At 37.3% G+C, this 1,153,433-nt stretch overlaps 3 protein-coding genes across 23 annotated transcripts in view; 1 reads left to right on the top strand and 2 right to left on the bottom strand.

Annotated features, from left to right (window-relative positions):
* The window catches only part of PDHA2 (pyruvate dehydrogenase E1 subunit alpha 2), a 1,372-nt gene extending 700 nt beyond the window's left edge, over positions 1–672 (bottom strand). Inside the window, exons 1-2 of one of the 2 annotated variants that reach the window (XM_045391948.2) lie at positions 101–623; positions 1–7 (exon numbers count right to left, since the gene is read on the bottom strand). The exon at positions 1–7 is cut by the window's left edge and continues 553 nt beyond it. In XM_045391948.2, coding sequence (XP_045247883.1) covers positions 1–7; positions 101–623 — 530 coding nt within the window. The other variant, XM_005555482.4, reaches the window with a different exon arrangement.
* Positions 673–279,263: 278,591 nt separating this feature from the next.
* Positions 279,264–664,560, top strand: UNC5C (unc-5 netrin receptor C). 3 transcript variants are annotated; one of them, XM_005555480.4, is made up of 17 exons: positions 279,264–279,502; positions 497,073–497,294; positions 529,618–529,761; positions 553,012–553,115; positions 579,824–580,004; positions 585,360–585,527; positions 587,900–588,064; positions 610,086–610,142; positions 612,167–612,358; positions 613,034–613,378; positions 616,165–616,252; positions 626,289–626,457; positions 629,385–629,618; positions 646,436–646,585; positions 648,567–648,731; positions 656,760–656,938; positions 657,694–664,560. In XM_005555480.4, exons 1-17 carry the CDS (start codon positions 279,379–279,381, stop codon positions 657,857–657,859), a joined length of 2,853 nt encoding a protein of 950 aa, XP_005555537.1. In that variant the 5' UTR covers positions 279,264–279,378; the 3' UTR covers positions 657,860–664,560. The 3 variants fall into 3 exon arrangements, with proteins under 3 accessions (XP_005555537.1, XP_005555538.1, XP_073896274.1); XM_005555481.3 differs by lacking the exon at positions 610,086–610,142; XM_074040173.1 differs by lacking the exons at positions 646,436–646,585; positions 648,567–648,731; positions 656,760–656,938; positions 657,694–664,560 and adding an exon at positions 636,410–639,205.
* A 3,792-nt stretch (positions 664,561–668,352) lies between these two features.
* BMPR1B (bone morphogenetic protein receptor type 1B) lies at positions 668,353–1,071,794 on the bottom strand. Of its 18 annotated transcripts, XM_065545250.2 has the most exons (16): positions 1,071,676–1,071,794; positions 960,730–960,799; positions 932,423–932,485; positions 828,680–828,774; positions 748,966–749,029; positions 723,834–723,879; positions 721,617–721,776; positions 711,594–711,696; positions 710,636–710,738; positions 701,750–701,846; positions 700,529–700,667; positions 695,546–695,738; positions 694,106–694,403; positions 676,755–676,930; positions 674,051–674,181; positions 670,595–672,267 (listed from the first exon to the last, which is right to left on the bottom strand). In XM_065545250.2, the coding sequence occupies exons 7-16, from the start codon at positions 721,757–721,759 to the stop codon at positions 672,142–672,144; spliced, it is 1,509 nt and encodes a 502-aa protein (XP_065401322.1). In that variant the 5' UTR covers positions 721,760–721,776; positions 723,834–723,879; positions 748,966–749,029; positions 828,680–828,774; positions 932,423–932,485; positions 960,730–960,799; positions 1,071,676–1,071,794; the 3' UTR covers positions 670,595–672,141. The 18 variants fall into 18 exon arrangements, with proteins under 18 accessions (XP_045248602.1, XP_005555525.1, XP_065401324.1 ...); XM_074040175.1 differs by lacking the exon at positions 723,834–723,879; XM_065545249.2 differs by lacking the exon at positions 748,966–749,029.
* Between the last annotated feature and the right edge of the window lie 81,639 nt (positions 1,071,795–1,153,433).

The following is a 1,153,433-nucleotide window of genomic DNA, read 5'->3' as shown; positions in this document are numbered from 1 at the left end:
GCTTCGGCTATCTGCCCCTGATTCGCAGCGCCATCCCCATATAAAGTCAAACAGATCTCATTGTTTCCCTTATATTTACAGGCCAGAGCAATGCCAGCGCCCAGGGGGCCCTGCGCGCCGACGATGCCATTGCCCCCGTAGAAGTTCTTGGTATACATATGCATCGATCCTCCTTTTCCTTTAGCACAACCTCCTCTTCTTCCCGTCAGCTCTGTGAGAATGGATCGGACAGAAAGTCCCCGAGTATAGCACATACCATGAGCCCTATAGGATGTGATGAGGTGATCCGAGGGGTTTATTCCAGCCTCAAGGCCCACGCAGCAAGCTTCCTGACCATCGCACAGGTGACAGAAACCACGAATGAATTTCTGTTTGTACAGCTGATCTGCCTTCAATTCCATGCGGCGAACAGTCAGCATCATCCTGTAGTATTTAAGCCCCTCCGCCCTAGTGAGCACTGTAGTGACGGGGGGACCCTCCTCCAACAGGTGAAGATCACATTTCTCAATTTCAAATGTAGCGTCATTTGAGGAGTTACGGGATGCCACCAGCACTCTGCGAGCTGACTTCTGGGCAACTCGCCTCAACACGCGGGAGATGAAGACGGCCAGCATTTTCTTCATGGAGTGCTGTGGATGGCGGCGGTGTCCCGTAACGACCGCAGGAAGGCCTGGCCTCGGCTCCGCGTCTCCTTCCGGTGCTCGCGTCATCGGGGCAGTGCACACGGGGGACAGAGGCACGTCCTGCACAGCACTGGGACATGGGCCACGCAGCCTGAGCTGACTGATTTGTACAATACCTGCCAGCTGTAAAATGAAGACTAAAAGTGGTTTCCTTTTCTGGAGGACTTGGGCGAACTACAGGGCATCCTAATTAACCGCCATCATTGCTGAACCTCAATAATCTGAGTCCCTTTTCCCTGTTAAATCCTGGAGCAGTGCATCTCAAGCTTTCCCCCGAAGCGTATCAAATAGAAGAAAGGAACAAACTCGGTCCCTAAGGCACACAAGAGTTCTGAGAGTTATTCCAAAGTTATTTCTTCCTACCAATATTTCTTTAACGTCTTGTTTTCGATCTTTAAAATAGGTGTGAATATTTATCCTGCTCCATAATGTGTCATATGTATTTTAAGGTAACAACAAAGCTGTAAATTATTTGTAGCTTAATTACCTTTAAAAGCAAAACAAGCATACGCACTAACAAAAACCCCTTTTAAAGAAAAGTCAGTACTGTCAAATAATATGCCACATTTATCCTAATGGCGTCTAGCACCTGTGACACTTGAAGTGGGCAGGGAGGATGTATACAAACCTAAGCCTGAGAATAACAATTTAAGCCCAGTAATAAACTTCCGTGTGGGAAAATTGGAAGCAGGGAGAGAGGGTTGAGGTGCAGATTGTGGTAAACAGTTTGTAGTGTGTGATATTCCACTTTTCCTTACTCTTTTTAATAATTCTGAATCCCTGTTTTACCTAGTTTTATCCCTGTTTTCTGACTACTTCACTTTTGTTCTTTTGTTTATTTCCTTTTTTTTTTTTCTTTTTGATTTTCTACAAAGATGTCTTTAGCAGGTTTCCATAGACTTTCAGGTGGTATTTATTTATTTTGCTTTCATTTCAATCAAACTGGACCAGCCTTAGTCTAGAAATGTGTTCATATAGTGCCTTTTTATGTGGTAACCATTAGAAAGTGTAACTTCTTATAAAGTGACCCACCAAACAATACACGATTTGGACTACAAGAGAGCAACAGAGTTTGCTTATGCCACTTGAAACTGTTCAATCACAAGAGAAGAGAAGCCTTAGACCAAGGGCTACAAAGATCACATATCACTTCTCTCTTTTTGTGATTTTACCAGGAAGGCGATTTTGTGCCCCAATAAGCCAACTCTAACTAGGGATCCTGTTCTATTTAGAATATTAAGCCATTCACCTTAATGCATGCTCAGTTTTATATCCATTGCCTATTTGCAAATGATAAATTCTTACTCAAATTTCCCTATTACATGTTCAAAGCAGCTGCCTTCTCTATATCTAGTTGCAGGTGTTATTTTGGGCACTTCTTTTAATATTCAGGAAGAAAAGAGAAAATCGCTTGTTAAAAAGTTAAGATAACTCTTAAAACTTGATCCTCTCCCCACCTTCTGAACCCAGCCATCATAATAGGCCTCATCCTTTCACTCAGTTAAAATTCAACTGTTGAAATTCATGGTCTTGCTGTGTTGTTTGCTTCCTCTTTGATAGTCTGTCTGTCTGTGCTGTTCTCTTTCATTCCTCCAGGTATTGGAGATCTCCAGGGAGCATTATCTCCATAAGAATGAGAAAAATGACACTGCAGGAAGGAACGGTAGTGTTAATGGGTCAGTGAGTGACAGCTGAGCCTTCTCTCAGAGGTATCAGCCAGGCCAGTGCTGCCAGAAACACAAGAGCTGTACAGCAAAGTGTGCCAATTTAATCTTGTCACATGTAGCCTGGACTGCAAAGATAGAGCTCCCCTTAAAAGCCCAGTGTGTCAAGCCTAAACCCGACTCATGGCGGAAGAGAACATGCAAAGATGCTAATTGGAAAATATCAGTACTATGGGTTCCCACAGAAGATGTCCTTTAAAAAAAAATTCTCAACAGGCTCTAGTTAGTAAATAATAAAATGTGAAACTCCCATGGACCTCTTGGTCATCAGTTACCCTATATATCCTAAATTCAACTTAAAAATAGACTTCTGAAATCAAACAGTGTCAAAGCATTTCAATTAAACTGATTAATCTTGATAATGACTTTTTGACTCTTATTGCTATCCTTCCAAATCCATCTACAATTTCAAAGAAATAATGAAATTTCCAGACATCAGGGTACACGTTTATCCTGAGCTGTTGAGTTTCTCCTCTTACATGCCCCCCAGCTAGATAGGATTCATAGAGCCAATGATGCTGTTCTTTTCTTCAAATGATTTATTTTTTGTCCTGTGCTTGTTCAATACCATGTTGATTACCAAACAGAACTAAGAAGTCATCTAAGTACTCATCACTGAAATGTTGTTTGCAATTAGAATCCCCGTAAATTCTAAGATTTTAATTAACACCAAATCTCACGTTTAATCTACTTGAAATTAAAGGAAAACAGGTGAGCACTTTTATAAGGCCAATGGCAGACTTTACATTTAATTAAAAAAACCCCTATAAAAGAAGAGCAAGTGATTATAGTAGCAGTCATTCATGCCAGTGTGACAGAATTTCACATTTCATGTCTAATGGTTGATCTTACAGGGGCATTTCTGAATTTATCTTAAAAGTGTCACTCCCATTGCATCAATAACACATAGTTTTTAAATAAGAGACAAGGAAATGTGAAAAAAAAGAACAATGAGCATGTTTGAAGGATATTTACATTTCTTTAGTAATTATTGCACTTTTTCACCAAATGTTAAGTGAAGAAAACTGTTAAAGAGTGAATATTTTCTAGATAAGCAATATCAGATCTCATTATATGATTAGTGGCAGTGTATTTTTTTTTTCATAGCTCTAAGATTTGCCAATTAAGAGTGATGAGTAAGAACTTGGTGCAAAAATTATGATTTATGTATATAACTCTGAGAAGAATTTTTCCCATTTAGTATATTACTTTATCTCCCTTGGAGAAAAGACACAATGTCAGTACCATATATTTTGAAAAATAATGACAAGCGAAGTTTCTCTTTAATATTACAATAAGCAAAGCTCTTCCAGAACACTTCAGAGGCTTGGGCAAACAATATTTTTTCTTGTATAATCGTACCATATTTAAAATGTGATTAAAATAAAAATCCAGGATACATTAATTCAAAGACAAGACTTCATTGGAAATGAGAGGTAAAGTAGAAGTGCTTCTCATCCTACCCAGATAATGATGATGTGAGAAAAAGGAAGACATTGTGGGTTAATTTTTAGTAGTAACAGATGGAGTACCATCTTTATCCTGATAGATGACCAGAGTCATCTGAGTCATCATACTCCTAGTACGAAATCCACTATTTCAAGAGTTTGTGAGGGTCTAACACATATGGTAAAAGAGATCATGATGCAAAACTGTAAAATAAAACTTTCCGAACATGTTAATAAAATTTTATGTATAAACTCTGTTGTCAAGATTTACTACAGTCTAGTGTCTCAACCAGTAGAGGACTACAACATGAGTCAAGAGTTTTGAACTGATTTCTGCTCAGTATTTTGAGTTGTTTTGTAAAACCACAATCCCCATTCAAAAGAAAAACCATTAATTCAATAAACGTTCCTGACAAATCACAGCAATTTTAAGAAAGTCCAAGTCAAAGTTAAATCTATTTGCATGTTCTCCAAAAATCTTTACATTTCTTGGGCAAATCTTTTCTTTAGCAGATTTTAATTCTCACATACTTAAAACCCCATGTCTCAAATTTTTATTCTGTAAATAAACACATTTACCCCAGTAACCTGGATTTTATTATACTAGTAATAAAGTATACACAAAATATGCTAGCCAAAATGAATGCTGTATATTCAATATTGCAATGAGGGCTTCTCTCCTCTGTGCGGTGGTTTTAATACATTAGTTTTCTCTTAACTGTACCATGTTATGTTTTCTTTATATATGCCCTCCCACAACCCTTCTAATGACTTTTGGTGGAATATTAACTGTTTCTAATATCAGTATGCCCATGTAATAAAATTAGTAAGAATATTTCCTTTGACCTTGCCTCTTTGAAGAAGACCTAAGTCACTGAAGGAGATTTAAAGAGAGAGGAGGGAATATTGGCAAAAATTCAGGGCACTGCTGCCTCCTAGAAGGAAGTTTGAGCAGCACATTTGACCAACACTGACAAATCTTAAGAGAAACAGACTTTGAGGAAGATTGCTAATCATGCACCCCACTTTAAGAACCTACTGTTGACCACATCTTCAGTTTTCTTTGCCCTATCTTATGTCTAAGCTTCAGCTCAGTGTTATCTATTACATCCTAAACTTAGACCTGTATAGATTCTGTCCACATAGATTCATAGGAGATACATGTGAATATGGTCAGACATATAAGCACTTTTTTCTTGGCAAATAATATTTTTTAAATAATGAGAATGAATTTTTTGGTTATTACAAGCATTAATTTGAGACTTAAAACAACATCATAAATATTTCCCAGGTATGTGATAGAATAGACTTGCATCTCTTTCTTAGAGATAAAAAGTTAACAAAGTTTGTATCTCCAGGAAATACAGTCTGCTCATTTGACCCTCATATAGTTTAGTATCTCATTCCCAATTTCTAGAAGAAGAAACTGAGGCCAAGGAATTAGGTAAATACAAAGCTAATTTTAAAAAGTAAAATATTTATTCTTCATTTATTCATCATGTATGCACGAAGTGCCTTTCTTTTATGTATCCCATTTCTGTATTAAGTAGTAGAAGTACAATGATAACATACAATTAAATTTTCCTCTGTTTAATCCAGTTTACATGTAGGTGTTGTGTTGTGAGCTCTTCCAGATTTCCTGGCACTGCCTAGAGAAAAGGACAAATCATCACTGAAAGACAGAGGGAGGGACACATAAGCAGCTGTTATAGATACAATAAAACGAATGTATTGCATTCCAGGCAATGGTTACAATGACAGTTTGTCTTTATTAGGATCAATGATGAACAAATTAAAAATAAAGTACTGTCAAACAGCAACATACAAAACAGAACACTCTAATTTTGTAAAGTTGTGTAGTCTCCTTTAATTTGGTTATACAGCAGAGCTGAAAAGGCACACTGGGAAATATGAAAATCAGGATCTCATAATTATACAATACGTTATGAATATGAATGCAGTTTCTCCAAGCAACCTAAGACAATGCTGTAGTAATTTTATGGAGCTTCTCATGCATGAGAATCTTTCTGTTCCCACGGACCCACTGTGCATTTAGATTCTAGGATATTTCCATAGTACCCAACACTAAATCTAAAAGGCCATTATGGGGGAGTCTTAGAGACAATTTCAATTTAGAGGCCCAATGGTAAATGAAGATAGCGTCCAAGAAGAGCTTTTAAGCTTAAACATATTAAGCACTCATCAAAGCATCATAATCAGGCAGCAAGATTATTGGGGTTCATTAGGAATTTAACAAGATCCTGTCAGGGCTACCAGCTGGTCATGCTGCTTCCATTCTTCTGAACCCTGAATATCCTACTGAAATTTATGGTGTATTTCTCCAAAAGCTTTTAACTTTTCTGTACTTTCATCTAGCCTTCTTCCCACTTCATTTCATGATAAAAATCACCATCTATTTATAAGAATGCATTACAACTTTTCCAAGGGATTTTCCAAGTTTCATGTAACATGGAATTTCATATAATATGGAACTTTTCTATATTATAAGAAAAGTCATACGGACTGCAATGGATCCTGACACTGATCAGAGCAGAAATGAACTCAGCAAAGGTAGTAAGCCCAGTAAACACTGGGCATGTCCTCAGCTCATGCATCTGATTCACAGAGAGTCAGACTCTTCTGTTCTGATCCATTGCTTCTTCCATGCATGCCCTACACGGCTCCCCTGCCCCAGCTGCCTGTCTCCTGAAGAATTTTTACATCTATCAGAACTTCCTTCCTGCTAATCTCAGCAGAAGAGGAATCATATTCTTATCTGGAAATCTAACTCCTCAGCCTTTGCTACAGAACTTGCTATTCCTTCATAATGAGATACTGTTCTCCTGTTCACCCCACTCCCACACCCCCACCAGAGAATCATCAATTTTGTCGTCTTCTTTGACTTTCTTTCATGCTCAGATTTCCTCAGCTCTGAAAGAAGATATCAGAGTCCTCATTGCCTCTTTTAGATCTCATCCTATATTATTCCTTTTATCTAGTCAAGCTCCACAAATATGCAGCCTGCACCCACAGTCTCCATTTACTTTCTTCTAATTGCTTCCATATGCTTCTGCAATCTGTGTCGTCAACAATGAACTGAAATTTCTCACATCAAGGACTTGGTTAAATTTAATGACAATTTCAGTGCTATCACTCTTTGAAACTCTTCACTACATTAGTGTTTCTCCATGGATATTGCCTTATCCCAACTTAAAAATTAAAATCTTTTTTATGCTGCTTATACCCCAGACTTCATTTCAACCTCCACCCAAAAAGTATGTCAACCTCCACCCAAAAAGTAAGTGGGGGTATAAAGTTTAATGATATATGCTTTATTCTTGCCAGCTTAAATGATTACCCAAAGGGACTCATGTGATTTATTGGTTTAATTCTCACCAGTAAGGAGATGCCAACTATATTTTCAACATTAACTTCCTTCATTCTCTCTAGTCTACCAAAAAAAGTATGTTAAAGCCCTGTAGCTATTTAAACTTGAAAATTTCCAAAAAGAAATATTTTCTCTCTTCTCCCCATTTAAATAAAAAATATCTGTTCATCTTAAGTTTCTCATCATTAGAGACCTATTTCTGGTTTATAAACTTAATAAATATATATTTTTTGATTATAGTGTCTTTAAAAATTCTACATTATAAATACAGAAAAGCATAAAGACAGAAAAATTAAATCACCAAAAGTTATCTGCTATTAACTTTTGATTTATGTTTATCTTTTTATTTCTAATACAATCAAGGTTATATGTTTTATATATCTTGAATTTTTTCTTAGCATCATATTATAATTATTTTCAAAACTATCAAAAGCCATTTCAAAGATCATTTTAATGGTTACAAAAAATCTATATTACATGAGTTTACCATAACACTCTAAAATGTCCCCCTATGACTGAACACTTGTATTATTACTGAATTTCTACCATGTGCCAGGCACTGTTAGTGAAAGTACTGATTTTTAAGATTCACTTTGTAATATTTTAACACAAAACATTGAATTTGTTCAATATATCACTCTTCTCCTTTATGGTTTTATTTGCGCACAATCATGAACTTATAAATATTGTTTTCTTTTGAAAGATTTTAGTCTTTGAGACATCTGGAGTTATTGGATAATACAGAGATTACAGTTTTATTTTGTCTGCTCAATTCTTCTCACTTTCATGTACTGAGCAGTCCATATCTAATTGTTTTGGAATGCTCACTTTGTATCTATATCTAGGTCTACATCTTCATAAGCTAAAACTTTTGTTTCTGAGTTCGTTAGTTTTATTATCTGTTAGTTGATTCTTATGGGAGCACTTCTAAGTTCTGATTATTATAGCACCGTGTAATTATATATTTGATAGTCCAAACCCTTTCTCATTATATTTTTTTTTAAAATCTTCTAAGATTTTAGAGCCTGTATAATATTTCCTATGAAGACCAGAGTAATTTTATTACATTAAAAAATAATTTGGAATTTGGATTAGAATTAAACACGTAAAATAAAGTGAAGAGAATTCTGTCTTTACAATGTTTAGTTTTGTCATCCAAGAATATGCATCTTTTAGCTTACTCAGAATTATATACACTGACATCGTGTGGTTTCCTTAAGAATATACTATATACTGTTAAGTTGTTTCTCAGCTTGGGTGATGGTGATTTTAATAGACAATTATTTATTTGCTTCCCATGTTCCAGTCACTTTGCTAAGTGTATTGCAAGCAATATTTTACTTAAACTGTCACAACAGTCCAATGACAGATAAGATTGACTTTCTTATTGTTACTGATAAGAAAGCAAATGCTTTAATAGTCAGTATTTTTAGGAACTAAAAGCCAGCAAGTGATAGAAACTGGACTCAAGTGATGGAAACTGGACTTCAGATCTGTCTAACTCCAAAGTTCCTAATGTTTCATCAATAATTAGTTCTAAGACTGAAACACTTTGTCAATGAAATATTCTACATTTGACTTTTTACTACATTTTAAGCAAATGTGTTAAAACTTATCAAATATATTTTCAAGAATCATGAAAATAGTCATATCACATCTTTTTATTTGACTTAATATGTTGGCATTCAAGGCCACCCCTAGGTGTGTGGGGCACTGGAAAAAAATATTTTTGTGGAGCTTCAAGCTGTATTAGAAAATTCATGAGTCCATATAGGGTATAGTGATTTATTGAAGATTATTTAGAATAATGAATAGAAAAGAGGTAACACATTCATTTGTGGTCTAATTAGAGCTTGTGAAGATTCTTGATAGTATCAACAGGAACAGTCTATTTTTATTCATGCCTAAGAACCATCTCTTCCTGTTTTTTATTGCCAATGCACCATTTCTATCTCATTTCATGTCTGCTTCCTCAAGAAAGAGGTAGTACCTGTTATTAACCACAAGCAGTGGTGATGACATTGTGGAGCAATGTCCTGTTTACACTGAAGCCATTTAGATTGTCTTGACTCTGTAGCCCCCTAATTTATTCTGGTTACATCATTACACATGATGCTGTCATATACATTCTGTCACTCATGAACACTAGCTTCTCAAAGGTTGTTACTGTGCTTTATTGATGATGACCACAGATGCAAGTTTCTTCCATAGTATGCAGGGAAAAATAACTGATAATTCAATTTCTGGCCACATTCAACTTACCTTTAGGGTATCTGTGGCATAAGTTTAGAACAATACATTTTCCAACTATGTCTTCTTTTGAGATGTTTAGGCTATAATCATAGCATTCTTTTGATGTGATTTCTTTCCTTGTTGATTGTGCTCCTGCCTTCTGCCTATCACTACTAGCTAGAAGGGCCTTGGAAAGAATGAGAAGAACACTTCTATTCATGTAAGGAATGATTTTCCCTCCTGTGGCACAGCTTAAGACCAACCAAGGAGACCACAATGTCACAGCATCAATTAGAGACAAAAGAGGAAATCTATAATAAAGGCCTGATAGCACTGTGGAGCAATAGTCTCATGTGTCATAATAATAATCACTACCTTTTATTGATTGCTTAGCATATACTACTGTGCTAAACTTTATCATTGGTTATCTAATTTAATTCTCAGAAGCACACTTTTATGTTAAAATGTAGTTTATTGAAACATTTAACTTAGCCCACATGACAGACCTGTAAATACTGTAGCCAGACTGTGAATCAATTTAGTTTGGGTCCAGAGTTCTCACTTTTTTTTTTTTTTTTTTTGAGACGGAATCTCGCTCTGTCCCCCAGGCTGGGGTGCAGTGGCCGGTGCGATCTCGGCTCACTGCAAACTCCGCCTCCCGGGTTCACACCATTCTCCTGCCTCAGCCTCCAGAGTAGCTGGGACTACAGGCGCCCACAACCGCGCCTGGCTAATTTTTATGTATTTTTAGTAGAGACGGGGTTTCACTGTGTTAGCCAGGATGGTCTCGATCTCCTGACCTCGTGATCCGCCCGTCTCGACCTTCCAAAGTGCTGGGATTACAGGCGTGAACCAACGCGCCCAGTCCAGAGTTCTCACTCTTAATGGTTGTAGTCTGGTTCTCTGCCCTCAGGAGCATTGAATTCTTTTGCAGATCTATGAGAGGCCCAGTCAGATTCCACTTTTTGCCTAGGCTCTAAAAAAGACTGACATATAAGATAAAGGATTCACAAGTGAAAGACAAAATATCATCTGATTTCTGTAATTTCCATTCAAGAACAGCTTAGTGTGAAAGCAGAATCCGTTTGCTAACCCAAGATTAAGTGGACTCACCTACTTGGTTACAGGCAATGCTTGACCAGCAGGGTAGAATCAGTGAGTGGGGAGAGCAGAGAGGAAGTACTGCCATGCATGGGAAGCTGATTCTCAAGAGGAAGAGAGAGGACCTGAGCCGAGCATTCCATTTTTACTTCCTAAATTTGCCATCTAGATAAGGCACTAGCCTCTTTTAGGTGGAACAGCTGAAAGGATGGACAAAACCCAGAAGTAGTCTGTCCAATCCCCAGTACTGATGAACTCCTCCTTTCTCTCTCACTTACATGTCCAACATCTCCCATCCCCCAACGAACCACTCTTTTCAGGCCAGCCTATTGTTGATCTATTCACTGCAACTGGGAAACTTTATGTATCTTGCTCCTTCTGTCTAATTATTTCTAGTTTTTCTTTGGTTGCCCAGGGGTGACTCAGTTCTCACAGTGTGGGTGGTGAATTCTGTGAATTGTTGGTTTGGGAGTAGAAGAAACACATTAATACTTGGAAATCATATCCTCCTAAAAAGCTAACCTTGGAAAACACATGAGTGTTAAACAATTTTTGCAAAAACAAAATAAATGTTAATCATGGAATAAGCACACAGAACATAATAGATTTACATATAAAAATATTCAGGTAAGAATACAAAGGGAGAAATGATTCATTTTATAATATTAACAAAAATAACGAGAGCTTAGAAAATATTTAGTGAGAAATGTTCCTATATAAAGAAACATAAAATTTCAACTAAGGAACATACAAGATATGAAAAATTAAAAAACACATCTGTTTTACAGGTATAAAAACATTATTTTAGCTGTGTTCTTCTAAAATTAATGTTATCTAAAAATAATATGATGAAGGAATGAGGGGGGGAATAATTAGAAAAATAGCAGTAAAGTTGTTATAAAAAATAACCAAGGGAGAATTTCTTTTTTTTACTTTTTTTTTTTTTTTAATTATACTTTAAGTTCTAGGGTACATGTGCACAGCGTGCAGGTTTGTTACATATGTATACATGTGCCATGCCGTGTTGGTTTGCTGCACCTATTAACTTGTCTTTTACATTAGGTGTTTCTCCTAATGCTATCCCTCCCCCCTCCCCCCACCCCACAACAGGCCCCTGTGTGTGATGTTGCCTGCCCTGTGTCCAGGTGTTCTCATTGTACAATTCCCACCTATGAGTGAGAACATGCCGTGTTTGGTTTTCTGTCCTTGCAATAATTTGCTCAGAATGATGGTTTCCAGCTTCATCCACGTCCCTACAAAGGACATGAACTCATCCTTTTTTATGATTGCATTATATTCCATGGTGTATATGTGCCACATTTTCTTAATCCAGTCAATCATTGATGGACATTTGGGTTGGTTCCATGTCTTTGCTCTTCTAAATAGTGCCACAATAAACATATGTGTGCATGTATCTCTATAGTAGCATGATTTATAATCCTTTGGGTATATACCCAGTAATGGGATAGCTGGGTCAAATTGTATTTCTAGTTCTAGATCCTTCAGGAATTGCCACACTGTCTTCCACAGTGGTTTAACTAGTTTACACTCCCACCAACAGTGTAAAGGTGTTCCAATTTCTCCACATCCTCTCCAGCACCTGTTGTTTCCTGACTTTTTAATGATTGCCATTCTAACTGGTGTGAGATGGTATCTCATTGTGGTCTTGTTTTGCATTTCTCCGATGACCAGTGGTGATGAGCATTTTTTCATGTGTCTGTTGGCTGCATAAATGTCTTCTTTTGAAAAGTGTCTGTTCATATCCTTTGCCCACTTTTTGATGGGGTGGTTTGGTTTTTTCTTGTAAATTTGTTTAAATTCTTTGTAGATTCTGGGTATTAGCCCTTTGTCAGATGGGTAGATTGCAAAAATTTTCTCCCATTCTGTAGGTTGCCTGTTCACTCTGATGGTAGTTTCTTTTGCTGTGCAGAAGCTCTTTAGTTTAATTAGATCCCATTTGTCAATTTTGGCTTTTGTTGCCATTGCCTTTGGTGTTTTAGACATGAAGTCCTTGCCCATGCCTATGTCCTGAATAGTATTGCTTATGTTTTCTTCTAGGGTTTTTATGGTTTTAGGTCTAACATTTATGTCTTTAATCCATCTTGAATTAATTTTTGTATAAGGTGTAAGGAAAGGGATCCAGTTTCAGCTTTCTACTTATGGCTAGCCAATTTTCCCAGCACCATTTATTAAATAGGGAATCCTTTCCCCATTTCTTGTTTTTGTCAAAGATCCAATGGTTATAGATGTGTGATGTTATTTCTGAGGCCTGTGTTCTGTTCCATTGGTCTATATATCTGTTTTGGTACCAGTACCATGCTGTTTTGGTTACTGCAGCCTTGTAGTATGGTTTGAAGTCAGGTAGCGTGATGCCTCCAGTTTTGTTCTTTTGGCTTAGGATTGTCTTGGCAATGTGGGCTCTTTTTTGGTTCCATATGAACTTTGAAGTAGTTTTTTTTTTAATTCTGTGAAGAAAATCATTGGTAGTTTAATGGGGATGGCATTGAATCTATAAACTACCTTGGATAGCATGGCCGTTTTCATGATATTGATTCTTCCTATCCATGAGCTTAGAATGTTCTTCCATTTGTTTGTGTCCTCTTTTATTTTGTTGAGCAGTGGTTTGCAGTTCTTCTTGAAGAGGTCCTTCACATCCCTTTAAGTTGGATTCCTAGGTATTTTATTCTCTTGGTAGCGATTGTGAATGGGAGTTCACTCATGATTTGGCTCTCTGTTTGTCTGTTATTGGTGTATAAAAACTAAGGGGGAATTTCTAGAGATGTTTCAAAAAAGATTATTGAGGGATTTCTTCCTAATCTATATTTAAAATATTTCAAAAGTAACCATAAATTAAAGAGTTTAGTTCTTTGTGGAGTGAGAAACCAAAGACTCAGAGTCAAAAAATAGACAGATATGGGAATTTAGTATATGAAAAATATATAATACCAAGTTAGTGAGGAAATGTGGATGTTGGCACATGATGTTGGAACAAATGGCTAGCAACTTAGCAAAAATTATTAGTTTCTTTCTTCTTCATTGTTTTCGGAATTTATATCAATTTTCTTATCCACTGCCCAGTATTTCTTCTAGAATTTTTATGTTGTTATTTAAAATTAATATTTGTATGACTGTATAGTTGGTTTTGGTATAAATAGCAAGTTAAGTAGCCAAATTCTAGAAAATGTACAAAGTAAGAAAAGTACTTGCAATACATGAGATTCAAAGAGTAAATTACCTTAGAATGCAAAGAACAAATAAAGAAAAAGAAATATAATAAAAGGAAATGTAGCAAAGGAATTATAAGTAGTTCATAGAAAAAGAAAGTGCCAAGAAACAATTTAAAAAGTTCAATATCATTTATTATTAAAAACATAACAAAGACAGGGAGGTATCATTTTAACTTCAGACTTTCCAAAAATTAAATTAAATAATGAATAATATCTAAAGTGTAAGAAGCAGAACCCTTGTGACTGCAGATGGAAAAAGAAGCTGTTGTCAATGATTTTGGCACTTGCCATCTGACTGATTGCATTTTTTTCTTGCGTTATTTATCATTTTTCTCTCTCACTAGACTACAAAGTCCAGTTTGCAAATACAAGACCCAGTCTGTTTTGTTCACACTAATACTGCATGAGTTAAAACATTGTGTTTTAACTATTCTATAAAATTCTGTAAATTCTATAAACATTTATTAGAAAAAAATGATTGGGTATACTTTTCTGAGAATCACTGTCCTCAAGCATAAAGGAAAAATTGGGTCATAAAAAATGTTGGCAGGGAAGCATTAAAAAAGACATATGATCTATTGAGAATAATTGATCTGTTACAAAAATAAATGAACATATGTTTAAAAAAAAAGTTCTCAAGGGATCAAAATAATGGAATCCAGGTACTTAACAGCTCAAAAAATAAATATGTTAAGGAAAAGACTCTTTTCTTATTTACCCTATGAAATTGCACTGCTTGGTAAAATAATAAAAAATAAACCTAAACCAAAGATAATAAATATTAGGAAAACCAATATGTGAAATAATAATCATTTATTTTTTTCAAAGGAAGACAACCAACTTATCAGTAGTATTTTGCATTATATTAAATGCCCTATAAGCTCAACACTTATACAGAGAGTTTACTGCATATATTTGCGTTACTAAAAGAGCGTGAATTGACATGCAGTTATGAATGAAGAGGAAGCATATGGGACAAATGTTGAAGGGGAACTGTATATACATTTGGTTTAGTAATTCAACATCATTAATTTGTGGTTGAAATGCAATACATACTTAAATCTTAAAAATAAAAGATTTGGGGCCAAAAATATACAAATTACATGGCTTCATAGAATTGACAATAAATAAAACAATGAGAGACAATACACTAAAACGAGAATGGTGCTAAACCAAGAGTAATTTGTGATAGAAAGGAAGACTATCAACTACTGAACACCAGGTGCACCTCGAATGCTGATTCAGAGACTTCAGGAAGTGATTTGCTAATTTTGGATTATAAATAGTACATTTTAGTAACCAGGAATATTTTAATGAGGAGGTTAGTGATAAGTATCCTGTTAGACACATGTAAAAAAATGGGTCTCTGGAACTTTGTTCCTTCTCAAGTAGAATAAAATAAAATTTGCATCTTTGGATCGGTTCCCAGTCGATCAAGAAAATCCTTTGTGGCTTTCCAGTGAGCAGTTAAATCATAATCTAAGCATCCTAGCTGAGGGGTAGGGGCCTCAAAAAAGAGAAAGAAACATGCGGACTGTTTCACTACTGTAGACCTACCCAAGTATTAGGCCTGGAAAGCCACATTTTTCACTATGAAGGTCATTTTTTTAATTCTCTCAAGCTAGCTTGGGAAATGGTTCATGGGGAAAAAAGCAAGGGAAAGAAAAGAAAAAAGAAGCCTATATTAGGAGACACTGCAAATGCTGTAAAACCTCCATGCTGGGCCAAATACCCTATCATCTGCCTCCCAGTACTGACTGGCTGCTAAACAAATGAATGTTTAATGAAGTAGAGCAATATAAAGGGAGAATGGAAGCAGTTATCTTTGTTACTAAGAGCAGGGAGAGGGGTAAAACTCAGTGGTTCTCAACTCAGGGTGATTTTGTTCCCCAAGGGACATTGGTAATGTCTGCAGACATTTTTATTTATTCCAACTTGGGGCGTGCTATTGGCATCTAGTGGGTGGAGATTAGATACACTGCTAAGCATCCTACAATATACAAGACAACCTAGCTATCAAAAAATATATATCATCCAATCCAAACCATCAACAGTGCCAAAGTTGAGAAACCCCAACACACACCTTTGTATCCATCTCATTGAACGAACTGAACTTAATAAGGTGCATATATGTAACTTTATTCATTTTCTCCATTGGGCGCAATCTGTGGACTGGTTATTTTCCTGCTCACAGATAATTTGTCAAATTAGTCTAATCATTTTTTGAATCTCTTGTATTTAAAAGACAGCCTCATTTCAAAATGTAAAATGTCCAATCATTGTAATAGCAAAATGTATCCAATTCAAGGCTTCTCTCCTTTGGGGTTATCTGTGATGGGCCTCTTCTGTTTGCCTCTCCAGTTCCACAATACCCTTTTCTCCATCCTGCCCTGGCCCCCATCCACTGACATGCATGGACTATATCAGAAGGCTCCAGTGCCTTCCGACTACTGTTTGGGTTTGGCCAATAAGGAGCTCTGGTAGGTGGACACAGGGAGCTTACATCCCAGGTTCCTCCCTACAGGGTGTCCAAAGGCTGGCAGCTCCTCTTGAGCATACAATTCTCTCCACACAGCATTGTCTATGGCAGGTTCCTGTAACCACTCCCTCCCTTGCATCTGCAAAATAGGGGTGGTTACTGACATCAGGACACTGCACCCAGCCTAGTGTCTTTATTAGTCTCTCAAAATTTTTCTTACCCCATTTAGTCTGTATCTGTGTCCTACCAGGTTTCTGAAACACTCCACTTGGGATTGTTTGGGGCCTGGGTGCTTACAGAGTGGGAGAGGAACAGGGCTGGGTTCTCTAATATTTATTCTCCCAACTCTCTAAAATTTTACTTCTGGCCTCAATTCTCAAAACTTTTGAGTTTGTATCAAATATTCGCTTCTGAGGCAGACCCAAATAACAACAGCCTTTTTCCCTCCCTAAGTTCTCAACTAATTGAGAAATGTGGAAAAGGAATAAAAAGTGAAGACAAAGCAAATATCACCAAAATTATTGACAAAGGCTAAGTTACAGGATATACAAGTTAAAGAAGTCTGCTAACTGAACCCCCAAATTAGGCAGCTCTCCGATGCAGTCATGGAAAAGGTTTCTTCTTGGAGGAGCAGGAGACTCTGGTTTTCTGCAGGCAGCACTCTCCGAAGAGAAAGAAAAGAGAAGTGGGGAGCTGAGCTAAGCAAGCCATTTTTTACCTTGCTTCCCTGGATGGAACAAGGAGAAGGGCAGAGAGGCTAGGAATGACTAATGAATGCCCACCAAGGGGCAAGACAAGGCTACCGTAGGGAGGAATCATTGTCTCATGGGTTTTCTTTTGTTGTTATTTACTTTTGCTTTGTTTTTCTTTTTTCTTGAATGCATAACTCATCAGGCTTTACCATCAAATCTATGATCAACAGATCAACAGTGACTTTTTCCTTTAAGAAAAAAAAGATAATAAACTTCATTAAAGTAGCTTTATCTTACCTTTATTAGACCATTCCCCAGCCACTCTTCAGAGTTTTACTCAGCTTTTGTCCTTAAAAGGCTCTGAGGTGTCTTAGAAGTTATCAGTTAGGGTTAGGTTTGTTGCAAGCTTCAGAAATGTCACTTAAGTGCTTGCTTGTATATTAAAACTTCCATTCTCTCAAAACGAACACATCATCAGGAATCCAGGCTCCTTTCATGTCTCTGCTCCTCTATCCTTCGCACATAGCCCTTGTTTTCAAACCTAAAGGTGATCGCAAGATCTCCAGCCATCACGTCTGCTTCTCAGGGAGCAAGATGGAAGGAGAACAAAAAAGGACAAAAAAAAAAAAAAAATGCAGATGAAAGTCATATTCAGAGTTTTCCTTGAAATCACCCAATGCTCTTTCTACTTACATTTCATTGTCAATTAGTGAAAAGGCCACACTTCATGAAAGGTATGAAAGCTGGGAAGTGTAGTCTTTCCAATAGGCACATAAATAAAATAGGGAATCAGTTACTGTAGAATAACAAGAGAATGAATTTTAGTATAGCTAATTACCAGTTTGTCACAGAACAAATTAAATTAACACTAAAGCTGCTCTGTTACCAGGGCTAATTTCACTCATCCCAAATTATGTCCAGTCATCTTTCTCATGCAGCACATGAGAGGTTTTTGTGATTGAAAGAAGACAGAAACTCTGATAATAAAATATGAAACAAATGAGGATAAGGTGAAAAACCTTTCCCTCAATTTTGGCCAAACAATGCAGAAGAACCTCGTGTCTCTTTGAAAAGGAGAGTAAATGGGGAAAAGTACTGGGGCATAGCCTCATCGGAATACTAGTAAGTTTTCCAGAATACATAACCTATAAATTTAACTTGACAGACACTTCTAGCTATTTAATTTTCATACTATACATTTGACATATTGGGGCTGGAAGTAGGGCAGGTGGGATTTTCCTATGTCTACCATATTCTCTCTCAGAGAGTAGATCTCAAAAAGTTTAAAAGTGGTGATAGAAGCTGAACACGGTGGCTCACACCTGTAATGCCAACATTTTGGGAGGCTGAGGCACGACAGTCACTTGAGGCTGGAAGATCAACAGCAGCCTGGGCAACATAGAAAGACCTTGTTTCTACCAAAACAATACAAAAGCAAATTACCCAGCTATGGTGGTGTCATCTATAGTCCCAGCTACTCTGGAGGCTGAGGTGGGCGGATAGTTTGAGCACAGGAGTTTGAAACTGTAGTGATTCAACATCATGCCATGCATGCCAGCCTGGGCTACAGAGCAAGACCCTGTCTCAAAAAAAAAAAAAAAAAAAAAGATGATAGACACAGTCAAGTGGTCTTACATGTATGTTTTTCTTTTCAAATCAGCATATTTCAAAATCTTTTAATTTCTATTTGCTCTCAGTATTCGGTCCAGAATTTGTGGTGAGGGTTGTCTATACATAGCCGCCACCATTTCTTGTGAATCAGCACCATAGACCTGTGTTCAGTTGTTTCTGCCACTGACTCTCTTTAAAGAATTCCTGAGGACTAAGAAAGCTGTGGCCAAAGAATTGTTTTCTATTCTGTACTTATATTTGTTATAGCATATACACCACCTTCTGAGCTGAACTGAAGGTTTCTGTGTTGAAGCTGCTGTTGATGCTTCAATTGCACAGGCCCATGCTTCTGCAGACTGCCGTTTCTCCATTTCTGATTTTCATCAAGTTCTTGGGAATGTTCCAACAGAGCAGAAGCAGCACTTGCAGGCCCAGTTCTAGTAACCGAATCACTTTGAACCACACCCAGCTATTATTTGAGTAGTTTCCATTCCTGATCCAAATGATGAGCTACATTAGATTAAAAAATGTCAATCCAGATTTTCTTTATTGGCCCTGAATTCAGAATGGAATTTTGGAGAACCAACCTAGTGCAACTTACCTAGGCCTCCCTCACACATGAAGCTTTGCTTCACCTGTGCCTATTTAGGAAAAGCTCTGCCTGCAACATCGTGAACCTTGAAGGTATCCACATGGTTAAAAACCAGCAGTTTTGCTGAGGCCCGTAGTCTGCCTGATTCTCTTACCTTTGTTGAGGACTGTGCCTTTGCTGAGGTCACTGTGTTCTCATTTCTGCTTGCCAGGCTACCTGTGCCTGCCCGTTGGCCAGTGTTGGGATGTTTATATTTTGCTCCCTGAAATTTTTCTCTCTGTGATTTATTTTTTAACAAGTGGCCTAGCCTAAAAAAAAAGTTGAGATTTCCTAGGGGGACTAACAAATTGAGAGTTTAAAAAGGAATGTTAGATGATAGTCAAATATCACATTTATTATTGGTGGAAGATGGAGTTGAGGGAGAAAGTCAAATTCACTTGCCGATCTTACCCCACAAATAGGCAGATTTACCCACCAAGACACAAGTAATACTGTGAAGTTTCCCACAAGGCAGAGTGGAATGGCAGGCAGCCCATTAAAAAGACATTAAGTATGCTAAAGGGGATTCCTGGGTTATATTTTCCAAATTTACAAATCAAATAAGTTCTTCCCCTCAGGATGAATAAAGGGACAGGGTAGGTGAAGAACGTTACAAATTTGAATTCTCTTTATATGGAAGGAAACATCAGGAATAAAGATCTCTGCCAAAATAAAATAAATAATTTTATTAGTCCTAATATTAAATAACTAATAAAAGTATTTATTTAAGATTGCAATAAAAGTAGAGATCAGGGAGCTACTAGAACTTTTAATAAAGGACTTGGTCTATTCTCTTGATCATTATTTCTCAAGGGGGAATCATTATTTGCATTTTGAGAGAGAAAATATTTTTTGTGCAAAATCAACCTTGCTTTGTGGACAGTTTAGCATCCCTGGTTGCTGAGCATTCAATGACAATATCACTTTCCTGGAGTCATTCTTACAATAAAAAATATTTCTGCATGTTCTTAGGCATTTTCTAAGTGGTGGCAACTTCATCAATCGCTAACCACTATTCTAGGTGATCCAAAAGAATTCTCATACTTCACTTGGAATTCTGAAATAGGAGCAAAAATTGGATTAGCGAAGAGGGAAAAAATTGTATCTCAAGCAGAGGAAACATGTTAGATGGTGGGAAGGAGCATAGCCCATTAAAGTGCTGAGAAAACATCTTTGAGCCTAGAGCCCAGACAGTGGGATAAGTATTGGCAGAGGAGGCTGGTAAGTCAGATGTTGTTAGTGTAAGCCACTGAAGTGGTTTTTTGTTGTTGTTTTTTGGTGTTTCTTGTTGTTGTTGGTTTGTTTGTTTTGAGTCAGAGTCTCGCTCTGTCGCCCAGGCTGGAGTGTGATGGTGCGATCTCGGCTCACTGCAACCTCCGCCTCCTGGGTTCAAACGATTCTCTTGCCTTAGCCTCCCGAATAGCTGAGATTACAGGCTCCTGCCACCATGCCCAGCTAATTTTTGTATTTTTAGTAGAGATGGGGTTTTCACCATATTGGCCAGGCTAGTCTTTTGGCCAGGCTGGTCTCGAACTCCTGATCTCGTGATCCACCTGCCTCGGCCTCCCAAAGTGCTGGAATTACAGGTGTGAGCAACTATGCCAGGCTGAAGTGCTTTAATAAGGGAATGGCATGTTGACATTTTTTGTTTTAAAGTGAATCATTTCATTGCATGATTCTTATTTGCAATAAGCTTATTTTGAATTGATATTCATTGTTTGCACTAACATGAGCACCTTTCTAATTCACATGATTTGTGTGTGTATGTGTGTCTGCTTTTTTCTCGTTTGTTAGATTGGCGGGATTTTTTTAACAGAATGTTTCATATAAAATGAAAATGAAACATTTTTTAATTACCCATGCTTTCACTCCTCATTGATTTCCATATCATGTTATTACATATAAGATGAAAACAAATTCACTTGTTCCATACAGAACATACTGCACATCAGCCTCGTTTTCACATTGCCTAGTCTTTAAAACTTTGGGAAAGAAAGTTTCATAGATCTGGTGATGAAGATGTTCAGTTAACTAGTAAATACTAAAGTAAGAAAGACTTGTTTTAATTGCTCATTTGCACACTACCACCCTGAGAACAGGTCTTTCTCATAAAAGAACATAGGCACTGACAAAAAGGGGAAAAATAAACCATAAAGGATATAATGACCCCAAAAGAAATGTGAAGAAATAGACTGGATATTGCACATTTATTCGTTTAAACATTTAATCGAGATGGAAAATTTATTTTATTTTTAAGACAAGAGTCAGTGATTAACCAGGTAACAATGTATACCTTTATACAATATGTATACCAAAGTCCTAGTTAATGCAGCTTATAGAATAAAGTCATTATGCTTAATCAAGAGACTATAATTTCAATATATCTAGTATACTATAGCAAGCCTAAGATTAATTTTTTTGCCTCCATTTAACTAAATTTATCTTAATTGCCTGTAATATTCCTTTTGGAGTTTCAGAATTTGTGCTTTTACTAAGTGATTAGCTAAAATAAAGAATTTCCCAAAGTGTACAATGCTATTTTCAAATAAATACCTGACATAGCCTTCAGTATTCATTATATCAGTTTCTAGAAAACCAAACATATAATTATGCCATAAATTTAGAGTCTAAACTTAAGTTAAAGTATTTTAATTCCCAACATATGCTTTCTCCATAGTAATTACATAGTGCATAGGAAATTTACAAAACATGTATTTTGGAATTCTTGCTTTGAGATGATTTTTATATTGCAAAGGAAATACCTAAGACAGCATGATGCTAAATAGATGCCTGAAACCAGCAGCAAATGAGATCCTTGGAGAACATGAACAATTATCATTTTATCCGAGGAATGCCTCAGTACAACTCCATACATAGCCTTCCTGAGAATTCCAAAAACATATTCAAAAGTTTATTCATTCCATAACATGTATTGAGAGGATACTATGTGGAAGGAGATACAATCAGAGAGGGAACAGGCTAGCACTAAACACTGCAAAGACTTTGGATTTTAGTTTTAATAAGTTGGAGTTACTAAAAAGTTTTAGGAGCAAATCTACAAACTAAAAATTAAAAAAGTATATGTGAACTATTGCTTATAATAAACTTTAAATATAAAACATAAATTAATGTCAATTTGAAAAGAATGTATTCATCGGGCACAGTGGCTCATGCCTGTAATCCCAGCACTTTGTGAGCCCGAGGTGGTCAGATCATGAGGTAAAGACATCAAGACTATCCTGGCCAACATGGTAAAACCCTGTCTCTACTAAAAATACAAAAATTAGCTGGGCATTGTGGAGTGCGCCTGTAGTCCCTGCTACTCAGGAGGCTGAAGTAGGAGAATCAAATCACTTGAACCCGGGGGGCGGAGGTTGCAGTGAACTGAGATCAGGCCACTGCACTCAAGCCTGGTAATAGACCAAGACTCTGTCCAAAAAAAAAAAAATCACTATAAAGAGCTACTACTTTGTTACTCTTGGAACTAAAAATAAATCATTTCTTTCTTTAATAAAAATTAACAAACATCATCGCCTAGACCTCTGCCATCTATTTTAAATAGAACTGTTTTAAAAAAATTTTTTTATAACAAGTTCTTCTAACAATACTTAATAGTTAGAAGTACCAATGTGAAGTCTTTCTACGTATCAAGAACTGTTCTAACAACTTTGCAGTTTAGAGGGAGGTATAGTAAAATAATAAAAGCAGTTTATTAACATTCACTGTGAAAATGGCTTTAGAGGAAGTATGCACCTGATGGTGTGAGTGCTTAATAGACTCTCCAGACTTGGGTGGCTTTGTCATTGGATAATCTTCATCAAGACTTTGAGCTAATTTTGAAGAAATTGAAGAAATAATTATATTTATCCATGTATTTATTCAATGGTATGTATATATGTGTGTATTGAAAACAGGTGGAAAGAGAAAGTTAATGAAGGTGAAAAAGGAAATGGGAACTAGATGACTGAGCAATGTGTGCAAAGACATGGAGGCCAGGATATATGGGATTGTGACATTGTATTTATGGAAGTAGAGCTGAAGATGCTGGGTGGCCAGAAATTAAGGTAGAGTTGTAAACTGGATATGAAGAGGTTTCTATTACAGACTAATGACTTTTGGACTTACCCTTAAAGATTTGATGACCCATACAATATGAAAAACAAAGAAGTGGCATGATAATATTTACATTTTAGGAAGATCATTCTGGCATTATTATGTCTTGGAGTGGACAGCCTAGAAGGCTGAAAATATTCAATCAGCCAAGCAAAACATTATAAAGACTTTAATTAAGGCTGTCTGGTAAAGGGGATGGAAAGTAATGGACACAAATGAGAACCATCAAAGATGCAAAACTGATGAGAGATGGTGCCTGAATGGTGAGGGCAGGTGATGTCAAAGCTGCACGATTCCAGCTTATTCAGCTAGGTGCATAGTGGTTTCATTAATTGAGATAGGAAATAAAAAGGGAAGGAAAAGTGTCCAGCTATAAGGTCAGTAAAATTAAGGATTTGATTTTACATATATTACATTTGAAGTGTTGTGAAGCAGTTAGCTTGTCCGGTAGGCATCAAGTCTCAAGAGAAAGATTTGAGCTGAAAATACAGACATGAGTTTAACAGCCTAGGCATGAAAACTGCATGAAAGTGCTTGCCAAAAAAAAAGAGGAGAAAACTGGGGCCAGAAACTTGGGACAACTAATATCAAAAGGTCATGAAAAGAAGCCAAAATCCTGAAGAAAAGGAAAAAAAACAAAAAAAAAAGGCCATGCATGACAAAGGTAATATCCTATAGCAGAAGGATATATTGCTTTATAAATCAAAGAAGATATCAATAGGGAAGAAGAGGATCAAACACAGTCACATGCTATAGGCAGATTACAAGCAGTTGTTCTTAAATCAGAATCTTGTATTTCCAACTGAAGCCTAAAATTCTGCTGGTGGCCAGGGATCTTGTTTTTATAGCTTCCTTTTATCCTACAGAATGCCTAGTGTATTATGTATGTATTTAAGTGCTTAACATGATGATAAGTGTAAGATAGTCTGCATCTTTTTAAGTAAATATTTTTAAATGCTTTAATTAATGACATCACTTTTGTGTGTATAAGTATATATGGCATAAATACATTAACATTTTTAAGATACTTTAAATCTATAAATATATGTGAGTTATATGGCAGAGCAGGCTCATTGCATTTATCTCAATAATAAGTTGTTCCTATTAGTCATGATTCTTATTGATACATTGAGTATGGTTTTTCATATTTACTCCTTATATTCAAATATACATGGTCCTTCATTTTGTGGTACAAGTATGGTAATTTTAGAAACAGAATATATTTCTACTTACTGAATATTAACTACAAATTGGCAATGATTTGGGCAGACTTCCCTGCAGATAATCAGGAAGTTATAATTCATCAAGTTCACTTGTAATAACAACTTAATATCAAATAGAATGCTAGCTAATAAGTCTAGCAAAAACTTCACTAGCATTTTTAAATTAATATTTAAATTTGCATGGCTTATTCCTACAGATAATTATTGTTAACAGGATTAAAAGTGACTATTTAATATTACTTTCAGACTTACTTTGTTCTCAATATTGCTGCTCTTGATTTGGGTAATGGAAATACACAAGACACTTTAAGATGGGATTGCAATCATAATTTGTAATCTCAAATGCTCAAATGAATCTTCTGAGAACAAAGCAGGTTGGGTTTAACACAACAGGCTGTGGATCCAATGTGCCAAGGAAGTCATGTCTAGCTGACGAAGGAGCTACTGTTCAGCTGCAGGCAATGTTTTTGTCCCCATGCTATGTTTTTAAAATGCTGTATATAAAATACATTCACTAATGGTTACCATGGAGAATAGGAGTATTTCTTAGGGGTATAATTCATATTTATATATAACGTCAAGTATTAGACATGAGATTTTGTCTTTTATCTTCTGTACTTATGGTATACTTGGTTTTTCCTCATGGCATTTGGTATTTTAATTAAATAATGCCTTTCTCCTTTCTGTGCTAACATGAGATAAGTCTGACTATGTAATTACAGGGTTCTGTTTTATTTTCCTTGTTTAGATTACCACTTTATTTTAATTGTATATCTTGCAGAAAGAATTATAAGCATATGTTTGAGATGGTTATAATTATAGTGGCACTTAGGTTAAATAGTGGAGAACATATTTTCCAAGTTTAAAAGCACACTTAGTTCTCCTAGTTTGGCGATTCAGAGCATTAGACCGAAATGGGTGCTGTACTGATTGAGTTGTTATATTTTTGCTCAAAGTTTTTAAAGGACCAACCAAATAAGCTGTGTTTCTGGAAGAAAAGTTTTTGAGCACATAAATTTAAAATGTTTTTTAATATGTAAAGCCAAAATGTTGGAATATCAGCAACTTCTAAGTCACTCGTGTGTGACTTTAAATGCCTAGTACTCCTCAAGAGCTTGTCTGGTACTTATCTGTACAGGAGCTCTCAGCTCCTTGGTGAAGGACAAAGGGGAAAGTGCATTTCTATTTTAGCGAGTCTGTTGCTGAATCTAATTGGTAATTGATGGGAGAAAGTTCTGCTTTGTAGTTCACAAGATGGGGTGGGGAATTGTCTACTGGGAATTGTAGGTAAGGCTAGAAGGAGTCTTATTCACCCATTTTGCCCCTTTCTTAGATTGAAGTTAAAAATAAAAAGGCTGTGCTTTATTAGAAAATAGTGTCTTTAGAGATTTTCCCCCCAGAGCATTTCAAAGTTCAATGTTTAAGAATTTGGTTTTTGCATTGGTGTGAACTTGGGTTATTTTCAGCGTGTTCCAGTACAAAACGTAGGAAACATGTCCTTGGATACTACCCACATTATTTTTCAGCCCAATCCTTGATGTACCCTGTATCTTCCTGGTTTTCCTAGACTTGCTCAACTCCAGGTAGTTATAAAAAAAAATGCACGTGCTCAAACTCTTCAAACTTCGGCCTTTGTCCTTCAGAATTGTCAGAGATAATCATATTCACACTTGGGACATTGGATGGATTTTGGAATTAATCTCACAAGCCCAGGCTACTCCAAACCCAGAAAGCTACAGGCATTTGTGACCCACCCTTCTTTCTCCCATCCTTCCAGTAATGAGGACCTGCAAGATAAGTGGGTTTCTTCCCAATCACTGATTAGTATTTCAATTCCCCTGCTAGGACAAGAAAATTCCTATGAAGCTGGGGCTTTTTGCTGTGGCTTTCACAACCTAGATTCTATCTCAGTTTTTCTGTGAGGAGCATTTATTATGCCCATAGTCAATGCCACTGGGTTTGCTTCGAACAAGAGTGAATTCCTGGAAGATAAAAAAGTACTTGTTGCCTGACTCTTCCGTATTAGATAAGTGTGTTGCCAGGAGATTCCTGTCACAAAGGCCCAGCCCCCAGATCAGATACTATGATTAATAATATAAGCCTGGAAGATTCTAAGTTCATGCTGCCTTGTCAGCCCTCACTTGAATTGGTAGCACCCCTGCTCCCACCAATGCCATTCCTATAAGTGAGGTAGACCCCTCATCACTGACCCATGCCCATTCCTGTTTCATCTGCATATCATCTGCTGAAAATATACCCAGGCTATTGGCTGAGGCTTCACTGACTATGACACTGTCAGCCACCTGAGATTTTAATAAAAAATAAACAACCAGCTAAAAGAGCAAACTAACAGGACACATAGATGTGAACACTCCGTCAATAGGCAGAAGTCAAAATTATAGAAATATACATAATTTAAGACTCCAGAGCTCTTCAATGTAACAGTAAAGTCATTATCTTCCCTTCCAAATCTATCTCCATCTTCCCTCATTTCAGCTGCCAGGGGATTCCTCAGCTTCGCCTTCCATCCCAAATCTGAAGTGATTTTACTTTTTCACATGCTTAGTACACATAGTGTTTCTCTCCTATCACAAATTTCTACTCTAAAAGCAACGGACATAATAAAACCTAGAATCTTCTTTGGTTCCCATTTTCAAACCTTCCCTTCCACTGAGGCATCCTATTTTGAATAGAGAAGTTTGCCTTTTGCAAATAGGTATGGGTCCAGAGAAACTGATTGCCCTCTTTAGCTGATTGCAACCCATGCTCCTAATTAAATTCTGCTCGTCTGTGTTCATTTTTCACACGGCAACATCACAAACTCAATGGTGAACTGAATTGAAGAGAACCCTGCTTTATTTGGTAGAGAAAACAGAAATAAAGCAAATTTTAATAAGTGCCTTAAAAATATCTGTGTATCTGTATTTATCTAAATCTTCACATTCTATATCTATTTAATCTATATGTCTATATCAGAATCCTCTAGAAGAATATGTAGTTATTGTCCATTATTAGAAATAATAGTGTTCACAGTCCATAATCACAGCCAAATTCAGAATCCAGAGGATGGTGCAAAGTAATTAGTTACTGATCCCAGTGGATTGCCTTAGAGTCTGGACAGAATCCAACTTGAATGAGTGCCTAGGAGCAATTTCCCCCTTGGTCTCCATTCCTCTTTCTTTGGCTAGTCCTCTACTCTGACCTCTGTGTCATTATTCCATGTTTCTGTAATTCCTTGAAATCAAGGCTGGAATGATAAATTTGTATTTTTATCCTGACATAATAGTAGTAGGTTCCTACATTCTTCAGATTGGAACAAATACTAGAAAACTGTGTCAATACAATAACAACAAAACACAAAGCACCACCAAAAACAAACAAACAAATAGGTTCTCTTTTGGTTATACTGATCACCTTCCTCCTATAATGTTGCACTATCTTGGTAACTTATTGTTCTAAAAGGCCACCTTGGTGGGGGAAGGGGAGAATGTGTGGAAAGAGAGTGAGAGAGTGAATAGGACAGAGGGCTCTGTCTTGCTCAGTCTCTTTCTCACTCTTTCTTTTCTCTCTCCTTTTTCTCATCACTGTATCTCTGCATCTTTCTCTGTGTTTACATGTAAACAATACATCGACCAAGCACGCAGTACAGATTATAATCAAGTTACATTTTGCTTTTGTCCTCCTCTGTCCTTTTAAAATATAGTCAATGTTAGTAATCTTCCTCTTCCTCCCAGTGACCACTCCAGCATGTCAAATGACTTTTTTTGCCCACTTACAGATGACACTATGGTCAGGAACAGAGTCTCAGTTTGAAAATTATAATGTCCATTTTATGATATGAATAAAATATTTGACTTTAATTTCCTGTTAATCTTCTCTCCAGAGTCTCCGTAAGCCTATATGGTGTCTCTGTGCAAATTAGAAAAAAGTGCCCTTTCCTCTGAGCAGACCCAGAATCCCCAGCCGGGTGAGAGGACTTAGCCAATGTAACACTGGCTGAATTTCAGCCCCATTTCAAAAGTTCAGGGGATTCAGAGAACACTGTAGTCAATGTTGAGGGCACACCCTGCACAGCCATGCGAACACACCCCTTGTCCCTGCTCCTTTCCCACAGTGGCAAAGTGGGGGCACAGCCCCTTTGCCATTCACTCTCTTCCTGATCACCTCCTCCCCTAAGAAACTAGCAGTTGTTTAACCTGACAAGGTCAAAAGAGTACAGGGAGGAAAAAAGTAAGAGGTAATACAGTACTTCATTACCTGGGCAACTCTGCACCCTGACCATGATGGTAATTCAAAACAGACCGCTCAACTCGTGAGCTGCTTTTGAGGGATCTTCCTAGGTTCTCTGCTGAGCACCTTTCTCCTGAAGCTGCTTCCATCTTGACAGATGCACCTCTCTTCTGTGTGGTCATTTGAATGCCAGGGCATCCCAGGACTATAGCCCCTTCTGCTGAGACCTCCTTGACCTTCCATGAGGCCGTATCTAGTGGGGCATACAACGTACTCCCAACACTTCTTTCATCCTACCGGCTCTCTCTAGTGTTCTGTTGACAAAAAGCATCAACCTGAAAAATATTTGAAGAGATTTATTCTGAGTCAAATATGAGTAACCATGGCCTGTGACACAGCCCTCAGGAGATCCTGAGAACATGTGCCCAAGGTGATCGGGTGCAGCTGGTTTCACACATTTTAGGGAGACAAGAGACATCAATCAAATACATTTAAGATAAACATTGGTTTGGTCCAGGAAGGCAGGACAACTCAAAGCAGGGTGGAGGAGGTACTTCCAGGTTATAGGTAAATTTAAAATTTTTCTGATTGGCAATTGGTTGAAAGAGTTTGTATTTTTGTTTTGTTTTGAGAAAGAGTTTCACTCTTGTTGCCCAGGCTGGAGTGCAATGGCGTGATCTTGGCTCACTGCAACCTCCACAGGTTCAAGTGATTCTCCTGCCTCAACCTCGCGAGTAGCTGGAACTACAGGCATGTGCCACCACACCTGGCTAATGTTGTATTTTTGGTAGAGACGGGTTTTCTCCATGTTGGCCAGGCTGGTCTTGAACTCCCAACCTTAGGTGATCTGCCTGCCTCGGCCTCCCAAAGTGCTGGGATAACAGGCGAGAGCCACCGCACCTGGCTGAAAGAGTTATTATCAATAGAAAGGAACATAAATGTTTCTTATCAGATGTAAGGTCTGTGTGGATGTTAATGCTGGAGGGTATGATGAGGCACGTTTGGCCCCCACTTCCTGTTATGGCCTGAGCCACTCTTTCAGATTAAATTTTAGAGTGCTGTGCTCAGAAGGAAGTCCATTCAGATGATTGGGGGGCCTTAGAATTTTATTTTTGGTTTATAGTTCCAAATATACAAATGCATCTCTTGTCCAGACAAATTGCAGGACTTAAGACCAGCAGATCCCAATGAAGTAGTGCTCTCCTCACTCAGCCACCAATTAGTATTTTTCTTGCTCTCTATATTTCCCAGACAAAAGTCAGATCCCAATCCACAATCCATTCCATCTTTCACAGGTAGGATTCAGGCCTCAATCCTTTGTGTCTCTCAACTTCTGCGAATACATTTCAAGGCATTCCAAGTATCCCTTCTTGAAGCTCTCTAGCTAGCCTTAGTGTCAGAATGTAGCAACACATCCATACCCCGCCCCCCGGAAAATGTATGGAATGGGGCGGCAAAACACAGCAAGGCAACTGCTATCTCCAAATAAATCTCTTCATTGATCACGTCGCAAAATTATGCTTCCTTAAAAATGATCTTTTAGCCAGGCACCTATAGTCCCAGTTACTAGGGAAGTTAATCTGGGAGGATCATCTGAGCCCAGGAGTTCAAAACCAGCCTGGGCAACATAGCGAGACCATATCAAAAAAACCAAATATATAAATAAATAATAAAATAGTCTTTTAGATTCTCCAAGTAGATTTAAGATTTAAAATATGAAGTAAGCTTTGGCTGATTTCTTTAACATTCTGCACGAATCGCTTTGTCTCTTTCAATTGGTCTCTCATATTGGTAATATACTCATAAATGAGACAGTCATAAATGAGACTCTTTCTTAAATACTGTTTATAAAACTTGCCATGTGTGTCAGTCAGCAGAGATAAAAATAACCCAAACGTCTCAATGGTTTAAAGAAAAAAAGGTTTATACTTTGCCCCTGGTTTGTGATCCTAGGCTGAGGGCTCTACTCTGCATTGTCATCACCTTTACTCCATGACCCAGGCTAACAGTTCCATTATATGAAACCCTCACAGCTTCAGTGGTGGAGGAAACGAGGAACATACTGCAGGATATGCTAGATCTTATTTATCTGGCTAAAGAAAGTTACATGAACTCACTTGAGTTCAACTGATAGAAAAGCATCATTCTCTTGCAGGGAGGACACTGATTGGTAAATTCTGTTACACCACCCTAGGCATCCCAGTCTTGAGGAGAAACAGGAGAGAAGGCATTCAGTGGTTTAGTCACTGATTATATAAAAGAATGACAAATGATCAGATATGAGCCAGGAAAGAAAATTTCACCAATTCTGTCTTGGGGCTTTCCCACCAGGTAGAGTGACTATTTTAGGTTTCTTTTATAAAATATTCCTTTCTTTCATATGTTGTAAATATACTTTTTTCAGTGGTTTATCATATGGGTACTTAATGAGGTTAGGATATAACATATAGGCCAGAGAAAAAATAACAATTATTAAACACCTTTTATGTGTTTACCTAAAAGTGTAGGCATGTTACATAACTTTATGTGGTAAACATAGTTAATTCTTTATGAAGGAGTAACTATCATCCCTGTTTAAATATAAGGAAACTGACATTTTAGAGATTATGTGATTGCTAAAGTTTAGCAAATTGGTTAAGGTAGAGACAGAATTCAAACTCAGTTCTTAATCCAAAGCCTTTGGCCCTTCCATTAGAGCACCAATGGTTGATTTCTTGGGACTTTCACTCCTTTTTAGTAATCTAATATTGTTCCTAGTGGACTCTTTAGGCTGAACTTCCTAATCAGAATTCAGTAAGTCAACTTAAGTAACAGCAAGGGAATTTTTGTTTTGGTCTGAGTGGCTGTTTTGTTTTAAACACTAGTTTATGAGCCAGCTGATGGAAATTTTATTATTCAAAAAGCTACTTATTGTGTACTGGAATATGCAGAACCATCACATACTCTGCTTTCCAAGAAAGAGTCATTGAACTGAATATAAATTAGTAAGAGGCTGAGAAATAGAGGATTCCAGCAGACTCTACCCCCCACTCTTTGAATATGCTACCTTTGAGTGCCATAGGCCTAACCAAAAAAGAAAATCATGAAATTGTGGAGTTAGAAGGGAATTGGAGCTCATATGGTAAAAATCTGCATATTCAACAATTGAGGATACTGAAAGGTTGAAAGTCCAAAGAAAGTTAGTGATTATGGTAGTCAACCTCCAAAATAACCATCAGTGATCTTTATCTCCTGGTATTATGCCCTTGAGCAATCCCTTCTCATACTGAATCAAGCTGGATTGTGTGGTCAATAGACTATGGTAGATATGACCATGTATGAAGTTCAACTCTGGCTCATAAAGGTACTGGAGCTTTTGGCCTACTGTCTGATCACTTGCTCCAGGTAAATTCAGCCACCATCTTGTGAAGACACTCAAAAGCCCTATGGAGAGGCTCACATGGAGAGTATGCACCTTGTTAGCACCAACTTACCAGACATGTAGTGGGATCCCTGGGAATGGATCCTGCAGCCCCAGTCAAGCCTTCAGATGACTGCCAGCCCAGCTGACCTCTGACTGCACCTCAAGAAAAACTGAGCCAGACCTCAACTCAGCTCCTCACAAATTTTTGGCCTACATATCCTAACCTTATGGGATAGTAAATGACCATTGTAATTTTAGGTCATTAAGTGTTAGGATACTTAAATAGATAACTAATATGAAGACTTACTCTGGGACAGAAAGATCATTGAAAGAGATATACAAATAGATTTCTGTTCACATTCTGAACGCCAAACACACTGTGTTTTTTCCATGGCCAATGCCACCATTCTCACATAGTTACATCTGCTCTATTTAAGCTTCATATTGTCCTCCTCTCCAGCATATTTCTTATAGCATAAAATTATCCTATCACTTTTCCTACTTAAATTAACAAAATAAAACTATTTTTCCTGTATCCCAACATTTTCCAGCTAGCAACTCATTTCTGGGATCTTCTTCACAGAAACACCATTCCTTAGAGTTATCTATAATAGCTGTTTCTCTTTCCTTAGTTCTAATTCTTTTTAAACCCACCTTACTCATTCTGTTATCCACACTTTTCTGAAAGCATTTATAAGCTTACCAGTGACCTCATGTTGCCAAACCCAATGGACAGTTCTCAAGACATATTTTACTCAACTTTTCCATAGTACTAGAGCTGATAATAGATTTCTCCTTGAAATTATTTCTTCACGAGGGCTGCTGGACACCCCGTATTCCCGAATGATCTCATTCAAGTTGCTTAATCTTCCTCCTAGTGCTCACCTCTAAATGTCAGAGTGCCCAGGACTCAGTTTGGATTTTTCTCCTTCATCAAATTCACTCTCAATGATTTCAGCAAGGTCCTTGGCTAACAACTCTGGAATACAGATATATATTCCCAAACTCTCCACCAAGCTCTAGATCAATGTATCCAATAACCTGATTGATAGCTGCACTCAGATGTCTAATTGGCCTCACACATTTAATACGAACAAATCTAAACTCTTGATTTCCCACCCTAAGCCTGCTGTCCTCAGCCTTTTACACTTCAGCAAGTAGAGTAAGCAAATCTGGTCCTCTCCAGTCTTTTTCACCTCCTAGAGTGAGAAACAACACTGGAGTCATAATTATGTTCTATGGTTCTTATGTAATCCCACCCCCGAACCATCAACGACGTATGCAGTATCTACCTCTTAAATACCTTCTCAATAAGAGTGCTTACTACTTCGATAGTCACTTCCCCAGCTAAGCCACCTTCCTATCTTCCTTGGAGCAGGGTGCTGGTTCCAACTGGTCCCCTTGCATGCCTTCTTACAACCTCACAGTCTATTTTCTGCACAGCAGTTAAAGGAATCCTTAAAACTCTCCAGAGGCTTTCCACCATGGGAGGAATAAAAGTCAAACTGCAGCCTAAAAGGCCCCAAATGAGCTGGTTTGTCTAACGCTAATCTCATTTTCCTGCCTTATCCCTCTCTGGGATCACTGGCCTTTCTGTATGGGAAACACACAAAACAAAACCCCACCTCAAATCTGCGCACATCACATTCCCACTGCTGGAAATGATCTTCTTCCGTATATTCACATGCTTCACTTTCCAATTTCCATCAAACTCTCCTAAAAAAAAAATCCTCTTTCAAATGGCATTCATTAACCACTTTATGTGAAAATACCATCCATTTCTTTCACTCTCTATACCTTATCCTAATTTAATATTCTTCATGACATTCATAACCTTCTGTCATATTATATTGCTCATTTATTTTATTGTCTGTATTCCTTACCATAATATGAACCCCATGAGTACAGAAACTTCCCCCCCCTTTACCACTGTCTAAACTAGTGCCTGATATATAATATGTTTTTGATAAATTACAGTTTTGAATGAATAAATGAAGGAAGGATTGCTTGAGTTCTCAAGAGTCCTATATTTTGAACTGTTCATCACTGTTTCTCTAGCACTGAGTCCTGTGGTACATATGGGTGTTCCATAAATATTTATCAAATAGCTAAATGGGCATATGATTGTCATAGAAACAGGTACACATCCAGAGTGAATGGGGAGCCCGTGCCTTGCCTGATGCCACAATGCTGTTGCTCCCTCTGAGGACTGCCTAATTAATTGTTCACTGGTGAAACATTTCTGAGGAGTACATGTTGAGGAAATGAATGAGTGTCCTAATGAACAATTGAAGGGAGATTTGGTCCCAGGAACTATTTTAAGAAGACATAGCTTCCAATTCTGCATATAGCAAAATAGTTAAAGGAGATAAGAAGTGAGAAGAGGAGTTGGTCACTAGGAAGTGATGAATAATTTCTAAAAGAAAAAAATGTAATAGAAAGGTCAAGGAAAAAGCAAGCTCACATTAAGATTAAATGAGTTAAACGTCGTGGTATTAAAATCAGAAAAAATTTAGATGAGGTTAGCAGAAAAGGAAGAAAAAAAGGAGAGTTACTTAAGTAAACAGAAGATTCATTTAACATTATCTTATGTTCAGGACCGATGATTCCTAAGCTTGTTTCTATGTGGGGATTGCAATAACTAATAATCTCTATATTTTGAAATGAACGTATTTTTTCCTAAATGTTTACATGGTCTTGGGTAACAGATTCACAATATTTAACAACAGCAAAAGTCTTTTCTAGAGAAAAGTTGTGATCTAAATTCATCAGAGATTTTTGTCCTAACTTGTCTCAAGCTTTGTTCTGTTTAAATTACAAATCAATAATTGGTGAAAATTAATAATTACAATTTAAAAAGGGAATTTTCAGTCTACTTTAGAACTACTGATACTAAGCCAGGTAAATATAATAAATGAGAAGTAATACTTTGTAGTTACTATGTAGCTTTTATTTTATGACCATCAGTATTTCAGAAATATTACCTTACTAATTCTTCCAGTACCACCTCAATATTAAGCACAGGTCCCGTAAGATAACTTAGTGTAGGATATTTTCTTATTAATTGAGTAATATGAATTTTTAAAATTAAATGACGCAAAAAGTTGTCAAATATTAAATCTGTTATCATGCCCACAAAATAACATTTGTCATGCAGTAGAAAGTAATTTTTATGATGGTTTTTAATTTTTCACTGGTGAAGCATTTCTGATGTCCTTATTCTATTTTTTTCTTAGAAATAAATGATCAATTAAGCAATAGAAACACAAGCTTTTTGTTCTTAAAGATTTATTGAACATATAAACCTTATTGAAACAATATGCGATACATATATACTGTAAATGTTATTACTCACTTGCAGAATGCTGCATCTAGAACTAGAGTCTAAGTATTAGGGGCAAGTCAGTGTGTTTATAAGCGCCTTAATTTATCTGTAACCCATATTTTGTATTTTTGTAATGTTATGAAACTTTAGTTTTTGATATTGTAAGGAAATGTGTATTATCTGCATATTTTAATATATACATATTCTAAATGTGCACATTTGTTGAACAGATACTATGAAGTTTCTATTAAATGTGGCTTCAGATTTGCTATGTTTTATTATGCATAATGAAATTACTGCACTTGTAGTAATTTCCCAAGTGAGGTCTGGGACAAAACACATCTTTTGCCTTTATTCTACTGCCATTTTAAATCTACAGGCTTTCTTTTTTTTTTTTTTTTTTTTTTTTTTTTTTTTGAGACTGAGTCTCGCTGTGTCACCCAGGCTGGAGTGCAGTGACACGATCTCTGCCCACCCCAACCTCCGCCTCCCAGTTTCAAGCAATTCTCCTGCCCCAGCCTCCTGAGTAGCTGGGATAACAGGCGTCTGCCACCACGCCAAGCTAATTTTTGTATTTTTAGTAGAGATGGGGTTTAACCATGTTGGTAGGCTGGTCGCAAACTCCTGAGCTTGTGATTCGTCCGCCTCGGCCTCACAAAGTGCTGGGATTACAGGTGTGAGCCACCGCGCCCAGCCTAAATCTACAAGTTTTTACATTAGCAAATAATGATTAAGTCAGAGCGGTTAGCTGAGTACAAGGTAAAGCTAAATGAGCAAAGAACCTCATATTAATGCTGAAGTTCTGAGAAACTGAGGGTCTACCTAACGAAAGATTCTAATACAGTAGAAGATACGTTACTTTAATTTTTTTTTCTTCTTCTTTTTGAGACGGAGTCTCGCTCTGTCGCCCAGGCTGGAGTGCAGTGGAGCGATCTCCGCTCACTGCAACCTCTGCCTCCCGGGTTCACGCCATTCTCCCGCCTCAGCCTCCTGAGTAGCTGGGACTACAGGTGCCCACCACCACGCCCGGCTAATTTTTGTAATTTTAGTAAAGACAGGGTTTCGCCATGTTAGCCAGGATGGTCTCGATCTCCTGACCTCGTGATCCGCCGGCCTCAGCCTCCCAAAGTACTGGGATTACAGGCATGAGCCACCGCGCCTGACCACGTTACTGTGATTTTATAAAAAAGACTCTGAAATATATTTACCTGAAATCTTCAGATAAAATGCAAAAGAAATGTTTGTTATTTTTTCTTATTAAATGTATGGGTAAATATCTCAGATGTTCACATACTTGCTAGCTGACATTTGATCATTTTGTGGGGACAGATTGGCTGATCCCAAGTACTGTACTATCTCATTTATTCATTATTCAGTCAGGTAGAAACTGCTACCCACCTCCTTTTACAAATAGAGCAACTAAGTTGCCCAAAGATACATATTTGATAAGAAGCTGAAGCAAGACTCAAACATGTTCTTCTGACTCTGGGTCTAAACTATTCAATTTTGCCCGGCTTCTCAGTTGCTTCATGATGATCCCAAAACCCTAATGGTAAGGCTGTGCACAGCTAGGAGTAAAATGCAAAACAGTAATGACTTTAACAAGATGGAGTATCTTTATCTCTCTGTTGAAAGGTGCTCTGCTTGAGAGAGTCCCTGGCTGGAACAGCTAATTCTTTCAGTTCTAGAAGCAGCAGCCCTTTCTCCTTTATTACTCTGCCCGTGCATGGAAACATGATATCTTGATTTGCATGATCATGTGCCACGCTAAAAAATTAAAGAAAGGGCACTGGGGTAGGAAATCTGCAGTCTCTGATACACACATACCAAAAAAAGTAGATAGATAGAAGCATAGAAAGATAACCTGGAAGTTATCTAATTCCAAGATTTAAAATTTGACATCATTTCACAGTTAGGGTTGTAATGAAATAATAAGCTTGGCTACTTTCCTTTACCAAGACTCAAAATAATTTTTCTTTGAAACAAGTAAAAGTCTCCTTGTTTTACTTTCATTTTTATGTTGTTTTTCATTTTATTTGCTTGTTGTCTGGGAAGAATAAAGGAATGGCAATGCTCTGACCCACTGTGTATAGAAAAGCAGCCAGTGTGGAGAAAGCTCACAGAGAGCACCACCTCCCCATTCAGTCCTTGCTTCCTTTGAGCTGTGACCAGAAAACCCGCAGGAAGCTAGTAGCCGCCTCCAGGCTGAAGGGGCTAGTAGCGGGAAGACTGAGAGAGTGTAAATTGCCATTTTACTCCCGACCCCAACTTGGATGCAAGATGGCCCCAACTTTTTTAAAATGTCGTTTCTGTTTCGGAACTGTTTATTACAATTTGTTTCTTAGTTCTAAGGAAACAGAAAAGTTAACTCCAAATAGCAAGGTATGTTTTAGGCCCTGTAGGAACATGTAGAGAAGAGAAATCAACAATTGTCATACCTAAAACACTTCTAAATTCATAATGCTTTTTCTTTCCTGCACCAGCTGATTTGTCTTCATTTAGGCTACAGAACTCCGATGGTATTCCGGGTATTGATAGAGCAACTTTTGTGAGACAGAGACTGTGTTGCCTTTTTGCAACACTCTTTTTTCCTATTAAATACCAACCCTTAAAACATTCCTTACTGGAATGGGAAGTGGATTAAAATAATCCAAAATAAATTAAGTAGCAAGAGCAAGTTAACAGTAGGTCACAAGCTCTGCCAGACATTCTAATAAAGGTTTTATTCTATGCAGTCATGAAAATAATGTGGTCAAGAAAATTTTGTGCTAACTTCTACTTGCCACAGGGAGGCTTTAATTAACCTGTCTTACGAGTCACTGAGCCTTTATGAATTCCATTTATATGGCATTGTGGGAATATGACATTTACTTCTTCACGCTTTTTTTTTTTTTACTTTGCTTTTTTCAATTATTGCCATGAAGAAAGTTTATTGAGCAAATGTCACTGCAAAAGAAGCCATGGCCTAGTAGTGGCCATACCTATTTGACTGCTAAAAAAAGCACCTTCATACCTAAGTGATGGATTGTTGGGTGCAGGAAACCACCATGGCACACGTTTACCTATGTAACAAACATGCACATCCTGCACATGTACTCCGGAACTTAAAAAATAAATGAAATAAAATAATTTTTTTTAAAAGAGAAAGGCTTGTAGTTTCCTAATGGGGCCTTTAATACCCAGAAATGGTATCCTGATCTTGTTAAGTGACTTGGAAAACAAATGCATCAAATTCAAAGGAAAAAGCCAGGTCGGTCATTTGCAGAAATCTGAGAATTAGAGGCTGGGAAGGGTAAGGGAGAAGAGGACAGGGAGAAGTTGGTTAATTGATACAAAAATCACAGCTAGATAGGAATAATGTTTTCTTGTTCTATAGCACTGTAGGGTGAATGTAGTTAATAATTCATTGTATATGTTCAGAAAGCTAGAAGAGAGGATTTTGAATGACCTCAACACACAGAAATGAAAAATGTTTGAGGTGATAGCTATTGTAATTCCCCTGATTTGATCATTAGACATTGTATACATGTATAAAATGATCACTGTGTGCCCCATAATATGTACAATTATTACATGTCAACTGAAAACAAAAGGACAAAAAGTCTTTGAATGCTTGAAAGTAGCACAGAGTTATTTTCATCTGTTAAAGACAAAATCCACACTTCCTTGATTTTGATATTCATAACACGATCTATGTCAAGCTTATGCTTGATCTCTCTTAGGTACAATAATATATGTCAGTGACCAGTAAAGTCACTGCGTCAAAGCCATCTGCACAGCTCCAATTCCCTCAGCACCTGGTACAGAGAAGGTTATTCTGTGTATATCCAGAGCCTGACAATCTTTCAGTAATTAGGACAACTTTTCACTGGTTTGTGGCTACTGAGAAAAGAAAAATATTATGGGTGCTTCATGAAATGCACCATGACCTTGCACTAAGATAATTTTATTTTCTTATAAGATAGAAAAGGCAAATACAATTTAAAGAGGTAAAATAAGGGCAAATCTCAACGCAATACATAAAGTAAATACCAGGTGAAATACAAAGGCTGGAAGAATTGATTATGCCACTTGGTTGCTCTTCTGAGGAAGATAAAAGAGGCAGGGACATGCTCTGTTACTCCTTGTGTGTAGAAGTCGGGCTTGGAAACAACACACTGACATCTCTGCCATGCAGATCACTCCAATAAGCTAGTGTGCTGAATCAACTATTATCATTTAGGAACTTCCTGGGCCCACTGATTGACAGCTACACAGTGTATCTTAATGGTCTTTTTGCAAGCCAATTTTAACGAAAAATAAAATTACATGGAAGAGAATGGGATCAAAAGTAAAAAAGAAAAAGTATCAAAAATGTTTCACCAGTCATTTAACGTGAAAATAGCAAGTGGATTACTCTAGTCCTAGTTAGATGATGAAAAAAAATCCTGTGACCACTCTCATGTGTTTAGACACTTTACCAGAAACGCTGGCAGAGTACGTGTAATATTAAACGTTTAGCACAGTGGTTTGTTTGTGACTGCTTTCATTAATAGATTCTTAAATTAAACTCTTTCTTAATGATCACAACTACCATCATCGGCCCAGATATGAACATCATAGACCAGGACAACATCAGCTCGTTGACATTTGACTGATTATCAGTTCTCAGCACACACATCAGAAGTCAAGTGGTTAACAATTTTATTTGTATTTTACATACATTCTTGCTACTATTCCAAACTCAAAAGCTCTTCAGCTCACAAAGAAAGACAGTTACTCTTTCTAGCATATACTATTTTAGAATTCAAGGGCATCCAGTGCCTCATCTCAGCCCATAACATGAGCCAATATTAAAAAAAAAAAAAAAAAAAAAAAAAAAAAACAAGAAACTTCTGCTAAAGGTTCACAATATTTATGCCTTTTAAGGAAAGTTGCAGATGCATCAGAAAAGGTAAACAGTTATCAAACTTTCTGTAGATTTTTAACAATACTTCTATTTTAGTAATTTCAAATATTAAGAGCTTTTATGGGTCTTGATGAAAGAAAGGTTAACAGATTTACTTTAACAATATTTTCTGTAAAGGAAAAAGGTAATACTGATAATTTATAATTTATGTCTCACATACTTCTATTAATAATTTAATATGACTTCAAGAAATAGAGTCAGAGGTATATGTAAGAACAAAATAGGCCGGGTGCGGTGGCTCACACCTGTAATCCCAGCACTTTGGGAGGCCAAGGCGGGCGGATCACAAGGTCAGGAGATTGAGACCAACCTAGCTAACATGGTGAAACCCAGTCTCTACTAAAAATACAAAAAATTAGCCGGGCGTGGTGGCGGGTGCCTGTAGTCCAGCCACTCAGGAGGCTGAGGCAGGAGAATGGCCTGAACCCAGGAGGTGGAGCTTGCAGTGAGCCAAGATCGTGCCACTGCACTCCAGCCTGGGCGACAGAGCAAGACTATGTCTTGAGATGAGATGAGATGAGATGAGATGAGATGAGATGAGATGAGATGAGATGAGATGAGATGAGATGGAACAAAATATACTGTTTGAAGACAATAGAAGCCAACTGAGATATGGGTACTTGAAAGGTCAATATTTTGACAATGTCTTGACAGTGGTGTTCTTTAAATATGTATTAAACATTCATTAAGAAAAAATGCTGAGTACTTTGTGGGGTAAAAGGTTTGATTGCAATGCTTACCTCCCTTTTCTCTCTATTGTTATCCTTAATTCTTCCATTCAAGCCCAAATTCACATGCTGTCTGTTTAGCAAAGCAAGATAGAAGTTAACTGGTCCCACACATCTTAAGAGTTTACCATCTATTGTCACTTAAGAATCCTCCTTGAGTATCTCACTCCTTTCAAACCCCAACACCTTATTTATTATAAACCCATACACTACTCATCTGGTTTACCATAAGTCAAATTATTACTACCTCATTTTTGCAGCAAAATGATGTTTTGACACCATTTGTAGTATCTCCTGGGCAATTAGCCTTTGCCAAGTTCTTTAATACAGCTCTGGGTTCCAAACTACAGGAATGGCCACCATGAGGTTCAGGACATTTGACCCCAAAATATGGCAGCTTGGCATTTGAGAAGACAACAGAAGCAAGAAAATCTCTCTGACCTCTTACTGCCATTTTCCCCTGAAGCAGGTCATGAAAACATTCTCTGATCTTCCTCTAAAATGGGTCATAAACAGTATTGCATATGCAAAATAAAAAACTATAAATGCATAAAATAGGTCATGTTATGCCCAGTCCGTTTATTCCCCGAAGAAGACCACCAGAGTCCAGAGTCGAAGCTAAGCAGCAAGGATCTTTATTACAGGTTCGAACCCAGAACTCTCACTCACTCTCGAAATGAGAGGGTCAAGAAAGAGAGAGTTCCCCCCACAGAGCATTAAACAGTGTTATATAGTCTAAGAAGAGTGGTCATAGAATCATTATACAGATCAGATGTATGATTGGCTGGTGTTTGAACAAGGTGATTTGGCTAACTATGATTGGTTCCCGCCATTTCTGGTATCTCAGTTCAACCCTTGAGACAGAAGAGCAGTTTTCTGCACAAAGGCAGTTAATTATATTGCGTCAGGTTGCACAACTGGTTTATGGCAGCATGAGTTCATCTTAAACATGTCTTGTGACCTAGCCCCAGGAAGAAAAACAGGTACTTACAGAACTTTCGAAACCTCTGGTACGTGCAGAGATAAGAAAGCAGAACAAAGGGTGTAGCAATAGGGAGCAAGGGGGGGTGGGTATGTCTTTGTGTTTTTGTGTCCTTTCAGTCACAAGACCTTATTCCAGAGGGGCCCATTCCTATAGTCAGAGGAAAGGAATAAAGACACAGGAACACAGAGAAGAATCTGAACAAACAGACCTTGCTAAGTCCTCCCTCTCCAGTTTATTACAGTTAGATCATACCCTATTTTGTCCAATCACTTCTACACAGCTGTCTGCTCCTCATGAAACCTAAGCATAAAAATACACAATTTTCCCTTTTTTGGGTGGTCTTCATTACTGAAGGCTCCTGTGTCATATAACTTATATTAAATAAATTTGTATGCTTTCCTCTTATTACTCCACTTTTTATTATTGATGCCTCAGCCACGAGCCTTGCAATGGGTGTGGAAAGACACTACCTTTTCTCTCTTACAACACCCGTAAATGTTAATGAACTTGTTGACCAGAAAAATAAAGAAGCTATTAAAACAAGATATACATTTAAAAAGAAATCAGGTACATAAATTAAAGAAAGAAATTGAAATTAACCAAATAATAGAATGACCCATGTCGTACTTTGCTTTCTTCCAACAGCAGACCCTGAGTCAAGGATTCAGGGCAAGTGGTTCATTTGAGGGGTGAAGGGAACACTCATGAGAAAAAAGTGATAAAGGGATGTGAAAGAAGGAAGGGAAAACAATTAATAAAGGATGACATTATCTAGCCAGCCATCACTGCAGGTGACTAAGCTTAATCTTCAAAGGGACACTTGAGAGCCAATGCAAAATACATAATATCATAGTAAAACTCTCCAGGGAGCCAGAAGGGTGGGATAATAGTATATCAGCTCTTATTAGTCATTGGTTGAGGGCTGCTGACAGAGGTATTAATTCCTCTGCACTTTCAGCATGCCAAACAAGAGAGGATGTGGGCCGTAGATGCACAAGAAAGCCTACAGGCCGAGGAATGCTGCCCAATAGAGAAGAAAGGGCACCAAATACTGATAAGACATTTAATCATTAAATGCTTCTCTACAGAGGCCTTATGGGGCCTAATGAAAACATAGACTAGAGATACAAATAGATTAAATGATTGAATTTGAATCTATAAAAGTAAAAGACTAATCAGCCATACCACGGCTAGGTTATGTCTCTAAGCCACTGAAAACACATTCTTTATTTTTCCAAACTGTCTTTAATATTTACTGAAATGAAAATATATGCCTCGTCAGAAAACATGGTGCATTAGATGTCATGCCCTACCTTAAAGGAAATTAGGTTTTTAATAGTTCAGGGAGACGAGAGACTCAATTCAAATTCCCCCATCACAGCTGGATAAAGAAAATGCATACAGAAAGTAGCCACTGACTCCTCAGCCTTTAGGCATACAGCTGTATGAATTGGGGGTCTAACTTCAATTCCTGGGGGATCAGAAATCTTTAAATGCTAAAATAAATGTCTATTCTTGGAAGCCCCAGTGGAAAGCCAACAGTGGGGGAATCCCCTGAGGAAGAACAGTTCCACAGGATGTTCAGAGCCAGCCCCGTGTGGGGAGAACAATTCACACCCCAGCACTGCATCTGCTCTCGGCCTAAAAACAGAACCACACCTACCACTTCTGTCCATCTGCCACCCACAACAACGCTTAGTTCATTTCAAAATAAAGTGTACATGCTCACATTATAGAAACAATTTAAAAATAATCAGAGAAAAACACATTTCCTTAATATGATTTTACTTTTCTGAGACAGAATTTTGGAAGCTAATACATTCAAGTATATCAAACTAAAATATCGGATAATGTGGCCAGTGAAATGATTGAACTTAAAAACTTGTGTTAAAAATATGGTATCTGACATTCTCGCCAAATCACTCACTATAAATTTCTTAATAATAATAGCTTCAGACTTATTTTTGGTTCAGTAACTTTTGCATCTACTATAAATAATTTAAGGACAACTATTAGTTTGGATTTTAAAAATGTATTCAAGAAGCTAAAACTTAAAAAACAAAGCAACAAACACGATGATTGTTTGGGTACTGCCAGAAGAATTATCATTGCCATTCTAAAACCGGAAGATAAATCAAGGTGTCCTCTAAATTTATTGGTAGCCATGGTTGGTAGCCATAAGTGCCTGATTACCACATGTATTAGTAAGCTATTACTACATATCAAATTAGCCAAAATATTAGGTGGCTTAAAACATTAATAATTACTTATTTTCACTCATAATTTCTTTGGGTCAGGTGAGAGGTTGGGGAGGAAATTATGCCTCTCCATCAGCTAAAAGACTTAAAGTCTTGGCATTGGATCGAATTTTTTTAATTCACTGCATGTCTGATAGTTGATACTGACTCTAGGTTCCAGGCCTACCTGGTGCTATTAGCCAGAATACCCACATGTGGCCTCTCCATCTGGCCTGAACTTCTTTGCAACATAGTGGCATGTGTCTGAGAGAGAGAAAGCCAGGTGGGAGTTGTGTTGCCTTTTAAGAACTGGCCCTGAAAGTCATGCAGCATCATTTCTACTGCATACTATTGACTGAAGAAGTGACAAAAGTCTTCCCCACTGTGTTTCTAGTGGGGAAACATAGATTTTCCCTCTCAACAGAGGAGCATTTCGGTCACATTGGAAGAAGAAAATGTGGAATGGAATATATATTGATGTATTCATTTTTGGAAAATGTAATTTGCCACCCTACAAAATAAGGTCTCTTGACCCCACACCTGAAGGATCTTTCCCCCATAGTCAAACTGTACTCAGCATCTATGTTTTATAAAGACAGCTTGTTATTTTTGATGAGTTGGGAAGTTTTCAAAGAATTTTTATTGGAATTGATTACTTCCAAACACTTGAGGGCAAAAGAAAACAAGGAAACTGAGGACTAAGCACTGATTTTTTTTTTTTTTTTTTTAATCTTGCCCAAATTCCTGTCTTAGGGATCTGGGGCGCCATGCCCTGCAAACCATGAATTCTCATCAGATGGGTTTTATTTAACCCTATATATCGTGACTTACTTTCCAACCTAACTCTGGCATAACATTACATGACAAAAAGAAAATCAAAACATTTTACTCCACATGTTTCTTTGCCATATTTTGAAATGCCCTGCAAAGCTGTCTTTTGTGAGGAAGAATTTGCATCTGTAAAGAATCTTTACTAACATAGTGAGATCCTTTTCTTCCAGGCCCTCTCCTGAAGAGATTAACTGAGAGTCTAGCACATTTTAAAGCTCTGAATAGGAAACAATGTGTCATCTATTGTCTCTAAGGACAACCACTATGAGAATTCCAAAGAACCTTGCCCTCCACAATCTTTTACCTTAACCTGAACTTTTCCTTTCTGCTAATCCTAGGTCTTCAGATGAACTCAACCAATTGAACCAATTGTAAACCAGAAAATGTTTAAATTTACCTGTAGCCTGGAAACACCTCCCCATCTCACCTCCCCCACCCCACTTCAAACTGTCCCACCTTTCTGGACAAAACCAATGTATTTCTCAAATGTATTCGATTGATGTGTCATGCCTCCCTAAAACATATAAAACCAACTTTCACCCCAAATACCTTGGGCACATGGGTACCTCCTAAGAGCTGTGTCACGGGCCATGGTCACTCATATTTGGCTCAGAATAAATCTCTTCAAATATTTTACAGAGTTTGTCCCTATAATTTAAATTAAATAACTTATGCATTTGATGCTTTTCCCCTCTCCAGATTATTATAGTATTTCAAACAACATCATCCCTTTAAAATTATTATAGAGTCCAAATAATTGAATTACTGTGTTTCATATAATATTTAATTTGAGAAGAAAACAGCATAAGCAATCTAGCAAAAACCTCAGAGAAATAATATTTCATTGTCTGAATTCCTAATAAGGAGGAAAACCCTTCATCTAAGGGAATGCCCAATTTACTCATACCCCTCCAGTATGATCGATAGTTCATTATAACAAGTCAATCATTTTTCCCTCTTTACTGGATTTACTTCCCACCATTTAAAAAAATTCTATGGCTTAGATGCCAACCATGTTTTTGATTCTTGAATGAATTTAATGGTGTTAGATCAGATGTGCTGTAAGTCTAGAAAGCACATTAACTAGAAAACACATTAATTCAGTTGATCCTTGTTGGTTATATTTGATACCAAATACAGTTGTCCTACTTTTAAAATTTCCTGTTCAATATTTCAAAATGATAATAAATCTCCCCAAAATATAATCAATTTAAATGAAGAGTGTTGTTTTCTGAAGTCAATAAAATGCCGAATGCTGAAGAGTTAGCTTCTTTAAAAAATGTTAAAGCATTAAAAATAAGGCAACTTAATATTCATATAAAAAGGAAATCATTAACCAAATCATTAATAGGTGAGAAAATAAAGAACAATTAACACATTCATTAAAATTTATTTCATCTAAATAGTATACAAATAAAAAGTATTTGAAACAGACCCAGAAACAATGTAACAGGCTCTGAGAAAATGGGCTGTATAGGATATTTTCTCAGATTTTTCCTACCTAATTCATTTCATTCCTGCGTTCTGGACTATTCTCATTGTTTTTTATTTTCTAGGCAGATTTCTCTTAGTCTCATTACATGTTATACATTACCCTCATTCCTTGAATGAAAATTATTTTGGACGTTTCATATTGCTTTTTAAATCCTCACTCACCCAGAGTAAAGTTGTCAATACTGCTGTAAAGGCCATTATTCTTGGTAATCATGAATGTTCCCCAACCTGGGTTCCTTTTCTCCCTCCCTTTCTTCTCATTACATACAATTATCAAACTATTTCAACGATCCCCTTAAAGGTGACTACTACATGTTTTCTGTTTCATATTGCTTCTTACTTTCTAATTGAGTCTTTGAGCGTGGTCTGCTTTGTTAGGATAAATGTTACATTGCTGTAAGCAAACCAGAAATGCTGTGTTCATAACTCTGGATGGGGAGTCCAAAACTCACGTGGCAACCTGATGGAGCCAAGAACCTAGCTTATCTCCTGACTTACCCCCCTGCCATCCTGAACACTCAGCTTTGATCTCAATGTCCAAGTGGGCTTTGATGGCTCCCTCCATTATAACTGTATTCCAGCTAGTGGCAAAGGCGAAAGCAATAAGGGAAAGCACTTTCTTCCTCAATATGGTCTTGGCCCAGAAGTTGTACCACCATGTCCATCAAGTGGTGGAACCTAGTCACATGGCCTCTTCTTGGAGCAAAGCAGTTCATACAGTTGCTTATATGAAACTTTCATTATTATAGAGAAGGGAAGGTCAGATATTGGGGAGCAATCAATTGTCTCTCATATAACTTTAGATTCAAGTAGATTTAGCTTTAATTCTAGTTCGGCGATGGATTAACGATTAGGCCTAATATTAGGCCGCACAAAAGTCTAAAAGTTTCATCTGATCTTCATCTTTGATCTGACCTACTTCAAAGAGATATTGAACATATTGCATGGAATAATGAATATTAAATGTTTAGCCCTTTGTTTAGGATAAAATATCTGCTCAATAAATGAGAGGGACGAAAGACCGTAAAAGAGTAGTAACAAAGAAATGTGCTGTTGAGGACTCTGAGTTGGTTAGGATTTATACTCATTGAATGCCTACAGGCAGGAATTGTGATTGAGAGGCTAGGTCGGAAAAATAAAGGCATGTAGAAAAGATCTTGGTTATTGGCTGGGCATTGTGGCTCAGACCTGTAATCCCAGCACTTTGGGAGGCCAAGGCAGGCAGATCAAAAGGTCAGGAGATCGAGACCATCCTGGCTAACACAGTGAAACCCCATCTCTACTAAAAATACAAAAAGTTAGCTGGGCATGTTGGTGGGCACCTGTAGTCTCCACTACTCAGGAGGCTGAGGCAGGAGAATGGCCTGAACCTGAGGGGCGGAGCTTGCAGTAAGCCGAGATCTCACCACTGCACTCCACCCTGCGTCACAGAGTGGCGAGACTCCATCTCAGAAAGAAAAGAAAAGAAAAGAAAAGATCTTGGCTATTTAGGTCATAAGTAAATATGCCAAGAACATAAAGATTGAGAGTAAAGCAGATAAGTAAAATATTGGGAGCTAAACTCAGGGTTAGCTAATTTCTTTATTGATTTAGCTAATTTCTTTATTGATTTTTGTTTTCTTCGAGTCATTTGTAACCAGTCATTGGAGGTCAACGTTTTTCCCACTTATGTATATTAAATGAAACATTCTGCATTAATCATGATTTCCTTATATTGATTGAATGGAAAAATGGCAGCAAGTTCAGGAAGAGTCAAAACTTGGACCAGTTATTCTCCTCCTCTCATAGCTACTAAATTGTGTTGAACACTGACTGACATAAATCTTCACCATTAAATAAATTAAGGCAGGATATAGAAACATATCATATATGGTATCCAGGGTTAGTAGTCAATAGAGGTCTTCCCTAGAGTTCTTAACAGATGGCACAGGAGAAATTCTAGAAAAAAGAAAAAGGGCAAGTAGGCAAGATTTTTCCCACCCTTTCAAGCAAAACCATTCTGCTTTAGCATGTACAGGTCCTTCTTGGTTTTGTGAGGAAAAGCCTTTATTTTCCTTTAGGAAATAACATGAAATATTTTTTGGCACAAGATTCAGGTTCTAAGTGCTAAATAGGCTCATATAAATTATTATTTTTTTTACTTCTAATCATTGATCCACATCAGCTACAAAGGGTAGTTTCCTCTACAGAAACATTTTTTATCTCCTACCGATAAATTAATTTCTCCCTAAATTGTTCACATGTTCCTCTGTTATACCTACTCTGCTTAACACAGTGTCTGGCATATAAGAACCTCAACACATTTTATTAAACAATTGAATCTAAGAATAAATGAATATTATACTACTGAAAAAACAACTCTCAGAGGTATCTCAGTAAGAATCCTGCCACCACTAAAATGATTTAGAATTATAGCAAGACCTTGAATAATGTCATTCAACATCATTTTTTTGTAACATTGATGAGAAAAAGGGAAAGATTCCTGGCTGGGACTACTGTCTGTGTGGACTTTACATAGTGTCCCCATGTCTGCATGGGTTTTCTTCATGTACTCTGGTTTCCTCCCAGAGAAGGAAATATCTCAAAGATATGGACATCAGGTGACTTGGCATGTCTAATGGTCCTAGTGTGAGTGACTGTGGGTGTGTTTGAGTACACGCTGAGATGGAAGGGTGTCCTGGCCAGGGCTGGTTTCCACCTTATACAAGGAGCTGCTGAGATAGGATCTGGCCACCCGTAACCCTGAACTAGAATAGGTGGGTAAATCATGACCTTACTTGTTTTTGTTAATTATTCTTTCACGTATGTATGGCGCACATGTATCTCAATGTTTCATATTAGAAATGTTTTGGGTCATTATTTAGGAGTCTAGTGACGTTTTTGTGACCAGGAATATGTTGTAGGAACTTAACTCTTGTTTTTATATCAATTAGCCAATGGTAAAATTGGTTTTCTTATACTTCATTTCACTTAAAGTCACAATTTCCAAGAAGCTAACAAGTAAGTGAGGACTTACTGTATAAATTAAAAACAACCTGGGGTCAAATTTAAAAAAAAAAAAAAAAAAACTCGATTAAATTTCTCACTTCTAAAACTCATGAGTTTTGCCACTACAGAAAAAATCCTGGCAAAGCTTGAAGTAACACTAAGGCTCACTGTCTTTTTTTTTTTTTTTTTTTTTTTTTTTTTTTTTTTTAATAAAATACAAAAGATACCTCCTATAAAAATCCAAATAAGATAATAAATACAAGAACATTTTGTTAATTACAAGGTGCAAAGCAAAATTAAGATGTTGTTATTAAATCCAAACTGGAATCCCTTTCTATTGGGGTTGCATAGCTCTTATACTGCTGTAGTACAGTAAGATAAAAGTTTTCCTTTACTAAAAGCCTGTGTCTGTGCTCAGTGCCAGGATGAGCATGTGATAATATTTCTGCTGTACATACATTTTTTAAATGTCCGTGCAGATTCTTATTTGTGAAGAATTGGTGCTCATACAATTAGACATATAAACATGAATCCAATAAAATCAACTGAAGAAGGGGAGGAATTATCTTATACTTGAATCATTGTTTCATATTCCTGAAGCTTCCAGTGGGCTCCAAATATGAGATTTTTGTCCCTCTGTGGCTTCCCCATAGTTCTTTTCCATAAAGAAAGCCTTTTGATGTCAGCATGGAGTATGTGAAATTCTTTGGAACTGAAAAGTTGGTCTTTCTTTCGTAGCAACTTCAGTTCTAAGCAAAATCTTTTATTGATACAATAAAATTAATAGGGGCACACAAAAAAAGTTTCATTGCTAAGATTTCAATCATGGTTTGTTTATACAATGCGGAAAAATACTTCAGTTCAGCTGGGCGCAGTGGCTCACGCCTGTAATTCCAGCACTTTGGGAGGCCAACGTGGGCGGATCATGAGATCAGGAGATTGAGACCATCCTGGCTAACACGGTGAAACGCCGTCTCTACTGTAAAATACAAAAAATTAGCCGGGCGTGGTGGTGGGCGCCTGTAGCCCCAGCCCCTCAGGAAGCTGAGGCAGGAGAATGGCGTGAACCCGGGAGACGGAGGTTGCAGTGAGCCGAGATCGCGCCACTGCACTCCAGCCTGGGGGACAGAGTGAGACTCCGTCTCAAAAAAAAGAAAAAAAAAAAAAAAAACTTCAGTTCTTTTCCAACATACGTGTATGCTATTTCTCTTAGTACTTATAAATGGGAGTCCCTGTGTGTGGCTTTAGTGTCAGACACCTAGACTCAAGCCTTGACTCTATCAAATGCTAGTTTTGTGATCTTGAGCAAATTGCTTATATTTTAGATCTTATTTTCTCATCTGTGAAATGATTAGAATCCTACCTAGGCCACGATATCTTAACTAAAATTAAGCAAAAAATTTTAGTACGTAGAAAGTGATAAATATAAAATAGTATTTACAATTATGTTCTGTAAGAGTGGAAACAAGAGCCAAAGGAAAAGCCATGGCAACAAAACCATGGGATTACAGTGAAAAACACTAAGTCTCTAAAATGTGGCCCTATTAGAACAACTTTATGAGGATGAGTATAACACTAGTTAAAAATTACCTCCCTAGAAGTCGATCAGGCAGAATATTTGTGTTTCTAATATAAATACCATTCTCCAGGATTTAGTATCACTCTATGCCCAGAGAAACTTTCCATTATGCATATGATAGGTATCATACCATATTATACTACTTTTTCATGCCTTAATCTAGCTTAATTTGGATACAGCCCTTGTATTAAATCCCTCACTAAATTTCTCATCTTTTATGTGAAGATGATATTTATCCATGAAACTCATCAGACATAAACACAATAATTACAAATATTGCTAAGCACAATTACAGATGGGTAAGTATAATTGAAGTGTCTTAGATTAGCTTCTACTTTTGTAAACTCAGAAGACTCATACAGTCACTACATATGTCATCTTCTCTACCAACAATAATTTTGTATTCATTATGCATTCTTCTCTTTTAGACCCTACAAGGATCCTTAACATTTCTCAAATTTTACAAGTTTATTGCTACTACTTTCATTTCTACTTCCTTGGTTTGCTTATTATTAGTTAAAGTTATTTTTTAAATTACTTGATCACATCTTGGAATGGCTTGTCCAAAATGCTGGAAGAAGCTATTTTTTTGTATGAAACATTTGGACCTTGTAATAGCTAAACCTTTCTTTTCTCCTAAGATTCAAAACAATTTCTTCAACCACAAATCCCATCTTTCTATAAGTTATATTTTTGCAGGGCAAAATTCCCGTGTAGCATGTTGATATGTGTTACCTTTGTACACAGGATATTTTGTGATGATGAGGAATTTGTTTATAATTACCAGTCCCAAATTTGGGCTAGACACATTTCTACATGTGTCTTAGATAATACCGTAGTCTCTGCTTCAGTCTCTGAATTTAGTTTATTTACATTATGTACGTCTGTTACAAATGTGTGAGTGAATTTGGATGGATGAATCGTAACTTTGCATGCAAAATACAACTCAAAGATCTGAGTATTTACAAAAAATATGCATAACAAATGTTTTTACTTGATATCAGGTTCTCTCTATTGTGGAGCAAGCAGGGTGAAATATAATGCATACACTAAGATTTATTTTCCTTTATAGAAGAAAACAGACTCCCTTTGAAGTATTTCCTATCATCAGCAAGTTTGGAGGCAACTCCTCAAATATTTAACATTATATCAATGTTCAAAGATAGTAGAAGCAGAAAATGTCCAGCCTTTAAATGCAAAAGTAAATAACAGCCTCTACATTGGAAAAGAAATTTTATCATCTGAAGATTTCATTTAGTAAGGAGTAAAGGATTGAATTTATGGGTGGATGAATTTTCTTTTCCTATAGTGTTTGACATAGCCTCTTTTTGTTTTTACAATGTTAAATTACTTCTTTAGTATAGGCCAAATGAACGACAGGTCTTCATAAAACTCATTAGTTGAATGACTGCTTGCAGGAGCAAAAAAGTAGACATTTTTAGCTAAGAATGGACCATGGAAGTACGTTGAAAAATTGCTGAACTTGTCTGTAGGAAAGTCACTTAGAACTGTGCTCCACAATAGCCTTAACTACTATGTGTTCATTGATTTATTTACTTGTAAAAAGAAAACAGCTATATCATGATTGCAATTGGTTGTAAATGGCTATTTCTTTTATTTTTATCCATTTTATGATAGATCAGTTATCAAAGAAACATCACCAAAGTTTTGATTTTTCATATAGTAGCTACCTTAAAAAAGAAATAAACAAAACAGAAGTTGACATTGTCTAAATAAGTCCTTTTGATTTCAAAGATGGTTCTTGAGGAATTATGTAATTTTCCCTCCATCACTACTAGGTGGTTCTGAACAAAGAAAGAAATGCTTGTAAATTGTTTTGAAGCTTATTGCCAGCAAAATAGGACAGCTTATTATAGTACCATGTTTCACAAAGAGTGCTTTGCAGTCTTAGAACACAATACATATATTTTTGTTAGCTGAGTAGATATCAAGCCAAATTGCACAACCACTTTACCCAATGAGAAGCGTAAAGCCAACGAATGTGTCTTTCCCTCCCACCTCTCTTTATGACCACAAAGCAATAAGGCCTTCTTTGCCTGGTTCTCTTGATCTTTCCTTTGTTTCCCTCTTCCCTACTGACTTCTGCAGTCTAGGGAAGTGCCCAGACATATAATTGGGCCAATTTTCTTAGAAATCAAATGACAGCAACCCCCTTTGCAAGGCCTTGGAAGTGTCCTGTTCTTCTTGAACTCACTGGAGATCCTGGAGACCTGGCACAGAGGAGTGAGAAGAAAGACAGAAGTTGGTGACATTTCTTTTTTTGGTTTGATGATTGCAATTTGACTCATCTATTCACAGCGAGCTATGGCCATTTTTGTCTTTATAGGATATGAAACACAAATTATATTCACAAGATTTTCAAAATAACACATAAATTGTCTGTTTCCCTCAATATTATAAGCTTACATGGAGAACACAATACACGTATGGACTCTTATGACAAAAATTAAGTTAAAGTGCTGATTTCATTTCACTCATAAAATAAGCTCTCCTTTATGTACCATATACTTTATTAATCACACACTTAATGTTCTTACCGAAAATGGTTTATATTTTCTAAAAGGAAATAAACATTTTATGAATTATTTCCTCATTTTAGATGCTAAATGATAAATTAATGACAAACCATCCCCAAATGTCTTTTAAAACTATAGATAATGTTAAATAAACAAAACAAGGCAAATGGATACTGAGATAACATACAGGAATACATATTGATCAGAACTAAGAATTCTAATAATGGAAAAATATCAGTCTTGCAGGTGGCTTCTGGTCTCATTTTTCAACCTGTGGACTAATATATAAATATTAAAAGTCATAAATATTTTATCATGCCTTTTAAGAAGAAATAAACCACATGCTACAGTAAAATGCATATATAAGATCATTATGCTCACAGTTTAAGGTCATTTAGAAAGTTGTTAGTGTAACTTAGACTCCTCAGATTCTCAACAAATGCTTCTACATTCTAATTATCCTACCAAGACTAAAAGCCATTGTGCTGAGAGCCTGAACCACATGCTTATTCTAATTCCCCACTCTGCTCTGCATTCTGCTGACTAAATGACATCAACATATATTAATCAAGCACTTTCTATTGCTTTTGTTAGATCATATAAGGAATCAAGTAAAGTCGTATTTTGTCCATAAGAAGTTTATGATATCTCAAGGATGTTGTTTCCTTACTTTTTTTTTTCTGGAGATGATCAGTTTACAAAAGACCAGGGACACCTGTCCAAAGAGAGATAAATAGAAGCAAGCTCAAGTTTTATGTTGCTATTATGTTGCCTGGCTTAGGACATCCAACCTCTACTTCCTGCAACTCATCAATCAGAGAATTCTCTTTTGTTTCACCAAAGTACAAAAACATACAATATACATTCCATCATAACTGTGACAGCTTCCAGCCAGTGTAGCAACTCTGTTCCTGATTTCTAGACCTACCCTACTTTGTTGATGCCATTCAAATGGAGCAGTGGTATCCTTTTTTTTTTTGTTAGTAATAAAAATGACTCTTCTTGATTTGTAAAATATTACATAACTTGAATTTGGCGGCCTTCCCTTTCCCAGGTCCTCCCCTTATTTCTAAGATTTTATATGTAACAATTATAGTACCTTAAACTGGCATCTTCTTCTTTTTAGATTCTGATGAAAAAAAAAATCCTTCCAATACCTTCTAAGAATTCATCTTTCTCTGTGACTATCTATAGAGTGTTGGGTTACAGAGATACATAGTTAAATAAAATAGGATCTCTACCCTGTTTAGAATAGATGTGGCTGGGGACAAGTAACAAGCGATTTAAAAGTGAAAAATGAATCCTAGAATCTAGGCCACATAACAAAAATAGCAAAAGCAGGAGTGAAGCCTGGATTTGAGCTCAGGAAGCCTGGCTGTAAAGCCTATACTCACAGGAGCGCTGGGAGCACCAAAGTAAAAGAGTTAGAGAAAAGTTTATTGTATATGAAATATTAGAGATCTAAAAATTTCAAAGCTGAAATATTTCAAAATAAGACACGGTTCATGTTCTGGTCACAGAGATTGTTTTGATGAAGTAGGTTATTTTGAACCAATAATTGTTATAATAATGATCATTGACAGATTTCCTAGTATTTGTAGTGGTAGTACAACCATTTATTCTGTGTTTTTAATTTTCCCATAAAATGGAATGTTCACCAGGATGGGTTTGGGGATTATTTTACAGAATAAGAACCTGAGGATCAGAGAGCTTAATTAACTTGCTCATAATTCCAAAACAAATACGAGGTAGAGCCAAAATTTAAATCTAGATCTTTTTGATTTTAGAAATATTTTATTGAAGTATACAATACATATATTAAAGTGCACATACGATAGGTTTTTTGCTTGATTACTTTTCAACAAATTAACACACTCATATAACAAGCATCCAGGTTAAGAAATATAATATTGCAGTGCCCCCAAATACCTGCTGGCACCCCATTCACTTTTCTGACTTCTAATCTCAAAGATTAGTTTAGTGTGTTTTGGTTTAAATGGAGCAATAAGAGTATATACTTTTTGTGTCTGAATCCCTTCCATTAATATAAAACCTAGATCTGTTGATCTTGACCATCAGTCTTTCTTCAAAACACTACCAGAAGTGATAATTTTAGAGATGAAAAGCTTAAGGAGCAGAGGCTACTGTACTAATTGAATCAATAAGAATATTGAAATAACTCAAGATCAGGATGTGAATAATGATGGAGAAGTTGTCTCATCTGGGCCAAATCTAAGTTTATAGGAAAAATATCAGGAAATTGGAAGAAGACAATAGTACTGAAAAAACTAAACTACGTAATCTGATAGCAGAGCATTAAATGACACCTATTATGCATAGGTAGAGGAGTATTCATTTAGAAAATCAATGGAGAGCAAAATTGTTGCCATTTCTTCCTGCCTCTATGGTAGGTGGAAAGTGAGAGAAGCAGTGTTTCCAGAGAAGACTCAGGCTTTAGTTATGACCAGGAAAGGATCATTCAAAAGGAGCTAATCTTCATTAACTCACAAAATAAAATATATACATATATCTAGGAAGATTAATATGGTACAAGAAGATTCAGTTACTTGGAACATTGAATTAACTTACAAACCCCTCATTGTTCAAATTCACCCCATTCCCACAGGCCCTGAAATAGACAGGTTATATATGGCTCTGATCCAGAAGTCCCTGGTCTAATACTCTCTCTGCTCCCTTATGCCAGACATTTTTTTTTCCATAGCTAAATGGTATTCTGTTGTGATATACACCCCATTTTCTTTATTCAGTCATCCAATGTTAAACACTTAAGTTGATTCTATATCTTTGCTATTGTGAATATTGCTGCAACAAATACACAAGTACTGCTATCTTTTTGGTATATTAATTTCTCTTCCTTTGGGTAGATATCCAGTATGGGATTATTGGATCAAATGGTAATTATATTCTTAGTTCTTTGAGAAATCTCCATACCATTTTCCACAGAGGGTGTACTAATTTACATTCCTACCAAGAGTGTATGAGTTCCCTTTTTCTCCACCTCCTTGCCAACATCTGTTATTTTTTGTCTTTTTAGTAATAGCCATTCTGACAGGGATAAGATGATACCTAATTGTGGTTTTGATTTATATTTCTCTGATGATTCATGATGTTGAGCATTTTTTCATGTATCTGTTGGCTGGTTGTATGTCTTCTTTTGAGAAAAGGTCTATTCATGCCCTTTTTCTACTTTGTAAGGGGATTATTTGTGAGTTTTTGTTGTTGTTGTTGATGTTGAGTTCTTTGAACATTCTAGATATTAGTGCCTGTCAGATGAATAATTTGAAAGTATTTTCTCCCATTCTGCAGACTGTCTGTTTATTTTGTTGATGAATTCCTTCATGGGTGGAAGCTTTTTAGTTTAATTAAGTCTAATTTATGTATTTTTGTTTTACCTGTGATTTGGAGGTTTTGGTCATAAATTCTATGTCTAGATCAATGTTCACAAGAGTTTTCTTTAGGTTTTCTTCTAGTATTTTTGCAATTTTGGGTGTTACATTAAAACCCTTAATCCATCTTGAGTTGATTTTTGTATATGGTGAGAGATACAGGTCAAGTTTCATTCTTCTGTATATGGCAATCTAATTTTCCAACACCATTTATTGAAAAGGGTATCCTTTTCCCAATGGATGTTCTTGTTGACTTTCTCAAAGATCAGTTGCCTATAAATATGTGGCTTCATTTCTGTGTTCTCTATTCTGTTCTGTCAAACTGTACATCTATTTTTATACTAGTACCATGCTGTTATGGTTACTAGAGCTGTATAGTATAGTTTGAAGTCAGGGAATGTGATCCCTCCCACTCTTTTCTTTTTGCTCAGGTTTGCTTTGGCTATTTGGACTCTTTTTTGGTTCCATCTGAATTTTAGGATTTTTCTTGAATTTTGTGAAAATTCATGGTGGTATTTTGATATGGATTGCATTAAATGTGTAGATTGCTTGAGGCAGTATGGTCATTTTAAGAATATTAATTCTTCAGATCTACGATCATGGATGCTTTTCCATTCATTTGTATCGTTTGCAATTTCTTTCATCAGTGTTTTGTAGTTTCCCTTGTGGAGAATTTTTTTTTTTTTTTTTTTTTTTTTTTTTTTTTTTTTTTTTTTTTTGAGACGGAGTCTCGCTCTGCCGCCCAGGCTGGAGTGCAGTGGCCAGATCTCGGCTCACTGCAAGCTCTGCCTCCCGGGTTCACGCCATTCTCCTGCCTCAGCCTCCTGAGTAGCTGGGACTACAGGCGCCCGCCACCTTGCCCGGCTAGTTTTTTGTATTTTTTAGTAGAGACGGGGTTTCACCGTGTCAGCCAGGATGGTCTCGATTTCCTGACCTCGTGATCTGCCCGTCTCGGCCTCCCAAAGTGCTGGGATTACAGGCTTGAGCCACCGCGCCCGGCCAAGAATTTTCATAACTCTTTGGTTAAACTTAGTCCTAGGTATTTGTTTGTTATTGTTGTTACTATTGTAAACGAAATTGTCTTCTTGATTTTATTATCAGTTAGCTTATTATTTTTTAACATTTTTAGTTTTATTTTAAGTTCTGGGGTACATGTGCAGGATTTGGAAGTTTGTTACATAGGTAAACGTGTGCCATGGTGGTTTGCTGCACCTATCAACCCATCTCCTAGGTACTAAGCCCAGCATGCATTAGCCATTTTTCCTAATGTTCTTCCTCCCCTCACCTCACTCCTCAACAAGCCCCAGTGTGTGTTGTTCCCCTTCCTGTTTCCATGTGTTCTCATTGTTCAGCTCCCACTGCTAAGTGAGAACATGAGGTGTTTGGTTTTCTATTCCTGTGTTAGTTTGCCGAGAATTATGGCTTCCACCTCCATCCATGTCCTTGCAAAGAACATGATCTTATTCTTTTTTATGGCTGCATAGTATTCCATGGTGTGTATGTACCACATTTTCTTTATCCAGTCTATCCTTTGTGGGCATTTGGGTTGATTCCCTGTCTTTGATATTGTGAATAGTCTCAGCTAGATTATTACTGGTATATGAAAATGCTACTAATTTTTATATGTTGATTTTTATCCTGAAACTTTACTAAGTCCATTTATCAAATCTAAGAGATTTTTCATGGAGTCTTTAGGTTTTTCTAGATGTAAGATTATATCATCAACAAATAGTGATAATTTGACTTCCTCCTTTCCAATTTGGATGCATTTTATTTCTTTATCTTGCTTGATTCCTCTGGCTGGTATTACCAGTACTATGTTGAATAAGAGTGGTAAAAGTGGGCCTGGCACGGTGGCTCATGCCTGTAATCCCAGAACTTTGGGAAGCCAAGGTGGGCGGATCATGAGGTCAGGGGATCAAGACCATCTGGGCTAACAAAGTGAAACCCTATCTGTACTAAAAATAATAAAAAATTAGCCAGGTGTGGTGGCAGGCACCTGTAGTCCCAGCTACTTGGGAGGCTGAGGTAGGAGAATGGCATGAACCTGGGAGGTGGAGCCTGCAGTGAGCCAAGATCACACCACTGCACTCCAGCCTGGGTGACAGAGTGAGACTCCGTCTCAAAAAAAAAAAAAAAAAAAAAAAAAAAAAAGAGTAGTAAAAGTGGGCATCCTTGTCTTATTCCAGTTAGTTCAACTATTCCCCATTCAGTATAATGTTGGCTCTGCTTTTTGAACAGTTCATGTTAATGTATTCATTGTTTGAGGTTACAATGAGGCTTAGAAATAATACCTTATGTAAACAAACTAAAAAACAAGCAAAGAGAAAACTAATAAAAACTCTACACTTTAACTTTATCCCGTGTATGTCTTGAAAATTTTGTATAATAGTATCTTTGATAGGTTCATGTTTTAATCATACACAACATATGAGTACTTTACACATCACAATTACAGTATTACAATATTCTTTGTTTATCTGTGTACTTAATATGGCTAGTGAGTTTTGTACCTTCAGATGATTTTTTTCTGATTATTCTTATTTATTTATTTTGTTACATTTTAATTTCTAGGGTACATGTACACAATGTGCAGATTTGTTACATATGTATACATGTGCCATATTGGTTTGCTGCACCCATTAAGTCGTCATTTACATTAGATATTTCTCCTAATGCTGTCCCTCCCCCAGACCCCTACTCCACAACAGGCCCCGGTGTGTGATATTCCCCACCCTGTGCCCGAGTGTTCTCATTATTCAATTCCCTCCTATGAGTGAGAACATGCAGTGTTTGGTTTTCTGTCTTTGCAATGGTTTGCTCAGAATGATGGTTTCCAGTTTCATCCATGTCACTATGAAGGACATGAACTCATCCTTTTTTATGGCTGCATAGTATTCCATGGTGTATATGTGCCACATTTTCTTAATGCAGTCTATCATTGATGGACATTTGGGTTGGTCCATGTCTTTGCTCTTGTGAATAGTGCCGCAATAAACATACGTGTGCATGTGTCTTTGTAGTAGCATGATTTATAATCCTTTGGGTATACACCGAGTAATGGTATCGCTGGGTCAAATGGTATTTTTAGTTCTAGATCCTTGAGGAATCGCCACACTGTCTTCCACAATGGTTGAACTAGTTTACAGTCCCACCAACAGTGTAAAAAGTGTTCCTATTTCTCCACATCCTCTCTAGCACCTGTTGTTTCTTGACTTTTTAATGATCACCATTCTAACTGGTGTGAGATGGTACCTCATTGTGGTTTTGATTTTCATTTCACTGATTACCAGTGATGATGAGCATTTTTTCATGTGTCTGTTGGCTGCATAAATGTCTTCTTTTGAAAAGTGTCTGTTCATATCCTTTGCCCACTTTTTGATGGGGTTGCTTGATTTCTTTCTTTAAATTTGTATAAGTTCTTTGTGATACTGGATATCAGCCCTTTGTCACATGAGTAGATTGCAAAAATTTTCTCCCATTCTGTAGGTCGCCTGTTCACTCTGATGGCAGTTTCTTTTGCTGTGTGAAAGCTCTTTAGTTTAGTTATATCCCATTTGTCTCTTTTGGCTTTTATTGCCATTGCTTTTGGTGTTTTAGACATGAAGTCCTTGCCCATGCATATGTCCTGAATGGTATTGGTCTAGGTTTTCTTCTAGGGTTTTTGTGGTTTTAGGTCTCACATTTAAGTCTTTAATCCATCTTGAATTAACGTTTGTATAAGGTATAAGGAAAGGATCCAGTTTCAGCTTTCTACATATGGTTGGCCAGTTTTCGCAGCACCATTTATTAAATAGGGAATCCTTTCCCCATTTCTTGTTTTTGTCAGATTTGTCAAAGATCAGATGGTTATAGATTTGTGGTGTTATTTCTGAGGCCTCTGTTCTGTTCCATTGGTGTATATCTCTGTTTTGGTACCAGTACTATGCTGTTTTGGTTACTGTAGCCTTGTAGCATAGTTAGAAGTCAGGTAGCGTGATGCCTCCAGCTTTGCTCTTTTGGCTTAGGATTGTCTTGGCAATGTGGGCTCTTTTTTGGTTCCATATGAACTTTAAAGCAGTTTTTTCCAATTCTGTGAATAAAGTCATTGGTAACTTAATGAGGATGGCATTGAATCTATAAATCACCTTGGGCAGTGTGGCCACTTTCATGATATTGATTCTTCCTATCCAGAGCATGTAATGTTCTTCCATTTGTTTGTGTCCTCTTTTATTTTGTTGATCAGTAGTTTGTAGTTCTTCTTGAAGAGGTCCTTCACATCCCTTGTAAGTTGGATTCCTAGGTATTTTATTCTCTTTGAAGCTATTGTGAATGGGAATTCACTCATGATTTGGCTCTCTGTTTGTCTGTTACTGGTGTATAAGAATGCTTGTGATTTTTGCACGTTGATTTTGTATCCTGAAACTTTGCTGAAGGTGCTTATCAGCTTAAGGAGATTTTGGGCTGAGATGATGGGGTTTTCTAAATATGCAATGATGTCATCTGCAAACAGGGATAATTTGACTTCCTCTTTTCTTGATTGAATACCCTTTCTTTCTTTCTCCTGCCGGATTGCCCTGGCCAGAACTTCCAACACTGTGTTGAATAGGAGTGGTTAGAGGGGGCATCCCTGTCTTGTGCCAGTTTTCAAAGGGAATGCTTCCATTATTTGCCCATTCAGTATGATATTGGCTGTGGATCTGCCATAAATAGCTCTTATTATTTTGAGATACGTTCCATCAACACCTAATTTATTGAGAGTTTTTAGCATGAAGGACTGTTGAATTTTGTCAAAGGCCTTTTCTGCATCTATTGAGATAATCATGTGGTTTTTGTCTTTGGTTCCGTTTATGTAATGGATTACGTTTATTGATTTGCATATGTTGATCCATCCTTGCATCCCAGGTATTAAACCAACTTGATCATGGTGGATAAGCTTTTTGATGTGCTGCTGGATTCAATTTGCCAGTAATCTATTGAGGATTTTTGCATCAATGTTCATCAAGGATATTGGTCTAAACGTCTCCTTTTTTTGTTGCATCTCTGCCAAGCTTTGGTATCAGGATGATGTTGGCCTCTTAAAATGAATAAGGGAGGATTCCCTCTTTTTCTGTTGATTGAAATAGTTTCAGAAGGAATGGTATCAACTCCTCTTTGGACCTCTGGTAGAATTCGGCTGTGAATCCGTCTGATCCTGGACTTTTTTTGACTGGTAGGCTATTAATTATTGCCTCAATTTCAGAGCCTGTTATTGGTGTATTCAGGAATTCAACTTTTTCCTGGTTTAGTCTTGGGAGGGTGTATGTGTCCAGGAATTCATCCACTTCTTCTAGAATTTCTAGTCTGTTTGCATAGAGGCATTTGTAGTATTCTCTGATGGCAGTTTGTATTTCTGTGGGATTGGTGGCAATATCCCCTTTATCATTTTTTATTGTGTCTATTTGATTATTATCTCTTTTCTTTTTTATTAGTCTTGCTAGCAGTCTATCTATTTTGTTGATCTTTTCAAAACATCAGCTCCTGGATTCATTGATTTTTTGAAGAGGTTTTTGTTCTCTATCTCCTTCAGTTCTGCTCTGATCTTAGTTATTTCTTACCTTCTGCTAGCTTTTGAATGTGTTTGCTCCTGCTTCTCTATTTATTTTAATTGTGATGTTAGGGTATCAATTTTAGATCTTTCCTGCTTTCTCTTCTGAGTATTTAGTGCTATAAATTTCCCTCTACACACTACTTTAAATGTGTCCCAGATATACTGATATGTTATGTCTTCATGCTTATGTCTAATATTGACAGTGGGGTGTTAAAGTCTCCCATTATTATTGTGTGGGAGTCTAAGTCTCTTTGCAGGTCTCTAAAGACTTGCTTTATGAATCTGGGTGCTCCTGTATTGAGTGCATATATTTAGGATAGTTAGCTCTTCTTGTTGAATTGATCCCTTTACCATTATGTAATGGCTTTCTTCGTCTCTTTTGATCTTTGTTGATTTAAAGTCTGTTTTGTCAGAGACTGGGATTGCAACCCCCGCTTTTCTTTTTGCTTTCCATTTTCTTGGTAGATCTTCCTTCATCCCTTTATTTTTAGCCTGTGTGTATCTCTGCATGTGAGATGGGTCTTCTGAATACAGCCCACTGATGGGTCTTGACTCTTTATCCAATTTGCCAGTCTGTGTCTTTTAATTGGGATATTTAACCCATTTTCATTTAAGGTAATATTGTTATGTGTGAGTTTGATCCTGTCATTATGATGTTAGCTGGTTATTTTGCCTATTAGTTGATGCAGTTTCTTCCTAGCATCGATAGACTTTACAATTTGGCATGTTTTTGCAGTGGCTGGTACTGGTTGTTCCTTTCCATGGTTAGTGCTTCCTTCAAGAGCTCTTTTAAGGCAGGCCTGGTAGTGACACAATCTCTTAGCATTTACTTGTCTGTAAAGGATTTTATTTCTCCTTCACTTACGAAGCTTAGCTTGGCTGGATATGAAATTCTGGATTGAAAATTATTTTCTTTAAGAATGTTGAATATTGGCCCCCATTCTCTTCTGGCTTGTAGAGTTTCTGCCAAGAGATCTGCTGTTAGTCTGATGGGCTTCCCTTTGTGGGTAACCCGACCTTTCTCTCTGGCTCCCCTTAACATTTTTTCCTTCATTTCAACCTTAGTGATTCTGACAATTCTATGTCTTGGGGTTGCTCTTCTTGAGGAGTATCTTTGTGCTGTTCTCTGTATTTCCTGAATTTGAATGTTGGCCTGCCTTGCGAGGTTGAGGAATTTCTCCTGGATAATATCCTGAAGAGCATTTTCCAACTTGGTTCCATTCTCCCTGTCACTTTCAGATACACCAATCAACCATAGCTTTGGTCTTTTCACATAATCCTGTATTTCTTGGAGGCTGTGTTCATTTCTTTTTACTATTTTTTCTCTAAACTTCTCTTGTTGCTTCATTTCATTAATTTGATCTTCAATCACTGATACCCTTTCTTCCACTTGATCAAATTGGCTACTGAATCTTGTGCATGCATCACGTAGTTCTTGTGTCATGGTTTTTCAGCTACATCAGGACATTTACTGTCTTCTCTACACTGCTTAGCCATTCATCTAATCTTTTTTCAAGGTTTTTAGCTTCCTTGTGATGGTTTTGAAAATCCTCCTTTAGCTCAGAGAAGTTTGTTATTATCAACCCTCTGAAGTCTACTTGTGTCAACTCGTCAAAGTCATTCTCTGTCCAGCTTTGTTCTGTTGCTGGCAAGGAGCTGCAATCCTTTGGAAGAGAAGAGGTGCTCCGTTTTTTAGAATTTTCAGCAATTTGCTCTGGTTTCTCCCCATCTTTGTGGTTTTATCTACTTTTGGTCTTTGATGATGGTGACCTACAGATGGGGTTTTGATGTGGATATCTTTTCTGTTGATGTTGATGCTATTCCTTTCTGTTTGTTAGTTTTCCTAACAGTCAGGTCCCTCCGCTGCAGGTCTGTTGGAGTTTGCTAGAGGTCCACTCCAGATGCTGTTTACCTAGGTATCACCAGTGGAGGCTGCAGAACAGCAAATATTGCAGAACAGCAAATATTGCTGCCTGATCCTTCCTTTGGAAGCTTTGGGAGGTGTCTCCCAGTTAGGCTACATAAGTGTCAGGGACCCACTTGAGGAGGCAGTCTGTCCGTTCTCAGAGCTCAAACACTGTGCTGGGAGAACCACTGCTCTCTTCAGAGCTGTCAGACAGGGACATTTAAGTCTGCCTAAGTTTCTACTGCCTTTTATTCAGCTATGCCCTGCCTCCAGAGGTGGAGTCTACAGAGGCAGGCAGGCCTCCTTGAGTTGTGGTGGGCTCCACCCAATTCAAGCTTCCTGGTCGCTTTGTTTACTTACTCAAGCCTCAGCAATGGCGGACGCCCCTTTCCCAGCCAGGCTGCTGCCTTGCAGTTTGATCTGGGACTGCTGCGCTAGTGGTGAGCAAGCCTCAGTGTGCATGGGACCCAATGAGCCAGGCGCAGGATATAATCTCCTGGTGTGCTGTTTGCTAAGACTGTTGGAAAAGTGCAGTATTAACGTAGGAGTGTCCCGATTTTCCTGGTACAGTCTGTCACAGCTTCCCTTGGCTAGAAGAGGAAAATACCCTGACCTTTTGGGCTTCCCGGGTGAGGCAACGCCACACCCTGCTTCGACTTGCCCTCCCGTGGGCTGCACCCACTGTCCAGTCAGTCCCAATGAGATGAACCAGGTACCTCAGTTGGACACGCAGAAATCACCCGTCTTCTGCATCGATCACACTGGGAGCTGCAGACCAGAGTTGTTTCTATTCAGCCATCTTGTCAGATGATTTCTTATTGCTCAGTAATGTCCTTTTCTTTTAGATTGAAGAACTCCCTTTATCATTTCTTGTTGGACAGGTATGATGTTGATGAAATCCCTCAGCTTTTGTTTGTCTGAGCAAGTTTTTATTTCTCCATCATGAAGGATGTTTTCACCAAATGTACTATTCTGGAATAAAAGTGTGTGGGTTTTTTTTTTTTTTCTTCAGCACTTTAAATATGTCAGGCCACTCTCTTCTGGTCTGTAAGGTTTCCGCTGAAAAGTTTTCCGCCAAATGTGTTGGAGGTTCTTTGTATGTTATTTTTTTCTTTTCTCTTGTTGCTTTTAGTATCCTTGCTTTAACTCTGACCTTTAGAAATTTGATTTTTAAATGTCTTAAGATAGTCGTATTTGGGTTAAATCTTCTTGGTTTTCTATAACATTCTTGTACTTGAATATTGATCTCTCTCTCTAGGTTTGGGAAGTTCTCTGTTATTATCCATCCGTTTTATAAACTTTCTACTACAATCTTTCTTTCTCTCCCTACCTCCCTTTCAGTAACTCTTAGATTTGAAGCTATGCTCTAGACCTTGTAGGCACACTTCATTCCTTTTTGTTCTTTATACTTTTGGGTTCTTGGGCTGTGTATTTTCAAGTAGCTTGCATTCAAGTTCACTGATTCTTTCTTCTATTTGATCAATTCTGTTATTAAAAGATTTTGATGCTGTTTTCAGTATACCTATTGCATTTTCAGCTCCAGAATTTGCCCAATTCTTCTTAATTATTTCAATCTCCTTGTTAAATTTATCAATAGGACTCTGAATTCCTTCTCTATCATTGAGGTTTCTCAAAACAGCTATTTTGAATTATCCTTCAGAAAGGTCACATATCTCTCTCTCCAGGATTTGTCATTGGTGCCTTACTTAGTTCATTTGGTGAGATAATTTTCCTGGATGGTCTGAACGCTTGTGGATGTTCATTGGTGTCCTAGCATTAAGGAGTTAGGTATTTATTATAGTCCTTTCAGTCTGGGCTTCTTTGTACCTGTCCTTCTTGGGAAGGCTTTCCAGGTATTCAAAGGGACTTGAGTGTTGTGATTTAAGTTTTGACCACTGCAGCTATATCTGCATTAGGGTGCACCCTAAGTCCAGTAATGCTGTGGCTCTTGCAGACTGATAGAGGTACAACGTTGGTGATCATGAGTAAGATCTAGAAGAATTCCCTAGATTACCAGCCAGAGACTCTTCTTATTTTCCCTTACTTTTTCCCAAACAAATGGAGTATCTCTCTCTGCTGAGTTGCCTAGAGGTGGAAGAAGAGATGACAAGTACCCTTGTGGCCATCACCACTAGGACTTCACTGGGTCAGATATAAAACCAGCACAGCACTGGTTCTTGTCCAAAGCCCACAATGACCACTGCATTGCTACCACTGATTTCACTCAAGGTCCAAGGGCTCCTCAGTCAGTTTGTGGTGAATGCTGCCATTCCTGAGCCTCTCTCTTCAGGACAATGGGCTCCTGTTTGAACTAGGGCATGTCCAGAAATGCCATCCAGGAAATAAATCCTGGAATTGGGTAAGCCGACTTAGGGCTCTACCCAACTGTGGCTGAGCTAGTACCCGAGCTGTAAAACAAACTCCCCTTTACTCTTCCCTCTTCTTTCTTCCTCTAGCTGCCACAGCTGGGAATGTGCTGGCTCACACCTGAAGCCAGTACAGCTCTGAGTCTCACCTAAGGCCTGCAGTAAGTACTGCCTGTCTACCACTGCTGATTATTCAGGGCTCCAGGACTCTTTAGATAGCAGGCAATGAATTCTGTCAAGAATGGGTTCTTCACTTCAAGGCATTGGGTTCCCTCCTGGCCTAGGATGTGTTTAGAAATGTCATCTGGTAGTGAGTGCCTGGAATGGGGACTTCAGGACTCTCCCTGATGCCATATTCTACTGTGGCTGAGTTGGTATCCAAGTTGCAAGACAGAGTCCTCTTTTTCTCCTTTCCTGTCTCCTAAACCAGAAGGAAGGAGTCTCTCCAGCAGCTGTGAGCTGTGCCTTGGTTTGGGTGAAGGGTGATGCAGGCACTCCCTTGGACACTCCAGCTGGTATCTCACTAGTTCATGTATACCCCAAGTCCACTGACTATAAGCCTAGCACAGCACCAGTCTTTGCTCAGGAATTACAGTCACTGTGGTCTTCACTGCCTTTCTTTTCTTTCTTTTTTTTTTTTTTAATGAGATTTATTTATTTATGTTTATTTTTTTAATTTTTTTATTATACTTTAAGTTCTAGGGTACACGTGCACAACGTGCAGGTTTGTTACATATGTATACTTGTGCCATGTTGGTGTGCTGCACCCATTAACTCGTCATTTACATTAGGTATTTCTCCTAATGCTATCCCTCTCCCCCCTCCCCACCCTACGACAAGTTCCGCTGTGTGATGTTCCCCTTCCTGTGTCCAAGTGTTCTCATTGTTCAAGTCCCACCTATGAGTGAGAACATGCGGTGTTTGTTTTTCTGTCCTTGTGATAGTTTGCTCAGAATGATGGTTTCCAGCTGCATCCATGTCCCTACAAAGGACATGAACTCATCATTTTTTATGGCTGCATAGTATTCCATGGTGTATATGTGCTACATTTTCTTAATGCAGTCTATCACTGATGGACATTTGGGTTGGTTCCAAGCCTTTGCTCTTGTGAATAGTGCTGCAGTAAACATACGTGTGCATATGTCTTTATAGCAGCATGATTTATAATCCTTTCGGTATATACCCAGTAATGGGATGGCTGGGTCAAATTGTATTTCTAGTTCTAGATCCTTGAGGAATCGCCACACTGTCTTCCACAATGGTGAAACTAGTTTACAGTCCCACCACTTTTTAAGTTTATTAAGAACCCCAGGGCATCTTAGCCCATGGTTGCAGGGTTTGCCAGAACTCAGATTCCTACCTCTAGAATGGATGACTGGCCTCTGGCTAGGGCTGGTCCAGCTGCTCCCTCCATGGATGCTGGCTGAGTTCTTCCCCATTTTGCTTTCCACCATGACAGGGAAGCCCCAAGTTCCAGTGCAGTCACGCTATCAGTGCACTCTCCCTCCCTTGAGTGTACTGATTCTCTCTCTGCAAAATGTGGCCACTGCTGCAGAGTGGAAGAGCATGGTGGAGGCCATTTAGGACCGTCTTTTATAACCTCTTCAGTGCCTTCTTTCTTACCATGATGTTAAAACCAGGTACTGTGATCACTCACCTGAATTTTGGTTCTTATGAGGGGGCTTTTTTTGTGTGGATACTTGTTCAATGTTATATTCATGCAGGGTTGGGGTAGGATCATTGGAGGTTTCTCTTCAGCATCTTGCTCCACCTTCATCTCCCTAATCTTTGTTTCTGGTAAGAAGTCATTGGCTAATTGTGATTCCCTTATATATAATAGGTCATTTTTCTCTTGATATTACCAAGATTTTGTCTTTGGCATTTACTGGTTGACTATGATAGGTCTAAATTTAGTTCTCTTTTTGTTTATCCTGTGTAGAGTTTATGGAGCTTTTTGAATGTGTAGATTAATTTTTATCAGTTTTGGGATATTTCAGCCAATATTTCTTCAAATATTTTTGTGTCCTTTTGTTTTTCTCTTCTCATTCTTAAACTCTCATTACATGTACATTGGTACACTTAATGGTTTTTCAAGGTCTCTGAGGTTCTGTTAACTTGTTTGCATTCTTTTTATTTTTGTTATTCAGATTTAATAATCTCTATTGGTATCTTTGGATTTCCAATTCTTTCTTTTGCTTTCTCCAGTTTGCTGTTGAGTCTTTCTAATGATTTTTAAAATTAAAGCTATTAGACTTTCAACACCAGAATTTCCATTCTCAAGTTGAGTAATTGTTATAACAATTTTTTAAATTATTTCAATGTGATTTCCTTTAGTTCACTGAACATTTTTTATAACAGTTGTTTGAACTTTTGTCTTCTGTCACCAAAATCTAGATGTCTAAAGAAACTATTGCTTTTGATTGCCTTTTTTCCTGTATGTGGGTCACACTTTCCTGTGTCTTTGTCTGTTAATAATTTTTGTTAAATGGCCTGGCATGGTTGCTCATGCCTATAATTTCAGCACTTGGGAGGCCAAGGTGGGTGCATCACTTGAGGTCAGGAGTTCAATACCAGTCTGGCCAACATGACAAAACCATATTTCTACTAAAAATACAAAAAATTAGCCAGGCATGGTGGTGTGAACCTGTGATCCCAGCGACTTGGGAGGCTGAGGCAGAAGAGTTGCTCGAACCTGGCAGGCAGAGGTTGCAGTGACCTGAGATCTCACCACTGCACTCCAGCCTGGGCAACAGGGCAAAACTCTGTCTCTAATAATAATAATAATAATAATACATTTTTCTTAAGAATTGGTCATTTTAGGCTATATGTACAATCAACTCTGGATTCTGAATCCCCCTCAGGGATTGTTACTGTTCTTTTATTTTTCTTTTGTTTGTTTGTTTAATAACCATTTTGGACTAATTCTGTAGAGTCAATTCTGTAGTGTATTGCTACCGATACCTCTAGTCAGTGTTTTTGTTATAGTTGTCATCGTCATTTTTATTTTTAAACCTGGATTTCCTGGTGTCACACCTGGGTCCATACAGCTAATTATTCAGTCAGTGATTGGTCAGAAGTTATGCTTGAATGCCTTGAGCTACTATACCTTCTAACCTTTGCTGATGAATGTTTGGAGAATGCATACAATGTTTAGATATACAGTGTTTAGGTGATTTTAAAGGGTTCCCAAGCTTTGCCTTTCTGTGAGTATAAGTTCTGTCTAGGTAGTCATCCTCTCTGGTCTCTCCCCAGCATGTATGCAGCCTTTCTGACTACCAGGTATACATGGCACATATCAAGTTCTTATACAGCTAACTTATTCCCCGACTCTTCCTGTAATAGATGATCTACTGATCTAGTGTATGCCCCATGCCTATCACATTCTCAGAGTAGCTGCAATGTTAGCCTTCCCTGATTTTTGCCACCAAGGTCAAATTGTTTTTGATAGCTCTTTCAACAGTGAGTTTTTTCATGCTCCAAATCAAGTCATCTCTCCAGCACAGGACCACTGTCTTCACAGTCTACCTTATCCCGGTAGAACTAGAATACCACAAACATGGGGATGATTTTAATTGCCCCAGGCTACAATGCCGCATAATCTATTACAGTGCTTACAGTGAGTCATTTTTCTTGAATAAATACTTCTCTGCCTGTTTTCATGCATTTGGCAAATTTCCAAACTTTTGGGGAAGATTTAGTCTTTTTTTTTTTTTTGAAGATTTAATCACTGTATTTGGGGAAAATAATTTTCAGAGTTCCTCATTCAGATATTCTGGAAGTTCCAGCTCTAAATATTAAGTTTCATAAACTCTTTGAACATAGAGGCTGATCTTTTCTCAATGTCTCCGCAGTGAGGAAAATTTTTCATTCAGTTTTCTCATTGACCTTTATAGTCATCACTTCTAGATATATGTAAAGATCCCTCTGGATTGTTTATTCTTTCTTTATGTTTTATCTCGGATCTCTGGCATTGGATCCTCTGGGATTTCAAGTGTAAAGATTTTGTTTCACTGAGGCTTGTGGAGAAGTAGTTTTCCCAACAGATGGGGAAATAGCTGCCTGAAAATAAAGACAACACTAGAAATATTATAAACTAATTATAGTTTCTAGTTAGATAGATGCAGAGCAACGAAGACATAGCACACTGTTTGAGACTAAATCCAGTCACATGCGAAGCCAGACCTAACCCTGGACATTTTAGGTAAATTGGCTGATAAGTTCCTGTATTAGTCTGTTTTCACACTGCTGATAAAGACATGCCCATGACTGGGGCAATTTACAAAAAAAAAACAGGTTTCATGGACTTAGAGTTCCACGTGGCTGGGGAAGCCTCACAATCACGGCAGAAGGTGAAAAACACATCTCACATGGTGGCAGATAAGAGAAGCGAGCTTATGCAGGGAAACTCCTGTTTTTAAAACCATCAGATCTCATAAGACTTATTCACTATCATGAGAACAGCATGGGAAAGACCCACCTTCATGATTCAGTTACCTCCCACCAGGTCCCTCTCACAACATGTGGGTATTCACAACGACATTCGGGTGGGGACACACACAAACCATATCAGTTCCTTTATGTTGCAAGCTAGCATGATTGGTAAAGGCTAGATTTCTGTCACTTGTAATATAAAAAAATCCTGATCTATTTTATATTTATTATATATACGCACACGTATATATGATAATACATACTACTTTCTTTAATTTCACTTATCACAGTTTTAATATTATGTTTATATCTGTGATAGTATTTTCTTCTCTCAAATGATAAGCTCCAAGGAGAAAAATATCTGTTTTATCCAACGTGCCTATTTCTATAAGATATTTATCATTTTTTCTGTCCAGCTTCCAATAACCCCTGCCTAGTTTACTGAATGATGCACTGTGCCGTCTTGCACAGAGTCCTGTGGAAACTGAAAGAGGTTGGGGCAAATTGTCCCTCTTCCTGCCCTCCAAAAACCAGGGTGAAACATGTGACCTGGGTTTGGCCAATTAGACATTTGTATTCTCATCTTTGAGTTTTGCTTCAGTGACACAGAAACAGAGTTAGAATCTAATTCACAGCATCAACAATGATGTTTTTCAGGCATTCTAACATCATCCTCACCAAAATCTTTTTGTTTACATGTTAGCTCTCAACCAGTCTCGGTTAATCTGATTATCTTTCAGTCTCACTTCTGCAACTTCAAGTCTGTTTGTTCTGTGTGCCCCTGCTGCATTTCTGGAAAATTTCATTTTTGTCTTAGACAAAGTTTATTAGCGTTGCCTGCCTCCAGAAAACCTGACTGATAAAGAAAATTCTGTGATTAGCACAGAATATGAAGTCAAAAAATAATTATTAGAGCTTTGATAAAGATAATGATTTGGGGGAGAAAATATTATGTTTTAATTTGGCTGGGCTTTTTTCTTTGCACTGAATTCAATTCCATAAATATGTATGAAAAGGCACTGTAATAACCTCTATGAAATATACCGACATGAGTAAAACACAGTAATTTATTTCAAAATGTTTATGTTATAATTAAGGACTTCTAAGAGTGAAATTAAATGGATAAAAGATAAGGCAACTACTGGTTAGTTTTTTATAGAATTCTATTTTTGCCATAATTATTAATAACCAAAGGTGTAATACCTGCAAAGGCTCATCTGAAAATATTTACTGAGAATCTCCTAGTTGCTAGGCATGGGCTAGAGGCTAAAGATACAGCATAGTACAGGATAGGCAAACTCATGCTTTGTATAACTTTTATTCTGATGTTTTATTTATTTTTCAAAGATGCAAGTTAAATATATAAAATATTATGAAAATAACTTTAAATGGCAAACCACAAACTTAAGAAAACATTTGTAACTCTATGGGAGTAATAAAGAGTAACACTTTTAATATATAAAGAAAATTCAGAGATTCAAAAAAATGCTAATTCTCAAATTGAAGAAGGAGCATTACTCAGATATAATTGACAGAACTATAAATTCCTAATACATACTTTATATCTCATTAGTAATCACATAATAAGATATAATTTTTATTTACCTAATTTACAATAACATTTAGGTAGTATACTAAATTTTTTTTGTCTTGGAAATTAGGTTTTATTTATTTATTTTTATTATGCTTTATGTTCTAGGTTACATGTGCACAACGTGTAGGTTTGTTAAATATGTATACATGTGCCACGTTGGTGTGCTGCACCCATTAACTCATTATTTACATTAGGTATATCTCCTAATGCTATCCTTCCCCCCTCCCCCCACCCCACAACAGGCCCCCATGTGTGATGTTCCCATTCCTGTGTCCAAGCATTCTCATTGTTCAGTTCCCACCTATGAGTGAGAACATGTGGTATTTGGTTTTCTGTTCTTGTGATAGTTTGCTGAGAATGATGGTTTCCAGCTCCATCCATGTCCCTACAAAGGACATGAACTCATCCTTTTTTATGGCTGCATAGTATTCCATGCTGTATATGTGCCACATTTTCTTTTTTTTTATTTATTTATTATTATCATACTTTAGGTTCTAGGGTACATGTGCATAACATGCAGGTTTGTTACATACGTATACTTGTGCCATGTTGGCGTGTTGCACCCATCAACTCGTCAGCACCCATCAACTCGTCATTTACATCAGTTATAACTCCCAATGCAATCCCTCCCCCCTCCCCCCTCCCCCCTCCCCATGATAGGCCCCAGTGAATGATGTTCCCCTTCCCGAGTCCAAGTGATCTCATTGTTCAGTTCCCACCTATGAGTGAGAACATGCGGTGTTTGGTTTTCTGTTCTTGCAATAGTTTGCTGAGAATGATGGTTTCCAGCTGCATCCATGTCCCTACAAAGGACACAAACTCATCCTTTTTTATGGCTGCATAGTATTCCATGGTGTATATGTGCCATATTTTCTTAATCCAGTCTATCACTGATGGACATTTGGGTTGATTCCAAGTCTTTGCTATTGTGGATAGTGCCGCAATAAACATACGTGTACACGTGTCTTTATAGCAGCATGATTTATAATCCTTTGGGTATATACCCAATAATGGGATGGCTGGGTCATATGGTACTTCTAGTTCTAGATCCTTGAGGAATCGCCACACTGTTTTCCATAATGGTTGAACTAGTTTACAATCCCACCAACAGTGTAAAAGTGTTCCTATTTCTCCACATCCTCTCCAGCACCTGTTGTTTCCTGACTTTTTAATGATTGCCATTCTAACTGGTGTGAGATGGTATCTCATTGTGGTCTTGATTTGCATTTCTCTGATGGCCAGTGATGATGAGCATTTTTTCATGTGTCTGTTGGCTGTACGAATGTCTTCTTTTGAGAACTGTCTGTTCATATCCTTTGCCCACTTTTGGATGGGGTTGTTTGTTTTTTTCTTATAAATTTGTTTGAGTTCTTTGTAGGTTCTGGATATTAGTCCTTTGTCAGATGAGTAGATTGCAAAAATTTTCTCCCATTCTATATATTGCTTGTTCACTCTGATGGTAATTTCTTTTGCTGTGCAGAAGCTCTTTAGTTTAATTAGATCACATTTGTCAATTTTGGCTTTTGTTGCCATTGCTTTTGGTGTTTTAGACATGAAGTCCTTGCCCATGCCTATGTCCTGAATGGTATTCCCTAGGTTTTCTTCTAGGGTTTTTATGGTATTAGGTCTAACATTTAAGTCTCTAATCCATCTTGAATTAATTTTCGTATAAGGAGTAAGGAAAGGATCCAGTTTCAGCTTTCTACTTATGGCTAGCCAGTTTTCCCAGCACCATTTATTAAATAGGGAAACCTTTCCCCATTTCTTGTTTTTCTGAGGTTTGTCAAAGATCAGATGGCTGTAGATGTGTGGTATTATTTCTGAGGACTCTGTTCGGTTCCATTGGTCTATATCTCTGTTTTGGTACCAATACCATGCTGTTTTGGTTACTGTAGCCTTGTAGTATAGTTTGAAGTCAGGTAGCGTGATGCCTCCAGCTTTGTTCTTTTGAGTTAGGATTGTCTTGGCAATGCGGGCTCTTTTTTGGTTCCATATGAACTTTAAAGCAGTTTTTTCCAATTCTGTGAAGAAACTCATTGGTAGCTTGATGGGGATTGCATTGAATCTATAAATTACCTTGGGCAGTATGGCCATTTTCACGATATTGATTCTTCCTATCCATGAGCATGGTATGTTCTTCCATTTGTTTGTGTCCTCTTTTATTTCACTGAGCAGTGGTTTGTAGTTCTCCTTGAAGAGGTCCTTTACATCCCTTGTAAGTTGGATTCCTAGGTATTTCATTCTCTTTGAAGCAATTGTGAATGGAAGTTCATTCATGATTTGGCTCTCTGTTTGTCTGTTACTGGTGTATAAGAATACTTGTGATTTTTGCACATTAATATTGTATCCTGAGACTTTGCTGAAGTTGCTTATCAGCTTAAGGAGATTTAGGGCTGAGACAATGGGGTTTTCTAAATATACAATCATGTCATCTGCAAACAGGGACAATTTGACTTCTTCTTTTCCTAACTGTATACCCTTGATTTCTTTCTCTTGCCGGATTGCCCTAGCCAGAACTTCCAACACTATGTTGAATAGGAGTGGTGAGAGAGGGCATCCCTGTCTTGTGCCAGTTTTCCAAGGGATTTTTTCCAGTTTGTGCCCAATCAGTATGATATTGGCTGTGGGTTTGTCATAAATAGCTCTTATTATTTTGAGATACGTTCCATCAATACTGAATTTATTGCAAGTTTTTTGCACGAAGGGCTGTTGAATTTTGTCAAAGGCCTTTTCTGCATCTATTGAGATAATCATGTGGTTTTTGGTTTTGGTTCTGTTTATATGCTGGATTATGTTTATTGATTTGTGTATGTTGAACCAGCCTTGCATTCCAGGGATGAAGCCCACTTGATCATGGTGGATAAGCTTTTTGATGTGCTGCTGGATTCAATTTGCCAATATTTTATTGAGGATTTTTGCATCAATGTTCATCAGGGATATTGGTCTAAAATTCTCTTTTTTTGTTGTGTCTCTGCCAGGCTTTGGTATCAGGATGATATTGGCCTCATAAAATGAGTTACGGAGGATTCTCTCTTTTTCTATTGATTGGAATAGTTTCAAAAGGAATGGTACCAACTCCTCCTTGTAACTCTGGTAGAATTCGGCTGTGAATTCATCTGGTCCTGGACTCTTTTGGGTTGGTAGGCTATTAATTATTTCCTCAATTTCAGAGCCTGTTATTGGTATATTCAGGTATTCAACTTCTTCCTGGTTTAGTCTTGGGAGGGTGTATGTGTCCAGGAATTTATCCATTTCTTCTAGGTTTTCTAGTTTATTTGCATAGAGGTGTTTATAGTATTCTCTGATGGTAGTTTGTATTTCTGTGGGGTCGGTGGCAATATCCCCTTTAACATTTTTTATTGCATCTATTTGATTCTTCTCTCTTTTCTTCGTTATTAGTCTTGCTAGCAGTCTATCAAATTTGTTGATCTTTTCAAAAAGCAGCTCCTGGATTCATTGATTTTTTTTGGAGGGATTTTTGTGTCTCTATCTCCTTCAGTTCTGCTCTGATCTTAGTTATTTCTTACCTTCTGCTAGCTTTTGAATGTGTTTGCTCTTGCTTCTCTAGTGCTTTTAATTGTGATGTTAGGGTGTCGATTTTAGATCTTTCCTGCTTTCTCTTCTGAGCATTTAGTGCTATAAATTTCCCTCTACACACTGTTTTAAATGTGTCCCAGAGATTCTGGTATGTTGTGTCTGTGTTCTCATTTGTTTCAAAGAACATCTTTATTTCTGCCTTCATTTCATTAGGTACCCAGTAGTCATTCAGGAGCAGGTTGTTCAGTTTCCATGTAATTGAGTGGTTTTGATTGAGTTTCTTAATTCTGAGTTCTAGTTTGATTGCACTGTGGTCTGAGAGACAGTTTGTTATAATTTCTGTTCTTGTACATTTGCTGAGGAGTACTTTACTTCCAATTATGTGGTCAGTTTTGGAATAAGTATGATGTGGTGCTGAGAAGAATGTATATTCTGTTGATTATGGGTGGAGAGTTCTAGGTCTGCTTGGTGCAGAGCTGAGTTCAATTCCTGGATATCCTTATTAACTGTCTGTCTTATTGATCTGTCTAATGTTGACAGTGGGGTGTTGAAGTCTCCTATTATTATTGTGGGGGAGTCTAAGTCTCTTTGTAGTCTCTAAGGACTTGCTTTATGAATCTGGGTGCTCCTGTATTGGGTGCATATATATTTAGGATAGTTAACTCTTCTTGTTGGATTGATCCCTTTACCATTATGTAATGGCCTTCTTTGTCTCTTTTGGTCTTTGTTGGTTTAAAGTCTGTTTTATCAGAGACTAGGCTTGCAACCCCTGTTTTTTTTTTTTTTTTTTTTTTTTTTTTTTTTTTTTTTTTTCCCCCTTTGCTTGGTAGATCTTCCTTCATCCCTTTATTTTGAGTCTATGTGTGGTCTCTGCTCATGAGATTGGTCTCCTGAATACAGCAGACTGATGGTTCTTGACTCTATCCAATTTGCCAGTCTGTGTCTTTTAATTGGAGCATTTAGCCCATTTACATTTAAGGTTAATATTGTTATGTGTGAACTTGATCCTGTCATTATGATGCTAGCTGGTTGTTTTGCCCATTAGTTGATTCAGTTTCTTCCTAGCATTGATCGTCTTTACATTTTGGCATGTTTTTGCAGTGGCTGGTACCAGTTATTCATTTCTATGTTTAGTGCTTCCTTACGGAGCTCTTGTAAGATAGGCCTGATGGTGACAGAATCTCTTAGCATTTGCTTGTCTGTAAAGGATTTTATTTTTCCTTTATGAAACTTAGTTTGGCTGGATATGAAATTCTGGGTTGAAAATTGTTTTTTTTTAAGAATGTTGAATATTGGCCCCCAGTCTCTTCTGGCTTGTAGAGTTTCTGCTGAGACATCTGTTGCTAGTCTGATGGGCTTCCCTTTGTGGGTAACCCAACCTTTCTCTCTGGCTGCCCTTATCATTTTTTCCTTCATTTCAACTTTGGTAAGAATGACAATTATGTGTCTTGGAGTTGCTCTTCTTGAGGAGTATCTTTGTGGCATTCTCTGTATTTTCTGAATTTGAATGTTGGCCTGCCTTGCTAGGCTGGGTAAGTTCTCCTGGATAATATCCTACAGAATGTTTTCCAGCTTGGTTCCATTCTCCCCATCACTTTCGGGTATACCAGTCAGACCTAGATTTGGTCTTTTCACAAGTCCCATATTTCTTTGAGGCTTTGTTCATTTTTTTTTACTCTTTTTTCTCTAAACTTCTCTTCTCACTTCATTTCATTAATTTGATCTTCAATCACTGATACCCTTTCTTCCAGTTGATTGAATCAGTTACTGAAGGTTGTGCATTTGTCCCATAGTTCTTGTGCCTTGGTTTTCAGCTCTATCAGGTCATTTAAGCACTTCTCTACATTGGTTAATCTAGTTTGCCATTCATCAAATCTTTTTCAAGGTTTTTAGCTTCTTTGCGATGGGTTAGAACTTCCTCCTTTAGCTTGGAGAAGTTTGATCGTCTGAAGCCTTCTTCTCTCAACTTGTCAAAGTCATTCTCCATTCAGCTTTGTTCTGTTGCTGGCGAGGAGCTGTGTTCCTTTGGAGAGGGAGAGGTACTCTGATTTTTTAGAATTTTCATCTTTTCTGTTCTGTTTTTCCCCCACCTTTGTGGTTTTATCTATGTTTGGTCTTTGATGATGGTGACATACAGATGGGGTTTTGGTGTGGATGTCCTTTCTGTTTGTTAGTTTTCCTTCTAAGAGTCAGGACGCTCAGCTGCAGTTCTGTTGGAGTTTGCTAGAGGTCCACTCCAGACCTTGTTTGCCTGAGTATCAGCAGTGGAGGCTGCAGAAGAGTGAATATTGCCAAACAGCAAATGTTGCTGCCTGATCATTCCTCTGGAAGCTTCATCTCAGAGGGGTATCCAGCCGTGTGAGGTGTCAGTCTGCCCCTACTGAAGGGTGCCTCCCAGTTAAGCTCCTCGGGGGTCAGGGACCCACTTGAGCAGGTAGTCTGTGTGTTCTCAGATCTCAAACTCCATGCTGGGAGAACCGCTACTGTCTTCAAAGCTGTCAGACAGGGACATTTAAATCTGCAGAGGTTTCTGCTGCCTTTTGTTTGGCTATGCCCTGTCCCCAGAGGTGGAGTCTACAGAGGCAGGCAAGTCTCCTTGAGCTGTGGTGGGCTCCACACAGTTCGAGCTTCTCAGTGGCTTTGTTTACCTACACAAGCCTCAGCAATGGAGGGCGCCCCTCCCCCAGCCTCACTGCTGCCTTGCAGTTAGATCTCAGACTGCTGTGCTGGCAATGAGGGAGGCTCCAGAGGGTGTGGGCTCGAGCCAGGTGCAGGATATAATCTCCTGGTGTGCTGTTTGCTAAGATCCTTGGTAAAGCACAGTATTAGGGTGGGAGTGACCTGATTTTCCAGGTGTTGTGTGTCACAGTTTCCCTTGGCTAGGAAAGGGAATTCTCTTACCCTTGTGCTTCTCAGGTAAGGCGATGCCTCACCCTGCTTTGGCTTTCGCTCGGTGGGCTGCATCCCCTGTCCTGTACCCACTGTCCGACACACCTCAGTGAGATGAATCCAGTACCTCAGTTGGAAATGCAGAAATCACCCGTCTTCTGTGTCATTCACACTGGGAGCTGGAGGCTGGAGCTGTTGCTGATCGGCCATTCTAGTATGCTAAGTATTAATGATTTTGTGGTCAGACCAGCATTGTCAGACATTATGTTGATAAGAAATTTGGCAACATTTCTCTGTGCAGCATATAGCAATCCTAAACTTTCCTTTAATGCAATAATTCTAGTTCTGAATATATGTTCTAATAAAATTAAAATTGGAGCAAAGTTTGCATACAAACATATAATAAGAGCAAAATGGAAAAGCTGGAAAACACAATGAAAACAAACTAACAAAACATTCTTCTCTGAATCTCCAATCTTATAACTTTTCCTGGAGTTATCCCAAAATGTTTTTCTTTCTTCTCAGAGTGCTATAGGTCCAGTTCCTTGCTTTATTCTCACTTTGTCCAAAATTATGGGTTCATATTTCAGTGTGAGTCAGCAAGTTTTCCTACATTGAAAATGACTTGCATTCTAATTTATATTTATGCTAATTATCAAATCAGTGTATTCCTCTTTCTTCTAATACATTAAAACTCATTCCAAACACTGAAAACCTCTTTTGAGTGGGTTCTCTAGTCTGTTGTTATTTGATTCTGAATTAAAGTGCGGTACACAGATTGTTCAAAAAGTACTGTAAAAAGAACAAAGTACTGTTACTTAAGACAGCACCAGTTCAATGTCACAAAATATTACCTTTCACTTATCATTAGTTTGTAAAAACTAGTCACCAATTCAATTATGTTAACATTTTTAATAGGGAACTGATATTACTGTGTATCAGATAAGGTTTAAGGCCCTTTTCCTTAAAATAGCAGTTTTGAGAAAGTACAGTAATGATTCTAATAACTATAAAAATTTGTAGGGCTTAAAAATCCTTAGCTCTTCCTCTTCTGCTTTGTAAATGGCATTATGTTCTTTTTTTGGTGAAAATAAAAATGTTAAGAAATAATGTGCACAATATAAAATGTAGAAGCAGTTTTTATTCATTATGTGTGAAGCAAGAGACAGGAAATGGAGTCAAAGAATAAAAAAGTAACAGAGGAAATATAAGGTCAGCTGCATCAAGGGCTATTTCTTAAAGCATAGTACCTTTATTAAGAATTCTAAATTCATTCAACCATGGTACAATGGAGATGTTTCTTGAAGTAAATATTAATAACATTCTTATTCACTTTATAATTCAAAAATCATGAAATTACTAAGGAGTTCTAGCTGTGCCATGAAATTACTTTTATTCCTTTTATCTTTTTCATAATGTAATGGTTTCCACACTCACTAAGAGTCTGGATGTCCCACATTAGAAATTAAGAGTTCTGCATTGTGTGTATGAAGTGAAGGCTCAGAAGTTACAACCTGTTCTCCCACCAGTGTTCCACTATTTTCACATCTCCTTCCTTTATCCTTTTTGCTACCATTCTTTATTTAGGAATGTGCCAGGCATTTTACAAATATTATCTTATTTGATCAACCCATTTTATAGGTATGCAATCTGAGGCTCAGAAAGCTCACAGACTGGATTCAAATTTATACAGGTAATAAATTATATAATATAGGTTTTTCAGACTCAAAGTTCCACTCTTTTAGTGTGACCAGAAGGAAATCATTTTTCTGATTAAGTTTTCAATGGCTTATTGTTGCAATGGGTTCCACTGAACTGGTGTTAGAGCGGACATTTAATTGCAAATAAGCCAGTCTGGTGCATTTTTCTTTAGAATAGAGTCTGTGGAAGCTGAAAACACAAATACATGTTAGGATTCACAGAAATATTTCAAAGACTGCAAATATTGGATCACGAACAAAGCAAATCTGTTGTCAAGTGTATACCTAGGAAAATTAATTAAATCAAGTTAGCTATCAATGAGGTTAAGCTTGATATGTGTTTAATACAATGTTTATTGAAAGAAAAGCAACCTCAAACGTAGAAAGATTCTGACAAATGTAAAACAGAAATCAGGCTTGGTTAAATTACTGTGCATCTCCAACAGACACTTTTGCCTAGCTATTTATATGCAAATTGAGGAAACTTTCTGTACCAAAAAGCCTTTGTAATTAAAACAATAGTTATTTAAAATGCTGACTATACATTTTAGTTTACAAAACATACTCTAAAAATATTTTATTTTAAATGTTAACAAAGCATAATACCTGAACACCATATTTTCCCCCTTTTTGCCCAGTAAGTTTTAAATTCAAGACTTCTTGCAAGTGTGTAACCAATGTGAATAAAATCTGCTAGCACATTAGTATCAAAGTGCTCTCTTAATTTACAAAGCAAAACCAGGTTCTCAAACTGTAGGGCTTATAAGAATTACCAATAAACCTCAAAGTCACAGATTCCTGCACTCCCTGTAAGGAGATTCTGATCCAGTAGAACCTTGAGACCAAGGGATTTGCAGTTTAACACATGTCACAGGTGATTCTAATGAAAGTGGTCCTGGAACATATTTTCTAGAACTCTACTTTATAAGACACTGACTGCTTTATGAAATATTAACTTAAGTGGCTCTTTCTTTCACATTCTTAGCACCCTTAACAGTTCTTCAATATCATCCTAATCTTTGCAGTGAAGATTTCATGCAGTGGCCAAATTTTCAATTAAACACAATTCTACTCAAATTTAAATCTCACACACCATTTATCACAGCTGCTAAACCTGTTGGTTAAATAACTTTTACTTTCCACTCCAGAGGCACCTCATTTTTGTGATGAATTAAGAAGTACCTCTAAAGTAGCCTTATCTACCTGTTTCTGTCTCTCATGAGTGTTTCAAGAGTATATGATCCTCAGATGCTGAGGTTGAAAAGAGAAAACAGGAACAGCAGCATGAGGGGCAAATTAACTGGCTACTTTAGCAGAACAATCAAAGTTGCATTCTATCACAACATAGTTGACTGATAATCTAATTCCCAGATTTGTAAGTTAAGGGATTCAGTTTTGTCAGAATGGCTCAAATTCCGGAGGAAGGTGACAAGTTATTCCATAGCAATAACAAAAACAGCAGCAACAAAACACCAACTGTAATAAAAAATATCAACAATAATATATCTGAAGAATTAATGGGTACTATGTAAGGCATTCTAATAAGCACAACATATGCATTTTATCACTAATTTTAAGTTCAAGACTTCTGTATGAGGTACATAATAACATTATATATATTTGGTGAATAAAAAACTAGATTAACTAGATGTCCAAGAAACTAGTGGGTGAACTTTAAATGCAAATTTACAAATGTGCCATGAGAACTATAACTAGCAAAGTTACCCAAGAATACTGTCTTTCACTAAAACAGTCTACACAGGAAATAAAATTAATCAGAGCAAGGAGAGTGGTTAGTTGAATGAACCTGATTGTTAATGACATCAAACTATGATGGCCTGAGGCATTCATGGAGAGTGCTGGGGAAATGTTGACAAATTTTTCTTCTCAGACTCCCATTTCTTTACACTCAGGCTAACTATCTTCAGGAATATTAATATCATTGATCCACCTATATTTACTTCATATCAATTCCATTCTTGTTATGTGCTCCTGACTGTACCCACCCCCAATCACCTTGATTAGATAGACCTTTCTTAAATCTCCTCCAGGATAAACTGAGAGACCATTTCACAGGGTGAGGTGCTTCATCGAATGACTAATATACTACACTACTTATTGATTCTTACTAGTATGGTTCTCAGGGATTAATATGTCCATATTTTAAAACCCTCTCACTTATGCCCATCTACTTATTACATCAGAAACCAGACAATGCAATAAGTACCCGAAGCCATTGTGGAAAATAATTTGTAATACTGTTCAATCAATTGATAAATATTTACTGAGGGTTTACTTTATATCAGGCAATGTACTAAGTGCTATTTCACTTATTCCATGCTATAAACATTCGTCTCCAGTACTAGAATGTGCTGAACAATGGAAATCTGCAAAGAATATACTCAGCAATACATTTAAAAACCAACCAACCAAATAAAATCTATCCCATATGAAAAACTGGTTGCAACTATAAAGACCTCTGGAATTCATCATGATTTTTTACTGATTTTTTCATAACATTTTTAATTTAGAGTAGTTTTGTCTTTACAAGAAAGCTGCATTGATGGTACAGAGAGCCTTCATCTACCCCTTACTTAGTTACCTCTACTGTTAACATCTTATACTACTATGGTACATTTGCTTCAACTAAGGAGTCAACATTGGCGTATAAGTATTACCTAACCTCCACAAATTATTTGAAATTTACTAGTTTTCCCCTCATGTCTTTTTCTTATTCCTTGACCCCATTCAGGATACCAGATTATGTTTAGTCATTATGTCTCCTGGTGTGTGATAGTTTGTTATATTTCATTTACTTTTGATGACATTGACAGTTTTGAATACTACTGGTCAGACATTTTGTAGAATATTCTCAATTTGGGTTTGTCTGACGTTTTTCTCATTTTTAGACTAGGATTATGGATTTTTGAGAAGAAGACCACAGAGGTAAAGAACCATTCTTGTCACATCGTATCAAGGACACATTACTTATCACTCATGATGCTAACCTTGATTATCTGGTCAAGGTAGTATTTGCCAGCTTACTCCACTGTAAAATCATTCTTTGTTTTCCACCTGATTTTATATGCAGTTTTTGGAAGTGACTTATTAAGCATAGCCCACATTTTAGTGGGGAGAAGAGGCAGGAGGTGTCAATTTCCATCTCTTGGAGAGAAATAGATAACCAATCCACGTAAATTACCTGGACCTCTTCCATATAAGAGATTTTTCCCTTCTTCCCCGTTTAATTTGTATCAGGCTCGATTTTTTTAATGGATATTAATTTCTTACTTTGGGTTTTAATCCGATAATCTGCTTTTTATTTTAGTGCTTGAATTGTTCCAGCTTAGCCCATTAAGAGCTCTTCCACATTGTCTCCTGTGTCCCTTCCACATCTACCAGCCCTTTGTTTTTTTGAGTACTTTCTTTCTAGAATCCTCCTGATTTTGTTTCTGAGTTGTTCCCTAATCTTGAGCAAGTCACTTTACCCCTATATGCATTGGCATTAATTGGTTAAATTAAGTTCTTATTTATCCATTAATGGAAATCACATTGTAGTGAATCTCAAAATAAAAAGATAAATCCATTTCAAAAATTGCTCAGGGAATAAAGAAAATGAACATAGAAGTACAGCTTTTTTCTTAAAAAACAGTAACAGGGTTATATAAAATGGAAAGAGGGAAAGGTAGAATTTAGAACACATAGAAATGAAGCAAAGTGTGGCTAATGGCTTATTGGTGGGTCCGCTAATCAAACAGGCTTGCTGATTGTGGGGTACTCAGCTTTAAACTGACTGCTTTTGCAGCTTCTTACATGGATATCATTCATGTCCTTTAGGACATAATTTACCATCCCTGATACAAATGTGGATCAGGGTCTTCTGGAAACATTGAAGATTTTAATATGAGTCCACGGTTTTGGCCCCCTTTGGTCAGGTATCAGAAGAAGCTACAAGATAAGTCTCCAAACTACACAACTGTCATGTTGCTCCTTAGGAAACGAGACAGCAGTTTGGTGAACAGCATGATTTTATCCCATTTCTACCCATGCCCATCTATTGTATGTGCCATATGTTAAGGTAGCAGCTATGGGATAGCTTTTAAGATGCTGTACACTTAGTTATTACAGTAGTACAAACAAGCGTAACAGTTAACAAGAGGGGCCTGGAAATATTTTCGAACCACAATGCTAGATTTCCCACATTAAACCAGAAATAGAGGTTTCATTCTTGATCAGATACTTTAGAGACAGATAATGGGGTACCAACAAGATTCACAAGTTTAAAAAATCTTATTGGCTCTTTTTCTGCTTTCAGAGGTGACATTAGTTCTAATATCGTCATATTCTATTTTACTATCATTCCTATTTTTCCCGGTGATTTATGGCTAAGAGACATCTAAAGAAATAGGAACGATAGCCAGCTGCAGTGGCACACACCTGTAATCCCAGCACTTTGGGAGGCCAAGGCAGGTGGATCACGAGGTCAGGAATTCGAGACCAGCCTGTCCAAGGTGCTGAAACCCTGTCTCTACTAAAAATACAAAAATTAGTCAGGTGTGGTGGCAGGTGCCTGTAATTCCAGCTATTTGGGAGGTTGAGACAGAGAATTGCTTGAACCTGGGAGGCAGAGGTTGCAGAGATCAAGCCACTGCACTCTAGCCTTGGTGACAGAGTGAGAGTACGTCTCAAAAAAAAAAAAAAAAAAAAAAAAAAAAAAAAAAAAAAGAAATAGGTACAATATACTTCTCCCCAAAAAAGGACATATTTCTTTTGTGAGGCAAGTATACCAGTAAAGTGGCTCCAAATACTACCTGTTCAATCTCAGTGAATTAGTGCTGTTAATTTGGGGACAATTTGTTAAATCTTATGGATCACCTACATAGCATGATGTGTGGCAAGTTGCGGGCAAAAGGAGAACTGACAGTGAATTAGGGATTACTGCATATATATCAAGTACGTCATACATAATAGAGTAAAATTATTTTTACCTACCTCAAAATTAAATAAACAAATGAATGTTTGTTTATTATGCATGGTAGAATATGGACAGATCTGGGTACAAATTTCTATGCCGCTGCTTATAAGTTGTTTTACTTTACCTAGGTAATCTCTTCCAGTCTCTGTTTTCTTATCTGTAAAACTCTTTCAGAGTTAATATGAGGATTAAGCAAAATAAATGTGTCATTCATGTCTTTTAGGACATCATTTAATCTACCACCATCTTAGAAATGTGGGTTAAAGTCTTCTGGAAAAAATGAACTTCTGGTCATCAAAATATGTGGAAATTTCTCCCCATCAATAACAACTTCTCCAGGGAGCACCAGAAGGGTATCCTATATTTCAATTCAATTCTGATACTACCTACCTGGAGGTAGCATCAGATCCCACATGTTAAGGGCTCAGTCCTATAAGACTGACCTCACTCCACAAGACTGATCCCACTTCAAATGCCAGTCACAAGCCCTGGGTTGTAGCCTCTGCTTCTGAACAACCAGCTATAAATCATGGTTTCCCTACCTCCCTCCAGGGTCCACTAATTTGCTAGAGCAGCTCACAGGACTTGGGGAAATATTTTGTTTACTATTTCCCACTTATTACTAAGGATATGACAGAGGATACAGATAAACAGCCACATAGAAGAGATACATAGGGTCTGTAGGGGCAAGGGACTGGGAGCTTCATGCCCTCTCCAGACATACCACACTTCATGTACCTCATGTGCTCAGCATCCTGGAAGCATTCCAAAACCTGCAGTCCAGGATTTTTACGGAAGTTTCATCATTGGAGGCTGGATTGATTATTAACTCAATCTCCAGCACCTGCCTCTTCCTGTAGGATGGGGGTTAGGTTTAAAAGTTTCAAGCTTCTAATCATGTCTAGGTCTCTCCGATGACTAGCCCCCAATCAGGAGCCCACCAAGAGTCACCTCATTGGGACAAAAGATGCTCCTATTACCCAATAAATTCCAAAGAATTAGGAGCTCTTTGTCAAGAATGGAGGTCAAAAGCCAGATATCAGAACAAAAGATGCACCTAGCATCTCCTATTGCTCAGAAATAAGGGTTTTTAGGAGCTTTCTTTTAAGAACAAGGAACAGAAACCATATGTATATGTATTTTATTATAACGCAATATGACAACTACCTTACAAATACCTGCCTCAGTATTAGGCCTGGGTAAGACAAAGATATACAAATATATACTCTCTGGGTCCTGAGAGTTTCTCAGTCAGTCTTGCAGGAAACAGCTTTCCACTCAGACGGTTTAACTGAAAACATGTCAATGAAGCAATATTTGAAGGGATACAGTTAAGAAAAATCAATAGAAATGGACAGTTCCTCAAAAATAAATTTCTTTCTTGGTCTATGTATCCTATTGGTTCTCTTTCTCTGGAGATTACTGGCTGATACAACCTTTAAACTGTCTTAGAGTTTATTTTTTAACCTCTGGCACGCATGGGTCTTTCTAAGGCATCTAGGGTACCTACTAATTTCTGATCCCCAGGTCCAGTTAGCATAAATAATGCCCAAGAAACTTTTTTTTAGGCTTTAATTTCAAAGGCTTTTTAAATGTATTATCTCAGATGAAAATTCGACCACTTCATACTTGCTCAATATATTTATTTTTATAAAAATAATGAATTATTTTCCCATGTCTCTTAAGGAAACAAGTTAAAGTTTCGAAAATAAAAGAAAGAAAAGCAAGAGGTTAAAGGGATTTATTTGTTAGAATCTTAGATAATTTTTAAAATATTGTTAAGTTTCTTAAAAATAAACTCTCTCTGAGGTAAGAAATTTCATCAAATATGTTTGGAAAAATAAGTTTAAGGAAAATACTATCTTTCTATAATGCAAACTTACATTATTTGTTCCTGGAATAAATTCAAAAGTCCTTTATAGTCCTTTGTTCCATCGAAAGCCAGATATACAGATACTCTTATAGTCTTCTGTGACTAAGACGCTGTTGTTTAACACACAGTCTTCTTGGTCATCTTATGACACCTGCAAACACATAATTGACCCTACTCACATCATTATCATTTACATCTTTAAAATTAATTCTTGATCTCCTTTTTTAAATATTTGGCTCATAGAAGGCACATAATATATATTTAGGAATTGAGGGGAAAAAGGAAGGAAGTACACGACATATAATATTTAGCAACATTTATGAGAAAACTAAGTGGTCTACATGCTTGAAGGGACTGAGCTGATACACTCTCCCTCTTCGTTTTTCCTCCCTCACAGGGATCTGGTTTTGGGAAGACGTATTTCCAAACACCTACACATACTTAAGTGCATACTTCTTTCCCTCATGATTTGTAGTCAGTGATTTGAACTGTTTTGGTCCATCGCTGTTGGAAACATTCATTGATCAGTCATTGATAGTCTTCATAGAGAAACGATGGCATTCTTTAAAAGGCAGAATTAGACAGTAGCTTAACGAGATGTTCATGTAAGATGTTTTTGTTCAAAGACATGAAAATTTGACAGCTATTATTGAGCAAATTGGTGAAGCAGGGAGGCATTGCTTAAATGTACCTAGCCATTCTCAGAGGCCTTCGTGACCTTGTTTAATAGTTCCCTAATCAGACTACTGATAAAATTGCAGTCTGGTTTTTCAAGTGTGCCAAAGCTCCTAATAGCCCCCTCAGCTCTCAAATACAGGAGTCTTTAGTTTGTCTTCTTGATTCCCTTTATTATGGCTTTTGTCTCTTCAAAAAACTCTGCCTAACTAACCTTGAGAAAAGTAATTATGCCCTCACTGTCGATTAGGAAGGATCCATATTTAATTATGTGTAACATGTTCCACTATCAAACTTTCACCTTAGCTCATGAGTGCCTAGCAAGTCCTATTGCTATGTGCTACGTCACCCATTTGGTGAATGATCTTTCTTACAAGCTGTTGAGTTTTCCCCAGTCCTTGTATTTTATGAAAAATCCTGTCATTTCTTAAGGTCATGGTTGAACCCTTTCATAATGCCTTCCTTAAAGAATGTTTCTTTAATGCAAAGAAAATCCTTGTTGAGCATAATGTGCATGTTTTGTAGTAGCCCTATCACTGGATTCATATGTACCATTAGGTAAAATCCTGAGATTAGAGTGCTTAAAGTTCAAAAACTAGCTGTGTCAGAATCAATTGCAAAGTAACTGATTCTGTTAAATCATGAACATGGTCAGTTTATTCAGAAGAAAACTGTTTTCTGCACAGTCCCTTTTGTATGAAAAGAATGTGTGCCATTTCTTTTTACAATTAAACAAAAATTTGTTTTCTTTACCTCTAGAATTTTACTTCTAAATATTATTAGTCTCTTTAAATGAATCAGTTTATCCTAAACTGCTAAGAATTATACCAAGTTGTTTAGCTACAATTAATTCACTAAAATGTTCAAATAATACAAAATGTCATACTTTCACAGTTTGTATGATATTAATAGCATCATATAATCTATTCTTGCCAAATAATAATGTTCCACTGATGCTTATTAAATTATGTTTTCCAATGCAATAGATATTGAAGATGTCTAAAACATTGGGCAGGGTGGGATAATATACACTGTACTATAATGTTTTTAGGCAAATGATCTCATCTATGATATTTAAACCTGAAAGCAAATTTCAAATAAATACAGACCATTAAAATTGTTATTTAGGGTGATCATAAACACCAGGAATAGTTATTATGAATATACAATACTTGAAGGAAAGTTCTGTGCTTTAGCAGTGTAATGGTTAAAGACAGAATATTGTTCCACAGAAGAGTTCAACATTTAAGCATTCAATCCTGTGATGGTGTCAATTGAAACTAATTATATGGAGAGATACCTTGAAAATTACTTGATACTTAAATTATTGTTACTGGGTCTAGTTGTAGCATGGATTATATTTGAATGCATTTAACTTTTTCTGAGAACTCTTTGTGAACCATTGGACTATAGGTTAACAGAAAAACTTAATTAACCTTGAAGAGGTGAGCCCTTTACTTCTATGAGGTAGCAAATCAAGTTGTATCTCCATATAAGACAAAGTGGAAATATCACAGTGTTCTAAATAATATGATCAGTATAGAAAATTAGATTTTTATGGTAGACAGAGCCATCTTATCGAATGGTCTACACTCACAACTAATCTGTCAGACATTTTTCAACCACGGGTCTACCACCACACACAAATATAATGAAAGTCAATTCTCATATTTAGGATGTTCAATTATTGAAATCACTAGGGTATTGATTAATATCATCCTTTCCTATCACCAAGTTTCACAAAAATTATCCTTTAAGCTTTAGACATCATAGATTACCTTCCCTAATTCTCCCCCAATGTGTGATTTTAGTGGCTTCTGAGAGTTGCAAAATCCAGTTTATTACAAAGTGTATTACAAAGTGTGTTATAGAAAGCTCAAAAGGCCTGTTAAAGTCCCAGGACTGAGAATGCTGTGCTCAATATACCAGTAAACTGTGCCCAGTACCTTATAGTGTTGCTGCAATATACAGATGCACAGATGCAGTCAAGGGTCACCCTAGCCTTGGACTCTTTATACTTCTTGTATTAGTTCATTTTCATGCTGCTAATAAAGACATACATAAGACTGAGCAATTTAAAAGAGAAAGAGGTTTAATGGACTTACAGTTCCACGTGGCTGGGTAGGACTCACAATTATGGTAGAAGGCAAGGAGGAGCAAGTCACAACTCACATGGATTGTGGCTGGCAAAAACAGAGTTGTACAGGGAAACTCCCCTTTTTAAAGCCATCAGATCTCATGAGACTTATTCACTATCATGAGAACACCACAGGAAAGACCTGCCCCCAATGATTCAATTACCTCCCACTGGGTCCCTCCCACAATACATGGGAATTGAAGATGAGACGTGGGTGGTGACACAGCCAAACCATAGCATTCTACCCCGGGCCCCTCCCAAATCTCATGTCTGCACATTTCAAAACCAGTCATGCCTTCCCAAGGGTCCCCCAAAGTCTTAACTCATTTCAGCATTAATTCATAAATCCACAGTCCAAATATCTCATCTGAGACCAGGCAAGTCCCTTCCACCTATGGTAAAATCAAAAGCACTTTCTAGATACAATGGGGGTACAAACCTTGGGTAAATATAGCTGTTCTGAATGGGAGAAATTGGTCAAAACAAAGGGGCTATAGTCCCCATGCAAGTCCAAAATCCAGCAGGGCAGTCAAATCTTAAAGCTCCAAAATGATCTCCTTTGACTCCGTGTCTCACATCTAGTTCACACTGATGCAAGAGGTGGGTTCCCATGGTCTCAGGCAGTCCCGCTCCTATGGTTTTGCAGGGTACACCTTCCCTCCCAGCTGATTTCATGGGCTGGCATTGAGTTCCTGTGACTTTTCCAGGCACATGGTGCAAGCTGTTGGTGAATCTACCATTCTGGAGTCTGGAGGACAGTGGCCCTCTTCTCACAGCTCCACTAGGTGGTGCCCTAGTAGGGACTCTGTGTGGGACCTCCAACCCCACATTTCCCTTCCACACTACCCTAACAGATATTCTCCAAGCAGGACCTGCCCTTGCAGCAAACTTCTGCCTGAGCATCTAGGCTTTTCCATACATCTGAAACCTAGGCAGAGGTTCCCAAACCTCAATTCTTGACTTCTGTGCACCTGCAGGCTCAACAACACATGGAAGTCGCCAAGGCTTTGGGCTTGCATCCTTTGAAGCCATCACCCAAGCTCTACATTGACCCTTTTCAGCCATGCTGGAGCAGCTGGGATGCAGGACACCAAGTCCCTAGGCTGCACACAGCAGTGGGACCCTATGACTAGCCCATGAAATCATTTTTTTTTCTAGGCTTCTGGGCCTGTGATGGGAGGGGCTGCCATGAAGACCTCTGCCATGCCCTGGAGACAAGTTCCCCATTGTCTTGGGGATTAACACTTGGTTCCTTATTACTTATGCAAATTTATGCATCTGGCTTGAATTTCTCCTTAGAAAATGGGATTTTCTTTCCTATCGCAATGTCAGGCTGCAAATTTTCCAAATTTTTATGCTCTGCTTCCCTTATAAAACTGAATGCCTTTAACAGCACCTAAGTCACCTCTTGAATGCTTTGCTGCTTAGAAATTTATTCCACCAGATACCTTAAATTATCTCGAGTCTCAAGTTCAAAGTTACACAAATCTCTAGGGCAGGGGCAAAATGCTGCCAGTCTCTTTGCTAAAACATAACAAGAGTCACCTTTGCTTCAGTTCCCTACAATTTCCTCATCTCCGTTTGAGACCATCTCAGCCTGGATTTTGTTGTCCTTATCATTATCAGCATTTTGGTAAAAGCCATTCAACAAGCCTCTAGCAAGTTCCAAACTTTCCCACATTTTCCTGTATTCTTCTGAGCCCTCCAAACTGTTCCAACCTCTGCCTGTCACTTCCACATTTTTGGGTGTCTTTTCAGGAGCACCCCACTCTACTGGTACCAATTTACTGAATAAATCCATTTTCATGCTGCTGATAAAGACATACCTGAGACTGAGCAATTTATAAAAGAAAGAGGTTTAATGAACTTACAGTTCCACGTGGCTGGGGGATCCTCACAATAATGGTGGAGGGCAAAGAGAAGCAAGTCACATCTTACATGGATGGCAGCAGGTAAAGAGAGAGAGCCTGTGCAGGAAAACTCCCCTTTTTAAAACAATCAGATCTCATCAGACTTATTTGCTGTCATGAGAAGAGCACAGGAAAGACCTGCCCCCATGATTCAATTCCCTCTCGTGGGAAAGATGGAAAAAAAAAAAAAACTAGTGGGGAGGGGGTAACTGAATGAGATGGGAGGGAATGGGAACATATGCGAATTCAAGATGAGATGTGGATGGGGACACAGCCAAACCATATCAGTTCTATCACCATAAAGACTCTTTGTCCCTTGAGAATCAAAATTTCTGGTAGAAGCATCCAGTTGGCTGAATCTAAGTCATATATTCTTGCCTTGGTTGCTGAGGAGCAGGAAGATATATTATTTGTTCTATTTCAGCCACAATAATTGGGGTTGGGAACCTGCCCAAACACTTTGGTACTTCTCACATCTATTCAGTTCTGCAATGACAAGTACAACAAACATCCAGTATGGATTCCTGTCTCTGATTAAAACTCTCCAACGCCCCTCAATCCTTATTTTAGATTAATCCAGCAGCTTACATATGGTCTTCAAGGGTACAAATAACCTGGGATATGATGTATTTTCCACTCTTATTGCTTACCTTACAGTTTTTCCTAATTTTCTATCTCATGGTTTAGTATGATTATTTTCAGCTTTCCCAAATCTCCAAGATTTTTAATGTCAGTCTCTATACACAGAATGTCTGTTGAACTCACCTCTTCCCATTTTGTTTTCACCTTCACCTCCTGTTCCTCTATACAAATTCCACTTTCAAGAATCCTTCAAACACAAATCTGCTGATACCCCATTCTTTTGGGTAGATTAACCATTTTATCCTTTGCATAGTCATTTCTATAATAGATGTGCTGACATTTTTTACATTTTCTAGTTTTTCATCTTATATTATACTATAATAATAGTAAAATGTAGTAAAATGACTTTTTATTTTACAGAGCAGAATTATCCTTTTCTCTTTCCTCATCACCCTTATTCACAATGCCATTGTTAAAGGTTTCAATATTTTACATACAAAAGATTCATTCAGTTAACACATATTCTTTGTCTGCCTTTTATGTACTAGGCTATTCCAGGCACAGAGGATTAAAAAAAGCATGTGAGATAAAGTACTTACTCCTATGGAGTTTATATTTCTGTATCAAAGAGAGACAATATATGAGCAAGTAAATATCTACATGATACAATGTTAAGTATAGATAATGCTATGAATAAAATAAAGCATGGTAAGAGAATATAGAGTAATATGGAGGAGAGATAATTGTATAAGTAAGGTGGGCATAAAAGAACATTTAAAGGAAGTTTTATTTGAGCAGAGATCAGAATAAAATGAGGCAGAAAAACATGCTAATATCTGGGAAAAGAGCATTCCAGCCAGAGATAACCATAAATACCAATCTCTGAAGGAAATCAGACTTGGTGTGTTTAACAGCAAGACCACTGTAGTTGAAACAGTATAAGCAAAGTCTAAGTATAGGGAAATGCTAAGAGAGATGTGGGCCTTGGTAAGGACTGTGGGTTTTATTTTAAGGATGATAGACTTTGAAAGATTTTGAGCAGGATAGTGGTATTTTCTGATTTATGTCCTTAAAGATCACTCAGAGTAACTATGGAAACTTTGCCATATGAGGCAAGTATAGAGGCAGGGAAATCAGTTAGGAGACTACTGCCATTTTCTAGGTGAGAGGGAATGCTGGTAGCTTGAATTAGAATGGTAGCCATGGAGTTGGTGAGAAGTTGTCAGGTTTGGGATATAGGAAAGGAAAGTGCCAGTGCACTTACTGATGGATTAGCCATGAAATATGAAAAAAAAAAAAAAAAAAAAAAAAGACTTAAAGGAAATAAGGATGATTACTTTGCATTGACCTGATGAAGTGTGAGTGCCATTATCCAACATGGGTGGGACTAGGGGAGGAACAGGTTTGGGTTAGGGGATTCTCTTTTAAACATAAAACATTTGAGATTCCCAACAATTTATTTGTATTTATGTATGTATTTATTTATTTATTGAGACAGGTTCTCACTCTGTCACCCAGGCTGCAGTGCAATGGCATGATCTCTGCTCACTACAACCTCTGCCTCGTGGGCTCAAGGGATTCTCGTGCCTCAGCCTCCCAAGTAACTAGGATTACAGGCAAATGCCACCATGCCCGGCTAATTTTTTAAAAAAATATTTTTAGTAGAGACAAGGTCTTGCCATGTTGGTCTGGCTGATCTCGAACTCCTTGCTTCAAGTGATCACCTACCTCAGTCTCCCAAAGTGCTGGGATTACAGGCATGAGCCACTGTGCCTGACCCCAGTAGACTTTAAAGTGGAGATTTCGGGTAGATTTTTGAACGTACAAGAGAAAGCTCTCTTTTGAAAGCAAAAGAGAAAGAGAGGGCTTAGAGATAGATATGTGGAGGTCTGATCATATGATCATTTAAAGCTACTGTTTCAAAAATTAAGTATAGGAGGAAAAGAGCTCAAGGCTATGAAGGATTCAGTAAAGTAAAAGAAGTAGAGGCTGAAAAAAATGATTACTAAGTCTTTTTTTGAGAGCCAAGAAAATTCAGTGTTTTAGAGTAGGGCAATGTTTTCAAGTCCTGCTGAGATTCAGGTTGAGAATGAATGATTTGGCAGCCTAAAGATCCTTCGTAAGCTAGGTAGGCGAGAGTTTAGGAACAAAAGCCAGAATGAAGTAGGTTGAAAAGAGAAAGTAAGGATCCATGCATCTGTCTTTGAAATGGGTCTCTTTTGTCACCTGCAATTTTCTCTTAACTATCCATAGGCCACTAGCATAGTCTTTGTAAACGTAAAACAAATTGTGAAATTCTGTTGCTTGAATGCATATGCTTCTATTACAAATAGCAAGAATTCTCAAATCTTAATGTTTATAAAAGCAGCCGAGGTATCTCTATTATAAATGCTTCCTACTATCATTGATTGCAATTCACTTGGCATGGGACAAGGCATAGTAACCACACTTTTAACAAACACTTGGGGTAATTTTAGTGTAGGTGATTCAAGACCCTTAGGCAATAGTTAGACCCTTGATTATTTCTCCACTCACTTTACCTGCTCTTACCTCTTGCTAGGATTCTGATTCACCTTCATATTTCTGGAAAACTTTTATTTATCCTTTAAAACTCTGATGTCACTCCCTTAAGCCACTCTCATATTGTCAATTGTGGAGCTCAGTAAATATCTGGTAAATAAATAGAATATATACAACCAGCTTTCCTTTGCTTTCATGTTCAAGCTAACCAAGTCCCAGGTGGTTTAGAAGTTTTTGCCTGTCCCAAGTATTCAGAAAATTCAGTTAACTAAATTCCATTTATATGCATCATGTTAGTAAATTTCCCCAAATGGGCATAATTAACATTCTTCACACAGCCAGGACAGACCTACAATTTTCAAATGAGGCTGTTTCTTCTAAATAATTCCAAACATCTCTCTGTATTTCTGAAGGAAATGTCAAATGAGTTTGCCCTGGAGTGCATTAGTGATCAGAGCATCTGATCACATTGGTGTCATGACTGAATCAAGGGACACTTCCTTTGATATCGGCATATTTTAAAAATGGGGTTTTCCTCTATTCTCATTTAAGCTCCTAGAAGTAGTCCTGTTGCATAACTATACCTCCATCCTGGAGTTGGCTTCTTTGGGTATTTAAAAAAGAGAAAATTACCTAATTTAGATTTAGTTTTGCTCTTGCTGAAGCAAGTTTTTTTTTCCCCCTCTGCGCCTCTTTTTGTTGTTATTCCCTTAGATCAAACTTCAAAGAAAAAGTCTGATGAATCAACTATTCATTTACTGAAGCTGAATTTTTGCCTTGCCACTAGTTTTTCTACTGTGATGCTCCTTTGATTTCTGTTCTATCTGCATCTTTTATGCCTTTCATGCATGTGGAGAAAATTATAGTGTAGTCTTTACTAAAAAAAAAAAAAGAAATTCATCATATCCCCAAATATTGGAAAATCTGAAATACTTTTCCAAGTTTGAAAATGATTTTAGACAGAAGTCTTAGACACAGAAATTAATAAATAAGTCTATTGTATTCTAAATAATTGAAATTTTCAGTAGCTAAGGCTTCAGAATAGACAGGAATCAATTTCACAAGGGATATCCTAGACTGAACATCAAGTGTAATGTATAGTTCCTAAGCCAGTTATCACCTGGCTTAGAAAAATATTGATTAAAATATAATAAAGTTAAGACAAGTTGGGCAGAAGCAGTACTGTGCAGTGGCCAAAGGTTTAGAATCTTGTAATAGCCCTTATGCTGTTTTTGCCACTACTAGCTCTCCACTTTTAATGAAGGTAATCATAGTCACCTTTCACGTTTGTAAAATGGTAATAATAATATGACCTATTTTGTATACTTGTACTGAGGTTATATCAGATGATTTATATGGCTTGGCACAGTTCTTAATTCATAATAATTTAATAAACAGAAACTACTAGTGTTATAATTATTAGTAAGCTTTTGCCAAAGTGTATGTGCCCCTGATAAACTGGTAGAGCCACCAGGACCTCCACAAAGCCCACAGTTGCTGCCATAGCCCTCAAGAATGTCCACCAGCCATTTGTCCCCAAGATATGAGTCACAGAAATTTCAGAAGAAGCTGTATCAGCTTTCTCATGTCTTCACAGAGGAAGCAGATGACAAAGTACCAGACACTGTTCTCCAAATTCTGATTGAAAGGGCAGTGTTCTATAATATGTTATATATTTTCATGGTGCATACATGTTATTGGATCCTTGCACTACTGCTGTGAATTTTACTTAACAAACTTTGATTAGGTCTTTTTGAGCAGGAAACAAGCCCAGCAAGAAGCTGTCAGGATGTGATTATCCTCATATTTCCCTTATGGCATCTTTTTTTAATATCTTATCTTCAGAACTAATAAAATTGAATTTATACAAACTCAAGAATATGTGTTAGCCCTCAAATTTATTCTTTCATGCCCAAGAGTTACTATTAATATTATATATAATACATAATAATATCATTTTAAAACCAGGAGAATTTTAGTCTTCTTATAGAGTGTGTGGTTCTAACAATATGAATTATCCTAAATTAGATATGAGTCTTAGCAGCTGTTAACAAAAACCTTTAAACTCATAATACATACAGCTCCGTATTATTACAGCTCCATATTATTTATACACTGCATATTTTATCAATAATATCAAATAAAAATGCAGTGAGAAGAGGCCACTGAAATACGGGATTAAGAATGTAAATAACAGCATGACCTGTGAAGTGGATATATAAGATGAAAGAAATACAACATATGACTAGATAATAGTTCAGAAAAGACAAGGAAAATATAAAATAAAGAAAGAACTTACATTTTATGATCTTCTTTATCCTTACTTTAAATAGTAGATTTTCCAAGATTACCAGTTATTGAGCTATAGCTATGTACCAGATACTGCTGGCACTTTGCTTTACTCCCTAATTCTCACATCTCTAGTCATCATTATAAAAACATTACATATTTAGTATATGAAGTCTCAGGAACTTCAGGGTCTTGCCTAAGATCTGATAGCCTGACGGGCAAAGCCTGAAAGTGAACACATATCTATGGGGATCTAAAAGACACTTTGAGAGTCTGCATATAATCTTAAAATTTAATTTACTTATGATAGGGGATTTGCCACATTAGTTTGTCTTATAATAATTTGACAAAAATCAAACTTTTGTTCTGTTTATGATATGTTTTTGGAGAGTCATTAAATCCCTCAAGACTCCAGTTTGTTTATTTGTTCAATAAAAAGGTTAGATTCAACTGAAATTTATTTTAGGATGAAATTGATGTCGTCATTGACAAGTTGCCTCGGCAAATGGCATGACTGGTATAAGAAAAGTACTAGGAAATGTCCATCAGTTTATCTCACATAACGTATTTAGGTGTGTCATAATGTTCTACTCATTTTTGTTAATCTGTTGTTAATTATGCTAATGAATGTTCATGATGAATGAAAATGTTTGCAGAAAGAATTATGTTTTTATTTTATTTTGAATTATAAAGTATTTCACATCTTTATGAGTTTTAAGTTTTAAAGAAAATGATATTTTTGAGAGTGTTTCCTTCAGCCTTGTTGCCCGCATAAATTTTGTTCTTAGAAACACTTAGTGTAAATTTAGCCTACATCTTTCTATTGCATTATAAATCATGTTTGCTGATACTTTTAGTTTACCAACCTGGAATATGTAAAGGGGAGATGTGTGTTACGTTTCCTTTCAAAAACACTGACTTTGATATCTAGGTTTAATTTTAAATTGTCATTGAATTTGGATATTTATTTGACTATCTGCATTATAACGACTGGATATTAATTTTTAAAAGACATTATCATTAATTAACTTCTATGATTAAAGCAACATCAGTAAATAGTTCTGTTCTCCCATAACAAAAACATGCATAAAAGACAATAATTCTGGTCCATGAGTAGTGTACCATTGACCTTTGAAAAGTATGGGTTTAAACTGCATGGGTCCACTGCATTAAATGTATACTATAATACATACTATACTACTGTAATAATTTCATAACCACCTCCTGTTGCTATTATGGTGAGCTCAAGTTTTGCAAGTGTCTGCCTAAAACACCCTGTGATGCTAGTTATCTCTGCATGAGTAGCTTGTCTCCTCAGTAAATTATGTATTACAGTAAAAATCCTGTAGGATTCTTGTGTGTTTTTTATTTTGTTTAGTGCAATATTGTAAACTTTGACAAACATTCTGGGACCTATATGTAGTGCCACTAGTGATGCTGAAAGTGCTCCCAAGAAGCAGAGAAAAGTCACGACATTATAAGAAAAAGTTGAATTGCTTGGCATGTATCATAGACTGCAGTCTGCAACTGCAGTTGCCCACCATTTCAAGGTAAATGAAACCAGCCCACAGTGACATACTATCTCATGCCAGTTAGAATGGCAATCATTAAAAAGTCAGGAAACAACAGATGTTGGAGAGGACGTGGAGAAACAGGAATGCTTTTACACTGTTGGTGGAAGTGTAAGTTAGTTCAACTGTTGTGGAAGACATTGTGGTGATTTCTCAAGGATCCAGAGCCAGAAATACCATTTGACCCAGCAATTCCATTACTAGGTGTATACCCAAAGGATTATAAATCATTCTACTATAAAAACACATGCACATGTATGTTTATTGCAGCACTATTCACAATAGCAAAGACATGGAACCAACCCAAATGTCCATCATTGATAGGCTGGATAAAGAAAATGTGGCATATATGTACCATGGAATACTATGCAGCCATAAAAAAGGATGAGTTCATGTCCTATGCAGGGACATGGATGAAGCTGGAAACCATCATTCTCAGCAAACTAACACAGGAACAGAAAACCAACACAGGAACAGAAAACCAAACACAGCATGTTCTCAGTCATAAGTGGGAGTTGACCAATGAGAACACATGGACACAGGGAGGGGAACATCATATACCAGGGCCTGTCAGGGGGCAAGGAGCTAGGGGAGGGATAACATTAGGGGAAATACCTAATGTAAATGACAGGTTGATGAGTGCAGCAAACTACCATTGCACATGTATACCTATGTAACAAACCAGCAGGTTCTGCACATGTATCCCAGAATTTAAAGTATAATAAAACAAAAATAAAAATAAATCTTAACCATAAAAAAATGTGAGGGGTGAATGGTTTCAACATATGAATCTTGGAGAAATTCAAGAGCTAATAGACACCATACCAGAGGAATTCATGGAAGAAGATCTGTTGGAGATGAGTGCTTCCAAAGTAGTGCCAAAAGATAAAAAAGAAGACATGGAAGAAGCAGTGCTAGAAAACAAGTTGCTGTTAGTCAATCTAGCAGAAGGGTTCCCATTTTTCAAAACTGTTTTTGACTTCTTTTACAACGTGGATCCTTATATGATATGAAACTAAAGCAAATGGTGGAAGGAAGATTAGTACTGTATAAAAATATTTTCAGAGAAATTAAAAAGTAAAAAGTCATATATTATGATGAATTTCCATAATGTTACCCCAACTGTGCCTGCCTCTCCTGCCTCCACTTCTACCTCCTTGACCTCATCTAACTCTGTCACTCCTGAGACAGGGAGACAAACCCTCCTCTTCCTCTTCCTCTTCCTCTTCCTCTTCCTCAGCCTACTTAACATTGAAGATGACAAAAATGAAGACTTTTATGGTGATCCACTTTCACTTGATGGATAGTAAATATATTTTCTCTTCTTTATGATTTTGTAATAACATTTTCTTTTCTCTAGTTTACAGTATATAATGCATATATTGTAAGAATACAATATATAATAGATACACAAAATACGTGTTAATCGACTATTTATGTTATTGGTCAAGTTTCTTGTGGTTAAGTTTTAGGGGTATCAAAATTATACATGGATTTTTGACTGTGTGTAATCGTTCACAAAAGTACAGGAAAAAAATCATGTATTCATCCATTTATATTAAAGATTCAGCTACAAAAATAAAGCTTTGTAATGCTAAAAACAAAAGGCATACTTCTAGCCATAAGCTTAAAATTAATATTCATCGGTGATATGTGATACCCGGCTACAAAATTAGTTTCAAAATCTCCTATTCATTTAATAGTCAAAAATAACCAGAATTGACCTGTTAGCTTTTGTCGTCATGAAAAAGATTTAATTACAGAATAGAAGAAATTGAGGAAATTTTGAGGAAATTTTCTATAAAAAACAATCACATTTTTGCAGATGGTAAAAACATATGAGTATTTATATAAGAAAAGCCAAAATATTTGGTATAATGATCGGCCTGGCTACTCATTAGTTATTTCACCCCACTTTATTTTATATTGTATAGAGATACACTCATGCCTCAGAATCATTATAAAATACACAACTGTAATTAATAGAAAATTTTTGTTTATGATATACGCATTTGTTTTTTCTTCCACGTGATTGCAAATAAATAGTATAATTTAACTTATCCATATAATTCGCATCTGTTGACAATGTTCCCATATACAAATACTGAGCAAAGAAATACTAAAAAAAATGAAATGTGCTAATGGTATTATAAGTAAAATATATATATATGAGATATTTTCAGACCACATTGTTTTCTGTACAATTATTTAAATGGTGAAAACAATGTTTCTATCATCTAGATGATGGTTAGAAAAAAGCATTTTTCATTTAAGTATACACTGGGCTGCCAAATTTCAAATTATACAAAGAATCTCAAGTGTCAGGCTCAATGCAATGAAGAATAGTTTTCTCCTATAAAACAGCTTAATGGCACAGAGCTTGCATGAGTCATACATATCCAGACCTTGAACTCACTGATGCATTCAGAAGAAGCCAAAGATTAATGTTTAATAAAGAGCAGGTCAGCTCTGGCCGTTTTAATTGCAGGAAGATGGTTTGCAATCATTTGGTGCCTTAGGCCATTGTGGTATTCTCTTGACTATTCCACAAAAGAAATCAATCTTGCTTTTCTAAACTGTTCTGATAATTAGCAGTAGAAGACCAGATTTTTAACCAAATTAGAAGTTATTGTTCAATATTATATTATGTCATACATTTGCAACTGTTTCTTTTCAAAACACACACTGGGCTACAAATCCAAGAAGCAATTTTTGTAGCATGTTTTCTCATTTCAAGGTAATTAATAACACTACTGAAGCCACATGGCTAATAATAGCTAGATTTTATTGAGCATATACTATGTGTCAGCAGCTTTTCTAAGAAGTTAAACTTAAGATAAATCAATAATTTATTTAATCTTCACAATACCCTTTTGAGGTAGATACAAAGTCCCTATCCTATAAATGAGAAAATTGAGCACAGGTTGTTTAAGTAACTTGCCTGTGTAATAAAAGCTGGAGTCAGGATTCAAATCCAGGTTGTCTGGCTTTAACAGTCACCCTCCACATGTAAACTATGCATGAGATACCTGATTACAAGCAAGTTATCTATTCCTGCTGAGCTCATCTTTCCTATCTATAAAATGTGAATAATTTTGAGAGCTTTTTTTAAAATTTAAATACATTTGTATTTGTCAGGGACTTTTTTGTTGTTGTTGCAATGGATGGAAGTATACTTACGGTACCTGTAGCCACCCAGGTACAACCATAAACCATTCTATGCATTTAAACCAGGTGGGAATTACGTAGAGACTTCATTGCACAGGTAACAGAAAAGAGCTAGGAAGCCAAAAGGGGCAATGAAGCAAACCAAAGATTAATAACAGCACAAAGCAGCTACCAGTGCTAGGCTGGAAGGACATGGGAGGTTGGCAGTGCTACCTGAGTCAGATAGTGGCAAAGGCAGGGAGCCACAAAGGAGACAGCTGCTCTGAAGTCACCACCCAATGCAGAGAGAAAGAGGAAGTTATACCCTGTTTCTCCCTTCTTCCGGGCTCCTCCAGTCTTTCTCCGGAAGTCAGCTGACACAGGAGACGGGAAAATCATGACCATCAGAGGCCAGCCCTCCCACTGGAGATCAGACCAAAGCAGCTGAAGAGTGAGGAATGGGTCAGGGATCAAGAAGTCCATGGGAAAATCATAACGAAATTGTACATCCTAACAGATATCAAGTTTTACATCTCACTCTTCTGTATTTCATTTCAATTTTGCTGGAGGACACTTCTTCCACTCTTACATCTCTCAGTCTATTAATTGCCACATTGCACTGTTAAGATTTGTGTGAATGCCACCTTGGCAGATTAGGGAAGTTATGATGTATAGTGATCATATTTTGAGGATTATCATGATTTATATATAATATGATAACCTTGACTTTACTTCCAATCTCAATATTTAGTATTAAGGCTTTTGATGTGTTCTAGTTTGCTTTTATTTGTACTAATGATTTCCCATAGAAGGCTAAAACTTTGCCCCATGGTCTAAGTTAGAAGTGAGAATCTAATCAGAAGATAAAAGGAAATCACCTCTAATACTAGATGAAGACTTTGCAACCAAAGTTTTATTTATAGGTGACAGAAAGAATGTAATGAACTAGAGCTTCAGTAACATCTTTGTAGTAAATGGGAATGGCTGTTTGTTAATCAACCATTAGCAAAAATCAAGGGCATGCCCTTCAATTTTACTAAAATTATACAAGGGACCACATTGTGAATTTCTGATGTTTTGGTTTGACATACTTAGAGATGCATTTCAGTATCCCTTTTAAGAGGTCTGTAAGTGATGGGGATGGGATGCAGAGAAATTCTAGCCATAAAAGGTCAGGTTCCCAGTGAAAACCTCACCCTCAAGCCAAAAAGCCTGAAACTGCGGCCCAACGTGAGAACTTACATCCCTGTTTACCCACTCAAATGTTGCCTTTTTCTAAACCCATGTCCCTGCCCCTCCCTATCCTGTGCCTGTAAAAATCCCAGACACAGGTGGTAGAATGGACTGTGGCTAGATATCAGAGAGAAGTGGCTTGACTTTTCTAAACCCAAGTCCCTGCCCCTCCCTATCCTGTGCCTATAAAAATCCTAGACACAGGTGGTGGAATGGACTGTGGCTAGATATCAGAGAGAAGTGGCTTGACTTCAGAGGGACAGCTTGCTGGCATACCTTGAGGGAAGAGTCCCCCAGGAGATAGCCAGACTCCAGGGGAAGATTACCTATCTGCCCCTCCTCTTTTCAGTGCCCCTTCCCGCTGAGAGCCACTTTCATCAGCAATAAATTCCCCTGCATTTACTATCTTTCAATTCGCTCGTGCAACTTCACTTTTCCTGGATGCCAGACAAGAGCTCAGGAGCCACGAGTGTAGATACAAAAGGCTGTCAAACTGGCCCTTTGCCCTCGCTGGTGGAAGACAGCCACCTCAGGCGAAAAGGCAAAGGGCCCACTGAGCTGCAACGTCAGAGGTCAAAGAGATGGTAACCTGCCCCCTGGGGTTTTGGGGGTCGCAGGTACTCCCACACGGATGTTGCTGCGGAGCCCGCGTGAAGTTTGCTCCTGCTAGCCTCCAAAAGTAGTTGGCTGGTTCCCACATTTGCTCACTCCAGTTACTGTACTCATTCATCTGCAGGCTCCCTCCTGCGAGGAATTGCGAGCAGCTGGCCGAGTAAACAAGGCACCTCTGTCGTGAGTCCTGTGAAGGGGCCAGGGAAATATCCTGTATCATAACTATATGAAATGTCTCTATATTCTATGTTAATATTTCATCATTTATATGTTAGCTATTTTACATTTACACAGAAAGAGTCAAAAGTGAAGCAGTTGCTAGTTGGGTTTCCCGGGAATAGACCTTAAGCCCTAGATTTGAATGCAGGATGTTTACTGAGGAGTGCTCTCAGGATCAGCAGTCATAGGCCACTGAAATGAGCTGGACTGGGTGAAAAGAAGCCTTAGACTGCTATGCAGTCACCACAAAGATCTCAGCTTACTTTGCCAGAAGCCCTGGAGCTAGCATGAACTCTCAGAGCTGTCCAACACTGGGGCAAAGGAGCTGGGCTTTTAAAACTCAATATTAATCAGTCATTACAGGTGGGCTATTGCCCAGGAAGGGAGTGACCTTTGGCAATGCAGCAGAAGCCAATTTCCAAGTGGAAAATCACGGTTGAGAGGTGTTATCTACTAATACTCCCAGCAGCTAGAGGAAGGAGGGCTTCAGGCCTCAACATGGGGCAGGAGTAATAATTTTGGCATTCACGGCAATAGCACCACTCAGTATCCAGAAAGTACTACATATTAATGAGAAGACGACTGACGGAACTTATTAATTGCTATACATGTTAATTTACGTTTTATCCCAGTTTTTTAGATACCATTTCCTCAATCCTAGGTACAACTAAAGATGGTAGATAGCCATCTAGGCACCCCAAAAGCCCTGCCTGCTAGTATTCAGGCCTTTGTGCAATCATCTCTTTTGCATCTGGCCTGGACCTAGGGACTTGCTTCTAACAAATAGCGTACGGCAAAATGATGAAATGACATTTCCACAATTAGGTTATAAAAACCTGTGATGGCTGGGGGCAGTAGCTCACACCTGTGATCCCAGCACTTTGGGAGGTCGAAGCAGGCGGATCACGAGGTCAGGAGATCAAGACCATCCTGGCTAACATGGTGAAACCCCGTCTCTACTAAAAATACAAAAAAATTAGCCGGTGTGGTGGCATGTGCCTGTAGTCCCAGCTATTTGGAAGGCTGAGGCAGGAGAATCACTTGAAACCGGGAGGTGGAATTTGCAGTGAGCCGAGATGGCGCCACTGCACGCCAGCCTGGCGACAGAGTGAAAGTCCATCTCAAACAAAACAAAACAAAAAACAAATAAACAAAAAACCTGTGACACCTTTATGGTCCTCTCTGTCCTTGTCTGACTCACTTTGATGAAACCAGCTGCCATATTGTGAGCTGCCTTTTTGAAGAGGCTCCCATAGCAATCACTGAAAGTGTGGTCTCTGGCCAAGGACCTTAGGAAGACTGAGACTTCCAGTCCGATAGCTGACAAGGAACTAAATCCTACCAAGAAAAACTTAGTGAGATTGGAAGTATATCCTGCCCTAGTTGAACTTGAAGATAACTACAAACTTGGCCAACATCTTATTGTGGCCCTGTGAGAAACCCTAAGTGCGATAAACCAGTTACACCATGCCAAGATTTCTAAACCATAGAAGTTTCACAGTTGTGAAATAGTAGATGCTTTGAGTCACTATGTGTGGGATGATTTTTTATGTAACAATAGATAATTAAGCAGGCATTATCCATTAAACGTGGTTTGTTTTTTTTTTCTGTTCAAGGTCTGACATGGTACCATATCAAAGTCTTGTTAAATATAACGTTTAGTTCAACTAAATATCTAAGCTCAACATAGTTCTGCACTTCAGAATTGAGAAAAGAAAAAAAGAATGGAGCAAATCCATATGATGTTATACTAGCTCCTCCTTTTTCTGTTTCCCAGGAGGTTCTTTTATAAATTTTGGTATTTCCAGAGTTTTATCCTTAGTTCACATTTTTAGTTGTACTGTTCAAGAATATATTACAAATCTTCCAATGAGCATTGATGTAGGGGAAAAATGCTGGAATAGTGAACATAAACAGAAATTATTGAGGTAATATCTAATACAGCAAGCAAGGAAATTATACCTGCTATGGGAGACAATCTAAATGGAATATCAGAGAAGAGACTTTTTTTTAAGGACTGGATAGGTTTAATCCTTAAAATTCAGATTACAAATGCTATATTTGCAATAGAACTTTAATATATGACAACAATGTTTTAATTCAATAACTCACTCCGTACCTACTTTATACACTTGATACAGAAAGACAAAGGTCTATGACTTAACTTCTACCTCCTATGAACCCACAATCACTTAAATGTAATTTAAGTGATTCACTTAAATATGAATTTCTGAATGTCAAGACCTGGAAGATTTTTAAAATAAGTCTTGCTTTTAAAGAGCTATGAGAATAAAATATTTGACTAATAATTGTAGAATAGTGAATAGTTTACCAAAATCAAAAAGCATGACTAAGAGGCTAAAAGGATGTTTTAAAATGAAACAATGCAAAGAACTTGGTAGGTATAACAAGCAAAATAATGATCATGTAGATTACTCTTATAATTAATTACAGCCTCTCTTGAGAGATGCAAAAGTAATGATCATGGTAAAAATGATTTAAGATAGTAGAAATAAGGCCTAACTAGAAGCAGCCACATTAAATTGAGTAAAAGAAAATTTAGTTTAAATATCTTAAAGCACCTGTGTAAACCCCATCATGTCAGCCTGTGGAACACTTTTCCAAGGGATATCTTCAAATCCCCTGTGGCTGAGTAATTTGAATATGAAATGAGGAAAGGATTGAAAAACACATTATAGAGAACAACTTCTCTTTAGCAAAGGAATGTACTGGATGACTTAATGATCTATGGTGCTGCTGCCAGTATAATTCGTGTGGCACCATAATGAGACAGGAAGTTGTGATGAATTCAGAGATGTATGAGAGTGTGTGCGTGTCTATATGAATAACATGTATATACATATAGATAACATGTGTTAACATGTATATATGTATGTGTGTATATATTACAATTTTCTATTTCTTAACTCATTTTAAGTTAAGAAATAGAAAATTTAAAAATCAATGACCCAAGGAAGAATTTTTTTTTTCTTGAGATTAGTGTTTCCAGGGAAACATTTGGTAAATGTGGGGCTCCTTCTTCCTGCTGAATTTAAATAAAGCAGATATTTAATCTCTTTTCTTGTCTACTTTCCTGAATATCACTAAGGTCTGTTCAGCACAGCTAATTTAAGTCACTTCCTTAGTGTCTTCCATTTGTTTCTCTTGAACAATTCTCTTTGAACAATTACAAAAAGAAACAAATGGTACTTTTTGTAATTTGTCTTTAAAAAGTCTTTAAAAATCATAGTAGCAGTTCATCCTGAGGTGAAGTAAAGGATGCCTGGAGGCAAGGCGTCAATGAAACTCCACTTTAAACTAGTCTAGTGAGCAGCCCATGCAGAAGCTAATGGGGCCATTTCTCTGCTCAGTGCTCAGCACAACCTACGGAGCTTTTCTTTAGGGCTTAGGTTGAATTGTTCCTTTCCTCTCTCCTTCACATACTTCAAGCTGAAAGATACGTTTCCTTTGGTGGGAACACAGTGCAAGAGGTGAAATCATTAACAGAGATGCAATGTCACTGGCTCCCCAGATCTGTGTCAGCTTAAAGTGCCAACTGTGGTATCCTTTCATCTTGGACCTAACAATGACTCCCAATTCTTATAAATTAAAAACTATACACCAAAAGGTTGTGCTTACTTAATCTTTTATTTTATTTTATTTTTAACAAAGATGAACAATTGGAGAACAATTATAGTATATGGATAGTGTTGTTCACTAGTTCTGAAAAGAAAAAAGAAAGAAAGATTGTGGGGGAGAACCTATATCATTTTGTGTCATTGGATCTGCTGCACCAATTTGCTGTCAAATTGAAACAAAGAATTGAATTCAATAATAAGAATAATCTTATCATTGGTATAAAAATTTGTATGTAAGCCCAGAGTTAGAAAAATAACATAATGTTCCTGTGTCAAAATTTAACATGTGGTATCACTAATGTGGTATCATTTCAACATTTCTTGAAAATATTATCTTATTTTTCCAAAGGTAGAATCTACTCAAAACAAAAATGAGTGAATATCAGAATGCTGCTTTCACTGGTTTTCTTCAATGTGAATTTTACAGAAAATTTACAGTCAAATGGATTTTATATTCTGAGAATCTAAATTATTTGTCAGGTAACTAAAGTTTAAACTTTCATAGCTTTGGAATTATATGGACAAATGCTTGTAAGTAGTTGGAGCTGTCATTAAGTTTTTGACATCATTTTTAAATACTAGCAATATAGCATTCTCCATTTGCATGATTCCCCACTGATCTTTTTAAAACAATAAGGACGAGGTTCATTTTAAGAACATCTAGTTCTTAATTTGTTGACACTCTCAACAATTCTCATTATTCTTTGAGATTCATGTTCCCCTTTACTTAAGTATAATGAGTCATCTAGGATTACATAATAATCACAGACTTTTTCTTTTCATTTGCTAAATGCTTATCCATTAAAGTGTTTTTGCCACCTCACATGTTCATGAGTAACAATCCAGGAGATAAGATTATTATCTCGACATTGAGATACTCTCTTTCTCATTTAAATTTTTGGTGTGGTTTTGTGTTTGTTTGTTTTTTGTGGGGTTGGGAGGGGGACAGAGTCTTGCTCTGTTGCCCAGGCTCGAGTGCAATGGCGAGATCTTGGCTCACTGCAACCTCCGCCTCCCGGGTTCAAACGATTCCCCTGCCTCAGCCTCCCGAGTAGCTGGGATTACAGGTGTACACCACCATGCCTGGCTAATTTTTTGATTTTTGTAGAGATGGGGTTTCACCATGTTGGCCAGGCTGGCCTTGGACTCCTGACCTCAGGAGATAAGCCTACCTCGGCCTCCCAAAGTGCTGGGATTAAAGGCATAAGCCACCACGCCCAGCCTTTGGTGTGGTATTTAAACATCTACAGGAGAAAAAGAATCAGGCATTTGCATCAGAGAGTTCATTCCCCACACCAAAATGGCTAGAGACAACAAAAACCAAAACAAAACAAAACAAAATGGCTGCAGGGGCACTGAATTGGGAACAAAGCCTCATGTTGACATTTTCATCTTAAATCACAAGTAAAAGAATGGTGATAGGGAAAAAGGCCAGCGCAGTTGAGTGTAGGACAGGACAATTTAGCAGAAGAATCTGTTGAAGAGACGGTCCTGCTTCTATAGCTCCAATCCCCTACTTCTGGATGGCTGAGGTCCTGTATGTTCTGTATTCCATTGCATGCAGGTGAACAATTGGGGTTTGTCTATCATGGCTTCAAAAATTGTAATTCATTTCCTTATTGATCAGTATAATCTACTAACTTAGGAAATCGTGCAGATGGCATAGATGCTCAATAATCACTTGATAAAAGAATGAATGATCTCATCGATGAAACATGTTCCACTTAAAGATAGTTATTTTAGCTTCATGGACTGCTAGAGTGTACACTCTCTGAAAACACAGTTTCTGTCTTCTTTACTGAATTATCAATACCTAATATAATATCCTGGCATATGGTAGTGAAATGAAAAAAAAAAAAAAAAAAAAAAGGTCAGATGAAAGAATTAACACTCATATGATACAGAAAGAAAAATATTTGCATGAGGTAGCATTTCTTTTTCCTCAAATGAAAATGCGAGCAGTTTTAAGGTAGAATAATGTTAAAATAAATGTGCCATATAAGGGGCAGATGTATTTTTATTTTATACCATGTATATCACACTTGGGGGGCACTTGAAAATTGCATGTCATTTTGTTTTTCCAACTCAAACTTTTCATAAAAAATATATCAAAATTAGAACGTAGTCTCACTGTTTACTATAATCATTATAATATCGGATAAATAGACATGGGTTTATCATTTATCCTATGGATGCATTCTCATGTTTTTAAGAAACTAAATAAAGAAATTACCACAGAAAAAAATAATAATTATGATAATGTAATATCACTTAGATATAAATAACTTAATTTGAAACTGTTATGTCTCTCATAAAATGGTAAAAGGAAATCAACTTTGTGGAAGGCATTGGGAGAATAATATAGATCACCTTGAAGACAGAGCAGGCAACCCAAGGAGGATCTTCAGTCAATGAGCAGTTTCAAAAACTGGGCCTTAGTAACTCCAGTCAATTGGCAGCCCTTGCTAAGATGCAAGTTTGATCTAACAGGAGGGAGTAGGGCTGACGGTTGGAACCAGTGGTAAAATAAGTAAGTGAAGGGCATGGACTCAATCTGGTTTCCAGGAAGTTTTCAAAAAAATGAAGCTGGAGAGCAGGCACCAATTGGCTTTCACAGGGCCTAGGAGAAAAACCCAGTAGGCCCCTGCAAAATCTCAGCCTTCTTTTTCCAAATCTAAGCAGAGGGCCCAATCTCTTAAGAGAACAATTAAATTTTCAAACATTTCAGTGGAAACTAATAACCATTTTCTGGACACTGTTTTCTCTAACTAGGTGAGTAGAAACTTTTACTAAAAAATGTTTTGTAATATTAACAATAATGGTAATAATTTGTAACATGATTCAAAAGCAGCCATATGTCAAGTTTGTCATAACTACTATACACAGATTATCTCATTTATTCCTTACAGCAACTTTATGAGAATGCATTGTCATTCCCATTTTATAGATCAAGAAATTGAGGTTTAGAGAGTTTAAAGACATTGCATATTTCTGAGGTCATACAGATAATTAGTACACAGTTGGCATTCCAATCTAGGTGCACTGAGGATGTGGGCCACACTGATAATCATTAGGCCTTATTTCAGACTGGGCTTCAGTGCGACCTGCGAAAAGGTGGGCTGTTGTGTTGGCAGAATACTCATCATATACATTAGTCAAGGATAGGTAGGAACTAGAGAAAAGCAGTTCACAAGGTACCTGGTGAACTTTGATGCTTGTCTTGGTTTGATTAGTATTATTTTTCTTTTTAAAAAAATTAGTATTACTGGTATTTAGCCCTCATTTATTCCTAATTATTATTTTGTATTGTTTTGCTGCTAGAAATATAATTTGTACCCTTTTAGTGTTCTATAACTTTCATATTACAAGGCTATGAATATATATACACTGAGAATACAGATAATCTAAAAAAAGATGAGCCTGAAAATACACTCTCAGAAGCCTGTAAAACAAAACCAAAGAGGAACTTATTTATAGGACTGATTCAACATGTCGGATTTATCCACCTCCATACATTTTCATTTGGGCCATCTGTAATTCTATTTCTAGAATACTTAATTGCATTTTTTCAATTATAAAACTTGGGGGTATATTATTCAATTATGAAACATGGGATTGTAATAATCCCTTCAGTATATGCCTAATTTATTTACTTTTTACCTTTATAGTGATGTGTGGCCATATATTGCAGATACCTTTAATCCTAAAAGCATTAACTAGTAACTATTTTCTGTACTTGTATAATGTCAAACAGCTGGATAAAATGAGAATTTCAGTCACTCTTTTGGAGTTCTTTTTAATTGAGGTCACAAATACTGATATCTGGCCATGTCCAGGTTTGGTTGAAGTAATCAGCTGTACACCAGGATCCTTTCCCTCTTTTCTTGGGCGCAAAGCTTAAGCATGTTATCCAGCCTGCTTTGCAGTTGAGTAGGGGCAAATGACTGAATTTCAGCTAATGGAAAGTGAGTGGAACAAACGTGTGCCATTTTAAGAGCTTAACCATAAAAGTCTCCCACATTCAGCACTCCATATTTTCCCCTTTCAGCCAACCAGGGTGGTGACCACAACCCCTACCCCAGAACAAGCATAGAAGCCACTTGTTAAAGATGATGGAAGTATTGTTACCTGCATCTCTCATTGTTTGTGTGGAGCAGTGGAGAGCGACTTCCTCATTCCCACCTCCAACTTTCCCGCCGTTAAACTGCCCCACGAGTAACAAAATGTCTTATTTTGCTCATTCTTTCCGTGTTAGAATTGATTTATTTTCACAGCCCAGGTAACGTACACTCTAGGTGAGTGAATTTTTTCAATTCTTGGATAATATTTTCATTTGGTTCATTTTCTTTCAAGGATTGAATTCCATATCAGTTTTTCACTCCCTTGAGGAGCATCTCTGGGGACTGTGAGAATGTGCCTTGCAGACCTCCCCCTTCAGGGAGAGGACTTAACCAAGGGCCCCAAACTGCTTTTGGAAATCCATCACCTCATTTGAGCTGAGGACGTGCCTGCCATAGCTGCTCACAACCAGTGAATAAGCATGGCAGGGATACTAAGGCCAATCTGTTCCTGGAGGACCCGAGCTATCTCCGACAGCCGACTTTGGCTTAAAGACACCACAAAGGCTTTGGCAAACTGAACCTTCCTTAGACCACAGGGCAGTTTAGGATATGTCCCCTCTATTGCCATCTCTATCTTACCTTCATCCAGTATTAAACTTGCACGGTGATCTGATGGCTCTCCCAGACTTACTAGCTGCTAACTGGTTCCTTCTCTCTGCTTTCATGCAGGTATTCCTCCTAATATAGATATTAGGATATTTATTTATTTGTATGTAAACCTTGACGTAGTCCCTTATTGGCAACTGTTTCTCAGTGGGGCTAAAAGTATTGCAGACCCCATCTATTAACAAACAGCATGTGCCATTTGCTACCTGGATATATTTATTAGTTTCCTAGGGCTGCTGTAACAAAATACAACACACTTGGTGGCTTAAATAATCAGAATGTGTTGTCTCACAGTTTTAGAAGCTGAAAGTCCAAGATGAAGGTATTGGCAGGGTTGGATCATTCTGAGGGCTGTGAGAGAGAATCTGTTCCAAGTCTCCCAGCTTCTGGTGGTTGGGGGGCAATCTTTGGTGTTCTTTGGCTTACAGATGCATCACCCCAATCTCTGTCTTCTTCTTTATGTGACGTTCTCACTGTGTGTGTCTGTGTCCAAATTCTTCTTTATATAAGGACACCAGTTATGTTGGATTAAGGCTCATCCTAGTAATCTCACCTTGATTTGATTGTAAGGACCCGGTTTCACATGAGGTCACATTCAGAGGTGCTATGTGTTAGGACTACAGCATATAGTTTTTTGAGCGGGCGCAACTCAACCTATAACCAAACTATTAACCAGTCAATCACAAGATTATGTTTCCCATATGCTTAGAAATAGAAAATGACACACTCATGGAACCACCTCTTTTTGTAGCAGATGTCTTAACATGATAAAATCCATAGGTTATATTAGCAATGGATATAAAACATTATTCTTAAAAGTACTTTAAATCCTACGGGAACATGGTTAAACATAGTTCGCCAATCCACTGAAATTATTATCCATGATACAATTTTCAATAGAAAATTGTAGAATACAAATAAAATATCAACCCAAGAGGGAAAACCATGCAAATAAATTGCTGACGAAACACTGTGATGGTTAATTTTGTGTGTCAATTTGAGCCACGAGGTGTCTACATATCTCATCAAACTGGGTGTTTCTGTGAGAGTGTTAACAGAAGAGAGTAGCATTTGAATAAAACAGATGGCCCTCCCCAATGTGGGTGGGTATCAACCAATCCACTTAGGGCCCGAATAGAACAAAAAAGCAGAAGGTTAGACTCATTCTCCCTCTGCCTAACTGCTGGAGCTGAGCTATCAATCTTTTGCTTTGTATGCTTTATTCTCAGGCCTTCAGACATTGACTGGATTCCACAGGATCAGCTTTCTGGTACTGAGGCCTTTAAACTACACAGCCCTGGCTTCCCTGGGTATCCAGCTTACAGAAGGCAGATCATGGGACTTCTCAGCTTCCATAATTACGTGAGTCATCACCTTATAATCAATTCCTTTTGATCTATCTATCCCTCTATCTATCATCTATTCTATTGGTTTTGTTTCTCTGGAAAACCCTGACTAATACAGATGTTGGTAACAGGATTGGTTCTAGAGGAATAGAATTTTAAGGATGAGTTTTCTGAATTGGTTTTGGGATTCTGGAATTGTCTCTATAATCTTATTAGATTTAAATCTGCTAATGACCTTATTTATAGTAGTAAAGAGAGCACTTGTAGTCCATGGTTGGAACTGGATGGAAAATATCTCTATTGGATACTCCTAGTCAATGACTTATGAAGCAAATTTCTGGGTGATTGTGCATGTGGTACTTTTAAACATTTTTGGAAAGCTAATTATTATAATGACATTGATTGATTGCTTGCTCCTAATGTTGCTGGACGAAGTGATAAAAGAAAAAGATGAGCTCAGGAATTCAAATTCCTAGCAAAAGTGCTGTATGTGTAATAGTAATGTGCTGTATGTACAATAATAATGATTTGTAACATGATTGAACAGCAACCATATGTCAAGTTTGTGATTACTACTATGCACAGATTATCTCATTTATCCCTTTATGAGAAGGCATCGCCATTCTCATCTGATAGATAACAAAAATGTGTGTGCTTCTGTTTGTGCCTTTAAGGAGACCCATCTCTCTTGTAAACACAGGGCTGAGATTGCTGAAAATTAAAGGTACAGTCTCATCTTTTGACTAGCTAAATTACAGTGCAAGTTGAACTCCCAGCCCTAAAGCTGTCTACTGTTAAAATGAAAATATTGACTGGGAAAGAATGGAATCCTATATATTGAAATGGAGACATGTAGGAAGATGCGATGAAGCTGGGGACATTGAGCCCCTAAAATTTGATGAGTCTTTTCTGCCAGTGGAAGAAGTCTCCACAGCTTGTGGAGTGGAAACAGTCTTCTCATTACTAGTAGCGGCCTTTCTACCCTCATCTAAGAAGATTATTTCTGCATTGCCTGGGGAAACTTAATGGCCTCACCAGAAGTAGTTTCTATGCAAGACAAGTCTGATTCTCTTCAGAACCCACACCTAACACCTCTTTTTGCTTCTAGACCTGTAACTAAACTCAAACCCAGCAGACCCCAAAGGTGAGGTAAAAAATGTGGCCCATTAGGAGGTGCACTACAATCCACAAGAACTACTTGAATTTTCTAATTTATATAGACATAAACCTGGAGAATATGTATGAGATGGATGCTAAGGGTATAGAACAATGGTAGAAGGAGCATAAAGTTGGACCAGTTCAATGTTGATACAGGCTCACTAAGGAAAGATTCTGCATTTAACGTTGCAGCTCAGGGAGTTAGAAAGAGCCCTAATTTTCTTGGTTGGTTGGCTGAAACACGGACCAAAAGATGGCCCACCATAAGCAAATTAGAAATGCCTGACCTGTCTTGATTTAATATGGAGATGCAAAGGCTTAGAAGGATTGTTATGTTAGAGTGGATTTGTCATCTAAAACATACTCACCCACACAGGGAGGGTCCGGAAAACATTTTTCCCCGATACTGTGAGAAATAAATTTGTGGAAGGGGTCCCAGAATCCTTAAAGAGCTTTTTGTTTTCCATAGGCCAGACCTTATACAGCTGTCCCTTGGGATACATAAGGGATTTGTTCCAGGACTTCCTGCATATACTAATGTCTTGCATTCAACCCTGTGGAGCTCCTAAGATATAAAAAGTTGGCCATCTAAATAGATGGGTTTTACTTTCCATGAATACCGTATTTTCAATTGCATTTGGTTGCTAATGTGAAATCTGTAGATAGTGGAGTGCAAAGTATATATTGAAAAAAATCTGCATATAAGTGAACCCATACAGTTCAAACCCATGTTGTTCAAGGGTCAACTGAAGTAGGAAATGGAGCCATTCAGTTTGGAAGCCTACATGCAATAGGAGCAATTATATTCTGGGAGTAATAAAAGTAATTGGATGTAAGTGGAGGCAGGCACTCAATGAACAAAGACAAGGTGGGCATGGTTACTGTAATGGACAGCAAAGGCAAAGTAGCAATTGGATAGTCTGATTTGTGCAGACCTATGGCATTGATTTATTGATTATGGTATTCCTACAATAATCAATTAGTCAAATAAGAAGCCTACTAAAGACTTACTTGATCTGTATATGCAAAAAATTCTAAGTCAAATGAACAAAATTCTAACCCGAATCATGAAAACAGGCTTCATACCTGAAAGGCCACAGACTTCAGAAAAGAAAAAAATGTCATGACGCCTTAATGAGGTCTTGGGCCTGTTTACAGACTCAGAACCCCTTGAATGAAGGGGAGGCTAGGACCTATTAGGAAGGATTCTGATACAGTATCAAAAATTTATACTGTCAATCATTATCCTACCCTTCTCCATAGGCACATATGGTATTTTACAAAGGTAACTGTGTACTGAAGAAGGGGAAATAATCAAACCTTTCAGGACATACCAGACATTGGCTTTTAACTGACACCAATTCCAGGAGACCCAAAACATTACTGTGGCCTATCAATCAGAATAGGAGTTTAGGAAGGTCAGGTGGTCAGTGAAGTTTTAGCTCAGGTTCATTGCACAGTGGGCCCAGAGGGTCTGTCAATCCATTCTGCGTTTATTTCTTCAGTTCCAGAAGGCAAAATTGGAATAGATATATTCAGCAGCTGGAGTATCCCCACATTGGTTTCCTGACCTGTGGAGTGAGGGCTATTATGGTGGGAAAGGCTAAGTGGAAATCAATAAAAAAAAATCCCTCTACCTACAAAAATAGTAAACGAAAAAGCAATACCACATTCCTGGATGGATTACAGAAATTAGTGCCACCAAAATTTACTTGAAAGATGCAGGGGTGATGATCCTCACCACATCTCCATTCAACTCTACTATTTGGTCTGTGCAAAAGTCAGATGGGTCTTGGAGAATGAAAATATAGGCTTAACCAGGCAGTGAATATAATTGCAGCTGTTCTATCAGATATGGTTTCTTTGCTTAAACAAATTAACACATATCTGTTATGCAGCTATGGACCTGGCAAATGTTTTTTTCTTGACACCTGTTTGTAAAGATCACCAGAAGCAGTTTGATTTCAGTCAGCAAGGCCAGCAATACACTTCTGCTGTCCTACCTCTGAGGTATATTGACTTTCCAGCCCTATATCATAATTCAGTTTGCAGGGATCTTGATCTCCTTTTCCTTCAAAAATATATCATACTAGTTCATTATATTGATGGCATTATGCTGATTGGACTTACTGAGCAACACATAACAACTATTCTAGTCTTACTGGTAAAGGATTTGCTTATCAGAGAATGGGAAATATAGTAACAAAAATTCGGAGGCCTTCTACTTCAGGGAAATTTCTACAGGTCCAGTGGTGTGGGAAATGTCAAGATATTTATTCTATGGTCAAGAATAGGTTGTTGCATTTGGCCCCTCCTGCAACCAAAACAGAGGCACAGTGGCTAGTGGGCCTATTTGGATTTTGGATGCAACATATTTCTCATCTGGGTGTGTTACTCTGGCCCATTTACTGAGTAACCTGACAAGTTTCTAGTTTTGAGTAAAGGCCCAGAAAAGGAAAAGACTCTGTAACAAGTCCAGTCTACTGTACAAGCTGCTCTGTCACTTGAGTCATATGATCCAGCAGGTCCAATGATGCTTAAAGTATCAGTGAAAGACAGGAATGCTATTTGAAGACTTTGGAAGGCTCTGATAGGATTTGGAGCAAAGCCCTGACACCCTCCCCAGATAGCTACTCTTCTTTTGAGAAACAGTCCTTGACCTCCTACTGGTCCTTCACAGAGAATAAGTGCTTAACCATGGGCCACCAGGTTATGCAACCTGAGCTGCTCTTTATAAACTGGGTATTATCTGACTCACGAAGCCATAAAGTTGAACATGCACAGTCACATTCCATCCTCAAACAAAAGTGATATATATGTGATCAGGTCTAAGCAGGCCCTGAAGGCAAAAGTTACATATAGAAATGACTGTCTTAGTCCATTTGTGTTGCTGTAAAGAAATACCTAAAGCTGGGTAAATTATGAAGAAAAGAGGTTTATATAGCTCACCATTCTGCAAATTATTCAAGAAGCATGGCACCAGGGTCTGCATCTAGTGAGGGCTCAGGCTGCTTCCACTCATGGTGGAAAGAGTAGGAGAACCAAGCATGTGCAGAGGTAACATGAAAAGAGAGGAAGCAGGAGAGAAAAACTAAGGAAGCCAGTCTTTTTAACAACCTGATCTCTCAGGAACTAAGAGTGAAAACTTACTCATGAACATGAGAACAGCACCAAGCCGTTCATGAGGGATAAGCTCCTATGACCCAAATACCTCCCATTAGGCCCCACCTCCAAAATTAGGGATCAAATTTCACCATGAGATTTTGGGAGACAGTCATCCAGCTTACAGCAATGGCCTAAATGTCCATGGTCTCCACTCTGGTTCCAATGTTTTCTATTTCTCAGCCTGCACCTATGGCCTCATGAGGAGTACTCTACCATCAGGTGAGTAAAGAATAGAAGACTTTGGCCTAGTTTACAGATGGTTCTGCATGATATGCAGTTACCACTCAAAAGTAGACAACTATAGCCCTGCAGCCCCTGTGTGGGACATCCCTGATGGACTGGAGTGAAGGGAAATCCTTCCAATGGGCAAAAATTCAAATGGTGTACCTGGTTGTTTACTTTGCTTGAAAAGAGAAAAAGCCGGATTTTCTATCATATACTGATCAATAAACTGCAGCCAATGGTTTGGCTGGATGACCAGGGAATTGAAAGAAATATGATTGGAAAATTGGCAATGGGGACATTTGAGGAAGAGTTACATGGACAAAAAATATGAATGTATTTCTGTGCCATGTAAGTGCTCACCAAGGTGTGATCTCAACAGAGAAAGAGTTTAATAATCAAGTGATTAAAATGACCCTTTCTGAGGAAACCAGTCAACCTCTTTAGCCCCATTGCCATTGCTCAATGGGTTCATGAAAAAAGTGGTCATGGTGGAAGGGATGGAGGATATACATGTGCTCAGCAACATGGACTTTCACTTAACAAGGCTGACAGTGATGAGTGTCCAATCTAGCAACAGAGAACAACACTGAGACCCTTATATGGCACGAGTCTTGTGGGTGATCAACTAGCTACCTTCTGACAAATTAATTACATTGGATTTCTTCTGTCATAGAAGGGCAATATTTTGTTCTTACTGAAATAGACACTTATTCTGATTAGAGATTTTCCTTCCCTGCACAAAATCCTTATGCCCAAATTCCCAACTGTGTGCCACAATCAGGCCACTGAACTCTAGCCTGGGAGACAAAGAGAGATTCTAACAAAGAAGAGAGAAGAGAAGAGAAAAGAGAAAAGAGAAGAAAGAAGAGATGAGACGAGATTAGACGAGAAGAACTATGAAGATTGAATACATGTGGGGTTAAGGAAGAAAATACTCTTCTCAGCACCACATCACACTTATTCTAAAAGTGACCACATATTGGAAGTAAAACACTCCTCAGCAAATGCAAAAGAATGGAAATCATAACAAACAGTGTCTCAGACCACAGTGCAATCAAATTAGAACTCAGGATTAAGAAACTCACTCAAAACCACACAACTACAAGGAAATGGAACAACTTGCTCCTGAATGACTACTGGGTAAATAACAAAATTAAGGCGGAAATAAATAAGTTCTTTGAAACCAAAGAAATTCTTTGTACATTGTGTACAAAGACACAATGTACAAGAATGTCTGGGACACAGCTAAGGTAGTGTCTAGAGGGAAATTTATAGCACTAAATACCCACAGGAGAAGTGGGAAAGTTCTAAAATCAACACCCTAACATCACAATTAAAAGAACTAGAGAAGCAAGAGCAAACACATTCAAAAGCTAGCAGAAGGGAAGAAATAACTAAGATCAGAGCAGAATCGAAGGAGATGGAGACATGAAAACCCTTCAAAAAATCAATCCAGGAGGTGGTTTTTTGAAAAGATTAACAAAATAGATAGACCACTAGCCAGACTAATAAAGAAGAAAAGAGAGAAGAATCAAATAGACACAATAAAAAATGACAAAGGAGATATCACCACTGATACCACAGAAACACAAGTTACCATCAGAGAATACTGTAAACACCTCTATGTAAATAAACTAGAAAATCTAGAAGAAATGGATAAATTCCTGGACACATACACTCTCCCAAGACTAAACCAGGAAGAAGTTGAATCCCTGAATAGACCATAACAAGTTCTCGAATTGAGGAAATAATTAATAGCCTACCACCCAAAAAAGGTCCAGGACCAGACAGATTCACAGCCAAATTCTACCACAGGTATAAAAAGGAGCTGGTACAATTCCTTCTAAAACTATTCCAAACAATAGAAAAAGAGGGAATCCTCCCTAACTCATTTTATGAGACCAGCATCATCCTGATACAAAACCTGGCAGAGACACAACAAAAAAAGAGTATTTCAGGCCAATATCCCTGATGAACATTAATGCAAAAATCCTCAATAAAATACTGGCAAACCAAATCCAGCAGCACATCAAAAAGCTTATCCACCACAGTCAAGTTGGCTTCATCCCTGGTATGCAAGCCTTGTTCAAGATATGCAAATCAATAAATGTAATCCATCCCATAAACAGAACCAATGACAAAAAGCACATTATTATCTCAATAGATGCAGAAAAGGCCATCGATAAAATTCAACAGCCATTCATGCTAAAAACTCTAAATAAACTAGGTATTGATGGAACGTATCTCAAAATAATAAGAGCTATTTGTCACAAATCCGCAGGCAATATCATACAGAATGGGCAAAAACTGGAAGCATTCCCTTTGAAAACTGGCACAAGAAAAGGATGTCCTCTCTCACCACTCTTACTCAACATAGTATTGGAAGCTCTGGCCAGGACAATCAGGCAATAGAAAGAAATAAAGCATATTCAAATAGGAAGAGAGGAAGTCAAATTGTCTGTGTTTGCAGATGCCATGATTGTATATTTAGAAAACCCCATCATCTCAGCCCCAAATCTCCTTACACTGATAAGCAACTTCAGCAAAGTCTCAGAATACAAAATCAATGTGCAGAAATCACAAGCATTCCTATACACCAATAATAGACAAACAGCCAAATCATGAGTGAACTCCCATTCACATTAACTACAAAGAGATTAAAATACCTAGGAATACAGTTTACAAGGGATGTGAAGGGCCTCTTCAAGGAGAACTACAAACCACTGTTCAAGGAAATAAGAGAGAACACAAACAAATGGAAAAACATTCCATGCTCATGAATAGGAAGAATCAATATGATGAAAATGGCCATAGTGCCCAAAGTAATTTATAGATTCAATACCTTCTCCATCAACCTACCTCTGACTTTCAGGTTTAGAAAAAACTACTTTAAATTTTATATGGAACCAAAAAAGAGCCTGTATAGCCTAGACAGTCCTAACCAAAAAGAACAATGCTGGAGGCATCACACTACCTGACTTCAAACTATACTACAAGGCTACCCTAACAAAAACAGCATGGTACTGGTACCAAAACAGATATATAGACCAATGGAACAGAACAGAGGCCCCAGAAATAACACCACACATATACAACCATCTGATCTTTGGTAAACCTGACAAAAACAAGCAATCAGGAAAGGATTCCCTATTTAATAAATGGTGTTGAGAAAACTGCCTAGCAACATGCAGAAAACTGAAACTGGACCCCTTCCTTACACTTTATACAAAAATTAACTCAAGATGAATTAAAGACTTAAATGTAAGACCTAAAACCATAAAAATCCTGGAAGAAAACCTAGGCAATACCATTCAGGACATAGGCATAGGAAAGGACTTCATGACTAAAACACCAAAAGCAATGGCAACAAAAGCCAAAATAGACAAATGGGATCTAATTAAACTAAAGAGCTTCTGCACAGCAAAAGAAACTACCATCAGAGTGAACAGGCAACATACAGAATGGGAGAAAAGTTTTGCAATCTGTCCATCTGACAAAAGGCTAATATCCAGAATCTACAAGGAACTTCAACAAATTTACAAGAAAGAAAAAAAACAACACATCGAAAAGTAGGTGAAGGATACAAACAGACACTTCTCAAAAGAAGACATTGATGTGACCAACAAACATGAAAAAAAGCTCATCATCACTGGTGATTAGAGAAATGCAAATCAAAACCACAATGAGATATCATCTCACACCAATTAGAATGGTGATCATTAAAAAGTCAGGAAACAACAGGTGCTGGAGAGGATGTGGAGAAATACGAACGCTTTTAAACTGTTGATGGGAGTGTAAATTATTTCAACCATTGTGGAAGACAGTGTGGCAATTCCTCAAGAGTCTAGAACCAGAAATATAATTTGACCCAGCAATCCCATTACTGGGTATATACCCAAAGGATTATAAATCGTTCTGCTATAAAGACACATGCACCGTATGTTTATTGCGGCACTATTCACAATAGCAAAGACTTGGAAGCAACCCAAATGTCCATCAATGATAGACTGGATTAAGAAAATATGGCACATATACACTGTGGCATACTATGCAGCCATAAAAAAGGATGAGTTTATGTCTTTTGCAGGGACATGGATGAAGCTGGAAACCATCATTCTCAACAAACTAACACAAGAACAGAAAACCAAACACCGCATGTTCTCACTCATAAGTGGGAGTTGAACAATGAGAACACATGAACACAGGGAAGGGAACATCACACACTGGGGCCTGTCGGTGGGGTGAGGGGCTAAAGGAGGGATAGCATTAGGAGAAATACCTAATGTATATGACAGATTGATGGGTCCAGCAAACTACCATGACATGTGTATACCTATGTCATAAATCTGCATGTTCTGCACACGTATCCCAGAACTTAAAGTATAATAAAAATAAAAATAAAAAACGAAGTTAACTTTGGAGTTCTAATTTGGGCAAATGGGCACATTGTAAAGCATGTAGTATAACAGGAAAGAAAAACAGTTCTTACTCATCTACAACATCAGGTTTATTAAAAATAAAAATGTATTTCCTATTTGTTATTAAATTTATCACAAAAGTTGTTTTATTATTGTCACTAGAATAGGGAAGGATTTGATAGGTTCTTACTGTTGTGTGTGTTTGTGCCTAGGGAGAAAAGGCTTTTGTATAAAGAATAGCAAAATCACTAAAAGACCTTAGAGGTCTTTGTATTGTTTAAACAAATCCTCAACGCTAATTTGACATAGATGATTTCATAAGCATGCTCTCTTCAGAATATGTCCCAATGTACATCAGAGTACTTACTATGCATAGCCAGAAGTAAATTTTCAATCATTTGCTAATTTCTCACTTGCTGTATTTTCTTTTAGAAAAGGTAAACACTTTTTCTGATAAACAAAATGTTTTGAAGTGAATAGCTAATTTTTAAAATCCAGAATCTCCACTAGCATATTCAGACTAGCTCAAGATTGATTTTTAAATAGCAAGTACTTTTAAGTCTATGAGAGAAGGAAAGGGGAGGTGAGTGGAGGGTAGGGAGAGACAGAAAGAAAAGAAGGAAGGAACGAAGGAAAGAAGGAAGAAAGGGACGGAGGGAGGAAGGGAAGGAGAAAGAAACAGGTAGAGGGCATATATCAGAATAAATATAACCTTTTACTCTGAGGAACACTTTAAAATACACACAATATGCCATACGGTGAGGGCCTATTCTTCCATAATATTTAAGCAGAAGGACTTAAGACATGTAATGTATTCCTTTCTGCCTATAATACAAAAATTTCAGCCAAAAACTGATAATTACATGGGGAAATAAAATATTCTTGGTGGGGGGAAGACAAACTTCAAATTCCACTCTACAGAGAAAGAGATTGAGTACACTGCGAACATTAAATTAATCTGGAATGAAAGCATCATAGATCTCTTAAAAACACTGAGTACTTAGCACAGGCAAAATAGTAAATTTTCCTCCAGAGGGTACTTCTGTAGCAGTCCAAGTGGTGCTTATGGTAACTTAGAGCTAAAATGACATTTCCTCAGCTATTATGAATTGCATCTCTATGACAAAAATGTGTTCCTTGAAAAACTGAGCTGGCAGAGTTTCCAATGTGTATAACATAAGTTTTCTATACTGGAGAGAAAAAGTGCCTCAGCTTATATGAAAATCCTCCCTTCATTGAATCCTAAACTTGAAAAAGATAAACCAATAAGCTTTAAAAATAAATAAAAATGCCATAAAATAACAGCTCATAAATAAAGGCTGCCCTATTGCTCCTAGCACCTGAGAACAATTCTAAGTTGCTATGTTTCCTGTTCTATGCAAAGTAAGAAGAATGGATACTCTAATCCTTCTAAGCACACTGTCTTGGTGGGGAAGGATGTGTTTAAATAAATGTTTGTTCTGATTGAGTTAATGCAAATAAGGTGTGTTGCTGTAGCGGGGGTTGGCTACACACATACAGGGGTAATTTACAAAGATAATAGAGTATAGGGCATAACACATGCTCAAGAGTCACACTACTCCCATCCAAATCTAGGCTCTACCATTTACTAAAAATTGTTAACTCATGCCCCAGTTTCCTCATCTTGAAGAAGGAAGTGATAAAAGTTACCTATCTCAAAGTATTTCTGGAAGTATTAAAACGTGCATTTCTCATCAGGATTTCTCAACTCCAGTGCTATTGGCATTGGGGGCTAGAAAATTCTTTTCTGCAGGAGGTTGTCGTGTGCATCATAAAATATTTAGCAACATTCCTGAACCCTTACTAGATGCCAGCAGCATCCCCACAGAAGTGTGACAACCCGCAAAAGATTCAGATTTTGCCTAATGTCCCCTGGGGGTCAAAGTCTCCCCAGTTGAGAACTATTCATACACAGAAAGTGCTTATGGATATGGACATAATAAGGATGTGATAAATACTAACTAATAATGACAGGATTCCTACTTGATACTTTCAGAAAGCACTCTGTCTTATGAGAAGAAATAAAAGTCAAAGGTATCTTCCAGAGAAAACTATAATTCAATACCCCCCACACCCATTCCCCCTCTTGCTGCACAAAAAGAAACACTATAAAGAATATTTTATCAGCATTCAATAAACTTTTCTACTCTAAAATACACACACACACGCACACACACACACACACATCCTTGTTTTTATAAAGGCTATTTCTTAACTTTCTTGTTCTCACTTCTCCTAAATAAGTTCTCGAATTCATCTTTGTTTATCTATCATTGAAAGACTGGTGTTGACTTAGTGCCTCCTCTTACCCCTTCTGAAGCTCCATTCCCTTTCTCTGGAAATTCTCATCAATGTTGACTCCTTCCCAATGAGTTGGTGGCTTAAACTTCTGTCAGACCACTCACCTCCATTCCAGACTAATATTTCTAATTGAGTAGATCAGAAGAACAACCAACTGAAAATGCACTCGTATTACGGTTGTACCCTAGTCCTCTAGGCTTCTGAAGTTTATGTCTGGTATTTAATACTCAAGGAAAGTTATTTGAACCCACATGCCACACAATGGTAGATAGCCAAATTCCCTCCTAGGTATGTTTAAAATTTCTTCTAAGTGAGAAATGTACATATACTCTCTAGGTAGTCATTTCTTGTTTAGAATTCCACTTCCCAATCCAGTTCTCTTTTCATCTTGCTTCTGCCTACTCTTCTAAATCTCTTTTGTTTAAAGAATGAACAAAATGTTGCTTTTGTGAAGTAACAATAAGCATAATCCTATTGTTTTTAAGACTCTTTTACCAAAGACTTGAGGATAACAAAATGAAAATAAAGCAAAAACACAAAATCATTAAAAGCTGCATAATAGCTGCTCTTTCCAAGGTTTATAAGCCACCCCTTCCATTGAAAAAGTCCGGTGCTTACTGTCTCTCTTCATATTGTTACCAGGTTTCTGTTCTTCCCTCTCAGACTGTTTTCTTTCCAATTATCTCATCCCTCACTCACCCTGGCTAGAACATAGAAGTCAACTTTGGTTTTCTACCTCTCATTTTCTATCACAAAATTCTGTAAAATCTACCTTTCCAAAATTAAATTTTTTCCTCTGCTTTTCCCTTTGTATTCCCAGTGAATTAATTTGAATCCACTTACTCAAATTATTATAATTTCCTATTTCTGTCCATTTATATGAGATATCCAATAGGCAGATATATATGGAAAAAGTTATATTGGGGTGGGAGGAAAGAGAGATGGGGTGGGAGGAAAGGGAGATAGGGTGAAGATGGCTAACGGGTACAAGATATGTTTTTGAAGTGATGAAAACATGCAAAAATTAGATTGTGGTGATGGTTGCATAACTCTGAATACACTAAAATCTTTTAATTTTACCCTCTATAATGGTGAATTATATCTCAATAAAGCTAATTAAATAAAACCCAAGGGATAAAAAAAAAAAAAAAGGTAGTCTGAGGTTTCACACTACTTGCGAGCAAACCAGTTAGCCTGCCACAGACTCAAGGATGATGGCAAAACATACAGCATTCCTGGGTCAGAGACAAAGGACCTTATTACTCATAGCATGGCAAAGACCATGAACATCATCACATGTGCCTCAGTTTCCCTTGCTCCTAAGTTTCATGGGGTGACACAAACAGACCTGGATGGATGTATGCAAATGTTAGGTTACAGTACATGAATGGAATCCCAAGCTTCAGAAATCTGAACCTTTTATAATGGGCACTAACCCTGCCTCCTTTGTTCCTTGCTCCGGTGAAAGACATAATCTCTATCTCCCAAGACTGTAAGCAAACCTGCCCTTGGCTCTGGAGGAAGATTCTATAGTTTCCAAGGCTATTTTGCTGTAAAAACATACTTGAAAATATGGTCCAAAATGACGGGCAATCAGTGCCTCATTCATTTAGACATGAAGAAACATGAGAGATCCATGAAAAATTGTTCCCAAATAGATGGTAACTCAAGAATTTTCCATAGCAAGAGAGAATGTTAAAAATCAAAGCTGGAGTGAGACCCAAAACAAAACCCCAAGACAGTCTTATATTTTCATTATACTGATACATAAGGCAGATGGAAAGTGGAGTATAAAATATGGGGAAGGATGAAGTGAAGAACTATGAAAGTCAAGACAGGAGAACAGATAGACTATTGGGCAGATAACATGGAGTGGTTCTGGATATTTAGTTGATTGTTATTCTTTATAAGATCTGCTGTATTCTCTATGAAGTTTTAGGAAAGCTGTCAGGATACGGCCTCAAAACGTACTGTACAGTGGTCTAACTAGCTACTCAGGCTGCAGTCACACGTCTCCTAGTTTTTGTTTTTGTTTTTGAGGCTGGAGTGCAGTGGCCTGATCATAGCTGACTGCAAACTCAAACTCCTGGGCTCAAAGAGTCTTCATGCCTCAGCCTGTTAAGTAGCTAGGACTATAGGCGTGCACCATCAAGCCCAGCTAATTTTTTATTTTTTGTAGAGATGAGGTCTCACTATGTTGCACAGGCTGACCCTGAACTCCTGGCCTCATGCAATCCTCCCACCTCAGCCTTCCACAGTAATGGGATTACAGTCATAAGCCACAGTGCTCAGCCTCTCATAGTTTTAAAATATGGTTCTACTACTATCACTCCCTTTAACATAAAGTTCACACTTCTTATAACCCTTGTATTCTTTCTTTAATAAGGGAGCATCTTCCTAAAATAAAGGCAGTCCTTCATATCAAAAATCCACCACTCACTGATGCACGGAGGAAATTTATATTTAGCATCAAGTTTGTTGTCCATATATTGCAATATTTTCTGATCTTTTACATTGATACCCTGTCTAGGGAACCTAGCCAACATTCAACTAATGAATAAAGATTACAAAAACAGAACTGAATTAATTAAAATTCCATTGTTCCACTTTCTTTGAGCATACAAATGTGGCCCCTTCTTGGTCAGTCTGTCAAGACAAAAGAATATTAAGGACGAAAGCAGTAAAGTAGTAGAGGAAGTAAAATATATTTAGTTTCATTTTGTGCCTTTATTCAAAAATTACAGTTTCCTTGTCATTTCAATGGGTAGAATATTTTAAGGCTAATTTACCCTATCTGCAGCAATCATTCCTGGTTATCTCTTCCATCTGTAATCCAGGCCTAAATCACTTTATCATATCACAATTCCTTTTAATGTAATTGCTTCATTCCCTTTATATTATAGCCTAAACACTCTCTTTTACAAAGCTACCTAATGATTGAATTAAGTCCCTGTTTAACCAGATGTATCCATTTTTGAATGGCTTAATTCTATCTTCATGAAAGAGAAAGTAATATTTTTCATAGAATAAAATTGAAAGTCTGAAAATTTGGCCACAACCAATGAAAGCAGAAATAAAATTAGCCAAGAAGAATGTGTTCTCTAATTTAATTAAATTTTAATCCTTTGAATTCCCTGATAGTGATTTGGATCTCTTTCACAACGTTGACTGTAGAGAAAACATTCTTCACTCCATGAACCAAAGGACTGAGAAGTTTGTTTATTCATTAGATTTTGTGTTTTTTCCCCTTTTTCTTTCCTTTTTTTTTTTGAAACAGTTTCTCTCTTGTTGCTGAGGCTGGAAAGCAGTGACACGATCTCAGCATACTGCAACTTCCGCCTCCCGAGTTCAAGCAATTCTCCTGCCTCAGCCTCTCGAGTAGCAGGATTACAGGCATCCACCACCATGCCCAGCTAATATTTTGTATTTTTAGTAGAGATAGTGTTTCACCATGTTGGTCAGGCTGGTCTTGAACTCTTGACCTCAGGTGATCCACCTGCCTTGGCCTCCCAAAGTGGTGGTATTACAGGCATGAGCCACCGCACTGGCCATTTTTTTTTTTTTTTTTTTTTTTTTTAGTTTCTAAGGGTAATTTCTAAAATGTTTTATATTCTATTTCACCATTCTCCACGTATTGGACATCCCAGTCCCCCTGAATATATGTTTAAAATGAGAGTACAATAAATACCACCTACGTGTGACATTATTTTCATGTAATGGGTAATCACCATGCATCACCAAATATCTTCTAATATGCAGAGGTAATGGAATTCAAAATTACATATCCCTGTCTTTAAGAATCTGAATGTGAATACAATTTTGGTCCTCCCTATTAGATTCATATGATAAATATATGAGTCTTTAATTTGCGTTAACAAGAAGATAGAGACAGAATATGATGTGCCTGCTTTGCTAGCATAGATTGTGGTTAGAAATTTGAGGTTCCTGAGTCAATGGTTGCTCCTTAATTCAATGAGGAGCTTCCAATTTCACCAGGTTTTTGCTGATTGAATGAAAGAGTTAAGGCAACAAGGCCCTGAGATGACAGATCCATTACATACTTCTGCTTCTAAATGTACTGAACATGGTAGAAGCAGTGACAACGTTGGTGGCTTAATTCTGTGATATGATTTTGAAAGTTAATCGTGGAATTATCACAGCTGCACTTCTTTGTTCTTTCCTGATATTATGTAAAGTCACAGGCACCCATGAAGCTGACTGAGGTAAATAAAAGCATTTTAAAAAATCAGTTATCATTAAAGAAATTTCATTATATGTAGAAATTTAAGAATCATAAAATAAATAAGTAGAAGTGCATCAATTCAAAAAGCAGCCTATGGAATGGGAGAAAATATTTGAAACCATATACCCAGTAAGAGGTTAGTATCCAACGTGTGTAAGAAATTCATACAACTGAATAGCAAAAACCCAGTCCAATTAAAAATGAGCAAAAGACCTGAACAGATAATTTTATAAAGAAGACGTACAAAAGACCAAGAGTTGTATGAAAATATGCTCAATGTCACTAATAATCAAGGAAATGCAAATTAAAACCACAATGAGATACCACCTGACACCTGCTGGGATAGGTATTATCAAGAAGTAAAAAGATAAAAAGTGTTACTAAAGATGTGGAGAAAAGGGAACCATTATACATTGTTGGTGGGATTGTAAATTAGTACCGCCATTATGAAAAACTGTATAGAGATTCCTCAAAAACTTAAAAATACAACTGCCAAATGATCCAGAAATCCCACTACAGGATATATATCCAAAGGAAATGAAATCACAGTCTTGAAGAGACATCTGCACTCACATGTTCATTGTGGCATCATTCATCCTAGCTAAGATATGGAAACAACGTTAAGTATCCATCAGTAGGTGAATGGACACAGATGTGATACATAAAGGCAATGCAATATCAGCCTTAAAAAAGAAATAAATCCTGCCATTTGTGACAACATGAATAAACCTGAGGACGTTATGCTAGGTGAAATAAGTCAGTCATAGAGTGACAAATACCGTGTGATCTCACTTATGGATAGAATTCATAAAGTTGAACTCAGAGAAACCAAGAGTAGAAAGGTGGTTAACAGATGTTGAGGGGTGGGGGGAATGGGGGTGATGTTCGTCAAAGGGGACTAACATAGAGCGTGGTGACTATACTTAATAATATTATATACTTGAAATTTACTAAGCAAGTAGATTATAAATATTCTCATCAAAGGTAACTTTATGAGGTGATGAATATGTTAATTAGCTTGATTGTGATAATCATTTCAAAATATATAATAATATATAGCAAAACACCACAGTGTATACCTTAAATATAAAAATAAGTAAAGTGCACAAATGTAGTGAGAAATAAACTATAAGGCAAAACACATTTGAAAAGGGACATTTTTATTATATTAAATCCAAATCCTTCTCGAATTAATTTTAATAATTGAACAAAACCCTCTTTAGATAAAAGTCTGCATGTTTACTATATTTCAAAAAATATCTCTTTCTTATCCCAGAATAAACTCTTCCAGCTTCAAAATATATACAATAAAAAAATTATCACAAATAGTGCCATCAAGTAAAAATACTATTTTTGAAATTTTGGAATGTTTCCTTCTATGTGTTCTTTATTCAAAAATACCTGTTTTATGTAGTTTTGATTTTATTATAGAAACTATTTCATAAACTACCTTTTCATAAAACCATAAGAATTTCTCCTATCATTTAAACTCTTCAAAAAATTACACTTAATTTCTGCATAGTATTTCATAAAAGGGAACACTTCTTTCCACTTAGACTATTTTATACAATAAGTGGAGCAATTTTCCAAAACACTCATGTCATTTTGAAACACCCCTTTCTCTTCCCCACGGAGATGGAACCAATTACCAGGCTTGCTCCCTCATTCATTCATGTCTTCCTTCTTCCAGTCAACAAGTATACTTTAAGGACCTGTAACAAGTCAAGAACTGTTTCAAAGCTGAGGAGAAAGTAATGAAAACAGAAAAACATCTTAACCTCACATTGCTGGCATTTGAGGTGCGTTTAGGGTAGCAAGATGAAATATACAAAATAGGTAAGTAAAATATGGTAGGACGGATGATGTCAAGTTCTAAGGAGACAAATAAAGCAGGCTAGGGGGATGGGAATCCCAGGAATTGCTATTTCAGATAGGGCTTTTAGATCAGTTTCCTAGGGCTGCCATAACAAAGTGCCACAAATTGCATGTTTTAAAACATTTATTGTCCGACAGTTCTGGAGGCCAGGATCTGAAATCAAGATGTCAGCAGGACCATGTTCCCTCTAAAACCTCTAAGAAAATTCTTCCTTACCTCATCCTAGCTTCTGGTGGTTTGCTAGCAATCTTTGATATTCCTTGGCTTGCAGCAGCATAATTTCACCTTCATTGTCCCATGCATAGTGCCGTCTCTGTGTGTCTGTATTCATATGGTCAATTTCTTACAAGGGCCAATCATATTGACATAGGGACCCACCCTAATCCAGTACAACCTCATTGTAACTAATTATACCTGCAGTTATACTTTCCCAAATAAGATTACATTCTGAGCTGTTGAGGATTAGGACTTCAATGTATCTTTTTTTGGGCAGACAAGAGTTCAACCCATAGCAGCTGCCAGGAGAGCTCTCATGAGAAAAAAAAAAAAAAAAAAAAAAAAAAAAACCTTTTAAGTAATGGCCCCAACAAACGTGAGAGGATGAGTCATGGGGATATGTTGAGAAAGAAGTTTCCAGGCAGAGAAAATAGGAAATGGGAAAGTCCTCAAGCAAAACTATTTCTGGTAATGTGCAAAAAAACAATGTAGGCTAGAATGACTAAAGCAGAATAAGAAAGAAGGAGAGTGGTAGGTCACTGGGTCAAGAACTAGGGCCCAGATGGCCTGTCTTGTAGGCTATGCTAATAACTTCAGTTTTTACCATCATTTGGATAAAAAGTCATATTCACAGATGAACAACACAATCTGACTTAGTTTCTAACAGAATCATCGTGTTGGTATTAGATTGAATAGTCCAAGGAGGAATGAAAGAAACCCAGTTGGGAAGTAATAGTAAAATGCCCAGATGAGAGATGATTGTGTGGGAACCGGGATATTAGCAGAGCAGTTGGTGAGGGGTGATTAGATTCTGAATGTGTGCAGGTAGTAAAATCTATTAGAAAGGGGTGCATTAATGATGCTAAGAGACACATCCTAGAGTAGAGGAGAAGATGGCATTCAGTACACAAGTTCAAGGATTGGTCTTTGCTAAGAGCATGGCTGTTGGATGACTACCCTTGCCCACATTCTCAAGTGGATAAAGGTGATCAATCAAGATTCAGAGGGCATATTTTGGTCCTCTTCTTCTTCCCTCATGTCTTAGTCTGCTCAGGCCGCCACAACAAATACCACAGAGTAGATGAAGTAAACACAAAACATCTATTTCTTATAGTTCTGGGGACTGGAAATCCAATAGCAAGGTGTTACTGAGGTTGATTTCATTCTGAGACCTTTTCTCTTGGCTTTTAGGCAGCTGCCATCTCACCATGTGTTCATGCGACTTCTTATTTGTGTGCAAGCAACAAAAGAACACTCTGGAGTCACTTCTTAGAAGAACACTAATCCTATCAGGTCAGGGCCCCACCCTTATGGCATCATTTAACATTAATTGTTTCCTTAGAGGCTCAATGTCCAAATGTAGCTATACTGAAGATTAGGGATTTAATATATGAATTGCAAGGGATATAAACATTCAGTCCATAACACATCTCAATCCAGATTGTTATCCGGCCACTGCGCTCCAGCCCCGGGGACAGAGCGAGACTCCGTCTCAAAAAAAAAAAAAGAAATAGTGATCTGAATTAGTACGTCTGCCCTTCAGATTCAGTCTTCCACGTAAGAGAAAGAAGTTTCTAGTCTAGCCTTTTTGGCTGTCATATAAAGCCAAACTAAGTTTTATCAGTTATACGGGTGATATTTAGTTTTATATAGGCTGACATTTTAGCTTTGATGTATTCCATTGAGAGGATATACCATATTAACTATCTCTCTGTTATTGAAAATTTTGTTTTTTCTAATCTTTATTCATTAATCAAAAGGGTTTTATAACTTTCCTTACACATATCTTACACATTTCCTGTTAAATTTAGTTCACAGTGGTGGCTTATGCCTGTAATACCAGCATTTTGGGAGGCTGAGGTGGGAGGATCACATAAGGCCAGGAGTTCGAGACCAGCCTGGGAAACATACATCTCCAAAAGAAAATTAAAAATTAGCCAGATGTGGTAGCATACATTGTAGTCCCAGCTACTTAGTAAGCTGATGTGGGAGGATACCTTGAGCCAGAAGGTCAAGGCTGCAGTGAGCCATCACCATGCCACTGTAATCCAGCCTGGACAACAAAGACCCTATCTCAAAAAAATACTTACTAAATTTTCCTTTTGTGTGTATTTCCTTTAATTAGAATACTTTTATAAGTATATATTAATATAGTCTATAAATAATGATATTTTTGTCATTCCCAAAATTATAGTTTCCATTCCTACCTAATTTAACTGCGTATTACAAAACTTATCCAAAAAATATGTTAACAAATAATGGTGTTATCATCATCATTATATGTTTCTAATTTTATTGGGAATGTCTTTAAAGTTGTACTGTCAAACATAACATTAGCTGTTTGCTTAAAGCAAATACTATTTATGATATTAGCATAGAATCCTATTTCTGGGTTTATTTTTAATAGAATACTTGGGATTTTTAAATAGAAATGGTTGAAATGTTATTGAATGCCTTTTCCTCATCTCTTGAAAAGAATGGTTTTAATATATTTGATCTATTGATGGAATCTGTAATGTCTTAGCCCATTTAGGCTGTTCTCACAAGCAACATAAGCCACTGGCTTTTAAACAAACAACAGAAATTGATTTCTCACAGTTCTGGGGGCTGCAAAGTCCAAGATCAAGGCACTGGCAGATTCAGTGTCTGGTGAGTGCCCACTTCCTGGTTTATAGAAGGCATATTTTGTTATGTCCTCACACGGCAGAAAAAAGCAATAGCTTTCTGGGGTCTGTATTACAAGGGAACTAATCACAATCATGATGGTTCTGCCCTTATGATCTAATCATGTCCTAAAGTCCCCACCTCCTATCTTAATACCACCACCTTGGCAGATAGAATTTTAACATACGAACTTTGGGGGACACAAACATTCAGATCAAAACATGTCGTATTAATCTATATCTTGACATTAGACCATCCTTGCATTTCTGGGATACTCTCAGATCACATATGATAATGAGCTAGGTTAACAAAGCATAAAGGTCATGTAATCAAACTCATATTAACAGCCACTTCCACATTTAGGCACTTCACTATTTTGAAAAACAGTATATTGAAGTATTTTTGATTCTATGTTCATGAGTATTAACTATTTCTATGCTGGGAATGTAAGCACAAGAAGTTAAAAATGTACCCTGCAGTTACGCTGGAAAGACCTGTCATTAAAAAACAAGAAAAGGATGATATGCTCTCATACCATATTTCATATCATTTTCCTGCATACTTTTTGACAAACATCTAAATGTAGCTATTTGCAACAATTAAGGAAATCAAATTATTGGATAGAGTGAGTCAAATAAATAATATGAACAAAATTACTGAAAGACTGAATTCTTCATTTTCTAAGGCTGTTTAAAAGCTTATATAACAAAAATGCATGCGAATGTCTTTTTAAGAATGAACATTTTATTTCAGCATTGTCTAAAATGTGCCAAGATAAAATTGGTCTAAATTACAGAGTTGCATTGACTAATCCCTTTGAAATTTCTTCATCTATAATAAGAAGGCTAAATATAGTTCCTAGAAGTGATATTGAGCAAAAAGCAATTGACATCTTTGAGTCTTTTATTTCATGAGAAACTTGGGGTATGAGTTCTCAGAAAATAATTGTCACTCTGTTTATCAAATTTATCTGTGTATAAGTGTTCGTAAACCAGAGTTTAATAACTCTAGTTATGAGGGGATGTAAAAGTGTGTATCTATTCAGCAAACCTGAAATATATTTATCTGACTTTAAAACACCATGTATATAATGCTGATTTTCTCTAATTTTTTTGTTTTGAAAATATTAAATCTACAGAAAAATTGAAAGGTAAGTACACATATACTCTTTATCAAACTAAACATTTTGCCACACTTACCTCTTCCTCTATTTTTTTGTGATTATATGACAGGAAGTTGCAGACGTTGTATTTCTGCCCTACTGCAGCATACATATCCTAAGAACAAGACAATCACCTAGGTTATTATACTAACAAAGTCCATGTTAATGCAATACTCTCCAAAATACACTATACATTTCAATTGTCTTCAAAAGAAGTAACTTTCTTTTTTCCTATCCAGGAATTAATCCCTACTTTTGATGTTCTGTCTCTACTTTTTTTTGAAATTAGGATGCTGCTTTCCTCCATCTATATTTTGAGGGGTTTTTTGTTTGTTTGTTTTTAATGGCATTGCGTTTTGTTCAGGCCAGTTGTCTTGTAGAATTTGTCTACATTCTGGATTTGTCTGCTTATTTCCTCATGATTAAATTCAGTTTAAATACTTTGGCACAAACATATTACATAAAGGATGTTACATACTTTTTACTGCACCATACCAAGAAGTATTATCAGTGATGATGCTTAATTTGATAATTTATTGAAAGCTCTTGACTTAAAGTTGTAATTTTTTTCTTTGTATTTATCAGGTAATCTGTTGGATGATACTCTGGCATGTTATCAATATCCTATTCCCTAATAATTTTTTACCCCATGATTTTAACACCTATTGCTCATCTTTTCCTGCATTAGTTATTATAGACACTGCCTATTTTAATACAATAAAAACACTTTCCATATCTGAGAACAACCTATGTGCTGTATTCATAGCTATCTTCTTTTTAGATCCCCTTTGTGCACTGTAACAGTTAATTGCATAGCAAATCCATCAATGTATTGCATCGATATCATTAACAACAGAAGTTTTGACATATTTTGTTTTATATTTCAAAATATTCGAAATGTCTTTATGAATTTCTTTGAATAAAGTGAGCTTTGTATAAATGGTTATAACATGCTACCAACGATTTCTCTCAAACCATGGCAAAGAAAATACACATAATGGAGTACCCTTTTGTCTTTCAAAGTGTATCTCCTACCTTGGAGAAACCATTTCCTCCTTCCTAGTTCAGTGTTTTCATCCAGGACATCATTGTTTACATGACAATTTAATTAAACCCATTATCACAAAGGAATCCCAATTTCATCATTACAGTCCTTTCTCTTACTTAGAAGTGCTCAGAATTTACACCCATTTGACAATTAAAGCTCCAAAACAGTTACTAAAGCCTTTTATATCTGGTTTTCATTAGTTCGTATTAAACGATTCATTGGCTTGATTTTCACTTCAGTGAGCCCTCTCATAAAATCTGGTGAGACATCGTGGTGATATAGCACGTGAAAAGAAATGAATTAATACATCAGCAAAAACACTGCCAAGCTGACTATCTTAACACATTTTATTATCTTGTGGATATACTTGTCACTCATATGAGAGATATATCAAAATGAGCAGACTGAGGACTCTAAGCAGTTTTAAGGCTGAAGGGATGAAATGAGGCACGGGCTCTGCTTTCATTTACGGAGCCAGGTGTGTAGTCAGCAAGTCTCTCTGGAGAGGCATTATTCAGTGGGCAGTTTCCCAGTATCAGAGAGATTCCCATTAATGCCCCTGCAATTAAGGTTTTTATGGCATTTTACTATTTGAGGCCATAATTTCAGATTGGTACACAGGTTGTGTGTGTGAGAGAGAGAGATTTATTTTATAGTAAATGCTGAGTGCAAACTCAGCTTTATTGTGGAATAAGACTGTATGCATGGCACATGTGTATATGTGTGATTGTATGTTTCTGTGTTACAGAAATGTGCATCTTTTTATATCTGAAAGCTTAAATGTCAATATTTTTAAATCCAGTAATTTTAAAGGATATACTTTCTTAAGTTTATGCATGGGAACTTAAGAAAATGCAACAAAACCTGTATTTGCTTAAAAAAAATACTTAAAGAAGACAGTAGTTTGGATAATCTCCTAAATCTAAGTAAATCATTTCTTGTAAATGAAGTCAATTATGAAGATTATTTAAATGCTATTGATCATTGGCTGTGTCTAACAACATCTAGTAAGATAGAAAACAGTATGAACATAGAAACACAGGTACAAGAAAAAGCACTCTGAAAGGCAGCAGCCACCTTCATTCTCCTCTAATAATATTAATAAAAAAAAATCTGCCTTAGGATAACTAGGTCTTCAACTTTTCAAAAATACACCTAGACAAAATTTACATATCCTAAGAGATAGATAGGGTGCTTTGTAAACTCTAAAAAGTTATAAACATTTATAAGAATATAGAGACCAGGGGCTGTATATTAACTCACCAAAGGTAAATTGCTTTCACATTTTCCAATCAAGAACACAACAGTGGTTTTTATGTCTGGAAATTGAATTTGGCCTAACAGCAAAAATAAGAGATGCAACTTCATTTTATAGTGATGTGAGGGCATATCTCACTTCCTGAGACCAAATGTAAATGTGAGGTCAGAAGCACATTCAAACCAGCTCTTTCACTTGTTCATGTGTGAATGTTAAAATTCTTTAAGCCTGTTTGGCATCTCCAGAATATAAGATTTTTTTGGAAGACATTTTTTTAGTTTTTGAAAAATTTTTTAGAGATGAAGCCTCGCACTGTTGCCCAGGCTAGAGTGGAGTGGCATGATCATAGTTCACTGCAGTCTCAACCTCCTGGGCTCAAGCAGTCCTCCTGCCTCAGCCTCCTGAGCAGTTAGGAACGCAGGTGTACACCACCATGGCTGGCTAATTTTTATTTTTATGTTTGTAGAGATGGGGGTCTTACTGTGTTGCCCAAGTTGGTCTTGAATTCCTGGGCTCAAGCAATTCTACTGTCTTGGTCTGGGATTACATGCATAAGCCACTACGCCTGGCCTTGTCTATTATTTTTTAAACTCTTCATCCCTAGGCTGGTAAATAGTAGGTGTTCAATAAATGTTTGTTGAATGAGCATTTGTTGTTCTTTTCTCTAGTTGCAGATCCTCCTCTTGTTGCTTCAGCATTGAGCTAAAGTATTCATTATACTTTTCGGAATGCTCTTCTCTCCCTAAATTCTCTTCATTAATACATCAACTCAGGGCTTCCTCCAACTTCTCTTTAGATATTGGTCCAAAAGATGCATCTCCAACACTAACTACTCTCACAAGGTCTAATTTCTCCATTAGTTAGCTGATGCTTCACCTCTGTGTCTTTCATGGATTTAAAATTTGATATAATCATAAAGAGCCCTGTGTTTGGAATCAGAAGATAGGATATCACATCCTAGCTTGGTTAGCTACAAACTCTGCACTGAAGTTAAATGACATTATCTGAGTCTCTGAACTTCTGTTTCTTCATCTATAGACATAAAAATAATTAACTCTCTAAATTTATGACAATACAATTAAATCTTTGTGAAAAGCTTTTTGTAAAGCCCACAGCATTGTATACATGTAATGGAGTTACCATTGTCATCATTATTCCTCATGCCAAGCTTGTGTCAATTTCCCCATTGGTTTATGAGATCAATCTTTTTACTTGACTTCCTACTTGATTAGAAGAGTTAGGAGACCCTAGTAGCAGATTACTTTTCCTAAAGCACAACTCAGATTATGTCATTCCTTTATGCAAAATTCTTCCATGCTTCCCCCTTTGTCTATTCCAATGTCCAAACTCTTCTGTCTTGACTTTAAGATCACATGTTACTTTTGCTTCTGTGATTCATTTGATCCTTCCTCCTATTCATTATGCTCCCGTGAAATATTATTTCACATATTAGTCATCAAGCTTTTCCTCTTTTAATTCCCTTTTCAAATGGCTTCTGTCTCCTTGAATTCCATTTCTCTTCTGGTGTTCAAATCTTGTCCTTCAAGGCTCAATACACCTAGTGTGTTAGTTCTGCTCCCCCAAGAAACAAATGTCAAGACAGGATTAGACATGTAAGAGATAATTTTTTTCAGAAAATGCCTGTAAAAATCTAAAGAGGAGGGAGAAGAAGGCAAGGACATACAAGTCTGAAACGTGAGGAAAAGGTAAAAGGAAGGACAATTGTGGAGCAAGTATATTATCTTTCAGCAGAGTTTTGTGAAAGTTTCAGCCAGACCAGTGTGAAATCTTCAATTCCAAGTCTCCTATTAGAGAAGCTACAGATGTCAAAGGAATGAGCCAGAATTAGAATCACCACGCCTGTGACTGAATATTTGTGTCCCCTCCACCAAATTCGTATATTGACATCCTAATCTTCAAGGTGGAGGTAGGAACGTTGGGAGGTGATTAGGTAGTCCACACTCATGATTGGGATTAATGAACTTATAAAAGAGGCTGGAGAAAAATTCCTCATCCTTCCTGACATGTGAAGGCAAAGCTAAAATGCATAGTCTATGAATCAGAAAGTAGGCCCTCACCAGACACCAAATATGCTGGCACCCTCATTGTGAAACTACCAGCCTCTAGAACTATGAGACATAAATGTCTGTTGTTAGTAAAGTACCAAGTCCACAGTATTTTGTTATAGCAACTTGCATGGACTAAGACACATGCTCAGTCATTAGCTGATTTGATCCTGTAGAAAGGGTGGCCTAAGCTCAAAGACAGCAGTAGTTCCAGAGGGCCACATGTTGGAACTTGCAGTCGACTAGTTTCCCGTGAGTAGGGAATCTGAGTGGTATATTTTCATGGCCTCCATGCATGGCAACCTATAAGATGTTTCACCCATCCTTCTACTCAACCATCATAGAATGTTACCTCTGAAACTCTCAAGAAACTTATCATTTTCAACCTAAAAGTCAGTTACATATGTAATAGCTTTCCTACTAGATTATAAGCTCTTTTAGGAGATAAACCATTTCTGTTTCATTTTTGTTTTTTCTAATGCATGCATTGGATTTGAAATACAGCTGTGGACTGGGTAGCCATGAGGGAGATGCTCTGAGGAACTAAAATCTAGCTGTGGGGAGAAAAACAGGAAAAATCATGTTTTGATTATCTATTTGTACAAACTACTTTGAAGTTTAGTAGGTAAAATGCCAGAAACTGATTACTAATCCATGATTCTGTGGTTTGGTTGGGTTGATCATGAAACTCTCTTTTTTCATGAGATATTATATAGGCCCCCAGGTAGAATTAAAGGCCCAAATGGCCTCATTCATGTGGATGACTGCTGGGGCTGTCAGGCAGGGACTTCAGTTCTCCTCCATGTAGATTATTCCATATAGCTATTTGGCCTGCCTCATACTATAGTATGTCTGGGATCCAAGGAAGATGCTTCAAGAGGACAGTTTAATGCCTGATTTTAATGTTGCATTGGCCAAAACTAGCCACATGGCCAAGCCTAGAGTTGACATGGAGGGAACTCAGATGGGCATGACTATCAAGGGGCGTGTGTCGGGGGAGCCAATAAAGTCCCACACACCATTTAGATGATACATGAAAAACTGGTTCATCAGAATTAGATGGTTAAAGTAATTGCAAGGAATGAAAAATGGGTAGAGGAAATAGGAATAAAGAGATAAGATTTTGAAAAAAGATTTGACAGAAAAGGATAGACTATATTATCTAGAAGACTACTACTTTTGAAATTATATATAATTTTTAAATTATGTCACCAATTTTACATGACAGTAACATAAATCTCAGACTTAAGCAAACAATACTAATTTGGGAGATGTCCAGAGTAGACAGAGTTTTTCCAAATATCCATAAAACACACACACAACACACACACACACAAAGTTTTGTTTGAGATTCTCACAACATCATGCACACAAACCTCATGTATACTAGATTTTATTAAATATTGTGAGAATAGAAATCATATTTAAAAATCCAGAATACAATGAAAAATAGGAAGAGAAAATACAATCAAAAATAGGAAAAGAAATTAGCAATTTTAGAGTTGCAGTGCCTTTGACCCATTTCATTTCTAAAAGCTTTCAGCCAACTACAATGACTATATAATTAACCAAATAGAGAATATATCAAGATAAACTTTAACAAATTATCTTAGAGTTTAAAATCAGCAGATTTTCAAACTGTAGGACAGTTTCTCCAAAGGGATTCACTGTACCCTTAGGTGTCTGGAGCTAGTAATGAAGGGTCCTTGGGCTGTTTTCTAAATTTAGAAACATGAGATCTATCAGCTGAAGTAAAGCAAATCACCAAGATATTTTGCTTTTGCCTGAAGTTATATCAAGCCAGTATAATAGCCTTAGTTTTTATCTAATAATCATAAGCTCTGTTAGGAATTTGCTTATGTCTTTTTACTGTGAAATGGGAAAATATTTTTAGCTCTAAGAGGAGAACTATGTCCTCAGGACCTTGAATAGTCTTTGATTTACAGTAGACAACCAATGGTATTTGTTTAATAAATAAATGAAAGCAAATTATTTTGATGATTTAGTAGAGAAAATACCTCCAAACACAGGAGGTATTTTCATGAAAGCAAAACTATAAATGAAGTCTTTGTTGAGAAGATAGGGAGTCTTATGTCTTCTAGGTACTAAAATATCCCACTCAATATCACTAGAGACATTACTAAATATGAGTAACTACATACTCCCAAACCAATGAACTAATGTCCATGGTGATTGGCTCCAAATGTTAATTGGGTTATCACTGGACAATGAGCAGCTACAATTTTTATCTTAAACATGATTTTAAGAATCATTTTGATGTACTGATATAGTGGAAATTGAAGCAGAAGGCTTTCTGTACTGCAACTTCTGTAATAATTATGGCTTCAGTTTTATATATGTCCCACTCATTGTTGCTAGGGCTATGGAATTATAACCCTCCTGCCCCTACACATGGCAACCTGATCATTGAAGAGTATTTTAGATGTGAGAATATATATTTCCTTTTTCTTTAGGACACCAAGTTACTTAAAATAATTGCTTATATTTAAAATACCCATTTCTAAGGCATTCATAATGCTTTTGAGGCCACTTCTCTTCTCTCTACAAGAGGAGCCACGTACTCAGGTTCTTCTTACACAACTCTAAGGGGTAACTTGATGACTTGTCTGTAAAGTCACTCATGGAACTGAGGAAAGAACATAGATTGCCAACCACAATTCTACACCACCTTTTCCTAGTACACATTTCATCAACTGTACTATATTTAAAGTGCTGAAAAGCATCACACCCGCAATTTTTTTTCTAATTTTACCTAATATATTAATTCAAAATGTATGTATTAGAAGTATTACATCATATACTCATTAAAAAATAAAAATCAATAGCCAATAAATATTACTATATAACAAGGTGCTTTGCTGAACTCATAAATTCAAATTCTGAGGTGACCTAGAATAAACATAATAAATTCTCAGGTAAATTGTGTATGCAAGCAAAATTTAATGAAAATATTTCTTCTAATATCTAATATGATTATAAAAGGTTTGGTGACTTAAATACATTTTGATATTTATCCTGTATTTACATGAGAGCCTAGAATGGCTCTATTAGCAGCATCATAATATAAGCCTATAAATTTAAAACTATAGTTATATATATTACCAGGAGATGAATGCTCATGTATAAAATATATTTCCAAAGTAGGCATAATAACATATTTGTCTAGGTCTTAAATATATGAGAACATATTACTCCTTTCATGACTTTATGTGCAATTTTTCAAGATATACAAATATCATTGCAATATTTAATTGCTTTGTGAACATATCATTGAAAGGCCTTAAACATTTTTTTCCAAATATTATTGTGAAAACATTTGTAGGATCAGAAATAAACTCTTCTGATAAACAAATCAGCTCAGTCACTGTGTAATACTAACTCTAGTAGAACATGGCTAAATATAATTAGATTCTCTTAAAAGAATAAGCCCTAAATAATCCTTCTTGTCATTTCTTTCAAATTGTTTAAGCATTTGAAAGATTAAATATTCTAATGGATTATTTTCAAGTTTTGAATCTTATTTTTAGCAGTAAGACTTTACTATTGGCAAGGAAAATTAACTAAGTGAAAATCACTCCTTATCTGGGAATGACAGTTACCAAATTGATAAAACAGAGTTTTACTGTGAAGGATAATTGTTTTTATGTCAACTAGAATTCTTTAACTTGTTTAGCTGTTGGAGTGCTGCACATTTTAAAAATATAAACATGTATTAAATGGAAATACAGCATTTGTGAATATTAATATATTAGTTAATTATTGTTTCAAAATGAGTTATTAGAGCCACTAGTTACATCAATAAAGGTAAATTTTGTTTAAGCAATAGGAGTTTCAGTTTTGAACATAATGAAATAGACTCCTTTTACCCGAGTCCTTCTGCTAAGTACAAGTAAAAATCCCCCCACATAATAAAGTGAAATAAGAAGAGTTTGAAATGTGGAAAGAAGAAGGCAGATCTTGGGATTTGAGGAATGACAGAGTAGTGAATTCCTAGGTTGTCTTTCTGTTTCTCACATATCCCTGACTACTGGAGAAGCTGGCAATTCAGAAATGCCAATAGGCATAGACAGAAATTGGTCCAAGAAAAGACTGCTTCTCTCTAGCCAAAGAACCAGGAAAAGAGTGGCTTAGAAGAATAAGTCAGGGATAATCTCAGCCCCTAGTCAGGGATATGTGAGAAACAGAAAGACAAATATATATCTTAGAAGAATAGAAAACCTCAACCAACACCACAGGAAAAACAATATGTTCTTCCCACCTTATCACCATCACCTCTTCTTTCTCTCCAGTGGTGTCATCAGAGTCCAAGTGGAGAGCCTGGGCCTCCATCATGATCAGACGGCAGTAAGCAGCACTCTGCTTCTCCTGTGCAGTGGGCAACTTGGGCTTGCAAACTCACTCAGCTTTAAGAGGTGGTGTTATATTACCTCAATCCTGCTAGTGCCAGACGAGGGCCGTTGGAGAAATTGGACCATCTCCCTGCACTGGCAGAAGGAACTCCTTCCCCTCCCAAATAGAGTGCTGGGCAGAATTTCAGAGAGCAGAGTACGGAGCTAGTAAAAAGCATTCTTCAAACTTATATAGATAGTCCTTAGCAAATTATTAAGATGCCCACATGAGAAACCTTCCAGATTTAATATGGCAAAAGATTTGAGAGCTTAACTACTGTGTGGAAAACCACACAAGTTTTCAGATTAGCCTTTGAGTATCACACAAAGAAGAGCAGAACAGCACTGCAAAGACTCTGAAAACTAAATTATCATTGTAACCGCAAAAGTAGGCCAGAGCATATATGCTAATCCTAAACAAGGTAATCCCAATAAAATAGAAGTTTTAAATAGGATCTAGAGTCAAATAACATAAGACCAGAAATTTCTAGGATACATTTGAAAATTATTTGTGATATCAACAACCAGAACAATCACAGTTGGATAGTTTGATAATTCAATGCAACTATCCAAAAACACTTCAGTGAACAATTACAAACGCTCTTGAAATAGAAAGTTTCAATGAAGGAAGGTTTTTTTTTTTTTTAAAGAACCAAATGAAAATTACAAAATGGAAAAACACAAAAGCCAACATAAACATTTCACTGGATGTATTCAATAGCAGAATAGAAATAACAGAGGAAAGAATCAATAAATCTGAAGACTAATCAATAAAATATTACCCAATTCGACAAAAGAGAGAAAATAGACTGAAAACAAAACATGAACAGAGCTTTGGGAACATGTAGACAATCCAGAAGATCTAAAACTTATGTCATGGAGGTCCCAGAAGGAGAGGATAAAAAGGGGCCGAAAAACTATTTGACAAAGTGATGTCTAAAACTTTACTAAACTTGGCAAGGAGAAAATCCCTGTATATTCAATAAGATTAATAAGTCCCAGAAAGAATAAACTTATAGAAATCCATATTAAGACACATTATACTCAAACTTCTGAAAACAAAAGAAAAAATCTTGAAAACTGCTAGAGTAATATGACCTATGAGGCAACAATGAATCAAATGACAGCAGATTTCCTCTGAAACCGTGGAAGCCAGAAGGAAATGGCAAAACTTGCTTTAAGAGCTGAAAGGAAAGAACTTCAATCCAGAGCAAATTTCTATGTACCTCAAGAAAGAAGGAAAAATAAAGACATTTTCAGATGACAAAATTAAGGTAATTTGTTGCCAGATGACCTAACATAAGTAAATGGTTAGTAGGTCTCCAGTTAGAAAGGAAATGATAACAGAAGGAACTTGAAACATTGGAGGAGAAAAAATAACATTAGAATGGGAAAAATAGGAATAAATATGAGAGAGTATTCTTATCTTGAATTTATAAGTCTTTAAAGTTAAAGATTTTAAGGACTTAAAGCTGCACTTCCCAATACACAAACCATTTATGATTTGTGGCAACATAACATTTGAAAGCAGCTACTCTGAGTAGAGATGTACTTTAAGTCTAAAATATACACTCAATTTCAAAGACTTAATATGAAAAAAAGGTAATGTATTTCATTAACAGTTTTGTTGATTATGTATTGAGACAATAATATGTTTGATAGATTAAATGAAATGTTACTGAAATTGAAATTAACTTTACCTGTTTCTCATTTTTCTAGCAAGGCTACTAATAAAATTATATATGTGGCTCTCATTTGTGACTTGCATTATGTGTTTATTGTGTCACATGTAGTTGCTGCATTAGGTGGACAGGTTTCGGAATGAGCTTGAGAAGTCGGAGGATGAGTAACTCCCAGACAAGTTAATCTGCCGCTGAGAGAAGAATAGGCACTTCTGCATTGGGATGGGTCTGTCTCAGGATTGTTCAGACAAAGGATATGCCCTTTCCAGGAGACCAGATGTAGGCCCAGTGTGAGAGACAGCCTGGTGAGCTTGCATTGAATCTTGCCCAGGAATACCACTCAGAAGGGCAATGGGACCCCAACAGTGAGAGACAGTTTATGTGGCAGTGAAACACTGAGAACCAGGGAGAAGAAGATAGGAGGAGAGTAAGGGTATTACCTAGTCAAGGGAATTGTAGGAGAAGATTCTTGCTGAGCTGTTGGGGTCAGGCAGATCAGTCTCCAAAGAATCCACAAGCGTATCCCATGAGGGAAAAATTAGCTTTAAATACCTACCTGCTCAAAGAGTGCATTTCAACTCTGAACAGTATTAATCAAATGTCTAACTCCTTTCCTTTTGTCCTCTCCTTTCCCATGCCGCTTAGGGGTCAGACACTGTAACTGACAAGATGAAGAAGGGGTACAGAGGCCCGTTGGAGAAGCAGCAGACAACACCCCTCTTTCCTGCTTGCCTTGGCTAGCCTATCACAAGCACAAGCTGAGAAAGGGGATATATTTGTCTGTTTTCATACTGCTATAAAGAACTACCTGAGACTGGGTAATTTATGAAGAAAAGACATTTAATTGACTCACAGTTCCTCAGGCTGTACAGAAGCATGGCTGGGAGGCCTCAGGAAACTTACAATCATGTCAGAATGTAACGGGGAAGTAAGAACATCTTACCATGGTGGAGCAGGGGATTGAGAGAGAGAGAGAGAAACAGACAGACAGACAGAGAGACAGAGACTGAGATTGCTACGCACTGTTAAACCATCAAATCTTGTCAGATCTGGTGAGAACTCTATCACAAGACAGCTCTGGGGGGATGGTGCTAAACCACTGGAACCCTCCACCATGATCCAATCACTTCCCACCAGGCCCCACCTTAAATAAGTGGGGATTACACTTTGACATGAGATTTGGGTGGAGACACAGTCAAACCATATCGGGGGCATAGTTAGTATTTTAAATGAGCTTAAAATGTTGAATATTACCATGGACTGAAAATGTTAATTACTGTTTGGAGAAGATGTCATCATCTGAAGTGACTAGGTAAGCCTGAAGATTTGTCCTAAATTTCATCCAAGAAAAGAAATATGACTAGGGTAAAAATTAATAATCAGAACAAATAAAAAGAGGAGAAAACAAGAACAAACATACTTTGTGCTTATATCCCATGAGACATGCTTGATCCACATGGCAGCTATATTGGGAAGAAAGAGGAAAGACTAGAGCGGAAGCTGTTCACCCATACAGTGGCAGTATTTGAGGAGGTAGTAATGAGATTACTAGTGATTTTTATTTTGCTATTCTCTCATTTTTATAAAATTAATAGGATTTTTTTATGATAACCTAACAGGATTCACACTTTAAGATTTCTTGGGCCTCCAGATCATAACAAAATGCCTCTCTTCAGTCAATATACAACTTTCTCTCGGAAAGATGGAATGGTATCTTACTAAGAGCTGTTGCATGTCTAAAAAAAATTTTGATGCATTCAAACTACAGTTTATTCCCTAACATCCTCAACACAATATATTAAACATCATTTTTAATATGATATATTTAAAAAATTTTAAGTTGCATTTAGCAAAAAAAATAAATGATTTGCATTGTGTTTAAAAGGGTTCGTTTTTAGTCTGAAGCTAATGTGGTAGAGTTAGAGATCTTAGGGTTGGGTACTGGAGATAACAGGATATTGGTACATGCACAGAAATAATGCTTCGTAGGTCCTCATTCATGTTTCTTAACTTCAATTAAAAAGCTTATATACACACACATACACACAATATTTTATATATTCCACACCTTTTTTTGCTCATAAAATTATGTATTTTTGGGAAATTTACTACAGAAATACATAGTTTATAATAACATTTATCTTTCAGTGACTTTTTCAATAAGTTTTTCTATGAGAAATCTTTAATTTTTTATTACATATATTTAAGGGCATGCATTCCTGGACAATCAGAATGATTTAATTCAAAACTTTAGTTATAAATTTTTTTTTTTCTTTTTTTTTTTTTGAGATGGAGTCTCACTCTATCACCCAGGCTGGAGTGCAGTGACACGATCTTGGCTCACTGCAAGCTTCGCCTCCTGGGTTCATGCCATTCTCCTGCCTCAGCCTCCTGAGTAGCTGGGACTACAGGTGCCCACCACCATGCTCAACTAATTTTTTTTTTTTTTTTTTTGTATTTTTAGTAGAGACAGGGTTTCACTGTGTTAGTCAGGACGGTTCGGTCTCCTGACCTTGTGATCTGCCCACCTTGGCCTCCCAAAGTGCTGGGATTACAGGCGTGAGCCACCACACCCAGCAATAATTTTTTTTAATTTATAAAACTACCCAACCTTCTTCAGAAGAGAGTTGGAATTTAATCACTTGACTCATGAGAATATAAAGTGTTAGATCAGTGTGAAGATTTTTTTGTTACAGTTTTTTCTTTCACCAGAATACAGAGCTGTGAATTAATTTCTACTTCACCATCATAAAGAAAAATCTTTTTAATGTAAATAAGTACTACAAGAGGTTATTTGAAGTGCTAGTGTCAATAATTTTGCAGTTTGGGTGATGGTGGGTATGCAATTGAATGTCATGAGAGACAAGATGCGTAGAGAAACTTCATCTTCTTCATGTGTTTTCATGTATCAGATGGGATCTGGTAGTTAAAACAGAGAAATATGACTGAACTAGTTGAAAAACAATTAAATATTATAAGAAGCTGATATGTCTACATTGAAAAAAGTAAAACAAATATATATGTGCATGGATGTGTATGTAGGTATATATACACACATATGTGTGTGTGTATATATAAGTGTGTGTATATATATATGTGTGCATATATATATGTGGGGAGAGAGAGAGACAAAGACACACATAGAGAGGGAATATCAGGAGTGTTGTAGACAGAATTCCAAGATGGCCTCCAAGTTTCTTGTTCTCTGCTATATTTGCCATGTATATGTTTTTCTCTTGAGTGTGGCCAGGGCTTATGAATATGAGGGGATACTCCATTTCCTTAATTAGATTACATAAGACATTATCATGGCAAGCTTGAGAGATTAATTCTCTTGATGACTTTTTAAAAACTGAATTGTGATGCTATGGGAAGGCCAAGGCCTAGGCTAGCCAAGGCTAGGACCAGAGGGCAGCCTCAAGGAACTGAGAATGATCCCAGAGCTGAGCTCCTTTCTGCAACCTCTACAGAAAGCATATTTTCTAGCTATTTCCAGCTTCTAGAGGACACCTGCATTCTTTGGCTAGTGACCCCTTCCCCCATCTTCACATCCAGCAAATATGGTTCAAGTACTTCTCATATCAAAGCACTCACTTCTTCTAACTTCCTCCACATTTAAAAATTCTTGTCATAATATTGGACCCAATGGAATAATCCAAGAAAATCTACCTCTCTTAAAGTCAGCAGATGAGCAACTTTAAATCCATCTGCTACTTTAACTTCTACAGCTTTGCCATGTAAGGTAACATATTCTTAAATTCCAAAACCATGGACATCCTTGGGGAGCCATTATTCTGGCTGTCAAATACCTCAACCAAAAATGGGTATTAGGGTCATGATATAAAGACAACACAAACATTTCAATTTTAGGAGTTTATTCTAAAAATCTTAATTATATTGCTCTAATTCACATTTAGAACATTTGCAGTTATTAAAACACAACAATGCTAAACTTTCTTTATATCTTTCTATGTCATTTCTCCTACACTGTAAAGGTTTTTTTCCCAAAATAAGTTAAACCAATATTATAAATAGAAATGTTAATACACACCTTAATAAAGATATAAAATATATTCAAAAGTAGTATATTAAACTAATATTTATTTGACATTATTATCTTCCAATTAATTGTGTACTTTAGTAATAGAGCCAAAAGCCTCTCCTTATTACTCAGGATAGTCAGGTATGTTGGCAGATTCATGTTATATTAAAAGCTTCCTTTTTATTTTACGGAAAATTAATGTTATTATGAAATAGCAAGATGAGCTCTCTGAATGAGAATCCAAGTATAATATTAATATAAATATGTTAAGGTAAGATATTTATAGAAAAAGAGTAGGGACAAACTGTATGATCTCACTTCATTATTCCTTAAACCCATTTCAATTAAAAAAAACTACAAGTCAATTCTGCTTATAAATACTACTAATGATATTCATTATATTACCAAACTATAAATCCACTTTTTCCAGAGCCTGGTGAAAATTCTTGTTCAGTTAGTATTATTAAATACAGATTCATGATCTCATAGCAAACTTATTTTGTCTCTCTGTCTCTGTTCACCAATTTAACTGTGCTCACCATATATCATGGGCAACGCTTCTCTAGTTCAGAGAATGATTCATAATAAATATGTTTATGAAATAAGCAAATACATTCCTTGGTGAAAACTGTACTATGAGGCCTTTTGCTCTAAACAAAGAAAAGTGCTACCTGAAGGAAAGAAATACATAAAATCAGCTCAACAAATCCTTGTGTTCTCAGCCACGGGCAAACAAAAAAATATGTATCAACCTTTGGGAGTTATGTAAATAATATACAATACTTGAAATATTATCAGACAAATGAAATTTACTTTAAATTGTATACTCTAGGTGGGGGGATGGGAAAGAAGAGATGGTATGAAATTCATTATAATTTAAAATATACACATATGAGCTTAGAAGAGGACTCATACATACACTAAGACTGACGGGATCACTATAATCAATGCTGTAGTTTACACTCTGATAAATGTGGCAATTTTTTGTTTGCATATCTGTTAGTTCCTTTTTTGTTTATTTTAAATATTGCATTATGCCTTTTTGTTGTATTAATGCAAATTTGGGATTTGAAAATACTTTAAGAGACAGTGTCAAAGGCCCTTTAAACCTACAGTCTGGCCAAATTAAACAGTGGTGTGGTGTTATAGTTCTCAGAGAAATTACACTACAGGCTCCTCTTATATTCAACAACTATTGTGCTTGAACAGTGTATTGAAGATGACAAGGCCAGCAAGCAAGAATCCCTACTGATGCTCCCACTTTAGAATCAGTGGATTTATCAGTGAAGTTAAGGGCAAATATTCTTTCAAGATTCTCCTGCTAAAAAATCAACACAGAAAAATCAGTAGCATTTCTGAAAAAGAAATCAAGAAAGCAATCCCACTTGCAATAGCATCAAAAATAAAATATATAGAAATAAATTTAAATAAAAATATATAGGAATAAACTTAAATACAGAGATGAAAGATATTTACATAAAAATTATGAAACATTGATGAAATAAATTGAAGACAAATAAATATATCCTGTGTTCATGGATTTCAATAATTAAAATTTTTAATATGTCCATACCACCCAAAATGATATACGAACTTAATGCAATTTCTATCAAAATTCCAATGACATTTTTCACAGAAATAGAAAAAGTGATACTAAAATTCATGTGGAAACACAAAAGATGTCAAATAACTAAAGCAAAAAGCAGAAAATTTGAGGCATTATATTGCCTGGATCTCAAAATCTACTGGAAAGCTATAGTAATCAAAACAGTATGATACTGGCATTAAAACAGAACATAGATTAATGGACCAGAATAGAGATCCCAGAAATAAACTCAGGGATATACAATCAACTAATTTTTGATAACAGCACCAAGGAGACACCATGGGAAAAGGATAGTTTTTTTCAATAAATGGTGTAGGGAAAATGGGATATTCACATGCAAAAGAATGAAATTCGATACCTGTCTTACAACATATGCAAAAATCAACTCAAATTGGATTAAAAACTAAATGGAAAACCAGAAACCATAAAACTCTAGAAGAAAACAGGGGAAAAGTTCCTTGACACTGGTATTGACAACGCTTTTTTGGATAGGACGCAAAAAGCACAGGCAATCAAACAAAAATAAACAAGTGAGACTACATCAAACTATAAAGCTTCTGTGCAGCAAAGGAAATAAACAACAAAACGAAAAAGCAATCTGGATTGGGAGAAAATATTTGCAACCATTTATCTAGCAAGAGTTTAATATACACAATATAGAAGGAACTCAAACAACTCAATGGCAAATAAAACAACCCAGTTTAAAAATGAGTAATGAACCTGAATAGACCTTTCTCCAAAGACAGTTGGCAAGGGTGCAGAGAAAAGGGAACATTTGTGTAATGTTGGGAATGTAGATTAGTGTAGTTTTTGTGGACAACAATATGAAAGTTCCTAAAGAAATTAAAAATGGAACTATCATATGACTAAGCAATCTTTCTTTTGGGTACATTCCCAAATAAAGTGAAATCACTGCCTCGTAAACAGATCTTCACTCCTATGTTCATTGCAGCATTTTTCACAATAGCTGAGATATGAAAAAATCTTCAATGTCCATCTACAGATGAATGGATAAAGAAATTGTGGTATATGCATACAGTGAAATTTTATTCAGTCTTAAAAGAGGAGATTCTGCTGTTTGCAGCAACTTGGATAAACCTAGACAGCTTTATGCTAAGTTAAATAAGCCAGACACAGAAAAAAAATCACACATGGAATCTTTAAAAAAAATTGAATACATGGAAACAGAATCAAGCTGAGGCTACCAGGATCAGGGGAAATAGCAAAATGCAGGACAAAAGGTACCAAGTTGCAGTTTTGTAGAAGAAATATCTAGAGATCTAACAAATACCATGAGAAGTGTAATTAATAATACTGTGATTGTAATGAAAATTGACCAAGAGAGCAGATTTTTAGGTACTCTTACCACACAAAAAAAGGAAAGAAAAACAAAAGTACTTATGTGAGATCATGGGTATGTTAACTGCTTGACAGCAGCAATCACTTCACCATACATATGCATATCAAGGAAAGAATATCAAAACATCATGTTGTATACATTAATCACATACAGTAAGAATTATTTAACTAGTTAATTAAAATATAATACAGAATTTCCTGCATATACCTAGGTATACAGTTCTGTAAAATTAAGATAGTTGGAAAATTCTGAGTCAAGTAGCTCTTCGAAGTGCTCCCAAGAAATTTAGTTATCCAGAAATCTAGAGTTTTACTGTAGACCTCTGTAAATCTCAAACATATGTAATGGCATCCCAATTACAGGCAAGTTCCTATGGTTTAGAGCTCGCAAGAAACCCCTGGGACAAAAATAAAATAAAAATAAAATAAAGTCATATGCTACTTTACCTCTTCTGATTGTGTTCCCAGAAGTGGAAGAGAGTTCCTAAACGCAATTTTCAATCCCACTTCAGTTATTATGAATTACCAAAAGCCACAAGTTGACAATGTGCACTAAATGAGAAGTGTGTACAAAAGAATCCCTGGCTTGTGGTTGTTGTACAAAATGCATGTTCAGTAAATGCTTTGAATTTAAACCAAAATGTACTATATTCTGATCACGTATATAAAAATATTGCTCGAATATACCTCATAATGACATATAATTGGCTTAAAAATGCTTAGCCTAAATTCTCTGTGATAAAATATCAACAGTATTACATAAAATATGCTTCATGTTTGCTATGGACTGAATTGTGTCTCTCCCTGCTAAATTTATATGTCGAGGTCCAATGTGAGCATATTTGTAGATAGGGCCTTTAAGGCATAATTAAGGCTAAATAAGGTCACAAAGGTGGTACTCTGTCCATAGAATTAGTATTCTTATAAGACGATACACTCATTCACTCTTCACGCACACTCAGAGGAACAGCCTTACAAAGACACAGCAAGCAGGAGGCCATCCGAAAGCCAGGAAGAGAGCCCTCACCAAAACTGAACCCTGCTGAAACTTGATCTGGACTTCTAGCCTCCAGAACTGTGCGAAATAAATTTCTGTTGTTTTGCTTGTTACGGCAGCCCAAGCAGACTAGTAGAGTATTGCAACTCATACATGCTATTTTTCCTTCCCAGAAAGAAATTAATCTATTTCATCTCATTACTTGGCTATTTGAGAACACACACACACACACACACACACACACACACACACACGCCTGTTTCCAATTTTTCTTTATCAGTTAAATCACTGTTTAATTCCACTTTGGATATTATTTTTATAACATTCTTGAATGGGTTTTTTTTATAACCTATGTCTTTGGATTTCCAATTTTATGTTCTTAAAACTGGATGAGTGGGCCAGGCGCGGTGGCTCAAGCCTGTAATCCCAGCACTTTGGGAGGCCGAGACGGGCAGATCACGAGTTCAGGAGATCGAGACCATCCTGGCTAACACGGTGAAACCCCATCTCTACTAAAATACAAAAAAAATTAGCCGGGCGAGGTGGCGGGCGCCTGTACTCCCAGCTACTCGGGAGGCTGAGGCAGGAGAATGGCGTGAACCCGGGAGGCGGGGCTTGCAGTGAGCTGAGATCTGGCCACTGCACTCCAGCCTGGGCAACAGAGCCAGACTCCGTCTCAAAAAAAAAAAACAAACAAACAAAAAAAAAACAAAAAAAAAAAAAAAAAACTGTATGAGTGACTCTACCTTATCTAATTTTCCCAAAGCAGATCTACATCTTTTGCCAACAGTGCCAAGTATCTCCAGAGAAAACTCTTACAAAATCCCTTTGACTCAGCCACAATGCCCTTTAGGCTTCTCAGAGACGTTCTGAAATCCATAGATTATTTGCTTGTGTTATACCCTGTGATTTCCCGAGTGCCTAGTAGGTATAGTAGTACTTTCCAAGATAGTTGCTAAATCAATGAATAAGAAAGGTGTATACTTCTTCACCCCTGTTTTGCTGCTTAGGCACTTGAGATGATGGGCTGAGCCTACCTGACTCTGATCATACACTTGCCTCGTTTATGATGCTCATGCCCTTGAGACCTCAAAAGTTGACCGTGAGACTTTGCATAGTGGCTTGAGACAGTGGCACTAATTGGCTATCCAAGAACCAAGAGGATTTTTTTTTGGCCAGAGTTTAGGACAGAAATCCCTACAGTAGGGCTCCAGAGACTGCATACCCAGATCTAAAAAACTGTTAGTAGAAAACTTGCATATTAGATGTCCATTCACCAGGCTGTCTGCGAACACTTTCTGCAAATGTGGCAGATGTGACAAAGATTTCAAAAGTTTGTACAGCTATGGAGAAGATTATAGACACATTAGGAACACTCTTCTCCTATATTACCGGTCATAGAGTATTCAATTGACCAGTCTTAGGAGAGAGATTAACAAACATCTAAATCAACACCTTTAACAGTACAGATCAAATGCCAAGTATATCAAATTAAGACCCAAGATCGTTTTATAAGTGATTGTGTCTATCGGGGGGTGTGTGTGTGTATGTATGTGTGTACATGTATGTGTGTGTGCACATACTTGGCTTTGTTTTTCTATACAGCTATCATTCATTGACAAATGAGAAACTCAGTAAAACACAGAAGTACTCTAAGTGTTAAAATAAGAATGTGAAGGGCAAACTCCCTACTTCTCACTCTATTAATAAAGTGGTTTCATTTGTTTCAGTAGTTTCAAGTCTATGGTTTACCAGTAATATTATCAACAAAAACTTTCAAGCAGCTGTCACAAAAAATATGACCTTCCACCACAGCTTCTGATGCTGGTGCTTAAAAGTTATGAACCCATGAATGGAACACTGTGTGTGTTCAACTTCTGGGTCGGTTGGATTTAGATAATGAGAATTCAGAAATCTTTCATTGTTATAGAAGACATTCATTTGGATATAACCATATGATAGAATACGTCACTTTAATGACATGATGGCCTCTTTCTAGCACATACATCAGCAGGGGAAATCAGAAACTAATATGACATATCCTATGATATTAAAGAAGGAGAGATGAAGTTAAAGAAAGTGCACAATTGAGGCAAAATACAGTGTCATGCATGAGAATACAGGTTTCTTCTATGGATGAAAAAGCAGAAGATAAGAACAGGGAAAAGTTAATCAGGTCACCGCATAGGCACACAGCCATTTCCAGTTATGCAAGGTTCTGCCATGAGTTTGTGCAAAACATGAGGCAACTCCACTTAAGCGTGTATATCTGCAACAAAATGAGTATGGAGAGAGAAGCACCACTCACTTATTGAACCAACAAATATTTATTATGTACTTTTTAGATGCCAGTTTCTGTTGTGTTGTTCAATATGGTAGCCATAAGTCAAGTATGGTTATTAAAATTAAATTAAAAATCCAGTTTCTCAGTATTACTAACTGCATGTCAAGTGCTCAGTTGGCACATGTAGCTAATGCTGCCTTATTGGAAAGCACATACATAGAACATTACGATCCTTGCAGACTTCTATTGGGCAGTCCTAGTCACCAAATAGGGATACAGCAGTGACCATATCATAGTTCCTTTCTCCTCAGAGCTTACACTATCAACTGAGGAAACAAACAAAAAGGTTAATATTTGATGGTGGTAAATCCTGTGGTCAAGGAGTATATGATATGCCATGGAGGATGGCTGAGGGTCAGGGAGAGATGTGTTACTTTACAAAGAAAAATTAGGGAAGGCCTCTCTGATAAAGTGATACTTGAGCCAAAACCTTCAAGAAGTGGGGTCAACCCATAGAATATCTTGGGGAGGAATAGGCAGGAGCAATAACTACAAGGGTCATGATAAAATAATGCAGTAGTGGAAGCACCAGTTTTAGCCTTCCCAAATGCTTGAAACTCTTTAATCTTTATACAGTGATAACTGTTAAGAGCCACAGGACTTTTTCAAAGGTAGGAAAGATCTGCTTGCATATATCTCAAAATATTTAGCAAGGTGGAAAATAAATAGGGATGATATGAAAGGTTTTGCTTGCATGTAACTGCAATAATTATAACTTAGTCAACTTTTATTACTCTCAAATAAGTAGATTTTACAAGGAAGGTATGGTAACAACCACACTGCACAGTGAATTGCCTACTGGGGTACACCTCACATGTCTCTAAAACAATTGCTCCATCCTTGTTTTAGGGTCATGTATTCAGAGCATGTCCCTGAGTTTATTTGTGCATTGCATATATTTCTATATGACAAGCCTATAAAATAGAGCATCCCAGCCAGATCAAAAGAAATGTAGTTGAGTAAATTAATGGTAGCTCAAAATGTGATGGAATCTCAGGAACTAAGGTAATTAAAATATGTGGGGAATAAGTCTTGAGCTCTCAGCATTATCAAGATCTTGGGAACTCAGATCAGAAGATACAATTAGCTGCCTTTGCAAACACGTTGTTAGAAGGCAAAGAATAATAGACTTAAATCAGTTTTGTATTCTGAATTAGAATCTTTTCTTACATTAATGGACCAATAACCATGTCGGAGTCATAGATGATTCTGAGATTAAACACTATGAGGTTTAAAAAAATCTTCATGCTTTCAGTAATGCCATGGATCAGTTGCTAATGATACAAGGTCACATTAAGAAAGGGCAATTGGAAGGCACCTGTTTGCTAATAAAGACCTATTAAAGTCATATGCAATCAAGGCAGACTTTGATTCTGAACATAAACAGCAAACAACACATTTCATAGTGGAGGTAAAAAATTGAGTCTAGCTTCCAAAAGCAGCAAAAGTCGAGATTATTGCTGGAGCATCCTGTGTTGGTGATGCAATCCCTGAGTGGGCAAGAATGACATCATTATGTGGTATATTTTGGGCATTGTTCAGAGCCTCATTCCCCCATCCACCCAAAGATTTTGTGAGCTACTTAGAATTCTTTAGTAAATTACATTTCCACTTGAGTTAGCTAGAGTTGGTTTCCGTTGTTTTCAATAAAGATCCTTGACTGACATTTTGCTCTCATATAGTCAGAGGATTCATCACTTCCAACAGATACTGAACAGATCAGTGATGGAAGGAAAGGGTTCAAGCTAAAATTTAAAGGAAAACAACTCTCTTGAGAAAATCATGGTTACTATTTTCCTCCAATTATGTTGCGTTTTAAAATTGTGAATGGGAAACACTTTTAAAAGGGGTCTGTAGAGACATAATGGCTAGTTATAGTGAAAAGATTAATAGTAGTATATCCTTTTTGTTTTACCTAGTGCCTTTATTCTTTTAGTCATGTAACATATTAAAATGTGAAGAATTTTATTATATATTCACATTTTTATTCATCCTGAAACTTCTGCCAATGTTGTATAATAAATGCTTTGTTTTAGGTTTGAACATGAGTAGAGTTCAGAGTCTTATGTATAGTGGGAACACAAGATGCCAATATACTTAAAACTTTATAATATAATTTAAGGGAAGTCTAGTAAATTCTTGAGCTTTACATCATTAGTCATTTACAAGGGACTTGGATCAGATGACAGTACCTTTCTCTAAGGAGCTACAAGAACTTGGCAGGTATTAACTTATTCATGTTCTCACTGATTTTAGTGTGATATTACCATACTCATTTTAACATCAGTGTAACTAAAGGACAGGAAAATGAAACATTAGTGTAAAGTCACACTTACACATACTGCCAGAAATCATGTCTACTCTTAAATTCAAACTCATAAGGAGAAGAACAACTAAAAAAATTAATCTCTTCTTTAATGTCCTCCTTAGTATGAGTGTGCATAATAGTAAGAATGAAAATTATATGCTTTGAAAGCTTGAATTTTATGCTACTAAATTTTTATCTTGATGGTTGAATTGCAAGTGTAATGCCTAGTTTTATATGTCAACTTGACTGGGCTAAGCAATACTCAGATAGCTGGTAAAACATTATTTCTGGGTGTGTCTGCAAGGATGTTTCTGGAAGACATTAGCCTTTGAATAAGTAAACTGAGTAAAGAAGATCCTCCCTCAGTGGGCGTAATCCAACCAGTGAGAGACCCCATAAAGCAAAAAGGCAGTGGAAGGGAAACTTCTCTCCCTGTTTTTGAGCTGGGCCATCCATCTTCTCCTGCACTTGAGTTCCCGGTTTGCGGGCATTTAGGCTTGAACTTAAATGCACTGTAAGTTTTCCTGTTTCTCCAGCTTGCAGAATATCTTGGGACCTCTTGACCCCCATAATCACATGAGCCAATTTCCATAACAAATATCCTCTTATATGTATCTCTTTATCTCCTGTCGGTTCTGTTTCTCTGGAGAACTCTGATAATACAATGAGACTCTTCAGAACATGTCAATCTCACAGTTAATTTTAAGCTTTTGAGGTTTTAAGTAGGCCCCTTGAGATTTCAGCACCCAAGCATTTTTAGTCACTGAAATCATGAAAATTCTGACTAGGCCCTTGCTTGCCTGCACAAAAGCCAACATCCCTTGTTCCCACAAACTAAAAAATTACAAACTGCTGATGCACTATTTCTTTGTCAAGCAGGAGATAGCTTCAGGGTCACAAGAACATTTTGCAGAAGGAATGAATGTCTTTATGCCTTTAAGGATATTGTGATCAAACTGCTGACGCCCAGAAGTCTGGTTGTTCAAGATGTTATCTGAGACTGAAGAAACACAGATTTTTCCCTTGGTTCCTGGCAACTCCCCCTCTCTTATTCTCTAGCTGTATAAAAAATTCCCTGCTGATTTTTTTGTTGTTGTTAAGATGGATTTGAGAGTTCTTGCCCTCCTGCCTTCTCACTTTGGCCAAATCGAATGAACCTTTCACATCTCCAACCACCTGTGTGTCGGTATTTGGTGTCAACCACACATCAACTACATAAGCCTCAACTTGGGCTTCTATAACGAAGTCACAAACTATTACTGCATTTATTCATCATCTTGTCCCATAATCTCCCTTTCCATCATCCATGAAGACTAGAACTCAATAGATAGTCCAATAAGGTCCAGAGATTCTGATCTGGTTCCCTGTCTTCTTGCTTATCCTAATAGATGATATAGCTAGTGCACAAAGCTAAATGTCTTCTTTAAGCTCACATAAAGTGCATGGCTCGGTGATTGGCATGCTATTGTTTTTTAACCCCCCTTACGTCTACAACCAATTCTAAGCAGTTAACTCTTCATTTTATTTTAACTTGACCTACCCCAGATAAAAAGCTGAAGACACCCCAATCAGGACCATATAAGAATTACAGTAAAAAGGAAAATACTTTTTTGTTCATTTTTTTTTAACGCCCTGATGCTTTGATGAAAAGCAGCAGCAAACAAAAAATTCAGCATGAAATATTAGGTGGGTGATGTGTGTGATTGAAGGGATTGGGCTGCAGGAAGAAAAGTGAAGAGAATACAGAAGGAAAGTGGATGATAGTAGTAGCAGTTTAGGGCTAAGGTCTCTTCTGACAATTTTCCTCACTGTCAGAAGTCAACGGAGAGTCCTGAATAAGTAATACAAGGTCATTCCAACAATTTTAGTTTCAAAGTCAAGGCAAAGCAAAGAGAGCTGCCTTGTGTCTAGAGTTTGGCTGGAGGGTCCTCAGAGTCTACTAAACGTGACAGCCACCCAGATCCCCTGTATCGGAGGAAGGCAGAAGCAATAGACCAGAAACAGAACCCTATGGTCCAGGGTTTGAGAATCATTCGCAGTAGTTTTGTGCCGGGGAGTGTGGAGAAGGGAAGGACAAAACAGTAGTTCGCACATTCAACAAAACATTCAACAAATTTTACAGGCAGACATAAAAATTAGTCATTATCCTATAAATGGGACATCTTTGCATTAAGTGAAGCTCATGGTTTGTTAGGATTTTTTTCCTCTCTCCGTATTTTTTTTTTCAATTTTGGTACTTAATAAAATTCTGTTACATTTACACTACAACAAAACACAGGAGTGAATTAACCTTTCAGTTTCACAGAGCTTATATTTGGAATATTAGTAATTTTCTCTTCTTCAGAGACGGCCAATATGTAATCTGAAAGAATGGATGGTGGAAAGTTGAAAGAACTCAGTTGTGATATGCAGATGACCTTAGGAGTTTAAGGCATTTCAGTGCATGTGTTACTGCTAAGGAGATAAAGAAAGGTCATGTCAATTAAAGTATTTTTAAGACCCTTCTTACCATGCAGCTATTGATCTTCTGATGCAGTTACATTTCCTAATTGTCTCAAATAGCCTCTGGGTTTCACTGAATATCAACAGAAGGATCTCATTTATCACTCCCTAATCCAAACCATAATTCATGTTTTCAGTTTTTCACCCTCTTCCTAGACTCATCTTCTTGGACAAAGGACTTCTCCCCTTGAGGCTATTCCATCTAGTGATCACTCCCTACATCACTTACAATCTTTCATAATCAATCATATCAACAATGGGGAAGTCACTCACCACTAAGTTCTTTATGTTTCCATCATGATTGCCCATGGGAACTTAATGCCTGTTCTAAGGCTATGCAGGTCAACATCAATGACTTGTTGTCTGGAAGGCCATATAGCCATTTTGACATGGAATAATTTGGCAACTCTTGCCCAAGGAATCACATCTTAGTAATTAGAAAGAGGTATAGACATACCAAATATTTAAACCTGCAGAGATACCTCTGGATGCAAGGTCAGTTCTCTGTTTCTTAAATTTTTTTACTCATCCCTCTCCCCTACTTTTTTTTAAACCACATAGATGTCTAGTTTTCTCTACAGAGACACAGTAAGTCCAGTCAGTTCACCTCAAATATTTCTCAATTTACTCCCATTAAATATGGAAGTATGTGGGCTTTCCCTGTGGGATAATAAATGTACTTGAAAGTACTTCATGTCTAATCCTGAATTGAGACTGCAGGGAAATGTGGAAAAAGCAAGTCCTTTAGATCTTGTTTGAATCTTTGCTCTGTTAGTTACTACCTATGCAGCTAAGGACAAGATCTTTACTTTTCCAAGCCTCAGTTTCTTTAATATAAAGATGATAATACTCAATTTTTAGAGTAGTGAGAATTCTGAGGTAATGTATACAGAGCACTTATCCCATATTTTTTAAGTTTAGAATTTTATTTTTATTTTTGTAAAAATGATACATTTTCAGAGTTCTTTGTTTCTTTATGTGGTATTCTAAAATATTAAGGTTCCAAGAGCCCAGCATCTAATTAAACGGATAGCAGTCATGTAATAATACAAATTATTTTACAAATGTACAGAGTTTGGTTCAATTGATCAACTCAGGCCTATGAAACTTGAAAATTAAATAATTTTAATAGTGCAAACTGACGTTCACTATAATCACTGATTTTTTAAGTAACAGCAAAATCATACATTTTAAAAAATGGATTAGCACCATCCCATTTCTTTATTCAAGAAATTTCATAAGGAAATATGTATCACTGACAGCGTTTTCAGAAAATATACAGAGCCCCTGACTTACAATGGTTTAAGTTTTTTTTTCTTTTTGCTGGGCTTTTCAGGGTAATAAATACATTATCAGTTTATAATTTTTATGACTTATGATAGGATTATCAGATGGGATTATAATAAGATTATGACCCCATCATAGTCAAGAAGCATCTGTATAAAGAAACATCTTTCTCCTTGTAGTTTTAAAGTGTCTTATGTTGTCACCAGGCTAGATGGCAGTGGCTTCAGAATAATTTTTTAATCTTCCCAAACCCTCCCATTAAAAACAAAGCAACTAAGATAACAAGACACAGAATAAACAAACAAAAACCAAAAAATCCCACTAGCAAAGGAAATAAAAATTAAAGTGGAAATTAATGAAATAGGAAAATAATAGAGAAAACCATAAAACCAAAGTTTGCTTATCAAAAAGATCAATAAAATTGACAGACCTTAAGTAGAATAAGGAAAATATAGAAAATTCATATTAAAATTAGGAATGAAGAGTATACATTACAATTGAGCTTACAGAACTAAAAGTAATTACAAGGAATACTATAAACAATTATATGCCAACAATTAGACAACATCCACAAAATGGATGCATCACTAGAAAAATACAAACTACCAAAGTGACTCAAACAGAAAATATGAATAGACCTATATAAGTTCAGAGAAAGAATTAACAATAAAATATTTTTTACTGCAAAGAAAATCCCAGGCCCAATAGATAGCTTAACTGGCTAATTTTATCAATCATTTAAAGAAAAATTGTGACCAATACTTTACAAACTCTTCCAAAAATTGATGAGAGTAGAACACTTATTCTATGAGGTCAGTATTTTCATGATACAAAAATCAGATATTACAAGAAAACAAAAATTACAGATCAGCATCCCTTATGAATAAAGACAGAAAAATACTCAATAAAATAATAGGAAACCAAATCCAGAAACATTAAAACGTATTATACACCATGACAAACTGGGATTTGTCCTAGAAATGCAAGGTTGTTTTAACATTAAAAAATCAATCAATATGATGTATTAATAGAAAAAAGGGCAAAAACACATAATCATCTCTATAAACAAAGGATACATATTTGACAAAATCTCACACTCTTTCATGATAAAGCACTCAACAAACTACAGGTAAAAGGAAATTTTCTCGATGTGGTAAAGTGATCTATGAAAACCACAAAGGAACATCATACTTAATGGTGAATGATTAAATACTTTCCCTGTAAGATCAGGTAAAGGATGTCTACTCTCACTACTTCTATTCAGTTGTTGTACTGAAAGTTCTAGCTAGAGAAATTAGGCAGGTAAAAGTTAAAAGATATCAGATTAGAAAGGAAGAAGTTAAACTATATTTGTAGATGATATGGTCTTGTACCTAGAAAATCCTAAGGAATCTACTTTTTAAAAAGACACTTTTAGAACAAATAAGTAACTTCAGCAATGTTGCAAGAGGATGCAATATCAACGTACCAAAAGCAATGCAAATATAGAAAAATGAAATGAAGAAACAATTCCATTCACAAAAACATCAAATTGAATAAATACTTAAGAATAAGTTTTACAAAATAAATGCAAGACTTGTGGGTTTAGAACTACAAACATGGTTGAAATTTAAAAAAAGAATAAATAGGAAAGAAATTGCATGTTGATAGATTAGAGGATTTAATATTGTTAAATGGTGATACTTCCCAAACAGATACATAAATATATCAAATTATCAGCTTGCCTTTTTACAAAAGTTGATAAGCTGACCCTAAAACTGATGAAAATGCATAAAAGCCAAAACAATCTTGAAAAAATATAACGAAGTTGAAGGACTCACACATTCCAACTTCAAATCTTTCTTCGAAGCCACAGCAATCAAGAGAGATAGACATATAGATCATGCAGATAGACATACGTCAATATAGCAAAATGGAGAGTCCAGAAATAAGCCCTTACACTGACTTTAAATTGATTTTTGATAAGGGTGTGAAGACAATTTAGTGGAGAAATTTTTTTTAACAAATAATGCTGGAAACATTGAGTATCACAAAATTAAGTTGGAAGTCTTCCTTACAGGTATACAAACACATTTTTAACTAAAAAATGTATCATGCACCTAAATGTAAGTGCTAAAAGTTAGGAGAAAATACAAGAGTAAGTCTGGGTTACTTTGGATTAAACAAAACTGTAGGTATGACACTGAAAGCATAGGTGATAGAATAAATAAATAAATAAATTGGACTTCATCAAAATAAAAAACTTTTGTGCTTTAAAGGACACCATCAGGAGAGCAAAAAGACCACCCACAGAATAGCAGGGGATATTTGAAAATCATTTATCTGATAAGAGATCTGTATCCAGAACATATAATTTAAAATTTTACATCTCAGAAATGAAAAGGCAATTTATTTGAAAAAATGGTAAAGGAATTGAATGGATTTTTCTCTATATAAGACATATAAATGATTGGTAACACATAAATAAAAGTTCAACATCATTAGCCATTAGGAAAGTTCAAATAAAAATCACATGAAATATTGTTTCATACATCATTATGTATCCTCAGAAAAGACAAATAATAACAAGTATTGGCAAAGATGTGGAGAAACTGAAACCCTGACCCACTGCTGGAATTGTACATGAAATTGTGTGGTTTCTTTAGATTGTGTTTCTCTTAAAATGTTAAACATGGGCCAAGTGTAGTGGCTCAAGTCTGTAATCCCAGCACTTTAGAAGGCCAAGACTGGGGGATTGTTTAAGGCCAGGAGTCTGAGACCAGCCTGGGCAACACATAGCAAGACCCTCTCTCTACAAAAAAAAAAAAAAATTTGAAAAAAGCAAATTAGCCGGGAATGGTGATCCACACCGGTAGTCCTAGCTAGTAGGGAGGCTGGGGTGTGAGTCACTTGAGTACAGGACTTTAAGGCTACAGTGAGCTATGATTGCATCATTGCACTCCAGCTTGGGTTACATTCCAGCTTGAGTGACAGAGTGAAACCCTGTCTCAAAAAAAAAAAAAAAAAAGTTACCATATAACCTGGCACTTCCACTTCTAAATAACAGAATATCTCTCAAATGCAAAAATACAAGGACAGGCCAAACGCAACTCCTGAAAGACACGTGAGGTAGCAGCAACCATGTGGGAAGACATAAAGAGAAGCAAAGAGACTTCCAATGGCCCAGAGAGTTAGAGACTCCATGAAATGAATCATCAACAAGTACTCATTCCCAAATAGGAAAGTCTCCCATCTGCATGCAGAGTTCAGTGGGCCAATTGGGAACAGCAAGAGAGACTGGAAGAGGCCAATGCAGTTGTCAGTTCACAGGTAAACGAAGGAGACATTGGTAAGCGTGGGCAGTACATGGCAGTCTGGGTCCTGTAAACTCTAGAAGTCAACCTACCATAGCTGGTTTCCAGGACTCAGTTCATGCTGAAAAGAAATCAATGAAAAGCAACTAAATTGAGGAGAAAGGGAGCACTGGGGCAAAGAAAAAATAAATTCCTTTTCTTTTGAAAGTAGGGAGAGGAGCAGACAACACAAATCTCAGAGTGCACAAGGCATATTATTAAATATCTAGTGTTTATAAAAGAGGGTGAATTCCTACAGGTAAGAAGCTAGCAAACATATCCTAAGCCATACCTCCTCTATTAAGAGAATAGAAAAACCAGTGGTTGTGCCAGCCAAGTACATATTAACAATCAGTTTCAAATTCATCCTTCTACACTCTGCTCTGTGATCTGGAGCTGGTACTCTGCAAACTATTTGCTAATTGGCATCCTGTTAGATTCTGTCAATAGTAGGAGGTATTCAAGCAGAACTTAAAGGCATAGAAAGGGAGAATGATTTCTTCCCTTTCTGTTTTCATACTGTTCCTGACCATAATGCCCATAGCCGCAGTGGTTTGTTCCAGTCTCTAGCTACCTTGAGCACTCCAGAAGTGCTCTATTCTCCCCTTCACTGTAATTCTTGGCAGTTGAAAAGGCCTCCTGATAAGATATTCTGAGTTACATCTACATGAGGTCTTCATCTAAGCTTTGGATGTTTTAATAAACCCAACTACTTCCCTGCACTTCTCCAAGCCTAAATGTAATAGCCGTGTCCACAGTTATAATCACCATATTACCCTAGTGTTCTCTGTTTATTCAATCAGACACTCAACACTTGTGCAATCAATTTATGTATTAAGTTCCCTGTGTTACAATATCTAGTTTGGTTGTTGTGTTCCTGTAGAGACCCTGAGAAGGTTCTTTGTTGTTGGTGATATTTTTGAATGCAGGCTAGATTTATGGCAGTTGTGAAATAGAATCCGAGTAATTCACAACATCCAGTGGCATCATATCAATTACATTGGAAGCTGTTGTTGTTTGTGACAATGTGGCTATTGGAGCAAATATTTTGGCAGATCAAATGGTGGTTGCCCTTTACAATTGTAAAGGGGTGGGAATGATAATTATAAGACCTATGGGGAAGAATGGCTGCTGCTTCTTGCCTTAGAGAGTTTTGCAAAAGAAGGTGGCAAGTTTGAGACTGTAAACTCTTCATTTAAGTAATAGTAAAAGAACCAAAGAGTTTCTATTCTATGACAAATCTAAAGGAATCACTTATTCCTTACAGCCACAGAGCCAACCCTGCTGAAGATAAGACTACTATTTAATTATACAGGTTAAAGAAGTACAATGTAAGTTGAATTTACAGATTTACCAACTGAAAGAGGTTTCCTTGAGAAGGCTGAGACCCTGTGATTTGAAATGGAAACACATGGGTGAACTTAATGCTGAGCATCCAGAGCCTCCTAGATTTTCTAAGTTGTCTTTACCAGGAAAGACTTCCCCTCCTTTCTCCAAGGAAACTAGCTCTCCTTTGTTTGAAGACCATATAATAAATGTACCCGAGGCAGTAGTATGGTAGGAAAATACTACGCTCAAGACCTACCCAAACTGCCCTTTACTGGCTCCAGACTTATATTTCATGTCAGATCTCAGCAGGTTTGTAGGAAAAAAATGTGAGGTCTAACCAAGAAAAAGTTTATATTTCAAAATAATTGTAATGTTTTGTTCATCTATATCATCAGAAACCTTGGGAAATATATGTGAGAATGAATTCTAAGAGTGTTAAACCATCGAGAACGAAATGTAATTTTTGATTATGCAAAATGATTGATATGGATGCACTCAACAAAGACTAAATTTAATATGATGGCTCCATCAGCTAGTAGCAGCTCTAGTAGTTTTTATTTTTAACTAAAATGTGGACTTGAAAGTGGCCTATATTCAATACAGTTAATATGCTAGTATTTTAGCAAAATGTAGAAGAAGGGATCTGAAGGTGTAGGAAGACATAGATGTGGAAGTATATTTATTATGTGGTATTTGCAGAGGACAACCCTTTCAACAAAATATTGAGAAAAACACTAAACATGGAGGCTCCCTGAGAGTGAGTGGTACAGAAGACCAACGCTGAATTCTCAATGTCTTTTATGACCTATCCTTACAAATTGCACATCATCACTTCCTCGGCATGTTATTGGTTGTACAGCTTAACCCGATTCAAGGCAAGAGGGGATTGTACAAGGACATGAACAGCAGGAGACAAAGATCTTTGAGGGCATAAAAAATAAAATAAAAACTAAAAATACTTGGAAGCTGGCTCCTACAACTTATTTGTGAATTTCACTTTAAAATAATCAAAATACCCTAAATGATTATGATAAAATTAGACATTTCTGTCATAGCAGTGTCTTAAACTATGAAGGAAAAGTTATAATACTTACATATTCTAGTTGGCTATTGATTTGCTAGCATAATCAGTGTGAGGAAACAAAATAACTAAATAAAAATTTGGCCATACATCCCTTGTTTGATAGACACTAAACACAAAAATAGCTGAAAAAATAATCTCAAATTTTTTGTGTGTGGACATGGTGGTGGTGGTAGTTCCAGTAGTGTTTTGTTTTGTTTTGTTTTGCTTTTTGAAACTGTTATATGTGTATTACATTTAGAATAAAGCAAGTGAGCAATTATACCGGTGTCATCAAGGGCCTGGATTTTCAGGTTAAGAGGAGATATAGGTATAATATCAATGAAGTCATATACAATTCCCATTCAATTAGTTCTACATTTGAATTCAAAGATTCTTCATCAACTCATTAAGTACTATATATGCATCTGCTAGCTCTTCCTTTGAAAAGGCCTAGAAACAACAAATTAGCCTAGTTGCATTACACCACTAGAGCTCAGATTAGAGTCTGTATATATCATTTTCTATACAAGGGAACCAGCAGCTCCTTGAGTGACTAATTCCAGTGCTGGGGGGAAAAATGTGTGAGATGAGTCTGGAACATTTTGTCAACCTGAAAGCAAAAGAATCTAGCAAAGACTACTGGGGTTTTATCAAAAGGACTCAGAAGCCACCTTGAAGCATCCTCTACTGGATAATGAATTAAAATACATCAAACATCATTAAATCCATGGGCCCTTAAGATTCTTTTTAAACACAATAGAAAAGAAAACTCTTTGTTCACCTTTGGAAGATGCTATTCATTATTTTGAAAAGTGGTTAACACAGAAAAGAATTAAGCATTTATTCACTTTTTTCTATATCAACTGTATCTCAGGGTAACCAAGTATGTCATGAGCAGTTTCACTTGATAATTACGTTTAGCTAACAAGTGTAAGAGATGTAGTATCAGCTGACAGAAGGACATAGGGTTATAGAAACAAAACCAAAAGACCTTACTTAAAATTCTATACAGTTACACCCTCTGGGGATAGAGCTAAAGGGAAAGAGGAAAAAAATATATATTAAGGGAAAAGGAAGAGAAAGGAAAAAAATCCTATCTGCACCAAAAAAAAAATAAAAATAAAAAAAAATAAAAAATCACAAAAATTAGAAGTGCCAAAATCTGCAGATAAGAAAGAACCAATCAGTGCAAGAATTTTGGCACCATGAAAAATCTGAATGTAGTGACACCACCAAAGGATCACATTAGCTCTCTGGCAAAGGTCTCTAACAAAAATGGAAACTCAGAAATGACTGAAAAATAATTAAAAACAAAAATTGAAAGGAAGCTGAACAAGATCTAAGACAAGTTTGAAAATTCACACAAAGAAAAAATTTTTAAAGCAATCTGGGAAGTGAAGGAAGGGATGAACATTCTAAAAAGAAACCAATCAGAGCTTCTCCATTGAAAATCTCACTTAATAAATTTAAAACTACAATTGAATCTTTATCAATAAACTGGATTAAACAAAGAAAGAATTTCAGAGTTTGAATACCAGTCTTTCAAACCAACCCAGTCAGACAAAAATAAAAAGTAAATTGTTTTTTAAACGGACAAAGTCTTCAAGAAATATGGGATTACATAAGGTAACCAAACCTATGAATTATTTATATTCCTGAGAGAGACAAAGAAAAGAACCTAGAAAATATATTTGAGGGAATAATTCAAGAAAATTTTCATAATCTTGTTAGATAACTAGATGGCCAGATGTAAGAAATCCAGAGAACACCTGTATGATGCTATAAAAAAATGAACATCACCAAGGCATATAGTCACCAAACTGTCCAAGTTTAATGCTAAAGAAAAAGGACTCAAAGGCAGCCAGAGAAAATGGTCAGATCATGTACAAAGGGAGCCCCATCAGGCTAACAGCAGACTTCTCAGCAGATACCTTACAAACCAGCAGAGATTTGGGGTCTATTCTCAGCATTCTTAAAGAAAATAAATTGCAGCCAAGAATTCTGTATCATGCCAAACTAAACTTCATAAGTGAAAACAAGAAATCTTTTACAGACAAGCAAGTGATAAAGAAAATTGTTACCACTAGACCAAGCTTACAAGAAATCCTTAAGAGATTCTAAACATGGAAACAAAAGAACTATAACTCCTACCACAAAAACACACTTATGAACACAGTCCACAGACCCTGTGAAGCAACCAGACAATAGAAAATACAAAGCAATAGCTAACAACTTTATGAGAGAATCAAAATCTCATATATAAATATTAACCTTGAAAGTAAATGGCCTAAATGCCCCACTTAAAAGGCACAGAGTGGCAAGTTGGATGAAAAAACAAGATCCATCCATCTGCTGTCTTCAAGGGACCCATCTCACAGGTAATGGCACCCATCGGCTTAAAGTAAAGGGTTAAAGAAAACCTATCATGCAAATGCATCACACAACAAAAGGAGGGGCCACTATTCTTATATCAGATAAAACAGACTTTAAACCAACAACAGTAAAAAAGGACAAAGAAGGGCATTACACAATAATAAAGAGTTTGATCAAACAAAAAGACTTAACTCTCCTAAATACATAAACACCTGAAATTAGAGCACCCAGATTGACAAAAAAAATACGTCTAGACCTGCAAAAAGACTTAGTCACACAATAATAACAGGGGACTTCACCCCACTTACAGTATTAGATCATCAAGGTAGGAAACTAACAAAGAATTTCTGGACTTAAATTCAACACCTGACCAATTGGACCTAATAGATACCTGCAGAATAACCCACCCATCAACCACAGAATATATGTTCCTCTCATTTGCATGTGGAACATACTCCAAGATTGACCACATGCTTGGCCATAAAGCAAGTCTGAATAAATTCAAAAAAATCAAAAGTATAGCAACTATAATCTCAGACTACAGTGGAATAAAAATAGAAATCAGTATAAAGAAGATCTCTCAAAACCATACAATTACTTGGAAATTAAACAACTTGCTTCTGAATGACTTTGAGTAAACAACAAAATTAACGCAGAAATAAAAAATCATTAGAAATAAATGAATACAGGGACACAACATACCAAAATCTCTGGGATGCAGCAAAATCAATGTTAAGAGGAAAGTTTATAGCACCTAAATGACCACCTCAAAAAATTAGAAAGATCTCAAATTAACAATGTAACATCACACCTAAAGGAACTATAAAAATAAAATCAAACTAATCCCAAAGCTAGCAGAAGAAAAGAAATAACTAAAAGCAGAACAAAAATAAACAAAATTGAGACTCAAAAATGCATCTTTAAAAACCCAGTGAAACCGAAAGTTGGCTATTGAAATAATACACAAGATTGATAGACACAAACTGCTAATATAGTCACCAAACTGTCCAAGTTCAATGCTAAAGAAAAAGGACTCAAAGGCAGCCAGAGAAAATGGTCAGATCATGTTAAAAGGGAGCCCCATCAGGCTAACAGCAGACTTCTCAGCAGATACCTTACAAACCAGGAGAGATTTGGGGTCTATTCTTGTTTTCACTTATGAAGTTTAGTTTGGCTTGATAAAATAATACACAAACTGCTATCAAGGTTAACAAAGAGCAAGTATCCAAATAAGTACAATCAGAAAGAACAACGGTGACATTACAACCAATCATACAGAAATACAAAGGATCCTCAGAGACTATTATGAACAGCTCTATACACACAAACTAGAAAATCTATAAGGATATAGATAAATTCCTCGAAACACATAATATCCCAAGATTGAATCAGAAAGAAATTGAGCAGCTGGGCGTGGTAGCTCATGCCTGTAATCCCAGCACTTTGCAAGGCCAAGGCAGATGGATCACTTGAGGTCAAGAGTTCAAGACCAGCCTGGTCAACATGGTGAAACCCCGTCTCTACCAAAAATTAAAAAAATAAAAATAAAAAAAAATTAGCCAGGCATGGTGGCAGGTACCTGTAATCCCAGCTACTTAGGAGGCTGAGGCAAGAGAATCGCTTGATTCCAGGAGGTGGAGGTTGCAGTAAACCGAGATCGCACCATGGCACTTCAGCCTAGGCAACAGAATGAGACAAAAAAAAAAAAAAAAAAAGAAAGAAATTGAAACCCTGGACAGACCAATATGAGTTCTGAAATTGAATCAGTAATAAAAAACCTACTCACCCACAAAAAGCTCCAGACCAGAAGGATACACAGCTGAATTCTACCAGATGTACATAGAAGAGCTGGTACAAGTCCTACTAAAAGTATTCCATAAAATTGAGGTGGAGGGACTCTTCCCTAGTTGATTCTGTGAAGCCAACATCACCCTGATAGAAAAACCTGGCAAAGACAAAATGAAAAAAAAAAAAAATAAAAACCACACACACACACAAAACAAAAACTATGTGCCAATATCTTTGATAAGCACAGATGTAAAAATCCTCATTAAAAAAGTTAACTCTACATGATCAAGTAGGCTTCATTCCTCGAATGCAAGGATGGTTCATATGTGCACATCAGTAAATGTGATTCACTACATAAACAGAATTGAAAACAAATATCATATGATCATCTCAAAAGATGCAGAAAAAACTGTTAATAAAATCCAAATTCTTTCATAAGAACCCTCAAGAAACTAGGTATCCAAGGAACATACCTTAAAATAATAAGAACCATCTGTGACAAACCCATAGCCAACATCATACCAAACAAGCAAAACCTGGAAGCATTCCCCTTGAGAACTGGGAAAAGACAAGAAGGTGTAGTCTCACCACTCCTATTCAACATAAAAAGGCTTTGCCTGAGCCATCAGGCAAGAGAAATAAATAAAAGACATCCAAAGAGGAAAATAAGTCAAACTATCTCTCTGTACCGATGATATGATTGTATACCAAGAACAATCCTAAAACCTCTGCTAAAAGGCTCCTGAAGCTGATAAATGACTTCAGTAAAGTTTCAGGATACAAAATCAACATACAAAAATCAGTAACATTTCTACACACCAATATGATTGAAACTGAGAGTCTTATCAAGAACACATTCCCATTTTCAATAGCTTCAATTAAAAATAAAATACCTGGGAATACACCTAACCAATGAAGTGAAAGATCTCTACAAGGAGATTGAAAAAACACTGCAGAAGGAAATCAGAGATGACACATAGAAAAACACTCCGTGCTCATGGATAGGAAGAATGAATATTATTCAAAAGACCATACTGCCCAAAGCAATGTACAGATTCAATTCTATTTCTATCAAGCTACCACCATCATTTTTCACAGAACTAGAAAAAAACTATTATAAAATTAATATGGAACCACAAAATAGCCCGAACAGACAAAGCACTCCTAAGCAAAAAGAATGACCCAGAGGCATTACATTACCCAATTTCAAACTGTATTAGAATACTACAGTAACCAAAACAGTATGGTACTTGTACAAAAACAGATATATACACCAATGGAACAGGATAGAGAACCCAGAAATAAAACTGCACACCCACAACCCTCTGACTAATGACAAAGTTGACAAAAATAAGCAATGGGGAAAGGCATCCCTATTCAATAAATGGCTAGCCATGTGCAAATGAATAAAACTAGACCCCTACCTTTCACCATATACAAACATTAACTCAAGATGGATTAAATATTTAAATATAAGACCTCAAATTATAAGAATTCTAGAAGAAAACCCAGGAAACACCATTTGGGACATCAGCCTTGGGAAGGAATTTATGACTAATTCCTCAAAAGCAATGGCAACAAAAACAAAACTTGGTAAGTGGGACCTAATTAAACTAAAGAACTTCTGCACAGGAAAAGAAACTATCAACAGATAATTTAAAGAATAGGAGAAAATATTTGCAAACTATACATCTGAGAAAGGTCTAATATCCAAATGTATAGGAAATTAAATAATTCAACAAGCAAAAAACATATAATCCCATTTAAAAATGAGCAAAAGACACAACAGGCATTTCTGATAATAAGATAAAAAAGCAGACATCAAACATGCAAAACAAATTCCATATTACTAATCATCAGATAAATGCAAATCAAAACTGGAATGAGATACCATCTCACATCAGTCAGAATAGTTATTATTAACACATCAAAAAACAAATGCAGGCAAAGCTGCAGAGAAAAGGGAAAGTTTATACACTATTGGTGGGAATGAAATTAGTTCAGCCACTGTTAGAAGTAGTTTAGAGATTTCTCAAAGAACTTAGAACTACCATTCAACCCAGCAATCCCATTACTGGGTATCTATCTAAAAGAAAATAAATAGTCCTACCCAAAAGACATAGTTACTTGCATGTTCATTGCAGCACTATTCACAATAACAAAGGTATGGAGTCAATCTAGGTGCCCATCAATGGTTGATTGGATAAAGAAAATTTGATATACATATATGGTGGATACTTTACAGTCATATGAAAGAACAAAATCATGTCCTTTGCAATAACAAACAACATAGATTCAACATGAGGCCATTCTCCCAAGTGAATTAACACAGAAACAGTAAACCAAATACCACATGTACTCACTTATAAGTGGGAGCTAAACAGTGGGTACTCATGTACATGAAGATGGCAGCAGTAGACACTGGGGACTACTAGAACAGGAATGAAGAAAATGGGGCAAGGGTTAAGAAACTACTGGGCATTGTACTCAATACCTGGGTGACAGGATCAATCATACCCCAAAAGTCAACCTCACACAATATACCCAGGTAACAAATCTGCACGTGTACCCCGAGTCTAAAATAAAAGTTGAAATTGTTTTCAAAATAATAATAAATATCACCATATTGCATTCCTTAATGAATTAATGAATTTAGATAAATGATAGATTGGAAAAAGAGGCATCCATGCTTCCTTGTGGAAATACACAAAACATCCTCTGAAGTATTTATGCTGAAGAATCTAACCTGAAGATGATCAAGCCCATAGATCTAACTTCCCAGTTTCAGGAAATAAAAGAATCAGGGGAACATACTACATAATTCCAAAGCAAAGTTCAGACTATCATGAACTATAAGACAAATGACTCAGTTTCTTCAAAATATAAATTGCAAGATAAAAGAGAGAAAAGTATTAGTATTTTAAAATTAAAAGGCTTATGTATATAAACCAATTACAATTCAAAAACTTGTTTGAACATTTTTGTGAAACAACAGGCAATATTTGAACATGGACTATGAGATTTTCTATGAAGTTTTTTTTTAGTGTAGTAAGGATATCAAAAAATTTTTAAAAGCTTGTAGTATTTTGATATATGCATTAAATATAGATTAAAAATATGACTGATATTTGCTTCAAATTAAAATCAAGGAGGGTAAGTGTGGCTATAGATGAAACAAAATTGGCACTGAGTTGATAATTGTTGAGTTTGAGTTAATAGGTATATGCCATTGAATTATATTATTTTCTATACTTTTACATGTATGTGGAAATTTATATATGTGTGTGTATATATATATATAATATGTGTGTGTGTGTGTGTGTGTGTATATATATATATATATATATTTTTTTTTTTTTTTTTTGAGACGGAGTCTCGCTCTGTTTCCCAGGCTGGAGTGCAGTGGCGCCATCTCGGCTCCCTGCAAGCTCTGCCTCTTGGGTTCATGCCATTCTCCTACCTCAGCCTCCCAAGTAGCTGGGACTACAGGTGCCCACCACCACACTCAGCTACTTTTCTGTATTTTTAGTAGAAATGGGGTTTCACCATGTTAGCCAAGATGGTCTCAATCTCCTGACCTCGTGATCCAGCTGCCTCAGCCTCCCAAAGTGCTGGGATTACAGACATGAGCCACCGCACCCGGCTTATAATATATATTTTTAATTAAAAATAAAGGATATATGTTTTAGATTTTTTCTATAAGGCCATGAAAAGTACTTTTAATTTTGATGGTCGTATCACCACATCTTGTATAGTCCTACAGTGGTATACATTTTATACATGACAATTCCTATGATTAAAGTAGCTTCTCCTTGATCTGTTTTGTTCCTGGCATATTAGACACCAGCAACCTTATGGATTAGGACATGGCTTTATGCCCAGGCTCTAAGACATGGGACAAGAGCTAATAATAAAAGTAATCACTAAGTACTGTCTGTTATTTATCTTTAGTTAGAAGCTCAAAGCTTTGCTTTGAATTCAACAATAAACCAGTCTAGTTTTGGCTGAAGATAGTCACTTAATTTTAGAGCTTATTGACTTTGACAGTATAAAAGACCATGAATTGCAGGGAAGAGATTTGACATACATGGGAATAAAGTGACTGGGCTAGTGTCTTATTATCCTTGCACCTCCACATTTTCCCATTGTGCCTGGCATACAGCAAGTAATAAATAAATTTTGATTTATCATTTTCAAAAGGAAGAAAGAGGTTGAGGGAAAGAGAGCTAGAGGAAGGGAGGGAGGGAGAATGGAAGGAAGCTGTACCATTTATCTATTGTTGCAATAATGCTGTGTAAAAAGAACCATGAAACCTCAGTGGCATACAAAAATCAGCTTTCAGTGCCTGAATGTCTGGGGTACTTTCTAGGTAGATCTGCTGAACTTTATTGCACTTGCAGGTCTCAGATGAGACAGCAGGAATAAATTGGCTGTACTACATGTCTCTTATAGTCTAGCAGGCTAGATCAGGTATGTCCTCATGGTAATAGAAACAGTACGAGAGAGAGCAAACTCAATCCTTCAAGTGCTTTTCCAACTTCCACTTGGTCACGTTTTGCTGCATCCTGCTGACCCAAGCAAGCCACACAGCCAATCTGAGAACATTACTAAGTTAGATGACAAAGGATGTCAATACCTGGAGCTGGGAAGACGTAAGGCCTTTTTTTGTTTGTTTTGGCCACCTTCCACAACAGAAATAAAAATAGGAAATACATGGCCAGGCAAATGGGAGCTCTGAATATTGCTTTTCTCTCCTCTTTCTTTTTGAACTCCTAAAGAAGACAATTGGAATTATAGTGCCGATTAACTGAATTAACTTTTGGCTTTGATTGTTAGTTCCGTTGGAGCTTTTATATCATATTTTCATTAATCCAACAAATATTTATTGAGTTCAACCTCTTTGCAAGTATCTGTATAAAGCATTGTCATTTGCACATGGTAACTACTTGATAAATATTGACTTAAACAGCAATTTTAGTCATAGATTCTTTGTCTATGTAGCCCCATTTCTTATTTGTCCTCATTATCTCATATCCAAGAGTTGTTCTAGGTGAAACAAGTGTTAGCCTGCTTTTCCACTGCTGATGTTTCCTTGGATATGGAGGGAGCCCCATTGTCTAGGATCCTTGGCCTCTGTATCCATATTCTGACTCCATGTCAGGTGGATAACTTTTTAATTAGTGAGCATGGAAGGAGAAACTGAGCACTTGCAGTTCTGTCTTTCTGTTTCTCTTTATAGAACAGTTTTAAACCAAAGTTATTTTTCTACTTTGATCCTCTAGGAAGTCCTTGTTACTGTGGGAAGAATTCCACCCAATTTGGGGCTGAACATTAAGAAGCTCACTTTGCCTTCCAACAGAAGCCTCCAATATTCACTGTATCCACAAAAGAGGCATTTTGGTTTCTGTCTCCTTGATTCTGGTTTAGAATTGGTATGTGGAAAATATATTCTAGTTATGCCTCCCCACCTTCAAGATACATCCAGTAACTCATATTTTATTATTCTCCAGTAACATATTGTACTTATTATCAGAGTGTTGGTAATCACGTGCATTAGAACTAATCCAAAGTAGCATATGTGAATACATTGCCCAGACTACATAATCAGTGGCTTCCTGAAACGTTTTTTCCAGGATGGCAGTGTGCATACAATGCTAAACACTTGACCAGAAGTCATAAATATAATCAATTTTCTGATCTATAAAATGATTAATATCCAGAACTTTGAAAATATCAAAGTGACACCCTTTCTTTTATGCCTTTCAATGTCAACTTTTGTCTGCGGCGTTTAATTTAAAGTCACTTTTACACTGAAAATTTCAATAACTTCCATTTTCAATAACATGTTTCTTTTTATTTCCCAAATGATCTACTAACTTTAGTTTCATGTAGTGTATTTTTACAAGTATTTTCCCAAACCAGTTGTATAATGTATTTAAAAAATCAAAGATGGCTAGCTAATCTTGCAAATAAAGATGCTGGATATAAAAATTTAAGTGACATCAACCCTAGCCTATGTTGGAAGATAAAGAGTAGTTAATTTCTGTGATTTACTATTATTTACACTTATTTGCTAACAACTTAAATTTAAGCTTATTTTTAACCATCAAAAGAGTATTTGCAGGTATGTAATATAAGTGTTCTGTTTATGGGTAATGAAATTATTATAATTATACTCACAGATTACTTATTCAGTTCCAAACTGAATGGTGAGTAATAATAAAGTGAATTAAACATTATTTATGAGTTAAGCTGTACCTTTTCATGACCTACTACACTTTCAGCAGTAAGCAAGGGCATAGGAAAGATAAGATCTATCATATGTTATGCTTCACAAACTATCTCCATAGAAATACAGTTCATTCCTTCTTGTTCAAAAAGTGTTTGGATAGGGTTCACTACTGATTTTAAATTTAAATAAAATTTTGCTCCGGAATGAGAGGATTTTGTTAGTCATGCATGTATTGCTTTTTTTCTAATATGACCTCTGTTTTCAAATGAATGACTTGTTCCTCTTCAAAAGCTGATGGATTCTATGAGGGGGAAAAAGCTACTACAGCTTTGAAAGACAACTATTTGCTTTTAATGTTTATTTCAATATTTTTTGATGCAGAAGCTAAAATGCATCAAAACCAATTTTCCTGGCTTTATTTATATCAGGCTTATCATTTTAGAAATGTACTAGGTATATGAATTTAATGGAAGGACTGTGACTTTTTTTGCAATCCTAAACATGGCTCTTAGTTTAAACATACTGAAAAACGTGAAAAGTGTGGGATAAAAATAACATTGCTTTACTTATGCTATATAATGACTCTCTATGGTTGCATTATATGGCTGAGTTGCAAGACAATTATGTAGAGTACATATATTGTATTCTTTTCATATTACTTCTTTTATAGTAGAAAATTGACTGATGTAGTTGATTAAGCCCATTTCACCAGAAAATAAGGCATAGTTTATTTTACTCTATCTAAAAATAATTTTAAAGGCCAACCCTAATCTCATATGTAAATAGCTATTAGCTAGGTACTAGAGATGCCTTTCGTTGTCATCAAAATTAAAACCTTTATGTAGCACAAGAAAATAGATTCATTTTGTAAAATAATACTCTTTCATTCTGCCTGGGAAGCCTTGAGGTTAGCAGTAATAACTGTAGAATTAATATTAACACTTATTTTTGTTCATAGAAAATTATATTTACAGAGATTTAACCTTTTAATTTAAAGATTTAACATTTTAAATTTAACATTTTAATCAGTGGAGTTTTCAGACTGTTGTTTCTGTTTTAATTCATAATCGCTGTTGTCTTTAGATGTTTATTATAACTCAGATAATTCAAAAGATGAGCATAAATTTTAAAAGCTTAGCCAAGGTTTGCCATAAAAGCAAAAAAGAATTATACAGCTGTCTGTGTACAATGGGTAAAGCTATAAAACAAATGTCACTTCTTAAAAAGTATTTTATTGTTCTTTTGTTAAACCATTGGACATACATTAAGTAGCAACTTATGCTAGCTACAGCACTAAGTCTATAAGAAACAACAAAAACAAAAATCTGCTAGCATATTTAAGTTTTCTAATTTTTTTAGGACACAGGGTTGGGTGCTATTATACTCTTTATTTTCTAGATGAACACACTGAAGCTAGCAATGTTAAATAAATTTCCCAGGCTATACAACTGGGAAATGGTAGAGATTGAATCTGGATTTATGCTTTTTGGCATTATATCATAGATGACTCTTTTTTACTTGATGGTTTATTTGCTTATTTCCTCCACTACACCCTAATCTCCTTGAATTCTGAGATTGTATTTATACATTTTCCTCCTCTTGAAAATACCTTTGCGAATCACATTATCTGGAACTCACTAAATGTGGCACTCACAATAAATGCTTAAACAGTCTCCATTTAAAAGTCATTTTATTAGTGGGTCTTTCCTATCATATTTAAAATTATAAGTCTATCCTATCCCCTCACACAAATTTTCCCTAATTTTTAACTCTGCCTATTTTCCTTCTTATGACCATTTGACATATATACATATATTTTACTGGTTTATTATTATTTTTCAATCTTTGCTGGAAACTAAGCTCTATGAAATAAAATGTTTCTGCTTTGTTCACAGCTGAGACAAAATACTGCTGGAACATAGTAAGACGTTTAATAAATATTTGTCGAATGAATTAATTAATAAACATCCGGTTATTGGGATATAAAATAGACATCACAGAAAACCCAGCTTGATAGCCACTGCAAAAATCCAGATGCTGACTAGCATTACTAAAATGGTGGTAGTGAAAAGAGGAGAGAAAATGAGGAGTCTAAGAAATATTTAAGGGATAAGCAAGGTTGGTGTTGCTTACCAAATAGATAAACATTGGGCAGTGTCTTTTACATGTGCAAAGACTTACATGACATCAAATGAATTCCTGGCATCTTAGAGCTGGAAAAACTCAGACCTCAAGGTCATCACACTTTATCCCCTCAATATGAGGAGGAAACTGAGATTCAGGCTGGTTATGTAACATACCCAAGAGTTCCCCCACTATGACATGGTTATTTGGTAAGCAGCAGCATCTAAGTTTACAATGTATCATTGTAATTTTTGTACAGGTAAAATTTAATATGAAGTTTTGGTTAATTTTGGTATTTACCAAAATCAGTTGTGAACTGAACTAATGCGTCTCTCTGATGAGTTCTTATGTTTTACTAGCCATTCAACCACTCATCTCTAACCCAAATATCAATATTTGCATGTGGAACTAAATAATAGCAAAGTCTAACCTTAAACAAAATTATTATTGGGTCATTAGAAAGAAAATTATACACTATAAAGTACGGGGAAATTCCATAACAAGAGTTTGATAAGATTATGCTTTTGTACTTGCCATACATCTATTAAATGTTAAAATTGATCTTTAGAGCTAGCTGAATATAAAGGTTTTTGTGATACTTAAGAATGTTACAGGAGCAAAAAGTTCATTTTAGCAAGGTTGTAAATGAAATAAAAAAGGTTATTTCAGAGTACAAATTTGAACCATAACATAGAAAAACTAGCATTTTAAAAATATCCTTTTATTCATAAAATTAAACTTGAAAGAGTGGTTTTAACACCACGCTATTCCAATTCTCAGAGTCATTACACTCTAAATAAAAAGGCACAATGATGACAAATAAGTCTCCACAAATATTTGGAGATACAATTTAGCACACATTTAATTTTTATGTATATGTCTTTACAAGATTACCAATGAATCATTGGTGAAATGGTGATGTTAACTAGGCGGCATTTGATATGTTTTGTTATAACTTTGCAAAACCCTGGGCAAATTCATAATATGGGCCCCAGAAAGATGACTAACCTGGGTCCAGACAGATTAACTATAAAACCAATAAACTGGGAGCAGTGGCTCACGCCTGTAATCCCAGCACTTTGGGAGGCCGAGGCGGGCGGATCACGAGATCAGGAGATGGAGACCATCTTGGCTAATATGGTGAAACCCCGTCTCTACTAAAAAAATACAAAAAAATTAGCTGGGCATGGTGGCGGGCACCTGTTGTCCCAGATACTCAGGAGGCTGACACAGAAGAATGGCGTGAACCTGGGAGGCAGAGCCTGCGGTGTGCCGAGATCGTGCCACTGCACTCCAGCCTGGGAGACAGAGCAAGACTCTGTCTCAAAAAAAAAAGAAAAAAAGAAAAAAAAAATTAAACTTCATAGGAGTGCTAAGATGTTATTATTTCTCCTCAAATTTTTTTTTAGTTTACAAGATTTGTTGCTGCACTAAAATAGCATTAAAAAAGTAAGATTTGAAATTTTTTCTTTTTTTCTTTTTTTTTTGAGACAGAGTCTAGCTCTGTCATCCAGGCTGGAGTGCAATGGCGAGATCTCTGCTCATTGCAACCTCCACCTCCTAGGTTCAAGTGATTCTCCTGCCTCAGCCTTCCGAGTAGCTTACAGGCACGTGCCACTGTGCCCAAATAATTTTTGCATTTTTAGTAGAGACAGGGTTTCACCATGTTGGCCAGGCTGGTCTCGAACTCCTGACCTCAGGTGATCCACCCGCTTTGGCCTCCCAAAGTGCTGGGATTACAAGCATGAGCCATCACATCCGGCCAGCTTTGAATTTTAATCAATTACCCATGATTTAAATAGTTTCTCCCCACACTTCCCATATCCCTTTTGATGACTTCCTTGCCTTGGTGGAGTCAGAAAATGAATAACTATCCCAGAGGCCAGGGTGTCACTCTATTCTGAGGTGTTCCAAGATTGGCATAGTGCTATTTTCTGCTCCTAAAAGAAAAACACAGGTAGTCATATAAGTGTTAGTGTTTTCAAGCCCACACATAGTTCATCTTGTAACTTCACCTGAACCTGAAGCTTCATGATAATCAGGCGCCACATTTAGCACCTTCGGGCTTCCGCTCTGTCTACACTGCTTCCAGGGCTATAGCTCCATAAGCAGCTGCAACTGGCCTGACTCCTGATCTGCTGGTTGTTGCCTAGCTCACCTGTATTCCACATCTTTAGAGCCTGTAATATTTTCTCTTTCATGGCTGATGACTCTGGTTCCCGTTTCACTGAGAAAATACAAGCACTAAGAGAAGTTTCTAACCATTCTTATCACCATATTTCTTAGTCTAGTTTTACTTCTGCTTTTTTTATGAATATACTCTCCATGTGCCTATGAAAGGCCAATCCCTCTTATCTTCTGGATACCATGCATTCAAACACACCATTCCAGCCATTGTTCCCTTCCTCTTCTGCTGTTTAAAATATTTTCTTCACTACTCATCCCTATCAACATACAAATATACTAAAATACCTCTCTTTAGAATGTTTCCCTTGAGGCTCTATGCTTTTGAGTTACCATCCAATTTCTCTTATGTCTGTTTAATCATCCATCATATTCCTTCAGTGCTTCTTTCTCACTCCCCAGTCATTTTGACAGCTGTTCCTGACTGGGGGCTGTCCTGCACCTTAAGACAACAAGGTGGTGGCAGAACATAAGATTAAAAAGTCACCGATGTCCAGCAACTCTAGGCTTCAACTCGTTATTAAAAGTGGAAAGTATGTGCTTGGGTACAAGAAAACTCTGAATATGATGGTGCAAGACAAAGCGAAATTGCTCTTCCTTGCCAACATTCCTCCTGCCCAGCTTTGAGGAATTCCCAAATAGAGTACTAGAGCATGTTGGCCAAAATTGGCATTCATCACTAAGAATGTCGAATTTGGTCAGTGTGCAGAAAATACTACAGAGTATGTACACTGGCTATCACTGATCTAGGTGACTGATACCTTAGAAGCATGCCGGAACAGACGGGTGAAAAGTAAACCATGCAAAATTTTTCATTAATAAAATTTGCCAAAGTTGGTTTAAAAAAAGAATAAATTTACCTAAGAGAGTCCCATACTGTCTTCTTTCATAGTCTGTTGAGCCCATTCCCCCCCCAACCTGTCACCAAAGTTTCTGATAGCTACTATATTGCTAAATATAATATCCATTTTACTCCACATCAGCAGCTTTTGACAGAATTACTCATACGCTCCTCGACATATTCTCTTCACTTGGTTTCTGACTCCCACATCTCCCTCAGCTCTCCCTTCACTTTACTGACTGGTTGTTCTCAGTCTTTGCTTATTCCACTACATCCTCTCCACCTGCAACCCAGAGCTTAGTTCTCAAGCATCTTCTCATCCCTAAGCACATGAACTCCCTGAGGGACCTCATTCTATTTCATGCTTTTAAATACAATCTATAAAATGGCAACCCTCAAATATATATTTGCAGCCCAGACTTCCCTTTGACATGTATATATTCATCAGTGTCTTCCACATCTCCACCTGGTTGTCTCAATATTACCAGATCCAAAACCAAACTTCCAATTTACCCCCACCAACCCTGTATCTCTCATATTTTTCTCCAGCTCAGCAAATGTCAACTTCATGGTTCCATTTTTTTCTAGACAAAATCTTTTGAGCCATCTTCGACTCTCTCTTTTTCTCATACATTGTGTCCAATCCACCAACAAAACCTATAGGCTATAGGTTTTTAAATAGCCATCTTACTACCTTTACTGTTCTTAAAGTAACCATGCTCTTAAAATAACCATCTTACTACCTTTACTGCTACCACCTCAGTCCTGACTATCACTGTTACAGGAAAAATTTGGGATGCTAATGTCCACTCCAAATTGGGAAGGAGCTGAGAGACCAAAGAATGACTCAGACGAGTCCAGTTTGACAAGAAGATGAATGTATTAAGACTTACTTACATACAGCACCCTCCTGGCTGGTGGCAGGACAGCTCTAGGGATCCACGCAACCTCCCATCACTAAGCTGCTTTTAACTCATTTTCTTGCTCCTTGCCTATTGTGGGTGAGCTTTGATAAGATTCTTTTTCTTGGTGGGTTCTCATATACTCTCTGGGATGTTTGGGTTCTCAGGGACACCTGCTCCTTGGCTAGGCACCACGGTCTTGGCTCACTGCACAGCCTTCAGGGTTCAGGCAGGGGAACATACACCCTTCTCTAGTCTGGTGGGGGACCTATCATGCTATAATAATCATTTCTGAGATTCTTGAAATAGCTTTCTCACTAAAACCCTGGTTTTTACCCTTGCTTTCTCAAATCTATTCTCCACAGAGATAAGTCACAACAATCCTTTTAAAGTCTAAGTCAGATCACTGCCATTCTATGCTGAGAGCCCTCAATTGCTTCCTGTCTCATTCAGAATAAAAGGCAAAATCCTCAGTGTCCTCTAGGTCTGGTTTCCTGAGTCTTCTTTGACCTCACCTTCTCCACTCTCCCCTTTGTTCTCTGCAGACTTGCAATGATTTTCTTGCTATTCTATGAAAAGACCACCTTAGTACCTTGGATGTTGCAGTTTCTTCTGCATAAAATGTTCTTGTCCAAATATTGTCACACACTTCCTTCCTATCTCTGATCTACTTTGTTTCATCAGACAGGTTTTTCTTAAACTCATATAACAGGGTAACACTCTATCTTTGACTCTTCTTATCTCCTTGTTATATTTACCTCCATAGCACTTACTACTACCTGACATATGCCAGTCTCCCACACTAGAAGGATGGGTCAATGTAGAAACATTATTTGGTGCATTGGTCTAACTCCAATACTAAAACAGCGCCCAGTAAACAATAGCTGTTCAATAAATGTTTGTTGAATGCTGTTGTCACCAATTACAGCTAAAAGGACAATTCTGTGCTTGCTAAATGCAGCCAACTCTTTCTTCAGACATTTTAATCAAAACAACAAAAATTTGGTGGAATTCCATGTAGCTCATTATTTCCAATATGTACGTCTTGGCAAATGTGCTCCCTTGGTTTTATAATCCCTTTGCTTCCCACCTTGGTCCACCCTTCTTATGTTTGTCAGCATGGATTTAGAAACAGCACTGTCCATTTCATTAATGACCTCCTAGAAACTTTAGAGTAAATTGCTGCAAATAATTGCCACCAGCACCTAAGATGCAGAGAACTAAGGTAACAAACACTATAGCCTTAAATCCAAAGGAGGCCTTCAACTTTGCTCAGATTAGAAGATTTTTAGGTAGTAGATTCTGCTTACTATTTGAAGTATCAAGTGAAACTTTGTTCCCAGATTCAAGTCACCTTGAAAAGCTTAAATCCCTGGTACAGAAGCCGTACAGTAGAGCTTATTTCTCCTATAATTAGATGAATAGCCTTCATTGGAGGTTAGCTAGACATATCAGTACAACTGGCTGCTAACAAGTGCAACTGTGGGTGCTGGCACCATGGGGGCTGGCTGGATACATTTTGGAGCAGGTATCAGCAATCTTTTCCTGCAAAGGGCCGGCCAGATAGTAAATATTTTAGGCTTATTGGCCACATACTGTCTCTGTCACATACTCTTTTTCTTTTAACAATTCTTTAAAAAAAAGTAAAAACCATTCTTAGCTCCAGGGATGTACAAAAACAGGCCACGTACTGGATTTGGCCCATTGGCTACAATTTGCTAACCTCTGATTTAGAGCTTAGCATCTTTTTGTAACAAGTAAAATGGGTTAAATGTAAGATTCCCAGGACCCAGGAGAAGAAAGACCTATAGAGATGGAGTGTTTAATAAGGGAAAAAAACTTCAGGAGGCCAAAGCAGGCAGATCACTTGAGGCCAGGAATTTGATACCAGCCCGCCCAACATGGCAAAATCCCATCTCCACCAAAAATACAAAAATTACCCGGGCACTGTGGTGCATGTCTGTAATTCCAGCTACTCGGGAGGCTGAGGCAGGAGAATCACTGGAACCAGGGAGGCAGAGGTTACAGTGAGCCGAGATCATGCCACTGCACTCCAGCCTGCGTGTCAGAATAAGACTCCGACTCAAAAAAAAAAAAAAAAAAAAAAAAATTTAAGCCACTGAAAAATGTCCTAGCCAAAGAGTAATCAGGATCAGACAGAACAAGTGGAAATTCTACGTGTCGGCCACAGTAAGCTACATGGAATGTTATTTCAAGTGGCCTTACCAGAGGCAGTAGATGAATGTCAAGGCAAGTGAAATATAAATCTGGTGTAAAATAGATCCTATGTTAGAAAAAGGCAGAAGGCCTGAGGACTGGTCTTAAAGGCCTGAATTTTATTTCTATCCTTGTGAAAAGCATGGCATACGTAGAGTTTCTTGCTGGGAAGAACCCAGATGAAGCAGTTGAGCACATATGTAGCTACCATTTATTTGGTGTTCGTATTTTATGGAAGACCTAGCATGTGCCAGCTTCTCTTCTAGGTATTGTAGGTATAGTAGGAGACAGATGAGACAAGGTCCCTGGAATCATGTAGCACGCATTCAAGTTGGGAAATGGAGACAGTGAAAAAAGCAAAAGTAAACAAGATCATTTCCAATATGGTAAGTTCTTAGCAATCAGTATAGAGGTGGTAAATTAGGATAATGAACCAAACTGAAAGTAACAACCAAAGCTTTAATCACTTGCTGCCAGCAATGAAAACAAGAGGCAAAATAAACACTGGCTCACCAATGTTCCATTTTCCCCCATAGAACAGCACAGAATGAGGGGTCAGATGGATGAAGTGCAGGTGGGAGAATCATCCATCTCACTGCCTAGAAGCCTCAAACAAAGGGCTGCTGCCTCTTTATGTATCTATGGGCTGAGGGAGGAGGGGGGAAGGGCTAGGAGTGGAAAGGTACTGAGTCAAAATACATGTGCTGAGCCAAGGTCCCTGATAGACAAAGAGGCCATCAAACACAGGGGCCTAGGCTAGGAATGCAGATATGCCTATAAGAATATAAACACTGTTGTTGGCTGGCGGATGGAGTGCTATGCTAAGTCCTTGACTACAAACTCCCTCCAGAAAAAAATCAGAAACTGCAATGCAAGGGCTATGGCATTCATCTTCCTGCTCCCACCATGAAGCCTGCCCAGTAAAGCCTTGTGATTGCCCATCATTGGGCCTGAAAATCACATGTAGAATTTGGGCCTGGAAAAGGACTCCCACTTGGAAGAAAGCTGTGTGTGTGTGTGCCCATGTGTGTGTAGGTGTGTGTGCCCACGTGTGTGTATGTGTGTATAAAAACAACACATCGCTGAGGAGACACACTGTCGCACCATTAAGCTGGCACTCAAACAACAAAAAGGAGGTCAGTTAGGACACAAAAAGTTGTGAGAAATAGCACTCCAGCCACAAGAAGAGCAATTCCAAAGTGATACAGCAGAAGCTAGGGAGATTCAAGGAACAGAGAAAAAGGCCACTGTGTCTGGAGCATTGTAAACAAGGAGAGTCTGTTATGAGATTAGACATCTCATCGCCTGAGCTCCTGCTGTGTTCCAGGCACTTGGCTGAAAGCTGAAGATATTGCCGCAAATAAAACACAGTCTCTGCCACCACTGCATACCCATTCAGACTCAGGTATAGTCATTGCAATTAAAAAGAGAAAGCAATAAAGATCAAATATGTATTGAGCCTCCACTGTATCAGGGACTGTGGCAGGAGCATTTTAATATTGAGTCCTCAAAGCAACCTTGTAAACTGAGTTTTATAATGTGTTTTTACCTAGAAAGCAAATACGTCTCATTGAGGTTAAAAACATTATCGAGTACAACCACTTGATAACTGCAACTACAGCCTATCTTTTTGCCTCTATACCACAAGTGACTGGCAGTTCAGAGACTGTCATTAAGAACTAGGGTTCAAGGGCCAGTGAAGTCCATGAACTAAGGTAACTTGCTGTTAAACTCGTACCTACTTTAAGATTCTTTATCTACCTTTGTCCAAGGTTTAGATAAAGGTAGGTAAAGATTTATTTCAGAGTCTTACATGATGCTGAACACATACCTACTGTCTATGTGGCTAAGATTGCAAGTGCTACAAGCTGCTGAGAAGGTCAGCATGCAGACCATTATTCCAGCAAACCTCTCAATACCCCACAAGCAGCCTGGGCCCTTTATCCCTGGGCACCCCAGGGTCATATTCCTCACAATGTGCCATGACTCAATTTTACTTCCACATGGTTTCAGAAATACCATTCTAGCTTATACCTTGAATGGAAACACAGTCCTTTAGAAAAAATGATGGCTGATTAAAAGAAAAAAACAGCAGACTTGGCAGAATAAGCAAAAACCTGAGACTGAAGTGCTCAAAGTTCTTAGACTGGCTCAGCAATAAACCACGATGTCTGCCTGGGAGATTTCTTTCATCTTCTCTTCCATTTTGGTTTTATTTTCCTGAGAATATGAATGTGTTACCTACTGTTCTTATCTTTGAAATGGGGATAACATATCCCTACGTTCCAGGGTCTGAGAGGGACAAAGACAGTGTGTCCTGCTCAGCACACAGGAGGCTGGTGATGCAGTAATTACAGTATTTTTATGGTCTGAATATTTTCTCCCATTGTGTAAAACATTTCTCAAGGCTCAAATGGAATGTCCCCATTATTACCTTCATTTGTTATTGTGTTTCTTCTCTTACATACCATCTTCCAGGATTACAGAGAGGATGATTAATATTTTAAAGCAGCAGCACCAGCGTGTTGTTATAGACTGTCATTCTAACCAGGGCATTTTAATGCAATTGTGCAATGTGACTGGAGTGGAGACCTCAGGTTAATGTCTACTGTCTTTCACTTTCAATTTAAACAGTAGATTAAGGATGATTTGCTCTTTTTGAACATGACAGAGACCTTTTGAGATGAAATGTCTTTAAGCCAATTTGGTTGCTGAAGTTGTTGGGATCAAATCCCTGAGGGTAAACATTATAGTGACTGCTGAGAAATACCTCTCAAGTTCTTAGAAATGACTGCTTTTCAACTGCAGCAATGACAGGGATGAATACCAAAATAAAATGCAGCATCATTTCTGTCCCTCACCATCGAATCTATTCATATCAAGACAACGTTTTCCTTAACAAAAAATATTGCAGCTTATCTCTATTCATTATTATGTTTTTTTCCTTTTATTGATTGGTGCATCATTGATTCCTTTCTCTTTCCTGAAAATATGCTATACATCCTTATCCACCATAGTTTTAAAAGCTGCATCATCTAACTCTTAGTTTTTCTTTGATTCAATTCAATGCTGCCATGGGCTGTCAAGCATTTCTGATGCAAGCTTAGGCAATTAACCCCTCTTTTGTATTGTGTTCTCAATTTTTTTTCAGTGGAGAAAACCAATATAAGCTTAAAAAAAAAAAAAAAGAGAGAGAGATTCTATGAAATGAACAAACATTGTCCTAGAAAACCATAGGAAAAATTCATTATTCTAGTCATTCATATGCAGATGTATTTTTCCCCCACTGTTGCAGAACTTTGTACTTGGTAAGTGCTCAAAAAATGGTTGTTTTCTTTTTAATTTTGTTTGTTTTTAAGGAGCAGGAATGAATGATGCATTTTTGTCAAACTTACTCTCCAGATGAATTTTAATAAATCTGTGATTACACATTTGCCAGAAAGATCTGTGAGGGCTTAGCTGTTATCAGCAAAATATAGTCAGTGACTAAGTCACTTACATTTTATAATCTAAAATCCTTTAGGAGCGTCAGGTTTCAGGACATTCCCATTACAGAAGAGTCTTCAAACAAAAATATTGATAGTGTTTAAAACAGCAGAAAAGAGAAAACAACATTAGAAAAAGTACTCTGAAGAAATTACAATGAAAGGGGGAAAAGCTCAATTTACATAAGACTTACATCTAAGACTAGGATGATCTCTTTTAATTTTTTCCAACTTGCTCAGTAAGAAGTGGGAAAGTTCAGTGAAACTATATTTCAAAAGATTTGATAAGAAAAAAAAGGTAAAATTGTGCCATGTTTGTGCATTGTATCTTCATCTCCTTCCTGTAGTATGTTTCATATATTTATAATTGAATCAAAAACATTCCAGAATGAAGTAATTTTGTAATTGCTTTTATATTTTTAAAAATTTTAATTTTGAAGTATAACTTGTTTTTAAAAACCAAATGTAGATCAAGAGCTTCCACCAGATAAAACCTAGCCTAAGAAATATGTATTAGGTAATGATTCATATAGCTTCCTATTTGTCTTAAAGCAGCAGATGATATTATTTCTCTTAATTCAATCACACAGTCAATCAGCTGTGCATTCTTTGCTCTTCTTGCTTCTAGTTCCAGAAGCATTAACTTTGCATCAAAAGCAAACTAAGATGTTTTATGTTTCAGTTCTCAGCTGGAGAGAACACATAGGGTTACTTCTTGGCTACCTCTCCCGGGAATGCTCCTCCTACTGGCTTTTGACTGTATCACAGTGAAGTAAATGGGGCTGTGATCTTTTTCATCCCAGTTTCCTTGTGTTCTGAAAAGTAGCTATGTCAGAGCAACAATCCCTCAAGCTCAAAATTCCACACTTCAACTTAAATTCAAAGAGATTTTTATTTGAAAAGAAGCTGAGAATACCACTATGTTAGTACAATATACCATATTGTAGATTGCAATCCTCAAAGGCAGGGGAAAAAGTCTCTGAATCTATGCTATGAATTTTTCCTCTACATTTACTCTCTCCCCTCCTCCCTCTCTCCTCCTCCCCTCTTGATGACTGAATTCCTGAAGGATGCAGAAGACACACACAGCTGGGCCTAAAAAAGTTGTATGCATATACGGGTTGCGTGTATTAAACTATTTACACTGGTGTGTGGGAGAAAGCGAGAGATTCTGTTGCCCGATAAAGAGCTGGGATAACAGAGGAATGGGAATTGAGAATAATAAACGTTAAGAGCCTCAACAGCTGACATTTTAAATGTTTACAAACCACAAAATTTCCATTAACATAAGCTGTGTTATTATAAAGCAGTAAAACACAACATAAAGGGATGCACGTACACAAATAATCTCTATACATTTCCTGCATCAGAACAAATGGCACTAGATGACCTCTAAGAATCTTAAGGAATGACTACCTTAGTCTTAGTTCATGTAGATATATATAAATAATAGATATTTGTAGAGTTCAGAAAATGCGTAAAGCATGAGGACATTTTCCTTTTAAATTGCAACTAATTTCTTCCACAGAACATTATGTTCTAGTGTTCCCTAATGGCATAGTCAACTTCTATAAAGTATCTATTTATATTAAAATATTAAGGACTAATAATGTGCTTAAATTTTTTTCTTAGTTCTCAACAAAATACATTAGTTCAATGCAGACTCCCTGATTTTTCTAATCATGTTTGCTAATCTGCAAAATTTAGTAATTTGCAATGGATCTCCCAGTCATTAGTGTCAATTAGGGAGGCTCTCCCTCATACCAGATGGTACTGAGGGAACAGAACAAGAGAGTGGGAATAAAATGTGTTTTCTAAAACCCTCCTACATACCACTTTAAACAAAAACTGTGTGACTTTTAAAGAAAAAATATATAGTAAGAGTTGAGAACGTAACACCTCATACTTGTGGAGCATCTTAAACCCAAGGAATTCAAGAAGTAAAGAACTGACTAATGACACCCTTGTAAGCTAGGTACACAAAGACCATACGGCAATGATTTCCCTTTGCATATAAAACAAAAATGGTAGTCCACACGGGCAAGGCCCTGTTTTCACACTGCCCCATGCTTAATTTTAAAACCTCCATCATTTACAAACGAAGAACTAGCAAATTCTCCTTATTCCATCCTATCTACTTATGATTTGTTTCCTGAGACAGTAAGAAAAAGCTGGGAAATAATCTCAGCCTTTACAAGGTTCCATATATTTCATTAACAGTGAGTGTCCCATGAATGGGAGCCAATTTTTTTTTTTTTTTTTCTGTGAGACAGGGTCTCACTCATTCTGTCACCTAGGCTGAGTACCGTCAGTGGCGTGATCTCAGCTGACTACAACTTCCACCTCCCAGGTTCAAGCAATTCTCATGCCTCGGCCTTCCCAGTAGCTGGGATCATAGGCATGTACCACAATGTCTGGCGAATTTTTGTACTTTTACGAGAGAGGAGGTTTCATCACGTTGGCCAGGCTGGTCTTAAACTTCTGGCCTCACATGATCCACCCACCTTGGCCTCCCAAAGTGCTGGGATTACAGGCGTTAGCCACCACACCCGGCCTAGGAGCCAATTCTTATCCATCATTATGAGGTGTCTGCCTTAGTCATGGGCACATTGCAGGTTGTAAATAAGTAAATGGTGAATGAGGGAATAAAGGAATGAATAACTGAATGAATGAATGTGCTCTGTCTTCATCCATAAATTTCTCTTTCTGACCATCCTAACCATAAGGCTTCTGCATCCTTTTATGCCTCCTTGTCTTAGGTCAGTTTCCCTGTAGGAGAAAAGCTGAAGATAATGATTTCAGCGTTATAGCTTATTTGAGAAGTAATCCCAAGAAACACAAGTACTGGAGTGGGGAAGTGACAGAAAAGGAAGTTTATACAAAATATGTAATGAGTAGATCAATGTGGCATAGTGAACCGCTAGGGCTCAGTCCTGCTGGGGGCTTCTGGAAGACTCCATAAAGTAGGCTGTATAGTGGTCCCACCCAAGGGGCAATGAGGTTGGCTATTTATATGTCAAATGCTGTCCATCAGTGGTTGAGGTCTGCTCCTGGAAATGTTAATAACCAGGCATTCCCAGCTTTTTGCCCAAAGTGTTAAGAAAGAGAGAGTCACAGAAGCTTACAGGCAGAAGCCATGGGTGTGTACAGTGAGTGCTGAGGAGAAATGAGCAGGATGGTAACTGGTACTATCCCATGTAACAATAGACCTTGCAGGTTTTTGCCACTACTCTCTATGACAAAATAACAAAAATGACATAGACTTAAGTGATGGCAGTCTAAACCAATTACATTTTTCCTGTCATTTAGAGACAATTTACCTATACAGGTACAAATATGCATGCAGGTAGAGATAGCATCCTGTATAACTCAATAAGCAAAAACTTAATTCATAACTTTCTTATTTTTTTCCATTAAAACCAACTCAGTCCAGACCCATATGTAAATATCAAGCTATCAAAACAGGTCAGTTATTTTAAAAAGAAGGATCATTTGCTTTGGTATCAGTTCTTTTAAAATCTGTGGAGTCTGTATGGAAAAATGGGCCATCTCATCATAACTCTTGCAGGAAGATCACAGTCCAGACTGGTCCAATACCAGTAATGGTTTTCTTGATCTTTATAACCCTACCACATTAGATACCTCCAACCAATTTTTAGGACCCATCATCTCAATGAAATATATTTTGTTAGTATTCAAAAGTGAGAAATTAGCTCCACCTTGGCACATAACTGACTTTAGAACTTCCTGTCCTCATCAAACTAGCTTATTATTATAGCATCTGCAATAACTTGATTTTTTGTCCAGAATTATCCCAAATGTCTTCATACTTCACCTTCCTATTAAGAAAGTTTAGAGCTCTCAGTATGAAGTGACTTAAGTGCTATGATTTGAAGGAGGAACATGCACAAAGTAGGAGTTTTTGGATGGAAGAAATAATCTAAGAAGGTTTCTAAGTATGCTACAATACTTGAAGTCCACAGGCCCATATGGCCCCAACAATCTGTGTCTCTGCCCACATAGGAACTCCTGATGTGCTTCTGAATGTAGTCAGACGTTCCCTGAAAAGCACACATATTTAGGGCATTTGTTAAAGTCCAAATAGTAGGAACAACCACAGGAGGGCTTATTAGTGTAGTTACTGATGGATATAAGAGGTTTTCCAAGTTACAAAGGCTGCTGCTGAATCTTAAATCTGACCAAAATCCATGTCACTACTTTAAAATTCATTCCGTTTGCTAACTGTCATCAAATTTATTGCTATGAACACTTTTTAAAAGATTTTCTAGTCTCCACTTTCTAGTTAAGGTAAATTTGAGATTCTCTTTTCTCTCTTTTCTTTCTTTCTTGCTCTCTTCTCAATTGAAAATTTTATTTTACAGGTTAGGAAAAACTAATGCTTAAAAAGATTAGTCAAGTTTTCCCAGGACACACACTTACTTAGCAGCAAAGCCAGGATGTTCATACACAACTGACTCCAGAGCTTAAGCCATTGTCCCCTGTGTCGTGTTTGCAGTGACAACATGACAGAGCCCAATACAGACAGAGGGTGAGGGTTGTGGTGGAAGTATTAAGAAATTAAGGAAGAATCCATCAACAACTGGAAAGAAAGGAAGGGCTCACAAGAGAAAATAATAGAGAAATAAGACAAGAGTCAATGAGTTACATAACTGTATTTTGCATTTATATAGCAGTATCTTTTTCCTCAATCTTATTAATGTAGTTTGTACATGTAAAGTATCCAATATACATTCAATAATTGTCAGTACCTACTATAATCCAGGTACTCTTCTAGAAACTGCAGATACCAAAACAAAGCCCTAGACATCCTAGAATTTTCCATTGCAATGGGGCAGAGAAATAACAGGCAAAGAAAGAAATGGACAGATAGCTAATAGAACATCAAGTAGTGAAAGATGAATCATATTAAGCAAAGAATGAACTATTAAATTAACGCATCTAGTTCATTCTTCTAGTTCTAGGTTATGCATGTAGTTCGAGCATCACGTTTAAGTATCTAGTTCATTGTTGAATTAATGAAACAGGTGCTATTTCAGATAGGCAGGCCTCACTGAAGAAATAACACTGATTATCACTTCGCTGTGATTGTTGCTCCAAACACTGCTTCAGGGAGGCAGGAAGGAAACAGAGCATTCTCATTTTCCTAAGAGGACTTAAAGTCCCAGCTCAGTGAAGGGACTTGCCTACTTGTGTCATTATAAAATCTGGGATGAAATAGAAAACTTCAGATATTCAATTCACTGTTAATAATAATTGTGTTTGTGAATTTGTTTTCTATCTCTATAATCTCCTCTGCCATTTGTCCCTGTTGGCTAGACAGGGCTTACCGCCTCTTACTCCATTTTTTTTTTTTTAACTGGTGAGCAAACTCAGGGAAAAAATCATAAGAAACTTACCCCAAAGTCAGAGAAGGAAGGGTATGGGTCTTAAGTACAGTTCAGTCTTCAACCCTCCGTTCCTGTGTTCTTACTGCACACTCCAGTATCTTCTACTGGATCAACAGGCTTCTAGTAAATATTGATCCACTTTCTGTAGTAGTAATTTAAGGGAGTGGACATATTTCAACAAATGTCACCCACCATCCACTCAGTCTTCTTAAAAAGAGCAGTGCTATATTTCAAAGGAATGTATGAACAAATTTCTTAGTAGTTTGTCATGTTCATCAGTCATGAACATTTGTTGATTTTTCTAGTCTTAGGTTTTTAGAAATCATGGATCCTTGTAAGAATATGATGAAGATTATGAACAGCCTGCCTATAAGAATAAATAAAATTTCAGGAGGTACTATGAGACATGTTCTTGAACTCACTGGGGTCAATGGACCCCCAAATTAAGAATTTTTGCTAAGGACTATTGCAATTGTGGGCCCACACATCCCATAAAAGCAAACGAATTAGCCAGCTTTCCTTAGTTATATATCTTCTGCATTTTCAAATGAATGCAGTGTCCATCAGGAGATTAAGGGAATGGAGGTGGGGGGCGGTCAGAAAATGTACATAATTAAGAGAGGGGGCAACCTATGACCTGAGTCACACAGAGATAGTTTATTTATGTGAGCTTTATATTCTTGGACATGGTGCTTAATGTCTTTGAACCTAGTTTGCTTATCAATAAAATGTGGAAATGGTCACCAATCATTATAAACGAGATAATGTGTGCCAAGCACCAAGGACATTGTTGACACTTCTGTAAATACTCCAGCGTTGGTCCTTATTTGGCTTATTGTTATTGTTGCCTTGGTGGTGCAATGACTAACAGTGGGTTACCAATCCATCAGTAAATTACTACACTCCACGTGACAGAATTTTGACAAAAGCTCTTATTTGACATGAGAAGTTATTAATAAATGGAAAGTTCCAAGTTTGGCCAGAAGCAAAAATAGGGAAATTATCAGAAAATAAACCTCTATATATTGCACATAATATTTTCTAACAGAATATTATTTAATTGAAATAAAGTATAAACACACAAAAATAGTAACAGATTTTTTTAATATTTAAAAATTTTGTTTGTGAGCAAAACACATTTATATGCATGAGATTTTAATTGGACACATTTTCCATTAGCAGAATTATGTCTCTATGTTTTGAAACATTATACAATGAAAAAAAGGATTAGCAGAAAGTCAAGAACACCCCCAAAATATTTTTCACTGCATCTGGGGATATGCTAAACAACATCTGAACAAAGATAGTTGACTTTTCACTGCCCCACTGATGCATTTGGATTTATCTACGAGAAAGATGAGACAGTCGGTGTTTATATATTTGAATATATTTGCTTTAAATATTTACACTATGCAAACTGCTAGAGCATTTTGAGGATATTTTGTGAATTCCTCATAAAGTTTTAGTTCAAATGAAATTTGTTGAAAATGTCAGCATGAATGAAACCATTTGTTGACCAGAATGAGCCTTATGTTATCAGGATGATGGGAAGTGAGGAAGGGTGTAGGTACAGATATTGATTCTACCTGACCTCAATTTTTCTTACCTATAAAATATGATATAGTTGAGCTCCTCCAATAAGAACTGAGTTCTCAGTACTTCTAAAAGGACTCTTATTTGTTCCACTCCCTCTGTTTTCTATAATCATCATATGGCAGATACTGTGAATTGTCCAAATGCACACTCATTCTCTTCTGCTTTGTTAGTAACAGAAACCCCATTGTAGCTAGGAAACAATACTCCCAGCCCCTTTGAAACCAAATATGATCACTTAATATCTGACTGACAAAGCATAAAGAGAAGTGATTTGTGGGACTTCTGGGAAATCTCCTTAAAGGGTGTGCCCTTTGCCTCCCATTCCATGTCTCCGTTGCCTGGGGTATGGAACTGCTGGGAGAATTTGCAACGACGTCATGGTGGGTTCATATGGGGCATTCTAGGGACAGCAGGTCAGAAAAATACATGCAACCTAGGAATCTGATGAGTGTGGAGCTACTACACTAGTCTAGGACCACCTACCTCAGGATGTTAAAATGATAAATTTCTATCTTTTGCTTTTCTATAATTTACAATGGTAACTAATTCCAATTTTTATTAATTTTTATCAGCAAATCTTTTAAAACCGATTTTCAAGCCTCCAACTTGAGAGTTGGTTTTCATTGACCACCATTCTTTCATATACTTAATTCAACAAATATTCAGAAAGAACCTACTGCATGTCAGTTGCTAGGCTAGCAGCTAATGGTTGATCAAGAAACATATTAGATACAATTATGGAGCTTATAGTCTAGCACGGGGCAAAGCATTAAACAAAGAAGCAAATAAATAAATACATAATTATAAACTGTGGTGTAAAAATGGAAATAATATGAGGAAGGTTAAAACAAAATATTGATTTAGATTGAAGTCCCAAGCAGGATTCTCTAGAAATGATATTAACTGAAACCAAAGGATGCACAAAGTCACTAGGAAGAGATTTTAGAAGAGAGTAGTCTGTCAAAATAATGAAAACAAGGTAAGAGTTTAATTCACTTAGAAAACTGGAGGAAAGTCAGCAGAGTCAGCACGGCTGGAGGTTAGAAGGTAATGAAAGGGGAGGCAAGAGATGCTCCTAGAAGGGTGTGAGGGTGTACAGAGGATATGGGAACCAGAGACTGTTGGTAATGCTGATTTGAAATTTTGTTCTAAGGGGAATAAGGAGCTATGGAAGTGATTCCAACAGAGCATAAATTTATTTTTGTTTTTTGTTTTAGAAATATTATTCTTGCTGTAGTGGGAAAAAAATGGATTGGAGGGGGGCAAAAGTGTAAGATGAGAAGAGATCAGAGTTAAATACAGGGATCCAGGTGAGAGAAGCTGGTAACTTAGACCAAAAGTGATGGCAGGGGAGATGGAAAGATGTGCATATTTAAAATCCATCTTTCTACTTGAATTGACAAAATATTTAAAGAGATTAAATATAGAGAGGTAGTTGGAACAAAGGCATGATGGCATGAGCACCTGGGAGTAAGGAGGTACCATTCCTGGAATATAGAAGCCTGGAAGAGAAAAATATTTGGAAGGAAATAAAAAGTTTACTTTTAAACTGATAATAGTTTTACCTCCTCATGAGACATCCAACTGGGAATGTCAAGAAGGACACGGGATAAACAAGCAGGGAGCTTTGAAATGTGACTTTAAAAAATGCAAGCCCTATGTATCTCTTTCCTGCTCAAAACCCTTCAATGCTTCTACTTGTCTACAGGTATGAAAACATTCAAACTCGTAAGCATGGCGTTCTACTCCATTTATGATTAAGCATTAATCCACTCTTTCAGTTACATATCCTACTATGCCTTCCAAATGCCCTGAATCCTGGTCACACTGGTCCTTGAATACACCAGGAATTTTCACAACTGTGTGCCTTCTTTTTTCATATTGTCTGCAGCTGGTATATGGTTTCTACCCCTGCCTCTTTCCGATATTTTTAGCCTAAAAATGGTGCCCATATTGCAAAGCGCAATTCAAATTCCAAATCCTCTGTTTTCCTTAATTCCTCTCTATTATTCCTTCCTTAGTTTGATGTCCTTAGTCTACTTACCTAAGCATGCAGGAAACATTTTCCAGACTTACCTTGCTTTTTATTTGAAGCCAACAAAAACAATGTAATTTAGTCAGCTACAATGTTTCTAGGAGGTTTCTCCAACATAAATTTAACTCAAGCACCAAAATGCTTTCAGTCAATTTAAGATTGTTTCAGTCATTTCAGGATCCCACACTGCTTCCTCTTTTGTCTAAAGAGATGCATTATATTTCCTTGGGTACTTAGTAACAGGTACTGGGGAGTGGGATACTTGTTATCTAATAACATCCTCCACATTGACTGATACCTCTTTATGTTTTCCAACATCTGGACATCACCCTCATCTTTCCTGGTCCCCCGATTCATACGTTTTTCCACTCGGCATTCTCTTTCTCTCTACTTCAGGTCTACTCCAGGATGGAAGTCTCTCTCACCTGACTTCCACATACTCTATGACAGGAAAAACGTGGTGTTCTCTCATGTTGACACAGGCTCATAAAATCTATTGGGATTGTCTTAGGCTTTCTGATTCTTCCCTAGAGGCACATAAACCCTAGACATCCATTTCATTAACATTCCCATTCCATGGGGATCTTCTGAGACACTGCCGACCCCTGGTCTTCCAGCCAAAAAAAAAAAAAAAAAATCTGTCCACATCTGCACTACTGTCCAGATCTCTAGAAGGATTAACTGAGGCTTTTATCACTTGCCCTCTCCCTCCAGGTTTTTAGACTCCCTCTCTGAGGCTCTAATTCACTTGCCTCCTCATGGACTCTTCTTCCCAGTCCAGGCTACTCCAATTTCTGAGTGAGAGGTAGACCTGTCCTCCCTGTCTGCCCTTTTAAATACATTAAGAACATGAACTTCATTTCAATACTCCTACCAGCCTAACCATTTGAAATGCAGAAGTCCTGGCTCCAACACATCACAAATCTTGGCTCAAAAGACTAATTACCTCCCTCATGAGTTTAAAAAGTCAATTCAGATATTCAAAAGCAAAAACTTGGCTCATGGTTCTCTGTAGTCGGTGTCATCATTCTTCTTAAGTAATGCTTGGCTCCTAGGGGGTAGGGGTGTCTCCTGGGGGGTAAGGAAATAGAAAGGGAGGAAATGATGAGGTTTACAAAATTGTAAAACTTCACTCCACCACAAATCTTCCAAAGAAAATGCACTCTGCTTATATTATAGTTCACTCTTTTTGAATCTATCCATGCTTTAAGAGAGGTAGTCTTTGAGATAGTTTAAAGGTCCATAGCTTTTGTGTCTCATTGTCTCAGTTGAAATCTCAGCTGCACAGCTTACCAGTTGAGAGGCTTTGGGCATTGTCATTAGCCTTACTAAGCTTCAGTGTATTCATGATAGGAATTGTACCAAAACTCAAAAGATTGTTATGAGAACTGAATTACATAATCCATATTAAGCACTTACAACAGTGCTTTGAAATGTAACTAAGAAGAGCTCAGAAAGACCTAGTTTTAATTATTATGGCCAAAAATATATTCCTTGAGTTTCAGAGCAAATGAGACCATATGGATAATCTAATCTAACACTGTCAATGTGCAGATGAGGAAAACAATTTTCTAAAAGACACGAAGCCTGGACTCACTGAATCTCCTGACTCGAGCACTTTGTTTTCTTGCTTTATGTATTACACCATGCCAGCCACCCAGCCACTTCACTCAGCTGAGTGATCATAAAGTCTGAGTCTATTTAAGGGATTATGTTATATTTATTAGTAATAATCTCCAACTAAAGATGTACAAAAGAATAATATTGATGCTGAACATTGATCATGAAAATATGCAAAAACTTTAGGCTATGTTTGAAGATCCAAATCCATGAGCAATCCTTTCTCTATATTCATGAATAAAATGCATTCAAAAGACATTTAAGGCAATAAATGTAGTTTTATTGCTGACTTTAGCTTTAAAGTTAATTCCTCATCCTAAAAAAAAAAAAAAAAAAAAAAAAACTGTCTCTCAAACTTTAGTATTTATCTTCAGTAATCCAGGAATTCTCCAAATTAAAAAAATATTTTCCTTTTGATGATAATCTAAGAATTAATAAAAGTATATTCTGGGTCAATCTTTTACCTACCTTTTAACAGAACAGGGCCTATTTTTGTATGAAATGCATAGGGAAAAGTTGGTGCCAAGAGATTATATTAAGTGATATTGTTAATGTATATTGGTTATATGTTTAATTTTAATATACCTTACTGAAATAAATGTTAAATGATTGAAAAATGACAGCAATCATTCCTCATTCATTGTGTATGTTGTTTGTTACAGATGGAAAACATTACGTTTGCATGCTAATAGGAATAATAGGTTAATAGAAAAAATCTGATAATGCAGAAAAGAGGTGATATATTTGCAGAGCAAAACTCCTTGAATAAAATGAGTGGAAGCAAATACATAAGTATAGCATCTTTTATAAGAGCAGTAGTATTGGATGCATGTAGCAGGAGGGAAGATAGATTATATAGAGACACATGTATGTATTTGGTAAATGTGGTGCCAGCAAGGTAAGTAAGTTTTCTTCTCACTGCTTTAATATTTTTAGTAAAATAAAAGCAGAGCCACCAGATCAGTCCATTTTGAGATTCTGCGAGTGAATTCACTGGGAAATATAGTGGATATTGTCTGCAAGTGCTGAAAACACACTTAAAGTTTAACCTAGCCAACAAACATATCCCTATAATAAATAGAAGAAATCATGGACAAAAAAGAGAGAATATGAATAAAAATGCAACCAAGCTGTGGCACTAAAATAAAAAATTTTGATAAAAGTGATTTTTTGTGTTTTTGAAAAATATAATAAAGGGGTAAAGGATGGATGCAGAAGAACAAAAACACTTAGATTGACACTAGTCTTATGAAGGTACTCTATTGCAAGTTGATGATGTGCTTGAAAAAAATGGAACCAGAAAGTAATCCACTAAATGCTCAGACAACTGACAGGTATAGAAAGTGGCAGAAAAATGAAGCCAGAAAATGTAAATAAATGCTTCTGGACATATACTAGAGGCATAAAGACAAAATCACTGTTTGAAAATGGTTGGCAGCAAGTGAAGATCCTGATGTAATTGATATCCATGAGATATTTACTCAATTTCAGGAAAGAGAATGCCAGAAAATCCTAAGCATTTGTTAGGAGAAAAATGAAAAGAGTGGCTCCAACCATCTAATGATTTTTACAAATAATAAAGTATTGCAAAGTAAGAGTAAGCATTTAGGCTCACCTAGGAACTACTTACCATGTGGATATAATTTGGGAAAAGATTTCTTTAAGTAACCTAAAGCTGGTATCACTTGGACCATTTTATCTCTGTGGTACCAAATCCATGCTCTAGAATAAAAAAGAAATAGCAAAGATTCTGTAAACATTATTTTGGTGCTTATTGACAACATATTATGAAACTGATTCCAAATAATCTTAGCAGACAAATGAGAAGTAAAAGCAAACAGATGGCGACATTGGTTGCTTTACATTAGTTGATGAACTGGATAAAAGTAAAACATGAAAACTGAATCTCCAGTCAAAATTTTGAGAAAACCAAGAGTATAAATTATATAAATCATGACTAGTGTATGTGGCCATAATAGTACAAATAGCAACTTTCAGGGAACCAGAGGCTTGCCAAGATGTGCCCCAACTTGCACAAAGTTTCCAGAAAAAGCAATAGAGCACATGCAATTAAATTAGCCTTACTTCCATGGCAGGAAAGTTCTAGGCATAATCCTATTTTCAGAAATGTAATCTATTGAGATCAAGGCAACATTAGTTCTCACTAATCTACTAGAATTATTTGGGAAGGACACATAAATGGATGGACAAGGAGGAACTGGTGCATAATTGTTTTTGACAGGAGAAATTTTCAAGATGTTATTAAGCCTCTGTAATAGAATCAAATTCTGTTGGCAAGGCAAGAAATGATGTTTTTTTAAAGTCTTTGTAAAATAGCCAGTTGAACCTTGTCTTCTAACCCACCTCACTTCCCACCCTTTCCAGATTCCAAAGGAAATTATCAATATAACATAAAAGTAAGAATCTGTACATAAAAATATCAGTAGGTGCTATCCACATTCCGAAAAAATATCGTGAGAAATAAATAGCATATTGTAGTGCAATTGGGTCCAAAAGATGTCTTTTGTCTCCTTTGCTTAAGAAGGCAAGCAAGGGAGCAAGTAGAGGAGATCTTGATCCCTCTAACTTGAAATTATGAGAGCTGGAGTTGAAAGAAGGCCATAGTCCAAACTGGATACACTCCTCATGGTTTACTTTCCCCATTAGAATTCCACAGCTGCCCAGACGTGTTCCACACAGTCTCAGCAAGTGGAAGGATGGCAGGGCTTCCACCTGATAGGACAGTGTGAAAGTGAGGGCAACAACAGTAAGAAAGCCAGATAGTATTATAAACATACATTTGTAAAAAAATAAAAATAAAAAATAAAAAAAGGCCGAGCAGAAAATAAATAGTAGATATACTTGATTTTTCAGACAAAAAATTCAGTAATCATGAAGTCTCCTGGAATTTCATAGTCAGTCTATAACCTCTTCCAAATGTAATTTTACTTCAGGATCTCTGCACTTGTCACATAAGCTGACACAAGCCAGTCCTTCAGACAAAAACAAAACAAGAAAAATCTTTAATAAACAAACACACCAAATACACACACACATGTAGACACTGTATAGATCACATTCTGTGACCCATATTCAAGTGAGAGAATATAGAAGGAGAAGCTGGTTTAGGAGCAACATTGATAGAGTTAATTTTGGACATGTTGATGTTCAGGTGCCTGTGACAGCCTGGGAGGAAATGTTTGGTTGGCACCTGTGGTTGGCTGCCTCTGAGGGGGTCCCCAGTGTTCCAGGTCCTGGCATTCAGGCTCTTGTATAATCCCTTCATCTTGAGGAAGAGTGGACCAAATGACTCACTTCTGATGAACAGAATACAGCAAACAGGATGGGTTAACACTTCCAAGATTAGGTTATAATAAGTTTGTGATGTCCTTCTTGCTTGCCATTCTCTCATACTCTCATTCCTAGGAAAGCCCTCTGCCTGACTATCTGCCCAGTGGAGAGGGCTATACAGGAAAGAAATTAAGAGAGGCCTCAGGCCAACCCCGGGCAAGAGCTCAATCCTTCCAACAATCATGAGAGTGATCTTGGAAGCAGATTCTCCTCCAGCTGAGCCTTTAAATACGCTACAATCAAAGCAACACCTGGATTGCAACCTTGTGAGAGACCCTGTGCTAGAGGACCAGCTAAGCAAGGCCCTGATTCCTGATCCACAGAAATTATTATGAGAGACTGTCTGTTGTTTTAAGCTATTAGGTTTTGGGATAATTTGTTACACAATGATAGATAACTAATATAATACAGTAATTGAATAGAGCAGTTTGGAACTCAAGGTAGGGCCTGATTTGGAGTCTGAGGTGGAATTTTAGGGAAATCAGTGTGTAGGTGATAGCTGAAGCCATGGTTAAGAATGAGATAACTCCGAGAAACTCTTTAACGATCGGAAAGAGGACCAGTGAGTGAAGTCTCCATGTTAAGCAGGCTAGCTTACCTGCTCACAACCTCAAAAAATAATCTCTTTGTCTTTCTGTAGGATTTTTTTTTGTTTTGAAACAAATTCATTTCATACACAGTGATAAATAAATATTCAGAAGCATGTCAACATCACATAATTAGTGACTCTAAGCTCAAGATTATACTTTTTTATACAGTGTAATGAACACAAATATCACTCTGGCTACTGCTTCTCAGGACCAACTATAAAATAGAAAATTGCTAACTTACTGAGATATTTTTATTCTAGGTCAGAGTGTTCACCAAAAATGCCTTTGAGTTATTTTTAACTGAGGCTGCTTTCTGAGAAAAGGCAAAATGTCAGCAACAACCAGTTAAATTGGGTTTTTCTCTTGGTTTGTTTCATTTTGTATTTTTGGATCATGCATTATGCTATTTGGGGGAAACAATAAAGAATAATTGGAAAAATAAATTACAGCTAAAATTAAGTAATTTAACTTTTTTCCTAAATGATGGTAGGAACAGTAAACCTCATACTATGGTGAGATTTTAATCATCAACATTTTCATGCCAGTGCCAGCAGCCCCTGCCGGCTTATATTCTGTCATACCTATGGACATTTAAATTCCAAAAATATGATAGAAACCATCTCTATGTGAAAGATACAAGCTATTCATATAATTTATTTACATTTCTATACCAGCAAAACTGGTTATATTGCAACAATAATTTGAGAAAACTCTTTGGCCATGCTGAGGTCTAAATGTTTGTTACAAAGCTTAAATGTCCTGGGCTTCTTTTTTTCCATATTATAAAACAGATTGCTATAATGGAAAAATTGAGAGAATGTTTGAGATAACAAAAGGCAGCTAAGTATAACAGTCATACATTGCAGACAATAAATTTAAAAGAAGTAACCTTTATGGTAAAAAAAAAAAAAAAATAGGTTGTACTATTCCTTTGAATGAAATGGAGGCATAGATTTTATAATTTTACAAAACCTGGAGCTTAGTAAAAAGTCTCACCTAAGATAAAATCCAGCAATTACTATTTCTTCTTTTTTCTGTAATTTTGGGTATGGTTTTGACTAACCAGGAAGTAAAGATGAAGGACAACGCACAAAAGATGGCTCAGAGTCAAATAATCCCAGAAGAAATATCCTATAATTTCCACAGATCTTTCCTATTGAATCTTCCTTTACTTCCTCATCAATTCCACATTGGTGTGCTGATTCCCTCAGTTTGCCTCTTCACATCAACCCTCCACGATTCATTCTGCTCTGTGTTGGGGGAGAATGATATTGATGGGCTGCATAAACAGACCCTCTTGTCTTCTAACCCTGTTTGGGTTTGGCCTATGGCAGGCATTGGTAGGAAATCGGAGGGCTAGAATAAATAGAAGTCAAGGTATCTATTTCTCTGGGTCCTTTCCTATCACACCGCAGGTTTTGGCTGGTTGCCACAGGTGGTTCCTGGTATTCTCTACCAAAGGCATCTTTCCTAGAGCTTCAACTTACTTCAGGTGTCGCTTCCTTCCCTCAGCCCTCTTCTCCTTTTCAGCATAGGATAATGCCACTCACCCACAATTTTTAGAAGTGGTAATCCCTTCATTAAATTCCTCTCGGCCGGGCGCGGTGGCTCAAGCCTGTAATCCCAGCACTTTGGGAAGCCGAGATGGGCGGATCACGAGGTCAGGAGATCGAGACCATCCTGGCTAATATGGTGAAACCCCGTCTCTACTAAAAATACAAAAAACTAGCCGGGCGAAGTGGTGGGCGCCTGTAGTCCCAGCTACTCGGGAGACTGAGGCAGGAGAATGGCGTAAACCCGGGAGGCGGAGCTTGCAGTGAGCTGAGATCCGGCCACTGCACTCCAGCCTGGACCACAAAGCGAGACTCCGTCTCAAAAAAAAAAAAAAAAAATTAATTCCTCTCAATTATTTCATTTGGGTGTATCATCTATTTCCTGCTGGGACCCTGAGTAGTGACATAGCCAACACATATACTATATAAATGTATATATTTATATAAAATCACCAAAAAAGGCAATGATTTTTTTTTTTTTCTAGGGACAGGGTCTCACTCTGTCACCCAGGCTAGAGTGTACTGGCATGATCATAGCTCGCTGCAGCCTCAAACTTCTGGGATCCTCCCGCCTCGGCTTCCCCAATAGCTAGGATTATGGACACATGCTACCACACTCAGTTAATTTAAAAAAAAATTGTTTGTCACATGAGGACTCACTATGTTGCCCATGCTGCTTGCAAACACCAATGGTTTTTAACTAAAAGAATATATATGCACACACACACACATACATATCTGTATATTTCCATATGTGTATAACTATATATTCGGTGAATATGAATATATTAGCAGGTCTTTTTTTTTCTTCTTATGTATACTTTCTTGCTCTGTAAGTTCAAAAAATAAAATGTTAGGAAAGAGAAAGTGTCTTCGGGCTCAAAAATTCCACTTTTCTTCCAGACCTTAATTGCTAATTGTCAACTTACTTAAGAGCAATATGGGCTGCAGTAGCACTCCCTTCCCTGCTTAAAACAATGTACTCTAGAAATAGCAACATCCCAGTCTTATCTTTCAATTGATAAGTGACCCACTTTTAAAATGTTTACATCTGCAATTGGATACTTCCATTCTTCACAATTTACTGAGATACATAGACATTGCTGTTTCCCGGGGTACCTATTTGATTCTTGCCCACTGTCTACTACTCTTCCAAGTGGTCATGTAAATAGAATATAAAGGAAGTAAAGTACGGAACCATCTTCTTCTCTCTGATTCTAATGTCCCACCCCTTCTGCTGTGAGCCAATAAATAAATGAGCCAGAGCCTTATGTTCTTTTCATCAAGTAATGTCTTCACTCTTCACAGCAATCCCTAAAATTTCTGCACATTTTTCAACGTCGAATCTGAAGCTTGGTCTTTTCTCCAGGAAAGGTCTCTTTTCTACTTCTCAAGTTGGCATTTAAAAACCACAAACTATGATATGAACTGTAACGTAAAAGCCCTTTCCTACAAAATGTAAAATGCCAAAGTGATATTTACAGAACTGTAAATATCTTCCTCATTTAATTTGGAACTGTCATATGTAAGGGCAAGAAGTCACTCCTTAGTAGTGCTGAGGGAAATTAGAACAAAGTCAAATAAGTAACTTTTCAGTCACGGTTCACCCTCACACTTTCAAATGTCTCTGTTGTGGAAAGTCAAATAGGAAACAAGTGTGTCATGGCAAGACCTAAGAAATCATTCCTCCTTTAATACATGGAAAACAGGCCTTGAGACTAAAATTTACCAGAATTTTGTCAAAGCTCTATTCCAAACATGAAGAGTTATTAGACTTGTCTGGGCCTTCTTATCTGTAAAATGAAAATAGTGCTATTAACTACAGCTCTTGAGAAGATATTGTGCCTTCTCCATAGGAGTCTTCATTAAACGTTAGACCTTTTCTTCATCACAGCCTAGTAAAGGAGATAAGGCATATCCACACAAAACAAATTAGGCAGATGATACACCATTTCATTTAAAAAGTATAAATTCCTGTTAGAAGGGAGATAGTCATGTCAAATATTAAATTTTGGCAGTAATGCGTGATGGGAAAAAGTAGGGAGTGAAAGAAAAGAATTGTAACACTATGTGATACGTTTTAAAGAAAACAAGATGTGTTTAATGAAAGGAAGTAATAGCGTGCCAGCAGACTAAGTTACTTTTCAGAAGAGCTTCTAGGAGACAAGTCTGGAAAAGTGAGTCTGTACCAAGTCATAGATGATCTTTGAAGCGCCCTCTAAAGCTTTGAAGAGCCCTCTAAAAATAGTGACCTACAGTCGATAGGTAATAGGAAGCTTTAGTTTCAATGAGTTCCTATTTTTTGTTTTGTTTTATTTTTATCCACATGACTAGAGACAGGTTTTAGGAAAAACCCATTTGCAGGTTGTGTACAGATTGAATTAGAAGAGCAGCTATGGAAGGGGGGAGATCAGCCAGGAACTGCTGAGGACAGCTGTAGCGATGATGGTGTGAACCATGGTGGATGCAGAAGAACAGGAAAGGGGCAGAAAAATGCGAGAGACGAGTCAGTGACGACTGTAAAGGGAGGTCGAATTTTTTGAATTTGTTCATTTGTTTCATTTTCAATCATATTCCAGTGAATATTTAATAATCATTCCTCTGTCAGTCTGACATTATGCTGGTTTCTTTCAGAGATGTCAAAGAAGTTTTTTTTATCGCTTTTTTTCCTTCCAACTTTTATTTTAGGTTCAGGGGGTACATATACAGATTTGTTACATGGGTAAGTTTTGTGTTGCTGGGGTTTGATGTACAAATGATTTCATCACCCAGGTGAGCATAGTACCTGATAGGTAGTCTTTCTATCCTCACCCTCCTCCCACCCTCTATCTTCAAGTAAGCCCTGTGTATATTATTTCCCTCTTTGTGTCCAGGTATACTGAGACCATATGGTATTTGGTTCTCTGTTTCTGCTTTAATTCACCTACAATTATGGCCTCCAGCTATATGCATGTTGCTACAAAAGACATGATCTCATTCTTTTTTATGGCTGCAAAGTATTCCTTGGTGAATATGTACCATATTTTCTTTATCCAGTCCACCACAGATGGGCATCTAGATTGATTCCATATCTTTGCTACAGTGAATTGTGATACAATGAACATATGTGGGCATGTGTCTTTATGGTAAAATGACTTATATGCCTTTGGATATATACCCAGTAATGAAATTGCTGGGTCAAATAGTAGTTCTATTATAAGTTCTTTAAGAACTTTCTAAACTGCTTTCCACAGTGGCTGAACTAATTTACATTCCCACCAGTAGTATATAAGCACTCCTTTTTCTCCACAATCTTGCTAACCTCTGTTATTTTTTCTTTTTTGACTTTTTAATAACAGTCATTCTGACTGGTGTTAGATTGTATCTCATTTTGTTTTTGATTTGCATTTTTCTAATGATTAGTAATGTTGAGCATTTTTTCATGTGTTTCTTGGCCACATCACGTGTATGTCTTCTTTTGAGAAGTTACTGTTCATTTATTCATCGTTCCTGTCCTTTGTCCTTTTTTTTTTTTTTTTTTTTTTTTTTTTTTTTTGAGACAGAATCTTGCAATGTCACCCAGGCTGGAGTGCAGTGGCATGATCTTGGCTCACTGCAACCTCTGCCTCCCAGGTTCAAGCAAGTCTCCTGCCTCAGCCTCCTGAGTAGCTGGGATTACAGGCACCTGCCACCACACTTGGCTAATTTTTGTATTTTTCATAGAGATGGGGTTTCGCCATGTTGGTCAGGCTGGTCTCAAATTCCTGACCTCATGATTCTCCCACCTCGGCTTCCCAAAGTGCTGGGATTACAGCCATGAGCCACCACACCTAGCCCATTTGTCCACTTTTTAATGAGGTAGTGTGATGTCTCTGGCTTTATTCTTTTTGCTTAGGATCGCTTTGGCTACTTGGGCTCTATTTTTAGTTCTATATATATTTTGTAATAGTTTTTTCTAATTCTGTGAGGAAGATGTTGGTAGTTTGATAGGAATGGCATGGCTGTATGGCCATTTTAACAATATTGATTCTTCCTATACATGAGCATGGAATGTTTTTCCATTTGTTTGTGTCGTCTCCGATTTTGTTCAGTATTGTTTTGTAATTATTGTCGTAGATATCTAAACGTTAAACCCAAAAGAGAACAAGTAGGTGAGTGTGGTGGCATGTGCCTATAGTCGCAGCTACTTAGGTGGCTGAGGTGGGAGGATCACTTGACCCTAGGAGTTTGAGGCTGTAGTGAGCTATGGTCATGCCACTGCATTTCAGCCTGGGTGACAGAGTGAGACCCCATCTCTAAAATAACAACAACAACAACAACAACAAGTAGATGTTTCTGTGAGGAAAAATGATGAGTTTAGGTTCTCCTATAGTGCCTTTGAACTCTGAGGACGTCAAGATGGTCATATTCAGCAGAGAGTTGAAAAAAAAATTCTGAAACACAGAGGGTCCTCAGTTCTGGAGATATAAATTTAAGAACCAAGGCCGGGCGCGGTAGCTCAAGCCTGTAATCCCAGCACTTTGGGAGGCCGAGATGGGCAGATCACAAGGTCAGGAGATCGAGACCATCCTGGCTAACACAGTGAAACCCCGTCTCTAGTAAAAAAAAATACAAAATCTAGCCAGGCGAGGTGGCGGGCTCCTGTAGTCCCAGCTACTCGGGAGGCTGAGGCAGGAGAATGGTGTAAACCTGGGAGGCAGAACTTGCAGTGAGCTGAGATCCGGTCACTGCACTCCAGCCTGGGTGACAGAGCGAGACTCTGTCTCAAAAAAAAAAAAATAAAATAAAATAAATAAATAAATAAATAAATAAATTTAAGAACCAATAAAGTTGAATACTGAAGACACAACTGCAGGTGACATGGAAAGATAAAAATAAAGAGTACTAAAGGCATTGATGTTTTAAAATGCCTATACTGATAAAGTGGAAGAAAGGCTATTTGAAGAGATATAATTAAAGAGCTCACTGGAGTAGGAAGAAAATCAGGGTATCATAGAGTGTTGTGAGATAGTATCGCATAGCATTTAAGAAATTAGATACGCTACAGTAAATCTAATAGCATGAGACAAATATTTAGTAGCATGTTTGGTACAGTTACTACTCAATAAATTTTGTTAATAAAATAATAAGAATAACTTTTTTCTCAAAAAATAAAATGTGACACTGATGAGGTGTTAGTATTGTTGCCATTTTACAGACCTGAAAAAGAGGCCAGAGATGTTAAGTACCTTGCTCAAAGAGCCATAAGAGTGCTCCAGGCTCTGTCTGACTTAGAATATGTTCTTACCTGGTGAAATTGATCTTTGGTGAGGCAATTTGGACTGAAATTCCTTGTAAAATGATTTGTAGTTAACATCTATTCAAGAGTGTATATTACTGCTTGGTTTCTGAAATTAGTTTTTTTTTTTTTTTTTTTTTTTTTTTTTTTGCTACAAAAATTTGGTTTTGCTCAGAAATCTGGAAGCAGTGGCTTAAAATAGCATTAGTTATCAAATAAGTGTGGGTATCATCAATTAATTAATTATTAATGCCCACACTTGGCCTCTAGTCCCCAGACATTTTGCCTCTAAAATGTTGCCTAGGCAGCTTAAATTTGTTTTAGTAAAGGGTTCCTGGGTTTACAAGAAAAGTACTAGAAATTGTGTTGCTTTCAGTTTGTGAAACATTTGTATTCTGGGCTTCCGTTTTGAGATTAAATTCAGAAATGAATTAACTAAACAAATACAATTAGCTCTCCCTTGATTAGTCGCCTGCTTTGCTGATTATAAAAATATTATCAACAAAAGCAAGTGCATCAACCACTCAAAAGAACCCTTTTTTTTATTTTGTTAACTATTAACTTCTTAAGCCAAAATAAGGCAGTACAGCAAACTGAAGATACATATATGTAAACCTACACATCACATGTATATACCTATAAGTTGATTAAATTTCTACTCTTAAATTCTCTAAGAAGAATATATTTTTCAATATTTGATAAATACTATCCAATATGCCTTTTGCAAGACACACTTAAATCATTAGTGAATGTATTTAAAAGAAAGATATCAGCAAACACTAGTTAGAAAAAATAGTTTCTATAGCTCTGTTAATATCAAATTGAAAAGGCTTCAAAGCAAAAGGAACTTCAATAGACACTGATCACTATGTGAAAATAAACATTACCAATTACCAGGAAGCTAGCCATTTTAAACATGTATGTTCTTAGCAACATAGCTTCAAAATTGAAAAATCAACTGTTATGGGTGGAGATCTTTAATACATCTCTCCCAGTAGCTGATAAATTAAAAAGACAAAACCAACAACAACAACGAAAGTAAATTAAAGTTACTTGCCTCAAGATGGATGAATTTCAGAAGCACCACAGTGAGTAACCAGCAAAACACACAGAATGTAGACTAATGATGGTATAGGGTTGAGGGCTGCAAAGAGGAATAGGGAGTAACTGCTAATGGACACAGAGTTTCGTCAAGGATAGTTAAAATGTTCTAAAATTAGATTCTGTTGATGGTTGTATGATCTGTGAATATACTAAAAAGCACTGAATTGTATACTTCAAATGGGTAAATTTTATGGTATGTGAATATCTCAATAAAGCAGTTTTTTTTAATGTCACAGAAAAGTGTCCAGAGTGTAGACACTACTCACTGCAATTAAGAAGGCATAAGAAAAATTTTATAATACATGTTTTAAAATATGGCATTCATGGCAATAAACATATGTACAAGATAATGATAAGTGCAAAGTCAAAACCGTGCTATTTCTTATCCCTGGCTGCTACCACAGTAATGGTCTATTTTTCTGATTAGATGCCTCCATAATTTTATTGTTATACTTTAAAATTTTACACGTTACATTATGTTCTTTCATCTGTATACATTATTTCATAATTTAAAAACACTGATAACTGGTTTCATATCAGTTCTAATCATTTGTCTACTCAACAAAAGTCTAAATATTGCAGGTATTACTACTTTTCAACACAACTTCCCACATAGTATCTTACTTTACCCTCACAAATAGTTGAATTGGGAAACCCAATATCATCATTCCGGCCAGGCATGGTGGCTCCCACTTAAAATCCCAGCACTGTGGGAGACCAAGGTGAGAGGACCACTTGAATCCAGGAGTTTGAGGTTGCAGTGAGTTACGATCATGCACACCAGCCTGGGCAAGGAAGCAGAACCTTGTCTCATTAAAAAAAAAAAAAATCATCATTCCATTTTTTAAATGAGAAAAAGAAAAAAGTCCAGTTGAGTTGATTAGTGCATAGTCATAGTAAATTCTTGCTGGTGGCAGAACTAGTACCCACATCTTTCAACTGAGCCACACTTTGTTGTTGTCTATTTCTTTTTTTTTTTTTTTTTTTTTTTTTTTTTTTTGAGATGGAGTCTCGCTCTGTCGCCCAGGCTGGAGCGCAGCGCGATCTCCGCTCACTGCAAGCTCCGCCTCCCGGGTTCCCGCCATTCTCCTGCCTCAGCCTCCCGAGAAGCTGGGACTACAGGCGCCCGCCACCACGCCCGGCTAATTTTTTTTGTATTTTTAGTAGCGACGGGGTTTCAACGTGTTCGCCAAGATGGTCTCCATCTCCTGACCTCGTGATCCGCCCGCCTCGGCATCCCAAAGTGCTGGGATTACAGGCGTGAGCCACCGCGCCCGGCCTGTTGTCTGTTTCTTTAATTTTCTTCTCTAGAAAAAACTCTGTGTAAATAATAAAAACAATCCACCAAAGTAACCTGCTACGCATTAAATCCACTGTCAGCAAGAATCTCTACTCTCATTATTTCATTTAATCCTTAAACAACTATCTCTGTGTTGTAGGTACTGATATTCTGATTTTACAAGTGAGAAAATGAAAACATAGAGAAATGTTTACTTACCTGAGATTATAAAGTTAATAATTGATAAAAATGTCATTCCAAAGCCCAGGCTTGTGTGGTATCAGACCAACATTTTCAACCAGCATATTATCTGGCTAGAATTTAATGCCAAAACACTGACTGTAGTTAAGAGGGCATAAGAAAAGTTTTATAATTTCTATGAAAATACATTAAATGCATGTAACTGACAACACACAACAATAATACAAAAATTGGTACTTTAGGATCTTGTCTCCTATTTTCCTGACATTAGCAAATGATTTAAACACTAAAAATAACACTCTCCACATTCATTTCCTGAAACTGATGAGTTTAGTTCCTAAATTTATAATTTTATATGTCTTTCTTAACAGATGAAATTTCTAAATTTCACTTATATCAGTATAATCTCCAATGCCTGGAATAAATAAATGCCTCAGCATGGGAATCAAATTTATTTATTTTAAGTTGGAGCTTCATTGTTGTTTTCAAAGAAATGTCATGAGCTGGAATATAGGGTAGAGAACTTGGCAAAAAGATAGGTGATAGGCTTCCAATATAAGATGAATCCATTGCGTTCAGACCACCAGTGTCATTCAAGCCACTGCTTAAGTCACAGAATTTGTAAAACACCTATATTTATTTTAATTTGTTTGATTGTGAGCCAGGCAAACATACTTTTTGATATATAGGTGAGTCAGATAGAATATTTGGGTACTCCTTAGGGTTAGTACTAAAATGAAAGAAAGCAATACCTATTCCTTCTAACAGAGGGTCAGTGCTAGCCCTTATTGCATTGCTGAATATCAAGCTCTAACCTGGCAAATCAAATTTGCATGTTTAGAATTTAAATAGCACTGTCAATCATTACTTTTTTAAAAAAATCGTGGAACACAGCAACAGAAGTGCAACAACATCCGCAATTTTCTGCTGTATTTGGGGGTGTTGCTGAAGGAGGGAACTTATGTTTGCAAATGACACATGGTCTATCTCCACTTAAGTTCTTTCATGCCTCTATGAGGAACCTGACTATTCCCATCCATCTTGAGAATAAAGGGTTATATTATAGTCTGTTCGATGTATGAATAGTGTTTATCAACAAAAGATTGAAACTTACACTTTACAATTATTCCGTGAATATTTTATGTTGGCTTCATAATTATCAAGCTTATTTAATCATTCTGACATAATCAAATGGTAAAGAAAATATATGACTATATGAAAGTTCTAATATTGTGTTTTTAAATTTAAAAATGCTCTAAAAGGAATATTGGTATATTCTGTATCAGTGGCCTATTATATTAATAAAGATGTTTAAATTTCCTTTGGATTATATTTCATTAAAATAGATATTACACAGAAAAAATAATTACTTTGGTAAAATGCTTGGAAAGAATTTATGTATGTTTGCTCTAGCGCAGTGTGTATGCCCAGTTTCATGTTATTGTTTCCTAATGTATTTAATCTCTTATAGTCTTTTTATTAATTAATACATTTTAATTCTATTTGACTAACCTAGCATATAAAATGTCGATATATTAAAGGATTAATAATGAATAGGTTATTAATCTTTAAGTTCAGTATATAATTAAAAAGGGAATAAAATATAAAGTTTGAAAATAAAAATTATTTTAAATCCTTTAAAATGGATCCAGGTATATTTATATAAAATAAATGTATACATGTAAAATAATTCTGGGACTAGAAGAGTATAGGGACCATAGAGTTCTGACATGAGGTGAGACTTCAAGATAAATGTTTGGGATTGTTGAAGGCAGAAGGAAAGTGCACCATAACATGACAAGCTTTTGGTGATCAGGCCACACTCCCTGCCAGGACTTCTTGTCTGTGGGATGAAGAGATTCAGCTTTACAGAAAAGCTCAAAGACTCTATTTTGTCCACTTTCTAAAACTGGATATTTGAGAATCAAGGAATCCTATTTAACTTCCTGCTGCCTCCATGATGTGGAAATAAAGAGAATAGAAGACCTCCGTATTGATGAGGTCATGTTGCCCACAAGCTTAATTTGAGCAGGGCAGATCCACTGGGTTTCCAGGATGTCCATATGTGATTGAGGTGACAAAAATGAACTCAACTTTTCATAATTTTAGGAGTAGATTTTTAACTCTTTTTCCATAGTAAGAAGGACCTTGGGGTTCCTAGTGAACCTTTAAAATTATCTGCTCTGCTGAAGGCCAGGGCCAATGGGGATATAACTGTATCAGAGGTTTTCAGAGGCTTTGATTCCTGGAGCATACTGATCAATTGCAATGGAAGCCCTTGAGGAAGATATAAGTCCCAGGAAATACATACTGAGTGGATTACAAGGCGAAAACTTTGTGAAAACTGCAAACGTGTGATGCTGCTTTGAAAAATGGGTCAATGAAAGACAGCTGGAAGACCGGTTTTCTAGCCTTGTTTGCATCATGGAAATGTAAAGAAATAAAACCCTCTGGGAGAGAGAGTAAAACACAATAAAAGAGTTTGGGAAAGAGAGATCAATGCTTAGGAAGCAAACCAAACAAAGTCCAGGAAAATAAATACATAAGTTATAGAGTCTTAAAACCTAGGAAACACTGCAGTACCCCAATATGCTAAGGGTAACATGTATCCTCAGGCCACAGGCAAGAGGGGTTCCTGCTCTAGTTCTTATGCTTTATAGGGCCCCACATTATCATACACACATGCGTGCATGTGTGTGTTTGCACAAATGGATTCAAACACACCTGGGCAACTCCTCACTTTGATCTTATGCTCAGCACTAACAGAGTATGACCATGAAGACACCACAGAAAATGCTTCTCCACATTTCTGGTCCTATGACTTCAAATAGGTCACTGAGTAGGAAAGCCATGAACGCTTGCAAGTTGTGCTGCTGCAAATGTAAAAGCATGGTTCCTAGTGAGAGGGATTTGAGTGTGTGAAATTGCTCCAGTAAGTAAAATGACAAATTAATTTTCTCGTCAAACCTTTTCTCCCAGGTAGCATGAAGAAATGAATTCCAGTGTAACAAAGCATCATCTCATTAGTGCCAAGCATTCATTTTTATTGTTTTGCTTTGTGTTCCCAACAATGCCCCTAGAGGTACTCTTGAGTTTGAGTGGTATTTACAATAGTTGCACATGATGGCTGAAAAACATTTTGTAACATTAGACAATTCAAATTCCTCTTAACTATGCATATGCTTAGGTCTACACATAACCAGATGGGCTTGAGTGTTAGAATTCAAACATTGAAACATCATAATTTTTTAAAATCAGATTTTATTTGATTTTTTAAATATAAAATTATCACATTTACTTATATAATTTTCAGTTTAAATATTTGTATTTACTAATTTTAATTTGTATTTTCTTTTGATTTTAATATATGATTTGAATATTTTCAAAGAATATGTTTTTATTTGTATTTAACTTAATAGTACAGTACTTAGGGTCCAGTCAGGAAATCAGAATCCACACCAGTTATCTTTACAGAAAAAATTTAATATAAGAAATTTGTTAAATAGATTTTAGAGGACTGAAAGGGGAAAAATATAACACTGAGTAATATAAAGTTAGCAACTGCTGAAAGAAGCTGCCACTCTTTGAGTGGGGTAAACAAAATGAAAAGATTTGGTTTGTAGAACCTGGAAGTTTATGTGTAGCCCTACAGAGCAGAGACCCAAACCTTTTAAAGAATAGTATTAACCAGACAGTGCTGGTACCTCAGGGGCCTAGAAAAACATCCTCACACAGCTGGAACTAATAGCTGAGGAAGCTATGCCAACTTTCTGGTACTGGTATCTCTTAGGGGACATAATGAGGCTGGTGCTAAAATATGAAACCAAACAAACAAAAACAGGAAACTGAAAGCAAACAACAATTGTCAGGATAAAGAAATATTGCCAAAGGGACTCTAACAAGAATAGGAAGTAAAGTCATAGGGAAACAAGCCCTTCTTTGTACTGTCTTTCCTCCTTAAAAATTAAAGAAATTTGTCTGAATCTTCAGTAACCTAAAGACTAAACTGCAAAATGAAACAACAACGATCCTAGAATAAAGCAATAAAGTAGCATGCATATGTAACAAGCAAGGGAAAAGATGTCCAGAATTTAAATCCCTCAGGCCTATAATCCAATTGGCCAGGAGTCCCTAATTACTTTTCTTACATTATCCATTTTTTCTTACCTTTGCCCTCAACCAGAATCTTGGCTGGTTGGCGTTATCTTATGGGATGAACCAAAACTTCATTCCTAAAGAGTCTGAAACCCTAATGTTTCTACTTGTTTGTTTACCTTGCTGTAGCTGTTTATTAACTTTTACTATTAGATATGGAAATATGAAAAGGGACCCCAGGGAAATCACTAGGTTCTAGCCGTAGTCCACCATAGCCTCATTATAAAGGAGGATCTCAATTTCTTCTTGATAATTGCCATAGCCATTAGAGAGAGCCCTGCCTTTCTTGCCTATTGGTTCAATAGCATAAAAATTCCAATATACATGTAGCAGTCCAATTCAGTGGAATTCTTGTCATGACACATTACTCCTTTGAACATCAATGCTCTAAAGCAATGTAACTCTTAAGTTGCAGGGACTGGAAGCAAAAAATAAATAAATAAATAAATAAATAAATCCTGTGAGTGGATTATTAAATGTACTAGTGAGAAGAGCCATTCCCATGTCTACCCCTAAAGCCCAGATCAATTATTAAGTAAATTACACAATGAGTTGGTCACTGATTCAACCACAAATTAAGTCCTACATATAGAACTTCACTGTTTCAGGGTACTGTCTCCCAACTAGTGTAACTGAGTATTATTGGGAAAACATATTAATTTACCAACACATAGATGAAATATAATTTTAATTTTTTGACATTTAGTATACATTTTTGATGAAAATACATTCCATTTTGAACTCTTTAACTGCAATTACACTTTATTTTGTAAAACCTTAGATTACGTTGATTGCAAGTCTAGATCATTCTAGAATATATACTACTAAAATATATTTAAATGGAGCTCAACAAAAGATCCTAAAAAGAAAGAAAATCTGCAAAGAGTTATCTTCCTGTGCTTTAAACATGCTTACAAGTAATGCCAGCTACTCGAGAGGCCAAAGTGGGATGCCCACCTGAGCCCAGGAGTTGGTATCCAGCCTGGGCAACATAGTGATACTCACCTAAAAAAAAAAAAAAAAGAGTAGAAAGCTAATAATAAAAGTGAATAGACTTCTGTCAAAGATGACATACAAAATCCACAAGTGAGATATTAAAAATATTTAATGATGCTTTAGTTATGAATAAAAACATTATAAAACAGTATAAATATCATTTAATTATCAACTTAAATTGGTGAGATGAATAAGACATATTATTTAATGTGTGTTATAATTAGTAATCAAAGCATCAGAAATATAAAAGAGAACTACCCATATCAAATCCATGATTCACAACCAACAAATGTAACTCTGGAGGACTGCCTGTTAGAGAATGAAGAGAATTATATTCATGATGTTGGTAAATTGAACAAGGGAAAAAACAAAGGTTCCTGATCATTAACTATGTTTATTGGATGTTATTTCTGGAAACTGGTGATCATCATTTTGAGAGCATGAGAATATCTCTAACAAAACCAAGTGCTAGGAAGATTTTTTTAATACAATTTTACTTTCTATGATCCTGGCAGAATATTTATACTTATATTTATTCTATGCCAAAAATCATTTCAAATATAGAAAGAGACTTTAAAAATGGGCTATTTTTAAATTGTGGTAAAATATGCATAACATAAAATTTACCTTTATTTATTTATTTATTTGTTTGTTTGTTTTAGATAGTTTCTCACTCTGTCACCCAGGCTGGAGTACAGTGGCGTGATCCCGGCTCACTGCAAGCTCTGCCTCCCAGGTTCATGCCATTCTTCTGCCTCAGCCTCTCAAGTAGCTGGGACTACAGTTGCCTGCCACCATGCCCGGCTAATTTTTTGTATTTTCAGTAGAGATGGTGTTTCACCGTGTTAGCCAGGATGGTCTCGATCTCCTGACCTCGTGATCCATCTGCCTCAGCCTCCCAAAGTGCTGGGATTACAGGTGTGAGCCACCACCCAGCCCATTTTATCAGTTTTAAGTGTACAGCCTAGTAGCATTATAAACATTCACATTGTTGTACAACTCGAATATTTCCAGTCACAAATTGGTATGATTTGGCTCTGTGTCTCCACCCAAAATCTCATCCGGAATTGTAATCCCCACATGATGAGGGAGGGATCTGGTGAGAAGTGACTGAATTATGGGAGTAGTTTCTCCCATGCTGTTCCCATGACAGTGAGTGAGTTATTTCCACTCTAGAACTTTTTAAACTTTTTCACCATTTCAAAACGAAACTCTTTACTCATTAAACAGTAATTCCCCATTCTCCCCTCCCCCTAGAGAAATGGTTCTTTATATTCCAAATTCAAAAGCATTTAGTTTCTACTATTGGATTTTTCACAACCAGTCTTCAAGATCGACTTTGGACTTCATTTGTGTATTAGTCTGTTTTCACACTGCTGTAAAGAATAACTAGGGACTGAGTAATTTTTAAAGGAAAGAGGTTTAATTGACTCACAGTTCCACATGGCTGGGGAGGCCTCAGGAAACTAACTTAAAATCATGGCAGAAGGTAAAAGGGAAGCAAGGCACATCTTCCCATGGCAGCAGGAGACAGAGAGATTGCAGAGGAAGTACCACACTTTTAAACCATCAAATCTCATAAGAACTCACTCACTATCATGAGAACAGCATGGGAGAAACTACCCCATAATTCAGTCACCTCTCACGAAGTCCCTCCCTCAACATATGGGGATTACAATTCGGAATGAGATTTTGGGTGGAGACACAAAGCCAAATCATACCAATTTGTGACTGGAAATATTTGAATTAGCAAATGAAAGACCAAACCAGGAAACATCACTTGCACAGAAACACACGCATACAAGCAATTACTAGAACCAGGGGGGAAAAGAGTGAGAAAAACAATAGGAAAACAGTAATATTCAACACAGATGAGTAAAGGCCAATATAGAACATTTGTCTCATGCAACTAGAAGCTCCTTTCAGGGGCAAAAAGATACCTACCGGGGCTTCTGGTCTTTATGCTTGTACTCTAGGCACCTACATCAGTGTCAAGCTAGAATTTTGTTTCTGAACCATGTTGTGTAAAAGTTCGTGTATTTAATATCTTTCTTCGGGATAATATGAATTCTCATTTAGAGTCTCTATAGTTTACATGAAAAAGGTATTAAGAGACCATTCAGTACTCGGAAACTGCAGAGGTAAAAAAATAAAAGAAGTTTCCATTTGGAAACAGAGTTCCATTGTTCACATTATGAAAGCCACTCTCCTCTGAGCCTGTGGTTCCTAACCACCACGTAGCCTGGCTGGCCGTCGGAGTGCTCACCCGCGTTTGTGTGAACATGTGCATTCTCCATTTCCTCCTTTCCCATGGGCCCAGGATGTACACTCAGCAATTAAATATTATATATGCCATAGCGATCACACAACTAAAGAATTCATGGTGTTCAAATCTACAGAGAAATATCTGGTCTTTTGAATAACAAAACCAAAGTTTGCTAGCTCACAATGCTTAGTTATTTTGTTTCTATTTTAGGTATAATTCCTCGCATTTTAAAATAGCATTTTTTTAAACTTATGCATATGTTCCCTTTTGTGAAGAGTGACAGAAGGTATTTCTATTAACATAGCAGTTAAAAAAAGATGTGGCCGGGCACAGTGGCTCACGCTTATAATCCCAGCACTTTGGGAGGCCGAGGAAGGCGGATCACGAGGTCAGGAGATGGAGACCATCTTGGCGAACACGGTGAAACCCCGTCTCTACTTAAAATACAAAAAAATTAGCCGGGCGCAGTGGCGGGCGCCTGTAGTCCCAGCTACTCGGGAGGCTGAGGCAGGAGAATGGCGTGAACCCGGGAGGCGGAGCTTGCAGTGAGCTGAGATCTGGCCACTGCACTCCAGCCTGGGCAACAGAGGGAGACTCTGTCTCAAAAAAAAAAAAAAAAAAAAAAAAGTTACCTGTATTACTTCAGTGTTTTGTTTGTTTGTTTGTTTGCTTTTTTCCTTTTCGTGGAAGAAGGCTGTTAGCATAAAAACCGGGCTGTAGTGGGTAGTGACCCAGTGAGGTGGGATGTCAGCCACAGATAAAAAGGCAAATATATTTAAAAGGCCATTTGCTTTCAATGAGTTATTAGGTGAGACATTTAAGCCCTTGAGTTTCCTCCACCGCACCCCGAGGGCACTGGCTTTTACTCTGAAAGAAAAGAGAATGAAAACATTATTTTTTCTTTTTTTTAGAGAATGCCAAACATAAAATAATTTTAAAATTTATTATATTCTTAAAGTTTGCAAAAATGGATGGCATAAAGAACTGAGAAACCTATCACTCCTTAGTTCAGCGTTTCTTGTCTAATGATCCCACCCAAGGTAAACTTTTCTGAGGTGTGAATGTGATTCAACTCTGTGGTAACATGTAACTAAGACTCAATACAAAATCCAAGGGAGTAAGAGGCTTTTAATTTCCATGAAAAATAAAATTTTGGATGCTTGTACTAAAACATTTAATGTTTGTCCTCATGCTATTCACTCTGAACATCCATCAAAAATGAAGGAAGGGAGGAAGGGAGGAAGGAAAGGAGGAAGGAAAAGTGAGAGGAAAAAAATTATAAGAACCCTGGGTCCTCGTAAGGGGATTATGATTTTGTAATGCAAATGTACAGTGTAATTAAGACTTTCGCAATTTGATTTTTGTAGAACTAGGTGACATTTAAAGGCTTATATGGAAATTGTTTCATGTGAATTTTCTGGATGAGAGTTTTTATGTTCTAATCCTGGACACATTTTTCCCCAGAAATTCTTAATATGATTTCAGTTTTGCCCTCTAAGTGACTCTAAGCGATTTAGATGAGGTGCAAATTTAATTGGGAGAAACGTCAATAGCTCGGATACCCTTGTCACTCACCTGGCAAAATTAGCTTAATTTTGTATGAAACAAAGTTTTGGGAACTGCTTTCACTATTAACATTTTATGTTTAGACATAGGTAGGAAACTTTTATTTGCATCACTATAGCCAAACAGACCTTTATATTATTCAGGAAAAAAGTAACAGGCACAACCAAAGAAAAAAATTGAAAGGATGTGACCAAGAAAAAGAAGGGGAGGCAATAGTCTCACGGTGATGCTAAAAGACACACGATTTTCAAAATGGAGAAATAAGCACCTCTCAAGCTATCTATAATGAAGAAGAGGGAGAAAGGACAGCCTAACTCCATGCAGTTCAAAAAGTAGGGCTCTGTTGTCATTTTGGAGCCTTGATTCTTTATGGTTGGAGACGAGGTTAGGAATTTCTTTCTCTCTTCAGGTAGCTGGAACTGGACTGCAGTAAGGCCGACAGAGGCTACAAAGACCTGCACTTTTCTAGGCCACTTTCCAGATGGAGGAAAGAACAAAAAAAAGCAGAAAATCATTTTCACCACATTCAAATGTGTAAGTAGAGCCTCTATTCCCATAAAGGCTCTCCTCATACATTTTATTTATAAATCATATTAATCCTTGGAAGCCAATAAGAGGCCAACTAATGCACAAGAAATGTTCCTTTATGGTATAAATGGATGACACCTAAAACTCTGGACAGTGCTGTAATTTAAACACATGGACTGGGAATCAGCTTCTAGCATTAAAATGTTAAATTTAGTAGGATAATTTATATATACATACACACACGTGTGTGTGTGTGTGTGTGTATGTCTAATGCTTTAATCAGTCAATCATACTGGAGCAATACTAAAAAAGAAAATACAAGCCATGGGCGGTGGCTCACACCCATAATCCCAGCACTTTGGGAGGCCAAGGCGGGTGGATCATCTGAGGTCAGGAGTTTGAGAGCAGCCTGGCCAACATAATGAAACCCCATCTTTACTAAAAATACAAAAATTAGCCTGGCATCGTGGTGCATTCCTATAATCCCAGCTACTCAGGAGGCTGAGGTAGGAGAATCACTTGAACCCGGGAGGTGGAGGTTGCAGTGAACTGAGATTGCACCAATGCACTCCAGCCTGGGTGACAGAGCTAGACTCCATCTCAAAAAAAAAAAAAAAAAAAAGAACAGAGTTATGCACAGGTCATTTGTAAATGTCGACACAAGTTCATCACCTTAAGGAATTTTCCTTTTTTTTTTTCCTGTCTACCATTGCAGCCAAACAGTTTTCTATAATCTAATCTAATCACCAATAAATTATATCTAAAGAGGCCAGCCATGCCCAGATTTCATTTCCCCTGCACTCTAATTTTACTCTCCTGTACTATCCTTTCTTAAATTAAACCAGGTATTTTAGAAAGGTATTGGAAACTGGATTTGGAGTTAGTAAAAGAGCAAGAAAAGGGGCAAGACATTCTTGTTGCTCTCAGGGATATGAAACATGAACCAGTATAAAACCAAGAATCCAGACTTCCATGAAACTCCTCTAGAAAGGCGGTGATATATTGAGCATTAAAAAAAAACCACAGTAACTACATTTATGTAGTAAATAGCAATGGTTCTATGATCCTTGCAGTCATTTAGAACACGTTGAATGTACCAAAAGAGCCATGTGCATTTGTGTATGGATTTTCTGGTATGTACATAATTTCCAGTGTTTTTATTCAAAAGTTTGCATTTGAATCAAAAATAACTATTTAACAAATTGTATTGCTTTCCTGTGAATTGCCAGGCACATAACGGTTCTACTGGTGATGCAGCCGTGTACAAGCAGGCTTAAAATCGCTGCCCCTATTAAACTAAAATTCTGTTGCAGTTTTTATTCTCCAGTCTGGGTCAATGTTCATCTTCTAGATTATGAATGGTAAATAGAAGTAGAAGAGAAAATATAATTAAGAAGCACTTTTAAAAATCATATAGTTGTATTATAGTCCACTCATTTTAAGTTGGGGAGTATAACTGCATAAACATTGAGACATATGAGGATCATCTAATATCAAAACAACTAAACATAAGTCTATGATAAAATTCAGCATGGCTCAGAGCTATAATAATTTGTAGATCATTGGTGATATCCAAGTTTAAGAGTTCTGGGGAGAACAGCCTCCTGCAATCTTATGAGAAAGCTGAATACTTTTAAGAGTTGATTTTGGCTCTGTGTACAAGTTGACCTCTAATACCCTCAGGTGGCTGACTACTAACCTAACCACAGCTGTCACACTTCAAGATCTGGCCACTTAAGATTATATCCATAAAAAATAGCCATCGAACAAGGAAATCCAATTCTCCAACCAAGATACAAACTGGATCTTCCTTTAGATAAATAAATAAAACTCAATGAAAATGAGTTATGGGTTGTTGGCCAGAGAGATGGGACCCAAGAGCCCTACTTTCTACCAAATATCTATAGGTCAACCTGTAGCTGCCTGCCTGTCTGCCTTGGTTACTACTGAGAGCAAAGATGGGGCTTTAGGATAACCATTTGGGGGTTGCCTGATATAAAAGGAGAAAGTAATAAAACATGGACTTTATGACAACCTTTTGATTCTCAAATAGGGATCAGGTGCCAATCACAAGTAAGTCTGAAGATGTCATTTCATGTAGCTTTCTCCATTGATTTTGCAAGCTTCAGAGTCTTACTACCACTTGTTGCCTGCTTCAATGAAAGGCCACTCCACGTGGAGTGGAGATAAGACAGCCTGGGGCTTCGCAAAGGTCAAAGCCTTCTGGAACTTATTTGCATGCATTTTGGAAGCCTCTGGGCTCTCCAAACTCAAACTTTGTGACGCAGATGCTTTATGCTGTGGATATGAGCTGGTGACAACAGTGAACTCAATGAAATCGAGCCACAAAACTTAGAATATGACAGGCCACACTGATTTAAATTTATTCAAATATTCCAGCCAGATATAAATTCCATTTTCAGTGATATACATATAGAAAGGCCACTTTTCATAAAAGCCAGATCTAGTATTTAATATCTCTTTTCCCTCTAATTTTTATTTTTTTGGAGATGATACAATTACACACACACACACACACACACACACACACGCACGCAACTTGTATATAAACATTGTATCACTCTTGAGCCTTTTTTCCCCACATAAAATAAGCTCAATGTCTTTTTCTCATACTCTTTCAAGAACGTTCATTATATTTTGCTAATAAGTAACTTATTAGTTGTATTTGGAAATATTTAACTCTTACATTAAAATTGTTCAGAGGGAAATGTATTTCATAGATGAGATAAAATTTCCCCCATCTCAACGTTATGAAAACTGAATTTCCTGTTTCACATTAATTTCTATACCTTCCTAATTTTGTTTAATATTGATAGCACTTCCACTACACCTGCTACTCAGGCTGAAAACTTCAGGGACTGCAGAATGGGGTCTTGTTTCTCTATTCTCCCTTCTTTCCTTTCTGTTTCCCCCAAATTTTCATCCATATATCATTACTAAATATTAGGTAAAATATTCTCCTTCCTCTCTAAATTCCTTCCCAAACTTCATCCTAACCCCAGTTATTTGGACTTCTATACTGTGACTTACATTTAGTGCACATCCCCTTGTCACTGCCTTATTCTATGTGAGTGCTTGTTACAAAGGTGGAACTTAGTCCTTTAATCCAACCTCCTTACCCCTTCTCGGAAGCAAAATTTTAGTCAATCTCTGCATGGTTTATAACTCAAAGATAAGTTTTAGGTCCTCTGATTCTTAGGAATTGAACGGGAAACATTTGGGCTTGACCCTCAGTTGACATAAGAAGTGGCACCAGTCTCTGCTCTTTAATGGTAAGCCATGCTCCCTAGTGCATTCCTGCAGGGGTTATTTCCCTCCCCATTTCCCCCTCCCAACATGTGCTAAGTGCATCTCTACAAGCCCCTTAGGTTCTGGATTTGGCATCCTGAATTTGGAATCCTAGATATGCTGCTCACTAGATTTGTGAACCTAGGCAAAGTGATCTGCATCTCTGAGCCCCAGTTTCCTACCTGTCAAAAAGGAAAAACGGATAGCACTTCTTTCATACAGTTGCGAGAACTGAGTTAGCAGAAAGTTCTTAGAACCGTGCCGAGCATCTGAAAAGCACCAAAGAATATTTTCCATTATTTTATTTGAAGGATAAATAAATTGGGAATTTCTCAAGATTCTTTTTTAGTTGGGTACTCCAGTTCCTCTTTAGTGGTTCCATTCATATGTAGCTTCCTGCCTGTCCTCTAACTCTCACCCCTTAAACTCAAGCAGTATTCATCACTTTAACGTATTGAAATGTACCTACCTGCTCCAGGAAATATTTCTATGCATACCCAATATCTTTCTTATTACTTTGTTATTCTTAGTCCTAATTTAGGCAGGTGCACATGTGTGTGTGTATGTGTATGTGTGCACATTACATATATGTACACATACATATATAATTCATTGTCATAATTTTAAACAAGTATTACAACTGTCCTAAATTACCCACGTATTGGTTGCTCATCTCCTCAATTAGAGTTTAAACTCTCTATCCACTCATTTTTCCTATGTAGTCCAGGACTGTAGCAACAGCATACTAATTCGTTTTTAAAACTCCTCTTTATTATGTGCCAGGTACAATTACATGGGACATTACACTTAATCCTCACAATGACCCATGAGGTGAATATTATTACCCCCACAATGATGAGCAAACTGAAACCTTGAGACTACATAATTTGCTCAGACAGGACTTAAATCTGAGCTTTCCAGGCTTTTAATAATTTTCTCTCCTACAGCGAGTTTACCTGCAGTACTTAGAAAGCACTTATAGAGAAAAGAAGTGACTAATCTGAATGCTGTCATAAAGTAACATGATCTTCTCTTAGACAAGTCCAGAGAATTAAATTTTAAAAGTTTCTGTACTTATAGGTGTAGGAGTATAAGTTTTAAAGTCTGACTGACTTGAGATCAGTCAGCCAACAATTCCTGATGCATGAGTTTAGGCAAGTAATTTAATCCCTCTAAGACTTGGTTTCCTCATTGATAAAACAGGATTCTATCAACCTCAAAACATTTTTTAGGAATCAAATGGACAAAACCATATAACTCTTAACTCTTTAAAACAGCTAAATACAAGTGTGGAAAAAAATTCCGTGGGACACTTAAAGGTGGATTGATGTTTGAGATGAAAATGAAACAAACATCAGAAATATCTGGAGGAGCGGAAGTGGGATGACATGGAGGGTAGGGGATGTGGGCGAATTTGACGTAATTAAGTCTTTATCACATAAACCTAGTTCTGCCTTTATATTTAAAAATTAACATGATTTATTGTTTGTTGCAATTTTATCAAGTATTTAAAGTGTAAGGAAATCAAAGGATTCATTATACAGTTTTGGTTCTGTAGAGTTGCCATGGCAATACTCTATTTTGTTTATCTTACTTATTTATATATTCTTCCTCTCCATATACACAGATAGCTTGTCTCCAAAAGGCAACCAGTTTCACAATTCAAACCAAAAGATTTCCTCCCACCTCCTGGAAGTACATATGATCGAGTTGGGTTTCAGTATGACGGCTCATACTGAAGAAAGGAAACCAAAACAACAAATTAAAAATCATGAGAAAGCAAAGCAATTCTGAGTTCCTCTTATATTTATAAATCTACTTCTGAATATCCTCAAACGACTTTTTTGAAAACTGAATTCATTCTAACGCTAGGAGTCATTAATGTGGTAAAATAGTAGAAAACAAATTTCCAAGTCACATAATCTCGTAATCTTTTCCTGTCAGACTCACATTTCATCTCCTAGTTGTTACTGTATACACTGGAGAAGGGATGGCATGAGTAGGTGACCAAAAGGATGCACCTTCTAGTGCCTTCCTAGGCAATCGGGCAAGTGGACTTCTGCATGTATGCCATGAAGAGTACTTTACATACAAATGATGACCCCAGTAAACTGACTGATAGAGATAATTTTGACATGTTTTATTTCAATCAATAGCAAGGTTATGACTTAGCTGTCTTTCATAATAGAGAGCTTTGGCCTCACAGACTTGTGTCATCAGTTCCTTGTATCTTCACTTTCTCAAGAGTCCTGAGCATTCCCAAATAAAAAACGAAATTACCTTTGGCAAGAGTAATATGCTGCTCAAAAAAGCATAATGCTTGATACAAGTTCTTGGTCATCTAAAGTTTCATATTAAATCTTGCCCTTATCAAAATATTAATACTGCTTCACGGAATAAACATGGTCTTATTACCCACAAAGGGAAATTTCTTTTTCTTTTTTTTAACTCACTGTAGCAATACTGCTATTCTTAAAGTTTTTGCTCAAATTTGTAATATAATATTCTTATCTCCTTTCATCATACTGCAATATGTTTTTTCATGTGGATAAGACTTACAGGAATACAGTGGCTCTCTTAGTTGCAATATTCAGAAAAATATTTTGATAGCTTTCAATATTCTAAAAGTTTAGTGCAGGTGTCAAATTTAATTAAAATAAGTGTGTACAAGTAAAAGTTGTACAAAATCAGGCTGAATACAATATACTGATACTGGATTTTATATTTAAAAGGTCATTTTTAACTTAAAATTGAGATGCTGAAAAACCCAATTTTCTGATATCTACTAATTTTCCTGCAATTTTCTTCTTAAAAATTCAATGAAGATAATAGTCTTATCAACTGAGTGTATTTTTTATTGAATATATTATTGCATATTCTTGCATATGTATGTATGTATGTGCATATTTAACAAATGTCACACGTTTACTTCTAGTAGAGTGTCTGACATATATGAGTGGCTAAATAATATTAAATAATTTTAAATATTTGAATTTAGATCTTTAGGATTAGGGAGGAGCATCTAAAAATGTTTTTCTTAAATAAAAATATCTAATTATACAGTTAAAGTGGGCCATAAAATGTCTTAAAAATTCTATCTAGTTTACAGGACATATTTTTCAATATTATTTAAAAAAGAAAATATTGGAAAAAAGTTCTGTGCAGCTCAAATATTTAGATAATTCTATAGAGTGAACTTTAATAATTAAATATAGCCTAATGGATAGTTAATATGAAGCATGCTGCAATGCACACTTTTATATCTTAATATTTTTTCCTTTAATGTTTGCATTGCTCTTCTAACATAGTCCATGCCTGTACTAAGCTTTATATACCAGAAAATTATCTGTTTTGAAAAGAGAGGCTTTAAAAAGCCTAAACTCTAGATGAGAGAATGTTTTATTATTTATCTATGCATTTGGCATTATTTAAACATGAATTTAATGACCAATGCGTGCAAAATATGCACTTATCTAGTATATGGGTTCTTACACAGCATTCGCTTTAGGTACTCACCTACTTCAATTCCTTATAAAACAATATTACTAGTAGTCAGATTTCACAGCTCACACTGCCCTTAGAACATCAAACTGCTTTTATTACTGCCACTTCATCACCTTATTCTAAATCATACCACCATCCTGCGACCTGTTTCACAAAAGGCAGAAATTGTCAGGAATGAACTATAATATTTTAAATCAATATATTCCCTAAAGCAATCTTCTATAAGTCCTTACCTCCTTTTTGTTGTTGCTGTTAAATCAACTAGGACCTCTCTTTTAATTGATGCTTTTGTACTTTTAGTGACTCTTCTAAAAATGCTTCTGTCATTGGGCATGTGTTTTGAATAGGCTCCTTTTCATGGAGTCATTGGAATAACTAGGAACAAAAATAATAAATTTGATGTATTGCTTCACTGGAGATTTAATTTTCTGTGGATCCCTACTTTTGCATTTAGTTAAGGTTTAAGAGCTCAAAGTATTATTCCTGACAACACGTTAAATGTTTGAGGTATGGATGTATAATGGAATAATGCAATAAATGTCTTGTGCCCATATTGATTTTTTAGATGAATCTGCTTTGAAAATTCTGGCACCCAGCAGCCCAACAGCATTTAACCATGGTAACCTTTGAGTTTTTTTAAAGAGTATGGCACTTCTGTAGTCAGGTATAATCCCCAGCAGACTCTCAGCGACAGAAGAATTGATCCTTATCCTCTTGTGACCTAAAGTCATTTCAAGGAATCAGGCTCTCAAGGGCCACACTGCCAGGAGAGCTAGGCAGCACCAACAAGTCAAGCCACAATGTGATATTTTCTACATGGGCTGGTATCACTTTCAAGAAGAAAGTGTTCCTGGAGAATGAAGGAATGACTGGCGTACGTAGCTCTGCAACATGTGACAAATAGGAAGCACTATTTCATGCCTTCACATGAGACTTGTTAATACAAGTTTTTTAATGACTTTATGAGATCCCTTAGAAAGCTGGATGAACTAATAAAACAATGAAGGGATTCTCTCTTCAGTGAATATAATTGAAGGACCAATAACATGTGGAAAATCAAGGGAAGTATTTATCGTGCATGGTAGATGCCTAAGGACTTATGCAAATGTGTGAGAGCAAAGACAGGCTGTGGAGGGAAAGAACAATTGAAGGAAAATAAGGGCATGTTATCCCTCAGGGTCTCCTTCATTTTCAAATCCCTGTACTTTCCTGGTCCACATCCCTGGCATCCGTTAAAGTGAGTAGCTTCCGAAAAGGTCCCTTAGACCTGTCAAAATCTCAAAACTGCTGTGGGAATCTTTTAATTTTAATTTTAATTTTATTATTATTTTTTGAAACAGAGTCTCGCTCTGTCGCCCAGGCTGGAGTGCAATGGCACGATCTCGGCTCACTGAAACCTCTGCCTCCCCGGTTCACACCATTCTCCTGCCTCAATCTCCCAAGTAGCTGGGACTACAGGTGCCCACCACCGCGCCCGGCTAATTTTTTGTATTTTTAGTAGAGACGGGGTTTCACTGTTTTGGCCAGGCTGGTCTCAAACTCCTGACCTCGTGATCCACCCGCCTTGGCCTCCCAAAGTGTTGGGATTACAGGCGTGAGCCACCACGCCCAGCCGGGAATCTTTTTACATAGCTTTCATTTTCCTACGGTTCAGCAGGAAGGGAGGGAAGGAAGGAAGGAGAAAAGAAAGAAGGAAAAAATGAATGAAGAAATAAAAGGATAAACAAAGTGGTCTTTAGTGAGAAACTTTGATGGAAGAAATAGAGCCACCAACTATATTACAATACAGTTTTTTTTTTCTTTTTCTTTTTTAGCTTTTAGGATCAAGGGGTACATGTTCAGGATTGTTACAGAAGGATATGGTGTAATGCTGAGGTCTGCGGTATAACAGAAACTGCCACCCAGATGGCAAGCACAGTACCCACTTGTTAGTTTTTCTGCCTGTGCCCCCTTCTTTCCTCCCCCATTTTGTATTTCCCAGTGTCTATTGACCCATCTTTATGCCCATGTGTACCCCACGTTTAGCTCCCACTTATAAGTAAAATCATGCGGTATTTGGTTTTCTGTTACTGTGTCAGTTCACTTAGAATAGCGACCTCCAGCTGCATCCATGTGGTTATTATGGCTGTGTATACCTGGTGTATACGTACCACATTTTCCTTATCCAATCCACTGTGTATACATCCCACGTTTTCCTTATCCAGTCCACCATTGATGAGCACCTGTGTTTATTCCACGTTTTTGCTATTGTGAATAGTGCTGCAATAGACATATAGGTACATGTGTCCTTTTGGGAGAAGGATTTATTTTCCTTTGGATATATACCCAGTCATGGGATTGTTGGGTCGAATGGTAGTTCAACTCTTAGTTCTTTGAGAAATCTCTAAACTGCTCTTCACAGCAGCTGGGCTAACTTACATTGCCATTGATAGTGTATAAGTGTCCCCTTTTCTCCGCAGCCTCATCAACATCTGTTACTTTTTGACTTTTTAAGAAAAGCCATTCTGACTGGTATGAGATGCTATCTCATTGTGCTTTTGATTTGCATTTCTCTGGTGATTAGTGATGAAGAGCATTCTTTAATGTTTGTTGGATGCTTGCCTTCTTTTGAGAAATGTCTGTTCATATTCTTTGCCCACTTTTTAATGAGATTATTTGTGCAATTTTGCTGCTTTTTATTTCTGTTTTCTCTTGGTCACTTTTCCCATCAAGGAGCAATTTTCAAAAAATAACAAAAAGCAGTGCTATGTTCCTTTTTATGTTAAGTATTTCTGTTTATCTATTCTGATGATTTAGGACACAGGTGATTTTAAGTTCATCTTTAGACCATGTTTTAATTTTTATTACTTTTTTCCTTTAAAGAGCTGAAAGTAGAAAATTATTGGGGAAAATTATCTTCTAGTCATGTTTCATTGTTAAATGTATTCATGTCAGTTTGGCAAAATCGCTTTCATCATCCTGAATTGATTTCACTAATATTTCCTCCAGATTGTTTCCATATTACAAGTTATATTTTGACATTCGGCATTCACTATCTTTTAGGGCCCTCATCCATACATTCAACAAAAATTTCTTGAGTGTCTCAGAGTCTGTTATGTGCCCACACTTGTCTAGCCCGTGGGGTTACAGCAATGACCCAGGAACCCTTGCTTTCAGGTACTTAAGGGGCTGATTCAAAAGCACAGTGATCCAAATCATAAATATCCACTTTGAACAAAACCTTTTCAATAACATCTAAATCATTAGGGACTGAATCATACATTACTGATCTTTCTTCAGAGCACCATAAGTAAGCAATTGAGAAAAATAATTCTAAGTCATTTTCCCGAAATAGGAAAAAAATGATTTTTATAAACTTCTAAACTTTGTTTCTAATACAAGTACATTTTAGTTTGTTTGCTTCTAATTTTTCAACTTGGTAAAACATCTGTAACGTTAATTGGACCATTTGTCAATTGTCAGCATGTTAGTTTTTTCAAATTTAAATTCTCTTCTCAGCATTCATTTGTCATATCATTTAATATTACAGAGTGCACCCTTTTAAACTGTGTGCCCTACATACAAAACCATCTAGCATAAATAATATCTGAAACCCAGAGTAACGTTAAATTCTTCAACTAATAGAATTGAGCCCTATGAAAACAATATGTAGGCCAGTGAAAAATAAGTTTGTTTTGGACAATCCTGACCCCAGTAAAAACTTTTTAGAGTAGAAACATTATCCAAATCTATAGCAGTGGAAACCAATAGTAACTTTTAAAATTCATATTTACCTTTGGCTTAAATTTTACTGGATTAAGTGGTATTTAAGAAGAAAAATACATTCTATGTTCCTTTCACACTATTTCACTACTGCTAACAGATTTTGAACTATCAAGTGACCCCCCTTAAAAAAAGCATTACAACTATGAAGGACTCTAAAGCAATTTTGTAAAATGTTCTTTGAAGTCTCTGAGGCTGCTAAAGGCCAAACACATGGAAGTTTATTTTCCATTTTTACTGACTGTAGTTTTATCCAGACCAATGGGCCTTTTATTTCATAGTATTTTCTCAATCCATTGCTCTAAGTTCTTTGCTCTCACCACAATCAGGATGATGGAAGAACGCAGAGCTACAGTTACCACTGGGAGATCCTATCTGACACACTACTTTCCAAACTGCTATAACGCCTTAGACTGTCTTTGACCTTTTCCTCATCTCAGTGAGCTATGAAGAAGAAACTCTCCCTGAGCTGTTATTTTTCTCCTCAAATCCATAACTTGTAAAGCCTTCAAACTGAGATATCCTGATCTGAAGAGCATACAATCACAATCTATTACCCCAGAAGCTTCCTGAAAATTCTAGGTTACTGCTTTTGCTGCTTTTTTTTTTTTTTTTTAAGTAGTACAAAACACTGGTTAGCAGTTGTTTCAAATCAGAAATCATCTAGTGAATTTTATCTGACATAGCATAAATTCATGACTGTGCTGTTTTTGTCTTGCTGAATAAGGACATATTGAAAATAATTGGAGTGAGGAAAAGTTTTGTTGTTTTCTTCTTTTATGTTCATGTGTTCTTTGCTGTAATTTATGAATATACTGCCTTGTATTTTTTCATTATATTGTCTCGCTATTGGAGTAAGGAAAAGTTCCTTGTTTTTTTCTTTTATGCTCATTTTTCTCTTATGTTCATTTTTCTTTTATGAACATAAAAGAAATACTGCCTTGTATTGTTTCATTTATATTGTCTCTCTAGGTGGACTATAGATTCCTCAGATCAGTGAAGAGATTTCATAATTTGTAAAAGCCTCTTTTCAGATTCAACACTGAATAAAATGTAATAAGTAAAGCCTTTCTGAAATAACTAATTGGTTAATTAAAAGACCACTTGCTTTGAAAGAAATAAATCCTATAATAATTATTTATAAAATCAAGCATTTTATTTCCAAAGCATCAAAATTAATTTTGAATAAATTCATTAATATTTGTAAGGTAAAAAATTGTTTGCATTTTTCTGTGGTAGATTATATGTTATACTCAGTTATCATACATAACACATATATACACTATACATATGAAATATAGATATACAAATATATTACAATAATATCAACTGAGTTGTGAAATCATGTGGCATGAAATGAACGAAGTTCTCTTTAAATTGTAAATACAGAATAGTGTGTGTTTTTATCAAAGGAAAATATTTATAGTCTATTTAATCTCACATTCCTAAGAGTTATTCAAAATCTTAGTATTAAAAGTCTCTAAGAATGCAGTTGTATATCCAATGAAATCGATTGTTTTATCTAATCATCTAGATAATGACTTAACTTTCTGGGTAAAATATAAACCAGCTGGAATCTTTGTTTATTCCCCCTGGACGGCAAGTCTCTGACTGTTTTGTTTGTTTGTGTAATCCAAACACCCAAAACAGTGCATGGTGCTTAATAGGAACTCAATAAATATTTGCTGAGTAAATGGCTTCTTATTGTGTACAAAAGAAAATATGTGAGTTTATATTTGATGGAGTTATCTAAGTGAAGGAGACAGGATAAAGGGTTTTGCAGGGAGAAAGAACACCATGTGTGCAAAAGCCCTGTGTGGAAGATAATGAGTAATGTTTGAGTACTGAAAATCCCAAGTGGCTGGAGTACAGAAACTGGGGGAAAGTGCTTTAAGATAGCCTCAGAGACATAAATGGGCCATATTATGAAAATCTTTTCAGGTCATGTTAAGAATGCAGTCTTTATCTTTAAAGCAATGAGAAGTGATGTGGAATGTTAGGCAGGGTAGTGGCATAAGCTGATTTGTATTTGAGGAAAATTACACTTGTAAAGCTGATAATGGTTGGAGGGGACAGCATGAGTGGAGGCGAGGAGCCCAGTTTAGGAGGCTGTGTGATACTACAAGTGGCAGATGATGTGGGTTGCAAAGACAATAACGGTGACTATAGAAATAAGTTTACAGCTTTGATGTAAAGTCACAAAGTCATCTCCATGCCATTTATCAAACTTTGCAATTGCCCATTTGTTTCTATGACTGTAGAGCAATGTCTACCACTACTGATCTCTGCCCTCCCTCAAGCTGACACTGGGTCTAATTTGGCTGTCCATTCTACCCCAGTGCTGAATACCTGGCACACAGTAACTGCTCCATAAAGATTTGTTGATTACCTGAATGGAATTATATTCAAAATTAAAATTGTATTCTCACAATACATAAAAGTGAAGAGAGTTTTGCTAAACAATCCATGTCCAAAATGCTTAATTTTAGAATTTTAAAAGAAATTTTAAAGTATATTAAAAAACCATAAAATATATAGGAATCCTAGAGTTTAATATGTCTCACAGAGTTTCTAAAAGCTGGATGGTTTAAGTAGCTCCACCATGAGTAGCCCACTATCTTATGATGTAATTTATTGCATTGGCAAATAACTGGGTTTTAACAGTAATTCTTACAATATGACAAAATCTATATTCTTTTCACTTTCACTGTTATTTCTAGTTCTGAAGTCTGGACCAACATACAAAATTTCTAATGCTTTTATTATTTCAAAGTTATTTAAATATTTAAAGATGGCTTTGCAGAGTCTAGTCTTTCCAGTCCAAATAATTTCAGCTGCTTTTTTTTGACATGCTTTCTAGACTTACCATCCTAGACTTCTGAAAATTGTGATGATTTCCTCCAAATGCCTTTCTTTAAATGCATTTAGGTTTGCCAATGCTTCTAAAATGTATAGCTACATTTGAAAAGCACCATATTGTATAAATATACAGATATGTATTTTTAAAGTTTATGAGACAAAGGGTCAACACCATGCTGCAACTGTGGTTTGATCAGCATTGTGTGCAATGAGTTTGTTGCTTCCCATGATCTTAGCATCATTCATACACCATTTAAAACACTAAAACTAACTGAGGAGAAGTCACATGCCTAAGTTGGGATGTGCTGATTCATAGTCTATGTTTTCTACCTGCATAATTAGATGTAGTTCTAAATGCTTACAATAAAAAGATGATGATCAAAAGAATAAGTGATCTTTGACATAATATACTTCCATTGCTAAAAATATTGCACATCTAATTTCCAGACAAGATCTCAAAGCACTTAAGTGCAAATACTTTTTAATAAATTAGGCTGGTTTTCATATAGGCACATAGATAATGTTGTTGTTATAACTCAAGTTCTCTTTATATGAAATATAGCTCACCCAGGGAATGCACATCTGTTTTCTGAAAAAAAAATTCAAATTGAGAACCTTGTCAGTATTAATTAGGATAACAATACAAACCACACTAGTGTAGTTATTTTCACTCATCTAATAAGCTCTTCAGTAAAGATCTAAAAATGTATTTAAAACCCATAAAACAAAATCATGTCTAATTATGAAGGGCAGTTGCTATTTTAATCTGCTTGCAGTGTTCAAACCAGAAATAATTTGTTTTAGATGTTGTATCTGATATACTGAAACCCAATTACTATAGGATAATTAAGTTGGTTGTTAATTGTGGGATGTAACTGAAACAGAATCCATTATAAACTATAATATCTGTTATTAAATGACAATTATTCCTATAAATGTTATCATTGGCTTAATATATCAATATGGGTAATTTGAGAAAATATTAAGAAATGTTAATTTTAAAATGTATTAAATTATACTTTGTCTTATTGGATCTTCTAATAACAGACAAAATAGTATTTGTATGAATTTTTAAAACACACTGGTATGGACAAACACAGAAAGACTGAATCTGCATGGCAAAAATACATGTCATAATATATCATATATACAGCTAACATTTATTTCACAATCAACTTTTTTTTACTGAGTACCTAATATGTAAGGTAGTATTATACAATCTCTAAGAAACTTAGGTTAGAACCTGTTTTAATTGTGTTATATAATTTTAAATAATAATGTTTAATAATATACATATACTACTTTTAAAATAATATATAAGAATATATAAACACTAGAATATATGCATATTTTCATATGTGTATATATTTTTAAACTGGAATACACTTAGATAATTATAGATATTCATTTTTCTATATGCAGAACAGTCATTAGTTTTTTAATATATTAAATATTGAATGTAATTAAATTCAGATTCATATTCACATCAGGCTCTTTCCACACGGCAAGTCTATGTGCTAGAACAACAATTATTAGTGAGTACAATAAATAAGTCTCAGCTCATAAAATTCAAGAAAAAAATACCATCTGGGCCGGGCGCGGTGGCTCAAGCCTGTAATCCCAGCACTTTGGGAGGCCGAGACGGGCGGATCACGAGGTCAGGAGATCGAGACCATCCTGGCTAACACGGTGAAACCCCGTCTCTACTAAAAAATACAAAAAACTAGCCGGGCGAGGTGGCGGGCGCCTGTAGTCCCAGCTACTCGGGAGGCTGAGGCAGGAGAATGGCGTGAACCCGGGAGGCGGAGCTTGCAGTGAGCTGAGATCTGGCCACTGCACTCCAGCCTGGGCGACAGAGCGACACTCTTGTCTCAAAAAAAAAAAAAAAAAAAAAAAAGAAAAAAATACCATCTGGACAGTAACCTAAAAACTAGACCAGGTAATCACCTGAGGTTCCATTTATTTGCATTAATCTTAATTTCTACATTGTAATTTTCATTTGTTGAGTAAATTTCCTGTTATTGCAGATAAGAAACATTCTACAAATATACCAGAACTAGTCCAGCATTTTTCAAACTTCTATTTTGATGCCACCTAAACAAATTTTGAAAGCCCTTCACGAAATATTTAGTTGTTTAATTTTTCATAAAATTCTAGTCATTGTAAATTATATAATTTTTTAACATGTTGCAATTATTGACTTTTAAAATAAAAATGTTATGTCATTTAAAATGTAGCCGATGGTATCTACATATCATGGCAATTTTATACTTATCATTATTCATATAAAAAATACATTAAATCTTTTCAACTGTCAGAAATGTAATATCATGACTCTTCTACTTGAACTTATATATCCATTTCACTTATGCTGACAATTTTATTAAAATTTAATGAATTACTATGTTTTAATCTTTTCTTGTTCCCCCATCGTACTTCTCTGCTTTATAATATGTATGTAAATTGAAATTTAATTTTTGAAAAAGTTTACCTGACTATAAAGTGCTGAAGTGCTAAAAATTTCTTTTGATATATACATAATTGCAATAATTAGTTGTAAAAATGAGTAAAACAACATAAATATATTATGTTTTGTAATAAATTTTATACATAAAGAGCAAAATTTTCTTGGAAACTCATTTCTTAATGAGATGGAAGCAGTTCTATTCCCCTGATTAATTTATATATCCAGGGATGAAGATTATTTATTGCCAGACAAAATAGTGGTTCACTATCAATTCTATTCTATTTGATCTACTACCAAACACCGAAGCAATTAGATACTCCTCCAATTTTGATGAAAGCGAAAAATTAGAAATCATAACATGCAAATGGATTTGGTATTGTTATTAGACTCATTTACTTCCTCAAAGCAAACACTCACATTTGTAATTGTCATTTTATTTAATACTAAGAGTAGGGTTTCTACACTAAGACAATTCAACAATGGTTGCAACACAAGATAGAACAAAAGGGTGCCCCTTTTTTGTGGAGTAAGAGAAGGGCAATTGTAGAAGGAAGTGGGAAAGGAAATCAGCTTAACTTCTCAGTTGTGCTTTTATAGGCTGACACATATTATTTTTAGTACTTACGAAAATTAGAAGACCTCTGATCTATTTCAGCATTCCACTAGCAAAGCAATCCATTCTGAAACAACCTTGAGAGGTATGAACAAATATTGCTAGCCCTCCATGTCGACATTAAGCTCAATCCAACTTTCAATGTCTGAGATATTCTCATTTTGGAAAAGAAGCAGGGCTGTGGAGGAGGGATTCTTTTGTCCCTCACTAATATCCAAAAGTTCCATCCACCTCTTCTGAACTTCCCATTTATCTTAATTGTTCTGGACAGTAGTGAGACTGAGAATAATGATAATATGTACCACACCATTTTGAGACCTCTCTTCCTCTGATGATTTTAAGCAGAATCATCATTCTGGAGAACAATATACTTTTAAGGCATGGTGTCATCCCTCCCATCCCCAAACACAGGCACTCACCATTCAGAGTCACAAGGATCCATTTCTGCAACTACTGAGAATTCAACTTCATTGGTTGAATTAACTTTGTTTTACTAGTAACACTGATCATAGCTGTTTCACTTCATTATATAGGTCACATTTTAACATCTTGTCCATACTTACATCAGGAAAAAACTAACCCTCTATATATGGCATTCCCTTGAGTTAATATAGGCAAACAATTGTCCAGACAGAAAATGGTGTTACATGGATATAAGGCTTTCTTAAAGACTCATGCTCGTACTACTGAAGCTTAACTTATGTTAGAGCTCACAAATCATCTGACCTAGAGTTTTTCCATGAATTGATACAAGGTTACCAAAATGAAATATGTAGGATTTGCCCATTTCTCTTTTTTTGAAAAGTACTCAAACATTTGCCAGTTTTCCAGCCTTAAGTCATCTCTACTATTTACATTGATTTACCAAATATCAAAATCTTTATATATCTATATGCATATATGCATTATTCTCTGCCCTAGGATTTAATTTGCATTTACATGGACACTGCTAATATAAGACATCTAAATTGATTTTAGTTTCTCTTAAAATGAGTAACTGTTTTACTCTCTGCATTTTGAGAATATTTTCTTGACAGAAAAATAAGGAAGCACCAAGGTGGGAGGATCACTTGAGGCCAGGAGTCTGAGACCAGCTTGAAGCAACATAGCGAGACCCCCATCTCTACTAAAAAAAAAAGTAGCTGGTTGTGGTGGCACATATGTGTAGTCCCAGTTACTTGGGAGGCTGAGGTGGAAGGATTGCTTGAGCCCAGGAATTCGAGGCTACAGTCACACCACTGGACTCCAGGCTAAGAGACAGTGCAAGATCCTGGAAAGAAGAAAGGAAAGAGAAGAGAAGAGAAAAGAGAAGAGAAGAGAAGAGAAGAGAAAAGAAAAGAAGAAAAAAGAAAAAGAAAAGATCCAGAGAGGAGAGGAGAGGGAAGGAAGGAAAGAAGAAAGAGAGAGAAAAGAAAGAGGAGAAGGGAGAGGAGAGGAGGAAAAAGAGAAAGAAACATGAGGAAGCAAAATATTAATTTTATTAAATGAATCATAATGTGCTGTTTCCATACTAATTACAAAGTTAGAATGCTTTCTGTTTTCATCAATTAGAACAACAATGTATTTATATTTTTGAATATGGCACTTTAAATATTGGATATCATCTACTTAAGCAGACATGCAAGCATGGATGCTTAATCTGTGAACTACTCCATTTCCATAAGCATTTAAATCACTGGTATATATTCGGCTAAATGTATTCCACTGAAGTGGTTATTGTCTGAGGACTTAATTTCCCTTAGGGTAGTTTTTACACTCTAATATTGTCCTTAGCATAAAAATATTAGGATTTTTTTCATGTGGTAATATTGATATCTGTTCTCAAGACTCAAGCTACAACCTTAAAATTTTTCTCTGAATGAGATCTTTTATATAGTCTTCACAAAATAAATATTGCTCATCTCTAATAATTTTGTATCATTAGAAATATCAAATTGTCAATATTCTGATATTTAATAATTCCAAATATTTAATAATTCAAGAGAGACTATTGAAGAGTGAACTGGAAAATTTCCCAGTCTTAAAAAGTGACAACACATTAACTTAGTCATAACTAGTCATAATTTAGTCATAACTAGGTGCATAAGAGATGAAATACCAAAGTTAACACCAGGTCCAGGTAAACTTAAAAAGCAGAAATACACAAACAGGCAGGGTAAATTAGAGCACATGTGCCTTCTATTTGTATATGAATCCCAAATGGATGGATATCGGGATTGGAATATTTCTAAGTTATTATTCAAATCAAGTCCTATAGCATTTTTTGAGGACTCTACTCTTACAGGAGCCATAATAGCACCTAGAGATACAAACCTCTTAACCATAGAATCTATTCTCCACATCAACACACTAAAGAAATAAGCATAGATATGCCAATAAATAATGTGCCCAGGGCGTGGTGGATCATGCCTGTAATCCCAGCACTTTGGGAGGCCGAGGGGGCAAATCACGAGGTCAAGAAATCGAGACCATCCTGGCCAACATGATGAAACCCTGTCTCTACTAAAAATACAAAAATTAGCAGGGCGTGGTGGCACACACCTATAGTCCCAGCTACCCGGAGGCCGAGGCAGGAGAATTGCTTGAACCTGGGAGGTGGAGGTTGCAGTGTGCCGAGATTGTGCCACTGCACTCTAGCCTGGTGACAGAGCGAAACCCCATCTCAAAAAAAAAAAAAAAAAAAAATTGCCCAGGGAAGGGAGTAATTATTCTTCCTCTCTGGGAGAGGTCAGTGACTATTTCATAGATAACAACTAGGCTGCTTTGGCAGATGAATACTCATCTAACAGGAAGACACATAGCTAGTGAATATTAAGTTCTCTTCTGCTCATATGAGATAAAAAATTGTCTCAAGAAGTGATCAGGGCCCACTCCTGCCACCACTGACACATATGAATGCTGCTTGGGGACCTCAGGACCAGGCCACCCAGTGTTCTAGTCTTCAGCAAAGGCTCATCACAGCCTCCACAAACAACCACAGCCTAAGCCACTGAGGAACTCAAGGACAGTACTGATGTTGATCACAGCCAAAGAAATCATATGGAGACTATACTGTGGTGGTCACCCCAAACCAAACCAAAGTACACTACCCAGCCAACATTATAGATCCATCTAGAGGAAAAATGTATTTTTCTATGAAAATAATTTAATAGGAAAGCTATGTCATAAACTTGGAAGAAATTACTGTTAAGCTACATGCACAAATATTAACTTAAAAACACAGGAAACATAAAAAAGTAAGGAACCTGACACTTTCAAATGAAAATAATAATTCTCTAGTAACATACCCCAAATAAAAGGAAATCTATGAAATGTCTGAATTGAAAAGGAATTCAAAAGAATGATCTTAAACTCAATGAGACACAAGGGAATACAGAACATATAACCAGGAAAACAATTCATGATCTGAATAAGAAATTCAACAAAGGGATATTGTAAGAAAGAACCAAAAAAAAAATAGTGGAACTAAAGAATTCTATAAAATAAAAATACCATCAAAACATTAACAAGAGACTAGCTCAAGCACATGAAATAATTTCAGAACTTGAAGAGAGGTCGTTTGAAATAGCACAATCAGACAAAACAAAAAAAGAATGAAGAAAGTCTACATGACATATGGGACACCATCAAGTGAACAAATAATACAATTTTTGGATTTCAGAAAAATAAGGGATGAGAAAAGTCATTAAAAATCTATTTTATGATAAATCTCCAAACTGCTTTCCACAGTTGAACTAATTTGAATTCCCACCAACAGGGTATAAGTGTTCCCTTTTTTCTGCAACCTTACCAATATCTGTTATTTTTTATCTTTAGTAATGGCCATTCTGACTACTGTGAAATGGTACCTCATTGGGGTTTTGATTTCCACTTCTCTAATGATTACTGATATTTAGCATTTTTTCACATATTTGTTGGCCACAACTATGTCTTCTTATGAGAAGGTGTCTTCATATCCTTTGCTCTTTTTAATGGGGTTGTTTTTCACTTGTTGATTTGTTTAAGTTCCTTATATATACTGAATATTAAATCTTTGGCAGAGTAGAGTTTGCAAATATTTTCTCCTATTCTCTAGGTGGTCTGTTTACTCTATTGATAATTTATTTAGGTCCACCTTGTCAATTTTTGTTTCTGTTGCAATTGCTTTTGGCGACTCAGTCATAAATTCCTTCCCAAGGCTGATACCCTGATATTTCCTAGGTTTTCACTAGGATTCTTTTAGTTTTAGGTCTTACATTTAAGTTTTAATCCATCTTCAGTTAATTTTCATATAGGGTGAAAGGTAGGGGTTCAGTTTCATTATTCTGCATATGGTGAGCATGTTATCCTGAAATTTAGGTATTCAAGTCAGTAATCCCATTACTGGGTATATATTGAAAGGAAAGTAAAACATTCTGCCAAAAAGACACATGCACTCATATGTTTATTGCAGCAGTATGCACAATAGCAAACATATTATGTCAACCCAGATGCTCATAAATATGAACTTGACAGAGAAAGTATTTGTACATGTATGCCATGGAATACTGTGCAGTCATAAGAAATGATGAAATCATGTTGTTTTCAGCAACATGGATGCAACTGGAGACCATTACCCTAAGTGAATTAACACAGGAACAGAAAACCAAATACCAAATGTTTTCACTTATAAATGGCAGCTAAACATTGAGTACACATGGGCAAAAAGATGAGAACAATAGACACTAGGACTACTAGAGGGTAGAGGATAGGAATGGAGGCAAGGGTTGAAAAACTATCAGGTACTATGTGCACTACCTGGATGATGGAATCACTTGTACACCAAACCTTAGCAACATGCAATTTCCCCATGTAACAAACCTGCACATGTACTCCTGAACCTGAATGTTTTTTGAAAAACTAATGAAATAACGAAATAGGGGGAAATTTCTTAATTCTTAGAAGAAATATAGACATCAATATTCAAGAAGCTAAAAGTTCCCAAACAGACTCAACCCAAAAAGATCCTTTCTAAGGGACATTATGGTCAAACTGTCAAGTCAAAGGAAAAGAGAGAGAATTATATTTTCAAAAAAGCAGAAAAACATAAAATCACATATAAGGGAATTTCCAACATATTAACAACAGATTTCTCACCAGAAGCCTTATAGACCAGGAGAAAATGGGATGATATTGTCATATCAAAAGACAAAAATGCTACTTAAAAATACCCAGCAAAGTTATCTTTCAGAAACAAAGACAAAATAAAGTATTTCCAAGACAAGCAAAAACCAAGGGAATTCATCACAATTATATTGACCCTATAAGAAATGTTTAGCGGAGACCTACGTCTGGAACTAAAGGATAACATCTACCAGCATGAGAATACATGAAAGTATAAAACTCTTTGGTAGAGCAGATATGCGAGTGAGAAAGAGTAAGAAAAAAATATTACCAAAGATAATCAACAGATTGCAAAGATAAACAATAAGAGATGAAGAAAGGAACAGAGGATATACAAAACAATCAGAAAACAATGATCAAAAATGACAAGAGTAAGTCCTCATCTATCAGTTAAAAACTTTGAATGTAAATGGTTTAAATTTCCCAATTAAAAGATAAACACTGGTTGAGCAGATTAAAAATAAAAAAGAACCAATTATACACTTGTTACAAAAACCTTACATCCCTGTTAAGTCACACATAGATTGAAAGTAAAAGGATGGAAAAAAAGATATTCCATGCCAATAGAAATAAAAAATATGCAGGAATAGCTGTCCTTATATCAGAGAAAACAGACTTTAAGCCAAAACACAAGAAAAAAAGATTAAGTTCATTATACAATGATAAAGGGATCAATTCAGCAAGAAGACAAAATACCTTTCAAAGTATTTGCACCTACCAACAAGGAACACAGATATATAAAGCAAATATTATTAGAGTTAAAGAGAGAGATAGACTCTAGTACAATAATAGTTGGGAACTTAAATACCTCACTTCCAGCATAGGACAGATCATTTAGACATAAATTCAACAAAGAAACAAAAGACTTAAATTGCACTATTGACCAAATAAACCTCACAGAAGTTTATACAATATTTCACCCAACAGCTGCAGAATATATATTCTTCTAATTAGCACATGGAACATTCTCCAGGATAGAACACATGTTAGGCCACAACATGAATTTCAACAAATATTTTCAAATGGAAACTATATAAAATATCTTCTTAAACAACAATGGAATAAAACTAAAAATCAATAACAGGAGAAATTCTGGAAACTCTACAAATATTAACACATGGAAATTAAATAGGTGGGTGCTTCCAAGATGGCCGAATAGGAACAGCTCCAGTCTGCAGCTCCCAGCAAGATCAACGCAGAAGACAGGTGATTTTTGCATTTCCAACTGAAGTACCTGGTTCATATCATTGGAACTGGTTGCACAGTGGGTGCAGCCCACGGAGGGCAAGCTGAAGCAGGGCGGGGCGTCACCTTACCCAGGAAGTGCAATGGGTCGGGGGATTTCCCTTTCCTAGCCAAGGGAAGCTGTGACAGACTGTACCTGGAGAAACGGTACACTCCTGACCAAATACGGAGCTTTTCCCACAGTCATAGCAACCAGCAGACCAGGTATACCCTCCCATGCCTGGCTCGGTGGGTCCCACACCGAGGGAGCCTCGCTCACTGCTAGCGCAGCAGTCTGAAATCGACCTGTGATGCTGCTGCTTGATGGGGGGAGGGCTGAGCACCATTGATGGGGCTTGAGTAGCTCATAGTGAAAACAAAGAGGCCAGGAAGCACGAACTGGGCAGAGCCCACTGCAGCTCAGCAAGACCTCCTGCCTCTAATGACTCCACCCCTGGGGGCATGGCATAGTAGACCAAAAGGCAGAAGACAGCTTCTGCAGACTTAAATGTCCCTGTCTGACAGCTCTGAAGAGAGCAGTGGTTCTCTCAGCATGGCATTCAAGCTCCACGAATGGACTCCTAAAGCGAGTCCCTGACCCCTGTGTAGCCTGACTGGGAAACACCTCCCAGTAGGGACCGACAGACACCTCAAACAGGTGAGTGCCCTTCTGGGATGAAGTTTCCAGAGGAAGTATCAGGTAGCAATATTTGCTGTTCTGCAGCCTCCGGAGTGATACCCAGGAAAACAGGGCCTGGAGTGGACCTCTAGCAAACTCCAACAGACCTGTAGCTGAGAGGTCTCTTAGAAGGAAAACTAACAAACAGAAAGGAATAGCATCAACATCAACAAAAAAGGACTGCCACAACAAAACCCCATCTGTAGGTCACCAACATCAAAGCCAAAGGTAGATAAAACCACAAAGATGGGGAGAAACCTGAGCAGAAAAGCTGAAAATTCCAAAAGACAGATCACCTCTGCTCCTCCAAAGGATCTCAGCAACTTGCCAGCAATGGAATAAAACTGGATGGATGATGAGTTTGATAAGTTGACAGAAGTAGGTTTCAGAAGGTGGGTAATAACAAACTTCTCCGAGCTAAAGGAATATGTTCTAACCCATTGCAAGGAAGCTAAAAACCTTTCAAAAAGGTTAGATGAATGGCTAACTAGAGTAAGCAGTGTAGAAAAGCCCTTAAATGACCTGATGGAGGTGAAAACCACGGCGCGAAAACTTTGTGATGCATGCACAAGCTTCAATAGCCACTTCGATCAAGTGGAAGAAAGGATACAGTGATTGAAGATCAAATTAATGAAATAAAGTGAGAAGATAAGATTAGATAAAAAAGAGTGAAAAGAAATGAACAAAGCCTCCAAGAAACATGGGACTATGTGAAAAGACCAAATCTACATTTGACTGGTGTACCTGAAAGTGATGGGGAAAATGGAACCAAGTTAGAAAACACTCTTCAGGATATTATCCAGGAGAACTTCCCTAACCTAGCAAGGCAGGCCAACATTCAAATTCAAAAGAACACCACAAAGATTCTCCTTAAGAAGAGCAACCCCAAGACACATAATTGTCAGATTCACCAAGGTTGAAATGAAGTAAAAAAATATTAAGGGCAGCCAGAGAGAAAGCTCGGGTTACCCACAAAGGGAAGCCCATGAGCCTAATAGCAGATCTCTCGGCAGAAACTCTACAAACCAGAAGAGAGTGGGGGCCAATATTCAACATACTTAAAGAAAAGTATTTTCAACCCAGAATTTCATACCCAGCCAAACTAAGCTTCATAAGTGAAGGAGAAATAAAATCCTTTACAGACAAGCAAATGCTGAGAGATTTTGTCATCAGCAGGCCTGCCTTACAAGAGCTCCTGAAGGAAGCAATAAACATGGAAAGGAACAACAAGTACCAGCCACTGCGAAAACATGCCAAATGGTAAAGACCATCGATGCTATGAAGAAAATGCATCAATTAATGGGCAAAATAACCAGTGAACATCATAATGACAGGATTAAATTCAAACATAATAATATTACCCTTAAATGTAAATGGGCTAAATGCTCCAATTAAAAGACACAGACGGGCAAATTGGATAAAGAGTCAAGACCCATCAGTGTGCTGTATTCAGAAGATTCATCTCAAGTGCAAAGACACACATAAGCTCAAAATAAAGGAATGGAGGAAGATCTAACAAGCAAATGGGAAGCAAAAAAAAGGAGGTGTTGCAATCCTAGTCTCTGATAAAACAGACTTTAAACCAACAAAGATCAAAAGAGACAAAGAAGGCCACTATATAATGGTAAAGGGATCAATTCACCAAGAAGAGGTAACTATCCTAAATATGTATGCACCAATACAGGAGTGCCCAAATTCATAAAGCAAGTCCTTAGAGGCTACAAGGAGACTTACATTCCCACACAGTAACAATGGGAGACTTTAACACCCCACTGTCAATATTAGACAGATGAACGAAACAGAAAGTTAATGATGATATCCAGGACTTGAACTCAGCTCTGCACCAAGTGGACCTAATAGACATCTACAGAACTCTACAATCCAAATCAACAGAATATACATTCTTTTCAGCACCACATTGCACTTATTCTAAAATTGACCACGACTGGTAGTAAAACACACCTCAGCAAAGGTAAAAGAACAGACATCACAACAAACTGTCTCTCAGACCACAGTGCAATCAAATTAGAACTCAGGATTAAGAAACTCACTCAAAACCACACTACTACATGAAAACTGAACAATCTGCTCCTGAATGACTACTGGGAACATAACGAAATGAAGACAGAAATAAAGATGTTCTTTGAAACCAGTGAGAACAAAGACACAATATACCAGAACCTCTGGGACACATTTAAAGCAGTGTGTGGAAGGAAATTTATAGCACTAAATGCCCACAAGAGAAAGCAGGAAAGATCTAAAATCGACACCCCAACATCACAATTAAAAGAACTAGAGAAGCAAGAGCAAACACATTCAAAAGCTAGCAGAAGGCAGGAAATAACTAAGATCAGAGCAGAACTGAAGAAGATGAGACACAAAAAAACCCTTCAAAAAAAATCAGTGAATCTAGGAGTTGGTTTTTTGAAAAGATCAACAAAATAGATAGACTGCTAGCAAGACTAATAAAGAAGAAAAGAGAGAAGAATCAAATAGACACAATAAAAAATGATAAAGTGGATATCACCACTGATCCCACAGAAATACAAACTACCATCAGAGAATACCATAAACACCTCTATGCACATAAACTAGAAATTGTAGAAGCAATAGATAAATTCCTGGACACATACACCCTCCCAAGACTAAACCAGGAAGAAGTTAAATCTCTGAATAGACCAATAACAGGTTCTGAAATTGAGGCAATAATTAATTGCCTACCAACCAAAAAATGTCCAGGACCAGATGGATTCACAGCCAAATTCCACCAGAGGTACAAGGAGGAGCTGGTACCATTCCTTCTGAAATTATTCCAATCAATAGAAAAAGAGGGAATCCTCCCTAGCCTAATTTTATGAGGCTAGTATTATCCTGATATCAAAGCCTGGTAGAGACACAACAACAAAAAAAGAGAATTTTAGGTCAATATCCCTGATGAACATCGACGTGAAAATCCTCAATAAAACCCTGGCAAACCAAATCCAGCAGCACATCAAAAACCTTATCTACCACGGTCAAGTCAGCTTCATCCCTGAGACGCAGGGCTGGTTCAATGTACACAAATCAGCAAATGTGATCCATCACATAAACAGAACCAATGACACAAACCACATGATTATCTCAGTAAATGCAGAAAAGGCCTTCGATAAAATTCAACATCCCTTTGTGCTAAAACTTTCAATAAACTAGGTATTGATGGAATATATGTCAAAATAATAAGAGCAATTTATGAACAACCTGCAGTCAATATCATTCTGAATGGGCAAAAACTGGAAGCGTTCCCTTTGAAAACTGGCACAAGACAAGGATGCCCTCTCTCACCACTCCTATTCAACATAGTGTTGGATGTTCTGGCCAGGGCAATCAGGTGAGAGAAAGAAATAAAGGGTATTCAATTAGGAAAAGAGGAAGTCAAATTGTCCCTATTTGCAGATGACATGATTGTATATTTAGAAAACCCGACTGTCTCAGCCCAAACTCTCCTTAAGCTGATAAGCACCTTCAGCAAAGTCTCAGGATACAAAATCAATGTGCAAAAATCACAAGCATTACTATGCACTAATAATAGAAAAACAGAGAGCCAAATCATGAGTGAACTCCCATTCACAATTACTAAAAAGAGAATAAAATACCTAGGAATCCAACTTACAAGGGATGTGAAGGACCTCTTCAAGGAGAACTACAAACCACTGCTCACGAAATAAAAGAGGATACAAACAAATGGAAGAACATTCCATGCTCATGGATAGGAAGAACCAATATCGTGACAATGGCCATACTGCCCAAGGTAATTTATAGACTCAGTGCTATCCCTATCAAGCTACCACTGACTGTCTTCACATAATTGGATAAAACTACTTTAAAATTCATACGGAACCAGAAAAGAGCCCACATAGCCAAGACAATGCTAAGCAAAAAGAACAAAGCTGGAGGCATCATGCTACCTGACTTCAAACTACACTACAAGGCTACAGTAACCAAAATAGCATAGTACCAAAACAGATATATAGACCATTGGAACAGAGCAGAGGCCTCAGAAATAACACCACACATCTACAACCATCTGGTCTTTGACAAACGTGACAAAAAGAAGCAATGGAGAAAGGATTGCCTATTTAATAAATGGTGCTGGGAAAACTTGCTAGCCATAAGTAGAAAGCCGAAACTGGATCACTTCCTTACACTGTGTACAAAAATTAACTCAAGATGGATTAAAGACTTCAATGTCAGACCTAACACCATAAAAACCCTAGAAGAAAACCTAGGCAATACCATTCAGGACATAGGCATGGGCAAGGCTTCATGACTAAAACACCAAAAGCAATGGCAACAAAACCCAAAATAGACAAATGGGATCTAATTAAACTAAAGAGCTTCTGCACAGCAAAAGAAACTATCATCAGAGTGAACAGGCAACCTACAGAATGGAAGAAAATCTTTGCAATCTACACATCTGACAAACGGCTAATATCCAGAATCTATGAAGAACTTAAACAAATTTACAAGAAAACTACACCACCATCAGAAAGTGGGTGAAGGATATGAACAGATACTTCTCAAAAGAAGACATTTATGCAGTCAACAGACATAGGAAAAAATGCTCATCACCATTGGTCATCAGAGAAATGCAAATCAAAACCACAATGTGATACCATCTCATGCCAGTTAGAATGGTGGTCATTAAAAAGTCAGGAAACAACAGGTGCTGGAGAGGATGTGGAGAAATAGGAACACTTTTACACTGTTGGTGGGATCATAAAGTAGTTCAACCCCTGTGGAAGACAGTGTGGCAATTCCTCAAGGATCAACAACTAGAAATACCATTTGACCCAGCCATCCGATTTCTGGGCATATACCCAAATGATTATAAATCATGCTGCCATAAAGACACATGCACACTTATGTTTATTGCAGCACTATTCACAACAGCAAAGACTTGGAACCAACCCAAATGTCCATCAATGTAGACTGGATTAAGAAAATGTGGCACATATACATCGTGGAATACTATGCAGCCATAAAAAAAGGATGAGTTCATGTCCTTTGCAGGGACATGGATGAAGCTGGAAACGATCATTTGGACAGAAAACCAAACACTGTATGTTCTCACTCATAGGTGGGAGTTGACCAATGAGAACACTTGGACACAGGGTGGGGATCATCACACACCAGGGCCTGTCGGGGGTGGGGGCTGGGGGCTGGGGGAAGGATAGCATTAGGAGAAATACCTAATGTAAATGAAGAGTTGATGGGTGCAGCAACCCAACATAGGCTCATGTATACCTATGTAACAAATCTGCACATTGTGCACATGCACCCTAGAGCCTGAAGTAGAATAAAAAATGAAATTAAATAACATTCACCTGAATGACCATTGAATCAATGATCAAATTAAGACAAAATTAATCAAAAAAATTTTTGAAACAAATGAAAATTGAAACACAAAATAACAAAATTTATTGGATATAGCAAAATCTAAATGGAAAATTTGTAGCAATAAATGCCTACCTTTAAAAGGCAGAAAGATTTCAAGTAAACAATCTGACAATGTACCTGAAGGAACTAGAAAAGCAAGAACTGACAAAACCACAAATTTGTAGAAAGAAAGAAATAATAAAGATTGGAGCAAAACTAAACCAAAAGAGACCAAAACAATACAAAAGGTTATTAAGAAAAAGCGAATTTTGTTTTCTGAAATGATACAAAAATCTGCAAATTATAAGCCAGATTAAGAACAAAAGAGAGAATACACAAATAAAATCATAAACAAAAAGGGAGACAGTGCAATTGATAGCACAGGCATGCAAAGGATCATTAGAGACTATTTTGAACAGCTATATGCCAGCAAATTAGAAATCATAAAGGAAATGGATGAATTTCTGAATCTGTATAAACCACCAAGATTGAACAAGCAAGAAATAGAAAACATGAACAGACCAATAGAAGTAACAAGATTGAATTAGTAATAAAAAGTCCCCCCAAAAAGAAATGTCCAACACAAGATAACTTTGTTCCTGAATTCTACCAGACTTTCAAAGAAGAACTAATAGAAATTCTTCTCAAAGCCTTACAAAAAATTAAAGAGGAAGAAATTCTTCCTAACTCATTCTATAAGACCAGCATTACCCTGATATCAAAACCAGAGAAGGACACAACACAAATTAAAACTGTAGGCAATATTCTTACAAATATGATGCAAAAATCCACAACAAAATACTATCAAACAAAATTCAGCAACATATCAAAAAGAAAACACATCATGATCATGTGGCACCTATCCCAGGAATGCAAGGATAGTTCAACATATGCAAAAAAAATTTGGTACATCACATCAACAGTATGAAGGACAAAAGCCATATGATCATCACAATTGATGCAGAAAAAGTATTTGATAAAATTCAGCATTCTTCTTGATAAAAACTCTCAACAAATTAGGTGTAACAGGAATATACCTCAACACAGTAAAGGTTATATATGACAAACCTGTAGCTAATATCATACTGAATGGGGCAAAGCTGCAAACTTTTCCTCTAAGAATTGGAACAGAGAAAAAAAGGTCACTTTCACCACTCTTATTCAACATAGTCTTGGAAACTCCCTAGTCAAAGGCAAGAGAAAGAATAAAGAGCTTCCAAATTGGAATAAGGAAGTCAAATAGTGCCTCTTCACAAATAACATGATCTTGCATATAGAAAAACCTGATACTCCACCAAAAAACTCTTAGAACTGTTAAGTGAATTGAGTAAAGTTTCAGGATCCAAAATCACCATATAAAACTCAGTAGCATTTCTATGCATCAATAATGAATTTGCTGAATAAGAAATCAAGAAAACAGGGTGGAGTGATATGGCAGAACAGAAGACCCTGTGATTTGTACCCCTTGCAAAAACACCAAATATTAACAACTATCTGCACACAGAAAAGCACCATCACAAGAACCAAAAATCAGGTAAGCAATCCCAGTACCTAGTTTTAAATTCATGTCATTGAAAGAGGCATTGAAGAGGGTCAGAGAGACAGTCTTGAATCAGAGGCACCATCCCTTCACATCCAGCAATGGCCATGCGGCACAGAGAACCTGTACACTTGGGAAAAGGAAAGTGCAGTGACTGGAGGACTTAACATTGAACTTAGTGCTTCCCTGTTATAACTGACAGCAAAGACATGCTGGGCTCAGCCAGTGCCCGCTTATGGAGGAAGCATTTGGACCAGACCTAGCCAGAGGGGAATTGGCATCCAATTGGCCAGAACATGAGTTTCTCGGCAAGCCGCACCACCATGGGCCAAAACCTAGGTAAACTTGAAAGATAGCCAAGGACACAAGAACTGCAATTCCTTGGCAACTACTGGGCTGGCTCAGAGCCAGGGATCTAGAATGGCATTTGACCTAGGGAAACATGAGCTAGGGTTGGTAAGGAAGCGCTTGCACCACTCTTCCTCCAACCCCGGTCAGTGTAGCTCACAGCAATGACATTGTCTCCTTCCTTCTGCTGAAGGGGAGGAGAGTGAAGAATAAAGAGGACTTTCTTTTGCATCTTGGATACCAGCTAAGCCACAGTAGGAAAGGGCACCAGGCAGAGTCCTCAGGCCCCCGATCCAGTCCCTAGCACCCTGCAACCAAAAGAAAACCTGCTTTCTTGAAAAGAAGGACCCAGTCCTTACAGGATTCATTACCTGCTGACTAAAGAGCCCTGGGGCCCTGAATAACCAGCAGTGATATTCAGGTTGTACACCGTGGGTCTTGGGTTCTGAGTTAGGCTGACTACAGGTGTCACTCAGAACATTTCCAGCTGTGGTGGCTGTGGTGGAAGACTTCGTCTGTTTCATAAAAGCAGAGAGAAACGTAAAGAGGACATTGTCTTCTACCCTAGATACCAGCTCAGCCACAGTGGGGTAGAGCAACAATCAGGCTCTTGGGGTCTCCAATTCCAGGACTTAGCTCTTGAACAGCATTTCTGGACCAGCCTTGGGCCAGGGGAGAGCCCACTGCCCTGAAGGGTGAGTTCCAAGCCTGGCAGAATTTACTATAGAGCCTGACTGAAGAGCCCTTGGGCTTTAAGTGAACACTGGTGGCCTGGTGGAACCCCCAGGTGGGCCAGTGGAGGTGGTGCCCATAGGAAGAGGCTCCCCTGCCTTGAAAAAGAGGAGGAAAAAGCAGGAAGGATTTTATATTGTGGTCTGAGTGCCAGCTTAGCCACAGTAGAATAGAAAATCAGGCAAAAATCTAAGGCTTTTGACTGCAAATGCTGACTCACAGACAGCATTACTGGACCTGCCTAGGGCCAGGTGTAGCTTGGCGCCCTGAAGAGAAGGACACAACGTGACTGGCTTTGCCACCTGCTGATTTTAGAGCCCTAGGGCCTTGAGAGAATATAGGTGGTAGCAAGGTAGTGGTTACAGTGGACCTTGGGCGAGACTCAGTGCTATACTGGCTTCAGGTGTCACCCAACACAGTCCCAGTGTTGGTCACCACAGGGGTTGTTACATCACCACACCCCCTGTTCCAGGTGGCTCAATACAAAGAGACCCTTTTTGTTTGATAGAAAGTAAGGGAAAAGGGAAAAAAGTAAAGGAAAATTTCTCTGTTTGGTAATCCAGAGAACTTTTCTGGATCTTATTCAAAACCACCAAGTCAGTACCTCTACAAGTCTGCAAAAACCACAGCACTATTGGGCTTGGGACCCAAGTCCCTTTGAATACCTGGAAAGCCTTCTCAAGAAGGACGGGAAAACACAAGCTCAGACTATGAAGACTACAATTAAAACATAATTATTCAATTCCCAAACACCGACAGATGTCTACAATCATCACAATCATCCAGGAAAACATAACCTCACCAAACGAGCTAAATAAGGTACCAGTGACCAATCCTAGAAAAACAGAGACATATGCCCTTTCAGACAGATGATTCAAAATACCTGTTTTAAGGAAACTCAAAGAAATTCAAGCTAAGACAGAGAAAGTATTCAGTATTTTAGCAAATAAACTTAACAAAGAGATTGAAATAATTGAAAAGAATGAAGCAGAAATTCAAGAGTTGAAAAATGCAACTGACATACTGAAGAATGCATCAGAGAAACTTAATAGCAGAATTGATTCAGCAGAGGAAAGAATTAGAGAGCTTGAAGACAGGCTATATGAAAACACATGTTCAGAAGATAAGAAAAAAGCATCAAAACAATAAAGCACACCTATCAGATATAGAAAATAGCCTCAAAAGGGCAAATCTAAGAGCTATTGGCCTTAAACAGGAGACAGAAAGAGATAGGGGAGAAAGTTTATTGAAAGGTATAATATCAGAGAACTTCCCAAACCTAGAGAAAGATACCAAGACACAAGTACAAGAAGGTTATAGAACACCAAGCAGATTGAACTCAAAGAAGACTATCACAAGGCATTTAATAATCAAATTTCCAAAGTCAACGATAAAGAAAGGATTCTAAAAGCATCAAGAGCCGAAAACAGATAACATACAAAGGAGCTACAACACATCTGGCAGCAGACTTCTCAGTGCAAACCTTACAGGCTGGGAGAAAGTGGCCTAAAACATTTAAATGTTGAAGGAAAAACTTTTATCCTAGAATAGTATATGAAGTGAAAATATCCTTTAAGTATGGAGGAGAAATAAAGACCTTCCAAGAAAAACAAAAGCTGCGGGATTTCATCAACACCAGACCTGTCCTACAAGAAATGCTAAAGGGAGTTCTTCAATCTGAAAGAAAGTATATTAAAGAGCAAGAAGAAATCACGTAAAGGAACAAAACTCACTGTTAATAGTGAGCACACAGAAAAGCAGAATACAGAAAAACACCTATAAAAACACAGAATATTGTAACACTGTAATTGTGGTATATAAACTACTCTTATATTAATCAGAAAGACTAAATGATGAGCCAATCAAAAATTATAACTAGGCTGTGTGCAGTGACTCACACCTGTAATCCTAGCACTTTGGGAGGCTGAGGTGGGTGGATTGCTTGAGTCCAGGAGTTAAAGAACAGCCTGGGCAAGACAGCAAAACCCTGTCTCTCCTAAAAACACAGTAAGTTAGCTGGGTATGGTGGCTTTTGCCTGTAGTCCCAGCTACTCGGTAGGCTGAGATGGGAGAATCCCCTGAGCCCAGGAGTTAAAGAAAAGTCTGGGCAATATGGCAAAACCCTGTTTCTACTAAAAATATATTTAGCTGGGTGTGGTGGTGTGTGTCTGTAGTCCCAGTTACTTGAGAGGCTGAAGTGGGAGAATCACTTGAGCCCAAGAAGTCGAGACTGCAGTGAGTTGTGATTGTGCCAATGAGCTTCAGTTTGAGTGATGAGAGAGAGACTTTGTCTCAATAGTGATGATGATGATTATTATTATTATAACTACAACAGCTTTTCAAGACATAGTACAATAAGACATAAAGAGAAACAACAAAAAGTTAAAAAGTGGGGGATGAAATTAAAGTATAGAGTTGCTACTAGTTTTCTGTTTGGATGTTTGTTTATGCAATAAGTTAATAGTCATTATCGATTTAAAATAATGGGTTATAAGATAGTATTAGCAAGCCTCACAGTAACATCAAATTGAAAAACATACAATGGATACACCAGCAAATAAAAAGCAAGAAATTAAATCATACAACCAGATAAAATCACCTTCACTAAAAGGAAGATGGGAAAGAAAGAAGGAAGAAGAGAAGACCACAGAACAACCACAAAACAAATGACAAAATAGGAGTAAGTCCCTGTTTATCAATAATAGCATTGATTATAAATGGACTAAACTCTCCAATCAAAAGATAGAGAGTGACTGAATGGATGGAAAAACAAGACCCATTGATCTGGTCCCAGCAAGAAACACACTTCACTTATAAAGATTGAAAATAAAGGGATGGAAAAAGATATTCCATGTCAATGGAAACCAAAAATGGGTGGGGGTAGTTATACTTACAACAGACAAAATAGATTTAAAGACAAAAGCTGTAAGACAAAGAAAGTCATTATCTAATGAAAAAGGAGTCAATTCAGCAGCAGGATATATTGATTTTAAATGTATATGCACCCAACACTCGAGCACATAGATACATAAAGCAAATATTATTAGACCTAAAAACAGGATAGACTTCCATACAATAATAGCTGGAGGCTTCAAAAGCCCACTTTCAGCATTGGACAGATGTCCCAGACAGAATCTCAGCAAACATTGGACTTAATCTACACTAATAAGAAATGGACCTAATAAATATTCACACAATATTTCATTCAAAGGCTGAAAAATACACATTCTTCTCAGCACATGGATCAATGTCAAGGACAGACAATATCTTCGGTCACAAAACAAATCTTAAAACATTCAAAAAAAAAAAAACTGAGATAAAATCAAGCATCTTCTCTGACCACAATGGAATAAAACTAGAAATTAAACAAGAGGAATTTTGGAAATGATATAAACAAATGGAAATTAAACAATATGCTCCCAAATGACCAGTAGGTCAATGAAGAAATTAAGAAGGAAATTTTAAAATTTATCAAAACAAATGATAATGAAAACACAACATAACAAAACTTACGGGATACAGCAAAAGCAGTAATAAAAGGGAAGTTTATAGTTATAAGTGTACACATTGATAAAGAAGAAAAATTTCAAATACATAACCTAACAATGTATCTTAAACAACTAGAAAAGCAAGAGCAAACTAACCCAACATTAGTAGTAGAAAAGAAATAATAAAGATCATAGTAGAAATAATGAATTTGAAATGAAGAAAACAATACAAAAGATCAATAAAACAAAAGAATTTTTTTTGGACAGATAAAACTGACAAACTTTTGGCTGGATTAACAAAGACAAAAAGGGAGAAGACCCAAATAAATATATCCAGAGATGAAAAAGAGACATTACAAGTGATATCACAGAAATTCAAATGATCATTAGTGGCTACTGTAAGCAACCAAATGCCAGTGAATTGGAAAATCTAGATGAAGTATGTAAATTCCTAGGCATGCACACTTACCAAGATTGAACCATGAAGAAATCCAAACCCTAAGCAGACCAAAAACAAGTAATGAGTAAAAAGTCTCCCAGTAAAAACAAAAAGCCTGAAAGCCAATATATTTAAAGAACTAATACCAATTCTACTCTTCTACTCAAACTATTCTGAAAAACAGATGAGGAGGGAATACTTCCAAACTCATTCTACAAGGCCAGTACTATTCTGATACCAAAACCAGACAAAAGCACATCAAAAAAGGAAACCTATAGGCCAACACCTCTGATGAATATTGATGCAAAATCCTCAACCAAATACTACCAAACCAAATTCAAAAGGATAACTGATCATGGGCAAGTGAGATTTACTCCAGGTATGTAAGGATGGTTCAGCATTCACAAATCAATTTGATACATCATATCAACAGAATGAAACACAGAAATAATATGATTATTTCAACTGATGCTGAAAAAGCATTTAATAAAATTCAACATCCCTTCATAATAAAAACAATTTAAAAAACTGGGAATAAAAGGAACATACCACAATGTAATAAAAGCCACATGTGACAGATTCACTGAATGGGGAAAAACTAAAAGCCTTTCCTCTAAGATCTGGAACATGACAAGATGCCACCTTTCACCAGGCCTATTCAACATAGTACTGGAAGTCCTAGCTAAAGCAATCAGAGAGGAGAAAAAAAATTGCATCCACCTTGGAAAGGAAGAAGTCAGATTTTCCTTGTGTACATATGATATAATCTTATATTTGAAAAAAAACTAAAGACTCCACAAAAAACTACTAGAACTGATAAACTAATTCAGTAAAGTTGCAGTATACAAGATCAACATAAAAAATCAGTAGCATTTTTATATGCCAGCAGTGAACAATCTAAAAAAGAAATCAAAAAAGGAATCCCGCTTACAATAGCCATAAATAAAACAAATACCTAGGAATTAATTTCACCAAAGAAGTGAAAGATCTCTACAATAAAAATTATAAAACACTCATGCAAGAAATTGAACAGAACACACACAAAAAAGGAAATGTATTCCAAGTTTGTTGATTGGAAGAATCAATATTATCGAATGTCCATACTACTCAAAGCAATCTACAGATTCAATGCAATCCCTATCAAAATAGCATAACATTCTTCAAGAAACAGAAAAAAAAATCTAAAATGTATATGAAATAAAAAAAGACCCAGATGAGCCAAAGGTATATTGAGCAAAAAGAACAATACTGGAGGAATCACATTATCTGACTTCAAGTTACACTACAGAGCTCTAGAAAACAAAACAGCATGATACTATCATAAAAACAGACACATAGACCAATGAAACAGAATAGAGAATCGGGAAGCAAATCTGCATACCACCAGCAAACTCATTGTCAATAAAGGTGCCCAAAACTTGTATTATCGACAAGTAGGAACTTACTCCTACCATTTTGTTATTTGTTTTCTGGTCTTCTCTTTCTTTTCTTGCTTCTTCCTCTTAGTGAAAGTGATTTTCTCTGATGCTATGATGCTATGATTTAATTTCTTGCTTTTTATTTTTTGCGTATCTCTTGTATGTTTTGCAATTGAGGTTACTATGAGGCTTGCAAATACTATCTTGTTGCCCATTATTTTAAATTGATGATGACTTTATGCTTATCGCATAAACAAACAAACATGTGAAAGAAAACTAATAAGAACTTATGCTTTAACTTCATGACATTGATTTAAAAAATGATTTTTATATGACCCCAAAACACAGGCAACAAAGCAAACATGGAGAAATAGGAACATGTAAAACTAAAAAGCTCCTGCACAGCAAAAGAAACAATCAAGAGTGAAGAGAGAACATGTAAAAAGAAATAAAATATTGCAAATTCATTATCAAACAAGCAACTAATATCCAGAATATACAAGGAACGCAAACCACTCAGCAGCAAAAATTATAATCCAATTAATAAATATGCAAAGATTCTAAACAGACATTTTTCAAAAGAAGATATATAAATGATCAAGTATATGAAAAAATGCTTAACATCATTAATCATAAGAGAAATACAAATCAAAACCACAATGATATATCATCTCATCTCAGCATATCTATCATCAAAAACACAAAATATAACAAATGCTGGTAAGGATGCCATGGAAAGGGAACTCTAATACACTGTTGATGGGAATATAAGTTAGTATAGCCATTTTGAAAAACAGTATGCAGCTTTCTCAAAAAAACTAAAAATAGAACTATTGTACAATTCAGCAATCCCAATACTGAGTATTTATCTAAGGGATGAAAAATAGGAATACCAAAGAGATACCAGGTCTTCCATGTTTATTGTAGCTTTATTGAATAAAGTTCCATTTTTAGTTCTACTTTCAGTACTTAGTTATCGTTTAGCCAAGACACAGCCTCAACCTAAATGTCCATTGCAGATGAATGGACAAAAAATGAATATATGCACAACGGAATACTATTCAGCTATAAAAAATGAAATCCTATCATTTGGGGAAACTGATTACTTGGAGGACATTATGTTAAGTGAAATAAGCCAGGCAGAAAAAAGGCAAATTATTCTCCCTTACGTGTAGGAGTGTATTAGGGCATTCTTGCATTGCTGTAAAGAAATACCTGAGACTGGGTAACTTATAAGGAAAAGAGGTTTAACTGGTTTATGATTCTGCAGGCTGCACAAGTGTGGCACCAACATTTGGTTGGCTTCTGATAGGGGGCTCAGGAAGCCTACAATCAGGGTGGAAGGTGAAGAGGGAGCAGGCATATCATGTGACAAAAGCAAGAAGACTGGGTGGTTGTGGGGAGGTATAACAATTTGTAACAACCAGATCTGGTGAGAACTCATTCATTATCACAAGGACAGCACCAAGCCATGACCCAAACACCTCCCACCAGGCCTCACCTCCAACATTGGGAATTACAATTCAACATGAGATTTGGTCAGGGACAAACATCCAAACTATATCAGGGAGTTTTTAAAAATTTTTCTTATAGAGGTCAAGAGTGGAATTGTGGTTATTAGAGACTGGGAAGGGTTGCAAGGAGGAAAGTTTAGGGAGATGTTAGGTAATAAAGTTACAGCTAGATTGGAAGAATACCAGTGTTCTGTAGCACTGAAGGGTGAATATGGTTAACAATAATTTAGTGTGTATTTTCAAAAAGCTAGAAGAGAGAATTGTAAAACTGTACAACACAAGGAAATGGTAAATGTTTGAGATGATGGATATGCTAATTATCCTGATTTGATCATTACCTATTGTATACATGTATTAAAGTATCACTGTATCCCATAAATATGTATAATTATTGTAAGTTAACTAAAAATAGAACGAAAAATAATGAATGTAGATAAATGTTTAAAAAAGAAGGAAATTATCTAGGCCTGGGATAAACAGATAATCCAAAGAAGGTAAATGAGATCATACGTGGCTTCCATCCCAACTGTCTGACCATTGACTACGGAAGACATAGTTTTGCAACTGGAGGTTTGTAGAGATTTATAGAGTAAGAAGTTGGGTGCGCCTTTCTGCATCTGACCTTGAAGGGAAAAAGATGCCCTGTGTGCCCCCGCGCATGCCAGGAGAAAATATGACATCAAAGGAAACCATCAGAGACCCAGGAGGGTACGAAGCCAGATGAGGTGTCTACAAAGTCAGACCAGCAAATCTACCCCAGAAGGGGTGAAATTTTATAATTTTGAAACATGACTATTTATATACCCTTTGTATCCTATTTTGTGCCTCTTTATACTGTAATACGGCTACTTTTGAAAATGTCGTATTATCTCAACTGTTCTGAGGGAAACAGGCTGTTTTCCACACTTCGGTAAGAATGGGAGAGGGTATGGATAGACTTACAAAGAAAAACCTCCAAAAGGAAGTGAACCCTAACTGTACATGGGGGCTGCAGTGGGGAATGGAAAGTTTAGGATGGAGTAGGTGTTCAGAAACGTCCTCAAAACATCTCCCTGCCCTATGCCTTTCAACGAGAGTGCCCCTGTAGAGGACTGATTAAACCTTGGTATGTTGACCCTTCTGTGAGGTAAACAGAATCAGAAAGCAGCTGGTTCTATGATGCTCACTAGGAGAGCCTACTGTTTCAAAGGCCTACACAGACAGGCCTAGGAAGTGGATCACGAGACGTACAACACTGATTCCAACACCGAAATGCTTGCTCTCTGCTCTGTTCAAAAAGGGAAGCAAGGACTTACATGTTTATGCAATCATTTATTCCTTTAAGTGTTTTATAAATATTCATTGGCTACCTCCTAAACTTTGCATTTTGTGCCAATGGCCAGAGAAAGGCAGAGCTGCTCTGATGTGGTACAGGGAAAACTCAAGTCTTGCAGGGAGTTCAGAGACTCCCACTGCTTGCAAGAGAGGGAGCCGCTGCAGCTCTGGGTTACTTCAGTGTATTCAGACATGCAGAATTCTGCAAGGCCTGTAGGTGTATGACCCTCCATATGCTAAACTTCAGACAAACCAGGGCAGACAGGAAGCTGCTCTATCATTCAAAATGTTATTAACAGGTTTGGAAAAGATTTCTTCAGTCACTGAAGCCTGAGTATGAACATGAATGGTAAATATATATATATATATATAGTAAAATAAGAAAAAACAGAAGTAATTTTCCATAAGAGAAAAGAGTAAACTAAAGGGAAGATTACAAGGTGAGGTGACATAAAAGAAAAAAACTGGACTTGGTAGGAAAATCCTGTTTTGCACTTACTATATTCCATGAATGGTATTAGGTCATTTTATATCCATTCGTAGGGCGATGCTTCAAAACAACTCTATTTATTCCCATTTTATCTCTCCCTATTTAACGATAGGTAAACCAAAGTTTATTTAGTTGGTTTAAGTAACTTGCAGAAAATCATGCAGCTAGTAAAGAATCAGAAGTGGAATTGATATCACATATATCTTCTATTGCAGAGTTTTTCCAGCATGAGCAGAAATAAAAAGAGATCATCCTCTGGTGTTGAATCTGTCTCTATCTTTCTTTGGACCAGTAAGTTTGGCTTTTGGGGCCTCAGTTTCTTTATGTTTAAAATTGTGTTCCCTTGGGTCTCATTTTAATTATGATTGAAAAATTGATCATGCTTTGGTTCTTTACAGAACATAGGTGGAGAGAAAAAGGGCAAATTAGAAAAGGCAGAAGTAGTAGGAAGAATGGGCAGTAGAAGGATACAGAGTAAGAAGTTAAAATGTTAGAAGAGGATTGAGAATTATAAGTTGCAAGGAGGGTAAAATTTTAAGTGTAGGCAGGTGTGTGTGTGCGTGAGTAGGGGTGTGTGTGTCACCTACGTTAGTATCACCTGAAAATGCTGGAAAACTAATGACAGACAAGTACTGGTCTGAACCCTGAACCCTGGAAGAAAGAACTGGTACACACACACGTACACACACACACACACACACACACACACACACACACACACCACACATCTCCCACATACCAATTACTAATCTTGAAAATCTGGGCAGGTTGCCTCACAAGGAAAACATAAAATGCAGAAGCTACTGTTAGCCAAGTGGCATCTCATCTGGTGGCCAGGCATGCATTCAGGGATAAGCTAGCTTTTCCACCCCCAGGACTGACATGGATTCCAGCAAGATTCTCATTTGCTTTAGTGCTTTTCTCTCTTCTGTAAAGTCGGCCTTCTGTATCCACACATTCTGCATCCACAGATTCAACCAACCACAGATGGAAAATATTTGGAAAAAAAAAAAACAGTATAATAAAAAATACAAATTAAAAACAGTACAGTATAACAACTATTTACAGAGCATTCACATTGTATTAGGTATAAGTAGAGATGATTTAAGGTGTACAGAAGGATGTGCAGAGGTTTATGCAAATACTATGCCATTTTATATCAGGGACTTGAGCATCTGTGGATTCTGGTATTCTCAGGGGTCCTAGAACTAATTCCTATGAATACCCAGAGATGACTCTATAAATTCCCTTCCAGGAAACTCACAGCTGGGCTAGAAAGTCTTCTGCATCTATTTATCAAAGCAGAACTTAAAACACAATCTTTTCTGTAGTGTATGGAAAATTAATCCAATTCTGACAACTTCTTCTCTTTGGATAGTCCAAATTCATCTATTTGCAACACTATCAAAACAAATGAAATGACATTATACTCCCAACCTTTTAAGAATAGGAATCTTCAGTACCTCCAGAGGAACACAAGAAATACCCTTTGGGTGTGACAAAGGTTGTTTATGCTCTGGGAAACCCAGTTAAATGTCTGGAACTTCTCTCTGGCATCCCTTACTTCTGTGGCATTAAAAAGCTACCTGAAATTATCAGCATTTTAGCTCCTGCTTATAAGTGAGAACATGTGATATTTGGTTTTCTGTTCCTGCATTAATTTGCTAAGGATAATGGCCTCCAGCTCCATCCATGTACCTGCAAAGGGCATAATCTAGTTCTTTTTTATGGCTGCATAGTATTCCATGGTGTATATGTATCACATTTTTGTTTATTCAATATATTATTGATGGGCTTCTTAATACCTGAGTGATGAAATAATCCACACAACAACCAACCATGATACAAGCTTACCTGTATAAGAAACCTGCACATATACCCTCGAACTTAAAATATAAGTTAAATCAAAATAAAACTACCTGAAATTTACAATTGCTTGAATTCTCAGACACTTGCATATAGACTTTCCCCCTCTTTCTTTAGTTTAACAAGTGGATGGGAAAGTTTATAAACACATAGAACATATATTATTTTTCATGGTTGGTTTAAAGCAGTTTAAACATAATTTTGACTATAATTATTTTAAATCTCAAACCTAAATTCAATGGTTTTACTAATAATATTTGTGGGTTGCTTTAATTATGTCACATATATATGATTCATTTATTTTGTGGCCTATATACATGAAAACACAACCAAAATAAAAATTATCTTTGAATGACATTGTGGGACCTGCAATTTACTGCCACCCATACAAATGGAAATAATGTAGGATTTGAACTAATCCAATGTTTTTAAATGGGCCAATTTAAAGTTGTTGTTAAGATGCTCAGGTTTTGAAAATTATGACATCAAATGCAAAGAAGAGCAATCATACAAGTTGCTACCAGGAAAAGCATTCACTTTTTACTTTGCAGCTCAAATCAACATCTACATGACATTCATGTATTTATAAGCTCTAAATCAGTGCTGCACAGTGGGGGCGAGGTGGGAGACTATCAGAATCACCCAGGAAGCCTTTTCAAACTACACCAGTCCTGCTCTCCCTGCGGTCCCTCCTCCCCCTGAGATTCTGCCTGGATGTGTCTCTGAACTTGAGCAACACCATCTGTTCACTTACAAAGAGGCATTTTTATCTCCAAAAGGGCAGGTTTCTGCACATGAGTCTCTAACATGTATAGAAGGCAGGGAGGGGAAGTCCTGAAACATACATCAATAACATAATCTCCCAACTGAATGCTGACATGTTAGAAAATGGATATGTCTATAATATTTTCTGAGTGACATATTCAACTGGTTAGCCTTTGTGCTAATGAGATGAAAATTGCTATTTTAAATACACATATAGGTTAGTAAGCTTCATTCTGCAAGTTTTCTACAAATTCAGGCTTCATTCTTGGAAATTTTCATAAATGCAAGCATTTGTAGAATTAAGTAAAAGAGTGTGGCAATGTCAGCTCAAATCAACTAGTGCTATTAGAAAAGCATGGTGGGTGAGTACATCAACTTTCTATCATGAGGAATAAGAAAAGCCATTCTTATTATACACACATTTCCCATCGGGTGAATTCCTATGAAAACCATGTCACATTCCCTTGAGTGTTTTCCCCCTTTAAGAAATATTGTGAACATTTGTAGATATTGTTCTATTCTGCACAGAACTGACCTTGTAGGTTTCCTTTGCTGCAAGTGTTATCTTGAGTTTGTGAACATAAGGCATAAACATAAACACACACGCTGCTCACATTTTTATGTTATAATCACATAATTGAAGCATTTTCTTCTATCATGCTTTTGCCAATTTATTTGGAATATGGAATATGTTGAGGTTTTGAAACTAAATATTCATAAAGTATATCATTTTGAAGAGTAAAAATATTTGAATGGATGTAGCATTAGATCATTTATGAAGTAAAAATACTTAAAATGTTACAAATATACAGTCATGTGTCACTTAACATCAGGGATACGTTCTGAGAAATGCATCCCTCGGTGATTTTGCCATTGTGCAAACATCATAGGGTGTCCTTAGACAAACCCAAATGAAATAGCCTACTATACACCTAGGCTATATAGCATAAGCCTATTGTTCCCAGGCTACTAGCCTGGACAGCATGTTACTGCACTGAATACTATAGGCAAATGTAACACAATGGTATTTGTGTATCTAAACACATCTAAACACAGAAAAGGTACAGTAAAAAAAAATACAATGGTATAATCTTATGGGACCACTGTTGTATATGCTGACTCTTGTTGACTGAAACATTGTTATTCAGGACATGACTATTTAATAGAACAAGCCATTTATGTCTGTGACATGACTAAAATATTTCTGAACCATCTTTTACAAACAGGTACTTATTTAGTGAATTATAATAATAATTTTTTAAAGCTCATATTTATTCATGTTCACTCTATCCAAGCATGGTTATTAGTGAAGTAAGCAAATGAATTTGTTTGACCTATACAACAATATTACAAGGTAAGTCCTACTATAAAGTGGCTATGAATATCCCAATTTATAGACAGGGACAGATAGCTTATAAGCAGCTCATGAAATTTTCTGTAGTGACAAAGTTAGTAAGGGACACAGCAGGAATTAGAAGTTAGGAGGCCTTTTTGCTTCAGAGTTCATGCTCTGAAACACTTGACCACTGTAGGGGTGTGCTGGTGCCCCGTGGCTCATCCCTGTGTTGAGTCTTGCTAGCCATGCAGCACACGATTACTACCCATACCCGTAGCTTCTACCAGCGTGGAGATCAAGAAAGTTACTATGGCTTTTTAACCGGTATTACCTCCCGTGTCCTTTTTCACTAAGGGCATTCAGGATGTCTCTGATGCAAAATTGCCTTCGATGCTCAGAATGCTGAATAGGTTCCTTTTAAAAAATTTTTTTCCAGGGCACATCATGTTGATATAAGGTGATCTCCTCCTCTTAATACACAGAGTTTCCCTTGACTTAACTGGAAGTTTCTAGAATTCCCTCCCTATTAAATACACCCCATGGACAACAATAGAAACAAAGACTTCTTTGCTCTTTGGAGCAAAGTACTGTGCTACTTTGCATTGGAGTAGGTGATAATGATTTAAATATTACTACAACACAATAAAATCGTTCTTGAGAAGCTAGCTAAAAGTCTAGAATAGTAACATATATAAACAAGCAGGCAAATCATTGCAAGGCATTTATTCTTAAAAATATCTAACTTGTAATATTTTCATAAATTATACTGTTGGATCGCCCACTTAATCCTGCTCCATAATACCTGGCTGTTTTTGGCTAGTGGGGTAGTGGCCCTTGTGGATGATTATCTGAACTATTGCTTCCTCACTATTTAACTTCATCTCATTCTTTGGGGACTTGTATTTCACACAGTTCTGTTTAAAATACCTCTAGAAAATTCTCCCTTGAATTGTTTTACTCTTTCTTTCCTTCTCTGTATTTTATATTTGTTTTCCTCCATGTGATGAGAAAAATTTATTTCTGTTTTTACCTTCTTTGTTCTTTTAATTTAATTTCTTAACATACAGCAAATAAGCAAAAAACAGCTACAATCAACATAAGGCTAGTTAGTGGAAAAAAATCCTTCTATTTCCAATTGAAATTAGACATGAAACAAGAGGAATGGCTTCACAGTTTGGAATTGTTGGAAACGACATAAAATGAACTTAGAAATCTCCTTAAAATCTTTACCCTTTTTTCCTCATTCTTCTTTATTTTTTCTACAAGTACAAAGATCAAATGTCTTGCTTTTGCTTTCATTTAACTATAAGTTATATTTGGATTGGATTATATATGCTGTAATAGCATTGTTTTCCACATAATGACACATGATTAATAAGATTGTGTGGGCTGAATTCCAAACCATAATTTATGGCATGTTTCTGCAGGATAAGGCACAACACATTTCTAACAATGAAGTTATAAGTAAATTTAGAAAAAAAAAACAAGTAAAAGATTTCTAATTGTAATAACTGATTTAGGTTACATATTATAAAATATTATTATTATTTATTTATTGTTTTACTTTAAGATTTTTATTTTTAAAAGATTTATTGATTACCTTCTCTGTGCCAGGTAGAGTTTTAGGGACTTTGAAAAGCAAGTAGTATGGCTATGTATCCAAAATGTTGGTGAGTCATTACAGTATTTCTTGAATAAACGATTTCAAGGCCCCATAAACACCAGTAATCCTAAGAAATGAATGTGTCCCACTGGCCCTTTAAATCTTATTTTTAATTCTTTAATGCCTTTAATTAAGTTGAGGGTGGCTTACTGTTTCAAGTAGTTTTTCAGGGTTACATAATTTATTCTTAATTATATCATGAATATTTAAAACACAAATTTATCATCCTGTGTTCTGGCAGTAGTAACCACCATCCCAATTGGGTATCTTGCATATATCCCCTTTACTCATTTTCTGCTTACTATTACCTACATCCAAGCTCTCGCTGCTTCTCATCTTAATTGTTGGAATATACTCCTAAATGGATACTCCATGATTTTTCTTCCCACTTTAGTCCAGCTTGCACATTGCCGCGAGAAACGGTCATGGTATTACCTCATTGCCCAAAGACCTTTGGTCACTTCCTATTCTATGCATAATGTGGGACAGACTTCCTAGCAAACCACAAAACGCCTTTGAAAAAATAGCTTTATCTTCCTTTCCAAATTTTCCTCCCAGTATTTGCCTGCATCCAGATAAATTCAACTTCAGATCCCAAGCTGACACTAATTTAGCATAGGCAAGTTAACCCAAACAAACCTCAATTTCCTCAAGCTTAAAATGAGGATAATAATGATACCACTTCATATATTGTATTGTTGTGTGTATTAAATGAATATTTATCTCTCTTTATACAAAACAAGGTGTTTGATTAATGAGTATTCAAAAATGTTAACAACTATAATTTTTATAAGGATGATGATAAAAGCATTAAGCATGATGCTTTCTGGCCTCCAACCTAAGTCACTCAGTATTTGCTATTCCTGTGCTCCTTTTGCCTGCTGTGGCTCCAGTTCTTTCTTCTTCCCAACTCAGCAAAAGCAAATTCTATTTATCCTTCAAGACCTGGGTCTAATGTGCTTTCATTTAAGATTTCACTGGTTCTTCAATGTGAAGTAAGTGTCCTTTCCTCTCATCTCCCATAGTGATGTTTCCGTAACTCTCTCACTGCACTTTTCAGAGTCAGCCTATTTAATTCTGTAGTCTGTCTTATTTTCTATTAGCTTAGTGGTACTCTCAGGGAGATTGTCATTTTATTTATCTTGAGCTTAATCTGAGGACATGATTTCTCACACTAGGCACATTAGACACCTCTTGCTGCAACATTGCTGTATAGAAAATTAACCCTGAGCTCGGTAGCTGAACACAAGTACCTTATTTTTCTTGCTCATAGGTCATTGGCTCTGATGCAACACAGGCTCTGGGCTCCAGACAGCAAGCACAAGGCTCCAGGCTGCGCATCTCTCTATGTGTCTCTTATCCACCTTAGTTTGGTGGTTAGACATTAGAACCTGGAAAATGTTCTAATGTCTTAGGACTAATGGTGACAACACATGAAAATGAGTAGAGGTATGCAATGGGAGCAACTGGCACACTGTAGCACCTGCCCAAGATCACTGGTCAAAGCAAGTCCCATGGCTCAGCAACCATCAGTGAGAGAGGAAGCCAATATGACCCACTGTGCAGTGGGTGGTCCTGCAAGGCAAAGTGCAAAGGAAATAACTGGGTAATTATGTTACCTGGAAAGGAGGAAAGACTAAAGAATAGTGCAACCTATCATCCTCTGTTCGTTCTAGAACTGCTTTTTTAAAGGACAGGAGTTCCCTGTAGTGGTCTTTGGAAAAGCAGGTCTGAGGCAGTGAGGAATCATTGACTAAGATTTTAGGACAGTAAAATGACAGGTTTTACATATTAGAAGGTCTTTCTGGGAGGTGTGGAGAGCATGGACTAGAATGTAAAGGCAAACTAGCTACTAAGGAAATAATTACAAGACCTCTCAGTAACAAGCAAATATATTGTGAGGCTGTAGGGCTGGTGATAATGGGATAGATCGTATAGCTCTTTAAGTAGTGAAATTGGATGGACTTATAAAATATTAATTGAATAGGTGATGTGAGCAAAGGAGGGAGATACTGACAGTAGCTCCAAAGATTATACTAGGGTGGTATCATTCATATATAGAAAGCCACATCACTAATACTATATTTTTCAGATGATTATGTAAGTTAAGTACAATAGACAATATAGAGCATATCTTACCCTAATAACATCTTCAGTGTAGACATATTACAAAGCACTTTCACACACCTTTTATAGTCACAGGAACTTTGTGCATTCGTATTGTTACCATTTCTTGTAACAAATAAATTAAAGTGCAAAGAACTTACAGGGATTTCTGAGCAAATAACTTTAGATAAATGGAGACTAAATTCATGTTTCCTGATCCAGATTCTTCCCACCATTCCATTATGTATTTTATTTCTTCCATCTGTAAAATGAGAAAAATGACTGTGGTCTAACTTGGCAGATAAATTTAAAATAAAATGAGATATTAGAAAAGCTCTGGTGAGCAATAATTATAATCTCTATCTCCAGTAATACTCTTCTAAATTAGATATTCTATTATTTTCCTTATAGTTTTTATTGACCTTTTCATTGTTTCCTCCCTCTTGTAGCAGTTACAATATGCTACACCAATGCAGAAATCACATTGGATTTTATTTATCTCTTCCTTCATTTCTTTTTTTTGCCTTTCTTCTTTCCCTTTCTTCCTTTGTCCCCTGCATCCTTTCTTCTTTCCCCCCTTTCTTTTTTCTCCATCTTTCCTGTTATCTTTCCTTTATTTTTGCTTTGTTTCTTTTTTATAAATATCATTTCTACCATCCAACTATAAACTCCATGAAACTCTACCTCAATGCTACACATTTTTTTCCAAAAATTCAGTAAATACACTTCAGTGAACTGAATAATGGAGTCCTTTCCATCTTTCTATTTCCCAGTGTGATAGAAAACACACTCACCCCTCCCCTATTTTGGAGACTCCAGAGACCGAGGCAGGAGGATCACTTGAGGCCAGGAGTTCATGGCTGTCATGCCCTATACTTGCACCTGTGAATAGCCAGTGAACTCCAGCCTGGGCAACATAGCAAGACTCTATCTCTAAAAAAAGAAAAAAAGAACACACTTTCCTCCCTTTTCTCCCTTTTTTCTCAACCAACAAACTATTTTTCATTTACCTATAATTATTCAAATCCATCCTCAAATATCCTGTCTTAATGTCTTTCTTTCTGTGCCTTCCCCTTGTTCCTTCTCTCCAAAACAGTTGTGTCCAACTCAGATGATCTGGCCAACATGTACAACACCCTTCTCCTTATCCACCACTTGTGATTGATCTTAGGGGGTTATTTGACAGACCATCAAGGAAATGGAAACTACTTGGGCTGAGGGCTTCCAGAAAAGTTATGTGGAAGGCATCTAGGCTAGTTGCAGCCCCTCAGGCCTGTTCCGCCTTCTTCTGCCTGAAAAGTGAAACATGACTCCTGGAGGTGGAAAAGCTATCAAGCAACTGTGAGAATGAAAGCTGTACATTCTGGAGCATGGAGCCAAGCCATGAAAAGAGCATAACTGAGCTTCCACGGTGGCCATCTACTGCCTACTCCCAGGTTCCTTATTGTTAGAGATAAATACAGCCATTGTGTGAAGCATAGTATTGCTGACACACAAGTGTGTGTCTTACTTTTACATAAATCTTCTTCCCAGGCTCCCGTATCCTTATATTCCCACAATATTTTTGTCTCTATTTAAAATCCTTCTGTTTATTCATTTATGTTGCCTGTTAGATTCTGAGCCATTGCCACACAAGGACTACACCTCATGTATATTTTTCCCTAGGGATCCTAGAGTGGAACCACAATATAATAGGGGAGAAGTGAAAGTTTTCTGAATTGAATTGAATTGGACTTAATTCTTTCAGTCAGTTAATGGGAAAAGCAATCTACAGGGGGTTGGCTCTCTTCAGCCCTTCTTAACTAGTGCTCTTCTTTTGCTACAGTGGTAACTCATCCGGCTGCATATACCACAGAATAGGGATTTGTTATTTTTCTGCCCTACATCCATTCTCTTTGGCATCTTTTTCTTTTTTCTTTTTTTTTTTTTTGTATTAATCATTTTCCAGCGTATCCCTTTGGACAATCCTTTATCCCCACTTTCAATCCAAGTTTCCAGTTGGCAAATATTGGCACATGACCCAGGCCCTGCCTCTCAGTATATGCCAAATATCTGGCCGTAGTAATTACCTCAGTTGTGAGTATGTGGCCCAAGATAGGCCAGGGCCATAATTCTGTATTTATGTTTTGCCATTTGGAAATGAGTGTGCTTTGTGTTGAGATTGACAATGATAAAGACAATGTAAACCTGGAGGTGCTGGGAATCCCAGGATGGAGATCATAAGTCTGTGAATGAAACCAAAACAGAGGAGAGCATAACCAACATATTGAGGGTGGGGGAAGTACTAAGTCCCATGAGTGATATTTAAATGCATGGGTCTAGGACATGATCCCTCAAATCAGACTGTCGCTAGTAAATACTGTGTGTGACCTTGGGCAAAATTACATAACCACTCTGTTTCCTCATGTATGAAATGGAGATAATAATGGCACTTTCATTCAGTTATGATGATTAAATGAGATAGCACATGTAAAGAGCTTAGAAAGTGCCTGACACGCAGTGACAGTAAATGGTATCTATTATTAAATAGATATTTCTTATCCATGGTTTTTGAGTTATGTACAGTGATAAATTATCTTTTTGCTTAAGCTGGTTCGGGTTGGGTTTCTTTCACTTGCAACCAAATGGGTCTTATCTAATACAATTAATAAAAAGCTTAAAGCCCTAGAGAGTTTTGGTTTATGACAAGTTAAATCTCTTTCTCTGGACTAAGGTAGGGAAGGAGGATTGAATCAACTGAATCTAGACCATCTGGCTCTCCTTAGTTGATGTCTATCAGTAACATTATGTGAGGACTCTGAACTCCCAACTCGTCGGAAAGGAGTTTTCCTCATCACCATCCTATTTATTCACTAAAATCCTCTTTCTCCTATGTTGCCAGTTAATCCAGCTAATAATATCCCTGCTATGGAGATTTATTTTTAAAAGTACACAAAACATATAAAAAGTGAGGAATCAAACCTATAAGGAGAGAGATAAAACGAAAGAAAATATTTCCATAATTAAAATATATGATCAGTTGTTTTTGATGTAAGCTTTAAACTGGAAACTTTTTCAGTACTAGTTCCGAGTAAATGATATTATTACTAAGCAGCCTACATGCTAAATAGCATACTTTTCTTGGTGTAGATTTCTGGAGGGATATGCAGGGGATTTGCATGCTTAATTCCCATTAGCACCTGTCACTGAGATTTATTATCCCAGAGTTAATTCTCCATTCACTGCAGCCAAGAAAAAGAAAGCCCTTGTATATGGATTTAAATGAAGCTTTTCGTTTTTCAAGATGAGATGAATTTCATGTCTGTCCCTTAAACACCTGCAGTATTCCAACCCTAAAAACTCAAATTCCAATAAATTTTTGTTGAAAATTTGTCAAAACTTGATTTTACTCAACAACTAGGAAAGCCTACTCATAATTTGATAACTTGGGAGGCTGAAGAGGAGAGCAAGAAGGTTTAATGAAGGACTTAGCTCAGTTTTAAATCCATTGGCTCTGATTCGGTCCATTCAATATTCAGTAAGTATTTATTGATCACCTGTTATGTACAAGGTATTGTTCCAGGTTCTGGGTATAGAGCACTGAATGTATTAGAAAAAAAAAATTCCTCCCCTGAGAATTTTATTGGAGCGTGTGTATATACATGTACATATACATATATACACACACACACATATATGTACATATATAAAATAAGTGTTATATGGAAAATCAAAGTCGGCAAATAATACTTTGGATGATAGATTGTTGCTATTTTAGGTAACTTGGTCAGTGAATGCCTCCCTAAGCAGTGTCATTTCAGCCCAGATCTCGGTGACATTAGTAAGCCTATTCTCAGGAGCCTACAAAACACTATTATTTCTCTCATGAGGAAAAAATGTGATGATCAACAAAAGTAGGCAGGATGTTAATCCACAAGACAAGTTTCATCTGTATTTGTAGATAGCAGGAAACTTGCCTGCTGTGTAAAGCTGATCTATTGCTGGTGTTTTTCCTGTCCTTGGTGTGGTGTTGTCACTCTCCTCTTCCTTTTCTACCTCATCACTCCATACACTTCTCAAACCATTCTCCTGCCATCTTTAGGCTGAATTTCAGTATTTAACTACATTTCCTCTTTTAATCTCTTATTTATTTTAAGGAACTAATTGCATGTGGTATCTGTCACTGAGTACCTCAATGCCCCAAACAGGAGTAGGTGACTATTTCAACCTTCTTTAGCTGTCCTAGACTTTGAGGAGTCTTCCCCATTGAGCTTTTTGGGCAGGAAATCAATCAATATTGATTGAGTACCAACTATATATCAGGCTCAGTTTAGGAGCTGTGGTTGAAATAATGAACAAAGGCAAAATCTCTGTCTTAAAACAGTTAAATTCTAATGTAAGAAGACAGGCAATAAAATTGTAAATAAATAAACAAATAACTTTTGGATGTTGTTGATGTGATGGTGAGTATGTGTGGAGATTTCTTAGTATTTAAGCTGTTGTCCTTCTTAGTAAAATTGTACATACAGATAAGTATAATAATAATCCCTTGTGAAGTCATTCTCAAAATACTTGACAAGTTATTAGTGGCCTCAATACACCATAAAATATGGTAGCCGCCGGCCACATGTGACTATTTAAATTAAAATTAATTAAATAAAAATTTCCAATTCACACTAGCCACATTGCAAGTAGCCACATGTATCTCATAACTACCAGCTCAGAAAGCACAGATATGAACATGTTCTTCATTCCAGAAATTTCTGCTGAACAGCACTGGTCGAGATAGCATAAGGCTAATGGGAATTTTTCATGAACGGTAAGAACAGCAGTTTACAATTTTGGTGTCAGGCATTTTACATATGTTTAACTTATATAATCCTCAAACAACCCTGTGAGATAGTTCCTGTTACTAGACCCATCTTACAAGTTAGGGAAGAGAGGCACCTAGCTTTAATGCTCAATATCAATCAAGTAATAAGAAATGCTAAGAACTGAAGGCAGACAGTCTCGTGCCAGCACCTACCCTATTGTCAAATATCATGATATCTTGGTATGGAGAAGATGAAGAGAGTGAAGAAGAGTTTTGTGTGGTGGACAAAGTCTCCACAGAAATAAGAAGTGGCCGGTTTTGTCAATGTCTTTGGCAAATACTACCTTTCTGGATCTCCCTGATTCATCCAAGATAGGTCTTATTGCCTAGATGGGGCTGTGCAGGCAGAATCATAGAATGCTAGAACTTAAGAGAACTTTGAAACTATCAAAATATTTCACAAATGAAGACACTGAGACATTCACAGGTTACCTGACTTACCCAGGGTAACCGTAGTTATGACCACAGCCAAAATTAGACCTCAAGTTTCCTGCGTGTGTGTGTGCATGTGTGTTTACACATGGCCCCGTTGGTACCAAGAACATAAAATTCCCTGATGTATAATTAGTTTAAAGATATGCTAATCTTGGGAAATGGTTTTCTTTTTCCCAAAATGCTGTGTCTGCGTGTTGATCTTTTAATAAATTCACTTTCCTTTTGTCTAGTCTTTCCTTATTTTACCCACCCAGTCTTGCATCCTTCCTTCATCATGACAACAGGGATTCACAACCCGGCTACGTAGACAATTATTTCCCATAGAAAGGTAAACAAATTCATGGCAGCTCGAGTTCTTACACACACTATTAGAAATTTGAAAAACATGTTATAGGCTCCATCATCACTTTGAATATCTACAAATTTTGCTTTGCATTTTTTTTCTAAGAGAGTTTCTTCCTTCCAGTATCGCCTCACCACCCTTGTCAGCCACCAAGATGCACGCAAAGAAAGCACTGTTGCAGAATGAGTTTTCATGGAGCTTTTAGTTTCTGTTCCACTGCAAAGGGGTCACACGCGCTCAGAACATAAAGCAGTCTGACAGGCGCTGACAACCCCAGGGCAGCAACGGGCTGGAGCACTGCAGAAGCTTCATGCCTTCTTCCCCAACCAAGAAGGACTTCAGTTCGAGCCCGCACCGGCTTGGTCAAACGCAACACCCGAAGTCGTATAGCGAGTCCAGTCCCAGGGAGTACGGCTCAAGCTTTGCCGGCGCGGCGAAGAAGGTGGCAGGCGGCAGGCTGAGCTCCACTGGACACAGCCAAGTGGCCCAGGGCGCGCCCGCTGCACTCCTGGCGTCCGGGTCTGGCGCACCGCGGGAGGCAGGCGCGCGGCCACTCTCCACAGCCGCTTCTTGCTTCTTCCTCTGGTCTCTCTCGCCTCGGCTTCAGCGGGCAAACCCACAGCTGATCTCCACCTTCCGCCCTGGGCGCTGATCTCTCTCCAATCCTTGCTTACATAAGGCGGGCGGGCGTGCTCCCGCCCCCGGTTACCCCCCAGCGGAGTTGTGCTGCGCCCTCTACGCCTCCTTGCCGAGCGCCTTCGCGCACCCGTGCGCCCTACTCTAGGATGTGACCCTCCTTGGCCACCCAGCAGCGACAACCGGGACATCTCTCCGCCGGCGTGAGAACACTGAGATTGGAGACCAGAGAGCCTGACGGTGCCCAAGCTTCCTCCCTCCCTCCTCCTCCCACTCCCCACTTCAACCTCCACCCCCACCCCCGGTGTCTGTGTGTGTTCCTCACAGGCGAGGGGACCCGTAGAGCAGTCCAGACTCGGCGTGCGGCGGAGCTGCGGCTGCTCCTGCTGCTGGGGGGAGCGGCGGAGGTGGCTGCCTTGCGCCTCCCTGGACTTCCCAAGTGGGGGCAGAGCAGTCGCTCGCGGGAGACGTCAGTTAGAAGGCATTGGAAAAGAGGGACCTTCAAACTCCTCCTCGGCGTCTCCTCTCCTCCCCCTTTTGGCCCCTGCCCTTGGAGAAAGTGGAGTGTGGCGCTCGGTTGTCGTTATTTCTTCGGACTGCTTCGCGGTGCACGGATTCAGCTTCTGCCCAGTGGGGCTTTCCTCTGTTTGCGCGTCTCTCTGTTCCCCCCCCCTCCCCCGGCACACCTCTGTCTACGATGAGGAAAGGTCTACGGGCGACAGCGGCCCGCTGCGGACTGGGACTGGGATACTTGCTGCAAATGCTCGTACTACCTGCCCTGGCCCTGCTCAGCGCCAGCGGCACTGGCTCCGCTGCCCAAGGTAAGGGGGTCCGCCAGGCTCCGCGGCCACCTCCCTTCGCTTCTTCCTTCCCTGCTTCCTCTCCTCCTCCCCAGTTCTCCTGACTTCCTCAATTTGCCTCGTTGCTCTCAACTGGAAACCACTCTAAATTCCACTTTCCCAACTAGTCAAGAATCTTTATTTATTATTATTATCATTATTATTATTATTATTATTAATGTTTAATCTATCTTCCGAGATGGGCACGAATGGACCGGGGACGAACGGGGTGTGGACACGCATCCGATCCGTCTCCATACGTGTGGGAGCCTGGGGTGTCTTGTGCACTTTCAGCACCGCACATGCACGTTGTTGCATATTGTACACACAGAGGTTTGGAGAGACTCTCGGTGCGGGTCGCTCTGTGATATACCGTAGATGCACCCGAAGCGCATGATGCACAGAGGCTCCTCGCGCTGTGCCAAGGCTGGGGTAGCAGGATCTTCACTGAGTCTCTGAGCACACTAGACCCCGAAGGGCGCTCAGCTAAGGAAATGTGTCCATTACTGTCAAGGACTCAAAAGCATCCGTCCCCCTCGCCTGCTGCTTCAGGTGCTGTGGAAATACACAGCCCACCCGAATCCGCGTACCCGGCTGGAGGCAGGCCCGGGGTGTGCATGCCTCTGCACTCATACATACCCCAATTCATGTCTGCCTCCCACCAGGGGACGTAGAAATGAAAATCCCAGAGCTCTGGGGGAACCGGCTGGTTGTCAAACCGGATCCGAAACTCCCCGGGGTGGCCGACCAGTTTATAACTCTGACATTTTAATTTAACGCCTGTGAGCTTTAACATAAGTGACCGGAGCCCTGGGCGAAGCTGGGTTGGGAAGTGTGTGGCCGGGAGTTGGCGATGGGTAAGGGAGGAGGGGAGGCTCAGGAGCTGATCGCCCGGCTCCCTTCTTGTTCCCCTAGTTTGAAGTGTTAGCAGCAGCTCCCAGCCTTCCAAGCCAGGGAAGCTGACTGGAATGGAGCGGAGAAGAAAGAGCCAAGGCTGACCCCTCTGCGGTCTCTTTCGGGTCACCTGGGCCCCAAAACTTCTGGCCAAGCCCAACTCCTACCTGGGTCTCTCAGCCCAGTTCAGTGGTGATAGCCGGCTCAGGCGAGGCGGCTCAGGCGAGGCAGCTCAGCTTTTCCTGGAAAAGGAGAGGATGAAGGAAGCTTATGCAGCATTCAGAGGCAATTCAGGGATTCTCCCCTCACTCTCGGTTACTATTATTTCCAAATTTGGAGAGTAAAGGGAGGCTCTACGGTAGCCCCAACTCCCCAGGTGATGTTCAGACACCCTAGGGGTTCCGGAGAGCATTCCCTCTGATCTTAGAGAGGCGCTGGGGATGGGGGTGGGGTTGTTGGAAGTGGAGGAGAGCGCCTAGCATAGGAGTGTGGTCTGGGTGGGGAGGTAAGTGATTAGCAAGGCTTTGTGAATTAGCGATAGCTTCTTCGGGAGTAAATTTTCCTGCTGCCCTGCTAAGTGGCCCTGCTCATAAATCCTTCCTTCCCTTCTCGCCAGATGCCTCCCATCCCCGAGGTTCTGCTCTTGTTTTCTTATGCACACTTCCAGAGTTCATCTGTCTGTCCATTTAAAAAGGAATCTCCACCAAGAATCATAGCTTGTAGATTTCCTAACATTGATAACAAGTTCTCAGGGCGCTAGCCAGGGATACTTAGAGGGGGGTGTTTGGAAGCTTAAGTGAACAACCTGATGAATAGTCGTGGAATCAACCGCATGACTCCCTGTGGAATTCGCCTGCTGTTATTGGGCGCACAAAGGACTGAGCCATGGGGGTGGGTGGTGGGAGAGGGGGACGGGACACGGTGAGAGAACTGTTTGGGAAAAGGACAAGTTAAAGTCCCCAAAGATGTCAAACAAGAGATAGGATTCCTGCTGAGAGCTTACAATAACCAAATTAAAAAGACTGGGTAGAAAAAGGATCAATAAAGATAATCAAACAGGAGATTGTAAATGGATTAATATTGAAAGAAGAAGGGAGAAGAGATTAAAAAGAAAAAATGCTTAGGATAGACTGTTTTCCTCTTGCACTTTTTATAGAGTAGGCAAGTTAAAGATTAGAGACCGAGTCTCGTCTTAAGTGGAAAAGGAAACGTACTCTGTTGGGTGTGTGCATTTCACTGCAGTTCTTGTCCATTTCGTTTATTTAGTTCCTTCAGTGCTTGATTAGCAAAATTTTTGTTTGAATCTTATGGTCTGTAAAATGCACTATTCTACCACTTTTATCTTTGTTATCCTGCATGTTCCAGGGATACCAGTTCTTCCTGTGTTGTCTGTTAGTTATCAAAGGAAGGATAAAGCACCAAACTCCACTATCAGCTACTATCATCATCACTGCAGTACATTACCCCAGCCTGTTTATCTTGAGCCACTATTAACACTTTCCTCTCAGAATCACACATTTTATAAATGGTCTGATGGTCAGACCTCATTTCCCTTCTTCTTCCTCTTCTTTCTCCTTTCCTTGGACTAGAACACTAGCCCATACCCTCAAGGTATGATTTCCTTGTGGTGATGACTTAAAGATCCAAATGAACTATTTCTTATGAATGAAAGTCCAAGTGCGATTAACATGGGAAAGTTAATTTAAGCACTTTACAATGTGGACAAGGTTTTCATTCTGTTGTTGAAGTACTGCAGAAATTAGAAGTATGTATATATCTTCAGATATGATCAAGGAAACAACAGATATTTAAGATAAAACATAGAATAGGCATTATTTGTGAATGTACTGAGTTTTGTAACTGCGGTTTAGACAGCAGTCATTTTAAATAGGTCCTTGGGAAATTCTCTAGGCTGTAGGCAACAACTTTCTCCTTTCTGGCTATGCCCTAATTTTTTCATTCAGGATTGCTGGGAACTCCTAGCTCCAGGGAATTTGCAGTGTTTCTGACTTCCAAGAATGAAAGATTTTACTAGTAAAAGGCAGCGTGTGTGTGTGTGTGTGTGTGTGTGTGTGTGTGTGTGATCAGTGTGCTTCTGAATTAGGACCCTCCTAGTTTATAAATGCATTTTATCTGGGCTACACAGCATTGGTATGCTGCTTATCTAGCACCAACTAGTGTTTGAGTGTTAACACCACCAAACTCAGGACAAAAAATTACTGAAGTCTCTAATCAGATTGGGATAATTCCCTATTATCTTAACTGATAGTTTAAAAAAATATATATGTCTTCCTACAAAAGAGTAAAAATTCCTTTATGCATGTTTGCATATTGGTGTGGTATAAACAGACAGTCAACAATGAAGACAACTAAAGTTCATTACAATTCTGTCGTATACGTTTCCGTTGTAGGAGTACAGAAAATTTATGAATTCACATTAGGAATATACAATAAGGAAAAGTAGGCTAGTTTACTTCTGTTTAGAAAAATACTTTTGTGTATTCTAGCTTAGAGAATGCTTAAAACTTCAAAGAATAAACTTTCCAAACACTTGCAAAGAATTAGGAATCATTAGATTATAACTGACATTTATTGACTCCCTGTATTCTGGATACTGAGGGTAGAGTTAATTAAGACAGGGTCCTCAAATGCCTCCTATTGTAGTTTGGGAGCTGGTTGTCCTAGTCAGAATTCGTACGGGTCTATTTTAAGCAACCCCCCTAAGGACATGAACAGGGCATGAGCTCTACTAAGCAAACCCTCTTAGCTTATTTAGAATTATTGTTGAGACTTAAATATAACTGTTCTCTAATGTATGCTAGGTTCTCCAATTAGTGCAAACAGCAAGTGTGCTCTATTAGGCCTTAACTGCGTTTAGCACTTTTCTGATTTAGGTCATGGCTTTGCAGGAGCAGCAGAGGGAGTCACTCTCAGAAGAAACATTAAAATTACCGGCTGCAACCACTTCAGGAAGATAATGGGGAAAATTGTGGGGTTTGAGATTGAGCCAGTGCTATTGCCTTGCAGTTTTAGCCTACATATTTTTTTTAGTTTGACTTTTGTATTTGTGGCAGTTAAAAACAAACCTGTTCACATTTCCTCACAAATTAGAAACAATGTTTTCTTTGGATAAAGCATAGTATTAGAAGTAAAGTTCTTAAACAATTATTGTGCACTCATATTGCATCCCAGACTGAATGCTGTTTGTTGGAAACGGAATGTAGCGAGGCAGTTTCAGCCCTACAGGAAGACAGAAGTAGAATCATGGAATTATAATTCACTTTCTTAAGTATAAAAGCGGACACAGGTATAGTACTTTCTGGATTCAAACATCTGAAGACAGTAAACATAGGTCAAGCTAGGATTCTAATGTGAGTGGTGGTGGGGGGTTCTAAAATTTCTACACAGAAGAACTTGGGAGCAGTGATTTGGCTGGAAGTTGTATGTTCTTGAAGCTCAGTTTGCGTTGCAACAGCATTTTACTTAGATTTAATGCAAGTTTCATCTGGCTCTGGGGAAGCACGAGCTAAGAGCTGTTAGTGGTATATGCCCATTCTGTCAGTTAACACAGTGCTTACCAATGCTTCATAATACTGCTTCCAGCACCTCCAGCTGTGTAACTATGAGCAAGATATTTAACGTTTCCGTGCCTTAGTTTCCTCACATGTAAAAATGAGGATAATATATACTACAGGTTACAATTAGAGCAGCGTTTAGCTCATAGAATATAAGTATTATTCCTCGACTTCCAATTCTACAAACCATTGGCAAAGAAATCTAGACGTAAAAGAAACTAAAGGTCAATAATTTTGAACTCAGAGTCATGATAGCTGCTGATACTGCTTCCCCAAAAGCAAGAAATGGAGCTGTCTGAGGAGATGCTCCAAAGCAGATCATTGTAAACTCCTGAACAGAGCACAGTTCTCTGAACAGCCTGTGGGAATCTCATTCCCTTCCACAGCCTCTTTTCTTCCCTTTTGTTCTCTCTGGGAAAATTAACCTCCTATTAGTTCTAAAAATGCCATGTTAAGTCACTGCCAGTTAAGTCCTTGCAAGAAGCTCGTCCTTGACTTTCCGTTTTCCCAAGGAATACTGCAAGATAACTTTTCATAAATCCATGAGCACTATTACAGAAAAAAGGTACACCCCAGGGTTTCTGATAAGGGTTTGGGGAAAATCAGACCTTTATGTGAATGTGGACAGTTTTTCTTTAAAAGAAAATGGACACAAGTGTATACTCTAAATAACATAATTGGTTTTGTGTTAAAACAAAATAAACAAAAAATAGGTCAACATGAAGGCAAAGCAAATTCACCAGAACCTTCATTTATTCAAACTATATTTGCAACAGGAAGTTTGGTTATCCTAATTTAAAACAGCATAGATAATCTCGATGACATATATTTTGGTGAAATATTTGCATTTAATTCTTACTGTTTAATGGTTATTGCTATTCTTTGCATGTTTGGAGCAAATGTTTTCTGTCAAACTTTTGAGATAAAATAAGAGATTTGTAGGGCATTTTATATTACTTACAGTTTAGATTTTTCGCCTACAAAATTGTCATTCTGCTTCTATTATTAGTTCTGGTTCTGCACTCTTTCTTTTTTAACCTGACTTCTTAAACATATGTATGGATGCTTCTTTGGTTTCATTTCTTACTTGGATTTGTTATTGCTTATGTATTTGTGGAGGAGGGCTACATGAATATGAGACCTTTGGTATTATTTCAGTATCTCTTAGCTCAAGGATGTTTTACTCACAGAAATTTGGTGCTGTTTTAGATGCTACTTTGAAGCAGAGTAAGTTTGCTTTGAGCGATATTCAAACATTAGTGTTTCCGTTTTTTCTAGTTTTTAAAAAAGAAAATCAGTAATGGGATAATTTATAGTTTCTCTTATTTTAAATATTTGTTATTTTCAAACTTATGGAGATTTTAATAAAAACATTTTATAGTAATACTTTTATGAGCTAACATGATCAGAAATAGAAAACTTTTTTTTTTTTTTAATCCTATCTACCTCTATGGAACCACCAGAAGAATTTCTGCCTTTTCATGAAAACCCAAAACATATATCATGCTGCAGATATTTGGACTCTTTATGAGCAATATGTTTGAAAATATTGAGCTGAAATTTCAGAATTAAAAAGTTTTGTGTTGAAGTTGTACTGTGGTTTTTCGTTTTGAGCATTGCTGCTCCCCCAAAAGTTGCTCACTTAGGAATATATAATGAGGTTTTAAAATACACAGAAGAATGTTTCCAGATTTTATAAGTACTTAAAACATACCTCCCCTTCTAGATGGAGTATATAGTGTTAAAGTTGCCATGACATTAATTAAGTTGAAGTTATAATTTAGAAAGTGAGCTATAGCTTTGAAAGTGCCAAATATGCAGGTATTTGTCCTTAGGTCAGTATAGTTTTTATAGCAATGAGCAGTGATTCAAAAGTGCTTTGTGTGGCAAAAGTGAAGTGTAACATCTGAAAACTCTCATGTTTGGGGAATACCCTCTTTTAGTTAAATAACTAAACACATCTCATTGCCAACGTGGCAGTGGAATGTGAGAGTGAGGGGAGCCAGGTGAAACTTCATTATACAGATATGCCTGTTAGAGTTCTTATTTTAAATACCAGTGCTCACAATAATCATATTAACAGATGATATTGATTACTCAGATTTAACACCAGAGTTACGAGTCTTACTTATTTTAAAATGTTTTGAGGATAAGGGGTTTTACCTTCATTAATCATGTTGTCATGTGGATCCTGTGGCTAGTTTCATTTCTCAGCAATTATGAGAGCTATAAAAATGCCTCATGTAGATGACCATGGATTATACCCCCTCCTAACTGAGGATGTGAAGCAACAGAAACTCCCTGAGCACACTTAACAAGTTCATTGATGCATGCTAACATTTCTCAGTTTTAGTCAATCTCTTAATTGATTATTTAATCACGGACTCCCTGAACTCTATTCTTATTTATTGTTTTCTCTCTCTTTTTTTCTGTTCGGAAGAACCACCTTATATTTGGATATTTCTTTGCAATAAAAAGAGAGTAGTGCTTGTTTATTAAAATGCATCTACAGTACAGTCAGAAGGGATATATCCATAAATAGAAATATCTCCATAAATAGAAATGCAGGTTTTCTCAAAATTTAAAAAACTTAGAGTATATAATAATATAAAAATGTAGTATAGAAGCACAGCATTTGTGGATAAAAGTGATCATTTTAAATTAATTCATAATATACATTCTCTTAGATAATAGAAGTTTAGTGCAATGTAATAGGGTACGTGATATAAAAGTATCTACTTATAATAACAAGCAAAAGAAATTCATGTACAGCAGTCCTCCCTTAAATGCAGGAGATATTTTCCAAGAGACTCAATGGATGCCTGAAAGTACAGATAGTACGGAACTCCCATCTACACTGCTTTTTTTCATTTGATAACCAAGATAACTACTAAGTGACTACCAGACAGGGAGCCTATACAGCATGGGTACATTGGATGAAGGAGTGATTCATGTCTGAGAGATTTTTGTCACGCTACTCAGAGCTCCATGCACTTTAAAACTTATGAATTGTTTATTTCTGAAATTTTCCATGTAACATTTTTGGACCACAGTTGACCTCAGGTAATTGAAACTGCAGAAAGTGAACTGCAGAGAAGCAGGGGGACTACTTTATAGAACTAAAGGTAAAAGGAGCAATTTGGGACTCTTCTATTCTCTATGAATTTGCGTATTTGTTACTTGTATTCAAATTCAATATTTTAAATAATTCTAATATCTTTTTGGAACTTCATATGGCCTTAAAAACCCTTTGAAGAACTAGATCAAAGATTATATTTTAGCCAATGGTATTCCGTAACTTTTATAGAAACTAAAAATGATAGTCAGTGACAAGAGCACTGTTATTATACATGATTTTCGGAGATCTGTGTTATTACTAATCAAAATCAAACAAGTAACCAAATTAGTACCACAACAAAATCTTTATGATTGGAAATACAAAGTAAATAATGGTAATTTCACTTTCAGCTGTATGTCTATGTGAAATACCTTGACATTAGAATTTCGCTTTTGATTAAGGGAAAATGATACATTTTATCTCACTGAATAAAGTGTTTGGCAAATATACACATTGTAGCCACCCAGTGGAAGTGCTCAAGTTTAGCAAGCAGCAATCTTGAAGTCATTCTAAATGAAACATTGATTATGGTGCCTGTCATTTTATTTAGCAACTTTCCTTTTTCCTTCTGGATCTCCTCTATAAGATGATGAAAGAATAAAGTTTAAAAATGTGTTAGGGATCAAATTCAAGGATTGGAGGCTCAGACATTTCCCGCTCTGCCTCCCACAGCCATCACCCACAGAGCATGCAGGGTGGTGGAAAACAGAAGCCCATTTCAGTAACTGCTCTCAGAAGCTGAGGAAAAACAGACATGTTCAAATGATTTATTTGTGCTATCTGGAATAGAGACCCTAGATCAGTATTTCATCATAATATTATTCAACAGGCCCTCTGACTTGAAATTTTTATCTAGAGTCTTGATTTGCACATATTTCAATTAACATAGCAAAAGAATTTGGGAAGTGTTTAAAAGGTATAAACTTGTAAGAAGTTTGAATTGTATTGGAACTATTTGGGCAGGATGTGCTTGTCTGAGAAATCTAGCCTTAAATCAATGGTATACCAGTATCCTCCAGGGGTTTTATAAAATGCTACTTCCTAAGCTACTCTGTTAAGTATTGTTGTCATTTTTATTTGTGTTTATATTTATACACACATATATAAATCTGTATAGAATTAAAATGACCACAGTGAAAAATGTTATAGTTTACTTACTATAATATGGTTTAAAAAAAAAAAAAAAGTAGAAGGATGGCTAGGAAAAGTTTTGGCAGTAAGTATGTTTTCCCAGTAGCAAGGGAGAGCAGATAATCTTATTGGATTTATTAGAAATGATGATCACATGAAAGATACACGTCATTTTTTATTGAATTAAATAACTATGGAAATATTTCCTAGGAGGGTGTTTCCAGGCCGACTCTTAATGAAATGAAGAATGACAAGGAGAAGGCAAACATAGTTCCCTAATTCCCTGTGAGCATATATGTGCTTACACAAATTGTGAGTGTGTGTGTGTCTGTAGCTTTTTATGTTTTAGGAGCAGGAGTTGATTTTCAAACAGACTTGGCAATATTCTCAAAAAACCAATGGAGCCTATCAAACAAATGAAAAAACTTTTTAACTTGTAAAACAAATTCATAAAGGTAGTCAAGGACTAAGAACTCAGATTTAATCACTGATTTCTAAATGAAGAATTATATCTTACTTTTCTTAGAACAGTTGCCTTGCTCTTGGCAAATTGCACAGTCATTTCCCCAGTTTCCAAAGAGATGTTTCTGCCTCATTAGTGCAGTGGCTTATCTGATGGAAACAAGTTCTCTCCTGTCATCCAAGTGACAGAGACTAGGGGATCTCCACTTTCACTGACTTGTTTCAAAGCCGTGGAGGAGAACTGCTGTTGTTTTCCTACACGGTGGACTATAATTTGTTGACCAAAGGAGACTGTCGACTTTTATGCCTGCAGTGCATGCAGGGGTAAAATCCTCTCTTCACATTTATGAACCCCTCTCTGGGTGCTCTCTGGAAGAGACAGCATGTCCCTGGTAAGCACCCTACGTGAGGTGACCTCTCGTGTGGGCTGATTGAAGAAGAGGTCAGTTGTGCTGTTCTTCTCTGACCAGAATTCAGTGATGGTTTGTTTCAACCTCTTAATCAAATGAAGTTATGTTTGATTTTCTTGGATACCCTCAGATGCCGTATTGGTGGCTTTATTTCCAGGTTTATCCATTACATCTATTTAAAGCTTTATTTAAATGGATGAAGATAAAGTTAATTGGGAGGAGGGAAGGTTGTTGCTACTAAAGAAAGAATAAACATAATTTTATTCAGTATATAGTGATAATATGCTTCCCTACTTATATTCACTACTGTATTAAATGCAGGCTAATTATATGAATATTTATATAATACATCAACATATAAACATATATTGATTATTATTGTCATGCATTCCCACATCACTTGTCATTTTTGAACTAGGATTTTTAAAGTGTGTAAATAAATTCTAGGATTAAGCAAACTGTTTTGAATGTTTTCTTTCATACATATACCATTCATCGGTGACGTGGGGTTTTCATAGTGAAATATGTAGTATACTGCTAAGAATGGCAAAACAAATAATAATGCATCACACAGTTTTCAGATTACAAGTCTAAATACTAATGAGGGAGGTTGCCTGTTTAATGCTGAATGAAAGGTTAAAAAGAGGGTCTTAAAAATAACAGCGGACTCCAGAGTTCTTGAGTTTGTTTTGCATTCAGTGACAGTCACTAAATTAGGGAAAGGAATGTTCAAACAACACACTTGAGGAAAAGTGATTTTTATAGAAAGGAGCCATTTCTGCTAATAGCCAGTAACTGCACATAACCCCGCTGACATTAAAAGTCCATTAGCTAAGCCCAGTTTAAATAGCAGCTGATGCAGTGTCAGCTAAATGTACATTGGAATTTTTCATATAATGCAGTAATAGCAGTTCTATAATTTTTTCCCCTAAAACTACGTACATTAAGTAAAACAAATGTCATCTGATAGTGGTGGCAGGGCTGCTAATAAACAGGCAGAGATTTGTGATGAAGCAAAAGTAACAGTCTATATAACAAGAAGATAATAAATAGTAGTGATTGTTTTTAAAGGGAGCCTTTGAGAAAAATCATATGGAGAAGCTTAAGCTGACATTCAGAAAGAGTTGTTTCCATAGAAGCACATATTAACATGAGCTACTTTGAGAAATTCACTTAAAGTGATTTTTTTTTTTTTTTTTTTTTTTTTTTTTTTTTTTTTTACTCTTAGCTGAGTGTCTAGTTTTTCAGTGCAGTTTGAAACTATACGACACTCCCCCCACCCCAAACTGTTATGTGTCTAAATGGGAGAGAAGGTAAGGAAATTAGAAGAGAGAGCAAGTAAAAACAGAGGAATGTGTCCTGATATTTTTAAGGTGATTACTATGATAATCCTTTTGAAAGTAGTATGATGCATTATTGCTGTCTGAAATGAAATTGAAGGTTGAAATGCCCACATTATTTTCCCCAAGAGAGTTTCTTATATGTACATTTTTCCGTCTTTTGAATATTTTCCAATCTTCATTTTAAACATCTGAAAGACAAGAAGTTTCACCGCAAATTTACACTAGTATCCAAAGATCATTAGTAAGTCACCTTAACATATTCTCTAGGACAGTGTTCTGCAACTATGAAGCCATTGTGGAGACAAACGGGATTGCTCAGTAATCTAATGTGTGTTGAGAACAGGGCAGTAATTAATCAGTGGCTGTCATGCTTAGACCACTATAAAGTATTACGAGAACCTCCATGCCGACCTTCCCCTCCCCTATTATCAGACCATTAGTGAAGCTCTGTACAAGTAACAACGGTGGAGCCCTGCTTAAGCATATGACCCCTATAGCTTGTGCATAAGCTTTGTGAGCATTTTCACAATGGTCACTTGAATTCTCATTATACTTTCTAGTAGTCAGAATTATTTATTCAATATTCTAACCAGAGGCATCACATCTTTTATTTATTTAGATTTTAAAATTAAGTCCATATTTCCTTATATATATATTTTTTAAAAACTCTCACAGAACCCATCATTTGTTGGAAAAAGAGAAAGCAAAGAAAGGAAAAGGAAAAGCTTACTCTTTACTGTAGCGGGATGGCAGAGATCTCCCCCTATATTAATAGATTTTCATACATGCATTTCTTAATAAAATCAAGAGGTACTCTTTGGTGTTGTTAACTGTTTTAATTCAGTTCCGGCCACTGTAAAAGCTTATTTTGAGTGAATTGGGAGCTTACATGGTCAGGGTTTGAGCAATTAAATTACTAACCAAAATCCCATTTACTAACATATTGCATGAGGGACTTGATGAATAATCTCATCTTTAGTATATAACTCAAACATTAATAACAGATGGAATATGCCTCAGTTCAAGCCATGGGCTTTGATTTTTAATTCTAAACCCATTTTATTTTTTTCAGACTCAAATATCTATTAAAAGTGACTATTTTCCATATGTTTTTCCTTTTGTATTGCATAAAACTTAATTCTATTGCAAGATGAATAAAGAATGTCATTGTATTTGGCCACATAATAAATTTACACACATCTATGAACTAGTATTATGAAACTGAATTATGTTGAAAATAACAAGATGATGCCAGACTGATTGAAATAGGACAATTATTACATTAGACTTTGGAATAGTTTTTAGAAAAAAATTATCCTGTTAATGTACTGTTACTTTCATGGATAACTTTAGAAGTGTGTTCTTTTCTTTCTGTATGAATGACATTTAAAAAAATATATGGAGTGGCCGGGCGCAGTGGCTCATGCCTGTAATCCCAGCACTTTGGGAGGCCAAGACCAGTGGATCACCTGAGGTCAGGAGTTCAAGAGCAGCCTAGCCAACATGGTGAAACCCCGTCTCTACTAAAAATACAAAAATTAGCTGGTCATGGTGGCATGCGCCTGTAGTCCCAGCTACTTGGGAAGCTGAGGCACGAGAATCGCTTGAATGGGAGACAAAGGTTGCAGTGAACCAAAATCGTGCTATTGCACTCCAGCCTGGGTGACAAGAGCGAGACTCAGATCTCAAAAAAAAAATATATATATATATATATATATATTTATAAATATATATATATACACTGCCAACACATTATAGTATGGATTGATCTTCACTTGATTATTTATTATTTATGCTTATAAAACTTTTATTAAAAGCATCTTTAATAATTTTCATTTTTTAAAGTGTATCATGGCTGTGTTTCCTTGAGTGAATGCTGTAAATCTCTCCTTTTTTTCAGCTTAATCCTTTCTTTCTTTAACTGCTAGAGAATTAAAAATGTATTGGATGTGTGCATGTATTTGTATGTGTGTGCGCACCCGTGTGCGCACCCATGTGTGCGTGTTTGGATCTGATAATTTCCTGATATAGGAAATGAATCAAATTACTCTGAAAAAAAATTAAGATGTACAACCAAATGTATTCCTCAGACACCTGTGCTGGCCAAATACTAATGGCAGCCTTTATGTAAGTCTCTTGGTACAGGTGAATAAATTGTGCTAAAATATATGCTTTGCAAATTGAATACAAGTTAAAATCTCTTACTTTCACTCCATATTTTCAAGGAGAAGATTCCAATAATAATAATAGTTACATCATAGAATTGTAATTAACAGGGTCATCAAAAGTGAAGAACTGAGAATACCTCCTGGCACGAAACAACACTTAATGCACATTAGCAATTGTTGCCGTGCTGTTTTATTCTCATCATATAAGTCTATGCCATACAATGATTTTCACTTGGCATTATTATGAAAATAATTAGATAAAAGAATGACAAAATTGCATTCTGTCAGGGGTACCATCAGGTGAAAGAATGTCATATGGACCAATAAAAGCGTGTTGTCAAAGGTAAAATTCTTAAAATAAATTGGTATGTTTTAAAATCACATTTTTTTTGTAACCGGTTAGGTTATGAGATTCTGATTTTATGATAAAACTCTTTGGAAAGTCAACACACTTTTGTTTCAGTTTCATGAATAAGCAAGTTTAGGTAATTTCTTTTTTTCTGTGCCAGGTTCTGAATCTAGAATATATTTCTATAAAACTACTACTTGATAAACTGTAATGAAAAAACTAAGTTTGTGCTTTTCTCCCCTATACATTTGCTGTATTCATAAAGACAAATATAATTAGAAATCAGGAAGAATAGGAAACTTGTTACCCATTGCTAACATTTAAACTCTTTATAAAGGAAGAGAAACAATTAACCTTCCTCACTATATCAGAAATTTTAACACAACAAAGTCTTTACTGGTACTAATATAAAAGCAAAAATTAATTAAACTGAAATTTCCAAGCAAGGTCAAAGTTCTACATTTGCAAGGGGACACATTATTGTAAAAGCAAAAAAGAAATTAATTAGGTACCCTATTGTTAAATATATATGTTGTGACTGACACATATTGCATTTAATAAAATATTCCTAAAATGTACTAATGAACAGACTCTAGCTAAACTCTATAGTTTCTAAAAGGCATATATATGTTAATCATGATATAATTAAGGAGAAGGGAATGGAAAAAATATCCAAAGATCACAGTTCTACTTGAAAATGTTTTCCAGTGTGTATTTGTAAAATGAAAGTGTACAGTTGCTTAAGTAACAACTTTATTTTGAAAAATAATATGAATAAAGAAAAAGCCTTTCAGCTACAAAGAATACTCATTAGTATTTGTCTTTGTTCACTGTGACATTTATATGCTTTAAAATGTGTCATTGTAAAATTTAAACAAGACAAAACATAAAAAAATCTTGTCCTCAAAATGTGTCAACTTGATAGGAAGAACATAACCCAAAATATTTATAACCCAAATTAATGCAATGGTGGACCTTTAGCAAACATAATGTAATAGATGCATTAACTAACTAAATAAACAAGGACAACTCAGTCACCACTTCAGGATGATACCCCCACAGGAAACATTTTAAGCAGGTCTATAAAACACCGATTCACTTGTAATTTTCTCTGTCCGAAAATCAGGTTAGCACTCTTTTATTTTTTTAGCCCAACCCTCCTCCCCAACTTCCTCAAGTGCTGTGCTGCAGGGAATGTTCCACGTTTAAAACTCTGCAATCAACAGTGTGGTTTAGTCCCTACATAATTATAAAAATGTTTTATCTTTATAGGATATTATTCCATCTAAAGAATTCAACAGAAGCAACCTAGAATGCTTTTAATGATTGCTTAAACTGCTTATTTGGGGTTTTATGCTACCTAGAACATTGAATTTGTAGGAATTTTTATTTGAAGATTTCCAGGGAGGGAAAAACGAAACAACAAAAAATATGAGACTATTTAGAATCCCTTCTTTCAGGCTGTACCTGTGTTGTTTTCTGATATAAAAACATGCTTCTCAAAAACTAATTTTCTGAATATTAAACTGTCTTAGGAAGTTCTATTGAATGATTACTGCCTTTTCTGTTTTTGTTTTTGAACTAACAAGAACGATATTTATTTTGTGCCATAATATATTATTTATTTGCTATTATTTCGTTGAAGTGTAGGAGACCAATTCAGAGAGCCAAGTTATTCAAACAAATAAAGAATTAAATTATTTCCTGGAGTCCCACATATTTACATGTTCACAAAATATGTACACATATTCAAACATTTGATGGTGTTGTGTTTAATGACGTATTATTTAATGATATCACATTAAATGATAAAAATTGTTTTATCATTTAAAATATTATTAAATAATAAAATATTATTCATATCATTTTTCTTTTTTTTTCTTTTTTTGACATAGAGGTTTACTCTTATTGCCCAGGCTAGAGTGCAGTGGTGCAATCTCGGCTCACTGCAACCTCCGCTTTCTGGTTTCAAGCAATTCTCCTGCCTCAGTCTCCCAAGTTGCTGGCATTCCAGGCGTCTGCCACCATGCCAAGCTAATTTTTTTTGTATTTTTAGGAGAGGCGGGGTTTCACCATGTTGGTCAGGCTAGTCTCGAACTGTTGACCTTGTGATCCACCCACTTTGGCCTCCCAAATTGCTGGGATTACAGGCGTGAGCCGTCATATTATTTTTCAAAATAAAGTTATTTGATGATTACATGATGTTACCTAACTATTTTTAAAATATGTCCATTTCTCCCAACTGGTTCACTGAAGAAGGTTCTTCCTGCTTCCTGTCCTTCCTCACTCTCCTCAAACCTCCACATTCAAGTCAGGAAAATTCTAAGAGACACCATCAGTAGAACTTTTTTCCTTAAAACCTTTTTTTTACCTTTACTAAACAGTTACTTTTAGAATATGATCTGAACATCTTACAATGAGTGACAGGAGTATTTGTGCTAACCCTCTACTCTATTCCCTGTCATTACAATCTTCCAGACCATGAACCCTCCCAAATTTGGCACAGGCTGTTCCAGTGCAGCCCCAGTAGATGACATCCTTTAGGGTTTTCTCACAAGCCATCGTGCCCACTTACTATCAGTTTCGCTTAAGCTCTTTCATTTGCTATGAACAAGTGTTAATTCCTCAGGCTCCCTAGTTTAGATCTTCACCCCTTCTTACAGCAACCTTTCCCATCTCACAGGAGCACTCTTCTTTTCCCTGTGTCCTCAGTTGGTAGGCCAACATGATAAGTACAGGAATTGATGAGTTGATTCTGGTGTCTCTAGCACGTGATACAGCTTTTGGCACACAGCCAGAAGGTAACCAGGATATTTTTTTTTTTTTTTTGAATAATGTCGGGTGAATGCATATTTTGTTGATGCATAAATAAAGCATCTTGGAAGGACTTTGTGTGAGGACTCAGGGTGGTAAAGTTCATTGAAACTTTCCAGGTTCATCACTCACTTTTAGAGTTACTGGACAGAGTGAAGTGAATGTGAAGTCATAGGTGGAAATCAAGACTATCTCAGGAGTGAGTGCTTCCCATCTCTTAGATTCTAGCTAAAAGGCCACTCTCCTCACCCTCAGAGATCCATCTCTAACTTCAGACTTTCTATCCTGTAATTTGGGACTATTAACTAATGAAGAACTTGGATTCTGTTGCAGTTGAGGAAATAAACCCCAGACAATTTGACAGGTAAGCATTAAGAGCACAGTTGGGCTCTAACTGGTTTGGTCAATTTACCTAAAGACAGAATTGGGAATTAAAGAGGTGTGCAAGTCAAACAGCACTGCAGTCCTGCCAGAGAATCTTTCCAATTATTCAACTGTAGAATTCTATCATATGGAATACTGACAAAATACATCGACTTTCAGGTTGAGTGATGAAATTTTGTTCTATATTGGGATTATTGTTGTGCCAAAAATCACCCCATGGCATATTTTTCATTTTTCTCCACTGTAAAGTCAACAAGTCTTGTGCAGGGCATGATGGTGTAAGTGTGAGGTGGTGGGGAAGGGTGGCTATAGGAACAGGGGTAGAATGGTAAAATAAAGAAAACTAAATATGTTTTGGAGTACCTATTAAACCAAATGTTTCCCTGTAATTGACTATTATCTGAAAATTCTTTTGGTAGGACCACAGCCTATTATTTTTGGGCAGGATATTTTGATTTTTTGACAAGGAAATAGTTTAGTGAAATGTATCATTATAAGGTGTTATTGAATAAAATATTCTCATAAGCACTTTTAAGGTAACCAAAATATGTTATGGATTATGTTACACTGCTAGCAAAGAGGAAATTATAACAAGTAACTGCTTCTTGTTTCCTAAGACTTCAGTAAACACAGACCCAACTTGCCCTGAATAATTACCGCAGAGAGCTGTGCACTGGTCTTTAACTGGTAGTTGTTTGTAATCAAGCAGCCTGAATCTTGCTTTGACATAAAGCAGAGGAAGTGGTTAGGAGACAGACCTGTAATTATCAGCAGCAGGTGCCCATAATGGAATGCCAGAGAGATGTTTAAACATTACTTTAGGAGAGATTTCAAGACTGTCAATTTAGACCAAAAAACATTTAAGGAAAAACTGGCTTGCAAAGAGTATTAAAAGAATACTTCTCTGGAAACAAAGAAAAGTTTAAGAATCCCATTAATGTAAGTTAATCTAGTTTTTTTCCATACACCCAAATACTATAAAGTTATGAAATCTTAAAACAAGGCTGGATTCCACTTTCAGAAAAGGGATGATTTAACAACATTAGACATTCTGGTTATTAAAAGGTTTATGATGTAAACAAAAACTTTTGTCTTTAGTAAGAATCACATGAATATATTGAATGAATGACTCACTTCCTTTTTTAAACGAATTTTCATGGTTTCAAAGGTCCTCAAATCTTGATTTCATATTCATATATGACCAAATATATTTACTTGTCAATTGCTGAACAAAAATGCACCTTTCAGCAGCAGTTTTCAATTTTCACTTTTTTTCTGAAAAAAGTCCTCTCTAAATACAACTTATAAAGAATAATCAGCCATATGATAAGGTGCTGTATATTCAATAGAAACTTGTAATCATGTTATAAAGGAAATGTTAAATGTCAATTGATGATGCCAGCACCACTTTTAAAAATGCACTTAGTGTTGTTATTTTGATAGTGCAAGGTACTTCAATATTTCTCTCAAGCTATGCACTACTGTGGTTAGTATTAACTTACAGGAAATTCTATTGTATGAGGCATCGACTAAAGAAATCCAACAAGGGCCGGGTGCGGTGGCTCACGCCTGTAATCCCAGCACTTTGGGAGGCCAAGACGGGCGGATCATGAGGTTAGGAGATCCAGACCATCCTGGCTAACACGGTGAAACCCCGTCTCTACTAAATATACAAAAAATTAGCCTGGTGTGTTGGTAGGCGCCTGCAGTCGGGAAGCTGAGACAGGAGAATGGCCTCAACCCGGGAGGCGGAGCTTGCAGTGAGCCAAGATGGCGCCATTGCACTCCAGACTGGAGGACAGAGCAAGACTCCATCTCATAAAAAAAGAAAGAAAGCCAACAAAACATAAATGCTTTGGTAGTGTTTTGAATTTCCAAGTAAGAGTACACTTTTGTGGTTTTCTGTTGTGGGAGTGAATGAACTTTGTGGAACTGAATATCTCCTAATGCAGAGGGGAATCATGATATATCTGTACGACCCCATTCATTACCAGATGGCCTTAGCATACATTTTTGGAAATATTTATTTTCGTGCTTAATGCTAACCATATATTTATCATTATGAAAACAAGTGGAAAAGTCAATCATTCACTGCACTTGCCAGAAATGCCTTTAGCTCACACAATAGTTATATGTCAGCATCTTGCCCCACTTAAAAGCAAGACATAAAATTTATTCTGGAAATTTACCAGGAGAGACCAACCCTCAAAAATATAAAGGAAAAGATCTCTGTAGCTAAATAAAAATAAACTTAAGTCACACTTGATGCATTACACTTAAGATAGCCCCATCTAAAACTATATATGCAAGTTGCAGAGGGTTTCAGTTGTTCAAAGTGGACACCAAATACGGAAGACAGATTCAAGAATTACCTAAACTTCGGTGGATGAAAAAAGGAGTGTAAAATTTTTATGATTTGTAGTTTGTCTGCATATTTTGACTTATTTGGAATTCTTTTTTCTTAGATTAAGGAAATTAAATTAAGCCTGACATTAGGCCCACAGTTTATGTAGTTGTAACAAAGCATCAAAGTAATTGAATTCTCGCTAGGGAATTTTTTAATTAATTAATTAATTTTTTTTTTTTTTTTTTTTGAGACAGGGTCTCACTCTGTTGCTCAGGCCGAAATGCAGTGGTGCAGTCACAGCTCACTGCAGCTTCGACCATCTGGGCTCAAGCAACTCTCCTGCCTGAGCCTCCTGAGTAGCTGGGACCTACAGGGATGCACCACCCTGCCCAGCTAATTTTTTAGTATTTTGTAGAGATGGGGTTTGCCATGTTTCCCAGATTGGTCTTGAGCTCCTGGTCTCAAGCAGTGTACCCGCCTGGGCCTCCCAAAGTGCTGAGATTACAAGCATGAGCCACTGCACCTGGCTAGTATTTTAAAATTTATGTGAGTATAAATGTGACTAGAAGTATAGATGTGGAACTTCGAATATATATATATATATATGTATGTATGTATGTATATATAGTGTATTCTCTCAAATCACAATTCAGTTTAGCTTTTTTAATGGAGGAAAAAAGTCAGTACTGCTGAGATGAATCCAATTCTGGAAGCATTAATCGGCATATCCCATGGAGATAAATGAGACAGAATAGCATAACATATGGTACCTGCCTTTAAGAAACTTAAAATCTTGTTAGGAAGATAAAATATATAAAATCATAAGCTAGTCAACTGATATAAAAAATGAATGAAAATATTTTGGAAGAGATTAAAGGAGAGATAAATGTGCTTTGGTAACTTTCTGCTGGAATTAACTATTACTTAATTTTCAGGAAAAAAAAATCAAGCAACAACTTTCTTTGCCTTTAATAAGGATTGTTCTTTACTTAATTCAGAGAGGCTACTGGAACTGTTTTGTTATAGCCATGCACAGTCATATCCTCTCTTTGCCTCTTTCCGTTTTCTTCCCCTTTCAACTTGAGAGCAGATCTTCCCTGGGGCCTCTCCTTTTAACAGCTATTGTCTTTACCTTGAAGTGGGGAGCTGCAGAGAGTCCCTGTCTCTAATTTCTTGAGTCGCTGTCTACTTGGCTCTTCCAGGGTTAGACTACATTTCTGCAGTGCAAAATGAGTCTCCAATCCAAATTTAGCTGTTTTATTACATACTCTGTAGCTAAGCCACTTTAGGCCAGACATTACCACATCTCTCAGCAACAGAGTTTCAGTTTGTCAAGTTGTGCACGTTTGTTGTCTCCTTTAAAATACAGTTTTACATCGTTTAAAACTTGTTTGGATTTTGAGTAATGGTCTCCTTGGTCCCCTGTTGTTTACAAAATGATGTCAGTGCTTGAAGGTAAATGGTGGCAACGTTAGCTATTTCTCCTTTTCCTTGAAGGCTATATGAAGGGAAGGAGACTCTGTGCATGAATCTCCATGGGTGCGAAAATTGATAGAGTTAAGCATAAGCAGAACTACTTCAAAGTCAGTTATAGAAATTTCTATAATTAACTGGAATTCTTCAGGTAAGTTCATATCGAAGGGGCCAGAGGGCTTTGTATGAAAGATTCTGAAAATCAGATTTTAAATTCAAAACATAAGAATGTTTTTACCTAACAGCTTTCACAAATAAGTTTCAAAACATAAACGGATAGTTAAGAGATATATATTAATTTTAAATTTGATCATGTAATAATTTTTAGAACTGGAATTTCCTTACTCTGTAATCCTCCCACTAGTAAAAGCTTTTTGAACTTTTTCTTATGCCTTTTGTCATTTGGAAAAACTAAGAGTGTTGTTAGAGTAAACAGTGTATAGGATGCCAATGAATATTTCTGAAGCTCTGGTGTTTTCTAGTTTTAGGAATAGAAATGTTAAAAACAAAAATGTGGAAGGAATATAGGGGAATAGTGTAAAGTGATTTTGCAATACAGTGTCACAGCCATGCCTGTGGTAGGCTCTTATTAAAAATTTCTCCATCGATTGCATTAAAAATACATGTAAAGAAACTTCATATTACAGATTAATAAGAAAATCACAACACATTCCCTCAAATAAAGTTTGCATAATTCTTATCAAATTCCATCCTTTTCATTTGGCATAGAAATTATATGCCCATAAAAAAACTTCATTTTTCTTAAAATAGGTAAAAATAGTAATTACAAAAGCAGTTATAAATATTTACTATGTTAAATATATATACACACAAATAGATATTGAATTGACAGTTGTATGATAGCAACGTAAAGACCATGAGGAAAGATAGAGGCTGAGAAATACTCCAATATTTAAAAAACCTCAAGTTTGCACAGCTTACCCATGAAGTATCAGGAGTCTTTCTTTAATTTATCAAATCAGTTTGGTCACACTAATCAGAAGTCTTGATTTGCAGTTGTATATCTTTGTGATTTAACGTGAGTTAATTTATTATTTCCCAATAAATGCAATTTATTAAGCATGAAGTATAAAACAATGTCAAAGGCAGGAAAAAATGTTTCAAAATCCTAAGCGAAGTAAAATTAGGAAAATATTATTAATGGGTGTGATGCGTTTTTGTCGTTACTAATACATTTGGAATTGAAATTGACAACATTTCTTGAGTTCAGTTAATTTTTGTCATTGGATTGTAAAAGTAACTTGTTTGGGGATCTTCATTTTTAGGAAGTTTGTAAATAGGGTAAATGCATGGGTATATTAAAAAATTTAAATACAGACTTTTGAATTTGATCTTCAAAATATTGTCACTTAACTTGAAACTTTATCCTAAAAGCTATCATACTATGCCTGTATTAAAGACATGTTTTTGCTTTGTATTATTGGGTTTTTTTAGTGCTACATATTATTTTAATAAAATTAAAATTCAACTTTCAGCTAATTTTATTTATTAAGGACTTAGTAGAAATAATTATTCTTTTGTGTTTTTATTGTTACTTTGTACTGTTGGTAATATAACCATGTTAAAATCATTTTTTTTTCAATCCGCCTGAGTAGTTTCATAGCAATACAGAACAAAATTCACATTGTGAAACATATCTTAAATTTGGGCAATAAGAAGACCATTTATGCCCCATATTCCACTTTTATTTTAACTTTAATTCATTATACAATGTTTAGAAAATAGTTTTTTTTGTGGTGATTATTTAAATACTCTGGATTTTAATTTATCTTTGAAGACACGAATTAAAAACTTGATAGATAATGGAAATAAGACATTTGTATTACTTACTAGTTTTGTAAGTTTAACCTATTTCTGACCATTTTTTGTTATTGCTTAGTAGAGTTAAATTGAAAGTATAGCTTGACTAAAATTAGTGTAGAAGAATATTTATTTACACTTTGTATTGTAAATCTTCCTTTTAGTGCATTTTCTTCAACAGGTTCAGTCTTACTAAACCTACATCTGTCTATCTACAGTGTTGCATGAAAGACTAGGTGCATTATAGTGACCCAGAGGTAGGGAGACCACATAATTTATTGCCTAAATTGGGTCATTTTTGTGCAGGAGATAGAAAGTTATTAATAATTGTTTCTTTACAAGTATAAACTGGGATTGTCTTGGGTAAACAAGATGGATAATCACCCAACTGGCACACTGCAAGATCATGTAGTACCTTCTTAATCACTAGGGGAAAAGTTAGATCATGCTCACAGCGAATTTGGAATTAAATGTACTATATTCTGTGTCTTTGAAAAATTGTTGCCCTTTCATGAGTTTGAATAAAATAATTGATTAGTCAGAACAGTTACCTTCTTGCCCATGTCAATTAACAGAGTATGCTTTACCTGTGCACCTTTAGTCTTTCATTAAGCCTATTTGAATTTTTAAAATTAAATGTGTTTTAGAAAGTAAAACAGTTGACTTCTTATGACAGATGATTTTTCAAAAAGCATAGAAATTACAATTTGTTACACCATGAACAACACAAATCTATAATCTATTTTGCCAGAGTTGATATAGCCCCTTACCTCCCATTCTTGTTAGCTTTTATTCCACCACTGGGAATTGTCATTAATTGACTGTCACATTTGAGTAGAGTAGCTATTCTATACAACAACAGAACACAAAACAGAAAACCTTGACAGTAACTTTCTGTAAAGTTTATTTGCTTGACACTTCCAAATCCAGTATCTTGGACTTCAGCAAGTTATATTAGCTGCATATGTCTTTTTTTTTTTTTTTTTTTTTTAAGAAGTAGACTTAGCACACTGCTATGAAAATTGAATATGGGTTTTTTAATATACTATCTTAGGTGAGAACTTGAGTATCACATTTTGAGTTACATGTTTTTCACATCTTTTTCTTGTGGGATTTACAAAAATCGTTTGATTAAAAATTTCTAGAATGAAAAACACCAGAATAAATCTTAACTGAATAGAAAGAGTGAATAATGATACGTACCCAGAGTCATGAGTTTCAAAACGTAGTTCTGCAAACTTATAAGAGTATATGATTGGAATTTTGCTTAAAGAGAATTATAAAGCAGATATAATTTATTTTAGTACTTGAGCATTCCTAGGTATTTTAGGCAGAAGAATAAACTTGAGGGAAACAATTAGTTCTATTTACTCAGTTAGAACTAATGCATTAGGCCAGCAACACAGGGGAGTGCATTCTCAAAATTGCTGCTCTTATGTATGTTAAACTTCCTTTTGGCATTTGAGCTTCCAAATGTATCCCATCAACTCTGTGTGCAGTGTTTCTTTTTTTGACAGGAGCATTTGGAGGGAGGGCTTTCTCTAATTCAACCAGGCTTCGGTGACCCACTAATTTGGCATCATTTTTAAAAAAGAACAAATGAGAAACTGAAACCCAGATGGGGAACTGACTTGCCTGTGTTCAGAAACTTGACCTACCCAGAACATATATTTTACAGATGAGGAAACAGTCCCCCATAGAGCCCAGAGTTCACACAGGTGTTAATGTAGAACTGGGGCTATAACTCATGCCCCTTGACTCCCGGTTCCAGCTGCTTTCTACCACGAAGCACTGCATCTTCAGCTGCCCCATGCAGATTTATATTGCATGCCTCTGGGTCTTACGCTTCCTTGGCAAACCAGGCAGTCACAAGCTCCAGTGCCTACTGGGACCAATGAGTTACATGAGTAAATGGGCTGAGTGTAGGACAACAGATTCTGCTGGGAAGTGTGGTGAACTGGAGAGCACACGTCCTGTCTAACACAAAAGACTCCAGGATCTCACTGCAGGAATATGGGCCCAATATGGTGGCATTCCAGTTTTCCAAGAAAAGCCAGATCTCAATTTTTATTTTAAACTTTTTACGCAGGACAGGCCAAAGAACATGCATGCAGGTGGACATTTGCCAGCTGCCTGATAGATTGCAGCCTCCACTTAAGTGCATGTTTCTTATCTCCCTAACAGCAGCAATCATAATTGTCCCTGTTGCATAAAACATGCAAGGCATCATTTATGTCTTATCTTTTTTAATCCTCACAAAAACCCAGAGAAATGTTGAAGATGAGGCACTGAGGCTGTACCAGTTTGAAATAATATGCCAAAGTCAAACTTAGCTAAATGCAGGGTTAGGATTGAAATGTAGACCTGTCTGATCCCTCAGCTTTCAATCCTACCCTAACACCCTTAGCCTTCCTGATGCTTCATCCATTGCTGATTGAATTAAAGCTGCCAACAAATCTATAGAGTTTTCCAAAGTCCATTTCAATTCAACTTTTCCAACACATTTTAAAAAATGTATTGAATAATCACTATGCAAAAAGTATTGTGTGCTCTGAAGAGGACCAAGATAATTTCTAGAATTTAAATCACTTCTCTCATGTATTAAACTTCTAACTGCTCATTTTGTTGGCTTCTACTTGGGTTGACATCTATTTCTTCTTATTTTTCTTCCAGGAAAAAAAAATCAATAAATTATTTGTGAACTTTTTATAGAAATGGAGTTAAAGCTTTTAAAATTTTTATTAGGGGACTGATACTTTTGACATTTATTCCTAAAAGTAACATTGTTTGAATTATTTTTATTATGCATTTGGTAATTGGAATGCTAAGTGACTATATTTACATGTGATTTTTTTGTAGTGTATGGTTTTAACGGCAATTGTAAAAATTATTTTGTTATTAATTATTTTGTTCTTTCAACTTCCAACATAGCAGCAGCCTTGTCACTTTGGTGAAACTAGCAGAATAATTTTTTGAAAATTAATTTCTAATATTTTTATTATCTCTCTCTCTCCCTCTCTAGTACAGCCATGCATTCTTTCGCAAACTATACCCCTAATCAGTTGCATAGACACATTTCATTCCAACTGCAGTCGAACTTTTCTTCTATCCTAGTGCCTGTTTCTGCTACATGCAGAGATGATCAGTTATGTCAACAGAAAGGTGATGGGAAATCTCTAAGGAATGGGCAAACAGTGGATGCTGTTACTTTCCTGTCCTGATCTCCTTTACTGGCCCAGTGCACACATCCCCCAGCTGCTGTCCTGTTGGCGGCTAAAGGCTTACAGCTGCCCCCTTCTCCCTTCTCCAAGGAATCTCCTTTGACTGAAGCAAGAGCTGCCTTGCCTGGTAGGTTTCCTCAAGGTGAGAACAATTCTGTTGGGCAGTTCATGCTCCAGAGGCTCCAAAGGCTTGGTGAGGCTGAAGCTTGCCTCTGATGAAGACTACATTCTTGCTCAGCCCCTCCTCTGCCCTATCCTGACCATCTCACTCTCCCCCTCTCCTTGAGGGTGTCCGTTGGCGAGTCACCTGCACAGATTCCCTCTGTGGAGCTCTTCTTTTAGGGAATCCAGGCAAAGATAGGACAAAATACCCATCAGTATTGATGAAACACACTAATTTTCTAGAAAATGTGCCTACAACTGTGGGGCCCTTTCTTTTCTTGTGCTTTGCGCTGGTCACCGGCATTGCAGAAGACCAGAAACCACAGGTCTTGGAGTGTTTGAATAGAACAATTATGAGAACATGTGACATGGAATACAAGATAGTCTCCCCAGCAGTTCCTAACACAGATAAAAAACTCACGATTAGGAGAAAATGAAAGAAGAGGTTAAGATTAAAATGCTGTAATGATTTCAAAAATTATTCTAAGGATTATAAAGCCCTTTGTATTGAAGGTTAATGGTGATAATAGAATCTACAGAATCTACTGTGATTTTAGAGGTTGACTCTCAACTCTGAACTTTTAAAGACTGATTAAAAAGTCAGGACACTTTTTTTTCACCATAGATTTTTTTAAGCTGTGTGTGTGTGTGTGTGTGTGTGTGTAGGTTGTTTTTTCATGTTAACTTCTTCATAAAGATGAAATTGTTAAAATTTTAATACAACCTCTCATTCTGTAATTTCTCTCCTTCTCTCTTCCTCCCAAACCTCTTCTCTCTCTCCCTCATGGCTCTCTCATGCACACCTGTGTTTGTTTTTACTTTTATACCTTCTTTCAGAATAGCTTTCATCCAGCCTAATCTATTTTTACTGAAAGAAATATTAGCATTGCACTTTAAAATCAGTTAAAGCTCCTACCCATTTGTAGGGTACCAAAGTATGAACAACTGAGGATGTTTTATTTTAAATTATTTTATTGGAAGGCTATTTTCCAAACTTTTAAAATATAGAGTATTAGAGTATTACTTAATATTTAGAAATGAATAATATAAACTATACCTTTATACAACGTTTAAATAATGTCTTTTTTCACATGCAGCTGTTCAGCCAGGGACTTATTTGTAGATGATCTTGGAAAATTGAATACGATTTACTATATATGATTATATTAAACTAGAAATAAATTAGTGGAAGAAATGTGGTCATATTTTTTTCAGAAAAAAGAACTGCACGTTTCTGACATTTATTTTCAGTTTGATATTCATTAAGTTGAATTACACAATTTGTAACTGCCAGTTTTCTCATTCACCAAGCCAAGACCAAATTGAATGATAAAATTAAATAGAAAATTATGTTTACTTTTTCATAATTGCACTCATTTAGTATTATCTCTTGCATTCTGTGATATATAAAAATGGATAGGAACTTTAAAAAATATACAATAATTTCCTTTTCAGAGACCACATTTTTGGCAAGTATTTTGGAAAGTTTATGAGTATCTACATAGCTTTCTCACATTTTTCCAATGGATGTTTGCTATGGACTGAATGTTTGTGTCCCTCCACAACGTATGTGTTGAAACCCTAAGTCCCCAATGTATTGGTATTTGGATGTGGGATCTTTGAGAGATAGTTAGGATTAGGTGAGATCATAAGGATGGACCCCTGATGATGGGAATCAAAGGCCTTATAAAAAGAAGAAGAGGCTGGGCGTGGTGGCTCACGCCTGTAATCCCAGCACTTTGGGAGGCTGAGGCAGGTGGATCACCTGAGGTCAGGAGTTCGAGACCAGCCTGGCCAACATGGTGAAACCCCATCTCTACTAAAAATACAAAATTAGCCAGGCATGGTAGCACATGCCTGTAATCCCAGCTACTTGGGAGAATGAGTCAGGAGAATCGCTTGAACCCAGGAGGCAGAGGTTGTGGTGAGCTGAGATCATGCCATTACACTCCAGCCTGGGCAACAAGAGCAAAACTCCGTCACACACACACACACACAAAACAAAGAAGAAGAAAAAGAGGAGGAGGAGGAGGAGGAGGGGGAGGAGGTGGAGGAGGAGGAAGAGGAAGAAGAAGAAGAGGAAGAAGAAAGAAGAAGAAGGAGGAGGAGGAGGAGGGAAGGAAGGAGAAAGAAAGAGGAAAGAAAGAGAAAGAAAGAAAGAAAGAAAAAGAAAGAGAGAAAGAAAGAAAGAAAGAAAGAAAGAAAGAAAGAAAGAAAGAAAGAAAGAAAGAAAGAAAGAAAGAAAGAAAGAGAAAGAAAAAGAAAGAGAGAGAGAGAGAAGAGGGAGAAAGAAAGTATAAAAGAAGAAGAGACACTAGACCTCTCTGTCTCTTTTTCTGTATGTACTAAGGAAAAGCAATATGAGGATATAACCAGAAAGAGCTCTCACCAGGAATCTAATCATTCAGGCACCCTGGTCTAGGTCTTGAGAACCATAAAAAATAAATGTTGTTTTAAGCCGCCTTGATTATGCTCATTTGTTATAGCAGCCTGAACCTATTTAAGACAATGTTTCTTGGAGGGGTACTAAGAGAGGGGCATCATTATTTTCACAGGCTACATAGGAACAGGAGGTACTCAGGTTACAATAAAGAGCATATACTTGATAGTTTTTCTGAAAAATAGTTTTTAAATGTGGCTTTCTTGATGGCTTAAGAAATTGCAGTTTCTCTTTGTTCCATTTTAGTCACTTATCCAAAGAGATAATGAATATCTCCTTAAAAAGTATTTATATCAGAGTTCAGATATAAACTTCCATCATATTTTTCACCGTTATGCACTTTGGGGCTTGTCACACCAACTAATATAACCTGACAAGTACAATGAGTCAATCAGTGTTAAATTAAAAATGAAAAATATAAGTGTTGAATTTTACTCTTGACTTATATTTGAATCTTACATTAGATAATCCTTGTCTTTTAAAATTAATTGGATTATCTTGAAAGAATGACACAACAAAATATCAGTATACCTACAAATATATTTTATATTCTATTTTTAGAGGTGATGTGATCTGTAGAAAGATCTAGAGATCTCTTCCTAGGTTGAGTATTTAGAGACTTGATAAGCTCTGTGACCTTGGGAAAGTCATTTTACCTTTGTGGAGGTTCAATTTCTTCATTGATCTCAAAGTGTTTGGAGTGTTGCTAGAGGTTCCTACATACTTCGTCTTATCTGAAAGCATAAGAATCCATCTTGCATTGCTCATTGGATGGTTTTGTATAATTCCCAGTGGTTCAGGCACTGAATGTCTGGGTTAATGACTCTTTTGGGAGTACAGCTTCTTCATTATGAAGTCAGCATGTTCCAAAATGTCTTTATAAATCATCTCTATTAAAGATGCAGGCATTTGCAGTTATGCAAGACAAAAATACCTTCAGCTATGTTAGCAGTTTAGGTTTGAAGGAAAGTAGGGCAGACAATGGGAGAAATGGGAAATCCATAAAAAGTCTTCCCTTTCTGTTCCCTTATGCACACTGGGCAATTAAAACACATTTAATGAATACTCTTCCAATTAATTCTATCACTTGTATTGACAAAGGAAAGTGTTTGCTGTGAGGCAATTAAGCAGGTAGGTTGAATTTACTTTAGTCCAATGAGTTGCAGTCAAAATGTTGCCCAATCAGCAGTTGAAGTAGGAAAAGTTTTTGTTTTTGTTTTTGTTTTTAAAAAGAATGTGTTAATGTGTGTTTATGTTTGCTTTCTTGTTGAAGTGTTCTGAGTTAACAATGCAGTGTTTTGGGCCATAGGGCATAAATAATGGCGTTGGCATAAACAACTTGGAATAGACCCAAGTTGGGATTTCAACTTGGGTCTATTCTATGGGTTTATTAAGGGGGAACATCATTTAATCATTCTGGAATGATCAGAGTGGTGTGATGGCCTCTAAAGAGGTCTCTGGTTTCCCCTCCAGATGGATTCTTATTCCTCTGGGGGCTTCAAGGCCATGCTGACCTTATTGTAATAGCTAGATACCGGGTCCTACTGCTCAAGGGGCCTCAGGTGTCAATTACTACTCCCCTAGAGTTTTTTTTCTTAACCCATGCTTGCAGTTTAGCAGACTACTCAATCATCATAATAAAATTTTCTTTAACTCTCTATACTCTATGTCTTGAAGCAACGTTTCCCAGATGTTGATTTAACCATGAAGCAAGTTTCTCAAAGTGTGGTCCATGGAACACTAGTCATGAAAGGTGTAATACCTAATAATCCATAGAAATAGAGATTTTCTCTAGTCAAGTCCCTGCCCAACCCCAACTCTGAGCTTCAAAATGACATTCAAATAAGACACTTTGGGAAGTAATACTTTCACTTTATTCCGATCTCTCTAGTTCTCCAGTACCAAGGCACCCAAGTCAACATATTTCTCACTAGATCCTCCTTTAAAAAATACTGTATAAGCTTACTTATAAGGACTTAAATATTTGGGGAGCAACCTCTTCATCAAAGAGATGTTAATGTTTTATTTAATTATACTTTGAAATCAAGTAAACCTCACACAAAATAGATCTTGTTTGATTGCTTCTTTACAAATGAAATGAAAATATGTATCTTAAAGACAAATGCCTGAAAAGCACTTTTAAAGTGAAATGATTGTTATTCTGCATATTGAAAATGATGTATAAATCTCTTCCAAGGTGAGCTACTGGAGTTGCACTTAATTTCCTAGACCTTCCTCCATATTTATCTATGTAACATTGGGACTTCAGATAGTTTTCTGTATAAATATGCATAAAGTCAATTAAAAAATACTTTGACTATATTTTGCAGCATAATTATGAAATCAGGTTTTTCCTTTTATGTTATAGTTTTACAGAGTTTACATCTTCTCATTGTATATGGAGTCTTGTCTTTAGTGACCTCTTCTTTAGGTTACCCAATTAACAGATAAATGGGGTGTTGCTAGAAGAAAGGGAACAAGGATCATCTTTTTGTTCAATGTAAATATTGGGTGCTAGATAGTCCATGATTTATTTGGAGTGAGAAAAATGGGCCTTGTTTGTTCAGACACCATCCCCAGTGACACGTAGGCCAAACATAAAGGAGATGGCCTACCCTTAGTTCTGGAATTCTGATGGAGCAAGGCCTTCTCTCTGGTGCTTTATTAGTTCTTGGACAAGGACTGCAGGGTTATGTTGAATAACACATTCACTATCTCAGTCTTTTTTCCTCATTAAGGAAAAAAAATTCTGCCATAATGTGATCCATGATTAGAGTTAATGCAGTCTCTAACGTCTCCCAGATGTTTTAACGTCACTCACGTCACTTGCAGAGTTTGTAAATGTGATTTGTCTACTGGTTTATTCCTTTTTGTAGCAAACATTATCTTTCCGCTTGAGAAAAAAAAATCTAAATCAGAGACTCAGTGAGTTACTTAACATAATTTACAGTGTGTTTAGAAACAGTGCTAAAATGCAGAGTATGTAATCAATGGCACATTCTCATAAAGAATGTATTTGCACTTCGTAACAGAAATGTGATCATGCCAAATTGACCAGATGTCTCTTCTTAATGGTATCCCTTTTTTTGGTACTGTGCCTCCATTCCAGCTTTTCATGTCCATAAAATATTTTCCGTTTTTTCAGTACAGGGTTGGAAATGCTGTAATCCCAACCTGGAAGAGTATATCTTCGCAGTATTGGGTTACAAGTTTAATTTTCAAAATTGTTCTCTTTATCCTGATTTTTTGGGAGCGCTTCAGTAAGGCTCTCCTCTTTTGGTTTAAGTTTCTGCATATATTGGTTCGGTTTTTAGTTTTGTGTATATGTGTTTATGATACAGACGGGACCCCCTGTTTTTCCTTTCATTGTGTGTGCTAGGCACCATGCCTCAGGTAGTCAGATATTTATGCATAGTCAGCCTGACTCCAGTATAAGGTCAGTGGGAATTAGAAATCCCCTAATTTACAGATTAAAACATAATTGAACAACAAATGAAGAAGATGCAAATTTCAAGAAGTAAGAATTGTATTTGGAGGAAGCAGAGATTTTCTGAGTGGGATTTGAGGAATAAGATAACAGTATCTTACATTTAAATAACAGTTTAATATTTTTATCATTATTATCATTAATCATTGTTTGTATCTAGCTTTGCAATTTTTAAAGCACGGTTCATATGCTATGACTTTGGCCTTCACAGTTAGTTTTTGAGAAAAAGAAACAAAATTGATATTATCCCCCAGTTTACAGAGAGGAAACTGATCAGTGAGTGAGCCATGAACACATCCTTCCCAGTCTGTGCTGTTGCATGACATCATGCTCCCTGTAAGCCTCTATCCTGGGGACATCAGATCCCTTTTCATAGTGCTCTCCATGTGTATGTACAACAGGAAACACAGTAACTTGGCACGCACTGTAGGTCCTTTAGGGCACACAGGAAGTGTCATTCCAAGAAGAGATTTTAAAATGCCTGGTCGAAATGAGGCCTTCTGTTGCTTGGCTCTCCAAGATGATAAACACCAGATGCAGACATTGATGTAACAATGATTATCCAGGCTGATGAGCATGTTACTTTGATTACAAGAGCCATGGACTTAGAAGCAGGGCTTGGGAAAGCTTCGGAAGCAGCAGGAGATTTTGCAAATCCATTACTCCCTGCACTCTAAAGGCTCCTGTGTCCACTATGAAGAGGGCGGCCGACTGCCACTGGCATTTACACACATCCGCCCCAAGCTTTCACCATACACCAACCAAACATCTCTGAAAACAGGGAATTTGGCCTTCATAATCTGAAAAGCCAGCCCAGCTTTGAGCAGTTTCAGTAAAATTGGGGATCATGGGTGCTTTCACTCTTCATTGGATGCTCAGTGCTCAGTATATTTTGGTTGAAGGAATGGAGGATATTCCAAACCAAATAATATTCTGTCCCAGTCAATACTGTTATCATTTGCTTAATATTTAGAACCTCCAGTCCACAAGGTTCACGTTCAAGAATGGTCTGTGAGGAGCCATATGCTGGGGCAAATGAAGATATCACAGTTTAGTTAAATATGTGCTAATTTAAATCACGCTTTATTTTTATTCAAGTAATATAATTAACTATAACTGAATTATTTGTAAGGATTCAATCTGAAAACATAGGTAAACATTACTACCATATTATTGAGAAAAAAACAATAAATATTTGTTTTCTACATGGGTGATCCAGTCCAAAAGCATGTACAGTTACAGTTAATTTTTTAATTGATTTGTCTTATTTCAGTTCACTTTAACATTTTTATATGAAATTTAATATATTCATATATACATGCACATAGAGCATTAATATATGCATACATACACAATACTACATCATTAGGGATTGTTTGGTTAATGTTTACACAAATTTCATGACATCTATATACACTCTTTAGACTGCCAAGTTTCTCTTTGGATGAAGCCAGCATACAGCCCTAAAATAGGAAAATATGATGTCAAAAAGTAAGAATTGTCAAAATTGTTTGTGTGCCAAAATTGACCTTTGTTTTAGGACTTTGCAAATAAAGTCCTGTGTTAGGTTAGATGTGGTAGATGTTTTTTTCTCCTTAGATCTGTTGGATCTATGTTGAACATCTGTTGACTATTGGCTATGCATAGTAGATGATTATAGCTATTTAGCTGCATTATTCATACTTAACATTCACTACTCTCTCTAACATAAGGGAAAATTTTAGATGCTTTCAAGTATCCATTTTACTCAGCTAACAAAAACTGAGATTCACTAAGGAAAACCTAACACGTTAAGCGGAAATACCTTAAGGGTCAAGCTATTAAAATACTCATTAAGAATTCTGTCATTGGGATTTCATTCAGACTATAGGGCTGTGCAGATTCAGTTCTTTCAGTATTACCTACCAAGTGTTTAAATTTGAGCAAACAGCAAACCCTTAACATTCTGAGCCTCAGTTTGTCCATCTGTGAAACAGAGGCAATAACACCTTACCCAAAGACTCTAGCAATTATTTATTGAGAAGATACATGTGAAAGCAGCATGTACTATAATAAATAAATTACAATTATTAAATTAATTACATATATACTACTAGAAGCATATATTGTATAAGAAGTAAGATATTCTTGATGCTATTTCTAAATCATTGTTAGTTTTCCATGTTACATATATAAAGTATATGTAAAGCAGTTGATTTCCTGTCATTTAAGTAATATAAATAATCTAGGCCTTCTTTGCAAATTAAATATATTTAAGATCTTTCATTATGAAGATGGGGAAATAGCAAGGAATAGATCACCATTTAAATATTTCCTCATTTAGGGCCAGGCATGGTGGCTCATGCCTGTAATCCCAGCACTTTGGAAGGCTGAGGCGGGTGGATCACGAGGTCAGGAGTTCAAGACCAGCCTGGCCAACATGGCGAAACCCCGTCTCTACTAAAAATACAAAATTAGACAGGCGTGGTGGCACTCACCTATAATCCTAGCTACTTGGGAGGCTAAGGCAGGAGAATCACTTGAACCCAGGAGGCAGAGGTTGCAGTGAGCCGAGATCTCGCCATTGCACACCAGCCCAGATGACAGAGCAAGACTCCATCTCGAGGAGAAAAAAAAAATATATATATATATGTATATATATGTGTGTGTGTGTGTGTGTGTGTGTGTGTGTATGTATAATATAAATGCATTTATAAATATATTTATATTGCTACTCTTATAGAACACACAGGCTAGTGTAAGAGATAAATACTAAAGAGATATATAGAAAGGAACTTAATTGTACTTGTGATAATTGCATTTAAGGAAAGATACAGTAAATTATAGAAGTATGTGATAACTTGTGGAGATTGCCAAAGAAGGCTTCTCAGAGGAGATTATTTGACGTCTAAAAGATTTCAAAGAATTAAGGCCAATAGAACTATAAAATTTTGTAAATTGGTCAAAGCATACCAAGGTCACACACATTTCTAAAATATCTCAACTTACTTTATACCTAATTAACTAGCCTGGATTATTTCTGGTCTTCCCTTAATTTATATGTACAAACTGAATATAGGCATTTAAATATAAATGCAAATTTTGTTAGTATTCCTTAACTAGTCAAGCTTATCTATAACAGATTTGATACTGGGTTGTTATTTACTATTGACAATTTTTGGACAATTATCTTGTATGAACACGTGCTGTGGAATGAGACGATGGAAAAATGAGGAAAATGTTCCTGTGTGAATGACAGCACTGGTTATTCTCAGAAAGCTGCTTTGAGAAACAGGGAATTTATTTATGGCTAATTTAGCAAATTTGATATTGATTCTGAAGTATGCCATCTGCCCAGAGCATGGGGTAGCACAAATTTTATATAACCCAAAATTGTTCAAGTGATAGGCTTTAAAGTTTAAAAGAAAGTTAGGTAAAGCAATTTATGAGCTCTAAAATTAACATCTATGTATTCGCAAAACAAATGAATTTCCCAGATAAGTTAGACATACATTTAAGAGACTTGTCACGATGGTTGACAATACATGAGCGTCCAAGAAAGATATACCGAAGTTTGAATATTTCAAACTCCCAAAATACTCGAAAGGCTTTTTGCCAGGCTGCTCTAAAGCTGTTGCGTTAATGCCTGCCCCTCCTTCACCTGTTACTCTCTTAAATTTCATGTGACCTATCTATGTATGTGTATATATTGAGCAATACAAATAAAATAATTGAAACATACATTTTAATGTGTTGTCTTCATGTGTCTTGATAATATATATTAAGCTTGAATTTTGTGAGGAAATTAATATGATTTACTAAGAAAATTTCAGCAAAATTTGTCTATTAATGAGGGAAAAGGAAAAGTAGAGGTCATACTTAATAATGCTGGCAGATCTTTACATTTCTAAAAGATTTAAGTCTACATCAGTGGAAGCGATGTATATTAGAAAGTATTTGTTTATCCAGCCATTACCTTCTTATCACATTAGGAATGAAGGCACCACTTAGCACACTGGGCTGGTGTGCGCCTGGCATTCTGAACCTTAATCTGACTAATGCCCCCATTGCAAGATGTAAATAGATTACAAAGAAAAATTCAATATTTTCTCCCTTCTCCCACCAGAGCAGCCCACATTAGTTGTTTCCTGCCATATAATTGCATTACATGCCGGGACGTGATCCATGGTTAATGGCAGTCACAGTCAACTGTCACTTTGCTTTTAGCCTCGGTTATTCAGTATGATTTACATATTTAGCAACCATGATGAGAACTAGATTTGTCAAACCACTTGTGGAGGTTGTGATTCTAACTGCTACCAAGAAAATTTTTGTTGTTGTTGTTGAGGGACACCTTTGCAGGTGGTAATGCACCTAGATGCAGAGCATCTGTAATGTAAATTAATTATCAAGTATTTTTATGTCCTTAAAAATATTGACTACATTACTGGATTAACACTTCTGATTAATAATTTTCATTACCTGGAAATTAATTTTTATTTTAGTTTCTTACCAATTAAACAAACTTTTAAAAATAAAAATAATTACTTTTGCTTAATAGTAACAAATATATAAGATTGTTTCCATAAACCTGGCATAAACATGTTGAAAATCTAATTTATCATAGCTATTAACAAAACATATAATTGCACATAATGAATCTTTGAACCGTGTTGAAATGTCAGAGATGGTAAATTTTAGGACATTTTGTTATGTATAAATAGATATCAATTTAAATGCACTTAAGTCATTTAGTTATTCATATGAAACTCTCCTCCCTGGGGTAACTTGAATGTCCAAAGATTGGCAGAATGAAAGGTGAAGGCCTCTCATTGCTTTATTTTATACATGAACTCTCTTTTCAGAACCATGCCCAGTTTCCCATAACACATTGTTCTGGCAGAAGAGGGTTAAACAATTATTAGCTGTGAATGAGGAATTCTCCTTATTGTTTGGTTGAAAATAGGCCATCCAATTTCTTTGTAAAAGTCTCGATCTGTAAGCCTAAGAATAATTGCCTTACTCCAAGCCACTTCTCATACCTTCATCGAGTGGTGTGCCTGTGTGTATGAATATGTGTGTAAAATACCAAAATAATGATTTTTTACTTTATTTTTGCACAGTTTTCCTGTGTTCCCTCATCAAGTTCCAGTTTGAACCTGTAAATGTTTCCTATCACCAACTTAAAGGAAATCATAGTTCCCTGTAGGAGTGGGGCATGACAGGTCCTCCACCTTCTCGCTCCTGCCTCCTACCTCCTTCTCCAGCTCCCTTTTCATTTCCATATTCCACTTACAGTGCTATGTTCTCCCACCACTTGGTGTCCAGTGCGTCACGTGCTACTTCCTTTGCATCTAACAAGCAGTGACATACCCTTCAAGTTTCTGCCAAAACAAGATTATCTGAACAAAACAACCTTCTTCCCTTGAATCTTCTTCCAGACAATACTCAGAGTGTAGCCCCTTCCCCAACTTCCTCAGAAGAAAACTTCCACCTCTTTATTTCCACAGTAATTGGTACATATTTAAATTTTTATTGATTTTTTTTCCATCGCATGGGTCTGAATGTCAACATCTTTCTCCCACATGTAAGAGAAAACCCTTCAAGGGAAGGGAGTGTTGATCAGCTTTATCTTCTATGCATCTAGCAGGGGACCCTAACTAAAAGGAAAGCTATGTGAGAGCAGATCTGGTTACTGTTGTATCCATGGAACCTAAATAGAGGTTATGCATGTATCTGCTGAATGAATGAATCAGTGTACCTACTAAGTGAAGAGATGTGGATTGTGCTCTGGTGGTTCAACATTTCTCTATCAATTTCTATATCTTGGTGTTCATTGTTTTCCTCCATGTAATTTAGTTATGTTGGACATTTAACACTTTTAATACTAATAGCATGTGGAGGAGAGGAGGCTTCCATTTTTCCTCATAATTCAGCACAGCATTTCTAGTACGTCTAGCCTGCCATGAAAGTGTTGACGTCAGAAAACACTTTGATCCTGATATTAACACTTTTATCCTGATATTAATCCTGATATTAACAAAAGCAATCTTTTGTCAAAGAACCCCCCGACAAATACAATTAAAAATATGCAAAGGTTACTAAACTCTCCTTTGTGGTGCTTAGGTTTGCCTTCTGCCCTGATATTATTAGCTTCTGCTAATTTGACAAGGTCAGCAGTGACACTATCTTTCTTGCCATTATCAAAGGTTGTAAGGCGTTTCTCTTGGATGAATCACAAAATCATTAACTTCTCTATCACTGAAAGAGCTTCCCAGCTATTCTTTCTGTCTTTCTGAATCAATATCCCCATGGTATCAGTGTCCTTTTATATTCAACAGAAATTATGAAATCACTCCACCCGTTTCTCAGGGCACTAGCTAATGGGGACCTGAAGAAGACTTTAATTGTCTCTGACAACAACTCAACCAGTTTTTTCTTCATATGTGGATCCTGGTCTGCCCCGTAAAAGAAGGGACAAACCAAGTTAGGAAAACACTGAGGCAAATTTCGAACAGTGTTGAAGAATATTCCACAGGCTTTTATTAAAATCCCATTCTATGGAGATTATATAACATTCATTAATAGACTTTACACAAAAAGCTGTTCTTTGATTTTCAGTGTCAGAGATGTCCAAGTTACTATACGACAACTTGCCTGGGAAAGTCTGGTTATTTGATTTTTCTACAGCACACTACCCTTAAGATAAAAATTTAAAGATAATATATCCTGAAGGAATAAATAACGTTAAAGGGATGTATTAAAACCATTTTCAAATCTATATGCCTGTGTGTATATGGAGAGAGAACTAGGGATACACACACACACACACACACACGCACACACATATGTATATATATGACTTGCTTTAATTCTGTATTCACAGAGGCTGGTACACAGTGGGCACTGAAAAATTAGTTTTGAATAAAAAATTAAGGCAAGAAAGAATGATTATTAGATATAGCTAGTGTTTTTAAGGTAGCTATATTCATTCACTTATTTATATCTGAGATCAGAGTGTGGCTTGCCCTCTAGTGGTCTGTTTTAACGAACTTTAATCCTGGCCTTTGAAAGATAAATATTTACTTGATAATAGTAAAGTATTTATAGTAAAATATTTACAAATGGATGGTAACATAATTTTCATTTTTAATAAACATATGTCTAATAAAGCTTTCTTTTGTCCACTTTAAAAGTTTGTAGTGAAACATCAAAGAGAATTTGGAAAACTAGAAATAAAAGGACTTTACCTTTTAGAAAAATGAAAATATTTAATATATGACATTGATATTTTAAGCCTGATATTATTGTTTTTTAGTTATACTTCCAATTTCTGTGCCTTAAGTAAAATATGGAGAGGACTTTAAATCGTTTTCCCTGTCTTCTATTACATGTCAAGTGTTTCACAGATGGAAAACAGAATCTATTTAACAATATTGCAATCATTGGCGTGAAATGCAAACATACTTTTCTTTTGGAATATTCCAATTATGGCTACTTAGGAAACTACTGACGATTTATATACTAGTGTGGCTGATTAATACTTACTTTTTCATATTATTTATATTGTTTATATTTGACTACTATTATGCAAATAATTATTTGAATTAAAATGGCCTGCTACTCTAATATCAAATATACTAATATACTGAGAATACAATTAAATAAACATACATAAACACATTTCAAGAAGTGTATTTTTCTCTCAAGAGTTCACTGATTATTTAGTAATTATGTTCAGTCTAGGTGGCTGCAGTTATTTTTAAATGAATTAATAACAGGGTACACACATTTTAAATAATATTTTACAACAGGCATTTAATCAGTTGTGTAAAAGAATCAATGTCAAGCTTCAGATTTTTTATTAAATTCCTTCATTTTATTTGTTGATTTCAGCATCTCTTCTTTCTTTGTTTTACTTTATGACTTATATACTAGAAATAAAGGTGGGATTTTTCTAGCTACAATTTGGGGCCTAGAAATTAGGAGTTGAAGGCTGAAATGTGTGCAAAGGAGCATAGAATTATAGACTAAGATTCTGTAAGGAATCAAAACTTTAGTCTGTATTGCACTATACTCTTTGATTTACTATCATCAGATACAATATTAATAGTTATGTTGAAAAGTATAGGTACAGACTGCAAAAAATTTTATGATTACTAGAAAAAAGTGTAAAAAGTTTTTCTCTGGGCTTTAAAGTTTTTAATTAATAGTGATATTAATCAAGAATAAACTTAATCAGATGTTATTAAATATTTTTTATTTTTGGTATTCCACTTACATAATGTGTCAAAATTCCTACTTGTTAGAAAATTAAGCTTTTCACTCTCTCAATTATCCCAGATTTACTTAAACTCGTTTTTGAAATTTAGCATTATGGAGGAATGCTACATATCATTTCCATAGGAAATTGTGACTGTAACAGCAGTTTCAAAATTAAAATGATTTTCAGTTCTCTTCCTGAATCTAGAATATTCATGTCTAGATTTCTAATAGTTTCTGGAAGAAAAAAGATGTTTACTCCTCCAATAAATTTGGGATACTATATTAAAAATATTCTTTACTGTAGGACATCTTAAGGTCCATTAAAATTAATGTGTAATATTAATCTCCAAGATAGGTTAAAACATACAGCTCGTTCTCAGTTGATTTGAGGATTCCTTTTTCTAGAAACTTTGACCAATACCAAATGGTGATCTGGTTTTTCCTCTTTGGGAACAAACTAGACTTGAGTAAGTCAGTGAAAAATGAGTAACACAGTAAAAATGGAGAGAAACAACAACACATCAAAGAAAGAGAGGGACATACTGAGTCACAGCATGAATGAAAACATAATTTCAAAGGGTGTTCTTTTTAATTCACCCCGTCTGGAGCAGAGAATTCATATTGACAAATACTATTTATTGAATTTGAGCCAATAACAAGATCAGATTGTACAGAGTCTAATTGCCAGGTTAAGGGATTTAGGCTTTATTTTATAGTGTACAGGAAGCCATTAGAAGTTTTTCATAAAATAGATGATAATGGTAATAATAATAGTGTCCATCATTTATTAAGCAGTTGTCTTAGAAGCTTTTCTAATTGCTTTCCCTGTATTAACTCATTTATTTCTCTCAACAGTCCTTCGGTATAGGTAGAGAATAAGGGAACAAAATGTCAAATAACTTTTCCAGCGTCTATAGTGGATGTTGGAGCTGGCATGTGCAGATCCTTAAGTAGTGTGATTCTAGAATTGTTGCCCTTAAACCCTATTCTATGGTATAAAGAGTATCCTGTAAAGGAAGATTAATCTGGAACCATATGAAAGATGGATCCAAGAAGAAGAAGACTGGAAGAAAAATTGGTTGGTCAGGAGGCTCTTGTAATAAACCAAGTGTGAGATCCTAAAGTGTTTAATGGGGTGCCAATAGGAATGGAAAGAAAAGGGTGAGATTTAGACATTCTAAGAAGGCAACATTGATGGTAAACATTTAACTTAATTTATGGCTTCACATTGATCCAGGGAAGTGGAGTTCCCTGTATGAGTTTTAGCTGATGGTAGCATTAACAACAAGATGATGGAAAAATTATGATACCACTGACAAAACTAGGGAACTCATACAGAAGAAACAGTCATAGAGGAAGATGATGAGTCTGAGTTTTAAAGATCTTTAGTTGGAAATGATGTCAGCACACTAGAATTATGTGACTGTACATCGAGAGGAATAAATGGCTCTGCATAGAGACTTGGAGTCATCAGCACCAACATGATGGTTGTGATCAGGGCAGGCTATGAATTTTTTAAGGGAAAGGATGAGGCAGGAAGAGCTGAGGCTCGAGAATGGGCCTTGAGATCTGCTAAGTGCTATGAGTGTGCAGAGGAAGAAAAATCAGAGAAGGAAACTAATATTTTAAAACGGAAATTGTAATGTTGCAGAGCCGTGTAGATAAATATCCTTAAAATGATGACGCGCAACACTGTAAAAAAGGACAAAAAAGAGAACCAGGAAGAGGGGTGGCAGTTAAACCATCTCATTGGTTTGGACTGTTTGGATGTTGTTACAAAGAATTCAGTGAGTCATTCCAGAGTTAGCAGCTGTCATTTGTCTCTCCTAACTATCTAATGGCGCATCATTAGCTCATTTTTTCTGGTCAGTTTAAATAGAGAAACACTTTCCTTTGTATCTGCTGATTAATTTACGTGGTGTGATACTATATTAGAGAAGAATCAAAAATGATTATTCTCCCCATTTAAAAAAAGTGTATTTGATAGTCTCAAATTCTTGAGAGTAAAAACTTGGAAAACTGAAGGACGCAACACATTTATCAAATTCCTGGATATTTGTTGAGTTCCTACTCTGCTTCTAAAATTGTAATGGTTTTCAGGTGATTTAAGTGCAAATTCTAGTCATTTAGTATATATGTGTGTTTTTGTGTATATGCATATACTATTTATTGTTATTCATATTATACATTGCATGTATATTTATTAATATCTTACTTACATTTATTAATATAAATAACCCTCAAAATCAAATATACCCTCAACATCGCAAAGTGAAGGCATTAGAAGAGAGTAATAGTGAAGGAAAATCAGATGTATCCTGGATATTATCATTGCCATATAATATATATATTATTATGACCATATTATATGTATATTAAAGTATTTTATTAGTTTTCTTAATGCAGTATAGCTATTTAACAACCCCAGATTGTTAACATTGTTACTGATTAATTTTTCCCAGATCTGCCATCTGTCTGGGCTGACTACATAGCCATTTTGCTAGGGTTTTTTTTTTTTTTTTTTTCCCCTCTGTAGCAATTAGCCTTACTCAACATGCTGGCTTCTTTAAAAATGTAAAGTAACACGTCATATATTATTACATCAAAGACCATTCAAAATAGCAACTTTTAAATGTGTGAGTGACAGAATAAATTACTACTGAGTATTATGCTTAACATCACTATCACCTAGAGCCAAAAACCATCATGCAGTGTTGGTGGTTTGGTGACATATTTTGACTGGAATGTGCTGTACTATTGGGCATCAGTCAAATGTGGTAATTTATGATAATTACTCATCTGAGGCAGATAAAAAAACAACATCCTAAATACAAATACTGTCATAGCACTATTGCCCTGAACTGGTTGCCCCAGATTTGAATATTCTGCAACTACTTTGTGATTTTGCTTCCAATTTACTTCTGATTATTTTTATATAATATATAGAATCGTGTCTACTTTTGTCTACATTTCCTGAGAAAGTAATAAAAATAAATGGCCCCACCTGTTAAGATTAAGATGAAAATTGAGATTTCATAATGAAAATAAAAATTAGATGGATGATGTAAATTTTAAAAAACATGTTTTCTCATCCTTTCCTTTTTTCCAGATACTAAGAGAAAAGGCACATGTCAGCATATATTCTAGTCTTCTGGTAGCACTTTCAAGAAAAAAGCCCTTTAGAGTTACTCTTTACCCTTGAAATGAGTTCAGTCTTGTATTCTTTGTATCTGCTCTTGGTCTTCCTCAAAGACAAGATAAAATCAGAGTTGTGACTTTACTGCTACTCTTTCTAAAAGACAGATTCTCATTTCTTTCGGAAACGATGTTATTTGTCTTTTCAACATCTCCTGTATTTCAAAATTGAGAGTCAGTAGTTTTACTGTTAGATATAAATTGACACATATTTTCCCCCAGTAGCGAAGCAAGTGATCAATTCATATGGAGAGCATGAATGTTTCTAGAACAAAAATGCAATGTGCTTCATAATCTAAATCTGACAAGTGTTGAGGAAGAACTTTTCAAAATAGTGATCAGACCAATTTGCTTTAGTTGCTTAAAATATTATGTCACCCAATGACAGAACAAAAAAAGTGTTTATAAGGCATACTGCATAATTAGGAAGTAAATTCCTAAGATATATGGCTAATACAGCAGGGTTTGAATAGCTCCATTTCTAAAGCTGAATCATGGCCTTTGATGAGAGTGGGTTATAACAATGCAGGCTTTGAGAGCCTTGCAAAATCTCAATTAAGTTGCTGAAATGTTTCCACAGTTTATTTTTCTAGGATCTTTTCCATGACTGCTTGCTCATAAAGACCTGGCTGTGGAAGGAAATTGAACAGGAACTTTTGAATTGGCCTCTTGTTTGCCTAGTTCTATTGACCTGTACCAGGGTAGTTACACTTTAGAGGCCGTAAGTTGTTCATATGCTACTGTTCTTAATCAATAAATTGTTCCTTGCTAATGAATAATTAGAATCAAATTCTGATAACAGACCAATTAAAGCAGGAAGCAAAATTCTGAAATTAAGAAGTGAATATTTGTTGATTTTTCTTTTTGAGCCCCTGTCATATATAGCATTGTCATTTTTATTTAGTAAGAGATTATTGGAATACTTTGGTAAATAAGCTAAGCCTCTTAGTTTTAGATGGGTTGCATGTGAATACCTAAAAAATGTAGAAGTTCTTTAATGAAAGTAATTGTATAAAAAATAAAAATTAGTATCATAAGATCATAAAAACTATAAAACAGACCACCCCCCAATTTAAACTGCAATGAATGACATCATAGGGCAAAGACATTATTTGATGATTCATATTAATGAGGGTATGCACACATATATGCATATGTAATATCTTTGCAAAAAACTTTTTAAAGAGCTGTTAATTTGATTTTGGCACAAAGGTTAATTTTTCATGCCTTGTTATAATGTGTCAGCAGTTTTTTGAAACCACAGCTTAATTTTGTTACTATATTTATAGACCTGAAGTGATGTGTGTTTTTCTCCAATTTAAAAAAATGTTCTCCTTGCCTTTAAATAATAGACAAAATCCATAATGAAATACCCCCTGAATTATTCAGTACCTTTATCATGATTATAATTCTTGCTAGCTTTTTCAAGAGTGCTATTAAGAAGTTTAGTTTACAAAGATGTGATTCATATAACAAATATATATGTTCTTTACATGTATCTGCCACAGACTTGGGTCAAAAGGAAATGATAGTTGCCCCAAATGGACAACTAAGGATTTGAAGACAGAAGGTTAAAGAAATGCTAAAAGCGTTGTTTGTTTTTTGCTATATTTAGAACTGAGTGGTGGGTAAGCTTGTTCAGAGGGGAGTGCTGTTTGCAGTAAGAGGCAGAAGCCCTAAGTGTTCAAAGACAAAGAAAAATGAAACACATTTGCCAAAGATTGGAGGACCAGGAAGTGCCATCTTATATTACCATCCACTGAAAGTTCATTATTTCATAGAAAATGTCAGTGGGACTTCAAGAATAGGAGTCGTGTTTTACTACATAATGTATGTGGAGTTAAGATAAAATCATGCATTACAAAACTGTAGGAAATAAGTGTTTAGGATTCTTAGTGATATTACATAGTGGTGATTGATTAATGACATAAATTTGAAATTCCTCTTGGACTGATATGAACTGATAATTAGGGACTGTGGTGAAAGAGAAGAAAATGCTGTAGATTTCTGAAACTAGAATTTGTTTTGTTATATCAAGGATACAAGTGAAAAATTTCCATTGAATATAAGTGAAATGGTGTGGCAGCAGATGGAAGCAGTCTTAACTGACAGCCAACAATGAGGAATTTGGAGGAGTGATGAGGGGCCATGCTACTTTATGCTTTTCTAAAGAGTTGGTTAAATGGTTTTGAATATTCTTCAAGTAAAAGGACAGAAATATAATAAAAAGTACATAAAGCATGTTGATTATTCTTCTATTATTTTAGCATCTTTTAATAAAGTTGCTAAAGTGTTTATTTGGCATCTATTCTTTAAGAAGGTTTGTGTCCTGATGGCAGCCAGATGACATGAGACAAAAGGAACTGAATTTGTTGCATTAGAAGAATTATGTCAAATGACTCTCTAATAGACAATAAATTACAATTACAAATCAAAATAAAAGCCAACTTATTAGTGTTACAAAAGAAGAGATGTATTGTCCAATAATTACAAACTTGAAGAAAATGGGTGACATATTGTTTTAGTTCATTTTGTGTTGCTATAACAGAATACCACAGACTGGCCAATTTAAAAAGAAAAAAAAGTTCACAGTTCTGAAGGGTGGGAAGTTCAATATCAAGGTACCGGCATCTTTCTAGGGCCTTCTTGCTGTGTTATTCCATGGTGAAAGGGGAGAGGGTGAGAAAGGGCATGAGAGAGAAACCAAGAAGGGGCCTCTCTTTTGTAACAAACCCACTCTAAAAGTAACAACAATGATTCATTGATGAGGCCTGAGCCTACATGATCTAATCACCTCTTAAAAGACCACCTCTCAATACTGTTACATACGGGATCAAGTTTCCAACACCTGAAATTTGGGAGACACATTCAAACCATAGCACATATGAACCAAACTTTTTCACTGAATAGGAAGTTAAGATATGGAATACATTTAGTGAATATAAATAAAAGGTAAAAGAGTGCATTTTGTAATGAACAAAGGGCAAAGGGAAGGTTAGTCAGAGTCCACGATAACATCATTTGAATAATCTTGGATATGATATCTGTGGGATTCTTTGAGGAGAGGAATTTTAAAGATTCTGGTAATAGTTAATACCACATAATATTCAATATAACCTGAACTTAAATCTGTGCTTTTCCCTAAGAGGAAGTTATAGGGAACAATTTTATTAAGATTTTCATACAATAAAACTGTCTATTTTCATTTTTAGTAATAATAAAAATGGTAACTGACACATACTGAGTGCTTTCCACGTGTGTGTCAAGCCTGTGCTGAGCATTATGCACTGTTGTGTAACTGCTCAGATTAAATGTAAGTCTAGCACAAAATGTTTGTCTGTATAAGTCAAAAAATGTTGGCCAGGCATGGTGGCACACCCCTATAATCTCAGCACTTTGGGAGGCTGAGGCTGGAGGCTGGCTTGAAGCCAGGAGTTTAAAGACCACTCTGGGCAACAAAGCAAGACACCATCTCTACAAAAAGAATTTTAAAAATAAGCTGCGCAAGGTAGTGTGCAACTGTGGTCCCAGCTACTTGGGAAGCTGAGATGGGAGGATCGACTGAACCCAGGAGTTCAAGGCTGCAGAGAGCTACGATTGCACTACTGTATGCAGCCTGGGCAACAGAGCAAGACCCTGCCCCTTTAAAAAAAAGTTTATATGATAATTATTTTCTGTTACATTTCTAATAAAGTTTCTAATCCAGTTTTTACAAGGTGATTGGGGACCAGTCATAATCCATTGTTGTAACCAATCACACTAGAAGTAACATGTTCTTCATCAAAAGACCAGCTGTAAATGCTCCTTTACTTTTGTCAAAACTAGTAATGAAGTAAAACACAGCACCATGGTAAGAAATTGAAATGTTCCTCAACTAATGGGCCATAGTTTTTGAAGAAATAAAACAGTGGTCACTTCTTCAGTGGCTGATTTGTCAACATAATACAAGGGAAAAGAAATCTCCTCTCTTCTTCTACTGTGGCTGCATCACCACAGGCTTCCAATCAAAAAATAAATATTTCCAACATAAGAGGAAGGAAGCTTTGGTAAATACACGTATATATTTTTCAAAAACTGTTTTACATGAAAGAGGTCATTCATCACTGTAATAATATTTTCAAAGGTAACATCAGATGTGAAATTCAAAACTCCCTCAAAGCTGAATCCTGAAAAAGGAACTATAACAGACAAAAGAATCCTTGGGTTTATATGTGTTCTTGGGATTCTCTGATTTGCCTTTATAATATTTGCACAAGCTATAGTTTATTATTTTTAAAACCACTTTACTTCAAAATTATTGTATTTCAGCATCTAGTCCATACACATGTAATAAGAGGAGCCAAATAATTTATTAATTTAACAACAGCGATGGAGATTTCTGCACTCATTAGCATGTAACAATATTCATATTTGTTAGGTTGAAAATGACCTTTACCCTATGAAAAGTTTTGCTAAGCTAATTAGTAACAAAAAAATACATTGCAAATGGACATTGTTAGCCTCCTTAAAAGCAAACGTCTTTTAACTTATCTTAATTAAATATCAAGATTATGTGTAAATACTGTATTTGTGGAATGATTGATACTTGTTGCTGACCAAAAAAGCCCTAAATTGTAGTCTAGTTCTCAGAGTTCTGAGCCAATTAAAAAAATGCCTCTAGCTAGTTCTTTTAAAGAACACAAGCCCACATTGAACAGAGGACTAGCTGCCTATATATCATTATAAAGCAAAACCTAATTGTACTATCATGTATTTCAATATTGCATCTATAAAGCACTTTCCAAGAACTAAAATAAGAACATTAATTTATACTTGTATTTTAATGCAGAAGTAGAATTCCATCTCTTTCAGTGCTTATGAGTTTGGTGTTTTAACTCCATCCCAAATTACCTAAATTCTGCAAATACTTATTAACACACAGGGTGTAGTATTATTCTAAGAGTTTTTCGACTAATGATCATGCAGTACTATCTAAAATAGCTATTGATGTTAGAAAGTTGTAACATTTCTTTTCCGTGTAATAGCACATGATATGCCCAAGGGAAAAAATATACAGTATTTGTACATAAACCCAATCAAGGTGATATCAGTGGGACTGAATTTTTCCTCCTTAAATAACCAGCAAATGAAAATTGCTTTCTAGCATCTCAAAGGAGAAAGTGCTAAAAAATATTAGCTAGCAGAGCTTTCTGCCTGGCTGCATTAATTTTCTATTCATTTTAGTAAAAGGAAAGTTTTGATAGGCCTTATAAATTACAGCATGTTCCTGGTAGACTAATAGCTTGAGGAAGAACATATAATAGCTCTCCTTAATCAAAATAAGAGCAAGTTGTTGTTTATGCAGCTGAGGAACCTTGGATCAAGGGTGCTGATTTTATTATTTCGATGCCAAATCAAAAGTAATCCATATAAACATGACCAATGTTTAGAAAGGTTAGGAAAAAACTTATTAATGTGGCTCTAACAGGCAGAGTTTTTTAGGAACTCATCCATTTTTTATAACTAGCTTGTTTTTTTTTAAGAACTTAATATGGGCCAGACATTGTTGTATAAGCACAGGGGCCATCATATTGAGCAAAACATTTCTATAGTCCCTGTTCTCATGGAATTCATTGTCTGGCAAGAAACTAAATGGGTAGCATAAGGTTTGTAGGACACTAAACTCCTTCAAAACTAGAGACCATCTAACTATTCATTGTGGCATGATAAGGTGCTAAGAATGAAACCAAAATGGAAATAAGATTTATGTTCTATTAATATTAAAAAGAAAATACTGCAGCACTTCTGTGAACTAGGTGTTATAGGACCGGCTGATCCCAAAACAAAACTCCTAAGTGTTTATCATTTGTATTAAGTTTCCATGTCAATTGGTTTTACTGGCCAAACTACCTTTAGTTCACCTACTATTGAGTCAGATGCTAAAGGTGTGTTAAGTCTTCCAAGGATGGAGGGATTTATCCTCATGTGCCTACTGTTTCCTGAAATTTAGGTCTGCACTGAATGGCCTAGTTCAACTGGCTAACTAACTTCAACCAGTTAACCTCGCTGAAACACAGCCTATCCTGTTTTGTTAATTTCCACAGTGAATGACAGTTCTTTAATTTCTATCTTTTCCCCCCAGTGCTCCCATCTTACTTATGTGCACATACATTCCTCCAACTTCTAACTGGACGTCAATGTAAACTTACCTTAATAGCTTTGGCAGATATCTGTGATCAAGGGGAGGGAGCTTACTGGAGTGTGTTTTGTCTCCTTGGAAGATTGAAGGGGTTTAGGTTTCCTGTGATTGACTGCTGTGCTCCTCCCTTTGTCTCCCCACAACTTCACCTCTCTGGCCAGATCAGTGTCAGTAGGTAAGTGAATCCATTATTTGAAAGCTATCTGTTGACCTTTTCTTCATGATTGATTGCATGAAAAGTGCATGGGAGTGAGATTTCCAGAGAAGAGAACGGTCATGCTACCTGCCCTTGCCACTTCTCCCAGAATATCACTGGGGTTTCCCACAGAGGCAGAGGCTGCTTGGGTAGAAGCAATACCTGAGAATGCTCTCAAGTAACCATGGTGAAGCTGAAAGCCACAGCCAGCATTGCTCCACAGCTGTTGAGAATTATTTATAAAGACAAGGCAGGGGTTGAGTGGTTTATTGCCCTTCAAAACATTCCTGAAGGGACAGTGACCAGGTCTGCAGTTGCCTAAGGGTGTCAAGCCAACTTTTCAACCTCCACCTATTGTATCCAGAGGATTCCTTCTAACTTGGACTCAGAAGAATAACCAGATTCCAACTTTTTCTCAAGTTGGAAGTTACATAATGAATGATAGCTGTCCTAGAATAAGAAGTATATTTTAAAACTTTATGCCTTAAAATATTTTTCTTACTTGAGTCTGCATTTCATCAGGTCTCCTGTAGAGCTTTTGTTTTCTTCCATGTCCATGAGGAAAAAGAGGTTTCAATATCAAGACTCTTCCAATAATGAATATTAAAAACTTGCATTGGAAAAAATTAAGCACAAGTACATTTGGAGAAGTACATTTTTATTTGAATAAGGTAGTAGATTTACTGCAGCAAAAGATAGCAATGTATCAGTAGTTGAAATAGTGATTATATGTGTCTTACCCAAACTTAGAATCATTATGAAGTTTTACATGTCATTTCATACAAATCAACTCCAAAATAAATTTTAAAGGGAAAATTTGAATTCTGTTATAGCGATATATGATCCCAAGGAAAAAAATCACTGTATGTTCCAATCTGAAAATATTTTTGGAAGGAATAAAATGATAAAACAGAAAGGGTTTTTCACTGTTTTTAAAATTTTATAAATATGTAGAGATTGGCTTAAAGTTTGGGATACGACAAATCAGTGAAGAAAAAATCGTACCATTATATGTTAGCATTAGCTAACATTTGTATACACTTTTCACTTTTTAGAGTATTTTGGTAAGGAGTATCTCATTTGGCATTTTTAGAAAAGATGGAATGTTTTCCTGTTTTATATAACACTTTTCAACTAGTCAAAGGAAATATTTAATTTTAAGTACAACTAGTCTTGCTTTCCTTTGCTTATGGCTTACTGAATGATCTTTCCTTTTGCCAAAATGTAAATGACGAGTTATTGGGTGCCGCACACCAACGTGGCACATGTATACATATGTAACAAACCTGCATGTTGTGCACATGTACCCTAGAACTTAAAGTATAATTTTAAAAAAGAATTAATACTATATAATTCTGATTTGAGGCTAGAAAATAAGAAACTCAAAGATCATTATAAGTGGTAAGCAAAGTTGTGCATGGGGCTGAATAAAACAACTCAAAAAGAATGATTATTCAAAATATTGTTACCTAATTCTGCAACATTAAGGGAATTATAAGCAATAGTTGCTATTTCCTAGTTCTCTACTGACTTTCGGGATCTATGATAGATGTTTGGTAAATAATAGTCTCTGATGCTTGAAAAGCCTCAAAGCTACTTATTTTTATCCCCAATTTACAGATAAGAAAACAGAATGTGAAGTGGTAGAGCAATTACCTAACTCTAAACCCAAGTCTCTGAGATTTGGAAGCTATGCAGCCTGTGCATTATGCCATGACTATGATATATCTGCTCACTAAGTTGAATATCATGTAGCTGTTTAAAAGCATATTAAAGTATTATGTAGGATTATATGAAAATACTTGGGAGGAAAAAATTAAAATTTTCGTCTCAATAAAATGCATGTTTGTTAAAGACTGGAAAAAACACATAAGATAAAACTGTGGTTTTTTTCTTATTATGCTTTTTACCTTTGCTACAATTTCTTAAATTTCTCTAATACCATTATAATTATATTGTTCAAAAACATCTATTTTTAAATAATAAATGGATCAAATGGTCAAGTAGTAAATGAGTATGTGGAAAATACTAGCTATTAATTAATTTATCTGTGTGCATTTAGTACTGTAAGTATTAAATTTATTACATTAGGTCTTATAATTTGTTTACACCACTGGGAGACCATTAGTGATTTCCACACGAGTATAGCTGATGTCTTATCTACACAACTTGAAGACCAGCACAGTGATTGCCCTATAGTGTCTGCTAAATAAATCCCAGGTGAATGATCATTGAATAAACAGGGATCTTTCTTAAAACTTATTAATAATGAAGAGTTTGTGAAGTAAGTGTAGAATAGAATTAGTGAATTTAACTGCTCTTAAATGGCTTATATAGCATATATCAATATGGATTTATATTTTAAAGTAAGTGCAAACTGTGGTTAAAAGCGTACATTTTTGCACTGCTGGTGGGAATGTAAATTAGTACAACTACTGTGGAAAGCATGAAGGAGATTCCTTAAAGAACTTAAAGTTGAACTACTATTTAATCCAGCAATCCCACTATTGAGTATCTGCCCAAAGGAAAATAAATCATTATATGGACACATGCACACACATGTTTATAGCAGCACAATTCACAATTGCAAAGATATGGAACCAACCTAAGTGCTCATCAACCAACAAGTGGATAAAGAAAACGTGGTATGTATATACCATGGAATACTACTCAGCCATAAAAAGGAATGAAATAATGTCTTTTGCTACAACTTGGATGGAGCTGGAGGTTGTTATTCTAAATGAAGTAACTTGGGAATGGAAAGCCAAATGTTGTATTTCCTCACTTCTAAGTGAGAGCTAAGTTATGAGGATGCAAAGGCATGGACTTCAGGGATTCGGCAGTGAGGGGGAAGATTGGGAGACGGTGAGGGATAAAAACTACATATTGGGTATGGTGTACACTTCTTGGGTGATGGGTGCACCAAAATCTCAGAAATCACCATTAAAGAACTTATCCATGTTACCAAAAACCACCTGTACCTCAAAAACTATTGAAATAATAAAAATTTTAAAAGTACAAATATCTATTTCTTGTTATATTTGTCCTCAATGCTACTGTCATTTAGTGCCCAATATTTATGTTACTTTATCAAATTAGGGTTCTCTTGGATACAAAGAATGTCTGTTTTAAAACCTAGGATGAACTAAAAGTGATGCTTTTGTTAGTGGCACATGTTAAAATATTTTAAAATTAAAGCTTAAAAATGACTGAGGATGGGCTGTTCATAATTTCCTAGTTAAAATAGCAATCTATAATTGTTTTCCCTTCTATATATTTAAAATACATTATACAACACAGATTTAGATATAGTCCAATTTGAAATACATACTCAATACTCTTAATTTTCCATCAGATACTAATATACTCTTCTTGACCAATGTGAGTCATTCACCTGTTTAAAAGATAAAAGTTATTAGACATTTTTGGTTAAATCCTAATTTCTGAGGCTCAGTAAATGTTTATTTTGAAAGTCAGGAAAGAGCTAAAATATATAAGTAGTATATACACTGTCAGAAGAGAATGCCACTTTTCTTGTTGCTTAGTTAATGAGTAAGGATTTATGCAATAATACTGTTTTTCTTCAGAGCAGTGTAATCTTCTAGTCCTCAGATTTTCAGTTAGTTGTTAATGTGTTTTGTTAATTTTGACATTAACAAAACATATTAACTAGCATTTATAGAATTGTTTCTATATGCAATATAAATAGGATAATGTATGTAAAACACCTTAAAAATTGCAAAGTGCTATACATATGAAAAGTGTTAATATTAATATATATCTCTGAATAATTTCTAATTTCTCCATATGAATTGAATATTGTTTAAAATCTGGGTACTTTGTTATTCATTTGAACTTTAGTAAATCTTTGAATTTTCTTCTCCTTTTTGGCCCTTCAGATTGTTGTTGCTTCTGTAGTCGACAGATTTTTCCACTAATTTCATAATTTTAAAATGAGGGTGATAGAGTTGGCCTCTAAAAGAAGATGAGCTCTGGAGTCAGAACATGGGACTTTAAATCCTAGATCTGCCATTTAATAGCCATTTGAACTTAGACAGTTATTTAACTTGCTGAAGCCTTGGCTCCTTATCTGTAAAATACGGATTTTTAACCCATATCCTTATTTACTCGCTGAGATTGTTGTGAAGGTTCAGAGAAATCATCTATGTGGAGTTAATGTGATCTTTATGATGTTAAGTACATATCAATTATTATCTTTTTATTATAATATGTACAACTCAATTTCAAATAACATCTGCTATCCTCAGGGGTTTCATCAGTGCCACGAAAAGATACTGTACTTAATTTGGTTTTGAAATTCACAATCTATTTCCCTCTGTTGTTAGAGGCAATGGTTTTATCAATTTCAGGGGCAGCTTTTATAGACCAATAGATCCTGACGTCTATACTGGGAACAATTTGTCTTAAAACTGACAAAGTTACAAGTGATAAAAGGAATATAGTGCTGTTGAGAACATTCCCAAGAGAAGGGAGTGGGGAGTGTGTTAGAATCTTCTTTTCAGTTAGTTTTAGAAAACAAGTGATTATGTAGAAAGAAAAAATAGAGAACAATAATTTACCCTTTGAAATAAGAAAAATTAATATAGATATGCAACAGTAGGGGAACATATAAAAATTCCTTCCAACTTAAATACTAGCTGACTTCATTAAAATAATTAGAAATGCCTATATTGATTCACATGAATAACTGTATATAACTGTATCACTTTGGTTACATTTGGAGAAATATCCTATATAAATCCTACTTCCAAATATTCTCTATGGTGGCCATATATATTCATATAAAATATTAAATGTTATTAAAATTTGTCATGAAATCAGTTTTTCTCCAATTAATGTTTTCAATTAAAGAAAGGCAATAGTGAGTTACTTCTGGCTACTTACAGTAATGAAAATTTCATAATAAGTAGTGACTAAAAATTTGTATCAGTTCTGCACTTTAAAGGCATGTAAATATGTCACATGAACATCATTTAAATTGGACATTTAAATGTTTTAATTTTAGCTGAGACTTAGTTTAATAAGTTTTAAGTTTAGCATTGCCTCTTAGAAATGGAAGACATCTGTCCTCCATTCACCAGATTTGCTTTTTCTTATGTGAACTTTACTTCTCCAATTTTGAGAATTGCGTTTAATACAGGAAGGCCTTCTAAACAAAGATATGTCCTTGAGAGGCAATTGTGCTCTTTCTTTCTGTAAAAGCATTGAATTCTGTTGGCTGTAGTTAAGGGGTGGCGAGGACAACAAGATCTGAAAAACATCTCCAATGAGAATTATGGGGCCTTTTGGTCCAATTTTCCAACAGCTAAAAATTTTCATCAGCACTAACTTTTTTAAAGGTCCTGAAATCTTTTGAATGAATAACAAGTTGCCATTACTAAAAAGCCAGTTGAATATCTGGACATATCAAACCCGCTGGCCATTGTTAATTGTATTTTAAATGGCTTACTTTCCTATAAAATGTAAACTGATTTAAATATCATTTGATTCACACTTTAAATTTGCCAAATAGCACCACTCTTCAAGCCTTTCCACTGAGTTAAGCAATATCAGCTGATCATCTCCTTTTTTACTCATTGATCATTTGAATGATTTTTCTTTCTTGTCGTTTTTAGTCTGGGGAACATTTTTAAGAACCCTGGAGTGAGCCGAAATAACTGATTCCTGTAGTTTTAATATCTCCTTATTGAATTTTGATATCATAGTTTAAATTTAATCATGAAATGTATCATATATTTGGCATCTTAGGCAGATACAATTTTTAAAAACTAAAAAAATGGCATTGTAATTGATAGAGAATATTAACTGTACATAGTAGTGGAGATTTCCTATCTATCATTTGCTTTCAGATTGTTTATTAATATAACAGAATTGGCCTTTAGGTTGGAATATTGTTGATCAGCCAGCTGTTTTTTGACTTAATGATTTGCAAAGCCTGCTGAAACAAGCAGGAATATACAGCCAGCTTTTGTCAGTATTTCTTGAATTCCTAACCCAGTTACTGGATGCCATTAAAAACCTAGACGACTTTTGCCCCCACAGTACCTAGTTAGAAATGAGTACTTAAACACACTTAAATTTGAAGGAAAGAAAATTTGAAAGAAAGATTTTTTTAAAACTTAGTGTGTGTTTTTTACCTTTTGTAGTTCTATTTTTCCCAGATTAAAAAAATTGTTAAAGTTTAATAAAGCTCACCATCTAGTGTTTCCATCCATTGACTGAAAAGCATATTGTTGGATACAAATATTTGGAAAACTCTCTTTAAAAATAGAGCGTACACAATAAAACTTCAGTTCGCAATTCAGTGTTTAAAAGTCTGTTCCTGACTGTATTTCCTGCCACCTTTCCAACCGTGGATTCCACATTGTAATTGGATTGTTGTGCTTCCAGTTTTCCAAAGAGGTCTCTTGAATTCCTAATTCAAAGCTATATCCTTATTTCTGGCCTGGAATTCCTTGTAACTCCTTTCCATTCCATTATAACTTCAGATTCTAGCTCCTGGAACATCTCATCCCTAATAGCTGCAGCCTATGGTCATTTCACATTTACTTGAATTTATTATTATATTCATTATCTTTATTTTAATTTGGAATTAAGCTTACATTACTTTATAATAATGTTGGTTGCCATTAAAGCTGCCTCTAAATGTGTCATATGTTGAGTGCTGTACAACATACATCCCAACATACAATAGGTGTTTAATAAGTATTTTTTAGCTTTTCTGCAGTTTAAAAGGGTAGTCTGAATCAGTCAAAATCAGAGTTGTATATAAATTTTAAAGAAATGTTATTATTTACTACTAAATATATGCCTAGCTATCCAAATATTAACAAATAGGAATCTTTGGATAACTCCTCTGATTAATACATAGATGAGAATGATGTCAAATAAACCAAAAAATCTTACCACAATTATTTCAAAAGTTTGTTCTGTTTAGTTAAACACTGCATTTGAAGAAATTGGCTCTTCTGATCTCATTAGATAATGGATTTCTCTCAGAGTAATAGTAAACTTCATCACAGCAGGCCTCTCCATTAGTAACTTAATCTCCATTAAAGGTGAAGTCAAGATTTGTGTGTGTGTGATAACGTGAATTTTTGTGTGGAATTATTACATTTTCCTTTTGTACCTTGAATAAAATATACTTTTAAATCTTAAACACAGCTAAAAGCAGTAATGCATAAGATTAATGCATATAATTAATGCATAAAAGCATTAATGCATAACATAAAGATAAACCTTTAAACTATCTAGTATATATTTTATGAGTGGTTATCATAAAAACAAAGGACAGATAATAATTCAGGCTTCTAAGGCTGGAAGAGAGCAGCTTAGTAACTGGATACTTTCTGCTAAGATTATTCCATGTTAGGAGAATTAACAGTAAGCAGAAACAACATTCAAAAATCGATATAACATAATGCTATGCACATTCTAATTTTTAAAGAAATTTACAATAAATGGCAGAAGCAGCATGATAGAAGTGAACACACATGAAGAGTTATGAGCTATCATAATCTTGGCTACTCAGGGCAAGGAAACAGTAAATTAATTAAGATAGTGTAACTATTCATAAAATAAACATATAATTCCTTCCCCAAACTATACATTGCTTTTTAAATAGCGTAGGAAACATAACCCATTTTGCATTAGAGATTTATTTTTATCATCCATCTCCCTATTTCTTTTCCTCACAACTACACACACCCCCTCATACACACAAAGCAAGCTTTCTTGTAACATTTTGCACAATAAATAGTAATTACATAACTAACACACCACACTTCAAGAATTTCAGTATATTTCCCATGTTTTACACATACATTTTGATATAAGCCAAAATCGTCTGGTTGTCCTTGATGCTACCAAACAATGTCAATGATAGTGAAATTATAGAGTTTGGACACGTATTGATATTTAAATGGAAATTTCTGTTTGAGAATAGAACAAATCAGTAAATGTCTCAAGAACGCCTTAGTAAAAAAAAAAAAAAAAAAAAAACTCACAATGCAGAAATAAAATCATCATTTCTTTGGAACACAACACATTTTACTATTGCTTTATATTTTATAGAGTATTTTCAAATATATTGTCTCATCTGATTTCTGGAACTATCTGATGTGGTAATTACCATCATTTGTAACCTGGGTTCACTAGTGAGTGAAGGAATTAGGATTTGGGTATCTGTTCCATGTGACTGTCCAGTGGATTCCTCGCCATGTAACAACTGCACAGTAAGCAGAATGAATTATCCAAGAAAACTGAATGGCTATTTTACTGACTTGTCTATATATAGATGGGCAGTTTTTCCATATGTAAGTCTTTAAAATGTTCATTAAAATAACTTTTGTTTAGTCTCTTTGCCTAACACCAAATGTTTCTTATCCTAAATTCCACATTTCGTTCTATCAATAAGTGAATATGATCACTTTTCCAAAATATTGTTTCTTTTCTATCTTTAAAATAGCAACAGCACTATATTGAGGCAATTTTCCATTTGTGCCTGTAATTATTTTGTCAGCCTCTAGTTAAACAATTTACTATGTTCACATTTTCTTACTTGTGTCATGCAAAGTTATAATATATACCCACTTTTTTGGCCAGTCATTGAAAAAGTTTTGTTGGCAAAAATTTTATTTTAGAAGGGGGCAGTTTTGTGTATCCCCCATCTTACTTTTCTGCTACCATCTTCCCATTGATTTGTTCATTCAACAGACATGTATTAAACTCCTACTGTATTCCATGTGCAAGGCATTACACTAGGTAAAACCATTCCCTACCAGAAGTTCTATCTAGCAGAAACAGGAACTATATAGAATTAAAGAAATCAATCATATTCTAAACTTGACCTAGTAAAATGAAATGAGATCTGCTTGGATATATAATAATTTGATAAATTATTTGATAAATTGTTCAATTTAAATCACTTTTTATTTACAGCATATTTTACCTTTTAAAGTATTTTACTGTTTGTCCTTTAGTACAAGTGAAAAACTTCAGTTAATGGACTATTTTTAGTTGTTCTCTTAATCAATATGACTAAATGATTAAGTGTATTCAGAAAATTTTATTCTTAGCAGGAGGATTATTGAGAGAGAACTATTGAATGATAATTTTTTTCCATTTGTATTTGTGGTTATGGTGATCTTTTAGTAATGTTTTACTGAAGCAATAAGGTCACTCACTAAAATGCAGATGAATCTATTATGTGTGTTCATTATGCCTTATTTCATAGATATATACATGCAGAATCTGAGACATAGTCAAGATGTTAATTATTTTATAATGATTAGAATAAATTAACAGAGTTTTTTAATATATTAATTAAAAGTTCACGATGGGAGCAACTAAGCAATAAAATGTGATTGAATGCTTATTTTACTATGAACTTTAGGTTTACTGGTATCTTGAAAAGTTCAAACTTTTTAAAGTTATCACTTTTTAATGCCTTTTTTCCTGAAATTTCAGTGATTTCTCTAAGGACTTGTGATAACTTGCTATATTTTATTTTGGCCAATGTAACCCCTTCCATCTTATCAAGATGCATCTCTCGATTGCCATGCATTTTTGTTCTGCTTCCCTTCTGCCTCTCTTCCTCTCAGATCTGTCCGTCTCATTCTCCTTTCCTGGCTTTTCCTCTTCTCCACAACTGTTAGGTGTCCAGGCCTCAGGACTCCACCTGGGGTCCCCTTCTCTTCTCTGTGTAAACATGTATTTTCCCCAGTTGTGTGCCATGGTTCTGATTATCCTTCTTAGATAATCTCATTAAGTTCCATGGACTGAAATTTGACTTATATGCTAATGACTCCTAAATTCACAATTCCAGCCCTAACTTTCCACTTGAAATCCAGAATCATACATTCATCTGCATAGTTGATGTCTCCACTTGGAACAGACTGCTCACATACAACCTGTCCGTAAAACAAAAGTTGTTTCTCCCCTTTCTTCCCTCACCCCAAAATTCCTCCTCTGCATCCCATTCCATTCCTCAACTTCTCACTGTGTACTCCAATTATCAACATGTCCTGAGACTGATTTCACAGCATATGTAGAATCCATTTACTAACAGTCTACCACACATATGTCTCTCCATCTCTTTGCTCCCTTCCAGGGCAGGACTCTCACATCTAGAATATGGCAGTAATCTAACTGTTTCTTGCTTCAACTCTTGCCCATCCAAAACACATTCTGCCCCAGACAGTGAGGATGGGCTTTTAATATCTTTACTAGTTCAGTGACTTTCTACCATGTGATCTTCTAATACCTCATCTCTATCCTCAGAATAAAAATTTAAAAATTACTCTTCACTGTGGCCTGCAATGCCTTGTATCATCCCACTTCTCTCTGCTTCCCAGGTCACATCTTCTGTCACAATCACTATCACTGAGTTCCACTGGTCTTAATTCTGTTCCTTAAAAATCCCCGTGTACTTTCCACCTTAGGGCCTTTGGTTCCTGTTTGTAATGTCCCAACCTCAGAAATTGAACAGCATGTCCTTTCTTACAGGCATTTGTATTGTATCACCCTATCATCATGTCTGAAATCTTATAACATATTCTTACCCTTCCTTCCTTCCTTCCTTCCTTCTTTCCTTCCTTCCTCTCTCCCCCTTCCTCCTCCCTCCCTCACCCTCCCCCTCCCCTTTCCCTTTCCCCTCTTCCCCCTCCTCTTCCACACCTCCCTCTCTCCCTGCCTCCCCTCTTCCCTTTCTTTTTTCCTTTCTTTCAGAATATACTCATTTTTATTAAGTCATGATACCCTCATCCCCTTGATGCATAACACAATTTAACATAGCAGTGAATAAGTATATGCCAAATTGCATGGTTTAGTCAAATTCTCAGTTTTTGAACTGGTCTTATGTTTTCTGAGGATGCATCCCAAAGCTAGAGAGCATGCATCGTTGTGTGAGAGTGAACTGCTACTTTATCTAACATTACCTTTATCTAAAGTTATCTAAATATTTGAAATATTCTATGCTAACAATTTTTGCCTCCTCCTGAGGCTGTGAATAGAATTATTCTCAGATGGTCCCAAAGTTTCAGCACATTACTGCAGTTAACAAAAAGCTTTTGAAAATGTTATATTAACCACTAAGGGGCATGTGCTACCATTAATTTGTGTTATGAGTTCCTGTTGTTAATGGTAGAATTTGCCTGAGTGTGCATTTTTCTCCTTAAATCATATATAATAGAGTATTTGTTCTTAAGAAATCACAGATACCAAAGAACTGATATTAAAATTCTTAAAACATGTTAAGTGTGCCTGTTAAAAGAACCAATTCTTAGAAGCTATGGAAGTATTGCCTTGTTTTATCTTAAGGAAATTTTAGTTGAAAATTTGCTTAAAAATGTACAGAGAGCTGGATTATTGTTGTCAAGAAGTATGTAAAGTGTAATTTGTTTTTCTTTTTCTTTTGCATTTATATCAAGTAAATTCATGCAAATTCTCCTTAGAAAATATTTCTGTTTAATTGTTGTTATGAATAATATTGTTAGTATATTGTATATATAGCACTTTCAGATTTTATGTATCTATCTATATTCAAAGAATTTACATAAAATAAATAACCTTCATATCAGAATTCCTGCTATTGACTCAATGGTTATTTTCAGAACATTTCCAGGATAGAGACTGTTTAAAATGCCATTTGGGCTTACCGTAGTTTGACTGAATGGAGCTAAGTTTCTTTGTGGATTGGACCAGTATTAACCAAAGAAAGATGAAAGGTTATCACTATTGTTAGTCCTATACAAAGCATCTGTAAAGTTTTGAAGACAATGGGATGGGATTTACTAAAATTCTTTTCAACCTTCTTGTAAACAGTTTACTTAAATGAAAAAGACAAGCCTTAAATTATAATACTATAGCCCATGAGGAAGGAGTTAATCAATAAGGAATTCAAGGTCATAAAGTACACTTTCTGTTTCCTTATAAGAAACTAAGGCTATAGTTTGACTTGCTGCTTGCCAACTTATATATATGGTTACCAGGGTAACTTCCTGTTCTAAATTATGCTGTATGAAACTTACATGTATTTTCTTAATTTAGACCCCAAATTTAGATTCCATTTATAATAACTAGGATGTGGTAGGAGAGAGTTCTCTAATAACTTAATGTTTGTAGTTTCTTGCTTAAAATCAAAAACTTTTTAGTGGCACCTAGGTATTTATAGTAGTGTAAATCAATACATAGCACATTTAACCAGATCATAAATCAAAACAGTCTAAATAAAATAAATTAGGGAAAAGCAATGTTTTATTTTGAGTGATGATTTTATAGTATGAATATTAAAAAGGATACCATAGAGTAAGTGTTTATTTCCCTTCTGTATCTCTTGTGGCAAAATATGTGCTAGAAATTTATGAGCATATTTTCAAATGGGTGCAAATATTTATAGAGTTTTAGAGAATATGCTACCTCCGTCCTTTAATAAAATCTCACATTCAGGTATTAGAGATAACTATTCATTCACTCCTTTGTTTATTCAACAAACATGTACTGTTCATTATGAGGTACAAAGCAATGTGCTAAACACCAAGGATCCCAAATCAAATGTTCTACTATCCTCAAGGAGACTAGAGGGAAAGATGGTGTCTTAGTCTGTGCTGTTATAACAGAATACCACAGAATGGGTAATTTATAGTGAACATGAATTTATTGCCTCATGGTTCTGGAGGCTGGGAAGTCCAAGATCCAGGGGCCAGCATCTGAACCTTCTTGCTGCATCATTCCATGGGAAAAGCCAAAGAGTGTGCAAGAAAGAGCAAGGTATGAATGTGTGACCTCAAACCTTTTTATAATTGGCCTTGATCCATTCATGAGAATGGAACCCTCATGACCTAAATACCTCCCATTAGGCTTCACCTCCCAACCTTTGCATTGGAGATTAAGTTTTCAGCAAATGATTTTTTGGTGGGACACATTCAAACCATAGCATGTAGCAGTATATCAAGTTTCATAGTGCATTGTGATAAGTTATATAAAAGAGAAATGCTCTGGGTGCCAGGGTCATGGTGGAGAAGCATCAAAATCAAATGATGGGGACCAGGATGTTTTTCTGGAAGAAGAAATACATTTAAAACATTTTCATCGGAGGGTAACTCAAGTCATCAGATTTGCATTTTGGATTAATAACTCTAGTAGCAGTTTGGAGGCTGTTGGGAATAAGGCCAGACTGGAGATATGGACACCCATTCTTGGGAGATCATTGTGTTAAGTGTAGGATATGGATAGTGTAAATATGGACACCATATACTTGGGAAACCAGTGTGTCAAGTGTAGGATAATGAGAACCCAAACTATGTCAGTGACAGTAGGAATGTCAAGAAGAGATGCCAGAGTATCAACACAGCAATGATTTGGAGTCAAGGAATTTTAGAGAGTAAAGGGATTGTGGATGATGAATGCCTATATTTATACATTAGGAAACAATAGCCCAGAAAGTGATGCATACATATAAGTCTTAGACAAAGGGGATATTATGACTTCAATATTCTCAGTGATGAGCATGCAGTAACTTCAGAAATGTTTTGTGCCTTAAGATTAATATAATAATAATTTCTGTAATGGTCATAAATTCTAAAAATATATTTTATTTTATGTATATTTGATATTTTGACCTTGAACTAATCAGAAACTAAAGAGATAAGCCAGAGTTTTTAAATCAAAGCTGATTAAATCACAAAAACATTTGAGCCAAAGGTTGCCTCTTAAGTAACCTGATATTTTTCAGAAAAATATTTTTATGTTTCATTTCTAACATAAATTTATAAAATCATTTTATGTCATGCAACTTTTTTGGTGATGACAGGGTTCTTAATTCTTAATGTAAAAGATACTGGAAAGTTGTATAATTAAATGCATGGTTGGACCTGTGGATACTGTGTTACTATTAATACTCATAAAAGTGACCATCTGAGTAGAGCATAAATGTAGCTTATAGAACTCTACCTGATAGCCTTGAACATTTTAAAACTATAGCTGACCTAATGATAAAATAAATTATAGGAAAAAATGATAAGCTTTGATCAAAACAACTTATCTTTCTTTTTTCCCCTTTAAGAATGATAACTAATATCAAGATATAATTTATATCTGACCATATAAATTTAGGGACATATGATCATCATCCAGTTTTCAAGTGCTTATGTTGTTAAATGCACAGAGCAAATATAAAGTGTTTGACTAATTTGTGGTGTTAATGTTAATTTCCTCTGGTGCCACATGAAGGTTCTTATATATCATGTTCTTAAAAGCACTGTAAAGTGGTTTACGTAAAGATTTGACCTTAGAAAGATGAATAATTTCTTCCTTTGATGATGATTCAAGTGCCTACAATAAGTTCTTACAGATCATGTTCTGTTTACTACATGTTTCCTAAATAAATAGCTTATGCTATTTCAATTTAGGCACATCTTTAACGTTTGGGACAACTTTAAACACAACTCATTTAATGTCATTAAAATAGTAAAGACTGTCATATTCTGTCTTAGCATAAGATATCTAGTAATTCCCAAGGCAGTTTAGTTCAGTGAGTTTAAAAAATTACATGTCTTCTTATTAGAAATTGTTGCCAGAACGTATAATTAACAAGATACCAATTTCCACTATATGGAAATTTATAATTTTTCAAAAGATATTATCATACTAAAGAAAGAAAGTCAGAATATAAATGTCAGATATTCACCACTGCTTTTGTTTTTGAGACCACTTATCGTAATTATGTGACATAAGCCCAAAGAGATTATATACGCTTGGATAGATTATATTTGTCATTTTAAGCATTTTTTTAACCAAGGGTACAAATATATGAAGTGTTTTCAGCTTCAAAAATAATTTCCTATAAAGATAATATGAACAGGTCAAATGGTTTGACTTTACCTTCAAAACTTATCCAGAACCTCACCTTCACTACTTTAACCTTGGTCCAAGCCCCTGTCATCTCAGAACTGAGTTATTGTAGTAGACTCCCATTTAGTTGATTTCTTCAGAACAGGCTAGGCTTTAGCAGCAGTAACTCTGAACTCTCCAAACCTCAGTGGCTTAACACAAAAATATTATGTATCTTCTTCAAAATATCTACTTTATGTTTGCATGGGTAAGGATACTAGAGGAGCTTCTTACTGTCACTCAGGCATCCAGGTTGACAGAGGCTGCACCATGTACAAGGTCACCAGTTGAAGCAGTAGGAGAAGAGACTGGAGAATCCTGTAGCCTCAGTATAGAACTGACACATGTCACTAACGCCCACAGGTTGTCACCCAACACCAGTCATGTTGCCTCAACTCCAACTGCACAATGGTTGGAAAACATACCTGCTCGTGAGTCCAGGCAGAAATGGGAACAGGGTACTACTGAGCATTCATAATATCTCTCACACTGGTTTGGAAAATCCAGATTCCTTCCTTGCTACAAGAAAATCTCAACGGGGCAGCCAAAAATGGTCATTTTAATGTGTGGGGTCATATCCCTCCTCTGCTCAAAATCATTGAATGGATGCATTTTTCACTCAGAGGAGAAACCTGTGTCCTTACTATGAAGCACAAAGTCAAATATACACCCACCCATGTGGCTTATTCCCTGACTTCCTGTAGGTCTGCTTAATACAGAAGCCCTTCCTCATTACCCATTTTATTTTTCTCCATAGCACTCACCACTCTGATATTCTAACCAACATGGATTTTTTTAATACTTTTGTTGATTGTTTGCCTCTTCCTACTAGAACGTGACCTCAAAAGTGGAAGGACTGTTTAATTCACCATTTAAACCTAATGCCTAGAATGGTGCCTGGCATATTAGAATATGAACGAATGTACGAAATGCCCTAAAAGCTGTATTGTGAATCCCATTTCCTCTGTGTAGTTAACGTGTTTGTCATATCGTATTCCTTAGGAACTGGAGGAACTTACTTTCTTTTTTCCCTTGTTTCCTGAGGCTATCACAAAAATTAGAGGGACTTGTCTCTTGCTTAATGGGATCCAGGTTGAAAACAGTAAAAGTAAGAGATTACAGCCAAACATGGGGAACAGCTACTCTATTAAGAGATTGTATCAAGGAGAGGGAACCCTTCAGGTCAGTAGAGGCCTAATTTGGGGTGATTGTGAGGATGGCTTCTGAGTCAAATTGAATTAATGAGAATACAACATAGAACCATAAAAGGGTCTGTTTCTCAGCCTTACTAAATTCGTTCTTAGGATGGGATTGTATTTGATTTTTGAAGTGAGAAAAGCTTATCAGGCTGCCATTTTATATACAAAAATTATAGTATATTTAATATTTCTAGTGGCAGATGCATTATTAACATGATAAGCAGATGAAAATATATACACACATTATTATATACATACACATTTCTATTGGTAAAGGGGTGAATATTTACAAAATAAAGAGAAAGAGTTAAAGATAATATAAAAAGTCCTGATTTGACTTTAATAGTCACAAAAGGAAAAACATTAATACCCTTTTAAGCTCACTTGATAGGAGATGAACTGTCAAAGAAGGAAAGACAGAAGGGAGTCTGGGTAAATTATTTGCTGGTGTGAGACTGAGGATTTATTATGCCTGACTGGAATTTGAGTTCCTTGCCAGTGGGCACTGTAATATACCAGAGCTAAAACCCAGGCATATATGATTAGCAGGAGGTCTTGAAAACAAGTTAGTGATGGGCTGGTACTTATCAAGCGCTAACTTGTGAGAGCTGCTAGAACTCCCTGCTGCTGTTCCAACGAATTCCATTGTGACCATCTTAACATGCTCCTTTTTTTAATCTGAGGTATAATAAGTACGCTGTGTACAATGGTAGAAAATGACATAGGGTGGTGTTTGAGAAAATTCTCAACAAGATTCTATTATGTCATTTCTGAGGACATGACAACTAATATTTTTAGACAACTCTTTCCTAAACTATTAAGTATTGCAGAAGTCATAAACTAAAGCCCTATTGTATTAGTCATCTTTCTCCAGAGAACCAGAGCCAATAGGCTATCTATATATGCACACACAAACACATATATGTATATGATTATAAATATAAATTATATACATTATAAATGTGTATATACATATATACTTGTGTATACATATATATGTGCATACATATATACTTGTGTATACATATATATGTGCATACATATACACATTTATTTATTTATTTATTTATTATAAGGAATTGGCTCACACAATTATAGAGACTGAAAAGTCCCAAAATTTCCAGTAAGCAAATTGAAGACCTGGAAGTGCTGATGGCATAGTTCCAGTCTAGGCTCCAAGACACAGGCCCAAGGTGTAATTTCCAGTCCGAGTCCACGTCAGAGTCTAGTGGCAGGACTAATGTCCCAGCTCAAAGACATTCCAGGAAAGAGACAGAATTTTCTGTTACTCACCCTTTTTGTTCTATTCAGTCCTTCAACAGATAAGATGAGGCCCATTCATTATGGAGAAGAAAATATACTTTACTCAGTCCATTGATTCAAATGTCAGCCTCATCCAGAACATGCTTACAGATATGTCAATAATAATATTTAATGAAATATCTGGGCACTCCATGGTCCAGTCAAGTTGACACATAAAATTAACTATTGTATTCATGAAAAATAAATTTCGTTGTTTATGAGGGGTTGGTTTTCTGGGTAAAAAAAATACATTCACTATCTTGGGTATCTTATAAACTAAGCTATTCTTTATGAATATGAGGATTTTCTTTCTGCTAAAGATGGTTCATTCGCCATTTTTGGATCTTCCAATGTGTACTATAGCTGTTAGTTTCAGAACCTTCGTATATTTCAGACATTCATTTAGTTAACTGAGAGGAAAATACTGTCTACTCAAATAATAACCCAATTTCTACCCACTGTTGTGGTTTATACTATAAGATCTCAATCCTGGCTGCATAGTAGTATCATCTAAGGAAACATATCTCCTGCTTCTGGCATGATTTTTGATCACATGCCCAGGGATCTATCCAATGGTCTAAAATTCTGTATCACCTAAGCCCACATAGAAACAGAGATCACAGTTTTTAACCAAAAATAGAGACCCACAGTGAGGAAGAATGTGCATATGAAGATAATGGAATATACTATTTGAAATCAAGAAAAATCTGGACAATGAAAATTCACATAACTCTTTATACAAATCAGCCTAAGAATAGAGCAGGTAAGCATGCAATTTCTAAAGGTAGATGCTTGTGTTAGTCTGTTTTGTGTTGCCATAAAGGAGTACCTGAGGCTGGGTAATTTATAAGAAAAGAGATTTATTTGGCTCATGGTTCTGAAGATCGTACACCTTCTCAGCTTCTGGTGAGGCTTCAGGAAGCTTTTACTGGCAGTGGAAGGCAAGGGGAGTCAGTGGTCATATGGTGAGAGAGGGAACAAGTGAGAAAGCAGGAAGGTGCCAGGTTCCTTTAAACAATCAGTTCTCACGTGAACTAATGGAGTGAGAACTTGCTCATTACCATGATAAAGGCACCAAGCCATTGATGAGAGATCCACTCCCATGACCCATATACCCACCACTAGGGCCCACCTCCAACATTGGGGATCAAATTTCCACATGAGATTTGAAAGGGATAGATATTCAAACTGTATCAGTGTTCAAATAAATGATAACCTGGATTTTGGACATTAGAGTCAATTGTGTCTACTATTGACAGAGTTAAAAAACAAAATAATAAAATGCAGAAGAATTAAAGAAGAGTCACTCTAGGCTAACTGAATTGCTTTTGGGGATACGTACATATCAGTGTCGTTTACAACAAGGGTGTGGAATAGAAATAACCACCCAGATATTGAAAGGGGCATCAACATCATACTACTGTCCCTAAAGATAACAAGAGGGATATATGGTGAATTTGAAGCAGTCCTGAACCATTGAAATAGGTGGAAGAGGGTTTAGAATCTCATTAGCTGATGTGCAAAGCAAATGTCAGGTAGAGATTGAGAGATTGTTGAGTGATCTTGAACAAAGTGGTAGCTGAAAAGAAAAATTATAAACCCCAATCCTTATCCTTATTCTTGTCCTGTCAATCATGGAGCTTAGGGACAGAGGCACATAGAAGGTTCAGCTTTTACTGGCAAGGATTACTAGAGAAAAAAACTGATGCTATCCGGAATGAATAAGGTGGTGGTAGGAACTTGAGGAGCAAAAATAAAAATGGAGAGGAGATTGTCAATTAAGAGTGGGTATAAGGACTGAATAAAGTGTTCAGATTGAGTATTGGGTTTTGGGAGTGGTAGGAGTGAGCTAAAAACCTAGTAATAATATTGATAATACACAGTACTCATAACATTTTATTGAGTACTTATAAGCACCATGCACTGTTCTAAGCACTTTACAAATATGAACTTATTTAATTTGCATGTCAACCTGTAAAGTAGGTACTATTAATTGGTCCCAGAGACAGGCTACCTTATTTGGTGAGGGTGACACTAGAGGTGAAATTCCAACCCAGGTGAGTCAACTCCAAAGCCTGTCCTCTTAAGTGTAGGTATATGCTTATTATACTTAAGTTTGTGCTCTGAAGTATGACAACAACTAAAGGCATCTGTGTCTAGATGACTCTTCATGAAAATCCTGCTTTTTACACACACAACATTATTGTGGATGTAGGAAAGTTTAAATGTAACAAGAATTTGCTGAACAAAGGCTAATATGTTGTCCACCAGGCAACCGTTTTATAAGGCTGCTGGGTGAACGTGGACAAGGATGAGCACATCAGAGTAATTTAGGTTCCAGAGCTGCTGAGCTCTAACAGCTTTGTCTCTCCATCTCATGTAGGAAAAATTCTGTCTGGGAGGCAATGGTGCCCCTTTCCTTTAGACAGTGCTTATGATGGCTCCACCAACCTCAGTTTCACAGACCTGGCCCTTTCTCCAGTCCACATTAATTCCCCATTAGACTGACATTTTGTTCTTAGATATGTTATTATTACTTGAGCCTTTGGCCTGGAAATCAGAAATCTCTTTAATGTTGCAATTTCTTTCCTCTGATCCATTTTGTGATAATTTCATATAGTTTAACCCTCAACATGCAATCTTATTTCCAAAAATGTGGCCTGCCTATATATATATATATATATGATAAAAAAGGAATAATAAAATCACTTGGCTAAACGGGACCTCAAGAGGGAACCTAATATATGTCATAGCCAGTTGGCAAAATCTTCTCCCCAATATATATAAGCAGTCTAATTTAATCATCCTAAAGGTTATCTTTAGACATTTTTATTTATGTTAAAATAACGTTCCATTTCTCTTGCTGTCTCTCTCACATATTTGTGTCTTTTGTGTGTAAACATGCACACATGCACATGGTCACAAACTATCATAATTCAGATTCCAGATATGTCCAAATGAATGAATTTGGTGTGAGATTTTTTTTTTTTTTTTTTTTTTTTTTTTTTTTTTTTGAGACGGTGTCTCGCTCTGCCGCCCAGGCTGGAGGTTCGGTGGCGCGATCTCGGCTCACTGCAAGCTCCGCCTCCCGGGTTCACGCCATTCTCCCCCCTCAGCCTCCCGAGTAGCTGGGACTACAGGCACCCGCCACCATGCCTGGCTAATTTTTTGTGTTTTTTTAGTAGAGATGGGGTTTCAGCGTGGTCTCTATCTCCTGACCTTGTGATCCACCCGCCTCGGCCTCCCAAAGTGCTGGGATTACAAGCGTGAGCCACCGTGCCCGGCCTGGTATGAGATTCTTTTTCCCCATACAAGGTTGTGGAAAAGGGCACAGACCCTGGAGGCATTCAGACCTGAGCTAAAAATCATGAGTGACTGAAGAATTACTTAATCGCTGCTAGCCTTGGTTTTCTTATCTGTAAACTGGGAACAAGAATAGTATATACCTAATAGAGTTAAGAAGTTTAACAACAACAAAAAAAAAGGACAAATTCTTACTGCAGTAATATGTATTATTTAATACTAAACAACTATAAATTTTATTAGTTGAAGTAGTTGCATGCCTTTCTTCAAAGCAGCATTGTTTTTTCAGAAAGATTCGAAATTCTGTGTCAGAACAGAATGAACAATATTTTGGAAACTATCGCAAAACATGAATTCGTGTTTTTAAATTTAGCAAAGGTAATAGGGACAAAGGAAGTGTTCTTTGAAAAAAACTAAAGGACACCCCACTTCCAAAAGGTTATATTTTATTTGGTTATGTAATTTGTGCGATATTTCACCTATAATCTACTGTCACCTTCCGGGGAGAAGAAAATAGCTCAGTCTGCCATTCCCAAATTGTGACGTTCCTTTTATGACTGCAAAGTACCTTATGGAGATGGTAGATGCCAGGCTTTTTAAGACTTTACAAAGACTGAAGGCCAACTGCTTTCAAACAGAAATATTTACTGAGAAGCTAATGCATGTATCAGAGATCTGAAGAGAAAGAGCATGACTAACAGCTGAAAATAGGGCTCATAACAGAGCAATCTGCAATGAGCCCAGAGGGAAGTTCTCTCATTCTAGAAAAGATGTGTTTAAAAGTAAAGACCAAGAAATGGAGTTAGATCAAATGATATGTTTGAAGTAAGGAGTTGGACAAACTGACTTGAGTAAATATTAAAAATGAACAAAATGGGCCTCATTAAGTTTTTACAATTCATCGTATGGTCTTCATTCCAAAGTATTTACTTATCTAACTGGAAATATTGACCAGTACTTGATATTTTATAATAATGCAGGTGAGCATACAGTATGCCTGACATAATTACATGAGCTTTTGAAAACACTTTATTGCCATAAGATGTAGCGAGGACCTCCTGATTATCATTAGACATCTTGTTGTGTATTTAGGTAATGAATGATTTGGTAATAGTTTTTATTCAGGCTTATGCCAGAAACAGATTTGTTTTAAAATTATTTTGCTAAAACATAGGAAAAGCTGACATGTGATATTTAATAGTAAGTTCAAAGTTTTCCCAGGTGGGTAGTTGTTTGTTTTAGTATGAGATAACTTATTTTTAAGACCCTTTTTTGTGAGTTTAAAGGGGCAATGGACTTAATTGTTCTGGTCATGCAAAATATGTTTTATTCTGGATGTCTTCTGACTTTATATTTTGAATATATATCTATTACAAATATCTGTCTGTCTGTCTGTCTGTCTATCTTTCCTGAGTGTCACAGGACAGAAGCAAAGAGAGAGGATCCGTCAACTAAACAGTCATTAGCACTGGTTGTTTTTAATATATGCCATCAGTGAATTCTCTCAGCAACCCTTTAAAAATTGGGTGTTATTATTACCTTCCTTTATAAATTGGGAATTTGATGCAACTCCAATTTCCCAATTTCCCAAGTGAGACCCAAAATGGGTCTTGGATTCAGATTCCATGTTCTCACATGTTTCCTTCAATAATATGGATCTTTCATGGGGTCCCAGTGGTTTTCATCGTCTTAGTCAAGAGGAGAAGGTATAAAGACACCCCGTAATTTAAGACTAGATTATCCCTTCATCATTGGGAAAGCTGAGGTATTTGACCTAAGCTAAAAGTGAATGAAGCAGGAGGTAGAACCCTAGGACCACTTATAGATGGAGCTGCTTGTTAGAGTACATAGCAGGCTCTAGCAAGTGGGCTGTCTGGGATGAAGTGGTGCAAGCAAGGGGGGAAGATCGATATAAATGTGCTTGATGGTATAGGGGAATTGATATTTATTTCATGCCAAGGCACTGTAAAGTGAACCTCAAAAGTCTTAAAACTGTGAAAAGAGTCAAATGTGGTGTTCAAAGTCAGAAGAGTGGTTATGCATAGGGTGGTGGGTAGTGACTAGAAGACAGCACAACACAGGCTTCAGGAATTCTGGTAAAATCTCTTTCTTGATCTATGTGCTGGATGAATAATGGGTACAATTTGTAAAATTCAAAGAGCTCTACATTATAATGCATGCATGTCTTTCTAAGTTTTTATTATTCTCCATTATGTTTATTTTACACTTTGTTTGCGCATATAATTGTATTTCTGTTTCCACATTATATGGTCCCAAAGGTATTAGTTTTTAACAAGTTGATCAGTGTCTTTTAAAATTATATGTACCACAGGCCAGGTGCGGTGGCTTACACCTGTAATCTCAGCACTTTGGGAGGCCAAGGCGGGTGGATCACCTGAGATCAGGAGTTCGAGACCACCCTGGGCCACATGGTGAAACCCCATCGCTACTAAAAATACAAAATTAGCCAAGTGTGGTGGCAGGTGTCTGTAATCCTAGCTACTTGGGAGGTTGAGGCAGGAGAATCACTTGAACCCAGGAGGTGGAGGTTGCAGTGAACAGAGATTGCACCACTGGACTCCAGCCTGGGTGACAGAGCGAGACTTCATCTCAAAGAAAGAGAAATTACATGTATGACAATGTATAAGAAAATTCACACGTGTGTGTGTGTGTGTGTGTGTGTCTCAAGCCTAGTTTGATTCCATCTCAACTTTGTGGCAGTGGGACAGTCACAGAAGGCGAATCGGCTCTGAGAAATGCAATCACATTTTTGTGCAATATAGACAAAATGGGGAAAAATAATACTAACGGTTTCTGAATGAAAGGAAAATATCAACTACAGAATCATTGAAGGAAGAATTTATCATTGAAAGTGTAGGTGTTATAAGCAAGGAATTTGATTATATGAAATATCACTGTCTCCAACACAGAGAAAATTGAAGGCTGAGGAAAAATGTGTTTTGTGATTATAGCTTACCAATGTTAAAAGGCCCTGTGATCTATCTCAGGGATTTGGACCTTGAAATCAGGTGGAAACTATTATCCTAACAAACACTCCCCTTCCAAAATTCCATCCTTCTGAAACTATACTGGTCTCACTATCTCATAATTAAGTCATTTATAGCTACTGTCTCCCCTCTGTAGAAGTTTTTAGTGCAAGTGGAGTTAGACTTGGAATATGGCACAGAGGAGTGAAGATCTTAATGTTTCTTGAGTAAATTCCACATAGGTCACTGACTTGGAAAATCTGCCTGTGTGTGACCATCTCTAATAAAATATCATCTTATGATAGCCTTTTTGCAAATAAGGTACTTGAGAACAACATACTTCAATTTACCATGGATTATACCTGTATCAAGACAACATGAAAGAAAATTTAACCATTGTAAAGGACAGATCAAATTTAAGTGGAATTTGCTCTTATCCCAAAGTCTAAAGATAAATGCAGGGAAATTTCTCAGCAAAAGGAGAAAAGGATACAACAATTGTTCATAAATACAAAGAAGCAGCAAGCTCTCAAGAGACAAAAAGAGAACAGATTGCTTAACTACAAAGTGGAAACTTAAGCTTTCCATTCACAGATATAAAAATAAAACACGACCCCAGGTTACCATGGATGAAGATATGGCAGAAATCTTAAGCTACTGTGTCTTTGGTTTTGTAATCAAAATCTAAGCAATTGATTAAAATCAGGTTGCAGATATTTTCAGTATAACTGTCCCTGATCACATATTCCAAGAGGAACTTTTAATGAAACTTTTGAGTAGAAAGTCGAAACGCAAAAGAAGAGTTGGCATGAATTACCTTTGGGTGAGTGTATCATGAGGTTAGATGCTGAGGAACACATTAGGAGTTAAATTTCAAATGTCCTATACTGTTGGCAGCAAGATATAAGATATCTGAGTAACAATTTCATTATTAACTAATTTGTGATCTTTTTATTTCAGTGGAGCATAAAGGATATGATAAAAATTTGCTACAAATAAATGACAGCTTTGTTGAACAGGAACACTTTTTTTTTTTTTAGATTTTACAACAATAGAATGGGCCAAATATCCTTGTAAATTACATTAATGAGATAGATTGCTACTTTTAATGGAGGCTCTGTGCTCTACATTATGCCTTATGCAGATTTGCCAGTTAATAAGCCTGAACAGTGTTTCTGTTTGAGGAAAATGAATCTGAAACGATTGTCAGATTATCTGTTTGGCATGCCTGGCTGGTGTCTGGAATGGCACTTTGCTAATGTGCTATTACTCAGTGTCATTAACCCACACAAATGATTGAAAGGTGAATTTATATGTGTACCATGGGACTCAGCACAGGGAACAGGCTTCAGTGAAATGAGACTGCAAAGGATAAAATGAACCATTCATTTTTTACCTCAATTTTCATGTGCTCACTTTAAAGACAGATGATATTTAAATATACGAAAAAGAATGAGACAAAACTATTACTTAAAAAATACAACTTTGCATTGCATTAATGGATTAAAAGTTATGTAGTTGAAAAGTGAGCATTCATCTCCCCATCATGATCCTCATGCCTGGGAGATCTTGGCAAAAAGGGCATAGCAATTAAATACCTTTGAATCTATCTCATATAAGACTATTTTGTACACTTTAAAACTCATGATGGAAATGTAAAATGAAAGGCTTCTCCTTCATGAGAAGAATTTAATTTACACGTATTCAGATTCATTAAAATACTTTAAAATGGAAAACTTATTTTTTAAAAAAAATACAGATTAATACAGTAAAGCCATCAAATGGAAGTTATGAAATATTTTCTAGTTTGTCTTTTTAATGTCTTGTTTGACCTTTATTCACTGGGTATTTTAATGCACATCTATCCTTTTGAATTTCAAGGGCATTGGAAATTTTGAATAAGCCTGTAAATAAAAGTTCCTGCCCTTATTCTTACAAAATAAACAGAAAACATCCTTTTAATGTGATTCTTACTTTCTGCATAGCTATACTTATTTTCAGACTTAACAGAGACACTTGAGGCCTAAAATACCTCTAACCTAGCTGGTCTTACTCTATGTTTTAAGGCTATTTGGAATTTAAAAAGAAAAAAGAAATCAGAGTTTAAAAAAAAAAAAGACAAAATGCATACAGGCGTAAAGTTTTTTGACAGTGCATTTATGGAACTCATCATTACATCATGTGCTGTTAAGATTCATAAACTAACAGGGGCATCCCTTGAAAACTGTTAAAGTTATATATGTGCCTATATGCCTATGCATGAAAGGAAATTCGACGTAAAAACATAGAAACGCAAACTGTGTTGAGAAAAAAATTACTCTTCCAATAAGATGTCATGATATCAATGAATTTGAGGGCCATGTTGACAGGCAGTGAGTCTTGAGTCAGGGTGTGGTAAACTGCATGTCGGGGGGTCCAAGTACTCATGTAAACTGCGGGTTCCCAGGAATGCTTTCTTGTTTATCTCTGAAACGCTGTGTTGAGTGGCTAATGTTCTCACTGTGATATTCTCTTATCCAGGAAATCCCTTTATTTAAACACTGCGTAATTTCTAATGACCTTTTTGAGTGGTGTCATCTTTCTATTCCTAGTACATTCAAAGGTCTTGTAAATTACATGTTGGTATACTTACATGAAGTATATCATCCATGAAAACTTATCCACACATTATTATATTTATAGCATAATATATTTAGGTTATTTTTATTCATCCGATTTCAAACAAAAATCACCATTTCCAAGGAAAATCATTTTTTCTACTTTTAATTCCAGCCTTCTCAGTAACGGCTTACCACCCCCACCCCGCCCTCATAGAAATAAGGAATTTTAAGTTCCAGCCAATCTTCCTATATTTAAATTTAAGAAGTTGCATAAAGGATATTTCCAAATTTCCTAATTTAGGCTCATTTTACTTGGATAATGGTTTCCATCCTTGGATTGTTTTTTCTTTCATAAGGAAAAAAGTTTTAAAAGTATATCCTGACACTCATGAAGGCTAGAACTTTTTCAGTACCATTAATCTTGTTGAAAAATTAAATATTTCATACTTCTTTTTTGTTTTTGTCAAGGAAACCCTTACAATTTAAAATGAATAATTAGTAATTTCTCCTTAGCTAAGCAAATAGACCACGAGAGTAATTCAGGCTCGTGAGAAATGGCTTTTCTTTATCGTTTAAAAATATTTATCCAATCAGAATGTTGCTTCTTTTCCTCCTCTAGTTATAAATGTTTGTTAAGTATAAACTTTGGTACACATCTGACTTATTTCAAAAGCATTTTGCAATAGCCTTACTTTTGAGTGCTCACTTTGTTCGCGCTTAAGTTTATTGCCATCACATACTGCTATTTTTTTTTTCTAACTCTTCTCTCTGCCCTTTATTCTCCACCACCTGCCCCTCTTCCCCAACACTAGAGCTACTCAAGGTGGGCTACCGCTCCCAAGGTTATATCTCATTCACAGGCACAGTCCCTATCTCCTTCCCAGATGTTGTTGTATACTCACAGTGTGGTCCATTCTCTGTCGACCAGGTAACCCAAGGTAAACTGATCAACAGAACCATGTTAATTTGTTCATTTATTCTTCTCTTTGAAATACATTTGACCCTTGAACAACATGAGTTTGAACTAAGTGGGTTAACTCATACATGGATTTTTTTAAAATAAATATATGGAAAAACATTTTTGGAGATTGTAGCATTCTCCAAATGCTACAATTGGAAAACATTGCAGGTGAACTCAAGTAGCCTAGAAATGTAGAAAAAATTAAGATAAAGTTAAGTATGTAATGAATGTATAAAATATACATATACACTAGTCTATTTTTATCATTTACTATCATAAAACATACACAAACCCATTCAAAACCGTAAAATGTATCAAAACTTATGTGCACAAATACAGTCTGTGCATAGCACTATTTGCAGTCCAAAGAAATGTTAAAAAACATAAAGATGCAGTATTAAATAATAACTGCATAAAATTCACCTTAGTACATACTATAATAATGCTGTAGCCACCTCCTGTTGCTGTTGCAGTGAGCTCCAGTATTAAAAGATACACTAAAAACACTCTTTGATGCTATTTATCTCTGCATGAGCAATTTGTCTCCAGTAAATTGTGTACCACAGTAAAAGTGATGTCTCTGGGTTCCCACATGTTTATTATCTTGTTTAGTGCAAACAGTAAACTTTGATTAACACCATGGGACCTACATGAAGTGCCACTAGTGATGCTGGAAGTGCTCCCAAGAAGCAGAAAAAAGTCATGACATTACAAGCAAAAGTTCACTTGCATGATATATACCATAGCTTGAGGCCTGCAGCTGCAATTTCCCACTGTTTCAAGATAAATGAATACAGTTTAAGGACCATTGTAAAAAAAGAAAAGGAAACATGTGAAGCCCTCACTGCAGTTATACTAGCAGGCATGAAAACCTTGTACTTTTTGCAAAATACCTTTTTATCTTGTATTGAAAATGCAACCTTCTGTGGGTGCAGGGTTATAATAAGAAAGGCATACTTTTGACTCTCATATGATTTGAGAAAAAAATGAAGTCATTGTATGACAACCTAAACCAAAAGGAAGGTGAAAGATCTAAAGCTGAAGAATTTAATACCAGCAAAGGATGGTTCGATAATTTTAGAAAGATTTTAAAAGTCAAGATAACAGGAGAAGCAGCTTCATTTGACCAGGTGGCAACAGTGTCCTCCAGATGCCATTAAGAAAATCTTTGAGAAGGAACAATATCTGCCTGAACAAGTTTTTAATGCAGATAAAAGTGACCTACTCTGGGAACCAAAAAATGCCACAAAGTATATTTACTGGTAAGAAAGAGAAGTGAGCTCCAGCAATTAAGGGAGGGAGGGATAGGCTAACTCCACTGTTTCGGGCAAATGTAATCAAGGTTATGATTGGAACTGCCCTTATCTATAAAGCAGCCAACCACTGAGCCTTGAAGGAGAAAGAAAAGTATCAACTGACAGTCTTTTGTTTGTAAACAATAATGCCTGAGCAAGGAAAACCCCTTTTGTGAATTGGTTTCATTGATGCTTTGTCCCTGAAGTCAGGAAGTACCTTGCCAAAAAGGGACTGCCTTTTAAAGTTCTTTTTTTATTGGACAATGTTGCAGGCCACCCAGAACCCCAGGAGTACAACACTGAAAGTGTCAAAGTGGTCAACTTGCCCCTAAACATGACATCTATAATTCAGCCTCTAGATCAGTTGTCATTAAGACCTTTAAGCCTCATTAAACATGGTCCTCTATGGTAAAGATTGTCAATGATACGGAAGAGAACCCCAGTAGAGAGAACTTTATAAAGGTTTGGAAGAATTACACCATTGAATATGCCATCGTTGTTACAGAAAAACTCCTGAGAGTCACCAAGCCTCAAACAATAAATTCCTGCTGGGGAAAACTGTGCCCAGATGTTGTACATGACTTCACGGAATTTATGACAGAGCTAATCAAGGAAATGATGAAAGGTATTATGGATATAGCAAAAAAGATGGAGGGTAAAGCATTTCAAGATGTAGATCTTGGAGAAATTCAATGACTAATAACCACCATATCAGAGAAACTAACAGAAGAGGACTTGATGGAGATGAGCGTTTCCAAACCAGTGCCAGATAATAAAAAAAAAAAAAGAGAGAAGAAGCAGTACCAGAAAACAAGTTGATATTAGACAATCTAGCAGAAGGGTTCTGATTATTCAAGACTGTTTTGTTTTACAACATGGATCTTTATATGATATGAAACTAAAGCAAATGGTGGAAGGAAGATTGGTACTTTATAGAAAATTTTTAAATAAATGAAAAAGCAAAAAAAGGAAAAAAACAGATATTACGATGTATTTCAGTAAAGTCCACCAAGTATGCCTTCCTCTCCTGCCTCCCTTTCACTTCCTCCACCTCTGCCACCCTTGAGACTACAAGACCAACCCCTCCTCATCCTCCTGCTCCTCAGCCATATGAAGAAAATGAGAATGAAGACCTCTATGATGATCCACTACCTATTAATGAGTAGTAAATATATTTTCTCTTCCTTATGATGCTCTTAATAATATTTTCTTTTCTTTAGCTTTCTTTATTGTAAAAATGCAGTAAAAAGTGTATATAACATGCAATATATGTGTTAATTGACTGTTTATGTTATTGGTAAGACTTCTAGTCACCAGTAGGCTATTAGTAGCTAACTTTTTGGAGAATGAAAATTTATTCTCAGATTTTTGGCTGTGTGAAGGATTGGTGTCCCCTAAGCCCAGCATTGTTCAAGAGCTAACTGTATGGACTCTTCCTAAGAGACTTTCCTGGAATCAATACTTTTATGCAGTGACTATGCAGACACAGGGCATCGTTTACCTTTCAAATAAGTTCATGCTCTTCTTTCTTATCTTTGGAATCCATGTAGTAATTTTCATTAACTACAGAAAATGTTGCCACATAATGATGATTGTAAATTCCAGTGATAATGTGAAAAGAAAATATATGCCTGCTGCAAGGGTTGTGCCTGCTTCTCCAAGTCCCATTCTCTCTCTCTCTCTCTGTTTTTATCTATGGGTTGATCTTTATATGTTTTTCTCTCTCCCTCTCCACACACACAGTGATTGCATTTCCTGTTGTTTATTCCTTCTCTATCTTCCAAAAAAAGTGATTGCATTCATTATCTATTGCTGAGTAACAAATTACCCCAACATTTAGCAGCTTAAAACAAAAACATTGGTCATTTTAACACCGGTTCTGAGGGTGGGGAATCTAGGAGTAGCTTGGATGGTTGGCTCTAGCTCAGAGTCTCTCATTAGACAGCAGTTAACCTGTCAGCAGGGGCCAGAACCATCTGAAAGCTTGACATTGAAAGCTTGGGCTGGAGGATCTGCTCCCAAGTTGTGTCACTCCTGTGGCTGTTGGCAGGAGGCCTCAGTTTCTCATCATGGCTTGAGTGTCCTCACTACATGACAGCTGGCTTCCACAGAGCAAATGATCTAACACAGAGCAAGGTGCAAGCAGGAAGCCACAGTAACTTTTATTACCCACTCTCTAAAGTTGTATACCATTAGAAGTGAGTCACTAGATCCAGGCCACACCCAATGGGAATGAAGTTAGACTCCACCTCTTGAGTGGCTAAATGGCGTGGTATTAAAGAACTGTGGACACACCTTAAAACCACCATCCTTCTTGAGAAAGAAAATATCTCTGGTCACTTCAATAACACTATAATGTGATTTATGAATGGCTTTTAAAAATAAAACAATGAGTATCTCCTTTGAGGCCTGGGGCATTTTTTTTTCTCATATGCACCCTATGTCCATAGCTCAACTCAAGCATAGAACCTGGCAGATAGTAGCTGGTACTGAACAACTATAGCATTAATTAATTAATGTCTCCAAATGCTGGGGTATGTTTTCTAAACACTTGAAGTTTTACTACCAACATTTGCTCCTCTTGCTCTGCTTCTAATAATGTTAAACAGGGGAAAATAGAATTAAGGGTATTTATTCCTTTTATCTAAAGATTGATTTAAAAAGTTACAAGCATCATAATTTATCTCTTAATTACTGTCCAATGTATGTGAAGTTTATATGTAGTTTCCTATATGTCGATTATCTGCTTTTATAAGTCTTTTTATTGTCTGTTACCTTCACTAGATTTTACGCTCCGCAAAGGCCAGGATTTTTGCCTATTTTGGGTAAGGCAGTATCCCCAAACTAGGACCCTGTGACTCTATGAGTAGGTACTCTATGAATGTTTATTAAATGAATTAATTAAAATTTTCACTAAGCTAAGGATGTCAGAACCTTGTCATTTGCAGGGATTTTGCTTAGATAATTATACACTCTTATACTTATCTGGAGATCTTCAAAATTCCTCTCCTTTTTCTCTGGGTTGAAGTCCTCAGCATTAAAAACATATGATTGAAACACATACTTATTGCTGTTGCCAATATACAGGCTTGTCAGAATGACCAGGTTTACTTGACTAGCTTGTCACTCTATACCTTGGAAAGGACAAGGTAAGATAAGGGGCAGAAAAGCTGTACAGTCAAAGTATGGCAAAGAAAAGCTATGAATATTGGTGAAGATAGAAAACATGTTCCAAGGCCTGGGCAGGAGTGCAGAAAGGAGAAAGGTTAATGGGGAAATTGCTTGTTTGTAATTCCAGTCCTGAAATTAGAAATGAAATAGCATGTGCAAATCCAAACTTTTTTTTTAACCTGGCTGCTTTGGATCCATCTGTATATTTTGTCCTCATTGGCTTTTCTAAGTTCTAGGATACAAATTGCTGTAGATCTTAAAATAAGCTACTGAATATTCTCTATTCATTTTTACGCATCCCATATGTTACCCAAAATGATGGGCAAATCTACCTTAAAGAATCACCAAATCTGTTCGGAAAGGATGGCACTGGGAGAAAGACTATTTGGCTTTCTTCCTGCGTGGAAGGAAAGAAACACCTCCAGAGGAGCTAGGACTTTCTGTGAAGCCTACACTATACTGTAGCATAATACAATGATTCAAATACTTGTCAAGTTCAAAGTGACTTTAGAGACCACATATTCTAATCTCCCCTTATAACATTATATAATTTGGATAATTTTCCACTTCAAGTATGTCAACACGATGGTTTTGATGACTGCACTTCTTTTGTTCCTACTTTGGAGATGGGAGGGACAGGCTGCAATATACCTTGAGAGGCTATGCCCTGGCAGGGATTAGTCATGTAGGGAGTCTCTTCAAAATAACTCATCTGCTTCCCTTCCTGAGTGTTCCTCTGTCTTTGTGGCTGTTTGTTTTAAATTTTTTATTGTTTACTTAACATAGCCTGCAAGTGACCCATACGGTATTCATTTGGAACGATGCGCCTTAGTGAGGCTTTTTATGACACCCTGCAGATGTTAGGCAGCAGTCCCACGGTTCTCACCATCACTGGGGACACACGTTCAGCTTGGATCATCTCTCTGTGAAAAGCTCCACAAGAATATCTTTTTCATTATTTAACACCCACTTATTGTATTTTATTTGAACGTTTGATCTTCAGGTTTACTTATTTAGCCCAAAATGAAAACGTGACACCTAATCCCAATCTAAAAACTAGTAAATGTTCTAAGTTCTGAAAATGGGAAAGAATTATGATTTTTCATAAAGGTTCAAAACTTACATGAGGTATAGGTGGGAAGACACACTCAGGTTGAAACAAAAGCCTATTAGAAACTTTTTTCATGCTCACGATAAGAAAATAAGACAGTGATTTGTTTACAAAAACCATAAAAATAATTCTCAAAAACCATTTCGGTTACAAATAGTTATGAATTTATTTATAATTCAGCAATCTATGATGTTTGGAAGTTATCCCCGGTAAAATGTTATCCCCTATTTAATTATGCATTCTTGTTGATAATGCATAAATCTCTGTGATTATGTTCTTAAGGAATTTAAAATAGCTCTATTTTAGATGCTCCTACTTTTCTGGCTTAAAAAAAGCCTTTCATATACCAACCAGGATACCATCCAATAACAATTCCTAAGGCTTGGAAACTTCTCTAATCAGATTCTTCTTAATGACACGGTGCTCAATACTTGTCATTTTTAATTGTAGATGACAATAGCAAACTGTAACAATTTCATTTCCGTAGGAACCAATTCATTATCATGCAGCCTACCAATGATGCTCTTGTTCCAACTCCTCCCAGCATGCCTACTTAGCCTTCATCAAATATTTTTCCTTTAAAAGTAAACCAATACAGAGCTTTTTAGTGAGTCTTGCGATGTGGTTCAGTATCAATAGTTTCCAAATAGATTTTACTGGATCAAGATAATGAGATGTTTCCTTCAATCCACATATCCAGCACCTTTCTGTTATGTAGGAGAAACCGTACCTTCTGAATAATAATACTGTTCCTTATGTCATACTTTCAGCTTATGTGAAAGTATTTATATCATTGTATTTCATTTTGCACTTCCTGAGAAGACTGGTTTACAGTAAAGATTAACAGTTATTTTATTAAAATGCTTCATTATTTAAGGTGAATCCTGGTGACTTAATAATAGTTGGAGAGTTTAAAAATACTCAGGACAGATACCTCTGTGTGTTCACATATCTTTTGCCCTCTCTAGACTATTACTAGGGGGCAAGACCTGTTTGTTATTCATCTTTGTATATGGAGTACCCAATACAGTAGGTTGAAAATAAGGAGTCAACAGTTCTGTTGAATAAATCAATTGATGGTTAAATAGATGTAAATATTGCTACAAGTCATATGCTGAGATTTGCAGTGTTCTGAGATTTACATTTACAATAATCTGAAAATTAAAATATCCTGCTATTTTGATCCTTCCCTTTTCTTCTTTTTTCTCTTTTGTCTCAGAAGTCATGTAACTAAAGCAGGTTACTCATAGATTTTTATTAGGAAGATGTTTCTGACCTGAAACCCCCACGTTTCCTCCTCTGGCATCTGCTCTATGCTCTGCTTTCCATTAGGATGGGTTCATTTTCTGCCTCATGGTTTGGACTCTGAGCCTCAGTCTCTGCTTGTGCTTCATTCAGTGTTCACCATTCATGGCATGGTTGGGCTTCTTGCCCTTTAAATCAGGAGAGCCTGGCATCATCCTAAGCTGAGACTGCTCTTACCACCACTTCTTCCCGAGAGCCCTTCCTCTTAGCAGCAGAGCCTTCTTGTTCTCCCTGTTAGGAATGTGTCCACATATTCAGCAGCTCTGCAGTCCCTGCAGCCACACGTCTCCAGCAGTAGGTCACACACTGCAGCCTGGCTGCCACTCCAATCACTGGCCGTATTCATCAGCCCTTTCTTTAGTGCTCTCTGTGGCTGGAAGCCTGGTTTTTCTCCAACATGAAAGCCCTGTGTTTAGTTAGTGGGGAGAGCACAGCATGTTTGAGGGTGGCAGCTGGAAGACTACCTTCCCCACCAGAAACAGATCAAATGGTCATTTCAGATATTTCCAGGTTTCCTTGTTTAAAAGGCAGACAGATCAAAGACACTGTCACCCTCAAAGATTTGAAGACTAGCAGAGCAGCCTCAAGGCCGTCACCCCATCATGACCCCTAACTGTTCACTGTTTGTGGTGACTTTGCACTATGTGATTTGCCTGTCTACCTTAATCAAAGGATCTGGAGAATCAAATACTAGTACACTTAAATATTCTGTCTTGAATATCAACAAGAATAGGGCCATTTGTTATTTGAATACATTGGAAGAAAGTAATCTGCATATATTGTTTTTAAATTTGCTACATAAACCCAGGATACATGCTAGTGTTGGCTGTAGTTTTTAGTTTTTATTTTTAGGAAAGATCTAAAGTATTACAGCAGTTAAGTCTTATTTCATTCAGAAAGCTTTATTTGACTTTCCCTTAAAACCAAATTACCTCCTGTATGTTGCCATATTACAAGAAGTTACGCTAGAACTAGGCATTTCTCCTGAAATTTTCATTTTTATAGTCAGGGTTAACTTGACTATATTCTCCACTATGTTGATTTTAGGCTGATAAGGTCCTTTATGAGCAGAGGATGGATCTTATTTATAATTTTTACCCCTAATATCTAATAGAGCACCTGAAACAAGTTTATCACTCAGTATTTCTTGAATTTGTTAGTATAAATTCCTAACATACATTGTGCTCTTGTCCTGTGACTAGTTTGAATGTCCCATTTTTTTGTTGTCTACATTTATAACTATTTACATTATATCTAGTTAGGTATAATATGTGTACACATACATGTGTCAATTTAGAAAGAGAAAGGGAGGGAAAGTGCGCATTGAGGAAATGTTTTGTGCATGCAGTAATGGTTAAAAAACAGCAATGGATTTTCTTGAATGTGGTTTTATTTTATGGTATTTCAGTATATAGCTTTCTCTCTATTCACTCACCTAAAAAAACAAAAAAACCCAAGGCTCTATCAACTTGATTGAGGAAAGGATTGTGGGAGTCACTAAAAAGATAAAAAGTCAATAAATAGTTCCAGCTGCCAATCATATAACCACAAGATAAAAAAAGAAAATCAGAAAAGGCAAATAAATGTTTCCTTTTATTTGGGTAAATTTCCACATATGAAAGGATATCTTGGGTTAGCAGGGAAAGCAATCTGACTTTACCAGCAGCTTTGCAAACATGGTCACTATCATCACCATGCATCACCTCTGATTGACTTCCTCCTTGCTACCAGGTTCCATTAGGCACCGGATTAGAAAACACAGAGTTTGAGCAGTGCAACAGCATGCTGCAGGTGGGCTTGCCAAATTAAAGCCCCAGGCCCAGGGTTGTCATTGTTGTTGTTATTTTCATAGAAAAAGACTAAGGATAATGTAAAAGAAAACAATTCAAATAGCCAGAAAATATAGCAAAATGTGTCATTGCTAACAGTTAATTGTATTAATCAGCTTGAGATATTTGTAAGGTAAAACTGAAATTGTATTTATTTTATTTTTTAAATTTATTTATTATTATTATACTTTAAGTTGTAGTGTACATGTGCATAACGTGCAGGTTTGTTACATATGTATACTTGTGCCATGTTGGTGTGCTGCACCCATAAACTCATCATTTACATCAGGTATAACTCCCAATGCAATCCCTCCCCCCTCCCCCCTCCCCATGATAGGCCCCTGTGTGTGATGTTCCCCTTCCTGAGTCCAAGTGATCTCATTGTTCAGTTCCCACCTATGAGTGAGAACATGCGGTGTTTGGTTTTCTGTTCTTGTGATAGTTTGCTAAGAATAATGGTTTCCAGCTGCATCCATGTCCCTACAAAGGACGCAAACTCATCCTTTTTGAACGCTGCATAGTATTCCATGGTGTATATGTGCCACATTTTCTTAATCCAATCTGTCACTGATGGACATTTGGGTTGATTCCAAGTCTTTGCTATTGTGAATAGTGCTGCAATAAACATACGTGTGCATGTGTCTTTATAGCAGCATAATTTATAATCCTTTGGGTATATACCCAGTAATGGGATGGCTGGGTCATATGGTACATCTAGTTGTAGATCCTTGAGGAATCACCATACTGTTTTCCATAATGGTTGAACTAGTTTACAATCCCACCAACAGTGTAAAAGTGTTCCTATTTCTCCACATCCTCTCCAGCACCTGTTGTTTCCTGACTTTTTAATGATCACCATTCTAACTGGTGTGAGATGGTATCTCATTGTGGTTTTGATTTGCATTTCTCTGATGGCCAGTGATGATGAGCATTTTTTCATGTGTCTGTTGGCTGTATGAATGTCTTCTTTTGAGAAATGTCTGTTCATATCCTTTGCCCACTTTTTGATGGGGTTGTTTGTTTTTTTCTTGTAAATTTGTTTGAGTTCTTTGTAGGTTCTGGATATTAGCCCTTTGTCAGATGAGTAGATTGCAAAAATTTTCTCCCATTCTGTAGGTTGCCTGTTCACTCTGATGGTAGTTTCTTTTGCTGTGCAGAAGCTCTTTAATTTAATGAGATCCCATTTGTCAATTTTGGCTTTTGCTGCCATTGCTTTTGGTGTTTTAGACATGAAGTCTTTGCCCATGCCTATGTCCTGAATGGTACTACCTAGGTTTTCCTCTAGGATTTTTATGGTATTAGGTCTAACATTTAAGTCTCTAATCCATCTTGAATTAATTTTCGTATAAGGAGTAAGGAAAGGATCCAGTTTCAGCTTTCTACTTATGGCTAGCCAATTTTCCCAGCACCATTTATTAAATAGGGAATCCTTTCCCCATTTCTTGTTTCTCTCAGGTTTGTCAAAGATCAGATGGCTGTAGATGTGTGGTATTATTTCTGAGGACTCTGTTCTGTTCCATTGGTCTATATCTCTGTTTTGGTACCAGTACCATGCTGTTTTGGTTACTGTAGCCTTGTAGTATAGTTTGAAGTCAGGTAGCGTGATACCTCCAGCTTTGTTCTTTTGACTTAGGATTGTCTTGGAGATGCGGGCTCTTTTTTGGTTCCATATGAACTTTAAAGCAGTTTTTTCCAATTCTGTGAAGAAACTCATTGGTAGCTTGATGGGGATGGCATTGAATCTATAAATTACCTTGGGCAGTATGGCCATTTTCACGATATTGATTCTTCCTATCCATGAGCATGGTATGCCCAAAATCTCCTTAAGCTGATAAGCAACTTCAGCAAAGTCTCAGGATACAAAATTAATGTGCAAAAATCACAAGCATTCTTATACACCAGTAACAGACAAACAGAGAGCCAAATCAGGAATGAACTTCCATTCACAATTGCTTCAAAGAGAATGAAATACCTAGGAATCCAACTTACAAGGGATGTAAAGGACCTCTTCAAGGAGAACTACAAACCACTGCTCGGTGAAATAAAAGAGGACACAAACAAATGGAAGAACATACCATGAAATTGTATTTAGATTAGTGTAAATACTTGATTCTCTTGTTTGAATTGTAATTGTATTTTAGATAAGCCAGCAATAATTTATAATTTTACTTTGGGAATATTTTTCGACTTATATTTGATTATAATATGTTCACAACACAGTATTTTACTCACAAAGCATGACATCTTCTTTTGTTGATTTCTTTCCTTTGACATCTATTCAACTTGCTCATGCCTTGTGCTTCATGTTGGAAAAGGACTGTATCACATCTTAACTTCATGGGAAGAATCAATCACGCATTAAGTGAATTATTATATATTGCATGCCTTGCACTATCCTTGGAGGAAAAAAGATACTTTGCATTAGGAAACCTTCCCTTCAAGTCTTTCTGAAAAAGTAAATGGGGGATCTGTTTATATCTTCAGAGTACTTAACTAAGCAGAATAACTATCATTGTCAATAATTTAAAACTATAATTTATGAACATGTTCTATAATAATAAAATGTTTGTAGAATTTAATATGCCAAAATATCAGAAAATATTTTAAACCATCCATTGTGCCTACATAGAAAATATGCTATTTATAACTTTTGTGAATAATAAGCATCTTTTAAATACCTATGTGGCAGTTAGAACTCTAGGATGGACCACATGATCACTTCCTCCTGATATACACACTCTGTGTAATCCTATCCCAGTAATAGTGGGTGGACCCAGGAATGTGATGAAATATCACTCCTATGGTTATGTAACATTGTTTGTCAAAAGAGAATTTGTGGACATAATTAAGGTTCATAAACAGTTGACACTGTGTGTATTAGTTTGTTTTCACGTTGCTGATAAAGACATACCCAAGACTGAGTAATTTATAAAGAAAAAGACGTTTAATGGACTCACAGTTCCACATGGCTGGGGAGGCCTCACAATCATGGCAGAAGACAAACGGCATGACTTACATGGTGGCAGGCAAGAGAGAATGAGAGCCAAGTGAAAGGGGTTTCCCCTGATAAAACCATTAGATCTCGTGGGACTTATTCTCTACCATGAGAACACTGTGGGGGAAACCGCACCCACTATTCAGTTATCTCCCACAAAGTCCCTCCCACAACGTGTGGGAATTAGGGGAGCTAAAATTCAAGATGACATTTCGTTGTGGACACAGTCAAACCACATCACTGTGTTAGATGAAACAAAGATAAGCATGTTGCTAACTATTTAAGTTATTGCATAGAGAAAAGTTATTATTAGAATGACTATTTAAAATTTAGTATTATGAATTCATACATATACATGAATAGACTTCTTGAAAATGCAAGTTATAAAGAAATATGAAACACACACACACACACACAAAAAAAAAACCACATGGGCAGTTCCATCCACCAACAAGTGCGTAAAATGCCGTTACCCACAGACAATCCTAATTGGGGTACTCGCTGGTAACTTGTTACTCCTACTCCTTTTTAAAAGTGCAGTTTTCTTCAATTTGATTCAAAGAAAATGTATTTCCACAAGAAATAACTGGAACTTGAATTAAGTACCTGTCAGTATATTTTGATTCTCACTATTATCAATAATAATCTGTTACCATTTAAAATAGTGCATAAGTGCTTAATGTTATAAGAATTATATTTCATACATATTCTTAATCCATGAATGAATGACAAATATGTTACATATTTATAAAATTATGAAAAATACTTGTTCAAACTTAATGGTAATGATATTATCATAATAAATGACTGCTGTTCTATAATGAGAGACTTTTAGGGAAATTCTTTCAGGTCATTCTGGGATCATGTGGTGAACCACCTTTGGAATAACAATCAAGTCTCCCCATTTTGAAGAAGTTAGAACCTATACTAACTGCTCTGCCTCTAACTATGTTGTCCTTGATAAAACAGTCTTTTGCCCCGTTGTTCAAATATTCGTAACTTACAAATAAGTTTATCAAATCCACTGCATTGAATTGGCTTGTAATTATAGTCTGTTGTATACATTTATTGCATTTTTTTCATTTACAGTGTGACTTATGAGTCTGATATAGTCTCAGTCAATTACATGTGTATAATCATTATTGAACCAAAATAGACAATGGTGGGTCCGGAGCCAGTCTAGCCTGATACCTTAATGGGCCTTTAGAGACTTTTAATACACTGACTACTGGAATAATAGAGAGTCAATCTACTGAATGACTTTGTACATTTTGATTTTTTTAAACTCTTCAGGTACAAAACAAAGTTCTTAGAGGAAGTAACATTAAAAGTAACAATCACAATGCCATATGAAAAGACTTGAATTCCAGATGTACTTGACTATGCTCCACATAGGAAGGGATGAGGAAGTTGAAGAGAAATTTAAGAGCTGGTTTTATTTGGAACCACTGTAATACTTTTACCTCTAATCGAAGAAAATATAAAGTGGGATTGAGAGTTCCTTTTAACTTTATGTTCTTTCTAAAAATAGATGTAGTGGAAAAATAACCTAGGAAAATTTCTGGAACAGTATCGGGGTATAAATAAAAACATACTAGTAATATCCATATACCTAGTTCAGAATTTCAATATAAAAGAAACCAGAAGTCTTTTTAGAGCAATCACCAATAAATTATAATTCTATAATTCATTTACTTAAATGTTAAGGGATAAGTTAAAGTGATAGATATAAACTCCCATCATACCATTTAAAATATGGGATTACTGTGAACTTCAATATTCTATTAAATAATAGTAATAGAACTTACTCATTGGATCATTATGGGGATTAAAAGAGGAGGCATACGCAAAGCTATAGGAAGTACTCAATTACGATATAATTATTATTCAATTATTCCTTTACACCAAAATTTCATAAGTACCTATTAGCTGTGTGACAGAGAAAATATATTTTAATAATCACACTACCCTGAAAATGAGTTTTAATCTCGAAAGACCTTAGAAGAGGTCTCACTGAAGTCTTTTCCATTCTTCAATTAGCTCTGGTAAGGGGGGCTATAGATTTTTGTGGTTCAAAGGAAAGAAATTAAAAACAAATTTTAAAATTTTAGAAAGAAAAAAGAGGTGGAAAAGACAAACTGAAACTACATATTTGTCAGGTCCATGAAAAAAGAAACAGATATCTAATGGAAAAAGCAGAAAATTCTACTATATGTATTTTTCAACCATTTTTTTTACTTGACAGAAAAATCATATTCAGCAAAATTCTATTAATAGATGTGATACAGACATCTTCCAAACCACGTTTTTATCTCAGTTACCCCCATTTTCTAGCCAAAACAGAAGTAAAAATATCATACTACAATGGGACAGACTCACTCTTTTCATTGCTAAGTTCCATTTTGGTTCATTTGAAACTTCTAAACCCCTAAAAATATTCTGGCCCTATATTAATAATGAGCCACTTGGAGCCTCATTTCCTTGCAAACTTGCGTTGAAGTTAAGTAATAAAATAAGTGATGGAGAAAATGTACATACACACACACATACACACTACACAAACTGATCTTAGATTAGAAATTGTGGACTCTTTTCTAAGGATAGATTCTCCTAGGTTAGCACCACACAAAAAGCTGTTCACATTTCTCAGAGTTCTATAGAACAGAACTCGGAGAATGGGTAGCAGAGTTCTCTGCCCAATCTTCTCAAGCTAAAATTAAGTTGTTAGCTGGGGCTGCCATCTCACCCGAGGTTCAGATCCTTGTCCACATGCTTTGGTTGTGGTTGTAGACAGAGTTCAGTTTCTTGTGCTGTAAAGCAGAATTCCCTGTTTTCCTGCTGTCAGTCCTTAAAAAGACCATCAGTCTTTCTATTTCTTTTTCTATCTCTGTGTCTACCTTTATCTCAATCTCTGTCATTTCTCCTTCTCTCTTTCTTTCTCTTTCTCTCTCTCCAAGGTCTGTGACTGAGGATTCAGAATTAAATAGTTAAAAACTTCAGTTTGACTCTGGTACTCCAGCTGCTGAAATATTAACAGCATTAAATGCAGGCAAATGGGAAATGTGAGTGTAGACCAGAAGCCGTTCAGCTGTGTGCTCTTGTTTTGTTGGTTCCTGAGAGTAGAATCTCTTCTGCTTTTCCCAGACAGATGAAAGGTGACAAGGGTGGTAGGAATATTTGATATTGTTACCACAATTCTTTGAAAGCAAAATTTGGCAGATGGATAGAGAAGAGAGGGGAGGGGTTAATGTTCAAATTTGTTTTTTTTTTTTTTTTCAAGAAACATGTTTTTAGTATGGTATAAAACACCCTAGACAAATCTGTACCCTATATGAAAAATGGTTCCCTTCTTCATTTTTTAAAGTATATTTGTTTGCAATCAGTACACATAACAGGTATGAACAAAGGAAAATAACAGGAAATAGGGGTATTCCTAATGTTTCTCAATTCAAGTTGAAATGAATTTAGAAAACAACATTGAATAATATATTATATTTACATAAAATATTCTTTAAAGGTGTGTGTAAACATGTAGGTAAAGGTATTATTGGAAATTTCTGATTAGCTTTTAACTTGGTCATTGAAACATTATGTCAGTTGATTTACTTAAAAGTATCTAATAAGTTCTGCAAATGCGCAGAATTTTCTGGGAACATTGAAGTTAGAGATGAACATAGTATTAATATCTTATTGCTCATGTTACTTAAAATATTAAAAATCAGTCATTTCTTTGGTGAAAATAATTGTAGTCATAGAAAATGTTCTCATTTGCTTTTAATTTTCTAAATAAGTAAATCTTAACCTCATATTTGCATATGGAACTGAATCTTTTAATAGTATTTGTATAAGTTTCATCAATGAATGTGTTCTACGCATGAAGCATGATGGAATATCTAATTATATTTTTAAAAAGAAAAACATTCATTTCTACACATTGGTACATAACTTCACCTTCTTCAACTTCCCAGATATTTCCAATGTCCACATTTTGGTTACATCCTTGAATTTTTGTTATTTCCTTAATATGTCTGGCTTCAGGAGTTTTCTTCTTTTAAATTAAGCAATCTCTGTTATCTGAAAATCAAGCATAAAGACAGCCATTCACTTCATTTTCAGGATATATATTGAACACTAGAACCAAATTAATCTCTTGCACCTCAAAATTAAGAAGGTTCTAATGACACAGTCAGTGAAAATGCACAGAATTATTACAGTTGAGTTTACCAAAGCAAGTTATTCTATTTCCATCACCACTATGATTAAGTTCCTTTAACTCAATGGATTCCCCATTCCTACAACTGACTTTCCTGCAGTCTTAATAGCCAACTTGTATGCTTTCCTTATACCTAGAGGATTTAAATATGAAATCAACTTATACTGTAATTTTGTTTTACTTGAACACATTTTCTCGTTTCATTTGTTTTTTATTTTATGCTCTTAGTCAGTGGTGTGTTCCTCCATATTAAGGCCTTCATTGCCTTATAATTATTACCATTATACACACGAAAGATACAACTGAGGGGAGTACCTTTACATGCAGCCACTCAGCAATATAATAAGCTATGTGTTTTTCACATGGAACAAAGTCCCTAGATGTTACTCACAGGCCTCACTGTGTAGCAGTCATTTCTTTAGCACATCAACTGCCATCTATCTAGCTGGCCTTCAAAATTGTGATTTCAGACACTGGTGAATTTAATCTCATTTCATAGATACACTAATGTATCAAACCAAAATTGGAATTTAAAATGAAAAACATAATTGTTACCTGAATGGAATACTCCTATGGACATGGTGGACATGGTCTAAATACATGATACTGCTACTTTGGATACTGATATGATCAAATTATGTAGAATGTCAAGTTATTAATAACTTGAACTAATGTCTCAAGGACAAGAATATCAAGGTCTGTATGATGAGAGCATTTTCTCTCTGTATGTAGATGCACATGGAAAAATAAGTAATAAAGATTGCTCAGAATCAGAATAAGGAGAGTTAGATAAGCCGATTTATTTATTTATTTATTTATTTATTTATTTATTTATTTATGACAGAGTCTTGCCCTGTCTCCCAGGCTGGAGTTCAGTGGTGCAATTATAACTCACTGTAGCCACCTCAAACTGCTGGACTCAAGCAATCCTCCAGCCTAACCTCTCAAGTGGTTTAATTTTTTGTGGAGATGGAGTCTTGCTACGTTGCCCAGGCTGGTCTCAAACTCATGCAAGCGATCCTCCTGCCTCAGCCTCCTAAAGTGTTGGGATTGTAGATGTGTGCCACCACACTTGGCCTAAATTGCATGCTTAATAGTTTTGGGCCATTACAGATGGACACCAAATGCAATCAAGGTTTTGTTAATGGGGGGGGGGAACAACATAACCCCTTGCGTCTATCTCCAGCTTAGACATGACTTTGCCAATGGGAAAGAATTCTAGAAGTTCATTGCCCGAGCCCGATACTTTTCTACAATGTTTGAAAGATACTTTGAATATTGACATCTGTGATGCCTCTTCAATATGATCTCATGGGTGATTAATAGTCTTCTGTCTTCCCAGGGATTGGGACACTATTTTTAATACATATACTCTATACATTTTTCACATTTCTCTCTTGTTCCATTCTGTTTCAGTCTTATAATTTAACATTAAGAGAGCAATATAATTTCTTATTATTTTCAAGTTTTTGAGAAATAACTCATTCTGGGCTATAAATATTGACAAGTATATATTTCTTAATGTCTTTTCCATGCACTTAATTTTATAATCTAACTTAATTTTTAAATTTAAATTTAAATTAGAAATGTTCAGCAGATCTTTGGATACTGATATGATCAAATCATTAGAAAATGAGTTTTGTAGGTGTCGCCAGTTTATGCTATTAATCAAAATGGCAAACAGAAAATCATTGAGTCATGAAGTCTCATTCTACCTCTAGAACACTTAGTGAAGAACCTGGTAGGTTGAAGAGCGAATCAAGTATACCTGTAGCTAATTTTATAGTACTCCTAATTCACCTCTTCCTCAGTGTGTCATTTCCCCTCCTCCACAAATCCCACTTGCTTGTTTTCTTGCAAAGCTGCCAAGAAACTGTGAACAAATTTACTGTCTGAATGACTGATTGCTCTCTCAGTGACCTTGAAAAATTACTTGCATCATTAAAAATTCATAGAAAGTAACATTTTGGAGAATACTCGTATGTAATCATAGTACCTCCTGCTATGCTACTGTACTATTGCAATCTTCTGAACTTTAAAAACTATCTCAAAGACATTAACCTTGCTCTAGGTATCTAGTTAAATCAAAAGTTTCTTGCAGATTTTTCTTTCTCAAATATTCTGCATATTCTCCACGCGGAAAATTCTTCCACCTTTTTCTGCATATGGAGAATAAAAAACAGAAAATCAGAGGGAAGAGTCTGATTGACTCTAAATTTTTGCAACATGTCAGAATGCCTATTTCAAAGTGCCACAAAGTATCAAATGAATTGTCAGTTTTTTTTTTAATTGAAATGAAGTTCACATAACTCATAATAATCATTTTAAAGGGTAAAATTGAGTGGTTTTTTGTGCATTCACAACATTGTGCAACTACCACCCTATCTAGTTTTGAAATTTTTTAACGCCACAGAACATCCTCTACCCATTAAGTAATCACTCCATACTTCTCCCTCTTCCCTTCTTCTGGCAACCACTAATGTGCTTTCTGTGTCTATGGATTTGCCTATTCTGGATTTCAATTGTTTTATTTGTAAATATGTACAAATTACAAATTCTGCTTATGCATTGATTGTATGCCTCATTTTTCTTGAGGAATGAGATATGGAGGACTAGGATTTGAAATCCTAGTAATAATTCCTGGAAACTCTGCCAAGATGGTAAAGTCTCACCATAAGCAGCCTTCTGATCTCTCTCCCAGAGCAAGTATCACCCTCTACTGTAATAATCTGCTTATTTGTCTGTATTCTCTTCAAGACAGTAATCACTGGTGGGCTTTTTTCTAACTATAATGCTTAGCACAATGCCTTTATATGTTTCAGTCCTTGGTGTTTGCTGAAGGAAATGAAGGGGAACAGGAAGAGAAGAGGTGGAGCTCATTGGTGATATTTTGACCCTAGATGAATAAATGAAGAAATTATTTTAATGGATACTTTTCCTTTTTTGTTCTTGCTTTCTTGCTTTCTTGCTTTTCTTGCTTTCTTGCTTTCTTTCTTGCTTTCTTGCTTTTATCTTTTTTTCTTTTTCTTCTTATTTTTTTCCCCTGATGTCTGACTTTCCTGAAATTAGTTTGTAGACTATGGAATTGGTTCCAGAATATACTTATTGTATTAAAATTGACCTTACCTTATCTTATCCAACATTTGGCTTTATTAGCGTATGAGGAATGATTATGTGTCATGTATTATTATCTAATTGGTAAAGAGCTATGTTTAATTATCTGGGTAATGCAATCTGATTTTGATCTGCCTGTTTTCTTTCACTAGGCTTTCTTTCCTCTTGCACAACACGTGTCTCTCAACCCACCCCCAGCACCTTGCCCGAAGCATTGGTGCTTAGTCTGGTAGGTTCAGTCAATGAACACTCACCCAGTGCTAGAGTGAGACAACTAGTTAGATGACTGCCCATGGAAAAGGGAGAAAAACTAGTTTCAAATCCCATCCTTCCTCGGGTATATTTTCTGTAAAATCTGATTATTTGGCATGGGATAGTAGGAAATATGATCACAGGAAGAAAACCCATTGTCAACCACATTCGATTTCCTATAAGACAGCTTCCTTCTAATGGGCACATTGCCCACCACAAATAGTAGTGAGTATCATTTCAACAGTGGATAAGATAAGCACTTTCTTTTACCTTACCCTCTTTATTTCACTTCATGTTTCAAGATAACGAATGCTGGTAGATCTGTGTTGTATGTCTGAAAAAAGCAAATGGTAAAAACCTTCCCCATAATTATTTAAACTTCAATGCTTATGTGCCTTCATTCTCTGTTGGCTTGGACAAACAATTCCTTCATAGACAAGGCATTAGGAATGTATTTTAATCTTGTTTCCAAGGTTCTGTGAAGATAGTGCTACCTATTTGATTTGTGGAGAAGAATGGGTCCTTGCTGATTTTACAGAATTTCTAAGGAAATTGTTTTCTGCTCCTTTCATCTTTCTTCTGGGTAACACGTCACATTATCTTGTATGGCAGTGTCTGCTGTTTGCTTCTCAGTGCCATTAACATACATCTGGGCCACCCTTTGTGTGGAACTGTCCCCTGGTGAAACCCTCAGTGGTCTGGGATGGAGAAAGACTGCAATTTACAGAGTCCATTATCACCTCTGGACGTGTAGAATGATAATGGAAGTGACAGAGGTGCAGCTGAAAATTGGCTCTTAATATTTTATGTGTTCAAGCAAAGGATTGGAAATCTCATGCTGCTCTTTAGGGAAAATGAAGTATGTGGGATTTTTTTTTTATTAGAAAGTTATATGCAAAGAGTTGACTGCAGGGTTTCAAAGAAATTGTTACACCATATTCATTTCGTGTTAACCAGTACTTTTCACTAGGGAAAAATACTTTTGTGTGAAAATTTAATATATGGAAGCAAAGTATATCCAGCATTGAAGCAAATTTAAAATGATGTACCATATACATTACCACTTTGTTTTAACCAATATGCTATGTCTATAGAGTCATACATATTTGCTTTAAAAGGTTATCTTTAAATTGTTTGGTTGCTTTTTGTTACTTTCCACCTAACATATTCTTTTCTGATTTACAGACTTAGGACAATGTTTCAAGAGCCATCATGGTAATGCTGATTTTGGAAAGGGAAATTTTGTGTCAGATATTTTAGTGTTTAAGACATATAGTATAAGATAGAAAACAAATACAGTTTCTGAAATAGTTATATTGATAATTTAACATTTATCTCATTTGTTATAATGCTTATTATTTCACTAAAGAGATGTTTATCAAAATAATTTTTCTTGAAAAATATAGTTGCTTTCTGTTTTGACTAAGATGTGAAACAATACAGTGTTGGTAGAAGAATTTTATTACTTTTCATCATCTGATCTCAGATAAAACAAAGTAGCAAGATAATATTTTTTTCTTACTAATAAAAGATTAAATGATTTGAAATTTAGCAAATGTTAAGATATGTTTTTATTTCCTTAATTTTATTTATGATGAGAATTTCCAATTTCTCTACTTTACCAAATAGTAACTATTAGTGGCATTACTATATTACTATTGAGTTATGGTTAAAATATCTAGATTTTACATTTTGAAGCATTTGGAGATGAAGGGATAAACCTGGTGAGGTTTTTCAGTAGCATTTCAGAAATGACAGCCTGCTTTTTCTGATATGTTTCTGTCGAAGTTTCCTTTCTGGGAATGAGTATCACTTTTCTAAGCTGTAAGCAGGAAAAGTTTCAAGCTGCTGTGGTGGGCTTCACCCCTAATTTAAATCAGCAGTGCCTGCCATTTGGAATAAGGTCCCAGTAGATCAGTTTATTTAGATGTGTAATGTGATTCCGATGCCACTGACAAGATCAGATTAACAAGACTTCCAGGTTGAGATTTAAAGTGACTTCTAAATGCTACAAACACTCTGCTAGTGATGCTCAACTAATTGCTACGTAAGTTATAGGTTTTTCATATTTTTATGAAATAAATATAGGTTTTACATTGTATGGAATCAATATGAATACCTTTAATCACTAACATTTACTGAAGGTATACGTGCTAACAAAATTATAGGCACTTTTACATATGTTCTCCATGCTACGTTAGTCCTTTGGGGCATGCTTAGGAGGGAAAAGGTGATTGTCTTGTTCTTCGTTAGCCCCAGACCTAGTTTAATTCCTGGAAATTGATAGGACCTCAATAAATATTTGTTGAATGATTTAAGACATTACTTAAGGTGTGATGACAAGGATATCTATGTAAACATTTTAATTTGCTCTTTCAAATAAGCAACTTGGAAAATATGTATTAAATGGATGACTTTTTTAGTTTATTCCATGCCATACACTGCAGTTTATGGAAACACATTACTGTTATTTAAGCAGCATTACTTATAATAGACAATGAAGAAATAAATTTCTCACTTAAGGAAATAAGACAGAGAAAGGAAGCTGAAAGAACAATACTACTCAAATAGTTTTTCACAGTGCAATTCAACAACATTAGATCTTTGACGTAAGAAGCACCACCAAGGCCAGGTGCAGTGGCTCATGCCTGTAATGCTGACACTTTGGGAAGCCACACCAGGAGGATTTGAGTTTCATAGTGACACACACCCTCTACAAAAAAAAAAAAAAATTAATTAGCTTGGTGTGCTGGCATGCACCTTTAGTCCCAGCTACTCAGGAGGCTGATATGTGAGGATCACTTGAGCCGAGGAGTTTGAGGCCTCATTGAGCCATGAACCTATGATTGTGCCACTACACTCTAGCCTAGGTGACAGAGCAAGATCCCATCTCCAAAAGGGTGGGGAAAAGAAGCACCACCTTACAATTTACATCATGCTAATTACCTACAATGCCTAGATGCAGTGATGACATGGTGGAAAGGGCAGATCTATTATCTGTTTTCTCAAAGGGAAATGATGTATAGATAGAAACAGAGAGATTCTTATAAAATAGAATTCTTCTTGGTGAGTTGCTGACTAAAATTAAATTGAAAGAAGCAAATAAATCTTGAATAGTTAAGGGATTGTTCCTCCCTGCTGACAGTAACAAGAAACTTGGGTATGGGCCAGATTTTCCATTGCAGTCTGAAGACCTTTGATTTCCTGAAATGCATGTCTCCAAAGTTTGACAAATGCTCCAATCTTTAAACACTACTAGAACCTAGAACTTCCCCCATACAAACAATAAAATGTAAGACTCAAATAACTTTATTGTTTCAATAAATATAAGACTAAGATTATTAATAAAGTCACTAACAGACATTTTAGTTGGCACATTTACTAGACGAGTTCTGTATAGAGTTTATATGTAGATGTGTTCAGTTACAAATTTGAAACGTTGCAGAATTTCACATTCCACTCTTTATACAAGCTGCTATTTTCTGACTAAAAACTGCCAGCACTTTCTTAGATGTCTTTATGTTTTCCTCATTCCTGTCAATGGCTTGAAGAATTGGCATTCTTCTGGGGAAACATTTTTCATGAGAGAAAAAGATTTTTGTTGTTTTATGAGCATAAGAAAATTAGCTATGTGAGATGTGGATGCTGCATATCACCATACACTTTACAGGAAGTGCATATTCATCATAACAAATTTAGAATTATTTTTCATTGATGAATCTCATATTAAAAATTAAGGGTTCAATCCATAAGTGTCCGTGATTATTTTTAAAAGGGCTGGTTTCATGAAAGGCCTGGAATTTTGGTGGTGACGACAGACAATGGTCGTCTCATTGCTTTTGGGTACCAAGTATGTACATAAATAGAATTCCAGAGATAAAAACTTTATCAAGTTGGAGGCTTAACTGGTTTGCTGTTTTGAGAGGGGCCAGGTAACATTGACCTTTCTTTTTGTTACCAGGTGTGGATGTTCCCTCTGGGTCCTGCCAGGTCTAGAACAAAGTAGCAATATTTCAAGTGTCTTTTTTGTTAACATAATTTGATTTTTTTCCCCAGTAGGAGCAAGTTTGCATAATCAGTATGTGGGGATGTGTCAGGTGTAAGAGGAAGGCAATGGATATGGGGTCTTGCCTGGCATAACCTTAGATCAAATGGCCCCATGATATTAGAAGAGTCTACTTAGAGTCCCCAAAGAAAAGGGGCACCTAGAACGGATTACTAACTACTTCTGTTTTCAAGTTCAATTGGCTGGAAATCACATGAAAACAATTTTAGCATCCGAATACAAGGAATCATTAAATGATATAAAATGTTCATCTCAAAAGAGAGTGTATCCGTTACTTACAGCTTTATCTGTGTAAAAATGTGTTTCCCAGGTGTCATGACATTAGCACATACTCTCATGTTAAAACTCTGCAGTCTTGGTAGTTGTAATTCAATTTATTAAAGGAACACAGGTGGAAAATGTTATTGCTCTGTACTTTCTCACACCACCACATGTTACACTTGCCACCATTTTCTCTCAACTCCACCCCGAGTTAAAGCTGCTTTTCCCAGGATTTGGAGACATTTTGCTTATCTTTCCTTAACTCGATCCACTATGTGCCATCACTAGAATTTAAAATTGATTTCATATCCATAGAAATTAATTTGATCCTCACAATAATCCCAAAAGGTAGACAGAGTCAATTGTGTTGTTAGTGAACTTCTCTCTCAGATGAGGAAACTAAGGCCCAGAAAGGTCTTATGGGTTGCCTCTGGTGATGAGGTTTTTGGTTTTCAAATGTTGCTCGTGTGGCTACAACCTGGCTTCATTGTTCTTCCCACAGAAGATGGTGTCCACAAATCAGGCTTTCTTTCTCTCTCTCTCTCTCTCTCTCTCTCTCTCTCTCTCTCACACACACACACACACACACACACACACACACACACACAAGCAAAACTTGAACACTTGTGACATGCTAACATCACCACCATTTTCTCTCAGCCCGGCCCTGACATATCAGGGTGAGGCTCTCAGGGTGGGGCTGAGAAAAAATGGTGGCGATACATGTTAGCATGTTACAAGTGTTGCTTTTCTCAACTGGACATAAGCTAGAAAGTGTCAGCAGGAAAGAGATTGTTTGCTCTACTGACGAAAGCCCTTTCCTATCTATTAATCTGTCAAAATTCTATCTATCCTATGGTGCCAGCCCAAGCCTCTTCTTCCTGGAAGAATATCCCCTTTCCTACAGATTATTTTTCCCCTGTTATAATATTCTTTACAGTCTGTCTTATGGTAGACTTTTTTTTTTCCTCCTATCATTGCATCTCAGTGAATCTAAAATTAGGCACAGGCTGGGCGCGGTGGCTCATGCCCGTAATCCCAGCACTTTCAGAAGCCGTGGCAAGCAGATCACCTGAGATCAGGAGTTTGAGACCAGCCTGTGAAACCCCATCTCTAACCCCATCTCTACTAAAAATACAAAAGTTAGCTGGGCATGGTGACAGGCACCTGTAATCCCAGCTACTTGGGAGGCTGAGGCAGGAGAATTGCTTGAACCTGGGAGGCAGAGGGTGCAGTGAGCCGAGATTGCGCCACTGCACTCCAGCCTGGGTGACAGAGCGAGACTTCGTCTCAATAAACAAATAAATAAACAAACAAATAATAAAATTAGGTAGGCCTGAATTTTATTTTCAGAACTGTCACTTTGACTAGCTGTGTGACACTGGGCTAGTTGTTACACTTTCTAATATAACTTTCCTTGTCTATAAATTAGGGTCCTTTTCTCAGTGAAGTTTCGAAGCTTAAAACATGTAAATCATTAAGAAAATGTGTGATACTATGAAGTGCTCAATAAATGGGAGCTATTATTATTTTTGGATTTTGTAACTCTCTGGACTTTAATTCAGATACTCATTTTCCTATGAATCTAGAATAGTAGTTGAATATAGAATTTTATAACAATACATATATCTGTATTTCTAATCTCCAGCTCTTCAATTTTTACTAGACAAAATAGATTCAGATCTAAGAAGATGTATCTAGATAAAATACAACATTACGATCATGCTAGAGAGGAACACATTTTGATTCTGTAACTCTAAGTATTTATGAATATGTTTTAGAAATAATTTTTGTATATGGTCAATTCTTGATTAGGTCAAACAGAGAAAGAAACTTACGAATAGATAATGGTAAGATTCTGCCAGTCTACTAAGCTGTGCATAGGGAATGATAGAGAAATGCTGTGGAGACCACCTTGTACATGGACAGCCAAGATAAAACAGTGGTATACTAGTCATGCACAATCAACAGACATATTTAATGCTCCATTAGTGAAAAACCAGATAATCGCAGAAAATGAACTGATTGTTTTTAAACAGAGAAATTTATATTGAGTAAAATTCACCCATTTTAGTGTACAGTTCTATGAGTTTTGAAACACAGTGTGTTACCACTATAGTTGTGTAGCCAACACAGTCAAGATATAGGATATTTACTATTGTGTGCCAATGAACCTGAAATCAGGCAGGTTTAAATTTAAATCTGTGATCTGCCACTTTCATTAGATACTTGTCATTGACCATTTTTCTCATCTCCAAAATACACCCTCATGTCTACTTTCTGTCAATTCCTACCCTTGCTCCCATTGTCTGGTAACACTTACTTATTTCCTCGCCCTGCAATTTTTTTCTTTCCCGGGATGTCATATAAATGTAATCTAAATAGATATCATTATAAGCTTATTGAGTATTGCACAATTACTGTATGTAAGAATCTGTATTGTAATATTAAGCAGTCCTTCAGAGTGTATCACGTATGGGATGCTCATTTTTTGTGGATGGAGTCAGATAACTATTTTTGAATTCTTGCCTTCTATTTTGTAGAATTTTTTTTCCTACAGCCTTTGCCTCTGTCTTTACAACTTGCCTTCAATTTGCCCTCTGGCTACTTCTTGCTATGCTCTCCTCTTCTTATTTGCTACTTATTTGTATCATAGTAAATCAGATTAAATAACTTGTTGAATTGTTCGTTACTTAAGAACAGATGAGTTCTGAATGCGGCCGGTCTCTTTAGGCACTCTCTTGAGACAAAGTGTGTCCTTCCTTTATTCTAGGTACTTTATAAAATCTACCTTTATAAAAACCACATCTCCCCGCCATTTTTTTTTTTTCAGGCTTTTTGGTATCTTCCAGAAATGTGATATTCTTAGTGAGTAACTTCTGGTGGTGCTATCTTAATAATAATAGGGAGTCACATCTCAGGCTTTCCCTCTCCTCTGCTCCAGCACTGAACACCTGTGTTTCACTGAGCAGCTTAAGACTCACTTCTTCCACCTCTTCAGAAATGTATCTTGATGACTCCACTCGATCTACATTTCTCTCACATCCCTCAGAAAATTCACTTATTGCTTTATTGCATACTCATTGTTTCACAGTAAGTTGGGGCTTCTCTTGGCAACAAAATTGTCAAGAACTTGTACTTTCCCCTCTAAATGCTTCCTTCATACTAGACATATTGCCAAACCAATAAATATTTACCGATTTATTGCTTGATTAGCTGGCATAAAGCAACAGAAATAAGAGTATCATTGTCTTACTGAATTTGTTTACTTTATGTTACTGATTCTATCACAGGGTGTGCTATTTTTAAAAAGCCAATTCTACAGGACTGTTGTTATCAAGAGGGGAATTTAAAAACACGCCAGCTGAATCTGAATGGAACAGAAACCTAACTGCATTCAGCTGCATTCCCTCCCTTTTTCACTGCAATTCACCTAAAAGAAAAAAAAAAAAAAAATTAATTTCTCTAATTAATTCATCTAGAAGAAAAGGGTTGGGGGGACAGATGAAATTAAGGAGAAAAAAACTAAGAATGGAAATGATATATCATTGCAAGTAGGGAAGGAAAAAAATAAACCTTAGTAATTTAATTTACAAATCATCTCCTGAAATTTGATATATATTTAATATATGAATTGTCTCTACACCCTCTCCATTACAAAAATAGAAAAGCAAAAGGCAACTAATAATGAAAATCGTTGGGTGAGGTGACAGCTTTGTCATTGTTTTAATTGGATTCGCTCTCTCCTTCCCTTCTGAAATGACGCACTCAAGACTCTGCCTCCACAGCTGTCAGTTCAGTTCCCTCAGACATTATTAAACCCTGCAGCGAAGCTTCCATTGGAATACATCTACCAAAAGTGGCTGTTCATATGTTTCTCTGTTTCTAAATATAATTGAAAACTGTTTTAGTGTGATATTTCAGTTAATTTTTTTTAATGGAGGCAAAATCGCGGAGTTGCAGAGTGGTGATAATCCCCTGCAGATACAGGACCATCAGAGCTTGCCCAAGAGCTGTGAGTACTGGCAGTCAATGGAGGAAAGAGTTATGGCTTCGCTCCTTCAGTTCTGAGGTCTGTTTTACTGTGTTGTACCTATGGTACTTAGTCCCCATGGCCAATCATACACGTTCCTAAAGTGCTTTAAAAAGCAATACACTCCAGCTGCCTATTTACTTGTTGTCAGACAAGCAAGTATCCCCATTTTATAAGTGGGATTGCTGAGGCCCACAGTGAACTTCCAAGACCCCATTGTGAATAAAGAAGAAAGAGGTCAATGAGCAGGTCTTTATCTGCCAGTGCAGTTTTCACTGTAGAACCCCACATTAGCAGAGATAAGCTGAATTCTGTTGTCCATCTGTCCATTCCCAGTATAGTCTATGGAGTTAGTTTCGTGCTCTCAAAGGATATTCAGGAGACCATTAGTATATACGGAGATGCGCTGTATTAATAGCCATCTCCATGGTACAAGACTAAGGAATTAACTTTGTCAGTATTCAAAAATGGTGATGGAGTCTTAATGGACTAATATATGTTTATGTATATAAAATAAAACATTCATGGTCTAATTAAAATGTTTGTAAATTATCTTGATTTTATCTTAGTGAAAACATAGGGTGTTTGTATTATTCGAGAGAGAGTATGTCAAATCCTACCAGCACTTTGACTGAAAATTCTGTAATCTCACAGAAATTCAATAAAGAATAATAGTAAAAAGAAACAATAAATATATAGTTCAAATAAACTTTTCTATACCCCTTAATATTGATAGAATTCTGTATAGGAACATCATTTTCATGTTGTATCTATAAAAAATAGCACAAACTGAAAATCAAAGATGTTTAAATAATTAAAGGAAAACATTTTTAAATGTCAAATTTTCAGTGAGTTCCAAATAAAAGAATTATTTATTACATTCTCAAAGGTCCTAGATTCCTCTGCATCCTTGCAGCAAATGATTGGCAAATTGCTTTGATTGTTCCTCTAATATCAGTGTGCATTTTGCATAACAGATACCCTCAGTCATTTGAAGGAATCTTTTGAAAGTTAAGAAGTGTTAAAGAAATGATATTTAACATACTAATACATACTGTGAGTAGCAAAAGTAGGTACCCTGTTACTCCCTGGTAGTTTCTAATTATACTTGAAAAACAACAACACAAAAATACACAAAGACCTCTGAGGCCCTGTCTGATCTTTAAGATGTCCCTTGCCTGACTGTGTCCCTTGTGGTCTGATCACGTAGTATTCTCTTCCCTGTGTCACACTGACTTTCTTGCTGTCTAGTTGTTTAGACTATCCAACCTGCTTGCCAGATCCGGCCTCCTACATTAGCTGTTTCCTCTCCTTGGGATGTTCTCGTAGTAGATTTTGTATTACTTCCTTATTCATATCATCTAGTCCTCCCCTAACCAATCTGGCTAAAATATCCCCAGCTTCTCACTCTTTTTTTTTTTTTTGCAATTAGTTTATCTCCTCATGTGCTCCAACTGGAATGTGAGCTCTTTGAAGACAAGGACTGTCTTGTTCATTATGATGTCCTCCAAACCTAGGAAACTTCTGCCCGAGTTACCATTATGATAAATGATACAAGAAGAAGCTATACATAGCATATATTTGCATGAGTATGCTTTTTTTTTTTTTTTTTTTTTTTTTGGTACGTGTGTATGTATTGGCGCACACACTCATGCATGGACTTTTAGGAAAAAAATTTTGGACTTTTAGGACACATCTGCATACACTACTAATTATTTGGCATATTATTATATTAGGCTACGTTTGTGATTGATTCTATATAAGACAGCTGTTATTTTACCTCACCAAAATCTTCCAGCAGTGAATAATAGAAGCAGAAGATAATATATATTGTTAAAAATGACAAGTGTGCCTTAGTCCCAGCTACTTGGGGGCTGGGGTGAGAGGATTGCTTGAGCCCAGGAGTTGGAGGTCAGCCTGGGCAACATAGCAAGACCCCATCTCTAAAAACAGGTGGGCTTGATGGGTCACACATGTAATCCCAGCACTTTGAGAGGCTAAGGAGGGAAGATCGCTTGAGACCAGGAACTTAAGACCAGCCTAGGCAACATAGTGAGACCCTGTCTCTACAAAAAAAAAAAACCCATAAAATTAAATTGGCTGAGCATGGTGGCACATGCCTGTAGTCCCAGCTAGACAGGAGGCTAATGTGAGAGGATTACTTGAGCCCAGGAATTCAAGGCTGCAGTGAACTATGATCACACCACTGCACTCCAGCCTGGGCAGGAGACCAAACCCTGTTTCAAAAAGAACAACAACAAAAAAGCAATCAAAAAACAGTAGGGTCCTTCAAGACTTTGAAAGTCTTGAAGTCTTTAAAGATAATTCAATCTCTTTCTCTCTACCCCTGTGCTACTACTGTTAAAAGAGTTAAGACTCAAAAAGTTGACATGGTTCACAGGGTCACGTGTCTAGTAAACTATACAAGCAATTCACCAAATTGGGCTCCTGAATGGAAGTCATAAATTCTTTCTAGCCAGGTTGACTTTCTTTGCTCTATGCTGGGTTATCCACCAATTGATCTGCTTAGCATCTTAATCTTACTAGTTTACTATACTATTTAGCTTTATGAGAGCAACTTATTCTGAGCAGTGCTTAAGAGTCCAGCCTCCTGAAACAGACTGTTTGGGTTTGAATTGTGACTATAGCATTCACTAGATATATTGCCTTAGTTAGGTAAGTCATATCACTGTGCCTCACTTAATTCATCTGTAAAACAGTGATAATGATACCTGTCTTTTGCTGTGATAACTCAATAAAATAATTTATGTAATTAGTTACATTACATATATTATGTATCTATGTGTATATATGTATTACATATTCATATACAAAACAATGTAATTATACCTATTTTTTGCAAGATCTCCAAAACATTGATTTGCAGAGTTACTTAGAATAAAGAAAAATTGAGTGCTAACTTCCATTAAACAAATAACATTTGGCCAAAGTAATTTAGCAATTTCTTTATTAGTCAAATATTGATTGAAAAATAAAACAACCTGGACATATTTTTCACTGATAATCACAGAGTTCTCCTTCATTATTAATTAAATAATTTTTATATTATCTTTTGAAACATACAACTTTGAAAGTTAAATGTATGCAAAGAGCAAAATACATTCATTTGAAGTTCATTTGGAAGGATTTTTTTTTCTTTTTTTTTTATTATTATACTTTAAGTTCTAGGGTACATGTGCACAACGTGCAGGTTTGTTACATATGTATACATGTGCCATGTTGGTGTGCTGCACCCATCAACTCGTCAGCACCCATCAACTCATCATTTACATCAGGTATAACTCCCAATACCATCCCTCCCCACTCCCTATAATAGGCCCCAGTGTGTGATGTTCCCCTTCCCGATTCCAAATGATGTCATTGTTCAATTCCCACCTGTGAGTGAGAACATGCAGTGTTTGGTTTTCTGTTCTTGCGATAGTTTGCTGAGAATGATGGTTTCCAGCTGCATCCATGTCGCTACAAAGGACACAAACTCATCTCTTTTTATGTCTGCATAGTGTTCCATGGTGTATATGTGCCACATTTTCTTAATCCAGTCTGTCACTGATGGACATTTGGGTTGATTCCAAGTCTTTGCTATTGTGAATAGTGCCGTAATAAACATACGTGTGCATGTGTCTTTATAGCAGCATGATTTATAATCCTTTGGGTATATACCCAGTAATGGGATGGCTGGGTCATATGGTATTTCTAGTTGTAGATCCTTGAGGAATCACTGTACTGTTTTCCACAATGGTTGAACTAGTTACAATCCCACCAACAGTGTAAAAGTGTTCCTATTTCTCCACATCCTCTCCAGCACCTGTTGTTTCTGTATTAGCAGTTCCATTGCTTTCTTTTGTTAAGCTGGGAAATGAGAACATAGCCATATTTATTCAGGAATGAATAGAAGCATGACACAAAATCTGAAGTCTGCTGGCCTGACATTGAAATTGTCCTTGTATATCAATTTTTTAAGCAGTTTTTAAGACACCCTTGAATTTAAGCAGCCTCCATAAAGGAATGCTTTTATGTAGTCAAAACCAAATTTAGAAATCAGAAATTCTAAAGTCCAATAGTATATAGACTCTATTTCCAATGACCTGTCCAGTTTTGTTTTTATTTCTCCTTTTTAAAATTGAGTGTGGCTTATGTTTAGTATTTGTGAAGTCCTTTCAGGTTCTTCAAATGAGCAACTCTATATAAATGCAGAAATAGCATTGTTAATTCTCAAGCATTATAAACATTACTTAATGTTGTAAAGTACATTGAAGATGAAAACTGTTATGTAAACACTAAGTGTTAAGTATTATTTATGAAAGAAAAGCATGTTAGAGCTATGTTTACTGATAAGTACTTTTTAAATTTCACTGAGTTTCAAGTTCACTGAGGCATGGCCAAATGTTATTCAAGCACTCCAGGAATCTTCCCTCCTTTTTGGGACTTATTGCTTTCTTTTTAGTGTCAGGTCTTAGGAATCTTAATTTTCCCTTACTAATTATCACCATTACTGCCATCTAGAAACCTAGAATGCCTTAAAATTGTATACAAGTGAAATTAGCTACATATGCGGTATTTTTTCAGTGGAAAGAAATAAGTAGAGTCTTCTACTCATACTTCAATTAAAAGTCATACCAATATTTGAAATAATTATGAAAGTACTGAATAACTGGAGACAGCCTAACATCCTCTCTTAATGGTAAATGATACTAAATTGCTGTTAATGAAGGCTGAAAACATTGGTCTGTTTTGTTTGAATTCCTTACATTTAGAGAGCAAATATTTTTTAAGATGTGACTAAATTCATCTGGGTTGTCTCTTTTTCACATGTTTTCCCTTCTGTAATACTAGCACATAGGGAAACAAACAGAACAAAGGCAGCAAACACAGGTAAGCCACCTCCTACTGAAAATAATCTAGTGTCTCCCTTTCTCCATTACGTGTTCTTCCGGCTTCCCTATCCATGCAGAACAATAGCCTCTCTGTGATTTATAATCTCTGCAGGAAAATCAACAAAGGTATCTGAGGGTCGCTACATTACCAAATAGAGAACAGCAGAGGCAGAACAGCCAATGGAAAGCAGAAACAGCAACAGGTGACCGATTTTGCACAAAATACAGGAGAGAAATGTTTCCTAGTACATAAGGGAAAATAAACAAACAGCATGACTGAGTAGGTCAGCTCTTAGCTTGTCCTCTCTTCCTGTAATCTTCTTTTTTTCTCTCCTTTTCTAACATTTCTACCTCTAGGAAGGAGTTGGTGACAGAGTGGTGCCATGAAATTAGAAGAAAAAGACTGGCATTCAATTTCTTAGTGCCTGTGGGGTCAATACACTCCCTGACATATGGGTTTACGTTTCCCACCCAATTAGCCAGTCTAAATGGGAATATTCATTGTTCTAAGCAAATCCAAATTGACATCAGCATCTCCTAAATTTATTTGACCTCAGAACACGTTTTTTCCCAAAACACCATTAACATCATGCTTCTAGAATGCACTTTGGGGAATGATGCTTTTTATACAATCAAAAAAGTTTCAGTTACATATTCAGCTTATCACATTAACACGGAAGTATGTGACATGTTTTTGGAAGGTTTCCTTCAAATAAAATGTTTTGTTTCCAGAGGTATTTCTCTTTCATCTATCAAAAGCATATCTGTGACCCTGACCATATCCAATAACAAAGGGGATGCTTGTGTTTTGTGTTAAATAAACTTTCCCTTAAAACATAAGAAGAAGAGGGGGAAAAAAAAACCTCACGTAACACTTCTTTTTGCTAAATGATTCAGATTTTTCCTCTTGAGTTTATGGTTCAAACAGTCTCTGAACCCTTCTTCACGTCATCCATGCCAGCCATGCTTATAAATCTTTTACATTCTAGAAGCTTGAGATGTTTTATTATTTATCTGTATTTGTTGGGGCTAGCCTTGATAAAGCGAATTGTTTATAATGGAACTGCTTATTGCAAGGGCCTGTAAAAGAAAAATAAGCTGAATGTGGCCTGTGAACTTGGATATGCACCAGGGTATAATTTTTCCTGCTACATGACAGGGTAGAAAGAAACTGAAATCACCGGTAGAGTTTTTGGAGATTTAAGGATTGGAAACAGAGCTACCTTGTATCATCTTCACTTGGAGTTTTGCACTGAAAAGTAACATCTTACTTGAAAGGGATATCAGAATTGAGAGGGCCACTCAGTAATCATGCAACATTTCAAAACCTTTTGTTTGTCTGTTTCCTTGTACTCTGTCTCTGGAATTTATGATTCTCAACCAGTCAGTACAAGCAACCATGACACTCTACTTATTTAATGAATGAATATGTTTAAGGGAGCAAATGAAAGTGTGGGACACGCAAAATTTATTCAACTATCCATTTCCTCTTGTACGTTTTTCTGCAAGAGCAAAACTCTTCTGTGATGTTTTGCTGTACTCTGAGAGAAGTTAACAAATATTGGTAGGGAATGGGCTTTGACATACTGCAGTGCCTCTGTGGCCCTTGCACTGCTGTGCTTTCATATTCTGGAGCTAGACTCCAGTGTACAGAGTAGAAAAATAATAAGTTCTTTGAGCTGAAACTTCATAGTCACTGGGATATTCAAGAAGGAGACCAATGGGAAGAAAGATAATATAGTCATGGCTTCGAACTTTTCCTAGATTTTACTTGCCAGAAACCAAACGAGAGTCACTCTGACACCTTATTATTACTAGCTCGTTCTCCATGTAGGGAAAAGTGCTCCACAGTCCATGTCAATAAAAGTGAAAGGGAGTTCACACATGAGAGAGAAGGTGGTCTGAATTTAGTGTGTAAAGAAAGTATAGTAAAGCTAAGATCTATTCCAAGCCTCAGCTTGGAGGCCACTTTCAATGGCAAGTCAGTCTTTTCCTTTCCCTCTGATTCAAGTAAGGTGCCCCTTCTTGCATTTCCAGAGCACTTTTCAGATTATATTATATGTATCCGTTTCACTGTCTGGTACCAGAGTAGGTGCTTAGTAAACATGTATGAATGAATGCATAAGCATTGGATCTCAGACATTACTGTGAAGAGGAAGAGATAAAACATACATTTATGAATTGATTATGAGATAATGTGATGCATTATTGTAGAATGAACAAGTAATGTCCAAGAAAGAAGAGATCAAAGAGGGCTATAATTCATTCAGTCAACTGCTATCTGTATTCTGTTTCCCTGTGTTAGATGAACTAGTGGATTAGAAATATATAGTCCCTACAATCATGGAACGTATAAACTAACAAAGCACACAGACATTAAATAAAGAAAACGTAAACATGTATAATTCACATTTTGATAATAATTATAGAGCATAACTGGGAAGACATAATCTATATGGGCAGGCAGGGAAGGCATTTTTAAGGAGGTGATATTTAAAAGTGATGATCGAAGATGAGGAGGGACAAAAGGAAGGATTAACTTGTGCACAGGCTGTGAAGGCATCAAGAGCTCAGCTGTATGAGAAAAAGAGAGAAGGCTGAAGATGAGTGAGCTGGGTAGGCATGCTGGGCTGGCATCATGAGTAGAGAAACAGGCTGGAGCCAGATCATACTTGGTAGAAGGTTTGGATTTTAACTGAGATGAGTTTGCATGCATTTGTCAAAATTCAGTGAATGTAAACTTAGTATTTGTGAGTTCTATTTTGTGTAAATACTGCATGAAAAAAAATTTAAACCAATATTGAACTCTGGTTAATGATTTACATGTTTAAATATTTACTAGGATGATTCCTGGGTTTGTAATTTACATTGAAATGCATCAGAAAGATAAAATTGATAGAGGATTAGACAAATATATAAAAGTATGATAAAACTAGTAAAGTAAGTTACTAATAAATCCAAGTGGTAGATACACAGATAGTCACTGCAAAATTTCTTCAACTTTACTGTATGTTTGAAAATATTCATAACAGTTTTAGAAAAAATAAATGCTCCAAAATAAAAATAAGGAAATATATAATAATCATACAAAATCCCACAACTCCAAAAGAAGGATTCTTCTAGCATATTACCATTTGATTCTTGCTCTGCGACTTTTTAGTTTTATGGAATTGATATCTGCATTTTAAAATAATAAGCATATCTCATCACTTTAAAGAAATTATTTTAAATTATTTGCATCGTTTTACATTACTTAAACTATCCAATCTTTGATGAGGTTATTTCTTTGACTAAGTATAAAGACAAATCTCTTAGACTAGAATACATCGATCCTCAACTGTCCACCCAGTACCTGTCAGTGTGGCAGAAAGGAAGTGAACACACTGGAATCTATTAGTATAATCAGTTCTCAGCAGAAGATTCTACCTTTAAAGTTTTTTAAGATTTGTGGTTGACTTAACTGACATAAAAGAAAGAACAATTGTTTCTTTGAAGGTAGCTAAGGGTACCCAAGAGTCTCAGTATATTCAGTAGTTTAGCTTCTAACTTGTTTCCGTAAAAATGTAAGTAGCATACTGTGAAGGCTGTGGAGCAGATTGCTCTTTTTCTTGATGAGTTGCTACCCACCATGAGCATTTTGCTGATAAATTAGTGCATCACACAATGTTAGCAGCCTCATGCTTGATCTCCCCATGTTTTCAATGAAAACATTTCCCTTTTATTGATGTTTGTTCTTATTGACCCTTTGAGGTCAGAAGACAGAGTTTCTTTATTAAATCAGTAAATCAGGGGTATTTAATTGGCTCTAGAAACTTCTGAGTGGTTTTGGCCTATTCCAGCCCCAAACAGGGTTCTGACCGACCACTGTGAATTCTGCTTTTCCAGGAAGGTAGGGGGTGAGAGATTATAACAGGCTCTGTGTAAATTGTCAGTTGCTCATTGCCTTCAAAGCACTGGTTTTCTTGGTGTAGGCAAAATGCCAAAATCAATGTTTTTGGCTCACATAAAGAAATAGTTTAGCATTTAGAAAACTATATGGTTATCCCTCTTTCTGACAGGCCATCAGACATTTAAAAAATAAAATATGTCTTAGATTTTTACAGAGGAACTTATTTTTATTCTTCATGTTACATCAAAAATAATTACATGAGTGTTGGCCTTAGCAACTGTGCTAAGATCAATGATACTGCAGGAATGATGAAAGTGGACTTTTATAATGAGAGCAAATGGCCCGGAGTCTGTGAGAAATTGCTGAGGATCCTTTTATGGTAGCACCATTGCTAATTAAAATCTAAGAATCAACACCAAGATTGTTCAGGAAACACAAATACTGATTGGAGAACCAACCTTGAGGATCATTCCAATTCCTAAACTATCTTCATTGGAATTTAACTTTTTAAAAAATGTCTCCAAAGCGGCATAACCTCACTTCTATTCATTTATTTCTTACATTTGGTTCCCTAGGCTTTCTGTTCTTGTGCTTGAGATCATTATTACTTGATATGGGGCAGTGACAAATGAGGGAGGCAATTTGTTCAGAAATCATGCCTGTGGCAAGTATTTCTAGACTGGAGGATGTAGCCTCATTTATCATCATCATTATCACTGAAAAGCTATAGGTCAGGAATGTCTTAAGTCCCCTGTGTTTCAGCATTGTCTATTAAATTGGGGTTAATTAAAATGTCTCTTCTAAAAGTACTTCTCTTGAATACACACACACACTTTAACGCTGGTCTTTTTTAGCAGAGCCATTACTCTATTTCTTGTAGGGAGGAATGGAATGACATGTGTAGGGCATGATTTCATTTTTAAGACTAGAAAAGGAAAACCACCTAGAGAATTGTGACTTTCAGACATGGCAATGGTTCTGCCTCCATGTAAAGGCTATAGTCCACTTTTAAAATATCTCTTTTGTTTTTAGTCTTTACCCCTTATTTCGTTGATATTTTAAGAAAGGAAAAGTAGCCTCAATCTGTGTTCTTATCCTTCCAAAGAATATATTTCATGCTCTAGTTTTTCTGAAGTTAGGACACATAGGTATTAGCTTGGAAAATTATTTGAAGTACAGATTTCTCAGCCCCATTACCAGAGATTTCAATTCAGTAAGACCAAGATGAAACCTAGAAATCTGAGTTTTAACAAGCTTTTGAGATGATTCTGATGCCTGTGGTACTTGGACACATTTTTGAAAACTGTACTTTCTACCATCACTGTAGAGTGATATGGGGATGAGTGTAAGGGGTGCGAGGAAACTGCACAGGAAGGGAACCTAAATTAAAAGGTGGTAGCACTGAGATTTGAACTGAGAGCTGAAGGTTGCGTGGGGGTTACCTAAAGGCAGTTGGCAGTGCATGGGCTGTGAGAGGATGAAAACATTTTAAACTCAAGTTTATTTGAGTAAAAAGATATAGGGGCTAGAGAGAAAATGGTACTTTAGGATCCGCAAGTGTATCAATCTGGATGAAGAATGATGTGTGAGTGGCTAAGGAGGTGGGATGTAAAGATGAGCTTGAAGAAGTGAGTGGAGATCAGACTGTGAAGTCCTCGGAGCCATGTGCAAGATTTAGGAAAACATCCTGCCAAACACCACCAGGACTTCTGTAAGCTGTGGACCTTGCCACCATTCATGGGTTCTTTCATGTTCTTAGGCTGCATATAGTCTGGGGTCTGTCATCATCAAAAAAAGAAAACTGCTTTCAATGTAATTTTCATTTCCACTGCACCTTCCAAGGGTGAGACTCTACAGAAAAAAACAGGTCATGAAGTAACATGCAAGAGGAATGGCTTTGTGGATATATTTTATTTGAAGATAATTTGTACTTAATATTCAGACAGCTTATTTCATTGACTTTGAACCATAAATATTAGAAAAGAACACTAGGACTATGGTAAGACAATGTCATGTGACAAAGATTAAAAGGAAAACAAATGGTCTAAGATTCCACCATTTGTGTTTTCTGTTGTATTTTTAAGTGCATTTCTTTTCTAATAGGTAATTGAAGGTAAACCAGGCATTTTTATCATTTATTTTGGGTGCATCTAATCATGACATTTAAATAAATAATCATCCTCATCCTATAACACAAATTAATGTTCAAATACATGTTAGACTTCAGACTGAAAATTATTTTAAAGACGTTTTGAAGTTCACAGCAAATTTGAGAGAGAGGTACAGAGCTATCCCACAGATGGCACTCCCTCCCACATATGCATAGCCTCCCTCCCACATATGCATAGCCTCCCTCCCACATATGCATAGCCTCCCCAATTATTAACATCCTGTACCAGAGTGGTACATTTCTTACAGTCGATGAACCTACATTGACACATCATTATCGACCAGAGTCCACAGTTTACGTTAGGGTTCACTCTTGGTGGTGTACATTCTGTGGGTTTTGGCCAATGTATAATGACATGTATCCATCAATTATAGTATCATACAGAGTATTTTCCTTCCCCTAAAAATCCTCTGTCTTGCACCAGTTCATCTCTCCCTCCCCACTAACCCCCAGCAACCACTAATCTTTTTACTGTCTCCATAGTTTGGCCTTTGCTAGAATGACATATAATTGGAATCATACAGTATGTAGCCTTTTCAGATTAGCTTCTTTCACTTAGTAATATGCATGTAAGTTTCCTCCATGTCTTTACAAGTCTTGATAGCTCATTTGCTCTGAGTTTTTCAATGCTATCCCTACTTGTTTTCTCTTCCTGGTTAAGGATATGTGTGTATTTCAATGTGTGCTTATGTGTCAATAACTGCCAGTCAAGAAATGGCAAGAATATATGTTAGAAATGTAAGAAAATTGCTAACTTGAGCTTAAATTTGATGTGTTGACTCCACTGTTGTGAATGAGGCTTCTTTGGCCCCGATCTGATTCGTGTCAGTATACAAACACCTCAAAATGGAAAGCTTACAGCCTGCCAGGAAGAAATTTTTTTTCTTCTTTTTTTTCTCCATTTAACTTTGAAAGTGGGAGGATTTGATTTTTTTATTGCCAAATTGCTGTCAACTTAAAACAACTAGATTTTATTTTCTTATAGTTAATTTCTTGATCTGGATCAAGATCTGAGCAAGAAAACAGCTACCACTGTAAACAGCTATTGAGGCAAGAAAAAGTGTACTTAATATAGTACAGACACAATCTGTGGTCTGTATGATTGGATGGTAAAATTCCAGTTTGTTGGGTTTTTTTTTTTTAAGAATCACTAAGTATTATTTAAAGGGAAGATCTAAAATGCTCCAGCAAGTAAAAATCAAATCCTTAAGATCGTTTTTAAAGACAGTTTCAGACATGTCATCTAAATGCTAGTTTTAAAGTGCTACCTAATGAACTAGAAGAGGCCTTGATTAGCAAATTTGCCTGCATTTGGCCTACTGAGTAGTGAAAAGCTTGTTTAGGGTGGGTTCTGCTTTCTCAAATTGCCCTCCTTAAACAAACAGAGCAAGAGCAGAAAGCTTTTAGATGTATAACATGAAGCCTTACAAGAAGCTGAAAGTCAGCCCATGAAAGAAAGGAGCTGTTTAGTGGGTTTCCAGTTAAGGATCTGGGTGGTGCTGGAAACAGAATGATAGATAATAGACTCCTAGTGACGGGGCTGTCAGGAGATAGAAAACTGTAGCAGCTTTGTGGGAAAATAGAATTGCTGGGTTTGCCCACTTGACCTTTACTCTGAATAGATGGGCTTAAGAAGATCACAAAGGACTTTGCAAAAAAGTAGTCTCCTCAGTTCTTTTGGTGCCTGAAACTCCTTCTTTATTCTGGGGAGTTTTAAGTTTGTTTCTTAGTATTCTTAAAGGGATTCTGTGAAATCCCTATTATCATTCCATAGGTATGTGTTTTAAATGAAGGCATTGCTCACTATATGGCCATCACATGTCCTGTGCAGCAGTGAAGCTAACTGTTTATGGGAAAAGATTACTGAATAGGGACTCCAACATCTGTACACCCCACATTATCACTCCTATCAAAGGCATTCATTGAGCCCCCTTCTATGTTTCTGGATAATTGCATAATCTTATTTAAATAAGAAATGCAATCACCATTTGAAGGCAAAATGTGTATCAAATGCATATATACTGCTATATAGATGAAAGGCTTGCAGATTAATTGGCAACATTTTCAGAAAATAGGGCTTGACAGTAGCAGTTCATGTGAAAAAGATCTGGGAGATTTTAGTTAAGTACAAGTTGAATATGTGCCAAGGTTACGATGTGGTGGCCAGCAACCCAATTTAATCTCATAATAGTTGCATGTATAGAATTACAATTTTCTGCCCTAGGATGCATGGACACTGATTGCACATTTTAAAAATTGTGTCCAGTTATGAACATCACACTCCTGGATAAAACTGGCAAGTTTGAGAATATACAAAGGAGACCGAAAACTCTGAAAAAAAAAAAAAACAAAAAAAACACCCTAAGCCCTTTAAAGGAATTGATCATAGTTAACACAGAGAAGAAAATCTAGTGATTTGGATGGAAGATAAATGGTAGTCATGATAACAAACTTCAAATAGCTGAAGGCCTATTATATAGAAAAATATCATTTGTGATTTTTCAGAAAATTTATAGTTCTTGAAACCACATATAAGAATAAATAACAGATGGATTAAAGAGACAGATGTGGGAAAATATAAGGAAACCATAAAAACTGCAGAAGAAAATAGAAGCAAATACAAACATACCTCAAAGATATTGTGGGTTTGGCTCTAGACCACCACAATAAAGCAGATATTACAATCAAGTGAGTCATATGAATTTTTTGGTTTCCCAGTGCATATCAAAGTAATGTTTACACTCTCCTGAGTCTATTACGTGTGCAATAACATTCTATCTGAAAAACAATGTACATACCTTAATTAAAAAAAAAAAAACCTTTATCACTAGGAAAATGCTAATGATCATCTGGGACTTTAGCAAGTTCTCATCTTTTTGCTGGTTGAGGGTCTTGCCTTGACGTTGATGGCTGCTGACCAATCAGGGTGGAAGTTGTTGAAGACTGGGTTGACTGTGGTGATTTCTTAAAAATAAGAGAACAGTGACGTTTGCCACAACTGACTCTTCTTTTCATGGGCGATATCTCTATAGCATACAATGCAGTTTCCTAGCATTTTACAAACCATAGTAGAACTTCTTTAAAAATTGGAGTCAATCCTCTCAAACTCTGCTATTGCTTTATCAACTAAGTTTATGTCATATTCTAAATCCTTTGTTGTCATTTCAATAATATTCACAGCATCTTGACCAGGAATACATTCCATCTCAAGAAACTACTTTCCTTGCTCATCTGTAAGAAGCAACTCCTCATCCATTCAAGTTTGACCATGAGATTGCAGCAATTCAGTCACATCTTCATGTTCCACTTTTAATTCTAATTCTCTTCCTAGTTCTACCACATCTGCAATTACTTCCTCCACTGAACTCTTGAACCCCCTCAAAGTCATTCATGAGGATCACTTCTCCTCTCTAGCTATGAAGGTCCTACATGGCATCTTCTTCCAATATATGGCTATTTTGTCTACATTAAAAATCTGTTGTTTAGTGTTGCTACCTTCATCAATAATCTTAGCTAGATCTTCTAGATAACTTGCTATAGTTTCTACATCAGCGCTTGCTGTTTCACCTTGCACTTTTAAGTTATGGAGATGACTTCTTTCCGTGAACCTCATGAACGAATCTCTGCTAGTTTCTAACTTCTTACCTTCCTCACTTCTCTCAGCATTCCAATAATCGGAGAGAGTTAGGGTCTTATTTTGGATTAGGCTTTTGCTTAAGAGAATGTTGTGACTGGTTTGATCTTCTATCCAGTCCACTAAAACTTTCTCTGTATCAACAATGAGGCTGTTTTACTTTCTTTTCATTCATGTGTTCACTGGAGTAGCGCTTTTAATTTGCTTCACGAAGTTTTTTGCATTCACAACTCAGTTAACTGTTTGGCACCAGAGGCCTAGCTTTCAGCCTCTCTTGAATTTGGCATGCCTTTCTCACCTAGCTTAATTATTTCTAGCTTTTGATTTCAAGTGACAGATGTGTAAATCTTCCTTTCACTTGAACACTTAGAGATCATTAGAGGATTATTAATTGGCTTAATTTCAAAATTGTTGTGTCTTAGGGAATTGGAAGGCCTGATGAGAGAAAGAGAGATGAGAGAACGGCTCATTGCTGGAGCAATCAGAAAACATATGACATTGGTTGATTGATTTTACTGTCTTATGTGAGTGTGGTTCATGGCACATCAAAACAATTACAATAGCAACCTCAAAGATCACCGATCAAAGATCACCATGGCAGATTTAATTATAATGAAAAACTTTGAAATATGGCAAGAATTAGCAAAATGTGACATAGAGATATGAAGTGAGCATATGCTTTTGGAAAAATGGTGCAGATAAACTTGTCTGACACAGGGTTGCCAGGAACCTTCAATTTGTAAGAAATGCAATATCTGCAAATACAATAAAGAAAAGTGCAAAAAAATCATGTATGCCTATTTCTAACTTCTTTTGGAGGTGGTATGGATGATACTGAATGAAAAATATATAAAAGGAAGTACTGGTAGTTATGATTAGGAATATCTGAATTATTAAAAAATTCTTTGAAGTTATAAAAATTTAAAACATGAAGCTGAAGAAATTATTAAAATTACACTTAACAATACTTAATGGTATGAATAAATGTGCACAATATAATGTTGACTAAAAGATCTCTAGATCAAACTTTTATTTTTAAAGTTGAAATATATGTGTTTGCTAAGAAATCATTTTTCATCAATTTCTTTGGGTATTCAAATTATATGCTTTATGTTTTCAGAAAGGCATATAAAGTAACGAATATAAAAAAACAAGTGAGTCAATTATTTAGACTTTCTGAGTAAATAAAGTTAACAAAAATAAGTTATTTCTAACAATTATACTTTTAACAATGGCTTGTGGCCTATGGGCTGTCTCCTTCATTGGAAGAATTTGTGTAGAAAATCACTGTAAATCTGAGATAATACAGAACAGATTTCCTATGGTAGGAAGGGATCCTGTATTTGGTGATCTCAAATGCCTTTTCAACACTGGCCTTCTAGAGGGGAAAGGCAATTTACAATTTGAAACATTTTGCAGATTGGAGTGGAAAAGTGACAAGTGACATTAAAATGCACAATTTCAACTTTAGACATTTTTAAAATGACAAAAATGTGTAAGTCCAGAGACTTATTAAAATGATCAAGAACACAGCCGACTCAAATTTCCTGAAGACTAGTCCGGTCCTTTCCCTTCTGGTAGAGACAGAATAGTTTGGTGGGTAAAAGTGTCTGGGTTTGAGTTTCAGTTAGGAGCACCTCCTGTTTCTAGACTTCCCTGTGCCTCAGTTTCCTCATCTATAAAATATCTGGGCCAGGTGCGGGGGCTCACGCCTGTAATCCCAGCACTTTGAGAGGCCGAGGAGGGCGGATCACGAGGTCAGATCAAGACCATCCTGGCTAACACGTGAAACCCCGTCTCTACTAAAAATACAAAAATTTAGCCAGGCGTGGTGGTGGGCACCTGTAGTCCCAGCTACTCGGGAGGCTTAGGCAGGAGAATGGCATGAACCCGGGAGGCGGAGCTTGCAGTGAGCCGAGATTGCCCCACTGCTCTCCAGCCTGGGAGACAGAGCAAGACTCCGTCTCAAACAAACAAACAAACAAACAAACAAACAAACAAAAACTTACCATACTTACAATGCTGCTGAGAGGATTGAGCACTTTAATATATATGAAGCAATCAGCCCAGTACCCGAAATATGTGAAAAATCAGTATTTCCTACTCTTCATACACTGTGTCTATATACACAGACATGTATATATGGTAATTTTCGTATTTCAATTTTGGTTTCCATGTGTGTACACACACACACTTGGAATGAGGCGTGGGGGTAGGGAGGGATGTCAAAGGTTATTCCGGTTTATTTATTTATTTTCATGTTATCTTAGTACCTTTAGAAGTCACTCATCAGGGTCTTCATCCTTCAACATGATTTACTAAAATTTCCATGAATCTGAAAAAATAGAACCCTTTATAATTTCCCCCATTTAAAAGGTGACATATTTTTACATGTGAATTGATGCTGACCTTTCTATTTAGTGTTTAATAATATTTAGTTTGTGGAAACTGATCAATTTTGTTATAGTTTTCCACCTTAAGACCATCTAGATTGGGCCATAAGCATATTTCTATTCATTTTAGAAACAATAATCACTATACTAAAATGTTTGTTTCCCTTTTGTTTGTATCCTTAACTTTAGAAGATTAAAGAGGTGTTTGAGAATGTTTACCCTGGTGTTACTATAGCCTGGCTCTTAATCACACCAATACAAATGCTCACATGTACACGAACTTCTCTCTCGTGTGCAGGAATGGGCACAGATAGAGTCTGCACTTTTTACAGAAAAAGGCTTAGATGACTTATGCCTCTGGAAATCTACGCTTCATTTTTAAAGACATTTCTCCTAAATCTTCTTTAAATGTCTTTTGTTTGTGATTTATCTCGCCAGTATCCAAATGGATTTTAAATACTGAAAGACAAAAATCTCAAAACGTATCTATTTGAATGGTAAAGAATACCATGAGAACTTTTTTCTATCTTTTTGAATGTATTTTATTGTGACAGTTTTTTCAGATCTTGTAGTGATCCTCGGATAGAATCCCTCACATGCAATTCCGAGACCCGTAATTCCATGGTGTTACTTACATTTTTAAAGTATAACTGCATTGAGAAAGGTGAGCTGAGAGCAGGCAACTTACTTTCTCCTGCCATACAGAAACAGCCAGTGGGCTCAGCTGCCAGCGAACACAGGTGGATAGTCCCTGTGCTTTCTGGGCAGCATGGCCAGAGCACTGTTGTCTTTAATGCCACAGAGGTCCAAAATACAGTTTTGTGTCCTCCAACTCCCAGAGAGAAATTCCTATCAGTCTACTCACATGATTTTTAGGCTCAGGAAATTCTCTCTAGCAAAAGATACAGTCCTTTCATATAGCAAGTGTCATGGTTGCAATGGGACTTGTCAAGGGGTTTGTCTGCATTAACAAAGGTATTCCCTGGGGTCGTGGGAAAACATCTCATTGTTGAGCAGAGACCACCACCACTTATGTATATTTAATAATAATGCTGTTCCTGAGCTTTCAAAAATCAACAAATTTAAAATTCTGAAATTGTGAACTGCTGTTAATATTTTTGTATTATATGTGCTATGCCTATTCCCAGCAACCTTCCTCATAGTACTCATGTTTTGGTTTGTTTGGTTTTTTTCTGCATCTGGAAGAGGAAACACATATAACCACACATGTGTGTGCAAACACAGCAGAATTATCCACTGGCAGCCATATTTGCCAAACTAATTAAAGAGAATAGCATATTAACATGCACACCGTAAAGCAAACTCTATTCTCTCTAGAGCATTCTCTCACTGAGATACAAGGACTTTATCTTTGCACAGTGGGTCTGAACTAATTGAGATGTCTTAAAAAACAAGTCAGTTAAGAAGGTTGAGGCGACGGATGTTGTTGCAAAATTGTCAGTTTGCAAGAAGACATTCTCTCGGAAAAAAAAAAATACAGCCCCCGGTTGCAGATGTAATCAGTGACGGGTATGGGAAGTGGGGAAGAGAGCATAGAGGGAAAAAAATATGTCTCAAAGAGAAAAAAAGAGCAAGACCCTAATTGAAATGGGAAGCATTCTCATTTTAGAAAATGTTTTCTTAACAGATTGCTCTAGCCCTCTGCCTTAAGGTTTTTGATTAAATTAATGATGGGAGTGATAAGCTCCATTCGTGTTGCTGTTTCCAGAGGGAAATTTTCTACAGCCTTCTCTTTGCCTTCGTTCCCCAAATCTCAGGTATGACAATAGAATTGCTAATTGAGACCATAACATGCCAAGAAGATGAACGTAATATTACTATGCAAATGCAGACAATCCAGGAAATTAATATTTCATGTGTGCCTACCTAAACGAGTAACGTTTCCATTATGGGCTTGGTGTCACTCAGCTGGGAAGCTGTTGCTGCAGCTTGTTGTCGTCAGTGAGGTCTTGAACTTCTCTTTTTTGTTTCATGTTGCCTGCTGTCTTGGGACCAGTCAGCACATCTGACATGTTGTGCTCTGTTGGCCCTTGCTGTTACCACAGATCTTTTACTAGTGGAGATAAATGAAGTTGTTATGATCCATAGGACATTATCAACTTGATTTCCTGTCTTAGTAGTAAAGTATTAGAGAAAGAAAAGCAGCCAAGTCTTAGATAATAAAGAGGAAAAAATATTTCAGTAAATGAACCATAAAATCCATAATAGGAGATATGATGGGGACTTTTCCATGCAACATAATTAGCAGACTGAGTGCTCTCAAAAACACAGTAAGAATAGTGTTACTTTAAGGGCCTGAAATAGTTATAGTAAATTATTCATAAACATGTGTTTGCCAAACATGATTATATTTCATAATCTGATGAGAACTATTGTGTTAACAATTAGCTGTGTGTCTCTCTGTGTGTGTGTGTGTGTATAAAAGACAGTGTATAGTAGGAATATGAAGCAATCTTGGTTTTAACATTCTGATTCTTGTTTTGAATCAAATATCAAATAAAAGATATTTCCTTAAGAGCAGAAACCAAAAGAAATCTTTGAAAAAAAAGTCTACTGTAGTACCTGAAAGAACAACAAGCATTCAAATAGATGTTCGATAAATATGTTGGATATAATTTTTTTTACTTTTCCAACTTTGTTGAAAAATAGATGTATCCTAGAAATGAAGGGTGGCAATGTAGACCAGAGAACAATGGGCTTCTTGGGGTCTCCCCTCTTCTCTCTTATACTGTCTGTCTTCATGGCCAACCTTTATGAAGATTAAACTACAGTTATACTACAGCTATTCTATAGTAAAGAAACTTTTAGAGAAACTAGAGTCATGAAAATCTGTTCCAAAAAGATCACAGGAAAGTGATTCTGATGTAAAATTTTTAGGATCCAGAGTAATTTGTTTGGATAGAAATGACTGGAGAAGGGATTTTAGATTGAAAATACATGTCTAACAATTGAGAAAGGGAGAAGTCTTGGTCCTGTTTGCTCAGATGGAGTGAAAAAACTGAACAAGAACATTCTAGAGATTGAAGATAGGATTATCAAAGAACAGGTCCCAAATTCTAAATTATAATAGGTAACAGATCTGGAATTAAATGCTAGGAAGACCTTGGTTTTAGGCTTCGTAATCTTAAGTGCTAATCCTGTGGTTTTATAGAATTTGATCAAAGCAGCTTTTGTCCTTATTTACTGGAAAATTTTTCATTATAAAGTTATGCCTCTTTTAAAATGTAACCTGGATTATTTATATTTCCCTTTTCTAGTCCTTCCTTGAGTCTCATGTATCTTTTCCATGTCACCCACAATGATAGTGTATTCAGTCCCAGATGCCCCTTGTGAAAGATAAGATAATGTCTTCTATCTTTTTGTTGGAATTGTTTACTCTTATAGCTCATTGTTGTAAAATCTAAAAGGCAATTTCATTTAAAAGAAGGAAAAAAATGGACAAATGAGTTTAGGCTAATTTAGAACTCTAAAAATATTTTATATATTTTAGCATATGCATCAATAAAATGTAGTTGCATAAGGTTTTATTGGGACATATTTATCAATTCCCTTTTAAAAATAAAAGTGTGTAAGGGCTAATAACTAGAACAAATTAGATTTGTTAAATCTCTAGGCTTATGAAAATATTGATTATTTTATTTTGTATCCTCATTGACACAAATATGTCTAGCATTCTCAGTGAAATTGCCTACATAGTAGACTAAACCTTCCTGGATTTTACATTAGACATGAATGTAACAACAAAAAATAACAAGAATTAGAACCTAAAGTTGCTGTCTTGGTACTTGTTCAATGAGTTTTCATCATATTTTGGAGGGAATAGATTGATAATATTTTCCAATAAAACATTATTTAATCTGATCCATCGTTTTTCAAACACACAGTAAGTGTAGAATAAATTAACACATACTAGTTGCTATGGATGCTTTGTTTTCATATCTGATTATAGGTATTTATACTTAAGACGTCTCAAGAGGAAGTGCTGATAACGTCATTTCTTTGTAAAAAGACAGACCATCAAAATTGTGGAAATATGGTGTTGCAAGACATTTTTAAACATAAAAAAGCTGTTGTAAAAAATATCCATCCTGTCTATTTCTTTGAGAACATCTGAGCTATTCCAAGCTTACATTTTAGAAGTTAAGTTCTAGAGAGCAATGATCCTTTGTCTGGGGTATTGAATATTATCTAGTATATCCAGTATAGGTTTAAGGGTAGTTGCTATTTTATAAATGTTCAACATGGACCAGAAAAGCATCAGTCTATAAATGGATTCCTTGGGCCCAGAGCTCTGATAAAAGAAAAGTTTGAGGGTTTGGGGATAGTGGGGTGGTGACTGCATTACTATATTTCTGCAACATTTCTGTTTTATGTGCAGTAGCACTCAATAAATATCTGCTTACTTTAATTGACTAGGCATAATAGCATTCACCAGAAATCCTTTGCTGGTGGCCAGCTGCATTTGACTGCTGAGAGCCATAGCATATCCTCTCTGAAGTTGGAGGGAACACAACCTCTTCTCAGTGTCCACCTTTGTTCAAAAAGAGAGTCAAGCTAGAAGATCAATTATGATTTCTTTATGTTCACAGATAAAACGGTTTAACAGAAAGTAAATCATATTATCATAAAGAACCCATGGGCAAAAAGGCAAATGAAGTAAAATGCTAGGTTTTATGACAGTTATTAGAGAATTCTTAAGGGTTTTTATCTATTTTAAACATTAAGAATTACCTTTTTCCATATATGTTGACATTATGGGGTTACCTTATCATCTTAACTTCCCTGATATAAAACTGAGGAAGCGTGGAGGTATACTTAGAGACCACCAAAAGAACCACCTGGGGATAATCTTTCTCCATCTTCACCCATCATTTAGCACCAATTTGATGTCAGTGTTTCACCTGTTCCGATATTGACTTTAAGGAAGTCTTTATTTTTGTTTATATTATCTCAATTCCAAATATCTCTTTATGGGAAAAAATAAGAGATGCTTAAATATTGAAGATCATCGTGTCTCATCTAATGAAGTGGGTCTTCCAGAATCAGACTAAAGGCAGATACACAGAAAGTGAGCAGCAGGAAAACATTCTGAAGTCAGGGGCAAGAGGCAGGGGGAGGGCAGAACAGAGGAAGAGGAATGGAGTTCTTCCTAGACTTTGGGCGGTGCATGTGCTGTGAGAAATTGGTGCTGAGCCTGATTGTGATGAAGAACAGAGACTTCTCTGTAATTGTTTATCATCTTTCTAAAGAAAGTTACTTTTTTTTTTTTTTATTACCACTGAAAGCTTCACATGTTCTAGGTAATGGCTAGAGGTATTTGATAACATGTTTTCTGTTTTTCTTTTTCTAATTTTTAAATAGATGGTCAGGAGTCAGAGAGGCATGGACAGCTGGTGCTTACTCAGTAAATGATATTCATGTTATTATAGTAAAAAGTAGGCCTCAAATTACTATAAATATTATACTTCTCAACCCGAGCACGGCATCCCTATTCAAATATACATTTTAGATCACAGCATCATTACTTGTAATACATTTTGTTTTCATCATTTATTTCTTAATTTTGTTTCTTAAAATTCCTAACCACATTTACTCTAAAAATTGCTTGAAAGATAACATAAAACTTCTCCTGGTTTACAAAACCTGACAATGAATCAAAGTGAAAAATCTCTTGTCATGGCATTTCTAATGAAACTTGTACAATTTTAGAATTGAGTATTGAAAGAGAACAATAATCACAGACTGATATTTCAAAGAAAAATACAATTGTTTTGAAAGGTAAATTATTCACTATAGTAAGACTAAGGCTCTGAAAATATAAGAGTCTAAAGTCTTGGGGGTTAGGTCCTCACTGCTCCTTCACCTAAGTGGAAGAATTGTCCCTAAGATGAGTTTGGAAGAAACAACCCATTCTAAAAACAGTTTCCCAATGACTTTTTGCTCATTCGCTAACCTACCATCACACCACATGGAAGAAGGAGTCATAAAGTTTCTAATCACTTCTTGAGATCATTAATTGCCTTAGTATATCAGTAAGTCATTTTCTTTGGAACAAAATGCGACAAGAGTCTCCCTGATACTCAGAGAACAGGAGTAAAGGTGCAGGAAAGGAAGTACAGGAAAATGAATTTTAATTGCTTTGCATTATCTGTGTTCATATATAGTTGTTTTAATTGTGTTTGAGAACACATCAAAGGAGAAGGAAGAATTAATGTGGTGATGATAAACAACAGCAACCACATTTTTAGTTGGACTTGGCACGATGCCAGAAGTATACACTTAGTCAGTCCTGTGTGTACACATTCAGCTACTCACCTGTTCATTCCCTTTGTGCCTGCCCCCATTCCTTCCTGCCTTGGCTCTGCCTCATACATAATCATCTTATGAATAAGGAAATACAACTATGAAATGTTCTGTCAATTATAGAGATTTTATGTATTGCTAATTAGCTTGAGAACTGAAGATGCTTGCCTCCTTTTTTCCCTAAATTGGTTTTTAATCAATCTGAACAACATCCCAAGGAAACATTTTGAAAGAGAATTACAAAATGGTCATCAGGAAGATTTTTCCTGCTCACTAAATGTGAAAATCACTATGCAACAAGTGCATGATGTCAAATATTAGAAGTTTATTAATAATGATAATAACAATATAGGTCAAAGAGCTCTGTGTGTGTGGAAAATATTTAAAATAAATGATTAAACTTAATGCACATTCAGGACTTACAGGGCTAATTTCTGTAAAAAGATTTATTGAATCTCCACCTGGCAAAATCATTTCCATATGCAATTCATTTTCCTGTGTGCCATTGAAGCTCTAGGTCTTCATACTGCAGAGATCCCAATGGCACTCATTTTGAAATGTATTAAAACATATATGTAAGAGCAAGAAAAGTCTATGGAGGTCATTCAGCCCAGTTCTCGTTCAACAAACTTCGATTTAAATCTTGTTTCTCACACTTACCTTGGGCATGTTCGCCCCCTTTTCTCCCCAGTAAGAGAATTGTCATAGAATCGACCTCATAAGGCTATTCCAAGAATTCAATAAGACTACAGACTTGCCACTCTTTAAATTTCTGGACCAGAAGTGAGCTGTCATAAGCATTCACTAGCTCTAATATACGCATTCAGTAAATCTTTGTTGAGTGTTTACCTGGTGACAGGATGGGCACTCTGCTAGGTGTGGGGTCCTTTCAAACAGCTTTACATTGCACACGCTACCAAATTCTTACTTTTTCAAGAAGTACAAGCTATTTAATTATGTCGAGTATTTGGTTCTGCTGCTCTGTGATTTGGACATGGCATGTGGACATTTTGATAATGATACCATAGAAGTTTTGAAAGTGAAAGCGTATTTTTGCAATGCTGATAAAAGCATATTTATGTGAACTGGATCTAACTGTCCTAATTGTCCGAATGTCTCCATTTATCCTGAATCAGATAGTACCTGTTTTAACTTTCACACATTATTTTTCTTTCTACCCCCTAGCCAGAGAATTCATGTCGCACTTATAATGACAGCAGAGGAGTGCCATGATACCCACACCCTTCTCCGCTCACTTTTTTCTTTGAGAATTTATGCTAGTCACTGTCCCCAAGATACTCTCTAGTGTTCCACTTGGTTCTTACAGGCAAATACTGTTCAAGGATAAACTTAGGAGTGAACCTGTCTTAAACTAAACTTTCTAGTTCTTTAGGGAAGCTACAGTGCACAACACAAGTAAGCACTTCCTCACTCTAAAAACTCTTATTTAGCCTATATTCTTTCCAAACTCTTAGTCTAGTCCCTAAGGTAGCACTGACAGATGTTTCCTTGGTCTCTGCTCACAAGCCAGCTCATTCTATATAATAAGCACTTGAAGGTTTTTCCTTACATTGAGTTAAATCTATCTACTTTCCATTCTCCAGTTATTTATCTGCCCTCTGAACTTTCACAAATAAATGTATTCCAAAGACTACCTTCCCTTGCTTATTTTTTTAATTTTATCTTAACATGCCCACTTCCATCATGTTTTATATGATCTAATTAGTTTGAAGTTGGGGACTGGGGAATGAAAGGAGACAAAATTGTCTTTCAGTTATTGCCAGAGTGAAAAAAACAACAATTTTAAAAGATGACTTTCAAAGCACTTGAAACGTGGTCTCAATGTGAAGATCTTTGTTTAGAATGATAGGATCACACTTAGGGTTGCCATTTAACACCTGTACTTTCTGAACTTAAGCAATAAACCTACTCTAGTTATTCCATACTTTCTAATTTACTCATCACGGATAAGTAAATCATAGCAACTTGTGAAGGTTGCTAACCATCAAGTTGTTTTGGAAATGAGTTCTGGTGCATATAATAACTCTGTTTTAAAAATCAAACTTCATAAAAATGAGTTGTCAAACTTACTGAAACCAGACAGTTGACCTTATGAATAGTGTGTAAATAGTGCCCAGAGACAAGAAAAGTGGCGCATACACGACCCTCAGTAAATATCAACTCAATCAGTAAGTGATTAGTCGAGCATATTCATTTTATTTTTCATCTACTTGCTTTTTTTGTTTGCTTCTTTGGTTGGTTTTCTTAAGGAAAACTCCAAGTGTTTGCTATGAATCATCTGATCCCTCCTCTGAGATTTGGTTTCAGAAAGCCACGTTAGGGATAGGAAGCTGTAGTGGTTTTTTGTTTTTGTTTTTGTTTTTGTTTTGTTTTGTTTTTTAACAATTTTAATCATATCTTTTGCTGAGCTACTTGAGGATCACTGCCCTCTTGTAGCTGGGAACTTTGAAGTAGAAAGCTGTTACTAAAAGAAGAAAGTAGTAGAGTGCCAACAAATGTAGACTATGTTGAGACAAATATTAATGGCAAATGAAACTTCTACATGTCTAGAATTTTATAAAATTATTTACTTGGTTCTTTTACATGCATGCTTCTGATGATCCCTTTAAGAGTTAAAGGAGTCTGTGACAGCTCTGGCTAAAGTATCCAGAAGACAAGAAAGGAAAGAAATCCTTGGCTGTGATGGCTCAGGCTCAAATGGATTTATAATCAAGGGAGAGGCTTACAGTTATATGAATTTAATATGATGAGTAAATATTATTGTACTGAAGATTTGGATTTTATCTTATTTCCCACTTGTAAAAGAAAGGTCACGATAATCTCCAAAATTCTTTTCTTCATTTTTTCAGCATAATTATCCAGATCATTTTCTCTTCTTCACTGCACTGTATAACCTCCTTGAAGAAAATGTGTTTAAGTTCAAAGGCATTTTCCTGAACCTGAATAAATTACCTCAAAATAGTAGGTTATGGGTTTCTGCCTCTCATTAACATCATGTGGATAAGGTTATAGGCATTAATATTCTCATATAGAGGGGAATTTACTTTAAATGTACTTGTATATTTTATTAGAATAGAATGTGGACTAAGGGTTAGAGAAAGCTGACATCACGAAGTGTCCACAACCCTGTGGCCATACAGCAATAAGCTCTGTGTTCATGTTAAATACAAAAACAGCTTGGTCTAAGGACCTTCGTTGCTAGGTATTTCCTTTATACTCTGCTTTTGCCATCATCTGCCGGTAAATTCAGGTAAGACCTCCCATTGCCTAACAGAATTTAAATCTCCGCTGACAGGCTTCACAGGAAAGCCAACCGAGTGGCTTACTCCGCCGGTGTCTGGGGACTCTAGCAAGCCACCCGGGAGGTGTTGGCAGCATAGAGCAGCCTTTGTAAGCCGTGTAGACCCTTGGACACTTGCTTAGTTTCTTTGTCAGTATGACCCTCCATCTTCTTTTATCTTATCTGCTCTTTTTTGGTAACTTTCTCTCTCTACTAGACCTATGTTTTTTTTTGTTGGGGGGCCAGGGGAAGGGAAATGAAAGAGGGCAGAAACTGGAACAGGAAATTTAAGGGGATTATAAATATCTGATGAAAGAACTTCTCCTTAATTTCAGATTTCCTTACCAACCATTTGAGCTACTGAATAAATTAACCTGGTGTGATCTTTGGGGGTAACACATAGATCTAATCAAAGAGAAATTGGTAGTTGCTCATGTGCCTCCACTATTTGATAAGATACAGACAAATTTGACTCTGCATTGGGATCTGAGTGCAAATTGGGGAACAGCTTTTCTTTGACGGTAAAGACACATCCTTCCCATTTGCAGGCTGTCTCTTGTATGGAAAAGGACAACCAGGGAGCTGTTCTGTAGCTAATTTAACACCTGTGCATTTACAGGGTGTGCAGTAGGGAGCTGTGTAAACTAATGACCCAGGTAACTGCTACAGAATATTTATGTTCTTCTGCTTTCTTGGCTGTTGCAGGGACTTGCAAATAGGCTATGTGGAAATGTTTTCAACTAGTTGAGAGAAACATGTTTTTAATGAAAAAGTGTTATTATTTTTAAAGGAACAAAAATGGGGTAGAACACAGTCCTAGAAAACACTTTCCCCAATCTGTGTAGCTTTGAAACCTTAATTTCCACCACTGGGAAGATGAATTCAGTTGATTATTCTGAATCGTATTATATTCAATAAAGTGTAAAGGTAATAAGACCCTCCACACAAATGTGGCATAATCAGAATAATTAGATGTTAGATGATGCCTGGATGATGAGCTTGATGAATGGCAATTCTGAAAGTTAGTTTGGCCTTCTGTAGGAGATTGCTGGCAGCCAGGCCCCACCATGGGTGGGCCCTGAGAAAGCAAGGCAGAGGAGGCAGCAGGGAAATATAGGTCAATGCTCTTGTGGGCGTCTCCAGAGAGCTAGGAAAATCCTGCTTGCATTGCATTTGCGGTGCTATGAGAGATACTGGAATCAGAGGAGGAGAGGCCAATGCAGAAAACTGACCAGGGTTTGCCTCAGGATTATGAAAGCAAATCATAACTCCAACAAATCAAGGAAAGCTGTAAATCAGGAAGTTGGAGTGTGGCAAGGGCTTTGGCATATGAATTCGGGGAACTAACTGTGGTAAAGAGGGAAAGTGGGTTTATCAGAGGGTCACATGGGATTCATTCTTTGCTCCTCAAAAGATGTGTTATATCTGTGAAATAAACAATTTCCCTGTTCACTTTTGTTCAAATCCCAGAAGTGAAGGAAGTTAAGAGAGAATCCTGGGTATGTAGATGGAAAGTAAGTGCTGGTGCCAGGGAAAATTAAGAAGCTGATAAAGTTGCTTTAATCCTTCTCTACTGTTTCCTGTCCATGCCAGCCTCACCCTTTTGCTACCTGGCCTTTCTTTTACTCCCTATTTTTTGCAATCTATGCTCTCCCATTCTTTTTGTTGACAGTGGGAACCCAAAAACTACTTCAGGGTCAGTTGGTGACTCATTGTGTTAACTCTCAAAATAATATTTACATATTAATAGTTTTATATTAATAAGGCAATAAATCATGTATGAAATAAATCATAAATGGTAGATTTTCAGGCATCAGTAATTTTTTTGTGGAGGAGACGATTGACTTCCCACTGTTTCTCATATCATACCAAATATGGTGACTTCTAAGTCAGTGTATTCTTAATATATTTATTTATCCAACAAACATTTATCCAGAAACATGGACACTTGATAAAGTTTCCATGATTTTGTGTCAGGCACAGCTCTCAATACTTGAAAAACAACCACAAGATAACAGTCAGTTCCTTCAAGGAGCTTCCAGTCTAGAGTTGGAGGGGAGCTAACATAAGATTGCCATCAAGTGTGAGAAAAGAAAAGCAGGGTCTGTGGAAACCTCCTCTGGCACAGCTGTGCCACACAGAAGGTGTTCAGGTGGCACATTCTTCATGGAAAATATAATATTCATATCAGATTGGAATTTTGTGTGGAGAGATATTAATGTGGTGGAGAGGATTGAGAAGGGTAGTTTGGAGAAGATAGAGAAACAGGTGTGAACACAAAAAGGCTCAAAGCAGCACACTCTGAAGAATTACAAGTCAGTTGTCATGACTTGAATGTGAATGTTGGGGAAGAGAGGAGTAATGACCAGAGATGAGATGAAGAAGCTCACGCAGGGCGCTATGCCAACCAGGAAGTGGGCATTTACTTTGTAAAGAACTAGGTCAGATTAGCGCCAGGTGCAGTGGCTCACGCCTGTAATCCCAGCACTTTGGAAGGCCAAGACGGGCAGATCACGAGGTCAGGAGATCGAGACCATCCTGGCTAACACAGTGAAAACCCGTCTCTACTAAAAATACAAAAATTTAGCCTGGCGTGGTGGTGGGCACCTGTGGTCCCAGCTACTGGGGAGGCTCAGGCAGGAGAATGGCGTGAACCCGGGAGGTGGAGCTTGCAGTGAACTGAGATCACACCACTGCACTCCAGCCTGGGTGACAGAGCAAGACTCCATCTCAAAAACAAAAGAAAAGAAAAAGAAAGAAAGAAATAGGTCAGTCAGATTTAAAGCAGACATTGACATGATTAGAATTAGGTTTTAGGAAAAAAAAAAAATTCCACAGCATTATGGAGAAGTGGTGGGAGGGAGTGATGACAAGAGGCCAGGGAAGGCCAGTTAGGAGACTCTGGCAGTTGTTAGGCAAAAAATGGGAAGGTCCTTAATGAAGGCAGTAGCAGTGGATACAGGCAGGAGAGGGCAAGTTGGAGGGAACATAATGACTAGTCTGAGATCCACAGTTACCCCTGCTGAAATCCATCAGAAAAGTTTGAAGTTAATAGTTAGCTGTATTCTCCTAAATATAACTTAGCCAACTAGTATGATTTTAAGTTTACAAAGAGAAGAGATTGCGATCCAATTTATGAATTTCTAATCTGCCTAATTTCCTCCAGTGAAATGCAAGTTTGTATTGCAATATGTGAATTATTTAAAATATATGCACTTTTCCTGTAGTGTGCAGATTTATGGTTGGATACAAAACAGCCTGATGCTAAACATATGTGAACATTCATTTTTGAAAATCAGGAAACTAGAGAGTTCCTATTTCCTGCAGGAACTTCTAAAAGAAACCAAAAAAGTAATATAATGTGCCAGAAAGCTCAAGGGAATGGATAAAGTAAATTACAAGGTAGGGAAACGTGGCCACCCAAAAGAAGATAACTTTCTCTTTAAAATTCTGCACTATGTATCCCTAATCAGATAGGCTGAGTGACTTACACAGGACCCTTTATGGACATCTGAGGGGTTTTTTGCCCCCTAGACCAAAAACATAAATCTTGTTCCTCTAATAAAGACATTTCAGGCAGAAAGTTATGATAGTATACTCAATATCTTAAAGTTAGATATGCCAAGACATTGGAAGACATCCATCTTCCCTGTCCTGGTCATTCTCTGGTTTGTCCCGAGGGGCTGTGGCATGTGTTTTCTTTGAAATTTTCAATAAAAGATAAGAAAATAATTTCTTTTGGATCATCAGCTTCCCCTGCTGAACTCCTGCTAGGTTGACTTGTAGAGACAATTAAACCAAGCATTTGCTCAGTTTAGGTGGACATTGTTATTGCAGCATTTGTCCCTTTCCTGACAAATTACATTATTCCTCTGCCCTCCAAACCATTAGAAGGTCCAGAGGGAACCAGGTGGTGGTGAGGAGGGGCTGATCTCACATTTGTCAACCCTGAGGCAGAGCCAGGCTAAGCGTCCAACTCCCTTTGATTCTATATACTGGGCTAGTGGGGTGGGGGCTTGACTGGGGTAGGATCCACATTTGAATGCTGTCATTTGCCTCTGAGCAGAAGGCCATCATCTCTAGTGTTCAGAATGAATATGATGCGCCCAGATCTGTTCAATAATTGCCCTGATTTCTGCCTGAGGCTTGACTTTCTTCTAGCTAAACGCTGCATCCCCTTACACTCTCCCCCAGTACTAACAAAGTGGCTCTTTCATTCTGCTCTGGGCGGTAGCAGCATCCTTTTGCCTGCACTTCAGCTCTGAGTCTGATTCAGCATCACAAACTTCCCTTTGTGAGCATCTCTGACTCCACCCTCTTCTATTCCTCGCTGAAAAATAATGGGATATTTTAGTTAATGCTGAAACATCTGTTGAATTCTAAAGAAGAGGTGGAGTCTTTAATAAATGTGCATAAGTAAGAGAAGGCAGGTAACCCCTTGGGTGAAATCCGTTGGTCTTTTTTTCTTTTTTTCTTTGTATTAATGAGACTGGAACCTAGTAGGAGGTATCATGCATTTAGAGTAGTACAGGGACATTACCACCCTGTGGATTAGGGCTGGTTTTAGGAACTTGCAGGTATAATTAAGAGGTCCATCAGTCCAAAACAACAGTGCCTAACTTATCTTAAAATCAACTATGTCATCTGCAAAGAAGAGGCAGTAATACCCACTTTATAGGCTGGGGTACAAGTATTATATACTACATAGTAAGGTACTAACATGGCATGCTAAACACCCCCAAATCACTAGCAGTCACCATTTTCATTGCCATGATTGTTTTTCTACTGACACTGTGATCATCTACTGTAAGAGGGTAGAGCCATCAGCCCACTGGAAGATTGGGTATGGAAACATGGGTTTAACATTAAGTCAGCTGAGCTACACAAAGCTCCTCCTTGGTATCAGGCCAGCCCTAGGTGCACATAGAAGTGCCCAAGAGCAGGACAGCTTCTGATCTGACGGACTATAGCCTCTTGTGGCAGGTGAGGAATGGAGGAAAGCAGATCCTCAAATAAGTCAATAAATAAATAGAATGCCTGTGAATGCGACGAAGAGGAGAAGGGACTGAGATAGGGAATGGCGGGTGGAGTGGGTGCTTGATTTAATTTGCCTGGTCAATGAGGGCCTCTCCAAGAGACACATCCCCCCACTGGACTCATAGAGGATAATTTTTTTTAGTACCAAAAAGTTGTTCCCACCTTCACTAAGTAGTTGTACTTCTAATATCCATTGATTTGAGGATACATAAAGATAAAAGTCAATTGTGAATGCAATAGAAAGCTTTTACACAAGTGTGTATTTTATTCATCAGAGCAACATTGATGCACATTTGAAAAATAGAATTATACATATGTATAGGATATATTCTTGATTCCTTCTGAAGATAATGCTGGATTTGAATTTGGAGTTAAGAATGTGGACACTTTAACATTATCCTGAGTCCCTTGAATTGTTTAACATTATCCTGAATCCCTTGCAGCTTGGGAATGATGGATGAGAGTGCAAAGATTAGATAGGAAACACAAGAGTCCTGAGCCATATTTTCATTTTTTTCCTAAAGCTAAACAAAGAGCAAAGAAGTCATTTACCTTGTTTGAGCCTTTTTTGTCATTGGAATGAGAATAGTAATGCCTGTCATTTAACCTCCTAATGATTGTGTGAGGTGGAACTAATCTGACAAATAGGAAAGTTCTTGCAAAGCATAATGAACTATGTAAGGATAAAGCATTGACAGTGGCTTGAAATAAGAGAATCAAATAATGTAGAATATAAGTCAGCTTTTTTTTTTAAGAAAACTAACTTGTCAAACTGTGTACTTCACCTGACTCTTTGTAAATTCGGATCATGGGTAGCTCTGCTGGCATCAGCTATCTCAGTCTGTGTTCATTTCTCTAAATGATGTGAATGTGAGTCAAATCATAGGCTCCCAAGTGAAAGGGGGTATTATTGTCGACCTTCTAATCTTCAGGAAGGTTATTCCATGTTATACTTAAGGTTATACTTACATGCTGTAGATCACCCTTATCTAGTATTTGAAGAGAAATGTCTTTCTCTTTTTAAAAATCTCTCTAGTATATATTTTCTGCTCCCTTGTGTATAATGTAAACCCAGAAATAAATGTTTACACATTTTTATATAAGAAATATTTTAGTGCCTTAAGCACAAACATTTCAGTGTATTGAAAGGCCACACCTGATTCTCTTTCTTATTAAACAGTTTAGTGTTCAGTTAGTATATTTCAAATAATACTGACTGTGCTGCTTTTTAATATTGGGTAACAAATGCTTTACTATTGAGAGAGGAAGAGTTCCCTTAGAAATCTAACATACAGAAGATGAACAATTCAAAAAGATTCTATAGTTCATCACATCTTTTAATATTTTCAGTTTAGAATGATTTACTCCAAAGACAAAAGCACTAATGAAAACAGACTGAATGCATTTATGTGATACAGAATAGAAAAGGAAAGTTGCAGGTGAACATTTTTGGTATCTTGTAGACAGAGAATTTTAGCTAGACAATCAGAAGTATTTTCATTTCACAGAACTCTCGAAAATACTTCCAGCCATTTAAAGCACATAGCAGATTAGATATTTCAGAAGAACCTGAGTATTCTATGACAATGAAATATGCTTGCTGCATTTTGTATTCAATTTTATAAAAATCTGCTTTGAAGTCTTTATAGAATTTATTTTAAAATGAATGTATTTAGCAAAACATTAACAATGAAAAGGAATTTACTTTAATTTACAGGTTAAGTAAATGTGTAATATATTTTTACCATAATAGTAAAACATGACATTTTAAAAAGCCAAATACTTCCTTACTAACCGCTGAGCAACCCACTTGCTTTTGATTCTAACCATTTCTTCTGGTTTATACCCATGTATTCCTAAGTAAAGTCTTTATTCTATTATTCTTAACATTTTTAGCCATCTGTGATTGACTTTCAACTGTTGCAAATTGCAGTTTCACCCTGTTATGAACCCTTTTTCCGTTCCACATGCTCCCCTCTCCTAACTGCCCAATACAGTAATATAATGCCTTTTGGTTAAATTAGCATTGTTTACAGCCTCATGGTTGTAGAAGTGTTATTTGAAGGTGAATCATCATATTAACTTATTTACTTTCTTGTATGACTTCTTGTTTTAATTGAAGTTAACAACTTGCCTCTTTTGTGCCTCTCTCTCTCCCCTCATCCTTAGATTTCTACATACTAACATTAATGTATTCCTAAGTGCTTCCACAAAATTCTAAAATTCCTCCCAGAAAAACCACACACATCATGTAATTTGTCTGTTTTTCTTTGGATGCAATCCTTCTGGAGACCCCTGCCCTTTGTCCCAGCTGAGAATGATTGGTTTTGCTCCAGGAATGTTGCACAAGTGAGGTGTCCACCTGTGATTTCTCTGCCCACTGCCCTGCCTCTAACCTGTCACTTTTACTGTACACTCTCCCTCTTGAAATTCCTCACATCCCATTGTATGTTTTACTCCCCAAAGCTGGCGAAACATACCCTTTATCATCTTCCTCAAAATGGATAAGTAAGGCAGGTAAAATTTTAGTGCCCTTGTATCCCAAAAAATACCTTTATTCTCTTCGTATAGTCAATTGATACTGTGCTGCATACAAAATTCTAGATAAGAGCTTTATAATCTAAAACTTTAGCTTTTAATAATTCATCTGATTTTCATAATCAGTGTTTTTGACAACCTTAATCTGCTATTGTCTACTCTCCCATTCTCTTTGTTCTAGTGTTTGTAGCTTTTCTACTTCTTCACTGGAATTGGGGATTTCAGGAGCAAAGTACAATCATTTCTGTGTAATTAGTAACTTATACCTCCTTCACGAAGCCCCTAAAAATGTCCATTTAACATTATGTCTGTTAAATTTGCCATCTATAACCACTGAATTATTTTGATTTTAAAGGCAAATGTTTGCATTTTTAAGTGAGCATATTTTTAAATCGTGAAATTGTTGAAAATATAGTTTGCCGTGAACTAGCTTTTGAAAAATATATAAATAGCTTTTTCTTAACATTTTGAAACCTTAAGATTTGAATCTGAATTTAATTCTCCAGAAGCATATAATGCACTTTATTTCTCAGTCTTTGATTTGCCCTATAACTTATACTCAGAAATTTAAACTTGGAAAGAAAGAATGAGTAAACGTTATTAATGAAGTAGAGTGGTGAAAGAAATCAGGGGTTTTGACCTAGTTTCGTTATACAACCTATTTTTTTTTCTTCCATGTGCTGATAAATTTGGACTATGAATTGAGTCTGCCCTAGTTGCATCACATATAAGCCCTGCCTAAACTAGAGTTGTCAGGCTTCATTCTGGAGAAACGAGATCAGGGATGGCCCTAATGGAATCAAACAATAACTTTTCAGATGATGTCAAGGTCTTTGAAAATCCCACCACGGTACCTATGGATCATGGCACCATCTCCAGGAAGCTCATGCTGTATAATGCAGAACATTAACCGGAGGGGAGGGCCCTGCTTACCCAACCTAATGTTAGTGCAGATGAAGCATTCCTACAGATGGGAAGCAGAGGACTGAAAAGCAGGGACATGGGAAACAGGACCAGTAATTTGGTTTTTCATGTGGGGATGAAGTTAGAAGTTATGGTATTGAGGGGTAAAGAAATATTGAAATCATACCTTTACCTAGCCTAAAAGTCGATTCTTTTCTGGTTTTTTCAGTCCTCGTTAAATTAAAGCAGTGATCTCAATTTTTTGCTAGTGCCAGGGAAAACTCGTAACATTTGCTAATCTTCATTTCTAACATATACAGCCGCCTTGGGCCCCAGGCCTCTGGCAAGCAAAAGAATCTAAGTAAATGATGAAACATAGTTTTATGTTCATTTTACATTACGGTTACCTATTGATGACAGCTGATACTGGTTTCCATTTACTGTGTGATGTACAGCGTCCTCTTATAATAAATGTGCTCAGTAAAAACATTAATAAATTTCAAAGAAAATATTCACAAATAATAGTAAAGGCAGTGAGAAAATACATCAGAAATTGTGAGCATGGTGCACACACGGCTAATGTGTGGGAAGTTCAGGCACGGAACAAGAAAACAGGAGACCTGGACTTCGGTTCTTTCCATGGCAAATGTATGACCTGGGCAGTTCATGTAACTTTTCTTTGCTTGTACTTCCTCATCTAAAATGAGGAGTCAGCTCAGATCTCTTAATAAAACCCTTATATCTCTTAAATTTTGAGATTTCAAGGATTTTCTTTGCATTTAATATAGGTACAGGTTGTTTTGGGTTCGCAGCAACTAGCAAGGAGGAAAAGATTATGAAGCAGCTGATGATAACCACCCAGGTCATCCCCCTGAGGATCACTGGAATGATGGAATAACAGACCCACTGTCTCATAGAGCTTTAGAGCTTGTAGTGAAAAGGAAGAGTTCTTTGATTCCCCTCATAGGACTGCAAGATGTGTGACAGAGGTGTGGCTCGCCTGTTCAGCTCCTCCACCACTCAAACCCCTTCTGGGAGGGGGAGCATGCAGATGGGCAGGTATAGAGGCGGGGACGAGTACTTGGGGCTCCAGCTCTGCAGTAGTGTCTAGGGGTGGGTGCCTGCAACCCGAGAGTTGCAGACAGCAAAGCTCTTTCAGCTTTGCTGTCCGCAGATGGCTTGAATGCTAACCTCTCAATGGACCCCCTGCCTTTTTACAAGAGCAGAGGGCCAGTATGACGCTTTCTGTACCCGAAGCTCTTGTCCAGCATCCCGGAAATTTCGGATCACACACTAGAAGAATGAATGCGGGGTTTTATTGAGCGGTGGAGGTAGCTTTCAGCAGGATGGATGGGAAGCCGGAAGGGGGCATGGAGTGGGAAGGTGATCCTCCGCAGGAGTCCGGCCGCCCACTGGCTAAACTCCTCTTCAACTGCCCCCAGTCAGACTCCTCTCGGCGTTGAGATCTTCCTCCTTTTCTCCCTTTCTCTGCCGCGTTGTTCCACCATCCATCTGCTGGTCTGCTGGTTTGCTGCTCTGCTCTGGAGCTTGGGGTTCAGGGTTATATGGGTACAGGATAGGGAACATGGTGGGCCAAAAGGCAACTTTTTGGGTGCAAAACCAGGAATGCCTGTTTTCATTTAGGGCTGCAGATATACGGGCTTGAGGGTGAAGCCTTCGCCAGAGAGCCACCCTCTTGTATCCAGTATTTCCCTGTGTTCTGTCCACGTCAGTAGCACCGTTAGAGATCATTAAGATGAACTCTCCCTGCCAACACTCATTTAATAAATGTCAAAACAAGCGTCCCAGAAAACCTATGTGGCCCATTATTATACAGTTGAATAGTAACAGGCAAAAAACTATTTATATCCATGGACTTTGGCCTAGAACCCTGGCTCTGCTTGGGTCCTCTTCATTGCATATCTTTATGGCCGTGGAATGATTTTCCTGACCTTATTATGCTTTTAAAAAGGGAGAGTGACACCTGGATGCTGACTTTTTTTTATATCCAATACATTCAGAAATAAAATGAGTTTCATCAATACCAGCAGCTAATAAAGATAACTCAGAACTACTTTTGTTTCTGACATACTTTGGGTAGTTTTGTCCAAAAATATTCTATTTCCCTTTGATGGTTAGATCTAACTGAAATGTGGGATATACCTGGACCTCTCCCAGAGAATGTTATGAAAATAAGTAGCAATTATAAATGACTTAAGAATTGTATACAGTTGCATTATTAATTTATGGGGTTTTTTTTCATTGGTGATATAAAATAAAAGCGATTCTTTAAAAAAAAAAATGGAAGAGAAGAAAGTTTACGTGCTTTTTCGTTCTTCCCTCCCAGGCCTTTAGAGTCTATCGACTGTTCATCAGTTTAATTATTGTGTTATGTATGTCTAATGTACTCGCCACACAGGAGGCTAAGTAGTTTCCTTCCCCCAAGGTAGCTTTCTATGGCTGGAAAACGATCCATCTGTGAGCCACACTGGCCTCTTCGGAAATACCCTCCTATTGATTACAAGAGAGAACTGTAAAAGATTATTCAAGAAACACTACTGAGGAAACATATCAGTGTTACTTTAATTATGACCTAAAGCAAATTCTTGAAACAAGGATTGAACAAGATCCACAGAGCACTGAAGAACTGTGCAGTGGATGAGTAAGCCAGATAGAGATGGACATAGACCAGAAGAGATGCACTTGGGAAATGGTAATCCATCTGCAGCTGCTACGAATATGGAAAGTATCTATCTATTTTATTTCAATAATAAAGGTATTATATTTAAAATATTTACAGTGGCTCCCAAAGGGAGACAAGGTTTTGAAAAGTAGCAGAAATAAAGTGAAAGTATTAGCAGGTATTTATTGAGTACTATTGACTTCCCTGAACTGAAACTTCCAGTGGCCTCCTGCTGGCTATCAAATTAAAAGCCTTCTTGTCATCTCCACACTGACCTGGTTCCCAAGTGTAAGTCCCAGCTACTGAGCAGTGGCTGGGTTCCAGCTCACCTGTCCTGTTCAAGAACATGCTCAAGATTGCTCTACCAACATGAGTTTGCTCAGGCTGTTTTTTCAAATATTCTTCTCCCAGCAGATACCAGTTTCTGCCTTTGGAAATTTCAACAATACTCAAAGGCTTATTTCATGGCCTTACTCTGAAAAGCCTCTCCTGATTAGCTCAACTAGATGCAATCTTTATCTCTTTTTTCATTTTTGTTGCCTACCACACTTACTCCTTGTTCTACTTAGTAATTATTGGCACACGTGTCTAATTCTCTCTTTCTTCCCCCAAGACTGTGAAGTTCTAGACATCCTATGGAATATAGCAGTAATTTATACTCATCAAATTGAAAAGATATCTTAAACACCTTACAATGTATTTTAAAAGAAATAATATCTCATACATGAAAAAGTGAATCACTGAAAATTCAGATCACTGTTAGGATCATAGAAGAAATGTCTCAAAGAGACTTATTAGTTTTTTAATTTAGAATAAAGGGAGCAATCTCTTTAGATAAGGGGACCCTAAAGAAATTGCTGCCAAGGAACTAGGATTTAAAATAGATTTAGAAAGATTTAGCTAATTGCAGATAATAACCTAGAGAAATGGCGTGGACTAAAGTGTGGAGTAGGAAAGTATAGGCTACAATCAAGAGACATAGTTGCTAAATATGTGTTATAGCATATTTATATGGTGATAAAGGGTTGCTATAGCTTGCAAACTATTTTTCTTTATATTATATGTGTCCTCAAATACTACCCTGTAACATTAAGTTACCATAATGTTTCAAGGCCTTTTGGGATTATCTGTTTATTCTTCTCTCCTATTTATCTGTGTGATCAGAAATAGAGGGAACCATTATTAAGCACTTTTTTTCCCCTCAAGGCTAAACACTTCTTAAAGAAATAAGCAAATGGAGAATGATTGTGCTGATTATACAAAATAAGTCCCTGAGAGAAGTGTGCTTGATCACAGAGCCCGCACTTAAACATAAGGCTTCCTTGTCTGTCCAGTGCTTCTAGCATGCTAGGACAGCAGGCCTAGGCAAAAGAGAGAAATCTGAAAATGTACATCTGATGAATATTATAAATAGGGTAGCAGCCATTTAAAAATTAGAACAAATGGAGTAAAACAGATGATATCTACGATGTATAATGGCATCAATTAAAAGGCATTCTGAAAAAAATTTCAAGTAGGTAGAGTGGATTTAAATGAAGATGTATTAGTAGCATTACATTTCACAAAATGAATAAAACTACAAATGATACATTTTTAGAAACAGCTTTTAGGCAAAAACTAGATAATTGGTATGTGAAATTGCATGAAGACAGGAGAAGCAGCTTTTCGCCAGTCTCGCTGGCAATAACCACTGTCCACATCTTCAAGAACCACAGTAAGATACCACTTTCGAAAAGGCATCCTTGACACATTCCATTGTACTGTAATATCTCTCGAGCTTTCAATTAAAAATCTGTAATTTTTGATTGTCAACTATGCATCTGGGGATGACAAAGGTGAATAAAATATTGTCCCTGGCCTCCTCCCAGACGGGAGTATATCACACAATTCTGCTCAGATCCACTGAGTCTCACCTCCTTCAGGTTCTGGGCTACTTGTTATGCCCCAAATAGGGGCTCTGACTCAACTTCTCAGGGTTAGACTCAAAATATCATGAAGAGGTGCTGAACATATATGTTGAGTTCTTTGGATTATTACCCAATCTGTATTAAATTATTGGAGTGGAGCACAGTGGCTCACTCCTGTAATGCCAGCACGTTGGGAGGATTACTTGCCCAGCAGTTCAAGACCAGCCTGGGCAACATATTAAGAACTTGTTACTGCAAAAAGCTAGGAAAAAACCTTAGCCTGGCATGGTGGTGCACTCCTGTAGTCCCAGCTACTCGGGAGGCTGAGGTGGGAAAATCATTTGAGCCTAGGGGTTCAAGACTGCTGCAGTGAGCCATGATCACAACACTGCACTCCAGCCTGGGTGAAAAAGTGAGATTCTGTCTCAAAAAAACAAAAAAATAAAAATAATAAAAATAGGAGTAAATACATTATCAGACATTGTGTTTTGCTCACAGCTTTAGTACCCCCCTAAAGTGTACCCTAATTTATGCCTCCCGTATTGCACGTGGTAGGCACTCTATTAATAACAAATAGAAGCTTCCAAATTAAAAAAATACATTGAATAAAAAAGAAAAATACCTCTAATGTTATATCTCAAGGACAAAAAGTATTTCTTTTAGTGAGAAAATCATCTCAAATAAAGAAAAAAAAAAAAGAAAATACATTAACATCCAAAAACTCAGTCATTAAAATAAAAGAGAATAAAATAAGAATATCAATGAAGAAAGAATCCATTTGCTGGCAATTTGGCTCCAGATGTGATTTGGCAACTGTGTTAGTTTCCTACTACCCTGTAATAATTACCACAAAATTAGCAGCTTAAAATATCCATTTATTATCTCACAGTTCCTGTGAATTTTGTGTCCAGGCAGGGCTTACCGGGGTCTCACCAGGCTGCAATGCAACTGTTGGCCAGAGGTACATTTTCATTCAAGGCTCAACCCAGGGTGGGGTAGGGGACTGGATGGTTGATCCACTTCTAGGCCACCTCACGTTGTTGGCAGAATTCATCTCACTGTGGCTGTGGAACTAAGGGCCACATTGTCTTGCTGGCTGTGATCAAGGTCTGCTGTCATCTCCTACAGGTTCCTTGACATTTCTCCTCTCTCAGAATATAGCAGCTTACTTCTTCAAAGCCAACACGGTATAATGTAATGTAATCATGGGAAATATATTCTGTCACCTTTGCTAGATTCGGTTAGTTAGAAGCAAGTCACAGGTTCTTTTTGCACGCAAAGAGAGGGGATTATGTAACTCATTATTATCTGCTTAGAATGTGTGCACTATGACAATGTTGTCCACTACAGTCTATATATATGCAAAAGATTGGCTACCTTTATCTACAATAATGTCAGAAACAAAGTCTAATGACTGGGAAGTTGACTATTATTTCAAGATATATTCCTGTGAATATATGAAGGCATCGTGCTCAATTAGGGGTAAAAAATGGAGATGCAGTCCCTATAGCTGTAAAACATAATCTAATGGGGAAGGCTAATCTTAAAGACAAACAAACAAAAATCCTACTCCCATACATAATTAGTTTCTAATAAGTCCTGAGGAGGAAAAGAGCAGGGTTCTAAGAAAATGACTAATGAGGAAAATCCACCTGGGTGCTGAAAAAGAGAATAAGAAAAAGTACTTTGAAGCTGGTGATCAGGGCAGGCTTCCCTGAAGAAATGTCATTTGACTACCTAAAGAATGCCTAGAAGTTATTCAAGAGGAAGAAAAGAAAACTTGAGGTACAGTGAACACAAGTGCAAAGGCCCTGAGGCAGGAACAATTAAGTCCTTTGGAGAAAATGGAAAAATATTAGTGTAAACAGAGAATATGCCCTGTGGATGGATAAAAGTGGGGAGATAGGAAGAGGATTCAGGCCATCATGAGGATTTAACATTTATCCTAAGTGCATGGGAATCCACTGAAGAGTTTTATGCAAGGGAGTGACATAATCCAATTTGAAAATCACTAAAGGAGAAACAATCTTTTGCATTTTTAAAAATCCTCATTAACTTGAAAGGGTTCTTGCATCTTGTATGTAGTGTGATGCTTTTATGTGGAGTTGTTGACAGTATTTCCCAGGTAGTCTCTAGGGAAGACACTGCCTAAATTAAAGTAATTGGTATTTAATCATGTCTTAGTTAACATTTTTAGAATACTGCTTTTAGCATGATACTTCCTATATCTTTTTTTTTTTTCCTTTTTAAAATTGGTGATTGCATTTTTATTTTAGGGACTTAAAAACATTGCAGGTGGCATACTTCTGTTCATATTTTTTATCCCAGTTTTGTCTAAGGCATTAGGAAGACCTATGTGATAGAAATAACATGTTTAAAGTAAACTGACCTTATTTTTGATGATTTCAGTAGAGAATTAAAGAACCTAGATTCTATATTTTTCCTGTATTATTCAGATAATTCATGTAGTAAAATATTTCAAATTTCCTCTCAAGTAAGAAACAATACTTTTTTCTGTGATTTTTATCTAATTAGCTGTAAAGCAGCATTTATATCTGAAAACTCTCTGCAGCAACTCCATTCCCATGTAGAATTCACTGTAGGCAGAAAAAGGACACAGTGTTGAAGTTTTTTGCTATCAATTAAATAGCAAAATAGCAAAAACCATCCCACTGAGAAAGTACATACTAAACCTTATCTCATTAAGACAAAGTCTACATGCTTTATTTACTTGTGGTTGAAAATCAATGCCCTATTGTCTTCTAGACGTACATAATTTGCAACAGAAACAAGAAACAGGCAGTATATCTTCATTGCTTTTTCTAAACTAGTAATTAAAAAGAGGATTTTTATTTTCAAATGGACAGTATTAGCAAGTCAACAATGGTTTAGAATGATACAAATACTACATGGAGAATTATCTGCTGTAGTAGAACTTTCCTTATTACCTTGTGCTTAGCAAACACACAATTGTTGAATGAATGAATGAATGAATGAGTGAGTGAATGAATGAGTGAATGAAGTTAGATTAGTGCATTGCATCTATTATCTCACTAGTTTGGTAGACAGTTTGCAGAATCTGGCCACCAAAGTTGGGCAGCACTGGGGTCAGTATCAAGGATGATGGTTTCTTGGTTGCAACTTTGGTAAAATGAAAAGTAGATTCAATTATTCAGCAATAGAGGATACCTTTCCATAATATTCTGGGACGATATAATAGTTCGTTCTACTACCCAAGTAGTTTTGATGAATCAGGTAAATGGTTTGGATGATAAGCAGGGAATCCTGTGTTTTTATTTGCATGTGTTTAGTGATGTAAATTTTCTTCCTGTACTTTGGGAGCAAGGTTAAATGTTATCCACTGTAGCATTTTACATAAGAAAAAAAAAAAAAAAAAACTACATTTGGCTACGTCTTATTGGGAAATCGTGTCCAAGGGTGCAATAAAAATGCCAATTTTATGCAACAGATGTAGGACTGGACACATTGAATTATGAAGATGGAGCAGAATGCAGACAATTAATAATGCTACTGCTCTAAAATATAGATGAGTTTTAAAGAAATGTTTTGATAGTTGTCTTGATGTTGTATAATAAGATGATTTCTACTGCACAGTTAATTTAAATGTTCTTTATTCTGTAAAGTCTATGTCAGATAGTCTGAAGGGCAATCAAAACTTAGATGGTATTTTTTCAGTATGTGGACACTTGTCCAAAGGATTGAATTTTAAGGACGGTATTGGTCATATCATGTACATTCATGTCTTATGCATTGAATGACACAAATATGCAAAACATATAAAAAGAGTTATGTAAGTTTCTATTTGCAAATTATCCTGTTCAATGTGCTTTTTCTACTTTGGAATAATATATTTAGGATGTACTTAAAAATTAATTATTAGTGGAATATATAATGAGAAATTAGGAGGGATATGAAGAAACCAGGTTCTTTGTCTAGGGGCTAATTAACTAAATCCTTTAGATGCCTGAGTGTTTTCTTACTAACTTTTCTTTAATGCTACTATTTAAAACTCCTCGGTAGAATGGGATTAGACAAATACCAAATGTGAATTATCACATCCATACTTGTTTAGTTGAAAATATAAGAGTGGTGCAGATTTAAATGCACCAATGTATTAACCTTGGAATTTGTTAGACATTTTTGTTTTGTGTAAAGCACTTTTATTTTTCAGAAACTTGAGTGGAACTTCTGTTATATTCTTTAAGAAATTCCTCTTAATTCCCACTTGTCAAAAAGCTGCATTTCCCTGCTGTAGACTCTTCCTTTGGCACCCAGACAATACACACAAGACTGCCCACCCTTCCTTTTTTCCCTACCCCTTCTCTGGCATTCAGCCTCCTGGCTTCCTTGACCCTGAATGGATCAAACCCATGACGCTGCCCTAGAGCCTAGCACATGATAGGGGCTTTGTAAATGTTGGTATGCTTAAGCTTTTTGGGCTTTGACTCCCCTACCTGTAAACTAGGTATGATGACAGTATCTACCTCATAAAGTATTCATGAAAATTAAATGAGTTAAATGCAAACTAAATTAGTTCAGTTGTTAACATGGGGTCACAATCAGCGACAATGGTTTCTTGGTTGCAACTTTGTTAAAATGAAAAGTAGATTCAGTAATTCAGCAATGGGGGTTTTTATGGATTTAGAATGGGGGAATGCATGCTGATGAATCCATGGGTGGGCTTGGAAAAAGCACCATTCGATTCATTGAAAGGCATCATTCAGGAGGAACCAATCCAGAGAGAGTGGGTAAGAGAGGGATAGAAGTTTTTACTCCAGTGGTGGACTCCATCCGGAACTGCCAGCTCAGTTTTCAGGCTTTAAACTGTCCTTTGGCTTGAAGGTCGGTTTCACCAGGGACCCATCCCTGTCTGCCTAGAAATTTGTCTATCTCCTGTTGCTATCAGCATCCCCATCATCACCATCATCATCATCGTCATCATCATCATCATCATCATCATCGCCTTTAAATAAAATTAAATACTCATTACAAGTAGAGATATTTCCCTGAAAAAAGAAAATGTATATCATTTCTCTTTCTTCTTAAATCACAGACTTAGTAAATTTTCCAAAGACCCTTGAATCATGTCTCTAACATCTTTACTTTAAAGTGAAAAGCAGGAGATCCAGGAGGTTGGAGTATCTTACCCAAGGTGATAGGGCTAATTAATGAGCAACATATCCTAAATTCATATGTTCTGATATCTATGGGTCAGCACATGTTTTCTACACAACAGAATCTCTCTCTTCCCCTGTAGCTTCTGAAGTTGCTAAAGACAAACCCTCCTGTTAATATCCTGTGGGTTTATCCTAGGTTGAAACCTTTGCCCTCGTTATTGGTTATCTGTTAATGATAGCCTGCCGGGTGGTTCCTAAGGCTCTTACTGCAAAGGGTGATACATAGAAACATAGAAGTTGCCTTATGATGAAATCAGAGAAGCTGTACTGCTCTGAAAGCTGCCCATCTGTGTACTCCAGCTCTATGAGACCCAGAGACAGGCCAACAGGCCAGTCTTCATGGGCTTGTGACTTGAGGGATACTGGACCTTAGAAGGGCCCCATGCTTGGTCTAATGCTCTGCTGTGGCTATCTTAAAATTCTTAATGTTCTTTCAATGAAATCCCACATTGTCATGTTCCTCTCGGCCCTACAACTTTTTTGGCCTGTCTCCTGAAGAACTAGTGGATCTTTGTGATAAATCCCTGGGCACTCAGGGAACTGCGGTTGTATGGGAGAAATTGCTATGCTTTTAATAACAAAACTCAGGACTAGAAACCCCCAATTAGTAATATAGATGAAAACTGTATTTTCATTAGAGCAGCATGTATTTTTTCTAAGAGGACTTTTTAACTTTGGTATGACAGAGGAAGAGAAAAGACCTGCTCTCAGACAGCTATACCCTTAATGTCTTGGAGAACGACACTAAGAAAACTCTATAGATTTCACCTGGACAAATTTCTCGCTAGCACTATTTAAAGGGATTTTGTTCTAATTTTTTAAAAAATAAAGAACATAATTTGGCATATAAGAATAAAGTTAATAATGCTTTGATAAAACCTGTGCAAAAGTAAAATAGCTTTACTGAGACATTCACCAGCATTTTGACCATACAACTAGACTAATGACTTTGTTGAAAAGTAAGGTAGTAACATTCAAAATCACAGAAGTACGTTCCCAAAAAGCAAATAACTTTGGATCCGATTAGCATTTTATTCTAGACAACTGGAGGAGCTCAAACTAATACTGTCCACAACATGGGCCCACCTTTATACATTGGTATTAAGAGAGGCTTGGCCAAATGATATGTCCACCATGGAGAGCTCCACCACATCATTTCCCTCCTGGGCAGACAGGAGGGCTGAAGAAGCAGACTGGTGAGAAATGGGCAGCTCACTCTGAATCTTTGCCCTTTGAGTTAATTCCAATTGACCTACTTGAGCAATGATTGAGGAATTTTTGATTCAGTTTGCCCTGATCTATCCCCTGGTGAGCATGGGCTTGTTATTTTTTAATGAAACTATTTTCACAGCCTGTTGTTTTCAGTGTCAGAGATAGAGATGAGTGAAGTTATTGTTTTTTATTCTTATTCCATTTTGTTCATCAATCCTAGTGCCGCTTATGCTGCTGAATTGCGTTGAACCGGTGTCTTGCAGCAAAGCATACTTCCTAGCAAACAGTGCAAGAACACTAACAAAGGATAAAAATAATACCAGGCAATGACCAGTGAGAAAAGCACGCGCGCGCGCACACACACACACACACACACACACACAGCAAATACCTTTTCATAGCAGATGCCAGAATTGTAATTATATAATTTTTTCATCTCTCTTGCTTTATGTAACAATATCTGTTGGGAAGTACTTGTCCCAACATTGAATATTTCTCACCCAACACATATCTTATCTCTTACAATCAATGTAAAAGTACTACTTTATATTTTTTGCTGGTAAACTGAACTCTGTTTAGTTACTCCAGTTTTTGCCCTTTGGCAGTAAGGGTGGGTAAAAGTCAATCCCTGTTCTCCCAAGAGGAGTTTTCCAATTAGATGCACTTTATTTCTAGAATAAGGAGGATCTGACTGCACAGCTAGCACCCCCCATTTGTGAGATTTCATCACTGCCTTTCAAAACTTGCTTCAGTGGGATTGGAGGTTTTTTTTGTAAATTACTATTAAAGTTTCAGAACTGGATAGATATCTCAGTTATTTAGAAAGCAGCTGGGTACAGAAGTCAAGCTGAGCTAACTTTTAAAATAAAACAAATGGAGAAGCAATACTGCAGAAAAGAGTAGATTTATTTCACAGTGTGAGCTTTAGTACATTAAAAGCACAACTAAAGGCAATGCACTAACAATAGTCAGTGCAGATTTGCAGATAAGATGTCCTTAGCTACCCAGCCATACATCTTCATTTGTTTTCCCATTTCTTAATAAAATGATCAGAGAATAGGTTTACAAAACTGAGTGTCATTATCATGACTTTAATCTTGTTTAAATTCAAAACTGTCCTCTAGGGTTAGTGTCTAAAGGGGAGATTTATAGTAATATGTTTTTAAAAAAAAAAAAACAGTAGATTGTATAGGAATTACTACTTGGATTCTATATTTCTAAAGAAAGCAACTCTGTAATTTTTGGAACAGCTCACTATAATAAAACATCAGTAGACTTTTAATTTCAAATGAATAAGTGATCACAGGAAGAATATATCAGCATACTAAATATTCTCTAAAGCTGGTAAAATAATTTTCGTATCTCTAATTCAGGGTCGGAATGGGTAATTGGACCATAGAAATAACATCTACAGTCAATACTTAGACACAACAAAAAATTAAATATTCGGAAATGTCAATGGTATTCAGTGGAACTTCCTAAACAAGTCCTGAGTGCCAAGTGGAATTACTCTAACTTAGAAAATACTTCAGGAGCAGCTTAAAATATAGAAAATGTCCTGTGGGCTTATCACACATGGTATGTGTGTCATAATCATCTCCAAGTGACAGTCTTTTGCCACTTTCCTTGATATTCCCCCCTTGGTTCCTCCAACAGTGCTCCACCATCAACTAGTATGACTGGGTCATGAAAGTTCCATCTTGGAAAATTCAAATTACTTACATTCACTCCATATTTTGGGTTTAATCCCTTGACTTTAAAATAATAACTCCTAATATCTTGGGGAGGAGGAAGTGACATTATAGATTCCTTCTGAACCATCTAAGTCCTCCATCTGCCCTACTCCCACCTTGCATTTTATCATGAAGTGACACATAGTAGAAGAACAGTATAATAAATTTAAGCCAGTGACTTACTAGTTTCCCCAAGGGTAGAAATCCCTTCTGTTTCTTTTATCTTTTGTTTCCTGGTTAAAGGTTGCATTTGCAGACATCTAATACCATGTATGCTGATCTGAAGGAATTTCCCTGGGGGAATGTGAGATGTATATGTCTTTTTTATAGTCTCATGGGAGACTTTTACTTTTAGATAATCACAGGTAAATCAATATGGTTTTAGTCCTTCTGAACCAATAATATATGTTTACTGAATTGCATTATAAAACATCTTATACATTAAAATTATCTTGTTTTCTTTCTTAAGAAGCTTTTTAGTACGTTGTAGTGATATGATTTCTGTAGTGGAATAGTTTTTTGAAAAAGCATTTCAGCCAGGCTCCGTAGCTCATACCTGTAATCCCACCACTTTAGGAGGTCAAGGAGGGAGGATCACTTGAAGCCAGGAGTTCGAGACCAGCCTGAGCAACAAAGTGAGACTCCCTCATCTTTAAAAAAAAATGTTTTAAAAAATTATCTGGGCCTGGTGATGCATGCTTGTAGTCCCAGCTACTGGAGAGGCTGAGGCTGGAGTTTTGCTTGAGTCCATAAGTTCAAGGCTGCAGTGAGCTATGATCCTGTGCAGTGCACTCTGGCCAAGGTGACAGAGTGAAACCTGTTTCTTAAAAAAAAAAAAAAAAAAAAAAAAAGTGTTTTGATACTTCAAATTCTCTTAAAAATTGCTTTGTTAAGTGTATAAATTATGCCCAAAATTTGTGCCATTTTAAAACTCAGTCAGCATTTTAACTAGAATGCTTTATCTTAGACTAAAAATGTTATCTGTTATATAATTATTTTCTATTGACTCACAGAAGATGCTAGAAATAACTATATAATTACTCAATAATGAGCTAAGTTTCTAGGGAGTGAAGGGAGTTGTCCTTGCTTAAAAATTGGGTAACTTTTTAAACTTACCCAATTTTTAAAGTCAGCTTTTCTAGGGTTTAAAGATACATTTCTGTAAAAAATATTCATTTGTTTTTCAACCTACATTAAAAGAATATTATGAGTACCTCTTTTTTATTTTGAGATGGAGTCTCACTGTCACCCAGGCTGGAGTACAGTGACATGAACACAGCTCACTGCAGCCTCAACGTCTGGGGCTCAAGTGATCCTCCCACCCCAGTCTTCAGAGTAGCTGTGACCATAGGGGTGTGCCACTACCCAGCTAGAGTTGGGGTTTCTGTACGTGGCCCAGGCTGGTTTCAAACTCATGGTCTCAAGTAATCCACCCATCTCGGCCTCCCAAAGTGCTGGAATTACAGGTGTGAGCCACAGTGCCTTGGCCTCTCTTTAAAAACACCTTCCCCACCGCCCCCCCATGAAAGGACAAAGCTCTGTTCGTATTTTGTATAGCATGGTATTTGAACAAAGTTAGGGGATTGGTTATTATTAAAATAGTTATGACATGGTCTACTAAATTGTTTGTATCTATAATACATCAATACTGAGTTATAGAAGTTCACATATAAAATGTGGTATTGACAGTGGAAGAAAAAGAAAGAATGCAAGATATATTAGAGAGAAATAAATGACAGATATCTGATTGTCTAGCTCATCTCTTATAAATGATTTAATACATGAACATTATTCACCATAATTTCTGTGATTGTCAGAAAATGACAATCAGTATAATATACTGAAAAATGATTTAGATTAGTTGTAGTCCTAGGCTCTTCACTTTCTAAAAATGTGTCCATTTATCCCAGCACATTGGAAGGTGGAGGCAGAAGGATCACTTGAGCCCAGGAGTTGGACACCAGCTTGGGTAACATAGCAAGGCTTCGTCTCTACAAAAATTAAAAATAAGTTAGCTGGGGTCTGTTAGTCCATTTTCATACTGCTATGAAGAAATCCCTGAGACTCGGTAATTTATAAAGAAAAGAGGTTTAATGGGCCCACAGTTCCACATGGCTGGGGAGGCCTCACAATCATGGCAGAAGGTGAAGAAGGAGCAAAGGCACGTCTTGCATGGCAGCAGGCAAGAGAGCTTGTGCAGGGAAACTCCCATTTATAAAACCATCAGATCTCCTGAGACTTATTCACTATCATAGAACAACACAGGAAAAATCCACCTTCATGATTCAATTACCTCTCACAACATGTGGGGATTATGGGAGTTACAATTTAAGGATGAGATTTGAGTGGGGACACAGCCAAACCATCTCACTGGGCATGGTGGTGTCTCAAGCCTGTGGTCCTAGCTACTCTGGAGGCTGAGATGGGAGGATCTCTTGAGCCCAGGAGTTTGAGCTTGCAATGAGCCATGATTGATCCACTGCACTCCAGCCTGGGCAACAGAGCAAGACCCTGTCTCAAAAAAAAGCCTGTCACCAAGTTGCTGTGAGTTGAACAAGTGGAAGTGGTGCTATGAAAAAGTAAAACATTATGTAAGTGTTACCTTCTTAGAATTCATATAGAATCACCAACTTTAGAACTAAAAGAAGTTTTAGAGACCTCAAGCCTCTCTGACTCCATTATGGAAATAAGGAAATAGACCCAGGGAGGTAGGGACAATTGCAAGACTCGAACCTCAATTCAGACCTCTGGACACATCTCATTTGTTTACCTGTGTGTTTATTTATTTATTTTTATATATTTACTTTTAGAATGTAGTCTAAAATAGAATACCATTGGGATCATTGAGAAGTGTATTGTTGTGTCATTTTTTTTTTTTTTTTTGGAAATGTAGAAGCCAAGAACGAAAATGCTGTAGAGATTTCTTCAGTTACATCCCCCTCTGTTTATAAGTTCTGCGGAATGTGCCTGTCTTTTAGCAAGTGGAAATGTCCCTTGCAAAAGTTGTCTAGCTAGTTTCAGGCTAAGCATCTTAACAAATCCTGGCTTTAACCTACCAGTACTATCTGAAGTCATGGAATGAGTTAGACACCCCACGTCTCCCAGTTTTCCCTTTTATTTCGGGTGATTTAGCACTTACTGAGTCTCCTTCATAATGAATTAGTATGATACATTTTTACTGTAGCAACTAGAATGGAGATTATCGTTGAAAATAATGTAATTTCAGTGAGTTTTGGGGCATATTATTACACTATTTTCAAGACAATTAGTGAACTTACAGTCATACTTTCTAGCATAATGCTGTCCAATAGAACCGTAATGGGCACTACATATTTAATTTTAAGTTTTCTTGTACTCACAATAAAAAAGTGAAAAGAAGCAGCTAAAATTATCTTAATAATATTATTTTAATTCAATATGTCTAAAATATTTCAACATGTAACTAATATTTTTAAACTATTAATGATAGATTTTGCATTCTTTTTTTAATACTGTCTTTGAAATTCAGTGTCTATTTTATACTTATAGCACATCTAATTTGGATTTTAAATTTTCATCAGAAATACATGATCTATATTTGATTTCATAAAATTTACATTTGAAAAAAGTAAATTTACATACCTAAGTTATTCCAAAGATGCTTAAAATTATTCCAATAACTGAATTAAGCATCAGTCATTGATTTAAATTTTAAATCAATTTTTATAAATTAAAATTAAAAATTCAGTTAATCAGTTATATTAGCCACATTTCAAATGCTGGATAGCCACATGCAGCTAGTGGCTACCAGAGAGAATAACAGTTCTAGATATTCAGTGCTGTCACCATGACTGTTTCTGCAGAAGAGAGATAAAAAGTTCATCTATCCATCTATTTTGTTTTATTGATTAGCGCTTTATTTTGCGATGCAAACACTACCTACATACCTTCTGTAATTAATACTTAGATTTTCCTTTCCATATTGAATAGTAAGACATTCATTATAAGCACTGATGGGAAGATAAACCTTGGGAAATTGCCTTAACTGTGATTGTTAGTACTGGAATTGACCAGATTTTCTTTCCAACAGCTTTGCATGTTTTGTTGGTTTGTATAACCATGTGCCCTGCTTTGTAAATACTTTCAGTTTAACCTGCTTTGTTTCACTTGATTGCTCTAGTATGGTTAAAGACAAGTGTTTTTGAATAACAGCAGGCCTATCAAATTGCCAACTGGGAAATCCGTGGAATATGCTTAGGGCAGCTTTTTGCATCATTTCCTGTACGTGGCAAAGAATTTTTGAAAAAAATGTTAAATAGCACAATGGATTCTTAACTGGCAGACTCTAGGAAACACTTTTATATATAATATATAGGCTTACTAGTTGCCATTACTTTTTTAAAAGTTAGTGCTTTAGGCCCATGTAGAGAGACAGTATAGCAAATAAATCAAAAGCGTGATTCTGGAGTCAGAACCATTTAGAAATTATATGAATTTGTCCGAAGTTACTTTACCTTTCCAAACCTTAGTTTCCTCATTCTAGAATGGAGATAAGATTAGGACTTACTCAATGAAGTTATTGGAGAATTAAATGAGAATATGTCCTTGACTTTGTACCTGTCACAGAGTAAGTACTCAGAAAATGAACTGTTACTCTACAAGACTAGTGGAACCATAGGCATCATTACACTTGAAACTCATCACCAGTAGTTAAGAAGAAGGAAAGCAAATACTGTACGTGACCACTGTGAAGTTAATTCAAGGAGCATAAACCCTAAAAAGTGGCGTGCCAGTGGCCTCATCCCCAGTTTGTTTATTTGTTGTTGTTTTTAGTTAGTGTGCAAAATCTTTACATCAAGAAGCAAAAGGAATTGTTCATCAATTTCACTATGTGATTTTTGCTTTCTTTACCTGTTCCAAATCGGCTAGTTTGATTATATTGTGAAACAAGAACTTATAAAAAAATTTTCTAAAACCATTCTATGAGTAACAGATCAGACTTTTAATCAAGGTATCATTTTATGTTCTGCAAATTATAGCAAAGATAAACATCATGAAGTACATTTGCTAGTTTTATGTAGTGCCAGATTGGTAAATTACTGTACATTTTTGCTGTCCTATTATTGTTGTTGGTGGTTGTTTTTTTAATTTACATCATCCTTCATGTCCCTAGACTCCTATTTCTCAGAACCCTTTTCTGTATTATTATTATTAATGTGGCATGTTTAATGTTTACAGTATTTGCATAAGAATAGGTCGTCTCTGGTAGGTAGTTTTCAGTGTTAAAGCAAATGTGCTTACTCATTGAATATGAAAAATATCCCTCTGGAACAAATGTAGAACCATTCATCTCTTGAACAGAATTCTTATGGGTTTTACTTATCTGCCTAACTGCCTTGAAAACAGCTTGGAAATCATTCCCATACTTTTGGGGAGCAGTCAATCATTTAGACAGTTTCCACTGAACAGCTTAAAATAATCAGGTTATTACAAATAAAAATATTTTAGGATGGGTATCTATGCCAGCTAACATGAAAACCCACACCGAACTGATGTTTAAGATGCATTATCACAGGCAAAAGGAAAAAAAATCTTACTTTGTTTTTTGCACTGGCAGATTACAAAAGTTCATGGGACAGCAGTCATAGAAACACAGAGTTGTAGGATGAATTATGCATTATTTTAAAAACCTTTAGTATTGAGTTGTTAGCCCTCCTTGTGTATAGAATTTCAGAGCCCTTGTTATTACATTTTAAAAGTGAAACTAGGGCAGAAAGTGGCTCAAAATTAGAAATGTCAGGATCTTCAATTTTGAGGTATGGCCGTTTATTCTCAAAGATATTGCATTCAAACCAAAAGGGGTCAGCCGAGATGGCTCATGCCTGTAATCCCAGCACTTTGGGAGGTCTAGGAAGGAAGATAGCTTGAGCTCAGGTCTTCCAGACCAGCCTGGGCAACATAGTGAGGCCCCCATCTCTACAAAACCAAAACCCTAGCCTGGCATGAGGATGGGTGCCTATAGTCCCAGCTACTCGAGAGGCTGAGGTGGGAGGATGGCTTGAGCCAGGAAGGCCAAGGCTGCAGTGAGCTATGACCACACCACTGTACTCCAGCCTGGGTGAGAGAGTGAGACCTTGTCTCAAAAAAAAAAAAAAAAAAAGAGAGAGCGAGACAGAGAAAGAAAAGAAATAGGGCACCATTTCAAATAAAACATAAAAGCGTTTTTAAAATATTACTTCTTTATGATTTAGAATGGATATTTTTTCTTCCAGAAGTGAAAGACAAGTGTCTCTAGAAGACCAGACTTTAGAATAAACATTGCAGCGAATGTCCAAGCCTTGGCATATACCCTGTGTTTTGTTGGCATCTTGTAGAGGTTTCTAATCTTATATTATAATCCATATGAATGTACACTGAGGACCACAAAAAGATCTTCATGGAAAAAAAGAGAAAACACAGCTTCACCACATTAAATTAAGCATAAGAGGGGCACAAGACTCGGTATTTTTTTGGGGGGAAGTGAGAACAGCTCCGGCATTCGTTCTTCCCAGCAAAGGTGAAAATATGGCCGTGGTGTCTCTTGCTGTCAATATTTTTGCCCCTGAGAGAGACTAGCAAGTCAGAATTGGTTAAAGAGACCATCAGAGAGAATGAGAGATCATCTGCATCTCAAAGGATTAAACACACATTGGATAGAGAGGAACAGAAGGCTTCAGGTAGAGACAGTGGTGTGATCAAAGCCATTCATGTCTTAACTTTACAACTGTGTTGAGTGCTCAAAAGGAGGAAATATGTGAGTAGATCAAAAGATCAGTGTTGCAGTAAAGGAAGAGATAAGATTGAAAAAATGTGGAGAAGTGAATACTCAGCCTACAGTACATGCAGAAAGTATATCTGGGCTCAAAAGTTGTGTCAAAGAACTCAGTTAGAAATTGGTTGTAATAATACCATGGTGAGTTAGGAGAGAATGAACAAAGAGATGAGAGAAACATTAGAAAAATTACAGGGAGAAACACTGACTGCAGGTTACAATGGCTGGTCAGAAGTGGGTCAAGACAAGTTTCCAAATGGGTACCAGAAGTAATAGTGGTACCATTAACAGACACTGAGGAGAGCGAATGTCAGGAGATACTGGTTGGGAAGGACTGAGGCTTTTTGGTATTTTAACTTGGTATAAAACAGAGTAACTTTTAGGTTTTATTTTATGTAACAATTTTCATGCTATAACAGAGCTTGATTTTTCTCAGGTCATTACTAAAATATCACCAAAGAGAAGAATTCTGGATATATTAGAACTCAAAAAGATATTAAATAGAAAAACAAGACTGGGGAATATATTTCTTAAACACGTGTAAGATGTTTGTATGTTACAAGCAGACCTCCATGTAGTCTGTCTACCGGAAGAGTCATCGTGGGACTGGACCTTCAACTACTGGCAAACACTAGAGATAAAGTATGGATAGCCATCAGTAAACAGAGTAATTTTGCTGTAAGAATCGGTTAGATTTACAGGAGTCCTCTCATGGCAGTGTATAAGCACCTTTTTTATTTCCTCTTTCTAACGGAAGAACCATCTACTTGATAGCAGTGGACACTTCTGAGGCTTTTAATTGTAGAATCTTGGAATAATATGCTGTGCTATTAAAACTGCTCTTTCTACTTTCTATAGTTCTATGAAATGGAAAACCATTTGGCTTTAGTTGTTACTTATTTAGTGATGACAAAAATGAATTTGAATGAAAACACACATTTTTTACAAGAATAAAATTGAGCAGTACAGCAGTACGGGTTTATCCATCTTTCTGCAAGTAGTCATCTACCATTTTTATAGGTTATGAGCACTTCCGCACATCGACACAATAGGAACAAAATCATAAACAGCACAGTTATGTTCTTAGCGTGTGTTTGAAATAAAACAAAGTCTTTATGAGCATGAAAAGTTTTTTTTTTTCTTTGACTGCAAGTCTACAAAGCCCTGTAAATGGATAATGTGAACAGGGAGCCCATAATTGTTCTAACGGTTGAGAACATTTCACCTCGGTCTGGAAGATTTCTCATTCCCACTTCTAAATCAGCTCCAGACCTCCCCCTGGGCACAAATGCAACATGAAGGCACTCCTGTCTCTTCTTCTCCTTTTTAACGCTGTCCTATCCGTACATTCCCCACCTAATTTGTTAGTAGCATCAGTCTCCAAGTAGACACTTTATTCCTAACTTGTCCCTCCCCTCTATTACCCACATCCAATCAGATATCTAATCTCAATTTAGCCTTTAAGAGTCTTATATTTTGTTCCCTCTTCTCCAGAGATGCTATTTGGGTAGAGGCTCTCCTGGTCTCTCACCCACTTTGCAATATTCCCCTGCCTGCTCACCCCCTTTCTGTCTTCTATCCCTCTGATTCCCTCTTCCACATATCCTACAGCATAGTCATTTTCCAATAGAAATCTGGACCTGTCATTTTCCCCCTGAAAAATTATTTAGTGGCCTCTTGCCAAGATATTATTCAAGCTTCTTGATTTGACCCATTAGGTCCTTACCCAACCTCCAGGCTTTGTCCACACTCAGGTAGTGTAGACTGTGGTCCAGCTCTACCACATTCCGGGGCATTCTTCACACCTGCTCTGCCCAGCCCCCTCCTGGAACACGGTGAGTGTTTAGAGTGCCCTGGACACACACTCCCACCTAAGCGGGTCATTTTTCAAGGTCCTGCAAAACATGATCTCATCTAACCTTTTCCCCTGCAGCCTCATCTGTTCCCTTTGCTTCATGCTTATACTATTACTCCTGTATTTGTGATCATTTTCAACCTCTCTCTCCATGACACCACGTGCTTTTTAAGGATGGAGGCTATCCATAAGCATTCTCCGTTTCCAAGACCAGGTACAGAACCTAGCATGTAATAGTTACTCAATAAATATTTATCTCATGACGCTAAGAAAGTAGGCACAGATGGGCTTCACATTGGAACTTTATATCTATATATAACGAAATATTTGGGTTTGGAACATAGCATCCTAGTCATTACTTTATCTTAGAGTAAATCATTTTTGAACACTACTACTAATTTAATTAATGGCTCTTTATGAGTTAAATTAGTTAATACTATTTACAAATGTGTTTAGTATACTGAAGTAAAATAACATTCTGAGACAATCTAGTTCCCATTTTTTAACCAAAGAGACAAGTTTGAGTTTCCTGATGTGAAGAGGAAACCATTTGATCTTATCAAAAATTAAGATGGAAAGGTTACATCTTTCCATCTTATCAAAAATTAAGATGAAAAGGTGCAGTTATTTGCTAGTGTAATGAGAATGTCCATGTCTCCATTTATTAAAAATTGGGAAGTTTATGTTAAAGCTGGTTGTCGTGCTTCAATTAAGTTAGCAAATATGGATGTCAATTTTATCACAAGTGCACTAATAGAACTGATGTTTGGTCTTGTCTTGAATGCAATGATTAAATTTAATCTAGTACTCAACTCTCTCATATTGAATAAGGAGTAAATAGCCTGCTGTTTTCCATATCATGAAAATCTCCGTCGTTTGCTGTGGTTGGGTGTTTATACATACATGCAGTTAGCAAAAGGTAAGCAGATTCATCATCAAATTGTTGTATTGAATCAGTAAAGAGATAATTGAATCTTAAGATACCAAAACAGAAATCTTGAGAAATGGCTATTATGGGACTAGTTTTGTGTAAAAGGGGAAAACATAAAATCAGTAGAGGAGATTTACTTTTAACTTCCCAGTATATTTTATGTGTTTAACAAGAACAATAAATAAAACCCATGCACATATAATTGAGAGTGCTTATTCCTTTATAACTGTTCATTAGTTTGGAAAAGAGGTCTGCTCGTTAGTTTGGAAAAGAGGTATAAAAATGAGAGAGAGAGAGTTTGTGTGTGTGTGTGTGTGTGTGTTTGTGTGTGTGTGTTTAAACACACACATATTTATATATTTCAGATAATTGATGTGTCCTTTGCTGAAAGAAGAAAACTATGAGAAAATGTTGGTGATACACTTTTTCTTCTTCTCTCTTTGTATTTGTTATTTTTGTGCTTATCTTTAGTTTTGATATTGCATTAACTTTGGCAGCTTTGCTTACTCTTTATTCTAGGGATGCTTCTTGTATAGGGCCTGTGTTATCATATCCTGCTAACAATACAGTAAGTGGAAATTTAGGGAAAGAAACAGTAGGAACTGCTGTGTATCTGCAGTAAGTTAATCAGATTTTGATACCCCAAAACCAACACAGCCCACAAGACTGATAGCCCAATGCTGCAGTAAATTGTTTCTCAGCAGGAAATCTACAGTAGCAGTGTAATTTGGACAATGGAGCGTTTGACAGCTAACCCATCAAAAGCAGTGCACCCTGAGGAAGTTGCTCACTTCTGGCTTTACATTCAGCCAAGCATTGATAAAGCAGTGGCTAAGTAGTAGAATCAATTTAAAATCAAATGATAGCAAGGCTATTTATCCCATTGCCAAAAAAGGACAGAGGCAGAGGGTAGATTATTCTACCTGAGGACTCTATACTGTCCTTATCCAAATGAGGATGGGTCACTTATGCCTTCTCAATTCCTTTTGAGTGCCAGTTTTCTCATATAGTAATATTTCTCATATATCAATATGAGCATGATTAAAAGCTAAGCTCTTGTCTATTCTCAAAAGATGGATTTATGCAAAATGATTTTGGATTATTCTTCTTAATGAAAACTCTCACTTTTTCTTTTTTTTTGACAGAGTCTCACTCTGGCACCTAGGCTGGAGTGCAGTGGTGCAGTCTCAGTTCACTGCAGCCACAAGTGATCTTCTTCCCTCAGCTTCCCGAGCAACTGGGAGTACGTGCACATGCCACTATGCCTGGCTAATTTTTTTTTAATTTTGTAGAGACAGGGCTTCACTATGTTGCCCAAGCTGGTCTCAAACTCCTGGACTCAAGCAATCCTCCCTCCTTGGCCTCCCAAAGTGTTGGGATTACAGGTGTGAGCTGCAGCACCTGGCCTGAAATTTTTTAAGCTTCAGGTCCCACAAAACTTAAATGTGTTCCTGAAGGGCCACGGTAATGATCCTGGTAAAAAGGACAAACACTACTTGAAACTGGCTACACTTGACCTGAGTGAACTCATTAGCACCAATTGCAGATTGGCTGGGAAGCTTGGAGACAAGCTTCTTACTTCATCCGGGGCTCCTGAGCTTGGGAGTGGATGCCTTAGTAGCCCTACAGTTTGGGCTTTGCTCTTTTCTTCTAGAGAGACTCTGTTACCCACCAGCCACCCCATACACACACCTATAGCTGCATTCCTGGGTTGTGGTCAATAACCAATCACTATTAAACTGGCATCATACCAATATGAAAGTCCTCCACTGTCTCAATATCCTAATAGCCACGAAGATCTATAGTTCTGATTTAACATTTTAGCAGGTTTTTTTTTTCTTTAATCTAAGCACTTACATTACCATTTAGTTAATAAGTGTATATGCAATACATCATGCAATAATTTCAGATCTTCATTGTTGACAGTAAAGTACTCAAAATTTAGACGTAAACCACCAAATAATTAAGTTGTACAATGTAATGTCACATTCTAGTATCTGAGTTTAGACATATTCCAAATTTAATTTTTTTGTTAAATGTAATACCACTGAAGCTTACAGACAGTGACAAATGGTGGTGGAGAAGGAGGACTGGTGGTTCTTCTTTCTGGTAATAAAGCTAGAAAAGTCATGTTTGTTTGAAAAGATGAAATAAAAAGACACACAAATAGGAGTTGTTGCCCCTTCACTCCAGTTTTGTTCTAGAAACTTGGCATCCCCACACATACACACATTCTCCTTTCATACCAGATCTGCTGTGAACTTCAGGCCATTGCATGCATTCGTAAGTAATTTCAAAGAAATACACAATCAACACATCGAGCTCCATGGTATAGCTCTTCAAAGTGGCTCTCGTGGCCGCACTATGGATGTTCGGTGATGATGAGTGTTCACACTCAGGAGCAAGCATACATCTCACGCTGTACCTATAAGAAACTTTTTTCTTGTTTGATGATAGTACAATACATTTTTTTAAGTATATATTTCTAAAATAAAAAGCTCCTTAAGAAGGTAGTTATGCAAAGTAATTATCTTAGGTATTTGAATTAAGAATATTAAATCCTAAATACATTGTTTCCTTCTCCTATGTAATGAGTAAAGTCATCTTTGATATAAATTACATACTTAACAAATATTCATTACAATAAAGGTTTTAAATTGGTATGGTAAAATTGCACAAAATATGAACTTTCACATTGCAGTTGTCACGTGGTCCCTGGGAGAGCCATCCTTTCTGTAATGAGGTTAAGTTAATTAAAATGAGCTCAATGCTATTAGCTGCATGCAAAACTGAAGGTAAATGCTTAATCGTAGAAATTAGAGATGATCATTTAATGAATTCTGAATAAATGTGAGGTTTTATTCCAGGATGTTTGCAAAAGGGGATTGTTTATCACACATAGAAAGGTAAGAAAAATGTCATTATAGAAAATCTGGGATTTAGTTTGCAGGGTTTTTGTTTTATTTTTCATCTTTTCTGGGTAAATGGTGATTTTAAGAAGTTATGTTAAAAATGGTTTGTAGATCAAGCATGGTGTCTCATGCCTGTAATCTGGTGATTTGGGAGGCTGAGGCAGGATGGCTTGAGGCCAGGAGTTCCAGACCAGCCTGGGCAACATAGTGAGACCTAGTCTCTACAAAAAAAAAAAAAAAAAAAGGTTTATTAAGTATTAGACATGAGGAAAAATAGCAATTTGTAATAATAATTGCATTAGTGATCTCAAGATTCTTTATAATGTATAATTTCTATCTATCTAAATTTGACCATGTTAATGAGACAAAATGTAAATTGATCACCTTGACTTTTTAAAAAAAATTGAACTGTATTATTTTAAACATTAAAACCAAAATATTTTTAGATACATATAAAGTACACAAAGGAGCTAGATTTGAGAATATAGCTAAAACCAAAGTAGGAGCATGAGAAAATGAGACAAAATATGATTGATTCCCATCAATGTGGGCAAAGCAGCAGCGAGTCAAGACAACAGAGAGGGCATTAAAATAAAGTAAGGACCAAAGAGAATTTTGGAAGTGAAAACGTTAAAGAGGATGTTTCAGAAAGTTTCTAATGGAGTAGGAACACAGTAATCAATTAAACAAATGCTGCAATAATAGTCATTTTACGTCATGCAGCCACACGTCTTTCAGCGACCATTTATGTCTTACCACACCTACAAGCCCAAACTAACAACCCTTCCCTAAGAGTAGCTGACGGAACTAAGAAAAGCCTGAGGCAGCGCAGCCATCTTGTCACCTCTGTATTTTAGCGTCTGTGCCCTCTCAGACTCCTTATCCGGCCTAAGAAGTGCCAAGCCGTTCTTGTTCTGATGGCTTCTGAGCGCTGATCTACTACCATGTGAAACTAAGTCATGTGAAACTAAATCCAAAATTCCACAAGGAATGAGGTCGATCTATCAGTGAAAATAATAGCCCATTTGAGCGCTTCTTCTTTCTCTGACCGGAAGGCAAGCTCTCCAGAGTCCACTGGGGATATTTCCTAAAAACACTTTGAAAGCTCACACATGTGTACTGTGATTTTTAGAAAGCAGGATACTCCGCTTGGGGAATAGGAAGGCCTCTGTAACAATGAAAAATGGTAGAAATGGGAAAGATTCATGAGCATGTCCAGAGAGGTTTTCGCATAATTTAATGTTGTTTGTGTTTTCTAAAGCTTAGATAATTGCTTGTTAAAGACTCCAGCAAGTTTATAGATAGAGTGCTTGCTACATGATAGTCATTGTATGGCATAAACCTATTTTAGCAAATTTTCCAATAGTGCACAGCATGCATCTGTGACTGAGACAAAAATCAATGCTTATGGATTTAGCAGTGTAATCCTATCACTTGTTTTGTGAGATATGATTTGAAATGTAAAGTACGTTAAGACTTAAGTGAACTTGGAGGCATGGAGTCTCTGGGGTGTTTCTTAGTATCCTATTTATTATTGATCAGACTATTTCTTTATTGTCTCTCTGCTCCTCACCCCAGTTATCCTTCCTCCCCTGCACCAATAGTTTTTAAATTATGTGTATCAGAACCAATAAGTTATCCTCAGTATGAGTATTTAGTTCCTACTTCCAAAGTGAGGAATAATGTGTACTTTTTCCTATGCAGAACATAATCGTGTAGCCAATCAATTTAAGTCTTAGAATAAAAATACTAGTAAAACGTTAGCTCAAGTTTCTAATGTGTCTTTTTTCTAGACGCATTACACAAAGACAGTAAATCTACTTCTAAGCAACTTTAAATAACCCTACATTATTGTGCTTAGTAGCTGTAGGAAGCACTAGTGTAAAATTTTAGAAATTGTAGTTTTTAATCTGATTTTATCAAGATTTTAAAACCACGTGCTTGTTCTACTCTCAAATTTACTATGAAAGAACAATCAAATACAGTTTGATGTAGTTCTACCTACCTGGAATTATTCATTCATTAAATACATATCTATTGGAGATCTATGATATGCCATGTACTGGGACAAAGTCCTCAACTCTTATAATGATTTTACTCTGGTGATCCATCAAAAGCTATTACTCTATGGAAGCTATTACTATTTAGAATTTGCAAAAATTGTGTTTGTTTAAGTAAATGCAAAAAGTCCGACTCTTTTCTTAGCTTCTGAAATGATCATCAGCCACAATACCCTTAAGATATAAAAATTATGATAGTTACATAGGCTTTTTTTAGTACTTCAATCTAGCCTGATTTGAGATAAAATTCTGTTGAATTTAGTAAATGTTCTTATTAATAGATTATGTATCTAAGGATCTGATTTTTAGTTCCTACTTTGAAAATGAGTTACATTTTGCGTTTACTGTACACTTATGATGTGGCCAATTCAGCTGCAAACTAATATGAATTGTTAAAACTATAATTCTCATTTCCATCAGCATATTCCTTTGGGAAAGAACATAACCTGTCCATGAAAGGACACTCTCTATATAAAATACTGAATCTTGGGTTTCTATTAACTATGTGACTTTCAGACATAGGCAAATGTAGTGGAAAAAAAAAATAATGTGAGCTTGCATCTAATAAGACCAGACTCTGTGTGTGAAAATAATTATTGGAAGGAGGGTGGGAAAGGAACCTGTGCCCATTCATGTGAGCTCTTCTTGCCGTATATTTAAAGCAAGTCAGTTATCAAGAAGGAATCCTTCAGAATACCATGAACATATGGAAAGTAGCTGCTTATACATATTGTCTGACTCTTTTAAAAGTTATTTTGTCTTTAAAAGACCAAATCCACAGAATGACCTTGAGTTACTATTAATCCACCTAACTGTAGGGCGTGAACACAGAACACATCTGCCATCTGTCAGCTGAGAATTCCCCCGGCACCACCCAGACTCCCACTCCTCACAAAGTCCTCTTGGGGCTAAGATGACTTAGAGAGAGGTCTTTCTTTGCTGGCAAAGAAGGAATGCATTTAGGCTAATCATTAAAACCCATTACCTAACAAAGTGCATGTTCTTAGGGAACACAGTGATACTTGCCAATGAATTAATCAGCAAAATAGGCTAGGAGAAGGTGGGATTAGCAGTCTCAGAAAAGATCAGAATCCATGAGATGCCAAAGCAGTTTCACTTGCCATAAATCTTCACCCAATTAGAGGGATTTTGTCTTAACATTTCAGGATTCTATCTGGATTTAGTCTCTTTGTTGCTCCACACTATGTTATAGCTGGGGCTGGAACAACGACCAGGGTTTTCCTGGAGCTTGATAGGGAAAATCATTTATTTGAATAATTGATCATTCAATTAGCAAAGCAAATGTTGAACAGTTGGACAGCTCTTTTTATCAGTGTTGATGGGAAGTAATTGGCTGTAGTTCATTACAAAGCAGAAAATTGAAAAGTGTGATTTTGATATAATATTAAATACAACTTCCCCCACCAAATAAAGCCCTCCTGCCTCCTCTTTTTGTCATTGTTGTTTGGTTTTCTTTTCCCTCAGTGCTATTACATTCCAAAGTAAAATCAAGCAACTGATTATGTTCCCTGGCTATTACTGAACAGTGATTTCCCTATACCGGTGTGTCTAGTGTTAAATAATTCTATGAGTGGAGAATGATATTAGCACTTAATTTGCTTAAAACAACAGCAAAAAGGCAGACAACCAGAACTGTTGTAAAGGGAGCACTGGAGGGGCTCTTGGGTTCAGCTGAATTTCCACTCAATTTGTAAGAAGAACCGTATTTTCAGTAAAAATACTTGCATATTAGTGGTCAAATGTGAATTTTTAACAATAAAATATTGGATGGATGTAGAGTGCATTCATTATACGCAATAATAGTGGTTTATCTTTAAAGTAATTTGGAAATAATTAGAAACAATTTGATACAATTGCAGCCTATTCTTATTTCAGAGTAAGTGTAACCCTCATGTCAAATGACTATTTTGGTTCAAAATAATCAGTTATCATCATAATAAAATATTTTACAGGATCACTTGAACATTTCAAGAGGTTCTTATAACTTGGAAAGAATTTTGTAACCCCATTTTTCAAAAAAAAAGAGCTTCTAAAGGTACAAATTGATTGCTGGTTCTCAAGCTGACCCTGTTTTTAGCCAACATAAATATTGATAAACCAGCATAGCACTTATATATACTTGTTTATATAGAATATGAAAACAATTTTAATGTTTAAAAGGAATCTATTTTCTTTTAGTCTCTAATATCACATAACCTGCTTCTTAGAGTAGAAACTGGATTACTGTATAGCTCAGCAGTACAGAATTGAGAACAAAATAACTTACTGAAAACAAATATATATTTGTGTGTATACATATATATACATGCAAACACATATAAGATATATCTGTATAAATATGTATATATATTAACACATATGTATGAGATGTATGTATAAGTACATATAGAAAGAAACAGATATCTCAAGGGCAATATCTTAAAATGAGTTAATGAATCAAACGTTGATTCTGTTTATTCTGTGTGTGTGTGTGTGTGTGTGTGTGTATATATATATATATATATATACACACACTTTTTTTTTTTTTTTTTTTGAGACGGAGTCTTGCTCTGTCGCCCAGGCTGGAGTGCAGTGTCGCGATCTCAGCTCACTGCAAGCTCCACCTCCCAGGTTCATGCCATTCTCCTGCCTCACCCTCCCAAGTAGCTGGGACGACAGGTGCCCGCCACCATGCCTGGCTAATTTTTTTGCATTTTTAGTAGAGACGGGGTTTGACCGTGTTAGCCGGGATGGTCTCAATCTCCTGACCTCGTGAGCTACCCACCTTGGCCTCCAAAAGTGCTGGGATTACGGATGTAAGCCACCAAGCCTGGCCTATTCCATATATTTTAAAACTATTCTTGGATGAGAAATACTTCCATAATAATATTAAATCATGAGCATGCTTATTTTATTCCTGGATTTAAAGGAAATTTCTCAAGAATTTTCCCATAGAGAATTTGCTTTTCACCTTAAGATAGGTACTTTGCTATTAGAAAAATGTTCTTCTAATCTTATTTTCAATGGTTTTATTAAGAATGAGTGTTAAATGTCATCAAATACTTTTTTTGCCTCAAATTAATTGTATGATGCTTTTGTGGGCTTTCAGATTAGTATTTTATATTAACATGTTTTTTTATAACAATCATCTTTATATTCTAATTTTTGTTCTGTTTCCTCATTGTAAAAGGAATACTGACATATTTCTTGAAAATGGTCTCTTTTAAAATAATCCATTGTCATTTTTTCACCCTGTTTGGAAGTATGGATAATGTATTTTTCTATGACATGAAAGAATCTTAAGAGAAACTACTTTGATATTGGTTTTTTCTTATTTTTACGTAAGTTTTAAAATGCTTTCCTCAATTATGTTCTTCATAACCAATTCTAATTCATTTTTATGGTGATTCTGAACTCCTATTATGTATTCTCTGTGTCTGTCATTTTCTCTCATCATTTCTTAATTTAGCTTTTGTTTGTTCATCTCCTTCTTATCCGAATGTTTATTGCAAGTCTACTACGTGACAAGTTACTAGGCAAGAGGGATGAAGGAAAGATAAATACAATAAAATACCCACTTTCCAGTCTCTGTTAAGCATTTTTACTACATGTTACTCTAATCTATATTCTCTTCTCTATCAGTTCAACTATTTAATGCTTGAAGTGATGATTTAAATATTCAGCATTATAGTTCAACCTATGATGTTATTATAATTTAGCAACCATGACATTTTTAACTTCCTGAGAATCAGTAATGTGAATTTTTCTAAACTTTGTATTTACTTTATATGACATATATATATTGTACTTGATTTTCATACTTTTCTGCTTCCTTTGTGTCCTCTTGAGAAGGAGTCTGACTGCAGCAGACCATGCCTCACTTAGACTGGTTTAGAGGGCCTACCACCCTGGGCCTCCCTCTCCAGAGGGTCCCCATTTTGGCCCTTCCCCAACTATGCTCCTCCTCACCTACCATCTCTTCTAGATTATGCCTTGGGTAGCCAGGATTCCAGAATTTTCTGCTCAAATGGCTCTTGCTTGCTTTCCAGGGTCTGCATGGATCATTTGCTTGGGTCTGTCCTCTCAAGGATAAGTCCTGCTGTCAGTGTGTAAATCCCTGGGTCTGAGGGGAGGCCAAGGAGCAACTGCTTGTAAGGGGTGTGGACAGAGCATGTGCATGGACCGGGATAGCCATAGAGGCACGTGCAAGGCTGCTCATGGCGACTAAGGAATCTGGGCATTGAAAACCCATAACACTGAAAGCACTTAAAGAATGATAATTTGGAGCTTAGCTTTATAATAAATCTCTAGAAGATATATTTGTCAAGATTAGAGGACAATAAATACTTTACTTAATACCTTGTTTCCTTAATACATAACTTTGAAGTATCTAGGCATATGGTATGCAAGCCTCCGTTTGCACTCTTATCCTGAGCCCTGCAAATGTTGAGGGCAAGTCTGCATTGAAATATTATTCTCCTTTGTTTTCTTGAATTATTTTCATAATTCATTAAGAAGAATCCTGAGGGATGTTGCTTTGACATCTCCTTCCTGTTTTCTTAAAGTCAGAGTACGTGATCCCTGAGTTTTTTGTTGGCATGTCAACTTACTTATAGTATAATTTAAGGGCTAATTCAGACCCATTCTTCAAATGCGGGAAAAGATCACAGTTGGAGGCCAACTGGAGATCAGATCTCGTGTGTAGTGATTTTATTCGAGATTGTCATCAAAACAACTTCATCATATTTAGAATGGCTTAACAAACTAAGATGAAATAATTTTTACTCCTGCTTTCTTATTTTGAAGCATAACATAGTTCAACCTCAGAGGGACATTAATGGAAGCTTGCCACCCCCTTCCTACATTTGTAAAATGAATCAGTGTCTTTCCATCCTATATTCAACAGCTGAGCTATTTACGTCCCATAAACTAGGGGGTCATTCCCTTATTCAGCAGCTATTTCCTGAGTGTCTACCTTTTGCCAGTACTGTGCTAGTGCTGAGGATATAGCAGCGAAACAAACTGTTAGGACATTTGGGAGGAAGAATCAGACAAACATCGTATCAACACATCAACAATTGCCATAGTATTGGGAGAAGATAAAGGTCACCAAGAAGAATGAAGTGGTGAGTAAGGAGATGGATAACAGTCAGGAAAGTATTCTTTGTCAAAGCAACAGTAGAGAGCGCTCCTGGATGCATGGAGGGAGCAGGATATGTGGATACCTAGAAGGATATTATCTAGTAAGTATTAGAGGAACACCAAGAAAGTCTGAGTGGCTGGCATAGAGTATGGGAGAGAGAAAATATTAGAAATAGAATAAGAAGAGTGTTAGCTCACATAGATGTAGGGCATTCTAGGCCATAGTAAAATAAAGCCATGGAAAGCAGGGGAAACAGTTAAGTAGTGTTGTGGCATGTGTTTACTTAAGTTTTTAAAAGATCACTCTGGCTGTTGCGGGATAGTTGAATTTAGGGATCAAAACAAGGAAACCTGCAAGGAGGCCATTACCATAGTACAAGACAAGAGATAGTGAGATCATGGTGGTTTCGACTCTGTTGGTAGCAGAAAACATCGCAGGAGTTGAATCTGAGGTATATTTGTCTTTAGGAAATCAGAACTTATGTAATCCTAGCTTCAAGGAGTGCTGGCAGAATCTGCTACACCCCTGTATTGTTTATACTCTCCTGTGATGGTGTAGCTGCTTGAGGATTCTTCCTGATCACGACCTAGGGTCTGGTGCCACTTCTTACACCCAACTTTTCAGAAATCTAAACTGAACTCTTTTGTTATATTTGTGCATCCTCTGAGCGCTATAGAATGATTTCTCGGTACTTTACTTAGAAGCAGAGCAAGAAAATCTCTCCTGTGTTAACAAACCACCAACCACACAGTAGTTCTGCCTTTAAATGCTATATTTTATATCTATTTCTATTGTAACATGACTTAGATCTAATTTTGAATGTGGAACGAATACTCATTTTTAATAAAAATGTAATAGTACTCAAAACAGGGCCAAAGAAACTAAAAATCAGGATGTTAAATCCCATAAAATGTTTTTGACTATTTCTCAATTTTGTAGAATAACAGTAAGAGGAAGAATTAAGAAGTCTCTCTGAAATCAATCATACCTAATAGAGCAACCCTTTCCTGTTTGGAAAATGCTTTTCTGTATGTGGTAAGGGGATGTCATCCAAAATATCATGGAGACCATTATGTCTGCACTTGTGTCAGTGGGTTCGCCTAATTTAGGTCTCAAATACATGGATGCCAAACACTTAGAAAGCAGCTGTTCTTCTAAATGTATTAAGCAATTTACTTTAGGTAATGTAGCCTATAAAATTTTAATTTTGGATTAAATAAGCCATATCCTGCAGCATGCCTACTGCACCTTGATATTCAAAAGATGAAATATGGGCATATTTAGTGAATTTCTTCTCAGGATGCTCCACTGGAGAAGGGTCAATAGTTCCCTAATGAAAGTAGTCAATAGCAATTCCTCTTAGGAAGCTCAAGGAAATTAGCATTAAACAACAGGCATGGGTGTCTAGGGTTTTACACAATTATGTGATAGGATTGTTACATGTTTCAGGAAATGGTTTCAGGAGGCATTGCACTGAAGAGGCAATTGATAGGAAACAGTGCAATTGTCCTGGTTCTGGTGCTGGCTGTATTATAATGTAGAAATCAGAAAGAGACATAGCTTAAAAACCTATACTAAGAAATGCAGAACATGGTTTTACAAATAAATTGCCAAAGTTAGTAAGGGTTATTGCATTTTAATGTCATGATCTGGAAGAGAACAGATGCTTTATTGGGTGAAAATTTGAGTTAAATACCCATTTGATTTCCAGCTTCTCAAGTGTCCTTTATGCTACTGTAAGGTTTTGAGCTGTGAAAAACTATTTATTGAACAAACACTTACTGGTGTTCCCAGTGCTTTGTACATGTTAACTCATTTAATTTACATAACAATACTTTGAAGCTCGTGATTCAATTATCCCTATTTCCCAAGTGAAAAAACAAGGCACAGAGAAGTTAAGTAACTGGTCCAAATTCACACAGGTACTAAATAGTGAACTCAGGCAATGTATGTAGATGCAGAATTTGCCTCTAAACCATCAGATTATGCTGCATCTTCCAATCAGTTTTCATCTTTTCCAACTCTAACCTCAATCATATTTGATCCCCCCCAAAATATAATGTGTTTTTCTTTCTTATCATAACTGTAGGTTCAGCAAATGTTGAAGAACAGTGACAGGTCTGCCTTATGTACAGTGGGTTTTGTAACATTTTAAAAAGCAGTATGGATTTTTCTCATCTTTTACATTTCTTTTTATTTCATGTCCCTATTTCTGTCAAGATATAACCTATGGAAAAACGTTATGAAACAGCATTACACTGAGGAGACTATCAGAGCTGGGGGAAAGCTGCCTCACTGAAGTGTTACTGAAAACAGGCTTTCTGTCCATGTTTCAAGGCACTTCTCTTTCCCAGTTAAAAAAAGGAAATTGGTCATAAATATTGAGCCAAGAAAGTTTATCGGTTTCCTCCATAGCATTTTAATAAATAGAAAGTGAAAAGAAAATCAATGCTTGCCTATTTTCTAATGCCAACTTTGGTTTATTTCATTGTCTGATTAACATTTGACATACCATGTAGTGTCTTAGAGCACACAGAATTCACTAGTGGCCTGAAGCAAATTCCACTGCTGTGATTTTTGTTAGATCTTTTAAGGTAAGTTGTGATGGAAAAAGTGAGTTGTAAGGGCTCACCAAGGGCTATTTTAATGCTTCAGGAGTCTTGATTTCAAAGATGGCATTTGTCCATTTAGGTATATCCAAAATTAATGTCAGCTGTTCTAAAAGTATTAGGCGATAATCACTCTCCAAAATTCCTGTTATTGGCTTAACATAGGTCATTCAGTCTTACCTAGTCCTTTCTACATGAAGAGTTGGTACAGGTTTAGGAAATTATACTTGTCTCCTTTTGCCCTCAGTGTTTTTCAGCTACAATAGTAGTCTTATCATGATCCCATTTGATAAACAAATGTCTCATATTCCTCAATGTACATCTCATTTTGCAGCTCTGTTTAGGCAATTTACTGAACATGCAAGGCTGGAGAGGTAAGAAGATACGCTGTTTTCAATGTGTTGATAATGGGAAAAATAAGCCATAACCCAAGTTAGACTGATTATGGAGGCATGGAATGAATATGGATTTATTACACCTAAGGAATCAAAAAACTCAAAAAGAAGGCAACATGAGATCTATGAGTTTAAGGATAGGAGAGATTTTGCTACCTAGAGCAGACATTCCCAACCCCTGGACCACAGACCGGTACCAGTTCATGGCCTGTTAGGAACCGGGCCGCACAGCAAGAGGTAAGATGCAGGCAAGTGAATGAAGCTTCGTATGTATTTCCAGCCACTCCTCATCACTTGCATTACCACCTGAGCTCCAACCTCCTGTCAGATCAGTGGTGGCATTAGGTTCTCATAGAAGCATGAACCCTATTGTGAACCGCACATGCAGGGGATCGTGGATGCACACTCCTTATGAGAATCTAATGCCTGATGAAATGTCACTGTCTCTCCTTACCCCCAGATGGGACCATCTAGTTGCAGGAAAACAAACTCAGGCTACCACTGATTGATTCTTCATTTTGCTGAGCTGTATAATTATTTCATTGTATATCACAGTTTAATAATAATAGAAATAAATTGCACAATAAATGTAATGCACTTGAATCATCCTGAAACCATCTCCCTTCCCCAGTCTGTGGAAAAATTGTCTTCCACAAAACTGATTCCTGATGCCAAAAAGGTTAGGGACTGCTGACTTAGAAGACGGGTAATTAGGCAAGGGATGAGGGTGCCTCAGAATCAGAAGAAACAAGGAACAAAGTCACTCGAGAATTTTATCCATTCATTCATTCATTCAACAGATAGTTATGGAATGCTTGGTATGTTTTAGGAACTGTTCCAATCATTTGTAATGATAAATACACCAAAGAGGAAAACAGAGAAAGATCCCTATTCTGGTGGAGACTGAATTGTAATATGTTAAAACTGACGGAAAATAATGGAGAAATGAGTAAATTGTTGGTAGGCTAGAAGCTGACAGATACGGGAAAAAATATAGAGCAGTGTAAGAATTGGGAGTGCTGGATGGGGAAGGGAGGGTTACAATTTTAATAAATTGAATGAAGATTAAAGAAAGAATAAATGCCAATAATTAAGGATTAAGGCCAACAATTACATTAAGGCCACAAACTAAAGTACTATATGACCAGAGTAGGTTGGAGAGAGATCATATTAGGCTGAAAAAGTGGACACGAGCCATATTATAAAGGACTTGGAATACAAATAAAGGATGACCGATTTTAATGCCAGAAATAAAGAGGAAACATGAAAAGATTTTGGAGAAAGTCAGTAATATGATTAGACTGGATTTTTGTAAAACAAACAAAAAACATGAACAACGTGGTATTTCATTCCAGGTCAGAACAGAGAGTTGATTCTGCTAGTAATTCAGGTAAAGCTGATGAAGATCCAACTAAACAAAAGCAGATGGGAAAAGAAAACAGGAGATGGCGTTTAGAAAATTTTAGAGATACGATTGCCATAGCTTGAAAATGGAATGGTTGTGATGGGTAAGGAAGAGGCAAAAATGAAACTTGATTCCTAGGTTTCTAAATTTGTTGACTTGGGAAAAAAGTTGTATGGAATTAACTATATTTAGACTTAGGAAAACAGGAAGAGAATCAGAATGGTGATCATCTGATCATAACTGTGTGAATATAAATTACTTTGCATGTTGGAGGGTGCACACAAATATCAGCTTTCTTTTACACTCTCCCTTCTCTCCACTGAGTGCAAGCTGAATGCAAGCGCTATTCGCATGTTTGTGTGAAGGTGTTCAACAAGATGGCAGCTTGCTCTTGACCCATACAAGTCTAGAGATACAGATTTATGAATTGTGGAACCTACATCAGGGAAGGAAATTAGAGTGCGCTGGGAAAGAAAGGTAAAAAAAGTCAACTTTAAGGAACCAAACTATCTTCAAGTAATCACAGGAATTGAAATGCTAACTCAAACATCAAGACTGATTTAATTAAAGAAATAGCCTTTTCCTTCCAACATTTTCAACAGTTGTTCTTGATAACTCTATAAATTATAGTCTATACTGTGCTATCATATATATATAAAATCATAAATGATCCACCTAGTATCTCTCTCGCAGTTCTGAGCATTTAACATTCTTTCATTATGAAACATTCTTATTCTACTGATTTCTTTTTTTCCAGCTCATTGCAGATTGGTTCAAACCAATCTGACTCTAGTGAGTCAGAGAGAAAAACCAGAACATGTCATTCTTTGCTTTTCTTTAATGTACTGATTTTGAACAGCAGCTGCTTTTTTTTCTTTAATGCCTTCTCATGTTACCTGAAGAGCATAACAGAGAAATGTATATATACATAGAGGCATATACATATAGAATCATGAATTACTAGTTTTGATTTTCTGTTAGAGGACTATGTACTTGGACAATTCAACATTTAGATGGAATGTAATCACCAAATAGACTTACAATTTGTTATCAGACAGAAGACTGAAGAGATCACAAGGTTAATGTCAGCCATGTGCTGTTTCTTGTCTGATGGATTCAAAGATTGCTCTGTTGCATAGTAAGGATAACCCACTTGTAAACTGCTTAAAATTAATGTTAACAGTTAGAGAGTGGTTTAAGAGTAAAAGTTCTGTGGCTTTATTAAATGTTACTAAAACATAGATCCATTGTGCTCTATATGTGACTGAAAACACATGGTAGTTTCTTTATAGGTTTATTTATCTATTCATATTTAGTACACTATTTAAGCAAAGAATAATGCCAATTACCTAGAAATTAGAAACTTCTAGTTGTTTATTGATAAACGGTTACTTTAAACATTGTTTAGTCCAAAAACTTCAGGTTACTAAATTTAAAAACAAAAAACAATCCTAAACTTAATCAACATGCTACTTCAAGTGATTAAAAAAAAAATCATATCATCAAGCTTGAAAAACCAGCCTCAGCACTCACTTGAGAATTATTGCTACAGTAATACTAGCTGGTAACAGTCATCCATCCCTACCTCAGGCGCATCTTTATCAACATAAGGACAGCCTTTCTTTATTAGGCAGTTCCCACTCTGCTATGAAGAACTACCTGGGACTGGGTAATTTAAAAAGAAAAGAAGTTTAATTGGTTCATGGTTCCGTGAGCTGTACAGGCTTCTGTTTCTAGGGAGGCCTCAGGAAACTTACAATCATGGCTGAAGGCCAAGGGGAAGCAGGCACATTTTCACATAGCCAGCAGGAGAGAGAGAGAGAGAGAGAGAGAGAGAGAGACAGAGAGACAGAGAGACAGAGAGAGAAAGAGAAGGGGAGATGCTACATACTTTCAAACAACCAGATCTTCTGAGAACTCACTCACTATCATGAGAACAGCAAAGGGGAAATCTGCTCCCATGATACAATTACCTCCTACCAGGTCCCTCCCCCAGCATTGGGAATTACAATTCTACATGAGGTATGGGTGGGGGCACAGAGCCAAACTATATCATTGTCTTTTAACTTGGTAAAACTGAGTGATAGAAATTGAGAAATGCTCACGTAAAGTATAATAAAAAAATAAAAAATAAAATAAAAATAAAAGTAAAGAAATTGAGAAATATGTTTAGTTATAGAAGTAAGGACATTAAAAGACTAGCTCAGACTTGGAATCCTATCTGTGATTCTTCCTCTTGTGGACTCTGGAAAAGAAGACTGAGAAATATACCTTTGTCTTTTACCAAGGGAAGTTTGGCAGTATTTTCTATTACCAGGAAACAATTGCCTGGAGTCTTCTGCAGGCGGAATTTATAGATTAATACTCTGCCCACCAGTAACAAGTAGAAGCACATCTCTGAAATTTTATATTTGTCATTGCACAACTCTTTTCATGGTAGAAGGATACCTTAATGCAAAGTCCCAAGCTCTATAGTCAAGACAGACAGTATTCAGTTTTCTGCACAGCCATGGAGAAGTCACGTGATCTTAGGGAAAGTGTCTTCACTTACCCTTGGTTTTCTTGTCTATACATGAGGTTCATACTGAGCTGATTGTTATATGGACTAAGAAGACTATGTACAAAAGTGTCAAATAATGTGCTGGCACACAGTAGGCTCTCAACAAATACATAAATTCTTTTAGGGAAAGGAGTTGAATTAAATGAATGGAAGATGATAGATATTGGCCATGCTAACATATCAGATAAGCTATTTCATGATATCAGCTCTGTATTACTCAAGCCATAAATTAATAGACAATCATTAGGGATAAACCCCTAGATGTATTATTTCTTTTCCTATCCATCTCTTCCAACACTTCTTACGTTTTTATTTAAAAAAAAAAATGTATCCAAATCCCATCCCTTTGAACATTGTGTTCCCAAGGTTGTGCTGCTTCTATTTATCATTGAGATTTTAGGTAAATAATCCTGAAAATAAAAGGCAGATTTTCTGCAATTAATATCCCAGCTTGACTCTTTTAGAAATTCACTTTAGTTAATATTAGAAAAACAATTATTTCCCAAAACTAGAGAGTGTGTCATTATATGCATTTGAAATACACATAGATCCCCACATGGGGTGCTAAAGTCAGTGTTTACATAAGCTGCCATTCACCTTCTTGTCTTTCAGCAAGATTAACCTTTCAAAAGGTGAATTATATTAGCTATTTTCCGTTGCAGTCATCCAGGCAACCTTATCAACCCTTTAAAAGAAAGTACTGGAGTTGATGGACCTCTAGTAGGCAATCATTCTGTATAACTCTGTCCTTTTATGTTTCCTGTTGAAAGTCAGTGCTTGTAAATGGTGTTATTAAAATGGTGTATTTTTAATGAGATTTCACTATTTTGTATTCTAAGGGCTCCCTTTGTGGGATCCTTAGAGGCGCATTACCACGGCATTACAAGGCTGGCTAAAAATCTGCTCCTCGTTATCTGGGCCATGCAAGAGTGTGTTGTATTACAGCCCCAGAGCTACAGGCAAAATTCCTTTCAAGAGCCAAACACAGAGAGTATGTGGTATGAGAGCAAACTTTTTATGTGCCTGATGGGTGCCAGGAAACTTCACAGAGGACAGTAAGCATCAGATGTGTTGCTAGCACCTCAGCAGAATGAGCAAGCGCCCTCTGTGCTGCTTTGCACTGAGGAATTGGTGACAGTGCCACATGCTAAGACAGAGTGCTGAGGCCAGTTATGATCGAGTCCCTTAGGCAGAGATGGTCTCCAAAAACCTGGTGTGATAGTACCACTTTTTAAGTTCTCCACACTGAAGTTTCCAGATGCCACTTTAGTATATGCACAAACAACACAGGCAATCCAGATTCAAGTAATTACTTAGTGTTGATACAGCACTATGGATGCTGTTTTTTCCTTCTCCCCACCCAACAAGGGTACCACAGAGCAGGCCACAGGAGTAGTCCAACACTCTTTCAACTTTCCTGATGGCCCCAGGACCCTGCCATGTATTGTGATCACTGGATAAACAACGTCAAGACAAGCATAAACCTATAGCTTTCCCTCTGCAGACCACTTGCTTATTAGAGAAATGAATGACCACTTTGAACTACATATTCTTTTGAATTACATACTCTTTTGTACAATCTAGTGATTATTTTATTCATATAATCATTGGAAATCATGTAGTGCTTTTCTTATGATGCTGTTGTCTTACGGTGGTAAAGTATAAACCTGTACACATAATTACACGATAATTACATGGAGTCACCCACAATGGGTGGTGCAGTTTGCTACTTCTGCAACTTCAGAAGAAGGAAAAACACAAATCAAGCCGCCAAATGTAAGTGAGCAAAAGAAGGTTAACAAAACAAAACAACAATCAGCTGAAAACGAGTACAAATAAACCTTTCTTTTCATGTAGGCCCTACTTTTCATGAGTGCACCCAATTTTGCTTCCAAAAGCCAGTGACAGGAAACCAGGTCCTAAGCCCAACTGTGGCCAGGAATATGCAGCCTTTTCCTGCTAGCATATTGGTGAAGAATTCTGTGAATATCAGAAATCGCATGTACAGGCAATGCTGTGACATAAGCAAATGTAAACTTTCTCTCTAGATGATGCTATATAATATAAATATAATATGACCACTTATAAAATTTAAAATTTTCTAGTAGCTGCATTAAAAAAGCAAGTGAAATTAATTTCAGTTATATAATTATATAACCCAATATATCTAAAATATCATTTAACATGTATTCCATAGTAAAATATTATTAATGAGATATTTTACCTTCTTTTATGGCCTAAGTCTTTGAAATTTAATACATATTTACACTTAAGCCACATCTCAGTTTGGATAAGCTATCTTTCAAGGCTCAGTAGCCACACAGGGCTACTGGCTAATGTGTTGGAGAACACAGCTCTAGACCAAGCTTTTCTCATTCTTTAAAAGAATTTGAAATGTATACTCATTAGTTCTTTTCTACCTCTAAAACTATGTCCTGTGTATTCTTGCAGACAGTGAATAAACAGATGGTAAAGTTATTCCAGGAACAAAATATGATAGAATAATCTTGGAAATAGTTTTGAAAAAAAAATGGGCTTACACAAAGGAGTTTTATCCGTACTTGTCATTTCAACTAGTTTTCTTCCTCTGGAATGCCATCCTTCCTGTTCATTCATATTTTACCTACTACTGTAGTCGAAACTTGCTGTGTTGTTTAATTTGTTTGGATCTGTGCTATCCAATATAGTAGCCCTAGCTACATTGGACCATTGATACCTTGTAATATTGCTAATGTGACTGAGAAAATGTTAATTTTATTAAGTTTTTGTTAATTTAAGTTGAAAACTCCTACTGGATCCAGTTATTAAGAAACTTTTCAGTACATTTGGAATATTTGTATAGGTTAATCTACTTTTTTTTTTTTTTTTTTTAGATGCAATCTCACTCTGTCATCCAGCCTGGAGTGCAGGGACGCAATTGTGGCTCACTGCAATCTCTGCTTCCTGGGCTCAAGCCATACTCCCACCTCAGCCTCCCAAACAGCTGGGACTACAGGCATGCACCACCACACCCGGCTAATTTTTATACTTTTTTGTAGAGTTGGGGTTTCATTATGTTTCCCAGGCTGGTCTCAAACTCCTAACCTCCAGTGATCTGCCCACTTCAGCCTCCCGAAGGGCTAGGATTACAGGTGTGAGCCACCACGCCCGGCCTTACTTTTTGAACTATAAATTTTATGGAAACCAAATTCAAGTCAAGATTTCTGGTAAAAAGTTAGCACCCAAATTGATATTACAGAAAGTATACATAAAAATGCACACTGGACTGGGTGCAGTGGCTCATGCCTGTAATCCTAGCATATTGGGAGGCCGAGGTGGGAGGATCCCTTGAGGCCAGGAGTTCAGGACCAGTTTGGTCAACATAGTGAGACTCCATCTCTACAAACAAATTCAAAATTTAGCCAGATATGGTATATGTCGAGGCTGCAGTGAGCTGTAATTGTGCCACTACACTCCAGCCTGGGTGGCAGAGTAAGACTTTGTCTCAAAACACAGACACACACACACACACACAGGATTTTATAAACTTGGTACAAGAAAAAAATGTAAAATATATCATCAATAAAATTTAATGTGGAATATATTTTGCAATAACAGTATTTTGGACATATTGGGTTAAATAAAATATGTTATTAAAATTAACTTCACTTGTTACTTTTTACTTTTTTTAAGTGATGACTTAAAAATTTTAAATTACATATGTGATTTGCATTATATTTGCATTGGACAGTGCTGGTTTAGGTCTCACCTGGACTTTGAGAATGTCTTAAACACTTGATTTGGAGAGTAATGGCCAAGAATATAATGCATTCCTAAAACCTGTAAGTCATAACTGGCTTACAGGTGGCCCCTTGAAAAAGTCACAGGACTTAATAAAGTGCATCATAAATATACATTAGCTGTCATCAGAGCCAGCCTACCTTTCAATTTATTGCTCTGTGAAAAATTTTTGCCTTTTTTGTTTCTGGAATTATTTGTTTTTCTTTTTTCATTTATTTACCTTTTTAAATGAATTGATAATTCTTACCAATGCCATAATGGGATGTGAAATGCAGTAGTAAGCCTGTAATTTGCAAAGCATTTTGAAATTGATAGTTTTTTTTTCAAAAAGGATGTTATAAAAGCATATTATTTTACTTAGTTTCTGTAGACAGGAAAAGAGCATAGACTTATTAGCTTATTGAATTTGCTTTTCTGAATACCTCAGTATTGAATTGAACTACTAATTTATGATACAATTTCATACATCACAGATAACTAGACAGTGTTATTTTAGACGTCAAAATGTTTTTAAATCATGAAAGGAGTATTCATACACTATGCTAACAGGCTGTCAGCACACCAGAGGCTGATTTAGACTGTGTCTGGGTTACTTTCATGACCTCTAATGCTTCTGTGAAAGCATCTATTCACTGCACCATATCTGTCTTTCATCAGAATGAATTTGTCAGCCATTTCTAGGGAAGATAATGTAAAATAATTTTCCATATGTACTATTTGTATTTCATTGCTAACATGATCTATAATGTCCTTAGATAGAAGCTGATCAATTCAAAAAGAATTTCTTAAGCACCTACGACGGGCTAAGTATGGTAGGTAATATAATCCAATTCCTTGAAAAAACTAAAATTTACATGAGTCACTGAAATTAGCCTCTATGAAAACTTTAAACATCAGAGTAAAGAAAGATAAGTTAATATTATTATGATAAATAGTATGTTCAAAGTTTTATTATCATCAAGTTTACATAATTAATATTCGTATAATCCACTTGTCTAGGAGTTACCAATAAGGTTTTAGAGGAGAGGTGATCACATTTTTAGAGGGTTAGTACAAAATATTTAATATGTAGAATATTTAAAATACCTAACATCTAAATTCAAATAAAGTGGCAACAAAGCATAGTGTTAAGAAGGACAGGAGAAGGCCAGTGTGGTGGCTCACGCCTGTAATCCCAGCACTTTGGGAGGCCAAGGTGGGAGGATCACTTGAGCCCAGGAGTTTGAAACCAGCCTGGGCAATATGGCGAAACCCAGTCTCTAAGTAAAAACATAAAACACAAAAAAATTAGCTAAGCATGGTGGTGTACGCCCGTAATCCCAGCTACTTGGGAGGCTAAGGTGGGAAAATCACCTGAGCCCAGGAAGTGGAGGCTGCAGTGAGCCATGATTTGCCACTGCAGTCAGGTTTTTTCTTTTTTTTTTTTTAAAGAAAAAAAAAAAAAGAAAGAATGGGAGTAGTAAGAAGACTCAAATTCTAGGTCTGACATACCAGTGACCAGTGGTATGATTTGAGGATATGTCAAGATTTTTGAGCCTTGATATGATACATTAAATGAGGATTAATAAACTCTGCCCTGCCTAATCTATGGGGTCTTAGTGAAGATGAAATGATACAGGTTTGTGAAGGGTTTTCCTGAACTTCAAATGACTAGTCAAATGCAAGACATTATTATAAATGTAACTTCCTAAATTCCTGTGACGGCTTACAATATCTCTTTGCTTTCCTCAACTGCCAGCAAGCCTGATAGCATTGCAAATTATACTTGGGTGAAAACAGAAAATTTTGGTATAAATTGCCTCACACAGAGAAGTTATTTTTATTTTGAAATAACAGCCTCAATGTTTAGCTCTGCTGTTTTAATGTGACAAAATTTCACTTAACAATTAAAAAAGAAATAAAACCAAAGTTAGTTTTGACCGGACTTAATAAGAAGACCTCTTAGCGTTGCCATCTGGAACTACAGCCTTTGAAAATCATTTCGCACTTAGATTTGCAACTTGCAGTTTTATGTTGACAAAGGTCCTACCAATAATTGCTTCTCATTAAATTTTACAGTAAACTTCATGACTAGGTTAGTATTTGATTGTTTTTATTCAAATAGAAGATTTTGGAATGTGAAGCAATTTTCAAAACATAGTGCCATCCAGGAAAGAGATTGGGATTTTAATTGTGTTGCCTTCATTATTGTTGGATGCCCCACGCATCCAACTCTAGCTCCTCAAGAAGTTTGGATAAAAGAATACAGTGACTCATCTCTTACAATAAATCTTGGCTGAAATATAATTTGTAAGTTGATTCGTGTTTTCAGGATCACATAGTTAATTTCATTTCATTTCATTTTATTTATTTTGTTCTTGAGATGGAGGACTCATTACATTGCCCAGGCTTGTCTTGAACTGCTGGGCTAAAGTGATTCTCCCACCTCAGCCTCCTGAGTAGCTGGGACTACAGGTGCACACCAGTGCACTCAGCCCATCACATATATTTTATTAATACAAAATAATGCTTACCTCGACTTCACTTCCTAAAACATCATAAACTTGTACCTTTCTCTTTTGAAAAGTAGGTAATTCCAAGCCCTTTGTGACAGGACCAGATAGTGGGTTGGCGGTAATTTGCTGTAAGATAGTCCGCTGAACCAAATTTAATTTCTCTTCAAATGGAAGAAAAGCATAGCACATTATAGCTTAGAATTTTGATTTAAAAAAAAAAAAAAACACTTCTCAGGAAATTCTTTAGAGCAGAGAAATCCTGGGGGAAAAATCACATCACTTTTTACATAGCAGCTAAACCCTAGATATAAAGGAAAATAATGCCTGGTAGATGAGTGCCTGAGCTTAGATATCTAGAAATGATTAGTCATCCAAGACAACTGGGTCTTGCTATTGCACTTACCTTTTACATTGTTTATTCTCAGTAATTTTTCATATGCATTGATATTTAGAACATGTCTCATTTTAACTGTGTATTAGAAATCGATCTGCGTTTGAAAAGATAAAGATCAATTGGCACTTCAACACGTTTGAGCATTGAAAAGAATATTTTAAAATAGGTTTGAGCCATTAGAAATAATATTATGAAATAAAATATTTAAACAGATTTATAAAATTTTCAGTGAGGGTATAATTGTAACAACAAAATGGGGTAGTACTTTTAGTGATATATTTTAATTTTGAAAATGCATATTTATATTTTACATTATATATTTTGATATTTTTACGTTGGATTTATATGTAAAAATATAGAAAATAATATTTTTTATATTATATATTTTTAAATTTTTTTTTATTGTATTACATAGTATTTTCTTTCTTTCTTTTTTTTTTTTTTGAGACAGATTCTTGTTCTGTTGCTCAGGCTGGAGTGCAGCAGCATGATCTCAGCTCACTGCACCCTCCACCTCCTCAATTCAAGAGATTCTCTTGCCTCAGCCTCCTGAGTAGCTGGGACTATAGAGGCATGCCACCATGTCCAGCTAATTTCTTGTATTGTTAGTAAAGACAGGGTTTCACCATGTTGGACAGGGTAGTCTCGAACTCTTGACCTCAGATGTTCTGCCTTTCTCGGACTCCCAAAGTGCTGGGATTACAGGTGTAAGCCACTGCACCCGGGCTAAATATTTATTTTTTACATATAAATAAATACAACATACACTTAAATATATCTATAATATATTTGTTATATTGTTTTGTTTTGCTTATGACGTCCTTTCTTGATAAAGAATTTGACAGTGCTTACAAAAATACATAAATGCAATGAATAAGATAAATCCTTGAGAAAGTTAGTAGGACAGAAAAATAAGGCAATGATGATAATGATTTGATGACGATGAAGTAGTTGTTCAGTGTGGCATCAATGCTAAGCACTGCTATAGACACTTTTGATGCAGCTACTCATGTAATCCTCACAATAACCTTAGAAATATCTTAGGATGAAAAAGAAATTAAGGTACATATTCCAAGTCACAGAGTTAAAAAAGCACTCATATTTGAAATCTGTCCTCTGGCCTTTGAGCCTGGGCTCTGGGTCACTGAGCTCCCCTGCCTTCTCCGTAAAACCAGCAGGTAAAATTACATATACACTTTACAGGGCGCCACACATTTGGTTCTAAGACTTTTAGCAGCTAAATCAAAGCTGCAAAAGCAATCATAGTGTCAATAGGATAAAATACCAGTCATTTTGAAGATAAAGTGGAATGCTTTACAGATTTACTTGAAACTACCTCCACCAAATATTGAATGCCGTGTCAAATTGTCCCCGTATCAATAATGGGATATAGTTCTTGAAAGTATCCACACCTCCTCACATCAACATTTTAGTACCACTTTGGTGTATCAAAAAGAGGTTTCCTCTTCAGTATCTCCAGACACAAGGATGTAGCTTGTGCAGTTGTTGGTGGAGTCACATGTTCTGTGCCAGAAAAGCACTGTTGTATTTTGCCAGCTCAGCTACAGACAAGCCTCTCAGCCTTCAGACCTTTGGTATTTTTTGTTTTGTTTTGTTTTGTTTTGTTTTTGTTTTTGTTTTTTTTTTATTATTATTATACTTTAAGTTCTAGGGTACATGTGCATAACGTGCAGGTTTGTTACATATGTATACTTGTGCCATGTTGCTGTGCTGCACCCATCAACTCGTCAGCACCCATCAACTCGTCATTTACATCAGGTATAACTCCCAATGCAATCCCTCTCCCCTCCCCCATCCCCATGATAGGCCCCGGTGTGTGATGTTCCCCTTCCCGAGTCCAAGTGATCTCATTGTTCAGTTCCCACCTATGAGTGAGAACATGCGGTGTTTGGTTTTCTGTTCTTGTGATAGTTTGCTAAGAATGATGGTTTCCAGCTGCATCCATGTCCCTACAAAGGACACAAACTCATCCCTTTTTATGGCTGCATAGTATTCCATGGTGTATATGTGCCACATTTTCTTAATCCAGTCTGTCACTGATGGACATTTGGGTTGATTCCAAGTCTTTGCGATTGTGAATAGTGCCGCAATAAACATACGTGTGCATGTGTCTTTATAGCAGCGTGATTTATAATCCTTTGGGTATATACCCAGTAATGGGATGGCTGGGTCATATGGTACATCTAGTTCTAGATCCTTGAGGAATCGCCATACTGTTTTCCATAATGGTTGAACTAGTTTACAATCCCACCAACAGTGTAAAAGTGTTCCTATTTCTCCACATCCTCTCCAGCACCTGTTGTTTCCTGACTTTTTAATGATCGCCATTCTAACTGGTGTGAGATGGTATCTCATTGTGGTTTTGATTTGCATTTCTCTGATGACCAGTGATGATGAGCATTTTTTCATGTGTCTGTTGGCTGTATGAATGTCTTCTTTTGAGAAATGTCTGAAATGCAGGCCAGGGAGTGCTCCAGAAAGTTTCACTGCGTGGGTGAGAGTGGCAGCAGAAAGTGGGCCCAGGAGGAGTGATTGAGATGGGTCATTTTGAACATGCAATCAAGTGGCACATCTTAATATGTTGGTAAATACAGATCCAAAAGTATGTCACCCCACACTTTATCCAAACAATTTGCCCGGTATAGTTCAAATGGGGTTTTCAATTGCTTCCCCCGGAAGTGCAAGATTCAGCGTCTAAGTATGGTAGGCCAATTGCACCAAGCCTAGGGTTGATGCTACCTTTTGTGCAAAGGAGAGAGGTGATTAGGTCTGAATTTGACTCCTGGAGTGAGGCCTTGGCGGGTGGGGGGTTGCGGTCTCCAAAGCGTCAAGGGGTACTGTGGCTGTTATTTCACCAATGAAGAAAAGCAGCATCTCCATGAAGGTCTCAGAGGTTTTTCCTTTTTGCTTCCTTTTTGTTTTGTAGCTAAACAATGAACTAACTTGGCACTGTTTCAGAAGGGGCATTACATCAAAGAACATTCTTTCTCTCTCTTTTGTAACTGATAACAAGAGACAAGCAAAGTCTCTTTTATAGAGTGCATATTAATCACTATCAAAACACACAGCTGTTGCTTTAATTTGGCTACTAATTTACTTATAGTTTGATGTTGCCACTTTAAAATGAAGTATTATCACTGAGGCAACAATGTGAAAGTATGTTGTTGTAAACGACCTCTGAGTCATAAAAGCTCCACTTGTTTTGCCAAAAACGTAATCTGATGTTCAATGAATCTCCCACTGCCCAAGGACCTCTGTAATCCTGAGATGCGACATTTTGTTTGCAGACTCTTGATTTAGTGGTGCCTCTGCCAACTGATCAGTAACAAATGATAGCACAGCCAAGTGAGATCAGTGAGATTTGTGTCTGGTTTGTGTAATGGTAAGCTGGTGGTGCCAGCTGTCTGCCAGAGACTCCTCCTAAAAACTCAGATATAGGGAGCAATAATCAGCTCATTAAAAATGAAACAGCCAAGAAGAACCATTACGGTGATTGAAAACACTTGCTGGTGCAAGCGTTTCCCCAGCCCAGTCCACCAGCTGGCAGAGGTGTGGCTAGGGTTTCTGAGTGTGTGTAACTCCAGGGGGGTAACATTTACATAAACTACAATATGAATGGCGCCCCCTAGAGCTGTGTAATATGATATCCCTGCATTTTGTAGTCTGCACTTTTTACCTTATCCATGGTGTCCTATTATTATTTAACACGTTTGTATTTCCACTTGCCTATAAACTCCTTCATAACTTGTTTCACTTTCTTGATCTTCATATTCCCAGGCCCTAGAATGCCTATGGCATAGAAAAGGCATTTTTATTTAAAGTTATTCAGTGAATGAAATAAAAGTGCAAATATATTTTTCAAAGCCAAGCATTTTAGCTTTTGTGTTCTAACAAGTAAGAACTTTCCAAAAATACCATTCATATTGGTATGTCACAAGATCTAATAGTGAGGAATCTTGTGGATGCAAGTGAAAGAAGCCTAAATCAAGCAGGTTTAAGTCAAAAAGATAAAAAACACATTAATTGGTTCATGTAACAGAAAATCCCAGAATTAGACCCATCTGGCTCCATCACAGTCAAATCCATTGCCCTATATGATGACCTGACCACATTCTTGCCCCATCTCTCAGCTGTGCCTTTCTCTGTGTTGCTCCATTCCACCTTGCTGTTTCCATCCCACATCAAGATGGCCACGAACTGCGTCACACTAACAGCCAGTCTTTCAGCAATCATTTTCTTCCCATCACAGCAAAATCCCAGATTTCATTGTAATTACACTGCCTTGGGTCATGTGCTCATCCTAAACCAATAATTGTGGTCAGAGGATTGGAATGCTCTGATGGGCAGGAGGGGAAGCAAGTGGGAAACTGAACCACATGGCCTAAGAGGGTGGAAGAGGTTTCTTTTTCAAAACAAGAAGAAACAAGAAAAAGGAAAAAGAAAAAAACAAGATGTTTTCCTGACATCATTCCTCATTTAACAGGTGGTGAAACCAGGGCTCAGAGAAGACATGTGTCTTGACAATGTAAGTCTTCTGACACTGAGTCCAGTATGTTTTTTACCTTATCTTTCATTCATTCTTGGGCTGCTTCAGGTTTTTAAGTGATTAGATATAAGATATATATATATATCTTATTTATGATAGACATATCTGTTATGTATATACATATATATATGTACATACACACGTCACATAGCATGGTGCTCTGAGAACACTGAAGAACGAGAATAAGCGAGTGGGTTGATTGATCATTAGAATCATAAGAATATTTTTTGAGTCTTTGGTTCAGTATGATTCAGCTTGATTTTTTTGACAGATCATACAAGTAGGTAGAAGCTTTTTCAGAATTACTGGCAGTGATTTCAACAAAAAGCAATCCAATGCAAATGGCTGTCTTGTTTCTCTGCACTCTTAACTACTGAAATGTTTTGTTTGCTTTGATTTGGATGTGGGTCTGGTTTAGTGAGAGTGAAGTGGCACTTTGGCCTGAAGGACTGTGTATTTTAGAGAGTCATAGACATTCGATCTGCAGCCCACACTGCACAGGAGACACTTTCATAAATGCTGCATGATTCTGTGTCCACATCTGCACAGAGCAGCACATCCTTGATGACCACATTTTATTTCAACTTAGTTTTGTTTACTATGTAATTCACTTTTTGTGGCAGTTCATATTGAAGGTATGAAAAGGATAACAATTTCACAAGAACTTGAGTTGAACTCATGCAGAGGAAGAGGGAGTTAAAGGGACTGCCCTGAAATCAACCTGCTTATTTAAGTAGATTTGAAGAAAAACAGAGCATGAAAACAACAAATCAGCCTGACTTATCTAAGAAGAGTGGATAAAATAGTCCCTGCAGGAGGAAATGTGTAACCAAATACAGTACTTTATCACATCTTCACGAAACCTTGAAATAGCTCTGTGAATTTATATTGTTTCCGAAAGACATGTGAGCCGTGCTGTCTTATCCTGCCCCACTGTGAACCCTGAAATCAATCCATTGCTCTCTCAAACTTTGGGAAAATGATATACTGGAAATGTCAATGAACTAGCTGCAGTCACAGAATGTGTTTTCACTTTCCAAGTTTACTGAAGTGGAAGACAGAAAGGACGTCTTCCTAAAAAATAACCGCATATACTCACAGACCTGTATTTTCTTGACATGAGTATATTTCTATTAAAATGCCTCCTTAACATGAGAAAACCTTGTAATTACTTTCCTTCACAAATCATTTGCCTCCTTTATATTTTCAAAGATGGTCAATTCTAATTTCTTTTTTGGAGATTTTATAAAACAGAGGCCTTGGAGAAAGGAAATGGATACCGTTCAAAGAAATCTACATCCTGAAACACAAAAGGCCAGAGTTAGATCTTTGGTGCTTCCGTCTTTCCACAAATCACCCACCTCTGTTTCAGCTTATACTAGTTCATAATCATTGTTTTGAATTGTAGATATTCTGAAGAAGCACATTATCAATGGATAAAATGCAATTTAAGACTTCTGGCTCATGAGGAACAGTGAAAGGTGGTTAAACATTAAGTTGAATCATACTACTCAACTTGGAATCCTTTCCCTGTATACTTTTTGCAAATTTTCTATTTGTTTATTTATTTCACAATAATTTTAACAGTGCTGATCTCTTACTCTGTGGAGCAGTTAACTATTCTCCAACTGGTTATACATATCCTGTGCCATTTGTGTCTTACTGCTCCTCTTCATATTGCGGACAATGATTTGCTAAGTCTTTTTCCTTTCACTTACAGATTACCAGTAATTTTATATTCACAGATAACTTTTAAAACATTTTTATAAATATGTTGGTTGAATAAATTAGAAAGTAATGCAAATGAAAGAATAATAAGAACATGTCATTGTAATCTCTGAAGAGACCAGTATATATAGTATGTACAAACATATTGTTGAAAGGTAACATCTGTATATTTCTCATTTAGACCTATAACTAATAAATAGATGTTGGTATCTCCGTGGGAAACTCCACAGAGTTTATTATTCATCAGATGGTTCTCTAAGTCTATGTATTGAGTATTTGTCAAGCAAAAAGGGAATGTTTGCTACTTACTAGCTTTATAAACCTTGGGCAAGTTAATGGACTTCTCTGTGCCTGTTTTTTAATCTTCAGAATGGCAGTAATGATATTACCCATGGTGCTATTGTGAGAATTAAATGAGGGAAAACATCCAAAGTCCTTAGTAATATACCTGGCATATTATAAGTGCTTCTTAAGTATTTGTTATTTTTTAAAATAGCTTTTTTCAATATTGTTACTAACCATAATACTGTTAGAGAATTATTTTCAAAACCAAGCTTTCACATTTTGGGAGGCAGTGTCATGTTTACAGCAGTCAGGTTTACAAAGCCAGCAGTACCTAGATTCCTTTCATAGCTCTTCTGTTAAACAGATGGATAGTCTTGGGACACACTCAAAGTTTCAAAACCCAATTTCATCTAGGAAAAACATAGGGAAGTTAGAAAGTTGCATCCCAGATGGTAGCTGAAAAATGAGAAGGTAATATTATTAAATAATGTAGAAAAATGGCTTCATAAAGAAAACTTCCCTCACCTTTTTATTTTTTTATTTTTTTATTTTTAGAAACAGTATGGATAGCAATTACTAAACTGAGAAAACACTTCTCTAGTTTAACAAATGATGCCAAAGCTTGTCATTAAACCTCATCCAATTGTTTTGCTCTAGAGCTGAACACCTTTGGCCAACAAAAGAAATTACTTGCCTGATCCTTAAATTTGTAAACAAAAAAACATTATTTTCTGTTTATTTGTACAATGTAGAAGTAGGTCTAAAGTAATTGGCAACTTGGCAAGTTTTTATTTTATCTCAACAGTGAAAATACTTAAGCCGTGTTATAGTTTCAGACTTAATTTCTTATTTCACACAGTCTTCACTTTTGTCTTCTGATAAATGGATGTCAGCTGCTTAATTCTTAAATACAATATGATTTCCAAAACAAACTTATTGGGCATGAGTTCAACTATACTGGTTGGTTAATCTTTTATTTTTGATGTAGAATTTAATTACAGACCTCAAATAAATCTACCTCCAAATATAATATTAAATCTTAAAACTTTAACTGCCTTTAAGCATGGCCAGAGTCCTTGGAACTTTTTATTTATCTGCAGACTTCTACAGAATAACAGTTTCATGGCTGCTGAAACATTTGTCATATTTCAAAATCTAGTCTTTATCTGTGGCCTTAAAGTAGATTTAGGTCTTGCAAGACTTTTTTATCTTATAAAAATAGTTCACTTCTTTCAACTACATGTAAAGATTGCAGGCTGGGCTAAAGTGACAAAGAATGCCTTAAGGGGAACTTTGAATGAATAACTTTAAAGGAAACTATTTTCACCAAAGACTTGTCCAGATTTAATTAGTTATGAGGGTCAAAGGGAGGGAGAAAAGGCCAGAAGCCTGAAGGGATTGCCGGAGTAAAATGTTAAGGAGAAGTGAGGACTCACGTGGAGAAGGAAGTGTAGCCACTTGAAGGTTTAATAATTTTGTGACCTAGTGTCAAGTATTGTGATTTCTAAGGGCAGAAGTGAAAATGTGAAATATTAACCAGCACTGTTCATTGCTAGAGGTGACTCATACCCTTACCATCTTCTTCAGCATATTGGGTATATTATCCTTCAAAATAATAAATGTTGGAAGAATATCATTTGCTCCATCAAAAAGGTTGAAATAAATGTGGTTTATAGTGAACATTTTCTCTCAACAAACGGAGTTAACACTCTTCTTGCAAAGCCACAAAAAAATGAATTCTATCACATGCCACAAGGAAGCTATGATTTTAAAAAAGGACACACATGGATCTAGAATTCATTTACTTTAAGCTAAAGGTAGAAATTAATTAATAAGGATTGTGATGCTTTTTTGTTTTTGTTATAAAACACCCACCAAAAATTTGGTACCATGTAAACATTAGCAAAGCCATAAATGTGCAGTGGTGTTTTTTTTGTTTTTGTTTTTGTTTTTTTTGTAAATATTGTATGATGGTAGCTTATATTAAACATAGTAGGTCAGCAGTTGGCACATAGTTGGTTTATGACAGCACCAAGTTTTGTAAGGGATGGATCAAGTGAGGCAGAGTATTTTCTTAAAAAGCAGTAGCCAAGACACAGAACATGTACAGCATAATCCCATTTATCTGTTTTTGAACACTGTATGTGATTCACACACACACACACACACACATTCATTCTTTACTGTAAAATTTTAGCTACTACAATATGTTACTATTAGTGTTTTTTGTGGTTGTCATTTTTGGTTTTGTTTTTGTTTTGAGACATGGCCCTGCTCTGTCATCCAGGATGGAGTACAGTGGCATGATCATGCTTACTACAGCCTCAACCTCCTGGGTCAAGTGATCCCTCCACCTTAGGCTTCCGAGTAGCTGAGACGACAGGCATGCACCACCAAACCGGGCTATTTCTTTCTTTTTTAAATTTTTTGTAGAGACAGAGGTCTTGCTATGTTGACCAGGCTGGCCTTGAACTCCTGGGCTCAAGCTATCCTCTGGCCTCAGCCTCCCAAAGTGCTGGGATTATAGGCATGAGACATCAGGCCTGGCCAGTATTTTAGTTTTTTAATAAGGAACATGTAGCAGCATTAAAAAAAAATGCAAGGCCAGGTGCAATGGTGCACGCCTGTAATCCCAGCACTTTGGGAGACTGAGGAGGGTGGCTTGAGGCCAGGAGTTTGAGACCAGCCTGGGCAACATAGCAAGACCCCATCTCTACAAAAATATAATTTAAAAAATTATCTGGGTGCAGTGGCACATGCCTGTTGTCCCAGCTACTCAGGAGGCTGGGGTGGGAGAATCACTTGAGTCCAGGAGTTGGAGGCTGCAGTGAGCTCTGGTTGTGCCACTGCTCTATAGCCTTCTAGGTCACAGAGTAAGACCCTGTCTTTAAATTTAAAAAAAAAAAAAAAAAAGCAAGAAACCAATAGTCCATGCGGGTAGCTCAAAACTAAGAAGAGAAAATAAACCTCCAAATGAATTAGAAGTGGGACTGAAATGTTGTCACAGAGCTTACATAGTCAGAAAATACACAGCAGAGCCATAAATTATGATAGTGGCCTGGAAGGTCTGCCCCTTAATACCTATGCAATCTCAGAAAAGTCACTCAGACCAGTTGCGCCTCAGTTTCCTCTTATGTAAAACGAGACAGTTTTACCAACTCTAAAATTCATTGTTGATATTTACTTATGCAACAGATTACTTCTCTATAACCTCAAGCAATACTCACTCATGTTTCCCCACCCTACAGTTTTGTGACTGCCACTCAGCCAGTGAGAATGGCCACAAAGAAAGGAGACATTTCTCTGAACCTCTTTCTCTGCCCTTGTTACCCAGGCGTCTCTCTCACATAATCCTGATACACAGCCATGGTGGAAGCACAGACGCCTAGAGTGCTAAGGGACTTCTAGACTGCATTCACTTTCTGGAAACTGCCATTTGTGTGTATGGTGTCTTTACAACTTGGATTTTTGTTTACAGAATATGAATCGACCCATCAGCTCACTTAAACACACTTAGAAAAGGCAAAAGATCATTAGGAATGTGGCTAGAACCAATACCAAGTCCTCAAACTCACGGTTCAGTGTTCCTTTCACCACCTGCTGATGCCTCCCAAGCAGCACTTGAAAATAAACAGATTTTGGTAAGTGAGATGGTAACTGGAATTTCTATAGAGGGAGATTTTTAATGAGCAAATTCTGAAATTTTGTTTATAAATTATATCCTAAATTTTAATAGAGAACTAAGATAAGACAAAAACAATGTTGTATACCACAGGAAAGAATGAGGAAGAACGAGGAATCTTTTCTTTTTTTTTTTTTTTTTTTTTTTTTTGCTACAGGGTCTTACTCTGTCACCCAGGTTGAATGAAGTGCAGTGGTGCAATCATAGCTTACTGCAGCTTCTAACTCCTGGGCTCAAATGATCCTCCCTCCTCAGCCTCCTGAGTAGCTGGAAATACAGGTGGGTGCCACCACACCCAACTAATTTTTAAATATTTTGTAGATCTCACTATGGGTCTCACTGTGTTGTCCATGCTGGTCTCAAACTCCTGGCCTCAAATGATCTTCCAGCCTCAGTCCCCCAAACTACTGGAATAACAAGTGTGCACTCAACCAGTAATAAGGAGTCTTAACAAGGCATTAACGCAAAAACTAATGTCTTGTTTATTAAAAGTAGTAAAATGAAGAGTATTGACTATTATATTTTTAAAAACTGGGGGAAACATAGTTTTAGGAATCTCTGTGTATTCATCCATTTATTCAACAAACGTTGTCTTTTATTTATCTTTGGTTTTACTATGTACCAAACATGGCTGGGTACTACAGATTTATAAATGAAATACACAGAAACTTGTTCAGATAAACTCTGTTTCATGGTGGGGTGGGGCGGGGGGAGTGCAGAAAAGAACGAGGTGACATATTTCTGTGTGATAGGCGCAATGGTGCAATCATGCCCATTGTGCAGTGGTAGCGGGGGGACATGGCAACAACCCCATGCTGGAAGGGCCCAGAATGACTTACTGGAGGAAATAAAGCTTAAGGTGAACTTAGAAGACTAGGAGTTCACCAGGCACAGGGGAGGCAAAACATTACCTGTGGAGGGAATAAAGAGTACTAGAGCTCAAGTGTATTTAGGAAAATGAGAGAAGCTTGATACCACAATAGACATTCGACAAGAAAATAAGTCAAGTAGAAAATTTTTTGTGTGAATATCTCTTCTTGTGGTCATCTCTAAGCTAAGTCATTTACATTCCCTTATTTCATGTAACCCACACACTGTCACCACATTGCCATATCTACAGATTTTACAGCCACAAAAACTGAGATTAGGTGAAATGTCAGAAGTCACATACCTAATAAGCAGCAGTACTCATATTTAAAACTAGGTCTATGGAATCTCAAAGCCTATTTTTATAGCAATTACACAATTCATAATCTATGAGAACAAAATCTATATTCTATCCTAGATTCAGACAGCTCTGCAATCATTTATTCAAAAAATACAAATTCAACTCCATGAGCATAATAAGCACCAAGTATGCAAAGATGCATAACAGCCAGCTAGTTAGCTATGAAGCTAATTATAAAAGGTAGTGTTAGAAATATATATAAGCCCCTAACAAGTTGAAGATAGGGGTGGGAGAGAGAGAGAAAATGGTTCTAAGCTGGCACAGGTGAAGAGAGTCAGAGAAAACTTCCTAAAAGAAATGATGCTGGCTGGGCATGGTGACTTATGCCTGTAATCCCAGATAGCACTTTGGGAAGCCAAGGCGGAAGGATCACTTGAGCCCAGGAGTTTGAGACCACCCTGGGCAACATAGCAAGACCCCATCTCTACAAAAAATGTAAAAATCAGCCAGGCATACTGGTGCATGCCTGTAGTTCCAAGTACTCAAATGACGCTGAGGTGGCAGGATGACTTCAGCTCAGTCATTTAAGGTTACAGTGAGCCATGATTGCACCACTGTACTCCAGCCTGGGTGACAGGGCAAGACCCTGTCTTTTAAAATATATATATATATAAGGAAGAGTGAGGTAAAATATGATAGAAAAGTCATTGAAGACAGAAGGTGTAGAAACTGTGTGTTGTGTACATAGGATGATACAGGGTCTGTATTTTTGGAATGTGGAAGGCAAGGCAGGGAGTGGTGAAAGATGAGGTTTGAGTGGTCAGCAAGCTATGGAGGCCCTGGAGACCATGTGTGCAAGGCTTGGATTCATCTTATAAGAAACGAGGAGCTATAGGAATTTAAACCAAAGATGGACTTATTCAGATCTTACCTTTGGACAGCAGACAAACAACAGCAGTTATGAAGCTTTGAAAATGTTTAGGCAAAAAATGATAATAGTGGAATCAGAAACAGAAAGAAACAGATTCAAAAAGTATGTAGGTCATACAATGAGTAGGACTTGGTTGTTTTAATGTTGGAAATGAGGGAGAAGAAAGAGTTAAAGATAATTCTCAGATTTCTAGTTTGGGGCAATCATGTGATTTTGAAGGTTTTCTGTGCTCATGAACTTCATTAAGACTTATGGACTTCCGTACTTTTCATGTGTATTATTAACAAATCATTTCACTGAATTGAAGTAATAACTTCTATACTCCATAGTCACTAAAAATGTTTTTTTAATTTTTATAGAAAATCTCAAATTAGAGTTTTTAAATGGTTATTTAGTTAAAATATACTTTAAACCATATGGTCTTATCATCAATTATAACTATTTTTAGTGTCACAATAATTTTAATGATAAACATTGTACTACATCAACCAAGTTTTCTTTTTTTAAATAAACCACATATTCTTATTTTCAACATATCTCTATTTTCTTTTCATAGTTTCCAATATTATGAATTTAATTCTTGTTTTCAGTTTGGTGATGTTAGTCTCCTTCACTATCTCAGCCTAACACTCTGATATTTTCCATGCTTGTGACTTCTGAATATTTATAAAAGAGTTTTTTCTTTGAAACAAAATTGGCACAGTATTGAAATTTCTTGAAGATGAGTTATAGGTACTTGAGGTTCTTTGTTACTATCATTTTGCCTTTACTTAATTTTTATAATCATTACAAAATATATAATGCATGTATATTTTTGATATAGATAGATATAGTTAGATTATATTCAGGTAATTTAATTTAAAATATATAATCTATCCATGTGGATGACATGAATTTTCTTCATAGTTCTTGAAACAAGTCATCACTTTTAGATGTGTTCACTTAAGTTGAAAAGTTTTAGAACCCACTTAGGTATGTGGTAGAGCTGACTGCAGTAAAAAACACTGAGACCATCAAATTGCATTAAAGGATTTTTACAGTTGAAGAGCAAGTAATGGTTTTATCTGGGAAGATTATTAATAGATTTTTGAATGAACTCAAAGTCAATAAGGAATAAGGCATTAAGTGCAGAATAAATAAGTGAAAGTGGAAAAAATTTTAAAGGCTACATTTACGGAATATAGAATCACCAAATCTAGCTTTGGTGGAATGGTATTAAGTGAAATGGAAATTAAATAAGCTTTGGGCCATGTTATGTGGAATGCTGAAAGTTTCCAGCAGAAGCTGTTATAATTCCACGTTCATTTGGGAATGCTGATGTAATGATCTGGTATAAATGGAATTGAGAGAAGAAAATCTAGAGCAAGGCAAATCAGTATCGAGGCTCTTGTAACAATTCAAATAAAAATGATAAGGGCCTCAACTTGAGTCCTGGTGATGAAAAGGAGAATGGGAGTTGAGGGTGAGTGAGATAATGGAGAGCTGATATGCACTGTGATTGTCGAAGGATTAGACCTGACAGGGAGAAGGAATTTCAAGCTTTTGAAGGATCTTGTAGTCTGGATTGGGAAGCTGAGTCAACAGGGGAAGGTAGTTTTAGAAGGAAGGTAAGTTCATCTGATGGACAAAGTTTCTGATGCCATAAAGCTTGGAGTTTTGCGGGAAGGGAAAGGAAATAAACGACTAACTTAGTAAACAAGCACATTTGAGAAAGTGATAGGTAAGAAGAAATAATCAGATACAGGCCGGGCGCGGTGGCTCACGCCTGTAATCCCAGCACTTTGGGAGGCTGAAGCGGGCGGATCATGATTTCAGGAGATCGAGACCATCCTGGCTAACACAGTGAAACCCCATCCTACTAAAAATACAAAAAAATTAGCAGGGCGTGGTGGCGGGCGCCTGTAGTCCTTGGGAGGCCGAGGCAGGAGAATGGCATGAACCCGGGAGGCGAAGTTTGCAGTGCGCGGAGATCGCGCCACTGCACACCAGCCTGGGCGACAGAGCCAGACTCTGTCTCAAAAAAAAAAAAATAATAATAATAATCAGATAGATAGAATGAAGCGTTCTCGGAGCGAGAAATACACTTGAGATACAGTGGTCAAGAATCTCTTTGTCCAGGGGACATCCTGAACTGAAACCTAAAAGACAGTGAGAAGAGGAAATATCCTTCCTAGGGAAGTGAAGGGCAAGTGTGAATACTCTAGGGCGGAAACGAGTTTGGTGTGTTCAAAGATACAAACACCGGTCTGTCTGTCTGGAACATAGTGACAACAAATCAGGAGCCTTGAAAATGAGACACAGAGGCTGGCAGCAATCAGATCAGGGGAGTCCTTTTCTGCCTTAGTAAGGAGTCTGATTTCATACTTGCTTGATGCAAAGGCATTGAAGGGGTTTAAGAAGCAGCAGAGTGGAGTGGAAGGTTGTGTATGTGACATGATCTGCTAACTGAAGCCACAGTTAGGATAAGATGCCTGGGGGAGAGACTAAAAGAGAAAGCTTGGTAAGTATCTGACTGTATTTAGATACAGTCAGAAAGGGAAAGGTGGAAGATGTAGGACAGGAAGCAACAGAGTGCTAATACACAGTCCCCCAAAAAGGAGGAAGTTTGCCAAAGGAGAGAGTGGTGCAGTGAGGTCAAATGTCAGATGAGACCAAGAGTTTGAAGGGGCACTGTATTCAGAGGTGTCATCTTATTTCTCATTCACAACACGATTTAGAGTCAACTTTAATTATTCAGTGAAGGAATACATTTAGTCCAAGGCCCTACACATCTCATGGTGGATGGCATTAGCACTTGCATAGAAGATATATTTTTTTTTTAATTTTTCATTTTTTTTTAGGACACAATCTCACTCTGTCACCCCAGTAGGAGTGCAGTGGCATGGCCGTAGCTCACTGTAGTCTCAATCCCCTGGGCTCAAGCAATCCTCCCTCCTCTGCCTCCCAAAGCCCTAGTATTACAGGCATGAGCCACTGCACCTGACCACATAGAATTTTTTAAATGTGAGAACTGGATCTGTACTTATAAACACTAAAGGAACAGTTTTTAAATATGCACATTTCTGTTTTATTTTGTACAACGATTTCTTCCAAAGTTTCACAATTTTGATTAATAGAGTAATTCCTATAAACTTCTGTCTTACCTTACAGAACCTCTTTAGGAACCACAATGCAAATTAAAAAAAAAAACAAAAAACCTAACCCTAAAGTCAGATTTACTGCCTGACCCTGAAGTAGACATTGGTTATGCAGCAATGAGTAAGATAAGCACTGCCCTTCACCCTCTGAACTTGCCATCTAGTGGGGGAGAAATGTGAACAAGGAAAAGAGCAGGGAGCAAAGGGAGAGGTTAACAAGGGCTTATGTCCTGGAGTGGGGAGGCCTTCAGGTGAAGGGGCATTTAAACTAATATCTGAGAAATGTTTAAGAGTTCTGAGGAATGGTGGGGATGAAATTGTGGGGAGGAGAATCTGACAGTGTCTGCCTGGCCAGACTGTAGTCCCTAGTTGTTCAGTCAAACACTAATCTAGATGTTGCTCTGAGAAGCTTCAGCTCTGCTTTTAAGGCCTTTCAACTGATTGAATCAAACACATCCAGATTATCTAGAATAAGCTCCCTCACTTAAGATTGCTAATTGTGCTCTTAATCACATCTACAAAATACCTTCACAGAAATACCTAAGTTGATGTTTGATTGAATAATGGGGAACTGTAGCCTGGCCAAGTTGACCCATATAACTGACCACCACAGAGATTTTTCCAGAAAAGAGAGCGTGTGTCATGCAAATATATTGTAATAATGAATTTTCAATCTTTATTGGATTATTCTATATTATAAATCATTCTTATTAATTAGCTAGTAAGGCTTAACCCTATGTTTGAGTTGTCCTATTTGTCTGACAATAATTATTTAATTTTTACAATATTCCTGTGGGTAATCTTTTCTTATTCTTCAAATTCCTGAGGTTCATAATACTAGTACAGGGTATGTAGCTCTAATCATTAACAGGCAGTAAGGAAATGGTGGAACCTTTTTTGAGACGGAGTCTTGCTCTTTCACCAGGCTGGAGTGTAGTGGCACGATCTCAGCTCACTGCAACCTCCGCCTCCCGGGTTCAAGTGATTCTCCTGCCTCAGTCTCCCAAGTAGCTGGGACTACAGGCATGTGCCACCATGCCCAGCTAATTTTTGTATTTTTAGTAGAGATGGGGTTTCACCATGTTTGGACAGGATGGTTTTGATCTCTTGACTTCATGATCCACCCACCTTGGCCTCCTAAAGTGCTGGAATTACAGGCGTGAACCATCGCGCCCAGCCAGAACTTTTTCTTAATTCCCTATGTAAGACCCTCCACATATTAACAAACTTTTCTGATATCCTAAAATGAAGCATGTTAAAGTGAATGTCAAGTGCTAATGAGTTACAAATTAGTTATAAACATGATATTTATTTAACTAGACTAATAGACCAGTTTCTATCACAAAGTCAGATTATCTTAAATTTACTATATTCTATTTCATGATTTCTTTTTATAAGTGAAAAGATTTCATTGAAATGTAAAGTGTGGCTTCCACTATAGTAGCTAAGACAGTCTCAGCAAATAGAAGGTGATCAACCAGCATTGATTTTTAAGCAAAATGTGAGAAATATACTAAACTATGTTAGTTCAAAGTCAGAGGTCACAGACATGAGGACATTAGGGCATTGGAAAATAAGAGAAAAATGATATAAAGGCAGGAAGATTTAAAGAAATGTTACACATTATACTTATAAGTACCGCGGTGTATAAACACAGGTTTTAATGGAGACATCAAGTGATTTTTTTATAGAGTCAGTATCACTGATTTGGGAGAGTTGCATTTAATGAAGAGACTTGTAGTTATTCTAAGCTGAAGTAATAGGTTGCATGTGGGAATATTTTATTTCTCCATCTCTTAATTTGAATAAAAGCTCAAAAAGCTGAAAAAAATAGGAATCACCCATAATCTAGGATTTGAAAAATCTGTTTCAAATAAAGGTTAAAGTCCCCCATAAAGCCCTCTAGTTCTTTTCCCCAGAAGTAAAGACTGTCAATATTTGTGTGCATCAGCTTCTAGGTTTTACCTTATACTTCTTGTAGTCTGTGTGTGTGTGAGAGAGAGATTGTGTGTGTGTGAGGGAGATACAGCCACCTATACACACACACACACACACACACACACACACACTCCCTTTCTCTCATTCTCTTTATTTTTTTTCTGCATTTTTAAAAATTTGTAATTTTTGTGGGTACAGAGTAGGTGTATACATTTATGGGGTACTTGAGATGTATTGATTCAGAAAAACAATGCAAAATAATTACATCAGGGTAAATGGAGTATTCCTTACCCTAAGCATTTATTCTCTATTTGTTACAAGCAACCCAATTATACTCTTTTAGTTATGTTAAAATGTATAATAAATTTTTGTTGACTGTGGTCACTCTGTTCCGCTATCAAATACTAGATCTTATTCATTTTATCTAACTATATTTTTATACCCATTAACTCTACCCCTCCCGCCCTCTCCCTCACTACGCTTCCCAGCTTCTGGTAACCATCACTCCATTCTCTTTCTCTGCGAGTTTGATTGTTTTACTTTTTAGCTCCCACAAATATGTGTGAACCTGTAAAGTTTGTCTTTCTGTACCTGGCTTGTTACAGTTAATATAATGTCCTCCAGTTCCATCCATGTTTTTGCAAATGACAGAAACACTCTTTTTTATAACTAAATGTCATTCAGTCATAAAAAAAAAATCTTTTTTATAGGTTGTAGTTTTCGTTGGATTTCTGTAATGATCAATGGTGTTGAGCACCTTTATATATATCTGCTTGCAGGTAGTTTACAAATGGGTACTTTGAAAATGCGGTAGATGTACACAATGGAGTACTATTCAGTCATTAAAAAAGTACTTTTAAAAAGTGTACTTTAAAAAAGTATTTTTTAATGACTGAATAGTACTCCATTGTGTATATCTACCGCATTGTGCATATCTACCACATTTTCTTTATCCATTCATCTGCAGATGGACACTTAGGTTGCTTTCGAATCTTGGCAATTGTGAATAGTGCTACATTAAACATTGGAATGCCAATATCTCTTCGATATACTGATTTCCTTTCTTTTGGGTATACTTAGCTGTGAGATTGCTGGATTGCCTGGTAGTTCTATTTTTAATTTTTGGGGGAACCTCCACACTGTTCTCCGTAGTGGTTGTACTAATTTACATTCCCCCCAACAGTGTATGAGTGTTCTCTTCTCTCCACATCCTTTCCAGCATTTGTTATTGCATGTCTTTTGGATAAAAGTCATTTTAACTGGAGTGAGATTACATCTCATTGTACTTTTGATTTGCATTTCTGTAATGATCAATGGTGTTGAGCACCTTTGCATATACCTGCTTGCCATTTGTGTGTCTTCTTTTGAAAAATGTCTTTTCAAATCTTTTGCTGATTATTTAATGAGATTATTAGATTTTTTCCTGTACAGTTTGAGCTCCCTATCTCTTCTAGTTATTAATCTCTTGTCAAATGAGTAGTTTGCAAATGTTTTCTATCATTCTGTGGGTTGTCTCTTCACTTTGTTGATTGTTTCCTTTGCTGTGCAGAAGCTTTTCAACCTGTTGTGAACCCATTTGTCCATTTTTGCTTTGGTTGCCTGTGCTTGTAAGGTATTATTCAAGAAATCTTTGCCCAGGCCAATGTCCTGGAGAGTTTCCCCAATGTTTATTTTTAGTGGTTCCATGGTCTGAGGTCTTAGATTCAATTCTTCACTCCACTTTTTATTCAATTTCTGTATATGGTGAGAGATAGGGGTCTAGTTTCCTTCTTCTGCCTGTGGATATCCAGTTTTCTCAGCATCATTTATTTAAGAGATGGTCCTTTCTCCAGTGTACATTTCTGGCACCCTTGTCAAAAATGAATTCACTGTAGGTGTATGAATTTGTTTCTGGGTTTGTTCTTCCGTTCCATTAGTCTGTGTATCTGTTTTTATGTCAGTACCATGCTGTTTTGGTTACTATAGCTCTATAGTATAATTTGAAATCAGGTAATGTGATTTCTTCAGTTTTGTTCTTTTTGCTCAAGAGAGTTTTGGCTATTCTGGGTCTGTTGTGGTTCCATGTAAATTTTAGCTTTTTTTCCTATTTCTGTGAAGAATGCCGTTGGTATTTTGATAAGGATTGCATTGAATCTAGATTGCTTTGGGTAATATGGAAATTTTAACAATATTGGTTCTTCCAACCCACAAACATGGAATATCTTTCCATTTCTGTGTGTCCTCTTCAATTTCTTCTATCAATGTTTTACAGTTTTCATTTTAGAGATATTTCACTTCTTTAATTACTTCCTAATGATTTTATTTTATTTGTAGCCACTGTAAATGGGATTATTTACTTGACTTCTTTTTCAGATTGTTTGCTATTGGCATACAGAAATGCTACTGATTTTTGTATGTTGACCTTATCCTGCAACTTTACTGAATTTGTTTATTAGTTCCAATAGTTTTTTGATGAAGTCTAGGTTTTTCCAAATATGTGATCATATCATCTGCAAACAGGGATAATTTTACTTCTTTCTTTCCAGTTTAGATGCCCTTTATTTTTTTCTCTTCTCTGATTGCTCTAGCCAGGACTTCTAATACTATGTTGACTAACAGTGATGAAAGTGGGCATCCTTATTGTTTTCTAGATCTTAGAGGAAATGCTTTCAGATTTTTCCCATTTAGTATAATACTAGCTGTGGGTTTGTTGTATATTACTTTTAGTGTGGTGAGGTATATTTCTTCTATACTCAGTTTGTTTTAGGGTTTCTATCATAAAAGGATGTTGAATTTTATCAAATGGGTTTTTAGCATCATATGTTGTTGATTTTCATTCTCTTGATAGGATGTATCACATTGATTTGTGTATGTTGAACTATCCTTGAATGCCTGGGATAAATCCCACTGGGCCATGATGAATTATCTTTTTAATGTGTTGTTAAATTCAGTTTGCTTACTAGTTTGTTGATGATTTCTGTGCCAATGTTCAATATCAGGGATATTGACCTGTATTTTGATTTCTTTTGTATGTGTTTCTGGTTTGGGTATAAGGGTGATACTCACCTCATAGAATGAGTTTTGAAGTATTCTCTGGTCCTTCATTTTTTTGAAATAGTTTGAGAGGATTGGTATTAGTTCTTCTTTAAATGTTTGGTAGAAATCTAACTGTGAAGCCATTGGGTCCTGGCTTCTCTTTGCTGGGAGACTTTTTATTACTTCTGTGATCCCCTTACTTATTAATGGTCTGTTCAAGTCTTGGATTTCTTCATGTTTCAATCTTGGTAGGATGTATGTGTCTAGAAATTTATCCCTTTCTTCCACATTTTCCAATTTATTAGCATATAGTTGCTCATAGTAACTGAGCAATTCAATGATCTTCGAATTTCTATAGTATCAGTTGTAATGTTGTAATGTCTCCTTTTTCAAAAAACTTTTGAAAGTGAAACCAACTTCTGTTTCATTGATCTTTTTTTATTGTTTTCTTAATTTCAATATCCTTTATTTCTGTCTGATCTTTATTATTTCTTTTTTTCTACTACTTTTGGGTTTCGTTTGCTCTAGTTTTTCCAGTTTTAGATGAATTTTTAGGTTGTTTGTTTGAAGTTTTTCTACTTTTCAGATGTAGGCACTTAAAGCTATAATTTCCTCTTAGTATTGTTTTTGCTATATCCCATAGGTTTTGGTATGTTGTGTTTCCATTATCATTTGTTTCAATAAATTTTTAAATTTACTTTTTAATTTCTTCATTGACCCACTGGTTGTTCAGGAGCATATTGTTTAATTTCCATGTGTTTATACAGTTTCCAAGATTCCTCTTGTTATTTATTTCTAGGTTATTCCATTGTGGTCAGAGAAAATACTTGATATAATTTTAATTTTTTAATTTTTGAGACTTATTTTGTGGCATAACACATGGCCTTTCCTTGAGAATGATCTATGTGCTGAAGGGAAGAATTGTGCATTCTGTAGCTATTGAGTGAAATTTTTTGTAGATATCTATCAGGTCCATTTGGTCTATAATGTAGATTAAGTTTGGTGTTTCTTTATTGGTTTTCCATCTGGATGATCTGTGCAATGCTGAAAGTAGGGTGTTGCAGTTTCCAGCTTTAATTGTATTGGGGTCTACCTCTTCAGCTCTAATAATATTTGCTTTATATATTATATTTAGGTGCTCTAGTGTTAGATGTATATATATTTACAATTGTTAATGTCCTCTTGCTGAATTGACCCATTTATCATTTTATAATGACCTACTTTCTCTCTTTATATAGTTTTTGTATTGAAAAATGTATTTTGTACAATTATTCCTACTCTTTTTGGTTTCCAGTTGCATAGAATATCTTTATCCATTCCTTTATTTTCAGTCTATGTGTTCCTTTATAGGTGAACTGTGTTTCTTGTAGGCAACAGATCATTGGGTCTTGTTTTTCTGTTTTGTTTTATAATCCATTCAGTTACTCTGTGTCTTTTGACTGAGGAGTTTAATCAATTCATAGTCAATATTATTATTCACAAATAAGGACTTACTCCTGACATTTTGTGGTTTGTTTTCTGTTTGTTTTGCAATCATCTTATCTTCCCTCTTTCAATCCTCCCTGTCTTCCTTTTAGTGAAGGTTTTTTCTTCAGGTGGCATTTTTAAATGTCTTTGTTTTTTATTTTATTTTGTGTATCTGTGTATGTTTTCTGATTTGAGTTTATCATGAGGCTTGTAATTGATATCTTGTAATCCATTATTTTAAACAGATGACAACTTAACACTGACTACATAAATAAATAAGCAAACAGAAAACTAATAAAAACTCTACACTTTAACTTTGTCCCCCCACTTTTTAAATTTTTGTTGTTTCTATTTATTCTTTATTGTGCTGTCTATGTCTTGAAAAGTTGTTGTTATTATTTTGATCAGTTCATCTTTTAGTCTTTCTACTCAAGATATGAGTAGTTTACACACCAGAATTGTAATGTGATAATATTCTGTGTTTTTCATGTACTTGCTAGTACCAGTCAGTCTTGCACCTTCAGATAATTTCTTATTGCTCATTAACATTTTCTTTCCAATTGAAGAACTCCTTTTTGCATTTCATGTAGGGCAGGTCTGGTGTTGATAAAATCTCTCAGCTTTTGTTTGTCTGGAAAGTCTTTATTTCTCCTTTATGTTTGAAGTATATTTACTATTGATATACTATTCTAGGAAAAGAAGACTTTTTCCTTCAGCACTTTAAATATTTCAGGCCACTCTATCCTGGCCTGTAAAGTTTCCACTGAGAAGTCTGCTGCCAGGTGTATTGGAGCTCCATTGTATGTCATTTTTTTCTCTTGCTGCATTTAGGATCCATACTTTATCCTTGAATCTTTGGGAGTTTGATTATTAAATGTCTTGAGGTAGTCTTATTTGAGTTAAATCTGCTTGATGTTTTGTAGCCTTCTTGGGCTTGAATATTAATATCTTATTCTAGGTGTGGGATGTTCTCTGTTATTATCCCTTTGAATAAACTTTCTACCTTAATATCTCTCTTTACCTCCTCTTTAAGGCCAATAACTCTTAGATTTGTGCCTTTGAGGCTATTTGCTAGTTGTGGTACATGTACTTCATTTTTTCTCATTCTTTTCTAATTTGTCTCTTCTGACTCTGTATTTTCAAATAACCTGACTTCAAGCTTACTAGTTCTTTCTTCTGCTTCATTAATTCTGCTTTTAAGAGACTCTGACATACTCTTCATTATCTCTGTTGCATCTTTCAGCTCCAGAATTTCTGCTTGTTTTTAATTATTTCAATTTCTTTGCTAAATGTATCTGATAGAATTCTGAATTCCTTCCCTATGTTATCTTAGATTTCATTGAACTTCCTCAAAGCAATTATTTTGAATTCTCTGAAAGATCACATATCTCTGTCTCTCCAGCATTGGTCAGTGGTGTTTTAATTTGCTTGGCATGGTCATGATTTTTTGGATGACCTTGATACTTGTGGATGTTTATTGGTGTCTGTGCATTGAAGAGTTGTAATCTAAGTTTTTGGTCACTCCAGCCATATGTGCATTAGGTGGCATCCCAAGCCCAATAACACTGTGACTCTTGCAGACTCATAGAGGTATCACCTTTGTGGTCTTAGATAAGATCTGGAAGAATTCTCTGAATTACTAGGCAGAGAATTTTGGTCTCTTCCCTTACTTTCTCCCAAACAAGCAGAGTCTCTTTCTCAGTCTACTGAGCTTTCTAGAGCTTGAAGAGGAGTGACATAAGCATCCCTGTCTCTACCCATCACTGGGACTATGCTGGGTCAGACCTGAATCCAGCACATACTGGGTCTCACCCAAGGCCCATGGTAGCCACTGCCTGGCTATCATCTATGTTCTCTCAAGGCCCTAGGACTCTAGCAGCAAAACCAGCCAGGCCTTGCTTCTTCCCTCCAGAGAAGCAAGTTGCCTCCAGCCCTGTGCGCGTCCAGAGATAACATCTAGGAGCCAAGGCCTGGAGTCAGAAACCTTAACAATTTACCTGGAACTTTATTCTGCTGTGGCTAAACTGGCATCCATGCCACAAGACAAAGTTTCTCCCACTCTTCCATCTCCTTTCCACCATTAGAGGAGTCTTTTTCCACGGCCACTGCCACCCCAGGCAACAGCAAGTACTGCTTGACTACCACCAATGTTCACTTAAGGCCCAAGGGCTCTTTAGTCAGCTTGTGGTGACTCTTCCTTCAGGGCAGTGGGCCCCCGTTTGGCCCAGGGAAGGTTCAGAAATGCCATCCAAGAGCCAAGGCCTGGAATTGGGAACCTCAAGGGATTCATGTGGTTCTCTGTCCCACTGTGGCTGAGTTGGTACTTAACATGCAAGACAAACTCCCTTTTATTCTTCCTTCCCTTTTTCTCAAGCAGAAGGAGTCTCATCCCAGCCCACTCTCACTACAGCTGGGAATGTGCTCAATCTGAAGCCATCTGAAGCCAGCACAACTCTGAGTCTCACTCCAGAACCACAGCATGTACTACCTGGGTATTGCTGCTGATTATTCAGAGCCTAAGGTCTCTTTAGTCAGCAGGTGATTAATTCTGCCAGGACTTGGTCCTTCCCTAGTAGTTTTGCTTCTGGTCCAAAGTGGCTCTAGAAATGTCACCTGGCAGCTATGGCCTAGAATATGGGCCTCAGGACTGCCCGGTACCCTATCGTACTGTGCATGAGCTGGTAGCTAAGGGACAAAAGAAAGTCCTCTTTACTCTTCCCTCTCCTCAAACAGAGGGAAGGAATGTCTCCTATAAGCTGTCAGCTGTGCTGCCCATGGTTAGGGAAGAGGTGGCACAAGCACTCCCTTAGCCACCGTGGCTGGTATCTCACTAGGTAGCATGTTCCCCAAGTCCACTGATTCCGACCCTGGCATAGAACCATTATTTGCCCAAGAACTGCAGTCTTTGTGGCCTGGACTGCCTTTCAAGTTTATTTAGGACCCTAGAGGCTTTAGCCCATGGTGACAAGGCTTAATAGAACTCAGGTTCTGACTGTAAGGATGAGTGAGTGCCCTCTGGCTAGGGCAGTATAAATGCTCCCTCTTTGGGCCCCAGCTGAATTCTGCCCCATTTTGCTTTCTGCTGTGACTGGGTGGCACTCTGTTCCAATGCAAAGTTGCACAACCACTGCCCTCTTCCTCCCCCAAGGACACAGATTCTCTCTGCACACCTCACAGTTACTGCTAGGAGTTGGGAGAGTGGTGACATTAACAATTCAAGACCGTCTTTCCTACATTCTTCAGTGCATTTTTCAGTGATAGGAAGTTAAAACCAGGTACTGTGATCACTCACCTGAGTTTTGGTTCTTATGAAGGTGCTTTATGGTGTATGTAGTCAATTTGATGTTCCTGCAGGGAAGACAATCAATGAAGGCTTCCTTTGGCTATCTTGTTCTGCTTCCTCCCCTCCCCTCCCTCTCCCCTCCCCCCTCCCCTCCCCTCCCCTCCCCTCGTCTCTTCTTTCTTCCTTTCTTTCTTTCTTTCTTTCTTTCTTTCTTTCTTTCTTTCTTTCTTTCTTTCTTTCTTTCTTTCTTTCTTTCTTTCCTTTCTTTCTTTCCTTCCTTCTTTCTTTCTCTTTCTCTCTTTCTTACAAAAAGTGGTATAATTCTATACAAACTGGCCAAAAACTTGTTTTATTTGCTTGCCCTTCTAGGCCAACACATACAAATCCGCTTTCTTATTTTTATTGGCCAGGCAGCATACTTTTGCTTGGATGTTTCAGAAATTATTTAACCATTCCTCAGTTGGCGGTCAGTTGTTCTCAGTTTTATTCAAATGAGTAATTCCAGCTGCCTTTTTTTGTAATATATCAGATATTCTTTAGACAAATAATGCTGCAGTGAACATATTTGTACATATGTATTTACATTTTCATGTCATTCTGTCTGTAATATGGATTCCAACAAGTGGGATAGCTTATTTGGAGATATGCAGAGACTTAATTTTTACTTATATTGTCAAGTTATGTCTTCTGTGATACCCATTTACACTCCAGCCAGTATATGCAATTGTACATTTTTTCACCTCCTCATCAATCATTCAGTATTTTTTAGCTAATCTGGTAAGCAAAAATTTTATTTTGCAAAAAACATTATATTACATTTATTAAATTATTTGAAAAAGAGGTAAAGTTGTTTTTGTGAAAATGTTTTCTAAGAGCACACCGTAGACTACATGGCAGAGGTAGAGATGATAGGCAGGAAAGCACTTAGGAGGAGAGATTAATGAATAAAAGTCAGAGATCATGAAGGCTTAAGCAGGCAGAAAAAGGTGCCTCTTTTTCAGGGTTAAGTGGCTATCAACTAGCACATTAGCTGTATATTGTTATGACTAATGTATGGGCATGATTTGGCAAGTATTTCTTTAAAAACAAAAGAAAGTTTGTTTTGAAGTTAGAAATCATTCAGTACTTCCAAGTTATGTAATACATTTAAGGCATTATGTATTCAACAACTTGAATTTAAATGATGAATCCATTAATATATTGCTTGAAATATAGACCATAGTCTTTGCCTTCCTGAGGATATTTTAATCAAAATATTAAAAATAAGCTGGAGTCTCATTCAAATAGTTAATTCCAGCTGCCTTTTGTTGTAATATATCATGAATTATCTCTCTGATGGATGGGTAGCCAAATGCAGATAAAATTAGCTTTGCAGTCATTCATTTTAAATTGCTCTCGAATCACTTGGAAGTAAATTCCATTTCAGAAGAATACACTTTAAGTCTCAGACAAAGAGATAATGGTCCCATATTTTATGATATAAGCAATAATAGTTTAAGTCTTATGATTCAGAAATATAGAAACTTATGTATTAAGTTGATGAAAATTAAGGTTTGATATATAGCAATAAAACCAGCAACCTAAAGCTCCCCAGATTGATGTTCATAGCATAATATTTTCCGGTGAAGAATTAGGTGGAATGGAAGTCTATAAAAATAATATATGGCGAAAAGCTTTCTCTTCTTGGATGTAAATGAAAAAGCAAAAGCCTATGTGAGATAACAGAAAAAAGGAAATACTGAGATTTATTGATATCAAGATAAAAATGGTACTACTGTTGGAATGTCAGTATTGAGTAATAGTAGAAAGTGGAAAATTAAGTCAAATATCGGAGGAGGGTAAAAGGAATAATAACATTATATCTAAATCAAAAAAGCATTAAATTAATACTGAGTTCAATGTACAGAACAAAAGCAACTCTGGAAATTTACCTTGTTAATTTGAATGAACTACAAGTACAAAACTTGTTTCACAACTTAATTTATCAAGTCATTTTGCCCAGATAGCATGATGCAGTCAATGCCAGCAGCCGAGGTGTGCATTTATAGAAAATGTAATAATTTGGGATACCTGTGGCATGTTGCCAGAAATAAGTTCACAGTCTGAAGTTACTGTTCACAGACTGAATTCCTATTATCACCCTAATATCACTCCTTCAGATATTTATATTAAGAAATAAAGTGGTAAGAGGATGTACTCACTGATGTCCTTGAAGAAAAAAAAGTCAATTTTTTTTATAGCTTCAAGTTTTGCAGCATGACCTTAATAGTATCATAAAGCTGGTTTTTTAAATTATTTTGTTATGTGGGGTTTTTTTTCTAGTATGGTAATATGAATTGCATGAAAGGTACTGATCTCAGTAAACAGTCTACCACCTCAGGGTGGAATCACAAACTTTCTTATCTCCATGGGTTCAGCAGTCCTTTAATGCCCTGAAAAAGTAAAAATTTTAGCATGGCAGGATTTTACTTACTTTGGATCAGAGGCCCTTTGATGGGCACTAGGGATCATCCAAAGGAAGGCCACGAACACATAAAGTCACACACCTTCCCTTGCACACCATTGCAAATACACTTGCTTAGAGAATTGATACGAGCCTGAGATTCTCAGTCTGAACAATTATGTTTTCCTTTAGAAAATATCTAATTACCACAAGAAGCTGGGAAAAACAAAGTTCCAAAATGAATATCCAATAATAAAGATGCAATTTCATTTTTCAGACTTTCCATGAAGTGACATGCTCATTTAACTGACATTTGTAGACAGGGCTGGCTGTCACACAGGACCAGTGTTTGGTTTAATGTTCTGCTGTCACCATCTCAGAAATCTTAATAAACTTTTAACCAGGGATCCTGAATTTTCATTCTGCATTGGGCCACACAAATTTTGTAGCCAGTCCTGTTTGTAGATATTTCTATTGTTAAAACATCTTATAATTGTAAATGAATCTGAGGCACTATAAACTCTAAAATCCTCTGTGAATCTCTTAGAAATGACCAAAGTTGCCCTTAGTATAATATTCATGCATTTGTAAGATTTTTATTGACCCCATATAATGTGCTAGACTTATGGAAAATGAAAATGAAAACAATATAGCCCCTGCTTTCAAAGAGTTTCATTTCTAGTGTTAAGCATTTGTTATATATTTCTAGTTTTTTGAAAATTGGTAATAGTCTTATAAAACAAATTACAAAACTGAAAAGTAGATTCCTCCCCTTGTATGACTGGCAAATGCATTGCACAGAGGAGCTAAATATTCATGTAGGATAAATGGTATTTGTAGCTGAGCACTTTTTATCTTTAAATACGTGTAGCTATAGCCATGCTGGATGTTTAAATAAGTTTTCATCTATATTTTAGTTGAAGAGAATTGGCTTGCTTGTTTGATTTTCAAAACTTTCTCTAGAAAAGAAAAAAGTTAGGATACAGTTTCATAAAAAGATGATTTCTAAAATAACACTGTATCTGAGAATTAATGCTGAAACTTAACAGTTTTGTATGGAGCAAGAATCAGAAAGTGTTCTTTTAGTATGTTTAACTTGATGGTGGGACCAACTTCCATGGTTGAGTAAGATACCCAGGTCATATATTGTATGTGGAGAAGGTGAGGGTTTCACAACAGTGGTGAGCCTACTGATAATCAGCTTATTTGCATTTTATCATATCTGTCCCACTGTACGTATCTACTAACCCAAGATCTTGAATTTTCTATATTAATATCATTCTCAACAACTGAATTGAGTAATAGAAGTGATATGTCATATTGCCTGTAACAGGAATTCATCCAGGGCATAGGCTTGAATTTGCTTTGTGAATATTATAGGAAATCTTAATAAACTAATATGCTGGGGTTGGCCAAGGCATCTCTCTAGATCAACTTTTAAGAGATTGGTTCTGCCGAAACTATAATGATATGTAAAAGAAAAACTGGATTTATTAAATTAAAACATTTCTAATGATAGAAATTTTCCTTAATAAGTTGTATTTTCAAGTGTTAACAAATGTCTTGAAAAATCAATACTGTGTGAAACCTCAAACCAAGATATAGGTTCATTTCTCTTTACTTGTTGTGATCATGTTGTCTTAAAAGTCAAAGTTAAGGAAATACAAAGTTAGTGTGCCCATACATTGTCTAAATATATTGTTATTACTTTTTTCCCAGCGCTTAACAGAGCTGCTTTTGACTTTAAAATGTGTGAGTTTTTTGCTTCCATTTGTCTTTTCAGTAGTTTACAATAAAATAATCAGAAGAAAGAGATATACGCTTTGGCAAGGCAGAGTAATCAGTTTTTAGTGCCTGTAAAGTTTTCTCTAGCGTGTGAACATATAAATAGTTTTGCTATATTACTTAATAAGATAAGGCTGTATGCAATCATCTATATCTTGCAATCATTCCTTTTCAGTTTTATCTTCTGAAATAATGGCTGAAAGATTTATTATACTTTGTGTGCTTAAATAAATATAGTTATTAAATACATTCACATGTTTTTGTGTGTACAAACATAGTTAAAAAATAAAATCTAGTTGACCACCTTCATGAATAGTAATAATTAAAAACAATAGCTAACTTCTATAGAATTTGAGTCATGTTTTTTGGAGCTTTTTTGATTATCAGCACTGTCCATCATCACATATAACAGTAAGTGCTTTAGAAAAAAAATTGGATAAGACCTTCAAGACATCAGTTTCATGCTGATGGATTTGTCAATAGTTCAGTTCCTCATCCCTTTTCCTTTCTGAGCTATGTTTATTTAAGCAGTCTTGAATGTTCTTGCATATTGACTAAAGGAGCTGCAATTGATGGAAACAAGGTTATTCTTTTTTTTTTTTTTTTTTTTTTTTTTTTTTTTTTTTGTTTTTAATTTTTTTTTTTTTTTTTAATTTATTTATTATTATTATACTTTAAGTTATAGGGTACATGTGCATAACGTGCAGGTTTGTTACATATGTATACTTGTGCCTTGTTGCTGTGCTGCACCCATCAACTCGTCATTTACATCAGGTATAACTCCCAATGCAATCCCTCCCCCCTCCCCCCTCCCCCTTCCCCCCTCCCCCCTCCCCATGATAGGCCCCGGTGTGTGATGTTCCCCTTCCTGAGTCAGAGTGATCTCATTGTTCAGTTCCCACCTATGAGTGAGAACATGCGGTGTTTGGTTTTCTGTTCTTGTGATAGTTTGCTAAGAATGATGGTTTCCAGCTGCATCCATGTCCCTACAAAGGACACAAACTCATCCTTTTTTATGGCTGCATAGTATTCCATGGTGTATATGTGCCACATTTTCTTAATCCAATCTGTCACTGATGGACATTTGGGTTGATTCCAAGTCTTTGCGATTGTGAATAGTGCCGCAATAAACATACGTGTGCATGTGTCTTTATAGCAGCATAATTTATAATCCTTTGGGTATATACCCAGTAATGGGATGGCTGGGTCATATGGTACATCTAGTTCTAGATCCTTGAGGAATTGCCATACTGTTTTCCATAATGGTTGAACTAGTTTACAATCCCACCAACAGTGTAAAAGTGTTCCTATTTCTCCACATCCTCTCCAGCACCTGTTGTGGAAACAAGGTTATTCTTTAGCAAGCTGACAATTTTTGTCCTTGATGTTCAACAATGGAAAAACTAGACGTGATGCCCTGCCAAAAGAAAGCAAATTAAGGAGGTAAAGTGAGAAAAAATATCTAGGTATAGGAAACAACATTTACATTTCAGTGTCATAAATTTACTACTGTGGGCAGCTTTGAATGCTAGTTTTGTCCAGTGATGCAAGTGAAGTCAATTTTTACTGCAAAATAGATTAGCAGAGACCGGACATCATTACTATTTGACAGCTATCTTATGACTTGAGTGAAAAAAGTTCCAAGCCAGTTTTCTTAGTGGACAGATAGATGTCCACTATACCAATGGCTATCTTCCAACACAGGGCAACAACTGAAGAAGAAATAAAATGACTTTCAAGACAACATGTGAGCAACCAGCCTTTAAGTATCAATACCATACTCTATATTTACTACTGAATAAAAAGTACATTTAAAGAACTTGTAAAAATTTTTAATTTTGACATCAGAGTTTTCACATGACGTGTTTGTAACCAATTTGGGGAATTAGTAATAGCTTTGTTCTCCTCTATCCCAGTTGGAAGATTATTATTAGGCTGAACTTATTTATGATGTATTGAAAAGACTGTTTTTACCTTGACTTTTGTACAACACAAGAATAGGTTTTATTATACAAAGCACTTTTATTATTACTTTTTTATTTTGAATCATGCAGAATCCAGGTTCAAAATGTATCTCAAAGTGTGCAAATTATCTAAAGTGGTTTTTAAATTTTGGGTTGAATGAATATTTCACACAATGACATCTTTTGAAAATAACAACAGATTTGAGTTTGAATGTAAAGATCTTTAATTAAAGTTTCTAATATTTCTGCTCATCTCCTTGCAAAGGATGTAAGCTTTATCTATAAGCTTTATGCTTTTCAAAGAAATGTTTCTAATGAAGTTGCTCTTGCTTTTGTCTGCTCTCAAGGGTGACACTCTATAATAGGAAATGTAGTGATACATTGGGAAGATCATGGTTTTGAATTGAGATACACATGAATTCCAGTTTCAGCTCTGCTATTTACTACCTATGTGCTCAGGGCAACTTATTTATCCTCCCTGATGTTGAGTTTTGCTGTGTATAGAAATGGGAATAATAATCTATATCCTTAGTTAAACGACCAGTCAATAGATCTAACATACTGCCTAACACACAGGAGGCATTCAAATCCCTTAATTACTGCATTTATAAGTCATTATTTTTACACAACTAGCAAATAAAAGGCAAGTTGTTACAATGTGTTAACCATTTTCCACTTTCTTCTCGTTTCTCAGACGACGACTTTTTTCATGAACTCCCAGAAACTTTTCCTTCTGATCCACCTGAGCCTCTGCCACATTTCCTTATTGAGCCTGAAGAAGCTTATATTGTGAAGAATAAGCCTGTGAACCTGTACTGTAAAGCCAGCCCTGCCACCCAGATCTATTTCAAGTGTAATAGTGAATGGGTTCATCAGAAGGACCACATAGTAGATGAAAGAGTAGATGAAACTTCCGGTGAGTTTTCCATTGCATTTGCATTGCAGTTCAAGATTCAGTTACTCACTACTCTAGCCTGGGGCCATACTATAATTTCAATTAGTAGAATGGAAAATGGAGTTATTCTTTGAAAAAAAGTTTTGAATTGGTTGGTTAAGATTTGGTGATCTTGTTTCATGTGTTGAAAAGTAAAATGGCGTGAATAAATCTTGACTTGACTCCCGTTGGACTACATGAGATTAAAACATGGTTCATACTTAAGAAGATAAATAATGCAAATGAATAGACTGACAATGTTAAATGCCCTAGCAAATAATATTCTTGAATTGCACTTGCGTGGTAGTCAGATCTAAATAGCCTGAGATCTGGGAAGCATTTTTAACTAGGATAAATTGAACGTGTTTACATTACTGTCTAATGTTAATCCATGTGCGTAGTTTGCCCTTACATTTGTTAAGGATTTGTAAATGTCATAGATTCAAAGTATCTTATACTCATAATTTACATCCAAAAGTGAATCCTAACTTCCTAACTCTTATCTAAAATTAAATTAAGGGTGATTCAGAACAGTGATAGTGTAGGATCCATGAACAGAAGAAATGGTAATTGTAGCCCTTTCTCAGAGGGTCTTGATCTGATTATCTTTGCCGCGGCATGGTTAAAACTCCTGACTTTGTTGCTCTGTAAATACCATCCTTAAAGATAAAATACTAAAGGCAAAGAAAGGATGAAGTAGATTCTAATAACCTGTGGGATTTCAATTAGATATAAAGGAAACTTTCTTGATAGCAATTTTCTGCTACACAATGGATAAGTTAGGGTGGTTGTGGAATCTCCTGGAGTTCTTTTAAATTGGAAACATATATATCTTTCCATGGTAGTATAAGTGTTTTTGCTCTCCAACAGAGAGAATAACTCTTTGAACTTTCAGATATCTTCCAGACTTATGATTTTGTAATGTTGACATATATTTAAGTATTAATACTTTATTGTTCAACGTTTTCAAGCCAAAGAATATCAAGCATGACAAAAATTGAAGCATTTAAATATCTTTGTTATCCTTCATAGATGTCTTTCTATACCAAAATGGATACACATGTTCAAAATCCAAATTGTAAATAATTCATATTTGTGCCCAAGTGTTGGATTAACCAGAGACAAGTAGAGACCAGCACTTGAGGGCTCTACTTTCTACTTTCAAGGTCTGCAACAAAGTAAATAGCATATTGAGGTGACAGAACATAAAGAAACAGAACTGACTATGAGAGGACTGAGAAGAGGCAACTTTTTAAAAAGCATTTGGGGCATATTCTTTATAACATAAATGGTCTTTGGAAAATCAGGTGGCAACTCTACATAATTGCTTGTCAATTTGTGAATCAATATGCTCACTGAATGCAAGCTGATGACTGCAGATACAACTGGGTATCCAATTGTAGGGTAGCTTACTTCAGGGAATTGTCCCACCTCTTGGTCTAATTACTCAGAAAATAACTCCACCAGATGTCTTCAAAATCTCAAGTGGATTGAGTTGTATTTGTTTCAGCTCACGTATTTGTACAGATTTCAAACAAATAAGCTTTAATGATAAAAGGAAAGAGAAAGAAATCACAAAAGCTCAAATATGTCACAACATATTCAGGCTTATCTTTACTAAAATAATGAAATGCCTATATAGGAAGATTATATAGAAACAAAACTATTCTAATATTGAATGCTTCTAACAATTTCATGCTATGTTGGTAACACACCCACACACACTTATACACATATATTGAGAGAGATTTCCTTTCTGTGAAACCCTTATTTTTAATAATTCTACACAAAATTCGTTAATATTATATACATCAATGATTAAGACTACCTTTTAAATTAACTATAAACTAAAATAGTTTGCATGTTTTCATTTAAATTCAGGAGAGACAGATGAGAACTAAGGGATGATTTAGGAAATTCAATACTTTCTCAGTTCTCCTGAGATTCAGGAATGGAGTGAAATACAATATAGCTTTATTGGGAGCTTTCATTTTCATCCAAAACTTTACAAAAAAAAAAAAAAAAGCCAGCATCCAGCCAAAAGCTAACATACTAGACTCATGTAAGTATTACCCTTAAAGTTAGGAAAAACTTGGTGGGAATGTAAATTAGTACAACCTCTATGGAAAACAGTATGGAGATTTCTCAGAGAATTAAAAATAGCACACCATTTAATCCAACAATCCCACTACTTGGTACCTACCCAAAGGAAGAGAAATCATTACATCAAAAAGATACCTGCACTCATATATTTTTCATAGCTCTATTCACAATAGCAAAGATAGGGAATCAACCCAAGTGTCCATCAGTGGATAATCAGATAAAGAAAATGTGGTATATACAAACAATAGAATACTATTCATCCATAAAAAAGACTGAAACCATGTCTTTTGCAGCAACATGGATGGAACTGGAGGCCATTATGTTAAGTGAAGTAACTCAGACCCAGAAATATATTAATAAATGCCACATATTCTCACTTGTGAGAGCTAAATAATCTGTACACATGGATGTTGAGTGTGGAATGATAGACAATGGAGACTCAGAAGGGTGCAGATGGGTGAGGGGGTAAGTGATGAGAAATTACTTAATGGGTACAGTGTATGTTATTCAGGTGATGGATACCTCCAAAAGCCCTGACTTTACCACTATGTAATCTATTCATGCAACAAATTATACTTATATCCCATAACTTACTACAAATAAAAAGAATGAAGTTAGGAAAAAGACAAAGATGCCCACAGATACCATTATTAATTGGTATTATTCTAATCTACCAGCCAGTGCCATTAGATGACACAAGTAATGAAGAGGTACAAAAATAGTAAAGAAAGTGGAAAATCATCATTTATGACAAATTATGTGATTTTGTGCTCCTGGAAAATGTATGCATTTTAAAAGAAAAAAAATTTTTAAATCAAGAGAATAGAGAAAATAGCTGATAAAAAATTTGTATAAACAACCAACTTTCCTATGTACAGACAGCCAATTCAAATTAAAATGCAGTAAAAGATGTCATTTAGAATAGCTATGTAAAAGAAAACATGTAGGTATATACTTAACAAAAATTTTGCAGAATTTTTTAAAGGAAATTTAAAAATCCTACTTAGAGACAAAAAGATATCATGACTTACATTAAGGAAACACACATTACTCTTGAATGGAAAGGTCAAATATGTTTAAATGTCTAATACTTATAAATGAATCTGTAATGTCACCGTCATTTTATTAAAAATACTTTGGGAAAATAGCTGAGAGAATTCTTAAATAGTAGAGTAATGAGAAAGACCTAACTCATTATAAATATAATGCTAAAGAAGTTAAAAGAGTTTGATCTTAGCAGAGGATAAAACATACAGATTAATGGATTAAAATAGAGATCAAGAAACAAACACCTAAGGCATTTGTACCTATTACATTACCTAGAATGTAATAAAGATCAGTTTTTTAACCAGTGAGGAAAATAGTTTATTCCGTAAATTATTTCATAAAACAAGATAGGAAGTTCAAATTGAAAAATAATAAAGAAAACCTGAAACTATCTCATTCTTTAGAACAAAATAAATGCTAGATGTTGGGGCTTAAAATCATCATCATCATTGCCACCATCACCATCATCATTAGGAGAAAATTTGGCAATTGGTTGGTTGGTTTCAGTGGTGAGCATAGTCTTTTAAATCGGGACACACAATCTATAAGTCTTACAGGAAGGCATCATTAAACATGAATATCCAAAGTAAGAAAACCACAAACAAAACCAAGAGACAGAATTAAAAACTAGTTATAGTATCTGTGGCTATCTATTAGCCAACAGGCTAATTTTATAAATATATAAATAGCTCAAAACTCTATTTAAAGAAAAGATCAGCAACCCAATAGAAAATTGAGCAGAGTTGTTGACACAACAAGATACAGGAACAGCAGTGTAAATGGTAATTAAGTATCTAAGGAGATGTCATCAGGATCAAAACGTTTGTTAAAACATATGGTGTTGATTAAAGGCATAATTTGTTGATGGGTGTTTAAATTGATACAATCTTTTTGAAGGCCAATTTGAAAATACCTTCAATATTGAAAGGTATATAGCTTCTACTGAGTAGTTACAAACCTAGAAACTATCTGAAATATAATTCCAAATGTGCACAAAGGTTGGCCATTGAACCTTTGTTGCAGTTGCATATCAGGGACTGTTTATCCCTACTGTGATACTTTTAAATTTATTTTTTATTTTTTTGGAAACAGGGTCTTCCTCTGTCTCCCAGACTGGAATGCAGTGACATGATCATAGCTCACTGCAAGCTTTACACTCCTGGGCTCAAATGATCCTCCCACCTCAGCCTCCCAAATAGCTACAACTACAGGCACACTACCATGCCTGGCTAATTTTTCATTTTTTGTAGAGATGGGGTCTTGCTATATTGCCCAGGCTGGTCTCCAAACTCCTGTGCTCAAGTGATCCTGCTGCCTTAGCCTCCCAATGCACTGGTGAAACAGGAGAGTTCCCTCGACCACTTCTGGGGCTTGCAACAGGGGTATGGCTCATTTTCTCTTTAAGCTACACTCAAACACCTTTTGAGAGGAGGAGCGTGCAGGTGAGGGGGTGCAGGAGCTGGGGCGAGTGCCTTTGGGCTCCAGCAGGAAGGAACCCTTTACCAGCCTGCAGCAGTGACTGGAAGTTGCCTGTGACAGAGCTTTGGAGCCCCAGAGGGCACGTGTTATAAACAGTGCTCTTTCAGCTTTGCCTCCACAGATGCCTTAAACGTGAACAGCTCCGTGAAGAGTCATTGTGACAGCCTTTTTGAGTTCCTACACCCAGTGTGTCCTGAATTCTTTTTCAGCATTAAGGAAGAATCAGGTCACAGGAACAGTTTGAAAGGTGATGAATGAGTAGGATTTTATTAAGCGGTGGAAGTGGCTCTCAGCAGAAAGGGAGCTGGAAAGAGGATGATATGGGAAGAAGGTGATCTTTCCGTGAAGCCCGGCCATCTGCGGCCAGGCTCCTCCTCTCCAAAGTCATGCAGTCAGAAGTTATACTGCGTCTATCTGTAGTCTCCGATGCTCAGTTGCTTCTCTCGACATTCAGCTGCTTGTCTCTCTGCCAGCTAAGGTCTGGGGCTTATGCGAGCACAGGATAGAGGGGCAGGGCAGGCCAAAAAAGGTAACTTGGGCAGGAAAACAGGGGGCTGTAGTTTCCAGGCTTGAGGATGGGGCCTTTGCTGGGGAACTGCCCTCTTCAACTCAGTATTTCCCTTCCTCCTGTCCATATCACTGGAGCTACAGGGGAAGAGGCCCACCATACCTGGCCATCATCCATTTTAAAACAATGAGGTTGCATCAGATATATATGAAGCTATAGAAAACTCTCTGAGATAAAACTTAGAATGAAAGCCAAAGTAGAGAAGACTGTGTACTGTGTGTGATATGCTTCCATGTATAAAGAAAGAGGATGCATGTATATTTGTAGGTGCATTAGAATTTTTCTGGAGAAACATATAACAAGCAGTTGACACCTTAGAGTCTGGGGTGATAAAGGGACTTTTATTGTTTGAGGTTTGTTTTTTTTTTTTTCAATCCTGTGAATGTGTTATTTTCATAATAAATAATGAAACCTGAACAAAAGCCCGTACCACTTTATTGCCTCTCTTTGCCTGCTATCATAAATCCCCAATATGGACAAATATTGGTGGAGAAATTTGTAGGCTTTTTATGTTAAAGTTTTTTGCTTTCCTGTGAGATCAGAATATCGTGAATGCAACTGAAATAAAGGCATTTGTTTTTTTAGGGGTGGGGGTTGAGGGGTTTTTCTTGAAGCTAGATTCGCCCTGCAACTTTGGTTCTCAACTGGAGTCTGACTGTAGTATTGTTGGGGATTTATTGGTTCTTAATAGCAAGAAATTTTAGAATACATTAAGTCCTGAAATGTATTTCAAATCAGGTAAATTTTCTTAGTATTGGAAAAAATCAAATCTGGTTATCCTTTGATAAGACAGAGAAGAGACGTTGCAAACAAGTTGTTTTTATACATTCCTCTGCCTTATAATCATATTTAGAAGGATATTTAGTGACAACCAAGCTACATTACCTTGAGACTAAGAAAAGTTGACTACATTCAATAAAATATCTATCAAAGGTAACTTCGTATTTAAAAACTGCAAGACAATAAAACTAAAATAAAACAAATTTCTTCTCCAACTCATAAGATCGTCTTTTAAATTAGGAAATCATTAAATAGGAATCAAATACTTATTTATACTCACTGATTATATCTATCCATTGATCATAACAAAATGTACTGATTGAAGATCATTCATTACCATTACTCTTTGCCTTTCCATCATTGAAACCACAATTGCATTTCTTACATATAAGAAACAGAAAAGTGGAAAGCAGCTTATAATAAATCATTTAGAAATTTTCAATATTTGAAAGTTCTTGATTTGGTAATACAGTAATACATGCCTATGTTGCCTTCAAAATTCCATAGAAATCATGATCTACTCAATATTTTGTGGTTACATTTTTAAGAAAAACTCAGGCTCCGCTGTTCGCTTTCTATTTACTTGAAGTCTTTTCAACTCTTGTTTCCATGGTACCTAAGATCTACCATCTAAAAGCAAATATTTTTTCTCTGTGAAGAAGCAAAGAGGTTTAGAAAACCATGGTTATGTTGAAATTTTAATAATCCCTGAGATTTTCCTTCTTCATCTTTAATTATTCTCAAGTTAGCAGAAAATATCAATGAGGTCAACACAACAAAAAGAAAAGTTCCAGGCCTTATCCCAAACACCTTACATGTATTCTGTTTTTTAGTCATCACAAGTGTCTTATGAGATAATTTCTAAGAATCTCCTTTGGTAAATTAGGAATCGGAGGCTCAGCAGGATAAAGAAACAAACTTGCCTCAAATCACCTAATGAGGAAGTGATGCAGCCAGGATATGAACCCAGAGCTCTCTGCTTCCAAAAACTTTGCTGTTGGCCCTGTGCCTGGTGTCTCCCTAAGTTTTGCATAACTACTGAACACAGAACAGTTAGTCTAAAAAAACAGCTATGCAATACAATTATTTCTTTTCCCAGGAAAAACAGCTCCAGAGTGTCAGCTGTATGTGCATTTTTCATGTTTTTATTTGCCTTCCTTGCTTTGTGTCAGGTTTTCCACATGCAGGCCTTTGTGATTCTTTAATATAATAACATACGCTAGTGTTTAGGGTCTGGTTTTTCATTCTTGAAGGCCTTTGCCTTTTGGCCAATTAGCAAACAGTGATCCTTAATGGAAAAAAGGAAGTGATGAAGAGAAGCTATAATTGGGCATAAATTTAAGTGAATTGCTTCTAATCAAACCTCAGCTTAGGTGTACTGTGCTCACTCAAGACCCCATTTGTTGCAAGAGTGGGAACAATGAAAATCCTCCTCCTTTTGTATTCCTATTTCAGATACCTTTTCTCTCCATCTGGGTACCAAAAATTAAAATCTCAGCTTCATCCTTCACTCCAACAAGCAAAATGATCATCAAGTATTGCCAATTTATTTTCAAATCATCCTTCTGTTTTAAGTCTTGCTTCTACTCCCCTTCTACTCTTTAATATATACCTCTTTGATTATCTAAATAGCCACCTACATCTTCTTTATTTTGGCCTTTTTTCGAGCAGTTTATTCTCCAAGTAGTTATAGGCCTAAAAGACAAGTGTTCAAATGGTTTTTCCAAGTGGTTGTCATTCCCCTTCTTAAAAATATATAATGGTTCCCCTTTGTCCATGAAATAAAGCACATCCTCCTTGATCTTATCTTCAAAGTCTTCAGTAAAATTGGCTCCTAATCAAACTTTCTAGCCTTGTCCCATAGTTTCACCTTTACCACATGCCTTGTATAGTAAGCTGATAGGGTTTTTCCTCTTAAACTGTGTTCAACAAACCACCAGTGTCTTATAAGTTCTTAATAGATGTTATTTTGGAAAACAAGAAAACAAAAACTTTGCAGCCAATGTAGGAAACGCTGCAGTAATTATATTCCCTTTTTGGAGAAAGTACTAAGTCATCTTAATCCATCTGGGCTGCTGTAGCAAAATACCACAGCCTGGGTCATTTATAAAGAACAGAAATGTATGTCTCACAGATTTGGAGGCTGGGAAATCCAATATCCAGCAGATTCGTTGTGTGATGAGGGCCTGCTTCCTTCTAGATGGTGCCTTCTTGCTGTGTCCTCACATGACAGAAGGGGCAAAGGGTGCCTCCCTTGTCTCTTTTATAAAAGCAGTAACCCATTCTTCATGACACTTGCCCCCATGGCCTAGTCACCTTCCAGAGGCCCTGCCTCCTAATACCATCACCTAGGGAAGTAGCATTTCAACATATGAATTTGAGGGGATATGAGTAATGAGACCATAGCAAACGTATATTAGCACAACAGTCCCCAACCTTTTTGGCACAAGGGACCGTTTTCATGGAAAACACTTTTTCCACAAAGTGGGAGGGGGATAATTTAGGGATGATTCAAGTGCATTACATTTATTGTGCACTTTATTTCTATTATTATTATATGGTAATATATAATAAAATGAATATACAACTCACCATAAATGTAGAATCAGTGGGAGCCCTGAGCTTGTTTTTCTGCAGCAGTCTCATGTGGGGGTGATGGGAGACAGTGACAGATCATCAGGCATTAGATTCTCATAAGCTGCATACAACCTATATCCCTTGCATGTGCAGTTCACAACATGGTTTGCGCTCCTGTGAGAATCTAATGCTGCCACTGATCTGACAGGAGGCAGAGCTCAGGACGTAATGCTCTCTCACCTGTTGCACACCTCCTGCCGTGTGGCCTAGTTCCAGTACTGGTCCGTGGCCTGGGGGTTGGGGACCTCTGTATTAGCATGTGAAAGTCTAAGGAAAGGTCTCTAATGAGAAAATCTTATTTATTTATTTATTTATTTATTTATTTATTGAGATGGAGTCTCGCTCTGTCACCAGGCTAGAGTCAGTGGTGCGATCTCGGCTCACTGCAACCTCCACCTCCCAGGTTCAGGCGATTCTCCTGCCTCAGCCTCCTGAGCAGCTGGGACTACAGGCGTGTGCCACTATGCCCGGCTAACTTGGTATTTTTATTAGAGACTGGGTTTCACCATGTTGGCCAGGCTGGTCTTGAACTCCTCGTGATCCACCTGCCTCAGCTTCCCGAAGTGCTGGGATTACAGGCATGAGCCACCACGCCTGACCTGATAACCTTTTTACTATTTGTCAACTGTAATCTTTTTCACAGAATCTCTATTGAAATATCATGAGATCTTAATGTCACACCAGGAGATGATTTAGGAAATGCCACTCACAGATTTTCAAAGGGGAACTACGGGAGATCTGTATAAACTCTATCAAGTGATGCATACTCTTTTCTTTATAGTTTGGAGCATTATAATCATAGAAACATTAAGTTTTGAGAACTATGGCAGTCATTTAGTTCAGCTTAATTAATTGTTGGCATGCTCTTCATTAAATTGAGTGAAACTAATTTTTTATTATCTTGACTTTGTGAACCTGCTTACATCACATGGAACTTCAGAAAATAAGTTTGTTCACATCTTGTCCTCTTATTATTAGTCTTAGATAACTTGAAAAAGATAATTATCACATCTCTTTCCCCAAATCTCTCCCCTCTTTAGTCTAAACATTATAGGTCAAGAGAAGGCTTCATGAAATTCAGGGCCGTGTCTGTCTTTTTTTACTGTTCCTGCTCCTGCTTAACATGATGTTGGGTACTTAGTAGGGACTCAATAAATACATTTTGAATGAGTTAATTATCCTTTATACCATACTTTTCTTCGCTCCACCTCTGTCAACACCTTATTCATTCTTAAAGAAGTATCTCAAATGCAATACTGTGAATGAATCTTTCTATAAAAACCCAAGTCATAGGTAAATATGTCCTCATTTCTGTTATTTGTACTTCCGTTTTCTTTATACTCATGGTAATTGTGGAAATACTATGATAATCCCTATGAAATCATCAATATTCAGCATTCAACCTTTTTTTTTGAGATGGAGTCTCGCTCTGTCACCCAGGCTGAAGTGCAGTGGCATGATCTCGGCTCACTACAACCTCCACCTTCTGGGTTCAAGAGATTCTCCTGCCCAGGCCTCCCAAGTAGCTGGTATTACAGATGCCTGCCACCATGCCTAGCTAATTTTTGTATTTTTGGTAGAGACGGTGTTTCACTGTGTTGGCCAGGCTGGTCTCGAACTCCTGACCTCAGGTGATCCACCTGCCTCAGCCTCCCAAAATGCTGGGATTATAGGCATGAGCCACTGTGCCTGGCCAATATTCAACCATTTCTGAAGTGCAGAAGTCACAGTCTTATATTCAATATCATGTGTTATTTATTAAAGTTATATTTATGTATACATTTATTAATAGAGGTGCATGTATATATAATATATATAATCTCTGTTTCTCCAACTAGATTGGAATGCTATGGTATGGTTTATCTTTTGTAAAGCTTTTTCTTTTCTGTAGTTTATAACAAGGTGCTAAGCACAGGCAATGATCAATGACAGTTTATTTTCTGAGATTATAGCTAGTCATCCTACTAAATTTGTGTAACTGAAATTTAGTGAGACAAACCAACAGTGTGTATTTGGAATATTTCATGAATAGGTAATTTGAGGAATACATAAAGATAGCTTAATCTTCTGTAAGAAGAGTTACTTTATACAATAAATATACCTATCACACCAATTGTTATTATCCATGTAATCATTTTAAACTCAGTTCTCATTAACAGAGTGAACAATTTCAAAAGGAAGTTATGTGGGTTTTGCTTACATTTTAGTAAATGATGCATAAAATTTGAAAACTCTACTTGAACCTCATTCCATAATTTGTTATTTAAGTCAGTAGGAATATTGCCTTTGCAAGAATGGAGCTTTATATCTGTAATACAGTTGTCTGCCAATGAAGATAAATGATTCTGGAATTTAAATCAATTATTTATTTGATTTCTTTCTCAGAGGTACTTATTTCAATACCAGAGACTAACAATTTTTTCTTTTCAGTATGAGGCTGGCCCCAGGGCTGAGTAAATAAAAATAGAAAATTGATAAGGACCCATGTAGTACATGAGGCTATTTCACTGAGTTAATCTGATAACTTCACAAGATAGTAGTTGCTGGTTAGTCATAACAGAATATCAATTGTCCTGGATTGAAAGGTGTAATGTTTTCTCACCTTTACTTTGCAATCATGTTCTAGGCCATATCTGTGCAATAAGTATATGTTATTAAAATTTTCTATGCAGTATTTGAAGATTCAGTATCCCATGGGGAAGATTTTTTAATGTTTAAATCTTATTTTTCATTTATTAGTGTTCACAATTGATTCATCCTTATTTCACGTTGACTTTGTCTTTAAACACCTGGGCTAACATGGCCAACATAAACTCAGCTGCAATTACAAAAACATGGTTAGATCAGAGTTCTAGAACCTGAGTGTTTGTTGCAGTTGCTTCCATTATATGACGCAGATGAATCTCTGCTAGCTGACTTATTTGAGCTCACCTTCCGCATATAAATGTTTTTCTTTTCATTCTTTTTCTAGCTTACAAAAAGAAGAGAGTACTTGAAAATTTTTAGGCTACACATTTAGATTCTTTTTGTTTCTAATCTATTGTTGTCATGAAGTTTTTATTGTTATTGTTATTTGTTCATTTTTGGTAATTCCAATATTTGCAAATATCAGTATTATAGACCCCGTGTATACTCCGGAACACCCTGACTATATCCTATTTGCAGAACTATGTAATTTTAATTTAATTATATCCCATGGGGAAGATTTTTAATGTTTGAATTTCTACTGTACAGAAAATTTTAATAGCATATATTTATTGCACAGATATGGCCTAGAACATGATTGCAAAGTAAAGGTGAGAAAACATTTCACCTTTCAATGCAATTTTAGCAAGTTGTGTTTCACTAGGGGAAAAGAGAAATTTTCTAAAATTATACACAGTGAGAGTTTTTAGTGTAATAAACACAAAGGAATTCTCCCCTGCCAATTAACACTTAGGGCAAGGTTACTTGTAATACATAACTCCTCTTCTTGTCCACAGTGAAGATGAAAGCACTGATTAATACAATTTAATCAAAAATATGCATATAAGTAGATATGTAAATACAGACCCACATATTTGCATGTGTGTGTGTTTTTCCAAATTCAGAAGAGAAAAAATCAAATTGTATCCATCCTCAGGCCCACATAGAGGCTACAATAAGAAGCTGGAGTCCAAGGAACATTCTTCATCTAGATAACATGCTACTGAAACAGACATTTCAGGAGCAAAACTAGTGATTGTGTTGCTATAGCAATGTTGCCACGTGCTCAGCAACCATGCATATGCTGTGTGCTGAGTTTTAATATGACCACTTCGAAGTGAGAATAGCACAATTGTTAAAAGCCATATTGTACTTTTTAATCTAACCTTTGGCTGAAGCATGTGAAGGGTTTAAGAAGAATCTCTTTTACTTTTTTTTTTTTTTTTTTTTTGAGATGGAATTTCTCTCCTGTCACCCAGGCTGGAGTACAATGGCATGATCTTGACTCACTGCAACCTCCACCTCCTGGGTTAAAGTGATCCTCCTGCCTCAGCCTCCCGAGTAGCTGGGATTATAGGTGCCCACCACCACACTGGGCTAATTTTTGTATTTTTAGCAGAGACAAGGTTTTACCATGTTGGCCAGGCTGGTCTCGAATTCCTGACCTCAGGCAACCCGCCCACCTCGGCCTCCCAAAGTGCTGGGATTACAGGCGTGAGCCATCTTTTACTTTATTTTCATGGAAGAAACATTTAAAAGAGTTTGGGGTTATCATATAAAACAAATTAAGCATCATTTTAAAGGAAGTTTAAGAAACAATGTATGCTTAAAAGAGAGGGTCCACTTTCAAAAGAGCATAGCTTTTCTCCTAAAATTTAAATATTATTGTTGGGTGTCTGAACCTATTGTGCTAAATATAAGTAAACTGGTTGGTAATTATGATATAATGATCCAGGCTATTATTCCATTCTATTTGTTTCCGTATCACTGAATCTTAGTACCCACTATTCTCTCAATAATTTGGTCAAAATCCTGATGCTGTTTCTCTCTTCCCAACCTATCATTTTTTGCCATCTTTGAAAACACAATTAAGAACTTTTTAGTTAAAAATTTCCACAATCGATGAATAATCAAATGCGAACCCTTGAGTCGGGGGTACATCGCTAACTAGCTGTGGATCATATTGTCTTCCCCCGTGTTTACCATCAGTCCTGAGTCATCGCTCAGCTAATGCTTGTCAGACCAGTCCTGGGGAAGCCTGTTGAAATATCCATTCTTGCCAGATCCTCTAAATAGTACCTTTTGGAGATATAAAAACCAGCCCATGTAACATGAGCACTACCATTAGCCAACTATCAGGGTCTGGCAAAAAAGTAAGCACAGCATGTAGGAAATACAGTATCTTGCAATGAAAAGCAATTCAGATGAGGGAGCCTTGGACTCATTTCTAATTTCATCAAAGGTTTAACCTGATTATAAAAATTGTGTTCTGGAAGAAAGTTTCCAGAACATGAAGGCAAGAGCCTCAAGGAACTATTAGGGCAGGAACTGTCAACCCTGGCTGCACTTGACAGTTACCAGGGGGGATTTTTGAAAACACCTAGGTCCTGGCCCCAGCCCCAGAGATAATCATTTAATTGGGAACAGGCCATAGCTTTTCCTCTGTCTGTTTGTTTTAAGCTCTCTAGTAATGCTAATGTACAGCCAGGCTTGAAAACCAGGGCACAAGAGAGATGCTATTTATTGTAGAAGTGTGGCAGAGAGGGAGTACATAGATGTTCTGTTCAAAATCCGTGACCTAGATACTTTACTTGGTGCTGTAAGTAGAGGCATAACCAAGACCTGATTACTGCACTTAAGGATATCCCAGTCTGGAGGGAGCAAAAGAGAGGAGGAAAAAGAGAGATGGGGGGAAATGAGCATGCTTTACGATTTGCTCAGGTTTGCCTCTCATTCTGAGAATAAACTCATGAAACCCCTTGGTAGTCCTATGGTATAGAGTTACATGGATAGAGCTCCTGCTTTCTTCAATATCCTTTCCCCTGTCTCTGCCTATTAAACCGCTAAAGCAGAAGGATAGCAGCCTCCTGGGCGAAGTGCAGGGAACTCTCAGGCTTAAGTGAATTAAAATTTCACCCGAAAAACCCAGGGGAATGTTCTGTACAAGGCGAGTCCAGGAATGGCAGGGGGTGAATGGCATACCTCTTTTTATAGCTGCACCCTGGGTGACCCTGGACAGTGATGCCCTCTGTATGAAGTGACCTCAGTGACTAAGAGGCTGCCTCTCCAAACCCATTCTGGGGGCATTTGTGAAACCAGACAAACACTGCATGGTAGACAGTTTCTTCTCACCTTTTTGCTCTGTCGGGTTTCTGCATCCAGGCTTTGAATGGACAGTAAATGCCCTTAGTCACTGCATTTGTCTCCTAGGCTTAAAACAACAGAAATGTATTTTCTCATAGTTTTGGAGGCTAGAAGTCTGAAATCCAGCAGAGCTGCCCTCCTCGGGGAGCTCCAGGGGAAAATCTGTTTCTTGTCTCTTCCAGTTTCTGGTGGCTGCCCTGGCACTCCTGGGCTTCCAGCTCCATCACTGCAATCTCAGCCTCCATCTTCATGTCACCTTCTCTTCCACATCTGTCTGCTTCTCTGTGTGTCTCTTCCAAGGACTCTTGTCATTGGATTCTGGGCTCACATGGATAATCCAGGATATGGATTACCTAAAATTCTTGTTTATATTTTTCAAGGTGAACATATTTTTATCTGCACTGATCTGTATTTTCCCCTCTGCTGTCCTCCCAGACTGTCTCCTTATCTCAAGACCTTTAACTAATGACTTCTCCAAAGACCTTTTTGTCAAACAAAGTAAGATTCACAGGTCCCAGGGATTCAGACATAGGCATATCTTTTGTGGGACACCATTCAGCATTCAGCCCACTACAGCCACCAAACATTTGTCAAGAAAAAATCACTTAATATGACAGTGCAGGAGGGAAGTGATGGTGGAGAGACCGAGTAGGAGTGGTGGGAACTGAACGTAAAGGGACTTACTCACCTGGCTGTTTTCCCTCATTTGGTCGGTATTTCTAAAGTAACTATAAATGGAACAGGCAATGAAAGCATTCCCTAGTGTTCTTTATCAGCTTTCTGAGGCCTCCCCCAGTCTGCTGCCTAATACTCAGGGCCAGAGACAGGAAGAGAACTGCACAGCCAGGCTCTGCATAGCGCTCATTTTCCTCCTGCTCACAGCATCCTTGCCAGCCCCTGCACTGTGACAGCCCTCCCATCTCATTCTCATAGCCACGCTTCTCATACAAGTTCTTTTTCCACATTGTTGCCAAAGCCAAACCAAAATAGCCAATACAGTCAAAAGAGCTTCACTTCATAATTTCCTTTACACACGCACATATACACGTGCACGCACACGCACACACTTATTTTTGCTTGGCCTAGCAACACAATGGGAATGTAAACACGTTGTTAATGCAGCCGCTCTCAGTTGGCTTCCCAGATGGCTTGAGTTCAATAGATTTTTCCCCCTGATTTCCTCAGCTTCTCCTAGCAAGTGCTAAACAGCCATTATGCCTTTTCCTGCACATTGAGATTCATCTGCAGCTACTAAACTGCCTCCAAAGTGCTTCAATTTTGCATGAGCGCTAAGCTGGGGACTGGGAGACATTACCCAGTGCTGAAGGCCCAGATCATTAGAAAGAGCATGTAAATCCTCTGAACCAGAAATAAAAAGTGCAGAGATTTCCTTTGTGAAGTCCCAACTGCTGCTTTATGTAACACGTGAACCTTTGGCGAGGTTTTATGTGGCCCCATTCCCTTTTATTTTTGCTTTTTTTTTCCCTTTTATTTTAGCATATGTGTTCTTTTTTTTTTTTTTTTTTTTTTTTTTTTTTTTTTCCCTAAGCAGTGAGATTTCCATCAGGAATATATGAAATTACAGCCATTCTCTGTCGTTAATTTTCTTCTTAGGACCTCAGATCCCTCTTCACTTTTAATAGGGGTGATACCTGAAGTATTGCTAAAGGATCTCCTACATGGTAGACTTTTGAAAAAACTTGCTGAATACCAAGAAACTTTGAGGTGGATGGACTGACATTTATAAGATATGTACAGGGGACAAAAATCTATATTATTTAAGTATAGATGTAAGGAGTGTGCAGGTATTGGATTATGGACAGAAGTTGGAATACAAACTAAAAGGGATTGTGAAAACTATTAATGAGAAAGCAGTGGTTCTATTCTTCTCATTTTTCAATAGGTACATCCCTGTACATTATTACCTAAAAGTCTTGTTTGTATTTTTCAAGGTGAACATATTTTTATCTGCACTTGATCTGTATTTTCACTTCTGCTGTCCTCCCAGGCTGTTCGTCAGACCATCTTGCCACAAATTAAAAGTGTGCCTGTGGTTAGCTCCGAAGTGCCTGTGAGAGGATGAGGAAGCTAGGCTTGGAATCCTGAGAGCCCCACGGTTTTGCATGCTGTGGGGCTGGGCCCACACTCCAAGTCCCTGGCTTTGTAACAAAAAGCACTTATGATGGAAAGGTTGACTCTCCATCTTTATTTATTATTTCCTTTGCAGTAGGATTTTTTGATCAGTTGTAATAACACTTATTTTGATCTATCATGTACCCACTTAAGAATAATAAACCAGGCTCCTTTTACATGTTTTCTCTATAATTATTTCCTTTTTTTCCATGTATATATAGAGTAGGTCATGCTATCTTCCTTTTAGGATTCTGAGAGTAAAAATGTGTACTTGATGTACACTTAATTATCAGATACAGCAGTTCATTATTTATCTCTAAACACATTTCCAAGGACATTTATTAACCACTGATTTATTCAACAGTGAATATGCAAGTGAAATCTGACAGAAGTGTTACCAAATGGGCTTATAATAAGATATGAAGTAAATGTATTCCAACTTGGAAGTAAAAAGAAAATACTAGATGAATAATATGCATACACATGCACACAGAGATGTTAGGTGCACATGTATACTCTCTATATGATATATCCATTTTTATGCTGAAACTCAGTTTTGTTTGTCAGCATGTTGTATGTATCCTTCAAGCTAAATATTCCTATCCATTAATTTTCCTTTACTAAAAACATAGCTAATCATGAAAATGTCATCATCTTTATTAGTGTTAGTATCATTGCAAAATATTATTTACTGTGATTCATACCTCATGGCTCCAAGTGCATATATTAAATAGCTACCTTTCATCTTCTTCTTCTAGTGGAAATTGTTTATCCACTAAAGTATGTGTCCTTTGAAGCAATACATTTGTAAAAGAAAGGAAGAAGAACAAAACTTTGCCTGGAGATATGAATAGACATATGATTGAAGCTGTTTGTTCAATTGTCAATATTATACAGTTACATAAATGTCTCAGGGAATTGGAGCTCATAGTGGGAAACAGTCATTTTTCTTTTTTTTCTTTGTAATGCTAGTGTAGAATAAACATGAAGACATTACAGGTTCCAAACATACTCAGAATCTGGGTTCACTCCTGCCTAAGGCAAGAAGAGCTGCCCTGAACAAGGTCACCTTCCTAAGATTGTTATGACAATGAATGTACCATTTATTGTCACATGTTTCAGCCAGTCCATCTTGGGAGTAGGGGGTGTCTAAATGTTACAGCAGCTTACCATACCATAGACTTAAATGATATGGAATATAATATGCTTGGCACACAGTAGGTTTTCAGTAAATACCAATTGAATAAATGAATGAAAAAAATACTTATAAAGTCCATGAAACTTTGTTGCTTTTTACCATGGTCCAATGCTTAGCTCCAGACAATTAAAATTTATTTTTAATTTGACATTTTGTTAGATACACAATTCTGAGGGTTTTCAAATATCTGAATGTTTGATTTTAATATTATGCCCAACTGCCTCAAAATGCAGAGGAATTTATTACATAACAAAATGTTATTTTCAAAATTTCATGTTTGCAATATTTTTCAAAGTGTATTTTCCAGTATAAACGTTGAACAAATTGATGTGAAATGCTAGGTCATAGTGTTTAAGTACCATTATCATTTTCTTTACAGTCAATCATGTTTTGATGTTTTTGCGAGAGATAATAAAACTAAAACCACAGAAAAGTGACATCTGATTTGTGGAGAGCCTTGAATAGCAGCTAGAGAGCTCCCTGAGGGGGCTCACATTCTAGTTGGAAAGTGAAGGAAGACTCCAGAAGACATGATTATAGTCATCAATTTTATATCTTTTTTAAAATATGGATGTTAGCTTATTCTGCCCAAAATTAGTCAAAACTAACCTACTTAGTAATGTCTGTTCAGTTGCTTAATGTCCCTGCCTCACCTGTGTTATTGAATAAGGATATAGGGAATGCCTGATAGAGGAGCTGTGCAAGCATTGTGGTTGGCAAAATAAGTAGATCTTCTACACTTTGATTCTTCATGTCAAGGTAGCTCCATTATATCTACACTTCAGGATGGTGGGGTTCTGGAGAGTTAGTAAAATTCCAGGTGGCTTGGCTGAAGGACAAGAAACTTAAAGGCAACTCCCTGAACTCATTTCTAGTGTTCTAAATCCATGTCTAAAGAACCTAGCCTCATCTGCATTGCCCTGAACAACTGAAATCTTCACTCAGACTTGACTTGCCCGACTCCACTGAAAATTCCCCAAACCAGTCATGTCTTTCTCATCTAGGTACGTGCCTAATATAATTTTCAATTAGCGGTGCTCTTCTCCTCTGCTAAGTCTTTATAGTACCTCAAATGATAATTTAATTTTGGGAATAGAATACAGCTTTATTCTCAAGATAATTTTGATACAGTACATTTTAAAGACATTTTATGGATTTCAAGTACTTTGTAACTGTTATTTCATTCATTTTCTCACAACCCAGCAAGACAAACACATTTTTAGTCTCATTTCACAAGATGGGAGACCAAGGTTTGATGAATTTAAGATTTGCCAAAAGTCAGAAAATAAACACAGAGCAGAATTCTACTTTCTTATCTCAATAAATCACTAGGTAGTTGTGTGTTAGATGAATATGTTTTCAGTCACCTAGTTGCAATAATTGTCCTGGGTGAGTTGAATTTTGAAACATATGAATCTTTATAGTGTTCTTTTTAAAGTTTCATTAAGACTATGAAACACACTGCTTTTCAGATAAACAAATAGCAATCCTCAATAGAACATACTGTGTGTGAACTGTTATAAGTGGTAGTCACTCAGAGGTGACTGCTGTTAATGCTTGTTTTCAAATCATTTGGAGTAAATGCAAAATGAAAGTCCATGAAGATGAGTAATTATTATTCTGGATACATATATCTGGTTTCCACTGTCAGGCAGTGTTTTTAGAGGGTCACCAAGATTATTGTTCTTAACACTTATGATTAATGACTTGAGGTAAGATCAAAGATCTGAAAACCATTTTGTAATAATAATTAAAATTAAAATTATTAAAATTCCTTTAAAGTAAGTCAGTTTATCCTTATTTACCAATAGAGACAAATCAATCTTCCTGAAGCACGTCATTTTAAAAACTGTCATTTTACCAATTTACAATTTTTATAGTCTCACTGCTCCAAAGAACCAACTTCTCTAGCTGCCATTCAAAGCTCTTCACGAATCTCTTCTATCTAATTCAACACTTATTCCTTTACTCAATGAATGTAAACTACTCTCCCCTGGAGTGCTCTATGTGTTTTCATCTCTGCTTTTTGGCTTCATGCTATTCTGTCTTCCTGAAGTGTCTTTGATTCCTGTCTCTAAATCTTTAAACTGAAACCTTGTTTCAGTGCCAATCTCAAATATTCCACTTTGCCATGTTCCCCCAGTCTCTCCATCTGAAACTATTTCACTATAGCTTTTGTCATGGGATTTTCAGAATTTTCTAAATCTTGGATTATTTTTATTCAATAGATCAACGTAGAGAATGCTAAACAAAACCATATTGAAAGCCATGATGAAGTGAGGTTCTGTGGCTACATTGACTGTAGGGCTCTGTGGTTTAACAAACTGAGGGAAAATGGTGCTAATCTGTACTAAACAGACTTCTTTACTGCAGAACTTCTGACCAATGCCTTCAATATGTGGATGGACATTCTGAGTTTTGTAGAAGAGGATGTATTACACAGAAATTCCCAAACTTGTTTGACAATGGAACTCTTTTCTGAGACATAGTTTCAGGAATATCGGTGTAGTGAAAGGAATAGGAACATTGGATTCAGACAAATGTGGGTATAAATCTTTATTTTGGCACTTATTGGCTGTATGAAAAATTGTTTAGATTCTGATCTCTGCTCTTTACCTATTTATTATAGATTTGACAGTATGAATCCCCAAGGATTGTTATGTAGATTAACTGAGACGCACAGTAGCAGTTCAAAAAATACTAGTTACCTTTACTCTTCTAAGTTACAATTAAATTTATTTTATACCTGGGATTAAACACTTTATTTTCTGTTGTAACTATATATATGTACAAATCATTCACTTATTTGACATATATTAACTGGACAAATATTTGTGCCAGTTACTGTACTGATGAATACAGAATGCATAGGACAGTGCCTATGCTCAGTGAACAACTATTTTATCTCTAGTCTTTGTATCTTCTGAGGGGAGGATTCATAGGCATTTCATCAATGTGGCCACCTAAGAAACTATCATAATGCATGAAATATGTGCTTAAGAATTATCTTCATAATGGAATGTAGCCCACAGGAGAACAGAGACCTTATCTCCTATCTCGCTTTCTCTTCCTTCCTTCTTTCTTTCTTTCTTTCTTTCTTTCTTTCTTTCTTTCTTTCTTTCTTTCTTTCTTTCTCTCTCTCTCTTTCTTTCTCTCTCTCTCTCTCTCTCTCTCTCTTTCTTTCTTTCTTTCTTTAGATTAGATTTCACTCTGTCACCTAAGCTAGAGTGCAGTCATGCAATCATAGCTCACCATAAGCTCAAACTCCTAGCTCAAGGCTCAAGCAATACTCCTGCCTCAGCCTCCTGAGCAGCTAGTACTACAGGCATACACCACCACGCCTAGCTAATTTTCTTATTTTTATTTGTAGAGACAGGGTCTCTTTATGTTGCCCAGGCTGGTCTTGGATTCTTGGTCTTAAGCAATCCTCTCGCCTAGGCCTCCCAAGGCTCTGGAATTATAGGTGTGAACCAGTGTGCCAAGGTGATACCTGCTTTCTTTAGTACTGTATCCCCAGCACATGGAAAAGAAAAGTGCTTGTCACATAGTAGAGTCTCAAGAAACATCTATTGAATGAATGACTGGACAAGAGTAATAGTGAGGTCTATAATTCACAAGTGTACAGTTAACTAGATTTCCAAGAACACATTACCATGCCCCACTTTTATTAGCAGGAATCATTTTGTTAAATTTTATTAAAATTGTATTAAAGCTATTCATGAATGCATGAAACAAGGAAGCAAATACATGCATGTAGTCAGATTTAGGTCATAATTAGCAATTATATTTTTCAAGAAAAGTGTTGGAATATACATTCAAATATGTATAATATATTTGGTGTTTTAGGACAAATATTTAGAAGGATGCTGCATTTGCTAATTCAGTGGAACATGCTTTGTGCCCTTCCAAATTAAACAAATTGCTGTCATGTGTTCACAAAATTGTTTCTTTATATTCCACAGAACATTGACACACAAGGCATAAGTTAATAACAGAAAGCATTTTAGCTGCCCTTTTAGTATCAGAAAGTCGTCTTTGCACACATTCGAAAGATTTTTTATCACCAAAGTTAAAAACAAGAATTAAATCACAGCTAGTGCTTGTAAGGTTGATTTCTAGCAATTTGTTGCCACTTTAAATGGAAGAGAGAAATATTTTGCATACCCATCATTCCAGTTATCCCTCAGATATGGACTCTAAGTTTGATGTTAGTTGGAAACTCAAATCAAAAGTAGAAGGCCTAGTTCTCCTGTAAAACTCAAAACCTGACACTCGCACAGAGGAAAGAGGAAAACTGTGTTATGATTGCCAGAGTATCATTTTTCATTCTATGTAATATTGTCTTATAATTAAAATTTCGAGTTTTAAGGCAGAAAACTGTGCATTGATCTATATTTGTCACAGAGCTTTCTAGAAGCACTAGAAATCCCCCCCAACCTAAATACACAATCCAGTGAATATTCTTCTCAGTTCTAGACAAAACAAAAATATAACAAAGCATAGATCCTCATTTGACACAGGCTGCCACACAGAGCCAAGTTACTAAAAACTATGGCCATGAAAAGGAATTGAGTCAATGACCTAGAAATTCTTCCAAGCAAATCCCTTAACCACTCAGTTTCAGTCATATTAATTCTTTAACCTTTGAATAAATTTAGCCTTCTAAATTTTTCATTAGCACAATTGTATATATTTGTGGTGAACAACATGATGTTTTGAAATATATATATCATGGAATAGTTAAATCAAGCTAATTAACATATATATCACCTCATAAACTTCTCATTTTTTTTTTGTAATGAGAACACTTAAAATCTGTTTTAGCAAATTTCAAGTACACAACACTTTACCATTAACCATGGTCATGATGTTGCACACCTCTTGAACTTACTCTTCCTGTCTAAGTGAAATTTAATATCCTTTGACCAACATTTTCCCAGTCCCCCATCTTGGGACCCCCACCCTCTCTGAACCACCATTTTTGCTCTGCTTCTATGATTTCAACTTTTTTAGAATCCACATATAAGTGTGATCATGCAGTATTTGTCTTCCTGTGCCTGGCTCATTTCCTTTAACATAATGTTCTCCAGTTTCATCCAAGTTGTGGCAAATCAAAATATTTCCTTTGTTTTTAAGGTTGAATAGTTTTCCCCTGTGTATACATACCGCATTTTCTATCACCACTCATCTACTGATGGACACTTACATTAATCCCATATCTTGGCTATTGTGAATAGTGCTGCAGTGAATGTAGGAGAGGAGATATCCCTTTGAAATACTGATTCACTTACTTTGGGTATATACCTATTTGTGGAACTGCTGGATCATATGGTAGTTTTATTTCTGTTTTGTTTTGTTTTCTTTTAGGGAAACTTCATACAGTTTTTCATAAGGCTGTATTAATTTACATTCCCACCAACAGAGTGCAAGGGTTCCCTTTCCCCCGTATCCTTTGTCTTTTTGATAGTAGCCATTCTGCCAAGTGTAAGGTGATATCTCATTGTTTTAATTTGTATTTCCCTGAGGATTAGTGATGTTGAACATATTTTTATATACCCGTGGCCATTTGTATGTCTTCTTTTGAAACCCGTCTTTTGGGATCCTCTGCCCAGTTTTTATTTTATTATGATACTTTAAGTTCTATGGTATATGTGCACAGCAGGTTTGTTACATATGTATACATGTGCCATGTTGGTGTGCTGCACCCGTTAACTCGTCATTTACATTAGGTATATCTCCTAATGCTATCCCTCCCCCTTCCCCCAATCCCACAACAGGCCCTGGTGTGTGATGTTCCCCACCCTGTGTCCAAGTGTTCTCATTCTTCAATTCCCACCTATAAGTGAGAACATGCAGTGTTTGGTTTTCTCTCTTTGCAATAGTTTGCTCAGAATGATGGTTTCCAGCTTCAAACATGTCCCTACAAAGGACATGAACTCATCCTTTTTTATGGCTGCATAGTATTCCATGGTGTATATGTGCCACATTTTCTTAATCCAGTCTGTCACTGATGGACATTTGTGTTGGTTCCAAGTCTTTGCTGTTGTGAGTAGTGCCACAATAAACATACGTGCGCATGTGTCTTTATGGCAGCATGATTTATAATCCTTTGGGTATATGCCCAGTAATGGGATGGCTGGGTTAAATGGTATTTCTAGTTGTAGATCCTTGAGGAATCGCCACACTGTCTTCCACAGGGGTTGAAATAGTTTATGATCCCACCAACGGTGTAAAAGTGTTCGTATTTCTCCACATCCTCTCCAGCACCTGTTATTTCCTGACTTTTTAATGGTCACCATTCTAACTGGTGTGAGATGGTATCTCATTGTGGTTTTGATTTGCATTTCTCTGATGGCCAGTGATGATGAGCATTTTTTCATGTGTCTGTTGGCTGCATAAATGTCTTCTTTTGAGAAGTGTCTGTTCATATCCTTTGCCCACTTTTTGATGGGGTGGTTTGATTTTTTCTTGTAAATTTGTTTAAGTTCTTTGTAGATTCTGGATATTAGCCCTTTGTCAGATGAGTAGATTGTAAAAATGTTCTCCCGTTCTGTAGGTTGCCTGTTCACTCTGATGGTAGTTTCATTTGCTGTGCAGATGCTCTTTAGTTTAATTAGATCCCATTTGTCAATTTTGGCTTTTATTGTCATTGCTTTTGGTGTTTTAGTCATGAAGTCCTTGCCCATGCCTATGACCTGAATGGTATTGCCTAGGTTTTTAATTGGGTTCTTTTTCTTGCTCTTGAGTTGACTGAGTTCCTTATATATTTTATCTATTAACCCTTTATCAGATGTATGGTTTGCAAATGTTTTCTCTCATTCCATAAGTTGTCTCTTCAATTTGTTGATTAGTTCCTTGCTGTGCAGAAGCTTTTTAGTTTGTTGTATTCCTATTTGTCTATTTTTGCTTTTGTTGCCTGTGTTTTTGGGGCCATATTAAAAAAAAATCATTGCCTAAACTAATGTCAAGGAGCTTTTCCTCCATGTTTTTTTCTAGTGGTTTTACAGTTTCAGGGTTTACATTTAAATTTTTAATCTATTTTGAGTTGGTTTTTGTATATGGTCTGAGTTAAGGGTATAATTTCATTCTTCTGCATAGAGATATTCAGTTGTCCCAACACTATTTATTGAAGAGACTGTCCTTTCCCCATTGTGTATTCTTGGCATCTTTGTCAAAAATCAATTGACCATAAATGTGTGGATTTACTTCTGCGCTACCTATTTTGTTCCATTGGTCTATGTGTCTGTTTTCATGTTAGCATTATGCTATTTTGATACTGTAACTTTATAGTGGATTTTGAGATCAAGTAGTGTGTTGCCTCCAGCTTTGTTCTTTTTTGCTCAAGATTGCATTAGCTATTCAGGGTCTTTTGTGATTCTATATGAATTTTAAGATTATTTTTCTAATTCTGTGAAAATCGTCATTGGAGTTTTCATATGGATTACATTAAATTTGTAGACCACTTTGGTTAATATGAACATTTTAACATTAGTTTTTCTAATCCATGAACATATCATTCCATTAATGTTTTTTTTCTTTCTTTCTTTTTTTTTTTTTTTTTTTTTTTTTTTTTGAGACAGAGTCTCGCTCTGTAGGCGAGGCTGGAGTGCAGTGGTGCGATCTCAACTCACTGAAATCTCCACCTCTCAGGTTCAAGCAATCCTCTGCCTTGGCCTCCCAAGTAGCTGGGATTACAGGCACCTGCCACCATGCCTAGCTTATTTTTGTATTTTTGGTAGAAACAGAGTTTCACCATCTTGGCAAGGCTGGTCTCGTACTCCTGACCTCAAGTGATCCGCTCGCCTCTGCCTCCCAAAGTGCTGGGATTACAGGCGTGAGCCACTGCGTCCGGACTTCCATTAATGTTTTTCTTCATCAATTTCTTTCATTAATGTTTTATTGTTTTCAGTGCACAGCACTTTCACCTCTTTGGTTAAATTTATTTCTGTGTATTTTATTATTTTTGTAGCTGTTATACATGGTATTATTTTCTTTGTTTCTTTTTGGGAAAGTTTATCATTCATGTATAGAATCATTACTGATATTTATATTTTGATTTTGTGTCCTACACTGTACTAAATTCATTTATTAATTTTAATGGTTTTTGTTTAGTCTATAGGATTCTCCAAATGTAACAGCACATCACCTGCAAGCAGAGACAATTTCCTTCTTCCTTTGTGATTTAGATTTTTTTTCCCTCTTACATAATTGCTCCGTCTAAGGCTTACAGTACTACGTTGAATAGAAATGGCAAGAGTGGGCATCCTTGTCTTGTTCCTGATCTTAGAGGAAAAACTTTCAACTTTTCACTGTTGAACATAATGCTAGGTCTGGGCTTGTCATACATGCTTTATTGTGTTGAGATACATTCATTTTCTATCCAATTTGTTGAGAGTTTTTCTCATTAAAGGATGTTGAATTTTGTCAAATGTTCTTTTTACAGCTATTAAGATGATCGTATGATTTTTGTCCTTCATTTTGTTGATGTGATGTATTACATTGATTGATTGGCATATGTTGAAACATCCTTGCATCCCAGGAATATATCCCACTTGATAAGGGTGCATGATCCTTTTAATGTGCTGTTGCATTTGGTGTGTTAGTATTTTGTTGACGATTTTTGCATTTTTGTTTATCAGGGTTATTGGCCTGTACTTTTCTTTTCTTGTGTCCTCAGCAGTTTTTGGTAAGAGGATAATGTTGGCTTTGTAACATGAATTTTGAAGTAGTCTCTTTTCTTTAATTTTTTGGAAGAGTTTGAGAAAGGTTAAGGTTAGTTCTTGTTAAATAAAACTGCCGGTCCTAGGCCTTTATTTGATGGGAGACTTTTTATTTCTGATGTAATCATCTTACTGATAATTGGTCTGTTCAAGTTTTTTATTCCTTCATGATTCAGTCTCTGTAAGTGTTGTGTTTCTTATATTCGTCTTAATCACAAAGATAGTAGATGTAACTTTACAAAATTATACTCATAATAAAGCTAATACACCAGTAAGTTGCAATTCCCACTTGCACAAAATAACTTTAGTTAAATTATATAGTTTGCTTATATATTAAACAATATTTTAAAAATTCAATTAAAACATTTCAAAGAGTAGGTAAATTTTGTGTTAACAATACCTTCCTGCTATAGTTAAAGATTGTTGAACGACTTCATGTAACACAACATTGTATCTTGATTCTGAAATTCTGCCTTTTAAGTTATCATACTTTAATTACTTCAATAAGAGTTATAAGGTGCTAAAACAATAATCAGTTTTTATGGTATGACATCCTTTTAAATAATGACAGGGTGTTTGTGTGATTTAGTTGATACTAAGACATCTAGAACTGATATGTTTCATATTTTAAATAATACTAGTAAAAGCTTATAATAGAATGAGGCACTGGAAGAAAGTATGAAAAGATCACAGTAATTCAGTAAAACTTTGTAATGTATTCCAGAATATCCCAACCTGCAGCTTTGTACATTTCCTACCAACCTGTGTCCTAACTGTGAATGTACTATAATGAGATTTGGTGGAGTGAGCTCTGCAGTTCTTCTCCAACTAGAGAGATTGCTGGAGAAAGTCAAATTACCAGGCCTGTACAACATGGTATCTTAAAACTTCCTTTTGCCATAAGAAAGATTAAGTCATGGGGAGGAATACAACTCAGGCATACGTAATATCTAAGTCTAAAGTTGGGTTAGGATACTTTTAAAGAAACATACATGGAATATCAGAAGGTGCAAATTCATGATCATGAAAATGTGTTTTAAGACGATGTGTGATTTTTTTTTCAGTATCACCTAATAAACAAGATATGTTTATAAAATGTATGGAGAGGCCAGGTGTGGTGGATCACACCTGTCATCCCAGCACTTTGGGAGCCTGAGGCAGGCAGATCATGAGGTCAGGAGATCGAGACCATCCTGGCTAACACTGTGAAACCCCATCTCTAGTAAAAATAGAAAAAAATTAGCCATGGTGGTAGACGCCTGTAGTCCCAGCTACTCGGGAGGCTGAGGCAGGAGAATGGCATGAACCCAGGAAGCAGAGCTTGCAGTTAGCCAAGATCACACCACCGCACTCCAGCCTGGGTGACAGAGTGAGATTCTGTCTCAAAAAATTAAATAAATGAAAATAAAAATAAATAAAATATATGAAGAGCTTAAGGCTGAGTAATGTTTGACTCATCCTCACATTTCTGCAACTTAATGTAATATCTGATACTAATGGACTTTAATACTTAATTTGTTTGATAGCACTGTAGATTACATTTTGGGGAAATATAGATATTATTATAAGTAATTATTTAATTAGATTAAGCATGTATTTGTGCTCACTTCATAGTAGTATCCTAGAAAAACAGTATTTGTGGTGCCTTACCACTATTATGAAATTAAACGTATGCTAAAAATAAGAAATAAATGTCATTATCCGGTCTTATGGCCATATTCATGTATGCCCTCACAAATATCCAATCAGAGAGTTGCATTTGAATCTGGATTTCTATATTCATTTGAAATGTATTATTAACAAGTGCACACTCATACTCATCGTACAACTTCTTGGAATAACAAGCTAATTAATTTCCTGCACTCTGGCTCCCAAACCACAATGAATCCTATTATAAAAGCAAATCACTGCAAACTTCAAACAGCATGCATCCTTAAGATGCCACTATTAAAGCAAGCACTGTGATGGGAAATCTTTGATGTTATCAGATGCGATGGAAACTACACATTTGTATTTGAGTAAGTCCTGTAGACCGAAGCATTTCCCCACCCTTAAATAACCTGAAACCAATTTCAAGTTCCCAAATGCTCTTCAAAGCAAACCACCTTAGAAGTAATGCTGATGGCATTTCAAATATAAGGTAGTTTGCTTTTTCCATCTCCAGACTTCAAGCAGATTTGAAATTATAGGTTCAAAGAGAAAAGATATTATCTACTTCTACCCAAACCACTAGGCTCTGGTCTGATGAACAAACTATCATAGGTAATAAACTCAGCTATGGTTATGAAAACATGGCATGGAACCAAGTAGCTCAGAGTCTGAATAATGCAGCTGATTCTATGGAATTCTTCTGAGCCATAAGTATTTAGATACTTCATGCTTCAGTTCTTTCTTACTCTTATGTTGTTGACCAAAAGTTGGAATGTAAACTTTGGGCTATGTAATAGGACAACTGTACACAACTCACCTCCTCCTGAATGGGACATCTGTGAAGCTGAATACAAAAATCAGTGTGTGCTTGACTCCAGTGCCCACGGGGAGCCTGAGCCATACAATTCAGAGCATTCAGACTATGAATAACTCCTGTAGCAGGAGAGTTGGTCTGCGGCTTTTTAAAAGGCTTCAGATTTGTGGTCAGTAGAACCATCCATGAGCCTATTTGAGCTAAAGGATACAGTGGACCTAGTGAATTCCTCCAGCATTTAATTAGGCTTCCTGTAATTGCTTTAAGTAAAAGTGGGGGAGAATGAGACCTGAAGTTATCATCTTGGGACACCAAATATTTGGATGTGGTTTTAATATCCTGAGCGTATTTGTTGCTGCTCTGCATCATGTAAAGAGCTATTATAGTTCTAAGGAAACACATGCTGCAAATTTATCAGCCCTTTGGTGACTGTAAGTTACTGCAGTAATCTTAAAGGAAGAGGTTTGTTTCCAGTAACTGAATTTCCCCATGAAGAGGGAATGTATAACTAAATAAAGCAGGGAAAAAACATCAAACATCAGAGAGTAGGGGGGAAAAAAGAGAGAGAGAAAGATATGGGGACTGGGGAAGGAGGTTGTGTTCCATCTCCCCATAGATTTCCAGAATTGGAATAATGTGAAAAACTACAGTAAGATAGGAAAATGAGAGGTCTGAGCAGGGGCCAGGAAAGAGGGGCAAAGTGGTATTATTTGTTAATGGCCTGGGGTTTTTGCTGAGAGGATAGTTATATTGGTTAGACATTGGCTAAAATAATATACTAATCTTTCCACAGAAGGGTGATGGATTGGAATATGCCACTTACTTGGAAATTCATTTTAAACTGGTTAATATATAAACATACAAGGATTACTAACTTTCAAAACATTGAAAAAATTTTAAATATACTTCATAAGCTTTTGACAATAGAGTTGCCCCTTAGGATCTTGTCATGCCTTGGGATTATAAAACCCACTTTCTTGGGCTTCATTCTATTTAGATAGTCATTAATGGGCCTATGAGCTTAGCAGTTTCTATGACACAAGCCCCATCAGCTCTTGATAGGAAATACTGTTTGTTCCCCCAGTGGGACAGCTCCTACTCCCATTGGGTAGTTGTTAATTTCCCTGAGTGTGTTTAGTCATTTGAATATTTTCCGGGCGTTAAGGAAAGTTCTAAAATACAGTTTTTAAGGAGTTCCAGAAAATATACCCTCTCCTGTCACCTATCATCAAACATTTTGAGAAATTATAACTTTTATGAACTTATTAAACTATAAAGAATTGAATACACATACACATACACACAGATATATACATGCACACATATACACACATCTATATATCTCTTTTATATATGATATCTATGTATATATTTAATTCTCATCTGATCATGTCATCTACTTGCTTAAAACACTTCAGTAATATCCATGGCTTTTAGGAAGAAGGTGAACATCTTTGAGACACTCATTACCGAGGCTGGAGTGTGATCTCGGCTCACTGCAGCCTGCGTCTCCTGGGTTCAAGCAATTATCCTGCCTCAGATTCCCAAGTAGCTGGGATTACAGGCGTGTGCCACCATGCCCAGCTAATTTTTGTATTTTTAGTAGAGACAGGGTTTCACCACGTTAGCAAGACTGGTCTCGAACTCCTGACCTCAAGTGATCCGCCTGCCTTGGCCTCCCAAAGTGCTGGGATTACAGGTGTGAGCCACAGTGCCTGGGGGAAACTGAGAATTTTAAACGTTGTAGATGTGAGTCGTTCTCAAACTCAGCATGCATTGGGATTACTTGGCAGGCTTATCAAAACACGGATTGCTGGCCCCCCACCCCCAGAGATTCCTATTCAGTGAGTTTGGCATGGAGCCTGAGAATGTGCATTTGCAGCAGGTTCCCAGGACTGATGAAGCTGCTCTGGGGGCCACACTTTGAGAAACACTGGTCTACACGACCATATAAACTAGACCCTGTCTTGTTTCTAGCTTCAGCTCATGCCACTATTCTCTGTGGGTGGTGCTCAGTTGTCTTCTCCTAAATTCTCAAACTCCTAATTCCCTTCCCTGCTCTTTCCCATATGTCCTGTCCCTCCTGCTCACCATATGATTGAACCAAGCTAGCTCATACTGGATCCTTCATGCTAGATTGGGTTCCCTGATTACTCACTCTCATCCCTATGCCTCTCCTTTGCAGCACTGAACGCAATTGTACCTAAATAATAAGTTGTATAATGCATTGTTAATATGATACCTCTTCACAATAATATAAGTTCATTGAGGGGAAGGACTGTCTTACTGATTACTTTCACAAGTGCTGATACAGTATCTTTTACATAATGGATACTTAATAAATATTTATTCAAAGAATAAATGAATAGACACATGAATAGTGCAAAACAATACATTTAGTCATTCTTACTATAACTATACTTGACCCAAAGCAAATTCTCCTCCTCCCTAGGGGTGTTCTGCTGGTTCCCTCAATGGACACTCCATGCTGGAAGTGTGCAAGTTCAAGCTCTGGGGGAACTGGCAGTTGCCCACATATGTTATTCAGATAACCCCTCTTGCTCAGGGCAAAGAGGCACACTGAAGAATGAATGTCTGAAACAGCCTTGATAATTCAAGATAAATACCTCTAAGATGATAATCCCAGATGCCTAGTTCAAATTTTTGTTGTTCAAGATTACATAATGCTGTGAAATAAATTCCAAGTATTTGACCATTTTGCAGGAGGCTACTTTACCTTTAACAGGGTTTTAGTACATTACAATTACAGAGAAACATTTTGGGCTTTCAAAATATTATGCATGAAAACCTTAAAGTTATATATTCTTTGGATACAATACCAGAAGTTTGTTAACTAAGGCTAGTATCTCTTTCAATAAAAACAATGTGCCATTTAATTGAACCACAACTGTTAAAGTAATTTAGTTATTAAATAATCACCACAATGCCTGTTGGTTTTAGCTGTTGTAAATCTGTGTACATATGGTTATTTTACCCACAACTATATAATTGAGGTAAAAACCCTAGAATGTGAAATTCAAGTTTATATTTCAATACAGAGGTAAAAAAAATAGCAAGCTATATTGGGAAAGGAGTTATTCTGAGGAGTGATAGAATCATTCTACTTTCATCCTCAGAATAATCCAGAAGATTTGAAATTGCAAATAAGAGAATGAAAAAGTTGTGGAATAAAATTACTGGAGTGAGAAGAAAATCAAAAGAGATGAGAGACAATATCTGGGTTGTTCATGGCATCAAAAGGGACGACTGGGGGAAAAATACGATGTGATGGTTTATATTTCTTTAGTATGAGTCTTGTGTTGACTTCGATCTTTTTCTCTTGTCAGGTCTCATTGTCCGGGAAGTGAGTATTGAGATTTCGCGCCAGCAAGTGGAAGAACTCTTTGGACCTGAAGATTACTGGTGCCAGTGTGTGGCCTGGAGCTCGGCGGGTACCACAAAGAGCCGGAAGGCGTATGTGCGCATTGCATGTGAGTCATTGTACATAAGCACCTTAGGTCTCAGAAGCTGATGCACTTAAAGGGAAGTTTACACTATGACTACTCCAGCACCAAAGAAACCTGGTCAAAAATCCTGGAAAGGCCGGGTGCGGTGGGCTCATGCCCGTAATCTCAGCACTTTAGGAGGCCAAGGCGGGCGGATCACGAGGTCAGAAGATCCAGACCATCCTGGCTAACAGGGTGAAACCACGTCTCTACTAAAAATACAAAAAATTAGCCGGGCATGGTGGCGGGCGCCTGTAGTCCTAGCTACTCGGGAGGCTGAGGCAGGAGAATGGCGTGAACCCAGGAGGCGGAGCTTGCAGTGAGCGGAGATCTCGCCACTGCACTTCAGCCTGGGCTACAGAGCAAGACTCTGCCTAAAAAATAAATAAATAAATAAATAAATAAATAAATAAATAAATAAATAAATTCTGGAAAAAAACTGCTCCCAGATTTCTGCATTTGAGCCACATATTCCTCTTAGGTCACCAGGATTTCATTTTATTTTTAATTTTCTTTTTTAGTTTTTAATTTTTGTGGGTGCATGGTAGGTGTATATAGTCACATAGTGCATGAGATGTTTTGATGTAGGCATGCAATGCATGAAGTATGTGAGGTATCCACCCCTCTGGCATTTATCCTTTGTGTTACAAACAATTCAATTATACTCTTTTAGTTATTTTTAAATGAACAATTAAGTTATTATTGACCATAGTCACCCTGTTGTGCTATCAAATAGTAGGTCTTATTCGTTCCTTCCATTTTTTTGTACTCATTAATCATCCCCACCTCCCCGCAAAACCCTGCCACTACCCTTCCCAGCCTCTAGTAACTATCTTTTATTCTCTATGTCCATGAGTTCAATTTTTTTCATTTTATTTTTTGTTTTAAGGCACTGAGTAGATTTTCTTTAGGGCTGTGAAAGAACTGTGCTACTTTCCAAAGATTTTGATTTTTTAAAAAATCTAGTAGGAATTAGGCTATAGGAAAATCAGTCCTTACAATGGCATATATCATTCCTTGAATGAGTTCATTCTACCACTTTAAGACAAAGTTGAGTCGTTTTCCTATTCAAAATAGAGATTACCAAGATAAAGCTTCTCTATTTATTTTGGAACCATTCTAGTACATTGGACCACACATAGGACTGTTTTCCAAATTGTGTTAATTTCTAGAGTATACATGTTCAGGAAGAGGTTAAAAGTTACCTTGCAAAAAAGGCTTCCATAATCAAATAAATGTGAGAAATATATTTTTTGACAAAGTTATAGAAGCTTCTTCATTGCAAAACTTCTCAGATGATTTAATACACTAATATGCATGTTATCACCACTAGGGAGATGGAGGCTGCAGCTTTGCAGAGCCCTTTCCTCAGTAAATATTCTCTCTGTCTTAAGCAACATGGATGCCATGTAACCTGTCTCAAGGTTTTATATTGAGAAATGTTCTCATCTATGAGAAAGCACTGAAATCCATATGTGTTCTTTTCTGAACCCTTTACACCTTTGCATTTTACTAACTCTATTTTGTGTTGGATGCCAATATCACTTAGATCTAAGTCCCATCAATCCTGGTTCTAAAGCTTCACCCAATTCTATACTTGTCTCTGCCTCCTTTTCTTCTTCATATAGATCTTCACCATTGCAGATCTTCCAGTTAGTCTCCATGGCTCAAGTCTTTTCTCTATTCCAGTCCTTCCTCCATGTTCCCACAAACACAGTCTTTCTAAATCTCAGGTGTCCTCTTGACAAGGTTTGGCTCTGTGCCCCACCCAAATCTCACCTTGAATTGTAATCATCCCCATGTGTTGTGGGAGTGAACTGTTGGGAGGTAATTGACTCATGGGGGTGGGTTTTCCCCATGCTGTTCTCATGATGGTGAATAAGTCTCAGGAGATCTGATGCTTTTACAAAGGGGAGTTCCCCTGTACGTGCCCTCTTGCCTGCCACCATGTAAGATGTTCCTTGCTCTTCCTTCAGCTTCCACCATGATTATGAGGCCTCCCCAGCCATGTGGAACTGTGAGTCCGTTAAGCCTCTTTCCTTTATAAATTACCCAATCTGGGGTCTGTCTTTATTAGCAGCATGAGAACAGATGAATACACCTCTCATCTTGCCTCCATTCCTGCTCCAAATTTTATAGTGACGTGTGAGATAGTCAAAATTCCTTACAATGGCATATATAATTGAATTAGTTTTCTAGGGTTCCCATAACAAAACACCACAGATTGGATGGCTTAAACAATATAAATTTATTTTCTCACAGTTCTGAAGACTGGAAGTGCAATCTCAAGGTGTCAGCAGGTTTGGTTTCTCTGGAGGCCTCTCTTCTTGCCTAGTCAGTGGCCTCTTTCTCACTGTGTCTTCACGTGGTCTTTCCTCTGTGTGGGTGTGCATCCCTGGTGTCTCTTTGTGTGTCAAAATTTCTTCTTCTTATAAGGACACCAGTCAGATTGGAGTGGGGCCCACCCTAACAGCTTCATTGTAAATTAATCACCTCTTTAAAAGCTTTATATCCCAATATAGTCACATCCTGAGGTACTGAGGGTTAGGGCTTCTGCATCAGAATTTGGGGGAGTGGGATGTAGTTCAGCCAATAACAACCACATTTTGTGGTTTACATAACCAACCTATGTTTCTAGCTCTGAAGGTAAGGATTTCTACATTGTAGTCACACTAGATTAAAACTACTTTGATTTCCATCCATTTCAGCTATTCTTTATGCTGAAGCATTGTACCCTTATCTTACTACCTTTTACAACATATATATACACACACACACTTTTATATATACACACACACACATATATATGTATGTATTTGCTCACTTAGTGTTTGTTCACTTAGACAAATACTAAGTGAAGATTCACTCTGTTCTTGGGACAATTGTGGGTATTGGGGTTGGTAGTAGAAACAAAACATGTAACATGTAACCATTCTTGCCCTCATGGAGCTCATGTTGTGGTGAGGAAAGGCAAACTCTAAATAAAATGAATGATCATCAGGTCCAGAGCAGATGGTAAGTGCCATGAAGAAAAATAAAGTAGGAAAAGGGAATTTGTAGGGCTGGGAGGGAGTGGTCAGGAAGCTTTGCTGAGGAAGTTGACAGTTGCGTAGACCTGAAGGAGGGGCAAGAGGGAATCAGGCAGAGGGGACAGCGGATGGCACAAAAACCCTGAGGCAGGAGTGTGCTGGCGGGACCCAAAGACAGCAGTGAGGGCAGAGTGGCTAGAAGAGTGAGTGAGAGGCCATCCCCAGATGCAGCAAGAAAGGTAAGGCCTGGGCTAAAGATGGGAGGGGTATGTGGAGGTGGCATAGGGTTCTGTAGGTGTTGAAATTATCTTTGGTTTTGTTTGTTTGTTTGCTTGCTTTTTGAAATGGGGGTCTCATTCTGTCACCAGGCTGGAGTGCAGTGGTGCAATCACAGCTCATTGAAGCCTCAATCTCCCAGGCTCAGGTGATTCTCCCAACCCAACCTCCCAGGTAGTTGGGACTATAGGCGTGTGCCACCATGCCTAGCTACTGTTTTGCATTTTTTGTAGAGATGTAGTTCTATCATGTCACTGAGACTGGTCTCAAACTCCTGGGCGCAAGCCATTTCGCACACTTCAACCTCCCAAAGTATTGGGATTACAGGCGTGAGCCACCACACCTGGCCCATATTTGGTTTTGAGGATAAGTTGGGAACACTTTGGAATCTTTTCAGAAGAGGAACTCATGACCTGACATCCATTAGCAGAGTCATCTGGCTGCTGTGTTGAGAATGGACCATACTGGGCAAGGGGAAGAGCAGGAAGACCAGTGATGAGGCTGCAGCTATGAGAGATGTTAGGCTACTGTAGAATGGAAGCAGTGGAGGTGATGAGGCCGGGATTTCAGATATATTTAAAAGTAGAGATAATAGCTTTTGTTGAGACCTTGGATATGTGATGTGAGAAAAAGAAGGGAAAGGATGATTTGAAAGGGCTAAACCTTTTCAGGGATTTCTTTCAAATGTCTTTAGTGAAGCCATTCCTGCCTCATTGAGGGAGAAGGCTAGGCATTCCTTTCTCAATACTTTCAGGGCAGTTTGTCTGTACTAATATAGGGCTTGTCTCATTTCAATTATATTCACTTGTAAAATCTGTGTTTCATGCCAGTGAGTTCCATGAGATCAAGAATTCTATTGTACTTAACTTTGTATCTCTCAGGCTTAGTGCAATGCCTAGAATATCACAGATGTTTAACACTTTTTTTGAATTAAAACTGTTATAAAGAATTCCCCGTGAAGTTTATTAAAATGCTCGACATTAATCTTTCCTCTCTGAGAATGTCTAAATAGATTTTCTCATTGTCTTGAGTGGAATGTCTGTGAAATACTGTGGAATGGAGTCATACATGCAGCCAACGTATTGAGGGATGCCCTTAGGAACAATATGCTAAGGGTACTAGCTTATCAGGTGGAGGAATAAAGGCAATAGGTGGGGCAGAGGGAGAAATTGACCTGCAGAGCAAACACAACACATGATGAATCCACAGGTTTCTCTGGACCTTCAGAGTTATAGCACCCTGAGGCCCAGGGGGTGAGCAGACCTGTATTCCCCTACATAGACTCGTCAGTGGATGAAGACCCTCCTTTACTCCCTACCCCACCAGCATGTGTAACCAGGGCCAAGTCAGCTCTGCACCACTGAGGGTGATTCCAGGAGACAGAAGCTGAGACTTTCACCGTCAACACTTCCAACAGGTGGGACCAGACCTGAAAGGGGATCCTGGTAGCATACCACAACATCCACTGCCACAAATTCCAAAGAACTGATTTTATTAATTATAAAGAAAAATACTTTTAATCATATTTAAAAAGAAACAAAAAGCAAATGTTTCAGTCAAAGATTTAACTGAACTCAAAATCAGTTTCAAATTGTAATCAAAGAAGGTACAAGGATAGAAAGCTATTCTTTTATCTTTCATTTCTATGTATTCATTAATAGCAAGCACAATATATACTTAAAATTGCCAGTCTACATTCCACCCTACATTGACTTGCTAAAGCTGAACTTTAAGAGCTGCATAGTTTCAAATAATGAATTTTTAGTTAATAAGCCTTCAATTTTCAGTAATTTGCAGAGAACATTATTGTGCCAATTTCACATATATATATAATTATATGTGTTTGAGTAGATATATTCTTTTTCAGCACACAAACATTAAATACATATAGGTATAAGACCCCTTTCTTTGCAGTATGTTCTATAAACTTTGCTATTTACTTCATGGCTTTTAAATCTAGTTTGACATTTTCAAATAAAAAAACAAAGTCTTCTTCTAGGTCAATATTAATTTATTTATCCATGGTAGCTTTTCACCCTCATGTAATAATATGCAAGAACAATTCACCTATAATCCTGTAGCTAACTGAACTCATATGTGTGTACCGAAGGAACCCCACCTAACATGTAAAGATTGATTCATATAGATATGCATCATAATGAGAACAAAAAAGGTTGAATTTTCAAATTTTCTCTGTACAGGCTGACACCTATTGTTAGCAGGTTCTTGCTAATGTTGTAGACGTTTGTGGCGTTTTTAGTTTTTGGATTTTGTTATTTTTTCAGACGAAGTCTTGCCCTGTCCCAGACTGGAGTGCAGTAGCACAATCTCGGCTCATTGCAACCTCTGGCCTCCCGGGTTCAAGTGATTTTCCTGCCTCAGCCTCCCGGCATTTAGCTGGGATTACTGGCATGTGCCACCACCCCTGGCTAATTTTTGTATTTTTAGTAGAAATAGGGGTCTCTCCATGTGGCCCAGGCTGGTCTTGAACTGGTGAGGTCAAGCAATCCACCTGTCTCAGCCTCCCAAAGTGCTGGGATTATAGGTGTGAGCCACCGTGCCTGGCCACTTATGGGTTTTCTCGTCTGTCCTGTATCAAGTGAGCTGTGGTGCTCTGCCCAGTAATACTTGACAGAGGGCCATCACATAAATGGCAACTGAAGTTTAAACTCATCAGAGGTGAAGATCACCACGATGCTAAACTTAAATAAGTATGATTACCTCTTACCTAATTAGGTGTGTGCTCATTTGATGTAATATGGAGAGGGCCATAGTTCTTTCATGAAAAAGCTCTATTTTCAGTTTATAAACCACAAATGAATATTGACTATTAATTTATGTATTTAAGCTTGCTTACAATATTTCACACATTCAAACCATGTAAAATATAAAAATAGGTTTGTGAGACAATCAAGGCAGAGGAAAAAATGGAAATATGCAAGTTAGGATTCAGCCAGGCATGTGCTGAGAACATAACACATCTGCTCTAAAATCCTGCACATTAACAAGACAGCAGTGCCAAATTTCCTAGGTGGGTCTGGTAGTTTTCATTCAGAGAAAAGTTTATTCTGAGAGAATTCAAGTTACCACTACAATGGTGTCCTGTGCAGAACCCTTACAGTAATACAGCTCCCAGTATCGCCACGGGGTTGCTTCTTCCAGTGTCTCTGGTTATAGGCTAATGAGTGAATCCCAAGGCATAAGGTTCAGGCAAAATATTAACACACAAGGTCTTTCCTCAGGAACAATTTGGGTCTCAAGAGTGCTGCTCCTGATGTTGCCATTGTTGATAATGCTGTGGTTGTGTGGCAGGAGTAAGGATAAGATGGAAAAAGCAGCATAGGAGAGTGGTTAATAGCACAAGCCAAGGGACAGATTGACACATGTTCAAATCCTAGTGCCATGACTTCCTACTGTGACCTTAGTCAAGTTACTTGACCTCTGTGTGCCTTAGTTTCATCAACCATAACATGAAAAAGATAGAGTTACTTTAAGATTAAGTGAAATAAACTTGTAAAACACATGGCACAGTGCCAGACACAGTGCAAATGCTCAGCAAATGATAATAGGTGTTCTTAAAAATGGATATAACAATTTTAAACAACTTTATACGTTTGTTTTGAAACATCAATACTGAGCAAACTTTGAAAACTGGAAAGTCTGTCTTTCCTTTACCATTTCATGTGCCAGGACTAGACTGTCAATCCTAGAGGTTGAAATTCTCTGCTGATTCACCTAAAATTTGACTATAATTTCCAAACCCTCCTGCCCATGCCTGAGGATGGAAGAACATGCCATATGGTCACCCCTTATCCTACAGTCATGAGCTAAAATGGGATTTACACGCACCGAAGTTTCATCTTCCGTGGAACAGCAGGAGGGCTCCTCCGGATTTCCTCTCGATCATGTTTGCACACCAATAAATCACAGCCAGCATCAGAAAGCCTGCTGGCCACAAAGAGGAATAAGGTAGCTCCTGGAAAGAATCAAGGATGATCAAGGTGGTCCTTCCTGGCTTCTTCTCACAGCTCACTCATCATTTTCACTGAGATTATAACTATATTTGTGAACCACCTGTGGATTTGGATCAAGTCTTGTTCATATTCGTGAGTCTGTAGTATCCAGCACACTGTCTAAAACAGCAGTGTCCAATAGAAATATCCTGCCAGCCACAAATACTGTTTATACTTTTCTAGTAGCCACAATTTAAAAAGAAACAGATAAAATTAATTTCAGTCATGTATTTCACTGAGTCCAATATGTCTAAACTATCATTTCAACAGTATTACCAATATAAACAATATTTATGAAATACTTTTCTTTCTTTTAGTCATACTGGTTTTTCAGAGCTAGTATGTGCACCCTTACAATAGCTTCAGTTATGACCAGCAACAGGTCAAGTGCTTGAAAACCTCATGTGGTTTGCGTTGGACAGATAGGCTCCAGAATAATAATAATGATAATAATGGAAGTGCTGTTTCAATCATGTATTATATATTAGATCATTCAGTCTTTGCAAGGACTCTATGTAATGAGTGCTATTATTATTCCCATTTTATAGATGAGGAAATTGAGAGCAAAGGGAGATTAAAAATTGCCTGAGGTTTTACAGTTGGTATATGGAGCAGTGAGTCAGGCCAGCATCCAAGTCCATGTGTTTAACCAGCACGCTGGGTACAAAGAAGGGAGGAGAAAACAAGGATTTCTAGATCAGCTGGCAATTCACAAAAACATCTTATTCCCTACATGCATAATATGCATAATGTTTATAACTGGTGCAACATCTCACGCTTGTAATCCTAGCACTTTGGAAGGCCAAGGCGGGAGGATCACTTGCGCACAGGAGTTTGAGACCAGCCTAGGCATAGCAAGACCTCGTCTCTAATAAAAGTAAAAAAAAAATTAACCAAGTGTGATGGTGTGCACCTGTGATCCCAGCCAGAGGCTGAGGCAGGAGGATCCCTTGAGCTCATGAAGTTGAGGCTTCAGTGAGCCATGATCACACCACTGCACTCTAGCCTGGGTGACAGTGAGATCCTGTCTCAAAAAAAAAAAAAAAAAAAAAATTATAAGCTCACTATTAGTTATAATATAGAAGCATAAAAGGACTTTGGCTTCCTACCTCTCTTCTTATTGCTTGGTCTGCTCTAAACACACCCATTTCCTTGTTTCAAGAATGCAATAGATTCATTCCACATATAGGCTGTTTGCAAGAACTGTGTCTTCCCACTTGGAACATTTTACCCTAGGTCTAAAACTGCCTTACTTTCTTCTTTCATTCAGATATATATTGAGATGTCACTCCTACAGACGGGTCTGTCTATCCGGACCTCAACCCTGTCACTCGCCTAATCCTAATCCTAAACCTGCTTTATTGTTCTCCATAACGTTTTTCTTCATCATTATTTGTTTTCTTTTGAGTTAACCATCTGCCATAGCAGAATGTAAGCTTCACAAGGACAGAGCCATTCTTTTCTTCCTTGTTGTCTCCAGTGCCTAAAAGATGTCCCTTGCCTGTGGCTGGTGATAAATAAATTAAAACATAAATAAATGAAATAGAATTAAATTGAAAGCACGTGGCCGGGTGTGGTGGCTCACACTTGTAATCCCAGCACTTTGTGAGGCCAAGGCAGGCGGATCACGAGGTCAGGAGATCGAGACCATCCTGGCTAACACGGTGAAAACCCGTCTCTACCAAAAATACAAAAAAATTAGCTGGGCGTGGGGGCAGGCACCTGTAGTCCCAGCTACTCGGAAGGCTGAGGCAGGAGAATGGCGTGAACCCGGGAGGCGGAGCTTGCAGTGAGCCGAAATCGCGCCACTGCACTCCAGCCTGGGCAACAGAGTGAGACTCCGTCTCAAAAAAAAAAAAAAAAAAAAAAAAAAGCGCATGATGGGGAAAAGCACTGATACTATTCAATGCGAATCATTTGTTCATTTAATAAAAATGCTTTTTTTCCCAAGGAATTCTAGAACATCAAGTAGCTGGACGTGATTGCCTCTGCACTCACACTTGTCTCACCCCCATGGCACTCTTGTACTTACTATGTTTCTGCATAGCACTTCTCACCTTCGAACCATCATACATTTACTTATTTATTAGTTAATCATTTGTGTTCTGTTCCCCTCACCCCCTTAGAAAGTAAGGTCCACATAGGCAAAGATTTGGGTTTGTTTTTTTCACTGATGAATTCAAAACGCCTAGGGTGATTCCTGTCACAATGTAGGGACTTAAGAAATATCATAAAGGAATGAATGAATTGACATTTCTATATTTAAGTATCTCCAGTTAAATATGTATGTAATCTCATGAATTATTATGTTGGTTCACATGTACAGAAGTCCTGACTTGTGGCCTTGTGTGTTACTTTTTTATTTTCTACCTGTCTACCCTACTTGGCATAAAACAAAATTAATTATATAATTTCACAAAAATAATGCATTTCTTTAAACAAGCATCCTGAAAGATATAGGTCATACTATAAAGAGTTCTAGTAGCCTAATGTCAAATGTCTTGGTAGAATTCAGTAGGCTGCCCTGTACACCAGAATAGATGGCATTTTTACTAAGGTACATTTCTGAGTTGTGGTATGATACAACCATTAAAGCCAACATTAATCCAGTTATAAGTAACAGAGACCATTTTTGAATTGGATAAGATTAAATATATACTTTAGACATTTTTAGATAAGGGAAAAATGTTTAAACAATAAATTAATTAATCCCCTTGTTTCATATAAATCTTAAGAGTTGTATTAATTAGGTTATTCCTATTTCAAGATTAAATATTATAATGTATACCTGATTGTGTCAGTATATATTTTTTCAAACATATTTGCTTTTGTAGATGGTCAGAAGTTCCCAAGTTTCATGAATGCCCCACAGATTCATAGGCATTTATAGCTCCTATTTATTCTGAGAAGTAGACAACAGATTCATAGAACACAGTCTCATAAGTCATAGTTTGGGGGGAATCATCTATACATACGTTATAGGCAGGGCTGGTAACACACTGGACAAAAATGTGTTGTTAAAGTATGTTTTATGCTATATGAAAAGTGAAGTTTATGGCTCAAATGCTTATTTGCAAGAAAACAGCTTGTCTGCAATCATTGCATTCTTTTTTTTGTACTCTGAGAAAAAAGCCTTAGCTTTTTGGTATGTCAGGTTCCTCATCCATAAAGTTGGCATATTTCTTATTATTTATCCCTAAGACATACCTTAAAAAATATTGCGATGACATATAATCACTTTTTTTCTGAAACTAAAGATGCAGTGTGAATATAAAAGAGTGACTTGTATGGATTTTTTTTTCTTCCTCTTTTCTGTAGTGGATGTCATTTGGAGTGCTAGCTGAAATATTTATTTAAAAAAAAAAACTCTTTAACAAGACTATCTGAATACAAATGTGTTTGTCCTATAAATGCCCAAAAGTCAAGAAATAACAAAGAATGGCTGAAATTGTCCTCCCTTCTGAAGAGGCTTTGTTCCCTGGAATTTCTCCCATTTAAATGATCTCAGTGCAGTAAGTGATAGCCAGGACTTGGCACGACTGAAGAAATTACCAAGCTTACCCTTCTGCTGACTTGCTGCAGATCATTCTAACTTCTCTTCCTGGTTATGAGTTATGATATTATGAAAGTGTTTGTGGTAAATTCCTAAGAGAGAACAAAAACTTTATCCCTTACAAAAGCAAAATGAGATTATAAAATAACAGGAAAAAAATCAAAATCGATTGTCTTTATTCCTTCTTCTTTAGTCTCTGTCCTAGTAGCCAACATTTATGATATGCTTACTGTATGCCTAACTCTGTTATAAGACCCTTGTTCATGTTAACTATCATAATCCTTATACGACATCCTATGAAGTAAGTTCTGTTATATTCATTTTGTAAATAACAAAACAGAATCATGGAAATATTAGCTAACTTGCCCATGTCACTTGTTTAGGAAACACTGAATCTGAGTTTTAAACAAACTTTTCTCTTTGTAGTCTAGTTCATTGTACACAGTTGCAAAAACATATAACAATTCTTGACTTTTCAAGCTATAGAGGGAACTGTATATAGTTGATTTTTGTTTGTTTTATTGTTTACAATATTTGAGAAGGAAAGATAAGTAAAAAAAAAAAAAAAAAAAAAAAAACCCAAACTTTTTATTAATTTAATTTGTTTTTTTAGAGACAGGGTCTTTCTTGTCACCCAAACTGGACTGCAGTGGCATGAGCATAGTTCACTGCACCCTTAACTTTCTGGGCTCAAGCAATCCTCCCACCTCAGCCTCCCTAGTATCTGAGCCTCCCTAGTATCTGGGACTACAGATACCTGCTTCCATACTCTGCTAGTTTTTGTATCTTTTGTAGAGATGGGGGTTCTCACTTTGTTGCTCAGCTTGGTTTCAAATTCCCTGGCCTCAAGCGATCCCAAACCTTGGCCTCTCAAAGTTCTGGGATTATAGATATTAGCCACTGCCCAGCTTCAATCTTTAAAATATTCTATATCCTTTATATTTATAAACTACAGTAAGAGATGCTTAGCATAATAATATTTTTATTCATTTTTTAAAATTCCAGCAAAAATCAGATACTCTATTCCTGGAAAAGAAAACCATAGCTAACATTTCAGGGTTCTATGGCGTTAAGTCAGGCATTTTTCACTTCTAATAAATGCCCAAAGCTCTGAAGGCTAATTTAGTTCTTCCAAAATATGCTTCACTGGTTGGTTCACAGCAGTTATTTCCTGTTAACAGACAGATTTGGTGATTTAAGCATAAATTCTACTCTGCTATGACAACATAATTAGCTCTTTCCATCATTATTGGAAGAAAGATACATTTTTCCCCCTTCGAGAACAAGTATTATTACTTTGAGTGACCATGAAATTATTTGCTAGAGGAGCACTTTGAAAATATATTAAAAGTTTTTTTTTTTTTTTTTTTAAATTAGGATGTGTTCATCACCATTGTTCATTGAGTGTGTAAAAGAATTAACTGAAAAGCACTTGAAAGTATGAAAATGTGAATCATAGTACAGCAGCTGTATTTGCTTAATGCAGGGTCAGGCCTAGGTCAGAAAGTGAATACGTTGGCCAGCAGCAGATAACAACATGAAGCTCTTCTAAGTACAGAATTTCCAAAGATCAAGAGCCATTTTGTCAAGACCAGTTCAATTTGGGAAGCAAGAACTTTATTTCTGATATTTGGAGTTTGGCTTCTCAGTAAAATTTAAAGAAATAAATATCAGTACAACCATCAACTCTGTGAACACTTGACAGCAATGCTGATTTGGGGGCTGAATGAAGTGGGTATGCAAATGAGTACATTGATAGAGGACTCTTTATGTAACTGCACTGTCCTAGGTTTGTTATGTATGTTACCTTTTAAAATCTTCACAGTAATCCTATACAATATGTACTAGAATTGTCTTCATTTTATGGATGAAGAAATGAATACATAGCAACCTCAGTTAAGTACAGAACTAGGATTAAACTATGGCAGAGCAGATCCAGGCTCCATGCTTGTAACAACCACAGTAGGATAATGACCCCCAAAGGCATCAGGTCCTAATCTCTGGAATTTGTAAATTTTGCCTTATGTGGAAAAAGGATCTTTGCAGATTTGGTTAAGGATCTTGAGATGGAGAGATTTTCCTAGATTGCCCAGGTGGGCTTTAAAGGTCATCACAAATGCCTTGTAAGAGAAGGACAAAGGGAGATTGACACAGATTGAAGAAGAGAATGCAGTGTAACCACAGAGGTAGAGACTAGAGGGATGTAACCACAAGCCAAGGAATGCCATCAGCCACTGGAATCTGGGAGAGGCAAGTCATGATCTCTCCCTAGGAACCTCCAGAGGGAGCGCATAGTCCTGCTGTCCCTTTGATTATGGCTCAGTGAAACTGATTTCAAATATTTGGCCTTTAGAACTGCAAGTGAATATATTTCTGTTGTTTTAAGTTTGTGGAAATTTCCACTGGAAACACAACGGCTATGCGGCATCCATTTTCCAGCAAATTCACATCATGGAGTAACCCACTTCTAAATAGCTGGTGAGCTTAAACAAGTGAGTTAGCCTCTCACAGTTCTAGTTATATAATCTGTAAAGTGATGGAGTTGGACTTTGTGACTTGTAAGACATTTTATAGTTATACATCATAACGGAAATTGTTTCCAGGCCTTCGGCAAAGGGAATTGCCAGATTATTTTGGGAACTGAATTTAACTCAGCATTTACTAAGGAGCTACTATGTACTCAGCACAAAACACCAAGATTTATTTGATCTCAAATAATTTTTAAAATTTTAAAATGTAGCATTCAAGGCTGGGATTAAGTTTGTTTTTTGAAGTAAAACTCAGCAGTGACATGGTATCAAATAGAAACATGGCCATAACTGTGCAGAGACACATTCCATATCAGGAGTTTCTGTGCAGTGAACTCTAGGCTGAGGATGCAAATTCATTGCATCTTGCCTGTTAACTCTTGCTCCGCCGTGGCCTCCCAGAGTCCTGTGTTGGAGCAGATCCTGAAGCTAAATCCAGACTCTGGAGAAAATATCATGGTCAATTAGGTATAGACACATGAGCTGGAAGGGAATGCAGTGGTTCCAAATGTTTGCCATTCCTACTCTAAAGCACAATAATTAAGATCATAACCACTCTTAACAGTTTCCTGCTGTACCTGAAAGAGCTTCAGGTTTTTCTTCAAAGCAATTGTAGAAATGACAATATTGGTTCCAAAAAGAATGTAGGGACATTTTAATCTAAGTAATCATCAAGAGTTACAGAAATGACTGCAAAGTGTCTTTTCAGTCATCAAGACACTTTTTCTTTTCCTAACTCAGGCGCTATTGGTTTACATTTATTAAAAATGTCAACTAATCTTCTGACGTGCCCACATTTATTGCCTAACATTCCTTCTGAAAGTAGGTAAAGGAATATAAGTGAATAATTATAAAATACTAATTTATGAAATGTTATGTATGCAACCTACTAACAAAAACAGCTTTACTCACCAATGTCTCTTGTTGGCTTTCTTAGTTAAGTGTCTGAAAGTCAGAGCAAAAGGCTCTGGGGATTTTCTCTGAGGTGAGAGGCCACAAGAAATATTAACGTAACTTGACACTTTCAGCATTGAACTTTCTGGACCATTGGTCTCAAAGTAGCAGTCCACAGGCCCAATATGGCATCCCACCTTTTTGGTTTAGTCCTCAAAATGTTGGCCCACACAAGTATTTTGATAAAGTTTTAAGTAGCTGACAACATATACAGTTAGAAAAAAAAAATCTCATAAAAATCCACATTACCAACTTCTGTGAGTCATCAAATATGGGGTCTGTAGCCCATTGAACCTGCACTGCTATTGGCAACAGGCAGCCAGAGCTAAGTAACAAGAGTAAAGAGGAAGCTGATTGATTGGTTTTGTACCCATGTCTCCATTAACAGTTAGAAAATAAAAGACAACCCAGGTAGGTGTCATGTTTCAAGAAAAAAAAAATCTTATGCCTAGCTTTCTCCCATTTGTTACCTGTATGGCCTCTGGAGACATATGAAACTCAAGTCCTGTGCTAGACAATGTCAACCATCAACTAGTACAAAAGTGAGCTCTGGGACACTGTGGAAACACCAACAGGGACACACTGTAAACCAGGCTTTTAGAGCCACAATGCAGAAGCAGATCTGCATGGCTCCCCACAGCCTCCTACAGTGTCCACATTGCCATACATATCTTGGTGCTCCATAATCAATGAATCAATTCATCAACCAGTGCTTCTCAGATTTTAATGCTGTGCAGAAAACACACCTGTGGAGTTTGTTAAAACTGTAGATTCTCAGGGCCCAACCTGAGTGTGGAATCTGCATTTTAATCAAGCACAGCAGGGTAATAGCTGCATATCTCTTTACGAAACATCACCTTCAAGTATTGGCCCTCCCAATTGCTTTGTCTCATTGGTTATGTTTATTTTGATTAGTAGTGATAACAGTAAATGTATAGCCTAATAAAATTTATTAATACTTTGGGGGAAAAGTAGAGTGGGGGATTATTATCTTTTGGGCACTTACTATATGCTAGGCATGTGCTTAGAATTTTATAGGTGACCCTTCCTATATAACCCTGTGAAATTATACCCATTTATCAGCTGATGAAGTAACTAAGGCAGGAAGAGGCTAAGCAATGTGCTCAAGGTTAAATGGATAGTCAAGTGGCAGAGTCAGGACCTAAACCCAGGATTGTGTATGCCAAAACCTTGCTCTCAGCCACAGTGTTAGCCTACCCCGTGGCTTTCAGACCTTTTTGACTTACAATAAAAAATAGGTTGATATCATGATCTACTAGACACATACCCACATCCTTACACACAGAGACATATGAATGTACATACACTTACACATCTATAAGACTATGTATATCTTGATAACTTCTGTTTATTCAGTTTCATACTTTTTAATGCTAGGTTTTAATCCACTGAATAGATTTTATAACCCTCTTAAGGGTCATGACACTCAGTTTGAAAAACAGCAATAAACCTGAAATTCCAAAAGAACAATAAGGAATATTAGATACTATAGTTTATGGACCGTATGGCCAAGGTGTGTGTGTGAGCATGATGTGTACAAAATTTTTGCAGATGAGTAATCACTTCTCATTCCAGAACTCTCTGAGTAATAATAAATGCAATTATAACAATCTATTACATATGTTGTGCTTTATAATTTTCCAAACTTTTCAGATTCATTATCTATTTTAATATTCACAAAACCTGATGAAGTCTAAAAAACAACAACAGTAATAATGTAACATATCACTTATATCTTATTCTGTGGAATTTAAGGATTTAGATTTCCACTAGGATAGTCTACTGAAATATACCCATTGAAGAATTACTTCATAATATCGGTCTATCACATCACCAATATTTTGTTTTCTTAAAAAAAGTTATTCTATGCTTAACGATGGATAGAAAAAAATAAAAAATATTTTATTCTAATTAATCTTTCTGCATAATGAAGTACCTTTGGTGAGATAATACATATTTTTAATAAATGTAAATCATTTTTAAATTGGATAAAAACATGCTTATCTTCTTCAAGGCAATAGTATCCACCACCTGCCCGCTTAGCTACCACAGGGAGATCTTTTTGCTGATATTTTGTCCTAGTCTTCTAAAATCAGCAGGGCTCAAAGGTGGAGAGGTGTTAGTATGACCCATGATACTAGAGCCTCCACTTTCCCATTATAGGCATCACTGATTGTTTTCAGACAGTAACAGGCAGAGGTGCTCAAGAAATGGCACTGGGAAGAGACAGGATGTTCTGCCCCTTTTGTAAATATGCACGTTGACATGATGGGCTTCCTTCCACACTGTTTTGGGTAGGCATTTCCCTCCCCCATCCTCTCTGTCCTATGGATACGGTTGCCAAAATAATTCTTAGTGCATTTACAATCACCGGGGCCTGAATTTTCATCTGCTTCTGTGGAGTATATTATATTACTCTCCAGGATTTATACAAAGAATTTGCTAATTTTTTAAAGTATTAAATTTCTGTAACTCACTTCTCTCCCTAGTTTCTAACTCTTACACACACCTGTAGATCCAAGTATCCAAAAAGTTCCCTGAAAGTTGTTCTGAGAGGAATATTATAAGCTGTTGTCTTCAAAGATGTATCAACTCCTTGACTTTTGAAACAATTTCTTCTATTATTTCTCTTGGACACATAATTGCAACCAAGAAGTACCTTATTCCACAAAGGATAAGCTTTCCCCCCTAAAATGTATATTTAAAATCTTAGTCTGTTCAGTAATAGGTCCTTACAGCAAAAGCATCCTTCAGAATTATCTAGTAATTCATTTTCATTTCATAAATATGGAAAATGAAGGCCAGAAAATCTATCTCCCAGTGAGTCTTCTTTTCTGCTAACCGCATTGTCAAAAAGCAGAGCTAATGTTTGCAGAATGCCATGAATTCATGTATTCTGTATCACAGCTAATTTGTAACCACAGTATATTGTGCAAAAAAAAAATCATTGAAAGCATCAAAATTCTACCCCCAATAAATGAGACTCTGTTTGCACATGTGTGTGTCCAAAGGGACTTTCTTTGGTTATGTATAAATGGAAAATAGAAATCTATATTGTTTCAGGTCTGATTCTACATCTGCTAATTGGATTTCAGTGTATGGATTTAGTAAGCCAATATTCATGTTCTTAAGTAAACATCTCTCTGAATGCATACATATGACGATAGCTTTTAATTGGCAGAATCAATGACTAAGTTAGATGCATATCAAGTTGAATTTGCGAAAGTAATCTAGGTTATTAATGAAAGGACTTCATACTTATTTTAGTAATAGTCTTATAACTAATGGAAAGAAAGCAGAATGTAGAATCCTAAAGGTCTTCCAAGGGCAGAAATTCGTCTTTTTTTTTCTGACAGGAATGGCCACATTATTCTGAACCATTCTGTTTTACATCTAATTCCTAGCTGACAAGTGTCCGTTTTTCATTCTTATTCATTCGTCACCCTTGTGTTCACTCTGCCTGCAAGGCAACCGGCCTGCCTTCTATCACATCTCTCCAAATGATGAAAGATATGCTTGAAATCTTATCTACCCTCCCCTCACAGAGTAGCGAGGAGGTGTGCTGAAATGAGCGGCTTCCGTGCTGCACGGCCGCGATATAACCTATGCTCATTACACAATCTCAAAGCCAGAGAGGTTTTACGGCAGGAATTAGAAGTGTTTTTCAGGAAGAAGTATTGCCTTGTGGGGGGTTAAGTGTGAGATCATTCTAGAAATTAGATAAAATTTATATAGAGCTTAAAGCCAACCCCTTAAAATAATTCTGTGGTATTCAATGATGGTTTATTAAGCCTGTCTCTGGAAGTAGATGCCTGTATCCATCGCCATTCTCAATTAGGAAACAAACGTCTACATAAAATACGCCTTCCTATGGCAAGAATTAGAAAACTGTGCCAAAAATTGCACCATATTCTGAGAAGAATTACAGCATGCTGCACTCAAACCCGTTGCCCGTTAATGGTGCTACTAACTTCTGTCACCTTAAAATTTTGGAAAAGAGTAGTAGATACCGTTGGGACTCAGAAAACAATACCCCAAAATGAAGGCCCCGGAAGCAAAAGTTTTTCTCTGACCTTCTCCTGCCCTCCTGTCTCTCAGTCCCTTCTTCCCCAAGGCCAGCTATGGAAAAGACAATCCCTCTTTCCCCCAGGCGAGTCATAGAAACCCCCTTAGTCCAAAACCAGCCACAAAACTGAAAAATATTATTCTAAATTTCCAACCTCCTTTTTGTGTAAAAAGTGACCGTAAAAAATTCATCTAACCTACCTTGTGTGATCATAGGTCATCAAACCCCCATTCCAGAGAGGGCCCTGCCTGACACCCAGGTGAAGGAAGGAATGAATGCTCAGAGAGGCCAGGAAAAATCTAGACCCACAGTCTTGCCGGGTCTCTCCACTCAGTCTATTAACATTAGGTCAGATCCTTTTTGTCCAATCATATTTCTACACACTGTCCAGTTTTTGTTGAATGGAAGCATCAAAATGGGCAATTATCCCTGGATCTTTATGTCTTCATTCCAAAGGCTCCCATGTGTACATGTTAAGTAAAATTTGTCTGTCTTCTCTCCAAATAATCTGCCTTTTGTGACTTAGTTGGTTTTCCACTGAACCTTCAGAGGGCAAAGGAGAACTTTTCCCTCTGCTCCCACAGTACCCAGAATGGTCATTTCCCCACTTCCTGGCCACTCCTCATCACAGCTTGGCTTCTGCTCCCCCTCACTCCTAAACTTCCCAGACCAATGACTTCTCTCCTGTGAGTGCTTCTGAGTCCTTCACTGCATTTCTCCTATTGACCTCCCCACTTTTTAAAACTTTATTTTCCTCTTGGATGCTCTGACACTAACTTCCTTGGGTTTTCTCCTACCGCTTTGTTCACTCTATATCATTGGATGACAGCTTTTCCTCTTGAACGTAACTGTCTTCTTTTTTTTTTTTTTTTTTTTTTTATGCTGTAGCCTCTCCCTGGTGATGCCATCTATTTCCAGTGCTTCAGCAATTGCCTAGTTAGTGAAGCACAAGAAATCCTACCAGGCCTTCTTTTCCAAGCCCTAGACCTGCGGTTCTCAACTGCAGGTGACTTTTCCCTTTAGGGGACATCTGGCATTGTCTGAAGTTACTTATTTTCTTAAGGTTGGGATGGGGTTCTAGTGGCATCTAGCAGGTAGAGTCCGGGAATATTGCTAAGCATCCTGCTATGCAAAGAACGACTACCACAAGGAATTACCCAGTCCCCAAAATTAATAGGGTTAAGGTTTAGGAACCATGATCTGGACTACTAGACTTTTCAGTTTGAATGTTTCACAGATGTGCCAAACCTAACATGTACCAACATGAATTTATCTTTCTCTCTGCTTCCCTGCCCAAGTTGATACTATGCCACTCAGTGTTTGTACCAAGTTAACAATGCAGTAGCTAAGAGTATAACATTATTCTTGCCTTGTGGCACTCTCCAAATACCTACATCTTCTTCAAGGTATGATCTATTTATTTCTAGAATTACTTCCTCCTCTTCCTGTCCACTATACTAGCTGAGTTCAGGACCCCATCATCCCTCATGGTTTATTCAAATGAGTCCCTAACTAACTTCGGGCTCCTCACCACCGCCTCCCTCCATCAGTCACTCTGATGGATACTCTTGGTCTCTGACCTCACTCCTTTGAGGGTGTGCCATTCCATAGCATGACAGAAAGGCTTTTCATAAGCACACCTCAGCTTACCTTTCTAGTCTTCTTTCTGTGTCTTGTACATCTTCATCCAAAGTACCTAATAAAATGTCTACCATATGGAGACAATGAATAAATGTTAAATGAAATTGCTCTATTTAAATACATATATGCCTTTTTCTTGTTCTTAGCCCTCATTTTGTGATATCTTGGTCTTAATTTAAATTAGAGTGAGTCAGTATGTTATTTAATTTGAGAACTCATTCCAGTTATTATGTCTTTGCCCAACCCCACATCAGGCAGAAGTTCCTCAGAATCATTTTTTACAAACAAGATAAATCTTGTCGAGAACATTTTAGCCCATAAATGATATTCACTGCTGCTCTTTTTATTGGTATCTGGTGTTTCATCAAATTTTATCTCAGTGCAGATAAAAAAAACCAAGAGAAGCCACCACATCAGAAGAGAAAATTTTTAATGTTTCCATTGAAAGAATATGAATTAACCAAAAGAGATGTCAGGCGGATGTGTGGGGTGGCAAAATGTAGAAAATCTGTATCAGCAGGTTCTAAGGCAGCCATTGATTATTGTGCTGTGATGCTCCAGGTAATTTGGTCAACATGTTTTTTGGATGTAAGACAATGACATGGTTTAGATAACTTTAAAGTTATGATAACTCTGTGGATTCCAAATGTTCATTTCTTTTTGTCATTGTTCTTGTTGAGATGGGGTCTCACTCTTTCACCCAGGCTGGAGTACAGTGGTGCAATCTCGGCTCACTGCAACCTCCGCCTCCTGGGTTCAAGCAATTCTTGTCCCTCAGCTTCCCAAGTAGCTGGGACGACAGTCGCACACCACCATGCCCAGCTAATTTTTGTATTTTTAGTAGAGACTGGGTTTCGCCATGTTGGCCAGGCTGGTCTCAAACTTCTGACCTCAGGTGATTCACCTGCCTTGGCTTCCCAAATTACTGGGATTATAGGCATAAGCCACTGCGCGCGGCCCCAAATGTTCATTTCTACAATATACTCAATGTCTTGACAATCAAATTAGAAGCATTTTTCTGATAGAAATTCTGTCACATTTGGAGGTCTCTTGTCTTGCCTCAGACCCTCATAGATCTATAATTTTCTCACAACCCTTATAATCTTGAGGGTTTTCTTCTGCCGAGAATTCCAAAAATATGGCACGTGTGTAACAATGCAGTCTTTTCTTAGTGCATTTTTTCCAGGTGCTTTCTGGTAGAGCTCTATTAGGGATATACTTGAGAGCAGGAGTCCCAACCCCTGGGCTGAGAACTGGTACTGGTCCGTGGTCTGTTAGGAGCTGGTCGCACAGCAGGAGGTGAGTGGCAGGCTAGTGAGCATTAGGGTAACACCTGAGCTCTGCCTCCTGTCAGATCAGTGGCAGCATTAGATTCTCATAGGAGCATGAACCCTATGTGAACTACGGATATGAAGGATCTAGGTTGCACACTCCTTATGAGAATCAAACTAAGGTCTAATGATCTGAGGTGGAACAGTTTCATCCCAAAGCCATCCCCACCACGCCCCATCCCAACGGTCAGTGGAAAAACTATCTTCCACGAAACCAGTCCCTAGTGTCAAAAAGGTTGGGGACCACTGCTCTAGGGTCTTCAGATTTCCACTCATTAGTTCAATCCACTGCAATGCCGCTCTCAGATTCTTACGTCTTCATCAGGAACCTGGGATGACAGAACAGAGGCATTAATTTTTTATTAAAATTCACTGGGTAAAATTCTAATAACTTTTTATTGGAAGGAACTGAACTGTACATGCATGAAATAAAATTTTTGTAGACTTTTAAAAAAATGCTGCTTCAAAGTTCTATGACTAAATTAATTTTTTAACTTTAGAAATTAGATTAAATGTATACAAAGTTTAAAGCCAAACCATTAAAACAAAATAATTATATGGTATTCAGTGATTATTTAGTTAAACCCATCTCTTGAAGTATGTGCCTCTGATGTGTTTAAAATGACACACTGGCTTCTAACATTTCTGTGCCCATATAACAACAGTTTGCAAAACTCAGCTGCATATCCCTATATCAACTATAACTAGATAAATACATAATTAGATACCTGGGATATTTGAGCAGAGATGACTAGGCTTCTAATTGATGAATGGCCATATGATTAAATGTAGTGATATCTTGGGACTCTTCTCCATTCTCTTTTCTCTGCCTTGTACTTGAGGCTCCTGAAGAAGTTATGTTTCTTCCTTACAGATTCCAGCATTCTGTTTTCCACTTTGTTTTACTATTATTATTATTATTATTATTATTATTATACTTTAAGTTCTAGGGTACATGTGCACAACGTGCAGGTTTGTTACATATGTATACATGTGCCATGTTGGTGTGCTACACCCATTAACTCGTCATTTACATTAGAGCTATACCTGTTTTCCACTTTGAAACGGAAACTCACCTAGAGTATTCATCGAAAGATTCCAGAGTTACTGGAGCTTCAATAGTATCCATTGTGAGAAAAGAGGAAAATATGTATATACATAAGGGAGTCTGTAGAAGAATCAAGAGAATGGAGTTTTTTTGACTCTGTGATCATCATAATTGATGGATAAAAAAATACTAATGAAAAGCAATTAATGAACTTTATTAATTGTTAAAATAAGGACTGCCAAAGGCTTCCATTGAAGTTTAAAGTAGGAACAGTTCATAGCCTCTGAATTTCACAATTTCTTCCACATAATATAGTCACCAGATTTAGTAAACTACTAATAACCTGTGGTTAAACAAAAATGCAAGTCCAGGCACCGTGGCTCACACCTATAGATCCAGCACTTTGGGAGGCTGAGGCGGGAGGACCACTTGAAGTTAGGAGTTTGAAACCAGCCTGGGAAACATAGTGAGACTCTATCTCTACAAAAAAAATTAAAAAAAAAAAAAATAGCCAAGCATGCTAGCATGCACCTGTAGTCCCAGTCACTCAGGAGGCTGAGGCAGGAGGTTTGCTTGAGCCCAGGAGTTCAAAACTGCAGTGAGCTATGATCACACCACTGCACTCCAGCCTGGGACATGGAGTGAGATCCTGTCTCAAACAAACCAGAAAAAGCACAGATAAAATACTAAGTCAGAAAATTTTTTGTACTCTCTGTAAATGAATAAATGTTATTTAGTTAGTTTTGACATGTATTTTGTCACTTTTACGTTCCAGATCTACGGAAGACATTTGAGCAGGAACCCCTAGGAAAGGAAGTGTCTTTGGAACAGGAAGTCTTACTCCAGTGTCGACCACCTGAAGGGATCCCAGTGGCTGAGGTGAATAACAACAGTTCTTTGCATTTAGCAATTGGCACTAAGTTATTCTAACAGGGGCCTAATCCCTGGCTAATGGTGCAGTGAATTAGGGTATGGCATGATGAATGGTTGGTAATGGAGTCCTAACTGCCTGCTGCTGGCAAAATAGATTGATTGGGAACTGATTAATGACTTGGGAGTCAATTAGAATGCCCCATTGGACAAAGCCACGGGCAGCTTGGTTTAATTTTGTCATTCTCTTTCAAGAAATCAGAAGTACTGCTTTATTTTATCTGGCACTTATCACAGAGAGAGATGGTATGACTTAACAATGTGCCATCAATTTTATTATTGTTCTTGCTGATATGCGAAAAATGTGAGTGTAAGAAGACAGTGTGTTTTTCTGTGTCTGTGAGTCTGTTCACCTAACATATGTATTTTCCATTCCATGATGTAGTCATAGACATACCTAAAAGTCATGCCCACACACCTTGCATAAAAACATGTTTTAGGAGTAACAGGTGTCAATTAGTTTCATCCTATAAGCTTTTGATCAAGTCCTTCATTTTCCATTTTTTGTTTCTGCTAGAACAAAGCCTACTGGTTGCTAATGAAGTATTAAAAATCAGATGCATACCATGACTTTTCATTAGCACCACACAATACAATGCCCTTTGAAAATATCTCTCTTTGGGGAAGAGGACTCTGACCCAGAAGAGACTGCAAGCACTCACCATCATCTTAGATCACACTGTTGAGGAAAACTAATACTGTGTCTTTCATTTGTTAACAAATAAATCCTAAACTCTAAAAACAGGTTACCCTTTAAATGATTATTAGGAGACATACTTATATGCATCTGACACTATTGCCCTAACTGACCCCGTGTCCTACAAGCCCAAGCACACATTAATTTGACAAGTGGCATAGCTGCCAGTTTGGTAGTGGTCTTTGTTGGCCTCCAAACTACATTGAGTCATTTGAAAGTTTTACTCTTTATTGCATGTGTTGAAAGAGGCATATTTCAGTTGTTGCAATTTGGTCTTATATATGGGTTCAATGTATATGAATTTTTAAAAATTAAGCCCTGAAGTTGTGCCTATCTCTGAAAGTGAAAAATAATACTATTGAGACTTTCAACACAGTCCAAAAAGCAATTAATAATTAATAATGTACTTAAACTATTTTACTTCTCATAGTTTTTCAATTTTCTTCAAGAAGTAAAGATGGGGTCAGGTAGTTCGCTGGTCCCCTGACAACAAACTCAAACATCTGATTGTTCTTTTAATAGTAATAATAATAATTAATTAATTGAAAATTTAGGCAGAGTCCTTATGAAATAACTCCATTTTTCTATCATAGCCATTCATATCTCTATGAGTCAATGCAAAGAACTCAAAGGAAACTTTAATGAAATTCCTTTTTTTTTTACTTTGAAAGAGAGCTATTTTTTGCCTTAAATTGGCATCTCATGCCAATTGTTATCAGAGACTTTGCTTGATAGTAGCTATTTCATTCAATGGCATCAAAACCTTATCTCCCAGCACTAAGACACAGTATGATTTAGTACGACTAGAAAGGAGGAAACTCTTCTCTATTCAATATTTCATTTTGATAATTACAATAGTGCATATGTCTTCTTAATGGTATTTCTAAAATTTTAATGCACACGTCCTCCATGAAACCACCTTAGAGACCAAAACAGATCATGAGCAACATGGGTATCCATGGCATCATTTTTGCTCAGGGCTTCTAAAAGGTAACTGATCCTTGCAAAGACTTTAGGTGGGGAGATCTTAGTAATGACTTCATTTTTTTCAGTCTCCTCGACAAAGTAGTTCACTTCGTCAAGGAGTAAAGATTCATGACTGCAAACTAATTGGCTGTGAATTCTATCTGTATCATCACTAGGGAAGAGACCAATTAAAACTTGGCAAGCTCAAAAATCATATACCCATTTGACATTCAAAGAACTATATTTAATATGCATTTCTTTTTCATTTTTTAAAGTCGGAAGAGAGATCAAACACACATGCTCAAGAGCAGGCTAATAAATTCCTGTGTAGATTCTTTTCAACACTATTAAAATCACCAAGATCAGAAAGCTAATGAATACCTTAACATGACATATTACAACTGCCATTTGCTCAAGAGGAGCAAATAAATTAAAAAAGAAAGGGATGAAAGGTAACTTGGTGAGTTAAAGGATTATACAATCATTTTCCTTCTAATATAAATGTGTTCATTATTTAATATTTCATTTATTTGTTTAAAGAATCTTTAAGCATAAAAATAGGATAAAGTGAAACATTGATGTTAAAGGAAAACCAGCAGGTAAAACTCATGTGTTTTGTAATAATTAGATCAGACTTTGGAAGATGAAGCCAGACTGGATTCGTGCTCCTTTTGTCTCCAAGGCAAATAATTCCAAGAAAGAGTCAGGCAAAATATGTTCAATGAACATATGGCTGATTGTTTCAATTGATCTTTGTTTTATAAGCATATGTCTAGTTCTATTGAGGAAGTAGTCAGGTACATTCTTTGCAGAATGTCAGGAAGCAGTAATTCCTTTTTCTCCAAATCAGTAAGTTTGTCAAGAATGCTAGTCTTAGTTTTGATATAGCACTTTGGGTACAAATAATGGCATAGGCATTTCTAAGGTAGTAACATTTTACTTCTTCCCTATTTTGGCATCCTATAATCTCCACCATAGAATGTTTTCTAGTTTTCTTACAGCATTCCAGGTTCAAACCCAAGCATCACCATTTTTTACTTCAGTCAAGGTACTTAAATACTGTGAACCAAAGTTTCCTCAACCATAAAGGGGAGATAATACTAGTGTCTATGCAGAATGTGGTCGTGAGGTTTAAATGAGATAATATATGCAAATCACTTAGAACATGTCAAAAGCACTCAAGAAGCATTAGGCATTGTTGATATTATTAATATATTATAATTTTTTAATTCACACAAGACCAAGCTCAACCTCTTAAATTCAAAATTCTTACTGAGTACCTTGCCCCTCTTCTTGGCACTGTGGGGTACACAGAGGGGAAGCTTCTGTTCTAAGAATCACCAAGATGCTCTCCTGTATTCGTTACTTTGGTTGGAGTCCACACATGCTACAGATGAAGACAATATTGTGAGCTTTAAAATAAGGAAATGCTCTTTCAACAACACTGCCAAATAATTGGTTAATGAAACTACTTATAGCAAGTCGTGATGTGCTGCTGCCCTTACCCTAGTGTTTTGTTTTGTTTTGTTTTGTTTTGTTTTGTTTTGTTTTGTTTTGTTTGAGACGGAGTCTTGCTCTGTCACCCAGGCTGGAGTGCAGTGGCATGATCTTGGGTCACTGCAACCTCCACCTCCCAGGTTCAAGCAATTCTCGTGCCTCAGCCTCCTGAGTAGCTGGAATTACAGGCGCACACCAGCACACCCAGCTAATTTTTGTATTTTTAGTAGAGACAGGGTTTCACTATGTTGGCCAGGCCGATCTCAAACTCCGTGCCTCAAGTGATCTGCTCACCTCAGCCTCTCAAAGTGCTGGGATTACAGGTGTGAACTACTATGACTGGCCCCTTACCCTGATCTTTAAAGCTACTATTGTTCATTCAGTCCTTATTGACTCAGGACACTGGACCAGCCCTTACATTTTCTCCCAGAGGAAATTTAGCCTGAGGCTACTCTTGGTAGGTCTCCTTTTCAGAGCCCAAGGAAAGAGGGTGGCAAAGACAGTCTCAGAGGAGGAAGCGGTCAACCAAGGACTCCTTATACTTGTTTAGACTAAGCCCTTTCCAATAAGAAAACAGGGGACGCTAGGGATGAAGCACAACAGTTTCAGAACTCTAGGCTTGGCTGCTCCTTCTCTGTTCTCCCTAAAGTCCTTTCTTTATATCTAGATTTTATTCCAAATATTTAATAACTGCATGGATTCCTGAGCACAAGAGCAGACTCTTAGGGGCCTAGTGCTATATCAGATATAACCCTTTAGCCACGGGGTCACAGAGTATCCAGAAATCCCAGGCAGCCAGCCAGGGCCTGGGGGTGAGGGGCACTCAGTAGTTTAGCAACAGATACAGAACTGTTTCCACATTGAATACCTGGCATGGATGAACCAGTGTGCCTGGCTAAACAGCAGCCCCCACATGCCACAATTTTATATAGCTCTACCTACTGATTGTATTGAAATTTATCTGTTTACTCTTCTTCTTGCCTGACAAGCTCGTGATGAGATAAGGAGCAAAAAGTTTTTTGTTCATGTTTTATCTCTAACGCCAGCAGGTTATAAGTCACTTAGTAGATTCTCTAAGTATATTTAACTAAATGACAGAAAGAGGCCCTGCTGGATGTGACACGGAGGCAGCACCTCAGGAGATGGAACGCTCTAAGAAAAAGGATGCTTCTCGTCCCTGAAGATGCAATCCTACTGAGAGATCTTGGTGTGGGATGACAGACTCCATCAGTCTGAACCCTGAGGGTGGGGTTCCAAACCACTAGGACCAAGAACCAAGGCCACTGGGAGTGGGAGACACTTGAGTTCCAGGACGATAAGGGAGGTGTTAATAAGAATAACATTAAAATTTTCAAGTAAACTAGATGAAAGAAAGGAAAACAAATCCCAGGAATACTCTAAAATGATATAGCTCAGTGTTTCCTTTAATAACACTTTTGTTAGGATCAAGCCAAAAATATGATTGTTGTCTTCCATTTCTGATGAGGCGTTTGCCTTTCTTTCAACAGATAAACCTTCCCCCCATCTCCCTGAAGATGCAAGAAAATTAATACACCCATGGAACTGGTGCTGAGTTATTCCACTAGCATAATAGCAGCACTCTATGAAATTAATCCCTCTTTGCTCATTTTATTTTATGCCTAGAAAATGTTACTGTCACATGGAGAGCGAGAAATGTATTCAGAGATGCTTTATCAGATTATCTCTTTTGGAGAGTACTGGGATGAAAACATCAATGGATACAAGATTTGTTGGCATGGCAGAAGGAGCAAAGCTGAATTTTTCTCTAAAACCTGTGATTTGTTTCACCTTTAACAAGGGGATAATTGCTCCTCTAATTATAATTGAGCTATTTCTCATAGGAGTTTAATTGGAGGAACAGGGCACAATGTTCAACTTATTGACCCAGTTGTGCTTAGAAACTGTCATGTTGTTTATCAACATTTGCATCTCTAATTAGCAAGAGGGAAAATATGGGGTGAAGTGCAAAAGAATAGACTATTTTGCTGAGTGTAGTCGTGATAAACAGGGAACAGATTTTTTTAAGCTGATACTGACAGGGCAGAAAGCTGGTGGCAGCTGGAGGCGCCGCCAAATGTGCAGCATCAGGTGGCTCTCCATCTAATTGATTATTAATATGGCTGCTGAACACTTTCTTTCATGGGTCCTTCACGTTTCCCTGCCATTCTCCCATAATAGGAACTTCATATTGATGAATTTCCATGCAGGTATGTTGTCTCTGGAGAGGTGCTTTACACTCTTTCCAGGCAAAAGAGTTTAGAGAGGAAAGAAGAATTTGAATACCAGTTTGGAGGGAGATGTTGCTTTCAGTGCCAGTAATTATCCGTTGGAATTTTCTCCTACCGTGTGTGTAGCTACAAGACAGAGTTTTGATTAGGATATAATTCTCAGCCTTGAACACAGGTTTTCAAAAGTATCAGGTTCCCTTACTAGCAGTCACCTTTCAAGCTTTGCTTTGGTCCAATCAACATTCGCCAAAGTCACCTCCTTATTATGACCATCCCATACTTTTTGGGGTGAAAAATCATGGGAAAAATCCCAAATTTTTCTTCCAATATCTGCCTCTAATAGTTATACATAGAGATCACCACAAGCCCAGAAACCATGTAAGCCAAATTAAAATTGCAATAAGTTTAAGCAATGTAAAGATCCATTTTAAAGCAGAAGAAATAATAGATTTTATCTGACTTATTATACATCTGTGGCTTGACTTCTGCATGTACTTAGTGATTGCTTTGAGCCTATAGTATAAAATGTAGATTTCTAAAAATCATCAATTCACTTATACAAGAAATATTTACTGTAGATGCTTGGTGTGCTAGACATTTTTCTGGTTGCAGGAAATGCAAGTCAGTCAAGTCCCTCGAGGAGAAAAACAATAAGCAAGAATGTAAGAAAAATGAGTGAGATATTTTCAGATAAACAAGTTAAAGGAAATAAGGTCATATGAGAGAGGGTGATGGTTGTTGGGGATTGAGGATGACTTTAGAGTTCAAGGAAAGTGTATCTGAAGAGACAGTAATGGAGCTGAGATCTGAAGGTAAGGAAGGAGCTGTCTTGAAAAGATCCGAGTAAGAAAGCTCCAGGTGATGGGAGCAACAAGGACAAGTACCCTCAGGAGGAGGTGATTGGTTACAGGGTTAAAAAGGAGGCCAGTGTGTCTGAGATCAGTGAGCAAGGAGGAAGGCAGGAAGACGTTCAGTCAGGAAAGGGGGAACGAGGGCGCGGACTTGTAGAGACGGTAAGTGATTTGGAGTTTTCTTTAAATGCCTGAAAAGCCAACGGACACATGAAGGAATTGTTGAGACCTGACATATACCTTTAAAAGATCATTCTGGCTGCTGCATGGAAATGGATTTTAGAAGTGCAAGAATGGATTTAGGGACACCTTTATGGATTTATTTAATGATGAAAATCTAGAAAAGATTTAGTCTTTGAGGAGAAACTGAAATGTTCCATGTGGAAATTCAGCAGACCCACTAGAATGAGCTTTTTTCAGATGACCTAAAATCAATGGTTAATAAGCCTCAGCTGTTTTCGAGCACAGTCTCTATCTCAGTAGAGATAAGGCAGCAGGCAAAGACCTAACCTGTGCCCATAATCACGGAGCAGGAGGGTTTTTAAAAATGTGTGTTGGCCTTCATTTGTTCAAAAAAGGTTTTTCTTCAATAAGTTCCCTTGCTTGGGGATTTCTTCCAATGATTCTTTATATGCCTACACACACTAACATAAACTCATTATGGAGTCAGAGAGAGCAAAAACGCATATTTTTCTAAAGATGGTCAGACTTAGCTAAAGACCTGAACACTTTTAACTGGTAAGAAGAAAGGCTGAGAGTTACCTATACTGAAAGGCAAGTTTATAGTAAAAACTGGTTAGGAACTAGCTACAAATTAGTCAGTTTGTTGCCCTTTTGCCCTGGAAAAGTTAGCCTTTTAGGGACACTTCAATGCCATTTTGTTCCCTTGGATGGTGCTATTACATATAGTCGTTTTACTTTGGGTTTTGGTTATTTTATTTCATTTGGTTTTTGTTGGTATTAGTTCATTTGTCAACATGCTTTTATCTCCTCATCGTTGAACTTAGGTTTTAGAAGTTTTCAGATTTCAAGACAAGTTCACCTCTAAAATACGGCCTATGTATGTTCAACCCTCAAAAGCAATGAGCTAGACATATGTGCAATTAAGAGAGTGTTTCCCCAGCAGGAAAACAAATTCCCTTTCTTGGCAAATGCCTTTCCTTTGCAGAAGTAACAACAACTGAGCAAAATGCCACTAGTTTCCACTTGCTTTTTTTAATCCTTTGGCTATCTTTTTTTACCATTGTCTAAAGATATAATTTCAGCTTGCTTAAAGACAAACATTTTTTTTAAAGCACAAAAATACCCAGGCTTCCACAAACCTACTGAAAGGTGCAAAGTATATTTCACAGTGGTCAACACAGAAGTGAATGGATACTTGTTTTATTCCAAAACTGAGAAGCAAAAATCTACATAGTAGCCTCTGGTTTTTAGCAAGAGAGAACGTCCAGCATAATTATCCACAGTAGAGAACTGTTTTGATTGTTTAAAGCACCTACAAGGGAGGGTGAGATACCTTTCACCAGTGGGAGAAATAAGAAAATAATACTAGGATTTCAAACTCTGGAGCAATTAGAGCCAAACCTACCTGTGAAAGTCTACAGAAGACTATTAGCTGTCAATATCTTTTAGAATTGTCAAGGCCTTGGCCAGGCATGGGGGCTCACGACTGTAATTCCAGCACTTTTGGAAGCTGAGGCAGGTGGATCACCTGAGATCAAAAGTTTGAGACCAGCCTGACCAACGTGGTGAAATCTCATCTCTAATAAAAAAAAAAATACAAAATTAGCTAGGCGTGGTGGCACATGCCTGTAATCCCAGCTACTCGGGAGGCTGAGGCAGGAGAATCGTTTGAACCCAGGAGGCAGAGGCTGCAGTGAGCTGAGATCGCACCATTGCACTCCAGCCTGGGCAACAAGAGTGAAACTCGGTCTCATTAAAAAAAAAAAATTGTCAAGGCCTTGCAATTCTAACTGTGGTACATAGATTATCTACATCATCATGACCTGGGAGCTTAGAATCTCAGACCCAGAACACTTAATCAAAATCTTAGCAAGATCATCAAACCAGTCTTCACTAGGCACAGTGGCTCATAACTGTAATTCCAGCAGTTTGGGAGGCCAAGGCAGGAGGATCACTTGAGCCTAGGAGTTCAAGACCAGCCTGGGCAATGTAAGAGAACCCCATCTCTACAAAAAATAAAAAAAAATAAAAGTTAGCCAGACATGGCAGTGTGTGCTACTCCAGGGACTGAGATGGGAGGATCACTCGAGCCTGGGAGGTCGAAGCCACGGCTGCAGTGAGCTATCATCACACCACTGTGCTCCAGCCTGGGCAACAGAGCAAGACCCTGTCTCAGAAAACAAAACAAAACCAAACCACTCTGCAGTACTGGTTCTCAGCAGTGGAGGCACAGTGGAATCACCTGGGAATTGTTAGAAACTACCAATGCTTATATCCCACCTAGAGATTCTGATTTAATAGATATGATACACAGCCAGGTTATCAAGATTTTTTTAAAGCTCTCCATGTGATTCTAAAATGCAGTTTGAGAAGCTCCGGTGTAAAGGACAAAGTTAAAACAAACAAATACACAAAAACTTCAGATTTGTCACTTCCAAACCAGTCAGTAAAACTTGGCAGATTCCCAGCTTCTAGCTAATGCTCCTTGGAGAAGCTTGGCTTGGTTGAGTGTACATTTGATAATAGCCACCTAATTGCTTTTCTCATTTGTTTAATTAATGTACCTATAGACAATGATTCTAGGCTAAATCTCCATTCTTTTAGGTGTGCACACAGTTCTCCACTCTGTTATATCATTTTCAACCTGTGCTCTGACTTGATGGGCCTCAGTTTGAGTTTAACAGAGTAATCTTTCTGATAGACGTGGAGTTTTCTAGCTAACGGTTGCTGGACTCACTTTTCATGTTGGGTGGCATGTGGCAGTTTCCCTCTGTTAATTAGAACAAATGTGCCAATTATGTTAATGTTTCTCCCGATACCAATCAGTGAATAATTAGACACAACACATCTGTCTTTCACAGGAGAGTATAAGAAGAAAGAAAACTGCAAGATGCTTTGCTCTCTGTTATTGACATATATGATTAGACAATTCCTTAACCAATCATAAGGTTAACAAGTTTGTATATCAGAAGGGCAAAGGATGCCAAAAGTGATTTTTGGAGCTGAGAACCTCTCATTGTTAGTATGGTGCTGACCAAAGTCCACCTATCTCTCAAGTATCTCTGCAAAGATTTTCATTGATCTTTCCTTCCTTTTTAACAACAACAAAAAATTACACTGCCCTTTTGGTAAAATGCAGGGATGTGGTTTATTTATCCTGAACTAAAGAAATAAACAAGTTCTTAAGTATTTGAAACCCTCAAAAAGTCAACTTTATGTAAAAGGTTATGCTAAAAGAAATCACAAAATTCAGCCTATAGAATCGTATGGAAGGCGTTATAAACATGTAAATCAGAATCAGATTATAATTTATTATAGTTTCTACTTATATGTTTCCATAATCTCTGAACTTTAGAGCATTCTGATTGAGGAGAAAAAAATGATTTTGTTTGTATTGCTATTTACTGGCATTTGCATTCCATACTTGGCAAGACTTTAGAAAGAGATGGAGTTATAGTCCAGTTATTTCATAACATAAGCAGTGTCTGCTTGTGTTGATTCCAAAAGTATGAGGAAGATACTCACAAAATCAACACATTAGTCTTCTTGAAGGTAGTCAAAGTGTATCCTAAAATAAAGCTTTTTGTTTCGTGTGGAGTTAAAAGTCTATACTTTCTGCTGAATATGGCTCACATTCCTAAATGCTTGATGATATTCAGCTATGTATTTGTATCATCCAAAGGTGCAACATCATCCTTTGTTACCATAATGTCTATATTATTGTGATTACAAATATATTGCCCCTCTTGTTAGGAACAGAAAATAAGACTTGAATGTCAGATCATACATTTTTTTCTTACTGTGACACTAATTTGCTTATTTTGGAAAGGAACAACTCAGAGAATACATTAAATATATTGGAAAATAGTTATGATTACTACTTCTAGTGTCAGACATTCCAGGAAAGCCCCAAATATATGAATCACCCTGGGACACATTCCTTCTGCCCAGGCCATTATGAAGAATGCAGCACTGAGGGAGAGGCCATAGTTGTCCTTTTTAAAAATTATGTTACTTTGCCCCAGATAGTTGTCTTCTGTTTTTTAATAGTAAAACATGAGCATAGTTATAATTTTAAAACTTTTGATAGCAAACCATGGGAAAAATTATTGGAAATAAATATTGTTTGGAAAATAACTGTCTTATCTAAATGGGGTCCCATTATATACACTCTAAATACAAGAACATGGGAATCTGTCTTTGGTAACATCATTTTTATGATCTTTAATAATAGAGAAGGGAGTGAACGAAGGTGAGAAAATGACTATGGAAAGTCAAGACTAAACTGGATTATAACTTATCCCATATTTAATGACCAGCTATAAATGGATAATCCACTGGAAAAGTTAATCCATATTTCTCTGTCTTTTCTGATACTATAAATAAATAAAAATTTAAACTGAAGAATAAAGTATTTAGGAAAGAGGTAACAGAGCATTTTTGAAATATGAGGGTTGTTGAATGCTGGAGTTGCTACTCAAAAGAAATTATGGAAGCCTGAGCCATTGAAAAATGATCTCCATGTTTTGCTGCAAAACTTCTCTTTCCCTGACAGTACTTAGGCAGCCAATGGTTCTGACTATTATAAAATAGCAGTAACAGCGAAACTATAAAACCGTGAGTCTAGGAGCCATAAAAAGTTGCTTCTTAAATCACACTGCACACAAGTAGGGATGGCAGTTTTATACACCTTTTCTGGGAACATACCATATAATGTCAATATGCTCTAGTCCTAAAAATTGTAATCAAATTAGGAATCATTCATATTTGTTAAAAAAATCATGTTAGTATTTTGAGAACACTGTGCCAGACTGAAGGCATCAGTAGAATTGAATGACCTCACTGTCGGAGGGATTTCCAAACACTTTCTCCTCCTACTGCAAGAGCTGGAATTGGTCCCCATGTAGAAAGGCTAGAGATATGACATCTCTTCTGTACATACACTAGCAGGGATTGAAGCTGTAAATAAGACGACACTTTCCTCACTGGGAGCGTTTTATGAACGAAGACTCATAAACCACTACCTATAGTCCTGTGCAGCAGTAAATTGAAAGTCAGATTTCTCTCAGGTGGTTTTTTTTTTTTTTTTTTTGAGATATTACTAATTTGGCATTATGAATTTGAAGATATGTACTTCTTAATAGAGACACTAAGGGGCACTGAATCATCATTGTTTAAAATACATTTAGGTAGGTATAGCTTTGTGTAGGCTCAAGTTAGTTCTAGGGAAGAGGCAATTAAATTACACTGATTGACTATCTCCTAATTCCAGGTGCTTTCTTTTCATAGCTCATTTAAATCCCCCTACAACCCTTGGAGGGATGCGCCCTGCACTTGTCCAGGTGAAGATTATGATTCTGGGAGCTTACTGCCTGTGCAAGGCTACAAGCTCAATTAGTGAGAGGGCTGGGATTCAAAGCCAACTCTGCCTGACTCCAAAGCACTTTTGTTTTCCTTATAACAAAAAAAGAAAAAAGAAAAAGAGTTTTATTGACTGTATGCTTTTAAAATTTGATTCATTAAAATGACACAAATTGTCTGTGTGGTCTCATTTGATGAATTTTCATAAACTAATCACATAAACCCCAAGCAAAAATGTATTTGGGAAAAACTCATTCATTTAAAAAGTGTCACATGCATCTCATCAATTTTCTAAAAGTAGAGTAAGCATATTTCATTGTGTTGTGTGTGATTATTTACACACACTTCTTAAATAATGAAAATTTTTAGAAATTCTTGAATGGAAAAGAGAAATTCAACTTCAGCGTCCATTAATGACTCCATTATTGAAGAAGAATAAGACCGGAGGACCAAGTTTATAGAGAGAAGGCCACTGTGAGGAGATATTGTGATGGATTTACACCTATTGTGGTGTGAATCGATTACATCATATTCAGCACTTACTATGTTTTTTTTTGTATTCGTTGAGCATCCAGATGGAATTATCTAAAAAGTAATTGGAAGTATGACTAGAGCTTAAGAAAAGTTGGGACTGAAGCTAATGATTTGTGAGTTGTCAGCCTTGAGAATGAATAAAGTCACTCAGCCAGTGTGTATCTCATTCTCAAACCTGGCTGCACATTGAGGTCACCTGAGTAGTTTTTACAAACACTGATTCTTGGGCCCTTTGTCTGCCCAATTAAATAAGAACCTTTGACGGTGGGGCCCAGGCATCAGGATGGCTTAAGCGCTCCCCAGGTGATTCTGATGCAGGACAAAGAACCATGATATAAAGTAGAAGGAGGAGAAAAAGAGAGAGAGGGAGATCCTTGAGAAGGACTGTATGAAAATGCTGGATGTTATCAAAGGACCAGTGAAAGAGGTTTGCAAAAGAACGGATAATCAAGTAGCAGGAAAGACAGCAGAGGGAGGCTTTTCAGAGGGACAGTGGAGCTGTTCGCCATAGAGAAGAGAAGATGCCTTTGGATTTAGCAACGAGAAAGGCCACTGGCCACCTTTGAAAGTGAAGTTTGAATAGACTGGGGAGCAGGAATCCAGACATGGCTAAATGGGAGAGTGAATGAGCAGGTGCATAAAGAGGGATGGGGAATATGTCACTCTTTCGAGGAGTTTAGCCACTAAGGGAAAGAAGTCTGAAGCATAGCTGGAGAGGATGGGTACGTCAGCCTTAATTTTGTTGTTGGTTGGTTTTTAGGATAGAAGAGATGTGGGCATGTTTCTGGATTACTTGAGACTCAAAGAGCAATGGGGGAGTTGATGTATTTTGGACTATTTAGTTTGTTGAAAGAGACATATGCCATCTGCTCAGATTAAGGAAAATCACAAAAATATTGAGTACTTTATTGATGACCTAGAGTCTCAACAGGCCTACGAGGAGAAGATTAGAAAGTTACCAGTGAGTGAATTTCTGAGTGCAAGATTTCAATTGGGCATGGTCTTTGGAGTGGCATGTAAACCTTCAAGTTCATGTCTTCTGCATAAACTTTCTCCTTTTTCCTAGTTGCTAACACATTTCAGCTGAAGTAGGATGACCCTATTTTTGTTGGTCTTTCATTGATTGTTGAATAAGGGCTCACAATGTGAAGATTGTTCCTTACAGAATTATATCACACTGTTGCTCAGCATCCTCAGCACAGAGCATGTTGCCTGAGAATGAAACAAACCACAGTGTTCAGTTACGCTGAACACAGTGAGTTCTAGCATCTGGATATGTATAAATAGATGGTGTCTTTAGGACAGAATTTAATGGAAAATGTGTCCATTGAAAATATTTTTAAATATCTTTCATTTTATGCTAGATATCATTCCTCCCTGTTCGCTAAACTTATATCTTAATTTGTAAAAGTTATTTAAAGTAATAAGGACATGTTGTAGAATAAATTATTTACTCTGTAAAGAAATCACCATAACACCAGCTTAAAGTTGTATAGAAGTCATCAAAAGTGCTTTCATATATAGTATATGCTTTTCAAACCACACAAGAGCCTTATGAGGGAGTTAGGACAGATACTACTTTTCTTGTTGTAGAAGTAGAAAAGTAAGTTTGAGTGATTTTATGTGACTTGCTCAAGAGCATAGACTCAGTGAATGGCACAGCTGGGTCCTATCCCTAGGCTTTCGTACTTGAGACTTGAGTGTCTTTTGGCAAAATCTCACTGGTCTTCTGTGAAAGTGCAGCATAAATACAACTGCAGAGGCATCCAGGAGAAATATTCGGAGAGTTCCATTCACTGACCTCCAACTCCCACTCCTATTACCCTGTTCTTTAGTCTTTTCAGTTCTCAACCTTCCTCATTCTCCCCTGGTAAAATTTCCTGCTTGGTAACAGAACCACTATCCTCTCATGCCCTAGTGAAGTGTTCTTTAAAATTTTTGCTAGCATATCCCTAAAAGACTTAAAAAATACATATCTCCTTGCACATTTTACATTGGTATCTAAAAAATATTATCAAACAATTAAATAGTGGGAAAAGATACCATGTCTGTGTATATTATAAACATTTGACATCTTTAAAAAGAACTGTTAGATGACTTAAAGTTATCCAATGGAATGCAGACACCATAATGATGTCTTATTCAACATTACCAATTAAGAAAATGTAAGAACAAACTCTTCTTTAATAGTAGGAAAACTTACCAGGCGCGGTGGCTCACGCCTGTAATCCCAGCACTTTGGGAGGCTGAGGCAGGCGGATCATCTAAGGTCGGGAGTTCGAGACCAGCCTGACCAACATGGAGACACCCCGTCTCTACTAAAAATACAAAATTAGCCGGGCGTGACAGCACATGCCTGTAATCCCAGCTACTCGAGAGGCTGAGGCAGGAGAATCGCTTGAACCTGGGAGGCAGAGGTTGTGGTGAGCCGAGATCACGCCATTGCACTCCAGCCTGGGCGACAAGAGTGAAACTCCATCTTAAAAAAAAAAAAAAAATTGTAGGAAAACTTACAGTATTCCTTTTTCTATTTTAACTTATATTTCTATACCATTTCTCTCATAGGTTTTTACTCTAATAGAATAAATTTTAGGCATAAAAATTTCTATTGGTCATCGTATTTCTCTGTAATAAAAATTTGCATATAAGCTTTATTTCCTTTGACCATAGGGATCAAATTGTTAATTTTTTTGTAAAAACCCAAATGTACTACAAGTTTTGATAAATAATTGGCATAAAGACTGAATTTTTATTGGAAATACAGCTTTTAATAGGAGAAATGGGGTTTTCATCCCTGCTCCCCTGTCCAGGTAGCTCATTTAGCCGAGTTTGAATGTTACTTACTGCTGAAATGAAACAGGATAAAATCAATTACATTTCTATCTGTCATTTATAATAAACTCAAATACTGAGAACCTTCTCATACATAAGTAAATAGGAATATGTGGAGTTATGTTGTAACAATGTCCCTCAACTCTGCACGTCTTCCAAGTTACAGGTCAAAAATTGCATAGCGATCTGTCATCAAAATTTATGTTCAGTGACCCATCATTTGACATATTAGGCCCTCCTTCAGTTTTGATGAAAGCAAAGAATTTAAACCACCTGATTTGCAAAGAGGATTTGTTGCCCAGTTATTATAGTCCCTTATTTCCTCAACTACCACACTAATATTCCCAATTATTCCCTTATCTGCTGCCCTAGAGGTTTTTACAGTCTCATGTAATGTATGATGATAAGATTTTCATGCAAGAGATGTCTTTCTTCTGAAAAGCAGAGGGCAAGTTCTTAGAGAAATTAGTTATAAGAAGGAATGCAGACCGGGTGCAGTGGCTCATGCCTGTATCCAGCATTTTGGGAGACTGAGGCAGGTGGATCACAGAGTCAGAAGATTGAGAACATCCTGGCTAACACAGTGAAACCCTGTCTCTACTAAAAACAGAAAAAATTAGCTGGGCATGGTGGCATGCCCCTGTAGTCCCAGTTACTCAGGAGGCAGAGGTTGCAGTGAACCGAGATGGCACCACTGCACTCCAGCCTGGGTGACAGAGCGAGATTCCATCTCAAAAAAAAAAAAAAGAGAAAGGAAGGAATGCATATGGAAGTTAAAGATATACTGATTACCTTAAAAATATGTTTGTTTGTATATCCCTTAGAAATTTTTGCATACTGCTGGATACTTGAATCCAGTCCTACCTGGAAACCCTAGCACCTTGAACTCCTCTTTATCTACAGTCTTCCCTTAGTTATTTATATGCCATGTTGTAGAATACTGTACATGATTTAGTTTGTTATTTCTCCAGGTCATTTACATGTAAAGAGATCCTTCTAATGATGGAATTTAAAATTGGTCTCTCCTAAAGACATTTCAAGTCATTGTCATAAATTGGGGGGAGTGATTGTGGAGAGGAAGGAGGCTTTCCTGATGCCCCTAAAATCAAAGCACACCCAATTCTAGTTCTAGCTCTGAAAGGAAATCTGCATTGGTCCTATGAGTGACGGGGTCATGTTGATAACAGAAAGTGTGTCCAGTGCTTCTTTTCTAAAGATCTCTCTGCTTGCCTGGGGACACCAGCCTGAGGACAGCCTCAACCTAAGTCCTGGAGTAGCTAAAATGTATATGTCTTGGTGTCCCAGCTTTTTCCAGCCCCCATCTCGTAATCCGCAGCCCACTCTGTCAAGGCTGAAGTCTGTAGCACTGTAGTTGGCTCCTCCTGGTTCTTGGCTCTATGGACAGAAAAGAGTCCAGAACTCAGGCGGTCCTGAATTCGGATCTCTGCTCCTTTCTGAGCTTGTAAACCTGTGCAAGCTTCTTCTCTGTCAGCATCATTCTTCTCATCTGAAAATTGGGAGTGCAACTACCTCCTTCACAGGCTGCTGTGAGGAGGAACCACTGAGTACAAAGTACCTAGCTGGGGACCCGGAATGCACCCTACAAGCTTCTTGTTTTTCTCCATTTTTACCCTTGGGCAACTTCTCACCATTCCTCCCACCTGCTTCTCTGTCCTCGCAATTTCAGCACAAGGAAAATGTTCTTCTTTTGAACTCTCTCTGCTCCCTAAAGCCAGGTCAGGATTCTCATGATTTGCATTAGGGAGTACAAGGTGCCCTCTTCCCCTCCAGGTCACATCCCCTAGTTTTCCCACCCTAAGGAATGGTAATTATTCTATCACCACAGAATGTGTCCCATAATTTTCACTTCTTCTTTCCCATTGGACCAGCCCATCTGCCCCAGAATCCTTTCTGTGGGAAGAGAGAGAAGCAAAGAAGAGAGTTCAGGGACAACCACTCCGTGGGTGTCATCAAAGCCATGGATAGAAGGCTGCTGGAGGTGGCAAGGTCACCAAGTCTGCCCAGAAAGCTCAGAAGGCTAAATGAATATCATCCCTAATACCTGCCACCCCAGTCTAAATAAGTGGTAGAAGTATGGGCCCAGAACTGTTTGTTTCAATTGGCCGTTTAAATTTAATGGTAAAAGACTGGTTAATGATAACAATGCGTCATAAAACCTTCAGAAGGAAAGGAGAATGTTTTGTGGACCACTTTGGGGTTTTTTTTGTTTGGTTTTGCATGCGGCAGTTAAGAGTTTTAAAAATCTATGGTTTTTAATGGAAACAACTTGACCAAAAATCTGTCACAGAATTTTGACTCCCATGAAAACAAAGTTTAATGAGGAAAAAAAAGATGGGGGACAGTACGTTTTTGGGGACCAATGTGGTCATAGGACCAACATAGGTGTACTTTCAGGGTAGTAGGGAAAGCAGAGGTGGCTGGAAGAAAATTGTATCTCTTAGGGGCATGGATAAGGGTGTTGAAGCTAATGATATGTATGCAATGGTATGGGGCTGATAGACTGATGTCATTAAAAGAACAAGTAGACTAGCTTGAAGTACTAGGAGAAAAGAAACGGAAAACCCACAAAAGTAAATTAAAAACTATAAAAATATAGATGGTCTAGGTAAAAATAATAGTAATATAAATTGCCTATCATTTATGCCTTATTACCAAGTATGATAGTGAATATTTCTCATTTGTTTTAATAACTTGTCTTTGGTTAAAAATCTTTTCTACTTATTTTTTAAAAATTGATAAAGTATGTTTTCTTATAATTTAGAATTAGAAAATAATTTTTTATAAAGATTAATTAAAATGTTAATACCTATGAAGCAAATGCATGCTAATGACATCTCTAGAATTATGAACTCATAGAGTTTAAAGGAAAATATGTATTTAGGGTTAGCATACAAACAATATTGGCCAATGTAATACTCAGTTACTTATATATTTGTAGTGCAAACTTAAAGAGGTATAACCTAATATTGAGTGGACTTTGCCTCATAGAAATGCCAGCAAAGGCTGAAAGGACTCAGGTGTTAAATGTTTTTTTAGTTTTCAGATTAACACCATTTCCTTTTCATTTTTTAGGGTTGTTTGGGGTTTGTCTCACCTGTTTTAGTATATCCTTAACTAAATGTTAATAATTATTTTCAAATACTTACTGCATGCCAGACAGTAAGTGTTTTGTGTTTTAATTCATTTAGTTTTTAAGAACCTTATAATGGGTTCTAGAATTATCCTCATTTTGTAAATGAGGACTCTAAGGCATACAGAAGATAAAACACTCGCCCATGGGCGACATACACAGCCCCAAAATCGCAGAGTTCAGTTCTGAACTCAAGCAGTTGAAAGCAGCCCTCTTAACTGATACTTCAGGAACTGCTCCTTAGAGTAAGATGCTCGATTGCACACAGTGGGACTAAGAACACCAAACAACAGCAGAATATGCAAACCAGTCATTCTAATGTTGCCTTGTAACTATTTTTAGTACCTGTTAGTAAAATCCCATGCCTTTATAAACACTTGAGTAAATTGGTTCAAATATGCCCCAAATCATTGAAAGGACGCAGTTACTGAACCACAAGGACAGAAGTTGTTTGAACATTATTTTGCATCTCTGCAACCATGACAACAAGTCCTAGTTTATGGTTGAAGTCTTTTTTTGTTTTCTGAACTTCAACCTATTTTTCTTTCTCTTTGAAAATTTTGTACATAACTCAAAATAACTTCTAACTGAGAAAGACTTCTTTCTTGTATAAATCAGTTTATTTAATGGGAGGAGTAGAGAAAATAGAAGCCACAGGTTGAAATCAACAAAAAGCATTGAAATGACCAAAATATGAAGAGAATTCTATGACCAGACCAGAGTACTGACTCCTGGTTAACCAAGATTAGCTTACAAATAAATAGCTTTGCAACAATATAATTAACTACATACTATTGAATGCAATAAATTTCTAACACAACAAAACATTCTGTATTGTTTCTTGGCATTTTATATACAGTGTATATAAGGAGACTCACCGTGGAATTGTTTCACATGGAAGAATGTTAGTTTTGCAGTGTGTGTTCTGGAAATATTGCATGAGAAGGTTATATATTTTAAATTGTATGTTATGCCTCTTATATTGATTTCTCTTGCTGATTCAGACAATCTTTACATGATAAACAGAATTATTCTCACACATTGTTTTCCTTGCCATTCATCTTCTAAGTTTTATTAATGCTTTATCATTTTTATCTGAGCCACAATGGTAATAAATGTTGTTGCAGTCATGCTGGCCCTGCAAATACCCTTTCTATCAATATCCACGTTCAGTTCTTAATGCTAAGGTAAAGCTGATCCAAGAGAAGCAGAGATCCTCAGCGTTATTTTTTAAAATTATTTCAAAACTTTAAGAGAAAAACTCACTCTGTTCATGGCAATAATGGGAATTTTTAGCAACTTAACTGTTGTCAGAATCATGCTGTGCTAGCTGGATTCCTTATGAGATCAGCCAAATCGGAATCATTATACTTTCTACCCTCAATTATTTTCTGCCTCCTGTATCCCTGCTCCATACATGGGTCCTCAAGCCTGAAACTGAAGATGAGTCCTGCTTGCACGCCCCTTTCCACATACCATCAACTCGTATGTCCTGTCCTCTGTCCCTTCCAATTATTGTCTGAATCCATTTTTTTCCTGCCTGTCTCCTATCCCCATGCCACTTTTTTCTTTTCCTTTTTTTTTTGGGGGGGGGGGGAGACAGGGTCTTGCTGTGTCACCTAGGCTGGAGTGCAGTAGTGCACTCATAGCTCTCTATATCCTTGACCTCCCAGGCTAAAGCCATCCTCCTGCCTTAGCCTCCTGAGTAGCTGGAAATACAAGCACATACCACCATGCCCTACTAATTTTTGCATTTTTCTTATAGAGGTGTGGTCTCACTATGTTGTCCAGGCTGGTTGTAAGAACTTTAGTGCTGACACTGAGTAAGAGAAGGAGCCATTAGGAGGGTTTGAGATGAGGTATAGTGTGACGGTTGATACTGAGTGTCAACTTGATTGGATTGAAGAATGGGAAGTATTGATCCTGGGTATGTCTGTGAGGGTGTTGCCAAAGGAGACTAACATTTGAGTCAGTGGACTGAGAAAGGCGGACCCACCCTTAATCTGGGTGGGCACCATCTAATCAGCTGCCAGTGCAGCCAGGATAAAACAGGCAGAGAAACATAAGAAGTCTAGACTGGCCTAGCCTCCCAGTCTACATCTTTCTTCTGTGCTGGACGCTTTCCACCCCTGAACATTGGACTCCAAACTCTTTAGTTTTGGGACTTGGACTGGCTGTCCTTGCTCCTTAGCTTGCAGATGGCCTATTGTGGGACTTTGCAATCATGTGAGTTAATACTTAATAAATTCATATATATATATATACACACACACGCACACATATGTATATGTATATATGTGTGTGTGTATATATACACACATATATATATACACATAACCATATATATATATATGGTTCTGTCCCTCTAGAGAACCCTGACTCATACATATAGTATGCTCTGACTTTTGATGGATCACTCTAACAACAGTGTTGAAAATAGACAGTTGAGTGTTCAGGGGAAAAGCAGAAGACAAGACAGACAATGATTGCAGTAATTCAGGAAGGAAATGATAGTGACTTGGACCAGGAAGAGGTGGCAGGGAGGGAATGAGAAGTGGTCTGATTCCTAATGTGTGCTTCTGTAACATTGAATGGGCTAAGAAAGAGGGAAAAAGCAGTCAACACTAAGTCAGTTTTTGTCTAAGTAGCTGGAAGGCTGCATTTGGCATTAAGTGAGGTGCATAAGACTGTGAGAGGAGCAGGTTTGGAAAGGCGGTTCAGGAGGTCATTATCAGACAACCAAGCGGAGCTGCATGAAGACAGTTGGATATACGAGTCTGGAGTTCAGGGGCGGGGTCTGGGCTGGAGATAAATTTAAGAGTCATCTGTGTGAGACTGGATGAGTTCACAAGGAAGTGAATATGGATAGAAAATAGAAAGCAGCAGAATTCCAAGGACTGAGCCACAGGGACACAAATATTAGCCTAAGGAAGCTGTGAGGCATGAAGCAATGTAGGACAAAACCCAGGAAAGTGTCCTGTCAAGAGAAAGAAAGTCAGGAGGAGGAAGCGAGTAACCAGATCACATGCTGCTGTGAGTCAAGTAAGACGAGCAGTAAGTCCTCAGCAGCACATTTAGCAAAGAGAAAAGAGCAGCTATGGTGAAGCAGTGGAAGTGAACACAGATTAGAACAGGTTCAGTGGGGAATTGAAGACAGCGAATGTAAACAACTATGAGGCAGGGCAAGCAGAGAAATATAGGTGGTGGGGGGGGGGTGAGTAGAGGCAGAAACAGGTGAGAAGGGTTTTTGTTCTAAGGTGTAAAAACTAAGCACATCTGTGGGCTGGTGGAAATGATTCAGTATCAAGGGAAATTGAATAATTTAGGAGAGAAAGAAGAGAATTGCTGGGACTTGCCCTTGAATAGAAGAGCGAGGCTAAGATACGGAGTACAAATCCGAGGTGACAGATAGGAACACAGAGAGCTCCCCCAGTGATAGGAAAGAGGGTGCAGATGGGGGTGGGGACACGCATAGTCAGAGTGTTTGAAGATCTCTTGTGATTGTCAGTTTTCTCAGTGACATGGAAATCTTGGTCATCAGCTGAAAGTGAGGCTAGAACGGGAGGTAGTGGAGAGGAGTGTGAAATAGTTACCTAGGAGAAGGGGAGAGTGAATAATGAAAATACAGCAGCCTTCTTGGCAGAAATAAAGGCCCACTTGTGATCTGTTATGAATTTTAAGATGAGTTCACTCTCCATGGCTGTTTACACCCATGTTCCACCTCAAGAACACAGAGGGGGAGGCCTGGCACGGTGGCTCACACCTGTAATCCCAGCACTTTGGGAGGCCAAGGCGGGCAGATCACTTGAGATCAGGAGTTCAAAACCAGCCTGGTCAACATGGTGAAACCCCATCTCTACTAAAAATACAAAAATTAGCTGGGCGTGGTGGTGGACACCTGTAATCCCAGCTACTGGGGAGGCTAAGGCACGGGAATTGCTTGAACCTGGGAGGTAGAGGCTGCAGTGAGCTGAGATCACACCACTGCACACAGTGAGACTTTGTATAAAAAAAAAAAAAAAGAAAAGAAACCACAGTGGGGTTGTAGGCAAATAGTGGCCAAGTGAGTATCTTGAAGTGACAAAGGGATGAGAGCATTGATGGCATACTGCAAGAATCATATATACAGTTAGACATTGGAATTTACGCTTGAAAGTCTGAGAAACAAATTGGCAAATTCAACAGATTGTAGGTGCTGGTGAAGGATTATTGAATTCAATATCTTAGAGTGAATAGGAAAGACAGAAAAGGGTAAAGGAAAGGATAATTGGAACTAAGTTTATGGAGGAGTTGTAACTGATGATAAGGACAAGAACTAAATCATGCTTCTCAAAGTTTAGTGTGTATATAAACCCCCTGAAGTTCTTATTAGGATACATATTTTGATTCGGTAATAGGTGGGCAGAGCCTTAGATTCTATACGTCTATCAAGCTCCCAGTGACACTCATGCTATTGATTCAGGGATTGCATTTTTAAGGGCAATGATCTAGACTGGTATTTCTCAACCTTAACAGTAAATTACAACCCTCGGGGAACTTAAAACACACTGATGCTAGACCGGTGAATTGAAGTTTTTGTGGGTTGGATTTAGCTTCTCTGGGTTGAATTTAGAATTCATATATTATAAATGTTTTCCACATTATTCTACTGTAAAGTGGGGTTGGAAACCTTTGGCCTAGAATGTGTGACCTTAGAGGATAAGATCATTGCAGGATGGAAGGTCATGGAACTGAAGGGCCAAGATGTTGGAAGTGTCGTCTTTGTGGTTATTAAACTCTTCAGAAATTATGCTTTAAATAAAGTGACTATAAGCCCAGAGGTCTGTAAATAACTGCAAAAAAAAAAAAAAAGACTCAAAATTGGGTGATATAATCTGATGGCATGAGATTCAAGGCGAAGATGTTTAGAGAGAACAGTCTGAAAGACACAATCCTGAGCAAGGACAGCACTTACCCATCCCCAGACCCAGTGGCATGTTGGATTTGGGAAATCGAACATCCACCCCTTCAGAGGACTCCGGAAGAAACAATGGCATCAGAAAGGCCTAGACTTTAGTATGAGAAAAATGTAAAGGAAACAATCTAAAAAGAGACTGAAATGTTAGAAGATTTTCATGCTGTCTTCCAGGCAGTATGGAAGAGTGTCAGGACTTCTGGGGTTGGTTATGTGTAGCCCCTGGTATTCCAGCACAAGAGGTGAGGGGTGGCCTGCAGTCCTCACTGAGCCTCTCGAGGAGAGGAGATGATTGTCTCAGAGCAGAGTGCTGTGATATGGCTGGCAGCCCTGGGGTGTTGGGAACTGTGGGGTATTGTCAGAAGCTGGAGGAGTCCTGGGCCCGCCTCTTCATTCCCGCAGCTATTTTCTAGCTGTAGAACCCTTTGTTTCTTGAAACAAAGGCGTGAAAGCAAATCCAGTGTGGAAAACACATAAAAGCAGAGTTTCTGTGATTCAAATGGGAGTTAGGGGAGGAGAGCAGTGCCCCACACAGGGGCCATCAAACATGGCTGGGGCTTCTCAGCGGTCCTGAGGTTCAGGTCAGAACCACTGCTCCAGCATAGGCAAGAGACACCCAAGGCAAATGCGTAGTTATGTATAATCGAGTAAAGATCATATACCCAACAATCATGTCTCTTCAAATCTTTTGTCAACCGTGCAGACTGAACACTTTCTTCCATGTAATAAACTCTTCATACAAACAAGTGATTTCTAATATCCCTTGGGACTTCTTTATGTCATTTATGATTAGGATAACATCATTTACATAGAAGGACCCATAGTTTTGAATAGCTATGGGTTCTCCAGAGGCAAACCATGAACCAAAGTTATGAATGTGAGTAGTCTTTTAAGAAAGCGCTTCCAGGAGAACCCTGTAAGTGGGCGAGCAAGCAGGGGAGAAAAGAAGCCTAGTACAGGTTGAGTGTTCCTTATATAGAATGTGTGAGACCAGAATTGTTTTGGACTTCAGGTTTTGGAGTATTGGCATATACATAATGAGGTATGTTGGGAATGGGACCCAAGTTCAAACATGAAATTCATTTGTTTCATATGCGTGTTATGCACACAGCCTGAATGTAATTTTATGTAACATTTTAAACAATTTTGTGCCTGAAACAAAGTTTGTGCACACTGAACCATCAGAAAGCAAAGGGATCACTATGACAATCTATGGTTGTTTGGTGTCACCATCATTCCCTTGGAGATGCTGAATAAACTGTGTGTTACGCACCTGCATTTTGACTACAACCAGTCATGAGGTCATGTGTGGGATTTTCTACTTGTGGTGTCATGTTGGTGCTCAGAAAGTTTCAGATTTTGGAATATTTCAATTCCAGATTTTTGGATTAGGTATGCTCCATTTATAATAGTGTCAGTTCAGGTCCAGTCTCAAGGATAGAGCTTCAGCCTCATCCCTCCAAGGGACTTCTGGAAAGTTACAGCTCAGATTCTGACCCAATGGGACAGAAGCCATATTTCTGCACCCATTAGTCAATGGCTAATGGGGAAGTTATAAAAAATCCTAGGCACATTCAGGCAAAAACAATCCATGAGCCTGAGGGCTGCTCTTCAGAGAAGAGGGCCAGGTATGAGTACTTGAAAGAGAAGCATACTGAGCACAAAAATTGTAGAAGGGATACAAGAACAACTGGGAGTAAGGGAGTCTGTCCATGCTTTGTGTGATAGGAGGCTTTCTTTAGAAGGACATAGATAACAACCTAGGTAAAGATTCCACTCAAAAACTATTAATTTCAACTTTTAATTATCATCAAAGAGATTTTTAACAGTATAAATTGTGCCACCTTCTCCCATGCACTTCCAGCAGGATCGTATTTCCACACATAGGGTGAAACGTTGAGAAAATCCAGGTCAAGTTAATATGAGTACATATCTCAGAGATACCCAGGCATAGCCCTGACTGAATGTGCAGTCTGTATTTGAAAACAAAATACATATTTAAAACACCCACTGTTTTAAATAGATTCTATTCTTTTTCTCACTACCTTGAGTGCAAATATCAAGAATGTTTAGCTTTTTCAGCATTTACATCATTACAAATAGTTTATCTACTCTACAACCTCATACTTTTCTATATTTCAAGATTGTTGTTGATTTTTATTTTTCTCTATAAATGTTGGCTTCTCTTCTAAGGATTAGAGGAGCATTATTTGAGAGTCCCTGCCTTAAATGTAATTTAGAGTTGTGCAATGTCAAACCCACTGACAGATTTAGAGATTAATTTCTAGACCTCTTGTGGTGTTAGAGAAGCTCCTTAAGGTTTTGAAAATGGCAACAATATTGACTCCCTACCACTAAAGGTTACCTGTATCCACATTCACCCTAATGCAAAAGCAGAGTTTGAGTGTGGTAAATATCAACATTGTTTGTTGTTTTGCTTTATGGAAAAACCTGTGCATAGAAAAGGCAACTACCAGAATAAGAAATAGTTTACCTCCAGAAGAACAGTTTATACAGGTATGTTTCCTCTCTTTATTCAGCAAATATAACATCACTATTACTACATTAATATTATTCGCATAGAAAAAAATAGTTCAGTAGTTTTAAATGGTCATGTCTTAAGGTCAGGTTCCCCAAAAGCACCCCCTGAGCCAAAGATTTGAATGTTAGCATTATACAAAAGGAGGGATTCGAGTATGATTTGTAAGCTATTCAGATTGTATTAAGAATTGGTAGAAAAACTTTTAAAAAACTTGGCTTAGATACATCTCCAAATATGTGTTTTGCTACATTTTGAAGTCAGTGTATTTTCAGGGATATTTAATCCATATGTTTCAGTGAGGCTACACGTAAATCATCCAAATGTTATTTTATTACAGCTATGTGATGTCTAAAATGCCTTTTGTGCTTTTAAAAATAGTCTTTCTATTCTTTTCTGAAAAGCAGCAGGTAAGTTGCCAAGAGTAAACAAATCAAATAGCAAAAGGTTGGAGTTCAGTTTGAAACGCTTATCCTATTATTTTTGATTGGGTTCTGAACTGGGCAGCACACATTCCCCGTTTCCCCATTTGTGCCTGCAGGGCAAAGTGAAAACAATTTGAACATTGTATTTCCCAATTGGTTCATTGACATTTGAGAATAATGTAGTACAGACAGAATCAGCATGTTTGGCAGGTGAGTGATACTTAACATGACCTTGGAAAGTTACTTCCCACCAGTTTGCAGAAGTTCATGGCCTGGAACAACATAGTACATATTATAAAACACAGGTATCGCTTCTTGGCCTTTTGGCTAAGATCAAGTGTACAAAATACGGGTTAGGACAGACAGCCATCAAGGAATCCATGCTGAGGATTTATCTATTTTTCTCATGTATCTTTAGGTGGAATGGTTGAAAAATGAAGACATAATTGATCCCGTTGAAGATCGGAATTTTTATATTACTATTGATCACAACCTCATCATAAAGCAGGCCCGCCTCTCTGATACTGCAAATTACACCTGTGTTGCCAAAAACATTGTTGCCAAGAGGAAAAGCACAACTGCCACTGTCATAGTCTATGGTGAGTGGCCCTTCAGGGTCTCAATCTAGTTCATGTCTAACTAGTTTCTCATTGGCATCGGTATCTTAACTTTAAAATATCAAGCTGGAAGCCCTTTTGTTAAAATTTCATTTTATCTGAGACAGGGTCTTTCCCTGTCACCCAGGCTGGCATGCAATGGCATGACCATAGCTCATTGTAGCCTCAACCTCCTGGGCTCAAGGGATCCTCCCACCTCAGCCTCCTCTGGAGTTGCTGGTATTACAGGCATGCACCACCATGCCCGGTTCTAGAAGCCCCTTTTCAATCTCCATCGTGGCTTCTTTGCTGCTTTTCACAGGAGCAGTGAGGTTTCATTGCTTCCCCGGTACTGATATGAAAGGATAGGCTCGGACATTCTCAACCCTTTCTCAGCCAGCTTCCAGGAAAGTGAAGAAAGCCTTCCTGGGTGGCTGCTGTCCCCTCTTCTCTCCAGAACCTGTACCGCCAAGATCTACATTGAGTTCTACAGATGAATGTGCATCTATCAGCCTGCTGATGTTTCCATGGACCTAACCTCAGTCTTATCATTGCAAACCCTCAGAAAGCGGGAGCTGACTTGTTCCCAAAATACATTAGAGCAATTTTAGCTTCTTAGAACTCATTCTACTCACTCCATCAGAGGTGTGCGGAGTGAAGATAAGGGCTGCCTTGTCTGGCCAAGTGGCCCTAATCCTAACAATATGGTAAAATCCAACAAAGTGACTTCTTAGGAAGCTTCCTCCCATGCCCTGGTCCTTTCTAAGCCAGCTCATCTCTAAACCTATCAATCCTCTGGAAGTACTAAGCAATTTCATACCCCATTTTGATGTGGCACATATGCTTTTATCTCGCTGTGTGGTTTAGCACTCAGTTATTTTCCAGTCATTTCATGAGTAGTTTCATCTCCCCAGCTAAGGTGAAGCTCCTTGGTAGACTGAGAGACTGGTCTGTATATTTACATATTTCTTACAATGTTAGACATCTAATAGTTTCTCATATTATTGATGTTTTACTGTCTCAGAGGAAATTGAACAACGTGGGAAGTATTTTGAGGTTATGCCACCGCCAGAATGATATGCCCATGCCTCACCACCTCTTAGAACACAATGAAGATTTTCATCACTGTTTTAGTGTTAAACTCCATGGGCCTTGGTGTCTTACTGACTGAAGGAGGGACAGCCACTGGCAAGTATGTGGCTTATGGTACAGTCAGTCATGTGTCACTTAATGATGGGGACACATTCTGAGAATTGCATCGTTAGGTGATTTCATCGTTGTGAGAACATCATAGTGTATTCACACAAACCTAGACGGTATAGCCTACTGCACACCTAGGATAGAGGGTATAGCCTATTACTCCTAGGCTACAAACCTGCATACTGTGTTACTGTACAGAATACTGTAGGGAATTGTAACAAAATGGTATTTGTATATTTAAACATAGAAAAGGTACTGTAAAAATAAGATATCAAAGATTTAAAAAAAAAAAAAAGGTACACCTGTATAGGGCACTTACTATGAATGAAGCTTGCAGCCCCAGAAGTTGCTCTGGGTGAGTCAATGAGTGAATAGTGAGTGAATGGCAAGGCCAAAAGGACATTACTGTACACTGCTGTAGACTTTGTGAACACTACACTTACGCTATAGCACATATGTAGAAAAAGTAAAGTAATACCCCACAATGATACAACAGCTATGAGGTTATTAGGTGGCAGGAATTTCTCAGCTCTGTTATAACCTTATGGAACAAACCATTATTGTATATGAAGTCTGTCCTTGACCGAAATGTTACGGGGTACATGATAGGACTGAAGGAATTAAGATTTTGTCACCCCAGAATATGCCACTTGGCATATTGACTGTTTTCTGCATTAAAGATCCTTGAGAAACAGCGGACTCAAGATCACTCTGATAAACCTTCTAACTCTTAAAAGCAGGAGAGGAGATTTTCAACTGAAAGATGGCTTCCCTATACTAGAAGGAAAGTAACATTCTTATCCTCAAGGACAGGAAGTTGAGACCAGGGGGAAGTTAAGATCCAGATAATTCTGTATTGATCTTATTAAAATAACTCTTAATCTTCTTTTAGCATTACCACATAATTTACTTTTTCACAACTTACTACTCTTTGTCTGATTCAATATATAAGCATTCAACTCTAACTGCATCTTTGGGTCTTCATTTTCTTAGGCCATGTTAAAGTTATATAAAATAAATTTACACATTTTTCTCCTGTGATTTGTGTTACACCAATTTAATTCTTAGGCCCCGTCAAAAAATCCTAAAAGAGTTGAAGTAAAATATTGCCTACCCCACAGTACCATTCAGATGGATGTGTGTTTATGAGAAGAGAAACCACTATGCTGTTCCAAAGGATGAATGTAGTACTGCTATAAAAATGTCATTTTAATTACAGGAAAGATGCATAAAATTTTTCTGATCCTCTGATTACTCTGAGGTTTAATTTCCTAGTCCAGATAATGGCTGTGTTAAATTGTATGCAATTGCCTTTCTTAAATCACAATAAAATGTTTTCTTCTTCTTATCTCTTTTTAAACTGCCTGAAAGACTTGATTAACAACATTTGAAATGCAGAAAAGAAATGGGGCACAATCACAGCATGTGCCAGTCATAAATAACTAATGAAGGCAGACTATATATAGTTGTATTATATAGATGTTTAATGTACATGCAAATCTGCAAATCTCTTCGTATGTATATTATGCTTTCAATATCCATAAATACAATGAATATGTTGTCCTTAGGAAGGATCAAACACAAGTAACTTAGTATTTAGAATTAAGGAAACGGATTTGGACTAGGGTCAGGAATATCGGGTCATAGGAGTATTTCTGTCACTAACTTATCTTCAGAGGGTCTTTTAACCAGGATTCTCTGAGCCCTTGCCTCCTTCTCTGTAAATGAAGGGATCTTCAAAGACTTTTCCATCTCTGAAAGTTTCTGATTATTCATTTCTCATTAAAATCTCCAACAGAACAGTACATGTATCCTAAACCCCAAATATCAGCTTGCCAGTATGCTAGTAAGCAGTTTATACAGACAATTCCATGGCAGGGAATTTTGTAAACTTGAGCAGGTTAAGTTGCTTTTTGGAACACTAACTGAAACCCTACCTATCCACCATCTGCTTGTCCTTTACATAACCTCCTAAAATAACTTGTCCAAGCCTCATAGGTTGAACTCACCAGAACTCCACAGAAAACATATATATCTAACCAGTATTTCATACTTAACGACTGTTGTATATATTTTTTGTTAATGCAATTTTTAGATTGCAAATATGCATCCATTAGAGAAAATTTGAAAAACATAAAAGGTCAAAGAAGAAAATGCCTATACCTATAATTCTGTCACCCAGAGATAGCATTTAAACAAAAATTATATGTATACTATTTGAATTGTCTTTCTTTCTTTTTTTTGAGACACAGTTTCACTCTGTCGCCCAGGCTGGGGTGCAGTGGTGCAATTTTGGCTCCTGCAACCTCTGTCTCCTGAGTTCAAATGATCCTCCCTCCTCAGCCTCCCAAGTACCTGGGACTACAGGCATGTGCCACCGCACCTGGCTAACTTTTGCATTTTTTGTAGAGATGAAGTCTACTGTATTTCCCCAAGCTAGTCTCAAACTCCTAGACTCAAGTGATCTGCCCGTCTTGGTGTCCCAAAGTACTGGGATTATAGGCATGAGCCACTGCACCTGGCATATGCTACTAATACTTTATATGTATACATAAGGTTTAAAAATAAGCGTTATACATTGTTATACATCTTTTATAATTTAAAATGTATAAATATAAGTGTTGTATACATATTATATAAAAATTATATACATATACATGATTATGGATAATGTATCCATAAACATTACTTTTATTTAAAACATACTGAAACACTCATGTATTATTTATTTATTTGTTTGGAGACAGGGTCTCACTCTGTTGCCCAGGCTGGAGTATAGTGATGTGATCATAGCACACTGCAGACTCTACTCCTGGGCTCAAGGGATCCTTCTGCCTCAGCCTCCTGAGTAACTGGGTCTATATGCACATGCTGACATGACCTGCTAATTTTTTAAATTTTTGTGGAGCTAGGGGGTTGCTGTGTTGTCCAGGCTGGTCTTGAACTCCTGGTCTCAAGCAATCCTCTCTTCTTGGCCTCCCGAAGTGCTTGGGTTACAAGCATGAGCCACTGCACCCAACCTCATGAATTATTCAATAGCCTTCTATGGGATCACTTTTAATGGTTGTCCAGGAGTCAGTCACATTAACATAGATGGCTGGCTTTGCCATTTTCTTGTTTTTGAACATTACAGTTGTTTCCAATTATTCCTCTTTATATGAAATAAAGTTGCTATAAAAAATATGTTTCTGTCTGTAAATATAACATTCATCATTATTCCCTATTGGATAGGTTTATAGAAAACAAAATGTTGGGCAAATGCTGTGCACATATAAGGTTTGTGTTACTTGAATGGCTAATACACTTCTTTAGTATCAGGAAGCAGATGCATATACTAGTTGTGTTATATTTTAACTACAAGGAAATAATTTTTGTTAGAAATTGTTTAATTACAATATTGTATAGACTCACATTATTGAAGTATTAAAAATATATATCAAAGTATTTTCTAAAGAGAGATCTGCAGAATTGAAGAGTGTGCTGTGTTAGGGTGTAGGTTTTACAATCACATATGCTGACAGCTCCATCAGACATCATAATTGGCCTTTATACACAAAATAAGTGCTAATTTCAATATCAACTAATCGCCAAGTAACTCAAATAGCCAGTCAATTTGTTTATAACCCCAGTACTATAAGATTTTATTTTTTAGCCGGGCTCACTGGTTTGTGCAAGTGAATAAAAATCCTTAAAAGGTTGTAAAGTTTACACATGCTTAAAAAATCAATCATCTTTTTTTTTTAAGGCTAAATTATTTTATTCTGTTCCCATGCTATAGATTCACTTGCAGGCTTGTCATAGAGATGTAAACATTTATTATTTGAGACGAGCTGTCAAAAGTAATTTTGGAGCTTGACTAGGTAAGGAGATATGTATATTTTTTAAGAACACTGGCCAAGTAAAAGAGAACCCATACAGTCCTATTTATTTCTCTGAGTAGGTGAGTAAATCTTTGCAAACATTTTTTTTCTCTGTCTATATACTAAAACTTTGGATAAAATGAGGTCGATGGTCTCTTCTGGCTTTGAAATTTTGGATTTTTATAAATGGTCACTTGGAAAATAACTTTTGTTTACATATTGTGTCTGTTTTGTGTGTCCGTGTGTGTTGTGCATGCACACATGTTTAATTCACTTTTTACTGTTTGCCTCCTTTCAGTCAATGGCGGCTGGTCCACCTGGACAGAGTGGTCTGTGTGTAATAGCCGCTGTGGACGAGGGTATCAGAAACGTACAAGGACTTGTACCAACCCGGCACCACTCAATGGGGGTGCCTTCTGTGAAGGGCAGAGTGTGCAGAAAATAGCCTGTACTACGTTGTGCCCAGGTAAATAAACCAGTCCTCTCAATCCAAATATCTCCCATTATTCAAGAAATATGCTTTTAGAGAATAGATATACAAACTTTATTCTTGATCTGAATGTGTGATAAACATTATTTAAATCCATCCTACTCACTGTTTGCATTACTGGGATATCAAGTGTTTTCCTCCAAAAGAATACTTAACTTTGTTACCAAAACATGCCAAATTGTATAAAACAGGAGATTAAACACTACTGGATGTAATCCCTTTATATTATTCAACACAACTGCTAGGACCAAGATTGCAGATTTTATAATTCAAGAGATTTGAATGGCACTGAAAGCCACACATTTTAGGAATAACAATCTTTGATCTTCAGAAAACCACAGAAATTAATTGAACTGAAATTTAGAAAATGTTTTAGATGGAAATATTTTACATTTGGTGTCATTTTCTGGTCAAGGGCAAATATAACATTTGAAATGAATTATAAGGAAGGCAAAGTTTTTTGGCACATGGAATAATGGATTCTGAAACTACAACGCAGTCAGTTCTTTGTTATCTGTAAATGTTGGTCATCTATTTTTTTGAGTGGTACCTACAGCAAGATTGCATCTCTCCACCTCTTAGCATCTTTCTGTACTATCTCATCTTGCTACCAGCTCTTATCCCTAGGTAAATTGAAGATAATATTTGCCAAAAGTAAAAACAAAACCCTTTAAAATGCCTCGTTATATAATATATTCTAAAGCTAGGCTAAAATTATTTTGAAATAATCCATAAATTTACTGCACTCATTGGAGTAGCTATTGTGTTTTCAGTTTTATTGTTCAGATACACAGCCTCCTTCTCCCTTTTGCCTAATTTTGTCGTGTTTATCCTTTAATCTTTATCTTTTAACCTTTCTCAGAGATGGGGCGGAGAAATGAACTGGAGAGATCTACATAATCTACACTTTACATTCCCAAATGTTGATTTCCAAATATCAAAACTGTCTTCCACAGTGAACCCTTTGAGAGCTTTTATTTATGAAACAAATTTTGATGCTTAGCTAGGCTTAAAATTTCAGATTTTATTTTATAGGTGCTGACTCCCACAATTAAAAAAGCACTGATCAATTTGAGTTGAAATAGAAACGCATGTGTCAGTGTTTTGGTAAACTGGATTGGTGCAGGTCAAAGCAAATGTTTTTGCTCTAAGTAGTTGGGACTTGCGTATATAGCCACTTCTGTATGACTGAAATATTAACGCTGTTCTCATTTTTCATGTGGGTATCTTTATAACCATATCCACATTATACATGATATATTTATATAGTAATTTGAATACGAAATCATGTAGATTTCTCAAACTACGTAGACTATTAAAATTGATATAATTATTATCAATATATAGATATAAAAGGTTAAGATGTTCAGTAAATAATGTTTAGCATTGTTTTACATTGAATCCTTGATCATCATAATTATGTATTTCAGGGAAAATTAATATTTTAAAACTCTTATTTCAACATTTTTATCCTATTTTTGTGAGAAACTTAAGCTGCATTTTAAAGTATGACTGAAATTTATCTTTTTTCAAACTGAGATTTAAGTTGTGTACTTTTAAAATAGAGATATCTGAGTTATCTTTGAAGTTGCTGACAAGCCAGCCACCAAAATTAGGAAGAAAGTCAGTCAGTTCTAAATGACTGAATCACAACAAATATTAGGGCCTTACCTAAATTTTTTTTAATAAAAATAGAAACAGAAACATCATCAAATAGTGGAATTATCAAACAATAAATGAAAAAATAATAGTCTTTTCATGAAAATATTACAGAAGGTTTCAGCAGAATCAAGCAGACCAAATGAAAAAAGTAAAATAAAAAGACAATATAAAATTTAGATGAGAGAGAAGAGATAAATAGATGTATACCAACTGGATGAATGAATGGAAGGTTGGATAGATTTCTTCTCCACTGTACCAACCTCTTCTCTGAATTCCCACACGAGCTTACTTTCGGTGTCCACATGGCCCTAGGAATGAAGGAATCTTGGATCCAAAGACAGACCTAATTTTCAATACAAAACCCAGAAGCTCCCCCATTAATAGGAAAAGGGAAACCATCATGGCCTACTTTTACATAGCTCCTGGTGACAACTTTGGATTTTGTGTGTCTCAGTCAGCCTCCCTTGACTTGGTCAGTGAGAAAACACTCACACACTCTATAGGAAAAGCTCACTGAACCCAAATGATATAGAACATGCAATGCCCAGCAATTGAAATGAATACAGTGCTTCTCAGTAGGGCATGCTTTTTCTTGTTTTGTTTTGTTGTATTATACTTGAGCTCTGCTCCATCCCTTAAGCAGCTGCCTCTCCCTCTGACTTGCTGCTGCATTTTTTCCATGGCAGTGGACGGCAGGTGGACGTCATGGAGCAAGTGGTCTACTTGTGGAACTGAGTGCACCCACTGGCGCAGGAGGGAGTGCACGGCGCCAGCCCCCAAGAATGGAGGCAAGGACTGCGACGGCCTCGTCTTGCAATCCAAGAACTGCACTGATGGGCTTTGCATGCAGAGTAAGTCAATTTAAGCAAACTGCAGACATTGAGGGGGCTGGAGATTGAACCATTTGGATTTTTTTAAGGAAACATTAGAAATAAAGAATTCTTTGAACAACAATAAAATGCAATAATATAGCAATATTCTAGCTCGCTCTCAAAATTGGAAAAAGCAAATTTTCCAGGAACCAGAATAAATAGTAACTATGTCCAGCTAACAAATGGCATGCAGTATTGCTTTTTCATGAGCAAGGGGTGATTCAATCACTTATATGGAAGGGAACCATTACTTGGTTTTATCAGAAAGCACAAAAGGGCACTCTAAACTCCTCACAGAGTCAAAACAAGACTTCTAAAATGTAAGCTGTTTATTCTTAATTCATGGCAGGTACCTAACCAAAATATCCATGGAGTGTAAAATATATGTAAAGATGAAAAATATTTCTGTAGGTAGATTTACCGACTTAGAACAAATGTTTAGTGAGAACATCTCCGCAACCTCTTGAAAATTCTGGGTTTGTATTAGAAATTATAATGTGGATATTATTTAGTTTATTTAAAGGAAATAAATATTAATAAAGCATACATTTTTTAAATGAGTGCCAAAGATTGGCTCAGGAATGTAATGTGTGCTATAAGCTACATATTCTCCATTTTTTCATGTCTTTGTTCCTTAGATTTTCTTAATTAAATGGTAGTTTGATTTCATACTTGCAAACTCTCACCCCTTTATTGAGGAGTCCTCAGATGTACACAGTTTACTATCTCTTTTCATGATCATAAATTGAGGTATTAAGAATTATTCTGAAATCATACCTATTCAGATTAATGGATCAAATGATGTGCTGTCTTTGGATGTGAACTAACGGTGGTCTAGTGTTGACATTTCTCATAATACATTACACATTGCTAGCAGAATGCAAGCAGCTGAAGGTATTTGTGCAAAGGTATTTGTATTTGTCATTTAAGAATAAAATATTTTGTTTTTACCACACTTAGGAAATTCTGTTTACTTTTCAGTCTATACACACAGGAACCTTTAGAAAGATATCTTACTTAAAATACAAATAAATAATTATGTTGTTCACACAGAATAAAAATCCAGTAGGCCTCTTATTTTTATGTTCAGGGTACATTTGCATTCCTCGAGAACGGGCTGCTGCTGAGTGTGTAAAGCACAGCTTCTGGTAATGATGTGGGGCCTGCCACTGTGAACCTCACAAGTTTGTACCAGAAATGCATTAATGAAAATTAGTTTTGCTAACCATTTATCCAGAGGTACAGAGTTTGTTTGGGTTGAGGATTAAAATAACAACATACCACATACAAGTTAGTCTTTTTAACATTTTCATCACTTAGTGTTTTTCCTTTACTGTAGAACCAACTGATTCATATGATTGCAAAGTAGAAATAGTTGGACTTTTTCTCTCTTTCTGTCTTTCACATTCTTTCTCTCTCAATATACTATTTCAATATTGGGTGATTTAATACCTACTACTTCTATTGTGCATATTTGCAAATCTTCAGAACAACCTCTTTAACAAGGAATACAATGCCACAAGACAGAATCTTTTATTAGTCATAGAAAATGTCACATTTTAAATTATGACAAATACAAACATGATATATTCAAACTAAGACTTTCATGACATAGCAACCCCTTAGCTTCTAGATCATTTCTTAAGCATTCATAGAATTTTTTCCTTATGATTGGATATTTGCCAGTAATGATGGCCTGAAGTGTGTGTGTATAGACAAGAGGAATGAGGCTACGGGAGGGGTATTTTTAGTTGTTTGTTTGTTTTTGTTTATTTTTTTATCACGTCTCCTGTTTGATGGAAACATTTTGCTGTTTGGGTTAAAATCATTCCATTTAAAGCTATTTGTTTCTGCAGCTCTGATTTGCTATAGTGACAATCCCTACTAGGTCAATAAACTCTTTCATCTGCCCTCCTGTATCCACTCCAGTCAAACAAAGAATTGTAGTCTACATCACTATTGATTTCCTCAGTGATATAACCACAGATATTCTGCACTGTGCAACTGTAGTATTTTACAGTGAAAGCTATAGTTTCTGCTTACCAGTTAGCCTGGTGTTTCTGGAACAGTATACTGCCAAAGTCTTGCAAAGAAATAATATTGTTTGGCCATTATTTTGGAAAACAAAGGCTTCTAACAGTGATACTGCAAAGTTTGCAAAAGGGACAAGGTCAGTATTAAGAAAAAGATTGGGGGTAGAAAAGATAGCCAGAAAGTGGCAATCAGCAATTAGGAATTATCATTTAATATTTATTTCCTTTGGGAGAATTAGTGTCTGGAATGCATTAATAAATAGTCTTTCAATGATATCACAATGTTATCTCAAAATAAAGCTAGTCTACTTTCAGTGAACCAGGTAAGAACTACATCCTCTGAATCTATTCAAAATTGTATACAAATAATTCTGACATAAATGTAGGTGTACTGCTAGATAGGAGAAATTCAGAGTTCATAATGGATGTGAGTAGGATTCAGAGTTACCTAGATAATGTAGTATAGTATTTCTTCAAAAGCTAAGTTGGTACTTAAGAGGAACACAATGTGAAATATACAGAAAATATTACTGTTGATGTTTATTTGTTAATTTGTTCAAAACAAATTCAGATACATTTCTTTGTTAAGCACTTAATACAAACACCTTTAAAAGTATATTAAAATGTTGGATAAAATATTGCAAACTTAGTATGAGACATACATGTGCATGCAGAAAGAGAGAGAGAGAGAAGAAAAGAGGTCCAAAAGAAAGAAGATAGAGAAATCCTCAAATGCCAAAAATGAAGCTGCAACTCCAAGCTTGAGAGGTAACTGTGTGAATTGACACCAAAATAACCAGGAAGGGGGAACTGGATATGGACATGGGTCCCAGGGACTGGAAATTAGGGTTTCAGTTTTGGCACAGAGGCAGAAGCCCTGGCTTTGTAAGACCTAGACTTGGAAGTAAGAACCCTAAAGAAAGCTGAAACTCACAAATGCCTGACCTATACCATAAGAAACAACTAGAACATTTTTGCCCACCAGCCAAGGGAAGACATAGAAAAACATGGTAGGAAAAAGGAAGTGAAGACTTCATTTAAATAAAATCTATAGTAAAACCATAACTTCACCCCAGCTCTGGTATGGAATCTAAGATACATTGCTAGAAGCAAAACACAAAATATGTATAATTAAGCTTCTAGGACACCAGCAGAGCAAACAGCAAGCTACTCTCTAGGTTTCCTTCCATAATGTAAGTTCATTAGTCTATGACAAACATAGGCCACACCTGTCAATAAGCTTACAATACAAAGTTTCCAATCAGTCAAGAAAATTGTCTACTATAAGGAAGAGTCAGCAATAATAAATGAGTTAGCATTTTACTAACATGAACTCATAGAGCAATCTGAAAAAAACTGTAGAGTAAATGTAAAAAGACAAACCATATTTTTAAAAGGAATATAAGCACAAATGAAATAACAGTTTGTTAAAAAGACAGATTTGGAGAAAAAACAAATGGAATGTCTAGTGAAGAAGGCATAATGATTGAAATTTAAAACTCATTGGAAGATGAAAAATCAGATCAGATACAGCTTCAGATAAAGCTGAAGAGAAAATTTGTAAACTGGAATGTAGATCTTATGAAACTTCCCACAATACAGGGAAGTTTTGTGAATACATAAGTGAATATGTAAAAGGGAGAATAAAACTCATGGAGGATAGAATGAGAAAATCCAACATTTACTACATAAAAGAGCAAAATCTGAAAGATTTTCAGGTAATCAAGATGGAGAGGATTTATTACTCATAAACCTTACTGAGTAAACTACTGAAAATGAAAAATAACAATTGGTTCCTTAAAATAAGATGAGACCAATTGAGGAGCAGTTGAAAATAAGAGCAAAATGGTAGACAACATTAACATGGAATATGGGAAGGTGTAAACTAAGTTAAAAATTTCCATTTTCCATATATTGCTCAAGAAAAGAATAGTAACAGTATTTACATTAGACTTCATTGATGCCACTGTTGAAGTTAAAATGTTAAGACTTGAGTACACACATAAAAATTGAATGCATAAATTCAAAACAAAAATTTTAAGGGTAGGAAATTGGCAAAAGGAAAACTAGTAAATGAATACAATAAGTGAGATGGTGGAAATAAAGCTACATATATCAGGGATCATAATGTAAATGAATTAAACCCACTTGTAAAAGGAAATCCAAAATTATCAGAAAAAACTCAGTTTTATTCTGTTTATGAGTCACATACTTAAATCATAATTATAGGAAAAGATTGAAAGTTAAGATGGAACTTACAGTATTGTTCAGTATGTATGTATGTATGTATGTATGTATGTATGTATATATTTATAGACGGAGTCTTGCTCTGTTGCCAGGCTGGAGTGCAGTGGCGTGATTTTGGCTCACTGCAAACTCCGACTCCCTGGTTCAAGCGATTCTCCTGCTTCAGCCTCCTGAGTAGCTGGGATTACAGGCACATGCCACCACACCCAGCTAATTTTTTATTTTTAGTAGAGACAAGGTTTTACCATGTTGGCCAGGATGGTCTAGATCTCCTGACCTAGTGATCCGCCCATCTCGGCCTCCGAAAGCTGGGATTACAGGTGTGAGCCATTGCGCCCAGTCTGTTCAGTATTTATTTTAACATGTCCAGTTAATGGCTTTTACTATCTGATTGGGCTATTCTTTATTCAATTCCATTTCCCATTATGCCTAAGTAATATATATTAGAGATCATTTTTGACTCATAGTTTGGATATAGAGTTTTGTTTATCATGGGCTTTATAGTTTTTAGAATGTTTAAGTTCAACTGAAAAATTAATCATCAGTTTTCTAAATTGTTTACCAGTTTGATAGTGTTCAGATAAGACATGTTAGAAACCTATTTCTTTCCTCAAATTCAACACCAAGTGAAATTTTTCATAAAAAGACTTTGAAGGTTACTTATAAAATTAATGAATACTTTAAAGATATAACAATGCTAAATGTCAAGCAAATATGTAGTCAAGTGGAAACTTTTGTACCTTGCTAATGGGAATAAAAATTTTTATGGGGAAGCAATTTTACAGTATAAGTCAAGAGTTTTAAAGTTATCATACCCTTTGACCCAATAATTCTACTTGAATGAATAAGTTTTAAGTAATTAGTATGAATACCTAAAAATATATACAGTCAGCCCTCTGTATCAGTGAGTTACACATCTGTGGATTCAACCAAGAACAAGTCAAAAATATTTTTAAAAACAATAAAAAATAATACAACAATTAAAAATAAAACAAATTTTAAAATGCAGTATAACAACTTATTTAACATTTAAATTGTATTAGGTATTATAACCAATCTAGAGATGGTTGAAAGTATATGTGAGGATGTGCATAGGTTACATGCAAATACTATGCCATTTTATATAAGGGACTTGAGCAATCTCAGATTTTGGTGTTGGTGGCGGGGGGTGGTTCTGGAATCAATCTTTCTTGGATACTGAGAAACAGCTGTATGCCACATATGTCTATATTCTTTGTTATTATTGTAAAAAATGCAAAACCCAAAAGTCTAATATTAGGATGATGGTTAAGTAATACATAGTACTTCCATTAAATGGAACATCATATAGCCGCTAAAATATTTAGAAGGTTTAACATGGAAAAGCAGAATATGGATTTATATATGTATTTAGTGATAAGTGTGTAAAGGTATGCTTAGTAAAAGATGAATGAAATTTATGAATTTTCTGGGCTAATGAGATTACAAGTATTTTTTTCTTTTTCTATATGCTTTCTATTCTATACATTATTTATGCTTAGTATTCCATTATGTTTATAATAATAAATGACATTTTTTAAAAAGAACGGTTGAGGATAGGCCACAGCATTGTCTTGGAAGCATGGCTCCCTGGATTTAAGAAGTAGCAATGTCACTGACTTTGGTCACATTGATTCAAATTAGATTACCAAAAAAGTATTTGCATAAAATACTTGTATAAAACCCTAGTTGTACAAAACCCTAGGGTGCAAGAATTACTTATAGCCAGTAAACCAAGTATTTTGAAGATGTGGGGATTTGGAACTGAATTATAGTTTTGCAATATTTCCCATTTGTCTATTTTATATATATATATATATATATATATATATCTGGCCTTGCAATCATAATTTAAATTCTTAGTCTGTGTGATAAGTTGGATTCATTATGTGATACTGTGTAATCTCATTTGTGAAATATGATCATGGTCTGTAAACAATTTCAGAAGCTCTATTAAATTTTTATACTACTCATACACAGTAGTTCATATTGTAAGTACGGTATAACATATATATATATTACACTGGATACAATCTCACTGGTCTGAAAAAGTAGTTCCTACACTGGACACATTTTGGTACCTTCAAATTAAGGCCTTTACAAAATTGATGTTATTTCACCAGAATGCGTTACTAAAGAGTAATTAGAAGCTATCGGAATCACTTAAGGTCCCACAAATAACTTGGACATTTTGGATTTATAAGCACATAGTTAATTTTTTTCCAAACAACATTTTAAAAAGTGGAGTTCTTTGGTATACTAAATGACATGGATTGCATTGAATAAGAAAGGTAAGGGATGTGGCGTGTTTGTCACTATTTTGTGCGTGTGTGTGTGTGTGTGTGTGTGTTTCAGTAAAACTTTATTTACAGAATTGAGTAGCAGGACCAATTTAGCCTGAGGGCCAGATCTTGCCAACCCCTGTTCCAGGCTGTCACATCTCGAGGATATAGCTATTGTATTACGTTAATTTACTGAACTTAACAGGTTTATCGCCTAATTTTTAACCTATATGCCATACATTGACATATATTCATAGGAGGTGAAGGGTATTTATCAAAGATCCTATTATCTTTGCTTTTTTTTTCATTTAGTTCTTATTTTTAGATCTGTAATGGGTACAGGTGCAGAGTTCTCACATGCATGTATGTGTAGTGATGAAGTCTGGGCTTTCAACGTATCCAGCATCTGAATAGTGAACTGTGCTCAACACCCTTTTTTTTAAAATTATATTTTAAGTTCTAGGGTACATGTGCACAACATGCAGGTTTGTTACATATGTATACATGTGCCATGTTGGTGTGCTGCACCCATTAACTCGTCATTTACTTTAGGTATATCTCCTAATGCTATCCCTCTCCCTACCCCCACCCCATGATAGGCCCTGGTGTGTGATGTTCGCCACCCTGTGTCCAAGTGTTCTCATTGTTCAGTTCCCACCTATGAGTGAGAACATGCAGTGTTTCGTTTTTTTTCCTTGCGATAGTTTGCTGAGAATGATGGTTTCCAGCTTCATCCATGTCCCTATAAAGGACATGAACTCATCCTTTTTTATGGCTGCATAGTATTCCATGATGTATATGTGCCACATTTTCTTAATCCAGTCTATCATTGATGGACATTTGGATTGGTTCCAAGTCCTTGCTATTGTGAATAGTGCCTCAATAAACATACTTGTGCATGTGTCTTTAGAGCAGCATGATGTATAATCCTTTGGGGATATACCCAGTAATGAGATGGCTGAGTCAAATGGTATTTCTAGTTCTAGATCCTTGAGGAATCGCCACACTGTCTTTCACAATGGTTGGACTAGTTTACAGTCCCACCAACAGCGTAAAAGTGTTCTTATTTCTCCACATCCTCTCCAGCACCTGTTGCTTCCTGACTTTTTAATGATCACCATTCTAACTGGTGTGAGATGGTGTCTCATTGTGGTTTTGATTTGCATTTCTCTGATGACCAGTGATGATGAGCATTTTTTCATGTGTCTGTTGGCTGCATAAATGTCTTCTTTTGAGAAGTGTCTGTTCATATCCTTCACCCACTTTTTGATGGGGTTGTTTGTTTTTTTCTTGTAAATTTGTTTGAGTTATTTGTAGATTCTGGACATTAGCCCTTTGTCAGATGAGTAGATTGCAAAAATTTTCTCCCATTCTGCAGGTTGCCTGTTCACTCTGATGGTAGTTTCTTTTGCTGTGCAGAAGCTCCTTAGTTTAATTAGATCCCATTTGTCAATTTTGGCTTTTGTTGCCATTGCTTTTGGTGTTTATGAAGTCCTTGCCCATGCCTATGTCCTGAATGGTATTGCCTAGGTTTTCTTCTAGGGTTTTTATGGTTTCCGTCTAACATTTAAGTCTTTAATCCATCTTGAATTAATTTTTGTATAAGGTATAAGGAAGGGATCCAGTTTCAGCTTTCTACATATGGCTAGCCAGTTTTCCCAGCACCATTTATTAAATAGGGAATCCTTTCCCCAGTTCTTGTTTTTGTCAGGTTTGTCAAAGATCAGTTGTTTGTAGATGTGTGGTATTATTTCTAAGGGCACTGTTCTGTTTCATTGGTCTATATCTCTGTTTTCTTACCAGTACCATGCTGTTTTGGTTACTATAGCCTTGTAGTATAGTTTGAAGTCAGGTAACATGATGCCTCCAGCATTGTTCTTTTGACTTAGGATTGTCTTGGCAATGCAGGCTCTTTTTTGGATCCATATGAACTTTAAAGTCATCTTTTCCAATTCTGTGAAGAAAGTCATTGGAAGCTTGATGGGGATGTCATTGAATCTGTAAATTACCTTGGACAGTATGGCCATTTTCATGATCTTGATTCTTCCTATCCGTGAGCATGGAATGTGCTTCCATTTGTTTGTGTCCTCTTTTATTTTGTGGAGCAGTGGTTTGTAGTTCTCCTTGAAGAGGTCCTTCACATCCCTTGTAAGTTGGATTCCTAAGTATTTTATTCTTTTTGAAGCAATTGTGAATGGGAGTTCACTCATGATTTGGCTCACTGTTTGTCTGTTATTGGTGTATAAGAATGCTTGTGATTTTTGCACATTGATTTTGTGTCCTGAGACTTGGCTGAAATTCCTTATCACCAATCCCACAGAAATACAAACTATCATCAGAGAATACTATAAACACCTCTACACAAATAAACTGGAAAATCTAGAAGAAATTGATAAATTCCTGGACACATACACCTTCCCAAGACTCAACCAGGAAGAAGCTGAATCCCTGAATAGACCAATAAGTCAGGCTCGGAAATTGAGACAATAATTAATAGCCTACCAACCAAAAAAACTCCAGGACCAGATGGATTCACAGCTGAATTCTACCAGAGTACAAGGAGGAGCTGGTACCATTCCTTCTGAAACTATTTCAATCAATAGGAAAAGAGAGAATTCTCCCTAACTCATTTTATGAGGTCAGCATCATCCTGATACCAAAGCCTGGCAGAGACACAACAAAAAAAGAGAATTTTAGACCAATATCCCTGATGAACATTGATGGAAAAATCCTCAATAAAATACTGACAAATCGAATCCAGCAGCACATCAAAAAGCTTATCAACCATGATCAAGTGGGCTTCATCCCTGGGATGCAAGGCTGGTTCAACATATGCAAACCAATAAGCGTAATCCAGCATATAAACAGAACCAAAGACAAAAACCACATGATTATCTCAATAGATGCAGAAAAGGCCTTTGACAAAATTCAGCCCTTCATCCTAAAAACTCTCAATAAATTAGGTATTGATGGGATGTATCTCAAAATCATAAGAGCTATTTATGACAAACCCACAGCCAATATCATACTGAATGCGCAAAAACTGGAAACATTCCCTTTGAAAACTGGCACAAGACAGGGATGCCCTCTCTCACCACTCCTATTCAACATAGTGTTGGAAGTTCTGGCCAGGGCAATCAGGCAGGAGAAAGAAATAAAGAGTATTCAATCAGGAAAAGAAGTCAAATTGTCCCTGTTTACAGATGACATGATTGAATATTTAGAAAACCCCATCGTCTCAGCCCAAAATCTCCTTAAGCTGATAAGTGTTTGTCACTATTGAAAATAATTGAAAACATATGTCTGATCTAAAAAAACTTAGCATTAATAACAAATACCAGTTTTTACTTAATAATACTACAGAATCAGTATTGGAAGACCAATTGTACTGTGTACACATTAAAATATTTAGGTTTCTTTATATCATCCCTAAACTGATGTGAAAACAGCCACCCTCCACATTTCACAATATATTTTTGAAATAGGCTTTACATTAAATGGTTATGACAAGAGAGAGACACACAAAGAACAGGACACACAGAAAGATACAGAAGCAGCAGAAAGCACTTAAGAAAACTCAAAAAATGCTAAGACAATAAGCATATTTACCTTTTAAGTTGAAATACAATTGTATTACTAAGACCTGATAACTTTTAACTTTTATAATCTTTTGTTTTTGTTTTTGTTTTTGTTTTGTTTTTTGTTTTTTGTTTTTTTTTAATGTGACAGAGTCTCACTCTGTTGCCCAGGCTAGAGTACATTGGTGCGATTCTGGCTCACTGCAACCTCTACCTCCCGGGTTTAAGCAGTTCTCCTGCCTCAGCCTCAGGAGTAGCTGGGATTACAAGCATCTACCACCCTGCCCAGCTAATTTTTGTAGTTTTAATAGAGATGGGGTTTCACCATGTTGGCCAGGCTGGTCTCGAACTCCTGACCTCAAGTGATCTGCCCACCTCGGCCTCCCAAAGTGCTGAGATTACAGGCCTAAGCCACCACAGCGGGCCTAACTTTTATAATCTTTATAATGAATTTTTAGTAAGATTTATTTGTCATGGATGGCATATAAAATGAATAGTTTAATCACTGCTTACTTCTTCCTTTTGAAAATAGCAATTCAAATACTATATATGGCCTGGTCCAGAAATGCAGATTTATATATATATATATTTATCAATACACTAGATTGGATTATTAAGTTACTGCAACTATTCCTATAGATTTTAGTTTTATTCCCATTGTAAGTTTGGAGTTTCTCATAGGGATTCGTAACAGTTCAAATCTGAACTTAGAATTACTCCTTGCTGAAGACGGTTCATGCCACAGTAGACAAATTTAAAATTGCAATTTACTAACAAGAACTGCCCAGAATTGTGTCTGCATCAGTGAACTTCCTGACTTTGGGAAATTAAAATGTTAGGCATTCTGCAAAGTTAGCACTTTCAACTCATTAAAAAATTTACACGTCACACAACTCTTCTATTAATTCTCAGAAGTACAGAGGAAGTGGCAGAGCTCTCCATGGCTAAATTGTGGTGTGGACACACTGCATACCAGGGCCCCCAGAAGCCCAGGTGGATTTAATGTGGGGAAGTAATTTACCTTACAACTACTCATTTCTTGACTTTAGAATGATATGTTTATAACCGCCTGTGGTAGGCATTTGAGAAAGTGCTAGTCATTTCCCAGTGAAATTCTTGTCAACACAGCAGTTTGATAGGAAAGCATAATTGTGAGTGGTAGACAGTAAGAGCTTTTATCTATAGTTGGAAGAAGTTGATGTCATAGCTGTGTTTGTGTAGTTCTTGATATGTGTAGCGTCCCAGCTGGCAAATAAATATTCTGTACGTGGCCTGCCTGCCCTGTACAATGCTACACAGTGTCCGGTATAATAAGTGTGGTTTGCTTTTGCTTTTTTCCTTTCTGGTAAAACATTTTCCTGGTTTTGAAAGCAGGGATGTGGTTAGAAACTTTAGCCCACAGAAGCCTAATGAACACCTATGGAGCACCACACAGGTTAGAAAACAAATGCAAGGTCTTTATATTCTAGGTGGAAAGGGAACTCTGAGGGGATCAAGAAAGGTGCCACCATGCCAGCAACTACAGCAAAGCATGGGCTCCTTCAAGATCACAGGGGTGCAGGTCCAGGGCTGCAAGCTCAATTTTCTTCTTGCTAAAAATCTAGCAGGTAGGTTCATGTATTCTAGAAGTCAGCCGCCTTACATCAGGACTCTTCATCATTTTACTTTTTCTATCACGTGTCTTTACTACCATGGAGGGATTCTGGTATCATTGCTTTTGGATTTATAATTTATTATTCTTTTTAAAGAGGCATTGATGGGGATAGAGTCCATTATATAATATAACACTCATATGAAACATATATAATGTTTTATAATACAGTTTACATAATATAGTTTATATGACACTCATATAAAACATATAATATAGTTTATATAACACTTATATAAAAACACTTGAGTAGCTGATCTTTGAGTTTGATTTTAATGAACTTAGCCTAAATTTCAGGCATTTATGCTTCACCTACTGTGAATCATGAGATAACACATTTACATCCTGGGATATTAATTATCTACTATTCATTTTCAGAAGGGTGTGGTTTGTCACTGTAAGGAACAGGGCTATGGACCCGCTTAGTGAGGTGTGGCTGTTGTCCTCAGCAGGCTGGAGCAGTAAATTACCATGGCAATTTAGATAACTGACGTCAGTGATAAGCAAATGTTCTTTTTAATTGTTGTTGTCATGTTCTAGGATTTATGTATTCATTTATTTGGAGTTCCTTAAGCCCTATCAATAAATAAACCCTCAGAAGAGTGGTAAATTATAATAAATGACGCTGGGTGTCTTTGACAGACCTGACCTTTGACATCATTAGTGCAGCCCTGATGGGTTTGCTAGATAAGAGCTGACCTTAAAGGATAAAAGAAAATCTGGACATGTTTATTTTGAATGGCCCTTGAGGTTTTAATAGGAATATTTGCATCAGAAAAAAAATGTAATTGGGGTGAAAAAATTGCCCATGTTTTGGCTTAGCGTAAAAAGTCACTGGCGAAAAAGAAGACCAAGCAGCCAGGTCAAGGAGAGGGGATTCTTCTAACATAGGAGTAGAAAATGAGGAACAATCTTATCAAGTAGCCTAGTGGACTTAGAGTAGATAAATATTACTAAAACTGACCAAGACCTTTGTGACTTAAAAATAGCTACTTTTATACAATATGCTTAATGCTTTTATAAATGACATTATGTCAAATGCATAATTTGCATCCTAGCTACCCCCATAAGATATGAATCCATCTTCTATTGTGCTTAATCCCTCACAGTATCCTAAAATCTATTTACATGTATTAAGGTCATAGAAGCAGCTCCTACTGAAATGTAATGAGTAAACCTCAAAGGCAAGCAGGACACCTCCTAAAACTCTACCTATCTCCCTTTTGGCCAAGTATCTGATACTAATGTAAAGACAGGGTTTTAATGCCCAGACACCTACAAGTAGACTTTGGAGGGCATAAAAAGTACCATATCTTATATTGTAGTTTAAAGATATTTCAGATTTCGTTTTAATTCTATTTGCTGTCCACCTAATACACTGATTTCAGGCCCTGGCATTAGTTGCTTCTGACTCCAGTCTACTGTGTCAGACATGACCAAGTTAAGACAAAATTGAATTGAGCTCAATTTAATTAATACTCAAAAGGTAGAAAAAAGCCTTACAAACAAAACTTTCATTAATCCCTAGTAATAGTTCTCTTTTGCAAAGGAAGAAACTGAGGCATAGAATTGAAACAGCCCTCCCAACACCCACAGATGAGTGCTGGAGCTAATGTACGAAGGCAGATCTGTCTCATTCTTAAGACTGTTCTCATGCAGGATCTTGGATGCCAGAAGCAAGTGGTTGTCAGCTTTTATTGCTTTAAAATGGGGTAAGGATGCCCTATTTAATAAATGGTGTTGGTAAAACTGGCTAGCCATATGCAGAAAATGGAAACTGTACCCCTTCCTTACACCTTATACAAAAATTAACTCAAGATGGATTAAAGATTTAAATATAAGACCTAAAACCATAGAAACCCTAGAAGATAACCTAGGTAATACCATTCAAGACATAGGCATGAGCAAAGACTTCATGACTAAAACATCAAAAGCAATGGCAACAAAAGCCAAAATTTACAAATGGGATCTAAATAAACTAAAGAGCTTCTGCACAGCAAAATAAACTACCATCAGAGTGAACAGGCAACCTGCAGAATGGGAGAACATTTTTGCAATCTATCCATCTGACAAAGGGCTAATATCCATAATCTACAAGGAACTTGAAAACAAATTTATAAGAAAAAAACAACCCCATCAAAAGTGGGCAAAGGATAAGAACAGACATTTCTCAAAAGAAGACATTCACGCAGCCAACAAACATAAAAAAGCTCATCAGCACTGGTCATTAAAGAAATGCAAATCAAAACTATAATGAGATACCATCTCACACCACTTAGAATGGTGATCATTAAAAAGTCAGTAAACAGGCTGGGTGCAGGGGCTCACATCTGTAATCCCAGCACTTTGGGAGGCCAAGGCAGGTGGATCACATGAGGTCAGGAGTTCTAGACCAGCCTGGCAACATGGTGAAACCCCATCTCTACATAAATACAAAAAATTAGTTTGGCATGGTGGCAGATGCCTGTAATCCCAGCTACTCAGGAGACTGAGGCAGGAGAATCGCTTGAACCCAGGAGGCAGAGGTTGCAGTGAGCTGAGATCATGCCACTGCACTCCAGCCTGGGCAATGAGAGTGAAATTCCATCTCAAAAAAAAACAAAAACAAAAACAAAAGTCAGGAAACAACAGATTCTGGGGAGGATGTAGAGAAATGGGAACGCTTTGACACTGCTGATGGGAGTGTAAATTAGTTCAACCATTATGGAAGACAGTGTGGTGATTCCTCAAGGATCTAGAACCAGAAATACCATTTGACCCAGCAATCCCATTACTGGGTGTATACACAAAGGAGTGTAAATCATTCTATGATAAAGACACGTGCACACGTATGTTTATTGCAGCACTGTTAACAATAACAAAGACTTGGAACCAATCCAAATGCCCATCAGTGATAGACTGCATAAGGAAAATGTGGCACATATACACCATGAAATACTATGCAGCCATAAAAAGGATGAGTTCATGTTTTTTTCAGATACATGGATGAAGCCGGAAACCATCATTCTCAGCAAACTAACTCAGAAACAGAAAACCAAACACCGCATGTTCTCACTCATAGGTGGAAGTTGAACAATGAGATCACATGGACACAGGGAGGGGAACATCAAACACTGGGGTCTGTCGGAAGGTCTGGGGCTAGGGGAGGGACAGCATTAGGAGAAATATCTAATGTAGATGACGGGTTAATGGGTGCAGCAAACCACCATGGCACGTGTATACCTATGTAACAAACTTGCACATCCTACACATGTATCCCAGAACTCAAAGTGTAATAAACAACAACAACAACAACAACAAATGGGATTTTCTTCTCACATGTAGAGCTCTTCCAATTATTGATGTTTATTTCCTTTTTCTACATGGCATCATTTTTGAGGGAAACGATGTTTCTCCTTTAAATATTACTTACAGGGTTTTATGCCAAATGCAATGGATTAGCATGTATTAACAGCTACATCATTCTAGCAAGGCTCTCCAGTTACATTAGAGTGGAAATGCCAAGGTTTGGTACACCTCTTTGCTTGCCCCACACTTGAAACAGAAAACATTGTTTGGAAGGTTTTTTCATTTAAGGGAGACAACCTCTCTACGCTCTCTTTAGCTTTATAAATGTCATGACTGTAAATGTTTCAAATGGAGAGATATTTTACAATCCAAATCAGCAGGGTTATCTCACGCAATCACTGAACGATAAATTAAGCCAGGGGCCTACCAAGCCCTCTTCTGTCATTTCCTTATCTCTCCTCATTTGAATCTACTAATTATTGCTCACATAGTACTTAAGAAGGACAATGGAGGTGTAGCCTGAGGGCTGGGATCCAACCCTGGCTCTGCTGTTTCACCAGCTTTATAATGTTAGACAAATCCCTTTACCACTCTATGTTCAAAGGGTTAAATTAGGCAGTTCCAATCAATGATCTATTTTTGCTCCAACATCCTGGGGGTTTGCAAGTTTGTGAGAATATAGACTTGGTTTTGGGGATTTAAACTTGGCTAATGATGTTCAGAAGTTATGACATTTCTCACATCAGAATATTTGCTTGATAATTATTTCTATGAGAGTATGTATTATGGCATAAAAAGTTTGAATGATCATTTTTTTAAAATGTAGTAATAAAACCATGATCATTTTTTGCTATCTATCCATAATTGCATGGAAATAAAAAATTTTTAAAGGCTAGAAAAATAAAAGCAGTTGCTGTTCATTGAGGAAATGAAGATTTACATTTGGTTTCTGGCATTGTTCTTGAGACTCTCAAATATAAACCCACCAAATAGGCTACATTTAGGCATGTTGTTGCTCAGTTACTGGGTCTTGGCTGTGTACTTAGGGATAATTTGATATTACTTCCTTCAGCGTAAACACCAAGGAAAGCTCTCTTGCTCTCTTTCTTTTTTACAATGCTTGGACATGGGCTCTGATCTTTTACTCTTGCTCTCTTTTTTACAATACTTGGACATGGGCTCTGATCTTTTACAATGGTTGGACACCACTAAAAAGTTTGGGCAACCTCACCTGTAGTCTAAATGATGACCTTGTGCAAATTAGAAAAAAGTCATTCGTTCCCTAAGTCATTTTACTACCAGCAGCCAGAAAATGGTTCTATGATTAATCCAAATCTACAGTAAACACAAATATGAATGGTGCCACCCAGAGCTGGACAATGCAAAATTATACATTGTCAGTTTTATTGACCCAAATTTTAGTTGATAGAATTTCAACACTTTGGGTAACTTTGCAAACATCCTTTCTCACCTTTGAGACTGTCTCCTCATATGAAAAAGATTGAATGAGATAATCTCTTGAGATGATGTTTTGAGCAATTACGAGACGGTCTTCAGGTAAAAGGAGCATCGCATGAACTGTTTAAGACATAGCCTGCTCTTGCTCCAGTTTTCAAATATTTTTCCTTCTCCAAATTGAATCTCCTTTAGTCCCTATTCCTGCAGGTCAGGAAAATCTATTCTTTAAAAAATAAATGTTCTTTAAAAATACAAATTGCAGCTGGGTGTGATGGCTCACACCTGCAATCCCAGCACTTTGGGAAGCCAAAGTGGGAGGATCACTTGAGCCCAAGAGTTCGAAACGAGCCTGGGCGACATAGCAAGGCCCCATCTCTACAAAAAGTTTTTTTAAATAGCCAGGGTTTGTTGGTGCAGGTCTGTCTTCCCAGCTACTTGGGAGGCTGAGATGGGAGGATTGCTTGATTCCAAGAGGTGGAGGCTGCAGTGAACTATGATCACACCACTGCACTCCAGTCTGCATGACAGAGCAAGATCCTGTCTCAAAATAAATAAATACATTAAAAAAAAAAAGTGGATATAGGTTATAAGCAGTTACGCTTAAAAAAGCACTGCTCTTGAAAAAGCAGTTGCTGAGGCCACACTGTCCCCAGGGGTAACAAGCCTTGTGCCTTTCCCTGAACGCCATGCCTGTCCTTGCCTTCTCAGTCGAAGAGAGGTGATTTTGAAAGTTGTTATCAAGGGAGGTGGATTTTGTTCTGGGCCATCCTTTCATGGCAAGATTGTATCTTTCATTGCAGGACATTAAATATCCTTGGCCTTCACTCACCAAATGCCAAAAAACAACCCCCTAATCCTTATGACAACCAAAAAAAAAAAAAAAACACCACCCCTACCCCATTTCCAAACACCATCTTGAGAAATGGCATCACTCTTGGTTGAGATACCTTTTTACCATCAATTTGCACTCTGGCCTTGAAATGTGCTTTGGAAACATACCACCACATCTTTTGCCAGAAGCCACAAAGGCCAGGCATAAGCCTTTTTACACGAAGAGAGTGAAAGAGTCCTTAGAAGAGAGCGTTGCATATGGCTTCTCTGAAAAATGGGGCTCCTTGTCTATGTAATAACTGGGGAAACTGAAATTCAAACGACTTTCCTAAGATGACTCATTAGATAATAGGCTATGTTGACTCTACAAATAAAATACCTTAAGGACCCAGCATCTTAGTGTACCTTAGTAATGCGCATCATAATTATATCAATGTCATTGTTGGTCATTTTTTGATTACTGGCAATGTACCAGCACCTTACAAATCTCATTTATCCTTTCCACAGCTCTAGAAGTATTCATATCCCCTTACACAGATTAGAAAACTGATGCTTAGAAAAGTGAAGTAGTTTGGCCACACTCTCCCAGCTAAGTGGCAGAGCGAGGATTCAAGCTAATGTTCGTGAGACCAAAAAGCAGTGTACTGGCCCATGGCCTGGTGCTTTTTTTAGTCCACCTTACTTTGAAGTAGCAGGAAAGTTAACTGAAATCCCTAACTTTTGAACCAGGGCTGTCGGTAGCAACCTAAAAACAATTATTTTGCACTGTGTTCTGCCGGAGATGTTATTTTCATTATTGCTAGGACTACTCTCAGCAGGGTCACCTCATTAGCTGAAGAAAATGTTCCCTGTTGCTCCGTGAGAGACGGATCAGATGGAGAAGCATAAAAACAAACTCCAGAAAGTGATTCTGTGTTCCCCTCATTTAGAGGATGGAACAGTAATCCCCTTCTTCTCTGATTCCCAGCCTGCTAAGTGATGTTTTATTTCTGTAGTTGCAGAAGTGTTTTGAAAATGATGGAAAAAGTTTTACAGGGATGCCTTCCAAAACTCTTTATCAGTGTTTCCATAACAGTAAATTGGAGTGTCAAACCTTTGGTGAGTACACTTAATGTTGGTCTGTTTTAAATTTTCCCATGTAGGAAAATAAGAGTTTGGCCAGATTGGTCCTAATTGCCTATGAGGAATAACTAAAGTAAGTGAGACTTTGTAAAATATTTTAAATTTTTAAAAATATTAAATATTTTAATATTTTTAATATTTTAAATAGAGTGAGGCTATATTTAATATTTTTTAATATTTTCTTTTTGTTCAGAACAACCTCAAATGCAAACACTTCATCAGTTATATTGATACACCTATCGACAGACATCTCCCAAGCCAATGTGTTATAGAAACCACCTATGAAACCCTATCACTTTGCTCCATGTGAAAATCCATATTTATAGAAACCAAAGTGACTTTTTTTCAAAATGGCATTTGATCACAGGATTTGGATTTCACTTAGAATAAAATCAAAACTCATTGTGGAGGGCAGGTGCAGTGACTCGCGCCTGTAATCCCAGCATTTTGGGAGGCTGAGATGGGCAGATAGCTTGAGCCCAGGATTTCTAGACAAGTCTAACCATCGTGGTGAAACCCCGTCTCTAGTAAAAATACCAAAATTAGCCAGACGTGGCGGTTCATGCCTGTAATCCCAGCCACTCAGGAGGCTGAGACAGGAGAATCGCTTGAACCCAGGAGACAGAGGTTGCAGTGAGCCAAGATCACGCCATTGCACTCCAGCCTGGGCGACAGAGGGAGACTCCTCATCCTGGCCCACCAGGACGTGACCTGGTGCTGCCTGTCCTCTGACCCCACCTCCTCCCTTTCTTTTCTCGCTTGCTCCCCACCCTCCAACCATTCTGTCTCTCTGTCAGGACTTTCATATTTATTGTCGTTTCTCATCAAGCACTTGCCTCTTGATCTTCACTTGGCAGATTCTATCTTTTTTTCAAGCTTCAGGTCAAATTTTATCTCAATTAAAAAAAAAAATTCTTCCTCAATTCCCTAAGTTGGCCATCCTGACATCTCCAAACACGTTACATTCTTTTGGTTTATTTTTAAAAGAACTTTTTTACTATTTGAAATGATCTTATTATTTTGTTTACTTGCTTATTTTCTGTTAAACTTCAGTAAAAATAGGAAAGTATCTCCATGTCTACAACAGAACCCAGAATATAATAAGGTTGAAGAGTATTTGCTAAATGGATGATGAATGAATGAATGAATGAATTCCAATTCTGTACCTGGAATGAGATTGAAGTTTCAGATAAATACCATAAGGCACAAAACATTCATTGAGTAGTTCAAATCTACATAATTTGTGAAAGTTGACATTCAAATTGAAATTACAAAGTTATATTCTCTATTCTTGGTCGGCCTGTCAAGAACAGGAATTCTGGTGGGAAGCAGGGATAAAAAACTCAGAACTGCTTTACAGGGAGAAATTTCAGACCACGTGCTATCTAGCTGGAGATAGGCTTTCCTTTTGCCAGGTGCGACTTTTCTGCTTATTCAAGCAGGACCACGCTGATTCTTTTCTTTTTATTTTTTGAGACAGAGTCTCGCTCTATCACCCAGGCTGGAGTGCAGTGGCACAATCTCTGCTCACTGCAGTCTCCGCCTCCCAGTCTCAAGTGACTCTCCTTCCTCAGCCTCCCGAGTAGCCGGGATCACAGGCACGCGCCACCACTCCTGGCTAATTTTTTGTATTTTTGGTAGAGACAGGCTTTCACCATGTTGCCCAGAGTGTCTCACACTCACGAGCTCAGGCGATCCACCTGCCTCAGCCTCTTAAAGTGCTGGGATTACAGACGTGAGCCACCATGCCCGGCCCGCCAGGTTGATCCTTACCAAAAGTTTCAGGATGAGCATCATAGGATTTGTAAATATGCCTTTTATACTCATTTCCTTGCCCTCTGACCTGCAAGAATAAGTCTTCTGACATTCCTCTATTTAACATCGTCACTTTCAGGAGGATGGCATTGTGATCTGTTTCTCCTCTACTAGCAGTGAACTTGTTTTGTGTTAAGTCTTTGAGTTTTGAAAATAGAGCCTGTATATGTCCCAGATGTCCTTTTATTGAGTTCCCAGAATACAAATGGAAACATTTTATTACCAGACAGTGGTGTTTAAAAATGAAAATCAAACCTAATACATGGACTCAGACAACTGGAATAAGGAATATAATATTTATAAAACTGAGTAGGAGGTTGCAATCATTGCTCTAAAATAAAGCATTAAAAATTAATTCAGAGCAAACCTGTCTGTGCTACAGCAAAGCTCTCTTTCATTAAGGTAGCACTGCATGTTTTTCCAGAATTAGTTCCCCCAAATAGGTAAATAGCTTGTAAGAACTGAGTGTTCGGCAAACTATGGAAGTGCTACGTGAGGCACGATTTAGAGCTGCTTTTAGTATTACAGCTTTATAGACCTTTCATTTTGAACCAATTAATTGTGAATCTTGCAGTTTTTCTCTGTTTTTCACCCTTGAGTATTACTAGGAAGGTTTAATTCACATGCTTCTTAGTCATCTTCATTTGGTTAATCCAGATGGTTCTATATCATTTGATCAATTCATATGCAGCAGAATAGTAAATCTTGGAGAACTGTGGTTACCAGTTATAAGATATACTTTAAAACTTTCCATAGGTTTTTCATTTCAAAAAGTTTGTGTTGCACATATTTTAAGTGACTTTTCCCTATCTTATTCTACTTCACATTATTCTCATTATCCATATTGCATTATTATTGTTAGTTTCCATCTTCAGAATACGCTAAAAAGGAAGAGACATAAAATGCTAGTGCCATTTCTACATTTTCTATGAGATGAAGTTTTTATTTTTACCAATATACACCATTTCTCTGAAGCCCTAAAATAAATAACCTTATAACCTCTAGGCCCTATTGATTTTCTAATGATTTCAAATAAAAAGCATCCAGTTTCCATTGCATTGACAAACTGTTCAGTCCCTGGGCAAAACCTATTGGATTCCTATTAAATGAAGGGAGCAAGAAACAACAGAAAATTCAAAAAGTAGATTTGAGATGGAGCGGGGGAGAGGTGGTCTCAGCTTAGCTCAGTAAATGGGTACTTAACCTTTGACCAATGATGACAGGTCTTCTTTAGTTCTCTTAGACCAAGCGCAAGCTGTTATGATTAAATAAAAAAGAAAAAAAACTGTTTAGAGCCTTACTGAATATGTCCTGGGAATTAAAGCATATGGCAGGGATAAGGAAAAAAGATTTTCCTTATGCTAATGACCCCTGATGTCTGAAATAAATTAGATCCATTAGAGTTTATGCTCAATAAAAGAAAGACTTTAAGCACTCCAAAGTTAGTGACTCGAGACCAGTTTTTGCTCTAAAATTCAATCTGCCTGCTTATTAATTCTTAGTGAGGCTCCAGAGCAGACAGGAGATGCAAAATCATAATTCTGTACTGAACCAGAATTTTAAAAGACCACAGGTTTCTTTTCCTTTTAATTAAACCATTTTTCATGCTTCCTATTTTCTTTCCCTCATTAATTTGATTTTGTTCCCATTTTTGTTTCATTTTTTTTTCTTTTCAAGGTTTCATTTATCCCATTTCAACTGAACAGAGAACCCAGAATGAATATGGATTTTCTTGTAAGTTTGATGTTTGGATTTTATGTCGCTGAATAATCATTTAACGTTATTGCCCCTAGTTCAAGTTTACCTTTCTTTGGATTACAGATGTGCACACAGGAAATAGGAGCCAAATATATTCTAACATGAAAAATAAATTAGATTTTCGCTGCTGAAGAGAAGAAAGGGTCATTTCAAGACTCTGCCAGCTTTAAAATCTATCAGTCTACCATTCAAAGCCTGAGTCCCAGTAGCTGACAAAACATATCATGAAATATGCTGATATAAGTAAAGGGCAGGGTTCAAATACTAAAAAGGAAAGGGTTGAAAAAAGACAGATCTATTGAGCTAGAAATCATGAATGTTGAATAAGTAATAATGGCCTGGCAAAGTAAAACGTTAAGGATTTAGATATAATATTCTGACCAGAGTTCAGAATCCTGCAGCAGTGCCTCAAATAAAACCCAACAGAAAAGTGAAACAAGCACTTTGAAAGTAGCACTCACCCAACCAAGAAAACTTGGTTTTCTGAAGAAAATCTGCTAATGTTGACTTGATTGTTAAGAAAGTGAATATTCTGGAAATTTTGGGAAGAAAATTATTTTTAAGAGAAAGCAAACCTCTTTGGATACATTACATTTAAACACAAAATGCTAAAAGAGATAGAGCAATTTCCAATAGAGAATTCATTTACACTGCTAATATGTGAAAGATTGCATGATATTAGAGTGTGGGTTATCTTGTGAGCCACTGGCAAATGAAATGATGACTTATTTCACCATGGAAACCATGTGGATGTGAGTCTTAGGACAGGACCATGGTTCGTCCCATTTTAGGAGGTCATGGGACCTACAAATTTGAAAGTTCTCTCTCCCTGAAAAATGCATATGTATATAACACTGACCATTAAATTCTAGGTTGTTCTCGACCACCTGAAGTACCAATTTAACAACCTCTTTTACAGTGAGTGGAGCAGCTTTGATTAATTTTGCTGAACATGTTTTTGTGTATCACAGAAAACTAAAACCAGAGACTTAAAAACGTCAAAGGGTCCACAAAGGTTTCATTTCATTTCATTTGTTTTAATTATCAGCTTCTATCACCTTTTCCAGTTGGATGAAAGCATGTTCTATGCCACCAAGGCAACATGCAGCATTTATAGGAATTCTGTTCTAGAAACAAGGCCTCAGTTGACTGACACGCTGTGTTGGTCAAATGCTTATTTGCCTTTTGGGGTAGCCTGACCTTTCTGATCACTGAACCAGGCCTTTATCTTCCTTAGTGCACAAGAGAGCTATATTTTATTCTAGTAATGAGTAGCTCAAATGTAAATCTCTGACAGGGGACCGTGAGAAGCTCAGGGTTCTCAGAGATAATACTGCATCTGTATCAAACCCTGGACTTAGAAAAGGTTATCGGCATTAACCTCTGTCCCCCAGATCTGGGCCTTCTGAACACACACCTTTCAAATCTAATATGTTTGCTCCTAATATTTGCTTTGCTTAGTTACACCATTCCCACCCACCTCTCCATTGATTTAGGGGGAAATGAGGACAGTGCTATGGAAAGTAATTTGATGACTTGGAGTGATACTTAGGAAAATATTCTGGTTCAATAAATATACAGATTTAAAACATGCCAGATATTTCTAACAGTGTTTGTGTTTATGTTTTTAAAGAACTATCAGAGAATTCAAAAACCCTTCCAAACTTTTCCACCTGAAATGTGTAATAAACTTTTTTTTTTCCTGTGGGTTGGGATGGTTTTAGTTCCAGTTTCTTTATATGCCTAGCAATAAATGGTCTGTTATGCTGCCCAATTATAAGAGAGATTAGTGGGTGGATAGATGCAGAGTGAGAAAGGAAAAGAAATCAGAGATAATTTTCCACTGAAAGGCCACAGCCATTTTATATAGCTTTTGAAATAGATTTGAAATTAACCTATAAAAAAAGGCAGTAAATGTCTGAAAAAATTATAGCAATACATATGTGTACTGTGGGAAATTTCTATAAGCAGCTGGTTCAGTGTTTCACTCTTCCTTCTAGCTGCTCCTGATTCAGATGATGTTGCTCTCTATGTTGGGATTGTGATAGCAGTGATCGTTTGCCTGGCGATCTCTGTAGTTGTGGCCTTGTTTGTGTATCGGAAGAATCATCGTGACTTTGAGTCAGATATTATTGACTCTTCAGCACTCAATGGGGGCTTTCAACCTGTGAACATCAAGGCAGCAAGACAAGGTCAGTTGACATTCCACTTCACACCCTGTTACTTATGCATGTAAGCAGTTTCAAAATCAATGACTTCAGAGTCATCTCATTCAGCTAAAATGTACGCTCCATGAAGACAGCAATTTGAGTTAATTTTGTTCATTACTGTATTGATGTCATTTATATAACAAATGAGAGTTAACAAAGTAAACAAATCCTCTTTTTTTTCTTTTCTGACAGATTGCTCTGTCACTTTTTAACTTCTATTTGAAAAGAATACACTGACTGGTTGACTGATTTCTTGAGTCTCCTTTTTTCCTTCCTTTGACTAGATATCTTGTATTGCTATAAATACAATAATTTACCAATGAACCCAAATCCAGGATAGACCAGGGAAACCATAGCTAATCGACACCTAGCAGGGCTCATTGTTCAATCCAATCTGTTGAAAGAGCTAAATACCTTGGGCATAATGAGTAGATGTCAAAGCAAATTATAGAATGAGCTTGACCACTTACTTATAGCCAATAATAAAATAGCTGGTAGTTATCTGATTGCCCTGTTTTCAGTAGAGCCTGTCTATCCACCTCCAATATTAGCTGAGCTGCTTTACTTTTGGCTCAGAAAGTGTGAGAGGGAGTCTGACTAATGTAGTTTGGCCTGAATGGAGAACGCCAATGGGATTATTTTCTCTTTCTGACTCAGATCTGCTGGCGGTACCCCCAGACCTCACGTCAGCTGCAGCCATGTACAGAGGACCTGTCTATGCCCTGCATGATGTCTCAGACAAAATCCCAATGACCAACTCTCCAATTCTGGATCCACTGCCCAACCTGAAAATCAAAGTGTACAACACATCAGGTGCTGTCACCCCCCAAGATGACCTCTCTGAGTTTACATCCAAGCTGTCCCCTCAGATGACCCAGTCGTTGTTGGAGAATGAAGCCCTCAACCTGAAGAACCAGAGTCTAGCAAGGCAGACTGATCCATCCTGTACCGCATTTGGCAGCTTCAACTCGCTGGGGGGTCACCTTATTGTTCCCAATTCAGGTAATTCCTAGAGGTTTAAATTGCAAAGAGGCAGCTTGAAACATATTTTTCCATACCAAAATATTTTTTGTTCATGGGATGTTTTCATTCATGGCCTGAAATGTTAAATGTGACCTATCCAGCCCAAATCTACTTTCAGTGTAAACAGAACATTTCTTTAGACAGAATCAGCAAAACCATTTCTCTTCCTCCAACCAATTCCGAAAACACTTCCTCTAGAAATTTTATACTCACAACTTTCTGCTGAGGTGTAATTTAGAACCATCATTGACCTCCTTTCTACTAGAACTTCAGAAGGCAACATCAAGCCACAAGTCCTAATGTTGTCATTATACTTTAAAAGGACAAACTAATTATAAAATATATCATGTGGTTCAGTTCCAATTTACTACATGAATCAATACTACAGAACACAAATTTTTTGATCATCAGAGGCATCATAATCGACATCAAATCTTCATTTATTAACCTAACTTCATAACACAGTCTTTCATCTCGCAGTATTGATAGTGTACACTGTACTCACTCCTACCTCTGATATTTGTATCCAGAATCACCAGATTCATCAGGTGTGCTTTTGCACTATTACTTGGTTTCAGTTTATTATGTAGTCTCTCTGCATCTAGAGAATAAGCCTCATAAAGGTCTTTCATGGTGAACAAAAGTTAATGACGATACTTTTGGATTAAAAATTGATATTCATTAATCAATATTAGTAATGAGCTCGGAACCATGGGTGATAAAAGGGTTAATGGCTTCCTCTCTAAATCTACCTTAATTCTTTTGGACAAGGCTGTGAGTATTTTGTAAATACAGTAATACCTAAAATGTAAATACCTAAAATGTCACATTGAAAAAACATAATATATGTATAGTCAAGGAATATACAGACCAATGAGTCTTCAGGCCTGAATATGAAATTTTATTTGATTCTTCCTGTCATTCACTCTTTCATTTCAATGCCTTGGCAACTTTTACCCTAAACCTTTGAAAGTATATTTTAACAAAATCAAAACATTTAATAAAATACCATTTTTTTCTTCACAGTTTACATAGCTGAAATCATGTATTATATAATGTTTTCCACCCTTTTCTCATTAATCCTTAAGCTATTGCATGCTCTTTAAAATCATGATTTTAAATATCTTTATAACAGTCCATTATTGAATGAATCAAAACATACTTTAATGTTCTTCCATTGTTTAAACATTACAGTTGTTCTCAAAATAGTTCTTTTCCCTCTGATATGTATTGGATTCTGCCTTTTCTTCCCATTTCTACCTACCACTTTTTCACATGTACATTATTATAAAGGCTTCTTAAGTGGAAGGGAGTGAGCTAGCATGTTTTAAATGCTTCCTATGTATTAGGCAATGGTGATCAGCATCTGATATTTTATTTAATGGACAAACAATAGTTACCTATTACTTTATATTCATAATGCTGTTTCATCCCCATAACAAGGATGAAGTCATGTTTTATATTTTCAATGAAAAAAATAAAAGCACTGAGGCTTGGTAGCCTCATGTGTGATCTTCCCGCTGTGTCCTCCACAAATCATTCTGTACGTTGACAGTCCACTTCCTACAACACCAGGGCTCTCATATTACTCTCCTTCTCAAGAAGGCTGTGGCTCACCATCTTCAACCAGTTACATAAAGGCCTTTGAATAACTACTACCTCTTAACTCTCCATTCTTTTTTCTTGAGACTTTCCAGTGTGGTCAGGCAAGTTTTCATATTGCCCCACACTCATTTGGCATATTCCATTTCCTCGCTAATTAAATTATGAATTACTCAAAGACAGGAAGGCTATCTTTTCCTTCTTGAAATTCACAACAGTGCCAAACACTGTACTCACAAGGATGCTTCATAAATTTGTATGGAGCCGAAGGAAGCTGGATCTTACGGGAATCAAATGATAGAGCCAAACATCTTTGGAGTGCTGTCCACACTGAATCACTCTTTGTGATGATGAGCAATGGTGTGGGCCCCAGACCACCACCATGGGCATCACCTGGCAACTGGTTGAAATAAAAAATCTCCTACCCCACACTCCATATCTCTGAATCAGAAACTCCAGGGGTAGGGACCAGTAATCTGTGGTTTAACAAGCTCTCCAGGTGGTTCTGATGTGAGCTCAAATTTGCAAGCCACTGCTACAGCAGACACAGTTAGCTTAGAACACAGCCCAATCTGATAGTTCTGCAAAAGGGCACCGATTAGCAACTAACTAGAAACGCTTTGACCTGCTGTGACTAAACTAGGAGTTACTGTTCACTTTCTAGAGTTATGTATAATAAAAGGTCTTCACCAATTCTTATACCATTGTGGAATTACATTGATGCTAACCAGATATTTTAAAAATACATTTTTTTTTTTTTAATGTTGAAGTTGGCATTTCCCTGACTTTGAATCTTGTGGGGATTTTCAAAAAATTGGAAATGATGCATCATTACAGCTGTTTGAAATTTTGAACAATTGTTGGTTTTCCCCTTGTCTTGCAAGGAAAACAACAGTGGAACCATCTGTCTGTTCCTTAAATAAAACAAGCGTTTAAGAAGTTACATCATTCCTTTAAGTAATTCCATAAGAGTTCAGAGGGAGCTATGGTAAGGAGGCCAACAAGGAAGGAAAACAGAGCAACGCGGAATATTTACATGTCTTTAGAGAAAACGAAGCAGGCTTGTGGCTGTGCGGTCACAAAATCTCCTCATTCCCTTTTACGTGCTGCAAAAGCTTTGATTCCTAGGTCTTATATGACTGCTTTTCTCTTTTGCTATTCAGGAGTCAGCTTGCTGATTCCCGCTGGGGCCATTCCCCAAGGGAGAGTCTACGAAATGTATGTGACTGTACACAGGAAAGAAACTATGAGGTAAATATGCGTTTTCTGGTGCACTGACTTTACCAATGTCTAACTTGGAGGAGAATTGTACAATAGACAATAAACCCAACATATTTTTGTCTCAAGTGCCTTGCTTCTGGCGTACATTATTTTTCCCTTGACCTACAAGAGGTCAGGTTTTACTTCTCTTTGTCTTCGAAGCTCCAGACACTTTTGCAGATCTTGAATATGGGTAGAAGGCTAGAGATCTTTTCCCAAGTGGACATGTTGCCATATTTCCTGGAAAAATGTCCAGAAATGTGATTCCTAGATTGTCCGGAGAGACAAGTGGGTAGACACAGACACATCAACTTCATGGGACCCGGCTCAGAAATCCAGCCTGTTCCTATTACAGAGTCAAAGGTCACAAAGCATTGAACAACTCCCCCAATCCCTACCACTCCCACTGAGCCTCGCCCTTAATTCTGACCCATGGATTCTTCCTTTTGTGACTGTCTTCTGGCTTAAGTGTTACCAATTTCCTTCTTATGTTTAGCACTTATAAATTCCACATTAGGCCGTTCAGAATGGGTCTAGGATTGATTAAAACTAGATTGAATTAAAAGGTTTTGTTTAGAATGTTTCATAATCATAAAGATGAAGTTATTTTAAGTAAAAATAACAAGAGGCGTTGAGAAGTCCTAAATTCAATTTTCATTTTGGCCTTTCACAAATCGTTCTGGGTCTTTCTTGATTAGTTTCCATATAAAATGCGTGTGTTAAATGGTGCTTTAGAAGCCTGATTAATGCTTCTGAAGTACACCGAGATCTTAAAATGAAAGATGTTGTTAAAATGGAGATCCTCATCATGTAATTATCATTGTTTCTCCCAAGGGGAAAAGCATCGGCTCCTCAGCCCTGAGCTCTGAGTATAAAGCATGAGTGACAGTGCACAGCTACGTTATCATTATAACGCATTATACCTTTTCTTTTCCCAGCTCTCATCCTCAGAAAAACATCCATGTTTAGTCTTGTTCTTCACTAGCTGTAAAGCTTTTTTATTATGCTCTCAGGTGGAGATATTGGCATTTATAATTGGTGTGACCCAGAACATTTTTTTCCTCGGGTGCTGTACTTCCACCTACATAAATACTAGCCTGTCTAAGAAAATAATACAATTCTTGAGCATTATTCATGCCTTAAATTTGAGCAACAGAAAATCACTAAAAGGCTTGTATTTACTCACATCAAATATTCATTTTTTTCATTCCCAATGCAAAGCAACATTCACAGGCCCTCAAAGCTCCCCTCTTTTGCATCAGGAGAAAAGAAGATTAGCAAACTACACGATCTCTTTATTTTATTTTATTTTTCTTCCTCTTATCCGGAATCAAGGTTAGCATTAAGATCTATCCAGCAAGGCCTTTGCCAGCATGGACATTTTGTTTAAACAGAAATAAGTATTCGCTTGTGCTTTATGGTGATTAACAGTAAGATGCCTGGGCTCCTTATTTTCCATCCGATTATCATTATCTGCAGCTGAAGATCAAGCCTTAAGGGGCTGCTGCAGGCACAGGCTGAAGCTGAAAGAGGTGTGCATTCACGTGCCTGCTCTTGCCATACTTTCCTTGGCAGCAGAAGCAGGATAATTGTACATTTTAGATGAAAGAAAGAGAAAACAGAAAATTGATAAAGCTAGACACTTTTCTGTTTTTAGGGTCCTCTGCCTTTGACTATAATGAAAAGGAAACTATCAATCACTCCTTGCTATGCCTACCATCTGAAGTTAGGTGCAGAGGGAATTCCTCTGTTGAATTTGGTGTTCATAAAAGAAGTTCTGTGTATAAAAATGAAGCTAGGAAAACCTCAAGATCTCAAAAGAAAATATGCACCAGAGACCATGAACCGAGGAACAAACACAGGAGGATAACCGTTTCAGATAAATAAGAAGTCTTCTCGTCACTAGTTTTCTGTTATGAACCAGATGCATATTTATTGTAAAACACAATGGCAAGAATGTGCTTTAGGATATAGTCGTAATACAAAGCATCCCTGCCCTTCATCCAGCAAACTCTTAATTTCATTTACTTCTCACTACGTTCTGCAAGCTGTGATGAGCTCCACTTTAAAGATGAAGAAACTGAGGCACAGGGGAATTGGGTTCCATAGCCAAGGTTTCACAGTTAATACCTTAGCAAGGCAGAATTCAAACCCAGGCTTTTCTGATCACAAAGCACTTTCTGCTTCCTAATGTGCCATCCTCCTCCATCGCACCAATGCACAAACCAAACCTCTGCCTACGTATTATGGTGCATTTTTGGAGACACTTTCTATTGCTCACTAAAGATCCTTTCTATCCACACATGATACAAGACAGAACTTCTTTGGGAGAAGACTCCTGTGAGGACATCAGGAGCTGTGATGTTACTATGCATTCGTAGGAAAATTCTGAGCATTTTTCTCCATTTTCCTTCTCTCTGATTCCTTTTATTGCATCGCAAACTGGGTATGTTTCCAGCTGGATGGTATCCAGCTGGTCATCTGTGGATGAGAATTGTCTGAAGGGAGGCGTGAACTTAATTACATGTGGCATAGTGAATGTGACAAGAGGGGTCTTATCATTACGGAATATGCTCTAAGCGAAAGTGCAAGCTGGCAGCTGAACAGCCTGAATGAGCCACAGAGATGGGACAAGCGGTCTCTGACCAAAGAGGGTGCAGAGCTGCAAGGCCGTGCTCAGGATTTCTGCCTCTCCTGCTTCACAGATCTCTGGAGAGGCGGCGAAGCCTTTGTTTTCCTGGTGGATACAATTTCCACAATTAATGCTGCTAACATGGGCCTTTTTGCCTTGTTTCTAGTAGCAGTTTGCACAAGTGAACCCCACCTAGACTGAAATTTTGTCCTGTATCGATTCTTGTCGGAAAACAATTTGAGTTGAAGATATGAAAGTTGATTTTCCCTTTTCTCTGCATTCTGTACTCACCTCGCAGTTTTATCAAAAGGTGAATAAATCAATTTAGAAATTCCAAATACAAAGGTAAATAGAACACCTTTTTTATAAACTGTGGGGAGCCACGGAGTTTCTGAGCAGCTGAGTGACACAGGAATAGCAGTGCTTTTTAAAGATTGATCCGGTGACAGTACGCGGGATGCATCGGTGGAGGGAACAGAAGGACTTGCCCAGAAGGCTTGGTGCCTGGGTGAGCCCTGGCAGTAATGCAGGTGTGAGGAAAGAGGAGGAGGAGGAGCCAGGCCGGAGGGTGAGCCCAGGTCCCAGTCTGAGAGAATGGGGAGGGTATCAAGAGAATCTATTTCAGAAGAGAAACTATTTCACAGCTTGCTAGAAGTGTTGCAAAGGAGGGGCAGAACGCACAGAATAGATTCAAGAATCAAGCCTGGGGCGCTGTGAGAATTGTGAGAAAGGTGAGAAGCAGCAGTGGCTCCAGGGGAGAGGACAGATTCCAGTTTGGATGCGTTCAGTGTGAGTGGAAATGTGGATTCCTGCTAGGCACGTGGAAGTGAAGTCATGGCAGAGAAGGAACCTCCAGCCGAGAACATGCAGGGGCAGAAAGAACTGGGGAAAGAACTTTAAGAAATAGTCCTACGAAGGTTTGACTGTCATGAGAGAAACTAGACAGAGCATGTAAGGATAAGGCAAATGAAGAGTTTGCATCTAGCACAGGACTTAACATATTACGGTGTTAGGAGCAGTGGCTCCTCAATGAATATTTCTGAATGAAAGTATGAAGGTTTGTAAGGGTAGCAAAAAATACCGTGGTATAAATAGGTTCTCAAAAATCAAACATAAAGAGAGCTCCAAGATGGAGCCTTAACACGAGGTGTTATTAAAGTAAAAATGTAAAGAAAGAGGAAGAACAACAAAAAGATTGTTAGATTTGTCAACTGTGGGACATTAGTGGCGTTTAGGATTTTTTTTTTTTTAATTGGTGAAATCCCCTTAGCAATAGTTTAAGATGTGAAATAGTAGTGTGGCAACTGACACTATCATATATATCTATTAAATATAAATAATACAGTAATGTGTGAGGATAAATGTCCAAAATCCCTGTGTAGGTAATTGTGTAGAGATAGATTGACTTATCATGTTATTTTTTGGAACTTTGTAAAATAGTAGCTGACATTATTCTGTCTCAAGGAAACACAGTGATCTTTCTCCTTTTAGTAGAGTCCTTTCTCATTCATGAGCCTCAAGTTCCTCAGTTTGAAAGAAGAGCTATAAAAAGGCTAACGGTGGGAGTTAGTGAGTCCAGGTATATTTAAATCTTATCCTCATACTGTTCTTGACAATGTTCATTTATTGAAATCCCACTTATAAAGAAATACTTCAAGGTAGTTTATGAAAACACTTCTTCTCAATAAGAGGAATAAATTTAAGTAAGTGGATAAAAAGGTAAGAAAATGGGGAAAATAAAGTTATAAAAGATAAGATAAAGTAGGCGAGCAGTTAGAATATAAAATAGTTGGTATAATTCCCAGCACATTTGCTGTTACCAGGTCATGAATTTACTATTTCTAAGCCTTTCAAGAAGGGGATGTGTTAAATTACAAGATCCGCATGTCCATGAGGGAAAAAAATATTCTCAGAAGAAACTCAATTATTTTTCCTTTGGTTCCTCATAAAGAAGACATTTTGCTAATGCAATGAACAGCATACTTAAAAGAAAAACAGCAATGAGCTTCAAGGGCCGCTTCTATCAGTGTCCCTCAGTGGAGGTAGATAAGCATAATGCTTATCAGTTCTGGCTTAATCCAGGGGTAGATTTTGGCCTGTCTAGGGAAATGGTGGCACGCCCTTCGGAGTGGCTTTCATAAATATTATTTTTGCACAATTGAGTTTTTGATAGCAAGTGAGTTAGATATTCCCTGTCAGGTACCTAGAGTGCAAATATTTCAAGTTGCCAGTTATGTGTGAAGGCCTGTGCTTTAAAAGGCAGCTGAGCCTAGGGTGGGATTATCATCCTAAGGGACCAGACAAAAGACATGTCCATCACTAGAAGGCACCTCCTGTTCCCACAGAGGTGGATGGAGACAGATTCTTTCCTTGAGCCTGCTCTAGGAAACAGACTGGAATAGTTTCGCAAGGACTTAAACCCACTCTAAGCAACCCAAAATACGGCATCGTGTGAAAGAAATTAAATGATTTGTGTTTGAAACCTACCCAGTTTTGCATCCTTAGGCAAGTGTGTTAATATCTGTAGATTTCAATTTCCTCTTCTGGAAAAGAGGTAAAAGACATACGCTATCTTACAAGTGTACCATGGCAGCAAATGCAAAGGCTTATGTGAAAATTTTGTAAACTATGCACTCTTGATTAGAAGTTCTCCTCACTGATGAGGCCGGGCGCGGTGGCTCAAGCCTGTAATCCCAGCACTTTGGGAGGCCGAGACGGGTGGATCACGAGGTCAGGAGATCGAGACCATCCTGGCTAACACGGTGAAACCCCATCTCTACTAAAAAAAAAATACAAAAAACTAGCCAGGCCTGGTGGTGGGTGCCTGTAATCCCAGCTACTCGGGAGGCTGAGGCAGGAGAATGGCGGGAACCCGGGAGGCGGAGCTTGCAGTGAGCTGAGATCCGGCCGCAGCACTCCAGCCTGGGCGACGGAGCGAGACTCCATCTCAAAAAAAAAAAAAAAAAAAAAAAAAAAAAAAAAAAAAAAAAAAAAGTTCTCCTCACTGACAGCAACAAGCAAAAGATGAGAAAATATTTCTGACAGAAAACTGAAATTTCTCTCTGTGGGCTTTGTCCCTAGAGGACTCAGCACCCATCCATCATTTACTTGAATATTATCCTTGTTGGACTTCAGAAAACATTTAAAATTTTAATCATTGTTCTTTGCTGAAATTTATACTTAATTGCTGCTTCTGCAGCTAATTTTTGTTCTATGTTCATTGCCATATCATCTGCAATTAATATTTACAGACTACTTGAATTGCTTAGAAAACACATAAGACATAAAGAGGGAAGCTGTTCTCTGCAAAAACATGAATCCGAGATATTTATTTTCTGCTATTTTCTTCTGTGTCATTTAATAGCTTCCTTTGTATAAATAAAGGAAATGTGTTACACACTCTGACCTTAGTTTTCACATAGTTAAATCTTATCCTGCGTAACTCCTTCCATATATGCTCAGATATTTCCAATTTCAATGTTATTTCTCTCATCTTGAAAGCCTATAAGAGAATCTTATTATTATTTCTTCTTTGTTTTTCATTCCCTGTTAAGAATTCCACTTCACCACTTCCCTATTCATTACATTCTTGCACCTCACTGGGTTAATAAATTCTTTTGACACCTACTGCCCCTCCTTCCTCCCTCCTTCCCTTGCTATCCCTCCTCCAAGAATGGTGCCCATCAATATTGCATGCCAGGGGTGTACTTGGAGAGTACAGGTCTGACAGCTCCCCAGTCCAGCAGGGAGCCTTCTCCCTTCTGTTCCAAGTCAGTGGTGAGAAGGACCCCTCCTCCTTCCTGCCTCAAGCACCGGCTGCTAACACCAGACTGAGAGATAGATGTTTCCAATCCCCAACTATATTGCAAAGACCACTTGGAATAGATTCCACTCTAGTCTACTTTCTTAAAAGTTTAATGTTCACTTCTCAAGGTACACTTGTAACTGGAAGGTAAGAGTAGTGCTCAGAAAAATGCAATCATTGTTTTTTTTCCCCCTCCAGGATACAAAAAATAGAATTAAGCAATAATGAAGTCACCGCTTAAGGCAGATAGTATAGTGTTAACTATGACGCGGTGAAAGTAGAACTTGACTTGTGTTCTTAGAGAGTGAATTTCACACTGGAAGAAGGACAAATTGGGTTAAGAGAAAGTGAAAACCAAGGTGGTAATGGGGATAGTAATGAGGTCTCAGGTTGCTCCCAATAACCCTATAGTTCCAAATTTAAGTACATTCCCAAGTACCTAAATAACTTTAGATTTAATGGAGGAAAGGGTATTGTTATTTAAAGAGAAAGGAAATGCTCTTAAAAGACTAAAAGTAGGTAAAATTTGTGTTGGTTTTCTAAATAGCAAGAAAGAAAAGCCATAGGTTAGTGAGATCCTAGTGCAATTTTAGAACAAGAGAGGAAGCAGTGATAGCCAAGAGTTATTAAGGGGAACAGATACCAAATTTTAATTGTGTTCTTAGAACTAATAGTCAACTGTGAAAGCTCTAAGACTTAAACTTGCTTGTGAGCTACCAAGTTAGCTGCTACAGTTGTATGCGTGCTGATAAAAGACACAAGATGGCCGGGCGCGGTGGCTCAAGCCTGTAATCCCAGCACTTTGGGAGGCCGAGACGGGCGGATCACGAGGTCAGGAGATCGAGACCATCCTGGCTAAAACGGTGAAACCCCGTCTCTACTAAAAAATACAAAAAAAAACTAGCCGGGCGAGGTGGCGGGCGCCTGTAGTCCCGGCTACTCGGGAGGCTGAGGCAGGAGAATGGCGGGAACCCGGGAGGCGGAGCTTGCAGTGAGCTGAGATCCGGCCGCAGCACTCCAGCCTGGGCGACGGAGCGAGACTCCGTCTCAAAAAAAATAAAATAAAATAAAAATAAAAGACACAAGATGTGTGGATCAGAGACAACGGACAGCTTACTACCCACAGCGATAGCATTATACAGAGTACCATCATTTTTGTGCCAATTTTGTGAGCCCCATTTTAGAAATGGTGATGCAAAAATGTTCAGATGAAGTCTACACACTCAATGGTTGCATTCCAGAAAAGGACCTGTGAGCTTAGGGAACCTGAGTCTTTTATAATGAGTAGACATGCCTGCCATTTGCTCCAGAAGTAGACATTGTCTTTATCTTTCAAGGTAATTGCTATACAAACATCTATGCATAAACATGAGAAATCCATGGATAATTGTCTTCCAACAATATTAAAAATAATAATAACTGCCACCATTCATTGAGTGTTCAACAAGGGTACCCAAAGATAAAAGCTAACTTCTGGAATATGTAATAAATAATGGGTAAACCACAAACAAAAACTAGAGAAAAATCCATTTCAAGTGACCTTTGCAATTATAAAGGAGTTGTATATGTCCCTTGTGATGTATATGTGAATTCAATCAAAAAATGTGAACGGAACAATGTCCATTTACTGGGTTTATATTTGGTGGAACTAAATAGCTCAAAGTATTCATGTCAGACTGGAAAGAGGTTTAAAATGGTGTCATTGAAAAGGTCTCTGCCCTTGCTCTATTCTTGTGTTGCAAAGTTATCAATGGTTAGAATGAGAAGATAAATGGCAAGCATATCAGATTTAGGAAGGAGAAAAGACTAGAAGAGATAGCCAATGTTTGGAGGGAAGATACAGCATTAAGAAATAGATGAACCAAAATTTACCTTGAAACTATGAAGTGCAAATGAAAAGCTAAATATAAATTTCTGTACCTAGGTTTAAAAGCCATCATTACAATCATGGAACCAGACTTAGCCTAAGAACCACATCCTTAGACTTAGCCTAAGAGCCTTTCATGTTAGGAATACTTAGAGTGGTTAGCTTTAACAAATTTCTTAACTTCCTTGGAGCTGCATTGCTTCATTTTATAAAGGAAATGCTTAACCATACTATCTCCATCTTCCCATGTAACTGGAGCCTGCTAAATAATATTTATAAGTAATTCCTTGATTGGGAATAATCAAGAGCAACAATTTTGTGAGGCATGAATATAAACACAGATTGCAAATCAAAGAAAATGTTCTCTCATACTGTCTATGTGAGTGTTGAGTCCAAGATGCCACTACTTTAACGAGGACCTGGAAAACAATGACAAGCATCCATATGAAAATGAAGATAGAAACCCAAGGAGAGATCCGGAAACCATGCTATTCCAGCTGAGGCTGGGAACGTTGAGGTTGTTTGGTCTGTAATAAAGAAGACTGTAGAGACATCATAATGATCTCCAAGTATATGAAACAATGTAGCATCGAAAGCAAACCAAGGATACATACCGAGAAATTTCAGGAAGTCAGGCTGTGCTCATTTTAAGTAAGAATATTTTGTAAATTTGAGTTTATAGTAAACGAGGTGACCTTTTAGCAGTAGTGGACCACAATTCCGGATGTGTCTATAGCACTAACTATATATCAGCCATGTTGTAGAGGGGTTCTGGCTGGATGGAAGGTGCTGCCCAATGACCACCAAGGGCCCTTCTAAAATTCTGTGAGTTCATGATTTCAAAAGCTCTGCTATTCTGATTGAGGAGTTTGAATATTGTCATTGAGAAGGCATTTATGTTCGTCTCAGCACTAACTAGCACTTAGTTGTGAGACTTGGGGCAATCCACTCAACACCTTTGGAGCTATATCTTCACAAATTTACTGATGGGTTAGGTTAATTTATCCATTTGCTTGTTGATTACAGTCTTGCTAGGGAAAAGATGTAAGGCAATTTTTATATATAAAAATAAAGAATCTGCATTTTTGGGATTCTTTCTGCCCCGATTCTCTGCGTATGAACTATACAAGTAAAGAGATCTCATTTTAAGTTGCTGTATAAATACAGTTCTATATTCTTTGTAGTCATATTTGAAATAATGAATCTGCTGTACTAGCCTAAATTATTCCGGAAAGTCATTTGGACTAAGTTTAGTTCTAGAGTGTCCTCATTCTGAAATGATTTCTTAAAAGTATTTTTCAAGTCAGGTCCTGAAACCACAGAAGTATTTAAAACCCTGTGAGACCAGTGGCAAGAATTATCAGAAAATCTGGTTATGTAACTTCATAGGGACTCTGTTCATTCTCATTCCATCTTGAAAGTGTCTGTACATAAATTCAGAGGAAGCTACCACAAAAAGACCGGTGTCGGAGGGAAGGGGATCAAAGAGATGCTGGCAAATTTGTTGTTATCATAAAGACTTCCTGTCCTGCAAGATCAAGGTCTTGGTATAAAGAGCATTTAATTCTGCATCACCCATTTCCTCTCCCCAACACCCCAGAAAAAAAAAAAAAAAAAGAATTCCAAGAGAAAACTACTTGACCTGTTTGCATTCAGAACCCAAGTGTATAGTTCATAAATACAATGGAAATGTCACTGATGCCATTCTCTGCTCTCCTCCCAGGCCACCCATGGATGACTCTCAGACACTTTTGACCCCTGTGGTGAGCTGTGGGCCCCCAGGAGCTCTGCTCACCCGCCCTGTCGTCCTCACTATGCATCACTGCGCAGACCCCAACACCGAGGACTGGAAGATACTGCTCAAGAACCAGGCAGCACAGGGACAGTGGGAGGTGAGCTGCTGTCGGGATAAAGATGCTATGCAAGAATAATCCATGCAGATAAGTAGGAGCAATTATGGAAGGCCTATTATTTATAAAGCAAAACATGAGTGGAATTTTAGCTCACCCTCAAAATGAGAGAGAAACAGGCAGGCAGACTAGTTCCTGAGTGTTATATCTTCTGTTTGATAAGCACACAGAAAATGATGGTCACTCGTTAGATAACTCATAGGAAAAGTATATGTAAGAGCTGTAGACATGTCGCTTTCAGAATATAGATTATATATATGTATATATATTATGTGTATATATATAATATATACATATAGATGTCTATAGGGTGACTCATGCCTGTAATCCCAGCACTTTGGGAGGCCAAGGCAGGTGGATCATAAGGTCAGGAGTTTGAGACCAGCCTGGCCAACATGGAGAAACCCCGTCTGTACTAAAAATAGAAAAATTAGCTGGGTGCAGTGGCGCATGCCTATAATCCCAGCTACTCAGGAGGCTGAGGGAGGAGAACCACTTGAACCTGGGAGGCAGAGGTTGCAGTGAGCTAAGATCACACCACTGCACTCCAGCCTAGGCGACAGAGTGAGATTCCATCTCAAAAAAAAAAAAAAAATGTACATGTATATATATGTATATAATTTGCAGGCACAAAAACGTTGCAAATGGGTCAGAAAATGTTAGGCACTTACTTGCAGACATGTACCTGGGATATAGTTCTTGTGAACTTAAGCTTGAAAAACAGAAAGGGTATGTCTCCAAAGCTCCACTAGAAGGAAGAAAATCCGCAGCATTCTGGCTCTCTGCGACTGTTGCCATCATAACTTCTTAAAGACAAGTCCAGTTCTTTATATTAGAACCCCCCACTTAGCACCTATATTTCAGTAATATGTTTATCCAAAAATATTCAATAATTTTAAAACTATACTTTATATTTATAGTTGTATAAAATGTAAAACATATAAAATAGGAAGTTATAATATGCAAAGTATATATTATATGCTTTGTGATTACTTATGATAATTTTTTAGGAAAAAAATTTTTAGAAAAGATGCACATGAAGATTCCAGCTCCTAATATTTTAAGAAAATATAGTATTAGATGTAGAAGAGTACGAGAGCATCCGTGGGATTCACTGGGATTTCCCTCCTAGGGGCATGTTCTACTCTTGACCATATCGGGGGATCACTGCTTGCCAAAACGTACATAATAAATAAATAAATATACTTTATGCTGAGTTAAGACCAGACTTAACCAGATCTAACTTTAATTCTCTTTAAGCTTTAAATGATGTATCTGAAAAACATCCTTTAATCCAAAGTGATCCTAAATTGTTTGCATGATTCTCTTCCTATTACCCTATCCGTTTCTGGGTTTGAGTAGTAACAATAACAACAACAGTAACAATAAACTGAGTAGATGAGGAAAGTAGAAGAGGACAGTCCTCATGGAAGCCCCCTTGTACTTGTGACTGACTGGGACATGGGCATCGTTACTCTTTGGCCATGTCTTCTAGGAACCTTTCTGTACCATGTCACCACTAGGGGATACCAGAGGGTTTCCTTTGCCCTGGAGAAAGCAGCTTCTTTCCAGGTGTCTTTTGGGACTGAAATAAACCTGGAGGTTCTGAGCTTCTTTCTCTCTTTTCCTTTTTAGAGACTTCCTCTGGGGGCATAGTTTCAGTAGAAGAAATTATTTCACTGCTGCTATTAAAACACAGCTCTTATTATAGCTCAGATCATGTTGCAAGGCATAATAAATAATAACCTAGGTGGCGACCTCTTTCACATCTTTGTGTAGCCCTCTGAACTAAATGTATAACAAAGTGTTCATTCACTGTTTCAGCAAATGGTTGTGGGACACTCATCCTGAGCCAGACCCACTGGAATACAGTGGGAAGCAAAGTCGACATGAATCCTGCCCCTGCAGAGAGACTTTCTGACTGTCTCTGACAGTGCAGAGACTGACTCGTGCTCACACGTGGATTTCTCCTGCCTGAAATTTCCTTTTAAATTTGAGTTCATTAAAAGTTGGGAGATTTCACATTAAAATCTGAACCTCCAGTCTGTCTTGGAACATGTGAGGCTTTGTCCATACTTGGCCTGCATTCCTGCATAGCAGCCATAGGCCAAAGCCCAGCAGAGGCTGAGCTCTTTAGATAGGCACGCGCTCTGGTTCGCCACAGGCTCCATCATTCCTCCTTGTCTGTGGCCCTGCCTGCTTCACATGCCTCTGGTACCTGGTTGCCCCAAGATGCGTTCGGAATCCCAACCCTTGGTTTTTGCATCCCATACGTGGTCTTTCGGCTAATGTATTCTGTGGCCTGAACCATATAGATGAATCAAAACTTGGTTGAATTAGTAACTGTTTTTTTTTTAAATAAAAATCACTTCCATTTATTTTTATTTCATGCTAAATGTTTTCAATGTCTGAAAGAGTAGACTGTTTAATGACACATACAAAGTAACAGAGAAATGTATCTTATGTGTCATGGAATTTGTCATGTCTTGCTTTTCTTAGAACCTGACAGCCAAGATTACTTAGAAAAAGCAGTGTATTTCTGTAGGAAGAAACTGTCAGATGAGTTTTGAAAGAATATAGTAGAATTGCATATTAATATATTATTGCACCGTTCTTTAATTTATCTAATTCTTTTCACACGTACAGATTTTTAGGGAAAATGTAGATTCTTAGAAGATCAAAAGATGCAAACTGAAGGACATCTAAATAAAGAATATTCTCAGTGTAAAGACAATGGTAGAAAGAGATACAATGATGAAGAACTTAAGTAGACAGATTATAAAATCTGAGAGAGAAAAAGGCCAAGTAAAGGATAGGTCCTGCTCTACCCACTGCCATTCACCACCATCCCTGGTGGCCGGCATGCGTCCTGGGTGGCTTAGCCATGGCCCTTCCTTTTTGTCCCCCAGGATGTGGTGGTGGTCGGGGAGGAAAACTTTACCACCCCCTGCTACATTCAGCTGGACGCAGAGGCCTGCCACATCCTCACAGAGAACCTCAGCACCTACGCCCTGGTCGGGCATTCCACCACCAAAGCGGCTGCGAAGCGCCTGAAGCTGGCCATCTTTGGGCCCCTGTGCTGCTCCTCGCTGGAGTACAGCATCCGAGTCTACTGTCTGGATGACACCCAGGATGCTCTGAAGGTAAGTGCCTCCCACCTAGCCTGCCCTCTTCACCTTCACCTGGAAGCCAAGGTTTTGCACGGCTGTGCACACCTGGAGACGTGGCTCTGTGTGTGCACCCAAGTGTGTGGACAAATGTGTTTGGCCCCAAAGGAGGCAGTTAAAAAAGATAGACATTTCTCTGAGGCCACGCAGATATATGAGCTGTTTACACTGATTCCTCCCAAGGGCTACTTTGTTTACCTTCCTTGATTTCTTTTAATGAAAAATTTAGAAGAATTTGGCAACGAGACCCGTGGATGGTAAATAATCTGCTTCCATGTTTATCTCAGCTGCATTCTTCCTATAAAAGGAATTGGCATAATTGCTCACACTGTATGTTCCTCTGGTGTGCTGCTTCATTTATATGCTTTCCCATTCTTTTTATGAGGGCTGCGAGGGAGCGGGTTAGCATTTGACAACAGGCTGCTGCTTTGCAGAATAAATGAGCTTAATTCCTGGTGTGATTATTGCCATCCATTTTATCCCATTCGAAGCTTTAAGGGATATAGTAAGTGCCTTTGAAGAAGTTATGATATAAAAGGAGGAATAAAAGAAGTATGCCAAGGCTGAGGAGGTAAGTCAGAGGGTGAGAAATGCCACAGTGGCTGACATGCAAAGTGCTATGTGGGGGCTCAGGAGACAGAGGCATTATTACTTTGAGGGAATCTGAAAAGGAGCTAACATTTGATGATTAGCCCTAATGGAGGATTAGGTTTTGACCAGCAACAGTAAAGGGAAAAATACAGGATTCCTAGGTGGAGGGAACAGCATGAATAAACACAGAAGTAAACAATAAATAAAGACCCTTGGCCGGGCGCGGTGGCTCACGCCTGTAATTCCAGCACTTTTGGAGGCTGAGGTGGGTGGATCACGAGGTCAGGAGATGGAGACCATCCTGGCTAACATGGTGAAACCCCGTCTCTACTAAAAATACAAAAAAGTTAGCCAGGTGTGGTGGTGGGCACCTGTAGTCCCAGCTACTTGGGAGGCTGAGGCAGGAGAATGGCATGAAACTGGGAGGCAGAGGTTGCAGTGAGCCGAGATGTTGCCACTGCACTCCAGCCTGGGCAACAGAGCAACACTCTGTCTCAAAAAAAAAAAAAAAAAAAGACTCTCTACAGGCATATTATTTCCGGTAAGATAAGAATTTTGTCTAGATGGACCTTCACGGCCGAGAGAGAAGTTGGGATTCAGTTATTGAGTTAATGGGGATTGGATAGGTTTAAACAGAAAAAAGGCATGATTGAAAATACATGTTAGAAATATCAGCCTGACTTCAGTGAAAAGGTGAGTCAAAGTATGCAGGAACGGGTGATGGAGCTGGATGGTGCAGGAACGGGTGATGGAGCTGGATGGTGATGGGGCAGTGAGATAAGAGAACAAGCCTAAAAGGTCCTGCTCAAGTGGCCTTTTGAGAATCCCATGACGAACGCTCAATGGGTTGGGGCAGAAGGTCAAGTTCCTGCCTCTAAGTCATAGAAGCAAACTCAGGAGGCAGGAGGCCTTGGCGTGTTGAGATGGTGCCTGTCTTAGACAGTTTGGGCAGCTCTGACAAAGTACCACAGACTGGGTGACTTAAACAACAAACTTTTTTTCTCACAGTTCCAACCCAGACTTCCAGTGTGGAGGCTGAAAATCTGAGATCAAGGTGCCAGCATGGGTGGGCTCTGGTGAGGAACCTTCTTTTGGGTGACAGGCTGCTGGCATTCTGCTGTGTCCTCATGTGGTGGAGAGATGGGGAGACAGCTCTCTGGGATCTCTTCTACAAGGTTACTAATCCCATTCCTAAGGGCACCACCCTTGTGACCTAATCACCTTCCAAAGGCCTCACCTCCTAATACTATCACACTAGGGATTAGGATTACACTATATGAATTTGGGGGGGCACAGACATCAGTCCATAACTGTGCCTTTTCTTTTGGAATACTGAATTAGAGGTATGAATTGGGCATCTATAACAGATGCCCAAGGCACAGTTAGAAATATAGATATGGTTCTCTGGACAGAGAGCAGATCTTGAAATAGAGATTCAGAAACCTACATTATGTTGATAACTGTTATCCACAGTGGTCAGGGAGAATATCAAGAGACAGTAGAGGGAGAAGATAATCATAAAAATAATCAACATTACTGAGAGCTTCTATATGTTAGGCAAAATTCTAAATATTTTATATTAACTCATTAATCTTCATTTGATCTATAAGGCACCATTATCTACACTTTATAGATGTATCATCCAAGGCACAGAAAGTTTAAGTAAGTTGCTCTAGGTCACACAGCTGTTAAGTGGAGAAAGCAGGCTTCATGCCCAGGCAATTGGCTGCAGCCTGGCTGATCTGCCCCTAAGTGAAGTTGCTTGAAGACCCGTACCCTAGAGACTGGGGACCAAGGAAAGCCCTGGCATTGCAAGGGAGGAGGAAAGGCAGCCAGCAAAAGAGCTAAAGAAGGATAAACAGCCAGATTAGGAATAGAAATGGAAGAAAAATGAGTCAAGGAAGCCAAGGAAAGAAAGTTTTTCTGAATATCAGGGTATTTCCATCTGGAGCTTCCGTTCAGAGAGTAGTGCTTGGTTATGAATACTGAGTGTTCCAGGATAGGTTCCCTGGGAAGCAGGCTACAGGCGAAAAGACTGGAGACGGCACGAGTGGAAACAGGAAGGTGAGCTAGGAGCCTGTTGCCATCATCTGTTCACTGTGGTGGATTTGACCAGCATGGTCTTGGGGAAGGCATGAGACCTCCTGGGTTAGTGCATATAATTTTGATAGTCGAGCCTGTAGGATTTTGTGATGTTGAATAAAAGTTGTGAACACACAGCTCTAATGTAAAGCTTAAGGTTATTTCTTCTATATTCCTTGCAAATGTGATACATCCAAAGCACTGTCAGGATAGGAATCATGCTAGGTTTAAATTAGGGAAAATGGTATCTGTAGGGAGCTATGGGGTCTGATTAAGGCAAAGTTTTTCAACAGTTTCAAGAAAAATCATTGCAAAAGCATGCATAGAAGACCTACATCATATTTGAAGTGTTTGATTTACATATTTTATATGCACACACATAGTTCTCTTCCCAGGCACCTTGTCTTCCCGACAAACACACACAAATACATGCAAAAATAAAATATTTTATAAAAATAATTCTGATTATTATAATTAGTGAACTCAAGACACAAATGGTCAATAGTGAGAAAGAGTGATGAACAGGTTTAAGCAGCAAAAACAACTCAAGAGCACTCTATATCATGGTCAATGCTTTCTAACTAGACATTTATAAATTCTAAGCATCTGGGGATCTAGCACTTAGCCTGAAACAAACATGAATAATGGATGAGGCTTTCTTGCACCTCATGGCCTTTGAATAATGCAGAAATACCAAAATCCTACTTATAGGTAAATGGCTTCTCCAACATACCGAAGAGACAATTATTTCAGTCACGCCATCTCTTCCTCACACCCACGCTTGAATTGGAAACTTCGGGCTGATTAGCTCAAAAAGCCCTTTATTACTAAAATTCTGCCTTCTTGCCACCCTGTTAATGTTCCCACCATACTCTCTCCCATCTCGTTGCTTCTCTAACCGCCGTTGCCCAGAAATACTTCCTCTTGCAATGTCCCTCCCGAAGGCCTCCTCCTCCTTCAGGCCTGCCCCCCTCCAGACTCACCCTCATGCTCTTCCAAAATCAGGAATTCTCAGTGCACAGAGGAAGCAGGTGGAAGCTTTTATAAAAACTCACTCCAGGGTCTCACTCCCACAGGTTTGGATCTAATTGGTCTGGGTATTGGGGTGTTTTTGTTGTTGTCGTTTTGTTGTTTTGTTTTGTTTTGTTTTTAGCACTCCCTGGGTTATTCTATTGTGCCACCAAAGTTAAGAGCTATTATCCTAAACACTTTCCCAAATCTTTCTGGAATTAAAATTCTACTAAGAACAAACTTTCCTACAACCTTACATCATTCCCTCCCCCATTCCTCTACCTGCTCTCATTAACTTCAGGAGATCTTCCTGGTAACACCTCACAATACCTCCAGTGAAGACTGCACCCCCTAACTAACCCAAGGCCAAGAGGAGATGTACCAGTACTTCTCATACTCCATGACCCTTTCTGGGGCATCTCTTCACTGCCCAGGCTGGATGGTTCTGCTGCTGCTCATACCCACTTCAGTTCCTTTGCACAGACCTCTGTGGATCCCGCCCTAGCAGTACTTGCCTTGTGGTCTTTCTTTCCATCCATTTTATTCCCATCATTCTCTCAAATTCAATGTCATGACTTAAATCACAGTCTCTCTGCCCAAACTTATTCCAGTAGCCTTCACAACATCTTACATTGTCTATTCACTCGTATAGATGTGCTCTGGATTTCATCTTCATTAGCAACTGCTCCACTGCCAAGATCTCCACCTGTCAAACTCCCCCTTTTTGACCACAAACATCTGACCTTCCATCTCTCTCTTCCACAAGGTGCATGGAAGCTACCCTTTGTTCTTAAGGAGAGGGGCCCTCACTGGGCATGGTGGCTCATGCCTGTAATCCCAGCACTTTTGGAGGCCAAGGCAGGTGGATCGCCTGAGGTCAGGAGTTCAAGACCAGCCTGGCCAACATGGTGAAACCCTGTCTCTACTAAAAATGTAAAAATTAGCCAGGCGTGGTGGTGCGCCCCTGTAATCCCAGCTACTGAGGAGGTTGAGATGGGAGAATTGCTCGAACCCGGGAGGCTGAGGCTGCAGTGAGCAGAGATCACACCACTGCACTCCAGCTTGGGTGGCAGAGTGACACCCCATCTCAAAAAAAAAAAAAAAGGAGAGGCTCCCTCAACCTGCTGCAGTTTCCCAGTCCACAAACCCTTCCCTGCTCTTACTCGCATCTGCAGCAAACTTACTTCCACACTGAACTCTCTCGTCATTGTGAGCGCTTCAGGCTTTTCTAGTATCAATAACCAAAGATACCCTCCACTGAACAAGCCCGCTACTTCTACTTCCAGGCTGATGAGTTGTTATGAAAAACCATACATTTCTGATTGGGTCTATTATACTCTCAAGATAACTATTCTAAGGGATGCCTTCCCTGCTTCTCCTTACTCCTTTTATTTAGCTCTTCCTGACTTACCCCGATTCCCACGGCAGTTCTTCCAGGTCTCTTCCGCTCTCAGGAAGTCCCTGGCTGTTTTAAAGCCCACATGTGCCTAGCAGTGACCTAATCACCCGATGAAAGCTCCCCCAGCTGCCGTCCTCTACCCTCCAAATCTTTTACTTCAGCCTCTTCTCACTTCCTCTGACTCTGATGGAAAGGATCTCTGCTTCCTTGTTTGTGCTTTAATCCAATTCCTGACCTCCTCCATCTTCAGCATAGCAAATGATGCCTGAGGCTGCATTTACCAGCATTTGATATTTTCTTACAGTAATTGCTATGTGCTGGGGATTCTTTACAAATTGCAGAAAAATCCACAGAAATGCTGGACTAGGGCAGAGATGGAGGCCCAGTGGAGTACTTATTCTTGGGGAGTAAGTCCAGGAGAGCTATTGCAAAAAGACTGCCCTGATGTCTAGAGCTGTGTATTTCAAGAATATTAATTATCACTTTTTATTATATGTGGGTATATTATTCATGTGGATAGATAATACATTTATTTATATTATATGTAAATATATATTATATAAATATATATTATATATTTTTATTTATTTTATTATATATAAGATATATAATAAATATATATTTGTTATATTATAATAAATATATATACATATAATATACATATATATTTATATTATATATAAAAAATATATAAATATTTATATATTCATTACATTAATATATGGTTATATTATATATTTATATAAGTATATATTATATAGATATATTATTACATATAATATATAAAATATAAATATATATATTACATAAATATATATATTTGTACATTTATTTATATTATCCATATGGATGGATAATGCAGTCAGTCTTAAGCAACTGTGATCCATTTTTCTTCTTCGTACCCACCTCTTTGAGCTTGGCAGCTTTTGTAACAATTTCCCAGAGTTTTGTTAAGCCTTGGGGCAAAAATGGTCACCTGAAACTTAAAAGCTGCGTTTAGCAATTTGAAAGCACTGATACAGAATTAGCGTGTTGGCAGTGACTACCAGAGCAGAAGTCAAGGCTGATGGGCGACAGTGGAATTATTTTATGCCTTTCAGGAGGGCTTTTTCCTGTGCATGTGCTTGAAGGACCACTGGGAACAGTGCTCTAGTTGTGTTCACATGAAAGGATAAAGATGCTAAGAATTGTGAGAATAGTTTGGAATCAATTCAAATAGAGAGGTCAAGTCTATTGAAAAGGTTGAGTTTGGTGTATCAGAGCTTTTCTTTTTCCCCCGTCTTCAGGTGATTAATGAAAAAGGTGTTTTCCTTTCATTATTTGCAAAGACTTGAATCCTAGTATAAATAGACCAACAATTAACAGAGAGCAAGGTTATATTTGGAGTAAGTTTAAAAACACCTAGGGAGAAACATACATCTATGTGGAAATAAGTCATTTCTGTCCCGGCATCCAAAGGGTACAATACATGAGAGTCTCGTTTTGGAATAAAGGGTTTTATACTAAACTCTGAGATTCAGAACATAAAAAAGGAGTTATTTTCATACATTATGGGCAGTATATGATGTTTACTGAATTTCTGACGAATGTATATGTGATACAAACCAAATAATGTGTATTAACATAACCTGGCTTTTTTTTTTTTTTTTTTTTTTTTTTGATGGACTCATGGGGCATGGAGAAGATCTTCCTTGGATAATTTCATGTGCCCTAATCCCAGCTGTAATAGAGTAACTCTGTGAAAGATTGTATTATGTGAAAAGAGAAGAGAAGAATGAAAGAAACACCGGAAGGTGAAGAGAGAGAAAGGAGGTTGGCTGAAGTCTAGCTGAGAATTGTGTGATGCTCATGTTCTTGGGCCACAGTCATGGACAGTCAGACGTGGCTTGTTACAGGGAGAAGGTGGTTATATTTTTATCCTGTTACCTGTCACCTTCCTCACTGCTGTCCTCCTGGCATTTCCTCCATGGCAAGTTGTGACCTTACAGAACTCTGAACCCCTCATGCTTGCTTCTTCTAGGTCTTCTAAGGCTGATCCTCCCTGGAATTATCCTAGTAAGAATCCATACCTATTCTTATAGTTCCCACAAACAACCTCAAAAATAGCCTTACCTGTATACTTTCAGGATCCCGGCCTCTGGAGTTAAACTAATATATTCATATGTGCAACATGTGTGTTAGAGACCAACAACAAAACGTGTATTAAAGGTTTCTAGTGCATCACTGCTGCTGTGTGTATGGGAGGGAGCATGGTACAGCAGGAGAGCTTGAGTCGGGCTGGCTGCTGTGACTGGCTCTGCCACTTATCAGCTTGGTGACCCTGGTCGCTGAATTTGACCTCTTAGGAGAGTAATTTGGTCTGCGTCAAGGACTCTTTGAAGTTCTAAAGGAGATAAAAGTTATTCAATCTCCTGGCACAAAATAGACACCAGACACTGTTTGCCATGCCTAGGTGGGCATATAGACTACAGTGGCATTTTGAAGATAATGGCTTAAGGAAGATATTAAATCTAACTGGAATCTAACTGTGAGGTGAGTTTCAGGGTTGATAGCAATCTGGTTGGTTAGACATTTAGTCACAGGGATCTTTTCGGTGCCTCTAAATTTATCCCATTTTTATCATCTTCTTATGAAATCTGGTCCTGGGTCTATCATATATCTTAGAAATGACTTGCTATGTTGAACTTACTTTTTGAAGAGAGAGAAAAGAAAGAAAACAGAAGTTGTTGTATGCGGAATAACACCCCCCCCACCACCACCACCAACCAGGGATGTTTACACGTTAATATTCAAAACCTGTGAGTATTTTACCTTACATGGCAAAAGAGTCTTTGCAGATATGATTGTGTGATTTGAGGAGATTATCCTGGACCATCTGGGTGAGTCCGGTCTAATTATATGGTTTTGAAGGTGGAGAACTTTTTCCAGCTATGGTCAGAACGGGATATGACTGTGGAAAAAGGCTCAGAGAAATCTGTCATTGTTGGATTTGAAGACAGCGGAAGGGGACTGTGAGCCAAAGAATGTGAGAAACCTCTGGAAGGTGGAGAAGACCCAGTACAGATTCTCCTCTTGGGGCTCTGGAAAGGAGGGCAGCCCCACTGACACACCTTGATTTTAATTCAATGAGAACTGTGTTAGACTCCCACCCTCCAGAACTGTAAGATCATCAGTTTGTGTTATTTTTTAAGTCACTATGTTAGTGGCGATTTCTTATGGCAACAGTAGAAAACTAATACAGAAGATTAAAAACAGCATGTTAACAGGAGAAAAGAAACACAAGATGACTTCAGAAGTCCTAGAAAAACCTAAAAAGTCCTATTCCTAATACATAGATGTGAGAGAGAACCGTTTCCCTACGAGCATGCCCAGAGGTAGACAAGTGACATGCTACTTGCATGAGTGTCACCCCTTGGCATTTGGCTTTAAAAGTGTCGCAAACTGCCCTGACTGTGCAGGCTGGAAGTGGCAGCTCAGACCAAGCATCCATGGCCACAGCAGCTGTGGGAACAGCAGGCAGAGCCCTAGAAACGAAGCAACTTGACGGGGAGATGTTTGCAGATGGGCACCAGAGTCCAGCCTTGTTATTATTAGGGAAGAAGTAAGGCAGATAAACTCAGGGGGAGAGCAGAGCACCCTGGCGTGAACACAGGAAGGGAAGGGAGCAAAGCCAGGCCGGACGCCAGGGACACTGACCCGAGCAGGTGGGAGAGGCTGGGCTGACAGTCAGATGTTCTCCACTGCCCGGCTCCGCAGCCTGAGGCCCGAAAGCCGGAGAGGAGGAGACAGCACGTGGGGGCCTGAGAGCAGCGTCGCTGAAAAGCTGGCAGGGAAGAGGAGAGAAGGATGGCCGCTCTTTTTGGCCTCTGCTTTGGTGGAGTACAGGCCCCCACAGCTGTGACAGAGACAGCAGTGACAGCCACCATAGCAAAGACACAGATTTCTCATCCCCAAATGACAAGGGCAGGTTTTCGACACAGGATTAAAGAATGAGCAGAAGAAAGGCAGGTTCCATGAAATGGCAGATGTGATTTTTTTTTAAACACCAGTCAGCACAGTCACTGAGGGCTGGCCTTTTGAGGTTTCACATGAGTGGCATGCTGCACGTTTGCTGGTCTGTTCTTTGTGTCTGCGTCCCAGAATCAAGGTGAAGGTGGGGCACCACTGCAGTACAACTCAGCCTCCTGTGCTGGCTCCAGCATGGAGAGCAGTTCTATCTCCAGGAGCCAGAGAGCCGAACCAAACTAAAAAACAGCCAGAGCGCGAGGCTGTCCGCTGCTTGGCTTCCTGCCTTCTGTTCTGTCCTCTCCATGTAGCGATCTCAGCGACATTTCCTCAGTATCTACCTCCACCTGCTCATGCTCCTGCTGCTGATGCCTGGCCTCGTAGCAGCAGTAAATCTAGCCAATGTGTGGTTCTGTGTTTCTCTCAAACATGAAGACTGCTTGGACAAATAACATCCAGAAACAATATAAAGAAAGAAGCTAGGGCCGGGCGCGGTGGCTCACGCCTGTAATCCCAGCACTTTGGGAGGCCGAGGTGGGTGGATCATGAGATCAGGAGATCCAGACCATCCTGGCTAACACGGTGAAACCCCTTCTCTACTTAAAAATACAAAAAACCGGGTGCAGTGACGGGCGCCTGTATTCCCAGCTACTTGGGAGGCTGAGGCAGGAGAATGGCGTGAACCTGGGAGGCAGAGCTTGTAGTGAGCGGAGATCGTGCCACTGCACTCCAGCCTGGGTGACAGAGCAAGACTCCGTCTCAAAGAAAAAAAAAAAAAGAAAAAAAGGAAAAAAAGGCTAGCAGAGTGAAACAACCTGGATTTCAGCGCCTTCCAGCCTTCCCTTCAAGAGAGATTTCAGTGGGTTATATGAAACTTAACTTTAATCATTTCTTTCATCCTTTCTATAGCCTGTACTGCTTCTAAAAAGGGAAAGAAAACAATGACAGAAAAGTATTTGGAGAGAAAACAAGACAGAGGCAGAGAGGGAGAGAAAGAAGCTATGGACTAGATAATCTACAAATAACATAATCGCCCCTTGAAAAACTGGAAGGCGTAACACATGCCTTGAGGAAGAAGGTGGTGCGATTTTGGGAAAGTGGTGTGAGAGAGGGGCAAGTTGTTATGCAGGGCAAGGGTGAGCAGAGGAGGAGGTGAGCAGAGAAGGAGGTCAGCAGAGAAGGAGGGTGAACAGAGGAGGTGAGCAGGGGAGGAGGTGAGCAGAAGAGGTGAGCAGGAGAGGAGGGTGAGTGGGGAGAAGGTGAGCAGGGGAGGAGGTGAGAAGGGGAGGAGGTGAGCAGGGGAGGAGGTGAGAAGGGGAGGAGGTGAGCAGGGGAAGAGGTGAGCAGGAGAGAAGGCTGAGCAGGAGAGGAGGCTGAGCAGGAGAGGAGGTGAGCAGGGGAGAAGGTGAACAGGGGAGGAGGTGAGAAGGGGAGGAGGTGAGCAGGGGAGGAGGTGAGCAGGGGAGGAGGTGAGAAGGGGAGGAGGTGTGCAGAAGAGGTGAGCAGGAGAGAAGGATGAGCAGGAGAGGAGGTTGAGCAGGGGAGGAGTTGAGAAGGGGAGAAGGTGAGCAGGGGAGGGGTTGAGAAGGGGAGAAGGTGAGCAGGGGAGGAGGTGAGAAGGGGAGGAGGTGAGCAGAAGAGGTGAGCAGGAGAGGAGGATGAGCAGGGGAGGTGAGAAGAGGAGGAAGGTGAGCAGAAGAGGTGAGCAGGAGAGGAGGATGAGCAGGGGAAGAGGGTGAGCAGAGGAGGGTGGGCAAAAGAGGTGAGCAGAGGAGGATGTGAGAAAGAGAGGAGGTGAGCAGGGGAAGAAGGTGAGCAGAAGTGAGCATGGGAGGAGGATGAGCAGGGGAGGAGGGGAGGAAGTGAGCAGGGGAGGAAGGTGAGCAAAGGAGGAGGTGAGCAGGGGAAGAGAGTGAGCAGAGGAAGGTGAGCAGAAGAGGTGAGCAGGAGAAGAGGATTAGCAGGGGAGGAGGGGAGAAGGTGAGCAGGGGAGGAAGGTGAGCAGAAGAGGTGAGCAGGGGAGGAGGGTGAACAGGGGAGGAGGTGGAGAGAAGGGTGAACAGAGGAGGTGAGAAGGTGAGGAGGATGAGTGGGGAGGAGGTGAGCATGGGAGGAGGGTGAGCAGAAGAGGTGAGCAGGGGAGAAGGTGAGCAGGGGAGGAAGGTGAGCAGAATAGGTGAGCAGGGGAGGAGGGTGAGCAGAGGAGGATGTGAGAAAGGGAGGAGGTGAACAGGGAAGGAGGTGAACAGAGGAGCAGGTGAGCATGGGAGGAGGATGAGCAGGGAAGGAGGGTGAGCAGGGGAGGAGGTTGAGCAGGGGAGGAGGGCAAGCAGGAGAGGAGTGCGAGCAGGGGAGGAGGGAGAGCAAGGGAGAAAGGTCAATAGAGGAGGAGGGTGAGCACAAAGTGGGGTTGGTGGGGAGCGCGAGCAGAGGGTGTAGGCAACAAAGCCAGGGTCTGGAGCACTAGCCCACCAGACCTGCTGTGGGGCCCTAGCACCTCACAATTTTTTGCACGAAATCACCACTTTGCAGGGCCCTGTAACTCAGCTTCAGCCTGGACCCTGGGGGCAGACTTGTCATACTCTTATAGATGTACTTCAAAGCATCCAAGTATATGCCACTCTGTTGCCTGGGGGCTCCCAGTGAGCAATAGCTGTGAGCCTGATATTTAATGGAAATTTGCCCAGGCATGGAAGGAACAGGCAGAGAGAGAACAAGAGAAGCAGATGAGGCAGATGCAATCTAACCCGGACATAATGCAGAGTGGGAATCTCGGGGGCTGGACAGGCCAGAGTGGAGGAGTGGCTTGGCTGGCAGATGTATCCTCCCTCCTGCCTCTCTGTCAGGCCTTAACAAGGGGAGATCCTCTCATCTAAGAGCCTGGAAGCATTCTGGGTACAGGCCAGAGGTGCCTCCTTTGTGCACACAAGCCTTTAAAACAGCCTGGATTTAATGTGGCTTTTAAGTGGCCCAGGCTAATGGCTTGGCATGGATAATGTCTTGGTTTAATTGGTTATTGTGAAAGCTGCTTGTTTCTACTGTGGAATCTCTTGTCCCTGCCTTTGGAGCAATCCCTCACAGGCTCCCTGAATCAATACAGCCCTCACTCAGGGCCGGCCAGTTTGCTTTGGAGGCGGCGCCCGCATTGGGGAAAGAGGCCCTCCCACAGGATTGCTCAGATCCCTGGCGGACGCTGGGCTGTGAGGCAGATGGCCTGCTTCTGGTGACTCTGATGGTTCGCATGTGTAGATGTGCATGGGCTACAGACACCTTTATTAATGACCTACTCTTGAGGGTGTCTTTGCAAGGAAAAGTTAGAGGAGTGCAGATAGAGCTGTACAAGGGGGTCTGGGCACAGTGGTTTATGCCTGTAATCCCAGCACTTTGGGAAGCTGAAGTGGGAAGTTTGCTTGAGTTCAGGAGTTCAACAACAGCCTGAGCAACAAGGCAAGACCTTGTCCCTACAAAAAATGTTAAAAGTAGCCAGGTGCAGTGGCATGAGCCTGTAGTCCCAGCTTCTTGGGAGGCTGGGGTGGGAGGACTGCTTGAGCACAAAGGTCAAGGCTGCAGTGAGCTATGATCGTGCCACCTGCACTCCAGCCTGGGCTGCAGAGCCAGCAAGAAGGTCTCTAAAAATATTTTGAAAAAAAGAACTGTAAAAGGAAGTCAGAAACTGTCTCCCTTCTCACAGAAGCAAAGCAAGGGGATCAAAGCAACAGGTGGATTCACCTAGAGCCAGACCAGGCCACTGAGGTGGGGAAACTCCCAGCAGAAAGAACACCTTCTGCAAAGGAAGTTGACATTCCGGTTTCTGAGAACAAAGAGGCCAGATGATCCGCATCCTTACTATAGCATTTCTTTCCAGGGTCACGATATTTCTCTTAAGTCATCCCAAATCTTTTGACCTTATATATATTTTCTTCATATTCTTTTTTAAGGTGTGTGAAATATCCTAACCTTTGTGATTCAAAAGCAGCCTGTCTGGAAGTGGTTTTAGAGCTGAGCACACTGTGTTGTGGTTACATGTTTACAGGTCACCCCCCAACCCCCATGGACCATTAGCCCACTGGCAGTTTAAGGCAGTGACAGGGACTTACTTGTCTGTGTGCTCCAGACCTGACATGGTTCCTGGCAGCCTAACGTGTCTCACTGATGTTGAATGAATGTTCCCAGGAAGAGGAAGCAGAGGAAAACACTGAACTGTAAAGCCATGTCTTATTGATTTGTATATTTGTTATTGTTCTGTCCTCTTACATAGCTGTATCATATAAATAACCAAAATAAGATCATGTGCAAGGAATTCAGAAAATCAAGCTGTGTGAAGTACAAGTTGCAGCATATTTTTAAGTGGACTCTGCTGGAGTAAATCTCAAGTTATAACACTTAAAATGGTAACACAAGACAAAGCCTGATTAGCCTTTCGGGCGAGCTTGCTTCTTCTATCATCTGACACAAAACTCTATTTGAGATTCGCCATATGTGACGAGTCAGCTCCTGTTCCTGTGTGGTTTTAGATTATACTCGTTTCCCAGGAGTTGTTGGATGATTGACTGAGATCTCTTTAACTCACACCTTGGTTGTTGTCCTCTCCTTTTTTCTGTTATGCTTTCCTATGTCATGAACATCTGTAGTGCAACCATACCAGTTGCCACTTTGCGGGAAGGAGTGTTAAGTTGAAGTGTGGTGAGGTTACTGAATCCTTCACTGCTGGGCTGGATTCTTCCCCAGGTACCAGTGAAAGGACAAGCTCTCTGAGCCAGCAGTCTCCAACACGGAGTTTACACACCCCAGGCCCAATGAACCACTGGGACCAAAAAAAAATACAATATGAGTACCTAGCTGTATGCTAAGATAGATTAACACAGGATTTTATGTATTTTTAGATTTGATGTGTATTTTCTAATGCAATATATTAACATACCAATAATAGAGATATGTAATTTATAAACATGCATGCTCAATGTTTTGACTGGTAGACTATTCTGGCAAACATGTTTACAGCCTCTGCTCTAAGCATGGGTGTGTCCTGATGAACCGTTTATCTTTCCCCAGGGTTTATGTCCAAATGGAAGGGAGAAAAAAGTCAGGTTCCTCCCATCTCTGTGCTGCAGCTTTGTGTCACTCCTGGCTGATGGAGAAATGGCGAGCTTAAGACTATGGAAGTAGTGTGTTCTGTGGTCCCACTGTCTTTAAAATGGCACTTGGTACCTTCTGTCCAAAACAGGGCTCCTCCAAGCCAGTCTAGACTTTTTCCCCACTAGGGAGAATTCTTTACCGTGACTTTTGAGATCGTTGCTGAAGAAACAAAAAACTGAGCCTGATTCTTGGGCTGACTCCAATGAAGAGTTTGCACTCAAAATGCCGTGTTAGATTTCCTGACTTCAAGGTCATGACCAATAGGCAGTTTGGGTTTTTTTTTTTCAATGTCCTGCCTGCCAAGAAAACTGATAATGCTCTTCATATCCTCTGGCAGTCTATGTTGATTGTAGGAATGGGGTGTGGATTATACATTGTTGGGTACAATTACCTCCCGGAATACAATGCATCTTCTTTTAGACATCCCAGGGAGATAATTTCGACATAATGAAGATCTATAGTAATCAGATAATTACTATCGATTGCTCTTTAGACGTCTTGATGAGGTAATTAGGGCGTATGGAAAGAAGCTGGAACTGATTGATTGGCATGACTGTAATCTCAAAGATTTCTAATTATGTTTCTTTTCTTCTAATGGCTTATAAACAAACATCATTTTAGCTTTAGAATTTGTCAGGTGCCAGGTTCACTGGGAACATCAGCTTTCTCTATTATGCTAACTAGACACCAAACATGATCAACATAAGCTCATTATGCCTTCCTGCTGAAGCAGAAGAAACTGCAATTAACCCTCACTTTTCTTCTCCACTTCCACATGGCTGGATTCTTGTCGTGGAGTGGGGTGTCGTGGAGTGGGGTGTGCCACGTTCTGTGAGGAGCATGTGTGACTCAGGGCTGGATGGGTCTGTGTGGCCTACGGGAGACCCTCGGAGCCTGCTGAGCTCAGGCACAGCAGACTAGGGGGACAATGACACAACATATGTGTTAAGGTGTCTGGCTGACTGTGGCTGGGGGCTGGCTGACTGCTCGGGCTCCTGTCACAAGCCATAGCTACTCATCAGCCAGCAACATTAAGTAGCAGGTCAATACTCTCAGGCAGCTCAACCACACACTTGTCTACGTCAGTGTGTTATTGCCTCATCTCTTCCATTAGATACTAATTAGAGGACGCCCTGTCTGCAACCACATTCCACATTATCCTAATATTTTTTTACACCTTTGAGCAGCTTGCACAGTTCAGAACAGTGGCCTCACCCAAAGATGACGGATATTAAGAACCACTAATGCAACATCTTGAAATGAGCTGTTTGCATGTAATCAATGATGGTGGTAACCACCACACTTACTGCTCTACAAGTGCATGGGTTAGAATTCATTCAACAAATGCAAGGTGGATGCATTTTTCTGAATATGAGGCAATCTGGTTCCCATGCCTGAAATCCTCCACTGCGACCCACCTGTGCTTGGTGGGTACAAATACGTAGGAAATTTGTGACCCGTTTTAAAATAAGCGTCCCCAATCCATGCATGTTACAGTCTGAATGAACACCTATGTTCTTGAACTCCCTGCTTTCTATTGAAATATCACCAAAGAAAAAATTATATTTTGCTTTGATTTTTTTCTAAAATCCATATATTCCTGGACCCTTATTTTAAAATGGGTCACAAATTTCCTACGTATTTGTACCATTAAAACTTTTAAGGCATGAGAGGAGTAACGTGCATAGGGATGGTTCAGGCTGTTTGGATAATTACAGCTGCAGTTGGAAATGCTTCATTAACTCCCATTGACTAGCCTGAGAAATGGAAGCATATATAGAATTTGTCTTTATGTTGTATCTGTATAGTATAAGAAAATTATGTAGCAAATTTTTTCATCAGTCACAATTCTCGAGAAATAAAGTATTCTTTTGAAAATGTAATTGGAGTAACCGTTCAGTTCAATATTTGGTGTTTAAAAAAACCTTCCTAATCTGTATCAGAATATTTTCCTTTAATAGAATATATAATTAGCATATTCTAAATTTTTTAAATTGGGAATTATGCAATACATCATTTTAAGCAAAATTTTTATGGTTTTATTTCTGTACTTGAAGAAACTATAAGAGATTGAACTAAATGCCTAAAACAGGTTCTGATTTTTTATTTGTTGGTTGCTTTTATCAAGTCCAAGGAATAAGTATCTCTTCTAGTTATTTGTCCCTTTCTGTAAAAGTTAATTGAAAATCTACCTTCTTATCAGTTTGTCTACATTTCTACCTATTTTTTCTTTAATTGATGGCTCTCTGGTTTTGAGTTCTGATGTTATTCCCCCGACTTGATTATGTCCCCCACTCATCAGTGGGTAAAGGGTAAACTGTACTGAAATTACTCCACAACAGTGTGATGTAGACTGTGCCAAAACCTGGTTTGTTATTAGGGTCTGGTCTCATACAAAATGGGAGGGGTTTTAATTAGAGGGTCTCGAGGCTGCAAAAGTGGGTGTTCACGGTGTTGCGCAAGTTCCGTCTGCCATTCAGGAGGCAGTAAAGAAACGTATTCAATGAGAGAGCTGACAGAAGTGATGCAATTCAATAACGTGCTTTGGGTTTGGGGCCTGTCATTATAGGAAGTTTTACATCTTGAGAGACAGATGGGAGGACAGCTCCTAGAAGAACCTAAAGCTCTTCATTTTAAAGGCAGCACCCACAACCTGCGCCTGTCAATTCACGATATCGCCCATTCCCTCTGGAAGAGCAAATTGCTGGCTAAATACCAGGTAAGGTTCCCAAGCCGAACAAAAGGTCTGGAGACATCTCTAAGAAAGAGGTCTAAAATTATATGGACATAGGAAATCCCCTTCCTTGAAATTAATCATATGTCATTACTTGTTTCTCCAAAATAGTTTGGGTATTTAGGATTTTTGAGAAATATAGACATATTTGAAGGAATACTTTTTAAAAATTCCTCCTTTAAATAAGTGTACTATCATTGTTTTATTTTTAATAAATGAAAGACTTCCAAATCCATCATTTCAATTAATTTTCATACTAAATGTTCACATCAATGGGTACAAACAGCTTCAAATGCATTCACAGAAACAACAGAAGGACATGTTTATTCCATGGGACACAAATTAGGCTTCAGCCTTCCTACGCCAGTACCCTTACATTGAAAAATTAGAGCGAGCCCTACTTTGGAGAACTGAAATAGCATGTAAAAGTGAAACCCAAACAGGATATTATTAAATAACAGACAAGAAAATACGGGTCCCAAGTGTCATTTGTATATACCTGGGGGAAAATCACAAGACCCTCAAGGAATTTTCCCCTCCTCCATCCGTCAGCCTGTGCTCTGAGAAAATCTCTTTGATGGGATTGCAAGCCTCATATACAGTCCTAGGAGCGGCAGACATATTTAGAGAGCTGTGAATCCATGTTAATGTTTATGCAAATTCAACCCAAACCCCAGCATTGCCGCTGAACTGGTAGCTATTTCCTGATGTAAGTCAATGAACATACTGGAAGACTGAAGGGAAGACATTCTGGCTCCATTCTCACTCTCGTTGGTCAAGTTTCTGCACATGAATGATGGGAAACAAGCCTACTGGTTTGTTAACAATTGTGAGCTTTGATGGAGGTTGCACACCAGACTCTCTATGCACAGCTCAGTCCTTGATGGAAACAGAAGGCTTCTGACTTACTCAGTACACCTCTTCCTTTGCTTTCTTCTTTCCTCTGTGTTGCAATTGCCATAAAATTCTACAAATCTCCCCGTTTTAGAAGTAATTTCCTTTATACAATTATAAGAAAATACTATTTTAATGATAATGATAATATGATATTAGTTAAAGCTAAGCCTGGCTGAATGCTTACCATCTGCTGGACACTCTCTTCATACATTGGTTTATCTCATTTAACCCCAGCAGACCTATGAATGAGAAACTCTTTGTTTACTCTTTTGCAGATAGGAAAACTGAGCAGTGGAAAGATTAAGTAACTTGCCCCAGGTTATCAAGTAAACGAAATAAGGAGTTCTCATTTGTACTGGATTTGGCGCTGAAGCCACCGCTTTTTAACGCCATGCTCTCCCATTTTTTATGTGGCAACCTTTTCTTTCCTTTATTGAAAACAGATTCTAGGATAGGCTCTGTAAGGTGGTCTAGACTTTTAGAAAATTAAAGCCTGTTCTATGGTTGGTGCCAAGAACTCTTCTGTGGCAGCTAATTGAGTCTGAAGTTTCCAACTGTAGTGGGTTTTGGCTTCCCCTGTCCTGGGCAGAGAAGGATGTAAGCATGAAAGGGAGCAACATCAGTGCAGTATCCTATAGACTTTCTTTGCTTTTCTCCAGAATGTCACAACAGGGATTCTTTTAATGAGCAATGACTGGTGTGTGCAAGTTTTATTTTGGGAATTGTATAAACTTTTTTTTTTTTTTTTTTAATTATTTACAATGGCGCTTGTTGCAAATTAGAGACATGTGACAGACTGGTTAGGTACATGGATTCTGGAGGCTGACTCCTTAGGTTCAAATCTCAACCCTGCTACTTATTTGCAGTGTGATTCAGGGTAAGTTATTGAACCTCTCCGGGCCTCAAGTTTTTCATGTGATGAGGGGCCAGGATGTACTTAAACATGGGGCTGTTGTGAGGATTAAATGAGGCCACAGGTGTGATACTGAGAGTACCTAGCAGCAGACCATCTGAGAGTTATTTTTGGTATTAGTCCTTCAATTGTGGTTAACACTTTTACATCCTTTAGGAAATTCCTTTTTACCATGTCTGGAGTGGGTCTCAAAGAAACCTGCAGTGCACCTTCACCCTGGAAAGATTTAGCCTGAACACAGTGGAGCTGGTTTGCAAACTCTGTGTGCGGCAGGTGGAAGGAGAAGGGCAGATCTTCCAGCTCAACTGCACCGTGTCAGAGGTAAGCAGATCCTGTCTGTCTGAAATCAGGGGAGAGGGGACCCTCAGGAGGAGAGAGAGTGTGGGCTAAAAGCGTATCTCAATATAGGCCATATAGAAGTCCTCAAAAGCATTCTATAGATCCTATTTGTTAATAGAATAATATTTGTAATGAGCAAGGGAAGCTAGCTGCAGAAAAAAATATATATTAAGGGATTCTTTTTGAAAAACAAGTCTTAATTTTTATAACATGAATTTTAAGAATTATGTTCTAACTTTTAAAAACAGATCTGAATTTCAAGTAAAGGTTTAATTTAAGGAGCGTGCACATGGAGTAACTTCTCCCCCTGCATCCCTTAGTGTGCCATGTCCCCCATCCTCCATCTGTCTCTCCTCCCTTTCTGCTACTTTCTCAGCAACTCTCCTCCCTTTTCCCTAATCACGTGCTGCTGGGTGGAGTGGAGCAAGGGAGAGGGGCTTCTCTGCTCCCTTTTTCTTCTTGTCTCTTTTTTTCTCCATTCAAAGGAAGAAAGGAGAAATCTCTTCATCTCCTTTCTCATATATCATTCCCTAAATAAAAAAGAGATACACTTTCCTCCGGGGTGGGGGAAATATGCCAGAAATAGAAGTAGAATCTCCATATCTCCCCCGCCCCCCGGCCATGGCCATCAGCTTTGCCTTCCTTTGCTGTGATCTTCACACACTTAGGCTAGCCATTTCCCTCTGTCCATATTACAGAAATAATAGTGATCACTGCTATTTAAAACTTCTTCTTAAGGAAAGAGGAAGTGCCCACGACCTTCCTTATCTGTTACTTCGGATCCAAAGCCTTGAAAAGTGATAACCCTTCACACGGGAGGAACAAAGGGAAGAGAAGAAGCCAAATGGGCAGAAGGCAGCCTCTTTGGGGCCTCATGGAGCTCAAGCCCCGTGCTGCGTGCTAAGCCACAAAGCACAAGATTGTCATATGTGAAAACGACAGCGGGCCAGTATATGATTTAAAATACTACCTCTCCCTCATTGTGTCATGCACAGTGACGAATGAAATATCAGCATGTTCAGCGTGTCTTGCTCCACATGTATTTAAAGACCATCTTCCTTAGCAAATCGAGAGGGGAGAACAGCGCCTCAGCTTTCACGACACTCCATCCTTCTCTCCCACAACCTGCCGAGGTGCAGTCATCATTTCCTCCTGTAGTTTCATGAGACTTTTGACTCATAAACAACTTTAGTCACAGCCCCCGGTGACATTCATAAGGAATGATCTCGGTGTCAGGGTGCCATGGCAACCGCCAGGCCTTCAGATGCGCAGCCCTATCTCCCAGGCACACAGAACCACCCCTGCTGGCTCGGGAGGGTGTTTTCACTTTCCAGGCCCAGCAGGTCTGCAAAGTTCAATAACCACTCAGCTCCAGTGACAACAAAGGCTGCGGAATTTTGGAGGGGGGTGAGGAGGTCTGGTCCTTTGATGCTTGCTTTCTGTTCCGCATGAACATTGGCTGTGTGTTAAAAAGGTGGATCAGATGCAGCCACAAATGAAAGAGAGCTGCTCTGTGCTCTCCCCCGCCAGGGCTGCCACCTCCCTTCAGAAAAAGGACAGTTTTGCATAGTGTGATCACAATTTAAGGGCTTGCTTTCTTGTGGCAACATAGAGGAAAGATTACTTCTTTTGCAACGTGGCCTCAGTCTGCTCAAAGAGACCAGCCTTCAGTCATGTCGGAGGCATTTGCCCATGTGTGACAGACAAGCATATTTAACTGAGGGCGGGGAAGAAGTGAGCGGAGTCAAGATGACTTTGGGGATTAAGGGGCACTCTGCGGCTTTTCCTTCTGGGTCACTGAATCCCACTGTTGTGCTTAGCATTTGAATGCGGATGCTGGGTGCGCAGAGGAGGGAGTGTGGATGGGGGTACTGACATTGGAGAGGAAGCCTCTGCACTGAAGAACAATGGACTCTGGAGAGTTCTGCGACCCAGATCCTCATCAAAACCTCCAAGAAAGGGTACAAGATGATTGACAAACCATAAACAAGTAGAGAAAAGGCTCCATTTGTGGTTTCTTTCTTCTGAACAGGGCTCCTTCCTAGGGTCACAGGGCAAGATGGCAGTGAGGCTGGGGTTCCCATTCCAATGTCCCATCTCTCAGAAATGAGCTGACTTGCCAGAAATATGCTGCCCCTCCCTCCAGCCACCCACCACCCAACGCACTCACCAGCTGTCATTTATATAGCCACACAGCCCTTGGCCTGTCCTGTCAAGACAGAGGACCTGTTGCCCACCCCAGAGACCAGGCTGTGCGTGACATCTACTCTGATTACTTCAAGGGCCAGCCAGTTGTCTCTGGGTGATTTAGCCAGGGATTCCTTAACTAGAGACAAAGGCTTTAATTTCACAGAGATGAAGTTTAAGAAGGAAAATGTCTGGAAGACTAACTGTATTGGCACAAACGAATGTCCAAGTGTAAAAGATGACAAAAGATTTTTTTTTCTTTTTTTTGTTTGTTTCATAGAAAAGTGCAGAGAGAGTAACCAGGAAGCTACTCATTATCTCCAAAAGAAAACATGGTACAGAGGACAGATAAATTTATAGTTTTTTTTCACATCTGTTTTGTTCAGTTACAGGCAGACATGCATCATGGGAAATTCCCATGACAGTTCCATGGAGATAGGGCCAATGACTTAATCCTTTCTTGCCTCAGTTTCCCCATGTGTAAATTGGTATAGAATATTATCTTGGGCCTGTGTGGGAATTAAATGGGAGAATGTTAGTAAGTGTTCTAAACAGAACTTGGCCCAGAGCACGTGCTTAATCTATGTTCACCATTTTCACTGGTGCCATTAATGCCATAAGAATAACAGGGCTTTTGAGTCAACTTTGCTTCTTCAATCTGTGGGGTCTGTCATCAATTGAGGTTTCAGATTTTCTTTCTATCAAAATAAGCACAAAAATAAAACTCAGATCCTATATAAATAAATAAATGAAAACTAAATATAAATAAACAAAAATTAGCTCCCAGAGAAAAGAAGGTAGCATGTATCCCCAAGTTAGTTTATCACAACATTGCTTTAGTTGAAGGCTCTGAACCCTGAAAAAAGGTGCAGTTTTAGGAGGCAGTATTAGTCATCTACTTTTATTTATTTATTTATTTTTGAGATGGAGTCTTGCTCTGTGGCCCAGACTGGAGTGCAGTGGCATGATCTCGGCTCACTGCAACCTCCGCCTCCTGGGTTCAAGCAATTCTCCTGCCTCAGTCTCCCGAGTAGCTGGGATTACAGGCGTGTGCCGCCACCACACCCAGCTCATTTTTGTGTTGATAGTAGAGACAGGGTTTCACCACGTTGGCCAGGCTGGTCTCAAACTCCTGACCTCAGGTCATCCACCCACCTTGGCCTCCCAAAGTGCTGGGTTTATAGGTGTGAGCAACCGTGCTCGTCCTCATCTACTTTAATAATAGATTTATAGGTAATAAAAGCAATTATAATTTTTATATTTGCTAGATCTTATAACCTCAAGTCGTGATGCATAGCACTTTTGTATACACAAATAAATATTTAAAATAAATGTACAAAGTAATATCACTCTGCTATAGCCATTTCATCTGTTTACATCTTCTGCTTTCCATAACCTGCTCAAAATGACCATTGGGAAAATCTAGTTTTTCTAAGTGACTTTAGGAAAAGTCCAAATGTCAAAATAAAAAGTTGTTTTAGGACTGTGGAGTCCTGAATATGTGTATCATCACCCATAGCAGCTGTTTGACTAATGTTGAAAAATCATATGTTTACATAAGGAAATCATAACATCAAAGACTGATGGTACCGATATTATAAATGATTATTGAGATAAGCATTCTGTGACCATGAACTCTACTTTTACCTAGAAGTAAAGGAAGAACTAATAGCAACTAAAATTACTAGATGAAATGTAAATGTATAAATGTGTTTTACTTTTACCTTCAAGGCTGTTGTCAGCCATTTGATAAGAGAGACAAAGAAATGATGCCCTATTGAGCTTGTTTCATCTACACAGAAATAAATAGGCTGAGTAGCCAGGGATAGACAGCTCAGGACTTTAATGCCCACATGAAATGCTGATAGTTCTTTATCCACAAGAAAATGGGGACAACATGAATATGTGAGCAGGCCCTCCCAAGATCCATGCCTATCTTCAACTGGCCTCTCATTTCAGGATTTAACTTCCACATTTAGTTGGAAGGCAGCTCTATGGGTGGGCTCCTATCAGGCGCTGGCTTCATCTTCTTTCTGTACTAAGGACAAATATTTTCTCTCATTTCAACAAACATTAATTGAGTAGCCTCTGTGTGTGGGGCACAGTGTTATCATAGAGGTCTGAGGGTGATATACTCTCACCAGTAAGAAATGTGAGAAATAAACGGCAGTAACCTACAGATACAGCCAACGTGCACAGAGCAGACTGTGAGGAGCACAGAGGAGCTGGGAGGTGCCAAGGAGACCTCCAGGCCTGACGCCTAGGGTAGGCTTGCCCCGGGAGCCCCAGGACACAGGACTTTTGAACCAGGCTTTGAGGACTTTGCTGGACAGAGATCAAAGAAAGGGCAGAATAACTGTTAGAGGTTCATGCTTAGAAATGGCAGGAGAAATAATGAGTGGTGCTCAGACTCTAAAGAGTGTATGAGTCAGGTCAAGTCATGGCAAGGACGGGGCAACCTGAGATCAGATAATGAAGTAGTGGAAGCACAAGTGGACAGCCCTACTCCGTGTCCGGCTGCACTCTGCACTTCACATGGTCACCTTGCAGCCTCATACCAGCCAACCAGGAAGGTCATACAAAGATCCCTTACTGGGTCAGGTGTGGTGTCTCACACACCTGTAATCCCAGGACTTTGGAAGGCTGAGCTAGGAGGATCACTTGAGCCCAGGAGTTTGAGACCAGCCTGGAAAACACAGTGAGACCCCATCTCTTAAAAAAAAATGCAAATTAGCCCAGTGTGATGGTGCATACCGATAGTCTCAGCTATTTGGGAGACTGAGGTGGGAGGATCGCTTGAACCCAAGAATTCAAGGCTGCAGTGAGCTATGATCACACCACGGCACTCCAGCCTGGGTGACAAAGAAGTGTTAAATGCCCCTCCTACCACATGAAGACCCTGTCTCTAAATACACACACACACACACACACACACACACACACACACACATTTCACTGCTTAAGAGTTGGACTTCATGTGGTAGGAGGGGCATTTAACACTTCTTAATGAGAGAATAAGAGGGAGAGAAAGAGAAATATTGCTGTTCATCAGTGCGGCACTTTAGGAAGGTTAGTTGGGCAGAAGTATGGGATGGATCACAGGTAAGCAGCGGGGAGGTACTAAGGCCAACAGTACAAAGGCTCTCTGGGGACACAAGACAGCACTACAAAACAAGGCCCTCCCTTGTGCAGACTTTAACCTTCCACTGCCACCCAGGGATGATCAAGGTGCTGGTGTATTAAGGAATATGGCAGGTCTCCTTTTAGGCCCTATTGTCATTATCCAGAAAAGCAGCAAGCAGGACCACGATGTGGGCGATGACACTAAACTGTGGAAGTAGCATGTGATTTTTCTTTGAAACCAGAGTTCCCTGATTGCTCTTACAGAATATACGACAGGGTTGTGGCACATCTGTTTGGTTGCCGCACAGCGCAAACCCCTTACAGGAGGGTGAGCACACAGACGGGCAGGAGCAGGAACCGGGGCGAGCACTTTTGGGCTCTGGCCCCACAGCAGCATCTAAGGGTGGGTATCTGCGACTTCTGAAGCCCAAGTGGGCATGTGTTACGGTATGCTCCTTTAGCTTTGCCATCTGCAGATGGCTTGTGTGTTAATCAGCTCAATGGGCCCTCTGCATTATTGCAAGGGCAGGGGGCCAGTGTGACAGCCTTCTGCATCCTGAGCTCTTGCCCAGTGTCCTGAAAGAATCGGATCACATGTGGGCTTGAAAGATGAGTGCAAGGTTTTATCGAGTGGTGGAGGTGGTTCTCAGCAGGATGGGTGGGGAGCCAGGAGGGGAAACGGAGTAGGAAGGTGATCTTCCCCTAGAGTCAGGCCACCCAGCAGCCAGACTCTTCTCCCACTGCCCCCGCTGAACTCCCCTTAGCATCCAGACATCCCTCCTCTTCTCTCTTTCTCTGCCATGTCGTTCCACTATCGCTGCCCTGCTGGTCTGTGTGCCTCCTCATCTCCTTACTTGCGGGTCTCATCTGGAGCTTGGGGCTTGGGGTTTATATGGGGGCAGGATAGGGGGCATGGTGGGCCAAAAGGCAATGTTTTGGGCACGAAAACAGAAATGCCTGTCCTCATTTAGGGCTTCAGGTCTTCAGGCTTGAGGGTGGGGCCTTTGCTGGGAACCGCTGTCTTCTACTTATTACTTCCCTGTCTCCTGTCCGTATCATCCTCACTTCCACACTCCACTCCATCTAAATATCATTCTATGCCTAATAAAGGCATTGGTGCATTTAGTCCAGATGTCCCAAACATAAATCCATTGATAAACATGACACATGCCCTCAGATCACTTATGGTCACCTTTCTTTAAGCCCTATTCCCGTAGAGGTCAGGAGCCCTCTTTCCTCGTTGCCTTGGAAAGAACCCTGTGCCGGATGGGGGAAAGAGCTATGGGTCAAGATCCTCATTCAGCGCCTCCGACTCCCATCTGTTCATGCCACAGTCTTTTAAACCCTGGTATGTGCTGGAGCTAACACAAAAGAGCCAGTGGAATGCTTGGAGCCTCAGTTTGCCAAGCTTTGGGTTTTGAGGACAAATATCATGATCATAGCCAACACCACTGTGTATACCATGGCAAAAGAATTCAAATGCCCTCCACACCCCTGGATTGACCCTGTTCCATGGGATTGCATAAGCCTAGAAGTGAGTACTTGCTGCTGATCCCAGAATGTGGAACACACTGCTAGTCAACACTGGCACACAGGCAATTGCAACCACACCGCCTGCAGTGCCAGCGCATTCACGGCTGGGGAGGCCACTGAAGCAGTGCAGGGCAGCATTTGGGGGGCTCTGGGTGATGGTGGTGTTGAGCCCCTGAGCTGAGTGCTCAGCAGGAACCAAACACTTCATGATGGCTGAAACTGGGTGTGGCCGGTTCATCCTCCGGCAACTAGTAAGGCACACCAACAAGTTACCTGCTTTAAAAAGAGAGAGATGGCATTTATAGTAGATTAAGTAGATTTTCTTTTATTGCTTTAATAGTTCCCAGGCAACATTTGCTTTTGCTTTTCCAACCAGCAGAAGTGATCAGAAAATGATTAGAATTTCTCCTGCAGATGAAATTCAGATTTTGCATTTGTGCTGTTTTATGAGCTGAGACTATCTTAAAAGCCAATTTATGGTTTTCTCTACTAAAATTAGATTTTTTAAAAACAAGGATATACAGCAATTGGAGGACGCCATTAACGACTTGCCTTAAGGCAATAATATACTGTGTTTACCATTTTCTTTTTTAAAAAATTCGCCTTAAGTTGATATCATTTAGAGGAGAGCTGTGTTCCATTTCATTCAACAAAAGCAGAACTCAGAAATCTTCTGTGGAGTTTAGAGGGAGAACTACTGGGGCATTTGCCCAGGACATTCCCTCAAGGTCAGGCTGTTTCTAGAAGCCTTGAATCTCAGATCTATTCATTCCCAAAGCACTGCCCTTTTGAACATTTTCCTCTCCTGAAATTTAAACCTTTAGAAGCTCTGATATTCCCTCTCTTCTCTCTCAGCCTGGAGAATCCCATTAGTAAAGCTGTTATCGAATCACACCAGAACTTTCCATCCAGCCCAGTCCTCACCAAACAGCCATAAATCTGTGGCTATGCAAAGTTAGCTCAAAATATATGTACCTCTTTCTCGGAGCCAGGTTACATCTAGTGAGGCACAACTTTCAGGCTAAGAAGAAGCCATTCTTCTGAAGAAGAATAACAGCACTCATTCTTTTCTTATCGCTCAAAGCAAGGCATTATGTTGATTGGTTCAATAGAGATTACTTTTGTCTTCAGAAATAATGCTGTGTTGTTTCTGTCCCTGAACTACAGGAACCCACTGGCATCGATTTGCCGCTGCTGGATCCTGCAAACACCATCACCACAGTCACGGGGCCTAGTGCTTTCAGCATCCCTCTCCCTATCCGGCAGAAGCTCTGTAGCAGCCTGGATGCCCCCCAGACGAGAGGCCATGACTGGAGGATGCTGGCCCATAAGCTGAACCTGGACAGGTGGGTGTGGTCAGGCCCCAAGGCTAGCTTCTTTCTGTTAGTGCTCTCCAGGACCAATAACTATTAGACATAGGGTAGCATTCATTTTTTTTCCCCATCCACACATCTATTTAGTTTTTCATTTTGCAAATATGCATTAAGCTCCATCCTTGTACCTTGCACTGCAGGCTTGCAAAGAGTGCTAAGAGACATTCTGAGCTTATTTGGCATTGGTAAGTATCAAGTTTCATGATCCACTTTGCAAAGCTGGTGGGCTAAATTCCCCAAATCATACAACCATTCACTACCGTAATTATTGCTCCTCCCCTGCAGTTGAGCGGGACCTAATGTTTGATGAATAATTAGCAAGCTAACACCGCCTCAAGATTAAGTTATAAAGAGACTTCTGGAGCCTCTACTTTGTGGAATGTCACCGTCACTACCAAACAAAACATGTGACATGACCTGTCAAAGAGTATCCAAGCCTGGACTAGAAAGAAAACATAAGTCTCTTGATTTCCTATTTAGAATATGACCCATAGACATCTCGTCTCTTAAATTATCTTACTCAGAGCTGAGGTTCACAAAGTTCAATATCACGTCTCCTGTCTGGGGCTGATCTAATTAAGCATGGGCTAGTTATTTAGGATGGCTCACTGTCAACCACCATGGGACCAGGATACTTAAAGACAAGTAGAGAGACACAAAAGTTTAGCTGAGGAAAAACAGATATGTAAGTCACACCGTTGAGCACATTTTCTCTTTCCCAATTACAGGTACTTGAATTACTTTGCCACCAAATCCAGCCCAACTGGCGTAATCCTGGATCTTTGGGAAGCACAGAACTTCCCAGATGGAAACCTGAGCATGCTGGCAGCTGTCTTGGAAGAAATGGGAAGACATGAAACAGTGGTGTCCTTAGCAGCAGAAGGGCAGTATTAACCACCATCCTGGAAGGGGAAATGAAGGATGAAAATGCACAGGGAGTCTGTGGCCATCCAGGGGAATCACAGCGGAGGAGGAAATCCAGACGAGACCAATGCACTTCACAGGCAAGACTGCAGCAGGAGCCAGAAGGAAAACAGATACAACTGCCAATGTACATGCCAACTTTACTCGGACATCATCACGGGAGTTAAGAAAAATTGTGTAAATTTGTACCTTGAATTTAGCTATCAACCTAATTTTCCTCTTAGTTGGGCTGTATGCTGTGTGGTACAGGATCTTACAGTTTCCTAGGAAACGCTTTTTATTGCTATCCAGATATATGGATAAACTTTCTTAACAAACCCAATTTCTACAAATGTTGTTTACATCAAATTGGACAGGGATGCAGACACTGTCCATGGCTCGTTCTATTTTTGTTCAAATCATTTGAAGTTGAAGCTGTGGACGGTTTGTTGTGTCTATTTCAGATTAGTAATTTACAGAGAAATCAGACTTTTGCTACAAATCGTGTGCATCAAGTGTCTCAGATAATCCTCCCATCAGTGTTCTGTTTCTAGAACTTGTAGAACCAGTGTTATTGTTTGTATCAGGGAAGTGGAGAATCTAAGTGTAAAAAAGAAATAACTAAGACTCCTATTCCTTGGAGGGACCTTCTGGTGCCCTTTGGGAATAAAACTGTAGCATTGCAGGGAAGACAGTGATTCATGTTTAACCCCACAAACAAGCATTTTTTCACAACGTGTGTTTGTAATATGCAATATGAAGTGTTTTTTTTAAAAAAAGGTATTATTATTATTATTGATGAGTATTTACAGGTATTCTAGTAAAAGGATTTTTTTTTTTAACTTCTATTTTTGTTAGTGGTACTGTTAGTATTTGGGTATTGACTAGACCTGCCCCACCTTTTCACCTATCAAGGTGGGTGTGGTCATCAGTTTAATTCAACATGCATAGCTTCCTTGACCTTTTACCTTTCTTTCCCTCATTCCGCCCCAGAAAGGTGATAAATGCTCACTGGCTTTGTCAGTCTGTTCCTTCAGCTTGCTCAGGCAGGGTCTTTCTCCTCTGAGTCTTATGATGAGATGTGTTCTCTATGAACTTCTCTTACTATTGCCATTGTGTGGCCCCACGTCGACTCCCTATGGTGCTCTACTTTAGAGGCAGTGTGGTTGGAGGAATGGACTCTGAACTGGAGATCAGGAAACCAGTTCTCATGTGAGTCTGTCACTGTCTCGTTGCGCCACCTTGAAAGTCATTTAACCACACTGGACCTCAGTGTCCTCACTAGAAAGTGAAGGGGTGGGATTAGATCATCTCCACATTCTGAAATGCTCAACTTCCACCATGATGCCTCCAGTCTCACTCATCTGTCTGAAGACCACAATGGACTCTGACCTAGATCATTCAAAATAATCAGCTGGTCTTTTGCCCAGGCTATGTTATGCCTTTCAAATAGTTCTGACATGGAAGGTGATTATTCTAACCTGCATTATGTTTGTTTGGCTTGAGTCACTCTGCATCATTGCATTATGCTGTTCACTGAGAGATGACATCCCTTTATTACCATTTTCTTAGCCTCTCTTGGGACCCCCCTGCCCCCAGCCTTCCTGACTGGTTGCAAATTCTGTTTTACTATTGTCTTGGCATCTTGATATCTAGACCACTCCTACAAGTTTATCTGGCAGTAGGAACTTGGTGCATTTTTTCTACACCCCCAAACCCCACCCAACCCCACCCTGAATCTTTGCTGTCATAATATTCAGTAGCATTTATAAAGGCTGTCTAGTTAGCTCTTTAAAAACTGTTGTCCTGCAAAATGTTAGTCAACACGCTACTTTGTGGAAACTAACTATTATGTTATGTTTCCTTGGGACCATCACAAGCTCTTTAACACAAGGACTCAATTCATTCAGCAGGTGGGGATTAAAGAATCAAAGCCCAGTAGCAAAACCAAAACTGAACAAGCAGACATGTGTATGAATCAGAACCTTTAGAACATGACTGTGGTTTACTTTTAGGCTGGAGGCACACAAGTTGCTGAACAGATTTGAATTATACATGTTCTTCCATCTTTCCATGTTTCTGCTCCTATTTTGGTAGCATCTTGATATTGATGCCTCTGCCATCCTCATCCCTGAGGAACTGCTGATACCTTGCTATGGAGCCACTTCTTTCATGCTTTTTATTCCTTATCTTCTGTTTTGGACATATATTCTATAAAACCTCTCTCAGCCCACCCCCGCATTAGGATTTCCATATTTAAAATATTTGTACACTGACTGGGGAAGGGAGAGATTGCAACTAGTAAACAAGTTCAGTGGATAATGTTTGTAGCAATGAGTAAAACTGTATTCTAAATTAAAAATCAAATATATATGCCCACAGTTATACACATACATTTTTTAAAAGGAGGAGGAGGAAAGAGAGATGTTGTCCATTCCTACATTTTGAAATAAACTTCTCAAGATTACTCATCAATACCGGGGTTGTGGAATCATCTAGGGAACTCAAGAACTAGAATTATCTGAACTGAATGCTGAAATTTCTATGCCTACTGAAAATGAGAGGGGAGCAGCTATGTAGCTATGAAGATGACTCAATTCCATAACTGTTACTAAAATCTTTGACTAAAAAGTCACCAACAACACAGAAATACTGAACACAAACAGGAACTGTTTTACTTAAAGTCATTGAGAACCCTTGGGGTTCACTTCAGATGCTTGTTTTTTGGTTCAACCTCCCACCACCAGACAAAGGAAAAGCGACTGATTTCTTATGTGTGGTACTCATCTGCCAGTCATAGAATTCTTAATATTTCCTATCAAGTGAATGACAACTTCCATGCATACACTATTTATACCAAATAATTTTCACTACAAATTCTGATTTTCTTCTCCTTTGGAGTAAAGTAATAGCTGTTAGATTGCTTTCAAACTTAGAAGGTCCAGCTATAACAGTCATTTCATAGGAAGCCACTTCATCAACTATTCTGATAGGTCCTGCTTCTTTCTACACCGCTGGAGAGGCAAGTTTGGCTGGCTTCATTTGGATAGAAAAAACTATCATTTGTGCATGCTGCCATCTAGTGGTGTGCAACACAATCTAACCTGAGTTTAATATTCACTAGAATGTGTTTGACAAAGGGAATGAAAAGCTGTAGAGTTCAAGGACCTTTATGACAAACAGATGTGGGAACATTTTCACTTCAAATTTACAATTTTCTTATTCTCACTTGTTTTTCATTTGCATCACCCATCTCAAAATCAGGTCATTGTGAGCCTAGTACATCAACCCATTCATACACAACACATCTTAAGTTGCTTCTTAACAGAACTATGTAAAATCTATATAAAACAGTCTTTGCAGAGTTGTCATTGTTATCATTTATGGTTTTCATTGGGATTTGTATACTTGAAATCTCCTTAATGTTTATCTTTGGAAATGTAAGAAGTATCTGCTTAGAAAGAAAGAAGTTTTATATATGCAAATGGAATACTATGTCTGGGGAAGAGAACATTGGGGTTGTTAATCAAAGGGAAGAAAGCAGTTTCTTTTCTCCTGAATTTGAGAATCCAAAGGCAGAGGTTCCATCCTGTTTTTATTTTCTTCTTATCACACTCATTCAAGTTTCCTTAATGTATCTGGAAGGAATAGAAAAGTTGGATTCAGAATTGACAGCTGGCATGCTGATGACATACCTGTGTAACATCAAGGTACTCACAGCTAACAGCTGTTTCACAAACGGCATCTTCCAAATGAACAGTCGTCAGCTGTGCTGTGCGGAAAACCCCATCCTGCTGTGAGCGAGTTAGGCTCTTCAAAAACTGGACAACTTTTTGGGTGAGGTGTTCAATATCAAACTGCATCATCAGCCATTTTCATATATACTATTTTAGAGATTTAAATCTCTCAACTATCAAAAAGTAGAGCAATTTTTAGGAGAAAAAAATCATGGGGACTGAGTTCAGGACACTCTGAAATTGTGCGACCAGTGATTTTTTTTTTAAGGTATTTTTTCCTACAAGTAAGATATCCTAAAAGTCAATGTTTTGAGGGTGGAATCAAGACTTTTCACTTCTCCTGGAGAAGCGCAACAAGGCTCTTGTCTCATGTGTCCTTCTGTGTGTCTCTGTCAGCATCACAGCAGCTGTGCTCTTGGTCTGCTTACTCCTCTGTAATCCACGGATGCAGAGTGGAGTTAATAAGGTGATCACCATCTCCCCAGAATTCACAGGTCTCTGCCTCTATAAGGTCTGCCCCTATGGGGCCAGGAAAATAGAAACCTATATAAGGACCTGCAAGAGAGCGTAAAGAAGGTAGAAAAGGTTTACTTGTTGGGTTTTCAAGCCTTCAAGTTGAATGAGTCTTAGCTTTTGCTTGGCAGTTGTTCTGGACAAGTCATCAGTTTCATGTGGAGAACTCAGTGCAAGCCCAAGGCTAACAAACGGGAGGGGGCCCATGGAAACACAGCTGAAATGAAATGGGGCTTCATCCATTTTCTTTGAGAATGGAGGAGCTTTTGTGAAGCAGAACATCATTGCTCAAGATAATGGTTGATGAGCATTAGATTTTATAGATCTAATAAGGAAAATATTTTATTATCTCAAGTTAGCAAAACTTTTTTTATCTTTCGAGTGCCTCATAGGAGCAACTATTACTCTTTGGTTTTTATTTTTCTTTTTGTATTATTTTTATATATTCTTTAATCTTGCTGAGCTAATGTTGACTGAAATCTTTAGAACTTTGCCTCTGTGCAATGAAGTAATGTTTCTCTACCCTAAGAGATCTATTTGTATAATCTCTGGCAGTAATGATCACTTTGGAAGATTTCCTTTGCATCTCTAATTATTTCTTTTTAATGGAATAAGGCATAAGGGGGAATAAATATATTGTAACCAATGTTATGTAAACCCATATCCATACAGGCCAAGGAAGCCAAATGAAGTCATTAATATTTCCAGAATTCTAGTGTGAAAAACTTATTATTTTCAAAAGGTGGGGAGATGACTTTGTGTAGCACTGGGTGGATTTTCTCTGAAGACTAAGTCTAGCAATGAGCTTCCAGATCCTTTAGTTTTATCAGCCTTGTGCTTACACCATTTTCATAAATGCTACTTTAACAGCCTGTCTTCATAAGAGTTCATGGTTCCTAGGTTTTCCTGTCACCTCATTGTATTGATCTGTGGTAGGATATTAACGGGCTCATTCAACAAATGTAATGTGTGCCTCAGACCTATTTAGCATGGTTAGGGGGCATCAGCAGGACAAACCAACTGGTACTCTGCAAGTGTACTGGCACACCAAGCCCAGCAATTATTAGCAGCTCTTCATGAGCCTGCTGTCTACTCAGACGCTTGCCTACTGAAGGGACCTGTCCAGTGATCTTCTGGAATCACAGGTTGGGAATCTCTGCAGAATATCGTGAGAGTTGTGGCCCAACTAGCTTCTAAATAGAAACAAGGAAGCTGCCCTGAGATATCGTCAGCTGCCCACCTACCATAGTGTTTGCTACTGAATACCAGCCTCTTAACATACCATTTCAGATCTGTCCTTCAACAAAAATATAAATTGCAAATCATATAATTTAAGGGTCTCCTACAAATATGCCTAAGTCGTGTGTCATTTTTAAGTTCCAAAGGCCTACTGGACTAAGTACTATGAGACCAGCTGTAGAAGCTGATGGCACTGACCCGGGGTGGAATAACCCTCAGTACTGGTGTTTAGAAGACGAACTGTAGGCAGGTTTTGCTGATCAACAGCCTAAGGATGGATGGGCTCTCTTTTGGCCTCTGATCCTGAGCACATGGAGGCAGCATCAGAGAATCGGGACCTGAGCTATATAGGTTCTCAGTGTGAAACCTGTTTAGAGTGACATATAAGAGCAAGAAATCTATAGCTGGTGTAAAATACCTTTGCCTTCTTTTCTATTCTGAAAGTAACGAATGGCATCCGTACATGTAGGGGTAAAAACTCAAGGTGTCTACTCCTCCGGGCCATGGACAAAAAAAAGTACAGCAGTCAGAACACGTGGGAACAAGTGATTTGCATTCTCTTCTTCATGCTTTCCTAGACCTGCTACTGGTAGTGCAGCCCTCGCCCTCCAGACATAATGCATTGAGCCCAGTTTCAGGGAACATCACTGTGTGTGTGTGATGTCACGGTGTTGTATGTGTTGAGTTTAATGTTGAGCTGAAGCAAGTTGGTGACCTTCCTCTTTGCGCTTTGTAAAGAAGACACCAATGTTTGTCAGAGAAAACTCCCCAGCAGTCATGTTGAAGAGGCAGTGTCATCCACCTGCTGTCTTTGGAACAGTTCAACTGCAGAAAGGTCGGATTGAGGTTTTGTGCTTTGTCGTTTTTCTTTTTTAAACAAAACATGACAACCTTGGCTTTTCTGATATGGAACACTTTTGTTGTTGTGGAGTTCCCTCTTGCTGTATCTTCTATGCAATTCCTTTTCTAAAAAATCCCCGGCGGAGGCAGAGTGCCCTCCGGACATCTGTCCGGCGCCTTGCTGAGTGGTGGAGGTGAGGGATACCAGCTCCGGGTGTGCCTCTTTTCTCTCCCTGGCTGCCAATCCCGATTTCTCCTGCAGTCCCCTTCGTTTGTAAATTGCCTGCATTTATTCTGTCAGCCAACATGTACAAAATGTAAGAAAGAATTTTTAAACAGGTAATAAATTATATTTATAAGCAACGAAGTGCTGCCTCCTTCACTTCACGCAAGGTTCTCCTGCGTGTTCAGAGTCGCCACGTGTTTCTTCAGTGGGACAGAAAGGCTTTGGGTCCTGCGTGGATGGTGATCACAACCTCCTGCAGGCACAGGATGAGGTTCTAGAATGTTGCTACTAAAAAATCAGCTCCACACTGGAATCACCCGAGGGGCCTTAAGAACTAACGCCAGGGTCACACCTCCAGAGATGCCGATGGAAGTGGTCTAGGGGTAGCCTGAGTCTTGGGCGTTAAAAACTCCCGGGTGGCACTAATGAGCAGTTAAGGGTGAGAACCAATGTCTAGAACTTCTGCAGAATTCCCTGGGGTGGGAGCTTCTAAATAGAGTGTCAAGCCCTGCCCCCAGAGATCCGATTTTAAATGAAGTTTGCAAACAACTATACTAATAGGTAGGAAATGAAAGGTGAGCAACTACCAGCAGAGGAGTTCAGCTTGGTACAGGGCTGCTGGCCACTGCCTTAGGGCGAGCAAGCTAAGGGCTCCAGCTGTGAGGTGGGAAGCAGCTGTGAGGTTGAGGACTAGAAGCAAAGGCAGCCCTGTCCTCTATGAGAGAATGACCTGGAGACGCTTCCTTAGATGGACTGCCACCTGCCCCCACCCCTCCCCTCAGCCTCAGTGGCAGAAGGGTGTAAGCCATTGCCCAGCACTGAGAAACTGGTCCATGCCATGGACTGGAAGAAAATGACATAAAACAATCGATGTTGGGATCATGAATTCCAATGTTTCTTCAAGGCTAAGGAAGTAATGGAAATACATCAACTGGAACCTGGGTAAAAATCAAAGGGAGAAATAAGGGCTGCAGCTGAGCTAGAGAATTCAAATTCCATATAAAAGAATGAAAATACAATGAAAACAATAAAACACTAACAAAAACTGTCCTTTACATAGAAAACCCATGGTGGCAAAGGCTCAGCCCTGTTACCAGACTGCTAATCCCTAATTAGAAGCTTTGGTAGCTGAGATTCCTGCTGAGAAGGCCTTACCTAGGATGGCATGCATGCATTTTCAAAGACTATTCACTGAGGGCCCAACCTAAGCCCCTGTCTTTGAGTGGAGGTCCCTGGAGAGTTCTGAAGCTTGGCCTCCCTCTGTTCCCGTCTCAGTACCAGCATACGGATGCCAAGCAAAGAACCTTCAGCAGTCCCAGAGATTCCCACAGCTAAGCTCAGATCAGAACCTAAGGTAGAAATTAGGAATCACTTTGCAGAGACAAAACTTCTGAGAGCGTGGTCATCTGTACCTTGCTGCTGTGACCAGATAGAGACAACAAGCTTGCAACTTACAAAATGACCAATGCCAAGAAAATAACCTTTTTTCCTCAGCTGAGATTTACTGTCAGTATGCCTGTGAGTTCTGTGAAAAATTTAACTTGAGCCCATGACACACAGAAGTGGGGTGCACAGAAGGTGGGAGAGATGTACCAATAGCAAATCTCAGCTGGTTTTAATTGTTGCTAATTGTAGATCCTGCTAAACTAATGGCAGGAAGAAAAATCAGCACTGGTTGGGCACAGTGGCTCACGCCTCTAATCCCAGGACTTTGGAAGGCTAAGATGGGGAGATCACATGAGTCCTGGAGTTTGGGACCAGCCTAGGAAACAGAGCGAGGCCTCGTCTCTACTAAACATAAAATTAGTCAGCCATGGTGGTGCATGCCTGTAGTCCCAGCTACTTGGGAGGCTGAGATGGGAAAGTCACTTGAGCCCAGGAGATTGAGACTGCAGTGAGCTATGATCATGCCACTGCACTCCAGCCTGGACAAGACAGAGTGAGGCTTTGTCAAAAAAAAAAAAAAAAAAAAAAAAAAAAAAAAAGAAGGAAAGAAAGAAAAAGAAAGAAAGAAAAAGAAGAAAGAAAGAGAGAAGGGGAGAGAGGGGAGGGAGTGGAAGGGAGAGGAGCTGAGGGAGGGGAAAGGAAGGGGAAGGGGAAGGGAAAGGGTAAAAAGAGAGAAAGAAAAGAGAGGGGAAGGAAAGAAAAGGAAAGGAAAGGAAAAAGGGAGAAAGGAAGGAAAGAAAAGAGGAAAGAAGGAAAGGAGAAAGAGCAGTATTTGTGAGCAGCTATGATGTACCTGGCATGGATCCTCACACACTTCAGATACTCATCTTATAGATTCCTCACAAGAGCCTGAAGAGGTGGGAATTTACAGGTGGGAAGATTGGGCTCAGATTATGTACTTCCAAAGAATGAAAAAGTGGAAAATGGTGGAATTTAAGCAGATCAGTCTGAATCCCAGTGCCAGGATGCACTCTTTAGACATAAGTGCAGCTGGCTAACCACTGCCAATCTCACCCAAACTCTTCATTCCCTCTGTCAGATACAAACCTTCCTGCACTCTCCACTCCCCAGATGATTTTGGGCTTCCCTGGTCCTGATCCAATCTCCAATGGATCCCCCCAAAACCAAACTTCTCACTCTGCCCTCCAGGGTCCACAATGCTTGCAACAACAGCCCTAACATGTTCCCTCCCCTTTTGCAGAGGTGACAATTCAGGGGCAGCAGCAATAGCCTCATCCTTCCACACTTCAAATACTCCACAGCTGGGAGGGGGTGAGGTCTTTCTCATACAGCGCTGATTCCAGATCATTGCATTAAAACCCAATGCTTGGCAAGTCAGGCCTCCTGGCTCAGCTGGCCAGCCCCTCTCTCTGCCTCTCACTGACTGCGCCCCTCCCCATTCTGTGGCACTGGAGAATTTTGCCTCCCAACCTTCCTCTCCCAAGACTGCCACCTTCAAAATCCACGAAGACAACAAATCTAAAGGCCAGGTTTTGGGTTCCTCTTTCATCACCAACGTTGCCCACGAACTGGATTCACCCACTCCTGCGATCACACCCTCAGCTGTTCTCCCTTCAAAATCTGACCACAGCCCCTCCCTCAGTTCGGTAACTGCGGAGATACCACCTCCAACCCATCAGGATTCCCTGTCCTGGGACCTGGGTTTTTTTGTTTTGTTTTGTTTTGTTTTTTTGCGGTGGCGGGGGTGGGGGTCTGTTAGCTCCTCTAATTAATTCCTTACCCCCTCTGGCCCACCAGCCCCTTGATAGTAATAATTCTTACTTTCCATGACCTGTTGCTGCATTTGCATGATAAACCAGTACCCTGAATGAATCCTACCACTGCTGTCTCTATACCTGTATTTGGGTTGCTGACAGATAAAATCATAAATCACAAGAAAAGTGGCACTATGAATTTCTGTGAATACTATAGCTGAGCACTCACCACATGCTTGGTGCATGGATTATGTCATTTCATCTTCAGAACAACTCCAGATAGTGGATATTGACATCATTCTCATCTTCAAGGGGAAGAAACTGAGTCTTTGAGAGATCAAAACGTGCCCAGTCACACAACTGAGGGAGTGAGGGAAGCTGGATTCACACCAATAGGCTGCCTGGCAGTCCCGAGTCTACGCTTGGCTGCTGTGCCACAGTCAGCTTCATGAAGCCTAACCTGGCCCTCAGAGTTGCCCATAACCATCTGGCTCTTTCCCCAGCAAGCTGTAATTTTCCAGTGCAATTTTAAACCTTCTTCCCTTCTCTCAAACCACTGACTTCCCTGCCTTTCCCCTCACTCTCTCAGCAGATGACTGTTTCCTTCACAAAGAAAGTAGAAGCCATCAGACCGTTTCTCTTGTCCTCCTGTCGTGAAATGTGAAAAACTTACCTGCATCTGCCTCCTTCATTGTGCCTTCCCACCTGTTACAATGTGATATTTTCAAAGACAATAAATAAATAAATAAATAAGCAAGCAAGCACGACTATAACATAACAGTCATGTTTTTTTTTCCAACGGGAGAATGAAGCCATTTTATTTAGGGGAATGTTAAAACAAAGCCATATACAATCTGTAACAAATACAATACAATTGTTTGTTCCCTAGTCCTGAATAATTACAGTATATACAAAATCTGTAAGGCACTGGTTCCCCCAAAAGAACAAATGAGTCTTCTTGTGAAACGGACAACGAAACCCCTATATTGCCAACTTTTCTCTAAAAAATATGGCATTTTTTTCTGTTTTGTTTTACAAGAGGAATCATAATTGCTAAATTAAGTCACTTCTGATGTCATTTCTTTCATTTCCACTGCTATGTGTCTGGGTTTTCTAAGGCAATATAACTACTAAACATGTTCAAGTTTAAAAAACTATATTTCTCTCAGTGCTGTTCCACCCACAAACAAAGAATCAGATCAGACCAACAACATAACACTTCTAATGAATATGCATGACTCTAGGAACACGAAATTCAGTCATTATTAGGTACTTGCTATACTTGACTACACACCAATTGAAATGTGTCAAAGAATTCCCTGTAAATAAAATCTCAGCATGTTTTCTAAGAAGCTTTCTGTTTGGGGAATTCAAAAATGGTCACTAATGACCTTTGAGCAGTGCTTTCCAGGAGGTCAAAGGCCTGTTTCCGCATACATAATGTTCATAGCACTCTTTTTGTGATTTAACAATCTACATACTTTTATAAATAAATATTATGTTTCATTTAGTACTTTATCATCCATAATATCTTACTCTCTAATCCACATAATGGAGTTGTGCCAGACTCCAGACTGAACATAATATTTATATATACATATATATTTATATATATATACACATACATAAACTATAAACCTGAATATCTTAGCATATGAAACTTATCTAACAACTAATAATTTAGGATTCCTTTGAGAGGGAGGGGTTAGAAGAAACTCTTAGTCTTTGAAATATCCTGACAGTAAGCAACAAATGACATTATTAATTTCTGGGTTCTCATTTATTCAAGTGAAAAATAAAATAAAATTCACTTCTGAGCCGCTAGAAATTTTGAAATCATAAAGGATTATTGGGAAATGAGTAGATAGTCTTTAAGAACAATTTAGTGTTATCTAAGTAAGGTGGATTTTGGTAAGACACAGAGAAAAATCTATGCATAAATAAATTCTTGTTTCATTGAGCGACCATAATTGCTAAGCGGGTCTTTTTAAGTATCTCAGGAATGTTTTTAAAATATTAATAGTGAATAAATGAGATTGAGGATTAGAAAATAAGCTATCAATCTTTTCCAAAGCAGCCAAATATAGTAAGGAAGAAGTTTGAAGACTATTTTAATTTCCTCCCATCCTTCATTGGCACCAACACCTCCCTAGAAATCTAGCTTAATTTCAAATCATCACCTCCTCACAAAATATTCTGATTTGAAGTTATCCACGTTCAAGTATTTACCAAAAAGAAAACATAATTTTATCTACAAGGTAAGCCCAACCTCACTTAAATTTAGGAAAAATCCAAGAAACAAAAACATGTCCCACTTAACTGGCATAAATGTTTACCTGTTGTTTTGTAGATGATCTGTTTAGAGGCACTGAAGTTTCTCTCCAAGGCTCAGATTATTAGTCACACTTAGTTCTAACCATATATTCCTTCTAGGCTATCCCTAAGAATATAACTGACACAAGAGAAAGGAATCTTTACATTATTATCGAGGTTATTTTTAATATCAATAAAAGCAGCATTCTGATTACAGTTCTACTTGGAACCAACTGTTTTCACTCTGTGAAAACGCAATTTTTTTTTTTTTTTTTTTCAAATTCAAGGATTACAAAATTCTTCTGTCTTAGTTACAAACAAAATGCGGCTATGAAGCACTGGGAAGTAAATGCAAAATATAGAAAGAATCCTCATGATTCTCCCAAACTGTAAGCACAGCTCACAAACTATCATTGCTTTAGAATGTTTTCTGGATGAACAAGTTACCAGCTGCAAACCGACTTCAGAAGTGAGGAAAATGTTTTTTCGTGTTTCACGTAGCTGTCAAATTTGCAAAAATCCTCCATCCTTCAATCACCCAGTGGGGAAAATGTGTTATAAAACACTGCCCCCTGGAGTATTCTGGGAGGAATGTCTTAAAAAAAAAAAAAGACAAGGGGAAAGTACTTTCAAATTCTTTACTACCACTAACCACTACAGAATTTCTAAGAAGCAAAAGAAAACCACAGAAAGGAAATGTATGTGATTAAAGTGTAAAACTTTAAGCTTTATTATATTCATGTTGCTAAAGAATATTTGCCTTCTCAATGATTTTATTCATGTTGTTCCAAAGTTAAAACCCTGTAGAACTAAGTAGGTGAAGAGATATTTTGTATAAGTGCCACAGAAGAGAAAATATAATAAATTAAATAGTGAATTGAACATCACTAGAATAAAATAAAATGAGTAGGCATTCCTAAGATGTGAAATGATCACTTAACATAGACATATTCCATCCATATTGATTTTAGAACAGTAAAACACAGCAGCCCATAATATTGTGTGGCCTCCACTAACTCTCCTCTGCTGTCCCATCTAGAGGTTATGTTTCCCTATTTTTAAAATAAAATGTAGTTAAATTAGCCTGATGGATGTTTCCTCTCTATTCCTTATCTCAGACACATACAAAATGAACAGACAACAAAAAGACATCATCTTTATCTCTACAAAATAAGGTATGCACACTTTTTTCTTTGTGCTTCTGAGATTGGCTCCTTTGCATATATAAGATACAAGCCATCTGCACCATCACTCTCCCTCGTTCCCTATCTTTGTTGACATATTCCTCTTACAACACAAGAGCAAATTACCTCTATTTTAAAGCACCCCGTCTTCAACACAGCTCATGACAATTTTATTTAATATTGATCCTTTGACTGAGAGATCAAAAGCATGTACAGGTCAATCCTCTGCACATTAAAAAACAAAACAAAACAAAAGCTTTCTTTGTGTTTAATGAGAAGGACTTTACCATGACAGAGATGCCTAACACAATCAGAAACAGAAGTGGTTCTGAAGAACACCTATCAACAATTACTTCTATTAGAGTCACATAAACCTTCATTTGTTCCATATTGCCTGAAGCTGCAAAAGGCCACCTGCAGGAATTCCAAATGTGGTCCTAGACAGGCGGTGTCTGTACCCAGTGCATTCACATTACCGTAGCGGCCCCAAATACAGGGATGGCCAAAGTGGTCTGAGGAGGCTAAGGTGGGGTGGGGAGTATGTTTAAGATGAATTCTGTTCTATGTCCTCCAACTTAGACTGTCTTTTGGTTCACAGAGTGCAACAATATTTTACCAATGGAAAGACATGTATTTTAATTTACCTTCCAGCAGAGCTCCTGGGAAGAACTTTTGTTGTTATTATTTAAACTATAATTCTATAACCCTTAAACCATCCACATTATCTGTTTTATTTTGGCAAAATGAAAGCATCTTAAAAAAAAAAAAAAAGGCAATCCCAAAATACAGGGCTTTCTCAGAAAGCAACATGCATCATATCTTGAACAAGTTACCCAAGCGGTTTCTCCCTCCTACAAACAGACACAGATCAATCTCTGCTTCTGGGAGCTTCTCTGTCTTTGTCCAGGTCGCTCCCTGAGAGGTAAGGTCTGAACCCACTGGGAAGCAGGACGATGTTCAAGGCTTGTACTGTGGATGCTTATTTGACGTCTTTTGCTCTGCCCACAAACAGAAGAGTACCTGTTGGCTTTCTGCAGAGATGCTTACTTTTCCTGTCATATCAGAGTTTAATGTCCTGGGACTCTGACATTTTGGCAAGTGTTTTCTTAACACGCAGGGCTGTCAGCCTTGATGCAGGATTGTGAGCCCAGCATTCTGTCATGAGTTTCCCCATCTGCCTTAGACACTGAGGAAGAGAAATGTTAGAAAAATGTATCATCTGCAATGCTGGCACCTGATACAATGTAGCTTTTTAGCTTTAGGTTCATTAAGTTTGAATATATTTTTAAAAGGTACCCTTAAAACCATGTAGGAATAAAATTCTGTAGGTTTTTTTCATGCAAAATTATATATGACTAAAACAGATGTTCATGTCTTCTTTGTGACAGAAGCAAGCAGGTGGTTCTGCTGACTGTAGAAGGGTGTCTTTGAAGTTAGTGTTAAGCAAACATAAACATACCCAGGGAGTTTGTATTCCACTCAGTACTCCCAGATTGTTTACAACACTTGATAAGTTTAAATCTTTTATCTAATTCCACACTATGCAAACACAGTTATTCCTAAATCATAGCTGTCTGCTGCAGTAATAGCATCACACTGCACCATTTAACAAGATTAATGACCTGTGCACAGCATCACTAAAACTTTCTCCTGTGGTACATCAATTATTGGTCTTCCTATTGAAAAGTACAATTTCACTTCATAAGAAATCCTCAGTGAAGAGATTTCAAGTAACACCAAAAGCCGACAATAACAGAGCTCCAGCATCTCATAAAGCTTTCTGCACAGCTTGCTGGAAAACATATATTATTATATAGCATTTTAGTAACCAGACACAAAACCAACGAGCCAAAGGTGTTTTTGTTGTTGTTGTTGTTTGTTTGTTTTGAGACAGGGTCTTGGTCTGTCGAGTGCAGTGGCATGATTCTGGCTCACTGCAACCTCTGCCTTCTGGGTTCAAGCAATTCTTGTGCATCAATCTCCTGAGTAGGTGGGAATACAGGCGTGAACCACAACACTAAGCTATTGTTTGCATTTTTTAATAGAGATGGGTTTTCACTATATTGGCCAGGCTGGTCTTGAACTTCTGGACTCAAGTGATCCACCCGCCTCGGCCTGCCAAAGTGCTGGGATTACAGATGTGAGTCACCATGCCCGGCCCAGAGATTACTTTTAAATGGCTTTTACACTTAAGAAATAGTGCTCTGTCCCTCCTTTGCAGTGCTTTGGTAGATGTTTGATAAGAGCCGGGTTTTTTTTTTTTTTTTTTTTCTCCCAGCGGTGCTTCAAACTCATCTTGAATATTCCAGTCCGCCAGAGAACTCTAGAACACAGTGAGTTTGAAGGCTGGGAGGGTGGAAGGAGAGGAATGTGGAACAGGAGGAGGAGTCAGGAAAGGCTAGACTCATTTCCTCCTTCCTAGCAGCTCCTTTCCAGACCTATGTAGGTTTCACCACTACATCCTTAGAGCCAAGCTGAAGGTGGATTTGTTCAAATCACATATCATCCTTATTAACAAAGACACCCAGCACAGTCAGGTATCTTAACTAGGTCAACTTGTATCACTTTAACATGCTTACTTTTTTCTCTAATCAAAATGGGAGAACGCTGTACATGGGTTTGTTACAGAGAAAAATCATGATGCTTTAAAAACACACACAGAGAAATAATAGGTTTTATGCAAATGTCAAGACATTATAAATAAGGAAAATAGTGTTATTTGTTATGCAGGTTAAACACTGACCAGCCCACTCAATATATTCTGGAACTGGCAAAATAAAATTGGAAAAGTAGAACAAGTAATTTAATAAACTACACTTATCTTCATATAAATCACTGCAAAAAGGTGCCATCACCATCACCATTAAAACAAAGAAGAATTCCTACAATGAATACGTGGAATTTTGGCTAAAACAGAAGTCTATTTAGAAGTCAGTTGCAGCCACATGGTTACCTCAATTGAGCCTTACCTCATCACTGCTCCATCGGTTTGGGAATGAGGGGCGTAACTTCTTGATGCACACAATCTCTCTCATGTCCTCGTAGGAGGGGTCACTGGGCACTAGGTCATGATAAGGAAGCTGGTATTCTTCCACTATACCTAAAATGTGTTATTGTTATTATTTTCTGTGAAGTAGAAATAAAAGTCTAACACAGCTCTCAAAGGAAAAGTGCTATCAGTATTACAGACAAGTTCAGGCAGAAAAAAAGCAAAATAAACCTTGAAAAATATTTACCCAAATGGTGCTTAATCTAATTTAGAAAAAATGAATACAAAGCCCAATGAAAAGTATTATCATAGGTCTTCAAGACTTTCTTTCCTAATTTCCAAACGCTAAGTAAAACAAGCATCTTAAATTTATTTCCAATTTTATAAAGAACAAATTAAAAGACAAATCTATGTTAAATCTCAATGCAAATTTGCAAGACATATCCTGAACTCATATTACATAACATGTGACTATTTCTATTACTATAGTATGAAACTATGAACATAATTTGGAAGTGTATTCTACTTGAACGAAGTGTCAGATTTACATTTTTTTCTGCTTAATTGGAGGAATGTGGTTTTGTCCATTAAAATTTAGAAAATTATAGACACCCAAAAATATTAACTATGAATTTTTTAGGTCCAAGGATTATCTGATTTTTTTCTATATTTATCCAACTTTTCAATAACAAATACATTACTATTAGAAAAAGTATGTATTGTTAAGAGTTAAGAAATACAAATCTATAGCATCTTCATAAAAATGTACACTAAACTGTTTCATTTTATCGTTCCTAGTATTTCATTTCTACCTTTTTCCTCTTCTCCTTTAAAAATGCAGGCTTCTAGTGTCTTCTTTTTCACCTTCTCAGATTAACTCCTCATAATAATTACATTAGAGGCTGCTGCTCTGAACAGTCTGTTTATATAAAGCTACCTTGTTTTTAAGCTGAGAATAGTTTCTCCTGTATTTGGCCCACAGGCTTTCAAATATAGGCTTCTTATAGCCCTGTCTCTTTAGATGTTCAAGAAAACATAATTAGAAAATAATCTTGTTCTCTACACCTTTAACTTCCACAAAGCTACCTTAATTAAGTATAAGCATGTTATTTTTTAAAAGGCTCGTCTACTTGATTTTTTTTTCTTTTTTAATACAGACTGGGTCCCAACCTATTGCCCAGGCTAGTCCTTAACTCCTGGCTTCCAGCAATCCTCCCCACTCAGCCTCCCAAAATGCTGGGATTGCAAACGTGAGGTTTATCTACTCCTTATAATGCATGAAATCAAGGCATAGACCATCTGTTAATTTCTTGCTTACTTCTTCTTTACATTTAGAATGAGAAATTTATTCAATATCTGGTTAGAGAAAATTTCCTGCATTAACTTTCCTTTTGGACAAAACAGTTCTCTCACTTCAGAGAGAATGTGTCCTATTTCAAATTTCTTACAACAGGTTCAGAATTCCCAAAGTGATTATTAGAAGGCATTGTGCCACTGAAGATGATCTTTCTATCAAAGTATGAATGCAGGTTGATTAACTGTTTCTTCTTTGTATTTAAATATGAACCTAAAGATGGTATGGTTCTACCAACCAAAATGAAAATTTTTAATAGTAATAATAGCTAACATGTATTGAGTGCTAATTATGTGCCAGGCAGTTCTCATTATCTTTACATTCATTGAAACCATACAACCAAAGAAGCGGATACAATAATTCACTTCATCCTTAAGAGGAGAACTCTGAAACAAAGAAAAGGTTATAACCTGTCCAAGGCATCACAGGTAAATAGCAGGAACAAGAACAAATCTCAGTACTAGTTAAGTGCATGCTGCACTTTCAGAATCTTCAGCAAGCTCATGTTTTCATGAAGATAGATTTAAATTGGCCATCATGAGGAACATCAGCAGCATCAAGGCTTTTTAATGAGCACAACCATGGAATAACATAGAGTACTTGATACAGAAAAGCCAAAGATTAAGCTCCTTGCCTAAAAGGTGTCAGAATTTGCTCGAAGACAGATTGTGCAGCAATCAAAATAGTACAAGCAATAATACTTCTGAATATTTAAATATGTCTTCTTGTTTATTGTAAGTGGTTTTACTAGGGAATCCTCATGTTTGTAGAAAAAACAATACCATAAAAAATAACAATACTCTGATACTTTAATTTCCTTTTGATAAAAATTTGTTTCCAAATTGCTTTATGAGGAAGTTTTATAAAAAATAAATACAGAAGGTAAGAAATGGGTGTCCCTCCCCACATTTATGTCCTACTGTCATCTCTGCAGAGGAAATCCCAGGGAATGGAGTTGGGGATGGGGCCCAGCAGCTAGGTGAGAATAAACTGGCAGGGACAGAAAAGGGGGTTTGATTTGATGGAGCCACCGCTGGAGGAAGAACCCAAGAGAGAAATGAGACAATACACAGAGCAGAAAACAGTGATGCTTGAGAAGGCAGGGGAAGCTGACAGTGTGTCTAGTGGCAGGTGAAGGAAGGAAGCAGTCAAAGATTATTCTAGGATGTCGAATATAATTTCCTGGAAGCATTATGACTGCATCAACAGAAATAAAGGAGAAAATAAAACCGGATCTTACAGACAGTATGATAACTTGGATTTCCGATCAGAAAGAAAGAATTTGTAGTAGCTCCGATAGTAGCTTTTCAAAGACAGCACTGCTTCTTACCTCCTGATACACATCTCCTAGCAACCTCCCAAAGGATGAGGCCAAAACTATACATGTCAGCCATGATGTAAGACTGGAAGTGATTTCTGTTCAAGCTCTCGTCCAACACTTCTGGAGGCATATAGCGTTTGGTGCCAACTCGAGTGTTAGGTGGTATGTCAACTTCATTTGTATCACTAAGGAAAAAGTAAAGCAAAGCATTATAGCACTGAAGAGGACAAACAAAAACAAATCAAGGTGATCCTTAAACAATGGCTTTAATTATTGAAAGGAGGAAAAAAAAAAACTTGCCAGGGAATAAAAACAATTTCTTAAGGAATATTTCTTGCCAAAAGCTATATTAAATATTTACAGGTTAAAACCCAATGAAAGGCAAGCTGGTACTGTGGTGCATGCCTTAGTCCCAGCTATTCTGGAGGCTGAGGTGGGAGGATAGCTTGAGTCTAGAGGCTCAAGGCCTGACTGGGCAACATAGTGAGATGCCATCTCTTAAAAAAAGTTAGAAAAAAAAAAAAAGAAGACGAAATTCAGTCAGAATGAAGCTGCAGCATTTAAAAGTGCATTATCAATAGATCAAATTTATACCCTAAACAACTGCTAAATATATATTAAATGTCTAAAAAACCCCTCTTCCTTGCCCTCCTATTTAAACTTTACTCTTAAAATGGGCATGCACACATGGCAATTTCGTGAGAAACAGTATTTCTTAAGCCAGCTGTTGTAAAGCTCTTAGATCTACAAACAAGTTTAAAAATGGGGAAGGAGAGAACCAACAAACACATGCCATTGTTTTACTTTGGCAAGGTGGGACATGTAAAAAGGCTTTCTACTATCACTATTGTTTTATGAACCAAATAGCATTTAACTTTTTTAAAAAGGAACAAAACAATAATGGAATATGACATCTTTAACTCTCTAAAAATTTTACAACATGGCCCATTTACTATTCCTTCCCACAGACTGGGAAAAGATGAATGATGGAGGGACAACAACCTGCACACTGGCACTTGGGAACCATGGCCTCAGTGCGGCGAGCTGGAGCCACAGTTCCAGCCCCTGTTCTAAGGGTGCTGAATGACTAGGCTGATGATTATGTACAAGCCCTGCCAACACAGTACTAGGCACATATTAGACACTTAAGTACTATACCTCATCAGAAAGGAACTAAGTAGAAAAGTAACAAATCCTAGGTATAACAGATGAACAGACTATAACCAAATAAGGTATACTATAAAACAGAAAAGGTACAGAAACTCATTATTAAACTGAACTCTGTGGAAAATCTTGGATAAAACTTTCTATCTCCTGACTCCCAAGAATTTTTTTTTTTTTTGCTTTTGTTTTTCATTACACTCTATTGACTCTCAAGCATTTACATGTTATTTCTCCTCAGCCTGGAAAATAGATTCGTTTATCGAATATCACACTTATCTTGCTGTCATAGATAGTCAATACCAAAACACTAGTGGTTTTAGGAAAAAATAAAAAGTCAAAAACCTCTAGGTTTGATCTCATTACCTTGACCACTTCTACAACATGAAATATGTGGTGTCATATTTTGTCATTTGAGAACATTTTAAGTGTCACTCTCAAAATTTTTACATTTACTAAATGTATCTCAAAATCATACCTCAAAATTTTTATTTACTAAAATATAAAATATAAAGCTTCATTTTAGAACCTTTTAAACTCACTTCCAGCTAAAATTATTAATCTAAAATTATTTCAACAGATATGTCATCAGCGTACTCATTAGGCCCCTCATGGTTTTCTAGGTGCAACGATAACCAGCCTGTTTTCCTAAATAAAAGTTAAGATGTTTAAAAAAAAGTTAAAATGTAATTAAAAAACAAAACAGCTGGCATTCCTTACCATATGCAAACATAGGTCCCAGTGTTCTGGGCTCTTTTCTAAAACTGGAAAAAGAAGTTAAAATTTTAATTCTCAGCACTTACGTACTGGTACAATAGAAAATCGTCATTTGTATGTGTAAATGATAAACGACAGAGGAGGCAAGTATGCTGAGAAGAGACTTAATGGTAAACTGGAAACATGTCAGATTGAATAGATGCTACAAAAGCTCCACTTCCATTTATAAAGCACTCTCTCCTCCTACTCCACCTGCTGACACCTCTCATGGGAGGAGAGTAGGGATTTCACTAATGTGTTGCCAGCATGTTCTAATTTTAATTTTTAATCATGAGGAAGACAGCGGTGGCCCCAGGTAAGAAGTCCTGGGTCCCATGCAGAGAAAACAAACATGGGAGTTTGCAGGTGAAAAGAAGATGGTTAAAGACCTAAATTATATTCCAGAAAACAGACTAGGAAAGGGAATCAAGAAGAATCTGAAGACAATCCACACAGAAGTGCATTTAGAAAGGCCAAAGGTGTAATCTGACCACAGTTGATAAAGATTTTAGGCAACTTCATTCCGTTCTTACTCTTAGCTCCTTAATGTTTATTTGGATTTGGGAGGTCAGGGAAAGATAATGAAATGTGTGATGTAGAGATATCTATTGGAAAAATGACAGGTAACTGTGACCTAATAATAGAATTAAAATTTGTGACAGCTGGACTGTACATAGTACATCTCTAAATTCTTTTTCTAAAACACTGCAAAAACATATACTCAAGGATTTTGAATGTCGACCAAATGCCAAAAATCAGTCCCTTACGTAGTTCCTTAAATACATGCATGTACATATGTCTAGATGCATGTTCAGCAATAAGCCCTCTCTCTCCTCACCTTCCTCTCCCACCCTAGATGTTTGCCCTTGTAGTAGCTGAATAAATATTCTCCCTAGTAATATTTGAGTAAGTGATCTGGTTTCCAACTTTAGACTATCAACTCCTTTGAGCCCCAAATACTTGTCACAGTCACAGCCATTTGGTATATACCCAAAGAGCATAGCCCCAATCCCTCTCCATCTGTAGTGTGTCTTGCACATGACAGAAAATTGTACTTTAAATGAAAGAAGGAAAAGTTTTGTTACACTAAACTTTGCTATGTATAATTTAAAGGGAAATATAAAAATCTCTGGTCTGTATGGGCCATAAAATGAGATCTTACCAATTTCTAGAAGGATAAATAGAATTTCGTTGAGCAAACTAATTCTGTGAAAGATCACTATTAACCTATTGGCAAGTGCCTTTAGCACCACACTTAAACAACAAACATGAGAATTACAGGTAATTCATATCTGATACTGTAAAGTGTCAGATCCTCCAAGACATTTGGCTCTGCCCCTTCTTCCCTCAGGCATGTTTCTACAATTGAAAGTCATTAGATTACATTTCTTTCTTGGATTTTCAGTAACATCATTTTACCTGTTCCCAAATAATGGCAGAGAAAAATTGAGCTCGTGTTAATCCTAAAGCCAAAAATAGAAATAAATGTGATTTAACACTGGGGTACCAAGAATAAAGGAAGAAAAAGAGAGTGGAAGTAGAGTCAGATGGTGTGGTACACATGAAAACAGACACAGTACAACAGACAGAAGGTTCTAGGAGAAAGGAGGAGGCAGAAAAGGGCAGGGTGCCTTCTGCACTAGCTTCCTCTAGTCTCCTTGTCTACGGACGGCTATGGAGGGGAGAAACAAGGTTGACAAGAAAAGATAGATACTGCACAAGGGTTGTAGACTCAGAGACAATAACTCCAACCCCACACAATAATCCTATGTACTGCAGTAGCTACATACATATGAAGTCAGATTATAAAACCATACAGAGGAGACATAAATAGGATATTGGTTACTTCTGGGAAGGATAGAAGGAAATGAAAAAGGAACAGGACTACAATGGGGCTATCTTCAACATTTTATTTCTTTTAAAGAGAAAAACATGGTAAATCGTTAACATCTGTTCATATTAAATTATTACATGGATGTCTCACTTTTATACTTTTGTGTATGTTTATAATATATCACAAATATAAGTATATGTAATATATTTCTAAGTATACTATAAGTTAAAAGAACCCAGCAGGATCCAGAACTAGAAAAATGTACATTTCAAGGAATACAGGATAGGTTATAGGCATAAGGACGAGAAGAACAAAAGTGATATAAATAAACCGGACAAAATTACAGAGAAAATGAGCTGCTACGAAGGAGAACTGAAAATATCCCATTAAAAACAAGAGTGTTGCATTCACTACAGAAGAAATGCTCTCTCTCTTCTTCTTTCCCATGGAGAAGAACTGGAAATATTTGCACAAAGGGGTCATTATTAAAAAGTAGGGTTCAGAGAATTATAAGAGTAGACAATTTTGCCCTTTTATACTTCAATAATTAATACTCCCACTAGATCCAACATGGTTTTTGTTCCTGTTAATGTGAGTACTAAAGAGATTCAGACTTAAGTAGAATTAGAAGGAAATGAATACACAATTTGAGTAAAATAAAGTAAATTAAGAGATGTCAGATAAATTCTTCTCCAGGAGAAAAGCTTGCTTTGTTTTCAAATCATGCTTTAATGAGTATTTAAAAAAAAAAGAAAGAAAGAAAGAAAAGGCCTGGTGTCGGGGCTCATGCCTGTAATCCCAGCATTCTGGAAGGCCAAAGCAGGTGGATTGCTTGAGTCCAGGAGTTCAAGACCAGCCTGGGCAACACGGTGAAACCCCGTCTCTACTAAAAATAGAAAAATTTGCTGGGTGTGGTGGCACATGCCTGTAGTCCCAGCTACTTGCGAGGCTGAAGCAGGAGGATCACTTGACCCTGGGAGGCAGAGGTTGCAGTGAGCCAAGATTACACTACTGCACCTTAGCCTGGGCAAGACTGAAACCTCATCTCAAAAAAAATCAATAAACATTTACGGACAGTGGGGATGGAAGAAGATAAAACAAAAATGTCTGCAATTTTCTCAGTAAGAAGTTAATGGTAATGAGAGCCTGGGGGTAAAGGGGAAGTCAGTGAGGGAGAAGAAGGGTTCTGTTCTTCTAGCCTAGGGTCATAAGATATTAAGCCCTGTAGGGGTTTAAAAAAAAAAAAGTCCAGGTGGACTAAATTTTATGTACTACCTTCCATCACAATCTCCAGTAAAAACATCTTCAAACCTGAGCTGTTCGTATTTTGGAAACCAGAAGACAGCAACTATATAATGTGGAAAAGGCACAACGCATATGGGAGCTATCGACTGATAATGCAAACGGGAAAACAACTCCTTTGAATTCCCAGACAAGCAGTGAATAATGTTGAGTTCCCTACTGTACCAGGTAGGAATTAGGTTAATGTCTGCATTCATGTGGATCTCAAAATGCAGGGTTGCTCTCACCTAGGATTATATAAAGAGGCCAGAAAACCAAGTTCCTATTTCTGACCAAAGTCACTTGAATGACAGTGGTATGATATAGAAAATGCCAGCGTGGTGGAGTATGAGGTCTACATTGATAACAAAGGGCTTCATAAATCTGTGGACACTCCAAGTGGCTCTTCTACCCCAGGGAAGACATAAACAAAGAGAGTTCGGAAGGCTACGGTTTTGAGGGTAGGGAAGGGGAGCAAAGGGAAAGACTTTGAGAGAGAGAGAGAAAAAAAAATTAAAAGACACACAAAACTAAGATTTTCCTCTTCTCCTCCGAAGGTGCCAGGGAAGGACATACCAAGCAGGGGGGTGATGGGAGCCACTCACCCTGCCAGAAGACACATTTCAACCACTGACGTTGTTTAGAATTGTGGCACACGGTGACAATAAAACTAGGATTTTAGTCAGTTTTATTATTGACAGTGCACTCCCTTCCTGCCTGTGCCTGGTGTACCGCCCCTGGCGTGCCCCTCAGCACACCACTGCTGCCTGGTATGGCATGTGCATACTGCAGGTGCTAGTGTAACTGTGGGAGGGAAGCCATGGGGCTGCCTGTGCATGCAGAAAGGCTGAAAGTGGAGCCTTCAGCTGGGATCGTGAGCAGGTTGGAGAATGAAACATGAGCACCCCAGTGGACTCAGGGAACAGTGCATGCCTGAAGCTCTTGACTATCTTGCATTAAATGAGGGCAGTCAAAAGATTTTTGTTTTGGTGGCAAGGAGTAAGGAGGGAGTTGTTGTTCTGAAAATACAGTATCTCTTTAGTCTCATAATATATTAAATGTTTTTCATGTTAGTTAAGCCTTTTAGTTATAAACCTAAACCCAGAAAATCTGGCTAAAAGTGTTATGTTAAAAAAACAAGAGCCCCCACTGCTTGACTGAGCACAGGGCACCTTCCCCACTGTACCATAAACTGAAGTAAGAGTCTCATGAAAGTCCTAAGCACAGCCTGCTGTGGCAATGAGAGGCGAGCGCAGGGACAGAGTTGCTAGCTCCAACAAGGTGGCTCTACCTCTTTGAGCCTTTGGGCACATGCAGGTGGTCCTCCTGCTGGATGTTGTTGATGCCTAAAACAGAGAGAGGAAAGGGAGAGAGACGGAGTAGGGAGATTAAAAAAAAAAAAAAAAGAAAAGTAATAGACAGGAGAAAGAAAAGAGAAGCAAACATTGTATACCTTAAAAAATCTAAAAAGCTTCTTATGAAATAAGAACTGTACTTTAAAGAATGTGTGAAACAAAGGAGAAATGAGAAGACATGTGAAGGAGGCCATGGGTTTGCTTGTGGTTTGTAAGTGATGTCTGAAATCAGCTACACATTATATATACTACAGGATGTTAAATCCTCTCTCAGCAGGATGATTTTGATTTCCCAAAAGCATAAAAGATTCTCAAGTGTCTACGGAAGAATGGGCTGTGCACATCCCTGTGGGTTTCCCGCGGCATCCTGGAGATGGCTGAGGAACTGACTTGTAGAACTGAACTCTGCGGCAGATGTTCACCGGTGAGTGGAGTTTTCCGCAGCAACTTTCATCAAGGTTCCATGCTGCTATGAGAAAATCCCAAGAAATCTCAGGCTATCTTAGAAACAGAACTTTAGAACCAAAAAGTCTTCAACATAAGGTGGGTAAGGCCGCAGAAACCTTGACTGGTAGTGTTCACTATGCCACGAATGAGCTTAGTTTTATGACTTTGGTGAGTCATTTAGCCACATCATTTTTAAAATGCAAACCAAAAGCAGCGCTAAAAAGAATCACATCAGCAAGACTCAAGAAATTCAGTACCCTCCGAGCTAAGCTACCCTCTCTCTTTTGCACTTGGATAATTTGACAATCAGCCACTGGACATCAGTGTGACGGCCTCGTCTTCACTGCAGGTTTTCTATTTAAATTTAATACCTGAGAGCCCTAAGCCAGGATTTATTTTTCCCATATGAAAATATTTTATTCTGACACTGAAGTCTCAGAGGAGTTGCTGAATTCTTCAGAGTGAAAAGTGAAAAGCTTTATAAGTTTCTTCAAGGCATTTCATGTGTCACTGTTTTTTCCTCCCAGTAGAGACTGGTGGTAATGGTGATGTCCGCCAGCACATCACCTGGATTAAATTTCTGCTGATCAGGAAATGCATCGGCACTTAACGTCATTGTCAAGAGAACGCATGAAGAAACCAACACAGGATTTTAAAATTTGTATGAGCAGGAAACCTCTAAAGCATAGTCTGCTCCCTCTCTGTGGCTCCTGACTTCCCTGGGAGCCTTTCAGAAATAACTGAAAAGCCTAAGAGAACACTTACCACTACAGAGAGACTGTCTCACAGGAAGTTCTCATATGAAGTCAGAGAATTCAGCACAGGGTAAGCTGTGACTCCACTTGTAATTAAAGTCTAAATATCCATGCATATGTGCAAAAATACAATATAAAACAGTGAAAGAAAGAGTAGAAACTAAAGAAACACATTAAGCAAGTTTTAAAAAAATAGGCTCAAAAGCTGAGAAGAGCAAACTTTGAAACACAGAAAATAAAACTAGAAAAAGCACCTCTGAAATGATCAAATGTAATCTGCATGTAATGTAAGATGATGCTGAGGCCCAGAAAGCTAAATGGCCCCACACAGCTAGGCTATGGCCATAGGAGTCTGCACAGCCAACAGCTGGGCTATCATCTTCATCTCTTCATCTCTTGATGAAGTAGTTAATATACGACAAATAAATCTCTGAATTATCCCTTAAAATAGTCCCTCCACTTCCTAGAATCAGGGTTTGTATGAAATTTGAGAGGTCATTCAGTTCATTCTCCTTCCATTAAGCAGAACTAAGTTTCTATAATATAATAGATACTCACTTTCCTTTTCTGTTTAAGGTCTATAAAGGAGATGAGTCTCAGTTACTTTGCTATTGCCTACATTTATTGATTCACAACAATGTTAGACTACCTCTAATGGGTAACTCACTATGTCATGTTAAATGGGAAATATATTAATTAAGCTGGCATGGCTCCTGCTCTCAAGATGCCCCGTCACTGGTAGGAGAGATGAGGCATATCCCAAAATAACTGTAATACCAAGCAGACAAGGACCAGGAAATTACAACAGTAGTACAGAAGATGCTGTCATTATTCTTAGCTGGGGGATGAATCAAGTGACTTAGAGGTGATTCTGGGACTGGATTAAGATACATGGAAAAACAGGGACTTTCCAACCCACGGACTGTGCAATCAAAAGCAAGGCAACAGCAAACATGGGGTATATAAGGAGAAAATGCAAGTAGCTCAGTTTTGCAGAAGAAAGCATACAAATTTGAGAGTTTGTAGAACATAAGATTAGAAAGGTGGATTTCGGCCAGAATGTGTAGGATCTCTGGTGTTAGGAAAGAAGTTTTTTCTTCATCCTCTGTTCCATATGGAACCATTTATCCATTAAACGTTAAGTAATAAGCACCAGGGAAAGGCACTAGAAATGCAAATCTGAAAAATGCATGTTATCTACTTTCAAGGGGCTTACTTTCCATTGGGAATAACAAATAAATAGTCAATGATGACTATATAACAGGCAAGACATTTCATGATAATAAGCACAGAGTTTTATTAGAAGACACAAGAACGGAGACTAAAAACAGCAGGTGGGGAGGTTCCAAGATGGCCGAATAGGAACAGCTCCAGTCTATAGCTCCCACCGTGAGTGACGCAGAAGATGGGTGATTTCTGCATTTCCAACTTAGGTACCGGGTTCATCTCACTGGGGCTTGTCTGACAGTGCATGCAGCCCATGGAATGTGAGCCGAAGGAAGGTGAGGCATAACCTCACCTGGGAAGCGCAAGGCGTTGGGGAATTCCCTGTCCTAGCCAAGGGAAGCTGACAGACAGTACCTGGAAAATCAGGACACTGCCACCCTAATACTGCACTTTTCCAACGGTCTTAGCAAATGGCCCACCAGGAGATTATATCCCGTGCCTGGCTCGGAGAGTCCCACGCCCACGGAGCCTTGCTCATTGTTAGCACAGCAGTCTGAGATCCAACTGCAAGGCAGCAGCGAGGCTGGGGGAGGGGCGTCTGCCATTGCTGAGGCTTGAGTAGGTAAACAAAGCAGCCGGGAAGCTCGAACTGGGTAGAGCCCACCGCAGCTCAAGGAGGCCTGCCTGCCTCTGTAGACTCCACCTCTGGGGGCAGGGCATAGCTGAACAAAAGGCAGCAGAAACTTCTGCAGGCTTAAACATCCCTGTCTGACAGCTTTGAAGAGAGTAGTGATTCTCCCAGCACAGAGTTTAAGATCTGAGAATGGACAGACTGCCTCCTCAAGTGGGTCCCTGACCCCTGGGTAGCCTAACTGGGAGGCACCTCCCAGTAGGGGCCGACTGACACCTCATACAGCTGGGTGCCCCTCTGAGACGAAGCCTCCAGAGGAAGGATCAGGCAGAAACATTAGCTGTTCTGCAATATTTGCTGTTCTGCAGCCTCCGCTGCTGATACCCAGGCAGACAGGGTCTGGAGTGGACCTCCAGCAAACTCCAACAGACCTGCAGCTGAGGGTCCTGATTGTTAGAAGGAAAACTAACAAACAGAAAGGACATCCACACCAAAACCCCCTCTGTACATCACCATCAACAAAGAACAAAGGTAGATAAAGCCACAAAGATGGGGAGAAACCAGAGCAGAAAAGCTGAAAATTATAAAAATAAGAGCACCTCTTCTCCTCCGAGGGAACACAGCTCCTCACCAGCAAAGGAACAAAGCTGGACCGAGAATGACTTTGACGAGTTGAGAGAAGAACGCTTCAGACGATCAGTAATAACAAACTTCTCTGAGGTAAAGGAGGATGTTGAAACCTATTGCAAAGAAGCTAAAAACCTTGAAAAAAGATTAGATGAATGACTAACTAGAATAAACAGTGCAGAGAAGACCTTAAATGACCTGACGGAGCTGAAAACCGTGGCAGGAGAACTATGTGATGCATGCACAAGCTTCAGTAGCCGATTTGATCAAGTGGAAGAAAGGGTATCAGTGATGGAAGATCAAATGAATGAAATGAAGCAAGAAGAGAAGTTTCGAGAAAAAAAGAGTAAAAAGAAACAAACAAAGCCTCCAAGACACATGGGACTATGTGAAAAGACCAAATCTACGTCTGATTGGTGTACCTGACAGTGACGGGGAGAATGGAATCAAATTGGAAAACACTCTTCAGGAAATTATCCGGGAGAGCTTCCCCAACCTAGCAAGGCAGGCCAATGTTCAAATTCAGGAAATACAGAGAACACCACAAAGATACTCCTCGAGAAGAGCAACTCCAAGACACGTAATTGTCAAATTCACCAAAGTTGAAATGAAGGAAAAAAAGTTAAGGGCAGCCAGACAGAAAGGTCAGGTTACCTGCAAAGGGAAGTGCATCAGACTAACAGTGGATCTCTTGGTAGAAACTCTACAAGCCAGAAGAGAGTGGGGGAAATATTCAACATTCTTAAAGAAAAGAATTTTCAACCCAGAATTTCATATCCAGCCAAACTAAGCTTCATAAGTGAAGGACAAATAAAATCTTTTACAGACAAGCAAACGCTGAGAGATTTTGTCACCACCAGGCCCACCTTACAAGAGCTCCTGAAGGAAGCACTAAACATGGAAAGGAACAAGTGGTACCAGCCATTGCAAAAACATGCCAAATTGTAAAGAACGTCGATGCTAAGAAGAAACTGCGTCAACTAACAAACAAAATAAACAGCTAACATCATAATGACAGGCTCAAACTCACACACAACAATATTAACCTTAAATGTAAATGGGCTGAATGCTCCAATTAAAAGATACAGATGGGCAAATTGGATAAAGAGTCAAGATCCATCAGGGTGCTGTATTCAAGAGACCCATCTCACATGCAGAGACACACATAGGCTCAAAATAAAGGGATGGAGGAAGATCTACTAAGCAAATGGAAAACAAAAAAAAGCAGGGGTTGCGATCCTAGTCTCTGATAAAACAGACTTTCAATCAACAAAGATCAAAAGAGACAAAGAAGGCCATTACATAATGGTAAAGGGATCAATTCAACAAGAAGAGCTAACTATCCTAAATATATATGCACCCAATACAGGAGCACCCAGATTCATAAAGCAAGTCCTTAGAGACCTACAAAGAGACTTAGACTCCCACACAATAATAATGGGAGACTTTAATACCCTGTTGTCAACATTAGACAGATCAATGCGACAGAAAGTTAACAAGGATATCCAGAATTGAACTCAGCTCTGCACCAAGTGGACCTAATAGACATCTACAGAACTCTCCACCCCAAATTAATATAATATACATTCTTCTCAGCACTACATCACACTTATTCCAAAATTGACTACATAGTTGGAAGTAAAGCACTCCTCAGCAAATGTACAAGAACAGAAATTATAACAAACTATCTCTCAGACCACAGTGCAATCAAACTAGAAGTCAAGGTTAAGAAACTCACTCAAAACCACTCAACTACATGGAAACTGAACAACCTGCTCCTGAATGACTACTGTGTACATAATGAAATGAAGGCAGAAATAAAGATGTTCTTTGAAACCAATGAGAACAAAGATACAACATACCAGAATCTCTAGGACATATTTAAAGCAGTGTGTAAAGGGAAATTTATAGCAATAAGTGCCCACAAGAGAAAGCAGGAAAGATCTAAAATTGACACCCTAACATCACAATTAAAAGAACTAGAGAAGCAAGAGCAAACACATTCAGAAGCTAGCAGAAGGCAAGAAATAACTAAGATCAGAGCAGAACTGAAGGAGACACAGACACAAAAAAACCCTCCAAAAAATCAATGAATCCAGGAGCTGGTTTTTTGAAACTATCAACAAAATTGATAGACTGCTAGCAAGACCAATAAAGAATAAAAGAGAGAAGAATCAAGTAGATGCAATAAAAAATGATAAAGGGGATACCACAACCGATCCCACAGAAACACAAACTACCATCAGAGAATATTTTAAACACCTCTATGCAAATAAACTAGAAAATCTAGAAGAAATGGATAAATTCCTGGACACATACACCTTCCCAAGACTAAACCAGGAAGAAGCTGAATCCCAGAATAGACCAATAACAGGCTCTGAAATTGAGGCAATAATAGCCTACCAACCAAAAAAAGTCCAGGACCAGACGGATTCACAGCCGAATTCTACCAGAGGTACAAAGAGGAGCTGGTACCATTCCTTCTGAAACTATTCCAATCAATAGAAAAAGAGGGAATACTCCCCAACTCATTTTATGAGGCCAGCATTATCCTGATACCAAATCCTGCCAGAGACACAATAAAAAAAGAGAATGTTAGACCAATATCCCTGATGAACATCGATGCAAAATCCTCAATAAAATACTGGCAAACCAAATCCAGCAGCACATCAAAAAGCTTATCCACCACAAACAAGTTGGTTTCATCCCTGGGATTCAAGGCTGGCTCAACATATGCAAATCAATAAATGTAATCCATCATATAAACAGAACCAAAGATAAAAAAAACCCTGATTATCTCAATAGATCAGAAAAGGCCTTCAACAAAATCCAACAGCACTTCATGCTAAAAACTCTCAATAAATTAGGTATTGATGGGACGTATCTCTAAATAATAAGAGCTATTTATGACAAACCCACAGCCAATATCATACTGAATGGGTAAAACTGGAAGCATTCCCTTTGAAAACTGGCACAAGACAGGGCTGCCCTCTCTCACCACTCCTATTCAACATAGTGTTGGAAGTTCTGGCCAGGGCAATCAGACAAGAGAAAGAAATAAAGGTTATTCAATTAAGAAAAGAAGTTGTTAAATTGTCCCTGTTTGCAGATGACATGATTGTATATTTAGAAAACCCCATTGTCTCAGCCCAAAATCTCCTTAAGCTGATAAGCAACTTTAGCAAAGTCTCAGGATACAAAGTCAATGTGCAAAAACCACAAGCATTCCTATACACCACTAACAGACAAACAGAGAGCCAAATCATGAGTGAACTCCCATTCACTCCAACTTAAAAGGGATGTGAAGGACCTCTTCAAGGAGAACTACAAACCACTGCTCAACAAAATAAAAGAGGACACAAACAAACGGAAGAACATTACATGCTCATGGATAGGAAGAATCAGTATCGTGAAAATGGCCATACTGCCCAAGGTAATATATAGATTCAATGCCATCCCCATCAATCTACCACTGACTCTCTTCACAGAATTGGAAAAAACTACTTTAAAGTTCATGTGGAACCAAAAAAGAGCCCGCATTGCCAAGACAATCCCATGTCAAAAGAACAAACCTGGAGGCATCACGCTACCTGACTTCAAACTATACTACAAGGCTACAGTCAACAAAACAGCATGGTTCTGGTACCAAAACAGAGATATATACCAATGGAACAGAACAGAGCTCTCAGAGATAATACCACACCTCTACAACCATCTATCTTTGACAAACCTGACAAAAACAAGAAATGGGGAAACGATTCCCTATTTAATAAATGGTGCTGGGAAAACTGGCTAGCCATAAGTAGAAAGCTGAAACTGGATCCCTTCCTTACACCTTATACAAAAATTAATTCAAGATGGATTAGAGACTTAAATGTTAGACCTAAAACCATAAAAACCCCAGAAGAAAACCTAGGCAATACCATTCAGGACATAGGCATGGGCAAGGACTTCATGACTAAAACACCAAAAACAATGGCAACAAAAGCCAAAATCGACAAACGGGATCTAATTAAACTAAAGAGCTTCTGTACAGCAAAAGAAACTACCATCAGAGCAAACAGGCAATCTACAGAATGGGAGAAAATTTTTACAATCTACCCATCTGACAAAGAGTTAATAACCAGAACCTACAAAGAACTTAAACAACCCATCAAAAAGTGGGTAAAGGATATGAACAGACACTTCTCAAAAGAAGACATTTATGCAGCCAACAGACACATGAAAAAATGCTCATCATCACTGGTCATCAGAGAAATGCAAATCAAAACCACAATGAGATACCATCTCACACCAGTTAGAATGGCGATCACTAAAAAGTCAGGAAGCAACAGGTGCTGGAGAGGATGTGGAGAAATCAGAACACTTTTACACTGTTGGTGGGACTGTAAACTAGTTCAACCATTGTGGAAGACAGTGTGGCGATTCCTCAAGGATCTAGAACCAGAAATACCATTTGACCCAGCCATCCCATTACTAGGTACATACCCAAAGGATTGTAAATCATGCTGCTATAAATACACCTGCACACGTATGTTTATTGTGGCACTATTCACAATAGCAAAGACTTGGAACCAACCCAAATGTCCATCAATGATAGATTGGATTAAGAAAATGTGGCACATATACACCATGGAATACTACGCAGCCATAAAAAAGGATGAGTTCATGTCCTTTGTAGGGGAACAGATGAAGCTGGAAACCATCATTCTGAGCAAACTATTGCAAAGACAGAAAACCAAACACCGCATGTTCTCACTTATAGGTGGGAATTGAACAATGAGAACACTTGGACACAGGGTGGGGAACATCACACACCAGGGCCTGTGGTGGGGTGGGGGGAAGGGGGAGGGATAGCATTAGGAGATATGCCTGATATAAATGATAAGTTAATGGGTGCAGCACACCAACATGGCACATATATACATATGTAACACACATGCACGTTGTGCACATGTACCCTAGGACTTAAAGTATAATAATAATAATAATAAACAGCAGGTGGGCCAGGCACGGTGGCTCATGCCTATAATCCCAGCATTTTGGGAGGCTGATACAGGAAGATCACTTGAGTTCAGGAGTTTGAGGCCAGCCTGGCAACATAGTGAGATTCCATCTATTTAAAAAAAAAAAAAAAAAATTAGCCAGGCATGGTAGCACGTGCCTGAAGTTCCAGCTACTCGGGAGGCTGAGGTGGGAGGACTGCTGGGCCCGGAAGGCCAAGGCTGCAGTGAGTTGTGATGGTGCCACTGCACTCTAGTCTGTGTGACAGAGCAAGACTTTGTCTAAAATATCAAAATTAAAAAAGATATCTCAAAGGAAGAAACTGTGAAGATCAGTAGTTGTGATCTAGATAGAGAAGGGGATATGGGTATTCGGGTAATGATAAAAGCATGTTATAAACACTTGATGGTATGAGAAGTGTGAAGTCTTCAGAATAAATCTTGCCAAAGATAAGGAGTATGGTGGAAATAGGGCAGAAGAATAGCCCAGGGTCAGAAAAGAGTCTACTGTACCAAGGGACTCTTAACTACATTTTCACATGAAGCCACAGGGAACTATGAAATTATTTTGATGCCCAAAATTAGGCTTCAAGAAAATAAATCCAGTGGCAGCATGTACAAAAGACTGGAAATAGGAGAGACAAAGAAAGTAACTCAAAATGCTTCACCCCAGAATCTAGAAAAATTGTACAGAAGGCCCACACTGGCCCAGTAAAAACGGGAATATTGTGGAGAGAAAATTCATTCACTTGAGCAAACCAAAAGTTAGGGAACAAAAGATGATGTCAGATACCTAATATTAAGAATGGATCAGCCCAAATTGGGAACTAGGAAGCAAATGCAGATACAGCAGGAAATCTAGCAGTGGGAAAATACATTAAGAGGTAAAAAGAGAGCAGAGCCATTAGAGAGAGAGAAGGGGAAACTGGAGTACAGAGATACACCAAGAAAACAAGAGAAATAAAAGTTTGGACACTATGGATAAGGTGATGGCAATAGAGAAGGCCTCTGGTGTCCAAGCCCAGTGGTGTCTCTGAATAAAGCAGTGTCCAGAGAGAATGGAACAGAAGCTGAATTACAAGACTATTACAAATTGCTGGGTTTTAGAAGCAGATGATCTTTGGGAACTCTTGGGAGAAATTTAACAGGGGAGAGAAGGAGAGAGAGGCTGGTAATTTAAGAAGCATTGTGGGAATTTTTTTTGTAGGAGACTTGAAAAGGGTTGTAGGTCAGAGGAAAAAAATCAGAAGGGAGAAAGGATTTAATAATCTTTATTGGCAGGAGATTCATATTTCTAACTTAAATCTATAGCCCAAATCATTTCCTCTTGCTTTGTTTTTAAAGATCAAGAACTTCAATTTCCCATCCTTTACATGGCGAAGACCTTAATATATTCGGGGTACGTTATTAAATCACATCTCAGCCTTTACTTCTGGCCGAAAATACCAATCCATTGTCTTTTTCTGTCAATTTTACTTTCCAAACTTTTAATAATCTCCATGGCTTTTTCTTTGTGCTCTTCTCCATGTATTACAGAGACTTACTTAGAAAAATCCACAAGATGATCCAACAATTTAATAATGGCTGAGCCTAAACTGAGTTCTTTAAAAGGTAGTTATACGATGATTTCTCTACATGGGTGGTTTGCAAGCTCATTTTGTTTGCTTTGTTTTCCAGAGAAACCATTTATTCTAATTAAATCATCTGTGAGATGGAAGGAGCCTCTCTGATTAAAGTGAGAGTAAGCAAAATAGGGTCCCTACTATCGTCTCCCCTCCCTAGTGTGCAGAAGCTACTGATGTAACCCAAGCAGCCCTAGGGGTCTGAAAACCACTGTTTTATACCACGCTCTGGTTTATGTGCACAGATGTTAAATTCACTGTTTCAGGTACAGGATAACAGTACTGAATAACAGCTGGGTTTTGTTTATTAGTTTCTATCATTTCTCATAAAACACCTATGCAAGTTATCTTTCCTATACCATATAAAAAATATCTTTATCCATATATAATCTGTAAATTTTCCCCAAAACTTTTTCCTACTTACAAATGTTACGCAGAATTCTGACTACATATTCCCAGGTATTAGCTACCTCTTTTCTACATAACTTAATGACAGCTGCAAAGCTAATGTGAACAGTCTCTAAGCAATATCTCTGATGAGCATAGAAACAATAGAACAGACCCAAATACACTGTGTTCCTAATAAAATGTTTGGTGGTTCCCCCCATCAAATGTCAAAATTAATGATATTCCTCTTCTACTAAATATCCTAGAAGCACTGTGCTACAAAATAAAAAGTAACAGAGTCATAAAACATGTATTTGTTCACTTTCATACTAACCTAATAAATTTAACAGCCAGGCCCAAGTCAGCAATACAGCAAGTTCCATTTTTCTTCACCAGAATGTTTTTACTTTTCAGATCTCGATGGGCAATTGCTGGTTTGCCTTGAGTGCTAAAGATTTCTGTGTGTAAGTGACATAAGCCACTGACAGAAGAGTAGGCTAACTTCAGCATTGATTTAGTGTCTAGGGTGGTGGACTTCAGATAATCATAAAGGGAACCATTTTCATGATAGTCTGTGATTAGGTACAACTGGGTCCAGGACCCCGTCCCTTTGATATCTGCAGCAATGAAACCTAAAAGGAAAAAAGATGAAAAGGTTTAGTGTTTTCCGAATAGTATCAGGAATAACTCACATTCTCAAACATCATTCTTTGTCACAGGTAATTTTTGTTTAGCATTTCATTCAATTTCCTGACTCTGCCTATGATGGTATTAAATGACTAATACCAATAAGAGGCAAAATTGTATGAGTAAGGCCGGGCACAGTGACTCACACCTGTAATCCAAGCACATTGGGAGGCCATGGCAGGTGGATCACTTGAGGTCAGGAGTTCAAGACCACTCTGGCCAACATGGTGAAACCCCATCTCTACTAAAAAATACAAAAATTAGCCGGACATGGTGGCGTGTGCCTGTGATCCCAGCTACTCAGGAGGCTAAGCAGGAGAATCACTTTAACCTGGGAAGCGGAGGTTACAGTGAGCAGAGATCACACCATTGCACTCCAGCCTGGGTGACAGAGCAAGACTTCATCTCAAAAAAAAAAAAAAAAAAAAAAAAAATTACAGGAGGAGAGAAAGATTAAGAGTTTACATCTGAAAATATGGTCCATTCCTCATCAGTAGTTGATGTTTAAACTACTTTATGGTATTATAAACTACTATGTTATCTAAACTACTTTATGGTATTATAGTTACACATAAGACATTGTTTGCAAAACAGGGTCTTGAATTCTTGAATTAAGGAATATATCCCACTGATTAGCTTACTCTCTTTCTACTTGAACGATCCAGACAGATCATTTCTAACTTGCAAAAATAAAACCAATTTTCAATATAAACTATTAATACAAATAAACTCTGCAGATAAGACTCCTACAACATTTCTCAACATTTAAACAAAAATATGTTCCTTCAAATTCCCAAGACACCCTAAGAAATTCTGGTATTACACTTGCATTTCCTGTTTCTGAAGAAAAAATATTTGAGAGTATTCCATTTCCAGCCTACCACTTACTCACAGAAGTGCCTTAGTCATTCATTCCTCCTGTGAGGTCTCCCATTAGAAACTTATGATGTTCTTGGGCCCATGCCAAGAAGAAAACTTCAGTACATTTCACAACGGGTCTAGACAGATGAGTTAACATGCAGATGTTAACAGAAAGACAGAGGAAAGCTAGGAAACCCTGAACATAGCTACGCAGACTTTTACTCACCCAAAATGTTTTCATGCCTCATCAACACTGTCTGATATATTTCTGTCTCTCTAAACCAGCTGGCTTCCTCTGTGGTGAAGAACACTTTCACAGCTACCTTTTCGCCACGCCACTTTCCCATCCAAACTTCCCCATAGCGACCTTTTCCAATCTGTTTCACCATCTGAATCTGCTTAGCTATAGTCCTTTGGACCTGTGAAATCCCAAAACACACTGTTAGTGTATTCACAGCACTACAGATTTGTTTAATCTTTTTTTTCTCCAGAGAAGAAACGATTACTGCATGTAAAATATTTTTAGCCAGTATTTTTCTCTACCTAGACAACTTATTTGTATTTATTAATTTCTGTTACACTCTTTTAAACATATTTGAGATTGAGTGTGGATTCTGAAAGTTCAAAATACTGCTTCCAAATTATGAAATATTTTATTCTACTATTTTTATTTTCACAGAGAAAAAACCTGAGTGGGTTCATAGTAATTGGCAGAATAGAATACTTGCACTTCCCCGTTATAATCGACTACTACATAATCTGAAGAGACTCTTGTCACCATACACCCAATCATGTATAAAATATGACAAAACAAAATTGTAATGCATTGTTAGGCACATACAGAAATAAAGGAAATCTATATGCAGGGAGGAAGAAGTAAGGGAGGGAGGGAGGGAGGGAGGGAGGGAAGGAAGGAAGGAAGGAGTTGAGACCAGAGCAGGGAACGATAAACCAAGTTGCTGTCTGGGCAAAGAATAACACCAGAACTGGAATCCAGAGTTTAAACTCTGACTCCTTTCAAACCAGAGGAACTGAACCCAGGGCTTCAGCATTAAGCAGGGAGCATCAAATGGTACTAAATTTGCTACGGGTTGGTAGCATGCCAAGGCTCCTCGATACAAATGCTCTCTTGAGGAAACCATTTGCAGAATACTTTTCATTCCGTGACTACAGTGGGATAATAGTACTTTGAAGGAACTCTTGCCACCATACAACTTGATCACGGGTATGACATAAGAAATAAACTGTAATGCACTCCTAGGCTCCCAGGGAAATAAAGGAAATATCCAAGAATGGGGAGGAAAAAGGAGAACAAAAAAAATGGAGGGAGAGAAGAAACAGAGAGAATGAGAGACGATTCTAAAGAATGAATTCTTTAGAACAAAAAGAAACAGCCGCTATAAATGAGAGTCAACAGAAACAACCCAAATAGATTTAACCTCTTCGGATTACATACTGGAATTCTGAGATACAGAATGCCAAGTAGCTCTAAATGAAATGAAGATGGAATAAAAAATAACCAAGAAAAGATTACTGGAAATTACATTTTTGAAATGCAACAGTTAACTGTCATAATAAAAAACACAAAACAGTAGACAAAACAGCATATTAGAGAGAAAAGTTAATGAGAGAAACTAACAAGTTGGAGATAATATTATTTACCAAGCTCTAAGAGTGCTGTAAACAATGTTATAAAGAGTGGAGTAGAGACAAACAGAATGAAAATACGAGTTAAGTGGCATTAAATTTAAATGTCTCTTTATATATGATCTTCATTCCATCTGTACTTACAGTAAAATATTTGAAGAACTCTGATATCAATGGTTCCAAGACTGAAAGGGCTAAGCATCTGTTACAATTTATATAATTTAGAGGACATAAAGAATCTAGCATATAACTCTTGTAACATCTGATAAGAAAACTAGAATGTATTCTTTGTAGAGATATACTTCACATCAATTAAAAACTTAAACTTGTTCTTTTTGTACTTTTAAGAGCCATGCAGTTACATTGGGCCACTCCAGATAATCTAGAATGGTCTCATCTTATTGTCAGCAACCTTTGCTCACCCTTGTCATAGAACACAAAATTCTAGGGATTAGGAACCAGGCACAGTGGCTCATGCCTGCAATCCCAGCATTTTAGGAGGCTGTAGAGGGAGGATCCCTTGAGTCCAGGAGTTTAAGACCAGCCTGGGCAACATGGCAAAAACTCATCTCTACAAATAATATGAAAATTAGCCAGGTGTGGTAGCACACACCTGTAGTGACAAGCTACTTGGGAGGCTGAGGTGGGAGGATTGCTTGAGTCTGGGAGGTCAAGGCTGTAAAGAGTCAAGATTGTACCACAACACTCCAGCCTGAGTGACAGAGCAAGACCTTGTCTAAAAAAAAAAAAAAAAGAAAGAAAAATCCTGGGGATTAGGACACGAACATTTTTGGGGGACATAATATATTATATATTATTTATAATGAAGATTATAAATATCGTACTTTATGAAAAAAAAAAACTGCTGATGTACCATGAAGCCACTGAAGCTTGATGGAAATAAGCATGTAAGTTTATGTGTAATGCAGTCGTCCTCCCTTTAGGAGCCCAGTGAGCCATGAGACATCATGTTGAGTCCACTGTACTCCATTCCCAAACAAGGAAACAGGAGCAACATGGACACCAAGCAGTTGGGAGCCAAATTCATACACAGGGAAATCACTTGCTTGAGTGGAAACTTCCCACATTTATTAAAGAAAAATATTTAATTTACAGATCTTACAAAGCATTGCTCATGTAAGTCTATGGAGTATTTCCTAACACAAGCATTTTTGCATTTGCTTTTTTTTCTAATAATACATTTTATACTTTAATTATAAAGTTTTAAGAGAATTGGCAATACTCAATAGAAGAGGAACAACTTATCCCAAAGATAGAAAGTAAGCTATTATACCATGTAAGGACCTAAAAATATAACTTCAAAAATTTTTAACTGATTCATTTTAGTTTTTATTTGATTTAGCAAATGCTTCTGGTCCTTCTATACCTAAATTTTAATTCTATATTACATTCTTAGATACCAACTTCTTAGATTAATTGTATAAATAAAATGCCTGGAAGATACAATGACTACAGCTGTACTTTCAAAAAGATCACTGTATTTCATGTACACTGAGAATAACTGAATGTATAAGGAGTTACAAAGAATTACTATTCCAGGACTGTGAGAAGACACACACACAGAAAACACACACACACACACACACACACACACACACACACACACACACACAGTCTTAATTCTTAATTCTTACAACAGCCTGATATTATTTCCTTTTAAAGAAGGAAAAAATTGACATTTTATGAAAAAGAAAATATCTAAAATTAAAGGGCACATATAAAGTCATTTGGTAAACATGAGGTCCAAGTACGTAGTTATATACAAGGCACTAATTTGCCCATTATGTTATTAAAATTAATAAGAAATCAATGTTAAGATGAGGTATTCACTCACATACCAATATATATAGAGAGAACTATATACTTCTGCATTGTTTATCTTAATAAGCAAATCTTAAAACCAGAAAATAAATCTGTAATAGAGACTTTTTCTTTATTGAACTGAGTTTTATAGAACCCTCCTTCCCATCCTACCCCCATCAAATGCACTTTCTTGTTTTATTTAACCATCATTTAGTTCACATCTCACTAATGTTAAGAGCACAGATCTGGGTTTGAATCCTGGCTTCTCCACATACTAGGTAGTTGACCTATCTGGGCCTGTATCCCCTGATGGGTAATACTGGGTTATACTGATATTTCTGGTACTACCTTATTGGGTTGCCATGAGGACTAAATGAGAATTTGATTTAGTTTTAAAGGCCAACGTCTGGCCAGGATTGGAACCAGACAATTTGGCTTGAGAATATATGCTCTTAATCATTATATAATGTGAGCCAAATATTATTTTTTGGTATCTACATTATAGAAACAAGATAGTATTTTATAGCTATTAAAAGCAGGAGCTGAAAGCTTTTTAATAACAAATTATTGAACAGTGCCTTTAATAAATCAGCCACTCTACTGGGGATAGAAAGTGAACAAAATGTAACCTCTATCCCTAAAGAGGACAGACTCCACCAAAAGACACAAGAACATTACCACCAATTACAACATTACTTTAAATGGCCATTATTAGTGCTAAAAAGAAAGTGTTATCACAGAAGATAAATAGACTGGCTTAGTCTGGGGTAACTGAGAAGTTGTCACAGAGGTAAAATATGAGGTAGACCTTGAGCCATGAGTTGGAGGTATGTCCAGTAAAGGGATTACATTTGCAAAGACACGGATATATGTTGTATTTGAGAAATAATTACTCCAAGGTGATGCTAGAGCCCAGGCAGCATACTGGGGAGAGGTGGGAGGAGACGTCAGGAAGGCAGGTTGAGTTTATGCACCACACATACCAAGCTGGGAAACGAGACCTGCAAGCAGTATTGGGTATTAGGATATTTTATCCAGGACGTAACATTGCAAGATCAATGGTTTTGAAGAGAGAACTCCACAGTAATGGGAAAGATGAGTTTGAAGGCAAGAAACACTGGAAGAACTCAGTTTCAATTCCGAGAGCATCTAATTCATTAATACCAAAAGGGATTTTACTATTTGTACAACTCTTTTAGAAAAAAATAAGTGTATTACTATTGATTTTCAAATTGTATTTGCTCACATATTCTCTTCAAGGTTGACAGTGCTGACCATCAGAAAAATGAAGCTTCTCCTGAATGGAAAAGCCAGAACTTTACCCTGAAACATAAACCCCACAGCTGAAAAGCAACCTTCTTTCTTTGTAGAACTACTGAGAAGCCAGTTGGTTGTAATATTTTAGCCTTCAAAAGCCAGGCCAAAGTGCAGTAATGCTACCCTTATGGAAAACAGAGGGAAGATGGTCCCATGTTTAATGTTTTCTAATCTGCTCTTTATCAGAATGTCTGAGGGTCTGGGTTGTAACCACACACCTACATTAAAAAATAATCACCTTACTCTCAATATGTCAAAATGTTATCAGGAAGCCCTGCAGCTGAGATCGGATGTCCAACAGACTGCACAGAGCTTTCTCCTTGTCCAGTGCCCTATCTGTATCAGTAAGTGAAACCCCATATTCATAGACAGTTCTTTCAGAAAACATTTCCTTTAAATTCAAGATATGTTCTTCTCGTACCAGCAGAGGGAGGCCTGATCCACTTCCTGAGCTCTGAGACTGCTCAATTAAGTCTCTCAGGGATTCTCCAGGAGGAATGTAAGTTTCATCCTGTTCTAACCCAATGCTGTATCGAGGTCTGGTTTCTTGTCTTTTATACCTAAAGATGGATAGATGAAGATAATTTTAGATAATGAAATGCAATGATGGAGTAAAATATTGCAACTAATATGGTAATCACAGCAGTTTTATTTTAGCACCTAAATATAATACATTAAATGCTTCATATTTTTTACTCTTAGTTATGGTTTGCCAAGTAAAACTCATTACTGTTTTGCTAACCTATTTTTTAAAATAAACTAAATAAACTACGTATTTTTACTCAGTCTCAAGCATTTACAATTTTTCTTCTTTTATTTATTTCAGATTGCATATAACCAAGCAGACTACATTCTATTAGTGTTTCTAAATAGCTCCAATATTATTCCTTAAAATCTTTTCTAAAGTCCCTAATTAATCAAATATGTAAATTTTTGGTGTACACAAAACATTATAGCTAACTCCCTTATATTAGGTCATATCTAAAGAAATAATATAAATTTAAACTTTAAAAGCTTTTTGTCAATAACTAACTTTTCAATTAGAAATGAATTTATTTGAATCAATTATCTGACCATTTGAAGAGTATCTCAAATGAGTAATAAATTAATCAAAAGCCAAATGACATAAATATCAAGGTCCTTAATATTTCACAATCTAGAAAATAAGTTCATAGGCCATTAAAAAATAATTGGGAATTATCAAATTTAATATAATAAATGACCTTATTTTAATGATTAATCTACAAATTAAGTTTAAAATCTTTTAATAATCAGAAATGTTACAGCTTAGAAAATAAGAAATTTGAGCAACTCTTAAGTTCAACATGGCCATTTCTCTGCTTGGAATCAAACCTAAGTAACAACCAGTCTCTGAATTCTCTAACTACCCTAGTTTCCCTAGGGATGAAATATTTATCTGGGTAGTTTTGAATTCTGAAGCAGGAATGAGATAGGTAGCTAATTGTAACTTCATTAGGACAAACATTTATCAACAGTAACAGATATTTTCAGTTAAATATAAGATCTAATTAGGATAAAGAAAGCTGTGGTGAGAAACACTAACAGGTAAAAGCAGTAGAATATTAGTATAAAGAAGATACTATAAATTAAAATTTTTGGCATCTACATTTTAGCAACTTACCGGAAGTAACAAAATAAAATGATAAGGACCAAGAGCAAACTACAGACAGTCACAGATATAAGTAAAGCCTTGTGGTGTATAGGTCCATCCACAAAATCTGAAATTAGAAAGAAAAAGAGCCATAATCTAGAGAATACTTTTACTCGAAAATAAGAAAGCAACTCTTCCCTAAAGGTACTTGCTAGGTATCACACACAAGATGTGAAAGATCCTTTTCATATACCAATTAATAAAAAAAACCCACATATACTGAAAATTAAGTAAGTTTGACTAGCATGAATCATCCTTCATCTAGGCACTTAATCAAGAGCACACATTTCTTTCTGGAAGGCACAGGCTCGACACAGGATAAAACTACAGAAAGAACATGAACAAAGGTAAGTGGATCTGTGCACCCACAAGAGAAACAGGCAGTTCATTGTTATTACAGACCCAGCTCATGGGTTCACAGGCACTTCTTATGTGGTTTCTGGAGTACTCTATACCATGAATTTGTATTAAAAAATATCTATATAATTCATGGGACAGAAAACATAATTTGTTGTACATAAAGTCATCTTATAATGGATAAAAAGGAAGTGGACCCCTGAAATGTTGCCAAATAGAGAATATATGGTTCCACGTTGTTTTAAACAAAGATGTCCTTCAAAATCCATACTTTTTCTTAAATTGAATCATATTTTAAAAGAATGTATGTGTTCCAGCCAAAGAATGTATGATACTTTTATACAACAAATTATTAAACACTACTCATTTTGTTTTAACTCTAGTTCTTGACAAATCAGATTCCTCAAATTTTATATAAATCAGAATGACTTAGCTTTATACAATGCATATTCACTGACTTTAACCCCAAAGATTTTTATTCAAAGTACTTTATTTTTAATAATCATCCCAGGTAAATTTTATACAGGTGATCTCTGGGACATATTTTGAGGAAACTGACTTAAAACCAGGTACACTTATATAGTAATATCATTAGTACCATTCTTATTAAAGGCACCATTTACCTTTGAGAGAGTGATTACTGTTGTTTAATTGTAAAAGGTAGTATTGTAACTTATGACTTTGGATGCTGTGGACAAGAGGTTTTCCAATTGTACTATATAACTTTAACTATATGGCCACCTAAATATTTTGGCTGGGAACCTTATTCCAACCAAGGTAACTTTTTTTATTCACGAGTATTATATGTTACATGAAGAAAAACTGAAAAGGACCAACTAACCAAAATAAAATAAAATCACTACCTCCTCAACTGAGCTCAGGAAAAATTACTGCTAACAGTATCATTTCAATAAAAATGTTCATGAGCAAAATATAATATATGCTGATTTATAACTAGGTTGTTCTCATTTATAATACTGTGAACATTTTCCAGAACAACAAATACTTTTTTCTGCAACAGGATTTTTATATTTTTCTATTGACACATAATTATAATGTTTTAATACATACATAATGAATAGTGATCAGATAGCATATACATCATCTCCAACACTTATCATTTCTTTGTGTTGGGAACATTCAATGTCCTCCTATCTATTTGAAATTATATATTATTGCAACATTATTATTATTATTTTTTTTTATACAGGGTCTTCCTCTGTGGCTGGAGTGCACCAGCACAATCTCAAGTCACTGCAACCTCTGTCTTCTGGGTTCAAGCGATTCTGTGCCTCAGCATCCTGGGTAGTTGAGATTACAGGTGCAAGCCACCACACCCCACTTATTTTTGTATGCTTAGTAGAGATAGCGTTTTACCATGTTGGCCGGGCTGGTCTCAAACTTGTGGCCTCAAGTGATCCTCAGCCTCCCAAAGTGCTGGGATTACAGGTGTGTACCACTACTCCCAGCTACAACCTGACTTTTAAAGACTAAATTGTATTGCACATAAAATCATTCTAATTAGAAAGTCAATCTTCTGTCATATATTCAGGAGATTCTAAAGACTGTCATAACATACACAATTCTGTAATAAACACTCTTACACATACATCTTTGCACATGCTAAGGATTATTTCCTTAATAAGACTCCCATAAGTAGATTTGTTAGTTCAAAAGATACATATTTTAAGTATTTTCATACATATTGTTAAATATTCTTTTTAAAAGTTAACAGTAATTTCTATTTTACCATGAATGTGAACAAATATTTTACTTATTTTGAAATAATTTCACTCTTACAGAAAAAACCATAAGAAAAAAGAATTCCAATGTGCCCTTTACCTAGATTTCTCATTGTTAACATTTCATCATTTTAAAATAATTATCTTGCTTTCCCAATGCCTCTCTCTATATATGGTTACATATAATATGCATATATATATTTGTATTCAAATTTTGTATTTGTTTACTTATGTGTATGTCTGTATTATTTTTTGGATCATTTAGAGTTATAGACGTAAAGCCACTATCCACTTATAAATACTTCGAGAGTGTACTTCCTAAGAACTAGGACACTATCTTACTAAACAGTAATGTACTCTAAGGATTAATGCACAGCCCCATGCTGTGCTTATTTTATACTGCATGCCTGAATCAGAACATCTAGGAAATTATCATGAACACATAAACTGAAAATAAATCTTCCAATCCACGAGCATAGGATGCTTCTCCATTTGTGTTGTTTCTGATTTCTCTCAGCATTGTTTTGCAGTTCTCCTTGTAGAGGTCTTTCACCTCTTGGTTAGCTGTATTCCTATGTATTTCATTTTCTTTGTGGCTATTGTAAACGGGAGTGTGTTCTTGATTTGACTCTCAGCCTGGATGTTATTGGTGTATAGAAATCTTACTGACTGGCCGGGCACAGTGGCTCATGCCTGTAATCCCAGCACTGTGGGAAGCCAAGGTGGGCGGATCACCTGAGGTCAGGAGTTCAAGACCAGCCTGGCCAACATGGCAAAACCCCGTCTCTACAAAAATATAAAAATTAGCTGGGCATGATGGCATGTGCCTGTAATCCCAGCTACTCAGGAGGCTGAGTCGGGAGAATCGCTTGAACCTGGGAGGTGGAGGTTGCAGTGAGCAGAAATCGTGCCATTGCACTCCAGCCTGGGTGACTCAGAGAGACTCCATCTCAAAAAGGAAGGAAGGAAGGAAGGAAGGAAGGAAGGAAGGAAGGAAGGAAGGAAGGAAGGAAGGAAGGAAGGAAGGAAGGAAGGAAGGAAGGAAGGAAGGAAGGAAGGAGGGAGGGAGGGAGGGAGGGAGGGAGGGAGGGAGGGAGGGAGGGAGGGAGGGAGGGAAGGAAGGAGAAAGAAGAGGAAAGAAAAAGAAAAAGAAAGGAAGGAAGGAAGGAAGGAAGGAAGGAAGGAAGGAAGGAAGGAAGGAAGGAGGGAGGGAGGGAGGGAGGGAAGGAAGGAGAAAGAAAGAAAGAAAAAGGAAGGAAGGAAGGAAGGAAGGAGGGAGGGAGGGAGGGAGGGAGGGAAGGAAGGAGAAAGAAAAAGGAAGGAAGGAAGGAGTAAAGGAAGGAGGGAGGGAGGGAGGGAGGGAGGGAGGGAAGGAAGGAAGGAAGGAAGGAAGGAAGGAGAAAGAAAAAGAAAGAGAAAAAGAAAGGAAGGAAGGAAGGAGCGAAGGAAGGAGGGAGGGAGGGAGGGAGGGAAGGAGCGAAGGAAGGAGGGAGGGAGGGAGGGAGGGAGGGAAGGAAGGAAGGAAGGAAGGAAGGAAGGAAGGAAGGAGAAAGAAAAAGAAAGAGAAAAAGAAAGAAAGAGAAAGGAAGGAAGGAAGGAAGGAAGGAAGGAAGGAAGGAAGGAAGGAAGGAAAGAAGGAAGGAAGGAAGGAAGGAAAGAAGGAAGGAAGGAAAGAAGGCAGGCAGGCAGGCAAGTGACTGATTTTTTGTATATTCACTTTGTATCCTTAAACCTTGCTAAGCTCATTTATCAGTTCTAGCAGACTAGATGGAGTCTTTAGGTTTTTCTAAGTATAGAATCATACCATCAGTGAAGATGCTTTAACTTCTTCTTTTCCTAAGGATGCCTTTTATTTCTTTCTCTGGTCTGACTGCTCTTACTAGGATTTCCAGTGCTATGTTGAATAGGAGTGATGCTGTATACATATCCAAAGGAATATGCCAAAAAGACACATGCATTTGTATGTTCATTGCCACACTATTCACAATAGCAAAGGCATAGAATCAACCTAGTTGCTCATCAATGGTGTGTTGGATAAAGAAAATGTGGTACATATACATCATGGAATACTACGCAGCCATAAAAAAGAATAAAATGATAACCTTTGCAGCAACATGGATGGAGCTGGAGGCCATAGTCCTAAGTGAATTAATGAAGGAATGGAAAACTAAATACTGTATGTTCTCACTTATAAGTGGGAGCTAAACACTGAGCACACATGGACATAAACATGGCAAGAACAGACACTGTGGGTTAACGGGGGTGAGGGGAGATGGGCTGAAAAACTACCTGGGTCCAATAAACACATGTAACAGTATTCACATGTACTCCCTGTATAGAAAAATAAAATCTGAAATTTAAAAAAAGAAAAACATCTTTGAAATATTTCAGAAAAACTTTGGATTATCTATTACAAACTAAAATCCACTACAAATTTCTTATCCAAACTTCATGATGGTGAGTGTTATGATTTACTCATCAGTCTAAAATATATATGTTTAATAGCTATTTATGATTTGTAATAGTTGCAAAATACTAATGAAAGTAATCTGCATCTGAAAACACTAAATGAGAGGCCACTAAAACAAGCAGTTATTATATTAAAAAATTAAGAAATGTTACCAATAATCTAGGAAAAGAGAGCTCAGGAACTTGACATATTATAGCATGTGTAAAAAGTCATTCAGGGCTCAACACAAACAGTAATTATATATAATTTGAGCGTTCATTGTCTAAACATGCTGGTTAGTAAATCCTGAAAATAATCTGTAAGCTCTTAATGTTATGCAGGCTAAAATTTAACATAATAAATGGCCTTAGCAGATTTTTTCCTCCATTCCTCCCTCTCTTAGCTTATATAAAGAGTTAAAAATAAATTCAAGGTGTCACAATACCTCAGCCAGTGAAAGCACAATTCACAATATTTTTATACAGATAGAGGCATCCAAACACTGTAACACACAAATATGTTAAGACTGCCACTGGAAACTTAGCTTAAATGCATTTCCAATTTTAAAGATAACAAAAGATTTTGCAAAAATTTTAGATTTTAGGAGAATGCTAGATACTCAATTAAAACTAGAACTATCCACATAATTACAATGTCATTATATTATCAGTATATGAACACAGAATACTTTTCCATTCCAATGATGTAATTTTACTAAAACTCCAAGTTTCCCTGCCTTTTACTTTCCATGTAAATGCAAGATACAGGATATACCCTGAGCTGCAAGAACACTGTTTATTATTTATCTTATTATATTTCTGATTTATGAGAGCAATGAGACCAGAAGGATCAAGGGATTCTTTCCTTACCATCAAGCACTTTATTTAAGGCTAGCATTACCTTCCCATTTTCCTTTTATTTGCCCCATAACCCTATCCCCGGCAGCCCCCTTGTCTTCTCTCATGAATAGGTGATCCTTATCAATAAACCTTTTGTTTCTGCTGGTCAAGCTGGTCATGTTTTAATCTGCCATTACCTGTGCTCAGAGCACTAACAATGTAAACATTTAAGTCACAGCCAGAGTCTCAGAAAGTGAACAGTTCCAGATACCTATCAGGAAAACAGCAGGGCCCACAGCTCTCAGCTCTCTACAGGAAAGCAGATTTCTACCTGCGCCGTCACTCCAACTGCTCTGGGAAGTAGAACTGAGAGCTCCCGGGGGAAGTCTGGTTCACTCTGAGAGGCAAGTTAAGAATCACCAGTGGTTTCATAACAAAACTGCATTCTGTCACTACTGTCACCTCTCCGATAATTAGTTTGTAACTGCTTAAAATGCCAGGACTGCTTTTATAAGACTAGAAGATGGTTCACAATTGCAATAAGAAATAGAAGAAAAAAATCATACAGCTAGAAAGTAAAATATCTAGTACAATTTCAATAAAAAATTGTACATGTGTATATGGTAGAGGCCAAAAAAAACCAAAAAAGCAGCAGCTCTGTGGTATAGCTATGTAAAAACATCAGTGTTCTCAGACTACAATCTGCTGGGACATTTACTTGACCCCAGAATAGCTGAGCCAAAAAGGTAAGAATCTGCTGAGACTTTGGAACTAGGCACTACCTCAGGAGACTATGCAGAGACCTTGCCTAGGCACTGGCAAAGCAGTGGAATCTGGAAAGACCTTGCCTAGGTACCACCTGAGACCCTCAGAGCTCAAAGCAGTACATTCTAATGCTACTAAACTCCACCAAAGCCAGCCACCTTACACAATGCTCAGTAGAGTCCACCAACCACTCATCTCCACACTGCCCTGGACTAAGAACTTTTCTTCTCATTGTTCCTACCCTTCTTTTCTAAGCCTTTTCACTCTGTCCTTTGGAGTTTTATTCCACTATTTTTCTAAATTCCTACATCCTCCTCAGATAATGCTCCCTCACCTTCATACTCCTAACTGAACTGAAATCTGGCCCCATCTCTCTTTTCTTACTTATTTAAAAAAATTTTTTTAGAGAGAGTGTCTCCTTCTGTCACCCAGGCTGCAGTGCACTGGCATGACTGTAGCTCAATGTAACCTCAAATTTGCAGGCTCAAGTGATCCTCCCACCTTTGCCTCCCTAGTAGCTGCAACTACAGGTGTACACCACCACGCCCAGATCATTAAAAACTGTTTTTTGTAGAGATGGAGCCTTGCTATGTTGCCCAGGGTGGTCTTGAGCTTCTAGGTTCAAGCAATCCTCCCACCTTGGTCTTCCAAAGTGCTGAGATTACAGGTGTGAGTCACTGTGCCCAGTCCTCATCTCTTAATTCTGAGATTTTCTCCAACCAGTCATACTGTTTCATACTCCTGTAGTTAGTAAACGGTTCTCAAATATTACAAACCAGACCTCTGCACTTACTACTGCATCTGTTTAGAGTCACTGCTACTCATAAGCTATGCAAATTTGAAGTTAATAAACCTTCCCGTGCTGCATTTTCCTTATCTTTAAAGTTGGAAGAACAATTCTATGTACTTCACAGGGCTGCTGTGAGGTTAAAATTGATTAATTAACGTAATTTTTAGCAGAATGTTTGGCTAACGCTAGCCATTTAAATTTTAAACTTTTTATATACTTAGCCTATCCTGCCTTATCCACTTAGCACACTCCTGTTCATCCTTAAAGTCGTGTTCAAGTATCACTTCTAAGAAGCTATTCTGACAACCTCCTCCCCCAGGCAGAGCCAGTCACTCACTCTATTATGTCCTTAATACACTTTATAATCTAACTCTACTACTGAGTTATTCCTGAACAAATATAGTTACTGACATGGTTCTCTCTTATATTCCAATGTACACTTCTTGGGAGGAATAATTTTCTTCATTAATTTCTGTATTCCTAATACCTAGGATGTTGCCTGCCACAATTAAAAAAATGCCGGTGAGGCTTTGATGTGAATTATTATTAATCAATCTTGTATAGCTTTCTAGGCTAGAACAGGAACAAATGTTAAAAAATGTTATCAAAGTCACAAAATTCTAGCTGGGTGTGGTGGTGTGCACCTGTTTTCCCAGCTACTGGGGAGGCTGAGGTGGGAGGACTGCCTAAGCCCAGGAGGTAGAGGTTGCAATGAACTATGATCACACAACTGCACTCCAGCCTTGGTGACAGAGCAAGACCCTGTCTCAAAACAAAACAAAAACAAAATAGAAAGAGCAAAATAGGCCGGGCGCGGTGGCTCAAGCCTGTAATCCCAGCACTTTGGGAGGCCGAGGCGGGTGGATCACGAGGTCAGGAGATCGAGACTATCCTGGCTAACATGGTGAAACCCCGTCTCTACTAAAAATACAAAAAAAAAAAAAACTAGCCGGGCGTAGTGGCGGGCGCCTGTAGTCTCAGCTACTTGGGAGGCTGAGGCGGGAGAATGGCGTGAACCCGGGAGGCGGAGCTTGCAGTGAGCCGAGATCACGCCACTGCACTCCAGCCTGGGAGACACAGCGAGACTCCGTCTCAAAAAAAAAAAAAAAAAAAAAAAAAAAAAAGAGCAAAATAAAGTCATGAAATTCTATTATATTATGTTGGAAAGATTTTTCTGTTCTCAAGAAATAAAATCAATCATGAAAAATCACTTTAAATCACTTAGATAATATTTAGGACTTAAAACTCTGCAACAACAAAAAAAATCTGTGTGTGTGTGTGTGTGTCTGTGTGTCCATGTGTGGTGAAAGCAAGGAGGAGAAGAAAGGGAAAATGAGAGATGTTGCAAACAAAAGGTCTCTTGGGATGCAATATTTGTCATTTTAAAGTAACAACACTTAAATGGGTAAGTTTTGAAATGAAAACTTTTGGACACTTTCCCCATTTTATCAATATATTGATATGATTTGACTAAAAGGTGTTACTCTAGCATAAACAAAAGGAAATGCCATATAGCAAATAATGTTTAATTTAGTCCTTTATAAGTCTTACTTTTAAAATAAATATAGTCAAATGGTAGTTTTTGGGTGAACTACAACTTCTGAATAACTTTCAGGGAGAAGCAGAGTGCTATCTCCCACCTCCACCCTGAAATACACTATAAACTCTAGGAATAGCAATTTTCTGAACAGAAGTGGGAAAAAATAAAAGTCATAAAAGTGAAGTCACATATGACTTTTTCCCACAAACTACTTTCACATGTCTTTGAATGATGGTTCCATGTCATCTGGTCTCAGTGCTCTGCTCCAGCAGTGGCAAGTGGTACAGGTAGATTGAGAGAGAATGATTCTAGTTTTTAGTTTTTATTTTCATGATACCTAATGATTTTCCAGCCTGGAAGCCTTCCTCGCTTACCTCTGTTTTTCAGTGGAGGCAGTGTAGGGTGCAGGTCTTTATTACATTCGTTCCTTTCTGTGCAGCATTCAATTGATCTTCTTTGATGAGGAATGGGAGTGTCCTATAATTGAACCCAAACAGCTATTAGTGAGTTTTTTCTGAATTTCAAAGTCACATCATCTAAAACTTTAAAAATTTCACTATTTAGAGAACTAATTTAAAATTCTAATAATTTCACTCAAACACCTTAAATATGTTCTCTTCTATAAGCTAATTTATTTCAAGTTACCATGTATTATCTTACTGCAACTTCTGCATTTCAACAAAATTACTACTACATTTCTAATAACTAGTGTGCATTGTATAAACTGAGGAAGAAGGTTTGGATTAATGCAACAAGCTAAATTGGATTTTGAAGAAGATACTCTAATGGGACACTAAGAAAGTAGTTAACCGCAAAAATAAAAATAATATTTGATTTCAAAATGAAGGAAGAATTGGTCCAATGGAAAATTTCAGTTTTCTAAATTACAATCACGTGTCACTTAAAGACAGGGGTACGTTGTGAGAAATGTGTTATGAGGTGATTTTGTCATAGTGAGAAGATTACAGAGTACACTTGCACAAACCCAGATGGTACAGCCAACTACACACATAGGCTATAAGATGAAGCCTATTGTTTCTAGGGTAAAAATCCATACAGCATGTCACTGAACTTAATACTGTAGGCAATTAAGGCACAATAGTATCCATCTGTGTATGTAAACATAGAAAAGGTACAGTCAAAATATGGTGCTGTCATATTATGGGACCACCATCCACTGTCATCATACATACCACCTGTTGCTGATGTTTTTGTGCAGCACGTGACTATACTAAAAATGGGCTGGCCAAGAAAAAGAATGGTTTTATCTTGCTTGAAACTTGTTGGAAATCTAGTCAATGAAAGGTTACAGAATCAAGTTATCTTCCTTACCCGACACTGAAAATCTGAGCCTTCTAGTCCTAGGCATCCAGAAGTGACGACAGGCATCCCAGAGTCATCTTCTTCTATCATCGTGAAACAATATCCGTCTGTGCTGAAGATCAAACAGGCAAAGTGAGAAACAGAATGTGTGTGTGAGAGTCGGTGTGTGTGTATATCTAGGGAAAAAGGAAATAAGTGATGTGTATCATTTGTTTTATTCCAACAAAGAGAACGTCAATGATCTGTTAAGACAATCCAAAAGCTTCCTTTTATGAAAATGGATTTAATAAAGATAAAAATATTTTGTAACATCTCCTCTGTCCAGAAACTTGTGAGAAAGAAGGATCTAACATTTCCGTATAACATACATCATTAATTACCATGAACAACCATAGATACCAATTACTGAACACTTATTTTGGCCCTCCACAGATATTACTTTTCCAGACAAATCCAGACAAACTCTGTGAGGAAGGTAGCACTACTGTTGCTTTCTATATGAGGACACTGAGGCTCAGAGGGCTTGAGTAACTTTCAAAGGTCTTACAGTTAGTGACAAGGAGTGCAAGGGTGTCAATCCAGGCAGGTGACTGTTTATCCTGTTCTACTTGTTCTGAGACAGTGAAATACACTTATTTCTTATTAAAGCACAAAAACTAAAGACAGGTAGGAGTTAGGATCAGCATAGCATAACTGAGATTCTTACATTTAGTACCTCTGCTTCTGGGATATCCTGTCATATGAAGAAATTAAGCTTTGTTGTAAGATGTATGGGCTTCATTTGGGGGTGGAGGAAAGATGGGCAACAGAAAGAAGGGATCTTGATAAGATAGTGGAAAGAAAATTTTAAATTCTGTATGGTTTTCCAGATTAAAAATAGTTTTCACTTATTCTACATCATTTAATCCTCTCAACAATAAGAAAAATAAAGTATTATTATGCCCATTTTACATTGAGGAAATTAAAATTATAAAAGGGTAGCAAACGTGTACAAGGTCACAGAACCAACAGTTACAGAAATGGGCCTTGAATCAAGGGCCTCTCACTTCACCATGTGTTTTCTGCTATGCCCTTTAGGACTAAAATAAAAAACAAATCTGTTATATATAGAACTGTTTGTAAACAGACATTAATATCTTCACAAGTTTGTGAAGACTCTCAATATAACTCATATGCCAGCACTGAATGTTTTAAGAAATAAAGTGCTAAACTATATTTCCATCCTTTTCTCATACATATGCATGCTCAGCGTCCAAGACAGATATGGCAATGTAATCTTGAAAGGTCATGAGAATAAAGCTCTGAGAATGGTATTAGCCATGATTTGTGGGTTTGTCTATTCTGTCTTAGTGGTAGCAGCATGCTGCTATATGTTAGCCCTTCAGTTATTATCAACACCCTCAGAATTGTTTACTTGTTTTATAAGCCTCAAGTGATCCAAAATACTTCACTTAATAAGAGCCAGCACAACAAAATTCAAACATACTAATAATGAATGGCTAAAAAGGACCAATGATAAATCCTTCTCTTAGACCAAGGTCAAAAAGCATGAATATTGTTGTGGAAGAAAGATTGTCTCTGAACGGCCCATGCCTTGAACTCTTTGGGCCTTTTTAACCAGTTTACTGAAATTGCTATAAAAACGTAAAACATGTAAACACCGAATGAAATAATTAAAATATCTGTTCCTTAGAAATTTACTTTAAAAATATGAACAAGTAACACCTGTGACTTTTTTATTCTTTTCCGTCATATTTAGACTACATGTATAACTTATATTTCTCATCAAAATCAAAATTCAAAAATTATCAGAAATCACAGTCATTCTAATTTTATGATATCATGAAGGTATAGGGGCTAGAGAAGTATCCTAAATTAAATCTAAAGACTAATTTCTCCTTATCATGGGTTCTTCTTACTCAAAATATGAGTAAATAGAAATGTACTTTTAGACAACTTTTAAGAATCAAAAAAAAAAAGGCAAAGAAAAAGCTGGTAAAGCTATTGTCAAGTTACTGCTACAATGTCCTAGGAAATATAAAGAAACATCAGAGAGAGTAAATTCAAGCTTTAAAAATACCCCTTGTCTACAAAGAGAGAGGAGCTAAACATATAAAGAGGGGAAAGGGAGGGAGACCCTGAGAAAATAGTCCATGTCTCATAAGCCATAAATTCACAAAGGAATCAAATATTCAGTTGGAAGACAAGAAAGGAGGTGAGAGAGCATTTCAATGGCATATTAGCTGCCACAAAGCAAATTAATTTCTATGCTTCCCACTGCCATTGCTCTCCAGCAAGGAACATCAACCGGAAACTAGCACTACAATTACAGAAGTTCAAGAATTACTTGAAAACTTTCAACCCTAAAGCAAGTACAAATGGAAACAAAGCTATGTTCCCCAGTCAAAGCTAATCAATTTTGCCCACTCTAAGAGATGGCTACAGGCTGTCACAATTAACTCCTACCATTGGCCCATGTGAACATTCTGCTGCCTGGTTGCCATGTTCAAGCTTAGTTTTGTATATAGATTGTTACCCTCATTCCCAGAGTATTGAAAGTGATAAAAAGGTAAGATGAAGAATCACAAAGGAAATAAAAGTGGAAATAATTTTAAACAAAATTGAAAGTAAGTGAGATATACACATGAACATAGGATGAATCATGGAACTTTAGTAATGATTATGAATGAAATAAAACGACAATTGATGTAACATTTCAAAAATGCTGTCCCTGTGTTATAGACAAAGAAAAGTGATAGCAAAATGAAACAGTAGTTGAGTGCACAAGCTATTCAGTCATCAGTGCTAATTGCCTCTTGACATAATGTTAACTCATGAAAAAGCAAAGCACGGGAGAATTTAAAGACTGCATGAAGTCAAAGCAGTTATAATACAAGTCTTGTTTTTCTTGAAGAGGATTCAGGGAAAGAAGAAAAATAATATGATAAGGAAAGAAAAAGAAAACAGAAACAATTTTGTTCCAATTCTTGGATGATTATACAGGTTCCAGGCTCCTTAAGTTTTCCAAATATTCCAAAAGTAAAGGACAGTCTACAAGGAACATCTAGAAAAATCATCAGGCATTTAACTGCCTCAAGATATTTTCAGTGTGCCCAGGTGAACATACACTTGCAAGAAAGGTGTCTACCTGTTTTAAAGCTTCAAGGGACCAAGCAATACTCTTTTTAGGTAGATATGCATTCAGAGAATAGATGCATTTATTATGGTCAAGAATTTATTTCATTTATTATGGTTAAAATAGATTTATAACACAGTCTTCTGGAACCCAACTCATTCATTAGTTGTTGTAGAATGGTTAGAAACCAATTTTATAAGATGTCTAAAACTGCATTGACCGCATCTTTATTTAACATGAGTACAGTGTTTACAAGGGTTACCCAAACTTTGGTCTCTTTAATTCTACTCTTCCACTAAGATCTTATGTTTCTTTATTGTAAACCCCAGTGTTGTTCATATAGCCACCACAGTTGAGAAGAGACTCTTGTATAACTTTTCCTCTAACAGTTTAGATCTTTATAAAGATTCATTTAACTGTAAAACAATTTTTTAAAGTATTAGTTAAAAAGAGTTTATCTGCTCTGTTCAATCAAGTGATAGGAAATTTGAAAGCATTATATTTATATGATGGGTATCTGCTCAGTTGCATCTGGCTGGAAAATTAACAGTTTTTCTACAACAACTCTTACATTTCTTTTGAATTTCTTTTACATTTTAGTCAGAATTGATTTTTAAAGGTTAACTGATTTTAGGTCATCCGTAAACAAGTTCTTAAGAACACCTTGTCTTCTAAAATATCTATTTCACACTCAAGGGAATAAAGTCAGTTTTCAGTTTTTGTCACAGGTAAATGCAAAGATACACATGACTTTTAGAATTACCATTTAAATGGTGCAGCTTTTTAGTCCATTAACTAAAATAGCTGAAAGCTGCTCACAGCTTTGTTAACAGTGGTACGTTTTACACTTATCAAGCATACTATGACTCGAGCAGAGTTGGGTGCTGAGTATGCAAGGGTACATTTTGAGGAACTCATAGTCTATGAAGGCCACCAATCCTGGAAAAGAGAAAAGTCATTCAACTTCCAGGAACAGGGAGACATCATAAGCTACCTAAGTGTTTTCTACCGATTGTGAAGTAATCGAAGAAGAATGCTGAGTAGTGGTAATTATCAAAGTAATACAATCCTACTTTTTTTCCCCTATCATCTTAGATGATGGATTCCCATAGCGGTGGAGGGAATATAGCATGAAATACATGTGGGTCTACTTTCCCCTTCCCTGGCTTTCCTTCTGAGGGGTCACAGTATTGGCAGAAGGTGAAGTTACAACATTAATGCCAAAGTACCAATGTGAGAGATGCCCCTTTTATTTTATCCTCAAGATCATGTAACTATCAGATATCCTTCCCTGATACCCTTACCAAATGATTTAGCATTTTATTTTTTTCTATGAGGTGCATGATTTGTTGAAATTGTCTCAGTTTTTACATTCAACCAGCATTAGTATAATTTCACCCAATGCAGACCCTCACCACATCTCACCTCGATGGCTCTGAGGGCCTTCCTGCAGAACTTCCTCTCTCCTCTCCTGACTCCAACCCATTCCATACAGCAGGCCTGATAAATCTCACATTTTTTGTCTCTGCTCAAAAATCTTCAATAGTTCTCTCTGTATAATTTTAAAGTGCCCTGCACGATCACTTTCTATTAACTCCAACAACAAACTGGGACCATCTAACATTCTCACTGATGACTCACGAGAGGCACAAAAGGAGAGTTCTTCCTTATAAAAGCCTCCATAGGTGAATTTAAATTTCAGCCTCTAACAACTGAATTAGAAGTTCTCATGAAGAACCCACCATTCTCTTAGGTGCAATGGTTTGAAATCAACATCTTCTGCCGGAAAAAAATAATTATATAGATCAATATTTAAATGGCCTGGGCAACAGTGGAAAAAATAAAACCCTGGATGGTTTATAATGACATTCAGAATGCAAGGTAAAATGTGCAAACAAACTGGAACAATGCACACTTAAATCCTCTGAGACCTTAGGTCAGGAGCACCTGTTTAAAAACACACCACCACACTCAGCAAGAGGTTTAAAACCTGCGTTAACACAAGCTTTGTTAAAAGGCTCAGAGCCCCTATGCTTTTCTTTCTTTCCCCTGAGACTCTTCAGGATATAGAGTTGGAGGCTTATCTAATTCCTCATTTAAGCAGTCTGGTGTCATTTGCACATCCTTTGCACAAACATTCCATTTGATTTATTATATCTGTAAACCCTGAAAACTCCCCAGCCAGGAGAATTCTTGGTAAGAAACCAGTAAGATAAGTAAAGAAGTATTAAAGATTGTCTTTGAAGAAAACAGTCAAAAGTAATTTTTTTAAATGCTTAACATTCGTGAGGAAGTGGAGGGACTTGAGAGAGGTGGTGAGATAGAGACAAATATGTGATTACAGACCAAATCAAGTAAAACAAGGAATGATATGCAAAGCCAGATTCGATTATATAGAAAAAAAAATACATAAACAAGGCTGAGATAACACTTGCTAGGACAGGAAAATGAAACAGAACATTGGCATGTTGAAAGCCACATAAGAAGAGTTACTCAAGGAAACTACAGCACTCAAGGTATGCAGTGATGGTCTGTCATCCTAGGAGAAGAATCTGAAAATGGAACTGGATGGATTACAACGCAAAGTGACACATGGAAAGATATTTAGAAAACAGACGCTATCTCGAGGGAGACAGGACAATGGCCTTACCCCTTACTTTCAAATATAGATATGAAAAAGGCTCTATTACTGTATTCAGTCATGCTGTGTTTGTACTACATCCTTTAATGTGAATGTCATGATCAATGGAAATGGCATGGATTTTGGAAGCAGCTGTATCTGCACCTGACAGAGATCAAGCCAAGAATGACTTTGCCCTTGGTGAAGGCTGGTAGAGTAACTGATGGCACTGAAAAGAAGTTTACAAGCCTCTAAAACCTTGCACATGTCCTCTAAATTAGCACGTGGAATTTCAGGTTCTCTTGTAAGTACAATTGATTCTTGCCTCCTTTTGGATTATTCTCTCCAGCTAGGTGGAAGTGATAATGAAGATGAAACTTACCACAACACTCAGTTTGACTAAGATCTGGGTGGTACAAGGCCTCAGGCCAGAAAATTTGGACCAGCCCTTTTCTAAGGTACACGTTAGAAAATAGAACCTTATCCTTTACACCGTTTTACCTGGAAGGGTAACACTTAGTGCAGTATCACTCAAGGTGTGTTTCCCTGCAGGTCAGAAAACTGCTTGCTACTGATCTGTGAAGGTGTGAATTTAAAAATGAAAACTTGTATAGCAATCTAAAGGAACAAATTTATGTCTGTTGAAGGTAAATAATAGGCAATAAAAATGGAGCGTATATTTTGCAAGTATTTTAAAAATTAATTTTTCTAAGAATTTGTTTTATATTATACTGTAGCAAATCATCAGTATACAATTTATTGTGGAGGGAAAATTATCTTTCACTAGAGATAGCTTGAGAAGTACCGATTTGGAGGTAGAGAGTAGAGTGTGCTTACAGGAATGGAAGTAGAAAGTCCTGAATTTATATAGGTCTTAGGACAAAGAAACAAATGTAGCCCCTGTGATTCACATATGACTGATCTTAGCTCACAGGAAGATTCAACTGGAATCAATACTTCATTAGGAAAATACATATGCCTTTTACTCAAGAGTGTATGTTTGCTTCTTTGAAAACCAATGCCAGAACTGGCTGCTGGCCAAGAATTCAGGACTTTGGAGTCCTGGCCACAATTTTTCTATCATATTATCATGACTATGGAAAATTACTTAACTTTTTAGAGCCTCGGAATTCTCACCTAGCAAACTAGACACTGCAAACTAGACACTGCTACATTCTTTATCAGATTGTTACAATGAATAAAGAAAGGTAAAAGTAAACATGCTAATATTCATAAAAAATTCAATAAATTTTAGTTTTCTGTTAACTTCTACAAAGTTAACCCACTGATGTTGACTGCAATGGTATATCTGTGTTCTTTCGAAGGGTTCCATTTTTACTGTTGCTGTTTTTCTTTCTGTTGTATTTTTGTTTACTTTTTCTTTGCTATCATAAATGAAAGGTTGATAACCATATAATACATAACCCATTTTGATCTGACTTCCATCTCTACTACATTAAATATCTCTAAACTGCAGTTATCAGTGTCAATAAATCTGATTGCCATGTTTCAGTTCTTATCCTACTCTAACAGATCCAACATAGCTGACCTTACTACCTCTCTAAGTAAACTTGGCTTCAGTGACACCAGACTCACTGCTTTATTGTGAATTCTTTAGTATCTTGCAGACATCCCCTTTACCTAAGCATTAAATGTTTCATGGTCAAGTCATACTGTGGTAGATGGTTCTATTAATAATCCCAGTTCTTCATACTTTACCATGGACATTGCTTCCCCTTGACTGTGACCTTGATTTTGTCATTTGATTTGAAAAATTCAATGTCAGAGGACACAATATGAGCAGAAACTTTAAAAGATTACTCCTTCACACTCCTGAGAGAAACAATATGCCTTGAGTAGCTGCTGGTCCAAAATTAAAACAAGAAAAATGAAGAAATGTGCAGCAGGCCCAAACTCAAAAAGCAGCAAGAAGTGAAGCTCACCCAATCCAAACAGACTGCAGCACAGATACAGCCCCCTTATAAACCCCGAATGAAAAATAAATGTCTTTAATTATAAGCCATTGTGGTTTTGAGGTTATCTGTTTCACAGCAAACAGTGACTAATGCTCTGTGCACTTGGACCTCTCTCCTCAACCTCTTCTCTGAGTCCCAGATCCATATCCAACTGCATACTGATACCTCTACTCAGATATATCAAAAACCTCAAATGTATCATGTCCAGATTGGAACTCGGTTCTTTTCATCTGTTCTCTTTCATTAAAAGTCTATCCCATGCATTTAAATCTACATCCGGGAACTTGTAAAGGCTCTCTGGTTGTCCTCCTAGATGATATCTAATTCATAATCACACAACTCTACCTTCTAAATATTTATCAAACAGATCCCATTAACTCCTACACCAGCACCACCCTAGCTCAAGATCATTTTCTTGCACATAAACTGATTTTACCCAATCCACTGTTCAATTTCCCTGACCTAACTATTCTTGAATTCACTTCTGTCTCCTTCTAATATATCCAATATTCTGCAGCAAAGAAACAAATCAGATCATGTCTACCCACAGCCACTCCTGTGCAAAACTCCCTTCACTTGCTTCCCAACACCCTTAGGAATAAGATCACATTCTCAATATCGCCCACCAGGTCACAGTCACTATACGACCTGTCTCCAGGCACAGCTCCTACCACTGTACTCTACTGTTCCTATTCCCTGCTCCTACTCCCTGTACTCTAGAAAGAAACAGTTTCTTTTGAACATGCCGGGCTTCTTCCCACAACAGAATTTCCACTGCAGATACCCCTGACTGAATACTTTCTACCAAATCCACTTAGGATACCCAAATGGCTTATCAGGAAAATAGGACAAAATATTTGAAACCAGGTTAATTCTGGAAAATCCTGATCACCAGGACAATAGCTCAAATGACACACACAGATGTATTCTGAATACCACAGACTTAGACACAATAGTAAAATACCCCATACTACTTTGTTTCCTCCTGCTAATTTTCTTTCTTTCAAACATTTTTAAACTTTCCTGATACTTTTTCTATTTACTATAAAGAGGCAGTGTTTCCCTGGAAAAAACTGAGCTTTGGAATCATTTTACCTTGGCATAAAATTCAGTGGTCACAACTTTGTAGCACAAGAGTCAAACTACCAGATCTCTTCCAATCTGAAATTTCATTTGTCTAAAGGTGAGAATAAGTTGTTTTGCTGACTAAATGAGATATATATTTATGAATATACCCAGGTTTCCTCCCTGTGTTACTTAGTCAATATGTGTTTCTTGTGCTAAATATACTAGGTTCTTGGAAGACCCTGGTAAGCTTATACTTATATTAGATTTTGCTTCGTGGGAAACTTAAAAACTTTTTTTAAAAACTTCTCAGAAAGAAAAAAAAAAGCATTCGACCCAGCTTTGCATACCTTCTGGCTAATGAAGCCTCAAATGATTGCCCAAATATTCTACCTGGGCTCTAAACCTAGCAGTCCACCTTCCTATTTCAGTCCACACCCCCTCTTGAAGCTTAAGGTACACTCTGCTTCTCTGACATTTTAACTCTTGAGGGCCATGCTCTTCCGAATAGCTGACCCACTTCTCTCTTGGCACACATTGGCTTCGTTAGGCTATAGCTCTTTGTTCACTGTTGACCTTACCGTAAGGAGTATATGTAGCTATAGTGATCAGAGGAATGGATGGAGCTGCATAAACGCATGTAAGGAAGAAAAAGGCCAAACAGTCGTTTCAAATGTCATAAAGTATCTATAAAAACATGATCACCGATTAAAGAGTATTTTCTAGAATTTGGAAAATGCCTTTCTTAGCAACTGGTGGAATCACATGAGCTCCACCACTGTACTGCTTCCCAGAGTCAGTTTATGAATTTTCCCAGCAGCTTAGGTGTTCTTTCTAAAATACAAACAACATCAGCATGATGAATGGTTGAAACAAACAAACAAACAGACAAAATCACATGCATATGACGGCCCCTGATGTTTAACTAATTGTGGCGACCAGGTCTTTTGAAAGAAAATCATTGGCATTTGCACCTTTACAAGGAGCCTGGGATCTGAGGTCTGTGTTCATGTGTATATGTGCTGTCTGGAGGGAGGAAAAAGAATCTTAGAACATTGTTTCAGGATGAAACACAATTCAGTATTTCTCTAAAACAAGCACAGCTCTTAAGAGTTTATGACAGTGTTAGGCACTGCTCTCTAAAATGTGTTCTTTGAAACACTAGCCTACAGTTGCAGAGTTGAAAAAGCGTGGCTTTTTGTTAAAGCTAGCTTTCAATCATTAATATCACCAACCTGCAAATATTGTTGACCGAGTCTTCTGGACAATGGTGGTGGCATTTACAACGCAAGATCTTTGGACGGGGGGTGGGGGCTGTACTCTCACCATCCTCTTTCTTGGTGCCCACGTTTAATTTTCCTGCACTTCGCAAAAGCATGTTATCAAGGAAGTTTGCTGAAAGAAGAAATAGTAAGAGTTAGGCATCTGTGGGGTAGGCTACCCCAGTCTTCTGTTCAATGGAAAACATGATATTGCATTCTAAAATGAAATATTCAAGATACTTAAAGATTTAAACAGAAAAGCAGACATTTTGGTATTTTGATTAAAATCATGTCTTTTACCCCAGTATATGCCTCAAACAGAATAAAGACAGACCCATATCCTTTCAGGATGGTCTTTTATGTATTAAATTGTTAACAGCTATATTTAACTGAGTGCAAGGAACTCAACGAGACATTATATAGACAACCTCTACTATATCTGGCAATTCTATGGGTAAATACTATCATCCCCATTTTTCAGATGAGAAAATTGAGATTCAAAGTTTAAGAGATCTGCACACAGCCAATAGACTATGGAGCCACAGCATTTAAACTCAAATTGTTTAAGCTTTAAAACTGTCTTTCTACCATATCACAGAGTTTCTCTACTTTAGGTATACTGTGTACTTTTTAAATAAATTATTAGAAATATTTAATCTGTAAAATTGGGTAAGAAGATAAAAACTTAGTTAACATCAAGACATATTTCAAAAGATACATCTTCCCCATCAGCATGGGGAAATGCAAAGTGCCTACCTATTACTGTAGTGATGTTTCTACCATCTTTGATAGAAGGCACCTTGGTAGACATGATCTCTCAGAAAGAGATGTTCTGGGTTCAACATTAGGCTTTACTATTTACTAAGTTAGCTGTCCTTAGATAACTTTATAAATAATCTTGTGACTCATTTTCTTATCCTTAAAATGGAGATAATTATAGACACCAAACCTCATGTCAACAGCTTAGAATGTTTGTTACATAGAAGAGGACATGCATTCATTAATATCTATTTTGTTTCAGGCATTGTAGTAAGAGCTCTTATATATGCCATGTAACTGCATAAACTGTCACCGTGAGCAATTTTCAATTTAAAATCTCTCTCATAACACATTTAGCTTATCTATAGTGAAATCCAAGATCAACAAAAATATTTTAAAATTGCTGGGTTAAAAAAACTGAAATTCTAGGTCAGAAGTACAAGATATGCCACACATTTTTTATAGTTTTCAACCAAAAATGAATGTCTGCAGGTAATGGTTCCATCAGAGAATTAGAAGTTTATTTTTTTAAATCTGTGATAATTTTTCCTGACCTTCTGCATGTTAAACTAATTATTCAAATTCTTACAGAAAAAAAATAGTTGAAAAAGCAATAAAATATGTTGTCAATATATCAGAATTTCCTAAGATTAACTCTAATATTTCATTAAATTATTCAGATTTATACAAGATGTGCATCTAACTTTCTCAAACAGTTTCCTGTAAATTTTGTTCAGAAAAAAAAAAAAATGTTGATTGCAGTGGGCACCTGTGGCATAGGAGAAGATTGTCATATAAAGAATCCCACCCCGAGCCACAGCGATTTTGGTTCTGCAGGTCACAGGCGAGCCAGGAAATGTGCATATTCAACAAGATCTCATATAATTGTGAAAAAAATTACTTGTAGACTCCACTTAGAAAAACCCACCAGATTAAGCAAATATGTATTCCAACCACACAATTACTTCCAATACATGTTATTATTTCTATATAATAGTGTGCTCATCCTTAGGTTAAATTTCCAAATAAAGTGAAGTTAAATAGTTCACGTCACTGCCTTATCTTGAAAGCCATTTGTTCCAAGGTTGTCCACATGAGAGTGTAGCACCGCTTGGTACCCCAGAGTAGTGTGTGTAGGTGTACCTATATCTCACCTTCTCGTGGTAAGCTCCTTCTTTTTAAATCTGGTTCTCAATGTTACTGCCTTTAGGACCTGAGTCACCTCAGCAGACCAAGTAATAAAAATAGAGTATTTAAAACTTATTACTTCCTGCTTTCTTTCACACCAGACCCTTTATTTTTGATGCTTTAAAACACAATAAAAATTCATTTATGATGCAAATGTCTACTAGCAAATAGGTATTGGGCGCCCTCCCATTTTCCAGGCACAGCCTGTGTAACTAGGATGAATTAAACATACACAGAACTTACCAGTTGGTGGGAAAAGCTGTTAAATGGAACACTGACACCAAATGGTCTAAAGTATAAAAGAAAACATCCTCATGTGATTGGAAGTAAGATGCTATTTTCTAAGAAACATTTTAAGAGAAAATTCATGATTTTGTCACATTGTGAATTTATTTAAAGAGTGGTATAAAATTTGGCTAGAAGGTGGTTCTTTGCAATATTGCTTATAACAACCCATATTTACAACAGTAGAGGATTAGGTATATTTGTAAAATGGGATTCCTATATATCCATTAAAATGCTGATGTAGAAATATATTTACTGACAAGAAAGAATGTTATAGCATAATTTTTTGTTTTACTTACAGGGTATTCTAGTTATTAAATCCCACTCTCATAAGAGAAAAAGGGGCTAAGAAAATGAACCTACACTATGAAATCAAGGGAGAAGACACTAACAATAAAAGCCTGAAAAGTAGAAAGACAAGCAGTCACTTGTCTACAGAATCAAAATTGCTGTGGCTCGGGGTGGGATTCTGCATAAGACAATCTTCTCATATGCCACAGGTGCCCACTGCAATCAACATTTTTTTTTTTTGGACAAAATTTACAGGAAACTGTTTGAGAAAGTCAGATGCACATCTTGTATGAATTTTGAATAATCTAATGAAATAACAGAGTTAATAATTAGAGAGGAAACTCTGATATATTGAATTGATAACAAATCTACAAAAGCTGATTCTTAAGCCAAATGTGGGGAAAAGCTAAGAAGCAAAGCTTTACCGCTTAACCCCAAAAAGCTCCAGAAATGGTATCATAAAGTACTTCTAAAAGTAATTCTAAAAGGGAGAAGGGGATATTAAAACAGAAGGAGGCTGAAAATATATTTATAAGTACAGTAATTAGAACTTCAGATATCCTTTCCTGTTCCCTACAGGCTAGCAGTATTTCTTTCCTACCCCTGCAGGAGACAAGAAGGGTAAAAGTAATACACATATCACTGAGATGCCTTCTTTATTTTTCCATTTTACCATCGAAGCCAAGGACTATAGGACAACAAGCACAGAAGAGGGCAGGAGTACCATCTTACTGCCAACTTTCAGTGAACATTCACACTGGATGGTGCCTCCTCCAGTTCACCTCCCCACATGGCTTCCAGAACTCAATGCAGCCTGGTATGCGCCTTCTTTACTGGGTAATTCGACCAGGTCAAGAACAAAGAGCATAAAGATAGTGATACTGTGAGTTTCTCAGTGAAACAGCCCTGCAATGTTATCCTACGTGAGGCCCACTGGTGACAACAGAACTTCCAGTCACTTCTTCTGTGATCCATTCTCATACACATGGGCCACTAATTCAGGGTAAACAGATATTTGAAAAAACCTCAAACATCAAAGACTGAGAATAAAACAAACACTACTTGGAAGAAGTAGATTATATTAAAGAAAATAAAGACTTTAAAAATTATTATTAATACCCTCATCTTACAAAAATATATTACATCATGAAACAAGAACACATTGCTCTAAAAAGAGAATAACAAGTAAAGAACTTTAAAAATATAATTGCATAAATGAAAATCCCAGCAGGTGAATTGAAAGATAAAGATTAGGAAATCTCCTACAACACAGTACAAAATACAAGGATGGAAAAGTTAAGTAACTTAGAGCATGAATCCAGATTCAACATCTGAACAATATTAGCTCTAGAAAGAAAGACTTGAGAAACCAGAGGGAAGAAAATCATCAAATAATCACGCACGGTTTTCATAATGAAAACTCATGAGTTTCTAATTTGAAAGAACCCATATAGCACCTGAGAACAGATCCACGCCATGTCACTGTAAAATCCTGTAACACTGGAGACAAAGAGACACCCTAATGTTTTTTATAAAGAGAGAAAAAGTGAGGGAGAGAAAGAGAAAAGAGATAAAAAATAAGTATGGCATTGAACTTTGTTCAGAAAACCTAGAAACTAGAATAAAATAGAACAATGCCTTCAAAAGTCTGAGGGAAAATTTTTCCGTATCAGAAATAAATACCTGGGCAAATTAAGAGTGAGGGTAGGGGAAAAAAAGCATTTTAATATTTTCAGTCTCAAAAATTTACCTTCCATGTATCCTTCTCAGAAAGTTATTGGAGGAGATATTCCATCCAACGTATAAACAAGAAAAATATCTTGGATATTTCATCCAAGGTATAAACAAGAAAAAAGATGGAATAGGTACCTGCTAATGGTAGGTCCTTCCCAAGAGAAGATGAAGCTTACCTCCAAGATAATGGTAAATGTGGCTAATAGGATGAGACATTGCATAGGACTTCAGGAGCAAGCAGGTCTCACTGAAGGCAGGTCAAAAAATGTTGGAAGAGAGAACTCTTAAGATGTAGAAATTAATAAGATGACATATATTTTAAATTACACTGGGAGTCTGGAAACGCATTTGTAATGAGCACAGGGGACTAAGGAACCAAGTATTTAAACCAAATATTTACAGATGGGAGACTGGAATATGTACATATGTAGTGGAAGCAGGGATGGGAAAAAAGAACTAAATCCTCATCTTTGATAGTGGAAAGTCAAAGGTAATGCCTACAATTGAATAATAAAGAAGCAGTAGTACAGTATTTATTTAGAGATATAGAAGGAAATGCCAAAACAATGAAAAGAGGCACAGGTGTAGTTGCGACAGGGAAAGGAGAACTTGGGAGGATTTTTAAAAAAAAATAAATAAATCTCTTTATGTAAAAACAAACCTACTGTTGTGTGTGTGTGTGTGTGTGTGTGTGTTTGAAACAGAGAGAGATGTAGAGAAGGATTTATATCGCCATATAGGTACTGAAGAAATGCATGAAAATCCTGCATCTTTTAGAAAAATGTGATTATCTCTGTCAGGGAATACTGAATTTTGCATTATGAAATTTTCACAATCTACTTTCAAAGGGGCCATAATTCCTCTTTCTACATTCCTGTTTCTACATCTGCATGGATCTATGGAGTAGCAAATTAGGACAGATAATAGTTAGAGCTATTTAAATGCATTTACAAATTCCTTGTCCACTCAATCTAAGGAAGTATTAGTCACATATCCTGATGTGGAATAAAGCACATCAGTGAACAATGAGGAACTGGACATCAAAAGAGAATCCAGCCAAGAAGGAGCTTCTCTAGCTAAGCTTCGTGACAGGATTCCGCTCGGGACCAACGACTATGGCTTGGTAGTTAACACTAACTCCACTGATGTCTCACCATGTTTTCATGTGTTATGTTTACATGTGTGCTTAAATTGTTGGGAAATCTACAATCTACACAAGTCACAATATTACCAATCACCTGATAACTTTAAAATAATTGATGGCCGGGCGTGGTGGCTCATGCCTGTAATCCCAGCGCTTTGGGAGGCCGAGGCGGGCAGATCATGAGGTCAGGGGATCGAGACCATCCTAGCTAACACGGTGATACCCTGTCTCTACTAAAAATATAAAAAATTAGCCAGCTGTGGTGGTGGGCACCTGTAGACCCAGCTACTCAGTCTGAGGTAGGAGAATGGAGTGAAACTGGGAGGCGGAGCTTGAAGTGAGCCAAGATTGCTCCACTGCACTCCAGCCTGGGCGACAGAACGAGACTCCGTCTCAAAAATAAATAAACAAACAATTGATAATGTGTAGCTTAACAGATATAAGGCAAGGCGGAAGAGAAGCAGCAGCAGAATGAACCTGGTGAGACTCACCTTAAACGCTAAGAAAACTATGAGAAAGAAAGATGGTAAGATCTTCTTCATGTGTACTCCACGTTTGAGAAAAAGGCCAATGAGAAACTGGACTGTTTTATCTAACTTTATAATTATGCAAAGGTATTTATAAAAGGATCACTTTAATATCTAGTCATACTGAAGTTGTACAAAATCCAGTCTCACAGATACAAGCCAGGCATTTTGGATCATAAACAAAAGAGAATATATCAGCTATGACATGAAAAAGACAATTACATGCATATATAGAAATAATTATTTTATGAAAACATGAATTTGTCTGATAATTATGATGCTGAAATAATAAATAGAAGAAAAGACAAATGGCAGGTATTCATAATAAATGTAAACATCAAGATGATTAACAAACATCCAGTGGATTAGCAATAATGAAGATATATCCCAAATATCAGATATCTGACTAAAATAACATATAAGAATATATCTTCTCACATTTTATTATATTAGTATCCTTCCATTGGAAGCAGGAAAAAGGCAGCCATCAAAAGAGATAAAAGTTTGATTTAGTTGACTCATATAAATATTTATTAATTAAATCCTCATTTTACTTGATTTTGTGTTAGTTTTATAAAAAATGATGATCCTTGAAAACAACCGGAAGGTATCTAACCATTAAAAAAATTAAATGTAATTTAGTACATTTTATTTACTAAATCAATAGAGTAAAATCTACAAAAAGTTTTTCACCAAAGAAAGTCAGGCTGGGCGTGATGGCTCACACCTGTAATCCCAGCACTTGAGGTTGAGATGGGCGGATCATGTCGTCAAGAGATGGAGACCATCCTGGCCAACATGGTGAAACACTGTTTCTACTAAAAATACAAAAATTAGCTGGGCGTGATTGGCACGTGCCTGTAGTCCCAGCTACTTGGGAGGCTGAGGCAGGAGAATCGCTTGAACCCAGGAAGTGGAGGTTGCAGTGAGCCAAGATCACGCCACTGGACTCCAGCCTGGCAACAGATCGAGACTCTGTCTCAAAAAAAGAAAAACGAAAGTCAAATAGTGAATAGTTTCTAGTTAATTGTAGAGCAAATGTCAACAAAGTTGATTATTTCTTCCCAACTGCATTTTAAATAATTATAGGTTTGCAATAAATATTTTAAAACAGAATCATGAATAAACCTGAGAGAAAATATAAAGAAAAAAACTGAGAAAAATTATCCTTTCAGGAAATTTCTCAGGAATAAATACTATATCAAGTAAGTCACTCATTAAGAGTCCATTCCATTTTGCCATTTCTCTTTTTCTTTTATTCCTTCATCCCTCCCTCCCCTCTCTTCTCTTCTTCCCTCTTTCTCTCTTTAATAACTGATCTTTAAAACAGTATAAATCCAGACACTACACATGTGTAGTTCACTTAGTTTGTTATGTATAGTTTATATATATATAGTTATATACATACATATATAGTTATATAGTTATAGTTTAGTTTACTAACTAAATTATCATAATAATAAAAAGTAAGGCTTTTGGAAGCCACTCTAAAATTGCTTCTCATTTTTCAGAGGATCGCTGGATTTTTGGCATGCAAATAAACCACAGAATTATTTTCATAGGATGTTTGACTGTGTGTTACTGAACCACGACTAAATTATATTCTTTATGATTCTTATAAGGAATAATAGAAAAATAGAATATTAAGAATATTTCTTTAGAAATAGGTTTATAGATTTTTCAGGCAAATTAATCAAATTTCATGAAATTACCTAATGATCAGAATGCAACACTGTGACTTCCATTCAATTACAAGGATTAAAAAGAAAGTTATTTTTCTTGAATATCCTGAATATCTTTTCTGGAAAATATGTTGCAGTTATATACATGTTTTCAGCTATGTACATGTTTTCTATGGAATCTCTTGTAGTAGGAAATAGAGTTATAATTTCTTTAAAGTATTTAATTGAAAACAGTGGACAATAATGAGTTGGAAGCCTCATATAAACATTATAAAATAACTTGTTCTTTAATGTATACACTTAATCAGTTCATTATTTTAAAAATATCTCTATATTATTTTATATTATTATATACTCCTATACATGATTTTTACAGAAAATGCAGAACAAAAGTAAAATGTAAAAAAATTTCATACTATTACATATCATGGGTACAATGTTACAAAAATTACATTTTACCTTCAAAATCAATCCATTAAATCCTAAAGTATGTTTTAACCATGTTTAGGTTTTTTTCAGTAACATTCTTACCAGTTCAAAAACATCATAAATAAAACATTTTTAATTTGTGATATAAAGGACTGTTTTATGTTATAGACAGTCAAAAGGGTATCAAAATCCACTGTCACATTTAAACACATAGAGAAAAATCTGTATGAACAACAGAGGTAATTCAGTAATATTAAATTCAATATGTAATGCACTTAGAAATGGATATGAGTCTTTAAAATTCATTAAAAAGTGACATATAATCATTTTGTGTCACACAAGGTCTACTAATAATTTACCGTCTTTTATCTTTTTCATTTTTAAACTCTTTGAATATCACAAAACTTAACAAAATGTTGATTCTCATCACTGTTCTTCACCCTCTACACCAGAGGGCAGGCAGGGGCAAGAAGAGAAATTGAAATTCATATTACAGAAGTTTGCACTTTAAACGTCCAGGGTAAAGAGGTTAGTGGAAGAAAAACTTGAAAGTACTGAACTGGCTAGCAACAACTTTGGGAATGACCCATCCTATAGCTATTTGTACTGTTATGATAACAAATAATGCAAATCAACGCCCATTTTCTTTCTTAACCAAAACTAGTTTAAATACTCACAGTTTTTTTTTTAAGAGTCTATTTCACACAGGAATAAAACTCTGATTACAACTTTAAAACAACATTAATTTTTTAAATAACTTTTTGTGATATCAGATAGTTTAATCACTAATTTTTAACACTTAAACCTTGAATCATTTCACTCAATTCATTGTCTAAATTTTTCAACTCTAAAGGCCCGACTTTCATTTTCATCACCTAACCATTTTTCCTTATACTAAAGTACTTTCAAATAAATCATTTTCTATGCTCTTTGCAGCAAAAATTTAGGAAAAAGTTTTACATATATATATACATACACACACACACTAAATAAAAAGTTAGGACATATACCTAAACTTTTCTGGAAAGTAACAAAATATAAATACAATTTTTATTAAAAAATACCAGAGCAAAATCATATGTAGGGAAAGAACAGATTTTCTAATATTAACTGTGATGTTACCTACACAGTAATCTTTTTCCTTCAACAGACAGAAATCAGGTAAGAGACAGGTAAGGGAAGATGCTGGTGCTAAATTTCTGGACATGCTGTGCAGGGGTGAAATGTCAGATGACAAAGCAGTATCACGTATGGTCACTGAGCAGTGGAGGCAGACTTGATGACAACGTAGGGTAAAAGAGGCAAGTAGGTTCAAACTCCGGCCTAGCTACTTTTATGGGCTTAGCAAGTGACTTAACATTCCTTATAGAAGATGTGGAGAGTAGCAGCACTCACTGGTTGGAGTAGAGGAGAAATCCACATAAAGCATCAACTATGGTTCTTTGCATATAGTAAGAGTCAATAATAATAAATTGTTGTTTTATGTGCTGCTGACTCTTACTATTATTCCATTTTCCTTTTCTCTACTCCTTTATCTCCTGTTTCTATTTGTCTTCCTTTCCTTTTCTTCCCTATTATCTTTTCCCCTTCCTGGCTCTCCTCTTCCTCTTCAATTCCTCTTTCTTTTGCTTCATTTTACTGCCTTTTACTTTTCCTTCCTTTCTAGATTAATCACGGTGAACAAACAGTCTATAAAAATATAAGGTTTTCAGCTTAAGAAACACACTGAAAGTTTGTTCAAGGATGACCAAAATTTCTTATTTTCTTTCATCTCTTGGTGCATTGATTCATTTAGCAAATAATCATTAAATCCATTTACGTAACACAATGACCCAGAGTACTTGACGGTGTCCTCAATAAAATAACAATCTTGCTTGTAAGACAAATCAGCCACATGTAGAACACTGTGAGACAAATCAACTACATATGGAGAGCCGAAATACAGTACAGGAAAACAATAAAAGAGATGTCACAATGCCACGTAATTGCCAAATGTAAGTACTAGACAGGATTGTGTAAGAGGGAAGATTACTTTGTGTGGCAGTAATCAACCAGTATCTTTTAGAGAAACCATAACCACCAGAACCAGGGATATTGCCAGTTTTTCATTTCAGCCACTCATGGTCAACACTAATGAGTAGGTTAAGAGAAACACTAATTTTAAATATGAGAGAAGTGCTGGCTCTTTCTAGAAACCAGGGCTTCATAAAATATTTGTGGGTGTTTCTATTCACTGGCAATTGTTTCTCTTTTCACCATACTGACACATCGACATCACCACATCCACTCAGGTTATGATTGATAATCATGTTTTCAATATTTTCACATCAGTAAAACCCTGCCAAGAGACCTAAAAACATCTGAATAAAAAGTAAAAGTTTCAATCACTCAAACATTTTATTTTATGTGATACCAGACTATGACATAAAAAAATCATGAGAAGAGTAAATATGACATACAAGTCAACAGACAACACAAACATTTATATTCATTTGTTTTCCAGGTAATTGATATAGAAGTATAAACCTCAGCAAGAACAGTAACTATGGTAGTAACAAAAATTCTTTGGACATCACAATTATGCTCTTTAAATTTAAAACAATAGCTAGCCTTTCCCTTAGTTTTACTCTGCTTCTGAATTTAGAGAAACTCAATCAAATTGTTTATATAAATTAAAAACCCTTGAAAAATCTCTAAAACACAAGTTGTTTGTAAGTATTTTTAATAAAAGCAACAACGTAAGAACAAAATTAACTTGACAAGCAAGTAACCATGATTTGAAAAATATGCAACATCAAACTGAAGCCACTGTCATAAAATAGCATAATCTCAGCTGATAGAATGATTAAAAATAAAAAATGCCTTTGTATTTTAAAATATTTAGTGTGTCAATTCAGGTCCACATTGTTACAAAAGAAACTGAACCGTGGTCTCTTTGACAATAATGTCAAAGAGTCAACCAGAACTTGGCAGATTTCCAAGCCAGGAGCTATGGTTTTATTCAGCAGAGTTTCTATGAATGCTCTGCTTCACCGAGTTCTGAAGCTAATCAAAGTAGATGTTAAACTTGCCTCCACACCAAAACTTACTCTGCAGCTTTGCAAAGCACTCCCAAGACAGCCTAGTGTATAAAACTATTTTATAGATTCATATATGTAAAGAAGGGAAGTGACAATGAAGCCAGACAAACCAGAAACCAAATCACCGTGTTTGTGCTATTCTTTTTCCCCAAAGAAAAAACCTGGAAAGCATTTAGAACCTGTCTGCTTCTAATCCTTACTGTATCCTCTAATAGGATAACTGTTAAAGGTAACCTTAGTTATTACTGACAAAAATATTCAAATATATCGCTAGTTCAAATGTTTAAATACTTGAGGTATAAAATATAGGATATATATTTTAAGCTAAACATTATTATCGACTATTATCACCATCAATGAGTTTAAAGGTCTAACTCTGGTGAAACAATATGGAATAATGATCACCAGCAATAAAATGAATAAGAATGCAATGTAAACATGAGAAAGCCATCATAGTTTTAAGAGAACAAACTGGAAACCAAAGAAAACTGTTTAAAATCTGCAGTGCCATCCATGTGCTTTTACACTTATCTATTGTGCAACACAGAAAAATTTTCTAAGATAGATACCAAAAATGATACGAATTACTAAAACATACTTGCCTCACTTCTCCAAATGTATACTTTATCATGCTAAAACAATTTATATCCTTCTTGGTCAAAAATAAATATCTTAGTAACTATACTTTTGAAACATTCATTTGATCTAACATCTAAATCATTACATTTATACTTTAAAGAATCATTTTGCATTTTTTAAAACTCATATTTGCAAGAAAAACCTAGACCTTTATAATCTATGAATTTAGAATTGTATAGTTGATACATTAATAGTAAAAGAATTCACAACATCAAAAACTATAAAAAATTAAACCACAAGACCTTTATACAACCACAACACTTGATTTTAACCTGGACAGTGTTGAAAATGTGTAGGGGCAAACACACACTCACTCCAACACACATAACACAAAAGTTAATAAAGAACATCATTAATTTAAAAGTAACCTAAATTATACACTACCAGAAGAGTTCGGTTAAATGATATTTTCTTGCCATGTAATTTTTTTAGACAAAATTTTTGATCCCCTTGAATTAGTCTATTTCACCATCTATGCCAAGAAAGGCTAAGTTCTAACATCTTTTATTGTGCCAGAATTGGCTTTACTCATCTTGCTTACATTTTTTGGAGGGAAAAGAAAAACAGTCTCCGTGAGATATAAAGCTTCTCCCACTACTCACTTTTGATTTCTGTACGCTTGATATATCGTTGCCAGGCTCCCTGGGATGAGAGACATGAGGAGGAGGCACAGAATTGCTAGGGGTTTCCACTAAAAAGCCCAGCACCGTAGGCAGCACTAATCCTGCACCTGTGATGTGTTATTCAGCAGTTAAGAAATGCAGCCCAGACTGTGGTTGCCTAATACAGCTCAGCTGTTTTTCTCAGTGCTCCCTTTGATTATAAGCTGGCAAGAGAGATTATTCCGGTCAAGCAATGAGCTATGTTCAGGACCCATGGCATATGACAGTGGAAAGGTAAAAAAGAAAAGAAACCTAGGAGTCAAAAACAAACAAACAAAAAAAAGTAGAAAGAAAGAAAAGAAAAAGGAAAAAGAATGAAAAAAAGGTCACTGACCACAGTGTGTTATGTAACATTTCCAGATGGTTAAAAGCTACCTCTGAGTCTATGCAAGGCAGAAAAATATCTAGAATTCATCATTTAAATATCTAGAAATCTATTTTTATAATATCTTTTGACAATCAGAATGTTATTTCAATATGCAATGTCTTAAGTTTATCTTAAGAGAATCTCAATTTCATAAATCAATCAACTACACAAACATTTAGAAATCTGTCATTAAGGAGATTTACCTTTACTAAATGTTAAATTCCTTTTAAAATTTGGAAAATTTCAAAATGTTTGGAAAACTGAAGACCAAATGAATGCCATTATTTCTATCTTTTTATTAAATCTATCATATCATTTGACTTGATACATTAAAAATTTTGATATAAAATTTATAGTTGAGACACAGCTATCCTATTCATCATATATGGTTAAAACAGAATGAAATATTTATTAGAGCCACCTTAAAGCTGCTAACAAGTCCAAATTGATTTAAGAAATATTTATCATACACAAATATTAAGAAATATTTACCATACACAAATATTTCAAAGTGCTGTAAGCACTTTGGGCTCAAAGAGTTGAAGAAGAAATGGCCACTATGTTTATGAACCTCAAAATCTATTTGGAGAGTGTGGCATAAAAGTTGTCAATTTTGTTGTTGTTCTTTTGTCATAAAAGGCCTGCTGGTTATTCACTCACACCAAAAGTTTCACTCTATTTCCTTTTATACTATAGATAAACATGAAATCATGTGTCCTCGAAGCTAGTATCTGTGCCACTTTAAACAAATAACCTAAAATCTTATCCAAAAAACAGACACCCTTGCCTAACAGCAGATGGTCAAAAACAAACCAAAAAAGTTCCTTTACAAAAAGAGCTGAAACGAAGAAAGCACATCAATTCAAAATGTAAATATAATTTTTACAAAATGTAACTATAATTTAAATATATATATTAAAGAACATGTTAAACATTTTAAGTTATTTTTGTTATTGCTGTTTATATGCTAATTCCCTACTAGTCAAAAAGTATATTAAAAATTTTGTTAGAAAAAAATATGCATAGGATATGTATTAAAATAAATAGGGTCAAAAAAAATTCCTGTGTACATAAGAACATTTCTCTCAACAGAATTTGACAAATCTTATAGTTTTCCCTTGTATTCAAACACTTGTGTTAGAATACTGCATATCAATTTCCAAGTAACACCCTGAGGCCGACTGAAAGAAGAATGGTATTCAGGAAGTGTGCTGTAAGATGTTTTACTAGCATTCCCCTAACTCTTCCATTAGTCTATATCCAAGTAAAATAAGACAGTTGAACTGCAACCTGGATATGTGTAAGACTAGAGTTCATAGAGTTTTGATAATTTATGATAAATCTTTTTTCTTGAAATTATACTTAATAGGCTGAAATACTGAACCACCATCTACTTTGCTTTGATTTGCAGGAATAAGACTGCCAAAGGACAATCTTGTTGAATTCTGGGCAGAAACACTGAGGAGAGATTTGAATTGAAACTATGTTATTATAATAATTGTGTTATCTTCAATCTGGGCATGGCACACAGAGGAACATTCTGGCCTGATGCTGCTCAAGCTGTCCCTCTTTGGATAAACAAATGGCTTCAGTTTTCAAAACATTCTCCTAAAGCACTTTTATATTCTTATTTTTTAAATTGTATAACACCCAGTACACCTCAGTGGTCCCAGTCTTTAAAAGCCTTGTTAATCTTACCTTTAAATTTTCTTTCTTTATATTCTTTTATCGAATTCACATCTTCTCATTTGTGCCAGTAATGTTCTCACCCATAAATTCTACTCTAAGGTCAAAATGTTTCCTTTCTCCTTTTTTAAATAACTGTCAATATGGGCTCTCACAATAAACAAATCACCACCAAAAAAAGAACAACAAAAAGCCTGTATCTGGGATACTATGTGAGAAACAATTACCATTCACAAACCCTATCTTCAGATATTTCTGTATTTTAAGCCACACCAACATTAGGTAGATGTATTTGTGTGTGTTATGTTTTTCCACTTTGAAATATTTTTAAGAAATTGAATATATTATCTTAAATTTCAGTATCAGAGCGAATTAAAAAATAAACACATTGTATTTAAATGACCAAAGTGACGCCAAACAATCATAATACTAATAGGGGGGCGAAGGATCATGGCTATCTTAATGGCCACTTCAGTCAAAATTTTCCACATTCTAAAAGAACAAAGGAGATCAAACAAAATATTTTACCAAAATGTATTCATTGGTACTTCAGTTATGAAAACTATTCCCTGTATTTACCTACAGAATCCTCTATCTTCTGTGTAAAAACCCAGCAAATAATTAAAGGTTGGCAAAACTTGTCAGTTTTAACTCTCATGGTCAAGTCTGTTGATCTTCCCTAGGGGTCTCATAGTTGTTGTTTTTTTTTTTTCTCTAAAGAAAAAGCATAATGACCTTTCAAAATGAATAGGCCTGATTTATGATAAACAATTAGTTAACAATTGAAGTTTTTTAGTTTCTTTCTTTCTTGGGAAACAAACAATACTCACTTTTATTATTAAGCCCATAATAACTATTTGGTAGTAATACAAATACTTCCTAGTAGCTGCCATTCTCTAGCAGCGAGTCAAACAGCCTCAACAGAAAAGTATTAAAATTGTGCTATTATGAAATAGCAGATAATCTGGAATAAAACAAATCCCTCTAGGATCACTACATCCTAAAAGTTCTTTGCCCCAGCCTTAGAACATGGCACTTTTGAGCATGCATGCTAAAATCATGAAAATGACATATTTCTCTTCTCATTTCACACCAATAAAGGAGGAAAAAAGCCTTGTCCAATAGGCACCATCAAAACAATCTACCCACCCCCAACTATGCAAGGCTCCTGCCTCTGTGGAGTTCAGTGGCTCCTCACTAGCAGGAAAGTATAAGCAGAGAGACCATTAGTTATGACATGGAGACTCCAGCTGATAATGCTGACTCACTTCAGGAGCTATTACACTATAAACAGTGTGCTGAAAGCCATTTATCTGCATTTTAGGATAAACAGCAGAAAAGTCTCAATTAAACAGATTGCAAGAAATAAGCTGCTGATGTCAAACCATGTGAAGCTTATTTTTGAAAAGAAAAATCTGTGAATGCAATAAAAATCAATGTGGGACATCAGGGATGTTAAAACAGAAAATTCAACATTTTTATAATTATAAACATAACATATTTTATATCATTTTATAAGATCAGCTTGATTATCAAAGTTATTGCACACTGCTTTGAAGTTCAAAGTAAATTTACTGAAACTTGACATTCTCTTAAGAAACAGCATTTATGGTACTACTGGCACTGAGCCAATGTATGCTATCAAGGAAAGCTTTATCTATCACTATGTAAAAGGTGAAGTTCAATTAGGTGAGTTTTATCACTTCTTTTCCTACACACAAACTATCAGGAGAGATCATTTCTTTTTATTTATTTATTTATTTAGACAGAGTCTCGCTCTGTCGCCCAGTTTAGAGTGCAGTGACACAATCACAGCTAACTACAGCCTCAATCTCCCGTGCTTATGTGATCCTCCCACCTCAGTTTCCCTAAGTAGCTGGGACTACAGGCATGCACTACCAAACCTGGCTAAGTTTTCTATTTTTTGTAGAGATAGCATTTCGCCATGTTGCCCAGGCTGGTCTTGAACTCCTGGACTCAAGCAATTCACCTGCCTTGGCCTCCCAAAGTTCAGGGATTACGGGTGTGAGCCACTGCACCCCCTGGCCAAGAGATAATTTCTAAATGACTCCCTTCAAGAAGAAAACACAAGTGCTATTTTACATCTAACTGTAAACACACACACACGTACACACACACACACACACACACATCTATCTCTAGCATGTTAAAATGCTTCAAGGAAAACACTATGTAATTAAATATAATCTATCATGGAACCATAGAGGCTTTATTCCACAATTGATTAGAAGGACATGAGACAAAGTTCGTGACCAGCCTGGCCAACATGGCTAAACTCTGTCTCTACTAAAAATACAAAAATTACCCAGGTGTGGTGGCACACATCTGTAATCCCAGCTACTAGAGAGGTTGAGGCAGGAGAATCACTTGAGCCTGGAGGCGGAGGCTGCAGTGAGCCAAAATTGTGCCACTCCAGCCTGGGCAACAGAGGGAGATTCTGTTACAAAAAAAAAGAAGGATATGAGACACACCAAGGCCTTTACTGCAAGGGCCATATATGGGTAAAACACAACATTTAGAATTTATTTTTCCTACTTGCCAGAAAACAAATCAAAATCTTCTCTCTTTCACGCTTCCAAATGTCAGAAGCTTTTCAAAACAATTTTGAGGTTAGCGAAGAGAACACACAGGTGTGTGTTATGTCAACTACTGAAAGCAAATAAAGGCTAGCCTGGAATCTGATCTCTCTACGGACACATTCTTGTGGGCATTACAAATGCTCCCTGAAGGAATATTACACTAATGCTGACTAACTTTTTAAAACATCCCAAATCTCATTAGATCTATTCCTCAGCAGTACTGTTCAAAGGCATGACCTCTACTAACATCAAACTCACTGCCACTTCTTAGTAAACCTTTAATGTTTTCTCCAATAGCACCTTCTCCTTTCTATTTCACTGACAACAGGTTGAACAACAATAAAATATTCAATATCAACACATGTAAGTTTTTGTCATGTCATGAAAACTATGACAAACCACAAACAATTAAATGTGAGGTTATCAGTAACAAATGCTTAAGAATACTGGTTCGCATTAATGGCTACTGGTCTTAAGAAAACCATCACATATTTTGTAACAAGCCTGGCACAGAAAGATGGCAATAGTACTTTCATATCTGAAATTACCAGTGTTCAAGCTAAAAACTATAGTTATCATTTAAAACCTCTATTAGACACAAACAGCAACAAACATGACATGTTCTTAATTTTCAAAAAATAGTGGCAAGAAAGGATTCTTACCATCAAATGACTCCAATCAAGATTAGAAAAATCTTTCCACCAGTAAAATGACCTAATAGTCATAGCTTTATGAATGTTTATCAATGATTCAGAATCATATCAGTTTATACCTTTAAAATTCATTGTCAATCATGTTCATATTCATTCAAAAGATTTTGTATTTCTATAAACCCTCCTTTTTACACACACACAGGTACACACAAATATGTCCACAGTGAGGGTCAACAGGAAACAAATTATTCCCATAAAACCTGTCTCTTCTTGCCAAACGTTCCTAATATTTTATAAATCTCACAAGTAACTTACTACTGGACAAACCTTCCAGCTAATGATCAAAAATATAAAACTTCAAAACATTTTTCCCTTTTTCTAAGTTCTTCATAAAATGCCTGAATGCTCATGCCCCAGAAAAAGCTAATGCACAAAACAGGATATACCACGGCACTCTCAGCTTCCGCTGCAACATCAAGACTGGCTGATAACTTGCTTATATATTTTCTATTTACACATATCAAGTTTCCCAGCATTACTTTCCTCCTCACAAGCAGCAAACCCAGAGGCCTTCATTACTAACATTCCACAATGCATGGGGAAAACAAGTTGAGGGGCAGGGAATGGTGCAAGTGTCTCTGTACTTGAGTGTATGTGCAGAATGTCTTTTTTATCTGAGATCCTTTTCTGCTTCCTTCTTGATTTCTCAAAAACTTTGACATTCTTTGAGACCCAGATGTCTCCTTTCTTCCCTCCTGCACACACTGAGAGGACAGGAAACAGCAGGTGTGAAATGTTCCTGTTTGCCTCTCTCGACTTCACAAGCAACTCCTGTTTGCAAACTGTCTTTCATCCTTGCTTGCTGTCTCAGGGGAGCGACCTGCCATTGGTCTGCTGGATCCCATTTCTTCTCACACACCCAGGTGTACAGCCATGGCCACAGTCCCTCTCACAGAGGATGGTTTGCTTTGATACATTGATCCTTCTTCGGTTATGATCAAAGAGTCGTTTTCCCAACCTAGACCAGCCTGGCTAAAGAAGGGTTTTACAACAAAGACAAAATGAGTGTATGGGGAAGAAAGGTGATGAGAATTCTGAGAGGAAAACCTGAGATGCCTGTGCTTAGGCCTTCATGTCAAAATGTAAAAACTTACATACAAAACATGAAACCAGGCACCAGCTCTTTCAATAGGCCAACTCACACGTGTAACAGGATAACTAGACTCCAAGCAGGTGTAGGAATCATGATTTCTAGCTCTAGCTATGCTACTGACTCAGAAATCTCCCCAATGTCTTGGTTAGAAAACCAGCACAGTGATGATTCACCAAGTAAGACTCAGGTAGTAAACACAGGTTCTTACGATACATTTGTTAAGGTAATACTGAGTGAATGAACCAGATTATGGAAAAGACTCAGACAAACATACCTGCCTAGATTAGGAATTTAGTGCAAGGTAAGTGTCCCTGAGTCAACATTGTAATGTAGTAATGCTCCACATGGGGATTGCTTTCCTCTGACCACTTCGAACTTTACCCTTACCTAAAACAAAATTTGGGAAAAGGACATCTAACCTCCCATTGCCTAAGATTACAGAGGGATAAAAATAAATCTGAACCTACTCTGACCACAAACATAGAAAATCATTTACATGAAAAAAAATATGTATATATACACATATACACATATACACACACACACCTACACATATGTATATATGTAGACACACATATGTGTAAATATATATTTATAAAGATATGTATAGATCATGTAGAGTACTGAACTTATATAAAATATATAAATATTTTTTATTATATATAAATTATATCTGTATATAAAGAGATATATATCTTATAAATTAGATATGAATATATGTATAAATGTCACTGATTTAATCTAATTTCAGGGAGATTTTACATATTTACATATCTAATTTTACATATTTAGGGAATATTACATACATATAAAATTATTTATGAGTTTATATTAGTGACTTTACTTAGAAAGGGATTTGAAAGGACTGAAACAAGACTTTAGTATATTAGAGAAAGGAGAAAATGTCAGGACATACAGCCAAAAGTGAATAGTTGTGAATTTCCAAAATTAATCACAGACTAATCTGAAAATAATCTGCATTTCCTTTGAGCTTATTATATACAAAATATATTTAATTACATAAAAATATAGTTTAATACTGCACCATTAACTCAAGTGATTATGTTTTTAATTTTACTTAGTAATAGTAAAATGGGAAGAAATTACGAAGAAACACACAAAAAAGAGATACGCTTTATGGAGTGGTTATAGAGTGGTGAACCAAACCCTTAATTCCATCCTCCATAAGGTATCTTTGGGTTGAAGGTGAAGCATCTGCATGCATAGTATAATATCAAGAACCACCAAAAAATAGTGTGTTATCCTGAAATCTTATTAGGCTGCTCTGAGGAGATGAGTTATCTGACCCTGAATATCATAAGCACTTTCCTGTTCCAAATATTTCCAGTTCCTTTCACTTTTTTATTACAGTAGTAAGTCTCTCCCTTTCCCCTCTAACACACACACTCCCTTTTTCCATCACTTCAGTTAAACTTCTAACTCTTGAGATTCTAAGGTTTGAAAAACATTGTAAATTTTTCTTTTCGCTTCTACAACAAAAATCAGCCTATAGCCATAGAAGATTATAGTTATTTACCATGATTATATTCACCATAATCTTTCAGTTTCTTTATAATCTGTTTTTTGTTATCATTGGCATCTTTGTGGAACAGATAAGGACAGTTCTTGCCAAAGAGGTCTGAATTCTTTTGGTGTGGTCAAGCAAAAAATAAAAAAGAAGAATGCTTAACAGGAATGAGATGATTATGTTAAAAATACTGCCAGCTTCAAAGCAAGTTAGAGGTCACACTGTTGTACCTGCGTGCCCTGAGTTACCTTATCAATAAAATGAGGTTGTAGGAAGATAAATTCTCTAACCTCTCTTGTACTTCAAATATATTGTAATTCTATGTAACTTCTACTTTACTTACATGTACTCTTTTTTCAAATCTATAGCATGAAAAAAGGGTACTGAATATTCCATGAATAAAACAAGGATTCCAGATCTGACTGCCATTTACTAGTTTGTGACCTTAAGCAAGTTCTTAATTTCCTTTGGTCTCAAACACTTCACAGCAACAATACTTACACTTCACGGAGTTTGGGAGATTAAATGAGATGTAATCATTTATCTATCCCCTATTACAGATTTATAAATTTGTTTAATGTAGTCCTCAAAATACTCTGCCATGTAAGTGTTACTCCTCTCATTTTACAAATGATGAGGGGACTAGAGTTGGAAGAGGTTATTTGCCTGAGTACAAACTACTGAGCAGCAGACAAAGTGGAAGGAAGTAAAGTTCTGCACTCTGCGACTTTTAAAAGCAGTGATTCCTCTAGACAGCAGTTCTCAAATACTTTCTTCTAGGGACCCTTTTACATTGTTAAAAATGACTGAGGATACCAAATTTTCTATGTATCTGGATACAGTTTTCAGTATTTACTATGTTAAAAAAAACTGAATAGTTAAAAAAATGTGTAATTCATTTTAAAAATAATAAATTCATTATATTTAAACATATTTTCAAGAAAACAGTGGCATTGCTCTACATTTTTGCAAATCTCTTTAATGTCTAATTTAATAGAAGAAACTAGATGTTTGCTTTTGCACTCAATCTGTTACAACATGTTGTTGTGATTCACATATTAAGAATAATTGGTCCCACACAGATACGCAGTTAGAAAGGAGGCTATTTTAATAGCCTTTTCATATGAGTGGTTATTCTTTAATATACACTATAACTGAACAACAGGGAGTTTCTTAAAACTTACAATACAGGCTCTAAAACTCTATCAATGAAATTTTCATATTCTGATAAATTAAAACCTACTGTCCATCTTGTATTTTAAACTGATCTTTTACCTATGCATGAATATGAAACGACAGGCACTGGCCATCTGGGAAAAAAATGTTTGGTCCACTCAGTTATGCAGATCAGTTATGTGGATACAAGCGTCACAAAATCCTAACTTTTGCTTGAAAGTTTGAGTTTTATCATTAGCAATAAATATTGTCAACTGTTTTCCTTGAACTGGCAGGCTCAATTCATTCATTTTTGAGAATATGTCTGCAAATACCCAAGTCTGAATAACCATAGTTTTTCTGTCAGTCATTGTTTCTAGTAAAAATTTTGTTTCATGAAGTAAATCTCAAGACACCTGTAGTAGTCCGTTCTCACGCTGCTAATAAAGACATACCCGAGACTGGGTAATTTATAAAGAAAAGAGGTTTAACTGACTCACAGTTGAGCATGGCTGAGGAGGCCTCAGAAAACTTACAATCATGGTGGAAAGGGAAGCAAACACGTCCTTCTTCACATGGCAGCAGCAAGGAGAAGTGACGAGCAAAAGACAGAAAAGCCCCTTATAAAATCATCAGATCTCATGAGAACTCACTATCACAAGAACATCACGAACATCACTGCCCCCATTATTCAATTACCTCCTACTAGGTCCTTCTCATGACATGGGGATTATGGGAAGCACATTTTGAGATGAGATTTGGGTGGGGACATAGTCAAACCATATCAACAACGATTGACTCTCAGTTGCTGAAAAATTATATATACTTTACATTTTGTCACACAGAATATTCAAAAGACATTTACAGAGAGGTTGAAATTTAATAAAATTAATCATTTTATTGTTTCATTAAGTATATTCTGAAATGAAGCTTCCTTTTGTTTTTTTTGGTTGGTTGGTTGTTTTTACTATGAGCACACTGGAGTGAAGAATACAAGTATAGTTTGGTTCCTGCTTTGATTTGTGCTAAGGTTCTATCCATTATTACCTATTATCCGTGCAAATGTTAATAAAACATGTTAATATTACTATGTTGGCAAATCATACTTTGAAAACTGACACAACAAATGACCAATAACCAGTCATTAGCATTAGAGAGAAAATTTATAAATATTTTAGGTCAGGTGTGGTGGCTCATGCCTGTAATCCCAGCACTTTAGGAGGCCAAGATTGGTGGATCACTTGACATCAGGAGTTTGAGTCCAGCCTGGCCAACACGGTGAAACCCCATCTCTTCTAAGAATACAAAAATTAGCCGGGTGTGGTTGTGGGCACCTGTAATCCCAGCTACTCAGGAGGCTGAGGGAGGTGAATCGCTTGAACCCAGGAAGTGGAGGTTGCAGTGAGCCGAGATCATACTACTGCACTCCATCCTGAGCGACAGAGCAAGACTTTATCATACACACATACATAAAATATTTTAAGAGAAGCTAAGGCATTTTTACCGTGATGGAAGGGAACAGAGTGAGCATAAGAGATGATTTGTTTTAAAAGGAAAAGAATTAAGAAAATATGTAATTTTGAAACTCTTGAGATCTAAACAGAGCTTTTCATCTGTACTTTAAATGCTTTTATTTATAAGTGCCACAATTAAGTACCTGAGTCTTAATTTTTTAACCTAGCACCTCCTAGATTCAGCCAGTTATGAAGTATTGGGAAATACTTGGGAAAAGAAGAAATGAATCATTAATATGGGAGTAAATAAGCATATACAGAAAGTTCACATTCTCAGAAAAGTAATTTAAAAAAGAAAAAGTTTCTCAAATGTGGAACAAATCAGTCTTCACTGATTTTTGTTTTTTGTTTGCCTATTTGGGGTTGCCTTGATTTGCCTATTTTTGCCTGTTTTGGGTTATAGGATATCATAGGCAGAATTGTTTCTTCTGCATTTTTTTTTTCATTTCACACCTGAACACTGAAGAACTGATTTATATATAGAGAGAGACAAACTTTTCCCTAACTTTATGTTTGTTTATGTCTTGATTTGAACTTAAGTCTTGATTTCCAAACACAAGTCAGTTTTTCTTACCTGCTGGAGAAAATTGTTAATTCTAAATTAGGAAAAATCATGTTATTACATATAAAGGTCTGAAAGATGAGATACACTAAGGAGACCTTCTTTTCCTACATGAAATTATTACAGAAGTTCTGAAAGTATCTTTCTTATGTGATATCTTAAATATGGTATTATTTCACATTCTACATGAAATATTTAGAATATCCAAATTACAATATAAACTGCCTGAGAGCAAGAGTTATGTCCCTTTGGCTAACTACTATGTCCTCAGCATCTAGAATCATGTCAGGCACCTGGCAGGCACATGATAAAGTTTTCTTGAGGTACGTAGAACAACTTCCCTATTGTGAAGGCCTCATGGATCATCTAATAAGACAAAAGAAAGAAACACCATTACCTTATATACATTTATGATTCTGTCCTATCTCAGTTGTGTGTATTTTCTATTGTGATTGTCATTTGGTAAAATTTCTGCTTTCTGAAATTGAAAATGAAAGGGGAAAATGCAGCTGGGTTTTTCTTACATTTCCCCTTCCTTCTGACATATAATTTTCAAACCCAAGAAATACAGTCTTTAAAAATATTTTATACTTAAAATTTAAATGTCTTCAAAAATTTGGTTGGGCACAGTGGCTCAGGCCTGTAATCCCAGCACTTTGGGAGGCCAAGGCAGATAGATTACTTGAGTTCAGGGGCTCTAGACTAGCCTGGGCAATATGGTGAATCCCTGTCTCTACAAAAAAACACAAAAATTAGCCAGGTGTGGTGGTGTGCGCCTGTGGTCCCAGCTACCCTGAAGGCTGAAATGGGAAGATCGCTGGAGCCCAAGAGGTTGAGGCTGCAGTGAGCTGTGATTGCACCACTGCACTCCAGCCTGGGTAACAGAGCAAGACTCTGTCTCAAAAATAGTAAGGAAAAAAAGAAAGAAATACAGTTTTTGACAGAGCCATTTCATTTAAATTATGTTTTAGATAAATAAGGAGTGAAACAGGGGAACACGGGTGTGAGAAGGTTCTGAACACAGTATCTAGTACCAAAGTAACCTTGACACCACCTTACAGAAGAAAGTGCATGGGCTAGACTAATTAGCTGTATGGCTTTGAGCAAATTCATTAGTTTCCCTAGACTTCAACTTCTTCATCTTGTAAACAGGGGTAATAATGTTTACTTCTCACATGGCTGGTGTTAAAATTAAATGAAGTATGATATAAAGCACTTAGTACAGAGCCCAGTGCCTGAGATACAGTAAATGACCAATAAATGTTAGTTCTATTCATTTATCAGAAATCCATGAGTTAAAACTGGTCAATAAAAAGAATGTCAGTTTCACTGCAATTGCATATAGATAAAGCCACTACCAGAATTTAGAACCAATTAAAAAATATACACCAGTTAAAAATATGCACACACAAGACTACTTCCTAGAGTATGACAGATGACCTCCAAGTATTTATCACTGGTAATAATACCTACTGGTACTAATTCATATTTTAAAATTTTAGCTAATTGAAGTCACTTTCTACTTTGTTATATCATTTCACTACATAGAAGACAATAATGTGGAAATTCCATAGTCATGGTTCCTGCTGGTACTGATACGTATCTCTGTCACTGCATAAAGAACCAAACTGGAGAACAGTACATACTACGTGAAGCATACCCATGTTACTGACTCATATTTACAGCTGCTTTGTGCACGATATCAGCCTGGCTTTCCAAGCACTACATAGATGTATCTTAAAATGGTATGCTGTGTGTGCCATATTCAATTCACTTTATAAGCTATTCCCAAAGCTAGATGATATTAGCTATATTTTAAACACTATTTTATATTTGCATTACATCTTGTATTTTGCAAGATACTTACATGAATATATATGTGTATGTTAAACAGATTCAGACACACATACATTCTATAACGTCTTCACAGAGTGTTAACTAGGTTTTAAAACTGGCATACATTAAATCATTTACCTCAGCTCTTCCATAATATATAATCATGTAAAGCCAGTTATAAAACTTTACTGAATTCTAATTTACCATCTTTTAATAGGAAGATAATATATAAGAAACATCACATTCACTTTAAAATTTATGAAGACAATTTAAAAATTATATGTAGAAAGTGGCTTGTCAACAAACCATTAGCAAAGTGCTTGTGTGCTTTGTGCTTGGTATGCCTCAAGCAAGTAAATAATGATTCCTGAAATAATCCATCAATGAAAGAAGGAGAACTACTGAGCGCCTACATTAGGTGAAAACTGTTCTAACAGCTTTCATGTGTTTTCACATAACTCTTAACGGAGCCTGGCAAAATAGACACAAGTATTCCCATTTGTCTAAATGACTGAGGCCTATATGGTCTTAAGGTGGAGCTAAGATGCTCACTACTCCACATTACTGCTTTACCAAATCACCCCATAATAGTAATAATACTACATCACCATCAGCAGGCGTATGTACATTTGATTTCTCTTTTTCCCAGTAGGAAAGATAGATTTTCCTACGTCTTCTGCGTTCCCTTACCACAAAATACAAGTTATTGGCTGCAGTCCTTCCTTTCTGCTGCTGTTATACCTGTCCCTAACCAATGTTACTGTAATACTCTCATCTCCTTCCCACTTCTTTCATCTAGTGTTTGCACTGCTGCCTTCTAAAGATAACAACACATGTGCATATGCTTGTAAAGCGAATAAAGTAAAGCAAATAAAAATCTCTAACAGTTCTAAGTTTCTTAGGAAGGCATTCAATGTTCTTCATGAACTGAATCAACCTTTCGTTCCAGTTTCATCTTCTACCATAGTCTGCTCCCTATCCATACCTTATTCTAATTAGATGTACCATGATTTTTGTATTCCCATGTTTTTGCTTATAATTCTGATTGTGTTTCTTTTTTGATGTTTCCACAGAACTTTACTGTGTTATATATTTTACTCTACCTTAGCTGCATACACATGTTGTGGCCTACCAACTACCTCCCTCTTATTGCAAGTAGCATAATTTATTTACATGAGTCACCCCACTGATTACTTGGATAATTAGCTGTGTGACCTCAGACAATTTACTTAACCTCCATGAATTTTCATTTCCTCATCTGTAAAATGAAGATGATAATAATACTTATATATGTAAAATGCTTTTAGTACCTAGAACAGTTTGCCTCATATAAGTGTGAGCAATTTATATACTACTATTAGCTACAATCTTCAAAGAACTTCATTGTTTGATGCTAACTGGCTCACATATGCATCCAACTCTGATTTTTAGTCTTGCAAATTTTTGAAGACATTAAAATTTTTAAGTATAAAATATTTTTAAAGACTAGATTATAACTTTTCATAGTAGTTTTACATTAGCAAATACATACGTTATTATAATGAACTAAAAAAGACAAGCTAACTATAGCATAAGACCAATCTCAAGTATAATACTAATAAAGTTGGAATGGATTCCTGCAGAGCACAAATTAAGCTCATCCCTCCAATCAAAGCATCAGTTCATCCTAAAATTTTACTATATAAACAGTGAAATGAGGGTTGTAAGTCAACTAGGACTCTTGGGAAGAGATAAGCCTATTAACTGAATACAATTTAGAAACTATTTTTGAAATGCCTTCTGTACATTTTACTATTTACACAAAAAATATGCCTGTTTTATAGTTACAGGATATTCATAGTTCAATACCTGGGTCTCCTCTTCTTTCTCTCTTTGCACTAGACAAATTAACAAGTCTGATACTTCAGTCCAACTAGAAAAAGAAAGAACAGACATCAGGCTTGTGAGAGTGGCTGGATGGAAGGGAAAGAAAGCTATGGAGCTACTGAGCTGAGAGAGAAGCCTTACAGTAATATAAATCAAAAAGCAGGCCAAATAGTACCACTGTATCTGAGTGCCTACTTGGAAGCATGGAAATAATTGACTGTGTTCTATAAAGTCTTTCTACTCCAAACTGAGGACTATATGGGTAAGAATTATAAAGGCAAGTTAAACAAGAATCAAAATTGGGTATAAACACTCAAGTACACAATGGCTATTAAATGACACAGGATTATATTCTTATCTTTCATTAGTATCATACTACTAATACTATTCATATATCATCTACATACAACATGTGAAAATAAAGTACTGCTATCATGCATCTAAAAAACAGACTAACGATAGATTCACTATTAAATGCCTAAAAATCTTAAGTACAGCAATCACTTTCCAGTAGAAAATAATTATTAGAAGTGAATGTTTACTAAGTTACTGTGAAACAGATCCAATACCTTTTATACAGACTCTGAGAAGAACAGATGGTGAAAACAGTAAAATTTCCAGTGGAAACTATGCCTAATTATTATTAAATTTATGAGGCTTGTCTTAAAGATAAGGTTTGAGTTAAATAATAGCTATCAGCACTTTAGAAAGACACATTTAATCTTATGACCTACAGTGTGTAAAGTAGGATGGTAAATGACTTAAGAATAAGTGGGATGTTCTTTAGAGGAACACATTTACCAACAAGACTACAAATTTTTGGTTTCCAGGTCAGTGCCTGCTTCTGCAAATGTTAAGCCTCATGAAAAAAGAAATATGCAGATGGATGCTTTACTTCTTTGCTCATCCCAAAACATACCTCTATTTCATATTTAAAATAATCATGCACAGGCGTGTAACTTTTCTACCTTTTCTATCTGATTTCAGGTCCAGGTATTTTTTAATTTCCATTACCAAACTCAGGTCCAGGTTTTTTTTTTTAATTTCCATTACTAAATAACAGTGATTTACCTAGAGTAGCAGCAAAAACAGCATAACTACTCTAGCTTCAAAGTACTTTGTTTACTTTAGTAATTTTTCATTCATAAAAGAATGTGCTTTTGAAAGTGACTGAATATATACATTTAGGCATCCTTATATTATTCGCATAATATTAGAACCAGGAGAACAGCTGCAGTCCAAGGTAGCTGGAAGTGGTAGCATAGGGCCTTGGGGTCTTCAGAAAAAAGACAATGATGAAAAATGAAAATGAAGAAAACTAAAATGCTACCCATCAAGAGTGAGGATTCATTAACTATTCCTGTGCACCCCTCCACCCCCAGTAAGGAGAAAACAAAGGCCTTTCCAAGGGGCTCTAGCAGGGCCAAAGCGTGTGAACTGAAAGGAAAGATTTCTGAAGGCAGAGAAAACCAGCGTTCCAGGCACTATTCTAAGTATTTTTCGTGTATTAACTCAGTTGCTTGTTCCAACGAGCTTGTGGAATGTGTAGTATTATCTTTTCCATATTGCAAAACAGAAACTGAGGCACTAAGAACTTGCTCAAAGTCGCAGAGCTAAGAAAGAGCTGAAATTGAGATTTAAATACAAAAAGTGACTCCAAAGCCTTATCTAAGCATTACGATATGCCATACGAAAACAGGATTTCCAAGTATCTTCAGAAAACAAACAAACAAAAAAACACCAAGCCAAAAGTCAATGCAAAATTAAAGTCATCATATAATAATAAAATATATCTATATTATTCAAACTCCTACCTAGAATCACTTTTAAGAGACACTTAATTCATTTGTAGAGTGTTTCTCTTGACAATTCACAAGGAGGAAAGAGAGATGTGAGTTTCTGTGCTTTGGTCTTAAAAGTGTTTTTATCTTTCTTTTAAAGTGAATTTTAATGAGCCCTTAATTGTCAAAGGACTTCATAAATATTCATTAGACATTAAGAGAAGTCCTGTTTCCCATTCCTAAAAGCTGAGAGAGAAAACAGTAAGACTTCAAAGTGGAGAAGGCATGAAGAAAGACTAAGTGGAACTGTGAACATCTGGTTTTGTATTAGATGTTTATTGAAAGGCTCAAATCATTAGAACACTTACATTCTCAGTATGGAAATATTTTTTTTTCCTTAATAAGAAGTTATCCAGAGTATCATCTCTGTTGGTGATATTTTCTTCTTTTCAGTCCGTCATCTAATTCTGAAGGATCCAAAACAATTCACTAACTTTTTATAATGCCTTCTGCACCACTGAACAGTAAAATGGTTATGATGTTGGGAGGAAATGATTTTGATCTAAATCAACAAGACAAGCTCTGCTACTATGAAAGTGCCATAAACCTTTCATAAAAAAGGGTTTTCACACTGGATTTGTGTCTTCAAAGAAAATATCCACCAAAATATTGCATTTTACATCAATCCTACATAGCAGTCAGGATAATATCACACAGATAAACTTCTCTTCATTAAGTCACAGCCTTGAATATTTCCTAGTCACCAAAACCAGGGAGATGCCCAGAAGATATCACGGCAATTCTGTGTTCCCAAATGGCTTGGCAAGTCAAATATTAACTTACTAAGAACAAATCTCTCCAAAGCCCACCACTTCTAATTCACTGCTGAAAAAGAAATCTGTAAAAGAGGGAAAACTATATTTGCTATTTGTAGCAATGATTTTCTCCCTTATCTCTAAGAACTTTTGTTTCCCCAGCCAAGAAACATAAACAGATAGGTTTTTAGAAAGATACCTTCATAAAAGACTATCAACTGTGAAGCAGCTTCCTTGTCACTATCATGCAACCAAAAGCAAGAGATATATCATATTGGTCAAGTTTGAAGAAAATAGAAGATGAATATTAACTCAAGAAAATGTGTATGCTTCTTTAATAGACTCCTACTTCTGTAATTTCCAATATGAACCAAATTCAGAATACTTAAATCATTTTAATTTTTAAAAATTTTTAATTACAAATGATTAATGATTTGTTTTGCTTCTTCACTGTGTTTATTACTTTATTATTATTCTACTACCTTCCAAATGAATGCATATGGTGATATAAACAAAATGTAAAAAGGATAAAACTAAAACACAAGTATATAGTTTTCTTAATGACTGTTTAATAATTTAAAGTTCAGAGTAAGAAACTGAATTTTAATTCCATATAGTTAGTTTCAATATACATTAAAAATACAACTACTTAAGACTTGTAGTTTTCCTCATTTTATTAAACTTTATTCTGGTCTCTATTAAGTGTTACCTGACATTTATCTTCTACTTCATTAGAATAACCAAAATGTCTGACCTTCTTGCTCAATCCATAGAGCTAAGCCTAAGATGCTTCCTGACTGAATAAATGTGAATGAATTTAAAATTGGTTATTGTGATGGTTAATTATGTGCATCAACTTGACTGGGACACAAGGTGCCCAGATATTTGCTCAAACATTATTCTGAGTGTTTATGTAAGTGAGGGCGTCTTTGGATGAGATTAACATTGACATCTATAGACTGGGTAAAGCAGATTGCTCTCCCTACTGTGGGTGGGCCTCATTCAATCAGTTAGTTGAAAGCCTGAATTGAACAAAAAGGCTGACCCTTTCTCAAAGTAAGAAAGTCCTACCTGACTGCCTTCAAACTAAGACATGGGCTTTTTTCCTTTCTTTGCACTTGAACTGAAACCTCCCCTCTGCCTAAGTCTTGACTCTGCTGGCCTTCTGCCTCAAACATGCCATCCAATTTCCTGGGTCCCGAGCTTGACCAAGTGCAGATCTTGGGACTTGTTAGCCTCCAGAATCATGTGAGCCAATTCTTTATAATAAATCTCTTTACACACACACACACACACACAAAAACACACACACACACACATATATACACACACACACGCTTTATCACCTTATTGGCTCTGTTTCTCTGGAGAACCCCAACTAACAGTTAACAAAGTGTCACTAAATAACCAGGCATTTTAAAAAACAAATACAAACGGTTATTTAACTAAATCTGAACTAACTCAGGCCCTTGAATTATGGTTTTCATGATTTCTTCAATTCCAGAAAGCAAGAACTGTAATTTCATTGTCAGCAATATAGAGTTCATATATATATATACACACACACAAACAGACATATATATTCATAATCTATGCTTTATTGATTGCAATTTTGGCAACATAGCCCTTCATAACTCTATGACCCACTGAATATCCAATGTGAGCTCAGACTGGTAAACCATTAACATCTTCTTAGTGTACTGCAAAGTATCAGTATGAGATTAAACAGCAATGATTCAATTCAAATAAGTCAAAGATTTCATCCACAGCTAAGGTATATTCACCAACTAAGAGATCAGAAAGAGTGATTTTTGTTTTAGTTTAGTTTCTATAAATTTCCTCGGGCAGTATATTTCTCATCTCTATCTTCTATTGGCCCAGAAATTTGTATATAATAATCTTTTCCAACAGTATTGCCCCCTTGAGAAATCAAATTGTTTAATAAATTTCTAAGTTGAAGAACAGTTCAAGAGGCTTGACTCTCCTCTATTAAATAACGTAATAAAATCACCAGAGGTATGAAAGCTACTGGCAAAAACCAAAGCTTCAAAAACCAAAGCTTTCAAAACACATGAAAAATGTGTTTGTGAAAATTACAACAATTAAAATTTTTATATAATGAAACAGATACATACATACCAAAAATCTTACTTGAAACATTTAGACATTTTTCATTATATGGATTCTGAGTGTTTTAGTATAGAACATACTCATTTCTGGTGACTAAAGGAAGAAGAAGTGCTTCAACATGTTTTCAATAAAAGGAAATGGCTATGAAAGCAAAATAAAGAGTTTGAGGCTAGCCAGGACAAACTAAAGGTAAATTCCTTGCACTCTAGAGATACTCAGGCATTTTGTCTTAAGAGAAATGCTTTTATCATTCTTTCAAAATATACCAAAAATTTTTTTTATTTCTTAAGGTTTTCTTTTTCTATTTTTTAAATAATCTAGAAAAGAAATAGTGGCAATGATTAAGAACTTCTATGCTCCTGCAGGAACACAGTGAGTTACATGTGGGTTTTCCTTGTTTGTTTTTTTTGTAAGGCCACTAGCCTAACTCAAGGCAAAACTTCCTCACTAGGCACTAGTTTACCCTACAATATCCTTTCCTGAGTCCTAGGCCAATGCACTTAACTGACTACCAGGCATCTGAGTGACACTAAGAAGTCTTGTTTATATGTCAAACTCAACAAACTCTGAAGTTACTCTTCTTTTTCATGAAGCCTTTCCATCCTATCCCTTTCTTTCCGAAATCTGCTCTTCCTTCAGCATTCTCTCTGATGAACATCACCGCCATCCATCCGGCGGCCAGAGTGAAAAACCTGAGTCTTCTTATATCTCTTCTGCACTCATATTCACTATATCTAATCCATCAACATCTCAATCATTTTAATCTTCTATATTTTTCTGTCATCCTGCCTCCTCTCACCACTGATGCTATTAAAAAGATGCCAAAAGGAGGTCCTCATCATTTCTTACCTGGTTGACAGCACAGCCTAATTTCTACTCTCTATCCCTACCTTCCTTTAGCCTTCTTTATACCACAGCTAAGATCACATTTTTTTTTTTTTTTTTTTTTTTTTTCGTGACAGAGTTTCGCAGTTTCTCTCTTGTTGCCCAGGCTAGAGTGCAATGGCGCGATCTTGGCTCAGGGCAACCTCCGCTTCCCAGGTTCAAGCAATTATCCTGCCTCAGGCTTCCAAGTAGCTAGGATTATAGGCATGTGCTACCACATCCGGCTAATTCTGTATTTTTAATAGAGACAGGGTTTCTCCATGTTGGTCAGGCTGGTCACAAACTCCCGACCTCAGGTGATCCGCCCACTTCGGCCTCCCCAAGTGTTGGGATTACAGGCATGAGCCACCGCACCTGGCCAAAATTACAGTTTCTAAATTATCTGTTCATTCATGTACTTAACAATTACTAAATGAGCACCTTCCAGGTACCAGGCTCTGTTCTAGGCCCAAGGACATAGCAGTAGAAAGAAACGGACACAATTTCAGGCCCTTACAGAGGGCATGAAATTTCAAGAGAAAAAGAAACAGTAAATAAAACAACATGAAGATATCTAAATTATACTAAGCACTTTGGAGAGAAATTAAGTAGGAAACAGGGTAGATTTATTGGGAGTGGTCATGATTTTAAAGAGGATGGCTAAAAGTCAGTTTTGAGAAGGGAAGGATGAAGAGAGTGAGTTGTGAAGAAAGGGGGAAATGTGTTCCAGACAGAAGGAGTATCGAGCCAGAGCCTTGAAGGAGAAGTGCACCTGGCATTCTTGAAGAGTAACAGGTGCCAGTTTTTCCAGCAAGAGTAACAGTAGTACGTGGTAAGGTCAGACACGAAATGGGGAACAGATCCTCACCGGCCTTTTTGAAAACTTCTACTCTGATTGCTATGCTAAGAATAGACTATAGGGAGCAAAACCAAAGCAGAGAGCCAGTCAGGAGATTGTTGTTATAATGACGGCAAACACTGACTGTGGTTTGGACATGGGTGGCAGTGGTGGAGGTGATGAGAAGTGGTCAGATTCAAGATATATAGTAAGTCCTCACTTAACGGTGTTGATAGCTTCTTAGAAACTGCAACTTTAAGCAAAACAATGTGTAGCAAGTCCTCAAATAATGTCATTTCCTTCAGCAAAATAATGTCATTTCCTATTGGTAAAAACCTACGCTTCAAAATACCTTCACTATAGTGACATGAGACAACATATCTCCATTATAACATCGATGAAAAAAATTGGTTTCATTATATGTCGTTTTGCTTAAAGTGCCAGTTTCTAAAAGCCTATCAACAACATTAAGTGAGGACCTACTGTATTTTGAAGGTACTTCATAATTTTGGTTCCCCAGGAAAGTAAAGCCTAAGTCAATTGCTTGCATAGAGTGAGTTTATTTGGGAATGACATCCCAGGAAGCTGAAGTTTGTGACTGGGGTTGTGAAATAACAAAGAAAACAATGGCAATTCAAGGATAAGTTATCTAGTTCAACTTCACTAAAGAAAACAAGTCCAAGTATAGCCAACCCATGGAGTCAAAGGAGAAGTATTACCTCTCAGCCCCTATCCCCCACTAGTAAGGTCTGCTTTCATGGGCCATTATCTGCCCCTCATTGCAGGTTATACATGAGTATAGAATGGCTCCTCCCAGCGTCCCATATGCTGCATCAAAGACGGTCCATGACAGGAGGCCAGGAGATGAGACAGTGTTCAGTTCCACCTTCACAAAGCTGGGCAATGTCTTCATGGAACTGATGGCTGCAGCCCTGACAGCAGTCACAGGTAGATCAAAGAGGATTTGGAAGTGGTGCATGCAGGTGCCCAATGTAGACAGTACTGACTAATTTTCCAATGGGCCATGTGTATTATGTGAGAGACGAAGAAAACTTAAGGATAATTCCAAGGGTTTTGGCTTAATTAACTGTAAGGATGGAACTGCCATTAACTGATAGAGAAAATGGGTGGGAAATACAATTATGTTACTTTTCTTCTCAAAAGCCAGCCATGGAGCTACACACCCACAGGAAAACATATGTGGTTCCTAGCCTGTGTCCACACAAACCTTCATCATCATTCCCCTGTTTAAAATCTCAACTTAGCTGCTCACTACCCCTCACCTCTAACTCTATAGTCACACTAAACCCTGTGCAGTTCTCTGGCAGTGCCATGTTCTCCAGCAGTGCCATGCCTTATTATCATCCTTTAGTTCTCAACTTGATTGAGACCTCCCTTTAAGCCAGATGCACACCTACCTGTTCCCAAAGTATTCTTTGTATTTGTTTGCCCCCGCGACCTCCATCTGGGAATATTTTCCTTAAATCTACAGGGCATTTCACACCGTTGGAAGACACCAAGCATTTAATAAAGGTTTGATAAACCAAAGGAAAAAATGGTTTCTTCAAGCCATTATATGCTTATTTTAAAGATGTAATAAAATGACTCTTAAGGGGAGGAGTAACATAATCAGAGTTTGTGTCTCATCTCAGACTTACAGGTAAAATATTGTTTTCAATACGTCTATTATCTACAAGACTAAATGACATATTTTGTTAATGCTGTTCATGCAGGGCAGAGACCAACAAACTTCTTCTCACAGTGTTTTCTTGGCTTCATTCCATTTTCATTTTGATGGAAAATGTGAGCACACTAATTTTAGATTCAACATAGGTTTCTGTCGGGTAAACTTCTTGGCCGACTAGGTTTTCTGAACCTAGTCCTTTTCATTTGGAACAAATGTGTTATTCCAGAAGATGCCAACACATCATGTGTTACTGATATATAACAAGATTAAGAGGAAAAATGAAAACATTTAAAATGCAAAACATACTTGGGAAAAATTACACAGTAAAGTGACTTGGGGAAGGCCCTTAGCAATTTTCTAAATTATTTGGATAACACCTTCAGGACTTAAGAGTAGATCTAGGTCCTATTAAATCTGTAAAAAGGTGCAAGTTTAGGAAATATAAGGGCATACAAAGAAAGCACCTATAATTTATAGCAAATAAAAATCACTTGAGTTTGAAATTTCCAAAGTTCTATTAAATCATTCAACAACTCTCTCATCTGATTAAAAGAAATGAGAAACCAATACATCCTTCAGAGATGTATGGATTAAATCAGATTGCTAGATACTGTAGCATTTTTATATTTCTCTAAACTAAAATTCATTTACTAGAAAAATAAGACAGAAGGCTCTATTACCTAAATAAAATGCTTTAATCGTTCCAAAACTGTGCTCACAAATGCACTTCCACGCATTTCCAATGCCTGTTATTTACCTGCCGTTGAAAAACCAACATAATTTAGTCCAGTGGTTCTCAAAGTTTAGTGCATAACAAAATCACTGAGGGGCTTGTTAAAACACGGATCTCTGGGCTCAAAAACCCTCTTAGGTTTCTGATTCAGTGGATTTTAGTTAAGACCCAATAACTTGCTTTTTACATCAGGTTCCCATGTAATGCTGCTGCAGGGACCACAATTTGAAAAGTATTATCTAGTCAAAACCTGGCTTCTGTACAAAAATTTCCACTCCCTCACACAAGCTTCTGGCACTGCACATTTTCTCACTTTGATTTTGCTTAAACTATTCCAATCGCTCCTATGTTTATAAGCTCTAGAAATAGAAGAAAGAAACTTTACCTAACCTGTATGCTACAGAATAACTGCATTTCCAACTGTATTTGAATGCTAGTATAACTATATTCATCCCTGCCACCATACGTTATTAATACCACAACAAACAAACCTCAAGACCCTGAGGTCACTTTCCCTCCCCAGTAATGGCCATGGCCCTGAGTGGGAAAAGCACGAAACAATATTCTAGGAAAATACGCTTATGTTATGTCTATGAGCTCCTCCTATCTGAGAAGGGCTTGTCAGCACAGGCAATTTCCCAACCACTCTCCCCTATGACAGGAAAGGCATTTCTGTTATATTAACAAGTAGAAAAGCAATAGACACCTCTGATTCAGGAATGAGGCTTTCTGGCCTAGGGCCTGCACTTTGTCTGCCAAGAGAATCTTTTATTCTGTGAGGAGAGAGTCCATGATAAAGGTTCATAGGCAAATTAACAGCTACTCACAAGGCTAGACTGAGAAGTATGAACAGCAGCTGTCCCAAGAAGGTATCATTTCCCCTGAAGCAAGCAGGATTGCAGGTGGGCTACTCTGCTAAGTTTTTAGCAAAAGAAAAGGCATCTGATTTGAATCAGGACTCGTGGCAACTCTAAATCACATATACTTTTTCTCATAAGTTAAATAATAAAATGACCAACAAAACTGTTTCAGTAAAATTCTGATGTTAAAGATAAAATATTATTATAATTGATACAGAAGAAAGCAAATAATGTTCAATGCAGGAGCCCTAGTTACATATTTTGTTGTAGAGGATATTTTCTTGAATTGTCTTCAATTATTAGGAAAAAATCCATGTTTCAGGCTGAAAGGGAGGAGGGATAATGTACTTAATTTCATTTCTGGCTGTCTCTTCTATTATATAAAATGCTACAAATATATTAAAAAATGGATAAGAGAATACAAGATTCTTACAACTCAATTTTATAAAATCTTACCAGATATTTTACTTCTAAGGAATAAAATATTAGAGAGTGAAGTCAAATGAGTACCAGTTCCTTCACCTCCCTTATTCTGCACTATCCTAAATTTGATTATCACTCCTATGAATATTTTTACAGCTTTATTGGGCTATAATTAACATACTATAAAATTCACTCATTTAAGATACACAAATCATTGCTTTTTAATATAGGCAAAGAATTATGCAACCATCAAATGACATAATTTTAGAACATCTTCAACCCCCTCAAAACCAAAACCATAGACAGGCAGTCACTCCCTATGCCCCCAAGCCTCTCTGGAATTTTCATGTAAATAGAAAATACAATCTATGGTCTTTGTATCTGGTTTCTTTCACTTAGCATCGTTTTCAAGATTTATCCATGTTGTAGCATGTATCAGTACTTCATTCTTTTTATTGCCAAATAACATTCTATTACATAGATATACAACAGTTTGTGTTATTAATATATTTAACATTTATATTATCTATAACACTGCTATGAACATCTGGGTGCAAGTTTTTTGTGGACACATTTTCTCATCTCTCTTTGGCATATACCTAGGAGACAAATTGCTGGATCATATGACAGCTACATGATTAACACTTCGAGAAACTGCCAGACTGTTTGCCAAAGTGGTTGTACCATTTTATATTCCCAGGAGCCACAGATGAGGGTTCCAATTTCTCCACATCTTTAGGATCATTTGTTATCTTTTATTACAGGCATCCTAGTACACGTGAAGTGGTATATTGTGTTTTTGATGGAATTTCTCTGATAACAGGATGCTGAATATTTTTTCATTTGATTGTCAAACACTTGTATACATTCTTCAGAGAAATGTCTGTTTAGATCCTTGTCCATTTTCAAACTAGGTTTTTTTTTATTATTAATTTGTAATGGTTCTTTACATAGGCTAGATTCATGTGTATTATAAGATATATGATTTGCAAATATATTCTACCGTTACGTGGACTGTCTTTTCACTTACTTGGTGATGTGCTCTAAAGCAGCAGTCCCCAACCTTTGTGGCACCAAAGACCAGTTTTGTGGAAGACAATTTTTGTATGCACAGGGGTGGGCAGGCTGGGAGGGGTGGTGGGGGATGGTTTCAGGATGAAACTGTTCCACCTCAGATCATCAGGCATTAGATTCTCATAAGGAGCCTGCAATTGTGCATGAACACTTGCATGCACAGTTCACAATAGCGTTTGCTCTCCTATGAGAATCTAATGTTCTCACTGACCTGACAGGAGGCACAGCTCAGGCGATAATGCTCACTTGCCAACTGCTCACTTCCTGCTGTGTGGCCAGTTCCCAACAGGTCAGGGACCACTACCAGCCTGCGGCCTAGGGGTTGGGAACCCCTGTTCTAAAGCATATAATTTTGTTTAATTGATAAAGACTTTCATTATTTTTTCTATTATTGTTTTTGCTGTCATGTCTATGACACTATTTCTTAATCTTATGAATATTTCCATATAATTATTTATCTATACCTATAAATGATATATCACTCTTAAAAATGGTTGAACTATTATACTCCAACTAACAGAGGTTAGTTTCTCCACCTCCTTGCCAAACCTTGGTAATCTAAACTGCTAATTATTTTGCCAGTCTGCTGACTATAATGTGGTATGTCATATTATCTTAACTTGCAATTCTCTATTTATTTAGCTTCTTTTTGTATATTTCCATATTACTCCTCTGTGAATGCCCTGTTCATACCTTCTGCCACTTTTATTATTTTCATTTTTCTCCTTCTTGAAGATTTTTTATATGCAATTAGTAATAGACACTTTCCAGTTACATGTCATACAACCTGGATTTTCTAGAGTATGGGGTGTCCTTTTGCTTGTCTGTAGTTTGTTTTATTTACTACTACTGATTTTACTATTAACAAATTCTAAAATGTTTTATGTTTTGTGGCTTTGCATCTTTTTTCATATAAATATTCTCCTCTAAGAAATGTTATCTGGCATAGCTGCTAGAAGAAAGGACACAACAGCCAGAGTGTTGATTTCTATCTAAAATGTACCATGTATTAACTCTGTGACCTTGAGCAAGTTATGTATCTTCCTCTGAACTGTTCACACATTTATACAAATGGAATAATAAAAGCTCCTGCACCTATGATCTACGCTAGGCTACAATCATATTATTTTAATCACTATAGCTAAAAAATCTGTAAAACCATAAGTATTTTTATATCTGAAAGAGCAACTATCCTTAACTTGCTCTGTGTTTAACATCTATAAATGGAAACATGCACATATTAAAACCTAAAACGAATGTTGATATTTGTATGCTTGGATTTCTAAATTGTAAAATCACAAATGGAATATGTTAGTTATTGTCTATTAGTTTATTAATAGCTATTGTAACTATAAGAATGCCACTTTCTTTTTTACTCCTAGATCTTTTTTTATTATTTTGAAGATAATAACGTGATTCATTAAAAGCAGAGAAATAATAAAAACAATCCAGACTAAAAAGTAAACCATTCTAGAACTTCTTGGGGGAGTAATTTTGCCAGAGTATCTCATAAAATGTCAATAGATAATATGACATCTTTAGCAGATTTTTAAAGGCCCTTAAGTAGCAAATATAAGAAGCCAAACAAAGCCACAAAAGGAAACGAAGCATTCTCATTCGGCTTGCAAAGCCAAAGTCGGTATTTACAGTTACTGAAGAAATAATTAATGGAGAGTTTGAAAACTCAGGATAAATACTACAGCAATTTTGCCTGCTAAAGAAGGCTCACTGATTGTTCTAAAACATTCTATAGCAATTGCCCAAAGCCATAAAATCAAATATGTAAATTTAGAGGATCCAAGTACAAGTGATATCCTACAATGGAAAGGAACATTAACCATGCAATTTTAGCATTAAGAAATAAATCTGTAGAGATGTTCACACTCATTTCCAAGGTGTACAGCTGCAGATCACATTTCTTATCTGCAGTCACAGCTAGTTAGGTCATTTTTCTTGTAATCTCTTTAGATTAACATTTTAGGAAGAGGAAAAAAAAAGATGCTCCATTCTTCAATCTGGGGTGCAAATTTTTTGTCCTATACCTCAAATGTGTTCCTCTACTTTGTCCCCTTCTCACCTCAGATACTGAGGTATTTTAGGTCAGAACAAACTATGCATAAGCTGCATTCCCAGAATCACTAAATTATGAAAGTCTAAATGTGGTTGAATATAGAATACTTTTTGCAAACTATAATATATTAGAATATTAGAATGCATATATTAGAATAAATAGGAAAATCAAAGCAGAAGTTGTCAGCTCTGAGCTTTTTCCATACACTGACATTTATTCTTAGAGGTGGTGGTGATGATAGCGTATGTTTTGTAACCTGTTTCTTAAATAAAATGCTCCTGTGGTGTATTAGTCTGTTCTTACACTGCTATAAAAAAAAACTACCTGAGACTGCATGATTTATGAAGAAAAGAGGTTGAATTGACTCACAGTTCCACAGGCTATACAAGAGGCATGGCTGGTGAGGCCTCAGGAAATTTACAATTATGGTGGAAGGGCAAAGGGGAAGCAAGCACATCTTCACATGACGGCAGGAGAGACAGTGAGTAAATGGGGAAGTGCCATACACTTTTAAACCATCAGATCTCAGGAAAACTCACTCACTGTCACAAGAACAGCAAGGGGGAAAACCACCCCCATGATCCAATCACCTCTCACCAGTTCCCTCCCCCAACATTGGGAATTACAACTCATCATGAGATTTGGGAGGGACACAGATCCAAACACATCACATGGAAAAGACCTTGTTTTGGCTTTCTAAACATACAGCCTAAACAGCAATCCTAAGGCCAAATCTAAAGTAATATCTAAAGAACTAGAACTAAAAACTCTAGGATCCCAAGTTTTGTCCTGGGACTCTAGTACTAATAGTGAGACTTTAAACAATTCACCTAACAACTTTCTGCTTCATTTTCCTCACTTTCAAAAATGAGAAAACAAAAGTAGATAATAAAAATTAACTAGGTCTTTTTTTCAACTGTAGGTGCCTTTTTGTTTTAGGTTGTATAGATGTTTATTTACATAACAGCACTTTATTTTCTGTTAAAGGAAACCTTCAGCTCCATCATCCCACACACAAACTACTTCCGTTCTTACTTGAAAGGAAATTCCTTTTCAAGGTTCACAGTACATTAGAGACAGCTGCATTGCTGAGCTTCCTCCAGAAACTTAAAAAAGCTGCAGATGTAGCCCATGCATGACATGGGTTATGAAACAGGACAATCCCAAGCATTTGGAATGCCTCTTTTCTTACCCTCTTTTAATTTTATATATTCTGGGGTATTGCCTGTGTATATTAAATGGAGGGGTGTGTGTGTGTGTGTGTGTATTCCAAATCAAGTCCAAAGTTCCTGAGGGAACACAGGAGCTCTCTGAAATAGCTATCTTGAGTGCTAATTTTCAAAGCAAGATGGGGTGAAAAGTACATTTCCAGTTAATGACATTTTAACAACAATCAGTCACTATCTATTTACTTCCAAAGAGGCAAACCTCACATCAACCACACAGTCATTCCCTGGGTATGTTTCCATATTGCCCGGGAACTCAGAAGTGTTTATCTGGAAAACTCAGTTCTGGACTCAGAATCCACAAAATAATATTAAACTAAGGTAGTAAGAATTCTGGCATAGATCTTTTCCAGCAGAAGCAGGAGGAGTTATGACTTAAGTTTCTTTTCAGAACAGTCCCCAAAACTGCCTAGATAGCCACAAAGACATAACTCTTTCCATTAGGAATAACCTGTTTAATGTAACTGGGGATGAGCAGAGGGCTCAGGAGCATGCAAATTGCAACACAGTGCTTTCTGAGGGAACAATCTCACAGCCAAATTCTGAACAGATTTCCAGGAGCTTCACAGGTATCTCATGACTATTTGGAGACAGAAATCACTTAGTTAAGTGTATCTGAGGAAGAGATGGGAAATTTGGGATTCTTATTTCATTTCACTCTTTCAGAAATCTTTCAGCTCCTGCTTGGATTGTTCATAGTAAATTAAGATTCCTTATCCCTTCTTCATCATTGGGGACAATATTTGTATAGTGCTAGGACAACTGTTTTATTAAACAACACATCATGCTGGTAAAATATTTTATAAAAAGTCTAAACTGGGTATATGGGTAAGTCACTTTTGAAACAAAGTCTGAAAATCCCTTTTAAATACACATAGTTTCTTCTCTTGTTCTGAAAGTGGGGTTAGAGGTTCTATCTGTAGGGAAAGAATAAACTAAACTTTATTATCTTGAATCCAAGGTGTACAAACTCTCTTGGGATAGCTTATTAAATTTAAGCCTTCTCAGCTCAACTCCCAAATATTTGGTTTAGTGGTTTTGAAATGGGGTATTGGGACCTGTATGTTAAAAACGACCTGGAGTGATTCTGATACAGGAAATACATAGAACCATGCTGGGAAAACTGCAGACTCCGTGTTTCTGAAATTGAGGGGTGCTGGTCAAACACGGCTCACCAGATGATTCCTACTCAATGGCCATTGCAGCAAGCGCTCAGCCAGTGCTCACTGAACATCTGCATAAAACCTCAAGTCCCACCAGACAGGCCAAAAAGAGGCAGAAAAGCACCTGATCCTGAACTCAGGTCTATTTTGCCACACTGCACAAATCTGCCACAAGGAAAACACATTGGCCAACTGTTATATTATTGTTGGCAAGCACCGAAATTTGCTCAAAACCCTTACAAATGAAACCCAGCTGCTTAAGCTCAATACCAGATGTCTTCTACAATGTGTGGCTTTGATAGATTAAATTGAGCATAAGAAAGAGATGAAATATATGAAAATCTAATTTGCAAGATGTTTGTCATTAAGTCTATTTAACAAAAAAAGACGGAAAATTATGTTTTTTTAACCATATGTTAAGTAGAGTAGATTAATAATATTCACAATAGCTACTAATATGCTTATGTTATGAATAAAGCGTTTGGTATATATGCATAAAATCAGCCCAAAAATGATCCCCAGAAATTCCCCCATTGAAAGAACGTCATGGGCCTATAAAATCACATGATTTAGCACAAGGCTCTTTCTCCTTCAAACTCTTCCCCCAATTTGAACATGTTTTCACTCAGGGCATAGGAAATTAAGTAGGAAATATTTAGTGATACTGTCTGATTTCAATAAACTGTAATAATCCTATGAAAACATATATATATATGAAACATACGTGTGTGGATATGTATAATGTGTCTAAGAAAGTGTGTGCAGTAAAAAGGTAACTTAAGTGGCATCTGTCCTTCTTCTGTTAACATGTCACAATGGAACTCTTTTGTGATTGTTGTTGTTGTTTTCCGGGTCACTGCACAGTTCTCAATAACTTCAGCTGAATTCAGAGGCTAAGTTAAACTCAGAAAAGCCACTCAGCTATTCCCCCAATGAGCTGGTGCGCATTTCCTCACTCAAATCAGCCATTATTTCATGGATAAATACAGCATGTTATTCTTACAACATTAAGCTTTTTTATAAAGTAGGAACATAAAAAGACTTGTTTTATAATGCAATTTGAAAACAACACATATTTGAGCATTTCAACTCTAATCAAGACAAATATTCAGTTGAGATTCAGCCCCATAAAAAAGTGTGTAATCATTAAAATTATACACAATTGCAAGCAACAAGTTTTTATTAATTTTTTCAGATTTGAAAAAAATAGTGATTTGAAACACTAATTTGAGTTTTTTCAGATTTGAAAAAATTTAGTTTTCTTTTAGAGAGAAAATAAAGGTAAACACTTTAGCAAAGAATTAGATAATGAATATTTCTATAAATGTAATAACAGAAAGACAATTTCATGTGGAGTTCCCAAAACAAATCTTGGCTTGGATTTTCTGAAGCTCCGTGCTATTTGCCTTGGCCTTGTATTGAAGGTAAACAAAAATGGCCAGAAAAAATTTTAAGATGCCCTGTTATATTAATTGACTCACACCTGGCTGATACCTCATCAATGCAGTTTCTACATCACGGAAGTACCACAATTGATTTTTTTAAGTAGTGTAAGTCACTATTTCCTTATATGTAAAACTCCCATTAAAATTGTGAAGACACCAATATGACTATGGGCACATTATACAACACCAAATACTGTATGGCAGTAAAAAACTATGAACCAAGGACAATTTTCACCAGGTACTCATGAGGTTTTTCAAAAGTGAATTTGAAATGTACATTAATTTTCCTCTGGATTCCAGAAGAAATCAGAAACATAGTTTCAGACATTAAGTTCCAAGAATCTGATTGATGAACGACATATAACACTAGCCTCAAACTCATGTCCTGTTCAGAAATCATAAATGCAAAATTTATGAGATGTTCTTTGTGAGACATATAATTTGCAACTACCACTTCAATAAAGGAGTGAAACCTATATATAACAATGTCCTAGAACTACAGGCTGTCAAGTCACCACACTACTTGTTTCATACATTATTTCTGCCACCACACTGACATTCCGAATTTCTAAAGCATCTTTTTTTTACAGAGTAAAAGATAGTCAGATATGCCTTCATTTACTCTCAGGATAATTCTGTAGGACCTACAGAAATACATTAACATTATTTTCAGTCGTAACATTTGCTGAATTCTGAAGTTCAAGTGAGAAATATTAAAGTGTTTTTAAAAATAACTTTCAAGACCTGTAGTTGATAAATAACTCACTTGCTAGCCAATAGCAATTCACTACAAACAAAAGAGTCCTGGAAGTATTTATATTGCTATATCATACTGACAACAGTAGCCATGTTAAAGGTTTTTGACTGTCAACATAATCCAAACCCTCTTCTAGAAAAACTAGACAATAATAGGCACTGTGACACGTGCAGTTTTTCTAGAAGAGGGTTTGGATTATACTGGCAATCAAAAACTTTTAACATGGCTAGTGGGTTACCTTTGATTATTCTAAGGGTCCGCAGTCAATCAAATTCTCCCTCCAAAGAAATTAAAAAGAAAAGTGCAGCACTTTGGGAGGCCGAGGTGGGTTGATCACAAGGTCAAGATATGGAGAGCATCCTGGCCAAAATGGTGAAACCCCGTCTCTACTAAAAACACAAAAAAATTAGCTGGGCATGGTGGTGCACGCCTATAGTCCCAGCTACTCAGAAGGCTGAGGCAGGAGAATCACTTGCACTAGGGAGGCGGAGGTTGCAGTGAGCTGAGATCACGCCACTGCACTCCAGCCTGGTGACAGAGTGAGACTCCGTCTCAAAATAATAATAATAAATAAATAAATAAAGTGAAACATCCATCAGTTAACTCTGTAGAGCTAAGCAAAAGGTCTTGGAACATTAGGGACTGCAGCCACCGTTTTCAGTCAAGCAAGAAACTCTAAGCATGTCCAGGAACATAGATTCCTCTATAGGCCAAGCCTGTGCTATGCACTCAAGACACAGCAATAATAAAATGGACAGAGTCTGTTCTTCTGAGAAGCTTAGCTTCCAGTAGGAGAGTGACATATGTATAATGATAAATTATGATATGTACCACAAAGGAAAAATAAAACACAACGAAGAATTATATCAAGGGGGTTTCATTTAATTTAGACTGTTAAGGAAAACTTAACTAAATGGCACTTATGCAAATGCACGGATAAACAGAGTAGAAAGGCAAAGAACTTTCCAGACTGTGAAAGCAGCATATGTGAAGTACCTGAGTGAGAAAAAGGTTGGATCATTTTTGTTTTGTTTTGTTTTGATTGTTTTCAGTAAAAGGCCTATACGGCTGATGCTCCATAAGTAATGAGATGAGCTGCAAGATGAGTCAGGAGCCAGCTGATACCAGACCTTGCAGGACATAGAAAGATCTGGATTTTATCCTAAATGCAAAGAGCGTCCATTAAAGAATTTTAAACAAAAAGAAAAGAAGGGAGCAGACACACACAGCGAGAGTGGAACGTGCACAAGGCCCTCAGAGAGAGACAGACATAGACAAGGAGACGCTCAGGTCCTCCTGGCCTTCTGGGTCCCATGAGGCCTGTGTTTCCTTTAGTTTTTCTTTATGTCTCCATTAAACTTCTTTCTCTACTTGATTCTGTTCTTTATAACCAAAATATCAATACTATGATTTTATATAGTTAACTAAACATCAAAAGAATGTAATAGAGATAGTATCAAGCAGAGTAATCAGTTAATCCAGAAAGATATGTTCCAAGTTAAAAGAAACATGGAGAGGTCTAGAGTAAGAATAAGGTGTTTCTGAGTTCAAAGTCACAAGATCATCCTTATGTATTTTACTATTCACATTCCCAAACCAACAAAGATATATTAAGATAGACAAAGTCTCTATTTTACAGATAACAAGTATAATAATCAAGACCAAAGAAGTCCATCTGGACCTAAAATGCAGCAATAAGAAAGCTTGACAGAAAACTTAGCTGATTAAGATAATTGTTCTATAATTAGTTGTCAGTATTTTATCTTATTTGAGGATTTGTTCAAACGCCTATAGGAATTCTAAAAACAGATACGCATTTGAAAAGTTGGGGGAAGAATTCATAGATTTATTCCTGGCAATTCTAAATCAATGAAAGATTTGTACAATGTTCTAAATCAATAAAATATTTGTACAATGTTATTTCAGATTCAATTGGCTTACAGAGGAAAAAGAAACTAATTTGAGTTATTTTGATGTTCCAATGTTTTTTCAAAAGCCTTCGTATAGTTGAAATTTACAGGTTTGAATTATATATGTACAGATATTTATACACATATAAGACTTGCATACGGTTGCTAGCGTTTTGAAAATAACTTATAAAAAAAGGTGAAACCAAATGATTTCAGTCTGTACTCGGCAATTATGTGAATGTATTATCCAATCTAATGAGCAGAACCTAAGTTGAAAACTATAGTTTAGCCATTTTCTTTCCAGGTAAATTACCAGAGATCAAATTTCTTACATCTGTGATGCTCACCACAACTTGCAGTTACTGCCGATTAATAGTCTGAGATTAAGAAATGCCACATAATAGCTGTAGTAGAAAACATTTTAAACACATAACCACATTTATGCATTTAACAGCTGTGTTGGTCTAACAGTTCAGATTTTCAGTATATTTTGCCATATGGTAATAAGGATCATTTTTCACTCAAAATATTACCAAAACCTGATGCCGCATAGCAATATTATCATTCTAATTGTGAAACTACATATTCACAGCCATGCTTGATGTTTGTTATCCTCCTCTTATTGGATTCTCTATTTGCCCTGATTATACTAAAAAAAAATTATAACATGCTTTTTGAATTTTAAATTAGTCTCATCTAGGCCTGACATAAATATGACAATAGGAAACCCAAGGAATATGGCCTGGCAACGGAGAAGTGGTATAAAAAAATCCAGATTATATAAAACTGTAGGGACCATGGAGACTTGGATCTGGTTTTGATCACTGGGTTTGAAAATTTTCCTGTATTCACAAAAGAGTGGATTTCTACTTCCTATCTTCCCTATTTGTTTTCCTGTATCTTTATTGATGTAGAATTGCTCCTAAAATAAATGTGGCTGCTAACTTTTATTTAATCTGATTGCTTTAATGGCTTATTAGCATTATTTTATGGGGGAAAAATTGTAGACACTTTCACATGTACATTTAACAGGGAACCAAATGAAAATTTCACCATCTTAAATATGGGAACATGAGGCCTATCCTCGTCAGGACAGGCACATTGTTGCCACCATTGTGTTAGAACAACAAACCCAGAGTCCTTTAGTTTTTAGGTTTGTCAGTCTATCATCTTTATAACTTTACTAAATTCCCTTAACAGAACTTAAGAAGAATGGTAGTGAACAAAATGATGCTTTAATACTGTTTACACATTGCACTATATTCAATGTTTTAGTACTGTTTGCACATTGCACTATATTCATTATGACTGTCTGTGAGTCTCTACTATGTTTGGAGAATAAAGGGGCAGGGTAGTACAAGTAGCTCAATCTAAACATAATCCATTTCAAGTAGAAGTGAACACTACAGATTCTGATCATTACAGGTCACATTTTCACTTTTAGGAAGGCAATTCCCCATTTCCCTAGATGTAAAAATATGTTTCTGAAGCAATCACAATATTCCAGTATTTAAAAACTTGAAGTTCAAGACCTCTACCAAGATGTACTCATGCCTCCTTTTTCAAAGCCTGTATCTCTTCCGAGTAAAACATTTAAGGTAATAGCTAGGCAGTGGTAAGATTTAGGTTGATGAGTTACCATACACATAGGTCACCCTTGCTTCTATCCCAAGTAGGAAGAGTTCTTCTTTCCACTTATTGTGACTTTGCAGAGCTTTGTACCACTTCAGGTGGAACTGCAATATTATACCTATCCCTTCATATAAATATTTCAGGTTTCCACGTATTTAATTAACAAAATATTTTCACGCACCTGATGCTCACATTCTCCAAATGTCTCAAGTTGTCATTTTGAAAGACATTTATTTTAAATATGGATGTAAGATCTCAGAATATTAATCTCGGCTTTGTCATTCACTTAAAAGTCATGCACACATCATTTATCAGTGCTCCGTATTTTCCTTTTCAGTGATCATCATTCTCACTGAAGTAGATGTGAAATTAACAATGGTGAAGCGTGTTAACTGTTGTCAATGAATATTTAACTTAATAATCTAAGTGGCTTAATTTTGGTTAATCTCATAGTCCTTCCCTGTCTATGGCACATTCTGCATTTATCAGGGGAAAAAATAAATAAATAAATAAACAACATCAAGTGTATTTTATAGAAAGTTACAGAGAGTAATTCCTCAACAAAAAAAGTCAATTGGTGACAAAGCTGGGAAAATCAACTGGGATTCAACATGTTCATCACACTAAAACGACCTGTTGGATGTTCACAGTCCTATCTCATTGTACATTTCTAGCTTGGTTCCCTATTTTTGCATAAATTAATTATTAATAATGATACTAACAACAGCAAACTTTCAGGTAATATTATGTGCCAGACACTATTCTAAGTGCTTATATATATTTACTCATGTAATAGTCAAATCGATAGTAAATGTAATTATTATCCCTATTTTACAGTTGTGGAAACTGAGACAACAATAAGATAATTTAATTGAGTTCATACAACTAGTGAGTGGCAGAGCTAAGATTCAAAACCAGGCATTCTGGGTCCAGAATTTGTACTCTTAGCCACTATGATACTATGTTATAAGATAAATTAAGTAGAGGCACATCACACACACACACACAAAGTGCCCTGCAAAGGGAGCTTTTTAAAAGGTTCCCTATACCTATATGACCTAGAAGAAGACAAGGAATGTCTCTGGACGTCATCTTCCTCACTGGAAGAAATAAGATATTAAGACATTATGTTAAGATACATTCTAAGGTTAGCATTTTATGATCCAAAGATTCTGTCTGTAGCATATGGCTTCTTTGCTTTTTATTGGCATAACTCAATACTAAAGCCAAGTATTCATGTATTTCAAAGAAAATTCTAAAAGACAATAAAAAATGACCCCCAGACAATGAAGAAGCAGTAGTAGCTAGAATAGAGGAATTAGAATTTTACCTCACATATAACATGCTTTGAGCTTCCTGGAACACACTTAAGACACAGTTTCCCTGAAGTCTTTCTATTCTCCCTACAGGGTACCAGATTATAACAATTTTTAGGGAATAAACTAGCAAACTAGGTCGACGAAATACCTATCATTCCTTCATATCAATACACAAAATTTAAACTTTTGTATACCGTATAAGTAAAAATACTTTTACATATACTGAAATTAAAAACATTTTCCATAGGGCCAAACCACAGAACATAGTATCTTAATAGTGTCACAGGATACTTTGAGATGATGAAAATCTGAATCCTGTAAATCCCAATCAAAAGTACACACCCTTCTGATAAATAGTACAGCCAAGTTAATTCTATAATATGCATCCACAAGTATATAAAGTTGAACTATAAATACATTTCAATCTCATACATATTTCCTTTATCATTTGGCTTAATTTTATAAAGCCATTATTTCCTTATTTCCAACCTTAAAACTCCTTCACTACCACAGCCAGTTATATCATATTCAGTTCATTAGCTTTCTTCTCATTTGAAAATAGCTCTACTCTTAAAATTACTTTAATTCAAAAATTTTAAATAAGTTTTAACATTTTCTATATTTTAGTCAACTTGATAAAATAATAATTCTTCTGAACAAAATTATCACAAAGCAAGCCCCTGTTCTTAAAAGTGAACAAACATTTGACATACTCACGAACTATAATTATCGCTATTGCAAAGTTAGATTTATTCAATGCAACCATATAAAAATGATGAACTTCAAAGAAAACTAACCTATAAAAATCTAATAGTATTCAAACTAAAATGATCAGAAAAAAGTTTGTTAGAATTGCTATTTTCTTAAATTCTTCACACATAAACTGTCACAGTATATTGAGAATGAATTTCCTAAAGTTCCAAGTTGAATTGCATTTAATTCTCAATTGTTAGAGAAAATAGAAATGTTAAGTCTCTTTAAAATTATTCTAACAGACTACTTAGAAAGCCTTGCCGTAATAGAGAAAGTAGTAAAATTACAAAGCAGTTGGAGGATGGGGGATGGAACTTTATAGACATTGAACTTCTGGCCTGAACTTTCCCTTCTGTGATAAAAGCCACGAAATCAGACTCTAACTCAGCCTTGTCAGCACTATAGTGGAGGGCACTGATCTTCTTACCCCTTGTGTGCATAGAGAGAAGAATGAGCAAGAAAATGTGAAGCTGCCAGTTTAGTTCTTCCAGCCAACCCATTGCAGCAGCAGAGCAGTCAATGTGCCCTGCCTGTTTAAGCCTCCTGTTTCTTGCCTTTCCGTCTTTCACTGAGACTCCTCTGCTGCCACTCTTGTCAGATCTTCTCGCAAGCCTGCCAGCAACCCTGAGACAGGACCGTGAAAGACAAGCCTGTTACAAACTGGTTCTGTCACCACAGAGACTTCAACTGATCACCTCGTGGGGAGGACAACAAAGGGCGGTGAGGACCCTGAGCTGGATTGTTTTCTTAAGAAAGGAGCCTGACGCAGCTGCCCACACAAGGGCTAGCACACGCCGGGGCTTCACTCTGCACTGGCAACACTCATGTCCCCCAAATCTCTCAGGCAGCTATGAAGGGAATCCATAGCAAACCTCATTTAAAATGTTGCTGTCATAAAATAGTTTGTTTCTTTTACCAACATTTATTTTCTCTGCTAAGAATTTTAACTGAGAAATGTAAAAAGAAAACAAGAAATAATATTTTTACTTAACGAAATTCCAGAAACAGTGCAACAGATCAAAGTATTATGTTACAGCAGTTTACTCACACTAGTCAACAGATAAATAATACCCTTGAATCAAGTGCACAGATATGAAAAGGGTCACATATAAAAGTAATCACTAATAAATGTTGCAAGTTAAGATATTTCAGTTATGACTATAGTTTTAAGTGCTGTTAACCTAACCGACTTTATTATGTAAATAAAACCATTGCAAGTTTTTCCACTTTTTAGATTTTAACTGTAACTGTTTCTCAATGTAAATTATGAACATTTTTGTGAAGTTTCATTTGCCATGATACTGAATGATAAAGAAATTTTTTCAAATTTGTTTTTGTTTTACTCTGAGAACTGTCAATAATAAAAGAACACCAAGAAAGATAAATGAATTGTCAGTATATGTAGAAACTACAATGTTACCACAGACAAATACAAACAGAGGTTATTATTAAATCCCATGAGTTTATCTGAAAAAGGATTTATGAGTAGAGTAGCAAATGTATTACAATGGTTATATCTAGATATCATCATTATACGTTTACTTGATATTTTAAAAAATCTTTTCTTGGAAAAAGAATCTCTGCTTTCTCCTCACTTTCAAAAGACACCCCTCATTTGCCCCTGCTCCTGACCCCATCCTGCACCTCCCAGCACTATTCCACTAGGGACCATTCAAATCTACTCTCTAGTTTAGGAAAGCCCAACAATGTTTTGTTTTGATGATTTTACACATACTACAACCAATCAACACTCTCAATTTATACTTTCATAAGTACTTTCATGAAATTTAACCAAAATACAGAATTTTAACCATGTAGGAAATCTTAAACTACTCTGAGCTTAATAAACGACACATTCTGCATTTCACAGAAGCCATGCAACTTAGTTATCAGAAACATGGAAGTTGGTGGTGATTAAAAAGAACTGTCTTTGAGTAATACTTATCCATATCCCTTTTAGTTAGGAAAAGAGATTGGTATATAGTAAAATGAGTAAGGATGATTAGGAGCAGAGGGATATGTGGGAAAAACAGACAAAAATCAAGCAATAGAATCTGCTTTTCAAACCTTCTATGTTGGGCTCAGAGCCACATTCACAACATGGTTCCACTGCCAATTTGGAATCCAGCCTTGAGCTTTGGGGCAAGAAGTGAATAGCTGAAATGTGGGACAGCTCCCACTGCTCACATTTCCCCAATATGGGCTTCTATAAATGGCTGAAAGCTAAAGACAGAATCTCTGCTCTCTCCCCAGAATCCTAATTCAGTTCCAAAGAATTCACATCAGCAACCATTTCTGATTTTGAACTATGTGCAAGCTGACTTGGTTCCTCAAGAAGGTTATAATACCACAAAATAAGTATATAAGAAATAATTAAGTAAAAATGTATGACATTTTAAGATGAAGTGGCCCCAGCAGAATAAACATGGAAATTCCAAGCAGAGGATGAAACAGACTGGGCCCAGACTGCAGGGAGAGCTGGATGCTGAAAGATGAATTGAACTTACACAGCAATACAGAAGTTGAGAGGAAAGAAATTATATGAGCAAGGTTTACAGGTCGATATGAATTTTCAATTTGTGCAATAGCATGAGGACAATCTTACTGGAACAGACAGCTCCTATTAGTAAGTGGTTGGAAAGAAAGCTAGACAGAGTGGAACCAAATTGTGCAGGACTTTGAATATAGGTTACAGAGTTTGGAATATATGAATTTCAAAAAAAAAAAAAATTATGCTGGGCACATAGACTCATACCTGTAATCCCAGCTACTTGAGAGGCTGAGGCAAGAGGATTACTTAAGGCCAAGAGTTCAATCCAGCCTGAGCAACATAGCAAGACCCTATCTCTAAAATAATTTTTTTTAATTAGCTGGGTATGGTGGGTCTCATACCTGTATTCCCAATTATTGGGGAAGTTAAGATAGGAGGAATTTTTTTAGGCCAGGATTTCCAGCCTGCAGTAAGCTATGATCACACCACTACAATCCTGCCTGAGTGACAGAGCAAGACCCCATCTCCAAAAAGACTTTTGGACTTCAGCATGTAGGATGAATCTCTGAACCTCACCTTCCAACTAGGTGAGGGAGAGTGAAAACAAGATTAAACGTATGAGGAGAGGTTTCCACTTAGTCAAACTTTTTGCTAATACCTATTTCTTTCATTTAGCAATATTTTAAAAAATCAAAATGTATACCTATTAATTTCCTCCATTTTTAACTTAATTATTAACATATGCTGGGTGCCAACAATGAAGGGGATCTTCTATAAATGGCATATTAGGCCCCTGACTACTTGGTTCAACAAAATCTCATGAAACTCTTATTATGTAGATCAAAAGTCTAATTTAGCAAAACAACCCAGATTTGCCTATGATTTAACCCACTCACCCTAATGTACATATTTTTATCTATAGTTTATATTTTAATTTCCAACATCCAATCTAATTAAGCCCCTATCTGTACCAGGTCAAGAACTGGTTTCATAATTCCACAAGCAAAACACAAATAACCACATTAAAAAGTGGGCAAACAACATGAACAGATGCTTCTCAAAAGAAGACACACAAAAGGCCAAGAAACACATGAAAAGAATGTTCAACATCACTATCAGAGAAATGCAAATCAAAACCATAGTGAAATACCATCTTACACCAGTCAGAAAGGCTATTACTAAAAAGTCAAAAATTCACAAATACTGGCAAGGCTGAGGAGAAAAGGGAATGCTTATACATTGTTTGTAGGAATATAAATTAGTTCAGCCACCATGGAAAGCAGTTTGGAGATTTCTCAAACAAGTTAAAACAGTACTACCAACTACCATTCTACTCAGTAAAACCATTACTGGGTATATACGCAAAAGAATATAAATCGTTCTACCAAAAAGACATGGGTACTTATGTGTTCATTGCAGCACTACTGAGAGTAGCAAAGATATGAAATCAACCGAAGTACCCATCATCAGTAGACTGGATAAAGAAAATATGGTACATATGCACCATGGAATACTAGTGTCATAAAAAAGAATGAAATCCTAGCAACACTGATGCAGCTGGAGGGCGTTATCCTAAGCAGATTAACACAGGAACAGATATATCCCTATTACTGCATATTCTCACTTAAAAGTGGGAACTTAACATTAGGTACACTTGGACATAAAGATGGCAACAACAGACACTGGGGCCTACTGGAGTGGGGAAGGAGACAGGCAGGCTGCCAAGGGTTGAAAAACTACTGGGTACTATGCTCATTACCGGGGTGACTGGATCAATTGGACCCCAAACCTCAGCAACACACAATATGCCCATGTAACAACCCACACATTTCCCCTCTGAATCTAAAATAAAGGTTGAAATTATCTTTAAAATAAAGATTTAGTAACTGGATAACCAAGTAAATCAATGGTAGAATGGGGAAAATCTCCCTTTCAGAATAATTCAAAAAATTTATATATTTAGATAGTCTCACTCCATGAAGCAGAGCTTAATCAACCCCACTCTTGACTCTAAGCTGTGCTTAGTGACTTGCTTCCAAGAAGTACAGTATGAAAAGGAATATAACTTTACACTGGAATAACTGGCAAACACTCCCTTGGGCAGGTGATCGAGGTTAACATGACTGAAGACAAGCCATGCTGACAACTGGTACCCCTGATATGATGAGAATGGCACTTCACCTCTATGGTCTACCTCCTCAACATCAACCACCCCAGTCTATGAGAAATACATCAGGTCGACTCTATTTCAGAAATATTAAATAAAATATCTGATCATCACTTCTTAAAACTATCAAGGAAAGTGTAAAAAAACAGTTACAAACCAATAGAGAGTAAGACGACATGTTGACTAGGTGCAAAGTGGTTTTCCAGACGGGATCCTTGAACAGACAAAAATGGCATTATGAAAAGGGAGAGAGGAAACAAATCTGAATAAAGTTTGGAGCTTAGTTGCTGGTAATACACAATTGTTCCTTTCCTAGCTGTGACACATATAGAGCTCCAAAGTAAGGTCAAATATTAATAGCAGGGGAAACTGGGTGAAGGGTAGATGAGGACTCTATATTACCTTTGAAAATTTTCTAAATCAATTATAAAATAAAAAGTTTATTTTAAAAAATGGGTTTCATAGCAGTTAAACATTCGCTCCCAATCTCCTAACCACAGAGTTGACAGCAGAGAAAGAACCAATGTGCCAAACGGTTATATACCTGCGTGTGCAGCTTTCATCACAGATTCACTTAACTGCTCCAATAGATTCAACTTCAATTACATCTTTACCTACAGGAAGAAATACCAGAAAGGAGAATAACAACGGTTTATGTCTGAGGCATTCTTCTTCTACTGAGATAGCCAACTTAATTTTGCAAGTTAATTTATATACCAAATGAGTCTTCAAAGAAAGCTCTGAGAGAAGATTGAAAGAAAGGTCACCATTTGAAAATGTACACCTGCCAGAAGGGCAAAGGAAGGAAAACGGAGCACTATGGAGAGTACTACTAATATGAGTAGGACATCACCGTTTGTCATTTGCAGAATTCTTACTAATGACATTCACACATTCCAGATTTACAGAGTCTTTGCTATACAGCAGAAAGGGCCTATTTGTGTTGTGTATAATCTGGGGCAGATTATTTAAACCCTCTGCTAATTACCCCTAAATAAATGAAGGAATACAGACTACTGAACACAGTACCCAGAACATAGGAAGACAGCAGAAAATGTTAGTACTTTCCTGACAACTCTCACTAATCTCTCTCTTGCCTCCCACATGAAAAGCTTTGCTAATAAAAATAATGTTCTCTAATATAATAGGCTACAATGTAACATTTGCCGAGTTGTTCCTGTCACAAACAGTGTGATCATTAAATCAAGGATAGAAAATATCTCAAGTCGAGATTTTAAAAATTCAATTAAAGCTGGACACAGTGGTTTGTCCTTGGTTATAGTCCCAGCTATTAGGGAGGGCAAGGCAACAGGGCTGCTTGAGCCCAGGGGTTCGAGACTAGCCTGGGCAATACAGCAAGACCTCACCTCAAAAAAAAGTCAAATTATACCTGAAAAACTAAACATTTATTTTAATCCAATTCATTTTTACTTAATTCATTAAATATCCATGCATTTGAAGTAGAAGTATACTGAAGAATTTTAAATGGAGACTACCTTGCTACCAATTTCAATTTGTGATTCATTTTCACATAGAAACTCCCCAAATCTCCTGATTTTATGTTTATATACAGTTTTTATCTCCAAAACATTCACTATTTGCTATATTTGGAGGGATTGTGTCTACTGAATGGACGTGAGAACATTAAAAAGAGACAGCACCTGCCTTCAGGACAAAGCTTATCCTCTAGTGGGTGAAGACAAACATACAATCCAATAATGACAATGCAGTACAGTAACTGTCTGCTATGCTGAGGAAACATGGAAAAACCAGGGAACAAACAAAGATTAATTCTGCCTGAGGGTGAGGGTTGGACTTGCGTGGGGGAGGCATTTGAACCGGGTCTTCAAAGGTAAGTAGGAATTCACTGGGTGAAGGGAAGGCAAAGAAAATCTAAGCAAAGAAAACATGCAGTACAGTACGTATATGAGTAAGAAAAAGAGCAGTGCTTGCAGAGAACAGGAGAAGCTCGATATGCCTAGAGAGCAGGGGAATTAGGCTGGAAAAGTAGGCTGGGGAGGTTAGGAAGAGCCTTGTAGCCAATAATTAGAAGTTTTGATTTTATCCTACACACATGGGGAGCAATGTCTTCATTTCTGGAGGTAAGCACAGGTTACTTTCCATTGTGCAAACTGACAGCTACTACTCCTTGCAGCTGATTATATTTCAAAGGAAACTAATAAAGTTTTGGAAATAAGAAGAAAAATATTTTCCTTGGTATCTAAGAAAACATAATAATATATTTATTATTCTTAATGAAAACAATAAGGTGAGTGTTATTTTCTTTTTTTTTATTTTTAATTTATGAGTGTTATTTTCTTTATCATGTGAACATCCCTGCTAATACTGTTTGGAATAAAATTTACTTTTCAGTTAAACTTCTGTCCAAACACACAGGCACACTCATAACAACAGTTATTTCCTTCTTCCTATTGGAAGCCATAGCCTTTTAGGTCCTACCAAGAGCTTTGCACTAAAACATTTTTCAAACTTTCATACATGTTGTACCAAAAACAAAAGTGACCTCAGAACTGCACTGGTAATTCGTTTTATTATTCTGGCTTTTAACTAAACACTTACATACTATCATAAAAAGCTACTCCACTATGAGAAAAAAAAAAAATTAACAATAGAGCCCACGGTACAAAAACTTTTTTCCTGACTTTGGAGTTTATAAAGACCACAACTTTAGCCCTCTTTCAGGCTGCCTCCTGCCTCCCCACCCCATTCTAATTTGCAGCATTCCACATCACTAGTCATTAACAACCCAAAGCTCCCTTCAGCTGCAGAGTGAAAGACCATCACATTATTACAAATAAACAATCCCTTTCTCCCTTGAACGAGTGACACATTATTCTGAGCACGTCTTCTCTCTGCTTTCATTGCTCTGCCAAGGTCCTCCATGAGTGGGAAGGGGTAAAAAGAGAGAAAAAATATCCCACAACTTGTCTAAAGCATGTAGAGGATGATTTGTGTTCTTACTTACGGGATATGACTGTCACTGTTGATCTGCTTTCAGGCCTAGATTACATGTGATAAGGGCTGACCTTCTTTAAGTATTCACACATTATGCACTCATGGAGAGCAGGCAGGACACAAAAGTCCTTCAGATGTTCTGGACATCAATCAAGTGCACAGCATGGAGCCTGCCAAACTTTTCTTCCATTTACTCAGGGAGAGGAAGGGGGAGTCCAAGACAGACTTAATAAAGTTTAAAGCTATGCCACAATATATTTGGGGAGACCATTGTTATTAAAAGGGTGCTGTTTCAAAAAATTCTCTATAGTTACTACTGGCAACAAAAACAATTCGTATACAAAGAGACAACCAGATTTCATTTCAGCTTTAAAATCTCAAAACTTTTGTTATAAACCAGGTCTCAATAGCTTTAGCAGATTGCTATATTTTCTTTCCTGAAGACATTTTATTAAGTATATATTTTAAAAACCAAAAATATAAAATTTCTTTTATAACAATCATACTCAAAACATATTTTTAAAGCATTTATAAAATAGAGGACATACATTTGTTACAAAACTGAGCATAGTTAAATAAACTGAAGACTAGTCAACAGCACAAACCATTTTTCACCTAACACAAATACTGTCATTACTAACAGGCAAGAGCCCCAATATTATAGTGTAGATACGATGATACCTTCTGAAACAGGCTTCTAATGTTTGTCTTTTATTGTTGCCCCTCCCCACAGCTCATGCCAGGAATTTGAGGTAGCTTTTGAAAAAGAACAAATAAGCCCCAAACTGTGTTCTCTTAAAATATTGCAACACTCTATACTTGGAGGGCATGATTTCAGCAACAGCACAATCAAATCCATCAGACAAAGATGCTTCATGGAATTTGATGATAGATTGATACTTTAAATCTACTACAATATCGTTTACCTAGCGATCACAAAATTCTTTTTAAAAGCTAATGTCATGCTATGAATATAATAATTATATGCATGGCCTGTGCACAAAATAAGATTAGACACAAAGGTTTACAAAACAATTCATGAGACAACAAGGCAATGAACATTAAAAGAGCAGGAAGAGAATTCAAGGTAACTTATATGATTAAACTACCAAAGAAAATTAACTTAGTAAATTTGCCAATTAAAACAACAACAACAACAAACCCTCCAGATTGCCTCTATATATGCATTATTCTTGCATGGATCTTTAGTTTATTATTTGGTTTTAGTGATATGCTACTAAAAGACCATGAGGTCAGACTTGCACCCTAGTAACAGGGAACTAGGTGACAGATAAACTGTGAGGTTATTCTTTATGTTAATCATTACAGAGTAAACTATCACCTGGAAAATATGACTATCTCAGGAAAGAAACTGAACCGGAATGAGAGGAAGATGTCTTGGCAGGAGATGGGAAGCAAGAAACCCAGGCAAGACTAGTGTAGTTATTTCCAGATAGAACTCAGAATGATGACAGCTAGGATCATGATGACAACAATGATAATGATCATGATCCATACTATTTGGCCATCTTTTACTGTTTGTGAGGCACTATTTGTGTACCTAACATACAGGTTTAAGCATCCCTTATTTAAAATGCTTGCGGTCAGAATTGCTTTGGATTTCAAAGATTTTTAGATTTTGGAATTTTTACATAAACATAAGATATCTTGGGCATGGGACCCAAGGGTAAACATGAAATTCATTTACGTTTCACATGCACCTTACAGACACAGTCTGAAGGTAATTGTATACAATATTTTAAATAATTTTTTGCATGAAACAAAGTTTGTATACATCAAGCCATAAGAGAACAAAGGTGTCACTGTGTCAGCCACTCTTACAGACAATCTCTGTTTGTTTGGCATCACCATTATTTCTGACTCTCAATTTGTACATTATCAATAAGCAATCATTTTCTCCCACTTATTCACATGTAAGTACTTAACAGTAAAAATTATGACATACCATTAATACAATAAAAATGTGTCAGGTGTAGAATTTTCCACTTTTGGTATTAGGCAGGTGCTCAAAAAGTTTTGGATTTTGGAGTATTTCAGATTTTGGATTAGGGATGCTCACTCTGATTATTTCATTTAATCCTCACTGCCGCCCTGTGCAGCAGGAAATATCATTCCCAATTTCAGATAAGAATACTGTGTACACCTAAGATATAAGCCCTGAGAAATGGTTAGGAATCCATTGGGGCCGGGCGCGGTGGCTCAAGCCTGTAATCTCAGCACTTTGGGAGGCCGAGACGGGTGGATCACGAGGTCAGGAGATCGAGACCATCCTGGCTAACACGGTGAAACCCCGTCTCCACTAAAAAATACAAAAAACTAGCCGGGCGAAGTGGCGGGCGCCTGTAGTCCCAGCTACTCGGGAGGCTGAGGCGGGAGAATGGCGTGAACCTGGGAGGCGGAGCTTGCAGTGAGCTGAGATCCGGCCACGGCACTCCAGCCTGGGCGACAGAGCGAGACTCCGTCTCAAAAAAAAAAAAAAAAAAAAAAAAAGGAATCCATTGGATCAGATACCAATACTTCACTAGGTAGGGACCTATGTATTTTTGTTCTAGGAGAAATATCTGGGGTCAAAAAAAAAAAAAAAAAAAGTCCATTCAGTGGATGGAGGACTCCAAGAATCTGGGATGCTGGTGAGATTCACTCAGCAAACATGACTACCAGAAATTCTGAGGGCTGGAGCATAAAAGGAGGATCAGATATTCTAAATTCCAAATCTGTAGATTCAGAGGAGGTGACACTAAACACTGTGTCATGCAACAGCAGCGCCTTCAGAGGTCAGGGGTTTCCAACCCATGGCGAGGTGGAACTCTCCTCTAAAGCGTGTAAAGTGTTTATTATAAAAAAAACAAGTATAGACCACGTGTGGTGGCTCACACCTGTAATTCCAGCACTTTGGGAGGCCGAAGTAGGAGGATCGTTTGAGCCCAGAAGTTCGAGACCAACCTGGGCAACATAGGAAGACCTCATCCCTACTAAAAACAAAAAAATGTACCCAGGTGTGGTAGTGCACAACTGTATTACTAGCTACTCAGCGGGCTGAGCCGGGAGGATCACTTGGGCCCAGGAGGTTTGCACATCAAATACATATATTGTCATTAACATAAAGCAGTATTTTATATGCATTCTTTATAAGTTTCTCAAAGACCCTTCTAAGCAACTAAGGAGAGTGAGGTGCCTTGGAATTGAGGAAAGGGTTTTTTCTTCCTTGCATAAGGCTGTACTTTAGGAGGTACCATGAGGTAGCACTGTAGGCTTAGAAGGCACACGAGTGGACGAATAAAGCTATCAGAGTCATGTAATGTAGTCCTTCCCTCACTGGAAGAGTCTGAGTTTGTTTTAACAAAACAAGATGTTTTCTTCACACCAAGAGAACTTTCTAGAAGATTTCCTTTGTCCCACCTATAAGGAACTACTTATAAAGGGTTTGTGTTTGATTTTTAAATAGCAACAGATACACACTGACATTGTAATTATTAACACTTTGACTCCTGGAGTCCACAAGTTAAAGTTACACACTATCATGAACCATTGAGCTAATAACCTGACTTGCCAGAAGCTCTATTTTAAAGGGATTCTAAGGACATTTTCTTCTTTATCAAATTAGTGCTAAAGCATCCCTAAGCAGAAAATCAACATCTCTAGTACCCATTTGCCGTTTATAAAAAGCTGAACAAAGTTTCGTATCAAAACCAATTTCTTAAAAATGATTACTGTAACTCTTATTTCATCCTAAAGTCAATTGTGCATAAAATTTATGCAAATCCAACTTGAACTGATATAAAATAAGTAAATTGAAAATGAAATTTTAAATAGATGTGATAATATCAACACTAACTCTACTTAACACAAAAGGATCTGAAGTATCGCTCTTATCTACACCCTTAAAGAATGTTTGCTTAAGCTGTTTCTCCATATACCATATGAGAATAGCTACTAGAAAATCTGTTTTCAACTATTTGGAAAATATTTAAATATAAGAATTACATAAGAAAAAAGTGTCTTAGAAGAGAAGATACTAGCAGTAGAGAAAAATTTTGTTCTTGTATACCACATACTAGTTTTTCCATAGAAACCTCAACAGTGCTATGAAATATCAGTCCTATGGATTTATACATTTAGCTAGTAGACTTAGCTGTTAGTAACCTTCAAAAATTCATGCTAGAGGAAATATAAAGGTTTCAGGAAGTTAATTTTTATTTCAGGTGGCATTTTAAATCTATGTACATATAAAAGTATTTTCAAATAAAAAAAACAATGATGCCAGGATTTTTGGTTCAGAGTCATGACATGCTACCAGGGGTGTCCAATCTTTTGGTTTCCCAGGGCCACACTGGGGGAACTGTCTTGGGCCACACAGAAAATACACTACACTACACACTACACTAACACTGATGAGCTTTAAAAAAAAAAAAAAAAAACAACAACCTGCAAAAAAATCTCATAATGTTTTAAGAAAATTTACAAATTTGGGTTGAACCTCCTGGCCAGCCTGGGCTGCATGTGGCCCACAGGCTGTGTGCTGGACAACAAACTTGTGCTAAACTTTTTCATCTCTCTCACACACATATTTCCATATCTTCTCTTACCTGCTCTTAGAAACATGGCACACCTGCTTACTGCCTTTATTTGTTTTTTATGAGAAATAGCAGCTCTTCATAATCTCATTAAAGCCTTTCTAACAGATTCTACACATGGAAAACTTTCAGAACACTGGGGATCGGTTTGGATGCTTAAACAAGTAGATTGTGTAAAAAAAAAAAAAAAGAAAGAAAGAAAGAAAAAAGAAAAAGAAGAAGTAAAATGAACCCCATGTACAAATTTCATTGAATCAGAAAATTTCACAGCACAGAGATATCAGACTTTCGTTTTAGTGAAACCTAAACTTTAAGATGGAGATACTACATTCTCTGCCCTGTCTAGAGCATTACAGCAAAAGCATAAGATATTTAATGTGCACGAAATAACAGAAGTAAGAAACTTAAGTTATGGAGGTAGAGGACGAGCTTTAGTGATCACGATATCAGATAAAACCAGTGACCTATCTGACCCAAAGACAATTCTCTACTAATAACAACGGAAAAATATAAAATTCTATTACTATTCTTGTCAATATAAGAGCCTTAGTTACAGAGGCATTCCTTTATCCCATCACCTTGTTCTACACATCTTATTATGGTTAGTCAGAACTCTGTGTGGTTATGTCTGTACCGCCAAACACCCAGCTGAAAAGTGACAAATTTAGTCAAGCAGTGAGTTATCCTAAGGTTTATGCCAAATGAAACATTCAAATTCAACCTTAACCAAAATGAGTAAAGCCTGTATTTACCCAGATGATTTAAGATCCATTAAGACCACCAATGTGATTTAAATTGTCACCATAATTTCCTCTCTGAGGTCTCCCAAAAGTTTATAGTGGAAGCACTTCAGAGTCCTCACTACATCTCATTAGCACCTCTACCAAAGGATGTGTGAAGAAAAAAGAGAAGCAAGAACATTCAAAAGGAGTAACTCCTATTTTAGAAACATTTTCTTTAAACATATTTTAAATTTTTTATTAAAATGGTATGTGTATAATCAGAAATTGACAAATTGAACCAAAAATATTTATGAAGTTAGGCAAAAGAACCATAAATTATTCATCAAAATTTTTCCTCTGCCTTTTCGATAGAGGATTTGTCCTCACTCTACATTGGTTATAGACCATTATCTCTTTGTGTTGCTTTTTAGATGATCACTTTCTGGGAGTGCAACTAGAAACAGCCTATGGAAATAAAGCTTAATGTCTTTCTGAATTGTGTAAGAAGCTTTAGACCAAACTCAGGCTGGGCTACAGAAAATATAAGAGAGTTGCCAATCCTAGACCAGATGCTTATGATGTCCTTGCAAAATCCTTTTGGTAGCTGGCAATGCCCCACAAGATCTGGCTTCCAATTACTACCTCATTGGGCTCTTTTTCTCCCCCTTCTGCATCCTGTTCCTCAAACATACAATGCATGCTCCAGCTCAGAGCTTTGTATCTCCTGATTCCTCTGCCTAAAATGCTCTTCTCTTCAATATCCAAAAGGTCTCTCTCCGTTGCCTCCTTCAAATCTTGGCTCAATTCTTACCTTCTCAATGAAAGGTACCTAGTACTCTCTTTACCACCACAACCACCCCATTCCCAAACTCTCAATCCTCCTTACACTGCTTTATTTTTTTTCTCCATAGCACTTAACACCTTCTAACTACTACATAATTTGCTTACTTTGTTTATTGTTAACTGTCTCCCCCTCAGCCCCACTTGAGTACAAAACCCCCAGGGCCTTGCTCTTTTTCCACCTTGTTCACCTGTGTTCCCCCAACACTGGAAACAGTGACTTGAATATGTATTCAAGAAGCCTTTTTTCCAACTATTTCCTCTGTAAAGCCCTATCTCTCTCTTTCTAAAGTATCTGACCCCTCATGTCATCAATTATTCTCATACCAATTACTTTTTTCTTCCAAATCCTGGCTTGCCCTCTGGTTTCTATACCTACCACTCTAATGAATTTCTTCTTTCAAAGGTCAACAAATGTACTTTCCTTAGTCTTTACCCTTTTCAGCACTACTAACTCTGGGCTTCCTTTCTCAAGAGTACTTCCCTTCTGGAGAGCCTCACTCATTTAAAAGAATATTGAACAAATACAATGTACTGGGCATCCGCTAGAAGCTCATCCTTTGGTTTTCATGATGAGGGCCTATCTATCCATGTGTTTTTCCTTTTCCATTCACACAAGTATAGGTGCTAATGATTCTTTCCAATAATCTCTTTTCTCAAACATGTTCCCTAGTAATATCAGGGCTTCGGTTTACATCATTTCAACTACCAGGGAAAATAACTTACCTGAATGACCACCTTATATTTCTCTCTAGCAATGCAAATCTAAATATTACTATTTCTCCTACAGCTGTTCAATACCTCTCCCAGCTCCATGGATATTTCCATTCTTTGCAACCACTTAGCTTTAAGCCCTGCCCCCATCCTATTTGTTGGGCATTTTCTAATGCTGGGAGATAGCACTCCAATAACATGGAAGCTGAAAAAGTCAGATACTCACTTTCACAGCTTCTACAGCGAGGACATGAGTACAGGACTGAAATCCTCTATATCATATGTACCCATCCCAGACTTTACAGTAAACTAACAAGAAAAAACCTCAGGGCATTCATGCTAATTGGAGGTGGCGGCAGTAGCAGCAGCTACATTGATTTTCCAAAGGCAATAGCAGCACCAGTTTTAGTGGCAGCATCCAGATCTAGGGTTGATAACGTGGGCAGCAAAATTGGGGTGTCTAAGGTAGCAACAAATGCCGGCGAGGATGTGGAGAAAAGTGAACCCTTGTACACTGTTCGTGGGAATGTAAATTACTACAACCACTACAGAGAACAGTTTGGATGTTCCTCAAAGAACTAAAACTAGAACTACCATACAATCCAACAATCCCACTACTACCAAAAAAAAAGGAAATCAGTATATTGAAGAGATAGCTGTACTCCTATGTTTATTACAGCACTATTCAGGATAGCCAAGATTTGGAAGAAATCTAATTGTCCATCAACAAATGAATGGATAAAGTAAATGTGGTATATACACCCAGTAGAATACTATTCAGCCATGAAAAAGAATGAGATCCTGTCATCTGCAACAACATAGATGGAACTGGAGATGATTATGTTAAGTGAAATAAGTCAGCCACAGAAAGACAAACTTTGCATGTTCTCACATATTTGTGAAAGCTAAAAACTAAAACAATGGAAATCATGGACAAAGAGGGTATATGATGTTTATTACATAATAGGAAGGGTTGTGGGGGTGGGAAGAGTGAAGATGGTTGATGGGTACCAAAAAACAGTTAGAGAGAAATTAATTTAAAAAGAGAAATTTAATAGCACAACAGTGTGACTACAGTCAATAATTTAATTATATGTATATAATTAAATATATACATAAATATAAATATAAATAAATAATGTATATTATACATTATTAATTTAAAATAATGAAAAGAGTAAAACTAAGGATAAATGCTTGAGGTGATAGATACCCCATTTGCCCTGATATGATTATTATACATTGTATGCCCGTATCAAAATATCTCATATATCCCCAAAATCAATGAACACAAATTAGCACTACTTTACACCAACAATGACCAAGCTGAGAATCAAATCAAGAACTCAACCCCTTTTATGATAGCTGGAAAAAATAAAATAAAATACTTAGGAATATACCTAAACTGGGAGGTGTAAGATCTCTAGGAGGAAAACTACAAAACTCTGCTGAAAAAAATCAGAGATGACACAGACAAACGGAAACACATCCCATGCTGGTGAATGGGTAGAATCAATATTGTGCCAATAACCACATTGCCAAAAGCAATCTACAAATTCAGTGTAATTCCCATCCAAATATCATCATCCTTCTTCACAGAACTAGAAAAAAAAAATCCTAAAATTCATATGGAATCACAAAAGAGTCTACAGACAAAGCAAGGCTAAGAAAAAAGAACAAATCTGGAGGGATCACATTACCTGACTTCAAACTATACTGCAAAGCTACAGTTACCAAAACAGTGTAGTACTGATATAAAAATAGGCACATAGACCAATAGAACAGAATAGAGAACCCAGAAATAAAACCAAATATTTAAAGTCAACCAATCTTCAACAAAGCAAATAAAAATATAAAGTAGGGAAAAGACACCCTATGCAACAAATGGTGCTGAGATAATTGGCAAACCACATGTAGAAGAATGAAGCTGGATCCTCATCTCTCATTGTATACAAAAATCAACTCGAGATGGATCAAAAACTTAAATCTAAGACCTGAAAACATAAAAATTCTAGAATATAACATTGGAAAAACTCTCCTAGACATTGGCTTAGACCAAGAGTTCATGACCAAGAATCCAAAAGCAAATGCAACAAAAACAAAGATAAATACATGGGACCTAATTAAACCAAAAAGCTTCTGCAAAGCAAAAGAAATAATCAGTAGAGTAAACAGACATCCCACAGAGTGGGAGAAAATATTCGTAAACTATGCATCTGACAAAGGACTAACATCCAGAATCTACATGAAACTCAAACCAAATCAGCAAGAAAAAAAACAAATAATCCCACTGAAAAGTGGACAAAGGACATGACTAGACAATTCTCAAAAGAAGATAAACAAATACCCAATAAATGTATGAAAAAATGCTCAACATCATTAATTACCAGGGAAATGCAAATTAAAACCACAATGAGATACAACCTTACTCCTGCAAAAATGACCATGATTAAAAAATTAAAAAATAACAGATGTTGGCATGGATGTGGTGAAAAGGGAACAACTAGTAAACTGCTGGTGAGAATGTAAGCTAGTACAACCACTATAGAAGACAGTATGGAGATTCCTTAAAGAACTAAAAATAGAACTACCATTTGATCCAGCAATACCACTCCTGTGTATCTACCTAGAAGAAAAAGAAATTATATGAAATAAAACACTGTACAAACTGTTTATAGCAGCACAATTCACAACTGCAAAAATTTAAAACCAGCCCAAAAGCCCATCAACCAATGAGTAGATAAAGAAAACGCGGTGTGTACGTATGTATGTATGTGTGTGTGTATGTGTATATATATATATATACACTTTAAAATTATGTATATGTATATGTACACAAATATGTGTGTGTATATATATACTACTTTAAAATTAAAAACTTCTATATATGGAATACTACTAAGCCGTAAAAAAGAATGAAACACTGGCACTCACAGCAATCTGGATGGAGTTGGAGGCGGTTATTCTAAGTGAAATAATTCAGGAATGGACAACCAAATATTGTATTTCCCACTTATAAGCAGGAACTAAGCTACAAGGATGCAAAGGCATTAAGAATGATTTAATGAACTTTGGGGACCCTGAGGGATGGGTGGGAAGGGGTGAGGGATCAAAGACTACACACTGGGTACAACATACACTGCTCAGGTAATGGGTGAACCAAAATCTCAGAAATCACCACTAAAGAACTTTTCTATGCAAGGAAAAACCACCTGTTCCCCCAAAACTACTGAAATAAAAATAAATATCTCATGTATCCAATAAACATATATACCTATTATGTAACCAAAAATTAAAAATAAAAAAATAAGTGTGTATATATGCTAAGTTCGGTGACAATGGTGCCAGGATACATTCTGATGTGAAATTTTAAATACTGTTCTTTGCTGTGTCTCTTCTAACTGGTTCCCCTATCTCTCCAGACAGTCTATGAGCTAGCAAATGTCCTCTTAATAACTTTGTTTCCTGTGTAAATTAATCATGGTTGATGTCTGTTGCTTTCAGCTAAAAAATTCGATGGATTTGAAAGATACATTCAGGAAGATTCTATTTGTAATCTCAGCAGAAATAACTGCTTCCTCTTCTGAACTTCCATAACACTTGTTTTTCCTTGTATTATAATCATGGACTCCATCTTCCTCACTATATGTTACATTTCCAGGGGTGGGAGGGAGTGCCTGTCTTTCATCTTTGCCCATGCTTTTAACACCTCCCTCATTATCTATCTTCGATATCCTTAAAAAATAAACAAAACATTGCAGGCATCTTCTTTCTGGCTCAGGAAGCTGGTCTAAGTTCCTCCTCTAAGTTTCACCATTCTGTTCCTGGAAATGCCTCCATGACTAACTTACTTAGTACGTCTCCAAGATTCTGCCTTAACTTAGGCCATTCCTCATTTCCACACTAGAACGCTTTTGCTCTGGCATTGTATGTAAAGTATGCCAAGACCATGCAAAAGGGAAAAGAGAGTCTTTTCAACAAATAGTATTGCAAAAACTGGATATCCACCTGTAAAAGAAGGAAGTTGGAGACTTATCTTATACCATATGGAAAAATTACCTCAAAATAGATTAAAGACCTAAACATAAGAGATAAAACTATAAAACTCTTAGAAGAAAACACAGGGGCAAAGCTTCATGATATTGTACTTGACAATGATTTCTTGGATACAACACCAAAAGCACAGGTAACAACAGGAAAAAAAAGATAAACTAGACTACTTTAAAATTAAAAACTTCTGTGCAAAGGATGCAATCAACACAGTGAAAAGGAAACCTAAGGGATGGAAGAAAATATGTCAGTCATACATCTGATGAAGGGTTACTACCGAGACTATATAAAAATCTTCTACAACTCAACAACACATGAACAACCCAGTTAAAAAGTGGACATTTCTCTTACGAAGATACAAAAACTGCCAATATGCTCATGAAAGTCACTAATAACTAGGTAAATGCAAATCAAAACCACAATGAGATACTACCTTACATGAATGAGTACTATCAAAAACACAAAATAACAAGTGTTGGTAAGAATGTGAAGAAATTGGAGCGTTTGTGCACTGTTGGAGGAAATGTAAAATAGTGTGGCAGCTATGGAAATAGTACGGTAGCATCTCAAAAATTAAGACTTGAAAGCTGTGTCTCAAAGACCTATTTGTATGCCCATGTTCATAGCAGCATTATTCACAATAGCCAAAAGGTGGAACCAACCCATTGGATCGTCAGTGTCCATCAATGGATGAATGGATAAATGAAATGCGGTCTACACTACAACAGAATATTATTCAGCCTTAAAAAGGAAGAAAATTCTGACACATACTACAACATGGATAAACTTTAAGGATATTACACCAAGTGAAATAAGCTAGTAGCAAAAACATTAAAGATTGTATGCTTCTACTTATATGAGCTATATAGAGTCAAATTCATAGAGACAGAAAGTAGAATGACTGTTGCCAGGAGATAAGAGAGGGAAAATAGGGAGTAGCTATTTAATAGATATAAAGGATATTATGGACTGAATGTTTGTGTCCCTTCAAAATCTGTATGTTGAAGCCCCCCACTTCCTGTGTTACAGTATTTAGAGGTGGGGCCTTTGGGAAGCAATTTGGTTTAGACATCATCATGAGAGTGAGGCCGCTATGACAGAATTAGTGTCCTTACAAGACGTGGAAGAGAAACCAGGTATTGCTTGCACGTACACATGCTCACATGTGTGCATGCTCACTCTCTCTCTCTCTCTCTCTCTCCCCCAACCATGTGAGGACACAGCAAAACGGTAGCCAGCTGCAAACCAGGAGGTTAGGAGCTCACCAGGACCAGGAACAGAAGCTTCAAGCCCCTTGATCTTGCATTTCCCAGTCCCCAGAACTGTGAAAAACAAATGTCTGTTGTCTAAGCTATCCAGTCTATGGTACCTTGTGATAGCAACCTGAGTAGACTAAGAGTTTTAGCTTCTCCGAATGAAAAGAGCTGCAGAGACTGGCTGCACAACAATGTGAATATACTGAATACTACTGAGCTGTAACATAAATGATTAAGATGAGAAATGTTATGTTACAGTATTTTACCTTTTTTTTTTTTTTTTTTTTGAGACATTAGTCTGCTCTGCCACCCAGGCTGGAGTACAGTGATGCGACCATACTCACTGCAGCCTTGAACTCCTGGGCTGAAGCAATCCTCCCACCTCAGCCTCCTAAAGTGCTGAGATTATAGGATTGAGTCACCCTGTCCAGTCAAAACAATTTTTAAGAGTATCTTTTTAAACCTCTTTGTTCAACTTGGATTTCCAGGATACTATAATCCATACTGGTAAATCAAAGAGTTGTTTTTCTACTCCTATCCCCATGATCCACGTTGCGGTCAGAATAGCTTCTTAAAATCCTGCAACGACAGCCAGGCATGGTGCTGTGTCCCTGTAGTCCCAGCTAATTGAAAAGCCAAAGAGGGAGAACTACTTGAGTCCAGGAGTTCGAGGTTATAGTATACTATGATTGCACCTGTGAATAACCACTGCACTCCAGCCTGGGCAACTCAGCAAGACCCTGTCTCAAAAAAAAAAATCTGCAATCCATCCATAATATTCTCTGCATGTGATCCAAGTTTCTGAAAACAGAAGCATCTGTGCTGCCTAATTCTCAAGTTCCATCTCTTATGTACCTCAGGGTCCAGTCATGTCATTCCACTCCTGATTACACTCCTCTCTAATGTGCCATATTCTCTCTCAGCTCTCAATTCAATACCATATAATTTCACTGAATACGCTCTCTGCATTGAGAAATAGAAGATATACAGATTAACTAGAAGATACATAGATTAACTAAGAAATGTTTCTGTTCTCAAGAACTTGAAAGGCTAGTGGTGAGACACAGATAAGAGATCATTTCAATTATCGTGACAAACTTTACCTTTGACAAATAATTACTTGTTGATAAATCTGTATATAAAAACTTCCATTTTACTTTTTAAATTCTTCCTCAATTTTAAGCATTTTCTAAGTAATGTACAATGCTTGGATCACATTTTAAGCTTTATATTAATATTTTTAATTTTTATTATTTAATTCTGTTTAATCAACTTTAATATTTTGTTGATATACAGAATTCCTGCATTAGAAACAGTAGATTTCTAGTATCTTTTTACATGGAAACAAATAATTTTAGAGGCATACATCTACCACAAACAAGGCATCTTTTAAAAATTTAAAGCTTAGAATTATTAAGTGTTTCCTTGGCAGTAAAGAGATAGCAATTTTATAGTAATGTGCCAAACACATGTACATTTCTTAATAGTTTGTTTACCGTTTTAAAGTAAGGTAATTTTGTCTTTTTTCTAGTTTCATAATTAAAGTTTCTCCTGCCATTTAGAGTAAACACAATTCCAGCCATGGGAGACAAGAATGACCAGTTCAAGTTCAAGGGTTCACTGCACATGAATATCCATAAATACCCCTTGACAGTCTTGGTAGTATAATGAACCTTGCAATTACTCAGCAGGCCATCACCACAATACATGAACATAATGCTTGCAAAGTCAAACAACAAAACATTATACAAATAATACCAACCAACTGTTACAGTTCACATAGGGCTTTTGGAAACTAATTAAATTCCAACAGTTTCTTTTAAACTTTTATACATTTGGAGGGAGTTTTGCTTTACTGAGCTATACTTACGGGAAATAATTAATAGAAAAAGGTGTTGGCATTATATACAATTGGGAGATGCCAATTAGCAAAACCCTCCTTCAAAATGACACCAGTTAATTCCAGCATGAGCCCTCAGAGTGAAATAGCCTCCCTCTTACACAATGCTAGTGCCTCATTGTCTTTAGGAATGTCTCCAATCATCCTATATATAACCTCCTGGGGTAAGTGCTTTTGGCCCTGCCTTTCTATTGCCTCTGCACTAAAGAGATGATATTCATTAAGTTAAATCATTTGAGTAAGAGTGTGCTTTCCTTTACTTTGGTGACTCTTCTACAGTGGAAAGCTTACCTCTACAAGGCGATCTTTGACATAGTTAGAATGATCAAGTAGACAGTAATACACAGATTAAAGGTCGTTATTAGCACTGCCAATAAAAAGTATGGAACACGTTGAAAAATACATGTGTATATGCACATAAAAGCAGGCATTTCATCTACTCATTTAATTATCTGAGTGTTCTGGGGAATAAAGTACAACACTAAAAGTAAAAACAGTTCTATTCTATTTAAGATACTTTAACTCACATTTTCCCAGTCAAACTGAAGACTGCCTATGTGCAAAGCACATTGAAATATAGGTAACAAGTAAGTTTATGATTTTTAAGTTGGTAAATAGCTATCCTACACCATTTTCATCACAAAAGGTTTATTGTTACTCTGGACATCTTCAGAATAGGCTTGACATGATGGCTCAGCATTTATCATCCAGTTCAAAAAGACAAATAATAATGCAAGCTGAGTTCCTCCCTCAGAATCACACGTAAACAGGATATGGTGGTAAGAAGCGCAGACATTTTGGTTTTCTCCTACATCTTTAATCAGATGACTTCAGATAACTGATTTAGCATTTTAGACGCCAACAAATTATGAAATAATCAGTACTTTCACTTCTAACTTTATTTTTAAATAAAATACAAAAGAAAAAATTAAGTTAATTGGGAAACAAGTTCTTTCAGATTTGGAAATAAGCATTTCATTTCATCATGTTTTACAAACAAAGCTAGCTGATTTTCTGACCCTTAAAAAGTACTATCTCTTTTTAAGTGGCCTTAGAGAAAGAAGCAAGAGTCTGTACTATTGATAACTTGAAACATTTAGTTAAGAAAAATCTTGGCTGAGCATAGTGGCTCACACCTTTAATCCCAGCACCTTGGGAGGCTGAGGCAGGAGGATCGCTTGAGCCCAGGAGTTTGGGACCACCCTGGGCAACACAGCAAGACCCCATCTCTACAAAAGTTTTTTTAAAAAATTAGCCACTGGTGGTGGCATGCCTTTAGTCTCAGCTACTTGGGAGGCTGAGGGAAGAGAATCTCTTGAACCCAGAATTTTGAGGCTGCAGTGAGCTAGATCATGTCACTGCACTCTACTCTGGATAACAGAGTGAGACACCACCTCCAATAAATAAGAATGGAAGGGAGAAAGGGAGGCAGGGAGGGAGAAGTGATGGGACAGGAGGGGAAGGGAGGGGAGAGGGGTAGGGAAGGGGAGCAGAGGGGAGGGGAAAAATCTTCCTTTCATTTCTTTAAAAGTACAGACTTAAAAAAAAAGAAAAACAACTACAGCACCCTTACCCATATTTTAGAAAAGTAAGATTAGGGCTAATCCTCATAATTACCATTTTAATCTAAAACAATTTAAACATTAAGGGAAAATTTCTAATGACCTCTAAAATTATATGAATATTAAAGCAATATTTTTCAGGAAAAGGAAAAGTACTAGTAATTATACAGAGAATGTATAATATAAAATAATTGGAATGACAAATGGTGGGAAACCAAGCTTAATATGGACAGTCAATATGGACAGAAAGTTATTTTGCAGGAGGTATAGTTTTACAATTGTGTTATAAAGGCCATACCTTTCTGTAATTTTAGGATTAACCCTAATGCTATAATTTGAGGTTAAATTTCTAAGATTTCAGAATCAAGTAATTCACATACATGATTAAAATGTTATAAATTAAAAGACTCAGATAATATGCCTCCACATAATAGTTTATGTTCTTCGTTCTATAAAACGAGCAAAAGAATACTATACACACTGATTAGACAAGAGGCCCTGATGTACCTTCAGGTGTACTTGTGACACATCAACATGCAATTGTAAATCTATGCCAGTGCTAATAAAAATTAAACAGATGTTTCATTGACAATTACATGTGCTGTCTTAAAACAATGCTATTAAGATGGTATCAAGTCTTTCAAATTCATAACACAAATTTGAATAATGTTCTTTATCTTGATAAACTATCCTATAGTAAACAGATATTAAAAAACTATTCCAGTGAACTAAGACTTTGATCAAAGTTCTATAACATATATAGAAAAAATTCAAAATTCATCTTTCTAATAAAGATGTTTCTGAAAATCACTTTCAAATTTAAAGATCAACTCCAAAATTTGTCCCACTCACCTTCTTCTAACAAAATGTTCAAAGCTACTGAAGCGGCAACTTCTGAGAACATAACCAGATCAAGAAGGCTATGAAACAATTCATGTGCAAAATGCCAAGTCAATCATCATACTTTACGCTTCCACAAGTGTTGTACCTAGTAGCACTATATTCAAAATATATCCCAAATTGAACTCCTTCTCTACTTCCACTACAAAAACCCTAGCCCAAGTCACCATCATCTGTCTTGGAGAAACTACTGTTAACAGCCTCTTGTTAGTCTATTAACGCCACTGCATCCTGCCATGGACACAGTTCTCCACTAAGCAACTAAAGAGACGACCTGACGACAAAGTTGAAATCACACACGACTTCCCTGCCTAACATCTCCCAATTTCGAACAAAACCACACTCACTACCGTGAACTACATGGTTTGGCCTTGATCTAATTCTTTGACCTCATTTCTTATCACTTTCCCCTTTGCAAAACACTCCATGAATGCTGGTTTTCTTTCTATTACTCTTCCCCACACACCCAAAACTAATTTCCTGCCACGGTCCCTGTACTTACTTCTTCCTCTTTCTCATTTTTTTTTTTTTTTTGGAAACAGAGTCTCGCTCTATTGCCAGGCTGGAATCTCAGCTCACTGTAACCTCCACCTCCAGAGTTGAAGTGATTGTCCTGCCTCCGCCTCCCGAGTAGCTGGGACTACAGGCGTGTGCCACCACGCCCAGCTAGCTTTTGTATTTTTAGTAGAGATGGGGTTTCACTTTGTTGGCCAGGCTGGTCTCCATCTCTTGACCTCGTGATCCGCCCGCCTTGGCCTCCCAAAGTGCTGGGACTACAGGTGTTAGCCTACGCACCCAGCCTCTTATTTTCATTTTTTGTGCTTCAGTTCCATGAGCATCCTAAGTAAAAGTAACTACCAACTTTTTACCTCATTTTATTTTCTTCAGAGTATTAATCTTGATCTGGCTTAATCTTTGTTTTTGTATTTATTGTCTGTCTTTTAGATATCAACAGTTTGGGGATGAGTACTTTGTCATGTTCACAACAATGTCGCAAGCATCTATAACTGTGACTGGCACAACTGATATTTAGGAAGCTGGTGAAGTAAACCGAATTATCCATGTTCATGTTGTATTTATGATATGATAATAAGCCCTTGTCAGGTAACTCTCACAGCAACAGATGCCATGGGTTACAGATGAAGATACCAGGACCTGACTTCCCTCTCCCAATATAATAAGGCTTATTACACTTTTCTTAACAACTGACCTAGGTAGGAGGACATAGGAGAATTTTAGAAAGTGGGGAAAATCCTAAAAAGCTGAGACTCTAAACTGGCAGATAAAATTTTAACCTGAAACACATGAAATAACTTCAATTGTCAAGATCAATAATTTCTCATCATCAAAGAGAGAAAGAGAACTTTCTAAAATAAAGACAAGTTAAAGTTACTTCTTTAATCACAAAGAACGTGCAGTGAGCAAATGGAGATTCCAATATATTAGCTCATAGAATCATCATTATTCAAGTAGCTAAGAGTTTTGGCCTCATGGACTAATTTACACATTTAGCAATTTCGAATTCAGCAGTGCTATTAATAAGCAGGGTCATCTTGCGGCATTTTAAAATATATTTTTGGAGCGGCCTAATGGGAAGTGCCTTGAACTAAGGATCACAGGATCCCAGTTCTGAGTAGGTCACCTAATCCCTCTAAGCATCCGTTCTTGCTATAAAACAGAAATCCCCTTATGCCTCCCAATATTGTCACATTGAACAAATGACATATTATGTGAAAGCCTGTAAACTATAAGATATGGTACAAAATCAATGTCCTCATATTAGTCAATGTATAAACTTGCATATATTAACATACACTTGGCATGAGAGGTCTGTTGTTTCATTTGTGGGTTTATATTTCAAAGCTGGTGAACCCAAAAATCTGTTACACAAATGCATATAAACACATTTTAAAGGAAGTGAGGCTGAATGTGGTGGCTCATGCCTGTAATCTCAGCACTTTAGAAGGCTAAGTCAGGAGGATCGCTTGAGCCCAGGAGTTCAAGACCAGCCTGGGTAACATGGCAAGACTTCATTTCTACAATTTTTTTTTTTAATTAGCCAGGCGTGGTGGCACATGCTTGTGTTCCCAGTTATTTGGGATGCTGAGGCAGAAGACTTTCTTGGGTCTGGAGTTTCAGGCCGCAGTGACCCATGAACGAGCTACTGGACTCCAGGCTGGATGACAGAGCAAGACTGTGTCTCATAAACGTAAATAAATAAAAATAAAAGAAACGAGTCTTAAAGATTTGCCATCATTGCTGCTAGATCTGAAATAACTTCAAAGATCTTACATAAGAGTTGGAAAGAACATATACTTTTAAAACATTTCACCATACTGGAAGTTTTCTTGGCAGGCATGTGTTTTACAGGAGAAGGCAACGGTCTCTGAGGAAAGAGGAGAAAGATATGGAGAAAAGCTTTGGGTGGATGTGTGTTTAAACTGGAAACATGTTGGGTTACATTCATTTTGAGCCTTATAGGCTTTACATGGGAAATGGGAATTATTCTCCCATTAAGGAAAATAAAGTTAGTGGCAATTTCACCGTAAAAAAGATGTACTGTGTTTCTGGAAATAAAGAAAGTATCTGAAGTTTTCCCTCAGTTATAACTTTAGAGTATGGCTCTGCTAACAGTGTAGGTTTCATTTACATCTAACCTGAGCACCAAGGCGTTACTGGTGATCCACAACACAGTCTTTCTTACAATAGAACAGGTTGGTCTCTTTTCCTCTGACAGAAGAAAAATATATTTTATATTAAATCTTCCTCATTCATTTAAATTAGCAGTAGTAGTTACATGGCATATAATATTTTAATATCATTTTAATAATGTCTCATTTAAAAACTCAATTCCCATAGTCTTTTTATAAGCTCGAATGTCAGAAATTGCATTGATGCCACAGAAATGAACTCTATGGGTACACACACCTCTAAACAGAATAAAAATAAAAATATTTTCCTGCCATGGAACATAACATTAAAGCTCAGAAACAGGTATAGCACGTGAATTTTTAAAAGAATATATAAATATAAATAGCAAAGGTCACACCTAGAACATCAATACAATTTCCTTCCATTTCATATTTTGTTTCAAATATCAAATATCTGCCAAAATTCACAGGAAAAAAGCTGACCATGCCAAATCATAAATGATTTCTATTATCATTCAAAAGGAAGCGCACACTGATAGAATTTGAGAAATGCTGATTGTTTAGAGTAGTTACTTATTCAATGTGGTCAGAAAACACATCTGATTTGGAACACTTACCTAGCAACAGTGCACAAAAAGATATTTTCTAACACCCACTACTAAAACTTGTTTCTAAATGGGGAGTTTTCATATTTTTTTTCCAATAAAACAAAGTGGCCCTTTAAAAACCATATGGTGGTGTAAAAAGTTTCATTCAGCATCTATTTTTAGACACAGGTTTCCTTATAAAATGTGCCACAGTCACGGAGCTGAAGGAGCCTTCTTGTTTCTGCGGACAAAGCCTCTCGCCATCTAACAAGTCTTCTGTAGCTCTGCTGGTCACTGCGCCTGTCCTATTTCTCCCCTCCCAAAAAAGAAAATGTAAACAAAATGGAACTGGTTTTTAAACAAGTTATTTTTCATCTATTCAGCAAGCCATTTTGAGGTACCACATGTGTAAGAGAAACCTTTCCCAATGCTCACATAAGTTCCTATTAATTTTCAGCTAAGCTCTTTTGGTAGAACATGCGTTGCCAATACATGAGAATAGACCAGTTCAAAAGAACAAATGTACGTCTGTAACTATTTCTGCCAATCTCCTAGCAGCATTAATAGTGTTCATTTTAAATTTCTGAAGTACAGCAGTGGGTTCAGAAACATTTTTTATGCTCCATATCTCACATACGACTAATATACGCATATTTTATATGTATAAAATATTACACAACTTAAAATTTGGCATAGCATTTCTGCCCTATTACATAAAGAAGCCAGTAAGAACTGACTTAGTGAATTTTGGTAGACCAATGAAAAATACCAAAATGCCAAAAAAAAGGCATATCCTAATCAGCATTTATTTAGCTGTATTAACATCATGAAAGAAAAATAATAGGCAGCTAAAGTGCTTAATTTGATATAAAGCTATTGATTTCACAATAAATTAACACCAGGTTTAAATTTTATTAAATCAGATGAACCAAAGCCTGAATTTATCTGCTAGGTTAAAAATTTTCTTTAAAATCTCTAACTTATAGCTACTCCATACCATGCAAATGATGCAAGAATTCATAAACACAAAAGTATTCAATAAGACAATCACTGCATTTGCACTGCATTCTTTCTAGGCCAAGTAAGTACTGCACTTTCTTCCATGTTGAAAACAAATATGGTAGGAACTGAAAGAAAAAGCTACAAAGAATTTGTAACCGCTATTTTCCATTATATTTTAGACCTCGGGAAAAAATTAAAAATTAGGAATATGCTATTTGTTACTTGACCCCATACAACTCAACACTTGCATGCCCATATAGGACTATTTCTTTCAGCGTATTTTCTTCATAAAATCTCAAGCATCTTCGCAATCCAGTGATCATAAATAAGATAGTTAGCCGGACACGGCGGCTTACGCCTGTAATCCCAGCACTTTGGGAGGCAAGGCAGGAGGATCACTTGAGGCCAGGAGTTTGAAATCAGCCTGGGCAACAAAGCAAGACCTCATGTCTACAAAAATAGAATTAAAAATATTAGCTGGTTATGGTGGTGTGTGCCTGTAATCCTAGCTACTCAGGAGGCTGAGGCAGGAGGATTGCTTGAGCCCAGGCTGCAGTTCAAGGGTGGAGTTGGAGACTGCAGTGAGTTACGATGACGCCACTGTACTCTAGCCTAGGCAAGAGGCAACACCCTGTCTCAAAACTAGTAACAAAATAAAAATAAATTAGATTGTGTTTCACCAGCAGACGGCACCATTTAGGTAGGGCAAGTTTCTCAATCCCAGCAATATTAACATTTTGGGCTAGATAATTTTTTTTTTTTTTTTGAGATGGATTCTTGTTCTGTCACTAGGCTGGAGTGCAGTGGTACAATCTCGGCTCACCGCAACCTCTGCCTCCGGGGTTCAAGCAATTCTCCTGCCTCAGCCTCCTGAGCACTTGGGACTACAGGCACGCACCAGCATACCCAGCTAATTTTTTGTATTTTTAATAGAGACCGTGTTTCACCATGTTGGCCAGGATGGTCTCAATCTCTTGACCTCGTGATCTGCCCGCCTCGGCCTCCCAAAGTGCTGGGCACATGAGCCACTGCACCCAGTCGATAATTCTTTTTTGTAGGAGACTGTCCTTGTAGTATAAGATGTTTAGCAGCATCCTTGACTTCTACTCATTAGATCCCAGTAGCATCCCTACCCAGTAGTAAAAATAAAAAATGTCTCCAGACATTGCCAAATGTCCGAGAACTGCAGATTTAAGGCAATGAGTTTTCATTTTAATTGCAAATTTAAATTAAGATAAATCAAGATTCTCTGGCTAGGTACAAATACAATCAAACTTTATTATTATATAATAAACTATAAGGTGCATAACACCCAAGCTTGTATAAATTTACACTATTCTCTTCAATAATACTTTTAAATTTTATCAAGGTACCAATATTGGAAGTAACTATTTCTGATTTTCCAAAAATATCCCCCAATTAAAACGTTTCCTTTCACCACTTGAGGAAGATTTATTTTGATTTTGGTCTAGCTTAAACAGTTAGGAGTAAGTACAGGAAGTTTTATCTGAAAAATGAACGTGGACCAAGTCTTCTAAATTGGCCCTAGTGCTATTTCCTATCATAGCTCCTGTTTGTTTACATTGGAGTCCTTATAAATTGGGTGTTATTTCCTTTCCACTAAGTTTCAAGGTATTAACAGCCAAGGAGGTGTTTTTGGACTTCTTCCTCCCTCCCTTTCTCCTACTTTCCACAAATAAATAATGCATTGCATGGATCACAATTTTAAGACCAGTCCCCAAACTTCAAAACTACTAATACGGTGAATTGATTTTACCTAAACCCACCTTATATTTGAAAACATAACAGTTTCTCTAAAATGGAAATGAACAAAATATGTATTCTCTAGTAGGTAACTTTACTTTCCAACAATATCATTTATCTAGTCATTTCACAGCTAAACCCTGCAAATTCCTAAGTAAAGCAGTTCCATTTATTTTGACTTCCTGCCTAGCCTCTTCTTTCCAGAGAAAACATTATTCTAATATTTTCATCCATTAAGTACTCTTAAAATTAAATGTCCCTATTTAAACAAAATTTGTTACCCTCACTCCAAAAATGGGGATGCAAGGCACAATTAAAGGAAACAAATGTTTTTCAGTTCTCTTGATAAAGTTATACTTGTCTAGTTTTAAAGAAGCATAGGTTATTTCCATTAGTGACTTTCATTTGTGTGAATTGCTACAAATACAATGGTAAAACAAGTGGCTTTGTATGCAATACGAAGCAGTATCCGACAGTTGAAAAACTTTCCTTGACCAGTGAACTTCCAGTGAAAAAAAACTGTTGAAAGTTCACGCACCCCAATTGCACATTCATTATAATTAAACAAAAAGATTACACAGACATTGCTGACAAGGATTATCAAAATAGATTGGCGCCACCTGCCCCTTGCTATCCCATTAATTAGTATGAAGTCCGAGGTGCCAATTAGCAAGAAGAGGCAGAAAAGGATCAGTAAACACAGCTCAAGCTGAACTTGAAGATTAACTCTTCCAGTTCAGGTTCCATTTCTTAACCATACTAGGTTGATTTGTTTATGCAACCCAAAATTGAATCCTAAGCTGGTTTCTTTGTCAGTTTTGAAAAACAGTAGTTATTTATCATTAGGAAGACATTTCAGTTGTGTGAAATAATAATTCCAAAAATAACTGCACAAAAAGTTCATATAATTCCACAAACAAGTGGACATTCAGTATTTCCCAGGGATGCAAAACACTTAATAATCCAGGTAATCTAGTGACTAAAATGCTTTCACATTATAAATTACAGATCTGTGGTAGTTAATATTAAATCAGGGAAACAACTAGAGTACTGTGTGGTTAATGGTAACTAACATCCCCCTAGCTACTAAATAGCACTTTATGGGCTAGAGCAATATTAACTTTTTAAAAAGCAAGTAGAGTAAATGCTTTCATTATTTGTTTTCTGGAAATAATATTAATCAGTTTTCAATTTATTAATTCTTAAAAAAACCTTCCAAAAACAATATACGTATTTCCATACAAATCCCAACTCAATCCAAGACTTCTCTGTTCATAGCAATATTACTCTGGATACCTAGAATTACTTCCTTTAAGAAAAGTACTATAAAATGCAAATTATCAGCAAATTAAAATGTGAATTTGTTAACACTGTTACATCTACATAAAATGATTAGTATGCATTCTTTAATAATTATTTTATATTTTATCACTAAATATTTCAGTTGAACCTATACATTAACATTTGCTTTACTTAATGTGAACTGATTTTATTGAAAAGATAGTATTATCGCTTCTCAGTCTTTTGGCTAAGATCAAGTGTGAAAAAATATTATTTTCCTCAAACTTTAGGGAGGAATTTTGCTCACAGAAGCCTTCCTTTGTTTACCCATTTCACAACAGTATTTTCTTTTTGATGTTGACATAAAAGCATCTTATCTCTCTAGAGTCCCCACAACAATAGAGCAGGTGTTCTCTAACAACACTATCTACAAATCCTGAAGAATAAAATGTAGACTCTTTGCATTAGAAAAAGATATATACCAAGGCCGTTTCAAGACCCAATTTTCCCAATGGTATTACAGTATACACATCGAAAAATGGGAATAACATCTCACAGAGTTGCTGAGAGAATGAAACCAGATAACAGGTTTAAAGGAAAGTTTTTAGGGCAACACTGAAATACTGATGCTAAATGCCAAGATTCATCTGTCTAGGAAACACCTCAAACATTACCTGTGACTGATAACACTCTTAACATCTAACTTTGTGGCACACTGGGGTGAAGCCCAAGAACTGAATGTTTAAGAAACACACATGGTGATTCTAACACAAGCCCCATATGGCCCACACTAATATTGCCTCTAGATATGAACATGTGGAGGCCACATATATGCAAAGAAGTCCCTCATGGTGCAGTAAGAAGACAGACAGAAAGAACAGGGTGGTGGCCATGGAACCAAAGTCAGATAACCTCTCCTAAGGCAGCAGTTCAGCACAGAATTCACACAAACATAAGATTTCTACACTGGAACCTGGCCTTCCAATTTCAGTTCATTTGAGAAATTGAAAAGAACAATATTGACAGGAAGGGGAGCTGCTTGCATGGCTTGCTGAAGAGTGAAAAGAAATCTTGCAAATTCCTCACTTGGGCATCTTCTGAGAAATCTGAAGAGTGGGGTTAAGGAAAGAGTACACAGTGGATAAACAGCTGAGCCTTGGTGGGGAGGAAAGACCCCCACTCACACAAGGAAAAACAAATTGAATGTTTTCCCTATGGAAAAAGAAACTAAAGGAGCAAATAAAAGAAGTATAAATCTGTTCTCCCTACTCTTGGTCTGACCAATGCTGCTGCGTCTCCCTATAATAAATCATAGTCCGTAGTGAAAAATGACAATCACATTGAAGTTGCACTATCCACAATTACTTGGTATAAACTGTTGCTTTATATAGTTATATATATTGTGGGCAAGATGGTATACTTGTTAGGGAAAGGGGATAAATACATTTTTATTTAATAGCGTGTTAACTAAATTTATAACTTTTAAAATATTTTGACATATGGTCTGTAGTTCTCCATTTGTACTCTTGCCCCGGACCCTGCAAAAGTCAGAAGTAGATGTGGAAAACACTTCACAAATACTTTGTTAAAGCCTTCCATCTTTCTTCTTCTCTTGCCTTTCTTTTCTCTTATCTCTACAATCTATAAAAAATTGCATACATTCAAAATGCTCCAAAGATATCCACCTATTTCATCCTTTTAACAGACCAGAAAAAATGATGCCCTGGCTCAAATATTAGCCAATCTCTCTCATAGTAACAAATGGCAAAAACCTGAAAGCAAATAAAAAGCTACATCTCTATATCTGTAAAGTTATAGAAAACAGGAAGGAGAAAACTAGAATGTCAACATACTTATCATAATTAGGGAAACTAAAAGAAGTATAACATATGGATGGGCTTTAGAAGAGCTTCAGAATAAGCAGAAGACAAAATCTGCACTTTTTTTTAACTCCGAACACCTAACACAGTACCTGGAGGGTAGAAGGTACACAATAATTGTTAAATGTATCAATAAGTGAAAAAACTGAAGTGGTAATAATTGTACTGAGAAAATGCTAACAGGTTATACAAGATCACGCTAGACCTAAGCATGAAGGCCCCTGCTCTAACTCAGGGACTACAGCTATGTCACCAAATATTTTGGTCTCAGAACCTTTTTACCTTCTTAAAACTTATTAAGGACCCCAAAGAGCTTTTGTTTCTATTTTTGTTTATGTTGAGTTTAAGTTTATTTTTCTTATGTTCATGTTTTATCTTTGTTTCATTCACCATATTCAAAATTAAAACTAAGATATTTGTAAAATATTTATTAATGTATTTCAAAGTAACAGTAATACATCCATTATATGTTGCCATAATTTTGTTATGAAAAATAACCAAATTCCCCAAATAAAAATAATTTGGTGAGAAGTATCTGGCATAACATAAGATAGAGTCTCAACTCTGCTTCTGTATTCAATATGTTGTGATAAGATATTTTGGCTGAAATATATGAAGACAATCCACAGATACAAAGCTGGAAAAAGGAGCAATATTTTATCATTTTTCTTTTTATTATTATTTTTTGAGACAGGGTTTCACCCTGTTGCCCAGGCTGGAGTGCAGTGGTGCACTCATAGCTCACTGCAGCCTTGAACTCCTGGGCTCAAGTGATTCTCCTGACTCAGCCTGGTGAGTAGCTGGGACTACAGATACACACCACCATATCTGGCTTTATTTATTTTATTTTATTTTTTTCTAGTAGAAACAAGGTCTTTGCTATTTTGCCCAGGCTGGTCTCAAACTCCTGGGCTCAAGCAATTCTCGTACCTCAGCCTCCCAATGTGCTGGGATTACAGAGCATGAGCCAATGCCTCAGACCAGCAATTTTGTTTTGTTTTGTTTTGTTTTGTTTGAGACGGAGTTTCACTCTGTCGCCCAGGCTGGAGTGCACTGGCATAGTCTCGGCTCACTGCAACCTCCATCTCCTGGGTTCAAGCAATTCTCCTGCCTCAGCCTCCCAAGTAGCTGGGACTACAGGCCTAAGCTACCACACCCAGCTAATTTTTGTATTTTTAGTAGTGACAGGGTTTCATTATGTTGGTCAGGCTGGTCTCAAACTCCTGACCTCAGGTGATCCACCCGCCTCAGCCTCCCAAAGTGCTGGGATTACAGGCGTGAGCCACCACGCCTGGCCACCAGCAATATTTTAACATCCTTTTTTAGAAAGTATGAATATTCTTCCTTAATACTACTCCCAAATTCAAGAAGTGCTAGTTTCTCAAAAGTGTAGTTGTAACGTAGATTTGAACCATATGAATAAAATATTTGTACGATGACATTACAATCTATTCTATTATCTTCCATTTTGAATGAATCTCTCATCTATGCATAATTTTGTAACATCCTGTGTTCATCACTGATCATTTGAAAAATATCAGCCCACCGAGTTACACAGACCTTTCAGACCTTTCAAATGGTAACACATTTCCTTGTGCAATAACAACAACAACAAAGCACACCCATAATATCTGAACCAATGTCATCAAAAAGGATTTTAAATATTTGGACACTCTCAAGGTCACTGTGGCAGTTACAAAGCTTTTCAAAATTGCAGTTTTTACTTGAAAGCTCAAATTTTATCACCATCACAAACACTATCAATTATCTGCCTTGAAGTAACAGGTTCACTTCACTCATTTTGAAAAAAATGTCTACTCAATATCTAAGTCTGAATTGTTAGTTTGTCTGTCATATGTTCAATTTAAAATGATGTTCCAGCCAGGCACAGTGGCTCATGCCTGTAATCCCAGCACTTTGGGAAGCCGAGGCGGATGGGGTCATGAGGTCAAGAGATCAATACCACACTGGCCAACTGTCTCTACTAAAACTACAAAAATTAGCTGGGCACGGTGGCATGTGCCTGTAGTCCCAGCTACTCAGGAGGCTGAGGCAGAAGAATCTCTTGAACCTGCGAGGCAGATGTTGCGGTGAGCTGAGACCATGCCACTGTACTCCAGTCTGGTGACAGAGTGAGACTCTGTCTCAAAAAAAAAAAAAAAAAAGATGTTGATGTTCCAGGCCAGGCATGGTGATTCATGGCTGTAACCCAGCACTTTGGAAGGCAGAGGTGGAAGGATCACCTGAGGTCAGGGGCTGGAGACCAGCCTGCACAACACAGTGAGACCCTATCTCTACAAAAAATTTAAAAATGAGTCTGGTGTGGTGGTGCACACCTGTAGTCACAGCTATTTGGGAGGCTGAGGCAAGAAGATCCCTTGAGACCAGGAACTGGAGCTGTAGTGAGCTATGATGGTGCCGCCACTCTCCAGACTGGGCAACAACAATCAAAAACAGAAGTTCTATTAAATAAAGGAACTAGTTCCACAACAACTCCTTGAGTAAAACCATCGTCCTTCAGTATGCAGCAGGACCAAGGATATTTCTAGAACATTAAAAAGGCATGAGATTTCACATGATTGGAAATTTTTACTACTTTCTCAAGAACATTTTTCAATGTTCATTTTTCTTTTCTTTCTTCAAGTGTGCAGCAGTGAAGATCACAATGGCATACAGCACACTCTGTATGTTGATGGGTGCCGAGGTGGCAGCAATTTTACCTACCTCTGCTTCTAAACCACAGGAGCAAATGTCAGCATACAGCAAAAGGCAAATAACATGTTAGTGTTCTTGTGAAAATGGTTTTGAATTCACAAAGGCCCTAAAGGTTCTTAGAGACACCCCCTCCCAAGGGTCCATGGACCACACCTACAAGTCACTGCTCTGGCTGCCTCTTCCCATGCATCATAGAACCCTATGGGACGGAGGGACAGCCACAGCCCTGCTCCACCCAGTAGCCCTGCTAGATGACACTCTGTGAAGTACAGAACCATTTCGTTCTTAGCTGAATGTTTTTAGGTAGTATTTAGTGGAAAAGTCACTGGGAAATAATGACAACTCAAAAAGGTCTGAATCTTGAAATCAGGACCTTGGTAGTAAATTAACTCTAGCAGTAAAAATCTATGAATCTAAGCACTTAATTTCTAAGGATCCACTTTATGTATAAAAGATGGTATTAAAGGCAGATTAAGTTCCCTTTCAGAATTCTGATATTATAACGATAAAATCAGATGACAGGTCCCTGCATCATCTTACCCTATGTAAAACAGAGAATGCAATCATTCCAAAGCCTTATTTCACAGCTAGGTTAGTGGCCTTTCACTCTGTATAAGCTAAAATATAAACCAAAGAAAAATTCTGTACAATTAATTAATTTAATATTAGTTGGAGTTTGACATAACAAAATTGAAATCGATTCATCAAATTAAATAGGTCAGGCCTTTTTCATTGTTTCTTAAATAATGGTAGTTAAACCCTAGAAAGATTGCTTTTATTAACTATTCTTAATATCTTTGAATCTACAATTCTTGTGTGGATTCTATTAATTAAAAGACAGTCCAACTTCCGAATTTGAATGCTGATATAATATTTGCTGAATCAACAAATATTTATATTAACTGCAGAATTTAGAATTAGAAAAGATTTTACAGTTGATTTAGTTAACAAGATAGCAAATATGTTTAGTGCTTACTAGTTGTCTCAACTATTATAGAATCGTTTATTCATTCTTTTAACAATTATTTAGGACTTACAACCTGTCAGACAACCACTCTAAACACCAGATAAACAGTAATAAACAAAATAGAGTCCCTGGCTAAATGTAAAACTATATTTTCCCTAACAACACAGACCTAGCCCCGAATCCTTAAAACACTATCAAGAAACCACTGCTAAGCAAATGTGCCGCTTGGATCTAGTTTTAGGGTACTAAACATCTTTATTTTAAGATGATAGTGTCTCATGTGATGTTAGATGCTATGGGAAAACCTGAAGAAGTAAAAGACAGTTGTTTCCACAAAACGACTACTTAGGTAAAGTGATACACATATACAAAAATTAGGTACATATATACATATATACATCTAATTAGGTAAAGTGATACATATATACAAAAAGCAAATTATAATAGGTAGTATAATAAAATATCAACTTAATAACATAACAAGTGAAACAGACATCTAGACTTCAACGTGGGTTGATAACTTCTAACAATTATGTCTTTTCTAATTCATCACTTCTTTACCCTTGCTCTTTTCTTCTATTCCATGTATCAGTAGTGCTATTCTGAAAGTTTACGTTTTCTAATTTTTTAAATCATCTTTAAGGACACTGTTTGCTTCCATGTATATAGAAAACAATGAGTGTATAAATCCTGAGAAACTGGGCATTCTTAGGACCTGTTTTCTCATGCCTTTTCCAGAGCACAAATAGCTAGCCTGGGGAGGCATCTCTGCATGGGGTGAGCTGTCTCATATGTAAAGCCTATTCATGTGGGTCCTTTAGTACTGACCTGTACCTGTAAGTCAGCCAAGGAAGCAAATGTCCATGATTTCTCAATGGAAAATCAGATAAAAATAGTCTTATCTAAAATAACATCGGTTGAAGAAAATACATCAGGAACTAGCCTTGCAGGACTCAAACTAAAAAATTAACCATAAAAATAAAATTCTAGAACTTTCACATAATCAAATTAGACAGATATATAGTCATTGTTTGTGGGACAAATAACTTTTGAAAGTCGTATTTACTAAATCTGTTTCTCTACTTTGTAAAGCCTCCTAACTCTAAAGGGCACACAATGTTTTCTTCATTTGAAAAACTAATTATTTAATGAGAAAGTTATATAATTTTTAACATAAGACAAAACATTTAAAAAACATAAATCATCCCTTTAAAAATTTTGCTTTCAACATTTTCAAAAGTATTAAAAAGTTTAGTCTCTCAGGAACTCTCTTAAAAATGCTTTCCTCCTAATTTTGAATAGGCACCTATTTGTTTCAATGGGAGGGAGAATTACTCATCTAAGCTGTGTTAATTATGAAGAAACTCTTCTCCAAAATTTTGTTTCTTCTTCTCAGTACTATTATATTTTATCATCTTTGTGTAAACACTTCTAATTCTGCTTGTGTTATAAAACTCTATTTAAGATACAGTAAATGAAGCACAGATGTTTAAAACACAGGGTCCACAATGAAGTTGTAAATGCTGCTAGCACAGTAAATGCTGTTATTAATTTCAGTTTGTTTATGCAATACATATATTTACACAGCTGGAAAAGCATCAAAAATAACTGTCTCTATGCCAATATTAATTCAAAATCAGTATTAATAAGAAGCAGTATAGGTACATTTGTATCAAAGCACACAAAGGTTAAGTACTTATGCTTAAGATTAGAAATGAATCATTCAAATACATCAAGAATCAATTTCTCTTTAATTAATTACATTGTAGAATATTGAAATAATGATTCACAAACTGCCTCACTTTCTGGTTCTGACTAAAAAACATAAGGTTCTAAACATGTTTGTACACCTAGACAGAAACCTTCTTAGTTGATCCCTCAGTTCCTTAATTGTCTAAGATATTCAGGGAAACAGGATTGAAACCTTTTCATGAAACTCTGCATTTTAACTTAATGTGTTAAGAAAAAAATATGAAGGCTGAGGCGGGCGGATCATGAAGTCAGGAGATAGAGACTACCCTGGCTAACATGATGAAACCCTATCTCTACTAAAAATACAAAAAATTAGCCGGGCGTGGTGGTGGGCGCCTGTAGTCCCAGCTACTTGGGAGGCTGAGGCAGAAGAATGGTGTGAACCTGGGAGGCGGAGCTTGCAGTGAGCCGAGATCGTGCCACTGCACTCCAGCCTGGGTGACAGAGCAAGACTCTGTCTAAGAAAAAAAATAAAAGAAAAGAAAAGAAAAAAATGAGCAAAAATTATTTTCAAATAGCTAATGAATTTCAAAGGGGACATCTCAAAATAAGGAATCTGCACATTGTATTTATGATTAAAGAGCAATGTCCATTTTTCCTACTTATCTATAAACTAGTTCCATCAATATCTTAAGTAGAACAAATGAGGCAAGGCAGGCTAGTTATCATCCAATATCCATTTTTTCTTTTTCTTTCTTTCTTCTTTTTTTTTTTTTTCTTTGACACAGAGTCTTGCTCTGTTGCCCAGGCTGGAGTGCAGTGGTGGGATCTTAGCTCACTGCAACTTCAGCCTCCCAGGTTCAAGAGATTCTCCTTCCCCAGTCTCCCAAGTAGTTGGGATTACAGGTGTGTGCCACCACGCCCAGCTAATTTTTGTATTTTTAGTAGAGATGGGTTTTCACCATGTTGGCCCAGCTTGTCTTGAACTCCCAACCTCAGGCGATCCACCTACCTCAGCCTCTCAAAGTGCTGGGATTACAGGCATGAGCCACTGCACCCAACCCCATCTTTTCTTTTTCCTTGGCAACAGATTCCTGGTTTTTCAGAGTAGTAACATAGCCAGCTAAAAGATCATGAGGTAGCCATTTGATTAAAAGCTGGCTAATAAAATGTAACCAGAGGTGGGACATTTTGAATTGCTGCTTAAGGAAGGTACTTGCCTAGGAGGTATACGCACATGTCTGTCACTCACATCCACCTCTTTCCTGCTGCCTAGAAATTAGACATGACAGTTAGAGCGATAGCAGCCACAATGAACCATACGTGTCACTGAAGATGGAAGCCACATGCTAGGCTGGCGGAGCAGAAAAAGAGAGAGAGACTAGTCCCCGAGCTCTGCGGAACAGTCTCATAATCCCTGATTGCCTACCTCTGGCTACTACCCTTAGCAAACTAACGCAGGGACAGAAAACCAAATACTGTGTATTCTCACTTATAAGTGAGAGCTAAATGATAAGTGCTTATGAATACAAAGAAGGAAACAACAGACAGTGGGGTCTACCTGAGGGTGGAGGGTGGGAGGAGGGAGAGGAGCAGAAAAAATAACTATTGGGTACTGGGCTTAATATCTGGGGGATGAAATAATCTGTACAATAAACCACCATGACACGAGTTTACCTATGTAACCAACCTTCACAAGTACTCCCAAATCTAAATTAAAAGTTTAATAAAACAAACAAAACACAAATTTGTTAACAAAATCAGGTATAGGTTAAAAAGCAACTGACATAAAGGTTTTTGACCAAAAAAAAAGAGAGAAATAAACTTCTAAATTTTTTCTACAATTATTTACAGTTTCTTTACTTCCATCCAAATGCAATTCCTAAATAATATAAGGCACATATCCAGCATATGAAAAATTAAGCTGATATCTATGGTCCGATGCCTCATGAGAGTGACCCTAACACTTTCTACTAGGAGAGAGAATCTGTTAACCCATTTTGATTCATTTGGACACCAAAACTCACCCTGAAACAAATCTTTCTTAGCTATTACTGAACACTTGAGTGATCTTCTTTATCATAAGACATAAAGATACAACACTGCTCTCGATTAAAGGGTAACAGATTTCCGGGTTGCCTAGCAAGGATCTTCTAATACCCTGGTTTTAAAGAGTTAGTCTAAGGGAAGAACTAAACAAATGTTCATATGGCCAAACAATTTCCAAGGAGCAGAGACTCCCAGCTCCATTTCCTTTGAAGTGCAACACTATTGAAATTTTTCTTTTAATGAAGTGGGACAACTGTGGGAGCAAACGACACTGAACACCAAAAGGAAGGAATAGAGCACCAAAATCAGGCTCTAGATGATGAAGCTGTTAGAGTTATGGTTCCAAAATAGTGGATAACTGAGGATGGAAGTCTCACTAAACCAGAAGGGTGTCACTTCGGGGTGGGCAAGGACCTATTCCAGCAATAATAAGAAAATACACATCAATTAATAACCAAGCACTGGAATGGATGGAAATAGCTTCCAGGAATGACACAGTGGCAGGTACAGAATAACAGCAATACGAAAGATGAGATTAATTTGAGGGATCTGAGATTATTGTACATATACAAGGAAATGTAGAGTACCCATCTTTACCCTGAAACGGGCCCCTCCCATGTCTTCTGTTTTTATAAATCATACCAGCATTTAGCCAATTAGCCAGGTCAGACAACATGAGATGTTCTGTCACTATTCCTTCTCTGTGTCCCTCAAATCTGTTTGGTTTATGCTCTTTTTACATCTTTCATGTTTCCTTTGTCTTGCAATCCTCTGCCTCTGTCTTAAGTTCACGTTCTCACTTGGTCTCACTCGGCTGTACTATGCCGTCTTTTGGCTAGATTCTCAACTTCAGTTCATCATTCTCCACACTGAAAGGGGAATTCCTCTTCAGTGAAAGATCCTTCTTTACAAATGAGGACACTAAGGCCCAGAGAAGTTAACTAATTTGTTACAGTTCACACAGTTACTAGATGGTAGCGGCAGGCTCAGAACTCCAGATCTCTAAATTCAGAGCCCACCATATTAATCACTTATTAAACTATGAAGCACCCCTCAGATAAACCATTAAAGTAGAAAATAAGGGTATTTTGAAAACTGGTGTTTGAACCTGCCACATACTCCTTAACTGTGTCTTAAATATCACATTTTCTCAATTCCATGAAGCCAACTTTAACTTACTATGAGATGGGAAGAAGAAACTCTACATGATTTTATGAGAATCATGTATGTATTTTTTGTGACTTTTTTCATTCAAAATTATGTTTTGGGAATTCTGCAGGCTCATGAATGTAGCTGGGGCTCATTCGTTTTTATGATTATGTTAATTCCACTGTGTAAAATATTTTCCAACTTATCATTTCTGTTCTCTGTTGGGTTGTTTCCAAAATTGTTTCATTTGTTTGTTTCCCTACTATGTGTAATACTACTATCAAAAAATCGCATACCTATTTCCTGAGACATACAAGCAAAAATTTCTATAGTATATATACCTGGGGTAGAATTGCTGGGGAAAAATATGTTTATGTTCAGTTTCAATTTATCAATTGAAATTGGTACAACTGTACCAATTTGCATTGCCATTAGCAGTGAATGAGAGTTCCTGTTGCTTCGCATCGACACCAAGATTTGTTATTTTCAGATTTATATTTTTTACCAACATGGTAGGTATGAAATGAAATGATACATCACTCTTTTTTTTTTTCTGAGAGAGACAGAGAGTCTCATTCTGTCAATCAGGCTACAGTGCAGTAGAGTGATCATAGTTCACTGCAATCGTCAACTTCAGGGCTCAAGGGATCCTTCTGTCTCAGCCTTCCAAAGCACTGGGATTACAAGCATGAGACACTGCGCCCAACCCTCATCACTCTAGTTTTAATTCTGTTCTTTAAGTATTAATGAGGTTCAGCATGTTTCATATGTTTATTGGCTATTTGGATTTTCTCTTTTTGAAATTCCTGTTTTTACATTTACTAAATTTACTTTTCTTACTGATTCATAGTATCTTTAATAAATTCTATATACTAAACCAATTTTGGGTCTTTCTTATTCTTTTTTAGTGTCCTTTGATGAACACAGGTTTGATTTTTCATTTTAATGTTGCTGCATTGATTAATTTTTTTCTTTATTTTTGCTCCACTTCTGGTCTTGGTAAAGAAATTCTTAGCTGATAATAAAAATATTTATTTTCTAAATATTTTAAATTTTTGGCTGTCATAGTTAAGTCCTTCATCTCTACAGAATTTGCTTCTGCTTATGGAATGCGGTGAGTAGTAACAGTCTTCACTTTCCATGTGGATAACCCCTGTAGCAGCAGGTTGTACTCAAGGCTCACTGGGACCTGAACAAGAACAAGTGTTAGATTGGTTGATGATACCTGTCATGGATGGAAGCATAAAACTGAAGTTACTACATAGCATTACAAACGGAGAGAGGAGGAAAGTGGAGTGGTTAGGGGAAAAGAAAATCAAGTTGACAAATTCACTCCACTCGTATTTTTATGACTTTTTACATAATTTATATAACTCTACATAGTCATGCTGTCATCACTTTTCCCCATACAGTATGAGACAGATATTCAATAGTTTACTTAAGCTGGCCTATATTCCTTATAAACTCTTTACTGACATACCAACACAGCTTATTAAAATAGTCAGGAAAATATTACTGCCACCCTATGTACTGATTAGTAATTTTTATGTGATAATTCAGTGGCTCTCAAACTAAACTCCCACAGAGTTGCACAAGCTCAATACAGGTGTTCTGCCACTATAATCATATTAAATTCTTTTCTCAGTTTTCAAAAACAACTAAAGTAAATTTATAAAATTTTCTTAATATTAAATAACACTTCATAACTTTTTTCCTAATTGACTTGTACCTACCACTCATTATTTCTATAGAGTTTGGTATGGGTTAACATATTATGTATTTATTTCTTTACATTTTCATATATTGTAATTAAGATAACCAAGCTTTAGAACTATTCTGGCAAGGCCAAAACACTTGGCTTTTCACTTTGGGATCTTTGCCCACCCTTACTTCATCTTAATTTTTCTGTGTATAAAATGCATATTCTTGTTTCAAAGCATTTAAAGGAGCAAGGTGAAAAGAAGCAACAGGTCTTCAAATGCTTTTAAAATGCAAAACATTTTACAACAGGAGTTATAATTTATAAGAACCTTAAATTATATCTTACAAATAATGGGGCTAGAACAGTCATGGAAAAGTCAACAGATAACTTCTAAAGGTCATTTATTCCACAACTTTTATTTCTTCTATACCAAATCTTAAAAAAAGGTTCTTCTAACTAGACTAAAAATTGAATTTGTTTTGAATATCATTTTTTGTCTCACATAATTCCTAATAGAGTTCCTGAAAAGTAGAGCAAGGCAAAGGTAAAAAGTTAACAGAATAACTATATACAAATAACTTAAAACATCTATTTTTATAATGATGTGTTCTAAAAATTCATGCCATCATAGTGTGATATTACTAATGAAAAAGTCTATTAGAGTCTAACTGAAATCAGAAAGTACGATAGATGAAAATATGACCTGTCTCAAAAAACATTCCAGAGTATGGCATGGATTTATTTGGAAGAACATGTTTTCACAAGTATTGTTGCTGTTGTTGTATCAAGAAACCCTGGTAGAGTTACAAAAGTGAGAAAAACATAAAATGACATGAGAATAATATATTAAAATTAATGAATTAATATTTGTAAACATCAACAGACTCTTGTCTTCCTTGTAGGAACAGAGTTGCTGCTCTCTGGTTTGGACATCTGGTAAATCTGAAAGCCTTATGAATTGCCGTGCTACTTCTCAAACTTTTAGACATGTATAGGAGTAGGAAAGTGAAGTTACTTATTTTAAAAGAGAGTCATATACTATACTGTAAAGTTTTAAGAATCAGAAGGTAGGGCTGGGCGTGGTGGCTCATGCCTGTAATCCTAGCACTTTGGGAGGCCAAGGTGGGTGGATCACAAGGTCAGGAGTATGAGACTAACCTGGCCAACATGGTGAAACCCATCTCTACTAAAGATACAAAAAATTAGCCAAGCATGGTGGTGCACCTGCAATCCCAACTACTCAGGAGGCTGAGGCAGGAGAATCACTTGAACCCGGAAGACAGAGGTTGCAGTGAGCCGAGATTGCACCATTGCACTCCAGCCTGGGCAACAGGGCAAGACTCCATCTCCAAAAAAAAAAAAAAAAAAAAATCAGAAGGTATTTGATTCCAATCTTATCTCCCTTACTTTCCAACCTACATAAATCATAAGTATTGTTATTTAATCTTCCTGAATTTCCATTTCCTTACCTTTAAAATAGGGATAATAATAGCTATCACACAGAATTATTATAAGGATTAAATGAAACTTTTATTTAATTTTAATTTTATTTATTTATTATTTTATTTTATTTTTTGTGATGGAGTCTCACCCTGTTGCCCAGGCTGGTCTCATACTCCTGACCTTGTGATCCACCCGCCTCGGCCTCCCAAAGTGGTAGGATTACAGGCATGAGCCACCGTGCCCAGCCCTACCTTCTGACTATTAAAACTTTGGTGCAATGGTGCAATCTCGGACCACGCCCAGCTAATTTTTGTATTTTTAATAGAGACGGGGTTTCACCATGTTGGCCAGGCTGGTCTCGAACTCCTGACCTCATGATCTGCCCGCCTCGGCCTCCCAAAGTGCTGGGATTACAGGCGTGAGCCACCGTGTCCTGTGGAAACTATTATCATATATACAAATATCCATGACATGTTGACGAAGTTACCATTAATTATAAAATGAGAGGGTAAATGACTTTAGGGAAATTGTGAAAGATGCTAATTGCAGTTTTACATTTCATAACACACATTTTTCTTGCTTCCAGGCATTTACTGTTGTTACAATTCGAAAGATTTTCTTCAAAATGCACAAAAAAAGAGTTTTCTGATATAATTGGGCAATAGGAGATAAGGAAAAGTTTGAAACTTTTTTTAAAATCAGTAACAACTTGGTATAACAGAAACTTGCTGAGATGCAACTGACATTTATGAAAAGATAAAAAAGAAAATAAAAACTAGGAAACAAAGGAGGGAGCCGGGAAAAACAGGGATCAAGAAAGGAAGAATGTAACCAGGAAGGGAAGCGAGAGGGGGAGGAGGGAAACACAGAGGGGAGTGATAGCATGTGTAGCTCCTGGCTGGGTGGGTGGGCTGTCTGAGAGGTCATCTTAAGTCAGCCTGTTTGTTGAACTGCCCTAAATGTAAGAAATGAGTGGCCTTACAGGAGCCCAATGTGTGTTCTACATGCCTTATGGTATTTCTAAACCAGCATTTGATCTCAGGTATGCTCCAATACCATCAATTAATACCACTGGCAATACACAGGTAATAAACAGAAACATATGTGTCACAAAAAATATTTTATTAAAATATAACCAAAATTTTAAAATTGATTCTCTACCTCTGCAATTCACAGTTGTAGTTTGGACTATTAACAATGAAATCATGTTAGCACAAATACCACATTTCCTCTTAACTAGAAGGAACATACACTACGGGAACAGCTTCAAACTGACCACAAAATCAGCTCCCCAAGTTAAGAGCACATGGTTTCAGGAGACATATTTTAAACTCACATTGTGCTTTGCAAGCTATACCAATAGACTTTATATTGCAACGGCTTAAGAAAAAAAGCATTCTAAATTGTCTGCTTCTACCAATAATAACTGAAAATAATTACATGTGAGGTATTAATGAATAACTCAAAAGACTATATGCATTGTATCTTGGCTCATTTAAAACAAATAAACAACAACAAAAAAGCTCTACACATTCAAGGAACTGTGAATTACTTCAGCAGAACGCTGTGTCCTAGGTCACCATGCTTTCTTTCTCTCTTATTGTCAAGATCAATTTGCCAACAAGCCTCTGATAATAAGCACAGATATAAATTTCAAGGTTAGTAAGCTAAACTACTACTGGGAATAATGATACATTAATTTACTGATGAAGTTAAAATTGGTATAGAGAGAAGTAGAAAGAGGCTCTTAAGAAAAATGTATTTTACATGGAGAAAAAGCAAATATTCACCTGAGGAATATATGAAACCATAATTGAATTATATTTCAACCATATACTGTGCAGTAATAGTCATCTTTACATTAAAGCAAGAAAATAAATATGATTGAAAAATAAGGAATAATATGAATAATCTATTTAAGACTTTTAAGACAAAACAAATACTGATACATAATATTCTAAATAATAATAGAAGAACAACTTGCTTATCAACAATAAGGTGTAATTGAATTTTAAATGTTCTAGGGCAGCGTTATAAAACAAAATGAAGTATGGCAGAACTGTTACCAAAGACATACCAATGTATCAAAAAAGGGCAGAGTGATTCAAGGAGGAAAAAGTCCTCCATTATCTTGAAGCAAAATTGTTTGCCTTGAGTTAAAGAGGAAAACAGAACAAAATACTTCATAGTGGGCAAACACATAACAAAAATTAAAATTTCAAATGATGTCTTTTTATAAAGTTTCACATGTGAACTCCCCAACACGTACACAAACACAAACTATGTTTATAAAGTATATCTCTTCAGAGCAGATTAAACTATCCTCTTAAATCATTCCAGGTAACCAATTAGTATATAAATATTGAGTTCTGATGACACCAAAATATCCACAATTTCCTTTCCTGCTTCAAACACAAGACCCTGATACCACAGCAATGAGCTTGACTCTCTTAGCTGAGTAGTTTAAAATAGAGATGGTAGTAAAAGCTGTTGGTTAGTGAGACTCATTTCTCCCCTGAATGAAACTTAGAGTACAGAAAAAGAGACCCAGATGGAACAGTCACTCCCTGATGACCTCACAATTCCTTGCCAATTTTCCTTCTAAGGTCATGAGCAGATATGTAAGGGAAGGCATGGTGCTATGTTAAGCAAATGAGGAAGAACTGAAATACAAGTTGGCTAAAATGAAAGAAACTGATAAAAGTCAACAGTTGTAGTAAAAACTGAGGAAGTTAAAATAATTTTTAACTGCTCTGAAACTAATTTAAATAGAATGATTTCTTTCCGTTTTGAGATTCTGGTATCTTCAGTGCTAATTCCAAATAAGTTTCCACATGTTGCCAGTTTCATTGACTTGCCCTTACACTTTGAAAGTCAGCATTCCTGAACTCACTGCTTCACAGATGGACTCAAGCTGGGAAGATTCGTGCCATCAGAACACTACAGACACACATGTATTATCACTACTTATGGCAAAAAGCGTAATTTCTCTTTCTGGCAATGTTTCTTTAAAAGATGAACTTCGGGCCGGGGGCAGTGGCTCACGCCTGTAATCCCAGCACTTTGGGAGGCCAAGGCGGATGATCACGAGGTCAGGAGATCAAGACTATCCTGGCCAACGTGGTGAAACCCCTTCTCTATTAAAAATACAAAAATTAGCTGGACATGGTGGCACGTGCGTGTAGTCCCAGCTACTCAAGGGGCTGAGGCAGAAGAATCGCTTGAACCTGGAAGATGGAGGTTGTGCTGAGCCGAGATCGTGCCACTGCACTCCAGCCTGGGTGACAGAGCGAGACTCCGTCTCAAAAAAAAAAAAAAATGATGGACTTTGGCCAGATCTGAGTTTAAATCATGACCTTATCACTCATTAGCTATGTGAGGTTATCTGTGACTTTACATTTTGGGGTCTGTTTCTTTATCCTGAAAAGAGGAAATAACAATAAGTCATCAGATGGTCTATTAGAAGGATTAACAAAATATATATATATATATATATATACACACACACACACACACACATATATATACATACACATACTAGAGGTGGTTATTCATGCATCATTTCTCAATCACACATATTATATTATTAGGTATAGCTTCAGATAAGTAACATACATAGCCTCTTGTCTACAGTAATTTCTAGAATCATGCCAAATCCAACACTACCACCCTAACATGTTCCAATGTTTAAATCTCATTAAACAAGAAACATCAACTTTAAGATAAAAATTTTAATGCAATACAAACTGAAAGGTAACACAAAGATTGAAATTTGTGGCACAGGAATACACAATAAAATGAGTTCACAAAAAAAAGTGAGAAAGGGGGAGAATGATTCAACAAAAGTGCTGAAGTACTTGGTCAAAAAAATCCTTGTGGACTATAGTATTAACAGTTAAATGAAGACATAAAATGTAGAAAACTATTTTTTCCTATTTCTAGGTTTTAAAAAGACTTTCTAAGTTTCAAAAGATACTGAGAAAATATTGATTAGCTTTAATAAAAATATTTCAAAACATACTTATGTTTCAAAACACATAAAACAAAATTAAACAGTAATCCAAATCTTATGAAAGCAGTTGCAACGAATAGACATTTAAAGAATCAAGATCCTTTAATTTTTTTTTAAATAAAGGAGCAATTGTAAACCAGAAAGGAGAAGAGAGCTGCTGGAAAAAAGAATAAGTAGACAAATAAATTATAAATAACAAAAAAGGTAATAACACAAATTTAAATTCACTAGTAATTAAAAATAAGTAAATTAAATATCACTTTCCTCATATTAGCAAAGATGTAAAAATCAGACATTTCTTTGCAGGCATGACATTTAAAATGTGGGCAATACTTATTTAAAGTGAAAGGTACTAATCCAATGGAAAATTATCACAAAGGGATAACCAGGCGTTTTTATTGATGCAGAACTGTGAAGATCACTTTGCTTCTGACATGAGGGAGGAGGAAACAGGAAAGTACAGAAATCACAGGCTGAGGCTGAGAATAACCTTCAGCTATATGTTCAAAAATTCTTTCATTGCTTATACACTGTTAGTAGGAATGTAAATTAGTTCAGCCACTGTGGAAGCAGTTTGGAGATTTCTCAAAGAACATAAAACAGAACTACCATTTGACCCAGTGAATCCCATTGCTGGCCATAGATCTAAAAGAAATAGTTCTAACCAAAAAGACACAAGCACTCATATGTTCATCACAGCACTATTCACAATAGCAAAGACATGGGGTCGACCTAGGTGACAATCAACAGTGAATGGATAAAGAAAATGTGGTACCTATACACCATGGAATACTACACTGCCATAAAAAAGAATGAAATCGGCCGGGAGCGGGGGCTCACGCCTGTAACCCCAGAACTTTGGGAGGTCGAGGCAGGCGGATCACAAGGTCAGGAGATCAAGACCATCCTGGCTAACATGGTGAAACCCCGTCTCTACTAAAAATACAAAAAATTAGCCAGGTGTGGTGGCGGGCACCTGTAGTCCCAGCTACTCGGGAGGCTGAGGCAGGAGAATGGTGTGAACTGGGGAGGCGGAGCTTGCAGTGAGCCAAGATTATGCCACTACACTCCAGCCTGGGCGACAAAGCAAGACTCCGTCTCAAAAAAAAAAAAAAAAACAGAATGAAATCGTACTGTTTGCAGCAACTTAGATGGAGCTGGAAGCCATTATCCTAAATGAATTAATACAGGAACAGAAAACCAAATACTTTATATTCTCACTTATAAGTGGCAGCTAAACATTGGGAACTCATGGACACCCAGATGACAACAACAGAAACTGGAGACTACTAGAGGCGGAGGGAGGGAAGGGAGGAAGAGCTAAAAACTACCTAGTGGGTACTATGCTCACTACTCAGGTGATGGGATCATTTGTATTCCAAACCTCAGCATCACATAATATACCTATGTAACAAATCTGTACAGGTACTCACTGAATTTAAAAGAGAAGTTGAAAAAAAAAGAGAAGTTGAAATTATAAAACAACAACAACAACAATAAAAAACCTCTTTCATCTAAGTATACAAGCAATTTTTACCAGAGCCCTTAATATTAATAACAATGGATAGAGCCAAAGCGCCCCAATTTCTTTGGGAGTGGTGGGAACAGATATAGAGAAGCAAAAACTTACTAGAAGATGAAAGGTACAAAACAAACTTGTTTTTCCCCTCTCTGCATCTTCGATTATTTACATTTTTAAAAGAATCCCAGATGAAAGCCAATACAACATGGAAAAGCCCATTGGATTCTTTCGATTTTGTTTTAAACAAAGTTTTTCCAGGTGTAAATTAGAACAAATAATCATCTTTAAATCTTTAAATTATAAAACAAAATATAGCCATATATATCCTATTGAAATACAGGATTTCTAATCTTAGAATTAGAAATTCTAATCTTAGACATAATCTAAGCATGAAACTTGTTTTTTTAGCTCCTGTCTTTTGCTCCAGGACTATCTGCCATGTTCTATTGAATGAATGTTTGTGTGGCAGAATGTGATTGTACCACGGAACAGAATAGGGCAATTCAGGGGAGCCAGAAAGGATACCTGTCATTAGACAAAAAAAAAAAAATTACTTTACTCCATCTCACTTGATGGTAAATTACTAGCTCTAACTTTCAGGAATTAAGAAATAACACAAAGGAGTCTAATACAAGACAAGGCACAGAGACACAACAAATTAAACTTTAAATGCAGCATGAAGAACAAAAGCAGAGCAATTACATTCAGACAAGAAAAGCTGCATTAATAACATACTGGCCTTATAATTACCTAACACTAATTTTTATCCAAATCTTAACTAGCTACTTGAAAAGCTGATGTTTGGCAGGTTATGTTACCTGTGGATGCCACAACTGCCCATTGATAAAATGGAAGCACTGAAGAAAAGCTTTAAAGTCCCACTTCCATAATTAATTCACTCTTCTCCTCTTGGGTTCTATGAATTACATGCCCTTCACTGTTATAGAAAAATTTTGGTTGGCAATAAAGCTTGTACCAATGATAAAATAAGACTTGATTGTTCTGGTAAAATCCTTTATGCCTCATTCCAACCACGAAGTTCTTTGAGCTTTTCTCGGTGCTGGTGGTGGTGTTTTTGCTTATGTTTGTTATAGTTATATGTTTCCATACTGAGGCAAGCTTGGCTTTCCCTCCTCACTGGCTAACAGGAACTTGGTATATTTCTGTGTCCATACCAAAGAAAATTCCACCATCCCAATCATATAATATTTATATTACGATATGCCAGTGAGATCTATAAAATCCATACCTATGACTCTTTGCTAAGGCACTTTCTCCACTTTTTTTCTTTTTTTGGATACGGAGCCTCGCTCTGTCGCCAGGCTGGAGTGCCGTGGCGCAATCTGGGCTCGCTGCAAACTCCGCCTCCTGTATTCAAGGAATTCTCCTGCTCAGCCTCCCCACTCCACATATTTTTAACACAGGATAGTTATATGGGCAAAATACATCTGAAAAAACGTTCCAAATTGAATTATGGTCCATTCCAAGCAATTACGATTACCAAATTTTCCTATGAAAATACCAATCTTGTTTTCATTCCTAAGACAGATACAGTTCAAGGTTAAACAAACAGAAGAGTTATATTCAATGTCTGGAAGATGTTTATAAGGTTTAAGTGGAAACTGCTGGTAGAGTACACTAAAGTAAAAATAATCAAATTAAGAAAACTATAAGTCACTCCAAATTGTTCATGAAGCTTTACACTTGTTCCTGGTATATAAAATATTTCATATATAATGTAAGAACTTTTATGTATGATGGGCAAATAAAATATAATTAAAGGCAAAATAAATTTTATTTTTATTGAATATCAGAGCTAAACTACTTTTTTTAAATGTCAACTTCCTTCTCTTTCAACATTTCTATTTTGAGGAGCAAATTCTTCTTCCGCCTGAAATGGAATTATCACCTTTCAGGTTTTAGAATTTTTAGACCATGATTTTCTATTATTTCATTAAAACCTGAACTATCTCTGCTCCAGTAAATGAAATCTGAGGGATTACTAGTAATATTGGGAGCAATTTCACTCTGCAATTCTCTCAGCTACATGAGGATGGACCTATTCTCTCCTGAAGCTCTCTCTGGGTCTTTTGGAAGGCATGACACTGTCTTTAGTTTGCTAGGGCATCACTTAATTTATCCATGTAAATTAAGGTAACATGGCCACAGCAACTAGCTGATATTTTTGACAGACTTCACCAAATTCATTACATAAACAGCATTTTTGGAATATGTATCCTGAATTTGTATTTGCTAACCAACATCATTTTGACTTTTGTTACTCAAATAAGCTTATGAGTTCAGCAAATATCTCTTTGCATGGATACACACACACACACACTATACTGTGATTGGTCCTAGAAAAAGAAACAAAATAACTTTTTAGATTATTATTAATATCCCCAAAGTATGTATCATCTACTTGAGAGGTTTTCCTTCTATCTAATTAATCAAAATTGTAAAATATTTTAAAGTGAAAGGGGTATAAAGAAAATTATATTTAAAATAATAAAGTTTTTGTTTACTTCAAATTCTGGGACACTTGTTATGTGCTAGGTCTTGGGGAAGCATAAAAAATTAAATTTAAAAATCTGGCCATAAATAAATTACAGTCTCAGGCAGAAACAAAAACATATAACACTATATTATCAAGCTTTCCAAAGTACCGGGATGGAGATTTATATAGGAGGCCAAGTCATAGAGTCTAAGAATAGACCAGCAGGGCTTTCTCCAGTGAGGCTAGAAGGCAAAGATTGGGAAAAGGGTTTTCAAGATAGAACAGCATAAATGATACAAGAAAAAAGCAATGCAATGTGGATTGTTTTGAGAAATAGAAGATGTTGAATACTGCCAGCAAATAAAACAGAAAGGGGAATATTCTCATGGATAGGCAAGAGAGATACACACAACAGCCCAGAAGGAATGGCAGAAGATTGATATAGAACAAAAGTAGATGGTATATGAGCAAGAGACTCATAGTAAAGCCTGGTCTTTATCTATAAGCAGTAGAAAGACAGGGATGGGATGGTTTTAGATTAAAAGCAATGGGTTCATCAGAGTGGAAGATTGACCCCCTAAGAGTAGTACAGGAGGCCAGGCGCCATGGCTCACACCTGTAATCCCAGCACTTTGGGAGGCCGGGGTGGATGGATCACCTGAGGTCAGGAGTTTGAGACCAGCCTGACCAACATGGAGAAACCCCGCCTTTACTAAAAATACAAAATTAGCTGGAGTGGTGGTGCATGTCTGTAATCCCAGCTACTTAGGAGGCTGAGACAGGAGAATTGCTTGAACCCGGGAGACAGAGGTTGCAGTGAGCTGAGATCTTGCCATTGCCCTCCAGCCTGGGCAACAAGATTGAAACCCTATCTCAAAAAAAAAAAAAAAAAGAGTAGTGTAGCAGATGGACTACTAGCAGAGCAAATATGACTCTAAAGCAGTGAGATCCATGAGGAGGCTAATATTAATATTTCAAGCTAAATTCATTCACATTGCTTCAATAGATACTTAATACATAATACAAAAGGTGCCATTTTCATTTTGTATAAGATGCTTGCATATAAAATATTATTTGTAAATATGATAACCAAAGTCAGGATGGACAACAGAGCCAAAAATACTGACAAGGCATTTCGAGTTTTAAAACACTCAACCAGTCTTCAACCAAAATACATCCTAATGCAGACATTATTAACCAGTGTCACAATGTCGTATTTCTTCTTGATTGAAAGGAAAACTTTCTTTAGTTTCTTTTTATTGTAGTTCTTTATTTGCTTGCCTTGTTTTCTGCCCAAATTTCAACAAGGTACTTCGGAAACAAGACACCAGAAGGAATAAAAACAAAACCAATAAAGAGGGGTAAGAAAGCAATTATCATGCCAGTATTTATTTAAATGCAAAATATAAAGCAAAAATTAAAAGACACTGAATACAAATCTGAAATTACAATCTTGATCATGAGATATTACTTAAAGGGAAGAGCAAATAAAAACTGATAGATGAAATTAGCCAGTTAGATTCTATAACTGGGAAATGCCCATTCTAGATCAATCATGGTTGTATTTTCAAAATAAAGATATTTTCAAAAATCTAAATCAAACCCACTAATAAAATGGAAACGGTAGGCAGAATTTGAAGAAGTACAAAGATTCAGATGATAAAACGAGCAATAAATGAATGTCAAAATACTGTTTAAGATATCAATTACATTAGCCTTAAAGTATTTCTGAAGTAATAAAATTAAATTTGAAACATTTGCATCATTTGAAAAGTTATATATGCATTCAACAAAAGTGATACTGCACAACAATTGGTCTCATTTTAAGATTCTTACTTTGATTTAAACATATTCTACCTGTTGTTTTAGATCTGGCTTATCCTATTTTAGAATGCGCTGATTTCTGTATATTAGTCCTAACACAAAATCTGAGCCAGAGTATTAGCTCTTCCTCATATCTCTATTGCTGTACAGTTTCAGCTCTACAGCAGCATCAACCTCATTTTTTGTTTTTAACTTAAATATGTAGTACAGAAAACCCTTTGGACCTATAATCACCATCTATAACCTAACTTAACAGTTCTAAATATCATGCTAATGCTGATAGTTCTACAATCTGAAATGCGATCAAGGAAATTTTCATTATGTCAGTAAATTTCCTCTAGTTAAAGCCACAGTTCTAGTGAAACAACATAATTTACTTTCTAGTCCATGTGTAGTAGACATAAACATACAAGTATGTATATTTCATGAGCATTCTAAACCAGAAAATACATAGAAAACAATTTTTTGTCTCCTTCAGTGCCAGTGCTTTTAATGATAATCTGGAATATGAAAAACCACAATGAAGATGAACACGCTACAGCACCGTGAACATACACAGAAATATATTTAAAGTGCTACATGTGATGACAGTAAAAAACGAACTATTAATGCATAGGAGGAGATGTTAATTTTAGTTTGAGGTTGAGTATGGAGTCGCAGTTTTTAGAACCCAATAGCAAGTGACCTGGACAGAGAACTTCTACCTCAGTGCTTGCCTTTGGCACCATGAATTAGGAAGACTGTTCTCACTTCTCACCGCCCCAGGTTCTCTCTAATCCCAAAGGTACTATTTCACTTCAGTGCACTGGAAAATGGAGGCTGGCTTTTTTTAAAAAAAGACCTCATGTTACCCAAATTCCCAGCTTCCACATTTTGACACTGACTACTACACCTTCATACGTTCATCTGAATGTTTCTCTTACAATCCATGTGCAGACCACTCACTACAATAAACTTAACTGACACTAATGTTTTAATACCGACATAAAAGTAAATAGGAATTTACCAACTGGAAGACCTCGAGTTTGATAGAATGAAGAGACAGAAACTTACTGATAGGACACAGTATGAAATTGGTGCTTGAGAGCTATTCCTACCACACGCAGGAAACGTCTTGTGAATGTACCCAGCATTCTCAACAGCAGTACACAAAACGGCTCTGCCACCAAGAACATTCTTACCCAGCAGGCAGCCCTCCTCATTAGCTTTGACATGCCACACAGCCCTTTGCTTACTGATGCAGTGCAGCCAACAGGGAGACAGAGTTTACGAGTAACAGCAAGACCGAACTGGCTAATTACTTACCTTCTCACTTATGGCAGGCTTGCTTGTTTAACTTTTTGTTTCCTCTCTTGTCATAGCTCAGCGCCAAATGGTTATGAATCAGCAGAAGTCTGAACCTGACAGTCAAAAAGAATATATTTTCAGAAAAGAATTGGAAATTAACATTCCCTCCACTGCAGTCTTTCTTTCCTTGCCCTCTGTGTGCATGTTACTCTCCCGTTTTCTCTCTCTGCAAGGCAGCTATGTAGTGGTCTATAAATATTGACCCTGACACTTGCTCAGTGCTTTACTTGCTCATGGCACAGGTCTGTGTTACTGAACACCGTGGTAATACTCCGGCAAAGTTCTCAGCTGCTCAGACAAAGCTGTGGATTGGCTCACTACCCAGCAACCCTGTGCTTGCCTGGAAATACCATTCTGCTGCCAGCTTTACAGATGCTATGGGCCTTTCCTGAGGCCCCTATCAGGCACAGAAGGGCAATCATGAAGTTTGTCTGAAGAAATACAGCTTTCCAGCTTTCCTCAGGCAGGTGGAGAAAAGTGGGGCTAGGTGGAGTCAAAGACAAGAAAGGAAATACTGCCTTTGTTTCAGCCAAACAACATACTCTCAAACCCTTTATAAAAGTCATATCTAAATGTCAGTCAATCAAGCTTTATAAAACTTATTTATTATATATTATGAATCCAAATGACACAGGAAAGCAGTTTTGTAATTTTTTTAATATTGCTTCTCAAAAAGAAAGGCTGCAGTGACTAAGTAACTGGTCACAAAAATATGTCAATGTAAGTTCATTTGGAGAATGATAGAAATGTATAGGAAAGTATAATATTAATCAGATACAACATATATTTAGTGAAAGATGCCAAAATATAACCTAAAATTGTAACTCAACAGAATATTTACAGTTTAAATATAAACTTCTATATTTATAATTATGACAAGTTGAAAATTTAATTTTTAGATTAAGGATAGAATCCAAGTCATGACACTAGAGTATATGGTTTGTAGGTGACATAAACAAGGTACAGAGTATCTCCATATATCACCTATAAGGTCCACAGTATGAATGAGTAGAAAATAAATGAGCCCATATTTTTTATTGCTTATCAAAGATAATCATGTGTTTGCTTTACTAAAAGCAAATTTTACTAAAATTTTCTCTTGATTAAATCAAAGGTAAAGGAAACTTTTGGGAGACTCTGGTCACTTACTCATCTTACAGATAAGAAAATCAACCCCCAGGCTGGTTACTTTGCCCAGGGTCACATGGCAACTCTGTGACAGTGCCAACATGGCAACTCTGTGACAGTGCCAACACGGCAACTCTGTGACAGAGCCAAAACTAGAAACCTTGCCTGATTACTTACAGTAATGTGTTCCTTCTATTAGAACGGTGGTTCTCAAAATAATCTTTAGGCTCATCTTCATGTGAAAGCTTACTAAAATCTTACCAGTAAATGCAAATATTATAGCCAGAAAAATAATCAGCATAGAACAAAAATAGCTTTTTACAGTGTAACTGACCAAAAAAAAAAAAATAAAGTTGCACATAAGAATTAACTTTCCAACTATTTGAAATCCACCTTTCCTTGCTTATTGCAAAAATTAATATTTATCTAATAAATTAACTTATTGTCAAGAGATGTATATAACTAGGTGCTGAACAGGCAAAGATAAAACATAGTTCCTACTCTCAAAAGACCTTCCAGGTCTAATTCCAGAAAAAGAAAAGAGAAGTTAAATGTAAAACAATGTAGCAACAAAGACTAGAGGAGGCAACGATGGGAGAAGGGAAAATGAGCATCTGAGCCAACATGAAGTGGGGGTGGAAGAGGTAATTCCTCACTCCAGACTTCTGGATCCTAAAGAATGGGCAGAAGGTAGTGAGGCAAAAAAGGAAGAATGACACAATCAAGACAAAGGCAGGAAAGAGCACAACACATACTTAGAACTTCAAATAGATCTTTCTTGCTGGAGACAGTAAGTAGTTAAAAGCAAAACAAAACCAATTAGAAGGAGTAAGGTGATGAGGGATTTTATAAGCCAGGTCGACAAACTTGGGTTTTATAGAGTAGGATAGGCTACCAGGCTTTAATTGCCTTTATTCACAGACTCTTAAAAGAATTTTGAAAAATTATGTAAAATTATGTAACCATTTACACATTACCAAATTGACATTTACAAATTTCCACCTGTGGTAAAATATGTACTTGCAAAGAATTTAATTTCTACCCTATTGGAAATATTGGCATTTAAAAAAAAAAAAACACATCAGCTATTTTAAATATACTCAATAGCATCTAAATCTACAATAATTTAATATAACCACTATCTATTTAAATAACACACAGAGATGATTCTTTTGGCAGCTGAAATTTACATGGCAATTTATTTTCTTGACCTTTATTTCCATCTTGCGGCCTCAGAGAATTTTTACGTATTTTTATAATTAAGTCCTCAGTTGTTCACCCTGTCATACTTTTTTTTTGAGGTGGAGTCTTGCTCTGTTACCCAGGTTGGAGTGCAGTGGCACTAATTTGACTCACTACAACCTCTGCCTCCTGGATTCAGGCAATTCTCCTGCCTAGGCCTCCCAAGTAGCTAGGACTACAGGCATGTGCCACCATACCTGGCTAATTTTTGTATTTTTAGTGGAGATGGGGTTTTGCCATGTTGGCCAGGCTGGTCTCAAATTCCTGACCTAGGTAATCTGCCCACCTCAGCCTCCCAAAGTGCTGGGATTACAGGGGTCAGCCACTGCACCCGGCCACCCTGTCATACTTCTCTGCAATACACATTTAATGCATTAGTTGAATTTTTAATGTTAAATTTTCTATGACTTCAGGATAATGCACCATAATAACATTTGGGATGGATAAGGGTGTGCTTTTCTTTCGTAAGGTAAGAGAAAGAGTGTTGTGAATAAAGCACTATTCTCAGGCAGATCAATATTAATAAAGAGTTTATGCAGAAGTGGAGAATCTAGACACTGATTCCATTAAAATTATCCATTCAACTGCTAAGAGAAAGAAACCAGTCTGAAAAGGCTACATACTGGGCTGGGCGTAAGTGGCTCACACCTGTAAACCCAGCACTTTGGGAAGCCAAGGCAGAAGGATTTCTTGAGGCCAGAAGTTCGAGACCAGCCTGGGAAACACGGCAAGACCCTGTCTCTACAAAAAATTTAAAAAATAAAATAAAAAACTTAAATTAGGCAGCTGTGGTGGCACACACCGGTAGTCCCGGCTGAGGCGAGAGGATCCCTTGAGCTCAGGGATTCGAGGCTGCAGTAAGCTACGACTGTGCCACTGAACGCCAGCCTGGATAGCAGAACAAGACCCCATCGCTTTAGGGGGGAAAAAAGGCTACATACTGTATGATTCTAACCATATGGCATTCTGGAAAAGGCAACACAATAGACAGTGTAATTGTCAGGTGGTTGTCAGGAGATGACAGTGAAACACGGGATTTTTAGGGCAGTGAAACTACTCTGTATGACGCTGCAATGGCAGATGAATGATATTATGCATTTGACAAAGCCCACAGAGCTGTAAAACACAAAGAGTGAGCCTTAATGTAAACTATGACCTTTAGTGAAGTCTCTTTCTCTGTCTTCTTGAGGAACGTGGTCTAGAGGGAGTAGAAGTATTATTTATTGAGGACTGTCTAAAAGGGGCTTTGGAAATATCTCTAACACTAAAAACAACACTGGCAGATGGTTATGTTTTTGCTTTTTTAAAAATAAAGAAAATGAGGCTTAGTGTTATTAAGCGGCTTGTCTGAAGTCATGTGACTAATAAATTATAGAACTGAGATTCAGCCCAAATCTGTCTGGCTGGACTACAGTACCACACAAGGCCTTTCTATCAGTCACTGAAGATGCATAGGCCCATGCCCAGGCAAGGAAGTGGATTAAACAGTGCACTCACAAACTCAGGACAGATTCACTGTATCCTGCATTTCTCTCAAGGAACTGCTTGAATTTTAATATTGAGTGTTGAGGGGTAGCAGAAAGATAGGACTAACAAATTAAGCAGTGGATGAAATTAAAGTAACTGATATGCCTTACTAAAGAGAACTTAAAGGCTCTTTTAATCTTCAATTTGACTGATGGGCAAGGAATATATGAAGAGTCAAGTGGGGTTCTTCTTTGAGTGGCTGGGTCTTTGCCAAGGCAAGGTTTTGGGAGGAGGAGGCAACTTGGGAACAGGGAGCTGGGAAGAGCAGATGGATTTAGTTTGGAACATGATGAACTTTAGATATCTGTGTTGTACTGAAGTATGTTCAATGGGCATTTAAATATACTAGTCTAGAATACCGGAGAGATGAAGACCGCATCAATTCAGTAAGCAGTTTTGTACTCTTGCTTTCCTGGTTCAAACCTTGTCACCATATAGTCTATTCTCAGTACAGAAGAGAAGTCACTTAAAAACCTCACTCAGGCCGGGCGCGGTGGCTCAAGCCTGTAATCCCAGCACTTTGGGAGGCCGAGACGGGCGGATCACGAGGTCAGGAGATCGAGACCATCCTGGCTAACACGGTGAAACCCCGTCTCTACTAAAAAAATACAAAAAACTAGCCGGGTATGGCAGCGGGTGCCTGTAGTCCCAGCTACTTGGGAGGCTGAGGCAGGAGAATGGCGGGAACCCGGGAGGCGGAGCTTGCAGTGAGCTGAGATCCGGCCATTGCACTCCAGCCTGGGCGGCACAGCGAGACTCCGTCTCAAAAAAAAAAAAAAAAACCTCACTCAGATTACATTCATCTTCTAATCAAAGCCCTGTACTGCTTCCCCATTTTACTCAGAGTAAAAGCTAACGTCCTTACAATGGTCCATATAGCCTAGCCCCACTTTATTCTCTCATTTTGTCTCTGACAGCATGGACTAGGGCCCCCCTCAGTTTCTCAGCTCCAACCCACTTGTCCTCATACCATTCCTTAAATATGCCCGACCAGTTTACTCTTGGTATCCTTCTATTTGCTGTATGTTCTTGCAGAAAGCTGCACGGCTAACTGTTCACGTTCAACTCCCTGTGGAAAGTGCACCTTCTCAGTAAAGCGTACCACTCTCATACTATTTAAAATTGCAAACTTCCTTGTTATTTGTTATTGTTTGTGTCTTCCCCATAGAATATAGGTTCAATAATAGCATAGATTTCAAGCGCCTAAACTGAGCCTTCTACATAATGAATGCACAATAAATATTTGTTAGATAAATGACTAAAATAAACATTTACGAGCAACACGCCAATAAAGGCGGCTCCCAAGGTCATGAGATCTCTCAGAAATAGCATGTATAAAGAGAAGTAAACCAAAATCAACATTTACAAAGTAGGTCAAGGAAGAGAAGGGCATAAAGACTGAAAAACAATTACGAGGTCAGTAGAAGGAGAATGAAAAAGGGCTGAATGAGGACAGAGTCAAGGACTGAGGGGTCAACAATGTCGAATGCCATGGAAAGATTAAATATGAAAGAGATTGAAAAAGCCCATTACATACAACATTCAGAAAGTATTGTGATACTAAAAACCACTGAAATGCATGATTTAAAAGGGCAAATTTTATGGTGTATAAATTCTATTTCAATAAAGCAGTTATTACAAAAGAAAAAGCATTGGCAGCTGAGCTGTTTTCACTGCAGGTGGGAGGTAAGCAAGGAAAGTGAGACAGGAATAAAGTCACACTTTTGAAAAGTTTGGCCAAAAAGAAAAGAAAAAGAAGGATAGGGTGATGCTTTAAAACAACAAACAAACAAAACAACCACAAAACTTCATTCCAGTGTAGAGGTTGAGTACTCTGAAGTCAGGTAGCCCCGTGTTTTCTTCTTTCTCCAGCTACACTGTAAGTTACATATGTGCCTTACCTTCCTCATCAATGAAATGGATTTAATGTTAGTACCTTGCATCACTGGGAATCAATAATTCATTGTATTGTTGAATAATATTTCATTGTATGGGTTTGCCAGGTTTTATTTATGCGTTCATCAGCTAATGAACATTTGGGTTTGTTTCCACTTTGGGGCCATTATGAATAATGCTGCTATAAACAAGTTTTTGCTTCAAACTTATATTTTCTATTTTTTTTCCGAGACAGACGGAGTCTCACTCTGTTGCCCGGGCTGGTGTGCAGTGGTGTGATTTCAGCTCACTACAGCCTCCGCCTCCCGGGTTCAAGCAATTCTCCTGTCTCAGTTTCCCAAGTAACTGGGATACAGGCGCCTGCCACCACGCCTGGCTAATTTTTGCATTTTAGTAGAGATGAGGTTTCACCATATTGGCCAGGCTGGTCTCGAACTCCTGACCTAGTGATCCACCCGTCTTGGCCTCCCAAAGTGCTGGGATTACAGGTGTGAGCCACTGTGCCCAGCCTCAGCTTATATTTTCATTACTCTTGGGTAAATACCAAGTAGTCAAACTGCTAATATGCTAATTTTATGTTTAAGATAGTCAAGAACTGTCCAACTATTTCCCAAAGCAGAATTTCACTGTGGCTTTAATCTGCATTTTCCTAGTGATAAATAATGTTAAGCATCTTTTCATGTGCTTATTAGCCATTTGGCTATTTACTTTTGACTTTTGGTAAACATAATTTCAGAAAATGCTATGACCAAATAAAGCTTAAAATATGTTTTTGAGGGCCCAAGAAAGTTGTACCTGGCATAAACAGAGTTACTTACTTGTTAACTGAATAAATAAACTAATAAACAAATGAATGATTAAGGAATAAGAAATATTTTATTTATTAGTATATTGTTTCAGTTTTTAAAATGAATTTGAATTCCTATACAATTTCAGTAGAACTTTTAGTAAGGAGAAGCAGCTTTGGGAAAAAAATAAAATTGCAAAGAAAATGTGCTAATCCTCTGTTCATTATTATGATAAATACCTATATTGGTACTTTCAGTTTGGTAATAATAAAATACTCTATCAGATCAATGTTAGGTAGCTGAAATTGTAATCTTGTTACATTAATGCTTTAATTTAATGCTTCCTTGAAATTCGGTGTTAAAAAAGCAAGAAGCTAAGTAGTGAATGATTTTTTGTTTGTTTGTATGTTTGTTTTAAGACAAGAGTCTCGCTCTGTCACCAGGCTGGAGTGCAGTGGCACGATCTCGGCTCACTGTAACTTCCACCTCCTGGATTCAAGCGAGTCTCCTGCCTTGGCCTCCTGAGGAGCTGGGACTATAGGCACGTACCACCACGCCCAGCTAATTTTTGTATTTTTAGCAGAGATGGGGTTTCACCATGTTGGCCAGGATGGTCTCCATCTCTTCACCTCATGATCCACCGGCCTTGGCCTCCCAAAGTGCTGGGATTACAAGCGTGAGCCATCGTGCCTGGCCATGAATGATTTTAAAATATACTGTTGACAAACTTAATCATATATGAATACTAGAAATTTATGTAATGAGACATTCTTCAGGGGCAAATGGGTACAAGCAAGATATTAATAATCCAAGCTAGTCCCCATTTTTCATCTGAGGGAACAGGTGGCGTTCAGTGTAAATGAATGAGGAGAAAGAATATTGACCCTACGATGTGCCTAGTTAGAAGTAAACTACGAACTGTTTTTATCCTCTTTTTTTTCATACTTTAGGGGCCTATTATTAGGCATATCATATACAGACTCACTTACCTTTAACTCTAAAGTTCTTTGTTCTCAAGTAATAAATAATTTGGGCTCCCAGGACCCCACAGAAAAATCATACATAAGTCTACCAACCTTACTGCTGCCACTTTATTATAATACATACCCATTATTAGTATGAGAAGTATTGGCTGCTCAATTAATAAATAGGTCATTTGTTCTTTTCAACTGAAATAATGTTGTATGTAAGTTGTAAAGATGGAATAAACTAAATCCAAAAACCACAGCAAAGAATGCGTCTTTGTAAACTTTTATATGACATCGCACAAACCAAATGGCAAACTAAACTAAAGCGCTTTATCATTTATCAATAGAAATTGTTCTTAAATTCATAGTGCATACAATACACACAACCATAACCAATAATAAAACTAAATTATGTTTAATAAAATAAGGTAATAATGAAGAATGAAAAGCACCCAGAATTTCAAGTTATTTTTGTTATAGTCGTTGCTAATTGAACCTATATTAAAACTTCACTGATTTCTCATCATGTTTAACAATAATAGCTAGGTTACCAGCTGTGTTATCAGTATTTCAATTTCTTTTTCTCCTAGAGCTAAATGTATATTTATATGACATGAATGACAATATCAAAAGTGTTATTTAACATAATAAATATTTGCGATATAATTCCAAGCATTTTCTACTTTTTAGAAAGTCTGCAGTTCTTAAAATTATCATATACCTGTAAGTAGAAATTTCTTAAAGGTAAGGAATTAATCCTCACTAAATCAAAAATTTCTACAATTACTCCAAAACGGAAATTAGATTAGGTCTATGTGACAACAAGAGACTGGATAAGAATATTTAATTCCATTAATCTCTGGATGATTCTAATATTCAGATAAATCATTATCTGACATTTTAAATAACTATTTTCTTTCATTATAAAGGCGTAGCTGAATTTTCAATGTTTCTTTTTTAGAAATGACTCATTAGAGGATATTTTCATTCACACAGATACACATAATTAACACTATGCCATTAATTTTATGGAATAGTTATTTCTAGAAAAAAAAAAAAACTGCAGTATATTTGGTTAGGCAGTACAACCGGAATCTCAAGAATAAAAAGTATCTTTCGAGGGGGGTCAAAAAGGTGGTCCTGAAACCATCCATGCCAGAGAGATTTATGTCAGCTAAAAGGAAAGAAGCAAAGATTGGTGGATTCCTTAAGACAAGCTAAAGTCATACATTAGAATGGGGGAAATCTCAGGAAGGAGGGACTCAGCAAAAACCAACTCAATGGTCTCAATGGGAGAGGAGAATATCTGTCTACCAAGTTTAAGCTGACTTTCACTGTTTATTAATTATAAGGCAGTAGCTCAGAAAATATCACTGAATGATTAAATTTAGGTAGTGAAAACAGGAATGTGGATTAAGTCTGAAAATTCACTAAAAAAACAAAAACACTGGTCTATTTTACAGCTCCATGATAAATACACTTTCACATGGAAGATTTAAATTGCAAAGCTCAGGAATATCATTATTCAATTTATATTTTTAATCAAAATATATTTTTTAAAGAGGAAATAGTAAGAAAACAATAAAACAAACTAATCTTTGTAAAAAATGAATGAAACATCCATTATTCTTCTTTGGTTCACATATAAAATGTGGTTGTTTCCACTTGCCATTCTGACTGACAGGGCCTGAAATTCTCTTGAAATGTGGTGTCAAAAATAACTAAAGAGTAATGGGAAAAAAAAGACTAAAAATGAAAAATCTCACTTCTATACTTTGGTAGATCTGAATATTGTCACGTAAAATACATTGTCAAGACCTGATTAAATTAGACTTTAAGATGGATGGAAGCAATTCTTTTTGTTTTTGAAAATTTTACTTTCATGAGATTACTTTGGAGTGGTGAAAACTGACAGGAATGTACTCTGAGTTTTGTTTTGTTTTGTTTTCCATCCTCTAATTTACTTCAATCTGGTATGAGTCCTAGATTGAGCAAGAACAGAGCTGCAACTGAGCTAAAGAAAGATAGTAAAAGTAGAAAACGTAAGAATAAAGAAAATCCTTATACTTTTTTTCATGATCCAATAAAGAGATGAAATAATGTTATCAAATAGCATGTCAATGTAGTAACTAAACTACTTATGTTTTTGTTTTGTTTTAAAGGTAACCGGTATAGAACCAATGAATCAAAATAATTGTTTTACATAAATACTTGTGTTTGGAAAAACATATACAAACCGCCCCCTTATAATTGATACTTAACACCAGTAGAGAATATGAAAGAATAAAGTTCAGGAACCTTAAAAACATGTCTAAGGGCAAAGAGATCCATGGTGCTGGGGTAAAACCTCTCTTACGGTCCAACTCCTAACGGTCTCTACAAATCTAACAACTCACATTTATATTTTTACAAGGGCTCTTTCATTTGTTCATTGGGATAAGCAATAAGAAAGTATTCCTACTTTACACATGAGGAAAGTGAAGTTCAGAGCAGGGAACTTCACTTCCCTGCTTTGGGAATAGCCCAATGTGTGCATGTTTGAAAGAAACATAGATAGAAACTGAATTCAGGTCATCTCACCTTAAATCTTGGGCCCTTACTACTATATCTTTCAGTAACACCACAGGAACAAATCTCAGTAGAATTATTTTCCTATAGGAAAACACAATAATTCCCAGGGAACAGAATGAAGTCTTACAATTTGGGGCATATATATTTTTGTTGACAATGGCCACACACACAAATATAAAGCTCTTATTTTGGTTTCTCTGGTGTTGGTTAATAGCAGTATCATTACTTAGTCATCCATGCTAAAAATCTCAATGTCTCACTTCTGCTCTCCCCTATTTCCAATTAGTTCCTATATACTCAAGATTCTTGAGTATATGGTGATCTCTGGACCTTGTCTCCTTTTCTTTCCTCTGTCCTACTGAAATTCCGACTTAGCTTTTATCTAACTTTAAATACTGAAATGATCACAATATAGGCTCCCTGGCACCACTTTCCTTTCTCCTCCATCCATCTTCTATATTGTTACTATGCTGATTTTTTTAATCAAGACCCCCTCTGGCAACAGAGGGTTCAAACTTCTCAGCAGAGAATAAAGGCCTTTCCACCACCTTGACCTGGCCCTGTCCTTTCAGGTTCATTTCCCCCTCTGCCAATAACACAAATCCCACCTTATGCTCTCCTAATGTACCATGCCATCTGTTCACAGGAAATGCCATGTGTAGACTTTCCATACCTCTGTTCACAGAATGACCTTCTGTAAACCTTTATTTCTATGCAGTAACATTTAAGCCAGAACAGAACTATATCCAAATATGTAAGAAAGGAGATTCAAATTAAAAGAAGGAAAACTACTTTGGATGCTGTAACTCTGGTATCAAGACTTTGCTTTCCTTGCTTGCTGTCTCCTTCCTAGAAATGTGACATTGGTAGTGTTTCCTCATAAAAGCACAAGGGAAAAGCGCATACCAGTTTCCAGGCTTACAGCAGCAAAGCTATGACAATACTGTGTATTTCAGAAGGACTTTGGGAACCTGAACAGAATTTCTGTCCTGAACATCAATTTTTCTTTCTCTGTTTAATTATCTGTGTAATTTTTTAAAGACAATAAAAATATGTCCATTCCAACTGCATGAGTGTCCTTTTGAAAGACCTAGTCATCTAACTATCAGGTAAAATTATGCATAGTAGTACTATAGAGATTTTGAAGCAGGATACAATCTGAATGAGCAAACCTAAGTAGTATTTAAGTGCTAAAATTATGACAAAAGTACCCATGGAGCTAATAGGGCCTCTACATAGAGATTTTTAAATATTTATGTGCCCAAGGACTGCTGCAATTTCTTTTGGGTAGAATAATGAAGTTCAAAGTACACTGATGAAAGTTTTCATTGGGTTTACTGGCAATCAATATCAATTAAAAGCTACATTTTAAAATGCATATCAGGTGTTACTGGAAAATGCATCTATCTGAATAGCAGCTATTGAGAAGTTTATCAAAAAGAGTAAATAATGTATAAAAAGTCCCAAGTGAGTGATGAAAACCTGATTCAAATGACAAGTCACATATCAGTTGGAAGCCAGTGCACAGACTTATTGGCACCAACAATGTTTTCTTAATTTCCTAAGTGTGCATAACATCATGCCCTCCCCCTCCAATTGGCTTAGTATATCCCTTTTTATTGCTTTATTCTATTAAAAATTACTTCAACTCACTTACATTCCTGACAAATCCATTTTATAATTTTAATTAGCAGTTCTAATCCTTCTCATGGAATATTTCTTATTTTATGCTTTCATTCAATAAACACTTGCTTAGTACCTGTTATGGGCTGTTATGGGTCTGGCACTCTAGACACAATCCCTGTTCCCAGTGAGGCTAAAAGCTAGTGAGGGAGACAGACTGGTGGCTACATCGCTACAATTATAATATGGAAAAGCCATGAGGTAAACATGTAACATAGAAAATAAAACTTCCTGGAGACTGAGCTCAGAGAAGGCTTTGTGGAGGGGGAGGTGATACTTGGGTTCTTAAAATAAGAGACGTTAACCTGAAAGTATATGAAGATTTCTAACATGGGACACTTTGGTAAGACCTAAAATATGGCTTTGGAGTGACAGCTTTAAGTGGTAGTAACAGGCTTAATATCACTGCCCTTATTTTCCGTATTGAGACTACCACGTTTCTAAGTGTACTTCCTCTCTCTGCCTGTTGACATTTCCATTCATTTCATTCTAGGTCTCTATTCAAATTTTTAAAATGTGATCTCATGTAACTTTTTGGCAAAAATAAGATATAATTATGAATATTATCAAAATCATTTTCAATTAGCATTTTTATTCATTTGTTTAAAAAATATTTATTGAGCAACTGCTATGTGGTAGGCTTAAATGTTGGATACATGATGGTGAAGCAGCATGTCAGGTATGTTCACTCATGGACTTTATATACTAGTGGGAAAACAAACACTAACAAATGAATGTGATAATAATAAATAGAAAAAAAAGCAATAATAAAATTTAAACAGAATAATGTGATAATATTTGAAAAACAAAGCTTTAGACAGGGAAATTCAGAAAATGCCTGCTTAAAGCAGAGCCCTTGGAGCTGACACCTGAATTGTGAGAAAGAGCCAGCCATGTAAAGACCTGTAGGAAGAGGATCCCAAGCAGAAGAAACTGCTAATGGAAAGTTCCTTGGTTAAGAACAATCTTTAGTATTCTGGTGACAATTTTTTTTTTTTTTTTGAGATGGAGTCTCGCTCTGTTGCCCAGGCTGGAGTGCCGTGGCGCCATCTCGGCTCACTGCAAGCTCCGCCTCCCGGGTTCACGCCATTCTCCTGCCTCAGCCTCCCCAGTAGCTGGGACAACAGGCACCCGCCACCACGCCCCGATAATATTTTGTATTTTTAGTAGAGAGAGGGTTTCACCATGTTAGCCAGGATGGTCTCAATCTCCTGACCTCATGATCCGCCCGCCTCGGCCTCCCAAAGTGCTGGGATTACAGGCATGAGTCACCACGCCCGGCTGACAATTTTTTTTTTTTTTAATGATAAAGAGGACACATGATGATGTCAAATAAGGAGATGGTGGCCAAAAGGCATGGTTGCTTTTGGCCAGTGGTTCTTAAATCATGCTGCACATTAATATCAACTAGGATGTTTTTAAAAATCCAGATACCCAGGACATATCCCAAACCAATGAAATGAGAATTGCTGGAGTAAAAGGCAGACGCCAGTATTCTTTAAACTTCTCCTTGTAATTCTGATATGCAGCCAAGGTTGAGAAGTACTAATTTAGGCCACAGTAAGAAATTTAAATTTTAGTCTAATTACATAAGCAGACTTTGGAAGATAAAGATTTCATCTGAAACTTCCATCATGCGCCTGATTGTTTAATTCCTATCTGAATGTTTGTTTTGTTTTGTTTTTTAAAAAAGCAATACACCTTTGGATACATTTCCTTCTGAAGTAAATTTATGAATAACAAAAATGAAAGCAATTCTTGAAATGCTTGCCTCTAAAAATTCAAGTAATTTAGGTGAAAATGAGTTCTTCTGGAAATACCTAAGACAATTAAATCCATCTCAGACTCACTGCTTTTATGTATTCTCCCTGTGCGTTCTGGAATACACTTGTTTACAATTTGTGAGTAACTTTGAACATGTTAGGAGGAAAAGATACTCAAAATGTGAAACAGTATCTACATTTTGCTTACATTATTCTTTCTGATTTCTCCTAACACTGACCACCAGGGTTCCACTAGTGTGTGTTCTCTGTATTTTTAAGCCCATCTGCTGAAAGGGCATATCATTTTGCAGCATGTAATTCTGACAAGAGTTCACCAGCTACCGCTGAATAATTCAACTGGGAAATAATCTGAACAGTGAAGTTGATTTACTAAAACTATTGGAACCTGAGAATCATCATGGGTTTACATGATGATTTTAAACATTTAGATACATTTATCAGGCATAGTTGCCATTTCTATTGTTCAATTAAACACACCGGGATATCTTTCCTTGGAGTGTATTTAGTGGAAAATAAAGTCTCCTAATCATAGGTTACATTTTCCAAGTCTTAGTGTCAATTTAGGTTCTTATTTTTTAACAGCTGAAATCATCCATAAACTAAGCAGGCTAAATTAAATTGTAAGAAAATAAAAAGCAATCAAGTACTGGTCACATTCCAGAAAGGCAAGCTAATCAGTTAAAAACTGATTTAACTATCATGTGGTGCGGAAGTCCTAAGAGTTCCACTGGCAGAGCTTCTCCTCATGTTTCTGTCAGAATATTAAAATATTAATATTAAAATTAAAATATTAAAATATGGATTAAAAATTCAACCATTCAATAGAAGATAAATTTGCTGGGCATGGTGGCTCACACCTGTAATCCCAGTGCTTTGGAAGGCTGAGGTGGAAAGATGATTGCTTGAGTCCCGGAGTTCAAGGCTGCAGACAGCTGGGATTGCGCCACTGCACTCCAAACAGGGCAACAGAGCAAACCCTCGTCTCAAAAAAAAAAGGATAAATTTATGAAACTCCATTATTTACCTGCCCAAAGCAATATTTCACCTCATTGCATATATAAGTATTACACTACCAATTTTTTATCGAAGGGAATTTCAAGGTAGTAGACAAATTTTCTGCACAATGTGACAACATTGTGAGTTAAAATGACAACTTCTACTCTGTGTGTGTGTGTGATGGAGTCTTGCTCTGCCGCCTAGGCTGGAATGCAGTAATGCAATCTCGGCTCACTGCAACCTCCACCTCCTGGGTTCAAGCGATTCTCCTGCCTCAGCCTCCTGAGTAGCTGGGATTACAGGACTGCACTACCATGCCTGGCTAATACCCAGGTATTCCCAACTTGTATTAAGTACTTGTCTTCCCTTGTCTAGTAGACTCTATTGTTATAAACTTTGATTTGACAATGATTTGTATTCATTCATTCATTTTTCCAACCCAACTATTCCAATTCAGGGTTTTGGGTGGCCAGAACCTATCTCAGCAGTTCAGGGTGCAAGGCGGGAAATAACTCTGGACAGGACACCATTACCTCACACAGTGCACTCACACACCCACACTCATTCTGACTGGGACAATGCAGATATGCCAATTCACCTAATGCGCACATCTTTAGGATGTAAGAGAAAATTGAAATACCTAAAGGAAACCCACATGGACATTGGGAGAAAGTCAGACTCCATACAAAGAGGGGCCTCCGCTGGGAATCGATTTGTTTTCTCATCAGTTACTGAAGAAAACAATGCTGAACAAGACATTACTTGAGGACCTGTTGTGTATCACAGAGGAATTTACCTGAGGGTGAGTGGTTGAGGCAAAATTAGGGCTACAACATGAAATAAGCAATCCTATTTGTAACTTAACTTATTCTATTATAACCACACTTTGCCTATATTTTAGAAAATCATTCAAACTATAGTTAATAATTCACAAAGAAAAACTGCCTTCAATTTTGTGATGAATAACTCTTATCAGTGGTCAGTTCAACTACTAAAAAGTGGTGTGGTTTCTTAGGTACAGTAATAATTGCAATGAACTGTGATGACTTATTCTGGTATTTTCCATTCATTTTATATCACCTTTAATCCCTTTAAGAGAGCTACAGGGAACATGGTCTCCTGACAGCCCTGTGAAGATACCTTTGTGTTTCAAGCAGGTAGCAGTTTTCTGCTCCTTGGTTTTCACAAGTTGCTGCATATCTGGCACTCCCACAAAAACTAGCTGGATAGTGTTGCTGCTGAAAGCAAAGGGGAAATCGAAGTAATAAGATGCAGTGAGCAGGATCCAGCCTATGCAGACTAAACATCCGAAACAGTCCAACATTTCCAAAGCACACGTGGCCCACATATGTAGTGACAGAAGATTAGCCAAGCTGGTGTGGCCAAGAAGAAAGGAGATGCTGGCAGCTGCACATTCGTCGCCTTAAATGAAGTTTTCACTATTCATTTTTATGAAGTTTAACCATATGGTTCTTGATATCTGAAAAGATGAATTTTGAGAATCACTGGGACAATCTGTCAATACTTATGCAAAGCTAGATTTTAGAAAGAGATGTAATTCTTCTTCACTTTAAAGGGATATTTTTCCTCTTTTCTTATAAAAACACGAGGTTTCTATACCTGGCCAGTTAAAACTATTGCCACTTAAAAATTCCGCATGTCTGAGAACTTGATATAACTTAAAACATGTGCCACCCACAGTCATAATTTTGGCTTTGCCAGAGAAAAACTTCAAATTTGATTCACTAATTACTATAGAAGTTCACTAGATGTTTATATAGTAAAATTTGAGGGTGAAAACAAAAGTATGTGTAAAGTTTTTTTTTTTTTTTTAAACATAAAAGGTTCTGTATGTGTCAACATCTTACCTAAAGTCTATTAACTTTGGAGTTAATCTGTAAAGATTGGATACAAAGAAGTGTGGATGATTTCTTTTTAATTTTTTTTATTTTTGCAAAGATAGTGATATGGTTTGGCTGTGTCCCAAACCAAATCTCATCCTGAATTGTAGCTCCCATAATCCCCATGTGTCATTAAGGGACCCAGTGGGAGGTAACTGAATCATAGGGGTGGGTTTTCCTGGGTTGTTCTCATGATAGTGAGTAAGACAAAGAAGTAGACAAATTTTCTGCACAATCTATTGGTCATGGAATTCACTGCATAAGAGTTAAAATGATGACAACTTCTACTCTCACCTTTCCTTTTGTGTGTGTGTGTGTGACAGAGAGAGATGGAGTCTTGCTCTGCCACTATGTAAGACGTGCCTTTGCTCCTTCATCTTCTGCCATGACTGTGAGGCCTCGCTAGCCATGTGGAACTGTGAGTTCATTAAACCTCTTTTTCTTTATAAATTACCCAGTCTCAGGTATGTCTTTATTAGCAGCATGAGAACAGACTCAGATGGCCAATACAATCTCTCCCATTTGAAATGTTCTTCTTATGTTGTCTTTGAGACTCCTCCCATTGAGAGGTGGGGTCTAAGTTCTTTCTACTTAAATCCTGATAAGCTTATGTCTATGACGAATGTTATATTATATGATTTCCCAGGCTCGTACCACCAATAAATGTTTGGTGTGTGAAAGGCAGGTCATAAAATTTGATTTAATGCCACCTTACTCACCAGAATATGTGCTCTTGAAACCTTTCACTACCACTTCAGCAGTCTGCCTATCCAGAGTACACTATGCTGGTAGAAAGGCCAAACCATCCAATGTGGAAAAACTAGAGAGACCTTGAAACTACACAAATAAAGAGATGCCTGGACAGCACCTAGCTGATTCAGTCTCTCGCTGTTCCAACTGCAGACACCATCTGTAAATGCATGAGAGACCCGAAACTAGAATCGCCCAGTTGATCCCTGCCCAAAATCCTGACCCACAGAAACCTTGAAAGGTGACAAAATTGTTTTGTTGTTTTAAGTTACTAAGTTTTATGGTTATTTGTTAAAAAGCAATAGATAACTGGAACATACTTTGATAGCAGAAGTGAGTGCTATAATAATAAAAAAAAATACTCAAAACGTGGCATTGGCCTTGGAACTGGACAGCGGATGGAAGAGAGAAGGGCCTGCAAGAAATTGTTAGTGAAAGCTGATGGGCCTGAAGAAATATGACTGTGTGGGCTTCAGAGAAATGATGATTAAGTTATTGGAAGGCAAAAATTCTTGTTATGTACCGGAAAAAAAAAAATAGCAACACCATTGCCCATAGTGATGTTGAAAATAGAAAATATACCTAATAAAACTCCAACTACCTAGCTAAGAACATTTCCAAGTAGAAAACTGAAAGGAGCAACTGGCTTCCTTTTGCTTCTTTTTTTTTTTTTTCTTCTGTTGCCCACGCTGGAATGCAGTGGTGCCATCTCCGCTCACCACAACCTCCGCCTCCTGGCTTCAGGCGATTCTCCTGCCTCGGCCTCCCGAGTAGCTGGGAATGCAGGCACACACCACCATGCCCAGCTAATTTTTGTATTTTTAGTAGAGACAAGATTTCACTATGTTGGCCAGGCTGGTCTCAAACTCCTGACCTCATGATCTGCCCCCGCTTCGGCCTCCTAAAGTGCTGGGATTACAAGCATGAGTCACTGCACCTGGCTCCTTTTCATCTTATAACACATGGACAGAGATAGATGAGTTTAAAAAGAAACTTCAAATTCAGCAAAATTTAGAGGAACTATATAAAAAAAAAAAAGGCAACTTGCTGGGTTTGAAAATAAAACTATTTTGCATTCCCTGTCACTCCACAGAACAAAACAGTCTCAAAATAAGAAAGAGCTTCAAGCGAAAAATAAAATACCAGGTATAGTCAGAAAGACTTGGTTTACAAGTAAAAGTAAGGGTGTGACTACAAAAACCCTTTAACACCAGTATTATGGTGCCTTCTACATCCTTTAAGCCGGATAAAAGTCCTTCTAAAGATATTAAAGGCATACGTAGCTGACTTTCTCTGCTCAACAACCTAACTACCAAAACCATCAGGGTGTTATCCCACCACAGCCTCACCGGGAATCCCTAAGTAAAGAAGTGATTATTTCAAAAATGTAAGGGCATGGCTTTTGCTAATGGGGTAGATTATAAATTGATGCATAAGACACCCTCAAAATTTTAAGACTGTAATACCTGGAACTGAAAGGAAACAAAGACAATAGAAAATTAAAAGTGACCTTTGGACACCCAAACTTCCATGCCCAAGAAAAAGGCAGAGGAAATCATCAGCTACAAATACAGGTCTTTTTTGGAAAAAGAATGATGAATCAGAAGATGGAAACCAGAGAACAAAGAGGAGGAGCCAAGCACCACAGAGAACGATTCCCAGGAAATGGACTGATTACTCATTCAGCAAATGGCAAGATGACCAACTGGGTTTCAGAGTCAGTATGGAATGTAACAGCCTCTCATTTTCCCTCTTTGGAAGAGAAAGAACTCTAGAATTTTCCTATGCTTGCCCCACCATTGAATGTTTAGTGTATGAAAGGTAGATGACTTATCTCTTTAGTTCAAAGGTTTTCCAAAGAACCTCTAATTCAAAGGCTTTCAATATTCAAGAAGCCTTAGCCAAGGAGTCTTATCTGCGTCTGGAATTGATTTGGAAGACAAAATGCTGAACTTCAAACTGCATGCAGGAATGGAATGAGACTTGGGGGGCTTGAGGGCAGAAAGGAGTGTATTCTGCACGTAGGAGAGCTATATAAGTGGTTGTGGTTAGAGGATGGACTGTGGCAGATGACATTCTCCTAAAATGACCTCAATGATATTTCCCATTCCACATGTTGTTTCTTACATGTAACTCTGACACTCAAGCCTGGAGTCTGTATTACCTCACCTTGAATTTCTGACCACGGCATAAATGCAGTTATCTGATTTCAGAGACTGGATCATAAAAGTCAATACAGCTCTCACCTTGCTCATTGTAATACAGTATTCTCTCTTTAAATATTCAGCTGCCATATATATTAGCAGTCTGACTGCCTTGGGGCTGCCATGCTATGAGGAAGTCCAAATTAGCCCATGTGAAGGGACCACATGGCCAGACTCTGAGGTTATATGAAAAGTGAAAGATGTCTGACTAGCCCCAGCTACTTCAGCCACTTGCTATTCCAACTCTAGTCACTGTCTGACTGCAAATGCAGGAGATACCGTAACCCAAATCAAATAGCCAAACCCTACACAAACTCCTGACCCCAGAAACTGAAAAAGATCATAAAATTGTTATTGTGGTTTTAAGCCACTATGAATTTCAATGACTTTTTATACAGATAGAATTAATAGAAACAAAAAGCACTAATTACTAAACCTCATTTTGATTATATGTGAGAAATTTCACAGAAACAACTGAAAATAGCAATAGATACCTGGTAAAAAAATTTAGAAAGAAAGGCAAAAAATTTTCTTTCAATGACATTGTCTATAAATCTTTAGGAGAAATCATGAAATAAAACCAAAACAGGTTAGGTATTATAATATCACCTTTTTTTTAATATGACGATATTTTAAAAAAACAAACTGGCTCATGCCTGTAATCCTACCACTATGGGAGGTGGGATGGATTGCTTGAGTCCAAGAGTCCAAAACCAGCCTTGGCAACATGGTGAATGGCAACATGGTGAAATCCTGCCTCTACAAAAAATACCAAAAAAAAAAAAAAAAAAAATGAGCCAGGCATGGTGGCTCATGCCTGTAGTCCCAGCTATTTGGGAGGCTGAGGTGGGAACATCACCTGAGCCCAGGAAGGCGGGCTGCAGTGAGTTGTCACCGCACCACTGCACTTCAGCCTGGGTGACAGGATGAGACCCCGTCTCAAAAAAGAAAAAAAAAAAAGGAAATTAATATTTATTAAAATGAAAAGAGTTCAGAATTGATCACTAAATTATCCAAGTCTCCAAACAAAAACCTAAATCTCTGAGAATGCCCAAGGACATTTCCTAGACAGAGTTAATGGTTCTGTCCTCCTTCACACCCTTCTGCGTCCTATGTATATTCTGGCTGAGGACATATGCCCCTCCTACTCACCTGCTCCACTGCCAAAGCCCATCCTGAGGAGACCTTGGAGCCTGTAGTAGCCCAATACCTTTTGTGGCACCTTAAATAAGAAACTGGAAGTTTCGTCCTTGTGAAGTCACTTCAATTAGTGAAGTGGTCTCCTGGCTATATCTTGGGCTATATGTAATCTGTCTGACTCAGAGCACAACTGAGAAAACAGAATGCAATAAACTCCAAAATATTTGTTCGAAACCCTTTACTGTTCATTTCCCTTAACTTCTCTGTTGCTAGGTAAAAATAAATGTGTGTCTATTTGTGTGTTTGGGAGAGTGGTGGGAATCAGGCAATTATCTGCAGTTACAAAAATTAACTCACTGAATGCTTATTATGTTCCCTGCCTGTGCTAGGAGATTTGGGGACATACAAAGGTACAAACTATAAACGCTGCTCTGAAGCAAGTTTCAATGCAGCTGGGAAGACTAATCTAATTAGCAAAAAAAAAAAAAATTATAAAATAAAACAATTAAGTGCTAAACTGTGCCTTAATCAGGTATTAGAGCTTTACTCAGGCTTCACAGAAGATGTGCAAAGGAAAAGTTAAGAAATACAGCAAGGAGATCACGTTAGGAACATAAAAGGAGTTTACAAAAGGCAGACAACAGGTAAGTCAGCCTGCATCAGTGATTTCAGGACAGAGTTGGGAAGGCAACGAGGGATACATGAGGAGTCCTGAAAGCTAGTCTGACAAGGGCTGCAAGGAGTCAGTAAAGGCAGCTGAAATAAGATTCGGCATGAAGAAAATAATATTTGAAATGACTCTTCTATAAAAAATGAATGTTTAAAATTGTTATAAGTAAAATTAAATACCAAGCTAAAAATACTTTCAGAAATAGAGCGAAGTATTAATAGCCTTAAAATACAAAGAGCACATATAAATTGGAAAGAAAAATATTAAATAATGGACAAGATCATATAATACACAGAAGAGAACCATAGCCATAAAAATAATCACTAACTTCACTGGTGATCAAATAAATAAAAATTAAAACAACAAGAGTTTCTTAAGTAAATCAGTATAATTTTTAATAATATTCAGTGCTCAAGGGTATGCAGCAAAAAGCACATTCTTACACTGCTGTTAGAAGCATGAATTGACATAAACATTCTGGAAAGCAATTTGGATGTATGAGTGAAGTCTTTAAAACGTCGACATCTTAACCACTTTTTTCTTAGTATCTATTTTGTAAAAATTTATCCAAAGCAAGGACCATAAATTCCAAGACTGAATTCTGAATTCAGTAAATGAATTCCACATAATGAAAGAGTAATCACTACCATTTACCATAATGATACTGATGGTGATTTAGTACCTACTGTGAACTGGGTTCTATGAAAATGCTGTTACTGATAGGGATGGGGACAGAGAAATTCTAGGCAGAAAGGGCAGCGAAACCCCGCCCTCAGTCGCAAAGCCTGAAACGGAGGCCCAAAGTGAGAACTTCTATCCCTGTTTACCCGCTCAAATGTTGCCTTTTCCTAAACCACCCATGGCCCCGCCCTGCCCTATCCTGTGCTTATAAAATCCCCAGACTCAGCCAGTAAATGGGACTATAGTCGGACATCAGAGGGAAGCAGCTTGACTTCAGAGGGACAGCTTGACAGCGTAACTTCAGAGAAGAATCTGGCTGGAGATGGTCAGACTTCAGGGGACAATTACTACCCACCCTGTGCCCTTTTCAGCTTCTCTTCCCACTGAGAGCCACTTTCATCGGCAATAAAATTCCCCACAGTTATCAACCTTCAATTCATTCATGCGACCTCATTTTTCCTAGATACCAGACCAGAGCTTGGGAGCCATGACTGTGGATACAAAAAGGCTGTCACATTGGCCCTTTGCCTTCACTGGCAGAGGGCAGTCACCTCATGCAAAAGGGTGAAGGGCCCATTGAGCTGTTAACACTTGAGCCATCCACAGAAGGCAGAGCTCAAAGAGCACTGCAACACACCCTCTGGGGTTTCAGGGGGTCATAGGCACCCCCACCTAGATGCTGCACAGGGCCCACACAGAGTTTGCTACTGCTGGTGCCCAAAAGCAGCTGACTGGATCCCATATTCGCTTGCCTACCAGCTTCCTCCCACAAGGGGTTGGGCATGGTGAGTCGAGTAAATCGAGTTTGTTCCTGCCAGCACCCAAAAGCGCTCGCTCTGCTTCCAGCACTCATTTGCTCACACACTCCCTCCCGCAAGGGGTAGACAGGGCCGGGCTGAGTAAATGAGGCACCCCTGTCCTGAGTTCCTTGAAGGTGTCAAGAAAATACCCTGCTTCATTACCATTATAATTCTGATATTTAAATAATTTAAGGCCAGCATTATCTCTATTTCATAAATGGAGAAACTGAATAGTATAAAGTTACAAATCTATAAAAAGTTATATTCAGAGCTGAAACTTGCATAGGTCTGACTTCAAAGTTTGTGCTCTTTCCACTGTTTTTATGCTCACTCATAATTATATCCACTTATAAGACCAAAAAAAATGGAAGAAACCTAAGTGACCAATGATGAAATATTACGTAAATATTCAAAGTATATTTAAAGTAAACTTTAGAAACTTGAGATAAGTTCAAGGTAAAATATAAGAATATTACAAAATCAAATTACAGAAACACATATGCAATATAATATTATGAACATGTATGGGCATGTACACCTAGGAAAGGTAATGAAAAAAAATGAACCAAAATGTTATCTGTGGTTGTATGAAGTAATGGAACTAATGAATATTTCATTTTTCCCTTATAGTGTCTATATTTTTCAAATGTATTAAAATGAGTATTTATTTAGAAGTCATAATAAAGTTATCTTTTTAAAGAAAGAGCAAATAAACAACTTAGCTAATGTTACACCTAGCAAGAAACTGAACACAAATTATATATTTTAAGTAGATTTGATTCTTCCCAAAATACTCAGTAAAGAAGAGTTCATGTTATCCAATGAATTGATTATAGTTTTCCTTTGTGATCATTTATTGCAGGAAAAATAAGCAGACTATCAGGAGGTAAATAAGAATGTTGTACATACTATGATTTGCAATGATACTGTTAAGTTTGAATAAGTAGTTCCTCCATTTCCATTATTGATTCTGAGAACAAATTTATATTAAATGATCACTCAAACCATCAACATAAATACAATACAATGTAATGTTAAAATTAAATGAACTTGCAGTCATTTAAGAGGCTCATCATTATTTTTAAATAAGATATTCTTCTACAACTTTTATTTATAGCATCTCTGTCTAGAACATGAAAAATTTAAGGAGAAAAACTACCTATATTAGTTTAAAATTATAGGTGTATATAAGAAATAAACTGTCCAAACTTCCAATTTCATGGTCATAATGCATTTAATGAGATCCTATTTTATTGCTAATAAAATTTAGATTAATCTTGAAATTTATAGATGAAGATACTAGATGCTTAAAAAGCTCATATTTTGTTATTTAAAAATCTTAAATATTCTAGTAATATTAAGTATTGAAAGCAATAAGTCTATCAATAAATAAGCAGTAAGAGGAAAAAGAGTTATTAGATTTGATATTTGTGATGACAGGTTAAGATCAGGAAGAGACGTAGACAGGGAGCACGGCCTGCAATTGAAGCATCTCTGAATTAAATTAAAATACTGTATGTTTAGCCATCACACTTTCATTGTAATATGAAACTTAGCACTACAATTAATTGACATGGGTGACAGATGATGAGACTGAATTATTTTTCCTTAAAGTGACAAGTAAAATAATAACCTACCCTTACCAGGTTTTATTTTTAGCAGTGATTAATTCAATTAATACATATGTTGTCAAATGCCAATGGGATACACTCTTTTCCAAGCAACAGACCTACTCATAATTTTTTTCATTCAAGCGAAACTTAACTCTTCTAAAACACATCCATTACTACAGGAAGAAAAGTTATTTTTATTTATCATATTTCATGGTCCAGTTCTCTTATTTCACAAGTACTGAAACTGAGTCCCAGATTCCAAAACTTTGAAACATAAGTAATTCATCAAATGTAAAAATCATTATTTATATTGCTGCACCGCCATTTTAGGTAGCACTGAGGGGGAAAAAACTGCAATTGTTGTACGATGTCATTAGGACAAATCCCAAATTCAGTGACTGTAAAATGTATTAAGACTGTGTGTCTTAGAAGCAAGTAGTGAATAGTTAATTTTAATGAATTTAAAAAGTTCATCAAAAAATGTAACTTAAAGGGCTATAAAAAATAGTGTTCAGTAGCACGATGAAGCAACTATAGTTCAAAATTATTGCATATTTCATAATAGCTACAAGAGAAGATTTTGAATATTCCCAAGACAAAGAAATGATAGGTGTTTCAGGTGATATATATCCCAATTACTGAGATTTAATCATTACATATTGTATCATTCTATCAAAATATCACATATACCCCATAAATATGTACAACTTTTATGTATCCATAAAAATTAAAAATAAAAAAAACCTTTAAAACAGAAATGAACAGGCCGGGCGCGGTGGCTCATGCCTGTAATCCCAGCACTTTGGGAGGCTGAGGTGGGCAGACTGCCTGAGGACAGGAGTTCCTGACCAGTCTGATCAACATGGCAAAACCCTGTCTCTACTAAAAACACAAAAAGTAGCAGGGCGTAGTGGTGCATGCCTATAGTCCCAGCTATTCGGGAGGCTGAGGCAGGAGAATTACTTCAACTCGGGAGGTGGAGGTTGCAGTGAGCCAAGGTTGTACCACCGCACTCCAGCCTGGGTGACAGAGAGTGAAACTCGATCTCAAAAAAAAAAAAAAAAGAAAGAAAGAAAAGAAAAGGAGAAAGAAATAAACAGCAGAAGTAAGATCTTGTAATTGGCATAACTACAGATAAATCAGCAATTAATATTCAATAGAATATCCTAGCACTTTAAGAGAAGAGGCTGAATTATTGTCAGATTAAACTACTAAACATTCTAAAAAAAGCTTTTTAAAATAAAACAAGATATATAACAAAAAAATAATCTTGGCTTATAAGTAACTAAGAAGTTAATCCTTAATTATAACTCTAAAGAACAATAAATACTAAACCATTTAAAAGTATGAGAAACATTTAAAAAATCATGAAAGTATCACCCTTTTTACATGTAAGGAAACATAAGACAACCAGAACAGTATGATCATTAATTCTTTGTTAGATTTTTAAACTTAAAGATATAATTATTGGACAAAGTTAGAATATTTCCATTTACAAATATTTCTTAGGCAAATACCATCTGCCAGACACTGCTATGAGAACTAAAGATACAGAAGAGAATGAAGCAGACAAAATCCCCTGCCCAAATGAAGCCTACCTTCCACTGGGGAAGACAAATAATAAAAAGCATTCACAAGTGAAATATATAGTGTATTAGTGATAAATGCTAAGGAGAAAAATAAAGCGGGAGAAGGAAGATTTCTGCTATACTGACTCTGCCATTCCACCAAGAACATAAATTCTTAATCCTAAAATCCTTAAAATGATATTTTTAAAATAATCAGGACTTTGTCAGGCTAAAAAAGAGAAGAAAAGGCATTTTAATAGCTACACATTTTCTGAGACTATTACCCAATGTTAAAACAAAGGCTTTCAGGTTCTGAACAGAACAAACAGTCCAATCTACTAGCCCAGACATTGCAGGCTTCTAAATAAGCATCTTGATGACAGAATGCAATCGCAGTGATGGGTGGCAGACAGCGGATCATTTAGAAAACTCAGGATATGGACGGGCGCGGTGGCTCACAGCTGTGATCCCAACACTTTGAGAGGCCGGGTCGGGCAGATCACAAGGTCAAGAGATCGAGACCATCCTGGCCAAAATGGCAGAACCCTGTCTCTACTAAAAATACAAGAAATTAGCCAGGCATGGTGGCGGGCGCATGTAGTCCCAGCTACTTGAGAGGCTGAGGCAGAAGAATCGCGTGAACCCGGGAGGCAGAGGTTGCAGTGAGCCGAGATCACGCCACTGCACTCCAGCCTGGCAACAAAGCAAGACTCCAGCTCAAAAAAAAAAAAAAAAAAAAGTAAACTCAGGATGTATAGACAAACTATGCCTATCTAACTTGTGGAAAATTCACCAAAAGAGGAACAGGGTAAAGCTGGGAATTGTGGATACAAAATCAGGGAAATCTCGAAGCAGAAACAGAGTAGAGTTGGATCCCAGGGAATATGGCAAAGACCTTCCTCCTACATGAGAATACATGAGAATATGGAGGCAAATTCCTATCTTTTTCCTACATATGAGTATTATACAAAAATACCACATTCCTTGGGAACAAAGAATAAGAGTACAATAATATAATGCTACCAATGGCAAAACTCCCTCACCACAATCTTAAATTCTTGTTACAGAGTAGCAGAGAATAGAACCTAGAGCTATCTCAAACATCAGAGGCGCAGAGGCTGTGTTCCTGCTACCTGCCTTGAAAGTTTTAGCATAAGGATCAACTTCAAAACTAAATTAAGAAGTATAAACTCACTTTGGGTTTGCTGCTTCTCCAGTATTCCCCCATAAACACATTTAAGTTGCTAACAAGCAGTGCAAATTTTCTCATTGACATTCTGCTGTCTGATAAAGTACAATATCTAATTGTTAAATAAACGTATTTTCCCCAGAATTCAATATAGCATTTTCATTAAAAAATGTTTAAACTACAACCGATAAAAATAGCTTTCTTAAGTTTGCCCCATGATTAAAAAAAGAAAAAAAAAACCTATTTACTTATCACGTCCTAGAGCTGAGCAATGTTCCTCCAGGTGCAGCCTCAATGAGATCTTGCCATAAAGAGTAAGGAAGACAGGAGGCAGGATGCAGCCACCATCACTAGTAAGCTTTAATCACTTTAGTCTTTGGCTACCTTTTCATCTCTGAGCAAATAAAGCATATATACCAAGGAAAGTATTATTAAGTAATGATGTCTGGAGAGATGCTAGGGAAGTCCAAAGATGACCAAAAGTAAAAGAAAGAAAAAGTCCCTGAAGGTAAAGTTACAAGCATAGTTTATATTGTGTAACTAATAAGAAAAGTAATCAAACTACCAAAATGTTATCACTGCCTTCAAGAAGATAACCTCAAAGTGAGATAAGAAAATAGTCATTCTTACAGAATGTGCCATATCTCATGTACTCTAATAACTTTCTGGATATTATTTATTTTAAGCTATTATAGTTCTATGATATGAATAGAGTATTCTTACTGTTTTATTAAGTGAAGAAAAAAATCTCTTTCACGTGGCCATAAACACTTGCAAATGATAAGTTACCTATTCCAGGCCAGGCATGATGGCTCATGCCTGTAATTCAGCACTTTGGGAGGCTGAGGCCGGCGGATCACTTGAGATCGGAAGTTCGAGACCAGCCTGTTCAACATGGTGAAACCCTGTCTCTACTAAAAATACAAAAAATTAGCTGGGCATGGTGGCGTGCACCTGTAATCCCAGCTACTTAGGAGGCTGAGGCAGGAGAACCGCTTGAACCCAGGAGGCAGAGGTTGCAGTGAGCCAAGATCATGCCACTGTACTCCAGCCTGGTTGATAGAGCAAGACTCCATCTCAACAAAAAAAAAAAAAAAAAAGAAAAGAAAAAGGAAGAAAAGAAAAGAGACATCTATTCTATAATAGAAGAAAAGAGAATATAGTTACTGAAAGTTACTTTACAATAAATGTGGTTGGTATGCATAATAATCTCTAACAACAGGGTTGTATTTGTGACAGTCCCTACTTTCTGAACAGCTATGGTTGTATGCAGCCTTCTCAATTCAAATACCATCAATCATTACCCTAAGAAGATGTTAAAGGTGTTTCTACTTCTACTTAGCAGAGTTGGAGACTGCACAAAAGGTTTACAAAGGCTTTCTTATATAAAAATATATGAGGAAACTATCCCTTAATTCCATAGTTTTATTTTCCCATAAACTTACAAAACTTGAATATACAACAACTTTGGATATACTTTGTCATAAATTCCTATCTCCTTCCTACATATGAGTATTATACAAAAATAGCTCAGACACTTGGTTGTCTTGCTTCCCCTTGTGACCTCCAAGGTAAAATAACTATTCCATTTCAGGCTGACTAATATTTCCGCAAGGCCCCCTCTCTCTTCATGGAACTTCTAGAATTTTTTTTTTTTTATTATTATACTTTAAGTTGTAGTGTACATGTGCATAATGTGCAGGTTTGTTACATATGTATACTTGTGCCATGTTGGTGTGCTGCACCCATCAACTCATCATTTACATCAGGTATAACTCCCAATGCAATCCCTCCCCCTTCCCCCCTCCCCATGATAGGCCCCTGTGTGTGATGTTCCCCTTCCTGAGTCCAAGTGATCTCATTGTTCAGTTCCCACCTATGAGTGAGAACATGCAGTGTTTGGTTTTCTGTTCTTGTGATAGTTTGCTAAGAATGATGGTATGGAGCAGTTAGGGAGCAAATTCTAGAAGTTCCATGGATGCAGCTGGAACTTCTAGAATTTGCTCCCTAACTGCTCCATACCATCTCTTAGGGAACGGCTAGTTGTGTAATGAAAATGTTCCTGTATAAATCTACCATATCAAGCACTTGTCAACAATTTCAAATAACCTAATGCTAGTCATCAAACTTAGGTTTTCAACTCTGATGTACAGTTTAAATTAAAGCCAGTAAAATGAAAAAAATAAAATCAGGCATGAAAGTTAAGTCATAAGCTCTCTTGAGAATATTTACGCATACAGACATAGGCAAGTGAAGGCTATGCAATTTCCCAGTTACTGGAGGATTTTCCACAGAGCTGAGTGTAGAGTTCATTGCTTAAAGAACATCCACTTCATAATCGATTTCTCATTGAAAGAAGTATTGTGACCAATTTTAAAATCTGCATTTTTTTTTCTTTATTGTTTGCACTTTGAATAAGCAGTCATATGTCTTTTTCTTATAGCAAAAATTTTACATTAGTTTTTCCATGGGTACTTAAATGTTCTACTTTCTTCTGAAACTGAACTATCATTCACTGCAATTACTCCTGATGCTATTTTTGTTCCTAACATTATATTTTTTATTCTTCTGATAATTTTTAGAGAAAAGCAATTAAAACATTTTACAATTTAAATATTTATAAGTAGGTTAAATGAGAAGAATTCTCACTTTTACTTAGGTAGGTTTAAAGCTAATTTTAGCTCCAACATGTGTTCTCATGCAATGTATTCCCAGAACAAGAAAAATTACCAGGGCTCTAAATCAGAAACAACACAGTACTAGTTATCCAACAAAGTTGTGTTATTGCCACTTAACATGTGGTGAGAAAGATACAACAACATGGTATATATCAACTTTCATCCCATTTCAAAAGTCAATATTTAAACTAAGGGTATGCAAAGCCACAGCTCTGTATTGCAAGATTCAAAATCTTTCTTTTTCACAACTGTGTGGTGGCATGTCCATTCTCTCTAAGTGCTCTCCTGGCTAATGCTTTCCCTATGTGCCAATGAACTTGCTTTCCAATGTTTCTTTGTCTTTTCCAATTCCCCAAATGTTTCATTGTTGGAACACAGTGATGTTGCTTTAAATACTGATCGGAGCTGTTGAGTGCCTTAAGATGTGTTTATCATATCGATACTCCTGTGCATATGTGTAAACATGAGAACACATACACACAAACATACACACACACATTCACACACACACTCACACACACAATTTACTCTTTCAGTCTAAATCAAAATACATTTTATTTGAAACACATTCATCAGGAAGAACACTTCTTCAGTGTACTGCCAGATAAATTCAGGACTTCAAATTTGAAAACCTTTAACAAAAGTTATTAATTTTCTATGTTTTCTCCAATCTCTTTCAATGTGTTTAAACTGGGGGAAAATTAATTTGTAGACAAAGCAAAAAATAGCTTATAACTTTGTAACTTCAATTTGGAATATCTTATATAACCCAGGCCAGAAAATAAATGGATTTGCATGGAGTCTTTGGGATACCTACATCTTTTTTGGAGTGGGGAGGATGGGGAGCTCACCTTAGATTTCTCCAGTTATAAGAAATGCCATAAAAAGAGTTAAGCTTGGTGGAATGCCTATTATGTGCAAGGCTTTTGATTTATGTTAGCTCAACCAATACAACAATATATGCAAGAAATATGAGGTGAGAACTCTGTAGGTAAGCAGATAAAGCTAACTAAGGTGACAATAAAATATGCTATGTACAGTGTTCCAATAGAATATATACAACTTTCATAAGGTAAATAATGTACATATGGTAAAACTGTGCCTTATTATTTTAATTATTAGGATATTTAAAGTAAGTAAAATAGGTAGGGGTTAATGTCTGACCAATCCACTTGCTAAAATATATGCAACTGAGTAGTACTGGGAAGCTGTGCACATCAAGTTCTAGTTTACGTGCTGTGGACAATAAAGTGATAGATGCAAAACACAGAGGTATAGCGGAAGATTTCTTAGATGAGTTAGAAGTTGGCATGGTGTCTTGAAAGAAATTCAGATTAGAATAGGCAGGGGCAAGGGTACTCCAGTAGGAGAATACCATTTGTGTGAGGATCAAGGGCTGGAATATATCTGAAACTTTTAAATATACTAATATAGCTAGAAGGGAACACTGAAAGCATTTAAGACAAAACTCTCATTTCAAAGATAAGAAAACCAAGTCTCCAAGTGGTTAAATTGCTTTCTCACAGCTACAGGCAAGACCTGATGAAAAACACTGCTAACCTGCTGTAAAAGCCAATGTTATTTCCATTCTATCAGTGGCTTCCCATCCATCTTTAACCATGAGGCCCTAGGGATTCAACAAAGCCTAATGGAGACTCAGAAGGAAAAATGGCATCTCTGCTTTAATCCATTTTATATATTATACTTCTGATAAGATTTATTTGAAGATTCTTTCTGCGTTAACAAAGCACTCTTCAAGTCCTCATTAGTGATTAATCAACATTGTTGAGTTATGTGCTATGGGACACAGACACAGCCATAGAAGAAAAAAGTCTTGGCCAAACCTATAGCTAGTATCATACTGAAAAGGGAGAAACTGAAAGCCTTTCCTCTAAGATCAGAAACAAGACAAGGATATCCACTTTTACCATTCTTATTCAACATAGCACTGGAAGTCTTGGCCAGAGCAATTAGACAAGAGAAAGAAAGAAAGGGCACACAAACTGTAAAGGAGGAAGTCAAATTATCTTTGTTTGTAGGTGATGTATTTAGAAAAATTCTACCAAAATTCTATTAGATTCAAAATTCTACTGAAAATTCTACCAAAAAACTATTAGAACTGAAAAATTCAGTAAAGTTGCAGGATACAAAATTAACATACTATAATCAGTAGCATTTATATATGCTAACAGCTAGCAATCTAAAAAAGAAACCAAGAAAGCAATGCCATTTACAATAGCTACAGATAAAATAAAATACCAAGGAATAAACTTAACCAAAGAAGTAAAAGTTCTCCACAGTGAAAACTGTAAAACATTTATGAAAAAACTGAAGATAATACAAAAAAAGAAAGATATTCCATGTTCATGGATTAGAAGAATCAGTATTATTAAAATGTACATATTACCCAAAGCGACCTATAGATTTAATGAAATCCCCATCAAAATATCAATGACATTCTTTACAGAAATAGAGAAAACAATCCTAAAACTTACATGGAACCACAAAAGACACAGAATAGCCAAAAAAAATCCCAAAAGAACAAAGCTACGGGCATCACATTACCTGATTTCATATTATATTACAACACTATAGTAATGAAGAAAGCATAGTACTGGCATAAAAACACACAGATCAGTGGAAAAGAACAGGGAACCCAGAAACAAATCCACACATTTATAGTCAACTCATTTTCTACAAAAGTACCACGAATATACAATGGGGAAAGGACAGTCTCTTCAATAAATGATGCTGGAAAAACTGGTTATTCATATGCAGAATAATGAAACGAGATCCTATCTTGTGCCATATATAAAAATCAAATAAAAATGGATTAAAAACTTAAATGTCAGACCTGAAACCATGAATAACTATCAGAAAACATTGGGGAAATGCTCCAGGATGTTGGTCAGGGCAATTTTTGTGTGTGTAAGACCTCAAAAGCACAGGCAACCAAAGCTAAAGTAGACAAGTGGGATCACACCAAGCTGCAAAGCTCCTGCATAATAAAATAAACAATTAGCAAAGTGAAGAGATATCCTACAGAATGGAAAAAACAATTATAAACTATTCATCTGACAAGGGATTAATAACCAGAAGATACAAGGAATTCAAACTCAATAGGCAAAACAACAAATATTAAGAAGAAAAATAATAATCCATTAAAAATGGGCAAAAATCCTGAACAGACATGTTTCAAAAGAAGACATACAAATGTCCAACAGATATATTTTTAAAAGCTCAATATCACTAATCATCAGAAAAATGCTAATCAAAACCACAACGAGATATCATCTCTACCCCAGTTAAAATGGCTTATACAAAACAGGCAATAATGGATGCTGGTAAGAATGTGGAGAAAGGAGAATGCTAGCACACTGCTGGTGAGAATGTGAATTAGTACAGCCATTATGGAGAACAGTATGAAGGTTCCTCAAATAACTTAAACTAGAACTACCACAAGATCCAGCAATCCTACTGCTGGGTATATATCCAAAATAAAAGAAATCAGTATACAAAAGAGATAGCTACATTCCCATGTTTATTGCAGCACCATTCATATTAGCCAAGACCAACCTAAGTGTCCTTCAACAATGAATGGATAAAGAAAATGTGGTACATATACACAATGGAATATTATTCAGCCAGACAAAATAATGAAATCCTGTCATTTCTAATAACATGGATGGAACTGGAGGACATTATGTTAAGTGAAATAAGCCAGGCACAGAAAGTTAAATATGGCATGTTCTCATTCATATGTGGGAGCTAAAAAAAACTGATCTCATGGAGTTAGAGAGCAGGATGACGGTTACCACAAGCTAGCAAGGGTAGTGGAGAGAAAAAATTAAGAGACGTTGATTAATGGGTATAAACATACTGTTAGAAAGAATAAGATCTAGCCTGTAATCTGAGCACTTTGGGAGATTGAGCCAAGAGGATCACTTGAGGTCAGGGGTTTGAGACCAGCCTGGCCAACATGGCAAAACTTGGTTTCTACTAAAAATACAAGAATTAGCTGGGCATGGTGGCACATGCCTGTAGTCCCCACTATACAAGAGGCTGAGGCAGGAGAATCCCATGAACCTGGGAAGTGGAGGATTCAGTGAGCCAAGATTGTGCTACTGTACTCCCAGCCTGGGCGACAGAGCAAGACTCTGTCTCACAAAAAAAAAAAAAAAGAAAGAAAGAAAGAAAGAAAGAATAAGATCTAGTTTCTATGTTTCCATAGCACAATAAGGTGACTATAGTCAAGAACAATTTATTATATATTTCAAAATAACTAGACAAGTGAAATTGAAATGTTGCTAACACAAAGAAATGATCCATGTTTAAGGTGATGGATATCCCAATTACACTAATTTGGTTATTACACATCATATACTTGTATCAAAATACCACATGTACTCCCACAAATATTTACAACTATTATGCATTCATAAAAATTAAAAAGTTTTAAAGTATGTTAAATAAACTAATTTATAAATGAATAGGAAATAATGTTAGCACGCTTCAGTATGGAAAGAACATAGAAAATCATAAATGGCAACCAAAAACGTTATGACCTGATGCTCCAGGAAACAGAGTCATTGAAAGTTTTTGATTATAGGAGTGACACAGTATAAACTCTGTTTAGGAAAGCTTGCCATGTTATAGTACAACTAATAGATAAATAATGGAATTTCAAATGATTTAAGGAAGTTTTTAATGAAGAAGTGAAAGTAGATTAAATATGAGGCAAAAATATGTACCTGATAAGGGATCAGCATGAATACAGAAAAAAAGAATGATAAAAGAGGCATTTTCAAGATGAAATCAGTGAATAGGCTATCTCAGAGATCAACAAATATTTTCTATAAAGAATCAGGTTTTGCCAGCCATGTGGTCTCCAATAAAGCTACTCATATCTCCACTGTAGCAGAAAAGCGGCCATTGTCCTAAACAACACATAAACAAATGAGGGTGGCTGAATTTCAATAAAACTTCCTGTATATATAATAGGCAGTGGGTTAGATTTGGCCTGTAGACCATCATTTACTGACTCCTGAACCAGATACAGCTGGGGAGGGACAGTGGCTCAGTCACTGGTATGTTCCACCATGAATAACTGAAAATCTAAAATAGCAGTGCTAAACAAAAGTTTAGCTCACTCTCATTCTAAACAAAATCCACAGATAACAGACAGGTCTGTTATGGCAACTCCACAATTCTGAAAGACTCAAGCTCCTTCTATACCATTATTTCACCATCCTTAACATGTGACTTCTAGCACTTGGTTCAAGGTATGAACTTGAGTTTGAGCCATGAAATGAGCATTCCAGCAAGCAGGAATGAAGAAGGGTACAAAAGGACATGCCCTTCATCTTAAGGACAAATCTGTAATTTGCAAAACATTTCTGCTTGGCTAGTTGTCTACTGTCATATAAAAGCCAAAAAGGATCACACTTGTTTCAAAGTAAGTGGCTCAATATCTTGAGCTTTTATCATTCATTCTCTCTAAATAAAAAATATATATATATATTCATACACCTCTTGATTGTTAGCCTGTATAAAATTTCTTATTGGCTGAAAGCTACTCAATAAACTGTTTTCCTTCTGTCTGTAGTAATAAAACTATACAACACTATAAACATTTTCCATGTTAAACTCCAAGATATTTGGATTTCTGGCTAGAAACAGTAGAGCTTTTGTTTTTAAAATTAAAGCAGACCCTTAGACCTAATTTACCTCAGAATGCCAAATATTTTTCTCTTCTGTTATGCTCTAACATTACTATCACCTATTCCAAAAACACATGACTTACGACTACGTAAGAAACCAATGGTACCATCTCTGGGTGGTCCCTGAAAATGGATCATTGATATAAAGAATAGAAAAAAACAAGAATGTCTGAAGATAAGAATCTCTTGAAGGGTCTAGTATACAGGAGATTTATGCTGTGAAATTATGCTTATGGTAAACACGAGTCGTAATGCTACAGCTGTACCAAAAAGATGCTTCACAGAGCACTAGTAATACAGATAGGACGTTCCCTTTTATTGAAATAATTTGACTTTCCTTAAAAGAAAACTTATGACTAAAGCTGCCATCTTGAAACATGAAGATTTACTACATTTTTGGACCTTCATATTGGTAAAAAGAGACAATAAATTCCAGATAGTTCTAATTAGATAAAGGGGTTGGTCTTCAGGACCATGCAGTAATTCAGTATGTGTTGACACTAACTCTCAAACAATAATTGAAAGGATTTTATGCTTTACTTTGACACCGAAAACATGCAGATAATTTGATTAACATTTAAATCTTTGAACACTAATTTTTAAATGGCCTCTCACATTGACCTTTTAATTTTTTACTTTAAGGAGATTTCAAAAATAATAAATAGTGCACAAAACTTTCCAAATTGCCACTAAAATCATACTCTCTACCCTAGATCTTATTTCAGATATATCTCAACTCACATAATATTTTTATTACCTGACATTTTAATCAAAGATCAAAAACTTCACTGGCCAAAGCATTTCCAAAGCTCTGTGAAGTAAATTAACTTTATGAAATGGAACCCAACTACATATTTTGTAATGAAATTTTATATTACATTTCAAGAAAAAATGCTGTCCTTATAAAGATAGCCAATGTGGCTCAGACAATAATAATGGTAAAAATATGTAAAAGAAATGTGAGAAGTAAGAAATATTTTAATAAACCCAAAGCAATATTCAACTTTGAGGAGTCTCTGCAAAATGCTTACTGACTCATGGATTACCAATGAGTCCATCCCGACTGAGTCCGGGAAGGAAACTTACCTTACAATGTTATCAGGCAGAAGGCAAAGGGAAAGGTGAGGTGGGAATAATTTGAACACATTGTTTCAAGGTGTTCTACATGTCTCATAAGACTGTACTACTTCAACTACCTTAACATTATCATGGATTACTAACAGGATCATTTCAAATGCTTTGGAAAAGATATTTCATTCCACAAGTAATGTGTAAATGAATACTTACTTTTTACACTAAAAATATACAGAAATTCGTAGACTAAAAATGCATATGATCCTCCTGAAATTCTTTCTGTGCCCCTCTCCAGTTCTGTAATCTTTAATATGGACTCCCCATCACTAGGAACATAGAGTTAAAATACCTTTTTGTGGCTTTCAAGTGACCCTAAAATCTGGCCTCCCTTATCTTAACTACTAACACTTACCCTCTCAAGACTTCCACACTTCAGGTTCTTTTCCAGCCAAATCAGCTTCCTCGTGTTTCCAACTATACCATGCTCATTCCAAAATCAAGATTTTAATCATTGTTTATAACTCCTGACCTGTAATCGTTTTGCGTAAATTTGCACTACCATCTTCATTCCCTAGTTAAAACCCTAATGTTCTCACATGAACCCATGACCACTTCAGCCTGAGTCCTCTTATTTCAGAGTACAGAGATACAGGTTACCTACACTACTAACTATGACACCAGACACCATCAGAGCATCCTTATAATAAGAAATACACATTTCCGAATAATGACTAACACTGTGGACCTACTGTTATGAGCTGAATTGTGTTCACCAAAATTCGTATGATGAAGTCTCAGAATATGAGAGTATCTGTAGACAAAGCCTTTAAAGAAGTAATTATATTAAAACAAGGCTGTTAGGGTGGTCCCTAATCCAACATGACTGGCGTTCTTATAAGAAGAGATTAGGAGACAGAGGGAGACACCAGAGAGATGACACTCACAGAGGGACAATGATGAGAACAGGCAGCAAGGGTAGCCAAATGAAAGCTAAGGAAAAAAGTCCCACAAGAACCCAACCCTATGGACTTCTTGATCTTGGACTTCCAGCCTTCAGAACTGTGAGAAAGTTAATCTGTTGTTTCAGCCACCCAGTCTGCAGTATTTTGTTAGGGTAACCCTAGCAAGTAACACACCTGCCATATGCCCAGACAGTGTATAAAATATCTTACTTATGTAATACTTTACTCGTCAACACAGCTCTGTATGGAAGGTGTGCTTATTACCCAAGGAAAGGGAAAGAAATGAAGTAATCTGCTCAAGGTCTCACAGATACATACTAGAGCCTAAGACCGCTTTATTTTAAAGGTCATTATATTATCCACCATAGTGTATTAATCATATGTGAATGATCCAAATGGAACACTATTATTGCTTATTCTGCTTTCTCAGTAGAATGCTGATAAACGATGATGATTTGAGAATTAGAAAACTTTTTTTAACCTTTTATTCCATACATTTTTAAGAAGATATACGGTAGTCAGTTTCCAAAATTAATAGCCTACGAATCAACACACATATGTTCATCTTGATTCCATCTATGTTTCTTATTTCATATCAAACATGAGTGATAACCCACCATACACAACCTAATAAAAAGGTTACCATATTTCACTGATGCAAAAACCTGTATTTCTTACATTTTTAACATATTTGAAAAAGATACATCTTACAGTCAGTAACATTTATCATCACCATAGGCAAATTGAAACGATTCTTAGATCTCAGAGTTGAAATACTTTAATTCACTAACTGAAGTTATATGTTGTCTCTGAGACTTACATAAAAATGAATCATCACAATACCATCTATGATGCATTCCTGTGATAAGCTAAAGGAACAGCAGAAAGGTTGGGCCAGTTGAAGAAAAATATTTCTCACCTAAAGTTGCACTGCAAACAATGGGGAAAGAAGAGGGGGAAAAAAAAAAAAAAGAAAAGAAAAAAGGGCACGTGAAATTGCAAACAACACTGCAAGTAATAGAGCTCATTTTAAACATCCTAAAGTCTTGTAAGGAAAAAAAAAAAAAAAGACAAAAAGAAAAAGCCACAAAAAATGCTTACATACATTCTCCCACACACATGTTACAAAAGAGAAAAAAACCACCAAACAGGAGGCAGACTCTGTACACAGTGTGTCCATAAAGTGGAAACCAGTCTCACACTTTATAGTCACACCTCATATACCGCCATGGAAGGCAGGCCTCCTAGGTGAGGCATCGAGTTTCACAGGCATGCTCAAACACAGGATTGTTAACACTAATCCCCAGCAAGATCTGTGAATGAGAAGAAAGAAAGATAGGTAAATAGCCTGCGAAATATGGCCCCAATTAGAGGACTCACAACACTTGCCCTATTGATTATCTGTTATTTGGTCAAATGAATAAACCAGTAACAATCATTGAATGCTGCATGTATCAACATAGTAATCTACAATTTAAAAGACTGCTTTATCAGTTTTTACCACAATAACGCCTGTGTTCATCTTTAGTTACCTCTTAATTTATATTTCTACTTGAAAATACACAGTTTTCTTTGATGTCACAAGTAATGCAACCTAAAGCCCATTAGAAAAAGATGTAGTTACAATTACACTGAAACTGAGCCTTTTTGAAGAGTAAAAAAAATAATAATTTAAATTTTTTTCTTTAAACAACACAATACAAATCAAACTCTACTTCCATCAAAGGGCTGCCAAAAACACTATTGATGGGATTTGCCAATGATCCATAATTTATATTATAAGGTATGACAAGAACACACTAAATCTGTTAACGTTGTTAAAAAGTAAATTCTGGTCTGTTATTGTAACCCAAGTAGCTAGAAATTAAATGTAGAACTCTACTAATATAAATGTTCCACAAACTCAGTACTCTGTTCTTTTTCTTTCTGGAGATGAGTTTTACCAGTTGTTTTTCATCATACAAACAAGAAACCATTAAAATCTGATGTGCTGACCTCAATTAAAAAAGAAGGTTAAAATAAGCTACCCCACATTCCAAAACATAAAAGCCTCTTATCTTTTTGTGTTATTGTTAATAATTATATTATATCTTTATATGGAGGGGGTTATCATAAAAACAATTTTTATTTAAAAAGAAACATGCGCTTTGGGAGACCGAGGTGGGAGGATCACTTGAAGCCAGGAATTTGAGACCAGTCTGGGTAACACAGCAGGACCTCATCTCTACAAAAAAAATTAAAAATTTTAAAAAAAAGAAACAAACAGGTGAACTTAAAACTCTCTTCTCTAGGAAAAAAAAAAAAGTCTTTAATTATGAAGAACAAAATTACAAGACATATTTGGTTTTTGGTTTTAAAACTATTGATGGAATATAATTTCAAAATGTTAGATACCAAGAATTTGTAAAGGCTTTCATTTCAAATTCTAGAAATTTGAAATAAAGTGTAACTTGCAATCACAAACACAACTAAATAAAACCTATTGGCAACATCTGATTCCTCATTTATAAAATGGGGAAAGAGCATTTGCTGTTTTAGAAAGCTATTGTAAGAATTAAATGTGTTGGCCAGGCATGGTGGCTAAAGCCTGTAATCCCAGCACTTTGGGAGGCCAAGGCAGGTGGATCACCTGAGGCCAGGAGTTCGAGACCAGCCTGACCAATATGGTGAAATCCGTCTCTACTAAAAATACAAAAATAAGCCAGGTGTGGTGGCGCACACTGTAATCCCAGCTACTCGGGAGGCTGAGAAAGGAGAATCGCTTGAACCCAGCAGGCAGAGCTTTCAGTGAGCCGAGACTGCACCACTGCACTCCAGCCTGGGTGACAGAGTGAGATTCCATCTTAAAAAAAAAAAAAGAAAGAATTAAATGTGTTAATACACGTAAAGCATGAGGAACAATGCCTAGCCTACCATAGCATGCACCTGTTAGTGTTTGCTCTTAGGACTAGTATCAGTATTGCTATTAGTATTAACATTATTAGCACTGACTGAAGGTCCAGTCCACCTCTATCTAGGCACATACAAATCTATTTAAGGCATGTCCCAGAGGAAGACTCTTTTCTGTAACTCAGCTCTTACACACGTGACTCTTCTAATCTCTTACTGCTTTCTGCTAGTCTGACTATACATCCTAGATTTTAATTTTCACTTTTCACTGCTGTGTATATTAAGCTTAAGTAATCACATGAATATAAAATCCTTAAAAGAGGAGATCATACAACACAGTTTCTGCTGTCTTCTCCAGTTCTCAAGCCTCAAGCCCTGAAGGAAGCAACTCTCTTCAGAGCAGCTGACAGAAACCGAATCATCTTCCACTAACACTAGTTATAGGCAAGGTAGAAGATGCTAAACCATAACAGTACTGATCATGTTCCCACTCTTCAGATGCCCTCCAGTTTAACTACAGAGATAGAAATATGCATATTATAAAGCAACATAAGTTCTAAGCTAAATCAAACACCCACTACAATTCTTGCTGTATGGAAGTCTAAAGATGGAAAGATAATTAAAGTATAAGGGGGTTAGGAAAGACCTAATGGAGACAGATTGTGAATGTGAAGGGTAAGTCTTATATAAAAATAATGGGAGGAGGAGGAGGAGGAGGAGGAGGAGGAGGAGGAGGAGAAGGAGAAGGAGAAGGAGAAGGAGAAGGAGGAGGAGGAGGAGGAGGAGGAGGAGGAGGAGGAGGAGGAGGAGGAGAAGAAGAAGAAGAAGAAGAAGAAGAAGAAGAAGAAGAAGAAGAAGAAGAAGAAGAAGAAGAAGAAGAAGAAGCAGCAGCAGCAGCAGAAGCAGCAGCAGCAGCAGCAGCAGCAGCAGCAAAAGAGCATTTAGCACCATGTTAAATAATTTTCATACAATAAGCAAAATAGCTAATACATATTAGGTGTTCAGTATGAGGAACTATTCTAAGTGCTTTATAAATATTCACACTTTTGATCTTCAGAATATCCCTTTTGAGATAAACATTGTGGTCTCCATCATTTAAAAACAAACTAAAAGGGAGACACAGAAAAATTAGATATGATCATACAGCTTATCTACCCAAGATCATTCAGCTCATAAATAGAAAGACTGAGTTATAAAACCAGGAACGCAGGCTCTCAAGTCCCACTCTTTATCATTATGTTTAACTACTCTCTTTATGGGCTCATGTAATTCTCATCACAATTCTGCAAAAGTGGTTGTGCATTCTACATACTGTAATCCATGTAAACAGAGTCCTTGGCATGTGCATTGCACAATCTGAGCAGCCATATGTGGCAGCCTTAATGATATGCATTGCATAGGTAGAAAGATTAATAATTTAGCCAAAGCTGCAGAGTTTGGATAGTCAAGATCTGAAATGCAGTCAGTCTCACTCTTTCCACTCAGCCACGAAGTATATGAGTAAAAAATAAATGTTGAGAACATGTTAGACAAGAGAGAAAAGAATCAGGAAAGCTAAGGTATAGTAATGAGCAAGAACTGTTCTGGGCTTCAAGGAGTAAACCAGTCTCTGGTTTGGTCAGAGAAAGAATAGAATGAAAACACACACTTCATCTCCCATCTGACCAACACGCTCCGGGTGACAGAAAAAGCCACTGAATGTTCCCGAGAAGTGCAGCATAAAAACACCTTTAAAGGCCTGAACCTGGAAATAATATAAGGACAAACTGTAAGGAGAAGCAGTTCCCTCTTGTTGAGGAAAAAAAAAATTAAATAGGAACAAAGACAGCAACTGAAGGCTCAGTATCAGAGAGATTGCAGGAAAAGGTTGGGGATATGGATGCAAAAGCATTCTACAAAAAGAAAAACCATTACAAATCCAAAATGTGAAACCCATAATAATGGGAAAGCAATGAAAATTGATTAAACGGTGGGATGAGAATATAGTATAGTGTACAAGTTCACTTGGAGTCTATTTTATACAATGTGTTTTGCATTTAAAATACAATAAATTTTTGGAATATTCAGAAATAATGTAAAAAATGAATTATAAAGTAAACTGTAATCTTGTATTTATTACACTTATATTTGGTTTGGACTAATTTCTCCTCAAATTACAAAGAATAATCAAATAAGAATATGTAACACTATACAGAAACTTTTTGGTTTCAAAATATACATATATGACACGCTCATTCATCCTCTTATACAGAGGTTGGAAACATTTCTTTGAGGAAAATAACACTTATTCAGGCTCACTATTAAATGAGATACTTATTTCTGAGGTCATTTTATCCTTAGTGGCTCCATCAGATAAGAACTAATCCATCCATTTTATAGACGAGAACATTGAGACCTACTTAAGAAATTTAGGTAAGGAACTAGGTGAAGGTACAGCAATTTATAAGCCTCTTGGAGACATGATTATATATCCAAAACTGCACTGCTTTTCTTACAACCAAACCAGTGATCCCCAGTCTTTTGGGCACCAGTGACCAGTTTGTGAAAGACAATTTTTCCACGAGGGAAGGGGTAGAGGGTGGGGAGGAGACAATGGAGAGTGGTTTGGGGATGAAACTGTTCCACATCAGATCATCAGGCGTTAGTTAGATTCTCATAAGGAGTGATCCCTCACATGCACAGTTCACAATAGGGTGCCGGCTCCTATGAAAATCTAATGCCGCTGCTCATCTAACAGGAGGTGGAGCTCAGGCAGTTAATGCTCACGTCCTGCTATGCAGCCTAGTTCCTAACAGGCCATGGACTAGTACCAGTCCATGGCCCAGGGGTTGGGGACCCCTGAACTAAACCACCCTGTCTCTTAACCTCTAAGTCTTAGTAATCTAGTAACAATCTAATAACAATTAACATAAATCTAAGTGAGCAAGTCTGCCCTAATGATCTCTGGCCTTTATAAAAGGAAGTGATGACGGGTGCCGTGGCTCACATCTGTCATCCCAGCACTTTAGGAAGCCGAGGTGGGTGGACAGCCTGAGCTCAGGAGTTTGAGGCCAGCCTGGGCAACATGGTGAAACTCCGTTTCTACTAAAATACAAAAGAAATTAGCCAGGAGTGGCAGCTTGCACCTGTAGTCCCAGCTACTTGGGAGGCTGAGGCAGGAGAATTGCTTGAACCTGGGAGGCAGAAGTTGCAGTGAGCCAAGATTGCACCACTACACCCCAGCCTGGGCGACAGAGCGAGACACCATTTCTAAAAAAAAGAGCAGGTACTCTTTTTCTATCCCTTGCTAGTAAATGCTGAACTAGCTCAGATGCATCTACCTTATTGTAAAAATATGTTCCATAAAGGGAATCCCAACTAAAATATTAATAGGAATGAAGAATGGAATGTAATGGCAAATACTAAAATCAAAGTGCAAACAAGACTTGTTTGTTCCTCGCAATAAAACCTCTGGAAAAGAAATGAAGCTTCTTCCAAATACACAGAGCAAGAAGTGGAGACAGACAAGAAAACTGCAAAAGTGATATTAAGCGGTCTGTGGCACATTCCTCTGTACTTCATAATGAAACCAAATGTTTTCTTGTTAAAAGTTAATGTAATTGTGACTTTAAAAAAATTAAAGTTGCCTTTAAATGTTAATAATTAATTAGGAATACATAAATGCAAAATAGTGATAATTAACACATTTCTTTTCTGTCCATGAGAAGGTCCTAAGGTAGCTATCCTTCTGTGCCTGATACAAAATAACCTATTTCAACTTTTCCATATGTAGGCAGCAGCTCAAAAGATTAAAGTATTTCTCTGAGGAAGTAGTAACATATTTGTGTCTAGCACCTGGTAAACACACAATTCACATTATTAAATGACTTAAAAGAATGAATGACTTGGATTCCAAGGCAAGATGGCTGAATAGGAACAGCTCCAATCTGCTGGTCCCAGTGAGACCAACACATAAAGCAGGTGATTTCTGCATTTACAACTGAGGTATCTGGTGCATCTCACTGGGATTGCTTAGACAGTGGGCGCAGCCCACAGAGGACAACCAGAAGCAGGGTGGGCCTTCGCCTCTCCCAGGAGGCACAAGGGATCAGGGAACTCCCACCCCTAGCTGTGAGGGATTGTGCATTCCAGCCCAGATACTATGCTTTTCCCATAGTCTTTGCAACCCACAGACCATGAGATTCCCTCAGGTGCCTATACCACAAAGGCCCTGGGTTTCAAGCACAAAACTGGGCAGTTGTTTGAAGAGACACCAAGCTAGCTGCAGGAGTTTTTTTTTCATACTCCAGTAGCTGCCAGCACAGCAGTCTGAAGAGGACCTGGGAAGCTTGAGCTTGGTGCGGGGAGGGGCACCCACCATTACTGATGCTTGAGTAGGTGGTTTTCCCCTCACATTGTAAACAAAGCTGCCTGGAAGTTCGGACTGGGTGGAGCCCACCCCAGCACCCGAAAGCCACAGTAGTCAGACTGCCTCTCTAGATTCCTCCTCTCTGGGCAGGTCATCTCTGAAAGAAAGGCAGCAGCCCCAGCCAGGGGCTTACAGATAAAACTCCTATCTTCCTGGAAGAGAGCACCTGGGGGAAGGGGCGGCTGTGGGCACAGCTTCAGCAGACTTAAATGTTCCTGCCTGCTGGCTCTGAAGAGAGCAGTGGATCTCCCAGCACAGCGCTCAAGCTCTGTAAGGGATACAGTACCTCCTCAAGTGGGTTCCCTGACCCCCGTGACACCTGACTAGGAGATATCTCCCAGCAGGGGTCGACAGACACCTCATAGAGGAGAACTCTGGCTGGCATCTGGCGGGTGACCCTCTGGGACGAAGCTTCATCTAAAGCTCCATCTGAAGCTCACCAACATCAAAGATCAAAGGTAAATAAATCCGCGAAGATGAGGAAAAAACAGCGCAAAAAGGCTGAAAATTCCAAAAGCCAGAATGCCTCTTCTCCAAAGGATCACAACTCCTTGCCAGCAAGGGAACAAAACTGGATGGAGAATGAGTTTGATGAACTGACAGAAGTAGGCTTCAGAAGGTGGATAATGATAAACTCCTCCAAGCTAAAGGAGCACGTTCTAACTCAATGCAAGGAAGCTAAGAACCTTGATAATAGGTTAGAGGTATTGCTAAGTAGAATAACCAGTTTAGAGAAAAACATAAAAGACCTGATTGAGCTGAAAAACATAGCACAAGAACTTTGTGAAGCATACACAAGTATCAATAGCCAAATCATTCAAGTGGAAGAAAGGATATCAGAGATTGAAGATCAACTTAATGAAATAAAGTATAAGACAAGATTAAAGAAAAAAAGATGAAAAGGAACCAAAAAAGCCTTCAACCTCCAAGAAATATGAGACTATGTGAAGACCAAACCTATGTTTCATTGGTGTACCTGAAAGTGACGGGGAGAATGGAACCAAGTTGGAAAACACACTTCAGGATATTATCCAGGAGAACTTCCCCAATCTAGCAAGGCAAGCCAACATTCAAATTCAGGAAATATAGAGAACACCACAAAGATACTCCTCGAGAACAGCAATCCCAAGACACATAATCATCAGATTCACCACGGTTGAAATGAAGAAAAAAATATTAAAGGCAGCCAGATAGAAAGGTCAGGTTACCCACAAAGGGAAACACATCAGGCTAACAGCAGATCTCTCTGCAGAAACTCTACAAGCAAGAAGAGAGTGGGGACCAATATTCAATATTCTTAAAGAAAAGAATTTGCAACCCAGAATTTCATATTCAGCCAAACTAAGCTTCATAAGTGAAAAAGAAGTAAAATCCTTTATAAACAAACAAACACTGAGGGATTTGGTCACCACCAGGCCTGCCTTATAAGAGCTCCTGAAGGAAGGAGTAAATATGGAAAGGAAAAACCGGTACCAGACACTGTAAAAACAAAACAAAATGTAAAGACCATTGACACTATGAAGAAACTGCATCAACTAACGGGCAAAATAACCAGCTAGCATCATAATGACAGGATCAAATTCACACATAACAATATTAACCTTAAATGTAAATGGGCTAAATGCCCCAATTAAAAGACACAGACTGGCAAACTGGATTAAGAGTCAAGACTCATCAGTGTACTGTATTCAGCAGACCCATCTCACGTGCAAAGACACACATAGGCTCAAAATAAAGGGAGGAAGAAATATTTACCAAGCAAATGGAAAGCAAACAAAACAAAACAAAACAAAAAACCAGGGGTTGCAATCCTAGTCTCTGATAAAACAGACTTTAATCCAACAAAGATCAAAAGAGACAAAGAAGGCCATTACATAATGGTAAAAGGATCAATGCAACAAAAAGAGCTAACTATCTTAAATATATATGCACCCAATACAGGAGCACCCAGATTCATAAAGCAAGTTTTTAGAGACCTACAAAGAGACTCAGGTTCCCACACTATAATAGTGGGAGACTTTAACACCACACTGTCAATATTCGATAGATCAATGAGATGGAAAATTATCAAGGACATTCAGGACTTGAATACAGCTCTGGACCAAGTAGACCTAACAGACATCTACAGACTCTCTACTCCAAAACAACAGAATATACATTCTTCTCAACACCACATCACACTTATTCTAAAACTAACCACATAATTGGAAGTAAAACACTCCTCAGCAAATGCAAAAGAACAGAAATCATAACAAAGAGTCTCTTGGACCACAACGCAATCAAATTAGAACTCAATTGAAAAACTCACTCAAAACCGCACGACGACATGGAAACTGAACAACCTGCTCCTGAATGACTACTGGGTAAATAACAAAATTAAAGTAGAAATAAAAAAGTTCTTTGAAACCAATGAGAATGAAGACACAATGTACCAGAATCTCTGGGACACAGTTAAAGCAGTGTTTAGAGGGAAATTTATAGCACTAACTGCCTACAGGAGAATCAAGAAAGACCTAAAATCAATACCCTAACATCACAATGAAAAGAATTAGAGAAGCAAGAGCAAACAAATTCAAAAGCCAGCAGAAGACAAGAAATAACTAAGATCAGAGCAGAACTGAAGGAGATAGACACACAAAAAACCTTTCAAAAAAAATCAATGAATCCAGGAGCTGGTATTTGAAAAGATTAAGACAACAGATAGACTGCTAGCCAGACTAATAAAGAAGAAAAGAGAGAAGAATCAAATAGACACAATAAAAAAATGATAAAGGGGAGATCATCTCTGATCCCACAAAAATACAAACTACCATCAGAGAATACTATGAACACCTCTAAGCAAATAAATTAGAAAATCTAGAAGAAATGGATACATTCCTAGACACATACACCCTCCCAAGACTAAACTAGGAAGAAGTCGAATCCCTGAATGGACCAGTAACAAGTGCTGAAATTGAGGCAGTAATTAATAGCCTACCATCCAAAAAAATAGTCCAGGAGCAGATAAATTCACACCCAAATTCTTCCAGAGGTACAAAGAGGAGCTGATACCATTCCTTCTGAAACTATTCCAGACAACAGAAAAAGAGGGACCCCTCCCTAACTCATTTCATGAGGCCAGCATCTTCCTGATACCAAAACCTGGTAGAGACACAACAAAAAAAAGAAATGTTCAGGCCAATATCCCTGATGAATATTGATGCAAAAATCCTCAATAAAATACTGGCAAACCGAATCCAGCAACACATCAAAAATCTTATCCACCACGATCAAGTCGGCTTCATTCCTGGGATGCAAGGCTGGTTCAACATACATAAATCAATAAACTTAATCCATCACATAAACAGAACCAATGACAAAAAGCACATAATTATCTCAATAGATGCGGAAAAGGCCTTCGACTAAATTCAACAGTCCTTCATGCTAAAAATACTCAATAAACTAGGTGTTGATGGAACGCATCTCAAAATAATAAGAGCTATTGATGACAACCCCACAGCCAATATCATACTGAATGGGCAAACACTGGAAGCATTCCCTTTGAAAACCTGCACAAGACAAGGAAGCCCTCTCTCACCATTCCTATTCAACATAGTATTGGAAGCTCTGGCCCGGGCAATCAGGCAAGAGAAAGAAAGGGTATTCATATAGGAAGAGAGGAAGTCAATTTATCTCTGTTTGCAGATGACATGATTGTATATTTAGAAAACCCCACTGTCTCAACCCAAATCTCCTTAAACTGATAAACAACTTCAGTGAAGTCTCAGGAAACAAAATTAATATGCAAAAATCACAAGCATTCCTATTCATCAATAACAGACAAACATAGAGCCAAATCATGGGCAAACTCCCATTCACAACTGCTACAAAGAGAATAAAATACCTAGGAATATAACTTACAAGGGATGGGAAGGACCTCTTCAAGGAGAACTACAAACCACTGCTCAAGGAAATAAGAGAGGACACAAACAAATGGAAAAACATTCCATGCTCATGGATGGGAAGAATCAATATCGTGAAAATGGCCATACCAATTTATAGCTTCAATGCTATTCCCATCAAGCTACTACTGACTTCCTTCACAGAATTAGAGAAAACTACTTTAAATTTCATACAAAACCAAAAAAAGGCCATATGGCCAAGACAATCCTAAGGAGAAAGAACAAAACTGGAGGCATCACGCTACCTGATGTCAAACTGTACTACGTACGTGGTATAGTAACCAAAACAGCATGGTACTGGTACCAAAAACAGATATATAGACCAATGGAACAGAACAGAGGCCTCAGAAATAACACCACACATCTACAACCATCTGATCTTTGACAAACCTGACAAAAACAAGAAATGGGGAAAGGATTCTCTGTTTAATAAATGGTGTTGGGAAAACTGGCTAGCCATATGCAGAAAACTGAAACTGGACTCCTTCCTTACACCTTATACAAAAATTAACTCAAGATAGATTAAAGATTTAAACATAAGACCTAAAACCGTAAAAACCCTAGAAGAAACCTAGGCTATACCATTCAGGATATAGGAGTGGGCAAAGACTTCATGACTAAAACACCAAAAACAACTGCAAAAAAGCCAGAATTGACAAACAGGATCTAATTACACTAAAGAGCTTCTGCATAGCAAAAGAAAGTATCATCAGAGTGAACAGACAACCTACAGAATGGGAGAAAATTTTTGCAATCTATCCATCTGACAAAGGGCTAATATCCAGAATCTACAAGGAACTTAACCAAATTTCCAAGAAAAAAACAACCCCATCAAAAAGTGGGCAAAGGATATGAACAGATACTTTTCAAAAGAAGACATTTATGTGACCAATAAACATATGAAAAAAGGCTCATCATCACTGGTCATTAGAGAAATGCAAATCAAAACCACAATGAGATATCATCTCACGCCAGTTGAAATGGAGATCATTAAAAAGTCAGGAAACAACAGATGCCGGAGAGGACATGGAGAAACAGGAACGCTTTTACACTGTTGGTGGGAGTGTAAATTAGTTCAACCATTATGGAAGACAATGTGGCAACTCCTCAAGGATCTAAAACTAGAAATACCATTTGACCCAGCAATCCCATTACTGAGTATATACCCAAAGGATTATAAATTATTCTACTTTAAAGACACATGCACACATATGTTTATCACAGCACTGTTCACAATAGCAAAGACTTGGAACTAACCCAAATGCCCATCAATGATAGACTGAATAAGGAAAATGTGGCACATATACACACGAAATACTATGCAGCCATAAAAAAGAATGAGTTAATGTCCTTTGCAGGAACATGGATGAAGCTAGAAACCATCATTCTCAGCAAACTAACACAGTAACAGAAAACCAAACACCATGTGTTCTTACTCATAAATGGGAATTGAACAATGAGAACACATGGGCACAGGGAGGGCAGCCTCACACACCAGGGCCTGTTGGGGGGTGGAGCACAAGGGGAGGGATAGCATTAGGAGAAATACCTAACGTAGATGATGGGCTGATGGGTGCAGCAAACCACCATGGCACATGTCTATCTATGTAACAAACCTGCACGTTCTGCACATATATCCCAGAACTTAAAGTATAATTTAAAGAAATGAAAGAATGACTTTTCATTTGCAGACGAAAGAATACTAATAAATTGTTTAAAACGTTCACTGCCTCCCTACTAGCTAGCAAGCAACACCCACGCTCCTTGGCAAGGTATGCCTCACAACCTCTCGTCCCCAGACTCATCTCTCTATCTATATGCAAAGCCAGGCAGAGATCGTGATTCAGCAAATCTAGGCTGAAACTTACATACCTGTAGTTTAAGATGAAAGAAAAAGAGAAATAACCCAGGAAATTCTGTTGTGCAGCCCAGATTCCGGAATTCAAACCTCTGATTTATAAATGAGGGAATTTCAGCCCAGACGGTTATTGAAGTTGCCCAAGGTTGTACAGTTCAATAAGAGAAACTGCAAGTCCTTCTTTAAAAAAAGGACCTGACCTCCTCAAAAATAGGAACTACTATGCCGCATGCTTTATGCTCCTTGTTTTTCCTTTAACCTTGTTTTTAGCTTTTATCCAAATGAGGTGGATTAGATACCTCAAGAGCATTATTTACTCATTTGTTTTCTGGCAAAAGTACTGGTTTTATGCTTGACTTTGATATTTTGGCTTGGAAACCTGAGAATTTCTGGTCACAGACTCAAAGAACTATGAATGCCTCCTTGCTCTCTCTGGTACTGTTCTGGCCTTTCTTCTACATTCCTCATTTCAGGTATCTCTTCATGCTTCTGAACATGTTTGATCTAGGGCTTCTCAAAGTGATTCTGGTGCATTACTGTAGAATTTACCACCTGGTATAGACAAAAGCTCTTTAGAAAAGTTTGAACTGTAAGCACACAACTAAAGTGAGAGAAAGGCAAGTACCTGGCATGATGGTGAACTAAGCTATGACCAGGAAGAAGCTAAGGACAGAGGCTTGGAGTCAGAAAATCGTGAGTGAACATCTTGTCTCCACCCTGTCTGGTGAGTGTCACTGGAATGTAACTTGTTCCCACATGTAAAGCGCATCACAGGATCTTGAGAATTAAATGAGCTAGCATATATAAAGAACTTAACACATAATAGCAGTCAATGAATTGTAGCTAGCAGTAGTAGTTTAGCATGGTACTAGCAGCAGTAGTCGTAATATGGTCTGAATCTGTGAGTAATGGAAGAAAAAAGTGAAGCTTGCTGGGTAAATGTGGTTTGGGACTAAGGCCATGAACAGCCAGAGGTGGTGCAGGTTGGAGGAGGCCTCCTTTCAGGAAAGACATCCCTTTCAGGAATGGAGTAAAATTGTAAGGAGGACTGGTGCTACAGGAGATAAGACAGACCAGACAATACATAAGTAAATCTTACCTCGCATGCCCAGCAGGGACTGTTACACAAAGGTAGGTGACATGACTCCAAAATCCTGGCTGCCTAGTAAATGCTTTATTTCAATCAACAAACACATTTGTATTAAACATCTGCTCTGCTCCAATCACACAGGTATACAAGCAAAGAAGTACTCCAGCTCTCAAGGATCTTACTATCTAAAGGAAACATAAATTAACATAAATGAACAATAGTCACCAATTAGCTCAAAGGAGTGGGCATCTGGAAAAAATTCTGACTATTTTTTTAAGATGGGCTATTCCTTGCCAATATTCCCAAACAAACTCACACTATCCAGTCTTTCGCTTTATCCAGTTTCTTAAAACCACCTTCTCCACAAGATAAGCACGTGTAAAGGGTGGTAAGCCAATCTAATAGTTATATCTAAAAATTTCTTGACTAAAAATTTTACTTGTTAAAGGAGTTCACAAATGGTTGTGCTTGGAATTTCCTTCTGGAGTTAGTATTCATCCATCGATTCTCTCATTTTTGAGTGGCAATAATCTAAACTGAATCACAAAAACACACAGCTCATGACCTCACATCTTTTTTACTAAAATTAGGTCATTCCTCTATATTTACCCTTTTGGTTTTTTTGGTTTTGGGGATTTTTTTGTTTGTATGTTTTGAGACGGGGTCTCACTCTGTCACCCAAGTTGGAGTGCAGCAGAGTGATCTTGGCTCACTGCAACCTCTACCCCCCAGGTTCAGGCGATTTCCCCACTTCAGTCTCCAGGGTCGCAGGGGCCACAGGTGCTCGCCACCACATCCAGCTACTTTTTTGTATTTTTGGTAGAGATGAGGTTTTGCCATGTCGCCCAGAATGGTCTCAAACTCCTGCGCTCAGGTGATCCAACCACCTCAGCCTCTGAAAGTGCTGGGATTACAGGTGTGAGCCACCGCGCCCTACCGAATTTGCCCTTTTGAATATCATGGCATAAACTACAAGTTTTACCTCCAAATACAGCATCTGAAAGGGAATAGAATATTTACCTAATGTTGGCTTATTTTTTCTTGACTGGATGAACTAATTTAGTGACTAAGGCTAAAAATTCTAAAAGTGAAATAATTTTAGGTTCTTCTTAGCAAACAAGTATTAAGGTTTAATTCTTGCCACAGAAAAATCAATTATATGTAACACTTCAAATTTGATCCAGCGCCTTCCACAAGAAGCTGTATTATGAGACCTTCCCCAGAATAGTTTTTTACTCTATGTATTAGATGTCTCACCCATAAAATCCTCACTTCAAGTGATACATAAAAACTGATAAAATTGGTAGAAGCTTAGAGATACTATTCCTTAACAAACAAGATTTGATATTTTTGTAAAGCTACAAATAATTGTCCTTATTTAATGAGAAATTAAGAAACAAAAACGAATACTTTATATTCTTGAATGTTACCAAACAAGAAGCAACTAATCTCCATTCCACCAAAGTAAAGATCTGAAAAACTAGAGTTAACTGCCAAAAGATTCACAAGAGATGATGCAAATATACTCACTAACATTTCATGGCAGTACTCACTACTTTTGACAAGGATAGTACGTAAATATTTGTAAGATTATTGTTATTCTAAGAGTTTAGATTTATAATTAAATAGGGAATTATAAAAGATACTGATCTAAAAATTTTCCCATCTCAGGAATTCTGATCTGTTTAGAATACTTCACAAAATTTCAAATATCCCTGAAAAGACATTATTTCAAAGTTATTACTTAGCTATTCACTAGAGAAAACAGACACGTGGAAAGTATACAGTTTGTACTGCACATCACAGTATTAATTTTTAAAAATATATGATGAGGTCAATATAGTATGTAAAAAACTATGCAGGTAGATCCATAATAGTTACATCAATTTCTCTGCTAAATGCTTGATTTTTGCTTATTACACGAAAATATAACTTATGAAGTTATATTTATAATAGCCAGGTGTGGTGGCTCACTCTTGTAATCCCAGAACTTTGGAAGGCCAGGGCAGGAGGATTGCTTGAGCCTAGGAGTTCGAGACCAGTCTGGGCAACACAGTGAGACCTCATCTCTGCAAAAAGTCAAAAAATTAGCCGAGCATGGTGGCATGCACGTGTAGTCCTGCCTACTGGGGGAGAAGACAGGAAGGAAGATCCCTTGAGCCAGGAGTTCAAGGTTGCAGTGAGCTGTTATACCACTGCACTCCAGACTGGACAACAGAGCGAGACCCTGTCTAAAAAAACAACAACAGAAAAGAAGTAGATACATTTCTTATCTGACACCTAGATAATCCATGGATACTGAACCAAGAGATGTTTTTCCCATCATCATATTAGATTATTAACTCTATGGAAAGAATAAGCAATTTTATTTTTTACCTTCAAGGACCAATAATTCTTGTTTTTCTACTTTAAGGATGGTAAAGGGAACACTTATTAACTGGGAAATCTAGTCAAAGTTTCAAAATGCAATTCAACTTTGGATATGCCACATCTATTGACATAAACTGCAATTCTGTATTAATTCTGTGAAGTTATACTGAGCAAGAGGTAAAGAAAACCTTCTTAGCCAATGTGCTAAATGGCTGTTGCCCCTGTTTTCCCCTGTTGTGTTATGAAATGTTCCATACATGGGGCCTATGTCATTACTAGATCCGTTAACAGTTTCACAGCTGAGTTTGGCTTCATTTGTTAAGAATCAAGCTGCCCCATCACTTGTATAGAGCTGAACAGGCTGTTATGGTTTATAATGTAAAACTCACAAAAGTGCACAGCTGCTGTTCATATTCTTAAAGAAGTCTGTTATAATAATGATGTCACGGAAAAAAGCTGGAACCTATTATGTGTCCCAGACAGTCAGGCCATTCAATCTCTCCAGTCAATGCAGGTATACAGGTTGCACCATAAACATTATGGTAGCATTACAATAAGGCAATAAGTTCATTTTTAAAAAAAATCACTGAAGGCCAGTAATTAGGTCCTCTCTGTAGTTCTGCTTTCAGTAAGCTTCACTTACCACTAGAACTAACCAAAAAGTACAAGCATCATCCTTTCACTGTCTAACACCCTATTTGAACCACAGAGCTTTGCAAAACTTACATATAATTCCCTTGAAGGAAAACTGCACATGGTTGTCTAATTTCTCTTTAGTTATCCCACATATGTCTACACAGTAAGCATGAATTGAATCATGTTCTCCAGGGAAATGCAAAGCAATAATGCATTACTGATTTTAAGATCTTACATCTATGTATTTAAAATCTGCTACCACTAACTATGGCATGTAATGTTAAGTAGCTTCATCCCGGATCAGAAGCAGATATGGAAGAGGAGTCCAGTTTCCTAATTTTAGTATTTTTAAAATAATAAACCATATAAACAATTTCCAAGTGAGAACTTTTTAATGACTTAAGAATATGTAAATATTTCCTACTATGGGTTGAGTATCCCTTATCCCAAACACTTGAGACCAGAAGTGTTTCAGGTTTTGTAATTTTTTGGATTTTGGAAAATTTGCATATATATGAGAAATTTTGGGGTTGGATCCAAGTCTAAACATGAAATTCATTTATGTTTCATATATACCTTATACATATTGCCTGAAGGTAATTTTATATAATATTTTAAATAATTTTGTGCATGAAAGAAAGTTTTGTGTTAAGTGCTTATGTGTGAAATTTTCCACCTTGTGGTATCATGTCAGTACTCAAAAAGGTTAGGGTTTTGGAGCATTTTGGATTTAGAATTTTCAGATAAAGGATTCTCAACCTATATATACATATGCAACATTTTAATTACCTTTAATTCCAAATTAGAGAAGAGAAATTTCAAAATCAACTATGTAATTTATAACTATTAAAATTATTGGAATGTTCTTGAGATAAAAACAGAACAAATTCAGGACAATTAAAAAGCCCTACATTCTAGTTCCAAATCTGCCATTAACTAGTTGTTTAATCTTGGGCAAATTATTTACAGCATTCCATTTCCATTTCTTTAACATGAAGAGCATGAGAAACAATGCTATAAAAAGTTCCACTTTCCCACGATAATATTTCTCAACTTATAGTTACTAGGTATAAAAAAACCAAGAATCAAAACAATATCTAAGCCTTACTTGCTTGGTACAGGGCACTATCCTAAGCATGACACACATATTAATTCCTTTAACTTTCAAACAAACCTATGCAGTAGGTACTATTATTATCTTTATTTAGACCTGAAGACACAGAGGAGCCGATATGCTGAGTAGATTATCAAATGTCACATAAGCAGTGAGTGGAAGAGAGAGACTTTGTATCCAGGCTGACTGATTTCCAGAGCCATCTCTTTTCACCTCCATACTACTCTGCATATACTGGGATATTCCTAGAATGAGGAGCACTAATTGGTATAATTGTCTAGTTAAAGGAAAAGGGTCAAAATTTAATTATGGAAGGCTGATGACTGAAGATACTGCAGTGCCTTAAGAACTCCGCCATGAATAGCAACTCTATAACACAGTTTCATGTATATGTGGAGAAAATGTTAGATAGTTCCCTAGATCCTAATCCATTTGATTCTGCCCACGAAATGCAAACATATACAGTGCTACAAAGAAAAGCATATTTATCTGCATGAACATATTCTATCCTATGCCTACAACTCTAAGGCAACATTTCTTAACACCTGCTGGTTTTTGGAGTTGTACTATGAGGCCAGAATTCAATTCAATAATGGCATGTCACAAAGTGACAGCAATAGTTAAATTTGGTATCAGCTATAAGATGACATTTAAACATGATATCTGTTACATATAGCTACAATTGGAAAACAATGTATTTCAACAATGATTATTTATAACTCAGGGAAAACCCTCCTTATCAGCATGGGAAACTGTGTTATTTAATTTACTGCCTATTGAGACTTAATTGATTGCGTAATAATAAGAATAGTTTTTTCTAAGTAGCATGAATAATAAAATTTCCAGAGGTTCTAAAGTTTGTTTTATTATCTTGACAAAAGTGTAATATAGTCATACATGTTCTCATTTATGAAAGTGTAATACAGTTATACATGTTCTCAATTATGAAAGTGTAATACAGTCATACATGTTCTCAATTATGAAAGTGTAATACAGCCATACTTGTTCTCAGTCATTTATGAAAGTGTAATACAGTTATACATGTTCTCAGTCATTTATGAAAGTGTAATACATTCATACGTGTTCTCAGTCATTTACAATCACTAACCAAATAATTTTAAAGATACAAAAGACATTATATAAAGACAGGTTGTTTACTTCTTTATTAAGGAGGTAAAGCATAAGAGGTATTTTCCTCCATTTTAATAGACCAAATAGCTTTAAAATGTCTGAGAATTCAAACTGTCTTTCACTGAATCCTCATGCAGCTGCACAAATAAAATTATTCTGACTCCATTTAAATTATTTCTTGCCACAATCTACACATCCAAAAATACATGATTAAAGGAAAATTCCACTTAGTACCAGTGCTACATGCAAAACAATCTGAGACCTGCCACTTCTACCTACTTTACAACATGCAGGTAAACCTCGAATTAGACTCTTTTGTCTTCTGGTCTTTTGCCTGTGCCAAAGAGCTATGTAACCAGATAATTCCTTTTGTAGTAAATAGCCACAATACAAGGTAAGTGTGGAAACATTCTAAATCATTTGAAATGTTTGGGCACAGCTGGTAGAACACCTGTTGGAGATGGATGAGTGATGTTTGAGACGCAAAACAACAGAAGCAAGGGAATTTTCACATGACTTTCACTGCACACTTCTCAGCATCAATAATTTTAAGTTTACTGAGAGGCTTTGATGAAAAAGCAGCAAATTAGAATTAGATTACCATTTTATTCTTCTGGAAAACACAGAGCAATTCACTGAAAATATGCCCAGAAAAAAAAATGAATCATTACCAATTCAACAACCGTACAGATGGTGAAAAAGTCCTGTCAAATGATCATTTTCTTTCTTTTAACTTGCCCACACCACCTGCTAACCCTTCATAATTTTAATCTCTTTTTAAATGTCTAACTTTATTTTACAAATAAAAATTTTAAAAATCTATAAAGAAAATATTGATTTTAACTTCACTATTTTCAATTGCTAAATATTTATTCATTCAAAGAAAGTAAGCAATACTTTTTCATATTTTCTTTTCTTTTTTTTTTTTTTTAGACAGAGTTTTCACTCTTGTCGCCCAGCCTGGAGTGCAGTGGCGCGATCTCGGCTCACTGCAACTTCCACCTCCTGGGTTCAAGCGATTCTCCAGCCTCAGCCTCCTGAGTAGCTTGGTAGCTGGGATTACAGACGCGCAACCACCACGCCTTGCTAATTTTTTTGTACTTTTAGTAGAGACAGGGTTTCGCCATGTGGGCCAGGCTCGTCTCTAAACTCCTGACCTCAAGTGATCTGCCCGCCTCCGCCTCCCAAAGTGCTGGGATTACAGGCATGGGCCACTGTGCACCTGTCCTTCATATTTTCTTTTATCACCTAAAGGAGGACCAGGAGGCAGGTTTTACAACTAAATTGTAGAAGGCACACGGAGAAAGAAACTAGTTGAATTTCACAGGTTGTTTCACCAAACAGGAAAAATAAAATATGGCTTCCTCATTAAAATTCCCAATATTCAAATAAAGTATCTAACGTCACACCAAGAAGAACGTCTTTCAACTTTATAATGTACCTAGTACCATGAAGCTAAAAATTCAGAACAACTTTTCTGCAGGGGGTTAGATAACCAGAAGCAGAGAAATCAGTTAAAAGTCTATGCCAAAATCCAGTAATTCAAGGATGAAAGCCTTGAAGAGGACTGTGAGAGCAAGCAGGAACTTCAGGGCTCTATTCTGGAGACCAACGGAGGAAGAAGTAATAGAGCTGGGTAATATATTCAATTCAGTATAAAGGAGAAGAACAAATCCAGTGCTGTTGAGATGGCCCTTCTGTATAGCTAGTGATATGGCAAAGAAACACTGAATTGAATAACAGATAAATCTAAGTTTTAATTAGCAATCCAACAGCCTCAAATGAACACAGCTTACATGTATTACACAACTCAGTAAACACTATCTGTTCACAATGTTCAACAATTGTGATAAAGACACAAAAAGTTTTTTAAGAACTTAAAGCTCCAGCAAGGATACAGAAATTTGAATCCCCAAGGACTGTGGCATACTGAGAATCCCATAAGCCAGGAGTATCCAATCTTTTGGCTTCCCTAGGCTACAGTGGATGCATTGTCTTGGGCCACACATAAAATATACTAACACTAACGACAGCTGTGGTGAGCTTAAAAAAAATGAAAAATTGCAAAAATATCTCATAATGTTTTAAGAAGGTTTATGAATTTGTGTTGGGCTGCATTCAAAGCTGTCCTGGGCTGCGTGCTACCCGTGGGCCGCGGGTTGGACAAGCTTGCCATAAGCTGTATTGAAAATGCCTCCATTTACAAGAACTCAAATGAAGAAATGATTAACACACCCAGACTCTAACTATATTCTGACAATTCTTGTTTTGTTAATTCACAAATGTTTATTTTTTACAATATAATAATACTTCCCAAATGCATTAGTGTTGCTGGCCTAATTCCTAGACAAAAACAAAGGAAGGGGGCGAGGGAGGGAGTAGTATCAGATTACTTTGTAATAGTATCTGATTCAAAACAAACAATTCAAGTTAAAGCACTGATCATAGTTACTAACTAAAATAACTGGTGGAGTTCACCAAATAATTTAATGAGTCTTGACTTCCTTCATTTTTGGCAAAGATGTCCTAAAATGGCTTTGGCTTTAAAAAGGTGTCAAACCAAAAACAGGACATTTTTTCTAGATAATATCTGAATCATAATCAAATCATAAAAATTGGAAAATGTAATCACTATCCCTAAAAAATGCAAAAGAACAAATGAGGTTTCTTACTAGCTATTACTAAATTTTGTTGGGAATATGCTACCTCTAGTTGCCTGTCTCTATCCAGGATTTAAAAGAACCTAAGAAAGCTACAGTAATACATCAAAGGTTAGTTATCAGTTTGCTTTGAACCTTACTTAAAGTACCAAAGTTTATAAATTTTACAAACCTGACAAAATCAAGCACAAACTAGTACACTATATTATTCTAGGAAAATATCCAAATATGCAAATACAGTGGACCCTCAAGCTTACTTTCAAGTACACTCTTTAAATTTTCATGAAAAACTAATATTATCACAGACCCCATATTGTCAAGAACTATTAAAATATTGAAGGTTACTGAAGACTTTAATTATCCTGATTTTAACTCATAGTGTTACTATGATTACTAGATTACTGCTTAACTACAGAAGCTTTAAAATTAATTCTAGAGCAAAGAAGAAATGTGGGGAAAATTTAAATTTGCAGATGTAGCTTCTTTTTAATCACATGCAGAATCTCCATAGGAATGTATCAATTTAAGCACTTGGTTCCATCATCAGGTTCCTTCATCCTTTGCTGAAAGTTGGTGATTCCCATTTAGGATGTCAGAGCCCTAAAAACAATTTTGATTTGTCAAATGGCAAAAGGGACATAGAGGCTTGGAGTTCAGATTATGGAATCAGAGTATCTGGGATTTTTTTTCTTTTATTTGTTTATTTTTTAAAGAAACAGGGTGTCATTCTGTTGCCCAGGCTGGCATATAGTGGCTGCATCACAGCTCACTGCAAACTTGAACTCCTGGGCTCAAGCGATCCTCCTGCCTAAGCCTTTCAAGTAGCTAGGACTACAGGCATGTTCCCCCACTCACGGCTAATTTAAAGAAAAAAAATTGTAGACACAGGGTCTGGCAGAGTTGCCCAGGCTGAAATCTGGGATCTTAAGGAAGGCTCCCAAATCTCTTTTTGCCCTAGTTTCTCTTCCATATAGGGTTGTTGAAGAAATATAGCAGAAACTATAATGTGCTTTTTAAGGGATTTGGTATATAGTAAATGTAAGCTATTATTACAGTTTTCTGTGGTCTGACAATCCAAAGCACCTTGAGGCTTCTATTTATCTACTTCTGAAAAGCTATCAATTCAACATGCTCCAACAACAAAATCCAAGGACCAGATAGGAACTTTAAAACATCTAAGCAATTCTGGACCAAAATGGAGTATGAGAGCTTTTTATTTAGACAGAGTCTTGCTCTGTCTCCCAGGTGGGAATGCAGTGGTGCAATCTCAGCTCACTGCAACCTCTGCCTCCTGGGCTCAAGCGATTCTCCCGCCTCAGCCTCCCAAGTAGCTGGGATTACAGGCGTGTACCACCACACCCCTGCTAATTTTTGTATTTTTAGTGGAGACAGGGTTTCACCATACTGACCAGGCTGATCTCAAACTCCTCACCTTGTTATCTGCCCACCTGAGCCTCCCAAGCACTTCTAATTTCTCCCACTAGTACAGTTTAAAACCCTCGACACCATATATAAAACACACATAAGAGGACTACGAAGAGTGGAGAGGAAATGACTAGCTAGAGATCTCAGAACCCCAGAGGAACAACATGGCCATGAGTTCCCTAAATTTCCTTTCCGTCTCATGCATCCCAGACAGAATCAGCACAATGCATACCTCAACTTTCATTCAGTGTTCTATTTTCCTCGATTTTATTTTTGGAGCTTTACAAATTAATCAACATTTGCCTTTACACTAAACCTATATAAAATATCTAGGATTTTCTGAAAATAAGATAGGGAAAATAAGCACATGAGGACTCATTTATCCCATAGCCACTATCTTGCCGTGGCTCAGACCATAGTGCCACTTCCAATCTCACTCCCTCAATATCCCAACTAAGCTCTTATCTAGTTTGTGATTGCTATCTGATAACTGAAACTTAAGAATTGCCCTTCCCTCTCCCACAGTGTGTCTGTATGTATATGTGTGTGTGTGTGTCTGTATATACTTTAGAAAACAAAAATCCATTTGTATATTCTGCTATATGTTGTAGTCTCTCATTATTTCATGCATTTAAGTCTTGCCCATCAGATAAAAATCTCACCCCTAAACAGAATAAGGAACAAAATCATATTCTTTTAATTTTTTTCCACTATGAATAGCAGGGTGCTAGACACATAGAGCAGGAGTCAGTTTATTTATTCAATGTATGACAATTAAATCCCTATCAGTTAATGTGCTGAGCGATGAGGATTAAGAGAAAAACAGAAGGCAGTGTCTGTCCATAAACGGTTTGTGGATGACTGTGAGAAAGCCATGTAAACAAACATTTTAAGGTGTATACTGAGAATCAAAATGGAGATGTATTCAAGGCATTAATATGGGAAGACTGAGAGGAAGTGCCTAACTCTGCCAAGGAAAACATCACAGAAAAAGATATGGGTCATTTAAATAGAATCATGACGGATAAAAATTTCCCAATCAAGAGAAGAGATAGGAATGGCATTCAACTAACAGAGAACAGCAAGTGCAAACAAAATGATGAATGAGTGAGCAGGCCGGTACAATAAGGGACTATAAAAAATGCATAGGCTGTAAGTTCAGGTATAGAAAGGGCAGTGACAAGTACCAAGGCTAGAATGGCAGCAAGGACTTAATAAAGTTGGAGGACTCCACATGCCACAAGACACATTCCTCTGGTCCTGGAGGCACTGGGGGTTACTGCAGAGAGAGTGACAGGCTCAGATATCCATTCTGCTGATGAAATGGTAGACAGTTTGGAAGGGGAAAAAAATGAACAAATGTTAACAAACTATTTCAGAGTCTGAGAAATGATGAGGATCTGTGCTAAGGGACACAGAGAAGAGAACCGTGCTAATTTCAAGCCTAAGTACAGATGAAAACAAATGGAGTGAGAAGAGAAGAGAGCCAAGGAAAGGACTGAGCAACATCAACATTTAACATAAAGCTCTACTGAAAGTCAAATCCATTCTTAGTTTGGAAATAAACTAAATTTTTTTTTCTCTTTAAAACTGTAGTTCTCAAAGCATAAACAAGAAGAAACAGATCAAGATGAATATTTTAAACCCTACACCAGAAACTCTTTATCTATCCAATAATCTTCCAATGGCTTTCAAACACTACATGTTCAAAAATAAATAAATTCCATCTCCCTTGCAGCCCACTCCCCTCACCCCCCACCAAAAAAAAAAAAAAAAATGTCAAAGCAAAGTTGCTGCAAACATACCTGTTCATTAGGCTTTTTTTTGAAAATGGGTACAAAAAATTCATTTGAAAGCAGTAAATAAAGTCTACAGTCACTCATCCTATTTGGCCACTACACCATTTGACTTCTCTTCTCTAATTGCTCCTGTCTGTCCCAGGAAATTCAAATTACTGCTCTTACACCTTTGGTTAGACATATGGCAAACTGCCTCAGTATAACTTGGCATAAAAAATCATTATGATTTTTCCTTTAACATTAATGATTTAATTTCTGTGAGGTGTACTATCATAGCAAATTCAACTTGACTTAGAGCTACACAGCAGGAATACCACGGTCAGATAAATATGCTGCTGCTATTTGTAGCATAAAATGCTCCAATAGAAGCACTCTTTTCTGACTTTATGGTTTATACAAGGCACATCACTTCAAGTACACCCACTGACTTTACCATTATGAAACCTATAAAATACAAAAATAATAATAAATACAGGCAAAAATGTAAGGCTTACATTATAGTCTAACAACAAAAAAAAAAAATGCACACAAAACCTAAACTTTTCACTCCTCTATTAGAGGCAACATAACTTTAGAAAGATAAGGCATTTTCCCCTGAAATCATGTGCCCATATTTATTTTATTTTGTTCTCCTTACTAACATTTTCTGAGTATCTATGATGCCCCAAGCATTCTACCTATACTGAGAAGAATATGAGTCTTGCATATTCTTTCAGGTAAAGTGGCTGGCAATAACTGAATGAAATCAGCATCCACCCAAAGGCTACCATATCACCATTTAGTTCTCAGCTCTAAGATTACCTCTCTGAAAGCCATGCCCTAAATATTTCTGCTAATACACCTCACACACATACCAGTCACTCTCTATCCTTTTACTCTGTTTCATTTTTTTGTAGAACCATCAGCCTTGTCTTATTTATTTATTTATTTATTTATTTATTTATTTATTTCGAGACAGAGTCCCACTCTGTCATCCAGGCTGGAGTGCAGTGGCGTGATCTCGGCTCACTGCAAGCTCTGCCTCCCGGGTTCACGCCATTCTCCTGCCACAGCCTCCCCAGTAGCTGGGACTACAGGCGCCCGCCACCACATCGGGCTAATTTTTTGTATTTTTAGTAGAGACAGGCTTTCACCGTGTTATCCAAGGCGGTCTCAATCTCCTGACCTCGAGATCTGCCCACCTCGGCCTCCCAAAGTGCTGGGATTACAGGTATGAGCCACTGCGCCCGGCCTTGTCTTGATTTTTTTTTTTTTTTTTTTTAATTACTCTGTGTGTTTACTTTGAGTGTGACTTCCACTACTGAAATACAAGCTGTATCAGGGCTGGAAAATGTCCGTCTTGTTCACCACTTTATCAACAGTCCTTAGAAGGGTGCCTGGCATGTGCACAACACACATTTGGTGGTCTAATGAGTGCTTCCAAGTTCACAAACTACGAAAATATTAAAACTTTGTTTTAAATAAAATCGTAATAGGGATTGATTTGGTACCTCCATGAGTTCACAAGATCCAGAGACATATATATTCCATTAATTGACAGGCTAATAGGAAAAGATTTACTCAATTTAGTTTCTATCTAGTGCCATAAATTCAGTGGAAGTCAAATGCAAACTGCCCTTGAAGCATATTTAAGCTGTCTTTAAAACAGAGATATAAGAAAAGGAATATAAGAGGAAACAAAATTAATTTACTTGCTGAAAGAAGTATGAATACCATAGTTAGGAATTCATAATGCAAACAGTTTCAAAATGTCATTCAAGTTTCAAGTTCATATTTTTTTCTATGACTTACTGTAGTTGTTATCAAAACACACTACACACTATTATATTAAAATTATAAAACAGAAACTGTTGTATTCCATAATAATTGGGATCCTCTGGAGGTGAGCAGCATATTCATGTTTGGATTAAATAATGTGAAAGTTTTATTTGGTACTACTATAAAATATGAAAAAAAGAAAATTAAAACAAAAAAACAAGAAGGCACACAGAATCCTAAAGTATCATGCTTCCAAAAACACGATGGAATAAAGTTCCACTTTTAAAACCCTTTTGCAGGGGAAAAAAACTATTAATTGCATGTTGATACAGAAAGCACACAAAAGTTGCATTTTCTCTACTTTGGATCCCAGACTCTCAGTTCCATAAGTATAGCCCATTGTACGTAATTCCCAGGTCAGGGGTGCAGTAGACAAATTAATTAGTCTATTAAGTCTCAGTCGTATCCTGGCACTGATGTTTAGGTTAGCACCTTCGGCAACAAGTTTCTAATGCTTAACTATGCTGCCATTTGTTCCTGAGAGAAATTAGGAATGAAGGGGAAAAAAAAAAAAAAAAAAACCATGGCTGGGAAAAGTTCCCACTGACCTAAAGGGAGAAACATGCACGTGAGTCAGTGGTAGATTGGCGTATACATAAAAAGGAGAAAAACTCCATTTGATTAGTTCTTGCTATTTCAAGTGATTAGGAGAAAAATAAATGGTTTCATATCTAAGGGAAATTTAAATGCATTTAACACTCAACAAAATCAACCTTAAAAAGATGATAATTTGCTATGACTTAGCACTAAAGAGAAGCCCATGATTTCATATGACGAATCTCTGAAATATTTCATGGGAAGATTGAACACTTGGCTAAGTATGCGTGGATGCTACAAATGACTGAAATGAACCAAATCACATATTTCCAAAAACAAACACATGTGCACTCATGCACATACACATAGAGAAAGAGAAAGAGACTATCAGTTATTATTCACCTTGAGCCATCAGCTACTGCAGGGTGTATCTAAAACACCACATACCATACATAGTTGGAAATACAACAGTGCCAAGTTTATTGACTGTCATACAATGCAACAGAATACCTATGCACTGTGTAGGAATTTTCTTTTCTCTTAAACTTTTCACTTTCTTTTGTTCAGTGAGGTCATGGTACAGTGAAATGATTTTACAGCACCGCTGACCCAGAAGTGTGCAAGGGATTAGGCTCTAACAGCTGTTTTACACATAATAATTGGGTGTTGAGATTGCCTCAGATATCTCTGAGAACAGTAATGAGAAGCAAGTAACAGGATAAAGAATAACTCGGTTTACAATGACAGTCTGTCATAACAAATATCTGTTACATATTGGTCAATCACACCATGTTAGAACCCTGATACACCTTTACTAAAGTGATGTTAAACACTAGGCCATTTAGAATCCATCCAGCATGCTGGATTACTGAAAAGCAATTGCAGTAGATATGTCTTACAGTTTCTCCAGACTATCCTATTGTCTGGGCTCTATAAAAGCTTGAGTTTGTCTCATTTCCCCAAATCAATGCCATTAAATTGGGGATTATGCAAACATAACTACACTTCTTAGAATTTTTCTTCAGGAAATAATCAGAAATACTGAGATACGAAAGTATTAAGGAGGTCAAAAAGATAATGATTTAATATTATGTATAATAGTAAAAACTGAAACAATGAAAATGTACAACAATAAGAAAAAAGTTAAATAAACTATGATATAATGGAATAATAAGAAGTCATTAAGTGCCATGTTTTCAAGGAACAGTTAATAGGACATAAAATCGCTAGATTATGGCAGACTAATAATGAAGAATTGCTAAATGAATGAAATAAAAAGGCAATTTACAACTTTATGAATAGCTTTAATTTAATTTTAATACATATGCATATTACATAAAAAACATTACACATACATCTTTTATATATAATATGCACATTCATTATAAAGAAAAAGAAAGATACACCAGATGCAGACAGAGGTTATCTTTGGGTAGTTGAAAGAAACACGATTCTTACTATAAACACATACTACTTTTATAACCAGAAATGAAGCTATTGTAGCTACTATAGCAGTTTGAGTCAAATAAGTCATTAACAAAGATGATGATCCTGACAGAATACAGGATGAATCAGACCTTTCTGAGTGATATTCTCATCAAACACTTGATATAAACCTCAGACCTAGCCAAGTCCAGCAAATCCTGATACCCTCCAACACTATCTTTCCTTCAGGCATAACTAATCCCTGTTATTAAATTACTGTTTCTTATTATTATGTATATTAATGTAATGTCTATTTATCTGTGTGATGTGTTGTAAAATGCCCATTTTTTTAATGGCTCTGGAATTCATCCTCTAAGGCCAAAAAAGGGGTGTGTGTGTGTGTATGTATTTGACAAACTCATTTATTTATGACAAACTGCCCTAAACCTGTTTCACATATGGCAATGGATATTTTTACAAGCTCTGCTGAAGAGAATCTCATCCTTCAAATTGACAGTTATAGTTTCTCCAAAAAGAATCATTTTGCAAGTTTTTTAAAATAGCATTTTGAATCAACATTGCCAACTTTTTAAAAGTGTTTCAAAAGATGCAGTTACTCCCTAAACTAAGAATAGTTATATCTGTTTCTTAAGATCCAAATTATTTTATGGGTAAAGTCCATTCCAGCCTATCACTTACAGATATTTTTATATCATCATCTATGTCACCCAATGGTATCCCCATGTGTAGTTTTTCTTCAACTATCATGGTATTAAAGTAAATGGAACTCCTCTGCGGTCTATTTGTGTGGTTACTATGGCAGTCACTTGAATTTTGCACTTGGGAGAACCCTATTTGGGGCAGGGGAGAAAAGTAAGGAACCAAAAGAATGGAAGAAGAAGTTAGGGCAATGGTCAGCACCTTTAAACATTTACTTTTTATTTGGAACAGCCTTTGGCCAAAATCTATAAAATTCTGACCTGACTTTTTCGCTTCCTGGCATAAAAGTCCTTGGTATTGCGATGTGAACACCATGACACTGGAAAGATCATCAACCTTTTTCCTTGCTCTTAAGAATAATTAAACTTCTGCTTCTCGCCATCCCCCAAATTTCCACCTCACACTCCCCCACCAACCCTAGTCAGGCCCTGGTTCACAGGTTCTATTGACCAGACAACAGAAACACTACATGGTGACTGAACGTCTCCGATGGAAAACAGATGAGACAGGATTACTCTGCTTGCCCAGCATTTTTAAGCATGCAGCCCTCCCTTGCTGTCTTTTAGGATGTCACTGTAGGTGACATGTGAAGATAGTGAACGAAATCTGAACACTTTCTATTTTCATGAGTTTTCTTAATTTTTTCAAAGTATTTTCACCCTAAAAATGATATCCTAAAAAAGGAAAAGAAAAACAAAACAAAACACACTCCAGTAGGCATACAGATAAAAGCGGCTGATATAACTGAAGAGTAGAAGCTGCAAGGAGAGGCTGCAGAGCTTCACTGATAGCCTGCCCACCTACTCCTCAGCTTCCCCGAAAGCTCCCTATGCCCCCTGAAATTCTAGGACCCTGCAGAACATGACTTGGAAACCACTTAAAAAGATCCTGTCCTTTCAATCACAGAGTTAATATTCACAATGTTGACTATTTCCAGCAATATAAAAGTCCACGACATGTGTAACAGTTGTAACTTTAAAAGTCTAAAGGAGTCATTCAAATTTTGGACAATATTTTGCTCTATTATTATGAGTAAAATTATGTCACAATACGTTTTAAAAATCCTAGGGGTTCATAAAAGTAACAGGCCCAAGTTTTTAAATACGCATTTGTCCTCCTAAATTGTTTTCAATAGAAGAGGAGAAAACTGTATTTTTTTAATAGCTAGCTGTAAGTGAATTAGCTATCAAGCATAAAGTCAGAGGCCAGAATCATGCTAAATCCTATTCAATAGTAAAAACTGTTATAGTAGTTTCAGAAAGGAAAAGAAAAATAAGCAATGGTCCTCGTGCCACTTAGCCAGCCAAAGAGATGTCCAGAAATTTAATACATCCTGCCTTATTTTTTTTTCTTAGTCCTCATAAAACTGACAAAACAAAAGATGGGGTAAAGTTTTAAATAGTCAATAAAAATGTTTTGTAACGTGCTCTGGATATTTTTAGTGTCACAATAAGGCCTCATTTCAAAGAAACACGGTTGGATGCCTTGAAAAATTTTGCATATTTCTATGATATATCTTCAAGAGACAGTCACTTGAGATAAACATTTAATTATTTCCTACTTGAAAACATGAGTTTTAATAGCTCATTCCACACTATATCGTAATTGTCTATTGATGTCTTTTTAAAAGTATTGGTACTTGTAAACTTCTCACTAGGCAGTGGGTTCCTTTAAAGTAGGAAGTAGGTTTTATTCATCCTAGTTTGGTTATTCATTAAACCATTCAACATTCCCATTGTATACCTACTAGCCCTATACTAAATCCTTGTCAGTAATAAGTATACACAGAAAAAAGTCACAGCTCCTACACATAAATTCTAAAAGTATAGTGCATAAGAAAGCAAATGATTGCAATACAATGTCTTAGAGTCCAACACTGTGTCACAGGGGCACAAAGAGGTGACAGAGAGCTCACCTGAAATACCAGGGAACAGCCAATCTGAACCACAGTGGAGGCTTCAGCTAGGTTCTGAAGACCACTGGGAGCTAATCATGGAATGTGTGGTGACATATGCAACCAGAAGATTCAAGCAGTGCCATATATTCAAGGGTCTCATATGTTATACCGAAGATTCTTCACTTTATTCTGAGAAACCATTTAGGAATTTTGGAAAAGTCACTTTGTATATAAAACAGAGTGTATATAAAACAGACTAGAAGGTGCAAAACTGGCTGCAGGGAAACCACTTAAGAGATAGTTATGGTGATTCCGGTGAAAAACGATGTAATCCTAAACAGTCTTAGTTTAAAATAGAGAATGGTGGACATAACTGAGAAGGATTAAGGAGACAGAACAAGCAAGCCTTAAAAACTGAGTTGAAGACACAGAGAAGTCAAGGAATCAGGGACAATTCCTAGGTTTCTGCTTTTGGCCACAAGGGGTAAAGAGATGCAGTTCACAGGAAGAGAAGCAAATCTGGTGGGGAAGGGAAGACGAGGTTAGCTTGGGACACGAGACGTGTCAAGCTGGAAGTTCTTGTTTATCATTCCAAGTGGAGACGTGCAGAAATCATAGAACGTGAGGATCTGGTGCATAAGAGAGAGACCTGTGCTGGGATGTAAGATATGAGAGGCATCGGCTACAGTGCTGTTAAATGAAGTCATGAAAAGCAGGCAGAATGAGCCAGAATAGAGCTGAGAGAAGAAAGTTTCAAATTGATCTGACAGCACCAAGAAGGGAGGCAGAGGAAATAGAGAAACTTGCAAAGGAACCAAAGCAGCAGCAGCGCAAGTGGTCAGAAGTGGGTGAGGAGAGTCCAGAAAACAGTTTTGAGAAGGGAACTCCTGAGTGTTAAATGATCCTGAGATACAGCAAAAGGACTTAAAGAAGGCCCCTAGATTTTGCAAAGAAGTAATTCCTGACATTTGCAAAAAGTCTTGGCAGAGAGATGATAACAGTAGTGATACAAAAGTTACAGATGAGCAAATATGAAGTGAGAACATACAGAGAATGGTTCTAGCATAGCTCACAGCACATATTAAATGCTGCAAGTGATTCTAGTTTATTTTCTCCACTACAAGTCACTCTGCCCAAGTTTTTAAGACATACCACTATTCCCCAAGGCAATACCAAACAAATGTTTAATGATGGCTTTGACTGTAACCAAAATCTCAGTGGAAATTAAGAGAAGTGCTGTGGGACACTTACTGCATTAAAGCATTTAGGAATCTCTTAAGCCATCATTGTAGCCAAGTTTCATGCTCCACAATCTAAAGAAGCTGGAATTGTTGGGAGGCATTGGCTTTGGTTGGTTTCCAGTGCATGTATCACAAAAACTATTCATAGAGTTGTGTCAGAAATCATTTGATTTGTTCTTTTAAATGAATCTTACGGTCTGGGGGCATAAAAGTAAAAATAAATGAGTTTTATGAGAATAGTAAAATTAATTTATCCTTAAAACTCATAAAATACAAATATAACATCAAAACAGATTTTGTCATAGATTCTGTACGACAAAAATGACTTAGTAATGTTACCCCAATTAATTGCTCAGTTGGTTATTATTCCATCACATAAAAGATATAAACAGGTAAAATATCTGATATGAACCAAAGACCAATGAGCAAATATAAGGGGCCTGTTTTATATCTTTACATGTTTTAATATCTCAGGCAAAAAGGCTATAATGCCAGCCATCTGTTTATTCACATTAGCATCTAGCCAAACAATAATATTTTTTCTTATATTACTAAGGGACTTGCAAAAAAAAAAAAAAAACAACTCGGTCTTCCACTTAATTTGCATGACAACACAGGAGGGGGACCTGCCCAATGCTGTCTCAAAAGAATCAATCAGAAATTAGAACGAGATTTCAACTCTTAAAATTATTTTTAGTTTATCAAGATTAAAATGTAACTGATCTGCCTTCATGCACAATAATATAGGTTTCTGCTTACACCTGATCTCGAGGAAATTTATAAAAGAACTACACATACCCATTAGAAAGATTTGCAGTTACAAACATTTTTTAAAATAAACAGTGGTGCAAGCCTGTAGTCCTAGCTACCTGGGAGGTGGAGGCAGGAGGATCTCTTGAGTCCAGGAGTTTGAGGTTACAATGAGCTATGATCATACCACTGCACTCCAGCCTGGGCAATATAGCTTTATTTCTCTTTCTAAAAAAATAAAATACAATAAAACAGAAAATAAAATTTAAAAAAACCACATACACATATTTAATCATTTGATGAGACTTTCATCTACCAGAGCGATATGGAAAAAAGCACTTTTACCAAATTCCTACATTTACTCTCCACAAACAGCTCCTCTTATGACTGCCCAGTTTCTGTTAACAAAAATAACCAACATTCCAGAGATACTCAGCCTCAAAACTTTGGAGTTATCATCCTCCATATCCAATTAGCTGCCAAATACAGCAGATTCCACACACTCAATGTGCCAGGCATTGGTCTCTTTCTTTACATTACCTCTGCCACAATGCAATTAGGCCCTTTACTATCTCTATCTGTGCAACTTTCTGAATGCATTCCAGTTCTTCCTCAGCAGAGTCCCAACTGCTCTCCATAAAGTCCAGTTCCAAGTTACTGCTTTTCAGCCTTGAATGGTTTTCCCCTGCCTGGCAAATTAAGTGAATACTCCTTGGCCTGGGATTTAAGATCCATAACATGGCAGTTTCTTTCATGCACAACTATTTCAAGCTTGCTATTCTGGAACTGCATTTATCTACTATTTCCCAGTTTCTGACCTCCCTAACATCACTATGCTATTTCTGCCAACTGAATGTCCTTTTCTCCCATCTTCTCTCACCAAAAGACTACTTGATCTTTCAATAATAATCTCAAACATCTGTCTCTTCATAAACTCAAACATCAATTTCTTCATGATGATTTTACTTTCCCCATTCATCTCTGACCCTGCCCTTTTACAAGCCCTCACAGAACGCCTGTGCCTTGTATAGTTCCTAGGTTGTATCTTGAATATTGTTTATTTTTGCTTTTGCCTTAAATGCCACTAGCAATCCACTGGCTCTATGAGGGCAGGAAATGCACTACAATTATTTCTCATCTAGAGGAGCCTAATGATCTGATCATAGTAACACTGTCATTATTTGCTGAATTTAATTGAAAACGTTAATATGTTAGCACGAGTTTGAAGCCAAATCAATTCATCAGTGACTCACAAGGAATGAACAAACCAGTCTGTCCACTAGAGCTTTTATTGTCCCCTTCTTGTGCACCAAGCCTGCGACGCGCACTAGTTGTGTCCAGATCATCTGAATTCACCAGTTATTGTTAGCAAACCTTAAGAATTGTGGGTAAATGGATTATATACAAATAACTTTCAAACAAAGAAAGTAAATATTAGGCCAATTTTGAGAAAGGAAGTATCTTTTTAAAAATAACTCTTTTGATTCTACCAAAGAAAAAACATGCATTTAATAAGTTTTCAAAATAAAATGAGATGGTTTAAATTACACATTTTTGTAAAGGCCAACACATAAGTTAATTTGAGGTCATCTGTTTCCTAAACATTATCTACTAGATTTTCACCTATGAATACCATTGAAGGTATTATTTTTAACTATTTTTTAAACCACAAAAAGCAAAGGCAGTCGTTTACACAAAAAAACACACACCCCTATAAATCATTGTAACACTATAAGATTCAAGAAAATAGTGACAGTTTTAAAAAATGCAATCTAATGTATAGCCAAATAACTCAAGAAACTCAGCATGCACTGCTGACTTTGGACATGATCACCACATTTAACAAGGTGTTTGTGAGAGAAACAAAATAAGAAAGGTCCCCGGAGCATCCATTCAAAATGACAGATGCATCTGAACTCCAGGGCAAACTCCTCTAAGCTAATATTGTGCTTGGCCTTAAATAAAAATTGTAAAATCTAAACATTTTGAATTTAAATAATAATTCAGAATGTAGGAAAACACTGCAAAAGTCAGGCTATCAAGCATAACAGAAAAATTAGAGCCATCTAAGACCAAAATATCATGTAATTGGTCTTTATGGATAAGACCAAGAAGAGTATGACACAAAATGTGCAAAACCTGTAAAACATCTATTCAGAAGGGAAAGCACCAAATGTCCTCCAGTGCAAAGTGAAAGAGCATACCTATTTTTCATAAATATTCTTTCGTGGTCATTCACCACTGAGTCACACATATTAGAGCTGTCATTTTCAAAGAAAGGAAGAAAGGGAGGGAGGGAGGGGAAGGAAAGGAGGGGAAGGAGAGGGGAGGGATGCGGAGGGAGGGTGAGAGGGAGAGGGAGGGAGAGTAAGAGGGAGGGGAAGGAAAGAAAGAAAGAGAAGGGAAGGGGAAGAAAGAAGACGGAGGAAGGGAGGAGGGAAGGAAGGAAGGAGAAATGTGTGCCTTGCAGGTAATCTTTGCTGCATGAAATTGGATTGCTGAAAACTACCATTCACTGAACTTTTCTTTTTTTTTCTTTTTGAGACGGAGTCTCTCTCTGTCGCCCAGGCTGGAGTGCAGTGGCGCGATCTCAGCTCACTGCAAGCTCCGCCTCCCGGGCTCAGCTCACTGCAAGCTCCGCCTCCCGGGTTCACGCCATTCTCTTGCCTCAGCCTCCCTAGCAGCTGGGACTACAGGCGCCTGCCACCACTCCCGGCTTTTTTTTTTTTTTTTTTTTGTATTTTTAGTAGAGACGGGTTTCACCATGTTAGCCAGGATGGTCTCGATATCCTTATCTCGTGATCCGCCCGCCTCGGCCTCCCAAAGTGCCGGCATTACAGCCATTCACTGAATTCTTATAAAGCCCTGATTGCTGCCTATCACCATCTGGCACAAACCAATAAAATCATTTTCCACTAACACCCCACCAATCATCACAACTAATTCAGCTTTAAAAATTTACTTGGTTGTTTGCCTTATTTTTTCAATAGTTGGTTAAAGTCCTTATAAATATCCAAATTTCCCTTAAAATCTCTCCGGTACCATGTCCAAGTTTCAAAGCACTTCAGTGCTTTTTTTACATGTGAATTTGATATGGACTTAGAATTTTTAAGGCATGTGCTCTTGGTTGTTTTGCGAATACTGGGTGAAATACATGGGCTGATCTGTGAAACTCACAAATAGTGAGTTTGCGAAAGTCACAAATTTTAACTTCTGATAACACTTAAGATATGACTGGCTAAGGTTTGGAAGCCAGTATGCGATTAAGAAACACAACAGTAAAATTCATTGACTTATATCAAAACAGACTACTTATCTCTGACATCATTAATTCTTAGCTTCCCTATAGTTCTGTGTATTGCCTCAGAATTACAGATTAATAGAAAAATGACCACTCTTCATCATTCCTATGTCCATCCCTTTTTTTCAAAATTTGCATAGTTAAAAATTATATTTCTAGATTGAAGAAAGGAGAGAGGTCAACATAAATTATGAAACTGACTAAAAGTATAAGACATTATGGTATGTGAGGAATTCACATTCTTTTTTTTTTTTTGTCTTGAGACGGAGTCTCGCTCTGTCGCCCAGGCTGGAGAGCAGTGGCGGGATCTCAGCTCACTGCAAGCTCCACCTCCCAGGTTCCTGCCATTCTCCTGCCTCAGCCTCCCAAGCAGCTGGGACTACAGGCACCCGCCACCACGCCCAGCTAATTTTTTGTATTTTTAGTAGAGACGGGGTTTCACCATGTTAGCCAAGATGGTCTCGACCTCCTGACCTCATGATCCACCCGCCTCCACCTCCCCAAGTGTTGGGATTACAGGCGTGAGCCATTGCGCCCGGCCGGAACCCACATTCTTAATGTCATGCTTGGAGTCCAGGTGGCTGCAGGGCAGATGATTCTAAATAGGAAGAGGAAGATTGACCAATTTCTGATTTTACAGAGATAAGTTCTCATTCTTGAAGGCAGAGAGGACAAGCATGATCTAAAATGTATTTTGTATAGCTCAAAACAAACTCTTCACTTAATAGGTGAGGAAACTAAAGTCTAAGTGGCCAGGAGATTTTACTTCTAGGAAAGTAAGTTAAATTGGAAAGATACCAAAGGCTGTGATGTAGCAGACAAAATTCATTCAGTTCAGTGGCAATAAATTAGTCAAAGAAGATTTTTTGCCTCACATCACTGGCAAGTTAAGTAGCATGAACCTCAGGTAAGGCCTGACTCAGTGGTTCAATGAATAACCAAGGATTCAGTTCATTGTAGCTCATCATTCCAACACAGCCATGGTCACCAACTTCTGAAGCTAAATGCTCCCCTTGCTCACATTTGACACAAAAGAAAGACCTTTTTTTTTCTTCAAAACCATCCACCAAAGTTCTGTGATTCACTTTGTTGAACTGGCTTAGGTCACACACCTTCTTATATGACATACCACTATAAGATATATACAGTGTCACATACCTCACTAATATGATATACCACTACATGTCATACAGTGACACACATCACTATAGCAAGAAACGTTAAATACACTGATTGTCTTGATCTAAGTTGCACACATGATGTGAAGTCAGCTTCCCTGAAAATTTATGAATACTCAGAAGGAAACCATGGACTGTCCTGTTGGAGAGAAGTGGCAAATGAATGTTGGGGGTCAGCAAAACAGTCCACCTTAACATGCATGTCTGGGACACGTTTTGATCCTACATCTGAGGCTTTTGTCCCCACCCTTTATCACAGTCCTTGTTTTGAGAGCAATGATGGGGTAAACAAGGATGTATTTATTGTCAAAAGGAGAAAAATGCCCGCAAGTATCCTTATTCCTAATTCAGGGAGTAGTAGACTAGGTATCCTAGTATGTTCTCCAACTACTCCAAGTTTCATAATGTTGAGAAAGCAAAATGTAACACAAAAAAGTTAATATCTTCTCCAACTTAAGAGTACAATAAGTTTTGCTTAGAAATATAAGGGCAAGGAAATAATTATACAAGAAAATCACATAAACAATAAAATAATTCAGCCAATAAAATAGTTTCAGTAATTGTGAAGCTCCAACTTTATCTTGCTTGTCCTAGAAAAATTGAAGAAAACTAACTATAGCTGCCATATACAGGTAATACAGATCTGTCAAGTAGCAAGGAAAAAATATTCCTCAGAAGGGTTAAGGATATTCTCTTCCAAAAATGAAAGAGAATATCACAGTTCCCCAAACAGCATATGCTAGTCAAGACATAGCATCCTTAAGTTGGATCCTATAATAACTGGAAGCAAGCCGGTGTCAAAGGCAACCCATCAAGAGTGGTTTATGCATGTTATTTACTGTCACACTATAGATTTTCCTAAGACCCAGTCCAAGTGTGAGCAGGACCTTTCCGGAGATCACAGTCAAAGAGATCTAGAACCCAAATTATCTTTGAGCCGAAAGATCATCTAATCTAGAACATCTCAAACTGTGCCTAGAGGTAGGGGCAAACAGGGCAGAGAAGGTTTTATAACCACCCCTCTCTTCCTACTATTTCATCTCCAACAAGAACACATCTGATTTTATCTATTCTACAAAAACAGCTTCTGGAAATAAATTCATTGGAATAAAAAGCTTTGGGGCTAAAAAGAACAGCTAATCTAAACTTATTATTATTCAATCTGAGAAACTTAAGTCCAAGAAGGTTCACTCATTTATCAAGTGGAAGTGCCAAAACTTAAACCCAGGGCTCTCGAAGTCATTCAGTAATTATTGCATATCTATTGTTAGTAGTTACCTTGAGTAGTCTCTATAAACCAGATACACCTCACCAACAAGTAAATCAGACTATCTAAATAGTCCCTTCAATTTCAATATTTCTTTTATTTCCTTTCATAAATGTGAAATTTCAGAGTACATAAGCCTGTTGCATTCACATCCCAAATCTAGGTGGTATGTGACTATGGGATAGGTACTAAACTCCCATAAAACTATTTTCTCATCTGCAAATAGGAATAACATTATGTTACTTCTAAAGGAGGTAGCATGTTAAAATGCTAAAATGTTTTCATTTTAAAAACTTCACCATCATGTACTAAAAAATGAGCAAGGACATTCTATAGAACAGTTACAAAGCAAAATGTCTGATGAACAAAAACAAAGTATGTAAGATAAATTAATTATACATAATGATATGTTGCATGCTTACAGCATTTTAGAGACCCATGGTGGAAAACAGGTCAATGAAATAGCACTTTTGATATGAGTTCCTTTGGGATATATTAACCTAATGGCAGCATAGAAGCAATAGTGGGCACTCTATCCAATCTGGCTCTTTGGAACTCAAAATAAAGAGAAACATTTAGTACAACCTAGAGAAGAAATGTTGACAATTGTTAAAAGATTGCATAATTTGGGATCTGAATAGCAAATGATCAATTTAATCTTACAGAGGGTGTAAAGGTATTTTAACATTTATCTAAATAAAGAGTATTAAGGTTGGCTTTATGGATCATACTGTGGATTCTTATTCAGAATAAAGACACAGCAAGTGGTTATCCAGAGATAAAATCTGGCTTTCAGGAGTAATTTTCCACACAGTAAGTCAGTGCCTGCTTACTAAAATTATTTTATATAAGATAATTGCAATATATATCATAATTGAGATAAAGTTTCTGGAAGTCACACTGATGAAGAAATTACCATCAAGGGTTCCCGCATGCTTTAGATTTTGCAATCTTATAACCAACTTAGAAACAACAAAAATAATAGTGCTACTGATAAAACATTATCAACAGACTATTGAAATTAATTTCTGTAGTCTGCAAAATCAAACTATTTTTGTACTTTATATACATAATGTTTTATTTGTGGTTTGCTTTATCCATTAAACACTGCTGTTGTGTTGACAGCACAACAGAATGAGAATGACATATAGGCATCTCTCTCTCTCTCACACACACACACACCCCCCACAAGAAGGTATCCACATGTTACACACACATATAAGAAAAGTGCTAGGCCAGGCACAATGGCTCATGCCTGTAATCCCAGCACTTTGGGAGGCCAAGGTGGGAGGACTGCTTGAGCCCAGGAGTTCAGTACCAGATGGGGCAACATAGGAAGACCCCCATCTCTACAAAAGAAAAAAGAAATTAACAGGGTATGGGGCTGCATGCCTGTAATCCCAGCTACTTGGGAGGCTGAGGTGGAAGGATAGCTTGAACCCAGGAGGTCGAGGCTGCAGTAATTGTGTTGCTGCACTCCAGCCTGGGTGACAGAGCAAGACTCTGCCCCTCCCCACCCAACAAAAAAGGAAAGAAAACATGTTAACAAAATGAGATTTTTTTTTCCAGAAAAATTGCTAATCCAAGATTATTTATCTGAAATATTAGGATCTTCTTTTAAAGATGAACATATTTTGATTACAAAAAAAGACTCTATTTTTCTCCATCAACTTCTAAAAAGATACTTCAAAATTCACAAAAATATCAATATGTCATTTCATTTTAGTGCTACAATCCTGCAGTGAAACAGGTTGTATTTATTGATATACTTGGATCTGTGCCCCCACCAAATCTCATTTTGAATTGTAATGCCTAATATTGGAGATGAAGCCTGGTGGGAGGTGAGTGGATCAAGGGGGCAGGTTTCTCTTGAATAGTTTAGCATCATCTTCTTGGTGCTGTCCTCACGATTGTGGGTGAGTTCTCATGAGATGCGGTTGTTTAAAAGTGTGGAGTACCTCCCCGCATTCTTCTGTCTTGGTCCTGCTTTCACCATGTGACTGGCCTTCTCCCACTTTGCCTTCCACCACAAATAAAAGCTCCCTGACACCTCCCCAAAAGCCAAGCAGATGCCAGAACCATGTTTCCTGTAGAGTCTGCAGAACTGTGAGCCAATTAAACCTCTTATTTATAAATTATCCAGTCTCAGGCATTTCTTTCTAGCAATGCAAGAACTGAGTAATGCACTTATCTTCCTATAGAATACAGTATTACTATTCTAGGCCTCTTGAAGTGTGGCTGTAATAATTCTGTTCACGTATCAATACTAGCCAAGCTAACAGCGCACTCTGAGGTCATACTGTACCTCAAAAATATCCTGTTTCAATCTCTGGAGGAAAGACAGGTTCAAAATGCCAAGCGCATTCCGTGAGGCTGAGAAAAATCAATGTCAAGGCCTAGTGAAGATGTAGGAGTCTTAATTCTACCACTACAGCTCTTTGTTCAAGTTTAGAAAAAGTTACTTTTACTAGTGTAGGTACATGCAATTCACTGGTTAAAAGGGGTAAAAACATACTTCCTTAATCTTCTCGGACGAAAAAAGATAAGTATACAACTTTGAACATATTATTCCAGGACTAAATGTTCACAGATAACCAGGATGAGCTTTGTCTCCTTGAAAGAACACATAAAAATATTTAGTTGTATTTTTCTAACCACTTGGAAAACAATAATTTACCAATGCCAAAACTTGAAGTGAACACTCAAATTAATTATGGAGCTATTTGTGATTTGAATTTCTCCCACAAATGTAATGAAGTGAGTATTCTCTGAAATAGCGGTCACTGTTTAAAATCAGCCAGCATGTGGCATGTTTTGTGGTTCTGCTTATGCTCCTTGGCAGCAACATTACAGCTAACCAGGATTTTTTTAGTGCTCGCTCTTGGTGTGTTTGACAACTCCTCACTCCCACAGTCCTTTAACATGGGGCTTCCCCAGTCAGGGATGCAGATCCCACACTGAGCCCATAAAACAATTAGTGGGAGGCCTTGGCATTGCATTCAAAGACCTTTGCAAAAAGCCAATGTAGCCGGCTGTGTGAAATTTGACGTGTGGGGAGCCCCCATAAAACTCTTTAATGGAAACTGGGGACTTCTTTTGGAAAAGGTTGAGAAACTGAGCACTAGCTCCATAATTAATATAATTAGTTAACAAGAGACAATAAGCATTTCAATAAAAATAATCAAAAAGCAATAAAAAAAATAAAAATTCTAGGTAATATTTTCTTTGTAAAAGAAGTTGAAATAACTGTTCTGTATGAAGAGAGATTTCCTTGCATATGGGAAAAGTAGTTTTGTTTGTAGTTTTAATTTAAAAGAATTTGTCAGAATGTCACATAACCAGTATATAAAGTACAATAACATCCCTTTTATTATTCAATACCTACCATATCCATTTTTAAACATCATATAAAGCAGTGTTTGAAGAATCTCCTCAAAATTATGAACCCAGACAATGAAAACTTGCAAGAAAACACTTTTAACACTAGAGGCACCATAATCCAATAAAAAGGAGAATTATTAATATTCACAGACAATTACTTTCAAACAGAATAAAGAATATGATAGAAAAATGATAACATTGTCCCCACTTTTATTCATCAGTATTTTCCAGAGTAGAAACAAAATGATTTAGGAGAATCTCCTAATAGAAAAACATGACCTTAAATCATCTTCTTGGGTATAACATTTTTAGAAAATTTATTTTTCTTGGTAGTTCCCCATTCCCATATCAAGAGCTGGATCATAGAGTTTACCCATAATACAGAAAAGGCTCAGCCTATGATGAAAAGGGAAGCTCTGGCATGCAGGAAGAAAGAAGGCCTGCCCCTTGTGGCCATGGGAGAGTATGAGAAGAAAAGACAGATGTAGAGCAAGTTTTAGAGTTTTAGTGACTTCTCAAACTCTACAGTCTGGCTTAAACCTTTTCTTGGGTGGGTTGGGGGTGTGGATAAAGGGGGTGGTAATGAGGTGTCTCTGTCAAAACATCCAGTTTTTTAAAATTTACTACTAGTGTAGAAAATATCACATTGTATTCTAAGTAGCACGGATAAGTATTGGTTTGTGAAGCATTTGTTTGTTAGGTGTATATACAAGAGTATCCATGCTGGATCATAATTTTAAATATACTTCTTACCATAACTACTAGTCATAAAAGTTTGAGAGCAATTGCTCTAAGAGAAGGTCAACTATCAGCTCAAATCCATATCCTCCATGACAAGGAAATATTAATGCATCGCGGAAAAGGCTGGTGGCAGTTAAATACACTTAAGGCAGTGCACTTCTGGGTATGCATGACTTGGGTGTGGCTTGCAAGGGATTCAGAACAAAACATGGATCCTACTGAAAGGTACAGCCATGTTGAAAGAGTTGGTGGGGTAGCAGAGGCCTAGAAGCAGGAAGAAGAGATAACATGATGCATTATGTTATAAGATCTTCAACATTAAAGGTAAACAGCTGGGATTGTGGGCTTCGGTATAAATATACCCATGGGACCCAAATGACTAGGAAGAACCCATCACTTCTCAGCAGACACATGTTTAAACTTTGTATAAAGCCAGGCTCCCAACGGCGAAAAATAAATAAATAAATAAAATAATGTAGAGAGCACTGAATGGACCCACTGACACAGGAGAAGTTCCCTGTGACAGGTACCAATGCCATATAACAGAGTAATATAGGCTGGGTTTATCAAAAATAAAGATGAAATAGTTACACTAAAGAGAATTAAGTAACCAAAAACAGCTTCCTCAGCAGATTTAGTTCAAAAGAAAAGGAAGTTTAAAGATAGAAGCTTCTTTTTTTTTTTTTTTTTTTTTTTTTAAACACAGTATCTTACTCTGTTGCCCAGGCTGGAAAACTGGAGTGCAGTTAAATCACAGCTCACTGCAGCCTCAAACTCCTGCACTCAAGGGATCCTCCTGCCTCAGTCTCCTGTGCAGTTAAGACTACAGACATGCGCCACACTGCCTGTCTAATTTTTAAATTTTTGCAGAGATAGGGCCTTTCTATGTTGTCCAGGCTGGTCTCAAACTCCTAGAATCAAGTGATCTTCACACTTCAGCCTCCCAAAGTGCTGAGACTACAGGCATGAGTCACTGCACCCATCCAGAAGTTGCATTTCTTTGTAACAATGAATAAAACAATTCCATTGCTACACTTGCCATTTAAAATGAGGATACACATGAGAATAATGAAAATGCACTATGATATATGCATACTTGTGTGATTTTAATAGAACTGCCTCAAGCCTTAAGTCTGAGACAAATTAGAGAATTAAAAACCTTCATTCCATCATAATTTAATGGTAAAGAAGCTTGTATTTCTTGCTATAAAGAAATACTAGAGACTAGATAATATTTAAAAAAGGAGATTTAAGTGGCTCACAGTTCTGCCAGCTGTACAAGACCCATGCTCTGGCATCTGACAGGCTTCTAGGGAGGCCTTAGGGAACTTTTACTCATGGCAGAAGGTAAGGCAGGAGCAGGCATGTCACATGGTGCAAGAAGGAGACGGAGAGAGAGGAGAGCGAGGAGGGAAGTGCTATACACTTTTAAATGATCCCACAAGAACTCACTATCAGGAAGACAGCATCAACCCATGAGGGGGCAGCCCCATGATCTAAACTCCTCCCACCAGGTCTCACTTCCAGTACTAACGAGAGTTAGCTGAGGACAAATATCCAAACTACATAATTCCGCCCCGGCCTTTCCCAAATCTCATGTCCTCCTCACATTGCAAAATATAATCATGCCTTCCCAACAGTCTTAACTCATGCCAGCACTAAGTCAAAAATCCAGTCTAAAGTCTCATCTGCGATAAGGCAAAGCCCTTCCACCTATGAGCCTGTAAAATCAAAAGCAAGTTATGGCCGGGCGCGGTGGCTCAAGCCTGTAATCCCAGCACTGTGGGAGGCCGAGATGGGCAGATCATGAGGTCAGGAGATCGAGACCATCCTGGCTAATACAGTGAAACCCCGTCTCTACTAAAAAATACAAAAAACTAGCTGGGCGAAGTGGCGGGTGCCTGTAGTCCCAGCTACTCGGGAGGCTGAGGCAGGAGAATGGCGTGAACCCGAGAGGAGGAGCTTGCAGTGAGCTGAGATCCGGCCACTGCACTCCAGCCTGGGTGACAGAGCGAGACTCCGTCTCAAAAAAAAAAAAAAAAAAAAAAAAGCAAGTTATTTACTTCCAAGATAATATGGGGATATAGGCACTGAGTAAACACTCCCATTCCAAAGGGGAGAAATTGGCCAAAAGAAAGAGGCTACAGACCCCACTGAAGTCAGAAACTCAGCAGGGCAGTCATTAAATCTTAAAGCTCCAAAATAATCTCCTTTGACTTCATTTCTCACATCCAGGGCACACTGCTGCAAGAGGTGGGCTCTCAAAGCCTTGGGAAGTTCCACCCCTGTGGTTTTGCAGGGTTCAGCCCTCAAGGCTTCTCTCACAGGTTGAAGTTAAATGCCTCTGGCTTTTCCAGGCACAGGGTGCAAGCTGCCAGTGGATCTACCATTCTGTGGTCTGGAGGACAGCAGTCCCCCTTTTTACAGACTCACTAGACACTGCCTCACTGGGAATGCTGTGTGGGGGCTCCAGCCTCAGATTTCCCTTTAGCGCCATACTAACAGTGGTTCTCTGTAAGGGTTCCACCCCTGTAGCAGGCTTCTGCCTGGACATCCAGGCTTTCTCATACATCCTCTGAAATATAGGCAGAGGTTGCCAAGCATTATTCACTCTTTCATTCTGGGCACCTACAGGTTTACCACCACATGGAAACAGCCAAGGCTTATGGCTTGCATTCTCCAAAGTGGCAGCCCAAGCTGTACCTAGGCCCCTTTGAGGCATGGCTGCCAGACCAGCCAGGATATAGGAGCAATGTCCCAAGGCTGCACAAGGCAGCAGGTCCCTGGGCCTGGCCCACGAAACCATTCTTCCCTCCCAGGCCTCTCTGAGCCTGTGATGGCTGCGGCTGGGGCTAAGGTCTCTGAAATGCCTTAGAGGCCTTTTCCCCACTGTCTTGGATATGGCATTTGGCTTTTTTGTTATGCAAATTTCTCTCACAAGTGGTTGCTCTGCAGCCTGCTTGAATTCTTCTTCCAAATAAGCTTTTACTTTCTCTGCTACATGGCTAAGCTACGAGTTTTCCAAACTTTTATACTCTGCTTCCTGTTTAAATATAAATTCCAACTTTAAGTCATTTCTTTGCTCCTGCATCTGGTAGGTTGTTAGAGACAGCCAGGCCACATGGTGAAAACTTTGCTACTTAGAAATTTCTACTTTCAGATACCCTAGATCATCACTCCTAAGTTTAAACTTCCACAGACCCGTAGGGCATGAATAGAACGCAGCCAAGTTCTTTGCTAAGGCATAACACACATGACCTTTGGTCCAGTTCCCAGTAAGTTCCTCATTTCCATTTGAGACCTCAGCAGCCTGGCCTTCACTGTACATATCACTATCAGCGTTTCGGTCACCATCTTTTAATTAGTCTCTAAGAAATCCCAAACTTTCCTTCATTTTCCTATCTTCTTCTGAGTCCTCCAAACTCTTCCAACCTGTGCCCCTTACCCAGTTCCAAAGCTGCTTCCACATTTTCAGTTATCTTTTAGTAATGCCTAACTCCTCAGTACAAATTCTCTGTATTGGACTGTTCCTGCATTGCAATAAAGAAATATTTAAGACTGGGTAATTTACAAAGAAAAGAGATTTAACTGGCTCATGGTCCTGCAGGCTATACAGAAAGTATGGGTCTGGCATTTGCTTGACTTCTTGGGAGGCCTCAGGGAGCTTTTACTGATGGCAAAAGGCAAAATGGGAGCAGGCATGTCACACGGCAAAAGTAGGAAGAGGCTGGGAAAGGAGGTGCCACACACTTTTAAATGACCAGATCTCCGGAGTACTCACTATCATGAAGACAGCATCAAGCCATGAGGGTTCTGCCCCGATGACTGAAACGCCTCCCACCAGGCCCAACCTCCAGCACTGGGGATTACAATTCAACATGAGATTTGGGCAGAAACAAATATCCAAACTATATTAAAGCTGTTATTATTATTTGTGGAATTATTGGTAGGATGACCAAATGTGATTATACATATATACAAACAAGTGGCAACTGTGAAGGGCTAGAAATAATCAAATAAATCATACCTAAAAATTGGTATTTTCATGTATATCATTCATTTATAGTAATATCTTCATTATGTTAATTAAATGTGTTTTGATTTCAAAATTTTAAAGAGGAAGTATTCTTACACAAAAGATGAAACATCTGTCCAGTTGAACACTTTTGTTCAAATTATGTTTAAAATAATTTGAGAATTATATTTAACAACTTGGCTCAAACTAGAAGAGTCATCTTATGTGTGCTGTTGTGTAAGCATGGGAGGAGGGGTGAGAATTGGTTCAGAGAGAGTGATTCCAAATGGTTTTGATAACTATCTGTTTCCCTGTAGGTATTAAAACTTCAATGGCTTTTTCAAAACAAGATTCAAATAACTCACGTTCTTTCCAGGTTGTGGTTTTAGTTAATTATAAAAAAAGAAAGAAAAAATGTAAGGGCAGCTAGAAATAATCAATGGTAATGAAAGATGAGTGATCAAATATTCAGCTTTAAAGATTTCAAAGCATGGAAAGGTAATTTAATCTATGATAATACCTTTAATGTCACACATGCAAAGTTCAAGGCATTTATTATTGGTACCTGTCAAGGTTGAGGAGGTCATATACATTTGTTAAATAATGGGATAAATCATCTTTAATCATTTTCAAATGACCTTCTATAGCAAACCTGAAAATTCTGAATGATCAAATTTTCCTGAGGTATTGCATGATCATCAGCTTCATTATGCACCATAACGAGTGAGTTTCACATAAGATATTACTACTTAAATATATGCATATTATGACATTCATATTAATAGCTTACAATTCTAACAGGAGAGAGAGTTTTTGACTACTTAGTCAAAATGAGATGAAATGTTTTCACTTTAATTAATCTATATAGTCTCATAGTCCCCTAATCTCCAGTGACCACCTTTATGTGGGTCATCCATTTCCCTAATTGGCTCCTGAATATTATCATCAGCACCAAATGTTTCATCTCAAAATTTACTTATCCAGCTATCTTAAAGAAACCACCACCCTCTCTCCTCCCAGCCTACTCATTCAGCTGTATCCACTAAAACCATTCTTTGACTTCATTAGAACCTTAACTTCAGTGATTCCTCAACTCCCTCAGAATCCGTAATTCTTATCCTTCCTTTGCATGCATACTCACCATTAAGCACTGTAGTTCCTCAACTCATTACTGGCCCTCTGATCACTCAATTAATATTCTTTCTAAGTGACTCACTTTCAGAGTGACTCTGATGACTCAATTGATACTCTTTCATCCTTGCTTATAGCTTCAATTACCAGCTGTCTATGTCCAGCCCAAATCTCTCTTCAAGGCCTATATATTCCAACCCAATATTACAAAACCTAACTCGTTTGCTTCACCTGCAAATCTGGTCCTCTATCAACGTTCTCTCTCTTAGTGGATAGGCCTCATCTCTTCAGTTTTACAAGAAAGAAATCTAGAAGGCATCTTTGAGACCACCTAGCTGCACCAATTTTTTCAAAACAATTGCCAGATCCTGTTCATTTTCTACTCTATTTATCCTTTAAATTTGTCCACTTCTCCCCATCTCTATCACTCACACTTAAGCTTTTAATGACCTACCTATATTAGTGAAATAAACCTCTATAGGTGCTCAAAGCATTTCATCTACCTCCTTCATATCACTTGTTAGACTTGAAATTTTACATTCTTACCATGGTTATTTGAATAACGTCTGTATTTCCATGCGACCTAAACTATCCAATAAGATAGCCACCAGCCACGTGTAGCTATTTACATTTAAATGAATTCAAATTAAATAAGAATTCAGTTCCTTAGCAGCATTAGCCAGATTTCAAAAGCTTAATAGCCACACATGGCTAGTGGCCATGACGATGAAGAGTACAGATAGACACACAACATTTCCCATCATCACAAAAGTTCAATTGAATGATGCTGCACTGAAACATAAACTTTGTGAGAATAGGGATTCTGTCCTTTTGTACCCCTCATCTACCACCTGGCTTATCACAGAGCCTGAAACATTGTAGGCTACACACACACAGAGATAATTAATTAGTAAGAATAAGCATAAATACAATGGCCAGAAATCACCTTCTGAGACTCCACATACTGCTTGGTATATCTCTTGCCATTCTTTAACAGAGCCTCTGGAGAAAGCAGAGCAAAGTTTAGATATTTAAATCAAATGACAAAGAGGACTGAAAATGTGGTTCAAACTGTCACACTAAGCATCCTGTTTACTGCAATAGTTTCAATCTTTACAATGGTTAACAAAAGGAAGTGACTTTTTCAAAATCAAAAAACTATCAGCAGTTGCAGAAATTCTTAATCTCTTTCCAAGAGTTTCTGCTGTTGTTGCTGTTAATCTTAAGACTCGTTAACACCACTTAGATAAGGTTACAAGCTAATAATGTAAACCTCACAGCATTTGTTGTTGAAAGAGAGATAAAAAGCAGAATATACGCTTAATCTCCACTTATCAGCTACACTATACATATATGTTGCCCACTTGAAAATTATTTCATAATGGACTCCACTAAAATTTTACTCAAATAAAAAATTACATCAAATATTCATCAATCTGAGGATTGTGTCACCTCTTCCAAAAGCAATATAATGCTTCAAATGTATTTAAAAGTTATGATTTCCTGGGAGTTTTAAGAATTTTAAACAATTTTAACAAAAACTGATGTTGAAAATTGGCTGGAAAAAAAAAAAAAAGCAGCACACCATGATAGCTAGAAATGAAGGAAAATCAGAATGATGTACATGAAATACTTAATCCAAGTTTTACATTTAATTCTGCCCCCAACTTACCCTCCCTAAATTTTCTGATCTGTATCTACACAGGAAGAGATATGGCTAGTTATAACACTCAAATCAGCTGAAGAGAGAAAAGTGCCCTCCCTAAGAGGACATACGGGAATCACCTGTGAGGCTTTCTCAAGCTACCTATTATTTCCATACCCCTCACTCCCTTTGGAGAGTCTAAAAAGCCTTGGCTACAGAGGCAGCTGGCTGTGTTGTGGTCACCTTCTACAGAGCTGAACTGTTGTTCGGAAAGACCACATTTCCCACCCTCCTTTGCATTTAGGTGGGACCTCCTGGCTGATTTTCACCAAGGAGACATGAGCAAAGGTTACGTATGCCACTTCTAAACTTAGGCAAAAAGCAGATGGACCTTCTCCATTCTCTTTCCCCATATCCCACTTTGCTGGGAACACCCAAGGCAACTTTCAAAGCTACGTGCTGTAGAAAGTGGAGTGTCTATCAGCTTGAATCTCTGAGCAAAACAGGAAGCCAGGCCCACTCCCCCGCAACCTAACCTCCATCCACCTCATACCCTCCTATCAGTAAAAAGCTTCCACTTTGTACTTTACTTAAATGAGAAAAAAAGGTATTTATTGTGTGATATGGTTTGGCTCTGTGTCCCCCACCCAAATCTCATCTTGAATTGTACTCCCACAATTCCCACATGTTGAGGGAGGGAGCCGGTGAGAGATAACTGAATCATGGGGGCGGTTTCCCTATACTGTTCTCATGATCGTGAATAAGTCTCAAGAGATCTGACGGTTTTATCAGGGGTTTCTGCTTTTGCACCTTCCTCATTCCCTCTTTGCCTGCTGCCATCCATGTAAGACAGGACGTGCTCTTCCTTGCCTTCCGCCATGATTGTGAGGCTTCCCTAGCCACATGGAATTGTAAGTCCAACTAAACATCTTTCTATTGTAAATTGCCCAGTCTTGGGTATATCTTTATTAGCAGCATGAAAAAGGACCAATACAGTGTGTTAATCCACTTATATGTGGAGATATATCTGCTACAGAAACTAGACTGACCTTAGCAAATACACAGATTGGGCCTACTCCTATACCACTGCCCATGATCAAGAGTTATTGCCATGGGGAGCCACCATTACTAACAAGAGTGATTCACATATCTTAGATGTACTGAAGCAGGAAGAACATTGAAAATGCTATGATTATAATATCTCCAATTTTGAGATATCAGTTATCAGGGCTTAATTTACATTCACTTGTGCAAATGTTCATTAACTTCATATTATATTATCTCTTCAAATGATTTGGAAAATATCATAAGGTCAGTAAAATTTTCTGATTTTCCAGAAACCACACTGAAGACCACAGCTACTAGAGGACTCTGGGAAATATAAAACCCATGTACTGCAAACTCCGGGAAAATCAAGTTGCTTGTAGTTCTTAAATACACCGTATCTTGTGAAGCCATGGTACCTGAGAAGATCTTGCTGGCTTTCTTCTCCTCTGTTCCTATCAGCCAACAAGCTTCTTCTATGTTTTAAAACACAGCTCAGGCATTACCACCTGGCAGCACACTTCTCCCCACATTCACTTCTAGATAAAGTTAATAATTGCTATGTCTTACCCTTTTCACACTATGTTTTAATTTAATGGTTTACACATCAATTCCCTCTTCCAGATTCACTGAGGAAAAGATTGAGTTTCACTCATCTCTGTATCCTCGGTCCGGTACTAAGCCAGTAATGTTTACACTTTAAACTTGTGTGAATCAATGAATGAATGAGTAGTTTCCTCAGCTCATCCCTCTACAGAGAGAAGAAACTAGAATAGTTTTTATGAATACATTAGTATGTATTAAATTTCCAAAATATAGGTCAGTGAAGTAAAAGCACAGTACAGTATAAGTGGTTCACGTAAGTACTGGGTGGGTCAATTTAATAAGTCCTTTTTTATTCATAAGGATTTTTAAACTGAATTATCTCAGCTTTGGGGGGAGTGGGAAAAGACAGGATCTCTTTCTGTTGCCCAGACTGGAGTTCAGTGGCACCATCACAGCTCTCTATAACCTCAAACTCCTGGGCTCAAGCAATCCTCCTGCCTCCGCCTCCTGAACAGCTGAGACTACAGGTGTGCCACTATGCCTGGCTAATTATTTTATTTTTATTTTTTTAGAGATGGGGGTCTCGCTATGTTGCCTAGGCTGGTCTCAAACTTTTGGCCTCAAGTGATTCTCCTGCCTCGGCCTCTCAAAGTACTGGGATTACAGGCATGAGCCACCATACCTGGCCTGAAATTTTTAATATTGTAGTTTAATTTCCTGGTGTAATAGAAATAAGCAACTATACCTAAAAAGCACACATTGACAAATTATACTGAACATCCAAACTTACGTTACTTAGCTTATCTTATAAATTACTTAGCTCGATTGAATCTGGCTTTTTGCCATTGTTCTCTAATAGCAGGAAAGAATTCAAAAGACTTCAATCTACTTTAAAGAACACATCTGGAGTCCCTAAGTGCCAGACACTACTATCACCTGAGATACTGGTGTATTGTTTTTCTCTAATTTTGAGAAGAAAAAAATATTGCAGGGATGATATAAAATAAGGCATACTTTAAAAACCAAATACTTCTAATGGGGCCAAAAGGTTCTCAGAAGAAAGATGAGAATATGTTCGCTTACCTCAGGGCCCCTCAGTTGCAATAAATCTACCTTAGTGTTGCAAGGCACATAACCTAAAGTAATCTCCGAATCTTTAGTGTGAAGATATCACCAAAGGCTCCAGTGCTAGTCCTGAGAGCAGATATTAAACTAGCTTTACATATCTAGAATGTCTTTTAAAGACTCTTAAATATTACAAGAAAGCTTCTAGTACAGTTTCCTATGAGGGTGTTGGCAAACAAAAATGCCACTCTGGGACCTAACTCAGAAATTCATTGTTTGAGCCACAGAAGTACCTTAAGGGGAAATATGAAAATTAATTAACATTCCAGGGATCCCATGTAACCACAGGCACCTGGAGACACAATAGGCCTCACAATCTCCAGCCATTCATCCGTGCAGTGGTTTCTGAGTGGGTTGGTCCAGAACTGACCTTGAAGGTGTGCAAAGCCTGTCTGCTCTTACCGTAGTGTAACTCTTGTAACTTCTCACAAATAATTATAGTGAGAAGGAGAAACAACTAAATAACATGTAAAATCAGGAAGAGGGAGGAGGAGAGACGAATTAGGAGAAAGTTTTATCTCAGGCCTACTAAGCAAAAAGACCGACTATGACAGCAATTATCACTAACATGTTCCACTTTTTGCTGGGGATTGTTCTATGCGCTTTACATATTTGGAACATTTTAATCTTACAAGAATTCCCCAAAGTCGGCATCATTATTATCTCAATTTTGTACATGAGGAAGCTGAAAGCACAGAGCAACTACCTTACCCACGGCCACACACCCACAAGCAGCAGAGTCTGGCAGTCGTTTTTCCAGGTTTCATACTCTAGCTCTTCCCTACAGCTGCCTCTCCTGTTGAGTATTTAGCATAGATTAACCTAGGGAGAATAGTAAGTTAGTATCCCCTAAAAGTTCATACTCACCCAGAACACTGGAAATAGTCTTCTCTAATATATTCCCACATATAATTATATTCCCAGACTTAATTCATTAAGATGAGGTCATACTGGATTGGAATGGGCCCTACATTCAATGGGCCCTGCTGTCCTTAAGAGGAGATGACACACAGAAATATACATAAAGGCATGTGAAAGCAGAGATTGGAGTGATGCAGCCACAAACCAAACGCCACCAATGATCACCAAGAGCTACCAGAAGCTGGGAAAAGGCAAGAAAGGATTTTTTCCTAGCACCTTTAGAGGGAGTATGGCCCTGCCAACACCTTCATTTCAGACTTCTGGTCTTCAGAATGGTGAGGAAAATTCTTTTCTGTTGTTTTAAGCCACAAAGTTTGTAATAATTTCGTACAGCAGACCTAGGACAGCAACACAGACAGTAAGGTAAAAAGGGTAGGTAAGAACTATGAACACGGAGACATTATTAAAGCAAAAAATAGGGTTTTTATAATGTTTTTAAAGAGAAGATATCTGACTTCAATGAATGCTTTCATGAGCCACCGTTGGATTTGATGAAAAGTCCTGACGTCAGCTGCAGATATCTATCAGTCTACCCTTTCTTCGTGACTGAGTATTTGAAATTAATTACTCTCTATAATAAAAGGATTGAAGCTGATTAAAAACTGGGGAATCATTGACATAAAGATGGTACAGAGACCCTTAAGAAAGGGTGATATTACAGATCACTGCGTAGAAAAAGAAGAGATGTTGATAGGAATAAAACCTTAAGAAGCTCTACTGCTTAGCGGTTTAGGACGAAAAGCAAGCAGAAGAGATGGGGCCGCTGAGAGAAGAAAGGCAACAAGGAGAGAAGAGAATCACAGAGACCATGCAAAAATAAAGTTTAAGAAGGACTGGTTTAAATAATGCTTACTGAATGAATTAATAGAAACAAAAAGAAATTTCAAATGTGATGTATAAAATATCAGAAACATACACACAAATATGTTAAATTTACCCTTACAAAATTCCATAATTCTGACCTACTATCGAACCTTCTAATTTAGTGTAGAAAGTGCAATTCTTATGAAAAGTATCTTCTTGTCTCCTGTTAAAGGGCAACAGCTCAAATTTCCTCTGCTTATTTGCTATAGACCCTTCCCCAAGACCTTTTACTGTTTTTTTGTTTTTTCTTTCTTTTTTTTTTATTCAAAGACAGGGTCTCACTGCATTGTCCATGTTGGAGGACCAAGGCTATTCACAGGCGAGAGCATTGTATACTACAGCCTCAAACTTCTGGCCTCAAGCAATGCTCCCATGTCAGTCTCCCAAATATCTGTGAATAGAGGTGCATGCCACCACACCTGGCTTAAGACTTTTTACCTTTTAATTTATATAGACCTCAGACATAAACATTCATATCAATTTTATTACTGGATAGAAAAAGGAATATTAAATTAGGCACTGAGGACACAGAGGTTTCCCAGGCTAGTATACGAGTCAGCATCTCTTCACTGAATGAATTAATAGATTAATGACAAACACATACAAGCAAATCATAACAAATAAGAATATTTTTACATGCAATGATACACACAGATGATAACAACATGCTACGAACTCTAGGGTGCTGTGGAGTTGGCCTCTAATTCAACCTAGAGATTCTAGTAAGGGCTTCCCTGAGACAGAGGGCATTTCTTGATTTACATGTTAATAGATGAGTTACTGAGGAAAAAAGGGAATGGAGAAGAGAGGAGCTTTGGACAGACAGAGAGCACCAAGCATATGCACAGGCAATTACCTTATTTGCTGCCTGAGTGCTGAACTGAAAGCTCCTAACATAGAACAGACAACCAAATAAATATTGCCTGTTTAATGAACTCATTAAAAATGGATAATGTTGATTCCTGTTAACATAGCATGATTCCCTTTCACCTGTTACAGGCAATGCCATTCTGGGTCAAAAACAAAAAGATGCCTTTCTCTCCTTTAAAACAGTAGTATTGCCAATGATGTATTTCTAGGGTTTATGGTATAGTCAATGCCTCTTCATGAAAGGAGTGTGTCAGAATACACTGAGAAGCTTTTCCATGATGCACTTATCCAGCTACCACCTCCAAAATTCTAAAGCAATACATCCAGGACAAAGCACAGGCATGTGCATTCTGATTGATTCTATTGCACATCCCAGAGTTACTGATCTGAAGCTGAGAACTGTGGTGTAAACATTATGCTGAGAAGTACTCAAAGGTGACAGCAATGAAATATTCTGAGATATCTATATGGAAATAGGAAGAACAATCCCTAAAGAGAGATAATTGAAGTGTTGCTCTGTAAAACCCATAAATTAACTCAATTATAATAGGTATAATATACATGATCTTGTTTGTGTTAAGGAGCCAAAACTGTGAGTTATTCATAGTTATTAGGAGCTGTTTTTAAACTATAAGCTAATTATAAAAACTATAGTTTTCAAACTGTTAGCTAATTAGTTTGCATTAGTAATCAGTAGTCTTCACTACCCTAAATATATGACTGCCCTCAAGTGTTTGCTTCAACAATCTATCAAGCCAAGGAGATACAAAATGAAAGGATGCATATTTCTTTTTCTATTATTATTATACTTTAAGTTCTGGGATACATGTGCAGAACATGCTGGTTTGTTACATAGGTATACATGTGCCATGGTGGTTTGCTGCATCCATCAACCCGTCATCTAGGTTTTAAGCCCCACATGCATTAGGTATTTGGAAAGGATGCATCTTTCATAAATGAACAGCCAGGAAGACTACTGGCCAGTCATAAAATGTTTTTACTTTAGGGCTGCTGCCCCTTAAGAGTGAATATTTTATGTGTTTGTTTTTTCCCCATATAAGACATGAATAAATGTGTCGTCTGAAATGCATCAGTATTCAGACTGGGCTTTTGACATAACAAAAATAATAGCACCATGCAAAACAAAAAATGGTTTTAATTTTAATTTGGTCTCCAAGGGCATTTTCAAGGCATTTACCCATCCAGATTTTCAAATCAACTAGACTTAACTCTGAACTGGCTGACTTACCAATATATCAACAGAAAGAAACTATCAATCTAAGGAGCTATTTATCTTTAGTAGCCAGGAAAAAGTAGAGTCACTGGAGATAATGTGAATTATATCCAAACACTATTCACAGAAGAAAAATCTTGGCTGAGCAAGAACTAGGAGTCTCCTTGACAAAAACAGAACAAACCTTAGAAATACTTCTTTAAAATCACCATTACTTTGTTCATTTTATTATCCATTAATTACTGCTTTGTTGCTTGATATTTTCCTAAAGGAAAATAAATGTCCATTCATAACAAAAATAAATAAATAAACAGTAACAAAAAAAAAGAATTCCACTATTTAAATGGCAAAATACATCATTGTTCTCTTAGTAAGTGCCAAATTTTCCATCAAGATAAAAAAGTAAATGCAAAGAAAATCAGAAAAAGAGACAGCACTACTGCCCTGCCCACCACCAGCCCATCAGTGATAAAGTTAGCCTCTAGTTAAGCCATAGAAGCCAGACGTAGGCAGGCATCCTGCATGAGACGTCCAGAGCATCACATCTGCCAGGCTATGCAAAGGAATGCAGAACGAGCAACATAATCACAATGACAGCCAGTATCTTTGGGGTACAATACATAATGAAATTTATTAAAAGGGGAAATGTTTAAAGAAGATTATGTAAATGTAAGATCTTGAGTAGTCAAAAAAAGCCTTAAAACTCAAATTGACAGAAAGTATAGGTTAGTTATTTTTCACTGATTAAGATGTAAAAAAATTCAGTCATTAAGAGCCATTTTAAAACTATAAGCTAATTATAAAAACTATAGTTTTCAAATTGTTAGCCATTACAGTTTGTATTAGTAATCAGTTGTCTTCACTACAGAAGCAATACCCAAATGGCAATAAGGTCTACATGTTCTAGATAAAATTTAAATTGGGATATTTGCTATGCCTGCCTAAAGCAGTCCAGTGAAAAATAAAACATAATTTGCTAGTTTTTGAATAAAAGTAAGAAAATTCATTTAAATTGACTCATGCTATCAGGTCAGGTAAGAAATTCATCATGCCTTTCCAACCATCTTGATTATCTTAAACTAAAAGAAAATTTTACCCATCTTTGGACAATATCTGTAAAGGAATTCACAAACAGAATATGACTTAAATGAAGACATCTATTTTCAAATAATTTATCCAAAACAATTCTCATGGTGTCTGCCAAAAATAGAAATTATTTAAAGCTTCCAAGACTTTTAAAGCTCGGAGTTATTAAAAATAGAGTCCTTAAAATTTAGGGCAGACCATTTCATAAAATACTGCTTTTATTTTCTTGTGGCATTTAAAGTATACACATAGAATGCTGAGGGATGATGAAGAAAAACGAAAGATAGGAGTGCAATATTCCAAGTTCGTTTTTCTCGACATTTACTATATTGTGGAATAAAAGCAAGCCAATGCTAAAAACTGAGTAGGTTCAAAACCAATCTTTTTCATATATAAGTTTTTTACAACTTAATATATTTTAAAACCTCAGAGAACTTACCTCCACAATTGCTACCACAGAAAATTATGTTGTTCATTATTGATTAGCACATCTTTCATTTTAGAATAAGCAAAAGAATGTTTCACACTGAACAAAGGTTTACAGTCTTTGATTTCTCTTACAGGTAATTCACAAATCACCTGACGTGGCTGAATTAAAACTAGCACAGCTCGTTACTGCAAAAGCAATGCCATTAATACTATTCACCAACAATTTAAGTAAAGAATAAAGAATTTCAGCAAATTTAATATTCTAATCCCTATCTGCTATCACATTAATATATACTGTTTACCACTTCTTAGAATAACAGACTAACACTAATATTAAATCTAGCTGAAAGGGCAAAGTACCTGAATGGTATTAGTACTTCAAAGTCACTATTATAGGCATTAATTATTATTATTACAGAGCATCTGTAAGTCATATGACTACATAGACACCGAAATGTTCTTATGCAACGGGATGCATTTCTACAGCAAATCATTGATGTCAGATTGCTAATCTAATGAGATGGCATGTACCAATTATTTAAAATATAAAGAATGACATAAACATAAAGTATTATTCTATGGAATACACATTTGAAATTTTTTAACTTCCTGAAAATAAGAATTCCATATCATCATAAGATATAAAGGAGATGGGAGCGACACAGAAGACCGGTGATTTCTGCATTTTCAACTGAGGTACTGGGTTCATCTCACTGGGGAGTGCCGGAGGATCGGTGCTGGTCAGCTGCTGCAGCCCGACCAGCGAGAGCTGAAGCAGGGCGAGGCATTGCCTCACCTGGGAAGCGCAAGGGGGAAGGGAATCCCTTTTCCTAGCCAGGGGAACTGAGACACACAACACCTGGAAAATCGGGTAACTCCCACCCCAATACTGCGCTTTAAGCAAACAGGCACACCAGGAGATCATATCCCACGCCTGGCCGGGAGGGTCCCACACCCACGGAGCCTCCCTCATTGCTAGCACAGCAGTCTGTGATCTACCGGCAAGGCAGCAGCGAGGCTGGGGGAGGGGCGCCCGCCATTGCCGAGGCTTAAGTAGGTAAACATAGCCGCTGGGAAGCTCGAACTGGGTGGAGCTCACAGCAGCTCAAGGAAACCTGCCTGTCTCTGTAGACTCCACCTCTGGGGACAGGGCACAACTATACAACAACAAAAGCAGCAGAAAACTCTGCAGACGCAAACGACTCTGTCTGACAGCTTTGAAGAGAGCAGTGGATCTCCCAACACGGAGGTTGAGATCTGAGAAGGGACAGACTCCCTGCTCAAGTGGGTCCCTGACCCCTGAGCAGCCTAACTGGGAGACATCCCCCACTAGGGGCAGTCTGATACCCCACACCTCACAGGGTGGAGTACACCCCTGAGAGGAAGCTTCCAAAGCAAGAATCAGACAGGTACACTCGCTGTTCAGAAATATTCTATCTTCTGCAGCCTCTGCTGCTGATACCCAGGCAAACAGGGTCTGGAGTGGACCTCAAGCAATCTCCAACAGACCTACAGCTGAGGGTCCTGACTGTTAGAAGGAAAACTATCAAACAGGAAGGACACCTACACCAAAACCCCATCAGTACATCACCATCATCAAAGACCAGAGGCAGATAAAACCACAAAGATGGGGAAAAAGCAGGGCAGAAAAGCTGGAAATTCCAAAAATAAGAGCGCATCTCCCCCGGCAAAGGAGCGCAGCTCATCGCCAGCAACGGATCAAAGCTGGACGGAGAATGACTTTGACGAGATGAGAGAAGAAGGCTTCAGTCCATCAAATTTCTCAGAGCTAAAGGAGGAATTACGTACCCAGCGCAAAGAAACTAAAAATCTTGAAAAAAAAGTGGAAGAATTGATGGCTAGAGTAATTAATGCAGAGAAGGTCCTAAACGAAATGAAAGAGATGAAAACCATGACACGAGAAATACGTGACAAATGCACAAGCTTCAGTAACCGACTCGATCAACTGGAAGAAAGAGTATCAGCGATTGAGGATCAAATGAATGAAATGAAGCGAGAAGAGAAACCAAAAGAAAAAAGAAGAAAAAGAAATGAACAAAGCCTGCAAGAAGTATGGGATTATGTAAAAAGACCAAATCTACGTCTGATTGGGGTGCCTGAAAGTGAGGGGGAAAATGGAACCAAGTTGGAAAACACTCTTCAGGATATCATCCAGGAGAACTTCCCCAACCTAGTAGGGCAGGCCAACATTCAAATCCAGGAAATACAGAGAACGCCACAAAGATACTCCTCGAGAAGAGCAACTCCAAGACACATAATTGCCAGATTCACCAAAGTTGAAATGAAGGAAAAAATCTTACGAGCAGCCAGAGAGAAAGGTCGGGTTACCCACAAAGGGAAGCCCATCAGACTAACAGCAGATCTCTCGGCAGAAACTCTCCAAGCCAGAAGAGAGTGGGGGCCAATATTCAACATTCTTAAAGAAAAGAATTTTAAACCCAGAATTTCATATCCAGCCAAACTAAGTTTCATAAGTGAAGGAGAAATAAAATCCTTTACAGATAAGCAAATGCTTAGAGATTTTGTCACCACTAGGCCTGCCTTACAAGAGATCCTGAAGGAAGCACTCAACATGGAAAGGAACAACCGGTACCAGCCATTGCAAAAACATGCCAAAATGTAAAGACCATCGAGGCTAGGAAGAAACTGCATCAACTAATGACCAAAATAACCAGTTAATATCATAATGGCAGGATCAAGTTCACACATAACAATCTTAACCTTAAATGTAAATGGACTAAATGCTCCAATTAAAAGACACAGACTGGCAAACTGGATAAAGAGTCAAGACCCATCAGTCTGCTGTATTCAGGAGACCCATCTCACACGCAGAGACATACATAGGCTCAAAATAAAGGGATGGAGGAAGATTTACCAAGCAAATGGAGAACAAAAAAAAGCGGGGGTTGCTATACTAGTCTCTGATAAAACAGACTTTAAACCATCAAAGATCAAAAGAGACAAAGAAGGCCATTACATAATGGTAAAGGGATCAATTCAACAGGAAGAGCTAACTATCCTAAATATATATGCACCCAATACAGGAGCACCCAGATTCATAAAGCAAGTCCTTAGAGACTTACAAAGAGACTTAGACTCCCATACAATAATAATGGGAGACTTCAACACTCCACTGTCAACATTAGACAGATCAACGAGACAGAAAGTTAACAAGGATATCCAGGAATTGAACTCATCTCTGCAGCAAGCAGACCTAATAGACATCTACAGAACTCTCCACCCCAAATCAACAGAATATACATTCTTCTCAGCACCACATCGTACTTACTCCAAAATTGACCACGTAATTGGAAGTAAAGCACTCCTCAGCAAATGTACAAGAACAGAAATTATAACAAACTGTCTCTCAGACCACAGTGCAATCAAACTAGAACTCAGGACTAAGAAACTCAATCAAAACCGCTCAACTACATGGAAACTGAACAACCTGCTCCTGAATGACTACTGGGTACATAACGAAATGAAGGCAGAAATAAAGATGTTCTTTGAAACCAATGAGAACAAAGATACAACATACCAGAATCTCTGGGACACATTTAAAGCAGTGTGTAGAGGGAAATTTATAGCACTAAATGCCCACAAGAGAAAGCAGGAAAGATCTAAAATTGACACTCTAACATCACAATTAAAAGAGCTAGAGAAACAAGAGCAAACACATTCGAAAGCTAGCAGAAGGCAAGAAATAACTAAGATCAGAGCAGAACTGAAGGAGATAGAGACACAAAAAACTCTCCAAAAAATCAATGAATCTAGGAGTTGGTTTTTTGAAAAGATCAACAAAATTGACAGACCACTAGCCAGACTAATAAAGAAGAAAAGAGAGAAGAATCAAATCTACGCAATTAAAAATGATAAAGGGGATATCACCACCGACCCCACAGAAATACAAACTACCATCAGAGAATACTATAAACACCTCTACGCAAATAAACTGGAAAATCTAGAAGAAATGGATAATTTCCTGGACACTTACACTCTTCCAAGACTAAACCAGGAAGAAGTTGAATCCCTGAATAGACCAATAGTAGGCTCTGAAATTGAGGCAATAATTAATAGCCTACCAACCAAAAAAAGTCCAGGACCAGATGGATTCACAGCTGAATTCTACCAGAGGTACAAGGAGGAGTTGGTACCATTCCTTCTGAAACTATTCCAATCAATAGAAAAAGAGGGAATCCTCCCTAACTCATTTTATGAGGCCAACATCATTCTGATACCAAAGCCTGGCAGAGACACAACAAAAAAAGAGAATTTTAGACCAATATCCCTGATGAACATCGATGCAAAAATCCTCAATAAAATACTGGCAAACCGGGTTCAGCAACACATCAAAAAGCTTATCCACCATGATCAAGTGGGCTTCATCCCTGGGATGCAAGGCTGGTTCAACATTCGCAAATCAATAAACATAATCCAGCATATAAACAGAACCAAAGACAAGAACCACATGATTATCTCAATAGATGCAGAAAAGGCTTTTGACAAAATTCAACAGCCCTTCATGCTAAAAACGCTCAATAAATTCGGTATTGATGGAACGTACCTCAAAATAATAAGAGCTATCTATGACAAACCCACAGCCAATATCATACTGAATGGGCAAAAACTGGAAAAATTCCCTTTGAAAACTGGCACAAGACAGGGATGCCCTCTCTCACCACTCCTATTCAACATAGTGTTGGAAGTTCTGGCTAGGGCAATTAGGCAAGAGAAAGAAATCAAGGGTATTCAGTTAGGAAAAGAAGAAGTCAAATTGTCCCTGTTTGCAGATGACATGATTGTATATTTAGAAAACCCCATTGTCTCAGCCCAAAATCTCCTTAAGCTGATAAGCAATTTCAGCAAAGTCTCAGGATACAAAATTAATGTGCAAAAATCACAAGCATTCTTATACACCAGTAACAGACAAACAGAGAGCCAAATCAGGAATGAACTTCCATTCACAATTGCTTCAAAGAGAATAAAATACCTAGGAATCCAACTTACAAGGGATGTAAAGGACCTCTTCAAGGAGAACTACAAACCACTGCTCAGTGAAATCAAAGAGGACACAAACAAATGGAAGAACATACCATGCTCATGGATAGGAAGAATCAATATCGTGAAAATGGCCATACTGCCCAAGGTTATTTATAGATTCAATGCCATCCCCATCAAGCTACCAACGAGTTTCTTCACGGAATTGGAAAAAACTGCTTTAAAGTTCATATGGAACCAAAAAAGAGCCCGCATCTCCAAGACAATCCTAAGTCAAAAGAACAAAGCTGGAGGCATCACGCTACCTGACTTCAAACTATACTACAAAGCTACAGTAACCAAAACAGCATGGTACTGGTACCAAAACAGAGATATAGACCAATGGAACAGAACAGAGTCCTCAGAAATAATACCACACATCTACAGCCATCTGATCTTTGACAAACCTGAGAGAAACAAGAAATGGGGAAAGGATTCCCTATTTAATAAATGGTGCTGGGAAAATTGGCTAGCCGTAAGTAGAAAGCTGAAACTGGATCCTTTCCTTACTCCCTATACGAAAATTAATTCAAGATGGATTAGAGACTTAAATGTTAGACCTAATACCATAAAAATCCTAGAGGAAAACCTAGGTAGTACCATTCAGGACATAGGCATGGGCAAAGACTTCATGTCTAAAACACCAAAAGCAACGGCAGCAAAAGCCAAAATTGACAAATGGGATCTCATTAAACTAAAGAGCTTCTGCACAGCAAAAGAAACTACCATCAGAGTGAACAGGCAACCTACAGAATGGGAGAAAATTTTTGCAATCTACTCATCTGACAAAGGGCTAATATCCAGAACCTACAAAGAACTCAAACAAATTTACAAGAAAAAAACAAACAACCCCATCAAAAAGTGGGCAAAGGATATGAACAGACATTTCTCAAAAGAAGACATTCATACAGCCAACAGACACATGAAAAAATGCTCATCATCACTGGCCATCAGAGAAATGCAAATCAAAACCACAATGAGATACCATCTCACACCAGTTAGAATGGCGATCATTAAAAAGTCAGGAAACAACAGGTGCTGGAGAGGATGTGGAGAAATAGGAACACTTTTACCCTGTTGGTGGGATTGTAAACTAGTTCAACCATTATGGAAAACAGTATGGCGATTCCTCAAGGATCTAGAACTAGATGTACCATATGACCCAGCCATCCCATTACTGGGTATATACCCAAAGGATTATAAATTATGCTGCTATAAAGACACATGCACACGTATGTTTATTGCGGCACTATTCACAATAGCAAAGACTTGGAATCAACCCAAATGTCCATCAGTGACAGATTGGATTAAGAAAATGTGGCACATATACACCATGGAATACTATGCAGCCATCAAAAAGGATGAGTTTGTGTCCTTTGTAGGGACATGGATGCAGCTGGAAACCATCATTCTTAGCAAACTATCACAAGAACAGAAAACCAAACACCGCATGTTCTCACTCATAGGTGGGAACTGAACAATGAGATCACTCGGACTCAGGAAGGGGAACATCACACACCGGGGCCTATCATGGGGAGGGGGGAGGGGGGAAGGGGGAGGGGGGAGGGGGAGGGATTGCATTGGGAGTTATACCTGATGTAAATGACGAGTTGATGGGTGCAGCACAGCAACAAGGCACAAGTATACATATGTAACAAACCTGCACGTTATGCACATGTACCCTACAACTTAAAGTATAATAATAATAAATAAATTAAAAAAAAAAATAAAAAAAATAAATAAAAAATAAAAATAAAAATAAAATAAAAATAAAAAAAAAATAAAAAAAAAAAGATATAAAGGAGATGATACTATTAAAATGTAGGTTGATAAAATAAAAGATGGATATCTACATTTTATTCACTTCACTAAGTACATTAGTTTGCTAGGGCTACTGTGACAAATACCACACATTGGATGGCTTAAAGAACGGCAATTTATTTTCTCACTATTCTGGAGGCTGGAAGTCTGAAATCAAGGTGTCTGCAGGGCTGCTTTCTTCTGAGGCCTCCCTCCTTGGGTTGCAGATGGCTGTCCTTTCTCTGTGTCTTCACCTGGTCCTTCCTCTCTACTCTGTCCTAATACCTTCTTCTTATAAGTCATACCACCAGTTATACTGGATTAAGGCTTACCCCCAATGACTTCATCTAAACCTAATCATCTTCTTAAAGACCCTATGTCCAAATAAAGTCACATTTTAAGTTCAACGTATAAATTATGAGGGATATAATTCCGCCCATAACATTAACTAAGCATCTGCTGTATAAAATTCATAACTGAATTCTTTTAAAAATACTGGACCACAGAAACATCTTAAATGATTGTCTTTAAAAAAAAAAAAAAAGTAAGCAATATACAACTTTACAAGAATATAAATGTTTATGGAAGTAATTTGTCCTTATTTTTTCAAAAATACTTTTGAGGCAGTTTACATGATTAAGAATTAATTAAATAGAGCAGCAACAAGAACAAAAGCAAACACAGAAATCAGAAACTACAGACACTATAGAGATAGGGCTACACATAAGTTCATTCTTTTCTGTCTGATTGAGTACTAAACTTAACTACATTAACTGGGACTCGGGGATAAAAAAGGGGGTAAGGGGTTAAATTGACTTCTTACCTTTCAAACAAAGGTAGCTGAGAAATTTGTTCAGAAAAATACACTTTGCCCCAATACCAAGCTCTAGAAGGCAAGTAAGGAACAGATTAATATAGAAGCATCTAATTAACTTCTATGCCCTAACTTTATTTTGCCTATAATACGCACTTAGCCATGCTACATGCATAAACTAACAGGCTATGAAAAAGCACTCATTTTTTATCCATTTATTTCTTCATTCAACAAATATTACTGCACCCTACTATCTGCCAGGCATTACACACTGGTGAAGCAGAGATCAAAACCCAGCCCTACCACAGCTTCTGTTCTAGTGAACAGAGCATACTTGGAGAACATCAAGATTGAATTCAGCAGTCTGCAGAGACTGAATTGAGAATAAGCAAAACAAAGAAAGCATTTCCGGTTACTCTCTCAACCACTCTGTCATTAAAGTGAAGATGAGTACAGCAGAGTTTAGCAAAGGAGACTGCAAGAGTTTAAAGTTTGTCCTTTCTTCAAAAGAGTAAGTTAATTTTAAATTTAATATATTCAAAGAGATATGCAATTCCCAACATATGTATTAAGTGATAACTCAAAGACTAAATGATTCTACGTTTTAAAGCATAGAATAGACTACATCTTAAGCTGTTTAATACTTCAGAAAAAAACAAAAGTTTAGAAATATTTACTAAATATTAACATTTTGCTATTTAGGTTTCAGACTCTTTATTTTTGTAACACTACCACTAAGGACTGCCATCATCCTTTTCACTCTCTTCCTCTCTAGAGATAAATAATTTTCAGAATATAATTTCATTCAGGTTTTTTTTTTTTTAACGTATGTGAATGCCTAGACATTATGGACACAACTGTGTTCTGTGGGTCAAACTTTTACATAAATGGCATTATATTACATGAATAATTTGTACTTTGTTTCTTTTCCCCCATCTTCTCTCTCTCTCTCTCTCTCTCTCTCTCTCTCTCTCTGTGTAATGAATTTCCATTGATACAGGCAGAAATATAATTCACTCACTTCAACTGCTATATTTGCAGCATAAATAAACCTGTGTGTTATTAATTACTCAAGAGAGGGATAGTCAAGTTGTTTCCTTTAAACATACCCCCCCCACACACACACACACACCCACACACCATGCAGTCTGCAGAGCCCTCTTAACCATTCTATTGTTGAAATGAACCAGAGTATGGATAGCAGAGATCAGATATATCTTCATATGAATATATACCTATGTGACTAGGTGTCTAATCTTTGCTATAATCCATCTTGTACATGCACACATACAAGTGGTACAATGAACACCCCGGTGCAAGTGTTCTTGCCCATGTTCAGGAGAAGAGTCTCTCCAGGGCAGACACGTAGCTAAGGAAGTGTTAGTTCAGAGAGTACACACATTTTCTGCTTTACAGGGAACTGTCTCCCAAGAGAAAGAAAAGAATTCCTCTTTGGCCACATTCAGGCCAAGTCTGGAGATATCAGATATCAACTATTTTTTGCCAATTTGATGGGTTTAAAGTGATATTTCATTGTTGTTTTAGTTGGTATTTCCTAGGTTATAAACAAGCTTTTGAACTTCAATTTCAGGGAAGTGAATACATGGTCAAGAATATAGGGAATAATTTCTCAATCTCTCAGTCATGTTAAACACAGTCTAAATCTTCAAGGTCATTCTCTATATGCTCTCACTGCACTCAACTGCCAGTAGTAATAAACTGCCATCCGGTCTCTCGGGCCCTCTCAAGATCTGAAAACAAAGATCTAATGATGTACTAGGCACTCCTTCTCCACAATGAAGGAGTCTTATTCTGACTGAGATCTAAGAATAGCCTACTAGAAAATTTTACATCATATCACAACAATTAAACAAAATGTTCACAAAACAATGCTTATCGTTACAGGTGAGGCATTCTGATATTTTCCATTTTACTGTATTTTAATCTATGTATTTGCTAGTAACCCACTAAATTGATGTCATGATCCCATTAAAAAGTCACAACACTCAATTTGGAAACATTAAATCTCTTCAATGCTCAATGCGCCTGGGAAGCAGAGAATACTTGTTTGAGTTTCAACCTACGAGCTGAGGGCCCCTACCAACCCTGCACAAAGTATTAACAGAAAAGGACACCTAATGGGGCCCTCTGCCCAAGGGGTTCTAGGGTTGGAACCATCAGTGTTACAAGACCTTAGTCTACTTTTCAAATGGATGTGCAAAGCTTAGAATCGTGGGAGGTCTGACGCTCTTGGGGTATATTTGTTGGGCAACTTTATTTGGTGCTTTTTGTTTTTAGGTTGGTTTTTGCTTTACTGTCTGGTAAACTGTCTTAAAGATTCCAGAGATATGGGTGAGGACCATGTATTTTGAAAACATCTAGAAGTATACCCTTTTTTAGTAAGTTATTTGGGTTCCCAAGATTTGCCATAACAAAATTAACAAAATTGTTTCCACACCCCTAAAAAGTAATCAAATAGCTTACTACTTGATATTCTGACTATTCAAATAATACAGCTTCTTTGATGTTCCAACTTCTGCCTCAAATAACATATATATCTGTACTCTTGAACAAAATAATCAGGTTTAGGCCTTCTTTTAAAATGCATTTGTTAACTTTACTTACTCTGAAACTCTGCCCTTGTTTTTAATACACTTCCATTGTACTTAGCTGAGGCTAGGCACTGAAAATTTCTGAAGTCATCATCATATTTTTATGTACACATGAAAACTTAAATTGTGCCCTCACAAGTTTGCATTTGTAAATACAAGACTTAACATTCTGATTAACATGTAAAATTTTCTTAAAACTTATTTCTGTTAGGCTTTTTTTTTTTTTTTTTTGCTGGCCATTTTATCCTCTATTTCCATTTTACCGGATGCTATATAAAAATACACCATCCAGCCAATTGACGTCTTAGGTTCAAGTTATACACAAAGCTAGCACTGAAGCAGATTCAGGAACCTAGCACATTACACTGTGGTGTCTTTCTAAAATGTGCATGCATGCACTCAGCATGGAATGTTATGATTGGATAAGTTACAGGTTTCCAAATTTAAAAAAAAAAAAAAAAATCTGTTTTCATTCCAATCTTGTTTATGCAAAGGTTCCGAAGATTTGAACTGGCAGGTTATTTCTAACCCTTGCCTTTTCTCCCACCTTCTTTGAGTTCCTCTCTCTTGCTGAGAATCTAGAAGTGACAACCTGCTATTTTCTAGAACTGTATGGTGGTAATTTGAATAGCAAGCTCTGCGCCTGGTACAGATTGTCAGAAATATATACCTGAAACTATAATTGTACCATGTGTGGGTGAACAGGGAAACTTAGTTGACATCAAGAGTATTTACAGGGAGAAAACATGCTCAATTTAATTCCAGTACAGACATTCCCATTTCAAAAGGAAAAGTTTCAATTTCCTGCTTAACTTTGACAGTGGCTATAATAAATTTTCTCAAATTTTCATGAATTTGAATTAGGAAATTTCACATTTCTAATGAAAAGTTTCTTAAACACCAGTTATAAAATATCAACGCTTCTTTTGCTGCATCTCAAAAAACAGAAATATACCACATTTAACAGGAGGTCATATAATACTACCAGAAGTCTTCATATCTTTATATTCATATTTGTACTTCATATTCAACCATGTAATTTCCCAGAAATATCAGTTATTTTGCTCTTTTATATATATATATGATTTAAAGAAAATCCAAAGCATTAGTCAAACTATCTTACTCATCTTTGTAAAAGCTGTAGTGGCCTGAAAAGTCAAGTCCTAATCACTGGTACTTGTAAGTGTTACACTGTTACATTATTTTAAAAAAAGAGTCTATGGAGATGTGATTAGATTAAGGATTTTGTGGTGGGAAGACTATCCTGGATTATCCACATTATCCACATAGGCCACCACATGTCCTCATGAGAGAGAGGCTGAGGGAAATTGCACACACAGAAGAAGAGAAGGTAATGTGACCAGAGAGGAAGAGACTAGACTGATGCAAATCACAAGCCAAGGAATGCCAGCAGCCACCAGAGGCTGGATAAGGCAAGGAATGAATTATTTCCTACACAATCCAGGGGGTGCACAGCCCTGTTGACACCTTGATTCCAACTCAGGGACAATGATTTTGAACTTTGGTCTTCCAGAACTATGAGAGAATAAATTTCAGTTGTTTTAATCCACTAAATTTGTGTAAATTGTTACAGCAGCTTCAAGAAATTAATACAACTATACTTGCTATTATCCCAGGATAATGTATTGAATTTTCTGATTACATTAATAAATTTGAGCGAGAGGGATCCACAACCACTTGCGAGAAATGAATGATCCTATTTTAGTGTGCTGGAGAGTCTGAGAAGTATTTTTGAAACAACCAGGCCTAGAAAAATGAAGAGAGTTTAAAGTGTGTATTAGTCTGTTCTCATGCTGCTATGAAGAAATATCTGAGACTAGGTAATTTATGAAGGAAAGAGTTTAATTGACTCACAGTTCCACATTGCTGGGGAGGCCTCAGAAAGCTAACAACCATGGTGGAAGGGGAAGCAAACACGTTCTTCTTCACGTGGTGGCATGAAAAAGAAGTGCTGAGCAAAGGAGAGGAAAGCCCCTTGTAAAACCATCAGATCTCATGAGAAGTCTCTTGCTATCACAAGAATAGCATGGGGGAACCCCCCCATAATCTAATCACCACCCATGAGGTGCCTCCCATGACAAGTGAGGTTATGGGAACTACAATTCAAGATGAGATTTGAATGAGGGCACAGCCAAACCATATCAAAGTGTCAGAGCCAAGAACAGAATATCTAGTCTAAGGAGCAAATTTAAACTACACTTAAAACCTTTCAGAAAATAACGTGTCAGGGCTGCACATGGAAGCTCATGCCTGCAACCTCAGCCCTTTGGGAGGCTGAGGCAGGAGGACAGCTTGAGGCCAGGAGTTAAAGACCAGCCTGGGTAACATAGTGAGATTCTCATCTCTAGAAAAAAATTTAAAAAAAAAAATAATAATCCAAGTGTGATAGCATGCATATGTAGGCCCAGCTATTCGGGAGGCTGAGGTAGGATGGTCGCTTGAGCCCAGGAGTTTGAGGTTGCAGTGAGCCATGATTGTGCCACTGCACTCAGCCTGGGTAACAGAGAAAGACCCAGTCTCAAAAAAAAAAAAAAAAGAAAAATGAAAAAAGAAAAAGAATTTGTCAGTAATTATCAAGAGCATTAAAGGACTCCTACCCTTGGACTCAGTAATTCTGCTGCTAAGAATCAATATACCCAAATCAGATCAAATTTTATAAATTAAGATGTTCCTCTCGTAACACACATCTCATAATATCAAAAACTAGAAACAATCTAAACATCCAAGTATAGAAGAGCTAAGTAAGCCACAGTATGTCTTCTTGGCTGAACATCTTATAAATTCGTCAAAAATAATGTTTACAAAAAAATCTGGACCAAAACAAAAAAACCCTTATGTTATACTATTACATATACAAAGCAACACACAAAAGAACACGGACATTATTGCCTTTAATTCTCATTTAAAATTCATAGAAAAAAAGAAATATGTAAGATTATAGCTAACTTTTTCTTTCTTTCAATTCTGTTAACAGTTTACTAAATTACACCAGACACTCAGTGGTAAGCGAGGACCACAAAAGGGCTCACTGATAGATACAAATGTTCCAATTTTCTGGGTGAATGAAAGACAGAAGAATAGTACCTTAACAGCCAACATTCCCAAATGCCTTCCAATGCATCACATTATCAATAATGATTTTGAATATCCATGAGTCACGCAGGAATAGATAACACTATCGCTTATTTACATTGGGAGCACCCAAGGCACAAAAGGTTTTGGAGTCCACACAGGGTCATCCTATATAAGCAAGAAGACCTGGGACAGAAGCCAAGTCATGTCATTCCAGACTGGGGCTTTAATCCTCCTTTCCAAGGTGATGGTGCCGCAGCAGGACCAGACCTTGTCATGGAGAGTAGGCAGCTCTTCTTATCAGAGAGCTTCAGAAAAACAAGGTCAAGGCCTCAAACCCACTCTGACTGGCGGATATTTACGTATGCAAAGTCTGTGAGGAAAAATATCTCAGGCTTCCCTAGGATCCTTTCAGATTCATGAACAAGCCAAAGTATAAGCAAATAATACTTTCATAAATGTTGCCTACTAAACATACAGTAGTCATAAACACTCTAGAGAGACTAAATCTTTCAAAGCAGTACCCTCTATTCATTTCACTTATTTTTGATTCAGGATATAGTTTATATTAACTTACTGATCCAAGCCTCTCCTTACAATAGGGTCTTACTTTGGCACTTAATCATTTTCTAAAATAATCACATGTTCTAAGAGCCAATAATTTTCTAAAAATACTTGATTATACCTGTATTTTCACTTTTAGGAACAAATGAAGAAATAACTCCTGCAAAAGTCTGCCTAAAAATATGCAAAAAAAGTTGTAGTTACAAATTGGGTTTCTTTCAAAATGTTTACATTTTCATTCAGGATTATAGAACCAATTCATAGGCATTTTATATTAACATATATGCTCTAGGGAGGTCTATTTTTTTACACTATTTTGAGCTTGAGAAGTTCCCAGCATTAACAGATAATCAAAGAAATGACGTTATTAGCTGGTGAAAAAAAGGATCATAGTCAAATTCAAGCTAATTTTCAACTTTCAGATTTAATTCAGTAAACTCAGGGTATTAAAACATAATCACATAAAGTCAACTCTCAAATGTTAACAAAAATCTTCATTCTCAAATTTTTCTTTTTCTGTACTGAAACAGATACTTTGATCATCAAGCCTAGATTTAACTGTAAAAAATAGTGTATTCATGGGCTATGTATATATGCACAGACATATATATCACTAATTTGAGAAGTTACATCAACTTCAACAAAGCAACAAGAGGATAAACGTTTTTTCAAACTCCTAAAGAAAGATATTATTCATTTTTACCCTTTGAGTTAGTATTAGCAAAGATATATTTTTTACAAATCCCCAAAGAGCTTTTAACTAGGAGTACGTCATTGAATGAAAAATAAATCTCTAGAAGTAGAAAGTTTTATTGCTATCCTTGCTAAAAGATTGCTAGTTACACCGAAAAAGTCAAACTGGTGAGAAAGGTCACAAAAAGCATATTAAATATATATGTATATTTGTGTCGCCAGAAGAATTTAACTCAAATGCTAACAGAAGCCCTCTCAAGACATCCTAAAGATAGCCACACATTGGTTAGTTTCCTTTCCTTTTATCACTTGTGTGTTTACAGCACAGTTTTAGCATTAACTAAAGCATCTAGTCTGATCACTTCCATCTATTTTAGAATACTAACAAGATGATTCTAATAACCAAACAAAAAGAAACATGAGTTTAGAAAAAAATTCTAATTGTTTTGTTTAATAATGATATGCTATATAGAGCCTATTAAAAAAAAAAGTCACACACCTCATGAACACCAAGCTATTTCTTAATAATTATTTTGAAGTGCCATAAGTTCAATTTAACAAATGAATTGCCTCTAACATACCAAAATCAAAATAATTTTTCTTCATTCAACTGCCTAACAATTCTTAAAAGAACCTGAATATGTAATTTAACAACAGAGCTGAAGTGCAGCAGGTTGAGACTTCTTCATGAATTGGTTTTTAGAATACTAGATACGTTTGTCTAGAATCTACAGTTTCGTCAAAAAAAGACAAACATTTCCATTTTCTCATAGATTATAAATCAAAGAAAAATTTAAGGCAGCTATATAAACAGTTCACTGACTGCATCTGTTGTGAAAGACACAATGATGTCTAATGTAGAGCATTTAGCCTATTCACCTCTGTGCTGCCATCTTTGAATAAACACGTCTTAAAGCACCATTAATCCAAGCAATGAGGGACATTTTTCTTTCAAGAACAAACACATTTTCAACTTTGGACTAGCCATACAACTGTAAAATCAAGCAGAAAAAAGAATTTTGTGATACTTATTTACATTAAAAGTTGAACATAGTACTATCAAGTCTCTCCAACATGAAGATGCATTAAATAACTTAAAAGACATTAATATTAACTATTTTCTTCTCTACTGTTATTCTTCTGTATCATGGTACTTGCAGAATAACTTTTCTGCCTAATAGGCAGAGAACCTAAAGGTGGAAATTAGTTTCATCGTGAATTTAAAACAACTTTAAAAATCAAATAGTGATCAAAGGAACTTATTTATACAGCCATTTAAAGAAGTATGTTAAGATGTGATAGAAAAAAAAAAAAAAAAACTAGCATACAGAGCTGCTTCTCTCAGTATTCAGTGCCCAAGATAACCAAGTCTGAAGAAATATAACAAGTTTACTTTTCTCAAAGAATTCCAAACTAACAAAAAATCAAATCAATAATTCCCTTTTAGAAAAATGATCAAAAGATGTATCAGGGAAAATAAATGCCTAGTTTTACAAATATCTTTTAAACTGTTCTACGGGGAGCAATATGCAAAATAGAGTATTCTCAAAAGGAAATCCTTAAAAAGTCAATCCTTTAAAATAAAATAAGGAAAAAATGTGGACCGAGATCAAGTATCACAACATTGCCCTGAGACTATATGGAAACTCCTATGTAAATGGTAATTAGGGATTTCTCGCTTTCTCTCTCTCTCCCACTTTCTCTCTCTTTTAAAGGCCATAATGGCTGTGTTTGTTGAGGGAAAAAAAGGTGGGGAAAGAAGGTATAAATGCTTACTGTTTAAAAAAAGCTGGTCTATGCCAATATATTGGAGAAACTATTCAAGAACAGTGGATCTATGTGAAAATGTAACCCCTGAAATGTTGCCAAGGTCACAGAGACCTAGGGTGATCTCCAACCACAATAAGCACCGTTTGTGTATTTGTAAAGAGCACTCGGGTAGTGGGTTATTTTTGCATTATGCATCTCGTTGGAAAAAAGCAGGGAAAAGAAAATGCAGACTGGTTGTGCTTTTACAGTATTTCATTTCACTATCCTTCTTATGGGGTAACTAAAATATTAGCAGTGCCCTGCTTATGAGATATATGTGATCCCTTTCAAGGTGGGTGTTAGCAGCAGTGTTTTTAAGTGAAATACGAGAGCAACATTACAATTTCCAAATTCAATTTCAATAATTACATTAACATGACAAGGTTCTCAAGAACTGCCAAGGACAACAAAACTGAACTGTTTACCTTGAGTAGCACATTTCACTGTGGGACTCAAATTTTCTACCACAGCCCACTTTATGTTGTTATCCATTTCAAACACTGCCACACAGCAGTGGGTTCTCTCCACCATTTCCACCTTTTTTTTTTTTTTTTTTTTTTTGGTATAATACCATCTATTTACATTTTGCCTTCTACTGGTAGTTCTTAGAACACCATTTTATAGGAATGGAAAGGCACCAAGAAACTTCGCCTCAAGTCATGTGAGACTGCAGCTATAGAACGCACAAACCCAGTTCCTGAGTGTTAAATAAGGAATCAGTGAATCTCTAATTCACTGATTAGAGAAAGCCAATTTCAATTTCTCTTCATTTGAGAAAGACTCAGCTGGTCTTCATTAGCATGGTACTGAAATGTGTGTCCCAAATTTGTGAAATTTAAAAAAGAAGAACAACAACAAGAGAAGTTGTATCTTCTCTAAGAACATATGCATGTATTTCTTCTTAGGAAGCCCACACACAACACGGTGAAGAGTCCACTTCACACAAATTTGCTTTTCTAATATTTAAAAGGCATTGAGGTGAAGCCTCATTAAGAAAGACGGAAATGGGCCATTACTATAGACAGAGAAGGCCTTTCCTGGGATGGACTCTGAACACTTAGTGCAAAGTCTAGAGCCAAAGGAGAACGTTAAGTTTGCAAGCTTTCCTCTTCCAGAAGGAGAAAATGTTATTTCAGATGTTATGACTCATTATTTTTCATTTTTTAATCTTTTCATGTTTTATATTCATTTATATTATAAAAGTAGATTTTTATTTTAAGCACGTCACATTATATTTTCCTTTTGCTAATACAAATTAGTGAATACCAAAAAAAACTAAAATTGTTCTCATAATCATTAATAACAATTTAAATGTACTGGACTCCATAATGCTAGATTTTCTGCTCCTGTAATCTTCACGAAAACCCTACAAGACTGATATCCCATTCTACAGATGAACAAACTGAAGCTCAGAATGTAAAATTACTCAAACTGAACTCCAAAGTTCATTATCCCACATTTCCTCAGGAAATAGTACATTCATATACCGTTGACAAAATGCATTAAGATATACAAAACTTGAGTTGGGAGCTTACCTAGTAAGTTGTAAAAGATTTTCAACAAACTACCGCTAGTAATTCACCTATTCAAAAGCTGATAGTTAAATGAAACCTGAGAAAATGAACTGGGATATTTCTCCCCCTCTCACTTACCAAATGCTTGTGGGTCTTTAAAGGTCCAGTTCAAGTATCACATCTTCTGTAAAGTCTCCTTACTCTCCATACCAATAGAATTACTTCTTTCCTGGGTTATAGAATTTATTTAACGATTAAACATGACTAAAGATTACCCTTTCTTTTTGGTCTTCAGCTCCCAGTACAGCATGTCATACTTGTTCAATAAATCCTTGTGTTTAATAAATGCTTGGTAAAAGTATACATGAACAAATAACAGCTCAACTCTGAGATCAGATACAATCTCATCTCATATAATTATAACTACAGGTTAAATCTTGTATTAAAGCTCCTCTAACTTTAACACGTATATGAATCACATGGAGATCTTATTAAAAGGTAGATTCAGATTCAGTGGGTCTGGGGTGAAACGTGCATTTCCAGTAAGCTCGCAGCTGGTGGCACTGCTGTTGGTTCCCAGACCAACCACCCTGTGGGTAGCAAGAACGTAATCCACTGGGACAACACATACCAGACTTGGTGAACTGTTTAGAAAACCGTATGTTCCTCTGGGATGTTAACCTCCACTTAGACTTGGCACCAAACCTCAACTTATTAAACTTAAAAACTATGAGCAATTATGAGTTTATATGAATTTCCCTAAATGAGACGTAAGTTTTTTTGAAAAGGACCACTCTTGATGAAGTTTGTAAGTACAGCCCCAAGACACAGGACAGTGCTTTATATGTCAGAGGGACTCAATTTAATATTAAAGTAGATAAAAAAATTAAGTACTTGAGGGTAAAAGCTATCACTGATTTGTCTCTTTGGCACAGGGCTTGGCATGGTGCCTCAAACACAAGAGAGACTCAATATATAAATGCTGAATGAATGAATAAACAAAACAGGCAAACCTTTCTTTGTAAATCATCAAGTTTTTACCATCCTCATGAATGCCAATTTGAGACACTTGATCAAAATTGCAACTGATCTGGTAAGCCCTAGATATTAATAAATCTGCAATGTTTTAGGCGTCATACAATCCCTATGCTATTCCATTTTTGAATGTTACCTTTTGTTTTGTTTTTCCTAATTCTACATACGCTGTCATTCCAACATTTCCTTTCTGCTGTGCCAGGATTAAAATGTGTGGCCACTACTGTTTTCAGCTCAGGATTACTGTCACTTCTAAAACCACTAGTACCAAAAAGATCACTGTTAACCATATGATGAAAGCCACTATAATACTTCTTAAGTTTTTACTTTTAAGTATCATTTACCTTTTAAGTATCAAAGTCTTAGCTTTACATGTACAAAAATTACTGGATGATATGAATAAAACTTTACTTTTATTTTTCATGTATGTACCTCTTAATAGACATTTGTTATCAGAATCCAAGAGTATTTATCTGCAGAAAATTACTTCTCATAATATTCAAAAGAGGATGTCATTGTTTTATAGAACCAAGTTTTATTGCTTTATCTCTGTACATCTCAGTAATAAGATGTAAGTTGAATGTACAGTGTTTAAGTTACCAAACAAGTTATTAAGTGTTTAATGTACCACACAAATATTAACCACTTACTATGTAGAGTGCACATATTAGGATATTGTGAGAAATATAAAGATAATATCTCAATAAAGTTATGAGAAGATACAGACAACAAAATTGCAACAAAACAATAGAAAAGGTTAAAAAACTTTTTCGATTATTACTTTTAAACTCAATTTTAAAATAAATTAAGTTTTAGCGGCACATACTAACTAAAAAAAAAAAAAAATGCAATGTTGGTCTTTTCCTTTAATCACTTCTGCTATGGACTGAATTGTATCATCCCCAATTCATATTCCAAAGCCCTAGCCCCCAATGTGATGGTACTCGGAAATGGAGCCTTTGGGAGGTAACTAGGTTTACATGAGATCATGAGGATGGGGCCCTCATGATGGGATTAGTGCCCTTATAAGAAGAGACACCAGACAGCATGCACTGTCTCTCTTTACCATGTAAGGACGCTGCAAGAGGGTGGCAGTCTGCAAGCTAGAAATGAGAGCCCTCACCCGAATCCAACCATGTTGGCATCCTGATTTTAAACGTTCAGCTTCTAGAACTGTGAAAAAATAAACTTCTGTTGTTTAAGCCATCCACTCTAAAGTATTTTGTTACGGCAGCGCAAGATGACTAATACAATTTCTCTGATTGACTTTCATACTTTTACATTAGAATTATTCTAGATCACAATTACACTCATGTAATTTACCGCCACAAATGTATTTTTATAATATAGTAAGAGGTTTACAAGTGGAGTTAGTAAAAAAATATCAATTCTTCAATTGCCAATTGTTCATAAAAGTGGGAAGAAGGAAAGACAGAGAGAATTTTACATTTATTTAACAAGTAAGTCAGAAATAAGCTTTAGGGGAGAGGGGGTTACCTCATTAGCAATAAGTGCAGACATGCAGACATTCCCCTACACAAAACCTCTTTCAGCAGCATCAGAAAGAGAATGCTTTTTGCATGTGTCACTTCTCAGGTCCAAGCCTCTAGCAGGCTTCTTGTTATATGCAATTAGCTCCATGCCAAGATTTAGTACATTTCATAATAAATCCCTTGACCACATTAACTGTAGGCTTGGCAAAGTTGGAAAGGCTCTATTCACGAAGACAGAAAACAAGCCACAGGACTTACCCCACAGCAAAACGCACTTGCTAGATGCCAACACACTACAAATTTCAACAGCCTGCCATGCCCTCCCTTCATTCCTCTCCCTCTATTTGGGGTAGAGGAGGGGTCAGAAAAATACAACCTGCCATGTGACTATGATTAAAGAGTATATAAGGGCAAAAAAAGCTACAGACAAATTTGGTTTGTTTACTTCTTCTTCCTCCTCCCCCTAAATCTTGTTACTAGCTTGTTCCTTTGACCTAACTCCCCAAACCACCCACCCAAAAACCTAGAGTCACTTCACAGATGAGATCCAGAGTTTACCCTCATTTAAACAGTAACCATCTGTTGCCTGCAGGAAGACTGTGGCTCCTTCTCAGGTTTCCCTTTTTGGAACATGAAGGCTGTGGTACATTATGGCTATTCTGCATGGGAAAGTTCTCTGCAGGACACCAGGAGCAATGAAAAAAGGAAGGAGGCACAGAACTAATGAGCCCTTCCGCTCATATCAAAACAAAGCACAACACTTTTTATTTGTTTTTGATAAACACCTTTTGTGAAAGAATTAAAACTACATCTGTACACATGGAATATGCATGAGCTCTGGAGTTGTACAAACCTCAATTTCAATCTTAATTTGTTTTCACTTTGCCAATTAGAGCATCCATTTCTTTATCTGAAAAATAGAGATACTACAGAATTGACGCAGGGCCTAGAAATGTTTGCCTCAGAAAATGCCTATCATATAAGATTAATTCTAAATATTTTATATTACAGTATTATTACTAGAAAAATGTTAATCACAGGTAAATTACAATAAAAATATAGGAAAACCAAAAATAAAATATCACTATTAAAACTCCATTAAGTTCCCTTTTGGATAACACATTTGAAACATCACCATTGAAAAACTTACAATAAAAAGTAATTAGGAGGCCTCTCTTGGATCCCCCACAAGAGGCTCCTGGTACTGATATCCTAGTCCTCTTTATTACAAATTTCTCTCTGATTCTCTGAGGCTCCAATATATATTTAAAATAAGAAAAAATAAGACTCTTAAAACCTATATTTCATTTATGAAAACTATTGAAATTTTATATTATGTACTACAAATTTTAGAATGTTTTATGGTGCCTTGCTTTTCCAGTGTAAGAAACAATGGTTGCCTTAGAGATATGATTTCCTTGGAGATATATCATATGATATATCATGATATATTAGAAATATATCATTAATAGCATTTCTAACAATAAAATAAGATAAAGTAATTTCCTACCATGTAAATAATCATACAACAAAATATCTGAAATTGGGACTAGCCTAGAAAAGTCAGGTTACTGGGTCACTTAGCTTATGGGTGCAAGCAAAAATTTACAGTCGACCTTCCTCTGCCTCAATCCCAGCTTCATCACTTACCAGCTTTGGACCAAGGTACTATTTAATCTCTCTCTGCTTTAGTTTCCTTATCTGTAAAATGATCAATATTAGCACCCACCTCTTATAATTGTGAAAAAATTAAATATTGTTTAAAAGGTGTTTAGAACAGTGCCTGGTGCATAGTAAGTGCTCTGTATCATTATCATTGTTATTATTCATGCTATTATGAAAAATCATATGGTCCTTTAACATCTGCCTACAGTAGAATATTGCCTACACAACAAAGATCTTTTTCTATTTTCATTTCTTCTCCCCTCTTCTCTGATTTTTTAATTGGCATATCTCATCTCTACTTTTGTTTTAGTCTTATACGCATATTTATTTATTTTTAAATACTCACCATCAGTCCTTTTACTGATGTTTTCCTAGTCACGATTTGGATGGACACAGCTCATGCTCTAATAGATTCCTCAGGAAGAACTGATAGAAAATTACATAAACTTTTACATGTTGAAAACTACTTTTCTAAAGCCTTGAAAATTGAAAAATAGTTTGAATATAATATTCTTGATTGACTCTTTCACTGAGTAAAATAAAAAATAATACCAATAACAAAACTGTTCCATTGTTTCCTTGCATTGAATATTGGTTTTGAATATCTAATGCTAGTCTAATTATTTTCCTTTGGTAGATGACACACTCTTTTTGCCTGTTAGCCTTTAGAATTTTATGATCATTGTTGAAACAGGCTAAATCTCCAAGTTTACTGTTTGGGGTTAATTTGCCCATGTAAGCTCTTTCAATGTACAGGGATCCCGATTTTTTTCTATTTCTGAAAAATTGTCTTGGATTATAGTTTTAAGTATCGGTTTTGCGAATTATTGTTTTCTTCTTCAGAGAGTCAAGTAATACAATACTAATTGCCTGCCTTCCATTTCCACCACTTTCTCATGACCCATTTAGCTTCTTTGTGTCATTTGTATCCTCTTGGTCTTTTTCCTGTTTTTCTTTGATGCCTCTTATTAATTTTCATTTGAATCTATTCTCTCCTGGGAGATCTGTAATTTATCTTCACTTGTGAGATAATTTTGTCATTTTCTTGTATTTATTTACCAAGTTCAATACACTATTTTTTCATCTCTCCATCTTTTCTATTTGTTTTTAATTCTTAAATTTCTGAGTAAAGGTATTTTTCTTATACCTAAATGTTTGAGTATATAGTAATTGTTTAGAATGTAGACATAGTTTTCCTCTGCTTTCTGCTTGTTTTTTTTTTTTCTTTTTTTTGGGGGGGGGGGGTGATGAAAGTGGTATTTCCCTCCGTTGATTTGTATGAAAATTCACTATCTGATCTTTTTCAATAGATTCGTATGAATTGTCATTTTCCTTTTGTTTGTTTTGTGATGTAAGGATATTTTACAAAATTCCTAGTTTAAAGGCACCTTTTTTTGTCAATCTGGCAAATTCCAGGTGTCAGCAAGACTATTTCTTTTATACGTGTATTTGTTTTAGTAGACGGGGAGAAGGGTTATGAGTCCTCCAAGTCTGTGGTTCTCCTTTGTTTTACAGAACCCTAATTTAACCCTTTTCCTTCTTTTCTCCTTTCCCACCCGTTGCCAAAGAATCGCTCTTCATTCCTTTTTACCTTTTTTCCCCCTCCCTGAAAAGTAATGCAATTGGAGGACTGTCCCATAAAATTGTTAATTTGACCCTTTAAATAGTTCATACTTTGAAACCTTTTCCCACAATCTTCATCCCATCTTCCCAGTTTTTCAGTATTTCCAGATTTGAAGTATATCTGACCTATACAGCGGTCTCTCCAACTGTTCCTTAAGCTCCCTTGCCAGTGTCCCTCTTCTTCCTCCCCAAGTGATTCCCAGTCTGTGTGTGTATACTACAAAGCACTGCAGCACGACAGGGAAGGGGCAGGAGTACGGAGGACTGTAGAACTTACAGTTATTTTGCAGTCATGGCATTCTCTGTCTTCAAGTGATGTTGAGTGTATATTTTTGCATAGAAATTTATTAGTGGTAAATTAATTTCACATCCACTGGGGAGGAGATTTGAAGAGGTTACTGTACTACCAACTCTACTCTGTCTTCAGTTATCTGGAAGGTAGGTGATCATTTTATAAAACATGTCCCATGACTTTTAAAAGGATGTGTATTCAACAATTTTGTAGCATAATATACAACATAAAACCATTGTATCAAGTACAGCATTTGTATAGCTCAACTTTCCAATATGCTTATAGATTTAGGACCTGCTTGGTCAATCAGTAACAGAGAACACTGAGTTCAGATCTCCTACTGAAAATTTGTTAACTTCTCCTTATAATTCAGTTAATCCTAGCTTTATAAAAAAATTTAAACCAGACTTCAGATATAAATTAGAAATTGTATCTTTCAGAATATTTTAACCTTTTATCAAATTGTTGTAATCTTTTTTATCTGTAGTAATGCTTTTCATTCTTAAAGTGTTATTTCTTACTATATCTATCTAAGCTTACTTTTGATTATTACTTGGCTGATACATTACTTTTCACTTGTTATTTTTAACCATTTTTAAATTTATAACTTAGGCATAGCACTTACAAACAGCATATACCTGGATTTTTGGAAATGTAGTGTGACAATCTTTGTCTTGGAACTAAAAAGTGCAGTGCCTTTACATTTATTGTAATTAAAGATATACTTAAATTTATTCCTATCATCTTACTTTGTGTTCTTCAGTTTTTCCACATTTACCAAGCTTCCTTCTGAAAGGAAAGTTTTGTTCCAAGTACATCCTTTCACTGTGAATGCCACATTTCCAGGATTGTGTGACCAGGGCTCGGTCAGATCCAGTATTTTTCTGGATTTACGTTTTCTTATTTCTTCCTTCTGAAGATTTAGGTTAGTATCTTTCCAGGTCAGCAATATATTTTACAATTATGTCAAATAATTAGATTGAGCTCTTTAGATTACACATATTTTTAAATCCTAGATGATTTTTTTCAAAATATTTGTTCTGCCATAATGCCAGAAATGGAAGTCATGTTCTTCTTCTATATAAACTTAACATTTCCTTCAAAAACCACAAAGTGGTCAGGCATTTTGGCAAGATGTCTTTTCTTCCCTGAAGTTTGAAAAATAAAATTTCTTCCCTGGTGATAAATATGTTAGCACCAATGGCTGCAGTTAGAAAACAAGATATTTTGTATTATTTTATTATGGTTTTTAAAACAAATCAGAATAGAAAAATGTCCAAACTCTACCATTCTATGCAAATTCTTAGAAACAGGCAAATTCATCTGTCAAATCTTTCTAAACCGCAAAATAATGATGTGCTAAATAAAGCAGCAACATTTTCAACTCGCTCCTTTTGACTTAGTCATCTTCTCATGGACTAAATGGAAAAGGCACTAATATCTGTTTATCTGTTTACTTCTGCTGCAAAAATAAGCTACCCTAAAATGGAGTGGCTCCAAACATTAACTGCTCATGAATCTATGGGTCAAGATGGGAGGACCTTCGGGTCTCAGCTGGGTTCCCTCAAGCATGTGTGGTCAGGTACAGGTTGGGTAGGTGGCTCTGCTGATCTTGGCTGTTCTGTCTTACATATTTTTGGTCAGCTGGCTGATGACTGGTCTGAGAGGGCCAGACTCAAGTAGAAGGACTTGGCTTTGCTCCACTTAGCTGCTCCCCTTCCACCAAGTGAGCCTGTTCCTGTGCTCACAGCAGTGGCAGAGTTCCAAAGGGAACAGAAGCAAGCAAGAGCTCTTAAGGCCCAGGCTGGGAATTGGCACACCATTACTTCTACTGTACTCTATTGGCTAAAGCAAATCCCAAGGCCACCCACATTCAAGAGCTGGGAAAACAGATTTCACTTCTTAATAGGAACAACTACAAAGTCTTACTGCAAAGAGTGTTAGATACATGGAGCTTGGGGGCATTGTTGCATTTACTCAGCCATAATCTGTAAGCATGAAATGTATGTTTGCAGTTGATATTTCATAAGATGCCATCTTAGTCATGTCTGAAAATTTTATTAAAACCTATTTAAGGTTATGAGAAACTCTAGAACCTCCCTAGGGTGGTCAAAACTCTTACCCAATTTGAAGGTATCCTCCATTTAACTGACTTGAGGTCAGTTTTTTTGTTTGTTTGTTTGTTTGTTTGAGACAGAGTCTCACTCTCTCCCAGGCTGGAGTGCAATGGCGCCATCTTGGTTCACTGGAACCTCAGCCTCCTGGGTTCAAGTGATTCTCCTACCTCAGCCTCCCGAGCAGCTGGGATCACAGGAGCCTGCAACCACACCTGGCTAATTTTTGTATTTTTAAGGACAGATGGGATTTCACCATATTGGCAAGGCTGGTCTCAAACTCCTTACCTCAAGTGATCCACCCACCACGGCCTCCCAAAGTGCTGGGATTACAGGCATGAGCCGCTGTGCCCAGCCAACGTCAGTTTTTTTATATGAAACTGGAATAGTAGACAGTTAGTTAAGACGTTTTCTCCAAAGGGCACTGAAAATCTATTAAAGGCTTTCAACTGAGGAAGTTAGATCATTACTTTTGAAATCTTGGAAGACCACCCGGACTTCAAGGGGGAACATTATTAGATTGGCATGAAGCAGATTAGAGTCAGAAAAATATTCTTTTAGCAGGTTGTAAGTTATACAACAGTTTAAACCAAAAGATGATAGTGCCCTAGGATCAAGGTATTGACAGTGAAAATGCACAAGAGTGGGCCAGGCATGGTGGCTCACACCTGTAATCCCAGCACTTTGGGAGGCCAAGACGGGTGGCTCACGAGGTCAGGAGATCGAGACCATCCTGGTTAACGTGGTGAAACCCCATCTCTACTAAAAATACAAAAAAAAAAATTAGCTGAGCGTGGGGGCAGGCACTTGTAGTCCCATCTACTCAGGAGGCTGAGGCAGGAGAATGGCGTGAACCCAGGGGCCGGAGCTTGCAGTGAGCCGAGATCGCACTACTGCACTCCAGCCTGGGCAACAGAGCAAGACTCCATCTCAAAAAAAAAATAAATAAAGCACAAGAGTTGACAAAATTTGAGGGCTAGTTAGGGGTGGAACTGAGTATACTGTTAAATGGGTATTCAACACAATTACTAAGTGCCAAATACTCTGGTAGGTTCAAGGGAATCGATAGTCCATCTACTCATGAAACTTTGAGCTTAATGAAGAACAGAGACATGACTCAAAAAAATCACATGTTCCTCAAAGGATGATTGAAAACCATTTGCTTTACCCTTAGTCCAACAATAGCTTAATTGCAAATTGATCCAATTTATTGACATATCTTTAATACTTCAAAGGGATTAAATAATTATTAGCACATTAATAAATTATTAGCACACTAAATAATTATTAGCACATTACAGAATATATTCCTTAATACATATATAATATATTCCTTAATACATATACTAAATTATAAAATATATTCTCTTTGGATAAAAAACAAGTTATTAATGAGCTGCTTGATTATTTTACATGAACAATCTCAAATATTTTGTAAAATAGAGAAAGGGTATAAACAACAAAGAAATGAGCATGTGGATGAGTAATAAATATGAGATCCTTGGAGAATAAGCTATCACAGTAATTTCTGATTAGTAGTAGAGAGATAATATAAGATAAGGCCATTTATAATGTTAACATGATAGGATGCAAAAACTCTGTTTTGTCTTGTTTGAACAGAGACTCCTTTAAGACTCTGATAAAGTTATGGGCCAGAAAATGTATACACACAGAAATTTAGCAAGTAGTTTCAGAGAGTTCACAGACACTCTCTCTCTCAGATGCACATCACTTTATAAAACAAACAGCTCTGGACTAGAATCCAGCTGATACAGTTCTTTCATCAGTGGAAGAAGGACGGTGAGCTCAGTTACTTTTCAAAGTCTATTTTCAAGGCTCTCTGGGATGATGCCTGGAAAGGCAGATGAGTAGAAAGAACCTTGCACTGAGAATTGGGTGCAGCCTAAAAACACAAGGGAATTCAGGGAAGGACACACACACACACACACACACACACACACACACACACACACAAGAAAAGGCCACTCTTTTTGATAATTCAGCCTGCGACTAGTTCTGATCCTACCTGCAGGCATTCTGAAGGTGATTCAGTTTGCACTGCCAACCAAATCAGAGCAATGATAATGTTGTAAACTATGAATTCTTAAATTTGAAATCATGATAACTGATAAACAAACTTTATAAAAACCAATTTATTCTACTTCTATCCCATGGTCCAGAAGGAGATCTGAAGACCCTTCCTATGAAAATCACAAACACTCTATCTTTCAAAAGTACTGTAAGTCAGACTGACCTAAATTCAAATCTCCACCCTACCAATTCTAGCTGGGTTAACCTCTATCAGGTAACTAAAGTCTCTGATTCTGATTTTCTTCATCTGCAAAAAGAGGATTATAAAAATTTCCTCTGCTTTAAAGAGTTATTGGCAAGATAAGATGAAACAACGTATGCTGAGTGCTTAGCACAGTAAAAGGCAGCTGTACCAACCACCACCACCAGAAGTGAAAGGCAAAATCACAATTCTCAGCTAAATATTTATGTTATTTCTACTCCTGTTCCCCACTCTCAAGCTAAACTTTGATGAAGAGAGTAAGTTTCTTGTTTCCAAGAGAAGGCAAAGCTATACTTGTTCCCATATGAAAACATAGAATAAATTTAGTGAAAGAATTGTTCTTGCATCCTAGAATAGAAAACTACACAAAAGACTATCATGTTCCCTCTGCATGCTATGAAGAAAATATTCCTCTATGGAAGGGGAAATACTTTTTTTTAATAAAAAAAAATCTATGGAAAGATGTCATCCTCCTCAATCCTTCCATGGGAAGGAAAAAAAAAAAAAAAAGTGAGGGGGACAGTGGCACAGGAACCTTTTTCAGGCCAGTATTTCCAAACTGGCTGTCCATTAGATTCCCTACACAGCTTTCCACGCTTTCTTGAGTTTGAAATCCAGAATCACAATCTTTTAGAGATAAGAATCGGATATTTTCCAAAGTCTCACTAATTTAGTCAGCTGCATAGCCAGGGTTGAGACACTGTCTTATCCCCAAGTCTTTCCTTTCACTTATAAACCACTATAGGATATCTCAGCCTATTTAACAAAGATTATTTTTAGAGCTAAAAAGCACCTTAGCCATCAGATGAGGTGAGACCAACAGCCTTATTTTATGGCTGAATAAAAAAGGCCTAGAAACGTTGAAATATTAGGCCAGGTGCAGTGACTCATGCCTGTAATCCCAGCACTTTGAGAGACCAAGATGGGAGAATCACCAAGGTCAGGAGTTCGAGACCAGCCTGGCCAATATGGTGAAACCCCATCTCTACTAAAAATACAAAAATTAGTTAGGTGTGGTGGTGCACACCTGTACTCCCACCTACTCAGGAGGCTGAGGCAGAAGAATCGCTTGAACCTGGGAGGCAGAGGTTGCAGTGAACTGAGATCACACCACTACAATCCAGTCTGGGTGACAGAGTACACCTCTATCTCAAAAAAAAAAAAGTTGAAATATTACACTTGACCCAGCCTATAACTTGAACCCAGCTCCTCTCATTGCCAAATTCTTGTGCAGAAGATAACCTATGCAGTAACTTGCCAAACGCATGACCTGAATCTATTCATGAGGAAACATCCAAACCAAAACAAGAAAGCATGTGTTTGTGGGGGAGAGACCCTATATCCTTTAACAATAGTAATGTTACAGCCAAATTCACAGAGACAGTAAGCAGAATGGGGGTTTCCAGGGACTGACAGGACTGGAAAACGGAGTTAGAAGGTATAGTTTCAGTTGCAGAAGATGAAAATGTTCTGGAGATAGATGATGGTAATGGTACAAGAATGTAAACATACTGAATGCCACAGAACTACACACTTGAAAATGGCTAAAATTGTCCATTTTATGGTACACACATTTGGCCACAATAAAAAATGGCAATATTATGCAAGGCAAAATTTAAGAATTATGATGTTGCATCTTTTCCACACACAAGAATTTTCTGACTTTAAAAGCTAATTAAAATATTTTAGGGCTGGACCCAGTGGCTCAGGCCTATAATCTCAGCACTTTGGGAGGCCAAGGAGGGCCAATCACTTGAGATCAGAAGTTCAAGACCAGCCTGGCTAAAATGGTGAAACCCCGCCTCTACTAAAAATATAAAAATTAGCCGAGCGTGGTGGCATGCCTGTAATCTCAGCTACTTGGGAGGCTGAGGCATGAGAATTGCTTGAACCTGGGAGGCAAAAGTTACAGTGAGCCAAGATCGGACCACCGCACTCCAGCCTGGGTGACAAAGTGAAACTCTGTCTCAAAAAAAAAAAAAAAAAAAAATCATTTTAATGGTCAGGAGCAGTGATTCATGCCTGTAATCCCAGCACTACAGGTGGCCAAGGCAGGAGGACTGCTTGAGCTGAGAAGTTCGAGACCAGCCTGGGCAACACCGTGCGATCCCATCTCTACAGAAAAACAAAACAAAATTACCCAGAGGTGGTGGTGTGGGCTTGTAGTCCTGCCACTCAGGAGGCTGAGGTGGGAGGATTGCTGCCCAGGAGGTTGAGGGTGCAGTGAGCTATGATCGTGCCATCGTACTCCAGCCTAGGCATCAAAGAGAGACCTTGTCTCAAAATAAGTAAAATTAAAAAGTAAAAATAAAAATATATCATTTTAATGCATTGTTTTTAGGGCATATTTGCTGTTCTGCCTTGAATTTATGGAGACAAGTTAGAAGTACAGTACTCTTAAACTGCCAATTCTTGAATGAGAACCAATCAAAGATACATAATGCTTCAGCTATAGGGCCAACCTGATAGGAAAATTCTATTTTTTAGTAAATGAGAAACACACATATATACTTAACAGCACGTTGCATGTTTTTTAAAAAGTCAAAAATTATGAATAAAATAATAATTTGTATTATTTTGTCATTTTATATAAGATATCCCATAAAAATATTTTATGATAATCACTTCTCTTAGATACTGGATGAATACCACAAATAACAAGTCTATAACTAATTATATTCAAATTCAGTCTAGGAATTCCAAACAATCCATATGGTTGGTATAACCACAGTAGTTTCAATGTACAGAGTTTTTTTTTTAAGTATCAAACTTTGTATTAAAAAATGATTTTTCACTGTATAGTACAGTCTTGCCCATATGCACACCAATTTAATAATACAAATATATCATGAGATATAGTTAGTAAACAAAATATTTTTCTACATCTAATTCTATAATAATGGGGAAAAAATTTAAAGATCTCCTGGACCAAACAACAGAAAAAGCAAATTCACTGGATACTAGAAAAATAAGAATCAAATGTACTTATTTTTATTTTTATTTATTTTTTAGACGGGGTCTCGCTCTGTCACCCAAGCTGGAGTACAGTGGTGCCAACATGGTTCACCATAGCCTCGACCTCTGAGCTCAAGTGATCCTCCTGCCTCAGCCTCCTGGAGTAGCTGGGACAACAAGCACATCCCAGCATATCTGGCTAATTTTTTAAAATTTTTTTTATAGAGACCAGGTCTAGCCATGTTGCCCAGGCTGGTTTCAAACTTGTGGGCTCTAGCAATCCTCCTGCCTTAACCTCCCAAAGAATCAAATTTAAACACTCAAATAAATCCAAATGTTTTCCTTGACAATTTTCATTAATACCTTAAACATTTTAAAAGTCCCTTGTTCTGTTCTATTCTACCAGGAAGTATGAGGTACTGGTAAAGAGCACAGGATTTAAAACCATATGACCAGTTCAAATACTAGCTCTACCATTTACTTGCTGGATTATCTTTCAAAGGTTACTTAATCTTGCCTTGCCTTAGTTTCCTCATTTACAATCACTACCTAAGATTGTTAGGAAGAGTGAATAACAAAATAGATCCAGAAACATAACACATAATTCATCTATTTTTGCTATTTAAATTGTCATTTTTGGTTTTCTAAATCTGGAAATGAGAAGAAATTGTACGAAAAAATCTATTAAACCTGAATATACAATGTGAAACTGCTATACTTCAATAAATTCATTAAAATAGAGGACAAATGGTAGAAATATCTCATATAAATAACAGTCAAAGAGTTGATCATCTTAATTACATAAGGAACTCATACAAAAAGTGGGCAAAGGATATGAACAGACATTTCTCAAAAGAAGACATTTATGCAGCCAACAGACACATGAAAAAATGCTCACCATCACTGGCCATCAGAGAAATGCAAATCAAAATCACAATGAGATACCATCTCACACCAGTTAGAATGGCAATCATTAAAAAGTCAGGAAACAACAGGTGCTGGAGAGGATGCGGAAAAATAGGAACACTTTTACACTGTTGATGGGACTGTAAACTAGTTTAACCACTGTGGAAAACAGTGTGGCGATTCCTTAAGGATCTAGAACTACAAATTCCATTTGACCCAGCCATCCCATTACTGGGGATATACCCAAAGGATTATAAGTCATGCTGCTATAAAGACACATGCACACGTATGTTTATTGCGGCACTATTCACAATAGCAAAGACTTGGAACCAACCCAAATGTCCATCAAAGACAGACTGGATTAAGAAAATGTGGCACATACACAGCATGGAATACTATGCAGCCATAAAAAAGGATGAGTTCATGTCCTTTGTAGGGGCATGGATGAAGCTGGAAACCATCATTCTCAGCAAACTATCGCAAGAACAGAAAACCAAACACCGCATGTTCTCACTCATAGGTGGGAATTTAACAATGAGAACACTTGGACGTAGGATGGGGAATATCACACACTGGGGCCTGTCATGGGGTGGGGAGATGCGGGACGGATAGCATTAGGAGATACACCTAATGTAAATGATGAGTTAATGGGTGCAGCACACCAACATGGCACATGTATACATATGTAACAAACCTGCACGTTGTGCACATATACCCTAGAACTTAAAGTATAATTTAAAAAAAAATTTTTTTAAACAAATTAGTAATAAACTAAAACTGTAATAGACAAATTTGCAAAAGCATGAAGTTTAAAAAAAACAAAACACAAAAAACGCAGAACCTGTTCTGAAATGTATGGGAGGCCACTGGTTTGGACTGAGCTTCTGCACTAGGCCCAATATACCAGACAAGACCAAAATAGAGTCACTCAGAATGCAGTCATTATGTGGCTAGGAGTCACACAATCAAACTGAACTTTGAAATGGGCCTGTTTTCAGAAAAAAATAAAATAGGAGACGCACAGCAGCCAATGAGGAGGAGCCTAGTTTACCTGGGCCAGTGTAACAAGAAAGTCCTCTCTGTTTTAATTCTATAAGGAAAGTTACTTTGAAATGACCAATTCACTTTTCATCTCCTGTTTCTGCTTTCTTCAGCCCTTTCTGGCCTATAAAAATAATGTCCTCTGCTCAGCTCATGGGAGCACCTTTTCTAAATGTTTAGATGAAATGTTACCGATTCATGAATTGCTAATAAAAACCTAATATATTTAAACTAAATTTGTTGCAATTTTGGTTTTTAACAAATCTTAGAAGGAATAAAAAAACAGCACATTAAAACAATGGAAACCAGTCCCCTCTATGCTCCTGAAACAAATATTAGTCATACAGCATTCCTGAAAGCAATTTTGCAATATGCTTAAAGAGCCTTTAAAAATGTTCTCATCCCTTGATCTAGTTATTCCACTGTCAGGAATATATCCTAGAAATAAAACCTGAAATAATAAAACATAAGATGATACAAGATGGTAGAGCCATTAAAATTGTTTTTTAGAAGACCATTCATCAATACAGGCAATACAATTCCAATTTAAATGCATATACACACACACATGCACACAAACACAGGAAATATAAAAGTGCTGATACTGAACTGGTGTAATTTACCTTTTGCTACCAAATCTGTCTAATAAGCATAGATTATTTTCACTAATAAAAATATTGTTTTAATTACTCTATTATTAATAAATATTATACTTCTAGACATATATAAAATGTATCTCAATGTATTTGATAGTTGATATCTCTGGAAAAATATGTTTGCATTTCAGTTACTACTTTCCTTGGCCTCACTTTCTTATAGTTTAAAACCTTAATTTACCTGCTGAGCCATTCCCACTCTTCTGGCAAATCTTCAAAAAATAGACATTATAATTCATACTAGGAGTAGGGAATGTAGGAACTAGACTAATCTAAATTAATCCTAAAATTTATTTCTAGAGAAAGGTGGCTATAGGCACCCACTCGCTCTCTCTTTGCAGAGCCTAGTGCATAGGCAGTGGTTTTCTCTGCTTTCTGACTTACTTCAGTTCACTAACAGGAAATGCCAACCCTGAGGCCAATCCATCTGACTGGTTCTCTAACCCCATCCCAACTCCTGGTAAAAGGCCCCTTTCCTCTGGGGTTAATTTCTGATCCCATCGACAACTGGAAGCATGACTCAAAAATGAACAAAACCTTTTCCAAACCCCTCACCCTGGTACCATGGGAGGTTCCTGATGCCCTGCCCCACACCTCAAATACTAACCTTTGGAAAGAGACAGCAACCCAAATCAAGACCTATTATTTCTGGCTTACTCCCCAACCATCTCTCTCCATGAAGAAAATTCTATGATTCTAATACTTGAATCATTGTGAGTTTTTAAGCACAGTGGCATAATATGTGGTCCAACTGAAACTTAATGTGCTGAAAATTTAACCTCATAACACCTAGCCAGGGGAAAAAATATACATTGTACTTATAGCCCCCAAAGGAGTAATACTAATCCTTGTAAAGTACATTATTTCTGCTTTCTTAATTAAAATTATGCTACCATCTTTTAATATGGGCATTTTTAAGCAAGCAATGAAACATTTTATAAATATGCAAAAGGAACTTTCTGAAAACTTTACTGAGTAGATTTATAAGGATTTCAAGTATAAAAAATTTCTGATAGAGTTCACTGGTGTAAAGTCAAACCCATCAAGAAGTGTAACATGTATTCATCCTGCATTTGTTCATGTGTTATTAGAAAAGATACATCAAAAGTAAAGCACATCTTCCCATCATTATTATGAGCCAGTTCAAATTGTTCAAATAGTATTACAGGTTTTCAGTATAGCACTGAAGTAAAGATCAGGAGGTCTCAATGTAATTCCAACTCTACCATTTACTATCTACATAATCCTGGGTAATTTTCTTAATTTTCCAATGCTTCAGTTTTAACATCTATAAAATGGGAATATTAACAGAACAGTTTTCATAGACTTGTGAAAAACAAATTGAATTCATTTAAAGCAGTCGTAATAGCATTTGAACATTTTAGCACACTATAAAAATAGCTACAATAGGAGCAAATGCTTAGAAAAGAGTCTCCAAGTTAACATTCACTAATATACATGGGTCAGAGGTGGGGCCTCTGAAGTCCACACCACCTGTTTCACATTCGCCCTCTAAAATCAGTGACACCAACTAGAACTATCAGCATGAAAAGTGTAACGGATAGATTTGCTTTAAAATGCATAATTTTGTAATCTAGTTTGTATTAACCTAAAACATGTTATCATGATGATATCAGCAATGGTTGATAAAAGGTTATTACCAACCATGTAAATGTTTGAGGAACAGACTAAGTGTGTAGGCCAACATTTCAAATGAAAAGCACAAGTTACTTTCTCATTATAGAACAAATCCACATCCACTTTGTCATGTTGATTTACACCAGTTTCTTTATCTTATGTGTTTTTACTGATAACTAAAGGAACAAGTGTAGATTCCATTCATCTTATAAAATGTATTATCTTTCTGTTAACTTCAGCATACCACAAAGTCAGAATGTCAGAAAGCAGTAGATACCCACCAAACATCTCAAACTCTTTAATAATTACTATGACCTTACCTTTATCAACAAGGCATGAAACGACCTTCCTTTCCTTTCACATCTAAGAAAGAGTAGGCTGAACTCCACCCTGTCAACAAAGACACAAAAACTGAATTGCTATTTGTGGCTTGAGAAAGGTTTATTATTATTTACCAGTTCAAATGCAGAATCATGGTAATACATAAAGAAATTGTGGGCAGGGGGTGGGGCGGGCAAGTACAGTTCTTCCACTTTTTTTTTTTTTTTTTTTTTTGAGACTGAGCCTCGCTCTGTTGCCCATGCTGGAGAGTACAGTGGCTTGATCTTGGCTCACTGAAAGCTCCACCTCTTGGGTTCACACCATTCTCCTGCCTCAGCCTCCCAAGTGGCTGTAACTACAAGGTGTCCGCCACCACGCCTGGCTAATTTTTGTATTTTTAGTAGAGATGGGGTTCCACCGTGTTAGCCAGGATGATCTCGATCTCCTGACCTCATGATCCGCCTGCCTTGGCCTCCCAAAGTGCTGGGATTACAGGCGTGAGCCACCGCACCCAGCCCCATTTGTTATTATCAATAGAAAAGATATACCAAAAATAAAGCACATCTCTCCATGATTGTTATGAACCAGTTCAAATTGTTGAAATGGTATTACAGGTTTTCATTATAGCACTATAGTAGAGATCAAGAACACCTCAAAGTTCCAACTTTTGGTGTAATTTTTAACAAAGTTCTAACTTTTTACAAACTTTTAACAAAGTTCTAGTGTTTGAGCTCCTAGCTTATGAATAAGAGAAAATGTAATATTCCATATAATAGAATTACAGATACCATATGATGTTTCTCTGGTATCTTTCCAAAAAGCAGCAAATACTAAGTCTTACTAGACTTACAATTTTGGGATGTTACTTAGTGCAAGGATTTTGATACTTAAATGCTAGCCACAGTTTTGTTTTTTTGTTTTTTTTTTTTTTTTTAATAGTGTCTTGCTCTGTCTCCCAGACTGGACTGCAGTGGCGCGATCTCGGCTCACTGCAAGCTCCGCCTCCCGTGTTCACACCATTCTCCTGCCTCAGCCTCCAGAGTAGCTGGAACTACAGATGCCTGCTGCCACGCCCGGCTAATTTTTTATATTTTTAGTAGAGATGGGGTTTCACCACATTGGTCAGGCTGGTTTGAACTCCTGACCTCAAGTGATCCACCTGCCTCGGCCTCTCAAAATGCTAGGATTACAGACAGGCGTGAGCCACTGCACCCCGCCAATAGCCACAGATTTTAAGAGAAAATACATAAACTAGAATTTGATCTATAACATTTTTCTAATCAAGTTTACTTACTAAAAAATAGAAACCAAAAGATAATCGGATTTCTATAGCCTTTTGTTGGTATTCACATCAGCAACACCCTCTTCTACTAAAATGTATAAAATCACAATTAGATTTTAATTAGATATAAAATATATTTTTCTATATTTACATATGCTCCATCATTTCCATATTTTCCAAAACATAAACAAAAGAGACACAAACTTAAAGGAGAAGACTGAAAGCAGTATGGCTGTGGTAGTCAATTTTTTTTTTTTTTTTTTTTTGACACGGAGTCTCGCTCTGTCCCCCTGGCTGGAGGGCAGTGGCGCCATCTCGGCTCACTGCAAGCTCCGCCTCCCGGGTTCCCGCCATTCTCCTGCCTCAGCCTCCCGAGTAGCTGGGACTACAAGCGCCCGCAACCGCGCCCGGCTAATTTTTTGCATTTTTAGTAGAGACCCGGTTTCACCGTGGTCTCGATCTCCTGACCTTGTGATCCGCCCGCCTCGGCCTCCCAAAGTGCTGGGATTACAGGCGTGAGCCACCGCGCCCGGCTGGTAGTCAAATTTTTAAGGTCAAAAATAAGACTACAGCAACACTTTTCATTCTAAAAATAGAATTACTATATGATCCAGCAATTCCACTGTTGGGTATATAAATCAAAAGAATTGAAAGCAGGATCTCAAAGAGATATTTGCACACCCATGTTCATTGCAGTATTATTCACAACAGTCAAAAGCTGAAAACAACCCAAATGTACACTGAAAGATGGATGGATAAAACAAAATGTGGTATGTGTATATATATATACATACACACACATATACACACACACACACACACATATATATACATAAAATATTTCACCTTAAGAAGGAAATCCTGTGACATGCTACAAGTGACAGGATGAAACTTGAAGATATCATGCTAAGTATAATAAGCCAGTCACTACAAGACAAACACTCTATGATTCCACTTACATGAGGTATCTAAAGTACTCAAACTCATACAAACAGAGAGAAGGTAGAATGGTGGCTACCAGGGACTTGAAGAAAAGAAAATGGGGCTTGTGGCTTAATCTAGAGTTTCAGGTCTGCAAGATGAAAAAGTTCTGGAAATCTGTTGCACAATAATGTGAATATACTTAACACAGCTGAACTGCACTTAAAAATGGTTAAGACAGTAAATTTTATGTTACATGTTTTTTACATTAATTTTTTTAAACGCAATTAAGACATGTAACACACAGGAAGATAGAAGAAAGAATTCATGGTCGGGCCGGGCACGGCAGCTCATGCCTGTAATCCCAGCACTTTGGGAGGCCAAGGTGGGCGGATCACGAGGTCAGGAGATCGAGACCATCTTGGCCAACATGGTGAAACCCCATCTCTACTAAAGAAATACAAAATATGAGCTGGGCATGGTGGTGCACGCCTGTAGTCCCAGCTATTTGGGAGGCTGAGGCTGGGGAATCGCTTGAACTCAGGAGGCAGAAGTTGCAGTGAGCCAAGATCGCGCCACTGCACTCCAGCCTGGAGACAGAGCAAAACTCCGTCTCAAAAAAAAAAAAAAAAATTCATAGCCGTGAAGTATGGATAAGATTTATCCACGCAGAAACAGAGATGGAAAATCCTGGTACAAGATTCAATCCGCAAAAAGTCATCTCCAAACGATGAAGGAAAAAAGCAAAAATTCATGTAAACAACCACCTAATGGGTAACTCAGATAAAAATAGAAAGGCAGATTGAGGGTTGTTTAGTAAGGTGGTCAGTACCTAAGGGAGAGTATCCCAAGTGACAGAACAAGTTCTGACCATATGAACCAGAAGTAAGAGGAAGTAGTCAGAAACCTGTTAGAAATTTTGCTCAATGCTGACCCAGGAAGTCTGGCTTATGGCAAAATGGCACAGGCTCAAGCGATCCTCCCACCTTACCCTCCCAAGTAGCTGGGACTACAGGCACGCTCCACTGGCATCCGGCATTCTTCTTTGATAATAAAAATGTTAAATATCACAAAAAGCCAGCAGATTCATCAATTCTTATAAAAGATGAAGACAAAATTTCTAATTTCTCATCTGAGAAGGTTTAAAAATTCATACTTCTACTTTAATCAAAAGTTAGAATATCAAAATTTATATTTCAAACAAATACTTGTAATCATCACTAAACATGTGCTATTGATAGGGGCTTTTATACTCTATTGCTTCTGGATTTATAAAATGATTTTGAAAAATATTTTTATATGTTTAGAGGGTATTTAAAACCAGTTTGGACTTGAAAGCTTTGTCTACAAATATTTACATTTATCTTTATTTAAATTATCATTTTTTTCTGAATTTCCAAGCCATATTCTAGGGCTTTGCCTTCAAAGCTAGAGAAGCTAAAAGATTTTAGAAGTGCCTTGTGAGGTCACAGAGAATGCCAGGGGGCCGGTAAGAAAAAGCAGACCTCACTGCCTGGATGTCAATTTTCTAGCTCCTAGGCACTCACTCACAAAAGCGCCACAGCTTAAAATGATTATAAAGATAGCATTAAGACAATTAAACAAATTACTTGGAATCAAGAGTACTTAAAACCTATTCCTAACCTGAATAAAAGGTACAACCTTAGAAATTGAGGTAAATTACAGAAAAGTGTTACAACATGAGTAAGCATTCATTTGTTTTCCTTTTGCAACTTAAAATTTTTCAAGCATTCTAGAATCAAACCTCGGGGTATTTCAGCAATGCATACAAACTAAGGAAGGCCTTAAAGTATTTCAGTAATGCATCAACACTCAAAGTAGCTTGTATATATAGGTAGTAAACTAAGTTGCTGAAAATTGTTTGACTATTTAGTATCCTTACTGGAGCAATCAAACCTTTTCTATATGTGTTTACCTTGTATTATCTTTTAAAATAATGGAATATTGAAGATCTTATTCTCTAGTATGAAATTGTAAGTGAACAATATAACTAATTATTAAATTCTGGAGTCCAAAAAATTCTAAAGATTCTGATGTAAAATTAAGTTTTTTCTTTTCAAAACAAAAATTCATGGAATATGTGAGGGGAGGGGATATAGATTTCCTTCCTTCTTAGAAAGGGTTTTTAAAGAATAACAAGAGTACTTCATAAATCAAGAAACATGACATTGACAAAATATTAACAATCTTGAAGGTGTAAAATACTTATATATAAAATTATGAAATGCATATGAAGCCTTAAAATAGCAGAAAAGATTAGTAACAGTTCCATGTTCCAAACATGTCCATATTTTTACCATACCAAGACTAATATCTTACTTTACAAAGGATGCACACATTAGCTTATTTAATCCTCATAATAAGCACACAGTACTTTACATATAGCACAATGCAGAGCAGCAAAGAAACAGGTCTTGTGGTCAGGCAGTCCTTGGGTATGAATTCTAGCTTTATGTTTACTGGCTGTGTGACCTTCAGCAAGCTGCTTAACTTCTCTAACCCCTGGTTTTCTCATCTGTAAGATTGCGATAATGCCTGCCTCCAATTTACTACATGAATTAAATAACATAACGCACACAAAGCATTTAACCAAGTATCTCTTACCCCCGCCCCCCCCCCAAAAAATCATCATCATTTACAGATAAGTGTCTGTCTTTTTTTTTTTTTTTTTTTTAATTATACTTTAAGTTCTAGGGTACATGTGCATAACGTGCAGGTTTGTTGCATATGTATACTTGTGCCATGTTGCTGTGCTGCACCCATCAACTCGTCAGCACCCAACTACTCGTCATTTACATCAGGTATAACTCCCAATGCAATCCCTCCCCCCTCCCCCCTCCCCATAATAGGCCCCGGTGTGTGATGTCCCCCTTCCCGAGTCCAAGTGATCTCATTGTTCAGTTCCCACCTATGAGTGAGAACATGCGGTGTTTGGTTTTCTGTTCATGTGATAGTTTGCTAAGAATGATGGTTTCCAGCTGCATCCATGTCCCTACAAAGGACACAAACTCATCCTTTTTGATGGCTGCATAGTATTCCATGGTGTATATGTGCCACATTTTCTTAATCCAGTCTGTCACTGATGGACATTTGAGTTGATTCCAAGTCTTTGCTATTGTGAATAGTGCTGCAATGAACATACGTGTGCATGTGTCTTTATAGCAGCATGATTTATAATCCTTTGGGTATATACCCAGTAATGGGATGGCTGGGTCATATGGTACATCTAGTTCTAGATCCTTGAGGAATCGCCATACTGTTTTCCATAATGGTTGAACTAGTTTACAATCCCACCAACAGGGTAAAAGTGTTCCTATTTCTCCACATCCTCTCCAGCACCTGTTGTTTCCTGACTTTTTAATGATTGCCATTCTAACCGGTGTGAGATGGTATCTCATTGTGGTTTTGATTTGCATTTCTCTGATGGCCAGTGATGATGAGCATTTTTTCATGTGTCTGTTGGCTGTATGAATGTCTTCTTTTGAGAAATGTCTGTTCATATCCTTTGCCCACTTTTTGATGGGGTTGTTTGTTTTTTTCTTGTAAATTTGTTTGAGTTCTTTGTAGGTTCTGGATATTAGCCCTTTGTCAGATGAGTAGATTGCAAAACTTTTCTCCCATTCTGTAGGTTGCCTGTTCACTCTGATGGTAGTTTCTTTTGCTGTGCAGAAGCTTTTTAGTTTAATGAGATCCCATTTGTCAATTTTGGCTTTTGCTGCCGTTGCTTTTGGTGTTTTAGACATGAAGTCTTTGCCCATGCCTATGTCCTGAATGGTACTACCTAGGTTTTCCTCTAGGGTTTTTATGTTATTAGGTCTAACATTTAAGTCTCTAATCCATCTTGAATTAATTTTCCTATAAGGAGTAAGGAAAGGATCCAGTTTCAGCTTTCTACTTATGGCTAGCCAATTTTCCCAGCACCATTTATTAAATAGGGAATCCTTTCCCCATTTCTTGTTTCTCTCAGGTTTGTCAAAGATCAGATGGCTGTAGATGTGTGGTATTATTTCTGAGGGCTCTGTTGTGTTCCACTGGTCTATATCTCTGTTTTGGTACCAGTACCATGCTGTTTTGGTTACTGTAGCCTTGTAGTATAGTTTGAAGTCAGGTAGTGTGATGCCTCCAGCTTTGTTCTTTTGACTTAGGATTGTCTTGGAGATGCAGGCTCTTTTTTGGTTCCATATCAACTTTAAAGCAGTTCTTTCCAATTCTGTGAAGAAACTCATTGGTAGCTTGATGGGGATGGCACTGAATCTATAAATTACCTTGGGCAGTATAGCCATTTTCACGACATTGATTCTTCCTATCCATGAGCATGGTATGTTCTTCCATTTGTTTGTGTCCTCTTTTATTTCACTGAGCAGTGGTTTGTAGTTCTCCTTGAAGAGGTCCTTTACATCCCTTGTCAGTTGGATTCCTAGGTATTTTATTCTCTTTGAAGCAATTGTGAATGGAAGTTCATTCATGATTTGGCTCTCTGTTTGTCTGTTACTGGTGTATAAGAATGCTTGTGATTTTTGCACATTAATTTTGTATCCTGAGACTTTGCTGAAGTTGCTTATCAGCTTAAGGAGATTTTGGGCTGAGACAATAGGGTTTTCTAAATATACAGTCATGTCATCTGCAAAGAGGGACAATTTGACTTCTTCTTTTCTTAACTGAATACCCTTGATTTCTTTCTCTTGCCTGATTGCCCTAGCCAGAACTTCCAACACTATGTTGAATAGGAGTGGTGAGAGAGGGCATCCCTGTCTTGCGCCAGTTTTCAAAGGGAATCTTTCCAGTTTTTGCCCATTCAGTACGGGAACGGTGGCTCAAGCCTGTAATCCCAGCACTTTGGGAGGCCGAGACGGGCGGATCACGAGGTCAGGAGATCAAGACCGTCCTGGCTAACACGGTGAAACCCCGTCTCTACTAAAAAATACAAAAAACTAGCTGGGCGAGGTGGCGGGCACCTGTAGTCCCACCTACTCGGGAGGCTGAGGCAGGAGAATGGCATAAACCCGGGAGGCGGAGCTTGCAGTGAGCTGAGATCCGACCACTGCACTCCAGCCTGGGCAACAGAGCGAGACTCCGTCTCAAAAAAAAAAAAAAAAAGTGTCTGTAATTCAATAAACAGAGTGCACTTGAGAACTTGGGATGCTCAGCTCCTCACCTAAGGCTATTTCCATAGCTCCATAATTGTTTAAGAGCCTACCAAAAGACACCTTCCAACGGTAATGTGGGAAACTCCAAAATCTGAGGTAGGGTAACCTTTATAACACTTTGCTTCCAGAGTAAAGTCAGAATCCAATGCAAGACGAAATGCTGGGCAATTATCAATTCATCGTGCTAATAGAGGCTAATTTTTGCTGAAGACTATCAAACCCACAGAGAATGTAAACCCATCACAACCAAAACTTTCAGGTTAAGTCTAACATACTCAAGAAAAGTCAAATTAAATGGTAGAACACTAAATCATTTCTTATTATTCCCAATTCTCCATTCTCTAAGGCATAATGAAATGAGCAAGAGGACTGAGGGAAATAAAAGCTAAGGATGCTATTAATCCAAAACTTGCGCTGATAACTTAAGAGTTGGCAGTTTCTATCATAGTAGTAATTCCAATCACATGGAAAATAGCATAACCAAGTAAAGATGTTCTTTACCACAAGTGGTAAAACTCTCTCTCTCTCTCTTCTCTCTTCTCTCTCTTTCTTTCATTAAAACATTTTGAAAACTCTTGGCAGGAAGTAGAGAGAAAGGGAAGTCAATTCACTGAGAGCTCCACCAGTAAGACACTCCACAGACACAGTGATTAAGAGCTAGTGTATGACTACGAAGGTCTCTGAGAGCCAAAAACCTATTCTTCAAGAGTGCATTCCAAGTTTAGTGCAAGAAAATCATAAAAACAAGCCCAAATACGGCACTAAGTTCACACTGCAAGAACCCCTGTAACATGACTTTTATCCAAGTTTAAACGCAAAATTTAGCTAAGACTGATCAGAGTTTGTAAAAATAGAATTTTAAAAGGCCACTTAGAACATGAAGCTCAATTTTCCTTAAAACCTAACTTTCTTTGCAACTTCTTCTCTAACATAACTTTGTAAATCTACTGACTACATAGCTTTTCAACCCTGCTACCCAGAAAGTTTGCTAAATATCCCTTGAAAGTACTATTAATAATGTTTTCAGTCTAAAAGATATTTGTTATCCTGTACACAAGTATTCAAATATTGACCAGGCCTCAACTCAAGGGGGAAAGTGGTACCTCTGTTCCTTACAACCATTTGGCTTTACATCTTTAGAAAAAATAAAGGCCAAACATACATAAAACATGAGCCATTTTATAAAAACTATTTTTTTTAAATGAAATGCTTACATGATCTCAGGGAAAATAACAAATTAAAATGTTATAGATTATAAAAAGTATGCATACTTAGAAACACAGTCACATTTTATTTGATAATGAACAGGAGTATTTCAAATTCAAGTAGGTCTTTTGAACTCATTTAACACAGATGGAACATACCTCTAATTCAGTCAAACCTAAAAGAAGAAAAAGGAATACGATTTGGTTGAAGTATAGCCCATATGCAAAGCTGAATATTGAAGATACATGTTATCTGAATAGCATAAATATTTAGACAAAGTAGCTCAGATGAAAGAGCTGGCCATATACACTTAAAAGTCTACATTTGATCATTTAAGAGAACCCTCAAAGAAAAAAGGTATTTCAGCATGTGATCTGGAAGAAATTTTAGCATCACAGGAAATATCTGACTTTCTTCTGGTGCTTAGTAAAATAAAGGAAAAAGGTTTAAAGAAAAAGAAGTGTAAAATTGTTTTCATACAATATATGAATGATGATTCTAGATTTAAAAACCTCATGGAAGTTTTATCTTTGACATTTCAGAAAGAGTAAAACAAAAGTCACAAATTATCTGGCAAGTAGAAATACAAATTATTATTCTTCCTTTAAAGCTGAGAGAGAGAGAGAGAGAGAGAGAGAGAGAGAGAGAGAGAGTGTGTGTGTGTGTGTGTGTGTGTGTGAGAGAGAGAGAGATAGTAAAATTTAATTCAAATAAATCATGGAATTTAATTTTAAAAAAGAGGTTCTAGAGAAATTTAAGATATAGTTTTCGACTGTTTAAGCCCTGTCCTCAGAATACTCTAATGTTTAATTGTTGAATGAGGACTCCATGGAGACACACACTACCATGCAAATAAGCAGTACCATAATAGAAATTAGCAGTTACAGAAGAAATTAAGCTACAGCATTCAAGCCTTCATGTTGTAGTCTACCAAACTGGGAATACTTGAGATGAAATATATGTTATAAAGTGATTAGGTAAACATAAATACTCATCCTCCTATGCAATACCTTTGATTAATAATAAGTCAAATGTGTTATGCTAAATTCAAACACTTACTTTCATGATCTAGGAATATTTTCACTGTGTTGTTGACAGCCTCAAGCACTAGCATTTGCCTTCCCTTTGCCTGGGATGGCCCTTCCCTCAGATCCAACTGTCCAATCCTGCTCATCCTTCAACACTGGAAACAAAGGACACTTATTGGTCCCTTCCAAGGAAATAGGATTTCATTTGGTCTCCCCACACCCAAATCCAATGACAGTGGGGAGTCCTCTTTTTTGCTAAATAAAAAAATAAGGTATCTGGGCATGGTGGCTCATGCCTGTAATCCCAGCACTTTGGGAGGCTGAGGCAAGAGAATTGCTTGAACCCAAAACTTCGAGACTAGACTAGGCAACATGGTGAAACCCCATTTCTACTGAAAATACCAAAAAAAAAAAATAGCAGGGCACGGGCATGGTGGCACACGCCTATAGTCCCAATGTACTTGGGAGGCTGAGGTAGGAGAACCACCTGGGGCCCAGGGGGCTGAGTGAGTTGTGACTGAACCACTGCATTCCAGCCTGGGTGGGTGATGGAAGTGAGACTCTGTCTCAAAAGAGAAAAAAAAAAGAAAGAAAAAGAAACTGTGATCTTAATACACAACTAAAAAACTAATCTTAATACAGTAATTACACAAGAATAAACATTTATTGGGCAATGTGTCAATCACATTTTGAAGGTTATGAAAATGTATGTTTTCCCAATGGTTCAAAGGCCAGTATTTTCAATTTTCTCCAGAAACTGTAAAAAGTTCCATACATCCCAGAGAAACTCTAAAATGTTTTCTTTAGGTTAAATGAAGTAAAAAAGAGAAGAAAACTCACAAAACAGAGAGGATCAAAATTAGAAACACAGGCAGGGAAACTAAACTAAGGCTATTCCAAGGTGAAAACTGAGATGGTATTAACTGAGGCCCTAAGATGTAGGAGGAATAAAGAGGAGTGGAAGAACTCAGAATTAAAGATAGTAGATGTAGCAAGAATTAGTGATCTATTCCTAGATTTCTAGTTTAAGCATCTGTGTATCTGATGATATCAATGAGAAAGATGCCTCTTATCAGTAATAAATTAAAAGGACCCAGTTTGGTGAGATTGGAAATGAGCGTAAAATTGGATATATTGAGTTTGAGGTGTCTATGGAACACATGAATATGTTGACCCCTTTTAATAAGGGTCAACACTTAAGGTGAAAGACTTGCTATATATGCATCCTCTGGAGGCATGCTTGAGAATGGGGTGTCCTACCCAGAGAAAAGTTAACCATGCTAGAATGAGAGACAGTGGTTTCTTGGAACCTTTAGAACGCAAATGTTTAAGAGGCAGATAAGAGCCAGTAAAAGACCCCACAGAAGGGAAAGTCACATAAATAAGAGAAGATAAGTGAAAAAATGTTATTCACTTAACTAACATTATTGTGTGCTCAATATGGGGCCCTACGGTATACAGGAGATAGGCCAGGGCCTGAAACAAGTGTCCATGGATCTGACAAATTACTGGTCATTAATGATTTGGTGAAAGCATTTCCAGCTACAGACTACAGTGAAATAAACAACGAATGGGGTCTAGGCACAGTGGCTCACGCCTGTAATCCCAGCACTTTGGGAGGCCGAGGTGGACAGATCATGAGGTCAGGAGATCAAGACCATCCTGGCCAACATGGTGAAACTCCATCTCTACTAAAATACGAAAATTAGCCAGGCATGGTGGTACATGCCTATAATCCCAGTTACTAGGGAGGCTGAGGCAGGAGAATAGCTTGAACGAGGGAGTCGGAGGTTGCAGTGAGCCGAGATCATGCCACTGCACTCCAGCCTGGTGACAGAGCAAGACTCCAACTCAAAAACAAAAACACAAACAAAAACAAAAAAGCAATGAATTGGTGGTAAGGAACACAGACAGCCTTTTTCCAAAGGGAGTTACAGCAGCAGGTAGAGGTTGACACTGGACCAGGGAAGGATTTTGGATGGGAAAAGAGATGCTAAAGGAGGAGTACAGCAGGGACAAAAAGAGAAGAAAGAGAGGAGACAGATAATATGACTGGAAAAGAGTCTTGTTTCAGGGTGGAAGGGGGAAGATCCTTACATTGTGAAAGGAAGAAAGACAGTATCAATATATGGAAATACAACTGGATGTTGACATGAGGCAGAAACTGGTGCACGTCTCCAATGACCTGTATTTCCTTGGTCAGAGAAGAGAAATGCTAATTCTCTGAAAAAGGATTGGAATATATTGATGGAGAGAGCTTGAGAAGATGGATGGTAACGTAACTCCTAAGTAGGAATGAGAAAGATAACAGATGGGATAAACAGAATTTTTATACAGCAACAATCAGCACCTAAAAAGCTAGGGACTATGAATTTACAGTGTCACCAATACACAAAGTTGTCAAACAATCTATGCATTCACCTCTATTCCAAAGGTTTAGGCATAAGCACAGACTTTATGATATGTACTTGCTTGTTTGTTTGTCTTGAAGGTTACTCAGTAAATAGTATATTCTAAAATCATGCTCAGCATCTGAAAACTCCTGACACAAATCAGAAAAAATCCACTTAACATATTTGATAAGAGTGTTATCCTATGCCACCATCACCTCCAAAAAAAAAAAAAAAAGTTTTTCAATGAGTCTGTTATGTAACGCATGTTGTTGTTCTTTCCTCTTAGCAAATAAAAACTGAAAAGGAGCTTTCCATGCTAGAAATGTTGGATTTCACCCAGAGGCAATGGGAACCATTGAAGGATTTTTAAAGTAGAAAATGGCAGCTGGGCGCAGTGGCTCACGCCTGTAATCCCAGCACTTTGGGAGGCTGAGGCAGGTGGATCAGGAGGCCAGGAGTTTGAGACCAGCCTGGCCAACACAGTGAAACCCTGTCTCTACTAAAAACACAAAAAAAAATTAGCCGGGGGTGGCGACGGGCACCTGTAATCCCAGCTACTTAGGAGGCTGAGGCAGGAGAATCACTTGAACCCAGGAGGTGGAGGTTGCAGTGAGCTGAAATGGCTCCACTGTACTCCAGTCCAGGTGACAGAGCGAAACTCTGTCTCAAAATTTAAAAAAAAAAAAAAAAACCAGCATGAACAGGTTTGTGTTTAGAACTATGTTCTATATTCTTATATTTAATAGATTAAAATATACATTTATTTTTTCTGAATTAATCTAAAATATATCCATAAAACTTGAAGATTATTTGGGAGGCTGAAGCGGGCAGATCACAAGGTCAGGAGTTCAAGACCAGCCTGGCCAACACAGTGTAACCCCATCTCTACTAAAAATACAAAATTAGTCAGGCATGGTGGCATGCACCTGTAGTCCCACCTACTCAGGAGGCTGAGGCAGGAGAATTGCTTGAACCCAGGATGCGGAGGTTGCAGTGAGCTGAGATCACACGACAGCACTTCAGCCTGGGTGACAGAGCGAGACTCCATCTCAGAAAAAAAAAAAAAAGAAAAACTTGAAGATTAGTAAAAACCTATATATCATTGCATTCAGATGTATCATTTCTAAATTATAAAGCAAACCTCCATTTAACCACTAAACTATTAAAATGTTTTTTCATGTGCAATGCAAAAATACATACTGTTAGCCCTCTGTATCTACGGGTTTTACCAACAACAGATTGAAACGTTTTTTTAAAGGGATGGCTGTGTCTGCGCTGAACATGTACACACTTTTTTTCCTTGTCATTATTCCCTAAACAATATAGTATAACTATTACAAAACATTTACATTGTATCGGGTATTAAAAGATTTCATCTTAAGCTTGTGCCTGTTTTTCAACTGCAATGACCTAATATCACCAAGTTGAATCCCTAATCTACAGTCAAGAAATTCCAAGAAATTATCAACTTACATACAATTTGTTTTTTAATAAGGACTTGGCCCTTATCAAAAGAACTATTCATAAAAAAATACAGAACTACATGGCTTAGAAACAGCAGCTAACACACATTTCCTTCATATGGAATTCAGGTCACTCTAATATCCAAAATGACTTCCCAATCCTTCCTTGTTCTGCCTCCACCTTCCCCTCCTTAAAGAATCTTCTAAATACTATCCTAATGTCAACTTTTTAGTAATTGGAGTTTGGGTTTTTTTTAATCCTAATCTTTATCCTGACATCTCCCTCCTGCTACCACTACCTCCCACCCACCATGAAGACAATCTGAAACGGGAGAGGTTAAAATCCATTCTGGGGTTCTGGCACAGACGAAGGGGCTTCTGAAGACTGAATCCCAGTAATTATACTCAAGGCAGAGACCACTGTTTCTTTACAGCATATATCCCTTGATTTTTCCCACTCAAAATGCTGCTATCTGGAGATATAACCTAATAGACCACTTTTTGTTTTATAAATAATGGTATATCAACTAAAATGGATAATAAGGGAACAATTTAAATATTCATCATGTCTATTCAAACCTGTCTTCCATTACTTTTAACCCCATTACCAGATACTAGCTACCTGTGTCCTGAATGCTGTTCTGACTGACAACCACACATTATTGTGTAGTCATTTAATGAACTATAACTTCCAACAGGCAGGTATAAAATATCTACTGGCATTAGAAGATGTTGTGCTTATTCAGATATGGTTTCAGGAATGCACCACAGGAGCAACTCTGAAATGTGTAGATGAACCAAAAGATATCTGCCTCTTTCATTTGTATAATTAACACTATTTCTGAAATAAGTTTGAGTCTGGTTCCCATCACATACGATTCAAGTAAATAAAACGCAGCCACATTGCCGCCTAGAACTTAAGAAAAATCATATCACAAAATTGTATCCACAAGAAAAGTCCATTTTAAAATATATTACGTCAAAATGAAACATTAAAGGAAAATACACAACCTAAATTAGAAACCAAATAGCAACTGCAAACTAAATACAGAGGGCTATTTTCTTCACCTTTCACTTTGAACAGCCTGGTAGAAAAGAAAATCCTAGCACTGTTATTCACCACTCTGTTGCCAAGAGCAGTGTTCACTATCTCACTTTACCTCTGGTGGTGACTACCCTCGACTGATATACTCAAGAACCACATCGAGGCTGGTGAACTGGCTAGAAGTACCATTTCTATTAAACACAAACTTCCTTTTAACTTTTTAGTTTCAGGGGTACACGTACAGGTTTGTTCTACAGATAAATTGTGTGTCATAGGGTTTGGTGTACATATTATTTCATCACCCAGGTAATAAGCATAGGTAGTTTTTTGACCCTCACACTCCTCCTGCCCTCCACCCTCAAGCAGGCCCCGGTGTCTATTGTTCCTTTCCTTATGTCCATGAGCATTCAATTAAACACAAACCTTTGTTTTTTTGAGACGAGTCTCACTCTTGTTGCCCAGGCTGGAGTGCAGTGGTGCGATCGTGGCTCTTGTTGCACAGGGTGGAGCGCAGTGAAGCAATCTCGGCTCACTGCAACCTCTGCCTCCTGGTCAAGTGATTCTTCCGCCTCAGTCTCCCAAGTAGTTGGGATTACAGGCGTCCGCCACCATGCCAAGCTAATTTTCTTGTATTTTTATTGGAGATGGTGTTTCATCATGTTGGCCAGGCTGGTCTCAAACTCCTGACCTCAGGTGATCCACCTCCTTTGGCCTCCCAAAATGCTAGGATAACAGGCATGAGCCACAGTGCCTGGCCTAAATACAAACCTTTTAAACCGAAAATCTTTCATTAAGAAATATGTTTCCAAAATTTATATTTAAATTTGGGGCTGGGCGCAGTGGCTCATCCCTGTAATCCCAGCACTTTGGGAGGTGGAAGCAGGTGGGTTACCTAAAGTCAGGAGTTCGAGACCAGCCTGGCCAACATGGTGAAACCCCGTCTCTACTAAAAATACAAAAAATTAGCCGGGCATGGTGGCACATGCCTGTAGTGCCAGCTACTCAGGAGGCTGCGGCAGGAGAATCGCTTGAACCTAGGAGATGGAGATTGCAGTGAGCCAAGATCGTGCCACTGTACTCCAGCCTGGGTGACAGACCAAGACTCCATCTCAAAAAAACAGCAACAACAAAAAAAATAATTTGGAATCTCCCAAGTCACTGTGTCTTTTTTTTTTTTTAAAAAAAAAGGCTTTTCAAAGTCAAAATTAGATGTTGGTTGACAGGTATACTGTGTGGCATACAGTAAGCACTATGTAATGTTAGCTGCTACTATTATTATTTCTACTGAAATCTATAGTTTCCTTACAACTAAAGTCAAATAAGCAGTAAATACAAATTATTCACCACCTGAATACAACTCAGCCTTGGGATGATAATATTTCATTCAAAGTTCAGAAAATACACAATGTAAAACCATCTCTGATTACTTCCATTCTATTAATTAAATGCACAACTGAAACTGCAAATAGCATCAATCTATTCTGACCTACATCATATCATTTCTACATTTCTCTTTTGGAAAATGGCTTAGCTATAACCATAATTTTAAAATCAGCATGTGTTTATTAGGTAATCTCTTTTTTCTCAGTTCTATGATAAACAATATCATAAAGCCTAATTTCTCTAACCTCAAGAAGTTTGCAATCTAGTTTGGTCATGTACGTTTTTTGTGTTAAGGGACCTTGTCTTTGTTCTGACTGTAAGAGAAGGATAACATAGGAGACTTGACCTGGATCTTCACTAATAGTTAGTATTTAGGTAGCTGAGCACAGTGTCTGAGCACAGGTATTCTAGAATCTTGCAGAGGATAGATAGAATACACCAAAGGAAGACTCCATTCTTGGCCAAATACAAACATCATACTGAGTCAGAAAATACTCTCTGATGAAACCGGTAATATCAAATTCTTACCAGCCTTCAAATACTTGACAATGAATGTAGATATGCACTACACGTTGTCCTAAGTACTTTACATGTATTACCACATTTAATCCTCGTAACAGCTCTGAGGGGTAAGCGAATGATAATATTACCCCAATTTTGCACATCAGAAAAGTGAGACACAGAGGGATTAAATAACTCAGGGACACAGAGGGATTAAATAACTTACCCTCAGTCACCCAGCTAGCAAGCAGCAGAACCGCGATTTGAAGCCACCTTAGCAGCAGCATCCTTTATCTTAATCACAGCACTATACTGCCTATGACTCTCAAGACCCAGGCAAAAGAGATATACATATATATGAAGGACTACAGAATAAAATGAAAGAAAATGGAATGGGATGGGTTCTTGTGAAAGAGAAAGACATATAAAAGCCAACTTTTACATGGACTTTGTCCAAGAACCGCTTGTAGGATGCACTGGCACCAGAAATGCCTATACAAGAAGACTCAGCTCCGCCAAGCTCCAAAACAGGTTTTAACATTATAAAACAGTATTTACTACACTATAATCTCAATGCTTACTGACAGGGGAAGCAAACTCCTACAAAAACTAAAAAAATAGAAGTTTAATATTTATAAATAGCAGACAATCTGAAAAAATGGAATATGCCTGGCTATAGAAACCAATAGTTACAAACAGGTTCAATCAAAGTACATAAATTGAATCCTTAGGCCTCAGTTTTTAAAAATTTTCTTGATGGATATTTAAGCAACCTTACTACATAAAAACTGCTTTCTAGATGTAGGAATAAAAAACTTAGTAAGAAGTAATCCTTATTATCAAGAAATGCCTTCTGTAAAATTACATATATATGATTCTCTAACATCTGATGACTACTTTGAAAACAGTATTTACTCAACATCTTACTTTTGTTTCTGGATTTCTAAGTGCTTCTAAATACTCAGTTTTTGCTCTTCAAGTTTGTAGCATACACCATCCAATTTTCAGACCTACCTAAATCCTTTAGGATCAAAGGTTTTAACTTAATTTCCTCCCTAACCAAAGGGGAACCAAAGTTTTTCCCATTAGTGAAAGAATCTCTATATAAAATAAAATAAGTCTCATTAATTTGTTAAATTCTTTCAACCTACAATCTCTCACATCATCTGTAATAATTCCACACAGTTTAGGGGAGTGTTAAGGAATAATCTGTGAAGAGAGAACGGGGGCAGAAAATGTTGCTTCTCTTACTCCAGTAGGATAGTTTCACTGAGGAAGGAAAATTTCGAATCAAACCAACAAGTTTTAATAAGTCACTGATGAAAATCTCCAAAACGATGCTGATCACAATGCAAATCATTAACTGGGCTCCTGGAGACCCAGGAAGAGGAAGATTTTTTTTATTGGATAAAATGAAAATATTTTACTTTTGAAATTTTAACCATGCCACCCTTTAGTCATTTATATGCAATTAAGTAATCTCCTCACAGTCTGAGCCAAAATATTACAAAAATATTTTGCTATTTTCATGGATTTCTCAAATATTAAATACTTCGTTATCACTGCGTATTAACTCTTTTTTTTAAGTCTTGTCAGAGAATATTTTAAGATTCATCATCTTTATGCCACCTGGTTTAAGATCTGGCCGGAAAACTGCCACCCTACACTGATCAAAGTGTTCAACAAATTAAAAAAGCAGGAGTTGACCATATAAGGATTCCAGTGCTTTCTATCTTTATTCTAAAAATACATATGCACAAGATCTTCTGAAATAATGTCTTAACTAATAAATTAATGTGGGGGTTAGGGGAATACTATTTTCCCCTTATACACACTACAGTAAACAAAATAAAACTGGTTTGTTGACTCCACTATTAAAAGCCTCCCTCGTGGGAAGGGTATTATGTGCTATAACCTACAGTTTAAGTCATGAAAAATTAAAAGATGGAAAGCGTTTCAAAATATAGAAGATGGAAATTTTTTTCAATCTGTTAAAAAATAATTCTTTTTATAAAAAATTATTAACTAGAACATGCATTTCTTTCAACCTCACTTTACAACTTACAATGAATACTACCCATTCTAACACAAAGAGTGGCCTCTGGAAGCTCAATTCTCTCATCTCCCAATTTAATTGGCTCTAGACAGTCTGATGGGACAACAGTTCAAATTCTTCAAAAAAGGCAAGCATCTAAATCACTTCCAGATCTGCCTCGGACAGTCTAAAAGTCTTGCATTAATAAAATAATTATGGCAATTGTAAATTATGTTGACATGCTTACCTATTAACATAATTGCAAAAACAAAGGTAGTCATCTCTAAAGAAAAAGAGAAAATAGAACAATAATGTAAAAAAAATTATTTTGGACTTAATCTCATCTGTGAATAATTAGAAGAATTTAAGTTGATTTGGAAGGGGTGGAGAAAGACTGAGGAGATAGGATTACAGCGTCTTTCACTTTGATGTATTAAAAATGAAGTAGAAGTTACAAAGTTTAAACACACATATACATCCACACACTCATGCCCTTCAGCCATCAACAGCAACTAACCTACCTGTCCCATTTTTCATTTGATTACAATTAATACAAATAAGAAGAGTTATATTGAGTTCTTTGATTAAAACAAAATGAAAACAACTATTTTCACTCTTCTTTAACTCAAGATAACTCTTTCCATTTTTTGGTCTATTTGAACTAATTTATAGTTCAAGAGAAACTAACTCATGTGTACCACTAAAAATTTGGTCAAAATATCTCTTGCCATATTCTAAAATAAATGCCTAATCCAAAATTCTGTAATAGAAAAAAATTATGGTATGAATTCCATCAGAAGGATGGTTCCATTTTATATCTTCTAATGACTAAATTTTATAGCCAAATTTATTTTCCATATTTTTTACCTGCTATATATTTTTATAATAAAAGCATTGCATTTCTATTGAAATTCTTGTTGAGGAAAATTCAGGAGTTACATTCAAGCATAAAACAATTCTATTCAGAGATCATTTTAAATTATTTGGTGTATTTACTTCCATTTTACATAAACATGTTTTTCAAAAATACATATTTTTTTCATTAACACATTGTTTTCTAAACTGATATTTGAAGAACATTCTGGGAGATATTAGTATCTATTCCACTAAAAAAAAGTGTTCTATTGTTTAAAATAGGTTTAAGCAAATTTAACAAATGTCTTTTTGAGGACATCTCAGAACCTGTAATGAGCTAACACTTCTTATGCTTTTTCAAGTAATAATAAATGACCTGGGAAGTAAGTTATAATAAATCTGGGTAGCAAGCAGTTTCCAAAATTTATTTCCTAATTAATATATTTATTTTCCTTGTTCATCTGTTAGCTTCCAGCTTGGGAAATGTATAAAGTACATTATATTGGAAGGATATTCTTATATAAAATTTTTTTAAACCATGATTTTAAGGTCGTAAATTATTACATCTAAATATAGTTCACTAGATTCTTTCCAAATTCTGTTGTCATTTTATATAAATCTTATTATATGTGTGTAACTATGCACTAAGGATAAAGTGCTAACCTTCTACAGAAAATGGTACGAAACTGCCTAAATGGCTACACATTTCACGTAGCACCTTTTCACTGAACTTGCATCAAAAGTATGTTGTCATTTGTTTAAATATTTGTTAATATGGCACATCTTCTTACTTGTTAATTTATTTTAATTTGCATTTCTTTGCATAAGAGTAAGGCTGTATTTTTTTCATATTTTATCAGCCATCTGCATTTATCCTTCCTCAGACTGGATTTCAGTTCTCTCCTCCATACTTTTTGATCTCACTCATTTCATTTCTTGATCCTTCTCTTGAGATCTGAAAGAGTTCCTGAAGCATACTCTTTACTTCACTTAGTTTTTAAAAACATGAATTCTTTCTTGCCCCCTCTGCAGATCTGAGTCCCACCTTGTTTTAGTGTTCCTTGCAATCTTCCCAAACCTTTAGAGAAGCAGTTTGTTCTCCTTAGGGCTCTTTGCTGAAGTTTCATAAATATCTTATCTTCTACCTTCTGTTATGCTACACTGTTTTCTAAGTGTTCCAGTCATTATAAATTTCAAAACATGTGCTTTCCTCTTGCATCTTTAGGATGATAGGCCCTCACCTGGCATAGTTTTCTTAAATTAGGTCCCAAGTTGTTTGGAACCTTTCTATTGCCTTTCTGTAATGATGATGGCATCTACCACCAAACAGAAGGTTTGGCCTGTTCATTATGACCTTAGATGATTATAGACATCCCTTTTCAATGCTATAGCAAGAACAGAGAAAGATGTGAAGAGTCAGAAGCCCAGTTCTCAGTGACTGTGATATATTCATTTAAAGCTGATCTTCTGGACCGCAGCAGGACCTTCTTCTTACACATTGTTAATCAGCAAAAGGAACACTTGAAAACTAAAATGCCTACCATTGAGTTCTCTGTCCCCATCTTGAGCCTTTTACAGGAGGAAACCCCTTCCTTTCAGGATGCAGTAGTCAGCTGCTCCCCGTCTCCCAGGTTCTTGCTACTTTCTATGACTTACAGCTGCTGGCTGGATGGAGCAAGACATAAGAAGAGAATGGAGACACACAGAACAGGAGGTCAGGAGGCAGCATGAGTGATGGTAATGCTATAGCGTCCTCAGAAAAACAGCACCCCTGCAGCAGATGGAGGGCTGCCCGGTTTTCTAGCCATTAAAAGATCATGGGTCTCTGAGCAAGCAGCAGACGTTATAAAACAACAACAATAACAACAAAAACTACCTCTACATTTCTTACTTTGGATAGCTGGGTTTTCTTTTTCATGAGACAATCTGTTTTTTTCCCAGTCCAGCTCCTTATAGGTGAAAGAAATGCATCAAAATTTCTAGCAATTGTCAGTCTTTTTTGTTGTCATCTTCCCCCCGGGCCTTCACTGGTCTTTTAGCAGAAAACTGGAAGAGGCTGTGTCAACAACTGCAAAGTTATTTGAAGTTTTATTTTATTTTATTTTGACAAATACAAATTGTACACATTTATGGGGCACATAGTGATGTTTCAATAAACATATACAGTGTGGAATAATCAAATTGGACCTCTCTAAAATTTAAATATAAGTAAAAATCTGATTATTTCACTTCCAAGCACAAGCACTCATTTGATTAACTCAAATAACTTTATTTTAAATAAATTTATTAACGTTGAAAAGGAGAACACATAGGAGACTAGAAGGCACTGTTTATCTAGAAGTCACAAATATCACTAGTGGCAGCAATGCACATTCCTTTTCTTCAGTGGTAACTGGAACCAGAAGACTGAGAAACAGCCTTTCCCTTTAGTTGAAGTTGAAGGTGATTAACAAAAATAAGCACTATCTTCTGTCTTCAGAGTTTTAATTATCCCATATTTTTGTTACGTACATGTTATGTTATTTTAAAAGAGATGGGAAGAGTTTCTCTGAAGATCTATGTTAGACACATTTTAATTTTAATAGTGATGAAAACCATCTGAAAAGATTCACCTGCACACCATTGCAATTTAGAGCAAATGAGGTAGAGTCCGAGAAACCTGAGTTTAAATCCTGGCTCTACTATTTAATAGCTGTGTGACCTTGAGCAAGATAATTAACCTCTGTATGGCTCTGATTTCTTTTCTATCAAACGAAGATATTAATAATGCTTGCTTCATCAGATGGTTATCAGACTTAAAAATGAGAGAGAAGGCAAGTAACATAATAACTGTCAGATAAGTGCTCTATAAATGTTTGGTGTTCTTATCCCCCCACATATTATAAAATAAAATACTCAATATGAACCAGAATTCCTTTAAAGAAGGATCCTTTAAAGAAGACTAAAGGTTCTTTTTAGTAATCATCCACAGGGGTTCGTTAGCAACTGATAATTTGTTTACAATCTTTTTGCACCTAGATTATTATAGTTGGTGCTATCCAATATATGTTAGGCATATTCTGGGATATGTGAATATGGATTCACAAGGAATGTGAATCCTTTGTCCTTATTGATTACATTTCAGTATAACAGATAACTGAATAGACTACCGAGAAGGAAAAAATAAAAATACTGATGCTTTAGAAAATAGACCTCAAGTTCAAAAGCTTACCCTAGAGCAGAGGTTCTCAAGGGGATCACGTAAAGAGTAGCTTTTTCTGAAAATAAGTTATCGCATTTTTGGCTTGCACAATGACTAGGGAGCATGTCTTTCTTTTCACGGGCCAAGAATAGGCTTGCTAGGTTTACTGCAATACAGGACAGTGTCCCAAACAAAGAATTTTCCAGGGTCCCTCACGACTCTTCAGTGAATGGCTGGAGAATGATGAGAGTGAAAAATATGTTTATAATTATCTCAGTCTAGAACCTTACTGTATTTTATATATAAACACATAGTATTTATCAAAGATTTTAAATACACACTAGATTCCAAGAAGGCAACAAACTATGTAAATCAAGAGATTTGTTTTGTTCAGAGTCTTGTCACCATTATCAAAAACTTGCCTCCACAATCTCAATACCCCTTGTTATTTCTGAGTCACTGATACAACAAACCTTTTTCAGCCTGCATTTGTAACTCTGGTGTTCACAGTGATGCTACATATGAGTACAAGAATCTATCTACTTCATTATTCTTATTATAATTGTGTCCACATATTTCCATATTCAAATTCATTATTTTTGAAAATGCACTTCTTAAACATTTTTATAAAATTATTTTCATATATTTCTCCTTTATATTAGGGTACAATTACAGTAGAACCTCATGTCCACTTTTTATCATTCCAGGATACTAAAGGACTTATTCAGTAGATGAGGCATCTTGGGGCATGCTAGAAGGAATAGAGAGCTTCACAGTAGTCCTTAAATATATGAAGACAGCCCAGGGGAAATGCAAATAACTCAAACAGTTACTTTCCTTCAACTACAGATTGAACAGGAAATAAGTTTAACTTGCAGTAAGAGGAACATAGGTTAAGTACTCTGATCAGCATCCTGAAGAAAAAGGCTGTAAAATCACTGGAATGACTGAGAAATTTCTGGTCAATATTTCTAAGCCATTTAAGAATGAGATAAGTAAAGTTTTCTTAAAAATCAAATTGGACTGAAAATTGGAGCAATTCTATAATTATTCATTTATTATGTTTAAATTTCAAAATGTTGAATTCATACTGAATTCAATCTTCAGGTTTAGTGCTTTTACAGTGATTTGGAGAAATGGAGGGTGAGGTGTGAAACACCTTCAGAGAGTGTCTGAAGTCTGATGGTGGCATGTACTGCTAGTCTGACCATGACCCGCTCTTCCTCCCCTCCCCCTAAATAAATTTTTAAAAGAAACAAAAAACAACATTAGTCTTGAAAACAACAAAGCTTATTTTGAATATCTCTTAATCCAAAAACAATAAAAGTTACTTTACTTATGAATTCACTATCATTCATTACATTAAAGATAATACTATATAAAAGATATAGCCTCCATACATATTATCCTCATGGAGAGAATATGGTATTTTATGAACTGCCATAAAACCGCCTGCATCTTTGATCAGAAATTTTAATTTGGGATAAAAAATAGTTCAATCTTTGATATTCACTGTAAAGTAAAATTCACTTAAGTGGTTTGTATTCTTAGCTTTACAACTGGACACAGTATTTCAATAAATTAAAGTCTCTGGAGGTAGCAATCACACATATAGGTCAAGCTTCAAACCGGCATGAGTCTTTCCCAAAGCAACTTTTCATTTTCACTTCATGAACTCCATGCTATGAAAAATTTAGTAAATAAACGAGTTGCTTTTTTAAGTAGTAAACATTTTAAGTAATAAACATTTGCTCATTTTTAATAAATTAAACACATACAATTTCAAGTTAGTACTTTGACCAAGATAATATAATCAGTGATACCAATCTAGGTTTGCAGGTCCCCGGAGTCTGGAAACTCTAGGCTGGGGACCACGAATCCACAATATATTAGGTTCTAAGAACATAAAATATGGCCATTAAGGGCAAACCAATTTTTCACAAAAAGACTTTCAATTTTAACCACCTAATATTTCTTTGTCTAAATCCCAGAATTTTTCTTGTAGCTGGAATTCCACACATGGTCTCCATATCCCCCAAAGAAATGTTCTTTCCAGATGAGTTCCTAAGAACAGAAATATGCTTCTTCGAAGTCAGCAAGCTATTTATAAAAACTACAGTAGCTCCCCAGGGAAGATCAATTGGCAAGTATAAAATTACCTTATATATAGTCTAGTAGTTGGTCTGCCTTTTCTTTAAGGAGGAGAAATAAGACAGTGATATCAAAAGATAAGTTACATGGAATGCAATAATTTTAATGTGGGTGCTTGCCATTACAAGAAGAAAATGCTACTGATTAATTTTCATGACCCTGTAAAACATCGAAATCCCTAATGAACGGGCAAGGACACAAATGTAAGAAAACCAATTAATGTACTTTTGTTACCATGACACCCATTTGGAACTAGAAAAAGCAAGATCTTAATTGTAAAAGTATCTTATTTTAGTAATATTAAAATATAGCTTATCAATTTATATATTTTTTGATCTATAAATGGCAATGGTTAATTATATCTAAAATTTCCATCATTCCTTAAAATTAGACAGAGTAATGTCCATATGTGTGTATACATATAGGTTTTCCTATCTCTACAGTTTAATAACTTTTCTTCCAAATATTCACTTAAAACCACAGATTATATTCAAAATGTTGTTCAACTGATATGGCCTGTACACATCTAAGAAGAATGGAGGCTGGCCCTAAAGAACGAAGACAGCTATGCTAGTGTGTCCCAGCTGAATACTGTACCTCCTTACACCTAATCCACTTGTAGTAACTACACTCATTTTGTATTTGTAAGAAATACTAACTGCACTGAATACAAATAGGTAAGGGAAAATGTGTTTGCCCCTTTAGCACGAGTTACCTGAATAATCTCTTATCTTCCACCATCTTTATTTCCAATCCACACAGCCACTGCTCTTCGGTGGCTTACATTCACGCAACAAACAATTACTGATAACACACTATGAGCCTACATTATGCCAGGCACTGAGTGTACGAAGATGTACAGGACAAACAAGGTCTTCATAACTCGTAGAGTTTACAGTTTTAAATCTGGTTGGAAACAATAAATATTTGTGTATACGCATGGTTGTGATTCCTTATTTTATTTGTATAGTGTTTACCACATGCCAAGCATTAACCTATATGTTTTATAATGATCTCAACTGACTCCTTTATGTTTGCATAAATATATAAATATAAAATTTCAAGTGAGCTTCCAATAAAGAACAGAAAACAACAAATATTATAAGATAAAATATGATTAATAGCTGCATAAATTAGAGGTATGTGTTCAAAGAATATCAGTTACTGGACTACAAGAAAAGTAAATACTTTTTAAAATTATTATAGACTAAAAGTAAATCCATGTCAAGGATAAAAACATGCTCTAATACTAATAGCCAACACTTCTCCAAAACTAACTTCTTGGAAGTTAGGAATAGGTCATTGAATCCTATCCTTTTTCTCTAAGATACATGTGTCTACTTAGCATCCACTGCAAAATTCAAATCAGAACTATATTTTTAACATGTCATTTAAATAAATAGAGATTAACTATATTTTTAATTCCAAAGTCCAACAAGTTATAACTCACTCAAAATTATTTTTGTCACCAGACTTTCATAGAAACCAATGAACTGGTTTGACAAAGAGTCACTCTCAGTTTTCTTATCAAAATTACTTACATTTGGAAATCTAGTATACCCCTCTACGACGACATTAACTTTCATGGTTTGACTGATGAAATTTGCAGACTCTCCTGTGTTTACCAAAGGGGCTTACATGATGGGAAATAATTCTTATGAGCATTTTCCCCTTTCCAGCAGGAAGACATTTATAACATTCTCTAATTGGAAAAAAAAAAAAAAAAAAAAAAAAAAAAACCTGAAAATTCCCAGTGGAAACAGAAGTATCTGTTTATTTACCTAATAAACGTTTAGTGAGTACCTTCTACAAGTAGTAAACATTTACAGGGCACATGCCAGTCATTGCACTAGCCACAGCCACACAAGCAAGTCTATTTATTGCCCTCCTGGGAAATGGAAGAAAGAACACAAATCCAAGCATATTCCAAGAAGAAAAGAAAAGGACCCATGGAGAGAGAGATTTAAGATACAAGAACAATCTGGGATATCTGTTTGGAGTAAGTTTCGAAGAAAATGGGGCTGGTGAGGAGGGCGTAGGAGGCTAGACCACAGGTAGTAGGATCCAGTCTTGGACAAGAGCGGTATACTCAGAGGTACCACTGAGGTAGGGGTCATTAACCTGAAGACCACAGATGCCAAAAAGATTCATGCACAGAATGAAGGATAGAAATTCGATGGGAAAAAGATTTTCTATTTTTATGAACATTTAACTAAGATCTAGCGTTTCTTTATGAATATAGGCAACAAATCACAGTACAATTACCAATACCTGTGACCTTGCCACCGGTGGAAATCACAAACATTTTCACATATCTCAGCTGTTACAGATATCTTGAAAGATTGTTTACATTACTACTTTGAAAATAACACAGTCACGCGACCTGCCACTAGACTTTGTTTCACACATCATAAAGACACATGATTATAGCACAATTGTGCTTTTTATATTTTTGAAAACTGTATTCTATTCATTAATTTCCTTTGTAATGCTATATATATACATTTTTTTTTTCATTTAAAAATTACCTTGAAGAGGCAGTCCTAGGTTTCCCTAGACTGCCAAAGGGATCCATGGCACAAAAAAGGAAGAGCCCCTGCTCTGAAGCATGAGGAAAAGGATTAAAAAAATAAGGGCAGGAAGGATTATGTTGTAATCTCCCTCCATTGTCTCAACTCTTTAGTCAAAGCCCACTGCACACAAGAGCCCCGTGTCCATGGTGCTGTGGGAGGCTGAAGGAATGGCATCAACAAGAACTGGGAGGAAGGGAAAAAAGCAAGTCTGAGGCAATCCTGTAAGCGCTGTAAAATGAAGGGTTGGAACAAACAGAGGGAGAATATAGTAGATCCTAGCACAGGCAATAGCTGGTCTTGGAAAATCACTGAGCACTAGCCTGTACTTAATTTCTAAAAGCGCCTTCTCTCCTAGCCATTCCTTACTTCTTGTTCCCACACTCCTCAGTCCTCTGTTTAGGACAGCTCACAGAAACTAAAACAAACACACACACATAAACCAAAAAACCCCTCCTACCTTATTATGCCCCACCACATCTAATTACCAAACTGCATCTGTGGCCAGATGTACTCTCTGCTTTCCCTCAACTGGATAAACAGGCTAGGTACCTACCTGAGCCCATCCCCATGCCCCTGTTTTTGTATGAGATTCCGTCTTCTCTGGCCAACTCAAGCACAGCACTACAGCAGTTTCCCCTTCTCTCTTCTCTCTACTAGATCATTCCCATGATGTATTTACTTTAATTTTAAAAAATAAAATTGAAAACAACAAAGAAAACTCTCTTGACCTCATTTCCTATTCCAGCTGCCACTAATTTCTCAGCTCCCTTTTTCCTCAAGAGAACAGTCTAAATCTGCTGCCTATACTTCGTTCCCCTGCCTTGACCTCTACTGAAACCAACCCAATCAGGCGTCCCTGGACACTCCAACTTGCTTTTCTCAAGGGCATCCATTGACTCTCCAAGTTGCTGAACTTTAAACAGGACTTAACTGAGGTTATCAATTCCTTCTCTTTCAAATACTTGCATCACATGGCTGCCAGGACACACATGTACTCCTGATTTTCCTATACCTCGCTTTTTCTCATTCGCCTTTGCTCATTTATTTCCCCAACTTTCAAACCTTGGAGTGTTCTGAGCTCAGTTCTCATATTGCTTTCTATCTACATTCACTCCCTACACCTACATGGTCTTGTACCACTTAGCGGCTTTAGGTAAAACCTATGTATTAACAAAACTCAAATTTTTATCTGGAGCCAGTCTGAACTCCAGCCTCCAATATCCATTTTGATATCTCAGCGTATCTAAAAATGAATTCCTGGTTTCACCCATGCCTTCACCTCTCAGTCCCTCTCAGCCTTATGAATGGGAACTCCATCATGTCATCTGGAAAAATCTTTGGAATTGTTCTGGATGCCTCCCTCTCATTTACTCCCTACATCTAATTCAAATCCTTTCTATTTGTCCTTTAAATACATCCTGAATTTTACCTTTTCTCATCAGCTCCACCCCTGCCACCCTGGAATCGCTTCAGTAGCTTCTAGCAGGTCTCTCACTCCCACCCATTGTCCTAACATTCCTCTCCACGCAGCCGCCAGAATCACCAATGATAGTTCATATTATTCATGTGATCAAAACATTCCAATGACTTTCCATATCACTAAAAATAAAAACTAAAGTCCTTAAGACTGTCTGTAAGACCAATCATGATCTTGGTGCCTGTTAACCTCTCTGAACTCCCTCTTACTCGTTTCCTCTTAGATCCTTCCACTCCAGGCACGCTGGCCTCGTTGCTGGTCTTTAAGCGCACTGGGCACATTGCTGCCTTGGGTCATCTGCCCTTGCTGTTCACTTCACCAGGATTGTCTTCCCCCAATATAAAATGAATTGTACCTCACTCCTAAACCATGAAAGTCAAAGCAGTGATTCTTTAAAATAACCATTTATCCCCCATTTGCATTTCTGTAAATTGGGCATGTTGGGGGGTTAATTATGAAGAACTATTACTTATAGCAGTTCAATGAATTTTAATTCCCCACAAACGTCTTTCACAGATTCAATGAAAGAGCTTAACTGAAATCTAGCTTCCCTTTTCTTCTAATTCCTAATAGAATCCTAAAACTGTAATAGGCTAGAATTGTATTTACTTACTAATACTACACCTGTATTAAATTGGATTATTTCTTATGCTTACTTCCCTGAATTTTTCTAATTTTTAATTTTTGTAGGTACATATGAAGTGTATACATTTATGGGGTACATGAAATATTTTGATGCAGGCACTCAATGCATAATAATCATGTCAGGGTAAATAAGGTAACCAATATCTTAAGCATTTATCATTTCTTCGTGTTACAAAAAAACCCAATTATACTCTTTAGTTTTTTTAATGTACAATAAATTATTGTTGGCTGCAATCATCCTATTATGCTATCAAATTGATCTTATTCATCCTGTATATTTTTGTAGCCTTTACCCATCCTTACTTCCCACTCCCAATCTCACCCCACTACCTTGCCACCCAGAGGTAAACATCATTCTATTCTGTATCTTCACCAGTTCATTTGTAGCTCCCACAAATGAGCAAGAACATGCAAAGTTTGTCTTTCTGTGCCTGGCTCATTTCATTTAACATAATGTCCTCCAGTTCCACGTATGTTGCAGCAAATAACACAGTCTCATTGTTTTTTATGGCTGAATAGTACTCCATTGTGTATCGGTACCACATTTTCCTTATTCATTCATCTGGTAATGGACACCTCCGGTTGCTTCCAAATCTTGGCTATCGTGAACAGTGCTGCAATAAACATGAAAGGGCAAATACCTATTCAATATACTGATTTCCTTTCTTTTGGGTAAATACCTAGCAGAGGAATGGCTGGATCAGACGGTAGTCCTATTTTTACTTTTGTGAGGAACCTTCATACTGTTTTCCATAGTGGCTGTGCTAATTTACACATACACGAACAGGGTACAAGGATTCCCTTATCTCTACATCCTCAACAGCATTTGTTACTGCCTGTTTTTTGGATAAAAGCCATTTTAACTGGAGTGAGATTATATCTCATTGTAGTTTTAATTTACATTTCTCTGATGATCAGTGATGTCTAGCACCTTTTTACTTACCTGTTTGCCATTTGTATGTCTTTTGAGAAATGTCTCTTCAGATTTTTTGCCCATTTTTGATCAGATTAGACTTTTTCCCAGTATTTGAGCCCCTTTTCTGGTTATTTATTCCTTGTCAGGTGAGTAGTTTGCAAGTATTTTCTCCCATTCTGTAGGTTGTCTCTTCACTTTGTTGACTGTTTACCGTACAGAAGCTTTGTAACTTGATATAATGCCATTTGTCCATTTTTGCTTTGATTGCCTGTGCTTGTGGAGTATTACTCAAGAATTTTTGCCCGGTCCTATGTCCTGGAGAGTTTACCCAATGTTTTCTTTGAGTAGTTTCATAGTTTGGGGTGTTAGATTTGTCTTTAATCTATTTTGATTTTATGTTCATATACTGTATTAGTCAGGGTTCTCTAGAGGGACAGAACTAATGGAATATATATATATATACACACACACACATATATTCATATATATATATATATATATAAATAAAAGGGAGTTCATTAAGTATTAACTCACACAATCACAAGGTCCCACAATAGCCTGTCTGCAAGCTGAGGAGCAAGGAGAGCCAGTCCGAGTCCCAAAACTGAAGAACTTGGGAGTCCGATGTTCGAGGGCAGGAAGATTCAGCACAGGAGAAAATGTAAGCTGGAAGGCTAGGCCAGTCTCCCTTTTCACATTTTTCTGCCTGCTTACATTCTAGCTGTGCTGGCAGTTGATTAGATTGTGCCCACCCAGATTAAGGGTGAGTCTGTCTTTCCCAGCCCACTGACTCAAATGTTAATCTCCTTTAGCAACATCCCCACAGACACACCCAGGATCAACACCTTGTATCCTTCAATCCAATCAAGATGACACTCAGTATTAACCATTACATATATGATAAGAGATAAGACTCTAGTTTCATTCTTCCACATATAGACATCCAGTTTTCCCAGCATCATTTCTTGAAGAGACTGGCTTTTCCCCAATGTGTGTTCTTGGCACCCCTGTCAAAAACAAGTTCACTGTAGATATATAGATATATGGATTTACTTCTGGGTTCTCTATTCTGTTTGACTGGTACGTGTATCTGTTTTACATGCCAGTACCATGCCGTTTTGGTTACTACAGCTCTGTAGCATAACTTGAAGTCGGGTAATGTGATTCCCCCAGTTTTGTTATTTTTGCTCAGGATGGTTTTAACTATTCTGTTCCACTGAAATTTTTAAACACTTTTAATATACTTGATGAGGTAACAAATATTAACACAGATTACTAGAGAAGAAATAATTCTTCCAAATTCCTTCCCTATATAGGCTGATCCTCTGTTATGCCAAAATAATAACACTTCCTGACTCAGTATTTCTTCTTAAAGGATACACATAAATAGACTAGATACTAATATTTGCTTATATTTAGAATTTTAATTAAAAACTGGTTTTGCAAAGTTTAAACAGAAGATATAAACAAGAGACAAAAATTTTAGGTTGTGACTGAAAGAAATACGTATTTCTTTACAAGTTTTGAAAGTGACCATTCTTAAATTAAGAATTTCCGTGGTTATTGTCAGTCTCACCTTTTCTAACCTAACCATTTATTCTGAACTGCCTTAAAGTTCAACTGCCTGATATTGAACTGAAATTTTAAAAAAATACAAATATAGCTTTAAAAATAGTCCCTTATATAACTTTCTACCCTATTATTTACTCTTTAAATTATATAATTAAAACTTCTATGAAATATTTAATCTATGATATATTTATTTTATAAAATTCTAATCATCAACATTTTGTGATTTTTTTCATCTTTTAGTGTTGATACTCTATTTTGCTCTCTTCATATTGGGTAACGGCAGAGAAATGCTTACAAGAAGCTAACCCAGAAGAACCAGCAGTATTACTAATTTAATTTTTCCTCTTTCTTCTCTGGATTTTCCTGGAAGAAGGACCCGGGTGAAAATATTTGGCTGCTAGGATCTGGCCCACTATTATCTCCTCAGTCACATTCATTAATCTCACTAATTTGCACTCCTGATTAGTGAAAAACATGATTCACTGACAATTATCCAGTGATCAATATGAAATTGATTTGAAATCCAGAGCCACTACTTCTTTCTATTTTCAGCAAATCTTTCTTTCCCAGAGCAAAATCCTGCATTAAACTAAACTGCCTATGGCCCATATTACATGTGAAACAATCTGCGGGGACAGGCAGGGAAGTCAGGCAGACATAAAGAAGACAGCAGAGACCAAGAGACCTGGCCAATATCCCCTCTCCAGTATTCTGCTTCAAGCTCCTCTACACAGTACCCATCCCTCTGGCATGGAAATGGGGCAGGTGGGGAATGTCTTGGATCCTCCCACACTTTCTCCCAGATAATGTAATCTTGAGCAGAGAAGCTGACCAGAGGAAGTCATTCACTTGTAGGATCTCTAGACACTCAGATAAACAGGCAACTGGCTCTAATCCTAAGGCCTCATTGTTTAAATCTTCCTTTGAGCCACTCTGAATCCTCCCAACTAATTCACTTTCCTTACGATTAGTTTCTGTTTCTTGTATCTGTAATAGAGGGAGCTGGCAACAAGAAGGAGCAAGCCACAGTGGAAGAAGAGTCGACGCAGAAGATTCACACATATCAAAAAAAAAGATGATTCAGAATAGAAGGGCTACATTAGTTTCTTTTTTAACCTGCTTTTGTGATGAGAACAATTAAGATAAATTCTTTTAGCAAATTTCAAGTACGCAATACATATCATCAGCTATAGTCCCCGTGCTGTACATGAGATCTCTAGAACTTATTCATCTTCTAGCTGAAAGCCTGTACCCTTTAACCAACATCTCCCCATTTCCCCCCATACTCCAGCCCCTGGGGACCATCATTCTACTCTTTGTTTCTCTAAACTTAGAAAGGTTATGTTTACATTTCACATGTCTTAGAAGTTTCTGGTATAGAGTTGCATTGCAGCCCCAGGTCATCCTTCACTATTACTACAAAACTGGAGGTGCACTAGGAAACTGACCAGAGTAGGAGGTGAGTACCCAAAATCAAGGAAGCGAAGGTGAGCTGCACCTCGATGAGAACAGAGGAAATGGCTCGTAAGGCTTTTCACCCCATTATTGCCTGTCAAAATAAAAATAAAATTTATTCACCACACCTCTTTTGAATACAGCAGTGTTTCCAAAAACTTTTAAAGTTTCAAATTTAATTTGTCATTGAATAGACTAAACATAAAATAATAACCAAAAGATAAATCTTGAAACTCAAAACTTTGATTAGTTAAAATAAAGGTCTATAAAAATGCAGCATATTATGACCAATGTAACAAGAATAAAAGAACTCCAGTTCTATTATGTTATCACTGAAGAATGGAACCATTACCATTCATTTGAAGTTAGACACCTGAAAGGAACCAAGGCAGAAGAAACACATCAAAGACGCAGTGAAGCATGACTTCAAAAGGTACAGCACAGATGTGAGCTGGGAAGCAGCCTGCTCCTATGCTAGAGCTCAAACATAGGGCTGGCTGTTCACTTTCAAACCAGGAAAATCTATGAACACTATCACCACAAATTGTTTTGATAATAAACTTCCATAGATTTACCTAGAAAGGCTTCCTTTTTATTAATAAAAATAAGTAGGAATCCATACCATGTGTAGTTAAGATCATGGACGTCAGAGTCAGGCTGCGTGGGTTCACCAGCTTGAGTCTTTACTATGGGATTTTGGGCAAGTTATTTAATCATGCTGGTCCTTGATTTTTTTTTCAGAGTTAATATAAATATTAAATGCAATTATATGTTTAAAACATTAAAACAGTGCCTGGCAGAGAGTATGTCCTATTATTACTTGAAAATAACTACGAGTTTTTATGATTCCTGTTTCATGAAATCTGGGTATTAAACAGCTAATTCAACAAAACATGCACACATACATACATGCATACATACAGTGTGTATGTGTAGGTATAAGTAAAATGAAAATATTATATTTTAAAAGTAATAAACAGTACTGTGAGGCATTTTATTAATGAAGATAAATAGATTTGTTTTCTCTTGGCTATTTTTCATCCTGTAATTATCACAGAGGAAACCTGGGGTTAAGAGTTCAATTCTAGTTTTCAAATTGTCCTGCAGCTCAATTACAGCTACTAAACACATTCACAGACTAAATGTAATGGCCTTTGGGTACAAAGCATGTTAAAAAATAAGTATCCTCTGGAGGTTGCAGTGAGCTGAGATTGGGCCACTGCACTCCAGCCTGGGCAACAGAGTGAGACTCTGTCTCAGGGGAAAAAAAAAAAAGTATCTTCAGATGTTTTTACTAAGATTATTAGTATCCAATAACTGGTTAATCACAAAGATTGTATGTACTTGTAAATAAAAGTGAATCAGGGATAACTTACCTTTAAAGTGGAAAATATTTTATGAAAACCATGGTTTTCTAGAAATCTATCTAGGATATGGTATTTAATATTTTTCAGAGTTCTATTTATTATATACATCAAATATGTGTTAGTTTTACTAAAAACCCCAGTAGGTTAAGATTTATTTAAGACTTCTTCATACTTATCTCCTGGTACAAAGAGGTATCTGAAGTCACTGGTTAAACAACCTTTGGATTATTCATTTTACTCCAAAGATTTAAAAGGAATTCTTGCTTTATATTAAAGTATATTAGGAAATATAATGTAAAGTTATAATTAATATGACAAATAAAACATGTAAAAAATAATTTGTGCTTCAGGCTACTCGTCCAAGGACCCTGGGGTGTGTATTCACTCTCCCTTCCCATCTGTATGGTGAGGGAACTCCTGAGTGTATTATCAGCATCTCTGTCTTCCCACTTCCTAACCAGCCCTAGTTTCCACTGGGGATCTGTGTTATTACTATCATAATGTCCTTCCACTCGTCCAGCAGTCATCCCCTTTAAGTAGCTCCCTAAGGAAGATTTCTCCTGAAGTAAGATTAGAATGTACACAGAGAAATATTACTGAAAACCACTTTATTCACAGATATTTTCATTTTCATTATTACCAGATTAACTATCATCAATAGAAAAAAATTATTTAGATAACTCCTAAATGGCTGGAAATCTTACATTTGAATACAAATTAGCATGGTCTTAGAAAATAGAATCTTTAAATTGTAGAGTTTTACAAAATTTACACTTAATAAATGTTTTCAATTTAAATTTGAATCTAAAAATATATTATTGTATCTTTCACACCACATTTGGTTGTTACCAAAGAGAATGTTACTGCAGTGTAAAAAGTTTTGCCAACTGATATCATTTATTGCAATCCCAAACACTTGTTAAGCTTATTACAGGGTCATTCAGTTTTTCAAAATGGATTCCTTTAAGAAAATTTCAGACAAAATGCTAGCATGTATAGAGAATTACTTTGTAGCTGAAGACTGTGTGCACACTGCTGCCAAAAAACAGTCAACAAATCACCCTATCTTATATTTTTAAAAATTCTGCTAAAGGCAGGCATGGTAGTACACGCTTGTAATCCCAGTTATTCGGGAGGCTGAGGCAGGAGAATCACTTGAGCTCGAGAGTTCAAGCCAGCCTGGGCTACTTAACCCCATCTTTGAAAATGTTTTTTAATTAAAAATAAATCAGTAAATATAAATGTAAAATTTATATTTTAAAATTGCCATAGATAATCCACACTATTATTTGGAAACTTAAAACACCTTATGGAAGATCTTTACACCTTTCTATACAACCAAAAATAACTCATATAACCAATAAAATCTGCATTTCTTCCTAAAAGAGCCCAGAAGCTACATAAATTAATGGTTGCCAAATGCCCTGTCAAAGTGAAAACACTACTCCCTATCTTTGAAGGATATTTTCAAAATTAAAAAACACACACACACACACAAACTGCATAGTATTCAGATTTCTCTGAAATTTTAATGACAACCTAATTCTTAAGAACTACTTGGTTCAACAAGTAGGAAAGAACTGATTAAATGTATTTATTTACTGTTATCGAAATACCTAAAGTAGGCACTGCCATTTCCATTTTAGAGTAAGATATGGAAGAGCTGCTACTGTTGAGTGCTGGTGATGCTGAACTTTCTGTACTGGACAATCAGTGATCCAGAAAGTATAAAACACTCCCATTCTGGTGAACTGTTTTATTGGTTCCAGTTCATAAGGTTCTAAACTATAGAATTTGATTTTCTACACCAGTCTCTAATCTCCTTGTGAAACAGGAGTGTAATGTCTTTGAATGGGTTTAATACCGATGAGTTTATTCACCGCCTGTGTCAAAGTTGTAGAGAAGGCTTCCCAGAAAAAAACCTTGAAGAGTTTGAAAGGAAAAAAAAAAAAATCTTTCCTTGGCTTTTCAAAATTAAGGGGAGGTGGAGGGGGAAAAAGGAGGTTTTTCAAGTATGCAAAGCTGGAGGAGGAAGGAAAAAGTAAGACAAACATTCAAAGGACAGGGAAGAAAATTGGACAGTATAAGAAAGAAAAAGGATGGCAGGAAGATAAGGAAGATAAGCATATCATGAAAGAACTAATGGAAGTTATCTGTACCCCCAAACAAATCTGTACTTGTAAAGCTCTTGCAGAAGCCTTGGCTTCCAACTTGTCCTATTTCTCAGTGGCTTCCTACAGGCAATTGCCTCAGGGTGATCACCTGCTGATACTCACTGCAGACAGGCAGAACTGTGCCTGCTACAGCCTTGGAAAGCAGCTCAAGCCAACAACATGTAAGTCCTCAGGTATAATGGGAAATGACTGGCAATGTTCAGACATTAGCATATCTCAAGCACAATAATACATCTAATCCGTTTAGGATAATTTAAACATATTTTAAAAATACAATTAATCAACAAAACCAAACATCACACTACATATGGGTAGCTCTCAAGTACACCTGCATACAATGAAGCATTTATTTTCTCAAGTTTCAAAAACAACAAGAAATGTCTAACCTCATGTATCAGGATTACCTGGTACCTGCACTTACCCTAATATGTGTAATACCCAAGTGTGCATAGAGCAATTTGTTCATTCCTAATTCACTCACTACCTCACACACTCACCCACCAAATATTTATCTTTTGCCTACTATGTGCTAAGAACAATTCTGGGTCTATAATATGCTCTGGTGTGAAAGAAAACAACCCAGTTGTATTATCATCCTTTTAAAATTCTATAAGGAACACAGCCAACGACAGCATTGAACTTAGGCAGGGGAAGGAGGTGTTGGGAACTGATGGGAATATCAGGAAAGATTCGGCTAAGATACGTCTGAGGTCAAATCTGAAGCAAGAGAAAACAATCAGACAAGGGAAGATGAGTAAGACAGCACTGAGAGCTAATCATAAGCATTTCATGAGAGATAATAAAATGAGCTTAAATGATTCAGGAAAAGAAAAAAGTGGGGAAAACAAGTAGTGGCCAATAATGGGGCTACTTTATGGGTCTTGTTAAGGATATTGGTCTTTACCCTAAGAATAACGAAAGTCGGCCGGGCGCGGTGGCTCACGCCTGTAATCCCAGCACTTTGGGAGGCCGAGGCGGATCACGAGGTCAGGAGATCAAGACCATCCTGGCTAACACGGTGAAACCCTGTCTCTACTAAAAATGCAAAAAAATTAGCCGGGTTTGGTGGCGGGCGCCTGTAGTCCCAGCTACTCGGGAGGCTGAGGCAGGAGAGTGGCAAGAACCCGGGAGGCGGGGCTTGCAGTGAGCTGAGATCCTGCCACTGCTCTCCAGCCTGGGCGACAGAGCCAGACTCTGTCTCAAAAAAAAAAAAAAAAAAAGGAATAATGAAAGGCTATGGAAGGTCAAATGAAAAATGATAATTACTAATATTTACTGATTATCTACTATGTGCCAGTGACTATGGTAGGCACTTTGTATTAATTAATTTTTTTAATACTAACAACCCTATGAAGTAGGTACTTATTTATACCTGCATTTTTTTTTTTTTTTTTTTTGGAGAAAAAGTCTCTGCCTCTTTCACCCAGGATGGTGTGCAGTGGCACTACCACAGCTCACTGTAGACTCGAACTTGCGGGTTCAAGTGATCCTTCCACCTCAGCCTCCCAAGTAAATGAGAATAAAGGCACGTGCCACCAGGCAGGGCTAATTTTTGTTTAATATTTTGTAGAGACAGTCTCACTAGGTTGCTCAGGCTGGTCTCAAACTCCTGACCGCAAGGGATCCTCCCGCCTCAGCCTCATGAGCCACCGCTCCCAGCCTATACCTGCATTTTAAAGATAAGGAAACAACTCACAGACATGACCTACTCAAGTGCAGAGTTGGGATTTCTTTGACCCATGCAGTGTGACTTTAGCATTCATGTTCCCAATACACTACACTACCTTTCCTTATTTATTTATTTATGTATTTACTTATTTACTTATTTATTTATTTTTTGAGATGGAGCATTACTCTGTTGCCCAGGCTGTTGTGCAGTGGCACAATATCGGCTCACTGCAACCTCTGCTTCCTGGGTTCAAGGAATTCTCCTGCCTCAGTAGAGATGGCATTTTACCATGTTAACCAAGCTAGTCTTGAATTCCTGACCTCAAGTGATCTGCCCACCTCAGCCTCCCAAAGTCCTGGATTACAGGCGTGAGCCACCATGCTCGGCTGCTACACTACCTTTCTACATGAGACCAATCTGATCAAACCCGTAAAATCAGCCGCCCCATGGTACAAATAAACTTTCCTCTATTAACCACTGGGGACTCTAGTTAACTTCAGTAATAATAGTGTCAGGAGTAAATAATAAAGAGTAACACATCACTTAATGACAGAGATATGTTTTGAGAAATGTGTCACTATTTCCTTACATGAACATCATAGAGTGTACTTACACAAACTTAAATGGTATAGCCTATTGCTCCTAGGCTACAAACCTGTACACCATTTCTCTGTACTAAATACTGTAGGCCAGCGGTTCTCAACCTTTTTGGCACTAGGGACCAGTTTCATGGAAGACAGTTTTTCCATGGACCAGGGTGGGAGTGTAGGGGGATGGTTTTGGGATGATTCGAGTGTATTACATTTATTGTGCACTTTGTTTCTAGTATTAATATTACATTGTAATAAATAATGAAATAATTATACAACTCACCATAATGTAGAATCAGTGGGAGCACTGAGCTTGTTTTCCTGCAACTAGACAATCCCACCCGGGAGTGATGGGAGACAGTGACAGATTGTCAGGTAGTATGTTCTCATAAGAAGCTCACAACCTAGATCCCTCGTATGTGCAGTTCACAGTGGGGTTTGCAATCCTATGAGAATCAAATTGCCACAGCTGATCTGACAGGAGGCAGAGCTCAGGCAGTAATGTGAGTGATGCGAAGTGGCTATAAATACAGGTGAAGCTTAGCTAGCTTGCCTGCTGCTCACCTCCTGCTGTGTGGCCCCGTTCCTTACGGGCCCCAGACTTGGGGCTGGGGATCCCTGCTGTAGGCAACTATAACATAATGGTAAGTATTTGTGTATTTAAACATATCTAAACATACAAAAGGTACAGTAAAAATACATATAAAGGCAAAAAGTGTACAGGACACTTACCATGAATGAAGCTTACAGGACAGAAAGTTTCTCTGGGTGAGTGGTAAGTGAATGAGGCGGCCTAGGACATTATTATTGTACACTAATGCAGACTTCATAAACATTGTATACTTAGGTTTAACTAATCTATTTTTTCAATATTTTTCTTTTTTTTTTTTTTTTTTGAGGCAGAGTCTCGCTCTGTCGCCCAGGTTGGAGTGCAGTGGCGCGATCTCTGCTCACTGCAAGCTCTGCCTCCCGGGTTCACGCCATTCTCCTGTCTCAGCCTCCCGAGTGGCTGGGACTACAGGCGCCTGCCACCACGCCCGGCTAATATTTTGTATTTTTTTAGTAGAGACGGGGTTTCACCATGTTAGCCACGATGGTCTCGATCTCCTGACCTCGTGATCCACCCGTCTCGGCCTCCCAAAGTGCTGGGATTATAGGCTTGAGCCACCGCGCCCGGCTAAAATATTTTTCTTTATTAACCTCAGCTCACTATAACTTTTTTACTTCATAATTTTGTAACTTTTTGACACTTTTATAGGAACATTTAGCTTAAAACACACATTGCACAGCTATACAAAAATATTTTTTCATTATATCCTTATTCTATAAGCTTTCTTCTATGTTTAATTTTTTTTTTTTACTTTTTAAACTTTCTTGCTAAAAACGAGGACACACACACATTAGCCTAGGCCTACACAGGATCAGGATCATCAATGTCACTGTCTTTCACCTCCATATCCTGTCCCACTGGAAGGTCTTCAGGGGCAGTAACACACATGGAGCTGTCATCTCCTATGATAACAATGTCTTCTTCTGGAATGCCTCCTAAAGGACCTGCCTGGGGCTGTTTTACAGTAAACCTTTTCTTTTTTATAATTAGTAGGAGTACATTCTAAAATAATGACAAAAAGTGTAATCAATACATAAACCAGTAATATAGTCATTTATTATCAAGAATTATGATATACGCACATAATTGTCATTGTGCTATACTTTTGTACAACTGGCAGCACAGGTTTGTTTACACCAGCATCACCATGAACAGGTGAGTAATGTGTTGTGCTATGGGGTTATGATGGTTACAATGTCACTAGGCAGTAACAGGAATTTTTCAGCCACATCCTTATGGGACCACTGTCACACATGTGGCTCTCAATGACCAAAACGTCACTATGTTGCACATGACTGACTGTATTTCCTTCCAGTGGTAAATCAAAAAAAGTAATTCATGCTTATTTTATGAATTTTATTAACATCCACCTCTACTATTTCAGATATTATGGCAGTATCTACAGGTAAGTTTTCGCAAAGGCAATCCCAGTAATAGCAATGCTTAAAAGAGTTTAAAAGGGGTGAGGGAGGAACATCTAAAATTATATGCTACATGGAATCAAATCTCATCTATGAAGTCACTTAATGAAAACCAGTGATTCAAAAATATTTTAAATATTGAAATTTTAAAATTAAGTTTTGACAAAATATGAATGACTTATCTAACAGAATTATATTTATAAATACAAAGTATAGCAAAGTGTATAAAAGTGAAAACAAATATGAATAGAATTCTATAATCATATATCATGTTAAAATTTAACTTTTCTGGCCGGGCGCGGTGGCTCACGCCTGTAATCCCAGCACTTTGGGAGGCCGAGGCGGGCGGATCACAAGGTCAGGAGATCGAGACCACGGTGAAACCCCGTCTCTACTAAAAATACAAAAAATTAGCCGGGCGCGGTTGTGGGCGCCTGTAGTCCCAGCTACTCGGGAGGCTGAGGCAGGAGAATGGCGTGAACCCGGGAGGCGGAGCTTGCAGCGAGCCGAGATCGCGCCACTGCACTCCAGCCTGGGCGACAGAGCGAGACTCCGTCTCAAAAAAAAAAAAAAAAAAAAAATTAACTTTTCTGAATTTCTTAAGTCAAAAATATCTTCATTAACATTTCTGTTATTTTTTCTAAATTTTGAATTTTCCCTTTTGAAGTTGTCCAAAAAATAGTTTATTATTTATCTCTAGGAAAATTTACCATAACAAATATATGCAAGAGTTATTTAATATGAACATACTTCCTATGATGACCTAAATATATTACTGATCAGAACTAGCATGAATAACTCCATGTCACATACTTATATAATGTCTCATTTCTAATATTTTTAAATTCAGAATAATTATTTATTCTCAAACTCTTCCTACAAATGATAGATGCATTGAATTTTATCTACATAAAACTGCCTACTGCTCAAAGAGATGCTTCCAAGCTACTGTTTATCCTTCCCAAATTTAGAAATGTGTTACAAATTTTCTGCACTATTTTTCAAGCCAATCACTGTAAAATATAATAAACTACACCTCTCATGTCACACAATCCTGACCTTGGGGATTATAACAGGTATCATGCCTCCTTTTCCCTTAGCACCTTGGACTTCCTTAACAGAGTACTGCATTCTTTAGGAAAGGTTGTTTCCTTGCCTCTCCCTTCCTATGCACTGTAAATTCTGTGAGGATCAGCACTGTGCTCTTTTTATTTACCAGTGTGCATCCAGCACCTAGCACAGTGCCCAGGAAGCCCCTACTAAGGACCCAATAAATAACTGTTGAAGGCCAGGCGTAATGGCTCATGCCTATAATCCTGGTACCTTGGGAGGCTGAGGTGAGAAGATCGTTTGAGCCCAGGAGTTCAAGAACAGTCAGGGCAACGTAGAAAAAGCCTGTTTCTACAAAAATAATCCAGGCATAGTGGCGTGTGCCTGTAATCCAAGCTACTCGGGAGGCTGAGGTGGGAGGATCTGTTGAGCTCAGGAGGTCAAAGCTGCAGTGAGCTGTGAATGGCGCCACTGCACTCCAGCCTGGGAACAGAATGAGTCTCTGTCTAAAAAAAAAAAAAAAAAAGTAAAATAAAAAAATTGTTGAAAGACTTTCCTAAGAGCAACATCATAAAGAAATTATGCCCTATTGGAATAAATTGAGAGAAAGCTTCAAGAAAAGGACAAAAGCACACCTCCCTGTGAAAACTAAATTTCTCAGGAATTCTACTTGCACTTCTTTAACTTACAGAAGCATAAACTTAAGGTACAGTCAGGGTGTGGTACGTAAGGTCAGATACTTAATCTACAGCTAATCCAACTCCACTGTTACTAAATCCTGAATCATAAACTTTCAACACCTTTTTCATTCTACCACACCTATCTTCTACTTGGCAGGAATGCATTATGTTTTGTTTTGTTTTGTTTTTTATGACTTCTCTCACACACCCCCAAGCATAAAAACTTGACACCTAAATATCACTACTCAGAATAGTCTGGCCTTCTTTTAAAAGCATACATATTTTTAAATGATTAGCTCTTTATTTTGAAAACTATGTTCCAGGAAACCCTAGTACAGTGGTTCTCACATGTATCAGAATCATCTGGAAGGCTTGTTAAAACACAGACATCTAGGCCCCACCATCATATCTAATTCAATAGGTTTGGGGTGGGGTCCAGATGATGGTGATGCTCATGGTGCTGGGACCTCACTTTCAGGATAAGTGTCCATGGGTGCTTGTTAATAGATGTTCTGTAAGGCGAAAAAATATCCATTTTCAAATAATGCTGGAAAATGCTGCATATTCTATATGCCCTCTTAACATTTCAGTATACGCATTCGCATACTGAAAGCTCTAAAAGTTCTGCAGTAAATTAATATGTTTTATACTGTTTATCAAACAAAATTATTTGACCCTGGAATCCTGTAATCAAAGAGTAATAATTAACATCTTAATATGCTCTGTAAAATACACTGTGGAAAAATCTACAGTGGACTCTTTAAAAGTGTTTTCTTTAAAATATATTTCAGCAGAAAAAATTCTGTTATTGGAAATAATCCAAATTATTACCATGTATGATTCCTGTCCAAATAAAATAAAAGCATCTCAACTTCAGATCAGGCACTGTTCATTCAATCATGTATCTCATTTCTTGCAATGCTACTTTTTATAGCTCTGAGTGTGAGGTAAATATCAAGATCACATAATGTTTTAGTTATTAATCCTATTAATTAGAAACTAGGTATAATTTAACACTATTTTGAATTTGAAATAATGAAAGCCACACATTCACCTTTATTTGCTCACATTTACGAATAAAATGTATAAGCCAAAGGAATGAAACACCTTAAGTATGTTCAAGTGAAAACATTTTCTCACGCAATCGTATCTGCTGTTTACAAACACCTTGTGTGAAACTGACACGGCAGGCATTTTTCTCTCTGTGTTAGCATGAGTTGGTTAACTGTGAAAAGGAAAAGCAAGTGAGTCACCAATTATGGAACTAGGTGATGACATGTCTTTTGACTCACATTCCAGTCATCTCTCCATGACACTGTGCTGCTTCAGTGAAAACTTTTATACTGATCCTGTTGATTTTATCTGACATCTTTTCTCTTTCTCTTCTCTTTTAATCACAAAAACTGCATGTGAAAATAAATGCATATTTAAAATCTTTCACATCATAGTATAGACAGATACTTTCAAACACTGCTACCTGGGAAGCTAGGCACTGCTGCCTGCCACAAAAACAGCAAGAATGAATCATTAGGAGAAGATAAAGAAGGGGAAAATGCTGAACAAAGGCATCAGTGAATATTTAATGGAATTTTTTTAAGTAAGCTCTCTAAGGAAAGACATTTTTGTCTGCTCACATGCCTAACTCAGTGCCTGGCAAATTACAGATATTCCATACTTACTTGTTGAACCTGTTAGGAATGACCAAGAGGGGCAATAATTTGCAAACAGCACAAAACCATAAATAATATATTTGAGAAACAGAGTTTAGTCTTTTATGTACACTTTATTTTTAAAGGGTCATTTATTAAATAGATTTTCAAATCTATTTATATAACATAATCATACTGTCTCAAGTCAAAGACAGAGGAACTACTGCTTAAAACTCTAAACTTGCAAAAGGAAGTGCTTTTGCTATTGAAGCCTCAACTAACTCAACCAGAGAGACACAGAGGGGGATGAGGAATGAGGAAAAGAGAACGCTTATTACATAAAACGCCATTTTAGAAACAGTGTTCCCCTAATGAGTCAAATTAGATTATATTTCATATTAGGAAAATTACTTCCTTAAAAAACCTATAGATTTTTTAGAATTCAGTATTTTTGGCTTATTTTTGTAATTATATCATTTAAAGTAGTATTATGCTGCAAGTTTTACTCAAATAAATTATTTTAATTAAAGAATTTACATCTGTTTGGCAAAGTTACTATATTTTAATTCCCATATTTTATTGGCAAAACTGTTTCTCTTGGAAAGGTAGGGTTTTTCACTGAAATCTATATGACTAATATAAAACTATTGATTTCAGTTTCAACAATTTAATATTATAAGCATATATTTACCTTTCCTTTTGGGTAAGCAGAATAAAATTTTTCCTAAGTTACTAATAACAGGGACTTCTACAGGGTTAGCAATTATGCATCTGTTTCCATTTTTATTAATGTACAGAACATTCCAGATGTTCCTCCTTCATTGGTATTCCTGAGATTCTCTTTACCTTAGAAATGGTAAAGTAATTGAATCTAAAAAAAAAATAAAAATAAAAATAAAAAATCTTTTAAAAGGAATTTCAATAATTCCACTTTTTATAAGAAAATCTAAAATCTGCAAGAACAAATTCTCCTCTGAAAATGCCTTAAACAAGTGAGAGCAGGGACACAGCAGAAAAGCACAGTGCAAAAGAGAACAAAGGGAGCAGGAAGTGAATCTGGAAGCAGTCCAGCCCAAGTGAGCTTTAAAACATGGTGAAAGAAGACCCCAGTGCTGCAGGTGTGCAAATGACTACACTTGACAGCGGAATAACATCTGCAATATCCCTGCAACCTTTTCTGACCCTTAATATCCTTCACAAATTATCAACTCTACCACCAATAGAACACAGCCAATAAAGGCTCAAGTAAGATCTCTAGGCAGTCCCTATTTAAGGAACTAATGTTTCACTTATGCTTCACATTATCTTTGAAAATCTGAATTCCACATTAAGTACCATTCTGTCAGTTTATCTATCTATTGATTGGCCCTTATCAAATAAATAAAAATTTGAATTAATATTTTTCATGAAATGATTTTAAAATTATTTTTTCCACAAATAATAAACCTTCAGATCCTGTTCCAATAGCCAACGGCACTGGGGAAAAAGTAATATCCATAATGCAAAAGCCTAAAATCAAAAAGAAATGTTATCATATGCCTGGCTCCAAAGTTTGGAAAAACAGAAAAAACATCCTTTGTTGTGGTATTTTTAATTATCTACAAATGTAATGTGTACTTATAAAATTTGCTTTTATTTTCTTATATTAATAAAACTATTTCCATTCAGAAAAATGTAATCCATTTTCTTTCCACATTCTGCAAAGCATTTTGATATTTGTACAAAGGCAGTCTAAATTTACCCATTACAAGAGTGCTCTGCTTTACTCCCCAAAACTACTGCAACCAGTCACTGTCACCCATGTATTTTGTCAACGGTGGTTGAGGAAAATCAAAGTGTCCCAATTCTTGCCAATGAGAAGGCAAGTCTGCTACAAGATTTCTGGGAAAGGTTTTTTTCCATCTTAAAAAACGATGGTACTATTTTGTTTTGTTTTGTTTTGTTTTGTTTTTCCTTTTGAGACAGTCTCACTCTATCACCTATCAGACTGCAGTGCAGTGTCATGATCACAGCTCACTGCAGCCTCGAATTCCCGGGCTCAAGGGATCCTCTCACCTCTGCCTCCTGAGTAGCTAGGACTACAGGCATATGCCACCCTTCCCAGCTAATTTTTAAAAATTTTTTGTAGCGATGGCATCTCACTTTCTTGTCCAGGCTGGTCTCAAACTCCTGAGCTCAATAGATCCTCCTGCCTCTGCCTCTTGAGTAGCTGGGATTACAGGCATGAGCTACCACACCCAGCAGTACTATTCTTATAGCTGAAAGTGGTATCTGCTGCTAACAGCCAGAGGATGGGGCCATCACAGAATGTCAGAGACTAGAGATGAACTCCCGTCCGCAAAAAGAACAGTTAACATGAGTCTGAAATGACATTACTGAGCCTCTAGTCTGTATAAATCACCTCTGGCATCCAAACTACATGAACATCCACTTAAAAGAGATTCTAAACGTCCTTCTTTTTCAAGTAAGTTTGTATTGAAATTTTCTGTTTCTATCCAACATTGTTCTACCTAATGAGAATCAATGTAACAAAATGTCAATTTAAATTAGTTAACTGATCAAGGAGTCCATGTTACAAATTTCAGTAACTAAAATTTTATAAAAAACAGAAATTAGACAATAATCTGAACACTATATATAACTTTTATTACATTTTTATTTTATAAAATAAAAATTTACCCAAAATAAAAATGTTTTTACTCAAAAGCATACCAAATTTTCCCCATTGAGTTTTTCCCCAAGATCAATTAAACAGAAATTCTTCTGTGTGAATCAAATCTGTTAAATAAAATCCTCATTTGCCTTATTTCACAAGTAAATGTTTTCATTCTCTCAGACAAAATTAATTCTCTAAATGTCATATAGACAGTAAAAATGAGTTCTCATTTTATAATTTCTTTATTCGAATGAGCTTTTTAGAAAATAACTAGAATGTTTAAAAACAGATCAGTTCAAATAGCATATGGATACACTACCTTAGTGTCTGCATTTGGGGCTAAACCATGAAGTGGTTCAAGTTTAGAAGTTCCGTAAGTGATTAAGATACTTGCTCTGTTCACATGCTCACTGTGCAGAAAAGAAATGAGACACTGAGGAGACAATAACCATATAATAGGTGCTACTACAGAACTGTGTACCAGCACAAAGAATGAAGCATCTGATTAACAGGTGAAATCATGGGGAAGGAAAAAGTTACAGTGAGGAAGATTTCCTTAGCTTCCTCCTGAATAGATGCATGGGAAAGTGCTGGCAATTATCAGGCTAATTAGAATTAAGTGGTAAATTAGTGCATCAAAATTCAAACAAAAATGTTAAGATCTTTAAATGCTTGAATTAGATCAATTAAACATTTAATTTTACTTCATTATAATTCTGAAAGAAATTTAAACACCAACAAAGGCTCTAAACTCTAAAAACTAAAAGGATAGTGGCTGGGTGCAGTGGCTCACGCCTGTAATCCCAGCACTTTGGGAGGCCGAGGTGGGCAGATCACAAGGTCAGGAGATTGAGACCACCCTGGCTAACCCAGTGAAACCCCATCTCTACTAGAAATACAAAAAATTAGCCAGGTGTGGTGTGGACACCTGTAGTCTCAGCCACTCGGGAGGCTGAGACACGAGAGTGGTGCGAACCCGGGAGGCGCAGCTTGCAGTGAGCCGAAATCACGCCACTACACTTCAGCCTGGGTGACAGAGTGAGACTCTATCAAAAAAAAAAAAAAAAAAAAAGATACTACAAACTATTTTTCAATCTGTAGGCTGCTCAGATAGGCATATCTAACCTTTTCTCTATTCCATATCTCAGTCAGAAAACAGCCCTGGGAAATATATGTATGGTCAGATCTTTGTCTTATAGAGAGGTTAGGCTGTGTGTGCAGTAGAGGGCTCAGTGTGCAATCCTGGTTCTTTTTCTTCATAAACTGTGACCATTAATTCCTTCTCCTCTGCTAGTTGTCTCTCACAATCACTTTCCAGACACTGGCTCCTCCAAAATGAGGGCAGAGCTCCTCAAAACACAGATCCAAACACCAGCTTTGCCCCCAGCTTTTTCACATAACTCATACATATCCACCCACAGAAATCTGGCAGCCCACCAGGAGAGAAGCATGGTAGCGAACCAAGCTAACTTTCTACCACGTCAGTTCTCCCACCGACCCCTCAAAAGCAAAGGAGCCCTTGTCTGCCCACGCCATTCTAGCTTTAACCAAAATTTTGGAAAGCAGTTTTATCTCAGAACTCTTTTCGACCTTCTGTCGCTCTTTGGTGAGGTTAATTTAGAATATGAGCTGAGAAAGGGCACCTCAAGCTCAATAACAAATGATTTCAAAATATTTCAGCTAAGCAAGTAAAAGAGTTTCTGGTTAACAAGAAAGCTTACAGTGTAGCACAAACAGTGGCTGCCTGTGGAAATGTTGGGCAAGCACTGATACCAAAAGTTACTTGAAAAAATTTATTTTTTGACATTAATGCTTTTTAACCAGGAGTCAAAACTGTAACAATATCTAAGGCACACATTTTAGGAGTATCATTTCCCATTCAAATGCAATCATGACTCAAAGATTAGCTGACATAAAAGTCACCAATGCAGTGTGGAAAAACACTATTATCCCAAAAAAGCCTTTGTATCCTTCCTACTGGTTTGGCAGATATGAGGTAACCTTGCTATTCTAGAGACTAAGTAAGGGCAAACAGATCACTCAGATGCCTAAGTCAGAGTGCATTCCTGGAATGCACCCAAACTAGTTATCTAGGTGCTAAGTCTATGGCAGTGACTTTGAATAAGCCATACTAGAGACTCTGCTGAAGCCACATCCATTACAGCCCCCCAGTATCACTGATACGGAGCACCCAGCCCAGGGACTTGAGAGCACATCAAGTCTCATCTGAAAAGAAGGGAGAAGGGAGAAGGGAGCTGGCCATTCATCTCCTATTGTCTCTTATATTGCCTCCTCTCTTTCTCTTCTACCCTATCCATTTTGCTCCTCACTCTTTATTCTCTATTTTCCAATATCCCCCTTTCCTTTCAATTTATTAATTTACTCATCTACCCAGCCATCATGAAATATGTCCAATGTGTTGAGAAGCTCTGGACTGTAACCATTCAAGTGGTCTCTGCCTTTTAGGGGCTCATGGTGTAAGTAAAAACTCAGATATAATAACTGTCATAATCTGAATGTCTGTCTCCTCCAAAATTCATGTTGCAATTTGGTTGCCATTGTGGTGGTGCTGGGAGATGGGACCTTTAGGAGGTCATGTGGCCCTAAAGGCGCCATCTTCATTGGTGGGATTAATGACTTTACAAAAGAGCTAATCTGGCCTCCTTTTGTCTCTCTGCCCGTCCACCTTCCACCATGAGATGACGCAGCAAGACGGCCCTTGCCAAATCCCAGCATTTTGATCTCAGACTTCTCTGCCTCCAGAACTTGAGAAATAAGTATCTTCTCATTATAAACGACCCAGTCTCAGGTATTCCACTAGAGCACAGCAAAACAGACTAAGACTATAAACAGTCACCAAAACAGAGTAAGACAATGAATGCTACCACAGAGCTACGTACAGCACACAGAAAGGGGTGTCTCATTAACTGGGGAGAAAGAGGAGTTGGAAGATTCACTTCACTTACCTGTGACGTGAATAGATGCACAAGACATGAATTTACTGAAATCAAGCCAAATTTTTTAAAAACTAGCTATTGGCACACAGTACTATCCAGGCTTCAACAAGAAAGCATTTATAAGCCTTACCCTTATTACATGTATCATTAAATCCACAGAATTTAACACTTGTATCTCATTCGCTCCCATATCCCCATTACCTAGTACAATGGCTAGCAAATAGGAGGTATTCAATAAATATTTTATTGAATTTAATTCAATGGTTTATGTGTATTGCTGTTTTACTGAACTCTTAATTGATTAGTTTAAGATCCTTAGCGGCAAAAACCATTTCCAACACTATCTTAAGTCAAACCTAACTCTTTTGTATGAATTTTGAGATTACAGTTTAAGTAAAAAAAAATAAAATTTTAAAGAACATTTATAGGATATATGCATATATCATATCTATATATGCTCTAGCTAAATTCTAGCTAAAATTATTTTCTGAGAAAACTTTGCTAATATTATTAAACACTTTTTGTTAGTATTAAACTTCAAAAAAATTAAATAAAACTTACCTCTTAAGTGCTTACTAATGCTTACTAGTTACCAAATACATGTTTTCAATTAGTAGGTTGCAACACCTTTTGGCTTTATTTTCGCCACAATTTTCTGTGGCAGTAAATTTAATTTCAAAAGAAAGTAGCTATAGATTATGGAACCAAGTATAGCTGTGTAACACATAAATAAGTCTCAGCCAGCTTTAAAGCATATTAAAGAGAGTTGTGAAATATATGTGTAAACATGAAATTCTGAAGTGTTAATCCAGTGACACTTAAGTACTGGTTCCAGTTTATAAACAGATTCTTTTAAAGCTTCTAGGCAAAATCTAAGGAACAGCAATGGCATGCCCTGTCACAGCTGGTAAGAGTTAAAGCACACTATGCGCCCTAATGATCCCTCTTAGAATCCATTATTCTAATTATTATGAATACCATATTTCTGAAAACTCTAATTTTAGCAACATATGTTATATGGTTGAAGTTAGTGCCAAAAGTAGAGAATGAATTGGGTCTCCTTTCTAACCAGTTTAAAATTTACATGTCTTCTAATTCATGAAGTTTTTAGTATAGATTAAGTATCTATGTGACTTTGTGAACACCTGTAAGAAGTGAAAATATATCTACGTTTCTGACTTCATTATTTTTATTTTACAATCTGAGTCTAAGTACAACTGCTCTTTGAATACATTCGTATCCTTCAAAGTTCTGATCTCTTTCAAGTCTTCAGAGAAAAGGCTTCTGTTGTTGCAAATCATTACCATATCTTTATGAGAAAAACATGTTTTAATCATATGGCATTATGTAGTTTAAAATACTTATTCATGGAACACTGCATAGTCCTGGGAATAAACAATGAACAAAGCATACTCCCTGCCCTCCCAGAGTTTACAGTCCCACTGGGAAGACAGGCAAGCAATCCGGTTACCTCAACTAGCAAATTACTCAGGAATCGAGTTATGTAAGGTTCTCCAAAGAAACAAATGTTTTTTGTGGGTGACTTTTATGCCAATGGCTTTTTAGTTCATTTAATAATAATTGATTCTGGGGGGAAGATAAACCATGAACTTTGGCATCAGACCATGTGAATTAAAATTTCTGCTCCATACATTCAAGGTCTGGCACCCTAGAAAATTCTTTCTCTCTTCCCTTCCACAGGTACATAATGGGGGTCTATGATGGGCCTCATTGTGTGAAGTACAGGAATAATACAATGAACATTATGCACTCCCAGGCTTCAAGAATCTTAGTTTTGTAGTTGAGACTGATAATAAATTCAGGCAAATTCAATTCATTCAGCTACTCACTAATTATGACGCAAGCTGGATAGGGCTAAGGAGAAAAAGCAGGGGAGAAATCTCAGGATGACAGACTGTTTTAGGAGCTGTTCATTTTGGCAGGAAAGCACTCTTGTAACTACAACTGAATTAAATGTTTCAAGCCAACATTTCAAAAAAATATTTCATTGGGTGAATTTTGTTCCACTACCAAGGTACTACCAACTGTGTCCAAATGTACACTACTGGGTGAGCTCCTTGTTAAAAGGTTCATTTCTTACCATTAAGCAGATACTTACATATTCTCACAAAATCCCTGTCAGCATGTACTTGAAAATCTCAAGAGTATTCAGATTAGAGTACAAGGTCACAACCAATGTTATATGTGTGAAGGACTGAATAAGGGTCTCAAATCTAGGTCCTCAGAGAGAAGGGAGAAGAACTTGTTTACACACACACTGTTTAAGTGGTGTGACTAGAGGGCTGATGAAAGAACCCTGGGCTAAAAATACTTCCATTGGCTGTGCCACAGTGTCTAGAATTCCCACGCAGCTCCTTATGGTCATTCCCACCAAAACTCCTGTGAAAATGCACCTGGTGTCAGAAAGGGCAGCTCCTTAAACTGTTACCAACCAGTAATGTTTTAGCTCAAATTAGTTCAGTTCATGAGCTGCTTATATTGATATAACGGCACTTTGAGAAAACGGAATGCCACAAGGAGAAGTTGTAGTGGTAAGAGTTAACAAAACCCCAAAACTTGGTGCTTTCTCCCTTTGGGAAAAGAGAGGGAGAAATACATGATGGCCCGTGACTCTGAGAGGACTGAGAAAGTTCTAACTACAAATCTGGATGCTCTGACCCAAAGCTAAGCCTATAAGAGAAAAAAAAAATTTTTTTTTGAGATAGAGTCTCACTCTGTCACCATGGCTGGAGTGCATGATCCTCCCACCCCAGCCTCCTGAGTAGCTGGGACTACAGGTACATGCCACCACATCCAGTTAATTTTTTTACATTTTTTTCTAGAGTTGGGGTCTTGCCACATTGCTAAGGCTGGTCTCAGACTCGTAGACTCAAGCAATCCTCTCACCTCAGGCTCCCAAGGTGCTGATATTATGGGCATGAGCCAACACACCTAGCCTATAAAAGAAAATTAAACAGGCTTGATACTCTTTTCTATATATCCACTAATTCATCTCCCCCTCCCCCCAAATCAGTTTAGACTAAGAAAACATTTCTTCAAGTAAGGATACTATGCAGGTTCAATCATGCACAATTATAACTAATTACATGGGATGAGGAAATCGCTTCACAGTAGAATATCTGCTGAGATACTAAATCTTGACTACAATTCAGGAGCATTTTAAAATAAAATCTGTAGAATTTCTACCAGACTGTAGGCTCCACAAGAGGAGGATTTCTGGCTGTTCTGGTCACTGCTTTAATCTAAGCACCTACAATACTCTCTGGCACATAGTAGGAGCTTGTATAGAGACAGCACAGCATAGAAGCTAAGAGCTAAAACTATACCAACAAGATGCAGCTCTGCCGCAAACCAGTTGTGCAGCCTTCAGCAAGATACTTAGCCTCTTCGTACCTCAGCTTCCTTCTGTATAAAATGGGATGATAATAGTACCTATTGTAAATAGTTGTCATTAAACTTAGATGACTTAGATATATAAGATACTTAGAAGAGCCCCTGACACAAACTTAGGAATATATAACTACTAAATATTATTTGTTGAATAAATAACATCCTAGAATACTAAACTAAAATAATAAAAGTATAACTAAAAGCACAATTTACCACAGAGGCTTGTATAAAATAGTCCTAACAAAGTAATAAAAAAGAGAATACAAAGAACAGTACTGCTTTTATTACTGAAAAAATCATCCAGAATACAGGTCCTCAAACCTGGGTTCACAATGGAATCCTCTGCAGAGCTTCTGAAAAGCTAATGCCTTGACCCCACCTTCAGTTTCTGATGTAATTGATTTAATTTTGAAAGTTCCCCAGGTGATCCTACCGTGGGGCACTAGTTAAGAACCACTTCCTGAGAGTGGTTTCTGGCTTTTGCCACCTCAACATGAGTTTGAAGCACATAAAGCATTCCATCAGAATAAGAAACGCCAATCAAAGTAGCTGGAAAAGGAGAAAAGCGTGGTGCCATCAGAAAAGGTTCTCTTTCTCTGAAGATCCTGATACCTTTTCTTAGGGGAAACCATCACCCTTCCCCACACCCAGACCCTGAAGCACAGGGCAGACACTCTCTCTCACCCTCACAATACTCCTGGGAGCAGGAACAATTTTAAATATACTTAGCAACCAATTTGACACAGGCACAGATCCATCAATGACACCAGCTGAATGCAACAGAACAACAGAAGCATATGGCTAATTATCACTCCTGCCTACAAGGGAGACATTAGGAAAATTCCCATTTCGCAGACCAAGGGAAAAAAAAAAAAAAAAAAAAGGAGGCTCTAAGGCTAATACGCCAAAGGCCATGTACCTAGAAAACAACAGAGCCAGAATTTAATCAAAGCAGGAAAAGTAGAAATTTCTGAAACTATTAAAAAAAAAATTGATATAACGTATTATTTAAAAGTTCAGTTACCCAAAACAAATTTTCTAGAGATTTTGTGGCATATTCTTCTCAGAATTAAACTGTTGTCTTCTATACCAGCCAAGAATTCTCAAAGGACTTTATGGGTATGAAATTACTATCTGTCTTAGTCCGTTTATGCTGCTATAACAAAATACCTGAGACTGGGTAATTTGTAAACAGAAATTCATTTCTCACAGTTCTGGAAGCTGGGAAGTCTAAGATCAAGGAACTGGCAGGGTCAAGGGCTGATGAGAGCTGCTCTTGGCTTCAAGATGGAGCCTTGTTTCTGCATCCTCTGGAGGGGAGGAACGATGTGTCCGCACATGGCAGAAGATCAGAAGAGAGTGAATCAAGTCTCTCAAGTCCTTTTCTAAGGGCGCTAATCCCATTCATGAGGATTCTTCCCTCATGACTTAATCACCTCCTAAAGGCCCCACATCTTAATATAATCACATTGGCAATTAAGTTTCAATACATGAATTTCGGGGGACACATTCAGACCATGGCATTATCTATCTTTACACAAACAGACATGTGAGGAAAGAAAATTAGTTGTGCCTTTCTTTTCTTATCATAAGGCTTTAAGAATAAGAACTAGATGAGCCTGGACCATTTCGTTTTCTTTCATAGTACTGCCTTCTCAGTTATGTTACTGTAACTTGTGTAAAATTCACTTTTAGGAGGATAAACCGAGTAGTAAACAATGCAGTAGCTAGTTTTTTTTTTATTAAGAAGTATTTCATATATTCATTTGGTATTTATTTCTATAGAAAAATGGCCTTAGCTATTGAAAAATGATGGCAAAGTGAAGAATGGTCAATAATTTAGAAATATGAATTTAGATCCATACTTCACATTTTGTGCCAAATTGCAAACAGAGCAAAGAGTTACATTAAAACAGTTTAAATCATATAAATACTAGCATAAGGCCAGGTGCGGTGGCTCATGCCTGTAATCCTAGCACTTTGTGAGGCCCAAGGGGGGATTCACAAGGTCAGGAGTTCGAGACCTGGCCAACATGGTGAAACTCCATCTCTACTAGAAATAAAAAAATAAAATAAAATAAATAAAAAACTAGCCAGGCCTGATGGCATGCACCTGTAGTCCCAGACACTTGGGAGGCTGAGGCAGGAGGATTGCTTGAACCTGGCAGGCGGAGGTTGCAGTGAGCTGAGATTGTGCCACTGCATTCCAGCCTGGGTGACAGAACAAGACTCCGTCTCAAAAAAAAAAAAAATACTAGCATAAAACAGAACCATTTTCAGATATATGGAAAGGGATTGTAATGAATCATATACTTTTAAAATAAAACATAAGTAAAAGAAAGAGAAAACAAGAAACCAGGGTAACTACACAAAGCCAAGATAACAGATAAAATGTCAACATCACATGGACTACAGTCTATGAAAAACACATTCATTTTTTAGGATAAAAAATAAGATCTCTGGAATGACAATTCACATACAAGTAATACAAATGGAAACAAGCATCAAAACTGATACAACAGATCACACTAATTGCCAAAAGTGCAGAAAGAGAAAAATTGGGTGTAACAGTAATAATCTTATAAAATATCAGATGCTGTGCCATTTTTATATGTATCATCTTATTTATTCCTTGTAATAATCACAGTACATAGGTTATGGTATAATTCACACTTTGCAGATCAGGAAACCAATGATTAGAGTAGGTAAAAGTAACTTTCCTAAGCTAACACATCTAGCCATGTGTGATTCTGGAATCTGAATCCAGTCAGTCTAATGCCAGCACCATGTTCTTTATCACAGTGTCTACTCAAATTAGCAAAATAAAAAAAGTATTACCAATATTGACTGTACATCACTAATAAGAACGTATGTGGTACGTTGTGAAAGAAATTTGGTAAGATGTTTCCAGAACAAAAAGCATATCCTTTTCCTAGTAATTCCACTTTTGAGACTTTAACTTCAAGAAATAAGTAAAATTAAAGTTATTTGCTGGAAAATACATAATTCATAATAGTATATAAAAGCACTGTTTATAACAGTCTAAATATCCATCAACAAGGACACGACCAAGAAATTTTGGTTACATTAAAATGTATAATCATTACAACTTTATTGCAACATGGAAAAATGACAAAAAGACACACAATATGCGAGTGAACAGGTCTAAGGACTATGAGAAAAATGAGACCGGGTGCAGTAGCTCACGCCTGTAATCCCAGCACTTTGGGAGGCCGAGGCGGGTGGATCACCTGAGATTAGGAGGTCAAGACCAGCCTGGCCAACAGGGCGAAACCCCATCTCTACTAAAACTACAAAAAATTAGCCGGGCGTGGTGGCAGGTGCCTGTAATCCCAGCTACTCAGGAGGCGGAGGCAGGAGAATGGCTTGAACGTAGGAGGTGTGGGTTGCAGTGAGCCGAGATGGCGCCATTGCACTCCAGCCTGGGCAACAAGACAGAAATTCCTTCTCAAAAAAGAAAAAGAAAAAGAAAAGAAATAAATGAAGACACCTCATTAATTTGAGGTGGCAGAGTTCAAATAACCTTTTTAAAAATTTAGTTTTCTATTAATCCTGTTATTTTGTGTGCTAAATATATCCTGTGCAGAAAATATAGTTTGAAATTATACAATAATAAATACAAAGTACCCAATATGTTGACACATAGCAAACGTTCAATGGCAGATAAAAATATGCTAACATTTACTCATTTGCTATGTGTCCAGCACTTTTTTAAGCAGTTTATATGCATTAACTTATTTAATTCTCACAATTAAATAAGAGTATTGTATTATAACTTATATTATCTCTAGTTTACTAGTAAGGAAAATGAGGCACAAGAATGGTAAGTAATGTGCCTAAGTTCAGCCAACGAATGACTGCAGAACCAGGATGTGTTCCCCAACCCACACTCTAACCACCAAGCACTTCTGTTCTTTGGTACTCACCATATGAGCCTGTCAGAAACGTATTACTGAAAAGCAGAAGGAGGATAGGTCAACAATTAGTAAGCATAATATTTATGTCAGGCAATAACACGTCATGCATTCAAGAAACCTTAGTTTCTGAATCTCAAGTTAAACATCTTTTAAGTTTTCCTTTCCAAGTTCTGAATTTATAAAAATGAGAATCTGTTAAAAAGTAATTTTTTGATAATATGAATAAAACAAAGTCATCATAGAGAAATACATTTTTATAAAAACAATTCTTTTTTCATGCTAAAATGTTATAATCTTTTTAAGTATTTAATCCTGAACAGATCAGATTTGAATCATTTGCAACCAGTTTTAAATTAATCCTATTTTTCTCAAATATAATCACAACATATTCGAGCATCTCCCCTGACCTGATTCGGACTTGTATATTCAGCTGCCTACTTGGCATTCCCACCTGCATATCTTACAGGCATAGCAACGTAAGATGAACTCCTCATATTTCCATCTCACATTCTTGTTTTCCTTTGCTTTGATATTGCTAATTTCCTTCTTCCAGTTGTACAGACCAAAAATCCTAGTGTCACCCATGACTCCTCCTTTTCATGCCACATATCCACCAATCTATCAGGACATACAATCCAAATCTGACCACTTCTCAGCACCCCCACCACTATCACCCCAGTCTAAGCCATCATTTCTCTCTCGACTGGACTACTGAGATAGCCTTTCACAGCCTCTCACCTGGGACCACTGCAGACTCTCGACATAGCGGCTCAACCTATCCCTTTACAACTTAGATGATGTCACATTTTTACTCAAAACTCTTCATCTTGTTTAATTCAGAGAAAATGCCAAGATCAACCCTGACAACAGCCTGCACGATTCCAGTGCTACGCCCTCCATCTCCCTCCCAGACCTCATCTCTTTCCAGGCTCCCCTCGCCAAACTCTCCCAGCCATGCCACCATTCCTGCTGCTCCTCACACCCGGTCAGGTTTCCACCTCAGTCCTGGCACCTGCTGGTCCACTACTTTCTTCCCCTAGGCATCCACACAGCTGGTTTCCCCCACGATCTTCAGATCTCTCATCGCATCACTTAATCTGAGTGGCCCTTCTTGATTTTCTGACCACCATCTTTAAAACACCAGAACCCTCAAGTGTCACATGTCTCCCACCCTGCATTTTTTTTACCCACAGCTCTTTTATCACCACCTGCCACTATATATATTTTCTTATTTATTTGACACACTGTCTGTTTCTTTTAATCAAATATAAACTCCATGTGGGCAGTGGTTTTATAATTTGTCTTCATGACCTAGATCATTTCTGAGCATATTTAGGTGCTCTGTAAATATCTGCTTAATGAATAAACCAATTGGTTAATACCATTAGAACAATGGTTAAAAACCCTATGGAAGATGAAGCCAGAAAAAATAAAAAGCTTAAACTATCAAACACCTTATGTTGTCACAGTAAGAAAATAAAGATTGTCTTAATTTTGTGTGCATTTTAACTTATATGTTATCCTGGATTTGGTACATGATGTGGTCTATAAACTGTATTTAAAACAAATTTATTAAAGTTTTGGTCAAATATGCTGTTCAGTTGTATATGCTGTTATCCTTTCAATTTCTAATGACAAAGCAAAAAAAAATCACTTTCAAAAACCAACTAACCCCCAAATTCTAGCAATTCCACCTGTGAACTCTCTCTCCTGTCCATTCTGTGCTCCCCCTCCCAGGGACTGCCCTCACCCTCTCTCCTCTGTCTCTAGTCTTTTCAACACTTACACATCATTTGCAGAGTTAACAGGGTTATCTTTCTAAAATTAGAGATCTGATTATCTCATTGATATAATGAGATATAAAACCTTGCATAGCTTCCCAGTGCCTACAGAAAAAAGCAAAAAGGTCTCAGTATGGTCTGTCAGGCTAGTCTGACCAACTGGGACAGGTGCACATCCCACAATTCCTCCATAAATCACAAAATGTCTAGCTTTTCAGAATTCCACCATCCAAACCAAGTCATGAGCTTTCGAAGCTTTCACTGCTGTGCTCATGCTGTTCTGTGCCTTGAATACCCTAACCCCTTTCCATTCCATTTTTCAAGGTCAAGTGGCTATGTTGTCTTTTCTCTTAAAACTTCACAAAGCTTCTTAAAAAAATACTAGGCTGTTCCTCCTTCACTGCTTCTTCTATAATAGTATGAAGCTTCTCTCCTCTGACTTTAAATTCTGGAGGACTAGGTACTAAGTGAATTAATCACATAGCGCATAGTTAATGCTCAATAAGTGCTTGTTTAATGAATAAGGATATAAAACAATGTCCTCTGGCAAGCAGACCACATATTCTGGAAGAAAAAGGCTTTTAGTTCTCTAGATATTGTATCTATCATTTTTACAACATACATTTTTTAACTATAAAAGTTAAATATTTTCAAGTTTTCAAACTGCAAAATGACTTTATGGGGACCCTTCACACCTCAAAACCTATAAATTCTATGAAAAATAAATTTCCACATCTCAGATATGGTAAAATCGTGTTTATATGGAAATACTAGCACGATATTTCAGGAGAAAACTTTTTTTGGCACTCACTCACAGGGAGCAATAAATCATTTCCTTCTGCAAATGAATGTTATTGTGGGTGGGCCTTTCATACAGAGAAAATATTTGGATTCAAAGGTTCCCTCCCTGGCATTTGAGAAAGTTGTCATGACCAAGGTATCGAAGATTAGCAGTTCTTTAAAACTTAGAACTTAAACTCCGGAATTTTGTACTCAAGCATTTGAATAAGCCTGATTCTTTAAAGGACCAACAATTCTCTTAATAATCATCCTAGATCAGAGTATAATAATTATATTGAAGTCATTTTATTCACAAACGAAAAGAAACAGTGACTTAAGAAGACTGAGTTGCAGCTGATTACAGCTATTCGAGCACACAGCAGGACTACATTCTTAGTCCTTTGCAGTTAAGTGATGACCTATGCCTCAGCTCTACCTAATGAGATGTGGCATGCAACTCCTCCAGGCCTGACCCATGAGAGCCTCCAAAGTGCAAATTCCCTGCTCTTTCTTTGCCTTCAGTAGGTTTAATGCACATAAGTACAATGGAAGCCATACATGAAAGATGGTGTAACCATAAAATGAAATTAGCCTGGGTCCTTGAATTACTAATCAGCCAGCTAGCTATTGGTCAGAAAACCTGCTTTGGACTTTATGTCAATGAGAAATAAACTTCTATTTCTCATAATGGTTGACTGAGCACTACACATTTTGAGATATACCTGTTATGCAACATGATATTCTTGTTATCATGACCAAATATAGTTATTAAATCAGAAAATTAATATGAGAACATAATTCATCATTCTTTATTGTGCTGTTTTTCTCAGTTCCATTTCACAGGGAATCATATAAACATCATAACTTATAACCAGTACATTTTCTACCCAGTCTAACACTATGTTATCCGCTACACACACCACACACACGCACACACGATTGATGAAGATGCTTGATCCCTTCTTTAAATAATCATGCCAAACTAATCTAATCAGCATTAATTAACTCTCTAATATGTGCCTGACACTGAGGTAGCCACTCAACACCCAAGGGTGAAAAGGACACAATGCACCACAGTAGGATTTTATACTTGGCTTATTTCTTCTCTGGCTTCAAGAAACACCATTTAGTTTGTCTTTATAGCAGAAAAGACTTAAATATGAAGCGTATTTTGGATATTATGAGAACATACTTTTTCATTTAATTTGACTCTACCTGTCACATAAAATATAAATCAAATTGCATTTGCTTTGTCTGCGTGATGAAACGTTTCATGTAAGCTCACATCCCAATCTTGCTGTATTCTTGTCCTCTGGACAACAACACAAGTTACTGTAAGTTTCCATTTCCACATCAAATTTACACTTTCTCCCCTTGCACTGATTTTTTAATTCCAGAAAATTATTATATACTCCTCCAAGAAATAGAAACAAAAATGATCTATTCAACCATTGGTAATATTTGGTTACATATATATTTACAGTGTTGTAAGTTGTCTTCAAATTTCCACATATTACTTAGTATTGTGAGTAGATTAATATGGCACTCACCGAAGACAGCATATAGCCAATAAATGTTAAACCAATTGTAGCACGTATCTAACAAAAAACAGTAAAAATATTTTGATGGGCTTGAAAGCAAATAATGTCAATACGTGGAATGCTAAGGGAATATGCTCAAAAAGCTGTATTTCTTGAGAGTGGATAGATAGCAACAGACTACATCCTTCTCTCTCCCTGCTCCTTGAGAGTAAGTATGAAACAAAAAGGACTGTGCCATTTGGATCTCTGTCAATTGCCAACCCATTTAGGGTCAAAAAAGCTGTAAATTCATCTACTGCACTATAGTTGTAGACAACTGTGCAACAACTAAGAGGTGACACTGACGTACATACTTTTTCTAAGAATTCAGATTCTAGAGTGAAATCACAGCTACCATCTAGGGCCTCTCCTCAGCATAAACACTGGACTCTACTCCTTTTGCCTTAAAACTTGGGATACTGGCAGAGGCCAGATAGATGTTTTGCTTTCTGCAAAAATGTGTTCCCTACAGGAGCAAGCTGTAGAAAGCTAACTGGCATGTTGAACCCTTCAAATTCTTGTCCATTGTCTCTGAAGCGTGAAACAAATGTGTTTTAGAAAAAGGATTCTCTTTTCTACACATTGGTGGGGTGGAGTGGTACAATGTACACAAAAGAAAGAGGGAGATAAGTGAATAGAAAAAAAGCACCTAATGAGAATATTTAGTACTAAAGAAGATAGCAGCTGTAGTGGGTATTTGTTGTGTGTACTCTCCGATCAACAGTTGGCATAATCCTCAGATATTTGAAAGTGATATAATCTGAAGCTTATACATGAAAAAAGGAATGGGCTACATATTTCACAGAGTAACAGTAACCTCGCTTCTAACTGACCTTGTGTTCATTTTATTGTGGCTAGACAATTTTGTTTAAATGTAAGAAATAACGGAGTATTCTAAGTACAGCATAGTTTGATGATTAAAAGCATTTTAAAATTATAGTAGTATACAGGGGATGAAACAAGAAACTGTTCAATGATAACAATTTTATATGTTCTACCTACATACACTCAAGCAACAAGTATCTATCATGCCCCCCTCATGTGCCTATAGCCCAGTGTCACTCTAAAAATTGGATTAAAATACCATAAAAGTGACCACAAACATGTCAGTGACCAAACACATTTATAAAGGTTCAACCATAATAATAGTCAAAGAATTGTACTATTATTATCTATTTTTTTGATACAGAGTCTTGCTCTATCACCCAGGCTGGAGTGCAGTGGTGCAATCTTGGCTCACTGCAACCTCCAGCTCCTGGGTACAAGTAATTCTCCTGCCTCAGCCTCCCAAGTAGCTGGGACTACAGGCACCCGCCACCACGCCCGGCTAATTTTTGTATTTTTAGTAGAGACGGAGTTTCACCATATTGGCCAAGCTGGTCTCGAACTCCTGACTTTGTGATCCGCCCGTCTCAGCCTCCCAAAGTGCTGGGATTACAGACATGAGCCACTGCACCCGGCCTGTAAAAATTTTTTAATTAGCATATTAACAAAAACTTTTGGAAATTTAAGAAAGGTCAATAGTGAAATAAAACTCATACACTGCCAGTGTTGACAAAAATAAGCATAATCCTTTCAGATTCTAATTTTGAAAGTGCATATCTGGAATCTCATAATGTAGATAATTCTTTGAACTATTAAAATTCACTTTTGGCAACTAGCCTAGAGCAAAACCATAACCATACAAAAAGTTGTATGACCAAAATTGCTCATCTCAGTATTACTTCAAATAAAAAACTGCAACCAAATTAAACATCTCACAGTGTGGGAGTGGCTGAGTAATTTATTCTATTAAGCAGGATCTAACATTAAGTAGCCATTAAAATTAAAATTATGTTGCTATATTATAAATGTTGCTATATTATAAACAGTAATATAATAATTATGACCAATCTAAAATATGTATAGAGAAAAACGTATAGACTAAAATACCTAAAAACTACCAGTTGTTTTCTTTAGGTAATGGGGTCATGGGTAATTTTTCTTCTAATTTTCCCTAAATCCCAAATTTTCTATATTGGGTATCTAAAACCTGTTAATTAGAAAACAGTATTAAGTATATGAAAGAAAATGCAAAAACATTTAAAATAGCATTCAGAACAAATCTGGTGTCCATTTAGCTTTAAAAGGCTACAAAGTAACAAGTACACATAATAGCAAAATAGAGATTTAAATTTATAAATATTTTAAGCACAATGTTGCACTGGAAAAAAAAGTTTTCAATATTATTTTAAGTACCAAAGCAGGCCAGCATGGTAGCTCACCCCTGTAATCCCAGAACTTTGTTAGGTCCAGGCAGGTGGATCACTTGAAGCCAGGAGTCTGAGACCACCAGCCTGGCCAACACGGAAAAACCTCGCCTCTACTAAAAGTACAAAAATTGGCCAGGCATGGTGGCAGGCATCTGTAATCCCAGCTACTCCGGAGGCTGAGGCACAAGAATCTCTTGAACCCAGGGGGAAAAGGTTGCATGAGCCAACATTGTGCCACTGCACTCCAGCCTGTGCGACAGAATGAGACTCTGTCTCAATAAATAAGTAAATAGATGCTGAAGTAATATAAAACAAAGCTCAGTTAAACATATTGCTGGAGCTAGATTGAATTAACTTTCTATTCTCCACAGTTTACAAAAGATATATTCTCTCCAGTTACACTGTTTCCAGTATGGCTGAAACATTCAAGTGATTTGCTATAACCACATTTCACTACTTAAAGTTAAAATTATTATTAATTACTAAACATTATTTACTTTATCAGTAAATTGATTTACAACAAAAAGTACATTCACCATCTTTCTCAGACACCTCTCCCCCTAACCCCAGTTTTTTCATTCAAGAATTAGGACACACAGCTGGTTCTTTGGCTCACACCTGCGATCCCAGCAATTTGGGAAGCCAAGGTGGGCAGATCGCTCGAGCTCAGCAATTCAGCAGCCTGGACAACATGGTTAAATCCCATCTCTACTAAAAAATGCAAAAATTAGTTGGGCATGGTAGTGGGCACCCGTGGTCCCAGCTACTAGGGAGGCTGAGGTGGGAGGACCGCTTAAGCCTGGGAGGCAGAGATTACAGTGAACAGAGATCACACCACTGCACTCTAACATGAGTGACCGAGTGAGACCCTGTCTCTAAAAAAGAATAATTGGGACACAAGCATTTATAACAAAAATTATACCATTTTTATATCAAATCTGATTATTTTAATATAAAATAATTATAAAATAAAGTATTATAAAATATAATTATTTTAATGCACAAATAACTGGCAACAATCTAATATTTATTATTATGAACTTATTTAATAAAATATCTTTAATATAATAAAAGAAATCAACTGCTAATAATGTAAAATATAGCATATAGTAATTCAGTCCCCAGATTTGCCAAAAAGAATTACAAGACACTCAGTTAAATTTGAATTTCAGATAAACAGCAAATAATTATTTAGAATAAGTATGTCCCACACAATATTTGGGACAATCTTATGCTAAAAATGATTTGCTATTTATCTGAGATTAAATTTAACTGGATGGCCAGTATTTTGTCTGGAAGTCTGAACATAATGGAGTATTAAAGCACTAAGAGCAGAATCAACTCAGTTATTTACATTTTGACCTATAACACAGTTAACACAGTAAGAGGGAAAGTAGGGAAGGAATTACTAGTTACTGGTGCAACAGCCTCCTCAGGAACTGCGCTCAGCAACTGACGTATCAAATGATCTATTTCATCCTCGCCAAAACCCTCTGACATAGGTATTGCTCCCATTTAACTATTGAGGAAACAGTCTTCAAAAAGCTATCTTCAAAAAATTTAAAGCTGAACTTTAACCTAGTTTAAATAGCAGACTGTTTAACAGTCTGCCAAAACAATGAGGACAGCAGTTAAAGTGAATCACTGGGTCAAGTATGTATATAATTCTATTCAAACTCCCAGTTTTGGGTGAAAAGCATGTGAATTCTGGGCCTGACATGTAGAAAACTTACTGTCAGAACTGAATTCACTAAATATTGTAGATTCAGCCTCAGTTGAGTTTTTCATATACCCCATTTACAATCAACTTGACACGATGAGTACAGCATCCCATTTAGATAATAAGAGGCTAGCTGACTTGAATTAAAGCTAAATCGAACCACACTTACAAGTTCTCCCACAAAATGTCCTAACTTGGAAAAATATTTGTTGATACTGCACTGGATTCCAATATATATGGTTTGCTGCTAATATCCAGGTAATGAAAATATCAGACAAATGTATTTTAAGGGAATTGGGAGTTTCTAGATTGTATGGAAAATCTTCTCCTGTAATACTGTTATTACTGGCTACAATTTTCTAGATCCATATTTATTCATTCATTCATTTTCTTCATTCTATATATAACTTTTCAGCTGCTAGTATGTGTTAGGATATGGAAATTTCAACATAAAGAATAAAAAGTCTAGGACAAAATATAAGATTTATTCATTCCCAGTCTTTTTAGGTTAAAAGCCAGGATTTTGCCAGAATCTCCATCTCCATCCACACTGCTTTCCCTCCTTCTACACTATTCCCCCTAGTAATTCCCCCATCCCCATTAGAAAAATATACTTGTGCTGTGACTTTTCTATTTAAAGCCCATTTGAACTTTTGGGAATAATAATGTAAGTGTAGCTTATAAATACGTTATAAATTCATTTCATTGTAGCTCATGAACACACAGCATTTTGATTAGGGGACAAAAGTCTTCTGAAACAAAGTTGCAGCTCTCTTTTATCTTTAGTCACAAACCACTCTTAATTTCATTACAAAGGAAAAGTCAAGGCTGTTTCTTCACATATTTATAAATTTTGTAAATACACTTTCTTTCAGCAAATGAAATTTTATAAAGACAATGGAATTTAACAACTGTAATGAACATTTGGTTCAAGATCTTACAAAGAACTAGATTCCCTGAGTACCAGTGTAATATTTTGTCCAAAAACAAAGTTAATTAGCTCTTATTGTTCAGTTTACCAATAAAGATAAAATTGTATTCTAGTGTTAACTATATGGTCCTAAAACTGTCATTTAACTTCTCTGGCCTCCTCTTCTTCCAAATATGGTATATATAGACACTGGCTGAGTTTCTCCAAGCTCCAAAATTCTGTGCTTCTTCAATTACATAATTCTAAGTCGTACTATACTTACAGGCACAAGATGGCTATTTGTTCATTTTGTAGATCACAGAAAAACTCTAAAATAAGTTCTATTAGTTATTACATTACTCCAGAAAAGTGTACAGCCTGGCTATTTCTGTCTATAATGAATTCCAGAATTATGTAAACATAAATAGTATTAATATTATACTCTCCATTTGCAGAAAGCTGACGCAGAAGAGGTCCCAAGTGATTTAGTTTGCCTGCAGCCAAGCGAAACATTTCAGAGTCTCACATTTAATCAGAAGAGAAAACTCTAATTGGATCTAACAAAAGGCCCACTGCTTAGGCATACGTGTTACAAAATAGTTTCCACATCACATAAACTACTTTACCAAAAAATAGTTCCCAAAGAAAATGATTTTTACCTGGTGTTCAGTTCAAAGTAAATACTAGTGAACAGGTCTGAACTATACACTTACTTTGAAAAATACCTTCATTACAGCCTGGTAATGGTCCTTGGCAAAAAAAAAAAAAAAGTATTACAAAGAAAGTTATATGAAAAGTTATTCAAATCTCTGTCTGATTTCTCTCTTCGGTTGTAGGCTCTAACCGACAGGGCCACAACCCCGCCCAGTAAGATAGGTACGGCCATAGTCAAAAACTATCTTCTATTAGAAATCAATAGATATTTAACAATTTTTTTACAAGCTCCACAGTCAAGATTTAACAGATCCTTTTTTCCTACCACACAATTTCTCAGAATCTTTAATAAACAAATATTTGTTGTGATTCTCCAAGAGGCAGATATCCCATTTGTCCAAAAATCACCTTTAAAAGGAGTAATTTTAAACTTATTAATCAATCCTACGAGATACAGTTTGAAAAGTATGGTTCAAAGAAACTGGGTCAATGTTATGTCACTTCTTTACTACTTGCAATATATTATAAAATGTTAATGTGTCGGCCAGGTGCAGTGGCTCACCCCTGTAATCCCAGCACTTTGGGAGCCCGAGGCGAACAGATCACGAGGTCAGGAGCTTGAGATCATCCTGGCTAACACAGTGAAACCCCGTCTCCACTAAAAATACAAAAAATTAGCTGGGCGAGGTGGCGGGCGCCTGTAGTCCCAGCTACTCCGGAGGCTGAGGCAGGAGAATGGCATGAACCCAGGAGGCGGAGCTTGCTGTGAACCGAGATTGCGCCACTGCACTCCAGCCTGGGCGACAGAGTGAGACTCTGTCATCAAAAAAAAAAAAAAAAAAATTAATTTTTTTTTATCTTTTTACTTTTTGTGCACATGACCTTTCCCCAAATATGGCCCAAGCTTCTACTTTGGGGAGATTAAGATTTATCTAGAAGAAATGCATATGCAAAGACCAAGAAAGAAGAAATATTCAACTTCTGACATTCGGAAAATAAGATACTGCATCAAAACAAGAACTCTGCAAATCAAATTATATTGAGAACAGATTGCATAAAACTTTTACCCCTTTATCCTCTCTTTCCCATCTCTGCTGAGCTAAAATTTATTACTTATACAAAAAGATGACCTAGGAGAAAAAAGAAGAGCATTCTGCCCATTTTTGATATTAGAACAGTTGTGAGGAAAATAAAAGGGAAGAGAGGAAAGAAACAGGTAAGTAGACACGTGTCAATTCTCCACTTCTCACATTCCCACCCCACTCACCAGAGCTCCATTTTCCACTGGAGAATCTTAGGCTACCCCGAACACCAGGGGTTGGGTCACATCAATGTAAACCACAATGTGGTCAGGCAGAGGAGATACAGAGTTGTAGCATTCCTGAACAGTGCCAGATTACTGTGCAGGGTAGAACCAACCCAGACCTAGCTAAGAACCTTGGCAGGAAGCTTCTCAGAGGGAAATCACTGCCATAAATCGAGGTAGCTCTAGAGTAAGGTTTGCAGAGTGGAGCGTTCAGGCCAACACTAAATGGGAGTCACAGCCAGATGTTCAAGGTTTCTATGGTCCCGCAAGAGCCAAAGACAGGCTTGGAATCAGCCAGGAGTACTCAATGAAAGAAATGAAAAAGAACTGACCATGAGTTCCTCACTCGCAAGCATGAGCACCGGAGGTCACTACAGCATTCAGCAACTAGGCGAAGAAGAAACGATGACCCAGACAGAAGGGTGAGGAACAGTGAGCACAAGGTCAATAGTCTGCACTCCACACCTCTGTCCTGCCCACTATCCCACGTACCTCCCCATCTTGGAGAAGTGCCACAAAAAAGGATGAGGTGAGAGATGAGCAACATTCCCTAGAAAGAAGAATTATTACCTGAAGAGATTATTTAAATTATAGACTCAATCTACTTTTAATCCAGACTGATTTAACAGTGACTTTTTCTCCTGGGAAGCAATGAATAAATGAGCCTTATTAGGAAGTCCAGATCAATTATACACAAAATAATCACTTTTCTCTGTGCATCCAAATTGTAACCTAAGTGAATTTTGTGACCCCATGAAACATTTTCCTCTAATTCTATCAAAACTTCCACTAAGATCCTCCATATGGTATCACTTCTAAGTCACTGCTCATGTCTTCCATGCAATGTACTTAAGTAAACCCTACCATCCCTCAAAGTTCAGCTCCAATGCCACATTCGCCACAATGCCTTCTCTATTTTTACCTTATTCATCTCTCTCTTCATTGACCTCCCTGGACAAGGATAATTTTAAGCTAGCCTGGACTCCTGGGATGACAAAGATCCCTAAAAAACAAAACAAAACAAACACTGAGGAGTTTCCCAGAGGCAGAGCAGTTTGCTAAGCTCCCAGGTGGATGCAGACACTCTTGGAGCCGACCCAGGCCTCTCAGAAGCCCTGCTGTCAATGGGAACAGTGCTGCTGTCACAGCCCTATGCCAGACTCCTCTTAACACAAGTGCTTAGATTTCAGCTCGAACCCATAATCTGGAGAAAGCAGGCAGGCAAACACCCAGTAAATGCCACGTCCACAGCATGTGTCTTTCACCACAGGTGGGAGGAAACCACTACAACTAAATACAAAAGACTTCTTGCCCCCAGGGAAACTATTCCTCTCAACTAAAAATAAACAAAATAACCTTAAGCATTTAATCAATGCCTTAGTATACATTCAACTCATTTATAAAATATAAAGTGAAATAACAGAATCCTTTAATCAAAATAAATAATTCTTCTGTTTACACAGTATAATGTCTCACCATGAAAAGAGAAAATATATTCCTGAAAACCTGAGGCAGTTAACTGTTAATTAACTGTTAACTCTCTCAAATTATTTACTCTTTATTTATGTAATCATAAAGTTCATTTTATCTACCGCTCAGCAAAATCCAGGGAAGAAAGAATGAGGAAAGTTTTCCAAGCCCATGTTTGTCTTACTTTATATTTGCATGCAAAAAAACTTAGTTTAAGTTTTAGTTTAAGGGTTAGTTCAAGTTCCAGTCACTGTTATTAGTTGGGGGGCCCTGGACAAATTAAATTTCCAAAGTGTGAGGCATTTTATTATTATTTATAAAATAGGAATAATAGTACTATCTAATTCATGAAGTTGTTATGACAAAATTAAATGACACATGTAAACCACTAGCACCTTATCTAACAGTAGCTAATGTTAAGTGTGATAAGTGATGGAATCTCCCAGAAGATATGGTAGGGAAGACAGAGGAGGGCAGGTTTAACTGTGCAGTGAGGGCACCAGGGTAATGATCTGTCATAAGGCATATGACACTGGATTGGAAGGAGAAGTGGGAGTCGGGGAGAATTCCATGAAGAAGAACTATTATGTGCAAAGGGCAAGAAGGTAGGAGGGGGTGGTGAGTCCCAGGAATCACAGGGCATATGAAGGCAGACAATTTTCAATTCTTTGGCACTTGGGTGAAATCATTCTCTGCTCTAGGTCTAGGTCTCTGCTCACACCCTCTGTCCCAAGCTTGCTTAAAAATTTAGCTCAAATCCCACCTTATCCTGTAATCCTCCTCAGACTAATCTATGTATACCCATCTCTTCTTTTCCTGGTTTCCTATAAAATGCATAACTCTTGAGAAAGAACTACAATGGGTTGTATCCTATTTTACATTGCTTTCTAAACATTGGTTTTTATAATAAACCTTGATCACACAAATCAAAATTTCCTTGAGGACAGTGGCTACATCAAAAATCATAGTAATAATATCACCAAATAATTTTTAGGTAATTGTTTTATAGTTTTAAAAGACACAGGTTATCTTGACCCTCCAAACAATCCAAATAGAAAGGCAACGTGTTCATGGTATAATGGTTTCCATTTTACTGCTGAGGACACCAAAGATGGCAAAAGACTGGCCTGAGGTCACACAGATAAAGAAATGCAGGGGCAAGCCAGACAAGGCAGACATGCCGACCTCACTCCTTCACAGCTGCCCACCTAGTCCACAAGAGTGCTGGACTCATATTAGGTGCTTAACAGTCCTTGTCTTTTTCACTAAGAGGCCACTTGCTGACCAAAGAAAATAGTAAAGACCCTAAAATATTTTGCTTCCTACCATAAGTAAATATCTAAATAATTCTTACATAAACTTCTACACTTGGCCATTTACTAATACCTCTTTACCAATCCTTGAAACGGCATAAATCATCTCCTACACATTCTTCAAATATAAACTCTAAACGAATACAAAATCTCACATCTGAATCCAAAAGCTCTTCCTGCACAAATGATCCCTAATTATAAATTTGTAAATCTTTCTAAAAGAGTAAATCTTGGATTAATCTAGCCAATGAGGTGCTGAAAACAGAATTTCTTTCCATAGACACAGTAATGAAAGAATGCCTTTTGCTGAAAAAGACAGAGAGGCAAATGACAAGAAAAACTGGGGATAACCCTTTAGTTCTACATAAACAGAGAACGCTTATCCCCATCAAAAATACTACACTATTCTGACTGAATCACAATTTTAAAAAGTGACACCCATTGAAGCTGGGTACAGTGGCTCACGCCTGTAATCCCGACACTTTGAGAAGCTGGGGCAGGTATCACTGGAGGCCATGAGTTTGAGACCAGTCTGGCCAACATGGTGAAACCCCGTCTCTACTAAAAACACAAAAATTAGCCAGGTGTGGTGGTACACACCTGTAATCCCAGCTACTTGGGAGGCTGAGGCAGGAGAATCACTTGAACCTGGGAGGCAGAGGTTGCAGTGAGCCGAGATTGAGCCACTGCACTCTAGCCTGGGTGACAGGGTGAGACTCTGTCTCAAAACAAAAACAAAAAAAAAACAAAAAGTGACACCCATTGAATCAAATGCACTCAAAACAAGAGAGGGAAAAAAAATCATGAATTAAAAACACAGTTGGCCAGGCGCTGTGGCTCAGGCCAATAATCCCAGCACTTTGGGAGGCCAAGGCGGGTGAATCACCAGATCAGGAGATCGAGACCATCCTGGCCAACATGGTGAAACCCCGTCTCTACTAAAATACAAAAAATTAGCCGGGTGTGGTGGTGGGCGCCTGTAGTCTCAGCTGCTAGGGAGGCCGAGGCAGGGGAATCGCTTGAAACCAGGAAGTGGAGGCTGCAGTGAGACGAGATCGTGCCACTGCACTCCAGCCTGGAGACAGAGCAAGACTCCGTCTCAAGGAAAAAAAAAAAATCAGTCATTTTAAACTGCAGAAAATGAAATTCTTCTCTTTTTTGAAATTTGGCTTTCATTTTCCTTTTGTTCAGAAAATTTAAAGGAATTTCCCAATGTCTTCTCTGCCTGAAGACAGGAGGACAGGTCAGTGCTACTATCCAATTAAGTCACTGTGAATTCTATGCAGCCCGGCATTTCAAAGATAAGGTCTTTTCTGCATCAACAGAGCAACACAGAGAATAAGTTCTCATCTACTATGAGTGAGGGGGAGGCTGCATTGAAAAATTACATTCCAGAAGTATACTATGAAGGCTAGCCATTGTTTTTCATTTGCTTCACTGGGTTGGAGAGAAAAGCTTTATGGGGGTCATCTAAGAAACACACACTAACACGCTCCTGGGATTCTCAATGGGAAGGTTTGGGTTAGCAACCACGCTGACTCACATTTAGCCAAGTGTCTTGCTAAGGAGACTGCCTGCTTCTATTTTGTTCTCTGGATGCTGCTCTCTGAAACAGCAACACAGGTGAACAGATTCTCAAGACTAGAATTAATGAACCTGCTTTAAAACACTGCATAGAGGGGACAGTGAGGAAGGAGAGAAGAGAAGCCTTCAGGATTTATAATCCTAAAGACTCAAAGGGTAAATACCATTCTGCAACTCTCAATCTCTCCCACTGTCAACACCTCAGTTTATCAGTGCCCTGATTAAACTCTCCTTTCTGCACCTCTGCCTGACTGACGGATGTCACCATAAATGTTATCACCTAGAACTGAGGCAGCTCAACCTGCTGAAGGTCTGTCAGTATACGAAGGACGATGCTGCCTGGCTTCTGAGTAAACATCCGTGGGAGCAAGAAAATGGTTGTAAGAGGCTGGATGTGATCAGACTTCTTTGGGTGGTGGTGATGTGGTGGTCTTAAGTGCAACTCAGTTAACTGGAGAACTGTAACTGAGAGTAGGGGATGCAATAGCTCCATGTCAGGCTACTTTATGTTTCTCTTCATGCTAATGAATTATTTGAGAGCTGTGGGACACATTTAATATTGGGAGTGGTAGCAGTCCCTTCATACAAATTGCAACAGTCAGCACCAACTTTTACCAGAATTGCTTTCCTATTACAGAGATGCTGGAGTTGAGGATCTTAGGACTGTAAACTCTTATCAAAGGAAGTAGGAATCCAAGCATACAATATATCAATATTTTGGTTAAGAATGCTTATTCTGACAACAGACTCTCTGGGTTTAAATCTTACCTCTACCAGTCATTAAATCTGATCCTAGTTGAGTCACAACTTCATCTATAAATAAGATTAAAATTAGATGAGGCATACAAAATAACAATCACAAATGCTATAAGTGATAAACACAATGTCTGGTACATCTTAAATATTAAATAAATACTATTATGATGAAGAAACAATGCATTATATGCCATAAGCTATTTCCCAGGATATGTGTTATAAACTCATTCACTAACTACTATGGCAAATAGTCCTCATCAAATAGTCTGAGCATTGTCTGACAGCTGCAGTCAATAATTCTGGGGTCTGAAGCTATTTGACAATCTAGTTCTTTAGCCCATGAGAGCGTTTCCCAAATGTGTTTAATAAGAAGAATCATCTAGAGTACTTCTTAAAATACAAATTCATGGGCTCCACCCGAACCCTACTCAACAAGAATTTCTTCAGCAAGGGTCCAGAAATGTATTTTCACAATCATAAACACACACGCAAATTCCACCACTCAGAGAGCCTTGCTATTTAGGTAAATTTGGGGAACACTACATAGTCCAGCCCAGGACAACGTGAATATACTGAACTCTTAATCTTCATGCCCAAAGTTGCTGACAATTTTTGCCTCAAACATTCCCAATACTTTTCAAAGCCATATTTAATATTTTGTTAAATCGTTTCTTCTACAACACATTCGCAATCACATTACCTCAGTTTATAGAATAGACACTTCAGGAATATATGTATTTCTTTTAAAATTCCCTTAGCACTTTTAAGATAAATCTCTATTCTGGAAATAAAGAAATAATTATTTGAATTAAATTACATTTATCTCTTACACACTGATATGGTATGGCTGTGTCCCCACCAAATCTCAACTTGAATTGTATCTCCCAGAATTCCCCCATATTGTGGGAGGGACCCAGGGAGAGGTAACTGCATCATGGGGGCCAGTCTTTCCCCTGATATTCTCATGATAGTGAATCAGTCTCACGAGAGCTGATGGGTTTATCAGGGGTTCCCCTTTTGCTTCTTCCTCATTCTCTCTTGCTTCTGCCATGTAAAAAGTGCCTTTCGCCCTCTACATGATTCTGAGGCCTCCCCAGCCATGTGGAACTGTAAGTCCAATTAAACCTCTTTTTCTTCCCAGTCTTAGGTATGTCTGTATCAGCACCATGAAAACAGACTAATAGATACATGTATCTCTTGAATTCTGAGTACTCCAACAGAGGCCAAACTATACACTTCCATATTACATTTAATATTTAAATAAACAAGTAGACTCTATTATACCTGACTATAATTACAAATCAACAATAAACCAAAAATATACAAAAATTATCTTGGAGGTTATTTTGTTGTTGCCTCCTTAGCACCCACAACAATTTTGAATGACACTGGAAAATAATCTTTGGAAACATACAGTCGCTACAAACTTGAGGAAGCTCAACAAAGACACACGGGCAACATACAAGAACTGAAAGCATGCGCGCGCGCGCGCGCGCACACACACACACACACACACACACACACACACACACACACACACAAACAAAACACCTCCAGGGGAAATTTCTGTCTTTAATGAGGTTAAAGAAACAATAAAAGAGGTATTTAAATAATTTCTCTTATTCCAATCATTCAGTCCTGATTCTGACTTACTCAAACTTAAAAAAAAAAAATTAAGAACCTCTTTTCAAAGGTTTGAATAATCTCCTCTTTGTAGATGATCTGAGAAAAGCTTAGAGTATATTTTGTTCAATATTAACACTAATTGTCCAGGCTATTCAGAAACAACTTGATGGCCACAAACATCTGTCACAACTCTATGATTTTACAAAGTCTACCATTTGATAGATGGAGCTAAACCTACAAACATGACTTCACCTAAACACTACTAAGTACATGAACATCTGCAGAATCAGTTAGTATTTATAAAAGCTTATGTAAACCTAGGCCGGGCGTGGTGGCTCACACTTGTAATCCCAGCATTTTGGGAGGCCGAGGCAGACAGATCACTTGAGGTCAGGAGTCTGAGGCCAGCCTGGCCAACACGGTAAAACTGCATCTCCAGTGAAAATACAAAAAGTAGCTAGGTGTGGTGCTGCAGACCTGTAATCCCAGCTACTCGGGAGGCTGAGGCAGGAGAATTGCTTGAACCCAGGAGGCAGAGGTTGCAGTGAGCCGAGATCACGCCACTGTACTCCAGCCTGGGCAACAGAGTGAGACTCCGTCTGAAAAAACTAATAATCATCAAGAGCCAAACTACATTTGAAAAAATGTTTCAATAAGAGGTTTTCTATAGATCCTTCTACTGGAAAATCATTATACCATATTTTCCTCTTCTGACTATCTAAACACTGCCATTACTTTGAGACAATAATTTTCTAAAAAGTAAAAGCAGAATCCCTTCATGTTGCTTTGAAAATTTTTCACGTAACTTTTGTATATCTAAGGGTGTTTGGTGAACACTATGTAAAGAAGACAGTTGTATTTTCTCCATAACTAATTCTGCTTCAAAATTCTTATGTAACTATCTAAATGTTATAATTTTACAGTAGCATCTCAATTAACATAAAGTCACAATTTAAAAAGTCATCTCTCTAGCATCGCCAAGTAAAGCAAATAAAACAAAGTCACTGACAGTAACAAGGATACCAGGCAATAAATACACTTAGTTTTAGATATTTTACTCAAAGTAGTCTCTTGCCTTCAAATTAAAGCCCTATTTTGTGGCATTTTGGGCATAATTTTCATTTTTCAAGCAATCAAAGTACTAAAAACAGCAAAAAGTGTGCGTGTGTGTGTGTGTTATGTTATAATTTGGAAAAAGAGAGTGATGAGACTGGAATAGGAGGAGGAGAGAAGGGGACTTGGCATGAGCCCACTGGGGACAAAAATACTGCAGCTATCTAATAACTGACAAAAATCAGAGGCCAAAAACAGATGGAAGAAATCAGCCCTGAGAACGCTCAGAGAAGGGGCAAACAGCCCCATTAACATCAGTAATCCTTAAGAAAGTAGAGTTTTTTACAAGTATGTTAATAACTAGAATAATCAAAGGAGATTAAATTATGTTCAATTAATCTATTTTTAGAAGGCAAAAGCACGCATTTTTAAAGTTGCTTATCAATGATAATTAAAATATTTTAGTTGTCAGAAAGGTTAAAAGCTATCCGAAAAATGTATCTTAATTTGAATAATCCATTATTCAAATATGCCAGATAAATGAGGAACTACTTAGTTTAGTGTCTTAAGCATTTATACATCTTTTCAAAATATATTATAAATCAACCAGTGCCAAGTAATGAAAAACTTAGGCACCAATCAAAGGAAGAAAGAGGAGTTTTAAAGCAACCAGCAAAGATGGGGTTATGAAATAAAGAATGCTCTATTCATTTCAGAAAATGAATAGGAGTAGAGATGTGGGAGTGGGAGGAATTAGGGTGGGGTGGGGGTGGCAGGAGAGGGAGCATAAGGGAGAAAGAGGGAGAGAAAGGTTAAATGTTCAAGAATTTATCTATTTAAACAAGAGATTTATTTCCAGTTGATTTTGGTTAGCTTTTCCTGACACATTTACTTTGGGATAAACATATTTTACAGTATTAAACCAGTGGCCACTAAAAGAAGACGGTATAAAACTAAATCTATTCTATTTCCACTTATTTGCCTGTATATCATTCCATATTTTAAGTAAATTTTAAAAATTAGTAAAGTAAATAAAAATTAGTTTAGATAAGTATCTTTGCAAGTGATTAGAATATTTTTAAATGTCATTAAAATATTTCAAGATTTCCCAAGAGCATAACTGAGACGTAACTTTTCCTTACGTGTTTAAATATTCTATAAATAATTTTCAGCTATTTCTAGAAAGTTAAAACACTATTAAAAGAACATGGAACAGTGACCACCTCTAGGCTCCATGGAAATAAAAATCCTAGCTCTATCCCAAATAGAATCATCATGATGATACTGAATAATAAAAGACCTACTTGGTGGCTGGGCGCGGTGGCTCACACCTGTAATCCCAGAACGTTGGAAGGCCAAGGCAGGTGGATCACTTGAGGTCAGGAGTTCGAGACCAGCCTGGCCAACATGGTGAAACCCCATCTTTACTAACAATAGAAAAATTAGCTGGGCGTGGTGGTGTACCTGGAATCCCAGTGACTTGGGAGACTGAGGCAGGAGAATTGCTTGAACCTGGGAGGTGGAGGTTGCAGTGAGCTGAGATCACACCACTGCTCTCCAGCCTAGGCGACAGAGCCAGACTCCATCTCAAAAAGCAAACAAACAAACAAAAAGACCTACTTGGTAAAGTAAATTGCAAAATTATTCTTGACAACTTCACAATAAAACTATCAAAAAAGCTACCAAAGGCAACATAAGAATATCAATCAAGAAACACTACTTAGAATTTCTATAAAACAGATGCCATGCAAACTAGGAAGAAGTCACTCATCATGATAAAAATAACAAGAGGTAAAAAACTAAAAAGTGTCCTGTCTTTTCATTTAAAAGTTACCAAGAAGAAACCTAAAACTGCTCTAAAAAATAAAGGGTTTTTTAAAGTTACCAAGATAAAAGAGAAATTCTTTCTTTCTCAATGAACTGTAGGATGATATGGCAAGAACTTTGGATTAAACAAACTGAAGTTGGAGAGCTTAAATGCAAATAATGGAAAGCCATCGATGTCTCCCAGATTGCCATGCGTCTACTTCATGAACTCCTCTGCCAAATGTTAGAAAGATCCAGACAGGGCCGAGAACACCAGGGAAAAGGGAGAAGGCAGCAAGAATGAATCCTCAGCACTGAGAAATCACAGACCTCCTCGTTGGCCTTCCTGCCTCCAGAACCCAACGCCCCACCCAGCAATGTATCCCCTAAACTCACTACTTATTTTTCTAAAACTGATAATCTGATCATGTTAATCCACCATGTTACAACAACAGTAATAATTCACACTGGTTAACTTTAGATTATACCAAATATTTTATCATATCTTCCCTTCAGTCAAAAATTAAGTATATACCCTTAATATATGTACAACTGACCTTTCAACAATGCAGGCGTTAGAGGAACCGATCTCTGTGCAGCTGAAAGTCCATGTATAACTTTTGAATCTCCCAAATCTTAACAACTAAAAGCCTACTGCTGACCAGAAACCTTACCAATACAGTCAACTGACACATACTTTATACAGTATATGTATTACATACTGTATGCTTAAAACAAAGTAAGCTAGAGAAAAGAAAATGTTACTAAGAAAATCACAAGGAAGAGAAAATATATTTACTACTCATTAAGTGGAAGTGGATGATCATCAAGGCCTTCATCCTCATCATCTTCATGTTGAGTAGGCTGAGGAGGAGGAGGTAGAGGAGGAAATCCTCTATCTGCTATCTCAGGGCTGACAGAGACAGAAAATCCACATATAAGTGAATCCACCCAGTTCAAACTAATGTTGTTCCAGGGTCAACTGTGTATTTTTTATAAGCTATATCTATGACCTACTGTACTAAGATATATATATTAGGTGAGCGCAAAAGTAAATTGTTTTTGCATTGTTGGAATTTGCCATTTGACACTGGAATATTCTTAAATGTGATTATGTTATACATCAGTTTAATGGGTATTTCTCGCTTTATGGTTTTTTGCTAATGACTTATTATTTCATGTTTAGTTTAGAATATGGAAACAAATTAGACAAAAAGCAAATTCGAGTGATTTCTTATTCAAGTTCAAAATGGGTCATAAAGCAGTGGAGACAACTCACAACATCAATACCACCTTTAGCTCAGAAACTGCTAACGAACGCACAGTGCAGTGGTGGTTCAAGAAGTTTTGCAAAGGAGATGAGAACCTTGAAGATGAGGAGCATAGTAGCCAACCACTGGAAGTTGACAATGACCAACTGAGAGCAATCATTGAAGCTGATCCTCTTCAGACTAAATCAGAAGTTGACAAAGAACTCAACGTTGACCAGTCTACAGTCATTCAGTATTGAAAACAAATTGTAAAGGTGAAAAAACTTGGTAAGTGGGTGCCTCATGAGCTGAAGTGTCATCTTCTCTTATTCTACACAAGAACACCAAACCATTTTTCAATCAGATTGTGATGTGCAATGATAAGTGGATTTTAATATGTATGTGTTAATCTCCTCCTACTTCCAGGTTGTGCTTCCTGCCACTCTGCAAAGCCTCTAAGAAAGACACAGCCAATCCATTCACGGGTACCTGGGCACTGGAGCTACTGAAATTCCTGTTCCAGTTCAAGTGATGGCGAATGGGCAAAGGCCAGGCCCTCGTCACCTCAGGGGGGGCCAAGATAGAAGTGATAGAAGATAAGGTGATGGCAGAGGCAGGCAACCACAGTTATGCCAGGGAATATCCTGGGGCTATGCTGAAGAGGAGGAAGAGCAAGTCGCTCAGGCATGGGCAGGTGTGATGCAGAAGATCTGAGAGGTAGATAAATTGGATCTGGTGCAATCCTCTCCTTCTGTCACTCAGATTAATTTGCACTCTCTTATGAAAGGCACATCTAAAAGATGCCCACATCTCTTCTCCAAGAGAAGAGGTGCAAGTCCAGTTCTTCATGGTTGTGAAGAATTGCACTTGCACTCACCTAGAGAGTTAGTAAACCAAGGTATGATTTGTGCCTTTTGCAGCTGGTCCTGTAAATCTGTGTTTATCATCTCCCTCCTGCACCTCCTATGTTAGATTCCCTTCACCAAACTAGCTCTGGGTGGTCTAGTTTTTGCCTTATGGGGTGACCCAGACTTTTATTCCCAAAAGGCTTGGGTCTACAGTTTCCTTGCTTTTGTCAGGCTATGGCTGTTCAAATTGTCCATTTACAGTTGCCGCTAGGCAGCAAACCACCAGAAGACAGCCCAGTGAATCCCCTGGGCCAGAGATACTCCTCCCTGTCCCCACTGTGTAGCAATAACCTTAACTCCTCCTGGTGTTCACACTTCATTTGTCTACCAATGCTTCTTTTATGCCTGCTGGTGCACTGTCATAAGCTCAAAGTGAACACACTGCGGTCACAGCTTCCAGTCAAGAGAATTCTGAACTGTGTCCTATGGCTAAAGTGTTCCTCACCCCAACCTCCATGAATCAGGACCTCTTACTTGGGAGAGCTTAAGACTGCAGGGGCAAGAAGCACAAAATCTACAAGTGGGTCACTGTAACTGATGACAGAAAGTAAATCCGACTTCCACCCTCTGATTTTCAGATTGTCTTTTTCTATTATCAACTCAGCCCCATATATACCATATTGAACCCCACAAAAGTTGTCCACAAGTTGCTGCTTTTACTGAATATTTCTTCCATTCCATAGGCCACTCAAACCTTCTATCCAAATGCTTCTGGGTATTAGAAACATACAAACTCCAGTGAATCTTGTGATCATGAGTTCCAGTACAAAATAGGTCCCTTGGTCCAAGGAATACTATGTGGGTTACCACGTTGATACTGCAAGAAAGGAAAAATATCCTTTCTTTCTACCCATCTAAGTTCTCAGCTAGAGCCCCTGTAACAAAAGATTATCAAAAGAAAAGCATACAAATTTATTTAATGTAAGTTTTACATAACATGGGAGCCATTCTTAAAGCAAATGAAGCACCAAAGATGTGGTTAAACCTTCATTTTTGTGGTTAAACCTGAGTGTTTCTATGTTTCATTTGATGAAGAGTGGAAAGCTGTGGAAATATATGAAAGGACAAAGAGGCTGAGCTAAGTGTCATAAACTGGGGAACTTTAGCAAGGCCTGTTCACTTCGATTCCTCTCACTGTCCTTCCAATCTTCAGAGATAAGAATACTTCTTTCCTACGGATACAGGGAGGGTACCTGTGACATGAGGGCCTTATGACCTGCTTCAGGGGAGAACCAGAGATGCCATTTCTTAAATTCCTTTAGCTTGAAATATTTAATAAGCCAAGGTGCCATATTTCAGTAGCTTGTCCTGAACCCCATCAACATATTAGGCCCTGAGTCAGTGGACTGACATTCACATGGTGATACTGGCAGGATCTCTGCCTGCGTAGGGAATAAAAAACCTTTACGTGGAGCATACATCAATTCTGGTAAGGATGCTTTAGTACTTCTTTTAAGGTCCAAGACCTCCAAGATGATCTATCTGCCATCAGACTAGGTGGCAGCTGGTCTCCTACATATCAAGGGCTTGTTATGGATCCCAGGTTAGGCATTCAGCCGTAGGGTCAATAATTCATTCCTTGTTGCCCTGGTAAAACAAAAAATGGCCTGGGGAATAAAAGTGGTTACGTTTACGGTCAGAGGCGGCGGCTCACACCTGTAATCCCAGCACTTAGGCACACTGAGGCAGGAGGATCACATGAGGCCAGGAGTTCAAAACCAGCCTAGGCAACACAGCATAACCCTACCTCTACAAAAAATTTAAAAATTAGCTAAGTGTGGTGACGCATGCCCATAATCCTAGCTACTTGGGAGGTGGAAAGGTCACTTGAGCCCAAGGCTTTGAAGCTGCAGTAAGCCATGGTCATGCCACCACACTCTAGCTTGGGTGACAGAATGAGACTCTCTTTAAAAAAAAAAAAAAGTGGGGCCGGGCGCTGTGGCTCACACCTGTAATCCCAGCACTTTGGGAGGCTGAGGCAGGTGGATCACGAGGTCAGGAGATCAAGACCATCCTGGCTAACATGGTGAAACCCCGTCTCTACTAAAAATACAAAAAAAAAATTAGCCAAGCATGGTGGTGGGCGCCTGTAGTCCCAGCTACTCTGGAGGCTGAGGCAGGAGAATGGCGTGAACCCGAGAGGCGGAGCTTGCAGGGAGCAGAGATCGCGCCACTGCACTCCAGCCTGGGCAACAGAGCAAGACTCCATCTCAAAAAAAAAAAAAAGCGGTGAATTCTCAAGTCTTACAAAGTATATTTCTAATATTTCTGCCCACTATGAATTTTGACCCTTTCTCAACAACATGCCAAGGAAGCTCTGACGTTTTCATAAGCCCTTGCTAGAACATGTAATTCCAAATCACACAGGTGTAACTACTCTCATGATGATACATCTTCACCCAGCAGAACCTTATATTCCATGCCCTCTCATCTTCCCATATCCTCAAGACCTATTCCCACAAATGTTTCCACAATACCTGAATTATTAGGGCATATTATTTTAACACATACTATATTCTTCACAGCAGGGATCGTAATTCCCCATTTAGCGTATGCTGAGATGCTACTTAAGCAATTCAGCCTAAAAGTAATGAGTGATGATGTGGCCAGATCTCAAGACTAAGCATGATCATACACAGAACTAACTTCAGGTAAGTCACTATATAGAATCCAGAGAAAGTAGGGCTATTTTCTCCTGGCTAAAATGACTTGGGGAAAATTGAGGATTCAATATTGTTCAGCACATACACCCAGAGGTCTCATTTCCAGGTGTCAGCATCCTATTTCTCTATCAAAGCCCTGGCTTTGACAGGTGATCTGTCAAAACTGTACATTCAGTCTTATATTGCAGCCTTGCCACTCTTATATCTCGGGGTTAATTTTCAACAAAGTATTCTCTGTGAACATGCAATGAGGTCTCTCTTAAATTATAGCAGTTCTCTGGTTTTCACACTGTGCCTTAAGCTGGCTGTGAGCTACTTCGGGCCCATCTTTTTCTTTTCTAAAGTCTTTAATGCTGCCAAAACACCAAAATCCTAACAGTTATCCATGCCCCTATGCCCATCAAATGCAACAGCCACATGTCTTTCTTTTCACCCGTACCTCATGAAAAATTATTTCATTGAAAGCTGTGGTCATTGTGATGCCACTGCATACCAAGGTCATTGTCAGCTCCCTGACGACTAGCAGTCCTTATGGCCTTCAAAGAGGGAAGCAATCTAATTTAACCCCATCCTAGGTACCTATGTTCTAGGAATACCACGGATTATAATTAGTTTTGCCTGACTTCTTTCGAAATCAGAGTTTGAGGCCAAGTTTACATATCAATAATTCTTTGGTGAGTACAGGGAAGGAAAAGTAAGGGAAAGGGGAAATGAGGCAGGACAGGAGGGAAAACAACTATAAGGTGGTACATTAACAAACTGGCTACAGCCTTGCAAGAAATCGCGATAAGCTACAAGTCTCAGGAATATATCCACAGAGGATAAACGGAGACCATTTGTCTCAGCTCCTTTCTATCTCCTACCACCCATGGGTCAGTGTTTGCTCCACAGCATAAGTTTCTTGTATTACTATTTTGAGGCCTGACCCCTCCAAGCAACTGCCGGCGAAGCTTGAGGCTTTGTAGGTCTAGATGGGGCACATCATGCTTTGAATTTGTTACGACTCTTACCCTAAAGGTCACAGGAAGGCTGTACCAAAGTGGAGGCTAAGATGACCTATATGGTATCAAAGATGAGGTTAAAATGAAAATGGCCAGGGCTTTACAACCACAAGAATGACATGAGCTGCTACTGTGGCCACTCTAAAAAGGAAGTAGGACAAGCAACTGAGGTTTGAGAAGGGAGCCAAATGAATCTGGGCAGAGAAATCAAAAGGGCCCAGTATAAATTTTATGCCAATGTATGTTAACATTTAGGCTGGGTGCAGTGGCTCACACCTGTAATCCCAGCACTTTGAGAGGCCAAGGCATGAAGATCACTTGAGGCCAGGAGTACAAGACTAACCTGTGCCACATAGCAAGACCTCATCTCTAGCAAAAAAAAGAAAAAATTCTAGAAAGTTTACACGAAAGAGCAAATGTAAATATAATTTTGAAAAACTGATTCAAATAGAAACAGGAGGCCTGAAAACTCACAACAAATAAGAAATCTAAGTAGTTTAAAAGTAATCTCGTAAGTTCAGATAATTTTACAAAGTTCTATCAAACTTTTAAGAAACAAAACCTAATATCATACAAGTTCATCCAAAAAACAGAAAAATTACTTACATTCCTAACCTCATTCCATTAGGTTACTATACCTCAATTCCTAAGTCTCTTATTGACAATAGGAAATAAAATTAAAAGCTAATCTCGCAATAATCCACGTCTAGAATGGCAGTATGAGGAGCTCCACAGACCCACCCTCTCCAGCCAAAACCACCATACAAGTAAAATTTTAAATTAAAAAATTAAGAAAACACGTAAAGTCTCTGGAAATTGTCTTAAGAGCCAGAAGCAGATCAAGAAACATTAATTCAAAGAAGTATACTAAATCCTGATAAGAACAGTGAGAGTCTATGGTCTCTGAGCATAACATATCCCCTCCTTCCCTACCTCCAGTTCAGTAAGAGAGAAACTCCACTTCCTGTGGATGTGGACAAGAAAATGGGGCTCCAAGTCAAAGAATAAACTCTCTCACCAGGAGGGAGGGGCCACCAGCATTTCTCATCCCCCCAGCTCTAAACTACAATGGCTACATTTCTGGTGAGCATGGCCAAGTGGTCAGAGCTTCCTTCCTCCACCAGTCCCTACTCACAGGATAAAGGCTCTACACCCAGCACCAGCAGGCAGAGAATACTGGTGCCCCAAACGCCTTCACTTTAGCTCATTCATAGTACAAAGTTTCCATACCAGAAGAGGTAAGATAAGGAGACCAGAGGCTACCATGTCAGCCCAGCACCCTGCTAGAAAAATCATGGTGTCATTCCAACAAGCTACAACTCCCTCCAGATCACTGGCTCCAGACCAATGGCTCAGAGATTTTGCCCAGAGGGAGAGACAGCTTGTAAAAACAGAGAGCTTCAAAATTCTCACTTAAAGGGACTAACTTTAACTGAAACAGCAGAGTATAAGGGAAGTTCAAGCCTAAGGGTACTCTCGAAACAATGAAGACTTTGGTGATAAGCAATTAAGATTAAGCTAGTAGTTCCACAAGAGACATAAACTATATTATAAGCCAGATAGTTTACTATAGAGAACTAGGAAAAGAGTTAAGAGCCCTCCTGGAATCAGAACAAACCTCAAACACCGGCCTCAAAAACTACCCCAGCAGAGTGGCCTGAAACTAATTAGATCAGACTATGAAGCAAGTTATGACTGGAGCACTGTCACAACAATAGAACAACCGACCAGCAATTAGTGGGTCCTAACAGCTGGTGTGATAACAACAGAGGTAAGCAGCTCGACAAAGATGTAAGGGAAAGAGACTGTCAGAGAGAGCCCTGCTAGAAACCCTTTCATCCAAAGGTAACTGTGGACATGCCCAATGCTGCATCCACCATTAGAGAAGTAATATCAAAGACTTCACCTAGCAGTAAAATAGTCCAGCCAGGTCACCAAACAAGCAAATAACAAAAACAAGCATTAGGAGTGGAGGGAAGCAGATTCCAGCGTTACAATATATTACTTAAAATGTCCAGTTCTCAACAAAAAACTACAAGACATACAAAGAAACAGGGAAATGAGGCCAACATACAGGGAATTAAAGCAAGCACCAGAAACTACCTGTGAGAGAGACCAGATGTTAGATTTGACAAACAAAGCTTTCAAAGTAGCCACTATAAATATGCTCAATGAAATAAAGGAAACCATGCTTAAAGAAATAAAAGATGATGTGATCATAATGTCTCATCGAATAGAAAATATCAATAAAGAGATAGAAATTTTTCAAATTGGAATTCTGGAGATAAAAACTATAATAATTGGTCAGGTTCAGCAGTTCACACCTGTAATCCCAGCACTTTGGGAGGCCAAGGTAGTTGGATCACTTGAGCTCAGGAGTTCAAGACCAGCCTGGGCAACATAGCGAAACCTCATCTCTACAAAAAAATACAAAAAGTAGCCAGGCATGGTCACATGCACCTGTGGTCCAGCTACCAGGAAGGCTGAGATGGGATGATTGCTTGAGCCTGGGAGGTTGAGGCTGCAGTGAGCCAAGATCACACCACTACACCCCAGCCTGGGTGACCAAAAAAAAAAAATTAACATTAAAAAATGAAAAGTATAATAACTGATATGCAAAACTGAGTAGAAGGGATTATCTGTTCAACTGACAGAAGAATGAATAAACAAAGAAAATAGGTCAATGGAGATTATACAATCTGAAGAACAGGTTTTTAGAAATGAAGAAAAATAAGCAGAACCTCAGAGAAATGTAGGACACCATTAAGCACATATATATGGAAGGGGGCTACCAAAAAGAGGAGGAAAAAAAAGGAGCAAAAAAAATTTGTTTCAAGAAGAACTGAAAACTTCCAGTTTGATGAAACATTGATCAAAAACAATAATCCAGGAAGCGCCACAAATTCCAAGCAGAATAAACACACAATAGTAAAAATACTGAAAGACAAAAACAGAATATTTTGAGAGCATATAAATAAAGATGACTCTTTACATACAAGGAAACTGCATTGCAGTTAACAGGTAACACAGAAACAATGGAGGCTCAAAAGCACCAGGAAAATAATGTTCAAAGTGCTAAAATTAAAAAACTGTCAACTATGAGTCTTATGTCCATTAAAATGATCTTTCAAAAATGAAGGTGAAAATATAGGTGTAAATATTTATCATTGACCGGGCGAAGTGGCTCAAGCCTATAATCCCAGCACTTTGGGAGGCCCAGGCGGGTGGATCACGAGGCCAGGAGTTTGAGACCAGCCTGGCCAAGATGGTGAAACCCCATCTCTACTAAAAATACAAAAATTAGCCAGGCGCAGTGGTGGGTACCTGTAATCCCAGCTACTCGGGAGGCTGAGGCAGAAGAATCCCTTGAACCTGTGAGGTGGAGGTTGCAGTGAGCTGAGATCATACCACTGTACTCTGGTCTGGGTGACAGAGCAAGACTCCATTTCAGAAAAAAATAAATTAAAAAGTATTATATTAGGCAATGGTATAAAAACAAAGCATAAAACAAAAGAAAAAATAGATATATTGGACATTATAAAAGTTGAAAATATTTTCGTTTCCATGGACACCATCAGGAAAGTGAAAAGAAAATCCAAAGAATGAGAATATTTGCAAATCATATATCTGATAGGAGACTAACATTTAGAAAACCTAAAGAACACTTACAATTCCATAACAAAAAGATACATAACTCAATTTCTTAAAATGGACTAAGGATCTGAATAGACATTTCTCCAACTAAGACATACAAATGGCCAATAAACACATGAAAAGATGCTTGATATCATTAGCCATCAGGAACACACAAATCAATGCCACAGTGACACAGCACTTCATTCTGACTAGAACAGCTATTTTCAAAAAGACAGATAATAATACATGTTAATGAGGATGCAGAGAAACTGACACCCCATATACTGGGGATGTATACTGCTACAGGCACTTTAGAAAACAATCTGGATGTTCCTCAAAAATATTAAACACAGAGTTATCATATGACCCACAACTCCACTCCTAGGTATATACCCAGGAAAAATGAAATATATGTCCACATAAAATCTTGGGCATATATGTTAATAGCAATATTATTAATATTAACCAAAAAGTGTAAACAACACAAATGTCCATCAACTAATGCATAAATATGTAGTATATCAATACAATGGGATATTATCTGGCAATGAAAATGAATTAAGTAGTGACACATGCTACAATATGGACGAACATCAAAAATAATATGCTAAGTGAAGGAAGCCAGTCACAAAAGATCATATATTGTATCATTCCATTTTATGGAATGTCTAAAACAGACAAGTTTATAGAGACAGCAATTAAATTGGTGGCTACTTAGGGCTAGTGGGGTTGGGGGTAATAATAAGGTGACATGAAAAAAAGCTAATCTCATTAATGAACACATGCAAGAATCCTAAATGAGACACTAACAAACCAAATCTAGCAGTCAATTAAAAAGATTATTAATTACACGTCATGATCAAATTGAGTCTATCCTAGAAAATAAGAGCAATTTAACATTATGAAATCAACAAATGTAACCCAACAAATGTAACACAGAGATTAAGGGAAGAAGGAAACTTTTATGATCTCAAAGATACAGAATAATAATTTGATACAGCTTAATATCCACTTATTATGAATATAAAATAAAATACTTAGTATATTAGAAATATAAGAGAACATCCTTTTTTATTTTTTTAAGATGGAGTCTCACTCTGTCACCCAGGCAGGAGTACAGTGAACTGATCTCGGCTCACTGCAACGTCCGCCTCCCGGATTCAAGCAATTCTCTTGCCTCAGCCTCCTGGGTAGCTGGGACTACAGGTGCCCGCCACCACACCCGGCTAATTTCTTGTATTTTTAGTAGAGACAGGGTTTCCTCCTGTTGGCCAAGCTGATCTCGAACTCCTTGTCTCAGGTGATCCACCAGCCTCTGCCTCCCAAAGTGCTGGGATTAGAGGCGTGAGGCACCGCACCCGGCCAAGAACAACCTTAACACGATAAATGTATATATAAAATTTAGATCAGTTATCATTCTTAATGGTGATGTTAGATTTAGACTCTACGAGAAAAAGAAAAATATGATCATTATCACTATTTCTATTCTATACTATATTCTAGTTCCTAGCCAGGCAGTACACTAGGACAAAAATAAAAGAAAATATCAAATACTAGAAAGGAAGAGAGAAAACTATAATTCATAGAAATATAACTGTTTTCATAGAAAGTACCTCAAAATCTAAAGAAATATTATTAAAATTAGTAGTAAAATTTGCAAGGTAGCTGAATATAGGATCACCATACTGAAAAAAAGGGAACTTCTATTCAAAAAAAAAAAACTGGAAAACATGCTTAATAATTGATACTGTTCATAAGAGCAAAACAAAGAGGTACCTAGGAATAACTTTAACAAAACACATGCCAGATTTTTTAAGAATTTTTTCAATTTCATAACTTAAGTAAAATGCCATGAAACTACCTAAGTAATGATATACGCCATATCTCTTAATAAAGACAATATCATAAAGATGACAATTCTCCCAAATTCATCTTTAAATTCACCGCAATTTCAATTTAAAACTTGAAAAGTTTATTATAAAATGTATACGGAAGAGGAAAGGACCAATAGATAAGATTTTCCTAAAAACGGAGGAAAAGAGGAAGGGAGTCATTGACCAGGTATAGAGACTCACAATAAAACTTCAATAATTGAGGCAGTGTAATATTATCACAAGAATAAAAACCAGACCTATGGAGCAAAATTTAAAAGCTCAGAAACAGGCCCTCATGTATGTGTAGAGAAATTTGACATACAACAGAGCTGACATTAATGGACAATTACTCTAGAATGAAAGCATAAATACATTCAATAAATTGCATTTGGACAATAGGTTATACATCAACAGGTTACACATATTTATATAGAAAAAAATGGAACTGGACCTTAACTCACACCTCACAAATAAAATTCAATTACAGATAGATGAAGACTATTAAGAGAATATCATTATGATGCTGGGGTAGACAAAGATGATTTAAACAAGGCACAAAAACTATAAACCATAAATTAAAAGAATGAAAAATTTGACTACATTAAAATTGAGAACTTCTGTCAGTAAAGCTACATAAAAAGGTAAAGTAGAGAAACCCTTAGTCATAAAAAGATGTCTGCAATGCATTTAACTAAAAATTAGCCTTCATAATAAACAAAAAAAAATCCCTAAAAGTCACTAAGAAAAGAATAACCAATCTAATATGAAATCAGCAAAAGAAATGAACAGGCACTTCACAAAGTTGGCAAAGGAGAAGAACAAATGGACAAAATGCATGAAAATATGGCTCATCATCATTAACAATCATGAAAACATCAGTTATGAACCCAGTAAGAAATTTTAAACCTGGATATTAGAAAATATTTAATAAATTTGAAAATATTAAGTATGAATTACGATGAGGTACAATAGGAATTATCCACATGCTGCTGGTAGGAATGTGAACTACTTTGGAAAACAATATAGCACCATTTTATACATTTAAAAAAGAGCACCTTGTTACTGGTGCACCAAGAGTTAATACAAGAAGCCCATAACATCATTCTTTATAATAGCAGATACATAGAAATATCCTATTAGGAAGTAAATGGAAAAATAAATTGTGATCTATTCCCCAATAGAATATCACAAAGCAATGAAAGTAAGTGAAATACATCTTCAAGCAAAATGGATGAATTTCAAAAACATAAATTTGAAGGGAAAAATAAAACGCAGGACACTACCTAAAAGAGTGGTATTTTTATAAAGCTCAAAAACATGCTGGTTAGGTATACACACATCTATGATAAAATTATTTTTTAAAAACCAGTGAATAATAAACACAAAACTCAGGTTAGTGTTTACTCAGATGGGAAGGAAAGAAGCCAAACGCAACTGAGGAATGCATAAGAGGCTTACAAGGTATTGGTATTACTTTGTTTCATAAGCTGACTATTGGATGTACAAACATTCACTCTATTTATTATTATTATATATCCTTTAAGAGAAGAACTATTTCATTTAAAAACTTTACATATATATGTGTATATATATGTGTGTATGTATATGTGTGTGTGTGTGTGTGTGTGTGTGTGTGTATATTTTTTTTTAGATGGAGTTTTGCTCTTGTTGCCCAGGCTGGAGTGCAATGGCACAATCTCAGCTCACTGCAACCTCTGCCTCCCTGGTTCAAGCAATTCTCCTGTCTCAGCCTATCAAGTAGCTGGGATTACAGGCACCTACCACCACGCCCAGCTAATTTTTGTATTTTTAGTAGAGATGGGGTTTCATCATGTTGGGCAGGCTGGTTTTGAACTCCTGACCTCAGGTGACCCACCCACCTCAGCCTCCCAAAGTGCTGGGATTACAGGCATGAACCACCATGCCTGACTAAAACTTCTATATTTTTTAAAAGCAAGGAAACAGCAGGAATCAGACAACTTGTTTTCTGGCTCAATCTCTGCTACTATAAGGGCCTTTTCACATAACACAGAACCATCTTAAATCTCATTTTGCATATCAAAAAAGGGTTTCAATTATATTCTTTTAAGGTCACTTCTGCCATTGACTACAAGGATTTCTGCATGAATAGCTTTTTGCCTTTAAATAATTCCTGTAGTTATTAAGTAAAACTCAGAACCATAATAACAGAAAAACGATTGGGGTTAATTTGCATTTCTTTTATAAATACAATAAAATTATATATCAAAGGTAACGGCCAGTATTTGTAAGCAGTAAAAACTCCTGTTTATCTTTCTTTTCCTTTTTTTAAATAAAAATAACATGAAGTAGTTCTTACCTATTCAAAACTACTTTCATTTTGGGGTCCTTCACATTTTGTTTTGTTTTTTTTTTCTGAGCCTTACGGAGATTTCATGGATATAACTGAAATATTAACACTTATCTTAAAATATGAGTGAAATTAAATAGATACTCTGCTGGTAGAATTACAAATTAGAATGACTGGAAAGCAACTGGTGATACATATAAAAGCCTTCATATAAATATTAAAGGACCTATTCATAAAGATGTTCACTGCACTATTATTTATGATAAAAATATGGAAAATGTATAGGAATGAATATTTCCAGTCATTAATTAAAACAGTATTTTGAAGAATATGTAATGATATGAGGAGAAATTCATAAAATCATTTCAAGCAAAAATAAAATACAAAATTAAGATGGTAATTCACACTTTTGCTAGCATATGTAAAAATAATTCAGGAGAAAGAGTAAAGGAAATATATCAAAATGGTAACAAATAACACGCTCTAAGTGGTACAGTTTTAGGTGATTTTCTTTTTTCTTTCTGGCCTTTTCCTGTATTTTATAATGTTTCCATTGAACACGTATTCATTTAATAATCAAGTCTTGCAGAATCAAGACATAGCAATGTAGTAACTGAATGGATTCTGACTCTGGGGTATTACAAGTTTTGTTTTCTACCATTTGAATGAGCACAGTTTAATAGAAAATTTCAATTCTGATGTTGTTCTCTAGACAGTATTAAGTAATTCTGTTTGAAATACATCAAGATTCCTTACCACAACTAAAACACATATACAAGTAGCTAAATAACTGCATTTGCTGAAGAATTTTCTAATGCAACTGAGCTGACGAAAGAAAAAAAGAGAATGAGAATACTTTGTGTTTATTATGTAAGTGAGCAAAATGATACCAAAATTTACTTAGAATTAATCTTCACTTCATAAAGAAAAAAGCCCAGGAGGAAGGAAAGCACAACGGTCCCCAATCAAGAAAGCTGTCTTAAAGGCTTATGATGCATCACCATAAAATTTGCTTTTAACATAAAACAGTCTTGTTTTACTATTCTTTGATAAAATACTTCCAAATATTTCCTTGCTTTTCCTTTGTATAGATAATATAAACATTATTAAAGTGATTTTTAAGTATATAAGTTATATACCTCAAAATTATTCTAATACAGAGGAAATAGTGAGGAAACAACAAAAATTCCAAAAGAGAAACCTTCAGACTTCCAAAGAAAAAAGGCTATTCTTTCTTTATTTTTTTTTTTTTTTTTTTTGAGACATAGTCTCACTATGTCGCCCAGGCTGGAGTGCAGTGGTGCAATCTCGGCTCACTGTAAGCTCCGCCTCCCAGGTTCATGCCATTCTCCTGCCTCAGCCTCTGGAGTAGCTGGGACTACAGGCGCCCGCCACCACGACCAGATAATTTTTTGTATTTTTAGTAGGGATGGGGTTTCACCATGTTAGCCAGGATGGTCTCGATCTCCTGACCTCGTGATCTGCCCGCCTCGGCCTCCCAAAGTGCTGGGATTACAGGTGTGAGCCACCACATCGGTCAAAGGCGATTAATTTCTAACCGTAGTAATAATATTTGAAACAGATGTCTATCTACTTTCAAATTCAAACTGGATCACGGTTTACACAGTTTAATAAAACTTTAATTAAGGCTCTGCAGTAGTGTAAACTGATCATGTCATGCAACTAAACACTTGTTTAATATTAAAATCTATTCAAGCTTCACTAATGCTAAAGTTAACCAGACATTTCATAATTCATCCAAGGGAAAATGTCATTCAAATTAATAAAAACATAAAATTTACCCTCTTATTTCACTACATAAACTTTTTTTTAGAAGCAAGCATTTGAAATAGAGATGGAAATATCTTAAATTGGAAAAAAAGGAAAGGAAACAACTTTGTTTCTAAAGAGCTTCTTTTTTGAAATTAGGCACTTATATTTCAATATGAACATTTTGCGATCAAATAATTTTGGGGCTTAGAAACATTTAATAAGAAAATAGTTTCTCCTTAAAATTGATCAATTAACTGTATATTTTCCTCATTCTGTTTTAGGAGGACAGTCTCATATAGCAACCTGGTAAAGTAAGCTGAGTGCCAATGCCATTTAAGACATCTAAAAATAAAGAACAAGAGTGAACATTTATTGAACAACTATTATATGCCAGGTATTTCGTGTAATTCCCACAACATCCTTACTGAATTGGTATTCTTATTATCTTCATTCTACAGATGAGGACACTGAGTGGGAGAGCTGGAATACAAACTCAGATATCTGCCTCGAAAGTTCAGTATAGAACCATCTACACTAGTTTTAGTCAAAATACAGAAGAGAATTTTTTTTCCTTTTTCATGTCCCAGAATGCATTTTCAAAACAAATGCAACAAATTATACATTTAAAAAATTCTAAGGTTCCTCACGTACTTTAAAAATAAAAATTTCTACCATTATGAAAAAATAAAGATCAGAACCATACAAAAGAAAGTCAGTTAACCAACACTGACCAAGCATCTTTTGGGTTCTATATTCCATTTTATAAAATATATAGAAAGAAACAAACAAGTTTTGACATTTCATACAGCTAAAACTGTGAGGATAGAAGTACACCAACAATTCAGGAAACTAGTAATTACAAATTGATTTTGCAAGAACAACAAGAACAGAGAAGAGTACATAAGAATGGAAGATAGTGCAGGCAGAGAAAGGGAGGGACTGAGTCAAACGGAATGAGATGAACAGAATATTTTCCCAAAGTGAATTATGAATCAGGTTCCAAAGAAAGAGAAAAGCACAAGAAGAAAAAATTCATAAATAAAACTTATACATGTTGGGTATAAAGGTTATCCAATTTTTTTTTCATTTTTAATCCAACTTCTAAGAAAAGAGTCCACATAAAGCGGACTTGCCTTAGTCTGTTTCACATTCTTTCTCATTTCTGATTCAAGGGTTTTATTATCATGAACCCTAATCCATTCACCATGGACAAGAACATTTTTTGTATTACTTAAGAACCTCAAATGTTTTCCTTAAGAGCAAACAATTCATGTAAAACAAGCAACTCTGCAGTTTTTAGTGGAGGCTTCCTATTTTATACTAAGAGCAAATGCTCCAAGATGAATTTCTAGGGGCTTTGATTATCTGTCTTCTCAACCGTATTTTAGCTAGCTTGATAAATATAATTTTCCTGTTAGCATATACTGACGGGCCATAGGGCAGGTTGCACAGAAGCATGATGAGATTAAAAATTTGGTATAGGTTATCTAGAAAACACCTCTGAAATCCCCACACATATAAAAATAATAGAGTTGACTGCTATATGAAAATATAGTCTCTTAAAAAGAAATTACTAATCAACCTGAAAATAATAAGCATGTATCAGGTTTCCCAGACATTTTCAAGAAATCTGAACATTTAAACAATCAGAGAACAGTATGAATAAATAATATTTTAGGAAAATAATACAACGGGCATTAACCTTTCAAAGAGGGAACCAGTTCAACTGCATAACACTTTAACCTGGTTCAGTTTTTGTTTTCATATTACCAAGAGTTTTTAAAAGAGACTTCCTGTGGGGAGTCAGAGAAACAAAGATAACCGATGAGGTACGCAGGGAAATTATCCCTTATTGATTAGTGAAAAGTTGTAATCACAGAGACTAATTTATCGTGTTGCTGGCAACCTCTGCGTCTTTTTTATCTCTGGTAAAATTAGCCATTATAATCTAATACAGTCAAACATGAAACCACATCTGACTTCTGAACAAAATCATTTCAACAACTGCATTAAAAGTTCTTAGCAAATAATTCTAAGAAAAGAATACAGTATTTATTGTGGCAGAATTATTTTCTACTAACCAAAATAATTTACGACTCCCAAGTAATGAGTTTATTCATAAAATTGTGTAAATGGTACTCTGTATAATTATTAGATTTGTAAGTATCAGTCTCATATAAAGAATTACAAAATCTTAGAGCTGAAAGGTTTAGAAGGGACTTAAGTCATAAACACTCCCTTCTGTCTCTGAAATTCCAAAACCACCAGAAGAAAAAAGGTACAAAGATGAAACAGTTATGGTACCTTGCTCTAAAGGAACTAATGCTATATGCTACTATTATTAACCAAGAAAAGATTTTCCCATTCCAGTTAGCCAATCTTCCATTTTAAGTGATCAGCCCAGATTCTAGATCATGACCTTTCCTGTCTCTCAACTGTACGCTCTTTTCTACATTCTACTTGACTTCCTCTCCTGAAAAAGAGAACAGATGTAAAATGCTAAAATAAGAACAATAAATGTATTGAAACATATTACTCTATCTCATCCATTACTGTGATGAAAAATTACAAACAAAAAATTATTTGACCTGAGAAATGAGAACACAAAGAAGATTTGAATTATATGAGATTAAGAAAGTTAAAGTAAAAAATAATCAACTAGTCCTTCCTTATTATATGGTTTCATAATACAATTAAGAAGGGTCATTCGATGATTTAAATGGCAGGTAAAATTAAAACAAATAAAAGGAAATACCCTTGACATGCATAACAAGCCTCCAGAATACACAAAGTCACAGAACAGAGGTCGCATCGTTAAATCCAGTAACATAATTTTAAAATAAGCTGCATCATTAGTGAAGCAAACATCTGATTATTTATGTTCAACATAAATATAATTTTCCATAATGGAAAAATTATATTTTGGAATCTAAGGAGTCACTAAGGAAGCTTTCTATTTGTTACAAATTATACTATATCTTATTACATTTTTGCAATATTTATATTCCTTTGGAAAATCAAGTGGTGACTACTGGATTAGCAAAAATGTGTTCATTTAACACAGAGATAGTACCTGTAATATCAAATATTTTAAATATTAAATATTTTAAAAAGCAAATTTGCTATTTTACTTTTAACATCATTTTAAACCTTGCTTTCCTCATAACTCCTTGGCTATATGTAAAATATATGTTTAATCTAGTTATTATGGAAACTAAAGATTTCTTTTGTACAGTAACTCTGCCTCAGCTGAACTCCACTGTCACAGCCAGTAGGCCTTACTGCATTTTGCTCTGCAAAAAAAATAACAACATCATGCTGAAGACAAAGGGGAGGTCCTCTCTGGAAAAGGTTTGTGAAGATATGAAGCCAGCTGGCTGGCTGGCAGACGATGACAGTATGGGCAGGCTGCAAACCAGCCTGGAAAACTGCTGCAGTCATTTCATTGCCATCCACTCTGGTGCATTCTGATAAATCAAATCAGAAGGATAAAGTATAGGTAATATCCCTATTACAGATGATGACTAGAGTCACTAAAATATTAGAGAAAATTTAATCACAGGAGTTACAAGATGAAACTCTTCTTGAAAGTTTTTATTGTGGTGTTTAGTACATACTTTCTGGTCTTCCTGGTAATTTAACATCAATCCTCCATCAAGTCATACAATGAGTGTATGTCACGGTGCTTCCTTCAAAATAATTTTAAGTTTAAAAATATCATTTCAGATATTATCAACTGATTTCAAATGAGTCTTTTTCTTCATCTTGCATCCCTCTACCCTTAGCAAGTTACCTGGGCTATCCAGTTCCTCACATTCACTAAAATGTCACTGTAGTTAAGACAATATAGGGATCAAACAGAAAAGTCAATATTAGTAAATATGTGGTAACTTTGCTCTAAAAACACATTGCCAGTACTCTCTGTATAGAAATGTTATATAACTGAAAGGGTAGAATAAGGGAGAGTACATCATTTAAAGTTCAAAATATATTTTTCCATAGATTTTAAACATTGTCTCTCTTTATCCACCTCTCTCCTCAGGATATGATCAATAACCCGTCTCTATCTTGAAGGCTCTTTAATTATCAACCTTTGTGCTCTAACAGCACCTTCCACATGGAATTACCATCTCATACAGCTGTCACACATGTCTCCTTGCCTCAGGGGTCTTTCAAGCTCATGAACCACCAAGGCTGATTGTCAGTCATCTTTGTTTCATCAATAACCAGTAGAATATCTGGCTCTAACAGACCTCCAACATTTGAGTATGGATTTAGAAGCAGAGGGTCCTACATTAGAATCCAGCACTACAACTGGCTGAACCTCACTGTGCATTAAAATCTTTCATCTGTAAAATGGGTTGACAGTAACTACTATCTTCAATGTGACCGGCCTAGCACACTGCCTAGCACATATAAAAGAAAACCACGGTAGCCTCTTGGGTGGGTGGGTGTGTGTGTGTTTTCTGCTGTTACTTGTATACAACTGCATTTCAACCATCCACATTAAGTTTAAATGTCACCTCTTTTATCCACAGCCCCTCATGTTTCCCTAATTTTGTGTTGTAATTATTTCTTAGCAATCTGACAAATTTCTAAGGTCTGTGTATGCTCAAGTATAAGGTCACGGAAGAATTTAACACATATAATCATGGGAGGGGGTCTAGCTTTTAATTTTCTTTTAACAGGGGTAATCATGTCTCGGTAAGTTAAAACTTGTGTAGATCCTCAAGGGAGAAACCAGTCAATATAATCCACTGGATTTTTTTTAAAGCCCTTGACAAGGTACTACCACAAAAGTTATTATAATGAACTGAGTCATCATAGGATTCGATGAATTTTTACTGGAGAAACAAAGACCAGTGAAAAAAGGAATTATTTTGGCAAGAAAACCATAAACAGGGAATGTGCTGGAAGTAGCCTTAACATTTTTATAAATGATGTAAAAGAGGAAATATAGATTAAATTTTCCAGGTCTGCAAAAGACACTAAGTTTTTCCAGCATGTGAAATGCCAAGGCAGTGGGATAACCTACAAGATTTCCAAAACTTTATGAGTTACTAGGGGGAAAAAATCAAATAAGATTCAAATTGGAAAACTATAGGGTTACTGTACTTCTCAGGATAAGGGCCTTAGTTATCACAAAAAGGAGCTAGAAGTCACCTCTGGGACACTGCATTAATAAGTTCCTGCAGCCAAAAAAGCTAACAACGGCACAGACATCACTAGAGAAGAGAAAATATGGTTCTCATCTTATTTAACATCAGAGTTCATCTTTACTTGAAATACTACATGCAATTTCTGGTCTTACATAGAGTAGCCCTCCAAAAATATCTGCTGCTGAATAAAAAAAAAATCTATAACCTTGCTTTCACCAAAAAAAAAAAAAAAAAATAGAAACTGAGGAAAATTCAAAAAAATAAAAATGAAATAAATGATCAGGTGAACCATAGGACAGCCATATAAACAAAAACAAAGATCAGCATTCTTTCAGTCTAGAAAGGTGAAGGCTGCAAGGAAACATTATAGATGGGAAGACTCTACATACCCCATAAATGATGGACAGCATGGACAAAGCAGAGTGCTAAGGACATGCTGCCATACTTCAGCTAGAATACCCACTTTGGTTGAGGAGAAATATGAAGTGAAGAAAAGAAGGTAAAATCTAATCACTTTCCAAATATAGCAGTTTCACTAATGGCTGAGCACTGTGGTTTAGATTGAGGATAACTAAGGTATTTGGAGGACTTAATAGCAAATTTAAAAAGTAAAATCATAAAACACCAATTCTAGTCTTCCCTAATATATTCATTACCTAAAGACAGAATAACAGACTGAATCAACTTCACATTTCATGTTCTCAACAACTTCTCATTTTGTCTTTCCCATATTAGGTCTACTTGTGCTCTGAATTATTTTTTGTAGTGTATCATCTGTGATTTTTTTTTTTTTTGAGACGGCATTCCACTCTTGTTGCCCAGGCTAGAGTGCAATGGCGCAATCTCGGCTCACTGCAACCTCCGCCTCCTGGGTTCAAGCGATTCTCCTGCCTCAGCCTTCCAAGTAGCTGGCATTACAGGCTTGTGCCACCACACCTGGCTAGTTTTGTATTTTTAGTAGAGATGGGGTTTCACCATGTTGGTCAGGCTGGTCTCGAACTCCTGGCCTCAAGTGATTCACCCGCCTCAGCCTCCCAAAGTGCTAGGATTACAGGCATGAGCCACCCGCCCAGCCTTAACTGTGAATTTAAACATCTTTCTCTTTAGAGCAGGACTAGATCATCTCTTTTGACACACTTTACAATATGGTATCAAAATCATTCATGTTGCATAAATATTTAATAATTCCATTTGTAAGAAAGACATTATTCACAAACTACAGATATAAAATATTATTGTTAAACTGCATTACACCTTCCAGGTTTAGGACAGATAAGCCACAAAAGGAATTTAGAGGCTCATGGTAAGCCAGGGTGCATACAAGTATGTTTGAAGAAAAATGTTTAAGAATGCATAACAGCTTTCAAACCACAAGTATAAACACATGAAATTTCAAATAAAAGCTAGAAAGGTGTTGATGAAAACCTGTATAATGTAATTACAGATTTTTGTATATCAAAGAGATTATATAAAGAAATAAAAAGTGTCTAGATCTAAGTAATATCTACAATATATTTTATATAACACGTCTGTGCCATTTTTAGCTATTTTTGCTGTGGAAATACATTCCTTTGAATGTTCAAAACAAACATTTCATAAAAACATTTTAAGTGAAACTACATAATCAAATAAGTGATTACATAACAAAATAGAAATGTATCTCGCTCTTATTAGTTTACAATGTTACTAAAATATATTAAGACTATGCCTACAAAATACCAAATCATCATTCCACTTACTCTAACTTCGTAATTTCCAATCAGAGAATGATGGAGTTAGTAAAGAAATACTCTTGATATTCACAATAAAAATGAGTGGGTTTTTTTGTTTTTTGTTTTTTGTTTTTGGCTCAGAGAAAAAGCAGTTACATAAAATAGCGTTTTTTGATTAAGCGCAAACGTGAGAAAAATAGGAAAAAATGAAAAGGGAGGGAAAAATCATAAGGTGAGGAGTAAAAGAGAATGCAAATGAGCATTCCTGTATTGTTAGGATTTGGGGAAAAATCACTGCAATTCTGATACTCGGATTGTGGTAAATAAAGCAGAGTTTTGTTTTGTTTTGTTTTTTAAGGAGAAGGTGAGTTTTCTCTTTAAATTGTCAAGTCTGAGCTATTCAAGAAATAAAGACATTAAGTTACAGTCCTTGTACCAAGCATATCAAATACACCCCATGCTAATCACAAATAAATTTTAACAGCTAAAAAACTTGAAAACTGAGTTATTCAAAACAATTTTCAATGTTTTTGTGGCTCTGTAAATCAAGAGACTGCAATTAGAAGAAAATGAAGAAAATGTAGTACACAAAATCTTTAATGTGGCTTGAAATATTCTGTATTTCAAGACAATGTATTTATAAGAAGTTTTGGATTATCTGCCATTTTTATAAATACCTTTTTTTTTAGTAAGTGTCAAAAGTCAAATCGTATGAAACATTTTTTGAAAGAAGTTCATTTATATATGGCTGTCTATCTCAGTCTTAACAGACTTCACAGAATGCTGAAACGATAAAATTTAAATAATTTTATGTTATTGAATGAAGAATTTTTATAACTTCTATATTTAAGGAGGAAGAATATAGTATCCATAAATATGCATAATTATGGGGTAGGAAATACATAATTTGCCTACAAAAATCACAAGGGTTTGATGACTGAAGCAAGGAGTGAATCGGGTCCATTGAGAATTACTAAGAAAAACATAATCAAACATAAATGCCACAGCATACAAAGATCATTTTCCAAATTGGTTCCAGAAATAGCTCCTAGGTTACCATGAAAAGCTAATTTAATTCAATTAAACTATGTAGTATGGTTTTTCTCTTCAGAGAGGGTTTAAATATTTTCATTTGCTACAGATGTTAATGATAAGTATTTAAAGGAGTGATTGATTTAATCTTGAGTGAGATGCAGATTCAAAGCTGTTGAATAAGGACTTTTGAATGAAAACAACTTTTACTGACACATATACTCTAACTACTAGAGCATCCATTATGTATGAAGTACACAAAGTAAAGCCCCTAACAAAAAGGACTTTTGTTTACATTAAGTCCTGTCATATAAATTCAATATTAATTCCTACTCAAAATTATAGGACAAGATAAAATATTTAGAGACAATGTTTGTTCCCCCATATTAGTACATCACTAGAATCCAACCTCGAACATGCAATGGTGGGAAAAGATTTACAATTTAAAATGTAAATAGTAGTTAAGCTAAATTTATTTTGGAATAATTTAGGTTTCCCTGGATACCTTTTCCACGTTAATCTCAACATTATATAAATTCATTCACAGTCACTCACGATGAGTAAGTAATGCCTCCACAACAGCCTGGTCGTGGGTTCTTCTGAGTCCATCTGGCTTTTGGCTAGAAGACTGGAATGACTCATAAAAATGAAGCAACCTGAGGTCACCTACTCCAGGTCTTTTAAACAGAATTGCCAACTGCTTACCAGGTGGTTCCAATTTCCAAGAATACTTAAAATAAGGGAGAAACTCATTCTAGATACACCATTTTATTTTTATATTGTCTCTGGCCACAGAATTTGGTAAGGAAGGAAGCTCTTTTGAAATGTAGATTACCAATCATCTGAGGGCCAGAAATCACTGCATGTCTTGGATTGAGAATATTATATAAATAAAGTCAAGTGAAAAAGAAAGGAAGAACACAAAACCACAGTATATTATGCTCTCAATTCAGTAAAGAAAAAAAAGACCCAAAATGCTAATGGTGGCTACTTCTGTGTGGTTAAAAAAAAAAAAAAAAAAGTGACTGATTTTTATTTGAGTTCCCTGTTTCCCAAGTTCACTTCAATGAACACTCTTTACAATTACAAAAAATAACAATAAGTAACTTTTTAGAAAATATTATACACAGTAAAGCTCATGCTCAGTGAGCTGCAGAGGCCCAGTATGTACTCACAGGTATAGGGCTGAAAGTTTTTTACTGGGTAGCGAAGGAAAGCATTCATTTTTACCTTTAAAAAGAAAAAGAGTTTTTAAAAAAAAAAAAAAAAAAGACAGGAGCTGGTTTCCTGTTCTATGATGAGTGAGATAACTGTAGGAACAACCCCTGGCAGTAAGAATGATCCTTTCATTTCAGGAGATAATAAACTGGTGAAAGTGTTTAGCCAATTGTTTGTATCAATTTTTCCCCCTAGTGAGTTCTGAGGAACATTAATTCAATGATATACACAGGGAAAAAATACAAGTCCCACGGTCAAATACCACTTTTGGGGACTGTCAATATTAATGCATGTTAATACAACAAAGGCTCAGAAAGGGTTGCATTTAAAAACATCAGAAATTGCCAGATTTCATTATTTACTTGCTTAGCAAACACTTCTGTGGTGTTTACTATGCACCTGTCATTGTTCTAAACACTTTAAAAATCAAAATTCTAATCCTCAGACAGCCCTATGATGTAAATACTGTTATTGGCATTGACATTTTACAGAGGATGAAACAGAAACACAGAAGGTGCAATAACTTGCCCAAGGTCTCACAACTAGGAAATGATACAGCCACGATTCAAACCTAGACAAACTCCCACAGTTAACCAGGAGGCTATGCTGCCATCCATGAGATCCCTCTTGGGCTGCACACCTAACATTCCATGAAACCACTGTTCCATGAAACACACTGGGAAAACAAATGAAATCAGGTAAAACATACTGTTACACGTAAATTCCTCATCTGGATTAGTCAAATAGCTCATATTACTTCAAACCCCAATTTTTCATTTACTGTGTGACAAAGTAGAAGTAACAGTGGTGTTAGACCTTAAAAAAATTCTAGAATGTAATTATTAAACAAGAGAGATTTGATTAAATTATGTTCCCTCTCTGTTGGCATTTAATTTTATTAGGCATCACAATTCAAACGAATATACTCTCAAGTGCCTCTTAATTTCCAGAGGTTTTGTGTGGCAAGATTATTGGCCCAGTTTTCTTCTTCACGTCTATCAAACGTTTAAAATAGTCTAAGAAATATAACGAGCAGGAAGATGAGGAACTCTGTGATCTTTAACTAACAGATTACACATTAAATATGTTTCAGAATGCATACATCGATGTAGATGGAGTCACTGATGCATGATTAAATTTAAAATGAAAGTCACAAAATGATATAGATGATCTTATTTTCATTTAAAAATACATAGCAACGCATAAGAAAATTCCTAAGGGATACACACACATATACATACATACATATATACAAAACTATTAATTTTAGGTAATAGTATAAAGCACTTTATTTTCTTAAGGTTTATATGAAATTCTAATTTTCCTGCCAAGATTTATTGTTTGTGTCATCACTGGGAAAAGCTTTTAATATTCAAATATTAAGAGCCTGAGTAATAAATGCAGCTTAACAAGAGCCACTTAGACATGCCCTTTTAGCTGCTTGCGATCCTGAGTAAATGACAGTCCCTCCTATTACTCTCTACTGCTGCACCTGTTTATTTTTTACTAGACCTAATCACAAACCTAAATTGTAACTATTATGTATAGTTGTTTATTTCCTGCTCCCTTCCCAGCCCTCCCAAACAGTGGCAAACATCCACCTTTTTGCATCCACAATGCCTAGTACAGTGCCGGGTCCTATACAGTGAATCTATAAAGATGCAGTGTTTGTGAAAGAGTGAAGGAAACAAAGCACGTGGATAGAAGGTACACAGACTATCAAGTCACGAGATGTTCTAATAAACTGACTGACAGTATTTATATAAGAACTTAGGTTTGTGCATCATTCTGCATGGACAGAAGCATATAATCTGGGGTGGAAAGCAGATGTCCAAAAGAGGTAAGGGAGTATGACTGTTCTCATCAATCCAAGAAAACTTCAAAGAAGAGGCTTTCAGAAGCTGAATCAACAGAAAATAGGGCTTTAATTGACAGAGCTCCTGATAAGCTGAGGGGATTGATTTATAAACAGACAATGTAAAAGGGTGTGGGCAGGAGTGGAAAAGAACCCCAAGGGTACTGCAGAAAATTCAGGTTAGTAAAAGCAGGGAAGTTATTCCGGAGATGACCAGAATCTGGAAAGATAGAGTCCTATAGAGAAGGATACCTTGGGAAGAACAATGACTTTCAGTGTAGGAATACAGGCAGCCCAAACTGATCTCACAGAAAGGGAGCCAAGGAAATAAATACCCTCACTCCCCACCCTCCCTCTACTCTCCTGCTGTGGCTCCCCAGTGACCTAAGATTTTAGAAGTCAAAGTTGTTCATCCAGGTTATTTTCCCTGCAGAGAGCACGAGGTAGAAGGGCTGAGAGTGGTTCTGGAGAGGCAACCAAAATATATCTGACATAGAAGACAACGGTAATAAGAAGTTTTGGCAAAATGGGGCAACACACAATGTTCAGATACAGAAAAAACTCTTGACAAATTGAAGAGGATCAAAAGAAACCATGGAAGAAAATTACTAAATACATAAAAATGAAGCGATGCCACAACTGTTGGCAAGCCCATTTGAGCATTGCACCACGTTCCATAATAAGGGGAAAGATTTCAGGATAATCCTCCATTATGTGGACTATCATGGCTAAATGTGTATTGGAAAACAGCAGAATAGTAGCTTGTTTCAGAAAAAAGAATTGATGATAATTTAATACATTTTATAGATGGTCGTAAAGTATACTAGTTAGATAAAATTCACTGATTTCTATCAAGAGATTAATTTAGACAAAGGCACCATCATTACAGACTTCCTTGGAATCATTTTAGATTCGTAAATCATCAAATTAACTAGTGACAGATGTGTCTGTACTTGTTTAAGTTCCTATCTATCTAACTGCTATAAAAATGACTAAAATGTTTATCTCAAGACAGCCAGGCAAGAAACGTTATAAACAGATATATTGGATTGTATCTTTTTCCTTTAGCCGATAACTAAATACAATCTCCAGAAAAATCATTTCCAAACTTGCTACTTAATATCTTCCAAAGCTGATGCCACATGCAGCCATATCCTTGTTGAAAGACAGGAAAAAATAAAATTAGCTGAATCAAAACTACTGGCCTCTAAAAGAGTACATCCAACAGCACTACACAACTATTTACTGAATGCCTACTACGTCCTAGCACTTTGCAAAGGGGCTGGAGTACAATGATGTGTAACATCCCGATCTAACAATGCAGACTTTACAATGAATTCTTTCAAGAAGCATCCAAAGATTTCAAAGCTGAGGGTTAGAGGAAAATGACACTCAGACCTGATTAGAGGAATTCTGCCTTGCTTCCCCTATTTCATACTGGCAGACTTCACTGAAAATGAAGTGAAGAGATGCTCATTCAAGGATGCTCACCACTCTGCTTTTCAGAAAGAACCAACCATCTCAGTGTAGTCCAAGAATCATCTCCACTCACTAAGAAGCTTACCGCAATACTTCCTAGGACATACTATACGCTCTCACGTGGAAGAAGCTTGCAGCCCATGAGATATTTGAGATGAGGTAAAGAGGTGATATCTGGGAATTCTAAGAAGGTGCTGAGGTCTGAAATTCAAAAGTAAAAGTAACTCTTGAACCAGTGAACTGCTGCAATGTAGATCCTGGCACATCCCCAGCCCCCAGCCCCGGAAAAAAAAAGATGATTCAACTCCATGATTCTTCTATTCCATGATAAGAACAATGTCTGATCAGTCTCTCAAGGTTCCACCCTTGGGCAAGCCAACAAACCCTTCACCTACATCATTTTCACAGCCTCCCACATGGCCTTATTCAGGCACTCTTGCTCACACTACGCACAGACACGCTAAATCCTATTTGTTCACTTCTCTGTTTAAAATCCTCCAGAGTGTTCAACAGAATATACTTTGAATAAAATGCATACTTCATGCCATGAACCTCACCACCTCTGTGACCTCATTCCTACCACTTCCTCTAATTGCCTGAGTCCAGCCTTCCTGGCCAGTGAGTGCCTAGCTTGCTACTCTTAGAGACAGCCCTAGTGCGTCCTCTGCTAGGAAGTTCTTTCAGATCTTCATGGGGTTGGCTCTTTCTTCTTACTCAAGAATATCCTTACAGAGGCCTCCCTTGACCATCTCATATAAAGTAGCCCAGTCACATGCTGTCATATCATCCTGTCCTGTTTTCCTAACGGCAAATTTCACTATTGGAAATAATCCTATTCTTGTGTTTGTTGATAGCTCATTGTGTTTTCACTCCCTAGAAGTTCAATGACAGCAAGGATCCTGTTTCTCTTATAGTCACAGTGTCCCCACAGTGTATAACAGTGCCACACAAAGAGTGTAAAATGAATGTAATTAGAATATTGGCATGTAAGTGGATGTCCTAAACATCATGCAAAGTATTGCCTGATGTAAATTATACATTATCCTTCTTACTACTGTGATGGGCTTTAAAAATACCCAGAAATAACATAACAAATTGTCCTTTTTGTCTACTCCTAAATCTTGGCTTATTTCTCTCTCTCTCTGTACTCCATCCCTAAGAAGTTTTATTTTCACTCAACTTAAATTATTAAGTCAATATAAGTGACTTTTTAATCTACCTTTCTAGCCACAACCTCTCCTTTCCCTGAATTCTGGCCTGCCTATACATATCTCAACAATTCTACTTCAATTTCTGCCATCACATAAAATTCAGCATATGGAAACCTGAAATTATTAACAGTATCTCTAAGGCAAAATCAGTTTTTCCTTCTGTCCTTAATACTTTTACCAACCATCCTCCGAATACCCATATTTAAAAGCTATAAATGATCCTGATTGTGAAATTCAAGAACTGGGAGAGACTGGAGGACAACAAGTAAAGAGGTCTTCAAGCTTTTTTAAAGCTGTGTTAGCCTTTTATAAAACAAAAGCTTACCAGGAAGTCTGATATGTAAAACAGATGAATTTGCAGTTGTTCTGGGAGTTAAACTGGTAGTCTCTGAAGAAAACTTCAAAAAGAACCACTAATCTGGTCCAAACTTCCTTTTTCTTCTCCCTAACCCCCTTCAACACACACACACACACACACACACAGAGAGAGAGAGAGAGAGAGAGAGAGAGAGAATTATAGAGCAGAAAATATAAGTCTAGAGACCTTAAATCTTCTTTGCAGGTAAGAAATAGTAATTCTGCCCAACACAGTTATCACCCAGAACAATGCCGACCACATAGAAACAACTTAGGAGTCAAGGTCCCAAAAGATCCGTATTAGCTCGATACTTACATGCATCAGAAATGATTATCAGTTATTGCAAAGTTATACATTTCATGCATGGCTTTTACAGGGTGACATGAAATCTTCAGAGTTTAGAGTATAACTGCCAGCTTCTACTTATAGACATATTTACCCACTTCGAGTGAAAGAAGTCAAATATAAGTCCAGTGAAAATAACTGTGGCACCGTGAAAAAAAAGTAAAGTCTCAATTTCATAGCCAACCTCGCCTCACTTTCTATTTCTAAGCATGGTTTTCAAACTCTCTGGGCCTCATCCTCTTCAGCATTATTAACGTGTGTGATGACATGCTAAGACTCTTTCAATCCTAAGTCTATGATCTGCTATTACACTATTCTAAAGTATTTCCCTTGAGCTACTGCATCCACAAAGAATCAGTATCACAAGTTAGAGGCAATTTGGAAAAGAACCAATCGTCCTACATGGATTTCTTGAGTATCTATCATATACCAGGTACTGGGCTGGGCATCGGAAATTCAGAGAAAAAGAAAGAAGGGACACTGTCTCACCTCAATGAGACAAAGGCCAACAAGGAAGCGCCTAGCAAGTAACCATATAGCACAGAGGTGGACACCAAAAAGAGGGGCACTGAGAAGCCTGAGATGCAGAGGCAGTGGTGAGGGGGCTTCTGAAAATCAGGAAGGCTCTGCTAGGTTGGAGTAGGTGACAACTGACTCTAGATTTGGATGATAATACGAGTTGAGTGCTCAGAAAGAGCTGGAGGAGGTGCTATATGTGGCAAAAGATAAGCACTGCCTTATATTTTAAACTGCCTTATACTTTTAAACAAATAATAGTAAGTCAGCATTTACTGTAATAAAAATACTTTATCAGGCCATCTCTCACAGTTCCCAAAGCTTATGAGGAAAAATTTAAGTCAATTTCCTTTTAATAAATATTATTTAACGACTGGAACATTTTGAGAAACATACATAAGCAGGCCGTGGCAGCACATCACTCAGGGACAATAATCTAAGAGCGAATTTCAGACAACCTAGCCTAGACTAAATGCTGGGCAGCACCTGGCAGACAAGGTGGCAAAGCCCCTATAAATAGTGATGATTCACTAACATGACATAAATCAAGATTTTAACTCACCAAAAACTAACATTTTGATTTAAAAACACAAATCAGTGCCATTAAACTTCATCAGCGGCCTCTAGTACATGAGTAATGAGATCATATCAACTTATATCATGTAACTAAAAGGAAAGGGTGGTTTTCTAAATGGTAATTCAGATTGGACAAATAACACACTGTATCAAGTTTTGTAGCTCTAGGCCATATTTTGCTAAACACAAAGGTACATTATGCATGACTAAAGAAAACAGTGAAAATCAGAGCAATTAATTTCCCAGCTATGTTTCCCATAAAGACATCACTACTATGATCTGATTATAACAAACTTTTTTGCACTGCACAATGATCTAAGTGTGTAATAACTTACATATTTCACTAAGATGTAATATCCTTCAAAACATCCTTATAATGAAAGTTTTTCCAAAAACATTATTGATCCCTGGAATGTCTCATGTTTTAAAACTACTGACAAATCCTTTACTATTTTCTTTACAGTTAGAAATAATTCTTCTTGATCACTAGTGTGTAAAGAGCTATAAAGTACAAAGACTGAATATTTTCTTAAATACTAACGTCCCAGTTGACACAGGACATTTCCCATAACTTGCCCAAAACAATAATTAGGAGAGTTGTCACTGGAATCCTAAAAATATATGTAAGAAAACAGATTCGTTGGCATCAATTTAGCACAGCAAGAGATTTCCATTAAGTGCTTTTTCAAATTATTTGCAAACACTTTTTAGTGTTTGCAATGAACCCTCTCATTTCCACTAGAGCCTTTCGTGTTTCTTTGCAGAACTCAGGAACCTTTTCTCAGGTGGCTCTGCTTCGCTGCAGATAAGTTTGGTATTAACACATTATCTGTTGGAGGTAATGAAACGGCTCTCTTCCTCCGTTTTCTTTCACTGGCAACTTTGTGGCCGCTCGTAGTCACTGACCTCACCTTGGTGGAAAGGTGGCTAAAAAAACAGCAGTTCCTAATAACTCAAGGAAACTGCAGCGTTTCCATTCAGAACAAACAGCAGGACCCAGCTGGAGGGGTGTCCGCACCGCAGCGGACAACTTCCAAAGGCTCTTCTCCAACACCGCCAAAGACAGGGGGAAACACGGAGCCTGGACAGAAAAAGGGATGAGCAGAGAGAAGGGCGCAGAGAGCAAGAGACAGGGGAGCCAGGAAGACCTGGAGCGAAAGCCTCTTGAGAGAGAGAGAGAGAGACACCAAAAGAGTGTGCGAGAGTGACAGAGCGAAGAGGATGAAGGGACAGAGGAGGGAGACACTGGGAGAGCCAGAGCAGGCGGTGGGAAGAGGGAGACAGACGCACGGAAGGAGAGAGAGACCGCGGGGAAAGGCAAAGGATAACAATAAGGAGAGGAAGGGAGAAAGAAGAGGAGGGAGAGAATGAAAGACCCAGAACTTGAGAGAGAGGCAGAGAGAGAGACAGAGAAGAGACAGACAACAGAAGCAAAGACGGAGCCCAGTCCGAGGAGCCGGGACCAGTCCCGCTGCGCACTTTCCCCCGCGGCAAAGCTGGGTCTCGGGAGGCGTCCGGGGCAGGTGGGTGCCTGCGGGTCCCGCCGGGGCTGGCCCTGGGCCCCCGCCCCGCCAGGCTCCCTCCCATTTCCCGGATTCCGCGACTGCCCTCAGCTCGCCCTCCCGCCCCATCCCTCCGCTCGCAGGTCCGACTCCCTGCCTTGGCGCGTCCCTCCAGCTCCGAAGCACGTGTCCCGCCCGCCGCCGCCGCTGCTGCCCCTGCCCCGACTCCTCGCCTGCGCGGGCACGAGGCCTCGGGGTCCGGGCAGAGCCGCCCGCGCACAAAGCCGAGGCGGCCACCGCCTGACCCCCTCCCCGCCGCCGCCGCCACCGCCCCACGGCCGCGCAGCCCGCCCCCTCCCTCGCGCGCTCCGTCTTGCCTGGGGCGACCACCGCCCAGCCCCGCACCCAGTTGCTGCCCGTCCCGCACCACTCCTCGCTCTGCCCGGCTCCTGCCGGCTCGGCCGCCCCCCGCGCGCTCGGGAACTCGGCCACCCGGCCACCCACAGGGGACGGGGCCCCGCCGCGCGCGCCTTACCCGCGGCTACGCTCCCAGCTCACGCGTCCTCGGCGCCGCGGTTTCCGCACTGCACTGCCCGGCGCCCCGCGAGGCCCCGCCGACTCCGCGCCCCGCGCCCGGCCGTGCCGTCAACTTCTGGCCGCCGCGGCCGCTCCGCCGCCGCCGCCACCGCGGGACTTTTTTTTTTTTTTTTTTTTTTTTTTTTTTTTTTTTTTTCCTCTCGCTCCTCGGCTGCCTCTGGAATTTTTTTTTTTCACTTGCCCTCTCCAGCTCCCACTAGTGATTGGAGACTGAGAGCCAAGTACTTAGCGGAGGGATTACACTTCTCATCGCACTTGGAGCGGCCCCAGCACCGCCGCCTGTGTGCGGAGCGCGGAGCCGACTTGGGGAGCTGCGGCGTGCGGGCCGGAGGCAGCCCGGTTCGAGGGGTGCGCTTCCCAAGCCCGTTCGCTGCTCAGAGCATCCCCAAGATTTCCATCATAGGTCCTGTCCTGGTTATGTTTAAGAAGGTTTCCAGAAAACCTCCTGGTTTGAGGAACAAAGATTCGTGGGATTATTGTACCTTGGGAGCTGGAAAGGGCTCGCAGAGATGATAGAATGTCGTGGATTTCAACTTTTCAGGGCCATAGGCACTTTTCAGAAATTGATGAAACGTTGACACACCTCGTAAAAAATGAACACATCAAAATTATGCCTGCAGTTTGAGGTGGGAGTTTTAAGAATCTTGAAATATATACAGTTGAGCGTCCAAGGAAAATGAAATATTTCCCTTCTACATATTTTTTGAAACCGTTAAACGAAAACTAACAACCACCAAAAAATAAAAACCCAAAAGAGAAAACCCATTCCATTTGTATTTGATGACAATTTACAGTTAGTCGTGTTTCTTTTGGAAAAGCATGTAACATCTCATACTTTGTGGTCTCCTTGCTAGGTCTTTAAGTGTTGAAACACTTTCTAAGTGGGTAAATACAAAGTAAGCTAGCTCACAGAAGATTTGGGGAGAATAGTTAACCTCTTTAAAAGCAGCTATTTTGCCAACTGTATTTCCCAGGGAGATATCTCGTGACTTCCAAACACTCTTTTCCTTTCAATACCTTTCAGCTTCCCACTCTCCAGCATTACTTAGTTTCTCCTTTTGTAAAATTTTTTTCTTCCAAAATGTTGACAAACCGTCTCTGGTCACCACCAAGTGTGTGATCTAAGTCTTTTTTTTTTTTTTTTTTTTTTTTTAACACTTTTTCAGCCTGAAGTAACTTTCTTCCAATTTTCTTCATATGTATTTCTATATTCAATTCTTAGCCTACTATTTTCCATCAACTCCTCCTTTTCCTTAAATTGTTTCTATTAAATCTTTTTTAAACATTAAATGTAATCTTTTTGCACTTACCAATAAAAAAATTCATTTGCGTATCAATTTATTTTATGCAGCTTGCACTTAGAGCAGGCAGTGCCCCCAATGTTTGTTGAGTGTATGAAAATGTGGTCATGTTTTTTCTATAAAAGCAATGTTAGAGTCTCCACAAAGGTCTTTTTGCCCCATGATATATCTGCCTTGTGATTTCTGATGCCAAACTGGAAGAAGAAAGGTATCTGAAAGAAAATTTCCAAAGCAGGTGAAATTAGTCATTGGCATCATCTGACCTTCCTTATTCAACCACTGTTCCAGTCCCCAGTGCCAGTACGCATCCTCTTGCCCCAAGAATTCCAAGATAGAATCAATTCATTTTACTCTCATCCCAATTCTTCCCTAATACCCTCACTTCCACCCCTTCCCCTTTTCCACCTCCTTTCTTTCAAAACTATAAAGGATATGACTACCTAGATAACCTTCTACCTGGTCCTCAATCCAATTTTTCATCATCTCCATCCTCTTGTATTAGCTAAGTTTTTTGCCGGGAGAAGGGGACTCGAAGACACTGTAATTAGAACTTCTACACCATTAAAATAAAAGTCAAAGCAAGGAATTATGAGCTATCACATAATTAACTAAAAATAATAAAATTTAAAAATGAAATGTGAGTTTAGAAATATGAGTTTTAAATATTGAAAATAAGATACCAAATTATAATTCCTTACAGAGCTTATGATTGTATACATAGAAAAGCTTAATTTACTGGAAATCCATAGAACTAAAAATGTAATGTATTGATCATTGTCAATATCTAATCAACATTAAGCAAGTTTAAAGAGGAAAGAAACCTGAATCTATCCTTTCTACTGTGTGAATTACTGATAATTTTTATTTGACAGCTGCATAATCTCCCTTAGAATTGCAGTACTCATAAACTGCAGTGAAATAAAGCAGACATTATGCAGAATGTTTTGGAGCTAGGGGTATTGTCACCTGTATCTTTTCAGAAGTTGCGCTAAGGATTATCTTTCCTTGGCTTAACTCCTCCATTCAGCAAATATCTTTCAGAGAATCTGCTGGGTATAAGATACTGATTCAGGAAATACAGGCATCTCTGGATAGAGAAGACACAGATTGCACTTCAATCAACTTACAGACAAGGAGATAGATTTTTTTAAATACCTTGTTTAAATATATTTTTAAAAATTCCAAATCAGAGAACAAAGGAAATTCCTGTAGGTCTTCAGGATGAAAAAAAAGCACTCCAGGTGGGAGAAAATGGGGTTCAGGGGAGACTGTGCTTAAGGTGGGCCTTAGATGGTAGTATTTCTGTAAGCAGGAATGGGGAGCCTTGGAAAGAAGCTATTCAACAATCAACATTTTTGAGTGCCTATGACAAACCAAGCCCTGGTATTTGAGATTCAAACTCTGTCCATTCCTTCTTGAAACTCATAATACAGAAGAAACAAGATACTTAAACAAAAAAGAACTTTCTATGAGAAGTACATTAATGCATGAACACACAATTATTGGAGCATAGGAAAATGAACTATTCTGCCTAGAAATGTCAGGAAAACCTTCATAGAGCAGTCACATTTTATAAGGGTCCTGAAGGATCTCTAGAGATCAAAGCGGGGCTAGAAAGAGAATAAACATTCTAAGCAAGGAGAACACTATGAAAAAGCATGGCATGTTTAGAGAACAGCTGGTATCTCAGTGCTGCTGTCCAAATGAGGAGGAGAAGGTGCAGCAGATGACACTCTTAAGCTAAGCAGGGTTCAGAAATTACCTTCCCAAACATACTAATGAAATTGATTTTTTCCTTATTAGGTAATGGAGCAGCATTGGAGATTTGTAAGCCAGGGAGTCAAATGGTGGACTGGGATTTTCAGGAGATCATTTAGAGATACCTGGAGAGGGAAAAATGAAAGCACTAAACTAATTAAGAGTCCGTCATTGAAAGAAGGAAAACTTGAACCAAGACAATGGTGTAACTACCAAGATTACCAGCAGACTCCAAAGACACTTCAGATATTGGTGACTGTAGCCTGCGATTCTGGTGCTTTTAAAGGCCATAGGAGCCAGATGTGGTGGCACATGCATGTAGTCATAGATACATAGTCATACAAAGAGGCAGCGGTGGGAGGATCCTTTGAGTTCAAGACCAGCCCGAGCAACATAGTGAGACCCCCACATGCCCATACCATCTCTAAATAAATAAGTAAATAGAGACCACTGTGGGGAAAAGAATAGAAAACAGGGGCTTCACTGGGTGGCACGACAAATTTTAGCAAAAGTAACATTTTGTTTTCCCCTCTGCTTCTACATGAGGAAACCAGGGCAGTGTATATGAGGACTCTCAAAATACTTGCAGGCATATTTCTCATTAAGAAAGACATTTGCCCAGGCCCACTGGAATTGAACTATTTTGGGAATTTATAAGTAGGGAAATAGGACAGACCTGGGGACACAGCTTGCTTCTATGCTATCAGCCTCCCCTTCTCCTTCCTCTTCATGGATATCCTCACTCCTATCACTTTCCTTTTCCACCCTCCTCTTCTCTCAAAACTGTAAGGGATTTGACCACCATTAATATTGTGTCATAAATCAAGGCATATCATGCTAAGTAACATTCTAGAACATGTGCTTTTAAACTATTTCTCTCTAATTGTGGAATAAAAGTCTGCCTCTTTTGAGGTACAGTATTTTAGGAATCAGGTGAAGGAAATATTTTTCAGTGTAAGAGAGATCTTTTTCTTGCTCTTCTGTTCCTACTGCTGTGGTTGTCGTATTGTCCACTGCAACATGTTGACTCTACATAAACAAAATAAGTGGTTAAGCCTCTCAACAAATGTAGCTTCCATAATAAAAGCCACATTTATGGCGTGGTCAGGCACACTACTAAGTAGTTCACATTTGTTATCAACCTGAGGTCTCATAATAAGGTATTAGTTTATTTCCATTTTACAAATGAGGAAAGCAAGGCACAGAGAAGTTATATAACATTCCCAAGGCCATGCTAGAAATTGGAAGAGGCAGGATTTAAACATGAATTGTCTGACTCCAGCACCTCAGACTTAATCAGTGCACTAAACTGCTTCTATAGCAATGAGAATGTTTCTTGGTTTTTGTTTTTTGAGATGGAGTCTCACTCTGTTGCCCAGACTGGAGTGCAGTGGTGTGATCTCAGCTCATTGCAATCTCTGCTTGCTAAGGTTCAAGCGATTCTCCTGCCTCAGCCTCCCAAGTAGCTGGGATTACAGGTGCACACCACCACACCCAGTTAATTTTTGTATTTTAAGTAGAGACAAAGTTTCACCACTTTTGGCCAGGCTAGTCTCAAACTGCTGACCTCAGGCCATCTGCCCGCCTCGGCCTCCCAAAGTGCTGGGATTACAGGCATGACCCACTGCACCCAGCTGAGAATGTTTTAAGTAGACATTGAACAGACACTCTACAAAAACATGTCAAGATCTTGAAGCTAAGATATTATGGGAGCTTGATCTTAGAACATACGGAAAAGCAGGGTACTTGAGTCCTCTATATTTCTTTAAACACATTTTTGAGGTTCTGAAAGCTAGCTGCTGGGGGGAAAAGCTGGTGATAGCAGAGACCTGGGAAGCAATGAGGTCTGTGGCTTTTAAAACTCATCTCTCTGGGTCAGTGCTTAATCACCTTGGCTAGGCCTTTTGCCAAGTTGTAAGCTTCGTTAGGATCTTTTCCCTGTCTTTTACTACTCTCCGCCGGTGTTTTGCTAGCTAAAAATGGGTGCTTTTAGCTCAAAAGCAGATTTTTGCATGTTGTGCTGTGGATTGCATCATAAAGTAGCAAGATTTCCCTCACAGAAGCATTTAGCAAAGGTAGAGATGGGAAACTGTGGAAGGAGTTCGGGCCTACAGGGGGTTGAAGGACAGACTCAAAAATTCTCTAAGACTCCTTTCTACTTTATGATTCTGTATTTAAAATATTATGAATAATTTTAATATTAACACAAATATCAATACAAATATAATTTTATATAATGTATATAAATACTGTTAGCATGTGAATATGGATATTAATTCACATTAATATTTATTAATAAATTTTAATGTTTATTAATATTAAATAAATATGAATTTTTAATTTATTTCATTATTTGTTCATTAAATTTATTTAATTAAATGATGAACTATTAATAATAAATTAATAAATATTAATGTGAATTAATATATTTCTTGTTTGTTTGAGACAGAGCCTCGCTCTGTCACCCAGGCTGGAGTGCAGTGGCAAGATATCAGCTCACAGCAACCTCCACCTGCTGGGTTCAAGCATTTCTTGTACCTCAGTCTCTGAAGTAGCTGGAATTACAGGCATGTGCCAGCACGCCCAGATAATTTTTGTATTTTTAGTAGAGATGGAGTCTCATCATGTTGGCCAGGCTGGTCTCAAACTACTGACCGCAAATGATCCATTCACCTCTGCCTCCCAAAGTGCTGGGATTACATGGGTGAGTCACTGCACCCAGCCTGAATTAATATATTTCTGATTATTCATTCTGGTATATAATATGTCAGTGATAACCTCACAATTAAAATACACATCAGATTACTCTCATATCTGCTATATTTTCTGCTTATCATTTTATTTGGTTTTATATAAAACAACTATGATTATATATGGGAAGAAATAACACAGATATTCTAGTTCTGTAGCAATTTAATTATGTCTAATATGTAAGTTAAAGAAAAATAGAACTCCTCAATTGAAACAGAAACAAGTCATAAACTATGAAAACATCTGAAGTAGCTAAGCTACTGATTCTGTTTTTAAAGAGAAAAAAAATCTCTTTGGTAGGCCAAGATGGGAGGATCCCTGGAGGCCAGGAGTTTGAGACCAGCCTGGGCTATATAGGGAGATCCCATCTCTAAAAAAAAGTAAAAAATTAGTTGGGTGTGGTGGCACATGCTTGTAGTCCTAGCTACTCAGGATGCTGAGGAAGGAGGACTGATTGACACCAGAAGTTTGAGGCTGCACTGAGCAATGATCGATCCACTGCCTGGGCAACAGAACAAGATCTGTCTCACTTTAAAAAAAAAAAAAAAGAAAAAGAAGGCCGGGCACGGTGGCTCACGCCTGTGATCCCAGCACTTTGGGAGGCCGAGACAGGCAGATCACGAGGTCAGGAGATCGAGACCATCCTGACTGACACGGTGAAACCCCATTTCTACTAAACAAATTACAAAAAATTAGCCTGGCATGATGGCGGGCACCTATAGTCCCAGCTACTCCAGAGGCTGAGGCAGGAGAATGGTGTGAACCCAGGAGGCAGAGCTTGCAGTGAGCTGAGATGGTGCCACTGCACTCCAGCCTGGGTGACAGTGTGAGACTCCGTCTCAAAAAAAAAAAAAAAAAACTGAAGTAGAAATGTTAAAATGATTTTACTTTTTTTTTGCTGTCAATATTGTTCCAACTTTTCTTAATAAAAGCAGATATCATACCCACATGTTTATATGCTGCCAAATTATGCAGGACTTGATAATAAATTAATCTCTTTGAAGTCACATTTGAATACAATGTCATATTAATAGTTTTTTGAATTTTTAAATATTTCTAAAGTTAGAGCATCTTTTATTCTGAACCATCCTAATCCATACACCTACATAATTCCTAAAACTAGAAAATGAGGAAAAAATTCTGTAACAAAACTTATAAAAATAATTCCTACATCTGTTTCTTTAGAGTCTCATGTTCCTGATGACTTTTTCCTTCTAAAATGATTTGCCAACCTTGGAACTTTTCAGTGTTTTCCCTGACTCACAGTATATTTACAGTGTGTGCCTCAGGAAGAAATATACAGCAACTATTTCCTTCTGTACTAGAAAAAAACACAGAAAAGTTAGGTAACAAAAACAGATGAAGAGCAATTTTCTGATTAAACTACCTGAAAAGGATGAGTTTACTAAAAACTTATTAACTAAAAACCTATTCTTTCCATCATATTCTCTTAAATTGATAGAATTATTTAAGGCTAGTAGAGAAAAGAAATTTAAATTCTATTCCATAATTTTAGAGACTGTGCCTTATTTAAATTCATAAAGCTTTTAACATTGTGTTAATCAGAAATAATATTGGATATTACCACATTAACTGTAAGAAGACATTGTAGGAATTCCTTTTTGATATTCCTAATTATAAAACTAATGTCTGCATTGAGACTGTGAAGATACTCATGGAAAGCTATACAGATCTCCCACCTACCAAACCATGAAGACAATGATGTCCAGGACATGCTGCAGGATGAAGCCCCAGCCTCTTTGGCAATATTCAAGGAATCCTAAAAAAGTTTCATGCTACTTTTAATGGAAAGGAAAATGACAGAACCAAAGTCAAAGGAGGAAAGACAAAAAAAGAGAGAAAACGAGTCCTCTAAGTAACAACAACAACAAAAATAGGAATGAAGGAAAAAAAGATCAAAGAGGAAATCGCATTCTAAAATACATCTTTTCTTTCTGGTGGCAGAATTTTGTTTTAACACACAAGGTCAAATTTGTGATTTTGTTAAGTAGCACTATGCATTAAGATGAGCTAGATATTTACACAGTAAGTCAGAATTACATGAAGTATTGAAGATCTGATTGTAACTCACCTGCTTAAAAACTGTAAACGTTCTCATTTGCCTACAGAATAAACCCATACATTCTGGAAGGACCTTCAGAGCCCATACTGATCTGGTTTCAGCATTTTTTTTTTTTTTTTTTTTTTTACCAGACATGTCTTCTCCCAAATATTCTAGCCCCACAGACTGCTTGCCAACTATTTTTATACCTCCCACCATTTCTCCTGGCTGTTATACTGTCTGGCCCTTTTCATCCTCTGGCCTTCACCTTCTAGACCCTTTCATCATTTGGCCTTCACCTTCTAGACCCTAGTCAAGTGTTTTTTCACTCATAAAAATATTTCTTTCTCTAGGAATATGGTTCACTGTTTCTCACACTTCTACATTATCACTCTTATGTATTTTATACCTTTGCATATTCTTTTTCTTTTCTTTCTTTCTTTTTTTTTTTTTTTTTTTTTTTTTTTTTTGAGACCGAGTCTCGCTCTTGTTGCCCAGGCTGGAGTGCAGTGGCACGATTTTGGCTCACTGCAACCTCTGCCTCCCAGGTTCAAGCTATTCTCCTGCCTCAGCCTCCTGAGTAGCTGGGATTACAGGTGCCCACCACCACACCTGGCTATTTTTTTTTTTTGAGACGGAGTCTTGCTCTGTCACCCAGGCTGGAGTGCAGTGGCCGGATCTCAGCTCACTGCAAGCTCCTCCTCCCGGGTTCACGCTATTCTCCTGCCTCAGCCTCCCGAGTAGCTGGGACCACAGGCGCCCACCACCTCGCCCGGCTAGTGTTTTTTTGTTTTTGTTTTTTTTTGTATTTTTTAGTAGAGACGGGGTTTCACCGTGTTAGCCAGGATGGTCTCGATCTCTCGTGATCCGCCCGTCTCGGCCTCCCAAAATGCTGGGATTACAGGTTTGAGCCACCGCACCCGGCCTAATTTTTGTATTTTAAGTAGAGACAGGGTTTCACCGTGTTGGCCAGGCTGGTCTTAAACTCTTGACCTCAGGTTATCTGTGTGCCTTCGCCTCCCAAAGTGCTGGGATTACAGGCATCAGCCACCACACCTGGCCTCTTAGCATATTCTTAACACACGGTAGTGTTCCTGGCATATAATAGGTGCTCAACATATCTTGGCTATTGAAGGACAACAGAACCTCATAGTTTAGTTTAAAAAACATGAAGCCGAATCTTAGAACATCTATAGACTCCCAACTGTATTGGCCACCCCAAAAAAGATTTTTTGAAACAAAGATTAGCATCCTATAAATGGGCTGTGTAGGCAGCGAGTACATGGGGTTTTGTTTCCGGTTTATAAATATTTTAAATTAATTTTTTTAAACACAGGAGTAAAACCCACACAAGTTTATTTACTGCAAGGCTAGGGCAAGCAGTAGACTGGTGCAAAATGGCACTAGTGTGACCTGAGTAGCAATTTGAATGAGGTGTGAGATGGGAAGGGCCCAGATGATGGAAGTCTAGTTAATCATGGGAGTTGCTGTCTGGGGGCGAGCTGGGCATGACGGTAAAATTTCTTTATTCCTGGCTGAGGAATTCAAAGACTATCATCTTCAACAGGTAGAAAACAGTCATCAAATCATCATCACATTGCTGGCCAGCACGGTGGCTCACGCCTGTAATTCCAGCACTTTGGGAGGCCGAGGCGGGTGGATCACTTGAGGTAAGGAGTTCAAGACTGTCTAGCCAACATGGTGAAAATACAAAAACTAACCGAGTGTGGTTGCATGCACCATGTAGTCCCAGCTATTTGGGAGGCTGAGGCAGGAGAATCACTTGACCTGGGAGGCAGAGGTTGCAGTAAGCCAAGATCGTGCCACTGCACTCTAGCCTGTGTGACAGAGAGAAACTCTCAAACAAACAAACAAAAAAATCGCATTGCTGAGCGTGTGTGAGCATTCTTACATTCAGAGCATTCTTACCTCAACAGAGAGTATCCCAAGATGTTGTGTGATGCAAATGAAAGCTCCTTGAGTACATAAACACAGAATTAGCAATCTGATACCTAGCATATATTACAGATTTCATAAACATATGAAGACTGGAATAACATAACATGACAATGTACATCAATTTCTGGCATTACTGTTTCACCCACCAAATGCTATTATAACAGAATAAGGACAGAATTGATTCTTCTTACACATACAGTCCTATTTCTGACCAAATAAAATTTGGAGTGAACCGAAATAACAAGAACAATAATAATATGGTTAAAAGAATGGCCATTATTTGTTCATTGCTTACTATGTGCCAGGAACTGTAGCACTTATTTCGTTATCTCATTTAATCATGGATACTACTAATACCATCATTTTACAGATGAAGAAAATGAGGTTTTGATAAACTAAGTAACTTTCCAAGGTCTCAGAGCAGTATGTGATGGAGTGGATATTTAAAGCCAGGATTTTTAGGGTGTATATCTCACATTCTTAACTAGAACATCCCCTTAGACTTTCTGAATATAGACATACACTTACCTATAGTTTAAAGTGCAAGCTAATCTATGGATGGACTGAGGTGCTCCTAAATGGATCAATCATTTTGTTCTTTTTCCTGTTAGTGCTGGATGTTTCTAGAACCATGAACTTACCTTCGAACATTGTGTTACTGTGAAACAAAAGAGATAAACCATTAATAATTGAAGAAATTTTTGATGTTTCATTGCCTTACAGTTGCTTCACTGCTTTTACCTGTGGACATGATGTCACAGATCATAAAATGCTAATGACAAAGCTATCATGCAGGTATCATAGAGGACTTTTAATATCATCTGATGTTAAAGATACAATTTTTATGCTAGGCTGAAATTCCAACATTAAGAAGAAGTGAGGAAACACAACTTGGCATCTCTCTTTCCTTCTGTTGAAGGTTTTAAAGCATTGAAATTGTATTGAATTGTTTCATGCTAAATTACTCTTATGATTTATTTTACACACACACACACACACACACACACATATATATATATATTTTGAAACGGAATCTCGCTCTGTCACCCAGGCTGGAGTGCAGTGACACACTCTCAGCTCACTGCAACCTCCACTTCCTGGGTTCAAGCAATTTTCCTGCCTCAACTTCCCAAGGAGCTGGGAAAACAGGCACGTGCCACCATGTCCAGCTAATTTTTTGTATTTTTAGTAGAGACGGGGTTTCACCATGCTGGCCAGACTGGTCTCGAACTCCTGATCCGCCTGCCTCAGCCTCCCAAAGTGCTGGGATTACAGGCACGAGCCACCGCGCCCAGCCATTTATTTTTTGACTTTTATTTTAAATTCAGGGGTACATGTACAGGTGTGCTATATAGGTAAATGTGTGTCATGGGGGTTTGTTGAACAGATTATTTCATCACCTAGGCATTAAGCCTAGTACCCATTAGTTATTTTTCCTGCTCCTCTCCCTCCTCCTACCTTCCACCTTCCAAAAGGCCCCAGTGTGTGTTGTTCCTCTCTCCATGTCCCTTTCTCCTCTACTAGTTGCTAAACTTCTTGAGGTTGGGACTATATCTTTGCATGTTTGTGTCTAGCATTTAGCAGACTCTGTAGCACATTCACCAGCATTACATACATGCTCAGTGAATAGACAGATCATACTATCTATACTGAGAACACATAGGTCAGAATTAAAGAATAAATAAAAAACCATACTGATACTTTAATATGAATTCTCAAAAAGAAATACATAAGCCTTCTCACCTCCAGTATTAACCTTGCAAGAAAGAATTCTCAAAGCCGACAGGAAGCCTGGTACCTAGTGACAATAGTCTACTGTGCACATGATACAGAAACTAGAGACAGTGTTTTGAATGTTACTAACAAGCCAAGGACACTGAACAAGCATGATAAACATTCTCTGGACAGTAAAAAATCCACTTGGAGTAAAGCTACTTTTGCCTTTGAACACTCATTAATAAAGTTGCTGCCTTATTCTGACCTAGTTACAGTGCTTTTTTTGAAGAGAAAGCAATCGACCAAAAAGTTTATGACAATGAGGGACTATCTTTTAAAGAGAAAAATAATAATTGTATATTTTTATGGTGTACAACATGATGTGATGTTTTGCTGTGGGTATACATTGTGGAATAATTAAATCAAGCTAATTAGCATATGCATTACCTCACATCCTTCTCTTATTTTTGTGGTGAGAATAGTAAGAATCTATTTTAGTAGTAATTTTTTTTTTTTTTTTTTGGAGACAGAATTTCACTCTGTTGCCAGGCTGGAGTGCAGTGGTGCGACCTTGGTTCACTGCAACCTCAGCCTCCCGGGTTCAAGCTATTCTCCTACCTCAGCCTCCCGAGTAGTTGGGACTACAGGCACGTGCCACCATGCCCAGCTAATTTTTGTATTTTTAGGAGAGATGGGGTTTCACCATGTTGGCCAGGATGGTCTCGATCTCCTGACCTCATGATCTGCCCACCTCGGCCTCCCAAAGTGTTGGGATTATAGGTGTGAGCCACCATGCCCAGCCTCTAGTAGTAATTTTTAAAGATACAGTACATTGTTATTAACTATGGTCACCATATTGTACAATAGATACCTTGAAATAATTTATTCTGTCTCATTGAAATTTTGTATGCATCAACAAACATTTATCCAGTCCCCCCACCTGCCAGCCTTTGGTAACCACCATTTTACTCTTTGACATACCAATTTCATATCCTTTAGACATATATCCGTAAGTGGGATTGCTGGATTATATGGTATAGTTTTCATTTTTTTGTGAAACCCCCATGGTGTTTTTCATAATAGCTATATTAATTTACATTCTTATCAACAAGCCTTACCTCTCCACATCCTTGCCAACAACATTTATCTTTTGTACTCACAATCATAGCCATTCTAACAGGCATGAGGTGATATCTCATTGTGATTTTAACTTGCATTTCCCTGACAATAGTGATGGCAAGAATTTTTTCATAAACCTGTTGGCCATTTGTATATTTTCTTTTAAAAAATATCTATTCAGGTCCTTTGCTCATTTTTAAATTGGGTTGTTTTCTTATAATTGAGATGAATTCCTTATGTGTTTTGGATATTATCTCTTATTAGATGGTAAGCTGTCTATCGGATGTATGATCTCTGAATATTTTCTCCTCTTCTATGGGTTGTCTCTTCACCCTATTGATTCTTGCCTTTGCTCTGCAGAAGCTTTTTAGTTTTATATAATCTCATTCATCTGTTTTTATTTTACCTGGCTTTTAGAGTTATATCCAAAGAATCATTGCCCAGACCTATGTCATACAGCTTCTCCCCTGTTTTCTTCTCTTTGTTTTACAGTTTCAGATCTTAGACTTAAGCCTTAGGTCTTAGATTCTGAGTTAATGTTTTTAATGTGGTGTGAGATGAGGGTCTAATTTCATTCTTCTGCATGTGGATATTCAGTTTTCTGAGCATCATTCACTGAAGAGACTTTCCATTCCCCATTGTGTGTTCTTGGCATCTTTGTCAAAAATCAATTGACCGTAAATGGATGGATTTATTTCTGGGTGAGGGATTTTAATGACTTTCAAATCATTTGACAGAACATCTCACATGAATTATTACTATATCTGCAACTCATCATAACCTTAAAATTACTGATATTCCTAATTTCTACATTTAGCAACTTGAAAACTTTGTACTTGGTACACAGCATTTGTGAAGGCAGATCGATATGCACATAATATACATAAAATTAGTATAGAGATAACCAAGGTAATAGCCTCAATATTATGTTTGTGGCCACGGTTGCTGTTTTAATTATCTCCACGTTCCAGGATGACTTCCCCATGGGTGTATAGTAGAAGAGTGGGCATATATAGCCCTCAGGGAGGGGGCAAGGTTAGGAATCCAATTACCTATATGCTTTACTGTCTGTTACACCACAAAGACATAAACCTATTCTATTTTACTACTTACCTTTTCAGTTAATTTGTAATAGTTTGAAAGCATTATTTCAGCATACCCATGGAAAAATAGACTTCTGATTTGAAGATTCTTACGTTTTACTGTGATTTAAAAGCCAGCAGCCTTACTTAAAAAGAATAGCCTTTCTATGTAACTGCGACTAAGCTGGATTGTATACAACCATATTCCACATATATCAGATACATTTTGATACCAAATATGTCATATAGATCTTGATACAGTAGCAACAGGAAAGCCTTGGTAGCAAGATTTTCATTTGTTTAAAACTAACAGCCAGGAAATTATTTAGCTTCTGGCTCTAATTAATTTATACAATGTAGACCGAGGCTATGTCAATGTATTATTGGTTTGGAAATGAAAGAAGACTCAGACAGTTAAATTCCCCATAGCCTAGCTACATAGTTCTGTAAGCATAGGAAATTCATTAAGCAGCAATTCGTAGTACTTTTTCTTAATGCTTTGTTTGTTTTTCTTTTTGTTTTCTTGTAGAACAAGATCTTACCAAATCCTTTAATCATAGTCTATTTTGTTGCACTCATATGGGTGTTACTGTGAAGGTGAAAAACTAATGACTGCAGCAGGAAAAAGAATTGGATGTGTCATGAATTATGGCCCTGCTTATACTTCTACTTCAACCATAATCATTTGTTTAAACAAAAAGTTCTGCATTTGAATTGTCACAATTGTGTGTGTGTTATAAACATCTCGTATTTCACCCAGGCTCAGCCAACACTTGCCTTTGTTGACACTCATAATCAAGAAATAAAATCTTATACTAACCAAAAATTATCCTTCATAAGAGAATATAAACAGAAGTCTGGTTCATAAACTTACTAATTAACACCTCTACTCTCATTTATTAACTAACATTTTTGTTTCATCTTAAAATAATAAAACTTTATAACATGCTAATAATTTATTTAAAATTTTATCTTTCAAAGGCTTATCTTCTCTTAATGTTTGACTTAGGTTTTTTATACTATTGATTTTGCCTGTAGAAAATTTGCATATCCCAGTCAGGCAATGTGGCTCACACCTGTAATCCCAACATTTTGGGAGGCTGAAGTGGGCAAAGCACTTGAGGTCAGGAGTTCAAGACCAGCCCTGCCAACATGGTGAAACCTCATCTCTACTAAAAGTCCAAAACTTAGCTGGGTGTCGTGGCGGGCACCTGTAGAACCAGCTATTTGGGAGGCTGAGACAGGGGAATCGCTTGAACCTGGGAGGCAGAGGTTGCAGTGAGCTGAGATCAGGCCACTGTACTGCAGCCTAGGCAACAAAGCAAGACTCCATCTGAAAAAAAATAAATACCCCTCTCCTAGAGCATACAAATAAAGGCACTAAGTATACATTGCATATCTTTTCTTAGATCAGATTCTAGTTCCTGTAATTTACTCCTCCTTTTCTTTTCTGATAGAGGGATTTATAAGATTTAGGATTCACTTTTGTATATGGCATATTCTTTCACTTTGGTTTTCCTATGGAAACCAGTGTATTTTCATAGAAAACATATTAGCTACTCTACCTTCTTATGTACTATACATCTGGATTGCAGCCTTATTCTGAATGAGCACTGTAATTACTACATTCCCTAGACTGCATCAGAACTCATGAACAAGCAGAACTGCAACATGCAGCTTTCTCAGTAATCAGTAATCAAGTTCAACAGGATAATCAGCAACAACCAGCACAGGAAGGCAGAGTGTTTCTCTCACTCTCTAATAACATATTCATGTCTTTATTGTTGGGGACCTTCAAATCGTTTTAAGAAGTCACAGTTTTACGGTGGTGTCAATAAAACCACCGTAAAACCAGAAAGACAGAAAGACAGCAAAGACAACAAAACCAGAAAGACAGCCAAGAATTTTATGGTATAAATTTGCCCTACTAACTGTGCTTGAAGAGATGAACAGAGAAGAGTGATTAACGAGCCTAATGGTCTAAGTGGAAGAATACTCAATTCCAAGTTAATTCTCACTCAAGGTTTTTGTCTATCTAACTTACCAGGCAGAGAAGATACACAATTAATAATCCAAATTTTCAGCTTTCTCCCTGTTATTTTTGGATTCATTCATTCAACAAATATTAAACAGATTGATATTATGCTGGAATGCTGAGAATGCATTAGGCAAGACAAAAATCTCTGTTTCAATTGAGTATAAATCCGAACAGGGAATTACATAAAGCAGTTACTAGTATGGTTGTTTATTCGTGATTTATTAGCGACTGTGCTAAGTGTCAGGGATACAGCAGTGAGCAAGACAGACAGGACTCTGCCCTGGCAGGAGGTGTGTATTAAGTCCTAAGAAAGCAGCAAGCATTAGCTCTTGTCAAACAGAGGGTATTTAAAATTGTCTTTAGGGGAAAGGGATGTTGTTCTAAAGACAGTGACAGCTTATCTGAGACCCAAAAGGCAAATAACACGTGGTCATTTAATGGATGAGGAAAGGCAGAGTTTTCTGGCATGGGACTAGCAGGTGCCCAAAAGTCAGAGGAGCATCCCTTTGTCAGGTCCCTAGAGGTAGCCCCGTGTGGCTGAAGTAGAGGATGTACAACAGGATTCAGTGAAAGCAGAGATAAGCAGTTTACCAGACCGTGAAGGACATAATAAAATGGACCTTCATGGAATCTCAGCCAGGCTGCCTGGGTTCAAATCCTGGTTCAGACACAAACTCTGTCTTGATGACTTTAGGTATGGTGAATCATTCTACTGTCAACCTAGTTAATCTGAGAATCAAATTTCACACTCTTTTTTCACAGATAGTTCTCTATTAGCATGGCCAACTAGAGAACTTTCACAAGATTTAGGAAATAGAAGTGAAGCAGCAGCCAATACCCTCTAAAAATCATTGTGATTGGATGTAGTGACGGACAGACACAGAGGTCCCTAGAGTGGCCCAGCTTGTCCTCAATCTGTTCCACTTCACTTCCAGCTCTTCTTCTCTACTCTGGCTCCTCGGACTAGGAGCAGCCCTAGGACCATCACTGAATACTTGACCACAAACCCACAGAAGCAAAATCTTCCCACAGACTTATCTGCCAGCAGCTTCACAGTCCCACTTGGGTGGCTGGATGTGCTTGGCTTTTTATATTGACTGGCTGGGAACCACTTGGATCTTCCAGTTCTCCCTTTCAGATCTTCCTTCCCCAGCATCTCATAATGTTATATATACACATTCTATAATACATCCCTTATCTTTTTTTTTTTTCCAAACGGAGTCTCACTGTGTCGCCTAGGCTGGAGCACAGTGGCGCAATTTCAGCTCACTTCAAGCTCCGCCTCCCAGGTTCATGCCATTCTCCTGCCTCAGCCTCCTGAGTAGCTGGTTCTACAGGCGCCCGCCACCACGCCCAGCTAATTTTTTGTATTTTTTAGTATAGACGGGGTTTCACCGTGTTAGCCAGGATGATCTCGATCTCCTGACCTCATGATCCGCCCACCTTGGCCTCCCAAAGTGCTGGGATTACAGGCAGGAGCCACTGCGCCCGGCCAATACATCCTTTATCTTATAACACACAGTGGATATGTTTCTCTGACTGATACATGGAACAAGTTGCTTAAGCTCTCTATACCTGTTTCTTTATCTTAAAAGAGGATGATAGTAATTACAATAGTATCTGCTTTATGGGGTTGTCTTGAGAAAATAATGTATGTTCACAAAATGATAGCTATTTCAAAGAGTTCATTCTTTACCTTAAGGTGAATGGGGAGTCAATAAAAGATTTTTGGTAAGTGACATGATTGGATTTTTGTTTCAGGACAGCCAATCTGAGTGAGATGTGGAATACAGATTTGAGGTTGGTGAAAGTAGAGACAGAGACACATTCTGTCACACTAATCAGAATTTTTAATCTTGGTAGCTTTAACTGAGTTAGTGGCCCTGCGGTTGGAGATCAGTGGACAGATTCGAGAATCTTTGAGAAACTAGAAATGACGGAGCTTGGTAAATTAAGCATGGGGAATGGAGGAAAAGAGACATGAAGGATTATTTTCAGGCTTCTAATTTAAGAAAGTGGATGGACCATGGTGAAGTTTTCTGAAACAGTAAAAGTGGAAACAGAACTTGTTTGGTGAGAAAGTGATGAAACTGGCCAGGCGCGGTGGCTCATGCCTGTAATCCCAGCACTTTGGGAGGCTGAAGTGGGTGGATCACAATGTCAGGAGATCGAGACCATCCTGGCTAACACGGTGAAACCCTGTCTCTACTAAAAATACAAAAAATTAGCTGGGCATGGTGGTGCGCACCTGGTAGTCCCAGCTATTTGGGAGGCTGAGGCAGGAGATGGTGTGAACCGGGGGAGGCGGAGCTTGCAGTGAGCCAAGATCGTGCCACTGCACTCCAGCCTGGGCACCAGAGTGAGACTCCATCTCAAAAAAAATAAATAAATAAATAAAATGATGAAACTTAGTTTTAGACATGATGAGCCCAAGGTATCCATGAGACATCTAATTGGAGATGATAAAGAGGAAGTTGCATGTACTAAACAGTTGAGTCTGGAGATGAGACATGAAATATTCACCCATCTCCTAATCCATTATACTTATAAAGTGAATATATTTTCAACAAGAAAAAGGAATCAGCTCGGTGGGGTGGCTCACGCCTGTAATCCCAGCACTTTGGGAAGCCAAGGTGGGTGGATCACCTGAGGTCAGGAGTTCGAGACCAGCCTGGCCAACCTGGTGAAACTGCATCTCTACTAAAAAACACAAAAATTTGCTGGGCGTGGTGGCTCATGCCTGTAATCCCAGCTACTCAGGGGGCTAAGGCAGGAGAATCGCTTGAACCTGGGAGGCAGATGTTGCAGTGAGCTGAGATCAGGCCATTGCACTCCAGACTCCAGCCTGGGCAACAAACAACAGCAAAACTCCATCTCCCCTCCAGAAAAAAAAAAAAAAAAACACAAGGAATTGAACGTGAATTCATGATTATTCAAATTATATGGAGATTGGCACGCAACAAATGTAGCATATACATTATTTTCAAGTACCCAGAGAACACTGACAACATCCTGCTGTGTAATGCAAATATTAATGCATTTCAAAGAACTGGTATCATACAGACCATGACAACTTTGAACACAGTTTCTCAAATATCCCCGGCATTTTCCTGGTGAAAAAAGGGGGGAAACTTTTAGCTTCTCTAGAAAGATTATCTATATCCCAGAATGACTATGCTCCTGAAGGAAATCCTTGCCCTTTGAGCAGAAAAATGGCAGGCTTTGCCTAATTCCCAGGACTTTCACATGTATTAGAGACAGCAAAGTCACTGGACACAGGAGAATTGTCACATCTTTTTGGAAAGAGTCAGGTACAGCCTAAAAAGATTAAATCTCCAAAAGAATCCTAGATTAGGTAATCCAGCAGCCATCATGCATAGCTATAATTCTGTCTTAGTCCATTTTGTGTTGCTACAAAAGAATACCTGAGATTCAGTAATTCGTTTTTAAAAAAATAAGGTTTATTTAGCTCACAGTTCTGTAAGCTGGGACGTTCAAGAGCACAGCACCACATCTGGCTGGCTTCTGGTGAGGGCCACGTGCTGGTAAAAATATGGTAAAAGGCTGGGTGCGGTGATTCACGCCTGTAATCCCAGCACTTTGGGAGGCCGAGGTGGGCAGATCACAAGGTCAAGAGATAGAGACCATCCTGGTCAACGTGGCAAAAACCCATCTCTACTAAATATCAAAAAATTAGCTGGGTGTGGTGGTGCGTGCCTGTAATCCCAGCTACTTGGGAGGCTGAGGCAGGAGAATCGCTTGAACCTGGGAGGTGGAGGTTGCAGCAAGCCAAGATCACACCATTGCACTGCAGCCCAGGCATCAGGAGTGAAATTCTATCTCAAAAAAAAAAAAAAAAAAGAAAAAAAAAAGAAATGTATGGTCAAGTTGGTGAGAGCTGAGTAGCACATATGACCTCAGAATAATTAATGATATCTTCAAGAAAATGTGAACCAAAGTATATATTTGACTACCTAAAAATTAAGTGTCCATACATTGAAATGTTTATTTTAAAGATACCCAAACTAGAAGGCAAGATTTATTGGCCGGGCGAGGTGGCTCACGCCTCTAATCCCAGCACTTTGGGAGGCCGAGGTGGGCAGATCACGAGGTCAGGAGATCGAGACCATCTTGGCTAATTCGGTGAAACCCCGTCTCTACTAAAAATACAAAAAATTAGCCGGGTGTAGTGGCAGGCGCCTGTAGTCCCAGCTACTCTGGAAGCTGAGGCAGGAGAATGGCGTGAACCCAGGAGGCGGAGCTTGCAGTGAGCCAAGATTGCGCCACTGCACTCCAGCCTGGGCAACAGAGCAAGACTCCATCTCAAAAAAAAAAAAAAAAAGAAAAGAAAAAAAAAGATTTATGAGCAAGTTTATTATTACAGTATTGTTCATTACAATGCTGTAGATGGCCAAAATAATCATCAGGAGAACAGAAAAGGTACAGTTAGAAAATAGAATCATTTGCTGCTGTTAAAATGACAATAATAAATTATTTGAAATGATGTATAGTATGCATATTGCATAATGTTATGAGAAAAAATGTTTTCCACATTTTTTCTGCTATTAAATTGAAGAAATATGAGAAAGACCAGAAGAAATGTCTAATATATAAACTGTTACTGTGTCTGAATAAAAGATATATATGCTGAGTCTTCCTGTTTATGCCTTTCGAAGTTTGCTCAGATAATCACGAAAAATTTAACCAAAAAATGATATTAACAAAAATTATTATAACAATTTGAAATTTAAAATGTAAGGCTATATAAGTGCACAGAGGACAGAAGGGCTATGGTTATTGCTATGGAGTAATAGCAACTTGGAGTACACAGACAGTACCACTGGAAAATGAGTGGTGGCTGTTATCCTCTGCCTTCTTGGGAAGCACTTGGAAGTGTAGAGTGGTCACTGAAGGATCGCCGAGATTGATATCATAAAGTTACTGGAAGATATTCAGAGCCAAATTCAAGAGGTGCGTGAAAAGTGGTCACAAAAAGAATACATATTGCAAAATTATAGGACTTAGGGTTAACGAGCTCTTAGGTATCAATTCAGAGAACATCATTATGTCTATTTTTTAAAGGCATATAATATGAGAAAGCAATTCAAAAATGAAGAAATACAGTTGGCCACTAGGCATATGAAAAGAGAACATTCTCACTTAGTAATCAAATTAAGATATTTTACCTGCCACACAACTTTTAATAATATTAATTGCTAACATATATTCAGTGTCTACTGTGTGCCAGTCTTTTCCTAAAAGTTTTAGATGTGTTGACTTATTTGTTTAAGCCTCCCAACAATCCTAATAGGTGGGTTCTACCTCTTTGCAGATGAGAAAACTGGGGTATAGGGACAGAGCTCATCAATGGGAGGTGCAGATGGAACCCAGGCAGTGCAGTTCCAAAACCAACCTTTTTTTTTTTTTCAGGGGGGAGTCTCACTCTGTCACCCAGGCTGGAGTGCAGTGGTACAATATCAGCTCACTGCAACTTCTGGGCTCAAGTGATCCTTCTGCCTCAGCCTCCTGAGTAACTGGGACCACAGGCATGCACCACCTGGCCCAGCTAATTTTTGTATTTTTGTAGAGACAGGGTTTTGCCATGTTGGCCAGGCTGGTCTCAAACTACTGGGCTCAAGGGATCCACCTGCCTTGGCCTCCCAAAGTGCTGGGATTATAGGCGTGAGCCACCACGCCTGGCCCCAAAACCAACTCTCACCTACCACACCATACAACCTCTTCAATAATATATATATATATACTGAACATGTAATTATAATCAATAAATAAGATAACACACATACATCCTAATTACCCACTAATAATGCTATGAATATCCAATATTGTTGAGGGCACGAAGACAGCAGCACTCATAAAAACAGATTGATATATAAATTTGTACAAACTTTTGGGAGAATATTTTGGTGATCCGTATGAATAACCATGAAAATGTTCATGCCTTCTTAGTCCAGCAATTATATTTCTACTAATATTATATGCTGTAGTTATGAATATTACATTGTCAATTTCTAGTAATATTCATAAAAAATAATTAGACATACCCAAATATTTATATGCAATGATCACAATTATCATATCTGGCAGTTGGGTGAAGGAAGCAGGGCCGAGGTAATGTCAACTGTTTGAAAGTCTGTTTCAGGCCGGGCACGGTGGCTCACGCCTGTAATCCCAGCACTTTGGGAAGCCAAGGCAGGCGGATCATGAGGTCAGGGGATCGAGACCATCCTGGCTAACACGGTAAACCCCGTCTCTACTAAAAATACAAAAAAATTAGCTGGGCATGGTGGCGGGTGCCTGTAGTCCCAGCTACTCGGGAGGCTGAGGCAGGAGAATGGCATGAACCTGGGAGGCTGAGGTTGCAGTGAGCCGAGATCACGTCACTGCACTCCAGCCTGGGTGACAGAGCGAGACTCCATCTCAAAAAAAAAAAAAAAAAAAAGTCTATTTCAGAAGTAGTCTGACTCCTAGGTTCCATCTTATCTAGGTGAGTTCCTTCCTTACCCTCATGGAAAACAAAAATAAAGTTTATTCTGTAGAGACGGCAAAAACACAGGGTCTCTGGAGTGGAGACACAGCACATTTGGTGTCAGGGGCTAAAGTGAATATTCGTGTTCTGAATGCCAGGACCCCAGCCTCCTTCTCCCACCTAGGTTTCTAGTGCTGGCCCTGCACCCTATACATTGTGGGCAGAACATCGAAAGAACCCAGTGGCCCTGGCAATTTATCAACCTCAAACACCTTCCTTATTCAAGCCTTAAAATGGAAATAATTATAAATATGTAGAGAGTTTTGGTGAGCACCAAATAAGGTTATATGACTATTTTCAGAGTGCTTGCAATGTGAAGTAATTAACAGAATAAGTTATTTTAAAAATTTGCTATAATTATTCTCATAATAAAGTGAAATTTAATAATGCTCCATTTGCATATTTATATTTGCATCTCCTACTCAAGTCTAAGCTTCACAAAGTAAGGCATGTGTACTGTTTGGTATTTTATCCTCAATGTTTAAGATAGCATCTGAATTAGTAGGAGTGCAATAGGTATTTCTTTACAATTGAATGAGTGAATGCTTATCTGATGATTAAAAATCCATGGGGCCAGTATCAGGTAGTTGAAAGAGAAATGAACTAGAACACAGGAGTCCTAAATTCTAGATCTGGTTCTGCTAGATAACCTTGAACTAATCACCACAACCTCACTGGACCTTAGTTTTGTTTTCTATTAACTGTACTTGTTAATAGACTGAGATTTCTAAAGCCTCTCCCAGCAATAACTTGTTGTCTACATTGGGAAGAGCTGCCTCTGTGACCTTCAGTGCGCCTAATAGCTGTTTTTGAAGTAACACACGATGGCTTCTTTTGTTCACAGTCAGTAAGCAGGTATTAATTGAATGTTACCACTGTAATAAGGCTGGGAAAACAAAGATTAAAAACTTACAGTTCTGTTGCTTAAAAACAAACAAAAATGGCTGGGCACGGGGGCTCACGCCTGTAATCCCAGCACTTTGGGAGGCTGACGTGGGCGGATCACAAGATCAGGAGTTCGAGACCATCCTGGCCAACATAGTGAAATCCTGTCTCTACTAAAAATACAAAAATTAGCCGGGCGTGGCGGCATGCACCTGTAATCCTAGCTACTCAGGAGGCTGAGGCAGGAGAATTGCTTGAATCTGGGAGGCAGAGGAGGTTGCAGTGAGCCGAGATCGCACCACTGCGCTCCAGCCTGGGGGACAGAGCAAGACTCCGTCTCAGAAAAAAAAAAAAAAAAGAAAACCATGAGAGATACCAACAAACCAGGAATTCAGTAAAACATGATACATCTTTTTTCACCCTATATAATGTTAATAAAATTATATCTATAACCCTATTACTATAAATATTTTTTAAACCCAATATAGCCTATTATCTTCTCTTTATTAGCATGACACCAAAACTGGAAGGAATTAATGCTCTAGAAAACTGAGGTAAGTTGCTCTTGAACAATACTTTCAAGATTTATTCTCACAGTTGATTCTTTTGACTAAATATTAATTTGTATTTCCAAACTGAATGACATGACTTTCAGTGATGTTATGCATAACCATAACACATATGAAGTTAATTTTTAGGGCTTGACAATTTAAGAAAATAAACATACAAGTTTATTCTACTCTCAATCTTCAGAAAATAAAAAAATAATAGCATCTGAAGAATTCTTATTCCAGATTCTTATCATTCATGTGGAATTTCTGCCTGTGTGAACATGGCTGATTGAGATTACTGTATGTGCCTATTTGGAACTGTAAAACAATATGCTGTTTCCTGTCCATTGTGTTTTATGGATATGGTCAATATGACAGCGCTATTTAGGTTCAATTTCCTAGAAAATTTAGTAAGTCATGTTTAAAATTAAAATTAAAACTTACTCAAAGTAGTCTCAGAATAACAGAAGCAGCAGAGAGGAAACAGTAAATCAATTAAAGAAACACTGAGCCCAAGTTGTTATATTATCTTGGTTGAACCAGAAACTTAATCTTTCTGCAATGGCTGACCTAATTGTACCACTAGATTCCCTTTCTAGTGACAGAAAACTCTTCCCAGCATTCCATGTGGTGAAATGTATTATGGGGAGCTTCTTTTTCATTTCTCTAAGAGTTGAAACTATTTTTAAATTAGCTTTATTGAAGAATAATTTACATACAATAAAATGTACCCATTGAAGTGCATAATACAATCAGTTTTGACAAATGCACATAGTAGTTTAACCACCACCATAATCTTACAATAGAACATTTCTAGGAACTACCTTTAAAAAATATCCATTATCTATTCTTTCATTTATTTTGTAAATGTTTAGAGCATCTATTTTGCAACAACACAGGCAATATATGAATACAAAGCATGAATGAAGCATCTAAACTCTGGTCTCAACTGCTCATACATGTCAAAGCACTTCGAAAGCCGTGCTGGGGGAGGGATGATGGGAACCCTTCCAGAATCAGGGCCAGAAGATCAGTCTAGACTAGATAATTCCAGAAATCCATCCAAGAGGAAACTACAAGGAAATTTACATTTATCAGGTTTCTACTTTGTGGCAAGCATCTTACACATGTGAGTTCTTGTAACAAAATATTTTATGTAAGGAGAACAAGGCAGTGCAGAAAAATAGTTAAAGGCTAACGCTGTGAAGATGACTTTGTGGGTTCCAATCCCCAACTCTGCCACTTACTGGCTTTGAAATCTTGGGCAAAGCAACAAACGTCTTTGGTTTTTTGTTGTTTGTTTGTTTTTGCGACATATTCTTGCTCTGTTGCTCAGGCTGCAGTATAGTGGCACGATCTTGGCTCACTGCAGCCTCCTAGGTTCAAACTATTCTCCTGACTCAGCCTCCTGAGTAGCTGAGATTACAGGTGCACACCACCACACCCGTCTAACGTTTGTGTTTTTAGTAGAGATGGGATTTCACCATGTTGGCCAGGCTGGTCTCGAACTCCTGGCCTCAAGCAATCCACCCGCCTCAGCCTCCCAAACTGCTGGGATTACAGGCGTGAGCCACTGTGCCTGGCCTCAAACATCTTTGTGCCCAGTTTCCTCATGTGAAACGTAATAATCCTTCCCTCATAGGATTAGTACAGGTAAATGAGCTTGTACATGTGAAGCACTGAGAAAAGCACCTAGTATATAGTGAGAACTCCGTAAATGTTCACAAACATTGTTAATGAGTTCTTATGCTAGCTCGGTGTCTAGCATCACACAGCTAGCAAGTTTTAGACTGTAATATGAACACATGTGTGTGAGATGCCAAAGCTCATGCTTTTTCCACATCTTGGTTGAATTAGAAAGTGGCAATGATAAGCAGGCAGAAGGGACATGAGTCTGTTCATCTTTCCTTCTTCCTTGAAATCCTATTATCTCACCCCCTCCCCCAGCACCTCTAAAATTCCTAATTGTGGTGATGCTGTGGGGCACCACCCAGATCACCCCCTTCGGCCCAAGGCACCTCTCCTTCCTTTCCCCTCCCCCGTTCTGGGGTTATACTTTAATAATAATTTGACTGCTTATGGCTCACAACTGCATGCCTCTCTGGGAATTATTTTTGGCCAAAGGTAGTTGCCTCACCCAAGATTATGTCCCATCCTCAGGGACTGCTTATATATAATCAACATTTTACGTGAGTTTGAGTTTCCAGGCTCTCCTGCTTTAACTCAGGACATCTCTGAAGGGCCGTCCCACTTGCAGAGCTTCCCTATGGGATCAGCGGAGGTCTCTGTTGCCACTGATTCCTCTTCCCAATCATGCTTTTCTTACCCCCTTAAAAACGCTGCTCCAGGAGCATGAATCAATAAACCCGCTACGTACAAACCTCCATCTCAGCATCTGTTTCCAGGAAACCCAACCTAGGACTTGGTACTGGAAGTATTCTTAGGAAGCAGCTCTGCAGTGGGGCTTTGGAAGGGGCTCAGCAGATGGAGTATCAAAAGCTTCTAGCAGCTGTAGCAGTGCAATTGTTCATGAGAGGTTAAGGAGTATAGGATACAGGTGGAAAGGAACGCTCTGAAGGATGCTATTGTCTCAGGCATTTGAGAAGCATGGAGTAAGTGGTGCTTTTAAGGACTATGGAATTAGATGGATGTTGCTGGGTATTATTGATGCATTAGAAAAAAGAAAATGAAGACAATGGTGATTAATCACCAACTTAAAATGTGCAAGTCATAGACTGTCCTTGGCAGCATATAAAGAGGTTCATCTTCTGCAGCTAGAGGGCAGAAAAAGCTAAGCATCAAACATTAGACTTAATTAGAAAGGGGGTGAAGTCCAGAAGTTCGTACTCTCAAATCTGATTTGATTATCAGACCTTGATTGGAAAGGACCTGGGACTTAAGAACATCTGGGTTAATGCAATCAAGAACTGTGAAATCTGAATCAGCTGAACCCTTTCAACCTGAAGAAGTGGCCCATTCCTCTCTGTTGAAGGCTAGTTGAAGGCCGGCCCTTCTAACCTTTCTTAAGGATGTTGCAGAAGTCTCTACCTAGCAAGATACACACACTCTGGCCAGGCATGGTGGCTCACACCTATGATACCAGCACTTTGGGAGGCCGAGGCGGGTGGATCACTTGAATCAGGAGTTCAAGACCAGCCTGACTAACCTAGTGAAACCCCATCTCTACTAAAAATACAAAAATTAGCCGGGTGTGGTGGTGTGCGCCTGCAATCCCAGCTACTTGGGAGGCTGAGGCAGGATAATAGCTTGAACCTGGGAGGTGGAGGCTGCAGTGAGCCGATATTGTACCACTGCAGTTCAACCTGGGCAACAGAGCAAGACTGTCAAGAAAAAAAAAAAAAAAAAAGATAAATACACTCCAGAGGATGGGAAATAATCCTTATGAAGGTTGAAGGTTCAGGAGCTTAAAGTTTACAGTGACTTTTTTTAAGAACATATAAGGGTATCCCCTCAAAAATAAAGGACAAATTATTGCATCTCATATCCGCCACACCTAAGAAAGGACAATGCTTTATAGTTCTTTTAAGATTTTGGAGACAGCTTACCCACTGTGTGTGTCACCATGCTCCTTCTTTATACTCTACATCCTGTGGTGCCCCATTTAGGATCCTTATGGTAACTATTAATGTATCTTCACATTACATATGTTTAAAAATACACAATAAAGTGTTTTAACCAATATGAAGAAAATAAGGTAATTTATAAAATTAGTACATATCTTGACATGTAAATACTTTGATTTAACTACACTGAAAGACACGATTAAGTATGGTAATCAGATTTTTTGAACCTATATCTTTAAGGTTATAGTTTTCGAACCTGTATCTTTGAACCTATCAATTGTGATAATTACAATACAGATTGATATATAGTTGAGTTACTCAAATACGAAGGATGATGTTTTCAATTACATGGTTTTTTAAAATGGCGATTAGCTCTTGGTAAAGTTTCAAACATTAAAGGTGCAATTATGGCCAGGTGCAGTTGCTCATGCCTGTTTTCTCAGTACTTTGGGAGGCCAAGGCAGGTGAATAGCTTGAGGTCAGAAATTCGAGACCAGCCTGGCCAACGTGGTGAAACCCGTCTCTACTAAAAATACAAAAATTAGCCATGTGTGGTACCAGGCACCTGTAATTCCAGCTACTTGGGAGGCTGAAGCAGGAGAATCACTTGAACCCAGCAGGTAGAGGTTGCAGTAAGCCGAGATTGCACCACCGCACTCCAGCCTGGGTGACAGACTGAGACTCCGTCTCAAAAAAGAAAATTTAAAAAAAGTGCAATTATTTATCAGGTCCTTACATTACTGGAAAAAATAATCAATGTATATTGAAACCTTGAAAATAAAATCCTCAATTTACATATAAAATAGAGTAAGGTTCTACATTCAGTTAATTATAAACAGATTTTTACCTAGTGTCCAGCAGGAGATTCAAAAGACATGCAATGTAAGTTAATTCTTAATTGTACAGAAATGTTTTTTCATTGAAGGCTACTAAATGCCAATAGCACTTCCAATCATTGTGATTACCCAAAATGCCCCCCTTTGAGGAAGTACCTATCTTGATAAGAACCACAGCTCTACTATATCTGAATTTCTCCACTTTCCTTTGCCACTCATTACATGCTAGTTTCTCAAGGTATCAGCTGTCTGTTAGTAACCCCAAATCCATATCTCCTGCATTATTATCTTCTTAAACTTTAGATATGTATTTTCAATTTTCTGAAGGATATAGAATCTGGAAATCTCACCCATACATCAGACTCAACCTGTCCAAGTCATTTTGTTAACTTTTATGTAAATCTATTTATATATCTGTTGTCTTAATCTGTGCCACTCTCATATACTCAATCATGCAAGCTAGCACCCTGGGTATCACCTTTGTTTCCTCCCAGTTCTTACTCCCACATCAACACAATCAGTAAGACCTTCTGATTTTGCCATCATCTCTCCATTCTATAACCATTGCACATCATACAGAAAACAGTTACCTAGCAAACAGAAGAAAACAGCTGGATTGTAAATGTGATCATGTTTTCTTCCCGATTTAAACTCTTCAGAAGGGACTAACATCTCTTCTGTGTTCATAAATAACACCTTGCATGTACTTCAAGCATTGCCTGTGCCACATTGTATTATAATTACCTGTTTGTATTTCTGTCCCACTAAGCTATAAGCTCCCTGATGTCAGGAATTGTGTTCTATTCAGTTGTACATCCCCAGGGCCTAGCACAACACTGGACACAGCACAACAGTCAATAAATATTTGCCAAATGAATTAAAATCCATAAAAAACCACAATACTAATGATTAACTTAATGCAAGTGAAGTAAGGAGTAACTTAATTATAACATACAGATTTGGGTGGCGGGGTGCTGTGGTTTATGCCTGTAATCCCAGCACTTTGGGAGGCCGAGGCTGGTGAATCATTTGAGGTCAGGAGTTCGAGACCAGCCTGGCCATTATGGTGAAATCCTATCTCTACTAAAAATCCAAAAATTAGCCAGACATGGTGGAAGGCATGAATCGCTTGAACCCAGGAGGCAGAGGTTGCAGTGAGCTGAGATCATGCCACTGCACACCAGCCTGGGCAACAGAGCAAGAATACATCTCAAAAAAAAAGAAAGAGATTTGGGTGATGATCTTTACATTATCAATGAAATTATTGACTACCAAACTATTATCCTTTGAAATTTATTTCAGGGCAAAACAGATATTAAAATAATTTTAATACATTCTTTACCTTACATGAACAATAACAAAAGGGTTGGTCTGATAACTTGATGAACTTATTTTCTCTGTTTTAACAGCTTCTCTAAGCTGTTACAAAATCTTTTCTAATCATAAAAGGAAAATGGCTTTCCTGATTATCCTTTTTCTCATTTATTTAAAAATAGTCATTAAATAGCAACCATGTGCCAACCAATCTGTCAAAAAATGAGAAGGGGTGGGTATGGTGTCTAAGATCTGGTCTTTCTTTTGAGGTGTTCAAAGCATGATAGGGGAAAGAGTCATGTAAACAAAATCCCCAAGCACTGTGGCAAGCGCAACAATTACGTTACGTGAAAAGCATTATGAAGGCACCAAGAAAATTGTGATTAACAGGTCATTGTAGGAAAGACGTGGAGCAGGCTTCCTAGATAAAGTCACACTTGAATTTGGTTGTGTTGTTCTGTCAGGTTAGGTGAGGTTACGCCATGGTAACAAACATCACCAATGTTTCTGTTGCTCTAATACATACACGAGTTGTACACATCACTCATGTTACACATCCAATTCCAGTTAGCAGGAAACTACTGCTCAATATAGTCCCTAGGAGCCCCTGGTGACAGAGACTTCATCTCAGCAGGTCCCTTCATGATAGCTGGAGCAGGCGGAGAGAACTCGGCAACCCTCACCCTTGAAACTTCTGCCAGGAAATTTCGGCCTCGTGAATATAGCACATCTGCTCACCACATACTGGAAAAAGCAAGTCACATGACCACATCTAATTTAAAACAGGATGGGAAAAGAGCGATCTTACCAAGTGCCTGAAAGCAGGAGAAATTGACCATTTGTAAATGGCCCTAAAGATCACCAGTTATTAAGGATGAACAAGATTGTGTTACATGAAGAAGAGAAGGAATAGCAGGCACAGTGTCACAGAGTGTGTTGTGATGAAACAGGAGTGCTCCCTGACCCCCCTCGCAGGATGTGCAACAAGGGTATGGCTTGTCTGTCTGGCCACTGAGTGCTCAAACCCTTTACAGGATGGGGAGCACACAGACAGACAGGTGCAGAAAGTGGGACAAGTGTTTTTGGGCTCCGGCCCCACCGCAGCACCTAGGGGTGGGTGCCTGTGACTCTAGAAGCCCCAGTGGGCATGCCACAGTGCTCTTTTAGCTCTGTTGTCCGCAGATGGCTTAAGAGTTAACCACCTCAGTGCCCTCTTGGTACCCAGGTTCTTGTCCGGTGTCCAGGAAGAATGAGGTCACACACAGACTTGAAGGATGGTGAATGCAGGGATTTTACTGGGTGATGGAGGTGGTTCTCAGTGAATGAATGCAGAGCTGGAAAGGGAATGAGTGGGAAGATGATCTTCCCCTGGAGTAAAGAAAGAAGAAAAAAGAGAGAAGAAAGAAGAAAAAAGAGAGAAGAGAAGGAAGAAAGAAAGAAAGAAAGGAGAGAGAAGAAAGAGAAAGAAAAGAAAAAAAGAGAGAGAAAAAGAAGAAAGAAAGAAAAGAGAGAGAAAGAAAGAGGAAGAAAAAAGAGGGAGAGAAGAAAAAAGAGAGAAGAAAGAAAGAAAAGAAAGAAGAAAGAAAAAGAAAGAAGAAAGAAAAAGAAAGAGAAAAAAGAGAAGAAAGAAAAATAAGAAAGAAAGAAAAAAGAGAGAAGAAAGAAAAGAAGGAAGGAAGGAAGGAAGGAAAGAAAGAAAAGAAAGAAAGAAAGAAAGAAAGAAAGAAAGAAAGAAAGAAAGAAAGAAAGAAAGAAAGAAAGAAAGAAAGAAAGCAAGCAAGCAAGCAAGCAAGCAAGCAAGCAGGCAAGCAAGCTGAGAGAGCAAAATTCCATTGTGTCCTCTACATCCAGAGACGATGTGGACACAGGCCCATGTACTGAGTAGGTGTGTGAATGCGGATCAGCCTCTGGCTGGAGGCTCTGACACTTCCCTTAAGGAGGTTGCAGCTTTTGGAAATAACAGGGTGCTTTGAACTGTGATTTCACCCCTGACTAGAAAACCACAATTCCCTCTGTGGCTTAAGGGTAACCCGAGTTTTGTTTTAAATTAAAAGTAAATTACTTATGTTAAAGATGCCCTAGGGACCATTAGGTATTCTATCATTTAAAGCAAACCAAGCAGAACTCTGAAAATTATTAGCATTCCTCTAGAGAGCACTTTGGACTATCTCCTATTGTCCATTCAATGACCAGTTTATTAGGAACTTTTGTGAGGATTGTATATCAAACTCAAAGCTTTTCCATTTAATTATCAGGCAGAGAGAGGGTCTAAATAAACAGAAAACATACGAATAACTAACTTATCAAAAAGCTAAGGTTCAGACTCCAGTGTGGCAACTAGTACCACAAATAGGCTTTATTTTTCCCCTCACAAAACAAGTTTATTTAATAAAGAATTAAGATATATGTATGGATACAAAAACCCATTCACTCACTCATTTACTCATTCGATCAACTTCTAGCAAAGGTCCCAGCTGGATCCCGAACTGAAACTCCAACATAACAGGCATGCCTAGTAAATAGACACATTAGGTCACTTAAAGTTGAGCAAAAACTCTTCATGGGCACATGAAATTAGGGTCAGGAGAAGGCAGACAGCAAACCACTTTTCTGGACTCTTGATTCCACTGCACATTTGATGGGGTCTTATGTATAGAGGGACTGTATCCAGATGGTCAAGTTGCTGTCTGGGGAGGGACGGGACACAAACAATACTACTTCTATGCTCAGGTGTCCAAGGGAGTCAAGGTAGAGAGGGAGAGGGTACTTTCTCCATTTCTACACACACACACGGCATCCGTACACAGTGGCCTCCACAGAGTATCATGCCATTTTTTGATACCCAGGGTATGTGTATGTGTGTGTGCAAGCATAGCCACCTTATGGCACAATTCCAGGAAGTGCCATTCTGTTGGAGTGTAAGGAAATGGTGGTCCTGGGGTTGTGCAGGGCATAATCTTTATTGTCCTACACAGCCCTCCTGGCAGCCCTGTTCAGATCAGAAGACTGCATCCTGAGCAGAGATACTAGCATTGCCATGTTGGCCTCCTCATGCAGTTTTTAATCAGCAAAAATCAAAAGGGGGCTGGAGTAATCACCACGGTGGACCTGCTTTTCAGCACAAAGAAGCCATTCCTTTCAAATTCCTAGAAATAGCTGGGTGAGACATTAAGAGGGCTGGAAGGCCCTGCAGGTGGGAAAAGGAGTGAGTTCTTGCTGTTAGTGTAACAGATGAGGGGCCCTAAGGAAGCTGGCTTGTAATGTAAAGCATTTACTGAGCACCTAATATGCTGCAGTACCATGCTATATATTTTTTAAAGCATTTTCAAAAATAAATAAAAATCAATGTATTTTACCTGGAAGTGTTGTCTAAAATCACAGAGTTCCCTCTGTGTAGCATCTCATCCAACAATTCCCTCATGATGAATAACAGCCACTTCTGGGGGTACACACACACACACACACACATACACACACACACACATACATACACACACACATACACACACACACACACACATACACACACACACATACACACACACACACACATACACACACACACACATACACACACACACACACACACACACACACACACAGAGACAGGTTTTTCTTACCCTATTCATATTCTCGTTTAAGCAGAAATAAATACTAAAATCCCCTTGGGTGCTCTTTTTTCGGGACTCCACATCCAACATAAGTGATAAAACAGAAAAGATTTTCTTTCCTTCCAAATTCCAAGTGGTATTAAAAAAGAAAAAGTTCCAATAAAATTGGTGGTGCAGTCAGTTTTGGTGGAGGCATAGCCTTTTCTTTTTGTTCCAACATACTGCCTACCTCTAATTTGGTCTACCCACAGAATGTCACTGCCAAAAATGTGATGTTGAGAACAGACGGTCTTATTCAGATACATTCTTTGCTCAAAACAACTTGAAGTATTGAGATTATCTGATACAGGTGGCATCTCTTCTTAAATCTTCTTGTTTTGCCCTTGGACTTTGACCACTTACATGGATACAACGAAACCTCTGAAAATGCCTCACAGAAATATATTACTGTCCACATATGTAAAATCTCTACTTCACTTTCAAGTCCAGTTTCAGCCCTACAAACCAACACAACATAAAAACAAGAAGAAAAAAAACAGGATACTCTGCCAGCAAAGTCAACTTTTCCCACAAGATCCAAATATTCCAGGTTCATAGTACACATAAAACTTTTAATACTATTGCATTGGAAAGGATATTTCCAGTGATCCACCCATCTATTTTTTTTAGCCTTTAAATATTTTAATACCCTGGATCATGGTTCACACTCTAATTCTCACCCTGGACATGAAACTGTTAAGCTCCAAGTGACAAATTTTTATTTTAGGAAAAGAAGCTCACTACTTAACAAAATAAATTCATTTCCTCACATCTATTAAAGTTTGAAGACTGAACCTCCCTCTCCAAGACTCCGTCTCTAGACTAAGCTAATGTTTAATCTGCAGTTTACCTGGTACTCTGACAAAAGTTACATCAGAGGGCCTTTGTTAAACGTCCTTTCAGAGGTGATAAATGAGAAACCACTTTAACAGAAATTGATTGAAGCAAAACTCTTGGCCCACTTTAAAAGTTTTTCTCACACCATTCTCTGTCCTGATGTAAAGTTCAGGTTGACAAGACCGTGGCATTTTAGAGCCAAAATATCTCTGATCCTATAATTAAAAAGATGATATTAAGAATTGATATTTTCATTACAGTTAAAATAGTATTGCTTGATCTAATGATCAAATGAAACTATGTCAGAATGAATTCTAACCCGTTAGTGGGCCTTCTATTTTAAACATTAGAATTTGCTCACTCTCATGAAAATTTAACTTGTGTACTGTTTAGAGGTAATACTTTTTTTTTCTTTTTTTTTTTGGTAAAGAAGGAGATTCTGTGATTTGGGGATAGTGAAACTCATTTTTAACTATTTGATATAAATAATGCATTTTGATAAATGTTAGTGACTCTGCCACTTTTTAAAACTCAATGCTTGTTTGACACCTGGAAAAGTGATCTCTCAGTTTCAAATATTATGATGAAAAAGCAATTACATTTTAAGTAATGTTTTGATTATACCTCCCTGAGCTTTATGGAAGTAAATCTGAGCTCTTGTTGCTTCTTAGCACCTATCACCAAGCATAGATTTAATGAAGAACTGCATACAATAATATCATACCCAAATACTAGAGGTGGAAATAGCAACTATGTTTCTTGCTTCAACTATGCTAACCACATAAACAATTTTGCTTTTTATGATTAAACTGAATGGTCAGTTTAATACCAAAAAACAACCACTGTTAAAAGTCAAATTTTTTAACAGGATCGTTCACATTTACATTAGTCAAGGTTCCCAAAACTTTAATTATAAAATCTTTTTTTATCAGTTCATGACAAAATTTTTCAAACTTAACACAAAATGAGTGATAATTGAAAATATCAAGAAATACCAAGAAACTGAGGTCGAATATACAAGAGAGGGTTATGTTAAAATGGATGTTAATTAGAGCCTGGTTTAGGCAGCGTAAAAATCATAATTTAAATATTTTTTGTAATAGAAAAACATGTGAATAGGCTCTTGTGTTCTTATGTAAACTGGCATAAATATGCTTGTATATTTTATGAAATGTAAGTGCCAGGATCCAAATGGCAAGTTTTAGCAGGTGTAGGATTCACGGCCAGTTTTGTGGTTTATCACATCTCCCCTTACAGGAAATGAAAGTGGAAAAAAGAAAAAAAAAAAAAAGCAGAAGCTGTGAATCTGGTCAAGGGCAATTGATGCTTATAAGTACACACTTACCTTTCTGGCTGGCATTCTACAACCTTGCCTGTATCATAGCATACTGAAAAATCACCTCTACAGACAATTTTGTCATAAGGCAATGACACAACCCTATCCTTATACAGGAGGTGGCTACAGACAAGGCAAGCAAAGATGAAAAACAGAGCTCAATTTAATAAAATGTGTATGGGATATTGTGTTAAGGAAGTAAATTTTTATTATATACAATAATAGATTTAAACTGGAAAATTAGGGCCACTTTTTTAATCATTAGAATGGGAAGAAAAATAAAATTTGCGTTAGTAAGTAGAAAAGGACAAATGTGAACTTTAGCATTGTTCTGAAGAAAAGACAAACATGTGACTTTCAGTAAGGCCACTGAGTATAGCTGTGTGGGTTGTAGCCTGCACCAGGGTGCCCAGCCCAGCAGACGTGGGAGAGCTAGAATCCAGGTGGCAGTCCTTTTGCGAAGCCATATACCCTAGTGGGTACATCTGTCTGCCCAGAGGAAGGGGCACGTTTTTCTAATTCTCAAAGAAGCAAAGGCCCTGTTTAAAAACAATGCACAGTGTTTCCTAGGGCTCTGGGAAGTAAAAAACTACATACACTGCTAGAGGAGTATAAATGAATACAATTTGTCTGAAGGGCAATTCAGAAATACGTACTGTATAAGATGCCTTCACATGTTCCATATTCTTTTAAACTTCAAGTCCCACCTATAGAAATTTATTTGAAGATTAGTTGTGGTGGTGGTTTTTAAAATGTGTCTATAAAATATGTAACACTCCTCCCTTCAAAAGATGGAGCCTACGAGTTCACGCCACTGCACTCCAGCCTGGGCAACAGAGCAAGACTCCATCTCCAAAAAAAAAAAAAAAAAAAAAAAAGATGGAGTCTAGGCCGGGCACGGTGGCTCACCCTGTAATTACCCAGCACTTTGGGGAGGCCAAGGCCGGCGGATCACGAGGTCAGGAGATCGAAACCATCCTGGCTAACATGGGGAAACCCCGTTGCTATTAGAAATATAAAAATTAGCCAGGTGTGATGGCAGGTGCCTGCAATCCCAGCTACTCGGGAGGCTGAGGCAGGAGAATCATTTGAACCCGGGAGGCAGAGGTTGCAGTGAGCCGAGATCGCGCCACTGTACTCCAGCCTAGCGACGACATGGCGAGACTCCATCTAAAAGAAAAAAAAAGATGGAGCCTAATTCCCCTCTCTTGAATGTTAACCAGAGTTAGCGAGGACTCACTTCTAAGGGATACCATGTGAAGGAGGTGCTGCTATATGAATTTGAAGGCTAAATTGTTTGGGGGGGAAAAAAAAAACAAAGCAAAAAACAAACAAACAAAAAAAACAGCTTTTATCTGGCTTTCCCTCTCTCATATCACTTTCTCTGGGGGGAAGTGAGCTGCCGTGTTGTAAGAAAACTCAAGCAGCCTGTGGGGAGATCTATGAGAGGAAGAATTGTTGCCTTCTGCCAAAATCAACATTTACTAGCCAGTCATGACAGCCAAGTCTTTAGTGTCTGACAAGACTTCAGGTGACTGCAGACCCTGCGACATCTTGACTACAACCTTACAGGAGATTCCAACCCAGAACTATCCCATCATGTGTGTCTCTATTTTTATTTATTTATTTATTTATTTATTGGAGTTGGAGTCTCACTCTGTCGCCCAGGCTGTAGTGCAGTGATGCGATCTCAGCTCACTGCAACCTCCGCCTCCGGGGGTTCAAGCGATTCTCCTGCCACAGCCTCCCAACTAGCTACAGGCATGCACCACCACGCCTGGCTAATTTTTGTATTTTTTTTTTTTTTTTTTTTTAGCAGAGACAGGGTTTCACCAGGCTGGTCTCGAACTCTTGATCTCAGGTGATCCACCCACCTCGGCCTCCCAAAGTGCTGGGATTACAGGTGTGAGCCACTGCGCTCAGCCTCATATGTGTCTCTAATTCCTGACCCATGGAAACTCGGAGGATAATAAATGTTTACAGTGTGTTAACCCATTAAGTGTGGGCAAGTTGTTAATGCAGAAATAGACAAGAGAATATACAAAACTTTGATTTCATAGATATTTATTGCAATTATGTCTATAATAGCAAAGAGTAAGAAAAATGTAAACATTCACTATGAGAAAGTGATTAGAGTATTATCACATATCCATAAGAGGTTGACATTAAAAATGGTATTCTAAAAAATGTAGAGAATATTTATTAATACTAAATGAAAAAGTAATTTGTAAACTATTAGACACAATATAATTCTTTTTTTCTAGTTGTTTTCTTTTTTAAATTTATTAATAGATAGCAGATGTACATGTTTTTGTTGTACATGTGATAATCTACTACATTTGTATAATTTGTAAAGATCAAATCAGCTCAACTAGGATACCCATCACCTTAAATGCTTGTCTTTATGCTAAAAACATTTATATTATTCTATTCCAGGTATTCCAAAATATACAAGGTTACTGTAATCTATGGTCGCCTTACTGATCTATCAAACACTAGTTATTACTACTTCTATCAAACTGTATATATTTACACCCATTAATCAACCTGTCTTCATTTCTCCCACCCCTCTAATGCTTCCCAGCCTCTGGTAACCACCAATCTACTCTATCTTCATGAGATCCACTTTTTGAGCTCCCACATATGAGTGAAAATATGCAGTATTTGTCTTTCTGAGCTTGGCTTATTTCACTAAAATAATGACTTGTAGTTGCATCTATGTTGCCACAAATGACAAGGTCTCATTCTTTTTCATGGCTGAAAAATACTCCATTGTGTATACATACCACCTTTTCTTTATCCATTCATCCATTGATGGACACTTAGGTTGCTTCCAAATCTTGGCAAGGTGAATGGTGCTGCAATAAACATGGGAGTGCAGATATCTCTTCGATATATTGATTTCCATTTTTTAAATTTCTTTTTTGGATATATACCCAGTAGTGGACTTACTGGATCATATGGTAGTTCCACATGGTAGATCCATTTTTAGCTTTGGGGGAATCTCCATACAGTTTTCCATAGTGCCTGCACTAATTTACATTCCTTCAAGGCTTGTCCTTTCTCCACATACTTGCCAGCATCTGTTATTCCCTGTCTTATTTATTTATTTATTTATTTATTTATTTATTTATTGAGATGGAATCTCACTCTGTAGCCCAGGCTAGAGTGCAGTGGTGTGATCTCCGCTCACTGCGTCCTCTGCCTCCCAGGTTCAAGCAATTTTCCTGCCTCAGCCTCTAGAGTAGTTGGGATTACAGGTATGCACCACCCTGCCTGGCCAATTTTTGTATTTGTAGTAGAGATGGGGTTTCGCCATGTTGGCCAGGCTGGTCTTGAACCCCTAACTGCAGGTGATCTGCCCACCTCGGCCTCTCAAAGTGCTAGGATTAGAGGTGCGAGCCACGGTACCCAGCTCCCTGTCCTTTTTATAAAACCCATTTTAACTGGGGTGAGATGATATCTCATGGTGTTTTTTCATATTATCTGTTAGTCCTTTGTATGTCTTCTTTTCATAAATATCTATTCAGATCTTTTGCCCAGTTTTACATCAAATTATTTGGATTTTTTTGCTATTGAGTTGTTTAAGCTCCTTAAATATTCTGGTTGTTAATCCCCTGTCATAGGTTTGTCTCTTCACTTTGTTGATTCTTTCACTGTGCAGAAGCTTTTTCACTTGATGTGATCTCATTTGTCCATTTTTGCTTTGTTTGCCAATGCTTTTGAGGTCTTACACAAAAAATCTTTGTCCAGACCAATGTACTAGAGTGTTTTCCCAATGTTTTCTTCTAGTAGTTTCATAGTTTCAGGTCTTAGATTAAATCTTTGATTCATTTGATTCATTTTTATTTGATTTTTATATATGATGGGAGATAGGGGTCTAGTTTCATTCTTCTGCATATGGATATCCAGTTTTCCCAGCAGCATTTATTGAAGACAATGTTTTTTTCCCCATTGTATGTTCCTGACACCTTTATTGAAAATCAGCTGGCTCTAAATATCTGGATTCATATCTGGATTCTCTATTCTGTTCCACTGGTCTAGGTGTTTGTTTTTATGCCAGTACCATGCTAATTTGGTTACTATAGCTTTGTAGTATATTTTAAAGTCAGGTAATATGATGCCTCCAGTTTTGTTCTTTTGCTCAAGATTGCTTTGACTATTAGGGGTCCTTTGTGGTTCCACATAAATTTTAGGATTTTTTTTTTCTATTTCTGTGAAGAATGTCATTGGTATTTCAGAAGGGATTTCATTGAATCTATAAATTGCTTTGTGTAGAATTGTCATTTTGACAATATTAACTCGGCCGGGCATGGTGGCTTATGCCTGTAATCCTAGCACTTTGGGAGGTCGAGGCAGGCAGATCACCTGAGGTCAGGAGTTTGAGACCAGCCTGGCCAACATGGTGAAACCCTGTCTCTACTAAAAATATAAAAATTACCTGGGCATGGTGGTGGGTGCCTTTAATCCCAGCTACTTGGGAGGCTGAGGCAGAAGAATTGCTTGAACCTGGGAGGCAGAGGTTGCAGTAAGCTGAGACCTCGCCATTGCACTCCAGCTTGGGCAACGAGAGCGAAACTCTGTCTCAAGAAAAAAAAAAAAATAACTCTTCCAATCTATGAGCTTCATGAACTCTTTCATTATTTTGTGTGTCCTCTTCAATTTCTTTGACCAGTATTTTATAGTTTTCCTTGTATAGATCTTTCACTTCTCTGGCTAAATTGATTCCTAGGTATTTTATATTCTTTGTAGCTATTGTAAATAGGATTGCTTTCTTGATTTCTTTTTCAGATTGTTTGCTATAGGCATATATAAATGCTACCAATTTTCGTATGTTGATTTTGTATCTTGCAACTTTACTGAATTTATCAGTTCTTATAATTTTTTGGTGGGAATTTTAGGTGTTCCTAAGTATATCAGATCATCTGTGAACAAGGCTAATTTGACTTCTTTCTTTCTGATTTGGATGTCCTTTATTTCCTTCTCTTGTCTGAATGCTCTAGCCAGGACTTATAGTAGTACTATGTCAAATAACAGTGGTAAAAGTGGGTATCCTTGTCTTGTTTCAGATCATAGAGGAAAGGCTTTTGATTTTTGCCCATTCAATACGATGTTAGCTAAGGCACAATATTACTATATTATGCAAAAAAAAAAAATTTTTAAATCTATGTGTGTATAAAAACACTAGAGGAGTCTAAAATAAAATGTTAGCGGTAACATAGAGTTAAACTGTTTTATTTTCCCCTGCTGGTTTATATTTTCCAAATTTTCTACAATGAGTATGTATTACCCCTGTCAAGTTAATAAAAATTTTGTCAAGATTAAAACATACTGCGATGGAGAGGCAAGATAAATAGAACAGTAGAAGGTCAATGGTCCTGATGTTTGAGTTCCTTCTACGGTATTCCTAGAAGTGAACTTGCCCTTTATGTTTGACCACTCTAGTGAGCTGGAAACTTGTTGTTCCCCAAAACGACCCATTTCATCTTTAAGCAGCTTTCACTGAGAGAAAGTTACTTTTTTTTTTTTTTTTGTAGACAGAGTCTCACTCTGTCACCCAGACTGGAGTGCAGTGGTATGGCTCACTGCAACTGTCAACCTCCTGGGTTCAAGAGATTCTCCTGCCTCAGCTTCCCGAGTAGTTGGGATTACAGGCGACTGCCACTACGCCCGGCTAATTTTTTGTATTTTTAGTGGAGATGAGGTTTCGCAGTGTTGAACCAGGCTGGTCTGGAACTCCTAACCTCAGGTGATCTGCCTGCCTTGGCCTCCCAAAGTGCTGTGATTACAAGCGTGAGCCATCATGCCCAGCTGAAAGTTATTCTTTATATGACCTAAAATTATTGTATCATTTTCTTTCAAAGTTTCTGAGAAGGCACATACTCTTAAGTGTGAAATAATCTCTGAAGAATTAAAGGAAATTTTCATTTCTCTTATTTTATATATAAAACTTTTATCAGTAAAGAACCAGATCTGATTAAGTTTTGATGGCTTGATATTATCAACAAATCCAGAGTTTATTGACAAATAAAACCGTCAATTCTTTTTTTTTCCTGATTGTGACACAAATACTACGCCAATGTCCACTTAATAAAAATAATTGACATTTATGCAGTAATAAAAAATTTGGATATAAGTCAAGGATTTTATTTTACTCATTTAAAGTGATTTAATATTCAGTAAGATGGGTCCTGGGAATCTATTTTTAACAACATTCTTTTCAGATAATTCTGGACCTCAAATTGCACTTTGAAAAAACTCTGTTTTAAAGATTTTACAAAAGTTACACACCCTCAGAAAAACACTCACAGGCACAAACTTTGCACACAATTGTAAGAGTTTCATAAGCCTTCTCAAACCCATCATTTGTCCATATTCCAACAATTGTGGAGCAAGTCTTACATTCAGTATATTTATTCAGTAAACAGCAATTGGAGCATATGCTATACACCAGAGAAGGTTAAGGCTTAATAAACTCTCCAAAGTCATGGGTCTACTTGAGAGCTTCTATGTTTTGGCATAATTGATCTCTTGACTGCATAAATCCCTGTATTCACCCCAACTTATTCCAAGTTATGGCATACATAGGAAATGGCCATTTGTTGTAGGGCTAAGTAGAACAGGCCAAAAGCACGGCATTCCAGCTTTCCAGCCTCAGTCCAACCACTGGGAGGGATCAATATTACTGCCCATGTGTAACCCATTTGCAGTATACTTATAGGGCCCACCACTTAGGGATTATTGGCATGGGTGAGATATTTTGAAATGTAGAGCCAAAAATATATTTTAAAAGATACGTTAATTTATGCAATGATAAAAGGTGATGTCCAGATAACTACATAAATTGGGTTCTTTTTAGGATGCACAATCCATGAAATAATAGCATGAGTTCTCAAATGATACTTAGAGGGTGTCACTATTCCAATAATTGTGGAGCAAGTCTTAGATTCAGTATCTTTATTCCGTAAACAGCAATTGGGGCATATGCTATATACCAGAGAAGGTTAAGGTTTAATTAACTCTCCGAAGTCATGGATTTCTTCACTTTTGACATTTGACAGAGTTTTTGTGAGAAGAGGACAAAATGAAAAAGGAGAATAATGGGCATGTTTACATGATTTGGGGAGTTTGAAGTAGAAAGTTTAGACCAATAGGTATTACCTCTGAATAACCTCATTGTGCCATTCAGTCAGGCTACATAGACTCAAGAATATTAGGAAACATTAAGCTAAGAATAAAACCGGAGTCTTCTGGCTTAAGGAGATAGATTGAAAAGAATTTTCTACTGCTTAGTACTTAACAAAGATAACTGCATTAAAAATAAAAAGATTATCTGACATTCACTAAGTGCTTACTATATGCCAAGGACGGTTCTAAAAGCTTTATCTGCATTAAAGTGCTTTGATCTTAATAGCAACGCTTTGAGGAAGGCACTTGACAGACTGGAAAACTAACATAGAAGCTAAATATCTTCACACCCAGTCTCATTGAGCAAGGAGCAGAGACTTGAAACCAGTAAGTGTGGCTCTAGAGTTTATGCCTTTAGTCTACTACAGCTGCCTATCATATGTTTTTTTCAAACATGTAAAAACCAGCCACGCACAGTGGCTCACTCCTGTAACCCCAGCACTTTGGGAGGCTGAGGCGGGGGGACCACGACGTAAGGAGATCAAGACCATCCTGGCTAACACGGTGAAACCCCGACTCTACTAAAAATACAAAAAATTAGCCAGGCGTGGTGGCGGGCACCTATAATCTCAGCTACTTGGCAGGCTGAGGCAGGAGAATGACGCAAACCAGGGAGGCAAAGCTTGTAGTGAGCCGAGACTGTGCCACTGCACTCCAGCCTGGGCAACAGTGCGAGACTCTGTCTCAAAAAATAAAATAAAATGAAATAAAATAAAATAAAATACATAAAAATGAGCCAGGCATGGTGGATCATACCTGTAATCCTAGCACTTTGGGAGGCTGAGGAGGGCAGATCACTTGAAGTCAGGAGTTCGATACTAGCCTGGTCAACATGGTGAAACCCCGTCTCTATTAAAAATACAAAAATTAGTCAGGCATGGGGGCAAATGCCTGTAATCCCACCTACTCAGGAGGCTGAGGCAGGAGAATTGCTTGAACCCGGGAGGTGGAGGTTGTGGTGAGCCACGGAGGCTTCACTCCAGCCTGGGCAAGAGAGCCAGACTCCATCTAAAAAAAAAAAAAAAAAAATAGTAAAAACCAACAAGAACAACAATTCATCAAGTCACCAAATAAAGAAAGAGGCGCAATGTATTGCAATAGAGAAGCAGCTGATTCTGGAATGAAGTGACGCTGAAAGACATAGCTTGGCTCCGAATCCAACCCTCAGCTTTCCAGAAACCATGTTGGTAAGTTCACAAAAATCCGAGAATTCCCACAAAAACTTCCAAATATGGAGAAAAGGAAATTGAGTTGGTTTTATTACCCTGTTGCTCTTCTGACTGAGGAACAGTGGCAAGGACTAAAGGGGAGAAGTGGGTGAGAGAGAAAACAATCCAAAGCCCAAGAGCACTCACTCCCTATTGCGAATGGTATCGAGCCCTAATTAGCTGGAGTGAACTCTCGTACAGGATATGTAATAAAATCTCAGGAAAAAAGTGCAGGACCCCAGGTCATCTGACACAGCCTGCACACTTCTCCCATTCCCCACCGTTTCCTTAAGGTACAGATAAAAAGAGTAGAACATACAGAATCTCAAGCTGTCGGTGGGAAGTGGGGGGGAAAAAAGCTTCAGATAGGCTAGAAAGAGTTGAGAAATCACTCAAACATCCTCAGAGCAAATAGACTGGGGAGAGTCACCTAGACATGATCAATACAAAAAGAAACAGCATAGCAACTCCGCAATGTACAAGAAACAATGACAGCCTACGGACAAAATAAAGCAATACTCCAGCAACAAATCACCCGAAGGAAAAAAAAAATCCAGAAAAAAATAAAATTCAAAACACAGGAGATTCCTTTTGCATTGTTCATCTTAATGAGAACACAAACTAAAAAAAGATCTTAAAGATGCGATTATACAACCAAATCAGATTGAAGAAATATGGTGGTTAAAATGAAACAAAGTTGATAGGGAAAACAAATGAAGTCAGTACCAAAATAAAGATACTTGAGGTCTCTGAAGCAAAGGCCCCACAAAACAAACAGAAGATATATTCAAATATAGTATATTACAAGAAAACGTCTCTGAAATAAAGGAAAAAACTGTAATTGCAGGATACAGACTAGTCTTCAGTAAAATTTAAAATGGAAATCTTAAGTTTGACACTCATCCTAGTAGTTACTGAACTGCAGGTTACAAACATATATGTGTGTGTGTGTGTGTGTGTGTGTGTGTGTGTGTGTGTGTATTCTACTCCAAAAGAAAAATCAGTCTAGACTTTTAATGTAATTTACAGCAAAGTTCAACGCTAGTATTCAACGAAGCAACATTTACCAGGCTCTGAGGAAAAGCATGACCCATAACTATTATAGCCAGGAAAGAGATTCAAATATGAATGCAACACGTAGAATTCTCGAAGATAAAAAAAGTACTTAGAAATACAACCCTCTGGGCCCTTCTGAAAAAAACATTACTGAAATCTAGCCTTTAAGAGTTGAAGCAAAATACAAAATTCTCTATAGCAAATATATATATATCAGAATATATATATACTCAGAATATATAAATATTCTACTTGGAGAGAAAAATCAGTCTAGACGCTTAATCTAATTTACAGCAAAGTTCAATGCTAGTAGTCAATGGAGCAACATTTACCAGGCTCTGAGGAAGACCATGACCCATAATTATTACAGCCAGGCAAGATATTCAAATATGAATGCAACAGGTAGAATTCTCAAAGATAAAGAAAGGTACCTAAGAAAACAGCCAGCCCCGCGCGGTGGCTCACACCTGTAATCCCAGCACTTTGGGAGGCCAAGGCGGGAGGATCACAAGGCCAAGAGATCGAGACCATCCTGGCCAACATGGTGAAACCCCGTCTCTACTAAAAATACAAAAGGTAGCTGGGCATGGTGGCACACACCTGTGTATCCAGAATTGGTGGATTCTTGGTCTCACTGACTTCAAGAACGAAGCCGCGGACTCTCGGGGTGTTACAGTTCTTAAAGATGGTGTGTGCAGAGTTTGTTCCTTCAGACGTGTCTGGAGCTTATTCCTTCTGGTGGGTTCATGGTCTTGCTGTCAGGAGTGAAGCTGCAGACTTTTGCAGTGAGTATTATAGCTCTTAAAGGCAGCGTGGACCCAAAGACTGAGCAGCAGTAGGATTTATTGTAAAGAGCTAAAGAATAAAGCTTCCACAGCGTGAAAACGTATCCCAGTAGGTTGCCACTGCTGGCTTAGGCCGCCTGCTCTTATTCCCTTATCTGACCCCTCCCACATCCTACTGATTGGTCCATTTTACAGAAAGCTGATTGGTCTATTTTACAGAGAGCTGATTGGTCCATTTTGACAGAGTGCTGATTAGTGCTTTTACAATCCTTTAGCTAGACACAGTGCTAGACAGAAAAGTTCTCCAAGTCCCCACTAGGTTAGCTAGATACAGAGTACCAATTGGTGTATTTACAAACCTTGAGCTAGACACAGAGCACTGATTGGTGTATTTACAACCGCAGAGCTAGACACAGTGCTGATTGGTGGGTTTACAATCCTTTAGCTAGACACAGAGTGCTAGACAGAAAAGTTCTCCAAGTACCCACTAGGTTAGCTAGCTAGAGTACCCATTGGTGTATTTACAAACCTTGAGCTAGATACAGAGTACTGATTGGTGTGTTTACAATCCCTTAGCTAGACATAAAGGTTCTCCAAGTCCCCACTAGACTCAGGAGCTCAGCTGGCTTCACCCAGTGTATCCTGAATGGGAGCTGCAGGCCACAGCTGCCTGCCAGTCCCACGCCTGCACCACAGAGCAGGGGGCAGCGCTCCTCGGGGAGGCTCCGGCCGCAAGGGAGGAGCCCACAGCAGAGAAGGGGGGCTGGGACTTGGTGGGCTACAGGTCTGGAGCCCTGTCCCGTAGGGAGGCGGCTGAGGCCCCGCAAGAATTCCAGAGTGGTGCATGCCCACCGGCAGTGCTTGGACCCGTGCAACCTCCACAGCTGCTGGCCCGGGTGCTAAGCCCCTCACTGCCCTGGGCTGGGAGCTCTGGCCAGCGGCTCCGAGTGTGGGGCCCATCCGAGCCCCCGCCCACGCCTGCTGGAACTCTTGCAGGCCTGTGAGAGCCACGTGCAGCCCCGGTTCCCGCGGGCGCCTCTCCCTTCACACCTCCCCGGTAAGCAGAGGGAGCCAGCTCCAGCCTCAGCCAGCCCAGAGAGGGGCTCCCACAGGGCAGTGGTGGGCTGAAGGGCTTCTCAAGCCTACCAGAGTGGATGCCGAGGCCGAGGAGGCACCGAGAGTGAGGGTTGCTAGCACATTGTCACCTCTCACCTGTAGTCCCAGCTATGAGGGAGGCTGAGGCAGGAGAATTGCTTGAACCCAGGAGGTGGAGGTTGCAATGAGCCAAGGTCCTGCTACTACACTCCAGCCTGGTGACAGAACGAGACTCCATCTCCCCCCCGCACCCCCCCCCCAAAAAAAAAGAAAAAAGAAAAGAAATACACCCCTCCGGCCTCTTCTGAAAGAAACATTACTTAACTCTCGCTTTTAAGAGTTGAAGCAAAATACAGAATAGAGAAATAGGGAGCTGTGATAAAAGCTGATGGTGGCACAAAGTAAATTTAAACACAGAAATTAGTAAGAATGGGGAATGTGTCCTACAGAGTAGAATATTAACGTTATAAACCTAGGCATTAAAATAAAACGAGTAAATAAATTCAAGACATGAATTGATGAAAAAGAGGCATTGTGAGGGTGCTCATGTCTCATCGTTTTAACAAAGGGTCAATTTTTACTTCATTTTGTTTTTTAGAAAAGGGGTCTTGTTCTCTCTCCCAAGCTAGAGTGTAACGCACTGATCATAGCTCACTGCAGCCTCAAACTCCTGGGCTCGAGCAATCCACCCACCTCAGCCTTCTGAGTAGCTGGAACTACAGGTGTGCACCACCACACCCCGCTGATTTTTAAATATTTTTTTAGAGATGAGGTCTTGCTATGTTGCCCTGGTGTAGTCTCGAACTCCTGGCCTCAAACTCCTGGCCTCAAGTGGTCCTCCGACCTTACCCCCACAAAGTGCTAGATTACAGGTATAAGCCACTGTGTCCAGTCAATTCTTACTGCTTTTAAGAGGAATGTTTTTTAAAAAAACAAAACAAAACTCATGGCAATGCTGATTTTAAAAAGCTATTTTAAAATTATTTTTTAGCCTTTTGTATGTCTCCTGAGGTGTATGTATAAACCATAAATGTGTGTGTGTGTAATAATTTGTTGTCTTCCATTTCAGCTTTTCTTTCTTGTCAGCATTCAAGTTAAATTAGATTTGTTGCTTTTATATTAGAAGTAGCATCTACTGTATGATTCTAGTTTAATGTAAAAAGTTGTACGTATCTAGTTATCTCTGTCTACTTGCATAGAAAAATAATTTAACTGATAGATGATTGTTAATGATGTTATTTCTAGTTCTGGGTTTTAGGTTTTTTCTTTCATGTTTATGTTTTTCTGTATTAGTTCTTTATAATCAATATGTATCTTTTTTTAAAAAAGTAATTAAGTTGAAGGAAGGAAAATAGGAAGGAAGGAAATATGTTAAGGTCTGGGTGCTAGAAATGTGAAACATATTCTTTGTATACTATTGTCTTTCTTAAATTTCCAATAAATAAAAAAATTTTTAAAGGGTAATAGAACTGTAGATAGAACTAATGTTCTCTCACACACAAAATCAGAGGATTATGTGTAAAAAGTCCTCGGCTGGAATTAACTGATTATATTTTAATATCAGGAATTGAAGACCTTCTAATTCAGTCTCTGTGTTCTATGTCTTGTGCATTGTTACTAAGCACTCCCACGAGGTTGTCTGCTTTTCCTTCTACCTCCCACCTCTCCATGGCTGCTACAAAAATCTCTACAAAGTACTGAAATTTGACCCTAGAGAATTCTTCCCTTAAAGGACACCCAGAATGAAACAAGGCAATACAATTCTGAATTCTCTTGTGGTTTTCTCTGAGTTAGTAGGCCAATGCAAACTAGCAAAAATATGTTTAATCTGTTATATCAAAAACTAACACATAGGCCAGCGCGGTGGCTCACGCTTGTAATCAATCCCAGCACTTTGGAAGGCAGAGGGGGGCGGATCACTTGAGGTGGAATTCGAGACCAGCCTGGCCAACATGGTGAAACCCCATCTCTACTAAAAATACAAAAACTAAGCCGGGCAAGGTGGCGGGGCGCCTGTAATCCCAGCTACTTGGAAGGCTGAGGCAGGAGAATCGCTTGAACCCAGGAGGGAGAGGTTGCAGTGAGCCGAGATCGCACCACTGCGCTCCAGCCTGGGCGACAGAGAGAGACTCTGGACTCTGTCTCAACAACAACTAACATATAAATAAACCAACCAACCAATCAACCAACCAACCAACCAAAGAACAGAAGTCTCAGTATTTCTCCTTCCTCAGCCTGCTTTGGGTTGAAAGTCACAGGTGGTATCGAGAAGACAGATTTTTTTTCCTCCATTCTTTCCTTAAGATTTGTAAGAAGCACCCCACTGCCCTTTCGTGTGAGTTGCTGCCATCAAAACGACTATTAGCTTTTTTGTGGGGGAGTGGGTGGGATGGAGTTTCGCTCTTGTTGCTGTAGTGCAATGGCACAGTCTCAGCTCACTGCAACCTCCACTTTCCAGGTTCAAGCGATTCTCCTGCCTCAGCCTCCCAAGTAGGTGGGATTACAGGCATACGCCACCACACCTGGCTAATTTTGTATTTTTAATAGAGACGGGGTTTCCACCATGTTGGTGTGGCTGGTCTCAAACTCCTGACCTCAGGTGATCCGCCCACCTCGGCCTCCCAAAGTGCTGGGATAACAGGCGTGAGCCACCGCGCCCGGCCAAAATGATTATGTTTATACCTTTTGGAAAATTGTTTAAAAAAAAAACCTTTAGCAGGCAGAAGCAATTATTGTGGAGCTAATGGTTAAATCTATATATGGAGAATCACAGAGCCAGGGTATAGATTGAATGAAATGCTTATGGCATCCTAACATTTATGTCTTTTGAACATTCATCATTATGTCCCCCTGTTTTTCTGTTTTTGTTTTTGCTTTTTTTTTTCTTATTTTGTGTTTTTCTTTTTTTGAAACAGAGTCTTGCTCTGTCGCCTAGGCTAGAGTGCAGTGGTGATCTCAGCTCAACCTCCCAGGCTCACACCATCTTCCCATCCCAGCCTCCTGAGTAGCTGGGACTACAGGCATCTACCACCGTGCCCAACTAGTTTTTATATTTTTTGTAGAGAGACATGGTCTCATTGTTTTGCCCAGTCTGGTCTCAAGCTCTTGGCCTCAAGCAATCCTCTCGTCTCGGCCTCCCAAAGTGCTGGGATTACAGGTGTGAGCCACTGTGCCTGGCCTTAACTTGGTTTCTTAAAACTGTTGGCAATAAAGTCATACTTCCATTTGGTTGTAAAGATAAAAAAAAATTTCAGGTAAAAGTACTTTTGTTTACCAAAAATTAATAATCTGATGGTATGATATTCTATGATATTAAATATTTGACAATTATAGCTGCACAACTGGCACTATTGAGATCAGAGAAGTGAAATTTGGCCACAATACTCAATTTTATTTCCTACTAAGTATATTTACCCTCTTCATACAACCATCCACATTATCTGTTTAGTAGAAGTTAGTTCACCTCCAAAGAATAGAAATAGTCATCCTAAATACATGAAGACAGACTAAATCATATTTCAAAGATTCTTGTCCCAAGAATCAACAGAGCCCCTCTGCAGAATGAACCTCAGGTTAAATGAGAGTGAAGTGTGCTAGTTACTCCCTTTGCTCACTTAGGAGTGGAAACAATGAGAAGTAAGTATCATTCTTTCACTCATTCATTCAACAAATATATATTGAGCACTAGCCAGCCTCTGGGCTTTTTCTCTTCTCTTTTTCTAATAATGGCACCTATATTTTTCTTTGGAGAATAATCCCCTCCCCGTTCCCACTCACAGTCTACTTGGCTCCACTGGGGCAAATTTCCTTTCCTGGCGCATGACCCAGGACTGGTCCATTAGTGGGTTTTTTTTTTAATCCTTTTGGCCATAATTATTGGTTCAAGGATGGCACATACCCAAAAATAGACCCATGGGACTCAATTTTGGACTTTTAATGGAAATATTGAGAAAGAGAAGCTTTTTTCCATTGGATTGGCTAAGTTGAAAAATGAATCCTGGGCCACCAGCAGCCATTTTTCTACCTCAGTTTCATTTGGTTGGCAACTCAGGCCGTTTGAGCTTGTAAAGTTAGGCCCTTCTTCCAGCCCTAAGGGACCATAATTGGTCTTTCAGGTAGTAGTTGTCAACCCTGGCTGCACATTAGAATCACCTGGGAAACTTACACAAACAGACAAATCTGATGCCCAAGTCACACCTCAGAGCAATTTCACCCAGAATCTCTGGAAATGAGTCTCAGGCCTCAGTACTTTCTAAGGCTCCCAAGGTGACTTTAGTGTGCAGTGAAGTTTGAGACACACTGGCCTATGTCAATCATAGTAATGCTTTTTCCTCTTGCTAGTGATTGCTCTGGGAAAGGCATAGGACCCAGTTTTAGCTAACACGTATGGACCCAATTCTAGCCAAAAGAATGTTAGAGATAGCCCATTACTTCTGAAAAATTTTCTTCCCAGGTGAAAAGACTGAGCCCATGAGGCATCTTTCTCTACCATCCTTTCTTCCTGCTTTGAGCCAGTTCAGTGAAGAACAGTGCCAGCTGAATTGTTACCATGAGATTACAACAAGCCTTAGGGATGTTCAGAAATGGCAGAATAGATAGGGAGAAAGAACTAGGGTCCTTGGGGATATTGTTGTTTTTTTCATGAAACATGGGACTGCCCACTTTCGCTATTCTTGTTGTGTGACATAATCAAATGTCTTACTGCTTAATACACAGCTGAGTACTTCATTACTTTCTGTTGAAAATATTCTTAACAAATAACTAACCAATAACTTACTTAAGAAATAGGTTTTTGGCCAGAAACACTTGTAATCCCAGCACTTTGGGAGGCCAAGGTGGGTGGCTCACTTGAGGTCAGGAGTTCAAGACCAGCCTGGTCAACACGCCGAAACCCCATTTCTACTAAAAATACACACACACACACACACACACACACACACACACTAGCTGGGCATGGTGGTGCACACCTGTAATCCCAGCTACTTGGGAGGCTGAGGCACAAGAATCACTTGAACCTGGGAGGCAGAGGTTGCAATAAGCCGAGATCAGGCCAAAGTGAGACTCTGTCTCAAAAAACAAACAAACAAACAAACAAAAAACAGAAAAGAAATCGGTTTTCTGTGTGAAATACTATGCAGCTATGAAAAAGAACAAGATCATGTCCTTTACAGCAACATGGATAGAGCTTTAAGTAAACTAACACAGGAACAGAGAACCAAATACTGCATGTTCTCACTTCAAAATGGGAGCTAAACAACAAGAACACATGGATACTAGGAGGGGAACAACAGACACTGGGGCCTACTTGAGGGTGGAGGGTGGAAGGAGGGAGAGGATCAGAACTACCTACTGGTTATTATGCTTATTACCTGGGAGCTAAATAATGTGTACACAGAGAGAGTAGAATAATAGCCACTGGAGACTTGGAAGGTCGGGGGTTGGGAGGGAGTGAGGGATGAGAAATTACTTCACAGGCACAATGTATACTATTCAGGTGACAGCTAAACTAAAAGCCAAGCTTTCACCACTATGCATATAACAAACATGACATTTTATCCACGTAACAAAATGATACTGCTCCCTAAATCTATAAATAAGTAGTTTTCTGTTTCCTGCAGGCATTTTTTAGCTTATCTTTTCTTTCTTTAAATATGATTTGTTTTAAACATGTATATTTATACTTCTATTTACATTAAAATAGTATCCTTATGTCAACATTTGAAATATAGACAGGTCTGGTTTTGTTGCCTGTTGTATCTGCTGGCTCTTGCTTATGGGACCTTATTTCCTTGTGTACTTGATTACCATTGACTGCTGTTTTCCTTTGAAAAATTCTATGTGGGAAATATTTGAGGCCTGAGATGTAGGTGGGTTTCTCCATAGGGGATTTGTGTTTACTTCTGCCATGTTATTATACAGGGTTACTATCAGTCCTAGAACATTTTAGGTTAAATTCAAGACTTGAATTTGCGGGGGGGGGGAACCTCCCAAAAGATGTGAATTTTGCCTATAAGATCTCTTTCAGGACAGGCTGGAGGGTACAATTCCTGAGGGATAGCTGTATTATTTCTTTTCCCCATACCCTGCTTTGTCCAATGCAAGATAACTTTCCTTTCAATTCTTGAAATCTCTTGAGGTTGTAGGAGTGGAAGGAGCAGAAAGGTTTATTATCAGTTCACTCTTACAGGTTTACACATGTGGTGGAACCTTTGAGGTCCCAAAATATATTCGGAATTTACTTGTTAGACTGCCCAGTGTTATGATAGATGGGCTCTGTTTCCTGTCCTTCACACTCCACCAGGCCTTGATACATTAAGCTAGTTTCTGGTTATTCCCTTTACATGCATTTTGGCTTATTTCCTTACTATATTTTCAGCATTTTGATGCTTAAGCATGCACGCACACACATACACATACACACACACACATACACACACACACACACGGCATTTGTAGTCATTTTCAGTAAGAAGGTTAGTATAAATATATTCTTCATTTCCAATCATTCACCATTAATTTCTTTTTCTACCCTGCTGACAAATACTTTGTAAAACACTTATCTATCATGTGATTTCTTTACTTAAAAATAACAATATAGGCTCCCTGTTGCCTAATGGAGGCCACACTCTAGTCTTTTCCCAACATAACTTATGTTCAACCACTTTCTTCTCCACACACCAAAGTATGAGACTGATCCCTACCACCATACACTTGTGTACTTCCATATCTTTGTTCAAACACTCTTTCTGGGCATGTACTATTCTCTGCATGCTAAATTTCTTCCTTCTTTGTGGATCAGGTCTACTGTCTTCTCTTCTCTGAGACCAGCCCTTATTCACCCAGGGAGAACTAACCCTTTCTTCTACAATTCTACAATATCGCATGTTAATAGTTTATTTGCATGGTTATCTGTCAAAACAGAATGTGAGCCTGAATGAATTCAGGAAACAGGTTTTACTGCGTTTTAAAATTTTTAGCCTTAAGCATGGTGCCTGCTACAAAACCAGTGCTTAATAAATAAATGAATAAAGACAGTTGACTTTATAAAATCTAGTGTGCAGTTTTTTGTTTTGAATTCTCCACTATGGCAGAGTAGTCATAGCATTTCAGAGTTAAAAGACACTTTAGGAGTCATTAGTACAATTGCTTTTATGAGTGTGAAAAATTGAGGCTCAAAATAGTTAAGTGTAAAAGTTGAAATCCATGAAAACTCAATGGATGTTTGTTTGGAAAATGAATACTATTTATTCACTGTTTACTGAACACCAGCCATTGCTAAGTATGTTACATATTTATTTTATTTCATTTTCCCCGTGATCCTATAAATTAAGGATATTTTCTTCATTTTATGTAGCATTTTATCAGTTATACCAACTATATGATCTGAAATAATGCCACAGGTTCAAGTTATTGGACCTTTTCATGGCCCCTGGCACCTTCTCCTTCAGCCAGTTCCTGGCTGCCTTGTAGAGGAAAAGGTTTTATTGCCTCCTTAACACCTCTGGTTACTCTAGGCTTTTAATTTTTCTCCCCCAGGGCTGTTCCTGACTTAGAGGTTAGAGCTTGAGCCTCTGTGCACTTTCTGCTTTTATCAAAATGGTGGCAAATCATTTTGTAAAGCTGTCTCCACACTCAAGGAGAGCTGCTTCTTCACAGAAAACAATTGCTGTATTTTGAACTCTGGCTTCTTAAAGGGACCACATCCCTTTTATGTCTATTTTACATATATCTCCTCTCACATCATGCCAACCAACTCTGAACGATTAACTGATTTAAACAAGCATCATCTGATTCCATGAGGAATCCTTCAGTCATAACAGTTTTCTGTCATAAGTTTTCTAATTGTGTGGTTTATATCTCATTATACCAAGTTAACCTAGCTATATAGGTATTTGAATTGTCACAAAATAATTTTCTAATTTTCCTAGCTTCAATAAGCCTCTTTTTTTTTTTTTTTTTTTTTTTTTTTTTTGAGATAGAGTCTTGCTCTGTTGCCCAGGCTGGAGTGAAATGGCGCTATCTCGGCTCACTGCAACTTCTGCCTCCCGGGTTCAAGGGATTCTCCTGCCTCAGCCTCCCAAGTAGCTGGGACTATAGGCGTGCACCACTACGCCCAGCTAATTTTTGTATTTTTAGTGAAGACAGGGTTTCACTATGTTGGCCAGGGTGGTCTGGATCTCCTGACCTTGTGATCTGCCCACCTCGGCCTCCCAAAGTGCTGGGATTGGAGGTGTGAGCCACTGTGCCCAGCCCAATAAGGTTTTTTGTTTTTTTTTTTTTTTTTTGAGATGGAGTCTCGCTCTGTCACCCAGGCTGGAGTGCAGTGGCCAGATCTCGGCTCACTACAAGCTCTGCCTCCCGGGTTCCCGCCATTCTCCTGCCTCAGCCTCCCGAGTAGCTGGGACAACAGGTGCCCACCACCATGCCCGGCTAATTTTTTGTATTTTTAGTAGAGACGGGGTTTCACTTGTTCGCCAGGATGGTCTTGATCTCCTGACCTCGTGATACGCCCGTCTCGGCCTCCCAAAGTGCTGGGATTACAGGCGTGAGCCACCGCGCCCAGCCTGATAAGGCTTTTTAATGGAATTTGATAAGGCTGAAGTAGTTGGAGGCATTCGGTATTAGTAAATTAGACATTAATTGGGAGCAATTAGCTATAGAAAGCCTTAGAAATTCAACCTAAATATCAATAACCACATTTTTGTTACTTTTAATAAAAATATTGTTTTGCTTAATATAGGTATTGTTATCACCACCCTGCTCAAGTATTGATTAAGAAATCATAGAATTCTTTTTTTTTTTTTGGCGATAAGCTCTCACTCTGTGACCCAGGCTGGAGTGTAGTAGCATGATCAAGGCTTACTGCAGCCTCAACCTCCCCAGGCTCAGGTGATCCTCCCACCTCAGCCTCCTGAGGAGTGGGGACTACAGGCACATGCCACCAAGCCTGGCTAATTTCCCTTCCCCTCCGTTCCCCTTTCTTCCCCTCCCCTCCCCTTCCTCCCCTCCTTCTCTCCCTTTACTTCTTTTTTTTTTTTTCAGACAGGGTTTCACTATGTTGGCCAGGCTGGTCTCAAACTCCTGAGCTCAAGGGATTCTTCCACCTTGGCCTCCCAAAGTGTTGGGATCACAGGTGTGGAGGTGTGGGCACACCCAGCCAAGAAATCATAGAATTCTTTTTTTTTTTTGAGATGGAGTCTCACTCTGTTGCCCAGGCTGGAGTAACAATCCAGGCTCACTGCAACCTCCACCTCCCAAGTTCAAGTGATTCTCCTTCCTCAGCCTCCCGAGTAGCTGGGATTACAGGTGTCCACCACCATACCCGGCTAATTTTTGTATTTTTGGTAGAGATGGGGTATCACTGTGCTAGCCAGGCTGGTCTTGAACTCCTGGCCTCAGGTGATCCACTCACCTTGGCCTCCCAGAGTGCTGGGATTATAGGCATGAGCCATCATGCCAAGCCCATAGAATTCTTAATAAATGGAAAAAGAATGAGAAAAATAGAAAATCACCACTAGGCAAACGTCATAAGGCAAGAGCCATCGGTGCATGTCAAGATTAGTGAGCAAAAGCACAATGAGAGACAGCATATTTGCATTGTTGGAATGTGTCTCCTCACCAGATAATTATTTTTTTCTTTTTCTGTAGAGACCTGGTCTTGCCATGTCACCTAGGCTGGCCTCCTTCTCCTCGGCTCGAAAGATCCACCAGGCTCAGCCTCCAGAGTAGTTGGGACTACAGATGCACAGCACCAGGCCCAGCTTCACTAGATAATTTTTAATAGCAGAGGGGAAAATGGTAACTTCACAGTGAAGAAGCCTGGCAGACATCCCATTAACCAAATGAGCAAAGTTACCATCCCTAGTTAGAAAACCTATTGATGTTACATAAACTCTGATGTGCTGTAACCCCCTTCTGTATTTTATTTTTTTCTAAAAATGCATAGCTTCGATTTAATCTTAGAAAACTTCAGATGAACCCAAATTGCCAGACATTTTACAAAAAAACTGACCAGTACTCTTCAAAGTGTCAAGGTACTGAGTGACAAAGAAGGACTGAGGAACCTACTGGAGGAGACTAAGGGATCCTGGATTAGAGTCTAGATGAGAACAACACATTAGTGAGCAAAGTAGCAACCTTGAATGACGTCTGCCATTTAATAGTATTGTATCCATGTCAATTTCCTGGTTTTGATCATTGGACTATGGTCACAGAAGTTGCTAACATTAGGGGAGGCAGAGTGAGGGGTATACAGGAACTCTCCTATTTGTGTAATTTTTCTGTAAAGTCTAAATTATTTCAAAATAAAAGTTTAAAAGAAGTCATGGAATTCCAAGAATAAAATCTCTGGGCTGTTTCTCCTCTTCAATTTACTCCAATCAGGAGGAAATAGCAGACTGAGCTGGGTCAGTGTCTTGCACTCGTACTATCTGTCTGTACAAGGTGAATAGAGAAAAATGGCTCCGGTGTTAGGAGTTTACAATATGCGTGGTGTGCCCACTCCATCACTTGTAAATTCCCACCCTTTCAGCCCCTCCGTGTTGTTGACTTCGTTTACCCGGCATAGCCATTCAGAGTTTGTTTTTATCTTTCATAGCCAACAACCTGCACATAGACCAACAGTTAGAGCTAGCCTCACATTTCTGAATTCTCGTCCATCTTTTCTTATAATTTCCTGTTATTTTTGTTTTATTTTGATCTTTTCTCTCATATTTGTGTTCTTAAGTGATACCTCTCCTGTGTTCATGATATCTCTAAGTCTCCCTCACGCTTCTAATCATAACCAATTGTATCAGCTGGCAGTTCATAGAGCCAATTAAAATACCTTCACATCTTGATTTCTGCTTTTAAAAGTACATTTGTGTGGGAGCCTGAGGCAGGAGGACTGCTTGAGCCTGGGAGGTCGAGGCTGCAGTGAGCACTGCAATTGTCCACTGTGCTCCAGCCTGAGTGACATTGTCTCAAAAAAAAAAAAAAAGGACATTTGTACACGTTGCTTTACTTGACTCTGTGAGGTAGGTGGCTCTGTTGCCATTGATCCTGTATTCAGACAAAGAAATTAAGTCACAGAGATGACTGACTGCTCAAAGGAGAAAAACAAGATTGGGAGCCCCTCCAGCTGTGAGACCTAGAAGGCTCCAGTAGCACCGGAAAGCAATGCCACAGGGTCCCGGCACCAGAAAAGGGCGCTGCCCCAGTGTGAAGGCAGACGTGGGGAGCAGCCCTGTGCAGCAGCCAGTGAGACTTCCCTCCCCCAGCTCCATCCTCCTCAGGCAGCCGAGTCCAGGGAGACTCAGCACAAAAAGCCGCAGAGACCTGGGCCCTTCCTTTGCTTTCCTTATGAAAATTGCCGCTTCGGAGCCCTCTCCATAGTTCCTCTGTTTCAAAGAGAAAACTCTCACAACTGTCATCGTTCCTATTTTTCAAAATGTTAAAAAAAAAAAAAAAAAAAAGGAAAAACGTTTTGTTATTCCAGTGCATTTGCTCTCAAAATATACAGTGATTAGAGTGAGCTATGTCATTTGGCTGTGAATGTTGGACCACCCTTTGGTTTTGTCTGTTCCATTCTTGAAGTCCATGGGAATTCTTGGCGCTCAGTTTTCTGTTTTCACAGCTTTGCCCCAGCACCTGTTCCAAAAGCAATTGAAAGGGCTTGACTGGATCCTGATTCTTAATTTTCAGCTCACAAGCAAGAATGTTTAGGATTTAAGGTATAATACTATATTTTACAGTGTCAGAACTAAAGCTTTTATGTGAAATTATACCATAAAACACTTTTCACGATTTAGTGAAAATAGTATCTTTAAAAAGGATTTCGTCCTTTCGGCAAGAAGACAAACAGAAGCATATATGATAACCATGTATGGAGGGAAAGATACAAATTTGTATGGGCTTTTATTATTTTGACTTGTTCAGTAGATTATAAACTTTTCTCTTATGGAATCAGATACAGAGTAAATGCCTTATAAATGTTTCATCAAATGATGAAAAAATAAATTAAGGATTAATGACTTGAGTATAGTCAGATGTTTGCCCACCTACGTGAATCAAAGATCTTTTCAGTATTACCAAGGTACATGAATTATTCATTAAGGCATCAAGAATAAAAAACTTTAAATTAAGTACTAATTAATTCAGTATATACATAAAATAGGGTCCAAAACTGTTACCTGAGCATTGGTCAAGTGCTTCCAAAGAGGATTTGTACAAAGTGGTCATTGGCAAAGCAAGTCTTTTATAAGATTTTAGCTGATTTAGAGGCCAGCAGGGGGAAAAAGAGAAAATAATTTTGGGGCGTGATTTCTGGTGGCTTTTTTGTTATGAAAAAAAGACGCCAAGCCTAAATGACTATAAACAGATTTTATAAACCCAATCTTTCATTTAAAATTCATTCAACAAAGCAAAGCCATAATTATAAGTGGCGCTGACTTAGTGAGACATTGGACATTGGTAGGGACTCCCTTCCTGGGTGTGGAGGGGCTAGGGCGGGGATGGGCTGTTTCTTTAGGGTCAGATCAAGGCCAAGGTGATGGGAAGGCCTGGCTGAGAGCAATGTTAGGCCAAGGCTTGGGCCCCTGGAGCATCACCGAAACAAGCAAGGGAGCAAGACCGGGCCTGAAATTTCAGTGTGAAGGGGCAGGCACCAAAAACTTACAAGTTTCGCTAAGAAATTGAAAACAGGAGAGAAGAATAAAGAGGTTTCCAGGCAACAGCTGAATAGGATGGAGGGAGCTGTTCCAGGAGGGAGGGCAGCCCCAGGGCCACAGGCTAGGAATGGCTGTGGGTGCAGAGGTCCCCGGAGGATGGAGGGTGGAGCTAGGTCATCAAAGGGGAAGTGCTTGAAGACATGAGTGGGTCACAACTAGACTTCAGAGAGTGTGCACAAAAGATAAAGTAGTTTTTCACACTCAGTTCATCTGTAACACAGAGGAATGTCATTCTGTCTCTTGACAATGGGTTTTGAATTATGCATGAAATGGCTTGTCTAAAATCAACTGTAGATGCACAATCAGGTCCTTTCAGAGGATTTCCCAAAGGACAAAAGAAGAAATGGTAATAAACTTTCTCATGTATAGAATTTAAGAAGAAAATTAAAATATTTACATTTGTTAACTTTGTACAAAGTCTAAATAACAGATTAAAAGTTCCCTGACAGTATTATCATTCAGGATTATTCTCGTTTAACGTATGGACTTTTGAAAACTGCATCTTTAAAATTTACTTTTACTAAACTGTTAATACACACATCCATAGAGATGGCAGTGGTCCACATACTGATCATTTTTATAACTCTACTTGCAAAAGTTGTTTATAAATTGCTTACTCAACTTATAATTTCTGTATTTGTAAATTAAATAGCAATGGGAGCAAAATAGCCATTTCAAACAGTTGAAAAATCTCTCTCCAGTTTCTCATAAAGATTGACTTGACTTGCGGGTTGGGTGTGGTGACTCACGCCTGTAATCCCAGGACTTTGGGAGGCCAAAGCAGGTGGATCACCTGAGGTCAGGAGTTCGAGACCAGCCTGATCAATATAGTGATACCCTGTCTCTACTAAAAATACAAAATTAGCCAGATGTGGTGGTGCATGCCTGTAATCCCAGCTACTTGGGAGGCTAAGTTTGAGAAACGCTTGAACCTGGGAGGCGGAGGTTGCAGTGAGCCGAGATTACACCATTGCATTCCAGCCTGGGCAACAAGAGTGAGACTGCATCTCAAAGAAAAAAACAAAAAAAAAAAGATTGACTTGCTTCATCAAATGAATAGTACTGTCCTAGAATTGTGGAGCAACTTAATAAAAATAATATATTCCACTCTTTTTCAGAGGGTGTGTTTTGATTTTCACATTGTAAAATTTTGTTTAAACATAGAATGTTAGCCTTAAAAAATTTGGAAACCTCTGACCTAGTCTAAACTGAGGCCCAAGATCACAGAGCATCTAAATGGCAGTGTTATGACTAGAATCTGAATTTCCTGACTTCCACCCCAGTGCTATTTTCATCAGAACATACTTAGGCAAGTAAAACAAAGTTGATCAAACTGATGTTGAACCTTAAAAAATTGTAATAAAATGTAGTTCCAGATTTTGCCAGTATATTTATGATAAATAACAATTAAAATAAAAATAATCTACAAGATCTCCGATCTTATTTGTTTACTAAAGAAAAAGTTTTCAATCTGTAATACTGACCCAAACATAAACTTTATGTATCAAGGCCATGTGACACTATTATATTCATATTTTACTCCCTGGAAATAAGAGTATAATAGAAGTATACGCTACAACTGTGGAGGAGGAATTGTGCCAATGTCATAAAATTCAATCCCATAAGTTTTCAATTTTATACCAAAAACATTAAAAAAAATAAGAACAGATTAAGAAATTATGCAGAAAACCTATTAAATGTTTAAGAGACAATAAAACTGCCACCAACCCATTAAATATTCTCTTGTAAGCATAAAATCAAGAGCCAATAGTACCAAAGTTCTCAAAATTAAAAAAAAGAAAAAAGAGCGGGAGGGGGATAAAATTCTAAAGGATGAAATTACTGAAAAGTTATAAAAATGGCTTAGTCATGGATGCAAGAATAAATGTATTTAATAGTCTAAACATTATACATACATCCATTATTGTGCATCATAAGCATAATAATTATCACGAGAAGATGAGAGTTGAAGATAGGATGTTTTAATTCAGGATTAGATTAAGAACTTGGAAATTTTTCAAATTCCTTAACAGAGACCTAAGAATATGCAGACCTAAGAATTGATGAACAGTTTATTTAAACAAAGTTGGAAAGAGGACACATATTGTGTTCTTCATGAAGCACATATCTACTGTAGTTTCTTGAAGAAGGACTACAATTTAGAAAAGAAAATGAAATCATTTTCAAATGCAACATGTTATATAGAATATAAATATGATTTGGGAATCAGGAAAGAATATTGATTTATGTGACACATTCTTGTAATATTAAATACAGCATCCTCATTTTGTTCAAATATTTGCTGACAACATGAAAGATTTCTAAACAGTATTTGTGAATTGTTTCAGCAGACTTGTTGGATGTTAAAGGGAACTCAGTTAAAGAGGTCTTTATTGTTAGGGTAGATGTAGAATCTTGGTTTCTTAACAGCTGTTCTCAGAAGGGCCATGGTATGTAGACATTTAGTCAGGTTCTCTCATCAGAAGAGGGAGGTCCTACTTTGATTAAGCCCTTTTTATCCAGCCAAGTTAAGATACCCCTGGACTCAGACTGTCTGGTTTTGAATCCTGAGCTCACCATATGCTGGTCATGTGATAATATTATTCATCTTGAAAAATTATTTTGTAGTTGTAATTGGAAAATATGACACAAGCATGTTCATTGCTATTGTCTGCTGTTTTTGTAACTGCTTCCAAACAAAATTTGCAAAGTATTTAAATAGTATAGAAGAATAAAAAGCACCTCAACATCTATATAGCTCTAGCAATATGGCTGATGCCTCTTCCTTTAAGAGTTTTATATCTGTAAATGTTTGCCTTAATGGACTTGCTGGGTGAGAGGAACAGAAATCGGAGACCTGGGTCCGTACAGTGTGAGGAATCACATGCGGGAAATTCTCCCCACAATAAGCTGAGGTGCCAAAGGGCTACACCTTCAGGATAGAGTGGAACTATAAGTAAACTAGCCCTTGCCTAAATTTGTAGTCCAAGTTTACATCACCTGGGTTTCCCAGGAAAGTTAAGGTGGCTCTATAAGGGCAGTGTCCCCAAGCTTGTGTAACTGTTACACGTTAAGGCCAAAAAGCATTATAGAAAGTAAAGACAGTAATTTAATAACAACAAATATTTAATTCATCAGACTATATAACACTTTATTTTATAAATAACACTATATATTTGTATGCATCTAATAACGTAGGCTCAAAAGGCATAAAGCAAAAGGACAGAATTAAAAGGAGAAATAAAGTCCAGCAGAGTTTTGTGAGCAATTTGACAGAACAAAATGGGCAAAAAGGGCAGGAAGCTTAAAAGAGATTTATATAATCCAACTAACAAACTTGACCTAATGGCCATGTATAAAACTGTAAGAAGAAAACAATCACAGAATATATATATATATATACACACACACACACATATATACACACACACACACATATATATATACACACACACATATATATGAATACATGGCACATTTACAAATGTTAAGCATAATTGGCCATAAAGCAAGTCTTATTTCAATGAATTGAAATCATATAGAGTGGGTTCTCAAATTATCATCTCTAGCAATTAAGCTATAGATAAAAGATAACTAGATTCTGTGTGTTTGAAAATTAAGAAATTTACTTCTAAATGATTTAAGGGTCAAAGAAAAAATCCAATTAGAAAGTATTTTGAATGGAATAATTATTAAGACACTGACTTTCAAAATTTGTGAATATGGATATGACAAAGAAATATAGGGACTCAAATACACATATTAGAAAACATAAGAGGTAAAAAACTAATTAAGCACCTCAAGACGTTAGAAAAAGAGTAAAATAAATCTTCAGAAAGACACAGAAAGAAAACTAAAATAGCAGAAATCAGTGAAATGGAAACAAGAGGTTCAACAAAGCCAAAAGCTGATTCTTTAAAAAAAGTAATAACATTGATAGACTTTTGGTGAGATTTGAATCAACAAAAGAGAGTGGACAGCTGCAGTGGCCAGCACCTGTAATCCCAGCACTTAGGGATGCTGAGATGGGCAGATTGCTTGAGGTCAGTAGTTCGCGACCAGCCTGGCCAACATGGTGAAACCCCATCTGTACTAAAAATACAGAAATTAGCCGAGTGTGCTGGTGAGCCCTGTAATCCCAGTTACTCAGGAGGCTGAGGCAGGAGAATCACTTGAACACAGGAGGCGGAGGTTGCAGTGAGCCTAGATCGTGCAACTGTACTTCAGCCTGGGCAACAGAGCGAGGATCCATTTCAGAAAAAAAAAAAAAACAGTGAGAGAAGATAGAACTTACAGACTATCAACAACAACAACAAAAGGAATATTACCACATATGCTGCACAATGAAAAAAATAATTAAAAGATAACATAAATAATTTTATGCCAATAATTTAAAAATAGACATGAAATGAATACAATTATAGAAAAATATAACCTACCAAAATTTACTCAAGAAGAAATAAATTATCTGAAACATCCTGAATTGCTAAGTTGAATTGTTAAAAATTATATTTTAAAAGAAAGAATAAATAAAACCTCTAGATCCAAATGGCTTTACCGGAAACATCTACCAAACATTTAGTAAAGATATCATATTATCTTACACAAACTATTTCAAGTACAGAAAAAGAAGAAATACCTCGGCCAGGTGCAGTGCTCACGCCTGTAATCCCAGCACTTTAGGAGGCCAAGGTGGGCAGATCACCTGAGGTCAGGAGTTTGAGACCTGCCTGGTCAACATGGTGAAACCCCGTCTCTACTAAAAAAATTAAAAAATTAGCTGGGCATGATGGTGGATGCCTGTAATCCCAGCTACTCAGGAGGCTGAGGCACGAGAATCCCTTTAATCCGGGAGGCAGAGGTTGACCTTGCCACTGCACTCCAGCCTGGATAACAAGAGCGACGAAACTCTGTCTCAAAAAAAAAAAAAAAAAAAAAAAAGGAGAAGGACCGAAGTTATTTGATAATCATTTTCAATCAACAACAAACAGAAAGAGTCTTTATTTATTTATTTATTTATTTACTTTTAGAGACAGGGTCTCACTCTGTCTCTCAGGCTAGAGTGCAGTGGTGTGATCACAGCTCACTGCAACCTCGAACTCCTGGGCACGAGTCATCCTCCCACCTCGGCCTCCTGGGTGGCTGGGACTACAGGCACATGCCATCACACCCAGTTTTTTTTTTTTTTTTTTGGTAGAAATGGGGTCTTGCTATATTGCCCATGTCAATCTCAAACTCCTGGCCTCAAGCAATCTTTCTGCCTTGGCCTCCAACAGTGCTAGGATTATAGGTATGAGCCACTGTGCCCAGCCTTGTCATTTTAAGACATTATATAAAACAGTTATAAAAGGCTGGGCATGGTGGCTCATGCTTATAATCCCAGCACTTTGGGAGGCCGAGGCAGGCAGATCACTTGAGGTCAGCAGTTCAAGACCAGCCTGGCCAACATGGTGAAACCCCATCTTTACTAAAAATACAAAAAATTTGCCAGGTGTGGTAACCTGTGCCTATAATCCCAGCTACTTGGGAAGCTTAGGCAGGAGAATCACTTGAACCCAGGAGGCGGAGGTTGTGGTGAGTTGAGATCATGCCACTGTACTCCAACCTGGGTGACAGAGCGAGATGCCATCTCAAAAAAAAAAAAAAAAAAAAAAAAGTTATAAAAAATAATCCCTAGGAATAAACGTAGAAAGAGTTACATAGGGATTTTACGTAGAACTCTGTAAGACTTTATTGAAATACTTTTAAAGGGGTCTAAGTAAATGAAGAGGTATACTCTGTTCACAGATTGGGTTGTATTTACTTGGATATTGGTCAAACAGAGTAAGCATGGGAAAATGAGTGGTGAGAAATACATTCAGTGTAAGTGGTTGGTCTTCATGTACCATTCCTAGACCCAACAAGGGCAGGAGAGGAGCTTAATCTTTGGAGCTCAAGCAGAATGCCTCACCACTGGCCCCAGGTCTCTTTCTGGGACTGAAAACTGGGATTCATGACAGCCTCCTCTACCCTTAAGGAATGTATATCTGGGAGCTAGTGCAGGAGAGGGGGATGTATGCAGACAATGGCTACCAGGAACACATACAGTACAGTGAGATTTCTTGCTAATAGCAGAGGATACCAACTGTTCCTGGAGTTAAGTGCTGGTTGGCTGTCCCTGAAACACGCCAAATCTTATGCTTTTTTATGCTGCTAAATAGGTTTAGTCCTGTCCCTTTGTGAAGGATAAAAGTCATCTTACATCATAAGTAGTAATTAAAATATGCATATTAATATTCTCAGAATTATGCTTTTCACACTTTAAGCTTCAAAAACTTGACATAGGTCAGACGCGGTGGCTCATGCCTGTAATCCCAGCACTTTGGGAGGCTGAGGTGGGTGGATCACGAGGTCAAGAGATCAAGACCATCCTGGCTAACACGGTGAAACCCCGTCTCTACTAAAAATACAAAAAATTAGTCGGGTGTGGTGGTGGGCGCCTGTAGTCCCAGCTACTTGGGAGGCTGAGGCGGGAGAATTGCTTGAACCTGGGAGGCGGAGGATGCAGTGAGTTGAGATCACGCCATTGCACTCCAGCCTGGGCGATGAGCAAGACTCTGTCTCAGAAACAAACAAACCAAAAAAAAAAAATTGACATAATTTTAAAAGAAGTAATCACCTTTTTCTGATATAAATAGTTTTTCTCTGGGTAAGTGTATTAGGGTTCTCCAGAAGAACAGAACCAATGGCATACATTGGAGAGAGAGAGATTTATTTTAATTAATTGGCTCACCTGATTGTGGGCACTGGCAAGTCTGAAACCTGCAGGGCAGACCTGAGAGGAATTGGGGTTACAGTCTTGAGTCCAAAGGAAGACTAGAGACAGAATTCCTTTCTCTTCAGGGGACTTCAGTCTTTTCTCCTAAGACCGTCAAGTGATTGGTAAGGTCCACCCACATTATGGAGATGATTTACTCAAAGTCTAATGATATAAATACTAATCACATCTAAAAAATAAACTTTAAGGCAATATCTAGACTGGTGTTTGCACAAATAACTGGGTATCACAGCCTAGCCAAACTGACACATACAATTATGTATCACAGCAAGTGAGCATTTTTATTCACCTGTGAGTTTGGGGGCCATTAGAGCCCATTGGAGTCTTCATCCAGCAGTTTTGCCCACAACAGATGATACCTGTCATCCTAGAATACTAACCCCTTCTTCTGTTGGAGCTGATTCATTTCTCTTACGGTGAAGGTGTCTTACCTTAAGAAAAAATATGATAGGCTGGGCGCAGTGGCTCACGCCTGTAATCCCAGCACTTTGGGAGGCTGGGGCAGGTGGATCACCTGAGGTCAGCAGTTCGAGACAAGTCTGGCCAAGATGGTGAAACTCTGTCTCTACTAAAAATACAAAAATTAGCCAGGCTTGGTGGCATGCACCTGTCATCCCAGCTATTTGGGAAACTGAGGCAGGAGAATCAGTTGAACCCGGGAGGTGGAGGTTGCAGTGAGCCAGAATCGTGCCATTGCACTCCTGCCTGGGTGACAAGAGTGAGACTCTGTCTCAAAAAAAAAAAAAAAAAAGATTTTACCATGAGAGATGGAGATAGGAGACCAAGGAGTTTCTCAAAGTATGTGGTCTATGATCATCTACCCTTATAAGGAGGAGAAGTAAAAGACCTACTGCATGGATCTGGGTACAGCACAGAAATAATGTTACCAGGGGGTCCTTGCTCCCAGAGTTCCCAAGATGGTGGTGGGGCACTTCCAAGATGACGGCAAGACTTTTGTTCTCTGACCTGGGGTTCTTGGCCTCACAGATTCCAAGGAATGGACTCTTGGGCCATGCAGTGAGTGTTATAGCTCTATTAGAAGCCGTGGGTCACAGAAGAGAACCGTGGAACCCAGTGACTAGTGTTCAGCTCGATTAGGACAAACCTGGGCACTTAGCCATGTAGGAACAATGGCCAGCCTTTAGCCCAGTTGGAAGAGGCAATGGGTGCCTCGCTGGAACAGGAGCACAGTGGACACCCGCCGGATCCAGAGGGGTGGAAGTCAGAGGTGGGTCTGTGACAGTGGCAAACAGCAGGCGTGGACAGCGAACGAAAGCTCAGCTCGAGACCTAACAAACATGGACCAGAAGAGTGTGCAGCTGCAAGATTTAATAGAGTGAAAACACAGCTCACATACAAAGGGAGGGGACCCAAAGCAGGTAGCCGTTGCCGGCTTGAGTGCCTGGGTTTATATCCTCATCATTGTCCCTCCACCTGTGTTCTCAGGCAACAGATGATTGGCTATTTCTTTACCTCTTGTTTTTGTCTAATTAGCATTTTAGTGAGCTCTCTTTACTACCTGATTGGTCAGGTGTGAGCTAAGTTGCAAGCCCTGTGTTTAAAAGTGGATGCGGTCACCTTCCCAGCTAGGCTTAGGGATTCTTAGCCTAGGAAATCCAGCTAGTCTGTCTCTCAATAACACTTTGTATACATCAGCAAACTGTGTATTTTCGTGCAAAATAAATCAGTTGAGCTAATAATAATTAAGAACTTGCTTCTGAGAAGGTCATAGGCAGAAATAAGGCAATGAAGAGAAAGATCCACTTCTGAACTGCTTTAGTGAATGGAGATGGACCTGCAGGGAACAGGAAACATATTGATGAAGAAATTCTTGGTGGATTTGTAGAAGCAATACATGAGGACTGAGCTGTCCCCTCACTTATTTAGACTGTCATTAATTCCTAATTTGAACCTATGGTTTGCTCCTTTAAACCAATCACCATAGCTGGGGGACTCAGTATAAAGAATGGAAGATGCAGAGGTGAAAACCAACAGAGCTAACAACTGGGGCTGCCTCATGGACATCAGCTGATCAGAATGGATGCTGATGATAGCTCAAGATCAAGGATCCAGAATACCTTTGCTGTGCCAGCCCTTAGCCTTCAAGCTGTTGGACAGTGCAGGGGTTCAGGAGGTTCCTGGGGGAAGGATCATGACTTCCGGGTAGCAGAAAGCACTGGCTTGTTGGGGTAGGCCTCAGGGCAGTGACTATTTTCCAATCAGTAGAAACCAATATTAATAGTATAATTTAGCAACAAGCACAACCACATAGGGGTCTGTCAGCTGAACTTTGGTCCATTGGAGAACACCTGGAGGATGGAAGGTACGCGGCACTTTCTTCATTCTTCTTTATCTACAGCACCTCACAAATGGGCCTTTTTCCTTTTGTAAATGCCTGGTGTTAAGAGAGCTGATCTGACTGCCCACCTGGAGAAGTCAGGGAGGACTCAGATAAACCATTATTCTTTGCTTTAATTTCTGTGGTCAATTCAGAGAAGTACAGTTGACCCTTGAACCCTCAGGCAATCGAAAATCTGCATAGAACTTTTGACTCCCTCCAAACTTAACTACTTACAGCCTGCAGTTGCTTGGAAGCTTTACTGATGACATAAACAGTCAATCAATACAATTTTGTATGCCATTTGTGTTACATACTGTATTCTTACAGAAAAGAAAGTGTTAAGAAAGTATCATGAGGAAGAAAAAATACATTTACACTACTGTACTGCATAGATAGTGTAAATTTGTGTCGTTTGTTTACAAGATGAATCATCTGTCTGAAATGGCAGGCACAGCAGCAAACCTTAATCTGTGGTACAAATCAGGCAATCCGACCTTTCCTTGTAATGTCCCGACTTATCCTTGCTTCTTGGGAGCACTTGCAGCATCACTAGTGGCACTCTGTGTGGGTCCCATGGTGTTATTCAAGGTTTGGGATTTGTACTCAATACGATGAAAAAGACTGGCAGACCATGAGAGATTGCTCTGCACTGTGACACACAATTTACTGAAGAGACACACTGCTCACTGGGAGATGGTGAGCTCACACGGCGTTTCAAGCAATGCTGGCAACGCTTGAGTTCACCACAATAGCAACAGGAGATGGCTGTGAAATTACTCCAGTAAAAAACAGCATTATTTAGCTGTTGCTCTTAGCTTCATAACTTAAAGATGTCACAAAGAAGAGCAATGGTAGTTTTTATATTTCCTGGACCAAAAATCCTTAAAAAAAAAATGAACCTTAGTAGATGTTTAATTGCAAGCAAATTACATAGTTTCCGTGTTTCGACTGTCTTATCTGTCAATAAGTATCACTGTATATACACAGTGAATTTTCTGCAGTTATTTTAATACTGCATCTTTACATTTGTTTACATTTCTCTGGACTGTGAATGGTGCCATGCATGGTCTCTAGGTGTCTGTGTACATAAGTATCAACACATTTTAACTTTTTATAATAGAACTGTGTATATTTTTAGTAAATGATAAAATACATGTATTTTATGCATTCATGACATACCTTTTTCTGAATTTTTTGATATTTCTAGGCTACATAGTTCATATGCAAGTTTTTTTCAAATTGTTGCAAGTCTCCAAACATTTTTAAACGTATTTATTGAGAAATGCCTGTATATAAGTGGATCTACACAGTTCAGACCCATGTAGTTCAAGGGCCAAGTATCACCTGAAATATGGACTATTTGCAGGAGTTCAACTTTTACAAACTTTGTTTTACTTTATATATTTTTTAAACTCAGAAATGTTTTGGTGTGTCTTAGGGCCCTTCAACAGATATTCAAAGAAAATAAAGTGAGCAAACAGATGCATTTTAGAATGTAATAGGTTAGTGCCAAAGTAATTACGGGTTTTGCCATTAAAAAATAGCATTATTTAACTGTTGCTCTTAGCTTCATAACTTAAAGATGTCACAAAGAAGAGCAATGACAGTTTTTATATTTCCTGGACCAAAAATCCTTTAAAAAAAAAATGAACCTTACTAGATGTTTAATTGCAAGCAAATTACATAGTTTCTGTGTCTCAGCTTTCTCATCTGTAAAGTGGGGATGTTAAAAATAGTCCCTATCTCATAGGTTTGTAAGAAGTAAAAGGGAGACAGTATACAAAGTGCTTAGCACAATGCCAAGCACATAGGAACTGGTTTAAAAACAGCTGTTATAATGATTCATGATAAAACTGTGGGTTTCAGAGCCTCGAATCAGTTTTGTTCAACAGTATGTTTAGAAATCAATTGGAAGAAAAGGATGAGGAAGTCCCACGTCAATGGAAATAATTTGAGCCCATGTGGATAAAACAAGGAGGAAGTCGCAGCAATTATGAAAGTTAAATCATGATTTTTCTATGTAGTAAATTTGAATGAAATCTCAGTGTTATAAAACGCTTCTTACAATCACGTTTCAAAAATATTTGTTTCATGTGCAATAGAACATATCAACAAAAACAAGGTGGAGTTTAATACTGACTTAATTCATATATAATAAATCACTTTCTAGATAACTATAGCATTTATAACTTTCTTTAATAATATTTGGCCTATGGCCAAGTGCAGTCATTCACACCTGTAATCACAAACAACACTCTGGGAGGCCAAGGTGGGAGGATCACTTGAGCCGAGAAGTTTGAGGCTGCAGTGAACTATGCTCAGGCCACTGTAGTCAAACCTAACACAGCAAGATCCTGTCTCTAAAATATATATATAGGGTCCCTAAACTTATATTTTTGCAACATCTGCACATTTCTATTACATACCTATTATGCACAATATGTTTTCTTTCCAATGGATTTGTTGTTTGTTGATTTATGGTTTGCAAATATCTTCTCCCAGACTGTGCCTCATCCTTTCCCTTTTTTTTTTTTTTTTTTTTTTTTGAGACAGAGTTTCACTCTTGTTGCCCAGGCTGCAGTGCAGTGGCGCTGTCTTGGCTCACTGCGACCTCTGCCTCCCAGGTTCAAGCGATTTTCCTGCCTCAGCCTCCTGACTAGTGGGATTACAGGCATGCACCACCACACCCGCTAATTTTTGTATTTTTTGTAGAGATGGGGTTTCACTATGTTGGCCAGGCTGGTCTCCAACTCTTGACCTCAGATGATCCGCCTACCTTGGCCTCCCAAAGTGCTGAAATTACAGGTATGAGCCACTGTGCCCAGCCCCTTTCACTTTTTAAAAATGATCTTTGCTGAAACTAGGTTTTACATCTTAATGAGGAAGAATTTATCAATATCTTCCTTTATGTATGTGCTTGTGTGTATGTTTGTGTGTATATTTTTAAACTCTTATGCTACCTTAAAGAAATAAAAAAAATTCCTATATTTTATTCTAACATTTTTGAAGGCTTCCTTTTCACCTTTACAACTTTATACACTTGAAATAAATTATTGTTTGTGATATAATTACAACTCCAATTTCCCCCTCCTATATGGGCAACCAATCATGGCAGCATCATTTACTGAAAAGATGACTGCAAAGCCGCCTCTGTGATAGACCAAATTTTCATGTGTTCAGGGTTTTGAATTTGGACCTTCTAGTTGTTTCTATTGATTTATATGTCTATCCCTAAGTGAAAACTACTTCAAACTGGCCAGGCATGGTGGTGCATGCCTGTAATCCCAGCACTTTGTGAGGCCAAGGCGGGTGGATTGCTTGAGGTCAGAAGTTCAAGACCAGCCTGGCCAACATGGCGAAACCCCATCTCTTCTAAAAATACAAAAACAAAAACAAAAACAAAAAAAACATAGCTGGATGTGGGGGTACTTGCCTGTTATCCCAGCTACTTGGGAGGCTAAGGCAGGAGAATCGCTTGAACCTGGGAGGCAGAGGCTGCACTGAGTTGAGATCGTGCCACTGCACTCCAGCCTGGGTGACAGAGCGAGACTCCACTCCGTCTCAAACAAAAACAAAAACAAAAACAAAAAACTACTTCGTTTTTGCTTTAAGGCAAATAGTTATATAAAAGGTTTACTGCAAGAAAACTTAAATAACTTAAAATATTTTAGGACATTAATAACAACTTAGTTTTTAAGAAGTCTAACTCATATAACAACTCAGGAACTACCTATTCTGCAAAAGCATAAAACTACATTTACCGCATGGCCATTGGGGTTAATATTTGCTTCACCTGGACAAAAATGGATCATTTAACAATATCTGTTGAGCTCAATACTTATAAGTGCAGTGACTGAATGATCAATAATCATTGGATGTAGAATTTCTGGCATGTTTGTTAAATACCAAATTTATTACTTAATAATTGTACTTTAGATTAATAACTCTCAAGATTAAAGTGTGTTAGTTAAGAATTGCCCTTGTTAAAAGCTCAGAGCTTCTAGGAATGGCCTCAATAAAGATGGTATTCCTTGTGTCCTGGAAATTCACTTTTGCTCTGGGCTTTAAGGAATTCTTTGTATATTCTTGAATGTGTATATTGTATGTATGTGAGCGTATGTGTAAATGTGTGCTAAAAGGGTGGGGGAAAGCGAACAATTGCATTTGTCATTCTCAAGTTGTTTTCCTGTTCAACTTTTTCAAAATTTGCCCATAGATCAAAGTGTTTGTGTTGAAACTAGGGTCAGTAGTCAGCAGAGAACAGGGCTATTACCGCAGCTGGTGGACCGGCTCCCTGATAAGGAGGAGAGAGGAAATGAAGGGATAGAACAGAACCTGCCTTAGGGCTAGTTCAGGCTGCGGTTAAGGATCTTCTTAAAATGTTTATAGCAAATTGGCATCTTGTTTTTAATTTATAGGAAATTGATTGCACAAAAGTCAATTGGGAAGGAAGAAGCAGGAAATTAATCTTATTCTATGGAAATTTAGCTTTAGCGAGTGTAGGGTGTGCATAGTCTAATTTCCAGTGCTAGCCCTAAATAAGTCATGGTGATTTCTTGGTAAGAGTCTACAAGTTTATGCCAAGGTTCAAGAGAGAAAGGAAAGTTGATTCCAATAAAGACCACAAGCATGAGCACACAAGGCTGATGGGATCCTTGAACCCATTGGTACTGGAATAATGGACTCTCAAAATATTTCTGAGAGCACACTCAGTTCCTAAATTAAAGTTCTTGTTGAAATTAAAAGCAGTTTTTGAAATTTCATACTGCTCTCAGTGACAATTTCAGAACTTACTTTTATTGAGTACTCTGTAACTTCCTACAAAAACTATAAAATTTCAAGCTAATAACAAGAAACCAGCCCAGCCCAGGCAACAGAGCAAGACCCCATCTCTACAAAAATTAACTATTAGCTGGGCATAATAGAGCATGCTTTTAGTCCAGTTAATCTGGAGGCTGGGGCACGAGATTGCTTGAGCTTAGGAGTTCAAGGCTGCAGTGAGCTATGATCACGCCACTTGGCACTCCAACCTGGCAACAGGGAGATCTTGTCTTTTTATTATTATTATTATTATTATTATTATTATTATTATTATTATTTCGAATGAGCAGCAGCAAGGTTTATTGTGAAGAGCGAAAGAACAAAGCTTCCACGGCATGGAAGGGGATCGAGCGGGTTGCCCAAGACCTTGTCTTAAAAAAAACAAAAAGCAAACAAAAAAAAAACTTTAAGAAAATGATGTACCAATGTAAACTTCTGAAAATCTCCCCCGACTCAAAGAGAGTCATTCATTATGATGGCTGCCTGCTCAACGAAAAGTAATTAACAATGATAATAGCTAACATTTAAAACTGTTTTACTAGGTACAGGTAGTGATGTATACTGTTGTCTATAAATTGCAATACCTCATGAGGTAAGGCAATATTATTTTTTCTGTTTCACAGATAAGAAAACTGAGGCTTAAATGAATTGACAATCTAAGTTTTCCTAAAGTTGCATTGCTAGTAAGCAGTGAGGATGAAACTGGAATTAGGTCTGATTTGACCCCAAAGCCGACACCATTTTTTTCCTAAACAAATTGGTATAATCATCATATAGTAGCTGTGGTAGGCACGTACCTTCTTCTAACTCTGGTGCCCAGTAGGGAATAGTTTTTGTTTGGCACAAGGACCAGACAAAGGATAGCCAAGCCTTGCCAGATTGAGACCCTGGGCCAGGTACCAACCTCTCACTAAATCTCCGTTTCCTCATCAGTATCTACATCCCATGAGGCTTTTCCAAAGCTGACATTAGATGACCCAAGTAAGACAGCGCATAGAAAGAGCTCAAAACTGGTGGCAATTCTAAGTGTTTAAAACATTCAGGACGCCACACCACCATTTTGTCTCAGAAAAAAAAAAAAAAAAAAGCCTTAGGAACTGTGCCCATACCTAAAGGCTTTTAGGAGACGCCAGAAGTTTTAGAGATGCCTTTTTACTTGCCTGTTCTGCTTGCATTTCTTAAGTCTTTCTGTTCTTACTGTGCCTTTGTGCATTATGCCCTTCTAAGGCCCACTTGTAAAACTGCAGGATGCTGATTTCCTTACACATAGTATAATTCTCACAATGGATATTTAAAATTTATGGCCAAATCTCCCACATGAAGGTGGTCTGGCAGCCATAATTTTTTCCTTCTGAACATAAATGACTATTAACTTGTTGGCGTTTTGCAGACAGGTTTTGATGAACTACGATATTTTGCTTAAAATCATTCCAAGAATAATGTCAGACTTCATAATTGCCTTACCCATGACCACCAGCAAGCAAAGATCACCTCCACTGCACAGCTTATGTTCAAATGAAATGAACGACAACCACAGACAGAACTGGGAAGACAAGAACACAGGGCAGACAGCTCCTTTCCTGCAAGGACTTGGGAATATACTCAGAAGTGTCACAGAGATTAGACTATAAATATCTATACGTTGATTTCTGCAAGTACGGTAATATGCTGTGAGAAGAGATTTTGTAGGCTGTTTCAGATTTGAAAAAAATCTTGGCAGATGGTTTGACATGAAAACAAAGCAATAATCAAAAGTCACTCACAGTGGCAATAGAAATATTTCAGTTTGTAGTGGGGTTGGGGGGGCTGTTTAGAACAAATGTTTCCCAAATGCCAGACAATGTTAAAATGTTCATTCATTCAGAGCAAGGTCAGACAAATTTGCAACATTCCTACATGAAAAAGCAAACGTACATATGTATGTCAGGGTTACATTACCAACAATCCTTATTCAGGAAAAGTTGCCAGTTATTCTGAGAGTGTGCCCTTTCGACTGCTTTGATGTTAAAATGTTCTTTCTTTATGTAATTAATACTTTCCACAGTAGATAATTGTCCATCTGTGGAAAGTTTTTAAATTGTCAACCTCTGAAATTAGTCTTTTGGAAATGTTAATGCTACATGAAATCAAAAAGCCTCAAAACCAAAAATTGACTGCATTTTCTATTTTCCAGGCCACTGGTTTGCTCTCATATCAATCATCCTAACAAAGAACAGGGCGGGGAATTGGGTGGGGTGGGTGGCGCAAGACCTGACGCTTGTTCTCAGGCACAATCTCAGTGTAAACACACAGGTTTGCATAGAGAACTGCAATCCCCCACACAGAAACACACTGAGAAGGAGTTTACAATTATTTTCCGTCCAAGAAACATAAAAAAGAAAAGAAATAGAAAAGGGAAGAATGAAAAATGAAATTCAGTCTGGGCGCGGTGGCTCACGCCTGTAATCCCAGCACTTTGGGAGGCCAAGGTGGGTGGATCACGAGGTCAGGAGATGGAGACCATTCTGGCCAACGTGGTGAAACCCCATCTCTACTAAAAATATGAAAATTAGCCGGGCATGGTGGTGCATGCCTGTAGTTCCAGCTGCTGGGGAGGCTGAGGCAGGAGAATCACTTGAACTCGGGAGGTGCAGGTTGCCACTGCACTCCAGCCTGAGCAATGGAGCGAGACTTCATCTAAAAAAAAAAAAAAAAAAAAAAGAAGAAGAAGAAAAATGAAGTTCATTATGCAATGCATAGTTCCATTAGGACCTTTATTCAAAATCTTTTTGATACTTTGCATTATTTTATACCATCACCAATGAATGAACTTTCTGACAGATACAATAGCTCTCAGACCATGCTACCTTGGGTAAAATTGCTTTTCCTACATAGACCTTTCTGTCCTCAACCATAAAACAAGGGTTGAACTCAGTTGCTAAGTATCTCCCAACACTATCATGGCATACTCATTGACTTCTTTAGCTAACAAGTAATACTTTGCGCCTCAGAATGCTTGTTAAGTGGGAAGATTTGAACGGAAGTTAGTGAATATTAAGGATTACTAGCAATTGCATAAAGTGCTATATGTACCACATTTAAAGATCTATTTTCATGTATCATATTGTCCTTCTTTCATCATGTTAATATCCAACTGAAAGCCCTGTGTAGCTCTTCATTATTAAACTAAATAATGAGGCCTCTCACTCGAGTGCCAGGCTTTGCAGGTTAATAAAAAATTAGTGAAGCAGGCTGGGCACAGTGGCTCACACCTATAATCCCAGCACTCTGGGAGGTTGAGACCAGTGGATCACCTGAGTTCAGGAGTTCGAGACAGCCTGGCCAACATGGTGAAACCCCATCTCTACTAAAAATACCAAAAAAAAAAAAAAAAAAAAAAAAAATTAGCTGGGTGTGGTGGCACATACCTGTAATCCCAGCTACTTGAAAGGCTGAGGTAGGAGAATCGCTGGAACCCTAGAGGCGGAGGTTGCAGTGAGCCGAGATGATGCCCCTGCACTCTAGCCTGAGCGACAGAGTGAGACTCCATCTCAAAAAAAAAAAAAAAAAAAAAAAAAAAAAATTAGTGAAGAGCTTCTAGGGACACAGAGGCAAATGAGCCCGTTCCTGCCCATGAAAAGGGACTGTAGGGCCAGGCGTGGTGGCTCATGCCTGTAATCCCAGCACTTTGGGAGGCCGAGGTGGGTGGATCACCTGAGGTCAGGAGATCGAGACCAGCCTGACTAACATGGTGAAACCCCGTCTCTACTAAAAATACAAAAATGAGCCGGGCGTGGTGGCGGATGCCTGTAATCCCAGCTACTAGGGAGGCTGAGGCAGGAGAATCGCTTGAACCTGGGAGGTGGAGGTTGCAATGAGCAGAGATTGCGCCGCTGCACTCAAGCCTGGGCAACAAGAGTGAAACTCCGTTTCAAAAAAAAAAGAAAGAAAAAAGAAAATGGACTGTGGCCACTCAACTCCAGCCTCGGGGGCCAAACCCTAAAGGATGCCAAAAGTTGCCAAATCTCTCTCTTCCTTGAAACAAGGTAGAAATCTGATCCTTTGGGTATTATCATCTTCAGAATTTTAATATCAAACATAATTTAATAATTATGTTTAAAATTTCCTAAACCTGATGGCTACATAAACATCACAAATGACAGGTGGACAGGTTACTTGCTTAGAATTTCTGAGATACGGGATTAATGTTCTGAGAACCAAGAAGACTCTTTCACATAGCTGGGAGTTAGCTTTGGGCCTCCAACACACACACCTTTTCTTTTCATTTTGTTCTTAGAATCAGCAACTGAGTCCAACACTCCCAATGTTCAGATGAGGACACAGAACACAGGCTATTTTTTTTTTTCCTATTCAGTGGGTACATATACAGGTTTTTTGTGTGATGCTGAGGTTTGGACTTCTAATGATCCTGTCACCCAAGTCCTACTGAATGTAGTACCCGATAGTTTTTCAGCCATTGTCCCTCCCCATCTCTCCCATTTTGGAGTTTCCAGTGTTTAACGTTCCCGTCTTCGTGTCTGTGTGTACCCATGTTTAGATCCCACTTATTATTTATTTATTTAGAGACAGAGTCTCGCTCTGTCACCCAGGCTGGAGTGCAGTGGCCCGGCTTGGCTCACTGCAACCTCCACCTACTGAGGTCAAGTGATTCTCCTGCCTCAGCCTCCTGAGTAGCTGGGATTACAGGCGTGCGCCACCATAGTCAGCTAATTTTTTTATTTTTATTTTTTTTCAGAGAGAGTCTCACTCTATCACCCAGGCTGGAGTGCAGTGGCATGATCTCGGCTCACTGCAAGCTCTGCCTCCCAGGTTCACGTCAATCTCCTGCCTCAGCCTCCCGAGTAGCTGGGACTACAGGCGCCCGCCACCACGCCTGAATAATTTTTTTGTATTTTTTAGTAGAGACGGGGTTTCACCGTGTTAGCCAGGATGGTCTCGATCTCGCTGAACTCGTGATCCACCAGCCTCAGCCTCCCAAAGTACTGGGATTACAGGCGTGAGCCACCGCGCCCGGCCTTTTTTTGTATTTTTAATACAGACGGGTTTTCACTATGTTGGCCAGGCTGGTGTCAAACTCCTCACCTCAAGTGATCCACCTGCTTCTGGCTCCCAAAGTGCTGGGATTACAGGTGTGAGCTACTGCACCTGGCTTTAGCTCCCACTTATAAGTGAGAACAAAAAATATGGACTTTGAAAACAGACAGATCTTGATACAAATTCCAGTTTTGCCATTTGCTACCTGGTGAAATACACTTAACTATTTTGAACCTGTCTCCCTAGCTTTAAAATAAAGTCCAGGGCTGGGTACAGTGGCTTATGCCTGTAATCCCAGCACTTTGAGAGGCCAAGTCAGGAGGACTGCTTGAGCCCAGGAGTTCAAGACCAGCCTGGGCAATATAGAGAGACCCTGTCTCTACAAAAAATTAAAAATTAGCTGTGTGTGGTGGCATGGGAGGCTGAGGTAGCAGGATCACTTGAACCTGGGCAGTCAAGGTTGTAGTGAGCCATGGTCGCACCACCGCACTAACTCTGGGTGACAGAGCAAGACCCTGTCTTTAAACAAGTAAAGTTCAGAATTCCTAAACACTACATTGTGAATTGGTTTCCCCCTCTTCTCCCTTCCTCTTGCCAGGCTGTGTCTTTGGATACATACATCTTTAGTCTTTAGTCTTCTACCTGCACTGTTCTTTGCCTGTCACTTGCCTTGTTTCCACACAAACTTCAAGGCCTGACTTACATCCTAGTCCCATATGCGGCCGTTTTAAACCAGCTCAGTCTGAAGCAACTTCTCCATCTTATCCTCTCAGAAGCATTTGTTTTGCCATCACCCAGAGTCTTTCTGTCATTCCCTTGTCTCATTCGGGATTACAAGGAATACACTGAAAATAATCAACTCCCATTGTCAAATTCTAACCTGAGTTAGGAAGAGTGAAGTGATTTGAAAAGAAATCACTCTTAGATACTGTCTAAGTTCCAAATTTTGATGAGTCTTAAACACCATCCCATATATAAAATCATATAACCTTCTACAGTGATATAATACTTCCACACAGGGTAATTCAGAGACTTGGAAAAGGTTCTCTTTTGGATGGCTTCTTTTTCAGTGCCAACAAAGACCAATTTCAGGCATCTTTTCTATCCTGCTAGTTAAACAACAACAAAAATAGTATCAATAATAATAACTAGCCTGTACCATCGCGGCTGCTTCCTCTTGTACCCTAATTTGTGGCCTCAGTCTTAAGCTGCTAAAAGATCCTGCACTACTTTTGCTCTGGGCTATGTTCAGGCTTGATGGTGAAATGCTTTGGAAACACTAAGGTACACAGAAGCCTCAGGAGTGTTTTTCGTTAAAGCCTTGCTTTAGTGATAAACCTCGCTCTGGAGGGAGATAAGCAATGCCCTCCTGCAGCAATCCATTTCAATATCTGTCCACCAGAGGTTTCTCTGGAGATTTATTTGCACTAAGTTCCCATGATGTCACATAGAGGTGGTGATCTGGAAACAGAATTAGAGAGAAGTGTTTGGGGGAATTATTCTGATAAATGTTTGGTCCGGGAGGATGGTGAAGGGGGGACACAATCCTAATGGGCCTTTCTTACTTGGGATAAATGATCGACTGCCAACTGTCCATAATCTTTCGAAGCTCATAAAATCTAGCTGCACAAATTGGCAAGTGCACATGGTGTACCTAGAGTCCAAAAGGAACAAATACTGTCCTACCATAAAGCATCCTTATGTGTGCTCAGAGGGAACTGTCTGTAAAGCTTTGAGAATTTTGTTATGTGGCCAGAAAGTCGTTGGAAGAACAAAGCGAACGTTGTCTGGCTGGACAACAACTCAAGACAAGCACTGGGCAGGGTGGAGGAGGGAAGCCAAGGAGGCCCCCTCATCAATGGAGTCCAGCAAAGCCCAAAGGGCACCACACACCCTCAGTTTCTTTTCTCCATTTCCATCAAGCCCAGCACACCAAGGCAGTTGTCTCCGTAGTCTCCACACACTCAACATGAATGCATTCATGATGTTTTGAGGACTCTCTTTTGCTTTTAAACTGCTCCTGAGAATTACTTTTTCTGGACAAAAATGTGTTAGGTGAGGATTACAGTGATTTCCCAAAAACTCTGCAGATTTCTAGAGTGGGTGAGAATCACTTTAAGATAATCAACCAAACAAATAGACAAAGTATAAGAGTTTTCTATTTTCAACTTCAACTCAAGTTCCACAACAGCCCTTTTGGGAGCGTTGTGTGGAAAAGGCAGAGACGATTCCCTTCATCTGAGGACGCAGGTCCAATCTCCTGTGCTCTTTGGCAGCGTGTTTGCTATCCCGTTCTTACACCTATTTCCAAGATCATCTCAACCCGTAAGAATTCTTCTCTGCTGGGTGGGGTGCGGTGGCTCACGCCTGTAATCCCAGCACTTTGGAAGGCTGAGGCAGGTGGATCACGAGGTCAGAAGTTCGAGACCAGCCTGGCTTATATGGTGAAACCCCGTCTCCACTAAAAATACAAAAATTAGCTGGGTGTGGTGGTGTGTGCCTGTAGTCCCAGCTACTTGGGAGGCTGAAGCAGAAGAATCGCTTGAACTTGGGAGGCAGAGGTTGCAGTGAGCTGAGATCACGCCACTGTACTCCAGCCTGGGTGACTCCACCTCAAAAAAATAAAAAGAAAAAAAAATTCTTCTCTGCAAAGCCCCTTTCCCGTGCCTGAGAGCAGACTTAAGCAAGGGTGTGTCAAAGGCTCATCTTGTTGTGCTGCTAACCCTGTGGAAATGAACTCCCTTTGGGCACAGAAACAACAAAAAACAAGAAAAGGAAAACTGAAGACTAGTAAATTTTGTATTATGGAAATTATAGGGAGTTTAGACTTGTGAAATTTCATCAAGATGAGAACTACATAATTTTTCTTACAAGCCAAAAATAGAGTGTTCAGAAAGCCCTGCCCTGTGAGCAAGTCACAGTAAAAGTCAAAGGTGGTTAGTAATGTTACAGACACTTGGGCCTTCATTCATTCAGACATTGGAATGTGGTCCACTCGTTGCCAAAGACCTGCCTCAAAAGTGGAGAGAGAGAGAGACAGACAGAGAATTAATAACATGAACCAACCTAAAAACCTTGTTAAACTATTTATCATTAGAGGGAAGTGAAAGCCATTAAAATGGCCTACCAAGCCCTGTCTGGCCTCCCCAAGCCCCTCTCCTCCCCAGCCTCCTTGCTCTCTTTCTTCCTCCAGACACCCTGGCTCTTTGCTCTTCTTTGAACATGCCAAGCTTTCTCCTTTGCCTGAAACAACCTTCGCCCAAATAGCCACATGGGTCCCTCCCTCACTTCCTTTGGTTTATCCATTCCTATACTCTG

The sequence above is a fragment of the Macaca fascicularis genome, chromosome 5 (assembly GCF_037993035.2).
Source record: "Macaca fascicularis isolate 582-1 chromosome 5, T2T-MFA8v1.1".
Classification (NCBI taxonomy): Eukaryota; Metazoa; Chordata; class Mammalia; order Primates; family Cercopithecidae; genus Macaca; species Macaca fascicularis.
Note: the sequence above shows the minus strand (reverse complement) of the source record. Positions and strands in the feature narration are given on the sequence as shown.

Bases quoted from the DNA above. Each gene is read 5' to 3' on its own strand.
- UNC5C (XM_005555480.4), top strand. From the start codon at position 279,379: ATGAGGAAAGGTCTACGGGCGACAGCGGCCCGCTGCGGACTGGGACTG. The intron at 585,528-587,899 runs GTAAATAAACCA...TTTCCATGGCAG, and splicing joins CTGTACTACGTTGTGCCCAG to TGGACGGCAGGTGGACGTCA. The intron at 656,939-657,693 runs GTGGGTGTGGTC...TCCCAATTACAG, and splicing joins CATAAGCTGAACCTGGACAG to GTACTTGAATTACTTTGCCA.
- BMPR1B (XM_005555468.5), bottom strand. From the start codon at position 772,964: ATGGGTTGGCTGGAAGAACTAAACTGGCAGCTTCACATTTTCTTGCTC. The intron at 701,847-710,635 runs GTAAGCGAGGAA...TTCTAATTTCAG, and splicing joins GCCTCCACTGAAAAACAGAG to ATTTTGTGGATGGACCTATA. The intron at 694,404-695,545 runs GTGAGTAAAAGT...TTTTCCTTTTAG, and splicing joins GAGGCATGAAAACATTTTGG to GTTTCATTGCTGCAGATATC.